We start from the raw sequence: 1,153,433 nt of genomic DNA, 5'->3' as shown, positions 1-1,153,433 counted from the left end.
AGAACTATCATATGACCCAGCAATCCCACTACTGGGCATATACCCTGAGAAAACCATAATTCAAAAGGGGTCATGTACCACAGTGTTCATTGGAGCACTATTTACAATAGCCAGGACATGGAAGCAACCTAAGTGTCCATTGACAGATGAATGGATAAAGAAGATGTGGCACATGTATACAATGGAATATTACTCAGCCATAAAAAGAAACGAAATTGAGTTATTTGTAGTGAGGTGGATGGACCTAGAGTCTGTGATACAGAGTGAAGTAAGTCAGAAAGAGAAAAAGAAATACCATATGCTAACACATATACATGGAATCTAAGAAAAAAAAAAACAGGTCATGAAGAACCTAGGGGTAAGACAGGGATAAAAACGCAGACCTACTAGAGAATGGACTTGAGGATATGGGGAGGGGGAAGGGTAAGCTGGGACAAAGTGAGAGAGTGGCATAGACATATATACACTACCAAATGTAAAATAGATAGCTAGTGGGAAACAGTCACATAGCACAGGGAGATCAGCTCAGTGCTTTGGGACCACCTAGAGGGGTGGGATAGGGAGGGTGGGAGGGAAGGAGATGCAAGAGGGAAGAGATATGGGGATATATGTATACATATAATTGATGCACTTTGTTATAAAGCAGAAACTAACACACCATTGTAAAGCAATTTTACTCCAATAAAGATGTTAAAAAAAAACCCAAAACTTATATCCTTGTTTTAATCCTAATTTCAGTGGGAGTGCCACTAATGTTTTATGTTAGCTATGATATTTACTATTTTTTTTTTTTTTTGCGGTACGCGGGCCTCTCACTGTTGTGGCCTCTCCCGTTGCAGAGCACAGGCTCCAGACGCGCAGGCCCAGCGGCCATGGCTCACGGGCCCAGCCACTCCGCGGCACGTGGGATCTTCCCGGACCGGGGCACGAACCCGCGTCCCCTGCATCGGCAGGCGGACTCTCTGCCACTGCGCCACCAGGGAAGCCCTACTATTTGTTTTTAATAGATACTCTTTGTCACAGTAAGAGAATATATTTTTATTCCTTAGCTTGCAAAGAATTTTTTCCCCTAAGGATTGGATATTGAATTTTATCAAGTACCTTTGTGGCAATTATGAAGATATTCATATTTTTCTCAGTTAACTCAGTAATGAATTACACAAACAGATTTCCTAAAGTTGACCCATTCCTAAATTCTTAGAAATAATTCAAGTTTGGAATTAATATAACATTCGATTTAATGTTATAATGTTCTGTATAGAATTTTTACAACTATATTTATAACTGATATTGGTCTTTTATTGTTCACTTCTATTATGCTATTCTTGTTCATTTTTAACTTTAAAGCAATGTAAACCTAATAAAATTGACTGGGAAATATTCCGATTTTTCTATCTTCTGTAATTGCTCAAATAACATAGGGACTTAATCAGACCTTCAGTGAATGGAGAGAATTGTCCATAAACCATGTGGGTCTATTGCCTTTTCTTTTCTTCATTACAGTATTATTATTTTTAAGCTTTTCAGTTTCTTTCCTGGTTTGCATAGTTAGTACACTATGCGAATTTGATATGCTCTTGAGTCAATTTTGATGTTCTACATTTTCGCATAAAATCATCTTTACTATGTGTTCTAGCTTCTTTATTCCCTTGCTGTCTTTTGTTGTATTGATCAAGTTTCCTTTGATCTCTTTCTCAAGTGTTTAAAAGTTAGATGTCCAATTTTTATTCTGTTACTGGTTACCCTTACATTAAAAATATATTTGAACTTAAATTTCCCTGTCATTCTCAAGAACAAAGTAATATCTATGCATTCTCACCCACTCTGTTGCCCTCTCCTTCCCAAAGAAGACAAAAGTTAGCTTGTTTTACATCCCTCTCTCTCCAGTCCTCTCCTAGATGTTGTTCAGGTAGCTCCAGGTAATATTAAAATGTTACACATTTTTATATTAAAAATGTTTATAATTGCTTTACTCTTCACAGGTGTAATTAATTGTTCTTATTTTTTAAAATTTCTTTTTAATCATCAAGTAATACAGGGATATATTCTAATTCTAAAAATTCAATCATTCTACATAAAATTAAAGTCTTCCTTTATCACCACTGTCAATGCCAATACCTTCCAAAGAAGTTATTGCTATTATGAATTTGGTATATATTCTTTCAAGTATATGGTGATGCATGGCATATATACCAAACCATGTGCTATACATGCAATATTTATAATATGTACATTTAATATGTTTAATATGGCACAATTATTATGTAACTCCCTTTTTCCTTAGCTGGCCAGTATGTCTTAGAACGTTTTTCATGTCACTATGTACAGATTCACTTCATTCTGGTTTTTTTTTTTTTTTTGCGGTACGCGGCCCTCTCACTGTTGTGGCCTGTCCCGTTGCAGAGCACAGGCTCCGGACGCGCAGGCTCAGCGGCCATGGCTCACGGGCCCAGCCGTTCCGCGGCATGTGGGATCTTCCCAGACCGGGGCACGAACCCGTGTCCCCCGCACTGGCAGGCGGACTCTCAACCGCTGCGCCACCAGGGAAGCCCTCACCTCATTCTTTTAAACTGTTGCATCCCACAGTAGATATGTGCCCTAATTTATTCACCCATTCTCCTGTGATTAGACATGTAGGTCATGGTGTTGGAGCTGCTGCAGTGTTGAAGTGAGCATCCTTTACGTGCCTCTTTTTGAGCACAAACAAGTGTAACTCTAGGGTTTTATATCAATTGGGCTTTAATTCAGGAAAGATACTCTAGGTTTTCCACGCATAAAAGGATTTAACATAGAAATAAGTTGTCGATTAAATAACTGTAAGTGATGGAGGTGTGGAAGTCAAGGTATTTCATTGAAACTTTGACTTCAATGTCAACCACTCTTAGTGTGATCCCAGGATTTAGTGATTGCTGCAGCCACTTTTCCAAGAGCTGCTGCCATCACCTCCACTGCCACCCATGTAGCTGGTGATTAGACAGTGGGGTTATGACATATGGCCACTGCAAATCCCCCACCCTTTAGAGCTTGCTTGTCTGTCCACAATGTTGCAGAAAGATGGTATATCTTTCTTCTGTGTTCAAAAAAAGCTCTGACGAATGTGTTTAACTGGCAGAACCAAATTTACATCCAGAATCCTAAGCAGCAAGAAGAGTCTGAGGAATGTAGTTTTTAGCTTTCTAGTATCTCCAAATAGAAAAAAATGTATGAAGTCAAAGTTGAGAGTCAAACCACTCTATCACAGCTTAACCATTGCCTGCTCGATATCCATAAGCAAATTTTTATGCAGTGGAGTCTTCTTAACAGCAGCAAGTACTCGCATTATGCAACCATCCCCCATGCAAATAAAACACACCCTCTTCCCAAAGAAAAGACCCAAACCCCATTAAACACTGTATCCATCCCTGAAGATGTTCATTCCTTTTCTAATTCAGCCACAAACCTATTTTTGTATCCAATAACCTCATAATCAAATTACAGTTAACCATCACCGCATAGAAACAGAAGTGAAGAGGAGGAAAGAAATAGAAAATTGGTCAATTACATACAAATATATACATAACAAAGCAAGGAAGAAAAATATGTAGAGCTATTATATTCCTCAGTCCTGCAATAAGTCAGAGGAATATAGTTGGTATTTATAACTTCCTTTGCCCACTACCAATTTTCTGTATCTATTTGCCCTCAGCCAGCAATTCCATGGTCAGAGTTCTATATCTGGTGGGGTGACCCAAGCCTTCCATCCCTAAGTGCCTGAGCTCTTCCTGGCTTTACCTCTGTTGGGTTGCTGTGGTCTTCCGTAATCTTTATTATTGGATATAAAAATACTAGGAGACACCCTAGGGGATTCTCTGGGTTATAAATACTCCTTCATACCCTTGGTATGTGTCAGTAACCCTATTTCTGTTTGGTAATCAAGGTCAGTCACTCAAATTAGAGCAGTGAATCTCTTCTTTGTCTATTAGTTCAGCAGCAAGAGGACCCCAAAGTTCAGTGAAATCATTGAGTCATAGGAGGAAGGAGCTTGGAAGGAGCCCTTCTTTGGGAAATAAGACATGTAAGCCAGAAGAGTTCAAAATCATGGTAATGAGAATTCCCTGGTGGTCCAGTGGCTAAGATTCCGTGCTGCCAATGCAGGGGCCATGGGTTCGATCCCTGGTAGGGGAACTAAAATCCCACATGCCACATGGCCAAAAAAAAAGATTCCAAAATCATGGTCATGAGAAGCAAAAATATTACAAGTGAGTAATTAGGTGTAATAGTGAAAGGAACCACTCGCATTTTACCCACTCAACTCCCAGACCCTCTTATTTTATTGGCAGGAGAATCAGCACCATATTATAGGACATTTAATATTTATTCTGATTATAAAAGTAATTTTTGATCATTAAAAAATGATATCATTCAAAACTACATAGAAAGTGAGATTCTCCTTTATTCTCTTTCCTGTCTTCCAGTGGTAACCATTGGCATCATTTGTATTATAGACACACACACACACACACATACACACAAATATACATGTGCTATACTATAATTTATTACTAAATTAGTAAGTAGTTTTACTGAGGGAATGTGAGTATACACTTCTACACTTAAAACATTTTAAAATATATTTATTTGTTTATCATTGACAGATCATCTTATTCCTTTGAACAGTGGTATAGTATTCCATGGCTGGTTACATGGTAGTTTATTTAGTCAAGGCAGTATGAATAGACATTCAGTGGTTTATAAGTTTTGCTTTTATAATATCTATGCACATATGGTGGATAATTTTAAAAAGTAGAAATTTCACCTTTCCTCCTTAGATCTTCACTAAAGCTAGCAAAATATAGAGGCCACCTAACCTTATGGTTTCACCAATTAATTTGGAAAGTTAGACTTGCTTTGGTGTTAATTCAGAATCATTTCAAAGCAAAACAAGCCTCTTTATTTTTGTTTGGAGAGGAGGGCATTGGAGCGTGTGGTACTGCTAAGTGCAGTTTGTATATAATTGTTCCTTAAATAATTATGTGGCATAAGATGCTTTCTAAAGAATATATATATCTATAAGGTACATTAAAAATAACTTTTATTTTTGTCTTCAAAGAAAATAAAAATAGTCTGTATAATGGTATTTTAACTGAATACACACACACACACACACACACACACCACACACACACCCCAGAAGCAGCAACTGCTTAGATTAGACAAGTGTTTATTCTCCATTTATAATAACTTTACACGTTTTAGTCACTGAACCATTGTATCATCAATTTTCATTTCTTTTTATTTTACTGTGAAGTGGACTGGTTCCAAGTTGACTAAGTCACACATTTAAAATAATTAAAAGTTTCACATTGCAGAAGAAAAATATACTCTTTCCTCCACCTTGGTGTGTGTCCTTTTCTCCACTCATGTATCACCATAATACTGAAAAACAGTAAACCAGAGCAGCATTTCACGTCTAACCTTCTTGCCTCAAATATTTAAGATGAAACTTATTAGTATATACAAACTCTAAGATGTTGAAACAACTAAATGTTTTTGAAATGACATTTACAAATAATGTTTGTGTATTTGCAATACTTTTAAAAGAGTATTTCATGCTAGAAATGTGCCTCTATACAAATGAAAAACCAAGGTGAATAAAGTCAAGTGCTAGGTACTGCCAAGGCAAATGCATCTTAATTGAAGACAGAAGGCGTTACCCACTGGTCTTTTTTTTTTTTTTTTTTTTTTTGCCACACCACTCAGCTTGCGGTATCTTAGTTCTCCGACCAGGGATGGAATCCAGGCGCCCCCGCAGTGGAAGCACGGAGTTCTAACCACTGGACCGCCAGGGAATTCCCCATGCCCACTAGTCTTAATGAGGCCACACCAGCCTGTGAATTCTCTTCTCTTACAATCTCCTCCTATACCCCTCCACTTCCTATCTCCATAAATTGCTCTTGTAGATGCACTGCACTCATATTTATTTCTCTCATTTTAGGTGATGGAGACTCCAGAATGTCTATGCAAAAGAATTAAGTGGTGCCAGTCTCGTAGGGAGAGCAGCTTGAGGGTGGATTTACATTGCTCTTTACATAAAATTGAGAACACATTGATTCTTTTAAAGAATGTCCTTCCTCCCCACAACCCAGCAATACCATTGCTTTTCAAGTGGAAAGGGAACTTCCAATCTACACTGATTCGGTTACTTTAATTCATGAGACTGAGGCCCACGAGCTGAAGCTAACTGCCCAGCTGATGGCAGACCCAGTCTCCTGTCTCTTACTCCAGTCCTGATATCTGGGAAGCATACTCAAAATGTTAAGTAATTATCACAAGCTTGATATTTGGTTTTTGAATTTGTTTTATATTTATATTGAAATGTTGCAATTCCTGGTCTTATTAGTGAATTTAGGAATTCATTTTAAATGAAATAATCAAGTCATACAGCAAAGACTTAATTTAGGGAAATATGTAGAGTTGAAAAAATTCACCTTTCTACTCTTTCTCATTGCAGCTTCTCTAAAATAGTGTTGTGGTTGTATGTCCAAATATTCTTTCTGCTGCATGAGAATTTGGATGCACTAAAAACAAAGTTTCAACAAAGGTAATTAGGTAGTTTATTGTAGCTTCTGTCTTCAAAAAATTGAAAAAGGTTTTCTCAGGCGAAGGCTATAATAAGCTGGAAGGTAAGATGGCTGCTCTATTGACAATGACAGTTCAAATTTTGATTATATGGAAATTGGGAAAGAATGGCACAATGGAATCTAAAAACCCTCCTTGCAGTATTAATGTTCCATCTCTCCATTAGTACATGTTCCTAGTCTTTACTTTTACCCAGAGAGATGGGTAAAAGTGCCTTAAGGGCACGGGGTGCCTTAAAGGTACACTAATTACCACATAAAGACTGGTGTTAAGAACTTCAGTGCTTCTTTGCAACACCAGAAGTTGCTTCCGGAAGTGGATATCCACGTTATAATACGTGTAGGATGCCAGAGTGAATGGTGTGACATAGAAATAGTTCTTGCATCTCTCTGTGCAAAGGTTCAGAGACATGAAAAACCTTGGTTCTTTCAGGCATATGCAAGATTTTCAGTAAAGGCGAGCAGTGCCATCCAAGAGAACTTTCTTTAAGATGGAAAGGTTTTATGTCTGTGCTGTCCAATACAGTAGCCACTTGCCATATGTGGGTATTGGTCACTTGAAAAATGGCTAGTGTAACTGAGTGACTCAATTTTAATTTTATTTCATTTTAATTAATTTAAATAGCCACATGTGGCTAGTGGATACCATGTTGGTCAATGCAGTTCTAGAACACAGAAGAGTAGATGAGAGTGAAAAGAGATGAGATTGTAAGAGACATGGTAGGAAGTATGGACTTTGCTGTCCCGAAGGTAACAAAGAGAAACTGAAGATGACTGATGGTAAAGGCCCTGAAGTTGGCATAAAAGCGTGAGCTCTAACGGCACAGGTAGAGAGACTGGCCATGGACTGTAGCTCATTGCCTGGGATCAGAGGAAATGAGGCAAGGTCAGGTGTGAGAGAACTAGGATTTATAAAGGCATGGAGAAGGGAAGCAAAATTTAAGGAAAGTCATATCAGGTAGATTCATTTCTTTTCCAAGTAGCAAGAGACCAGTTTGTCTACTGAAATTGAGGGAATGAAAGATGAAGAGTAGTGCTTGGAGGATGTGAAGAGGAGAGTAGGGTTGGTCTGAAATGATCATTTGGGGACTGACCAATGATAGTTATAGGATTTCCAGGTGGTGAGACTGGGGGTAGAGCTGAGGTTGGAAACTGTGCCTTTGAAATGGCGTCAAGCTGCCATTCCAGAAGGTTTATTTATCTGGGTATGGAATTGGAGAAGGTGTATTGCAGCAGAAATCCAGGGTCGTAGCCCCAAGCAGCTGCTGCAAAAGGCCTGGGATGCAAGGAAACTGAATAAGCTGGCGAGGGAGTCCTTCAGGTAATCAGTAACTTGAGGTCATGAACGACCTAGAAGAAAAAGTTAGGTCATGTGTAGAAAATTGGAGTTGAAGACTTCAGAGGCATGTTTATTGATGACCACAAGATCTGTGTTGTGGTGATGGTAATGTAGGCTGAAAGGTTTAGAGGTGAAAGCCACTGGAGTTGAGGTGTTGAGGGTCATCCACATTAAGAATGAACAATATGGCAAGACTTGGGTTAGAAAGTGAGTATGTGAACCAGATGTCTTTAATGAGTGACAGAAGTTATCATGACCTCAGCAATAAACCTACAGAGGAGGGAGAAGAAGGTGGTAGAGTAAGGTGGCATGAGCATTAAAAGGAAGGTATTTTTACAGGAAGGTAGATGAATAATGCCAACTCTACCCCCTGATCCTAGAAAAACACTGATGGCAGATGAGCATCTCCAGTGGCTGGTGGGAATGCAGTGTCCTCCAGAGTAGAGACAGATTTTAGTTAAGGAAGGACATGGAATAAGTGTTCAGTGACCAAGTTAATGATATTGGGGAGCTTATTTACTGGGTATGGAGAGTTCAAGAGGGTCCATGGGTTACAGAGCAGTTGAGGGTACCAGTGAGAGGTGAGAGAAAGTATAGCACAGGGACACAAGCAGGGTCTTTTATATTGTAACAAATTTGCTAGTACAATATATAGTAATTTTTGCTGACTTTGGAAATGGTTTAGGGAAAAAACAGAATTTGGACCCTATCACCAGTTAGATGTGGGGCAAACAGCCCTCACCACAGGTGGGGGAAGATTAGGTCTAGAACTTTACATTTTCTCTCATTCAGTTCATGGCTATGCATTCAGAGGGAGAGTGTAATGGAAGAGATTTGTTGATCTGCTTTTCTGACTGTCTTTAGAGACAGGATAAATTCTCATTAGTCTGGGATGATTCAGGTGTGACTGACTATCTGAAAGAGAAGGATAAATTATACGACCTTACCAGTGCTTTTACATTCCAATGGTTTTGTGAATCTAAGCTAAATTAGCTCTGATTTCTGAGTATTATAAATATAGTGGAATATCACTTCAACATTTTTTGAGGGTTCATGGTAACCTAATTTTCTAAACTTAAAATCAGAACATGTGGTCCAGCAATAGATGTTTTCTAATCTCTAAACTAAATGATAGGAAACTACACTTGGTTAGACACTGAAGGCACTGCCTTTATAGAAAAGAATAAAATAAATGTATACTGGAATTGTCCCAGAAAAGTCTAAGATATATGACCACTATACTTATAAGTAAGAATAATTTATCAGGTGGGTATTTCATTAACTATGCCTTTTTGGATATAGTTTAACAAATTCTGATCTAGGGCACAGAATGTCTCAGTGAGTTTCCAGTGAAGTCCAAACCCGAGAAATGAGAGATATAATTCTTATTGAGTAATTTAGACTTTTCTTCTCTACTTTAAGGCACTCTGGTCTTGCTTTTCTCCTATTTTTCTAAGTATGCATGCCTCATACGGGTTCCTTGTTTTACTCAACTGCTCAGAAACACATTATCTCACTTAAAATGAGGAAGCCAGACTTCCCTGGTGGTACAGTGGTTAAGAATCCGCCTGCCAATGCAGGGGACACAAGTTTGATCCCTGGTCAGGGAAGATCCCACATGCTGCAGGGCAACTAAGCCCCTGCACCACAACTACTGAGCCTGTGCTCTAGAGCCCGCAGGCCACAACTACTGAAGCTCACATGCCTAGAGTCTGTGCTCCGCAGCAAGAGAAGCCACTGCAGTGAGAAGCCTATGCACCACAACGAACAGTAGCCCCTGCTCGCTGCAACTAGAGAAAGCCCAAGTGCAGCAACAAAGACCCAATGCAGCCCTAAAGAAAGAAAGAAAGGAAGGAAGGAAGGAAGGAAGGAAGGAAGGGAGGGAGGGAGGGAGGGAGGGAGGGAGGGAGGGAGGGAGGGAGGGAGGGAGGGAGGGAAGGAAGGAAGGAAGGAAGGAAGGAAGGAAGGAAGGAAGGAAGGAAGGAAGGAAGGAAGGAAGAGGAAGCCAATGAGAACGAGTTAGCTGTTTTCAGTGCTGTAATGCAAGGAAAATTCCTTCTTTTGTAAACGATAAAGAATTCTCAGCATATTTAGCCACAGCTAATCCTATTCCTTTGGCTGCAATGTGGTCCTCTACTTTGGAACATTTTAAGAGCATTACCTAGCTAGGCAATAAACATGCTTTAAAGGGCTTATTGGTAGTACGCTGACTCAAAGCAGAAATAATATCATTTCAAGTTGCTACTTCCCCATTCATTCTTTCTAAAGACCCCTGGAGGCTTTTCAAGGTCTCTTGCCCCCTCTGTGACAGTTTGATTTTGTAAGAGAATAGTCTTAGAATTCACTTTGTTCTACAATCTTAAAACAGAGCAAAACAGAACAAACAAGAAAATCTCCATATTTGTTTGAAATTTCATGAGGTGAAGACTTCTGGTCAAGAGATCAAGTCCAGCCTCTTCTTACCAGGGGTGCGTGGGGCATACCTGGAGTCACCTACAACCTATGGCTGGGACCTGCCCATGCCACAGAAACCACTTTTGGAGAAAAGAACTTTAGTTGGGGTTATGGAACTGGAGGAGAGGAAAAGTAAAGGAGTGAGAGGGGAATGAGAGGAGAGAAACTCCTTTAGAGCAAAAAGTGGGCAAAGGAAGGCAAGACCAGAGCTAGACTAGGGATTTCTGAGAGTAGGGCTGTGGGAACACAGTGACTTCCCATTACGTTCAGAATCTGAGGCAGAGGGATGCTTGAAATACTTATTCTTGGAATCTTGGGAGTTTTCTGAAGTTCCCAGACATTAAGAATGGGAATTAGGAGATAGCCCAGAGATCCTGGCCATGAAGACACTGTAAGATTCCCTGAACTCATATAATTGCCCCAAGTTATAGTCTTCTTTTAAAAAATCTCCTTTTCCCCACAGAGACACTGGTAAGCCCTCTAAGAGTGAACGGTCCATTCAAGCTTGGGAAACAGCCTCTTCTGTCATCAGATTTGGAAGATGATGGAACACAGACTATAGAGTAGGGCAGGCAGCTTTAAGGAAGAGTGGAAAGCAGAGTTTTCAGGTGACCCCAGAGGGACTCCTCACAAAAGCCAGCCAAGAATTCCCTCAGGAGTTTGAGGCTGCCATCTTCGCCAGGGGGTGTCAGGAAGGCTCACTGGATCATGGGGATCTTTCTGTTGCTGAAGAACTGGAGCCAGAGTCAGCTGCTCTGGGTTTGAAGAGCTTATGGGAAGTGGATGTTTAGTCTTCATCTCTCTTATCCTTCACCTCAAATTACTCCTCTATGCTCCTGTCTTGATAACATTTGAAATCAATTATCCCTCCTAGTGGGTCTCTGTTACCAAGTTTGGTCCAAATTCTTTGACAGTTCATAGCCAAGTTTAGCCAACTGCAATTTGGAATTCTGCTTCCTGCTCTGAATATCACAGCAGCCAGGAATTCCATTTTAGTTCTGCCTCGCCTGGATGGTTTTCCCCTTCATGGTGCTGTTTCCCTGCGTCAATTGGGCCCTGATAGTTCTTCTTGTTTTACAGAAAGTCACCAAGTTTAGTTCCTGTTGCCTATCTAACTTACTCTTTCCATTTCCAATAAAGTCACTAGGCAAGTTTTCTAATGTTCTGTGTTTGTACGGGGGTGGGGGGAGCGAGAGGGATGTAGAACAGTGTGGGAGAAAGTTCGTTAACTCCTTCTACTGCCGGTTGTCATCATGATTTTCTTCCATCCCTTTTGCTTTCTATCCTTTGACTAGAAAACACATCCCTTCCCTTTGGGCTGCCACAGTGACATCTCTGTTCTCCAGTCTTCCAAAAACCCTAGTAAATCCTTGTAGCATAGCTTAGTTGCATTACTTTTGATTATTTACTGTCCATTGCTTCTCCCTATTAGTGAGCTCTATGAAGGTAGGGATTGAATTTTACTTCAATTTGCAGTTCCAAAATTGAGCATTGTGCCCAGGACTCAATAAATATTTACCGAGTGAATGAATTAGAATCATCTTCCATTCTTGCAACACAGAACAATGTGATGCTTGTGACATTCTCCATTGAATCTCTTGTATGTTGTATGTTGGCTTGTATGTTGGCAATGACCACCTGTCAAATGCTGAATCAGACGCGGCTTTGATCTAATCCTGGAGGGTTTGGCTCTAGAGGAAAAGGACCTGATGAGGTACATACAGAGGATACTGAAGCAGCTGCTAGTTGCTTAAAATGGACTTAGTGCACCCTTCCTTCTGGTCTCCTTGTGCTCTACATCCACCCCAAGGGTAAAAAATCACCATGTGATGCAAGCACCAAAGGCTTCTGGATAAAATGGATGCAGTGCTGTAATTCAAGGAAAATTCCTTCTGCAAATGAGAAAGAATTCTAGGCATGGGAGAAATATACTTAAAAAGTCATATCCATGGAAAGTCAAGAAAATCACTGAGGTCAGACAAAGTGAGAAAGTCCAAGGTGGGAAGGAATTACTGAAACTGCTGTCATCTCTGAGGACATCTAGAGAGCCTCACACTTAGAGCTTTCCCAAAAAGGGTTTTAGGAAGTGTTAATATAAAAGAAAAATGGTGATCAAGAAGAAAAGCCCAGAACACTCAGGCAGCAAGGAAAACTGTCTCAGTCTCAATTGTTTTTTCTTTTTTGGCCACACTGCACGGCTTGCAGGATCTTAGTTCTCTGACCAGGGATTGAACCTGGGCCCCCGGCAGTGGAAGCACAGAGTCCCAACCATTGGACTGCCAGGGAATTTCCACCAGTCTCAATTTTGAGTGGGAGTGACAAAGAATCTTCTCTGAAGATTTCAAGGTCACCAGCCATGACAAGGGGTGAAGTTTCAGCCCTGAATGTGCACTATTTGTGTGATGTGTAAAATCCTAACATAAAGGGGACTCTGGTTAAACATTACCTATTGACCTCAGAAGGAGAGTCAACTTCCTTCTGGAGTAGTGTACCCTCTACTCAGGCCTCCCACAAAAGACAGTGCCCACAACTATAAAACCCTTGGTTAAACACACACACACACACACACACACACACACACACACACACGCCAATATGAATGAAATTTAGCAGAAATAGCAAACACAAAGCTGGATCCACAAAGAATTATCAGAGGCAGTAAAACAATGAGGTTTAATATGTTTAAAGAAAGAGAATGCTTTAAAAGAGGAAAGAGAGGCTATGCAGTGACCAGACAGATTTGAAAAAGAAACAAACTGCAATTCTAGAAATGAAAAAAAATATGATTTAGAAAAAGAACTTAATGGGATGGCTAAAGAGCCATATAAACATAGCTGAAGAGAGAATTATGAGGAATGCTGATTAGAGAAAAAGATGAAAACAGAAAAGGAAAGTCAAATGCCTGAGAATTTTGCAGGATTGTTGAAATGCACACCTCCAATCCAGAAGACCAACACATCTTTATCTAGATAAATAAAAGAAATCTACACCTAGACTCATCCAGTGGAACTACAGAACACAAAAAATAAAGAGAAATCATTAAGGGCAGCCAGAGGAAAAAAAGGCAATTTACCCAAGAAGGAATAATGATTAGATTGAATGCTGAGTCATCGACAACAATGAAGACTGAAGAAAGTAGAATATTAAAATATTCAAAGTACCGACAGAAAACAACTGTAAAACAAGAATTGTGTTCTTGAAAAATTATCTTTCACAAGCAAGAGGAAAATATTTTCTGTATAATAAAACTGAAAGAATTTACCAGCAACAAATTTTCACTTATGGAATTTCCAAAAGGTGTTTTTCAAGTGGAAGGAAGAAATCTGCAAAAAAAATCTGAGCTATGGGGAATAAAATGGCATATAAATAAAATCATAAATATATCACTAAATCTACTTGCTATTGAGAGTATAAAACAATAATGTCTAAATTGTGGGGTGTCACAATAAATAATATGGAGCTAAAAGACTGGGCAAACATTGAATGTAAGCTGGGGAGTGGGTTGGCAGTGACTGAAAGTAAAACAGTAGACTTCTGTGTATGATTTAGAGAGTGGGAAAATATATCCATTAGAAAGTCACAACAGTTCTAAATATGTAATACGATAGACTAATATATGAAGGAAAAATTAATAGAATTACAAGAATAAATTGATGTATACTAACCACAGAGTGAAAATTTTCAACCTACCTCTCTCATTATTTATAGATCAAGAATAATATCAGAAATATAGAAAACTTCAGCAATGTAATTAGCAAGGTTGATTCAATGGACAACAGGAAATTCACTTAGAGAATATGAATATTCTCCAACAATATGGACATTTACTGATCGATCACATATTAGGGTACACAAAAAGTCTCAAAAATTTCAATAAATGGTTATCATATAGATCACATTCTTTAACCATACCTGATTAAATGAGAAGTTAAAAATAAAGCCATGAGTTTAAAAATCTCCATGTATTTGGAACTTTAAAATAACTAAATAACTCATGGATTAAAGATGAATCAAAGTGGAAATTAAAAAATACAAAAACTAAATGACAGCAAAAACATCATATATTGAAACTTGGAGAATGTAACCTAAGAGATGCTTCAAGGGCAATTTTTAGCCTAAAATGTGTATTAGGAAAGGAGAAGGTTGAAAACTAATGCAACTGCCAGTTTTGAAAATTAGAAAATTCAGTAGCGTATGACAATAGTAAAGATATGAGCAGGAATCAACAAAAATAAAAGGAAAGATACAGTAGAGAGCATAAAAAAGCCAAATGTTGATTGCTTGAAAATTAACAATAGATAAATCTCTGTAAGAGTGTTAAAGAAAAATAGAGAAGATACAAATGAATAATACTATGAATGAAAAAAGAACACAACTAGAGGTGCATCAAAGATAGAGAACATGGGAGAATACTATCAATAACATGTTTCAGTACATTTTGACAATCTGGAAGAAACAATGAATGTTAAATGCACAGACTGATAGTCTGGTGTTTAAAAAATTCACTTATATATTGTTTACAAGTAAAAGTTGATGGAAATTTTCACCTGGCTCACCTGTCCTAAACTAACCAAATTATGTCCATTGTCTCTGGGTAGTAAGGTTCCTAATACAGTAGAAATTCACAGAGGTCTGAGCCAACAAATGTCACACAAGTCAGACTTACTTTGCCTCTAAGATTCTTGGAGACCTGCACAGGCATGTCTTTATTTCATCAGTCACTTTCCTGAGGGTGTGAGGTATTTTAGGACAGCCCTGCAGTTCCTTGAGCAGTATCTCTGGTTTCCATAAAATTGACCAAACAAACGCTTGTACAAAGCTCTTCACTACTAGAGCATCATGGACCTTGGCATAGGACTTCAACCTTGAGATGTCAATCTGGGACCTTTCCTGAGGGCTGAGTTCTTTCTTGGAGAGCCTAAGGGCTGACTTTACTAAAATCTGATTCCACATTTTCCTACCTGTCGTGACATTCAGTTATACTAATTTCATAGCGTCAGGTCCAATCTTATTATATAGGCTGGTAGTCAGCTGTCTAGGGCAGCAAAATATTGGCATTAAAGAGTTGGTGACTATTTTGGTAGAAAATAATTCTATTTTGAAAGACTACAGAGGAGACCTTCAAGATGGCGGAAGAGTAAAATGTGGAGATCACCTTCCTCTCCACAAATACATCAGAAATACATCTACATGTGGAACAGCTCCTACAGAACACCTCCTGAATGCTGGCAGAAGACCTCAGACTTCCCAAAAGGAAAGGAACTCCCCACGTACCTGGGTAGGGCAAAAGAAAAAAGAAAAAAACAGAGACAAAAGAATATGGACGAGACCTGCACCAGTGGGAGGGAGCTGTGAAGGAGGAAATGTTTCCACACACTAGGAAGCCCCTTCACTGGTGGAGACGGTGGGTGGTGGTGGGGAAGCTTGGGAGCCAGGGAGGAGAGTGCAGCAACAGGGGTGCGGCAAAGTGGAGAGATTACCGCACAGAGGATCAGTGCCGACCAGCTCTCACCCGCCCGAGGCTTGTCTGCGCACCTGCCAGGGCCGGTGGGGGCTGGGAGCTGAGGCTCAGGCTTTGGAGGTCAGACCCCAGGGAGAGGACTGGGGTTGGCTGCGTGAACACAGCCTTAAGGGGGCCAGTGTGCCACAGCTAGCCAGGGTGGGGGGGAGTCTGAGAAAAAGTCTGGAACTGCCTAAGAGGCAAGAGACCATTGTTTTGGGGTGCGTGAGGAGAGGGGAGTCAGAGCACCGCCTAAACGAGCTCCAGAGATGGGTGCGAGCTGTGGCTACCAGCGAAGACACCAGAGATGGGTATGAGATGCTAAGGCTGCTACTGCAGCCACCAAGAAGCCTGTGTGCAAGCACAGGTCACTATCCACACCTCCCCTCCTAGGAGCCTGTGCAGCCTGCCATTGCCAGGGTCCCATGATCCAGGGACAACTTCCCTGGGAGAACACACAGCGCGCCTCAGGCTGTTACAATGTCATGCCAGCCACTGCCGCCGTAGGCTTGCCCCACATTCCATACCCCTCCCCCTCTCCGGCCTGAGTGAGCCAGAGCCCCCTAATCAGCTGCTACTGTAAGCCCATCCTGTCTGGGTGGGGAACAGATGCCCTCAGGCGACCTACACGGAGAGGCAGGGCCAGATACAAAGCTGAACCCCAGGAGTTCTGCGAACACAGAAGAGAAAGGGAAATTTCTCCCAGCAGCCTTAGGAGCAGCAGATTAAATCTCCACAGTCAACTTGATGTTCTCTGCATCTGTGGAATACCTAAATAGACAACAAATCATCCCAAAATTGAGGTGGTAGACTTTGGTAGCAACTGTAGACTTGGGGTTTTCTTTCTGCATCTAATTTGTTTTTGGTTATATGTTTATCTTAGTTTAGTATTTAAGAGTTTATTATCATTGGTAGATTTGTTTATTGGTTTGGTTGCTCTCTTTTCTTTTACATATATATATATATTTTTTTTTTCTTCCTTTTTCGCGTTTTGTGAGTGTGTACGTGTATGCTTCTTTGTGTGTTTTTGGCTGTATAGCTTTGCTTTTACCATTTGTCCTAGGGTTCTGTCTGTCCTTTTTTTTAGTATACTCCTTAGTGCTTGTTATCATTGGTGGATTTGTTTTTTGGTTTGGTGGCTCTCTTTTTTCTTTCTTTCCTTTTTAAATTACTTTTAAATTTTTCTTTATTTTTAATGATTATTTTTTATTTTAACGACTTTATTTTCTTTTTTTCTTTCTTTCTTTTTTTCTCCCTTTTCTTCTGAGCCGTGTGGCTGACAGGGTCTTGGTGCTACGGCAGGGTGTCAGGCATGTGCCTCTGAGGTGGGAGAGCCGAGTTTAGGACACTGGCCCATCAGAGACCTCCCAGCTCCACGTAATATCAAACAGTGAAAGCTATCCCAGAGATCTCCATCTCAACACTAAGACCCAAATCCACTCAATGACGAGCAACCTACAGTGCTGGACATGCCAAGCCAAACAACTAGCAGGAAAGGAACACAACCCCACCCATTAGCAGAGAGGCTGCCTAAAATCATAGTAAGGTCACAAACACCTCAAAACACACCACCGGATGCAGACCTGCCTGCCAGAAAGACAAGATCCAGCCTCATCCACCAGAACAGAGCCACTAGTCCCCTCCACCAGGAAGCCTACACAACCCACTGAACCAACCTTAACCACTGGGGGCAGACACCAAAAACAACAGGAACTAGGAACCTGCAGCCTGTGAAAAGGAGACCCCAAACATAGTAAGTTAAGCAAAATGAGAAGATAGAGAAACAGAGCAGATGAAGGAGCAAGGTAAAAACCCACCAGACCAAACATTTGAAGAGGAAATAGGCAGTCTACCTGAAAAAGAATTCAGAGTAACGACATGAAAGATGATCCAAAATCTTGGAAATAGAATGGAGAAAATAAAAGAAACGTTTAACAAGGACCTAAAACAACTAAAGAGCAAACAAACGATGAACAACAGAATAAATGAAATTAAAAATTCTCTAGAAGGAATTAATCGCAGAATAACTGAGGCAGAAGAACGGATAAGTGACCTGGAAGATAAAAAGTGGATATAACTGCTGCAGAGCAGAACAAAGAAAAAAGAATGAAAAGAATTGAGGACAGTCTCAGAGACCTCTAGGATAACAAATGCACCAACATTCAAATTATAGGGATCCAAGAAGAAGAAGAGAGAAAAAAAGGGACTGAGAAAATATTTGAAGAGATTATAGTTGAAAACTTCCCTAATATGGGAAAGGAAATAGTTAATCAAGTCCAAGAAGCACAGAGAGTCCCATACAGGATAACTCCAAAGAGAAACATGCAAAGACACATATTAATCAAACTATTAAAAATTAAATACAAAGAAAGCATATTAAAAACAGCAAGGGAAAAACAACAAATAACATACCAGGGAATCCCCATAAGGTTAACAGCTCATCTTTCAGCAGATACTCTGCAAGCCAGAAGGGAGTGGCAGGACATATATAAAGTGATGAAAGGGAAAAATCTACAATCAAGATTACTCTACCCAGCAAGGATCTCATTCAGATTCGACAGAGAAATTAAAACCTTTACAGACAAGCAAAAGCTAAAAGAATTCAGCACAACCAAATGAGCTTCACAACAAATGGTAAAGGAACTTCTCTACGCGAGAAACACAAGAGAAGGTAAAGACCTACAGTAACAAACCCAAAACAATTAAGAAAATGGTAATAGGAACATACATATTGATAATTACCTTAAATGTAAAAGGATTAAGTGCTCCAACCAAAAGACATAGACTGGCTGAATGGATAAAAAAACAAGACCCGTATATATGTTGTCTACAAGAGACCCACTTCAGACCTAGGGACAGATAGAGACTGAAAGTGAGGAGACGGAAAAAGATATTCCATGCAAATGGAAATCAAAGGAAGCTGCAGTAGCAATTCTCATATCAGACAAAATAGACTTTAAAATAAAGATTATTACAAGAGACAAAGAAGGACACTACATAATGCTCAAAGGACCAATCCAAGAAGAAGATATAACAATTGTAAATATTTAAGCACCCAACATAGGAGCACCTCAATACATAAGGCAAATGCTAACAGTCAGAAAAGGGGAAATTGACAGTAAAACAATCATATTAGGGGACTTTAACACCCTACTTTCACCAATGGACAGATCATCCAAAATGAAAATAAATAAGGAAACACAAGCTTTAAAGGACACATTAGACCAGATGGACTTAATTGACATTTATAGGACATTCCATCCAAAAACAACAGAATACACTTTCTTCTCAAGTGCTCATGGAACGTTCTTCAGGATAGATCATATCATGGGTCACAAATGAAGCGTCAGTAAATTTAAGAAAATTGAAATTATATCAAGTATCTTTTCTGATCACAACGCTATGAGACTAGATATCAATTACAGGAAAAATATGTAAAAAATACATATACATGGAGGCTAAACAATACATTACTAAATAAGCAAGAGATCACTGAAGAAATCAAAGAGGAAATAAAAAAAAATACCTAGGAACAAATCACAATGAAAATATGATGACCGAAAACCTACGGGACGCAGCAAAAGCAGTTCTAAGAGGGAAGTTTATAGCAATACAATCCTACCTCAAGAAACAAGAAACATCTCAAATAAACAACCTAACCTTAAACCTAAAGCAATTAGAGAAAGAAGAACAAAACACAAAGTTAGCAGAAGGAAAGAAATCACAAAGATCAGATCAGAAATAAATGACAAAGAAGTGAAGGAAACAATAGCAAAGATCAATAAAACTAAAAGCTGATTCTTTGAGAAGATAAACAAAATTGATAAACCATTAGCCAGACTCATCAAGAAAACAGTGAGAAGACTCAAATCAGTAGAATTAGAAGTGAAAAAGGAGAAGTAACAACTGACACTGCAGAAATACAAATGATAATGAGAGATTACTACAGGCAACTATATGCCAATAAAATGGACAACCTGGAAGAAATGGACAAATTCTTAGAAGAGCATAACCTTCTGAGACTTAACCAGGAAGAAACAGAAAATATAAACAGACCACTAACAAGCACTGAAATTGAGACTGTGATTAAAAATCTTCCAACAAACAAAAGCCCAGGACCAGATGGCTTCACAGGCGAATTCTATCATTTAGAGAAGAGCTAACACCTATCCTTCTCAAACTCTTCCAAAATATAGCAGAGGGAGGAGTACTCCCAAACTCATTCTACAAGGCCACCATCACCCTGATACCAAAACCAGACACAGATGTCACAAAGAAAGAAAACTACAGGCCTATATCACTGATGAACATAGATACAAAAATCCTCAACAAAATACTAGCAAACAGAATCCAGCAGCACATTAAAAGGATCATACACCATGATCAAGTGGGGTTTATCCCAGGAATGCAAGGATTCTTCAATATACGCAAATCAATGAACGTGATACACAGTATTAACAAATTGAAGGAGAAAAACCATATGATCATTTCAATAGATGCAGAAAAAGCTTTGACAAAATTTAACACCCACTTATAATAAAAACTCCCCAGAGAATAGGCATAGAGGGAACTTGCCTCAACATAATAAAGGCCATATATGACAAATCCACAGCCAACATCGTTCTCAATGGTGAAAAACTGAAACCATTTCCACTAAGATCAGGAAAAAGATAGGGTTGCCCGCTCTCACCAGTATTATTCAACATAGTTTTGGAAGTTTTAGCCACAGCAATCAGAGAAGAAAAAGAAATAAAAGGAATCCAAATCAGAAAAGAAGAAGTAAAGCTGTCACTGTTTGCAGATGAAGAGAATCCTAATGATGCTACCAGGAGACTACTAGAGCTAATAAATGAATTTGGTAAAGTAGCAGGATACAAAATTAATGCACAGAAGTCTCTTGCATTCTTATACACTAATGATGAAAAATCTGAAAGAGAAATTAAGGAAACACTCCCATTTACCATTGCAACCAAAAGAATAAAAAACCTAGGAATAAGCCTACTTAAGGAGACAAAAGACCTGTATGCAGGAAACTATAAGATACTGAGGAAAGAAATGAAAGATGATGCGAACAGATGGAGAGGTATACCATGTTTTTGGATTGGAAGAATCAACATTGTGAAAATGACTATACTACCCAAAGCAGTCTACAGATTCGGTGCAATCCCTGTCAAACTACCACTGGCATTTTTCACAGAACTAAACAAAAAATTTTCACAGAACTAAAACAAAAAATTTCACCATTTGTATGGAAGCACAAAAGACCCCGAATAGCCAAAGCAATATTGAGAAAGAAAAATGGAGCTGGAGGAATCAGGCTCCCTGACTTCAGACTATACTACAAAGCTACAGTAATCAAGACAGTATGGTACTGGCACAAAAACAGAAATATCGATCAATGCAAAGGATAGAAAGCCCAGAGATAAACCCACGCACATATGGTCACCTTATTTTTGATAAAGGAGGCGAGAATATACAATGGAGAAAAGACAGCCTCTTCAATAAGTGGTGCTGGGAAAACTGGACAGCTACATGTAAAAAATGAAATTAGAACACTCCCTAACACCATACACGAAAATAATCTCAAAATGGATTAACGACCTAATAAGGCCAGATAGTATACAACTTTTAGAGGAAAACACAGGCAGAACACTCTATGACATAAATCACAGCAAGATCCTTTTTGACCCACCACCTAGAGAAATGGATATAAAAACAAAAATAAACAAATGGGACCTAATGAAACTTAAAAGCTCTCGCACAGCAAAGGAAACCATAAACAAGACGAAAAGACAGCCCTAAGAATGGGAGAAAATATTTGCAAGTGATGCAACTGACAAAGGATTAATCTCCAAAATTTACAAGCAGCTCATGCAGCTCAGTACCAAAAAAACAAACAACCCAATCCAAAAATAGGCAGAAGACCTAAAAGGACATTTCTCCAAAGAAGATATACAGATTGCCAACAAACACATGAAAGATTGCTCAACATCACTAATCATTAAAGAAATGCAAATCCAAACTACAATGAGGTATCAGTTCACACAAGTCAGAACAGCCATCATCAAAAAATCTACAAAGAATATATGCTGGAGAGGGTGTGGAGAAAAGGGAACCCTCTTGCACTGTTGGTGCGAATGTAAATTGATACAGCCACTATGGAGAACAGTACGGAAATTCCTTAAAAAACTAAAAATAGAACTACCATACGACCCAGTAATCCCACTACTGGGCATATACCCTGAGAAAACCATAATTCTAAAAGAGTCATGGGGCTTCCCTGGTGGCGCAGTGGTTGAGAGTCCGCCTGCCGATGCAGGGGACATGGGTTCGTGCCCCGGTCCGGGAAGATCCCACATGCTGCGGAGTGGCTGAGCCCATGAGCCATGGCCACTGAGCCTGCGTGTCCGGAGCCTGTGCTCTGCAACGGGAGAGGCCACAACAGTGAGAGGCCCGCGTACCGCAAAAAAAAAAAAAGAGTCATGTACCACAATGTTCATTGCAGCTCTTTACAATAACTGGAACATGGAAGCAACCTAAGTGTCCATCATCAGATGAATGGATAAAGAAGATTTGACACATATATACAATGAAATATTACTCAGCCATAAAATGAAACGAAATCGAGTTATTTGTAGTGAGGTGGATGGACCTAGAGTCTGTGATACAGAGTGAAGTAAGTCAGAAAGAGAAAAACATATACCGTATGCTAACACATATATATGGAATCTAAGAAAAACAAACAAACAAACAAAAAGGTCATGAAGAAGCTAGGGGTTAGACAGGAATAAAGACACAGACCTACTAGAGAATGGACTTGAGGATATGGGGAGGGGAAAGGGTAAGCTGGGACAAAGTGAGAGAGTGGCATGGACTTATATATCTACCAAATGTAAAATAAATATTTAGTGGGAAGCAGCCACATAGCTTAGGGAGATCAGCTTGGTGCTTTGTGACTACCTAGAGGGGTGGGATAAGGAGGGTGGGAGGGATGGAGACACAAGAGGGAGGAGATATATGTATGTGTATAGCTGATTCACTTTGTTATAAAGCAGAAACATACCATTGTAAAGTAATTATACTCCAATAAAGATGTTTAAAAAAATAAAATATTACAAAAAAGAAAATAGTTAAAAAGCAAAGTTTAAAATATAAAGTTTGCACCCTTGAAAGAATCAATGCTATAAGAAGAAGGTTTGAAACTTAAGATTCATGCTGAGCTTCTGTCTTTCTAGAATAACTAAGAGAGTTCTATGCCCAGGCAGATTTTCAAAACAGAAAACAGCTTTCTCTTTTCTCCAAAAATATTAACTTGCAGACTTCCACTCTGACATTCTCACAATACGCAATTTCTGTTAAAAATGTTTAAATTTTATTTTCAGCAAAGTAAAACACACATGGAGTTTAAAGAAGTTAACACATATAATAAAAAACTGTACTCCCTTGCTCTAATATCTGAGTTGGGTTTCTCAGAAGCACGCTCTTTATTTCTTTTAGCTATTTCTTCTGATAACTGCCTATATAATTTAAAATGCTACTCTCAGTTCGATTTTTCAGTTTTAGGCACTGATTGCTGACTTCTTGGTATGAAAGATGAGCATTTGAAACTCTGATAAGACCACCCGAACCCTCAACTTCCTCCATCTTCCCAATATATTTATATAACTTTTAAATAAAATCAGTAACCAATGTTACATTTTCATGGCTATGAAAGTATCATTCACACCTGAGGAAAATCTTGTTCCAAGACTGTATTTTCTTTTTAATGAAACTTTCTATGTTCCTTGGAATTGACATTTGATTCATTATTACTTGCTTTTTAATTTTTTTTCATGTTCCCATCACAAATTTTTCTGAAACTCTTCACAAGAACTATAAAACCCATGATACTATTTTAATTACTTTTCTACAAGGGGAAACATAGCAGGTAACCTACCAATTCTAGTGTGTTTCCCCCTGGAGACGTAGTTCTTCAATGCATCTAGCCCTCTCTCCTATTCTGGATGATATGATCTGGCTTATTGCAGACATGGCATCCTGGGACTCCCCTGTGCCTCACTACTGTCTTAGATCCTCTGTTCCTTACATTTGCTCTCTGGTTTCCTTGTTTACTCGCTTATTTTGCTGCACAGCATCATCCAGTAGCTTCCTGAGAAAGAGTGCCTGGGAATTGGCAAGTAACATTTCTGAGACCTTGAATGTCTGCAAATGTGTTTATATCACCTTTGTACTTCTGGTAGATTGCCTGGATATGGATCCTAATTTTTTTTTTTTTCACAATTCTGAAGGTATTGCTCCATTGTTTTCTAGTTTCCAATGTCTCTGATACAAAGTCTAATGTTATTCTAATTCTTTATCCTTTGAATTAACACGTTTTTTTCCCCTGGAAGCTTTCTGGATTAAAAAAAAAAAATCTCTGGAGTTTTAAAAATTATGACAAGTTTTGCTTGGGTCCTTTCTTGTTCATTTTGCTTGGTTCATTATTTCAATCCCAGGAAATTATTTTGTATTTGTTATTACCCAAATCTCCTCACCTGTGTTTTCTTTGTTTTCCTTTTTTGTATTAGCGATTATTTGGATGTGGAAGCTTGAATTAATCACACAACTTTCCAGAATTTTCCTTTCCTGTTTTGTGTCTCTTTATCTTAAATTCTACTTTCTGGGAGGTATTCCTCAATTTATCTTCCAGCCCTTCTGTTATTTTATTAATTTATTTTTTGTCTATCCTGTTCTTAATTTCCATGAATTCTTTATTGTTATCTGTGTCTTTATTATTTTTTATGGAGTCAGTATTTTCTTTTAGCTCTTTGAGGAGATTAAATGCATGTTTAAAAATTTTTTTCAACTTTCCGGATTGTGTTATTTCCCTTGATTGCCCATGGCTTCTTTATATTAAGCTGTTTGGAATATGTGTGTGTAAAGGCAGGCCATATTGACTAGGGCTCCATGTGAGTTTCCTAGCAAAGGCCCAGCTGTTTCAGTGTGTATTATCAAATGTCAGTATATGCAAATATTCCGTTCATCCTCCACTCAGTCTTTTTATATCTCAAGAGGAAAGAATTCTCTAGTCTCCAGCCTTGGGGAATATGCCTAGTTGCCTGCATTCTTGGAGTTGAGTCATGGAAAAGTGGTGGGTGTCTCGATATTCAGTATATAGTCTTTTAAATTTAATTTTTAAATTTACATAAGGTAGTATTCACTCTTTTCGGGTTTTGTTCTATAAGTTTTGATGAATGCAAAGAGTTTCAAACCACCACTGCAATTGAGAAATAAAACAGTTCCTTCATCCTCCAAAATAGCTTCCTGCTTGTCCTTTGTAGTCAATCTCTCCTGCAAGCCCTAACCACTAGCAACCACTGATATCTTTACCATTCCTAAGGTTTTACTTTTCTAGAATATCATATAAATGGAATCATTCTTCTTTACTTTTTCACGTCCAGTTACTTTCATTTGGCATAATGCACTTGAGAATCATCCATCCTGTTACATACATCAACAAACAGTTCATTCCTTTGTTTGCTGATTAACATTCCACTGTATGGATGTACCACAGATTGTTCATCTATTCCTCTGTTGAAGGACATCTTGATTGTTTCCAGTTTTTGGTGATTATGAATAAAGCTGCTACAAACATTTTCATATGGGCCTTTTTATGAAAATAGGTTTTCATTTCAATCCTACCCCCTGGGAGTGAGATGGCTAGGTCATATGGTAAATGTATATTTAACTTTGTAATAAACTGACAAACTGCTTTCAAAGTGGCTGTACCATTTTGCATTTTCATCAGCAATGTGTGAGAGCTCCAGTTGCTTTACAACCTCACCAGGATATTATTAGGATTTGTTTGTTTCTTTTTTTTTTAAATAGATTTAATTGCTGGGTTGGGTCTTTGTTGCTGTGCGTGGGCTTTCTCTAGTTGCAACGAGTGGGGGCTACTCTTCATTGCGGTGCGTGGGCTTCTCATTGCGGTGGCTTCTCTTGTTGCAGAGCACAAGCTCTAGGTGCGTGGGCTTCAGTAGTTGCGGCATGCAGGCTCAGTAGTTGTGGCTCACGGGCTGTAGAGCGCAGGCTTAGTAGTTGTGGTGCACAGGTTTAGTTGCTCTGCGGCATGTGGGATCTTTCTGGACCAGGGCTTGAACCTGTGTCCCCTGCATTGGCAGGTGGATTCTTAACCACTGTGCCACCAGTGAAGTCCCTGTTTGTTTCTGAAGTCATTCTACTAGGTGAATAGTGGTATCACATGGTGGTTTCAGTTTGCATTTTCCTAATGACTAATAATGCTAAATATCTTTTCACACACTTATTTGCCATCTATATATCTTATTTGGTGGAGTATCTTTTGAAATATTTTGTGCATTTTTATAGGGCTGTTTATTTTCTTATTGTTGAATTTCAAGATTTCTTTATTTATTCTGGACATATCAGTGCATTTATAGGTGTCTGATTTGCAAATATTTTCTCCTAGTCTGTGGCTTGGCTTTTCATTTCTTTAATACTGGCTTTTACAGAGCAGAAGTTCTTAGTTTTAAGGAGATACAATTTATCAATTCATTCTTGTACGGATTGTACTTTCAGTGTCATATCTAAGAATCCTTTGCCTAATCAAGGTCATAAAGATTTACTATGTTTTTTTATAAAAGTTCTATAGATTTACATCTTACATTTAGATCTATAATCCATTTTGAATTAATTTTTATAAAGATGTTAGGTTTAGGTCAAGGTTTATTTCTTTTCATGTGTGTATGTCTGATTTTCCCAGCAACATTTGTTGAAAAGATGATTCTCTCACTGTTGGATTTCCTTGCACCTTTATCAGAAATAAATTGTCCGTATTTGTGTGAGTCTATTTCTGTACTTTATATCCTATTCCATTCATCCATCCTTTCACCAATATGTCACAGCCTTATTGTAGTTTTAGAGTGAACCTTCAAATCAGGTAATATGTGGCCTCCAAATTTGTTTTTATTTTTCAAAAGTGTTTTGGTTCTTCTACTTCTTTTGCCTTTCCATATACATTTTACGTCAGCTTGTGGACACCTGTAAATATTCCTCTGGGATTTTGATTGGGATTGTTACACATGAGACTGGATCCCTGGTGGAACATCCCAGATAATTGTGGAGGACACATATGAGACACCTTTTGAAGCCTCCTAGAAACAGTCAAGAGAACTTTGCAAAGGTGTTCTAAGTCAGCATGCGTTATCCAGCAGACCTCAACTTCTGCTCCTGGTCAAGATGGAGTAACAGGCATTGTTTCCTGGAAGAAACAACTAAAAAAAACCCCCCAAAACCCTAAAAATGATATATTAAACAATGGTTTTCAAGAGATTGAACAACAGTTAATGAAGAACCGTTTTCCCTGAGAAATGGGAAACAAATGAGGTGAGTATTATGCATGATGGTGTTGGGAATCTGGAGATGTTATGTCTGCTAAAGTTTGCAGAACAGAATACCAGAGAGGAGAAGGCTGTGCAGAGAGGGAACTCCAGAGATCGCCAAATGGTACCTTTTGAATATTCTGCAGGACACTGATAAACACATGCATATGAGAAAACTCCCCAAAGCAGGGGAAAGAACACTTTAAAAGATTTGAGTGAACATACTTGGTGTTTATATGGGGCCTGAAATAGTTTCTGTTGCCATCAGCCAAAATGAAAAGACTCATAATTCTGGGGTCACTGGGTAGAACACTTGGGAAGATCCTGCCTAAGAAATGGGGAATAATTAGCCTTAGACTAGACAGTACTCTGCTTAACAAGTCAGAAAAGCCAGATCCAAACAAACCAAACAGTTTTACAATAATTTAACTGTATCCAAGTACAAAGCTTAAGTAGATTTATAGGAATACAAAACAGCACACAACAAGGTAAAATTCTTAATGCCCGCCACTCAATCAAAAATTACCAGGCATGCAAAGAGGCAAGAAAATATGATCCGTAATGAGGATAAAACTTAAATCAATCAAAGTGGACCCAGAATTGAAACACATGCTAGAATTAGCAGACAAGGACATTAAGATAGTTACAACTGTATTCCAGATGTTCAAAAAGCTGGAGGAAAGACTGAACAAGTAGAGATATGCTATAAATAAAAAAGCTCAAATCATATTTCTAAAGATAACTAAAATCTCAGAGAGGAAAAAATTCACTGAAAGGATTATTGGCAGATTAAACATTGCAGAAGAAATGATTATGAAACTTGGTGGCATACCAAAAGAAACTATGCAAAATGAAAAACAGACAAAAAAGAGAAAACAATAACAACAAATAAGAAGACCAGGAGAATTATTGAGATGTAGTACCACTGCAATGGCCTATCATGTGTGAACTTGAAGTTTACAGAAGAAAGCACACAGAGGTTGAGATAAAAATATTTAAAGAAATAATGATTGAAATTCTTTCAAATCTAGAAATCTATATATCCAAGATGATCAACTAAGCAAGCAAAACAAAAAACCAAAGCAAACCAAGCCAAAACAAAAAATCTATGAAGAAAACTACACCAAAGCACATTATAATCAAATTCTCCAAACTACGATCTACAATCAGGAGAAAATCTCAAAAAGAGCCAGAGGAAAAAAGATATTAAGTAGAAGGGAATGATGATAAGAATTACAGCAGATTTTTCAATAGAAGCAGTACAAGTGAGATGGCAGTGGAGCAGTATCTCAAAAGTAGTGGAAGAAAAATTATCAATGAGAATTCTATACTCAGTGAAGATAACTTTTAAATACAAACATAAAATAAGGACTTTTTCAGACATAAAAATGCTGAAAGAATTCATTACCAACAGAGATACACTACAAGAAATGTTCAATGAAGTCCTTCAAACAGAATGAAAATATCAGATGGAAATATGGATGTATACAAAGGAATGAAGAGCACTGGAAATAGTAACTATGTGCTTAAAAATAAAAGGCCTTTTTCCTGTTTACTTAAATCTTGTACAGGAAAATTGACTGTGTAAAGCAAAAACAGTAACAATAAATTGTTAAAACAATTATGTTTACATATATTTAAAACATGTAGAAATAAAATGAATGACAACAATAGCACAAAAGACAGGGTGGAGAAATGGAAGTTGTAAGGTTCTTTCACCATATGTGACATGGTATAACATCACTTGAAGTTAAAGATATTTAGATGATAGTAAAACCCCTAAAAAACTGCTAAATAACAAAACAGAGTTATGTCTAATAAGCCAACAAAGGATATAAAATGGAACTATTACAATTTTTCATTAATTCAAAAGAATGCAGGAAATGAAGAAAAGGCACATAAACAGATGAGACATAGCAAGATGGTAAATTTAAGTCTAAACATATAATTAATCACATAAAACTAAAGGGTTTAAATACTGTAATTAAAAGGCAGAAACTTTCAGGTTGGCTAAAAAAGTGGGACTCAACTATTGGCTGTCTACAAGAAACCAACACAAATAGGTTAAAAGTAAAAGAATGGAAAAGAATATACCATGCTAATACTAATCTAAGGAATGCTTGAGTGGTTATATTAATATCAAAGTAGACTTTGGGACAAAGAATATTATGTTGGATAAATGGGATTATTTCATAATGATAGAGACTTCAATTCATCAAGACTAGATAACAGTCCTAAATGTTTATATATCTAATAAAAGAACTTCAAAATACACGAGGCAAAAACTGATAGAACTGCACAGAGAAATAGACAAATCCACAAATATAATCAGAGAATTAAATCTAATTGATAGAACAAATAGAATATCAGTAAGGATGTAGATGATTTGAATAACACTATAAATCAATTTGACCTAATTTATATTTATAAAACACTTGATTCAACAGCAACAGAATACACATTACTTTCAAAGGCACGTATTTGCTAAGATAGATTGTGTTTTGGGTCATAAAAATGTCTCAAGTTCTCTGAGCACAATGGAATCAAATTAGAAATGTATAACTGAAAGATCTCTGGAAAATATCTGAATATTTAGAAATGAAATAACACATTTCTAAATAATCCATGAGTCAGTCAAGAGATCAAAGATTACAAAGTATTTTATACTGGATGTGAGTACAAACAGAAAGTATCAAAATATGTGGGATGCCATTAAAGTAGTAATTAGAGGGAGATTTAGAGCGCTAAGTGTCAATATTATTAGATAATAAAAAAAGGCTCAAATCATTGACCTCAGTTTCCACCTTAAGAAACCAGAAAAAAAAGAGCAAATTAAACCTAAAGTAAGCAGAAGATTGGACATAATTGAAGATTAGAGTGGAAGACAGAAAAATAATAGAAAAAAATCAGTGAAACCAAAAGCTGGTTCTTTGAAAAGACAGATAAATTGAACTCCAAGCCATATTTATCAGAAACAAAAAAGAGGAGACACAAATGACCAGGAATACAAGAGGTTACATAACTACAGATTTTACAGATAATAATTGGATAATAAGGAAATATTATGAACAAATTTATGCCAGTAAATTTGACAATTTTGAGGAAATGAACAAATCTCTTGGAAGACATGAACTATTAAAGCTTACTCAAGAAGAAGTAGATAACTTAAATAGCCCTATATGTATCAAAGTAATTGCATGTATAGTTAAAATTCTCCCTAAAAAGAAAATTCCATTTTCATTGGTAAATTTTACTAAACACTTAAGGGATAAGTAGTACCAATTCTATATGAATTCTTCCAGAATACTGAAGCATAGGGCATAGTTCCCAGACCATTCTATGTGAATAACATTACCTGTATACCAAAACCAGACAAATACATCACAGAAAAGAAAACTACAGAGCAATATCCCTGATAGACATAGAAGTAAAATTCTTAACCAAACTAGAAATCAAATCTAGCAACGTATATGAAGAAAAGATAATATATTATGACCAAGTGAGGCTTATCCCAGGAATGCAGAATTGGTTTAACATCTGAAAATATATGAAAATAATTCATCATATAAACAAGTGAAAAAGAAACACCATCTGAATATCTCAACATACACAGAAAAAGTATTTGACAAAATTCCATTCCTGATTAAAAATTTTTTTCCTCAACTTGATAAAGGGAGTATATAAAAATATCTTTGGTTGACATCACACTGATGATAAAAGACTGAGTACTTTCCTCCTAAGATAAGAAACAAGGCAAGGATGTCCACTGTCACCACTTCTATTCATCATCATATGGACTTTTTAGCCATTGCAGCCAGGCAAGGAAAAGAAATGAAAGGCATCAAGATCAGAAAGGAAGAAGTAAAACCAGTTTTATTCACATATTACATGATTACCTATGGGAAAAATCTGATGGAAATGGACAAAAAAAGTTGCTAGAACTAAAAGCTGAATTTAGAGAAGTTACTGGATGCAACATCAACATACAAAAGTCAGTGTGTTTCTATATATTAGCAGTGAGCTATCAGAAACAGAAATTGAAAAACAGTATCGTTTACAGTAGCACCAAAATAATAAAATATTTGGGATAAATCTGACAAACAACGTGCAAAACTACACACTGAAAACTACAATCCGTGCTGAGATTGTGTTCATGGGTTGGAAGACTTAAAATTGTTAAAATATCAATTCTTTCCAAATTGATCAAACAGATTCAACATAATCCTAATATAGAAAAGTAATCTCAGGGCTAACGTTCTACTAAAACTTCTAAACCACGCCATAGAATTGGTTTTAGGAGAAATTATGGCCACAGTTGCCACTGCATTAGGTATACTGGGCTTTGCAAGGCTGCCAGCAACTCCTCTTGGCTTCAACTGCTCCTGCTGCCAAAAGGGATTCCTCTGATACTTTGCCTTGCAATCACAGCTTCTGCTAAAAGCTGAAAGTCTTCTCCATCACTCTCTCCAGTAATATGGACACTTCAGCCAGAGGTTATTTCTCACACAGTTCACTTCTGAACTGAAGTCTCCTGTGGGTGTAAAGGACTACTGGTGCCAAGTTAACTGCCTGTGTTCTAGCTGCAAAGGAGGTTGAGGCAGTGAGACATCCACTTTTTTAATGCTGAAAAGGTGGAACTTACAAAATGGAACATTTCCCAAAATTAGAAGGGTTTTCAAAAGTGTTAGGCAGCCAGAAACATGTCCCATATATAGGCCAAATACTAAAAATATTCAACATAAAATAATTGGGCTTCAGCTATATTTTAAAAGAAACTCCCTAAATTAGATGTATAAGAATCATTTTGTTAGTCCTCAAGACAAGAAAGGCCTGTGTTTTAATCTAGGGTATACATCCATCTCCATGTCCCTCTGATTCACTTTAGTTTCAAAAACGTGTACGTAGGTGGCATTCAGGAAGACAAGATACAAAAACAAAAAATAGCTTAAGGGATGCAGAAAGTCTCCATCAAAAGTTTGAGAAGAAATGACCTATTTCCCTTTGTCCAAACTGCATCTTTTTCCAGAGAGTCATAGAGAAAATGGAGAAAGGGGGCCACATGTGATTAGCACATGAGTAGACATGGACCACCTCTGAAGTGTTTCAAGAAGAGTTAGTGCTTGGGTCTTGGGGCTTTTCCCTCACCTGGTTTCCTTTTGCTCTTTTCAAGAGATTCAGAAGTTCCAGAAAAAAATCCATACACCAGGGTCATTGTTAACATTGCTGTTATACATTAAGGCGGGGGTCCCCAACCCCCGGGCCATGGACTGGTACCGGTCTGTGGCCTGTTAGGAACCGGGACGCACAGCAGGAGGTGAGTGGCGGACTAGCGAAGCTTCACCTGTATTTACAGTCACTCTGCATTGCTCACATTACTGCCTGAGCTCCGCCTCCTGTCTGCATTATGGTGACTTGTATAATTATTTCATTATACAGTACAATGTAATAATAATAGAAATAAACTGCACAATAAATGTAACGCGCTTGAATCATCTGGAAACCATCGCCCTCTGCCCTGGTCCGTGGAAAAATTGTCTTCCTCCAAACTGGTCCCTGGTGCCAAAAAGGTTGGGGACTGCTGCTTTAAGGCATTCCTGGGGTCTTGGAGAACAAATCAGCAAGTAAACTTTGAAAGAATACCCTTTCTTTGTGGGCATCTTGGAGTTTTTTTTTTTTTAAATATCTTTTTCTATAGCTTTATGTGGATGTAGTCTAAAAATACGTAAACTATTTATCCAGGCCACCACAAGAGCAGGGCGTTAATGACATATACACGCACACAAGTGCACACACAAACAAAGGAACACATACATATACCTATAGTATTTATATAACCCCCCCGGCCCCTGCACTCCGACCCAAACTCTGTTATAGGGCTTTAATCCTCCACCTACAGAGCATTCTTTACATGCCCCTGAAGAGTCTAGCTCCGGACCAAAATCCTACATGGGATTGTTCAGGGCCAGCCAATTACAAAGGTTTTGCCTGGTCGGCCCCATGGGGCAATCTGTCCTCATCACACCAGCCTTGGTGCACAATCACGTCACTGCAGTTTTCTAGAGGGAGTTGCAGTCAAGGACTCAGGGCCCCCAAGGCCAGCCACCCGCACCCACATACCTGCATTCCAATAGCCCCGGCACCTCCATTCAGAGGCCTCTTTCCAAACGTCCAGAAACAGCAGCACAGCAGCACGGCAGAAGTACTTTTTGTTTTTTAAATATATTTATTTAGTTTTGGCTGCACTGGGTCTTCGTTACCGCGCGCAGGCTTTCTCTAGCTGTGGCGAGCGGGGGCTATTCTTCCTTGCGGTGCACACGCTTCTCATTGCTGTGGCTTCTCTTTGTTGTAAAGCACCGGCTCTAGGCGGGTGGGCTTCAGTAGTTGTGGCTCTGGGATCTAGAGCGCAGGCTCGGTAGTTGTGGTGCACAGGCTTAGTTGCTCCGCAGCATGTGGGATCTTCCCAGACCAGGGCTCGAACCCATGTGCCCTGCATTGGTAGGCAGATTCTTAACCATTGTGCCACCAGGGAAGTCCCAGAAGTACTTATATTTATTTATTTGCGGTACACGGGCCTCCCACTGTTGTGGCCTCTCCCGTTGCGGAGCACAGGCTCCGGATGCGCAGGCCCAGCGGCCATAGCTCACGGGCCCAGCCGCTCTGCGGCACGCGGGATCCTCCCGGACCGGGGCACGAACCCGTGTCCCCTGCACCGGCAGGGGGACACTCAACCACTGCGCCACCAGGGAAGCCCAGAAGTACTTATTTTTGGACTCATAGCTCCAGTGGCAGTCTCAGAGATCACGGCTGGCTTGGGAATTCAGTCTGTATTTTTTTGCATGTCATTTCTGGAGTCTCAAGCCTCCCATCAGAACTTTTTCCAATGGATCTTCCAATGATTTTTTTGGGTACCAAATTCTAGACATTGAATCATGGCTTCCTTAAAATACCCAGAGTAATTTCTGTTCCCTATCCTGAACCTTGACTGATACACCCCTCTTGCCAATAGACCTCTGGGATATAAGCTTACACACAAGCCCGAAATGTCCTCTCTCACCTTAACCTCACCCATCCCCCCGGCTATAAATATTTCCCCCTTGATGCGGAGCATTGAGAAGGACATATCTTCTGATGGTGTTTTAACTAAGATGTCTAATTTCGAACTTCATAAGTAGTTGCTAGAGAACGGGTACTACACATTTTTCCTTATATCATTTTTTTTAACATCTTTATTGGTGTATAATTGCTTTACAATGGTGTGTTAGCTTCTGCTTTACAACAAAGTGAATCAGTCATACATATACATATGTTCCCATATCTCCTCCCTCTTACATCTCCCTCCCTCCCACCCTCCCTATTCCACCCCTCCAGGCGGTCACAAAGCACCCAACTGATCTCCCTGTGCTATGCGGCTGCTTCCCACTAGCTATCTACCTTACGCTTGGCAGTGTATATATGTCCATGCCTCTCTCTCGCTCTGTCACAGCTCACCCTTCCCCCTCCCCATATCCTCAAGTCCATTCTCTAGGAGGTCTGTGTCTTTATTCCTGTCTTACCCCTAGGTTCTTTGTGACATATTTTTTTCTTAAATTCCATATATATGTGATAGCATACGTTATCTGTCCCTCTCTTTCCGACTTACTTCACTCTGTATGACAGACTCTAGGTCTGTCCACTTCATTGCAAACAGCTCAACCCCGTTTCTTTTTATGGCTGAGTAATATTCCATTGCATATATGTGCCACATCTTCTTTATCCACTCATCCGATGATGCACACTTAGGTTGCCTCCATCTCCGGGCTATTGTAAATAATGGGAATGTCCTGGAGACAGTTTGACTTGCATTTCTCATTTGCCATGGTCTTTTACGCACAAATCTGAAGACTAGGTCAAGCATCTTTTTTTTTTTTTTTTTTTTTAAGCAGTTTCGAGTGAAGACATACAAACCTAATGATTACTATGGTGGACTAGATAATGTTTCAAATGATAACATCCTCCCAAGTCAGCTCCATGTACTGTAAAAATCAATGGGTTTTGCTCTGCTGGAGAGAAAGAGCTGGGATTGTGCAGGTTTGGTGCCTTTGCCCGTCTCTCTGCTCCATGGCCAGCCAGCGGCTCTTTCTGGGAACTACGCCTTATGTATATTTCTGCAGCAGTGTCAAAGGGATTTCTTACTGTATGGTGCTATATCCAATTAATTCAGAAGACTAAAAATACAGCCAGAGACACTGGAATCTGTGACTGCAGAAGTCTCTGACCAAGGTTTCCATCCTGACACATTAAAATAACATTACTGCATCAGAAGAAAACCTCTGGGCAAAAAGCAAGGGAGCTTCCTCTTCTTAGGTAGTAAAATCGTGTGTGTTTTTCAATTTTATGTAGTACAGCTCTTTCAACACTATATATTTTCAAATGTCACAGGTATTTTGGGCATATGACCTGTCTGCTTAATGATTTAAGCTGCAGTTCCAGCTTAATTGCCTCAACCTGGTAAGTTTGTTGCAGGAAGAGATGGCAGCTCTGCATATTACAAACCAGGAAGTATTTTTGACAATGTTTCCAGCAATTTCTTTGCTCTTTCCTCTGAGTTTGAAAATGGGAGGAAGTTCCCTGTTTTTACAGTGAAGTCAAGGCTAATTTTCTGATTGCTGTTTAATCGAACAATGAAAGTTCAACCAGCTTACAATGGTGGCCATTGGCAGTTATCAATGGTTAACACTTATATAAATGCCCCCAGGCCCTACGTTTCCTGCAATAAGTGCGTGGCAATCTATAATTCTCATGTCCTTTATGTGGGACAAATTATACATTCCCATCTTCCTGTTCAACTTACTCCTCCTGGACAAATATATCTTAACCATACTTAGTACTGGCTGGCTCTTTGGATGGAAAAGGCTGAAAAGGAGATTACTTTGAATACTTTGCAACATGAATACAACTTAAGTATCACCCTGCCTTTTCTGTATCTTAGAGGTGGGTGGAGAAAAACCCGCAGGTGCATCTCCCTGCCAGAATATATAGTAACATATTTTTGGAAGATTGTATAATGTAGTGCCCATTATACCATTGGTTTCATGAGATAATTATGACGCACTAAAGCAAGTCAGCATACTAGACTGGACGAATATGCTCCCATTCTAATTTTGCATAGAAGGTGATTACTGTTATTATTATTTATAGAGTGCAGTAAGTGTATATAATGCTTGATAAACATGTAGGCAGACAAGGGCTCGGCCCAGAGGTGCCTCAGTTCTAGCTGCCTGACTTAGACAATGTAAATGAAAAAAAGCTACTCTGCGCAAAAGTGGAAGGGGGCCAGGCAGAAAATGGGGTTAACGAAATAAGTGTTCTTGAAGGACCAAAGGATAAAAAGTGCGTGTCCTTTTAGACTTAGGCTGAAATTGCTCTTAACAGTTCAGGGAGAATCAAATACTGTAACTAAATCCACTTAGAGATACTTCCTGAAACCTGTTAATAAATTTCAATTGGTTTCTGTAAATTCAGCTGTACCCTACTGGCCCAGGTCTAGCTGTATGGATTCCTAGATCCCAAAGCACCGCTCCTAGGGGCTTCACAAAGAAAGCAGAAAAATAGAAAGGTACCAGATTGCAGGCTGTTTGAAGGCAGGAATGAAGTCTAATAGGCACTTGACCTTCTACATCCATTCTCTTGGCTAGGATTTTTCTTGCCTTGATACCTGTGATGGGAAAAATGAAGCCTTTGTAACTAGCAGCACAGTTTTCACATATAAGCAAATCCACATACAGGAGTGCCCCTTATAAAAATCTACGCTGTAAGAAACTTACCCCTGTGGAAGCCCTCCTTCAAATGTGAACTGAAAACAACAACACATTGTCTCTTTACTATTGCTCTTTAGGCTTTATAATGTGACCAAAGTGTTCTTTGGTGCCAATACAGCCCATTTAGGATGAGTACTCCATAATTCATGAAAAAAACATCTCTAGGGAATGCTCTATGTGCTATTTAGAAATCTATGGTGAAGTATAATTACACTATTTGAACACATGTATAAGGAAGATGTCATTATTTTTTAATATAATAATACCAGCCAAAAATCCAACTTTCATCACAAACTTATTGCTAATCTGTAATAGTATTTTAGGAGTATTTGCTATAAATTAATGTAATTACATGACAACTACCTGTCTTGGTTATGACAGTTTTGAAATTTGAAGTTATCAGTTTAGGACTTCAACTTCTTAAAAGAAATCAGCCACTTAGATTTTGTCTTTGGGGTTAACTCTATTAAGATTAGAGGGCACTACACAAGAAGTTCAAATACAAAGCTATTAATATATCATGAAGCATGAAATATTGAGAGCAAATCCAAGTCTTGAGAGAAGTTGTGGGAAAATTCCAGTGTTTAATACCAAATTTGCTATGTTCTAAAGACAGTGTTTAAAATTTTTGATAATGTTCTCTTTATCATGAGCTATTTAGGCTCTTTTTAAATGTTTCTCTAGAAAATGTATTACATAATTGAACAGATTTATTAAAATCATTTTGACCATAATCTATAACTGAGATATATAGATAACAGTATATTTAAGATATATGTGTTAACTGGTTTTTAGGTAAGTCTTATGTGAAGTAATTTTTATCCTTATTCTTGCCATTTCTTTTTGCGGGGGGCAGAAAGTGAGAAGGTGTATTAAGGAGCTTGTTTTGCTCAGGAGATAGCTTCTGAAAGGACAGAATTATGGGTCTCCATAGCTTTGCCAACATGTATTTGCTAGAGGGTTTGATTTAGAGACATTAATGGTTACAGAGTATGTTATGAAAAGCCACTGCTATATTAAAATAGTGTCCCTCCCCTGGAACACCACCATCCCTACTCCCAATAGAGCTATTCCTTCTTTGTAAACTTGATGTTCTGGCTCTATGGTAGCTATGGATTGGTGTGTGTGCGTGCGTGCGTGTGTGTAGCTAATTTTCCACCTGGTCTCTGAAATGTGCCTGATAGTTGAATTGCCTTGTCAACTATAGTGCCTCTATTTGGGGGCACGTCATACAAACTTTGGTCTGCAGCCTATTGGGCCATATTGGCAGTGCATGAACTTTTGTGAACTACCACATCGATTAAGGCAAAGTCCAGGGTGAGTTGAGCTAACAATGTTTCTTCCCTTATCAGAAATGCATACACCCAACTTAAATGATATGCTGCATTCTGAACAATAGGATAATATTTGTAATGCACTTTGGACAGCACTTCTGAGTTCCAAACACAAAACTTTTTTTTTTTGGTAATTTATTTTTTATTTTTATTTTTTTTAACATCTTTATTAGGGTATAATTGCTTTACAATGGTGTGTTAGTTTCTGCTTTATAACAAAGTGAATCAGTTATACATATACATATGTTCCCATATCTCTTCCCTCTTGCATCTCCCTCCCTCCCACCCTCCCTATCCCACCCCTCCAGGCGGTCACAAAGGACTGAGCTGATCTCCCTGTGCTATGCGGCTGCTTCCCACTAGCTATCCACCTCACGTTTGGTAGTGTGTATGTGTCCATGCCTCTCTCTCGCTGTCACAGCTCACCCTTCCCCCTCCCCGTATCCTCAAGTCCATTCTCTAGTAGGTCTGTGTCTTTATACCTGTCTTACCCCTAGGTTCTTCATGACATTTTTTTTTCTTAAATTCCATATATATGTATTAGCATACGGTATTTGTCTTTCTCTTTCTGACTTACTTCACTCTCCAAACACAAAACTTTTAAATGTACATGTCAATAGACAAACATGAAAGAATTCTCATAGAATAAGAGCAGCAGGTGATATTTCTATGGATAATTTAAACGCCCACTCATCTATGACAGTTATTCTTTTGAGAGTTTTCGTCTTCTCCCCTCCCCTTCTTGCTCCTCTCCATTCCATTTCATATGTAAATATGTATATTATATATATATATGAGTCAGTTTAAACATTTTTTAAATGTAGTTATTTTATACTCTTTAAAAAACAATTAATTAAATCAACATGCATTTATTAAGTGCCTGTCATTTACCAGGCACTGCACTGGGTCCCATGGAAAGGAAGACAAAATTACTGCCCTGAAGACTATAAATTTAGAAGCAAGACAGATATGCAAACAACTAATCACATTAGAATGTGAAAAAAGTTAACCCTGCAGAGGAAGGAGTACTTAGGCCTGCCACATCAAATAGCCATTACTTACTGTGGCTATGTCTGCCAGGTTGTTGGAACTGCTAATACAGCATCACTAATTAGCTGTTGACATTGAACACTTAGAAACAAACTTGCGGCCCAACTTAGAAGGTTCATATGTACCAGCATAGCTGCCAGTTCACCATCTTGTTTTCAAACCTTTTTTTGGCCAATGACTTGCTTATTCCCACACTATTAATCTGAATTAACATTTTCAGGAACAGTGATTCCCACTGAGGAATTGCTGTTTCTGAAACATGCATCACTAGGACTTGGTTATGTAATTCCTTCATGATGACAGGGTGTTTTTAAATTTATATATTAAAAAATAGGTCGGTTGCAAGAGGACTTGGAGGCTGGTACCCAACGTCCTTCTCTGAAATTCCCTTGTTCTGTGTTCTAATTAGGAACAATGCTGTATCTTTGTTGACTCCAACCTGTAGTTAAGGGTATCCATAACATTGCCTAATTAGCTAGAATTCTAATTTTCAAATGTGGGAATTCCTAAGATTATTAAACGTAAAGCAGTAGACCAAGATTCCACACTTCCGTCTATTTTGTTCAACTTCCTTTGAGATTCAAGATTGCAATGAAACTTTCAGCTGCTTCAACCAGGTCTTATATTACTTTTAGTAACTTTGAGAAGTTGAAGTTAAAAGTGTGTTTGTGGACCGGGGATCTTTTTCACCCATTCTGTTTACTTCCTGCTTCCTACCGTCACCTTTTCCATTTTAAACAAGTATTTTCATGAACGAGGCATCTCGGCGATCAAACAGTGTTCTGGATTCAGGAAGGAAGACGCTTGCTGTTAAAAACTACTGCCACTAGACCGGAGCAAAATTGCTGGCTGCTCTCTTGGTCACTGCAATGCGTGTCTGACGCCTCGCTGCTGATAGCGGATCCGGCCCGGGCAGGAGCTCCTGCACATTTTCCTCCCGCCCCGAGGCTACAGGCGGCCCCAGGCTGGGCACCGCCGCAGAGTACAGAGCGCCGTGGGCGGACGGAGCCGCGCACTCTGCTCCATGAGATGGCTGGGTCGCTGCTGAGGACAAAGGCTCCAGGGACAATCTTTAGCTATCCTAGAACCTCTTAAAGACCCTTCATTTGGCAACTCCGCAGAAAGTCTCTTCCATTTTGGGCCCAGGATACCGTGAGAGAACGAGCGAAGTTAGGTGGCTACTCAGGCCCCCTTCGTGAGTAAGTTCCTGGAGGGTGGCAAAGACTCACTCTGATGATCTCGAAGAACTCGGCTCGGTGTTCTAGCCACCGTGGCTTCAGACCCAACACCCAAGGATAGGGTGTGGGGCATCCGGAGCCCGGCCTTGGCCTGACCCCTTTCTCTGGTTCCGGGTGCTTTGGCCCAGCTTCTGGCGGAAACTCCCCCAGGGTCACGCGGGGCGGGGAATTAAGTGGAGAAGGCCCGGCCCCTTTGATCCCTGGGCAGCAGCTTAGTGCACAGCGGCAGCGGGCTGGAGGTGTGCTCCAAAGAGGAGAGCGCACCAAAGCGGGCTCCCTTCTAGGGCCCTGCGGCGGCAGTGGGGGCCAGGAGGACTCCGAGAGCTCCCCATCCCACCTCCTTTCTACTGGAGCGTGAAAATCAACTCTCCCTCCCGGTCTACTCCCCTCCTCCTCCCAAACCTCTAGCGCAGCTTTTTAAATGCGTCTCGTGCATCCTCCAACTTTGGGGAAAGACAGTGCCCAACTCCCGCTCTCCCGACGCCCCTTTCGTGTTAATCCAGTTCCTTCGGTCGCATCCAAACTCGGCGTCCGTAGTATCCCCGCCCCAACCTGGAAGCGAGCGCCCCCGGCTGCTCACGGCCGCCCTTCGGCTTCTGTTTGCAGGGAGCTCGGTTTCTGGCTCGTTATAGGATCCAGCTGCGGTTCCGACCGGCCCCGGGCTGGCGAGGCACACGTGCGCGGGCGCACACACGCACTCACACTCCCGCGTCCTCGCTCAGCGCACCCCACCCTCTGCGCCGCTCCTCCGCCGGGCGGGGGGTGGGGGTGGGGTGACGTCAGGACTGCAGTCCCAAGGAGAGCGGCTGAAGAGGGCCGCGCGCTCCTCGCCCTGGAGGCTGGAGGCGCACTGGGGCGGCCGCCACTGCTGCGCTCCTCCCTCTCCTCTGCACCCGCTGTTGCGCTGCTAGCCCGCGGGGGAGCCTCGCGAGCCGCCAGGTGAATTGAAAGTCGTTTCCGGGGGAGGACGGAGAGGGTGCTGCAGTCCTGGCAGGCACTGAAACTGCAACTCGGACAGAAACGACCCAGCCGAGGAGTCGTGCGCGCGGCGCCGTGCGCAGCCTCCCCGAGCGGCTGGGGGCGGCAGCCACTCAGCTCGCCGCCCGGCGCGGCGGCCGGACCTCGGCCCCAGGACTCCGGCTCCGGGCGCCGCCCGGGAGAGACGCCCCCAGCTCTGAGCATTTCGCGGCGGCGCTTGTACGGGGAATGCGAGCGCGTCAGCTCCAGGTCACCGCCGTGGAGCAGCTGCCTGTGGGAGAGCGAGGAGAGGCGAGGGGGCGGCAGCCTCGGCCCGAAGTAAGTGCAGCAGAAGTTTGCGTCGGTTCCCCCGCCGCTCCCTGGAGCGAGTGGGAGGTTTATCTCCTACCCTAGCTCGCTGAGGATAGCGGACTTACAGGGGAGCCTCGCCCGGGAGAGAAGGTGAGCGTCACCGGACGGGCGAGGACCCGGAGGGCCACGGCAGGTTGGGATTCTTGTGGGGCGAGGGGGTGTCAGAGGAGGAGACCCCCAGCTACGGGGAGGGACGTGAAAGGAGCCTGGCCCTGGAGATCTCGGAAAGGGAGGGATTTGGAGGGAGTGAAGGTGGAGGTTGGTTGTCACACCTACGCTGGTGACCTTGGCGTGCCCCCCTGGAGTGGCGAGCCAGGGGCTTCTCAGAGGTTGGAAACGGGTGCGCTAGGAGATGGCGTGGCTTCTCGCTCGGGGCTGCGCGAGGAGCATCGCTGCCGGATGCTGGAAGACGAGGGCAGGAGGAGGCAGAACCCGGCCTCAGGCAGCGACGCTGAAGGGTCGGGACGCCGGGGCGCCAGGGAGTCCGGATCCAGGGGCTCGGAGTGGGAAGTTGGGGTCTTCTGAGATGCCCCAGCCTCGACGGGGGAGACAGCGGTCCAGGGAGAAGGCGGGTGTGACGCTCCGGGCCCCTACAGCAGCTGTTGGGTGCTTTTGGAGCCCCGGTGGCTAATTGTAATTAGGTGGCTTCTCCGAGGGCGAGAGCGCTCGGGCCTCCCAGCTGCGCCCCCCGCCCGCGCTGCCGCGCGTCTCCGCAGTCGTCAGGCTGTTCCCAGCAGCCGCGAGGGCCGGGGAGACCCGGTGTACTCAAAAGACACCCTCGGCGTTCTGTTCACTTGTTTTCGGGGTACGTTCAACTCTTGTCCTCTCTAACCGGCCTTCTGAAGGAGCTTTTATTCTTTAATTGACTAAACTTCGAACGGGGAGAAAAGTTCGTGGAAGCTGCGCTCCTCCCTGGAGCAGAGCCCTGAGGAGGGCAGAGGAGGGCGGTGCGGGCACATTGCCCACCCTCTTCTCAACTGGGTAAGGTTCTCAGGGAATTTTATATTTAATGGCATGCGATTATTCTGGGAAGGCAACGAAGGCATCATTTTCCAGACTAGGACCGTCTGTGCTTAAGAAACCAGAATCCCACTCAGCTTCTGGTACCAAGGATGCACTTTGTGGGGAGAGGGAGGTAGTTAATTAAATTCCAGTGTTTTGAGGTCATTCATGATGCATAGTGTTTACCCATTTTCATTTACTCAGATTCTTTCGTTTAATAATGCAAAATAATTTATGAGACCCACTATGTGCCAGGCATTGTGTTAGATGCTGGGGTAATAGAAGTGATTGATGTATGGTCCCAGTACTCAGGGAGCTTACAGTCTGTAAGAGATGTTGTTTCTAAAGAAGATGGAAAAAATACAAGTTCTACAGGTAAGGGCAGGTGATATCTGATTTTCATAATGACTCACTTCCAGCTCCTTAACCATGGGGTCCAACATCTGCTAGATTTCGACTTCCCTGAAGTCAGGGTCATAGTTATTCATCTTTGATGGCCAGAGGACAACCCTTTGCCAGGCACATAGTAGGTCATCAATAAGATCCATTAAATGGATGGATGAATGGATGAATTATAAATAGTGAAAAGTATTATTGGGGGAACATGTAAAGAAGAAAAAGAATTGGGGGAACATGTAAAGAAGAAAAAGAATGACTTGGAAGGAGGAGAGATAGAGCTGGAGAGGGCAAGAAAGAAAAGAAGCTAGGGTTCATAAACATTTGAAAGTATATATTCTTTAACAAACAGGGTTTGTTTCCCATTTTCACACAATGGAAATTAGCATCACCCGACTCAGTTTCTCTTTCTATGAAATACACACATCTCTTTGGATATTTAGATTATAACTTTTTTATAGCAGGGTGTCTGTTAATTTACCATGGAGGTCATAATGCCATGCTCATGTGAATATGTTGATAATATGGTGATTTGGATGTGTCTAGGATAGTGGGACAGGTTGGTGAAAAAATACTTCAGAATTACCCAGATCATTCCTTCAGACATCTCATAATATTTTGCTACTTCATGTGCACGTTTCTACCCCTGTGCTTTAACCATATTTAATTTAAACTTGATTAAAATATACATAGATTTTACCAATGAAGATTAAGCATACATATGCAAGACTGTCCTTGGTTTAATTATTTGAACGGAGGTTACCATTGCACTCAGGTAGAAGGTGGTAACAGACTGTAAAGTAACTCATGGTGCACTCAGGTTCCAAGATGAGTGATAAAGACTTTTTTTCCCATTAATTTAATTTTATTATATTTACCAGCGTCATATATTCTTTTACATGTACAACAGAACTACTACTTACTTTTTAAAAATCAGTATTTATTAATGGTAATAATAATTCAGTGATTTGAGTCATGAGTTTACAGGCAGTAATCCCGGATTTAGAACCTTCTCAGTGAAATGTGATTTGGAGCCATTCTAAAATTTTTGTAAACCTCACTTTTTCTACTTACAAAATAAGATTATTTTACTTGAATGATTTAATTAGGCATTTAAAATCAGAATATGTCAATGTAGAGTTCTATTTTATTTTGGGCATTGTATTCTGTAGTTGATGTCATTAATTTAGTACACCAACGAGCAATTTGTAGTTAACGAATAGGAAAAAATCCATATTTTCCATTATTAGGTATTTTGTAGATGTTTTAGGACATTATCAGAGTTCTAGAAAGAGTATTGTGATCGTGGACAATGCATGGTGATTAAAATTATGTTTAGAAGTAAATGTAAGTAAATACTAAAAAAGTAGCTAAAGTTTGGGATTCTTTAACCGAACACTGCAGAGTTTCTTCTGTTGTGGCTGTTTAATTTGGATTATTGCCATAATCATGCTGTTAGCTCGAATGACTGAAGGAATCTTACAGGTGAACAAGGAGTACGTTCTAGAGGGCAGAACCTTTATTTTAGAAATGTAGTCAGGGTACAGAAATGCTGAGAGTTAGGAGTGTGGGGTCGTAGATTACTGAGCTTGGAAATTATCTAGCCCCATTTTTGCAGATGAGAAAATGAGGAGCTAAAACGGTTAAGGTTCTGAATTTCTCGGGATCCCATTCAGATGCACAAGAGTCCCACATATCGTCCCTTCCAGGCTTGAAAGGAAAGCATGCCCTCAAGACACCTAAACACAGGGGCAAATTAATAGATCTGCTGCTATCCTTGGATTTCCTCTTTCCTCTTATTCTCTCCAGGTCACACTCTCCTCCTGGCTCCATCTCTGAGAGGAATCTGACCTGCCAGCCCCCAACTCTTACTGTTCCTGCTGCCTTTCTAGGTCTTTCACAGGACAGAGCAGCAAAGGAATTGCTCAGGGTTCCGTGCCTCCCAGCCCCACACACGGGTCTGTGCCTTGGCAGAATTGTGAAATAAGTTTCCATTGGGTGCTCGCCATATCTCGTTTCCTACATTTTGACACAAATGCGCGTCCCAGAATCATGGTTTGGAGCTGGAAGGGGCTTTAGAGATCTTCTGGTCTCTGTATAGATCATTTTAAAGATGAGGGAACTCCACTCCAGAAAGGGCTCTGTGACAGTGATACTGTAGGGTAAGGACTTCATGAAGTGAGTTTGATTCTCCTTGGCTGCTTGTGTTCTGTCTCCACTGAGCGCCTCTGGCTGGGGGTCGATCCCTTGCCACCAGCCTGGACTGAACTTCCATTATTTCCCAGCTGGCTTATTGCGTGTGGGCTCTGGCGGGAGACAACTTGTGCTTATATTCCAACCCTGTCTCTCCTCCCCAGCTACATGGGCAAGTTACTTTTTTTTTTTTTTTTAATTAATTAATTGTTTATTTTTGGCTGCACTGGGTCTTCACTGCTGTGCACAGGGTTTCTCTAGTTGCGGCGAGCGGGGGCTACTCTTTCGTTGCGGTGGGCAGGCTTCTCATTGCGGTGGCTTCTCTTGTGGAGCACCGGCTCTAGGCGCGCGGGCTTCAGTAGTTGCAGCATGCGGGCTCAGCAGTTGTGGCTCGCGGGCTCTAGAGCGCAGGCTCAGTACTTGTGGCTCATGGGCTTAGTTGCTCTGCGGCATGTGGGGTCTTCCCCGACCAGGACTCGAACCCGTGTCCCCTGCACTGGCAGGCAGATTCTTAACCACTGCGCCACCAGGGAAGCCCCTGGGCAAGTTACTTTTTATTTATTATTAGACTTTTGTTTTGTTTATAGGTAATTACCTACATATGGGTATAGATGTATTTGCATAATTATTTATTGTTTCCCCTTTAGACTATAAGTTTTATAAGAAAAAGAGTGGAATATTTCTTGCTGACTGCATGTCTGAGACTTAGCACACTGTTGGGCGCACAGTGGACACTCAATAAACATTTGTTGAAGAAAGGAATGAATGAATGAGCAAGTGAGTATAATACTGGTTGAGTGAAGGAGGCGTCTCTTAGGTGGAATTGGAATTCTTAATACGACAGCCATATCCTTTTAGAGAATCTAAATCTAAAATACTGCTCCCTTTGCCAGTGTCCCTTTCTGGATGGATGAGCCCCTGGTGTGCCCCTTCCCCAGACCTGCTTCTCCCATTTACTCCTTTCCGCGAGGGGCAGCTCCATTTTTCTGGTTGCTTGGGCCAAAAGCCTTGGAGTCGTCCTTCACGCCTCTTCTTTACAGTCAGCATCAAATTCATTTACAAATCCTGTAGCTGTGCCTGCATGATACATTCCAAATCTGACCAGTTCTTACTGTCTCCCTTGCCACCAGCCTGGACTGGGCCTCCACCATTTCCCAGCTGGGTTACTGCGGTGGTCTCCTAGCTTCTCTCTTGGCTTCCATCTTGGCCCCGCCTCAAAGTCTAGGTTCCACACACAGCCAGAGCTGTACTGTGAGCACGTGAGTCACGTCATACTACTTCTCTGCTTATCTTTTCCCATGTCTTCCCATCTCTTCTCTGAGGAAAAGAAAAAGTCCTTCCAGTACATTAAATGAGTAAGGCTCTACACTGTCTGGCCCCTTCTAACTCTCCGGCTTCTTGTACTCCCCGCCCCACCCCGTAACTGTACTTCCATCACACTGACCACCTTCCTGTTCCTACAACACACCACATATGCTCTCTTCTAAGCAACTTTGAACTTGCTGTACCCTTTTTCTGGAATGTTCTTTCCCAGTCACCTGCTTGACTCACTCCTTCCCTCCCTCTTTTCTCAAATTCCCCTTCTCACTGAGGCCTCTCTTGGCTACTGTATTTGAGATGACACACCTCTAAAGTTTTATCCCCCTTTTTTACACTAATTTCCTTTTAGCTCTGTGACTATTATGACCATAAATTCTACCTGCTTCTGTCTTGTGTTTCCCCCACTAGAAGGCAAGCTCCACGAAGGTAAAGATTTTATCTGCTTTGTTCAGTCCTGTATTCCTAGTGCCTAGAACAATGTGTGGCACATAGTAGGTGTTCAGTAAATGTTTGTCAAGTAAATAAATTGAGGAGAAAATAGTGCCTGTAGCGTAGGGTCTTGTTAAGATTAAATAAAAATGCATGTTGAGTTCTAATCACAGAGCCTGGCACGTGGTACATGCTTAATTAGTATCAGACGTGATTGTTATGTTGTCATTTCTGGTCTCCTGGACTTTTTGTCCCTCCTTTAACCCAGACTGTGGTCAGAAGCCCTGCCCTCCCAGGATCTTTAGCTGTTATTTTTAGAAATGACCTTGAAGGAGCCCCAGGGGTTGTTTATATGTGCTGCTGGAAATAATTAGGAAATAAATGCTGTTAACTCTCTAAGATATGGCATAATTCTTTCCGTGACATACCCTCTGTCCTGGGGCTTCTGGAAGGCGGCTGCTGTAAGCTCCATCTTCAGGGTGAGAGCATCACAGTCTATCCCGAACTCCATGCAGTCCCTTCTGGAGTGGGGCAGGGATCTTCTTCCCCTAAGGGATGACATTGTAGTTCTTAAATGGCAGTGGCAGTGGGAGGATAGGAAGAGTAGTATTCTGGGGGCCAAAAGTGGAGATCAGGGCCAAACTGGACAACACAGCTGTTTCTGGAACATTCTTTCTTAATGGAGTCATCTGATGAAGTCAGGACTGAGAGCAGAAACATGAGAAGGGACAGAGAGAGACTGTGTAGGTCACTAGTTGGCCACCGAGGTTGAGTTTTAACTACTTTTCTTGTCTCTTAATGCTGGGTTTGCTTTTTGCTTGTCTTAACATGACTGTTCTCATTGGTTGCCTCCTGGCCCAACGAATTTTAGCTGAGGACGAGTTATGAGGCCGTATCAATTAACCAATGAGGTACTACATGAAAAAATAATAATTAATTAAAATGGACCCCAGTAAAGCTATCCCCAGGGCTTAGAATTGCCTGTGTGCTAAATACCACTCCTTAATTATAAAAACACAGCTTAAGAATAGGCTGTGCCTGTTTAAATGCACTGTTGGCTGAGCTGATAGGATGTTTTTTACGGTTCTACCAGGACATTGTGAGCAGATATTGTGCCTGTGTGTTAAAGTTGGATACACTATTATATTTCTATAAAATTACCATACTAAACCCTATAGCTCATAATTCCTACTAGCTCAGGGCAGTCACGCTTTACGAGTTTACTCAACAGATAGTATTTGGAATCCTGAGTGTTCATCATGGTTTTGCCTTAACAGAAAAATAATGTTACGTTGTGCCCATGTTTTGCTCTAGAAATAGAAGGAGCGCCTTGGGTTTAGTACTTGCGGGTTACCAGATCTGTTCTTAGCATGCTCTGTGACCTTGTCCAATTTGCATTACTTTAGAGTAGCTTTTCTGGAGCCGGGAAAAGTTACCAAAGCAGCAAAAATGGGGCCAAGAACCTTGAAGTAGAGCCGTGAGGAATCCATTTTCTTACAACTGTGAGACATGCAGCCAGAGCAGCTTTTCAAGAGACTGTGAGTGTGTGTTGGGGACTCTAGGATAGAAACCCAAACTATCATAACACTGAAGGGAAAGAGGGGCTGACTTTTAGCTTTCCAAACAACTGTGTACACAATTTTTTTGTGCCTGGTTTACAAACACACTTTGTTCTAAATGTTTTTAATAAGTAGGTTGTTTGGAAATTTTTTTCTCCTAGAGACAATGTTACATGTGGAATTTAGGTTCCCAGCTGCCTTGGGAAAAGCCTATTTAATTCATTGCTGAGCATTAAAAAATGATACTATAGTTTGTTTCTTCATATGAGAAAATGAGTATTAATTTCTAGTTAATAAAATTCTAATTTCCATCTTGTTACAGCCAAAAGATCTAGGCGGGCAATTGGTAAGTAATCTCTTCCTTGACTCTTCATTGGTATATTCAACAGACCAAGAGATTATATATATTATATATACATATAATATGTAGTATATATATATTATATGTAAAATACATAGTATAATATAATACATATGCTATAATATATGTATTATAGTAAATAATTATACTATATATTAAAATTATATATACTGTATATTATATATACATATAATAAATATATATAGTTATTCTATTAAATAGATAATGTTGGATCACCTGTATTTCCCAACTTTTAAAAATCAATTTATAAACTCATGTTAAATTAATAAAGCATAAATAAAAGTATATAATCAACATTAAGTATGTAGACATCCTTGAGAATTAAGACACACACAAGGCAGATCTCAGTGGTGCTATATCCACCCATCAGTGGCACTCATGGTTTTGGAAGGAATAAGGTGCTCTCCTAGACTCCCACCCTGAGGCCTCTGCTGTGGCCCTACTCTGCAGAGGAGAAGGGTGCTTAGCTTGCTGGAAACTTGCTGAGAGTCCTGATCCCACCTTTCTCAAACACACCTGTGTCCTTTGCTCACCAGATCCCTAATATTGGATGCTGGCATCTGGCACCTCCTTTGTAGAAGTAACAAAAAAATGATCCTTTCCTTCCTACTTCGTCCTCCTTCTCTCCTTCCTACAGTCTTCATCGCCTCTCCTTCCTTTTGGCCTCATTCTATGGTTAAACCCCAGCATTCAGGTCTCTCAAACGCCTTTACACAGAGTGTGACCCGTGCTGCCGCTAGTGGTGATCAGGAAATCTTCTCTGTTGCCTTTTTCCCCAGCTTTATTGAGATAATTGACATATAACACTGTGTACATTTAAGGTATACAGTGTGTTGATTTGATACACTTATATATTGACAAATGATTACCACCATAGCATTAGTTAACACCTCCAACACATCACATAATTGCCTTTTTCTTTCTTTTCTTTTTTTTTTTTTTTTTGGTGGTGAGAACATTTAAGCTCTACTCTATTGACAGTCCATTGATACACATATATTGAAAAATGATTATCACCATAGGATTAGCTAACGCCTCCATCGTGTCACATATTTGCCATTTCTTTTCTGTGGTGAGAACATTTAAGCTGTACTCTCTTGGCAATCCATTGCCTTGTTTAATGCCAGGAGCTGGTTTTACCTACAGTCCGGGCAGTTAGCTGGCCCTTCCCCTCACAACAGTCTCCAGAGACCTGGGAGTGGAGACTGTCCTGGTCACTCATGCAGAGAATGGGGGTCGCAGCACAGTAGGGACAGGGAGAAGGGGGATGAGAGACAGTCGCTGTGAGATTCTGAGGTTTCTTTTCTTTGGAGGGCCTCGTACCTTGCCCTGAGTACTTCCCTACCCATTTCTAGCTTTGTTCCATGGTGTTGCATGAACGCATTCCCTGTAGACCCAAAAGCAGATTCAAAGCTTCTTCTCTACCCTTTGATTTCTGAAAAGTAGAGAGGTCAGAACATTTACAGAAGGTTTTCATTTAGAGGTGTGCTGGCTTCCTGGAGAAGCAGAAAGCTCTGAGGTGTTGCACTTGTTGACTCCTGTGTTGTAAATATTTCTGCCATAGCTTATTTCAGCATGATGTCAGCTGGCTCTCAGAACCCTTCAAAATTTAACAATTGATTCTAATGAAATCTGTACAAGCTGTCATCTGTATTCTACTCTTCTTATTGCAAACAATGATGTAAAAGAAAAGATACAAGTTTTCCTCTTGTCATTTGTCTTACACACCCCCATCTCCTTTTTAAAAAATTTTAATTTTATTTAATTATCTTTTATTGAAGTATAATTGCTGTACAATGTTGCGTTAGTTTCTGCTGTACAGTGAAGTGAATCAGCTATATGTATACGTATATCCCCTCCCTCTTGGACCTCCCTCCCCCTCCATCCCACCCATCTAGGTCTTCACAGAGCACCGAGCTGAGCTCCCTGTGCTATACAGAAGGTTCCCAGTAGCTATCTGTTTTACACATGGTAGAGTATTTGTGTCAAATCTAATCTCCCAGTTCATCCCACCCTCCCCTTCCTCCCCATGTCCACACATCCATTCTCTACATCTGCATTTCTATTCCTGCCCTGCAAATAGGTTCATCTGTACCAAATTTCTGGATTCCACATATATGCATTAATATACAATATTTGTTTTTCTCTTTCTGACTTACTTTACTCTATATGATAGACTCTAGGTCCATCCACATCTCTACAAATGACCCAATTTCATTTCTTTTTGTGGCTGAGTAACATTTCATTAAAATGGAGCTGGAGGAATGAGGCTCTCCGACTTCAGACTATACTACAAAGCTACAGTAATCAAGACAGTATGGTACTGGTACAAAAACAGAAATATAGATCAATGGTACAGGATAGAAAGCCCAGAGATAAGCCCATGCACCTATGGTCACCTAATCTATGACAAAATAGGCAAGAGCATACAATGGAGATAAGACATCCTCTTCAATAAATGGTGCTGGGAAAACTGGACAACTACAGGTAAAAGAATGAAATTAGAACACTCCCTAACACCATACACAAAAGTAAACTCAAAATGGATTAAAGACTTAAATGTAAGACCAGACACTATAAACTCTTAGAGGAAAACATAGGCAAAACACTCTTTGACATAAATCACAGCAAGATCTTTTATGACCCACCTCCTAGAGTAATTAAAATAAAAACAAAAATAAGTGAATGGGACCTAATTAAACTTAAAAGCTTTTGCACAGCAAAGGAAACCATAAACATCCCTCTTCTTTTTAACTCTGTGAATAGTAGAAAAAAAATGTATACATCCTGGAGTCAGCAACTCTGTTCTTCAGAGGCCCAGATAGTAAATAAATACTTTAGACTTTGCAATCCACACTTGGTTTTTGTCACGTATTCTTTTTTTTTTCTTAAACAACCATTTGAAAATGTAAGAACTATCCTTAACTAAAGGGCAGTACAAAAAACAAAACACAAGCTGAGGGTTAGATTGTGCCTCTGGGTCTGCTGACCCCTGGAATAGATGATCAGGGTATGCCTTTGGAAATATGAACTTTAGAAATTTGAAATTTATAAATTTATAATTTCTGTATATAACATAAATCGTGTGATATACACATACATATATGTATGTATATATGTATACATACATTTCAAAGGAAAAGCCCAGACTGAGTGAGGTTTTCCTGAGCATTTCACCATAGGAGCCAAGCTTGGGTCTCTGTTGGAAGAATGAGGGCTTTGGGGGTTGGTGTCGGAGGAGGTGAGGACACCGCGAATGGTGATCTCAGTGATGACTAAGGAGAAGCATGGTCTCAGGGCATCTTTTTTCTTCCTTCCTTCTTTAAAAAACAGTTTTATTGATATATGATTTAATGTATTTTAAAATACATCCATTTAAAGTATACAGTTCAGTTTTTTTTAGTGTATTCATAGGACTGTGCAACAGTCGTCACATTCAAATTTTAGAACATTTCCATCTCCCCTAAAAGAAATTCCCGTACCTTTACCAGACAATTACCATTCCCTCTCTACCTTCCAGCCCCTGGAAACCACTAACCTACTTTCTGTCTCTATGGATTTACCTATTCTGGACATTTCATATAAATGGAGTCATATAATGTATAGCCTTTGTGAATGGCTTCTTTCATTTAGCATAATGTTTTCAAGGCTCATCCATGTTGTAGCATGTATCAGTACTTCATCTTTTGGTGCATTGTATGGATATACCACATTTTATTTGTCCATCCATCAGTTGATGGATATCTGGGTTGTTTCCCGTTTTTGGCTAACATGAGTAATACTGTTATGAAAAGTCACACACAAGTCTTTATATGTATATATGTTTTCATTTCACTTGGGTAGATATCTAGGAGTGGAGTTACTGTGTGATATGATAACTCTTATGTTTAGCATTTTGCAGAACTGCCAAACTGGTTTTCAAAGGGCCTGCATCATTTTACATTCCCACCAGCAGTATATGAGGGTTCTATTTTCTCCATATCCTCACTAACACTTGTCTCTTTTTTTGATTATAGTCATCCTAATGATGTGAAGTGGTATCTCATCATGGGTTTGATTTTACATTTCCTTATTGACTAATGATGTTGAGCATCTTTTCATATGCTTATTGAGCATTTATATATATTCTTTGGAGAAATAAATGTCTCTGCAAATACATTGTCAATTTTTAAAGTCATTTGTCGTTTTATTATTGTTTTGTAAATTGTCTAAATACAAGTCCCTTGTCAGATACATGATTTGCAAATATTTTCTCCCTTTACGTGGGTTGTCTTTTCACTTTTCTGATGGTTTAGTTTGCAGCACAGAAGTTTTGACATTTTGAGGAGGTATAATTTATCTGTTTTTTCTTTCATCACTTGTGCAACAAATTCAAATTCATTAAGATTTATTCTTATGTTTTCTTCTAAGTGTTTTGTAATTTTAGCTCTTGCTTAATTTAAGTCTAATCCATTTTGAGTTAATTTTTGTGCATAGTGTGAGGAAGGTGTCCAATTTTATTCTTTTGTATGTGGATATTCAGTTGTTCCAGCATCATTTGTTGAAAAGGATTGAGTTGTCTTGGCACCCTTGCTGAAATTAATTGACTATAATGTGGGATTTATTTCTTGACTCTCAATTTTATTACATTGATCTATCTAAGTGTCTGTTCTTATGCATTGCCTTGACTGCTGTGGCTTTGTAGTAAGTTTTTAAATTGGAAAGTGTGAGTCCTCCAGTTTGGTTCTTATTTTTTGAGATTATTTTGGCTATCTGGCTCCCTTAAATTTCCGTATTAATTTTAGGATTTGTTTGTCAAATTCTGCTAAAAAAATCCAGCTGGGATTTTGGTAGGAATTGTGTTAGATCTGTCAATCAATTTAGAGAGTAATGCCATCTTAACAATATTAATTCTTCTGATGCATGAACATGCCATGGCTGTCTATTTATTGAGGTCTTCCTTAATATTTTGAACAATGTTTTGTAATTTTAAGGGTATAAGTGTTGCACATATTTTAAAAAATTATTCTTTAGTATTTCTTCCTTTTCAATCTGGATGCTTGCTTGCTTCCTTCCTATTTGCTCTGTCTAGAACCTGTAGTTCAAGGTTAAATTGAAGGGATGAGAGTAGGCATCCCTGTCTTGTCCTTGATCTTAGGGGGAAGATATTCAGTCTTTCACCATCAAGTATAATGTTAACTGTGAGTTTTTCGAAGGTGCCTTTGATCAGGTTGAGGAAGTTCCGTTTCCCTTCCTGGTTGTTGAGTGTTTGTATCATAAAATGGTATTGGATTTTGTGAAGCACTTTTTCCATGTCTGTTGTGCTATCACTCATTATTTCTGCTCTTTCCATTTTAGCTCTTTCCTTTTATGAAACTCAAAGTAGAGATGAGAGGGAAATGGAGTAGAGTGAGGGAAGGAAAAATGGTTTTAGGCTGGTCATGGGGAGAAGGGAGTAAGAGGGCAACAAGATTAAGTTGAACAGTAGAAAAAGAAGGATGGGGATGGGAGAAACATGAGCACGCATTTGGTCCCATCCCCTAATTTTCTAGTGGACACACAGGCCCAGAAACATGGGACGACTTCCTTCTCACGTAGCCTGAGATGTCAGGGCCAGCACACAAGGCAGACCTGCCCACCTCCCTTTTGGGTGCTCTTTCCACTGGTCAGCAGTATCCCTCAAGCTGAGCTCTAAAGGATAAGGAGTTTCTGGTCAAGTAAAGAATGAGGGGAAGGAGGTTTCAGGTAGAGGATGCCTGATATACAGAGACCTTGGGGTAGGAGAGAGCTTGTTTGGAGGCTTCAAAGATGGCAGCTCTGGTTGGAGCAATGAATGAGAAGACAGTGAGAACCGAGGTGGAAGAGTTGGGTGGGGCTTCATCACAGAGTCCTGGGGGCTGGCAAGGAGTGTGGATTTATTCCAAGTGCAGTGTGAACAGTTTTCAGGAGGGGAGCAACTCAAAAAGATTTGTGTGTTACGAAGATGACGTGCTACTTTTGGAGAGATTAAGTGGGGTCGAGGTGGAGTGTCCAGGTGTGACTCTGCAGAGGTGAGATGGGTAAGGAGAGGCGGACAGACTAGAGATTTGGTTTGGAGTTAGAATCGACAGGACTTGCAGATGTGACCTTTAAGGCATTGGTGGGAATTCCAAGAGGAAGTTGGGTGTGTCTAGACTAGAGAAGGAGGGTCATGTGGATCCCCTCCAAGGGAGGTGGGTTATTCTGGAAACAGATGTATTGAGAAGTGCAAAGTTTTAGATTAAGGTGTTCATGACTTGTTCTCCAGGTGTTTTGACCAGATGCTGCCTCACCCACCAGCAGTGGGTGAAAATTCATGGAGAAAAAGAAACTTCCTTCCACCTGAAATGCCCTTTCTTCTTTCCTGATGGACATGTGCTTACCTATTCTTCAAAGCAGGTGTCAAATATTACCTCTCTAGCCCTTATTACTAGATAACCCTTATTCTGCCTCAAGTGCTGTCGTATCTCTGTTTGGCACATGGTGATATGAGGCTGTATCTTGCTGGGAGCTCTCTTGCTGGGAGCTCTCTGGGCAGAATTCCTGACCCCTCCTCTTGCTTCTCGTGACCCCTGTTATAGCTCTTTTTATATTGTGCAAAGAGTGAATTGAATGTTTTTCTTCTCTGGTAGAGAGTGAGCAAATTGAAGGCAGGGTCTGTGTGTTGTTTATTTTCGTATCCCCAGTGGTGGGTACGTGATAGATGCAGAATGAGTGAAAGAAGGTATGAATGAACGTGAGTGAACGAATGGATGGCTGAAGGACTAAGAAAATGAAGTGGCAGGAGTGGGATAGGCTTTCTGTCACCTTATGCAGGCAGCATTTTTCTAGGCCAGAGACTCCCTGAGCTGCATTATAATTTAGGCCAGTGTAATTTCTAGCTTTGCCATCATACGATTTTAAAATTTCCATTAATCCTTCGATGTGTTCTAATCAAATAATGCTATTCTCAGTTAAAAAGATGATGAAGCTCCTGCACTGGCAGGTATTATGCTCTTTAAACACAGCTGCTCTGCTGTCACCAAGGACATTTCTGCATCTGATATTGATTTAAATATTCAATTATGAATGTGATGGAGACGGCTTTATTTATAGCTAATGAGGATTGTATTGGCTGAGGAAATCAGCGGTGTGAACAGTACGGTGTATGCTGGTTAATCCAACGTGAATGAGTAGGGTAGCTTCCTTGATGAGCCTTCACAGGCTTTTCATTCTGTGCTGATATGAAGTTGAAACTTATTGGGTGCTATGATTTTATGGTATTTTAGTGTCAAGTGGTGAGGGTATTTTTTTTAAACATCTTTATTGGAGTATAATTGCTTTACAATGGTGTGTTAGTTTCTGCTTTATAACAAAGTGAATCAGTATACATATACATATGTTCCCATATGTCTTCCCTCTTGCGTCTCCCCCCCTCCCACCCTCCCTATCCCACCCCTCTAGGTGGACACAAAGCACCGAGCTGATCTCCCTGTGCTATGCGGCTGCTTCCCATTAGCTATCTGTTTTACATTTGGTAGTGTATATATGTCCATGCCACTCTCTCACTTCGTTCCAGCTTACCCTTCCCCCTCCCCGTGTCTTCAAGTCCATTCTCTACATCTGCGTCTTTATTCCTGTCCTGCCCTTAGGTTCTTCAGAACCACTTTTTTTTTTTTTTAGATTCCATATATATGTGTTAGCATACGGTGTTTGTTTTTCTCTTTCTGACTTACTTCACTTTGCATGACAGTCTCTAGGTCCATGCACCCCACTACAAATAACTCAATTGGTGAGGGTATTTCTGAAAACTTCTTTATATTTTGCAGATGATTCAAGTTACATTGAACTTTTACTCAAGTGTAGATTTACGCAGGTGTGCCTCGGTTTTGAAAAATTTGTTGTATAAAATTCGAATTGCGGAATATATACAGCGCAAAGTCTGTTACAAAAGAACCGTCAGGGGCTTCCCTGGTGGCGCAGTGGTTGAGAGTCTGCCTGGCGATGCAGGGGGCACGGGTTCGTGTCCTGGTCCGGGAAGATCCCACATGCTGCAGAGTGGCTGGGCCCGTGAGCCATGGCTGCTGAGCCTGCGCGTCCGGAGCCTGTGCTCCGCAACGGGAGAGGCCACAACAGTGAGAGGCCCGCGTACCGCAAAAAAAAAAAAAAAAGTCAGGTAGTTCATCAAATGTCTGCGGAGTGGGTATAATGAGTCTAGGGGACCGGGTCACCATCTGCCCTTCTCATTCTCAAAGGTTCTGATCAATAAAGCAAACCAGCCAAGCAAGAGTGCTAGCCTGATGGAAAATATAAATAGTGATTTTGCTTGTCTGTAGAATCCTCAGTGCAGGGGTTTGTGAAATCTGTATTAGAATATACGCTTTAGGCTCATCCAAAGTGGGACTTTTTACTTCTACTCTTTATTTAGAATTGGACCCCACAAGCTCAGGTGTGCTTGTAGAGGGAGAGAGGGACCAGCTCTTCAGACAGACTCCAAGACCACTTGCTTGAATATGGATGAGGCTGGCAGGCTGCTTCCAGAAAGAAAGTGTCATAAGTGGAATAATGGCCACCTCACCCCCAAAACTGTCTACATCCTAATTCCCCCAAACTGTGAATATTTTAACTTACAAGGCAAAAGGGACTTTGTGGCTTTGATTGTGTTAAGGATCTTGAGATGGGGAGATTATCCTGGGTTTTCTTATTATCTTGGGTATTATTCTCCGGGTGGACACAATATAATCATGATGGTCTTCATATGAGTGAGGCAGGAGGCTCACAGAAGGAGATGTGATGACAGAAGCAGAGGTTGAAGTGATGTAGGGCCACGCACCAAGGAATGTGGACAGTCTACAGAAGTTGGAAAAGGCAAGGAAATTGATTTTCCCCTAGAGCCTCCAGAAGGATTGCAGTCCTGCTGACAGTTTGATTTTGACCCAGTGAGACTTCTGACCAACAGAACTCTTAAGATAATAAAGTTGCGGTGCTTTAAGCCACTCCGTCTGTGATTTTTGTTACAGCAGCCCTAAGAAACGAATACAGAAGGTTTGGGGACCTGCTCAGATGTGTTTACCAGAAGGGAACAAGAAACAAAGCACAGCCCTCTGGGTCCCATCGCAGAAAGTGAAAGATGAAGTAACCCTGCCCGCTAGTAAGCTATTGTCCAGTTAATGGCAAACTTCAGCAGATCAAACCAACTACTCCCCTCTTTTGGGAAAGAGTGAGTGAGGGAAAACAGAAACTAATTAAAGTGTTTCAGTGGGAAGAAGTTTAACTCCGAGAATTCGAGACTTACACAGCCATGGCAAGATGGGAGAGCCAAGCACACGGTGACCACTCTTAGGAAATCTGGAAGCAGAACTCTCAGAAGGGTGCCCTTCTATAGGGCATTCCTCCCTTCTGCTGTCTGCCTGCAGCCGCCAACACAAAAAATAAGTTTCCGCCCATTTCCTGAGTTGTTTAACAGATGTGAAACCTGTCCCCGCCAAATGGCAGATGTTAAGTACTTGATGGCCATGAGCACCCAGCCCCCCAGGGTTCCTGGAGCCTAAGGACTGATAACGTTAGCCCCTGTGACAATGCCCTGTTCCTCACCATCAGCCAATCAGAGAACTGTGCGCGAGCTGATCACATACCTTGCGACCCCCCTCCCTCACCTGGCTTTTAAAAATGCTTTGTGGAAACAGTTCAGGGAGCTCGGGGGTTTTATTAGAGCATGAACCACCGCGTCTCCTTGCATGGCCCTGCAATAAACTTTCCTCTGCTCCAAAAAAAAGGCAAAACCCAAACCAAAAACGTTCACCTTCCAAATCTCATTGGAGGCCCTCTCAATGATAGACTCTCAGAGGGACCCAGCAGGCAAGGGAGAAAGGTAGTTTCTAGACTCCTCCGAAGCTCCAGGCTGAAGTATACAGGGTACCAACAGTATCTGGCACAGAGGGTGAAGAGGAAACGATGACAGAAGTTTGCTTCTCTCTAGTTTGAGGGAGGAACGCAGGGAGAGGAACATAAACATTGCTCCCTACAACCCTCAGTCCCTTTGTTTTCTTGACCTTGGGGCTGTAGCCACCATTATGGGCCCAGTCAATGGACATACTGGCAAACTCCTTAAGTCACTGCACAACTGTGTACCCAAGAGATTGGAGATGGATGTGGAATTGAATATTAATGGATAAATTTTAAATGATTAACTACAATTTACCAGGTATCTATTTTGAACCTACATTATTTCAAGGACACTTGTCTTTGAAGCTTTTAACAAATAATTTAAGCGAAATTAATATTCATCGCAAATGTCAGAAGCAGTTGAATTTTATTTTCATAGGGCCTTTGAACTTCTGTGTTTACTGGGAGAGATAAAATGTTATCATGCCATGATTTCTACTTTTTAAAATTTGATGACGTTGCGCAGGTAACTGTTATCTAATTATTAATAGTTGTAAATACCACTTAACTAAATAATGCAGGAATCAACTCAGCCAGCATGCCTTATTTCTTTTGCTCTCAATCAAGTGTTTTTAGAAGATTTGCATGTCACCTATTAGTTCAATCTTTAATTGCCTCTTAAGAGTATAGAATTGCTTATGTTCTGCCAGAAGCAGCAAAGAGGATGCAGTGGTTAGGGTGGAGTGTAGTAGCCGGATATTTGGTTCTGTATGTGCTCTCAGAGGATGAAGGTGGGGGACAGCCGAAGTTAACACCAGGGGGTCAGTAGGAATGTCTGTAAATTGAGTGGAGAGGTTTCTAACCATGAACTAAGCGTTTGGAAAATAGCAAGGGAGGGATGTGTCATGGATTAACTGAGGTAGCAGGAGTTAGGAGGGCAGGGAGCAAGTTGCTAGAGCATCACTGAATGTTTGAACAGTTTGAAGCTATCATACTTTGGGTTGCGTTTACCTGCTCAGGTACCCAGGTGGCTCTTGCAAGCCCATCTAGCACATGTTCTGGTCTGTAAACCTGTGTTCATTTGGCTCTTTGCATTATTTCTCCATTTCTAAGACCTCAAGGCCCATATCAAGAGCTATTAGCTTCCGTTTACAGTCACTAATGGTTTCAGTGTTATTTTATCATTTGAGATTTTGTTTTTGTACTTGCAACAGATTAGTCTGACGCCTACTCAGGCAGACTATCATTGAACAGACGTAGGTCTAAATACTGTTCTTCTGTAAACATGCATCAGTCAGCAAACATTTTAAAAGTCCTTTGCATGTTTACCAGCCTCATAGGAATGACGGTGTCAATAGTAGTAACCATTGTGCAAATCATGTTTTCAGTTAATATGGAAGTTTTGCTCTAATGTAGTCCCTTTTTTTCCTTTTTTCTTTTTTTTGGCTGCACGGCACAGCTTACTGGGATCTTAGTTCCCCGACCAGGGATTGCAGTGAAAGCGCTGAGTCTTAACCTCTGGAGTGCCAGGGAATTCCCTATGTAATTCCATTTTTAAGGTTCTGCCTAATTTCTCTGTCTAAGAACCTGTGTTGATTTGCATGCTGATATTATTATCATTATTCTTGTTATCAGTAGTAGTTATTCTTTCACAATACACCCACTAAAACTCTTTAGTATCTCTAATAAAGTTTAGCTTTAATTCGCAGTGGAATATGTGATGTGATTCTGGACTTGAAGGCATTCTAAAAATTAGTCCATTTAGTTTACTCTATTCCCCAGAAAAATTAATGCTTCATGATCTCCTATGTTTTGGTACCTCTAGGCAATTTTATTTATATCCTTGACTTCAAACCTACTCTCAAATCTGTTCAGCTCAGAACTTCCTTCTAAATGCAGACTTGTATCTATGCTGATTGTTAGGTACCCCACCCAGCTGTTTCATAGGCACCTCACACTTAATCCGTACCAATCTGAAATCATCATCCCTCCAGATCTGCACTCTTCCAGATCTGCTCCCCTTTCTATATTTCCTTACTCAAGAGATTGTCCCAGTCAGCCATCTAAACTTTTCTTCGATTTCCTCTTTAACTTCACCTCCATATGCAATTAGTTGCAAAGACCTGTCAGTTCGGGCTTGGGTGGTTCCTCTTACCCCAAGCTACCTTTTTTTCCTTATGCTCCCCTAGCACTAGGTTCCCACTTTGATTATGACAGTTATTTTATTGTATTACAGCTGCTATTTGCATGACTGTCTCTCCCTTTCGATGGTAGAGGAGAGAGACTTCATTTTATCCCTTTGGTGGCTAGCCCTAAATTTGTTAAGTCAGTGAAGTGAGTGAAAGAGTAACTAAATTGGATGAAAGTACTGTGACCACATTTTGTCCATATTATGTCCTAAATAATTTATGTTATTGAGCCTGCTATTTTTTTTTTTTTCTTTTTTTAGCGGTATGCGAGCCTGTCACTGTTTTGGCCTCTCCCGTTGCGGAGCACAGGCTCCGGACGCGCAGGCTCAGCGGCCATGGCTCACAGTCCCAGCTGCTCCGCGGCATGTGGGATCTTCCCGGACCGGGGCACAGACCCGTCTCCCCTGCATCCGCAGGCGGACTCTCAACCACTATGCCACCAGGGAAGCCCTTACTCCGCTATCTTGATCCCCCTCCTATAGGTCCCCAAATTTCTTGATATAATTACTATTAAAGGATCTGTTTTTAAAAATTGGCTCTATTTCCAGAATAATTAACCACTGTTTCCAAACGTTCATTTGAAAAATATAAGCCTTAGATTCTAATTTTGTTCATTTTTTTAATTCTGTGGCTCAGAAGCTTTTAAAATTTTATTTTTTAAAAAACGATTTCTTAACAAGGAGATTCCTTTTTTATCTTACTTCCTCTTTACTATTGAGTATTATGTGACAGAATGGTAAAAGTTGTATCAATTTTAGAGTCTCTTCAGTGTAGCTTATAAGAGTTTACCTTTAGTATTTTGTGGCTCACAATGTGAAGTTTCAAATATATACCAGAGAGATTTAAAATGAGCATTAAGCATATGGCTAACATGTAACTTTGGGAATTTCAGTGTCAAAACATATATATTTACTTTGTCTCATCTATAAATATTATCTTCTTAAAAATAAGGCAGAACTGATTCTAAAGGAAGTAGTCACATTACCCAAATTTTAACAGTTAAACCTGCCTGTGAAAGAAAAAGGCAAAGCTTATATGACACTTTAACTTTTACAACACTTCATTTAAAAGATAAATGTCATTACTCAGTCTGCCAAAATGACCTCTGAAATTCATGATCTTTAAAAAAGAAAGGGTTTTGTTTTAAAGGGGAACACTTTGCCCCAATTTGCAAGTGATGAGAAAGCAGAAACTGTGACACAAATGATATAAATGTATGTTTCAATTTTGAAAGACATTATTATTCTTTTTATGCCTTAAATAGCTTTTATGAAAGCATTCTGACTAATGCTGTATATAGGAAACTTACGCTCACATTTCCATTAGATGAGGATATGTCATTAAAATATAGGAAACATAGACTCTGTGCACACAACATGAAACAAAATTTGCTCAGGGCATTTGGAAACCTTCTCCTTATGAAGTAAATGAGCAATACCTTTCTTTAAATCCATCTGAAACAAAACTGATTTACAATATAAGGCTTAGTTTTGGATCATTGAATCCCTTTGGTATTGGATTCTTATGCACACATTTTGTAGTAGTTCTAAATAGGTAAACTCATCATCCTTTTGTGATAAGCATCCCTTGTGCTAAATCTATGCAATATGTAAAAATGTTGGATTATAAATTATAAATTAAGGCATTAATTCAATATATACAGTTAAATTCTCCTTCAATACTAAAACCTCCCACCTAGTTTGCCCCTTCTCTTCACAACCTGACTTTTTGGAAGAGTTCTCTGCACTCGTTATCTTTACTTATTCACCTTATTTTCACCTCTAGGTTGGTGAACTTAAAATGCTTCTTGGTATTAAGAAATACTTGGTTACCCCTGTGCTAGTGCATTTTAAAATGAAGTAGTTTGAATTATGTATATACAAATGTTTGTTCTAAATTAAGCTCACAGGAGGACACAATAGCCAATAAGAGCTGATTTTTATTGAGCGCTTACTATCATCCAGGCCGTGTGCTAAACTATTCACATGAATTATGGTAAGTTACGCTCTACAACCACATGAGGAGGTAAGAATTTTGTCCACTGATAACTAAGCGAAATGAGGCACAGTAAGTTGTGCCCATGCTCTCAAGCATGATGATACAGGTTACCCTAAGATCACCTGAACCTATTGAATAATTACAGATTGCTGGAAATTTGCCAAATAAGGTTAGAGTCCTAGAATCAAAGTCCACTTGGGAGTGGAATGGCTAGAGAGGCTGATTTCTTTATTGTTACATTGTTCCTAATAGATTCTAAGTCAGAGCAAAGAAGATACATACAATGAGAGTAGAAACAGGGATAAGAAAAGAAATGAACTTATGATGAGATCAGTATACAAAATGTATGCTACGGAATCCTCTACCCTTGGAGATGTGGATCAGAAAATCGGGCCCTGAACTCACTTGCAGCCAATGCAAAGGTAAACATGTCATCAGTGATGTCATTCACTGCGTCTACAATCTGAAAACAGGAAAAGTGCAGTTATCCTGATAATGAGACCCAGACCCTCATAGTAATGATCACAGAGAATTACATATAAATCCCCTTAAAATATGTGTATCTTTTCAAAAAGTTTTTCATATGGGTTTTCTGGCTTTCTGGAGCTGTGTTTTAGTGTCCAAAGCCATTATGATCGGGCTTCCCTACTGGTTATCCTAAATCCTCTTTCTTTCCGTTTTAGCCTACTAGTGAATGATTCAGTAGGGGCAGAATAAATGTGAGTTTTCACTTCCTCCCCACCTTATTATATACTCACTACAAATTGTGGTACCAGTAGTTAAAATCAGTGACTGCCTTTGACATGGCCTTTCATGTATTAAATATCTTAGTCCTTATAAGAATAGTTTCATTTCTCATTTTTCTTTTTCAAACTATTTAAACGTGGTTTACAGGATAGCAGAAATATTCTGAGGGGTCACTTGTTTATAAGCAAGTTTTGCGTCACAGGGAAATGTTCTGTGATTCAGGATTTGTCCCAAGTTTTTTTCCATGTTTAAATAATTTTTTGTTTGCTTTGTTATTCATTACAAGCTTAAAATAGTTTTTAAATTGCATTATTTTTTACTTACTGATAAATCCTTTATCTGGGGAGAAGAGTATGTGGATGGAGAAACATCAAGACTGGTCTGATTTGAAATAAATTTACAGAGATGGAAAGTTCCTATCTATACCTTTTTTTTTTTTTTTTAAAACCAGGAGCAATATAACTTGGAGAGAGAGATACAGAAAGAGAGAGAGGGAAGGATGGAAGGAAAGAAAGCAAAATACAAACATAATTAAAGACAAGGATTTCCTCCCCTTCAAGAAACTTATTTAGTTAGATAGAATGTGCATGCAAAATAGTTGTTTGTGTTTGATGGCTCCTCAAAAAATTGAACATAGAATTACCATATGACCCTGTAGTTCCACTCCTAGGTATATACCCAAAAGAACTGAAAACAGGGGTTCAAACAAATATATGTACACACATTCACAGCAGTATTATTTACAATAGGCAAAAGGTGGAAACAACCCAAATGTCCATCAGTGGATGCATGGTTACACAATCGTGGTATATATATACCATAGAATGTTATTCAGCCATAATTAGGAGTGCGGTAGTGATGCATGCTACAACGTGGATGAACCTCCAGAGCACATTATGGTGCGTGAAACAAGTCAGACCCCAAAGGTTACATATTATGTGTTTCCGTTTCAATGAAATATTCAGAATAGGTAAATCCATAGCGACCAGATTCAGGTTGGTGTTTGCTAGGGACCAGGGGGAAGGATGAAGGGGGAGCAACTGTGTAATGGGTAGGCGTGATGGGATGATGGAAATGTTTTGCAACTAGATAGAGGTGATGGTTGCACACCATTGTAAATGTACTGAATGCCAATAAATTATTCACTTTAAAATGGTTAACTTAATGCTATGTGAATTTCACCTCAATAGATTAGGAAATAGCCATATTTACATATTATGTGGGAATAAAGAAATACATACATGCCAGATTAAACAGTCAAAAAATTCAGAAGTGTTTGCCTCCAGGACAGAGGAATGGGGGTTTGTGGAGAGGTTGGACAGTGTCATAGTATTTTTGTTTTAAACTTTGCAATAGCATTTAACTTGCTAAACTACGTGTGTCACTTGATGAAATCAATTTAAAAAATTAAAAAAGTGTTTGCTTACCAAGATTTTATAATATACAGTAAATAATAATGAAATATCTAAATCCTGGAGAAGTTAAAAAAATTTTTTTTGACATATTGTTGATTTACAGTGTTGTGTTAATTTAAATCCTGGAGAAATATTGAGTAAAACCCCTTTAGAATATTGAAGGTTATTTAAAGAAATCTCTGTGGAAATGAGTTTTGAGCTGGACTTCGAGGCTGAGGTGACTAGATTAATGAAATGAATTGGCGGGGGTGGGCGGGGGGCAACGAGGTGAGACATGCAGAGGGACTGAGCTGAAGTACTGGAGCATCGTAGAAAGAACTTACCCAGAGATGGATGTGGAGGTACCAGGAATTCAAAAGTTGGTTACTTCCTCTCTATTTTGTTCTTCACTTGCTCTAAACACTTCCTTTGCTTTCAGTTTTCTGTTTGGTTAAATAAAAAAAAGGATATTGGAATCTCACAGCTACATCTTGGAACTACTGTAAAAATATTCTGTTCTGGGGTAGGAAAATCCCTCTTAAATTTCATAGATAAAAATTCAATGTAAGTATATTAACTACTTTAAGCCTAGAATTATTCCACGAACATGCATAGGACATCCATATAGAAATGGCTCAAGGGCTTCCCTGGTGGCGCGGTGGTTGAGAGTCCGCCTGCCGATGCAGGGGATGCGGGTTCGTGCCCCGGTCCGGGAAGATCCCACATGCCGCGGAGCGGGTGGGCCCGTGAGCCATGGCCGCTGAGCCTGTGTGTCGGGAGCCTGTGCTCTGCAGTGGGAGAGGCCACAGCAGTGAGAGGCCCGCGTACCGAAAAAAAAAAAAAAAAAAAAAAAAGAAATGGCTCATGTTCTCTAAGGGATAAAAAAATCTGTGAGTCTAGGTTTTGCTTAGAAAATTAAAATGAAAGGTATGAATCCTACTGACACCTTTTTAATGTATCGAAGAACCTAAGAATATTTTTGGATTCAGGGCGTTAATAGCTTCTGTGCACCCAATTTTGTATAGGCTTTTGTCGTCTTTAAGTACTGTTTTTCTAGGCCCACTAAAAAATCATTTTTAGAATGAAATATGTGAGAACTTTGTAAAACACCTGGGAAATTAGCCAGTTTCCCTGAGAGAGTACCCTTGAAAAGTCAGGTGGAATTTCCAAAGTGACTCTGGGAATTCCAAATTGCCATCATCCCATTCTGACCACTCTGCCCAAAAAGTGCAAGTACTAGGCAAATTGGAAAGTGGGTTAGAGCTTCCTGTCCCCAGGATTATTTTAATTTAATATCTTAGAGCTGTCACCTTTCACCTGACTGGCTGTGACAAACCCCATGCATTGCACAGCATGTGGGTAAAATAATAGGTAAAGCGTTATCATCTGTAGGAGTTAGGGTTACTGTTATAAATAACATCTTTTATTCCTTTTTTAAAAAACATGTGATGAACTACTGCTATTGCTTTCACTGCTGGTGTAAGCTGTTCCTTTTCATTGTGTATAAAAGTATAAGTAAATAAATAATCCATGTTCTTGGTTACCTAAACCAGTTTGAACTAACGGAGGTAATTAAAAATGTTCTCTGAGTATGTTTACCTTCAGTATAAATAAGTTGTTCAAATTTTCCAGAAAAATTTCCCTCATTTAGAAATTAGACTACCTGCCTTCTGAGACAATACAAGAAATTAGCATAAACCCACCTGTTGGAGTTTAAAAGAAATCAACCCTAGCACATGTAGTGGGTGCTTCTAATAAAATTTTGAAATTTTGCTTTTCCATGAAATCAGGCACAGAAGGTTTCCTATATTTTGTCTTCTTTTATTATTCTTGTTTCTATTCAGATTTACCTTTTATGCCTTAAAAATATTTTGCTGTTGCAACCCAAATTCCAGTAAACAGAGGAATAGATAAATAAAATGTGGTGTGTGTGTGTGTGTGTGTAGACACACACACATATATACATATATATATGCAATGGAATATTACTCAGTGTTTAAAAAGAAGGAAATTCTGATACGTACTACAACATGCATGAACCTTGAGGACATTGTGCTGAGGTGAAAGATGCCAGTTACAAAAAAGCAAATACTGTGTGATTCCACTTATGTGAGGTACTTAAAGTAGTCAAATTCATACGGACGGAAGTAGAATGGTGGATGCCGTGGGCTGGGGGGCAGGCGGAGTGGGGAGTTAGTGTTCAATGGGCACAGAATTTCAGATGGGAAAGATGAAAAGTTCTGGAGATGGTTGTTGGTAGTGGTTGCATAACAATGTGAATGTACTTAATGCCACGGAACTGTACACTTAAAAATGGTTAAAATTGGAAATTTTATATGTATTTTACAATGAAAATTGTATATATGTGTGTGTGTGTGTGTGTGTGTGTGTGTGTGTGTATATGCATATGTAAATGGTGTTAGCACTTTTCCATGAAGCCAATCATTAGCTCTTGGATTAGAATAAATGCTCATTGTCATGCTAAAGAAAAACATTTTGCCAGTATTTTTTAATTATTTTAAAATGCAAATAATTCTGGATAAAAATATTTTCCAGATGTATCTAGGTTCTTAAATATAGTCTATTTATAATCTTGGTTTTCATGGTGAGCCATCCTTTGGAGTAACAGACCGCAAGTGATGCAGTATGCTTTAGCTCTATTTTCTCGTTAAATCCTCACAATTATTAATGAGGAAACCGAGGCTCAAAGAAATTAAGTGCCTTACTCCAGATCACCCCGTGCCAAAGCTGGCAATTGAGCTTAGTCTGTGTAATAAGAAGCTTTGGACTGACTGCATGTAACAGAAGTCCCAATGGAAACTGGCTTCCACGAGGACATAATATAATTCATATATTCCAGTTCCTAATGGGCAGGTTTTGGGTCTTGAATCTTGGATCTAGCTGTTCCTCTGTTCCTCCCTTAATTCTGCCCTGTACAGTGTGTTGGCCCCATTCTCAGACTGGTGGCAAGTGGTGAAAGGAATTCTTGAATGTCACCAGACAGCCCTTCAGTAGACTTCAGCGCACACCTCGTTGGGCTGGATTGGTTCACAGGCCCATTCTTAGACTCGCCAGCAGAAAATGATGAATTTAAATTATAATGTGGGGTCAAGTGGCTGTTTTAGCCTGTCTGATTCTCATGTCCCATGCCACTTCCTTAGGGCTTTTAATGTTTTCCATCTGCTTCTGCACTGAACGGCCCTGTGCTTCTGTGCTTCCTGCATGATTGTATCTGGCCTATTACAGTTTCTAACCCTAGCTGACCCCGTAAACTACTTCCAGTTTCTGTTAGTATGTTTCCTCCCAGCAGTATGCCCATTCCTCCTCGGATTATTTGATTATCTGCTTCCTAGCTGCTGTGACTTGGGGAAATGAAACAATATTACTTTATTAGGCTTTTATATAAAAATTTAAAGAGAGACTACTAGTAATGGCATGGTGGTCTGTCCTAAAGGAAAAAAAATGCACGAGCTTTAATGCATGCAACTTGTATCATCACTTTTTGTTGTTGAGATTTGTTTTTGCACATTTACTGCTTCTCAGGTTTCTCAATTGTTGAGACTGGCTTCTAGTTGTGAATATTTGAAGTTATACAGAAGACTATATCATACTTCTATGTTTTTCAAAACTATTATGAAATTAGTAGAATTAGAATTTTTAGCGTTCTTAAGTTGCTATCCAAGCTATTTTTCACGGTGATACTTGATTTATCAATAGTGGAAGATGAGGTCAGAAGGCGAACAAGGAGCTGATTGTGGAAGATCTCTGTTGCCAGACTGGATAACCTAGCAGATTCTCTCAAATTTTATCCCTAAGTATCCCTAAAGGTTGAAGAGAATGAAGGCATAATGCCATAACTTGTGTGGTTATTAGCCCTAAATGGTTCCAAAAAACCCATCAAAGCTTTTGTGTTGCGATTTAAAACTTTATGTAAATTTTGTATTCCCCACCGTAATGTGTGTAATTATTTGTAATATGAGTTATGCTTTGATTGCTTGTCATGGAGTTCATTGATGCACCAGGAAGATATGCCATGTTTATCTGATGACTTTTGCCTTCAGTCTGTTCCACACCCAGGACTTGCATATCTGACCATAACCTTGTGCATGTGAAGCTCTCCAAGTTCATTCTTCCAGCACTTGAAGCCATTGGGTCTGCCTCAGTTCTATACCATGGGAGCCTCCATACACCCAATATTTTACAAAAGTCTTTCTTCCACAGTGCTGCTGACCTCACAGGTTTCCTTCACTCTTATGGCTTCAACTATACCGCTTCTATGTTTCTGGCATTTTTCTTCCTTTCAAAACTGAATTTGGACTCTTGCTATCCTGCCATCAGCACCCTGGTTCATCCTATTCCATGGAGTGAGACTGAAAACTGAAGATGTGTTTTAAAATTTATTTTATTGAAGCACTGTTGATTTACAATGTTGTGTTAGTTTCTGGTGTACAGCAAAGTGATCCAGTTATACATATATATAATAGTTTGTATCTGTTTATCCCAAACTCCCACTCCATCCCTCCCCCAGACCCCTCCCCCTTGGCAACCACAAGTCTGTTCTCTATGTCTGTGAGTCTGTTTCTGTTTCATAGATAAGTTCATTTGTGTCCATTTTAGATTCCACATATAAGTGATATCATATGGTATTTGTCTTTCCCTTTCTGACTTACTTCACTTAGCACCAAAATGATAATCTCTAGGTCCATCCATGTTGCTGCAAATGACATTATTTCATTCTTTTTTTACGGTTGAGTAGTATTCCATTGTATATATAAACGACATCTTCCTTATCCATTCATCTGTCGATGGACATTTAGGTTATTTCCATGTCTTGGCTATTGTAAATAGTGCTGCTATGAACACAGGGTTGCATGTATCTTTTCAAATTATGGTTTTGTCTGGGTATATGCCCAGGAGTGGGATTGCTGGATCATATGGCAACTCTATTTTTAGTTTTCTGAGGAGCCTCTAGTGTGACTGATAGTCTAGTCTTGCTCTGAGAGTGGTCTGTGAAAAGGGTTTAAGTGGAGAACCGCAGAGCTAGGGACATCCATTAAAGACACATTTCTAAAGCCATTTTGGCAGGAAGGCTGGCACGATTTGATGTTCAAGGTAAAGACTATAGAAACCATGAACTAGGTCTTGAATTCTACCTTTTTGCCTCTTAAAAGACTGTTACGTGGGTGAAATGTTGATTGAAGTGACATGTTTACGTATTTTCCCACGTTTAACTTTTTGATTGCAATCATGTTTGGGATCTATGTGAACAAGACATAATTAAATATAACATAGCAAAGGAGCTAGTTGTCCCCACCACCAGTTTCTTCCAAGTAGAGTAAAAGCAGAACACTGTAGTCAATGGAATAATTAACGTCCACAACTGATTAGAGTGAATTCTTTGGTTCGGAACAATAAATGTCATTCTGCTTACATACAGGGCTTGTTTATTCATTGAACTTTTGACTTATGGAAACTAGCATTTTACTGTAATAAACACTTGGTTACATCTGTTATAAATTGAATGCAATTGGTTTTTCCAAGAATAGTGTTCCAGCTCTAAACCAAAATTATAAGCAGCTGTCTGCTAATAGATAAGCACACCAACTCCCTACCTTTGTGTCCTGTTGTTTTAAAATGTCTGTACCTCAAAAGTCAAGTTCAAATTGATGTCATTTCTCATTTGAAAAATGTGCCTTAGGATTTGGTGTTCTTTTCTCCAAAAAAAAAAAAAAAAAAGAACCAATCTGTGTGGGGAGAAAATGTTTTGCAATTTTTTTCTTCATATTGTCCTTTTATTTGAATTCAGGGAAATATTTCTCTAGAAATTTTATCCACAGTTTCAGCTAAATTTAGCTTTCTCTCTTTTTAAATTCTTATGGGGTTTTAAATTCACTTTATTTTTTCATGATGCTTGCTTTTCTTTAGTACTAACCTGGGTAATGTTCCTAGGACTTTGGGGGAAGGGAAAACTAATTTGTTTGGAAAAGGTAAGCTTAATATTTGAGCATTAGTTTTTCATTTTCCTGTTGACTTCCTTCAATTATAAAAGAAATATTCACATGTGATAATGTTGGCATATAGAGAAAAGTAAAGAGTTACTTGTAGTCTTATCAACACAACAAAGCTACTATTATAATTTTGGAGTACAGTTGTCCCTCGGTATCCCTGTGGGATTAGTTCCAGGACCCCCACCCCGCCCTGCCCCAGCTCTCCTATGCTCATATGAAACTCTGCAGATGCTCAGACCCCTAAAGTGCATGGTACCATTGGTCCTCTGTATCCTTGGTTTCACTTCCATGGATTCAACCAACTAGATCAGCAAAATTCAGTTGTTGGTTATGGAGGGCCGGGCTCCTGTATTTAATTCCATTCCTTTTTATAGGCTGGTTTCATTTTTTTCTTTTTTTTTTTGCGGTACGTGGGCCTCTCACTGTTGTGGCCTCCCCGGTTGCGGAGAACAGGCTCCGGGCGCGCAGGCTCAGTGGCCATGGCTCACGGGCCCAGCTGCTCCGCGGCATGTGGGATCTTCCCGGACCGGGGCACGAACCCGTGTCCCCTGCATCGGCAGGCGGACTCTCAACCACTGCGCCGGCAGGGACGCCCAGGCTTGTTTTTGTTTTTTTAAAATATAGCTGTCATCATGATATACACACATCTTAGTATCCTTTTTCACCTAATGTTTATTAACATTGTGTTTTTGTTGTTATATAATCTTCAAAACTATCAGCTTTAATGCCTGTAAACATTCCTTTGAGGAGACATATGATGATTTACAATATTTTTTATATCATTGAACGTTACTTTTCACTATTGTAAATAAACTACAAAAATAAGGATTATTCAGGGTAGGATATTGAGGTTAAATACAGTTGACCCTTGAACAACATGGGTTTGAGCTGCGTGGGTCCACTTACACGTGGATTTGTCTTTTCAGTGTTAAATACTACAGTGCTACACAATCCAAGGTTGGTTGAATCTGTGGATCTGGAACCCCAGATATGGAGGAACCATGGATATGGAGGACCATAGGTTATATGCTGATTTTCAGCTGCCTGGATGGTTGGTCCCCTAACCTCTGCATTATTCAAAACTCAACCGTGTGTTTTTAGACTGCTAAAATGTTTTGATAATTCACTTTTCAAAAGTATCCCAGCATGAGGTACTTCCAGGATTTTAAGTGATACAAATTAAACTATACAATAGCTGATACTGAATGTTTTTAAAGGTGTTAATTGGCTTTAATTGGCAATTATTTGGTTGTTAGTTAAGATCAAATCTTTTTCCATGTTTATTTTCCAGTTGCATTTTGTCTTTTGTAAATTGTTCTTTGTTACCTGACAATTTATCTGCTGCATTTCTAATATTTTCCTTGTATATTTGTATATAATGGACTGCTCCTTATCATGCTAAGAAGTATAACATTTTTCTTTCAAATGTTTTTATCTTGTAGCATTTGATACATACAGAATATGGAAGCAGACGTGTAAGTTATAAAAATAAATGTATATTCTTTTTTCTTTTGAGGTACGTGGGCCTCTCACTGTTGTGGCCTCTTGCGTTGCGGAGCACAGGCTCCGGACGCGCAGGCTCAGCGGCCATGGCTCACGGGCCCAGCCACTCCGCGGCATGTGGGATCTTCCCGGACCGGGGCATGAACCCATGTCCCCTGCATCGGCAGGCGGACTCTCAACCACTGCGCCACCAGGGAAGCCCTATATTCTTATATTACCTCCTTAACTGGAACCAGGCAACTTAACTGGAACTCAGCTTAACCAGAATATGTGACCTAACCTAATAGAATCTAACTCCAAATAATCCCTCCACTTGTGTGCAATTCCTAGCCCTTCCTTCTTTGGTAAGCACTAGTCTTACTTTGGGATTTATCATTCTCTTTGTAGTTATTTTAAAAGTTTTCATGTTTGTATTCCTGAGCAATATTTTGATCAATTTTGCTTTTTAAAATAATTTAAAAAATTGTTTCCTACTCTACATAACTTGCTACTTCTTCTGCAGTGTGATATTTCTATGAATCATCTGTGTTATTGCACAGATGTTATCTGTGTTATTGTTATTACTGTCCCCTGGGGGCTCCAGGCGAGAGATGAACTTTGCAAAAATCAGTGTTTATGGTAGTTCTTACCACAGTCCGTTGTTAATCCCATCGGTCATCTCTTTCCATGATGAGCTCAGTTTTATGATTTCATGTGCAGATCACCTCTTAAGTTGAGCACATGATATGTGCTAAAATCAGCCTGAGGGAGAACAACTTCTCTGACATTTAAATGGATCTGACCTGTGTTAGTTTTGAAAATTCCCAGCAAGAGGGGACATTTTATTCAGACATTCCACTGGAATAAATTGATAGTTGCTTGAACTATTTTCAAGACAGTACAATTCCACTCACTTTCGTGGATGAAGTCTCTAAAGCATAGAGGTAATTAAGTTGGTTATAATATAAACTATTATAATCATGGAGTTCACACCCTGCTGTCTTGAGAAAAATGACCAGTACCCACCACACCAACACTGCACCATAAGTTTTTCTAACTGGGATTTCTTGTATTTAAGGGTTATGTCTGATTTAGGAGCTAACTAATCTCTAAAAAGCATCATATCATTTGGAGTTATTCAGTGCTGTGAACCTCTGTTTACAAATTGCATGTATAAAGACTGGAACTGAAAGCAGAATAGAATAGAACCAGTAAAACTTGCACCTTCTCATATTTATACTAGTTTTCTAGAACAACTTTCATTGGGCTGGCGTTTGAATGTTTGGCTAATATGACCATGTTTTTGTGTCCTTTTTAATTTTCAGAAGAAATACAGATGCCTCTGGGAACACAGTTAAAGGAGTAATTAATTTCTTTCTGGCTGGGGTCAGGAAAGACTGGACAAAAATGTAACATTTGAGGCAAGGTTGGAAGGATGAATAGTTTTCTGGTAGAAGAAGGGAAGAAAGCATTCCATGTAGAGGGAAAGCATGAGCAAAGGCAAGACCAAGCGGAATTGCCTGACATGCTTGGGTCCAGGCTGAGTCCAATGGGAAGAGGATGGCCTTGGAATTAAGGAGCAGGACTTTAAAAACAGGAGCAGGACTTTTTGGTGTCGGAAGTTTCCAGTTAGCAAGTGCATGAGCAACTAGGTGGCCTGCTGTCCCTGAGGCGGTGTGACTTCCATTTCTTTCTTTTTTAAAAAATTTATTTTATTGAAGTATACTTGATTTACAGTGTTGTGTTAATTTCTGCTATACAGCAAAGTGATTTAGTTAAATATATATACACACACACACACACACACACATACATTCTTTTTCATATTCTTTTCCATTATGGTTTATCGCAGGATATTGAATATAGTTCCCTGTTCTATACAGTAGGACCTTGTTGTTTATCCAGCCTATTATTATAGTTTTCATCTACTAATCCCAAACTCCCAGTCTATCTCTCCCCCAACCCCTTCCCCCCTTGGCAACCACAAGACTTTTCTCTATGTCTGTGAGTCTGTTTCTGTTTCATAGATAAGTTCATTTGTGTCATATTTTAGATTCCGCATATAAGTGATATCATATGGCATTTGTCTTTCTCTTACTGACTTACTTCACTTAGTACCAATATGATAATCTCTAGGTCCATCCATGTTGCTGCAAATGGCATTATTTCATTCTTTTTATGGCTGAGTAGTATTCCATTGTATATGTAAGCCACATCTTCTTTATCCATTCATCTGTTGCTGGACATTTAGGTCGTTTCCATGTCTTGGCTACTGTGAATAGTGCTGCTGTGAACACAGGGGTGCATGACTCTTTTTAAACTAAAGTTTTGTCCAGATGTATGCCCAGGAGTGGGATTGCTGGACCATATGGTAGTTCTATTTTTAGTTTTTTGAGGAATCACCGTGCTGTTTCACATAGTGGCTGCACCTGTTTACATTCCCACCAGTTGACTGCCATTTCTTACTGTGCTACTTTCTTGCTGCTTTTGACATGAGCATGACCCCAGCAGAAGATCCAAACTGGTGTTGCTCCAATCTGAAGATTGACTTTTGATCTTGGGAAGGTTCACAGGTGACCTCTGAAGCCAGCTGAACTGGGTGATTTCTCAGAGAACAAACCAGAACGAGTGACGTTGAGGGGATGCCAGGGGAAGGTGCCAAACGTGGGACTTCAAAAGAGTAGCCTTTCCTTGATACTGTTAACACAGATGGGGCCACACCCTGAGTCCATCGTGTGGTACTCTCCCACTCTCTCTCTCTCTCTGTGTGTGTGTGTGTGTGTGTGTGTGTATATACATATATATATATGTGTGTGTGTGTGTGTTTATATATATAGTACATACATACAAGGAGGGATATCAGGCTGGAGACCTAGGGAAGAGCCATAGTGCAGTTCAAGTCTAAAGGCTATCTACAGGCAGAATTTCTTCTTGCCCAGGGGAGGTGGGGCATTGTTCTATTAAGAACTTCAATTGATTGGGTAAGGCCCACCCATATTATGGAGGGTAATCTGCTTTCCTCAAAGCCAAGCAATTTTTTTTTTTTGCTTTTTTTAAAAAAAATATTTTTATTGGAGTAAAATTGCTTTACAGTGTTATGTTAGTTTCTGCTGTATAACAAAGTGAATCAGTTATATGTATACATATATGCCCTCCCTCTTGTGCCTCCCTATCCCACCCCTCTAGGAGGTCACAAAGCACTGAGCAGATCGCTCTGTCCTATGCAGCTGCTTCCCACTAGCTACATATTTTACAGTTGGTAGTGTATATATGTCAATGTTCTCTCACTTCGTCCCAGCTTACCCTTCCCCCTCCCCATGTCCTCAAGTCCATTCTTTACGTCTGCATCTTTATTCCTGTCCTGCCCCTAGGTTCATCAGAACCACTTTTTTTTTAGATTCCATATATATGTGTTAGCATACAGGATGTGTTTTTCTCTTTCTGACTTACTTCACTCTGTATGACTGACTGTAGGTATATCCACCTCACTACAGATAACTCAATTTTGTTTCTTTTCGTGGATGAGTAATATTTCATTGTATATATGTGCCACATCTTCTTTATCCATTCATCTGTCGATGGGCATTTAGGTTGCTTCCATGACCTGGCTATTGTAAATAGTGCTACAATGAACATTGGGGTGCATGTGTCTTTTTGAATTATGGTTTTCTCTGGGTATATGCCCAGTAGTGGGATTGCTGGGTCATATGGTAGTTCTATTTTTAGTTGTTTAAGGAACCTCCATACTGTTCTCCATAATGGCTGTATCAATTTACCTCCCCACCAACAGTGCAAGAGGGTTCCCTTTTCTCCACACCCTCTCCAGCATTTATTGTTTGTGGATTTTTTGATGATGGCCATTCTGACAGGTATGAGGCGATACCTCATTGTGGTTTTGATTTGCACTTCTCCAATGATTAGCGATGTTCAGCATCTTTTCATGTATTTGTTGGCGATCTGTATATCTTCTTTGGAGAAATGTCCTTTTAGGTCTTCTGCCCATTTTTGGATTGGGTTCTTTGTCTTTTTGATATTGAGCTGCATGAGCTACTTGTAAATTTTGGAGATTAGTCGTCAGTTGCTCCATTTGCAAATATTTTCTCCCATTCTGATGGTTTTCTTTTCATCTTGTTCATGGTTTCCTTTGCTGTGCAAAAGCTTTTAAGTTTCATTAGGTCCCATTTGTTTATTTTTGTTTTTATTTCCATTTCTTTAGGAGGTGTGTCAAAAAGGATCTTGTTGGGATTTATGTCATAGAGTGTTCTGCCTATGTTTCTCTCTCAAGTTTGATAGTGTCTCGCCTTACATTTAGGTCTTTAATCCATTTTGAGTTTATTTTTGTGTATGGTGTCAGGGAGTGTTCTAATTTCATTCTTTGACATGTAGCTGTCCAGTTTTCCCAGCACCACTTATTGAAGAGGCTGTCTTTTCTCCACTGTATATTTTTGCCTCCTTTATCAAAGATAAGGTGAACATATGTTCGTAGGTTTATCTCTGGTCTTTCTATCCTGTTCCATTGATCTATATTTCTGTTTTTGTAACAGTACCATACTGTCTTGATTACAGTAGCTTTGTAGTATAGTCTGAAGTCAGGGAGCCTGATTCCTCCAGCTCCGTTTTTCCTTCTCAAGATTGCTTTGGCTATTTGGGGTCTTTTGTGTTTCCATACAAATTGTGAGATATTTTGTTCTAGTTCTGTGAAAAATGCCAGTGGTAGTTTGATAGGGATTGCACTGAATCTGTAGATTGCTTTGGGTAGTAGAGCCATTTTCACAGTGTTGATTCTTCCAATCCAAGAACATGGTATATCTCTCCATCTATTTGTATCATCTCTAATGTTTTTCATCAGTGTCTTATAATTTTCCTCATACAGGTCTTTTGTCTCCTTAGGTAGGTTTATTCCTAGATATTTTATTCTTTCTGTTGCAATGGTAAATGGGAGTGTTTTCTTAATTTCACTTTCAGATTTTTCATCATTGGTATATAGGAATGCAAGAGATTTCTGTGCATTAATTTTGTATCCTGCTACTTCACCAGATTCATTGATTAGCTCTAGTAGTTTTGTGCTAGCATCTTTAGGATTCTCTATGTATAGTGTCATGTCATCTGCAAACAGTGACAGCTTTACTTCTTCTTTTCTGATTTGGATTCCTTTTATTTCTTTTTCTTCTCTGACTGCTGTGACTGAAACTTCCAAAACTCTGTTGAATAATAGTGGTGAGAGTGGGCAACCTTGTCTTGTTTCTGATCTTAGTGGAAATGGTTTCAGTTTTTCACCATTGAGGATGATGTTGGCTGTGGGTTTTTCATATATGGCCTTTATTATGTTGAGTTAGGTTCCCTCTATGCCCACTTTCTGGAGAGTTTTTTATCATAAATGGGTAATGAATTTTGTCAAAAGCTTTCTTTGCATCTATTGAGATGATCATATGGTTTTTCTTCTTCAGTTTGTTAATATGGTGTATCACGTTGAATGATTTGCGTATATTGAAGAATCCTTGCACTCCTGGGATAAACCCCACTTGATCATGGTGTATGATGCTTTTAATGTGCTGTTGGATTCTGTTTGCTAGTGTTTTGTTGAGGATTTTTGTATCTATGTTCATCAGTGATATAGGCCTGTAGTTTTCTTTCTTTGTGACATCTGTGTCTGGTTTTGGTATCAGGCTGATGGTGGCCTTGTAGAATGAGTTCAGGAGTGTTCCTCCCTCTGCTATATTTAGGAAGAGTTTGAGAAGGATAGGTGTTAGCTCTTCTCTAAATATTTGATAGAATTCGCCTGTGAAGCCATCTGGTCCTGGGCTTGTTTGTGGGAAGATTTTTAATCACAGTTTCCATTTCAGTGCTTGTGATTGGTATGTTCATATTTTCTATTTCTTCCTGGTTCAGTCTCAGAGGGTTGTGCATTTCTAAGAATTTGTCCATTTCTTCCAGGTTGTCCATTTTATTGGCCCATAGTTGCTTGTAGTAATCTCTCATGATCCTTTGTATTTCTGCAGTGTCAGTTGTTACTTCTCCTTTTTCATTTCTAATTCTATTGATTTGAGTCCTCTCCCTTTTTTTCTTGATGAGTCTGGCTAATGGTTTATCAATTTAGTTTATCTTCTCAAAGAACCAGCTTTTAGTTTTATTGATCTTTGCTGTAGTTTCCTTCATTTCTTTTTCATTTATTTCTGATCTGATCTTTATGATTTCTTTCCTTCTGCTAACTTTCGGGTTTTTTGTTCTTTTTTCTCTAATTGCTTTAGGTGTAAGGTTAGGTAGTTTATTTGAGATGTTTCTTGTTTCTTGAGGTAGGATTGTATTGCTATAAACTTCCCTCTTAGCACTGCTTTTGCTGCATCCCATACATTTTGGGTCGTCATGTTTTCATTGTGATTTTTTTCTAGGTATTTTTTGATTTCCTCTTTGATTTCTTCAGTGATCTCTTGGTTATTAAGTAGTGTATTTTTTAGCCTACATGTGTTTGTATTTTTTATACATTTTTCCTGTAATTGATATCTAGGAAATCAATTACAGGATTGTGGTCGGAAAAGATACTTGATACGATTTCAATTTTCTTAAATTTACCGAGGGTTGATTTGTGACCCAAGATATGATCTCTCCTGGAGAATTGTCCATGAGCACTTGAGAAGAAAGTGTATTCTGTTGTTTTTGGATGGAATGTCCTATAAATATCAATTAAGTCCATCTTGTTAATGTATCATTTAAAACTTATGTTTCCTTATTTATTTTCATTTTGGATGCTCTGTCCATTGGTGAAGGTGGGGTGTTAAAATCCCCTACTATGATTGTGTTACTGTCAATTTCCCTTTTATGGCTGTTAGCATTTGCCTTATGTATTGAGGTGCTCCTGTGTTGGGTGCATAAATATTTACAATTGTTGTATCTTCTACTTGGATTGATCCCTTGATCATTATGTAGTGTCCTTCTTTGTGTCTTGTGATAGTCTTTGTTTTAAAGTCTATTTTGTCTGATATGAGAATTGCTACTCCAGCTTTCTTTTGATTTCCATTTGCATGGAATATCTTTTTCCATCCCCTCCCTTTCAGTCTGTATGTGTCCCTAGGTCTGAAATGGGTCTCTTGTAGACAGCATATATACGGGTCTTGTTTTTGTATCCATTCAGCCAGTCTGTGTCTTTTGGTTGGAGCATTTAGTCCGTTTAGATTTAAGGTAATTATCGATATGTATGTCCTTATTACCATTTTCTTAATTATTTTGGGTTTGTTATTATAAGTCTTTTCCTTTTCTTGTGTTTCTTGCCTAGAGAAGTTCCTTTAGCATTTGTTGTAAAGCTGTTTTGGTGGTGCTGAATTTTCTTAGCTTTTGCTTGTCTGTAAAGGTTTTAATTTCTCCATCAAATCTGAATGAGATCCTTGCTGGGTAGAGTAATCTTCGTTGTAGGTTTTTCCCCTTCATCACTTTAAATATGTCCTGCAAGTCCCTTCTGGCTTGCAGAGTTTCTGCTGAAAGATCAGCTGTTAACCTTATGGGGATTCCCTTGTATGTTATTTTTCCCTTGCTGCTTTTAATATTTTTTGTTTGTATTTAATTTTTGATAGTTTGATTAATATGTGTTTTGGCATGTTTCTCCTTGGATTTATCCTGTGTGGGACTCTCTGTGTCCTGGACTTGATTAACTATTTCCTTTCTCATATTAGGGAAGTTTACAATTATAATCTCTTCAGATATTTTCTCAGTCCATTTCTTTTTCTCTTCTTCTTCTTGGACCCCTGTAATTCGAATGTTGGTGTGTTTAATGTTGTCCCAGAGGTCTCTGTCCTCAATTCATTTCATTTTTTTCCTTTATTCTACTCTGCAGTAGTTATTTCCACTAGATTATCTTCCAGGTCACTTATCTCTGCCTTAGTTAGTCTGCTATTGATCCCATATAGAGAATTTTAAATTTCATTTTATTGAGTTGTTCATCACTGTTTGTTTGCTGTTTAGTTCTTCTACGTCCTTGTTAAACGTTTCTTGTATTTTCTCCATTCTGTTTCCAAGATTTTGGATCATCTTTATTATCATTACTCTGAATTCTTTTTTAGGTAGACTGCCTATTTCCTCTTCATTTGTTAGGTGTGGTGTGTTTTTACCTTGCTCCTTCATCTGCTGTGTGTTTCTCTGTCTTCTCATTTTGCTTAACTTACTGTGTTTGGGGTTTCCTTTTTGCAGGCTGCAGTTTCGTAATTCCTGTTGTTTTTGGTGTCTGCCCCCAGTGGCTAAGGTTGGTTCAGTGGGTTGTGTAGGCTTCCTGGTGGAGGGGACTAGTGCCTGTCTCCTGGTGGATGAGGCTGGATCTTGTCTTTCTGGTGGGCATTTCCATGTATGGTGGTGTGTTTCGGGGTGTCTGTGGCCTTATTATGATTTCAGGCAGCCTCTCTGCTAATGGGTGGGGTTGTGTTCCTGTCTTGCTAGTTGTTTGAGACAGGGTGTCCAGCAGTGGAGCTTGTTGGTCATTGAGTGGAGCTTGGTCTTGGCGTTGAGATGGAGATCTCTGGGAGATTTTCACCATTTGATAGTACGTGGAGCTGGGAAGTCTCTTGTGGACCAGTGTCCTGAAGGTGGCTCTCCCACTTCAGAGGCACAGCCCTGACACCTGGATGGAGTACCAAGAGCCTGTCATCCTCATGGCTCAGAATAAAAGGAAAAAAAAAATGAAAGAAGATAAAATAAAATAAAGTTATTAAAATAAAAACTAATTATTAAAAAGAAAAATTTATAAAGTAATAAAAAAAAAGAAAGAAGAGAGCAAGCAAACCAAAAACCAAATCCACCAATGATAAGAAGCACTAAAAACTACACTAAAAAAAAAGTAACAAAAAACTCCCCCCCAAAAAACGGTACAGACAGAGCCCTAGGACAAATGGTAAAGGCAAAGCTATACAGACAAAATCACACACACAAGCATACACATACACACTCACAAAGAAAGAAAAAGGGACAAAAATATTTATATCATTGCTCCCAAAGTCCACCTCCTCAATTTGGGATGATTCGTTGTCTGTTCAGGTATTCCACAGATGCAGGTACATCAAGTTGATTGTGGAGATTTAATCCGCTGCTCCTGAGGCTGCTGGGAGATATTTCCCGTTCTATTCTTTGTTCGCACAGCCCGGGGTTCAGCTTTGGATTTGGCCCTGCCTCTGCATGTAGGCCACCTGAGGGCATCTGTTCTTTGCTCAGATAGGACTGGATTAAAGGAGCAGCTGATTCGGGGGCTCTGGCTCACTCAGGCAGGGGGGAGGGAGGGGTACGGGGTTCAGGGCTAGCCTGCGGCGGCAGAGGCTGGCGTGATGTTGCACCAATCTGAGGTGCACCATGCGTCCTGCCGGGGAAGTTGTCCCTGGATCCTGGGACCCTGGCAGTGGCGGGCTGCACAGGCTCCCAGTTGGGGAGGTGTGGATAATGACGTGTGCTTGCACACAGGTTTCTTGGTGGCTGCAGCAGCAGCCTTAGTGTCTCATGCCCATGTCTGGGGTCAGGCTCTGATAGCCATGACTTGCGCCCATCTGTGGAGCTCCTTTAAGCGGCGCTCTTAATCCGCTCTTCTCGCGCACCAGGGAACAAAGAGGTAAGAAAAGTCTCTTGCCACTTTGGTAGCTCCAGACTTTTTCCCGGACTCCCCTCTGGCTAGCTGTAGTGCACTAGCCCCCTTCAGGCTGTGTTCATGCAACCAACCAGGGTCCTCTCCCTGGGATCTGACCTCTGAAGCCCGAGCTCAACTCCCAGCCCCTGCCCGCCCTGGCGGGGGAGCAGACAAGCCTGTCGGTCTGGTGAGTGCTGGTCGGCACCGATCCTCTGTGCAGGAATCTTTACGCTTTGCCCTCTGCACCCCTCTTGCTGCGCTCTCCTCTCTGGCTCCGAAGCTTCCCCCCTCCGCCACCCACAGTCTCTGCCCACGAAAGGGCTCCTAGTGTGTGGAAACCTTTTCTCCTCCACAGCTCCCTCCTGCTGGTGCAAGTCCTGTCCGTATTCTTTTGTTTCTGTTTTTTCTTTTGCCCTACCCAGGTATGTGGGGAGTTTCTTGCCCTTTGGGAGTTCTGAGGTCTTCTGCCAATGTTCAGTAGGTGCTCTGTAGGGGTTGTTCCACATGTAGATGAATTTCTGATTTATTTGTGGGGAGGAAGGTGATCTCCACATCTTACTCTTCTGCCATCTTGAAGCTCCTCCACTGTATGATCCTTGTAATGTGATGTTGGATTCTGTTTGCTAGTATTTTGATGATGATTTTTGCATCTATGTACATCAGTGATATTGGCCTGTAGTTTTCTTTCTTTGTGACATCTTTGTCTGGTTTTGGTATCAGGGTGATGGTGGCCTTGTAGAATGAGTTTGGTAGTGTTCCTCCCTCTGCTATATTTTGGAAGAGCTTGAGGATAGGTGTTAACTCTTCTGTAAATGTTTGATAGAATTTGTCTGTGAAGCCATCTGGCCCTGGGCTTTTGTTTGTTGGAAGATTTTTAATCACAGTTTCAATTTCAGTGCTTGTGTTTGGTCTGTTCATATTTTCGGCTTCTTCCTGGTTCAGTCTCAGAAGGTTGTGCTTTTGTAAGAATTTGTTCATTTCTTCCAGGTTGTCCATTTTATTGGCATATAGTTGCTTGTAGTAATCTCTCATGATCCTTTGTATTTCTGCAGTGTCAGTTGTTACTTCTCCTTTTTCATTTCTAATTCTGTTGATTTGAGTCCTCTCCCTTTTTTTCTTGATGAGTTGCTAATGGTTTATCAATTTTGTTTATCTTCTCAAAGAACCAGATTTAAGTTTTATTGATCTTTACTCTTGTTTTCTTCATTTCTTTTTCATTTATTTGTGATCTGATCTTTGTGATTTCTTTCCTTCTGTTAACTTTAGGAATTTTTTGTTCTTCTTTCTCTAATTGCTTTAGGTGTAGAGTTAGGTTGTTTATTTGAGGTGTTTCTTGTTTCTTGTGGTAGGATTGTATTGCTATAAACTTCCCTCGTAGAACTGCTTTTGCTGCATCCCATAGGTTTTGGGTCATTGTATTTTCATTGTGATTTGTTCCTAGGTATTCTTTTATTTCCTCTTTGATTTCTTCAGTGACCTCTTGCTTATTTAGTAGTGTATTGTTTAGCCTCCATGTATTTGTATTTTTTACAGATTTTTTCCTGTAATTGATATCTAGTCTCATAGCATTGTGGTCGGAAAAGTTACTTGATACGATTTTAATTTTCTTAAATTTACCAAGGCTTGATTTGTGACCCAAGATATGATCTATCCTGGAGTCCATGAGTACTTGAGAAGAAAGTGTATTGTGTTGTTTTTGGATGGAATGTCCTATAAATATCAATTAATTCCTTCTGGTCTGATGTGTCCTTTAAAGCTTGTGTTTCCTTATTTATTTTCATTTTGGATGATCTGTCCATTGGTGAAAGTGGGGTGTTAAAGTCCACTACCATGATTGTGTTAATGTCGATTTCCCTTTTTATGGCTGTTAGTATTTGCCTTATGTATTGAGGTGCTCCTGTGTTAGGTGCATAAATATTTACAATTGTTATATCTTCTACTTGGATTGATCTTGATCATTATGTAGTGTCCTTCTTTGTCTGTTCTAATAGTCTTTATTTTAAAGTCTATTTTGTCTTATATGAGAATTGTACTCCAGCTTTCTTTTGATTTCCATTTGCATGGAATATCTTTTTCCATCCCCTCTCTTTCAGTCTGTGTGTGTCCCTAGGTCTGAAGTGAATTGCTTGTAGACAGCATATATATGGGTCTTGTTTTTGTATCCATTCAGCAAGCCTGTGTCTTTTGGGTGGAGCATTTAATCCTTTTACATTTAAGGTAGCTATCGATATGTATGTTCCTATTACTATTTTCTTAATTGATTTAGGTTTGTTTTTATACGTCTTTTCCTTCTGTTGTTTTTCCTGTTTAGAGAAGTTCCTTTAACATTTGTTGTAAAGCTGGTTTGGTGGTGCTAGATTCTCTTAACTTTTGCTTGTCTGTAATGGTTTTAATTTCTCCGTCAAATCTGAATGAGATCCTTGCTGGGTAGAGTAATCTTGGTTGTAGGTTTTTCCCTTTCATCATTTTAAATTTGTCCTGCCACTGTCTTCTGGCTTGCAGAGTTTCTGCTGAAAGATTAGCTATTAACCATATCGGTATGTTATTTGCTGCTTTTCCATTGCTGCTTTTAATATTTTTTGATTATATTTAAATTTTGATAGTTTGATTAATATGTGTCTTGGTGTGTTTCTCCTTGGATTTATCCTGTATGGGATTCTTTGCACTTCCTTGGCTTGATTGACTATTTCCTTTCCCATGTTAGGGAAGTTTTCAACTATAATCCCTTCACATATTTTTCAGACCCTTTCTTTTACTCTTCTTCTTCTGAGACCCCTATAATTCAAATGTTGGTGCATTCAGTGTTGTCCCAGAGGTCTCTGACACTGTCCTCAATTCTTTTCATTCTTTTTTTTCTTCATTCTACTCTTAGGCAGTTATTTCCACTATTTTATCTTCCAGGTGACTTGTTTGTTCTTCTGCCTCAGTTATTCTGCTATTGATTCCTTCTAGAGAATTTTTAATTTCATTTATTGTGTTGATCATCATTGTTTGTTTGCTCTTTAGTTCTTCTAGGTCCTTGTTAAATGTTTCTTGTATTTTCTCCCTTCTATTTCCAAGATTTTGGATCATGTTTACTATCGTTACTCTGAATTCTTTTTCAGGTAGACTGCCTGTTTCCTTTCCATCTGTTTGGTCTGGTGGGTTTTTACCTTGCTCCTTCAACTGCTGCGTATTTCTCTGTCTTCTCATTTTGTTTAACTTAGTGTTTGGGGTCTCCTTTTCGTAGGCTGCAGGTTCATAGTTCCCATTGTTTTTCGTGTCTGCCCCCAGTGGATTAGGTTGGTTCAGTGGCTTATGTAGGCTTCCTGGTGCAGGGGCCTGGTGCCTGTTTCTGCTGTGTGGGATCTTGTCTTTCTGCTGGGGAGGACCACATTCAGTGGTGTGTTTTGGGGTGTCTGCAAACTTAGTATGATTTCAGGGAGACTCTCTGCTGATAGGTGGGGTTGTGTTCCTGTCTTGCTAGTTGTTTGGCCTGGGGCATTCAGCATGGGAGCTGCTGGCTGTTGGGTGGAGCTGCATCTTAGTGTTCAGACGGAGATCTCTGGGAGAGCTCTCGCCGATTGATATTACATGTGGCCAGGAGGTCTCTGGTCGTCCAATGTCCTGGACTCAGCTCTTCCACCTCGGAGTTTCAGGCCTGACACTTGGCCAGAGCACCAAGACACTGTCAAGCCACACAGCTCAGAAAAAAAGGAAGAAAAAAAAGAAGAATAAAATAAAATAAGAAATACAATAATAAAATAAAAGAATAATAAAAATTTTAAAAAGAGAACAACCAAACCATTAAACAATCCACCAATGATAACAAGTGCTAAAAACTATACTAAGATAAACATAAAAGTCAGAAACAAATCAGTTACAGACAGCAAACCACAAGTCTACAGTTGCTCCCAAAGTCCCCTGCCTCATTGTTTTTTTTTTTTACCTGTTTATTGGAGTATAATTGCTTTACACACTGCCTCAATTTTGCAAACATTCATTGTCTGTTCAGGTATTCCACAGATGTAGGGTTCGTCAAGTTGGCTGTTGGGATTTAATCCGCTGCTCCTGAGGCTGCTGGGAGAGATTTCCCTTTCTCTTCCTTGTTTGCACAGCTCCTGGGGTTCAGCTTTGGATTTGGACCCGCCTCTGCGTGTAGGTCACCCTCAGGCATCTGTTCCCCACCCAGAGAGGATGGGGTTAAAGCAGTGACTGATTAGGGCTCTCTTGCTTTCTCAGGCTGGGAGAGGGAGGGGTACGGTAGTCATAATTGGAATGCGGGGCGAGCCTGCAGCGGCAGAGGCCAGCATCAGCCTGAGGTGTGCTGTGCGTTCTCCTAGGGATGTTGTGCCCACATCTCGGGACCCTGGCGGTAGCGGGCTGCAGGCTGTGGGTAGTAACCTGTGCTTGCACACAGGATTCTTTGTGGCAGCAGCAGCAGCCTTAGCGTCTCATGCCCATCTCTGGAGCTCCCTTAGGTGGTGCTCTGCCTTCTGTGGGCAGATGGGGAAGGAAACCTGTCTCCTCATGCACCCTGAAACAATGGTCTCTTGCCTCTTCGGCAGCTCCATACTTTTTCCCAGACTCCCTCCCAGCTAGCTGTGGTGCACTAGCCCCCTTCAGGCTGTGTTCACACTGCCAAACCCAGTCCTCTCCCAGTGCTCCGACCGAAGCCCGAGCCTCAGCTCCCAGCCCTGCCTTCCTCGGCGGGTGAGCAGAGAAGCCTCTCGGGCTGGTGAGTGCCGGTCGGCACGAATCCTCTGTGCTGGAATCTCTCCGCTTTGCCCTCTGCACCCCTGTTGCTGTGCTCTCCTCCGTGGCTCCGAAGCTTCCCCCCTCCGCCACCTGCAGTCTCTGCCCGCGAAGGGGCTTCCTAGTGTGTGGAAACTTTTCCTCCTTCACACCTCCCTCCCCGACGTGCAGGTACTGTCCCTATCCTTTTGTCTCTGTTTATTCTTTTTTCTTTTGCCCTCTCCAGGTATGTGGGGAGTTTCTTGCCTTTTGGGAAGTCTGAGGTCTTCTGCCAGCGTTCAGGAGATGCTCTGTAGGAGTTGTTCCACGTGTAGGTGTATTTCTGATGTATTTGTGGGGAGGAAGGTGATCTCCACGTCTTACTCCTCCCCCATCTTGAAGGTCCCCTCTCAGCCCAGCCATTTAAACATTAGCATTATTGGAATAAACATCCTCAGCAGCTGTCCTCACTTCTATCCCCCTCTTCATAACGGCTTTGCTCTCTGGCTCCATCCTCTCTGCTACACTGAATCTGGAGTAACTTAAGTGGCAGCTAAGATGATGCACTCAGCTTTCTAGCTTTTTGGTTCCTTGACCTTGTCAATACCAGTGACCCTCACCTTCACTTTTCTGCAACCGTCCAACCTCCTGACTTCATCCTGGAGCTCGTCGCCACTTGGAGTGATGCCATGTCCGACATTTTTATTTCCATGGGCCTCAGTTTCCAGAAGCGGACCTTCAGAGTTCATGAAAATGGTCTTTACACTCTCATCTCCAATTCTTCACTTCCTAGATATGCATCCTGACTGAGTCCAACCACGCATTTGTACAACCAGGGCCCCCTTGTCTGTCATCCATCTCTTTTATTAAATCCACTGCATTTCCCCATCTTAATTTCAATTAAGAGCGTGGCAGGATTTGCCGATTGTGACGATGACTGCCTTCTTTTTTTTTTGCGGTATGCAGGCCTCTCACTGTTGTGGACTCTCTCGTTGCGGAGCACAGGCTCCAGATGCACAGGCTCAGCGGCCATGGCTCACGGGCCCAGCCGCTCCGCGGCATGTGGGATCTTCCCGGACCGGGGCACAAACCTGCGCCCCCTGCATCGGCAGGTGGACTCTCAACCACTGCGCCACCAGGGAAGCCTGCCTTCTTGAAATGTTTGTTCTTGGCTTCCTCATCCTCTCTTAGGTTCTTCCTGTCTCTTCTTAGCCATCCCTCTTTATGTTCCTCCGTTGACGCCCATTTCTAAATTGTTGTTGTTCCTTAGTCTTTTTTCTTCTGCTCTTTTTCTCTTAACTCTGCTTTCTACCAGTGCTGTCTCTGCCACCCCTTGAATAATCATTTGCCTTAGAGATTCTTCCAACTTTAGACCCACCTCAAACCAGCTTTGGGGTTCAGGTAGGTACCTTACTTACTGCTGTGCACTGATTAATTGTGCATGAGGGATTAATATTGACCTCAAATCCAGCCTGTTATGAATGGAACATGTGGTATCCTAACCATCTCTCCAAATTTGCTTTGTCTCCTGTATTTCTTTTCTTTTGTTTTGTACCCTTCCTCATGTATCTTGACTCTGTTTCATTCTCCCCACCTCCACTGCCACAGCCTTCTTCTGGCCATTGTCATTGATTGCCTGGGTTATTGCAGTCGTTCCTTTACACAGCTTTCCAGCTATCCACTCCGAACTCCATCCAGTTTCAGATCCAAACTGTCATCTTTCTAAAATAAAAATCTGCTCACGTCATTCTCCTGCTTAAAACCCTTCAACTTCTCTGCATTGCCCTTAAGAAAAGTCTAAACTTTTTGGCATGGCATATGCAACCCTTCAGAAGCCTAACCCTCGCTGACCTCTTCTGCTTTGTTTCTTGCCGTTCCTCTCTCAACTCAGCCCTAACTTACAGCCCTGCTGGACTGTTAGCAGCCCTGAGGATGTGAGCATGGGCCGTTCTTTCATTCCCCTCTGTTTCAGTTGCCTGAAAGCAGCCTTCCTTTTGCCGCTCTTCCAACCACCTCTTCTTGGTTCTGCTTACATGCTCTCCCCCTCTCGGTGGCCCTGGTGCTTCTTCTGCTTTCGCTGCATTGCGCCTGCGTGTCGTATTTGCCTGTTTACTTCTTTTGTTTCCGTCACTAGACAGAACGCTCCTTGACTGCAGGCACTCAAATCATGTTTACGGTTCACTTCCCCACAGCCCAGGACAGTGCTGGTCTCACAGTATACTTGCTGAGTTAATAAATGAATAATTTAAGAGCTTGAATGAGAGGCTGTTACTAAGGCTGGCATAAATGCAGGAGACTTCCAGTATCAGCATCTTGGCTGAATGAAGTTGTTGGTCCTGTCTTATGGTATCATTAATGTATTCAAGTCCTTTCTTTCTTTTTTCTTTTTTTTTGGCCACACCGCGTGGCACGCGGAACCTCCCTGACCAGGGATTGAACCTGCGCCCCCTGCAGTGGAAGCATGGAGTCTTAACCACTGGACCACCAGGGAAGCCCCAAGTCTTTTCTTAACTTAGAAAGAGGTGAAGTTTCATAGTCCATCAGCAAGTATGCATCTTGTCATTCCTACTCATAATAGGCTGAACTCTCTCTCCAGTAATGTGTGAGGCACCCTGTGCACAGGAATGGATGCGTTTGGGAGGCTTATTCATTCGCCGATTTTAATAATCGAAACCAATGAGAGTTACGTGTGCTGAAGCATTTTGAGATATATGCTGAACATGGGTCTTCTACTTTTCACTTCGCCGCATTATGAGTCACGATGTCCTTAGTGGAGCTAAGATGTCCTTTGGATGTTAGGATCTCATTTCTCCATCTCTTCCCTGGTGGCCTGGAATTTACTTTCAGTATGAAAAAATATTCAATTTCACCCCATTTTACCATGATGGATGAAATCAGTTTGTTTGTGTGGCTAATGGTCTCGCAAATGAAAATAGTTCCCTTGATTCATAGCCGACCTGGTGGAAGAAAAGTGTGAAGAGAAAGTTTTAACCTCCTGGCTTCCTTTTCTATATTCTGAGACATCTCCAGGGGCTCCTTGTTAGATTGTGTGTCTTGAAAATATTTGTGACTGATTATGGGCAATTGAACCTGGAAGAGAGACAGTTCAGGTACAGGTTTTGAAAAATGTTGGGGTGAGGGCATATCAGCTAACATCTTTCATGATGTCTACTTTTAAAATAAATTTTCTGGAAAAATTGTTTTTAGAGGCGCAGAGTGGTCTGGTGTGTTATTATATGTTTCGCTCCTGACGGCGGATTCCGTATGTCACATTTCTCGAAACCCACCCTCAGGTTAGAGGGAAGACTAGAGGCAGTTTGTGGGTGTTTGTGAGCCCATGGTGGAACCAGTTGGACGCCAGTTTCTATGCTTGTTCAATTATCCTGTGGTGCATGTGAAGCCCAAAATAATTTTCATAAAGAAACAGATGGAATTGCACTGGGAACATATTCATCAATTCCTAGAATCTCAGAATGTCGTTAATTAGCAGTTGGAATTGTTATGTGTCAGGAGTGACTTAATGAATTGAAATAGTATTAACTTTGTCTCCCCTTCTTTGGGTTCCTAAGACCTTCACATTTTACTTACTCTTTAGCTGTGGGCTTAAGCAAGCCTTTTTTTAGAGTCGAAGTCAGTGAACAAAATATTTGTTTGCTCCAAAGATAGGTTGATTTTATTGCTTTGAATTGCACGGGAAAAAATTGTACTTTGATCCAAATGTTAATTGAATGCAGAAGAAGTGTTTCTGAAAATTTGACTATTTTTAACCACTTTGATGTAGGCGCCCATTAAAATAACCACATGTGACATTCACTTTTATTTTCATTAACTCAGAATTAAGAAGTATGTTATAAATATAATTTTCCACTATTCATGCAATCTTGCACTTTCTCTATTTCCCATAGGTATTTTATGTTTGATTACGTTTATTTTGAAATGTTTTTTCTCTTGTATCAAAAGCATTAGTTATGACTTGTCAGTAATGAATGTAAGCATAAAGGAAAGATATTTTTATTAACTCCTACCGTTAGATTTTATTCCATGTCTTTAGATTGTTGGCTTAAAAGATTTCTATCATGAGCCAAAGTAAACAGGCATTTACTGAGTGCCTTCTGTGGGTCAGGTCTGCACTAAGCTATGTGTTATGTATGTTATTGAATTAAACTACACAAGAGCCCTACAAAGTATTAGTATTTACAGTTTCACGTAGAAGGAAGCTGAGGCACAAAGTTAAGTACCTAACCCTGGTCCTCATAAATAGTAATTGGTGGATTTGGGATTGTAGATCTTTGAAATTAGATAGATGCTCTGCACGTCGATTGTCCAATCTAATGCCTCTTATTTTTTTTTTATGAGTTTCAGTCTTTACATAGAAAGTATTTTGTGCTTAGTTGAAAAAGATTCTAGATTTGATAGTGGAGCCAGTGAAGTAGATATCAAACAATAATAGAGGAAAAACTGGCTAACACCAGTGGCTCTGGTTAGAGTTGGAATGTCCATGAGGACACCCTGGAAGCCTTATAGAATGGAAAGATAGCATCCTCAATACAAGGGTTAGGAGACCATTTGTACCCCAAGAAGCATGACCACTAAGCTCACAACTGTTAATAGAAATAACTTGAGAGCTCTGTACTGTAAGATGCCGTTTCTGTTATGCCTGCTTCATCTGTACATTTTGCTTATGAATATAATCAAAGGTCAAATAGCCACCCACTTCTTGATTGAAGTAACCATAATAATTTTAGAAAATTTAGGATGCAAGCTAGGAATTGGAGTTGGAGCTTGGCAGCTTGCATGTGGCTCAGTTGACCCAGCTCTCTGTAATGTATTCTGAAAACATTTGGAAACAGGAATCTTCTGATTGAAGCAAGCATTATCTAGACTTCCAGTTTCTGGAAGAATGTTGGAGAACAGAGCAGAATGGGAGTCTATTCCATAATAAGCCAATTAATCTTTTTTAATGATTGAAAATACTATTCGTCGCAAATCCACACTAATCTCAACAGTCAATCAATGAAATATCATTAGGAGCTTTTGATGTTCCAACCCATCTGAGTTTTTTTTTACTTTTTAAATTTATTTATTATTTTTGGTTGCATTGGGTCTTTGTTGCTGTGCACGGGCTTTCTCTAGTTGTGGCGAGCGGGGGATACTGTTGGTTGTGGTGCGTGGGCTTCTCATTGCAGTGGCCTCTCTTGTTGTGGACCACGGGTTCTAGGTGCATGGGCTTCAGTAGTTGTGGCACACGGGCTCAGTAGTTGTGGCGAGCGGGCTCTAGAGCACAGGCTCAGTAGTTGTGGTGCACAGGCTTAGTTGCTCCGTGGCATGTGGGATCTTCCCGGACCAGGGCTCGAAACCGTGTACCTGCATTGGCAGGCAGGTTCTTAACCTCTACGCCACCAGGGAAGCCCCCATCTGAGTTTTAAAACATCTATTTTTTAGAACAGGAGGGAAATCATAGATCTTAAAACTTTCAGACTTTCCCTTTCAGCTCCGCCTTTGCTGCTTAATTAATCTAACCCCTCCTTGTCTCCCTGAGAAACTCTTTTTTACCTGCAAGACCCAGCTCAAAATGCCCTCATCTATAAATTCTCTACTATAAATTCTCAATTAATTATGTCCATGCTCACTGTTCCTTCTTTCCTGCCGCATTCAGAGTTAAACCCTCCCCTGTGTCTCCTGTACATCATTTAATGCCTGGCCTTACTGGCTGTCCTCTCTGCTGAGCTGTGAGGGCCTAGGGAGGAGTGGACGGATCATTCATCTTCACTCCACAGGGGATGGTACAGTGCCTGGTACCTATGAGGCACTCAGTGTTTACTAAAAAAAAAAAAAAATGAATGAATAACACAGGGTAGGCAAAATGTGTGTACTGTGGACAATCTTGTCAAAAAGAAGCAGAAATGGAAGAGGAAGTTGCCCAGAAGAACTCCAAAGAGAGAAGGATCCCATCCTTGACTAATCTTCTCTGTTCTGCAAGGAAACATGATGACCGTTCACAGCAGCCTTCCTGGCCCTGCATGACCTGCGTAAGGAGTCTCTTTAGACTGAAAATTTACTAGATCTCAAAGTTTCACCTGTTCTGGAAGGAACCTTCCCAACATTTTCCCAGATAATCTAATGGCCAGACTCTCCTTCCATTTTTGTTATGAACTTTGATGGATCTTGTTGGATCCTGTGATCCTGACAGCATTTACTGGGGCATGATGGAGGCCCGGGGGGGCAGCTGTCAAGACTGCTGCCTCCATATCATCCCCCGCTGCTCTCTACCCGCTTCATCCTTAATGTCCCCGGGTCTCAAGCATAAAGCGTCCCTCCCCTTCTGGTTCTACCCTCCAGCTTCTCTTTGGGGCCCTTGCATCCTGACGTTCAGCTTGTGAAATTCCTAAATGCTCCTCTTTTTTTTGCTTTCTCAAGTTTCCTTCATCTCTGGGCATCTTCCGAGAGAAGGAGCTGTTACGTCCATTGTACCATTTCCTACAATTTTTTTTTTAATGAGCATTGCTAATTTTTTCCATTTGTGAGCCTTAATCAGTGGTATTTAATAGCCACATTAAGAGGAAAGATAAAATCAAAGGAAAAGGAATTTTAAAATACCATTGGCAAATGATTTAAAACCACCAGATTATGAAAACAATAATTAAATACAAACTGAATTTCATCCTCATTATACAAATATGCAGGCAACTCACAGACTGTGTAGCCATCAGGGCTGGCACTCCTGATCCAGAGGTCTGCAGCTATACCACCCCCATGCAGATTCTTCTAGGCGCAGCTGCCTCCGGGTGTGGCCCAGATTCTTTCCTGAGCCGTAGAGCAAATGGAGGAAAAAGTTTGGAAGAGAAGATAGCTTAGACCCTTGGAGCTTACTAGGAGAAGTTAAAATCTTGATGAAATCCTAGGAACCCAAAGGAAAAAAAATTGAAGTATATATGGCTGTTCCTAACCACGGACCTTTTGCCATGATCCAGGGAATTAAGACTCCTGGTTTAGTCCCAGTTCAGTTTCCAACTGTCTCTATCATCTTGGCCAAGTCTCTTAATCTCTACCACCTTCAGCAATCATAAAAGACCCTAATAGCGCTAAAATTCAGTGTATTATGATCCTATTGGTAAGAGTGTACAGAATGTGCAGTGTAGAGATGAATGTAGATCGTCTTTTCTCCCAAGCGGCCTCGAGTGAGGAGTGACATACTTGTAACTACGTGAATGCAAAGCAACAACAAATGAGGAATGAAAAGAGAGGAGAAACAGAAAATAATAAGCCTAGAGGGAGAAGATTTAATAGGTTATGGTGGGAATAGCAATACCAGCAGGAGAAAATAGAAAAGTCAGTAGTCAAAACAAGATGCTTGGCCATGCTGTGTATCGCCGAGAGCCTAATGGGCTGATTGCGAGCTAATGATGACAAGAATGACTCCAGTTCGCAGCCAGTAACGGTCTGTGCTTCATGTCGGTCACAGTTATGAACCAGTACATGATTGCACTGATATTTCATTTTACTTTCTAATCATTCACACATATTCATATTCCTTTTGTCTATTATGTGATTCTCAGGCCTGCCTTAAAGTATAAGGTTAAAAAAAATAGAAACCTATAGATAAAGAGGAATTGATGTGGGTTAATATTTTGAAGAATAATATTGGGAATGCTAAAGATGAGTTTGATGGTTAACTATACGGTTCTTTTAGTGTTTCTTTTTGAAAGGACTGGTATCAATTTTTGGAGTATCAGTATTTCATTTTTTTTGGACGTGTTTTTCTAATTCATTTTTCATTGCGGTAAAATACACGTAACATAAAATTTAGTATCTTCACCATTTTTAAATGTACAGTTCAGTGGCATTAAGCACATTTATATTGTTGTGCAATCATCACCACCATCCATCTCCAGAACACTTTTCATCTTGTGAAACTGAAACTCTCTACCCATTAAACAGTAACTCCCCATGACCTTCTCCCCCTATTGCCTAGCAACCACCTTTCTACTTCCTGTCTCTGTCATTTTGACTGCTCCAAGCACCTCATATAAGTGGAATCATATACAGTACTTGTCTCTTTTTTTAAAAAAAACCCTGCTTATTTCACTAAGCATAATTTCCTAAAGCTTCATCCATGTTGTATCATTTGGCAGGATTTCCTTCTTTTTTAAGGCTGAATGGAATTTCTTTGTATGTATATACACATTTTGTGTAATCATTCATCCATCAATGGATACTTGAGTTGATTTCACATTTTAGCTATTTTGAAGAATGCAGCTATGAACATGGGTGTACAAATATCTCTTCAAGACCCTGCTTTCAGTTCTTTGGTATATATCCAGAAGTGGAATCGCTGGATCACATGGTAATTCAATTTTAAATAGAATTATTTAATAATGCACAAGGATTCCAATTTCTCCACATCCTTGCCAAAACTTGTTTTCTGTTTTCTGGGGTTTTTGTTTGTAGTAGCCATCCTAATGGGTGTGAGGTGGTTTTAATTTGCATTTCCCTAGTGATTAGTAATGTTGAGCATCTTTTTATGTGTTTCTTGCCTACTTGTATATTTTCTTTGGAGAAATATCTTTTCAAATTCTGTAGCCATTTTTGAATTAGTTTGTTTTTTGTTGTTGAATCTTAGGAGTTCTCTATATATTCTGGATATTAATTTCTTATTAGATATATGATTTGAAAATACTTTGTCAAACTCTGTGGGTTGCCTTTTTACTCTGTTGATAGTGTCTTTTGTTGCACAAAATTTTTCAGTTTTCATGAAGTCCAATTTGTTTATTTTTTCCTTTTGTTGCCTGTGCCTTTGGTATTATATTTTTAAAAAATCCAGTGTTGTAAAGGTTTTGCCCTATGTTTTTTCTAAGAGTTTTTAAAAACAGTTTTGGGTCTTACATTTAGGTAATGGATCCATTTAAAGTTGAGTTTTGTGTATGGTGTTACATAAGGATCCAACTTCATTATTTTGCCTATGGATATCCAGTTTTCCCAGCACCATTTTTGGAAAGACTGTTCTTTCCCTATTGAATAGTCTTGGCACCTTTGTCAAAAATCATTTGACTGTGTATGTGAGGGTTTATTTCTGGGCTCTCTAGTCTATTCTGTTTTGATTACTGTAGTTTTGTAGTAAATTTTAAAATCAGGAAATGTTTGAACTCTGGTTTTGTTCTTCTTTCAGAATTGTTTTGACTTTTCAAGGTCCCTCAAGATTCCATATAATGTTTAGAATGGGGTCTCCCATTTCTGTAAAAAATGTCATTGAGATTTTGATAAGGATTAAGCAGAATGTATAGATTGCTTTGGGTAGTATCGACATCTTAACAGTATTAAGTCTTCCAATCCATGATCATGGGATGTTTTTCCATTTATTTATGTTTTCATTACTTTCTTTAAGAAATGTTTTGTAGTTTTCATTGAACAAGTCTTTCACCTCCTTTGTTAAGTTAATTCCTAAGTATTTTATTCTTTTTGATGCTATGGTAAATGGAAATTGTTTTCTTAATTTTCCTTTTGGATAGTTCATAGTAAATAGAAATTCAGTTGATTTTTTTGTGTTGACTTTGTATCCTGCTACTTTGCTGAATTTGTTTATAAGTTCTAACAGATTTTTGTGTGGAATCTTTAGAGTTTTCTCCATAGAAAATCATATTACCTGTGAACAGAGGTATCTTTTACTTCTTCCTTTCTAATTTGGATGCCTTTTATTTCTTTTTCTTGCCTAATTTGTCTGGCTAGGACTTCTAGTACTATTTTCTAATTCCTTTTCCTCCCAGTTTTGCTGAGAAATAATTGACATATGCCACTGTATGTTTAAGGTGTAAAGCATGATGGTTTGATTTACATACATTTTGAAATGATGACCGCAATAGGTTTAGTTAACATCCATCATCTCATACAGATACAATAAAAGGAAAAGAAAAAAATTTCTCCTGGTGATGAGAATTCTTAGGCTTTCTTCTCTTAACAACTTTATTATATATCATACAGCTGTGTTAACTATAGTCATCATATTATACATTACATCCCTTGTAGTTATTTATTACTGGAGTTTTATACCTTTTCCACTTGCAGAAAGTAACCCATAAAGAATTAAAGAGTTAAATTTAAGACCTGAAACCAGGAAACTCCTAGAAGAATATTAGGAAGGAAGTTCCTTGACACGGGTCTTGGCAATGATTTTTTGGAACTGACACCTAAAGCACAAGCAACAAAGTGAAAAATAAGCAAGTGGAACTACAGCAAACAAAAAAAGTTCTGCACAGCAAAAGAAACCATCAGTAGAGTGAAAAGACAACCTATGGAATGGGAAAAATATTGGCAAACCATATATCTGATAAGGCATTAATATTCAAAATAAAGAACTCATACAATTCAATAACAAAAACATCAGTACCATGCTGAATATAAGTGGCAGCAGTGGGCACCCTTGCCTTGTTCTTGATCTTACAGAAGAGCTTCCTGTCTGTCGCCATTAGTTTGATGCATGCTGTGGGTTTTTCATATATGACTGTTATTTTGTTGAGATATATAAGTGTTTAATTTTGAATGTTACAGTTTCTCTGAAGGCCTGGTTTCAGGATAGAGAGTTTTATTGTGTAAAAGACAATAACGGGAACAACAGCAGCTCTCGTAATGATTAGGTGATGGTATAGAGAGAAGATAATTATGTCTGACAGACCTTAGGCTGATTCAAAACTCTTCGGTTTTATGGTTATTGGATTTGAACAAGGTGCTTCACTTCTATGAGCCTCCATTTTCCTGTCTGTGGAATTGCCCTCAAAAAGTTGTACGCATGCTATAAAAGTTTCAGGTGCTTCTATATCCACACCTGCATTTTGTGTATGAAGAGTATACTACTTTTCTGTGTTCCTTGCAGTAGAAGGAGGGAGAGATTATTTCCTTGATACCATATCCCCATTTAGCTCACTCCATTTGCCTCATACTGTACATACATGTAGGCAACTAGCCAGTTTTATTTTATTCTGAGACTTTTCTTTCTCCTTAGGTTTAGGGAAGTTTTAACTCTCATATGTGAGGCCCTCACGTATTTTTGCAGGAGTTGGCACGGACAGGTTGGTGGGCATGCATAGAATAATCAAGCAGTGAGGAGCTGAAGGTGTATCCCATCATGTAGCCCTGCCTGCTCGTCCATGGGTCAAGCTCCCTTTCACACCAGCACGAAGGCTGTGAGAACAAGAGCAGTGGCCATGATGATGTACATGCTACAGTGCACGGCCAGGGCAGATGAAAGTAACTCTTTTCACCGCCCTGCTGATTGGCTAGTCCCTGATGTTCCCACTTCAGCTGAATAGGACTGAAAGTGAAGTTAGTAAAGAATTTGCATTATAAGGTTGCATCAGTATGCAGTGAGATGGAAACATTTAGGAATGAGCAAAGCACACGGGTCTGGAATGGACAGTGGGACAGTAGTTGAATTCTAGGAGTCAGAGTAGGGCGTCTCTATGAGCATCCTAAACTTTTCTTTTAACCTTTTCCTAATAATAATAAGAAGAATAACAGTAAAGGCAAAAAGAGGTAGCAACATGAGAGGATGAAAAAGAAGTCAAAAGTTTACTAAGACCAAGGCTCTACAAATACTTACGTTGAGATAGTTTACCAGCTGGTAAAGAAAGAAAAGTTCAGAGAGTTGAACAAGTATCCACTTCAAGGCTGATCTAGTCCCACATTTCAGTCACTCAATCTTAAATATTGATTTAAAAAATATAATTGGGCATTTAGGTTGAACTTTCTTGTTAATTGCAATGTTAGTTTTGATAAACACTGTAGGACAGTTGGACAGACAACTCTTTCCCATGTTTTCCCTTCTCCTTCTCTGTCACCCTTTTCCTACCCAAGCAACATGTATTAAACTTCAGAAAAAAAGCATTCATTTGCTATCCTACCTAATACTTGCTACTTTCAAATTTCCAACTCTTATCAGGGTTACTCAGTAATTTTAATATTTTTGAATTATCGCAGTAAGGAGTAATTTGAAGGTGACTTGCAGAGGAAAATGTGGCTAATGAGAAGGTAGACAGTAGTTAGATTTCTATAATTAGCAATGATTTCAGTATTCTTCTACTCTGTAGGAGATTTGAGTCAGATGATAAGTTGAAAATCAGGTATTCTAAAAGAAAACTGGGTCCTTCCTTAAGAGATTTTTCTATCTTCTAAATCAATTCATGCCTTGGGATTTCCCTGGTGGTGCAGTGGTTAAAAATCTACCTGTCAAGGCAGGGGACATGGGTTCGATTCCTGGTCTGGGAAGATCCCACATGAAGTGGAGCAACTAAGCCCGTGCACCACAACTATTGAGCCTGTGCTCTAGAGCCCACGAGCCACAACTACTGAGCCTGTGTGCCGCAACTACTGAAGCCCACGCACCTAGAGCCTGTGCTCTGCAACAAGAGAAGCCACCGCAGTGAGAACCCTGTGCACCATAACGAAGAGTAGACCCCACTCGCCGCAACTAGAGAAAGCCCGTGCACAGCAACAAAGACCCAACGCAGCCAAAAAAAAAAAAAAAAAGGTCCCAAGTTGTCAGTTGTCAGTAGGGGGGTGGTAGAGTGAATGTAGCAAATATTGATTTTTGCTTTTGTGATATTTAAATGGTAGCTTTTATTCATGGGAATGATCTTGACGTATAAGTAAACAGGTAATAGTTTGATCAAGTTTATCACCATGCAGTTTCCTCTAGGCACCGCTTAACAGCAAAGAACAGTCATTTATTTTTCAACCCCAATGTTGACTGTAAGTTCATTCAACCAACATTTAGGCTCACAGAAGCCATTTGTCTCCAGAGCCGTGGTTATCACTATGTGCTTAAGTTGCCTCTTCGGGAACATGTCATTCTTACTCTGGCCTCTGTTCAGTTACTCATTCAGCAAATATTCATCTCTTGTGCTAAGCCCAAGAGAAGCAGAGATAGGAATCCAGAGTCCTATCTCCTGTGGGCCTCATGGATTAGCTGGGAGACACAGGAGCATTCAGGGTGCTATGGAAACACAGGGAAGCTGTGAGTGAATAATTAGGTAAGTGGTGGGAGAGGCTGGTCAGAAATGGTTTCCAAAAAAGATGGACAAAAAAGGCAGTGAGTGTGATGGTGGAGAGAGATGAACATGTGTGTAGTCTACCCTGAAAATTACACCTGAGGGTGGGAGGAGGTGAGGATGCAGAGGTCTGTGTCATGAAAGAGCTGGCCTTTGCCCTCGAAACTTTGGGGAGACAGGATTTCAAGCAGGAGAGTAATATCGAGTTTTCACGTAGAGATCAGTTGGGACAAAGGATTGGAGGTGGGCTGGTCTGGAGGGAAGACTGAGGCTGAGGCTTGCAATATTCCAGGTGTGAGGTGCTGGAGCCCCAGCTGAGGAAACAGAAATGAGAAGGAGGACAGTTTTACTCCTTGAATCTTTTTTTAGAGTTCAGAAGAGCCAGGAATGATGAGCAATAATCTGAACCTGGAGATCCTAGATTGGTCTGAACAAGCCCATGATGAATGTCTGATCTCATGCAGACAAAGATTCTAATGGGAAATAAAAGAAATGCAAAAAAAAAAAAAAAAAAGAATTGGAAGGTCAAGGTAACTGACCTTGGAGAAGGAAGACGCTAGGACCACTCAGGTTAGGCAGTTACTATTGAGTTGGGGAGGTGCCATTCAAACTCTAACAAGACAAAAAGCACTGCTTTAGTAGTAATAAGGTAAGCATCCTGCACCCCAAAGCAAGCCCAGAGATGAGGCTTAAATCTGGGAATCCAAGCGGGGCTTTCTTCTTTCCTCCTGGGAAGCAGATGCCGGGTTCTCTAACTCAGGAGACCAGAAGGAGGGGGCTGGCTGGTTGCCCCCCAGGGCCAGGTCCTGCCCAGAAGTACTTTCCCTGAAAAAGCAAGACTTGGGAGAAAACTTATCTCTGAATTAGAAAATGGCAACCAAGTGGGTGAAGCCCCATTCTGTCTCCAAAGAACGGTCTCCTCATCCATTCTTAAAATGGGGCCCAATGAATGTTTCAAGAGCTGACCAATAAAATTTGTATCTTTTCCTTTGGGGAAGAAACAGTGAGGGGGTGGAACAGTGGGGCAGGCTCATTGTCTCTTCCATGGTCAGAGGTAGAAGCATGGGGACAGTGACAGAGCATGTTCCTTTCACACAGCCATCTCCAACACTGGACACAGTGACTCTGGAGGCTTTGAAGCAACCAAGAGGAAGCATGGCAAGGATTCTTGCTCTGGAGAGAAATTGCAGACTGGGAATCCTGAGAATGTTGGTTGTAGTTAGACGTGTCGGAGTGGGGGAAATCTTGTGGGAAGAATGTTTCATGATGGGAAGGGAAGCGTATGGAGGATGGAATATGGGGTCTCACCGATAGTTAAGTGACAGACCAAAGAAGTGGTATCTAGAGAGGTAAGTAAAACAGGAAAAAGCATTGTCGTTGAACCCATGAGAGCAGTAGGTGCTAAAAAGGAGGGGACCGTGGATAGGGTCAAGAGCTGCAGACATCAGGTCACATAGGTTTCAAAAGTGCTCACTGAAGTTTTCGGGCTTCCCTGGTGGCACAGTGGTTGGGAGTCCGCCTGCCGCTGCAGGGGATGTGGGTTCGTGCCCCAGTCCAGGAAGATCCCACATACCGCGGAGCGGCTGGGCCCGTGAGCCATGGCCGCTGAGCCTGAGTGTCCGGAGCCTGTGCTCCGCAATGGGAGAGGCCACAACAGTGAGAGGCCCGCATACCGCAAAAAAAAAAAAAAAAAGTGCTCACTGAAGTTTTCAAGTTGGGGCCACAGATAGCTGGTAGTGTCCATGGATAGCTGGGGGAAGAAGACAGTTCTATGCACACAAAAGGAAAGGAGAGAGGAAAAGGCTGAAAATGCAGGGCTCAGTGGGGATAAAAGGAGGAAAGTTTGGAGATGCTGGCAAAGGTGGGAGGGAGCCAGAGCTCCAGGTGAGCTGGAGCCTCAGGTAAGCAGCCCCTTTCCCACCTGACATCTGTGCTTCTCCGTACTTCCAACTCTTTACCTGCCAACTCCTGCTCATCTTATATGTCTCTTCCTCAAATAACGTTCCCCAGAAGCCTCAATCTCAATTAAGTGCATCTATTTTATTGTTTCATCACTTCCTAAATCTATTCTTAAATTTCAGAGCACTTGTCACCATTGGCAACTACATGTTTTTCTTCATGTTTATTTGTTTAATGCTTGTCTCTCCTCTTAGTCTGATTTTCCTCATAATTGTGTTTTTAGCACTTAACCTGGTGTCTGTCATGCACATAGTAAACGTTCAGTAAATAATATTTGTCAGATATGTTGGTGAAGTTTCTTGGACTATTCCTGTCTACTGAAAGATACTTAACCTTTCATTTTGTGGTTGAGGAACAAAGGTATATTTGTGAACTCTTTATGAGGATAGTATAAGCTACCATTTTAATTAATTAACTAATTTTTTATTTTTTGGTACGCGGGCCTCTCACCGCTGCGGCCTCTCCCGTTGCGGAGCACAGGCTCCGGACGCACAGGCTCAGCGGCCATGGCTCACGGGCCCAGCTGCTCCGCGGCATGTGGGATCTTCCCGGACCGGGGCACGAACCCGTGTCCCATGCATCGGCAGGCGGACTCCCAACCAATGCGCCACCAGGGAAGTCCAAAGCTACCAGTTTTAGGATGTAGGGGAAGTACTCCTTTAAAAAATTTTTTTTGGAAACATCTTTATTGGGAGTATAATTGCTTTACAATGTTGTGTTAGTTTCTGCTGTATAACAAAGTGAATCAGCTATACGTATGTGTATATCCCCATATCCCCTCCCTCGTGCGTCTCCCACCCATCCTCCCTATCCCACCCCTCTAGGTGGTCACAAAGCACCGAACTGATCTCCCTGTGCTATGTGGCTGCTTCCCAGTAGCTATTTTACGTTTGGTAGTGTATATATGTCAGTGCTACTCTCTCACTTCGTCCCAGCTTATGCTTCCTCCTCCCCGTGTCTTCAAGTCCATTCCCTACGTCTGCGTCTTTATTCCTGTCCTGCCCCTAGGTTCTTCATGACCTTTTTTTTTTTTTTTTAGATTCCGTATATATGTGTTAGTATACGGTATTTGTTTTTCTCTTTCTGACTTACTTCATTCTGTATGACAGACTCTAGGTCCATCCACCTCACTACAAATAACTCAATTTCATTTATTTCTGTGGCTGAGTAATATTCCATTGTATATATGTGCCACATCTTCTTTATCCATTCATCTGTCTATGTTCACTTAGGTGGCTTCCATGTCCTGGCTATTGTAAATAGTGCTGCAATGAACATTGTGGTACATGACTCTTTTTGAATTATGGTTTTCTACCATATAGCCTGAGAAAAACCATAATTCAGAAAGAGACATCTACCACAATGTTCACTGCAGGGGAAGTAGTCTGGATTTTTGAATGCAGCAATTGAGCTTCACTGTGTCCCAAGAGATGAGGAGCTGGGAAAATACCTAGACGTGGCTCTTTACCACTTAGTGCAGCCCAGGGATGGCTTAATTCAAAGATCCTGGGCTGAACTTCCCGAGGTGCTTGGAGCTAAGGAAGGTTCAGGTTTGCCTGGATCTTCTGGAGCCACAAGATCTCCAGCAAACCTTCCAGAACCATGCCAGATACGTGAGCATTGATGCCTGTGCTGTGCTATTCGTGCTCCTGGGGGCTTGGGGGGTCCTCAACTAGATGATGCACCACCCTCATTCCCACAGAATTTCAAGTCTAGTGAGGACTTAGTGTAATGGAGAAAGAGGTGAGAGAGCATTGATTGCTACTACATCATTCTTTCATACCAACTCTCATTGGCTTTGCTATATTGGCCTTAGAGTCATTATAAGCTCTATTCAAAACTCTGGAGCACATTTGGCTTCAACATATGCAATCAGTGCCTGCCATGGGAACCGGCTCCCTTTAAACTCAAAATTAATTATAGGCATTTATATTTCCAATAACCAAAATGGGTAATCAGACCTGATTAACTGATAGTTAATCCATGCTTCTTTTTTCCCGCTATTCCTTCCCTATGTACAGTGGTAAGTAAGTGAAGATAATTTTGAATCGGAGAAGATTAGAAACCCTTGGGAGTCTGGTGAGAACCATTCTGACATCATGCCTGGGGATTTGATCTGTGGTTTCTACTTCTGGTAATGATGCATGGTGGTTATGTACCCATCTCTCTCACTGTGCTCCAAACCCATTCCCGCTTGGCTTGGTGGTTTTCATGTATTCTATGCCAGAGGCTGTACTAAAATATGCGAGAGCCTGTACTAAAATATGCAAATCCTTTTTCTCAAGTGGTTACACACTGGATGAGTCTTGATTCTTGCCGTCTGCCTTGTTTAGGCTTCAGTTGAGTTGCATTTAGTTTAGTTTACACATTGTCTATGATTGGTTAAAAGATCCTTTCCATCTAAGCTGAATTTTCACCACTACTTGCTGGTAGGTAAAGTTTAGTTTGTTCAGTTGTGGTGATAGAAGGGGAAAAACAGTAGTTTATGCCATACCACCTCAAAAGCAATATCAAAATGTTGCTACATTGGCCCCCAGGGATGGAGATGATCCTGTGAAGAAAGTTATTATATTGTAGCTGCCATCTGAAACGTTAGTTACAGTTTTCTTTATGAGGAGTGATATTAGTTTTCCTCTTATCCACCCCTGAGTCAATCTGGGTCCTCTAGCGTCTTCATGGTGTACCAGGTCTTCCCAATGTCCCCAAAGTAAACAGGACATAGGAGTAGCGTCTGTGCACAGATAGACCGCTCTGTATCTCCAGTGGCTCCCAAGAGCCCATCTTTTTTCCCAATATCATGGAACTCCATGGAGTAGGAAACCTGATGGGGTTAAGGAATATATTGGTTACAGAAAACAGGTCACCTTTTTATGACTGGTAATAGTAGTGCTGCGCATTCAGGGTACTTCTGGTCAAGTTTGAGGCACTCCTCAATGTGACAACATAATGTAGCATATTTTTAACCTGGCGCTCTTTCTGTGATCATCCTGTCCCTCCTTTCATCACCTTGATAGAAGTCTTCAAGTGCTCAGAAGTTCTAAAGAAGTGTCCTTTTTTTTTTATAACTTATTTATTTTTTATTTATTTATTTTTGGCTGTGTTGGGTCTTCATTGCTGCACGTGGGCTTTCTCTAGTTGCGGCGAGCGGGGCCTACTCTTTGTTGCGTGGGCTTCTCATTGCGGTGGCTTCTCTCGTTGCAGAGCACGGGCTCTAGGCACGTGGGCTTCAGTAGTTGTGGCACGTGGGCTCAGTAGTTGTGGCTCGTGGGCTCTAGAGTGCATGCTCAATAGTTGTGGCGCACGGGCTTAGTTGCTCCACGGCATATGGGATCTTCCCGGACCAGGGCTCAAACCCGTGTGTCCTGAGTTGGCAGGCGGATTCTTAACCACTGCGCCACCAGGGAAGCCCTAAAGAAGTGTCCTTTGTAAGAGCAGAGCTATCACTGAAATGATGCCACCAGGTTTGGTTATGATATTTCCTTTTTTAAAAAAATAAATTATTGAGATGTAGTTGGTTTATAATATATTAATTACAGGTGTACAACATAGTGATTCAAGACTTTTATAACTGGAATATACTCCATTTATAGTTATTATAAAATATTGGCTATGTTCCCTGTGCTGTACAATATATCCTTGTAGCTTGTTATTTTATACACAGTAAATTTGTACCTCTTAGTCCCCTACTCCTATCCTGCCCCTTCCCCCTTCTCTCTCCTCACTGGTAACCACTAGTTTGTTCTCTATATGTGTGACTCTGTTTCTTTATTGCTATTTTCACTAGTTTGTTTTTTTGTTTTTGTTTTTGTTTTTTGTGGTACGCGGGCCTCTCACTGTTGTGGCCTCTTCCGTTGCGGAGCACAGGCTCCGGATGTGCAGGCTCAGTGGCCATGGCTCACGGGCCCAGCCGCTCCGCGGCATGTGGGATCTTCCCAGACCGGGGCACGAACCCATGTCCCCTGCATCAGCAGGCGGACTCTCAACCACTGCACCACCAGGGAAGCCCTGTTTTGTTTTTTCAGATTCAACATGTGAGTGATAACATACAGTATTTGCCTTTCTCTGTCTGACTTATTTCAGTAAGTGTAATACCCTCCAAGTCCATCCATGTTACTGCAAAATTTCATTCTTTTTATGATATTTCTTATGCCATTGTTAGAGCCACTGCAGGTATGGTTTCTTATGTGGTTCAGGTTGAGTAAAGCTCTCCCCTAATATAAATTTCCCAATTTGTAGAGTTTCTGCAGTGAATATTAGAACCTAGTTTTTTCCTTCTCATACAGTATGCTTTTGAACCACTTTCTTGTACCATAGGTTTTGATTTAGAAAATGCAGGCAAACTTTTAATACTAGCACAAGTAAGATAGAAATGAAAAAGTGTATGTTTTTACTACCAAATCCCCCAAAACATATTACTCCGACCCGAGCTTGTGAATCAAGGTACTGGTGCTTCTTGATGATATTTTATGGCATTTATATTGTATATGGTAACCCTGGCCACTGTACAACAGATAAAGTTGAAAATCTCAAGGGCTGAACACAACAGAAGTTTATTTCTTGGTCATATAATGTGTGTTTCTGATTAGTGGGTGGTACCCTTCCAGGCAATGATTGGGAAGCTCAGCTTTCTTTCATCTTGTGGCTTTGTCATTTCTGATACAAGGCTTCCAAGTTACCATGAATGGAGAAGGGGCATGAAGGATTGATTATGTTTAAGGACCATGGCACACATCACTCTGACTCACATTTCCTTGGGCAGAATTCAGTCACGTGTGAGAAAACTGAGACTGGGGTCCAGCTGTGTGCCCAGATGAAAGAGGACACAGCTGTGGTCCATGGCTAGCTCATCTCTGTCACAATTGTTTCCTCTTCTCCTTTACAGCCTTTCCATTCCTTTGCAATTTGCCTTTTTCACTTCTGTGACTTAGTAAATATTAGCAGAATCTCATTAATGTGTAAAATTTGAAAAAATAAAATATACCAAATTTTAAAATCATCTGAATTATGTAATTTCAAAGCTGGCTGGCCAAGCAAATTATAAAGTATTTATGCCCTTGACAGTTGGAGGTTCCACCTTACCTGATACCAGAAATACCCACCATCCCTAGGAAGTATAACGTGAATCATAAAATTCCTTCTGTGCATTAGAATCTCTGATGATGGTTTTAATGACTGATGTGCTGGCCTTAAACTTGGGTTATAGGCGCCTTGTTCTGGCTCCTGCACCTTGGGGAGTGTCACTCTGGCAAGAGGTCCTTAGGGCACAGGGTACCTGCCAATCTGGAGCCCATGCCCCCTGTGCTCCAGGTCCTGGGGACCTTGGCATGCCTGCTCAGATGACCCCCAAGTTCACTTCCAAGGTCTGTGCACATCTGCACTGGCAGTTCCCTTGAGGGTTGGGAAGCATGGTGGATGTAGGCATCCCTAAACCTGAGGTTGGCCCAAGGGGTGGCTGTTCGCAGAGGAGTGTGGTTGAGCTCTGACATCAGCCAGGGCTGTCCACAGCCTGCCCACCATACTGTTCATGGCCGGAACCCAGGAATAGAAGAAAAGGGGAGTGGGGGTGCAGGCTGGGGGCCCGGAGTCTTCCTATGCTGCTGTTTCCCATGTGAGACTCTGAGTAGCCCAAGAATTTTAAATTCACCCCAAGTCTCCAAGTCTGTTACGCAGTTATGTTTGTTAAGATAGGAAGCTTGAGCATATTGAACAGTTTATGAGCTTGATTTATTTATAAGTTTTTGTCTTCATGCATATGGGCCTCCATTTCTATTCACATCCGGGCCCCATAGGTGTAAAGGGTCGACGTCATGCATAACATGGAGCTGATGAGATAGGTCGCAGTCAAATGATGAAGATCTTGACACGTCATGCCAAGTAGCAACAGGGAGCTAACAGACATTTTCAAGAGTCACACGACGAGATGAGTTTTTATAAAAGACAACTCGGAGGGCACGGTGAGGCATGAGCTGCGCCAGCCTTCAGGGTTAGGGTTAAGGACTGTTGCAGACAATTAGGTCACAGAACAAGGCAGTGAACGTACAGGTGGAATGATGAGGAGGATCTGGATTTTTATGAGGTGGAATCAGGGAGCTTTGCTGATTAATAGGCTAATGGGTAGAATGGCAGAACGGGAGATGGAGAGTTAGAAAAACTCAGAGGAGGAACTGAGAGGGACCTAACTCTGCTGTCTGGGAAACTGTAAGGGTGGTGATGCCATTGATGGAGATTGGAAGGCAGAGAGGGTTTTGGGGGAGAGTCAAGTTCCGGTTCAGGTACCCTACGTTGCAGTGGTGGGTGTGCAGCAGGCAGTGGGTAGTGTGGAGCCACACTGGGCAGAGAGGCCAGAGCTGCACCTAGACCTTTGTCCTTCTTCACCCTCCAAGCCAGACACGTGTTGTAGCGTGAGTGTTGATCAACATGTCATACAAAACGAATGACCATTGTGACCACCTAGAGGGGTGGGACAGGGAGGGTGGGAGGGAGACGCAAGAGGGAGGAGGTATGGGGATATATGTATAGGTATAGCTGATTCACTTGGTTATACAGCAGAAGCTAACACACCATTGCAAAGCAATTATACTCCAATAAAGATGTTAAAAAAAAACACCAACATTAATGCTCCCTTAAACGAAATGGACTAAATGTTCGACTTAAGAATTTAAACTTAGTTTATGATAGACTCAACATTTTAGGTCATTCTAGTATTTCATATCACATGGAACTTCAGGGTGATTAAATTACCTGTCTAGACATGTTGCATTAAAATGGGATAAATCTGCATTTTCTTCCTTTGATATGACTGATTTGTAGAGCAAGACCTTTTCATCACAGACTTTTCCCCAGTGGTCAGTGACTTCTCTCTGTATTTTATTTATTCTTAATTTAAACCATTTTGTGTTGTAACCCTGTGAACTTCTATAACTATAAACCGTAATTGTCCCTCAGACATAACAGATAATGTTATCAAAGTAACATTGAATCAAAATGACTTTCACTAAGTCAGGTAAAGAACTCTAATGATTTCTTTTAAAATTATAGGGCAGGTCATGTTCAGGAAAGAATCAAATATTAAGCAGAGGAATGACATTGGATCAGTGCCCAGATTCTTGAGAGACCATTGAAGCTGATAACCTGGTTTCCACTGAGCTTGAATACACATCATGTCTGCTTAATATAGCATCCCTCACAGTAAGCTTAGTTCTTCAGATGCCTTCCTAAAGGACATTGGCAACACTGTAGTTTATAACTTGATTCTTTAGGGAATTTAGTCAGTGTTAACTATGTGAACCTTGGGGAACTATTGGGAAATATATATATATATATTTAAAGTTTGTCATCTAGAAAAATACAGATGATGATACTCTTGTACCTAACTTATTATTGCTTTATTCACACATTTATTTCATACATTTATTCATAGTATTCTTCTATGTAAACCTCTTCTCCCAGGTTACAGTTGTTTACACCGTAAGGGGCATTTTTTGCTATAGGTATTATTACCTGAGGTTAGCATCTCAATGAAATATTTATTAATACTAATTAAAAATCTAAAGACATTATTTTAAGACATATAGACAAAATTACTGGAAAAAATACATTGGAATTAATAGTATGTGTACTGAATGGTATGAATATGGATACTTTTTCTTTCTTTACACATATCCTGTATTTTCCAAAATTTCTTCAATGAACACATAATTCTTGTATTTGGAACAAGGAAATATGTCTTGTTTTTTTTAAGGAAAAAGATGCATGAGGGTCATATGTGGCTGAGGAACAGAGTGATGAGGTCATAAGAGGTCATATGAAGGCTCACGTGTGTGCACTCACACATTCAGTAAAAGGAAATAATAAAGCCAAGAAAAAGGAAAAAAAGAGAGCAGCTGTCAATATCTTGCCATCCCTCTGAAATGGAAAGGAAGTTGGACTACAGAAAATACTTGCTTTCTGTCTCTCTCTTTAAAATGTCACTGACTAGCAGTCTTAACTAAGGATGTATTTGTGGCAGGTAGAAGCATCCGTCGCTGCATAAGATACATCTTTTCTTTATAACTGGAAGAGTTCCCATTACCACTTATTTTTAGTATCATTAACGATTTAAGCATAGAGAAAAATGAAATGGCCATGAGCCTACAGCCCAAGTTTGTCAAAACCTGGCATTTTCCTCGATCGCTTCAGATACTGTGTTGGTCTTGTCAAGTAGAATATTTACATCTTTATTGTGGGAAACGAGGGAAGACTTCAGGTGTGCCCTGATTGGAGGCTGTTGGCATGGGGACATTGTGGGCAGGCAGGCTAACCAGAAGTAGGGCCTCCTCTGTGCTTGGTTAGGAGTGCATATTTGTCTTTCTTTGATTGATCCTAAGTTGAAAACGGGACAAAAATTAGGGAAACTGTCAATTATTAATCAAGTCCTGGCCATTTAGGGCTGATTGTTACAGAAGTTGTTGTGTGGCCTCCTGGGTTGTCACTAAAGAAAGCTGTCCGGCTTCCTGCAAATCTGACTTAAAGCAGGCTGGCTTCCTGGGCTGTTTATTGGAGAGAAGGGGTTAGTTTCCTGGGCAGGTAGCTGTAGGTTGTGGGTAAGAGTTCTGTTTTTACATAAGGGCTGGCCATTGTCTGTTTGTATATTCAGTCTTTCATGATACTCAAACCTCAGATTTATTCATGTTTACCCGATGAATGGTATTTCATTGTATAACTATGCAACAATTTACTTATCCGTTCTTTGGCTGATAGACTTGGACCCAGCTTTTTACAACATCAGGAACAGTGCTGCAGTTAATATTCATGTCTCCTTGCAGAAGAAATACTTTTATTCAATGCTTCCTACCATGACCTTCCTGGTATTTATCTGCTTTCTGTTTGGGGGCCAGAAAGAAATGATGTTTTATAATTCGTGTCTTTCCCTTTGGTCAAATCTAAAGTACTGTATACTTTAAGAGCTGAATCAAGGATTGCTAGAATTAGTAAACTTTGTCCATGACTTCCAGGGCCTACAGAGGTAGGCCAGCAAATCACATTTTCCTGGTGTTTAAATGTTTATGATTGAAAAAAAAAATCACTTTTGCTCCTCTTTCCGCAAAAATAGAAATTCTACCACCTCTTCTTCCTCTCTCTCTCTCCTCTTCATCTGGAATTAGTCAGTGGCAACTTCACCACTTCACCAGGATGGGAACCTCTTGAAGCTAGCCGTTATAAATAGCCTCCAGTGTTGCATATTCAGGACATTATATCACATAACGCTCACTCACTGTGGATGTTTACGGTCAAGGCCAGGTGACTAATAGATACTTAACTAGAAGTTAAATTAACCCCAAGTTCTAAGATGAACCCCTGCTGTTGAGTACTTGTCAGCGTTGTTATTTTGTGTTTACCTTCTCCTTTAAAAGCTCTACTGTGTATTGAATATTAATATTGTAATACGACCTTTTACGTGTATATGCTTTGTAGGATTTTTATAGCTTTTCTATTCACTCCAGGTGATCACTTAGTGGGCACTCATGTGAATAGTATTTATTTCAAAAAAATTGTAAAAAAAATTTTAAAAACATACCTGATAGAAAAAATATGACGTTTGATCCTTCCTTTTGTGATCAAGTTTTAAAAACCCAATCTCTTAATTCACAAGCCTGTTCCCTTTGGTATATCCCACTGCCTCCCTTATTTTTTGCCTGGATTTAAAAACAAAAAGACACTTTCTAACAAGTCTTACTGTCTCTGGGCTTACCCCCTTCAGTTTATTTTTCCAACTGTGATCAGAGTGATCTTTCTAAAATGAAAATTTAATTACCCCCTGTGTAAAATCCATTAAGGCTTCTTATCATCTGTAGGATAAAGTAACACCTGCTTAGTCTGATATGAAAGGCACTGAATGCATCCTCTCTAAGCCCCACACTGGCACTTTGCAGCACAGCTACACACCAGGCAGCCCTATTCTTCACCTACACCCTGGGGTTCCCAAAGATGCTGCAGGGTCCTAGACCCTTTGCCAGGAATAGCTCTCCTTCCCCTATTTATCTGACTAACTCACCCTTTAGGACTCAGAGTGCCTTGCTCTATGAAGCTGCTCCCTTGCCCACAGAATCAGGTCCCCTCCCCTCTCTTTTGTAATTAAGAACACGTTTGCCTCTCCCATTAGACTGTGTGCTCTTTGAGGGCAGGTACTGTCTTGCAATGCTAATCTCTTTCGCTTTTTCAGTTGTGAATTAAGATTAAAAAAATGTGTACATATATATATGTGCGTACACACATATATATGCAGACATATACCTGACTCCTCTCTGCCACTTGCTTTCTGAACTTGGACACGTGATTGAACCTCAAGCCTTCAGGTTCCTCATGAGGAAGTTGAGCTTAGTTAGGTGTGGGGATTTTGGAAGAGTCATTAGAAATCTCAACCAAAGATTCACCAAGAAAAGACTATTTCTCTTAACTCCCTTTTCTATCATTAGCATACCCAAAATGCCTAACTTGGTAACTGTTGAGTAACTGGAGGGAAGAAAGGAGTGAAAGAGGAAGAACAGTGGGCAGGGAGGGAGGAAGGAAGGAAAAAGGGTGAAGGGAGGCAGCATGTGACGATGTGAGACGTTTCTTGAGATCTGCATGGGCGAGGGGTTACCTAAACAATACGGAGTTCTGTCGGAAAAGAGGAAAAAGGAGGAAACTCATACTGGACAAGCAACTGATAGTATCCACACCAAAAATGTCTTGTGGGATACAAGTGAATCCGATGTGCAACCTGCCTCCAAGGAGCTTTCTCTCTAGTAAGGGAAATTAAAACATGTGTCTACACAAAATCACAAAGCAAGGGGTGAGCATTGTCTGGGGCAGTGGGCCTTCGGTAAAAGTCCATTGAGTGAACACATAAATGAACAAATAGGTGTATGGATAAAGTTCTTAGGGAGGATGGGGAGAGGAACATTCTAGGTAGAGTGACGAGTGAAGAGGAATGCACGGAAGCTGAGATTAATCCAGTTTGGCCAAACAATTCAGTTTTGATGACTCACAGTGAGGGTGGCTATGCCTCTATCGTTCCAAATTTTAACCAATTTAGGTACATATTATTTACTCATCTTGGCTTTTCTACTGTTAATGGTAGCCATCAAATACTATTGCTACCTCTCTAAATGCTTAAAATATATTCAGAGGTAGCCAAAAGAACATTAGTGACAGATAAGTATTATAACTCCAGTCTTGCTACATGCAATGTTGGGGGTAGGAGGAGAGCTCCCTAGTGTCGTGGTGGCAGAGTTGTCATAGCCTCGTTCCCTAATTAGGAGTGCAAGTTCCTCGACCAGAAAAAACCAAAGGCTAAAGGAGGTGCTAAGATCAACAGGCACAGCGAACCCTGAAACGTGACTGTGCCTGGCCCTGTGTGGAACTGCACCTTCTGCTTGAGCTGCTTAGAAGTCTGACTCCCTGTGGAGAAAGAACATTTTGCAGTCCTCAAACCCTAATGTTTAATGGTCACGACAGCTATCTTTGTGTGCTGCTCACAGGTCCTCGACAGAGGAGATAGAGTATGGCAGTGAGAAAGGGAAAAAATGTTTTCTGTTTCATAGACATTTAAAAAAAGTTAAAGTGTAATAGCATCTTTTTCTTTCTAGTAACATTTTAAAATTTAAAGTAGATCTCTGAATCATTTTTTTGTGTGTATTATAAGCAATCATATAAAAGATAGTAGAAGGGGAAGTTCAATATATTTTTTAAATAGTATGAAAAAAACAATTTCCTGATCTTTATGAATTATCTCCTATTTCCAAATGTTCACCATTCACGTGGATTCTCTGGGGTAAATATAGAGTTTGATAAATGGAAAATACTCTTGTTAGACAATAGAATGAGACTATGAGATTCTAAGAGATTTGTGTTGTCAGCTTTCAGTAACTACTGCTTACCTGCTGCTACATCTGGTGTGAGGCTGTGTGATGGAGATAAAATAGTGCATAAACTTCCCTGACAGTGTCATTGGAGGGTCAGGAGAAGCAAGCAGGGTCTCACAGTTCTGGGTCATGTAGGTAAAGAGAGTGGTAAACACCTGTGTCTTCAGGATCTTGCAGGAGTGCGCTTAACCCAATCTTCAGGGTCAAGGAAGGACCCTAGAAGGCCATTGAGTTAGAGTCAATCAAAGGGAAGGGCTGGAGGTCATGTTCTGGGAAAGAAGAAACAGCATATGTGGAGGCTCAGAGGTGAGAGAAAACAATAGTGCAAGGGAGATGGCCAGGAGCTGTGAGAAAACGAAAGCAAAGCAAACCAAAATCCATCATGCACCCCACTTCCATATTCAATGTGCCAAACACATATTGAATTTCTGAAACAGAAATAGCCTTCCTTGACTGAGATTTCTTTTCTAAGCCCATTGGTGAAACAATTTTATTTTTTTGTTTTCATTTTTTACAATCATGAAGTGTTATGATGAGCAGCCCTGTATATATATCTCAGTACCTCTGTCCCATCATTTCTTCACAGTAAATTCTTAGAAGCAGAACTACCAGGTGAAACGCAAGCACGTCGTAAGACTTTTGATGAATTTTGCCGTACAGTTTTATTTATACTCCTGCTAATATGACAGAGGGGGCCTTTATCTGGATTTGATTCTCAGGTGTTTACTGCAGCTCTGTCTGCTTACTCAAACACATACTTTTAAAAATGTTAACCCACTGGAATTCCTTTTGGAGTATATTCTTTAGGACAAATTTTTTTTAATAGTTTTAAAAAATATTTTATTATTTATTTTTGGCTGCGTTGGGTCTTAGTTGCGGGGTGAGGGTTCATCATTGCGGCTTCTCTCTAGTTGTGGCGTGCGGGTTTTCTCTTCTCTAGTTGTGGCACGCAGGCTCCAGGGCGTGTGGGCTCTGTAGTTGGCGGCACACGGGCTCTCTAGTTGAGGCGCGTGAGCTCAGTAGTTGTGGCGCGCAGGCTTAGTTGCCCCACAGCTGTGGGATCTTAGTTCCCCCACCAGGGATCGAACCCGTGTTCCCTGCATTGCAAGGCGGATTCTTTACCACTGGACCCCCAGGGAAGTCCCTTGGTCAGAAATTTCTGAGAAGTCTGTTATCTCATGTTTGTGGTTTTGTCACTGGCAACTCTTTTTTAAAAATGTAATTGGTTATTGCAGAGTTAAGATCCCTTTCCATGCCATTTGTAGGTAGCCTGTTGAGAGAAGCATGGAATGTCTGTGCTGGAATTCCTCAGGGAATTCAAAAGCCTTGGTCCACCAAGGAGGCCACCAGGTTCATGATGGAGGAAGCCACCTTGCCCAGGGTCACTCAGCCTCCAGGGCAAGAGTGAATTCTGTCTACAGTTCAGGTTTCTAAATCTCCAGCCTGTGCAGCTCCCCTAAACACCTGAAGTTTCGTCCTACATTTTCCAGCAAAGCCTTTGTAGGGATTTGCTAGTTCTTTTGTAAAGTGTCCACTGTGACATTATCCTTTGCTTTGCCCTCCCTCCTTCCCGTGTGGAGCTTTCAATTAATTAATGAAAGGTCAGGTGACAAATGATTCGCCTTCTGATGCGATTGTGCTGTGAGTTGTTGAGCGTGGTTATGTGTGCACATTTTGGGGACAGCAGTTTCCTTACAGTGCTCATTTCCATGGCTAATTATTGCGTGTGGCACTTGTGAGGCAGCTCTGTCGGGTAGGGGCAGGACAGGGACAGGGAGATGCCACCAAGGACATAACACAAAACACCCAAATTAGGCTCTTTTATGACTAAACAATTAGAGGCTAATTTTAGATAAAGCCAAGTGACTTGTTATTACAATTCTCAAGGTCCTTTTGCTTGAAGCTTCCGATGGCCAGAGAACTCAGTGACATTAAAGAGATGAGCTGCGGGTCACAGGGGACGATTTTTGATAAATTTCTTTACAGTGTGAGGAAGTAAATGAACTCTCAATTACGAATAAAATGCAAAGCTCTTTTTTCATCTAATTCTTAATGAAGCTGTTACTGAGACCAAAGGAGAAAACTTTTCTGTTTCCCTTCCTTTGATTGCCAAATAAGTGTCTAAGAGAAAAGAGGAATAACTTCTATTTTATTGATATTTTTTTGTATTTTTGTTACACTGGACCTTGTTAAGTCATCAATATTAGAAGCTTGTGATTCTTCTCAGTGTTGGTGATCTTTGTTGTTTTTTTTTTTTTAAACATCTTTATTGGGGTATAATTGCTTTACAATGGTGTGTTAGTCTCTGCTTTACAACAAAGTGAATCAGCTATACATATACATATGTTCCCATATGTCTTCCCTCTTGCGTCTCCCTCCCTCCCACTCTCCCTATCCCACCCCTCCAGGCTGTCACAAAGCACCGAGCTAATATCCCTGTGCCTTGCGGCTGCTTCCCCCTAGCTATCTACCTTACATTTGGTAGTGTATATATGTCCATGCCTCTCTCTCGCTTTGTCACAGCTTACCCTTCCCCCTCCCTTGATCTTTGTTTTTAATCTTGGTGATTCAACTTTTGTGTCTTGATTTCTGAAACAGACCACTGTGTGAGTAATCTGGGATTACACAAGTTCACTAGTCACCTGTAACCCAAAACAGCCATTTCTATGTTCTCCTTTTTCTGTAGTTCAGAACCTCCTTTGATGCAGGTTCTGGAATCAGACATTTTTGGGTTCTTATCCCAGCTTAGCCTCTTAGCATCTGAAAGACACTGGGTAAGTTTACATAAACCTTCTAAAACTTAGTTTTCTCACCTGTACAATTGGACGACAGTAATGTGCACATCAAAACATAAGAAAGATTCCCTAGCATCTTTGCCAAGCTGTCATATGAACACTTGCATGTTGTTATATAGATACACGTATTTTAAATGAATCTTAGTACCTTTCTTCATGAAGAATGTATGTATTTTTTTAAATGTTGGGCTTTTCTTTTTTAATTTGAGAGAACTACGTTGTGCTTAATTACTATTTAAATCACTGCAGCATAATATTGATGACAGAATTAGAGTTTGCTTTTTAATTAACTGTCAAAGAAATAAAATAGAACTTTGTCTTCTTCTTCGGATAAAAAACATGTCCACATCACAGGGTTTTGGTGAGGATTCAATGGGATAAAAAGGATAAAGCTCTTAGCAAGGTACCAAGCCTATCATAAGAGTTCGGTAAATACTATCAAAATATAATGTGACTGGTTATGTAAAATTTTTTAGATTTTCTGGATTGCATTTGCCATTTTAAACTTTTGTACCTGTGCTTTGAGTTCCATTACTGAGAAGTGGCCAACTTCAGTCACTGAAGCATGTATTTCTTTAACACTTACTAAGTTGTCGATGAGTGATCATACTGGTGATATTTGTAGTAAATTCCACGCAGAAATTTTCTTTGGTGAAAATAGCTCATTTTAAAAGAATAATTGATGTTTCCTCATTGTACTATCAAGTAAAATGAGGGAGAAAGGACTATTTGTGAGATCTCAAATCTCTAGATGGGTAGCTTTCTTTCAAAGGTCCTTTAATTTGGTGTATTGATGTAGATACTCTTAAGCTAATAGTAATATGACTTCTGGCAATAATAATAGTTGAATATTTGAATGCTGTTTTTAAGAACTTTGCATCATGAAAAATTTCAAACATGTACGAAAATAGAATAGTATAATAAGCCTCCAATGTGCATATCGCCTAACTTCAACAATTAACAATACATAGTCAGTCCTTCTTAATGTTTTATTCTTCCTTTCCCAGATTTATTGAGATATAGTTAACATACAACATTGTGTAAGTTTAAGGTGAACAGTGGCATGATTTGATACATGTACATATTGTGAGTGATTACCAGAATAAGTTTAGTTATTCCTTTCTAATCTGGTTGCCCTTTATTTTTTTTTCTTGCCTAAGTGCTCTGTCTAGGACTTCCAGTACTGTGTTGAATAAAAGAGGCAAGAGTGAGCATTCTTGTCTTCTTCCTGATCTTAGAGGAAAACCTTTTCACTGCTAGGTATGATGTTAGCTAGGGGCTTTTAATATATGGCCTTTATTATGTTGAGGTTTGTTCCTTCTATACCTCATTTGTTAAGAGTTTTTATCATGAACAGATGTTGAATTTCGTCAAGTGCTTTTCTGTTTCTGTTGATACGATCAGATGATTTCTTCTGTCATTCTGTTAATGTGATGTGTTGCATTTATTGATTTGCACATGTTGAATCATCCTTGCATCCCAGAGATAAATCCCACTTGATCATGGTGAAAAATCTTTAAAATTTGCTACTGAATTTGGTTTGCTAATATTTTATTTTGCATCTCTATTCATCAGGGATATGTTTTCTTTCTTGTAGTGTCCTTATCTGGCTCTGGTATTGGAGTATTGCTGGCTGTAAAATGAGTTTGGGAGTGTTCCCTCTTTTCCATTTTTTTGGAAGAGTTGGAGAAGAATTGGTGTTAATTCTTCAAATGTTTGATAGGATTCACCCATGAAGCCAACTGGTCCTGAGGTTATCTTTGTTGAGAGGTTTTTGATTACTGATTCAGTCTCCTTACTCATTATTGTTCTGTTCAGATTTTTTATTTCTTCATGATTCAATATTTGTAGGTTGTATGTTTTTAGGAATTTATCCATTTTTCCTAGGTCATCCAATTTGTTGGCATCTGTTCATAGTAGTCCCTCTTTTTTTAAATATAAATTTATTTATATTTATTTTTGGCTGCATTGGGTCTTCATTGCTGCGCACAGGCTTTCTCTAGTTGTGATGAGCGGAGGCTACTCCTCATTGCGGTGCGCAGGCTTCTCATTGCAGTGGCTTCTCTTGTGGAGTGTGGGCTCTAGGCACGTGGGCTTCAGTAGTTGTGGCTCACGGGCTCTAGAGTGCAGGCTCAGTAGTTGTGGCACACGGACTTAGTTGCTCTGAGGCATGTGGGATCTTCCCGGACCAGGGCTCAAACCCGTGTGTCCTGCGTTGGCAGGCGGATTCTTAACCACTGTGCCACCAGGGAAGTCCCAGTGCATGGTGCACTCTTATGATCCTTTGTATTTCTGTGGTATCAGTTACAATGTCTCTTCTTTCACTTCCAATTTTATTTATTTGAGTCTTGTCTTTTTTCTTAGTCTAACTAAAGGTTTGTCAATTTTGTTTATTTTAAAAAGAAGAGCTTTTAGGTTCATTGATCTTTTTGATTGTTTTTCTGGTCTTTAATTCTTTTATTTTTTTCTAGGTCCTTAAGGTGTAAAGTTAGGCCGTTTATTTGAGATCTTTCTGTTTTTCTGATGTAGGCATTCATAACTATAAACTTTCCTTTTAGAACTATTTTTGCTGCATCCTGTTAAGTTTTGGTGTGATGTTTTCATTTTCATTTGTTTCAAGATATTTTTTGATTTCCCTTTTGATTTCTTCTTTGACCTATTGATTATTCATGACTGTGTTGTTTAATTTCCACATATTTGTGAAATTTCCAGTTTTCCTACTGTTACTGATTTCTAGTTTTATTCTTGGAAAATATACTTGGTATGATTTTTTATCTTTTTAAATTCTCTAAGACTTGTTTTGTGACCTAATGTATTATCTATCCTGAAGAAGTTCTTTGTGTGTTTGAGAAGAATGTGTATTCTGCTGCTGTTGGATGGAATGTTCTATAAATGTCTGTTAGGTCCATTTGGTGCAAAATTTCCAATTGTATGTTCTGGAAGCCTATTGTAAACTTTTCCTTTGTTTTGCAATTTGAGCTCCTTCTGTACCACATTCTATCTGGAAAAATATTGGTGTCTATGGAAGGTTTCATGACCTTCATCCCTAAAAGCAATGAGTACCCTAGAAATGAATTAAATAGAAACTCTCTCTTTTGGGTGATCGTTTTATGATACATTTTATCTTTGTAAACTAGGACACTAGAGGGCAAAGGAAACATTTAGTCTGTCCAGTAGGGTTAGCAAAAGGACAAGGCTTTTCACTTCTAGCCATTCTAAAATGGTTGCTGGTAAATCATACTGAATGCTTTCAGAATCCAGCAATGCTGTTGATGCCTGTAGAAGCTGGGCTATTTAAGGAGAATTACAGAGAATCCTTTTGCAAGGTGAGGAATGCATTTTTCTGAACCTTGAACAAATAGTATCAATTTAGTTCTCTTATCATAAGCTTTCATATATTAGCCTTTTTCAAATGGATCATGTTTGAATGTCACTACTATTAAAATATTATCCTATTCTTACTCTTTTTTTCTTAAAGTGAGAATGGATGTGGGTAAAAATTCTAAGCTTCTCTGGCCTTACAACTGCTCTGTTTTACAGAATTACATTTCCCTGAGACCCATTTACTTTCCTTCTCTGAGCCAGTGTTAGGTTGAAATGGAGCCAGTGATATTCTTTATCCTTGTTTCATTGTGCCTTAGAGAGTGTTAGACCAGACCAGTGGGTTGAGTGATTATCCAGAAACTACCACCTCCCATGTGGGAGAAGGGATGGTACTAAGTCTGCAAGGTCACTGAAGCTCCGGGTCATGTCATGGAAGAAATGAGTGAAGTTTTGTGCATAGTTCTCTTCTACTGATTAATCATTGTGGGCATTTTATTCTCATTACTGTGCATATTATACCATTAGGATGAGACCCCAACCTCTTCAGTTGTCCCACTGTGGTCACAAGCATGGCGACCCAGAGAACCCACTTCCACTCATGGAAAAGCAGCTCACAGGGTGTCCTAATCAGGCATTGGCATCACCTAGAACCCCTTCCTACGTCACTCCAGAGAACATGTGTCCAATATCTGCTCGGTGCTTTGTTTACTTGGTTAACTTATGGTATTGACTCTCTGGCTAAGGATTACATGTCTGTGTGAGGAAACCACATTCTTGTTCGTGCCTTCCTTCATCTTTCTCCCCTCTTCTTCCTACTGTAGTACTCTTTTCTTCCTGGACAGTTTGCACTGCATCCAGGAGAGTATTCCATCATTCAGTGAATATTTAGCATTATTACATATACTTCTACTGAGCACATTCTTGGAAAGGGAACAAAATGCCTTGGCCAGTAATCTGTTGCCTAAAACACGCTGATAGTTACTAACCACACACACTTTTGCACATAAAGTGTGTAGTGTGGAAGCATCTGCTGTTTGGGCCTGGGCTCTTTGCTGTCCGTGGTGCTGGAGCTATGCCGCCTCCCTCTGGCCTAGGGCACAGGCTGGCCGCGGGCAAGTCCATTTGAGCTGTGAGCTCCAAGCCCACAGAGGTCATTTAGGCTTCTATCAGTAAAAGCACTTAAAACGAAAAGGAGATGATTTCATTTTGACCTTTTCTCCCCATGTTTCAAAAGGTGAACTTAACAGTCACTCATCAAAGGCATTTTGGCTATTATTATAAAAGCATCGCTTTTAAAAGTAAGCAAATGCTTATTAAGAGGAAATTATGGGCTTTCAGATAGTCTTCAATGTCAAAAACATCCTTTAACAATCATAGACTTTCTAGAGCTTTTTTATAAATATCTTTATTGGAGTATAATTGCTTTACAATGTTGTGTTAGTTTTTGCTGTGTAACAAAGTGAATCAGCTGTACGTCTAGAGCTTCTTAAACTTTGCTTTCCAAGTTGCTTTTAAGTCATTTATTTATAGACCAAACTGCACAGAGAAATACATCATTCCTTCCCACCTGTTTGGGAAGTTGGTTTTTTACGTGGATGCTTGTTCAATGTCCAGTCCTGCTGAGATGGTTGTTTCTCACTGATGTCCACTATCGCTGATCGGAAAGTACTTAAATATTTTTGGGAATATTCTAACACGTATTAAATAAATGTTTGGGGGAATAAAAGTTTTCATACAATAACTTGACTTGGGGGTAAGTTGAGTAGTAAGGAAGCCACCCCAGCTGGTTCTGCTTTGTACTTCCTTCTGATTATAAGGGACCAAGCAGAGCTCAACTTTTTGCTAAAGAACACATTTTTTTCACCATGCTTTTGCTTACAAGAGCAGTAAAAGCTGTTGTTCCTGTTTTCATTTAGCGGACGAAATTGCAGCTGTTTTTCCCGTTGCGGAGCACAGGCTCCGGATGCACAGGCTCAGCGGCCATGGCTCATGGGCCCAGCCGCTCCGCGGCATGTGGGATCTTCCCGGACCAGGGCATGAACACGTGTCCCCTGCATCGGCAGGCGGACTCTCAACCACTGCGCCACCAGGGAAGCCCGCAGCTATCTGTTTTAAGGGAGTATTTGATTCTTGTTAACAACTGTGAGTCATTTCATATATAATACATGCTTTGGGTTTTATTCTGGCAAATTTCAGAACAAAATTTTGGATTTCTTGAAATAAACATGGGATATATGCTTTACCCAATGTAGAATAAACCTGACCCATAAATTAATTTATACAACATAAACAAAACAAATGCATAATTAATAACCTTAACCTGGGAACCTGGGATCCCTAGAAGATCTGAAAATGCCCTGAAAAATGTGGCTGATTTTTTTTAACATCTTTATTAGCATATAAATGCTTTACAATGGTGTGTTACTTTCTGCTTTATAGCAAAGTGAATCAGTTATACGTATACATATGTCCCCATATCTCTTCCCTCTTGCATCTCCCTCCCTCCCTCCCTCCCTATCCCACCCCTCTAGGTGGTCACAGAGCACCGAGCTGATCTCCCTGTGCTATGCGGCTGCTTCCCACTAGCTATCTATTTTACGTTTGGTAGTGTATATATGTCCATGCCACTCTCTCACTTTGTCCCAGCTTATCCTTCCCCCTCCCCGTATCCTCAAGTCCATTCTCTAGTAGGTCTGCGTTTTTATTCCCGTCTTGCCCCTAGGTTCTTCTGACCAGTTTTTTCTTCTTTTTTTTAGATTCCATATATATGTGTTAGCATACGGTATTTGTTTTTCTCTTTCTGACTTGCTTCACTCTGTAAGCCAGTCTCTGGGTCCATCCACCTCACTACAAATAATTCAGTTCCGTTCCTTTTTATGGCTGAGTAATATTCCATTGTATATATGTGCCAGTGTGGCTGATTTTAATGTATATGTGCAAGTTTCTCTTTTTAAAAAATTTTTTTTACTGGAGTATAGTTGATTTACAATGTTGTGTTACTCTCTGCTGTACAGCAAAGTGAATCTGTTATACATGTACACATATCCCCTCTTTTTCTTTGGCCGTGCTGCGTGGCATGTGGGATCTTAGTTCCCTGACCAGGGATTGGACCTGCACCTCCTGCATTGGAAGCGTGGAGTCTTAACCAGTGGACCACCAGGGAAGTCCCACAAGTCTCTTTTGAGAAGAAAAATATAAAGATATATTTTTTTACCTGATTGTCAGAGGTCACTTGTCAATCAAGTGGTTTTACCACTTGTAACACAAATGTCAGGAGGGTTTCCTCCTCTTTGAAGAGCTGCTTACCCTTGGCCTGACCAGTTTCCCAGCTCATGACACCTCAGCAGAGTCCTCTGTGGGAGGGGCTGGGAAGCTCTGGGGCTTCCTTCCTCAGGGGACCCTCAGCCTCGGTGCTTTCAGGTCTGTGCAGGTCTTCTGCTACACTCCAACCTGGCAGTCAAACACAGCCTCTTCTGTAGTCGGTTTTCACAAGAAAAGCCCCACTGGTAACATTTCCTGATTTGGGCAGCCTTTGTTGACAATCCTGGGGCAGTTGGGGAGGGCTCACTCAGGAAGTGGCCCTCCTCTGATATCTCCCTGGCTGTGGCTCACTCTCTCCTGACCCCTCCCACAACTCTTTACCCCTCTTCCCCTCACTAGTCCTGTTGGAGGTCTCAGCTTCTACCCCTGGTGCTTCACTAGATATTTCCCAAAGGAAATCTGGCGTATAAAGCGACCTCCGTCTTGTTACATGCTGTGCAAAGATTTTAGCTTTGGTTCCCAAGAGGCACCACGTGTGTTAGGGAAGAGCACCCGCCGGGAAAGCCGGGACACCTGCGTTCCGCTAGGCCTGCCTCTTACTCTCTGTGTGACCTGGTCTAAGTCATGTGGCCTCTCTGATCCTCAGTTTCCCCATTTGTACAATAGAGACAACAACCCCTGTGTCCCCTTCCTCAGAGGCTGCCACGTTTGTCTCCCACGTCCCCCTGACATCCTGGAGGGCTCAGTGGCTCCAGAATCCCTGCCTTCAGCAAAACGCCCACAAGATTACAAATCGGGTGTTATGCACCCACGAGGGCCTCACACAAGAGACCTTCGGAGGAGCAGAGTACTTTGCGTGCAATGACTTAAGCACTTTGTCAGATGCATATTTTGATGCAAATATTGGCCATGCTGTCATGTGTGTCTGGAATATGCCAGCCACGTCACCCTTCCGCGTGGGGGGCCTGAGTAGACATAAGGGTATTCTCAGGCCTGAAGGCTTGCGAGGGGGGAACCCTGGCCCCCTGGATGCTGGTAGGGGTGTCTTTGAACATTCACATACCTGGTGCCACCGGCCCGTTATATAAACTCATTATCCCCTTTTTGCCTACAACCACCGTGAAGATAAGCTATTTTTATCTCTAGTTCAGAAAGAAGGAAACTGAATTCCTGAGAGATAAAGCAGCTTGCTCGCGGCCCTTGTTAGTAAGTGCACCTGATTCCAAACTTACGAATGCCTGACTCCAAAACTCATCATTATATTATTACAAGCGAGGGCAGAGGTGGTTCGTCTTAGCAAATGAGCAGCATCTATGCTTTTTTGCTCCCACCTGTTCTCTTGAACCACAGCAGGAGGTGTAAACTTGGAGGAGTGATGTATTAGAAGACCTTTAGGGTCACTGCCAGCATTTTGAGAGGTTATGAATCCAGTTCTTCAGCCACAAGTTAAACTGAGTGCTCACGAAAGGAATTTCTTTATTCCTCGCATTGCTTCTTCCTTTATTTAGAACAGCGGTCTCTGGAGTGTGACGTCCATGATCACACTCCATCAGGTGTGAGGATAAAATACTAGACAGGAAGATGACGTTGCCAGTGTCTTAAGGCCTGGCCTGGAAGCCAACATTCTGGATTCTGTAGGTCGGGTGGTCACAGCGTCCATCCAGACTCAAGAGGAGGACAGAGACCCCACCTCTAATGGAAGCAGTGCCACAGAATGTCTGGAAGAGGACATTTATAGGAGCTACTTGCTGAGTTCCTTTTGCCACCACCTCCATCCATGAGCTGGAGGGACTGACCCTCTGAATACTCCATACGCTCCAGGGTGTTTAAAAAGAATCCTAAATCGTTAGAGCTAAAGACATAGGCAATCACTTGAATTTAGCATTTTTCTTCTGCTACGAACCAAGCTGAAAACTTAACGGAGTGAATGTAGGCTCCCTAGAGTTTGTTGTCTATCTCATGAAACTAGAAAGAAAGGGTAGATTATTATATCCCCACATATTCTGAAATGTGTAGGTGAGCCCTGCCGGGCAAGGTGTTCTACTTCTGTCAGTTAACGTCATAACAATAGCTGGCAGCTTCTCTGCACACAGAGTCCTGACTAGGATGCTCAGTTTAGCTAAAGTGTAGAGTCTGTGGGAAGGAGGGATGGGAGGTGATGCCGGAGAGAAAAGAGGGCAGATCACGAAGAACCTTTGTATTGTTTGTTCGGGCAATTAATCGTACTTTGTCCTAACAAAGTACCACAATGGAGCAGCTTAAACAACAGAAATCTATTGTCTCACAGTTCTGGAGGCTAGAAGTCCAAGATCAAGGTGTCCGCAGGGTTGGTTCCTTCCGAGGACTCTGAGGTCAGCCTGTCTCCTGCCTCTCCCCTAGCTGCTGGTGGTCTGCTGGCAGTCTTTGGTGTTCCTTGGCTTGTAGGAGCATCACCCTGACCTCTGCTTTCATCCTCATCTTAGCATTCTCCTTGTGTACATGTCTGTGTCCAGATTTCTTCTTTTTGTCAGGTCACCAGTCATACTGGATTAGAGCCCACCCTGATGACCTCATTTTAACTAGATTCCCTCTGTAAAGACCCTACCTCCAAATAAGGTCACATTGTGAGGTACTGGGTCTTAGGACTTCAGCATATGAATTTTGCGGGAAACAGTTCAACTTCTAACAGCCTTGTAAAGCAGCAAAGGAAAGTTGAGACTTTGTCAGAGTTTTTATTAAGATCATGTAAGATATGTTTATGAAAGCACTTCACAAACTGTGAAGTACAACACAGATGTGAGCTATTGCCGTTTTAATTGCTATGTATTTTACAGTTTTTCAGCCTGTTTCTTCCCATTTTCCTCTGATGTTTGGACATTGCAGAGTAGGCTGTGTAGAAGGTATGAAGAAGGCAAAATGTTTCTGCTACCACAGGATTATTAAACGAGAGAGAATAATTCTTCTAAATTTTTAGGATCTACTAATTAATTTCTGGTTTTCTGAGGGAAGCCAAGAAACTTCCTCCAGAATAATTGTTGGACTTATCAAGACTATTGTACTCAAGGCCACTGGGCTTATTATGTATGAAATTGAAATGTTCTGTTACAGGAAACCTAGTAGCTTCCATTCTACACTTGAATGAAAAAGCCTGAGGACCACCTCAGGAATGTCACCTTTAAAATATAAAAAAGGGTTTATATTCAGAGAGGCAGAAAACAGGGTAGAGATCTATTAGACTAAGAATTAAGATTAGCCCTATAAGAAATGCCTTTTGGGCTTCCCTGGTGGCGCAGTGGTTGAGAGTCCGCCTGCCGATGCTGGGGACGCAGGTTCGTGCCCCGGTCCGGGAAGATCCCACATGCCACGGAGCGGCTGGGCCCGTGAGCCAAGGCTGCTGAGCCTGCGCGTCTGGAGCCTGTGCTCCGCAACGGGAGAGGCCACAGCAGTGAGAGGCCCGCGTACCGCAAAAAAAAAAAAAAAAGCCTTTCTAAGATGTAAACAAGATTAATTTTCAAGTGATTTCTTTTTTCTTTGCCTGTATGATATTTTTTGGGGAGCAATTTTGTTTGCTTTGAAAACTATCACCACCGGGTGTCTAAGAAATCCCTTGGTTGCTTTTTCATCTGGTTACAACCCACCCATCCCCCTTCCATCCCCAGCCTCTCATATTTTCACAATAGAAGATCAAAATTCATTTAAACAGGATGGAAAACACCCATAAAACAGAGCAAATAACATTATAGGAAACAAGCCACTCATCCATTCTGAATGGATTTGTTGCTCTGCCTAGGTATAGAATGATTTATTCCTCAATGGATTTGCTGTGGTTCATAAAACCACATAAATTACAATAGGATTAAGTAGTAACAGAGGGAATGGGGGTCCAGGAGAGAACATGAGTGATAAAATTAGAAAACTAGAACTAGGGGTAGGTTTCATACAGTGAAAAGCATACCACCTGGTCCCATGTCCTTGTCGGAGGTGGACTCCAGGTGGATGGTACCCATTTCCTCAGTGGCCAAGGCACTCATCACAGGTGTCTGGGCTCCCTAAGATTATACAGCTAATGATCTCCTCACCTGAGCAGCTTCCCCGAGTCTTTGTCTGCAGGGAGATTTATTCCTTGGAGCCTCGTAAAGAGGATACTGGGATGACGGGCAGGGCTGGTAGATGAGTAGTGGGTACCAATGTGCTGGACTTCTTGTGTCATCCCTCAGTGAGGCCAGTGGTATAACACTAAGAACTAATTTTTAAAAAGCCAAGTCCAAGAAACATGGTTCAAGTCAAACTTTCTGATGGTCTGACTCCATCTAAGGGTTTAACTGAGAATTACCAGAGCAGCGTTTCTGAATCTTTGGGGGGTTATGGGCTCTTTTAGTAAGAAGAATACTGGAAGATATAAACTGAGCAGCTGCTGTGGACATGCATTGTTCAAAGTGCGTTACCCAGACACCTGAGATGATCTGGTTTACTCTGCACGGCAACACCTGGCATAGGTACTGTTATTATCCCCCTGTTACAGATAAGGAACTTGAGGCCCCCAAAGATAAGCAACTCACCTGAGGTCATACACTTATGGAAGTAGGTATGATTCAGGCAGTCTGAGTCCAGCCTGCCCTTAAACACCATTCAGAACTGCCCAGGGCAGCCCTTTGATAACCTGATTAAAGTCATTGAGCTGTCTCTCCAGAAAAATATGCACATGGATGTACACACAAAAATCAGCATATCATCTTCACAGTGTTCTGAGAGTTTCTGAGTTTCTTCCAAATAGATTAAGAGCCCCTGCTTCTGAAGACTGAATGATGGAATATCATTCAGGACGTTCTTGGAAATATTTCTCTCATCAGGACTTTGTGAGACTGGAGAGCAGAGAGCCGAGGGCCCCAGTCGATGGCAGCACCCGGGGTATAGACGTGCTAGGTTGCAGGTGAAGGACACAGGTCCATGAGCTTTTACAGTCAGGTAAGATGAGGGTAAGGTGAGAGTCCTCTCGTGAAAGCTGTCCTTCTCATAAAGTTTAGAAGACGGTCACTGAGTGGGTGGCTCCCTCCCTGCACAAGCAGAGAAGTTGGCCAGGGAATCCCTGCAGAAAACTGCTCAGGGATGTCCCAACACATGGATGAATGAGTGATTGAGGCTCCAGTGGTTTTGCCTACAATAACCATTTTAGCCAGGAAGTAATTGTTCCAGTAACACCACGTTGGCCATACGAAAATTTCAGTAAAGCAGCTGCAGTGTATCTTCCTTTTAAATGGTGTGGTTTCCTGACAACCTCCCTAGATGAACTCTGCAAAATGTGCCCCCAGATATCTGATTGACTTGACCCGTTGCATAGAATTGGTGCATCCGAGCAACTAAAGGTTGGAGGATCTCTGAGATTGATGATGGGATTTTGATTTTAGAAGAGTTGACCTAACACTATTCTTTCTACTCTTCTCAATTGTCTGTTGAAGCAATATCTCCTGACAATAAAACCAAGAACAGAAGAGAAACTTGCCTTTTTTCTTATCAATCACATGGAAGTCAACCAGAGGGTGAAGTCATTGGTCTACCACCTGAAAAGAGGGTCCTGACATTGACCCTTGAAGTGGTTTACGAAGCAGTTCTGAGTAAGCCTTAGTAACCATGGAGTGATATTGAGTTCATAGAGCGTTCCAAAAATAATAATGCTCGTTATAGCTGATGGTGTGACAGTACTCTTCTAAGACCTTTGCATGGGTAATTTAATTTATTCTCCACACCCCATGAGTTTATTACTATTATTACCATCCTTATTGTACAAATAAAGGAACTGAAGCCCTTTCCACAAAGTGCGCAAGCATTTTATGCCAGTCAGATTTCTCTACAAGGTGATCGAAGGTACTTTTCCATGTGGAAAATCTGGACTACAGCTGACTCAAAGACCTAAAAAGACAGAATATCAGAATATTTTAAAATTATAAAGTTTAGAAGGGATCTCTGATAGAACAGTGGACTTATAATTTGGAGTAACAAGTAATAGCCGTCATTAAAAAAATGCTATGGACTGGGAATTCCCTGGCAGTCCAGTGGTTAGGACTCGGTGCTTTCACTGCAGTAGCCTGGGTTCAGTCCCTGTTTGGGGAACTAAGATCTCACAAGCTGCGCAGCACGGCCACAAAAAAAAAAAAAGGTTATGGACTCACAAATGCCTTGCGGTGATACTGAGGTGTACCACCCAGGCCCAGCTGCAGGCCAAAGGCTGCGTTTCCCCAGCTGCTGGGTGTGTCACTGCTGAAGGCTCTCAGCTGAGCCCCTCTTACACCAGGGGCAGCCAACATCCTATGGTGGTCAGGTCTGAGGTGTAAAGACCCAGCCCCCTGCCTCACCCTTGGATGTCTCTGAAAGGCCACCCCAGCTCCAGAGCTTCCTCCGGGATCAACTGAGGCTTCTTTGGTTCCTAAGGAGCAGTTCAGCTCCTGCCTCTCCTCTGTCCTGCTGCCCTCGCACCCTAGAACAGCACTCCTCCCAAGGACACACTTTAATAAACATTGTGCAAACACATTTTGATCTCAGAATCTGTTTCTTGGGGAACCTGACCTATGATTTCTATCTTCGTTTACGATTTTCCTTTCTTCAATTTTATTTTATTTTTTAATTTTTATTGAAATATAGTTGATTTACAATGTGTCAGTTTCTGCTGTACAGCAAAGTGATTCAGTTATACATATAGATACACATTCTTTTTTAATATTCTTTTCCATTATGATTTATCATAAGATATTTAATATAGTTCTCTGTGCTATACAGTAGGACCTTTTTGTTTATCCATTCTATACATAAAAGTTTACATCTGCTGACCCCAACCTCTCACTCCATCCCTCCCCCAACCCCCTTCCCCTTCTCAGCCACCAGTCTGTTCTCTGTGTCCATGATTCTGTTTCTGTTTCATGGGTAGGTTTATTTGTGTCATATTTTAGATTCCACATATAAGTGATATCATATGGTTTTTGTCTTTCTGTTTTTGACTTACTTCACTTAGTATGACAATCTCTAGATCCATCCATTGTTGCTGCAAATGGCATGATTTTGTTCTTTTTATGGCTGAGTCGTATTCCACTGTATATATGTACCACATCTTCTTTATCCATTCATCTGTTGATGGACATTTAGGTTGTTTCCATGTCTTGGCTATTGTGAATAGTGCTGCTGTGAATGTAGGGGTGCATGTATCTTTTTGAATTATAGTTTTGTCTGGATATATGCCCAGGAGTGGGATTGCCGGATCATACAGCAACTCTATTTTTAGTTTTCTGAGGAATCTCCATACTGTTTTCCACCGTGGCTGCATCAGCTTACATTCCTACCAACAGTGTAAGAGGGTTCCCTTTTCTCCACACCCTCTCCAGCATTTGTTATTGTAAACTTTTTAATGATGGCCATTCTGACCAGTGTGAGGTGTTACCTCTTTGTAGTTTTGATTTGCATTTCTCTAATAATTGGCGATGTTGAGCATCTTTTCATGTGCCTATTGACCATCTGTATGTCGTCTTTGGAGAAATGTCTAGGTCTTCTGCCCATTTTTCAATTGGGTTGTTTATTTTTTTGTTGTTGAGTTGTATGAGCTGTTGGTATATTTTGGAAATTAATCCTTTGTTGGTCACATCGTTTGCAAATATTTTCTCCCATTCTGTAAGTTGTCTTTTTGTTTTGTTTATGGTTTCATTTGCTGTGCAAAAGCTTGTAAGTTTGATTAGGTCCCATTTGTTTATTTTTGTTTTTATTTTTATTACCTTGGGAGACTGACCTAAGAAAATTGGTTCGATTTGTGTCAGAGAATGTTTTGCCTATGATCTCTTCTAGGAGTTTTATGGTGTCATGTCTTAGGTTTAAGTCTTTAAGCCATTTTGAGTTCATTTTTGTGCATGGTGAGAGTGTGTGTTCTAACTTCATTGATTTACATGTGGCTGTCCACCTTTCTTCAATTTTAAATCAATGAAAGATTGCTTTCTCATTTCACACAAGATATCTGTTAAATTAGTTTTTTATGAATAGATCTATTCTTCTTATATTCCACTGCTTTATGGAAGAAATACATCTGTAATTGCATCTTGATAAAGCTACTCTGAGAATGCCATGATTTTACTTTGTGGCTTTGTATGCACACAACACCACACACACACACACACACACACACACACGATGACCAAGAAATTAATATATGTGCGTTTATACAAAATTAAAATCATATGTAACTTCATGAAATATTGATATAAATTTGAACAAAAATATAAACATAAAGGTAAAAATGTTTTACATACATAAAATCATTATGTGGAACTCTGTAGACATATAGACTAAATATAAACAAACTATAGACACACAGACAAGAACATAGCCGTGGGCATAGATATGCATTTTCACTGTTGGATCGTGTTTTCAGAATAACACTTCTTTTTCTCTGCACTGCGGGCACTTCACCTTTCTCAGGAGGGTAGGTGAAGTGCAGCTCTTTACTTACAGCCGAAATCAGCTGCTGGGGTAGTTCAGGGAAGGTTATAACTATGTGCTGCAGATATGCTGCAGAATACTGCAGGGCGGTGAGTACATCTTTCTTTCTGAGCCTTTTGTCAAGGGCTTGCTTTCTGTAGAGGCGAGCATGCTACAGAGTTGGGTGAGAGGCCCCTTTGAACATCCTGAATTTCTTCTCTTCGTCTGAGTGCGGGCCAGAAGAGCCACTCACTCAGATGCTTTGTATCTAACATGATACACAACCAGATTTTTTGAAACATATGAATAAATGTTGGTCTCTTCCTTGGGCAAACTTTTTTTCCCCATTTTTTAAAAAGAGACTATATGTGTGGGCAATATGAACACGAGTCTTGTCCTTGGTACTCCTATCAGCCTGTATCTTGCCCTGAGTTGCTTTTTCAGTGCAGCATTAGAGAGATCCGCACTCCCTTGCCAGTGGCTCTTACACCAGTGGTGTGTACTGATGAGAGACCTGACGGAATGAAAGTGTGTAGTCTGAGACAGCATCATTCCTGTTAGTCCTGTAGTCAGCTAAGCCAGTCTCATGTGTTGAATGAAACCTAATTTGAACTCAAGACCAGGACCCTGGAAGAGGACAGTGAAAGGTAAATTCTTTTAGTTAAGGTCTCTGATCATTTGAGCAGATGGAATTCTCATCTTGGGAATTCCCATGACATTCAACCTAGAGATGCTTGACAGCTAATTGAGGGGTGTGTGAGTGTGTGTGTGTGTGTGTGTGTGTGTGTATGCGAGAAGAGTGAAAAGGTGTAGAATGGGAAAGGGGTGTTGAAAAGAATGTTGTCATTGATGAGTCATGTGACAATATCCCCACAGGTAAAAAGGATGCATAGCTATGTGCAAATTAAAAGTGATGGATAAAAAAAGTCCAAATTGAAAAATAAACAAGAAATGAATGATAAATTGTGAATAATTTTTTCTACATTAAACTGGCCATACTTTTGGATACTAGCATAAACTGGAGACTCAGATGGTAATTTTCCATTTCTTCAGATCCTACCCTGATTACTAAAACTCTATTTACCTTTGTGATGACCTTCTAATTTTATATTCATCAGCCTTCCTAAGGATACCATTTTACATTCTCATGAATTATGCTGTGAGAAGAAAATTCTCAAAACAAACATCTGGGTGGGGTTTTTTTTGGGTATTCACATTTCATATTCTATTACTTGCCTCTGTCATCTCTTCTAGGAATAATGATTTTTTGCTAACCTAGTTGAATCTTCTTAGGTTTGAACCAACTGCCTTTACTCTTTTGAATGAGTTTAATTTGCGCTGCAACTTTTTCTTTTTGCCGACTCTTCGAAGATTGCAATCAACTCCTTTTTGGCCTTCACTGTACATTTTCAAGTTATTGATTCACTTGCTATGTGGTATATAAATGAAGCTTACAAATGCAGTTTCTTTGGTTCTTTGGGTTTTTTTTTTCCCTTCAGCTCTCTGATGTCCCAGCAATTCTAACTCTACATTCACAATATCTCGGCCCATTAGCAGCTAGGATTTGTTTGAGCACAGTGAACTATATTTCTTTGCTCTAATGAAGCACACAAAATATAACTGCTATCTCCACAGCAGGCTACCCTTTCTAAAGAGGGCAGAGCAAATGTGCTCTGAGAGCAGAGAATGCTCTTAATGAACTCAGAGGGTATGAAACTCAACAGTTCATGTTCACTGGGTCAGCTGCTCCTGTCTTCACAGAACCCTACTGGCCTTTTGAATGGACACATTCACTCTCTTCTTTGGGTTTTGGTTAGTTTTGTGCATTGGTGACCTGGATAACACAGTCAGCTATGGTTTCAAACCCCATTTTCTGAAATGGAAGATTCAGAGATTTTGAAGAGTTCACAGCCTGAATGAAGGTCACAAAATATCGTGATTCGATAGATACAATGGAATATTATTCAGCCATTAAAAAGAGTGAAATAATGCCATTTGCAGCAACATGGATGGACCTAGAGATTGTCATACTGAGTGAAGTAAGTCAGGCAGAGAAAGAGAAATATCGTATGATATAGCTTATATGCAGAAGCTAAAAAAAATGGTACAAATAAACTTACTTACAAAACAGCAACAGATTCACAGAGAACGAACTTATGGTTACCATCGGGGAAGGGTTGGGGAGAGGGATAGTTAGGGAGTTTGGGATTGACATGTACACACTACTGTGTTTAAAATGGATAACCAGGACTTCCCTGGTGGCGCAGTAGTTAAGAATCCGCCTGCCAATGCAGGGGACACGGGTTCGAGCCCTGGTCCAGGAAGATCCCACATGCCGCGGAGCAACTAAGCCCGTGCACCACAGCTACTGAGCCTGTGCGCCTAGAGCCCCTGCTCTGCAACCAGAGAAGCCACCATAATGAGAAGCCCACGCACTGCAACGAAGAGTAGCCTCTGCTCACCACAACTAGAGAAAGCCCGTGCACAGCAATGAAGACCCAACGCAGCCAAAAATAAACAAATAAATGAGTAAAAAATTTTTAAAAAGGTGTCTTAAAAAAATAAAATAAAATGGATAACCAACAAGGACCTACTGTATAGCACAGGGAGCTCTGCTCAGTATTATGTAACAACCTAACTGGGAAAAGAATTTGAAAAAGAATAGATATATATGTATAACTGAATCACTTTGTTGTACACCTGAAACTAACATAACATTGTTAATCAACTGTAGTCCAATATAAAATAAAAAGTTAAAAAAAAAAAGAAATAGAAATTGGATGTAGAAGCCACATCCAAGTGAAGTTTCTTAAAATAACGATGTGCTGTTACATGGAATGTTGGGGGACGAAGCCCGGGCTGTTATTGCCGGAGCATGGGGGAGGGGAATGGATTAGGGATATATTTCAGGTGAAGTCTGGGAGCCAGAATCCCACCTGGATGGGGCATTTTAAAAATAGCCAGATAAGGAGATTGACATGATCCTTCAAGAAGATACATGCCCATCAAAGGCAATGCGATCATATTTGTGTTTGGAAGTATCGGATGAATATGTCTGAGTTGATGTGAAAGAGCTTCATTGCCTTTCACTTCAACACACAGGAATGTCAGAAAATTATGAAAATGTAATATCTGGACCAAGTTCAAAATCAAGAAATGGGACTCCTCAGCTGTCAGGAATAAAGAAGAACTCAAAGTCAGATCAGTGAGCAGGAACTGAAGCTTAAATGGACCGTGAGAGAAAGCAAGAAGGATGCAGGCCTAACTGCTGCAACTGAAGTTTTAAGTCCCGCCAGAGAGGGAGTTTAAGCCACAATCTCAGATCTGAGCTACATGCACCAAACCAGGAGTCACAGTGGGCTGCCTAGCTGCCTAGCTCATTAAAAACAGTACAAGAAAACTGTGCACTGGCTCAGAGACTTGGTGACAAAGCTCAGAGACTTGGTGACAAAGCTCTAGGGCAATAGGGGAAAATATCACCAAAGAGAAATGAGAACTCCAGGCTATTGTCACTGCAGAGTTATACTATCTAGGTGACAGGGAACTCAGTATTGAGAGATTAACATGAAAAACGGTTCTGGAGGAGGAGGAAGTAGTAAACCTCTAGCAGAAGCATCTACAGCCATCACATTGATACTCATCCCAATAGAACTCTAATGGAAAACAACCCCACTGAAAATGAGGTCACCCTCAAAAGGTATAAACCATAAGGATAATGAAGTACCATTGAGAGAATTAGAAGATCCAGCAAATGGTAGGATGTAGGTTCCAAGAACTAGAAATGATAGAATAACCAGAAACATCAACATATGTATATTTAGAATGTTCAAAGAACTAAAGAAAATAAGAAACACCACAGGGCAAGTACAGAACTGTATAGAAGTAGGAATATTTGAAAATAACCAACAGACTTTCTAAAATTAGAACTGTAGTCATTTAAATAAAAAAGGTAATTGGGTGGAATAATAGACCAAACAGATACAAATGAATTGGAATATTAATCTGAGGAAATAATGGAGAATTTAGTGCAGAAAGGTAGAGATGGAAAATATGTAAGTGAAGTTAGGTTCTATCAAACTCTCAAAAGCCAGAGATGAACAGAGAAAGGCCAAAAGAGAGTCTATCACAAGGCATGTGTAAGAATATTTATGACAGGATTATTCATCATAGTGTCCCCAACTGGGGACAACCCAAATGTCCATTATGTAGTGTATACATACAATGGAGTCCTATACAGCAATGAAAAAAATTACCGACTACTAAATGCAACGACATGGATGAACCCCATAGATATAATGCTGAGTGCAAGAAGTCAGATACAAAAGAGAACTCCTTTCGTTCATTCTTTCTTTTTTTCTTTCTTTTCTTCTATTCAGCTAGCATTCAAAAAATAGGCAAAATTAATCTGTGGTGATAGAGGTTAAAATAGTGGTGATGGAGGGCGATGACTAGGAGGGGGCAGGTGCAAAGGAGGTTCTGACAATGCCTATATCTTTTTTTTTTTTTATTTGCGGTACACGGGCCTCTCAATGTTGTGGCCTCTCCTGTTACGGAGCACAGGCTCCGGACGCGCAGGCTCAGCGGCCATGGCTCACGGGCCCAGCCGCTCCGCGGCATGTGGGATCTTCCCACACCGGGGCACAAACCCATGTCCCCTGCATCGGCAGGCAGACTCTAAATCACTGCGCCACCAGGGAAGCCCTGACAATGCCTATATCTTGATCTAAGGGGTAGTGACACAAGTGTGTTCAGTTTGTAAATATTTCATCAAGACATACCTTTAAGATAAGTGCCATTTATTGTATTTATCTTATACCTCAGTGATAAAGTTAGCAAGCAAACAAATATAAAACACAAAGCAATACTATATAGTGTTTATGGATACATAGTATATATACATATATCTGTAATCGTGTGTGTGTGTGTATTGACATATGCGTGTAGGTGTGTCTTAAAAGTATAGATACTGGAATTATACACCCAAATTCGTAAAATTGTCTCTGGGGCAGGAGGGAAAGGAGTAGGGCTGGAAAGGGAACAAAGGTGAATTCAGTTTTATCTGAAATGCTTCATTTCTTCTTAGAAAAAAATTATATTTACAGCAAAAGCTACATTGTGTTAATTCTTTGTTTTTTTCTTACATGATTTTCTGTATGAGTGTTTTAAACTTTTTAAAACACACAGTTAAAATGAGAGGAGAGTTCATCCTTACTGCGACATGGAGATGAGAATTGGAGGGCGAAGACTGGAATTAGAGGCGTGATTTAGGAAATGGTTGTACTATTTTACATGAAAGATGGTGAAGGCATGAACCAGGGCGATAGTAGAGGGAAGAGAGTGGAACATTAATCCCAGAGGCTTTTTTTTTTTTTTTGGCTGAGTCACGTGGCATGCAGGATCTCAGTTCCCCAACCGGGGATCAAACCCGTGCCCCCTGCAGTGGAAGTGCAGAGTCTTAACCCCTGGACCACCAGGGAAGTCCCAATCCCAGAGATAATTAAGAGGTTGGATTATAAGACCTTTGCAGTGGCCTGAGTTGGGAGACAAGGCAGTGAGCAGACCCACAGGAAATTCTGAGGTTTCTAACCTGCTTTCTGAGAGTATGCCGTGCATGTACTATCTGAGAGGTGGTAACAGGAAGAGTGTGCATTTGGTATAGCTACAAGGGGAGTGGTAGAGCAGGAGTGGAGGATTAAAATACTGTTTGAAACTTAAGTTTGAGATGTTAACTGGACACCCAGGTGGATATTTACATAAGGCGATTGGAAATATAGATCTGATTTGGTAGATAAATATATATATAATATATATAAATTATATATATAATATATAAATAATGAAGTTATATGACTACTTCAGGAAAGGCAATGGAGGAATGTCAATCCCTATTTCTTGTTCTTCGTAATGTTGTGAGAGAATATATTTATAATTTAGATAATTAGGTGTATATACACGGTAACTATTACTAATAGCATATATTAGTGTCAGTTCACGTGAACTTGGAAACAAGGGGTTCCCTTTATTTGTGTCTTCCATTGTGCTTAACACAAGCGGTAGTAGGAGCTTAGTATAAGGTTGATGGATGAAATAATGAGAATAATTAATCTTGCTCCTTTGGTTTTTTAAAATCAGCTTCATTGGGATATAGTTCACATATCATACAATTCACTCAAAGTGCACAATTCACTGGCTTTTAGTATATTCACGGAATTGTGCAACCATCACCACAATCTTAGAACTTTATCCCTATCCCAGAAAGAAGCCCCATGTCTAGTAGCTGTCACCCACTTCAACACACCTCCCCCAATCCACTTCCCACCCTAGCCTTAGTTAACTACCAATCTATTTCCTATCTCTCTCTCTAGACTTGCCTATTCTGCATATTTCATATAACTGGAATCACGCAATATGTAGTTCTTTATGACTGACTGCTTTCCCTTTCAAGGTTCATCCGTGTTGCAACACAGATCAGTACTTTATTTCTTTTTATTGCTGAATAGTAGTCCCTTGTATGGGTATATCACATTTTATTTATCCATTTATTGGTTGATGGATAATTGGGTTGTTTTCACTTTGGCTATTATGAATAATACTGTTATGAACATTCATGTACAAATTTTTGTGTGGACATGTGTTTTCGTTTCTCTTGGTTATGTACCTAGGAGTGGAATAGCTGGACCATATGGTAAATTACTGCTTAACCATTTGAGGAACCACTAGATTATTTTCCAAAGTAGCTGCACCACCAGCAGTGTGTGAGGGTTCCAATTGCTCTACATACTCTCCAGTGCTTACTATTATTTGATGTTTTGACTATAGCCATCCTAGTGGGTGTGAAGTGGTATTTCACTGTGGTTTGGGTTTGCATTTCCTTGGTGGCTAATCACGTGAGCATCTTTTCCTGTGTCTATTGGGCATCTGTATGTCTTCTCTGGACAACTGTATCAGTTCCTTTGACCATTTTTCAAAATAGGTTATTTGTCTTTTTATTAATGCATTGTAATAGCTCTTTATATATCCTAGATACAATTCCCTTAGAAGACATGTGGTTTGCAAAAATTTCTTCCTAATCTGTGAGTTGTCTTTTCACTTTCTTGATGGTAACCCTTGAAGCACAAAATTTTGATGATGTTCAGCTTATTTATTTTGTTTGTTTGTTTGTTGCTGGTGTGATTTGATGTCATATCTAAGAAACCATTGCCTAATCCAAGGTCACTCTCCCTTGGTTTTTAAAAAATAACTTTTATTACTGTTTGGTTACCTTGAGAAACTTTGTTTTGTTTCATGACAGCCCTTTTTTAATGTAGATATACCTTGTACAGTCTTTGCTTCTCTTTCTCTCCGTAATTATCTATCTTTGAAAAAGATCCTCATGTATATAATGGTTTGATCCTGTTTTTCTCACTTAACATTTTGTAGTGATATTTTCCAGTATCATTCAAAATGTTTGGAAAAGATCACATAAAATGGCAGTAAATCCCACTGTGTAATTTATGTGCCATAATGTATTTAGTCATTTCCATACTCCTGCACATTTATAACTTGCTTTCAATATTGTGGTGTTACTGTTAAAGGCTAGTGAATATAAATATACCATGCATATAAATATACCATGGTCCAACCGCCTAGTTCCTACCTAGGATAGATTCTAGTTAACAGGTGGAGTTACTGGACCAAAGGGCATGAACATCTTTCTAGACTAATGCAACTTGCTTTTCAGAAAGATGTGCCAATTCACGCTCTCCTGGTTAGCGCCTGTTTCACTATCCTTATCAGTGTGAATATTATTTTAAAAAGTCAGGTAGCAACTGTAGGACCCTTCTCTTTGATGCCCTAATCCACTCATTTACTTAAAGCTTGAGAATGTAGCTGCCAGTTCCATTATGATGGAATAATGGAAGGAAGCCAGAAATTCTACCAAACCTCTCACAGTAAATACTGTGACTTTTCAGTGACTTCACACTTCATTTTAAAAATGCACAAAACATTTACGAGGTCGTTAGCAAGCAGTTTTTTAAGGAGCTGGAGAAAACTCTCTCATAGAGATAATTTCTGAGCTATGTTGTCTTATTTTGGGGGGAGGGGTGGGATAGGAATTATTGACACAAATGAACAATTTAGAGGCAAGCATCGATTTGTGGGAAGAATTAGCAAATCATCTTGCTCACTAGATTTCCAGGACTCCGGCTTACACTTAAACTGAGAGGCACTTAACATCATAGCGTCCAGGCAGGTAGATCGGTGTTAGAACCCAGGTGCTACCACTTTCTGGCAGTGTAGCCTTAGGTTGGCTTTAACTGCACATGAAGCATTTAGCATAGCTAAGCACGTACTAGGTACTCAATAAATGTTAGCTATTTTCCATTATTATTCATCTTTATATCCCCCAAAGGGCAGGAGGCACTGGGGAGAGCTGATAACAGGTACTCAATACAATTATTAAATGAGTATATAAATGAATTATGGAAAAACTAAAAGGGATGTATATGGAAGGAATCTCCCCGTTTTTCATATTATCAGCCTCTTATAACCCTCCATCTCACATTTGAAACTATGCTTCCTTGGTGAGATTTTACTCTGAAATAAACCATTATTTGTTGCCTGTCATGTTTATACCTTTTCTTGAAGGGATATGCATTGTGTTTTAGGTTTGCTATTTTAAATCATTTAGCAGATAAAAAAAAAACAGGAAAAAAATCTCTTAGAGTCTGATTTAATCAAGAGGCACAGGATGAAGGGTGAAAAATCCAGTGTTGTTCTGCTCCTTGGCTTTATTGAAGGCTGCCAAAAGGTATAAATTAAGAGACCTTTCCTTTCAGGTAAGACCTTTCCTTACTTTTTATCAGATTTTATGGCTCTGATAAATTTCCCAGGCTAAGCGGTGGTCAGAGAAAAACATGTGAGTGAGAATCTGAGGATCCTTTCTCCCCAACTGCATTTTTCCATTGAGTAGATGAGGTAATGGATTGAAAAGTGCCTCAAGAAAAGTTAAATTTTATAAATCTAAAGCATTATTATTATAATGTAGGGGATATAAGCACAGCAAAAAAATGAAAAAGTTAAAATTGAGCCAGTTTCGTTTTTTGTCATTTCATAAGGTCTTAACAGCCAGAGGGACTGTTAGAGGTTTTACGGTCTAAATATCTCACTTTTTTTTTTTTAAACATCTTTATTGGGGTATAATTGCTTTACAATGGTGTGTTAATTTCTGCTTTGTAACAAAGTGAATCAGTTATACATATACATATGTTCCCATATCTCTTCCCTCTTGTGTCTCCCTCCCTCCCACCCTCCCTATCCCACCCCTCCAGGCGGTCACAAAGCACCGAGCCAATATCCTTGCGCCATGCGGCTGCTTCCCACTAGCTATCTACCTTACGTTTGGTAGTGTGTATATGCCCATGACTCTCTCTCGCCCTGTCACAGCTCACCCTTCCCCCTCCCCATATCCTCAAGTCCGTTCTCCAGTAGGTCTGCGTCTTTATTCCTATCTTACCCCTAGGTTCTTCATGACATTTTTTTCCTTAAATTCCATATATATGTGTTAGCATACGGTATTTGTCTTTTTCTTTCTGACTTACTTCACTCTGTATGACAGACTCTAGGTCTGTCCACCTCATTACAAATAGCTCAATTTCGTTTCTTTTTATGGCTGAGTAATATTCCATTGTATATATGTGCCACATCTTCTTTATCCATTCATCCGATGATGGGCACTTAGGTTGTTTCCATCTCTGGGCTATTGTAAATAGAGCTGCAATGAACATTTTGGTACATGACTCTTTTTGAATTATGGTTTTCTCAGGGTATATGCCCAGTAGTGGGATTGCTGGGTCATATGATAGTTCTATTTGTAGTTTTTTAAGGAACCTCCATACTGTTCTCCATAGTGGCTGTACCAATTCACATTCCCACCAGCAGTGCAAGAGGGTTCCCTTTTCTCCACACCCTCTCCAGCATTTATTGTTTCTAGATTTTTTGGTGATGGCCATTCTGACTGGTGTGAGATGATATCTCATTGTAGTTTTGATTTGCATTTCTCTAATGATTAATGAGGTTGAGCATTCTTTCATGTGTTTGTTGGCAGTCTGTATATCTTCTTTGGAGAAATGTCTATTAAGGTCTTCTGCCCATTTTTGGGTTGGGTTGTTTGTTTTTTTGTTATTGAGCTGCATGAGCTGCTTGTAAATTTTGGAGATGAATCCTTTGTCAGTTGCTTCATTTGCAAATATTTTCTCCCATTCTGAGGGTTGTCTTTTGGTCTTGTTTATGCTTTCCTTTGCTGTGCAAAAGCTTTGAAATTTCATTAGGTCCCATTTGTTTATTTTTGTTTTTATTTCCATTACTCTAGGAGGTGGGTCAGAAAGGATCTTGCTGTGATTTATGTCATAGAGTGTTCTGCCTATGTTTTCCTCTAAGAGTTTGATAGTTTCTGGCCTTACATTTAGGTGTTTAATCTATTTTGAGCTTATTTTTGTGTATGATGTTAGGGAGTGATCTAGTCTCATACTTTTACATGTAGCTGTCCAGTTTTCCCAGCACCACTTATTGAAGAGGCTGTCCTTTCTCCACTGTACATTCCTGCCACCTTTATCAAAGATAAGGTGTCCATATGTGCGTGGGTTTATCTCTGGGCTTTCTGTCCTGTTCCATTGATCTATCTTTCTGTTTTTGTGCCAGTACCATACTGTCTTGAATATCTCACTTTTATATATGAAAGAAGAGTCAAGTGACTTTATCAAGATCACATTGTTTAAAACCAAAGTTCTTTTGCTCTCGATAAAAATAATGGATAGTAAAAATTAAATTTTAAAGTGTTCATAAAAGACTGTATTCTTTATCTTCACAATGCAAGAAAATATAAACTTATATAGTTCATTTCTAATGAGTTTGAATGCATTTTCAACGTCATTGTCCTAAGGTGAATTAAAGAATCTGAAATGAGAAATTTCAGTTATGGAGGCTTCATTGGAATTGATCAGTTTAGTGTTTTGAAAATGTTTTTGCTGCATAAGCAGTGCAAAGTTTAAATTCCCAGTCTCCACACTTACTGTAAGTTAGCCAAACAGCCTTGTCCTTTGGAAAACTGCTTTGAAGATCGCAAGCAGGGTGTGATCTTCTCTGGAGGTTAATTTATGTTGAAATTAATAAAGGTGAATGAAGTCTTTTAGGAACGTCCTTTTTTTCCTGTGGGGCCCCATACTTACAGTTAAGCCCTTCCCTTAAGCAAAACCTTAAGAAAGTTGTTTCGTAGTAGCCAGCATGCATTTTACTTGGAGCTACAAAAGTTCTGCATGCAAGACAGTGAGTGACATTTTTGAATACACAAAAACAAACATTAGGTTGCAATTTTTTTTGCAAATATTACTTTGGGAGGTGTACTTTCCCACACCCACATTGGATGATATTGTATTTAAAGTACAATTCTCCTTTATCCAACCCTATCTGGAAAGGCTGAAGAGTGGAGGAATGAGAAACCTAAACCACTTTAGAGAAAAAATACTAAAGTTTACATTACAACTTGAAGGGCAAATGGATGAGTGGTTGGAGAGTAGAGCTGTTGTATCGTTTATCACTAACTAGAGAGACCTAGTCAGGAGGTGGGCATCAGAAATTGTCACTATTCTTTATGCGACAGAGTAGGACACACAGAAATTCTGGAAAGCAAGCAAAGACAAGGAGAGGGAAATGGATAAAAAGATGACTCTGCTCTTCTCAGGGTACAGCATATACTGCTGTCCCTGCTGCTTTGAACTTGAAATTGCAATGAGCACTGCAGAATATGTGTTGCAGAAGTACTTGACCTCGGATAGTCCTGCGGAGCTGGGGAGCGAGATGATCCTTTTCCCCTTGCAAAAAGACAAAGTCCTAGTTCTTCCAAGAGCAGTGACTATTACATAACACTCATTTTTAACGATTTGAAATCATTTTAATTGGTACTTACCTGGGAAGCTATATCACTTTTCATTTCGCCAACTCTCTCAAAAAGCCACAGTGTATTACCACTCGTCGGCAGCTGTGAAAGTATGATAAGACGGGATGATGTATACAAACGATTTATTCTTCAGAAGAATTCATCCAGAAGAATTGTCAAATCATTTTTAAATGGCTGTAGTTCTTAATGAAACATTGCAGGAGAAGTTTAAAGCTTCACTTGCATGAGGTGGCCTTGCTCTTCGGTAGTCCTATCATAGAATCGTGGGATGTATCTGAGCTGCGTCAGGCTTTAGGGACTGTCTTTTCAAAAGTGCTCCTTTTTCTAATGAGATAACAGAGATCCAGAGAGGTTAGTTAGCTTGAAGGCTGTAAAGTAAATTTGAGGGTAAAAGGAGCCTTCGGTAATCCAAAAGCTCACAGTCCCTCATATAATTGCTTGAGGAGGAGGCTGAAGATGTCCAAAATTTCTTCAGTATTGACAATAGGACATTGGAGATGGAGCAATGAAGAGAAGGAAACAGGCTGTTAGGAGGAGTACTTCATTAACTTTGGCTACGGTGTTGGAATAGGACCAGTCTCATTTTGAGATAGTATTGACATTTCAGAAGAGCTTTTGGCTGATAGCCATGTAGGTTTTCTATGTGAAATATAGGGGCCGGGCTCTCATTCTGAACAGCTTTCTGGGAAGGGCTTAAAGGGACTGGTGAAGTCCAAAGTGAAACTCTTGTGCATTTATTCAACACCTCAATTTTTTCACCTCAACTCATATTTTCCAGACCGCCTCAAGGTAGTCTCTCCCACAGGAGGAATAAGAAGGAAGAATCAGCAATCTTTTTTGTTTGTTTGTTTTTTGTTTTTTGCGGTACGCGGGCCTCTCACTGCTGTGGCCTCTCCCGTCGCGGAGCACAGGCTCTGGACGCGCAGGCTCAGCGGCCGTGGCTCACGGGCCCAGCCCCTCCGCGACATGTGGGATCTTCCCGGACCGGGGCACGAACCCGTGTCCCCTGCATCGGCAGGCGGACTCTCAACCACTGCGCCACCAGGGAAGCCCAAGAATCAGCAATCTTAATGTCTGTACTTGGGTCCAGAGACCACGACACAGGGCATTCTGTGACAGAGGCAAAAACCGAACCTGTCTGCTCTAGAGCATCTCTTGCTTTTTAGTGCTTGTCTGATCATGATACAGATGACCAGAATCAGTTGGAGAGAATGAAGAGCCTTGGTTGCCTTGATGATGATTTGGCCTTTGGCAGGGTTTAAGAAAGTAGGAAAGAGGCAGGTGAGGTGGGTGGAAGGGGCCGGCCAGACTCTTGAAGAAATCACCCACTCTTGTGAGCTCTCTTGACAAATGTCATGCCCTGGTGACTAATGTCTTGCCCTATGAGGGATTATCTGATAGCCCTAGGATTATTTCATTACTCTTAGTATCAATAAGGCAAAGATGTAAGCTTATAATAATTGCATTCTAATAAAATATTCCTTAGATACCAAATGGGTTTGAAATGATTGTCATTATTCATATTACTTTACCCATATAAATCATAGCATTCCATTTAATACCTCCATTTTAATATTATTTGCGTAATATTAAAGTATTATTTGAATTTATTAAGAAAGAGATTGTTGAGCAGAAATTCTATGGAAAAGGATGCCCGTAGCCCCTCATATTTTTCCCTTCTTCTTGCCTGGTAGCAGAACCCTGATATTAGTGTGGCACATGCTACCATGATAAAAGACTTACATGGTCCAGGTCCCTTGCAGCCAGGTAGGGTCACATGACTAGGTTCTATTTAAGATGATGTAAACAGAATTACTGTTTGGGACCTTTCAAGAGGTCTTCTAAAAGAGAGGGGTGTGCCCTTTCTCTGCCCCTTCTCCTTCTTGTTGGCTGAATTTAGAGGAGATGGATGGAGCTCTAGGAGGACATTGAACCTAAAAGTAATATGGGAAAGATATGGAACAGCAGAGATATGGGCCCATAGCTGCCTTGAATCCCCTGCTGCTAGACTTCTTTAGGTGACCAAAAAATTAATGTCATTCTCATTTAAGGCACTACTATTTGGGGATCTCTGGATATATTCAGCCACATACAATCCTAAACAATACAAGTATTAAAATATTATGAAAAATGTTTAGCCCATATAGAAAAATCAACAGGCAAAAAGTTTGCCAGTAGACACACAAAAAATATGTCATTGCAAATGGCAGTGTGTCGTAGTAGTTGGAAGCTTTTCACGTCATAATGTTGCGTTTTTGAACCAGATTTCCCCTTAAATGCTTTAAAGGGGGGGTCTTGAGAGAGGAATGCTGGACCAATAGCTCAGAAAACTCAATTCTGTACCCCCTGAGTCACTTACTGGTGCTGTGCTCTTGAATAAGCCATCGTGACCTTGGTTTGTCTCTCTGTAAAATACAGATTCTGGGGCTTCCCTGGTGGCGCAGTGGTTGAGAGTCCACCTGCCGATGCAGGGGACGCAGGTTCGTGCCCCGGTCCGGGAGGATCCCACATGCCGCAGAGCAGCTGGGCCCGTGAGCCATGGCCGCTGAGCCTGCGCGTCCAGAGCCTGTGCCCTGCAACGGGAGAGGCCACAGCAGTGAGAGCCCTGCGTACCGCAAAAAAAAAAAAAAAATTACAGATTCTGGACTAAGTTGTCTCCATAATTCTTCTAAGCTCTGTGGGCTATAAATTTATAAAACTGCCTGTATCCTTTTAAAACCACTAGAACTGTTTCTGGCCCTAGTAAATATAGGTTAACAAAAATACTTACGGAGTGACTTGTGTATGTAGATGTCACCTAATTTTGCATTATAGGGGAAACCTGTGTGTTAGGGAGAAGAGGACACAGCAAGTCATAAGATTTTGAATGACCCATGTCTCCTGACTCCTAGTTGAATGCTATCTCTTCTATCCCATGTTCCTTCTCTTACAGAGCTCCACATATTAAATTGACAGAGGTCTCCTGGCTATGTGGTCTATAGAGCTCTTATTAAATTCCAGAAATTTCATTTAATACCACAAACTACAACTCTATTATGACTCATCTGAGGCTAATCTGCTTGCTGTGATAACAGTCATTCGACTTCCAATTAACATTAGCTCTGCTTTATCTCACTTATAAAGCTGCATGTCAACGAGGGCAAAATAGCCTATTAGTAACTGAATGATCACGTGTCGAAAGAGTTGATGGAACAATTAAATCAGAAAGGACTTTCTGATAGAGACACACACATAGAGAACAAATGTATGGATACCAAGGGGGAAAGGGGGGAGGTGGGATGAGTTTGGAGATTGGGATTGACATATATACACTGCTATGTATAAAATAGATAACTAATGAGAACCTACTGTATAGCACAGGGAACTCAATGCTCTGTGGTGACCTCAATGGGAAGGAAATCTATAAAAAGGGGATATATGTATACGTACAGCTAATTCACTTTGCTGTACAGTAGAAAGTAACACAGCATTGTAAAGCAGCTATACTCTAATTTAAAAGAAAAAAGAAAAGACTTTCTGGAGGAGGTGAGCTTTCATCCGGAGTTCTAGGGAGGTGACAAGTGGGGGTGGTCAGAGAAGTTGGGAAGTCGTGTTAATGGGGCGGGCGGTTAGTGAGTGGTGTTCGCAAAGGGGCTGAGTTGGGAATGATCAAGGGCATGTGACAGATGGCAGCCAGGCTGGCTGTGGGGAGTGGGACCTGAGACCTTTTCTTTCATTCTCTTTGGGCTCTGACTCTCTTACTAGCATGAAATACACCTTTCAAGCCCAGTGTTTGTTTTGAGTATGGAAGGAGCTCATGGAGAAGAGAGATGGGTGAGAAGCCGACTCTGGTGGAAGTCATTTTAAAGATACAGAGCAAGGAACGGCAAAATCATCACTGCAAGAATGTGTCCCTTTGTGCAAAGATATTCCATTTGCATATTTAAGTTTAATGCTTCACTGTGTGCTTATGTGGTGGTGATGAGATAAAGTTGCAGAAGGAACTTCGAATTGCCTGACTTTTGAAAGTTAAGTCAGCTGTGACTTTCCAGTAATAAGGTATCTTCATGGGCTTAATTTTCTGGCAGCTGTGTGTGTGTGTGTGTGTGTGTGTGTGTGTGTGTGTGTGTGTGTGTGGTGCATATGTGTGTGTGAGAGAGATTTAATGCAAAGGGAGTAAGTAGGTAGCTGATTTATTGCAAGCAGTATATTTACCACAGTGTATCATCACTGAAATAATCATAGATATTAGAAGTGGAAAAATGTCCTGGTGTTTAGTGTTGGCTCCTGTCTCTTCCTTTTGCAGCCCCAATCTGCCCGACAGAGTCATGATAGTTCCTAAGCACTGATTTGGACTTTGTCACAGGAATAAAGCACAAAGCCATATGTTCAGATGACACACTGAACAGCTGTCTGCAGCAAACTGGATTGGCCAACCCAAAAGGAATGCATGCACATTACAAACCAATGGGATACTGGTTTGTGTTTTCAGTCAGAGGCGTGGAAGCAGTTCTCCCTCCCGGGTCCTCTTCCAAGCTTCTCTGCCATCTTGCTTGTGCCTGGTAAACACTCGTGCACATCAACAAACACCAATGACCAAAAAAACCTTGAGAAGAAGGGAGCCGGGCCCTTTTCACTTTCCTTCCTTTTTATAGCTAATTTCTTGGATTCCTTTCACCTACTTTCTCCATGTACCCATCCACACATACACATATAGCTGCATGAATTTGCTCCACAACAATTGTGTACAAAAACACCACATTGCTGTATGTTTCTATACCAGACTAAATCTCTGTTTTAGCCTCTGTTGACTAGTGTCGCCTGCTACCCAATATCACTCATTACTGGAGGCTTCTGTCCCTGATCGTGGTATTCTGTGGCTTAGAGGAATTGGGGAAGGACCTCCAACTCTGTAGGCCTTTGTGGTCACTGCTGAAATGTGTATTGTGGTCTTTTGCAAGGCAGGAGGCTCATTTCCCGCTCTGCCGGATGTGGGCGTGGGCATCACTCTTCACGTCAATCAAGGCTCCTTGTGTTCGGGCTCCAGCATCCCAGACCATCCCATCAGACATCCTGGACAGTCAGTAGAACGGGGTGGGGGGCAGGCTCTGCAGCACCTCTCCAGTCCCTTTTAATTTCCACTCCAATCTCTTTTAATTTCCACTCCAATCTCTTTTAATTTCCACTCCAATCTCTTTTAATTTCCACTCCAATCTCTTTTAAAATTTCCACTCCAATCTCTTTTAATTTTCAGGTCTTTTTTTAAAAATAAATTTATTTTATTTATTTATTTTTGGCTGTGTTGGGTGTTCGTTTCTGTGCGCGGGCTTTCTCTAGTTGCGGCGAGTGGGGGCTACTCTTCCTTGCGGTGCACGGGTTTCTCATTGTGGTGGTTTCTCTTGTTGCGGAGCACAGGCTCTAGGTGTACGGGCTTCAGTAGTTGTGGCACGTGGGCTTAGTAGTTGTGGCTCGCAGGCTCTAGAGCGCAGGTTCAGTACTTGTGGCGCATGGGCTTTGTTGCTCCACAGCGTGTGCGATCTTCCCGGACCAGGACTCGAACCCGTGTCCCCTGCACTGGCAGGCGGATTCTTAACCACTGCGCCACCAGGGAAGCCCTTCCAGGTCATTTTAACCATCTAAGCTCAAAGCCACATCCATCTCTTTGTCTAGTAACAGACTCCAGAGCCTGGGTAGGGTTATTTTTTAAGTTTCTGGAAATTTCTGTTTTCAACTCCTAAACGTACTATTTCTGGGAGCCCTGAACTCGGAACTCAAGACTTTGTCTTATCTAGAAGAAAGGGGGCAAAATTTGCCTTACTTTTCCTGGATCCTATTGCAGTGTCAGGAACAAGAATATAAATTCATATCTTAATAGATTATCTTTCCACATACTTATTACAGGAATTTGTGGCAGGTGGGAAGAAAAGCAGGATTTTTTGATCAGTGGAAAATTGGCAAAATTTTTCTTCGTATTTATTATTGGTGTTGTTTGGTGTTATAAAGTGCAAGAGTTTTCTAAAGGTCAATGTGACTGATATATTGAGTCACTAACCAGAATTCTCTGCCTATTTATGCATCAAAGACCTACAAACTTGTTCCATTTATGAATCCAGGTTAATTATTCTTCCATTCCGGTGGTGTAGTGCAGGATCGTATGTCCCTTGAACGCTTCAAGAAGCAAAATGTTTTGCTTAAGCCTCTTACAAGGATGGAGAGGTCTTTACAAAAAGCCAAATGAGGAAGTTTTTCCCAGAGAGGTTTTGAGAATGTGAGTGAGCTAAGTGTTGATAGTAATGATGGTGCTTTGCGAATGAGTCCCTCTACATTACTAAGTTTATCCTTTCATCTGAAGACATGACAGTGATTGAAAAATCAATTAGCACGTACACCATATGTCCAGACAGCCTAAAATAAAGACGAGGGAGGTGATTTTTAAATTTATTAGAAGCCTCCAACCCGTGAACCGCTCCTTCCCAAATTAAGCAGGGTAAGCTATAATGTATGTATGCTGTATTCGTTTTCTCTTGCTGCTGTAACAAACTGCTGCGAATTTAGTGGCTTAAAACACTCATTTGTTATCTTGCAGTTCTGTAGATCAGGAATCCTGGTACAGCGTGCCTCAACTGGGTCCTCCACTTAAAGTCTCACGAGACAAAATCAGGGTGTTGGCAGGGCTGTGTTCCTTTCTAAAATATTTTATTTGTTTGTTTGTTTGTTTGTTTATTTAGGCTGCATCGGGTCCTCATTTCTGCTTTCAAGCACGTTCTGTTGTTGGTCAAATCCACTTCCTTGTGGTTGTAGGACTGTGCTTCCTTGATGGCTGTCAGCTGGGGGCCATCCTTAGCTTCTAGAGGCTCTTTCTGGTCCTGGCACAAGGCCCCTTCCATCACGTGACCCTCTCCATCCCAGAGCCAGTAAAAGCTTTGACCTCTTCTCACACTTAGAATCGCTTTGACTTGCTCTTTTGCTGTGTCTCTTGTCTCTAGCTGGAGAAAGTTCTTCACTTTTAAGGGCTCATGTAAGTGAATTGGACCTACCCAGGTAATCCACATAGTTTTTCTTATAACACATAGTTTAAGATGTAATCTTATGCTTTTTGGAAAGAGGAAAATGAAAACTCGTTATATTTTAGATATTAAATCATAATATGCTTTCTAGTATTCTAGTTTTTCCACATTAAAATCTCAGCTTTTCCTTATCCTTTGGGTCCCCTTTAGTTTTAAGTTCTTAGAAGTCGTATTCATGTTTGCATGTTAATTAATCTGTATTGGTGAGAACACGTGTAAATAACATATAACATGTATAATAAAAGAGCAAGTGACTGATAGGAAGACTAACTCTGGCTTTAATGAGGCTGTATTTCAAGCTGCTTTTGGTTATTTAACCACATATAAAACTATTGCCTTAGTTATTACACTCAGCAGGACTGGTTATTTGATTATGAGATAGTTTCAATATTGGTTTAAATAAAATTGATTTTCATGGACTACAGTTTAGTTCTGAATATCTATGTATTATTCTGGATTGTAATGCCTTTAGGAAGTAGCGGGTAAAGGAAATATCCAGTTTGCCTTAGATTAAAATGGTGTGCATTGCTCAGATCTGGTAACATGACTGAGTGGTTTAAAAAAAAAAAAAAAAGAAAAGCAAACTTCAGAGTCAGGCAGACAGACCAAATGCTGGCTTCGTTGCTTAGCAGCTGTGTGACCCCAGGCAAGTTGCTCATCCTCTCTGATACTCAGTATCTGCATGTGCAAAATGGGGATATCAATATCAACCTGTGGGAGGGGGGTGTTGATGAGGATTAAATGAGGTTAATGGGAAATCCCTAGCAGCTTCTAGTACGCAGGCAGAGTTCAAAAATTACGATTTACCATTGCCTTGCCTCTCGGGGTCTCTAGTATGCTAATATGTGAACCTCATCCTCAGTAGCCAACCTGAATCTGAACCCTAATTTTGTGATGGAAGAGTTGATCCATTTAGATTTAATATTCTTTTATATTTCTTATTATATTTGAAAAAAATTTTCAGTTACATCCTTAGGGTCTACTAAAAGAAGTATTTTATGATCATTTTCTAAAGCAATAATAAAAAAAGCCTTTCTAAAAAGGATTATAAATTTGAAGTTTCATAACAGGGCCAGAAACTATAGAATTTTATTATTTATTAGACATCAGATTTGTCATTTCAATAGCACATGCTCCTAGTTGAAAGGTCTTACCATAAGAGCTTAAAGTTAATCATTCTTCTCAAGAGCAGCTAAAATCTCCTTTGGGTTGCATGTTTTTTGGAATAAAAGAAAGTAGCTTTGATTGGTGATTTGGATGCAGGGTCACAGTCCTGCTGTGGTTTCTTTGGAGTCTCCTTTATAGCGCCTTCCAGATGCCGCTGTCCGTGGTGCTGACCGCCAGACAGGCCGTGCTCCAGTTTAAGTTATTATATTTGATGGCTCAGGGTTTCTTCCATGCCAGGTACCTAAAGAGCTCCCTTTGGTTTGTAGCTGCTGTTCTTCTCTGTTGAGTCTGTGTCATTTTAAGCTCTTCTTAAACTTCCCCATTGCTTAAAGGGCCACCTTGTTCCTGGTTACTATTTTTTAAATGCTCTTATCCTGTGTCTTGTTTCATGCTGCGGTTCAGAGTTTTTTGAAATGTTTCTTGGCCCAACTCACTCGTGGTTGCTGAGATTTAAGTCCACTCCAGTGGTATCATCATTCCCTCATTCCACGAACTTTTTACTGCTCCCCTCCTTTTTAGAAAAATCTCAGTCTTCCTCCTGTGTTTCTCCTATACTCTCACACTGCAGCCACACTCACAACAATTCAGGGATCAACCACAGGTCCAGGTTGTCACCTGTGCTTCTGACCAATGGGCTGTAGATCCTGGGTTCCAACAATCTCCCTCCATGGATTCCATTAATTTTCTAGAGCAACTCACAGAGCTCAGAGAAACAGTGTACTTATGAGCTTACTGGTTTATTAGAAAAGGATATAACTCAGGAACAGCCAGATGGAGGAGTTGAAATAGAGAAAGGTATGGGGAAAGGGCATGAAGCTTCCACGCACTCTCCCAGCACCTCCATGTTTTCACCAATCCAGAAGCTCTCCTAACCTTGTCCTTTGGGGGTTTTATCCAGACTTCCTTACATAGTCATGATTAATTGAATCACTGGCCATTGGTGATTGATTCAACCTCCAGCCTCTCTCCCCTCCCCAGAGGTTGGGGAGTTGGGACTCCAAGTGGTAGGGCCAGTGGTAGGGCCCCCTGGCAATCAGTCCCCAACCTTAAGTGACCTAGAGGCTTTCCAAAAGTCACCACATGAACATAACAAAAGACACCTTTATCACTCTCCTCACTTGGGAAATTCCAAGGGTTTCAGGAGTCTGTACTAGAAACAAGGCATGTTCCATACAAGGAACAGAGATGAAGACCAAATATATATATTTTTTATTGTAAATCACAACACTACTCCTCCTAAGTGTAGACTCCTGTCATGAGCACTACAGGGAAATAAAAGGGGAATATGACTTGCTACCTGACTTCAAGAAGCTTAGAATCTGGTGAGAGGTGAGGGGGGAGATCAGTAAACAGATTTGGGAAATCGAGGCAGGTATAAAGTAAGTATCGTAGGAGAGGTGCAAGTGGTGTGCTGTGTGAGCCCACAGCAGTGACTCAAGCCTGGCCACAAAGAAGAATCACCTGTGAGGCTTTTAAACATCCTGGTGCACACGATCAATCCCAGATACGTTCAGAAGCTCTGGGGATGGAGGTCAAGGTATCCGTATTTTGAAATCCCCAGGTGATTCCAGTGTGCAGATACAGTTGAGAACCACTGGCCTAAAGACAAGCCTGACAAATTCCAGTTCTAACTGGCTCTGTGGCAGGGTAGTAGCAAAATCTTGGATACCTTTATTTCCGTTTGATTTCATGTACCTCATGCTCCATATTTGATTTAGACGACTACCCACTTTAGTGTTGGTAGAAACTTGTATAATTAGTATACACTCAGTAAACGCTTGTTTGTTGACCGATGAATACCCACTTGTCTTAATGGCCCCGCCCCTTTAACAACATTTACTGAGCATCTACTATATTTGGGGGTAGAGCAGTAAGTGCAACCATGTCTCTGCCTGGATGCTCTGTTTTCTTCTCCTCCATCAGATCCATCTGGGGAGCTTGTAACAGAGCAGCCTCTTCGATGCTTCCCCAGCCTCTTATGGAGTCTCTGGGCATGAAGTCCAGGGATCTTCTTTGTTCACAAGCTGTCCAGATGATTTTGTGCACACGAGAGCCTGAAAGCCCTAACAAGGACTCAGTGCGGGACAGAGCAGGGTGAGGAGCCTTGTGGTGCCCCCTGCAGAGAGACTGACTTTCAGGGCAGCCAGGAAAGGGTGCTGGGAAGGGGCTGGTGGCCTCTGAGCTGGGTCTTCAAGGATGATTATTGACTCACTTGGAGGAAATGGGAGGGAGAGCATTTCAGGCAAAAGGAAAACTCCTGGTCGAGTCACAGAGACGAGAATGAACCCAGCACGTTGAGGAGACTGGAGGCCAGCCGTGAGGGGCCATTTGTAATTTTAAGTTAATTAACCTTTATCGATTTCCTGCAACGTTCTGAGCACTGCGTACAAGGAGCGTAAAGCTGCTCAAGGAAAAGGGTGTTACTGGGTCCGGCTCTGAGCTTTTGTTTGGTCCAGCAGAGAGATGCCCTGTCACTGCCAAGCTCTGGAAGTCTGCCAAGAAGCCAGGTTCGTGGGGTTGTAAAGCCACAGCTGGGGGTGGCAGTGTCTCTGTGGGAAAGGCACAGGGCTCTAGCTTGTGTCACCAGGATCACCTCTTCCTGATGCATCTCCAAACCTCTGAAGACTCTGAAGGAGGAAGAGTCTGGTCTGGGAGGGTAGGCATGGAGGTTGGCTGGCAAGACACTCGTGCAGGTGGCTGCTGGTGATCCGATGAAACTGGTGGCTTGCTTTATAACACTGTGAACGCTGGGCTATAAACTTTCTGAGTAAGATAGACTTTGGAAGCCTAACCTGGAATTCTGACCACTGTTTATAACTTTTTGTCTCGGGAAAGAGTAAACCATGGTCCAAAAACTAGATTGTTTTTGAGGAACGATAGCTATTTGTTGCGTTACGCGCACCTCCCACTGTTGTGGCCGCTCTCGTTGCGGAGCACAGGCTCCGGACGCGCAGGCTCAGCGGCCATGGCTCACGGGCCCAGCCGCTCCGCGGCATGTGGGATCTTCCCGGACCGGGGCACGAACCCGTGTCCCCTGCATCGGCAGGCGGACTCTCAACCACTGCGCCACCAGGGAAGCCCGATAGCTATTTATTGATTACTTAGGAGGCACCAGGCCTCCAATGCTCTGAGCTTTACATTTTCATTTTATTACCACTCGTCGACGTCTCTCCCCAGCCCTCTGAGAGATGTGGTATTGTTCCGTCTGCTTTACAGATGGTGGGGCTTGTGAGTTGGGATTTGCATCCAGGTACATGTAGCTATTAGAGACTGAGTGTGTAACAACCATGCCAGGCTGCTTCTGGAATGTGGATTTTTACTAAATTGGTGATTTCTTTTGCCTTCTCATTTCACATACACATCCCACAGTGTCTGTGGAGGTCTTGGTGAGTAGTTAACCATAAAACAGGTTGCAAATAAATAAAATGCCCCAGAATAAGTTGGAAGAAAAATACTGCTTTCTGTCATTTATCCTTCTACATTACTCACATTTGTACACAAAGTCCTTCTTCCCAAGTACTTTCGCTTAGGAATGCCAGATAAAGGGGTAAGAAAATGTAACATTGTTCAATTTGGCAGGAATTGCAGCTAAAGTGGAATATCAGATCCCTCTGTTCCAAGGAGTGTTTTCAGATACAGTGGCTATAAGATGATTCTGATTCTGTAAAACAAAATTTATAAGGTTAGGATGAATTCAACTGAGTTGTGAAAACAAGTGCTGTGATTTGCTAAGTCTAAGACCTTGATCATCTGGTTTTTTTCCCCCTGATACTTAGATAATTGCCTGGGGCTTGAATCATGGTTTACGCCTGGCCATCTGATTGTTTGCAATACCTGAAGGGAAAGGTAAACTGTCAGTTTTGTCAATTCTATTTGTAGGTATCATCTCCACAGGTGAAACATAGAGGCTGCTTAGGTGAGAACTTGCAGCTGAAATATACAAAAGGGGAAAACTGCAGAAACAAAATCCCTTCACAGTGATCTGGCGTTTCAGTAATATTCAGTTATTAAATATTTGCTCTTTTTTACTCAAAAGTTTAATTATATGCACATTTACAATTTTCTGCTTGGCTGGACATTTAATCCAACTGTTTTATATTCACTGCATAGTCTACACATGGTCTCACTTTCTAAACTATGACTGATCTTTAGAGTCATTTGATATGATTTAATTGTATCATATTATTGAAATAACACTCTCCTGAGTGCCTTCTATGTACCAAGTATTTGTAATGTTCTCGTCCATGTGGTAATTTCAGGTACCAAAGGGTTAACAAAAAGTATTGCACAGTTGTTAGACATTTCAAAATATTTATAGTGAAGATATGAATTTACATGACATCTCAGTAAAAAGAAATTAATTGAGCTCATGCTGTGAAACTAAAATCAGTGGGAAGAAAAATGGTAGGGTTTACTAGCGGAAGTAATTAGATCAAAGGATTCTTCTGTATTGTGCTAAGTTGCCTCTGTTTGTTTCTGAATGTCTGCCTATGTTTAAATTTCTGAGCTGCCAGACTTTTACTGTTTTGCCAACAACGTTTTCTCTATTTCAAGTGTTACTGGAAAACTAATCAGGTGCAGTAATTCGTTTAACGACAGAATGATTCAATAGTTTCAATCTTCCGTAAGATCTCCCTTATTCTTCATTCTTAAGGTAAATTATCAGTTTATGGGTCTTCGCAGAAAGCATTTATTTCTCTTTGCTCCCTTAAAAAGGAGAGTTCTCTGCACTCAAATTTGTTTTGAGGTAAGATGTTTCACCTGCGGAGCCCTGTGCTGGGATATTACTAATACTTCTTTGACAACCAGCTCTGAGATGGTAGTCCAGTATGATAATTACATGGCTTTGTTTAAAATTGCATGTGATCAAAATAATGCAGTCTTGATAGAAGAAGGCCTTGTCCAGGACTGACTGAGAAGAATTCAGTTGTAGAAGTTGTGTGCTTGCCTGTTGCTGTGATAAAGGATCCAGGGTTTTGCTTTCTGGAACCTTCGCTCTGCCTCACCTACTCACCTAGATCCCAGTCTTCTGATGGGCAACATGCAGATTTGCCCTTACAGGCATATGTAATATCCATAAGTATATGTGTATAATCACATATATATGTATATATGCTTAATGACCAGAGGAAGTACTAACCGCACATGAAAACTGCGGATTTCACGTCAAGGCTGGACAGCTCCTCCCATGCTCAGAGGTACTGAGTATGGCACAGGGCTTGTGGTTGAGGGGGTGGGATGGGGTGGGCAGGAGACACCACTCTGTAGAGCCCTGAACCGAGTTGATCCCCTACTTCTAGAACTTGTCTTCTCTGCTGATTCTTGGATAATTGGCTACTTCCCTCCAAACAGCTGGGGACCCTCTCGATTTCTGCAACAGGATATTGAGTATAGTTCCCTGCACTTGCTGTTTATCCATTTTAAATGTAATAGTTTGCATCTAGCAACCCCAAACTCCCAGTCCATCCCTCTCCCTCCCCCGCCTCCTCCTTGGCAACCACAAGTCTGTTCTCTGTGTCTATGAGTCTGTTTCTGTTCTGTAGATAGGTTCATTTGTGCCATATTTTAGATTCCACATATAAGTGATATCATATGGTATTTATCTTTCTGGCTTACTTCACTTAGTATAATAATCTCTAGTTGCATCCATGTTGCTGCAAATGGCATTATTTCATTCTTTTTTATGGCTGAGGAGTATTCCATTGTATATATGTACCACATCTTCTTTATCCATTCATCTGTCGATGGACATTTAGGTTGTTTCCATGTTTTGGCTATTGTGAACAGTGCTGCTGTGAACATAGGGGTGCATGTATCTTTTATAGTTTTGTCTGGGTGTATTTCCAGGAGTGGGATTGCTGGATCATATGGTAATTCTGTTTTTAGTTTCTCTGAGGAACCTACGTACTGTTTTCCATAGTGGCTGCACCAGTTTACATTCCCACCAACAGTGTAGGAGGGTTCCCTTTTCTCCACACCCTCTCCAGCATTGGTTATTTGTAGATGGCCATTCTGACCGGTGTGAGGTGATACCTCATTGTAGTTTTGATCTGCATTTCTCTACGTAAATTTTTTCTTAATACATCAACTTTAGGCACTGTACCTAGACTCCTCAATATATCTGTAAAATGGAGATAACCATAATGCCTACTTTATAAGGCTGTTATAAGAATTAAATGAAAAAATCCTTTTAAACTGTTTAGCAAGCGTTCAGTTTGGCAAGTGTTTATTTAGAATGCCTACAAGATAGATATCCAAGTGGCTATGTGAAGTGGGAAGTTGGGAATATGCTCTGGGGTTTGGGGCAGACATCTAATCTGGGAGTTGAATATGTGGTCATTAGGCCATAAGACGAGTGAAGTAATGGAGGGAGAGGGTGTGAGCAGAGAAGAGAATAAATAGGGCCAAGGGTCACATTCTTGGTTATGCCCACGTTTGGGTGGGGGTGGGGGGGAGATGAAGAAGAGCCAATAAAGAAGATGAGAAAGAGGCCATTGAAATATGAGAAGGACGGAGTACATGAAGCCAGGTGAAGAAAGCGTTTCAAGAGGAAAGAGTAAAAGAATTGCAAAGAGGTTTAAGGAAAACGTAGAAGAGAGTGATAAAAGACAGAATGTTAACAGTAGGGAAAAGCATGTGAGGGTTGAGAGCTGACTTCTGGGTTTAGTAAAGTGCAGCTCATTGGTAAACTTCATAAAAGCGGAGTGATTTTATTTTAGCTTCTCTAAGGAGAGAAGAGGGGCCGTCCCCAGTCCTTGGGGCATTTTTGTTCCCAGAGATGATGAGCAGTCTGCTGCCTGCTAGCATCTGCATTAGCGCGCAGCAGGACTGTGCTTTAGCCACGAATGTTTCCGCTCTGCTCTGGTCCAGGGTGATATTTACTTCTTGAAAAGCCTGGCTATGTTATTTTTGTTTTGTTTCTCTTTTTCTATTTGGTCTCACTGACATGTGTTTAGAGACGTGGGAGTGTGATAAAGTGTGAATCTGTTATACCATTTTGACTGAAATTTTTTTCTGCTAAATTTTTACCTTCTTTACTAAATGTTCCTTTTATCTTCCAGCCTCACCTGCCTCACCATTAAGGATGTAATTTTTGTGGTCACTTTCTCAAACGGAGAGCCTTTTTTTCCCCACTCCATATAGAATTGGGTTGGTAAAGTTGGTGTCTTAACTACATTACACTGCCACTAAAAGTCATTTCTCCCTCATTTATGCTCATCTCATTTGACATATCCCCCCCTGTTTCTTCTAGTTTTTGTTACTTATCGACCTCCTGGCCACTTCCTGTTATGGACTGAATTGTGTCTCCCTCTCCAAATTCATACCAAAATCTTAAGCCCCCAGTACCTTAGAATGCAACTGTATTTGAAGATAAGGTCTTTACTTTTTAAAAATTTTTATTGGAGTGTATTTGATTTACAATGTTGTGTTAGTTTCTGCTATACAGCAGAGTGAATCAGTTATACATATATCTATTCTTTTTTAGATTCTTTTCCCATATAGTTCATTACAGTGTATTGAGTAGAGTTCCCTGTGCCATACAGTAGGTCCTTATTTGTTATCTGTTTTATATATAGTAGTGTGTATGTGTCAATCCCAATCTTCCAGTTTATCCCCCCCTCCCTTTTCCCTCTGGTAACCATAAGTTTGTTTTCTACATCTGTGACCCTATTTCTGTTTTGTAAATAAGTTCATTTGTACCATTTTTTAGATTCCACAATATAAGCGATATCATGATATTTGTCTTTCTCTGTCTGACTTACTTTACTTAGTATGATAATCTCTAGGTCCATCCATGTTGCTGCAGATGTCATTATTTCATTCTCCTTTATGGCTGGGTAATATTACATTGTATATATGTACCACGTCTTCTTTATCCATTCATCTGTCAGTGGACGTTTAGGTTGCTTCCATGTCTTGGCTATTGTAAACAGTGCTGCATTGAGCATTGGGATGCATGTGTTCTTTCGAATTGTGGTTTTCTTTGGGTATATGCCCAGGAGTGGGATTGCTGGAACATATAATAGTTCTGTTTTTTAAGGAAACTCCATACTGTTCTCCGTAGTGGTTGTACCAATTTACATTCCCACCAACAGTGTAGGAGGGTTCCCTTTGGAGATAAGGTCTTTAAAGAGGTGACTAAGGTTAAATAAGGTCATTCAGATGGGCCTTGATCCAGTATGATTGGTGTCCCTATAAGAAAAGGAAATGAGGACACAGACATACAGAGGGAAGATCGTGTGAAGGCATAGGGAGAAAACAGCCACCTGCCCTGCCAACACCTTGATCTTAAACTTCTAGGCTCCAGAATTGTGAGGAAATAAATTTCTCTTTTTTAAGCCACCCAGTGTATGGTCCTTCATTATGGCACCCCTAGCAAACGAAGAGATACCCCCTCACTCACAGAAGATTCTGGCACTTAGTTCACAGACCTTCGTTCCACCCACTGCCCTGCCCTCCTCCCCACCAACTTCAATGTCAGTCGAAATGGTCCTTTCATCTCCGAGATCCTCTTTTACTCTGCTCAAGCCAAGCACTCCCAGGGCCATTCATTCTCTGGTTTTCACTCAGAACAGTTTCACCTTTGAAATGACACGTCCCCCTTTCCAGCAATCTCATTCAATTAGTTTTTAATATACTGGTTCTTCGGCTACTTTGTCACATAGGATGTTATCTTCTAGACTTCTCCCTGACTAGCGGGCAACTCTTCCTGGCTTCCTCTTCCCTCACCCAGCTTAGACCCCTTCCTTCAACCAAACGCTACCAGCAGCCCAAGCCGTCTTGTTCTATTGCCTTCTTGTTACATCTGCTTGGCAAACCCCAAACTGGCATGGATCTGAATGCCTGTCTTCTCCATGTCTGCAACTGGGACACGTTATAATTTGTTTAATGATGGTTGGACATACGGAGGTTGTTTCCTTTTTTACTATTAAATAAGACTGTGGTGAATCTCATTCATTGTACATACCTCTTTGTCTCTCTGTGGGTTACTTAAGCTAAATTCCTAGCAGTGTAGGTACAGGACCCAAAGGTTTAAGACTTTCAAAATACAACATCAGGTTGCCGTTCAGTAAACCTGTAATGATTTTTCATCGTTGATGTACGAGAATACATATTACACTACAAATTTCCTAGAGTTGGGAAAAATGAGTTCAAAATGTTTAAATCAACTAAACAAATGAAAAATGTCCTTTAAGATATTATTTTCTTTCATTGCTAGGAAGATAATAGATTTATATGTTTATTGACCATTTGTTTTCTTGTTTTTTGTTTCATTCTATTTCAGCTGTTTTGTTTCTTTTTAATTGATTTTGTAAGAGATCTCTTTTTCTCATTAATTATTTGATATATTGTTGACTCAGAACTTTCTTAAACTCGTAAATGTTCTACTCTATTATGAGTTTGATTATTGTTTTAATAATCTATTATTCGCTCTTATTGTGTCTCAGGGACTACCAGTTATACATACACAAGGGATTTTGTCCATTTAAAATTTGTCACGCTCTTTATCATTATGTTCATCTCTGTCCTTTTCCTCTGCATTCTGGAAGATCATCTCAATTATTTTCATATTTCTTTGATTTTTCTGTATTTTTGTTTAAGTTTTAAAATAATTTTGCAGGCAGATTTTTAATTCTGCCAATACATTTGTAGTTTTCTTATAGTATCTTCTTATTTTATCTAGTTCCCTTTTCTTCTCTTCCTCTGTCTTAAGAACCTTCTTGTTAATTTCTTGCTGTCCTACTACTTTCTTTTCTTGTTTCAGAGCCTGCTTACATTTTGGAAACACAAAGCTATATTGCTGGCAGTCTTGTGACTCTTGTAGTAGACCTTTTCTTAAGCAGAAAGTTCCTCTTCATCTTAAATATGATACTTGCCTCCTTTTTGGTTGCAGAAGTTTTTCCATTTTATCTTTTTCCTCTTTGCTTATCTTTAATGAGAAGGTCACTCTTTGGGTCTGATTTTGTCAAGGTATAGGATGAGTGAATTCTCTTTGGTGTCCCTCACTGTTCACGTAGTTGCAGTTAGAATTTCTCTTCGCACATAATAATAGCCTGGATTATTGTATACAGAGCCTTTTCTAATCTCCTGAGCCTGGTGGTTATTTACGTACAGTATGACCGTGCTGCTCACTCTACATGTCTGATACATCTCAATTTTCTCTTGCCTTTACCTCCCATATACAGATTGAGTTCCCACCTGGAGGACAGTTGTTGTCTGCCTTGGAGAATTGCATGGTTCCATAGTATAGACTTTTTGTGAACAAGAAATACACCTTTGTTGTTGCAAGCTTTGAGATGCTGACGTTTGTGGTCACCTCATAATTTAGCTCATCCTGACTAATACAATATGTGTCGGCGTGTAGTTACGCATTCCTTTTAGTTATTTGTGGAATGTCATCCTTTAAATTGCTAGGTTGAGGAGTGGAGAAATTGTGTCTCTTTTCTGTATCCTCAGAACCTGGCACAGCTCCAGCGCATAGAAGGTACTTAACGGCGAGCATGTGTGGGACAAATGAATAAATAAAGTGACAGTAGAAAGCTTCATGTTGCTGTTGATACAGTTCCTCAGATAGCTTGCTGTAAGTGTTGTTAGAATGAACAAATAAAAGAGTTGAGTTTTGGCTATAACTTATGGCATTTTACCAATGGAAGCCTTGAAATATATAAATCTTCAGCTGAGAAATAGGAACTAATGCTGGAAGTAAGCTAGAAGCTGGCATTGAGTTGTCTTTTCTGGGAACCAGTTACCATTCACACATGCGGTCACCATCCATCTAAATTCTGATGTATAGGGAGCTTCAATAGAAGTTAGTTCCTGTGCGGAGTTCTTTGCTTACCTTCTCCTCAGGGCAAGGATCCTGGATCTGTGTTGAAATAAGGGGAAGCGAGGCAGTTGCTCTAAAACGACCTAGAGTAGCGCTTGGTTAATAGAGTGATTAATAATAGTTACTCCGCTCACCCTTCCTAAGGAACGTTCGGGAAGTTCCTGTCAGGATAGCGTTCTCCTCAGTACAGTTGAGCTTCACACCTCGCTAACTGCTTAACAGTTACTCTCTCTCGATATTTTCTATCCTTCCAGCTCTCTGGCTAACTCAGCTCTTATTCCCTAGATTGATCAGAAGACTTTTTGTCCAAACCCGTTCTCAGCTGTAATGGCCTAAGGTCTTCCAATGTGACAGTCTCTTGGTTGACCTTCTCTGTTCTCTCAGGAGTCCTCTGCCAACTTCCAGGCACTTATAAACATTCATCCATACAGCAAACACATCACAATCCTACCTGCTTTCTAATCTGAATAGTCTATAAATCTATCCTTCAGAGTCTGCTGTGAATTTTTTATTGTGTGCTCAAACCAGGAGCCTATTTTTAAGCACAGTTTACAAATTGAACTTTGCAGAATGAGGTGGACCGAATTCTAGCATTTACCACAAGTAAATGCCTGAAAGTCCATCCCATTAAAGAGTTTTTAATGAAAAAGAACAACCCACAGGTGCCTCATTGTTCTAGCTTACTGGATCATTCAGCAGCCTTTAGAAGAAACAGAAGAGTTTACTCCCTGGTTAATGTCCTCTAGACAAAATTAACCCTAGCAAAGAGCTGGGCTGCCTATTAGAGGCTAAGGTAATTTTGTCTGAAGTGCTACCAGCTCCTTACTTTCATTTCTTTAAGTCTCCCAAAATACCAGAGAAAAGAGTAATCGTGTGCTCAATTCTTTTATTTCCTCCCAACACCATTTTCATATGAATTTCAAAGAATGCCAGCTGACAATAGCACAGTAGGGGAGAAGCCAGATGCAGAAGTGTAAATAGGGATAGGGTCATTTTCCTCTTCACTACTAAGCTGTGGTCTTCATGAAGGACGTTACAAAGAGTAGCACACCTTCATAGGCCTTGTTCCTGATAGAGCACCTCAAGTGTAGTAGCCTTTCAATGAATGTTTTTGAAAGAAATTCACATAAAGATTTTGCAGTGCTTTCAATTAATAAATTGTGATATCAGAAGAAAAAAGTCCCAACACTTTGTTAATTTGTGATGGACTCAGAGGTCAGTAGATTCTATTCCTCAGACTACAAGAGTTTCCTCTGTTGCCTCTAGTGAACATATATTGTCCAATAGAGTTGATCAGTTATCTATTAGAGCAAAAAGGACAGTACTGAATAGGAGGCCAGAGATAGAAAGGAGTGAGAATCAAAGGGTCAGTTAAAGAAAGAATTTGCTGGAAGCAAAGCTCTGTCATTCATAATGATGATCTTTAGCTGTAATTAAAACTACTTTGTAGATTTGTTCATGCCTGTGTCTTAGAGTAGATAGAGGTCCCTAAGCCTGTATCTGCATCAGAATCACCTGGAGAGTGCTGGGTGCAGGTAAAAGGGGTTGAATCAAGAGCTATGGCTGGGACCCAGGAATCTGCATTTCATAAGTGGTTCATGTGTTTCTGATGCACAGCTAGTTAGGAAACCACACTACCTCTAGGAATATCCAGTATGAGTGGAGTGCCATGCCTTCCCCTTTAGGGAAGAAGTGGGGAGTCTTTTCTCAGGAACTTCACATTGATGGATGAACGGATAAAGAAAATGTTACAAACACAGTGGAATATTATTCAGCCATAAAAAGAAGGAAGGACTTCCCTAGTGGTGCAGTGGATAAGAATCTGCCTGCCAATGCAGGGGACACGGGTTCGAGCCCTGGTCTGGGAAGATCCCACATGCTGTGGAACAGCTAAGCCCGTGCACCACAACTACTGAGCCTGCGCTCTAGAGCCCGCGAGCCACAACTACTGCAGCCCGCATGCCACAACTACTGAAGCCCGCATGCCTAGAGCCTGTGCTCCACAACAAAGAGAAGCCACCACAATGAGAAACCTGTGCACCGCAATGAAGAGTAGCCCCTGCTCGCCGCAACTACAGAAAAGCCTGTGCACAGCAACGAAGACCCAATGCAGCCAAAAATTAATTAATTAATTTAGAAAAAAAGAAGGAAATCTTGTCATTTTTGACAACATGGATGGATCTTGACAGCATTATGCTAAGTGAAATAAGATAGACAAAGACAAATATTGTACATGATCTCACTTGTAGATGGAATCTTTAAAAAAACATGTCCTGGCAATGTAATGTACAACATGGTGACTATAGTTAATAATAATGTACTGTGTATTTCAAAATTGCTAAGAGAGTAGATCTTTAAAGCTCATATCACAAGAAAAAATGTGTAAATGTTTGAGGTGATGAATGTTGACTTATTGAGATCATTTTGAAATGTATAAGGATACAGAATCATTATGTCATACACCTGAAACTAATATAATGTCAATTATATCTGAATAGGAAAAAAAGAAGAAATTTACAAAGAATCAGTTGTAATACATTGGAAGACAAAAGCAATTGATTGACTGATGTACAGGGAAAGTCATAGGTATGGTAAAAAGCCTTCTGATGTAAAAGTTAAGGACAGGGAAAATCAATTTCATTAAGTATATATGAAAAAAAAATTTAAGCATTTCAGTCTGGTTCAAAGAAGGGTGTAGATGAAGAGACCTCAAGCAGGAGACAGCAGAGGGAAGGCAGACCCAGAGAACCAGGACAAACAAGTGTGTGCTGCTTGGTAATGTTCTATCGGATGCAGCAGGAAGAAACCGTCAGAGAAGGATTGCCCTGCCCACTCAAGGAGGGGCAGCCAGTCCAGATCCCCTGATCCCTGGGCTCCTCCTGTGATACAGTGGACCAGCTGGGTTCTGTGACAGCTCAGACATCTTTGCCACGTCTAAAAGTCCTAGTTGTCCGACTGTATATCTTCCCAGACATACCAGGCATGCTAGAAGACTAGGAAAGTCCCTACCTCGTTGATTCTATTGCTCCCTCCAGTCTCCTGTACAATCTCAAAAGACTTTCATATCTTTTTCAGTATGGAAAACCTTCCTTCCTTTGACCTAAAGCTTCCATCTGTCTTCCCTGCTCTTAATTCATCCAAGGAGCTTAGGGTTTCAGAAAATAAAATCCAGGAAGACATGCAAACTTGTGAGCCAGTGTTGCACAAAGAACTTGACTACTATCCTGGAAAGGAGAAGGGAACATAACTGATTTCAATATAGTTTAAAATGTAACAACTGTGTGCGAATGTGTTTGTGTGTATGTGTGTGTTTGTGTGTATGTGCGCGCGCTACATATGAGGCTGGTGGCATTTATAGATTCATAGTTCCTTTGTTATGATAGCAGCCCGAAGCCCAGGAATTGGGGACCTCTGGATTAGAGGATCTCTAAAATTCTTTCCACCTCTATTTAGTGCTTCCTGGATCTCTTTGCCCTTTGGTATTGACCTTGACTGATAGGGGCTGCAACCTACAGCTTCCAGCAGTAGGCACTAAACTCTCTTATGTGTCATGACATGAGTAACTTCGGATGGAATTGTCATTTTTGATTGGTTGATGGGTTTTCTAACCTGAGGTGAAGTAAGAATAATTTCAGAGTCATATTTGGAAAATTAATGCCACAACCTTCCACTTGAGCCCTTCTTTCCCTGGTTGCCCAAGGGAAAACCATTGCCTGCAACAGTCACACTGTAGCTGTAGTGATATGTGGGGTTCTTCCACACAGAAGCAGCTGTTTTTTCAGTATTTCACATTAAAATCTCAACTTTATTACTTTTGGCCATGGCATGTTGCAGAGCTTTCATTCCAAAAAACAAGTACAGCGTGTACTTCTGAAAAGGTTATGTGCTTTCAGAAGTACTTCTAAATATACAAATTTACAGCATTGTAGAGATGGGTTTATTAGCCTCATAAAAGCATTTCTGAGTTTAGACTGAATTGTCTAAAATGACTTTACTGTGATTTTTTTTTTTGGCAGACAGTACAAAAACAATTACTCAGGGTCACAGACGTATAAGACTTTCGCTTCTGAATTAGAATATCGTGTAGACTTCCAAAGGCATACGTGCTCACTTCCATTTGCCTAATGGCATTTGCAACTGTGGTGCTGAATGTCACTTGTGTAAGTATAAGAGGGGTGAGGATGGGCAGCTCTACCTCTTCCATCACTGACCTCCTAAGCCTCCTCTTCGGTCTGGGGAGCAGCTACAGGCTGGACTTCATAGCCCAGGGCAGGGCCCTTCTTGCTTCTTGCTCTGTTTTTTCTGACTTTCTCTTCCTTCACACAGCTGAGGTAAATGCATAGGTATATATTTTTTACCTTGACACTAAACTCTAACTGACCTTAATGGTGAGATCTTTAAAAATTTATACCTCTGGTTTCCTAGGTGATAATTTAATATCATTCTTTCTTTGCTTCCAACCTACTTGGAAACTACTCCATATTCTTTTTCGTGTGATTTGCACTATATAACCCACATCAAAACTGACAGGATTCCCTTGCCACCTGTAAAAAGTATATCATTTAATGATGTTAATATTACACATAGTAATGGAATATCTATATACAGGACCAACCATGTTTAAAAATAGATAGATTAAACAAAGAGTTTTGGAGTTAAGAATTGTTATTTTAAGTACTTCCTTTGTTCCTTTATTTATAAGCAATTTAAGCATACCATTTTAAAAAAACTGTTCAAATACATTACTGCTATAGTAATAATAAAGAAAAGAAGTTTTAAAGTGCTAACCGTGCAGATCGTAACTCTATTTATGGTTTGCTTTTAACTTGCTATGGGCAAAACAGAGGTCAAGAAACATTACATTTTAAAAAATGTTCTTTTGTATCTTTTTGGGGGGGAGGGGGAAGGGCTCATTATTCTCTGTTATACAAGGAACCTGACTCTTCAAAGATTTTGTTAGAGGCTATAGACTGAAAGCTTGTGTTCCCCTAAAATTCATATGTTGAAACCTAATCCCCACTGTGATGGTATTAGGAAGTGGGGGATTGGGAGGTGATTATGTCATGAGGGTGGAGCCCTCATGAATGGGATTAGTGCTCTTGTAGCAGAGACTCCAGAGGACTTCCTTGTCCTTTTGGCCATGTAAGGACACAGGAAGCAGATGGTCATCTATGAACCAGGAGACGAGCTCTTACTAGACACTAAGTGTGCTGGCACCTTGATCTTGGATTTCCCAGCCTCCAGGAACATGAGAAATAAACATTTGTTGTTTATCCACCCAGTCTGTATTACGTTTGTTTATAGCAGCCCCAGCAGACTGACAGTGGAATGTCTCTGGTCTAATAACAGGCATGAAAGCTGCATGAAGAAAGATAGACTTTGTGAAATTTCATGTTAACGTGGATTGAGTGATGAAATACACAGATACAGGGGGTTTATGGTAGTCATTTTATGAGCTGTAAGCAGTGAGGTAGGCAGAATGGACCCCAAAGACCTCCATGCTCTAATCCCTGGAAATCTGTCACATTACATGGCAAAGTGGATTTTGCAGATAAAATTAAGGTTACAGACCTTAAAATAGGGATATTATCCTGGATTATCTGGGTGGGCCCAGTCAAATTTCATGAAGCTTTAAGAGCAGAGAACTTTCTCCAGCTAGAGTCAGAGAGATGTGGCAGAAGGGGAAGTTGGAGCGGTTCAAATTTTGAGAGGACTTCACCTGCCACTGCTGGCTTTCTAAGGAAGTGGAATTTATGAAAGGGGAGGCCATGAGAGATGGGACACAGGCTAGAATTGTAACAGATGTGTGATTGCCCCTTGTTTGTGGAAGAGCTCCATTCCAGCAATGTTGACCCCAAAGCATATTCATAAAGCATACTCTATACCCACCACTGTGCCTTATAAAACTGGAGGTGTGTTTCCCTGGGGAAAACCTACTAGAACAAGTTGAAACACTGGTTAAAATGGAAACCAACCAACCACTCTTTTTCTTGGTTATCCTGGAATGCCACCAGCCAAGCCTTTGAAGGATTATATTCTGCACCTAGAAAGTGATGGTTCCTTTATAATATTTTCCAAAGCCATGATATCATCTCCTTTCCTGTTGGCTGCTTTCCTCCTATCAGATGCCTGGCCCCTTGCTTCTATTAACGACGGATCTTAGAACATTTCTCCTGTTTTCTTCTATCTGATTATTTGTAATAGTGGCCAGTGGAGACACCAAAGATAAAATCAAGATGCTTTAGTGAAGTCCAGTAACGTACTGAAGAGAGGAAAAAAAACAGTGTAGAGCAGAAAGAACATTAGTGCCTACTGACCTAAGAGTCACATAATTACTCCAGCACAAAAGAAATGGGCAGTCTGTATTTCTAGAACAATTTACCAAACATTTCCATATCCATTAAGGGAAAGAATTTTTGTAACATAATGTGTATTTATCCCATTTTATGGCAAGAAACTGAGAGGGTTCTGAGAGCGTAAGGGAATTGCCAAAAGCCACACAGCTAATAAGTGATGGGACCAGGGTCTTTGGACTCCAAGCCCAATGTTCTTTCCAATACCCTACTGTTGCTATAGACAGTCCCTCAAATTGCTACATGTTATAGACATGTCCTCAGATAACCATGAGCGTTTCAAGAAACAAATCTATTATCAACACATTTATTGATGCTTACATAGTAAGCTCTTTTTCTTTCCTCTAGGGAAGCTAACTCTGAAAAATATCTGATTTGTCCTTCCAAAAACAGCAGAATGTGGTAGAGGAGGATGGCGGGGGTGGGGGGAAGGCTTCTGTTCATAAAAGGCAGTATGAGGAGTCTGGTGGTAATGGAGCCGCTCAGTATCTTGAACGTGGTGGTGGATACATGTGTGATAAAATCGTATAGAACTTAATACACCCACAAATGAGTACAAGTAAAAGTGTGCAAATCTGAGTAAAATCTATGGATTTTATCAATGTCAAAAAAAGTTGTTATTTTGAGCCCTCCAGAGAACCGATTATCTCCACATGACTTTCTCTTTCATTCTTTCCTCACCCCCTGTCTTCAGATAAAACACTACTCATTCCTCACTTTTACTTCCCTTCTTATGAATCTAAGCTCCTTTCCTCTTCTCAGGATCTCAGTTGAACCTGTTCACCTGTACAAACTGTTTTCTGGTTGACCTCAACCCACTGTCTATGCTATGAGGCTTGCGTGCTGTTTTTGCCCTACTTGAACTTGTGCTCAATTGAATACTGTGTGTGTGTGTGAACATTATATACACACAATTAAATTATGGGCTTTGTAGGAAGAAGTACACTTCCTTCCGACTTTTAACAAAGCTTTATTGAGCTCCTGTCATGTATCAACAACTGTTCTAGTTGCTGGAGGTATTCTGAGGAACAAAAACAAAGTCCCTCTTCTCATGGAGCTCATTTTGTTGCTAGAAGGCAAACACTAAACAAGTAAATATGTGGTGATGGTGATGAGGGTTATGAAGAAAACTAAAGAAAGAAGAGTGGCTGCGAGTGACAGGGGTGGAAGGAATGCTGTTTAGGGTAAGTTGATCAGGGAAGGCCTCTGACCAGGAGACAAGATGGAAACCTAAATAAAGAGATGCACACACGGCAGGAGTAGTGGTCCAGGCTGAGGGCACAGTGGAGTGTGACGCCCACAGGCAGGAGAGTGTCTGTGCTGAGAATAGCAAGCAGGCAGGTGAGGCTAGAGCACAGTAGGTAGGTCAGGGGGAGATTGGCAGGTGATACAACCAAAATGGTAGGTGGAGACTGGATCAGATAGGACCTTGAAGGCAAACATAAGGATTTTATTTTATTCTGAGAAAGTGAAGGAGCCTTTGGAGGGTTTCAAGCAGAGATAAGTCATTCTAACCACCTTCCTGACCCCTGCTATTGGCTGTTGCGTTTCTTGAAGATAGTCAGTGTTTACCATTTTCTCTTTGGTATGCTCTTCACTTAAAGCTGTTGACCTCAGACCCTGTCAAGGATAAGGTTGCCTGTCAATTGCCAAATCCAGTGTCTTTTTTCAGTATTTGTCTTTCCAGACTCTTGGCAACCCTTAATGCCTTTGACCATGGCCTCCATTTTGAAATGCTCTTCATGGATTTGTAACCCAGTTCCAGCAATGGTTAGTTCTGTAACCTGGAGCAAGTTGATAAATATCTGTTCTTCAGTTTCCTAATCTGTGAAATGGGAAAAGTAATTGTAACAACTGCATAGGGTGTTGTGAGGGTCATAAGAGATAAGTACTCACTAAATGTTAGCTACTGTTATGTCCCCAACCAAACTCCTTATCTTACACCCTTCTCCCAAGCCAGCCCCTCCTGTTAGCAGCATTGCTGTTTAATCCAGAAACTTCAGTCATCCTTGGTATCAATAATATTATTAATTATTAATTATTAATACTAATAACCTTGCAGCTTTTACCTCCAAGATCCCCCCCTCCTCTCATTCCTACTGCCACCACCTCTTCCCTGTAAGGGTGTCATGCACAAATACACACACGCACACACCTTTCTTTATGTACTCTGGCTGTATTGAACTACCAACCATTGAACTACTCTTTGCACATTTTCCTTGGACTCTTTCAATGGTCTCCTACTTAGCTCTCTGCCTCTATCTCTAATAGTAAGAACAAAACCAACAGTGGGAATAAATGCTACTGTTTACTCTGGGCCAGCAGACAGCATGTTCCATCACAATACATTTCTTTATGCTTTTTCTCACAAACAAAATACCATTGATATCCTCCCATGTCAGTGGCTGTAGATCTAACTCATTTTTCTTAATAAGTATGTAACACTTCATATTTTATATATTTTTAGCAATATGATGTTCCATAATTTGTTTAGCCATTGGCAATTGATAGATATTCAGGTTATTTTCAGAGATTTCTTTGTGGGGAAAGGTCACTACAAATAATGCTACATTACGATTATTTTACTAGGTGTTATGGATTACTTTCTTGAACTTAGTACTTATGTTTCCACCAGCAGCATGTGAGAGGAATTTTTCCTTTGTCCTAACCAGCACTGGGGATTAGTGTTCTTTGTAATTAATGGCAGTGTGATGGATGAAATATGGCACCTCGTGGTACATTTAATTTGCGTTTTCCAGACCATTGGTGAAGTTGAGCATCTTTTCATTTATTTACTTATTAACCATTTGGACTCTCTTTTGTGGATTGTATTTTGAGGTTTGAATCAGATTTCTTGTTCATTTTTGTACTGATTTCTATGCCTTTTCCTTATCAATTTATATATTATGAAATTTCACTCTCATGTGATTGCAAATATCTTTTAGTCTGTCACTTATCTTTTGACATTGTGGTATCACTTATTTCAAATGTTTTTCTGGAATTTCTTTTTCTAATCAAAACTGGCTTTTTATTTATAGTTTTGGAGATTCCTCTGTTGCTTAAGATCTCTAAATTTCATTTTGTTATTAAATTTTTAAACATCTAAACCTTTAATTCATCTAGGATTTAGTTTTGTACTTGGCGTGGGATGAGGTCCAGAACTGCCTCCTCAAAATGGTTAGTGAACAATGCCTGCAAAATCTACCAAACCTTATTACATTTTAATTTAGTGGGGAAAGGACTAAATAAGCCATCCTTTCTCTTCTAAATTAAAGACCATTTTTTCACATGTCAATTTCCCATGGATCCTAGGATCTTTTTCTGGATTCTGTATTGATCTGTCTGTCTGCTCCTGTTGGTTTGATTAAAGAAACTTTAAAATAAGTTTTATAGCTGGTAAGGCGAATCAACGACCTTCTCAGCCTCAAACGCAACATGTTCTACTCGTCTTTCTCATAATTCAAAATGTTCTTGGAGACTAATTCTTTCATGGGAACATCAAATTACTTCACCCAGTTCCAAAAATAAAATACATAAAAATAACCCCTACTGTACCAAACCAACCACGCAACCCTCCAGGATTCTACTTACACCGTCGTCATATTATACGTCATTTCAGGGAGAAACATTGCTGTCTTCATGATATTCAGTCTTCCCATCTCAATGGAAGTTGCTTATTTGCTGCACTGATATCATAGTGGTGGCTTCAAGTTGATCAAGTCTCTGGGAAAACTTCCCCATTGGGCCTGGATGGTTTTATTTTATTGATTAAAAAGCACTAAAATTGAAGTAGGTAAAACTTAGTAAAATAAACTGTATGTTTTAGCAAGTTTCTATCTTTGCTAGATAAGGACCTAATATTCCTGTCGGTTTACCCACTCTTTATTATTCCAAAGAGCAAGAAATCCCCTTCCTAATGGGAGCCCTGGTGGTCAAGGGGGTTGGTTTCATCTTGCTGATTTCCTAGTGGCTGCTGCCCTCCTAGCCCTAGACATGTGTTCCTCTAGTGGGAGGGACCCACTCCCCAGGCTTAGGAGGGAGGGGACCATGAGAGCTTCCCTGCTGCTTCTCTCGCAGTTCACCTGAGCCTCCTGGTCTGGCCACTCTGTTTCCAGACCTTTGTGCTCTGTAGACCGTGAGCCCTCAGGCCACAGTGCAGAGGCGGCACGGGCGAGCCTGGCAGCTTGGAACCCTTGTCCTGCAGTCATGGTACGCCCTTCCCCGGGTTTCCTCATGCCCCTCTGGTTCAGGCTATTTGTTTTTCTGTTGCTTTTTACCCTTTCTCAACCCCCCAAATGCGTCTGGACCACTTGGCTTTCTTTGCCGCTGGGAAAGCAGTCCAGGTGGCCAGCTGCTCAGTTAATCCAGTCTTGGCATAAAGGATTCAAAGAAAGACCAGCAGACAGGCTGAGGAAAGCCTGGGTGGAAACTGCCCTGACATCAGGGCACAGGGACACTCAATGCACTGCTCAAGGTGTGCCTGGGGCTCTGGGAAGAACGGGCAAGTATATTTGCCTGCATCTCTGTGCTTGTCTGTATATCTCTTTGTATGATATTAAAAAAAAATAATTCATCCATCTGTCACCAAGCCATGACTCTCTTAGCAGTCTGCTTCGGTCAAGATGCAGCGGTTGCTTCATTGTTCCTTCTGATGGTTGACATTTTCCAACATCTGCAGCCTAGATATTGAGCAAGTAAGTGGCCATCAACTCACTCAGGTGGGGAGGATCCTTCATTTCTCTTGTGACCTACGCCTAGGACACGTGGCAGGGCCTGCGCTGTCTGTCCTCTTCATTAGCAAAGTCCCATTTCTCAGGCCTGCTGCATGCTTAAGATGTTTGCAAAAACACTTTATTGGCTGTAGCTGCTAATACAAAGTTACTGCTTGATATCACAAGTTGGAGATACACTTCCATGCCTATTTTTGAATAATATTTGAAAAAGTGTCTTCCCTTTGGAAAAACTAGAATGTCTTTTATAAAAATAGACCTGTCCTAATGTCAGTTTTCCACCTGAATAAAAGTGAAGTAATATTAAACATTGCTGCAGGCTGCCTTGTCATTGGAGTTCAAGATTCTCTGCTGCAATAAATAATTCTGTAAAGACACAAGTTTTTGTCTAAGCAGTGCTCAGCGCAGCTTTTGTAAATGCATTTTCAGTCCAGGGTATGTCTACTTGCACCTTAATGTGTGACCATGAAATGTCAGTTTTTAGAATAAGTAGCATATATTTTGAAAGAGCGGTATAGTCACCCACCTGGTAAAAGGTGGTCCAGTGGCTAAATGGGGAATAGACGATTTTCCTAGTGAGACAATAGTGTGTATCTTGGAGGGAAAGTGAGTCACATCCAGCACTATGGAATTGATGTGCACTTGAATTACACATTGGGCCTCAGCTGAAGGAAATGTGATGTGAATGAAATGTGATGTGTTGTGTAAAAAGAACATTGGCCTCAAATCAGCAGACTTGGTTTCCAGTGGGTGGCAGCTTTGCTACTCGATGACTGTGTGACCTCAAACGATTTATTTATGCTTTCTATCGCTTTTATCGACTCCAAAAGGGAAGTAGCAGCCTAGGTGGGAGTTCTAAGCCGTGTTATTTTACACACTGGTGTGTCTCAATCGATTCTGAGGTAAGTAATTTATTGCTGCTAGGAATAAAGTCCTGACATTTACAAACAGTTTATAGTCGGAGTGCAGATAAGTTTAGCCCTGTGATGTCATTCTCTCCAACTTACCTTCTGAAGGGGTTTCTGAAGAGTGTGAGTTGTGGCCACCATACTGGTAAGACCAGTGCCACTGCCACCAAGAACCTTTCAAATGACCAATTTCATTATTGACGTGCCTATAAAACGTTTTCATGGCTACCACTCCCCCAGAGTTTCTGGATATCTGTCTTTCATAAAAATATTTTTTGTCAACATTTCGCCAACATTCTGTCAATATTTTGTCAACTGGGTAAAATATTGTCTGTCAAGATACTGTCTTCTGGGCACAGCCTGGAGAAGACAGTATCTCTTAAATATGGCCCACCCAGTGTGAACTGCTGGCTGGATTTCCCCTAGCATTCCTTCTGGCTAACTACCCTCTTTGCAAAGGTAGTTACAGGTGAGGACACCTGCGGAGTGAGGCGGCTGAGGGAACTGTTGCTGATGCTTCTGACACCTGGGAGTGATTCTGGAGGCAGAAGTGTCTCTGGGATGTCTCTGCTGCTCTTTGATTCCGATTTTTGCTGCTGGCTCGTGGAGAGTGATTTCCTGGGGTTTGAGTACTTTGAGTGTCGAATTCCATATTTTCATATTCTGGAATTTTCTTTGCCCCAAGGCATCTTAACAAAAGTATATGCTATGAGTCCAGCTATAACGAATAGCTCTCTCTTCCTCCCATTCCCCTCCCCCCCTCCCCGCTACTCCCACCAAACACAGACACTTAAAGAAACACCAGTAAATGGATAAGGTCACACCAAGGAGTGGTGATAACAGCCAGGGTAGTGAGAACACAACCCAACTCTGCCAGGGCTTTTTTATTGTTTACCCTGTAGTAGGCAGGGGCCAAGTTTTACATACATTAATTCTCATAACTCCATGAGGTAGGTAATATTAATATCTGCATTTTATAGGTACAAATGCTGAGGCACAGAGAGATTAAGTAACTCACCCAACAGGTAGCAATTGTCTGAGATTCACACTCAGGCAGTTTGGCTCCAAAATCAAGTCTCTTGACCCCTCTTCCATGCCCTGTCATCAGTACTCTAGGTTGACTGAGCTTCTGTTAGCTACTTTCACATAACTCTCCTCTGAAGTAGCTCTTCTTATCCCAGTGTTAAATTTGAAGAAGCCAAGGATAAGTGAAGTGAAATAAAGTGACTAAGTTCCCATAGGCAGTGAAGGAAATGCGATTTTTTTTAATTGAGGTATGGTTGATATTACACAAGTTACAGGTGTACAGTATAGTGATTCACAGTTTGTAAAGGTTATATTCCATTTATAGTTATTATAAAATATTGGCTGTATTTCCTGTGTTGTACAATATCCTTGTAGCTTATTTATTTTATACATAGTGTTTGTACTTCTTAATCCCCTATCCCATCTTGCCTCTCCTTCCTCCCTCTCCCCACTCGTAACCACTAGTTTGTGCTCTATATCCGTATGTTTCTTTTTTTTGTTATATTCACAAGTTTGTTGTAGTTTTTAGATTCCACATATAAGTGATATCATACAGTACTTGTCTTTCTCTGACTTACTGCACTTAGCATAATACCATCTAAGTCCATCCATATTGCTGCAAATGGCAAAATTTCCTTCTTTTTTATGGCTGATATTCCATTGTATATATAAACCACATCTTTATGCATTCGTCTGTTGATGGACACTTAGGTTGCTTCTATATCTTGGCAATTGTAAATAATGCTGCTGTGAACATTGAGGTGCGTGGATCTTTTCAACTTAGTGTTTTCATTTTTTTCAGACAAATACTCAGGAGTGGAATTGCTGAGTTATATGGTAGTTCTATTTTTAGTTTTTTGAGAAACCAAGGAGTTGGGATTTGAACGTAGGTCTCTTTGTCTATAAAGCCACAGCTTTGACTGTATTTCACACTGTTTTCTGAATAATAAAGTCATCTCATGGAAATGAACATGAAATATCCCCAGAATTTTTTCTGAAGACAGTATTTGTCCTAACAGTTTGGAGTTTTCATCTGTAGTATAGCATCTTTTTCTAGTCACTGATTATTATTATTATTTTGCCAAGCACCAGGTTTTGAAGATCTGTGGAAGAGTCACTTTCACTACTGCTTGGGACATACATTCCAAATACATGGGACTGCCTGTCGATCTCTACCTTCCAAAGCCACACTCAGGTGCTGATAACATTTTCAGACTCAGCTCCTTCAGTCTTGAGCCAATCAGAACAGGCTTAATCCCTAAATCCCACCCTCTGGTGGGCAAGAAGAGCTAGTAAGCTGTCAGCTTCACAGCCAATCAGGACCAAGCCTGACAATGTACCAGATGTTCCACCTCACCAGCGCTGTTAGGATCTAGAGTTGGTTTTGATCACCTAAGGCAGCTCTGTGAGCTGCTGCTTCCTTCTTAAATGTCTCAGGTGACCCACCAAAAGATGGGTGCCGTGTCTTCATTCTTGACTTTTCAGTCAAGTTCTTTGATGGGAACTTTGACCACTGATAAGCCATCAGCACAGTTCAGCTCCCCTGCTTTGAAAATAGGCTGTCACTTATCCTCAATCATTGGCTAGTATCTCCCCCTTCCATCCCCATCCCCCCAAATTGATCAATTACAAGTTTTCTAAGCCTTTCTAAGCATTTGAATTACATGTCAGTTACCACTCCTTTAGTGGCAAGGTCTTTTCAAGCCTCCACCCTAACCTTGGGTTGTTGGGAGGATTCAATAACTGCTATGAAAACTCAGTAGCAGTCAATCACCATTTGCTAATAGCAGCAAGAGTGATAGTAAGCAGCAGCTCCAATATGTCATTTTCAATTTCCCCGTTCGAAATAACATGCATAAAGTGTTCCCATGGCAGGCACTGTGCTAGGCCCCAGGGATCAGTGACAGTGAGTCTGGATCATGTCCACAAGCTCTTGCAGACTCATTTGTGCCAGCAGAGCTGCCTTCTACTCCAACTTTATTCTACTTTTCTGAGAAGGTCAAATGACCTGTTTTTTTCAGGATCTTTGTATGATTGCATTTGCCTATTTTGGGGGAAAATTTTTTAAAAAACAGCTCCCAAAATTTAATTCAGAAGAGATACTGCAAGTACTTATGGTCAGAAATTGTAGGAGCCCCAGCGTGAGGCCACGTGGTCTGGGAAACGCAAGAGGAGCATGGGAAAGTGATCAACGGTGCCTTTCAAAAGGTCAGGGCTTCACAGCGCCAGTAAAGGAGGAGGGCACTCCCAGAATGAACCTGGAAAGGATAAATGGGTTTTCAAACACTGAGAAGAAATAGATAGAAAGTGAAAGAAGTTGAAACGTTACCTGCGAAGCCTCCTTCTCAAATTGGAGGAGAAAATGTTTGCTGTCAGTTTCTTGAGAGCAGAAGTTGCAAGGCTGACTGCGCTGTCTGCCTCGCGGGGCCCGTTCCCCCAAAGACCACCTTGCACCAGCCTTGCCAAGATTGCAAAGAGCTTCATGTACCACCAATGAAATATCTCCACCAGCTAGCGTTCACATTAAGGGAAACAATTAGCAAGTCAATTATTTGGATTTTTCCCCCCTTGCTTTTCTATTTTCAAAGCTGCTTTGCCTTGATCAGTAGCCTAAACACTTTTACATGCTCACCGAGCTTGCTTCTGCGGTTCTCAAGGCAAGTTTGCGAAAATAGAGCGTTTCAGAAAAGCCAGCCAACTAAAGTGAGAGTTTAATTTCTGACTGTACTCAGCGGAAACTCTTTATATGTTTATATACAATTAATTTTAGAATAGAAATAGATATGGAGATAGATTTCCAGTTGTTTTCCCAGAGTTTATCTTTGACTTTTAGTATTTTGAGGTCAGATTTCCAGCATTTTCATAATGAAACAAACCCAGAATAAGCAACCAAAGAGCCTTCACTTACTGGTAAGTGAAGTAGCAGGAAGTGACAAAAGGCTGTTCCAAAGCCCATGTGTCTTACTCAAGTAGAAACGCAGAGGATCTCACTGGCTAAAAATGATGTAAAAAATAAAGAACCAAATGAGAAGCAGGATATTCTAATAGGGGAAATCGGGGTCAGAACAAAACAGTATAAGGACGATAGTCTGGGGCCATTAAATGTAGGGAGAAGTAACCTGCCACTTCAGAGAATCTTTTCAGAGCACCACAGCTCTTGCGATTCATACTCGCCACAAGAGTAAAATCAGATTATGTTTAGTATACACTGAAAGGAAAAAACGGCATCATGATGAATGTTCTTTATAAATAATTCAATAAAAGTAAGAACATTTTTCTGAAAGATGCCTCTAAAAGGAATGTAATTTATCTAAAAAATGAATTTATGTGGAATACCTCTTCTGCGAAGATGCTAGATGATGCATTAGGTTATATCATTGATCATGTTGCATCCCCTCTTACTTGTAAGTTAGGTATTATTACTCCCAACTTTCAGAGTCATAGTAAGGTGAATGGAATTAAGCAATATTTGCATATTCCAGGTGTGATCCAAGACACCATCACTTCTTTTCTAGTTACTGACTTCATCCTACGCAGGTTTGGACTGGAAGGTTGGAGGGAAAACAAGCAGAGCCCCATTGCTGTTCTCTTTCCTTCCTCCAACTAATCTCTCACTCTCTCTTTCTTTCTCATTGCTCAGAATTGAATTGAAAGTTAAAATATTCTTTGCCTTAGGTAAATGCAGGTTACAAAATGCCAATCTTACACCATTGTAAGGCAAGAAAACTTGAGTACACATGCAATACACTAGTCAAACATTCCAGTTATATGAACTAGCACAGTCCAGTTCATTTGGACTTTGCGTAGTGGCAGCAGTGAAGGGAAACACCACCAATCATTAAGTGAGCACTTACTGTATGCCGAGCACTGCACTTCATATAAGAACATATGTAATACGAGCTTTACTTACATGGTAAGAAAATATGCACTATTTATGGAATCATTTCTGTAATTCACCCAAACCTGTTTTCTGTTTGATATTAACCAAGTCCCATTTGGTTTTTACCCTGATTTTCACCGTTCGTGGTTAGTTATAGCTTGAGCTCCCAGCTTCTCCTAGAAGTCGGCTGTGAGCCAACGTGAATTTATCTAATAATCCCTCCTTGATGGTGTTATGACATTTACCTCTTTTTTTTTTTTTTACTTTTAAATTTTATTTTATTTTATTTTTGGCTGTGTTGGGTCTTCGTTGCTGCGCACAGGCTTTCTCTAGTTGTGGCGAGTGGGGGCTACTCTTCGTCGCGGTGTGTGGGCTTCTCATTACGGTGGCTTCTCTTGTTGCGGAGCACGGACTCTAGGTGCGCAGGCTCACTAGTTGTGGCACACGGGCTTAGCTGCTCCACGGCATGTGGGATCTTCCTGGACCAGGGATCGAACCCATGTCCCCTGCATTCGTAGGCAGATTCTTATCCACTGAGCCACCAGGGAAGTCGCAGCATTCACCTCTTGATCACCATACATTTTGTATTTTCTGAGTAAAGCTGTCACTTCTTTTTATTTATATTCTAAATTCTCTCTTTCAGATGTCAGGAGATGTCCCTTCATTGTTTAGTCAGCTCATGAGTCACGTGGCCAGAGTTCTGGCTCTACCACTAGTTAGTTCTGAGATCCTGATTTATTCACTGAGCATCCCTTGACTTCAGATTCCTCACCACTATGACAAAGGGTGGTCCTTAAGTTTCTACTGTCCCTACACCTCTCAAATTCTGTTATTTTATGATCCAATTAATACCCTTTGTGATTTCATAATCTTTGCTCATATTCCTTTATCTGGAACAGTACTGTAGCAATATATACCATCATTTGGAGATCTTTTTAAAAATATTTGATGCCAGGTCCCCACTCCAGACCAGTTAAAACTGGGGGTGGAGTCCAACAATATATTTTCAATTATGTTTCCAGTTCATTCAAATCTGCAGCCAGAATCAAGAATTCCTGGTTTTCACTAAAGCACCCTGGTTTTATTTGTGGTGTCTCCATTGGTCAGTACTACAGATAATCAGGTAGAAAGAAAAGGGAAAAATGTTCTCAGATCCCTCTTTATAGAAGCAAGGGGCCAGGCATCTGATAGGAGGAAAGTAGCCAATAGCAGAAGAGATATCATGATTTTGGAAGATATTATCAAGGAACCATTATTTTCTAGGTGCAGAATGTAATCCTTCAAAGGCTTGGCTGGTGAAGTTCCAGGATAACCAAGAAAAAGAGGGATTGATATCCATTTTGACTTGTCTTAAAAAGTTTCCCCCATGGAAACACATCTCCAGTTTTATAAGGCACAGTGGTGGGTACAGAGTATGCTCTACGAATATGCTTTGGATGAGTGTTGGAATGGAGCTCTTCCACAAACAAGGGGAATCATACATCTGTTATAGTTCTGGCCTGTGTTCCATCTCTCATGGCCTCCCCTTTCATAAATTTCACTTCCTTGGAAAGCCATCTTGCAACAAGTGTTGCAGTTGAATTGGAATGTGTCATTCAGTGCTTTTTTTCTTGGCTTTGAAACATTTACTTCTCTTCCAGTGGAAAAGAAATAGACTCAAAGCAATATGTGCGCATGGGTTTATCTCTGGGCTTTCTATCCTGTTCCATTGATCTATATTTCTGTTTTTGTGCCAGTACCATACTGTCTTGATTACTGTAGCTTTGTAGTATAGTCTGAAGTCAGGGAGCCTGATTCCTCCAGCTCTGTTTTTCATTCTCAAGATCGCTTTGGCTATTCGGGGTCTTTTGTGTTTCCATATAAATTGTGAAATTTTTTGTTCTAGTTCTGTGAAGAATGCCAGTGGTAGTTTGATAGGGATTGCACTGAATCTGTAGATTGCTTTGGGTAGTTTAGTCATTTTCACAATGTTGATTCTTCCAATCCAAGAACATGGCATATCTCTCCATCTGTTGGTATCAGCTTTAATTTCTTTCAGCAGTCTTATAGTTTTCTGCATACAGGTTTTTTGTCTCCCTAGGTAGGTTTATTCCTAGGTATTTTATTCTTCTTGTTGCAATGATAAATGGGAGTGTTTTCTTGATTTCACTTTCAGATTTTTCATCATTAGTGTACAGGAATGCAAGAGATTTCTGTACACTAATTTTGTATCCTGCTGCTCTACCAAATTCATTGATTAGCTCTAGTAGTTTTCTGGTAGCATCTTTAGGAACTCTCTATGTATAGTATCATGTCATCTTCAAACAGTGACAGTTTTACTTCTTCTTTTCCGATCTGGATTCCTTTTATTTCTTTTCCTTCTCTGATTGCTGTGGCTAAAACTTCCAAAATTATGTTGAATAATAGTGGTGAGAGTGGACAACCTTGTCTTGTTCCTGATCTTAGAGGAAATGGTTTCAGTTTTTCACCATTGAGGACGATGTTTGCTGTGGGTTGTCATATATGGCCTTTATTGTGTTGAGGTAGGTTCCCTCTATGTCCACTTTCTGGAGAGTTTTTATCATAAATGGGTGATAAATTTTGTCGCAAGTTTTTCTGCATCTATTGAGATGATCATATGGTTTTTCTCCTTCAGTTTGTTAATATGGTGTATCACATTGATTGATTTGCGTATATTGAAGAATCCTTGCATTCCTGAGATAAACCCCACTTGATCATGGTGTATGATCCTTTTAATGTGCTGTTGGATTCTGTTTGCTAGTATTTTGTTGAGGATTTTTGCATCTATATTCATCAGTGATATTGGCCTGTAGTTTTCTTTTTTTGAGACATCTTTGTCTGGTTTTGGCATCAGGGTGATGGCGGCCTTGGAGAATGAGTTTGGGAGTGTTCCTCCCTCTGCTATATTTTGGAAGAGTTTGAGAAAGATAGGTGTTAGCTCTTCTCTAAATGTTTGATAGATTTCACCTGTGAAGCCACCTGGTCCTGGGCTATTGTTTGTGGGAAGATTTTTAATCACAGTTTCAATTTCAGTGCTTGTGATTGGTCTGCTTATATTTTCTATTTTTCCTGGTTCAGTCTCAGAAGGTTGTACTTCTCTAAGAACTTGTCCATTTCCTCCAGGTTGGGTCACCTTGTCTCTGATAAAGTAGGCAAGAGTATACAATGGAGAAAAGACAGCCTCTTCGATAAGTGGTGCTGGGAAAACTGGACAGCTACATGTCAAAGAATGAAATTAGAACATTTCCTAACGCCATACACAAAAATAAACTCAAAATGGATTAAAGACCTAAACGTAAGGCCAGACACTATAAAACTCTTAGAGGAAAACATAGGCAGAACACTCTATGACATAAATCACAGCAAGGTCCTTTTTGACCCACCTCCTAGAGAAATGGAAATAAAAACAAAAATAAACAAATGGCACCTAATGAAACTGAAAAGCTTTTTCACAGCAAAGGAAACCATTAGCAAGACGAAAAGACAACCCTCAGAGTGGGAGAAAATATTTGCAAATGAAGCAACTGACAAAGGATTAATCTCCAAAATATATAAGCAGGTCATGCAGCTCAGTATCAAAAACACAAACAACCCAATCCAAAAATGGGCAGAAGACCTAAACAGACATTTCTCCAAAGAAGATATGCAGACTGCCAACAAACACATGAAAGGATGCTCAACATCACTAATCATTAGAGAAATGCAAATCAAAACTGCAGTGAGATGTCACCTCACACCGGTCAGAATGTGAGGAGATGAATGCTGAAGAAAAGGGAACCCTCTTGCACTGTTGGTGGGGATGTAAATTGATACAGCCACTATGGAGAACAATAGGGAGATTCCTTAAAAAACTAAAAATAGAACTACCATATGACCCAGCAATCCCACTACTGGGCATATACCCTGAGAAAACCATAATTCAAAAAGAGTCATGTACCAAAATGTTCATTGCAGCTCTATTTACAATAGCCCAGAGATGGAAACAACCCAGGTCCCATAGTTTTAAGCTTATGTGTCACTAGCTGTACTTTCTTTGGCTGACGAATAGATCGTCTTGTCTAATTTTCCTCTTTAAGTGATACTGAAGTTTCTAAGACTTTTATAAGATGAGGTCACATGTGAGGCAGAGAGCCCAGGGGCCATCTCCTCCATAGGAGGCGTTAGACCAAAGGAGGTAATAAGTCTCAGCCATATCACTACAGGCTGTTTGATTCTTCACTTTACTTTTATATAAGCTTTTATATCTGTGGGAGAGAATTTTTTTTAATATGTCCTGATGTGTGAAATGATATTTATTATTTTTAACATTTCTAGGACAGTTCCCTTGCACCCTCAGTCTAATGTTTTCCATCCATGAGCAAAACTCTTTCTATAGCTAGAAATAATGAATATTGGAAAAGTGAGACAACTCCATATTTGACATGTTTGTATTAACAGTGTGTATGCTTTGGTATCTTGAGAAGTTAATATATTTTTGCCTAAAGTAATTACAGTTTTTCTAGGAGTATACAGATAGTTTTCAGTGAGCCATAGATCTCTTGCCCTGTTAGATATGCACAGTGGTCTTTAAAAATTAGGAAGCTAATTCTCTTTGATAGCTTCTGAATAAATGTTCGCTATCAAAGGCTTTAACATTAGATATAAATTGACACTTGAATATCAAATAGGCTTTAAAAAGTCTCTCTTCTTGCTTTGCTAGCATCCATTTTGTCATATGCCAGATAAACACAGGTGTATAAAAGATTCATATTGTGATGCAGTGTTCCTGATAGGTTCATGGACACAGCGAAATCTTGATTTGCAGTGACATAAAGGCATTGGGTTTCCACTGTTTCTTGTCAAGCTCCTGCAGAGACACCGTGGGAGCCAGATTGCGGGGGGTCGGGGGCAGAAAAGTTACCGGTAACACAGATGCAGACTGTCTCAGCAATGAGACGCAAGTGCCCTCTGCTTTTTCCTGGCAGGAAAGCTCTAGAACAAGACTGACTAATGAGACAGCTTGGCTTCAAGCAGCGCGAGACACTGAGTCAGATCACAGCAAGAAAAATCGCGTCGTGATTTATATTGAAATAACATACTCTTCACATTCAGCTCTTTGGGGAGGAGGCATACTCACATGCCAGAATGTTTTGCCTGTATCACCAAACCAGTGGATAGCATCCAAAGGTGGCGTTCCAACTGCTGTTTGGGTCAGCTCTTCCTTCTTGCTTAAAAGGATCACACTATTTTTCTCTTGATTCAGTTGTATAATTTTTCTTTTCCCAGAGGAGTTTGTTTGCTACGATATAAAAGATTCAGGGCTTCCCTGGTGGCGCAGTGGTTGAGCGTCCACCTGCCGATGCAGGGGACACGGGTTCGTGCCCCAGTCCGGGAAGATCCCACATGGCCGCGGAGTGGCTGGGCCCATGAGCCATGGCCGCTGAACCTGCGCGTCCGGAGCCTGTGCTCCGCAACGCGAGAGGCCACAACAGTACTGAGAGGCCTGCGTACCACAAAAAAAAAAAAAAAAAAAAAAAAAAAAAGATTCAGTCATTGATTCAACAAATATTTACATTCGTGTTTGAGGCTCCATTTCAGATACTGGGCTGTCTTCAGCCTGTATGCCAAGGGAGAGACAGAATTAACAAATAGGTAAAAGGTGTGGTGTGCCAGATTGTGATAGGCGCAATGGAGTAAAATAAAGCAGCAAGTTCAGATAGGGCGTGCAGGGTGAGGAGGGGGTGCTGTTGTAAACAGTGTGATCGGGGAAGGCCACCCTGAGTAGATGATATTTGGGCAGTGAAATGGAAGGAAATAGAGAGTAAGCCATGTGCCTGTCTGGGGAAGAGTGATGGGGGTGAAGGCTTAGAGGCATGAGGAGAGAGCAAAGTATGAAATACACATAAGGAAAACGAGTAAGTCAGTGGACAAGGGACATGTAGAATTGATGGGCGGTTGAAGGATTACAGGTTTGGGGTTAGACCAGCAACATGGTGATGTGTGTGTTTTCCAGCCACATTCAGCTGCTTGCCTGGTACAGAGGACCTGGAGTGCTGGATTCATCCAGGGTGGAGTTTGCCAGGTGAACAAGGTGGAGAAAGAGGGGTCCACAGAGTTGAAGCTGTATGCAATGGTGTGATGATAATGATGAACCCTACAAGGCATGCTTGGGGTGAAGTGAGAACACCGGCTGTGGGGGTGGAGTATGTCAAAAGGTGGTAGGGTTAATGGATTGACGAGCTATATAAGGTCGTCAGTAATTACTAAAGACATGGTCCTCGTAGTTCATTATGGCATGAAACTATTGTCTATTTTGATGAAAGGTAAGCACATTCATCACTGAAGCTGATTTTACTTTGAATCTACTTAATTAAGTTTTCAGCCATTAAAATTAAATTTATGCAAAGCGGACTATGGCTTTGAACATTAGTATGCATTCTTTTACTTACAATTATGAAATGAATATATTAGTGTATAATCTAAAAACAATTAGTGATTGCTATAATACATTTCAGTAATCTGTCTCTTGTAAAGTAGTAAATTGCCAAAGACAGAATTTAACTATCCTGAGAACTTTAAAAATATGTATGCTTCTTTGGAACCCCAGTGGCTTGGGAAAATGATGACAAACGACATAATCTATCTCTCCTCCTATTTTGTAAATCACTTTAATTTTTCTAAATTGCTGAAGAGGGATTTACTGTGGTTAAGGAACACTTTTCAAAAATCTAATTGATAAAATTGTGTTCTATAAGACAGATGCTTGACCTTGATACGATTTTGTCCATTACACTTCAGAATTTCTATATGTGAATGGGGGTTTAGCCACGCTACAGTCTAACCCAATGACCTTTCCCTCCACTGACCCAAGGGGCCATCTTGGATACCTTGCTCCATGCCCACTTCCCTGATTGGATGAGAAGTACCGTTTTCCTCTAGCATGAGGACCCGGCCTGGTGGGCCCAGGTGCAGCTGTTTCCTCTCACACAACCTTGTAGCCAGGTCACTTTCCACTGATTCTGTTTTGACTGGTCATGGCTAATGTTCTGATGTCTGATGCTGGAGCCTGCCTACCCACTTACTAAGATTTAATCACAACACAGGTGTGAGGGACAGTATATCCCTCACACCCTTTATCTGGGATAAAATACAGACTCCAATTCCGGTAAATGAAGTTGCCTCTTTCTGGTCTCGAAAGTGTTATAATATTCATCAGCATAGAAGTTAGACTAAAATTTCGAATACATTTAAAAACAACCAAAACACATATCAAAAATCCCACAGTTTTGAGGTTACCGAATTCCTGGTTAGCATGAGATGACTCGATGTTTGCTTCTGTTTCTCAATTTGGGAAGCTTGTGGTCTCAGGTGTTTTCTCGCACTCAGTCTCTTGGTCCATACCAGTGACAAATGTTCGAGGCCAAGTTCAAATTGTTCGCTATTGTTCTCAAGATTCTCAAGCCTAGATCCACTAGCCATTGTCTTGCCTTCGTATGAGATCAGTGTGGAGCCTGAGTGAACCTAGTAAGGTGGCTCTGAGTTCACCTATATATCCAGTCCTCAACTGGACTCTACTTGAACTTCTACCTTGAACTGCTATGCTTAGATACAGGTCTTTGACAAAAGTAGTATTATGGTCTGCATACAGCATATCATGCTATATGGGCTGGATGTCTAAAGCTTTTCTATTTGAATCATGACAGAAGAAAACTACAGCAGGTCCTCTCTTTTCACATATAATGTGTTTCTGAAGATGTCAAATGTGGGAAAATTGAAAAATAGACTTATATGTTTCAAGGCATTTCTATTTATATAGAGATTTAAAAAAATTAAGTCCCTAATTACATTTTACCTATAATCTTCAATGATATGGTTTTAATATTTGGGATATATTCTTAAATTTTGTTCTTTCTTCAAAATTAAACAGACATCTTCTTAGTTCTAATAAGCGTTCAGTTGAGGCTAGAGATATGCTATTTTGTTTAACAATCTGTGTTCCTTATCAGTAGTATCAGAGCTTTCATTGTGTCTTCTCATCATTCCTGTAAGATAATCATGATAAAATGCAATATCGTATTCATATTCTCAAATAAACTTCACTGAACAGATGAAGATAGCAATATCCCAAACCTGAGCCGCTGTATATCAGACATTGCCATCATGCAGTGACTTGGGAGGCTTATCCACCATTATATCAAAGTATGGCTGTTTAGAGGACCAATGATACATAATTAATGGTTTCATGAAAACCAGGCTATCACTGCCAAGGAAGGCCTGCTTACTATTTTCCAAAGCAGATGCCATGAATGAGGGAGAGAAAAGTGTTGAAGGGGAACTAGGACAGAGTGGCTAATGGGGGCTGGAGGAAGAGGGTGCAAGGTGCCCCAAATTTGCCTTACCTGTCCATTGATGATGGTTGGGAAACATGATTCAACACTCCCTCACATTTAAAGTATGTTTTATTTTGTGTGGAATAGCATCTGGCAATAATTTTTCTTTTTTTAACATCTTTATTGCAGTATAATTGCTTTACAATGGTGTGTTAATTTCTGCTGTATAACAAAGTGAATCAGCTATGCATTTACATATATCCTGATATCTCCTTCCTCTTGGGTCTCCCTCCCACCCTCTCTATCCCACCCCTATAGGTGGACACAAAGCACCTAGCTGATCTCCCTGTGCTATGCGGCTGCTTCCCACTAGCTATCTATTTTACATTTGGTACTCTCTCACTTCGTCCCAGCTTCCCCTTCCCCCTGCCAAGTCCATTCTCTAGTCTGCGTCTTTATTCCTGTCCTGCCCCTAGGTAAATCAGAACCTTTTTTTTTTATATTCCATATATATGTGTTAGCATACAGTATTGTTTTTCTCTTTCTGACTTACTTCACTCTGTATGACAGTCTCTAGGTTCCTCCACCTTGCTACAAATAACTCAATATTGTTTGTTTTTATGGCTGAGTACTATTCCGTTGTATATATGTGCCACATCTTTTTTATCCATTCATCTGTCGATGGACACTTAGGTTGCTTCCATGTCTTGGCTATTGTAAATAGAGCTGCAGTGAACATTGGGGTACGTGATTTTTTTTTTTTTTTTTTTGCGGTACGCAGGCCTCTCACTGTTGTGGCCTCTCCCGTTGTGGAGCACAGGCTCCGGATGCACAGGCTCAGCGGCCATGGCTCACGGACGCAGCCGCTTCGCGGCATGTGGGATCTTCCCGGACTGGGGCACGAACCCGTGTCCCCTGCATTGGCAGGCAGACTCTCAGCCACTGCGCCACCAGGGAAGCCCCATGACTCTTTTTGAATTATGGTTTTCTCACGGTATATGCCCAGTAGTGGGATTGCTTGGTCGTATAGTAGTGCTACTTTTAGTTTTTTGAGGAACCTCCATACTGGCTGTATCAACTTACATTCCCACCAACAGTGCAAGAGGGTTCCCGTTCCTCCATACCCTCTCCAGCATTTATTGTTTGTAGACTTTTTGATGATGGCCATTCTGACCGGTGTGAGGTGATACCTCATTGTAGTTTTGATTTGCATTTCTCTAATTGGTGATGTTGAGCATCCTTTCATGTGTTTGTTGGCAATCTGTATATCTTCTTTGGAGAAAGTGTCTATTTAGGTCTTCTGCCCAGTTTTGGATTGGGTTGTTTGTTTTTTTGATATTGAGCTGCATGAGCTGCTTATATATTTTGGAGATTAATCCTTTGTCAGTTGCTTCATTTGCAAATATTTTCTCCACTCTGCGGGTTGTCTTTTCATCTTGTTTATGGTTCCCTTTGCTGTGCAAAAGCTTTTAAGTTTTGTTTGGTGCCATTTGTTTCTTTTTGATTTTATTTCCATTTCTCTAGGAGGTGGGTCAAAAAAGATCTTGCTCTGATTTATGTCATAGAGTGTTCTGCCGATGTTTTCCTCTAAATGTTTTATAGTGTCTGGCCTTACATTTAGGTCTTTAATCCATTTTGAGTTTATTTTTGTGTATGGCATTAGGAAGTGTTCTAATTTCATTCTTCTATATGTAGCTGTCCAGTTTTCCCAGTACCACTTATTGAAGAAGCTGTCTCTTCTCTATTGCATATTCTTGCCTCCTTTATCAAAGAAAAGGTGACCGTATATGCATTGCTTTATCTCTGGCCTTTCTATCCTGTTCCATTGATCTATATTTCAGTTTTTGTGCCAATACCATACTGTGTTGCTTACTGTAGCTTTGTAGTATAGTCTGAAGCCAGGGAGCCTGATTCCTCCAGCTCCGTTTTTCTTTTTCAAGGTTGCTTTGGCTATTCGGGATCTTTTGTGTTTCCATACAAACTGTGAAATTTTTTGTTCTAGTTCTGTGAAAAATGCCAGTGATAGTTTGATAGGAATTGCATTGAATCTGTAGATTGCTTTGGGTAGTATAGTCATTTTCACAATGTTGATTCTTCCAATCCAAGAATATGGTGTATCTCTCCACCTGTTTGTATCATCTTTCATCACTGTCTTATAGTTTTCTGCATACAGGTCTTTTGTCTCCTTAGGTAGGTTTATTCCTGCGTATTTTATTCATTTTGTTGCAGTGGTAAATGGGAGTGTTTCCTTAATTTCTGTTTCAGATTTTTCATCATTAGTGTATAGGAATGCAAGAGATTTCTGTGCATTAATTTTGTATCCTGATACTCTACCAAATTCATTACCTCTAGTAGTTTTATGGTAGCATCTTTAGTTTTCTCTATGTATAGTATCATGTTTTCTGCAAACAGTGACAGTTGTACTTCTTCTTTTTCGATTTGGATTCCTTTTATTTCTTTTTCTTCTCTGATTGCTGTGGCCAAAACTTCCAAAACTATGTTGAATAACAGTGGTGAGAGTGGGCAACCTTGTCTTGTTCCTGATCTTAGTGGAAGTGGTTTCAATGTTTCACTGTTGAGAACGATGTTGGCTGTGGGTTTGTTGTATATGGCCTTAATTATATTGAGGTAAGTTCCCTCTATGCCTCCTTTCTGGAGGGTTTTTTATCATAAATGGGTGCTGAATTTTGTTGAAAGCTTTTTTTGCATCTACTGAGATGATCATATGGTTTTTCTCATTCAGTTTGTTAATATGGTGTATCACATTGGTTGATTTGTGTATATTGAAGAATCCTTGCATTCCTGGGATAAACCCCACTTGATCATGGTGTATGATCCTTTTAATGTGCTGTTGGATTCTGTTTGTTAGTATTTTCTTAAGGATTTTTGCATCTATGTTCATCAGTGATATTGGCCTGTAGTTTTCTATTTTCGTGGCAACTTTGTCTGGTTTTGGTATCAGCGTGTTGGTGGCCTCGTAGAGTGAGTTGGGGAGTGTCCTCCCTCTGCTATATTTTGGAAGAGTTTGAGAAGGATAGGTGTTAGCTCTTCTCTAATTGTTTGATAGCATTTGCCTGTGAAGCCATCTGGTCCTGCGCCATTGTTTGTTGGAAGATTTTTCATCACAGTCTCAATTTCAGTGCTTGTGATTGGTCTGTTTATATTTTCTATTTCTTCCTGGTTCAGGCTTGGAAGGTTGTACTTTTCTAAGAAATTGTCCATTTTATTGGCATTATAGTTGCTTGTAGTAATCTCTCATGATCCTTTGTATTTCTGCAGTGTCAGTGGTTACTTCTCCTTTTTTATTTCTAATTCTGTTGATTTGAGTCTTCTCCCTTTTTTTCTTGATGAGTCTGGCTTATGGTTTATCAATTTTGTTTATCTTCTCAAAGAACCAGCTTTTAGTTTTATTCATCTTTGCTATCATTTCCTTCATTTTTTTCTTTTAATTCTGATCTGATCTTTTTTTTTTTAATGATTCAAAAGAACATGACTTTTAATTTATTTCTCTTTCAGAAAAGAGCATGAGCAAGGAAGTTTCCTTTGCATTCAAAGGTTGACATTAAGATTTATGTAGTAAGGGCCTCCCTAGTGGCGCAGTGGTTGAGAGTCCGCCAGCCAATTCACGGGGCACTGGTTCATACCCCGGTCCGGGAAGATCCCACATGCCACGGAGCGGCTAGACCCATGAGCCATGGCCGCTGAGCCTGCGCATCTGGAGCCTGTGCTCTGCAACGGGAGAGGCCACAACAGTGAGAGGCCTGCATACCGCAAAAAAAAAAAAAAAAAAAAAAAAAGATTTATGTAGTAAAATCCGTATTTATATATTACTAATCGGTATGATTAATGTTTAAGTTCAGTTTGGCTTATAGCTATTCAGTTAGTTAATGAAGATACTACAATGACTAAAGTAAAATTGATCCGAATTATATTTTTAAGCTTCTGATTATCCTTTAAGAAGTTTTTCAAGTCCCACCAGTGCCATTTTCCTTGGCACCTCTAGCTTGAATAATCTCTCTCTTTACAGAACACTAAGGATTTACTGTCTCTACAACTTATTTGTCAATGAATTGGGTGCTACACTGGGGCCCCTTTATTTTTTAATTTTTGAATTTTATTTAATTTATTTTTTTATACAGCAGTTTCTTATTAGTCATCCATTTTATACACATCAGTGTATACATGTCAATCCAAATCTCCAAATTCATCACACAACCACCACCACCCCCACCGCTTCCCCTCCTTGGTGTCCATATGTTTGTTCTCTACATCTGTGTCTCAGTTTCTGCCCTGCAAATTGTTTCATCTGTACCATTTTTCTAGATTCCACATATATGCGTTAATATACAATATTTGTTTTTCTCTTTCTGACTTATTTCACTCTGTATGACCGTCTCTAGATCCATCCATGTCTCTACAAATGGCCCAATTTCGTTCCTTTTTATGGCTGAGTAATATTCCATTGTATATATGTACCACATCTTCTTTATCCATTCATCTGTCGACGGGCATTTAGGTTGCTTCCATGACCTGGCTACTGTAACTAGTGCTGCAGTGAACCTTGGGGTGCATGTGTCTTTTTGAATTATGGTTTTCTCTGGGTATATACCCAGTAGTGGGATTGCTGGGTCATATGGTAATTCTGTTTTTAGGTTTTTAAGGAGCCTCCACATTGTTCTTCATAGTGGCTGTATCAATTTACATTCCCATCAACAGTGCAAGATGGTTCCCTTTTCTCAACACCCTCTCCAGCATTTGTTGTTTGTAGATTTTCTGAGGATGCCCATTCTAACTGTTATGAGGTGATACCTCATTGTAATTTTGATTTGCATTTCTCTAATAATTAGTGATGTTGAGCAGCTTTTCATGTGCCTGTTGGCCATTGTTATGTCCTCTTTGGAGAAATGTCTATTTAGGTTTTCTGCCCATTTTTGGATTGGGGTGTTTGTTTTTTTGATATTGAGCTGCATGAGCTGTTTATGTATTTGTGAGATTACTCCTTTGTCAGTTGCTTCCTTTGCAAATATTTTCTCCCATCCTGAGGGCTGTCTTTTCGTTTTGTTTATGGTTTCCTTTGCTGTACGAAAACTTCTAAGTTTCGTTAGGTCCCATTGGTTTATGTTTGTTTTTATTTCCATTACTTTAGCAAGTGGATCAAAAAGATCTTGCTCTGATTTATGTCAAAGAGCATTCTTCCTATGTTTTCCTCTAAGAGTTTTATAGTGTCTGGTCTTACATTTAGGTCTCCAATCCATTTTGAGTTTATTTTTGCATATGGTGTTAGGGAGTGTTCTAATTTCCTTCTTTTACATGTAGCTGTCCAGTTTTCCCAGCATCGCTTATTGAAGAGACTGTCTTTTCTCCATTGTATATCCTTGCCTCCTTTGTCAGAGATTAGTTGACTACATGTGCGTGGGTTTATCTCTGAGATTTCTATCCTGTTCCATTGATCTATATTTCAGTTTTTGTGCCAGTACCATACTGTGTTGCTTACTGTAGCTTTGTAGTATAGTCTTAAGTAAGGGACTCTGATTCTCCTATCTCCATGTTGTTCCCTCAAGACTGTTTTGGCTGTTCGAGGCCTTTGCTGTGTCCCTACAAATTAGAAGATTTTTTGTTCCAGTTCCGTAAAAAATGCCATTGGTAATTTGATAGGGATTGGATTGAATCTGTAGATTGCTTTGGGTAGGATAGTCATTTTCACAATATTGATTCTTCCAATCCAGAAACACGGTATATCTCTCCATCTGTTGGTATCATCTTTACTTTCTTTCATCAGTGTCTTATAGTTTTCTGCATACAAGTCTTTTGTCTCCCTAGGTAGGTTTATTCCTAGGTATTTTATTCTTTTTGTTGCAGTAGTAAATGGGAGTGTTTCCTTAATTTCTCTTTCAGATTTTTCATCATTACTGTATACGAATGCAAGAGATTTCTGTGCATTAATTTTTTATCCTGCCACTTTACCAGATTCATTGATTAGCTCTAGTAGTTTTCTGGTGGCATCTTTAGGATTCTCTGTGTATAGTATCATGTTTTCTGCAAACAGGGACAGTTTTACTTCTTCTTTTCCAATTTGTATTCCTTTTTTTTTCTCTTTTTATCCTCTGATTGCCATGGCTAGGACTTGCAAAACTATGTTGAATAATAGTGATGAAAGTCGACATTCTTGTCTTATCCCCGATCTTGGAGGAAATGCTTTCAGTTTTTCACCATTGAGAATGATGTTTGCTGTGGGTTTGTTGTATATGGCCTGTATTATGTCGAGGCAGGTTCCCTCTATGCCCACTTTTCGGAGAGTTTTTATCATAAATGGCATTGAACTTTGTCAAAAGTTTCCCTGCATCTTTTGAGATGATCATATGGTGTTTATTCTTCAATTTGTTAATATGGTGTATCACATTGATTAATTTGCGTATATTGAAGAATCCTTGCATTCCTGGGATAAACCCCACTTGATCATGGTGTATGATCCTTTTAATGTGCTGTTGGATTCTGTTTGCTAGTATTTTGTTGAGGATTTTTGCGTCTATATTCATCAGTGATATTGGTCTATAATTTTCTTTATTTTGTAGTATCTTTGTCTGATTTTGGTATCAGGATGATGGTGGCCTCATAGAATGAATTTGGGAATGTTCCTTCCTCTGCAATTGTTTGGAAGAGTTTGAGAAGGATGGGTGTTAGCTCTTCTCTAAATGTTTGATAGAATTCACCTGTGAAGCCATCTGGTTCTGGACTTTTGTTTGCTGGAAGATTTTTAATCACAGTTTCAATTTCATTACTTGTGATTGGTCTCTTCATATTTTCTATTTCTTCCTGATTCAGTCTTGACAGGTTATACCTTTCTAAGAATTTGTCCATTTCTTCCAGGTTGTCCATTTTATTGGCATAGAGTTGCTTGTAGTAGTCTCTTAGGATGTTTTGTATTTCTGTGGTGTCTGTTGTAACTGCTCTTTTTTTATTTCCAATTTTACTGATTTTAGTCCTCTCCCTGTTTTTCTTGATGAGTCTGGATAATGGTTTATCAATATTGTTTATCTTCTCAAAGAACCAGATTTTAGTTTTATTGATTCTTGCTATTTTCTTTGTTTCTATTTCATTTATTTCTGCTCTGATCTTGATGATTTCTTTCCTCCTGCTAACTTTGACTTTTGTTCTTCTTTCTCTAGTTCCTTTAGGTGTAAGGTTAGATTGTTTATTTGAGATTTTTCTTGTTTCTTGAGGTAGGATTGTATTGCTATAAACTTCCTCTTAGAACTGGTTTTGCCGCATTCCATAGGTTTTAGATTGTTGTGTTTTCACTGTCATTTGTCTCTAGGTATTTTTTAATTTCCTCTTTGATTTCTTCAGTGATCTCTTGGTTATTTAGTAATGTATTGTTTAACCTCCATGTGTTTGTGTTTTTTACGTTTTTTTCCCTGTACTTGATTTCTTATCTCATAGCGTTGCGGCCCGAAAAGATGCTTGGTATGATTTCAATTTTCTTAAATTTACTGAGGCTTGATTTGTGACCCAAGTTGTATCTATCCTGGAGATTGTTTCTTGCGCACTTGAGAAGAAAGTATAATATGCTGTCTTTGGATGGAATGTCCTATAAATATCAATTAAATCTATCTGGTCTATTGTGTCATTTAAAGCTGTGTTTCCTTGTTAATTTTCTGTTTGGATGATCTGTCCATTGGTGTAAGTGAGGTGTTAAAGTCCCCCAGTATTATTGTGTTACTGTCGATTTCCTCTTTTATAGCTGTTAGCAGTTGCCTTATGTATTGGCGGTGCTCTTATGTTTGGTGCATATATATTTATAATTGTTATATCTTCTTCTTGGTTTGATCCCTTGATCATTATAGTATCCTTCCTTGTCTCTTGTAACGTTCTTTATTTTAAAGTCTATTTTATCTGATATGAGTATTGCTACTCCAGCTTTCTTTTGATTTCGTTTTGCATGGAATATCTTTTTCCATCCCCTCAGTTTCAGTCTGTATGTGTCCCTAGGTCTGAAATGCATCTCTTGTAGATAGCATATGTGTGAGTCTTATTTTTGTATCCATTCAGCCAGTCTGTGTCTTTCGGTGGGAGCATTTAATCCATTTACATTTAAGGTAATTATCTATATGTATGTTCCTATTACCATTTTCTTAATTTTGGGGGGTTTGTTTTAGTAGGTCCTTTTCTTCTCTTGTGTTTCCCACTCAGAGAAGTTCCTTTAGAATTTGTTTTGGAGCTGGTTTGGTGGTGCTGTATTCTCTTAGCTTTTGCTTGTCTGTAAAGGTTTTGATTTCTCCATCAAATCTGAATGAGATCCTTGCTGGGTAGAGTAATGTTGGTTGTAGGTTCTTCCCTTTCATCACTTTAAGTATATCATGCCACTCCCTTCTGGCTTGTAGAGTTCCTGCTGAGAAATCAGCTGTTAACCTTATGGGAGTTCCCTTTTATGTTGTTTGTCGTTTTTCCCTTGCTGCTTTGAATAATTTTTCTTTAATTTTTGCCAATTTGATTACTATGTGTCTCGGCATGTTTTTCCTTGGGTTTATCCTGTATGGGACTCTGTGCGCTTCCTGGGCTTGGGTGGCTATTTCCTTTCCCATGTTAGGGAAGTTTTTGACTATAATCTCTTCAAATATTTTTTGGGGTCTTTTCTCTCTCTCTTCTCCTTCTGGGACCCCTACAATGCAAATGCTGTTGTGTTTAATGTTGTCCCAGAGGTCTCTTAGGCTGTCTTCATTTCTTTTCATTCTTCTTTCTTTATTCTGTTCTGCAGCAATGAATTCCACCATTCTGTCTTCCAGGTTACTTACTCGTTCTTCTGCCTCAGTTATTCTGCTAGGGTTCCTTCTAGTGTGTTTTTCATTTCAGTTATTGTATTGTTCATCTCTGTTTGTTCTTTAGTTCTTCTATATCTTTGGTAAACATTTCTTCCATCTTCTCAGTCTTTGCCCCCATTCTTTTTCCGAGGTCTTGGATCATCTTCTCTATCATTATTCTGAATTCTTTTTCTGGAAAGTGGCCTATCTTCACTTCATTTAGTATTTTTCTGGGGTTTTATCTTGTTCCTTCATCTGGTACATAGCCCTCTGCCTTTTCATCTTGTCTATCTTTCTGTGAATGTGGTTTTTGTTCCACTGGCTGCAGGATTGTAGTTCTTCTTGCTTTTGCTGTCTGCCCTCTGGTGGATGAGGCTATCTAAGAGGCTTGTGCAAGTTTCCTGGTGGGAGGGACTGGTGGTAGGTAAAGCTGGCTGTTGCTCTGGCGGGCAGAGTTCAGTAAAACTTCAATCCGCTTGTCTGCTGATTGGTAGGGCTGAGTCCTCTCCCTGTTGCTTGTTTGGCCAGAGGCGACCCAACACTGGAGCCTACCTGGGCTCTTTGATGGGGCTAGTGGCAGACTCTGGTTGGGTTCATGCCAAGGAGTACTACCCAGAACTTCTTCTGCCAGTGTCCTTGTCCTCACGGTGATAGAGAGCCACCCGCCAACTCTGCAGGAGACCCTCCAAAAATAGCAGATAGGTCTGGTTTTGTCTCCGTTGGGTCACTGCTCCTTCCCCTGGGTCCCAAGGTGCACACCATTTTCTGTGTGCCCTCCAAGAGTGGAGTCTGTGTTTGCCCCAGTCCTGTCAAAGCCCTGCAATCAAATCCCGCCTGCCCTTGAAGTCTGATTCTCTAGGCATTCCTCCTCCCGTTGCCAGACCCCCAGGCTCAGATGCCTGACGTGGGGCTCAGAACCTTCACTCCAGTGGGTGGACTTCTGTGGTATAAGTGTTCTCCAGTTTGTGAGTCACCCACCCAGCAGTTGTGGGATTTGATTTTACTGTGATTGCACCCCTCCTACTGTCTCATTGTGGCTTCTCCTTTGTCTTTGGATGTGGGGTGTCTTTTTTGGTGAGTTCCAGTGTCTTCCTGTCAATGACTGTTCAGCAGTTGGTTGTGGTTCCTGTGTTCTCGCAAGAGGGAGTGAGAGCACTACCTTCTACTCTACCATCTGGAGCCAGTCTCTCTGATCTGATCTTTATGATTCTTTCCTTCTGCTAACTTTGGGGTTTTTTTGTTCTTCTTTCTCTCTTTGCTTTAGGTGTAAGTTTAGGTTGTTTGAAATGTTTCTCGTTTCTTGAGGTAGGATTGTGTTGCTATAAACTTCCCTCTTAAAACTGCTTTTGCTGCATCCCATAGGTTTTGGGTTGTTGTGTTTTCATTGTCATTTGTTTCTATGTATTTTTTGATTTCCTCTTTGATTTCTTCAGTGATCTCTTGGTTATTAAGTAGTGTACTGTTTAGCTCCATGTGTTTGTATTTTTTACAGATTTTTTCATGTAATTGATATCTAGTCTCCAAGCGTTGTGGTCAGAAAAGATACTTGATACGATTTCAATTTTCTTAAATTTACCAAGGCTTTAGTTGTGACCCAAGATATGATCTATCCTGGAGAATGTTCCATGAGAACTTGAGAAGAAACTGTATTCTGTTGTTTTTGGATGGAATGTCCTATAAATATCAATTAAGTCCATCTTGTTTAATGTATCATTTAAAGCTTGTGTTTCCTTATGTATTTTCATTTTGGATGATCTGTCCATTGGTGAAAATGGAGTGTTAAAGTTCCCTACTATGATTGTGTTACTGTCGATTTCTCCTTTTATGGCTGTTAGCATTTGCCTTATGTATTGAGGTGCTCCTATATTGGGTGCGTAAATATTTACAATTGTTATATCTTCTTCTTGGATTCGTCCCTTGACCGTTATGTAGTGTCCTTGTTTGTCTCTTGTAATAGTCTTTATTTCAAAGTTTGTTTTGTTGGTTATGAGAATTGTTACTCCAGCTTTCTTTTGATTTCCATTTGCCTGGAATATCTTTTTCCATCTCCTCACTTTCAGTCTGTATGTGTCCCTATGTCTGAAGTTGGTCTCTTGTAGACAGCATATGTACGGGTTTTGTTTTTGCATCCATTCAACCAGTCTGTGCCTTTGGTTGGAGCATTTAATCCATTTACATTTAAGGTAGTTATTGATGTGTATGTTCCTATTACCATTTTCTTAATTGTTTTGGGTTTGTTATTGTAGGTCTTTTCCTTCTCTTGTGTTTCCTGCCTAGAGAAGTTCCTTTAGCATTTGTCGTAGAGCTGGTTTGGTGGTACTTAATTCTCTTAGCTGTAAAGCTTTTAATTTCTCCGTCGAATCTGAATGAGATACTTGCTGGGTAGAGTAATCTTGGTTGTAGGTTCTTCCCTTTCATCACTTTAAGTATATCATGCCACTCCCTTCTGGCTTGCAGAGTTTCTGCTGAAAGATCAGCTGTTAACCTTATGGGTATTCCCTTGTATGTTATTTGTTGTTTTTCCCTTGCTGCTTTCAACATTTTTTCTTTGTACTTAATTTTTGATAGTTTTATTAATATGTGCCTTGGCGCGTTTTCCTTGGATTTTTCCTGTATGGGACTGTCCATACTTCCTGGACTTCATTGACTATTTCCTTACCCATGTTAGGGAAGTTGTCAACTGTAATCTCTTCAAATATTTTCTCAGTCCCTCTTTTTTTCTTTTCTTCTTCTGGGACCCCTAGAATTGGAATGTTGGTGCATTTAATGTTGTCCCAGAGGCCTCTGAGGTTGTCCTCAATTCTTTTCATTCTTTTTTTTTTATTCTGCTCTGTGGTAGTTATTTCCACCTTTTTTTTTTTTTTTTTTGCGGTACACGGGCCTCTCACTGTTGTGGCCTCTCCCATTGCGGAGCACAGGCTCCAGACGCGCAGGCTCAGCGGCCATGGCTCATGGGCCCAGCCACTCCACGGCATGTGGGATCTTCCTGGACTGGGGCACGAACCCGCGTCCCCTGCATCGGCAGGCAGACTCTCAACCACTGCGCCACCAGGGAAGCCCTGTTTTCACCATTTTATCTTCCAGGTCACTTATCCGTTCTTCTGCTTCAGTTTTTCTACTATTGAGTCTTTCTAGAGAATTTTTAATTTCATTTATTCTGTTGTTCATCATTGTTTGTTTGCTCTTTAGTTCTTCTAGGTTGTTGTTAAATGTTTCTTGTGTTTTTTTCTGCATTCTATTTCCAAGATTTTGAATCATGTTAACTATCATTACTCTGAATTCTTTTTCAGGTAAACTGCCTATTTCCTCTTCATTTGTTAGGTCTGGTGGGTTTTTACCTTGCTCCTTCATGTGCTGTGTGTTCTCTGTCTTCTCACTTTGCTTAACTTACTGTGTTTGGAGTCTCCATTTCACAGGCTGCAGGTTGGTAGTTCCTGTTGTTTTTGGTGTCTGCTCCTAGTGTGTAAGGTTGGTTAGTTGGTTGTATAGGCTTTGTGGTGAAGGGGCCTGGTGCCTTTGTTCTGGTGGATGAGGCTGGATCTTGTCTCTCTGGTGGGCAGGTCCACGTCCCGTGGTGTGTTTTGGGGTGTCTGTGAACTTATTATGATTTTAGGCAGCCTCTTTGCTAATGGGTGGGGTTGTGTTCCTGTCTTGTTAGTTGTTTGGCATAGGGTGTCCGGCACTGTATCTTGCTGGTTGTTGAGTGGAGCTGCATCTTAGCGTTGAGATGGAGATCTCTGGGAGAGCTTTCATTATTTGATAGTACGTGGTGCCGGGGGGTCTCTGGTGGTCCAGTGTTCTGAGCTCAGCTCTCCCACCTCAAAGGCTCAGGCCTGACACCTGGCCAGAGCACCAACACTCTGTCAGCTGCACAGCTCAGAAGAAAAGGGAGAAAAAGAAAGAAAGAAAGAAAATAAAGTTACTAAAATGGAAAAAAATTATTAAAAATGAAAAAGTAATTTTAAAAAAGAGAGAAAGAATGAAGAGTGCAACCAAAGCAAAACTCAATTCCAGCAATGATAACAAGTACTGAAAACAATACTAAAAAAACAAAGCAAAACACGGACAGTCAGAACCCTAGGACAAATGGCAAAAGCAAAGCTATACAGACAAAATCACACAGAGATGCATACACATACACACTCACAAAAAGAGAAAAAAGAAAAAAATATACATATATATAAAAAATAAAAAAAGAGAACAACCAAATTAATAAACAAATCTACCAATGATAATAAACTCCAAATACTAAACTAAGATAAACATAAAACCAGAAACAAATTAGATGGAAAAAGCAAACCCCAAGTCTACAGTTGCTCCCAAAGTCCACCGCCTCAATTTGGGATGATTCGTTGTCTATTCAGGTATTCCGTAGATGCAGGTACATCAAATTGATTGTGGAGATTTAATCCGCTGCTCCTGAGGCTGCTGGGAGAGATTTCCCTTTCTCTTCTTTGTTTGCACAGCTCCCAGGGTTCAGCTTTGGATTTGGACCCACCTCTGCGTGTAGGTCCCTGAGGGCGTCTGTTCCCCACCCAGACTGGACAGGGTTAAAGGAGCACCTGATTAGGGGGCTCTGGCTCACTCAGGCTGGGGTGTGGGAGGGGTACGGAATGCGGGGCGAGCCTGCCATGGCAGAGGCTGGTGTGACGTTGCACCAGCCTGAGGTGTGCCGTGTGTTCTCCTGGGGAAGTTGTCCCTGGGTTGTGGGACCCTGGCAGTGGCGGGTTGCACAGTCTCCCAGGAGGGGAGGTGTGGAGAGTGACCTCTGCTTGCACACAGGGTTCTTGGTGGCTGCAGCAGCAGACTTAGCATTTCATGCCTGCCCCTAGTGTCCGTGCTGGTAGCCGCGGCTCGCACCCGTCTCTGGAGCTCATTTAGGCGGTGCTCTGAATCCCCTCTCCTCATGCACCCCAAAACAATGGTCTCTTGCCTCTTAGGCAGGTCTGGAGTTTTTCCTGGACTCCCTTCCGGCTAGCTGTGGCTCACTCGTCCCTTCAGGCTGTGTTTACGCAGCCAACCCCTGTCCTCTCCCTGGGATCCGACCGAAGCCCAACCCTCAGCTCCCAGCCCCCGCCCGCCCCGGCGGGTGAGCAGACAAGCTTCTCGGGCTAGTGAGTGCCGGTCGACACCGATCTTCTGTGCGGGAATCTCTCCACTTTGCCCTCCGCACCCCTGTTGCTGTGCTCTCCTCCGTGGCTCCGAAGCTTCCCCGCTCCGCCACCCGCAGTCTCCACCCGCGAAGGGGCTTCCTAGTGTGTGGAAACTTTTCCTCCTTCACAGCTCCCTCCCTCTGGTGCAGGTCCCATCCCTATTCTTTTGCCTCTCTTTTTCCTTTTGCCTTAACAGGTACGTGGGGAGTTTCTTGCCTTTTGGGAAGTCTGAGGTGTTTTGCCAGCGTTCAGTAGGTGTTCTGTAGGAGTTGTTCCACGTGTAGATGTATTTCTGATGTATTTGTGGGGAGGAAGGTGATCTCCATATCTTACTCCTCTGCCATCTTAAAGGCACCCTGTATGGCAATAATTTATACCTACCATATTGATTTACATTGATTGATTTGCAATTGGGAAACAAGTTGTCACCATCATTAAAAAGAAAGAAAACCTGAACTTTAATCTTTGTCCACTGCTGAAGGCAACAAATGGCTTCCCTGGGAGTTACTCCGAACAATATTTCTCATGCTAAGTATTAAGTACTGGAATGTCTTCTACTTCACTTCTGGTTTAAGTGTGTTTATAAATTCTCTCTTTGTGAAGCATTGTATAGATTGGAAAATTTATGTATGATTCCTCATGAAAATGGGTTAAAGAATGAAAAACTGTGGCTAATGCCACAATTAATGAATTAATTAGAAAATAATTCAAAAAACTTGGTCAGAGATAATGAGACAGAGCGACTGTTAATTGTGGTGGGAGAGTTTTCACTTTTAGAGTGGACTGTGCCAGAGGGATAAACCATCTTATACTTTCACCTAGAATATTCTGCATTAGAGTAATAGCTGCTTTCAGCTCATGCTCCATTTTTTGTTTTTGTGTTTTTAAACAAATCAGAGGATTAAAAGCAAGGGCAGGTGTATTCCTTGAGTTATTATGGTCACTTCAGGAGCCAACCAAATAATACTATGCTGTATTGAAATTATAATTTCTTGAATTGAACGAAATTGTGATGGAACATTGGTTAGATCTTGTCAGTGTCCTAACTCACTCTTGACCTCAGGCAAATAATCTAAAGGAAAGGCATGAGACTAGGCTATATTTCAGATTCTAGCTTTCAGAATTTAAACTGTGCAGAGTAAAAAGTGGGTTGTAAGTGAGCTATTTTTGCTTAAAAAGTAAAATTTAATTTAAAAAGCTTGGCACCTGAGTGTTGGTTGCTGTATACAAAAGAAAATATCGGTATACTTTTCTTACCCATTCTGGATTGCAGGCATACCTCTTTTTATTACACTTTGCTTTACTGCACTTTGCAGATATTGCTTTTTTTACAAATTGAAGGTTTGTGGCAACCCTGCATCCAGCAAGCCCATCAGGACCATTTTCCAATAGCAGTTTCTCACTTCCTGTCTTTGTGTCACATTTTGGTAATTCTCACAATATTTCAAACTTTTTCATTGTTATATTTGTTATGATGATCTGTGATTAGTGATCTTTGATGTTACTCTCGCAGAAACATTACTACTCACTGAAAGCTCAAATGATGGCTGGGATTTTTTAGCAATAAAGTATTTTAAAATTAAGGTATGTACATTGATTTAAAAATTTTTTTTTTTTTTTGCGGTACGCAGGCCTCTCACTGCTGTGGCCTCTCCCGTTGCGGAGCACAGGCTCCGGACGCTCAGGCTCAGCGGCCATGGCTCACGGGCCCAGCCGCTCCGCGGCCTGTGGGATCTTCCCGGACTGGGGCACGAACCTGTGTTCCCTGCATCGGCAGGCGGACTCTCAACCACTGCGCCACCAGGGAAGCCCTACATTGATTTTTTTTAAGACATAATGCAATCACATACTTAAGAGACAATATAGTGTAAACATAGCTTTTATGTGCACTGGGAAACCAAAAAATTCATGTGACCAGCTTTATTGTGATATTTGCTTTATTGCCGTGGTCTGGAACCGAACCAGCAGTATCTCTGAGGTGTGTGTGCCTGTGTTCTGAACCTGAAAGTGTGCTCTGTGGATGCCCAGAGATGTCTGACCACTGGAAACATGCCAACATCAGGAAAAGGAGATGTGCTGTCAGTCTGGTGACTGCCTACTTGTCCCTTCTTGGAGCAGCAAGTGGGCAAACCATAGCCTGAACTCTTGTCATCTTCACCTTTTACACCAATTCAGTCTGGTAATGTGCTGTCTGTTCAGTAGTCTCAGAAGCAAAATGATTTTTCAAGGTAGAGAGGCCTCTTTTTTACCAGTAGCCAGACTGTAATCCAGGGAAAAGTAAAATTCAGCCACTATATTAGAGAATCTCTCGCTTTTCCAGTTGCCTCTAATTATCCTATCACAGGCACCCGTTATGTGGTGGAATTAGAGGAATTATTCCAGCAGATTTGCCCTTTGCTGCAGGCTTCAGGTTTGTTCCAAGGAACTCATATGTCTGCATCCTGTTCTTGGGAATAGCAGAGGGTCTGGCACCTGCTGGTTTCCCCAGGATGCTAATGCTCGTAGGGAGCCACAGTCACTAATTAACTCATTAGTCCTTAACTCACTGCCTGGAAATTCAACTGGAAAGAGAACTCTTTGGGATGGGTCACCCGCGCCACCTTTCCTTCTCTTCTCTCTCTCTTATCATCCCACACTATCATCTCCTATTTGCTTAAGTTGCTGTTTTTGGAAGGAAGCATTTCTACTTCCTTCAACCAAGGAAACTGGGTGTTCTTTGAGTTCTGTACTTCACATTGCACTGTTATAAAGCCCCTAAGCTGAAATCTTTAGATGAGAATGGTGATGGAGAGTAGATTTGAAGATGAGGGACTTCACCAAGGGGGAGTCTCAGAAGCAATATAGGGGCAAAGTAGAATGAGAACTGCTTCTCTCAAACTCCTCAGCTCGTTTATAGACTTGACCTCCATACGTTCAGGAAAAGCGTCTTGTTCATCTTTGTATCTTCAGCACGTAGTCCTGTGTTTGGCACTTAGGAGGTACTTGATGAACATTTGATGCACCGAACGGAACTCTGACACACAGCTGAACCAGGAATAGTGGTCAATTAGTGACTGACTATGTTTGATGAAGGAGCAATGAGAGAAGGAAGGAAATGAACTTCTCACCCCTGGTTTTATCCCGGAATATCTCTCCACTGTATTCCTGTTTGAAGCTGTGTGCTTATGTAGCTCATTTGTGCAATCAGCTCAAAATGGAGCTGCCTTTCAAATCGCTGAAATATTAGCAGTTTTTATACCCATGGGTAGTGGATTATTTGTGTAATTTGGGTGCCCAGACAAAATAGTTATTTCCCATAATCACTTCAACAAACGTGAAGCGTTGCCTGTTATTTGAAATGTAATGACTTGTATTTCTGATTCCATTCTGGATATGATAGTGTCGGTCGTGCCTTTACTGCCGAGGGTAGTTGTAGAGTCTACAGCTGTTAGTAGATAAATCATTATCCTGAGGTTGGCCCCTGTTATTACCTGCCTAGTCTTTACAAAGAGTGAGAAAAAGAAAAAACAACATCTGACACTCCAGTGACACAGTAGTAAGCTTCCCTGATTTCCAGCAGCCTTGAGTACCACGTGTCACTCTTATTGCTAACGTCGTGCGTGTCATCATGGGTGTCTTCATATTTGGATCAGAAAACAAGATCTTCCTAAAACACACTTCTTTGAAAATCTGATGTCTTGTTCATTCATTCAAAAGGATTGTCACCAGTGGACACGTTTGCCTGACCCTACCAATCAGTTGCTTTTTCCTCAAAGCCCTTTCTGAAACACACCAGCTCTGTGTTCAGCACGCCTGGGGAGAGTGATTGTGGAAGCCGCCAGATCAGTCAGAGGCCAACATGTGCTTGCAGACTAGAGGGTCAGAAGGAGGTATCTGCTGGGCTTTGATCCATTTGTTTCATTTATAACATGTTCACTAGAGGGCAGTAGTGAGAAGTTGTGTGTGTTCTCTGAGGTTGAAGCTATCAACCACTTGAAAACCAAACAGTGGACTTAAAACCGGGGACAGCTGAACCAACAGGAGAGACGCAAAGTTCAGATTCAGGTTCTTTTTACGTGTTTATTATCTGAAAAGACAGGTCTTCTGTTACTAATGTAGCCTCTTTGAGGCTGTGGGTGGTTAGGATCTTTATTATAATTTAAATGTTTTTCTTTTCCCTAAAAATGTGATTTAATAACAGATTAGTAATTATTAAGGTGCTAGGAGCTAGGAAACCTTTTAATTTAAAAAAAGTTTTTTAAAGGAATACCTAAAATGTTACAAATTTTGAATTTTGGGCTCAAATTCATCAACTGCTCTACCAGCAGAGAACACATGCTCCCAGTCTTATCTTGTAAGTGTACCAGCAAGGTAAGGGATTTGAGGCCCTTCCTAATTTCATATTTACCATTAAAATATTTTGGGCTATATTTGACAGAGAAACAGATTGAGTCAGGAATCCTAGAGTTTAGACTTGGCATTGCCATTGTCTGGCTTTCTTACCCTGGGGATATCATTTAAACCCTCTGAGCCTCAGTTTCCCCAATTGTAAAAAATAAAAGGATAATAATATCTTACACCATTATTTGATAGTCATATCTAATAAAGTATGTCAGAGTATTTCTAAAAAATGTAAAGTATTATGTAAGTGTTTATGTTTAGACAAGATACGGCTGCAAAGAAAACGGACTGTTTATTTGCTGGGGGGTGGTGGTTGTTTTTAATCTCAAAATCAGATTCCTTTGAAATTTTTCCATTAGTGATGTAAAAATCTTATAACAGAGTTGTAAAAAAAGAAAAGTAAAGAAAGAAAGAAACACAGCTATAGGCAACCATTAGGATGAGTTAGAATCTGTGTCTAAAGAATGTGAATCTTTTCACATCTCTGTCCTGAGGGGTCAATATCTATGGTTACACAAGAGAAACAAAATTATATCTGTGAATACAAGCCAGCCCTGAAATCAGGCTATAACAGTACTCATTTTTAGTTATCTCTTTTATATCATATTTTCTTGGCTTCTTTTAAATAATAATCTGCCTTGTTGGGTTTCTATGAAGATCCAGATATGACTGGCCTATAAGAACCTGAAATATAAAAATAACTAAGAAATTTTCCAGTGACTCGGATTCCTTTGGCTTTGGGGAAACACGAAGTAAATAGTATCCAGTGAACATTTATTATATATCTCCCTTACGAAGTAGGGAGATGTGTAATGTTGTATAAGTCACATTAATTCTCATAAATTTTTGGTACATTTTTTAGGATTTCTTCATAGGTAAGATTGTTCTCTGTAGATAGAGAAATATTTGCAATATCTTTAGCAGAATTTTACATCTTCAAAACAGAATACAATCAAGTTTGAAGCTGGTTTTGTGTAGCTTTCCAGACATTTCCACCTCTCACATAGGACGTTCAAGAGACGTTTGGGAAACAGGTTACTAAACTATCTGTTATTCATTTTACCAGGCTACCGCCTTTGGGTGTTAAACCTTGGGACCATGTTGAAGAACTTGAACTAACACTAATTTGACCTCATTCAGTAACCATCAAAAGGATACCAAGACTGAAGTTAGGATACATATTTGCCTGAACTGCTTTTTTTCCCTCTTATTTTCTCTCTCTCTCTCTCTCTCCCTCCCCCCCCATCCTCCCTCCCTCCCTATGTCTCTTTTTAGGCAGAAATAAGTGGGATGTTGAATAGATAGTTGTATATGTGATCTGGCATATGAAATCATCTGTCTGAATTATGGAAATTTGAGTGGTTTACAGTTTGGAACTATTATGCTTAAAGCTATTCTGAATTTTCAGCAGAGGCTATGGTGTTGACATGTGTTTTCATTTCTTTTGGGTGAATATTCTTGGTCATAGAGTAAGTGCATATATAACTTTACAAAAAATTGCTGAATTGTTTCTAAAGTGATGGTACCATTTTATACTCCTGCCTATAATGTGTGAGAGTTCAGTTGCTCTGCGTTCTTGTCAATACTTGGTATTGTTGGGTTTTTTGATTATGGACATTCTAATGAGTATGTATTAGTATCTCGTGGTTTTTACGTCACATTTCCTGATTGACTAATGATGATAAGCACCTTTCATGGGTCGTTATCCATTTACATACCTTCTTTTGTGCAATGTCTGTTCTGATCTTCTACCCATTTATTAGATTGTCTTCAAGTGTTTGCGTCAGATTGATATTGCTTTTTTCTTAAGTGGTTGATGGAATCCACCAGGGAAGTTATCTGGGCATAAAGTTTTCTTTGTGGAAAGCTTTTTGATTATAGATTCAAATTCTTTAATAGATACAGAGTCATTCAGATTTTCTGTTTCCTCTTCCTCCTGAGGGAATTTTTTGGTAATTCTGATATCAGTAATTTATGTTTTCATTTTTCCATAATTAGTCTTGCTAGGAGTTTATCATTTTTAATAATCTTTTCAAAGACAAAAATGTTTGTTAATATTCTGTTTTCTTTGTGTTGATCTGTGCTCTTATATTTATTATTTCCTTCTTTCTATTCACTTTGGGATTAATTTGATTCTCCTTTCCTCAATTCTTAAGGTAGACACTTAGATAACAGATTTAAAATCTTCCTCTTTTTAAAATTTAGTCATTTAGAGTTATAAACTTTCCTCTAAGCATTACACTTATCTTTTGCACATTCTGATGTGTTCTGTTTCATTATCATTTATTTTGAAATGTTTTCTGATTTATATTGACTCCTTTAATCCGTGGATTATTTAAAAGCATATTTGTTTAATTTTCAAACATTTGAGAATTTTTAAATATCTTAGTGTTGCTGATTTCTAATTTAACCCTTTTATCATCAGAATACACATTATGTCAGTTTCCAAAATTTTTGCAATTTATTGAACTTATTTTATGGTTAAGCATTATGGTCTTATCTCGATGTTCATGTGCTATCAAAACAAATATGTATAATACAGTTGAATAAAATGATCTGTAGCTGTCAGTTAGGTGAAGTTGGTGGGTAGTCTTCTTTCAGATCTTCTATATCCTTACTGATTTTTTGCCTACTTGATCTATTTACTGATAGAGCAGTAATAAAAATCCCCAGCTTTGTCTGCTAATTCCAACATATAGATGGCCCCAGGATCTATTTGTATTGACTATTTTTCCTCTTGATAACAGACTTTTGTGTGTGTGTGTGTGTGTGTTTCTTCACATGTACAGTAAGGTCTGACTGATATTGGAAATTGTAGGTGATATGCTGTAGAAACTGGATTCTGTTTTCTTTCTCTAAAATGTATGGATGTCTGGTCTTGTATGAAGTTCAGTTTCTGAATGATGAAATTTGTATTAAGCTTTTCCATACTTTGTTAGATTGGATCTGTGGAAAGCCCAAGGTGTTTCCTAAGCTCTTCAAATTGACAAATCTTCAAACTCTGTCTCCCCCGTGGATGTTGACAAGGTGTAGTTTTACAGTTGGTAAAGACCGGTATAGTGGAAGTCGTACTTTAAGTTATGGTCCTTTCTCCTAAGACACAGCCCTTCTGGTGTTTCAGCAGTGTCAATATTGGATGCTGGGATATTACCAAGGTCTCTCTCGTCTGTTTGAGCCAGAATTCAAAAATTATGCAGCACTGCTTGATCTCAATACTTCTGGTTCTCAGCCTGGTCGCAGTAGCCCTCTGGTAAGCCTTGCATATTGCTCTGCGCATGCACAGCCGGACCCTTAGCAAAGGGCTTGTGGGGAACACACACTGAGACTTCCAAGTCTGTTTCTCCCACACCCTGGCAGCTGTCTACGCTCTAGGACCCAGCCACTCAGGTTTCAGCAGCTTCAACTTTGATAGAATTTTGATAGAACTGGGGTGAAAATAAACCCGCAGTGGAAAATAAGCAATGCCATCATCAACTAACCGTGACTTGATGGTAAAAGAAATAGGTGTCTAATTCCTCCTGGCTGCTTTATGGTATAGAAAACACAACTTGGCATTAAAGTCTCTTTGAAAAGTAGAAGAATGACCAAAGGCAAATAGCTCCATATTTCCTTACTCTATTTACAGGATCATTTTTGTCCACTTTCCAATTTATTTTACTTTGTTTTTGTTAATTCTGTCACCATTATCGTGCCATCCAATTTACATTAGATGCATCTTTAGATTTTATATTGCCAAGTAAAAAAATTCTTCTGAATGAAATTGTCACTCTTTTATTAACACTCACTCCACATACTGCAAGGAGTTCTTGCTGTATATTTCTGTCCTCTTCCTCCCCTCACCCTAATCTCACCCCAAGGAAGTCATCACCTGATTATAATGTCTTTGATTCAGGCTGTGGATAGAGATCTTGCTGGTGACCTCTACAAAGCTATTTCACACTTAGGTAAATCATGTCTGATTTCATTTTGGCCTCTTGAAATCTCTGGCCTTTCATACAGTTGGGTAATGTGTGATGATGAGGACTTACGAAAAATAATTTTTTAAAAAAACTCATGTCTCAGTAGGTTATCTTGGGGGTAGCATCCCAAAGATTGGGTTTGTCTCTTACAGGAAGTCTTGAGCACCACAGCCTGGATGACACTTGCTTTCTCTGCAAAAACATCCTTAAACTTGAGATGTTTTCCATTATCGGATATATTTTAAAATTCTTGGTGTTTTATGAGACCTGCATTTATTTTGACAAAATTGAATCAAGTGAAAATAGATTTTGTACATTGAAGCGTTGATTGAGGTGGGTGGTGATTCATACATTCTGAAGGTTAGAAGCTCTTAAGTGGACACTTAGGACTTTTGCTGCTTTAAGTTGTTGGCTGGCCTGTCTCCATTTTGATGGAAACAACTGTGGTCAGTCTAATACCATAAAGAGACGTTCCTACATTTCCTTAATAACATTTTTTTTTTGGAAATTAGTGGAGAATTTTTGAAAGATAGGACTGTGAGCCTCCCTAGATGTTCATGTAGTTAAACTTGCTCATCAGGATCTATTTTAACCACCTCCATTGGTAGAAATAAAGTTCTGATGTAAGCAGTGCTACTCTGTATAAACAGATAACCATAGATTGAGAATGACCTTTTTACCTTACCAAATGAGGCATGTGGTCTGGGGGTCCTCATCAACTTCCTTATTCTCATTTTATTTATAAATCAAAATAAAATTTTTTTCTTGCTCCTTCATCTGCAGCAGTGGCCCAAGTTGTCTGATATGATTAAATTGTCTTAACGGCACCCTCTTGGTTTGAATTTTCCCTTTGTGTATCCACTGCCGGTCATTCTGCTCTTGGCTTCAGTCTGAACCATCGCCATGCTTTGTAGCGCTCATTGACCTAAGAGGAACAATGGACTCAAGGCCTCAGCTGGTGAATTTCTCTGATGGTGGCCAGGGCTGTGGGTGGGAGCTGCAAACACCCATGGACTTGACCAGCTGTGGAGCCAGGGTGTAGGGGTGGATCACAGTCCTTCCCACGTTGAAGATTTTTCTAGTTAGCTCCTGGGAGGAAGGAACACTAACGGACAGCTTGGAGCCCATCCATTATCTTCAACCTTCGCTGAACTCCGAATGATAATAGGACAACAATTTTTAGTTTTATTTGACATGAGGACAAATCACTGTTCCTTGTTGAACTAAGAAGGTCATTCTTTTCTTAAATATCCAAAGGAAAAAAAAAAAAAAATATCCAAAGAAACTCTTTAAATTTCTGCAGTGTATTTTACAAATTTAATATCTTGGTCTGACATGACATGATACTATATTTAATGGTAAACGATTTTAAAATTGCTTTAAGTTCTCTCCTGTATCCTCAATATCCCTTCTTTTATAAGTAGAATTCTATTTTGGGTAAGGCTAATGGTGAAAGTTTAGAGAGACACTGCCAGAGCATCTGTGATGTGGCTGTGTTCTCCTATGCCAGTGCTTAGCTGTTGCTAAGGGGATATAAGACAACAGTGACTACTCATATTTTACTGAACAGGCTGCACCTAAATTCTGACTCTAACCAGGAGATCGGTTGCTTTATTACAGCAGAATTATTTTCTAACCTGGAACTTGGTTTCATATAAACTCCATCATGCTGATCTCAATTCTGACATTCAGAGCACAACCTTTTGGCTTGGAAAAAAGAAGTTTATATATTTATAAGACATATGCATTATATATGTACAGCCATCAAACGGTATCCAAAACCCAATTTAAGGGTTAGAACACAACTAGCATCATTGAGAACCCCGACGTGCTCTTTCCCATTTCATGGCATCACCTTACCCTATGGCTTTACCATGAATGCTTGTATCTCTAAGAATTATATGGTAAGTTTACAGGTGTTTGAGATCTATAAAAGTTGAATTATACTCTGTATTCTTCTGCAACTTTCTTTTAAAAATTTTTTTAAAGTTTTCATTGTGGTAAAATACACTTAAAACTTAGTATCCTCTCAAGTGTACAGATGAGTATTAATAAGTATATTCGTATTATTGAGTAACCAATCTCCAAAACATTATGTTGCAAAACTGAAACCCTATACCCATTAAACAACAGTTCCCCTTCTCCCTACGCCCAGCTCCCAGCAATGACCATTCTACTTTCTTTCTCTATGAATTTGACTATGTTGGATACCTCATGTAAGTGGAATCAAGCATTATTTGCCTTTTTTGGGAGTGGCTTGTTTCACTTAGCATAATATCCTCAGGGTTCATCCATATTGTAGCATGTGTTAGAATTTCCTTTCTTTTTTTTTGCGGTACGCGGGTCTCTCACTGTTGTGGCCCCTCCCGTTGCGGAGCACAGGCTCCGGATGCACAGGCTCAGCGGCCATGGCTCACGGGCTGCGCGGCATGTAGGATCTTCTCAGACCGGGGCACGAACCCGTGTCCCCTGCATCGACAGGTGGACTCTCAACCACTGCGCCACCAGGGAAGCCCTAGAATTTCCTTCCATTTGAAGGCTTAATGCCACTTTCTCTTCATCCACTCAACATTAAACTTGTGGGCTGAACCATGTTGATATACATAGCTATTGTTTGTTTAATTTCTACTGCGATATATTAGTCCATTATATAACCATTCCATAACTTATTTACCCGTTCTTTTTTTTCTGGACTTCCGGTTGTTGCCAGGGTTGGTTGGTTGGTTTGTTTACTTTACAACCAATTTCTCTGGAGCAGTCTTGCTCACAGCATCTTACTCATGTTGTATGTACCTGTGCAAGCGTTTTTTTTAGCATATAACCCCAGGGAAGTGCTGAGTGATACAGTATATGCATGCTAACTTTACTTGATAAGGCCAAATTGATGCCTAAAATATTTATACCGATTTACATTTTTGCATGAGAGTTCTTGTTGCTTCATATCATTGCCAGTGATTGATATTGTCAGAATTTTTAATGTCTACGAATCTGGTGAGTGTGAAGGGATATCTTGTCGTTTTATTTTGCATTTGCTAATGAAATTGGAGCATCTTTTTGTATGTATGACTTGCATTTTTACTTTTTGGACTAACAGAGAAGAAATATATGTCTAGAGAGAAAGAGAGTAAGTGCTCTATATCTAAATCGTAACTCTGTAATTGACTATAACTCTGGCAGCTTTTTCCCCCAGTGGAGCAATTTAAATACATAAAACGAGCACTGCCCTTAAATCCCCTGTTGAATGACTTCTGTCCTTCTGATGCTGCTCATAACATTTGAATGAAAGAGGTCACATAGTCTACTAGCCAGGCCATGAGAAAGCTCATAGGACCAGAGTCTAGCTTTTTTGACCGAGAGACGCCTGTGAATATTCACCTGTGTGCATGTGTGTATGTGAAGCACATTCTTTTTTACAAAAGAAAAAATCCACACTTTTATTTACTTACTTTTCAATAAGTTTAAATCCTTAAGGGGTATAGCATCACACGGATTCTGTTTCCAATGGCCTTAGCAGGAAGGTTGCTTCACAATTTTGGCAGAAACCATGCCATTGTTTCCATAAGCACGTGTTACCTTTCCCCAGATTACTCTGGTTTTGTTCGTTTTGCCACCAGGAGTCACTGTAAAACACACACATGCACCTGCACATAAAAATACCACATACCGCAGTAAAACAGAAATTAAATTTACTAGGTACACGATATAGTTTGATATTTTTACTCCAATTTATTCTAGTCTCCTTTCTTCTTTCTTTCTCTCTCTCTCTCTTTCTTTTTCTTTCTTACTTTCTTTCTTTCTTTCTCTTCTCTTCTCTTTCTTTCCTTCCTTCCTTCCTTTGTTCCCTCCCTCCTTCCTGATTGGCACCAGCTAAATGGATTTCACAATATACAAGTTGTGAGATTTGTGGTGGTTCTCGGTGGGGACAATATTGCTTCCAGGGAATATTTTGGATATTTGTGAGGGAGTTCATGGCATTTATTGGCCGGGAACCAAAGCTTTGACGTACGGCTTAGTCCCCAACAATGAAACATTATTCCCTGTATCTCAGAACTTTAGATATTGCTACAGGTGATCATTGGCTATTCATGTAGGTTTAAAAAAATTATTAACCTGAAAAAGAACTTCGTTTCACCAACTACATTTTGCATAGGCTGAGTCTACAATATGCACTTCTGTTATAAGACTAATGTCAGTCTGTCCTATAAAATAGTGGTCTGTCACCTGCTGGAATGGAAGATCCTTGAAGGCCTGAGTGGTGTAGCATTCATCAGGGTAACGTCTACAGCTGCTCGGCAAAGGGCCTTGTGTCTAGGAGATTGGGAGGAAGTATAGTAAAGGAGTAAGTGTACAAGCTTTAGTTAGGGAAACACTTGATTTAAATTCCAGCCATATCCTGTCTATTTGTTGTGGACAAGGGTAAATTATGAAGCTCCTCTAACCATCCATCAGTCACCTGCAAAATGAATCAATAATACAAAAATCATAAAGTTTCTGTGGAGGTTAAGTAAAATAATGTTTGTAAAAGTGCATATAGTAGTTGCTCAAACTACCGTAACTATTATGACTGGTAACAGTTACTTTCCTTTAATAAATGTTTGTTCCATTGACTTTGACCCATCTTGTTCGAATATGTTTATTTAGCCCTAATAATAAGCACTAACATTTATTGAATGCTTGCTTTGTGTCAGACATAAAAGCTTCACAGGGCTGCTTTCCTTAGGTTAGCAGTTGCTACAACCCTCCTGTAAGGTAAAATTTACATAAAAAGAAGCTAGGTAACCCGTTCAAGATCTCACTGTAGGAAGGAAGACAGGGTTTGACCAAGGAAGTCTCATGTCATCATCTATGTCTTAACCATTTTTCTGCTGTTTGCTAATATAAAGAGCTTTAAAAACAACCTTCAAAATACAGTCTTCCACTTCAACTGGTTTCAAGTTTGACAACTCTTTGATACTATCCTTCAAAAAATAAAGTTTACTGATATAAAGCAGGAAGTGAAGCCTGGGCCCAAGGATACAAACATGAGAAAGTGTGTAAAAGTGTTGCAAAGTAACTTATGTTGGAAATCAAACATCTAGCTCCACAATTTAATTTGTAACTTAGGACTGAATGTGTTATGGAATCTTGTTTCTCTAATCATGCCTTTTCATTACTTAACTAAGAACTGAAATATTAAAGAGCTAGCTTACTTGAGTGTGAATCCAGGTGATGTGATAGACTCAACCAGGAAGGTAAACTTGCAGTAAATATATGGAACTTCTCTATTGAGTCCAGCGTGAAGTACACTGCTGGTCGACCCAGCATTTGTCTCAGTTCTCTGTGTGCTGGTCAACAGCCCTCTGACCCATGGCCATGAAGGAGCTGTATTTTTAACCACAGCTAAGTATCAAATGCAACCCTCTAATCTCATGGAGATGGAGTGAGAAGTCTGGATGGATGGACGTGAACACGTCAGCACTACTGGGAGCACAACTCAAAGTACCTTGCCGTCCTGAGGCGGGGTCAGGTGAAATGTCTTGTTTACTGTATACTCTTTACATATGATGAATCATGCAAGAGTGTGAGAAGGAGGGCCCAGGAGCCATGCTGAGCTGCTGAATCAGTTCATAGCGGTACTTCAGAGGCAGCATCAGACTGCAGGCAAGGCCGTGCATGACATGATCCCATATGAGTCAGACCACCAGTCTCACAGAAGTGCTCATAACACTTTAATTGTGCTGAGAATGACACGTGACTGGCTGGTGAAGTGCAGTAAAGTTAAGACAGGAGAAACCCTCAGCAGAGCTGAGGTCCGGATATAGCCGCCCGACTGCCGCATTGATTTGACAAAAGGGTCTTTGAGCTCAGTTCATCAGAAGGTTCAAGAGGTCCATAGATTGGAGGATATTGTGGAAGAAAAATAGTAGCAGAACGGCCAAGGGAAAGACTGAAGTGGTGCAAGAAATAGAAAACTTTGAGGGGTGGGAGGGCGGGGTGGAGATGTTAATGACAGGAAGGGTAAGGGAAGGTGGAAGAGTTGAGATGGTGCCAATTTCAAGGAAAGCTTTTCAGCTCGTTTGCACTGTTTTGAAAGAATATACAGTAGTCCCCCTTTATCCACAGGGAATATGTCCCAAGACCCCCAGTGGATGAAACCACCGATAGCACTAAACCCTATATATACTATGTTTTTTCCTACACATACATACCTATGATAAAGTTTAATTTATAAATTAGACACAGTAAGAGATTAACAACAGTAACTAATAATAAAATAGTACAGTTATGACCATGTACTGTAATAAAAGTTATGTGAATGTGGTCTCTCTCTCAGAATATCTTACTGTATAGATTTAATGCCTTTTCCATCTTAACTAAGCACTTACCACGCACCGTGGCCGTAACTTTTGCAGTTGGAGGTGTGACAGCAAAACTAGCACAAATTTCTTTTTTTCGTTCATAATTTCACAAATAGAAGATTTCCTCTTACCGTAGATCTCAGCAGCCTCAGCATACTATCTTTTTCCTTTTCCTTATTAAGTGGAGAACTTTCACCTTCTCACCTAAAGGAATCACTTTACAGCTTCTCTTTGGCACAATCCAAATTGCCAGCATCACTGCTCTTGTGCTTTGGGGCCTTTATTAAGTGAAATGAGGGTCACTTAAACATAAGCACTGTGGTACCATGACAGTGGGTCTGGTAACTGAAGTGGCTACTAAGTGCCTAATGGGCAGGATATACAGGACAAAGGGATGATTTACATCCTGGGCTGGACGGAGCCGGATGGAGTGAGATTTCATCACCATATTCAGAAGAGTGTGTGGTTTAAAATGTATGAATTGTTTCTTTCTGGAACTTTTAATTTAATGTTTGGTTGACCTGGGTAACTGAAACCACAGAAAGCAAAACCATAGCTGAGGGAGGAATACTATTTGTGGATAGGAAAATGAAGCCTTCCAGTTTCTTCCCGTAAGGTGAATTTTGTTACTAGTCCACACAAATATCAGAAATGGGGATGAAGATAAAGAAGTTGCTCTTTCATCCTATTAGTTTGTTATTGTTGTTAATTTATAAAATTGAGCGAATTAAATTTTTGGTATTTCCTTAAAACTTGTACGCAGTGAACTTAACTAGTTTCTGTCAGGTATGGGTGAGTCTTTGATGGATATTAGAAAAAAAAATCTGAAAAGTCTTTCTAGCCCTGGGGTTTGGGGACAGGTATATGGTTTCTTTTTTTATTTTTTTTTTAAGATGTTGGGGGTAGGAGTTTGTTAATTAATTTATTTACTTTTGCTGTGTTGGGTCTTTGTTTCTCTGCGAGGGCTTTCTCTAGTTGTGGCAAGCGGGGTCCACTCTTCATTGCGGTGCGCGGGACTCTCACTGTCGCGGCCTCTCTTGTTGCGGAGCACAGGCTCCAGATGAGCAGGCTCAGTAGTTGTGGCTCACGGGCCTAGTTGCTCCGCGGCATGTGGGATCCTCCCAGACCAGGGCTCAAACCCGTGTTCCCTGCATTACCAGGCAGATTCTCAACCACTGCGCCACCAGGGAAGCCCTATGGTTTCTTTTATATTAAATGAGGGAGAAGTCATTCCCATATACAATCAACCACGTATCTTCAGATTATCAAGAGTTGGCAAATTAATGTGCTCAACTACAGTTTAGAGTTCCTGTGCTAGAACATACAAATTCATTGCCATGTAGCTCCTTTTTTTTTTTTTTACTTACTTTTGGCTACGTTGAGTCTTCATTGTTGTGCACGGGCTTTCTCTAGTTGTGGCGAGCGGGGGCTACTCTTCTTTGTGGTGCGTGGGCTTCTCATTGTGGTGGCTTCTCTTGTTGTGGAGCACGGGCTCTAGGCGTGCAGGTTTCAGTAGTTGTGGAACGCGGGCTTCAGTAGTTGTGGCGCACGGGCTTAGCTGCCCCGCATGTGGGTTCTTCCTGTATCAGGGCTCGAACCTGTGTCTCCTGCATTAGCAGGCAGATTCTTAACCACTGTGCCACCAGGGAAGCCGTGCCATGTAGCTTTTGGAGGAGAGTGTTTCTGTGTAGGAGAGCAAAGTTTGCCACCCTAAAATGTGTCTCTTTGGCATGATGATTAATTTAGGTTGATTATTTTTAAGAAACAGGAGACTCAGGAAGTCTTTCTTGTTACCCCCCCAACCCCCCCACCCCCCACCCCCACCCCCCACCCCCGTTAGCTGCCTAAAGCATTTAGATAAAGGACCTCTTCCCAGAATGGAGCTCTCACCTGAGATATCTGTAAAGAACATGGGCTCAGTGTGCTGGGGGAAACTTGGCAGGGCCTAGAAATCAGGGTGCACTGTGAGTCCCATCATCTGTGCAGGCCCAGCAAGCATTTGTTTACCAAACGTTTGCTTTTCCATCTCCATGCAAATTACCCTCCTCCCCTTTAACATCCCAAACCGCTCTGCCCCACATCCTCTTTTGTCTTTAGCTAAAGATGGCGTTTAAAGTGAGGGTTTTGGCCATTTGGGGGAGTTGTTCAGTTCTTTTGCATCTCTCCACGTTACTAAACTTGTGTTTGATTTTCTGCTGCTACCCTGTCTCATGTCAATTTAATTCTTAGACCAGTTAGAAGCACTTAGAAGGGTAGAAGAAAAGTTCTTCCTCCCTGACACTGTATATACTAAAATATTTTTGTTCAGCCCCTCTCTACCCATGACTAACAGTAAGCTAGAGAGTTCAACAAAGCAAGACTTACTTGTATGAGTCTCTGGTCTGATGATGAGTCATCATTGTGTTTTCAGAGGGCATGCCAACTGTAAATGCAAGTGGTGTTTAAAAGATTTTAACATCACAAAGAAAGTACTGCATGTGTATTGCCTGGAATGATATCAGAAACACAGTGGGTGCTCTGTAGACATTTGATGACGGCAATGAAATGATAAGAATGGGTTACCTTAGCAGTAGATATATTATAATGTTACCATGTTAGGTATTAATCACATGATCTGAATAGATAGCTGAAATAACCATAATTAGTATTTATAGAGCCTGTTATATTTGGCCAAACTTTTCTTATATGTATTTGTCAGGATAGGCTAAGTTTTGCCATCCTTACAACAATCTCCGAAACATTCTTGGCTTAAGACAGCAAAGGCTCATGCCTCATTCTTTCAAAGTCAGCTGCAGGGCGAAGTGGCCCTCCAGACTATGGGTCACGACTGCTTTTGCTTGGGGCACTTGTACTACCAGAGTCATCACAGCAAGCAAAGGAAGCACATGGAAAATGATGTATCGGCTCTCGACTGCCTCCACCTGGAAGTGACACACGTCCCTTTTGCTCAGATTTCACTGGCCTGAACAAGTCATGTGGCCATGTTCAATGGACAGCTAGTGCTCAAAAGACCCAAACTCCCCCGTGGCTCTCAGGCAGGGGTTTTTAAAGACAACATTAGGGGTGACGGCTGCAGGGTGTGTGATCAGCCCATGGACGTTTTTCTGACTGGTTGGTGGTGAGGTAACAGGGTAGTGTTTCAGGCATCTTAAACATCAGCCTTCCGGTTCCAGCCAATCTGGGGTCTACGTGCTTGTGGTCAGCATGTCGTTACCATCCTCCACCTGCATGCAGAACAACTCAAAGATATGCATCAGATTGTTATGTGTATCCCTGGGGGAGGGACGAGGGGTCCTGTGACTCTGTTTTATTACTGAACTTCTCGAATCATTAAGTGTTTGAATCTGCTCTTTTTAACTCAGGGAAGGCCAGACAAGAAGCGGGGGACACAGAGGGGCTTGTACCAGGAGGGCCCTGCAGAGTCCTACTCAGTTTCAGTGCCCCTTTTTCTTTGATGCTTCTCAATCCTGAGGGGAACAGGTGCGGGACAAGAAAGGGAATAAAGTTTTGGATAGAGAGGTTAATCGTGAACTCGGCAGAGGAACTCGGTTTTAGGGGGACTCGGTTTCACTGTGACCAGAAGGAAATGAGAAAATGAAATACTGGTGAGCAGAGTAGAGTCACTATACCTACATTATCTTATTTATCATTGAGTCTGTCAAAGAGCTCGCTGAGGGTCCAAGTTCTAGTACTCTTGTTTGGCATGTGAAAGATAAAAGAACCAGAAAGGTTAAAAAACTTGCCCCCAGTCACTCAGCTAGTACAAGATGGGCCAGGCTTTGACCCCGGCCCTGGAACTCCAAATGTCTTACTCCTTCCATCCATCACTGGGTTGAGTCCATCGCTGAGAGTGTGTTTTTAGGAACAGACTTCACATCGACTTGGTTTATCTCGCAGAGAAGTCACCCTGTTGCCAAGCATGGACCTAAAGTACCAGTATGTGACCTAACCTCTGACTCTGATGTCGGGAAGGAGCTGCTTATTATGTTGCTGCCGAGAAAGTTCCCAGGTGGGTGGGGGAAATCCGCCCAGGACCCTGGAACACACGTGCTGTCTGCCGAGCAAGCCCAGAGGGTCTGAGCAGAGTGAGTAATCAGAGCTTGTGTCTTCGGGCCTCTCCACTTAGGGACCGGCCTTCTGTGTGTCCCGTGCCGTGACCTGCCCTACCCACAGACACCAGCCTGGAGACGAAGGAGTTCAGCCATCAGCTGGCCTTCCTTCGGGCGCCTAAAGCGTGCTTTCTACTTTACAGAGGAGGACAGCAGGCCCTCAGAAAGGTTCAGTCACCTGCCCAAGGTCATGGAGATAAGGGGGGAGGGGAGGGGAAGCCCTGGACACCATGATCCTCAGGGAGACTCCTTTGATAATACCAGATGGCCTTAAAGTAGCCCCACAAAATGCTTTGCCTGGACTTCTGAGAGCAGATACGAGGAGGGAGAGGGGGTGTCATTTGCACCCATCAGCTGGCAAGAGCCCATTCTTCAATAAAAAGGGAAAAGAGTTCATGACCATCTCATTCATCAGACAGTGTATCGTTATCATCCCCCCCAAAAAATGGAAACCTTGAACGATGAATGTGAACCATTCCTCCCAAATCCAAGATTAAGGTTGTCATGGCGGAGAAGTGGGAACATAAATAGACACTGGCACACACCCCCCAAACATACAACCAAGGCTTTTCTCATGAGCTTATGTTCCTAATCTCTTCATTACTCGCTACTTTCTTAGAATAACCAGATGTAAAATGGAAAGTATTTAAGCAACAAATAAGAAGTGGAAAAAGAAATTATTTCTGTAGATGTTAGGGGTTTGGGGTTATGAGTGATTTTAGTTTTTTTTAAACTCTGGGGTAAAGCTATAATTAGGGCCAATTTTTATTTTGATTTATATAAAATAGTCTTAGTACCGAAAATATTTCACAAGCTCCCAATTTGCAATTTCTTGTAGAATTGTATCTGGGAAAATAGTTCTGGGTGGACTGCTTAAGAAAGTTGATCAGGGAATTCCCTGGTGGTCCGGTGGTTAGGACACTGTGCTCTCATTGCCGAGGGCCTGGGTTCAATCCCTGGTCAGGGAACTAAGGTCCCACAAGCTGCGTGGTGCGGCAAGAAAAAAAGAAAGAAAGGGGTGGGGGGAGAGAGAGGGAGAAAGAGAGAAAAAGGAAGGAAGGGAGAGAGGAAGAAAGCTGATCATCTCCAGGACTAAGTTCCCAGCATGCAATAGTTTCGTGATTGCTATGAGGTCGTCTGGAACGTATGAGAACCGTGCATAGGGTAAGACAAGCAAAGCTGTGGTTCTTGTTCCTGGAGCCCAGCAGGTGTGTGGACATCAGAAAACAGAGAAGTCTCGCTGTAGACCTGATGTAAAATCTACTCCCCCCCACCATCCTGGCTTAATTTCTTTGTAATTAATGATCAGACAAGACCACTGCCACCCACCATGACTGAGTTCCTTTACATTTAATGAATGCCTTTTTTGAGAATGTGTGTAATTTAATGGGCTGAATTCCATCACAGGAAGAATGTTTATGAGAAAAGTAACTGCCTTCCCCAATGACTCAAGTATTTATACACTGAGATACTAAGAACACCAGGGTATATGAAGTGGTCTGAGGCAGCTTAAAGACCCTGATGAATTTCTATACATAAATAATTGACATGAAAACTGAACACTTCTCCCATGTATGTTAAAGCAAATGGCCGAAGGACAAGTATTGGGCTGCTGCGTTGCTTGAGTTATTCAGCAAGTAGGCTCTGTCTAGTTTCTTTTCTCCCTCTTTTCTTCTCCCCTACTGCCTTCCTCCTTCCTTCTTTTCTTTTCTTCAACTAATAATTATTGAGGGGTAACTATGTGCCTGCCCCTTATCTAGGCTCTGGAGAAACAGCCATGAACATGGCATAACTCTCTTCTCACAGAGTTGGCATTTGAGAGTAAAGGGGAAACCTGGCAGCAAATAGAGGAAGATCGTTTCAGGGAGGGATGGGTGCTGTGGGGTTAATGGGATGGGCTTGGCATTGATGCGGGATTGGGTAGTCAGGGAAGGAGTTTGCATTTGAAATGTCAGCAAATGACACATTTGGGAAGACGTTGGGGAGAGAATCCCAGGAGGAGGGAAGAGCTGAAGCAAATGCAGAAGGCAGGGGGCACGTTTGGTTCTAAGAGCTTTTCTGTGTGACTGGAGCAGGCGAGGATGACACGCACAGGATGAGAAGGTGGGCAGGACCCAGACTGCATACGGGTTGTCTGCTGCTGAGGACTTCAGATTTAAGATGCTATTGGTGTATTGCTTTGTTTCAAAGTTTTTTCGCAATTTGGATTTCATCTTCTGAGCTATACTTCCTCCAATTCCAAGGCTAATCCTTCCCCTTCAGAACCAGTGCCCCTACTGCCCCAATGGTGGTGACAACTCTCTCTTCTCATTTTCTTCCCACTTCTCTGACTGCTCTGTCTCTACCCCTCCACTAGCTCTTCCTTGGTAAACCCCTCAGCTGTTGCTGTGCCCAGATGTGACCCTCGACTGTCTTCTTTCTCTAGACACCCTCTCTGGGTGACCTCTTTTGGACCATAGTTTCTGTTAGGACTAGTTCTCCAACCGGACCCTGACTTCTCAGCTGAACTTATGGACAAGCTGGACATCCAGTGGGAGATGTCCAGTCTTTTCAGTGTCAACCTTCCTAATGTCTCCGTTTCCCTGAAGGATGGGTGACCCTTATGCTCTGCCCCTACTCCATCTTCAACCCTATAACGGTATCTTCCTCCCAAGGCTGTGAGACACCGGTAGGGAGGTTGTAGGTTACTGTCATCACTCCCAACTCTTTCCCCAAGTGCACTTTACTGAAAAGCTTGCTCCATGTACCTCTGGCCACCGAATGGCTATCGAGTGATACCCTGGTGGCCCAGCACAGAAAGATGAACAGGACTGCCTAGATTCATAGGTGAGACAGGAGGTCAAAGATGAGGATGGTGGAGTTCAGGGCAACCAATAAGGACTCAGAGGACGTAACGGAAAGCGAAGAATGTGCTTACAATTTTTAAAGAGCCCGTCAAATTTTTTTAAAAAAGGAAATTGAGCCAAAGCATGATTTGGGGAAAAGGAAGAAGGGATAGAAAAATGGTTAGAAAGTGGAAGTTATGTAGGAAAGAAAAGCTGAGGAAAAAGTGGAAAAACTATTTCTGAACCTTAGGTGAAAATGCCTTCTGAAGAAACAGGGAAGAGTGGGGATTTCTAGATAGGAAGAAGAGAATAGGCAGACTCCCAGGGAAATCTCCACACTTCCGCAATTAGATCGTGGACAGTGGGTCCAGCTGCACCCCTGACTGCTGAAGCAGCCTTTACAACCGTCCTCTTCCCTAAGCTAGGGGAGACCTCCTAGAGAACCAGGCTCTAGTTTAAGTAAAAGGAAATGAAATACTCTGAAGAAGAAAATTAAATCCTGGGTAAAGAAACCTTAGGTGTGAAAGATGACAAGGCAGATAAAGACAACCTGAAGCTGTTCAGTTCAGTAGGACATTAGCTGTAAGCTGGTCTGTCCACACCACTGCCATGAATAGCCACAGGCCTGAGGGTTGGTCCATGGTAGTGATGTCTGGCTCTGAGCAGCAGAAAGGGGGCTGGCCAAGAGAGAAATCGAACCCCTGGTCCAGGCCTTATCAGCAAGATGCTCACACCTGTTGGGTCCAGCAGCATGGAATTGCAGATGGTGGACATCAGGGCTCCTCCAAAGATCTACTGGACTGTACTAGTCAGGATTGGAGTCAGTAATGTACACATTAAAGAAAACATTAATTGTGACACTTGTGAAAAATTGTAAAGAAAACTTTATTCAAGGGGGACAACTATAATGGGATTTTACAGTAGGGGAGAGACCAGCCTCAACTCCTAATACAATAAGGAGAAGTAGAGCAGGTTTAGGAGCAGGGTTAGGAGTTGGTGAATAGAAAATTACTTGTCATAGGTAACCTGTAATTTCAGAGATATGGATGACCAATCCTGGTCCCCAGCACAATTTAGGTTCAACCAGCACTTAAAGAATATCTACAATGTACAAGTTGCTGTCGAGTGCTTCCATATGTGTGTATATATATATATTTTTTTTTTAAGTACTGAAGTAAAGGAAGATTTTTTCCTCATGATAGGGAGAAGGTGGCAACAAATGCCTACACAAGGGTTTATCAGGGTTTGATAACCACAGCACGTGCGGTCGTTCCGACTTCCTTTCTTGGTTAGGAGACGTTGGGGATGGAGGCTTCCCTGCCTGAGATGGAATCCCAGATTCCAATCCATTTATTATTCATTTCATCCATACCAGTATCCCTTGATGTAGGTATCAGTAACCCAATTTTAAAGGTGAGAATATTGAAAGTAGTGGAATTGACCCACCCAATGTCACATCTCTGATAATTGAAAAGCCAGGATTCAAGTCATCTGGCTCCAAGGTCAGAGGTATTTCCATAGCTATACAACTGTCTACAAGGTTCTAGACTGACCTTATTATCTGACTGCCTGTGGACCCTTAATCATTTGACTTAATCAAGAAGTCACCCAAAACAATCTCAGTTCTCCACACATGGCCTGTGTGTATTTCCAATTAGAATTGTTTTAATCATTGGCAGCTATAAAACTTCTACCAACTTCTACCAAACATGAGGGAGACCTTCAAGATGGCGGAGGAGTAAGACATGGAGATCACCATCCTCCCCATAAATATATCAGAAATACATCTACATCTGGAACAGCTCCTACAGAACACCTACTGAACGCTGGCAGAAGACCTCAGACTTCCCAAAAGGCAAGAAACTCCCCATGTACCTGGCCGTGTGGCAGGGTCTTGGAGCTCTGGCCGGGTGTCAGGCCTGTGCCTCTGAGGTGGGAGAGCCGAGTTTAGGACATTGGTCCACCGGAGACCTCCCAGCTCCATGTAATATCAAACAGCGAAAGCTCTCCCAGAGGTCTCCATCTCAACGCCGAGACCCAGCTCCACTCAACCATCAGCAAGCTACACTGCTAGACACCCTATGCCAAACAGCTAGCAAGACAGGAACACAACCCCACCCATTAGCAGAGGGGCTGCCTAAAATTATACTAAGGTCACAGACACCCCATAACACACCACCAGACGTGGTCCTGCCCACCAGAAAGACAAGATCCAGCTTCATCCAACAGAACAGAGGCACTAGTCCCCTCCACCAGGAAGCCTACACAACCCACTGAACCAACCTTAGCCATTGGGGGTGGACACCAAAAACAATGGGAACTACGAACCTGTAGCCTGTGAAAAGGAGACCCCAAACACAGTAAGTGAAGCAAAATGAAAACACAGAGAAACGCACAGCAGATGAAGGAGCAAGGTAAAAACCCACCAGACAAAACAAACGAAGAAGTCTACCTGAAAAAGAATTCAGAGTAATGAAAGTAAAGATGATCCAAAATCTTGGAAACAGAATGGAGAAAATACAAGAAATGTTTAACAAGGACCTGGAAGAACTAAAGAGCAAAAAACCAATGACGAACAACACAATAAATGAAATTAAAAACTCTCTAGAAGGAATCAGTAGCAGAATAACTGAGGCAAAAGAACAGATAAGATGTAAAGTGGAAAATGAAATAGTGGAAATAACTACTGCAGAGCAGAATAAAGAAAAAAGAATGAAAGAATTGAGGACAGTATTAGAGACCTCTGGGACAACATTAAATGCACCAAATTCGAATTATAGGGGCCCCAGAAAAGAAGAGAAAAAGAAAGGGACTGAGAAAATATTTGAAGAGATTATAGTTGACAACTTCCCTAACATGGGAAAGAAAATAGTCAACTCCAGGACGCACAGAGAGTCCCATACAGGATAAATCCAAGGAGAAACAAGCCAAGACACATATTCATCAGACTATCAAAAATTAAGTACAAAGAAAAAATATTAAAAGCAGCAAGGGGGATCAGGAAACTTCCACAAGCCTCTTAGATAGCCTCATCCACCAGAGGGCAGACAGCAGAAGCAAGAAGAACTACAGTCCTTCAGCCTGTGGAAAAAAAAAAACACATTCACAGAAAGATAGACAAGATGAAAAGGCAGAGGGCTATGTACCAGATGAAGGAACAAGATAAAACCCCAGAAAAACAACTAAATGAAACGGAGATAGGCAATCTTCCAGAAAGACAATTCAGAATAATGATAGTGAAGATGATCCAGGACCTCGGAAAAAGAATGGAGGCGAAGATCGAGAAGATGCAAGAAATCTTTAACAAACACCTAGAAGAATTTAAAGAACAAAAAACAGAGATGAACGATACAATAACTGAAATGAAAAATACACTAGAAGGAATCAATGACAGATTAACTGGCAGATTAACTGAGGCAGAAGAACCAATAAGTGACCTGGAAGACAGAATGGTGGAATTCACTGCTGTGGAACAGAATAAGAAAAAAGAATGAAAAGAAATGAAGACAGCCTAAGAGACCTCTAGGACAACATTAAACACAGCAACATTCACGTTATAGGGGTCCCAGAAGGAGAAGAGAGAGAGAAAGGACCTGAGAAAATATTTGAATAGATTACAGTCAAAAACTTCCCTAACATGGGAAAGGAAATAGCCATGCAAGTCCAGGAAGCACAGAGAGTCCCATACAGGATAAACCCAAGGAGAAACACGCTGAGACATGTAGTAATAAAATTGACAAAAATTAAAGACTAAGAAAAATTATTGAAAGCAGCAAGGGAAAAACGACAAACAACATAAAAGGGAACTCCCATAAGGTTAATAGCTGATTTCTCAGCAAAAACTCTACAAGCCAGAAGTGAGTGGCATGATATACTTAAAGTGATGAAAGGGAAGAACCTACAACCAAGATTAGTCTACCCAGCAAGAATCTCATAAAGACTTGAAGGAGAAATCAAAACCTTTACAGACAAGCAAAAGCTAAGAGAATTCAGCACCACCAAACCAGCTCTACAACAAATGCTAAAGGAGCTTCTCTAAGTGGGAAACACAAGAGAAGAAAAGGACCTACAAAATAAAAACCCCAAACAATTAAGAAAATGGTCGTAGGAACATACATATCAATAATTACCTTAAACGTGAATGGATTAAATGCTCCACCCAAAAGACACAGGCTTGCTGAATGGATACAAAAACAAGACCCATATATATGCTGTCTACAAGAGACCCACTTCAGATCTAGGGACACATACAGACTGAAAGTGAGGGGATGGAAAAAGATATTCCATGCAAATGGAAATCAAAAGAAAGCTGGAGTAGCAATACTCATATCAGATAAAATACACTTTAAAATAAAGAATGTTACAGGAGACAAGGAAGGACACTACATAATGATCAAGGGATAATCCAAGAAGAAGATATAACAATTGTAAATATTTATGCACCCAACAAAGGAGCACCTCAATACATATGGCAAATGCTAACAGCCATAAAAGGGGAAGTCAACAGTAATACAATAACAGTAGGGGACTTCAACACTGCACTTTCACCAATGGACAAATCATCCAAAATGAAAGTAAATACGGAAGCACTAGCTTTAAATGACACATTAAACAAGATGGACTTAATTGATATTTATAGGACATTCCATCCAAAAACAACAGAATACACTTTCTTCTCAAGTTCTCATGGAACATTCTCCAGGATAGATCATATCTTGGGTCACAGATCAAGCCTTGGTAAATTTAAGAAAAATTGAACTCGTATCAAGTATCTTTTCCAACCACAATGCTATGAGACTAGATATCAATTACAGGGAAAAATCTGTAAAAAATGCAAACACATAGGCTAAACAATACACTGCTTAATAACCAAGAGATCACTGAAGAAATCAAAGAGGAAATAAAAAAAATACCTAGGAACAAATGACAATATAAACACGACAACCCAAAACCGATGGTATGCAGCAAAAGCAGTTCTAAGAGAGAAGTTTATAGCATCACAATCCTACCTCATGAAACAAGAAACATCTCAAATAAACAACCTAACCTTACACCTAAAGCAATTAGAGAAAGAAGAATAAAAAAACCCCAAAGTTAGCAGAAGGGAAGAAATCATAAATTTCAGATAGAAATAAATGAAAAAGAAATGTAGGAAATGATAGCAAAGATGAATAAAACTAAAAGCTGGTTCTTTGAGCAGATAAACAAAATTGATAAACCATTAGCCAGAGGCATCAAGAAAAAAAGGGAGAAGACTCAAATCAGTAGAATTAGAAATGAAAAAGGAGAAGTAACAACTGACACTGCAGAAATACAAAGGATCATGAGAGATTACTACAAGCAACTCTATGCCAATAAAATGGACAACCTGGAAGAAATGGACAAATTCTTAAAAAAGCACAACCTTCCAGGACTGAACCAGGAAGAAATAGAAAATATAAACAGACCAATCACAAGCACTGAAATTAAGACTGTGATTAAAAATCTTCCAACAAACAAAAGCCCAGGACCAGATGGCTTCACAGGCGAATTCTGTCAAACATTTAGAGAAGAGCTAATGCCTTTCCTTCTCAGTCTCTTCCAAAATATAGCAGACGGTGGAACACTCCCAAACTCATTCTACGGGGCCACCATCACCCTGATCCCAAAACCAGACAAAGATGTCACAAGGAGAGAAAACTGCAGACCAATATCACTGTTGAACATAGACGCAAAACTCCTGAACAAAATACCAGCAAAAAGAGTCGAACAGCACATTAAAAGGATCATACACCATGATCAAGTGGGGTTTATCCCAGGGATGCAAGGTTTCTTCAGTTTATGCAAATCAATCAATGTGATAAACCATGTTAACAAATGGAAGGAAAAAAACCATATGATAATCTCAATAAATGCAGCAAAAGCTTTCAACAAATTCGACACCTGTTTCTGATAAAAACCCTACAGAATTAGGCATAGACATATGCCTCAACGTAATAAAGGCCATATATGACAGACTCACAGCCAACATCATTCTCAATTGTGAAAAACTGAAGCCATTTCCTTTAAGATCAGGAACAAGCGAAGGTTGCCCACTCTCAGGACTATTATTCAGCATAGTTTGGGAAGTTTTAGCCACGGCAATCAGAAAAAAAGAAATTAAAGGAATCCAAATTTGAAAAGAAGAAGTAAACTGTCACTTGTTGCAGATGACATGATACTATATATAGAGAATCCTAATGATGCTACCAGAAAACTACTAGAGCTAATCAATGAATTTGGTAAAGTAGCAGGATACAAAATGAAAGCACAGAAATCTCTTGCATTCCTATACACTAATGTTGAAAAATCTGAAAGAGAAATTAAGGAAACACTCCCATTTACCATTGCAACAAAAAGAATAAAGTACCTAGGATTAAACCTACCTAAGGAGACAAAAGACCTGTGTGCAGAAAACTGTAAGACACTGATGAAAGAAATGAAAGATGATACCAACAGCTGGAGAGATATACCATGTTCTTGGATTGGAATAATCAATATTGTGGAAATGACTATCCTACCCAAAGGAATCTACAGATTCATTGGAATCCCTATTAAACTACCAATGGCATTTTTCACAGAACTAGAACAAAAAATTTCACAATTTGTATGGAAACACAAAGGACCCCGAATAGCCAAAGCAATCTTGAGAAAGAAAAGCATAGCTGGAGGAATCAGGCTCCCTGATTTCAGACTGTACTACAAAGCTACAGTAATCAAGACAGTATGGTACTGGCACAAAAACAGAAATATAGATCAATGGAATAGGATAGAAAGCCCAGAGATAAACCCATGCATATATGGTCACCATATCTTTGATAAAGGAGGCAAGAATATACAATGGAGAAAAGACAGCCTCTTCAATAAGTGGTGCTGGCAAAACTGGACAGCTACACGTCAAAGAATGAAATTAGAACATTCCCTAACACCATACACAAAAATAAACTCAAAGTGGATTAAAGACCTAAATGTTAGGCCAGACACTGTAAAACTCTTAGAGGAAAACATAGGCAGAACACTCTATGACATAAATCACAGCAAGGTCCTTTTTGACCCACATCCTAGAGAAATGGAAATAAAAATAAACAAACGGGACCTAATGAAACCTAAAAGCTTTTGCACAGCAAGGGAAGCCATAAACAAGAAGAAAAGACAACCCTCAGAATGGGAGAAAATATTTGCAAATGAAGCAACTGACAAAGGATTAATCTCCAAAATTTACAAGCAGCTCACGCAGCTCAATATCAAAAAAACAAACAACCTAATCCAAAAATGGGCAGAAAACCTAAATAGACATTTCTCCAAAGAAGATGTACAGATTGCCAACAAACACATGAAAGGATGCTCAACATCATTAATCATTAGGGAAATGCAAATCCAAACTACAATGAGGTACCACCTCACACCAGTCAGAATGGTCATCATCAAAATATCTACAAACTATAAATGCTGGAGAGGGTTTGGAGAAAAGGGAACCCTCCTGTACTGTTGGTGGGAATGTAAACTGATACAGCCCCTGTGGAGAACAGTATGGAGGTTCTTAACAAACTAAAAATAGAACTACCATATGACCCAGCAATCCCACTACTGGACATACACCCTGAGAAAACCATAATTCAAATAGAGTCATGTACCACAATGTTCAGTGCAGCTCTCTTTACAATAGCCAGGACATGGAAGCAACCTAAGTGTCCATCGACAGATGAATGGATAAAGAAGATGTGGCACATATATACAATGGAGTATTACTCAGCCATAAAAAGAAAGGAAATTGAGTTATTTCTAATGAGGTGAATGGACCTAGAGACTGTGATACCGAGTGAAGTAAGTCAGAAAGAGAAAATAAATACCGTATGCTAACACATATATATGGAATCTAAAAAAAAAAAAAAGGTTCTGATGAACCTAGGGGCAGGACAGGAATAAAGATGCTGACGTAGAGAATGGAGTTGAGGACATGGGGAGGGCGGAGGGTAAGCTGGGACGAAGTGAGAGAGCGGCATGGACATATATCCAATACCACATGTAAAATAAATAGCTAGTGGGAAACAGCCGCATAGAACAGGGAGATCAGCTCGGTGCTTTGTGACCACCTAGAGGGGTGGGGTAGGGAGGGTGGGAGGGAGGCTCAAGAGGGAGGAGATATGGGGATATATGTATATGTAGCTGACTCACTTTGTTATAAAGCAGAAACTAACACCCCATTGTAAAGTAATTATACTCCAATAAAGATGTTAAAAAAAAAGAAATGCAAAGAAGTTCACCCTTTTCATTTTACCATCACACATAAGAACGGTTGCTATAAAAAGCAAAGTTTTTAAAAAAAATGTATTTGTGTGTGTGAGAGAGTGTGAGTGTGTGTGCGTTTAGTGTGTGTGTGCATTTAGGAGTTCTGTTTGTCTGACTAACCATTCTCTTCCCCACCCAAATTCCAAGTTAAAATACATAAACAATAGGTTTGAGAAGGAGATTGTATTTATTATGGGTGTGGCAAAATGGACCAGCATGACTCATTGTGTCAGTAAGGCATTTGATGGAGCTGGTTTTGTCTTCCGTGGTGAGGGTGACTGTCCAGTTAATGGTTATTCAGTTAAGACAGTGGAGGCTGTGCAGTTCCTTCAGCTCTTACTTCTAGGTAGAGCCACGCCTTGTAGTTGGTAGAAGCTGGGATGAGACTCCCGTGTCAATCATTACCTGGCTCTGTGTGGTTTTAAGTTGAGTTGTGACCACAACGAGTGCTTCAGGTAATGATGAAGGAAAGGCAGGATGGGCACTCCTAACACCCTCCCCTCTGCCCCTTCTTTGTCACTAGGGGGCGTAGTTCCTCAACAGGCATCCCTTCCCTCCTCTCTCATTTACCCGCTCACTGATGCTGTGATTCCATTAACAAGGAATAAAGCCCCCTCACTTCTCAGTTTTAAGGGGAACTTTACGTGCAAATTCCCTTGAGGGAGGTAATGCACTGACTGAAATTGACATGGAGGCGTTCATTCCCAGTGGGTCAGGTCTCAGGTTGTGAGCCTTTGGCAGCTGTTGTCCATCTGTCTGCACTCAGATTTAAATTCAAGGTAGTCTTTTAGAGAAGGTCTGGGAGCGCCAGGATGACCTGTTGAGCTCTCGTGTAAAATTGAAGACATTATGTAATAAAATATGTAATAAAATAAAGAAGCCTTTTCATGTGATTGGAATAATGTAATAAAACGTTCCCCTGGAAAGAATTTGAGAAGCAGGGTCAGAGCAGCAGAAATACAGAACAGGCATTTAGGCTCGGGTAGCAAGATGAAGCGTGGATTGCTACTTGTCTTAGTGCCACTTCACTGTCCATAAATGCAGTGACTCGGCTGCTTCAGCCAAGCCAATCTGTCAGTGGTGTTTTCCTTAGAATGTCATTCTGTCTCCTGAGTTGTCTGTACAGCACCCAACGTAGCACGGCCAGCTATGGAGCAAACCAAAGCAATGTGATTGCCACCCATTTACCCTTAGGAGCAAAGGTCACGCCTGGTAACTGTCCTTTCCTGAGATGGCCTTTGAGTTCACAATGATTTGTGACAGCCAGCCAGAGTCTTAATGGAGACTTCCTTTTACTGGGAAGAACTCCCCCGTAGGCTCTGCATTCGCCTCCTTCACTGCAGGGCAGATAAAGGAACTGTCAGACCAAATCACGCCCAGAGAACAGACATCCTCCCAAGTGTATGAGTTTATACTGTCAAGGAAGACTAGCCGAGCTCCGCCGTACTGGCTTTTTACCCAGTGCTTTTCTGTTCCTAAAAAAAGAAAAAGTGTTTTCTTTGCTCCTTTATTAGCCTTGCCACCACAGTATGCCTTACACACGTGCATGGGGGGCTGGAGGTGCTTTTTGGATGGAAGCTGGGGGGTGAGGAGGGTGGGAAGATGATTTAATTAGAGGATCAAGGGCTGGATTGGAGAGATAAGTGAGGCGGGGGGTGCCCAGGGGCCACTGCAAAGTCCTGGGATGGTGGAGTGTGAGGCAGGCTGCCAGGGAAATTCCTGCGTCCAAAATAGTGTTGGCATTCTTAGTTGGTGTACACTCCAAGAGAGAAGAAAATTCAGCCAGATTCTTTAAATAGAATAATAAAAATATTACTTCTGTTCCTTTTCTAATTCTGCCTTTATGCCCTGGAGAGGCGGATGGTCAAACGGAGAAGCATCTTCGGGAGGATGAGGGGGTGGAGGTGACCGCCTTCTGCTCGTTCCATCTGTGGTCCTCACGCGTGTGAGGCAAGGCGGCCGATCTGTACTCACGCTTTCAACCCTTCATTCACCCAACCGACATTCACCACAGCCTCCTCGAAGCCGGCACTTCCTAGATTCTGGAGAAGCAGCAGTTAACACCGACGACATTTCCTGCACAAGTGGAGGGCTAGACACAATGCTAAAGCAGGGGTGCAAAGTCAGAAGAGGGACCCAGACCAGTCTGAGGGCTCAAGTAAGACAACCCTACAAAGGGGACACTGGGGCCAGTTTGAAGGTTGGGTGGGCCTTGGCCAGGCTCCAGGTAGGAAGAGCCTTCCAGATGGAAGAAAACAACTTCTTAGTGGCAGAATGCAACTTAACAAAGGGTCTTGCCTGAGATGTGATGGGGACACATCTGAGGCCAGTCACGAGGGCACACACTTCCATCTTTTTCCTCCATTATGCCCAGGCCCGGTTCCATGGGCATAATTGGAGGCCACAGCAAGTCATCCTCCCTCACCCTACATCACCCCAGCCCAGGCTTGGGGACAGCATGAATGCCTGTCAACCTTCGGTGTCTAGGTCCAGGACAATTCTCCTTTGCACTCAAACCCATTCAAAAAGAGAGGAAATAATTGGCGAGCTTCCTGTTTTGTGATGTTTGACAACCACTCTGTATCCAACCCAACTGAATCCACACTCCCAGCCCAGTGCCCGGAAAGGGTGTGGCCAGTGCCTTCAAGATTGGGGCAGTGAGGCCTGGACCGAGGAATGGAGTAGGGTGGTGACAGCGGAGCTGGGCTCCAGCTGCCTGGGGAGTTGGCTTGCCGGCGGGGGTGGGGTGGGTGGGGACATTCGTAGTTATGTTCTGATCCTGTCATGCTCAAGGGAGATTTGGAGTGTAGATGTAAGTGTGAGTCATTTGATCTATTTATTAATTGAAGAATTGAGCAAGATATCTCAGCGAGAATGCCTTGAGTGAAGAAATTATAGATCAGACCTGAAATAACCAACACTGGAGGGAGGGCAGAGAAAAGAGAAGGGACGGGGAGGGGAGAAGAGGAGGGAGGAAGAATGAGAAATAGCTGGAAGGAAGGATGGAAATTAGGAAAGCGAAATTGCACAGAAACCGGGGGCAGTGGTCAATGCAGCAGAGAAGTCATATAGCTAAGAAAAAACAAGTGGACTTGGAGACAGGTGGGTCATAAACAACCTGGGCACACACTGGTAGTGATTACAATGGATTGAGGTGCAAACAGTTTACTTGTGAGGAAGAAGAGAGAGAGAGGGCGGTAACCGTAGGAGGTCGTGGATTTGTGACAGATGCTTTTTGGTTTGGTTTTAATATTGTACAGACATGGGTATGTTAAAGTGCTATTAGGAACAGAAAAAAAGGAGGTGAGGGGAAAATACATCCATGCTGGTCCTTAATTTTGTCACATGTACCATGGCAATTAATGTGAGATGCTAACATTAGGGAAAACTGGATGCAGGGTAGATGGGAACTTGCTGTACTATTCTTACAACTTTTCTGGAAATCTAAAACTATTTCAAAACAAAGGGTTTATTTTAATATGAGCTATTGGGAAGATGCCTCTAAGGAGAGACCAGGGAGAGAGAAAGGAGCAAGCCTGGGAGGAAGACAGGGCCAGTGACCAGACCTAGGAGGGAGGTTTGGGCAGAGAGAAAAGTACATTTGTAGATGTGATGGTAGGAAGTCCAGGGCCTCCTGGAGGGGATATGTTTTCTATGTCAGAGAGAAGGGTCTATCGTTGGCTAATTTGAGGGGGGCAAGAAATAGAAGATTAAGGGCATGGAGATTCTTTAAAAGCCACAGTGTATAAATGGGACAGGAAGAACGCGGAGGGCAACGTAGGATATCTAAGCTCTGTGGGTGTGTTGTAGGCACAGTACTGTATGCTGGTTTTCAGTGTTCTACTGTGTCATTTAATAATACTCAGCCGCTGGTTGCGTATACCACAGTCCAGGCTACTGTTGTCAGATTCTTCTTGCTCCATTCTAAGGAAAACATTCGTCTAAAGGTAGCTTTACAGATTGACTCATTTAGTGTTCAGTGAGGGTGGCTGACACGGGATGCGTCTACTCAACTTCTCATCAGCTGTGGGTCTGCAGGGCGGTAAATTAATGCCTCTTCATCCTTGGCCTCCCTCCTTGGCCCTGAGCAGTTCCAACCAAACCACGGTCCGACAGTCCTCCTCTAAACTCTCCAACATCCCTGTTGCTGAGCGCCAACACCACTTCATATATGCTTCAGCAGGAGGTAGCCTTATCTCATTGTATTGCAATCACTTATTTGTTCCTTTAATGCTCTGGAGCTAGATTAAAATAAGCACGTCGTATCTTTCAAACGCGCAATATGAAAGCATTTCCTTGTAAAGGTAATTAGAGAATTAGAAGTGGTGACCAGAGGGTTTCTTACCCATGTAACTTAGAAACATATCCTGACACCCTGGTAAACTGGAATTGGAAACTTCAGCTCATTGCTTCTTTTTTCTCTCTCCCTTCTTATAGAATAGAATATATGTACCCCGGGGGGGGGCCCACATTTTAACGTTGTAACATTTTAGGCCATGCTTCATAGTTCATTTTAGTGTGTTGACAACACCTTAGTGGCTGTTATGCCCAAATTAAACAGGAAGTAGTGGAGGAGAACTCAGAGAAGGACAGGAAGTAGTGGAGGAGAACTCAGAGAAGGACAGGAAGTAGTGGAGGAGAACTCAGAGAAGGACAGGAAGTAGTGGAGGAGAACTCAGAGGACAGCATTGCCCAGAGATGCTAAATTGATTCATTATGCAGAATGGAAGCCGTGCTGAATTTCAGTTTCCAAAACCACTCTTATTCACCAAAAAAAAAAAAAACCCTCTCTGATTTCAGTCCATTCAGTTGCCAGGGCAGTCGGGCTTCCTACTACAGGGGGACATGGGGCTACTTAGGATGAAATTCTCAGAGTGCCTGACCAGCAAGCCTGCAGTCTGATCAAAAGAGGTCAGTGGAAGAAAGAGGGGGAGATTCTGGACTGCCATGGGCGGCGGCAGGGAACAGGTGTGCTTGGGGGCGGGGGTGAGGGGGGGGGGAGGGAGGGAGAGAGAGAGAGAGAGAGAGAGAGAGAGAGAGAAAGAGAGAGAAAGAGAGAGAAAGAGAGAGAAAAGAGAGGCAGTGGGACTAAGTAACATATCAGAGATCTGGAGTCCAGGACTCTGGCTGTGTGAATGGAAAGTGACTGGCGTTTGAGCTCGTAAATACTATTTCCCAGAGCTTGTCTGTTACAGTCAATATGCAAGAAAGTTCAGTGAGAAGCGCCAGCAAGAGAGTTCCAAGGAGGTGACACAGGACTCTCCCCAACTGTCCAAACAGCTGTCGCTGACAAATGACATCTTCTTCCCGTTCCCACTGCTCATTCTAAATATGATCATCAAGGGAGGATAGCGAGAGTGATTCCATCACCTGGACCTGGGAGTGGCCTGTGTCTCCAGGTTGCCTTTGGTGAGATTTGATCACCCAGCTCTGTTTTGAGGTTCACACTATGTATTATGTGTATCTGTACAGACATATGTGTGTATAGAATGAGCTAGACTGGTTTTAGCTTAAAAGTTTTTAAATAGGATTCATTCTTTCAATTGAGAGTCAACACATTTTTTTATCCCACTATTCTTAGAGGGGAAAAAAACCCAAGAGGCTAAGGACAAATTGGCTTGTCTCATCCACCATGTGAAAAGCAAGTGGAATAACAAGCAGTCACAAATGGCTCTTGTTATGATAATGTAGCATAACTGACCCTTGGCCAGTCCTTTCGGGCCACTGTTTTTAGCCAGGATAACCTTTGCATGAGGCCTGCTCCAAGTGCGGGGTCACGGCTGAGACCCCTTGGGAATGTCACCGTTCCCACAGATGCTTCAGTGGGAAGGCATCTGTGAGCCTTTGCGCCATGGCAGGGCTGCTGCCACCCGCAGGCTGCCACCAAATCCTGTTCAGGGCAAAAACAGCCAAGTCCAGAGTGTTCCCAGCCTTGGATGGGACATGAATGATTTGACATCCCATGTATCATGGTAGTTTTGTGATCTTTAAGAATTTAAAGAAGAATGTATAGTCAGTGTCAATACACCAGCAAAAAAACCTGCCCCCAGAGAGCAAACTTGCTGAGAGCAGATGTTGGGATGTTTGTCTTTGCACCAGTGGTGCTGCTACCAAGTGGGAGCTGGATGTCCCTGATGCATGCATGCCCTCAAGAAGCGCATGGTGGTTGAGAGCAGGTTTCTGAGGAATAAGGGGCAGGGCATGCGGCATCAGTAACTGAGGCAAAGGTCTCATTGTCAGTCTGTGATGTTGAGAGAAATAGAGATGACACCCCCCTCCATCACTCAGTGTTTATTGTCTTTGGTTTGGGGTCATCTGGATGAAGGTTTATTGCATGGAAATAGTCATCTGGGAGTCCCTAACCAGAAAGGTGTCAAGCGTGAAATGTTAGCTCTGTATGTTTGAAGCTAGTCACGGTCTTTGAATAATTTATTCACTTACCTTGGCTACAACCGCCCCCCAATAAATTGCTAATAAGCTATGACTATGCAGATTCATTCATTCATTCAACAAATATTTATTCATACTTATGAAGTGCTCAGACACTGTCTTAGGCTCTGGGAGCAAATGACAATGTTAATTACCCACGGCTTTGCTCTCAAACCCCATTCTGCGGGTGCTGACCCAAGGAGAGCTGACGTGAATCTCGAGGGGTCTCTGTGACAAGACTTGGAAGACCCCAAAATTCTTCCCCAGGCCTTCTTTCTCCTCCACGGCCTAGTTCTTATGTGGCTTCTGCAGGGCAGAGCACTGTCTAGAGTTTACTGGCTTCTAGAACTAAGGAGTTTTACAGATACATCCAGAATGAAAGGGCCTCCAAGAAAGACCAATCCAAGGGGAGGTCCTCCAAGAGAAGACTCCAGATAGGGTGACATTAAAGAGGTCTTGCCCCATGAACAGGAAGGTCATTAACCCTGCACTCCACACCCAGCAGGACTGCCACCAAAGAGGTGACTCTCAGCCTTTTTCTGCCCTGAAGCACTCTCAGGAGGACTCAGGTGGATGGGAGAGGTCCTGGATGTCCTTTTCCAGGATCCTGTTTGGGGCCAGCCATGGGGATGCAGATTCAGAGGTGGCAGTTGGACAGTTTCTTTTTTAGTCCCTAATCATCCCATCCTGGCCTGTCCTCTCCTTTGAGAAGGTCTCTGGATGGATTGATTAAAGTGTATTTGATTTCTGGACTGATAAAATTTTGTTTTGAACGCACCTTGAGCTTTTCGGGTGGCCACAGAATTCCTTGGTCTCTCTGGGGTCTTTCAGGTTGATACTTAAGATGAGTCATCAGAACACTTGAGACTTGGCCTCGGGATGATTAAACACCACATTTGCAAGAAGCCTTGAGGACATTAAGGCTAATCCCCTCCTGTATCCCCTTTTGCCACACAAATCAGTCTGCCACATTCTGACGGGTAATTTTCTGGCTTCTTTTTTAAGACAGCCAATGTCAGAACTTCTCTACCTCAAAGTAGTCCAGTCCACTGGTGGCTCTAATGGGCAGAAAGTTCTCCTGCTATGTGAACCTAGTTTCAGTTTATATGAAACTTGTTTCCATTTTAAAGGCAAAGCGTTACTTTCATGTTTATATGGGACTATTTCAACAACTGACACATTGGTTTCTGGTGAAATGCACGTGTTGGGATTCCTATACCCAACAGGGAATGAATGATTTCTCCACGAGATTGGGTCAGAGGGACAGAACTTCCCTTCCCTGCAGCTGGAGCCCAAAACAAACAACTGCAGGCTCCTTGCAGCCCTGTTTTCTGATCCAGTAAACAGGTTCCATTAGAAAGAGCCCTTTGGGCTCTCCTGGTTCCGTATGATTGAAAGATTAGTTTGAGATTCAAGCATATGGTTGTCACTTCCTTCTCTTACGGTGTTATTGATTCGGGGGTCCCGCTGCTCGCCGCTTACAAAAATCAATACTCGCAAATGTTGGTAGCAAAAGAAAGGCGCCTGTAATCAGAATGCTGGCAGTCTGGGGAGATGGTGGAGTCAACCTTCCCCAGAAACCCCCTTTGAAGATTCTGCTCAACTGTGAAACTTTCAAAGGGAAGGAGCGAAGTAGTATCAGTTAGTCACTGAGATGGGGTACAGAGTCATTGCCGTCCCCTGCTGTGTACAGGCTCATCGACTCTTTGTGATCTTCCTCTAGACTTTATCTTGTTCACCCAGTTTGGTTACACAATGTGTTTGCGAGATTACTAAAGGGGACTTGAGGGAAGAGATCTGGTCATCTATTAATTACTTATTCTTCGTTTCTACTTCTTCAATCTACGGATAGAACCGACAAGTTAGACATGGTATGGTGTGATTAAAAGATTTGAAAGGTGTGCTTGGGCCTGAGATGAGCAGAGCATGGGGGTGCCTGGTGTAAAAGTTAGTTACAATATAGCTTTGCTGAAGCGACAGGGAAGGAGGCTTCCTGCTCAGGGCGGTTTCCTGCAAAGCACTGCGTACAGTGGTAGCTATAGTATTGCCTATCTGCTCCTACACAGATACTTCAGGTGCAGCGCAAGGATTCTGCTTCAACTTTTCAGGGAAATCAGAACCCAGTCACCAGAAGGCTCCAACAGCCCCTACTTAAGGTGACTTCCCTGGTGGCACAGTGGTTAAGGATCCTCCTTCCAATGCTGGGGACACGGGTTCGAGCCCTGGTCCGGGAAGATCCCACATGCCGTGGAGCAACTAAGCTCGTGTGCCACAACTGCTGAGCCCGAACACCATAACTACTGAAGCCCACGCACCTAGAGCCCGTGCTCTGCAACAAGAGAAGCCACCACAGTGAGAAGCCCACGCGCCGCAACGAAGAGTAGCCCCCGGCTCGCCACAACTAGAGAAAGTCCACGTGCAGCAAAAAAGACGCAATGCAGCCAAAAAATAATTAATTAATTAAAAAATGTGTGGTGTTTTGAGATAGATGATCAGCATGGTCTTTGCAGAGTCTGGTGATTTTCTCCTGGGAGAGTGCTTGAGGGTGAGCAGATTCTCCCAGTTGGCTATTTGGTTGGAGATAATTGCCTGTTCCTTTGCAGAACAGGTGCGGATGTATCGGGTTCATCGCACTGCTCCTAGCGTTATTAGCAAAACATTGTTGTTTGCCAGGTTGTGACTATGTGTATCCTTGACTCAAGGACTGAGAGCATCAGAGATCAACAGATAATAAAGGCTGTGAGGGGGTTATCTTAATGACAGAAAATGTTGCTGAGGATTACATCAGCATGGGACAAAGTAAAGGAAAACTTAGCCAGAACTGAGGGCATTAAAAAGAAGGTGTTGGGCTTCCCTGGTGGCACAGCGGTTGGGAGTCCGCCTGCCGATGCAGGGGACGTGGGTTCGTGCCCCGGTCCGGGAAGATCCCACATGCCGTGGAGCGGCTGGGCCCGTGAGCCATGGCCGCTGAGCCTGCGCGTCCAGAGCCTGTGCTCCGCAACGGGAGAGGCCACGGCAGTGAGAGGCCCGCGTACCGCAAAAAAAAAAAATAAATAATAAAAAGAAAGTTTCTTAGTCCATCTGGGCTGCTATAAGAAAAATATCATAAACTAGGTGTCTTATAAAGAGCAGACATTTATTGCTCAGCGTTCTGAGACCCCTCTTCTGGTTGCTGACTTCTGGTTGTATCCTCACATGGCGGAAGGGGCAGGGAAGCTTTCTCAGGCCTCTTCTGTAAGGGCACCAGTCCTATTTATGAAGGCTCCGCCCTCAAGACTTCGTCACAAAGGCTCCACCACCTAATACCATCACCTTGGGGGTTAGGATTCCAACATATGAATTTTAGGGGGACACAAAAACATTTAAACCATAGCAGAAGGGGTAACATTATAAAGAGTACAGTAAAAACTTAGTTTTGATGCAGATTATAAGGTAAACCAAGTAGGACTTTTAAAAATAATAATTCTGTGCTCAGAATGGTAAGAAAAACATACTGTAGTAAGCTGAATGATGGCCCCTAAAGATGTCTACATCCTCATCCTGGAAGCTGTGAATGTTACTTTTTATGGCAAAGGGACTTTGCAGCTGTGTTTAAGTGAGGGATTTGAGATGGGGAGATTATCTCAACGTGTAACCTCAAGGGACCTATAGGGGGAAAGCAGAGGGAGACGGGTGTAACGATAGAGGTAGAGACGGGGTGATATGCTTTGAAGCTGGAAGAAGGGGTTAGAAGCCAAAGAATACAGGTGACCACTAAAAGCAAGAAAAGGCCAAGAAACAATTTCTCCTCCCCAGAAGAACCAAGCCTGCTGACATCTCAACTTAAGCCCAGTGAAAGTGATCTCAGACTTCTGACCTCCCCAACTGCAAGGGAATAATCTTGTGTCTTTGTAAGCCACTAAAGCTTGTGGTAGTTTGTTACAACAGCAGCAGGAAACCAATACTCCTATCTGTATGTTCTTTCTGAAGTGATTAGAGGAAAGTCAAAAATCCCGGAGATGATGGAAGGAAACTATAATTACTGGGATGCCCCAAGAACAAGTGGAGAGTTCCAATCATGAACATAAGGTGCGCAAGTGAGTTGGGAAACTTCTGCATGAGAAGAAAATGTAAGGTTGTTTAATACCTGTGTATCGTCAGAGGAAGATGGAAAGGTTATACAAATTTTGTGATGAAAGGAGAACAGAGGACAGCAGTAGGATCAGAGTATTTTGGAAGGAAAGTGACCTTAAAGGTCATCTTATCCATCCTCCCGTATTGTAGCTGAAGGAATTTGGACATGGAGAGCTTCAGGAAGTAGTCCAAAGTCACACAGCAGGGCCACAGCGAGCTGGGTCCATACCCTTTGCCTCTTGATTCCAAATTCCTCCAGGGATTTTTCTCCCACTCCATTATATTTAAAAGTTTGCAAATAATCTGTAATGAAAAAAAGAAGTGAAATGCTGTAGATAAAATCCAGTGCACAGGGCCTCAGTAATAGGTGTTAAGCTCATTCTTCATTATGACTTTATCATCGGGTTTGAAAGGTGGAGTGGAAAACATTATTGCTGTTTGCAAATGCTAGTAAATCAGGGTATGGAGTTTACTGTTACTGGGGGAAAAAGAGATAACAAAGAATTTCAATGTAGACATTTGAAAATATAGATTTACTGAGAGAAAACAGTTTTGTTAATCTGGTAGGCAGAATCGCATTCTTCTGAGAGACCCAGAAACTGACATGTTTTTCCCACTCTCCTGACCTGAAAATGTCTTTGAGGTGAAATGCCTCTTTTTTTTTGGTCCCCAAAGTCTTAAAATTGCCTAGAAATGTAGGAGAAGGAGAGGGAGAGGGAGGGGCAGACCAAGAAGAGGAGGAAAGAGAGGAGGAGGGAAACAGCAGCAGTGGCAGCAGAAGTGGAAGGAAAAGAAGGGGAAGGAAAGAATCTATGAAGGATGGGAATTGCCCACTTCCCTTCTTCTCCTCCAGCACGCTTAGACCTGCAGCCATTCAACAAAGAGTTATGAAGCCAGAGCCAGACCCTGGGAGGCATCCAGGAAGGAAACTGCTGGGGCTTCTCTCTAGTGGGGATACGTACAGTAACTTAGAGACCTGTTAAGAGAAGGACCATGCTAAGTACCTCTCTCCTCTCCCAACCACCTCCACGCTGCGTTGTGCCAGGGTCAGCATCTTCTGACTGTCTCTGGCCTTTCCCAGTTTGCTTAATAATTTCCTGAGTTTTTGAAAGAATTTCTTGACCTGAGTGAGTTGTCGCTGCACAGTCAGCTTTGATGCTGTTTCATGTTTCACTGGCACAAGCAGCATTTTCTCATGAATCCTTAACGATCTTCCAGAATTTGCCACCTCTCGTTGAGATGCTGCCCGTTCATCGTCCTGGGTGAAAAAAGTGGATGGAACCCTGGGCAAGTGTGGACAGGCTGGATTAATTTCTGATCCCTGTCTCTTTCTCGCTCTGTGACAAGTTACTGAACAAGTAAACTTGGGGTCTGGGATTCAAGGAGGCCCCCAATAAAAACAGCACTTCTCTTCTCTGCCTGCATTTTGGTCAGTTGAGAATTGAAACAAAGTAGTAAGGCAGATGGGTTTCAAAACGACACCTACATTCTGGACAGAGATGATGCCAGAGAATTTGGCTTATATCTGCGGGCCAGTAGACTTTCTCTCATTAAATCTCAGGATGTGCATACTTACCCATCCTCCATCACTGCGATGCTGGGTCCAGGCAGACCTCCTCCCACTGGGGCAGAGAGTGTTCCTAAAGAACCGGGATAAAAACTCTGCTTGGGCACATTGGTCCTCAGGAAAGAGAAGGAAGAGGGGCTGATTTAGACAGGCCTGGTATCTCCTCCCTGCTCCTCAGTTAGATTGAATCACTTCCCCTCCTGAGGGGAAGGTGGGATAAGGGGGCTTAACAAACCAGGAGCGTACCCGCTGGTGCTCCCTGCACATAAAAGGAAGCATCAGAAGTCAAATACTTGAGCTTCTCATCTTTAAAATGGGGTTAATACTCATTTCATGTTAATCTGATGACTATGATGAGGTGTATGGGGAAGACCCTCTATCCCAGTGCCTGGAAAATTGTGACCTGCCTGTCTCCCCCGCTCCCTCCCCTTTTCCTCCCTCTTGCCGTCTTTCAATCCCTATCTCCCTCCCTCTCCGTTTAGAGGAAGTTATTTGAGAAACAAATCTACCCTATTTGTTTTAACTGCCTGAAAATGTTTCCCACAAGTGGATTTCTGCTCTGGCAACAGTACCATTTTCTCTCACCTGTCTTTCCCTAGCAAATAACAAGAAAGGTGTGTGTGTGTGTGTTTGTGTGTGTGTATGTTATGTAGCCAGATATTATCTGTAAGTTGAGGTTCTCTTGCAATACTACTGATAATTACTCTATTTAAAGCGTAACATGGAAGTGATACGAAAACTAGGGCTACATAAAACTTCCAATAAATTTAGGATAGTGTATTGAGGCATCAAAATCGTATTTTATTTTACTATACAAGAAGGCTGGTATCCTACAGTGAGATGCTCATAGATGATTCACAGTGAGGATGTGTGTTCATGAAAGTAAAATCTTAAGGAAGATAAACTGGTTATGCATTCACCCTTTGGGCATATATTTTGGAGATGGGATTTATCAACCCTCTGCCATTTCCCAGAATAAATGCCTCTGAATGTTTTCTTGCTTTGTGTCCCCTGAATGTCACCTGTTTTTGGTGCCATGGGTTCTGTAGCACAGGTGCAGGTATAAACAGATATGCTGTTCTGGTCTTCAGAGGCGATGAGTTTCTTTTCCAGGCTTAGTTGTGAAACTGTTGTGCGATAAACCAAACGTCACATTGAACACAAGACAGGGAACTCACATATAAAAATAAGTATCACGGTAATCACTAATAAATTCACCAGAAACCTGCATCATCCAGTCACTGAGGACGACTGCTGCTAGATTTAAGGTCAGACGCAGCAGCTAATGCCCAGGAAACCAGCCAACGTGAGTTCCTGAGATGATAGCTTGCTCACTGTTTAAATGTGTAACTTCAAAGAAGAACCAGTGGCACTCTACCTCTGTAAGCTTAGCTGGGTTTTGCATAATCATCAAACCATTCAGTCCCTCCCTGAGACACTGTGCTCTTACATTTCACGAGCAAGCCCCATCCTGGAAGCTCTTGCTGAGCTGCACAAGGTCCCTTGAGAGAAGGTTCGACTTGGTAGGGCTGTGATCTAGATCTACATGGTTTCTCGCTCTTCATTTTCGAAGCAGATAACACATTCTAGTTGAAAACCTTGCGTTTAACAGCTCCCCGAGAAAGTAGCTTCCCAGAAATTCCAGAGGTCCATCAATTGATGAATGGATAAACAAAATGTGGTATATCCATACAATGGAATAATATTTGGCCATAAAAAGGAATGAAGTAATGATACGTGCTACAACATGGATGAACTTCGAAAACCTTATGCTGAGTGGAAGAAGTCAGACACAAAAGGCCACACATATAATTTCATTTTATATGAAATGTCCAGAATAGGCAAACTCACAGATGGAATGTATGGTTACCGGGGGATAGAGTGGTGGTAGGCGATGGGGAGTGACTGCTAAAGGGTATCCTCTTGGGGTGATGAAAATGCTCTGGAATTAGATGGTGGTGATGGTTGCACAATTTTGTGAATATATTAAAATCACTGAATTACATACTCTGAAAATGAAAAAAAAATTGCAGTGTTAACATTTTCTTTTTTAGTACCATAATAGACCTTTCTCTTTGCTGATGATTTTGTATTTAATGGTCGGTTTGTTCATTTTTTATTTAACTGTCGTTATTTTGTAAGTAGTTATTGAGTGCCTATTGCGAGCCAGGTGTTATTCTGGGCCCCAGAGATAGAGGATTGAATAGGGCATTTTTCTCATAGAACTCGGAGCCTTTGGATGTGGAAAAGAGTCAATGAACCAGGAATTATATGCACACGTGCTTATCTAGTGCTTGCTATGTGTCATGCTCCCAGCAATCCTGTGAGGTAGATACTATGATCATCTGCGTTTTACAGATGAGGAAATTGAGGTCCTTACAGCTCAGGGGTTCACAGAGGTCGTAAGGAACTTGAACACAGGTGGTATGGCTCCGGAGTGTATCTTCTTCACCTCCAGGTGGAAAATTAAAATATGGTGAAGCCAAAGCCATGGAGTGGTTACTTTCAATAGAGAGGTATCAGCAGGCTTCTCCATCTGAAGTCTGAATAACAAGAAAAAGTCAGCTGTGCAAAGATGGGAGCAAGGAACAGCATGTTCTAAGGCTCTAAGGCACAAATAAGTTTGGCACTACAGAACATCCACAAGAAGACCAGTGTGGCTGGCAAGTCAGAGGAAAAAAGTCCACGATGAGGTGGTGATGCAGAAGCCAGGTAGGGCTTTGTCAGCCAAGAAAAGGAGTGAGTGTGAACATTGATGATTTTGTAAAATATTGCAATGCCAAAAAACATAAAATAAAATTTACAACATAAAACCTTTCATTTACTGTTGATTATTCATACAGTTTTTCTTGGCTAACGACCATGAAGTCAGCACCAGTTAGAAAGAAAAGGAAATATGGACACGCCAAAATAAGGGATTTTAAAATCAACCCCTGGATCGATACAGAAAAATGTCAGGCTTCAGTAATGTCTGCTTCTGTGTCATCTTACATAGTTATTATCTAAGCATTCAAACTAGAAAATGGTTGGAATTCCCAGGGAATGGCAGTAGGGCTTCAACAAGACCGATGTCCACATTTGTTCTATATCATCCACTTTTTTTGTCTTTTTTAAACATCTTTATTACAGTATAATTGCTTTACAATGGTGTGCCAGTTTCTGCTTTATAACAAAGTGAATCAGTTATACGTATACATATGTTCCCATATCTCTTCCCTCTTGCATCTCCCTCCCTCCCACCCTCCCTATCCCACCCCTCCTATCCCACCCCTCTAGGTGGTCGCAAAGCACCGAGCTAATCTCCCTGTGCTATGCGGCTGCTTCCCATCATCCACTTTTTGTTCTCAATTCTACAGCACACATTTTCTCACATCTGGATGTTTTCAGAATTGGTTTGCATCTTACAATCAAAATGTGCATGTATATGCTACCAAAATAACTGGCAGGGTCTTTCAGAAGTTGCAATTTCTGCATCTTGCTGGAAAAGGACATTTTGGAAATTGAGCTATTTACCATTTCAACAGAAGCCAGAATCAGTGAAATAGAGCTTTCCAGTGTGTCTGTGAGTCCTTGGGCAGAAGTTAGACATTTGAGGATGCTCTAGCTGCATCTCACTCACGGAAGTTAACTCAGTGTGAAGATGGTGTTCCTGAAGTTGAGGCCTACACACCATGCCTTCAAGTGTCACTTGACCTTGTATGTTTCACAACCATAGACAGCCCCTCGGTATTGGCCCTGCCCTTCCCCAGATGTGTCCCTCACATTGGTCTCCTGAAAGATCCGTCAATTATATGGAACTTCAGTTCAACTACCTCACTGTCTTTTTCAAAATTGAAAGATACATAACACGTCATAAGTCTGGCGGCAGTATCGTCATCAAATGGAATGTAGCAACAGAATATTACGTTAAAGGCTTTTCTGTAGTTTTCTGCAGTCCCCATTTTTAGGCTGTGAACTAACTCAGCCTGTCTGTCTCTAGTAGGTGTCACTTACAGCAGCACTAACATTTGCTGAGCGCTTCCTAAGAGTCAAACACCATGTTAAATTCTTTACCTGGATGCCTTGAACAATTCCCATAACGCCCCTGGATGGCAGGTATTGACGTTAGCCTCTCCAGTTTATAGATGAACAAACTGAGTCTCAGAGAGGATGAGTAACTTGTGCTCGGTCATGTAACCAGTAAATGGCAAAGCTAGGGTTTGAGTCAACGATCCTACTCACTTACCTATGCCCTTGTCTTTTACCCCTGTACCTAGATACCAAGAGAAAGGAGATTCACTGTGTCCGGGTCACTCCATCAACACTTACCTAGACTAGACTATAAACTCCTGGAGGCACGAATTATGTCTTTCAGTTCTCCTGTCCCCAGCCCAGTACCTGACACAGAATCTGTGCATGATAATTATTGGTGGATGGATTATCCCTGTTCGAGTGTAGGAAACTGCATCAGACTGACCTGAAGGTATTAGCTCGCCAACAACAAATCAGTGTCATTTTCCTTTCTCTTTCTTGGTATTAGATTTACCTTCCAATATTTTGTTTTAATAGATGGCAAATATGCAATTTCTTGTTACTCTTGTGTGTGAGAGTCCTGGCAGGAAACAGATGATTCACTCAAGCAGAGTAATTGAAAAGTGTGGTAAAGAGGCTGTTTGCAGAGCAGTGGACAGGGTTTCAAGGAACACAGCAAAGGACATTGCAGTCATTCAAGGCTAGTGGCTTCAGGGGTGTCGTCACCCCTCCACTTGAAAAGGCAAGGCTTGGGGGACCATGCTAAAGCTGCCCTAGCAGCCCAGCAGGAAGAAGCAAGAGAGTCGTAAACCTTGGCTTTTCCATTCTCCCACCTCTGTCTCCTGCCCGTGCCTCCCTCTTGGCTGAAGGTAACCGGAAGCCAAGGTGCAAGGGAGCCCTAACTACAGTCCTGACGTCAGTCTCTCCTGGGCACAGATAAAGTGCAGAAGGCTGAGAATGTGACTGGTGGAGCAGGCAGACGATATTCATCACAACTTGTGAGAAAAACCAAGAGCATAGTGATGGAAAAAGTTTTCACATATTGAAGTATGGGGAAGTCATTCTGGCTTATGCATGATTTGGCTCGAACTTTGTGCTAACTAGAACAGCCTGTCTTATGGCCTCTCACACATGCATTGTACATCTGCTTTAACCATTAATGAAAAGAATGCATTTGAAAATCAAAGTGGAGTAACTGCAGTTCAGGCATTCAGATCGAGCCAGTGGGCATTGTGGACGTGGTTTCAGACAAGTTCCTGCATCACAGAGAACTTGAATTCTCCGAACTGTATCGAGCTCAAGGACACCACCAGTCATTCTCAAAACAGTGTCTGCTAGCAGTTACCAGCTGCAATTTTATGGTCTTAAGGTCTCCCGTTGTAACTATGCAACCATTTCAGATCCCAACCAATTCTTGCTTAATAAGCACCCTTTTTTCTTGGCAGCTGCAATCCTAATTCTCAACAAACAACTTGTGTAATTTTGCGGGTTTTACCCTTATAGGCCTTTCCCATTTTGTAGTCCAGCAGAACACAATTCAAGTGCTTCTTGAATCTGTGTCTCCCAGGCTATCATCCTTAGTTTGGATCGAGTAAAATTCTTTTCTGTGCCTATTATGAATTGTTTATTGATTATTTGTACCAACAGTAGACCTGTATAGTTCAAAAGTATATTGATGACCTAGTTTAGCTCTCACTTCTTCCATACAGTATTCATTCATTCAACAACTAGTTGTTGATGGTCTCATACATGCTGGTCAAAGTAGATAAATTAAGCCAGATTCTTCCTGTCTTTAAAGTGCAACTTTAGAGAACCTAGAAAACGTTAACTCTTAAAAGACGCTTGAGCAATATATCATCAACTCCGGGAGCCTAATACACAACTATGAAGAAATTTATACGTGGGGAGTGTGGAATAACGACAACATTTTCCACACACAGAATTTCCCAGAGACTATTGAGTCTTGCCCTCATGGAGAATTTTCTTTATGGTTTTTAGATAGTAATATTTAACATCATTTTTACTTCACACGGTTGGTACATTTGTTTTAACACTAAAAAGTATGAGTTCTGAAGTCATTAGGTGTTATCTTTCTTCAAAGTAGCCAAATCGATGGTATTAACCATTACTGTCTGGTTTTCAGATCTCAGAAGAACTGGTTGCATACCAAACTTAATAATTATGATAATGAGGAAGCAAAAATAAATAAATGAATACATTTGCCTGGAAAAATGAGCAACTATTAAGCAAAATTAGGGCCATTTATAAGCAATGCCCTTCGTTCGTCGATGAGCTAGAACTACAGGCAGTTTATAATGTAAGTGCTGTAGAGACGTTGTATTAGCCTTTCAACACTGCTTATGGTAGCTGTTATTTTGCCCATTTTACTTCCTGTGTAATAAAATCAGCATATTCTTTGCTGAACATTGTGGAGCTAGGGCCTGTTAGCATGTATTCCGTGTTTATATCTTCCCTACAAGCTGTTTAATGACACTGAAGGGAGGGCTGATGATAGAAGTTGATAGAACTTCAGACTAAAGATTATTGTTTGAAAAGCCTCAAAGGGCAACACTCTTCACCGAAGGCTGAATTGGCTTCTGAGATGAACGTTCTGCTTTGGACTGGGGCTCCGGGGACCCAGGACATGCTCTTTGCTAGGCTACCGACCCTTGCGCCTGGAGCAAGGTCTTGCCTTTCTGAACCTTCATCTATTTAGTTGCAAAATCATTGTGCTAACTTTCAACAGTCAGCAAGTCACTCTCCAGCTTTGAAGTTCCATAATTTTCTGCTAACCAAAACTATAAAGTGGTCTTAGAGCGTATTTTTCAAGTTCTCTAAATAAAACATATTCAAAACAAATGCATTAAGTTTTCTGGCCTCCAAAGATAAATACCATGAATATTGACCAGAGCATGGAATTGATGACTCTAAAAATTCACGGGCTATTCATATTTTCCTTTGCTACATTGGTGGCATTTCTCGTTAGGATAAGTAAGGTCTATGTCCTATAAGGAAATGAGTGACAGTGCAGAGAAAGTGATGGCACCTCCTGTGTGTTGAATTCTTGGCCTGTTTCAAAGCTGTAGAAGCCAAAAAATGAATAGGAGGCGATTAAAGACCATAGGTTGATTCTTAATTATTAAACTGACTTCAAGTCAATTTAAATGGACATGATTATCCAAATATCAGACTTCTGTCAACCCCAGACCGCTGAGGAAAAAACATCTGAACATTCACAATAGTTGCCAGCAAATATCTGCATTAAAGCAACACACTTTTTGTCTGTCCTCACTCAGCAGTTATTGGCTCTAATTTAACCTGGAATTCTCGATTTAACACGTAGTTTTACCTGAAATCCTACGGACTAGTTTATATGATTCTCAGACTAAGGTATAAATAAACTAGGAGCTAGGTAAAGGGAGACGCTTAGAAATACACATAGTAGGGACTTCCCTGGTGGTCCAGTGGATAAGACTCCGCACTCCCAATGCAGGGGGCCCGGGTTCAATCCCTGGTCAGGGAGCTAGACCCCATATGCATGCCGCAACTTAGAGTCTGCATGCTGCAACTAAGAAGTCCGCATGCCACAACAAAGATCCCACACGTGGCAGTGAAGATCCCACATGCCGCAACTAAGACCCAGCACAGCTAAATAAATAAATAAATATTAAAAATAAAAATTAAAAAATATTTAAAAGACATACACATAATAAAGGCAAGGGAAATGAAATTTCAGAGCCTAGATTTAAGGAATAGATAAAATAAATAAAAAGTAGACAGAAGAGGACTTCCCTGGTGGTTCAGTGGATAAGACTCTGCGCTCCCAGCGCAGGGGGCCTGGGTTTGATCCCTGGTCAGGGAACTAGATCCCACATGCAAGCCACAACTAAGAGTTCACGTGCCACAACTAAGGAGCCCGCCTGCCGCAACTAAAGGAGCCTACATGCTGCAACTAAGGCACCCACGAGCCACAACTAAAGAGCCCGCCTGCCACAACAAAGACCCAGCACAACTAAATAAATAAATAAAATGTTAAAAACAGGCAGAAAATTGTATTATGGAAACTATAACTAATATTCATAATAAAGTAATTGTATTATTAATGATATATTGAGTTATTTGCACCAGCATTCATTTAAGAAACAGTGTATAACCTTACCTCTAAAGATTTTCATCAAAATGGTTACTCTTTCTTTTAAGTTTTGGTGCTGAAAGAGGCGAGCTATATATATATATAAATATATATATATAAATCATTTATTTAGAAGAACGGAAGCCCAGCTGATGGTCAATAAATGTCAGGCTCCCAGTGGGAAACAGATGGCACACACAAATTAGGGTAATTCTAGATGGCTTGTTAATAAAGGGACTGATTACAAAGGAGACTGTAAGAGATATGCAAGAGCTAACAGAAGCCAAGCTATCCCCACCCCTTGTTTCAAAGAGCAAGAAGAAGTGTTTACTGGAACCAGGAATGAGATAAAGTCGAGTAGAGCAGGTGGCCTGGTGACCTTCTGTCAAGGCACACAGCAAGGCTGGGCTCACCTCAACAGAGATGAACTAGGTAAGTAAGTTCTCTGGCCCCACCCTTCTCAGTTCCTCCAGTCTCCTCCTGGGACTTCCCATCTGCTGAGTCCAGCTGGAAGCCAGAGGACATGGGAGTCCATTGATGTAGCCCATTTAGGTCAGCTTCCAGGGGCTGAGAGAATGGTAGAGAAGGATAGAGTATAGGTTGAGGGCCAGAGGAAGATACCCGGCACACTACTTATGGTGGGTTAAATTGTGTCCCCCAAAAGATATGTTCAAGTTCTAAACCTGGTACCTATGAATGTGACCTCAACTGGAAATAGGGTCTTTGCAGGTGTAATCAGATTAGAATGAGGTCATATGAGATCAGGGTGGGCCTAAGTTCAATGACTGGCATCTTTATTCGACAAAGCAGAGGGATATTTGGACACAGAGATACAGAGGCTATACACAGGCTGTGTAACCATGGAGATAGAGATGGGAGTGATGCAGCTACAAGCTAAGGAACAACAAGGATTGCCAGCAACCCCCAGAACCTAGGAAGAGGCAAGAAAGTATCGTCCCTAGAGCCTTCAATAGGAGCACAGCCCTCCTGACACCTGGATTTCAGCCTTCTGCGCTCCAGAGTATCAATTTCTGTTTTTTTTTAAGCAACCCAGTTAATGGTGATTGGTTATGGCATCCCTAGGAAACTAACATACATAAAGCAGTGGGTTGTGCAGTACCAGTGCAACACAAATACAGTTGAGTTCTCCTTCATCTGATTCTTTTAGTCAAGTGATCACAGCCCCAAAGCTAGGTAACATATGATGTAATCATAGGGATGGAAGTATTTGGAGATGAGGGAGGGGTGTACCTGCTAGGACTAGAAAATGGTGTTCTTAGACTCCTGGGTTGGGTAATAGTATGCTCGCACAAACAAATGCTCCCCTACCTGGCTACTCTGTGGCACATTGACCAGCCTTCCCTAGGCTTCCCTGGGACTCGTTCCTAGAACCTGGCCTCCCGGCTCCCTGAGGATGACCTGCTGGTACTTGTTCTCCTTCCAGACTCCACCCTCTTCACTGTACATGTCAGGCAGTGCTGCCATAACTCTGTTCACCAGAATCTGTGCCTCTCCCAGCCCCACCAACCAAGATTTCATATGCTGCTTTCAAAAAAAAAAAAAAAAGCTGGGTTACAAAAGATAGCTGACAGGAAGATCCACAGACCAGAAAGTTAATCCCTTCTTTGCTTCCCTACAGCGTCTTGCTTAATTTGGCATCATCATAAATAAGTAGGAACTTGTGCTTCAGGCCAAATTGGAGTAACAGGTCCCTGGCTTTCTCTTCCTTGTTCCTTAAACAATTAATACACCGGGGGAAATATAAGAAACAGTGGTTTTCAGACATTAGCTGTAGGCAATGTAGGACAGTGATTCCTGAGAGAGAGGAAACAAATGAGATGAGCCTTATCATTGCCCCAGTTTATTTCCTGGAGTGAGTTTCCAGACTCTAGTACTGTGAAAGGAAACCCAGGCAAAGCTCAGAGAAATCCTGGAGTTGGGAGTTCAGGGCAGCCATTGATGGCTAGTGTTCACAGGGCAGGGTATTGGAGAGAAAAGAGGTGTTCAGAGGGAGAGCACTGGAGATCTGGAGAAGGTCCCTCTCAAGTCTTTTGCTGAGTATATTCAGCACATGTGTGTGAAGAAACTTCCTAAGGCTGGAGAGAAAACCACTCAAAAAGAGTGAACAAAAATTTCTTCAGAGCTCACCTAAGGCTTGGAAGAGTTGGTGTTTCCACCAGCCAGAGTAAGAGGGTTTGGTAAACATGAAAAATAAATTTCTGTTGAAACTTCAGAAGAGCCAAGCCTTAGGAGTCCAGTCTATATCCCAAGACTAAGGATTCATCCTAAGATTAGAGGTGAAAAGTGAAATAGACCTGTCCTAACAAAATGAAAAAGCAGTGCTTCACAATGTCAGAACAGTCAACCAGTAATTTAACTGCCTGCTAGAGCAAAGATCTACACTCTTCAGAGGAAGAAGACAAAATTCGATGCCTCTATAATATGTTATTGACAGTGTTCAGTATATAATCAAAATATGTGAAGAAAAAAGAAAGTGTGACCAGAAGAAACAGAAGTAGTACTAAATAGAAGCAATCACTGAGAAACCAAGGATTTGGGGATTAGCAAAAAGTGACTTAAACAGCTTTTATAAATATGTTTAAAACATAGAAAAAAAGATGATAACAATAGGTAGACAAATGAAGAATATCAGGTGAGAAATGGAAACTTTATTGGAGGAATGAGGAAGAGTAGCTTTATTCTTTCTTTTATACAGCAGGTTTTCATTAGTTATCCATTTTATACATATTAGTGTATACATGGCAATCCCAATCTCCCAGTTCACACCCCCCACACTTTCCCACCTTGGTGTCCACACGTTTGTTCTCTACATCTGTGTCTCCATTTCTGCCTTGCAGACTGGTTCATCTGTACCATTTTTCTAGATTCCACATATATGCATTAATATATGATATTTGTTTTTCTCTTTCTGACTGACTTCAATTTGTATGACACTCTCTTGGTCCATCCATGTCTCTACAAACGACCCAATTTCATTCCTTTTTATGGCTGAGTAATATTCCATTGTATATATGTACCACATCTTCTTTATCCATTCGTCTGTCAATGGGCATTTAGATTGCTTCCATGACCTGGATATTGTAAATAGTACTGCAATGAACATTGGGGTGCAAATGTCTTTTTTTTTTAATTTAATTTTATTTATTTTTTTATACAACAGGTTCTTATTACTCATCAATTTTATACACATCAGTGTATACATGTCAATCCTAATCTCCCAATTCATCACACCACCATCCCCACCCCCCGCGGCATTACGCTCTTGGTGTCCATACATTTGTTCTCTACATCTGTGTCTCAACTTCTGCACTGCAAACTGGTTCATCTGTACCATTTTTCTAGGTTCCACATACATGCGTCAAAAAAGATAATTGTTTTTCTTTTTCTGACTTACTTCTGTCTGTATGACAGTCTCTAGATCCATCCACGTCTCAACAAATGACCCAATTTCGTTCCTTTTTATGACTGAGTAATATTCCATTGTATATATGTACCACTTCTTCTTTCTCCATTCGTCTGTCGATGGGCATTTAGGTTGCTTCCATGATCTGGCTATTGTAAATAGTGCTACAATGAACATTGGGGTGCATGTGTCTTTTTGAATTATACTTTTCTCGGGGTATATGCCCAGTAGTGGGATTGGTGGATCATATGGTAATTCTATTTTTAGTTTTTAAAGGAACCTCCATAGTGTTCTCCATAGTGGCTGTATCAATTTACGTTCCCACAAACAGTGCAAGAGGGTTCCCTTTTCTCCACACCCTCTCCAGCATTTGTTGTTTGTAGATTTTCTGATGATGCCCATTCTAACTTGTGTGAGGTTGTACTCATTGTAGTTTTGATTTGCATTTCTCTAATAATCAGTGACGTTGAGCAGCTCTTCATGTCTTCTTGGAGAAATGTCTATTTAGGTCTTACGCCCATTTTTTATTTGGGTTTTTTTTTTTTGCATATTTAGCTGCATGAGCTGTTTATATATTTTGGAGATTAATCCTTTGTCTGTTGATTCGTTTGCAAGTATTGTCTCCCATTCTAAGGGTTGTCCTTTCATCTTGCTTATAGTTTCCTTTGCTGTGCAAAAGCTTTCAGGTTTCATTAGGTCCCATTTGTTTTGATTTTATTTCCATTACTCTAGGAGGTGGGTCAAAAAGGATCTTGCTGTGATTTATGTCATAGAGTGTTCTGCCTATGTTTTCCTCTAAGATTTTAATAGTGTCCAGGCTTACATTTAGGTCTTTAATTCATTTGAGGGTATTTTTGTGTACGGTGTTAGGGAGTATTCTAATTTAATCTTTTACATGTAGCTGTCCAGTTTTCCGAGCACCACTTATTGAAGAGACTGCCTCTTCTCCTTGTATATCCTTGCCTCCTTTGTCATAGATTAGTTGACCATAGGTGCATGGGTTTATTTCTGGGCTTTCTATCCTGTTGCATTGATCTATAGTTCTGTTTTTATGCCAGTACCATATTGTCTTGATTACTGTAGCTTTGTAGTATAATCTGAAGTCAGGGAATCTAACTCCTCCAGCTCCGTTTTTTTCCCTCAAGATTGCTTTGGTTATTCAGTGTCTTTTGTGTCTCCATATAAATTTTAAGATTTTTTGTTCCAGTTCTCTAAAAAGTGCCATTGGTAATTTGATAGGGGTTGGATTGAATCTGTAGATTGCTTTGAGTAGTATAGTTATTTTCACAATATTGATTCTTCCAATCCAAGAACATGGTATATCTCTCCACCTGTTAGTATCACCTTTAATTTCTTTCATCAGTGTCTTATAGTTTTCTGTATACAGGTCTTTTGTCTTCTTAGGTAGGTTTATTGTGAAGTATTTTATTCTTTTTTGCAATGCTGAATGGGATTGTTTCCTTAATTTCTCTTTCTGATCTTTCATTGTTAGTGTATAGGAATACAAGAGGTTTCTGTGCAGTAATTTTGTATCCTGAAACTTTACCAAATTCATTGATTAGCTGTAGTGGTTTCTGGTGGCATCCTTAGGATTCTCTGTGTATGGTATCATGTCATCTGCAAACAGTGACAGTTTTACTTCTTCTTTTCCAATTTGGATTCCTTTTATTTCTTTTTCTTCTCTGATTGCCATGGCTAGGACTTCCAAAACTGTGTTGAATGATAGTGGCGAGATGGAAATCCTTGTCTTGTTCCTGATCTTAGAGGAAATGCTTTCAGTTTTTCACCATTGAGAATGAGGTTTGCTGTGGGTTTGTCATATATGGCCTTAATTATGTTGAGGTAGGTTCCCTCTGTGCCCACTTTCTGGAGAGTTTTTATCATAAATGAGTGTTGAATTTTGTCAAAAGCTTTTTCTGCATCTGTTGAGATGATCATATGGTTTTTATTCTTCAAATTGTTAATATGGTGTATCACATTGATTGATTTGCGTATATTAAAGAATGCTTGCATCCCTGGGATAAATCCCACTTGATCATGGTGTGTGATCCTTTTAATGTGTTGTTGGATTCTGTTTGCTAGTATTTTGTTGAGGATTTTTGCATCTATATTCATCAGTGATATTCACCTGTAATTTTCTTTTTTTTGTAGTATCTTTGTCTGGTTTTGGTATTAGATTGATGGTGGCTGTGTAGAATGAGTTTGGGAGTTTGCTTCCTCTGTAAGTGTTTGGAAGAGTTTGAGAAGGATAGGTGTTAGCTCTTCTCTAAATGTGTGATAGAATTCACCTGTGAAGCGATCTGGTCCTGGACTTTTGTTTGTTGGAAGATTTTTAATCACAGTATCAATTTCATTACTTGTGTTTGGTCTGTTCATATTTTCTACTTCTTCCTGGTTCAGTCTTAGAAGGTTGTACCTTTCTAATAATTTGCTCATTACTTCCAGGTTGTCCATTTTATTGGTATGGATATCCTTGTAGTAGTCTCTTATGATGCTTTGTAGAGAAATGGAGACTTTAAAAAAGAATCAAATGTAAATTCTAGAGCTGAAAAGTACAATAACATAAATGAAAAAAATCACTGGATAGGGTTAACTGCAGATTGGAGACAGGGTATATTAACTTGATTTCATAGCAACGAAAACTGTACTTCACAAAGAAGAGAGAGGAAAGAACAAACAAAAATTAAATGAGAGAAACAATGGAACAGAAAAAGTATTTAATGAAATACGACCTTCTTTTGTAATCCTAGCATTGAGTCTAAAACAAATAAAGCTATGTTTTCAAGGCATTAGAAAAAAAGAAACAGTGGCCCAGAAAATCCCTAAGTTTACAAATATTATGAATTTACAGATCAACGTATCTGAAGAAAAGAATTTCTGATAAATCAAGCACATACACACACTTAAGTGCATCCTAGTAACAATGCTAAATAACGAATATAAAATTCTGAAATCAACTGAAGGTAGATGACACATTATAAACAGGGAAAAAGTATAGACAGGAATGCTTACTTTCCCCACTTGTATTCATTGTACTGGAGACCTTGGCCAATGCAACATGCCAAGAATAAAAAAATAGATAAAAGTATACACACACAAATATATACACAACTGACCCTTGAATAATGTGGAGGTTAGGGTTCCAGTCCTCTGTGCAGTTGATAATCCATGTATAAAATTTGACTCCCCCAAAACTTAACTACTAATGACATAAACCGATAACATAAACAATTGGGAAACAAATATTTTTTATGTTATATGTATTATATACTGTTTTCTTACAATAAAGTAAGCTAGAGAAAGGAAAGTGTTATTAAGAAAATCATTACGAGGAGAAAATGCACGTACAGTATAGTACTGTATTTATCGATACCATAAGTTTACATTTACAAGGTAAGTTGTCTGTCAGTACCTACGTCAATATTGTCTTATATGGTAAAAAAACAGTGTAGATGTTATATGTATTACTAACACTAGACATCAAAAATGAAAGATAATGTGAAAATAATTCATATTTACTTATAGATGTAACAATTCACTCATTGAAAATGAAGCAGCAGCAATATGATTGCTTTATGGTCGCCTAGTGTGATTGATAGAATCACAGTAGCCTAGCCTATACACTAATGAATTCATCATTATAAAATTTTTATGGCATACAGTATTATTTATTCATAATACTATATTGGAAACATCGTTACATTTTTAAAAACCAGTTACCTGTAATAATAGCTTCTCCAATTATGAGAGACGCATATTGTATGGGAATGTAATTCTTTGAAAGCAGAGTTATAGAACAGCAAGAAAACTAACACATTATTAATATTATATTAAATATCATTCACCGTATGTCTAGGTAATGATAGGCTAGCCATTTAAATACAAGTCTTGCAAGAGATGTTCTACATGTATGTTTTTGTATATTTATTGAAAAAAATCTGTGTGTAAGTGGACCTGTACAGCTTAAACCCGTGTTGTTGAAGAGTCCACTGAATGTGTGTATGTGTATATGTATAAAGTATACGGCACTTCCACAAAATGGAAGTATAAGGAAAATAAGGAAAAAATAAGAGGTAAAAACTGTCTATATTTACAGATGCCATGATTTTTTAGAAATTCTTGAGCAATCTACAAATTAACTACTACGATAAATAAATTTACCAAGATTTGAGAATTCAAGGTCAATATATAAAAATCAATTGTGTATCCATCTAGTAGAAGCACACAATTGCAATGTGAAATTTATTAAATAAAAAAACATAAGCTAATTAGGAATAAAGTTTTAAAAAGTGGTGTAATACTTGTACACTGAAAACTATAAATTTTGCCCAAAGAATTTATAGAAGGTGTAAATAAATGGAGAGATATACCACGTTCAGGTTAAAAAGTCAATATTGTTAAGTTGTTGTTTCTCCCAAAACTCATCCACAGGTTCAGGGCAGTTTTGATCAAAACCACAACAGGGGACTTCCCTTGTGGTGCAGTGGTTAAGAATCCACCTGTCAATGCAGGGGACACGGGTTCCATCCCTGGTCCGGGAAGATCCCATATGCTGCAGAGCACCTCAGCCTGTGCACCACAACTACTGAGCCTGTGCACTAGAGCCCGTGTGCCACAACTGATGAGCTCATATGCCATAACTACTGAAGCCCACGTGCCTAGAGCCTGGGCTCTGTAACAAGAGAAGGGCGTGTTCGCCACAACTAGAGAAAGCCTGTGTGCAGCAACGAAGACCCAACGCAGCCAAAAATAAATAAATAAATTTATAAAAACACACACATACACACACACAGGCCTTTTCTGAGTAGAAATTGAGAAGTTGATTCTAAAATTTATATGGAAAAATGAAGGCCCTAAATTAGTTTAAAACATCTGGAAGAACAAAGTTGGAAGAACTACACTATCTGATTTCAAGACTTCTATAAAGCCAAAATAATCAGCATAGTATGGTACCATGGTAAGAATAGACAAATAAAGATGGAAAAGAATAGTCGAGAAATAGACCCATATATATATATATATATATATATATGTATGTATATATATATATGATCGATTTTTTTCTTTTTTACCAAGGCAACAAGGTAGTTCAATAGATAGTCTTTTTTTTAAAACATGTTTATTGGAGTATAATTGCTTTACAATGGTGTGTTAGTTTCTGCTTTATAACAAAGTGAATCAGTTATACATATGTTCCCATATCTCTTCCCTCTTGCATCTCCCTCCCTCCCACCGTCCCTATCCCACCCCTCTAGGTGGTCACAGACCACCAAGCTGATCTCCCTGTGCTATGCGGCTGCTTCCCACTAGCTATCTGTTTTACATTTGGTAGTGTATATCCATGCCACTCTCTCGCTTTGTCACAGCTTACCCTTCCCCCTCCCCATATCCTCAAGTCCATTCTCTAGTAGGTCTGTGTCTTTATTCCTGTCTTACCCCTAGGTTCTTCATGACCTTTTTGTTTGTTTGTTTTTCTTAGATTCCATATATATGTGTTAGCATATGGTATATGTTTTTCTCTTTCTGACTTACTTCACTCTGTATGACAGACTCTACGTCCATCCACCTCACTACAAATAACTCAATTTCGTTTCTTTTTATGGCTGAGTACTATTCCATTGTATATATGTGCCACATCTTCTTTATCCATTCATCTGTCAATGGACACTTAGGTTGCTTCCATGTCCTGGCTATTGTAAATACAGCTGCAATGAACATTTTGGTACATGACTCCTTTTGAATTATGGTTTTCTCAGGGTGTATGCCCAGTAGTGGGATTGCTGGGTTATATGGTAGTTCTATTTTCAGTTCTTTAAGGAACCTCCATACTGCTCTCCATAGTGGCTGTATCAATTTACATTCCCACCAACAGTGCAAGAGTGTTCCCTTTTCTCCATACCCTCTCTAGCATTTATTGTTTCTAGATTTGTTGATGATGGCCATTCTGACTGGTGTGAGCTGATATCTCATTGTAGTTTATTTATTTATTATTTTTGGTACACTACGCGGGCCTCTCACTGTTGTGGCCTCTGCCGTTGTGGAGCACAGGCTCCGGATGCGCAGGCTCAGTGGCCATGGCTCACGGGCCCAGCCGCTCCGCGACATGTGGGATCTTCCCTGACTGGGGCACGAACCCGTGTCCCCTGCATCGGCAGGCGGACTCTCAACCACTGTGCCACCAGGAAAGCCCCTCATTGTAGTTTTGATTTGTATTTATCTAATGATTAATGATGTTGAGCATTCTTTCATGTGTTTGTTGGCAATCTGTATATCTTCTTTGGAGAAATGTCTATTTAGGTCTTCTGTCCATTTATGGATTGTTTGTTTGTTTTTTTGTTACTGAGCTGCATGAGCTGCTTATAAATTTTGGAGATTAATCGTTTGTCAGTTGCTTCATTTGCAAATATTTTCTCCCATTCTGAGAGTTGTCTTTTGGTCTTGTTTATGGTTTCCTTTGCTGTGCAAAAGCTTTTAAGTTTCATTAGGTTCCATTTGTTTATTTTTCTTTTTATTTCCATTTCTCTAGGAGGTGGGTCAAAAAGGATCTTGCTGTGATTTATGTCATAGAGTGTTCTGCCTATGTTTTCCTCTAAGAGTTTGATAGTGTCTGGCCTTACATTTAGCTCTTTAATACATTTTGAGTTTATTTTTGTGTATGGTGTTAGGGAGTGTTCCAATTTCATACTTTTACATATAGCTGTCCAGTTTGCCCAGCACCACTTATTGAAGGGGCTGTCTTTTCTCCACTGTATATTCTTGCCTCCTTTATCAAAGATAAGGTGACCATATGTGCGTGGGTTTATCTCTGGGCTTTCTGTCTGGTTCCATTGATCTATATTTCTGTTTTTGTGCCAGTACCATACTCTCTTGATTACTGTAGCTTTGTATTATAGTCTGCAGTCAGGGAGCCTGATTCCTCCAGGTCCATTTTTCATTCTCAAGATTGCTTTGGCTATTCGGGGTCCTTTGTGTTTCCATACCAATTGTGAAATTTTTTGTTCTAGTTCTGTGAAAAATGCCTGTGGTAGTTTGATAGGGATTGCATTGAATCTATACATTGCTTTGGGTAGTATAGTCATTTTCACAATATTGATTTTTCCAGTGCAAGAATATGGTATATCTCTCCATCTGTTGGTATCATCTTTAATTTCTTTCATCAGTGTCTTATATAGGTTTCTGTATACAGGTCTTTTGTCTCCTTAGGTAGGTTTATTCCTAGGTATTTTATTCTTTTTGTTGCAGTGGTAAGTGGGAGTGTTTTCTTAATTTCACTTTCAGATTTTTCATCATTAGTGTATAGGAATGCCAGAGATTTCTGTGCATTAATTTTGTGTCCTGCTACTTTACGAAGTTCATTGATTAGCTCTAGTAGTTTTCTGGTGGCATTTTTAGGATTCTCTATGTATAGTATCATGTCATCTGCAAACAGTGACAGCTTTACTTCTTCTTTTCCAATTTGGATTCCTTTTATTTCTTTTTCTTCTCTGATTGCTGTGGCTAAAACTTCCAAAACTCTGTTGAATAATAGTGGTGAGAGTGGGCAACCTTGTCTTGTTCCTGATCTTAGTGGAAATGGTTTCAGTTTTTCACCATTGAGGACGATGTTTGCTGTGGGTTTGTCATATATGGCCTTTATTATGTTGAGGAAAGTTCCCTCTGTGCTACTTTCTGCAGGATTTTTATCATAAATGAGTGTTGAATTTTCTCGAAAGTTTTCTCTGCATCTATTGAGATGATCGTATGGTTTTTCTCCTTCAATTTTTTAATATGGTGTATCACATTGATTGATATGCGTATATTGAAGAATCCTTGCATTCCTGGGATAAACCCCACTTGATCATGGTGTATGATCCTTTTTATGTGCTGTTGGATTCTGTTTGCTAGTATTTCGTTGAGGTTTTTTTCATCTATGTTCATCAGTGATATTGGCCTGTAGTTTTCTTTCTTTGTGACATCTTTGTCTGGTTTCAGTATCAGGGTGATGGTGGCCTCGTAGAATGAGTTTCAGAGTGTTCATTCCTCTGCAATGTTTTGGAAGAGTTTGAGAAGGATGGGCCTTAGCTCTTCTCTAAATGTTTGATAGAATTCACCTGTGAAACATTCTGGTCCTGCGCTTTTGGTTGTTGGAAGATTGTTAATCACAGTTTCAATTTTAGTGCTTGTGATTTGTCTGTTCATATTTTCTATTTCTTTCCAGTTTAGTCTTGGAAGGTTGTGCTTTTCTAAGAATTTGTCCATTTCTTCCAAGTTGTTTATTTTATTGGCATAGAGTTGCTTGTAGTAATCTTTCATGATCCGTTGTGTTTCTGCAGTGTCAGTTGTTACTTCTCCTTTTTCTTTTCTAATTCTATTGATTTGAGTTGTCTTCCTTTTTTTCTTGATGAGTCTGGCTAATGGTTTATCAATTTTGTTTATCTTCTCAAAGATCCAGCTTTTAGTTTTATTGATCTTTGCTGTAGTTTCCTTCATTTTTTTTTCCATTTATTTCTGATCCGATCTTTATGATTTCTTTCCTTCTGCTAACTTTGGGGGTTTTTTGTTCTTCTTTCTCTAATTGCTTTAGGTGCAAGGTTAGGTTGTTTATTTGAGATGTTTCCTGTTTCTTAAGGTAGGATTATATTGCTATAAACTTCCCTCTTAGAACTGCTTTTGCTGCATCCCATAGGTTTTGCGTCATCATGTCTCCATTGTCATTTGTTTCTAGGTATTTTTTGAATTCCTCTTTGATTTCTTCAGTGATCACTTCATTATTAAGTAGTGTATTGTTTAGCCTCCATGTGTTTGTATTTTTTACAGATCTTTTCCTGTAATTGATATCTAGTCCCATAGCGTTGTGGTCGGAAACAATACTTGATACAATTTCAATTTTCTTAAATTTACCAAGGCTTGATTTGTGACCCATGATATGATCTATTCTGGAGAATGTTCCATGAGCACTTGAGAAAAATGTGTATTCTGTTGTTTTGGATGGAATGTCCTAGAAATATCAATGAAGTCCATCTTGTTTAATGTATCATTTAAAGCTTGTGTTTCCTTATTTATTTTCATTTTGGATGATCTGTCCATTGGTGAAAGTGGGGTGTTAAAGTTCCCTACTATTATTGTGTTACTGTCAATTTCCCCTTTTATGGCTGTTAGTATTTGCCTTATGTATTGAGGTGCTCACATGTTGGGTGCATAAATATTTACAGTTGTTATATCTTCTTCTTGGATCAATCCCTTGATCATTATGTAGTGTCCTTCTTTTTCTCTTGTAATAGTCTTTATTTTAAAGTCTATTTTGTCTTGTATGAGAATTGCTACTCTGGCTTTCTTTTGATTTCCATTTGCATGGAACATCTTTTTCCATCCCCTCACTTTCAGTCTTTATGTGTCCCTAGGTCTGAAGTGGGTCTCTTGTAGACAGCATATATTGGGGTCTTGTTTTTGTATCCATTCAGCCAGTCTGTGTCTTTTAATGGGAGCATTTAATCCATTCAGATTTAAGGTAATTATCGATATGTATGTTCCTATTCCCATTTTCTTATTGTTTGGATTTGGTATTGTAGGTCTTTTCCTTTTGTTGTGTTTCTTGCCTAGAGAAGTTCCTTTAGCATTTGTTGTAAAGTTGGCTTGGTAATGCTGAACTCTCTCAGCTTTTGCTTTTCTGTAAAGGTTTTAATTTCTCCATCAAATCTGAATGAGATCCTTGCTGTGTAGAGTAATCTTGGTTGTAGGTTTTTCTGCTTCATCACTTTAAATATGTCCTGCCAGTCCCTTCTGGCTTGTAGGGTTTCTGCTGAAAGACCAGCTCTTAACTTTATGGGGATTCCATTGTGTTTTATTTGTTGTTTTTCCCTTGCTGCTTTTAATATGTTTTCATTGTATTTAATTTTTGATAGTTTGATTAATATGTGTCTTGGCATGTTTCTCCTGTGGTTTATCCTGTATGGGACTCTCTGTGCTTCCTGGACTTGATTAACTATTTCCTTTCCCATATTAGGTAAGTTTTCAACTATAATCTCTTCAAATATTTTCTCAGTCCCTTTCTTTTTTTCTTCTTCTTCTGGGACCCCTATAATTCGAATGTTGGTGCATTTAATGTTGTCCCAGAGGTCTCTGAGACTGTCCTCAGTTCTTTTCATTCTTTTTTCTTTATTCTGCTCTGCAGTAGTTATTTCCACTATTTTATCTTCCAGGTCACTTATCCGTTCTTCTGCCTCAGTTATTCTGCTATTGATCCCTTCTAGAGTATTTTTAATTTCATTTATTGTGTTGTTCATCATTGCTTGTTTCATCTTTAGTTCTTGTAGGTCCTTGTTAAATGTTTCTTGCATTTTCTCTATTCTGTTTCCAGGATTTTGGATCATCTTTACTATCATTATTCTGAATTCTATTTCAGGTAGACTGCCTATTTCCTCTTCATTTGTTAGGTCTGGTGGGTTTTTACCTTGCTCCTTCATCTGCTGTGTGGTTTTCTATCTTCTCATTTTGCTTATCTTACTGTGTTTGCACAGCCTGCAGGTTCGTAGTTCCTGTTGTTTTTGGTGTCTCTCCCCAGTGGCTAAGTTTGGTTCAGTGGGTTGTGTAGGCTTCCTCGTGGAGGGGACTAGTGCCTGTGTTCTGGTGGATGAGGCTGGATCTTGTCTCTCTGGTGGGCAGGTCCACGTCTGGTGGTGTGTTTTGGGGTGTCTGTGGCCTTGTTATGATTTTAGGCAACCTCTATGCTAATGGGTGGGGCTGTGTTTCTGTCTTGCTAGTTGTTTGGCATAGGGTGTCCAGCACTGTAGCTTGCTGGTCGCTGAGTGGAGCTGGGTCTCGGCGTTGAGATGGAGATCTCTGGGAGATTTTCGCCATTTGATATTACGTGGAGCTGGGAGGTGTCTTGTGGACCAGTGTCTTGAAGTTGGCTCTCCCACCTCAGAGGCACAGCACTGACTCCTGGCTGGAGCACCAAGAGCCTTTCATCCACACGGCTCAGAATATAAGGGAGAAAAAATAGAAAGAAAGAGGTTAAAATAAAATAACGTTATTAAAAGAAAAAATAATAAATAACTATGAAGAATAAAAAATTTAAAAAGAAGAATAAAAAACGGAATGACAGAACCTTAAGACAAATGGTGAAAGCAAAGCTATACAAAGTCTCACACAGAAGCATACACATACACACTCACAAAAAGAGGAAAAGGGGAAAAAATAATATATCTTGCTCCCAAAGTCCACCTCCTCAATTTGGAATGATTCGTTGTCTATTCAGGTGTTCCGCACATGCAGGTACATCAAGTTGATTGTGGAGCTTTAATCCGCTGCTCCTGAGGCTGCTGGGAGACATTTCCCTTTCTCTTCTTTGTTCTCACCGCTCCCAGGATTCAGCTTTGGTTTTGGCCCTCCTCTGTGTGTAGGTCGCCGGAGGGCATCTGTTCTTCGCTCAGACAGGACCGGGTTAAAGGAGCAGCTGATTCAGGGACTCTGGCTCACTCAGGCCAGGGGGAGGGAGGGGTACGGATGCGGGGCGAGCCAGCGGCGGCAGAGGCCAGCGTGACATTGCACCAGCTTGAGGCGCGCCGTGCGTTCTCCCGGGGGAGTTGTCCCTGGATCCCGGGACCCTGGCAGTGGCGGGCTGCACAGGCTCCCTGGAAGAGGCGTGTGGAGAGTGACCTGTGCTCGCACACAGGCTTCTTGGTGCCGGCAGCAGCAGCCTTAGCATCTCATGCCCGTCTCTGGGGTCCGTGCTGGTAGCTGCGGCTCGAGCCCGTCTCTGGAGCTCCTTTAAGCGGCGCTTTTAATCCCCTCTCCTCGTGTACCCCAAAACAATGGTCTCTTGCCTCTTAGGCAGCTCGACTTTTTCCCGGTCTCCCTCCTGGCTAGCTGTGGCGCACTAGCCCCCTTTAGGCTGTTTTCACTCCGCCAACTCCAGTCCTCTCCCGGCGCTCCGACCGAAACCCGAGCCTCAGCTCCCAGCCCCGCCCACCCCAGCGAGTGAGCAGACAAGCCTCTCCAGCTGGTGAGTGCCGGTTGGCACCGATCCCCTGTGTGGGAATCTCTCCACTTTGCCCTGTGCACCCCCGTTGCAGTGCTCTCCTCTGCTGCTCCGAAGTCTTCCCCCCTCTGCCACCTGCAGTCGCCGCCCGCAAAGGGGCTTCTAGTGTGTGGAAACCTTTCCTCCTTCACAGCTCCCTCCTACTGGTGCAGGTCCCGTCCCTATTCTTTTGTCCCTGTTTTTTCTTTTGCCCTACCCAGGTACGTGGGGAGTTTCTTGCCTTTTGGGAGTTCTGAGTTCTTCTGCCAGCGTTCAGTGGGTGTTCTGTAGGAGTTGTTCCACGTGTAGATGTATTTCTGGTGTATCTGTGGGGAGGAAGGTGATCTCCGAGTCTTACTCTTCCACCATCTTCTCAAAACTATACTAGATAAAGTCTTATCCATCTTATCCACTTTTGATGTAGGGAAACTGGATACACAATGAAAAGCTAAACTTTGGCATCTACTTCATCTTGCACAGAGAAATTAACATTAGATGGATCTAATAATAAAAGCTAAAACTGTAAAGCATCTTAGAAGCCAACATAAGTCAATCTCTTCACTACCTTGTTTGGCAAAGTTTTTTTTCAGAAAGGATACTAAAAACTCTAAATGTAAAAGAAAACATTGATACATTATACTTTATCAAATTGAAAAACTTCTGCTCCTCAAAAGATGACAAGCATTAAGAAATGAAAAACTATATTCTCTGTACATAATAAACTCTACAAAATAATAATAGAAAGACAGTGAAAAAGTTGGAAAATGAGTTGAATACATACTTTATCAAAAAAAGGTATACAAATAACAAATAAACACATAGAGAAGTGGTCAGCAGCCTTGGTCATCAAGGAAATGTTAAATAATTCCACAATAAGATATCATTTCACGCTAACTAGAATGGCGGAACCTAAAAAGATAGATGACACCAACTGTTGATGAGAAGATGGAGAAAGTGGAAGAGTCGTGTATTGCTGATAGAGATCCACATTGGAAAAGTTTGGCAGTTTCTAATGAAGTTAAACATACATCTCCTTTATGATCCATTCAGTCCAGTTCTAAGTAATTAAACAAGAAAAATAAAATATACATCCACAGAAAACACTTCTACAAGAATGTTCATAACAGCTTGCTTCATTATATCCACAAATAATGCAATTTGCATCAGTAGGAGAATGGATAAACAAATTGTGATATGTTCATACAATAGAACACAACTCAGAAACAAAAAGGAATGAAATATTGATACCTACAACCACATGGATGATTTTCAGAACCATTAACGAAAGATGCTGGGGCTTCCCTGGTGGCGCAGTGGTTGAGAGTCCGCCTGCCGATGCAGGGGACGCGGGTTCGTGCCCCAGTCCGGGAGGATCCCACATGCCGCGGAGCAGCTGGGCCCGTGAGCCATGGCCGCTGAGTCTGCGCATCAGAGCCTGTGCTCTGCAACGGGAGAGGCCACAACAGTGAGAGGCCCGCGTACCGCAAAAAAAAAAAAAGATACTGGACACAAAAGACTGAATACTATATTAATCCATTAATATGAGTTTCAAAAGGAGCTCAGAACTAATTTGTGATGTAGAAATTTGAACAGTGGCTGCTTTTGGAGAGAGGTAGGGATCGATTGCTAAAGGAGATAAGGAAACTTTCTGCGGTGAGATGGAAATGTTTTGTATTTCAATTGAGAAGGTGGTTATAGACGTGTATATGGTCTTCCGTAGGTATCCATTGAGGGATTGGATCCAGGGCCCAAGCAAGATACCAAAATGTATGGTGCTCAATTCCCTTATATAAAATGGTGAGCATTTGTATCTGACCTACCCATATCCTTCTGTATACTTTAAATCACCTCTGAATTACTTATAGTATGTAATACAGTGTAAATGCCATGTAAACAATTGTAAATACAATGTCAATGCTTTGTAAAGAGTTGCCAGCATGCTGCAAATTCAAGTTTGGTTTTTTGCAAATTTCTGCAATTTTTTTTCAAAATTTTGTTTGTATTTTTTACTGAAGTAAAGTATAGTTATTTACAATGTTTCAGGTGTACAGCAAAGTGATTCAGTTATATATATATATATACACACATATAAAACTGAATCACTATATATTCTTATATGTATATATATTAAAAACTGAATCACTATATATATATTCTTTTTAAGATTTTTTCCATTATAGATTATTACAAGATATCAAATATAGTTCCCTGTGCTATACAGTAGGTCCTTGTTGGTTATCTATTTTATGTATAGTAGTCTGTATCTGTTCATTCCAAATTTATCCCTCCCCTTCTGTCGCCTTTGGTAACCATAAGTTTGTTTCCTACATCTGTGTGTTTCTGTTTTGTAAAAGAAGTTCACTTGTATCATTTTTTTAGATTCCACATATAAATAATATTCTGATATTTGCCTTTTTTCTGTCTGACTTATTTCACTTAGTATGATAATCTCTAGGTCCATCCATGTTGCTGCAAATGGCATTATTTCATTCTTTTTCATGGCTGAGGAGTATTCATTGTCTATATATACCACATCTTCTTTATCCATTCATCTGTCAATGGACACTTAGGTTGCTTCCATGTCTTGGCTATTGTGAATAGTACTGCTATGAACATTGGGGTGCATGTAAATATCTTTTCAAGTTAGAGTTTTCTCTGGGTGTATGCCCAGAAGTGAGACTGCTGGATCATGTGGTAGCTCAATTTTAATTTTTTAAGGAACCTGCATACTGTTCTTCATAGTAGCTGTACCAATTTACATTCCCACCAGCAGTGTAGGAGGGTTCCCTTTTCTCCACCCCCTTTTCAAATATTTTTGATCCCTGCTTGGTTGAATCTGTGCATACAGAACCCCCTGATAGGGAGGACCAACTGCACATTTATCAAAACACAAAAAATTACATTGAAAATCTGTGCAAAGTAAATTTTATCTCAAAAAAAAAAAAAACAACCAACCAAAAAAATCCCCTCATCTCAAAACACTAAGGGGCTTTCAAAATTCTTTTATTATGCCAGAGAGATTTTTAAAATCAAATATCTCTTCATTTAAAATAAGTGGTGCATTTGCTGGAACTTGTAAATGATTCTTCAGTATATTTAGTTTCTAATAGTGGTAATACTTATTAGTTTAAGGGTCCATTTCTGTAGGATTCTGCGCATATGAAATTACAGGACTATTAGCAAGAAAGAAGTAGGTCTGTTCTGACGTATAAAGGCTACCCACAGCTACAGAAGGGCTTTTCAAGTCTCTGTACCTGTTTCAGCTCTTACGTAACTGTAAAGTCTGGTTTGTACACCCTGAGAATATTTGGCTGTGGAACTTAGTCTCATGATTAGTAAAGGTCTACATAGATAATAGTTATAAGCCACACAGAATTCTTTCCGACCATACCCACTTCATGAAACACGGCTAACCCTTCTTCTGGGCAGTTTCCCATCCTTCTCCACAGGTTTTTGCCTGAAGAAATACACACAGGCTGTGTGCCTCCAATGTCTGTTCTATTAAAAAGAAAAAAACAAAAAATAGTAAGGGAGCTACTTGGCCGGTAGAAGAAAAGATCATGTAGAAAAACAACCTGACTAAAATCCCATTAAGGCTTCCTGATTTATTTCAGGGTCTCAGATTGTGTAAGTGTTTTTTTAACTATGTATGTATTTATTTTAAATTGAAATTTTACCCATACACACAGCCATGGTTGAGTTTAAATTCACCCTGCCCATAACAACAAATTTTCAGGCAAATGCAATTGACATCTTCACCTTCCAGAGAAATTAAAAAACTGTAACATAGAACAGCCCTGTGTAGAAATGATCACTAAGTGTTGTTTTCATCTTTCTATTCCTTTTTTATTATTCTAATACTTAACCTGGCAGGACTTTATCATCACATAACAGTCTACATATAGACTCTTCAAGAGTCCATAAAAACCCATCTTTCTAAGGGGTGAAAGGTTTGTATAATATTCTGGTTTGAAGGGATGGGGGAGGGGGAGGAGAGAGTTTGAAAAGACCACTTTATTTATTCCTAGTAGAATTAAAATGTAAAGATCAAATGTATATACATATATAATGAAACATTTGTGACTTAAAAAAAAAATGTAGTTAAAAATATTTCAAAGGAGCCTTTGTTTTAGCTGCCCCAAATCTGTATTATGACTTTTAAGCGGTGAATATAGATCTCATTAGCTAATTCTCCCATTTCTACGACTTGTAATTAGAGTAATCACATTATATGCAATCAGTAGATAAGCATCCCAAGGTTTTCTTCTGGCCAATCCTATACATTTCATCCCATAACAAAGCTTTTCACCTAATTATTCAAAGCAGTAAAAGTAACATTTTTGCATTTCATAATCTTTCCTCTCCTTCTCTCTTTTTTTCAGCAAGAGATAGTAATAGGTGGTGACTGCAGTAGAGTTAAAATTGTAAAATTACCATTAAATTCCTTCATTCATTCAATAAGGTTTTATTGAGTGCCTTACCATGTGGCTGGCATTGTTCTTGGCAAGGAGATAAGCAGGAAACTAAATAGGTTTAAACTCTAGTATGGTGATACCAACAAAGGTAAGTACATAGGTGACATCATAGATGATGATGATTAATAGGGGGGAAAGTTAAGAAGAAACATCCAGATGAGGGGAAATGTACCTAATCCAATTTTGGATAATTGAGAAATTTCTGCATTACCATCAACTCCCAGCCCTAACAGAGAAGAGCATCTCTTTCCTTAAAGCATCAACTCGGATCCTTCCAACACTGGTCATTTACTCAGTTACCTTTCACCCACTGCCATATGGAACAGAGGCTTTGCAACATGTCTGTGACCTAATCTGATAATCTTCTCCGAGTTCTTATATACAAAAATATTACACATTGTCCATTTGTTTGCCTTCATGAGGTTAGTTCATGAGTGTGTGCTGCTGGTACCAATGGAAACCCAGTAGAAACATGAGAAGTTAGCCTGTCAGTAGATAAGGGCTCAGATTCTAGAGAAAACTGCCTTGGTTCAAATCCCATCTCTCACCAGCTGTGTGACCGCAGCAAGATACTGAATTTCTCTGTGTTTCAGTGTCTTCAGTTATAGAGTGAGGATGATAATACTTCATAGCATTATTGTGCTGATGTGTATACAAAGCGCTTAGAACAGTGCCTGACACATTGTTTATTAAATAAAACAATACAGAGAAGACCACTTGGGGTATTTGTTCAGCAGGGTTTCAAATTTAGGTTGGGTTGAACGTTAAGTTCAATACCACAACCAAATGCTATTTTGTTAATACCTTGAAGTGATACTGGATTTAGTGAAGTTTTCTTCTAGACTTAAAGGGGTGAGAGATACTGTATCTCTTAGTTATGTTGTGGTTTTGAAAAGAAGGCTGAGTCCCTGTATATCAGAAAAGCTTTATTTGTTCTTTACTCTTTGCTGTCATTTTCCTTCCACTAAAAGGTAAACTCCGTGAGGGCAAGGATTTTATTTTTGTTCTGTTTCTGTTTTGTTGTTGTCTTATTTTGTTTATAGATGTATCCCAAGTGCCTTAGAATAGTGTTTAGCATGTAGGAGGCATTTAATACATTAGATAAATATATGAACAAAAGAATGAACGAATGATGAATAAATGAATGAGTGAATGAAGTACAATGTAAATAGAAGTCTGAGGAGCTGGGTTTAATTCTGGTTTAGTCACTAATCCTGATAGGGCTTTATTACTTATCTATCTGTAAAATTTACTCATTTTTAGAACTTTTTTGAATTCCAGTCTATACAAGTTAATCTGCTAGACTGTGAGCCCTCAACAGGCTCACAATTTGGGAGCATAGGTATGAAAGGGACATAAATAAGTAACACAAGGTAGAAAGAACTAGGTATTCTTAAAAGAAAAAAAAAGAGAGAAGTGAATGTAATACAGTGGGAGAGACAAGTGGAGGGATCAGAGAAGATTCTTTACTGGCCTTTTATCTTTTAGGGATAGTTGGGCTGATTTGTGTGATCCTCCCATGAAGTCTTCTTAAATAAATCTTTTGAAAATTAAGATATTTGTCCAGTTCACAAACCCTGTGAAAGCCTGACAGAAAATACATGGGGAGTTCTAGTAAAACAAAATACTCTCATGTGCAAAAGCAAATAAGCAGTGAGAGGACAGTTGTTTTCTAGGGGACTCTGATGAGATTTTGTAAGTCTGATTATTTTTCAGTCGGTTCATATATATTTACACCTCCAGTTGTTTCGTTACTTCTCAGAGTTATTTATGTTATTTAATTTGTAGAAATACACAAGATTGTATGACGTATGCAGAGTGAGAATGTGTTTCTCTGACAATGATTACTTATATTTGTACAGAATAACATTTCAAATGCATTAAATCCAGATACCCCCAAAGAAACTGCAGCTATAATTTTCAGTTAACAGAAAAGCAGACGTCAACTTTCCTTTATTTTTTACTTTTCTTAGATTTAATCTTTATAATATCAAAGAAAAGATTGTCTAGTTTTTTTTTAAAAGACCCTCTGTTGAAAGTCATTTATGATCTTGACAATGAAGAGGTCCTGTGAATGAAGTTTTTATTTTAACCAGTTGAAAAGTGTTCAGTTTTGTGCAGATAAAGCAATGGAGAAATATCAAAATGAGAAAATTGTAACTTCTTTTTTAAAAAAAAGTACCTATCTGTCTATCTATCGGGCTGTGCCAGGTCCCAGCTGCAGCACGTGGGACCTTTGTTGCTGCATGCAGGATCTTCATTGAGGCGTGAGGGGTCTTCAGTTGCAGTATGCGGGATCCTTTAGCTGTGGTATGCAGAATCTTTAGTCGCAGCATGTGGAATCTTTAGTTGCAGCATGCGAACTCAGTTGCGGCGTGCATGCGGGATCTAGTTCCCCAACCAGGGATCAAACCCAGGCCCCCTTCATTGGGAGCGTGGAGTCCCAACGACTGGATCACCAGGGAAGTCCCGTAACTTCTTGATAATTAAAATTCTCTGGTTTGTTTGCTAAGCCATCTTCAGTTGCACAGGAAGTGAATGCAGTGGGAGAGCATGACAATCTGGAATCAGAATAACAACAGCTAACATTTACTGAACACCTCTTATATGTCAGACATTCTTCTAAGACTAAATTTTTAAACTCATTGGATTCCTTTAATAACCATGGGAGGCTGATAATTTTATTATCTCAGTCATATAGATTAATAAATCAAATGAGAGGCATTAAGGAAACTGCAGTCTTCCAGGGCCACTAAGTGGCAGAGCAGAAATTTAAACCAAGATCGCACTCCCTTTAACTCTTTTTTTTTTTTTTTTTTTTTTTTTTTTGCGGTACGCGCGTCTCTCACTGTTGTGGCCTCTCCTGTTGCGGAGCACAGGCTCCGGACGCTCAGGCTCAGCGGCCATGGCTCACAGGCCCAGCCGCCCTGCGGCATGTGGGATCTTCCTGGACCGGGGCACGAACCCGTGTCCCCTGCATAGGCAGGCGGACTCTCAACCACTGCGCCACCAGGGAAGCCCCCCTTTAACTCTTTAATCCCTAAAGACTCTGTATCAAATGTGTTGACCCACCAGGCAAATAGCAGTTCTGTAGTAGTTGTAATTATGGCAAATATCTAGGCTCTGTCTACAAAGTTTTGGACATTTTTCTCCATAAGATTATTAGCATGTTTTGGTAATTCTTACACTGAAGTGTTGTGAGAATTCTATGATTGATTTATGAGAAGACTGCAGTTAAGATCAAGTTGAAATGCTGAATGGTGGAGTATTTCAACATTATTTCTTGTATGTTTTCATAGTGTTAGCTTTACATTTCATCATTTCTGATCCACGGAAGTTTTAAAGACATAAATGACAAGACTCAATTACAGACAGCAGGATGGGGGGAAAGAAACATTTAATGAGCATGTAATTGTGCCAGGGCCTTTACTGGTGTTATCTCAGACAAAACACAAAAGAATTCTGTTACTCATTTATTCACTAATTCATTCACTGGGGATGGTGATGGAAATGAATTTCAACTTGGAGAAGTACAGATGAAAGTGGGGTAGGGTTAGAGACTGGGATGGGGCTGCGGTTGGGTCCAAAAATACAGAAAAGGATAGGATGGCGATGGTTTTGTGTTGGGAATGGGAAGAGGTTCGAGACAGCGTATCACCATCCGGCATATTATATGTATTACTTATTTGTTTATTGTCTCTTTCCCCCTACTAGAATATGAGCTCCATGAGGGCTCAGATTATTTTTGTGTTTTCTCTACTGTTGCCTTTCTGTGGTCTAAAACAAGGCCTAAGCTATGGTAGGTGTAAATACTGAATGAATGAATGAATGAGTGAGTGAATGAACGAACAGTTTTATAAAGATTCATCTTGCTGTGCCAGTACTGGAGTGTCCATGATAAAAGAAACTGCCTTGGCTCTTAATAAACTTGCAGTTGAGAGATGAACACATAAACGGGATATTACCATTGATGTGAAAGGTATTACTGTGACAGGAGGAATTCAGGAGGCACCTCTGTGATCCCGTGAACCTAATCCAGCCCTAGGGACGTAGAATGGCCTTCCTAGAAGAGACAAGAGCATCTAAGCTGAGACCTAAGGCAACATAGCAGTAGCAGAAAAGCTAGAGGGAAAGATATTTCAGTCAAAGGAAACAATAAGAAAAAGGCTGACAAGTAAGAAGAGGCAAGGCAGGTTCAGGGAACTCTTAAGATTCTCTTAATGTCCTTGTTTTAGTTTTGAGAAGATTGAAGGTCAGAAAATAAAATAATTGGCCCTAGGTCACAATGAATCAAGATTCTAATTCAGTTCTGTCTACATTCAAATGCCATAGCTTTTCCAGTCTGCTGTGTCCATATGACCTCACAGACCTGAATCTCTTGGTGTAACAAACGCTCTCTTCCCGTTCATGTAGCTATAGCTTTCCAAATGGAAAACATTAGTCTCATTTCTGACCATTTAACATTATTCCTTAGAGCACCACAAAGCTAACTTTTCTGTTTTTTCCCATGCGATGCAGACTGGGACCAAGCTAAACATACAGGGAGTTGTGTTCACTTACTTAGGACACCAGAGATTCATTTTGTGGACTGAAATGTACATTTAATCAGTGTAGCTTAAAGGGTTGGAAGATTTCATGCACCCTCCGAAAAGGCTGATTTTTCTCCTGGGAAATAGCTTGCACACGGGGAGTATCATCCTTGTTCCAGGAGAATAACTGCTCAACAATTGTTGGGCCAAATTCTGTCATAAGCAGAGACGAACTGATGGAAGATTGGCTTGTGTCCAGCCAGTACCATGTGCATCATGCAGCCTCATTGCACGTCACCTGTTGGCCAGCTTTGCCTTCTTCTGAAGACTTCCTTTGTCCTTACCCACAGAACCACACATTTCTGAGTTGGAAATGTTTCTGTCCTCTTATTTTACATTTCTGCTATAACCATCACCACCCATGTGCTCTAGGCTTTTCTGTCTCCCCGCCATTTCTGTGTACTCAACAGGTATCTTACAACGGTAGGAACGTAGTGAGATTCAAGTCTGTAAAACGCAGTCCTGTTGTGATCTGTTCTTGAAACCATGGGGGCTGTAATAGTGTCCACTGCTGAGAGAAATTGCCCCCGACCGAATGCTACAAACAGGGCAGTTCTAAATACTTGGAGTCGGCTAGGGATTCAAGAGCTCTTCTTTCATGGCAGTGTTAACAAGACTCTGCAATACTCTTCTGGGCCATTTTCTTCCATCTAGGAACAAGGTACTAGGATTTGTCTCAGCTTTAGCTCTCAGCTTTAGCTCTCAGCTTTAGCTCTGCCGTTTAGAATTCCATAGTCTTCATGAGCCTCAGTTTCGTAATCTATGAAATGGGGACAGTAACACTGGACTTGCCTACTTCCTAGTGTTGTCAAAAGGAACAAATGAGATAGTGTGTGTGAAGATAACCTGTAAACCATAAAACATTCCATAAATATAAGCCGTTAACATTATTATTATTATCCATGGGTTGAGATACAACTGGGTGTTTTTATTCAGCTCTTTCACTGTGACCATCCATCATTTCAAGCAAGAGAACTTGGCTCAATGATGTATCAATAGAAACGTATTGCTGAGTGTCGGTGGCACCTCCGAATCACTTGGACCACCTGAGCTCACAAAGTGAGGAAAGGCAGCAGCACAGATTTCAGAGGTTTCACACAAGGGGTCCTATTAACGTCACTTCTCGTCTACTTTCTGGGAGAAGACAGTCGAGAAATTCTATAATTCTGTTTGATGATATCAAATATTATTGAAAGACTAATTTTAGGACTGGGCTGTTAGCAAACGTGAGGTACGAGGTCTAGAAGGTATCACATCATGGCCGAAAATATGGGTTCTGATGTCTGCCTGATCTTCTAACACAGTGTTTTAGTTGGGTTTGTACTTGCTTATGCTACAGGGACAAATTAATCTTGAAATACCCATGGGTTAACATACTGTAAGTGTATTGATCTTTTATGTAAAATCTGATGCAGGTCAAGAATGGTTCCCTTCCATCTCCAGTGTCTCAGGAATTCAGGCTCCTTCCAGAGGCTCCTTCCAGCTTGAGACATTGCTATCTCAACATGCAGCTTCCAAATTTGCCAAGAAAAGGGAAAAAGCCGGTATAAAATTGACACACCAGCTCTTGAATGCCTTGGCCTCTATGTGTCACCCATCACTTCCATCCATGTTTCATTGGCTAGAAAAGTCTAATGGTTTTGCCTGCCTACCAGAAGTCTGGGTAGCATAGTCCTCCAGTGTTGCCAAGAAGTAGGGGAGAACCAATATGGAGAAGCATTAGGGGTCTCTACTGTACCCAGCTTTATCCCCTTCTTAGCCAAGTGAGTTTTGGCAAGTTAGGTTTCCTTATGTATAAAATAGAAGTAATGATAGTTTCTGCCTCCTGTGGCTGTTGCACTGATATATCAAATGAGATAATGAATCTAAAGCACTTAGCATAGTACCTGGCACAGAGTAAGTACATAATAAACGTTAGGTGTTATTATCGTTGTTACGGACGAACTGATTGACCTAAGAGTTCATTGCATCAGGAGCTGACTTCTGAATTACTTGGTGGAGAGCCTTCAGCACAAGGGTCAGTTCATTTCCAGGAGGCTTTGAGTTTTTTCCCAACAACGATTAAAACATCGTGAGTTTCATAATTTCTAAATGAAACTCTTCTCTTGCTACGAAACCAATATTTTCCTGATTTAGGTCAGTTTGATCCAAAGGCCGGATGAAAATGCATTTGTGTTGTAAGATGTCAGCTCTTTGAAGGGTTTGTCATTTTCTGCATCTATTGAACAAGGCCGTGGTGTGATTTTTTTTTTCGGGTGGCTGTTTCGTTTTTATTTAAAACCATCTGGAGCTTTCTTCCTCTAGTAAGTCAAGTGCCAGAAAAATTAGAGCAGGTATAATCAGCAGGTAGGAAAATTCTTATGCGTCCTGGCCACTGGCTCACTCCTCAATGAAAAGGGAGGGAAAATGAACGTATACTGATTACCTGCTCTGCACTGAGCACTTGAAGTGTCATTTCAGTTAATCATCACAGCACATTTGTGAGGTAGGTACCATCCTTCAGTTTACAGATCAGAAAACTGGTTCTCAAGAGGGTCCAGTCACTGGCTCAAGGTCTCAAAGCTAGTAAATGGTGGGGCTTGGATTTGAGCCATGGTTTGAGGGAGGGGGAAGAATAATAGAAAGAATGAACACTTTGCAGTGAGGAAGAGCTGAGTTTGAACCCTGGCTTTGCATTTACCAACACTGTATCTAGACGAAGTTACTTAATCAAGTCTATCCATCTGTATATAATGAAGAGAATAATACTACCAACAGTAACAACCAACACATAGAGGGCTTCTTGGCAAGGATTTTTACATAGGGCTTACTATTCCAAGTTCTTTTAATGTGCTTCATGTATATCAACCCACTTAGTCTACACAACTATGTCACTGAGATGGGCAGTATTATTATCCCTGTTTTACAGAAGACAAAACTGAAAGATTCAAGGATTGAGCAACTTGCCCAAGGTCACATGGTTAGTAAGCAGCGGAATGTGAATTCAAACCCAAGCATCCTGGCGCCCCTCAGTGTGGGTTCTTAGCTCCTATAGCTGTCCTCCACTCAAGGTAGTAAAGTTGGGAAGTGCAAACGACAAATGAACAAATGAAGTGCAGTGCCCACCCACAGGAGGGCCTCAGTGAATGTACACCATGATCACCATCACCTTTCCACTCTACGATTCTGAGGTGATAATTCCAACAGATGATATTTCCTCTGAAAAGGGACGATGTGGTCTGGGGACCACTGACCATTGGCCCAATGATGAATGACTCTTCACTCCCTTTATCCATCAAAAGGCCCCTCTCCTGCCCTTTATAGTGTCTTGGATGCTGTCCTCCATGGACCAGGCATTTATATCGCTTTCATCATAGGGAAATCATGTTTGGGATGTCACTGTCCAGCCTCCATTAGTCCGTATAGGGCAGGTTGTCTGCCCCATGGAAAGGCTGTGGGTGATGAAATGCAAGGAGATTAAGGAAGCAAATGTTGGCATTTGAGACCATCCATCAAATGGCAAGTTAGCTGGAGAGTATAATTGCTTGGAGATTTTATCATGTATTTGGTTTTTGGTAATGGAGAGCCTTAACTATAATCCTCTTAAATTGATTCACCATTACTTGTGTTGCTAGCCTGGTTGGTAAGAATGGTTCCTCATTTCCTTTCAGTCCATTTCATCACAGAAATCTACGAGACGAAGAGAAATTCTGTTTTCAGGTGAGCAGTTGAGTGGACAGGAACAATAAGAGAAAATGTGGACGGCCTGAAATCTTTAGATTAGATATGGCATCTGATAAATTTGGAGGAAACACTGAAAGAGGGAACTACTTGCTAGCTGAACAGAAAGCTAATGAGCTGTATTGACTAGGGAGATCAGTCATAGTAAGTTACTACGAAAATATTTTCCAAACCTCCAGGCAAAAGCACAGACTCAGTGAAGACAAATAGCTCTCAGAGTCGTTTTGTTAGGTGAATCCATAAGGGAGCTACAACTTATGAACAACTCTAATGGCCCCACTTTATCTTCTTCTTTTCTAACACTGAATAAAAAAAGTAAAAGTTGGGGTTAAGTGCGAGTGTGGCCTTTCGTGGTACTTTTGTGCTCCTAGATCTTTTGACATTTTTACCCCACATTTAAGACCTAAAAAATATACAGACACACACACACACACACACACACACACACACACATCTTAGCATTATTGTATATCCTATGAATGGCTGTGTGTCCTTTGTAACTTAGGAGGAACGTTACAGTAGTTCAATATACATCATTGGAGACGTATTATGTTCAAGGCAGTAGGCTAATTACCTCACTGCATTAAGATAAGTTGTCTTTAGCAGTCACCTTTATGCACCTTCTAATCGGTTACCAAGTCCTGTGGACTCTACTGGGAGGACCTTCCCCACCCCACCTCCTCCCTGCCTTCCCTTTACCCTCAGGTCCTGCTTCCCACCCACCTCCCCATGCCTCTTCCCTTCCTTTGATCAGGCATCTGTCCTTTAAAATGTAAATCTCATCATGCCCCTCCCCCACTGAGAACGATACAGTGGTACCCAACTGCCCTCAGCATCACGACCCTATTCACCTTGACCTTACAGGATCTGGTGTGTGCTGCCCTCATGTACCTGGCCAGCATCCGCGTGTTCCTGGTCCAGCTGCACTGTTCTCCAGTCTCACTTGCCTCAAATGAGCCCTGTCCTCTCCTGCTACATCTGCTGCTTCTGCCTGCGCAGATTTTCACCCTCACTTCACCTAGCTAGCTCCTGTACGCCTTTCAAGCAGTCTGCACTATTCTCTGTGTACTCTGTACTGTGACGATGTCGCCATCATCACAGTTTATTTGCATACTTAGTTGTATAATTAAGTCGCAAGTCCCACAAAAACAAACCCCCAGACCTTTGTGAGGAGGTGATTGATTGCTGTATCTGCAGCATCTAGCACACCTCCCCACGCATAGAGATGCTAAATGTTTGTGGAACGAATAAATGAAATAACTTACTATTCTTGGAGAGAAAAAGAATATTTGCTGCTAACCTAACAGAAAGCAGAAAGAAAGCCACCTTGTGGAGTACAGATAAGACAGCCATTCATTCCCTGGGGTGGGACTGAGAAACTCTCCATAGATTAACAGGGACTTGTGAGGATGAGCGGAATTCAAATATGCCAAATAGAGGGAAAGTTCCTCCCACTCAGAGAAAAGCACGTGGCCAAAGGCAGGCAAGCACGTGGTACTTTGGGGAATGACAAGTCTAGTAGGGCTCCGATGTAAGGGGCTACATAGTGGCAGGTTGCTGGAAGGGAAGGTGGCATGGGAGGTGGATGCCACACCAGAAAGTTGGGGCAAGTCTATAAATAAAAGACAGCCTTTACTGTCCTTGTGAGGGAGAACAGCATGACCCCAGATGATTTTAGCAACACTTTCTAGGTGAAAAAAAAAAAAAGAAAGCCTGAACTTGGCTAACGGTGACAATAAAGCAGGGAACAGATGCAAGAGAGAGTGCAAAAACTGAGATTTCTTTTCACATTGAAATCAAATGAAGTTTCACATAAGGATTTCTTGAGAACAACTGTGACTTTTCCCCAGTGCACAATTCATTCATTTGAAACAACTCTTTCTAACTTTTCTAGGAAATGAAAGAGAGAGATGGAGAAGATTGGTTGATTGTTTCGGTTGCAAGAGAGATGAACTTAACCCCACTAGTTTAGGCAAAATGGAGAATGTCTTGGCAGCCTGTCGTGCTGTAGAAAGGCTAACTTGCTGCTGGAGACTCTTTTTACTTGTCATTTTTCATCTTTGTTTTACTTTGGGTATCAGTTTTACTCTCTCAGCTACTTTCTGAGCTTTTTCATGCAAAAGTTGTTACCATGCTTGCTTGCTTGCTTGCTTGCTTTCCTTCCTTCCTTCCTTTCTTTCTCTCTCCCTCTCCCTCTCTCTCTCTTTCTTTCTTTCTTTCTCTTTCTCTCTTTCTCTCTCTCTTCCTCTATTTCTTCCTTTCTTCCTTCCTTTCTTTCTCTTTCTTTCTCCTTCTCTTTCTCTCTCTCTCTCTCTTTCTTTCTTTTCTTTTCTTTTCTTTTCTTTTCTTTTCTTTTCTTTTCTTTTTCTTTCCCGTGCAGCTTGTGGGATTTTATAGTTCCCGGACCAGGGATCGAACCTGGGCCCTCGGCAGTGAAAGCACAGAGTCCCAACCACTGGACCGCCAGGGAATTCCCCACCATACTTTCTTTAGATGTTATTCGAAAATTCCTAGAGAAGGGCTCTCAGTGACCTAGTTGGGGGCTGTACATGCACTCCTGGGGCCTAGAAGAGGTGTTCTATGACAGCCCCTCTCTAGAACCATAAGCTTGACATTGTCTGGTGGAATGGATCTCTAAACAAGGAGGAGTTCCATTAAGGAAAGAAGAAAAAGGTCTGGTGAGACAAAACAGTACATGTCTCCTACATACACTGTGGCATATAGCATCTGAAGTGCTAGATATTGTCACATACTGAGGTGCCAGAAATGAGCACAGCTATTCACATGTCTCTTCCTGGCATTCATTCACGTGTCTTATAATAATCCAAAATACCTTCTCCAGTGTGCCCTGCTTGCAATTTGAAGAAAATAGAAAAGCTTTTTTAATTTTCCCCTCTTATGGATCTTGGGTTTGGTTAACTGAAAGATTAGGCTCTTCTTTTAATGAAGTTGGAGAGCCCTCTTTTCATTCCAGAGATAAAAGAATATTTGTGAAGAAAAGGAAATAACTGAACATAATATTTCTGCTGCTTCTGATTCTACTTTGTTTCATAGTTGAATAATGTGCTAGAGGGCCAAGGGGAAATAAATAAATGGAACCAATATTTCACTTAAGAAATTTAAACAAAGCAAAACAAATACCCATTAAAGCTCCAGGAATCTAAGCCCATTTGACCCATCTTAATGGGTTCATTAAGGCTTTATTCCCTTACATATGTTCAAAACAATTCATTTTACAAAGAACAGATGAATATGGGCTAATTGCTCAATAGCTCATCTTATATTTCATGTAATCACTCTTACATTATTTATTTTATAATAGCAAAATAAGATTTGATAGATGTGGATTTGAACAACTATATCTGAGGGCAGATAATTTAAAGCACGTTATACCTAAAAGAGGTATCTTGATACTCCTAAGAAACCCAAACCACTAAAATATGAAATTACAATGCATTAAGAATGTTCAAATTATATTTTTATGGATTATAAATTGCAAGATTTTTTTTACAAAGCCTCCAGGGGATTTTAGAATTTGCATTGGAAGCCATTCTGTGGAATTCATAAAACACTTTAAAGATAGGAGTGTTCATGGGTTGCTAAGGGCTTCTGTAGGGCCCCATAAAAGTGCAGTTTCCATAATATATCATATTAATACATTTAAATTTATTTATCTTTGAGCCTTTCCTCCAGCAGTAACCTAACAATCATCCTATCTTTTACTTTTTATGTTATACTTCCTTATGCTTATATTCAGATATAAATCTCTACTTTCATTATATTTCATGTGGCCTTTTCCGGACCACATTATCCAAAGATAATATTTGAAGTGGCACTGAGAAACATTTTTGTGAAGCTCTCAGCCATCAGTGCTGTGGGTCGGGAGCAGGTTGAAATGAAGACTTTTAAACATTTCCTAATAAGAATATTATACAGCAATAAATTTCATGACAGTTTCTATAATTAAAAAAAAAAAAAACTCGGCAAGCATTGCATTCAAAGTTTTTCCCTATTCCCTCTGTGTGTACCATGGATTGGCTGGTAAAAGGGCACTTTCTCATGTGTTCTCACACCTAGAAACTATCTTAAAAATAACCCCTGTGCTTTTTTTTTTTTTTAATGTGGCAAATTGAATGAAACAAATCTAATGAAGTCTAGAAAAATTATTCTTTTTAGAAGCAGCTGAGCTAAGATGGTGTATGAGTTTGCTAAGGCTACTATAACAAAGCATCACTGACTTCCTAGCTTATACAGCAGAAATTTATTGACTCGCAGTTCTGGGGGCAGAAGTGCAAAATTATGGTGTCGACAGGGTTGGATCTTTCTGACGGCTGTGACTGAAGGATCTGTTTCAGGCCTCTCTCCTTGGCTTGCAGATGGCTTTTTTCCTGTGTCTCTTCACATTGTCCTTCCTCTATGACATTGCATTTCCTGACATTGTATTTCCTCTATGAGTATCTGTCTCTGTGTCCAAATTTCCCCTTCTTGTAGTAACGTCAGTCATATTGAATTAAGGTCCACCCTAATGGCTTCATTTTAACTTGATTACCTCTGTAAAGACCTTTTCTCCAAAGGCAATCATATTCTAAGATCCTGGAGCTTTAGGACTTAAACAAATGAATTGTGGGGGCACTCAGTTTAACTCGTAACAGGTCGGTTGGCCTGGCTGTCTGACCACGTTGGCCTGCACTGGCCAAGGAACTTCTTAGGTGTTATTCTTGTGGAGAGTGGTTGAGAGAGTAGGTCCTGGAGTTGGAGGGCCTGGATTAGAATATTGCTTCTGACACTTGTTATCTGTCTGACTAGGGATGAATACTTAACCTCTCAAGATCTCAGTTTCCACATCTGTAAAATAGCGGTAAAAAAGAACCTGCCTCATTGGTTGTTCTGAGGCTTAAATGACATATTCTACAAAAGTGCTTAGTTACTGGAATAAACTCAAATATGGCACCTCCTCTTATTATTTTTATCATCATTACATTTTCTGTCTAAAGTTACGGTTGCCCTCCGTTATTGGAATGTTTCAGTAATAACACCTTTTATAATTATGTTAAAAAAAAAAAGGAGGTCCCTTGGTCTATTTGAATATTTGTAGTTTGGATGTGCATCAAGGAACTTGAATGAAGCTACTATGTACCATGCCTGCAGTCTGATTATATTTAGAAAACTAGTGGCAGACTGAATGGTCCCCTCCTTCCATTCCAGCGAGTACATATAAAAGTTCTGATTCCATCTGTGACTTACAAACATTATTTTGCACACATAGGACTGGACTGGAAGTTAACTGGACTAGAATTTCTAGTCCAGATTCTGCTACAGTCTCTCTGTATTTGTTTCCTCTTCCGTACAAAAGAGGATCCCTGACCTGAGCGTAAGGTTTTGTCATTCAAACCTGAGCAGGAAGGGCTTCTCTTCAAACACGGCCACTAGCTGCCTATCATCAGACAGAGCACATAAGGAGGGGGTGCCCAGGCTCAGATCTTGCTTCATTTGTGTTGGGTATTTTACAGACAAAATCTTAAAAAAATATATTAAAAAATCGAAAATCTAGAAAGGAAAAAAAAAAAAAGGAAAAGATTTTCAGGTCCCAGGTAATGATCTTCTTTATTTTATTTATTTATTTTTGGCTGCATTGGGTCTTCGTTGCTGCGTGTGGGCTTTCTCTAGTTGTGGTGAGTGGGGGCTACTATTCATTGCAGTGCGCGGGCTTCTCACTGCGGTGGCTTCTCTTCTTGCAGAGCACGGGCTCTAGGCACATGGGCTTCAGTAGTTGTGGCACGTGGGCTTCAGTAGTTGTGGCTCACGGGCTCTAGAGCCCAGGCTCAGTAGTTGTGGCTCACGGGCTTAGTTGGTCCGCAGCATGTGGGATCTTCCCGGACCAGGGATTGAACCCGTGTTCCCTGCATTGGCAGGCGGATTCTTAACCACTGCACCACCAGGGAAGCCCCAGGTAATGATCTTCTTAACTCAAGTACTGGGTTGAACTACAGTGAAATGGACAGTATTTGACCTTTTTTGACCTACAAAAGTAGCAGTTTCATATGGAATGGATGAATTCTCAGAGAAAGGAAGTGTTTCAGCATGAACCAAGCTGATAGGTACATGCTTAACAGGGAAGGCTCTCCAAGAGGTATGTGTTGTTTCTTTTCACTTCTTTACTCATGAGGTCTGGCTTTATGGAATTTCACTTCTGGAAAGCACCCAGCATGACCATCTATTCTGTTGTGGTTTTTAATAGTTTTATTGAGATATAATTCACATACCATACAATTCACTCATTTAAAGTGTACAGCTCAGCACAACGTACTAAAAAGTATATTCACAGAATTGAGCAATCATCACAATTGATTTTTGGCCCCCTGAAAAGAAATTCTGGAGCTCTTAACAGTTAATCCTCGTTACCAACCAATTTCCTAGTCCTACACAACCACTAATCTACTACCCATTCTATAGATTCACCTATCCTGGGCATTTTATGTAAATGGAATCATACTGTGTGTGGTCTTTTATGACTGACTTCTTTCACTTAGTATAATGTTTTCAGAATTCATCCATCTTGTAGCATGTGTCAGTACTTCATTCTTTTTGATTGCCAAATAATATTCCATTGCATGGATATACCACATTTTATTTATCTATTTACCAGTTGATGAAGATTTGGATTGTTTCTACTTTTTGGCTGTTATGAATAATGACATTACAAATATCCGTGTACAGGCTTTTCTGTGGGTATATCCTTTCATTTCTCTTGGGTGCGTACCTTAGAGTGGAATTTGGGGGTCACAAACTACGTTTAACATTTTGAAGAGCTGCCAAACCGTATCCTAAAGTGGCACCATTTTACATTCCCGTCACAATGCATAAGTGTTCCAATTTCTTCACATCCTTGCCAACACTTAATGTCTAATCTTTATTATAGCCACCCTACTGTGTGTGAAGTGATACCTCATTGTGATTTTGATTTACATTTCCATACTGCAGGTTAAGCATCTTTTCATGTGCTTATAGGCTAATTTGAGATCTCAATGTCTAATGAGAACCTTTGCCCATTTTTCAGTCGGATTATTTATCTTTTTATTATTGAGTTGTAAGGATTATACTTTTTTTTTTTCTGGATACAAGTCTCTTATCAAATATATGATTTTCACATATTTACTCCTATTTTTGTGGGTTGTCTTTTCACGTCCTTAATGGAATCATTTGCAGCACAAAAGTCTTTAATTTTGTTGAACTCCAAATTATCTGGTTTTTTTCTTTTGTCATTTTTCCTTTTGGTGTTGTATCAAAGAAGGTTTTATCCATGGTGACAAAGATTCACTGCTGTGTTTTCTTCTTAGAGTTTTATAGTTTTAGCTGTTATATTTAGGTCTATGATCCATTTTAAGTTAAATTTTACTTACGGTATAAGAAAGGGGTCCAACTTCATTCTTTTGCATGTGAATATCCAGTTAATCCAACACCATTTCTTGAAAAAACTGTTCTTTCCCTCATTGAATTGTCTTGCCAGCATCACCTTCTGAATATTCTAGAATCAAATGTTGATCAATGGTTGATGAATTTTTATGGTTATTTTGTTAAACAAGAATTTCCTTTCTTGTGAGAAAATTTACATAGAATTTACATTACACTTCATGGGAAAATTACCACATAACGTTTTTTTTTACACTCCAGTTTTCATACACATTTGTCAGTATTAAGATTCTGCTTGAATTGAAAAGCCTCAAGTTTGAAAGGCTATATATATGTCTTTCAATTTTCTCTATCATTGTAAAATTGTGATACCACTTTGTCAGCTGACGCTGATGAGTTCAAAGTTTTTTATGTCCTTGTTATTTAGGTGCGAAGAGAATTAAGTATAGGAGAAAAAAACAGCTCTAGAGAAGGAAAAGGGAATTACTAAAGAATGTTATATCCTGATCGTCATAATCATAGCTACCATTTATTGAGCACTTACTCTGCACTACGCATATTGTCTGATTTAATCCTTGAAGCGGCCTATTTTACAGATTAGGATCTAAGACTAGGCAGATTAAGTGATGTCTCCAAAGTCATGCTATTTATAAATGGTAGAGCTGGGACTCACAGCCAGGTCTGCGTGAATTTAAAGTTCAAAGACAGCTTACTGCCCGTTTCTGAAATGGTTTTCAGCCTCACGGAGGCTCGTGCTGAAATCCCATAAAACGGCATCCTATATTAGGACAACAAATTCATGTATTTGTCCAGATAAAAGACAGTTATTTTGCGCAGATTGAGAAATACCAGTTAGCAAATTCATAACCTGCTAAATATACTTCAAACAAGCACACTGCTCCCTCCTGCAAAAGTTCTTCTTTATCACAGGCAATCAGAGGTAATGCCAAGAAACTGGCTCTTGTTGTGGGTCTGTTTGCTTCTGTCAAGTCTTAGATTTCACACTAATCTTGATCAGCAGGTTTTTTTCCCATGGGATCAACTTCTGATCAAGACAGAAAGTATGACTAGAAAACAACAACAACAACTCTTATTTCAGCTCAGGAAGGAAATGCGACCACGTTCAGAATGGGCTTGCATGTTCAACACTCTGGAACAATCCTAGAATCAGATGTTAACAAAGTAACCTCCAAATACATAACCAAGTTTGCCAAAGTTGGAAGTGAAAAAGGATGTGACTGATAGGGAAGGCAACTGAGGTTAATTCACTGACCGAAAGAAAGGAGCATCCACATCGACTGTATATACCCCAGATTGAAAAACACAGCTTAAAAGGCTTAGCCCCTAGCTTTCTGGGGCTCGTTATTAATAAGCTGCATAATGAAGGTTTTATACTAGGCAGAGGAGTAAAAGCCTGTGCTGTGAAGGACTGGGCTTGAAGTCTATGCCCAGCAATTCCTAAGATGCTAACCTTGGAGAAATTACAGAGCCTTAAATTACAATTTCCTTGTCCATAAAATGAGGCTGCTATGAACTGTTAAGTATGTAGTCTGATATAGAGATCAGGGACCTGGGCTTTGTACTTATTTACACCAGGGTCCAAATCCTAGTTCCTCTTCTTATCAACTGTGTGATGTTGGGTAAATAACTAGCCGCTCTGAACCTCAGTTTTTACTTTTACAGATGGTGTTATTAATACAGAGGGCTTGTGGAGATTAAGTAAGATAACATGGATAAAGCACATAAAATTGAACTTGGCTCATCTTACATGCTAAAAAATACATGTACCATCTGTTGTTTATTATCTGTTGTTTATTATCATGACTACTACTACTGTTTGTGCTACGTGAAACACCTAGTACAACGCCTACTGTGAAGAGGAACTCAGTATCTATTACTTCTCTCTCCCCACATTATAATTTGAAAGAATCTTCATAAGCTTAATGATTATCCTTCACCCCTATGGATGGGTATTTCCTCCTTGGCCACCATGTAAACGCAGAAAACTTCTGGCTCCTTTTCATGAGTTCTGGATGTAGCTGTGTTCTTTCTTTCTCCTTAGCAGTTAACTTGAGAGATTTCATTTAATTACTCAAAGTGCATTGCAGAAAGCATGGCTTTCCTGGGTCAGTGGTGCACACAGCTGATACACACAGAAGTAGAGGAGCCGGGGTGATGGCTTGCAAGTGCCCTTTCTCCTTACATGGAAAATAGGCATTTTCAATTAAGAATCTCTGTGGAAGCCACTGGCTGCAGACGCAGAGACTATTTTTATCCGGAGAAGCTGGTCCCTGAAACTTTCTTTGCCAGCTGATGTTATGGCACCCTCACTCCTCTTGTCTGGCTCCCTGCATTCCTTTAGACTGGAAGTGAGATCGGGTTTCAGGGAAATGCTTGGCAGGCAAGCAGGACACATTTTATAAAAAGCAAGTAGCTGAAATGAAGATTTCAACCTGCTGTCCCCACAGCAGCGTCTTCCAGCTGTTCGTTTCTACTCTGAAACTAAATTAGAAATACCAAAATTCCTTTGAAAATAAAAGGTAAAAAACGAAGCACTTCCTTGGTTCTGATGAAAATGCACAGGCCGGTGCTTCCCTAACTTCCTTGTATGAGTCACGTCATGAGGAACTTACAAAGAGGGACTCAGATCACTTACCAGGGTAGAAGCGACTCCCCATGGAAGATGCTGTTGGTGGGAGGAAATGTGAGGGTCAACTATTCCGAGCTGACTTGGAGGCCCCAGTGGTTATGCTCAGAGCCTCACAGGTACAAGGGTCCCACCCTGCCACCAAACAGCACACCTCCATATTGGATTGAGTTCCTGGAGATTTCTGCTACTCTTGCTTCCCTTCACTTGTGAAAATGTCACAATGGATCCTTGTAATAGGGGTTATTCATCTGGAAATAGAGATGTTTCCACGTGGCTGTTACCGTCCCATGCCCAACTCCCTTTTTGACCCACTGCACCTATTTTCCAGACAACTTATCTGGGCTAGCCACGCAGATAATGAGGAACTCACCTGTCTGTGTAGGGACTGCTGCTAGTAGCAGTTTGTGCCTCTCTCTCTCTCTTTTTTTTAATGTATTTTTAAGTCTTTATTGAATTTGTTACAATATTGCTTCTGTTTTATGTTTTGGTTTTTTGGTGACGAGGCATGGTGGGATCTTAACTCCCCGACCAGGGATCAAACCCACACCCCATGCATTGGAAGGTGAAGTGTTAACCACTGGACCGCCAGGGAACTCCCTGTGCCTCGCTTTTGATTCATCCTCCACAGATCCAGAATGAACTCAGAGACTCCCAGTTCAGTGTCAGAACTAACCAGATCAACCAATCACATCCACTCATTTTTAGATGAAGGATTGAATTGAGTCTTAGGGAGATAAAGCAATTAATCTACAACCACCCAGGCAGTTTGTGGCAAAACTGGAACTAGAAATCAAGATCTTTCTTCGTCATTCCAGACTGCCCCTTTTCCTGTTACCAACCAGTGGGGTAACAGGAGTTACCCCACTGAGTAACTGAGTAACAGCTTAACTGGATGTATTCTTCCTCTACAAGGTTAGAAATGGTCTAGTCACAAATGAACTGCGACTGTTATATCATTGATAATGACTTAGGCGATATTAAAATACGATAATTTGTGCCCAAAGACACAACTGCTATTTCTAGGCAGATGACACATACATCTCTGCCAAAACTCTCCCTCTTGACTCAGGCTCACATAATATTTTGTACACAAGAAAATTATTCCTTAATACTCCATCAGCACAGATTTAATGAGTACCTCCAATAGGTTCAGTACTCTTCTAGGTGCTCTAGAGATGAGAGGAAAAGACAAAATTGTCAATACAGATTTAGAAGGAGTTAACTGTGGAGGAAAGTTAGAAGGAAAATGTCCAAAGACTTTGGTTCCCAAAGACATGCTGCATCTGGAAATGTCAATGGCTGCTCGTGGGCAAGTAGGGATCAGAGATTTTATATAAAGTCTCACTGAGGACAGTGTTGTATCGCACTGACCAGGTCAAGGGAAAACTCTTGATGTTTCAAGATGAAATATACTTTACTTTGCTTAAATCAAGACTCTGTGTGTGGGTTTAATTTGTTCTAAAGGGCTACAGGAGCAAAGTCAGTTGCAGCCAGAGAGCTAATAAAACCCCTTGAGACACCACTCTCTTTCTCAGCAGAATAATTGCTAAAAGTTAAAGATGATTGTGACTTTTAGTCTTCAAGCCTTTCTGCTGACACAGGTCTCTTTCCTTATATACGGAACGAGGGGTACCCTTGAAAAAATGTTGCCTCTAGAATTAGGTCCTTCTTGGTTCCATAAGGATGATTTGCAACCCAGGGTTTGAAAAGAATTTTGATTTAGTTGTGAGAAGAAAAGCATGTTTTGAAATGGTCTCAAACTTTGTCAAACTTCTTTTCTTTAACCAGTTATGTACCGTCTTTCAACCCAGTTTTTAGAATGTTATAAATGTATATAACTCTGAAGTTTATAAAACACTTTCATTTCCCTGCTTAGAGATGAGGGGAGAGCAAGGATTTTTTTTCCCCTCTAGTGATCAGTACTATTTATTGAGTATTTACTATGTGTCAGGCACGGGTTTTTGTTTTTAACATGTTTATTGGAGTATAATTGCTTGACAATGGTGTGTTAGTTTCTGCTTTATAACAAAGTGAATCAGTTATACATATACATATGTTCCCATATCTCTTCCCTCTTGCGTCTCCCTCCCTCCCACCCTCCCTATCCCACCCCTCTAGGTGGTCACAAAGCACCGAGCTGATCTCCCTGTGCTATGCGGCTGCTTCCCACTAGCTATCTGTTTTACATTTGGTAGTGTATATATGTCCATGCCACTCTCTCACTTTGTCACAGCTTACCCTTCCCTCTCCCCATATCCTCAAGTCCATTCTCTAGTAGGTCTACATCTTTATTCCTGTCTTACTCCTAGGTTCTTCATGACCTTTTTTTTTTTTTGATTCCATATATATGTGTTAGCATACAGTATTTGTTTTTCTCTTTCTGACTTACTTCACTCTGTATGACAGACTCTAGGTCCATCCACATCACTAAAAATAACTCAATTTCGTTTCTTTTTACGGCTGAGTAATACCCCATTGTATATATGTGCCACATCTTCTTTATCCGTTCATCCGATGATGGACACTTAGGTTGCTTCCATGTCCTGGCTATTGTAAATAGAGCTGCAATGAACATTTTGGTACATGACTCTTTTTGAATTACGGTTTTTTTCAGGGTATATGCCCAGTAGTGGGATTGCTGGGTCGTATGGTAATTCTATTTTTAGTTTTTTAAGGAACCTCTATACTGTTCTCCATAGTGGCTGTATCAATGTGCATTCCCACCAACAGTGCAAGAGTGTTCCCTTTTCTCCACACTCTCTCCAGCACTTATTGTTTCTAGATTTTTTGATGATGGCCATTCTGACCGGTGTGAGATGATATCTCATTCTAGTTTTGATTTGCATTTCTCTAATGATTAATGATGTTGAGCATTCTTTCATGTGTTTGTTGGCAATCTGTATATCTTCTTTGGAGAAATGTCTATTTAATTCTTCTGCCCATTTTTGGAATGGGTTGTTTGTTTTTTTGTTACTGAGCTACATGAGCTGCTTGTAAATTTTGGAGATTAATCCTTTGTCAGTTGCTTCATTTGCAAATATTTTCTCCCACTCTGAGGGTTGTCTTTTTGTCTTGCTAATGGTTTCCTTTGCTGTGCAAAAGCTTTTAAGTTTCATTAGGTCCCATTTGTTTATTTTTGTTTTTATTTCCATTTCTCTAGGAGGTGGGTCAAAAAGGATCTTGCTGTGATTTATGTCATAGAGTGTTCTGCCTATTTTTTCCTCTAAGAGTTTGATAGTGTCTGGCCTTACATTTAGGTCTTTAATCCATTTTGAGTTTATTTTTGTGTATTGTGTTAGGGAGTGTTCTAATTTCATTCTTTTACATGTAGCTGTCCAGTTTTCCCCGCTCCACTTATTGAAGAGGCTGTCTTTTCTACATTATATATTCTTTCCTCCTTTATCAAAACTAAGGTGACTGTATGTACATGGGTTTATCTCTGGGCTTTCTGTCCTGTTCCATTGATCTATATTTCTGTTTTTATGCCAGTACAATACTGTGTTGATTACAGTAGCTTTGTAGTATAGTCTGAAGTCAGGGAGCCTGATTCCTCCAGCTCCGTTTTTCTTTCTCAAGATTGCTTTGGCTATTCGGGGGCTTTTGTGTATCCATACAAATTGTGAAATTTTTGTTCTAGTTCTGTGAAAAATGCCTGTGGTAGTTTGATAGGGATTGCATTGAATCTGTAAATTGCTTTGGGTAGTAAAGTCATTTTCTCAATGTTGATTCTTCCAGTGCAAGAACATGGTATATCTCTCCAGCTGTTTGTTTCATCTTTAATTTCTTTCATCAGTGTCTTATAGTTTTCTGCATACAGGTCTTTTGTCTCCTTAGGTAGGTTTATTCCTAGGTATTTTATTCTTTTTGTTGCAAAGGTAAATGGGAGTTTTTTCTTAGTTTCCTCTTTCAAATTTTCATCAGTAGTGTATAGGAATGCAAGAGATTTCTGGGCATTAATGTTGTATCCTGCTACTTTACCAGATTCATTGATTAGGTCTAGTAGATTTCTGGTAGCATCTTTAGGATTCTCTGTGTATAGTATCATGTCATCTGCAAACAGTGACAGCTTTACCTCTTCTTTTCTGATTTGCATTCCTTTTATTTCTTTTCTTCTCTGATTAATGTAGCTAAAGCTTCCAAAACTATTTTGAATAATAGTGGTAGAGTCGGCAACCTTGTCTTGTTCCTGATCTTAGAGGAAATGGTTTCAGTTTTTCACCATTGAGAATGATATTGGCTGTGGGTTTGTCATATATGGCCTCTATTAAGTTGAGGTAAGTTCCCTCTATGCCTGCTTTCTGGAGGGTTTCTATCATAAGTGAGTGTTGAATTTTGTTGAAAGCTTTTTCTGTATCTGTTGAGATGATCATATGGTTTTTCTCCTTCAATTTGTTAATATGGTGTATCACATTGATTGATTTGCATATATTGAAGAATACTTCCATTTCTGAGATAAACCCCACTTGATCATGGTGTATGATCCTTTTAATGTGCTGTTGGTTTCTGTTTGCTAGTATTTTGTTGAGGATTTTTCCATCTATGTTCATTGGTGTTACTGGCCTGTAGTTTTCTTTTTTTGTGACATCTTTGTCTGTTTTTTGATATCAGGATGATGGTGGCCTCATAGAATGAGCTTGCGAGTGTTCCTCCCTCTGCAATCTTTTGGAATAGTTTGAGAAGGACAGGTGTTAACTCTTCTCTAAATGTTTGATAGAATTTGCCTGTGAAGCCATCTGGTCCTGGGCTTTTTGTTTGTTGGAAGATTTTTAATCACAGTTTCAATTTCAGTGCTTGTGATTGGTCTGTTTATATATTCTGCTTCTTCTTGGTTTAGTCTCAGAAGGCTGTGCTTTTCTAAGAATTTGTCCATTTCTTCCAGGTTGTTCATTTTATTGGCATAGAGTTGCTTGTAGTAATCTCTCATGATCCTTTGTATTTCTGCAGTGTCAGTTGTTACTTCTCCTTTTTCATTTCTAATTCTATTGATCTGAATCTTTTCCGAATTTTTCTTGATGAGTCTGGCTAATGGTTTATCAATTTTGTTTATCTTCTCAAAGAACAAGCTTTTGTTTTCTTGATCTTTGCTATTGTGTCCTTCATTTCTTTTTCATTTATTTTTGATCTGATTTTTATTATTTATTTCCTTCTGCTAACTTTGGGGGGCGGTTGTTCTTCTTTCTCTAACTGCTTTAGGTTTAAGGTTAGGTTGTTTATTTGAGATGTTTCATGTTTCTTAAGGTAGGATTGTATTGCTATAAACTTCCCTCTTAGAACTGCTTTTGCTGCATCCCATAGGTTTTGGGTCATTGTGCTTTCATTGTCATTTTTTTCTAGGTGTTTTTTCATTTCTTCAGTGATCTCTTGGTTATTTAGTAGTGTGTTGTTTAGCCTCCATGTGTTTGTAATTTTTTTTAAATTTCTTTCTTTCTTTCTTTGGCTGCATTGGGTCTTCATTGCTGTGTGCGGGCTTCCTCTAGTTGCAGCAAATGGAGGCTACTCTTCGTTGGGGTGCACGGGCTTCTCACTGTGGTGGCTTCTTTTTTTACAGAGCACAGGTTCTAGGCACACAGGTTTCAGTAGTTGTGGCACACAGGCTTAGTAGTTATGGCTAGTGGGCTCTAGAGCACAGGGTCAGTAGCTGTGGTGCACGGGTTTAGCTGCTCCGTGGCATGTGGGTTCTTCCCAGACCAGGGCTCGAACCCGTGTCCCCTGCATTGGCAGGCGGATTCTTAACCACTGCACCACCAGTGTAGCCCCATGTGTTTGTATTTTTTACAGTTTTTTTTTCTGTAAGTGATATCTAGTGTCATAGTGTTGTGGTCGGAAAAGATACTTGATACAATTTCAATTTTCTTAAATTTACTAAGGCTTGATTTGTGACCCATGATATGATCTATCCTGGAGAATGCTCCATGAGCACTTGAGAAGAAAGTGTATTCTGTTGTTTTTGGATGGAATGTCCTATAAATATCAATTAAGTCCATCTTGTTTAATGTATCATTTAAAGCTTGTGTTTCCTTATTTATTTTCATTTTGGATGATCTGTCCATTGGTGAAAGTGAGCTGTTAAAGTCCCCTACTGTCATTGTGTTACTGTCAATTTCCCCTTTCATGGCTGTTAGCATTTGCCTTATGTATTGAGGTGCTCCTATGTTGGGTGCATTAATATTTACAATTGTTATATCTTGCTCTTGGATTGATCCCTTCATCATTATACAGTGTCCTTCTTTGTCTCTTGTAATAGTCTTTATTTTAAAGTCTATTTTTTCTGATACGAGAATTGCTACTCCAGCTTTCTTTTGATTTCCATTTGCATGGATTATCTTTTTCCATCCCGGGCAAGCATTATTACCTTCATGTTACAGATGAAGAAACTAAGCTTCAGAGACGTTAGGACACTTGCCCAAGGTTATACAGCTAGTGAGTGTCAGAGTTAGATGAGGAGAGAGGTCTTTTCTGATTTCATCTAGTGTTCCTTCTGTCACACTCCAGTAACTTAGTGTAGAAGGAAGGAAGGGAGGGAGGGAGGGAGGGAGGAAGGAAGGGAGGAAGGGAGGGAGGGAGGGAGGGAGGAAGGAAGTTAGTTAGTTGAAGAAAGGCAAGGGTTAGGACTGGTGGATACCTACTAAGGTAATCCAGCTTCCTGAAAAGCAAAACAGTTGGAAATGAAAATCCTCTCCATTTTTATATGTTTTAAAGCCCTCCCCAGTGTCATATAGAATGAAAAATTAATGAACACCTGTAAAAGATTTCATTGCCCAGCTCCCTGTGACCATGATTTAAAGGTAATGTTATTTTCTATATTAATAGCTGTTCCCAATGATGTTTCCTTTTACATTAATGCAGATGCCAGGTAATTTGGAAGAGACCAAATAGACCAAGGAGCTACTCAAATTGCTTACTCCGCAGCCCTCTAATTTGAAAAGAGAGCTTCGGGAGCAGTTACTACCACTGCGACCACGTCTGAGGTCATTAGATACACACAAGCCACTCCTTAAGAATAACATCCCCTATTTCTTATCCTTCGGAAAAACTTGTGGACTCCTAGTAATTGTAGACTAGAATTCCATTATCACAATACTCCCACTGAGTTTCTCTGCCACTGCTCATTTCTCAAACATTTTCCTGAAACATGACTGCTTACCCCAGCACAGAGAAGGGAGTGGGATGATACATTGTGCTCATAAAACGGCAATGATCATCATCATGGTGGTTTCAGATGAAGAGTGGAAACGTCCTGAGTCAGAGATCCAAGCTGAGTAGTCAGAGACATCCTCAAGATTCTGCAGACTCTTAAGCCGCGTCTTTATACTGGAAGAGCTGAGGCTGCAGCACCTTCCTTTAACCTGCAGCCTGACCTCCCTCAAGGAAAGAGAAACTTCTGAATGTTCCCAGGTTCTTTGCTCCCCCTCTTCTGATCAGAAACGTATTTCTCTGCACAGAAAACAAAGGAAATGTATGGATGTCTTTTCTGACAGTGGCTTGAAGTTACTCTGATAAATTAACCTAAATTAGAGGAGAATTTCTCAAGTATGGTGAATATTTCACATTGAATTCATGTTGGAGGTTTGTATATGCCTTTGGCCTTTGAAGCACAATGCTATGGAGAGTTAAGGGACTAGCTGTAGAAATAACAGACTCCAGATATTTCCAGTAATAGATGTACCTCCATCTATGTAGAATGTGCACGTTACTCTACAAGCATGTACTAATACACAAAATGCTTTAAAACACACACATAGAAAATGCAGGCTGAAAGATGGCATAACTAGAAATAGGAGTTGTATTTTTTTCTTTACTTTTAAGAATCATCTTAAGTTCTTCCTTAACCAGAGTTTTAAAATCCTCTTATGAGGTCACGGGACTAACCATCATGTTCCACCCGCCATTTGCTCTCCAATTATCCTGTGAGGATTTGGTAAGGAGAGCGATCTTCATGTACTTTACGTGATTTATTTCTACTTGCTTGTTACCTGGGTAGCAAAATGAGCACGGCACATGGATGGTGGCAGAGTTCCCAAATACCAGGAACATTAGGCAAAGAACAGTGGGGCAGAGACCCAGCTGCATCTTTCCCTCAAAGTCATGTCTCCAATGAATGACTATATGTCTTTTTTTTTTTAATTAATTAATTTATTTATGGCTGCGTTGGGTCTTTGTTGCTGCACGTGGGCTTTCTCTAGTTGCGGCGAGCAGGGGCTACTCTTCACTGTGGTGTGCGGGCTTTTCATTGCGGTGGCCTCTCTTACTGCGGAGCATGGGCTCCAGGAACGCGGGCTTCGGTAGTTGTGGCACGCAGGTTCAGCAGTTGTGGCTTGCAGGCTCCAGAGCACAGGCTCAGTAGTTGTGGCACATGGGCTTAGTTGCTCCGTGGTATGTGGGATCCTCCCAAACCAGGGATCGAATCTGCATCCCCTGCATTGGCAGGCGGACTCTCAACCACTGTGCCACCAAGGAAGTTCCTGTTTTTTTTTAAAAAACATTTTTTTTTAAGGTGGATCCTTTTTTAAAGTCTTTATCGAATTTGCTACAATATTGCTTCTGTTTTATGTTTTGGTTTTTTGGCCTTGAGGCATGTGGGATCTTAGCTCCCCGACCAGGGATCAAACCCACACCTCCTGCATTGGAAGGTGTAGTCTTAACCACTGGACCACTGGGGAAGCCCCTATATGTCTTTTTTTTTTTTTTAATTTATTTTTGGATGCATTGGTTCTTCGTTTTTGTACATGGGCTTTCTCTAGTTGCGGTGAGCGGGGGCTACTCTTCGTTGCGGTGTGCAGGCTTCTCATTGCAGTGGCTTCTCTCGTTGCAGAACACAGGCTCTAGGCATGTGGGCTTTAGTAGTTGTGGCACGCGGGCTCAGTAGTTGTGGCTCACAGGCTCTAGAGTGCAGGCTCAGTAGTTGTGGCGCATAGGCTTAGCTGCTCCACAGCATGTGGGATCTTCCCGGACCAGGGCTCGAACCCGTGTCCCCTGCATTGGCAGGAGGATTCTTAACTGCTGTGCCACCAGGTAAGGCCCTCCCTATATGTCTTGATTTAAATGCTCTTATATAAAATCACTTTGAACCACAGAAAATAGAAGAGAAAAAATCTTACTCTTCCCAACATTCATTAGATATATGGACTTGAGATTTCAGTGGAATCTTAGAAGTGATTTTGATGTTCTCACTGAGTTCCAGAGAAGTTGACTGATGTGCCCCAGTTTACGTAGCCAGTCCCAGTGGGTGGCAGGTCTAATGCTCAAATCCTTCTCTGCTCGTTCTCACTTTAGTAGAATTCATATTTTAAGGTGGAAGAGTGTTAATTCCCGAGGCATGTAAAATCCCACATTTTATGCTCCCTTAAAACCTTTTTCTCTTCATGCCTTTCCTAAGGGAAAATATATTGTAATAAAGTCTCCTAGGTGCCCTTCTTTCTTTTGTGATTTAAGATAATTTTTTCCATTTTATTGTAAAATAAAACATAGATACAGAAAACCACACAAAACCCATATTTTTTGTTTGTTTGTTTTCCTTGGGAGGATTTGAGAGCATGGTTGCCTGACCCTCAGCAGGTTAGCTGTGCTGCCTTTCCCAGCTGTGCCCCTCTCCCCACATAGCTGTCCTCTCCCATCCGGTGCTCTAGTGGGGAAGCCAACTTACAGCATCACAGTAAACCCCGCTCCCTCCAGGGCCCGCCCATCCTCGTGCCTCTGGATGGGCTGCTGCAAAGCCCTCAACCTGGGATGTTCCTTTGCTGATATCAACTGATTTTCTATTTTAAAATAGGACTTCCCTGGCTGTCCAGCGGTTAAGACTCCGCTCGTCCACTGCAGGGGGCATGGGTTCGATCCCTGGTTGGGGAAGTTCCGCATGGTGTGGCCAAGAAGGAAAAAACAAATTATTTGTTTCTTAGTCTTCGTCTCTTTGCCCTGCTTTCTGGAGGATTTATTTAACTTTATCTTCCAGCTTGATTATCAATGTTTAAGTTTTTAATGATTAACCTTTTAAAATGTTGGCTATTTTATTTTCCAAGAATTCTTTTTTTATTCACTGATTGTTTCTCTTTTATGGCCTCCTGGCTTTATTTTATGGAGACAATATTCTCTCTGTCTGATGATAGGGTTGAACATATTTCAAGTTTTCCTCTATTCTTTGCAGTTTCTCATTTTCTGACGTGATTTTTCTTCTTGGCGTTCGTCTTTGTCTCTTTCAGGAGGAGGCTTTGTTCAGGGTCTGATGACCTCGGCCGTCTGTCCTGTTGGAGGAGTGGGGGGTCTGAAAGCTAGATGGAGGGTTCATGTGGGGAGGGCTGGCTGTGCTGACAGGTGAGCATCTCAGGTGATCAGGGGACCATGCAAACAGATGACAGATGGTGTTATCTGGAGACTACCTCTCTGAGGTCTTAAGTGTCTGCAGAGCTGAATCATCTGATTTAAGTGGCTGGCAGCATTCTGGAAGCAAGACCAGGGAAGGTGTCCAAAGATCCCACCATTCAACCTGTAGAGTTTCACCTCATCTTGTTTTGAGTGCTTCTCTCCCCGGCGGTCTTCACTCCACCTGGTGCTTTGAGTCCTGGGTTCATCCAGAAAGAGTGCATCAGACTTCCTGTGGGTGGAGTGTGTTGGGTGGGTAGAGAAGGAAGGGGACAGCCATCTTGTAAGGCATTAGAGAAGCCCACTACTCTTTCAACCATCCCCCTACTTTGGCCTTCTTCCCCTTCTAAACCGCCCCCCCGCTTCCTGGTACCTGGTGTCTCCAAGAGCTCTGCTTCCATCACTTCTGTAGGGAGAATCGGCTGGCTACTTATTGGCCATAATTCTGCTCTGCACAATCTGTTATTATTCCTCTTTCATTTTGCTTTCCCTAATATTTGTTAAAACTTCTCATCTTTGCTGTTTACTCCATGTTTTCATGTCCATATGGTTAATGCCTTTTTAGGTTTTACAGAAGAGAGGAGATAAATGGATGTGGTTAATTTGCTATTTTAAAATCTGATATTGGGACTTCCCTGGCAGTCCAGCAGTTGACTCCATGCTTCTAGTGCAGGGGGCATGGGTTCGATCCCTAGTTGGGGAACTAAGATCCCGCATGCCACATAGTGTGGCCAAAAATAAAATAAAATAAGATAGAATATCTGATATCACTAGGCTTCATTTGCCTTCTCAATATTAGCCATTATCTCCATAAAGGAACTTCAGTTATATGGTCAATTGCTCAAGGTTACTTAAAAATTTTAAATAAAACTATACTTAGACCGAAGTATAAAATGTCATTTATGTGCCAGGGGATCCTTTAAGACAACAGAAAATTTATCGCCTGCTCACATGGCAGTGATTTTAAACTGGCGAAAACATTTATCGGTAGCGTCTATATGAGATTTGTTTGGGTACTTTTTGAAATTATAAGGAAATTTAGTTTAATTCAGATATTCATTTCAAATTATAGCATTTTAGATTGAGTCTTCATTTTAGAGAAATTTTCCTGAAATAATTTCTTTGAAATTTTAAAAACTTCATCTTAAAATGATAACCATAGCTTTCCTCTTTAGAAAGCATTTGCTAGATTTAGGCAGCCAAAACTTTATCTCACGCTCCTTGTTCAAGAGGAAGAGGTTTAATGCCAAACACATTTGACAGATCAAGAATGGGAGGCACATAGCAGTCACTAAACAACTGTAATTCTGAAATCGCCCTGTGAAAATGTTGCTATAGGTCATAAACAAGGGAGCGTTCCTTGATTGGTCCCAGTACCGCTCCCAGGGAGCAGCCCCCAGTACGTGGTTCTCCGTTGCTCTTGGCTCTACCGGCCAGGAGGTCCTTCCTTTTGGATCGTCTTTCGTGGCCACATCTGAAGAAGGTTGTATTGAATATATTCTTCCTGGTAGCTGAGCAGCTTCCTCTGCCACATCCCTGCCTATGGATTGTTGGCTGCCCTTAGGTCTTTTTACAGCCTAACAGTCATAGGTTCTTTTAACTAAAGCCGGCAATAATTCTGCCAATACAATTATCTCAAAAGCTTTGCAGGTTTTCCATGTATTTGATTCCAGTCAATTCCTTGTGTTTAAGGCACACCCACCATTCTTTTCCTGAGGCAGTGTCTTACCAACTTCATCTTTGATTTGATAAGAAACAGTTTCATTTCCAACCCTACAAGTCCCCAAAACTTCTGGGCTCTCTATTCTGTTGGCAAACTGGCCTTTTCTGAATTCATCTCTTTCTTACAGTACTTTACCAAAGGAACCAACTCATTCTGTCAACATTTTTGCCTCAAAACTTTCTCACCCAACACATTATTATGAATATTCTCTGTGCTCTAAATTATCACAGAGGACAGTCTTATCAGTTGGTTTGTCAATTCCATAACATAGGTCACAATTTTTCCGTTCTCCTATAATGATTTCCTTATTTCCTGTCAGCTGATCTCATAGCCAATGCTGCAGTGATTTCTGTTGCTAGCACTCACTTCTAGGTATCAATTTCTGTGTTAGTCAGCGTTTGCCATGTAACAACCAAAATCAAAATCTTAAGGGGCAAAACAGCAAGTATCTATTTGTCTTGCTCGTCGTTCTTCAGGTTTGCTTGGCATGGCTCCAGGCTTTAGGTTGGGTTCAGGTTGGCTCCCCAGGTCTCCTCATTCCCTTTTGACTAATGACTACCTGAAACATGTTCTCATGGTGGATCACAAGAGGGGTGATCAGAGATGTATGATGCCTCGTAGAGTCTTGGGTCAGAAGAAAGTCACTGTCACTTCTGCCCCAGCTCTCTTGTCCAAAGCATGTCACATGGCTAAGCCCCAAATCAATGCCTACTTTACTGCTCTGCAAGTCATGTGGCAGAAAGAGGAAAAGAGTTGAGACAAACCATCAATTTATCTTATATTTCATAATGTACCTTTGTTTTAATATAATTGCTTAAATATTTACCCTGAAGACTTTAAGTAAAAGTGATATTCCAGGATTATTCCATGGCTTTGAATACTTCTGACATTCTACTGAATGCCACACCCCCACCTCCCAGTAAATTTCATCCAATTTAGAAGGCGGAGCTTCAAAAAAATTGTGCCTCAAGCGTTGGGATGGACGATGATCTTCCAGGTCCCTTCTGATAAGTATATTCTGATTCTGTGACAAGGGATAAGGGAGACACTGAACACTTCATCTAGTTCACAATTTTGCCTTAGGCTGGTTTGAATCAAATTATGTCACTTCTGAAATCTGGCCTCACATGCTGCCTTTTTTCCAGCAACAAAATTATGAGGAGTGAGAATGAATGCGAGAGAAAGTCTTCCTTTGAAAACACGTACAGATTGTTCAGCCTGTGAGCGTTGCGAAAGGAACAATGCAAGAATACAATGTCCTTTTACTCATTAATTCATTCATCAAATACCTTTTACACGTCTGTCACGTGTCAGATGATGATGTTAGTGGCTAAGGATGTGATTTTGCAGTGGTTAACAGAGTGGTCTAGGGATGCTGCGTGTCCCTGAGAAATTTCAGGTGGTCCTCAAAGGCCAAACTATTTCTATAACAATCCTAAAAAGTTATTTGCATTTTCACTCTTGTTCTTAATATCTTCATAGAAGATAGAGAAGCTATCATTTATTATACCAGATACTTAAAAGATTTCCAGAAATATAAAACAATGCCACTCTTCTCACTATTTTTTGTTCTATTTTGGAAAAATATAGCCATTTTTCCTAAGGAGTATTATGTGTATGTTACTATGTAAAGATTTCATTATTGTTATTTTAAATGAATTGGTAAATTAACACTGCTGAATATATGCAATTTAGTTTTCCATTATGGTAAATATTGGTAGAGATAAGCCATATAAACAAAAGCTCTCATGGATATCCTCAGAAAGTTTTAACAGTGTAAAGGATCCTGCGACCAAAAAGTTTATGAACTCTCTCAGTAGAGAGAGTACACGAAAGCAGGATGGATCCTGCCCGTTTGGAGCTTGTATGGAATTATCTGTAGGCAGCCTGGAAACACTCCCTTCTATGTACCGCCCACTATCACGGGAGCTGGAAGCCTGAGAACTCATTTCCCAGAATCCCTTGCCAGGAGGGCTTCAGATTAGATTCTGCCAATGAGACACATTCTCACGAGATGTGGAAAATAGACCCAAGCCACAGCACTACTCCATGGGTGGGTGTCTGGGCTCTAGTAGATGTGAGATTTTCAGCAGCTCTTGGTATTGCTATAATTACTGATTTTGGTGATTCAGGCAGCTATGATTATCACCAATCATTTCCTGTACTTCCAGAAAGTTCCTGACTCTCTTAAAGCTAGTGGCAAACTTTACTTGTCCTCCTCCCGTCATTTCAACATTTTTGTAACCCTAGTTCCCTTATTTTTCTCTCTTTCTGCTTGTCATTACCTGGAGAAGTTTTGTTTTCCTGAACCAGCTAACTTTATAGCTGGAGAGTCAAAAACCAAATGAACAAATAAATTACAAAATGCCTGCAGACTATAAGTACCACAAGAGAAATAAAACGAGTGCTGTAATATAGACTAAGAATGGACACTTTAGGTTAAAAAATGTGTACATGAGAACTATATAATCTGTTCAATGGTGCTGATTCTGTATCTGTTTTTTGTTTCCTAAGAAGGCATTCAGTTGTTTTTTTTAAAGTTTCAAAGCGTGAGGAAATAAAATCATAAAATTATATCAGTAAAATGACATTGACTTTAAGAAATTAATACCAGTGTTCCTTGTCACAATGATTTGTGAATGTGTTATAAAATTTTACAGACTCTTACCATATGGAAATGTTTTACATAGAAATTCTTGGGAACATAATTTAGAATCTTGTTACAGAATAGCTTGATATAAAACATTGATTTGGTGATGTGATTAATGAAAAGCAAAATTTCCATTAATTTTATTTTCATTTCTGAGAAAATTTCTACGTCATTAACTCTTCTAGAAATATCAGCACAAGCTAAGTCCTGTGAAACATAACTTCCAGTAACTGGAGAGAAAACTTAGATTGTAGCGACGAAATATATCATACCTCAGCTTTGCAGAAATAAGTGATGTTCACCGTCGGTAATTTATTTAATTTAAATATTTTACCAAAGTTGGAAGGAAGACAGATGTTGCAATTATATTCATCAGAGAAAATGGATGCAGGGTGTTTGTGTGTGTGTGTGTGTGTGTGTGTGTGTGTGTGTGTGTGTGTAGTTGAACTAGATTTCCCTGAAATTTAGAGCTGTCTTCTTAGGTCTATAAGACAGAAAATAATGTGGCATGGAGGTACACACGTTTGTCATTATAAACAGTCTTAGAAGTCAAATACCAAATCAGTTCATTTTCCAGATTTCAAAACCCAACAGGGCTAGTGACTGTTCCAAGGGGACAACCAGAATGCAGCCACTGCCTCGATTCTAGAGCAGTTAGTGGAGCCCAAGATCCACCAGCCACTGAGAATTTTCAGAGCCAACTTTCTGGAATTTGTATTATGAAAACAATAGACCTTTAAACCTTTGTCTGAATATAAAATTTACTATAATATTTTAAATACTTTGGAATAACTCTGTCACCCTTGTCATTATGTCATGTGTAATGAAGTTTAGAGATATTAAGGAGCTGAGTGTATTGCAAATATATTTATTGGGATTAATTCATTGATGATAAACGATACAAAGAGAAGGGCTCTTTGATTAAGATTATTGTCTCCTAACTTCAAAAGTGAATCATGGTACTTTGTTCCCAACTAAGCAGGTGCTATAAAAAATCCCACCTGAGTCAAGGGATTGGATTTTCATAGTTTTATTTGTGAATGCTCCTTAAACCTTTCCCTTTTCTACTTCTTTTCATTAAATCCTTTAAAAATCATTTTTATCTCATTCCAGTAAATATCAGTATAACTCCATCACTATTGTTAATATCCTTTTAAAAATGATGTGGTTTTTTGGTTTATAATTAATTGCAAGAATCCACATTCTTTTCCTAATTTGGTTTCTATGGGTACCTTTCTCTTCTAATGATGAGTCATATCTGTGGGTGCTGAAAAGAAAGGAGGCTATATAAAATATATTTAAGGAAAGCACACACTTTATTTTTTTTTCTGTGTTTTTTCCCCCAAAGGAGGCATATCTGTTTAAAGTACCACTAGCTTTGTAAAATCTAAATTACTACAGGAGGAATGACAGAACCATGGTCAAATGAAACCTGAGGAATTGTGTTTTAATTATTTTTAAATTGCTGCTCTACATCATTTATACAAGAGGTCCTGATGAACAGACAAAATGATTTTTTAACCTGGTAGCAATGGGTGTTACAGGTAATAAATTGATGAATAAGGTGAAAGTCAGAGAGAGAAGAAGGGCTAAAGAGAAAAGAAGTAGGTTATAAGGGCGTAGGTGCTGGAGGTAGAAAGAACCTTGCAGAACAATTGAATATTCCAAATCCCTCATTTTATAAATGAGGAAGTTGCAGGCAAGTGAGATAAAGTGACAGTAAAACAGAGAACCTGCCCCTGGAGAATCAAGAGTTATCTGACTTCGTCTGTACATGAAAAGCAAAGTGAGAAATGGAGACGCTTCTCTCTGCTTAAATTACATTTAGAACCAGAATCATCAAGTTGTGCTAAGTTGACTGGGTCATCAAACTACTCGGGTATTTCCCCGATTTCTACTAACAGTTGTGCTTTGCAAACCCAGCCTCTGTCTGTACAGGAAAGGAAAGGTCAGATCCTGGGACCCTGAGGCTACCTGGACAGCATTTAACGTCACATACAGCTCAGCTTTGTGCTGAAAAACGACCTTCCCACAATCCTGTTTACATTGGCTTCTCGGCTATTTTCCATGTACTCCATCATCTTAGCACCCGAGATAGGCATAGCCCTGGGTTCAGTGCTTAATGGGAATATAAAAGTCCAAGGAGCTTGCAATCTAATTAGGGAAGAAATTGATGGGTGCAGAAGTGAAGTGACAGATCACGTGCCTCTGTGTGTTTGAGAAGTTCAGCAAAGGGAGTGACTACTGCACACTGCCCTGGATTTGAGCTGGACCAGGAAAAGTGGATAGGTTCTAGATGTATGAAGTTGATGGGAACTGCATTTGAGGGAAGGAACAACATGTGTACACACTTTACGTTGGTAATAAACACCATATATATCAGGATCCAAAAGGAAAAGTATCTGTAGGGGGATCAGGGTTTCATAGTGAGGAATAGTTAGGCAGATACATTTTACAAGGACTGGAATACCAAGCTGAAATACTTTATCTAGTTAAATACAACAATCTTACTACCTTTTCATGGTGGAAAGTAGGAAAGATAAATTGCCTTGCGATCCATTAAAATAATGACATGAAGCCAAGTTGCATGATTTCCCAAAAACCCATCATTTCGTGAACTACTCCTCGGGTAAAATTACTTTTCTGACTGTAACAATATAAAAGAATACTCTCCAAACCACAACATTGAAACAAGCTGGAGTGCTTTGGGTTGTGCTCCCCGGGCGGATTTATAAGTCTTTATTGCTTTTTCATTGTGGAAATTGTTTTGGCAAATATGAATTCAGAAGTGCATTCAAAAAGCAAAAGCTTACGAAGTGGAGAGACTAAAAATACAATGGATCTGACAAAGCAACAGAGAAATAGAAGTGACGGGGCTTGAAGTTCCGGTAAATGTATCAGTATTTTGTGTGACTGAACCAAAAGGAGATGAAACACCCTGCTTACCCCATAATGACCTCTTAAATGTGAAAATGAGACCTGAGAGAAACAGGAAAGTGGTGGGCAGATGGAGGGAGCCTCTAGAAGAAATCACTTGAATATGCTCCTGGCATGATGTGAGGGTGAGGGTCCACCAGGATAAGGGATGGTCCCCATAAGATATGTTTATTTGGCAGATAACAAACGTCAAGGGAACCAAGTTCCATCATTTTTTCTTGGCCGCTCTCATGCTGGGATGTCTCAGCCAATGGTCTGGAAGGAGCCTTTGAGGTCAGGATATGAGCTGTCACGGGGTCCCCATCGTTCCCTATCACTGTGAAGCTCAGCATCCCTGTTGGTTCCTACAAATGGCCCAGAAGAGCCAGTTTGGGGGGTGTGGCTAGGTCACACAGCTTGTCCCACTCCACCGAGCTTGCAACTCCAGAAGGGACGTATATGAAGGGGGGTGGCAGATAGGGTGGAGCAAGGGAGGGCAGACCCACTTAACCAGCCAGATCAACTGAGTCAGCGCTTCAGGATAACAGAATCAGTGATGTCACAGCCAGCTTTCACTTCACGCTTCTTTGTACAAACATGTCGTTTAAGACACTTGCAGTCACTTCTTCCCATGGACTCTGATAGCTTTATTTTCATCCCCAGCTGCATACGTTGACTGAATAGCAAGCCTCGGGGCTCCTGCTATGGTCTCTACTCCTTTCTTGTGCTGGGCTATTTGCTCAGCCCCTGGTCCCAGCTGGAAGCAGTCAGAACCTTCAGGACCTCCTTGTGAAGCTCTGGTGACCAGGTCACTGTCCAATCATCTCAAATGTCTCAGAGTCAGGAGCTTGGCTATGTGTGGGCAGACTTTTCTAAAGACATGCTGGATGGAAGCAGGTCTTCTGAGTCTTCCTGGGGCTCAGCCCAGGCTCCTAGGCATTCAGGAGAACAAAGAAATGTTCCAGAGGTTAAAAGCCCTCCTGCTTCTCCTGGGTGGATGGGGTCCTACTCCAAGTTTAATGACTGCTTCGGCTCATGGTAGATTTGAGGATCCCTAGAGGAAAAGGGAGAGATGTGAGTGACAGAGCCAGCTCTTTTTGAACTAACCTGGTAATGACTGTGTTGTATTCCTAACCCAGCCTAGCCTAGAGAAAGCCTCATGTGGAAAAGCCTTCCTTGGTTTCTAAACCACAAGTTCGTGCTGCTGAAGCCAAACGTGACCTCAGTGGTCCTTTAGCTGCCGTATCCTATACCTGGCTTGGGAGTGTGAGGGTGTGGGCATTTGAGGAATGGGGGGGTCAGGGACGCCGACAATACGAAACTTCCTTTGCCCTGATTTTAGGGCCTAGGACAGCCCCTCTGTGTAACACCATCTCACACATGGGCAGTGTTGCTGGGTTCGTTGAAATCCTAAATCTCGCGCACAGGGCAGGCTTTGGAGAAGTGGAACAGAAGAGATGTATGAAAATTGAGGAGGGGCCTGAGACTAAATTTTTATAAGTCTAAACCCAGAAGGCTTTCTTGAAGGGGTTGCTGTGGAAGCCAAAGATCTTATCTGGGGTTGACCCCCAATTTGAGGACGTTTCTGAGCATCGTTGAGCATGACACCACCAGGGGGCAGTATGAAGCTGCGTCCGTTACTCATCATTTCAGTCTTGACCAAAGTCAAATCCAAACCACACGACCCTTTCTGTCCCTGTACAGGAGCTTCGAGAGAGCCCTCAGGTGGCATTTAAACTTTAAAGCTTTGGCAATGATTAGCAAATCTGACAGCATCATTAAGATTATGCTGAACCTAGGGGTGAAACAGGAATAAAGACACAGACGTACTAGAGAATGGACTTGAGGCTATGGGGAGGGGGAAGGGTAAGCTGTGACAAAGCGAGAGAGAGGCATGGACATATATACACTACCAAACGTAAGGTAGATAGCTAGTGGGAAGCAGCCGCATAGCACAGGGAGATCAGCTCGGTGCTTTGTGACCGCCTGGAGGGGTGGGATAGGGAGGGTGGGAAGAAAGGAGACGCAAGCGGGAAGAGATATGGGAACATATGTATATATATATAACTGATTCATTTTGTTGTGAAGCTGAAACTAACATACCATTGTAAAGCAATTATACTCCAATAAAGATGTTAAAATGAAAAAGAAAAAAAAAAAAGTCAAGTTAATATTAAAAAAAAAAAGATTATGCTGGATCTTCCCCTTAAAACCAATACCAAATTCAGTTTTACTGGGAGTATGTCGCCGTTCATTTTCTCATCTAAAATGGCCATTTTTCGCTGGTTTCACTGTCTCAAATAAGAATGCAAATTTAAATAAGAATGCATTATGGAATGCTCCTGCCCTAAGTTGTAACAAAGAAAATTTGCGGGTTTCCCTGGTGGCGCGGTGGTTGGGAGTCCACCTGCCGATGCAGGGGACACGGGTTCGTGCCCCTGTCCGGGAAGATCCCACATGCCGCGGAGCGGCTGGGCCCGTGAGCCGTGGCCGCTGAGCCTGCGCGTCCGGAACCTGTGCTCCTCAACAGGAGAGGCCACAACAGTGAGAGGCCCGTGTACCGCAAAAAAACAAAACAGAACAAACAAAAAGAAAATTTGCTTTCTTATGTAAAGCTTTGCTTCCAGTCCATGTTATTAAAATTTAAAAGTCTCCAAGGTCAGTACAGTATACCAGAGATGGATTCACCCTCAGATTAATGTTTTGTTCAGCTCTTGCCATGTGTCAAGCATTGCCCTGGGAATGGCATGGAGAACTTATGGCCTCCCAGGGCATCAGACGAAATAACAGAAGAGCCAGTTCCCTGGTACTCTGTTAGCTTTTAGGAAATAACTGGTCAATTTGGAAAATGAAAGAAGAAACAATAGAATAATTTCTGGAACCATCACAGCTTAGGGAACCTGACATGTTCATAATCTCAGATTTTCGGGTAGTACTCCTCAAGTGAATTTTCCACTCTATCAATTCCATCCCAGCCAAATTAGGGTAAACAGCTTTCCCATTATTAATAGAGCATGTCCCCTTTTCTTAAAGTTTTCATTATTTCCTCACTAGTATTAAGTACTTTCTTAGAGCAGTTTTGCAAATATATGATACTTGGGAATAGACACAGGTTGAGGTGGTGATCCAGGACTGTCTCCTAAAAGCTTTGAGAAGTTTGGAAGAACATTGAGTTTTTCAATTGAAACAGCAATGAAATAATGTCACTGTGTTATGAATAGGTGCTGCCTTCTTGCCTAATATGTGTTAATTCTAATTAGTTAAACAGCAAAACTGAGCCCTGATTTTTTGGCAAGGTTAAGCTATGGTTGAGTGCGCTCAGCACAGGATAGCAATTTACAAACTCTGAATCCTGGTCCCAGGTCTATTATTGACTCCGGGAAAGTCATTTAACCTCTTGTTTCTTATTTCTCTGGAGTGAAGTGGAAGTAATAAAATGGGCCTGGGGGGCCGTGATTAATGTCACAAATGATGGAAATATACTTTGCAAATTCAAATTGGTATTGCAGTGCTGATGTGAACCCCTAGCAAAGGGGCATGTGTCCTGTTTCATAGACAAGGAGACCCTTTTCCTCCTTCTTTTGCCCACCTCTATCCTCTATGTCCAGACACTCCCAGAACCTTACCCAGCCCTTCTCGCCTTTATGTGAAGCAAACATGCAATAATTTCGAAGACATTGAGAAAGCATCTTATCTTTACAGGAAGCAAGACTGTGAAAGTCAAGTTACTGTAGCTGTGCTTGCACCCCTTCTTGCTTCAGAGTGATGGGGAAGGGGTGGGGTTTGGGGAAGATAGGGACAAAGTGGCTTTATTACGTAGGAAGGAGACAATTTCTCTACGAGGGTATAGCATTGGACCAGTACCTCCTGCAGTGGATTTGCCCTCACTAGACAGTGAGCATACAAACTAGAACCAAGTGATTTTCCTTTTTATTGTGTACCCAGCAACAGGTACAGTGCTTGACACAAAATATAGCCACATGATAAATGTCTGTTGGAGGAAAGATGGGGGAAAAATCAGCTCATTCAGCTGCAGTGCTAATAGTCACATCAAAGTGCTCAGAAGCTGCATTTTCCATGAAGATCTAAATAATGATATTCTCATGAAATAACAGGAATTAATACCAGTCAATTTTATCTCAATGTATGCATAAAATAAAAATTTAATACATTCATAAATGAATTTTAACTTCTATCTTTGTTGGTTTTTTAGCAGTCAAAATTTTCTACAAGCCTGAGTGCCAAGAATGAAAAAAAAAAAGAAGAGAGATGCTAGTTTGAACTTATATTGTGGAATTTCCAACTAAACCTAAGTCACTCACGTCGGAAAATGTAATTTCAGTCAGATGGATTTTATTCTTGTTTACTTCTAAGTATCCAAAATATTTTTAAAAGTAAAGGTATAAAGAGGAGATGCAAGTGCCTTCAAAACTACTGTTATTTCTCAGAAGCCTAGAATTGCTTGAGAATTGAAAAACAGCATAGCTTGGTGGTCTAATCTTTTTCAAAAGTAGACGTAATTCCCAGGTCTCACCTACAGATGATTTGTACTCTGGGAGTTCAGCAGTTCGTTCTTTCAGTGTTCTCTTGAAAAGAAACAGCCACATTTCAAGACTTTCTACCAACTTAGAGAAAGTTCTATCATGAAAGGAAAAGAGAACTAGGTATTATTTCGGGAGAAGGGTTATATTCTCTCAGATTACCGCATGTCCCCAAAAAGCTATTGTTGAAGGGAAAATAGATGACCGCTTGGGAGAAAATGTAGGCTTAAAGCCATTTTCAAAAGAAATGCTTTATTTTTTTTTTAATGACTTGGATCCATATTCAATAAAGAGCTTTGCTAATCATTTTTCCTAATTACTTTGACTAATTCATATTTGATGAAAAAAATATATTGTGAAGACTGCAGTAAAGTGTAAGTTGCTCTCCCATGTAATTAGTTTGTTCTGGGAGCTCATTTTTATTATGAAAATAATTTGCGGTAGGTAGTTATAAGGGAGGGGGCTCAGGCTGGAAGGCTTCGGGATAATATTTCCTGTATGAAACCTTCTCTACCATGACAGTTCATTTTGTTCCCTGGAAGTCAAACATCTACTTTCCATCTAATTTCAGATAAACAGACTCAACAAGCTCAGGCCCTCGACTGTCTGACAGCATTTCTGTGGCATTCCAGTTGTGAAGGGAATTAAAGGCTTCAGGCATCAGTGGCCATGTATTTCCTTCCAGAGTACCTATTTCTGGGGTCCTATTTCTCTTTCTAGCTTCCCTCTCCCTCCTGGTGCCAAATTGATTGCATGGAATATACAGGGACTGATGGAGGATGGAGGGAGGGGAAAGCCATGTCCATGCCTGAGTGACTACCCTTTGGAGACATTGACCACTTTTGTTCATGGTACCCTGAAGCCAGGAGGAAAAGGGGAGGTGCTTTCATTTTCTTTTCTAAAACCAATCCCTCTGCCAGTGCCCCAGATCCTATCCATACCAGCCCCTAGGAACTTTCTCTCAACTCTTTTCTGTTTTATCCTCCACTTGGCTGTTTCTCCTTTGCCTTCAAACACGAGTAAGTTCATTTGTATTAAAAAGAAAAAAGAAAAAAAAGACTTAATCTTACCAGTCTTCAAACAAATGTTCTTTCCCTGGCGCTTCTTTGTGATTCACTTCCTGACTTTTATGTACTTTGCAGTTTTGGCCCTATCCTGAAATACCTTTATTTCTAACGCGTTAACTTAATAAAATCAAACCTCAGTACAGAAAAGAACTCCAAGAGACGATCTGATCTCAATCCATAACTTCAGGCATCGGTGGCCGTGCATTTTTCCCCCAGAGAACCTATCTCTAGGACCTTATTTCTTTTCCCTACGTCCTTCTACCTCCCGGTGTCGATTTGACTACGTGGGAGATGGATGGAGAACGATGCTCTGCCTGTATCTGCAGTGATTCCCCATGTTTCAGATAAGGGACTGGGACCAACAGCCAGGGGAGGCTGTGTCTTTGGATAAATCTAAAGGTGTTGTCTCATGCTTTTCAATCTTTTAACTATGTTTGATACAGTTGAAAGGCTAGTTGGGTTTCCAGGACATGGTGTTTTGAATTTAATTTTGAATAATAGGGGAGAATTGGTTAAGGACCTGGACACTTATAAAAAGTCACAATAGTCCTGTGGATCAATAAAGAGCTACCATAAACAGAGGGCCTTCTATGAGGAAAACTACCGGCATGATTCTAAAAGAGAAAGATTACTGACTTAAAAACGATTCAGAGCTGAGTCATTGTTTAATTAGGGTTCTTTACTTAGACTCTGGAAATATTTCCAAGACAAAAAGGAGGCACTGACTAAGTTACAGTATAAAAGACAGTATGTTTAGATATGTATTCAAATATGCACAATTGAATCTCTTTCACTGGGATACTTTTATAGTCACCTTTCTGAGAACAGTTCTATCACTGAAATAGCCATATATAATTTTTTCCTTTTTTTTTTTTACTTTTCTTCTGGCCACTAATATTAAACAGTTGGTAAGAAAACTCTGCATTGCATCTTAAAATGAAAATATATATGTTAGATTGCCTTGTTGTATATGTATTTGGTGGTGTTTGTTTTGGTTGGTCTCTTGAGTGATTCAAACAGGAAAATTCAGAGGAACAAGATGAACGCTGTGTATTTGCTCTGGGGAGAGTCCCTCATCACAGGAAATTGCAGGAAGCTGACCTGGCCTAGGAGACTGAGGGTTTGCGGACTCTGAGCTGCTAAGGCCCATCTTGGACCCTGGGCAGAGCCAGCTGGGCTCTGACAATCAAAGAGCAGGAGCAATGTGACAAAGGCAAGGCCACTGACATCCTTGCCACTACCATTATGTATAACCATCCCATTGTCTTTGCGTCATTCCCTTGGGGTTTAGAGAGGAGCTCAGGTCTCCTGCCTGGGCCCTGGCTGCCAGGACTGCTAACAAGTGATGGGGGAAAGGGAAGGAACAGATCTGAGAAAGATTACTCTTTCAGCTTCCTTAGACTGGAGGATGAGAAGACAGATTCTCTCAACAAGTCTGTACAGTGGAGAGAATTTCTCTAGAAAAGAAAGGGGCCTTGGATTTTGGACAGCTCCGCCTGCTGCCCTCCCCCACCCTCAGCATTCATTATAGAGAGAAAATGTATTAGAAGACTCTGGCTAATAAAAATTCCATCTGCCCTCTGTTGATTTATTAAATTACTATAGAACTCATAACACTGTTCTAAGCGTGGTTAATATTGAATATATTGTAATAATCTCTAGCACTGTATACTTTTGTAATCTAGCTCAGTTAAAAGTACACACCTTTACACAATTAGAATCAGGCACTGAGGAATATAACATGCGTGTTTTAGGGGGCGACGTCATTTCTTCAGCTTCAGATATCACCCTTGTTTCACATTAAACCAGCAATATCTAGCAAAGAGTTTAAATGCTTTATTTAATAGGAACTAAATTAACAAGATCCTCTGACCTTTATACTCTTCAAATAATTTTTCTTTAACTCTGAATACCATCATTTCACATTTAGGAGAAATTTCATCTTACATTCTCGCATTCTATCTAGTGCAACCAGTTTGGATTTCTCAAATGAGGAAATTTCATCGTTAGCCAGTGGACCAGAGGGAGAAATTCAGTTGCAAAGAAGGGCAAGTTTCACAATTGCTTTTCTCACAAAGATTATGCTGGTACAGGATAACCCTCTGATAATTAAAGTGTCACTCTGAATCGTAGAATGTTTTCCATAATTCTGCTACTAATAGTAATTTGTAGTATCAAACAATAGCATTTCATTCATTCAGACTCAGTAGTTTCATATTCCTCTTATCTCGAAGTCTCTAAATTCTGAAATAATTTGGAATTCAGCTGGTCTGAAATCAATATTTACTAAGCAAACTCTCTCTTCCAAAATATTACAAACTGGGTAGCAATACTCAAAATATTCTAGTCTTGTCTTTTATTCAAAGACAAGATTTTTGGGTAGTACCAAGCATTTTTATTTTTTTAACAACCAAATGATTGCAAATGGCTGTTTTAGGATCAACAATTAAAAATGTGTTTATGACACATTTTAATTGTGTTCAGTGAATTTTTTTCATAGTTTCATTCATGATTTTCTTTCCACTTAGCAGTGTGTTTCTCTGGTTATTAAGAAGGATCGATGTAAACAGATTTCCTTTTGGGGAAATGTTGGCCTAAAGGGTTGTACTATTCTGTGTGCCCTCAGTTCACTGGCATCAACTAAACTACCAGAACTTCTGGCAGCATAGAAATCTGCTGACTATAGGGAAAGATGGCAAAGTCAAGTTCTATTTTAGAGGGTTCCTCAGTGGTCCTGGAATCTTCCTCTGCAGACGAGGTGCCTCTCGATCTCATCCGTAATTTCAGTATCTTTATGTTGGACAACTCATGTTCTTCGGTGGCCCAGCCTCCTGCTACGGGTCCTGAATCCCCTGGTTATTTCCCATTTGGTACGGCTGATGGAATCCAGGCATCTCTGTGCAGCAGGCTCTTGAAATAATCCAGCAATCAGAGCTGCCCATCACTCCTAACAAAGGGAGCAGAGAGGCCCATCAGAGGTGGCCCAGCCGTTCATTCAGTCTCTCTGATTCTCAATTGGCCTTCCTGATTTCCTTCTGCCCCCCAGCTACACAAGCCTGCCCTTATTTTCATAAGGGTTGATAAAGGTTGATAAACCTTTATTTTCATAAAGGTTGATCTAGTTTAATGTGTTTCCATTCTTTGGTAGTGTCTAATTTAGGTTTTGTGAAAAACTGGAAGTTAAAACCTCTGACTTTGGGTAACTTGTACAAAGGCGTATGTGGGATTACGAGGCATTCTGTGCTACACATCCTACATGTATACATTGTACTCTTTGTTCTTCCTGTGTTTTTTTAATCAGCATGAATCTCTAATTAGCAGTTGCTGGGTGGAACCATGACGTTATTATTTGTATTTTTCAGATGGAGAGACTGAGGTCCTGAATTTGTACTGGTTGTCCTGTGTGCTGTGTGTCCAGAAGACGGAGCTGGAGTCCCAATCCAGAGCCCCTGGGTGTCGCCCCAGAAGACTGTGCTACTTATCGGTGGAGGACGCTGCCTCCTCATTTTCTTTCTAGGTGGGTCTATCTTTTTATTAAATCACAAAGCGAGCATTCATCATCTTGACAGTGAACAAATTATGAGCTAAAGGCCTGTCTCTAAAACTTGGCTTCTGTTAATTCCTCCCTAAGCCCCGAGGAACAAAATGTCTGAGTTGAACCGTTCACTCTTCCTCCAACGTGTATTCATTCTGATATGCAGCTGTTTTATTTTTTTTTATCCATTCTTTCTTTGAGCTTGCAGGCCTTGCCGTCGATATAGGTATTGCTTTTCAGGCTATGTTTTATGTTCACTTATATGCCTGTCTTTGTGTTCAGACTCTGGCTTGAAGCCATCATGATGACTAAAGAATAAGAGAATGTTCAAACGTCATGAACTTTTCGCAAACAATTTGTGAACCTCTGTAGGTATCTGATGACTTTGTGTCTACGGAGTGAATAGAATAAATTAAAACTAAGAACCCTTTTAGTCCTGCCCCATGATAGATTTTGATCAAATTCAGGGTCCCACAAAAGTAGCAAAATTAATTTGCCAGTTTCATTGAGGTTCTTTTACTTTGCCCAGATCAGCCTATGGAGGTGGACTTGGGTGTCTGGAATGCTGGGATGACCAGATTGACCTCCAGCTTTAGCTGTACTCATTTGGCCCAAATTCTGATCATAAATCCACCAGTTCAATACTTTATACTAATAAAAGCAATTTCCATTTTGAGTTTTCTCCCATTGCAGAGGTCCTCATAGAGCCCTTCCCATTCCAACACAACGTTGTAAAATTTTGATATTCGATCCAGAGGAAGCTAGGAAAGAGAATCGATAGATACTGTCCCAGTACAGTCCTTATCAACTTGGATCTGCTTTAGTGAGCAGTGTGGATCAGCACTCAGCCACACTGCTTGTTACCCAAGAACACCATGGCTTGAGAGTCACTGGCAAGAAGTCATTGAACTTAGTTTCAGCAACCTCAGAATCGGTAATTCATGGCTTCCATGTTTGTACCAGCTCTGATGCAGGAAGTTCACTGAGTAATACAAGAGTCAGACTTCCAGAACAGCTCCTGAATTCAGGGAACCAAAGAGGGCGTTTCCTCCCCTTCTGTAAAGTGACAGTGTTGGTGGAACACCATCAAATAAGAAAGAACCTGTGGATGCTGGACTTTGTACAGCTAGAGAGCTGGTTAGTGGGTCCTAGTTCCTCTCAGCCAGAAGCTGAACCTCAGAGAGGGAGTTCAGGAGTCCTCTTAGCTCCCGGTGATTTACTCTGATTTCCCTTCGTAGGCATATGGAGTCAATTTTCTACTGTCTCTATAAATACTGTTGTGTCTGTCTCTCTGCCAAACCAGCTACCTTTCTCACCCCAGGGAGAAGCCAGAGATCAGACATTCCTACACTACAGCCCCATTAGACATCATAAGGGGAGGGAGGAGATTTGGCAGTCAAAATGATGTGTGTATTTGAATCTTGAAAGAGCCAGGCTAAACTTAGAGTCAGTGGGCTCCCATAAATAACCTATGTTCCTCTCTCTTTGTGTGGTTTGGACTAGAATGCCTTTCTCTTTAGAGTTGTACAAGCAGCCAGGATCAAAGAGTCACCCGTTTATGGAGGCGTAGTTCATCACCAAGTCATCATGCCGTTCATGCTCGGTGGGGGGGGGGGTTCAGGCCCCAGCACTCATAATTTTCTCCCGTTACTATTTTGTTGCATGGATTGGGTCTGGAGGGCACTCAGAGAACTTGCAACTACTTTAAGTCACTTTTTTAAAAAAGAGTAGAGATGAAAATTCACTTTCAAAGGAGGGTTAAAGCTTAACTGGCAACTTTCTGGGCTATGGAATGTGGTAAGAGGGAAGAGGAAGTAAAGAAATTGACCCATTACCACATGGAATGTGGTTTAAAAAGAATAATAGAAGGCAGAACAGTATCCTGTGTAATTGACTTACCCTTGAGTCAACATTACCCAGAGCCTTTGATAAGCAGAGCAGAACATAACACAGGGATTTTTTTTTGTTGTCTTTTTAAAGCCCAAACTAGATAATGTATTTGAAAAACAGACTTTGAACTAGTTTGCTAGAATGTAAAGAATAAACATGTTTCAAAGTATAGCATTGGTGATGTTAACAGTTCCCGGATTGTGGATAATCACAATGATTCAAGCTAATAACTACTGTTTGTTCACCGTCTACTGTGTGTGTGTGCTGTGCGGTATGCGTGGTATCTTTTAATCCTCCCAGCCACACACAGGGAGGTGTCTTCTCCCCACTTATACACAGGGAAACGAAACTCCACAAAGTTTAAGTGCATTGCACGGGGTCACTCGGTCATTAAGTGGTGAGCCCAGAATCTCTGGAGTGAATCAGAAGTGATGGCCAGTTAGCCTGTAGGTAGTGTTTCTGAATCCTCACTCCTCCTCTGGCCTCTGTTGCAGGAGTTGTCGGAGCTCCTTTGCTTTCTGAGTTGGGGGGCTTTGCAGTCTTGTGCTTGCAGCCATTCAAGCCAGGGTCCATCATCTCCAAGTCCTGCTTCCCTGCCTTCGCCATTCCCTCACCCACAAGTCCCGCTCTGGCTTCTAGAACTGCCACCGACCACACGCAGACCTTCTGCAGGGAGCAATCCCTTGAAGGCATGATGAAGAAAGTGCTTAAAGAAAATACTTTGTCAGGTCTGTTGCCCTTGAAAAGGGCAATAAGAGATCCTTATTGGACTTCGTGTTTAATTTGTATACAGTATGTCAAATACTTTCTTTGAAAGGCAACTCAAGATAGTGAATGAGTCTGTGTGTTTGTCCACAGGCGGTCAGGCTTGATCCCTGCCCCTCGTGCGTATTGCATAGCTAAGGTCCTGGTGTTTTTGCATGAATATCAGGGACTAAGTATCTAGTAAAATAACTCCTATCACATGCTCGATCAGTTACAGTGATTGCCAAAGAACATTTCTTCAAACGTATTCTTTTAACAGAAATCACATTCTAGTTCTTTATACTTTGTTACTTAAATCTTAATCGAAGCTGAACTGTGTGAATCTAAAAAAAAAAAAGTGTGTGGTGTAGTGCAAAGAGCTCAATGAATAGAGTCAATACAAAGTCTCAGTGGCTATGGAATCTCTGGGAGCCTTTGTCCTTGTCACAGGTAAAACCTGCATCACAGGGATGCCACAAGATCAAATAATTCAGATGATGGGAAAACTACAACCCTCTACAAATGTTACCTTCTTTCTGTTCCTTTCCTGTGTTATTACCTTTCTTCCGTCCCATCTCTTTATACTGCTTTAAAAAATAGTTTAAAAGGGTCAGAAATAGAAGCAAATAATCAATCGATTCTTTTTTTACCAATTTAATTGAAAAGCAATTGAGCGCATCACGCAAAATCCTGAGGCTCTTCCCCCTGCCAAGTTTTCTTGAAAGATTTCACACGTGCAGCGTAAGAAATTGTGAGTCAGCCTTCTCCGATCCTGACTTTAAGAGTTGCAGAAATCATCTGCCAGGCAGCACATATGTTCTTAGTTCCATGAGAGGAAGAAAACACATTTGCTGAAAAGAAATGGAAATTTTAAAACCAGTTGAGTTGTAATACAGACACTTCAAATTTTGCTAGCTTCTTTTTCCCTCTGGTGCCTGACTGCTTTCCTGGCCGTGACAGTTTCTCCTGCTCATGAGGCATCTGTCACCCCAAACTCTCTCTCCCTGGGGCGTGGGCTCCAGTTGGCCATGGAGGGAAGGCACAGGAAGTGCAGAATGACAGAAAGATGGAATGATGATGCAGAAATAATAAGTCGACAGTGACTACTTCTTGAATGCGAGGTACTCAAAGGCTGTAAATCCATTTTCTTATTGAGATCTTGTAACAATTCAATGTGATAATAACCTTTAGTAATAAACTGCAGTCTGCAGTTCATGGCCTCAGGGAGCATGGCCTTAGCAGATGAAGTACTTGGCCAAGGTCACACAGCCAGTGAGCCAGGCAGAGGTGAATCATGACGCCCCCCAGTATAACATTACATACGGGACCTCCAGACGTGGGGGAGGTATTTTCTTCTTTCCTCCTGGGCAGTTGTCTTCAAGGAAGCATACTCATGACCCCCTAACATCCTAAGGAACCGACTGCTGGCCAGTACTATTGCCTCTATGTTAACATTGCAGAAACCAGATGCCAACAAGTTGTGGGTTTCTTTTGAAGCAAAAGAAATCAATTGTAGGGGAAATGAAAGTCTCAACTCAGTGCTCTACTTAAGAGATTTTAGGGCTTCCCTGGTGGTGCAGTGGTTACAACAGTGAGAGGCCCGCATCCAGCAAAGAAAAAAAAAAAGAAATTTTAAACTCATTTCATGATGCTTTTTGCCCTTCTTCCCCTCTCACTGAAGCTGTTCTGTTCCTCAGTAATTGGTACTTGGTGGTTCTCGTGGATTGTCGGTCAGCATGTTTTTATTCATTAAAATGTGTGAGTAAAAATCGATGCCATGGGAGAACCATGGCAGCCTCGGCCACAGAACAAAGGCTTTTCTAAACCAGCATTTCTCCCATCACATCTGGGTAGATGTTTCATGTGGGTTTTCTTTCCCCAAGTATCCAATGGCATGATTGCATGTTTAGACAGAATCGACAGTGACATTTTCTTCGACCAAATAAAAAAAAAGTAAAGAAAAAAAAGGAAGAAATGTCTACATCTAACTAGAAAACCTAAAGGCAAGTTGAATAACACTTTGAAAATTTATTTCCATTTTGTGATCTAAAGCAGACCTCAGGTGTTTCTGCAGACAGGTGGTACAGTTGCAGGTCTGCTGTGAGTCCTTGGGTAAAGGATTGTGTTGACTTTCTGAGAATATTTGAGGATTCACCATCACAAAGGACTTTGAAACATGGTGTTAAACTCCCATTGAAACGAGTCACAGTGTAAATGTTAAAGAGGAAACCAAGCCAGGTAAACCCAGGATGTTGGCTCCTTGTCAAACCTCACCGTTTGAAACCCCAGCTCAGGGACTTCCCTGGTGGTCCAGTGGTTAAGACTCTGCGCTTCAAATGCAGGGGGCTCAGGTTCCATCCCTGATCCCACATGCCATGTGGTGTGGCCAAAAATAGTAGAAACCCCAGCTCAGCCTTCCAGAAGTCCTCCAAGGGAGCCTTCTCTAAGCCCATCCTTGTCACAGACACCAGCCCTGATGCTTCCTTGATCCCGCTAAAACTTAGCCAAGAAGCAAAAGCTCAGAGAGTGCCATTTTGCATAAAACTGTCAGGCAGGAACTAGCACAACAAGGGAGAAATTCCTTAGTCACAGAAATCCGAGGGGTTCGACGTTAAGACAGTAGTCTCTGTCTTTCAGATGAGTGGGGAAAATTCTCCCTTGTGCCTTTGAATGAGGGATTTCCCTAAAGACAATACTGAACTCTGTGTTTAGTTGCTGAAATTCTGCAGCCCTGGGTTTTTTTTTTTTTTAAGTTAGAGCTTTCAGAGGCATGTAAAGCCCGTTATAATGAACTGTAACTTAGGAGCACCCAGTAGATACAAGAGAATTGAAGGCTTTTTAAATACAGTCAACCAGAATATTTAAACTTTGGCTAGATCAAGCCGACACTGATTTCCACATGCCTCAGTCAGTAGAAAAATGTACCTTTTAAAACTAGAACTTTTTTTGGTCACTGATAGCATCTTAGCCCATAACATTTTTTATGATTGAAATGCAGTTAATCTTCATTATTCACAGAGTCACCATACTTAGGTGCTTTCACAGTCATTCAGGGACAAGTTGCTGAAAACGCACACACGTTCCTAGCTGAGGTGCACCCTCTGCCTCCCTGTTTGGCTCATACTGTAAGAAAGTGTCTTTTTCATGGCCTTAGTGTCACATTTTTCACAGTTTTGTGCTGTGCGTTGATGACATCACCATTTAAAATGGCCCCCAAGCGAAGTGCAGTCGTTTTCCCTAGCGACCCCGAGTACAGGAAGGCTGTGACGTGCCTTACAGAGAAAGCATGTGTTCGATATGCTTCGTTCAGGCGTGAGTTACAGCGCTGTTGGTGGTGAGTCCATGTTCATGAGTCAACCAGATATGTTAACTAAGGTGTCCTTTGACCGAAACACATAAAACAAGGTTATGGATTCATTGTTTGATGAAAAAGTTGTGACCAGAGGCTGTCATGAACCGTACCCTGTATTCTCCCCTAGGAGCAGTGGTTTAGTACCTGCTAACTCAGTATTCCATGGATACTACAGAACATGAGTCCTGCAAATAATGAGAATTGGCCGTATGTGACTGAAAGCTCTGTACTGTCTGCTCACTTGAGTGGCTCTGTGGTGTGTAGAGAGTCTTCACTTACCATCTCAGGCGGGACTCAGAAATGTCCTGCTGTGTTTGGGACGGGGGTTATGGAGACTGGATGAGAATCCAGTGAATTTTATACATGAGGCGAAGAAAGGGAAGCTGGTACTGGAATGTGGAGAGAGAAGAGAAACGTGGCCATAGGTCATGGCCAGGATTGCCATAAAGGAAGGGAGGTGGAGGTAGAGGAAGAAACTGAAGAGAGAAATCTGAAAGTAGAGGAAAAAATGCATGTGTTCATAGTGAAACTCAGAATCGGTACCCAAGATAATGCCATTAACCATAGGATGTGTCATTGAAAGTGTTCAACATACTCCTCCCACCGGATTATAGAGCAGGAACATTGACGTGCATAAGATGTCATCTGTTGTATTTTCTTGAGAAGCAGTAGGTGAGATACGGAGACGTTCAGCAGAGCTTAATGACAACATTTTTACATAAACTGAGCTTTGTTTATTTGTTTCGTTTTGTTTTGGTTTTGCCTCGTGTAAGGTCATGACTCATTGTTTCACAGCTACCCAGAAGAGACAATTTTGATTTTGAATAAATAGCATCTGTAGAAATGTTTCTCTTAAGCCAGGGGCACTTGGATGCACTTAAGGTAATGGAATTTTATAACCTATTTAATTCACGATGGCAAGAGAGAGATTTTTACTAGCTAACTTAGAGAAACGACGTGTTCTCATATTCATGCAAAAGGTAATTTGTTTTATAGGCAGAAAGTAGAGTTTACAGTTTGAAATAAATAAATCATTGCTTTAAACAGTGTAGGAGAAAGCATACTACTTCAGAAATTATTGCTTGTTTACAGGCATTTGCCTGTTGGAAACAAAAGACTGAAATGAGAGCCCCTGTATCATTAGTCTGCTATGTGAGAAATGAGAAAGTATATACAGGGACCCAGAGCAGGAGAGAGAATTTCCCATAATCCCATGTGGACATGATAAATTGTACCATTTGGCCACTTACTGGTATATTAGATCAATACAGCATCTAACTCATGAGCTTCAGTTAGAAATCTCAAGTCTGATGGAAAAGTATTTTTTTGTATTTCAGGAAAGATTCTCAAAACTTTAGGAAAAATCAGTGCTGACGAAATATGGCCAAATTATATCTTCACATATGAAAAAGGTACTATTTTTTTCTAGGAGTTTGAAAGTCATTTTGAGCACTAATATTTTTTTTAAGCAGTGTTAAAATCACATTGAACTGCTGCTAATGAGTTATATCATACTCATATTTTTTGAAAATTAAACAAAATAAGATACAAAATATACAAGACAAAAATTAATACAAAATTTTCAGTAAGTATTAGCTATTATAATAATACTGTTTTTATAGTGGATGTTGACCCTACAATAGTATATAATTATCCAAGTGTCCTAAACCAAGTATCATTCTCTTTTGATTATCATGCAAATGGCCTTGTCATTCTTGAAAACCCCTAGAACCAACGAAGTAAAAGATAGTAAATAATGAAGCAAAAGGGAATTTTGAGGGCTACTAAGATACTTTCCTGAATCCTCCAAGACATTTCCTATAAAAGACTATGCATTGATTTTGCTGGTCTGCATTCATATCTGCTTTGTTAGGGTAATTAAAACTCACTGCTATAGCAAGCAACTTCAAAATCTCAGTTGCTTAAAACACTAAAGATTTATTTATTGCTAACGTCACAGTTATGTAGACTCTGGTGACTCCTCTGGGGGTTCTCCTTTAAATGGTTTCTTCCACCTTATAGCTTCCCCAGTCTCAGAGGAAGGGAAAGAGTTTGTACTGTGGTTAGGGAAGTTTAGGGCCAGGCCTGGACATAACAACATACTTTCCACTCACATTCTTTAGACCAGAATCTCATCCTAAGACCACAACATAACTTCAGATTATTCTGGGAAGTGCTGTCTTCCTGTTTGCATGGAGAAAAGAAACAGGATATGCTTTACTGATTCTTCAGAGATACTAAAGGTTTAAACATTCCAGTGTGCTCTATTTCTTAGCACGCCATTAAATAGGGTTAATAATTTATTATAAGGACACCATTTGACACCATAATTTTGTTTTTTTTTGCGGTATGCGGGCCTCTCACTGTTGTGGCCTCTCCCGTTGCGGAGCACAGGCTCCGGACGCGCAGGCTCAGCGGCCATGGCTCACGGGCCCAGCCGCCCCGTGGCATGTGGGATCTTCCCGGACCGGGGCACGAACCCGTGTCCCCTGCATCGGCAGACGGACTCTCAACCACTGCGCCACCAGGGAAGCCTGACACCATAATTTTTGTGTCTCAGCATGCACAGTTGATGTTGGTCCAGGTCTTCCCTGAAGCTTCCCTGATCATCTCACCATGCCCTGTAGTGATCCTCTGATCTATGCTGTTATAGTGACGTTTAGCAAATCATCTTCGTAGTCTTTATTCTTTCTACTTATTATACGTATTATCTTCCTATTAGACTCTAAGCTTCTTACATAGTCTAGTCTAGTCTAGTCTAGTATGATATAATACCATATCATATAGTATTGTATGGTAGTTAATGACATGGTCTCTGCAGTCAGACTGCAAAGGTTTGAATCCTGGTTTCATTACTTACTAGCTATTTACCTTACCTAATTATCTAACCTCTTTGTACCCTAGTTTCCTCATTTAAAAATAAGCATAGTCACTAAAGTGCACACCTCATATATTTTTTATGAAATTGCACATGATAAAGTATGTAAAGCACCGAGAATAGTAAGCATTAAAAAAACTCCTAGTGAGTCTTTGAGAAATGTCAAATGTAATTACTTATACAATACAGAACTATCACTTTTTATTCTTGAATCCTCTACTGCAGCTAGCATATACGCCTGCCCACAGGAGGTCACAAGAACTGTTTACTAAGAGAAACAGTGAGTTTCTCTTAGTAAAACAGAAACAGAAACAGAGAGTCTTCTACTTCCGCATAAGAATCCTTCCTCAATATATTGCCTCCAGTTCCACACAGATACCAACATTAAGGTATAATGGTTTTTCTTTATAATTAGGAATATATAATTAGGAATTAACCTTAAAATGGCTTTTTTTTTCATGTAAACAATGCAACACACTAAACTTTTTTTTTTTTTTTTTTGCGGTACGTGGGCCTCTCACTGCTGTGGCCTCTCCCGTTGCGGAGCGCAGGCTCCAGACGCGCTGGCTCAACGGCCATGGCTCACGGGCCCAGCCACTCCGCGGCATGTGGGATCTTCCCGGATCGGGACACGAACCCGCGTCCCCTGCATCGGAAGGCGGACTCTCAACCACTGCGCCACCAGGGAAGCCCAACGCACTAAACTTTAAGTGAAACACTTCCTGATATAGCATGTCTAAAATTCGGGATCAAATAAAACATCTAATTAATTTTCATGTATACCTGAGCTGTTAACGGTAAACATAAAGGAATACCTGCAAAGGCCACAGATTATACGAAAGTGCAATTCCACAGAAGTACAGAAATTTATTCTGAGGTGTTTGCCTATTCCTTGTGACCTGGAACCTGGGTTCCAATGGTTACACACAGCAGATAAGAAACAAAGCCTAGGAGGAGAGCAGAGTAAGAAGATAGATCAGAGACATAGATAAAAAGCAAGAAGGGGGATTAGTATAAAAAAATCCCACATCTCATGGAGAATTAATGGAGATAATTGCTTGCCTCAGCCTTCATTCACTCTGAGAGGAGCAGGAGAAAGAAAATAGCCATCTTCAAAATGCCTAACCTCAATCCTGCCAGGTAACCATTGTAGCCACCAAAAAAGGGCAGAATTTGAGTTCAAAGTGGCATCAAGTTGATAATCTCCCAGGTACTTGACAGGAGAGATGCAAATCTTCTCTAAAAGAATGCATCTTAAACCTAAGCCTCACATTTAGGAAAAAAGTTTCCAAGGAACATGAACTCACACACACAAAAATTACCAAACACAAGGGAATAGAACACTATTAGCAAGAGCCAAGAGAAACAGCAAAGTGAAGAATTTCAAAATTGGAGTTTTTATACCAGGAATATGTAAGTTTTATATCTTTAATACTCTCAAGAAACTAAAAGCATATAGCAAGTGTCAAAGTTACATGACATTAAACTGTGGAATTTGGAAAAAATTAGCTTTCTGGAAATGAGAGATATAATAATTGAAATTAGAAACTGCTTTAAACATCAGGTTAGACTAATTGAAGAAAGAATGTGTAAACTAGAAGATAGATTAATAGTAATAATTAAGAATGCCATGTAGACAAAGAGGAGGTAAGCATGAAAGAGGAGTTTAAAGGTAAAGAAAATATAGAAGGGAAGGTAGAACACATGTCAAATTGGAGGTATAGGACAGGAGTGGGCAAATTGTTCCTGTAAAGGATCAGAGAGTAAATAATTTAGGGTCAGTGGGCCACAAGGGCTCTATCAACTCTGCCATTGTAGTGCAAAATGACATTCTGAGAAATACTCAACTCTGTCATTGTAGTACAAAGCACCCATAGATAATAACATAAACAAATGTGCCTGGATGTTTACTTACAAGAAGACAACATACTTGATTTGGTGCATGGATCATAGTTTGTCAACTCCTAGCCTAAGAAATAATAGAAAATCAGGGCAGAACAAAATTTGAGAAGATAGTGGATTACATCTCAATCAAGATGCCCTCCCATGAAAAGTAAAAGAATTAAATCTCGAAAAAAAAAGAAAAGGTACAATAACGGCTGGGAATTTTCCGGAAATAATAGAACACAACAATTCTCAGATTCATAAGACCAAAAACTCCAAAGCAGGGTAAAGTAAAAATAAATTCACAACTAGATAAATTATTGTGAAACTGCAGGACAAGAATGACAGAGAAAGATTTTAAAAGTTGCCTTAAAAATTATTAACTTCAGTCCCCTAAAAAGATGTAGAAACTGGACAAAATTTTCAAAAATATATCAGGGCCCTGGAAATTGACCTAAGACAAACAATAATTGTGAAGCATTTATTCATGAAAAACTGCTAGAACTTTGAGTGAGAATGGTAGAAATCTGTGATCTTCATACCTGGAGTTAGTCCAGACACCCCACTACCAGCAGCAGCTTGGCTGATGCTATCTATAGTTTCACATGAGTGGGGTTGGATGTGAAAACCAGAAGTTTAACTGTCAGAGAGGAATGACTTGGAATGAAAGGTGAAAACCCACACTCAAGAGTTTTGTCAGTAAAAGTAGCAAAGTTGATAGGAAATGAATTGGAAAAATCTGGTGCTCTTCACCTTAAACTTGAGGTCCCATTTGAGTGAGCAATGGACAAGCAAGAAATTTAATAATGAGATCTTGGAAGTGAGAAAATCCCAAAGAAATGACAAAAAAATTCTTGGAACTAATAAGCAATTATAGCAAGGTAGGAGGATGCAATATATAAATGTTAAATCATCTTAATATTAATATAATTATATAAAAACATAATATATAAATATATTGTATAATAATGATATACAAATATTAATTGATGTGTTATTAATAATTAATATTAAATTAAGTTGGTGTTAATCTTGATAATTAGTTATGTGTTATGCATTAGTTACATCAATTAGTATTATTATAAGTTAATTAATATTAAAAAGTCAATTGCTTTCCTATATACCAGCAATGAACAATTGGAATTTGTAATTAAGAACACAGTACCAGTTACATTAGCACCAAAAAAGTGAAATACTTTAGGTATAAATCTAACAGACTATGTACAGGATCTATATGAGGAAAAAACTGTAAACTCTGATGGAAGAAGTCAAATATCTAAATAAATGAAGAGAGATTTCATATTCATGGGTAGGAAGATTCAATTTCCTAACTTGATCTATAGATCTGAAGATTTACATCCAAAATATACAAAGAACTCCTGAAACTCAACAGTGAGAAAATGAACAACCTGATTTTAAAATGAGTGAAGTCTCTGAACAGACACCTCACCAAACATGATACACAGATGACAGATAAGCATATGAAATGATTCTCAACATTATTTGCCACTAGAGAATTGCAAATGAGAGCAATAATAAGATACTATTAAACACCTATTAGAATAGCTAAAATCCAAAAATCCAAAACACTGACAACAGCAAATGCTGACAAGGATGTGGACCAACAGGAACTCTCATTCATTGCCAGAAGAAGCACAAAATGGGACACTCACTTTTCAAGATAATTGGCAATTCGTGACAAAGCTATGCGTGGGCTTACTATAAGATCAGCAAATACATGCCTGGGTATTTGCCTAATGAGTAGAAAAAATTATGTTTACACAAAAACCTTCACATGAATGTTTATAGCAGCTTTTTTCATAATTGTCAAAAACTGGAAGGAACCAAGTTGTCCTTCAGTAAGTGAATGGAGCAACAAATTGTGGTACATCCATACAACAGAATATTACTTGGCAATAAAAAGAAATCAGTTGTCAAGCCATGGAAAGACATGGAGGACACAAATGCATATTACTAAAATGAATTAAGAGTTTGTAAAGGCTACATACTATATGATTCCAGCTGTACAATATTCTGTACAATGCAAAACTATAGACACTAAAAAAATCAGTAGTTGCCTGTTAGGAGAAGGAAAAGAGAGGAGAATAGGGATGAATAGGTGGAACATTAGGAAATTTTTAAGGCTGGGAAAATATTCTGTATGATACTCTAAAAATGGACACATGACATTATGCTTTTGGCAAAATCCATAGCATTGCATAACACAAATTGTGAACCATGATCTAAACCATGGACTTTAATCATTTTATACCAGAATTGGTTTATCAATTTTAAATGTACCACATTAATGCAAGATGTTAGTAATAGAGAAAATTTTGTGCAGGGGGATAGAGGGTATATGAGAAGTGTCTGTACTTTCTATGTACTCTCTCTATAGACCTAAAATTGATTTTAAAAAAGAAAGTCTCTTAGATTGTTTTTAAAGGAATCAAATGAAAATTCTAGATTTGAAAAGTAAAATAATCAAAATGTAAAATATTTTGGATGGTTTCAACAGCAGTTTGAGATGCTAGAAAAAATAATCAGTGAACTTAAAACAGATCAATAGAAATTATCCAATATGAATATTATAGAGGAAAAATATTTTATAAAAATGAACAAAAGCTCAGAGACCTGTTGGACAACATCAAATATACCAATATGCATACAGTAGAAGTCCCAGGAAGAGAGGAGAGAGTCAAACAGGCAGAAAATTAATGGCCCAATACTTTCCAAATTTGATGAAAACTATTAATATACAGACCCAAGAAGTTCAGTGAACCCCAAGTAGGATAAAGAGAGAATCTAGACACATCACAGTTATTACTCTGCTGAAAAAGCCAAAGATCAAGAGAAAACCTTGAAAGTAACAAGAGAAAATTATTATGCACAGAGAATGACAAAATAATTAATATATGACATCTCATGAGAAACAATTGAGACCAGAAGGTAGTGGAATGACATTCATTCAATGTACTGGAATAAAAAATTCTCAACCAGGAATTCTCTATCCAACAAAACTGTCCTTCAAAACTTTGGGGAAATAAAGACATTCCCAGATGATCAAAGACAGAAGAGTCGTTACTCACAAATCTGCCTTACAAGAAACATTAAAAAAAAAAAAAAAAAGTCAGTATGAAAGAAATGACACCAGACAGTAATTTAAATTCAAAGGAAGAAATAAAGAGATTAAACACAGTAAACATGTAGGTAAATATAAAGACAACTAAATTTTTTTTCTGTTAATTTTTGTAAAAATCATAAAATTATATGAAGCCATAAATTAACACTGTATTATTGGGCTTATAACAGATACACATGCAATACATATGACAATATTAGCACAAGAGTGGGGGATAAAGCTATATTGGAGAAAAATTGCTGTATTTTACTAGAATTTAGTCAGTATTAACTTGAAGTAGATCATGATAAATTGGTATGAATCCCTAGAGCAGCCCCTAAGAAAATAAACTAAAAAATAAAGCCTAAAAATAATAAAGGGGGCTTCCCTGATGGTCCAGCAGTTAAGAATCCACGCTTCCAATGCTGGTGACGTGGATTTGATCCCTGGTTGGGGAACTAATATCCCACATGCTGCATGGCATGGCCAAAAAACTAAAAACTAAAAAAAATTTTTTAAATAATAAAAAAAATAAAGAAATTAATAGTAGTACACTAATATTTCTTAAACACAAAAGGCAGTAAAGGAGGAAAATAGGAAGAAAAAAAGACATGAAACATTTAGAAAACAAATAATGACAAATAATGTATAGGCATCTAACACGAAAACCCCAAAATACATGAAGCAAAAATTGGAAAATTAATAGGAAAAATAGATAATTCAACAATTATAATGACAAATTTCAGAAAGAAATATAGTGGCAGATTTCACAGAGAAAAGTTAAATCATCCAAAGGAACGACAATTTGACTATATCTGATATCTCAGTAACAATGGGGGCCATACACAGTAGAAGTATCTATAAGGATATGAGGAAAAATAACTGTCATGCTAGAATTTTACACCTAGCAAATTATCTTTCAAGGATGAGAGTAAAAGGAAGACATATTTTTCAAAATAATAAATAAAAACTGGAGCATATTTTACCAATGGGACCTCACTAAAGAGATGTACTGGGGCTTCCCTGGTAGCACAGTGGTTGAGAGTCTGCCTGCCGATGCAGAGGACATGGGTTTGTGCCCCGGTCCGGGAAGATCCCACATGCCATGGAGAGGCTGGGCCTGTGGGCCATGGCCACTGAACCTGCATGTCTGGAGCCTGTGCTCCACAACGGGAGAGGCCACAGCAGTGAGAGGCCCGCGTACCGCAAAAAAAAAAAAGAAAAAGAAGAGATGTAGTGTACACATCAGAATGATAATTTGAGATACGAGTGTTAAGATTTGCCTCTTTTAGTATGTGTAGCATACTTCAGTAATTTTTAAAGTCACTTATGTTTCCATATAACAGGAACAAATAAAAAATAAAACTTGAAAATGATATCATTTTCAATAGTGCAATCAATATAGGCTATCTAGGAATACGTCTAACAAAAGGTGCATAATTCATAGGCTATTATAAAACATGATTAAAAGACTTCAACTCTTAAATAAACATGGGAATCAATCTAAACAAGCAACTATAAAACTGTTAAAAAACTGGCAATTATACTGATGATGATGTTTAATTTATACTTTAAAAAAATCAAGGGACAATTAATCTTAGACTCCACTAGCATATAAATAAGGAGGGGATGATTGAAATAATATTTTCTGGGGCATTGTGATTGTTCTGAAGAATGGGGAAGGGAAAATATTCATTATTTTTAGAGCTATTAAAGATAAATATTTAAACACATAAGGTAAACGTTAAAAATAGCATGTATCTTTCAAAACTTATAGAAGAAAAGGTTACAAGAAAGAAGAAGAAAAAGTCTAAACAAAGAAAAAGGATCAAAGAAAAATCAAACTAAATAAAAAGGGCAAAGTATGAGAATACAAATAAATCTAAATGTATCGGAAATCACAATCAATATAAATGAACTATTAATGTAAATCATTACATTAACAGTTTAAAGGAGCAAAACTGTGATTATTCCAAAAGATTCAAAATGAAAAATAAATGAAAGTGCATGATAAAATTCAGCAATCATTCATGGTCAAAATTTATAGCAACTAAAAACTAAAGGAAATATATTTAAACTAAAAAAACGGTCTACAAAAATCCTACAGCAAATCCGACCATACTGAAGTATTAAAATAATTATCTTTATATTCAACAATAAGACCCAAATGCTCACTGTGACCATTTCATTTCAAAATTGTACTAGTCAGCTTAGCCATCACAATAAGAATAGAAAAAGGAATAAAAGGTGTAAGGATTAGAGATGAAGAAACAAAAATGTAGTTTTTTGCTGATTACCTACCTAGAAAATCCAACTGAATTCATCTATTCTTAAACTTAATAAAGCAGTTGGTAAAATTGCTATATGTAAGATCAAGCTAAGTTAACTTTGTACTTGAGCATATGAAGAAACTGGAATTCTTCTTTGCTGAGTAAAGAGTAAAATTTTACAACCATTCTGACAAACTATTTCTCTTCATCTACCAAGCTAAATACATATAAACTCTGTAACCCAGAAGTTTCCCTTCAACACATACAGGTATAATTAAGGTATAATTAAGGGAAATAAGTGCTTATGTTCCTCAAAAGATATACAAGAATGTTTTTAGCTGCTTTATTCATAATATAAAAAACTGAAGGAGAGGAACCAAGATGGCGGAGTAGAAGAACGTGCTCTCACTCCCTCTTGTGAGAACACCAGAATCACAACTAGCTGCTGGACAGTCATCGAGAGGAAGACACTGGAACTCACCAAAGATACCCCACATCCAAAGACAAAGGAGAAGCCACAATGAGGCGGTAGGAGGGGTGCAATCACAGTAAAATCACATCCCATAACTGCTGGGTGGGTGACTCACAGACTGGAGAACACTTATACCACAGAAGTCCACCCACTGGAGTGAAGGTTCTGAGCCCCACGTCAGGCTTCCCAACCTGGGGGTCCAGAAACGGGTGGAGGAATTCCTAGAGAATCAGACTTTGAAGGCTAGTGGGATTTCATTGCAAGACTTCGACAGGACTGGGGGAAACAGAGACTCCACTCTTGGAGGGCACATACAAAGTAGTGTGTGCATCGGGGCCCAGGGGAAGGAGCAATGACCCCAGGGGAGACTGAAACAGACCTACCTACTACTGTTGGAGGGTCGCCTGCAGAGGCAGGGGGTGGCTGTGTCTCACCGTGAGGACAAGGACACTGGCAGCAGAAGTTCTGGGATGTACTCCTTGGCATGAGCCCTCCCAGAGTCTGTCATTAGCCCCACCAAAGAGCCCAGGCAGGCTCCAGGGTTGCGTTGCCTCAGGCCAAACAACCAACAAGGAGGGAACCCAGGCCCACCCATCAACAGTCAAGAGGATTAAAGTATTACTGAGCTCTGCCCACCAGAGCAACAGTCAGCTCTACCAACCACCAGTCCCTCCCATCAGGAAACTTACACGAGCCTCTTAGGTAGCCTCATCCACCAGAGGGCAGACAGCAGAAGCAAGAACTACAGTCCTGCAGCCTGTGGAACAAAAACCACATTCACAGAAAGATAGAAAAGATGAAAAGGCAGAGGGCTATGTACCAGATGAAGGAACAAGATAAAAGCCCAGAAAAATAACTAAGTGAAGTGGAGATAGGCAACCTTCCAGAAAAAGAATTCAGAATAATGATAGTGAAGATGATCCAGGACCTTAGAAAAAGAATGGAGGCAAAGATTGAGAAGATGCAAGATATGTTTAACAAAGACCTAGAAGAATTAAAGAACAAATAAACAGAAATGAAAAATACAATAACTGAAATGAAAACTACAATAACTGAGGCAGAAGAACGGATAAGTGACTTCCAGGAAGTCTCCCGGAAGACAGAATGGTGGAATTCACTGCTGCAGAACAGAATAAAGAAAAAAGAAAGAAAAGAAATGAAGACAGCCTAAGAGACTTCTGGGACAACATTAAACACAACATTTGCATTATAGGGGTCCCAGAAGGAGAAGAGAGAGAGAAAGGACCCGAGAAAATATTTGAAGAGATTACAGTCAAAAACTTCCATCGGGCTTCCCTGGTGGTGCAGTGCTTGAGAGTCCGCCTGCCAATGCAGGAGACACGGGTTTGTGCCCCAGTCCGGGAAGATCCCACATGCCGCGGAGTGGCTGGGCCCGTGAGCCATGGTTGCTGAGCCTACGCATCCAGAGCCTGTGCTCCACAACGGGAGAGGCCACACCAGGGAGAGGCCCGTGTACCGCAAAAAAAAAAAAAAAAAAAAAAATTCCCTAACATGGGAAAGGAAATAGCGACCCAAGTCCAGGAAGTGCAGCGAGTCCCATACAGGATAAACCCGAGGAGAAACACACCGAGACCCATAGTAATCAAATTGGCAAAAATTAAAGACAAAGGAAAATTATTGAAAGCAGCAAGGGAAAACCGAAAAATAACATAAAAGGGAACTCCCATAAGGATAACAGCTGATTTCTCAGCAGAAACTCTACAAGCCAGAAGGGAGTGGAATGATATACTTAAAGTGATGAAAATGAAGAACCTACAACAAAGATTACTCTACCTGGCAAGGATCTCATTGAGATTCGATGGAGAAATCAAAAGCTTTACAGACAAGCAAAAGCTAAGAGAATTCAGCACCACCAAACCAGCTCTACAACAAGTGCTAAAGGAACTTCTCTAAGTGGGAAACACAAGAGAAGAAAAGGACCTACAAAAAAAAAAAAAAAAAAATTAAGAAAATGGTCATAGGAACATACATATCGATAACTACTTTAAACGTGAATGGATTAAATGCTCCAACCAAAAGACAGCGGCTTGCTGAATGGATACAAAAACAAGACCCATATACATGCTGTCTACAAAAACCCACTTCAGACCTAGGGGCACATACAGACTGAAAGTGAGGGGATGGAAAAAGATATTCCATGCAAATGGAAATCAAACAAAAGCTGGAGTAGCATTACTCATATCAGATAAAATAGACTTTAAAATAAAGAATGTTACAATAGACGAGGAAGGACACTACATAATGATCAAGGGATCAATCCAAGTAGAAGACATAACAATTATAAGTATATATGCACCCAACATAGGAGCACCTCAATACATAAGGCAAATGCTAACAGCTATAAAAGAGAAAATGGACAGTAACACAATAGTAGTGCGGGAGTTTAACACCTCACTTACACCAATGGACAGATCATCCAAAATGAAAATAAATAAGGAAACAGAAGCTTTAAATGACACAGTACACCAGATAGATTTAATTGATATTTATAGGACATTCCATCCAAAAACAGCAGATTACACTTTCTTCTCAAGTGTGCACGGAACATTCTCCAGGATAGATCACATCTTGGGTCACAAATCAAGCCTCAGTAAATTTAAGAAAATTAAAATCATATCAAGCATCTTTTCTGACAAGAACGCTATGAGATTAGAAATGAATTACAGGGAAAAAAACGTAACAAAACACAAACACATGGAGGCTAAACAATACATTACTAAATAACCAAGATATCACTGAAGAAATCAAAGAGGAAATCAAAAAATATCTAGAGACAAATGACAATGAAAACACGACGGTCCAAAACCTATGGGATGCAGCAAAAGTAGTTCTAAGAGGGATGTTTATAGTTATACAGGACTACCTCAAGAAACAAGAAAAATCTCAAATAAACAATCTAAACTTACACCTAAAGGAACTAGAGAAAGAAGAACAAACAAAACCCAAAGTTAGCAAAAGGAAGGAAATCATAAAGATCAGAGCAAAAATGAATGAAGTAGAAACAAGGAAAACAATAGCAAAGATCAATAAAACTAAAAGCTGGTTCTTTGGGAATATAAACAAAATTGTTAAACCATTAGCCAGACTCATCAAGAAAAAGAGGGAGAGGACTCAAATCAATAAATTTAGAAATGAAAAAGGAGAAGATAAAACAGACACCGCAGAAATACAAAGCATCCTAAGAGACTACTAAAAGGAACTCTATGCCAACAAAATGGACAACCTGGAAGAAATGGATAAATTCTTAGAAAGGTATAACCTTCCAAGACTGAACCAGGAAGAAATAGAAAATATGAACAGACCAATCACAAGGAATGAAATTGAAACTGTGATTAAAAATCTTCCAACAAACAAAAGTCCGGGACCAGATGGCTTCACAGGTGAATTCTATCAAACATTTAGAGGAGAGCTAACACCCATCCTTCTCAAACTCTTCCAAAAAATTGCAAAGGAAGAACACTCACTTTTCATGAGCTTATTTGCAATTTATAAATCTTGTCCGGTGAATTAAGTGTTCAAATATTTTACTCATTTCTAATGAATTTGTCTTTTCATTATTGATTTGTAAGAGGTCTTTATATATTGTGGATGCAAGTTCCATTATCAGATATACGTTTTGAAAATATTTCTCAATCTTTGGATTACCTATGTAAGTGTCACTTTTAAGGAGGAATTTTTAAAAATTTTGATAAAGTGCAGTTTAACAGTTTCCTCTTTTGTGGTTCATAGTTTTTGCATCTTACCTAAGAAATCTTAGTCTAACATAAAGTCAGGTTTTCTCCTAGAAGTTTTAATCTTTTCCATTAACATCTATGATGCATTTTGAGTGGATATTTGTGTTTGGTGTGAGATTTGAGTCTTGTGTTTTGCTGTGATACCCAGCTACTCTAGTGTGACTTATTGAAAAGACTATCCTTTTCCCCATTAAATTGCCTCAATGCCTTTTCCAAAAATCAATTAACCCGACATTTATGGGTCGATATCTGGAATTTCTATTGTGTTCCATCGATGTGTATGTCTCTTCTTACTCTAAACACATTCTTGGCAAATGTAGCTGTGTAATAAAATCTGACACTATGGAGAATAGGTCCTCCACTTTTGCTCTTCCTCTTTGAAATTGTGTTGGCTATCCTAGTTTGTTTCTTTGTTTGTTTGTTTGTGTGGTACGCGGGCCTCTCACTGTTGTGGCCTCTCCCGTTGTGGAGCACAGGCTCCGGACGCGCAGGCTCAGCGGCCATGGCTCACGGGCCCAGCCGCTCCGCGGCATGTGGGATCTTGCCGGACCGGGGCACGAACCCGTGTCCCCTGCATCGGCAGGCGGACTCTCAACCACTGCACCACCAGGGAAGCCCCTTTTCTTTTTTTTTTTTTTACATTTCTATATATTTTAGAATCTTCTCCAATTTCTACAAAAAAGCTGCCTAGGATTTTGAATGGGGTTGCAATGCATCTACAGATAACTCAAAGCAGAACAATAGCTAGCCTTTAATCCATGAATATGGTATGTGTCTCTATTGATTTATGTCTTCCTTAATCTTTCTGAGCAAAATTTTGTAGTCTCTGGCATACAAGTCTTGCACATATCTCGTTAAATTTATCTTGAAGTATTTCACATTTGTGATGCTATTATAAATGGTACTTAAATTTTTTAATTTCCAATAACTCTTTTGCTAAAATACAGTTAATTTTTAATTTTCTTGTTTTTATGTACCTTCACTTATTCCTTTTTTTTTCTTACATCTTTATTGGAGTATAATTGCTTTACAATGGTGTGTTAGTTTCTGCTTTATAACAAAGTGAATCAGTTATACATATACATATGTGCCCATATCTCTTCCCTCTTGCGACTCCCTCCCTGCCACCCTCCCTATCCCACCCCTCTAGGTGGTCACAAAGCACTGAGCTGATATCCCTGGGCTATGCGGCTGCTTCCCTCTAGCTCTCTATTTTACATTTGGTAGTGTATATATGTCCATTGCCACTCTCTCACTTTGTCACAGCTTACCCTTCCCCCTCCCCATATCCTCAAGTCCATTCTCTAGTAGGTCTGTGTCTTTATTCCTGTCTTACCCCTAGGTTCTTCATGACATTTTTTCCCCTTAAATTCCATATATATGTGTTAGCATACGGTATTTGTTTTTCTCTTTCTGACTTACTTCACTCTGTATGACAGACTCTAGGTCAATCAACCTCATTACAAATAGCTCAATTTCGTTTCTTTTTATGACTGAGTAATATTCCATTCTATATATGTGCCACATCTTCTTTATCCATTCATCCGATGATGGACACTTAGGTTGTTTCCATCTCCGGGCTATTGTAAATAGAGCTGCAGTGAACATTTTGGTACAAGACTCTTTTTGAATTATGGTTTTCTCAGGGTGTATGCCCAGTAGTGGGATTGCTGGGTCATATGGTAGTTCTATTTGTAGTTTTTTAAGGAACCTCCATACTGTTCTCCATAGTGGCTGTACCAATTCACATTCCCACCAGCATTGCAAGAGTGTTCCCTTTTCTCCACACCCTCTCCAGCATTTATTGTTTCTATATTTTTTGATGATGGCCATTCTGACTGGTGTGAGATGATATCTCATTGTAGTTTTGATTTGCATTTCTCTAATGATTAATGATGTTGAGCATTTTTTCACATGTTTTATGGCAGTCTGTATATCTTCTTGGAGAAATGTCTATTTAGAAAGGTCTTCTGCACATTTTTGGGTTGGGTTGTTTGTTTTTTTGTTACTGAGCTGCATGAGCTGCTTATAAATTTTATAGATTAATCCTTTGTCAGTTGCTTCATTTGCAAATATTTTCTCCTATTCTGAGGGTTTTCTTTTGGTCCTGTTTATGGTTTCCTATGCTGTGCAGAAGCTTTGAAGTTTCATTAGGTCCCATTTATTTATTTTTGTTTTTATTTCCATTTCTCTAGGAAGTGGGTCAAAAGGATCTTGTTGTGATTTATGTCATAGAGGGTTCTGCCTATGTTCTCCTCTAAGAGTTTGATAGTTTCTGGCCTTACACATAGGTCTTTAATCCATTTTGAGCTTATTTTTGTATATAGTGTTAGGGAGTGATCTAATCTCATACTTTTACATGTACCTGTCCAGTTTTCCCAGCACCACTTATTGAAGAGGCTGTCCTTTCTCCACTGTACATTCCTGCCTTCCTTATCAAAGATAACTTGACCATATGTGCGTGGGTTTATCTCTGGGCCTTCTCTCCTGTTCCATTGATCTATCTTTCTGTTTTTGTGCCAGTACCATACTGTCTTGATTACTCTAGCTTTGTAGTATAGTCTGAAGTCAGGGAGCCTGATTCCTCCAGTTCCGTTTTTCATTCTCAAGATTGCTTTGGCTATTTGGGGTCTTTGGTGTTTCCGTATAAATTGTGAATTTTTTTGTTCTAGTTCTGTGAGAAATGCCAGTGGTAGATTGATAGGAATTGCATTGAATCTGTAGATTGCTTTGGGTAGTAGAGTCATTTTCACAATGTTGATTTTTCCAATCCAAGAACATGGTATATCTCTCCACCTGTTTGTATCATCTTTAGTTTCTTTCATCAGTGTCATAATTTTCTGCATACAGGTCTTTTGTCTCCTTAGGTAGGTTTATTCCTAGATATTTTATTCTTTTTGTTACAGTGGTAAATGGGAGTGTTTTCTTGATTTCACTTTCAGGTTTTTCATCATTAGTGTATACGAATGCCAGAGATTTCTGCATTAATTTTGTATCCTGCTACTTTACCAAATTCATTGATTAGTTCTAGTAGTTTTCTGGTAGCATCTTTAGGGTTCTCTATGTATAGTATCATGTCATCTGCAAACAGTGACAGCTTTACTTCTTCTTTTCCGATTTGGATTCCTTTTATTTCCTTTTCTTCTCTGATTGCTGTGGCTAAAACTTCCAAAACTATGTTGAATAAGAGTGGTGAGAGTGGGCAACGTTGTCTTGTTCCTGATCTTATTGGAAATGCTTTCTGTTTTTCACCATTGAGGACAGTGTTGGCTGTGTGTTTGTCATATATGCCCTTTATTATGTTGAGGAAAGTTCTCTCTATGCCTACTTTCTGCAGGGTTTTTATCATAAATTGGTGTTGAATTTTGTTGAAAGCTTTCTCTGCATCTATTGAGATGATCATATGGTTTTTCTCCTTCAATTTGTTAATATGGTATATCACATTGATTGATTTGCGTATATTGAAGAACCCTTGCATTCCTGGAATAAACCCCACTTGATCATGGTGTATGATCCTTGTAATGTGCTGTTGGATTCTGTTTGCTAGTATTTTGTTGAGGATTTTTGCAGGTATGTTCATCAGTGATATTGGCCTGTAGTTTTCTTTCCTGGTGACATCCTTGTCTGGTTTTGGTATCAGAGTGATGGTGGCCTCGTAGAATGAGTTTGGGAGTGTCCTCCCTCTGCTATATTTTGGAAGAGTTTGAGAAGGATAGGTGTTAGCTCTTCTCTAAATGTTTGATAGAATACACCTGTGAAACAGTCTGGTCCTGGGCTTTTGTTTGTTGGAAGATTGTTAATCACAGTTTCAATTTCAGTGCTTGTGATTGGTCTGTTTATATTTTCTATTTCTTCCTGATTCAGTCTTGGCTGGTTGTGCATTTCTAAGAATTTGTCCATTTCTTCCAGGTTTTCCATTTTATTGGCATAGAGTTGCTTGTAGTAATCTCTCATGAGCTTTTGTATTTCTGCAGTGTCAGTTGTTATTTCTCCTTTTTCATTTCTAATTCTATTGATTTGAGTCTTCTCCCCTTTTTCTTTGATGAGTCTGGCTAATGGTTTATTAATTTTGTTTATCTTCACAAAGAACCAGTTTTTAGTTTTATTGATCTTTGCTATTGTTTCCTTCATTTCTTTTTCATTTATTTCTGATCTGATTTTTATGATTTCTTTCCTTCTGCTAACTTTGGGGTTTTTTTGTTCTTCTTTCTCTAATTTCTTTAGGTGCAATGTTAGGTTGTTTATTCGAGATGTTTCTTGTTTCTAAAGGTAGGATTGTATTGCTATAAACTTCCCTCTTAGACGTGCTTTTGCTGTATCCCATAGGTTTTGGGTCATTGTGTCTCCATTGTCATTTGTTTCTAGGTATTTTTTGATTTCCTCTTTGATTTCTTCAGTGATCACTTTGTTATTAAGTAGTGTATTGTTTAGCCTCCATGTGTTTGTATTTTTTACACATCTTTTCCTGTAATTGATATCTAGTCTCATAGTGTTGTGGTTGGAAAAGATACTTGATACAATTTCAATATTCTTAAATTTACCAAGGGTTGATTTGTGACCCAAGATATGATCTATCCTGGAGAATGTACCATGAGCACTTGAGAAAAATATGTATTGTGTTGTTTTTGGATGGAATGTCCTATAAGTATCAATTAAGTCCATCTTGTTTAATGTATCATTTAAAGCTTGTGTTTCCTTATTTATTGTCATTTCGGATGATCTGTCCATTGGTGAAAGTGGGCTGTTAAAGTCCCCTACTATGAGTGTGTTACTGTCAATTTCCCCTTTTATGGCTGTTAGTATTTGCCTTATGTATTGAGGTGCTCCTATGTTGGGTGCATAAATATTTACAATTGTTATATCTTCTTCTTGGATAGATCCCTTGATCATTATGTAGTGTCCTTCTTTGTCTGTTCTAATAGTCTTTATTTTAAAGTCTATTTTGTCTGATATGAAGATTGCTACTCCAGCTTTCTTTTGGTTTCCATTTGCATGGAATATCTTTTTCCATCCCCTTACTTTCAGTCTGTATGTGTCTCTAGGTCTGAAGATGGTCTCTTGTCGACAGCATATATATGGGTCTTGCTTTTGTATCCATTCAGGTGATCTGTGTCTTTCGATGGGAGCATTTAGTCAATTTACATTTAAGGTAATTATCGATATGTATGTTCCTATTCCCATTTTCTTAAAATGGTTTTGGGTTCGTTATTGTAGGTCTTTTCCTTCTCTTGTGTTTCTTGCCTAGAGAATTTCCTTTAGCACTTGTTGTAAAGCTGGTTTGGTGGTGCTGAACTCTCTCAGCTTTTGCTTTTCTGTAAAGGTTTTAACTTCTCCATCAAATCTAAATGAGGTCCTTGCTGGGTAGAGTAGTCTTGTTTGCAGGTTTTTCTCCTTCATCACTTTAAATATGTCCTGCCATTCCCTTCTGGCTTACAGAATTTCTGCTGAAAGATCGGCTGTTAACCTTATGGGGATTCCCTTGTGTGTTATTTGTTGTTTTTCCCTTGCTGCTTTTAATATGTTTTCTTTGTATTTAATTTTTGACAGTTTGATTAATATGTGTCTTGGCGTGTTTCTCCTTGACTTTATCCTGTATGGGACTCTCTGTGCTTCCTGGACTTGATTAACTATTTCCTTTCCCATATTAGGGAAGTTTTCGACTATAATCTCTTCAAATATTTTCTCAGTCCCTTTCTTTGTCTCTTCTTCTTCTGGAACCCCTATGATTCAAATGTTGGTGCGTTTAATGTTGTCCCAGAGGTCTCTGAGACTGTCCTCAGTTCTTTTCATTCTTTTTTCTTTATTCTGCTCTGCAGTAGTTATTTCCGCTATTTTATCTTCCAGGTCACTTATCCGTTCTTCTGCCTCAGTTATTCTGCTATTGATCCCTTCTAGAGTATTTTTAATTTCATGTATTGTGTTGTTCATCATTGTTTGTTTCATCTTTAGTTCTTCTAGGTCCTTGTTAAATGTTTCTTGCATTTTGTCTATTCTATTTCCAAGATTTTGGATCATCTTTACTATCATTATTCTGAATTCTTTTTCAGGTAGACTGCCTATTTCCTCTTCATTTGTTAGGTCTGGTGGGTTTTTATCTTGCTCCTTTACCTGCTGTGTGTTTTCCTGTCTTCTCATTTTGCTTATCTTACTGTGTTTGGGGTCTCCTTTTTGCAGGCTGCAGGTTTGTAGTTTCTGTTGTTTTCTGTGTCCATCCCCAGTGGCTAACGTTGGTTCAGTGGGTTGTGTAGGCTTCCTGGTGGAGGTGACTAGTGCCTATGTTCTGGTGGATGAGGCTGGATCTTGTCTTTCTGGTGGGCAGGTCCACGTCTGGTGGTGTGTTTTGGGGTGTCTGTGGACTTATTATGATTTTAGGCAGCCTCTCTGCTAATGGGTGGGGTTGTGTTCCTGTCTTGCTAGTTGTTTGGCATAGGGTGTCCAGCACTGTAGCTTGCTGGTTGTTGAGTGAAGCTGGGTGCTGGTGTTGAGATGGAGATCTCTGGGAGATTTTCGCCGTTTGATATTATGTGGAGCTGGGAGGTCTCTTGTGGACCAGTGTCCTGAGGTTGATTCTCCCACCTCAGAGGCACAGCACTGACTCCTGGTTGGAGCACCAAGATCCTTTCATCCACGCAGCTCAGAATAAAAGGGAGAAAAAGTAGAAAGGAGGAAAGAAAGAAAGAAGGAAGGAAAGAAAGAAAGAAAGAAAGAAAGGAAGGAAGGAAAGAAGAAAGAAAGGAAGAAAGAAAGGAGGGAGGGAGGGAGGAAGGAGGGAAGGAAGGAAAGAAAGAAGATAACAAAGTTATTAAAATAAAAAATAATTATTAAGAAAAATATTTCTTTTTAAATGAAAAAACAAAACAAAATAACGGACGGATATGACCCTATGACAGATGGTGGAAGCAAAGCTGTACAGACAAAATCTCACACAGAAGCATACACATACACAATCACAAAAAGAGGAAAAGGGGAAAACATAATAAATCTTGTTGTCAAAGTCCACCTCCGCAGTTTGGGATGATTCGTTGTCTGTTCATGTATTCCACAGATGCAGGTACATCAAGTTGATTGTGGAGCTTTAATCCGCTGCTTCTGAAGCTGCTGGGAGAGATTTCCCTTTCTCTTCTTTGTTCTCACATCTCCCGGGGCTCAGCTTTGGATTTGGCCCCGCCTCTGTGTGTAGGTCGCTGGAGGGCGTCTGTTCTTCGCTCAGACAGGACGGAGTTAAAGGAGCAGCTGCTTCGGGGACCCTGGCTCACTCAGGCCGGGGGGAGGGAGGGGTACGGATGCGGGGCGAGCCTGCGGCGGCAGAGGCCTATGGGACGTTGCACCAGCCTGAGGCGCACTATGCGTTTTCCCCGGGGAAGTTGTCCCTGGATCCCGGGACTCTGGCAGTGGCGGGCTGCACAGGCTCCCCAGAAGTGGGGTGTGGGTAGTGACCTGTGCTCGCACACAGGCTTCTTGGTGGCGGCAGCAGCAGCCTTAGCATCTCCTGACCGTCTCTGGGGTCTGTGCTTTTAGCCGCGGCTCGCGCCCGTCTCTGGAGGTCCTTTAAGCAGCGCTCTTAATCCCCTCTCCTCACGCACCAGGAAACAAAGAGGGAAGAAAAAGTCTCTTGCCTCTTCGTCATGTCCAGACTTTTCCTCGGACTCCCTCTCGGCTAGCCGTGGTGCACTAACCCCCTTCAGGCTGTGTTCACGCCACCAACCCCAGTCGTCTCCCTGTGCTCCGACCGAAGCCCGAGCCTCAGCTCGTGGCCCCGCCCGCCCCGGCGGGTGAGCAGACAAGCCTCTTAGGCTGGTGAGTGCCGGTCGGCCCTGATCCCCTGTGCGGGAATCTCCCCGCTTTGCCCTCCGCACCCCTGTTGCTGCGCTCTCCTCCGCGGCTCCGAAGCTTCCCCCCTCTGCCACCCGCAATCTCCGCCCGCGAAGGGGCTCCTAGTGTGTGGAAACCTTTCCTCCTTCACAGCTCCCTCCTACTGGTGCAGGTCCCGTCCCTATTCTTTTGTCTCTGTTTATTCCTTTTTCTTTTGCCTTACCCAGGTAGGTGGGAACTTTCTTGCCTTTTGGGAGGTCTGACGTGTTTCGCCAGCGTTCAGTAGGTGTCCTGTAGGAGTTGTTCCACGTGTAGATGTATTTCTGGTGTATCTGTGGAGAGGAAGGTGATCTCTGCGTCTTAATCTTCCGCCATCTTCCCTTTTCTTCTCCTTATTCCTTCTTTGATATTCTTCCTTTCCTTATTAAGATTTGAGTTTCTGATCTGTATTATTTTCCTTATCTCTAAAGAGCTTCCTTTAACAGTTCTTACAAGACTGGTCTACAGGGAACAAATTCCCTCCATTTTTGTTTGAGAAATTTTTTTTTTTTTTTTTGGCTGATGCCTCATGGCCTGCAGATTAACTCCCCAACCAGGAATTGAACCCACGCCCCCTGCAGTGGAAGCACAGAGTCTTAACCACTGGACCACCAGGGAAGTCCTAACATTCAGTTAATTTTATGTATAGATCTTGTCTCCTGGGACCTCGCTAAACTTATTGGTTCCAGTAGCTTTATTGTAGCTTCTTTTGTATTTTCTACATAGAAATCATGTCATCTATAAAGACAGTGTTACTTTTTTCTTTCTAATCTGAATGTATTTTTTTTTTTCTTGTGTTGCTGTACTGGCAAAAATACCTCAGTAAATTGGTGAAAAGAAATAAGAGCAAACATCTAGTCAGAGAGAAAGCAGTCATTCTTTCAGCATTGAAATGTTAGCTGTTAGTGTGGTTTTTTGTTTTTAATCAATGCCTTTTATCAGATTAAAGGTGTTCTCTTTTATTCTTAATTTGCTAAAAGTTTTTACTGTGAATGAGTGTTGACTTTGTTCAAATGCTTTTTCTGGTTCTACTGAGATGCTGATACTTTTTTTCATTTTTTAATCTGTTAAAATGGTGAATTACATTGATTTTCAAAAGCTACAGTAACTTTGCATTTCTGGGTTATATCTTTCTTAGCATAATACATTATCCTTTTTATATAGTGCTAGATTCAAATTGCTAAAATTTTCTTAGAGACTGTTACATATAATTTCATAATAAATTTTGGTCAGTAGTGTTCTATCTATTCTGATAATGTCATCTAGTTTTGGTATCATCTTAACTTGGCCTGATAGAATGAGTTAGAAAATAATCCCTTTGCTTCTATTTTTCTGGAAAATTGTGGGTACAATTTGTGCTGTATTTCCTTAAATTTTTTTTTTTAGAATTAAACGATGAAGTCGTCTCGGTCTGGAGTTTTCATCATGGAAAGGTTTTTAATCACCAGTTCAATTTTCTTTAGAGATATAGGAATATTACCTAAATCTTCTTGAGTGAGTTCTGATAGTTTATATCTTTAAAGCAATTTGTACATTTCATCTAGGTTGTTAAATTTATGGGTAAAAAGTTACTCATAACAATTTCTGTAGTGATGCCCTAGCCTCCATTCCTGATATTGATAATCTGTGTAGTTCTTTTTTCTCAATTAGGCTGTCTTGAGTCTCATAAGTTTTATTGATCTTCTCATAGAATTACCATTTGGTTGCATTGATTTTTCTCCGTTACTTTTCTGTTATCTTTTTCATTGATTTTTGTTCTTCATTGCTTTTTCCCTTTTTATTCTTACTTTAGATTTAATTTTTTTCAAGGTTGAAGCTTAAATCATTGTTTGAGACCTTTCTTATTTTCTGGCAAAAATACCCATAATATAAGGCTATATATAATGCCATAACCTTCCTTTTAAGCATGTTCAGCAACATCATTCAAGTTTTTTATGTCACGTTTTCATTTTCATTCAATTTAAAATATTGTATAATTTTCCTTGCTATTTCTCCTTTAACTCATGGATTATTTAATATTTGGAGATTTTAAAAATAGCTTTCTGCTACTGATTTCTAATTTAATTCTGTTATGATCAGAGAAGATACTCCATGCATTTCCATATCTGTGTGCAGCACCCTCCTGTGATATGTTGCCCTAAAAAGTGTGCCTTTGCTTCCCTGAACTTTGAACTCTGTCTCCTCAACTCAGAGAGATAGCTGGCCTCAGTTTGAGTGTCCCTTCCCTTCACTGTGGTCTGGAAACTCTCCCAGACAGTAACCACAGACATTTGTTGGGCACACCTCATTTGTTTTTACTCTCTCAGCAATCACTTTCCGTGTTGTGCATTGTACAATGTCTGAAAACCATTGTTTCATATATTTTGTCTATTTTCCCAGTTGTTTTAAGAGGAAGGGTAAATCTGGCCTCTTTTATTCTATCATTACCAGAAGCAAGCCATAAACTGTTTAAAGTCAATTGTGTTTCTTCAGAACAGCAACAAACAGGAAATGTAACTTTAAAATGATACCTTTTTCGGTAGCAGAGATAAGGTACCCAGAATATATTTAACAAAAGATGTGCAATTTGTAGAATATTATTAACTATGCTAAAAATAAATTATTTAATACCTAAATGAATGGATAGAAATATAATGTTAATGGATAGGAAGACTCAATCACATAAATTTATCTGTAGATCAATGTAATACCAATGAAAAAAATTTTCAGCTTTATTGAGGTATGATTGACATATAACATGTAAGTTTAAGGTGTACAATATGTGCATTTGATATACTGAAAAATGATTACCATGATAGCATTTCCTTTGCTGTGCAGATGCTTTTTAGTTCTGTGTAGTCCCAGTTGTTTTTTTGCTTTTGGTTTCAAATCCAAGACCCATGTCAAGGAGCTTACCCTCTTTTCTTCTAGGAGTTTTATGGTTGTAGGTTTTTCGTTCAAGCCTTTAATGCATTTGACTTGATCCCTGTGTATGGTGTAAGATAGGGGTCCAGTTTCGTTCTTTTGCATGTGGCTGTCCAGTTTTCCCACCACCATTTATTGAAGAGTTTGTCCTTTCCCCATTGTATATTCTTGGCTCCTCTGTCATGAATTAGTTGACCATATATGCATGGGTTTATGTCTGGGCTCTCTATTCTGTTTAATTGATCTATGTGTCTGTTTTAATGCCAGTACCGTTCTCTTTTGATTACTGTAGCTTTATAATACAGTTTGAAATCAATAAGTGTGATGCCTTCAGCTTTGTTCTTCTTTCTCAAGATTGCTTTTGCTGTGCAGGGTCTTTTGTGGTTCCATACGAACTTTAGGATCCTATTTCTGTGAAAAATGCTATTGGAATTTTGATAGAGGTTGCATTGGATCTGTAGATGTCTTTGGGGAGTATAGTCATCTTAGCAATTTTAATTCTTCCAATGCATGAGCACAGAATATCTTTCCATTTATTTGTGTCTTCTTCAATTTCTCTTATCAATGTCTTACAGTTTTCTCTTTCTGATAGTTTGTTGTTAGTGTATAGAAATATAACTGATTTTTATATATTGATTTTGTATACTGCAAGTTTACTGAATTTTCAAATTTGTTCTAACCATTTTTTGGTGGAATCTTCAGAGTTTTCTGTATATAATATCATATCATATAAAATAGAGGTAGTTTTACTTCTTTCTTTCCAATTTGGCTGCCTTTTATTTTTCTTGTGTAATTGCTCTGACTAGCGCTTCCAATACTATGTTGAATAAAAGTGGGGAGAGTGGGCATCCTTATCTTGTTTTTGATTTCAGAGGAAAAGCTTTGAGCTTTTTACCGTTGAGTATGATGATAGTGGTGGGCTTGTCATATATGGTCTTTATTATATTGAGGTATATTCTCTCTATATCCAGTTTGTTGAGTATTTTTATCATGCAAGGATGTTGAATTTTGTCAGATGGTTTTTCTGCATTTATTGAGATGATCATATGATTTTTATTCTTTATTTTGTTAAAGTGATGTATCACAATAATTGATTTGTAGATGTTGAATCATTCGTACATCTCTAGAATAAATCCCACTTGGTCATGATGTGTGTTCCTTAAAGTACTGCTGAGTTCAATTTGCTAATACTTTGTTCAGGATTTTTGCATATGTGTTCATCAGGGATATTGGCCTGTAATTTTCTCTTCTTGTAGTGCCCTCATCTGGTTTTGGTATCAAGATAATTTTGGCCTTGCAAGATGAGTTTGGGAATGTTCTCTCCTTTTATATTTTTTTGGAAGAGTTTGAGAAGGGTTGGTATTAATTCTTCTTTAAGTGTTTGGTACAATTTACCAGTGAAGCCATCTGGTCCTGGACCTTTCCTTGTTAGAACTAGTGAAATATATGATAGCTTTTGTTTTGTGTGGAACTTAGCAAGATGTTTATAAAATTGCATGAAAGAGCAAAAGACTAGGAATACCCAAGACACTCCTTAAGAAGAACCCTTGCCCAACCAGATATCATGATTTATATGAGTCAGATTTGCACAATCTGTTTGGATAGATTGGGTTTCTAATCCTGCCTAGATACCATTTATTTCTCTGAGCCTCAGTTTCCTCATCCATATAACAACAGTGCCCACTTCACAGGGTAATGATGAGGAATAAATAAGTTACCATGTAAAAAGTACTTGGAACAGTATCTGACATATCATACATGTCAACATGTATTAGCTATTTTATTATTATTTAGTTCTAATCATTAAGACAGCAAAGACAAATGGATATTTGTCTATTAAGGGATAGACAAAGAGATAAACAAAACATATTCAAGAATTCGGAAAAGACACACAAAAATGGAAATGAATAAATGACAGAGCTGACATTGCAGATCCATGGGAAAGGATGTATTATGGTGTGGTGTAATTGCTTGCTTGATTATCTACGTGGGAAAAAATAAAAACGGATCCTTTCCTCACACTAAAAACAAAAACAAACCAAATGTTCATCAACTGCAGAATGTAATATGCTCCAGTCATGGGCCACTATATACAGTGAAAATGGATGAATTACAGTTTGTCATGTACATACATATAGGAATCTCAAGAAACATAGTGCTGAAATAAAAGTAAGTCACAGAAGCACAAATATTATTTGAGGTCATTTATATAAAGTAAAAAAAAAAAAAAGCAAAGCCAAACAATATAATGTTTATAGATATATGCACATTTGCAGAACTATGAAAAAAACAAGAGAATCATTAAAACTTAATCCAGCGAAGCTGTCACATCAGGGTCCAAGGGGCATGTGACCAATTGGAAGCACTTAGAGGATTTCACATTCTCCAAAGCTAGTATTTTATATCTAAAGCTTGGCAATAGGTGTGTGGGTGTCCTTGTTTTTTTTTTTATCTTTACATTTTAGTATAGATCCTTTTTATATTTGCTGTATCTCAAACTTTTTAAAAATTATCTGAGTAGTACCTAAAAATCTAAGTATCATTTATGTGGTATATCAATAGTTTCCCACTTCCATAAATAAGTTATATAATAAGTTATATTTGATATTTAAAAATTTTAATACTGTGTAATAAACTCTTTGCCATAACCTAAAAAAACAACCTCTATGTTGTAAATATCCCATGAAGAGTTTTTCCAAACAGCAGATTTTCCAGGGGTTAGAATTAGGGGTCTCCTGAGGACATAAACAAAGACGTCAAGGATACAGAAGTGAAGGAAGCCAAGGGCTGTGAAATGACGTTAAAATATAATGGAAAATGAACCTGTATTTCACAGTTTTCTTAACTGCCCCTAAGTGGGTACATTTTTCGTCTATGATATTTTTTTTTAGGGAGGAAAACAATTATCTGAATAATCCTACCTTGGATTGGAGTTGCAAAACAATCCAAAAAGAGACCTTTAGAGCCTCATCTGGTTTTGGAAATTAGAAGTGTCTAAAAACTGAGAAACACCAAACCTCTCTTTAAGATACATGCTGCTCTGTTTCTCTGCATAAATATCTGCATTGCCTTGTTTGTGAACACGGGTCTGCAGAGATATGAGGGTTATATGAGGGTTCTTGCACAGCATGGCATAAATTCTTTCTTTCATCCACTCTAAAGAGTATTCAGTGACTGGGGTGAGCTTCTTTTGCTTCATAAAACAGATGCAGACTGCTCAGTGGATCTTTATTCACTCAGAAAAAAAGTGGGACACTCTGGTATAGGAGCTTCTATAATATAATTCAGGGCAAATTTTGGAAAGTTGAGGCCAAAGCATCTGCTAGCAAGGATTCTAAAGCCATGAGGGGAACCTCTCCCTTACTTCGAGGAGGGTGTGCTGTTCCTTTCAAGAAAAAGAGATGCTCTCTGAGGAAAAGAAAGGACAGTGGCAGGGAAGCAGAGATAGGAGACAAGTTGTGAAAGCGTGGTTTTAGAGTCTTTCTGAGGCAAATCCATCTCTACTTGCTCTTTACCGTTAGAGCAGTCGTTTGCATTTATCTTTGTTAAAGTAAGGAAGAGAGAAGGGAATTAAATTCCAATTCCAAGGGCTTTGCATCCTCTGTTTGCAGTGTGGCTGTGTGACAGTGCGAGGGGACTTGTTGGGTCTGCTGGCAGCCATGGTTTGGCCAAACAGAAAAAAATCACATCTCTTCTCTGGTAGCAGAATGACTCTGCGCATCTCCTTAGATCCATCTTGCAAAAACAGAATTTGCATCTAGGCATTGCCCAGAGGCTACAGAAAAACGGAGAGAGGGGGAAGGTGGACCATTGTCTAGCCCTAGTTTCACGAGGAGAAATTACAGTGCCAACTGTGTACAAATCTGAATATGAATAATTTTTATTGTGATAAAATATACCACTTTGACCATTTTAAAGTGTCCAGTTCTGTGGTAGTAAGTGCATTCACATTTTTGTGCAGCTATCACCACCATCCACCTCCGGAACTTTTTTATCTTTCTTAATTGAAACTCTACCCGTTCCACACGATTCCCCATTCAACCCCCTCCACAGCCCCTGGTAGCCAGTGTTCTACTTTCTTTCCCTATGTATTTGACACCCTAGGTGCCTTATATAAGTGTGATCCTACGATATTTGTGCTTTTATGACTGGCTTATTTCATTTAGCATAATGTTTTCAAGGGTCATTCATGTTACAGTATATGTCAGAATTTCCTTCCTTTTTAAAGCTAATACTCCCTTGTATGCATACACCACATTTTGTTCACCTATTCATCTATCGATGGACAATTAGGTTACTTCCATCTTTTGACTACTGTGACTAACGCTGCTATGAACATGGGTGACAATTATCTGTTCAAGTTCCTGCTGTCATTTATTTTGGGTATATATCCAGAAAGAAAATCACTGGAGCATATGGTAATTCCACATTTAATTCTTTGAGGAACCACCAATACCATTTTGCACAGTTGGCTGCATCATTTCACATTCCCACCAAAAGTGCACAAGGGTTCCAATTTTTCCACATCCTTCCCAGTCCCTGTTATTTTCTGACTTGGGGGGATTTTTGTTTGTTTATTTGTAACGTTCATCCGAATGGGCATGAGGTGATTTCTCACTGTGGTGTGTTTTTTTGTCTGCGTTGGGTCTTCCTTGCTGCACATGGGCTTTCTCTAGCTGCGGTGCGCGGGCTTCTCATTGCGGTGGCTTCTCGTTGCGGAGCACGGGCTCTAGGCACGCGGGCTCAGTAGTTGTGGCTCACGGACTCTAGAGCACAGGCTCAGTAGTTGTGGCTCACGGGCTTAGTTGCTCTGCGGCATGTGGGATCTTCCTGGACCAGGGCTCGAACCCGTGTCCCCTGCATTGGTAGACGGATTCTTAACCACCGCGCCACCAAGGGAAGTCCCCTCCTTGTGGTTCTGATTTGCGTTTCCCTAATGATTAATGATGTTGAGCATCTTTTCATGTGCCTGCTGGCCTTGAATAAGTTTTAAAGGTGTGCAATCTTATATTCAAAGAGCCGGTTTTTAATTTCACTGTGTCTTGGTGGCTGGTTTCTTTATTACTTTTGTGTAAAATTTACTGTGGTTTGAATAAAGAGAAAAGAGAATTGTAATCTTTAAACATTTAAAAACAACATTTGTGTTGTCTTTGGTGGTGGAGCACATTTCAAAATGTTTAATGTTTAATGGATGCACTTTCTCATCATCTTGCATCAAAAGTTAATTGAATATATAGCACATTGTTAATTCATTCAGTTTTCTTATTCACATCATGATTTCTTGAACCCCTTACCACCACTAAATCAGAGCATTTTAAAGCCTATGGAAACCAGAAAGGATTTCTCTGGTATTTCAGAAAAAGCAGCAGGTATCTGTTGAACTAAAGGTCATTCTATATTTCCACTAGTGCCTGGAAGTTCTGAAATAACCTCTTCTTACTTTTTCCTTTTTTAAGATTTGGCTTTTACTAACCTGGAATATTCAACATGTTGGATGTTTTATAATAACTAAGAACATGAGCAAGATAATTTGAAATTATACACATGGAGCCCCATCACCTTTTTAAGTTACTGCAAGAATTAATAAGCTCATGCGCTTGCCAAATAATCATTGTGTGTTGCTTGCCTCCTTCAAGTCTTCATTGGATTTATCTGGGGTTTTTTTGCTTCTCAGAACTATACAGATCTAGTTAGAATTCTTTAAAAGGAAGGTGGGCGGTGTCCTCCATCACCATCGCCTCATGTGCATTTAGAGTAAAAGGTACTGCCCATTTGAATTACAAGTATTTTAAAACCTCATAGATGAATCTGAATACACTATTTTTACCAGTAAGTCATAAGAATAACTTTTAGGTTACTCAGTGTTTTCAAGCTGTTATATTTTAAGTTCTACTTTCAGTAATATCACTGAAATCCAGCCTATTAAGAAATAGCTTGTCTTTACTTTAGGATTCTACTGTTAAATAGAAAATTTTAACTTGCACTTAGAGCAGATATGATTCTTAAAATGGCACATGGGAAACCAACCGTCTGTAACTACTGAATTCCAGCCTCTATCACAACCTGGCCGTCTAACACATTTTTGGACAACTTTTTCAGACTGCTTCCAAATCTACGCTTGGTTCCGATAAGTTGTTCTGCCTCCTCTGTATGGGAATGTTTTGCAGTAAAAACCAAAAAAGTTCTTCTTGGCACTGACAATTTTATAACATACCGAAGCACGTCCTAAATAACTTTAAGGTTCTTTTACAATATAGAAGTGCAGATGGGTGACATCATGGTGTAAAGCAACTTTCATTGAGCTCATAAAAAATTTGTTTTTTAAAGGATTCTTAGAAATTAGAGTTGTTAAATCAAGAAATCTCTCTGTCACGTTTAACTAGGAAATTGAAGAATCTGAACATACAAGCCTTTTTCTGGAATCTTAAGCATGAAAAATTTTACAAGGTACGTTCAGACCACAGACTCAGTTATTCAGGCATTCAGACTATTCCTCTGTACATCTAGCGACCTATATAAATTAACTATAGGTACAAAATGGCAAAGCATGGTAGAATCCAGCCGGCCAAAGTGGTGGGTGTTACTCCTGGTCCTGCTGTGTTTTGCCATTGTTAGAATCAATATTGGCTGTTCGTGGAAATCATCATGAAGCTTACCTTGAGTCCCTGGATGTGATGTAAGGTCTAACTAGAGGGAGGTAATTTGAGAAATTGTTCACATCTAGATTTGGAACCAGAGCACAGTGTGCTCAGTCAGACGTCGAATGAGGCAAGGAATCCATAAAGCAGGTTTTAGTCAAGGAGATAGGAATCAGAACGATATTGTCATTCACAGACGGTTAATTGGCTGCTATAGAACAGAGATCAGCAAATAACAGGTAACTGTCACAACTGTTTTTATAAATAAAGTTTTATTGGAACACAGCCTTGCCCAATCACTCATGTTTGGTCATTGACTGCTTTCACACTCCGATAGCAAAGTTGAATAGTTCCAGCAAGGATCATATGGCTCTCAAAGCTGAAAATGTTTACCGTCTGGCCCCTTACAGAAAAAGTTCGCTGACCTGCTGCTATGTAAAAGACCCTGCTGGGATACCTAACTAGTCTTCAGGAAGGACAAATAGGAAAATTCATCATTTACATCCACAAAAATTATTACCTTTAATTCATGTGTTATTTTACAATTGTCAAAGTGCTTTCGTATTCATTATCTTACTTGATCGTTGCAACAACCCTGTGATAGAAACAGAACAGATACTAGGACACCTTTTTCAAGGTGATTTGGCTGTGAGAGGTGAAGTGACTTCTCTGTGGCGACATAGCAGATGGGGGTGTTTCTATAGGCAGGGTGAGCTCCGAAGGCAGACCAATCTTACCAAGTTGTTTTGCTTGACGTGTGGCCAGAGAACAAGAGCAGGAGGCAGGGACAGGAAAGGGCAAGGCGCCTGGGAGGTGCTGGTACTCAAGCACCTGTTCTCCTCGGGAGAGCGCGGCCACCCCCTCAAGTTCCTTCTCCCCAAACCTTCTCCACGGGCTTGTTGGCGCCACCCCAGAAGCTCCTCACTCACACCTTCCAGGCGGCCACTCTCCCACCTGCTCCCCAGTGCAGGATATGTGCTTCCAGCCTGGAACTGCTTGACCCCCACGATTCCAGACTCGGGCACACTTTCTCTGCAGGAACCTCTTGCAGCTACGGGCTTGCGGTGCATTCAGGGGTTTGGCACGACATCTAAGAGGACAGAGGCACTTTTCCCAGGTCACCGCTGTGACTAAACAAGCACTGAATGTTCACACTCACTGTGCAGTGTGAATTACAGTCAGCCTTTTTTGATGTCTAGAGCTGAGGGCAGACTCTCAGGCCAGACTGCATTCAAATCTCAGCTTCAGTACCTTCACTCTGTGAGATTTGAGGTGAGTTTCTAGGACTCTGAGTGCCATAGTTTACTCATCTGTAAAATGGGGATGAGAGCACACACCAAATCGGCCATAAACACGGTGGTCCAGAGACCAGGGATGTTCATATTCGTCCGACGAAAGTGTTGCTCAGGAAACCCTAACGTCTGTCATCAGTTTTCCTCATGTTCTTCCTCTTAGGGTGACTGTGAGGGATAAATAACTTAGAACAGTGTTGTGTATATAAAAAATGCACAATAAGTATTAACAATCACTATTAACGATCATTACTCTCTCAAAGAGAGCCAGGGTCCTGTAGCAGCCTGTCGTATTTTCATCTTGGGAGGCATCTCTGTTGTCTTGGGGGACCTGTTGCCTTTAGCCTCTGAATTGGACATGCATTGTCATCTACAATTTCTCACCTGCCCAAGGGACATCCTGCAGGTTGGGATAACTCAGTCCCTGTCGACAACTCCAAGGTGCACTGGGAAGACACTAATCATTCCAACTTCTGAGGCAGTGTGGCTGCCTGGGAAGGTGGCCAGGGCCAATGCAAGTGTCCAGATCAAGGGGAAAACCCCAGTTAGACAGGACACAGAACTCTCATCACGCAAGACTTCTCTTACGGATCATGAAGGAATGGGGGAGCATATTCCCTTATGGATGATCTCAATTTCCATGTCAAAACAAAAGGAAGTTTGTTCAAAACCTATAGGAGGGATTTGGGTGGTTACAAAATCAGAATTCAGGAGCTATAGCACAGGGTCAGAGCCAGGAGGAAGAGAGTTCCTGGGAAGAGCTGGGCGGTTTACCCAAGCCCCGTTCTCCAAACATCATAATGTTGTCTCTTTCATGAGGAATTATGTCAGCAGAATGTGGATTTTTAGGGGAGTGGGCGGAGCTAGAGGCGTCCAGATGTGAAGCTAAATAAAGATATATGTGGGGAGGGGGTCTGGGAAGAGCAAAAGTACGATGAACACTAGTGAGGAACTTTTAGTGATAATACTAAAAATGGGTCAGTAAGATGTTCTAATACTGAAAGAGTGGCTAGTTTACAATAGGGAATGTTAGAGAAGGAAGAAAATGTCCTTCTGAAGAGGATTATCAGTCAATTCCAGAGGTGCTGACAGATTGTGAGACTCAGGGAGAAAATCTAGAGTGCCTGGGGGGTCAAGGTCATCATTAGTACATGTAAGAAGTTTGTTACAAAGAGTCTTAAGTAGAAAGCTAACATCAAGGTCCAGAGTGTTGACCAATGCTGTGATTAGGTCATTGTGGAAAACAAGTGGGAATAAAGCCCAAGAATTCAAAGTAAGCCTGAGTCCAAAAACTCAGCTAGGGAATGATCTTAGTCTGGAAGTGTTGTTAGGATCTGGAGTAGATGGACAAGTTGCCTGTTGATCACAGGAGAGGTATTGTCTGAAATTGTCTACTGTAGACTAAAGGAGCTTTCTTGGAACAAGCTGATAGATGTGTACTCTTTCCCAGAGAAAGGGAGGGTTTGTTCTGTATGGGCTGGTCTCTACCCTGAGCTCACTCACGATTCAAACAAGGATCCTTGTGATCCAATGGCAGCTTCCTAACTTTGGAATCAAACAATGATAAAGTAACATAGACCACAAATTTTCCTCTTTCCCTTTTCCCTTTTGTGCTGGGAATCTCGGAGCCAAATTTGCTATCTGACCGAAGTGTGGAAATATATTTCCATGTTCTGACTTTTCTTCCAGCCTCTATTATTATTTATTTCTTATTTTAACTTCACATTAAGTTCCGTCTAGTAGTGTACGTATTTTGTAAGTCAACTAAGATCCTTTTCTGAAATGAGGCAAAGAGAGAAAAAAATTAGTAAAACCTGTGCTCTTAATTTCCATCTTCCATTTCTATAAGGGTTTTTTTGGGCTGGTTTGGGGTTGCATGGGCAAGCAAATGCTTCTGTGTCAGCTTTCACTTATTTTCTTGGTTTAAAGTAAACATATACCACCATTGTTAACCAGACTTTATGATGGCCTGAGGGTTTGATATACACGAATTCACAAAGCATCCCAGGATACTTCCAGTGAGTAGAGAGGAAAGATATTGAACCATGTGGTATTCTTCAATGTGCTTTAAAATATTGATCTTGTGGATGAACTAATGTTGTTGATTTTTTTAAATAAATTTATTTATTTTTGGCTGCGTTGGGTCTTCATTGCTGCGTGCGAGCTTTCTCTAGTTGCGGTGAGCAGGGGCTACTCTTTGTTGCCGTACGCAGGCTTCTCATTGCAGTGGCTTCTCTTGTTGCAGAGCACGGGCTCTAGGCACGTGGGCTTCAGTAGTTGTGGCACATGGGCTTAGTTGCTCCGCGGCGTGTGTGATCTTCACAGACGAGGGCTTGAACCCATGTCCCCAGCATTAGCAGGTGGATTCTTAACCACTGTGCCACCAGGGAGGCCCCCTAATGCTATTTAAATGGATGCATTTTTCCTGCAGACATGTAAAGTCTATTGTCTGAGTGACAAGGTAAGACAAGTATTACAGCTGAAACCAAGTATATTTACTGAAACTCTGATTACTTGACAAGTGAAATAGGTTTGGTGTTCTCAGACAGTTGCCCTGGAACCCCCATAAGGGGCCCACCAGGTAACCTGCTCATGACAGGTGGTCTCTAAAACTGGAAGGAGCAAACAGCCCTGCAGGTGGCCCTCCCCCCTTAGGTGCAGCAGCACCTGGAGGGCAGCCAAGAAAAGCCTGGTCTGGGCACAGGGAAGGGAGATGCCCTAGCACGGCTCCAAAGCCTGCGGAGCATCAGAGTCACTTGAGAATCACTTTTTAAAATATTTTGGAACCCCTCCTGGGTGTTCTCCACCATTTGAATCCACTGGGCCTGAGATGGAGGGAGCCTCAGGGATGTACTTGTATATATATATATATATATATATATATGTGTGTGTGTGTGTGTGTGTGTGTGAGTGTGTGTGAGTGTGTATGAGTGTGTGTGTGTATATATATACATATATATGTACACACACACATACATATATATTTTTTCTCAGGGGTCTCCAGAGAAACAGAACCAATAGAAAAAGATAGCTAGATAAAAAATATATACATAAATAAGATGTTTGTTATATATATGTACACGTATATATACATATATATGTGTGTGTATATTTAACAGGATAGATATATATATATATAAATAGGATGTATGTTTTATATATATATACACACACACATACATACATATGTGTGTGTATATGTTTAACAGGATAGTTAGATACAAATATACATATAAATAGGATGTATGTTATGTATATACAGATATATATACATATATATGTGTGTGCATATATGTTTAACCGGATAGATGGATGGATAGATCTAAATATATATATAAATAGGATGTATATTTTTTATATATATACACACACATATACGTATGTGTGTGTGTATGTGTAATATGTTTAAAGGATAGATAGATAGATAGATAGATGGGTCCTATTGGTTCTGTTTCTCAGGAGAACCTGACTAATGCAGTCCCCGCCTGTACAAGCAGCCTGCTCCGTAGTCGACCTTGTGTTTTCCCTCTGCTTCATAAAATGTGTCTAATTATACTGGGCTCTCCCAGAGAATGAAAGTGCACTGCAATGAGCCGTAATTCCATTCCTCAGAAATGCTTGTATCCCCGTTACACAGGTAAACCACCTGCTTCCAATGGCGTTAGGATGACATTACGCTTCTTTCCTCATCCCTATCCTTGCAGCCGGCTGCCCAGGCTACAGTCACTGCCATGCGCCGTAGGTCTTCAGCAGCCATGTGCTCTGCACACCTCGGGGTCCAAGATATGTCGTTGTCGGTCATGGTTCTGAGGCGTGATTTAAAGTGCGAGCCTGGCCTTGAGAGCAGCCACTTGGCTGGTGAGTGAGCTTTTCTGACTGCCTGATCCTATGTCTCAACTCCGACGTTCCCCGCTCGACTGTCTGTGATGTGGTCAGGGTCAGTTTCTTTATGAAATCTGTTCTTGAAAAAAAAGCTGACTGCTAGTGCTGATGAAGAAAATGAAGAAACCCACAGAGGCCTAAGAAAGCAGTGGTCCTCAGGCAGAAGTAGAAGCTAATGTGGATAAAGTAGAGCATGGAGCTATCCTATTTGGACAGAATTACAAAGAGTAAAGGGGTCACTTAAGTCTGTAGTTATACTTTCTGGTATTTAAAGGGATGGATTTTATGATAGCACAGTATTTGCAAATGTAGTGAGTAGTTCATTTTGTTGGCAGGACGCAGTTCTCATGTTATCAGGGGTCTTCTCTCACGTTGCTTTCTCCCAGATCTACGGGTTGGAAATCGGGAATGTAATCTTACAGTGGTCTCTCTGGTCTGGGTCAAGGGTTTGATTTTGTAGCTCTCATATTTTATAAGGCCATACTAGACCTGTTGGGAATCATTAAAACTGTAAACTTTTAGAAGGACACAACAAGGAAATTCACATTTATTGGGTGCTATCATGTGCCAGACAGGCAAGGTGCAGATTTGTCACTTTGGTTAAATTACTATCACACAATTTTATTGATGAAAAAAAAAAACAACTTGCCCAGGGCCAGGCCCACATTTAGAATTTAGAGGTAACTTTAGGTCCAATTGATTCCAAAATTTATACTCTTTCCAGCTCATAATTCTGCCTCTGAAAAGTGCTAAGTAGCTGAGCATTAATCAACTGTAAACGGGGAATAGCACGGTATTTACACAGGGAGTGAAGTAGTGTGATCACATATTCCCAGAATCTTTTTATAGTTCATAGAGTTCGTGTAGACTCTCCCTAAGGGAAAACAGAATAATTGAGGTTGGAAACAGCTTAACCCCAGTCATAAAAATCGCTGACATGGGAAACTAAGAGGAAAATGGTTGCCCTTAGTGGGGAAAGGGTTGTGTGCCCCTGATACAGGCTGTGTGTTCAGTTGGTGGAAGGAATGTCTTCAGCCTCAGAAAATATGACCTCTGGAACACACTTTGTTTTTATATCACTACTATTGGTCTTTCAGAAAACATGGTAATTACAAGTATTCATTTGTTCATTAGAATGAAGTCTAAACTCTTTAAAAGGTGAAATAATTTATATCTTTTCCTCAGACGTCCCCCGCACCTCACACATACACACACACACGCACACCACACCACATCTCACTGACACACAGCTCCCCTTATCATGAATTAGTAGGTATCCCATGGCAGCCCAAACAGGTATGGAAATTACATTCTTCTGTTTTCTCGCTATTACACGGTTCTACACGAGTTCTGTAAACAGCAGAAGTAATTTGTAGGTGGGCATTCATTATATGGTCAGCCCTTGGAATATAATATAGAAATGTGCTAAAGTAAGGAAATATTTGCTTAAACTAATGCCTGGAAACTGAATGTGGTATGCACTTCATCGTAATATAAACTGCATATCTATGGGGATATACGTATGCGTATAGCTGATTCACTTTGTTATAAAGCAGAAACTAACACACCATTGTAAAGCGATTATACTCCAATATAGATGTTAAAAAAAAAAAAAAAAGGAAAAAACCCTGCACATCTGGCTTATTTTCATATATTGTACCTGAGTGGGTGGGGTGATATTTACATTCTTTTTCCACTTTTGAGCTGTCTGGTGTCATCCAGTCTGTGCATTCTAGGAAGTTGTGTGTGTGTGTGTGTGTGTCTATTTTACATTCCCTCTTCCAGCATCTGCCGTTCACTCTGAGTTGGAGCATGTACCATTGCAAAACTGTCACCGGCATCTTCGAAACACACATGTACATTCCACAGGTCAAGTAACTGGGCTATGTGACTGCATGATGGCTTTTTGTTTAAAAGAAATCCAAGTGGCAAGCCCAGCACTTTCTGTCCAGCAGCACTTTATACTGTTAACTGTGGCAGCTGAAAAGTGAAGCTCAAAGGATTTTTTAGAAGCTGCTGCCCCAGCAGGTAGCATTCTGGGGTTGGTTCTTTTTATCGTTGTTTGTTTTTTTTTTTCTTCTGCTGTTTAAAATGTCCAAACCCTCTCGCTTGGCTAGACCTTTCTTTGCTAATGCAGCTTCTAAGCTGCCAACATCTAGAAGGGATGATTTAAACAGCAAACAGAAAAAAAACAGCTTAGGGGAGAAGATTTTGAAAACTGGAAGAGAAGGAAATTTGGTCAAACAGCAGCAGGTGCAAACGGCAGCCACTCCTGCCCAGCGGAAGACTTCGCCACACAAAGGTAATGTTTTAAATCAGCTGCTTTTGTCAGTTTAGGCTTAGAAACTTCTCTCTTAATAATACTGCCACGTAACTTGAATAAGACTCTTTATGGTTTCAAAAACTTATCCGTGTGAGCGTGACATTTTCTAAAATCCTAGAGTGCCTTGCTAAAATAACCAATAATTAGGAAGATGGAGGTATTAGAACTTTCTTTCATGAATTAAGGAATGATGAAAGAAAAACTGATTGCTTTCCCTTCTCTTCAAGAATGAGAGATGTTACTCTTGGTTGTGTTTCACAGTCTTTCTCAATCCAGTTGTATACACATATTAAGTTATTAATCCAATTAATAACACATATTAAGTTTCTTTTTTATTGCTTATCTATATGAAAAGAAACAAAAAAAGAAATAATATGTTCTAAAAACACATCATTAACTAGCAAAAGAATTTTTGCATGCGTAGTTTTTTGCAGTCTCTTTGAAAAATGAATTTGTGTCTGAAATGATAATCTAACGATATGGTTCCTGGCCAAGCATGACAAAAATCTCTGCTAACGTTGTTACCTGAAGCATTTAAATGAGTCTTCTCAGGTGATTATTAGAAATTTTCACTGAACAAGAATACTGTTGGGTTTTTGACATGGAATTGAGAAATGGAACAACCAAATAAAGCCATCTATTGTTTTTGTGTATATAATCACAGAGGACAATGAAATCATAGCTTAAAATATCATCATAATTTCCTTCATTATACCAAGACCCACATATTCAATCACTAAACATTTATAATAGTTATTTTAATACATTTTGAACTCTCTATCAAAAATGTAATATTTTCAGCCCTGTGATTTTGTACTAAAATAAAAAATTGTTTTAATATACTCATTCTTATAAATAGAAGTTTTTATTTTGTAGAAAAAAATAAGTTCAGTGTATAATTTTAGTCCTGACCTCTTCTCTATTAAAAACTGTTACCAATGAATATGCAGTTATACCGTTTTGTGCCAGGTGCTATTTTAAGGATGCAAATTTCTGTCTGGAAATTTAAAATTTTTCCCTTAATGTGGCTTATTATTGATTTATCCCCTGTGATCAATGAAGTGTTTGTACAAAAACTATTTCGTTAACCAAACTGCTTTATAAATGACACATACAGTGAGCACTGAAGGACTTTAAAATGCTTAATAGGCTGAGTTTCAGCTGCCTAAAAGGAAAGTTCTCTTTGATGTTATAATAGTCTAAAAAATTATTCTAAAATGGAATGCCAATCACCTCAATCTGAAAAGTGTCCAAACATTTATATGGTGTATATATATATATATATATATATATATATATATATATCTGTGTCTGTGTCGGATATACTGGGGAGGGAGTTTTTAAACAAACAATCTAAGGCTAAATGCTTATCCCGAAGATTACTCAAAATACTGACCTTCTTTCAGCAACCTATGGGGTTTGAATGGACTTAGTGCGTGAAAATAGTTTTTCTTTAATAACAAATTTGGTTTGGGGGTTAGTTAAAAGTTATTTGAAACCAAGAATGATTATCAAGGTACAAGGTCCCTATAGATAATGCACGTTTTTGTAAAAAATAAACTGGGGGCAGATTAAAATATGGTGGTATTTCCTTTGCGTCTCCCTGAGAGGAGGATCCAGGCTGTCCAAAAGGAAAACTTCAAGAATTTTGAAATTGGCAGCAGGACTGGATTATTTGGAACGACAATACTCATCAGAATGTATATTTGTTTTTCTTTTTAATCAGAATCCTTTTTTCATGGCCACACGTCATATCATACAGAACCAATAGGAACCTTTAATTGTTGGAGAACAGGGCTAAGGCTCTCTTTATAGGATAGTCATGTTGTATTAGGCTTTTACTTAAAGTGGTTATTATAAGATCAAGAAATCCAAATAATAGTCATGCTATCTTAGATTGTGTTGAGTTGGTATATGCGTTCCTACCCATGGCAATAGGATCTTAGCGTTCGTTCTTTAGAATGTTTATTTCATGTGATCCACAAGGTTTAGTTTAGTCTCTTTATGTAAGTTCTCGTGGACCTGACTTCCTTTTTTCCCTTGTGTAATTTGTTTGGTAATGTATGTGTATTCTGGTACCTTTTTAACTTAAAAAAAAAAAGTTAGCCTCTCATTTAGTTTATTCCTTAAATTAGTGCAGTGAGCTTTCCCTTTGCTTCTTTTCTATGCCCCCCTCTCTACCTCTTAAATTTTATCTTCTGTACTTTTGTTTTCTTATTAAAAAGGTTGATAACAGTTATTTTTTCGTTATCATAATTCATGGTTTATCTATAGGCTAATTCTAAAAGTTGAAAATCAATAAAGTATATAAGTAGTAAGAGTTCATAAATATTTTCATTGCAAAGCCAAAAAGTGTGCCATCATCATTTTCTCTTACAGCCTTAAAACTCTTTTTATTCTTCTCTCTTCAGCATTTCCAATTCTCCCAAGGACAAATGGATCTCATCCTGTTTATAAAAACTCATTTTCAGATACTTCTTTCTGTATCCCTCAGTCCTTCAAGGCTTTTCTCCATAACCTTTCAGGATCAAGAAGTGTTGACGAGAAGTCCCATGTCGTTCACACATTCCTTTGTAGGTGATTTTTTTCTCTCTCTCTTGAAGCTTTGAGGATATCGTCTTTATCCTTGATGTTCTGAAACTTCTCTGAAGTATTTAAAAGTGTGGGGTTCTTCCCGTTCACTTTTACTGGATATTTGATGAGCCCTTTCAATTTAAAGAGTAATAGCCTTCAGTTCTGGGAATTCTTTTTTATTATTACTTTGATAATGTCTTCCTCTGTATTTGCTCTAATTTTCTCTTTATGGATCTCCTATGAGTTGCCTGTTAACTCTACTGTATCAATTTTCTCATACTTATCCTTCCCTTATATTTTTTATCTCTGTCTTTTTATGTTTCTAGATTGTTTTCGACCTTACCTTTCAACTCTTCTAAGTTTGATCATCATCATATTTTTAATTTCTAAGAAGCTTTTCTTTGATTATTTTGAGACCTAAATACATGGGGGTTCTTTTCTATATATAAGCAGTAGATCTGTGTGCTTTATTTACCTGATGTAGTTATCTTTGTCTGTTCCAGCTTGAAGGTACAGTTCATCCAAGTTTAATGATGTGAGTAACCACATCACTGTGATGTTGGTGTGCTTTTCATTCTGAGCCAATAGTCCATATTGGCCCCTAGAACAGAAAAGCTTGGCAATCAACAAACTTTAGGACAACAGCATTAATATCTAATTTTCACCATGAAGAACTTTCTTCATGATGAAAACTGTCCACATGGAAGATGAATGTTGAAGTGTATATTGAGATGTACCAACAATTTTATTCAGAATCAGGGTACGAGTCAACATCTGAGAATGTGACATTTCTTCCCAAGTTTTCTGTACTCCCCCGAATTCTGTTTAGGTATATTCCTTCAAATTGTCTTGTCCTGATTTTATTCATTTATGTAGCCTCTTAACTCTTCTAAATAAAGGAAAGCATTTTTTTCAGAAGTGGCAGGAGCACTGACCACTATCTTGGTTTGAAAAAATATCTTCTGTCTCCTGTACATTTGTAATGATGATGATGATAGACTTCAACCTTTATTGAGGTCATCCTATGTGGCCAGCACAGTTCTAACCACATTATCAATATATTATCTCAGATAATCTTTAAAACAATCCTCTGACATCCCTAGTTTGTAGATGATAAAACTGAGACAAAGAGTTTCAGTTATTTTCCCAAGATCGTAAGGTAGACAGAAAAAGGTAGAACCAGAATTCTGCTTCTAGTGCTTTTGACTCATGAACCTACACACTTCGCCACTATGCTGAAGCACCTTTTAAGACAGAAAAACAATTCTTTCATCAAAGAAGTTATTAAAAATTAATCAAAACCTTGAGATTGGTTGGACTGGTCCCTGAAAATAACTGTCTGGTGACACTTTGTAGTTCAGAATATGCTCTTCTGTTTTCAGCCTTTTGATTTGTTGCCCAGGGTTGCTCTTTCTCAGATAAAACGAAGAAATGAAGAGGGAAGAGAACAAATTTCAGAGTTAATAAATATATTACAATACCGTAAATGTTTTTTGAATATTGAGGCATGAAAGGTTGCATTGAACATAGGACCTTGCAATCCCAACATGTACCCTCTTGCCTACAGACTTGAGAACGTATGGGTGCGCGCACACACAGAAACACAAATACTCTGCGTACAATTCTGGGAAGGCTCTTCCATCTCATGTGACCTGGTGGTCCAAGTACAAGCCTGTAGGACACAAATCACTCAAGTCTAATTCTTTTCTAACACAGGCTACCTACGTGGCCTTGAGCAAGGCAATTATCTCTCCTGACTGAGTTCCGTCAACCATTAAAGAATAATCGTATGTGGTTTATGGGGTGAAGTCGTGGTGAGGATTAATGACTTAGTTAATGTGTGTCCAGAGCTTTCAGGAGCACATGTGCTGCGTGAATGCTCTAAGTCAAGCACAGTGGCGTCTCTGTTTACCTTCAGTTGCTGTGGAACTGTATTTTTTCACAGATATCACACATGTACTCCCACCAGGAAATCTCCATGATCAACCCCTGATTGCATGCCTTACGCTCTTCTGTTTGCACATGGGGTAACTCCACGTGCATCTTATTTGCCAAAGCACATATCGACTGAGACTGTCTCTGGATACTTGGTGTCCAGTACTGTCCACCTCTGTAAGTCAAAAAGATTAATAACCAGAGCACAAGTGTGTTGTCTCTCTAGTAGGGTTCAAATTCATTCTCGATACTGCTGAGGACTACAGTGACATTAAGCCCTTGTACATTAGACTTTCGCACAGGGAAGTAATGTGGAAGGTAATCATGTCTATAGGTAGGCAGTGTTGCCAAAAGGTGTCCTCAGTGGACTGCTTTTACGTGTAACAAGCTGATAATACCAGTGAACAGTCATCAACCACTGGTAGGGCCTGCACTTTGTCTAGTACTTTCCAAAAGCAGCAGTGGTTTTGTACTGATCGTGTATGTCCTTTATCTGGTTGCCTTTGTGACCAACACCTCTCACTTTAGAGGAGAGCTGAGGTCAAGTACACAGTAATTCTTCAACAAGGCAGTGGTGACATGCTCACGCAGTTACGGAAATCATACTTTTGGCTCTTTATTGATACCGTTCAGTCCAGGGTCATGCATTACACATCTGTATAGCTCAGTAAGTCTCTCTCCAACCTATTATTGAAACTCACGTGGCCTACCTTGGACAGTTGTTTTACAAATAAAATCTGAACATACTTAATGCTGCTTACCAGTATTTAATGGGATATTTTTCTTCAACTAGACGCAGTATGCACTATGACTGTGTGAATATTGAAAATGAACAGTTTCTTCCCGAGTTCGCCTTACTTTCCTTGATTAATCTTATCTATATTTATCTTCTTCTACCTAGTAAGATGAGAAGAAATATAACATGTATTCCCATATTTCGTTTGCTTACTTGATGCTGTTAAAATGTAATATGTCAGAAAAGGAGTATGAGACCACCTCTTAAAATTAATCTGGGGTTTTCTTTGAGTACATCTGTGTGTTATTAGTTACTTTGACATAGTCAATTTATTCTAGAGGGGTCAGTAACTCACAAGTCTGATCAAAAATGAAATGCCCCCGTACCAAAGAAGCATTGGCTACTGAGGAAAAAAAGAATGAACAGTCTCAGAACTTTAGAGTGGGATAAAAACTTTAAAATCATCTAATTTATCTCTCTCTTTTGGTACATATGGAAAAAGCCTAGAGTTACTTCTTTTGATCAAGACTGAAGGTGCACTCTTTGAGCCAGTGTCTTCCAACTCAGTGCTTTTTACCCTTTCCTTTAGCCTACCTGGAAAAGGCAAAAACTACTAGAATTTCATGAAGCTTCCCTTCAAATGTTTGCTTCCTTGACATGGACTCCTCTTGACCTCTGATATGTAACATCTCTTGTGCTGTGCAACCTACACTCCCAGTTCTCTGTTACTTGCTTCTTCCAAGTTTAAGATTACTGGGCAACGACTGGCCAATGGTTGTGCTAATTCTTTATTGGATATTATACACGTAATTAAATTATAATCAGAGCTCATTTAATACTGAAGAGCTGTGAGCACTATCTCTTACTATGTTTATGTTTCATTGCTTATCTCTGATGAACCTGATAAAGAAATATATTCCTTAGCTTGATAAAGTTAGAAAATCATAAAATGATTTTCTGTCTCTCCTTTAGCTAGAGTTGAAACCTAAAGTAACAAACTATTTTTCCAAATCTGTTTCTAAAATCTGTATTATTCAGTACCTTCCAAAATTTAGATCTGGGTCCCAGTGAAGTTTTCCTTCTATAAAAAGCTTAAGAGGTTGTATACAATCACAAATGAGAAATTTGCCAACCTCAATAGAATATTTTACTACCTGGGCTACTTTTTCACTTTCATTCCCTATACTCAGATTTTTACTTTGTTGTGTATATTGCTTCTAACTTTGAGTTGTCAGATCTAATGAGCCAGATTCTCTTCAAAATCCTTCTGTTCCATTGGGTTTATTTAAGCAATCAGAATTTGGCCATTTGGAAAAAAAAATCAGAATTAATATAGATGAAAGAGTTTGTGGTTACCTTGCTGTTTGGGGATATAGTTATAAAAATTCTTCCAAGCTAATAAATCATCTCTGTATATCATTATATGCCATATATGTTCTTAAGAATAGTTTCATTGATCTTGGCCATTTAGGAGCAAACTACCATGAATCTCTACTTGTCTGTCTGCCTACAAGGCACTTACTCTTCTATAATCACATAATACCAAACATCTTAGCTCATGTCCAGATATGGGTAGGATGACTGTCTGGGAATTTGAAAACCTACACAGAAGAAAGTCCTTCTTGGTGATGGTGCTATACCTGGTTAACTATTATGGCTTCTTGAGTTAATCATCTCTAGGGTCTTAAATTAAGTAAAAAACTCTACCTCTGTGTTTTCTTCCCACCTTTTTGCAACAGGAAAAAAATCTCAGATGGGTTCAGGTTCATTTTATTTTCCATGTTTCCAAAGTGTACATTTACATTGCCAAAATAAACTAGAGAAAACCACAAACAAGTAAAGAATCCTTTCTTAAAGAAGAAATTTCAGTTGAATGTTATCTGTCAAGAATAGAATTTTTGTTATATTTTGTACTTCTTGATAGTTCATCTTTACAAATACACAAGTTAGACTTTAAAGGAAATTAATTTTTTAAACATAACTATTTATTCAGACCTTGAAATATTATCCTTATATTTGACATGCTTATCATATTATGCTTATATCTGTGTATGCTTATCATATGCATTATGAATATGTATAATATGCTGGTATATTATATGTATTCATTACTTTGAAATTTATAAACTTAAGAAATTCCAGTTGAATATGTGTTAGATAGATAGACTTTTTTGAGCCAGTATTTTAATACTTGATCTTGGTAATTAGGTTGTTTTCTGATAATATAATTGCTACAATCCCCTACTCACCTAAAAAAATAACTCACTATCTACTCTATGTCCGACATTGTGCTAAATACTAGAAAATTTAAAAACAAACAAAACAAAACCTAAAACATGGTTATTGACTTTGAGGAAGATCATATTGAGATATCCAGGTTATCTGATCTAAATAGAATTCTCTGAATAGGTTTATATACAACATTGAAATGAGCGCATGGGAAAAGCAGAGCAGGCTACTTCCCCCAGGTAATAGGAGTTTACCAGGTAGGGAAGAAAGGATTATAAAAGACCACACTGCATTTATAAAATGGCAAAGTAGACCAGTGTTGACAGAGTAAAACAGAACTGGGGGAAAAAGAGATGGAGGGAGGGAGAGGGCTATTTGGAATGATTTCAGAAGAGAAAAAGATGTTCATATTTCCATTCCTTCAGTAAACAATTATTGGGCCCCTACTATTTGTCAGGTGTTCTCCTACGCTCTAACCAACTCGAAGGCCGTGACAGATGAAGGCTGTGGTTCCACAGGGCTTACTTTATAAAGTGGGTTCTGTGATGAACAGTAAACAAGGCAAAGTCACAGAGTAATGGGAAGCAAGGCAAGGAACTGAGAAAGTCAGTTCTGTTTGTGATATGAATGTGGACCGGCTAGTCAGTATTCAAGAGACAATGCCAGAAAGGAAATTAGAAACGTGGATCTAGAGATCAAAACAGGGCAGGGGCTGCTGATACAGAAAAGTGGATCACCAATATATGAATATTATTTAAAGCCATGGGACTGGATGAAATCACCTATGGAGGATGTAGAAAAGAGACTGTAGCCCATGTCTGAGAAGAGAAGGTGGCCCAGGACTCCAGAGCACCCCAACATTCAAGGGTCAACACAGGGACAGGGGTAGGACCAAAATCTTAAGGCTTGTGTACACCAACTTGAGAACGTTCTTTTAAAACTCCAGGCCAGAGTATTCTAAACAATCTCTCTCAACAAAACAAATGCATTCATGCCCCCATCTGTGGATACAAACAAATACCCCAAGTAGGAATTTTCTTTGAAATGTTTTATATTTAAAATTATGCAAGCCTGAACTCTAGACCATGCTATATTTTTTTTGAAGATTTTGTTTTTGACGTGGACCATTTTTAAAGTCTTTATTGAATTTGTTACAGTATTGCTTCTGTTTTATGTTTTGGTTTTTTGGCCACGAGGCATGTGGGATCTTAGCTCCCCAACCAGGGATTGAACCTGCACCCCCTGCATTGGAAGGCAAAGTCATAACAACTGGACCGCCAGGGAATTCCCCCATGTTATATTTGATATAACATCACATTTAACTGAATTACCATCAGAATTAAAATGTTTTCGACTGTGCTTAACTTATAGCTTTAGGTATCCACAAAAGCCTATTACATATCACGGGGGTGCCCCTGTTACACTTTAAGAAGAAAGATTCAGCAATGGGGAGCCGTTAAGAGACTTTCAACATCATTTCATTCTTATTTACAATTTCATATTTATATCACAGAATTATTTTATATGGCTTATTACTATTTGGCTGGCTATTCTTCACATATCCCTGAGAGTAGTGTTTTCTGTTTTTTGATTATGAACTTCTTTCTCAGAAGGTGAGGGTTCATTTGCTACTTCAATTTCTAACAGAACATAATGTGAATTTTTTTATGGTGAAACGTCTATTTTCATTCTTCGAGATTTGTGAAGACGCATCTTGAATATTTAAAGATAATACACTGGGAAAACTTCAAATCTGTTCTATTTGCACCCTATCTATTAATTTCACAAAGATTTTTAAATAGCTGTAACTAGAAGAATCAACAAAAAATAATAATGGAAATAGTACATAACATATGTTCAGAGAATGCCCTCCCAGGAGAACAAAGCTAAAAACACCGGATTTTTAAAAAATACCATATATATCTTTTGTAATGCCTGGTTAATCTGACAGGAAAACAAAGGAGTTTCTCAGAGGCCAAAAAACAAGAAAGCGTCAATGCAAAGGAATAACTGAAAGCCAGACCCATCATTTGCTGTAACAGTGTCTGTCCATCCCTTGTGGCCCAGGAGATTTTAATAGACACCTCCAATGGAAAAGAAGGTATCTTGGAAAGAAGATGCTCTATATCCAGGTATCTAAGAATTCCCACAGGTAAAAGTCCAAAAACATGAGCCCCCAATAAAAATTCACAAAATATGTAGAGGAACAAGTGACCATAAATAAGAGTCAGAAAGGGAAAAGAATTGCAGAATTTCAAAATCTACATAAATTGCCAATATTAGAATTATTAGATATAGACTATGAAGTAAGTGTATTATATATATTGAAATAATAGATTCTAACAATATTGACCTATAACATTTGAACAATAGATTTTCTAGGAATGAAAAATATAATAACTAAAGAAAAAACTCAGTGGACTTGTTAAATGGTTCACTAGCTTGATAGACTTTTAAAATTCCTAATAATACAGCACTGAGAGACAAAATGATGGAAAATATGAAATAAGGGTTAAAAACACAAACAATAGAGTGAGGAGGTCCAACGTAAGTCTAATTGGATGTCCAGAGGAAGACCATATGGAGACTAAGAGAGACGCATTACTTGAAAAGATAATGGCTGAGAATATTCCAGAGCTGATCAAAAGACATTAATATCTGAAGTCAAGAAACCCAACAGTTCTTAAGAAAGGTGCGTTAAGAAGAAAACACCACCACACCTGGACAGAAAAATTATGATAAATAATTATTTAATTTTTATATCTATGGAGGGTTATCAAACAGCAGTTGATAGATCGGTATACAGCAGTTCCTTAATTTTAATAAAATGTGTCCTCTGTAGATATGTCTATGGATAATACATTAACATGTAAGTTACTGGTTACTAGTTCTTATTATAATTGGGCCAAATACATTTGAGAGGTGTGTGTTTTCTGGCCACATCTTGCTTTTTGACCCAAGCAGAAACACAATAGTTAGAACTCAACGTAAAGTGTAAGAGCTACCACCTGTTTTCCCATGGGGGCAGGGGAAGGAACATCAGTGCTAATTTGTTCAAGTTTTGCTGAAAGTGTTTTCAACTCATTTCCATTTGCATACTATCAGATGAGAGAAAGGTTGAAAAAAGGGGAAACTATATAGACAATGCTATGCAAATGGGCATTAGAAATTGGAATTCTAGAATGAATATAAATTGTTTTATACTCAGGGCATGTATATGCGTCACTGAAAGCATGTCTCTATGGAATTCAACAAGTAGTCATGTTGCTTGGATGACCTTGTAGTCTTGTAAATATTTGTAAGGATATTGCTATAATCATCATGTCTTGAGTATTCGAGAAAGTAGATACTATATCTACTAAATAAATCACTATATGTTTTAGCATACCTATTGAAACCGATTAAAGGGAACACTGTACCGTCGCTGAGGGAATTAGAACTTCCCTTAATGTATAATCCCCAATTACTGAGATATTGTTTCTTTTCCAGTTATCCATCTAAACAGCTAGAAATTCTAAAAACTGTGCAGATAATTATGTAATCCTCTTCTCTATTTGTAAATCAGGAGCGCACAAAATATTGCAAGTTTTGTTTGTAAAACCTTCATTGGGGAAAAAAAAGTGGTTTGATAAGTGCTTTTATACTCACTGGTTTATTTATACATATAAAACTCTACCAAGGGACTTCCCTGGTGGCACAGTGGTTAAGAATCCGCCTGCCAGTGCAGGGGACACAGGTTCAATCCGTGGCCTGGGAAGATCCCACATGCCACGGAGCAGCTAAGTCCGTGTGCCACAACTACTGAGCCTGTGCTCTAGAGCCTTCGAGCCACAGCTACTGAAGCCTGCGTGCCTAGAGCCCGCGCACCAAGAGAAGCTACAACAATGAGAAGCGCGCGCACCGCAACGAAGTGTGGCCCCTGCTCTCCACAACTGGAGAAAGCCTGCGTGCAGCAACGAAGACCCAATGCAGCGTAAAATAAATAAATTTATTTAAAAAAACAAAAACAAAAAAACTCTACCCAGCTGAACTTCATGCACTAAACATTGGTCGTCCTAAGGCTAACTTTCCTCTTTCCACTTGTACTCAGGTAATCTCAGTGTTTCTCCAGATCTGACCCTTAATTGCTTAGAGAAATCAGCAAAAATAGAGAAGAGGGGGTGTTTTTAAATCTTTCTTTATAACTTAATATTTTGTTAAATAGACACCTTGCTTAACGATTTCTGATTTTGAAGCGCATGTTTTGGGAAGTCACGTTTCTGCTTTGTTGATCTTCTAATGCCAAAAAGTGAGTAAAAGATCAAGTATTATACATACAGCCTGGTGTGGATTTACACAAGATGAAGAGCATATTTACACCGTGCTGAATGGTTAACTAAATGCCTTCAGTTATCAGATGACCAGACGTGAACCACGACTGCTGCAATGACCCTGAAAAGGCATTATTCCCCATCATCGTCAGAATGTAGGGGGGAAATGTGGTGAGCATTGAGGAAGGAATGGGGGAGTATGGCACAGAAGGAGAGAGAGAACTGAGATAAGGAAAATATATTTGGAAAATGACAAAAATAATAGAATATTATTTTGCTTATTATTTTACCATCTTTTAACTCAGCAGACAGAATCCTTGATTCAGAAGTACTTCCTCAGCATTACTTTTTTTTTTTTTTTTTTTTTTGCGGCACGCGGGCCTCTCGCTGTCGTGGCCTCTCGCGTTGCGGAGCACAGGCTCCGGACGCGCAGGCTCAGCGGCCATGGCTCACGGGCCCAGCCGCTCCGTGGCATGTGGGATCTTCCTGGACCGGGGCACAAACCCGCGTCCCCTGCATCGGCAGGCGGACTCTCAACCACTGCGCCACCACGGAAGCCCCTTCAGCATTACTTTTTACGAATGTTACTGAAAAGCAAAAAGGGAATATGTCTACTCTGTTTTAATAATAAAATCCAATTCCAGAGGAGAGATATCTTAGAAGCACTAATTTAGTACAGACATCCTAAGTGGAAGATTGGTCAATTCATCAGGAAAGAAGAAATAGACATTGTTCTTTCCTAAATGTATAAAGTAAACATAAATCATAATAACACGATCATTTGTGTGCTGCTATTGAGATGTTTAATCTGAGGTTCTCAGTAACATGTTACCTTTGTAAGATTCATTGAGGGGCAGTGTGTGCTTCCTGACAAATGTGGTCAAATAGCTTCAAGGATCATTAGGTCATTCAAAGGTCAAATGACAAGTGTCATTATTAAGTAGCCACCACCACAGAAGCCTTAGCTGTGCTTCAAACACTGATAATTCAGCAGGACCTGGAAGACTGTTGAGAAGGGGGTGAGTGACATCAAATTTATGATATCAAGGTAACTTTGGAAGCAGTTTGGAGGATTAGGAGTTGGAGATTAAGAACATGGACAGAACTAAAAATAGAATTACTAGATGATCCAGCAATCCCACTCCTGGGCATATATCCAGACAAAACTATAATTCAGAAAGGTACATGCACCTCTATGTTCATAGCCAGCACTATTCACAATAGCTAAGAAATGGAAACAACCTAAATGTCCATCAATAGATGAATGGGTAAAGAAGATGTGGTACATATATACAATGGAGTACTACTCAGCCATAAAAAAGAACAAAATAATGCCATTTGCAGCAACATGGATGCAACTAGAGATTATCATACTAAGAGAAGTAAGTCAGAAAGAGAAAGACAAATACCATATGATATCACTTATATGTTGAATCTAAAATATGACACAAATGAACTTATCTGTGAAACGGAAACAGACTCACCGACATAGAGAACAGACTGGTGGTTGCCAAGGGGGAGGGGTCTGCGGGAGGGATGGAGTGGGAGGTTGGGATTAGCAGATGTAAACTTATATATATAGAATGGATAAACAGTAAGGTCCTACTGTATAAAACAGAGAATTGTATTCAGTACCCTCTGATAAACCATAATGGAAAAGAATATTAAAAAAAAATGTAAAAAGGAAAAGAACACAGACGGAGAGTAAGTAAACCCAACAGAGAGGGACAGGATCCGGGGCAGGTGAATCTTTTCTTTCACTCTCTTGGGGAACTTCTCCTGCCTCTAGGAATCACATTCGCTTTCAAGTGTACAGAGCAGCTCTTTCAACCTCCCTAAGAGTCCCCCTTTACAATGAGGAAACTAAAGCTTAGAAAAGTTAAGTGCCTTATTGAGAGGTCTCAAAAGTTGGAGAGTTGCAACCCAAACTCAGGGTCCTCTCTCCCCTGCTCTCTCCTGTCCTAAACAATAACATACAATAAAAGCCTGTTCTCCTTATTATGCTAAGAGAATACTAGAAGAGAGGTAGAGAGACTTGAAATCTCGTGAGTTCAGAAATTTTTAATAGGATGCTATCATACTCTCAGATATAATAAGTTGAAACTACTATTTAAAAATTGATAGTAAAAATACTATTTAAAGGAGATTCAGATGTAAAGGACTATTTCAGATGTAAAGGAGGGTCAAGGGAAGAAGCATTATTTAGGGAAGAATTTGGCCCAAGGAATTGAACTGGGCCTTGGGGTTTGGAGACTCGCCACTATTAGAGAGGAAGCCCAGATGGAGCGGTCCTCTGGGGACCCTGAGAAGTCATGCCACCTGCAGAAGGGACGTTTGCTTTTTTTTTTTTTTTTTTTTTTTTTTTGGATGTGCCATGCAGCTTGTGTGATTTTAGTTCCCCAACCAGGGATAGAACCCAGACCTCCAGGGAATTCCCTATGCAGCTTTAACATATTAGACTAGCAACTTTCTAGGATTCTCCCCAGCAAAAGCCAAATCTATTTACTTTGAATGAGCTACTTTTCTCTCCTGTGAGAATCTTCACATTGGACATTCACCAGCAATGCCAATGTGTGGGCAAGTTCCTGAGCTCTAACATTGGTGTTTCCTACGACTAGCTGAGTGACCCTCTCTGAACCCCAGTTTTCTCGAGTAGGATGCAGGGCACAGTAGATCGTTGGTTTCTAAGTTTCCTTCCATGGCTTTCTTATTCCATGAGAGTGTGGTCAGTGCCATGGCACTTGGGGTCCTCTTGCCTGTGGAACACACTGGAGGGCTATGTTAAGCCCCTTCATCCCTCCTTTGATGGACTGATTCAGGAAAGGATTTGTCATGTCCATTATGTGCAGGGATTGTGGGAAAAGACACCTATGAAAGAGACAAGAGTAAAGAAAACAAATACTGAAAGGCAGAAAAGAGGAGATGTCCTGGGATGTGTAACTGTGAGGTTTGGAATAGAGACAGAGTGTAGGGGCAATGGGAGAGCAGCAGTCACTTACACCCCCAAGGAGGGCATGTGAATTTATCGTAGGTCCATGAGGCAACTCTGAGCACCGGAGCTGGGTTTGGGCACTTCCTGTCCACACCATTAAGCTCTCCTGATCCGCTGTTTATCAAATGACCACCTCTTATCATTTTCTCTCTGTATGAGGAGGATAACCCTCTCCTTTTCCCATAGAAAATAAATGGCATAATACCATTTTCCCCTTCGTGGTATCATATTGTCATTAAAAGGAAATAAGGTAAGCCTATTTAAATGCAAATAAGGTATCTGATTATTCCTATTCCTTTGAAATACTGAAACAGGCTTCCTGTAAAAGATCTGTGGTTGCTCTTGGATAAGAGATGACCCGTTCCTTGATAGAACATTTTCTTGCACCCAGATTGATCTTTTGCAAAGGGGAGTGCCACTCCTGACACTGTTCATAGATAACTTCTGGGATGGTGGCACACCTCACATCTACATCCTTAGCACCCACAGACGTGGCCCCGACGTCTATAGTAATATTCGCATCCCCAATGCCAGACTATAGGTGACACTACTGAGATGAAACACTGATATAAAAGATAATCTCTTCTGAAAATTTAGAATTGGATCTGAGAGATGATAGGAAGTTTCTGTTGCTACTTAGACCAAAATATCCTGGCACATCCAAGTCTGGCCCAGTGCATAGAGAATCAGAGAAAAACAGTTTACAGGGAGAAAAAAAAATAAAGAGACGTGCAGAGAGACAGATGCAAGAGGCAGAGACAGATGAGACTGCTGAGTCCAGACTCTCCTGAGGTCCTTCTGTGCATCTCTGTGTCTTCTATGAAGTGTTGCCGCATCCTTTAAATCTTTTCGCTTAAGCTAGCGTCAGTGGGTTTCTGTTGCATATAACCAAAGGATCCCTAATTAAGTATCTGGATTCCAAGGCCTTTTCTACCTTTCTTATTTTTTTTTAAGGTTTCTTGTAGGTGTGTCAGTTCTGGCTAGCAGGGTGAGAGATGAAAACAGGCTCATTGTACTGGTATTGGCTATTGGCTGTGCAGGCTTTTTCAAACTCTGATGATACTCTAAGCTGTTTGGTTGTTCATCCAGTGCTCCTGGGTCAGTGTTTGTCCTTGGTTTTATTAAAAAGGATGGAGGAATAAGCAGGGATACTCTGTCCTTGGCATGACTAGCATTGCTCAGTGGCACATCTGTTTTCCTAAGTCATTAATGGGTCCTTACGGAAGCAGCCAATCCTTCCTCAAGCATTAGGTCAGCAATCCTGATTAGAGTCGCATCAACCACCCATGAAACTAGAAGCTTCCCTGTGATTTATTGTTACAATAAAACCTCACTAATTAATCATAATTAGGAGGAAAAGCCCATCTCAATTTTAAGGTTCTGAAAGAAACAACATTTTAATTTCTTCCAACTTTACATAGTGATTTAAATTAGGTTAACCAAGCATATTTGACTTAACGTATACATAAAAATTATTTCTAGATAGCACATCGACTTTATATGTGCATTTTGGGTATGTAAATGGTCTTTAAGGAACAGATTGTTTTTCCAGGCAATTTAAATATTCTACTTACACTTTTCGAGTATTAACATTTCAGCAAGTGCTTTTTCCCATTGAAAGCACAATGGCTAACTTAATCTTAACACGACATGCAGAGAGACAGATGAGAGAGAGACAGATTACTTTTAAAATAATCTGTCAAAATTATTTTTAAACAAGTAGGTCCTGAACTGTAGAGATTATTGTTATTTTTGGATCAATATGACAATGATTAGGGTAACAAATGGGTTGAGTTCGTGTCATGAAAGCCTGTTTGAAAGCTTTTCTATCTTTTTCACAGGGGTTTACATCACAGTCAAGAATAAAGCTGATTTATTTAAGTCTAGTGGGATGATTGTGTTGTGGATGTGCTGAAAATTGTTTCTCATTTGATAACTCTGTGATCTTTACACTATGGTTCCAATTTACAGAGAGACAAGGGTACATGCAAAAAAGCCTGGGACAGAATGTTTGGTGCCCCGTATCATTTCCCCTGATTGTTTATTTGCTTTTATGAAGTCTAAAGAAAATGAGCTAGGAGGCCAAAACTGATGCTGTGAATAGAGCTATCTTAAAAGCTCTGCTGATTTCAAGCATGCAGGAATGTCTCTATAGGACACCTGATGTGTGCTGCATTGGGCTGTCATGGCCCAGAGTTTTTATTTTCTGTTTGGGAAACAGATAAAAGCTGGGACGAGGGAGCTGGACACAGCATTTGGATTGACCCTGGGACCACATTTGCTGCGGAGTCCAGAGGACCTGACTTGTGCTGGCCGTTCCCCTCCTGCCGGTGCCCCCCCTCCCCCTCTCCCCCCCTCCTCTTCCTTCCTGTTACATTGGACACTCTCAGCTTCCTGCCTCACTTTTCACCTGAGCCCATAAAATTATCTGCACAGTCTAGTAGGTTGATGCATGCTTGAAAACTAAGGCAGGGTTTTAGAACTCCTTGGAAACTGCCTACATGCTGGCGTTCCTTCCCCTAGGACGAGAAGCTGCAGCCTAGCCCCGTTGGGCCCAAGAAGAGCATCTTCCGACTTCACAGGGTCAGGTCTGCTAGAGGTGTACCCCCTTGGCAGATCTCCCCGGCAGGTAAAGACAGGGCTAAACACGGCATTAACGTTGCCAGAGTTAGTACAGGAAGATGAAAAGAAGCTTTCTGGCATTGAAAGCCATGGGGCTTTGTCCCCACTTGCCTCTGGACAGGAATGACTGAGGAGAGCGGATAACTTATCCTCCAAGGAATTTACTATGCTCGCCCAGGGTACCAGCTTCCGTCCCAGTTTTGGGGGGCTTCAACATTTTTGAGTATGTCTGTCATTTGTTTGCCACCTTTACTTCCTTTTTACAACTTTTTACTTTATAAAAATAAAGCATGTGTGAGATACCACGATCGAATTTTCCTAAAGGGGGACAGGAGGGAAGCAGGGCCTATGGCATGAGCACAGCCTTCCTTCCAGGGCCATACTGCGGTCTCTCTCCCTGCTTTCCTCCAGTCGTGGTTTCCTGATCACAGCGGGCACCTGGCCTAGAGGACGTTGCTGGTACAGAGCACCTGAGCATCACCCTGGCTGGGCTCTAATCCAGACCCTACTATTTGCTATTTGCATAACCTCTGGCAGACTCCTTAGACCCTCCAGGCCTTGGTTTTATGAAAAATACAACTGAATGATATAAGAGGATGTGCTCAATGATCGCTAGTTAGCTTCATGACGTAAGAGTTAGGGTAATAGATGGGCCTTCGTATATCCTGGGGGAGAATTGGTCTCCACATCTTCCCAAGCACCTCGACGCTGTAGAGGAATAGCACTTTACGTTTCCGAGTACTTGGACAGACATCTCAATGTTTTGTTCATCGACTATTAATTAAATTATGTTTGCTTAATTGGTGAGGTGATAAAGCAGATTTAAAGCCAAATGTAAATCTAAAATTACGTCATTAAGAAATTGCAACTAGTTCCATAGAGGGGAAGGGGGAGGAGGGAGCTGAGGCTGCCCTGGGTTTCAGCCTCAAGTGCTGAGTGATGACAGCTCTGTTCACCGAGGATCGCAGGGTGAGGGGTGGCGCCACAAACAGGTTGTTGATCATCAGTCTATCTGAAGACCTGTTGAATTTCAGGTGCCCCGGGAACATCTAGGGGAGATGTCCAGTTAGAGGCTGGACCTCGGGAGAGAAACCTAAGAGCTAACACGTTATAGTCACTAATGGTTTAGTCTTCGCACCTGCCTTCTTCCTGTCCAGAACACTCTCTTCGGGGAATCGCCACAGTTGGCTTTCTGTCTCCTTCAGATCTTTGCTCAACACGTCGTCCTTGCAGTCCGAGCCTTCCGGGCACCCAGTTTTAATGGGCAAGTGTTTTCCACCCAAGCACTCCCTGTCCACCTTCTCTGCATCATATTTCCCCCATAATATGTAGCATTATCTAAACTACTATACATTTTCCTTATTTTTACTTAATTATCTCGCTTACGATATTCTATTTATTGGAATGTAAGCTCCATGCAGGCAGGGATTTTTGTCTGCTTTGCTTACTTCTGTATCTGCAGCAGCTAGCAGGGGGCCTGGGACATATAAGCCGTCAATAGATAGTTGAGTAAGAGAACGAGCCCTTCCTGTGTGCCTGCCAGTAAATGCTTCATATGTACTCTCTCCATCTCGGGGAGAGAAGTTTAGGAGCTACAGCTTTAGAGTTAGTAATGAGAGCCATGAAAATGAATGAGATCTGCAGAGAGAAGAGGACCTGGAACAGAAAAATAAAGAACGTCATCCTTTCAGAGACAGGCAGATGTGGAAGTGGACTACACACAGGAACCCAAGAAAAGTCACTCAGAGAGCAGGAGACAAACCAAGCCGCTGTTTTGCTGTCAGACCAACTGGGGGACCATTTCAAGAGGGAGGAAGCACCTGCAGGTGTTGGATGCTGCAGAGAGGTCGGCTTAGACAAGGCACAAGAAGTGATTACGAGAGGTGAACCTATAGAGCGTCCCCAGCTTGTCCGCTGCATCTGATCAGATTCCTACTGACAAACCTCTTACCAAAATGGGCGGAGTTGTTTTTACTATCTCCTCTGACAAAGCATACTGCAAGGATATAAATGGCAGAGTTTACTTTTAAGCAAAATGTAGGTAATGATATATAGTTCAGTGGTTCCTAGACTGTGGAATATCAAGAGCTACAAACATTTGAGAAAAAAAAAATGGGTCACTGAAATGTTAGATTGCCTTGCCAATCATCTCGTTATTCTGCTCAATGCATATCGGGCAGCCTGACCACAGGGAAGGAATAAATTCAGAATCATTTAGGAGACATGACACCCAGACAACAAGATCATCTCTGTTGGCTTGGCTTCTGGTCCTCAGTGTAAGTCAGAAATCCTTTTGGGAAAAGGGTATGACTTCCGGTCCTTTGCCACCAACAACTCACCCTATCGCGGGCGCTCTCATTTGCTCTGCTGCTTCCTTTGCCTTTGCCTTAACTCACATCTGTGAAATTCTGGATTGAATCAGAGAAAACAGTGGTTCCTAGAGGTTCCAAGGAGTAGCCTGTGAAGTCTTTAGCACCTTTGACCAGTAATCTCCATCAGTCTCCCCACCCCACAAATAAATACATAGCCATGTAATCTCAGTTTTTAAGTGTATTCGTTATGTCACTTGAAGGCTAGACCCTGGCTGCCCTCAGTGTCCTCCTACACACACACACACACACACACACACACACACACACACTCTCTCTCTCTCTCTCTCTCTCTCTCTCTCTCCCTGTCACGCACATACACACACACACACATACACACACACACACACCCCTAGCACTGGGCAGGTGAGATTCTATGTGATGTGGTGGTCTGATGCTGGTTGTTAATAGAGTGAGGCTTTAAAAGGAGGAGAAAACTGAAAACAGGGCGGAAGTAACTCCAAAAAAGAGCCTTGACAGAGGAGGCTTTTTTCCAGAGGCTTTTGGCAGTTGAGCAAATTAGTCATTCCTTTTGCTTCTGACAGTATTTCAAACCAGTATAGCCTCCCTCATTTTTGGAGAGTACACATACTCTTTCGTTATCAGATTGACATTAGCCAGAATATTTTAATGTCAACAAAGACACGTGAATGATTGTTCCCCTAATTATTTCTTATTTCCCCTTTGGAAGTTTCCATGTGTACAAGATTTTAAATAAGGAGTATGTCCAAATTAATTTTTTTTTTTTTTGGTTCTTGTAAGAATCCTGAATTTTATCAAGGATGCAGTTTAAGTGAACTTGGAATAAAGCTTTAGTTTCATATTTTCTGGCTAATGTTCCATAAATGTCGTAACTTTGCCGTTTAATGGGGAATGTGTTTTTTTATATAATAGATGCACCAAACATTAATGGAGGGAAGAGAGGGAATGACTGAGAAATGCCATCTCAAGCTCAAGAACATCAAAATTAGCAATAAAAATAGAAGTTTCTTATCACCAGGTATGGGAGGAAAACAGTCACAGACATTGAAACAGATACAGCCCAGTCCGTGCTCCCAGTTTCCCATGAGTCCCTCATGGGGTGACTTTGACCCAGCAGTTCAACTGTCTCATGCCTGTATTTCCTTCATCTGTTCATCGAGGACTAATTGCCTAAAAGACACGGAGGTTTCCAGCTGGTGCAGGGGGGTTGTTACAATGCTTCCATAACATGGACCTAGGTCACCCCACTGTCCTCTAAGGCCCTGGATAGGGGCACTCATCTAATCTGGAGATTCATGCATGATATCTGTGGTCTCCAAACTCAGCAAATCCATTAATCCTTAACTGAAAGCCACTCTGCAGGAGAAGTTTTAATACCATCCGTGACTAACGGCGGCAGAAGAAACGGTCTGATTTATCTGGAAGTATGAATCCTAGAAAAGCTTTAAGAAATGTAGTTTTATTACTCTGACAGATTGATAGCAACTAGGATCAGGTTAAATCTGGCCTAATGGCAATTCTTTAACAAACACTGAGACAAATTTTTAAGAGTCGTCTGTTTTTAATGTGTTTTCTTTGTGTGCTTCTAAAGGCACCTCTGAAGTGGGGGTCCTTGAAAATTACGGTCCTACATAATTTGCGCATTCTTCTATGACTATATTTATGTTACTCTTTGGCTTAGTAAGTATTTATTTCAGTGTTAAATTTTACATACTTTCCAAATGAGTCTCAACTTGTTAACTAAAGGGGCCCAAATATATGAAGTTTTATTATTGTGATAATCTTTTAGCCCAGATTTTCTCTGCTCGTGCAGTGCTTGGCAAACATAATAAATGTTTGAATAAATGAATTAGTGAATAAATGAATGAATGGCAAAAGGCCATAGATTTAACCCTTATACCCCTTAGTTGGTTTCACGTTATTCCATTCTGCAGAGACGAATCCTAATTCTGACCATCTATTTAGTGCCATCTGCAAAGTCCATTTGTATAATCTAGGCTTAGTTCAGGCTGCTATAAGAAAGTACCATATATTGGGTGGCTTATAAACAACAGAAATTTATTTATCACAGCCGGGAAGGGTGGAAGTTCAAGATCAGAGTGCAGCATGGTCAGGTTCTCATGAGAGCCTGCTTTCTGGTTCACAGATGGCCATCTTCTCACTCCGTCCTCACATGGAGAAGGGTCAAGGGACCTCTCTGGGGTCCCTTTTATAAGGGCACTAATCCCATTCATGGGGGCTCCACCCTCATGACCTAATAACCTCTCAAAGGCCCCAACCTCCTACAGTCATCACATTCAGGATTAGTGTTTCAACATATGAATTTGGGGGTGACCCGAACGTTCAGTCTGTAACAGCCACGAAGGAGAGCATATTACAGCCGTGTGACATGGGGTTTGTTCCATCACAGCAGAGTCTTCTCGCTCATGGTGACAGATCTCAGCACGCTTCACATTTACACATTTAAGAGTAGGAGGGGTTAATAGGGATATGCACTTCCTGGATGCACAGGAGTTAGAAGGAGCACATTGTGAGTCATTCCCTCTGTACACCAGACCAAGCTGCATCAGGTTACCCAGGGCTTCCCGGATGGGATGTGAAGGAGCAGGGCATCTGCTGGTTTCCCAAACCATGTGAGTGGACTGTCCGCTATTGACGAGGTAGCCCAAATGTCCCTGCTGTGGGCTCCCTGGTCCATTCCCATTCCACATCTCCCAGTGGCCCCAAAACTGTGTTGGCATAGAACAAACTTCAAGGATTAGGATGAGAATGGCTTTTCCCTGGAGAACAGGTTTATGGCTTTGGGACACATGGCTTTGCTTCAGCCAGACTCAAGGAGTCCTTTCCAAACTCACATTCTCCAGGTCTCTGTATTCTTTTTTTTTTTTTTTTAATTGAAGTATAGTTGATTTACAGTGTTGTGTTAATTACTGCTGTACAGCAAAGTGATTCAGTTATACATATATACATATGTATATACATTTTTAAATATTCCTTTCCATTATGGTTTTTCATAGGATATTGAATATAGTTCTCTGTGCTATAGAGTAGGACCTTGTTGTTTATCCATTCTGTATATAATAGCTTACATCTGCTCACCCCAACCTCCCACTCCACCCCTCCCCCAAACCCCTCCCCCTTGGCAACCACTGGTCTGTTCTCTATGTCCATGATTTTGTTTCATAGATAGGTTCATTTGTGTCATATTTTAGATAATTCAAAAAGATACAGGCACCCCTATGTTCATAGCATTATGAACATAGCAGCACATAGCAGGAGCACAACAGCCAAGACATGGAAACAACCTAAATGTCCATCGACAGATGAATGGATAAAGAAGACGTGGTACATATATACAATGGAATGTTACTCAGCCATAAAAAAGAATGAAATAATGCCATTTGCAGCAACATGGATGGACCTAGAGGTTATCACACTAAGTGAAGGAAGTCAAATAGAGAAAGACAAATACCATACGATATCGCTCACATGTAGAAAAGTCTCTGTGCTCTAACGCCTCTTGGCCACTCTGCCTTGCTCTCTGCCTTCTCCACTGGGGACGCCTCGATCACTCACTGAGATTCAGTCGCTGTAGACACTCTCTTAAACGTGTCTTCTCTAGACTTTCCAAACAGAGCTAAGCTTCCCTTTCCTGTGCTCCACAATGACGCAAATCACATTGGATTCTAGTCTCTGCTTTCCAAGGGCATTTGTGACAGGGGTGGGGGAGCGGTGGAGAGGTAGGAAGAGGGGCTGTGAGCGTTTTGAGGGGAGGGTCTCTCTCTGTAACCCACACCAGACCCCCAGCCCCCAGCATAGAGTGGCTGCTCTCGAGATTCTGGAGTGATTCGAAATCAAGCGACAACTTCCTAATCACAGAGCTACTTCCTGACATTCTCAGCCCTGCTTTAATGGTGCTAAGTTTTTTGGAAGGAATTTCTCAAAGGTATACACAAATGTATTTATAGTATGGCAGGCTTGCAGTATATAAGTGTGGCTGAGAAAATCAAAACAATAACCAAAAGTCATTAAAACACTAGTCACCTGTGTAGATTATTTCGGGATTCACAGCCCAAGTTGCCATCTGCAGAATTCTTCCCTGGTTATATTAGACTTACGACTGTCTTCAAGCCTTTTCCAAAAATAAGAGGTTATGTTTCCTGATGTTAAACCCCTCGTTTTTTCAGGTACATTAAAATGAGATTACTGCTGCAGGTTCTTTTGTACAGAACTAACTATTCCACAAAACGTTTGTTGGTCCCTATGAGTTTTGAAGGCATTAAGTCAGATATCCAGCAACTAACTGTGTTATTATCAGTCCTGGCTTACAAATTGCTCTGCTCCATGTCACAGTGAGGCTTTATGGAGTCTGAGTGATTGGCTGGAGTCATTCAAATACCCCCTGAAGGTCTTAAATCCATCACTTCATCCACAATCTACCCAACAACGTGCACCATCATCATTCCGGGTGATAGAATGCTCTTTTTCTGAATGGGTCATTCTTGTTACACTATTTTCTTTTTAAGGGTAGAAATAGATGAGGAAAAAATATAGCCTGCTTTACTCATTAATGAGTCAGAGGAAAAGTCACCACCGCTTCGAATTATCAGGGGTCAATGTCAGGGTCCGTAACAAGGAAACATGTTTATTTTATCAAGAAGCCTGGCTAAGATGCCAGACTGTACAAGGTTAGGGGAATTTCCATGATCATGTCACCTGCCCCCAAGTCCTGTACATACCCAGGTCCTGGGACCTGGGGACTGTTTGGTGACTTGGTGGTTATTTGTGACATTGAGATCAAATTTTGAATATCAGAAGAGTATTTTTATAGAAAATGAGGCGAAAACATACCTCTGGGGATGAATCTGTAGCTTTTCTTCTTTTCCTGGCACCTGCTTCATCACTGCTGGACAAGCAAATGTGACAGACTTCCTCCTCCAGAGATGGCGATTGGCTCTTAGAAAAGAGAGGGAGCATGATGTCATCATGAGACAGTCCGGTTGGGGTCAAGGGTTTATGTGGTTGGGTCGTCTGAAAGGTCTGACCTTGTCCTCTGCTGTCCCCTGTGAGGTCACTTTAAGGTCAGAGTAGGGCTTTGAAAGGCTCGTGGCTTTCCTGCTCTCCCAGTAAGACGGGGGGAGACTTTGATTTGATTTTCAAATCAAACACCAGTCCCTCCCAGCCTCTCAGCGATCTTACTCTGACCTTCTCCCCCACGCCCTTCTCTTTCCCTCGTCTTCAGACTCTCCCTGTCTGCTTTCTCCTTCTCACCGTCATTAAACACACGCAAGTCTTTTTTATCTTTGGGTTTTATCTTTCAAACCCTCCCTCCCATAACCTCCAACCACAGCCCTGTTCAGCATCTCCGTGTCAGTTAGAATTCTCCAGAGCCTTGCTTTCGCTTACTGTGTCCCCCTCCTCTCTCCTCTTCTACGTCTTAACCCTCTCCAGTCCTGTTGTGACCTTAGCACCTCCGCAAAACTGCAAAGTCTTTACAGTACCTACTCGTGATCATCAAGTTAAACATAGCAGCTTTACCGTAAAACTCAGCAATCACACGCCCAAGACAAACAAAAACTTATCTTCAGGCAAAACCTGCATGCGAATGTTTACAACAGCTCTACTTGTAATCAACAAAAACTGAAAGTTGCCAAGGTATCCTTCAACCTGTGAATGGATGGACAATTTGTGGTATGTGTATCTGCAAGATGGAACACTGCTCAGCGACGAAAAGGAATGAGCTACTGATACATGTAATAACATGAATGATTCTTAAATATATGTTGCTACGTGAAAGAGGCCAGGTCCCAAAGGCTACATATGTATGATTCCATGTGACATTTTGGAAAAGACAGAACTCTAGGAGTGGAAAATAAATCGGTGGTTGCCAGGAGTGGGAAGAAAGGTTGAACTACAAAGGGATAGCGTGAGGAAATCTGGGGGCAAGGGAACTGTTCTTTCTCATGACTGTGGCGCTGGATACATGATTCTTTGCATTTGTCAAAACCCAGAGAACTCTACAGCACAGAGTACATTTTACTGTATATTAATTTTTTTAATATCAACTAGGATATAGGGGACCAACCCAAATGGAATTCAAACTAACAAGTGAAGAAACGAAATAACACTAAGGACCCCCGTGGCCCCATGGTGCATCCAACACCTTGACAGACTTTCTGCCCTTAGCTTTCTGGCATTGCACCCTCTTACTTTCCCCCTGCGTAACCGGCTTCTCTTTCTGAACCTCCTCTGCAAGCTCTTTCTTCTCTCCTCAGCCTCTCCACGTGGCCGTTTCTTGAGCCTCGGTCCTAGGCGACTCTTTTCTCACTGTACAAGGTCTCCCTAAACAACTTCATCCACCCCCATGGTCTCAGTCACCAGATACACCCATGAATTTCCAATTTCTGTCTCACACTGGGACCTCTCTTCTGAGCTCCAGACCGATGTATGCTACTGCCTGCTAGAAGTATCCACTTTGGACTAAACTGTCCCAAGCTCAGCTTCGCACCTAAGGCTCCCCCACACTCACACCTGCTTCTTCTCCCGGGCCCCCAACTCATTAAAGACTAAGAACTTGGACTTCCTGCTTAACTTCCCTCCCCATCTCTTCCTTCTCCTCACTGCTGATCCCGGCATCTCATTCTCTCTTGAATCCACATGTTTTGTCTGTTTCCATTGACGACCGTGGTACCACCCTGGTCCAACCCACCCCATCTGTTGCCTCCAGTCCCATCCCCCACCCCCATTTGGTCACCCAGCAGCGTCTTCTTCAAACCTTCTCTGCTGTGTAGCTGGAGTGATCTTTTTAAAACACAATAGATTGTTACATTTCTCTGCTTCAAACCTGTCTGTGGTTTCCCATTGCTTTTATAATAAAGCCCAAATTCCTCGACGCATCCTCCCAGGAGTTGTGTGGTCTGCCCCCTGGTGACCTTTGGCCTTTCTTCCCCACATCTCTCTGCCCCCTTCCCTCTTCCCACAGATGCATCAGACTCTTTACCCCATCAGGCCCTTTGCGCACACGGTCCCCTTCACCTGCACCTCACCAATTAATCATCATTCCCCCTTCAGGCTTCAGCTTAAATGTCGTTCTAGGGAGGCTTTCCACGACCCAAGAGACCAGCTTTGCTTCCCTCGTTATGTGCTTTCACAGTTTCTCTTTCTGAGCATTTATCTGAAATATCAACCCCCTTCTCTAAAAGGCAAGAAAGAAATGGGTCTGCCTATTCATTTCCCTAGAGCTCAGGGTGACGTAGAAGACTCCGCAGGTATGGAACAAATATCTGTTGGAAGGAAATAAATGAGTTTAGTAATGTACAGCACAGTGCATTGCATACAGGCAATGGTGCGCCACTGAATGCATCGGTGCATGCGAAGAAAAGGGGAGAATGTGTCCAATGGTATTAATTTGGTAGTCATGGGCAGGGGCGACTGGGGAAACCTAAAACCCAGAGATGACCATATGATAGGCAGAGTATGGGGCAATGAGATTCTGGGTTAGAACGGTGACAGTACGAATGGAGAGGAAAAAAGACATTATAGGGTTTGATGACTCATTGTATTTGGAAGTAAGGGAAAACAGAGAATCAGAAATTAGGGTCTGGCGATTTTTAAAAAATAATAAGACATTAAGAAAAGAGAACTAGGTTTCAGAGGAAGCTGATGATGTCAGGTTAGTAAACTGTCCTGGGGACGGTGAGGCTTACAAAGAAGAATTCCAAGTGGCCTAAAAAAGAGAAGTCAGATTTCAAAGACTGTCTGCATGCCTTCTCCAAATCAGGACCATCTGCAGGGAAAGCTGGAGTGAAATTGTTGTTTATGCAGATCATTTTCTCCGCAAGTGGTCCCCTTCTCTTGGGCCTGGGGGGCGGGGGTTGTGTGAGGCCAGGACCACAGCAGCGTGGGAGGTACCTGCATTCTCTTCCAGGGAAACTGCCTGGAACTGGAAGCCGCAGTCTCCATAGTTCAGGGCGTCCTACCCGCCCTTCCTCTTGCCTCCCCACAAGGTGCCAGCGGCCTTTGGCACAGGGTGACGCAGAGGAAAGGCCACAGAGCTCCAGACAATAACGCAGTGACCTGTGAGTGTGTGGGCCGTGGACCTGGTGCACTCTGGCTTTCTGAGATAAAGGAGGAGGAGTAGCCATCACTAAGACACGTGGATTCTATGGAGACAGCAAGGCTGAGGGGGCCCTGGGCCGGGGGGGGGGGGGACTGGAGGAGAGGTTGCAGAGACCTGTCTCAGTGTAGGGCCTGAGAACTCACCCAAGTGCGGATGGGATGGAACTCTTTTGCCTAACTTAGAGTGAGGGGAGAGGATAGAGAGTGGTTTTAGGCCACACAGCCTAGAGAAAGGAGATGTCTGAATATGGAACTGAGGTTTGCAGAAACCCAGTAGGGAGGGAGCCAGGACTGCTCAGCTGAGCTCTGCAGGGGTGGCTTCTGGCCTGGGAGGGCTTTGCCCTGCTATGTCCTCAGAGACCAGAGGCCCAAGTTAAGGGCTCAGACACTCTAGTGGAGCAAGATCCATGCCAGTCACTCTCTGGCAGCTCTGGAACCAGGGGAGATTCTCTGAGTTCTGCGGGGAGATGGGAAGTGGGTTTAACTTGGGCTCCATAGTGTCGTTCTTTGTTCAGACTCCAGACTATCTGACTATCTAATGAGAGCAGTTTGTAGTTCTCATCTGTCTGAGTGAGAGACGGAGAATGTGTGTGTGTGTGTGTGTGTGTGTATGTGTGTGTGTGTGTGTGTGTGTGTGTGTGTGTGTGTGTGTGTGGCTGTGAGAGAGAGAGAGAGAAAACACTTCTGTTTGAATGTGCCAGTGTCCGTCTTGGCAGGGATTCAAGACCAGACTACACCCACTTGAGTCCACCCATGGTTGAAAAAACAACAGCAAGAAAAGCTTCAAGGCTTCCTCTGTGATCCCGCTCATGAATCCTACTCCTGTGTCGGCAAATCATTTCCCAGCTCATACGAGGAAGCCTTCTATCAATATTATCCACTGCAGGGGTCAAGTTTCCTAGTTCTGCCACTGGGGAGATTATTCCCACCTGCAAGACAGCCAAGCTTCACCTTCCTGAAAAGGAAGACTTAATTTTATTTACTTGTGTTTGGTGGCCAATAACATCCTACCTGGTAGAAGGGTGATGGTAGCTATTAATGCATCATTAGGACAATCCATTCCTTTATTTGGCCTCCTTTTCTCTCTGGTCCTCACTCTAGCAATCACCCTGCAAGATCTGTGGGTCTTATTGCAGTGGTCTTCAGATCTTTGAGGGTTTTTTCATCACTCCACCAGGAAACAAGGGTATGAGACTGCTGTTAGGAGAGTTATGTTGGTAATGAGCCCAAGTTGTTACTCTACTTGGCCAGTAACTTCTGAGGACACCAGGGTGCACGTCTGTTTCAGGGACTGAGAATAAAAGGTGTCTCTGCAGATGGCAGCCTTGTGGGTATATGTTCTAAAGGTCCCTAGAGAGAACTCTCTGTAACTCCTGGTACTGAGTCAGGGAAGCAGCAGTAGTAATCTGGAGAGATTTATCCTCCCCCAAATACTGTATATTCCATACTTTGGGCCCCCAAATTATCAAAAAAAAGAATGACAACAAAATAAACATAACTAAAAGTTGCCAGATTATAACATACACTTTCTCATGTCTGTCTACCTATCCTCAGCTTTTACCGTAACTAGGATGCATTTTCAGTCTTATATAAGGCTAGCACTTAATACATAAAGTGAATATTGCTTTTAGCAAGACTGTCATTTAGTTTGTGTCCTGGCCCAGTTTAAAGAGTTGCCTTAAAGGCAAGAAATATTATTAACTCTTCTCTTTCCAAACAATTCTAAAAGGATATCAGTTTTTATATTAGAGGATATATTTCTAGTAGAGTGCAATTTGTATTATAAATAATCTAAATTATCCCAGATAGTTTGCTTCTCCATTTTCTTCCTTTTAGTTATCAGTTTTAGGGAAGTTGTTTGTTGACATGTTTCTTGTAAAATGGGCTAGGGAAAAAAAACTTAGCTATGCAAGCCTGTTATTAACTGCTCTAAGAAAACACATGCAGAGAATATATCCAGGGGACCTAGAGCGGGTATTCAGTAATAGGAACTTCCTGGCCATTTTGCTGGGAATTTTAGCTCTGCTAACAAGCATTTTTTAAGGTTTTATGATTTTTTTCTTTTTCTTAAAAAAAAAAAAAATGTTCCAAGTGTTACTATTGTCCAAAAGAACTAAAACAACAAACTGCAATTTGCTCACTCAAATCACAATAACAGTCAAGGTCAAAATATAGTCACAGCTTGGAGAAAGCGGCAACCTGTGTTAATAGCAGACACTCCTGCAAGAACCCAGCTGATGGGACATCTCAGGAGGAGATGCTAGCAGAGGGCACAGGGGATTGGCACGAGTTCCATGGTTTTTTCCTCAAATGGGTGTTAATGGAGCTTTGTAATATGTTTATAGATTATTCATGAAATCCCCTAACAAGTTTAAATGCTGTAAAAAAAGATTTCTTTTCATTAAAACTAGTTTTAAGTATTTAAGTAATAGTTAACAGCAACCGCCCAGGGCATCCATTCTTATGGAGATGACTACACTGGAGGATGCTTAAATCCAGGATTTGAATGTGATTTGAAAACGTTTGCAGAGTTTTCATGGATTCATGTTTTGGTTACATAATATTATTCCTATGCCTGGGAGCTGATTTTCAGTTAAATTCAAGGGCTAGAGTCATCAAGATTTTCTGAAACAATTCAGTGATCCAGATATCCCGATGTAAATATTAGACCGAGCCGTCTGAAATTGCCGCTGTCAGGTCATTTTGCCTATAAAAATGACGGTTGCATAGCGTTTAACCTAGTATTTTTCACTTGGAAATCAGTCGTATTGTGCTTTTTTCCCTTCCAGTTTTATTGGAGATATAATTGACATACAGCCCTGTGTAAGTTTAAGGCGTACAACATAATGATTTGATTTACGTACCTCGTGAGATGATGATCACAGTACATTTAGTGAACACCCAGCATCTCATCTCAAAAGACAAAAGAAAAGAAAAAAAACACATTTTTTCCTTGTGATGAGAACGCTTAGGATTTCCTCTCTTAACGACTTTCATTTATCACGTACAGCGGTGTTCATTATATTAATCATATTATACATTACAGCCCTAATACTTGTTTATCTTACAACTGGAAGTTTGTACCTTTTGACCACCTTCATCCAATTCCCCCTCCCCCCGCCTCTGGTAGCCACAAATCTGATCTCTTTTTCTATGAGTGTGTTTTTTGAAGTACAATTGACCTACAGCACTATGTTAGTTCCTGGTGCACAACATAGTGATTCAATATTTCTGTGCATTTCAGAAGGTTCACCATGATAAGTCTAGTTACCATCTGTTACCGTACAAAGATATCATACTATTGTTGACTGTATTCCCCGCGCTGTACATTTTATCGCCATGACTCATTTATTTTGTGACTGGAAGGTTGTACCTCTTAATTTCCCTCATCTATTTCACTCACCACCCCCCAACCCTCTCCTCTGGCAACCAGCTGTTTGTTCTCTGTATCTACGATTCTGGTTCTGTTTAGTTTTGTTTGTGCATCTGTTTTTTAGATTCAACATATAAGTGAAATCTTATGATGTTTGTCTTTTTCTGTCTGACTTATTTCACTTAGCATAATACCCGCCAGGTCCATCCATGTTGCTGTAAGGCAAGAGCTCATTCTTTTTATGGCTGAGTAATGTTCCATTTTATTTATATATATATATATATATATAATTTTATACATATTATTATATATATATCACATCTTCTTTATCCATTCATCTATCAATGAGCTTCCATATTTTGGTTGTTGTGAATAATGCTGCAATGAACATAGGGATGCATATACATTTTCTTTTTTAAAAAATTTATTTATTTATTTATTTTTGACTGGGTTGGGTTTTCGTTGCTGCGCACAGGCTTTCTCTAGTTGCGGCGAGCGTGGGCTACTCTTTGTTGCGGTGCGTGGGCTTCTCGTTGCGGTGGCTTCCCTTGTTGCGAGCACAGGCTCTAGACACGTGGGCTTCAGTAGTTGTGGCACGTGGGCTTAGTAGTTGTGGCTCTTTATATGACAGAATAAAACCCCTGTGTGTTTACGCTTCAGTCACGGGGGTGGGGAAACTCACTTACCTTCAGCTGAATAATAAGCCAGGAAAAAGGTTCTCATTGAATATCTCAGCTTGTCTCGCCTTTCTGTTATCAAGAGTCTATGCCAGATGAACAGCAGAATACATCTCAATCTGCTCTGATCAGGTCACATATTTTTCTGCCTAGATGCAGGATAGAACCAAATCCTCTTGCAAAGTCTCCATCAGCTCTTTCATAACCCATATAAATATATATAGTATATCTTGGAATGTCTTGGTACACCAAATCTCCTAGCAATCAGAATTATTTCCTGATAAAAGGCCCTTGCACTCACAGAAGGGATGAAGAATATTGCTTAGTGTTGCGAAGGGGCAGAATAGTTCTGGCAAGGTGCTGGCTGTGATATCATTGATAAGTTACTTCCTGTTAGTTGTGGAACTGATAAAGTGGAAGAGAAAAAAATAAATGAAAAATTCGTGGTTTGATCACATTACTCTGTGACATGGTTGGTGACTCAGTGGAGTTGCTCACACAAAAGCAGGTCTGGGGGTGCACCTAGGAGAGGGTTCAGAGCACCCAGCAGGAATCCTATGTCAAGGCAGGGAAGAGAGGGTAGAGAAAGATGCTGTGGGAATTAGCAGCCAGGAAGGTTCTGGAAGCCTCCAGATGTCACATTTGACCTCTTACCCTAAGGCAGACTATTTTACTTTATCCACTAGTTGTCAGCAACTGTGTAACCATAGGGATTGTTTATAACAGAAGGAAACCACACATCTTCATAAAAACACTAACCTTGATTGAGGCAGGGACAGAAATGCTAGGATTACCTCAGAGCCAAAATTATTTAGGTGGCAAAAATCAGATAAAGCCACCTGATAATCTTGTTATTAACTAGAATTCAATGACCGAAGGGCTCTTGAGCTTAAAAAGACATCGTAGGCTGGATAGTAAATAAGAGCTAGAGGGAGTCCAAACAATGTGGCACTTTAAGTTTTAAAAGATGTTAGCAAAATACATCTTAGAATTTACTACCCTGAAAGCCTAGCTTAAATCTGTTGTGAAACAGTTGAACAAATATTAAGAGAAAAGAAACCTTTAAGCCAACTAAAGGTTAGAAAAACCTGGAGTTAGAAATCATGTTTTTTACTAACTCGATTCCTTTTTCATGGAATGATAAAATTAATGGATAAGGAGAATGCAATAGACATAATATACCTGAACTTCCAAAACGCAGTTATTGTGGGCTTCCCTGGTGGCGCAGTGGTTAAGAATTTGCCTGCCAATTCAGGGGACACGGGTTCGAGCCCTGTTCCGGGAAAATCCCACTGCCGCGGAGCAACTAAGTGTGTGCGCCACAACTGCTGAGCCTGCGCTCTAGAGCCTGCGAGCCACAACTGCTGAAGCCCACGTGCCACAACTACTGAAGCCTGAGCTCTAGAGCCCGTGAGTCACAACTACTGAGCCCATGAGCCACAACTACTGAAGCCCATGCACCGAGAGCCCGTGCTCCGCAACAAGAGAAGCCACCGCAGTGAGAAGCCCGTGCACACAACGAAGAGTAGCCCCCGCTCGCCGCAACTAGAGAAAGCCCATGCACAGCAACAAAGACCCAATGCAGCCAGAAGTAAATAAATAAAATAAATAAATTTATTTTTTAAACAAAGCAGTTATTGCCATGTCACTGAATTTTCCTGGATAAGTCAGCTCAGACTTGCCAAGATCTAAATATGTCCCCTGGATTAAAAAGTAGATAGAAATCTTGGTAACATCTAATAATGATGATGGGGGCGGGGAGGGGGGTTGAAAAAGCAAAGAGCTCCCAAAACTGGCTGTAGCTTGCATTTTACTTTATTCATCACTCTTTTCCTTAAAGATCAGAGAAATGGGATCAACACTATGAACTAAAAAAAAAAAAAAATGCCACTATGGATGTTTATTTAATGTCACAAATGGAAAGAAACATACTAACTCTTTTGTCTACCTTCCCAGTGGCCTTTTTAATTTTTCATTGTGATAATTACCTTGCTTTATGTAGCTAGTTGAGTTCATTAACTTTTCAGTTGAATTGTGGTCTTTTTTTTTTTTTTTAACACCGTAGAGTTCACTGGGTATATTACTGGGCAGTATTTTCATTGATCCACAGCTTTATGGTCTCTGGATGCTTCCCACTTTCTGTCAATAATTCTCTGTGTGCCCGAGAAAACCAGCCAAAAGGAGAATAGGTGGAAATTGGGTGATGGAGTGGAAAGTAAGCTGAAGGGGATCTGAAATGAACAGAAATCCAGATGGACATTCAGGGGGAAATGAAGAATGTTGAAAAGGAGAGAAAGAAAGCTTAACAGTTAAAGGATGAATGGAATGCTGGATCCAGAAATAAATATAAAAAGAAACAGAATAAAAAGAAAATGATGAAAGATGAAGCTGTATAGAGGGTTTGGAGCAATAGAGGATTTGGTATGAGAACAGTTTGGAATTGGGGGTTATTGAAATAAAAATTCAATTTGATTGCAGCTGACAATTCATATATATTTTTTTTCATTCATCATTTTTTTACATACCCGTCAAGTGCATAATGGCTCTGGTATAACTGTGGTTGAAAACCGGACTTTGGGACAGTCTTACAGGCCTGAGTTTGTACAAGAGAATTGTAGTTCATAATTTTCCTTCTCAATATTGGTAAATCAGTTAATCTCTGTCTTCATACGAAGATGGACTAGTTGTATATTTGCATCCATCGTAAAAAAGTGAAGTATCAGCACAGATGTTCCGAGCTCTCCTTTCTCCGTATGTAAAGTAGGATGATCTGTGATTTTATTCATTGGCCTCGGGGAGCAAAAGAAAAACAAAAGCGTAAAAACATGAAGATTCATTTTCCAAAAGAGCTTGTGTTCACTATTAGTGATTGCCATGATTGGGCAATAAAAACGTACAAATTTCAGGTTGGCATCCCTTTAACAGTGAAATGAAAGTATGTAATTATGTGGCTGGAGAAGAAAAATACATGTAGATTGGGGCATATATATGCAAAGTCCTGACCAATAGCTTTTTTCCTGTCTTCCTGTGGCTCCACCTAAAGCAAATACATTATAAACCTTTGTTGCAAAGTGTTACGGGAAAGAATTCATTAATAAATGTTAAATGTTCCCAAATGGCAAAATGGCACAGGTTTTAAGTGCCTATTATACCGGGAATGTTTCTGCATTGTAAATTTGAATTTTAAATTATCAGGGGACAAATAGTTAGGTTAGAACAATGCAGGTTTTAGTTTCCTCAAAGTGCATATTAAAAGTCAGGGAATTTGACAGCTATTCACCAAAACCTATTTTCAAATTATGTTTTTCAGACATGAAATACTTTTAATACTTTTTTCTTTATGCATTCTATTAGCTTAAATATTCAGACTTTTAATAGCTACGATGGGCATTGTATTGACATTTTTAGTGACACGTTAATGTATGCCAAGAATGATCGTGTTATGCGGTTTGTTATACCAGTAGTTATTTTTGATGTTAGCTATTTGGTGCAAAATACAATTCTTACGTGTTATGGGAGCATAAACTTTATTGCTGTCTCATTACCATGCAGAGGCCGAATATGAGCAAAAGAATAACATCCTATATTAATCTTCCAAAGCTTGGTTATGGGTAACCCAAGTGATGGTGTTATAGTTTAATTAGTGGAATAGGAGGGAATGAATAGGTTCAGCACTGCTTGATAATTGTAATTCTCTCATGGAAAGATTTGTACGGTGGAAACAATAAAGCAGTGCTGATGGAATGGCTGTTTGTCTAGTTCGGTAATGCAATCATCTCTTCTATGCCCATTAAAAAAAAAAAAATCTCCATCCTAAGGCTATATTTTGTAGTGTCATTTTAGGTATTCATTTTGGGGGAAAATAGTTGCTTCTTCAACTTTAAAGAATTAGATCCCGTTGAACTAGAAAAAAAAGCATCTAAAATAGCTTGAATGGTTTTTTGTTTTGGAAATGCAAAAAGCCATCACACTGCACATGAGTGACGTGGTGTTAGTTTCAATGACTGTATCTGACATTTTTGTGCTCTGCACAAACACTTGTCCTTTGCTGATGGTCCTGTGGAGATTTCCCCTGGGCAGAACAAAATCAGAGGGGTGCATTCACGGCAGAAAAAATTTAGATGAGGGGGTTGGTAGTTTCGAGGGTTTATTTGGGGTCAATTATGGGCATTTCCCTGTAACTTTAAGATTTTCTGACCACAAATGCGTTGGAAGAAAGCCAGGCATTACTGTGTATACAGAGTGGTAGGTACCTATACGCATACTATGAGTGTTAGGATGTGTCTGAAGGTAAAACAAACTGCAGTGTCTTTCTCTTCCTTCCACACCAGTATGCTTACCTGTAAGTCCTTCTAACCTCATGTGTCTGTAGCTGTTTGGTTCAGCTGGCCGGGAACCAATAGCCATGAGGCCAAGATGTTTGACTTCTCTGTAGGCCAGATAGCCTTATTTTGTTCCATAGGCTGCAATCTGTACCTTGGTGGACTGGGTTGAATAGTGTCCCCACAAAATACATCTCCCAGATCCTCAGAATGTGACCTTGCTTGGAAATAGGGTCTTTGCCGAGGTTATTAAGTGACAAAGAGGTCATAGTGGATTAGGGTTGGACGTGAATCCAATGACTAGTATCCTTATGAGAAGACATGAAAACACAAAGATTAGAGAGGAGAAAGCCATGTGCAGACCCAGGAGGCAGAGGTTAGAATAAAGAATGCCAAGGAATGCCAAGGCTTGCCAGCAACCACCAGAAGCTAGCAATGAGGCATAGAACAGATCCTCCCTCAGAGCCCCCAGAAGGAATTGATTCAGCCTCACCTTGATCTGGGACTTCCAGACTCCAGAACTGTGAGAGAATAAAGTCCTCTTGTATTAAGGCACCGAGTTTGTGGTATCTTGTTGTGGCAGCCACAGGTCACCGAGACACCTGGACGGACAGCTTGTTCACATTCTACCTGTCACAACGGCATCCCAGTGAGACTGTAGACAGGTATACTTCTAGGTCCACCAGTGGGAGTCAACAGTCTGCCAGTCAGGAAAATAATGCATCTTCACAATGAAAGGGTGTAACTAATGTGCCCTCGTCCATCCCTGCCAAACAGCAGCTCGGGTTCTCTGCCTCAGAAACACCACGTCCAGAACAGGGAATCTCAGTATGACCGCTAAATTCTAACATCTCTCTAGTACAAAGTCTGATGATAAAACACTGAGAAAGCTCTTTCAGAAGCCAGGCTTTCCCTCCGGGTGTGTCCTTAATGAGGGATTCGTATGGTTGAAGATAATGGAATCCGCTCTCTTTTAAACAAAAAGGAAATTTTGCTCAAAAAATTGTTGGAGGGCTTCCCTGGTGGCGCAGTGGTTGAGAGTCCGCCTGCCAACGCAGGGGACACGAGTTTGTGCCCCGGTCCGGGAAGATCCCACATGCCGCGGAGCGGCTGGGCCCGTGAGCCATGGCCGCTGAGCCTGCGCGTCTGGAGCCTGTGCTCCGCAACGGGAGAGGCCACAACAGTGAGAGGCCCGTAGACCGCAAAAAAAAAAAAAAAAGAATCGAGATAGCAACAAAAAGCATTAAACCAAGTGTGGGCCCGTCTACACATGGGCCCTGTGTGACTGCTCTGGTCACAGCCCAGGAAGCTGGCCCCAACTCTCGCCATATTGGCCTGCTAATCGCACCTGCAAAACAGATGCTTCCTGCACCATTGCTCCTCCCCACCCACATCAGGACCAAATCCACGTCTGTGAGAGCGCAGAAGACTGCAGAACCCTGGCTGCAAGGGCATCTGAGAAAAACATCCTTTCCGGCGGTGCAGGCTCTTCCCCAAAGGAAGCACTCCAGGAGGAGCTGGGAAAGACGCTGGGCTGCTCTGCTTATCTACCCAAATGCACAAACTCCAGAAGCAAAGATGCCTTTTGCGGAGCCATGTCTTCTCCCTCTGTTGTTTCGAGACCCATCCTGCTCTGTTGTGGCTTTTCACTCATGACACCTGACGCACAGCAGACCGAATGCCATGCGTGCCTTCTCTGTGGGAGGCATGTGTTGGGTGCTGGAGATGCCGTGGTGATGAAAGAAGATGAGGTCCCTGCTCACTGGAGTTTCCCTCAAGTGGGTGGAAATGAAAAATTAACGCCTGAACAACCAAGTGGGATGATGTCAGGTGACCATTTCTGGGGGGCAGAGTTGCTATATTCCAAAATACATCTCAAAGCCATTCTCTCCCCTTGAGCATCAATGGTACCGTTTTATCCCAGCCAACACCATCTCTTAGCTGATCTCCTCATTTTCACTCTTACCTCCCTCCAATCCATCCACCATGGCACGGCTAGGCAAATCCTTTTGAAAACCTAAATCAGATCATGGACATTCCCTTGCTTAAATCCTCCCCCTAGTTTTGGCCTGTCCTTGGAAAAAGTCCATACGTCCTCATGAGTCCTACAAAACCACATGCCAGCTGGTCCCTGTCTGTCTTTAACCATCCCCCACTTGCCCACTATGCCGCACCAGTGTCCTTTCTACTTTTGGGGACACGCCAAGTTCCTCCTGACCTCTGTCTTTGAACTTACAGATCTTATAGTTCACGGGACACGGCAATCCTTCTCAGCTTGCGGCATTCAACTGACGGGTCACCTTCTCAGAAAGGTTATCTCTGGCCACCTACCTAGGGCAGAATCTTCACCCCACCCCACAGTTACGCTACAGCATGTGTTTCTCCCCAAGCACATCGCAGTCTGGAATTATCCTGTTTATCTGTTTCTGGGTTTCCCCTTCCTCTCCATGAGGTCAGAGACCCTACCTTTGTGATTCAGTCCTTCACCCCAAGCTCAGAACAGTGCCTGATACATAGTAGCAGCTCTAGAAATATTTGTTAATGGGCTGACTCTCTGACAGATGGATGAGTGGAAACACAGCTACGCTCACGGGGCCTAGAAAGTTGGATCAGCGTTCCTTATTTAAGGAGAAGGAATTCAACTTAAAACCTGAGCAAGATTTGGGGTGGCTGGAGAGTTTGGGAAAATTGAAGCAGAGATTTCAAAGTGACAGGCCGTAATCGAATCATGCAAGTCAGCTATTCTGGAAAAAATGCAGGCTGGCTTCGGGGTGAAAAGGCCAGGCCAACAACTGTCCAGTAGGACGGATGATCTCACACTTGTTCACGGGTTGTTCTGAGGTTATTCTCTTCCTGTCCACGTGGTGCGCGTTGTCACAGTGAAATCACTGGAAACAGATGGCCTGTTCCTCTCCGGTGGCTCCAGTGGCCCCTGTAGCACTGGAGCGGCTCCCTGCTTCTTATACAAGCCCCCTACGGACAGAGGGACTAAGTGCTGGAAAGGCCCAGCTACCATGCTTGAGGGTTTTCTTTTCAGGTTGATTTCCCAGCTTTCTGCCCAGCCCCAATTAAGGCAGGTAACTGTCCAGATTCCTTGGGGCTGAGGAGGTCCCCGGATGGCAGGACCTTCAATTTTAAAGCTAGGAAAGTCCAAACTGGGACAACGGAGTCACCCTTCCACCAGGCCACCGAAGGAAGGTGTCCAGCATCCTTATTTTTTTCCTCAAGGTCTTAGTCCTGGCAGCTTGCTGCAGCCACTTCCCACCCCACATCCTGACTTGTGATTAATGTTCATTGTTTTTCCCTCCACCTATGGCTTTATGTACTTCTCACTCTCAGCCCTGCTTCTTTGGCTTCCCTCCTTGATGGTGTCCGGATTCTGCCTCCAAGTGTGTCATCCTACACCACCCTTATATGGTCTGATCCATTTTGTACCCCAGGAGCTCAGGGTTTCACCCCCTCCTTGTAACCCCAAGAAGCCCTCCTGCCACGTCTACTCTGGGAGGAGTAGGAGAACGTTTAGGGACATTCCTTAAATTCAATTATAATGATACCTCTGACGATACAACTCAAGGGGAAATAATGCCTAAGTATTCATAGTAGTGACCCTCTGTCATATTGAAGATGGGTCTGCAAGCTTTTTCTCTAAAGCTTGCAGTAATCTTTTCGGCTAGACAGTAATCTTTTAGGTTGTGTGGACCATACAGTCTCTCATAACTACCGAGCTTTGCCACTGTAGCCTGAAAGCAGCCAAAACAGTATGTGAACAAATGGGCCTGGCTGTTCCAATAAAACTTTATTTACAAATACTGGCAGTGAGCCTGATTCATCCCCTGGGCCATAGTTTGTGGATCTCTTATGTAGAGCATGCTTCCAGACAATTAAAACATTTTTTTTCTTAAGTCCACAGAAGCTTTCTTTGTCCCCACCACACAGATAGGCCACAGCTCCACGTACACCTTACACACCTTCTTCTGTATTCCTGTCTTTACCTCCTTTAACCCTTCATGCCATCGCTCAGCTGGGCTTATGGAAACATCTGCCCCACAAAGTACGTTCTTTTGCACAATGACATTGACATGGAAAGAAAGGTCACGTGGAACTGACTTTTAGAGGATGTTTAATGCCAGTTTGTAATATAAAAGCTGGATATGGAGTCTGAGCCAATAACTAGGATAATTGAGATTAATACCTAGTTGATGCTTTGTCAATGGGATTGCTAGATTAAGCGGGTAAAACTCCTCTGACGAGGAGGATCACCATCACCCCAAATAGTGGCTTTAAAGGGAGGTTTTGAGATGTCCGCTGTTTCTGGTTTTGTCTTTCAAACTAAAGAGTATTGATCTGTGGGATCAGGGGGCGGGCCTCTGTAGGCGTGAGCGGCTTACTAGAGCGCTGCTTTCATCACATGTGCAACTTAATATTCCTGAGCCAACCAGCATCTTCGTAGCATGTTTTGAGATGTGCTGTCCTGAGAAGTATACTTTGTTTTCATGTGCCCCTTGACCATCTGTATGTCTTCTTTGGAGAAATGTCTGTTTAGGTCTTCCACCCATTTGTTGATTGGGTTGTCTGTTTCTTTGATATTGAGCTGCATGAGCTGTTTGTATATTTTGGAGATTAATCCTTTGTCAGTTGCTTCGTTTGCAAATATTTTCTCCTATTCTGAGGGTTGTCTTTTCATCTTGTTTCATCACGAATTATTAGAGAAACGCAAATCAAAACCACAGTGAGGTATCACCTCACACCAGTCAGAATGGCCATCATCAAAAAGTCTACAAACAGGGCTTCCCTGGTGGCGCAGTGGTTGAGAGTCCGCCTGCCGATGCAGGGGACACGGGTTCGTGCCCCGGTCCGGGAAGATCCCACATGCCGCGGAGGGGCTGGGCCCGTTAGCTATGGCCGCTGAGCCTGCGCGTCCGGAGCCTGTGCTCCGCAACGGGAGAGGCCACAACAGTGAGAGGGCCGCGTACCGCAAAAAAAAAAAAAAAAAGTCTACAAACAATAAATGCTAGAGAGGGTGTGGAGAAAAGGGAACCCTCTTGCACTGTTGGTGGGAATGTAAACTGATACAGCCACTATGGAGAACAGTATGGACGTTCATTAAAAACAGACCTACCATATGACCCAGCAAGCCCACTACTGGGCATATACCCTGAGAAAACCATAATTCAAAAAGACACATGTACCCCAATGTTCATTGTAGCACTATTTACAATAGCCAGTATATGGAAACAACCTAAATGTCCATTGACAGAGGAATGGATAAAGAAGATGCGGTACATGTATACAACGGAATATTACTCAGCCGTAAAAAGGAACGAAATTGGGTCATTTGTAGAGATGTGGATGGAACTAGATTCTGTCATACAGAGTGAAATAAGTCAGAGAGAGAAAAACAAATATCATATATTAATGCATATATGTGGAATCTAGAAAAATGGTACAGATGAACCTATTTGCAGGGTAGGAATAGAGACGCAGACGTAGAGAACCGACGTGGATGGGGTGGGGAGGAAGGGGACGGTGGGACGAATTGGGAGGTTAAGATTGACATATATATACACTACCATGTGTAAAGTGGATAACTAGTAGGAACCTGCTGTATAGCACAGGGAGCTCAGCTTGGTGCTCTGTGGTGACCCAGATGGGTGGGATCAGGGGTGGGAGGGTGGGAGGGAGGTCCAAGAGGGAGGGGATATATGTATACACATAGCTGATTCACTTTGTTGTATAGCAGAAACTAACACAACATTGTAAAGCAACTATACTCCAATAAAACAGAAAAAGCATGACAAAAAAAGTATACTTTTAAAAATTGAAGTATAGTTGAATTACAATGTTGTGTTAATTACTGCTGTACAGCAAAGTGACTCAGTTACACATACATATATCTATATACACATTTGTTTCATATTCTTTTCCATTATGGTTTATCACAAGGTATTGAATATAGTTCCCTGTGCTATAAGAAGCATACTTTCAAATGGAGAAGGGGTAGAAGGGGAAAGAAAACACTGGTAACATTTTAAATTAATTTCCAGAATACGATCCATCGATCGTACACGTACTTGGAAACTGTTTATTTCAGGTGAGAAATCAGGAGGTGAATGTGAAGAGACAGGGAGAAAAAAAAGGGGGAAAGAAGCTTGTATTTCAGCAGAACGGGCTTATGTGCATTTACCTGTCCCAGAGGTTGGATGTGATTGGAACAGGGACGATGACGCACAGGGCACTAACATTCTGTTGACCCTCTTCCTCCAAGTCCTCTCGGCTGGTGGGGTTGTTGCAGAAGAAGAGAGTTCTCTGCAGAGCAGCGGCAGCCCATGTGGGCTCATTGCTGAGCAGATACTGCTGAGTCTAGAAAACGGAGAGCCTTAACAAGTAAATTCCACACCCCCTCGAATTGGTGCCTCGGTAGGGAAGCCTCAGCAGGAAATCCTCCATATGTTTTCCTTTACTACAAGGAACTTCAGAGAATGAGTTCATTCTCTTCAAACATCCTCTCGTTGCTGTAAAACGGCACCGGCTGGATGATGAGAAATGTCACCAGGAACACGAGAGGACGCCTACAAACGGAGATAGGGGAGCAGTTACTCTTCTGAATTAGATATTAGTTTGGGAGAAGTTTTATTTTTCCTTTGCTGCTTACATTCTGGACTTCGTGGGCTTTTTTCATTTTGGTTTTCTTTTTTTAAGGACAGTCTTTTGTTTTTGACTGCTTCCTAGTAGAGCTTGGATACTTGGAGAAATAAATATCAAAAGAAGATTTCTCAAAGATTTGTCTTATGGAGGAATGGAGCTTATACCCTGAGGACCAGAGGATTATAGCTCAGATTGGCCTTTGCTCTTAAACAAAAAAGCCAAATTTAAATTCAGGATTACTTGAAAAATATCACTGCAAGTAAGTACTTTGTCTTTATTGTTTTCTTTTCTTCCTTTTTAATCTCCTAATAAGCATCTTTTTGGCCTATTGTAATCTCAGTGAAGTTAACAGTTGGATTCTAAATATAAGTAAAATGATTTTGCTAGCTCGTAAATTAATTGCAAGATGAGATATGAAGTGTTCTGGTCTTAACAGTTTAGCAGGTGATATTTATAGAAATGTTTATGTTATTATGCCAAGAATCACTTAATTTCATTAATGTCTCAAGTGAATATCTTTTGCCTCATTTCCTCCAGTAATATAAACTCTATTTTAGATTGGAAAATAAGCCAGTAATAATGTCTCCTGAAAAGAGCATGGCTGCCCTAGCAAGCAATCAACTTTTGTTGACTTCTCTGGAATATTAAGGGAGATTTGCTGAAGGACCTGTAAATCTACAAAGTAAAATTTGCTACAACTCTGACTCTTGTGAACCCCTTTTGAAAATATGATGAAATCAATGTAGCAAATGTGAAAAAAATCTTAGTGGCGAAAGGGCATTGAAACATCAAAATATTTCAGCTGCTATTACCTTTCCTTAATTACACTATTAACCTGAGCTCCAGCTGTGCATATGTTGTTACCTGCTCAGGACTCCAGGAGTCAAGAGCTGTCAAGCTGATCTAGCAGGATGTGGTAGACGGTGCACACGTCATCAGGGAGGAAACTAGAAGTGGCCAAGATGTCTTGTTTCCCTCCAGATTCCTAATTTCCACCACCCGTCCCTCTGCCCTCCCTTCCTGATGTGGTAACTGCATCAATTAGTTATAGGAGGCGTCCTGCTCCCTCCCTGGCAATCGTAAATAAAGAACTGGCTGCTTTCAAAGTCAAGCCACGTCTGATTGATCTTTGGACAAGAATGAACATAGGAATGATCTGTGCTTCTCTCTGCACTCCAGTTCCCCCACTGCACCACTAAAGCCATCCTCCGGGCCCCAGCTTTCCATACACCAGCTGGTCTGAAACGATGTATTCCAAAGAAAGATAATGGTGAAAGTCCCTTCCGTGAATGGAGCGTGTTGCACTCCTTCCTCCCTCCAATTTCCCCTAGTCTGTAGAGACTGTCTGCCTTGTCCTCTAAGAAACATGATTCCTGTTCATCACTGGTTGCAAAGCCAAATTCTCCCAGCACTGGCCTCATTACTGTGTAGCCTGTCAGTTAAAGATCATTATCTGCCAAGCCATCTGTTATTCTCCCTTGGGAGAGGGTGTTATTTCAGTTCCATAGGTATCCTTTAAATTTTCCCTACATGTTGTGTAGCAGCTAAATGTAGTCTGAGGGTTAAGTCCTGTTGATAGCAATGGGAGTCTGTGTCCCACTTTTGAAAGTGTTAGTGGTAATGGTGTAATCTCGGATGGCCCAAAAGGGAGAGGTGAGCTGGGGACTGTGAAAAATGCAGCCAGGTGAGAGGCTGGTCTTTGCCATCCTGGAAGGTTGTTGCTTTCATTTTATTTATTTATTTTATTTTTTAGAAAATTAGCTATAGGTAGAATTGTTTGTTTGTTTGTTTGTTTATTTATGGCTGCATTGGGCCTTCGTTGCTGCCTGCGGACTTCCTGTAGTTGTGGTGAGCTGGGGCTACTCTTCGTTGTGGTGCATGGACTTCTCATTGCGGTGGCTTCTCTTGTTGCGGAGCGTGGGCTCTAGGTGCATGGGCTTCAGTAGTTGTGGCACACGGGCTCAGCAGTTGTGGCTCACGGGCTCTAGAGCGCAGGCTCAGTAGCTGTGGCGCACGGGCTTAGTTGCTCCGCGGCATGTGGGATCTTCCCAGACCAGGGCTTGAACCCGTGTCCCCTGCATTGACAGGCGGATTCTTAATCACTGCGCCACCAGGGAAGTCCCAGTTGTTGCTTTTAGAGGAATAACTTGCTTCCTGATTTAGTTGTGCCTAAGGGCTTGTGCTTCTTTTATGGGGCATCGTGTTGTCCTAACAGCCCCTGTTACGGATGCTGGCTACCCATCAGCGATGGCAGTTTGGAGGCTTGACCCTTACAAAGGAGACCCATGAAGAATGTGAGCTTTCCTACTTGTCACACTCCTCCTTCACTAGTTAGGAAAAAGATTTTGCCTTCTTTAAGTGATCTATGCTCTATCTGCTAAGTGAGAGTGGACCTCTATAACTTCTCGCCCTCAATAATGGAACTTACATTGCTGAATTTCAAAAGCCATCAGGTCATCTCTGCAACCTTGGAGAACTTTCCTTTTGTAAAGAGAAAGTTTCCTTTGCTTTGAGCAGCTCTTTTATAAACTTATGTCCTGGACAAATCTGAAGTACCCTGTCCGGTGGTACTAGCAGGTGATGACGATGACGATGACGATAATGACATCTAACGAGTATTGACTGCCATCTTTTGCCAGGTGTGATACTAAATATCTATGACGCTTATGACATTAAATCTTCCCTGCCTTACCTGTAATGCAGATAATGTAGACAGCCTCCTTCACACATTTCAATGGAGGAGGAACAAAAGAGATACAAGAACGTTCCTATCAACTGGCATCCTGTCTTCTTTTTGTTTGTCGTCTTTGTATCTTTCATTCAACTGTCTAATGACCAAGGTTATGGATTGTCCAGGTTCCTTTCTGTATGACTTTAATTCATGGATAACATTCCTGGCAGAACCTAGGCAGTGGGCTGGGGTGGGGTGGCAGGAGAAATTGGCACTTCAGCAGTGAGCTTTAGCACATGTATTGGAAATGGATTTCATTTCTTTCTGCTCTGCATTAGACTCTATGTAAAGTGTGGCTTCACCCCACATCATGCTTCTCTATGCTTCACTTTCTGTAGGGTTATGGGGATAGTTAAACTTTCTTGGCTTACAAGCATCAAAATCCTGGGGAGAAAACAGCACATTCGTGAGCAAATGTGTTTTAACCGTTCACGTTGGGCCAGGTTCTCACTGGGAGCAAATAATATACTTAGAAGATAGAACAAAGTCTTTCAAATTACCAGAAGGTGGGTAATATGGAGGGAGAGGGTTCAGATTTTTGTTTGCAATCATAAAACGTATATTTTAAGTAAGGTTTACTATCAATATCTACTGTTATGAAGATTTTATTCACATATGACAAATTGGGATAAGCTGGTTTGTAGATGATGATTCAGGACAAATGACATATGAAATAATCAATGAGTAAATGAATAAAGAATAATACATTTATTAATTGGGAGGTGGAAGTCATTGGGGATTTAATAACACTTTTTTGCTTTTTGATATTGTTTCTCATCTGGGTCATGGAAACATTTTAAGGTAATTTGCTGCCTTGATTACATCTTTGATTCAACGATTGTTTATTGAGTATCATTTAGGGCGTCACTCTCTGGAATAATCCATGATTACATTTGGGAACAAATGTAGGGCTGTAGGGTTAGTGAGTATATTAGATGAGGAGAGAGAACAATTGAATTCAGAAATACTAACCTCTCACAACTTCAGATTCACAGAAATTTGAAGCTAGGATAGATTTTGGATCATCTTATCCAACTCCTTTACATTATATAAGAGGAAACCGAAGTCAAAAATTGATTTACACATCACTAATTAGCTACAGAACTAGGATGAGAATTCTAGCCTCTGGCCTGCAAATCCAATAGCTTTTTGTTTACTTTTCAGTTCTATGTTTTTAATATATTATTTTTTAATCATTCAAAAATAAAGATATGCGCCATGATCCTGCCAATTGCATTGCTCTTTCGCCTTTTAAATATCTTACTGTAAAATATCTCAAACACACAAAAACAGTATCATGATTATCTGCAAACACACCACCAAGATTAAATATGTTATTTTGCTATCTTTAGTTCAGATAATGTGTAAAATAAAATGAAGCACATTACAAATACAGTCAAAGCACTATCCCCGCCTTTCCCCCCTCTTCCCTCCCAAGAGATAGTTATCCTTAAATTGCTATACATGATTCCTATGTACTATACTTTAGCACTTTTACTGTGTGTGTGGGTTTGTATATGTGTGAGGGGGTGGGTTTTTAGGTCCAGACGTGGATGTATCTATGTGAGGTTATATCTCACATCTATTTGTGGTTATACTATTGCTTTGTGTTCAAATTTTAAGATATATAAAGCATTGTCTTTATATATTTATATATTCTCTAACTTTTTTTATTCAAAGTTGTTTTGGAGATGTATCCATGTTGATACATAGGTATCTAGTTGACTTTGTTATAACTGCGGGATAGTATCACATTGCATAAATCATCGAAGGTTGATTTATCCATTTTCTTACTGAGGGAAATTTGCATCGTCTCTGCAGTTTTGCTATCTGAACAGTACAGCAGTGGTCTTTGTATGTATCTTCTTACACTTGTGCTAGGATTTCTCAAGAAGAGTTCAACCTAGAAGTTGAACTGTCAGGTCATAAGGGTACACATTTTCCCTAGAGATTGTTAAGCTCTTCTGCAAACTCCACTGGTTTATTTGACCACCAACAATGTTGAGCGGTAGTACTAAACTCTGCCTGCAGAAAGAATCAGCTAAGGAGCACTTTAAAATGACCAGTGCCTAAGTCCCACCCCAGACCAATTAAACCAGAACCTCTGGGGATGGGAGCCAAGACAGTTTTCAAGTTCCCTGGGTGATTCTAATGTACAGCTAGAGTTAAGAACCACTGATTTAGCATTTTTCTGTTTCCCCACATGTTTTCCAACATTTGGTATTATCAGACATTCTGTTTTGCTAATCTCTGGGTGCAAGGACTTTGTAATTACTGGTGAAGCTGAGTATATTTGTACAATGTTACTGAGCATTCCAATGACTTCCATTGAGAATTATGTGTGGCATATTTCACCCATTTTTTTTCTCTTTAATTGTCTTTTATTATTGATTTGTAGGCACTTTCTTTACATTCTGGACAGTAATTGTGAGAGGGGGGCATATAATTGCCAAATATCTACCCTAGTCAATAACTTATCTTTTCACTTATTTGTGCTACCTATCATATATAGAAGTTTAAAATTCTTTAGTATACTTAAATCTGTCAGTATTTTCCTTTATGCTTTGTATGATGAGAAATCTTACATATTTTCTGTATGATTTTGTAAATCTATGTTTCTGTCTTTTCTTCAAAAAGTTTTACAGTTATACTTTTTCCCAATGAAGTTTTTAATCTGTCTAGAATTTGTATTTCTGTATGGTGTAATGTACTGATCAAATTTTATCTTTGCTTTTTTTTTTTCTTTTTTTTGGTTCTAGTACAGTTTTCTAACTAGTCCATCTTTTCCCAGTGACATTTAGTGCTATTGAGACCTCATATGTCTTTTTCCCATTCCATCCTTGTACCAATACCATGTTTTAATTATTACAATCTTACAATAAATGAACCATTTTAAACTATTTTTCCAAAAATGTGCATTGCCTATTCTTGAATATTTACTATACCGTATGAAAGTATGTGCAACACCATTTCAGGTTACATGAAAGGCAGTGCTGTGATTTGGCTTACAGTTGCATTGAATTTATAGATTATTGGGGGGTGATTTCTCTATATAAATTCGAGTCTTCCCATTCAAGGACATAATTTAGCTCTCCATTTATTTAAGCTTACTTTCATGTCTTTCAATATATTTTATAATTTTCCCTACAAATATTTTCCAGATTTTTGTTAGATTCATGATGTTGTTGAAGTGAATTATTTTTATTGTAAATTTTATTTTTTCCTGAAATGTTCTAACTACTGGCTGATGGTTCATAGAAACGTACTAGATTTTTGTTTAGCTCTTGTTTCCAACCATGTTTGTTTTAAAAGTTTATCAATTACTTAGATTTTCTAAATAATCATATATACAAATAATAACAATTCTGTTCATTCTTGTAACATTGATATGTTTTATTTTAATTTAACTGAGTATAAATTAAAGATTTAATTAATTGATTAATTTATATTCTCTCTATATTTTTTTCTACTTGCTATCATGATTAGGCACTCCTGCACAAGGTTAAATAGAAGCATTGACAGCAAGCATCCTGTCTTGTCCTGAGTTTTATATAAAATCCCTTTGACTTTTTCACCATTAAGTATATTTTCTTGAGTTTTTACTGGATATTTTTTGTCAGGTTAAGAAAAAGTTTCCTTCTAATTCTTCTTTGCTGAAATGTTTTATTAGGAAAGTATTTTGAGTTTCAAATATCTTTTGCATCTGTAGAGATGAATTTATGGTGTTCCCCTTTTAATATGTTAATTGGTAAATCATATTAATAAGTTTTCTAAAATTGAGCCATCCCTATATTCTGGGATAATGCCTTGATCATAATTTTTAAAATATTCATTCTAAGTTTGGTTTGCTAATATTTTGCCTAGAATTTTTATATTTATAGATGAAACTGGCCTGTAATTTTTCTTACTCGTTTTACATCATTTTATCTTCTTATGGGTTAAAAAATGATTATCAGCTTATTCTATTCTATGGAAACATTTAAATAAGATTAGGATTACTTTTAATTTGAAACTTGATAGAACGTATCTGAAAAAATCCTAGGTCTGTGTGTGTGTGTGTGTGTGTGTGTATACGGACTTTAGTGATTCCATTTCTCTTAATATTGGTCAATTAAGGTTTTCACTTCCTTCCTGAGTAATTGTTAGTTATATTTATAGTGAATTGACCATTTTGGCTAGATTTTCAAATGCATTGACATAAAATTGTTCCTGATATTCTCTTTTTTAACAATTTCTACCTTATCTGTAGTTGTTCCTTTTTTTCATACCAATATAGTCATTTGTGTTGTCCCTTTCTCTCTTTTTAAATCAGTATTGCAAGAATGTTATCAGTTTATTAGTTTTTTTCAACTAATAAACAATTTTTGGTTTTCTAGGATATCTCTGTCATTAATTGGCAAATACCCTTGGCAGTCAAACCATAATTTAGTCGGGTATATTATTCTAGATCGGCAGGTATTTTCTCTAATTCATTTTATTGGGTTGGCCAAAAAGTTCATTTGGGATTTTCCGTAACAACTTACAGAGGAACTCAAATGAACTTTTTGGCCAACCCAATAAAATATTGTATTGATTTCTGTTACTTATCTTTGGTTTTGAAAGTCTACTGTGCCTATTGTTATCCCTTGGTGCAACTTATCTTTTCTCTCTGGTTACTTTTAAAATCTCTTTTAAGATCTCTTTGTAGTTCTGCTGTTTCACTACAATGTATCTCATTGTGGATTTGTCTTTTATTTATCTTGATTACTTCTTAACTCATAGGAATCATATATTTAATCAATTCCGGGACATATACAGGCCTATATCTTTGAATGTTGATGCTTTGATAATTCTGTTCACTCTCTGAAATTAATATTAGACATGAATGTTTTGTTCATTTCATGCTCTCTGTCTCTTAATTTTATATTTATCCCTTTATCTCACTGTGCTGCATTCTGAGTTATTTCCTTAAACCTGTCTTTCAGGCCATTGATTATGTCTTCAGCTGTGTCTATACAGCTGTTTCACCTCTCCATTGAATTTCTCATTCCATAGCTATAGTTTTCGTTTCTAGATAGTCTACCTACCATTATTTTAATACCAGTTTTCTTTTCATATGGCTTGTATTCCTTTTAGTGTTAGTCATTTAAAATTTATGTGAAATAATCTCTTATTTTGTTCATTTATCCAAAGTCCTTAGGGACTTTGTGTTGTATCTGGTGGTATGATTCTTCTGATGGATTGTTTCTTCGTGTGATGAGTAATTTAGGACAATGGGCTCATCCTCAGTAGGGAATATGGTATAAAAACATGCAACCAGTGTCCCCTTCAGACATTTTGCATTTGTTTTTGCTTTTTGTGTCCTAGGATGAATCCTTGGGCTAATTTCTTGATTCACATATTCCTGGACCACACAAACAACCCTGATTATAAATTCTGGCACTATCTTTTCCCTTCACTTGGTATCTAGATAGAGACAGACAGGCATCTTTACCGTGTCCATTTGCTGGGACTCTATCACCTGTCCGTACCCTTACATAGGAAATTAAACCCAACCTTCTGGGTTACTGAGACATGTAAGTTTCCCTGATGCAGACCACAATCTGTTTGCGCCCTTACCATACTGCTTTTTAGATCCACGTATCTTACCCCTGGCCTTCTCTCTTGCATGCTGTTTCTCTCACTCTTGCTTTCTTTTTTTGCAAGCGTAGTAATGCATTTAAAAGAATAGCGTCTTGGGCTTCCCAGGTGGCACAGTGGTTGAGAGTCCGCCTGACGATGCAGGGGACACGGGTTCGTGCCTCGGTCCGGGAAGATCCCACATGCCGCGGAGCGGCTGGGCCCGTGAGCCATGGCCGCTGAGCCTGCGCTCTGCAACAGGAGAGGGCACAACAGTGAGAGGCCCGGGTACCGCAAGAAAAAAAAAAAAAAAAAATAGTGTCTTTTTTATCTGTTTTTTCTAAGTGGGAAAGTTTTCAAATTTTCTTGAGAAAATAATTCAGAACAAGAAGTCCTAGTTTGGCCTTTTGGACATTAAAAAAAAGCCTAAGAATTTCACAAATCATATTCTCCATGCAAAATTTTCTTGCTAGCTTCTGTAGAAATGTAGTTTATCCAGAAATCAGCGTGAAAATTATTAATGTAACTCTGAATGTTTTTCTATGTAACTGCTGAGGAATTGCATTCCTTTGAACCTCTATGATAAACTCCGCCACAGCCTGGTGTGTTGAGAATAACGGGGTGAGGAGGGGCTATATCCTACTTTGAGAAATTTTTCAGGGAGTGTTCTGTAGAGGAACAAATACTGTTTTCTGAAAAAGTGCAAGCATCATTTGCTTTTTCTTAGTGAGAGACCAGAAGGATATATATATTTAAAGGTTATAATGAAAACCCCAAAGCCCTTTCTGGCTCTATAATTCTGTGATTTTTTTACTATCTTGAGAAAATTTCCCAAAAATTCTTATAGCCTGTGTGGAGCTTTATAACCAAATCCTAGGAATCAAAGTTCCTTAATCTTCCCAAGATGCTCTCCTGTTCTCTCTGTCATTCACCATAGCGTCTTAGCAAGTCCATAGATATGAAAGGGACTGTGTTCAACCTTTTTTTGCCGTTCATATTTTTTGATCTGATTTTTCCACGGGATGTCAAAGAATACATTGCCAAACAAAACAATTAGTTGACTAAAGAGAATGTTAATTATTGAATACTATCTAAACCTGACATATTTCAAAGTATACACTGTTGGAAGTTTTCAAAACTTCCGCTGAACATGCTATAATTTTGAGATATTTTGCCCCAAAATTCTCTTTGGAAGCAACAACTTAATAATAAGACACAGTTGAAATAAAAACAAAGGATTCTTTTAAAAAAATATCAAATGTTCTTTCAACGCTCGATACCCAAAGTTATTTCTGAGGCCTCACCGTATTATTTTAGATTAAATATCTAAAACAAATTATTACAGAAATAAACCCATCCCTTCGCTGGATTTCATTCTGTGTTTGGATTGGGGTGGAGTCAGTTGTTACGTGCCTGATCAGAGCACAGGCGCTGCGTCTTTTTATTTTCTTAATTATGAATTACCGTTTCAAGCCCTCATTGGTGGTTTACCATGGCAGTAATCCCTACCAAAACAGTTGTTCGTCTAGATCCTAAGTGGTTTGCTAGAACATTAACCTTGACTTGACCCCTGATGGTCACAGGGTCAATAATTACAACTTCTAGAAAAACTATCAAGTAGGGACTGTACCCTGAATTATGTTACTTGCCTTTAAAAATAATTATAGTATGTTTGTCATTCAGAAGGACTAGATCAGCAAGGCTAATGAAAATGCTTCAATCCTTATCAGTTGGAATGAAAAGGGCTGGCTCCAGAATGTGCTGACCTCGGAATTTTTGTGCCGCCTGTGTTGATCCTGTGTGCTGATGCACATGACCTACTGATGTGTGGCTTGGCAAGCCATAGAGGCTTATTCACCCATGCTGGATGTGAAAGGGGCTTCCGGGCCGCTCCCTGTGCTGTGACATTCCTCGGGTTCTCTAACAAAGCTTTCAACTGGCGTCTGGGACTAATGAGCATACAGTCCCAGGAGCAATGGAGCACAGTTTTCCGTCACCCATTAAGACGAGCTCTAAGCCCCAAGCTTATCAAGCCTGAACCAGGAGAAGCTAGGGCCAAAGGCTGAAGATAAAACGGCCACTAATAGTTTCATAAACTGTGTGAATAATTCCACGTTAATAATAAATACTGCATGGTTAGTGATATTACCTAAGCCCTTATAGCCAAGGTGCTCACTGACCCTGGCCATTAAAGGCAACATAGCTCTTTTCAGGAGAATCTGAATTAAGCCTACTTTACATAAAGTTTAGTCTGAGGACATTTCTCCAAGTATTGTTCCCCCTCTGTGTAGACAAGCGACCTCATTCTGCTAGGGTCACATGGGATGAAGGAAGTGCTAGCGGTGGGCCATCCTGAGCTGGCAGGAGATGCACAGAAAATCCTGGTGCAGATGCTTCTGCCTTAGGATGTCGGTTAGTTTTGCATTTTAATTTAAGCTTTCAATTCTGTGCCTTGCTGCAGCGTAATCGGGGAATAAATAGGTTAGAGGAAAACAGGGCGAAAAACGACTCAGTCGTTACCTATTATTTATTCTATTTTGTCAAGGATGTCAGAAATATAAGGTCATTAAAAATCAGTAAGTTGCTGGAAATGGGGATGATGGGAAGGGGGAGTCATACCCCGTACCTAAGACCTTAGCATTGATGTTTGAAAGGACACTTGAAGATCCTATTCGGCCACTGGTATATTGGAGACTTCATACATATAAGTGGCATAAGTGAATATGGAGACCTACTCAATAAAAATAGTTTAAAAGTCTTTAAAGTACATAATCATTAATTTTTAATTCTAAAGCTGTTATATTCTTCCCCACTCGCATTGGTGATCTTGATTGTACACAGCCATCCCTGTACTATATGGCTCTACTATTTTTTGTCCTATATATTTGCATCCTACCATTTCTACTTCTCTGTCTCATTTATTTCACAATTCTGTTTGAGAATCCCTGGAGACCTGGCTTAAACTTCCTTTCATCCTGTCCAGATTGGCCATCTCATTCCAGTTTTTCACTGAGCTCTTCTTTCTTTCCTCTATCATGGCATTCCATCGTTGCTCTGAATCAGGTCTGGATTCACGGTCACAGGTCTCATGGGTCTCTGCCCATGTACACTGTTCCACGTTACCTTTGATGCCCCTTGCCTCCTTCGTCCTTTCTAATAGGACCTGCATCCTTAACATCTACAGACTAGTTGAGAAACTTGTTGATCATTCTCTCATGCCATCTCTCACACAAAACGTTTCTATGCACATCCCCTCTGCCCTCAGTATATCAATTAGAACTCAACCTTTCAATGTAAACTTACTTGATTTGGGACTGTTGGGTATTTGAAGTATAACTTGAGCAACACTCCTTTCCCATGGTAAAATATGTGTGATTGACATGCATTAGGAAGGCTGGATGTGACTGGATACCAGATTATAGGCAATTGTAAGGCAGTTACTAGGTTTCATGTTCTGTAGCATCTCGTGTGAATCCATGAACTCTTAATTTGCAAAATCAGTATCACAGAAGCTGATGGTGGTGGTATCCAACCCCCTAAATGAACTTCTAGCAAATATATAGAGTTGGCAGAGTGCCGTGGAGTTCTAGCATTATTTAAATTATTCTAAAAAAAATATCCAGGAACCACCCCAAACAGATAAATCATCCAGATTCTTATAAAAATCAGAAGAGTATCCACTGGAATTACCTTTTCATGCACCTAGCGACTGGCATATACACGTTCTCAATAAATATTAAATCTATCATCATTGGAATATGTGTTCAATACCATATGATTGATCACCATCATCAACTCTTCCAGCAATTTTTCTATAAAATCTGTAGCTAGTTTATGGTTACGTCAAGAATCCCAAAGCCACTGTGAAATCAGTGCAGCAATTGGTGTCACAGCTCCTTAAACTGAAGTTCTTTAACCTAAGGGTCCAAGCTTCCATCTTCCCTTGGTATGCCTAAAAGATAAAAAGTTAACATTTTTCAAGATTGATGAAACAGTGATAACAGTTCTTCCTCATGGAAGAATGAAAATATACACCTTTAGATTACTACATGAATGCTTTAATTCAAACATAAAGAATTATCACAGTTCAGTGTTATTAAATATTGAAACAGAAGTAGAAGATATGCAATCACCTTTCTTATATTTTATTAAAAATAGGGTAACACGTTGAGATCCAAGGTGGATTTGGAGACTAATTTAAGCTCTGCAGACCTTGGATTTTATACTTATCAATAACGGTTCCCCTGTTCTTTGATTACATGTGTTTCTTTCGAGGTATTTTTAACTTTAGAATGCTGAAGCAAAGATGTTCAAATTCAACCTTGGAATTTAATACATCATCTCTTTCGCCAGAGACATTTCACTGATCCTGTGTTATTTAAAGGCCAAATGGAACTGTTATGGTGAAAATCTGAAAAGAATGTCAGAACTAACACAGTATAGAGATCACATTTTCGCAGAAATAATGATTCCAAGTCTTGCCATTTAATTTGCATGGTTGAATGAACTTGTCTTTCTCCTACTCCAGAAATACAGCCTACCACGTCCCGAACTGCAGCCCTTTCGAAAAGAGGTCAAGTCCCTAGGTTAGCATTCCACAATCGTGCCCACTCCACAACTTCAAACCCAGTAACAATTTTTTAATTAAAAATGAATTCTAAGCCTACAAGCTTATCCTTTCTGAGAAAATCATGGGAGGAGGATGGAATTGCTCTATATTTCTTTTAACTAAAAATGAAGTCACTTAACCTAGAAATTTGTATCTCAGGTGGGGGCTGAACTATCACAGAAAGGAATAGATCGTGTTACCCAGAACCCAAGGACCACTGGTGGTACCTTCTCAGGACAGCTGACAAAATTCTTCCTAGGAGAATTTCCCTGGGTCGCTTTCATGAGTATATTATTAGCATCCTCTGTGTTAGTGGGCATAGTTCTATAATAAACAATGTCCACATTGCAGTGGCTCATCACTAAAATGTGTGTTTATTACTCACAACATAGTCCATGGGTGTGAGGATGAACAAAGCGTGAGGGTTCTGCTCTAAGCAGTCACTCAGGGACCCAAGCTACTTCAACGTGTGACTTTGCTATTTCTAGGACCCCTGCCTTCTCTGCATTCAGCCCACCAAAGGGAGCCAATCACAGAGGACTTCCTGGGAGGTTACCTGGGGCCAGATCTGAAAGTAGAGTATGGCTCTTCTGTCCTCATCCCATTGGCTGGAACTCAACCATACAACCCCATTTAACTGCAAGGGAGACTGAAAACTGAAGCCTAAATGGCTGCCAAGAGGAGACTGAAAAATGAAACCTAAATGGGTGCCAAGAGGAAAAAAAAATTGGATCTGATGAACACTGAGCAATGTCTGTCACATCTTTAGTAGTTTTGAGTTGGGGTTGATTAACAGGGTATGTGAAAATAGCCCCATGGTCGGTCTTGAACACTTGTAGCTATAAGAAAATATTGGACCAGGGGTGCCCATCCCAGTAAGCTGTAACTATATGTTCCCTACTAGGGAGGGTGCTCAATTTTAATGTTGTGAGGAATGTAAGATGAATCAGATATTGTTTCTGCCCTCAGGCAGTACATAGTCTCCTAAAGGAGTAGGCTATCTGTATAACTAGCTATGTTCTAGCTCATATAACAGGCTATTAAATTGGAAGTTTTTACTAAGACTCCTAGATCTAATAGACAGGAAATGCCAAAGTTAAATACCAGATCAAGGTTCAGATTTTCAAAGGGCTACCAAAAATGTGTTCCATAACCTAAAATTTTCTTAGCTACAAAGGGGATATAAATATAAAAGGTCTCTGAGACTGAAAGCTGAGAGAGGATATCCTGAGGAGGATTTCTGCTTAAAAAATAAATTAAAAAAAAATTTCAAACATGCTATGTTTTCATCCACATCCCTGAGGATGAGGGCTGGGGGCTGTCTGCCACCCCACCTCAACTCTAGTAAGACTGACTTCTACAGAACCATCTAGAGAAGTTGACCTCTACCTCCTGAGGTTGGGAGAGGGGACACAGTAGACTGATGTCTCCCTCAATTCTGAGAAAGCTGGAGGGGGATACACCATGACTGGTTAGCTGTTCTGATGGCAGGAGCAAAGGGAAGTTGTTGCTGCGTTGAAATCAACCTGCATAGTGGCATCTTAGATTCTGTCCAATATGGCGGCCCAGGGGTGATGAGACCTCAACAGAGAAATGCTGGAGGTGGACCGCTAGATGCCCAGGGGCTAAGAAAGGAGCAGCAGGCTGGACTAGAGCTGCAGCGATTGAGTCAGCAAGTCAGGAGAAGACCTTAGAGTGGGAGAGTGAAGAACCCACAAAAGTGATCTTAGAGAAAAAGAGTCAGCTTTCAATATTGGCCACACTCTCTTATGATCCTATCAGTCAAAGAGATCTTTCCTGTCCCTCTTATCTGTCTTCCATACTTCAACTGTGGGGATGGAGTTTGGTCAGAAAAAGCAATTAGCGGATGAAGAAAGATGGAAATGAGGGACTTCCCTGGTGGCGCAGTGGTTAAGAATCCACCTGCCAATGCAGGGACACGAGTTGATCCCTGGTCCGGGAAGATCCCACATGCCGCAGAACAACTAAGCCCGTGCGCCACAACTACTGAGCCTGCGCTCTAGAGCCTGCGAGCCACAGCTGCTGAAGCCTGCGCGCCTAGAGCCCGTGCTCCACAACGAGAGAAGCCACCGCAATGAGAAGCCCGCGCACCACAACGAAGAGTAGCCCCTGCTCACCGCAACTAGAGAGAAAGCCCGTGCATGGTTATGAAGACCCAGTGCAGCCAATAGATAAATAAATAAATAAAATTAAAAAAAAAAAAGAAAGAAAGGTGGAAATGAGACAGATGGAGGAAACCAAACGCACTCTTTATGTTGAAGATACCAGTTTGCCTGCAGGCAGCCTTGGATGGGAGATGATGATGGTTCAGCTTTGAGTGATGGTTCAGGGCTGATGAATCCCGAGCTGGGCATTCTCATTTCTGAATTGAGACTGTGTTTTGTAACCGGCAGAGAACGTAGAACTTTTCCTTAACTAGGGATGAAAAGTCATAGCTCTGCAGGAATTTTCATCAGGGACAGTGGAAGAGCTAACTTCTTTGATTAGGCTTAAAGGGACAGTGACAGGCGAAAACAATGCTCTTTTTTAAAAAATTTTATTTATTTTATTTTTGGCTGCGTTGGGTCGTTGTTGCTGCGCACAGGCTTTCTCCAGTTGCGGCGAGCGGGGGCTACTCTTCATTGTGGTGCGTGGGCTTCTCATCATGGTGGCTTCTCTTATTGTGGCTCGAGGGCTCTAGAGCGCAGGCTCAGTAGTTGTGGTGCACGGACTTAGTTGCTCCATTGCATGTGGAATCTTCCCAGACCAGGGCTCGAACCCGTGTACCCTGCATTGGCAGGTGGATTCTTAACCACTGCGCCACCAGGGAAGCCCAACAGTGCTCTTTTATGACTACAGCTGGCATAGCTGATTTGTTCAGTGTGCCGTTTATGTTTGAATTCTGGTGAAGTGCCCTAGGAGAAGTACAAGTAGAGTGCTCTGAGAGGCCGTATAAACAGTGCTTGCTTCTAGCTGGAGTGGAAGTGTGCCTAAGGTAGGGATGCGTGGAGAAGAAGGCACATGCAGCAGACCCGAAAGGTAGATTTAAATGTGCAGAGATTTGGGATGGGCTAGGGAGGGTAGGTGGCTGTTGGAGCTTTGTTACAGGCATTTCTAGCAGAGCAAACAATAGAAAAAGCAAAGGATGTGTAAGTGTACATTCATCCTTGGTAAAAAAACAAAACAAAGCCAAAAAGTGCCATTCTCATGAGGGATATTGATAACGGAGAAGGCTATGCATGGGTGGGACAGAGGTAGATGGGAAATCTCCTTACCCGTCCCTCAATTTATTGTAAACCTAAAATGCTCTTTTAAAATTGTCTTTTTTTAAAAAGGTCGGGAGACAGAAAAGCATAACAGATGCCTATAGAATAGCAATTAGTTCCATTTGGCTGAAGCCAAGCATGGGGCAATAATGGAAAATAAGGTGAAAAGTGTTGGCCTACAGCTTAGGTAAAAAGCATTAGGCAAGCTTGAAACCTCAGCAGGGAGTCTGCAGAAAAGGCAAGGAATCAAGGGCAAGGCAGGCTACCAGGGCAAAAGGAGAAGGCTTGTAGTCGGGCTGACCTTCGCGGTAGGCGGCCAGACGTCTACCTTACAGTGTCCAGCAAGGTACAGGGCATTAGTTTCTATCTAGATAGACCAGGTTGATGTCCAAGGGGGGAGAATGTGATAAGTAGGCTGTGAAAACAAGAACCTGTAGGCAATGAAGATGATAAATTCAGTAAGTTGTACCTGAAGGTAGGAATTTCACCTTGGATTACGTTTGGGAGTCAAATCTATACAGATAGGAAAGGCTTCTTTTCAGAAAGGCAGCTCCACCACACCAGTTCTATGACCTCTGACCAGTAATCCAACTCCTCTAAGCCTCAGTTTCCTCATCTATGAAGTGGTAATAATAATAATATATGATAATTCAGGGCTTCCCTGGTGGCGCAGTGGTTGAGAGTCTGCCTGCTGATGCAGGGGACACGGGTTCGTGCCCCGGTCCGGGAAGATCCCACATGCCGCGGAGCGGCTGGGTCCGTGAGCCATGGCCGCTGAGCCTGCGCGTCCGGAGCCTGTGCTCCGCGACTGGAGAGGCCACAACGGTGAGAGGCCCGCGTACCGCAAAAATAAATAAATAAATAATAATAATAATAATATATGATAATTCAGTCCACACACAGATTACCCAGCATGGTGCCTGGCACACTTTTGGTGACCAGGAAAAGCCTCTTCTCTCTCCTTCAAGAGGAGGAGGCTGGAGATTCCTAATAAGCAGACTGCAAATCAGGTTATGGTCCACGTCTTGGTGAGGGACCTAGAGAAGAAACTCTGTAAGCCACAGCAGATGCTCTGTTTCATGGACCAAGCCAGTGGGGGGCGGGGGTAGGGGTGGGAGGGGGGCTTGAGAACAGTGGGTCTTTAGATGCCCTTCATACTGAAGTTAGAGCAAAGAGCACCCACCTTGTGGCAGTTCTCAGCCTGCTGGCCTTGGCTGGGATTGGCTGAGGGACTGGGTAGGGCTGAGTTTGCAAGTCTCAAGCTCTCAGTGTTTTAAGGCTGTCTGGGAGGCAGGAGAAGAATGGAGAGTGGAGAGCAGGCATGCAGGCCAGGAAGTTTGAACACGATTCCAGTGCAATCTCCAGCTTTCAAGGAGGGCAGAGCTGGAAGAGGGGAAAGACCTGAGACTTCACATGTCCATGCAGCCGGGGAGATGGCAGGGTGAGCTGGTGGGGCAGCCCCAAGAGTGAAAACAGCATGGACCATGGCCTGGAGGCAGAAAGAACAGTGAGAGTCCAGGGATGGGCTCTAGTCATTGTTCTGCCGCTAAGCTTTCTGAGCCTCGGTTTCTCCAGCCATCAAATGCGCTTACGGTGACACTTTCCTTACCCATAGGCTGTGATCTGAGACTTCATCTATGCAGAATTTAGCCAAAACAGAAAAGTAAATTAAGATGGTCTTTGGGCAGTCAGCGTAGGCGTGATTACAACCTTCATGCTGAAAGCATGAGACAGTACTCCTCTCCAGTTTATTCATCAAGGACTATGTACTTAATTTGGACACAATTTTAATATGCTTGACATCCTAGTTACTCTTCCCAGGAAACCGAAGATGCAAACAGAGAGGGGGCGTTAGAGTAGGAGACGAGCAGAGGAACAAGCAGGGCCGGAGAGCCCACTGCAAATAGGAGATAAAAGGAAGTAAAGGAATTACTTTAGAAATAGCAATGTGGATCCACTCAGTACAGGGACAAACAATGTGTGTATCTCCATGTGCTCTGGGGACTATTCAGATTTGTGCTCTAGTTTCTGGAATCTGCAAAAAACATGACTAATCTATGTTTGATAATTGAGTCCTCAAAAAATGGATAAATTATAGAAGAGACAGAGCAGGGAAGTAGAATATATTTTTAAAGTACTATTGAAAATTATAGAATTTTAAAAATGTGGGCCTTCCAAGGCCCAAGTCTTCATTATATGGATATATTCATTTATCCAATATTTGTCTCTTATAGATCACAGTATTCTTATACAGACCCACTGTGACTATAAGATGTTCAGACTGCTTAAAAAAAAGAAAAAGAGGAAACAGGTATACCAGAACATAGTTAAACGAATGGTCATATCGGAAGGCTATAAACTTATATTGATAATCCTACCATTAGGTAGGATTTTTTTGTGTGTCATTTGTATTTATTGAGTATATATAGCCTTTTTAATAAGTTTATAATAATATAAGGCAACAGCTTCCTTACTTTAGAATCTCAAGTTATTATTTACAAAGAAAACCACCAATGACAACATATTTTAAGCCTGGTTCTTCTAGAAAACACTGGCTGAGCACTTTATGCCATAAGGACACACTGGCTGGCCCTTGAAACTAGCTCAGAGTGAGGCTGAATTATTCGTATTGTTCACTTTTTGATGACTTTCAAGACATTAGGCCTACCCTAAAGGTCAAAACCCTGCCACCACTGAAAAGGTTAGTTTAAAGGTACCATAAACCCTGGTGTCAGGATCCAAAGTGGAGTGTCAAAGATGGTTTGAATGATGGTGGCATCATTAAAATAAGGTGACCCCTTTGAAGGGGACAGTGGTCATTTAGTGTGTAAGTTCTGGCATATATGTTTTAAAAATGCATCCCATGGAATCACATTGGAGAAGGCATTGATCATTGTTAGTACCTTTACAAAAGTAAAAAGATTGTTGTCATAGTGGATGCTACCTTGGAGCCTGCAGATTGCAGAGGCTCAAGTTCACCCTCACTGCTGCCGGCAGGATTAGAGTTCTCTGTCTGCCCCCGGCAGCTGGGCAGGTTGATGACTGAATCCTGCCAAGACCCAATGACTACAGATGCCCGGGCTTGAAGCAAAGCATCCCTGGGCCCTCAGGAAAGTGCTTTTCCAGTGGTGATTGAGAACAGAGACCGACACCTGGCAAAGAGCCTGATCTCCACCCACACCTGCTTCGAAAGGCCACACCACATTTGAACGAACCTGCTTTTCCTGAAATGTCTAGCACCATGAAGGTGGGCCGAGAGCCAGCACTTTTTGCCCAGACTTTCTCTCAAATTGTTATGAACTGAGTTCATTTTTTAAGCATGTAGTTTCAAAACATAGAGTAAGATCATATTATTACGTAAAGTATCGTAAGCCATTTATAACTCTACCAGGATGTGCCAAGCCTGAACCTGAAAACTGTGAAGATGGTATGTTGTATTTGGAAGGTTTTAGCATAAAAAATACCTTGTTCTCCCTAATGACTATGAAGCATTAAGGTTTAATTATCTACGCATTCTCTGGTTAAACTGATGTCACGACATCTTATTAAAAACACTTCTTGGGACTTCCCTGGTGGCGCAGTGGTTAAGAATCCGCCTGCCAATGCAGGGGACACGGGTTTGAGCCCTGGTCCAGGGAGATCCCACATGCTGCGGAGCAACTAAGCCCATATGCCACAACTACTGAGCTCACGTGCCACGCTCTAGAGCCTGCGAGCCACAAGTACTGAAGCCCTCGTGCCTAGAGCCCGTGCTCCACAACAAGAGAAGCCACCGCAATGAGAAGCCTGCGCACTGCAACGAAGAGTAGCCCCTGCTCGCCACAACTAGAGAGAGCCCGTGCACAGCAACGAAGACCCAATGCAACCAAAAATAAATAAATAAAAATAAAATTAAAAAAAAAAAACACTTCTTTTCTACTCATGGTCTTAAAAAGCCAGGTTTAAGTAGACATGTCAGTTCATATTTGGCAATTCTTTCAAAAGCACAAATGAATTCTGTTGGGATTTTTTTTAAATTGCAAACGGCATTTGTTTTGCTTTAAATAACATAACTTAAAATATAAAACTAATATATTCTTAATGTAGATTTGAAAAATAGAAATTTAAAAAATCTGTAGATAATGACTATTAAAAATTGGACTTGATCAAAAATTAAAACTTACTCTGCAAAAGACACCGTTGAATGAATAAAAAGGCAAACTATGGACTGGGAGAAAACATCTGAAAATCAGACAGTTGACAGAAGACTTGAGAAATGAACAGAAGACAAGAATAATGAGCACTTAAAACTCAACAGAAAACAACCCAATTAAAAAGCAGCTTGTGAGCACCTAGAGGGGTATTGTGACCACCTAGAGGGGTGGGAGGGAGATGCAAGAGGGAGGGGGTATGGGGATATATGTATATGTATAGCTGATTCACTTTGTTATAAAGCGGAAACTAACACACCATTGTAAAACAATTATACTCCATTAAAGATGTTTTAAAAAAAAAAAAGCAGCGAATGACTTGAACAAACACTTAACCATAAAGAAACATTTATGGCTGGCACATAAGCACATGAAAAGGTGTTCAACTTCATTAGTCATTAGGAAAAGGCAAGTTAAACCATGATAAGATGCCACTATTAACCTATTAGAATAGAAAAAATGTAAAAGATTGACAATGCCACGTGTTGGTGAGAATGCAGAGCAAATGAAACTTTCACATACTGCTGGTGGGAATGCAAAATGCTGAGAAACAGCTTGGCGGTTTCTTGTAAGGTGAAACACACACTTACAATATGATCCAGCAATCCCAATTCTAGGTATTTCCCCTAGAGAAATGAAAACTTGTGTTCACACAAAAACTACATAAATATTTATAGAAGCTTTATTTATAATCTCCAAAAACTGGTAACAACCCAAATCTTCTTCAGAGGATGAGTGGGTTAAACATACTGTGATAAATACTGCTGACCTGAAACAAATAGACTGCCAAGTATTTCTCCAGCAAAGATGGGTTTATTTGGGATCAGCAGAGAACTGCAATCTGAGTCTGCAAGGCAAGTGCAAGTCCTGGAAGGGCAAGGCTTTTACAGAGGGGAAAAGGAAGTTGGGAGGGCTACAGTAAACAGAGTCCACGGCTTGTCATTGGCTGAACCTTGCCAGGTCTTTCTTCTTCCTGTTGGGCTATGGACACAGGGTATGAGAGCTCCCCCTTCTGGTCTCCCTATTCTATTTAATTGATGTTTCTGTTTATAAATTGTTTTGCACTACATATAGGGGAATAGTCCTCGACAATAAAATGGAATGAAATCTTTTCTCTTTTTTTTTGCGGTACGCGGGCCTCTCACTGTTGTGGCCTCTCCCACCGCGGAACACAGGCTCCAGACGCGCAGGCTCAGCGGCCACGGCCCACGGGCCCAGCCGCTCCGCGGCATGTGGGATCCTCCCAGACCGGGGCACGAACCCACGTCCCCTGCATCGGCAGGCGGACTCTCAACCATTGCGCCACCAGGGAAGCCCATGGAATGAAATTTTGACACGTACTTGTATAAATCAAGCAACTTGTATAAATCATAAAATAGTTATGCTGATTGAAAGAAGCCAGACAAAAAAGTTCACCTAATATATGATTCCATTTGTATGACATTCTCAAAAACCGAAAGTATAGTAACAGAAGATCAGTGGTTAAGTATTAGGGGATTGTGACTACAACTGGATAGTAAAAGGGAATTTTGATGGGTGATAGAACTTTTAGGTATCCTGATGGTGGTAGCAGTTACATGAAACTATATATGTGTTTAAATTCATAGAACACACATGCACAAAAGTCAGTTTTATTGTATATCAATTAAAAAATAAAATAAAATAGGGCTTCCCTGGTGGCGCAGTGGTTGAGAGTCCGCCTGCCAATGCAGGGGACACGGGTTCGTGCCCCAGTCCGGGAAGATCCCACATTCCGCGGAGCGGCTGGGCCCGTGGGCCATGGCCGCTGAGCCTGCACATCCGGAGCCTGTGCTCCGCAACGGGAGAGGCCACAACGGTGAGAGGCCCGCGTACCGCAATAAATAAATAATAAAATAAAATAAATAGTATCATGAGTAGGCATAGGTACTAGGATTCCTATGAGAAAAATTAATTTTACTATTAAATTATCACAGCATAATTTTAAAATAGTTCCAGAATTTTAGTTCTCTTCATACTATAGGCTACAGCATATTTGAGAGCAATAACCACAATTTTGCAGAAAAAACTGTCCTCCCCCGCTTTTCCAACTTCGAAATCTTTATTTCGTAACGTTCAGGAGATCACAGAATTTTTCCAGCCATCCAGACTAATCTTTTCCGTGCAGTCACTGAGCAGTGCTGGCGTGTTAAATTTGATAATGGAAAGAGTTACTTGATTAAGAAATTGAATCGTTCTTCAAGGGTCTCCTGAGGGTTTACTCAGTGATGGGAACAAAATGGTCCAATGCACAAACAGGTAGAATACTTGCCTTCCCAGACTGTAAGTGGACAGGAGAGAGTGTGGAGGAAGTAAAAGACAGCCCCTTGGAAACAGGAGGAATGATTTCTGGGTCAAAGAATATCCTCTTCAAGGTCCAGAGAGTTCCATTGTATTGAAGAATAATCCTGCCTGCTTGGTACAAAATTGCACAAAAGGAAGTGGGGTTGTTTTTGGTGGGGGGATGGGGGGTGGCAGGGAGGACTGCCAGCTCAGGACTTAGTGAAATGCCAATTCTTAAATTGAAATGAGATCGTTTTCCTGCCCTGACTGTGGATTCAAGCCCCCAGGTGTTCAGTGGGAGAAGGTGTTGTAATCTCTGCCAGTGTGTTCTAGCTGGAAGACTTGCTTGGAGGAGGCATCTGGGCTCCTTTCAGTCGTGGCTCTGGCACAGGTGACTCCACGCTCACACCTCTGTGATCTGTGTTGAGGCTCTTGGGGTTTTGTGACTTCATGGCAGCCACTCTGAGAAATAAGAACTGGGTGATTTCCTTAAGGGGATGTTGAACCTTTGGGTATGTGATTTTGGCAACACTTTAAAACAACCAATATCTCCATGAGAAATAAACTTTAGGTGTATTGTGGACAAGAATGAAAAGGACTCTTCCTTCCAGAACAAATGGGTGGAGGAAAAAGAATGGGGAGAGTTAGTGTTGATCTTGCAACAGCATTTAAATATTTGGGTTGGTTGGGTAAAGAATTTATGAGCAATATTCTTCACCCTCAGATAATTCCATTGCAGAGGGTCAGGTCATGACTCCAGAGGATTTCCTCCGAATTCTGAGTCTAGTCACTGGATTGAACAGCTGTGGTCTAGTGATATTCAGCCACTGTTCTCTAACAAATACATATCTGGGGCCCATCGAACCTCTGATGCTAAAAAGACATAGATGATAAAAGCAAATTGAATCTGATCTCTACTTTTGATCATTCAGAATGAGCCAGGATCAACATATACATATAGTACAAGCTTACAGAGCTGTTATATTTATTTTTCAAATGTTATTTTAATTGACTTATTAAAACTTAGAACCAAGTAACCCATAACAATGATGTTAATATAAATAATGATTCGATTCTTAGGCTATCCTTTGAGGATCTATTTAATCTACGACAGAGATGGACCATGGAAACTTGTCACACACAACCTTCCTTCTCTTGGAAAATGAATTCCAATTTGAGACACAAAATAGACGGTGCACATTGTTCCATCCAGGTAGCTAGAGAAGGACCCCTTTACCCTCTCAGTGGATTCTCTGGTGGGCACACTACACATCTTCTTAGGGTAGAAACAAAGCAGAAACACTAAACTCCTTGCTATGGGATGAATATTTGTGTCCTCCCAAATTCACATGTTGAAATCCTAATTCCCCAAGGTGATGGGACCTTTAGGAGGTACAAAGGTCATGAGGGCAGAGCCCTAATGATTGAGATTAGTGCCCTTATGAAAATACTGTTCTCAATACTAAAAAACCAGCATATCTACAGGAAGAGAAAAAGAATTTATTACTAACGTCAAAGACCAAAACTACCATAATTCCACAGCAGGAGAAAGACATGAATCTACACCGTACTGAAACTGTTTTCTTACACCATTAAGAAGTAGGACACAGAGGAGAAATAGTAAGGAGCAGTTCTCTGGTTGTTTCAGGTAGATTCTTTAGGGTTGCAAACGGCACAGTGATATGCACTTTACCTTAGTTGAAGAACATTTAAAGTTAAATAAAGAAATAAGGAGGGAAGTGTCTCCATAGCTGCAGGGAAACCTGGTGGAACAGGAAAGCGGTGCAGGATGCAGCTGCCCTCTGGTCACAGCAGCTGTAACGAGCCGGTTATCTTGTCAGCTTGTAAACCTGTGCCCCACCGTGTTAGGGGCTCACTTACCTTCTGTTTCTACTTCTACTTATTTTGCTGCTGTAACCTACTAGTGAACCTTCCCTCTGTGCCCCATACTCAGTCTCACTAAGAACCAGGGTTTGAATGGTTCAGCCAGTCAGCACTGAGATGTGCGGCCTTCTTCACACCCTGGCCTCCTATGTGAGCAGGGAGCCTTTGGATGAGTAAAAAGGAATGCACGTGTTGGCTGTCTGCATCATTAGACTTGAACCTACACAATCTAGACAGAGAAGTGAAAAAACAAAGGATCCAGAAATAAATAGGAAACTATAATAGAATTTTTAAAACTAAAAATAGAGTTACCATATGATCCAACAATCCCACTCTTGGGCATATATCTGGAAAAGACAAAAACTCTAATTTGAAAAGATCCATGCACCCCAATGTTCACAGCAGCACTGTTTGCAATAGCCAGGACATGGAAGCAACCTAAGGGTCCATCAACAGAGGAATGGATAAAGAAGATGTGACATATATATATATATATATATATATGTATATGTATATATATAGAATAGAATATTACTCAGCCATCAAAAACAATGAAATAATGTCATTTGAGCAACATAGTTGGACCTAGAAATTATCATACTAAGTGAAGTAAGTCAGACAAAGACAAATATTATATGATATCACTTATATGTGGAATCTGAAATAGTACAAATGAACTTATTTACAAAACAGAAACAGACCCACAGACATAGAAAACAAACCTGTGGATACCAAAGGGGAAGGGTGGGGAGAGATAAATTAGGAATATGGGATTAACACATATAAACTATGACATATAAAATATTCAATAGATAAACAACAAGGATATACTATATAGCACAGGGAACTATATTCAATATCTTGTAATAACCTATAGTGGAAATAATCTGATACATGTGTGTGTGTGTGTGTGTGTGTGTGTGTGTATAAAACTGAATCACTTTGCTGTACACCTGAAACTAACACAATTATAAAGCAGCTATACTTGTTTTTTAAAAATCTAAAATTTAAAGGATCAGAAAAATTTTATTAAATAAAGAATTTTATTTTTATTCATGCATACACTCAAACTTTGAAGTATGGTACTTTTCAGTCTTCAGTAAGAGACTAAATTTTCAAAGTATGTATCTCACTTTATCAGTCATCTATGACATATTGGTAATTCAGAAGCCTTTAATTGATTAATGCTAGGAAAACCGAACAAAAGAATATTTATGTAGCATCTCTGGTAAAGCAAAGGCAAAAGGAAATAAAAGGAAAGATACGAAGCAAAAATAAATGTAGAGTGAGCCCTGGTAAGAGTAGAAGGGATGCAGATTTTAAAATGCGTTTGCAAGCCCCACATCTGGTCTACCCTCGTGCTTCCAAGGTTGGTTACAAGGATGAGAGGGGAAAATGTTACTGACTCAGTTTTGTGATTCATGTAAATTCACAAAGAGAAAGCAATGTAAATGAGACTGACTTTTTAAAGTAAGAAATTCAGAAATCCGTGCGTTAAGGGCCACCAGTACAAAACAGGATATGTAATCAGTATCTTTACTGAATAGATAGGAAGGAAGTGATGTATTTTTAAAAGACGTCTTTTTATAGGTCCAAACTGAAATGGCAGGATTTGAGTACAATGGCAGATCGAATCCCCCTGGGACGATTTCCTACAGTTCTGCTATATTTAGATGTTTTGTGCTTACTTCTTCCTTAGGTCCTACGGTAGCCTGTCTCCAAGTTAGTGTCCTCCAAGTTACTCCCTGCATCTGCTTTTCCCTCTTAGCCCCACCTCTCATAGCCTTTATAATTTATATATCCTGCTTCTCTGTGAGTTTTCCAATCCTGGACAAAGAGTTATTTACAACTGCCAAGTGGGCACAATGGTTTTGTAAACAGGGAACTCATTTGAGTTAATGATTATCATCTTATTTGGATTTTCGCTGCAGATCAAAGAACACTTTGGAATTCGCTTTAGTATGAGATTGAACATTGTAGAGGGGGTCTCTTTTGGAGTTGCACAGAGAGAACGCAAAAAAGTCTCCCTCCACGTGAACTGGCTGGTGTTCACAAAACCTACCTCTGCAGTTCCTATTTACTTTATCTCTGCCCTATCAGCAGCAGCTACATAAACAGGTCTTGAATTGTTAGAAAATCGGGACAACAACCTTAAACGATTGGGTCAAGGTTAACTCTGTCCTATTCTTCCTTGTCTGTTTCACTGGAGTTCCGGGCCTTGCTCACAAACACATTCGGTGTTGATAATCTGAGATTACTCAGGAGCTTAAATTATAATTATTTTACACACTTATACAGGTGGACAGGTAGCTCTTTTATAAGAGGTAAAAGGTAGCTCTTTTATAAGAGCTATTCTGGCCATTAATTCTTATAAAAGAATCATATAAACAAGACTTCAAGAAAAGCAAAGCCAGAAAATAATCATTGACTGAGTAACCAGCATATGTTTATGCTTTTTTTTTTTTTTTTTTGCCTTTGTAAGAAATTCAAGGTCCTTCCCTGGCAGTCCAGTGGTTGGGACTCTGCGCCTCCACTGCGGGGGCGTGGGGCGCGGGGCGTGGGGCGTGGGGCGTGGGGCCTGGGGCGTGGGTTCAATCGCTGGTTGGGGAACTAGGATTCCACATTCCGAGCAGCTCGGCCAAAAAAAAAAGAAAGAAATTGAAAGGAGGCAAGCACCTACCTGTGATAAGAATCAACCACTAAGTTTTGCATTTGTAACATTTGGTCAGGAAAGATACAATGATTGAGCTCCCCCTGCACATTTTTCTGTTTTTTCAGCACCTCTCTAAGTATTTGGTGTGAATACCCTTTGACGTTTGAAGAAAATTCCAAAGTTGCCCATTATCATTTATAGACTGAGTTTCTAAGTTGTATAAGGTTTATAGAGAAATACTCTCTTTTTAGAAATTATCTCAAAGAGAATCTAGGCACTGTTGCAGGAACCGTCAACTTGATCTATAGAGGACCTGGGTCGCTAATTTCACACAATCTGATCACTATCAAGAATTTATTGGGCTTCCCTGGTGGCGCAGTGGTTGAGAATCTGCCTGCTAATGCAGGGGACACGGGTTCGAGCCCTGGTCCGGGAAGATCCCACATGCCGCGGAGCGACTAGGCCCGTAAGCCACAACTACTGAGCCTGCGCGTCTGGAGCCTGTGCTCCGCAACAAGAGAGGCCACGACAGTGAGAGGCCCGCGCACCGTGATGAAGAATGGCCCCCGCGTGCCACAACCAGAGAAAGCCAACACAGCCAAAAATAAAAATCAATAAATTTAAAAGAAGGCTCAACATTTAAAAAAAAAAAAAAAAAAAAAGAATTTATTTATTCCCTGATTGATATATCAAACAAGGTGAATACAGTAGCCTCATCCTTTGCCTGCTAAGCCCTGATGGGAGAAGATAGGCCAGGACGACCCACCTTTCTACCTCCCAAATATGGAGGAAGAAAGGTGCTTCTTTAGGGATCTGAGGGTTGCTCTGTCTTCAACATCCTATTCTTTGGCTTACAAACTTCAGTGCACCTAAGAATCACTTACGCATCTTGTTTAAAAAAAAAAAAAATTCCTGGAGATTCTGATTCCAATACAAAAAAGATTTGGTGAGGTCCCAGGATCTGCAGTTTTAATTAGCCTTTCTCAGCAGTTCTGGAAGAGTCTGGGTAATAGCTTCTGCTGGTTGACAAATGTGGGACATCTTGTTCTGTTCTACCACTGCTTTCATTGCAGAGATCAAACAAGCACCCTGCTTCCTTTTGAAAGTTTGCAAACTTAGTTTTTTTATTTTTGTAATTCAGTGAGGATAGGGCGAGAGTGAAGAGAAGATAATCTTCATTTCTCTAAATACATTTTGTTTTCTAGGAAAAGAAAAACGTTTCAAAGTGATCTATATTGTCAGTTCTTAGAGAGCCTCCCTAAACCTTGAAAGCACCACTTTGGGAATTCTTGGAGGGGTCCAGTTAATATCAGAGTTTTAGAGAGTAAGTTGTCCAGCAGATGTGCTGTGTCTAAACAGGGGTAAAATCATCGTAATGTCAGAGATGTACATTGAACAAAGTCATTTAGTCATCTGCAAAATGAACTTTCTACTCTGTGACTAGATTCACTTTGCAATGACGTATTTTAGAAAATACAAAATAAAAGCTATTAAACTTAATGTATGTGTTATTGAAACACTGGTTTTAAAAAATACAAGGTTAGGGGGCTTCCCTGGTGGCGCAGTGGTTGAGAGTCCGCCTGCCGATGCAGGGGACACGGGGCGAGGATCCCACGTGCCGCAGAGCGGCTGGGCCCGTGAGCCATGGCCGCTGAGCCTGCGCGTCCGGAGCCTGTGCTCCGCAACGGGAGAGGCCACAGCAGTGAGAGGCCCGCGTACCGCAAAAAACATAAAATAAAATAAAATAATAAAAATATAAGGTTAAAATATTGTCTTAAATATAAATAGTCACTTTTGAGCATATAAGTCCAAAAGAGCTAAGGAGTTGTGTTTTTTTTTCTCCAGCTTCCTAAAAATAAGTTGCCTTTGAATAAAAACCATATATGGAATATTTATCCCTGAAGGAGATTTTTTTCTTTCTTTGTTTTAAATGACTAAAACTATTTTGCATTCTTAACTACAGCATTCATTCCTATGAATAGATTTGAATTTTTTCTTGCACACATTTGAACTGAGCTTTCTAGAACACTATGTGGTGTTATGTGGAAGAACTGCTACTTCTTTTTGTTTTTGTTTTTGTTTTTGTTTTTTTTGCGGTACGCGGGCCTCTCACTGTTGTGGCCTCTCCCGTTGCGGAGCACAGGCTCCGGACGCGCAGGCTCAGCGGCCGTGGCTCACGGGCCCAGCCGCTCCGCGGCATGTGGGATCTTCCCGGACCGGGGCACGAACCCGTGTCCCCTGCATCGGCAGGCGGACGCTCAACCACTGCGCCACCAGGGAAGCCCAGAACTGCTACTTCTGATGCTAATCTTTTAGATCTAAATAGAAAGACACTGGTTTCTAAAGCTAAAAATAAAGTTAAACTAAGTATTTTTCCCACTTACTGATATTTAATTGCACTAAGAAAAGATGTATACTTTTAAAATCTGAATATATATTTTCATTTCTATAAACTGTTTATTCCTGACCCTCAGACCTTAATCTCTTCTGTGTGTCAAAAAAATAATATGAAAACTGCAGTGAGGTCTTATTGTTGTTGACACGGATAACCTCATTCTGTGCTAAAGTGAGAATCTTTGGGTTTTGTAACCCCCCTGCTTACTGCCTGGCACTGGGTTTCCCTATGACATTGTCCTTAAGGCCTCCTGGATTTTATAGATGCCCGATGAGAATGATTTGTTACAACTGACCGTTTATAAAAGGGTATAATATCAACAACAAATCTTTGCTCCTCAAGAATAGTTGTGTGGTGTGTGTGTGTGTGTTTTCATGTAAGAAAATAGAGGTGGTTTGTTTATAAACGGATACTGGATTTCATGTGTGAGCTTGAAGTGTCTGGAGGTAAGAAGAAAAAAATAAAGACATTTTCTTTTTCAGTAGGACTGCAAGAAATTCTGTATTTTTCTTAAGCATTTTTTTAGAAGGCAGGAAGACCTTGTTCACCAATGTGTCCCTAATTGGGAGAAGAGAGCCAACACTGAGAATTTGTTTAAGAGGATAGGCAGGTCTTGCTTCCGTATCAGGGACTGGTCTGATTCTGGGTCCACTGGAGAGTGTGGGCCCGACTGGGGAAGGTCTATGGGAACGGAAAGGCTTGTTTAGAAGCAATCCTGGAGGTGCCGCTGATTTTCAGGTCTACCTTTCCCTCCCTCCTTCTACTCTTTCATGCATTCTTTCAGTTGTCTGGGTGGAGTTCAGCTATCAGATCTCTCTCACTTGCCAGGAGCAGAAATCAACATAAATTGGCCGGGGGGGGGGGGGGGGGGGTGCTATGAGGTAAAGATAATAATCAATTGATTATGCAAAAAATGACTGCGGATATATCAGCAGCAGGCATGTCTGCCTCCAAGGTCACTGTCATGGGGAATCTCTTCCCCTCCCTCCTTCTCTAGGCTCTTCGTGTCTTCCCGGTGACTTATTCTCAATAAGTGGATGATCTCACAGAGCTGACATCTTAAAAAAGGGCATCATTTTCCCATGAGGATTTCAGTAGTTGGAACTGGAGAGTGTTATCCTTCCTGGGAGACACAGAGGCAAGACTGGCCTGGTCGGCAGCCTTGAGAATTCTGGATTCCAGCTCACACCTGAAATGGACAAGCGTGTTATCCGTAGGGGCCAGGAGTAAGATGAGCCAGGGGATGAGGCTTGGAAGACTGGAGAAGCTGAGATCAGACCTCCAGATCCTGGAGATGAAGCCAGATGTTCAGAAGCCCATTGTGCCTGGAGCTGAACAGAGAAAGGTGATAAGTCAGAAGGAGGGAGGCGCACGAGGCAATTGCTAGAACTATGTCCTAGAGAAATGTCCCAGTTCTTTATTTGTGAGAGCTTTGTAAAGACAGACATCACATACTTTGCAATTCCACAGTAGTTTGTGCTGCTCAGATCACATTTGGCATGTTTTACCTGGTTGAATAAAAACCTCATGTTAAGAATCAGGAGATGGAAGTTTTGAGAGACTAAGAAAGTGACTTGCCCAACGTCACTCTCCCCAGGCAGGGCTAGAATCCGGCCAGAGGAGGGATCTTCTTGGAGTTCATTCATTGAGCATGTAGCATATGCCAGGCATGCTTTGAGATTCCATGCTACAAGCTGGAAGAGAGGTGTCCCAACAATTTAATGCTGTGACATGTTTAAGAGAGGGATGGACCCAGTGCTGTAGGGAGTGGTGTCATCTGGGTGTGAGTGCTTCATGAGGACGTAAAAGCTCCCTGGAGAGAGAACGCTCTCTTATCCCAGGAAAGAATACATCTGTCTTCCTCTCTACTTAATTTCCTCCCTAAATTTTGCTGAATGTCCCATTGAGGGTCCTTTGCTAGATACACTATTAGCTTTCTGTGTGGCTTTACCAGAGAACCATGGGCTTATAATACTACACAGAGGGACTTCCCTGGCAGTCCAGTGGTTAAGACTCCAAGCTTCCAATGCAGGGGTTGAGGGTTCGACCCCTGGTTGGGGAACTAAGATCCCACATGCCACGCAGTGCGGCCAAAAAATAAAAATAATGCTATATAGACCCAAGGGAAGGATTTAATCCAGTCCCCTCATTTTACAGGCTCAGGAACTGAGGGCCAGAAGGGATGCGTGGATTACTTGAGGTCACACAATAGGTTAGTGGCAGTGCTAAGATGTGAATCTAATTCCAAATTTGGTGTTTTTTCCATACTAACCCCAATCATGTAAGTTTTCAGATAAAAGTTAAGTCCCTTGCTGTTAACCAAAGTAGTGAAGTTTTGTGACCATAGGCCAGACCTGACATTTTAGGTTAGAACAGCCTTTCTCTCTTGTTCTGCCTCCTTCTTTCCTCGCTCTTACTTCTTAACTTCCACTGTCGCAAGAACGCTTTGGCTCTTGGCTATGGATAATAAACTCTCTCTGTCTCTCCCTCTCTCAGCACTGAATATATCATGCAATGAGTGTATGATTTTCTTCTGATGTGCTTTTATGTATTTTAAACTCTGGTTTGACTAGTGTGCCTTTGCTGTAAATGCCCAGATTGCAAATGGTAGCGAGGCGCTGTAAAAACAAAACGCTATTATTCTGGTAGATACCCACAGCTAGAGACAGAGCACCCGGTCCCATTTCCTTTCCTTCTCATTTACTGGATAAGTACTTAGCCTTTTCAAAACCCTTCCTGGTGAATAAGTATGTAAAATATTTGCTGTATGTGTCAAAACTGGAAGTTAATGAATTACAAAAAAATTCTTATTTTGTGGAATAGCATTTTCTAGCTCTTTCAGCATGAAGGATACAGAAATAGGCAGTGGCTTTCAGTGTAATGATGGTCTTTACAAAGGGGAGATTATGTTACTTCTGTGAGACTTCACAATCCCCCTCAACATCCAGTAAATCTCCTTTTGGACTAAATAAGGCAGAACATATTATGCATTTTTCATTTATTGTCTAATACTTAAAACAAACAAACAAACTTTACCTTGTACTTCCTATTCCCTTTAAAAAGTACAAGTTCTCTTTGTCAAGAAAGATTGTATTGCTTTATTTTTAAAAGCAATGCCAAATGTTTTAGCAAGAAGGGAAGACTCCAAGTTTGGATTTTTTTTTTTTTCTCATTAAAAACAATCTCTTCCTAGAAACTGTGGAATGCTCTCAAGGTTCTTTATTAATGAGTAAATAAGTTGCATAAGACCCGTAGAGAAAAGGAAAGAAATTCATGCATGCTGGAGTTAAGAATAAACCTAAGAACAGTTTTGTTTGGAAAAAAAATAAATTCTTGAATGTCAACAAAGCTGACTTACTCAATAGGGTGCCGGCTGGGTGCAAATCCAGTGTTCTTGGGCCTTAGGGCCTATTGTCACCTTCATGAACTGTTACCCAAAAGTCAGTAGGCCCATCACAGGCAGGCCCTTTATGTTTTCCACCATGAGGTCTGGCTGTGGGACTGACTGTCCGGCTCACTCTGGGGTTGATTGACTACAGCTGGTCTTGGAAGCAAATGTTCCTTCAGGTAACATTAAGGATTGCAATCCCTGCACCCTAGGATCCACCAACAGCTGAAACAGCAGCCGGGAAAGGGTTAGTTTACGGCTTTTGAGGGTAAGGACACCACTTGTGGTTATGTCTGTCTGGAATCTTATTCTGTGTTTTCTAGAGACATTTCACTCTAAACATGGGAAGTAATAAAAACATAGACAGTGGTTACACGATATTATGCTTGTTTCAGGAAGAGCTTGGAGCTTTACACATTTTCTCTAACTCGTTTTTGTGTCACCTTGGTTTTAGGAATAAACCTAAGTAATATAAATAAACACACACACATAATTTATAGAGATAGGGAGACTGAGCCACTAAGGTCTTAGAGGCCTATTGTAGTCTAATCAGGACTGGCAGTAATTCCACTGACCTATATACTGTTTTCCATCTTCTGTCCCCACTTTGCTAGATCACTGCCTTTTCACTGACTGTGTTATTATCTGATTACAGTAATGGAAGGATTAGGACTTTGGAACTAGCTGACCTATGTTTCAATCCTGGCTCACTGATGTGGTAGTTGTGTGATATGGAGCTCCCCACTCAAAGTCTTAGTTTGTTCACCATTTTTTCAAAAAAGGATAATTTCTACTTTTTGGAAGGATTAAAGGAGATAATATAAGAGCGCTTGGTACTGTATGATTCGACTTATATGAGGCACCAAGAGTAGTCAGATTCATAGAGACAGAAAGTAGAATGGTGGTTTACCAGAGACTCAGGGGAGGAGAATTCGGAGCTATTGTTTAACGGGTTCAGAGTTTAAGTTTTGCGAGATGAAAGGAGCTCTGGGGGTGGATGGTGGTGACGGTTGCCTAACAGTGTGAATGCACGTGATGCCACTGATCTGCACACCTAACATTGGTTTAGGTGGTATATTTCACATGAAATGTGTTTTCCACATATAATACTCCGTGCGTTGCCAGGCCACTTTTGTTAAGCTGCCACTCCTGCACCCTTTCCTTGTCTTCCTTTTTGCCCCTGGCAGATGGCTGACCTCACTGGACATCTGATCAGGGGTTATCTGGAACTCTCTCAGCAGGGCAACTTGGGCAGATCCATGTAACCCTAAGTCGCAATGCTGAGTCCGCTGCTCAGAAGCTCAGAATCACAGATTGTCCGAGATGACAAGCTCAGAGAATATCTAAGTCCCACGTTAAACACAAGAAAACTGAGGTCCATAGGAACGGAGTTTTTTGCCTAAAATGACATGGAAAATCAGTGGTGGAGCTGGATCTAAAACCCAAGCGTAATAAATTCCTAGTCCAGTCTTGGGAATCCTTTGCTTCCCAAGAGATCATGGATCTGTGGACATATCTAGACATCATTTGGGCCCCTCTGGTACCTCAAATCAGGGTAAGGGTTTTCTGTACTCTGATAAGATAATCTCAGAGACTAGGATGTAAAACATTACCTTGAAAGGCAGTTGTTCTAAATAGCTTTATGGAGGTAGAAATGAGCTACAGAACTATACACATTTAAATTGCACTATTTGAGGACATATGGAATATTCAACTCTATATAAAGCCAAACCCATCTATCTTTTCCTTAGTGATATGTTCTCCCACTTTGAAATTCAGAAAGTCTTTGTCTACTGGAGTTTATTAAAGATTCATTTCATCTTCAAAAAAATAATAAATTGTATGATCTGATAAGACTTGTTGTATGTGTATATACCGTGAAGCCATCACCACCATCAAGATAATGGCATGTCCATCACCGCCACAGTTTTCTTGTTCCCATTTTTTTTTTTTTTTTTTTTTTTTTTGTGGTGTGCGGGCCTCTCACTGTTGTGGCCTCTCCCGTTGCGGAGCACAGGCTCTGGACGCGCAGGCTCAGCGGCCATGGCTCACGGGCCCAGCCGCTCCGCGGCATGTGGGATCTTCCCGGACCGGGGCACGAACCCGAGTCCCCTGCATCGGCAGGCGGACTCTCAACCACTGTGCCACCAGGGAAGCCCCTCTTATTCCCATTTTTAATGTTGCTCCCTATCCTACCTTGTCACCAGACAACCACTGATCTGTGTTCTGTCACCATAAATTGGTTGGCGTTTTCTAGAATGAATGGAATCATACATACTCTGTTTTTTCTCCGTCTTTTACCCAGCATAATTATTTTGAGATTCATCTATGCTGTTGCATTTATCAATAGTTTATTCCTTTTGTTGCTGAGTAGTGGTCCATTGTTCGGATATACCACAATCAGTTTATCCATTTAGCTGTTAACACGTATTTAGGTTGTTTTCAGTTTGAGGCTATTACATATAAAGCTGATATGGGCATTCATGTAAAGTCTTTGCATGGACGTCTGATTTCTGTATTAACCATGTGTTTCTGATGTGACGACATCTGGTGATCTTGGAGAGGCTGCCCCCCAGTCAAGTGTGTATTTCATGTGCAAACTCATCAATCTAGAGCACTTACTCCCCAATGCCTCTTTTTTGGTGCTCTTACAATCTGGGCCACTATCCACCTGCACTAACTACCCCCAGGCCAGGTATCAGACAACAACTAGGAGCAACCTCCACACTTTGGAGACTGTTGAAGTCATTCATGCTAGCCAGTCCGCCTTACCCTGACTCGCTCATTCCTTCTCGAAAACACCACAGTAAAAGCTCTTGCTTTTATCTTCGCCTCGCTCCTTTTGCCTCCTGATTGAGCCAAGTGCTTCCTGGTGTGGTACCCCTGCATGCCGTGCCATGCCTCCGGTTTCTAGGCAACTGTGAGTAAACCATCTTCCTTCCTGACAGTCATTTCTACATCTGCATGTCTTACCAGACCTGATTAAAACAAATCCCAGTTTCATTTTTAAACACTTTCATTGCTCTTGAGTAAATCCTAGGAGTGGAATGGCTGGATCACATGGCAGGTATGTGTTTAAGTTTTTAAGAAACTATCAAACTGCTTTCCACATTGCTTGTACCATTTTACATTCTCAACAGCAGTGTAGGAGAGTTCTAGCACCTCCATTTCCTCACCAACCCGTGGTATTATCAGTCTTTTTAATTTTAACCATTCTAAAAGCTATGTATTGTGGTTTTAATCTGTATACCCTTAGTGAACAATTCTGTTGAATATTTTTGTGTGCTCATTTGCCATCCTTATATCTTCTTTGGAGATGTATCTGTTCAAATCCTTTGTTCACTTTTTTATTGTTTTTTTTTTTTATGGTTGAGTTTTGAGAGTTCTTTATATATTCTAGATACAAATTCTTTGTCAGATACATGATTTGCAAAGATCTTCCCCCAGCCCCTGACTTATCTTTTTGTTCTTTTAGCAGTGTCTTTTGAAGAGCAGACGTTTTCAATTTTGATGAGTCCATTTTGTCAATTTGTTTTTTTATGGATTTTGGTTTTGGTGTCAGATCTAAGGAATCTTTGCCTGACCCAAGATCACAAAGATTTTTCTCTTCTGTTTTAGAGGTTTTATAGTTTTAGGTTTCACAGTTAGGTCTATCATTTACGTAGTACTACTTTTTTATCTGGTGCAAGATACCAATTGAAGTTTTTGTTTGCTTTTTTTGCATATAGATATCCAATTGTTACTGCACCATTTGTTTTTTTTTTTTTTTTTTTTTTTTTTTTTTTTTTTTTTTTTTGCGGTATGCGGGCCTCTCACTGCCGTGGCCTCTCCCGTTGCGGAGCACAGGCTCTGGACGCGCAGGCTCAGCGGCCATGGCTCACGGGCACAGCCGCTCCGCGGCATGTGGGATCCCCCCAGACCGGGGCACGAACCCGCGTCCCCTGCGTCGGCAGGCGGACGCTCAGCCACTGCGCCACCAGGGAAGCCCTGCACCATTTGTTGAAAAGACTGTTCTTTCCCATAGATCTGCCTTTGTATCTTTTTCAAAAATCGGTTGTCCATATACATGTAGGTCTGTTTCTCAGTTCTCTACTCTGAGATCTGTCAGTCTTTCTGCTAATTCCACACTGTCTTGATTATTATAATTTTACAATAAGTCATGAAATCAGATGGTATTAGTCCTCCAACTTTGTTCTTCTTTTTCAAAGTTGTTTTGGTGACTCTAGGTCCTCTCCATTGGATACACATGTAGAATCATTTTGTCAGTTTCTACACAAAAACCTTCTGGGATGTCAATCAGAATACATCAATTTGGGGAAAACTGACATCTTAACAATATTAAATCTTCCAACCCACGAACGCAATATACGTCTCTCCATTTATGTAGGTCTTTTTAACCTTTCGAGCAATATTTTGTTGTTTTCAGTGGACACGTATTGCACATCTTTTGTGAAATTTAGCTTTAAGTATTTCACATTTTTGATGCTATGTGAATGGTATTCTTAATTTCAACTTCCAATATGAAAAAAACTTGCTATGTCAAACTTGAATGCTCTCTTTCCATAGAGAAAAGTAAAACAATGGTTTCCCTGTTCTATTTTGGCCCCTATCTCTCTTCGTTCTATTTTGGCCCCTGTGTCTCTCAAGAAGTTCTACAAATGGATTTTCCTCTCTGCCTTTCAAGCTAAATGCCATGAGTCCTATCGTGAGGCTGAAAATGTAGCCATATTGCCCAGAAGGAGCTAACTGTGCTGTCCTCTTTTGCCAAAGGAGCTCAGCAAACTGAGTATATCAGAAACACAAATTTCTAGGGCTTGTAAGAATTCTGTGAAGAGTGCGTGATAGGGATAAATTACTCTTGCCGTGAGAACTTCCACTTTTGCACTTCCTGGCTTTACTATGGCTAAAATTGAAATACCAACGTGGTAGTACCCAAAGTGCTTGAACTTAATACCATTAATTCCCAAGTCCCCGCAAGTCTATAAATTCGTGTTCTAAAATTCAACTTTTCTATTTGTAATTCCTAAGAGTGCTTAACTTTCAGTTCCTTACCTGTAAACTTTACAAAAAGTAAACAACCTCGCATCTGACATCAGGTCTTTATAAGAAATGAGTGAGCAATTCTGTCTCCCCAGCAAAGCAGTTGCCCTCACAAGCTATCTCTTGGTCAAAGTTCGGCTGACTCTTATCTCCTTCTTTTCCATAAAACTCTTACTGTTCAGTAAACCTGTTCAGCATAAAATATTAAGAACAGAGAGCTGGTTAATACTCCTAAGAGTATCTGCATTTCAAAAGACTGTCACTGTAACGCAGACAGGTATTGTAATCGTGGATTTCAGGCATTGTGGGAGGGAAGGCTACAGAGGGGCAAGAAAGCTTCCAAGATTCCCTCATATCTCACTGTTGTCCTACCTGTGTGTAGTTCTGACCCAGCCTTCACCTCTGACTGTGTGACGGTTGGGTTTTAACTCTTGAAAGACGTTACTGATGCACACAAGACTTTTGTGTCCCTATGTCCCCATCTGTGTAACTAGTAGGTCACGGATCTTCCTTCCTTCCCTCCCTTCCTCCTTCCCTCCTTCCCTCTTTGCTTTTCCCTTTCTTCCTCCTTTCCTTCCTTCCTTCTTTCCTTCCTTCCTTTCTTCCTTCCTTCCCTCTCTCTCTCTCTCTCTCTTTCCCTCACAGGAAAGTTGAGAGGTAGCACATGTTATTCAAAGGCAACCTAAAGAAAGTTCAGACCCAAGTTGAATTGCGACGATTACCACGATTCAACTCCTTCTCTACATGCCAGCCTCTCAGGCACTGGCACTATTTGGTGACATTTATTAAGCCCCCACTGTTCAAAGTCTTGAATGTCCTTCAATTCAGAGAATTAATGTGGGGAGCCGGAAAAGACACCCCCAGAGACAAACAGGATGTTGAACCAAGCTCAGATCTACTCAAGCGTGAGGACTAGTGGTAAGAAGGAGAGGGTAAGAAATGATACTAACTAGATAGCATCTCTTTAGAAAAACTTTATGAATCTAGTGCACTCAAACTGACATCTGAAGAAAGAAAGAGACATAGTCTAGCAGAGGAACAAGGGTAGGGCGACTCAGGTGTCAGGTGCTGCCTTTAAGACCCAAGGCACACCAGCATAAGTATATTCCATGCCCTGAATTGCAATTTTTAAGAAAGTATCCACATACCTGGAACAGGTTAAGAAGGTATGAAATATGAGTTCATTGACACCTTCAAAAATCTTTTCCACCAAATCCAGGGCAGGGAAAGAGCAGCCTCTGGAAATTTGCAGTTCTCTGAAAGTGTGAAAATAGCAAAAAGACTGTTCATGTTTAAAAGAAGTCTGCCTAAAGCCATGCTTTATATTCACTCTTCTCTGTGAACATCAAACTACTGCCAGGCCTTTGTTCCAGGTTTTCCAAGGAAAGTTGAACACAGGCTGCCACCTGCCATGAGTTGTCCTTAAGGAGGTGGTGTTGGTGTTCGGCAGGACCCCACTCTCCCCTCTACATCCCAGTTGGCAGAGACTGAGCTGAGGCCGGTCCTTGAACAGAGCAAGTGTGTCTGTCTCTCTCCTGTGTGAGAAGGGCCGAGAAGATGGAGTTACCCCTGAGTCATACAGCCCATCACATGGTACTGAGGATGATTTAGAAGAATTGAAGCACTCTGCCTGTATCTGTTACCTTTAGTGGCACAAAAAGTGACCCCTCAGCCTAAAGAGCAAATATGTATTATCTCACAGGTTTTTGTGTGTTTTTTGCGTTAGGAATCTGGGAGCACTTTAGCTGGGTGGTTCAGGCTCAGGATTTCCTATGAGGTTGCAGTCAACCTGTTGGCCGGGACTGTAGTCACATGAGGCTGGAGGACGTGCTTCCAAGCTCATTCATGTGTTGCTGGCTATTGGTTAAGTATCTCGCTTACTCACCATGTGGGTCTTTCCATAGGCTGTCCCAGCATCCCCACACCATGGCAGCTGGTACTCCCCAGAGTAAGTGAACCGAGAGAGAGACCAAGATGGCAGCCACAGTCTTATAACCAATCTTGAAAGTGGCGTACCATCACTTCTGCCATATTCTGTTGGTCATCTAGACCAACCTTGGTATAATATAGGAGGGGATTCTAGAAGGGTGTGAATATTAGGAGGTGAGAATCATGGGGGCCATCTTGAAGGCTGCCTCCACCATAGTCTAACTGTGCTGAGAACACAGTTGGCCCTGGTGTTTGATATAATGTATATCACGTAACATGTCTTAGCTTAGAGGTCCTGCAGTGTAGTGGCAAGACTAGTGGACTTGGAGTAGAGGAATTGGAATTCAAGTTCAACTCTGGTCATTACGAATGCTATGTGAATTTGGAATGCTGCTTAACTTTTCTGAATATCTGTTATCTCATCCGACATCTCAGAGTTTTCCTTAATAAGGTCAAAGATATCTTTCAGCTCCAAAATTCCATGCCGCTAAGAAATAGGCTATTTGGGGCATGAATGTTATGAAGGCAATTTTAACAAAATGGGCAATTCTCGTGACAGTTCTCTTACTTCAAAGTAATAAACCAGCTGGAGAAATGGCACCTCAGAGCTTCCTTGGACCTTATTTCTTCTTCATTCATGATCCATATTTTATTCTAGTAAGTAAGCCTCACAATAGCATATTTTTATTTTATAGTGCTTTAAGATGTAACGTACACATTTTAACGTGCAAGTAAACTCATCTGTAAGCCCCATTAGGAAGATGTTAGGCATGGGAAGCCTTATAGCTCTGGTTTTCCGGTTCCTGGCGGCTGATGTCTACATGGGTGACAGTTTGGCCACTGTCAGGTTAGGTTGCTTCCTGGCACGTGACCCAAATAAATGGATGGAATGCTCATTTATGAAGAAAAGTAGAATTTCGAAGTCTAAAGAGACAGCTGTTAACGGCCTCACGTGTACAGGTGCACTAAGACGAGATGAACAGTGGAGTTCCTTATCTCATGTACTAGCCTGGAGCAAGCAGAGGGCGGGGAGAAGCATCCTGGGATGTGTAAGTCTAAGATGAGACTGGGAAGACCACGACTCGCTTATCTTAAATTCCTTCAATGTGCCAAGCAAACTCTCCTTTCAGGGCCTTTGCGTTTGCCCTGCTCTGGAATCCTTTAGGTCCAGTTCGGTGATCTCCCCTTCAGAGAAGCCTTCTCTGGCCACCAATCTTAAATGGCACCCTTCTCCTGGTAACCATTCTACCCGCATTTTACTATCGCAGAGTGCTTAGCGCTATCTGAAGTCATCTTGCGGGCATACCTGTCTAAGGTGTTCACCTCCAGTAGACTGCAAGCTGAGAGAGGTCACCCGTCCATCCCGCTGCTGCCGTATCCCTGGTGCCTTCAACAGTTCCCAGAGCAGGGTAGGCACTCGAGATATTTGTTAAATGGGTGAATGAACTGGGCAGTCTGGAAAGGTTTGTGGTTTGATGGAGGTCAGTTTCAGGAGATGTCTGGATGGGGATATGAGAGAATATTAACTGGGCCTTCTTCCTCTTCCCTTGGAATCCATAACTAGGGACTGAATCTGAGAACACAGGCTCCAAGCATCCCACACACCAAAGATAAGCCCCAACAAGTGGAAGCAGACACCTTCCCCAAGGCTTCAGGAAGAACAGGCCCAGCTACTAGAAGCAACAACTGTGTTCCAGGAAGGGGAGAAGAGGAGAGAAGGGTTTCCTGTAGTATCAGGGACTATGCCATGAATGCATTGTGACAGAGCAGCCTCTCCCCTGGAGACAGGAGGGATGCTTTTGCCTTCTTAAAAGCCAAGGAAAGATTGACTTTGAAGAGAAGGGTACTGGCAAGAGGGGAAGACTGGCACCCCTCTCGCTTGCCACCTCTGCTTAGGTGATGGGCCAGCCAATCAGCTTCTGTGCCTGGTTGACCTGGGGAGAGGGAACAGGAGAAAAATGGCAGAGCAAAGCAGAGAAAAGAACTGGCCATGAAGCCAGTGGTCCTTGCAGTGTGTGGGTGGCAAGGATGGGTAAGTTTCTTGCGTGGACCATGGAGGAGGGCAGGCTGGGGCCATCTTGAAAGTTCTCCACTAGCAGACAAGGCTCCCAAGTTTCTAAGAGGATGCACGTATGGGGCTGGGGGTGGGGATGGGGACAGAGGCAGGGGAACGCTGCTGGTAGTGGGAGCTGGGGGTGGGTGGGTGGAAGAGGCTGAACAAGGGCCTGTTCTCCCATCTCCAGGAACTGTGTAGACCCTGCAAAGTTAGCCAGAAGGTTCAGTCAGGTGTTCAAGAGTCACATTTACACAGTAGATGCTGAGAGCTTGTCCGTGTCAGCCCAAGAAGCAAAGAACGCTACCCGGAGAGATTTCATCTGATCCCTTCTCACTGCCCCAAACCCACTGAGGAGTCAGATTTTGGAAGAGGGTTGGGGTAGAGGGGCCCAGAGGCAGACGGTGTCCCGTCCCCACGGGGTGTCCCTAGAGCCACAGCCCAGCCTGTGCTGGGGGACAGAAGACATGAGATTTTGATTGGATACGAGATTGGCGTTTTAAACCGACCTGGATTTTTTATAGGGGAAAGCGACCAGCAGTCTATAGCATCTAGCAGAGTTGTCATTAAGGGACAGGCGAAAGGTATTTGACAGAGCATGGTGGAAGGCAGGAGCAGAGAAAAAAAGTAATATTGAATATTAAATTAAATATTAAATTTTCAACACTGAGTTCAAACTATCCAGTCGCCTAGTTACAGCAGGAAAGGCAGTTCGATGGACCTTTATTGAGCGAGTTTCTCAAGCCTTTGCTTCTTCTTTGTGTGAACTATCGCTGCTTTTTGTCAGAGGCTAAGGTGACAAGACAGTTTATAAAATCCATGATTCAAGACACACCCTTTAGTACTGCGAATTCAGTTACCTTTCCTTCTTGCACGCACCCTCCCCAGCAGAAGACTAAATGCTAATTTTGTGAAAATCATTTTCCTACAGCTTCAAAAGATTTTTTTTAGATCTTTGGGAAAATCATTTTTAAAATTTCAAAGATACTTTTTACTAAAATGGAGTGGCTAGGTTGAGAGAAAAGCACCTCCCTCGTTCCCTCCTTGCTTGATAAATAAATCACCAGGAAAACCCATCAGACTATTCCCAAAAGGGGGGATGTCCTGGGAAGGCATTTCCTGTTGCTGGTGAAAGCTAGTTCAAGGGAGGACCTACTGAAATCCATGTTCGGAACAGCCTGGGTCAGAGGCAACAGTTTGGTTGTTGTTAGCTGAAAGAGAAAGTTTTCTGGAAAGGAATGATAGTTGAAGAAGTTAAAAGTTAACTGTATAGCTTTGGGTTTTACATAATCTGTTTTCAAAAGGAAAATACATTTCTTGAATGGTTAAAAAAAAAATAAGAGAACACACTTACTTTTATCTGATGACAGTGAACTGGTAAAACTCTCTTGCTTGGACCTCTCTGATCTCTGCTGCCAAGAACCCCTTTCATCTTCCTGATAAAAAGCACTGAGTAGCACCTACACCTGCGAGAGACATTGGAAAGGTTGTGTGTGTGTGTGCGTTACTTCAGATGTAACAAAAATGTAAAGCAAAGCAATGCCGTGTGTGTGTCCTTTTCAGAATTTTGTGGAATTCGAAAACTTTGTCATGGTATTTGTGCAGTTGTTCGTTGGTTAACAGCCAAAAGTCAAGGTGTCTTTATTTTTTCTGCAGTTTATACATGAAAAACCCAGCTTGCGATGGAGAGGTCCCTCTCTGCCGGGCATGGGATGGTGATCTTGTAAGGGGCCAGGTACCCTGGCCCTCCTGCCTCAGGGAGCCCGAAGCTCTTTCCACTCTGCCCAACGCTGAAAGCTGTGAACTACTCATTGGCCTTCCATTATATGATTATATCCATCAACAAACCCCTTTCCTCACTGACCCTACTCCCCCCCCCACACAAAACCAATATTTTCTTTTTTTTAAGTGTTTTACTTCTTTTTATTTTAATTTTATATTGAAGCATAGTTGACTAAGAATGTTGTATTAGTTTCAGGTGTACAGCAAAGTGGTTCAGTTATACATATACATGTACCTATTCTTTTTTCAAATTCTTTGCCCATTTAGGTCATTACAGAGTATTGAGCAGAGTTCCCTGTGCTATACAGTAGGTCCTTGTTGGTTATCTATTTTATATATAGCTGTGTGCACATGTCAATCCCAAACTCCCTAACTGCCCTTCCCCCCAACTCTTCCCCCCTGGTGACCATAAATTTGTTCTCTAAGTCTCTGAGTCTGTTTCTGTTTTATAAGTAAGTTCACTTGTATCATTTTTTTTTTAGATTCTGCATGTAAGTGACATCATAGATATTTGTCTTTCTCTGTGTGACATATTTCACTTAGTATGATAACCTCCAGGTCCATCCACGTTGCTGCAAATGGCATTATTTCATTCGTTTTCATGGCTGAGTAATATTCCATTGTATATATGTACCACATCTTCTTTATTTGTTCATCTGCTGATGGACATTTAGGTTGCTTCCATATCTTGGCTATTATAAACAGCACTGCAGTGAACATTGGGGTGCATGTATTCTTTTGAACCATGTTTTTCTCCAGATGTATACTCAGAAGTAAAACCAATATTTTCTAGTCGTCATTTAGACCCAGGATAGGAATTAGGTTTTCTCTCCTTTGATAGTTGCCATCTATTGTTAGAGGACGCTGCGGGTACTGAGCTGAGAAGGACTCTGAGCAGATTCCGGACAGGACTCTGTGGTAAAGAAAAATGTGACGGAGGGAAGAAGTCCTGGAGCAGAGGGTGGTAACAGGTTTATGAAACATTTGTCTTCCCTGATCTAGGCATTGTGTCTTCCCTTAAAACCTCAGACTTTGCTAATGGAGAGACCATTAGGATCCTGATTCTGGAAGACTTTTCTTTCTCAGACTGCTGCTGAAATCGAACCCTTGGAGTCTTTAGGGACATGTACCATAGGAACCTCAAAATTACAAGATTTGAATTGTTATTAGTAATAGTAATAAAAATGTTAGATTATTATTAATAATAGTAATAAAATGAATTTTTATTAATAGTAATAAAAATTATGCCCATCAAGAATTAAGTTTCTACTAGACGCTAGGTAATATGTAGATAGGGACGTAGGTAAGGCTACAGGTATATAACTTCCAGTCCCTAAAGCCTACATATAAGGAGGGAATTATTATTTTTACAGATGAAGAGACCGAGGCTTGCAGAAAGTATGTAATTTGCCCAAGGACACACGCTAGTAGGTAGATAAGCAGGGATTCAGTGCTGAGTTTGTCTGACTAGAGCGCGGCCTCCTTCCAAAGAAAACTTTTCAGCAGGAGCTGAAGTACTGCAGGCCGTTTCATCTGGGCTGCGGAGACCTTTTGTGGAGGGGTGGGCATGTCGAGAAGTCTCTCCCTCTATGGGATCCCTGCATTTTCTTTTTTAAGAGAAACATGGCAGAGTGAAGAGCTGATTACTAAAGAATGAGGTTCCTTTCTGAATGATAAAGGGAGGTGGGAAGAAGGAACCGGCTAACCCAATATATCAGCGTTTCCTGACTCCCCCGCAGAAGCAGAGGGGGCTGCCTCCGTTCAGCCCGTTCACTAGGCCAGTCTCGGGCTCTCCCTGGCCGCTGCCTGACATTATCAGCGTTCACATGTGTTGGCATCCAAGGACACCCTGCATTCCAGAGCACCCCACCTCTCAGTTGCTGGAGAAATCATTCTTCTTTTAAGCAAAGAAAAACCCCACAGTCTAAAGAGGCCGTTTTTCATCTGGACCATCAAACAGCAGCTCTGAAGGTGTATATAAGTCCTCTCTTGGCTGTGCTTGCCAAGCTCGTGATCCAGGGGCTGGAGGGGCATAATTCATGAGATTCCGGCCGCCAGCAGGGCCGGGAACCCGGCAGGAAGGTTGGCCGCTCTAATGAGCTTAGTTAACTCTTCAGAAGCCTGAGATACAGCAACACTTCCAAAGATCCTCCGCATATTGAAGTTTTGTGCTGTGGCCACTTTTATTTTTAGTTACCTTTAAATTAGCAAGGGCATTAAAACTCAGAGCTTTGGGGCAAGAAGGCTCTTGATGAATACGCTACCGCTTCTCATCAGCGCTCGGCACGAAATTTACGAGACCCTTACGGTTTGGGTGGGGCTGGACCTTCCTGACCGCGTTCTGCCACTCTCCTCTCTATTCTGTCTTTTCTGGTCTCTCCTAGAGACTTCCACAGTGCTCTCTGTGTTTATCAGATATGCTTTGTCTCCAGACGTTTGAGTGTGTTTGCTGTTCCTTCTACCTGGAACGTTTTTCCTCTAGGTGCCAGCATGGCTCCTTCTGCCACCTCATTTAGGTCCCCAGAGCATCAGTGTTACCTCATCAGAGACATCTTCCCTAATCTCCAGCCCCTGCCTCCCAAAGCCCACTGCCATCACTCTCTACCCTTTATCCTGCCTTGTTTTGCTTCGCTGCATTTATCAGTCCTTGTTTACAGTTGTCTGCGTGACCAGAAGGCTAACTCCGTGAGGACAGGGAATTTATTTTGTTCCCTACTATGTCCCAAAGCCTAGCCATTATTTAATAAATTTTTTAAAAAATCATGGTAAATGGGGGCTTCCCTGGTGGCGCGGTGGTTGAGAGTCCACCTGCCGATGCAGGGGACACAGGTTCGTGCCCCGGTCCGGGAAGATCCCACATGCCGCGGAGCGGCTGGGCCCGTGAGCCATGGCCGCTGAGCCCGCGCGTCCAGAGCCTGTGCTCCGCAACGGGAGAGGCCACAACAGTGTGAGGCCCGTGTACCTCAAAAAAAAAGTCATGGTACATGAAGGAACGAAATACTGATCTGGAAAAGATGTTGGTACACAATCAGTCAGCAAGTCAGTCAAATTTTACTGAGGACTTAACCTATCCTGGGTTCACTGGGCCAGGGTCAGGCATCCTAGATTGCCAGGACTCTTCCAAGGGAGAGGGTGCTTCTCTTAGAAAAATGGGATTAAGTTTCTGTTCTCATTTTGGTCGCCATCTTATTTTCATGGCAGCCTGTACGTGGCGCTTCTAACGCTGAGCCATTTATAGGCAATAAAGCACCCAACGCTTGTAAAACAGGGGAAAATCCAAGCTCACTGCATTACTATTTTGCAAGGTAATTTACTAATATTCAAAAGGCTTTAAGGGATTATTTTCCCCAGAAACAAGCTATGCTTAATAGCAATAGTTGAATATATTATGCCAGTTCATCTCTGCTAACCATGGAAAATGTACAGATTTTGTCCTACTGCAGAGGCTATTGGATCTGGTTATCTGCACATGTTCATGCATTATACAAAATCCCAAACTAAATTTAGAATAACATTTTCCAGTGCTAGTTTGTTTTTGTCCTAAATACAGCAACGTTGGAAAGACTTTATGTCATTTGCTGCCCTTTGCCTGGCGGCAAGTTGAGACTTCAGAACAGAGAAATGGAGTTGCTTCCGAAAGCAGAGAGGAAGGTGAGAGTCCCATGGGGAACTGGCCTTTGTGTTTGGATGAGCAAGTCTTTTTCAGGTATCTCTGTTCTTTGGGGGTTTTTTTTGTTTTTTTTTGTTTTTTTGCGGTACACGAGCCTCTCACTGTTGTGGCCTCTCCCGTTGCGGAGCACAGGCTCCGGACGCGCAGGCTCAGCGGCCATGGCTCACGGGCCCAGCCGCTCCGCGGCATGTGGGATCTTCCCGGACCGGGGCACGAACCCGTGTCCCCTGCATCGGCAGTAGGACTCTCAACCACTGCGCCACCAGGGAAGCCCCTGTTGTTTGGTTTTTAAAGGAAACAGAGACACTCTCCCATCTGTCCCCAAGTCCATTGTGTGAAATTTGCCTCGTTTGGGGACTCCGTTATTTTCCTGGCTGTGAAATGGAGAGTCCCTGTGATTTGCAGGAATGTGCTGTCTGGAGATGTTCCCAGGGGAGATTCTTCTTTGGCAGCCTTCCTCATACTACAGTCTGGGGACGAGCGCTCAGTATATAAGCCCGAATTCCATGACAGAGAGAGGACAAAGGCAGTGGTGAATGGATACAACGGTCAAAAGACACTCTCCACTTCAGTCTTCTTGTTCATATTCTTGCCACCTCTACTGCTATAGGTAACAAAAGGTTGAAGTTGTCACCATCCATTTCTATTCTGACTTGACTAAAGTTGTGTTCATCTAAAAGGTGCCATAAAAACTTGAAGAAAAGTCTGCAAGGTTTGAAAGTTAGAAAAAATTTTAAAAATAGTATGGTTTATAGTTTCATGTCCTTTGGTTGTTCTGACTATAAAACTGCCTTGAAGGGGGGTCCCCGATCTACCTGCTTTTTTCAGGGTAATATCCATGGAAAAGCGAAGTTCCATTGTTTTCTGAACATCCTCTTTTCTCTCACCTGCATCAGCAAAACTGAGCCTTACCAGCCCGTTTAGGAGAGCTAGAAGCTTAGATTGACAGGACCAATTTGCCAAACAAGGCGTAATGCAGTTCATGCACTCAGAGACTTCTCTTCGTACTACTGGAATTTCAGAATTATCCTCAGCCGAATTAGGTACCGTTGCAATGTGAGAACTCAAAGGGAAAAGGTTTGTTACTGTCATCGTCATCACCATCATCATCACCTTCATCATCATTTTGTAGTGAACTTGTAACACCAAAATATACCGCCCTGACAAGAAAAGTTCCAAGACACATTTTTGTTGAAAAGATCTCATGAGTAGAGGGTATAGTGTGCCTGGAAGGGACTTCGCTAGCCTAGATATTTACAAAAAGCTCAGAAATTCTTTTTAAATAAACAATCTTATTAAAATTTTTAATAAAAAGCATTTGAGCTATTTAAAATAAAATACTGTTTTCCCTTCAACAATGATGATCAACATCATAGTCCAAATCATAGCAAATAGCTAAGAGTTATTGAAATCTTCCGACCAACCAGGAGCTGTGGGGAGCAGTTTACGTGCATTGTTTTAATTTAATCCTCACAACATCCTCTGAGGTTGGTGCTATTTTTATCCCTATTTTACCAAAGAGAAGACTGAGGCTTAGAGAGGGCAAGTGACTTGACATAAGTCCTATTGTTGGTTTGTGATGGAATCAAAATTTAAACCCAAAAGAGTTGGCTGCTGTACTGAGTGTGTAATTCACACAGGCTGGTACAGAAAAGAATTGAATAAATTTGACATTCTGGGTTTTTATTGAGAGAGCAGCCATTTGAATGCGATATAAAGGTTTGTTGTGACTTGCCGTGAAGTGGTGAACAAGGAGAAAAGTTTTAAGTTTAAGGCCCGACAGTTGACCAAAGATTTCAGTGCTGTTCATGATTTCCTATCTGTCCACAAGTTCAAACTCAGAATCTCTGTGCATCTTGTTCTTCAAGGTGTTTAGGGTCTATTTATTTGCTACTATTTTCTCCCTTTGACATGATGCTTCAGACCTGCTTTCGCCTTCCTGGCTCATTCTTAAATGAACATGGACTTTTCCTTTGTTCTGCCCCCAAATGAATGTGTCAATGAAGTTAATTAACAAGACCATTCACAGAAGCATAAGACTCAAAAGTTACCGAGACTACTTAGATGATATCATAGGAGTTACAGAGACTAAGGATTCCACTTCTAAACTGATCTGGTTCAACCCTCTATCTAAATGGATGGTTCAGCTTTGTCACATTAAAATGTTCTGTAAGAGGTTAACCTCAAAGGAAGCAGGAGACAATTTTGGGTGGTTGAGACTGTTTCGTATATTGATTTTGGTGTTGAACTGTATACATGTATCCAAACTGTCACTAATGAACACACTAACATGTATAAATTTTACTTTATAGAAATTGTCTTTAAAAAATAAAGGAGAGGGCTTCCCTGTTGGCACAGTGGTTGGGAGTCCACCTGCCAATGCGGGGGACACGGGTTCGTGCCCAGGTCCAGGAAGATCCCACATGCCGCGGAGCGGCTGGGCCCGTGAGCCATGGCCGCTGAGCCTGCGCGTCCGGAGCCTGTGCTCCGCAACGGGAGAGGCCACAGCGGTGAGAGGCCCGTGTACTAAAAAAAAATAATAAATAAAAAAAAATAAAGGAGAAATGACAACAATAAAAAAAATATTCTGTAGCCATTCAAAGTGGAAACTGATTCTAAAAACGGAATTTTTCCTAGATAATTCTAAAATTTAAAAAGTTTAAAATATGGCCTGGTTCATAGGAAATACTTAATAAATATCAACCAATTTATTGATATTGGTGTTAGCATTAGTTTGAGTAACTCAAGTCTTCTGCCTCCCAAGCCTGTGACTACAAGAAAGTCATATCACCTTTTAAATGTCCAATATGATGCCTGAGCTGCGTGGATTTGCCATGAGATTACCAATTTCCATGTACCCCTCAGGCATTTCTGAACATCCCGTCGGTGCTTTCGTGTACCCTCAGGACCACATCCCTTGTGACATACATCACGTTCTACTAGTTGTAGACACCGTGGCCTCAGCCTTGGTAGCCCACCATGGAAATGTCCCGTCTCTGGGCCTGGTTGTTCTTTGCAAGGTCACTGTCAAGTCCACCGCTACCCTGCCTCTGAAGAAGGGACTCACGGCCCAGCAGGGGCAGGACCTCACTGTGAATGGAGACAGGCTTCCTGGGCATTCCATGGAAACGTAAGGGCAGTTCGACGAGGAGCACAAATTATTGTCACTACTCCTGCTCAGGAGTCCCCAGGGCTTCCCTGGTGGCGCAGTGGTTGGGAGTCCGCCTGCCGATGCAGGGGACGCGGGTTCGTGCCCCAGTCCGGGAGGATCCCACGTGCCGCGGAGCGGCTGGGCCCGTGGGCCATGGCCGCTGAGCCTGCGCGTCCGGAGCCTGTGCTCCGCAGCGAGAGAGGCCACCACAGTGAGAGGGCCGCGTACTGCAAAAAAAAAAAAAAAAAGAGTCCCCAGACCCAGGCGTTTCCAGGTCTGCTAGCTCCAGTCTTGCTGCCGTGTGACCTGGCTAGATCTACGCTCATCACAGGGTGTACGCCAGGCATCTCCATGTCTCAGAGTGCACACCAAACCACCACCAGAGCCTAGGAGAGAGGAGGACACCCCCATTCCCCCCAGCACCCCTCCATCACACGCCTGCAGCTTCATGCACGCCCACACACCCAATTTCCTGTCACAGAAAATGATTCTTCCAGAAGATTGAAGAGCAAGGATTCCACTTCCTACTTAGTAAAACCACATCCTCCTAAGAAGAGGGTGTTCTTGCCTCCCCCAAGCAAATAATTTACATCAGAACATACTGTTTCAAACTCGTGCATTTGGGTTACAGCTCTGCTAAAATATTTAAGTTGTGTAATCAGACCACTTAATATCTCACTCTGAAATACCTGCATTTGGGCACTTCTTTAGTACTACTTTTTTGTCTTTCCCTTGCTTACATTTCGTTGGTTAAAAAGCCCATTGTCCGTCCCAAGGTTAAATTCAAGTCTCTAAGACTCTACAAACTGTTTATAACTTGAATTGATCAAATTAATTTGATTTTAAAGCTTAGCGTACAATTTCAGGGAATCCCTTGAGAAGGGACAAATAGGTACGTACCCACCCACAAACGCACATACGCATGCAGAATAATTAAAAGTAGGGAGAGAATATTGAGGATTTGATGTGCTAGCCCTTAAAAGGAATCACTACAAACTTCTTCACAGGGCGATGGGTTAGTGGGATCTTCCAACAGTTTATTTGGGAGGAGATGGTGACTTTGACAAGGTGGGAGCTGTGGAGGAGGGGGAAGGGGTCACATTTGGGATATATTTTCAAGATAGTGTTAAAAGATGTTACTATGTAAATTGGATATGGGATGTTAGGAGGTGAAAAGTGATTTTGATTTTGTGGAATATTATTCAACTATAAAAAAGAAGGAAATTCGGCAACAGTAACAGTATTGGGAGAAAAGGCTCACACGTGCCTTATAGGATCATCTCATAAGATCAGATCTGTTTGGAACTGTTATGGAAGATGTCCACGTGCAGGTGAGTTATGTGCCACAAGCCAAGATAGGCTTGGGGCTACCAGAAGCTGGAAGAGGTAAGGAAAGATTCTTCCTTAGAAGCTTTGGAGGGATTACGGCCCTGCCGACAACTTGATTTCAGACTTCTAGCCTCCAGAATTGGAAAAAAACAAATTTATCTTGTTCTAAGCCACACAGTTCGCTATAATTTGTTACAGCAGCCCTAGGAAACTAATACAGGAGCTATAGACATTTTTGACATATTACACATATATGTGTAAATCTGTGTAATAAAGTTATTCTACTACTTTTACAAATATCTCAAAGGATGGCATTTAAAAAAATCTCAACTCAGGGCTTCCCTGGTGGCGCGGTGGTTGAGAGTCCGCCTGCCGATGCAGGGGACACGGGTTCGTGCCCCGGTCCGGGAAGAACCCACATGCCGCGGAGCAGCTGGGCCCGCGAGCCATGGCCGCTGGGCCTGCGCGTCCGGAGCCTGTGCTCCGCAACGGGAGAGGCCACAACAGTGAGAGGCAATCTCAACTCAGAAAAAAAAATGCACAAAATCCAAATCAATGCCCATATTTATTTTTTCCCCAAGTAATTAACTTTAAGGTGGTGGCAGAGGCTAGCTTCCCTTGACTTGCAGTGAATAGTGTTGATGAGTCAGGACCATTATCTCTCAGAAAATGCCCTGTGAAGCAAAATCTGAGTGCTGTGTTTACGGAAGTGACACCATATGTCGGCTGATTAACAAGTTGTCAGAATATTAGAAATTCTTGTCTGATTGCAAGAAGGAGCATCTGTTTGCTAAATCTTTTATCTAATATGTGTACAGATAAGTACAGGTTTGGCACTTTTCCTAAATATCAGATATAAATTTTTGCAGTATTTAGCCTTCAGAGAGTGACACTGATGTACTGCTGGGGTTTAAGATATTTATTCTCAGGAAAGCAAATGGAGTAAGGCCAGTGAGACAAAGTGTACACTTAAGAGTATTATGAGTCATTCATAATTGTTTCACCATTTTATCTCACATCATCTCCTACAACTAATGTTTCCTTGAGTGTCACTTGCATAGTAATGAAGGAAAAAATAAAGATTACATCTCCTTTAGAACTATTTATTGCTTTATGTATTGATAGAATTTAATAATGCCTTCTATTTACAAAGCAACTTACAGTTTACAAATGCTTCAGTAAGGTTGCTCCCAACCCTGTAAGGATGACAATTAATCGTATCCCCATTTCACAGATAAAGAATCTGCTGTTGAAATGAGGTAAATCAATCCATCTGGCTTGGAAGTGATAGAACCAGGACACGCAGCCTGGTCTTTTGAGCTCCACCTCTGCACCACCTGCAAATTCCATATGTAGAAGCTCAGGAGCAGGTTGTGGGTACAATAACAGGATCTAGTTAGGGTGAAATTCTGGGGTTTTCCTTTGCACCTTTTTACACCCCCTCCCCCCCTTGATTCAATCAGCCACCATATAATAGATTGTTCCATTCTAATTTTAGCAAGTAGATTCTGTTGAGGAGGAAAAAAAGACTTTTCCTCTACCCTCTTAGGTTCAGTGTGTGGGGTCTGCAAATTTAATTGACGGAAAAAAAACAGATTAAGAGGAAAAAGGAATATAAATTTTATTAATATTTTACACGCATGAGATTTCTCAGAAAAGAAGTGACATTCAAAGAAGTGGTGAGACTCAGGGACTTATATACCATTTTAACAAACGCTCTCTTTCCTTTGTTTGGGCTTCGAGGGTTGATAAATTGTGGGAAAGTGACTAGAAAATACATGGGGGAAACTAATGGAAGATAAGGGCTATTTTAGTAAGGTTTGTTTGTGCAGACTCACCTCAGTGCTGACTGTCTCCAGTGATGAGAGTTGCTCTCCTCTTCCTGGTACAGGAATGGGGGACCCCTTCACAAAGGGAAGTTTATGCCCTGCTTTTAGGTCGAAAGGGGGAGGGCAGAGAGTTCCTCCTGCAGCTATTTCTCAATTGCCTTCAGCTCAAAATAATCCTTATGCCAAAGTGGCATATTTGGAGGTGGCATGTTCTGACTCCCTTCATTAACTTCAAGGACCTCTACAGTCGGGCCCTTCCCTATATTTCCAGTCATATCCCCAACCACTCAATTTCTGAACCTTCTTTTCAGCAAAGTGCTTCGCTTCTTGCCCTAGACTTCCCTTCCTCTGAACTCGTGCTCCTACTTGTGTATCTGTCTACAATGCCATTTTCCCTCTTCCCCTTCTTTCCAACATTACCCATCCTTCAGCACAAGATCAAAGTAATTTTCCTATTTCAATACCTCCTCTGACCTCCAGCCACGTCAGGTAGCTGCCTCTTCGAACCATTTTGGGCTCTCGTTGTCTGAGGAATACATCTGACAGTCTATCATTTAGTCCTTCAGATTTTCCGTGGTTGTTTGAACAGTTACATAAATCATCTCTTGTTATTTAACTTCTCACACTTTGCTCCCTTTTGTCTCTTTAACCTCAATTCTGGTTCTCTCCCCTTGCTCTCTGTATCCTGGAGTATTGCTTTGCAAAGTGTGAGCCAAAAACAGTCTGCATCAAAATCTCCGGAGTTCTTGTTGAAAGGTAGATTCTGGGACTGATCATGGATCTGCCAGTTCACTTCCCAGGTGGTTCTTCTGCACGGTGAAGTTTATGAATCACTGATTTAGAGAGCACGTCATTCATTAATGCATTCATTCAACAACTATTTGAGCACAAAGTAGATGCTAGGTACCTGGGATGCAACAGTGGTTGAGGCAGACAGGGTCTTTGTTATCTTGGAATTTGTAACCTAGTTTGGGAACCAGACAACGAACAAGGACATGAAAGTATGATGTGGGTTACAAAGGAGAGCTGTAAAGACAGCTCTAAGAGGGGACTTGCAGGGGCAAGGGTCAGGGACTACTTACCTGAGGATGTGGAGTTGATATCTGAAGGAAGAGGAGGATCTGACTAGAAGAAGAAAGAGAGGGAGAAAGGAAGAGGCAGGAGGAATAGCACGTATGAAGCTCTGAGATGCGTAAGAGTGTGGCCTCCTCTTTGGAGGGACGGGGAGTGTCATGACTTGAGTTCTCGAGCACAAGGGGGCAGTGACAGGAGGGACAGCCCGAGAGGTACCAAGTGGCCAGATCATGCAGGACCTTAAGGCTAAGGAGTTTGGAACTTATCCTAAGGGCAGAAGGAAGCCATCAGAGATAAGTTTTGTCTTTCCGATCGTTTTGGTTCTGGAATGGAGCAAGCGTGTACCTGCAGAGGCCGATCGGGAAGCTTCTGCAAATGTCTAAGACAGGGAAGATGATGCGTTTGTCCACGGTGGTAGCGGTAGGGTGGATTCAAATGGTACTTAGGAGATGGATAAAGTAGAATTTAGTTATTAATAGTATACTGGGGTGAAAGAAAGGGAAATGTAAGGGATGCCCTTCATTTTTGTTTTGGTAACAGTTGTCAAAGCCTTGTATCACTAGAGAGGGCCAGGGCATGAGGATAAAATTACAAGTTCAATTCCAGGTATACAGATTTTGAAATACTAGTGAAATATTCAGGTGGCCCCAGTCATGTACATTTTCATATTTCTCATGGAAGAGGTGGAATTTAAGTGGGCTTTGAGAGAATCGTGGAAATAATTAGTACCAATGGGGATCCAGTTAGAAGACCACAAATATGTTTTTCCATCAAAGGGGTTTCTTTGGGCTTCCCTGGTGGCACAGTGGTTGAGAGTCCGCCTGCCGATGCAGGGGACACGAGTTCGTGCCCCGGTCCGGGAAGATCCCACATGCCGCGGAGCGGCTGGGCCCATGAGCCATGGCCGCTGAGCCTGCGCATCCGGAGCCTGTGCTCCGCAACGGGAGAGGCCACGACAGTGAGAGGCCCGCGTACCGCAAAAAAAAAAAAGGGGGGGGGGGGTTCTTTGTGTCTTTTTTCTTACTTGGTATTTGGTGTTGAGCTGAGTTCTGTATTTTTTCAGTTCATCTTCAGAAGTGACTCAATTCTCCAAGGAGATTATGATGGCTTTGTTTATTTGCTTTTAATTTTGTTTTGTTTAGGAAGTGGTTTGGCTCTTTGCACGTATTTGTTGGTTCCTTTGGTTGAGGACAAGCTTAATAAAGATGTGCATGTTCTTTAAAGTTAATCTGTAAATACAGCCTGTATTTTTCTTAAGGTAGCATATTAACTAGTTACAGATGAGCCCAAATAGACTGGAAGATCTGAGAGAACGTCCATGAAGAGAACAAATGAAAACAAGGGGTCTGTCATTTTGTACCAACGTTGTAGTGCTGCTGGTGAAAATTCAGGTCCCGTGAGAGATTTTAGGAGACTGTTTGTAAGAGAGAGCTGGTCTTTGATGTACTTCAGTTGTGCAATGCTTTAAATCTGATATGATTATTCAAATATAGCCTAATTTCCAAGAAAGAGAGGATAATGGAAGGCTGTGGATTCTCCTTCTACCCTCTAATCTTCCTCCCCTTTTTCTGTTCATCATTGGCTTCTCATTTGTCTTCACAAAGAGAATAAGGAATAAAGAAGCAATGGGGCTAAATTACTCTTTTTGTCTTAAAAATAATAACCCCCAAATCATTATTCTCTGAGTTTCAAAAATTACACAAAAGGCTTTAAACTAAGCATGCATGTAAAAATAGGTCATTTGGTTGGTCCTGCATTCCAGGATGAGAAATCTCCACACACAATTCCTGAGCAATGCTCATCTGGCCTCTATTTGGTTACTCTTAGTGGCAGGGAGCTCCCCCTCTGTTTTAGGAATCAACAAACTTTGTTACTAAATCCAGTTAGACAGAGGATCTCTCCTAGAATGAATCAAAATGAGCCCACTTGCTGACACTGGTTCTGCACCTCACAGCAACACAGAGTAAATCTATTCTGTGTTTCGCGTGACAGCCTTTCAAATGTATTAAGACAACTGCCGTGTCTCCACAAGCCTTCTCTTCTGCAAACGAAATAGCTCCAATTCTCTCAAATACATTTCTTGCAAGGCTCAGTTTCTACATCATTCACATTCTTTATAACAATGTCTCTCCTCTGGGCCCTCTCCAAGGGCAGCCACCCCCTTCTAAGTGAGAGCCACACTGACCAGGGAGGGACACGTCCGGCAGGACAGCTGCCACTTACCTGTTCTTGTGCTTATGTTCAATGACAGACACTTCCGTTTTCAACAGAGGACAATTAGTAGAGACCCAGGGCTGCGTGGGGTGCATGTTGTTTTTCGAACTCTGAGGCTTTCCACAGGTAGGTGGAATATTTATGTTTGGTTTGTAACGGAGTGGTTTTTCACTTGTGGGACTTGAAATGTGCTGATGAATCCCAGTGGAATGACTCGGTAATAAATGGGAGGGACTTTAAATTCTATCAGAGTAAAATGGGAAGATATTTGCCTTTCTCACTTTTTATGTAGCAGTTGTACCTTAATCTGCTTTTAGGCACAGCTGTTATGACAGATGTTCGTTTTAGATGCTATCTTTTTTTTTCTTAGTATACCTAGCAAAATCCTTTTCATGAAGAGATGTTTCTGAAAGCCCAGATCTTTTTTCTAATGCAAATAAGCTTCCATTTGTATAGCATATTCAGTCTGTCACCCACACTGACTAAGCACCTTCCAACCTTCCAATGACACAGTCTGCTCTCCAAGTCGTGGAGGCCTCACATGGAACCAGCGCTTCTCCCCGGCTTCAGGAGACTTGCCATGTCCTGACTGCTGTCCGCGCAGGCTTCCAGCTAATGGGGAGGTCACTGGCCAAAAGAGTAGATTTGATGGGAACAGGAAAGTTGGTCCCATAGCTGGGAGTATTAGGCTCAGAGCCAGGAGCAGCATAACATTGGTCTTTTTCCTAATTAGACTCCTTTTTGGATGTGGGGCCCTAGCCCCACGGATAGTCATTAAAACAAGAAGTAAATCACAGCTGTGCTGTTGCAGCCTGCTCTTGGTTGGTGGAGGGGCAAAAACTATATTACCTCAGAGAAAAAAGTATTTCTCTCATTACCTACTGTATATAATATAGATACATGTACCATTTATAAAACAGGCATTCCTATATGCCAAAAGAGAAAGAGACACGTGCTGTATAGTATTTTTCAAATCACTGACCTAAAAGGAAACAGGAGACCCTCAAGAAGAGGTTGCCCTTCCGACCTCTGGTCTGCATTTATTTATGATCTAAAAGGGGACATTCTTGGCTCCAGAGTGGACTCCTGGGATCACCATTTACCCAACTGTCACTAATGTGAAAGTCTTCACACTTGCACTGTGTGCCCATAAAACCACAGATAAGATCCCAATTTTGAGTAATATCGATGCCCCCAGAAGATATGCCATGTGTTAACCCTACAGTATAAGGAATTCCAGTTGAAGTAACTTACAAGTGCATGTACCAGGACACTACTCAGTCCTGCTCTTTGGTTGGTAAAATTTTAGTTAGAATCCCCTCCAGGACATTCTCTCTTTAGCATTCTCCTTGGAAGTCCTGAAGCTCTTCCTTGTAACTGTTATTTTATTATTTTTTATTTATCTTAAAAAGTAACCTGTAGTAATCTTATTCAGCCATGATAAAGAAAGAAATCCTGCCTCTTGCAACTACATGTATGGATCTTGAGGGCTTTATGCTAAGTGGAATAAGCTAGACAGAGAAAGGCAAATACTGTATGATCTCACTTATATGTGAAACCTAAAAAAGCCACACTCAGAGGAACAGAGAGTAGAATGGTGGTTACCAGGCACTGGGATGAGGGAAATGAGGAGGTGTTGTTAAAGGTACCAACTTACAACTAGAAGATGGGTAAGTCCTGGAGATCTAATGCACGGCATAGCGATTACAGTCAACAATACCGTATCATAAACTGCCAAGTTGCTAAGAGACTAGATCCTTAAATGTTCTCACCACAAAGAAAGTAGTGATAATTATGTGAGGGTAGTGCAATGGTGGTAGTCATATTGCAATATATAAATATATCAACTCAGCATGGTGTACACCTTATATCTTACACAATGTTATATGTCAATTACATCTCAATTAAAAAATTAAAGAAAAAACATAACCTGTACACATGATTTTAAAAAATCAGAGGACTAATCCGTACATCTATTACCTGATTTACTAGCTTTAAGGAATGCCTTTTGACCCTCGATGTGAAAAACAAATCAACATATGTACTCTAACTTCTATTCTCTCTCCCCTCCACTTTCCAATACATGTTAGCAATATTGTTAAATTCAGTGGCCGTTGTTCAGAAAATTTATGTTCTGAAATTGTAGTTTTTAGTACCAGATGGATTCTGTCCTCAAGGCAGCTCTTTGACTCCAGTTTTTTCAATCTTCTCTTAGATGACTGGGGTTTGCTCTTCCAATATTTCTGCAGAAGGGCTTACCGAAGTTATTTACCTGAATTCTTAAAGTTGAAAATCCTTTGCCTTTCTGCTTGAATGACAGCGCTGAGTGTAAAATTCTCGAGTCACACTTGGCATTTCTGAATCCTTTGTGCTATCACCCTCTACCTTCCAGAGTTGACTTCCTCTCATGATTTATTTGATATGCGTCCATTTTTTTCTTAGTCTACCTTTCAATCTGTACATACAAGTCTTATTTCAGAAAAGCTTCTTGAATGATGTCTGGATAGAATTATACCTTTTTCCCTTCCTTGGTCTTCTCCAGAGATACCTATTATTTACAAGTTGGATCTCTTTGATTTTCCTCAGCTATGATTTTTTTGTCTAATCACTTTTCACCCTTTTTTCCCCAGTTCATTTTACTCTGTTTTCTCAACTCTACACTATGACTCAGATTGTGTTTCCAGCATCGTAACCTCCTCCTCTTTTCTTCTTCCAGCGTTGTCTCAGTTCTAGGATAGCTTTATTTATGTGCCTTTGAAACTTTCCTCACAACCCTGACCTCTGCCCACTGTCTTTAGGATCTGTTCCTAAACAGTTTCTGTTTTCTTTTTTAAAGAATAAGAAGTGGATTTGATTTTATTTTTTTAATATTTATTCATTTATTTGGTTGCACCGGGTCTTAGTTGCAGCAGGCAGGCTCCTTAGTTGTGGCTCGCCAGCTCCTTAGTTGCAGCACATGGGCTCTTTAGTTGTGGCATGGGTGTGGGATCTAGTTCCCTGACCGGGGATCGAACCCAGGCCCCCTGCATTGGGAGCACAGAGTCCTATCCACTGAGCCACCAGGGAAGTCCCCATAAACAGTTTCCGAAAACTTGATTATGGATCCAATTTTTCACTCAGTTTTTCCTAACCTGAGCTTCCTCCAGAGTCACAGCATTGTGTGTTCACTAAGCCTCTTTCTCTCATTCTTTTCTCTTTTATATTTGCTCACACAACTTTTGTAGCTGACTGAGCTAGTCAAAATTAACCTCTTCACAGTTTTTCCCGCACCCCAAACCTCACCTCCCAGGTCATCTATTTCCTTTCTCATTCTGGAAGATCCAGCTTCTAGAAAATATCACTGTCTCTCTGTGTCTGTCTCCTTTCACTAGTTAATACATTCTTTGCCTTTTAGCTGTCCCTTCTCTAATTAATACATTCTGTACTTTTTAACTGTTTCCACCCAGTTATGAAGGAAACGCTATCAGAGAGAAAAGAGAAGTACCACCCTTGGGAACTCAAGGGTGTAACCCTGAGGGAGGTGACCTCGTGCATGTAGTTTCTTTGAAGTCCAGCGTTTTATCTTAAAAATAAGGCAATATTTTTATTCAACTCCATAATATCTGTGTTTGTTTTCAGTGTTTGTTTGAAGTGTTGTAAATTACTTTGCTATTAAATTACTTAATTCCCCTACCCCACCTCTAATCTTTGAGTAAAATTGAAGCCTCGAAGAGACAAGCCATAATAATAATAGTGAGGTTTCAGGAACTTTCTAGGGTGCCACTGGGGGATCCCCAGGAGTATGAGGATCACAGCCATGAATAAATAACATGTTTAAAAGGATCCCTCATTTGCATCTTTCAGTCCCCGGCCTCTGGCACAGTACCAGGTGCAGATTTGGCAGTCAGTAATCGTTTGTGGAATTGACTGGCATTGAAGTTGCAAGATTTCTTCACTCCGTTCGGTAGCTGCTGCCTATTCTGGCTGGTTCTTGGTGCTTTTCTAACTAAAATGCAATCCTCCTTCGTCCTGAAGGAAAGATGGAGGTGGGGCCTTAAAGAATCAATTGTAACGTGCGTTTATACTTTGATTATCAGGAGTCAGCTATTGAAGTAGGTGTTTTCTGGTGGCTCCTTCCGGCCTCAAGGAGACCGGACACTGTCTTGAGTACAGTGTCCTGAGGACTTGAAGGAGTACAGTGGACTTGGGAGCCTGGGCTCTGCAGTCAAACTGCCTGATTGCGAACCCTGGCATTACCCTGGTATCTGTGGGTTTCCTAATTGACCTGTCAAGGCTTCATTTCCCTCATGTGTAGTACGGGGCTGATAATGAGACCTACCTCATCAGGTTGTTGAAAGGGATAAATGATGCCACCTATGAAGACGTTCAACATAAATCCTGAGACAAAGTCTGCACTCATTAAAAGGCAGATGTTCTTACTACTAGTTGACTGAAGGGGTAGAGAAATCACAGGATGAGCCCAAAACAGTTCATCTAAAAATACTTTGAAAATGTGACCCAGAGACTAGGAAGCAGCTCTGGACAATAATTAATTGCCTTGGTGTAAAATTCCAAAATTCCCACGATGAATATAATAATTTAAAATATTTTGGCACTCTCCACCCGTCTGCCATACACACATGCACATACACTCTTAACCAGCAATAGTAAAATAGTAGGGGAAGGTTTTGCCTAGTAGAGAAAGGTCTTACGCTGCAGCCATTTTTCATCCTTTTCTTCTGAAGCCAGAACTTCCCAGAACAGCTTGGTGCGCATGGGATGCGGAACCACCTAGCTCGTGGTAGAGGGGTGAGCAGCCTCGGACTCCCGCCGAGCTTTAGAAGTTAGCTTTAGATGTTAGCTTTAGAGCTTTCCCGCGGCAGGATTGCCCTGGCTGACAAACATAAGGAGCCCCAAAGTTTCTCCTACCCACAGATTTCCCCATTCCCCCATATGTCCTGGGAAAGCCCAGCGCTATCTAGGAACTCCAGAATTAGAATGCGCTACTGAAGGTGTCATATTTAAGGGTAGGAAGGCTGCTGACTAGTTATTTTTTTTAACATCTTCCCATCCTTTGGCATCTACTCCAGGAAACGCCAGCCAGAACTCTCTGATTAGGTACCATATGGATAGAATTCTATAAGAAAACACTGTATAATCTCTATCATTTAAGTGCTCTGGTGAACAGGTGATTTCACGGTAAGGGAAGGATCACAAGCACATTGGTTTGGCCTGCTGTCTTATTAAAATGTTATCAGGCAACCTTGAACCACTATTTTTTTCCTAGCACAGTTTTATTCTGTTGAATGTGATTTAAAGACCTGCATTTTTACCTGATTGATTTGGTCAGGAGTAAGAAACATTTAATGCACAGAATAGAAAAGTTTTTCATTCAAGGGAGGTATTTATGGTTTTGAAATTCCTGTAAAAGAAATCCAGATGGTGATCAAAGACCAAAGCAGTGAAATAGTCACTGTGACCTCATTTTCCAAAGACATCTCCACAAGGTTAAGTGCTTCACATCCCCCTGTTCATGGCCCAGGCTTCTAAGCGAAGCATATTGGAGACAGGTGACATGGGGCCATGCTAGGGTCCTCCAACCAGAGCTAAAGGTCACACCCAGATGAGGATTAGCAAGATCCCTAAAGGCCTGGAGAAAACCATAGGGTCTAATGAATTCATTCTGTGTTTGTGACCAGAAATGATGTAACAATGGCTCGGGTAGTGCCTTCCTCAAGACTTTGGGAAGCTTACCCTGATAATGGCTAAAAAGCTCTAGCTGCAAAAATCCCTCAGGTAACTTTCCCTTAGTCTCAAACAAACCTTACAGCTCTGGTTTTATTGAAATCCTGTGGATTTACCTTGTTACCAAATCAGACTTAGGTCTGCTCCTCCACCATGCAGTAAAGCCAATTTACTGACACCAGGTTGTGGTGAAAGTACAGCATTTATTGCAGGGCCAGCAAGGAGTCTGGGCAGCTCATGCTCAAGAGACCTAAACTCCCCAGTGGTTTTCAGGGAAGCGTTTTTAAAGGCAACATTTGGGGTGAGGGCTGCAGGGTGCCTTCTTCTGATTGGTTGGTGGTGAGGTAACAGGGTGATGTTTCAGGAATGTTAATCATCAGCCTTCTGGTGTCAACAGTCTGGGGTGTAAGTGCTTGTGCTCAGCTTGTAGTCAGCATCCTCTACCTGGAGTGGGCCGGGAGGTGTCTTTGGTTCCTACAGAACAACTCAAAGATGTCCTTCAGATTGTTATGTGTATCCCTTGAGGAAGAACTAGGACGCTTTTTTTTTTTTTTGCGGTACGCGGGCCTCCCACTGTTGTGGCCTCTCCCGTTGCGGACGGAGCACAGGCTCCGGATGCGCAGGCTCAGCGGCCACGGCTCACGGGCCCAGCCGCTCCGCGGCATGTGGGATCCTCTCAGACCGGGGCACGAACCCGCATCCTCTGTATCGGCAGGCAGACTCTCAACCACTGCACCACCAGGGAGGCCCTAGGACTCTCTTTTATTGCCGAAGTGTTGTTATTACTTTTCTTGTTTAAACTGATTTTCTTTTGTTTCTGCATTCCCTCACTTCCCTAATTAGTTACTGACTGTGCCTGCTCTTTGGAACTCAGGAAGGGCCTAGGAGACTAAAGCCTTTTTCTACAAACAAGAAATGGGGATATATTTCAGGAAGGTAGACCCCTTCCAGGGCCTGAGAGTGGGCTCTTGTCTAACGCTCGGAAATGAATTGTCAGAGGAGACACACGTGCTGGCCAAGCAAGAGACTTTATTGGGAAGAGGCGCCCAAGTGGAGAGCAGCAGGGTGAGGGAACCCAGGAGGACTGCTCTGCCACAGGGCTCGCAGTCTCGGGTTTTCTGGTGATGGGGTTAGTTTCCGGGTTGTCTCTGGCCAGTCGTGTTGTTTGGCACAGAGTCTGACTCAGGGTCCTTCCTGGTGGTATGCGCATCGCTCAGCCAAGATGGATCCCAGCAAGGATTCTGGGAGGTTGGTTGGACATACGGACTGGCATCTTCTCTCTCCTTTTGACCTTTCCCAAATTCTTCCGGTGGGTGGTAGCTTGTGAGTTCCGCATTACTTACCAGGACCTCCTGTTGTACGATAACTCATGCAAGTGGTTACTATCGGGCCTGGCCAGGGCCAGCAGTTTTGGTCAGTGGTTCCCCTAAAAGATAAGGATGGACTTTTGTATCCGGAGGGCCCTGCGGGGTCCTGCTTGTTTTCCATCTGGAGAGAGTATTGGCTATGAAGCAGTAGAGGTCTGTTACAAGATTTTGTGCCAGTGACCAGTTTAAACAGCCCCTTGGCAGTGTCCCTCCAGGATATAAATGCTGAGCCCTATGTAGACAGGAGGGTCTTGGCTGTCGTATGGATCGCCTTCTGTCCTGCTGGGTTATAAATACAGCATGAGAAACTCCTTCCTCATCTTCTCCACCATCAGGTCACATAATATTTGTCTTCCTTTAGCTACAGGGGAGAATTCTCTAAATTGTTGCCATATAACCTGAACAAGAACGATGGTTTAAGTTGTCTCTCCTTGAGGAAATAAGTATGCTGCTAGCTGCCCTAATCCAAATAGCTCTGTCTGTGTCAACAGTAGATGAGAAAAAATGTTCTATCCTTAACATTTGAAGGGTGAGAGCAGATCTCAGCTCTCAAGAAAGGGCACTTCTTTTGTCTTGGTGGTTCCTCCCTCTTCTGTGTTTTCGTCACAAAAAGAATAGTCACATATGTGCACTTTGGTTTGTTGATTTAAAGAGAATTTTTACACTTGGTTAGAAAAAAAATGAGAGGCTTATACCACAAAAGAAATTCGAGCAGAGGCAGCATCGCCTGGAAGTAGTTTTGGGGCTCTACAGGTGGAAGTGAGCTTGAATGCCAGCTCCTCCTCTTCCTAACGATGGGAGCTTGGTCGAGCTAATGAATATCTTGTTTCCTCATTTGCAAAATAATAATAATAGTAATACCTTCTTCCTAGGACTGTAGGGAGGATTAAATATGAAAGCACATTTAAAGAGTTTAGAACAATGACTAACACATGCTAAGGGATAGTTTGTGATTTTAAAAAGGCCCCACTTCACTTACCCAAGTTCTGAACAAATTAAGCGTAAGACAAAAGGAGACTAAAATACTGGGGACTTCCCCGGTGGTGCAGTGGTTAAGAATCCTCCTGCCAATACAGGGGACAACGGTTCCATCTCTGGTCTGGGAAGATCCCACATGCTGCGGAGCAACTAAGCCCATGCGCCACAACTACTGAGCACTCATTCTGCAACTGCTGAAGCCCGCGTGCCTAGAGCCCGTGCTCCGCAACAAGAGAAGCCACCGCAATGAGAAGCCCGCGCACCACAACGAAGAGTAGCCTCCGGCTCGCCGCAACTAGAGAAAGCCCACGTGCAGCAACGAAGACCCAGTGCAGCCAAAAATAAATAAAAATTAAAAAAAGAAAGGAGACTAAAATATTAACTTGGTTCCTTGATAAAGTCAATGCTGAAATATAGCTGAGGGTTAGGGCAGCAGTGGGCTGTACCCCAGAATGAGGCTAACATTCTCACCAGTTCCATTCTCACCAGACACATGTGGACCATCTCAAGCCTTCCCACGTGGGGGCCCAGAGAGAGACTGGGAGACACAGTGTTAGACTAGAGAAGCCCCATTGCTTTTGGGAGAGAGGGAGGAGCTGGGGAGAGGGTTTGGGGGAAAATCACACTTTCTGGAAAGTCAGGGAGTGGCAGAAGTGCCTCCCTGCCAATGTGATCATTTATTGTGAGCCATTATAATGGCTGTGTTGTGTCTTTTGCTGTTTGTTTTTATTAAAAATCTCCAAGGAGACTATAAATAATTTGCCATCCCTTCTAGGAGACCTTCCCCACCAATCCTGGCCTTTATTTTCACCCTCTTCTCAATTTCCAACCCAGGAGTCTGTAGAGCTCGCTTGGGCCTTAGCACAGCTGAGCTGTATTTGCATCGATTTCGTATACCTGTTCTCTCTCTCCACCCACCTCATCCCTCCATGTTCCTCAGCGCCCTGGGCATTATGGGTGTTGCACCATTTCCCCAGATTTCATGACATTTCCCGCTCCACGCAGAGGCCAGAGGGAGACCCTGGACATGTGTCAGAGGAGACCAGAGCAGAAGCGAGGGCTGATCCATGGACCTTTCTGCACCACAGTGTCTCTACTCTTCACACTCTTTCTACCCCCAAATTGGTGAATTTGCTCTTTAATTTAATTCAACAACCACTTAATAAAAACTGGTGGTCAAGGAGAATGAGACGGGCCCTCCCCGCCCCCTTCAGGGTCACATTCTGGGGAGACCGCACTCAACCAGGCAGCCCCTGTGGAGCTTTCTCTCTCCAGGCTGCACGACGTGCTCCCTCCTCTTGCTTCTTCAGGCCTAAAGAAGGTAAGCATCCCCGTGCTGACTGCAGCATCCCTTGTGGGCATGTGTTGGACCCTTCCCACCCCTATGGAAACACTGCGGTCCCTTTACTAAGCTCTCCTCAGTTACCAGTTCTGGGTGCCATCTATCCTCACTCCAGACCCTGCCTGAACAAGACATTAGGCAGATGGCCTGGGAGCACGTGTCCTTGTTTAAACTGAAACCCGAGTCGTCCTTGGATGGTGGCTCTGAGCCTGCCCGCTGCCCGCTGCCCAGGACACGGCGCCAGGAGCAGCAGGCTCTCGGGCAGGAGGCGGCTGTACGCCTCTGCCCCGTCCTGAAGGCTCTCTGGGTGTCAGTTGTTGGTAAACGGTCTTTTCCAGGGTATCCACCAACAGAAAGGCGGGTAAAAACAGAGGGGAGGGAGGGATTAGGGGGCAGCAGAGCCAGTAAGGTGATGTGTGAAAGTGTTCCCAGGAAGGTAGGGATGTTGGGAAGTCTGATGATTCCAAGGTGGGTGAGGAAGTGGCAGAGTGGGGAGAACAAATGAGGAGGAGAGGCGGCTAAGAGATAAAATGGGCCCAAAAGGGAGCCATGGGATATATATATATATATATATATATATATATATAAAGATATATCTATATATAGATAGATAGATAGATAAAGAACTAGGGCTTTGCTATTCTATTATTTTAAGAACATGTAACTGTGTTGAGTTTCTGCGAGGAGCTGGTCTCTGTGCTAGACACGGAGGACACAAAGATGAGCTTCGGACAGGATAGAGGCCTTGCCCCCAGAGGGCTGGGAAGCCCGTGCAGTGGTTTCCAACCTTGCTTTTGCTTCCATATATAGGAACTTCCATATATTTATCCCCTCCCTTCTGGCCCCCACTGAGAATCACTGATCCCCTGGCGCACACACACACACCTACCTGAAATGCTAGGCAGGCGCGATAAGCTACACCGCGTAGGTAAGCGTCACCCTAACAGCACTGAAGAGGAAGCAAGAGGTAACATCCAAGCCGGCCCTTGAATAAGGAGTGTGATACGGGTGGTGAAGTGAGCAGAGCATCCCACACGGGGGAGGTGGTGTGAGCAACGGCAGAAGAGTGAAGTACCCAGTAGGTCCAGGAAGGGCAAGCCCCACGCAGGAAGCGTTGCTGGATTCAGTAAATAAAAATGGCAGATTGTCCCCCCATTAGGGCAGATTGATATTTTAAAAGTATTCATTGTTTATCTGAAACTCCAGTTTGACTGGGCATCCTGTATTTTACCTGTTGGCACCCCTACCTCACCCATAGGGCCTCTGGGCACACCTCCTGGCCAGTCTAAGGAGCATGTCCAGCCCCAGGGCTTCCGGGCAGTTTGCACGGGAAGCCGCTCAAAGCAGTGGCCTTACTGAGACTTGCTTGGTCAGCGGTGGAAAATATTCCTGATTGTGTTCTGGTTTCGTCTTTAAATTATGATTAGCACAAGAGGAAAGCATTGCCAAAGGTGGCTATTTCAGATATCTCGGCGGTGAAATCATACTACTGTTCCTGCTGTACCAGGTATTGGGGGCTATTAGTGAAAAGAAATGCTGCATGGGAAGCATGGACGTTTCCACCCTGCAAAGGGCAACAACGCTGACACCTAGACGCAGGCTTTTGACTCTCTTGCCCTCTGGTGGCCGAATATCTACACAGGAATTTGAGTTCCCGCTCTATCTCTGCAGTAAGTGACATAATTATGAAAGATGCAAACAGTTGCAGGTCCAGGCAGATCCTAAGCCCCAAAGCCAGCCCGAGCGGTGCTTGGATCCAGGGAAGAGGCGTAGAAGGCTATGTTTCTCTTCTGTAGCCTCTTTGTACTTCATGAAGCTCCTGGGCCAGGTTTCAGGCCCTGGGGATTGAATCTGCCCACCGTTGCCTTTACTTTCATTCATTCATCCGACAGGTATTTCCAGAGTCCCTGTGATGGGCCAGGCACTGTGCTGGGTGCTGGATGTAACATCTGGCGTATTTCATTTTGATGTGGAGTTAAACCAGAGGGTTGGCGCACAGCTCTAGAAATCGCACTCAAGGCAAATTGAACAAATCACTAGGCACAGGAATTTTTAAATTGTAAAAGCACCTACGTGACTAATACATTTTTCGTTGACTCCAATTTTCCTGCCACATCCTTCCTTTATAACTCATACCTACAGCGTCTTTTTGATAAACGGTCCTGAGGCTTCTTGGTAACCATTCATAATTTGGTACATAGTAATCAATCAGATTGCACATAATGCAAAATTAATGCCATGTGATGTGCCTGGAGCTATTCCTAACTTTATGAAAAACGAGGGTCTTGGCAGAGTGTTGGATTTTTCCTCCTTTCATAAAACATGCAATGCTGAGTTGCTGACAGTGAAAGAATGTACCAACAGAAAGCTATCAGAACAGCGAAGTTGTTTTGGAAAGAGTTGGGTCTGTTTGTGGTCGTACTGACCCAAATATGTCAGTGTAAAATCCTAGGTGGGATGTTGATATGTCACCTGAGTTTGTTCAGCTCTACAGGGTCACCTTCCCAACTTCTGCCACCCCACATGCAGTTCGTCTTTACACCATGCCAGTTTCACTTCCTGTGTAGTTCTCAAACCTACCTGCTCTTGATGCAGATCAGTATATATAGGCTGGATAAGCAACAAGGTCCTACTGTCTAGCACGGGGAACTATATTCAATATCTTGTGATTAAACCATAATGGAAAAGAATATGGAAAAGAATGTCTATACACGTGTGTGTGTATGTGTATATATCTGAATCACTTTGCTTTATGCCAGAAATTAACACAGCATTGTAAATCAACTATACTTCAACTAAAAAAAAATTTTTTTAATGAAAATCTGCCTTCCCTTGAAATTTAAAGCACTCATGTTTCAAATCAATAAATACTTTCTTAAATGATAAAAAAAAAAACTACCTGCTCTTTTAATCCTTACTTCCTCCTTAGGTCAGATTCTTGCATCTTTTCCCCTGAACTGTCATAATAGACACTTTAGTGTAGTCCCTTTTCCTGCTTCTCTGACATACATTCTCCACACAGATTTGTCTAAAACACAGATCATGTCTCTGCAGCACTTACAGGATAAAGCAGACTCCTTGTGCATGGAACGCATGGGACCACCACCTGTCCAGCCGCATCTAACGTCACTCCCGTGTCCTTCCCATTACGTCCCTGCTTGTAGCTGCTCTGAATTGGTTTGTGGACCTGTTAAACGAATATCCAAACATAGATACTACTTCTGTGCTATATTGCTTAAGGGTTTTCTCCCTTATATAACCAGATAGCCCTGAGGTGACCAAATCCCATTCTAACCATACTATGAATCTGCCCTGACTGTGTTTTCAGAGTGCTGTCATCCATGAGTACTGTGTTTATCAGATTCCAGGCTTCCTGCCTCCCCCGCCACCTGCCCCCAGCTGTGTAGGATTCTCTGGCTAATTCTCTTTGTGTCCCCAGGGTTGTGTGAAATGGATTTTGACCTCAACATGGAGTAAAAATGCTTTGGTTATAAAGGCCTACAACCTTTTTTTTGGAAAGGTTACTGGTGGGGCAAGGGTGGGGACGCCCAGTCTCTCTAACCGGGGAACAAGTTTGTTCCTGGCAGGTGCTTCCTACACTAAATTTCAACGTGTTCTAATTTTCCCAATCAGTCTTGCAAACATAATGTCACTGGGCATGCCTCATCTGAATCTATTCTTGATATTTCCATTATGTTTAGATTACTGAGGTCACTGCATTTTATATTTGTTGAGAGCTCTACAGACTTTGAAGAAAAATGCCAAAATAAATTCCCTGAATTTAGTAGAGAGGGAATAGCTATGCGTATCACCATGTGGGAATGACCTGATGAATACCAACGGATCTCGGGGTTCTGCCCAGCAACGTCACTTTCTACTTTGACCCACCAGACTTAGTCACCTGTCTGGATCTCTTAGGGATCATGACCCACACGGGGATGATAAAGGATGGTTTATCATGTTATCACTGAGATTGATAACATTGCCTATCAGGTTCTATTTATTCATTGACCACACTAAAATGGCACTTACGAGGGGCCGGGCACCGTCCTTCTTTTATCCTTATAACAACCCTATGAGGTAGGTACTACTATTATGTCCATCTTATTGGTAGGAAAACTGAAGTCACTTGCCCAGGTTGGCATAGCAAGTAAGGGATGGAGCAGAGACTCAGGCTTGGACTCAGAGTCTGCGCTGTCTCCATGCTGACACTCCTGGAGAAATATGAGCAGCTCAAGGTGACTAAAGCCATGTGCTTCTCCTCACCTTAGAGCTCAGTGTGTACCCCGCTCAGCCTCTGTGTAAAGACGAGGCCTCAAGAGCTAGGCTGTAGCTTGTATGTGCAGACAGCATTGGTACTCAAGATAGAACACTGGGAATAAAGCATAAGCAACTCTCTGCTCCCTCCCGTTAGTACAGCTGGGGCCCCGGATGGAAGAGCTGCTTAAGAACAAAGAGTCTCCAGCCTGAGTTGTTATCCTCCTTCCTGACATGAGCCTGGGTTGTCTGCAAAAGCTGTAGTAGAAGAACTGAGATATTAGGTTATCATGGCGAGGGGTCTCAGAATTTATCCAGCCTAAAGCCTTCATTCTACAGGTGAGAAACCCCAGGGCCCAGAGAGGTTAAATAACCACTCATCCAGGCTTTCCTGGTGGCTCAGTGGTTAAGAATCCACCTGCCAATGCAGGGGACACGGGTTCGAGCCCTGGTCCGGGAAGATCCCACATGCTGCGGAGCAACTAGGCCCATGTGCCACAACTGCTGAGCCTCTGCTCCACAACAAGAGAAGGCAAAACAATGAGAAGTCAGCGCATCGCAACGAAGAGCAGCCCCCACTCGCCGCAACTGGAGGAAGCCCATGCACAGCAACGAAGACCCAATGCAGCCAAAAACCAAAACAAAGCAAAACAAAAACAAATAAATAAATTTAGGCAAAACAATTATTTAAAAGAGGCAAATCAGCTTTATTAAAAACAAACAAAACCACTCATCCAAGATCACACAGCTCAAGAGTGAGCAGGAATTTGCTTCTGTGTAAACTGAGAACCTGAATAAAACAGCACTTCGTTAATTACTAGTTTACTGCCTCTGTTTTGTTATCTTTGGATTTTTTGTTCACCAGGCCACAGTTATTTTTTTTTTTTTTTTTTTTAAATTTATTTATTTTATTTATTTATTTTTGGCTGTGTTGGGTCTTCATTGCTGTGCGCAGGCTTTCTCTGGTTGCGGTGAGCGGGGGCTACTCTTGGTTGCGGTGCGCAGGCTTCTCATTGCGGTGGCTCCTCTTGTTGTGGAGCACGGGCTCTAGGCGCGTGGGCTTCAGTAGTTGTGGCACACGGGCTCAGTAGTTGTGGCTCGCGGGCTCTAGAGCGCAGGCTCAGTAGTTGTGGCTCACGGGCTTAGTTGCTCCGCGGCATGTGGGGTCTTCCCGGACCAGGGCTCGAACCCATGTCTCCTGCATTGGCAGGCAGATTCTCAACCACTGCGTCACCAGGGAAGCCCCACAGTTATTTTTGTTGATTTTTTTTTCTTATTGGATAAACATAGATGCTGGGCTACATAGCTTCTGTGTCATAGTGACTCAGACTGGTGTGAAATCAATGAGCTTTTCCTTGGGAGAATATTTAAACCAGAGCGGGCAGATCGCAGAGCATGTGCTCTCGTGAACAAATATGCAGAGGAGGCGGGAAGGGGTAACAGAGAGACATTGCCCGTGACCCCAGCAGACACACCATGAAACGGTTCGTTTATTATAGCTCCAGACTAACTGCCCTGCTGCTCGTCTGCCCCCTCCCCGCCACTGCGTGCAATAAAGCCTCCACTGTGCCAACGGAATCCTTCCTAAAGCACGGATTTGGTCCATTCACCCCTCATGGCCTACAGATGACAATTTAAACTTCTCCTTTGAAATGCAAGAACCCTCGAAATGGCCCTTACTTGTTTTGTCAATCTTCTGCCAATCCCCATCCCCATCATCAATTTTTTATTTTTTTTTTTAAAAATTAGAAAATAATTGAACTATAGTTGATTTACAATGTTATATTAGCTTCAGGTGTACAACATAATGATTGGATATTTTTATAGATTATACTCCATTTATAATTATTATAAAATATTGACTATATTCCTTGTGCTGTAGATTACATCCTGTGCTGTGTCTTATTTATTTTATACCTAGCAGTTTGTACCCCTTAATCCCCTTCTGCTATCTTGCCCCTCCCCCTTCCTCCCCACGGGTAACCACTAGTTTATTCTCTGTATCTGTGAATCTTGTGAATCTGCTTCTGTTTTGTTATATTCATTCGTTTGTTTTATTTTTTAGATTCCACATATAAGTGAAAATATACAATATTTGTCTTTCTCTGTATGACTTACTTGACTAAGAGTAATACCCGCCAGGTCCATCCATGTTGCTGCAAATGGCATTATTTCATTCTTTTTTATAGCTGAGTAACATTGCATTGTGTATATACCACATCGTCTTTATCCCTACATGTAATGATGGACACTTTGGTTGCTTCCATGTCTTGGCTATTATAAATAATGCTGCTATGAACATCGGGGTGCATATATCTTTTCGAATTACTGTTTTCGTCCTCTTCGGATATATACCCAGGACTGGAATTGCTGGATCATATGGTGGTTCTATATTTAGTTTCTTGAGGAGCAGCCATGCTGTCTTCCGCAGTGGCTGCACCAATTTATATTCCCAGCAACAGTGCACAGGGGTTCCCTCCTCACCAACATTTATTTTATTTTTTTTTTTATTTTTTTTTTTTTGCGGTATGCGGGCCTCTCACTGTTGTGGCCTCTCCCGTTGCGGAGCACAGGCTCCGGACACGCAGACCCGGCGGGCATGGCTCACGGGCCCAGCCGCTCTGGGCATGTGGGATCTTCCCAGACCGGGGCACGAACCCGGGTCCCCTGCATCGGCAGGCGGACTCTCAACCACTGCGCCACCAGGGAAGCCCCCAACATTTATTATTTGTTGTCTTTTTTTTTTTTTTTTGGTACGCGGGCCTCTCTCTGCTGTGGCCTCTCCCGTTGCGGAGCACAGGCTCCGGACGCGCAGGCCCAGCCGCTCCGCGGCATGTGGGATCTTCCCGGACCGGGGCGCGAACCCGAGTCCCCTGCATCGGCAGGCGGACTCTCAACCGCTGCGCCACCAGGGAAGCCCATTTGTTGTCTTTTTGATGATAGCCATCCTGACAGGTGTGAGAGATCTCATTGTGATTTTGGTTTGCACTTCCCTGATGATTAGTGATGCTGAGCATCTTTTCACGTACCTGTTAACAGGCCATCTTTATATCTTTGAAAAAAATGTCTATTCGGGTCTTCTGCCCACCATTAATTTTTCTAAATGTCTTCATTTTCAGCAGTTATTTGTCACCATCCCCTACTCCCCACACCCCCCAACCCATACCCCACAACTCATGCTCTCAAGGCATTGGCTATTGCACTTGGGTTCCCTGAGTTGAAATGCTTATTCCCCAGAGATTCACCTGGTGACACTCTATTTATTCTCTGAGACCACATGGCACCCTCGCTCCCGTCTTTCCTGTTCTTGATAAATATGGTTGCCCCTCCTTCCATGCCCCTGGTTTATACCTTTACTAGAAATCTTCTCATCTTTCTCTGATTAAGTCAACATAGATATTATCTTCTTAGTCTATGTGGTATCATCATTCCTTCATTGATCCCACCATGCAAAACATTTTCTCAGTGTCTCAGTGGGCCAAGGGCTGTGGTATGAGCTGGGGATTCAAAAATGATCTAAAGCTATTCTCACTCCTTTGAGACCTTACAATCTCATGACAGAGGCTCACATATGAGCAAATAAATACTGTGCAGTGTGATAAACATTCACAAATCTATGGCTTGTCTTATCACTTCCTCCATCCTTAACATCCACCAATGGCAAAGGAGTGCTCGATAACTTCTTGAACAAGTGATGGTATGAATGAATGATGCCATGGATGGATTGGTCACCTTTAACCTAAACCAGTACTCCACACGGCAGTGTCTTATGAGGCACTTTTAAGAGTTACACAAACAAAACATTTTACTTTTAAAAACCAGTTATGTGTCTACTCTACTATATGTAAGAAAATATATAATTATCAAACCCATACTTTTAACAATATTATAGATGAGAAGAAGCTTAATCTTTTTAAGTGAGTCAATATAAAGTCCATACTAATGTGAAAATTTGGTTGCAGAATATAAATGGCTGAACTTTTAGAAATACTGCCTTAAACAAGGTAACTTTCAGTTTCCTTTCCTTTTTCTTTTTTTCATAAATTTATTTATTTATTTATCTCTGGCTGCGTTGGGTCTTTGTTGCTGCACGTGGGCTTTCTCTAGTTGTGGAGAGCGGGGGCTACACTTCGTTGCAGTGCATGGACTCCTCATTGCGGTGGCTTCTCTTGTTGCAGAGCACGGGCTCTAAGTGCGTGGGCCTCAGTAGTTGCAGCATGCGGGCTCAGGAGTTGTGGCTCGTGGGCTCTAGGCGCGTGGGCTTCAGTAGTTGTGGCACACGGGCTTAGTTGCTCCACAGCATGTGGGATCTTCCTGGACCAGAGCTTGAACCCGTGTCCCTTGCATTGGCAGGCGGATTCTTAACCACTGCGCCACCAGGGAAGTCCCCACCGCTTGCTTTTCGTAGGTTTTGTTCTTTTCCTCAATCCAGTCTATATAAATTTACCTGTAGAATTTGGGGAGCCTCTTGAAATAAATCTTTTAGTGTGAAAACTTACAGCCAAGGGCAATTTAAATCTTTAAAAAGATAGGACAAAGAAAGTGTGTGTGTTGAAGATGTACCAAACCATATTTATATTATTTTATTTCAGAAGTGATTCTGTAAACTCTTCACTTGGATGTCCTGATTGTCACAGGTGAGACCTGTTCAGATGACAGGGGATAGAACTGCACACAGGCTGGGTTGAGGAGGGAGGAAGATTAGGGAATGGCTTTGCCAGGCATCCTGAGCGGTTGGGCATGGTTCTTTGACATTTATTAGGTACAGCAGTAGCTACGTGAGGACGAGGATGACAGCAACTCTAGGAAACCAACAGGGATCTGTCCTTGTCCTCGTACAGCTGTTTTGTGCCTACCTGGTCTTTTTTTCCTGTGGCTGCCGCTTACTCTTTTTTTTTTTTGGCTGCGTGGCATGCGGGATCTTAGTTCCCTGACCAGGAATCAAACCCGCACCTCCTGCATTGGAAGCGCAGAGTCTTAACCACTGGACCACCAGGGGAGTCCCTGCTTACTCTTTATTTCTCCCTTCTCTCTTCTCTCTTCTCTCTCTCTCTCTCTCTTGTCCATGGCTTTTGCCTGCTAACGTCTCTGTTTGTGGGTCTCAGCTTTTCGCCCACCATATGCTTGCATCTGGGGTGACTAACTCAACCCAAGTTCCCTGGGACTTCCCAGGTTTTAAGCCCAGAATTTCCACATCCTGGGAACACCCAAAGTCCTGGGCAAACCATCTCTTTTCTATATGGCTCATTGCAAATTCTGTAAGAAAGAAGAGGGAAGACCTGACTGGGTCTCTTAACCCCTCCCCAGCCCAGAGCATCAGAGCTCTCCCACCAGGCTCTCCCATCAGGGTGCTAATCCCTAGTGGCTGGACCAAGGTCAGGCTTGGGGGTGGCATAGAGAAGCTTCCCCAGTGCCTTCCTCAGAAGGTGCTTGTGAACTGGGCAAGCCTGGAATTTGCTTTGCTGGTCCCCTTTTCACTGTACACACCAGTTTGTCATTTATCAGGGTCCTGGGGTTCTTATGCATATTGACTGTGGGTGTGTTGAATGGCGGATGTATATATGTGAGGGACCAGGTAGAAACTACCTGTTATCATTTCATTCCTTTCATTTTTATGAAATCAATCATGGTACACAGATTAGGCTCCTAATATAGTGTTATGGAAATTCTGGCCCAGCTTCTAATTATGATCCCAACCACGTCCACTCCAGAGAACATAAAGTTTGCAAAAAGCTATGTTTCAATAGCAAAACAGCATAACCTGGGAAACGTCGAATTTTAAGCACATGGGGATGAACACAAAATTCCCCCCCACCCCCCTCCGGCTGGAAGGCAGAGAAGCTGAGCTGCAGACTGGTTGGTAAAGGCCGGAGGTCTTCATCTCCCTCCCCAAGTTCAGCACCCCACCCACCCACTTGGCCCCAGAAATTAGGTCCTTCATTATTAAAACTGTTTTTCCCATCTGCAAGAAACAGAGATTCTCCCCACCTCTTAAATTCTAGGGGCCGGGTTGGGGGAGAGAAAAATGAAATCGCTGTAAAAATACTTAAGTTCTGAAGCACATGATTGGTTTTCAGGAACTGACCGTAAAACTAGAGGGTGAAGAAGCTGTAGGGCTGAGGCTCGGGGCGGGGCTGCTGCAGCATCCCGTACCCCATTGCACTCCCGGGGCACCCCGCGTCCTAGGAGCATCGGCAGCGCCGTACTCCACGTGCGGGGTGAACTCGGCCAGCTCCGCGCCATCCCGGTGTCACTGCGTACCCCTGTTGCCCCCCACCCCCTCCCCTTCCTCCCCCTCCCCTCCCCCACCCCTCCCCTCTCCCCCCACCTCGCGGGAACCGAAGGGCCGTGTATTCGCACTGACCTTTCCATTCTCTGCTGTCGGTGGCTCTCTTACAAATAGTTTGTGGCTGTTACTCACCAAAGCTAAGAACTGCTAAGAAAACTGAAAAAACAAGTCTAGATGCATTATTGAAACAAAGTCTAGTTCAGCGTTTACTTGGCACTGAAGCATATGGAGACCATCAGTCCAGTTTGAAATGGGTTCCTCTGCCCTGGTAGGAAAGGTGAGGAGCTCTGAGTTCTAGAGGTAGGGGTGGAGGAGAGCAGAGGCTCAGGGGAGGGAGCAGTAAGGACCATTCCCTCCCCTTAGGGCCCCAAGACGCACGTCTGTAGACCTGGTTTCTGCTGAATCAAGGTCACCTCCAGGGCAGGCTCTCAGGGCCCCACACCCCACCCCTGTACTGTACAGGTGTGCCTTCCTGGCCACGCCTCCCCCAGCTCATCTCACAGGCTCTTTCCCCTACTGACCATGTCCAGGCTCCTCTCCAGCACCTCTGATGGCTGGTCCCAGCCTCACCTCCTCAGGGAAGCCCTGCCCACCTGGGATGGTCCATGGCGGTACAGAACCAGCACACCGGCTGGCACACACAGCGCACACCAGGTCTCAGTGAGCAGAGAGGATGCTATGCCTGGTGCCGTGTGGCTTGTACAGCAGTGCTCCCCAAATAATACCAGACCCAATTCTATAGTCGAGGGGAGAGGGATCTTAGAAGCTGGGTATAACCTCCCCTTTACCAACCCTGACTTGATTCTTCATTTCAGTAGAGCAAAAGGAATTAGAATAATTGAGAGACCCCCTAAGGTGGTCGTGAGAAAAGAGGATAAAAGATCCTAAGTAGGGGGAGGGATTAATTGGGAGATTGGGATTTACATGTACACATTACTATATATAAAGTAGATAACTAATAAGGACCTACTGTCTGGCACAGGGAACTCTACTCAATACTCTGTAATGCCCTATATGGGAAAAGAATCTAAAAAAGAGTGGATATATGTATATGTATAACTGACTCACTTCGCTGTACACCTGAAACTAACACAACGATGTAAATCAACTATACTCCAATAAAAATTAAAACAAACAAAAAAAAGATCCTAAGTATTCAGCAAGTTTAACAGGGTGAAGGCTGACCAGGTTACAGGAGAGACAGGACCCTGACTGGCATTAACGCTCCGGGCCTCAGTTTTCTCATCTGCAGAATGGGGGAGGCCAGTGGGGAGAAGGGACCCACAGGATCCCAGTCTTCTGGCTCTGTGATTGGCTCCCCTTAGTTCTTGTTCCCCCCGACCCCCGATGGCTCACCGCAGCTTTTGAGGGAGGCCATGTGGAGAAGCCCCAAAGCAGAAATAGGCCAGCGAAGTCCCTTTCCAGTGAGGCCTCACCAAATACTCCATACTGAAAGGGTTCATAATGGTATCACTGGGAAAAGCGAGGAAGCCAGCAGGGCACTAACGTCTGTGGAAGTTCTCACATTCCCGTGGATTCCATCCTGGGCCTTTAGGAATTCTGCGGACTATGTCGTGGTTTAGTTCACTCTGGGAGAAAAGGCATGAGCACATACAAGTTGCAGTTTTCACTTAAAAGCTGCCACCTGGGATCCAGACCGGGTCTGCGGTGACCCCACGTGAGCTCCACCCTGACGTACTGCACACATGGCAGCTTAGCTGCAGTGTTTTGCAGAGGAGGTCTGTGCTCTCCTGTATCTAGCAACTTAAAAGAGATAAAAAGAAACCCCAATAAAAACTAACATCAATGGATTCTTTTGAAAAGAAAGCAAATCTGCTTAAAGCATTAACACATTGGATCTAAGTGTGGCTCATGTTTATAAACGCATGAGGAATCTGTTATGACGTAGGGGAGGAAAGTTCCAGGACATCGGAATAGAGAGACTTGAGTGGAGCGGGGGGCTCTTGGCCACCTCCCTTCTCCTTGGCCAGCAGGGTCTCTTTGGAGCAATGGGGATTTTAAGAACTGTGAGGAAGATTGGTTATTCTGTGGAGAGATGCTGGAGCTATAAATGCTTACCTGGTCCCATCTGTGAGATCTTCACCCTAAACACAGAAAGGAAAATTCTGTTTTGGTGGATGAATCATACAGAATATCATATTGTAGAATTTGTGTTTCTTGATGTGAAATTGTTGGTGGGGCTGGTAATACAGAGATGAGGCTCACACCTTTAACTAATGCTTAAGTTTCTCTTTTGAGGTCTGTGTTGGGAAACTCAAACAGCATTATTATGTTCATTTTGCATTTGGAAACCAGAGGAGTATGTAGGGCTTATCTTGGACTACACGTAAGTGACCATCTGTGCTGGTTTGCCAGGGGCAGTCATAGTTTCTGCATCTTGTCTGTTGTCATTATTAGTGGTGTCCCCTTTCCCTATCACAAGTGCTCTGGTTTATATTTAAGTATACAGTCACCCTACCCAGCTGACACACAGCTGGCAACAGTAGGATTGAAGATCCTGCATTTCATTCACCAGATCACCCATTTAAGCAAATGTTTTCCCAGTTGTCAAAAGTCCTTTATTTCTGACTTACAGAGTGACACACAACAGTGTGTCCTTTAGGAAAGGAGGTGGGTGACACGTCAGACATGAGGTCTCTGATTGAAACATTGTTGCTCGTTTTTCACTTCGTTTTGTTTGACTTTCACAGTTATCAATGCCTTGGAAAATTATATTGTATGACTTTGCCCAGCAATAATTATTTCTTTTGTGTCCCAATGTCATATCATTTTTAGCTCTCGTGTTCTTAATAGGGTTTAAAGTTAAAAAAAAAAGAAAGAAAAGAAAACAAAAATTGAAACATAGCAGCACAATTCCACAAATGCTTGATTCTAGCCATGATTTCTCTCTTGAAAAACTTACACAAAGGCAGTTGACATGCTTTCCTCAGCCCTGTAATTAAATAGGCCTGCCGAGAAGTCATACACAACAGTTTATGATTTTTGTGATTAATGCCCAGCATGGCAATGCCTGTTGAAGTTCTATTATCACAACCAGTAATGGCCCAGTCCAGCCACAGGTTTGCTCTGAGTGCAAAATCACCGTTTGCCCTTACATCACTCTTTTATCTCATCAGTTGTCTTTCCTTTTATTTATTTTTAAATTGTCTTTATTCAGATGATATGATTTTTTTTTTTTTTTTTTTTTTGGCCACACCACACGGTATGTGGGATCTTAGTTCCCCAACCAGGGATCAAACCCGCGTCCCCTGCGTTGGAAGCGTGGAGCTTTAAACACTGGACTGCCAGGGAAGTCCCATCTTTCCTTCTAAATGACACGTCTCTGTGTCTTAGCTCATTTTGAGTCACGAATGGCCAACATATGGAGCCATTAACCAAGAAATCGTCTTGCACCCTTCCTAGTTAACTGAAATGGAGTTGAAAATGTAGCCTGCTGCTAACCTCTTGTAGTTCTCTGACTGCGGGAAAATCACATGTCAAGTTCTTCCCGCTTTCCTTACGCCTTTCACAGCAAATTTCAAAGTCTGGCGGTAGGCAGATTGGTTTGTCCTAGCAATTTTTAAATCCAGAAATTAAATTAAACTGAAAAGCCTTGTATACATGAAGTTCAAATAGTGTTTCTTCCAGAAAGAACATCTCCACAGTAACGGCAATGACAATAATAGTGTGTTTCATGAAGATATGAGTTACTAAGCTAATGTAGATTGTAGAATACGGTTACTGTTTTCCAGAGACCCCTGTCAGAGAAACTGACAATCAGCGAAAAGTTCTTAGTAAAGGGCTGTGTGTTTTGGGGAGAGATGTATAGAATAGTGCCATGGCATTAACACAGAGCCTCTCAAAGTGTTGCCAGTTCCTGTGCTCAAGGAGGAGGAACAAAGGGCCAGTAATGAGTAGAGAAGAAGCTTTTCCCCATATTGTGGTCAGAAAGTTTGACTTCAGGAGAACATGTTTTACTGTAAATATGTCTAAATTTCATGGTCCTTAACGATTTATGTTAATGATCTTCACTGCTAATGCCTTTTTCTTTTGTGCATTTCCCAGAGAATTCTGCTTCGAGGAATGTCTACAGAGGCAGCAGTCTGCTTTGCTTTGGGGGAGGGGAGGGTTCGATCAGCTAAGACACGTGGTCCCCCAAGGGGGTTCCTTGGGCTGCCAGGAAACTAAGCAGAGTTCAGGACGCTTGGGAGAGCTGCCCCCATCTTGCTTACTCGGGGGGCGTCATCAAGAGGAGCTCATCTGCTCTCACACTTTCCAAACAGCCCCAGGCAGGCAAAATCTGCATCTCAAAATGGATCTTTTCTTCCTGGATTGAGCTAGTCTGGAAGGGCCCCAGGTAGGGCGGGGTGCTGTTGCTTGCTGAGGACTGCCCTTGGAGGTGCCTTGCTACCTCCTTCATCCTGGGACCCCGCACTTTCCTGTGCCTCTGTACTGTGTCAGGTGACAGGTGGAAACTACCAGAAGCAGGCTCTTCGCACACCGCATCCAGTCAGGTTGGTGTCAGAGCCCAAAGCCCAGGGACGTCTGGTTTAGGCTGATGACCTGGTGCTGCCCGCTCTCTCCGTCTGCCCTGCCCCCATCCTTTCTGGCATGAATCATCTGAAGACAAATACCCAACATCTATACAAGGATCCGGATAATCTGGACCTGGGGGCCTGAACACAGATTCCTCCTTCATAAGCACTTTGTACCCAAGGAAATAGTCAGGTTGAAAGGAGATGCGACTGGCTTTTGCCGCAGGCTACCAGTACAGAAACTGTGTAAGATTAGCTCCTCCTTAAAGCAAGATTACCAGGTCCTTCTGTTGCAAAGTCACGGCGTCCTTGAGTTACCTGCGCCTTCAAACCCAACTGCCCGCCTTCCTGCTACCAGGCTTGGCTTTAACTTTGTGGATGATCTACCACTTCTTGGGTTTCAAGAAAAATTCTTCTAGGAGTTGAGGGGTCTCTTCTTCCCTTCCTGATGTGAGTTGAGCTCACTTCCCTGGCAGGATGACTTTTCTTTGTCCTTTACAGCCTTCCGAATCTTTCTTCTCCTAAGTGGCCAAAATATGTCCCCCACGCTGCCAAAGCACACGGGTGACTCAAGGTCAGAATCAGGAGCATAGGCCAGCCATTGTTCTGCACACAGGCTTCATCTAAATTAATCTAAAACCTTGCCTGAATGAACTGTAAACTGGCTCAAGTTATGGGCAGCGGCCTAACCACCGTGTTCCCCACCCCCCAAAATGATGGGGCTCCTACAGATATCACGCTCTCCCTCCCAGTGAGTGTGTTACTTGTCCGTATCTGAAACAGCAGCACCCACATTGCTCAGATTATTTCCCCGTTTTGTTGTTGTTGTTGTTTTTGTGGACACTGTGCCTCCTCTTTTCACTTTCTGGGAAATTTGCCAGTGTTTCAAGGACTGGGTAAAGAACAAAATAAATATTTGTAGGTAGTTTAAAGGGAGAATGAGTAAGTTGGATGTAACCCTGTTCCTTCCAAAGAAAAGCATTGAATCCATTCAAATATTTTAAAGTCATTAACTGGAGAGATTCAAAAGGTTGATTTTACTAGTTTGCTTTTCAGATTTGTGATCGTGTGTGCGTGTGTGTGTGTGTGTGTGTGTGTGTGTGTGTGTGTGTGTTGGGGAGAGGAAGAAGAGTCGAGAAAGTGTAGGGAAAGGAGTACAGACTTTTATAAGTCCAGCTGAAGAGATTGAAGTTGATTGCGTGAAAAGTCAGCTGCCTCTTTGTGTCTGTTAATCAAGTTCTAAACAGTCGGTGTCGGAAAGTGTTTACTCAAGAACCTTCAGCATATACCCTGTCTTTCTCACTGTCCTTTTAAAATGGGATTTCACTGAAATTTGGGACGTTCCGCAGTCGGCTGTTTATTTCTCTGGATATCAGCCTATTGGGAAGGCTGATTCTGTGTCTGAGATTAAAGAGACGGGAGAAGCGGCTTCCAGCAAAGGCTCCTGCCGGCGATCCTGGGAAATGTTTTCCTTCCTAGGCTGCGGAGTCGCCGCAGTTGGTGGCAGGGGCCACAGGCCGTGCGGGTCCCGGGCAGGAGAGCGCATCACCTGTTGGGGCCTACGGGAGCGCGCGGCGCGGGGCTGGCCTGGGCACAGCCCGCGTTCCTCGGGGGCCCGGCCCGCGGGCGGGCGGACAGACGGACGGACGCGGGGACGCGTGCGCGGGGGGACGCCGGAGGCCCGGCGCTGGAATGCAGTTTTCCCCGGCGAGAGAGACTTTGTACCGGAGTGGAGAGTAGTTTGGGGTGGGGTTTCGCACCGTTCCCTCCTCCCCACCCCCGGGCCCCCTTCCAGGCGCTTTCTGGGAGCTTTTTCAGAACTGCGCTCTGAAGTTTAAAGATCAGCGAAGGGCCTGGGCCGTAGGCAGGGACAATGGAAGAAAATGAAAGCCAGAAATGTGAGCCGTGCCTTCCTTACTCAGCAGACAGCAGACAGATGCAGGGTAAGTAACAGGCTCATTCAAAGATGGAGTTACGGTTCCGCGTGTCCCTCGCCGCTGGCGGCTGCTTTTTAGAACTGCAGACCGGGCGCCTGGCACAGAAAAGGCGTATTTCTTGGGGTGGTGCGTTTCCCAAACTGAGTGGAGAGCTGTGAGCTGGACTTTATCTCTGGAAGGATTTGCTTAAGCAGCAAAAGAAGTGGCGGGGTGATGTCACGTTTGTAGCCCCGTAAGCCGTCAGTACGTGCTAGATCTCTAGGCAATGACAAACCTATCGCTAAAAGCAGCTTTTCATCCTCACTGCTCCAGCCGTGGGAGAGAGGAGCTCTTTCTGGAAAGCTCTCTCTGGGACGGCAACACTTCCATTCATTGGTTGGGGGATTCCATGAGGCAAAGGCACGTTGGATGCAAGTTTTGTCGTATCTGAGAGTTAAACCGCAGAGTTTGGGCTGTTTTCTTTTCCAGATCGGAACAGCAGGGGAGCACTTGTCCAAGTGCGGGGAGAGATGGAAAACTCGGTGAATTTTCTGTATGCTTTCATTCAAAAGTTGGGAGCTGTTAGATAATTTTCTCCGAGCAGTTTCCCTTTGTGTTTATAATAGACTTGTCTTTTCCGTAGGGAATTTCCAGAAGCCTATGTTGTTCCAAAGAAATTTTGCAGTGGGGTTGGGTTGCAGTGGAGAAAGGACTCCTCTGCTGTGCAGTGTCTGACGTCTGTGATTCCAGAGCCTACCCTGCAGTATCATACAGGAAGCATGTTCAGACACCAAACAATCGAGAAGCCCCCAGCCCCCAGCCTACCCCAGGTTCATCCGGGGGCCAGTTAGTAACGGTGTTTGCCGGGCTGCTGTGATGTGCGTGGGAGAAGCAACTGCACAGGGGGAAAGGTGTGTGTTTTTTAAAAAGGCAAAATGGAAGTAACGAGTGACTCATCCGCACCGAAAATGCAAAACTAAGCCAGACAGAAGAAAATGCAATTAGAAGAGATAGACACACACACACTCCCACCCACCCACCAGTGAAATGCAGGAAACCTTAAGACCAGTAAATCCTGGAGAATCCCAGTCGCATAGCCATCAACTAGCCGGCTGTGTTTGTGCTTCCAAAGCACCACGCTCTCCTCAGTGGGGCTCCCTCGCCTCCCTTTCTCTCCCCATTTTGATAGACATGATCCTACAGCAGGAATTCAACCTCTGGGCTTCTGTTGAAATAAAAATACTCAGAATCTAGAGGGGCAACAAGAGTGGGACCGATTTAAGAAACGACTTTCAAACAACCGTAGCAATTCGAAGATATTTCAGAGGCTGGAGACTGTCAGACTGAGTGTGATCACTTTCTTTCTTCATTCATTCAATGAATATTGAGCATCTGTTACTTGGGAGTTACTGTTTTAGCTGCTGGGGATCCAGCAATGACCAAAATAGACTAAAAACACTTGCCTTCATTGAATTTTTATTCTGAGGGCCAAGTTTGGGGGGAAGGGGAGTGGTGGAGCTAGACAATGAACAAATAAGGAAAAGAGATGATGGCATATTAGGTGGCAGGGTTACCAGATTTGGCAAAGAAAAATACAGAATGCTTAGTTAAATTTGAATTTCAGATAAACGGCAAATAATTTTTTAGTATAAGTATATCCCATGCAATATTCAGGACATACTTATGCTAAAAATTATTCGTTATTTATCTGAAATTCAAATTTAACTGGGCATCTTTTATTTTAGCTAGTAACTCTGTTAGGTGGAAATAAGGCCGTGGGGAAAAATAAGGCAGGGAAAGGGAGGATTGAGTGTGGGGAGGGGGCAGGGGGTGAACCCAGAGTAAGGTCATTAGGGAGAACGTCACTGCTGTGATATTTGAACAAACATCCGAAAGAAGGAAGAGCATTTTCAAAGAACAGAGTGGGGAAAGGACGGGAAGAAAAGAGGTTAAGAGAGAATTCTAGGCCATATCAGGTAGGGCCTGTGAGAGGGTAGTAAGGACTTGGGCATCTGTTTCAAGGGAGGTGGGAGCTGCTGGCAGGTCTGAGTGGTCTCTTAAAGGGTAGATCCTGGGTGCTGTACTGAGAATCACCCCAGTGGGAGTGGGGGAGGGCAGGGAGCCCAGTTGGGAGGCTTCCACAGTAAACCAGGCCCTCGCTTGGGCCAGCGGGTAGGGTAGTAGAGTATTGAGGATGAAACCAAATTTGCCAAGGTATTGGATATGGGGGGGTACGAGAGACAGAGGAGTCAGAGATGAGTTCAAAAATTTTGGTCTGCGCCTTTGGGGAGTTGCCATTTACCTAAATGGGAAAGTGTTTGAGAGGAGTAGCTGAGAGGGTGTTTAGTGGCTTGGAAGTGGGTGGAGAGCAGAAAATCTTTTGGATATGGTAGGATCGAGAGGCTTATCAGGCATCCAAGTGGAGATGATGTTGATTGCGATTTGGATATTCATGGCTGGAATTGAGGAGAGGGGACCGGGGATTGTGAAAGATGGGCTAGGATTGGGTCCATGTGCAGAAGGAAAGGTCCCAGAGATGCGCCCCAGGGCACACCAGCATTTAGAGGTCAGGGAGGCTGGAAGGGGTGGCTGGAGAGACTGTGAAAGGGAGCTAAGAATCCCAGTTAGATTTCTAAGATCCGGTTGAGTCCTGGGTGAAAATGGTGCTGTGAAGGAGTGTGGCCTCATCTCCAGTTCTTTGATGCGCGAGAGGCCCACGCAGGGAGGCCAGGCCTCTGATACCGGCATCACCCGAGATACCACACGCCCACTCCTATCCTTGCACACTTGATCGCATTTGGCATTGTAATGCCGGTGGCAGTGTGGTGTTCGGGGGCAGAGAACATACCTTCTTTGTCTTCACATCCCCAGCACCTAACTGAGCACCAGGCATGAGACAGCGATCAAGAAATTCGCGCTGAACAGAAGGCTAATTATACCACCCCAGGGCTTTGAGTTTATCAATCTACAATAGATAAGGATCCCTTGGGTGATCATGTAACTTGTTCAAACTGAGACAGTTTTGAGAGTGAAAGGGGGGAATGCTATAAATAATTTCGCTGGGACGACAGTTGTAACCCAGAACTGTTTGGCAAACTGGGCGCATATGGTCACCTCGAGAATAGCTCTTATAAATGAGGCTCCCAGGGCTAAATTGTCAGCTAGTGAGTAATAACAGTGTGAAAGGGTACTTGCAAGTAAGTGCACAGAGGTGCTTAGTAATTAGCGGTTGAATTTGAATCGAACCGTATCACGCTTCTTTTGAAGGCCCTGGACTCCTCAGAGGGGTCCTGGGGGTTCCTGGGGATGCCTGTCCACCCACAGCAGCCCTGAGGCGACTGCTTTTGCTCTGGCCCCAAAGGTCTTGGGTGAAGACCCTGTGCGAGTGAAGTGCAGTCAGCACCTGCTTACCTCTGCCACCCCTGATTCTCCCGTGTAAGATACCAGTATTTACTGTGGTGGTAATCATTTCACAATATATAAGTGTATCAATTCAATACATTGTACACCTCAAACTCAGACAAGGTTATATGTCAATTATATCTCAATGAAGCCGGAAAAAAGAATAGTATTGGCAGCCCCACAGAATGCAAGCTCGGGGAGTCCCAGACATTTTGGTCTCTGCTCCGGTCTCCTCTAAAATTGCCCCATTGGTTTCTGTCTCTTATCCTGCTTTACTCTTCAGAGCACTTATCACTATGTGACATTTGTATACACATTATCTGTTCGTTGTCTGTCTCCCTAATTATAATGTGGATCCTCTTTGAGGGAAGGGAATTAAGTCTCTCTAGATCGCCATTTCACTACACTTCCTAACTCCTTTCAGCGTTTGGAGCAGTCACTCAATAAATATTTGTGAAAAAATGAATCAATCAATTAATCAGCAAACCAACCTTTGAGACAAGAATGCTTTCCTGGGTAGGGGAGGGGCTGTTGCTATTTTGTCTAAAATCTCTTCCAGAAACCTCTTTTTTTTAATTTTGTCAGGTTTTTAGAGCAATGTACATAATGATCTGGTTTCAGCTGTAATTTCTGTGCCAATTTGTCTCTGGTGGTGATCTTTATGATATTAACAAGAGAGCTGGCAAACTGAGGAACCCTGTGGGCCCCCAACAGAATATGCAATACATAGGAGTCAGATAACCTGATTGCCGTAATGTCTGTGGCTTAGCATAATCAAGGTTAATTTTTTTGAACGCGTTGGAATGTGGACATTCTTGGCCGAGTGGAACTGCTGGGTGGTTTACCTCCAGACCACCCCGGGGCCTAGGTTCCTTCTGTCTAGTTATGACGCCATTCCCCAGGCTCTGGGAGGCTTCTGCTGGAGCTTTTGCATTTAACCGGCCAAAGGGGAAAGAGAAAGGGCACGGAAGATTATTCAGGAGGTCAGGGGCCAGGACTACAGGTGGCCCACATCACTTCTACCCACATTGCATTGCCCGGGATTAGAACAAGACCCCAGCTAGATGAAGGGGACTGGAAAATGCACTTTTCTTCCGTGTGCACAGGAGGATGTTATGGTTTGAATACACGGACAGACAAAATGTGGCTGCTGCCACGGTAGATCCAGGTGGATTGTACAGCGAGTCAAAGCTGCAACTCCCCGCGATGTTCCGATGCAAGAGAGCATCCTGGCACAATTGAAAAAGCGACACCTTAGAGACAGCTGACCAGCAGCCACTAGGAAGCAGTGGGGGACTCCTTCCCTAGGAGGCCAGTTGCTGCCTAATCTGACCCAGGAATACAATGTCAGGAAAGCCAACAGCCCTGTTCCTGGCTCTCGGGTAGCAGGCAGGCGTGGGATGCCTAAATGATGCCAGGTCCGGATCCCATTCTGCAGGTCAGCCGACCCAGCCCAGGCAACCCGAGAGGGGGCCAAGAAGCCAGTCTCGGCAGCTCCCGCGGCCCCCCGCCTGCAGGATGATTTGCTGTGTGGGTGTGTACCTTTGGATGACCCATCCTCCGTAATCCTCTGCCTCCCCGGCATACCTGGTACATACCTGCCCCTCCCCGTGTCCCCACTTTCTACTTTTCCTTTCCAGAAGTCTCCATCCCAGCCAGGATGCCCTTTGAAACTCAGAAGAGTCTCTCTGGCACTTCTGCTCTCTTGATCCCCACCCACTCCTGCTTGGGAAAGGTTGGAGGGGCCATTCTCCCCTGGAAGCTCCCAGCTGGAAACGAGCCGCCGGAGGGATGGCTCTGGGCTGGGGAGGGGTAGGGAGGGAAAACTGGAAGCCTTGTCTCCAGGCTCCAGCTTCATTATTTGTTTGACCCCGATTCCCAGAATAGCAAACAGCTCGACACACCCAGACTTAAATGTTAGCACCAAAGTGCCCTCCAGGCAAGGGTTAGCACTGTGTTTCTGTTTGCACGCCTGGGACAGCGTGTCCATGTGGATGGTGAGGAATTGGTGGGACTTGAGATCTCTGACTCCGCGCTGTGGAATTGCGACTACACATCATCTGCTGCTCCCCTTTGTTTGCTTCCTCCTCGGCTGAAAGATCCCATTCTCCCCAGATGACCGGAATGGGAGAGCAGTCTCCTCTCCCTCGGGCATGGGAGTCGGTGGCTTCCAAGAACTGAGTCTCATGGTGGGAGAGGCTCCAGTGACCGGGAGGCTTCGTGTGGGAACAGCGTTGGGTTGTTATGGGTGCCGTGAAAGTGGAGCAGGGGCCTGGTGGGGACCCATGAGCAGATGGGGCCCAGAGCTAAGTGAGGGGCAGGCAGGTGAGGCCGGGGAGGGAGTGGGCGCCCAGGGCAGTTAGGTGTCTGCCAGGGGCAGTGCACTGGTGCCGTTCGCTGCTGCCCTCCACCTCGCCTTAAACCTCCGTAAGCACCTGGAGACATTTTAGAAGAATCCACACGACAGAAAAAATGGAGAAGTGACCTAAGATTGATGTGACCTTCTTAGTGGGCAGTGTTAGGAAGGGTGGGGCTTGGAGGGTCGCAGAGTTGGGGGCTGCTCAAAAGTGGATGTTGACAGATGGACTCTGAACTCCAGCTCTGCCCCTCCCCGCTCCTTTCCCAATTTATCTCAAAGAACGTGCAAAACTCTTTTCAGTCTCCAAGGCATTGCTGTTCTGGCAGTTTCGACCCCTTCTGAGGATCCTGAGATGAAACAGAATGGTTCTTGTGAGTCTGTGTGGCAAAGCGAGGCCGAATGGAACTTTCTGCCCTTGTTGGTAGTTGAAGAACAGGAGTGTTTATCCTTATGGGTGTATGTGGATACTTGTGTGTTATGTCCAGGTGAAGAAATCACCTTCCCAGCGATTCCATCCTGCTAATTAATCTAGCTGTCCTGGATGACTTTTCAAATATATTATTTTCATGATGTCAAAAGTAATCAAGGGCATTACCTGGCGGTCCAGTGGTTAGGACTCCGTGCTTCCAATGCAGGGGGCACAGGTTCAATCCCTGGTTGGGGAACTAAGATCCCACAAGCCGTGCGGTACGGTCAAAAAAAAGAAGTAATCGTAAAAATCCATTTGGAAGTCAGCTGTGTTATATCACATATATAACAATTTTGGCTAATACAAAACTCACATGCACACACTCACTCAAAAAGATAAGGCTGAACCTCTTCAGATTGCCCACGTATTTACCAACCTGAGATACGGCATTTTCTGCACCTGGCTTTATCCCGTAGATCCTATTACCTCTGGGTCGTTAGAGAAGAAACCACAAATAAGGTAGCCATCACGTGAGCCCATATAATGAGAAGGTAAACTAAGTGAATGGAATTATAGTTAATCTCCCAGTATCTTTTTTTTTTTTTTCCAACCCAAAGGTCTTTATTGGATGCTTACTAATGATTAGCACGGGCTGGGTGCTAAGGGAAATTCCAAAGAAACACGTGCACGAAAGCTCATAATAAACAGTCGCGTTCTCTTCTCACCATTTTCTTATTGATCCTGCAGTATCAGTAGCACAGGTAATGTTATCGCACTCTCCATTTTGTAGGTAGGAAATCAAGACAGACAGACACCAGACGGCTTGGCTAAAACCACATGTAGAGTTGGCAGTGGAGCAGGGCCTAGTACTCAGGGCTTCTGTGTAATTCCTACCGCCATCCCCTCCCCTGTTGAAAAAATACTTCACTCAATCATTGCGTAACTTGAGGTGCTCCCATGTTCAAGGTGATTTTCAATGGAAGACTCTTCTTCTCATCATTTGAAGAAAAAGGGAACCGTTTCCACCCATTCTTCCAGATTTCAATTCCATTATTTCAGGAGTGATTTGAGCCTCCCTGGTTTCATACTGAGTCCCAGAGCCTTTTTATTTATTTGTTTTTTTCAATGTCTTTTAATCCAATAGTTCTGTCTTCTCCCCCTTCTAAACGTACTGCTGAAACTAATGAAAAGGAGAATGAACTAATTGGGCTTTTTTCCCTTCCCTTTCCTCATCAGTATCTGATGGAGATGCTGTAATTAGCCACGTAATGAGAAGTGAAGGGTAAACGAGAAGAATTATTCCCAGAACACACATCTAGGGGTGAAAAACTGGAGCAGGACAAAGAGCCAGAGATTACAGTATTTTCTGTGCCTAAGCAAGGCTGTTGTACCTACAGTTCTAGACACGAGCATTTCTAGGTAAAGAAGAGGGAAACTGTATTGGTGTCATTGCCTCTGGAGGAGCTAGTTTACGTGTAAACTCTGGACACGTGTTGGTTTATATCACTGGTGTCAAGATTTAGTTCTCTGAGACTCTATCCTAAAACTCTTAAATATTGGGTGTATTTTCTGTACTTAATTTTTAAAGATAATTAGCAAATACACTCTTAAATTGGAAACTTATTTTTTAAAAATAATTTAGAGTATATTTATAATAAAAAATTTTAAAAATGGGACTTCCTTGGCAGTCCAGTGGTTAAGACCCCGTGCTTCAAAGGCAGGGGGCGCGAGTTCAGTCCCTGGTCGGGGACCTGGGATCCCACATGCTGCGTGGTGTGGCACAGCCAAAAAATAATTTAAAAATTAACAAATAGAGAGTATTTAAAAGATTTAAATTTGCATATCTAATACCAGTTCAACCATGCTTATTTTATTAATGAAGACAGTGAGGCTGAGAGAGGTCCCATCCTTTGTCCTGAGTCTAGGATTAAAGGCAGGACTCCTGAGACCCAGCCCTGTGCTTTTCCAGGGAATTCAGTGGACGAGGATACCTTACTCTGCCTGCGTCTGTGTTACTGTATATGAGCTGCTCTCCATGAAGAGAACTTGCAAGCTTCTCAAGTACTTCAGAATGCTTATTACTCTCTCTTCCTATTCTGTATTTTGTTCTGTTTTGTTTTGGTGTTTTTTTTTTAAGAAGTAACTCCTGAGACTTCCCTGGTGGCGCAGTGGTTAAGAATACGCCTGCCATTGTAGGGAACATGGGTTTGAGCCCTGGTCCAGGAAGATCCCACGTGCCGCGGAGCAACTAGGCCCATGCGCCACAACTACTGAGCCTGCACTCTAGAGCCTGTGAGCCACAGCTACTGAGCCCATGTGCCACAACTACTGAAGCCCGCATGCCTAGAGCCTGTGCTCCGCAACAAGAGAAGCCACTGCAATGAAAAGCCTGCGCACTGCAACGAAGAGTAGCCCCCACTCGCCGCAACTACAGAAAGACCACACGCAGCAATGAAGACCCAACACAGCCAAAAATAAATAAATAAAAAATAAATAAATTCATTAAAAAAAAAAGGAAGTAACTCCTCTTCTCAGTTAACTGGAATATTCAGACCTGACACTCCATTTGCCATCCATTGAGAATGAGTGGAGATTTGCTATGCATGGTCATTGCCGGCCTCAGTTGCTCAGTTCTAAGTAGGAATCACTTGTTCCTACCTGGCCAGCTCAGAGGCCAGGTGTCTGGGTCAGGACCTTCAAAATGCACCATCTCTCTTCCCTTTTCATTGAGTATTTCAGATAAAGTCTGTTTCAAGTAAAACGTGTCTAAGCCTTTACATCCCCTCGATTATTACCTGTAATAATATTCTTCGGCTTGCTTGGTTTGTGATAACAGGGAGAAATTGAATTTTCAAGTGGTTCACGTGTCCATGATTATAACGGCTATTTTTGGTCTTGGAGATAAAACAGATGTTTCAGAAACCACCTTCAGATTATAAAAATATAAAAAATCCTGTTACCAGGGTGAAACTGTGTTTAAAAATAAAGAAATAATCAGAATCACGGAAGTTAACTTTTCTGTAATTACAGATGAAGGTGAAGGGTTAACCCAAATTGACTGCAAACTAGTCTGACCAGGGGTTCTCGTTTTGAATAACCTCAGGGAAAGAGTCAGAAATTGTAGAGTTTTTGCTGCAACATCTTGATTTCTAAAGTGCAGTTTTGCATATTTCTTTCGATTGTTGATTTGCTCCCCTTCTTGCCACACACACACACACACACACACACACGCACGCACAAGTGTGCTAAGTTGCATTCATGTTTTAACAGCTGCTCCAAATGCTCTTGGTGCTCTGTAGATGAGGTTTCTAGTGTGAAATCATTAATTGTGAGCTCTATCTTTTTTGTTTTTCAGAACAAGGAAAGAGCAATTCGCAGGTAGCATCCTTAGAAGATGCAGAATGTCGCAGAACCAAGGAACGCCTTTCTAATGGAAACAGTCGCGTTTCAGCTTCCAAATCTTCCCGAAACATCCCAAGGAGACACACTCTAGGTGGACCTCGAAGTTCCAAAGAAATACTGGGAATGCAAACATCAGAGATGGATCGTAAGAGAGAAGCTTTCCTAGAACATCTAAAGCAGAAATACCCCCATCATGCCACAGCCATCATGGGCCACCAAGAGAGGCTGAGAGACCAGGTACAAATATATGATGCCATTTCACTCTGCAGAGCTCATTCTTTTTTTTTTTGTTTCTTCTTCTTCTTCCACTTTTATTGAGATATAATTGGTCTGTGGCACTGTACATTTAAAGTATACAGCACAATGATCTGACTTACATTCATCACGAAATGATTATCACAGAACATTGAGTGAACATCTATCATCTCATTTAGATACAAAATGAAAGAAATAGAAAAACAATTTTCTTCCTTGTGATGAGAACTCTTAGGGTTTACTCTCTAAACAGCTTTCATATATAACCCACAACAGTGTTATGACATTTATCATGTTTACTTTACATCCCGAGAACTTATTTATTTTATGACTGGAAGTGTGTACCTTTTGACCACCTTCATCTGATTCCCCCTCCCCGTGCAAAGCTCATTCTTTAATGAACATGAGGGAAAGTAAAGACCTTCAGTTTAAAGGGGAAACAAATAGTTGAGTGGATTGTGCCCACTGTTGCGTTGTCCCAGATCTCTTTGGGGGGTTATGGGAAGGAGGCAGATGGGTTTGACCTGACGGCTTAGCCCTTTTTATTGGCAACAGTCAGAGAACCGGAGGTGAGAGAAGAGAGACCCGGAGGATATGCGGTTCCCCTAAAAGAGCGTCCCAGCTTCAACCACAAATACGTGTAAAGTGCAGGCGATGCACGGGTATCACTTGACTGAGTAAAGCACGGGACCAACTAATGTGTACCCCGATAGCACTGAGTGCTGGGCACAGTGAATGAATGAATACATGCATACATATGTACATAGATTTTTCAGGCTAAAACAGAGCATGCAAAGGGGTAGACTTGTGATAAACCCCTTTTCCTTAAAAAGCTGACATTAGGGTTTGGTTTTCTGCTCTCTTCTCTTTTCTAATCGGAGATGTTTTCCTTTGGCACGCTTGGCTTTCTGCTGTCATCAGCTACGTGTTTTCTCAGGTTATCTTGACAACCATACAGATACCACCCGACTGGGACTCGGGATGCTTTTGTTTCTTGGCTGTGTGTATAGTTACTTGTTAGCAGACAGCGTGGGTTTGGGGTTACAGGAGATGGGGGGGCCACCCTCCTCTGTACCCCTCACAGATAGGCGTCTCCATCTGCGGATGGAGACCATGGTAACGGAAGCAGAGCACACTTAGCCATAGGACTGGTCGGGACAAGGGCAGGCTGTTATTGATTTCGACACTCATCGAAATTAGTAGAGAGACAGGTAGAGAGACAAGCTCTGTGTTTTAAGTCTGCTCTCTCGCCAGTTAGTTACAAAAGCGATGTCTAACTCGGCTTTTGATCGTCCGTGGAAATGGAGATTGGCACCAGCCTGAGTAATTTAAATCTATACTTTATCCTCAATCTCCTGTGCCCCTTTAAATGGAAGCTTCTCTTCTATGAAATCTTCATCAGAGTCCCTAAAAATGTGTAATATGCCTCATGAACTGTATGTTGAAAAGTTCACATTCCCAAGAGGCAGTAGGCCCAGAAGAAGAGAAACAAAAGATGAATCCGGGTTGATGTACTTGAGATGAGCAGATTAATTCTTCAGTAAATAAGAAAAGGATGGCCATCTTCATTTCAAGCATATATAGAAAATACCCCTATTTTCTTTTATTTCTATTTATTTATTTTTTAAATTTATCTCCCCATCCCAGTTTTATTGAGATATAGTTGACATATAACAAAAATACCTCTATTTTCTATTGATAGTTGGACACTCTCCATTTAATTAATGGAGTTTGTCCCTCTCTCTGTGTCATAATATATGAGGCATCATGCTTTATCCAGTGCTCTTCAGATTGAGGAAACTCAGGACAGTTACAATTATACAATTTGCTAAAGAAAAGTTGGAATTTGAATCCAGTTAAGTCTAAATCCTTGTTTATTCCACTGTTCTATTAGTTGAAAATCATTGCGTATAGAGCAGATAGTATGGTCTGTGTATGAGGTGTAAGGGACGTGTGTGTGTGTGTGTGTGTGTGTGTGTGTGTGTGTGTGTGTGTGTGTGTGAGAGAGAGAGAGAGAGAGAGAGAGAGAGAGAGAGAGAGAGAGATAGAGAGAAAGAGGCTATAGGGACAGCGATCTGGGTGAAGGAGGCTAGAGAGTTGATTTGTGTTGAGTGAGGAAGGCAAATGTATATTTTTGAAGTTAAAATGTATTATTTTGCAGAGAAATATAGAAATTAATCTGTCAAAAGTGGTAAATTTTCCATTTAAAATTTTTTTCAGTTGCTGTAACTGTTATTATTTGTGATGTCATAATTGTTGCTACTACCATGATGATGATGGCTTTGGATAAAGTTACTATATGGGGAGCCTAAAAATAACCTGAAGTTTGTAAAGGGCGATGGTGTCAAAAGACAGTAATGAATGTGGCTGAGTGGCCTCAAGCTCCGATCTCCTGTCACTTGCATCTCCGCCATAATGTAGTCTGGCCACGGCTGGTCAGCTGCCCCTTCCTTGGGTAATTTGAGATGAATTCCAAGCTGACTATCCAAAAGGGGAAAGGTTGTGATGCGTGGGTCTGTGTGTACGTTTTTCCTTCTGCTGCTGTGTTGCAAAGGAACCTTAATCAGCATTGTAAACATTAGAGATAAGCTTAGGTGACGACTTAGGAAATTCCTATAGGCAGCACTTCACCTTCTGTCTTTTTCATTCTTTTTCTCCTACCGCCCATTTCCTCTTTCCTGTCCTCTTCTCCACAACACGCTTTGCTCCTCCCTGACCTTCTGACAATGGATTATTCCAGGCTTCCTTTACCGGAAGATCACGTGACCGGCCGTAAGGAGGAATGCAAATATCACAAGTCTGATGCACTTTCCAGATAGGGAGTTTCTAAACACCACAGACTCTTCTGGTGGCTGTTTTCTTGGTTGCTTCCCAGAAAAGTGGCCTTAGTGAGAAGAGTGCCAGTGAGAGAAGTCAAGGATAACGTGACGAAAATGCTGTATCCAGTACTATACGTGAAATATCTTGGTGCTGAGGGAATCCAGGCTCTAATTCCTTGGTATCAAACATCAGGAGAATCAGAGCACGCCTTGTTTTGAGATATGAATTCAAACACTTGGAAGATTCCTGGTTGAAAACTTATACTGGAGACTTTGAAAATAAGTCAGTCAAGAATTTTCTTCTGTCTAAATTATTGAAAAGCACAAAGGTTTCCTTTACTCTCTTCTACTATCTTTAAAAAATGCAGGTGACAGTATTGCCGGATAGAGCTTATCTGCATAATAGTAGACACACTCTTTATTGACTCCCCAGCAGACTCCTGTGAGGCCGTCAGGCTGTGAAGCTGCATTATCTGGCAGCGAAAAGGCTTGGCTCTGGGGTCCGGCAGGACTGGGTTGGAATCCAGTCTCCACCATATGCTCCTTGCATGATTTGGAGCTAATGACTTAATCTTTCTGTTTCAGTTACCTCATTTGTCAAGGGAAGATAATACCTATATCACAGAGTATTGAGAAAGAAAATGATGGATTCTCTTCCTGTTTCAGTGGCAGCTCTTAGCATTACAGTATTCTGATTTGTGATGTCCAAAAGAAGAGCCTCGGAGGCTCTTATTTTCAAATTAGTGTTTAAAGTCATTTCACTTTTTTATCAACACATATTTGAGTACCTGAAGTTAATTTTTCCCATTGTCAGAGCACAATTTTGTTGTATTTCTGAAATTCGCTTGTATTTTTCCTTCATTAAAAGCTTCCAATTTGGATTTCTTTCACTTATTCATCCCATATATATTTATTTGGCACCTGCCATGGAAAAGGCATTGTGAGAAATACAGACAAAGAGACATGGCCCCTGCCTTCAAGTCAGTAAAAGAAATGAGGCATTCACATGCAGAGACTAATCTTTCCAGATCCAGCCTAAATGTCACACCTGCTGAGCTGGTCATAGCATCTTGCAGTACCTGTATCGTAGCATCTAATCATGCCTTTATTGTGCTTTTACTTGTTTCTTCTCCCATCTAAAATATGCTTTTGGAGCAAGAACTTTGTCTGAATCACCTTTGTAAAGTCAGCATTTATGGGAGCACACAACCGAAATTAGGCATGATTAATTTTTGTTGAATGAACAAATGAATAAGTGAATATTTCTGATACAATTAGAATGTGACAGGTACCATTTGTTTGGTACAGATAGCGGTGGGGAATCCAGGGGTAAAGAGATTGATGACAGTTTGGTCAGTCAGAAGGGACTGAGGCTAAGAAGCTAAGGAAGGCCAAACAATTTCCCTCAAGTCAAGAAGCCAACAGGTCAGCCAGGGTCTGAATTTCCCAAGTCTGTGGTCTCTCCATTTGTTATTGACCTTGGTGTTTGCTTCCTCTGCCTTTCATTTTTCTAAAGTTTTGATAACAAATTATGTGGCTCACAGTGGGTCAGGCAATAGAGACATTTATTCCATTGCCATTTCTTTAAAAAGAGAAATCTTATTCAATTCCTGAGCATATGAGATAACCATAGAAAATAGATTCCAGTATATATTTTGCCTTGACAGAAAGTTACTTTTTTGAAATAGCTCTGAGTTCAGAAAGGTCTGTAGTTCAGCCATCTCTCTCGGTCATCGTCACTGTGTCACTCTACAGTTTGGAAGTGCTCTTCTTTTATGTCTTTTCTAGTGAAGAAACAGATGTCCAACTGGCCTCTCTCCTACAGAAGCCAGCTGTCCACTCCTAGTCTCAATAATTTTTCAGTCCTTATTCAGTCCTTATTCCTAGTTACACACAGAATTTCTATTTAACTAACTAGATATATAGTATTCTACAGAGTATTAGTTTATGTGTATTCTTGTGTCTAATGTGGTCAAATCTTTGGAGGAAAGAGGAACACAGTCGGACCTCCATATCTGCGGGTTTCACATCCTTGGATTCAACCAAGCACAGATAGAAAATATTGGGAAAGAAAAATTCTAGAAAGTTCCAAAAAGCAAAACTTGAATTTGCTGAGCTCTGGCAACTACTTCTATAGCCTTTGCATTATACTTACAACTATTTATATAACATTCTATTGTATTAGGTATTATGTGACCCAGATGATTTATAGTATATGGGAGGACGTACATAGGCTATATGCTAATACTATGCCATTTTGTGTAAGGGACTTGAGCATCTTTGGATTTTGGTATCCGAAGAGGGTACTGGATCCAATCCCCCATGGCTCCCAGGGACCACTGTACATTTTAACTTAAAAGTCTAATGTGTTCTTCCATTTAGTACAAAGAGTGAGAGAGCTATAAAGGTTATTTTCCTTTAACGTGAACATTGTGGAGGGTTAAAATAAGGAGATAAGCACATGAACAATGACGGTATCTGAAATGGGGTCCATAAGTCCAGGAGGCATTTTGTCCGACCTGTTGCTGTCTCTGAGCGCCCCTCAGGTCTCCCTAGTGTCTCTCTTGTGTGTCCATGTGGAAATGACACTAGAGCTGTTTTCTCAGTGCCTGGTGAGTTGGGCACCGCTTCCACTGTCTACTGTATGTAGTCCAGCATATCTGGAGCTTGCATGTAATTATGCTGCCAACTATGGACGTGAAGATAAGGAAGATATCTATCAGTCTGTTTACTCAGAACCATCTCAAGTTCTAGTTCATGCTAGTCTTTGAAACAGCCTCTAAAGAACTTTATCCATTAGTGAAGAGCTGTACTATGGAACTTGGAACTAGAGTTTCAAGTTCAAGCTCAACGTTATCCCTTCCTCCACTATGGAAGACAGTATGGAGTTTCCTTAAAAAACTGAAAATAGAGCTACCATATGATCTAGCAATCCGACTCCTGGGCATACATAGGAAAAGACAAAAGCTCTAATTTGAAAAGATAAATGCACCCCAATGTTCATAGCAGCACTGTTTACAATAGCTAAGGCATGGAAACAACCAGAGTGGCCATCAACAGTCAGTTGGTTTAAGATGTGGTATATATATATGCAATGGAATATTACTCAGCCATAAAGAAGAATAAAATAATGCCATCTGCAGCAATATGGATGGACCTAGAGATTATCATACTAAGTGAAGTAAGTCAGAGAGAGAAAGGCAAATGTCATGTGATATCACTTATATGTGGACTCTAAAAAATAATACAAATGAATCTATATACAAAACAGAAAGAGACTTCCAGACATAGAAAACAAACTTGTTTACCAAAGGAGAAAGGGAGGAGAGGAGGGATAAGTTAGGAGTATGGAATTAACAGATACAAGCTACTGTACGTAAAATAGATAAGCAACAAGGATTTACTGTATAGCTCGGGGAACTATATTCAATATATTGTAATAACCTATAATGGAAAATAATCTGAAAAAACATATATATATAACTGAATCACTTTGCTGTACACCAGATACTAACACAATATTGTAAATCAACTCTACATCAGTTAAAAAATAAACATCCATTCCTTTGACTGACATCTCCTTTTCAGATGGTATATAACTGATTTTGTCAAGAATCATGAAAATCACACAGTTAAAGACAGAAGACAAGAGAAGTCTTAACTGCATTTGAATCAGAAGAGCAGGTATTAAGAAATGAGCACTGTTGGGGTGCAGTGGTTTAGAGTCCGCCTGCCGATGCAGGGGACACGGGTTCGTGCCCCGGTCCGGGAGGATCTCACATGCCGCGGAGCGGCTGGGCCCGTGAGCCATGGCCGCTGAGCCTGCGCGTCCGGAGCCTGTGCTCCACAACGGGAGAGGCCACAACAGTGAGAGGCCCGTGTACTGCAGGAAAAAAAAAAAAAAAAAAAAAAGAAGCGAGCACCATTTCCAGGTGGTAGAATGAAGGCATTCTTACTCCTGTTCCTTAGTAACTCACTGAGAACAATCAAGGGTATCAACAATGGAAAGAAAGAGGGGGAAAAAACCCCCAAAAAACCTCCGTCTTGCAAAAAACAAGGAAATTATAAGGATCTATGGAATGTTTCTGTGAAGTATACACAGAATGTAGAAAGTGAAATAGTTTTTAAAAAGGAAAGTGTTCTACCAACAATTTATATGGTCTTGACCTTACCTTCAGTAGAGGAAGCTTTCTGGATGAAAAGCCAAGTTCATAGATGAGAGGAGGCAGTGTTACCAGATCAAAATACTGCCAGTCGCAGAGAGCCTGTGATTTCAAGGGCTGTGCTGTGTGCCTCCCAGACGAAGAATGAGGGTAACACGATTTTAGGGCAAAGCAAGTAATATATTATTGTGGGGAAGGCGTTTGATGTCACAAATCACAGACGATGGTGCAGGTTACCTCTGCTGGCTTCTCCCCCTTGCATGCCAGCTTTCAGTAGCTGGCTGGCCCCATTCAAATGGGAGTTATAAAGAGAAAGGAGCCAAGAGGAGAGGTATACCTCACAACTGACGTGTTAATCAGGATGGTCTTGATTATGCTGCATAACAAGTAGACCCTGTAGGTTTTTTGTGATATGACACAAGGACGTTTTATTCTCAGGCACACAAAGTCAGTTATTTGCACACCTCTCCAGAGAAGCTGTCCTTGCAGTGACTTTGTGATTCAGGCTATATATCCATGGTGTGGTGATGCCATCTTAACACATGGATTCCAAGTCACCGTGACAGGGAAAGAGAGAGCCAATGGTTCTGCACAGACTCTTAAATATGTTGGCCCAGAAGTGGCATCTGTCACTTCCCTTCACCACGGCATCTTGGTTCTAGCACCTACAGGGATATTTGGTTTATGCAGATTTTGGCTGTGGAATTTAGTTTAAGAAAGAAATCCTCCCCCCACCCCCATTTCCTTATATTAGCTTTCCCAAATGTAATGAATGGTTTTATCTACTTTGTTGTACATAACACTTGATGCCTATCTGTACGCTAGGATCAATCACATTTATATGTAATATAAATATATTAACATGTATTTACATCTGCATGTAATGGCACCTTTTTTCATTCAAGTATAGTTGATGTACTATATATATATATATATATATTTGTTTTTTGGGTTTTTTTTAATACATTTATTTATTTTATTTATTTATTTTTGGCTGCATTGGGTCTTCGTTGCTGCACACGGGCTTTCTCTAGTTGCAGCGAGTGGGGGCTAACTCTTCATTGCAGTGCATGGGCTTCTCATTGTGGTGGCTTCTCTTGTTGCGGAGCACGGGCTCTAGGCGTGTGGGCTTCAGTAGTTGTGGCTCGCGGGCTCTAGAGTGCAGGCTCAGTAGTTGTGGCGCACGGGCCCAGTTGCTCCACGGCATGTGGGATCTTCCCACACCAGGGATTGAACCTGTGTCCCCTGCATTGGCAGGCGGATTCTTAACCACTGCGCCACCGGGGAAGTCCCCTATATATATTTTTTGGCCGCACTGCATGGCTTTCGGAATCTTAGTTCCCTGATCAGGGATCCAACCTGTGCCCCCTGCAGTGGAAACATGGAGTCCTAACCACTGGACTGCCAGGGAAGTCCCAATGTACAGTATTATATGTTACAGGTGTACAAGATAGTGAGTCACAATTTTTAAAGGTTATACTCCATTTATAGTTATTATAAAATATTGGTTATATTCCCTGTGTTGTACAGTATATCCTCGTAGCTATTTTTATCCATAATGGTTTGTCTCTCTTAATCCCCATGTAATGACATCTTTAGACTTATTTTTGATGGATTTAATTGTGTCATAGCAGAACTTCCATCACAGTGGATCACGCCTCATGCCATGGATTTCACACTATTAGTTTATACCTTGGGGATAGATGTAGTCCCTCTGTCATGTATGAAAAGCTCCAAATTAATCACATTTTTGTCTATCCCATTTGTCTTAACCCTGATCAACCCAGATATGTGAAGTGTTCAAAATTCACAAATATGCATTGATATTCATGGATCAATGTATCAGCAAAGCCTGGAAAGGAAGGCTAATGGGAACTGAAGATGCACTAAGACCATAGACGTAGTGGAGGGCTTGGGATCTGGTAAAAGGCTAACATTGTAGGGGGATAGGTTTTATGCAATTATACATGTTTTGTAAATAAATAAATAAACAAATGAAAAGCTTATAAGTTATAGTAAAGGAGATAGACCCCCCAGCTAAGAATTTCCTCTTTAGAGCTATTACGTTATCCTAATCCAAAGTGGAAGATGACGGTAGAATAGCCATGTTTAGCATCAGAAACATATTTCGCTGTTTAAACTAATGACTGAGTTGGGGTTTACAGACCAATTTCTTGCCTAAATCTTAAGGGAAAAGGAAACAGCTTCTTGGCAGTTTAAGAAATCTAATACAGCGTATGCAGAGCAAATAATAATACCAAGTCAAAACAGGAAGAGGGAAGAAGTACCCTTACACAGACTGCCGTGCACGTAGAGAATCTTAGTTCAACGTTCAGGTTTTCTTTAGCACTGTTTTCTCAGCTGTTATTTATCGTGGTGGAAAAGTGGAGAAGACCTACAAGGACTACATATTATCAGCAGCTGCCAAAACTGTGACACTGTTGCTCTTTACACATACAAGTATAGTCCATCCTCCCCCAAACCCAGTGGGGTAGGCACTATTTATTATGAACTTTACTTAACAGATGGCACAGAGCAGTTAGATCTTGCCCAAAGTGACACAGCAGGTAGGTAGCAGCACCAGGACTTAATCTTATTACCTGGGTTTGGGAGCCTTGCTCTTACTCTCCAGATTATCCCATCTTTCTGATCAGTGACAGAATCCAAAGATACTCCAAAACATTGAAGAATTAAGGAAGGACTGGAATGGGGGAGCAGTTTGCCCAGCATCAATATGTAAGAAATTTAGTGGTGGTCCCAGAATGGCTGAAGTACCAGCCTCCTGATTAGATCAGCCTTTAATCAGTTTGGGGAAGAAAAGGAATTTGGCACAAGAGAAGCAATGGCATCAATCGTGGTGTGTATCTGAGAAAGGTAAAAATTGAGAAAATGTTTCTATTGCCAGAGCAGTGCCTCCAGATGAAAGGAGCACATGTCATAACGGGATTACACAGCGTATTTGGAGAATGTATATTAGTGTATGTGTGAGTATGTATTTAATGAGCTACCAGAGGCTTGTGAATAAAGAATATGATAGGACTGAAAGAATCAGTATAAAAAAATTTCTTGTTCTCAGAAATTTCAAATACTATTAGATATGTCAAAGGGAAACAACAGTCATCTAAAGTTGGATGTGATGGAAAACAACAGTAAAAAAAACAAGCAGAAGGAGCATTATGATACTTGACAGATGGTGCTACTCAAGGAATCAGATGAAAGAGCTGGCCTGGAAATATTTCCCAGAAGACTGATAGTTTGCACTGTGGCTTAGAGGGTGGGGGAGGTGTATTTCAGCAGATCTGGAATATTACGTAGTACGTTGTGTGGTGGGGACTCAGTAAAAAAAGACTAAATTCAAGGGGGTGTAGTTTTTACTTGTAAACTTGACATCGAGTTTACATTAATCATACAGGATACAGAAAAAGAGAGAAAGAATACTGAATGGGGATCGTTCATAGTGCATGGCTTTTGATCCATGTTTAATTGGGTGCCACCAACCCCGCGTTAGCTTTCATTTTAATTAGTGTTGAGGAAGAGCAGGAGAACACATTTTGAGAGCAGTGCTATATTAAGAAGGGCTCTGCAAAAAAAAAAAAAGAAAGAAAGAATCAAAATAAGATTCTACTGGAAAATCTGCTGAAGGGTGCCTGGGAGTAGGTGGGAAAGTTGCGGGAAGTCAAAAACCCAAGTAGAGCTGTGCAGTGGCAGGAGACACCTGGAAAGTGATAATCAGTAAAACCTAGAGAAAATTGCCACCAAATTAGATGGAAATTTTGGTATTGAGGAATCCAAAAAAGACCGGCGGGATGCAGTCCACATACTGATGCAGAAGTTATATTGCAAACGTCTGAATTGTCCTAACTCTCCTCACTCATCAAGCTCACTTCTTCGCCATTATTCATCCTTCCCCCTGCAGTGTTTTCTTGGATTAATTCAGTCAAATGGTTACTTATCATGGTCCTACACTATGAGCTTGGCATTGGGCAGTATATAAAAAATACAAAACACAAGACCTGCCCTGCCAAGTGTACATCGCTTTAGTGGAAAGAGGACCAACTTTTGGATCCAATATGAGTGAGTTGATATATGCTAAAATACTCAGCCGTGTGATTGCAGGCCAGTCAGACCATTTCCCTGAGGCTTTTTCTTAACCATAGAAATGAGATAATAGTGTTGGGGTGCTGATTACATGAGATAATATATCTCTACTGTAACAGGTGTTGAATGCATGTCAAAACTCTTCTCATCAAGGAGAGCATTCTCCTGGGGAAGTCAAGGCCAGTGCCATTAGGGCAGCACGAAACAGTGTACGTTCTCAATGGCAATGATCGAGACCAGCATTTTGTAAAAGTATGTTCTACAGAATCCTAGATCCCTGGGCTGTTAATAGCTGTTTCGGGAATGGGGAGAAAGTTTCTAATTTGGGGACATTCTTGGTTAACCAAAGTTAAATGAATTTCTACATTGCAGGGCTGGTCAGATCTTTTAATGTGCCAGAAGGCATTGTGAATCCCAGGTTGGAGATTTGGGAGCAGGTGGGTGAGGAATGAAATAGGCAGTGTTTCCCAAACCTATTTGCTGAAGAATTATTGTTGGGTACTCTTGTTTTATGGGACACGTTAGAAAGTGGTGGAATGTTATGAGAAAGCTTGTATTCAGAGCAGTGGGAGATTTCAGAGAGGGAAGATTTCATACAGGAGATCAGAAGTCGAATGGAGTCTCATGGAATGATTGAGGGTCTTGGCGACAGGAGACTGTCCTAATTATCTATTTCCTCAATGCCCAGTATACAGTAGGTATTCAGCAAATATCTATGGCAAGGTTATTGACAGATTATGGTCTGAATGATACGATGAAGGTGTGGAGACATTCTGATGGAGGGGAGTGGCCAGGAGAGGCAGTGATGTGACAAGAATGGAGGTGGCTCCCTGGTGAGTCAATGAGTAGGCCAGTCTGAGTGACGTGGGAGTGCCATTTGGACAAGCCGGGGGAGGTCAGTGGAGTTAAGTAAAGGGAAGTCAGATTGTACTGGACCTTGAATGTCCGGCAGAAATCTCAGAATGGCAGACACAGGGTACCGCTATAGCCTTGAACCGGGAACTGGAATAAAAGCCAAGTTTGAAGGTTAGCTTTCCAGTGCTACGCAGGAGGGACCATGTGAAAAGCCTGGGTGCCGGCTGGAAGCGGATGGAGTGTCCAGGCGGCTGTGATAAGGTCCAAGGTAGTGGCAGTAGGCATGGTGCTCAGCCGGAATAGAAGGATGATGACACATCAGATATTCGAATGAAAAAATGAGAATGGGGACTTCCCTGGTGGCGTGGTGGTTAAGAATCTGCCTGCCAATTCAAGGGACATGGGTTTGAGCCCTGGTCTGGGAGGATCCCACATGCCATGGAGCAACTGGGCCTGTACACCACAACTACTGAGCCTGCACTCTAGAGCCACAACTTCTGAGCCTGTGTGCTGCAGTTACTGAAGCCCTTGTGCCTAGAGTCCACGCTCTGCAACGAGAGAAGCCACCGCAATGAGAAGTCCATGGACCACAACGAAGTGTAACCCCCGCTCGCCACAACTAGAGAAAGCCCACATGCAGCAACAAAGACCCAACGCAGCCAAAATAAATAAATTTTTTAAAAAAAAGAAAAGAAAAAATGAGAATGACTTGGCGACTCATTAGAGAAGGATGAAGGTACGAAGAGCTGCAGCAGTGTAGCAGAAAGGCAGGAACACCCAGGGAGGCCCCCCAAAACCTGGTTTCTTGTTCCCACTCTTCTCCCACCTGTGCCATCTCCTTGTGCAAGTCACTAAGCTGTCTGCATCCATCCATATTGTGTGACCCACTGAAGATCTAGAGGAGTACCATTGAAGGTTACAGCCACTATCACAAGAGGAATGGGGAGAAAAGGACACCAGTGTTAACACTTGGGATCTGATGTTGGAGGTGGAATATGGGGGGGAAGATCTGGTCTGAAGCTCAGTGGAATTTTCGACACAATTCTATATAGTGTCTTCCTTTTGAAAGGCTCTCAGGTTTGCCCTCGCAGGGCCCTGCTTTGCGCCAGCCTCATTTTGCATTCCCATCTCGGCATCTTTGTCGTGTCTGGCCTTTTCTTTCTCCTTCCCTTGCCCTAATCTGAGGTTTTCAGACCCTGCGCAGGTGTGAAGGTGAATCGTGAAGAGTGAGTTAATGTTATGGGCTGTCAGATGGAGCTTTGAACCGAGGTGTTGATTTTGACAGAGTGTGGAGGGAGGTGCAACTTACTGCAGTTAAGTGAGAGGCTTCGCTCCATCTCCTGCTTGCACCTAAGAGGTACTTAGGGGTTAACGAATGTGTGAGGACTTTGTTTCATGAGTACTTACTGAGACCACCACTGGGCCAGTCAACAGTTCTACTCGGACAGCACCAAGATGCTGAGGGGAGAGCAGGTGGTTGGTGTAATACATTAGGTAGCAATGTACCTGAGAAAGGGACGGGTGTACGTACTGTAATTATTGCAGGTGGATTCCATCTTTTGGGTCCTTCTGCCTCCCTCTATTCCTCCTTTCCCATTCCTTTGTTCCTTCTTTGTTTCCTTTTAGCTTTTAAACATTTAAGTTAGACCGGAACATTCTCATATACGAAAGAGTGCTGAATATTAAAAGTGTGAGAACCGTCGCTCTTCCAGGTCAGCCGTGTACTTGTCCCATCTCTGTGATTCTTTCTCCAGCTGCTCTGTACAACATCTGTTTTACTTTTGGTTAAGTAGCAGGCAGCTTAGTGCCCATACAGGCTTCTAGAGAACAAATGTCATTTGTGTACTCTCGGGTTTACCTGCTTTATTTGTTATTTCAAAGAATCAGTTTGGGCCACAACAGTGAGAGGCCCACATACCGGGAAAAAAAAAAAAAAAAAGAATCAGTTTGCATTTATTTTTCTTTTCCATATTATTGTTTGCTATCTTGTTACTCTCAGCTTTTATTATAGTTTAGTCACCTTTTCCTAGTTTTTTAAGTTATCATTGTCTTTTATACTTTCTTAGAATGTGTATTGAGTTCACTTATTTTTAGTATTTCTTATTTAATAATGAAGGCATTTAAGGGCAAATATTTCCTGACACCAGCTTGGGCCATGTCCTGCAGGGGGGTATTTTTGGTTTTGTTTTTCTTTTTGTTTTTGGCTGTGCCGTGCAGCTTTCAGGATCTTAGTTCTCTGACCAGGAATTGAATCCCGGCCCTGGCAGTCAGAGTGTGGAGTCCTACCCGCTGGACCACCAGGGAATTCCCTGTCCCACAGTTTTATATGAAATATTTTCTGTTTCATTGTTTAAAGAAAGGTGAAAATTACAGTTTTGATTTTTCTCTTTTATTTAAGGATTGCCCAGGAATATTTCATTTCCAAGTAGTTGAGGTTATCATTATTTATTTATAATTTCACTGGATGTGATCAGAAAATGCAGTCTGTAAAGTTCCTACCTTTAAATTTGTTTAAGGATTTGTTAAAAAAACATTTTTTTGAAAAGTCAAATATGCAGTCAATGTAAGTGTGCCATAAATATTCATGGAAAATGACCTATTTTGTGTTTTTTATATATGCCCATGCATGCACATATATATGTCAGGTTTCTTGTTGTTGTTTGTTTGTTTTTTAAGTTTGTTGTTTTTATCACTCATTGCTTCTCAGTCCTTATTTTGTTATTCTACTGCTATTCAGTTTTAAACAGAGTATAATAAAACCACTCACTATACTTGTATTTTTGTCCTGTTTTTGCATTCTTAAGAATTTTTGCTTTATAATTTTTTAGTTGTTTTATTTGTTGCAAACAAATTTGCGATGATTAGTCCTTCTTCCTAAATTATGTCTTTCTACATTCTGTTTAGTGTGTGGTTAACTTTTCTTAATATTAACATTGTCACTCTTGCTTTAAACTTGTTTGCATTTGTCTGGTATGTTTTACCCATCTGTTTTCAAATTTTATTAATGAGTATGTATTAGAAATGACATATAGCTTGGCTTGCTTCTTTAGCCTAATGTATCAGTCTTTGTCTTTAATAGGAAAATTCAGTCCTTTGATATCTAGTGTAATAACCAATGGACTTGATTATATTCCTACATCGTAATTTGATAGCAAATATGTTTATTCTTTATTAAATACCATTCACATTCACTAATACTAAACAGTTACTCGAGTTTTAGTCTTGGGACTTCTCTGGTGGTGCAGTGGTTAAGAATCCGCCTGCCAATGCAGGGGACACGGGTTTGAGCCCCGGTCCGGGAAGATCCCACATGCCGTGGAGCAACTAAGCCCATGCACCACAACTACTAAGCCTGCACTCTAGAGCCCACGAGCCACAACTACTGAGCTTGCGTGCCACAACTACTGAAGCCCATGCGCCTAGAGCCTCTGCGCCACAACAAGAGAAGCCACCGCAATGAGAAGCCCACGCACCACAATGAAGAGTCACCCCCGCTCACCGCAACTAGAGAAAGCCCGCGTGCAGCAATGAAGACCCAACACAGCCAAAAAAAAAAAAAAAAAAAAAAAAAGTTTTAGTCTCGACAAACCGCACTTGACATGACGGTAGGAGCTCCAAGTGAAAATGACTGTTACACAGTCGGAGATAGAAGAGGACCAGGACCTGAGCCAGGAAACAAGACTGGACAGAAGCGTATTGGCAGTATCTGCTCTATTACGGTTCTCCAGAGAAACAGAACCATAGGTTAGAGATAGAACAAGAGTGAGCATGAGAGAAAGTGACTGATTCAGTTTAAGGACTTGGCTGCCACAGTTGTAGGGAGTGATAAGTTTGAAATCTGTAGAGCAAGCTGGGAGGTTGGAAATTCAGGTGCGAGTTGATGTTGCTGCCTTGAGTCCAAGATTGGCAGACCGGAAACTCAGGCAGGGTTTCTGTGTTACAGTGTTGAGGCAGAATTCCTTTTTTGGAAACTCTAAGTCTTTGCTGTTAAGGCAAAGGCTTTGATTGGATGAGGCCCACCCACACTATGGAGGGCAATCTGCTTGACTCAAAAGTGTGCTGACTTAAATGTTAATCACATCTAAAAATACCATCACAGCAGCATCTAGACAGTTGTCTGACCAGACAACTGAGCACCATAGTCTAGCCAAGTTGGCACATAAAATTAATCATCACCTCAGTACCATAGAAAAAGCTGACTAAATGTGAATGGATAATTTCTAAAGCAAATGACATCTAAAAACAAAAACAGAGCCACAGATCAAGGACTTAGCATTAGGGAATTACCACAGTTGGTTTCCATTGTTTCATTAAAAAATCCAAGTGTTCTTATGCTTTTGGTGATACTCTGTAGTGTGCTCTTGATTTACAAAATGTATCCTTGTTTTATTCTTTTGAACGTTGGTCAGTTTTTCTTTACACCAGAACTTCAGGTTGAAGGTGCTTTTTGAGAGCCTGCTGTTTTGTTAACCTTATCCGTTTCGTAGTGGTTCTGTTTGTCCCAGGGTTATGAGCTGTAACATGTTAATCCTGTTCCATGAAGCCCTTGCGGGCCTCCACACAGCCCAAAGCTAAACAAATGCCACCGCTCCGCCGATGCTGCTATCCTGATGGGACATCTCGGTCTGGACTGTTCCAGCCCCCATGCCAGCTGTTGACTTGGCATATATGAGAGGATGTGCAGAGAGTCTGTGTTGCCTTTACAGTCCAGTATAGTCAACATTCCTTATCTGCGGGTGTTGCATCCACGGATACAGAGGGCTGACTGTACTACAGCATTTTGAACAAGGCACTTGAGCATCTGCAGATTTTGGTACCTGCGGAGGTCCTGGAACCAGTCACTGGTGGATAACAAGGGACGGCTGTATATATTTTCAGATTAGTCTGCTAAATAAATCTTTTCAGCATAGCTTAGTTTAGTTACTATTTAATATCTCCAATTATAAGCAAATTATTTTATTGGAGCATAGTTGATTTACGATATTGTGTTAGTTTCAGGTGTACAGCAAAGGGATTCAGTTATAAATATGTGTATATATATTTTTCAGACTCTTTTACATTATAGGTTATTATAAGATAATGAATATCGTTCCCTGGGCTATACAGTAGAGCCTTGTTGTTTATTTTATATATAGTAGAGTGTATCTGTTAATCTCACACTCCTAATTTATCCCTCTCCGCTTCCTCTTTGGGAACCGTAAGTTTGTTTTCTATGTCTGTGAGTCTGTTTCTGTTTTGTAAATAAGTTCATTTGTGTTACTTTTTAGATTCCACATTTAAGTGATATCATGTATTTGTCTTTCTCCGTCTGACTTACTTAGTATGATAATCTCAAGGTCAATCCATGCTATTGCAAATGGCAAAATTTTCATTCTTTTTCACAGTTGAGTAATACTCCATTGTGTGTATGTCTGTGTGTGTGTGTGCCACATCTTCTTTATCCTTCATCTGTTGATGGACATTTATGTTGCTTCCATGTTTTGACTATTGTAAATAGAGCTGTTTATGAACACTGGGGTGCATGTATCTTTTCAAATTAGAGTTTTCACATTTTCCAGATATATGCCCAGGAGTGGGATTGCTGGATCATATGGCGGCTCTCTTTTTAGTTTTTTAAGGAACCTCCACTGTTTTCCACAGTGACTGTACCAATTTACATTCCCACCAACAGTGTAGGAGGGTTGCCTTTTCTCCACACCCTCTGCAGCATTTATTGTTTATAGACTTCTTAATGATGGCCATTCTGACCAGTGTGAGGTGACGTCTCATTGTAGTTTTGATTTGCATTTCTCGAATAATTAGCGATGTTGAGCATCTTTTCATGTGCCTGTTGGCCATCCGTATGTCTTCTTTGGAGAAATGTCTGTTTTGGTCTTCTGCCCATTTTTTGATTGGATTATTTGGGTTTTTTGACATTGAGTTGTATGAGCTGTTTGTATATTTTGGAAATTAAACCCTTGATGGTCACATCATTTACAAATATTTTCTCCACATCTGTAGATTGTCTTTTTGTTTTGTTTATGGTTTCCTTTGCTGTGCAAAAGCTTATAAGTTTGACTGGGTCCCATTTGTTTATTTTTGCTTTTACTTATTTTGCCTTGGGAGACTGATCTAAGAAAATATTGCTACAATTTTTTTCAGAATGTTTTGCCTGTCTTCTCTTCTAGAAGTTTTATGGTGTCATGTCAATTACAAGGAATTTTATTAAACTAGGGATAGCAGTGTCTGGTGGTTAAGCACATGCGTTTTGGTGGGGTTTTTTGTTTTTTATTTTATTTTATTTTTTTGTCTGCGCCACACAGCCTGCGGGATCTTAGTTCCCCGACCAGGGATCAAACCCGTGTCCCCTGCCTTGGAAGCGTGGATTCGTAACCACTGGACCGCCAGGGCATTACCAAGCACATGAGTTTTGGATTCAAATCTTGGATCTGCCTGGATTCAAACCCAGATTCCAACACTTAGTAGCCATCACTCAAATTACCTAACCTCTCTTAGGCTCACTTTCCCTTTCTCAGCATGGGGATATCCATCATTCTTGCATCATACTACTGTTATGAGGCTTAAATGACATAAAGATTGGTTATTTTCATTATGAAAGTACTATTTGTTTTCTACTCAAAGTGGTATTCCTTTTCTACATGACACTTCCAAGTCACGTTTTTAAGAAACAAAAATTCAGGCCATCAGTGGTGAAAGCCAGTGTCTTTCCCCAGTTATTTGTGTTCCTATCTTTCCATGGACTTTTTCAGTGAGCAGCTTTCTATGTCTGTTATAAAATAGGTTTGATGAAACAAATTCAAGAGAAAGAATTTATATGCCATCCAAGTCCATCATGGCTACCCAAAATGTTGCTAAATTTAGAAACAAAATAGCCCAGGAGTATGCATATATTGAGCTTTGACTGGGTTACTGTGGTGCTAAGTTGCTCTTAGGCAAATCGCAATGCTGCAGTGCTGTTAAAGCTTCATCCTACTTGATGGTTTCCTCGTTTGGGGGATGGTAGGAAAAATCAGAAATGGACTGGTCACCTTTCAGCAAATCTTGGCCTTTCTGCACAGCCCTCACGTGTGTTGTCCTTACTGCCGAGATTACTGCTCAAAACTTTCCCCACTCTAAATAGTTCAAGATTGTCACATATCATAATGATGTCATTGTTTTGGTTACAGAGTCTTCGGTCAGTGATGAATGAATGGGTTAATCTAAAGTGGCTTTCACATCTGAGTTATTTGTGGGACTGTCTCCACTTGCCTGACTCTCAGATTCTGACTCTTCTCCCTCTCTTTTCCAAGCTTGAATTCAGCGAGTAAAAGCTGAGATATTGTCATTTCCTAAATAACCCAAAGGGAATATCTGGCATAATTTATAAGCACTCTGATGGTTGCATCAACTCTCCCACGCTCCTCTCCCTAGTGGAACTTTGAGGAATAACCCTAAAATTGAATAGAGCTTCCACTCCATCTTTTATTTTTATTTATTTATTTATTTTTGCAGTACGCGGGTCTCTCACTGTCGTGGCCTCTCCCGTTGCGGACGGAGCACAGGCTCCGGACGCGCGGGCTCAGCGGCCATGGCTCACGGGCCCAGCCGCTCCGCGGCATGTGGGATCTTCCCGGACCGGGGCACGAACCCGTGTCCCCTGCATCGGCAGGCGAACTCTCAACCACTGCGCCACCAGGGAAGCCCTCCACTCCATCTTTGAATTTCACCGAACAAAGCCTAGATCTGGTTATTGCTTGTTTTTGTTTGTTTCACACTGTCTGTGCCCCACTGGGTAAAGCACGAGCATGGCCTTCATCTGGATGTGTTTCCATCTCACAGAGGCAGTCATTGAGTCTCTGACATAGCCTTGGCTCCGAGGAGTGTTCCAACTCAGGCTGCTATCTTAAACCCATGTAGTTCTCGGTTCCCTTAGAAGGTAATGTCCCATCTGTGGACTGTGAAGGATGGTGATGCAAAACTCTCAGGAGAGTCAAGGTTGGGGATCCAAAGCATCTACTGTTGCTTCCATGCAAAGAGCCATTCTGAGTTTGTGAAGATGGTGCTTTTACCTATGACCCTCTCTGCAAATACCTGGGCAGCTTCAGCACGGGGCCCGGTAGTGGGGGGGTTAGTATTTGCTCTCTGACCTTTTTTTTTTTTTTTTTTTTTTTTGCAGTATGCGGGCCTCTCACTGTTGTGGCCTCTCCCATTGTGGAGCACAGGCTCCAAACACGCAGGCTCAGCGGCCATGGCTCACAGGCCTAGCCGCTCCGCGGCATGTGGGATCTTCCCGGACCAGGGCACGAACCCGTGTCCCCTGCATTGGCAGGCGGACTGTCAACCACTGCGCCACCAGGGAAGCCCTTGCTCTCTGACCTTTGAGGACAGAGCTGTTGAGCCTGTCGCAGGAGCTGTGGCAAATGAGATTAGGCTGCACCCTCAGCCCCTGCCGCTCCCAGGACCCTGCAGCGTTACAGTAGATGCTACTGGAAGCTGCCTTCAGGTGCTCCCCAGCTCCCTGCTCAGCCCCACTGAAGAATTTTCCATGATGGCATTTGATAACCATTTGACAATATTATTATAAATTCTCACAGATTTGGAGGAAGTCCCATTCAAACCTTTCTGGTACCTCGACATCATGGATCTTGGACTTGGGGGGTATGCGGTGTGTCTGGGGTGAATTTAGAGGTGAGAAGAAAAGGTGCTGAGCCCAGTGTCACCAAGAGGGATTGGGCACAAATTTGGGGACTCCATAAAATTTGGGATAGTGAAAAGTGAATGAATGAAAGAAGGATTGAATATCTTAGAGCCTATTGACCCTTCCCAAGAAAAGTCAAGAACATGGATTTCAGTGCTATTGTGGTAACATATATAAACTAGGACAAACGTACAAAAGATGTGAGTATGTTAGGAAAGAGTTAAAAAAATTCTCAGCACCTTCTCCTACCACCTCTGCAAACAGAGGCCAAGAGAAAATGCACCACACACACACACACACACACACACACACACTCTCTCTCTCTCTCTCTCTCTCTCTCTCTCTCTCTCTCTCTCTCTCTCTCTCTCTCTCTCTCTCTCTCTCACATTCCAGCAAAGAACCTGTTTTGCAAGTTTTGCTGGTGAAAAGCAGGAAGGGGGTTGCTGGAGAGTGGAGTAGAAAAGCCTTAGAAGTATTCATAGAAGGTTTTTCAAAACCCAAGTTTTCAACGTAACTTTATCCTGCAGAGAGAGGCACATGGCCCACTGTAGGTTTTTCTTCAACCGATTAAGCGCATTGTTGGACAGGGAGGGGCAGATTAACGAATGCCTATAATTTTGATCATTGTTTTCTGCAAAACAGCTCAGGCTTTGAAAATGAAGCCATCGTTCTTGGCAGAGTTTCTGCCAACAGCACAAATTATACTGTACAGAGATCCAAAGCCCCTAAAAAGGTTTCATTAATGAACAATTTCAGATGATTGTTTAAGTCTTCGCCCGACAGGTAACGTTGGCATGTAAGCAGGTGGGGTTAGGGTTTCCGTGGAGATTTATGATGTCTTGCTTGAAAGAGCAAGTCAAGACAGCCAATTTAACAAGTAGCTACTCAAAAAGTCCTATAGGCTGGAAGTAGCTTTTATGCAAATGACAAAAGAGTTTCACTGGGAAAAACTGCAAAAGAAAACAGTAGAGACATGGAGGGGGGTTTACCTGACAGCTCGGAAGGATGACCCCGGAGTCCATTAGAGACAAAAACTTCCAGGAGCCGAATTAGATCTTTCTGCTTCAACGGCCGCTTCACCTGTGGAGCTCCAGGTATGGGTAAATATGGTTTTTTTTTTTCTTCTGAGTTATTGCCAAAAATTATTTGGAAACATTGAGGTCTCTTTCTCTGCATTGTTCTCTTGGCAGGAAGCATTGAATCAATAAGCATGGCTTTCCCACACTGAATATTCGAGCGCTCACGCTTCAGGGCTGTTTTTTCAGGGCTTTTTTATTGAATGAACTGAGATTTTTGAATAGAGCTGAAAAACAAGTGATGCATTATGTGTTATGCTGATTCTGCCCTGTGAATAATGCTGTAAAAATGCGTAGGTAAGGATTAGAAGGATGATCTGAGAATTGAGATACTATATGTATTTGTGGATTATTCCCAGATGTTGGTTTCTTTCTCTCTTTTTAATTTTTTTTCTTTAAACTCTTCGAACAGAACTGAAATTGGGACTATGTGTATTTCTGTATTTTCAAGTTGCGAAATGCCAAAAATACAACCCGTGGAATATTACAGAAACAGGTTTATGAACATTGCACTTTTTTTTAAGTGTGTCTGTATATTGTTTCTCACAGAGGCATTTTATAAGACTAGAAAAATATCCTGTTTGAGATATCAGAGTTTCTGGACTTGAGGGAAGCAGGAATTGTAAATCCTAAGACAGATAAAGGCTTCTAGGGTGGGGGAATGCTTGATAAAAGTAGTTTTTAAGCGTGCTTTCAGAAGGAAACCTTACTTTGGTGGTACGAGGTTTTCTGTTTGCATCAGTTACTAGCAAGACTGCGTAAACAGTCTTGCCTGCGATATGGAGATATGGATGTGATAACAATCGCCGAAGGTAGCTGTGTGTCTGCAAAGTTGACTTAAAGGGGTTAGTTTGGGGACATCAGGGTGCGGTATGAGTAGTTAGGTCCACCAAGCTTAAAAGGCAACGAAAACCCCATTTTTTTTTTCTCTTTCATACGCTGCATAAGGTGAAAGCACAGAGTTAAGAATAAAGATAACCAGTGCAATGGGAATTTGGGCTTTTGAAAGCAAAACTATTTAGGAGCACGTGGACAGGATTTAAACTATTTTAAAAACTAACTAATGTCTGAGAATGAGAGCCTCCTGAAATTTGGCCATCAGCTAATGTAGGTTAGCATCTGCATTGATATTCATGTTAAATGGTTGGCTTACCACAGTTATTGCAGAAAATTCGAGTGCCAGAGAATTCTGCCCCTCACATCAGAATGCCTGGGTGTTGAATCCACCTCCTACCCGTGCAACCTTAGCAAAGTAAATTCATGTCCTTAAGCCTCAGCGTTCTCCTCCATAGGATGGGAGTGATAATTGTGGCGTGGTGAGGATTAAATGACAAAATACATATTACACAGTTCTCAGAATACAGGCTCCACGTGTTGACGATTGTTTTTATTTACTACTTTTGTGGTCCTGGACTGTTTGTAAAGTGTTTTCGTCTTTTCCTTCATCTTATCATTGTAACAGCCCAGTGGGATTAGCAGAATCTTTTCATTCCCACTTTACAGATCCAGAAACCCTGGTTCAGAGAGATACTGAAATATACAACACGATAAGCCATCCTTCTACATTTCCTGCTATTTTTTTCTCCTTTTAGGGGTCTCTAAAAAAAATTAATGTGTTCCTGAAATAACTCCCAGTGGCAACTATTATTTCTATAAAGTAATTAAAATACAAAATGCTAAGTGTGTCAAAGGAGCTAGGATATTCACGTTTTTACATTAATTATATGCGACATTTTTTTCTTGACAGGCCAGAGAAGTGATATTAATTTACTTTCTACTGGCACCTACTGATAGGAGCTTATCACTGCAGAGGCTTATGTGGTTAACTCTTACCTGCCTGCGATTTTTCTGGGCCCTGCAAGAAGAGTCAGGTTTTGCTGTTACCTGAGCAGGAAACCAAGTCACCAGGAGGCCGTGGGAATGGCCACAGAGAGCTCGGGGTCGGACACACTGTCTTTTCTCCTTTGTCTTCTAGACCTTGGCAACACCCTCCCTTGTCTACCTCCCAGACCAAAACAGCCCATAATTATATTCTACATCCATTGTGTGTCAGAGACAAATATGTTTTTCTTTGTGTTATTTTTAACAGCAGGGTTTCCAGCCAGAGAAAACACTCTGTTAGTTCCAGGGTTTTCCTGATGACTTGTCCGATGTTACCAAGTTGTCCACATCAGACTGTTCAGAATTGTTCGGGTTCCCCACTCCTAGAAGAAGGCTCTTAGCAGGAGTGGTGGGTAGATTCATCGAGTGGAATCCTGAAGGCGTTCTGATCTCTGAGCTGCTGAGGGCGAGCTCATTCTGTCCCAGATAATTCCTTAAATGTGGTCATCTGAACGGCAGCAGGCTATATGGTGCCCAGTGCTGTTTGGGGACCCTGGGAAAAGCTCTGATTATCTCAAGGGCAGATCTCTGAGTCTGAAAGCGAAGGTTGATTTCATTCAGAGTTTCAGTTCCAAATATGAACCACCACGCTGCAAGCTGAAAGGAGAAACCAGTCATGAAATCAAACAGCCACAGGGTGCTGAATTCCACATTGGTTCGGAGTCACTCATGTATATTCTTATAATTTTTTTCCCCCACAGACTCTGTTTTAGAAGTCCATCAAGCTTTTTATTACACTTAATTGTTGTATTGCTCAGAGATTATCTGCTGACTCATAAGCAGTGATTGCATCTAGAAGCAGGTTTTGCACCCAGTGGGGTTGAATAAAGATTTATTGAATCACAGGGACTGTGCACACAAGGGTTCAAGGGCCAGGTTTCCTGGGTTTGAATCTTGTCTCCATTACTCACTAGTAGCAAGGTTTCCTGTTGAAGAACATACGTAGGTCTATTCATACTACCAATAAAATGTAACATCTGAATTTTAAAAGCCTCTTAGCACAGGGATTAGTGGTCTTTAAATACAGTTGACCCTTGAACAATGTGGGTATAAAATCCACGTATAACTTTTGACCCTCCCCAAATTTAACCACTGATAATAGCCTACGGCTGACCGGAAGCCGTACCGATAGCGTAAACAGCCGGTTAACACATATTTTGTATGTTATATGTATAATATACTGTATTCTCACAATAAAATAAACTGGAGAAAAGCAAAAGTTAAACCGTAAGGAGGAGAAAATACATTTCCAGTGTACATATGTATTTATTGAAAAAAAGTGGACTGACCTAGTTCAAACCCATGTTGCTCAAAGGTCAACTGTATTATACTTTTCTCTTATAAAAACGTTTTGGAGATTTCTTCTTCAGAAAGAAAGGCACTGAAATCTCACAGTTCAGTAAGTGGAACCAGGACTTGCTCTGGGGGATGTGTGTGTAACGCTCTTCTGAGTGGGGGTGAAGCTAGAAGCTGCTTAAGGCTCAGGCCCTTGTCCTTGCTGTTCATCAATTTAACTTTGTCAGAAACACTCCTGTTTAGAAGCTGATGGGGAGTTGTTCCCAAAAATCTATTTATTAAAAAAAAAGCACGTCATCCTGGAAAATGGTGGCATCCCAGTTGATGTTGCTTTTCTCTTCAGTGTGAAGCCCTGAAGGGACCAGCAGGTGGACTGAGAAGGGTCTTCCCTCCTCCTCTCGGTTTTCTTTCCTTAACTTTTTCTTAAGCAGGAGGAACATAATTCACTGGAAGCAAAAATTCCTCAGGGACCTGAGTTTGGGATTTGTTTCTACGATGAATTGTGAAACACCATGGCCGGGCTCTGAGTATGAATTTTGGCCACTGCGTATTTCAGGGTGAAATTTTCTTTTTTTTTTTTTTAACATCTTTATTGGAGTATAATTGCTTTACAATGGTGTGTTGGTTTCTGCTTTATAACAAAGTGAATCAGTTATACATATACATATGTTCCCATATCTCTTCCCTCTTGCGATTCCCTCCCTCCCACCCTCCCTATCCCATTCAGGGTGAAATTTCCTCAGAAATCATTCCGATATGGATTGCTTTCTTGTAAACTTCCCGTCCTGTGCATTTAACTTGTAACCTGATGAGAGAAAACATGGGAGAGAAGGCTTTTTTTTTTTTTTTTTTTTTTCTGGAAGCATAATATCAAGGTAGACAGGGTTCTGAGGTTACCAGATCTGCTCTCCCCTGTACAACCAAAACAAGTCCTCCTTGGTTTGTGCAGACGGTTGTGTAGCATCTGTGCACCTGGAGGCCTTGGGGCCCGTGGGTTGTGGTGGAAAGGATGGAATTCCGGGCAACCTTAGGGAGGGAGGGACCAGAGGGGGACAAAGGTTGGAGACTGGGGTGAGCTTTATACCAACGACAGGAAGTTCAGCTGCTTTTGCGTCCAGACTTACAGGCAGCGGGAAGGATTTTGAGCTACTCCTTTGTACGAATGGCAAGAGTGAATGTAAAGTATTACGCGTTTGGAGAAATCCCTTCTCTAGAGATCTTCCAGAGAGGAGCGTACAACTGATTTTATGTGATGACCTGAGGACAGTCAGTCCAAGGTAAAGGCAGGTGATAGCTTTTCTGGCCTCTTACAGCCCTAGGATTCTAGGCGGTGGTCTCCCCTCACACATGGTTCACTTCACTTCCACCCCGGCCTGTTTGTTCAAGACTAAGCAACAGGAAGTGATAGTGGGTTTCCCATCAGCATTTTCACCAGGGTTCACCAATGCAGGTGGTCACATCAGTCCCCGTAAACCCGACGGTGGCACCGTCCTCCAAGCTGTTTGGATGGCACAAGACAGAAAGCAAAGACCCCATCAGGGGGTGTTTTTGATTGATCCATAGTACGCACTGGGAACTTTTCGGAAGGGACGTTCTTTGGCCTTACTACTTGCCACTCAGAAGGAAAGCAGTCTGCTGCCACACACGCTCTTTGGAATAGCTGACAAAACAGATTCGGATGGACCCTTGGTCATTTTCAGGCTTTGACATTAAGAATATTTGTAAACACCCCTGGGAATGTCACATGGATGTCTAGCCACAATAGGCGTTAGTCGGGTACATGTGCCACCATCACGCAGCCTCCTGGTGCAGAGGGACAATTTTGTAAAATCATCCTGTTTGAATTTTGCACCAGGAAAGGTTGCATGGGCCCCCTTCAACTTTAATTGTACCTCTATTCGAATCCTTTTTCAGGGTAAATTTTAAGACTGCAGAAGAGGGCAGCTCCAGCCCATTGACTCATGAAGGACCATTTTCAGTCTCTTCTTTGGGGAGTGCGTGCGTGTGCTTCTGTGTGTATATGTGTGTGTTTACAATGGTGAGAAGAGCCCAAACTGATTTAGAGCTATTCTGTCTTCAGAGCAATGAAAGTAGTACCCTATAATCTATTAACTTGACCCTTCCTAATTGCTGTTTCGATTGCTTCTTTTTTCTCCCCCTGTTATGAACAGCACTGCGGTGACCTTCTGTGTGGCTGTGCACATGTCAGTAAATCCGAAGCACAGATTCCTAGACGTCAGATTACTAGGTTTTTACTATTCATTTACAGGGCTTACTCACATTGAACGATATTGCCCAGTTTTCTCTCAAAAAGACTTACCAGTTTATTCTGTCAGTAGGAGTGCTTGAGAGTCAGTTATGGTATGTTCAGATAATACAGTCATCACAGTAGATAACGTAGGCTGGATGTGCAGGTGTGGACATGTAACCAAGCTATATTAACTAAGCAGTATTATTCACGGAGCAATGTAGGTAGTGTGATCCCATTTATTTTTTAAAAGGCTGGATCCTGTGTGTATGGAAAAGCATATCCATTTTCTGGGTCCTTATTTTTCCATTAAACATTTCTAGAATGACGCCTAATAAATCAGAAAGAGGGACCAGTGGGCTGGTGAGGACGGAAGCTTTTATTTTTAACTTCTAGACTTCTCTACTATTTCTATTTTCATCCTGTGCATAATACTTCCCTGGAGGCCAGCCGTTTCCAGGTGGGCTGAGAGAGTGACTTTCTCATGCACCAACCCATGAGCAGATTTGTGCTTTGATGTAGTTGTCCCTTGAAGAAGGAGGTGATTCTCTCTCTTCTTCTTGGGAGCAGTCGCTTCTGATGGCACTAGTAATCTTATTCCCAGCAGAATTTTCCCTAAACCATTTTATTCCGGTCACGACCCCATTTATTTACTTATTTCTAAATAAATGCTCTTTGGGGTTCTGAGCCTCAGGTGTGTGTGGATTAAATATGTTTAAGCTGCCTGAGCTTGTCAACAAAAGCACTAAATTCACCTTCCCTTGGTCAAGTCATCCTCTGACCAATGGTATAAAACATTCACTTCATGTCCACATGAAAATACTTTACAACCAAACTTCACCCCTTGCCCGTTAGTGGGGTCCGTTTGGGATAAAGGGTACTTAGGCTTTTATGTTAAGTCTGTAACTATATAACTATGATTCAGTTTCCTCGGTGAAAAAAGAAAAAGCCCTGTTTTAACATACAGAATATCTAGATTTGAAAAGACTTTTCTTTTACAAGTCAAGAATAGAAAGCATCCTGTCAGAGGCTACCTTTTTAAAGAAAAGAAACATTTTTTTAATGCTCCCAAATCAGTGAAGAAAGCTTTAGACGTTATTTTAAACTCCAGCTCCTTTTTAATTCAGGTGCCCGGAATTCATTAAAACTGCAAGCGATGTCTACATTCCCTTCACACAAATCAGTACAGATCTCCACTGTGATTAGACCTTTCTTCCTTTCTCCTCCAAAGAGCTACTTCTGAAACTTCACATTCTTTCCCGGATATATATATTTTTGCTTCATAAAATATCACAGTTCTTCTGCTAAACGCAAATATTTGCAAAAGAGAACCGATATAAAATAAATGCCTCTTTATGTGGTAGTTTGTGAATAAGTGTGTGCCTGGCATTAGTTGGTTAACCAAAGAAACAAAGAGGAATAACTATGCTTAGAGAGAAAAGGGTAGAATAGTGGCTGTGATGTGCAAAACGAGGAGAGCTATAATTTAAGCAATTCCATTAAAGAGAATATAATTACTGTAGCCCCAGGGTGATGGCAGGTCACTCTTAAGCCTAACTGAACTTCTTCTGTATCATTAGAAAAATGGACCAAACTTCGGTATCATGGGGTAAATACAATATTTTCTTCCTCCAGATTTTAGATACCACTGGCTTTTTAAGACATATACATCCAAATCTCAAATGCCTTTATGCATGCCAAGATAATACATTAAAAAATTTCCCTGTATGTGTTCAAAGCACTGCAAATAAATACATTCTAATGCCCATAATTACTATATGCTAAGACTTTCACACAAGTTATCTCATAAGCCTCTAAATGTAAATTAGGAAACCAAGGCTTAGAAGAATCTACAGAGTTGATTCTTTTTTTTTAATTTAATTTTATATTGGAGTCTAGTTGATTTACAGTGTTGTGTTAGTTTCAGGTGTACAGCGTAGTGATTCAGTTATACATACACGTATAGCCATTCTTTTTCAGATTCTTTTCCCATGTAGGTTATTACAGAATATTGAGTAGAGTTCCCTGTGCCAGACACTAGGTCCCTGCTGGTTATCAGTTTTAGATACAGTAGTGTGTGTGTGTCGATCCCAAACTCCTAGTTGATTCTTTAGGCGACCGAGCTGGGATATGAACCCAGCAGTTCTGCTGCAAACCTACAGCATTTTCCTGGGACCCTGGAGGTGTTCGTTATGAAAAGCATTGTTCGTTCCTTTCACGCGGGTGGATTTCCAAACAGGGAATGATAATCACGCAGGGGATGATTTACCTCTTGCCTCTGTAGTCTCACATTCTTTTGCACCTCCTACCTTTTTTGCCATTTCAACGTTACTCCAAAGGGTGGTGGTCTTGGAGAATCTGAGGGCTTGGAACAGCAGTTCATTTTGTTACTTGTTAGCAGGTTTTCTGAAGTCAAGCCTGGAGCTGGCGCGTCAGGAATGCACTCCCGAAGCAACCTTCCTCTTGGCGTTAGAGGAAGAAGGCCTCCTGCATGCATCAAATCCCTTCCTTTAGAAACCTGCACTCTGTGTACAGACCTTTAGAATTCACCCTAGAGGAAGAATAGTACCTGGTGGTTCTTAGAAAATGAAAATTTACACAATGGCGTGGCTCACACCCTTTGCATAATAACCTGCAAACACTCTCTCCCATTGCCAATATTTTTACGAGAGATTGCAAAAGTTCTTACTGGAATTGAAGGGACAAATTGGGCAACTTTCATAGGTAAATTCCTGGTGCAGGCCAGAATAAGTATGGGTCCCAGGCACCAGGCCTGGGGCCAGGTTCTCCAGACAGGCCTGGGCAAGGGCTTCTACAAATTTTTTTTTTTTTTTTTTTTTGCGGTACGCGGGCCTCTCACTGTTGTGGCCTCTCCCGTTGCGGAGCACAGGCTCCGGACGCGCAGGCTTAGCGGCCATGGCTCACGGGCCCAGCCGCTCCGCGGCATGTGGGATCTTCCCGGACCGGGGCACGAACCCGCGTCCCCTGCATCGGCAGGCGGACTCTCAACCACTGCGCCACCAGGGAAGCCCGAGAATCAGGAGTTTTTACATGTGAATCAAATTTCTTACATTAAGAGGGGAAAAAGAAATCAGATGATCAGTAAGCACTGGGCTCAAATTCCTTTGTTAAAATTTCTAGAACTACGTTGCAGCTGTCCTGTTAAGATGGGGGGGAGGGTAACAGATCCTTGGGGTCATCACAGCCCTCTACTTCCTATTTATTTTTAAAAATTTTTAATGTTTGTTTATTTGGCTGTACTGGATCTTAGTTGCAGCACACGGGATCTTTAGTTGCGGCACGCAGGATCTTCAGTTGTAGCATGCATGTGGGATCTGGTTCCCTGACCAGGGATCGAACCCGAGTCCCCTGCATTGGGAGTGTGGAGTCTTAGCCACCGGACCACCAGGGAAGTCCCAGCAGCCCCCTACTTTCCATCCCATACCTGTCTCCCTTACCTGCCTGACTCACATCGCACCGTTTTTGTTCTATGTAGGCTTGCTCCATGGGGCACTGTTGGTGGGAGGAATCTGGCCTTTGTTGTTGGACAGAGTTAGGTTTGGGAACTGGTTCTGCCAGTTATTCTTTGTGTGGTCTTGGGCAAGTCCCTTAATCTAAGGAAGCTTCCATTGCTGCATCTGTAAAAAAAAGGCTAAGACCTCCTACCCAGCCAGGTGGTTTGCAGATCAGAGACAGTGTGAGAAGTACTTACCCCAGTCCCTGGCATGTAGTAGATGCTCAATTCACAGAAACAACATAATGGAAACATCTCATAAAGCATTTTATGAGAGGATCAGTGTCTACCCATCCAAGTCTTAAATACTCATAGGTTGTTCAAGGTGGGAGGGAGCATAGAGATGCCTCACAAAACATCCTGGCTTTATGGAGAAGGACTCAAAGCTGGGAGTTGACTTGTCCCAGATTACTCTGTTACTTCAAGGCAAACAGGTCCAGAGCCAGTGACTTGCCATTGACCCACACAGAGGCATTAGAGAGTGGCTTTGAGGATTAGGAATGTGAAAGTCCTTCTTGAATTATTGAGTGTGAGAATAATAAGGTAGTTTAGGTTAGCATGAAGATGCCCAGTGACTCAGGATTGTCGGATTTAGGAAGAATGAACTGTCATCCTGTCACTCATTCATTCATCAGCATGGATTGAGTCTCTCGGTTCGACTGGTGCTCTGATTACAGCAAGCCTGACAAGACCACTGCCTTCAGAGAGCTTAGACTCTAAAGAGCGGGCGGGAGGGGGAGGCAGAGGAGAAAACAGATACAGGGATGACTTCAGATTGAGAAAAAACGTGAAGGAAACGAGGAGGACTGTGTAAGGAGGAGCCCGTCATGCAAACAGTGGGGCGAGGCCCCAAGGAGGAGCCGTGAGCACAGGGGCCCCGAGGCAGGAAGTGCCCTGTGTGTCTGAAGAACCAGGTGACCTGGGAGAAGCAGCTGGAGTCCTAGTTCGGAGTTTGGGCTTTATTCTTACTACAGTGCAAAGGGTTGTAATCAGAAGAGTACAGAATAATTTCAGCTTTTGTTCAGATGCTGTTTTAGGCGGAAGTCCCTTTGGGGGGACAGAACTTTGAACTAAGCCAGTCTCCCCTCACTCCGTCTCTGGGACTGTCTCCAAAGGGGCTTTTTGGCTCTCCAGAGCCCCTCATCCCCTCATAACACATGGTAAAGTCCCCAATGCAGGCAGGTTACAGAATCCTGAGGGTCTGTGACTTGCCCACCCAGGAGCCCTCGCCTGGTGTCCAGAAACAGGATTCAGTGTTCAGTTCTTGTCATTAACCCAAAGGCCGAAGGCTGGTGCTTCCGTTCTTTTTCTTGTTTGAATTTTTCGTAATTCTCAGCACTTCTGTCAGTCTCACTCTTAGGTCACTAAAATGTTTCCCCCTTGACCACAAAAAAGGCATTAAGTCGATGAAGTACTGCCTGAAACAGGATACGTGAGTCACGCGTCCCTAAGTTTGGGTTTTTCCAGTGACATTGTGATACATCAGACTTGTGCCTTTTCATCTGCTTTCAACTACAAAAAAGAAATCATTAATTTGTATTTCAGTCCAACTCAGCTTTTTTGTTTTGTGATAGTTGATGTGAGGTCAGACAGATATTATCGATAGCAGAGACCACTAGCTTCCCCACGAGCCCACCAGCTGGCACGCAGGGAAGGCTGGCTGATCCGTGCATTGTAGACAGAGTGAATCCCACTGGCACCTGTAATACTGGCCGTTGTTCACTTTGTTTGTAAAAATTATGGAAATGCCGGAGAGGTGAGTAGATAGCATTCAACGCCCTCGTTTTACAAGTAAAGAAATACTTAGAAAAGTGATGTGAATCGGGTTAATCTCACGCTTTGTGGGATCCAGGCTTCTGATGCCGAGTGACCCCTGCACACCGGCTCATGCGCTTTGGAGACCACATTCTGAGAATGGTCAGGTGGGGTGGAGGGCCTAGCACAGGTCCTGCCATCAGGAAATCGGGGGCATGTCCTTTGGGTGGTTCTCAAGCCGTGGGCATCATAGCCTCCCCACCTCCTGGTTCTGTCCTGGAAGTTCCAGCCTGGTGGGGTTTGAGGCAGATATGGCCAAAGATGAAGCATATTCACCATGACTGCACTGCCTCTGAGGTTGAAGCAATTTGATCGGACGCTGATGTGGAGGCAGTTGGCAGTTTGAGATCTGGCTCGTGAAGCTATAAATACGTTTCCATGGGAACGGAGATCTGAAACGGCATCTGAACTTGCACTGCCCAGTCGTGCTGATGAACTTGATTTATTTTGATGTGGATCATCTTTTTTTTTTTTTTAAGTCTTTATTGAATTTGTTACAGTATTGCTTCTGTTTTATGTTTGGGTTTATTGGCTGCAAGGCACGTGGGATCTTAGGTCCCCTACCAGGGATCGAACCCACACCCGCTGCATTGGAAGGCGGTCCACTGCCTTAACCACTGGTCCACCAGGGAAGTCCCATGTGCTGATGAACTTTAGATGCTGCCTTCCCACTCCGTTCGACTCAAATCTTTTTTAGTGAGCGGTGGGCAGGCCGAGCCCATTTGGCCAAGCGAAATTTATGGAAAAGAGGCCCATCTTGCCTTGCTTTTTGGCGTCCACATCCAGATTTATCTAAACCCCACCCAGGTTGCATTTGCGTAGCTATGAAAAACCGGTATTTTCTATCCGTGAATCACACTCCAAATCCTCTGTCTGACAGGGGTGCGGCAGGCCAGCTTCCGGGAAAGGGGGGCACGGCCGAAGGTGAGCGGAGTGTGGAGCGGGCAGGTCCCGCTGCCTGGGGATCGGGCAGGTAACTGCTGATGTCTGCTTTCGGATCTGGACATGGAGCCGTCCGTGTGCCCTCCTGTAAGAAGGCCACGCGAGGAAGGAGGCGTCCTGAGTTTCTGCTGCCAGGGGCCCTGCCGTGCAGTGGGCAAGAGCGAGGTACAGAAGTGGCCTGATTCTGGGGGTTGCCACCCCTCCCTGGGGTCTCTCCTCTGCTGTGTAATGCATTCCTGACCACCTGGGCATCTCACCTGGGACTGAGCTCTTCCTGGCCACTTAGTGCTGGGAGAGAGCCAGAGAGGGTCATGGGTCACTGTGGTTTCTTTTAAGTTAAATTATGCTTCGGTGCCGAGGATGATTGCCCACAGCAGTTAAACCTTATTTAGCGGTAATTAAATTTCTTTTCTTTACTCTGAAAAATCTCTTCATTTTCTGTACAAAGGCAGGAAGCGTTTTTCTTTGATTATTACAGAACGTCTCCAGGTCAGGTGTAATCCATCTTACCACACTGGACTCTGAAAATACTGAGTCTGTAGAATCCTGATTTGGAAATGCCACAAAGAATAGGACACTGAGTGCTTCCGGTTAAGAATTTTCTCAGAAACCAAAAAAGCTGCTTTTTCCTCCTCCCTCCTCCCCCTTCGGTTCAAAGTTTTTAGGAGACTCTCAAAACACGCACAGCTGCTTCTAAGCCGGTCTGGATCACCTTTTCGAAGCACAGAGGAGGTTTGGCGTGTGTCATCTCGTTCCCTCCTGACTTAACCCCTACGCACAGGCGGTGCTGAGCTACTGTGGGAACCTGCAGAGTGTGGACAGTAGACACTTCACCTCTTCCCACTGCTCCAGAGGTTGACCAGCTCTCTTCCCATGAGGAAAACGCTTTCAGGCCGCAGGGGCAGCAAAGAGACTTTGGCTGAAGCCCACATTTGAAAAAAGAAAAGAAGAAAAATTTCAAGAATGAAAAGCCCTAAAACAGGAATTCACTGGATGAGTTCTATCATTTCATGTGCCTGACTTCCCACTGCCAGAATCAAGGTGTTCTGAAAAGAAGCTTTAGGAAATGGGTCGCGGTTACCAAGTTTGACGGAGGGAAAAACTGACTTTTCATGAAGGAACTGAACCAACTATACTCTCAGAAACCTGAGTTTTAAGTTTTATTGGAAACGTTTGGCAATATGAGGATTTGGGGGCCGTGTGTGTGTGTTGCCTTGTGTTTGAGCTCGGGAACGCTTCGGTTCAGACTTATGTCGCCCTCTCGGTCTTGGAGGTTGGTTCCCTGGCCCAGTGTGCCTTGTTCAGACGTTTTGAGCTGCTGGCAGCAGAAGAGCTGGGGATCGAGGTATGGGATGTCGGGTCTGCGGGGAAGAATTACAGAATAAGACGCACAAGGTCATGGGCAGGAGAAAGAAGATGCTAGTCATTGATGTGGAGAAGAAAGAAAGGCCCAGGGACCAAGGACTGTACAATTTGGACCGGGCAGAGCAAAGGAGTTTGAGTACATGTAAATGTGTTTAACCAAGATGGTCAGAAAAATCTTTTTTCAAAGAGGGTACGAGTGGAGTGAGGTCAGGGAATTCACAGTCATGGTATTGGTGGAATGATAAGGAAAGGTAATGACTTGAGTCCTGCCCTCTTCCAGAATAGAGGATTCAGAGCGTCCCGTTCGAGAGAGGACACTTCTATTTCTACCTGGTTTTCTTTTGGCTGCACCTCGCGCAGCTTGTGGGATCTTGGTTCCCCGACCGTGGATCGAAGCGGCGCTCTCGGCAGTGAAAGCGCTGAGTCCTAACCACTGGACCGCCAGGGAAGTCCCCTACCCGGTTTTCTAATGGCTTTTAAAACCTGGGTCTATGGGGAAATGCAAAAGAAGCTGTCATTAGAATTGGCTGGCCAGAAGTGCCAAGCGTATTACTGAGGGAGGATGGAGCGGCCTTCTGGGGGCGGGCTCAGAACCACACTCCAAACTCCCCGAGACCGATCAGAACCTGGATCCGGCAGGACCCCTGATTCCCTCACGCCGCTCCAAGACCCTTTTCTTGTCTAAAACTAACTCAGAGCAGGGCTTCCCTGGTGGCGCAGTGCACCTACCGATGCGGGGGACGTGGGTTCGTGCCCCGGTCCGGGAAGATCCCACATGCCGCAGAGCGGCTGGGCCCGTGAGCCATGGCTGCTGATCAGGCCTGCGCGTCCGGAGCCTGTGCTCCGCAATGGGAGAGGCCACGACAGTGAGAGGCCCGCGTACCGCAAAAAACCCCCCCAAAAAACCTAACTCAGAGCAAACTCTAACTCAGAACACAGGAGCAGGAAGTTGTATCCAGCCATTCCCCAAGTGACAGATGAGGTCACGGGAGCCAGAAAGCTTAGGTGACTTGTTCAGGCTAACAGCTCAGCCTTCCTGAGAGTCCTGTGAGAATTTTACCCAGTTTATGACCCTTCTTGAGGAAGGACAGATGGATATGGAGAAGGCAGGATAACTTAGGAGTCCCGGGTGGCTTGGGCACACGCCCTGCTGGCTCCCCTGTGCCCCAGCATCCTGCCTCCTGATGCTCCTTGGCCTGATTCAGGCCGTGCCTCCTGACTCTGCTTCTGGCTCTTCCTTCAGTGGACCACACAGGGTACCACAAGAAGCTGCATGCTGGTCCCGCCCGGGCAGCGCCTTTCCCTGGGCTCATGCCCCTCTCTGTTAAAAACTCTGGTGACGAGTACTGTCTGTGACACGTGTTATATGCCACACAGTTTCTGGATGGGGAAAGGAAAGTAATTGTAGGTAAAAGGGGAAACTATCACACGGTTACTTTTTTTATGGTGTTATCCAGACCTCAAATGCAGACGTGCACACGCACACATGTAATGGGATGGGATGTTTGAAATGCTGACTGGCTTTGAAAGCCTGAGGCTAACAGTTGTAGTAAGTGAAAGGTGACTATAAAAAGGCAAATGTGCAAGGACCTCTCAGTTTAGTCCTAAACAGGTTTTTCCTCCAATTGTCCCTCTACTTGTGCTACTCAGTGTGTAAAGGTATATAGTTACACCACCCCCTCGATTTCCTCTAATTGTTTCATCTATCGTGCAGTGTTTAATACATTACACCCTTATTAAAGCTGTCTGCCCATTTATCTTTATTTCAGAAGTCCGAATGTAGGGCCAGCATACGCTTATGTTCAGTGTTGGTGAAATCTAAATGTAAGTAAAATAAAAATAGTATACCCATGTTAAACAAAGAAGGGGCAAATTTGTGAAAGATCCAGGCTGAGAATGGGGACCTGTGACTCGGCCTACAGTCTGTTATTGAAGATGAGCATTATTGTGACTAAAACCAGAGCCAGCCCAGGTGCAAACAGCGCTCAGAAAATTCCTGTCATCCGGGGGCTTACGGTTTAATGAGCCTGTAGATACCTATCAGCATTGTGTCATCACAAAGGTGATAGCTTTTTCCAGCAAGCGATTTTCCCCTCAAAGCCCAGGGCTCAGGGGCAGCTCTTCAAAGATAAAGCCCTGTCTAATTCTAACAGATGCATGTGGGCAGAAGTTAAGCTGCTTCTGCCCTGTTCAACTGTGATGAGATTCCAGCTCAAGTCAGTCATCAGGGGATTGTGTTTGCAGAGGACTCTGCTATTTTTTTAAAAAAGTAGAGGTATCTATCTGTGTGTCTGTGTTTGTTTCTTTTCTTTTCTTTCTTTTTTTTTGACCGCACCGCATCTTAGTTCCCCAGCCAGGCATCGAACCTGTGTCCCCTGCAGTGGAAGCACAGAGTCTTAACCACGGGACCACCAGGGAAGTCCCAGCGTTTCTTTCAGTAGGAAAATGCAAGCGCAGATTTTTCACAAATTAAGTTGGGAGATTTCTCATAGTCCTTCCTAACTAAACGCATGCTTGCCAGATCGCTTAGAATTACCCTAATAAGAACTTTGTCAAAATACTTGGTGCTAAAAATGGGGCCTATTTGGGGGTTCCTTCTGGAAAGTCCTGAAATCTGTAAGTGAGCCCTGTGTTTCCCCTCCTCACCTCTTCCAAGAGTCCAAGCACCCCTGAAGATGCCATACTCACAGGGTAGCCTGGGGATGGCTCCCTTGCTCGGGTCCCACCTCCAACTGCCCTGCAGAGGGGTCACTCCCAGGCGTGATGGAAAATGTCCTGTCTCAGTGCTTCCCACCCGCCTCATTCTTTCTCCCCTAGATAGAGGAAGGGGGATGTGAGAGGAAACGCAACAGACTTCTGTTTCCTTCCCTGCACCCAGGCCCAACCCCCAACACACACACACACACACACACACACACACACACACACACACACACACACACACACACCTCTCCCAGGGTTGAGATTCTTTCTCCTGTGTAACTGGATTGTGAAGGGCCAGACCATTCCATCTGTGTTTTGGCCAAGTTGCTCAAACGAGCCCAGGTGTCTGAATCCAGAATTTTCCCATGGTTTTAAAATTTGGTTCTGCAGATCTGTTCCCACCACGGAAAACCGAGGGGCCTTCCTTGGATTTGTTTTTCTCGCCCTGTAAAGAAAACAGAAAGCTTTAGACCTCGTTGGAAGAGCCTAAGTAGGAAGGAACGATCAGTTGAATCAAAGCAGTCTCACTGTAGAGTCATAAACCTGGATTTCGTGTGTGTGCGGTGCCAGCCGGAGGAATGAAGACAGGGTTGGACCTCTTGGATGGATTAGAAAGGGGATGCAACAAATGAGCAGTTATGCTCCGGGCAGCGTGTTTTCATACATATTCCTTGGAGGGCTCTCTCCAGGTGGATAGCGAACCTCTGACTAGGGAGATACCAGGAAAGACAAAACAAAGTATTTGCTGTATTCGTTTGTGCCACAGTCAACATCTGAATTGCGAAAGGCACAAACATATTTAAAAAGGCAATTTTGAGATGTAAAACAGTCCACTCTCAGCTTTATTTAGACTACCCCCTCTTCTCTAGACTTGATAGAAATTGTTAAATACTGGGATGCGACACTATCTCGCCTCACCTGTTCTGTCAGTGAACAGAGGTGTCTGTTTGTTACCTTAGTCTGCCGGACTTTCGTGAGGAAAAGTGAAGTAAAAATAGATTCACAGTATTGGAGGTGGAGGCTCAAAATGCCTCTTCATAGAAGAGACCTCGTTACCGTTCAGTGTGTCAGGTACGGGTAATGGTTCTCGATGCCACAGAAACAATGTACCAAGACCTCTCTGCCCTTAAACTATACGTATGTCATTCCGCATAGGACTGTTTATGGCTATAAGAGTGTATCTTCTAAGCTGGTTGTATGGTACCCGCCTTTCAAATAGTGCTATAGAAGTGCTTTTAGTCTACAGGTTAGCTGATCTCCAGTGCTCTGGTTTTTCTGTTGTTTCTGTGGGAAGTGGGTCCTGAGTTCTAATTCTGTACTGGGACTAGTAAGTGCTTCTTTCCCTGGCTGGGAGGTGGAGGGTGGGCAATGGAGGGGTGGGTACGTGAGATGGGAGCTGTTCCCCTGTGCTGGGGGTCAAGGGGCTGTGTTATGGTGGTTGTTTTTTTCTCCACGACTGATTTTTTTTTATTGGAGTATAGTTGCTTTGCAATGCTGTGTGAGTTTCTGCTGTACAGCAAAGTGAATCAGCTATACGTATACATATATCCCCTCTTTTTTGGATTTCCTTCCCATTTAGGTCACCACAGAGCACTGAGTAGAGGTCCCTGTGCTCTACAGTAGGGTCTCATTAGTTGTCTGTTTTATACATAGTATCAATAGTGTATATATGTCAGTCCCAATCTCCCAATTCATCCTATCCCCCTCCCTTCCCCTTGGTATCCATACATTTGTCCTCTATGTCTGTGTCTCTATTTCTGCTTTGTAAATAAGGTCATCTATAGGAAATTTTTCAGTTTCCACATACGTGCGTTAATATACGATATTTGTTTTTCTCTTTCTGACTTACTTCACTCTGTGTGACAGTCTCTAGGTCCATTCATGTCTTCACGAATGACCCAATTTCGTTCCTTTTTATGGCTGAGTAATATTCCATTGTATACATGTACCACATCTTCTTTATCCATTCTGAGGGGCTGTGTTGTTGGTGAGGGCCTTCCTGGGTTGTATGCCAGGCTGGGAAGACGAAGCTTCTGCAGTGGTTCTGTCTCAGGAGGGGTGTGGGAGAGGGGAGCGGACTCCACCTGTGAAGAGGGATGGGTGGGGCTGCTGGAGGTTGGGGCACAGTGTAAGCTTGGTTACCTGGAGCCAGGGCCCTGAGGAGAGACTGGGGCCAGCTGACGGCCAGAGAGAGTTACAGGGCCTGCTGCCATTCACGGTGCATGGAAAGGACATTTGTCTGAGCTAAGCCATGGGAAAGATCTAAATTTAGAGACCTTAGTTCTTTCCGGCAACTGAGCCAAGACACAGCAGACAAAATGATTTGGCCTTTGAAAATCTAGTTTTTGACCTACAAGGATCCAATTTCATAGGAGAATGAAGCTCCTCAATGCTGTGTGCATATGAAAAAAAAACAGACATGCAAAGATCATTGCAATGTGTGGGATCCACATCACAGTGTTCAGGGAGGGAAGGGTGACAAATGACAAAGGGATGGGGTTGTTTTTGAAGAGAAGGCTGCCAGTGATGTGTTTGCTGTCTGGGAGTATCAGAGGGACTCCTCTGGAGAGGATTCAGACATCATTTCAAACGTCCAGAGAGTGCCACACAAGGAGGAAAAGACTTTAAGGCAAAATGTTTGTTGACCCAGTTGGACAAGTTGCCGTGACAAAACATTGGCCCCTGTTACCAATTAGGTAGGTGGGCTGTTGCTGTTTTAGAGGCTGGTTGATTGTCTTTTTTTTTTTTGATTTTCTTGGAGTATAGTTGGTTTACAATGTTGTGATAGTTTCAGGTGTACAGCAAAGTGATTCAGTTACACATATACATATATCCGTTCTTTTTCAGATTTTTTTCCCAAAGAAGTTATTACAGAGTATTGAGTAGAGTTCCCTGTGCTCTACACTAGGTCCTTGTTGGTTATCTATCTTATATAGAGTAGTGTGTGTATGTTCATCCCAAGCTCCTGATTTATCCCTCCTGCCCCGCCCTCACCTTTCCCCCCTGGTAGCCATAAGTTTGTTTTCGATATCTGTGTGTCTCTTTTGTAAATAAGTTCATTTGTATCATTTTTAAAAATTAGATTCCACATATGAGAGGTATCATATGATATTTGTCTTTCTCTCTGTCTGACTTTCTTCACTTAGTGTGATAATCTCTAGGTCCATCCATGTTGCTGCAAATGGCATAATTTCATTCTTTTTTATGGCTGAGTAATATTCCATTCTATATATGTGCCACATCTTCTTTATGCATTTGTCTGTCGATGGGCATTTAGGTTGCTGCCGTGACCTGGCTATTGTAAATAGTGCTGCTATGAATAGAGGGGTGCATGTGTCTCTTTGAATTATGGTTCTCTCCGGATCCGTCTTAAAGAGTAAATATTCATGGGAGTCTCAATGTAAGGGGCTAGGGAAAATGGGAGTTCTTCCTGGGGTACCTTCTAAAGCACTCGTAACTTTATCATGGAGGGGGGTCAAGGTCCACATGTGAAGTGGTCCCAAGAGGAAGGCTCCTCTCTCTGTACCTCAGCACCTCCTCGAGCTGAAGTCACATCAGTCTTCCTGTTTCTCCATCTCAGACACTCGTGATACGTGAGTGTGTGCATGTGTGTGCTTGGGCCTCACCCAGAGCCTGGCACGCTCACTCACTCTCTCCCTCTCCCTCTTTCCCACTCCATCCTTCCTCTTCTCCCCTCTCTCTCTGTCTGTGTAAATGTCCATAGAAGATTAGCATCTATTTATACATTTTCCAACTGTAGAGATTCACTGCTACTCCTGTTTGTTGGTGGCTGGGAGGCAGGTGTCTGTCTGCATGAAGGTGGCTTCGAACTGAAAAGGTGCAAAATGTTAGGCCAATTTGGGGAAGGAGAAAAGGCTTGAGAAGAAAGGCTTGGGTCCTTCAGCTGTGCTGAGCTTTTGTGGGGAAGCCTTGCCACGCTGCTGCGCTGTCCCCACCTGGGTTTCAGCCCACGTGAACGGTGTCTTTAATGTTTTACGGAAGGGACTTGGGCTCTTCAAGGCCAAAACGGGCTTCCCCTTCTGCCGCTTCTGCCACCACTGACTCCTCTTGACTCTCAAAAGACATCAGAACCTCTGAATATCTTGTTTTCCAGCCAGAGATAAGTTAGCTGTCTCCCCTGTGCGTCTGGAAGACTGACCACTAAGCATTAAGTTTTTTAGGTTTGAGGAGCTGTTTCTTTCTTGGATGCATTGTTCTTGGCTGGCCTTATTACCCAACTGAGTGGAGTTATGTTTACAATTCTGTGGAGAGCCTCTAACATTTTTTATTTTAAAACTAATTTTTTAATCCATTGAAGAGTAGGTTTGGGAGGAGTATTTACGGTTGTGTAGGGTAATCATAGATTTCGTGGCAGATATACTCTGTCCACCATACATACACCTGAAATCCATAGAAGTGCAGGGTGATTTTTCTTTCTCTGCTCTGAGGCTAGCAGGCTGCATAAAACATATATAATAAAGGTCAGAGCTGTGTTAGGCTACTCGAAATTCAGTCTTTCCCTGTTTTTGTCATATTTTCCAGGCATAGAGAGGGACAGGATAAAGATGCCTTATAAAAGGATCTGCTAGTGAACATATAACCAAATGGTAGTTTGGGAAAGGGGTGGGCAAAATGAAACAAAAGCATACAGGTTCTGATTTTATCAGGTTGACACAGTTATGTAAGGAGATGGAAGATAAAGTTTGTGATAATGTGTTGAGCTAGTAATACCAGGTTTAGAGTTAAAAAAAGAAGAAGAAAAAGGAAAGCACAGACAGAACATTCCACGAAATCACTGAACTGTGGGTGATAACATGCTTCCTTCTTTTCCTTCAAAGACTTGTTTCAGAGGTTAGCTGGGGTAAGGACCAGTACTATAAAAACAACACAGGGGATCTGTAAAGAACAGGGGAAGGAACTGTCTGACACGATATTGATTACCAGCAAAGTTTTAAAAAATTTAATCTGAATTTCGTACAGCATTGATCTTGATATCTCAAAGACATTGGCCATGGCCTTCCTAATTTTCTGGACCTGAAGACTTGCTGTCTTCAACCACAAGTAATGCTTAAATTGGCCCCATCCATGGTCTCAGATCCACCAGCGTTTCATTCAGATCAAATAACAATCATCTTGGTAATGCCAGTGTGGATGAACGTGGTCCTTTAGAAAATATTAAAACGTGAATTCCCTGGTGGTCCAGTGGTTAGGACTCCACGCTTCCACTGCAAGGAACACAGGGTCCATCCCTGGTCAGGGAACTAAGATCCCGCATGCCGTGCCGTGTGGCCAGAAGAAAAGAAAAGAAAAGATTAAAACATCTTTTGTAACTGACAACACTTTCGCTCTCATGTTAGTTCACACTCCTCCTTAATCCCACAACAGCATGCACCGTCCTGTATTCAGCCTTCCTCTTAGCTTTCTTTCCTAAGCTCATTTTCATCCCAAGACAGTGTCTGAACAAAGACTCTTCTTTCCTGAAGCAGCTCAGAGTGGGAAGAGTAGAGGGTGAAGAGACACTGGCCATCCCACCATCGCTGTCTTAATGTCATTGTCTTGCAGCCGTCTTCCTGTGAAAGTTCTCCTTTCCCTTTCCTCCCTTTTATCCTCCATTCACTGAATAAAGAGATTGGGTATCTGTTTTGTACTGGGCACTGTGCTAGGCAGTGGTGGTAACTCAGCGAGCAAGATGGACAAAATTTCCATCTTCTTAGCAGGGATTAAAGTATTAAGTAATTACAAGGATGGTGAGTGTTTAAAAATAAGAGATAAGAAATGTCAAATGAGGGACTGACATAGTCTGTGGGTAGGATTGAGGAGTCAGGGAAGTGTGAATAGGTAGAACCAGAGAGGAAATCAAAGACCTCTAAAATTTATCTTTCGAGGAGAGGAAGGAGAAAGCAATAGAATTCCAAAAGAAAAGGGCCAAAGATGCTTTTTTTTTTGGCCTCGCCGCACAACTCGTGGGATTTGAGTTCCCCCATCAGGGATCGAACCTGGCCCTCGGCAGTGGGAGCACAGAGTCCTAACCATGGGACCGCTAGGGAATTCCCCAAAGATGCTTTTTTTATACAGAACATTGGAGGCTACGTTACATTCAATTCCAAGTCTGTGCAACTGTGAAGACTGATCGTTGTTTATTGGTTTTCCAGATACTTCATCTTTTCTCTTTCTCAGCTAACAGTACTTTTGACCATTATGCTACTCAACAGTGTCCTCTGTGACTAGATGACAGGAATCCCCCCGCCCCCGCCCCCAAATCTGCCAGTGTGCTACTGTGATCATGTGAGTAGCTGTCATTGGAGGTAAAAGGTTTGGAGTAGAAATTTGTCGGCTTTGATTACAATGAGACTGAGTTATTTATTTATTATTTTTTTTAAATTATTTTTTATTGTTTTTATTTTTGGCTGCATTGGGTCTTCATTGCTGCACGTGGGCTTTCTTCTGGTTGCAGCGAGTGGAGGCTGTTCTTCGTTGCAGAACACGGACTCAATAGTTGTGGCACGCGGGCTCAGTAGTTGTGGCACACGGGCTCAGTAGTTGTGGCTCGCGGGCTCTAGAGCACAGACTCAGTAGTTATGGTTCACAGGCTTAATCGCTCCATGGCATGTGGGACCTTCCCGGACCAAGGCTTAAACCCGTGTCTCCTGCATTGGCAGGCAGATTCTTAACCACTGTGCCACCAGGGAAGCCCGAGACTGAGTTATTTATAACTTTTTGTTTTTCCTCTTCTCCATAAATATAACAAAATAAATTTTCATCAAGCATCCACCAAGAGCGAAGAATTCATGTAGCTGGTGGGAACATAAAGATTAATAAAGATAATTTGTGTCCTCAAGGACCTTCAGTCTGGTGGCAGAGACTCGTATCTATAGAACCGATAGAATAAATCTTCTGCGGGGAATATGAATAAGGCATTATAGGGACCCAGAGGAGGAAAGAGTTCTCCCCAAGTAAGGGAACCTGGAAGGACTTCAGAGAGAAGGAGGTATTTGAATTGGTCTTAAAAGAATGATAGCCTGCTAATACAGCTAGCCAGGCTTTTTTAAAGAGTCAACTTGTGTTTGTAGTTAAGGCTTAATATGAGTAATAATGCGAGTAGTAATGCTATAAAGGGAGAAAAAGCACCAATTGAAGCAGATCTGTTTTCTTTTCATCTAGGTGTCACACTTGGCGTATGTTGGTCTAGAAACAACTTGATGTTTTGCTCAGTGCTACAGGGTTTGCCTATCGTTGCACAATAAATGGAGTCTTGAAATTTGGGTGTCGGTTGAACTTTCATAAATCAAAGCGCATTTCCCATTATCTTACATTTAATTAAAGAGGTGGTGTGTTTTGCTGATTACCCTGTAATTGGCTGGTAGTTGTCTCTTTAACTCTATTTTCCTGCCCTAAAACTCTCTTCTCCAGCAGTTAACCATCACTGTCCTTAGACTAAGAGCAAGTTACTAGGGGTGATGCTGTTAAAAAAAAAAACAAAAAACAACTGTCAATGATTCTGGTGCAAATCATCTGCTCCCTAGTTCTTTTGGGTAGAAAGGTCAGTTTTCTTATACTGGATTTTCATAAAACTGAGCAAACTAACAGTCCCCTATATCCAATATGTCAACAACATGTTATATTATTTGAAATTACTCTTTAAAATGAGATGTAAAACTGCACTACACTTTCTCCCTGTCCATTAATTGACTTGCTAACCTCCTGCCAAGATTTGTCCATTTTAAACATAGCTTTAAACATTCATCAGAAAAAGCATAGAGCAAATTATACTCTGGCAGAAACATGAAGGCTAATCTTTGCATCCGACCAGCCACTCACTCAGGGTCTACAACACTGAAGGCAGGATGAGTGGGGTCGGTTTTCTCTTGGAGGAATGTTGCTTTGGGACAGAGAGTTGTTGGTCTTTGTTCTGTGCAGTCCGCCACCATAGAATAGGTTTGGTTCTGTGATATGTTCAAACAATACAGATATTATCAAGGGGCACTTTCAAAAATAGCAGAGTATCAAATGGTCCCCCTCACCTAAAGATTGGGGCCCCGTGCTGTATAAAACCCTAAATAAACCTCAATTCTGTGGTTGTAAGAGACCGGGAGAGGGCCCCTCATCTCTTTCCAACATGTCACCACCTGCCGTAGGCTCAGGCCTAAATCAGCACAGGTAGGGAGGGGTCTCCCCCACCGTGGGAGAGAGCAGTGGGTGATGGAACCAGAACCCAAGTCAGATTGCTGAGTTCTGGGGTCAACCCAAGTCGCTGATCTGGTCTGTTTCCCTAACTTGCCTAGGTGTTGGCAATGGAAAATGCTCAATACTTTCTTTGATTTCCAAAAGAGAACAATGTTTTCATCATCTCTCTTAGTAACTCTTTCTTGTTTACGATGATCCTGGACTGATACCCAAGATTGTTGTTGATGTAGAGTAAGTTTGGGGGCTTCCCTGGTGGCGCAGTGGTTGAGAGTCCGCCTGCCGATGCAGGGGACACGGGTTCGTGCCCCGGTCCGGGAGGATCCCACATGCCGCGGAGCGGCTGGGCCCGTGAGCCATGGCCGCTGAGCCTGCGCGTCCGGAGCCTGTGCTCCGCAACGGGAGAGGCCGCAACAGTGAGAGGCCCGCGTACCACAAAAAAAAAAAAAAAAAAAAAGAGTAAGTTTGGTCACTGAGCACTGTCCCTTCCAGCTCTGTGACACTCACATGCATTCTGTCCTGGGCGGCTCACGCTCATCCCCTTATCAGGCTCTGATGACTCTTTTTTGTTACAAGCAGGATGTTAGATAAAATACTAACAAACCATCCCTCCATCGTTATAAAGGCAATTCATGTGCACACACTCCGATGAAATAGAGCACACTGTCATTAAATTACAGGAAGTGTGACACCTTTGTTCTTTTCATCTTTTTGCCAGTTAGCAAGCATGAAAAATAAAGGTGATGGGTTAAGCTACTACGTGGTGGAGAAGTGTAGTTTAGGTTTCTTCTTTTTGATGATACACAAGAGTAATCCTGGCATGTGCCCCCCTTCCCATTTGCATTGTAGAGTAATATTTCCTTGAACTAAACACCACAACCCCACAACATATAGTTCTCTATTTATTCTGCTGAAGGGAAATGGGTGAGATTACCAGATTTCTCTGAGAATTATAGGGTTTTCAAATCATTGTGAAGAAAATGACGGAGGTTCAGTGTCAATGGAAAAAGCATATTCTTAATTTGCCTGTAATTTTTCGTTTAATTGGTACTTCGGTTCCACTTTCAAAGCATTTTTGAAGCTTTGTTTTCCAATTTGGCAGCAACATTATTTTTTAAAACGCCATTTCACTTCAGGATTATTTTCTATGTTGATTGACATAAAATATATCATCCTGAAGGGAAAAATATTAACACACTTTGGGGTAAGGAGCTCAGATAAATTGAGGTTTGTAATCACTTTCCTAGGAATGCAGTTTCGTGGTTATAGATATTGGAAAAACCTCACAATATAACCAACGAGCTGTTGGAATCTTGGTTGAGATTCCAGACCATAAGTGCTCATTTCCATTCTAAAAATAACCATTTCACTAGTGAACACTGGCCTTTTACTAAGAGAGTAAAGAATAGGGATAATGAAATGTACACACACAGGCCTTTTAACAAACTTTTCCCGTGTGCATAGCTCATTCTAAATATATATATATTTCTTGCCCCACCTCCCCGCCTCTTCACATGAAAATCATTTCATTCAAAAATATGACCTGGCCCCATACAAGATAAAGTAGCACTCATTGTCAGGTGCATGCAGAACTCACCTCTGTTTTAGGCTGGTCACGAGAAGCACAGAGGGAGCAAGACCAGTGGAGATGCTCAGAAGATTGAGAAATAGGGGCCGGAGCTCTGGGCTGGGGAGGCAACCTGGCATTGCTCCACCCTCTGTCGTATGTCTACTAGCAATGGCATTAGAAGGTCCCTCAGGCCTCTCTCTCCCTTCTCTCCACACGATCAGGGTGCCATTCCTGTAACAGATGGCAATGTGTTTAGGCAGTAAAATTAGATAAGAGGGAACCATCAGGAGAATCACTATTCACTTAGGGACGGCAGCGATGCTCTCACTACAGACCCCAGTTAGTGATGGAGCTGCAACCAGGAGGGCTCCGATCCAGCCTTGTCCTATTTCGAACGCACTGTGTGACATCGGTCACTTAATTTCTTAGGCCTCGGTAATCTCATCAATTGGAAAAAGTGTCTGAGGTTTCTTTCAACTCTAGAAGTCTTCAGGGAGAGACCACTGAAAAGAGTGTAAATTCCTGACGTCACACTCTCAGGAGCCCTACCTTCACCAAGCCACTCTGTCATTGTTGAGAATAAAATGTGGAGGTTGCCTGTCAAATTCTAGTCAAATTGAATGTACATAAACAAATTTTAGCCACCTTCTAGTGAAATTGAGATAGCTGTTAAAATAGTAACAGATTTATTTAATAATTGTCTTTGAAATTTCTCACTTATTTCTTTCAAAGTAACCATTAACAGCCATCCTGGAATTTTAGCAGAGATCTGTTTTCACATACTCTTTAATGATCCCTGTGAAATAAATCATATTGAAGGGATTTTTTCTTCTTATGAGTTATTTGCCTGGAGGAAAAATTCTTAACTTTCTTTTTCATCTAAATGCATGCTAGAATAAAGTATCCTTTGAAAAGTCTTAGTGAAAAGAGCAAACATGGGAATATCTTCCACCCCAGTTCTTTCTGTGGACTCTGGGCTCTGAGAATGAGGTCTCTGACTGCAGGAGGAATGTCAGGGGACTTCCACTATGTAAAAGTCCACACCCTTCTGCCCCTTAGACAGCTGGCCTGTTGACTACTTATGGAGAGCAGCCTTTGGGAAGAAAAAATATTAAAAATTCATTCATTTTCTATGAGTTATTTTAGCCACACTAAATATACAAGAGAGAGAAGGTGGCATTTTCTATGTGAGATGCCTCTCCTCTTTCCCCAGCTCAGGGGAGAGAGTAAGAATTATGTTTAGAGACTGATAAAGTTTCCCATGGTTACTATCAAGAGATCAGAGTCTTATTAACTTTTGCCAAATGGGAACAGGGAAAAACATTTGAAAAATAAACATTAAGTTATTGCTCTCTCCTTCGTTCCCCTTTCTCTAGAGATATTCTTAGGGAGTCCATGCTACGTATTAACAGTCTTCTTTGAAGCAAAATATACCCTTGCTACTTTCACGTTATGGGTTTTTTTGTTGTTGTTGTTGTTTTTTTACCAGTTCCCCCTTTTGGCAGAATCTCTCACATCCAGCTCACTATCCCAACCCAGTGAGGATCCCACAGAAAGGCCTTTTGCTTTCTTCTGTGTACAACTGTCCCACACCACATGCTTAATTAGAACCCCAGGTTATCTTTGAGAGGGTCATGGTGCGTCCCTTCCCTATGTCGATTTGAGAACATGGATAGTACTCCCAAACTTAAACATTGAAGATCTGGAGCCTGACTAGAGCAGACATTTAGTGCCGCAAATTTTCCGATACAGTCCCAATGAGTTAGAACTACATACGTTAAACAAGCAAACAAAAAACAACAGAAATCTCATAAATAATAAGACAACGGTTTCCGTTCCACATCCTACCAGAGTCGCTCTAACAGCACACATACATATGAACTGATTTTATGCAAATTACCAGAAACATTTGTGTCAGGGGAAGACCTGAGGTGACTGATACTTATTTTCAGATTGGTTCAATAATAGTGGATAACTTGGGGGGAATATCGTATGTGTTCTAGGATTTGGTGGTAAGGAAATTCAACTATTGCTTACTTTAAAAAATTTGGTCATAGATTTAACAGTGTGATAACCCAAATCAGATGACAGTGGTTAGTTAAAACTGAGGTAAATAACTTCTACTTTGTCTCTGTTAAGAGGATTTGTCTGTTTTTATTCTAAGAATCACGCTGTTGAAGCTGAGCTTTCCAAAAAAAATAGGTCTTGGAGAGCAGTGGCAATGTGATGGAGGCTGCATAAGCGCTCCGTCCCTGGGTGGAAGCAGTGGCCTAACATTTCATAGCGCTTTTGTTAAAGGTCACCTTTGCAGAGTGAGCACATATTAGTCTTAGTTTGCAGAACAGGTTAAGATTAGACTTGAGGTCCTGAAGTCTTAACGCTCCAATAAATATGAATCATACACCTGCGAAATCCTCATTTCGAGAAAGCCCATTTTGCAGGTGGTTAAGAAGTGTAACCTTCTCTTTTTTAAGCTGAAAAATAGACATTATGTTTAGCAGTTAATCATAATAATTATGATTAATTGCTAATAAAACATCACAATTTATAGAGGACTACGTAAGTAGTAGCTGGCTATGTTCTCCCAACGCAAGCCAGTGATCAGAAATTGGCAAATTCTTAAACCTGCAAAAAGTAAAAAAGAACCTACTACAGATGAATACCCTTTGCTTTTTTCCTCCAAGTCCTGTTTTATGTACTTATGGCATTTTTGCTGTAATTTGAAAACACAGTTGATTCTTGTTATTCGCAGTAGTTACATTCTATAAAGTTGCTACAGACACTGGATTAGTAAAAACTGAATTCATGAATATTGAATTTTCTAGGGGAAATTCAGGTTAGGTTCCCATGAGCCTCTGGTCTCAACTTTTTTTTTTTGCGGTACCCGGGCCTCTCACTGTTGTGGCCTCTCCCGTTGCGGAGCACAGGCTCCGGACGCACAGACTCAGCGGCCGTGGCTCACGGGCCTAGTTGCTCCACGCCATGTGGGATCTTCCCGGACCGGGGCTTGAACCCGTGTCCCCTGCATTAGCAGGCAGATTCTCAACCACTGCGCCACCAGGGAAGCCCCTCCATCTTCTTGATGTCATTAGGCAGCACCCAGAAACACAAAGGGCATTTCAGCTTTGATGTCCTTTGAATAAGGAAGATCTTTTCAGAAATGTCCAATTCATCTAGTTCTGCCTAGCTCGAGAGCCTCCTTTCCTATTCCTGAGATACTTACTAAACCCTGTGGAAACCTGGGTCTGAGTTTTTCAAAAACTTTCAAATCTATAGTCAAATGTTTTGACTCTACAATCCCATCCCTAGTTATGTAGATTGGAGATTCTCACTTTGTTCAAACCAAGTCTTAACTCTAACCTGATTAAAAGGTGGCAACTTTTCAAATACAGGCTGTGTCAGATACTCGGCCTGGATTTGTTACTTCTAGAGCGTTGCTTTTTCAGAATTGCTGAATTTCCTTCCAGTAATTCAGATGTTTCTGAGGCAGGCCCTGGAGGGGCTCTCACATGCAGCGGTGCCGGAAGGTCTGTGGCAGGTCGTCCTTCTAGAGGGAAGCCTCGGAGACGAAGTGGGGGAGACGCTGCCCTGGGTGGCCTTTGAAGAAGAGGATAGGAGGCTGTACTAGACTAGAGCCAGCAGCCAGGCCTGGAGGCCAGTGGCCCCCGTGGTAAAGCAGCGTGTGCTGGCTTTGCCTGTGATCCTTGTGGATGGCAGCTGTATGATTTGTGCCTTTTGTCCTGCGGAGGCCTGGTCTTGGCACTTCGAGGGGGGTGTCATGGGTGGGATGCTTTAAAGCGTGGTGACGCCGTCTCTTAGGCTCTGCGTGAAAACAGCGAGGAGAAGCAAGCCTTGAGGAGCCACCTGGGAGAGGGCCACAGGTGCCGTGGAGAAGCGCACTCCAGCCACAGTGAGGGTACCAGGGGTCAACTCAGCCACTAGCTTCTGGCAAGTCTTCATCTTTGAAGGACTGTCCAGTGGAAGATGGATTAGAGTTACCCTGAGAGGCCGATGCCTAGACCTCTGGTCATTGTTCTCTGGCTACCGGGAAAGGCAGCGTTCGCAAGGAGATGAGGACGTTTTGAAGCTACACAGACCTGGTTGTCAGTGCTCATACGAGCTGTGTGACCCAGAGAAAGCCATTTAATGCCACTGACCTTCATCTGTAAAATGTTCAAAAACAATACAGAGCTTGCCGAGTTGTGTGGATAAGAGATTATCGAGTCCAAGCATCTGGCAGGTTGCAGCCTGTAGTGGGCGTTGGTCAGTGGCAGCCTCCTTATACTGGGTCTCGTTTGTTCATTCTCTCAGTGTTTGCGTGCTGACTCGGGTCTGGGCGTTCTCTTCAGCACTGGAGAGACAAAAGGGGTAAGAGAGGCAGGGGAACCAGGTGTTCACAGGCCAGCGGGGACAGCCAACAAACAGGCGGTTAAAATAGACTCTGAGAAGTGCTGTGATAGCAGAAGTTAGTGACATGAGAGCACAGAGGAGGGGCTCCTAACCCCATACTTGTGGGGCTAGGAAACTTTTCCATGAGTTTGAAGCATCTCCACTGAGCTGCAAAAAAGGAGTTGAGTTAGCTGGCCAAGCAGAGAGAGGGCTGGGCTTCCGCAGACCAGCATCTGCAGAGACCTGGCGGGAAAAGAGAGCATCAGGCTGTAGTGGAACTGAATTAAGGTCAAAGCACATGAGCGCAGGTATAACGGGGTGGGGGGGGGGGTTGGAAACGGTAGAGGGAGGATGAACAGAGCCAGGAGGCCGTGTCCAAGAGGCCGTGTCTAGATTTTATGTTGAGGGCAATAGACAGCCATTGAAGATTTGCTTTCAGAAAGGCCACTGACTGCAGGGTGGAGATGGGATGGGAGTCCAGGGCTGTTGGAAGACAGCAGGCTGGTGCAGAAGGCCATACGGGAGAGGAGGGTGCCTGATTCAGGGTCGACTGAGTGGCAGGGAGGATGGAGAGAAGCGGATGGATTCAGGGTGTATGAGGGAGCTGCAGTCAGCAGGACTTGGTGAATGGCAGAGAGGGCAGGGGAACGAGAGGGGGGAAGGGCGACTCTTCCGTTTCTAGTGTGGACATCAGGGTGGATGGTGGTATGTTTCTCAAGATGAGGGAGCAGTCTGAGAGCTTGAGGACTTCGGTGCTGGGTACTGTGTTTGGGATTATAGAGTACATTCAAGGGGAGATATCCATTAGGCAGTTCAACAGCACGGGTGGAAGCCCAGGAGAGATGTGTGAGCTAGAGGGACCGATTTGTGGCTCATTGACATATATCTGTATGTATGACACATATCCATAGGTCATTTGAAGCCAAGGGAGTGGATGGGATGGCCAAGGGGAGTGGGCAGAGGGAGAAGATGAGGGCAGAGGACCACCCTGCACACAGAGGTGCCCAACCAGAAAAGTTGCATGCTCTGTCAGAGACTTCTTTGCATTTTACCAAATTTGATTAGCTATAACAACCATCTCATAAGGGTAAACAGAAAGGTTTTAGGGAATTTTCTACATCTTTTGTTGGCTGATGACAGCAAAAACTAAACTGTATTTTAATAAAGCACATTTTGAGAAGTTTAGGAAAGTAGTGAGGGGGACTTAATAGAGACAAAATGTTCTAAGAAAGTAAAGGGAAATTATTTACATAGATCAAGGCCCAGCAATAGCAAAACTGATGTTGAAATGCTGAAGGGCTTTGCAATTAAATGTTGTTCTTTGTTTTTGTTTTTTTGCGGTACGCGGACCTCTCCCTGCTGTGGCCTCTCCCGTTGCGGAGCACAGGCTCCGGACGCGCTGGCTCAGTGGCCATGGCTCATGGGCCCAGCCGCTCTGCGGCATGTGGGATCTTCCCAGACCGGGGCACGAACCCGCGTCCCCTGCATCGGCAGGCGGACTCTCAACCACTGTGCCACCAGGGAAGCCCTTAAATGTTGTTCTTTAGGGGATTATGAATTTTCTCCCTCAGGGTGTAGGATTCAAGCCCTCCTAGCCATGCCTCACTTTCACCTCTTACTTTGCAAATAAAATAGAACAAAAAGAGTTCAATTCTGCAGGTAAATACAGTTGTTTATGTTCCCTTCAGTAACACGGAGGATATTTTAACTGAAATTCCCAAAGTTCTCCAGGTTTGCAGAAAGGGTGCTCAATCAAAATGAATGTTTCAGATGCTTGGCATTTATGTTCTACTTTCAGTCTTGCGAAGATTTCCTGTATAATTAGTAGTGAGGATAAGTTCTCTGTGTGGCCAAGAAAGAAGACTCCTTAGCCTTCACTGGTGTCCAGCTTAACATTTTTAAAAGTCCGTGCTGTGGTCCAGGTCAGGAAAGGCTTCACGAATACCATCCAAAATACATATTGGGAAAAACGATGTTGTGTCTTTGAAAAACTTACTCTGATCTTATTATCTCTAAATTGTATTCCTGTTTGAGGCACTTAAAGTAGTTTCTGCAGAGGAAATGGGCACAGAGCTAATGATCTAGATCTTACAGAAAGTAAGAATATAGAATGAATACATGTCCAACACACACTTTAATTTCTTAGTAAGGTAACTCAGATTACAAGGCGCCGCCGGTAATCCCCTCCTGTGCCTCAGGTTACAAGTTAACAGCACGGTATCGTCAAGGGCTTTAACATCTCAGCTGGTTTACAGTGAGTGTGTTGGTTCTATAATTAGAGGTTAATAAACAGGTTGGAGATGAGGTGGTGTCACACACCTCATTTATGTGTGAGGTTCTGGTGACTAAGAAGAGGCCATGCAAACTCTTTCTTGAGCCTTAGGGAACTTCAGGCTCCCTGCCATGGGATCCTAAGTTGTTTCAGGCAGCTTCTTGGTCATCTCTAAAGAAATTATAGGTGGGAGCAGTTCCCGAATTATGTCTGTTTGGGCAAAATATTGAAATACTATGAACGTTGCTGAAAACTTCTCCAGAAAGCTTTTTTCTTGAAAGTCTTGCCCAGCAACTGCCTGTCAGGTGAACTCAAGTTTTGCATTTCGACCATCTCCACACTCTCTGTACCTTTTCATGACACATCCTTTCTGTCCTGGCCCATTCCTCCCGCCCAATATAATATGCGTTTCAGAGGGAATGATTTTAAACCCAAGGTTCAGTTTTGTTAGGAAAGTCATCATAAGTTTTTTTTTGGGGGGGTGGCATCAATGCTTGTTAAATTTTTTATTTTATTCGGGTAAAAATGTTGGAAAAATATGAAAAATACTCCCTCGTAAACCTACCCCCAAGAAGTAATCCCTGTTCACATTTTCGTTGATAATTTTCAGTATTTTATTGATGCAAAGATATTTTTAGACAAAAGTAGCATCTTTTGGTACACGCGAATCCTTTAAATTTGTCAACATTTCATGAGCATATTCTCAAGTTGTCAAAATACAGGATACAAATTAACTTCGCTCACATCCTCTTAGAACTGAAAATTCGTCCTATTTCAGCTCTCCTATCCCTGTTTGGCAAACCACATCTTAGAGGCTGTCTTTAAGCAGTAAATGTAAAATTACCTTGTGGTAACACCCTTAGAAATAATTATAATTCTTCTACCTTACTTATACCAAGATGTCAGGTTAACTATGTGAAGGGCAAGTGGAATCCCTTCAGTTGTATTCAGTTGTAGAAAATCATTGCATTCCACTGTAGAAAATCCCAGCCGGATGTGTAGCATGTCATAATTGATACCCTCTCCGTCAGAAAGCGTTAATTGATCACATAATTTACAAAGTATCCCAGGATCAATAGGAAAACTACACTGCATCACCGCAACCTTTAAGGACTTACTACTGTAGGCAAATGAGCTCCCGGTTTCCTTCCCTCACACATGGCTTTGGCATAACAAGGGCCATTATTGCTCCTGGCTCCGTCACACATAGGTTGGCTACTGTAAATCACCGATGCCAGCTCAAGGCACAAGGTATGTTCCAGAAAATCAGAATTGTACCAAAGCACAATGGTTTTTGAGTCCACTAATTCCAACAGCCTGATATTCCTTGCAGAATGAATTGGGGGTTACCACCCCCATGCTTTACAACATGGTGCTAGATAGAAATTCGCCTCCATCAAGTGGCCGCTCATCTCTTTGTTTTCAAATAAAAAAGAGATTGAAGTAGAAGTAGAAGAGGTGAGACAGTTGAGTCTGCTGGGGTTGAACTCAAATTAATGGGCATGATTCGGGATAGGGCAGCGTGGATATAAGGACGTGTGCTTTCTTTCCTTTTTCTTTAAAACAAAGTATGGTTTATTTTGATGCACAAATGCAAAGTGGAAACTCAACAAAATTGAACTTAGTACCATTTAAGCAGATTGCTTTGTAGGGACATATGCTTTTTCTTCTTCTGGTCCTTTATATCTGTGTTTTGTAGGTGTGTCCAAAGAAGAAAAAGATTTCCAGGGTCCATCATATACCACAGTAGCATCCTTGATTTCAAAGTCCTCTAGCATTAATGGCATTTGACTCAGACATAATTGTCTTTAATACATCACTGTAAAATCTACCATATTACACAAGGGAGGTGCTACCGTTTAACTGGGAGATGCTACTGATTAATGATTATATGGAAAATTTATCTAGAAAATGAAGTCTTTGTGAAAAGGAATGACGGATGTTTGCAAAAGAGTGTATGAGAAAGATATTATAAATCAAAGGTTTATGAATTCTGCATATTAAATATAAATAGCTATTAAAATATTTACTGTATTACAATTTAAAAGAGTAATTAAATTAGAGCCTATCATGAAGAATTTGGAATTTATGTGAAAACTTACAAAACTTAAATGTAATAAATCCAAAACAGAAAAAAATTTCACCAACTGACTCCAGTTAAAAAAGTTTCCTGCTTCTTCTTTTTGCAGTACCAGAGGGGAAGAATTATGTGATAAACATGTTATTATGGGAAAAAAGTGAAAATAATATTACTAGTGGACAGAAGAAAGTGAGAGGTAGTGAAAGGGCTCAATTTCATCTGAAGGTTGCAGCTCTGATGTTCTAAGGAAGGTCTCGGTCATTTGATTTTCCAGGTTTAATGTGTGACTTTTTGAAAACTAATTTGAAATTTCACTGTGTACAGGGCTCAGGGAACTCCTCTTGTTGAAGAAATGACTCACTAAAATAAATGAATGTGTGGGCCCTTGACCATTTTTAACGCCATGGAGGATAGGTTTGAAGAGGTCAGTGTTCATCCTTTGTGCTCAGATTATTGGTGACGCTTCTCTAGAAAAGGAAGGTTGAAGTCTTTCACATGGAACCACAAGAAATTGACACTTAGATATGTCAAAAATAGGCGAATATCTGCAGTTTCGTGTAGTTCATGCTAACAAATTCTAAATGGGACTAAGACCATGACTTGACTGAGTTGAAAAGGAAGGAGGTACGTGTTTTAAGGACAAAACAACATTTGCAAAAATGTAATAGAAAATTGAAAGAAGTAAAACAGTTTTGCTTTGCTGGAATTTCTGGAATAATCTGGGGCACTAATGGTGGACTTCGGGTGATTACCATGTATCAATGTATGTTCATCAATTGTCACAAACGTACCACTGTGGTGGGGTATTATAAAGTGATAACCTGCTGTCAGGTCAAATGGGAGGGTGCTGGACTTCACCGTTAATTTGAAATTTGCCTAGATTATAAATTGAAAATGACCTTTCCCCATCTGTAAACAAATGATTTCCATTTTTTAAAAATTTATTTATTAGGGCTTCCCTGGTGGCGCAGTGGTTGAGAGTCCGCCTGCCGATGCAGGGGACGTGGGTTCGTGCCCCGGTCCGGGAAGATCCCACATGCTGCGGAGCGAATGGGCCCGTGAGCTATGGCTGCTGAGCCTGCGCTCTGCAGCGGGAGAGGCCGCAACAGTGAGAGGCCCGCGTACTGCAAAAAAAAAAAAACAAATTTATTTATTAAAAAAAATTTTTTTTCAAATTATTTCAATTAAAAAAACCCTAATTTAATTATAATTCTTCAACTTAGGAGAGATCTTTTTTTTTTTAAGATTTTTAAAATTTTTTGATGTGGACCATTTTTAGTCTTTATTGAATATCTTGCAATATTGCTTCTGTTTTATGTTTTGGTTTTTTGGCCACAAGGCATGTGGGATCTTAGCTCCCCAACCAGGGATCGAACCCGCACTCCCTGCATTGGAAGGTGAAGTCTTAACCACTGGACCGCCAGGGAAGTCCCACGATAATTTTCTATTTAAGAAAACATTAGTTTTTTTTGTTATATGAGATACACGAGAAAAATTTGTTTATTCTTAAATAGTGTGATCTCAACACATGTGAAGGTCAGTGTTCCTTAGATTGGTGTGTTGATAGCTTATTTCAAATCAATATTTTTTATTTATTAAAACTAGACTTATGGGAATTCCTTGGCAGGTCCAGTGGTTAGGACTTGGCGGTGAAAGCGCAAAAAAAAAAAAAAAGCCTAGACTGCCAAGGCACTATTTGGCAGAAAATAATGTGATTTTCAAAACTTCACTTACATATTTAAAATAAACTTTATAATTTTAGAACAATTGTAATATCATAAAGATCATTTACCCCACACACAGTTTCTTCAATTATTAACATCTTAAATGGTACATTTGTCACAATTCATGAACCAATATTGCTAGATATTATTATTAACTGCAGTCCATAGTTTATTCAGTTTTCCATAGTTTTTACCAAATGTCCTATTTCTATTCCAGGATCCCACAGTACATTTAATTGTCGTGTCTTCTTAGGATTCTCTTGGCTAACAGTTCCTCAAATTTTCCTTGTTTATAATGACCTTGACAATTTGGAGGAGTACTGGTCAGATATTTTGTGGACTTCCCCTCAGATGAGCCTTGTTTGATGTATTTTTAAAATATGTTTGTTATTAAGGCAATATTTTTAGAGCAGTTTTAGGTTCATGACAAAATGAGGGGGAAGTACAGAGATTTCCTATCTACCCCCCCGCCCCGCAACAGACTGGTACATATGCTACAACTGACGAACCTATGCTGACACATGGTAATCACCTGAAGTCCATAGTTTACCTTATGGTTTAGTCTTTTTGTTTGTTTGTTTGTTTTTTTGTTTTGTGTGTGTGTGTGTGTGTGTGTGTGTGTGTGTGTGTGTGTGTGTGGTACACGGGCCTCTCACTGTTGTGGCCTCTCCCGTTGCGGAGCACAGGCTCCGGACGCACAGGCCCAGCGGCCACGGTTCATGGGCCCAGCCGCTCCGCGGCATGTGGGATCTTCCCAGACCAGGGAACGAACCTGTGTCCCCTGCATCAGCAGGCGGACTCTCAACCACTGCGCCACCAGGAAAGCCCTATGGTTTAGTCTTGATGTACGTTCTATGGGTTTGGACAAATGTGTAATGGAGTGTATCTACCATTATTGTATCATATTTTCACGGCCCTGAAAATTCTCTGTGCTCTGGCTAATCACTGTTAACCCAACCCCCAACCCCCGGTAACCACTGACTTTTTAATTTTATTCTATTTTTTTACTGTCTCCATAGTTTTGCCTTTTTGTAGAATGTCACATAGTTGTAACTGTACAGTATGTAGCCTTTTCAGATTGGCTCCTTTTACTTAGTAATACGCATTTAAGGTTCCTCCATGTCTTTTCATGGCTTGATAGCTCATTTCTTTCTAGTACTGAATAATATTTCACTGTCTAGATGTCCCGCCATTTATTTACCATTCCCTTACTGAAGGACATCTTAGTTGCCTCGAAGTTTTGTCAGTTGTGCGTAAAGCTGCCATAAATGTCCACATGCACGTTTTGTGTGGGCATAAGCTTTCAGTTCTTTAGGGCAAGTGCCAATGGGCACAATTGCTGTATCATTTGGTAGAAGTATGTTTAGTTTTTTTTGTTTGTTTTATTTTTTGCGGTACACGGGCCTCTCACTGTTGTGGCCTCTCCCGTTGTGGAGCACAGGCTCCAGACGCGCAGGCTCAGCGGCCATGGCTCACGGGCCCAGCCGCTCCGCGGCATGGGGGATCTTCCCGGACCGGGGCATGAACACGTGTCCCGTGCATCGGCAGGCGGACCCTCAACCACTGCGCCACCAGGCAAGCCCGTATGTTTAGTTTTGTTAGAAACCACAAACTGTCTTCCAAAGTGGCTGCACCATTTTGCATTCCCGCCAGCGACGAGCTAGAGTTCCTGTCGTTCCACACCCTCGCCAGTGTAGGTGTGTAATGGTGTCTAATTGTTGTTTTAATTTCCATTTCCTTGATGACATGTGATGTGGAACATCTTTTTTATGCTTATTTGCCATCTTTATATCTTCTTTGGTGAGGTGTCTGTTCAGATCTTTTGCCTCTTTTTTTTTTTCTTTTCTGCGGTACGCGGGCCTCTCATCGCTGTGGCTTCTCCCGTTGCGGAGCACAGGCTCCCGACGCGCAGGCTCAGCAGCCATGGCTCACGGGCCCGGCCGCTCCACGGCATGTGGGATCTTCCCGGACCGGGGCACGAACCCGTGTCCCCTGCATCGGCAGGCGGACTCTCAACCACTGTGCCACCAGGGAAGCCCTGCCTCTTTTTTTTTTAGTTGGGTTGTTTGTTTTCTTATGGTTGAGTCTTGAGAGCTCTGTATAATTTCACTTACTTTTCACAACCGAAATACTCTACGTATTTTAAGATACCTTAAGTGCTATCATCAACTTTCAATTGTACAGAATTTCTTACTAATTTAGAATAACGTTTACGCTTCCTCTATTAATACAGGTTAGAAGGTTTATTTATTTAGTTTCAACAAATACATATTTGTACACATCAGATGAGCCAGGCAAGGACCCTACACTTAGAAGTTTACAATTCAGGAACAGAGAATCGAAGGGAGGTATTGTTATAGATTTAATTTGATGGGAAACAAGGCAGAAAGTTTCAAGGACAATTAGCCCCTTAGGTCTTCCTTATCCTTGTCTGATTCTGGCTTTAGAGACTTCAGAAGTCTTCCCCAGACAGTTCTGTATTCTCTGAAGGAATGTTAAAAATCCTAATTCTGGGTAACTTTGTTTTACTCCAGACTCTGAGTGCTAAGGTTAGTTTCTCAAGCAAAACATTCTGTCCCCTCCAGGAATGGAAGCATGGATGAGCAGAAAATATCCATCTTCTCTTGATTCTTCTACTTAGCAGTATTGGAATAACGCCCTGGTCAGCTTTAAATCATAACGGGGGGGGGGGGGGTGTAATTATGTTTGATTCAAGCAAATAATCCAGAATTCCCCAGTCCATGCCTGTGAATTTGGTTTTAATAGTATCCTGTACTTTACCTCTCAGAAGCTTGTCTCACTTGTCTTCAATTAGAATGTGAGGTCAGTGAGAACTTGGGTGAGTTAAAAAGGACCACATTGATATTTGAGAAGACGTAGGCTGACAAATGAAGTTTTTAATTACAGGAAATGATCAGACACTACTGTAGATGCAATTAAAGGCCTTTTTCTTTGGGGGAAGCTTGTTTGTCTTTTATATTTTTTTCCCTAATCTTAATATAAAAAATACTATACTCTTTCATGCTTATAGCCTGAACTCTATAACTTCCTGCTGTGAATATGGAAATGAATTTTGTCGAAATCAAAGAAATTAGTTAATAGGATTTTTTAAAGCCTGTTAGTAGAAGTGGTTTAACATTTTTAAAGAAAATGTTTGCTTTGTTCATGATTAAACTGAACTAGACATCTGACCTCTGATAATCTCTCAAATCCCATACCTCTCTTTCTGTAACCAATGAATTGCTTTAAATTTTACGAGTTGAGAATTGATTAAATAAAACCATAATTTGATTCTTCAAACTGGTTAAAATTCAAATGTATAAAGTATAGCTCACTTAATAACATGAGAGTTTTTTTTTTTTCAGAACTTTTTTGTTTTTGTTTTTGTTTTTGCGGTACGCGGGCCTCTCACTGTTGTGGCCTCTCCCATTGCGGAGCACAGGCTCCAGACGCGCAGGCTCAGCGGCCATGGCTCACGGGCCCAGCCGCTCCGCGGCATGTGGGATCTTCCCGGACCGGGGCACGAACCCGTGTCCCCTGCATTGGCAGGCGGACTCTCAACCACTGCGCCACCAGGGAAGCCCAGAACTTTTTTTAAAGTGAATTTCCTCCTGTGTACTTGTTGTGTTTTATTTTTATTTATTTTTTTTACGGTACGCGGGCCTCTCACTGTTGTGGTCTCTCCCGTTGCGGAGCACAGGCTCCGGATGCGCAGGCTCAGCGGCCATGGCTTACAGGCCCAGCCGCTCCGCGGCGTGTGGGATCTTCCCAGATCGGGGCTTCCGAACCCTCGTCCCCTGCATCGGCAGGCAGACTCTCAACCACTGCGCCACCAGGGAAGCCCAACATTTTATATTTATTTATGTAGGTATGTATTATTTATTTTGGCTGTGCCTGGTCTTAGTTGCGCCACAGGGGATCTTCGTTGTGGCATGTGGGCTTCTTAGTTGTGGCATGCAGACTCTTAGTTGCGGCATGCATGTGGGATCTAGTTCCCGGACTAGGGATCGAACCTGGGCCCCCTGCATTGGTAGCCTGGAGTCTTACCCACTGGGCCACCAGAGAAGTCCCTTGGTTTTCTTTTTAAATGGTCACTTTGGCATTTGGTAGCTACCAGAGAAACACGTGGGTTTAGAAGGGCATCTTAGGTCAATTCAAAAGCCTGGAGAAGAACTGAGTTGGCAGAATATAATATTGTCAGCTGAAATTCAACCAGCCTTTGAAATTTATTCTCATCTGAAAAGTACTACAGGATTTCAAAATGATGTAGCAGACATGCTACTTAGAAGCCCACTTCCTAATATTCCTCTAATTACGCAGTTGCCAACCCAGCTTGTTTATTTGAAAGACATTGGGATGGAGGTTGGACAAAATATATTATGATTACTTTTCTTCCCGTGTATTATTTTAATTTGAAAATGTTAAAGTATATTACAGGGTATTTTCCTATTTCACAGATTTGTAAAACTAAGATTTTGATGGACTTATGCTCCCAGGGCTAGATCTTCCTTTAGCTTTTTCTCCTATTATTCATTGCAATCCATACAAGGCAGCCGCCCTATGAGCATTTTCCCTGCATCCTCCTTGTGTTTACATTCCTACTGCATTTATGTACAGGCGTACTGTACTCCATGTGGGTTTGGTTCCCCGGTGCGTGTAAAGTTATATTCACACCACACTGTACCGTTAAGTGTGCAATAGCATTATGTCTTAAAACAAACAATGTGCGTACCTTAATTTAAAAAGACTTTGTTGCTAAAAATGCTAGCCATCATCTGAGCCCCCAGCGAGTTGTAATCTTTTTGCGGTAGTCACATCACAGATCACTGGTCACCCTGACACATACAGCAATAATGAAAAAGTTTGAGATATCGTGAGGATTACCAAAATGTGATACAGAGACATGAAAGGAGCAAATGCTGTTGGAAAAATGACCCTGATGGCCTTGCTCGACACAGGGTTGCCACAAACCTTCAATTTGTAAAAACAATGCAATTAGGTGGAGCAGAATAAAACAAGGTCTGCCTGCATTGGACAGCAGCCACGTGGCAGGCGGTGGAGCTGCACGTGTGGACAGTGCTCACCCCTTGCCCTCAAGCCTCTCGGGGGAGGTGGCACGGGGTTGCTCTATAGGATGCAGGTGCTGACTCGAGGGACAGAGCATGCAGTGGGACCTGCGCGGGGGACACCTCCCAAGGAGATGAGAGGCGACCAGGGAAGGTTGCCCAGAGACGCTGACCCTGAAGCTGATTCTTAAAGAATGAGTCAGAGTTTGCCAGACACAAAAGAGTCAAGGGGAAACAAAGAGTCACGATGTGTCCAAGAAATGGGCTATAAGTAGTTTAATGAGCCTGCAACTCAGCGTGTATGTGGGGACTCCTGGGAAGTGAGGGAGCTGGGGCCGGATTCATGAAGTGCTTGGACATCAGGTCAAAAAGTCTGGATTTCATCCTGTGCACAATGGGAAGCAAGTGAAAGATCATCCTTAGGGAAGCGATGTGATCAAATGCACATTTTAGACAAGTCCAACGAGAAGGACTTGAGTTTCATCTTATAAAAAGCAGCTTCTAGATGCCCTTCACACTCATATAGCTGCCATGTATGAATCCCCTACTGTGTGCCTAGGCATGCCCAAATATCTTTTTTTTTCCCCCCTATACTCTTTATCCCTTTCTCTCTACTGGCTTTTATCTGCCTCATCCCATTCCAAGTTTATAAACATGACTAAGTCCAATGTTATAAATAAAATAATGATACTAAGACATTAAGGTGAGGGTATTGCCATCGCTGTTGGATTCAGCAATGATGAAGCCAGGCGACCTTGGAAAGAGCCGTTTCAGTTGAGGGATAGGAGCAGTGGGTCAGAAATTGATTGGCAGGTCAGGAAGGTGAAGTGGGGAATAGAGATGCTCTTTCTGGGAAACTTATGGTGAAAGGAAGGAGTTAAGCATAGAAGATTGTAAGAAGTATGTGGTATCCAACAGAGCCTGGAAGGAGAGAGCCCGAAGGCATGAGAAAGTTGGTGGATGGATTTGTTTCAAGAGGGGAAAGGGGAGGCAGAGGAGGGATGGGAAGTTCTTTTCCACTGTCAGTGGAAGATGACTGGAGGCTGAATGTCGATTGTCTGTGGTGTGTTGGAAGTTGGGGAAGTCTTACCACCTGCCTTCGAGTTTTCCAGTGAAGATCTGCTGAGAATGGAGAAGAGGCTGGTGAGAAAGGTATCTGAAGGGAATGGGCAAGGTTTGAGGGAGTGTTTGTGTGAGAAGGAGAGGGACATGTCGAGAAGGACGATCACCAGTGCCCTGTGGGAGCCCAGCGAGGTTGGGGACCACAGGCAGGATGGGGCACCATGCAGCGAGGCTGTGGGGAACTTCCTTCAGCGTCATCAGCAGACCGGTGTGGGAACAGAGAAGGTTTGAGTGGAGGGTGAGGTTTGGTTGTGTGGGTCAAAGGAGATGAAGGGTTTGAGAAAAGTGTGGAGACGTGATAGATAACAGCATCCAGTCCATTTAGGAAGAGATGCTCAACAGGGAGGAGACTGTAAGAAGACAAGACATAGTCAGAGGAGGCAATTGTGAGAACTGAAAGGTTGTGATCAGAAGTGAGGATAAAAGAAAGCTGAACATTTCAGACCTGGAGTAGCAGTTGTGGAGAGCTGGCAAGGATCCTCTAAAGTAGAGACCCAAGGGACTTCCCTGATGGTCCACTGGTTAGGACTCTGTGCTTCCACCACAGGGGGCACGGGTTTGATCCCTGGCCAGGGAACTAAGATCCCGCCACCTGGGCTGCACGGCCAAAAGAAAAAGAGAGAGAGAGACCCAAGATCCTGGAGGCAAAGGTGTGCAAGGCTGGTCCTGAGGGCACCGGAGCACCCAGGGTGGTGGCAGAAATTAGAGTGAAGACAGAGAGGGGAGGAGCGTTCCAAGCATCGGTGAGCAATGGAGTCATTATCTGAAGGGGAGTAAAGATTCATGTAACATGGGGTGTGTTCCTCTGTAGAAGAAAGCTGCTTCTTTGCATTCAAAAAAATTAAATATAACTCTTAAAATCTGATTTTCATCACAATTTCTCACAATGGAAACGTGACCCAAAGTTAGCATCTATTGGAATTCTGAAAGTATCCTGAAAACCATGCCTGTAAACATCCCCTGTCATTCATCTCTCAGGTGAGGTTTTATAGGTTCCAAAAAAAGAGAGAGAAGGGGTAGTTCTCGCTCCTTTGCTGAGTTTCATCTTACTGGCATAATACAACAGGAAGAAGGCTTTTCAAAGCATGATATGAACAGACATTTCTCTTAAGACCTTTTATTTTGAGCGGATTAAAATCTGTCTAGTAGGGATAGCCAACTGTCCTCTCTTTTCAAAGCTTGGTTGCCATCCATCGCCTGTATCGGTTGTTCTGTTTTATATTAAGTTGTTCAGTGCCACCACCTCCACCTGGGCTGCAGTTGGTGTTGGGATAGGAAGCATAGCCCCTGAGGTGGTCAAGGACAAGGGGACGCAGGCTGCCTTTTCTTACCACATACCCACTGGCAGCCCCAGAGCCCGATCCCCAGTGGGAGGGAAGTTCCTACCAGCTTTTATCTTAAAAACCCTTGACCAACCATCCCACTTCTTCTGTTCCTCCCATTCCTCCTTGGCACATGGGGACACATATTGGTTTTTTTATTTTTTATTTTTTTAATTTTTGGCTGCGTTGGGTCTTCATTGCTGCACGTGGGCTTTCTCTGGTTGCGGCGAGTGGAGGCTACTCTTCGTTGCGGTGCGCGGGCTTCTCATTGCGGTGGCTTCTCTTGTTGCGGAGCACGGGCTCTAGGCATGCAGACTTCAGTAGTTGTGGCGCGGGGGCTTAGTAGTTGTGGCGCGGGGGCTCAGTAGTTGTGGCACACGGGCTTAGTTGCTCCTCAGCGTGTGGGATCTTCCTGGACCAGGGATCGAACCTGTGTCCCCTGGGTGGGCAGGAGGATTCTTAACCACTGGACCACCAGGGACGTCCCTGCATGGGGACACTTATAAGGCAGTCTTTGCGGACAGTGACGTTTATGTTCCTGTCTACTCATGAACTTTTCTCAGAAGTATGTTTTTGGTCAAACTGCAATGTTTATTTCTATGTACTACCACAGAGTTAGTATTAACCCATTTCATCTTGCTTTACTACCCCCATTTGAACAGAATCCTACAAAGGATCATATATCCCTTGCAGATTTTTAAAATCAGGAGCTACTGTTAAAATGCAAGGGATCCCCAGAGTCTAAGACTGAAGGCTTTAGTTTCATCTACTACATGTGAAATTCTCCCGTATATATACACAGGGCTTTAGGTAAATCATAGTTAATGTGTGTCCCTACTTCTCTGGCAACATTAGAGGATTTTTATTTAGTGGCTTAAACATTCAATAATATTTGAAACACTTTGTCCGGGTTTCTAACGGAGATGCTTTGATGAGTCCTCCAGCTCTTGTCTAATCAGGAAAGACTCATGGGAGAATTAAGGAGAGCGTGTGTGAGAAAATAAAACAGTCAAAACAATGCATTATTCTCAGTATGAAGTGGATTATTATGATGGTATGAAAAAAAAAAAAAAAAGGACCCCAAAGGATTAAGTTGATGCAGTTTGCAGTGAGGACTAAATTGTCACCACAGTTTGCTGTGGGCATTGGTTAACTGATGGAAAACTCCAGAAGATGGGTCCAAGAGGCACTGAACTGGACCCACGTGGACCAATAACCTGGAGCTCAGCCGCAGACTCTGCCCCTCCAAGTGTGCCTTCCTCTGCCCTGGCAGCTTGGGCTGGTCCAGCACACTTTCCCCAAGCCCCTCGTGGTTCTGGTGCTGGAGAGGGGTCTGCTTGCCTCCCTTGTCAGAAGGCAAAGGGTTTGTTCCATGAACTGCGACCAGGCTAGAGGGAAGGGTGGGAAGGCTGTGCGTGTCCCGACGTTTCATCTGGAGTTAAACTTACGCCATTAACTTCTTAACAGCCTGGTGGGACTTGCCCCAGACTATCCCTGGTGCGCTGCTTATCTGCAGCGGCATTACATGTGTAGTTAATGTACTGGCTCCAAAAATTGGGAGAACCGTTGCACTGCTCTGTCTCCCTGATAAGGAAAGACTCCCAGGTCGTGGTTGAGGTGGACCGTCTGAAGAGATCAAAGCCTGAGTCAAGTTAAAATTCAGGACGTTAGCTCCTGAGTGGCAGACAGTGCCTATTGCGACGGGGAGGGGATTCAGAGCACATCCTTGGGTTTAAGAAGAAACAAACAAACAAGCAAAAAAGCTGGTTTAAAATATTCTTATTTAAGTAATCTCTAGAAATATACAGACATCTAGGACTTTAGTTGCGGCAGCCTATGAACCAGAAATCTGACTCCTGCTTGCTGCAAGTTGCACCTCAAAATGCATCTAACTGTAAGCTCGGAAAGTCTTTTTCAAGGGCAGTAACTAAATGAACTCTGTCTTGCCCTCTCCGCCCCTGCACTCACCGCCCCCCTCCCCGCCTTCTCCTCCCTTCCCTCTCACTAATCAGAGGAAAGCACCTGACATTTTGCATCTTTCATTGTACGCCCGGGAAATGATACAAATGCTCAGGGACTTTTCTTCTACCTTGTCATCAGGTGTGTTTGTTGGGCTTGGCAGCCATCAGGATTAGAGGGACTCAACTTAAAAGCTTCCACTGTGGATCTCCACCCCCAGCATGTGCGTGGGGCTTAGAGGTCCAGGATGTCTTGTGTGTGGGCTTCAGCCTCTGAAGCCCCCTGTTGTCTGCTCTTCATCAACTGCATCATCAACAGTGTCTTCAATTAATGGCTTCTCTCTACCAGCAGTCACCTTGGTGCCCATGAATGAAGCTAACACGTGGGACAGAGAGAACCATGCAGGGTCTGTTTTATGAGCATCGCTAGCACCTGTCGTGAGAGTCCCCACAGCCGTCCTTGTCATAGTCTGCTTCCCCCAGGGGGATGCGGGTGGTGGGGCTTCATCTCTGCCAGGTTGGTCCAGACAGTTTCCTCCTCTTTCATGTACATTTCACTCTTTCCCTCCGCTAGTTTGCATGCATTCAAGTTCTTAATGCAACTGTCTACTCAGATAAATACTTCTTTTAAGAGTCAATCAGTTAAAGACTCCCATTTTTTCTTTTTGAATTTTATTTTATTTATTTATTTTTTATACAGCAGGTTCTTATTAATCCATTTTATACATATTAGTGTATATATGTCAACCCCAATCTCCCAATTCATCCCACCACCCCCTTTCCCCCTTGGTGTCCATACGTTTGTTCTCTACATCTGTGTCTCTATTTCTGCCCTGCAAACCACTTCATCTGTACCATTTTTCTAGATTCCACATACATGCATTAATATACGATATTTGTTTTTCTCTTTCTGACTTACTTCACTCTGTATGACAGTCTCTAGGTCCATCCATGTCTCTGCAAATGACCCACTTTCGTTTCTTTTTATGGCTGAGTAATATTGCACTGTATATATGTACCACATCTCCTTTATCTATTCGTCTGTCGATGGGCCTTTAGGTTGCTTCCATGACCTGGCAAGACTCCAGTTTTTTTATGTCAATGAGATGGAGACAGAACACTGACATGACACATTTTCCATTCCTCGAGGGGCGTGCCGTTTGCTGCTTCCATTAGGCAAATTCATGGCTGCTACACACGCTCACACCGAGGAGAGAAGACACTACTGAATATGTATTTCATAAACAGAAATGCAGTCGGTGTATCTGTTTCCTTAATGTTAGAACATGGTCCTACTGCCCTGTACAATTCCACAAACTGCTTCAGCGCGAAATTATTCCTTCGAAGAATTTTCACCTAATTGAGATTTGGAAAGGAACATGGATACTTTCCGATCTCCATTCGCTTCGCTGCACATTTCAGGGGCTTCTGCTGTCTCTTGCTGAGAGGGGAAAACAGTCAGTGGTCTGAAACTTCACTTTAAGATCCAAAAGGTAGACACAGTTTGGAAATCGTCCACATTACCGTGGTGTCAAATCACAAGATATCAAGCCTGACAATGCGGAAATTGGGGGATTTAAAGTAATAATAATTTCTACCTTGGAACACCTTGCATCCTCCCACCCTGTGAACTAATGTTTTGGAGGCAGCCTCTTACTCTTTTTCAAAGCCAGACCCTTTTCTCTGGAAATACATCTTTCTAAGGTGACCTAAAACTAACAGAGTGCCCGGCATGGGAGTCAAGGAGAATGTGCTTAATGACACTGAGACCAACTCTTCTGAGAATGAAAAATGACGGAGTATTTTGTGTTAGATGGGACATGATTCATTAATAACCAACTTAAATTTTAAGTCTCTAGAAGAAAAAATGACAGCATTTCTTAGTTATTTCTGATATAGCCCAGGAATGAGTGCTCCGTGACCACTATAACTTTTAATTCATGTACTTATCTGTTTTTCCCAGACCTTTTAAGAAATGCTTATAGCTTTGCTTGTCAAATCGGGAGAAGGTAGATCATTATTCAAAGGAAAGCCCAATATAGGAAATTCAGATATAAATGGTTCAGCATTTTTTTTCTTGTCAAAGATTTATGACCGTCTCTATTTCAGACCTTCCTTAGCACTCTCTGGACTATTTCAGTAGCCTCTTCATTGGTCTGGAGCCTCTGTTTCTCATCCTTCATCCCTCTGTCTGTCTCTCCCGCTGCTCTGTGGATAGTTGTCATGAGCTCGGATCTAGATTTCCTGACTGGGTGTCCTGGGTGCTTCTCAATCTTCTTTCAGCCTGACTTTCCAACGCCGTCTTCCACCATTCTATTCAAACCTCCGGTAGTCATTACCTCCCAGTGGGGAAGAGACCTCTCCTTCCTCACCTGAGTACATCACACTTTTTGATGCTGTCCCTTGTTGGCCTTGGTCCCTCTGCCAGCCCTAGCCTCTCTGTGGCCACGTGCCCAAGCCTACATCCACTAAGGGACCAGCCCAAATGCCACCTTCTTCACCATCTCTCCCCAGACACCCAACCATCCCCAAGTCAGGAGTCATTCTTTGACCTTGAATAGCGCCTTATGTGTTGTGTCGCTCTTAGAGCAGGTAGCTCTTCTGTTTGCTTGGAAGGTATATATATATCTCCTGACCTAAACCATGAGTTCTTAGGAGGCAGGGTCTGTGTTTGTTTATTTGATTCCCTGAAGCTCCTTGTTACTCAAAACATGGTCTGCTGACCAGCAGGGTCAACATTACCTGGGAGCTTGTTAGAAATCCAGAATCTCAGTCCCCATCCCTAATCTGACGAATCAGAACCCACGTGTTAACAAACCCCCTGGGTGATTACAACACACATGAAATTTCAAGAAGCTCTGCTCTGTTACGTTGCGCGGACCCTGGTGTGAAGCAGGCACCCCCTGGATATTTGTTAATGACTGGGTGGCATTGAAAGCTGAGGTTGTTCTCGTTGACTTATGGGAAGATTATCTCATAATCAGACGTCGAAAATATAACTCAGCATACATCATTTTTCTGTGACCATCTTTAGTCTTAAATCATGAAGACCCTTTTCTCCTTTTAAAATCTTTGATTTGTGACTTTCAGGTCACCTCAGTCGTTGTTTTGTTGGGGGGGGCGGGTTGGGTTTTGTTTTACGTGTTTTTTTGTTTTTCATTAAAAAAAAAAATCCCCTCACAGGGCAGCACTGTATTGGCCTTAGGAGAATGAGTATAGAAAGAAAGCTTGCTAATTGGGTCTAAATATAGATTATGTGCAAAAAATAGTAGCTAACGTCTGAAAATAAGCATTCACATGGCGTGTATCGTGTTGTCATCTTGGCAGCTGTTTCTTTAGTCAGGGACAACTAAAGGCTAAGGGGATGCTCTCTGTCACTGTGTCAAAGGCCGAGTGATCCATTTCACACGTTTGCTAAGAACCACGGAAGAAGACAAATGACAATATGATATGCCGAGATTTTTAAAGTGCTGAAGAATTTGATATTAAAGTTTCCTTTGCTGCCTGGGAACAAAAGGAGAACCGAGAGAAACTTGTAAAGTAAGGAGGAGCATTGCTACAGCTTAGAGCAGTGGAAAGCACCACCCGTTGCGAGGCCATCTCTGCTTATCACAACAGCTAGGGGGGTAGCATTTGCATGGGCGCCACCCAGGGATGCTAGATGCCCTGCAATGCATAGGGTTGTCTCACGCTGTGAAGAATGGTCCCCTGTGAGGCCACGACTTCAGAACACACTGGCCGGATGTTTCGGGGAGGGGGTGTGAAAAAGTGTTTATATCACTAAAATCTAAACCTATTTTGTATATTTTTTGTATTTTTATATTTTTATTTATTTATATTTCATATAAATAAATGTTTTATGTAAAATGTTTATATACATGTACATATATATATATTTGTGTGTGTATATATATATATATGTACATATTAGTATACGTATGTATACAAAAAGCATTTTAAATACATGCTGAATTTTCCAGGAACGTGACCACCATATTAATTGAGAGGATATTATTCCTTGTTTTATTTAGAACTTTTCTATATGTTTATTTCAGAAAGCTCACGTCGCGGCTCCTGTCGGTCTGCATGGGTAGCTGTTAAATTCATACTGGTCTCACGTAGAGGTGCCAGCATCCTCCTATTTTTTATTTCTTTCTTTCTTATTTTTGGCTGTGCCACGTGGCATGTGGGATCCTAGTTCAGGATTTCCAGTCCAGCAAATTTGTGACTTTCCCGTGGCAGCTTAAGTGCCATTGACACACGTTAGCTGTTGTTGCTGCCGTTGTTTTTGAGAGTCACTACAATTTTATGAAGGAAGAGGAGATGAGAAAAGCTATTTCCTCAGGCACTCTTTTCCTCCAGGTATTCCTCAATCATCCCAGAACCCACTTGGTGCTGAGTTCTATCCTGCAGCCACAGGGCTTTTCTCTCTAGATGCCACCTGTCGCCTCCTTAGGAGACTTAACTAGAATTAAGTCTCCCTCCCACTCCAACTTCCCTGCCTCCCCCGCCAAGCCATTCCTGGTTTCCTTCTCTTTGTGCCTCCAGAACCTAGGCAAGCTTGGATCCAGCAACAACTCTGCCTATAGATTTTTTCCTAATTGGTTTAATTTCAGATATAAAAAGGGTGGACTTCCCAAGTGTTCCAGATCTTTTTAAGAGTGACTTCACTTTTACCTTGGGGATGCTAAGGCTGTGCCAATAGTGATGCTTTGCTGCCTCTTCCCCTCCCTCCTGGGGACGTCTGGAGTTGGGGTGGGGATTACTGGAGACAATGTGAGTTTCTAAGACAATGTGAGCTACTATTTTGCATTAAAATTTCTTTTACATGATAATAACGAAATGAATCCCCTGCTTTGTAGAGAAAAGAGATGGCTGCTTAGGTCACTTTTGGAAGAATTATTTCAGATTTCTTTTGAAAGTTAAATGCTCATCCTTAGACGTGACACCATGGCCCCTTGAGTCTATTCTGACCTTTCTGTCCATGTTTTTTTTTCTTCTCCACCTCTTTATTCACTTGTCACAATGTGTTCACAGGTTCCTTCTGTTCATGTCTTTGGCAAGATTGTCTTCGGTTAAGTGTGGTATAAATATATCCCTCTCCGGTCCCATTACAAAGGCTGCTCTTAGTATTTCAACTCTTGTCTGAGTTTTGGGTGACATCTACCTTCTTCATGCTGCTTCAAAGCTTTGGCATCTCAGCCAGTAAAATCCAGCGCATCTGGGGCAGATAACGCCCTCTGCTCTGATATTCTCTTTGGTCTTGGTGTGTTAAAGTTAGACCCAGGTCATTATTTTTGTAACAATGACATTTTCATAATGCACTAAATAATGAAGTGTTAAGAACACCCAGAAAAAGCCTTAAAGATGCCTAGAACATCTCCTGAAGCATTTAATATTAAGGCTATTAACTTTTTACATCTCTTTTTAAATATAAATTGATCATAAAGCATATTGAAAGTGACTTTACACCAAGGTATTCAGTATCAGGAAAAGCGACATTTAATTGCAGTCTGCCCCAGATCATTGCAGTCCCATGCCCAGCTCCGGCCTCCGTGCTCCAAGCACCTTCCACTTCGAATCCCAAATAGTCCTAGGTCTTCTCTCTACCTCTCCCCAAAGCCCAACCCTCTCCACCTGCTGAAAAGCCAGCCAGGTCCACGATCACCCTAGCTGGAGAGTGGTTTGCCCTTTTCCGAATTCCACAAGTCTTTTGCTTGCAAAACTGGCAACAAAGTTGCCACATTCACTGTTTTATAGTCACACTCTAGCTTCTTGAATATAACACAGTAGAGACTCCATGAGGGCAGGCGATGACCAGTTGCTGTTTCACTCTCCCGTGTCTAATACCCAGCTCGTCAGTCACTACACAGTGTGTTTTGAATGATGAGTCAGATGGACATCTCTTCTGCACTAGCTATAAAGTAGCATGTGAGTTGACGTTTTTAAACGGAATCCTTCAGAGAGACAAGCTCATTGTTTAAAAGAAGCTTTCAGAGAAGGCAAATGATTCTTTTTTTTAGCGTAATGAGTCCCTATCTAAATGAACTACCTTTGATCTGGCATTTCAGCTATTATATACGACTTGCTTCTCTTATACCCTTTAATTTATTCAGCATGTATTTAATAAAAGCATATCACATACCACTGTGCAGGTGTGGGAACACAGTAGTGAACAGGACAAAGGACCCGCCCTCTCGGCACTAACTTCTCAGAGAAGAGGGGCAGGCAATACACAAATCTAAGAAATGCCATGTGGTATAAAGGCTGTGTAGAAAAATAAGGTGGGATAAGGGAAATGGAGAGACAGGGGGTGCTTTTTATAGAGGAGGAATTTCAAATGAAGGGATAGTCTGAGCAGAGACCAGGGAGGACAGAGGGTGGGAGGCCCCCAGGTGGGTATCCGTCAGAGGAAGAGCCCAGGCTGCAGAGAAAACAGCAAAGGCCGGGGCTGGGCAGTGGGCGTCTGAGGAACAGGGTGCAGGGAGGCCATGTGGCTGATGTGGCTGAGGGACCGGTGTGGGGTGGGTCTTGAGACAGAGCTGGGCAAGGTCAGTAGAGCTAAGGGGCCGTGGTAAAGACTTGGGGTTTTAGTTAAGAGAGGCTGTCATTGGACATCTGGAGGACCTACATACTGTTGTGGAGAGTAGTCTGTAGAAGCAGGAAGACCCACAGGAGCCTCCTGAATAGGAGACGACAGGAACCATGACTAGGGTGGTGACTTGAGGGGTAAGAAGCCATCAGACCCTGGTTCTTAGAGGTGATGGGATTTGCTGCTGGCCAGACTGTGGACCTTCTTCCCATGAGAGGAAGAGGGAAGTCAAGAGTAATCACAAACAAGGTTTGGTTTTAGCAGCTGGAAGATTCATGTTTTCATTGACTGACGCGGGGCAGGTCTGAGGAGGATTGAGTTTGAAGGACACACTCAAGTTGGGTGTCAGACGGATTGTCGAACATCCCAGACTGTTAGCTGTGGGTCTTTCTTCCAAAACTGTGAGTCCTTGAATTCGAGGTCATGTCTTGGTCATCTTTTTGTTCTCCTGTTAATTTGCAGAAGTTCTCGCTCACAGGACCCCTAACACTTGCGTTTGAGTTCATGCAATTCAGATTTGCGTACGTGGGAGTTTCTGAAAGTGGCCTGTGGTTTCACTTGCATTTTCGGATTCCTTGTCATCATAATCTGTAAAAGCAGAGAAGAGACAGTTGGAAAAAAGTGCTGTATGAAACTTGCTGGAAACGGGTAGAACCAGAAATGATGCTGACAAGAGGTTTCGAAGTACAAAATAGATAGTACTCAGACCAAATATAAATAAATTAGCATAAATCATCAATCTCTGATTTCCATGCCTGTCTTCTCCGAGTTGGCTGACTCAACAGCTGCTTCTGTGACTACAGCTGTATAATTCCTCCACATTTCCTTTTTGCATGGAAAAAGTATTCCAGTTTGTCATTGCTTCAATATTTGCAGTTTTATATTAGGTTCTCGTTTTTAATTTTTTGGGCCTGACCATGTGCTTAAGAAAGCCATGCAACTGTCATCCATTCTGAACTGTTTTGTTTTCACTTGGGGTTTGGTTTTAGGTCCAATTGGGGTTTTATTATTTGCCCTTGGGGTTCTCCAGGCTTGGAAATGCTTCTCTCAGTAAACTTCCCGCCTGGTTGAAACTTGCAGGACGGTGGGGATTCCAGGTAGAGAAAGCCCTCACAGTCAGAGGGAAAAGCAAGGTGAGGGCAGGTGCCTAGTTTGTTGTGGTTGCAACATAAGCTACATAGGGAGTGTGAAGAGAGTGAAGACCACGTGATGAGAAGGTAATAAAGGTCATTACGGGGACTTCCCTAGTGACGCAGTGGTTAAGAGTCGCCTGCCAACGCAGGGGACACAGGTTCGATCCTTGGTCCGGGAAGATCCCACATGCCACGGAGCATGTAAGCCCGTGCGCCACAACTACCGAGCCTGCGCTCTAGAGCCCGCGAGCCACAACTACTGAACCTGCGTGCTGCAACTACTGAAGCCCGCGCGCCTAGAGCCCTTGCTCCACAACAGGAGAAGCCACCGCAGTGAGAAACCCGCGCACCACAACGAAGAGTAGACCCCGCTCGCCGCAACTAGAGAAAGCCCGCGTGCAGCAATGAAGACCCAAGGTAGCCAAAAATATATAAACAAACAAATACATTTTTTTTTTACAAAAAAGGTCATTATGGGCTATGCGAAGGAGTATAGAAAATGAGGAGCTTCAGACACTTAGAGTCTGGAAGTACTGTGATGAGATTTGTATTGTAGGCAAAGCTGCTTTGACTGCCATAGGAAGAGCAGACGGGTGGGGGAGACAGGTAAGAGGTTCTGGTGATGAAGGCAAAAGATGGTGAAGGTCTTGTAAAGTTCTTATAGACCAGTGACTGGCACGCATTCAATAATATATCAGTCTTTATAAAATAAAATTAAACAAATGAGAGTAGAAATGCTTGTGATGGGGAGAACACCACATTAGAGAGACATCTTACAGGTAGGATGATTACAGCATCTACTTGGGTGAGTGGTGACATCATTCCAGGACAAGGAGCATGTGGGGTCACGGGGAGGTTGACCAGATGCCATAGTTCTGCCTGGACATGCGTTCTCCTTGTGGAGCCCATGGAGCATCCATTAGACAGCTGGCAGTATAGCTCTGGGACTCAGCTGAGACTTTGGCTTGGACGGACATGTTTGGGGCATGTTTAGAAGTCTTCAACATCTAGATAGGAGAGAAAGAGATCGCTCCAAAAAAGGAAATAAAGCAAGGAGAGTCTCTTATCATAGCAATGAAGTTAAAAAAAGGTATCTCCAAATTCTGGTTGATATAACCTCTTATTAAGATCTTCTGGCTAACCTACTGGTACCTGTTCCAGGAAAATAGTACCTTATTATTATTATTTTTTTTTAAAGAATAGAAGCTACTTATTTGATCACCCTCCAGGCAGGGCTAGGTGGTGTCACTGTCAACAGCTTAATAACGTGCCCTTTCTACTCTGAAGACCCACCACAACTGACCTGGAAGTTCAGTCTTCACAGAGGATCAGTGCATGATCCAGCTTCCCCAGAGCACCGGTAAGCTACAACTTTGGGCATGGCTGTTCCATTTTTGATATTGTACAACCCTCAGTGGTACGTGAGCCTTCTGGCATCTTAAGGAGTTGAAGTAGAGAATCATTCTGCTCCCAACCTAAGTGCCACAATAGATGACCAGACAGCCTCCTCTTAACAGCAGTGTAGATCCCCGAAAGATGTGATGGAAGAAGAATAAGTGCGTATGTACGTGAATTCTCTCCAAAACTCCATGGCATGGTATTTAAAGCTGCCTCTCTGGGCACTGGCGTGTCTTAGTGACTTGCAGGTAGAGTCGGCCTTTAGCAGGAGCGATTCTCTGAAGCCGTAGCGTGCATCAGGGCAGGCTGGACGCATATCACATACGTGCCTGGGAAGCATTGCTTTCAGCGGCAGCATCTTCCAAGTGATAAAAATAACTTTGCTTTGGTCAGTAGCCCTGGAGCCAGGTGTCTCCTTTCACTTCCTGTTCTCTGTTGGGTCCTGCAAATGGACATCTCGTCTTCCACAGTCTGGAATGTGGCATTTCTGGTCTCGCCACTTTAACTGTCTAATATCTAGCTGTCTAGTCTCCTCTTGTTGTGTATTTTGAGGGTCCTCTCCTCTTGAACCTTTGCATTTTACATCCTCATGTCTACTGCTTATTCCTGCAGGGGGAGATTGACAGCTCTCCGCCTGCCAGACACTCGATAACCTAGGTGTTTATACTTTGATTTCTGTCATGTCCCCACTTTTTAAAGCCTAATCTGTATAACTATGGGGCAACAACTTTCCTGTCCGTGATTCTCTTAAAAGTCTTACTTTATCTTATTCCCCCGTCACAGAAGCTTCTTTCTGGTCCTCTGTTCTGATAATAGATGTATTTCCTGCACAATATCGGATCATCTTTTAGATTCTGAAGTTCTTCACAAGTCTCCTTTTTGAAACTGTTGTTGACCCGTGAGTCTAATTTCTTTTTTTCCACGAGCTCCAGGTCAGACTCCTTCTCAAGGGTTCTTACGTTCTAAAGCCTTTGTGAGCTCGGAGGGATGGATGGTGGGTGTGAATAATCCCTGAGAGATGTGGCTGCTGGTAGGGTTATTTCTGTGTCAAGCTTCCCACTGTCAGACCTGGAAAAGAGCTGACGCTCTGGGGGGCCGCCTTCGTGTAGACACTGCCCAATCCCATGCTCTCTCTCTCTCCTTCCTTCCCGTTGAGATGGAATTGTGTCCGTCTGCACCCAGCACGCCAGAGCAGGAAGGCTGTCTCACTCCCCGTGGAGAAAAACCTCCCATAGACCTGCTAAAGTAACTGCTGAGTGGCTTTTTATTGTGGGAAACACAGGATGGTTAAGTCTCCTGAGTCCTAGGTTGCTAGTCTATAGGTTTGTCTGGCGTGAGCCCTAGAAAATTCCTCTTGATTTCAGCAGCCATATTTAACTGACCGTTGACATTTAAAATTGTAAAAGAAAACTATAGCCCAAGATAACTGGATACAATAAACCAATTTATCTTATCTGTGAGGACATGTCAAAACTGTGGTTTGGGGACTATGTCCTTTATTGCTAGGCAATGTATGGAGCCTTCCTTGTGAACCCCTGGTTCTTCCTCCCCATCATTTCCTCAGCCGTGTCCCTTCTCAGCCTCCTGTGCTAACTGATAGCACATGTGTTTCAGAATGGAACCTGGAAAAGGAATGTATAGGGCCTCGTATGGAAATGCCATTCCAGATTCCATATGCCAATCGATAATACACTGGCTAGACTGTTGAGAGTCACCCCAGAAAGGAGGAATTTGGATTGGAAGGGAATCAAAGGAATTGTGGACCTAGCATAATTGATTGCAGTGAAGCAGTAATGGGGTGGTCTGGACAACTGGACGCAGGCCAAGTTCAAAATCACCAGCAATTCCCCCTACCCTCTGAGAATGAGGTGAGGTCTTCTGAATGGAGAACAGGGCGAGTCATCAACCTTCTTATGGTTTAATTCAAACCTGGGCCCTGAGCTTTGTCTGTTGTTTTTTGAAAGGGACAAAGGTGTTGAATCCAGCCAGAAAAACCTGTGCTTATCTGTCCAATTACTTCTTTTATCCCCCCTGCCCTTCTCTCTCAGAAACAGGATTCTAAAGTAAGTTCTTGGTTGTGTCTGATAAATGTCAGCTGATATCCAGGGCTCATTTATTTTCTTTGTCCCAGGCATAATGTCTAGCATAACATACTTTATAAATGAGTGAATAGCAATCGTGTGAAAAAACAGGGAAAATGTTAGTGGGTGGAAGAAAGAGTGAAAACAAATCCTGGTGTTAAGAAGAAAGAGTTGGCCCTTGATGCCATGGTGGAAGCAAGATGGTATGACTGTGGGGTTACCAAACTCTATTCCATGGAACAGTAGAGCATCTCACACGCACGCGCACAGAGGCTTCCATGATGTGACAAATATCGCACACTGTATCACACTGTGGGATCCACAGTATAGGTTTGCATACTGAAGTCTCTGAAAAGACCTGCAATGAGGACAACCTGATTAACCTTTATTTAACTCAGCCTTTCTCCCAACATATTTGCCTGTGGAATTCTCTGCCTTACATCTCCTTACATCCAGACCCACTGAACACACTTTGGCCAACACTGGTAGAAATATACAAAATTGTCATAGACTTGAGTCCAGCTGACCTGGGTTTGAATCATGGCTACCATTTTCTGTGTGATCCTAAGTCGAATTAAGGAAGCTCTAGTCTCCTGTTTCCTCATCTACAAGATCAGGATAATGTCCACTTCCTGAAATAAGAGAATTAAAGCAGGTGATGGAGATAAACCATCTTCTGGGCACCTAGCACAGGCTGACTCCTTTGTGGCTACTTACTCCCACACTGATGCACTGCATTTCTCTGTACCACACTGGTACCCACATACAGGGGCTTCTTAGGATGCAGCCTATTCTCCTCAATCCTTACAACCAGTGGCAGACAAATTGTTGTTTGTGCTTGTAAAGTGTGAATAATTAGTCTTTTTTAAGAAACTGCTTTCCCAAAGGAAAATTATGGCAGAGAGCACATAGTTACTTTTACATTTGTTGGTGCTATTGGCTCCTAAATTCTGGCATCATTATTGTCCAGTTTTTTTTCTTGGCTCTCCAGATTCTTCTAAATTGGATATTAGAAAGGAAAAGTCTTTCTGGAAATGTCTTATTAACCCACCAAATAAATGGCTGTTCAAAAACTATACGTAACAAGAATACCAGCCATGAGCATTTGTTTCGCTTCTACCATGTACCAGGCACTGCTCAGAACTCTTTATATGTATAACTCATTTAATCCTTACAGCAACCCAGTGAGTATGCCCTGTTATCTGCATTTTGCAGATGAGGAAACTGAAGCTTTCAGAGTAATATGTCCAGGGCCACCAGGTAATGAAAGATGATGATGACTCTGAGTGACTCTAGTCTTGTAGGTTAGCACAGACAAGGACAAGCTGAAGATTGGAAAGCCAGCTCGTGGTCAACCTTGAGGTTGTTATTTTCTTGCCTAGTCTAGGTGAAAACTTTTCCTTTTTTTTAGGAAATAAAAGTTATGTATCCTATATTAGTCGGGGTTCTCTAGAGGAATGAACCAACAGGATATATATATATATATATATATATATATATATATACAGATACATACACACACACACACATATATATAAAGAAATTTATTATAAGGAATTGGCTCACTCATTTACGGAGGCTAAGATTTCCCAAGATCTAGAGTTAGTAAGCTGGAGACCCAGGAGTGACAATGGGAGAAGTTCCAGTCTGAAAAGGGCAGGTGTAAGACCCAGGAAGGGCTGATGTTTCAGCTCAGGCAGGAAAACCGGCTGTCCCCGCTTAGGCAGAAATGTAGGAAGAGTTCCCACTTATTCTTGTGAGTGAGAGGTCAACCTTTTTGTTCTCTTCAGTTCTTCAGCTGATTGGTTGAGGCCCACCCACACTAGGGAGGACAGTCTGCTTTACTCAGTCTTCCCACTCAAATGTTAATCTCACCCAGAAAACACCCTCGCAGACACACCCAGAATAATATTTAACCAAATATCCAGGCCCCTTGTGGCCCAGTCATACTGACACATAAAATTAACCGTCACACATCCCATGGTTTGAAATCACAAATTAGACATCCTCCTCTCTTGTTTCTGTTTTCAAGCAGACCAGTCGAACCCAGTGGGGTTCTACTGAGTTCAGAGACCTCATTCCAAAGGTTCCTCCAAAACTTTCGTAAGACATGCATAATTGAATATTGTCAAATATTCAAATGTCAATTGCTAGTAATTTAAGTACATAAAGTTTGAGCAGGGGGTCTCCTTAAGTCAAAAGCTACTGTTTCCCATAATGCCAGCAATCATCATAGGGGAGCCCAGGCTCTCTGGGGGGATCCATAGTGACCCCAAATTCAGAGCTTTGTGCTCTGCATGTGTAATGCAGCCCCAGGATCAGATATGCGTTAGGTCATAGCCTGTGCCCTGTGACCATTGGGAGGATGAGTGAGACTGATCTATGTTGGCAGAGGTGAGGAAGGAAACTTTCTTTCGCCAGCATCTTGAAGGCAGTGAACTGACCTTAGTTGGACACGTGTCTGAGCTTCATACCTGGCCTTGTACACAGGAGTCAAGTAGTAAATATTGGCTGAAGGTATCAGTAATTTTGTAGGTATCCGCTGTAATCTTCTTTGATATTTGCTTGGGAGACGGTGATGAGAAAAAAAGACTGCGGACCAGTACAGAGCTGTTTTCTGAGTGAATCAGTGACGCCAATTATGTTACATTTCTTAGCCCATGGTTGCAGCTGTATGTAACTATTTCTACCTGATTACCTGAATCACCTTCAAACCCTGATAACTGATTCCGTGCAGGGCAGTACTGCAGCGGCGGCCTCTCAGTTTGAGTTAGGGTTCCTTATATCTCACTAAGAGACACATATTCTTCTGGAGTCAGGGTGTTAAAAAATCATTTGTCTCTTTTCTGTCATCTGGGAAAAGCAAGGCTGTTCCAGAAAATAAAAATGTCTCCTTTTTTACTTCCTAAAGGTGAGAAAGAAATGTAGTTGGAATGGGTAGGGAATTTTTTTTTTTTTTTTTTTTGCAGTACGCGGGCCTCTCACTGTCGTGGCCTCTCCCGTTGCGGAGCACAGGCTCCGGACGTGCAGGCTCAGCGGCCATGGCTCACGGGCCCAGCCGCTTAGCGGCATGTGAGATCTTCCCGGACTGGGGCACGAACCCATGTCCCCTGCATCGGCAGGCGGACTCTCAACCACCGCGCCACCAGGGAAGCCCAGGTAGGGACTTTTTATAGACAAGAAAAGTGACGGATTTGACAGATGACTACTGAGCTTTGTTTAGCAGCAGAGACAGGGGGAAGAGGGCAGAAACACAGCAGCTTTTTTAGACTCACTGACCCTATGGCCCACTGATAAGAAGCTCTGTGCCCTGCAAAGTGGACTCTTCTTGCAGCGGAATTTTATGTTCCTCCCTGGGCCGGTGTTGGATTCTCTGGATACCTAAGGTGACACAAGGAGGGGCAGATGATGTCAACAGTTTATTTGTGGAACCTGGGCCTCCTCTTCAGAGCCAAAGCTTTTCCTCCAAAGGAGGGAGACTTATGCCCAGGATGTCTGCTCCCACACGGAGCCTTTGGGCACGAAAGCAAGAAGAAGATTCCAGCTAATGGGGGCCAATCCACAAGTCATTTCAGGAAAAATGGATATAAATAGAAGCGCCTAGAAGGCTGAATATGTTTTCTGCTGTGGGAAGGTTAAAGTGGAACTCTAAGTCATAGATTTTCTGCAAACCAGCATTTAAGAATATGCCAGGTGTGGAAACTGGTAGGAGAGACTTGGTTTAATAACATGTGAAGGGAAATTTAGCACCACCAGTGTTCTCCTTCCCTCCATCGTCTCCTCCGATGAACCTCTTGATGAAGATCAACAGGAAACTGGGACATATTTTGCAGTTTTGCAGTTAATTTTTTTTAAATTAATTAATTAATTAATTTAATTTTGGCTGTGTTGGGTCTTCGTTTCTGTGCGAGGGCTTTCTCTAGTTGCGGCAAGCGGGGGCCGCTCTTCATCGTGGTACGCATGCCTCTCACTGTCGTAGCCTCTCTCGTTGCGTAGCACAGGCTCCAGACGCGCGGGCTCAGTAGTTGTGGCTCACGGGCCTAGTTGCTCCGTGGCATGTGGGTTCTTCCCAGACCAGGGCTCGAACCCGTGTCGCCTGCATTGGCAGGCAGATTCTCAACCACTGTGCCACCAGGGAAGCCCTGCAGTTAATTTGCAGGGAACTTGGGAGGGTAGACCTCTACATGTTTCTCTGAGGACAGTGTCAGGCGCCCTGGTTGTCAGTAGAGCTGAGAGTGAAGCTGTCGCTCCGTCTGCTGGCAAGCACTGATATTAGCGCAGGATGGAGTGCTCTCGTTGGCAGACGTGGGAAGAGTAGCCTGGTGATTAAATTGCTCTTATTACAGAGTGAGCGGTGTGCCTGTGTTCAGAAGAGCCCATGAATGTTGAGCGTGAGGCTCATCAACTGTCCAGTTAAGAGCAAAGGAAGTGGAAATATCTGTGGGTTGTGTTGCTAAAGCTGCCTGGGTTTAGAGCAAAATGGAACTTTTCAGTATGAAGTCGATACGGATCTCTGGTGTGTTTTCATGTCAGGTGCCCTTCTACAGAGGGGGGTAAGTTTTAGAGAATCATTGTTTTGCTTCTTTGGGTACCACCTGCAGAAATGTGTTTATTTTGACTATTTTGTAGAAACCTGGTGAAGCAGCCTTGTGAAAGAGGATTCTTTGGATGGGGGTTTTCTCATCAGATGACAGTGCCCAGCTTGGAACTGCCATCAGGCTGAAGGTTATAGGCCATGATATAGGAGCTGAGTGTTGGTTTACTGAACTGCTGTAATGGTTTTGGTGGGCGTCCTTGGGAACGATGGGGCCAACCGTATTCGCATCTGAAAGACAATCCTCAGCAAGGGAGCTTCAACAACACTATTATTCCATACTTACATTCAGAAAATAAATCCTTAGTGCCTTGTTCAGCCTTATGCACTCCTCCTCTAGTTCTGTTTACATGTTATAAAATGAAGGGAACCCACTGCATGGCCCTGCAGAGGACTAGCCCCATTAATCTGTGCTAACATTTCTGCCTGAAATGTAAGCATCTTGATAACAGGGTGAAGACTCCTGGGGCGGGGCAGTTAAGCAGCAGCTCAGGACCGTTTTACAGAGGAATAACCCCTTAGCTCGGCAAAGTTGTGTCATCTGTCCAGAGAGGCACTTTCACGGGTGCTTGCAAGCACAGTTTGTGTGTGGAAGGAGCCCTGCTGCAGTTCCACTTAGCTCCCTTGGTTGTTGATGGAGGTTCAGATGTGTTATTTGATCACGTCTGCTATCTACAAAACAAGCCCATTGTTTACCCAGGAACCCACGTGGGTCTTTTGGGTGGCTCTTCATCTAGCCTTAATGTTGACCATCTCTAGCACTGAGGGTCTTCCGTGGGACCCAGCAATACCCAGAACCATCTCTGAAAGGCTAATGCAGAGAAAGGAAGGGGTGTGGAAAAGGTTAAAGGTGCAGGGAGGGATGCAATGTACAGACACCTTACAAAGAGGAGAAGGTGGTACAAAGCAGTCAGGAGCAGTTGCCTCAGCTACTGATGTTAAAGATAACTGCAGGGCTTCCCTGGTGGCGCAGTGGTTGAGAGTCCTCCTGCCAATGCATGGGACGCGGGTTTGTGCCCCGGTCCGGGAAGATCCCACATGCCGCAGAGCGGCTGGACCCATGAGCCATGACCGCTGAGCCTGCGCGGCCGGAGCCTGTGCTCCGCAACGGGAGAGGCCACAACAGTGAGAGGCCCGCGTACCACAAAAAAAAAAAAAAAAAAAAAAAAAAAAAACTGCAGAAAATCAGTGCTGCTGTCTTAAAGAAAGGGAGAACCAAATGTGAGGCAGAGAGTGGATGTTTTTCAAAGGTGAAAACGAGCCCAAGAGTTTCACAGGATTACCAGGGCAAACAGGAATTCTTCTCTGTCTTTGTCAGATCTTCTGCTTCAAAAGAGGAAATCCTGTAGTTAGAGGAGATAGAACAAAGGGCAAATTATATGCTTTTCCACCTCGTTTCTAGAGAGTGATCCTGGGTGTTGGAGACTGTTTGAAAGGAAGAGGTGAAGCTGTGGTGAATCCTGCAAACAGCACTTCTCTGTTTTCACAGGGGGCAGATTTATTCGCATCCTGCCTCGACTCAGCACATCAGCTGGACCTCCTGCCCCTGCGCTCTGAGTCTTAGTGTGTTTTCAAGTGAGATATCCACTGATGGAAACAATTGTCATTTTGTCTGTTGCCAGAATGGGAGTTAAGTATTTTAAAAACGTGAACAGTGAAGCAGTATCAGATTATACTAAACACATTTTGTTATTTGCAATGATTTTGACTTTTGATCATTTAAACGGTAACTGCAAAGTTTATCGTGATATTATCTAATAGTGGATAAAAGGAGTTTATCTAAAAGAGATCTGATGTAGTGATGACAGTAAAGAAGACAGTTATCTACTAAACTGAAAATGCTTTCTTTAAACACTTTGGGTATCCCTTTCTACCTAAAGATGAGGTGGAGTCCAGTCTAGAACATCTTCAGCCAGTGCTTTTCATATGTTCAGTACACATCCTGATGATGTAGGAAATACCAGGTTTCCTTCGTGTGCTTTGGGTAATGTGTCTACTCCAACAGGTATCCCTCAATCTGGGCTATTCATCGGTTGCTGGATGGCTGTGGTTGGAGGCACTTCAAAGTGAGGTCAGCTGCCAGCAGGGGCGATTTTATAGTATTATGTGGAGGGTAGAGTATCTAACTGCCCTGTCCCCCTTTGCCAGCAGAGAGGGGGTTCCCGGGACAAGGGACTTCCAGTTTTTATACTGGGGAAGTCCTGGGCAAACCAGGATGAGTTGTCACCCTGTGTGAGGTAATGGATTTGACCATAAACTTCAACATTACACTTCAAAATACTAAACGGTTGGAATTCTGAGTGTTCTTGAACTTACTTTATGGTACAGAGTGGACTTGCTCCCCAAATACCCTGTGTCCATGCCTAGCTGACCCCATCAACTCTTGACGCTCTCCTTCTAGAAAAGACCACCAAAATGGCTTCAGAATGCATCCCATTTCCCTTCAATGACTCTTTGTTCTTGCAGACTGGGGCGGAGAGCAGCCTGAGAAGACAGGGAAGCCCCTGACCCCACCTCCTTCTTCAACCAAAATGTCATCGCTTTTACCTACCAAGAGGAAAGCTTCCCAGCTCAGATTTTTAAAAAATAGTACATTTTCAGCAACATGAATGGACCTAGAGATTATCATACTAAGTGAAGTAAATCAGAGAAAGACAAATATCATATGATATCACTTGTATGTGGAATCTAAAAAAATGGTACAATGATAGATCTGTGAGTCTATTTCTGTTTTGTAAGACTCATAGGTGTTGAAGACAAACTTACAGTTACCAGAGAGGGAAGGAGGGGGGTGATAAATTAGGAGATTGGGATCAACATAGACATACTACTATATATAAAATAGATAAACAACAAGGACCTACTATATAGCACAGGGAACTATATTCAATATCTTGTAATAACCTATAATGGAAAAGAATCTGAAATATATATGCATGTGTGTATACATATGTATAACTGAATCACTTTGCTGTACACCTGAAACTAACACAACATTGTAAATTTTTTAAAAATAATATATTTCCAAGCCAGTGACTAGATGCCCGCATATATCCCTTCTCGCACCAGTATCTTGTGGTCTTACATGGAGAATTGCTAATTTTCCAAAGGCTTTGAATGAAATGAATTTAAAGAAAACTGCCCGTTCCAATGGTTCTTCTGCGAGAGATACTGACTGTGTGGTCCTTTTATTTTTAGCAATAGTGTTGGAAAAATCAGGTTATGTTTACTCTCTCTGGGGGGCTGGTGAGATTGTGTAGTCTAGAAAATGCTGGAATTATAAATTATTATAAATGTCGACTGAGTGGAGAAATTCGTATATGAAAAAATATTGTAATATACAAGTCAACCTATAGGTTTTCCCCTAGTTCATTGTCCAAAAATGTATACATTGGCCAAGGAGAATAAACCAAGAAAGTACTTTCACAGAGAAATATAAATACGTTTCACTGTGCTGTTCTTTTGTCAGATGTGCTTTTACGTCGTATTTGTTGCTCATCCCAAAAGCCCCAGTTTTGAGTTTATTTATTTCTTGCTGCCTTCATTGTAAATCTCATAGTGCGAACTTGTTTTTCTATTAGATAAATACATTCAGACTGTAATACTTCCTGGTTTTTAGCATTAATCAAATATTTTAAGGACTTCGTCTCTGAGTTATCGTTTATTTTTAGCCTTTTGATGTTTGTTTTCACTAGAATACTGAATTTTTTACAGGGCTGCCTACTTCTTTAGGTATCTTGAGGGCTGGTGATAGCAGCATTCACTCAGCTGGAGCCAGAAGCTCCATTTGAATGGGTTGGCTTCTTTTAGTTTATTTATTTATTTTTAAAAATTTTTATTGGAGTATAGCTGACTTACAGTGTTGTGTTAGTTTCAGGTGTACAGCAAAATGAATCAGTTATACATATACATATATCCACGCTTTTTTAGATTCTTTTCCCATATAGGTCATTACAGAGTGCCATGCTACACAGTAGGTCCTTATTTGTTACCTATTTTATATATAGTAGTGTGTATATGTCAATCCCAATCTCCCAGTTAATCCCTCCCCCCCGCCCCCTTACCCCTTGGTAACCGTAAGTTTGTTTTCTACATCTGTAACTCTATTTCTGTTTTACAGATAAGTCCATTTGTACCCTTCTTTTAGATTCCACATATAAGGGTTATCATATGATATTTGTCTTTCTCTGTCGGACTTAACTTCACTCGGGATGATAATCTCTAGGTCCATCCATATTGCTGCAAATGGTATGGGTTGGCTTCTTTTAAATGGCAAACCTACTGCCCTCAATGAATAACAAGTTCCCCTCCTTGAGAGGGAAAAATCACATTGCCTTGGTATCTCAGGAGTGCAGTTCCATAAATATTATTATGCATCATGGAACACATCTTTATTCAATAGAGCAGATATTGCCAACAAAAATGAAATAATAGAGGAAATAACTTCTGGTGGTTTCCAGCTTTAATTATGAGAAATAAGTGAAAAAGAGAGTTTTCAATCAAAGTTTTTCGCACAGTGATAGTTTACTATCTTTCGCTCAAAGATACTTATGCTCTCGGGGGAAAACAGATAAAATGAATGTTTGGGGTTTGTTTTTTTCTTTTTTTCAGCATTTTCTGCCTTTGGTTTTTGCTTTATAAGGTCAAATGTTACACTTGTCTTTTAAGCCACCCACAGACTCAGCTCTTTGGGTGGGGCTGGGCTCATCACTAGAACAGAGGGAGGGCGAGGGCGGGGGTTCAGTAGGGGAGTGCTCAAGTTCATGAGTGTGGGATGGCCTCATCATATCAAGACTCACTTTCATGAAATGTCTGCCTTCAGAATGTTTCACTAGAGGCAATATTTTAGAGTGTTATTCTCTAAATCAAGGAGAAATTTCCCTTAAAAAGAATCCTTATTTATCACCAGGCCGGGTACTGTCTCTAAGCTATCTTGACTGCTTTTTCTAAATACGAAGACATGGAAGAAGTGAAAAATAAACATTATCCACTAAAAAATTATAAGCCCATCATTTGTGACATAGGTAAAAATCATTGTATTATACTGCTTCAAGAGAGTGCCATGATGCGGGTGGACTGGATAGTTAATGGGGAGGAAGAGTGGTGAGGATTAAAAAATACTTTGTTGGGGGCTTCCCTGGTGGCACAGTGGTTGAGAGTTCGCCTGCCGATGCAGGGGACACGGGTTCGTGCCCTGGTCCGGGAAGATCCCACATGCTGCGGAGCAGCTGGGCCCGTGAGCCATGGCCGCTGAGACTGCGCATCCGGAGCCTGTGCTCCACAACGGGAGAGGCCGCAACAGTGAGAGGCCCGTGTACCGCAAAAAAAAAAAACTTTGTTGGGAGTCAGACTGACAGTAGATTTCGTGGAGGAAATAAGAAATTGAGTTTAGGAACATTTGAGGTGAGGTAACTGTGGAAATTCTCCTCTTTGGAATATACATGTATATTGACATGAATTTAGAACCTACATGTATATATATATATATATATATATGTTTTTAAATTAATTAATAAATTTATTTTATTTTTGGCTGCGTTGGGTCTTCATTGCTGTGCGTGGGCTTTCACTAGTTGCGGCGAGCAGGGGCTACTCTTCGTTCAGGTGCATGGGCTTCTCATTGCGGTGGCTTCTCGTTGCAGAGCACGGGCTCTAGGTGCGCGGGTTTCAGTAGTTGTGGCACGCAGGCTCAGTAGTTGTGGCTTGCGGACTCTAGAGTGCAGGCTCAGTAGTTGTGGTGCACGGGCATAGTTGCTCCGCGGCATGTGGGATCTTCCCGGGCCAGGGCTCGAACCCATGTTCCCTGCGCTGGCAGGCAGATTCTTAACCACTGCGCCACCAGGGAAGTCCCTAGAATCTACCTGTATATTGAAGTGCACTTAGGACACATGTATATCCACAAACATAGAATATGTATGTCAGGATTTGGGGAATACAGGCTGGACTGCAGCCATCAATGTATAGGTGTGTTTTTTTTTTTTTTTTAAACATCTTTATTGGAGTGTAATTGCTTTACAATGGTGTGTTAGTTTCTGCTTTATAACAAAGTGAATCAGCTATACATATACATATATCCCCATATGTCCTCCCTCTTGCATCTCCCTCCCACCCTTCCTACCCCACCCCTCTAGGTGGTCACAAAGCCTATAGGCGTGTTCTTAAGCTTTTTCTGGTCGTGATATTCTCCGTGCCCCTGGGCCAAAAGAAATACCTGACAGCTCTGTTCATTTAGGCAGTAGAGTCCATACAACTTAATTAGAATTTATGTCCTAACAATTTAGTGGCCGATTGAAAATATAATTGTACACATTGAAAGGAAATACATATATCTTTTTCATTCTTAAGTGATGGTTAATTTTATGTGCCAACTTGGCTTGGCCATAGTATCCATGTATTTATTTGGTCAAGCACCAGTCTGGATGCCGCTGTGAAGGTAATTTTTATATGAGATGAACGTTTGAATCGGTAGACCTTCAGAAAAGCAGATTACTCTTCATAATGTGGGTGGGCCTCACCCAATCTTCCTGAGGCCTTAAGAGAACAGCCAGGATCTCTGGAGGAGGAGGGAATTCTGCCTCCAGACTGTCTTCAGACTCAGCTGCATCACCAGCTCTTCACGACGTCCCAGCCTGCTGGCCTGCCTTGCAGACTTGGGACTTGCTTGCCCCTACAATGGCATGAACCAATTCCTAAAATCAATCTCTTTCTCTCTGTACACACATACATACACGCGTGCGCACACACACACACACACACACACACACACACACACACTCTCTCTCTCTCTCTCTCTTCTGTTTCTGTTTCTCCGGAGAAAACTTAGCAATGGGATGTGTGTACCATTGGATACTGCACAGCTTCTCAAGCATTGGAAACAGATGGGACACCATTTCTTGTTCCACCTTGATTTTTGTACAGATCTTGCTTTTTATCACAACTACTTCTCAGGAGCCCACTTTGCAAAGATGACATCATCCAAGGGAATGTGAGTGATCTCATGTTGAAACCGGGAGCTACCTCAAGCTTGTATTTTGCACAGTGTTCAACAAGTGTTGAATGTGGCTGTGTTTCCCTCCGAAATTTAACGCATCCCACAGCGCATCTGTGCGCTGGCTGTGACGTCAGGGCAGCTGCGCACATGGTTTGGGAACTGCAGGTACCAGTGTGGCAGCAGTCATAGGGATGAGATTAGCTCACACAGAGAGCAGAGATGAGCCCCAGAAAACACCTGCAAGGAGGAGGCAGTAGCAGAGGAGCTTTTGAGAGGAGAGTCTAAAGAGAGACTCGAGACGCAAGAAAAACTTCATACACTCTCTGAACAGAGCAGGGGAAGTATGATACCAGCTAAGAAATGAATCCAGGCATAGGACGGAAGGCAGGAGGAAATATTCTCTGACTCTTACACGGTTGGGGAGTTAGGGTGATGGGGCTGTGGTAGTGTTTTCACCTTTTTCTCTCTTTTCCAACATTTTTTCACGTCTGTGTCTTCATTGTATAATGAAAAAAGAGATGTTTACAACCATAAAAAAAAAAGTGCTCTCTAGCTTTCCTATTACTCAACATACCCAGTCTTTTTTCCTTTTTTTCTGTCCAGTCCCAGCATTCAGCTGCGTGTGTGTGTGTGTGTGTTTGTGTTCAGGGTGAGGAGGTGGGCAGGAATGAGGAGCTAGTAAAATAAGGATGTAACAGAAAAAAACTTCGAGGTTTGCTTTCCTTCATGAAACATTCAGTAGAATTGGGGAGGTAAGATGTGAAGCAGGGTCACAGAAGTCCATAAAAGGAAGCCACAGATAGAAGCCAAGGCCGCGTGCACTAGAGCAGGAAGTGGAAGGTGGGCAGGGCTGGAGCAGGCCCTGGGGAGGGCGTGAGAATCGTGCAGGTGAGTAGAGCTGGGAGGAACCCCCCGGGGTGAGCCTTAGCACTGCGCTTGGGCAAGACCCCAGCAAGGGGCCTGAACGGATGGTCTGGGGCCCTGCTTTAATTCAGAGCCGTCGTTTTCCCAAGCCAGCATAAAAGCCATCAGTCTTTGCCAAAGCACTTTAAGTTTCTTGGCATTTATTGAAATTAATTTACCTGCAAGAAAATTCATATATCTAGCTTTGTGAAGCATACATTCAGGGAAGTTTTTCTTTGCATTAGCTAAAGCGCATATTACTGATACAATAATGTGATGTGACAACAGAAAGGTGATATAATTTAAGCATATAAAACTCCAGACTTTTTTGGAATTACTATCATCTTGACACTGGTTGTTTCATCAGGTAAAAGTAGTGATTCCAAGAGTTATGTGGCTGGAACCAGTGGGCTTATTTTGCATATAATATGAAACGCTATTTGGCATCTATTTTTTTTTTTTTTTTTTTGCGGTACGCGGGCCTCTCACTGTTGTGGCCTCTCCCGTTGCGGAGCACAGGCTCCGGACGCGCAGGCTCAGCGGCCATGGCTCACAGGCCTAGTCGCTCCGTGGCATGTGGGATCCTCCCGGACCGGGGCACGAACCCGTGTCCCCTGCATCGGCAGGCGGACTCTCAACCACTGCGCCACCAGGGAAGCCCTGGCATCTATTTTTATTTTGAGGAAAGAATAAAGGACAAGAAAGCATCCTGTTCCAAGTCTCCAAGAAGGTTGTGATTTTAATTGCACAGAAAAGGCAAAGAAATTTGTAATTCCACTTCATGCATAGAGAGCTCTGTAGAGGAAAAATAAATTGGTACCCATCTACCCCAAATCCATAAATCAGACATAGAATGGCTAATCACAGATATAAATTGTATAAATTGTAGGCTTGGTGCTAATTACTTTCTCCTCAGTCTGTTGTGGACAATAAAGAATTTAGATCTAAAAAAAAAAAAAAAAAAGAATTTAGATCTTAGGCTGGCTGTGCTGTTTTTGAAGTGTGACTCAAAAGCAGAAGTTCATTTTAAATTCTCTTAATCCTGGTTTACACTTTTTTTTTTTTTGTTTACACTTTTCATTCCTTTTTGGTTGAAGTGTTATCTTCAGGGGGCCCATGTTAATCTGTAGGTACAGCTTGGGCTGTTTTCAGAGTTAATAGAATGGAAATGGTTCTGACGGGCCCAGCGCTGGTTTTCCACGTTCTCATTCTCATCACAGACATCCCGGAACATCTTCAAAACTACAGAATAGGGGCTTCCCTGGTGGCGCAGTGGTTGAGAGTCCGCCTGCCGATGCAGGGGACGCGGGTTCGTGCCCTGTTCCGGGAAGATCCCACATGCCGCGGAGCGGCTGGGCCCGTGAGCCATGGCCGCTGAGCCTGCGCGTCTGGAGCCTGTGCTCCGCAACGGGAGAGGCCGCAACAGTGAGAGGCCCGTGTACAGCCAAAAAAAAAAAAAAAAAAAAAAAAAAAAACTACAGAATAAGTGATGCAGCTGCTCGGAAAGCAGTGTGGTAGTTCCTCAAAAAAAAAAGGTTGCAAACAGAATTACCGTATGACCCAACAATTCAGCTTCATGGTGTGTACTCAGTAGACTTGAAAGCTGGGACTCAAAGAGGTTTTTATACACCCGTGTTCGTGGGAGGATTATTCATGACAGCCAAGAGGTAGAAGCAACCCAGGTGTTTACCAGTGGAAGAATGGATACACGAAAGGTGGTCTGCACATACAGTGGAATATTATTCAGCCTTAAAAAGTAAGGAAATCCTGTTACATGCTTCAACATGGATGAACCTTCAGGACATTATGCTAAGTGAACTAACTCAGTCATGAAAGGACAAATAAGATTCCACTTTTATGAGCTACCTAGAGTAGTGAAATGCTTACAGGCAGAAAGTAGAATGATGAGTGATTATTAAATGGGTACAGAGTTTCAGTTTTGCAACATGGAAAGAGCTCTGGAGATGGATGGTGGTGATAGTTGCACAGCAACGTGAATGTACTTAATGCCACGGAACCGTACACTTAAAAGTGGTTAAGACGGTAATTGTATATTATGTTTATTTTACCATCATTGAAAAACCAAAGCCAAAAACGACAGAGGAGTGGGCTCCACCACAGAAATTCAGTTTCGGTTAGTCTGCAGCAGGGGCCAAGGTGCAGTGATTCTGGTCTAAGGCGTTGCTGGTGTCTGGAGTGGTGAGGCCTGAGTGGTACAGCCAGCAGTGGGAAGCCCACGCCGCCCTATGATGGGAGGGGACACCAGGCACCGGAAGGAGTGAATGGCAGCGCACAGGGCAGGGAGACCCCTGCAAGGAAGACCCTGCGTTGGCCAAGGAGTTAGTCCAGTGAGCAGAATTTCAGGCATTTTGGAATAATTTGTGCACATGAGCCGGAAGGGTCTTTCAGTCACATCTGAGCTACTGTCCTTCAAAGCACGCAGAGTGGGTGGGTGGATGTCGGTCACGCCTCCAAGAAGCATCAGCTCTGCTCTGGGTCTTGCCTCACTGGCTGCTCAGGTGAGAATCTGGAAAATAGTGTACACGCATCTGCTCAGAGTGACGCAGAGGTAGAAGGGAGGCTTGGAATGAACAGACCACGCTACGGACCAGCGATTCGTGACTGAATAAAACAACTTTTTTAGATGCTTCAGAGAGAGACGAGGTGACGTGCCTTACAAGTGATCCTTCCCGCTTTCGTTTGTGAGGACATGAACCTGGGTTCAGACCTTTGTTTCCTCAGGAGCCTGGCCTTCTCCTGGCGCAGAAGCGCTTTACTGAACATCTAATTAATGGAGTGACATGTGCGTCCATTCGATTAATACACGTGCTCAGGGAGTTTCATGCGTGCTGCAGTGGCTCACCAAATAAGACGAACCAGAGTTCAATTGAGTCAGTCCTTCCACGCCAGGAGAAATCTCTGACAAGGCTGCATTTCTCCTTTGCCAGAGAATTTTCTGGCAATCAATAATAGCTAGCCCTGGTGTCCCTACCGAAGCTCTTTATTGAATGCAATTCATTTTAAGTGACCTTTGCTTTTCTGGAGCAGTTCTTTATTTGTGAAGTGCAGATTGCAAACAGCCTAATCGGCCCTCTGGCTTTTGGTTATTAGCATTCCATCTGCTTTATAATGCCATTTAAAAACCAGCTGTGCTAGGGAAGAAAAAAGTACTCACTGAATCTTTTTCTCTGGAAGAAAAATTCGTGTGACATTAAGATTGCCAAATGGCAATGTCTTCTTTTGGTGTGTGTGTGTGTGTGTGTGTGTGTGTGTGTGTGTGTGTGTGTGTGTGTATGAGTGACTTAAGGTGTTTGTCATATTTCTTCTTAAAGGACCAGAGTTCATGTGCCCTAGTTAATGTTAGAATTATGAACAAAAATGTTTCTAGAAACCAAAGGAGGAATAATAATTTAAATAATAAAATGTTGTAAGTAATTTTATTATAAATGATACCATGTTACAAAGTTAAGTATTAGATCTTGGGCTGAGGAGCGGATGTAAACATGGAGAAGAAAATACAGATGAACGGTTGAATGCAGGGTGGGAGTATTATGAAGAATTCTTGGATTTTTCGTCCCAAGGTGTGGCTCATTAGTCGTTTATTTTGTAGTTCTGCTTCTTCAGTACTCTTTGTGTCTTAGACCATACATTGGTTTTTTTTTTTTTTTTTTTTTTAGACCATACATTTTTAAAAGGTGATGTTGATACTTGTTTCTATGCTGGTCTTGTCAAGTCTTGCAAACTTGTACTGCTGCTGTGCTAATTGCTTGGATAGAAGCCTAAAATCATCATGTGTGTTCATAATGATGCTTATACCTGCTTTTATTCAGAGACTGCTTGAAAGAGCCTTGCCTTCCTGGATTGATCATGGCTTGACCCTTCCCCCCCACCCCGCCAACAGGTACTTGAGTTGGGGAAGGTATAAGCCGGTGATCGTCAAGGTGCTGGTTGGGTGCCACCAACTCAACTTGAAATAATCCTAGAAATTCTCATTTCTGTTTATCAAGGAACAATGCCAAAGTCACCTGGAAATGAGCAGTAAATTGAGGCTCAGTTTTCTGACTGGTCTTCCTTCTCTCAGCATTCCCTCATTACAGACGTGTGGGACCATGATTTGCAAGTTCTCTGAAGGTAGAATCTTGTCTTTGGGATTTTCTTTTCCTTTTCGGGTTTGGAGCTTAGCTCTTTGATTTCAGGGAGGAAAGCTCGGACAGGCTATGGCAGTTCAGCTCTGTCCACTGGCATCAGTTCCTGGAGTTATGGATAAATTGGGCATTATTAGGGGGGGAATATGCAAGTGAGATGAGATGAGAAAGAAAGGTGTGTTTGGTCCCTGGGTGAGCATCTAAGAATGAGAGCGGGAGGGTCATCCTGGACTCAGCCCTTCAACTTACAGATGAGACCCCGGAGAGCACACAGGGTTCTCGACCAAGCTCCCAGGTAGTTAATGGCAACTCAGCCACCATGTCCCTTACTGACTACATTTTACACCACAGTGTGGATGGATCCTCTTATACCTCTCAGACAAGACTAATTACAGGCAGCCAGTTGATCCTGTAATGTACCGATTTGTCTGGTCTGGCTATAAGATGAGAGAAACTGATGCTGTTGGTGCAGAGTGAGGAAAACAATGATGTAATGGGGCAGAAGTTTTGGTCTGCGCGTGGATCTGAGTGGACACGTATGGGCATGTGTGTACGCTTTGGCGTGGTGTTGAAGAAAGTGCAGAAATCTGTTAATTTGCTAGTTTCTCTCCTAAATTCGATTTCAGTATTTTGTAGTCTTTCTATCCTGTGCTGTTTTCTTGTATGGGTTTGTGTTCTTTGAGTTATGTTTTCTGGGACTGGATTTGGGGTTCTTGTTCCTCAAATCCAGGGTTCTAGAATTATTTGAGCTTACAGGTGGGAAAGCATGCACTGGTTAAGTCACTCGTCCACTCTAGTTGGTTGCATGGATGGTTTACAGTTGTGGGTCTGTCGGAGACGAGGGTGGGTTACTGCCACCTCCCTCCTCAATACACTGTTTTAGGTTGCTCATGGGTCCATTGCATAACTTGTTAGACAAAATGTGCATGTTATTGAAAAATTGGCTCAAAATTCTTGTCATCCTTTTGATAACAAAAAGAGTTTATCCTGAACACTATTCCCTACGTTGGAATTCAGAGGAGATGGCATAAGGATGATTCTAGGATATGCCCTTCTCCCCCTTGCCCCTTGACTGCTGTACCGGTCTTCTGCCTCTTCCTTTCGTAAGTTGTGCGCTGTAGCCTCTAGTCTCCTTTTCATACACGCTATGTATGTCAGCATCTTTCAGGATTGTCTCTCTACCAGGCATCCCCCAGAGGGCAGGCAGGTCCAGATCCCAGGCCTGCTCAGGAGGTTTCTAAGAGAACACTACATGGTTGCCTTTTCCTAGACCCATCACCCCAGAATGAACAGAGGGTACCATTCCCAGCCACCTCAGGGACTTATCCTGCCTTCTTCTCAGAGCTTTTACCCACCATGGCATCCATGCATTTGAGAGAGAAGCCACTCTCTCTGAATGACCCCTCCGATGAATTTGTAAGGAAAAACCTCCTTTGGGAATGCCAAGGAATTACACTCAGATTTTTGTTTTAAATTTTGTTCATACTGTATGTAGTCTTGTTCCGTTTATGTGTTACATTGTCAATGAAATAGCATATTCTCCAGCTAAGTAATTTCCAGAAAATTGCTAGGTGTTCCTGTACTTAGAGCTACTCGGCTAAAGGACAGGTCATCTTCGTAAGAGCTAAAATGTTTTGGTTTCACTTCATCAAATATATATATATAACTATTGCGAGTAGTTAGGTTGAACCTGTATTGATTGCCGGGCTGGTGCAGTGGCAGAAGAGAGGGTCAAGGCAGATGAAGGTTACTGGCAAGGAATTGATCATAAAGTTGGACCACAGAATCTAAACTGGGTGTGGTGAAGTGGACAGTGGGTTGGGATTGAAGGATAAGATCCATGTGGGTCAAGGAATCGTTGGAAATTGTTTTCGATGGTTTAATCATCGTGCCTTCAATTTGTTATGACTGTGCATTGTTTAAACTATGCCCTGTGTGGCCAACTGTCCTGAAGTTGCTTGGTGGGGTAGCTGGTGGGGAGGATGGATGTCCATAGGTCCAACAGCCAAACTCTCATATCAGGAGAAAACTAGGGAGCATGGTTTTTATTTAAACAACCGTGTTAGCAATTTGAGAAATGATAAAAGTGGGGTTTTTTTTTGTTTATCAGCCTTTAGTCAGTTTGAGGTTAGTAATTTTTTTAAAGCTCAGCTATTTTTTAATAGATTTTAAAAAATAGCTGTCCCTTTTTATTTTAATTAATTAATTAATTAATTAATTTTTAGCTGCTTTGGGTCTTTGTTTCTGCACACGGGCTTTCTCTAATTGCGGTGAGCGGGGGTTACTCTTAGTTGCCGTGCGCGGGCTTTTCATTGCAGTGTCTCCTCTTGTGGAGCACGGGCTCTAGGCACATGGACCTCAGTAGTTGTGGCACACGGGCTCAGTAGCTGTGGCTCGCGGGCTCTAGGGCGCAGGCTGAGTAGTTGTGGTGCACGGGCTTAGTTGCTCCGCGGCATGTGGGATCTTCCTGGACCAGGGCTCGAACCCGTGTCCCGTTCCCTGCATTGGCAGGCAGATTGTTAACCACTGCGCTACCAGGGGAGCCCCTGTCCCTTTTTAAAATTTCATTTTTACTTATTTGAAGAGTAAATCACAAGTAAAGGTGAGAATTAATATTTAGTCCTCTGGAAATAATTTTTTTTAAGTAAATCACATCCATTATGGAAATTCAAAAAGTTCAAAAAGCATTTTAAAAAATCCTGTCCTACAGATAGACAGAAATGTCTTTCTATCTTTTTGGCATATTTTTAAAATAGTAGTTATTATCACCTAACGTCTTGTCATTTTATTTTTAATGGCTGTAAGATATCTGTGTTAATTTTTAAAATATATGAAATTATTATTGTTATTAGACATTGAAATCTTTTCACATACATGTATATGATGAATAACTCATCATTGAGCTCCAGAAAGGGACTATCTTAAGTTGTAAATATACCAGTTAAAGGGTCTACGACCTTCCCTGCTAAGGCCTTGCTGGGAGCAGTGTTTCTATTTCAGCAAGTTCTAGGACTGTCTGGAAGAAAGTACCACTATGAAGACTTTGGATACCTGCGAAAGTAAAGGGACCTTACTTTATAGTCAGTTTTTACTTCTTTATCTTTTCCATCAAGCTCTTTCATCACTAGAGTACCTGTTGGTTGATGCTTTTAGATGTTATAAGTTGTAAAGTTTCCTTTCTATAGGCTGTCATCTTACATATCTCCAGGATCTTGAAATTAACATCTTATAGGAGAAAACCTTAAATCACAAAAATTCTACTTGTTTCCTCTACCCCGTCCCCCACTCAGAATTAAAAAGAGTGCTATTTTAAAATTTTTGATGGCAGAATACTTTGGTCTAGCTCATGCAATGCAAATGTTTGTGATAGCGTAGTTTAAGAGAAACAGACAAAAAGCTCTTTATAACACAGGCATTGTACGTATCGAATTCATTTTTTCCAGCGTGCTCTAACATTTCTCAGATGTAAAGGTGTGAAGGGCATGGTTACCAAAAACAAATAGACGTGAACGGTGCTGTGTTATTAAATGTCATGCTTCTTGATTCGTCGGTCATGTATTATCTCAAACAAAAATGGATTTTCCTACTCATGCTTTTGCACTTTCTCAGCTGGGCTATCCACGAACTGGTTTGTGGCATTGTTATTTTGCAATGAGGAATGAAAATATAAATTGCTTTGATTCCTTTCCCAATTATACGAATTACTACTGGTTCTCAAAATTCTTATATATAAGAAAGGTACAGTTGAAGTGGAAGCGTGTTTTGTTGGTAACGAGGGAAGAGAGTGATGGAACAGCTGATGGTTTGTCAATGATGCTAATAATTTAAGCAGAGTAAGGTGGTAAATTCTTGTCCACGTAGGAAATGTTTTGTGCATATACCACTTTTAGATTTCCTTTCACTGGATTATACTGGTTTCTTGGCATTTTCAAAAGAGAGCATACATGTTTGGTTTTGGTTTTCTGGAAGATGAAAAGTGCAAAGTCATTGCATTTATATTAGAAAGGGCGCAAACTAGTGGTAGTCTTCTAAATTGGTGTCGCTTCTCCTTTGGTAAGAACTAGACTGCGTATTGTCAGCATTTTAGAAAACCTTTCCATGGGTGTTGCCTTCATAAGGCAAAGTAAGATGCCAGATAACAGAGGTTTCAGAAATGTTAGTTCAACAGGCTAGCATCACTGTGGTACCCAATTTTGACGTATCAAGAAAGTGAGATGTTCAACAATCTTTCCCAAAATGTGACTACCTCTGTGATTTTTAGTGTATTTCTGCTCTTTTTTTAACTGGTATAAAATCCCCTTGCAGTATAAATTTAAGGGAATTGCTCATTGAGTCCTCCATACTTTCCACATTATTATGTGTTAATACCTCTCAAATACCCTCTGGGTTTTTTGTTTTGTTTTTTGTTTTTTGCGGTACGCGGGCCTCTCACTGTTGTGGCTTCTCACGTTGCGGAGCACAGGCTCCAGACGCGCAGGCTCAGCGGCCATGGCTCACGGGCCCAGCCGCTCCGCGGCATGTGGGATCTTCCCGGACCGGGACACGAACCCGTGTCCCCTGCATCGGCAGGCGGACTCTCAACCACTGCGCCATCAGGGAAGCCCCACCCTTTGTTTTTATTCCCATTTCACTGATGAAGAAATAGAGGCAAAGAGGATATATGTAACTTGTCTGGGATCACAGATAACAAATGGCGGAGCCAGGATTGAAATTCTGGTTGTAGAGAGTGTAATCTTAAATCTATGTATTGTATTTTTTTCAGTTCCAGGATTCTGGGACCTAATGTGCTCTGTCTACTACATGCTATCGTGGTGCACTCTGTTCTGGAACGTTAGTCATCTTTGTGGGTGACCTTGTGACTCTGATTGGGATCCAAACTCGGCCACTGAGCAGTCAAACAGCTCTATTAACAGAGATGTCAATGTCCTTATTTTTTATTTACTAGAAATAAATTAGTAATTGACATGTTGTTTTCAAATTTCCATGACTGTATCCCTCTTCTCTTCTTTATATCTACAAAATGTCCTAGGAACAACATAAATAATATATAGCTTTATCTCTTTATTTTTGAGACCCACACTTATATCTCTATTCATAACTTGTCTTAGGATCCATGCAATTCTATGCACTGAACTGGTCACCGTAGATATCACCGTGTGAGCTGCGATCCCAGTTTTATTAACTGAATTTGCAGCATGGGATATGAAATCACTGTCCTTCTGTATCTATCTTTCCAAGTTTCAAAACTAATGGCATTTTTTGATAGGGTTCACTAGTAGCATTGTTATGATTTATACGACATTACATTTATACTGTATTATACGATCTATCCCTTTGTGCCTGTTACTCAGAGGAAAATAAGAATTCTTTTACACTTAAGTAATGAAAAAAATCTCTTCTGTGGGTAAGACCCCATAGAGTATTCCCCTTGCTCCAGAGCCAAAGGAGAAAGGTAAATTGTCTTACGGTGTAAGTACATCTCTCGTCCTTTCACTGACCTGAGGGGGCAGCGATACAATGTCCCCTCTGATGGAACACAGCAGTGAGAAGTTGAGTGTGAACGCTCCTGTATTTAATAAACCAGGTGTTATTTAACTTCTCTGAGGCTTCGTCTTCTCACCTGTTAACAAGGATCAAGAATACTTATCTTGGGACTTCCCTGGCTGTCCAATGGTTAAGACTCCGTGCTCCCAATGCAGGGACATGGGTTCGGCCCGTGGTCAGGGAACTAAGATCCATGCTGCATGGCACGGCCAAATAAAAAAAAAAAAAAAGAATGCTTATCTCACTGGCTTTATTGACATTTAAGTATTTCATATAATGTGCTTAGTACTGTGCCTCTCTCCTAATGTAGGCATTTAGTAAGGGGTAGTTACTTGATTTTTTAAAAATATTTATTCATTTATTATTTATTTTGTGGCTGAGCTGGGTGTTAGTCACGGCACGAAGGATCTTAGTTGCGGCATGCCGACTCTTTGTTGCAGCATGCATGCAGGATCTAGTTCCCTGACCAGGGATCGAACCCAGGCTCCCTGCATTGGGAGCTCAGAGTCCTACCCACTGGACCACCAGGGAAGTCCCGTTACTTGATTATTGATTATTAGTAGGCTACCAAAAGGAACTAGAGCAGGTTTGGAGAATCAGTCATTAGCAAAGAAATCATAATGGAAAAGGCACTTAGGCAAATGCACTAAGCCAGTAAGTAGTGTTTCATGGGTTTGCCTAAAACATAGGAAATATAAAAAATAAGGAAAAATAGGGATAAAGGAATCTCTCCTGTTGACTTAGGCCTTGTTTGACTTGTCTCGTGTAATTTATGTAAGACTCCAAAGTGCGGACTGTTTAAGAATAGGTAGGAACTTGAAAAGTAAGACTGTGTTACCCTTTGCACAATTCTTTGGGTGACTTAAGAGGGCATAAAATGAGGTCATCAGACAGAAAGGTTGTAGTTTCCAAAGAAACACTTTAGAAAAAGCAAAGGGAACCCTTTCAAGGAATTTTGATGCCGATCTCTCATTTAAGAGAAGAGGCGGACAGACAGGCTTTCTGAACCTCTGAACAAGTCATAGATCTGGACGGTGTCAGGGATCTCCTTGCCCTCTTCTGCATTATAGAGCCAAATCAACCCCTAGAGAAACAGGGTGGTCATTCTGGAGAAGAAAGAAGAAAAATCAAACAGGATGACTGGCCTGTTTGAAATTAACTATTACAAACGTAGGAATTAGATGAGCGTCTAATTGTGAAAGATGTTAGTATTTCTTAGGATCTTCAATGGCTAAATGTCAGCAGTATTAGTAAAGTTGAATTTGTGAAAGAGGATTTCAGGTATTTACGAGGAAACTCTCACTTACAGAGATTGAATAGAAAAAGACAGGAGAATCCCAGTGGTCCTGAAGGTGCTTTAATGAAACTCGGTTACAGGAAACAATGAGAGGCCAGTCTAAGGAAGGTAGGGAAGGTAGGAGGAAACCCAACAGGGTGAACAAAGAACTGCTTGAATAGCTGAGACTTGATCAGGAATGCTGCCACAAAGCAGGGGGCTGGCTGGCAAAGGGCCAAGGAGGAGTACAAAGAAACAGCAGCAGAGTGAGGCAGGCAAAACTGTAGCAGGAAGTGAGAAGCAACTTTCAGAACACATCAAGGGAAGCCTTCTTTAAGTACATCAGAAGCGGCAAGACAGGGAAATGTCGTTTCTCTGTTCGGTGGAGGGAGTTGATTTTAAATGACAGCAATAGGTCAAGTTGTCTACCTTCCCTCCCGCCCCCCCCCCCCAAAAATACCCCAAAACTTCTTTGTTTTAAAAGAGTCCGATAGTATTGACTGGGAGTGGGGGGGGGGCAACATTATTAGAAGAGCTGGCGGAAGGCTGTTTTAGCAGACTGCTTATATTAAAATCTGTAGGCACCAATGGGTACTGGAATAATCGTTTAGAATGATTGCCTCAGAGAACACCAGTTGTAGAGAGAATATGGAGAAAAAATGCCCTTGAAATAACAAAGCCGGAAGCTTATATGACTTGGATTGGGGGGCGGAGACGTAGCAGGTATCATCAGGGTTGGGGGGGCGGAGACGTAGCAGGTATCATCACAACATTGATTTGGAAACACCCTGCAGACTGAAAGGTAGCAGGGGTACTAGTGTGATTTGAAAGAGACCAAGTTCTGTCAGCCTAACGCAGTCTCTCTCTGTGACGCAGTGGCAGCCCGGTAGCTTGAGGGAGAGTGGAAGTGATCCAGTCTGATTTTAGGAAAGCAGATGTTGCCCCTCCACCGGTCACACTTCACGGGACCTCAAAGAAATGATTATTTTTCACTGCATCACTTTCGGGCTGAGTGGCCACCACGTTGGAGCATACTGGAAGTGTGTTTAAATACGAACTGCTGTTCATGGCGAAATAGGTCAAAGGGTCATAGCAAGACATGTTCTAAAGTGATCAGTACCAGATCCAGTGCTTATTCAAAATGCTCTACAACCTGTAGGATGTGCAAGAAACACAGAAAATGACCAGGCTGTTGGTGGGGATGGGAGGTGGGAGGGATTTAGGTCAGGATGCTCTTGGCCATTTGGGGCACATGGTTGAAAATGAAGTAGTGGAAGGTGATGTGAGGGCAGAAGGGTAATACTTACATTTTCATATGTAAGCGTCATGATTTTTTTTTTTTTCTTTTGCGGTACACGGGCCTCTCACTGTTGTGGCCTCTCCCGTTGCAGAGCACAGGCTCCGGACGCGCGGGCTCAGCGGCCATGGCTCACGGGCCCAGCCACTCGGCGGCATGTGGGATCTTCCCGGACCGGGGCACGAACCCGTGTCCCCTGCATCGGCAGGCGGACTCTCAACCACTGCGCCACCAGGGAAGCCCTAGATCATGATTTGAATGCACGCTCAGAAGACATACATTTTGAGTTTATCTGATGGTTTGTTTTTTCCCCAAAGCAGTGTTGAGTTGGTTTCTTTCTGAGCCCTGTAAGTTGTTTTTTTCTGGGCCAACTACCCTCTAAGAATAGTTCAAGAGAAGGTCTTGTGGGTGTAAAGTTCAAAATCAATAGGCCAACCTTCAGGGTCAGGTAACAAAGTACCTTGTACTAAGTTCAGGTCTTAGCCTTGGGTAAGCAAGGATCTAGTCTTAGCTCTACAAGAAAAGGAGTGGTTGAAGACATTGAAAAGAGTCACAAGGATGGTTAACAAATAAGGAACAATAAGGCATCCAGGCAAAACAAAACTTGAATTCAGTGTGGAAGATGTTGAGTGATAAGTTATTAATGTTAAGTATCTGAAGGACTTTTTTTTAAAGTACATTTGTGATATGTTTTATATTTCTTCTGATGACAAAGAGAGCAAAGACTTACCTGAATAAAGGATTTCGAATAGATTTAAAGGAAGGACGTGTGACCCTTATTAAACTTTGAGATAAGGTTGTGAGGAAGGATGTATGTCTCCTCCTAAGAGATCTTTGAAATTATGAGCAATTGGGCTTCCCTGGTGGCGCAGTGGTTGAGAGTCCGCCTGCCGATGCACGGGACGCGGGTTCGTGCTCCGGTCCGGGAAGATCCCACATGCCGCGGAGCGTCTGGGCTCGTGAGCCATGGCCGCTGAGCCCGCGCGTCCGGAGCCTGTGCTCCGCGACGGGAGAGGCCACAGCAGTGAGAGTCCCGTGTACCGCAAAAAAAAAAAAAAAAAAAAAGTCCCACGTCACCCGTCCCAGCATAAGTATCCTCAGTTGCTCCTTCTAGAACATAGCACAGTAAGCATCGCCTCACCCAGATTCTCTCACAGCTTTTACTACAAAATTACCGAGTTAGGGACTTCCCTGGTGGTCCATTGTTTAAGACTTCACCTTCCAACACAAGGGGTGCAGGTTTGATCCCTGGTCGGGGAGCAAAGATCCCACATGCTTCGCAGCCAAAAAGCCAAAACACAAAAGAGAAGCAATATTGTGACAAATTCAATAAAGACTTTTAAAAAAATGATCCACGTCAAAAAAAAAAAAAAAATCTTAAAAAAAACGAGAAAACAAAATTACTCAGTGAACCAACCAGTAATTGACAACATTTTCAACAGTGCTTCAGAGACTATTGTAAACCCTGGGATTTGTTAGTCATCACCTGGACCAAACTCTATGAGATTCCATAATGTTGTTTTGTATTTGTTATAATTTTTCATACTAATTTATTCAATTCAGTAATTTAAAAATATATTTATAAGTAATGCATTTTTGAAAGATATACTGCATCTCATAAGCTATTTCTTACTAGAAACCAAAGACTTCCTGATAATGATGGAATGCAATTTTGATGCTTGGAAAGAGGTCTGGAAAATGGATGCTGTGCACACGTTGTTTCTTCCATGACCTATGGCTTATCATCTTGGGCTGGGCTGTTCATGCATACCTCGCCTTGTGGGAGCAGGACGCGTAGCAGTTTGTTGATCTGCAGACTTAACATTTTTGCATTTGCCTTTGTCCTAGACTTTCTGCCAAGTTTCAGCAATGAATTGGACATTGTGATCTCTCAAAGTGTTTTCTAAATTTAACTTAAGTGAGTTTGAAATCTAGAAGGCAACCAAGAAATGCTGAATCCGGCATAAGAGTCACCGGAAGTGAGGAGTAGTCTCTGTCCCGCTGTGGGTTATTTTCTAGGTTCTTCTGTCAAAGATTCCTTCAGGAACCTTCCCAGGTGATTCTGGTATCTGAAGTTCAAGGCCTTTGGCTGTACCCTTCAGAGTACTTACCATCCCATTACGGAACTTCAGCAACCTTCTCAGCCCACATCCCCCAGTCCTGGGGGGTCTCACCTAAGTGGCACTGGAACAAATGACTTGAATGGCCCCTTCCTTCTGGAGGGCTGGCAGACTCTTCAAGTCCTGTAGGATGTGCACATTCTGGAAACAAGCTCATGAAATTATTGCCTTCAAGCTCGGCTGAATTTAATCCTTCAGAGACAGGCAGCTATCACGTTTTTAAGATGTTGAGCATATTTATTTTATAATTTTGACCTGGCTGCTCAAGATATGCCTCTGTGTCTAACCTCAAACTGGTTTGAAATGGCTTTTCTTTTCACATAATATAAATTATATATTTTACATGTTCCTTTTAAACGATTGTCAATTTTTAAGACATTTCATTTCCTTGGTTCTTGTGGCTTTGAAATTTAGACAGAATTGATTCTTACGATACAAATGACTCTTAAGGAATTGTAATTTCATCTTAACAGAATCACGTGGAAACTCTTTTAGAGCAACATCTAGAAAAATGTAAACTAATGTTTCTAGAATACATTTTATTTTCATGGAGAAGGAAAACTTTGAGTCCAAGTGACACATTTAGATCCAGGTTTATGCCTGAACCAGCTTTTTAAAGCGAGTTTTCAAGCTTGGTTTCCTTATCTATAAATTGAAGAAACATGTTTTTCTCAGGTTTGCGTGAACTGAATAAAATACTATATGTGAAAGACCCTGATGGGAGTCAGGTACACAAAGTAGCTTCTCAAATAATCATTTCTCCTCCCATACCTTCTCCATCTCTTCTTAACTTCTTTTTCTTACATATGTTATCCCTTTTTATACATCTCTTTATTGGCACAGAAAATATGTTTTTTTCTGGGTTGTAACACTGCAATTCAGTCATTGAATATATTTTTCCCCTTTTGGGTATCGCAACCCAATTTTTGGCCTCTCAAAAAAAATCTTCAAATATAGTTCATTAGTTATTACCTGAATCTAAAATTCCAACTTAAAGAAAATCAGCCTTCTAAGTGTAAAGAAACCCCGTGCCATCCTTTGTAAAGGATTTGCTTTCTTACTGTCAAAGCAGTGTGTTTGGTGCTTGGCCTCAACCTTCCATGGACCTGTTGAATTACTAGGTCCGGAAGCTAGTAAACTCACAGGTAAGCCGATAATCAGGAATTTTGGCACTACTTGTACCAATCACCAGGAACTAGGTCATGTGCGTTATATATGTTTCAATTCTAATCTCCCCAGCTCTCCAATGGGTATTATTATCACTATTTTATGCAAGAGGAAAGGAAGATCCTTAGAGGTCGGTTAACTCCCTCAGGATGGCACAGTGAGAAAGTTCTAGACCAAGACTGCACCGGGTCTGCCTGAGACTTTTAGTATTTTCCACCATTTGATTACATTTAGGGGGTGTAATTATGGGAGACATAGCCTAGCTTGCAGAACAGCCGTATCCCATCAAAGCCAGTGTTTGTCTCCCGGGACAGAGTCTTTCCTGTCCTCTGACGCCGTCTTCTCTCTGCTGTCCCGTGCTTGCCAGGATAACGGGGTCATAGTTGAGAGTGCGTTCATCGGTCTCGCTAATTGCAAGGCTTGATAGTATCATGATGTCCTACTGCAGGCTGTGCAGTTCTACATAGAATGAAAGGAGAATCTAATCAGGACTTGATCTCTAGGCCGTTTGGGATCAGGTAGGAAGGAGGACTGCCCGGTCTGTTCACTATCCCGGAGGAGCATGAATTCAACCACAAATGCTGTGCTAATTCTCTCCCAACACGCATCTCTCCCCTCCCATCCCCACGGTGCCCATCATGGGGCCGAAACCAGGCAAGGCTCCCCGACCCAAACAGACTGATTCATGGTGAAGTCTACTCCTGGGAGCCTTCTTTGGCCTTCAACTGCTATCCAAAGAACTCTCCAGACGGCTTCCTTCTGTCACTGAGTTGACTATCTCACATTTAGTTGAATGTTCTTTTCTGTGATAGCCACCTCACAAGGAATCATAGGATTTCCTTGGACATTATTTTCAAGTAAGCAGGAAGAACTCAGCATTCAATCCAGCTTTTTAATGGTGGAAATATTCTTTGTGTGTGTGTGTGAAAATGTGTCTGACACATGTTATGTGGAGATAGTTCTCTGTCACATAATCCTCAAAATACACATCCTGTTCTCTGACTGCTTTGCTCTTTCTTTCCTTGTAGATAATTGTGTTATGCTCACTAGGGTGCCACGTCCACATGGATTAGAGCTGCTTGTTATCGTTCTCCTACTCCTGTCAAAATAAGCAGCCATCATTGCGCGAAAGGAAAACCAAGAAATGTATTCTTCCTGGGCTACCGTGGGACTCAGGGTCCCAGCTTGCAAATGAACTTATTCTTTCTTTCTAGAAGCATTCTGTCATTGTATGTAATAGGATTCCCTTTTTCATGTCTTCTGCATGTAGGCAAAATCTTTATTAAACCCCTGTTGAGGTGACGGTCAGGAGGTCACTTGGAAGATTGTCATGCCAAGATGATTCCTACTCCTCTCTTCCTGAAAAGGAGACTTCGCAAAGTTGTTTTTATTTAAATTGTATTTAAGTCACTCTGCGGAGTTGAGTTCTCCTTTTGCTTTCCTTTTCAGTGGAGACTTGATCTCATTACTTCCACTTCTAGATAAGTATAGATTCTCCCTTATCTGAACCCAACACTCCTGGGAAAACTGTAGGAAATTGAATCAGGAAAACAAAGTATATTTCCTTTCATACTCTATGTCATATCCTGTGGCTCTTTTTTTTTTTTTTTTTTTTTGCGGTACGCGGGCCTCTCACTGTTGTGGCCTCTCCCGTTGCGGAGCACAGGCTCCAGACGCACAGGCTCAGCGGCCATGGCTCACGGGCCCAGCCGCTCCGCGGAATGTGGGATCTTCCCGGACCGGGGCACGAACCCTCGTCCCCTACATCGGCAGGCGGACTCCCAACCACTGCGCCACCAGGGAAGCCCTCCTGTGGCTCTTTTAATATTTATTTTTATGAACTGAGGCTGTAGTTTAGATTTCCTCAATATGGTTTTTAGAGCAAAAAAGCACAAAACTGGCATTCGGGAGATCAAGGATTTCCCACTGGCTCTGCCAGTTGCTAACTGGTGACTTCAGACGAGGCATTTAACTTTGGTTCTAGTCTCTTCAACGTGTGGGTTGAACTGGATGGCCTCGAAAATTCCTTTTAGTGTCAACATTCTGGGACTCTGAACTAAAGACAGTTGCATAGAGTAAAAATATTCTTCTTTGTTCCTAGAAGATTGTCCTTTATAATAATTAATGTTGCTTGAAAGGAGTGCCGATATACAGATCTTGGACAAATAATTAAAATTTAAGGAAGTCTACCAGACTGTTATTACGAGCATGAAATTATGCTTCAGGGCATAACCCTGTGGCCTTTGCAGGAAGTCAGCTTGTTTTTGAGAAACACCATCCGCTGTAGACCTGAGGGTAGCCGCTGAGCTCTGTGTTCAGATGTGTACAGGGTCACCAGCGCAGAGAACAGCAGTCACAAACATCTGGAATATAGCCATAAATTCAGATGTGGAGAAAATGATTGTCCCTACACCTAAACATTTCAATTAGAGAGACAGCCACCTACCTTATATACTTGCCCAATTTCGTAGAAGACTATGACAGCAGAAAGAAGGCTAATTTTTTAAATTAAATGTAACATAAGTACATGGTAAAATCTTCAAATCATACCTGAAGCCCATGCATACACCCACAGATTAAAAGCTTCTACCCTCAGTTCTCAGTCCCTCTATCCAAAAGTAACCATTGTTAATAATTTCTTGTTGGATCCTTTCTAAAGATGGTACATGTATGTCCCAGTAGATACATGCATAGCTTCTTTTTACATTTATATAAATTATATACAGTTGTTCTATACTTTGCTTCTTAATGGTGCATCTTCGAGATACGACCACATACGACGATCTTCTGTATGACCACATCAGGTTATACAGAATCAACTTATTCTTTAATGTCTAGATTGTTTACTACTGTATAGATTCTCATAATATTAAATCAGTATCCTGTATAGAGTATCGTAATTTTAGATCAATGATCATTTCTCTGTTTCGATCTCTCTCAACCTGCAACACCTGCGTTTTGGTCACTGTTCTCATTCTGTTCATGTATCTAAGTCTTTTCCCCCAGCTGTTCTATAGGGTAAATTTCTAAAAGTGGAATTGATCAAAACATGCACAGATTTTACCAGAAAGTTTGAACCAACTTAAATATCCCTGCAACATATAAGGATGCTGCTTTCCCTATTGTCGCCACCCTGGGTATCAAATTTTTAAAAATTCTTCAAATCTAATAAGTGAAAAAAAAGACACTTGTTTTGATTTATCTTTTTAAAATAAATGATGTTGAGGTTGATTTTCCTATTAATTAGTTGATTTGTGTGTGTGTATAAGGTTTCAGTTTGTGGTTTTGCTCATTTTTAATTGGATGATGACTCTACATTGATTTGCAAGACGGAGTCATAAACTAAGGAATTAACTTTCTGTCATACTTGTTGCAAATAGTTTTCCAGTCTGTCTTTGGATTTTGTTGGCGGAAATTTTTTTCCCTAGAAATTTAAAAATTGCGTGTAATCACATTTAGAGATCTTTTCCTTCATACGTCTGCCTTTAGAGTTGTGTTTTTAGAAAGGGCACCCCTGTTGAGATATTACATATTAAAAATTGTTTGCGTTTTATTCTAGTATTTTCTTTAGAGTTTAACTTTCCTAGGTTGTAATATTTGACCCTTCTGAAGTTTGTTTTTGAGGTAAGGAGTTTGATGGGCATCCAGCCTGATTCCTTTTTCCAAGTGGCTAATCAGTGGCGCCACTACCCCTGGCTGTATAATTAATCTTTTCCCCGCTGATTCGAAACACCACCTTGTGAGAGCCAGATTCTGCTTGTTTCTGAGTCTGTTCCTGAGCTCGGTTTGGTTCCATTGAACTACTTTTTTTTTTCCTTCTCCAATGCCAGTATGCTTGAGTTGCAGTAGTTTCAGATATGAGTCAAGCAAGGGGAAGGTTAGCCACTGTTCTGCTCCACTCATAGGCACCCCGTTTTGAGGCTACTTAATGAAGGGACCTCTGTTTTCAATTGTCTCTAGTAACATCAGAACTAACGTTCATGCCGACGTCGTATCATCCAAAAAAGAATTAACTTTTGCCATGATACAAAGCTTAGAAAGATTGGGTGTATGCCAAATTAAAAATAAATAAGGTGATTTAAAAAAAAGAGCATCTAAAAAGAGATTTAAAAAATCTTATCTGGAAATCTCACTTCTGTGGCAATGTTCCGTAACTAAGACATAACCGTATCTATCTGCACATTTGTAGATCAGCCAGGAAAGTATTAGTGTTTCTGTGCCATGTCTTTTAGTATGTGGCATATCAAACAGAGTTATGGGTTTCCTTGATCTGATTGATTTCATTTAAAGGTCGTTTTTGGCAACGTTTGGGACCTCTTCACTCTCCGAGGTAAACCTTGCAGAGCAGGAAGTTGAGGTTTTGGGGTAGATTCCAAGAGTCAGTTCTGATCTTATGGTTGGGGAATGTGGAAACCTAACGCTTTCCTTTACTTAATAATGTGAGTAGTGAAGGATCTTTTTCCCCCTGAGCTAATTAAGTATTTTCTTAAAGAGGATGAACTTTTAATAGTAGGAATATAATTTTTCACTTTTTATTTTACACAGATCTGTGCTTACACGTGGTCAGAGAACAGTCCCTGCTTTAAAATCTCCTTATTTGTACATGTTACAGTTCAAAGGAGAGACCTTACCATTTATGTGGAGAGAAAATAAATGAGATTTCTTTCTATCTGTCTTCCATATGTTTAATGGTAGGATTTGTGTCTTGGATCCTACTTTGAGTTAAAACAGACGGTGGATTCAAAGAGTTGCTACAATAAAGAACTGTTCTTATCTCAGAATCGGCCCTGCAGACGATCTCCGAGAATCCCATATCAACTGTAGATCCATCTTAATCTGAACAGGCAGTTTGATTGCTTCTTTTCGATTAAACAAACATGGGCCCTTATTAGTCCCAGACCCCAGTCAGAGAAGCAGTGTGGGCGAGACACCAAGCATAGTGATTTCTTCACCGACAATTTGCACTGAAAATGAACACCTGTGTCTTCCTTCGGTCCATAAGAAGGGTCAGTGAAAAGCTATGGCAGATGGTACTTGAGAGACAGTTGTAGCGCTTGGCTTGGGTTCCCCTCAACCCAGCATGGAACTGCCCACTTGGTACCAACACGACAGTATGTGCCTGCACATCACACTCACCTCGAATAAGAAGGGCCGCGTAGACCGAGCACGGTCTTACCTCAGCGAGCCTATCCAAAGGGCATCCGTACATAGTCCAGCATTTGGGGTAAGAGCATGGTTAAATATCTCAAGGAATCAAAAGATTGGGGAAATACCAAAGGGACCATCAGGCCAAATGAAATGTAGCCAAGATCTTCATTCGAACTTGATTGGGTCCAGAGCCATGTCCCTCTGGAGCGAGCCCTTAAGGTAAGACTTAGCTTTCACTGGATACACAGGCAAGGACTTGCTCCCGCATCACAAATGCTGTGCTAGGAATAATTTACCATTTCAGCGCTCCTTAGATATCTAGATACTTTGTAGAGAACCCTGGCTAGAGGTTACTCTTCCTTGTTCACTTTCTTTCTCTCTCTCATTTTATTTATTTTGACAGTTGACAGGATTTTATTATTTTTTAAATACTTAATTGTGGTAAAATACACATAACACAAAATTTTTACCATCTTAACCATTTTTAAGTGTACAGTTCAGTAGTGTTAAGTATATTTACAGTGTTATACAGCTAATCTCTGAAACCTTTTCATCTTGTAAAACTGAAACACTATACCTTTTAAACAACAGCTTCCCAGACCCCTTCCCCAGCCCCTGGCAACCACCATTCTACTTTCTTTCTTTCTTTCTTTTTTTTTTTATTGGAGTATAGCTGACTTACAGTGTTGCGTTAGTTTCTGCTGTACAGCAAAGTGAATCAGTTATACATATACATATATCCACTCTTTTTTAGATTCTTTTCCCATATAGGCCATTACAGAGTATTGAGTAGAGTTCCCTGTGCTAGACAGTAGGTCCTTGTTAGTTATCTACCTTATATATAGTAGTGTGTACATGTCAATCCCAATCTCCCAATTTATCCCCCCCTTCTTCCCCCCCCAGTAACCATAAGTTTGTTTTTTACATCTGTGACTCTATTTCTGTTTTGTAAATAAGTTCATTTGTACCATTTTTTTTGATTCCACATATAAGTGATATCATATATTTGTCTTTGTCTGACTTACGTCGCTCAGTATGACAGTCTATAGGTCCATCCATGTTGCTGCAAATGGCATTATTTCATTCCCTTTTATGACTAATTTCCATTGTATGCATGTACCACATCTTCTTTATCCATTCATTCCTCTGTCGATGGACGTTTAGGTTGCTCCCATGTCCTGGCTTTTGTAAACAGTGCTGCAGTGAACATGCGAGGGCATGTATCTTTTCGAATTATGCTTTTCTCCAGATATATGCCCAGGAGTGGGATTGCTGGATCATAAGGTAGCTCTATTTTTAGTTTTTTAAGGAACCTCCATACTGTTCTCCATAATGGTTGTACCAATTTACATTCCCACCAACAGTGTAGGAGAGTTCCCTTTCTCCACACCCTCTCCAGCATTTATTATTTGTAGATTTTTTTTAACATCTTTATTGGAGTACAATTGCTTTTCAATGGTGTGTTAGTTTCTGTTGTCTTGTAGATTTTTTGATGACGGCCATTCTGACCGGTGAGATGATACCTCATTGTAGCTTTGATTTGCATTTCTCTAATGATTAGTGATGTTGAGCATCTTTTCATGTGCCTCTTGGCCATCCATTCTACTTTCTGTCTCTGTGAACTGACTACTCTAAGTACCTTACATAAGTGGAATCATAGAGTATTTGTCTTTTTTTTACTGGCTTTTATTTCACTGAGCATAATGTCCTCAAGGTTCATCTATATTGTAGCAAGTTTCGGCATTTCCTTCTTTCTAAGGCCGAATAATATTCCATTTTATGTATAGACCACATTTTGTCCATTTATGTGTCAATGGGCATTCAGGTTTTTTTCATTTTTCATTAGTAAAATATACCCACACTAATATTACTCGTGCATATGTCTGAAATGAAAAGTTTTAGAATCTGAAGGGACTTCCCGGTTAGACTTTTACTGTTGTCAGTAAGCGTGAGATGGCTTAGTAAGTGCTCAGGCACAGAATAGGAGTCCAGATGATCGCTTTAAAAATAAATTACAGCAGGGCTTCCCTGGTGGCGCAGTGGTTGAGAGTCCGCCTGCCGATGCAGGGGACACGGGTTCTTTCCTGGTCCGGGAAGATCCCACATGCCGCGGAGCGGCTGGGCCCATGAGCCGTGGCCACTGAGCCTGCGCGTCCGGAGCCTGTGCTCCGCAACGGGAGAGGCCACAACAGTGAGAGGCCCGCGTACCGCAAATAAATAAATAAATAAATTACAGCAATCGCTCACTGGTCTTGAAACTTCAAGTCTCCCCCATTTCAAGTTCAGGCAGCCGCGGGATCCACAAGAGAAGTCAAAGGACAAAAGTGGCAGCCACTTGGTGAGAGATGTTTACTTTCTTAAATTGATTTCCCTCTACCTGGCATCCAGAAAGGTGTGTTTTCCGTGGACATTTTCAGACGTCGAAGCTTGGGATGTGGATTTATTTCCTCAAAGACACAGTACGTGGTCTTTCTCACCAGACTCTCTTGAAGGCTCCACCAGATAAACACTCAGAGGTCTGGAAAACGGGAGGAAGGGGAGCCGTTTAGATTATTTCACATCCTCTGCCCTGGAGTACTTGTCTTACTCAACTCTCTCCTCACATTTCTCAGAGGAAGAAAGACTTGGAAACTTGGTACATTTATTTTTTACATACGTGCCAGCCTTGACCACTCTTGGCACTGGGTGAGCGGGAGATTAATGATCCAGGTTATGCCGTGGAAAAAGCCGTAAACTTTTACATCACAATTTTTGTTTTTAAGACATTTTGTTTTCATAGCTGGGTATTCCTCTATTAGCATGGGGGGAGGGAGAATGAAAAAAATGTAATAGGATAAAAGAGAGAGTACTAATTTTAAAAAAGGAAACAAAACCCAAAGTACAAAGCACGCACATACACAAAAAGATACTCAATTTCCTTGTCGGTTTTGTGAAGAAATGCTGAGTTTTGAGGTGAATAAACGGGATAGGATCCCTGTGTATATGCCGTTCACAGATCATTCCTTGACCTGGGGAACACTGCTATACAACTAAGAGGTAATTACTCACCCGGTGAACTTCGGGTATGATTATTCTTATCCTGAAAGGATTACCAATAAAGTTACTTCTAAAAGAGAAGTTACTCTAGTTCATTTCAATATTGACCTACTAGACTCAAGTTATTTTACAGCCGTACGCTAAATGGTGAAAATTTAACTGAAGATAAATTACAAATGAAAATAAAAGCATTGGTATAGTCCTAATAATTAACTAGTTAAGAAATGAAAACTATAATTCCATTAATATTTGTTTGACTTTTATGCAACTTTGGGGGAACTTCCTGCTATATAACTTGATATACACAAGTAGCTAGAAATGTGTACGTGCATGTGCATTGCTATTGCTCGTGGATACAGTGGCTTTAGAATAGTGTAGCAAGTGGACATATATGTTGACCTTGAGTATATGCTCACAGCAGATAGCTCTTTGCTTTATACTCTATTTATAAGAGTATAAATACTCATTTATATGAGTATATATTATTCATATATCTTATTATATGTAAATATATAAGTATTTCTATTTACTTATCTAAGTGTATCTTATTTATATGAGGGCGTATCTATCTATATTTATATACACACACATATATACATATATATGATTTATATAAGGGCATAAGAGATCTTTTAAAATTATTTTGTATTTATTTTTGGTAAAAACTACCTAAGGATAAAGGGAAGTGATTACATTTTTTAAAAAATTAAAAATTAGTGAGAGCTTAAGAATTAGATCTTGGGGAAAAAAGCAATATCGTATATGGTCAGGAAAGCCACCTCTTGCACGTTCTATAGGATCTTGTAGATAAGGAAACCAGAAGGTCTAAGTTAAGAGTAGATCTCAAGAAGAAGCAGACCAAAGTCTCATACCCATTCCTTGGGCAGTGGGTTCAATGAAAACCAATGACTTTGGGGAGGAACATGGGGCCCCAGCAAGGGTACATGGTGCTCTGGGCAAGTTCCAGCTCCCGTGGTATAGGCCCAAGCATGCAGAAGAAGCTGGGCTCCAGTATTTCTATAGGAGGTTTTACACTGATTATCAACAGATACATATTCACTTAGAGATTTTGTGAAGAACGTGTAACCTTGGTCATTTGAAAGGAAAAATGACCACCAGAATCAGCCAATGTGTACTATTGAAAACCACCCCCACAGCCTGGGGATCCCCTAAGATCTGTGTGTATTCTAGCAGGATTGTTTGGGATGAGCAAAGCAAAAGTATTTGTTGCACATGGAGCATGTACCAGGCACAGAAGTGATTCCATTTACTCCTCACTGAAACTCTGGACAAGCTACGTGGTGCTTTCCCATTTTGCAGACAAGAAGACTGAAGCTCAGTCAGGCTAACTTATTTGGTAGGCAGTGTATATATCCCGGACAGTCTGATTCCAAGCCTGTGCCCTTTCTTAAACACCCTCCTGCACCACCTGGCCAGCTGGTTCTACCAGACGCACTGACGTGGCACCTTCCTCGTATAACTTGAGGCTGTGTTACCTCCTCTGCTTGGAGTAATGGAATTGTAGACGTTGGAAGGGGCATGCCAGTATCTGAAAGCCATTAAGGGAAAATGAGTCACTTGCTGGATGCATTGAACGTCTTTCGATTATGAGAGTTTCATGGTGAAAGAAAGCACCCAGTGATTTTTCTTAAAAAGAATTGAATCTCTCTGCCGAACAGAGATCGTTGGCAAGTCCATGTGCAATCATGGTCAGCAGAAAAGAACTTTAAGCAGTAATGAAAAGCTTGTGGGCCCAGACGCCTTTACCTCCTCCCTCCCCCAAAGAGCGCTAAAGAACAGGCCTTTGGGGGGACTGACGTTGAAAAGAATCCTGATCCTGGAGGAAAAGACAGGTAACACAAAATAAGAAGATTAAAAGCAGGCACGATAGGTAGTTACTCATCACCCCTGGGTTACGTGGTGTCCATCGCTTTGTCTCACCCCCTATCCTCCAAATATTTTTGTTGTTGTTGTTAAAGAGAAGAAAATATTTTTGAGGCAACCCATTACCTTTTGGCTTTGGGCCTAGAAGCTTCAGAAGTTGAAAGTCATTTTATACACTGCAGATGCTGCCTGGTTTTAAAAACTATGACCTGGCCTCTAGACAATGATGACATCAGCTCAGAAGGATAATAATCTTCCATATCGTGTAACTCCAGTAGCAGCTGTGGGGTAGTCTTTATGAAACGAGAAGGAGGGGAGGCAGTCTGATTTAGATCATGAAATAACCGAAGCAAAGTTTGTGTGACTTCTCTTCTATGTAAAGATAATTTTTTATTGCATTTTCGTTCTGAGACAGTTATTTGATAAACCTGTCTTGCCTGTTTGTACTTTTAAGATGTCTTTTTATGGACTACATACTTTCGATGTGTTTTCACGATCAGTTCAGACTACCCAAGATGACCATAAAACACCAGTAATTAAGAAAAACTCTCCTTCAGAGAAGCATCAAGGAAACTCTGTTTCCATTATTTAATTTTTGACATCTCTGGAGGGACACAGTAAATTTTTTTTTTTAACCCATTAAGAGTTGACCTTGAATCAGGATGTGGATTTCCTCTGTAGTGCATTAATGAGCCTCAGTTTTAGTCTTGTTAGCATGGGGTTAATTAAGTGTTAGAACCAAAAGAAATTTCATAAAACAGCTGGTTTCCAAATCCCATCCTCCTACATTCATTGGAGCTAGCTAACAGTAGATATGTGATGTTTATGGTTGATGAGACCTTAATGGGCCATATATTTCAACTGCTGTTTTTTGGAAGAGTGAATATATGGTTTGTAAATAGATTTTTGGAATCTAACCCTTCGAAGATTTCTAGCTGGCTTCCTTCCTTCCTGTCTAAGAGTCCTCATTTTCTTCCCTGCCCTGGGCTTCACTGTTTTCTGGAGCTCCTGCCGGTGTCTGTAACTCTGCCCTTCACAGCACAGTCCAAGGTCAGCATCATTCATGTCTTCATTTGGTCATTCACCATATGGGGGGTTGAAGCTGTGCTCTGCCACTGCTGGCAGGAGAGGGATACTAACGGTCTCAACCACAGTCTGACCCTGTTGCCCAGTGTAAGATGGGGAGATTCGTCCTGTAGGAGACGGGGAGATGGAGAGCCCGTGAGAATACTGGACTTTTTCCCACCTTGGGTCTAGGCTCGTGAACTCATGACAAACAATGAAGAAAGGAATAGTTGCCTTTGCACAAGTGATTTCATTTCTGGATCTCGTTTCCCGCCCCTTACCAAAATCTCCTCTCAAGAAAGGCTCTCCTGAATTACTGATACTAATTCTAACTATCTGATAAGGCTGCTGTCGTTTCTCTCCCAGCGGTATCTCGTGCTTTTAGTGATGGAGTCCAAAGCCCCTGCTTAGCTGGGCTAGGGATCTGCAGGGTTCTGCCGGCAGGTTGGTGGGGCATTCCTGGAACAAGATGGTGGTTCCTTAGTGCCCACGAAATCACCCTCTTCCTCTCGCATCCCGTCCACAAGCTACTCTCCTGCCTGCTCGTAGGGCAGACCCTACCCTTGTGGTTGATGGACAGGACAAGGGTCCATATACACTGGTGGATGGTGGCACAATGGGGAAGAGCTGTGTTCTCCTGCCTGGGGGTGTAATGCAGCTCTGTGTCAGGAATGAGCCTTCCAGACACCCTTGGGATGGATCACTTGCCCAGCGGGGCTGTTTTCCCTTGTTCCTGGGTGGCAAGGGCTGCCTATCAGCATGACAGCTCTGTATGCCCAATGGAAGCCTGCCTTCCCCCTCTGAGCCAACGCTGGAGTAGGGAAGAAGTGAGCAGACAACTCTGCAACAGGGCTGAACATCGGATTCCACTTCATCATAAATCTTTTCAGCTGATCAAAGATCTGCATGATGAATGGGGAGGAGGGTGGCTCACCAAGATAATCTTTTTTTTAAAATAAATTTATTTATTTATTTATTTATTTCTGGCTGCGTTGGGTCTTCGTTGCCGCACGTGGGCTTTCTCCAGTTGCGGCAAGCAGGGGCTACTCTTCGTTGTGGTGCACAGGCTTCTCATTGCTGTGGCTTCTCTTGTTGTGGAGCGTGGGCTTCAGTAGTTGTGGCACACGGGCTGAGTAGTTGTAGCTCACGGGCTTAGTTGCTCCGCGGCATGTGGGATCTTCCCCGACCAGGGCTCAAACCCGTGTCCCCTGCATTGGCAGGCGGATTCTTAACCACTGCACCACCAGGGAAGTCCCAAGATAATCTTTAAAGAGTGATTGAGTCCATAGAAAGTCTCCCTTCTTTCCAGTGTTCCACATGGAGCAATCATGGGTCACATAATAGTTCTGCACTACATGCAATTAGTTGCAAGGTGTGGTGTATATTTTAAGTAAAACTTAAAAACTATGCTTTCCTCTTCTCATAAATGGGCGCTGATCTGCCTCTTGTAGATTATGGTGGCCAGAGCCCCACCATTCCCTGAAAAATATAATCTTTTTTCTTTTAATTGCCAACGAATCAAATGCTTTATCTGCTTAAACTCTGTCCTCTGCTCTGGATTTTAAAGCTCTTCAGTCGCATTTCAGAATCAGCCCTATGTTGAGAAGGTCATTGTCAATCGAAGTAAATGTAGAGTCAAGGTTTTTCTTGCTCTGCAGTCTTGCCTTGAAAGAGTGAGTAGCTGTACCCAGAGGCAAAGGAACTGCCACTGTGCTTTAGTTGATGCTATGCAAGTGGGATTTATTAACTTCGTGAAGGAAGTAGAAGGCCATCGTGATACTTGGTAAATTATGAGAGAGGCCAGGGGGTCAAAAAGAGGGGGATTCCATGCCAGACATCTTGGGCTAAGAATTGAAATACCACGGAGCAAATAGTCTGAAAATTGTGAGTGACCTTCTCAACTTTATCCTAAACCCTCCTGCCTGGGGGTGCAAACCCATGGAGGGAGTGTGACTTGGCAGGGATTTGGGGGAGGGGAGGATGGTGGCTGGCCAATTTCTTGGGATTCTCCAGGGAGTGCTGGTGGGTGAAAATGATGTTGAGGCCTCCCCGTGAGCCCTAGAGTGACCGCGTGAGCCTACACAGCAGACTAAGACCCACGGCAGCCTCAGACCCGTGGCAGCCTCGTGGGTCTTCCTGGCAGAAGAGGAGAGACGTTTGCACACAGGAGGTATTCAGACCAGTGAGGAGTACTCATCTCGGTGATGTGGTTTCCTCTTTGCTCCCCTTTACTGCACCTCAGAGCTGCCAAACCGGACCTCCTTCAGAGGAGGGAAGAGAAGGCCACTTCACCCTGTGGTGTTAACATTCTAGCGTTGCGCCTGCCCAGTGTTCTCAAGGACAGGAGGTGGGGCAACCCAAGCAGATGGTCCACACGGAAGTGCCTGTGACCCATTTGGAGCTTATTGATGGTGAAAACCACCTTTACAGTAACTCTGTAGTTTGTTTGTAAGTCGCAATTTCTGTTTTTCTTTCTCTTTGAACACATTCCTCATCGGGTTTGTTCCAACATATATTTTCAACGTATTTCTGTGAAGTTTGGATGGGAGGAGCATCAGAGGAGTTCTGCATTAAGGTTTTTGTGCGCTAGTTCTAGAAGGGTAGTTGGTAATCTTCTTAAATGAGTTTTTTGAAAGCTTTTTAATGGCACCACCCAGTGTCCTGCTGATTGTGAACTGTGGCTGCAGCCCAGCTCACAAAATCCTATATTTACCATGATAAGTAGGAGTTCTACGACTTCTGGTTTTGCTGAAGGGCTCTGTCCTCTCTTCTGAGGACAGTCTGTCAGTTTTTCAGTGTAAGGCTACAGGCTGTTTGTGCACTTAGAGCCTGTTTTCAACCTTTTACTTCTGCTATTTCCAAGCAGTTAGGAAAGCCTGTTTAGAGTTGAATTGTTATGTGCACACATTCTATTTTAATTCATTGTAATTAGAGGAGCGCGTATTAAACTTCCTCAAGAAGAACTGCTAGGATCCAACCTTCTGTTTCAAAAGATTATTTTATGAGAAAAAATTTGACTGGATATTTAAAATGACAGCCAGTAGTATTCACCCACCTAGAAGAGTGTATGAACTCTACGCCTGTAACCTCATAATCGTACTAGAGAGCTACAGCTGGGGGTTTTGTTGTTGGTGGTGGTGGTGGTGGTTTTGTTTCTCCATGGGTTATTTACCTTAATTGCAATGTTAAAAATACTAATTTGTATGGGCTTCCCTGGTGGCGCAGTGGTTGAGAGTCCGCCTGCCGATGCAGGGGACGTGGGTTTGTACCCCGGTCCGGGAGGATCCCGCATGCCATAGAGCGGCTGGGCCCGTGAGCCATGGCCGCTGAGCCTGCGCATCCGGAGCCTGTGCTCTGCAACGGGAGAGGACACAACAGTGAGAGGCCCGCGTACCACACACACACACACAAAAAACACAAAACTAATTTGTAATTATGGCCTCGATCATGTCATATTTACTATAATGAAGACGTTTGATCACACAAACCAGCTATTGATCATAGCCTGTGTTCCTTGTCTATTTAAGTAACAGTAATCCACTTTTGAATTTAAGAAATGGCATCCCTCTCTTATTTGTTTGCTCTTAGCAGTGAAATGGAACTGTCAAGAAGAGTATTTGTAGAAGAAGGGATCTTTCTCCCAGTAAAAGCTTATTTGTTTTCACAATAATTTTCAGCCCCTAAAATGTATTTGGGCTGTCTCTGGAGAATAATAGGCCAGAAGCTGGGAAATGAGGCCAGAGGCCAGCACTGAGCTCTCAGTAGTGTGGGCTGGGTTAGGAAGGTTGGCCAAGCCCCACCCACAGGGCTCCACACACCCGCGGCAGCAGAGAACGGGAGATCCAACCAGGAGTTAGGTTGGGGTCGGGAAGGGTTGCAGCTCCACGGGAAGATGGGTCTCGGGACCTCAAGACAGCAAGCCTCACGTCGCGGCCCAGGCCCCCAGCTGGGGATGGGAGTGCTGACATCTGCCGCCTTGATTTCCATCTGCTCGTGAATTGAAGCTGCACGTTGAAGGTCCTGTGTCCCTGCTGCAGAGCCAGCTGGGATGGGCATAGGCATAGCCGAACCTCGTGCTTGAGCAGCCAAACATTTTAGCAGCTCTTTTCTGTGTGCCTGCCTCAAGCCCCTTCTCTTTAACCATAACACCGCCGCTTTATTACTTTTAGAGCTTTGCAGTTAGCAGTGCTTTTGTCTGCTTTACCTCACTCGTGCTTCTTGGTGACCTTGTGAGGTCTGCAGGATGGCTGTTGCCGTTTTGCAGATGTGGAAAGGGAGACTCGGTTGGTTTAATGCGCCCCATACAAAACCTAACGTCGGGTTAAATCACTCCTTCAAAGTAAAAGAGTTAATGAGGGCAGAACCTTGGTCTCGAACCCAGGACCTTCTGACTCCAGGTTCTTCCCACCTGCATGTGGAGCCTTGGAGTTGAGCACTTGCAGCTCTGGCCCAACTTGCTAATAAGCCTTCCTTGGGAATGACTTGTGAGGGGCTCTGTGGTGTGACAAGGGTGTTGAGGGGCAGTTGAGTCTAGAGCTAAGAACTGCTTTAGAGGTTGACTCTGTGCTTTACACGTAAGGCAGTCGAGGACCAGGCTGATGCTACCTTACGTTGCGTGGGCGTCTCCTACCCTCGGCCCAGTGCTTTCTGGACCAGTGAGTCATGCCCCCGCCTCACACAGTGTGCAGGACCCCCCCTGGGTAGTTCTGCCAGCCATCCTGGAATCTTCCAGAGTAGATGTGTGTGGAAAGGCCAGCCTCTGCTCGCTACAGGTCAAGGAAGACAAGAGTCTCAGGGCGGCGTGGATGCCAGCGCCTGGGGAGGTGTGAATCAGCACACTTCTGATGCAGGTTTGGGGATCTGAGAGATTCCAGACTTTGTGTCTGTTTTCTGTGGGAGAAAAAGTGGAATTAGAATTGCATTCTCATCTGGCCTCAGTAAATGACCTGTTTCTTACCCCACCTCCCCTCCCTATTAAAATTAAATTCTCTTACCTCTCCACCCTATGAAAATTTTTTTTTTAATTTCGATAAGGTTTTAAACATTTTTTTAATTTTTAAATTTGTCTTGGAGTATAGTTGATTTACAATGTTGTGTTAGTTTCAGGTGTATAGCAAAGTGATTCCGTTATACATACACATATATTCATTCTTTTTTAGATTCTTTTCTCATATAGCTTATCACAGAGTATTGAGTAGAGTTCCCTGTGCTAGACGGCAGGTCCTCGTTGGTTATCTACCTTAAATAGAGTAGTGTGTATATGTTCATCCCAAGCTTCTGATTTATCCCTCCCCCCAGCCCCGAAAGTTCTTACCTTTTGTCAGGTCTCGAGCCCAAGAAGGCTACTCCCAAGGCACGGTCCAGTCAGATCACGACTGAGGCACGTGTTAACTGGCACCTGCCATTCGGGCGCAAAGCACAAAGCTGCGGCTTCTGCAGTACTTTCCCGGACTGGCCCCTATTAAAGCCAGGGTGGAATGGATTGCAAAGCCTTTGTGTAATGAGGGAGAAATGGAAACTTCCGGTTTGGAAGGTCTTTTTGTTCTTGAGGGGTTTGGAGTAGTTTTTGATTAACTTGAGTTTCGTGTTCCAGGGGAAGAGGGTTTTGGTGAAAATGGAAGAGAAACCCTGCCCAACAGAAATTCTGTATCAGATGGAGATTTTCCTCCTTTCGAGAAGGTTGTGAGAGCAGCCGAGGAGCACAAGAGCACGGGGGGTGGGGGGTCGGGGTGACGGGCTGGAATGCTCTGGCGGGGCACGAAGCAGCGGTGGCTGGAGAGGCTGGCGTGAGTACGGCCGAGCTCGCCCACCTGCCGGCTGTAGGCACGGCCCCTCGGGCACGTATCTGAACTCACACCCAGCGAGGTCACTGGGTCCAGGGGGAAGCCCTCAAGTCAAGAGGCTGCAGGAAGCCCAGGCTCCCAGAGGCCACCGCCTCCTCTCCTCCAGCCTTCCATCCATTCATTCTAGAAGGGAAGTCTGAGCCCTTGAGACACCCTGCCTTCGTGGTGGTTACACTCGTGTGTGGGGCAGGGGGGGCACCGGGGAGACAGACAAGAAACCACCAAGTAAGTAAAATATCTCGTGTATTCGGTGGCATTCATGCTGCGGAGGAAAAGTCAGCAGGGTTCTCGAGGAGCCGGTCATCCTGGTGGCCGTAGGCTGCCCCCAGTGGGGGGACACCTGTCACCCTTGTGGAGGTGACCCGGGTTAACTCTTCCCAAATGCTCTGCACCTGGCAGGCATATTTCCAAGCCAGCTGACTTCCATTTCCCTGTTTGTCATGTGGGAACGTGGAGGGTCAGGAAGGGGCCCGGAGATCTGTTCACGAGACACCAGTCAGCCTTATAAATAGCTCCCCGCAGCGTTTGTTATCCTACAGACACCTTTCATTTCCACGAGACTCGGCTCTTTCAAATCCCTCATAGATCTATTGCGTCACTTAAGGCTCCTGCTCTAAGAGGTGGGAAGGGTGGAGATCGAGACACCAAACGGAAGACGTACGACCAGGGTTAGTCTTCGGATGATTGAGAGTCGCTGTGGCACAGGCTGTCCTATGGGAGAAGTGACCATAAACCACGGTGGTGGCTGATTCACTGTTATGCAGCAGAAGCTAACACACCATCGTAAAGCAACTAGACTCCAGTAAAGACGTTAGAAAAGAAAAACATGGTGGTGCAGCTCCAGGGAGAACTGGCTGAATGTCTGCCCTGCATGTGGCAGGTTTGCCTCCTCCCTTCACAGTCTGTTTCTGCAGACAATGGCAAGGTCATAGAAAAAACTGTGTGACCCTGCAAACCCACTACTTTGAAGACTCCATTGTATGCATAAGTATACTAAGTTTATTTGGGTTTTGTTTTTCTTTAAAGCAGACTCCTTCCCACCATTTGACTCATGGGAACACGCGCACAGAGGGGTTAAGACACCTCCCCTGGCCACATACTGGGTAAGAGCCGTGGCAATCCTATTATTTATCAGGCTCTTATTAAGTCAGGTGCTGCCTTATTGTATGCTAGGCCCTGGGGTTAGCATTTTTCATAAGTTATCTTATTTCATACAATAAACTGTAATTTAAGTCTTATTATTAATATTTCTATTATCTCATGGATGAGGAAGCTACACATGACCACGGAAGGTAGCCATTTCCAAGGTACATGGCCCAAAGTCTCACAGATATTAAGTGTTGAAACGGAGGCTCCAGCCCAGTTTTCTTTGCAAAAGAAAACAAAAGTTGTATTCCCAATCACTGTCCAAAATTCACTACAGAATTACTTAGGATTTTTAGTTAGAAATTCTTAAGATTTCTCAAGATTCTAAGTTAACTGAAATTCTTCAGATTTCTACCCTGAACTCTTTCTGTGACATGTTGCAGCCTTTTTTATTTGTGTGTTTATCCGTCAGAATCCTCAGGCTTCATCCTACATTTTAAGCTTACGGTTGACCCAGGAGCAGCATGGGTTTGAACTGCGTGGGTCCACTTATACATGGATTTTTTTTCAATAAATATATTGGAAAAATTTTTTGAGATTTGCAACAGTTTGAAAAAAACTTGCAAATGAACCGCATAGCCTAGAAATATCCCCCCAAATTAAGAAAGAGGTACGTCATAAAGGCATAAAATATATGTAGATAATATATATGACATACACAATATGTGTTAATCAACTGTTTATGGTAACAGTGAGGCTTCCTGTCAACAGTAGGCTATTAGTAGTTAAGTTCTGGGGAGTCAAAAGTTGTACACGGATTTTCAACTATGCAGGGGGTGGGAGGTGTAATGCCTCTAACTCCCCAAGTTGTTCAAGGGTCAACTGCATTCTTGTATCAATTATAAATCTTAGCATGACTTAGAAAGCCTCACAAGTCCACCTAATTTGATTCCATCTCTAATGTTTTAAACATTTTTAGAAGAAGAATTATATTACACTTGGGTTTCTCAGTTGAGTAACTTTTTTTTTTCTTTTTACTCCAAATAACCTGAAATTGCTTTGGTCTCCAAGTTACTGATAGAACTCTGTGTCTTTAGGACAGAATTATTTCTAAGACTGTTTCCCCAACATTTGCTTTTGTTGGGCTCTTTAGTTTTGTGTCACAGTGGCTACTAGTGTGAAATCAGCTCTCTTTCCCTTCTGTCATTGGTAGCAGCTACACAAGCCGTCAGCCCATTGTGGTTTCTTTCAAAGACTGGTTACGTACCTCCAAAGTGAGTTTGTACAGGGGACTCTGTGAGGTATACTGAAGAGGGTGAAGACTGACGAAAAGCAGTCAGTGTGGAGCGCGTCTTGTTTCCTCCTAAGCTTGGGACGTCAGCTGCTTCCTTCCATCATGCTGGCGACTGTATGATCGTACTTGCTAAGTTCAAGGCGCCCCCTTGTGGTGAGACTGATACTAATCAACATGAGAAAACAAAATGGCGAGATTACAAGTGATATAGAGGCAATGCCTTTGGATATAATCTTATTGCTCTTCTCATTTTTAAGGCTCTCAAAAGAATAAAATATTTTTTCTCCTTTTGTTTTAAATTCATCTGTAGCTATTCAACTCATATTCAACGCTAAGTGTTTTGGAGGTAGAAGCGAATCAGAAAAGCAAGCGCAAATAATTTGATGCCAAATCCCAGGTGACTTTTAAAAATAATTTCGTATTTTTTATTGCGAAAGTAATACTTGTAAATTCTAGAAATGTTAGAAAGAACAGATAAAGAGTAAAAGAATCATTTGCCCTCTCACAACCCAGGTGGATTAACATTTTGTTATGTATCTTTTTTATTTTTTTAGGCAGATAGACTCAAAAGAAAACCAAACGTGCCATTTTTCAAACATGATTATATGTGTGGACTTCATTCTGTGTTGTTAGAGTCGGCTACTTCATCATTCTTAGTATTGCTTGATTTGGTTGGTTCCATTGTGTGCACACCTTACAATACACAAACACAGCACCATGTGCGGCTTTCTTGTGAGTTATTGTAGATTTCCTTATGATTAATTGCTCGAAATGGAATGGCTGAACCAAAACGGTGTACAAAATTTTAAGACATTTGACATTCATTGCCCGGTTATTTGTTTAAGTAAGGCATCTTTTTGGCAACGCAATTTTTTTTTTTAAAGTCTCAAATTCCTAGCATTTGCCTTCTTAGTCTGTGCCAAGAATTGTGCATTGTGTTTTACATGCCTCAATCTCAGTTAATCCTCACAGCAACCCTGAGACTTAAATACTATTAATGTCCCCACTTACAGATAAGGAAGGTCAGGCTTAAGGAAAATAAATCAATGTCACGTGACTTCAAAAGCAGGAAGACAGTAGTAGGCTTTCAGAAAGGTGATTAAAAAATAGCACTTTGCATCCCTCGAATCTTGAACTCAGTGGAAACTAAGAGTGATAATTTTCTATTTGTAAAATAAAGACAGTAAGAGAGGAGGAAGAGGAAATGTGCTTCCATAAATTTAGAAACATGAATAAGCATCTAAGTTGATGCTCTGGTAATTAGATCTTCATGTTAGAAGATATGGTGGACAACTCAGTGATTACCGTGGAATTACAAACTCTAGGGAGCTCCTAATATAGACATGTTTTCACTAGATCTTTTCATTTTGTTCCTGAATGCATTTTCTTTAACCACAGTTAATCTTCAGACTGGTTAAACCACTCCCAAGTAGTCAAAAGTTGACTAAAGGGAAAGTGGTATCAGAAAAATCCCCAGTTTCTGAATAAAACCAGACCTTTTTTGTGAGTTCAAAGAATTTGGCAGTCTCCACCTTTTTTGCAGTTTTTCTCTCATTGTTGCTCGCTAGAGACCTACATTTCACTTTTGTCACCTTTGTCCGTCCGTACTCTTTGATTTTTCTATTATTATATAACTCTTTATTATAGAAAACCCAGGCACAGCCAAACAAAGAAAATAAATATCCCCCATCAGTGTTATAAATACTGTGTTTATTGTTCATCTTTGGTTCTCTCTGCCACATCTGGGTATTAGGCATTTGCCCAATATTTGCTATTCCTGATCAGCTCTTCTTGGGCTCATCAACATTGTTTTCATTCTTAAGGAAAAAAAAAACTGTTGAACCTGTTTTCCTTCCAGCTACACTTAGCCTTTCAAAGACATTCCAAATACCATTCAGTATAAGAGCAACATCTGTAGTTTCTCTGCCATTTTCCTCTTCGGATAGCCATTGGATTTATTGGGAGTCTTTGAGGTAATTACAGTGTCCTTCTGTTTCATTTTTACAGCGTTATTATTTTTGCCGCTCCAGCTGTTTCCCTGTGGTGGCGAGCTGTTGTTTTTTTCCAGTTACATTTCCCTCGATCTTGATGCAACCTCACTATATTGATAAAGTACTTGATTATCATTATAATTCTCTGAAGTGACTTGCAGACACTCAACTCCTTTCCCACCCAGTCTTTTTTCTTTTCTTTAAGAACAATTTTCTAGTTTATCGTCAAATCCATAAATCAGGCTTCTAAGTTCTACCCACTTGATTTAATGGGAGTATGTGAGTGGCCTAATAAAATCCAGTTTTCTTTCTCTGCTTTCTTACTGTCGGGCTCAAAACCTGTAGGGCTCAAAATATTTTCCACGCAGATGGAGCCTGGCAAGAAGTGAAAAAGTTTCCCTTGAGTTTCATTTTGTAATCCTGAGAAAATTTCTATCAGTGTAGAGATTAATGTTCCTGTGGCCTGAAGTCCCTTTCTCTGTAGGAGCCATTGCATCTTCTGAGATGGACTCCCCCACCCCAGCACCCCTGGGTCCTTCCTGCTCTGACCCAGGGACACTCCTCCAGCTTCTGCATTTGCTTGACCTTCGTCAGCGAAGGCAAGAAAGATGCAGCCACGGTCGGGTTTGCTCCAAGCGTGGAGCGTTTGACCATTTATGAGATTCTCTTGCCCTTTCTTCCTTGGATTTCAGGTGCTCTTCACCTAAAGCAGCTGCTGTAAGTGACTTTCTTTGTCCCCTCGTGTCCAGCTTTTCTAAGCTTGTTGCAGGCTCCTCTGCTGAGAGTCGCCTTGCAGAGAGAGGTTGGGGGTCTCCGCCCCTCCTGGCAGCCTCACGGTTGGGGCGCTGGTCTCCTCCAGCCCCTTCCGTTCTCTGTCGCCTGTGTGCAGGGCTGTGTCCCCCCAGGTCCTCTGCCCTCAGCCCATTTTATTCCCCGTCTCCTTGAGATGGAAACTGTGATTTTCTGTACCTCTTTCCCCCTTGTCTGTCCACAACAGCTCTTCAAATCTATCATCCTGTTTGCATCTTGCACTTTTATTTATCATGTACCTACAGGGTGTTATTATTTGTGGTCTACATTGGGGTATTTCTTTCATAGTTGAGGAAACCTATAAACTTGGGAGCAGGAGAATCAGAGGCCCTACAGCAACCCTCACCTTTCAAAGGAGAATATATTCACCTCGAAAAGAGCTTTTATGAGGTCAGTTTAGCTAATAGTACTTCTAATGGTGTCACTCCCCTATTCTCTTAAAAGTCTCTTTTCCTTTTTTTTTTTTAACCCTCAAGTGCATTCTGGGTAGACTATTTTAGTACTGTTCTTGTCTGGAGATCTGTCTTTTGGCTTTTGGAGATAGCTGTCTTGAATTCAAGTGTGCTTTTCCTTGTGGAGATTTGTGTCTGATATGTATGAGACCAGGTTCTAAATAATACAGAATTATTCAGAAATAAAGGAAATACACGCATAGTACATATCTATATCGAAGTCTGTCATGGTGTATGAATCATGGATATTGTATAATTCAGTTATGATGGTATTTAGGGGCTCTGTGTGTGCTGGTTATCCATATGGACATATCTGTGTGCGTACGCAGTAACTTATGAAGTGAGCTGCCAAACCGTGACACCTCATTGGCTGATTTTTTTCTCTTTTTTGCCTCTTTCTTTTGAATTGTGGAAAAGTATACATGACTTACAATTTAGCACCTTAACCATTTTTAAGTGTTCAGTAGCGTTAAGTACGTTCACGTCATTGTACAGCCGACCTCCAGAACTCTTCATTTTGCTAAATTGAAGCTCTGCGTGCATTAAACAGCTCTTCCCCAATCCCCCTTCCCCAGCCCCTGGTGACCACCGTCCTACTTTCTATTTCTATGAATTGACTACTGTACATACCTCACGTAAGTGAACTCATGCAGTATTTGTCTTTTTGTGACCGGCTTCTTCCACTTTGTATTATGTTCTAAAGGTTAATCAATGTTGTAGCATGTAACAGAATTCCTTTTCAAGGCTGAATGCCTTTCAGTGTGTATAGACCACACTTTGTTTATCCGTTCATCTGTTGATGGACATTTGGGCTGCTTCCGCCTTTTGGCTATTGTAAATAATGCCACCATGAACGTGGTGGTAGAGATATCTCTTTGAGACCCTGCCTTTCATTCTCATGGCTGATTTTGGATGCAAGAGTAAGTCATTCTTCTTGCACGAGGATTATGAAGTTTTCATTTTTTAAAACACAAAACCATCTTTCCATCATGTTTTTTTTAAAAAAATTAAGTTATCCGAAAGTTAGTCGGTGGATCAATAAGAATTGAAATGTTTAAATACTGGTACAGTAAGCATAGTAAGTGGAAGACATCCTCCAGGGTCAGCCAGGTTCAGATGTCAGAATTTGTTCCCTGAACTATAATTCTGATCTGCTGTTCCTGTAAGTATTCACCTTGGATCTTCTCGTGAAGAAGCCTTGTCATCTGGTGTGGCACAGCCCAGGCACAAAAAGTCCTGCACTCTTGTCTTCATAGAGCAGCCCAGTGGCCAGTGCCAATCAAGATGGCAGGCTGGGGCTCACCACCAGACTGCATTCTGACTGAGGAAGGTATTTCATTCTGGCTCTGGTCACCCACCTGCAACCCTGAGACACCGTCAAGGACAACAAGCCAGTGTGACATATTCTCAAATGACCAGGTGAATTTAGAAGGGCCCCGCTGTAAGACATGTCGGGGAAAACTCACTGCTAGTCAGGGCTGGCTTTCACCATCTCTCTCTAGATCCTAAGGATGGAACTGCCACCTTTCTGTCTTTCTTTGTCAGGGGAGAGGGCTTCACGGAGCTGCATTGTCATCATGAACAAATAGATGATTTCTTTAGGCCAACTGTTCTTTTTCTGTTCCTGTTTTCACCCTTTTTCTTTTCTATTTTTTTTTCTCTCTTTTTCTCCTGATACACAGGCTTTGCAGCACATGCTGACCTCTCTTCAGGCAGAACTTGACATTCAAAGGTACTTGATGAAAATTGAATCATCTCAGCGAGTTAGTACTTTACCTTTTCTTCTCTGCATTGAGTCTCACCTCGCCGCCTGCCTTTTCACTCAGCTGCGTGTGGCATTCTAATTGGCGTCAGCCTGTTCCTGACCCCGTCTACCCTGAGCCTGGGTTTAAACCTCTCAGAGCCAAATGCTTGCAGCATTCCCAAACTTGTGCATTGTTTTTTAAATCATGAGAGTGAATATTAAAAATGAACACTAATCGCATGCTTGCTTCGAAATCTGTCATCAACTTTTCCAGTTTGAGTTGTGGGATCGGCAGTAACGCGACGGCAATTCGGAGATCTCTGCACAGTCCTCTGAAAAGTGGGGCTCTGGCCCCAGCAGCTTTCTCAAGGCAGAAAGGTTCTGGAGCTGAAACAGAAAGCTATCCTTCTAACAGCCTCAGAGCTCTGGGACTCTTCTTTCGCTTGGCTCCCAAACACCCAGTATGGGGTCCAGACCATTTCATGGGCACACATCTTAATAATAAAAATGATAGGAACAGACATATTTATATAAAGTTTACTAGGCGCCAAGCACTGTTCTAAGTGCTTTGCAAGCATTAACCTCTCACGCCAGCCCCATGGGGTAGGCATCCTATGGTCCCCATCTTATAAATGAAGAAACTGAGGCACAGGGAAGTTCAATACCTTGCCCAGGGCCACATAACAGGTAAGTTAGAGTTGGGACTCCAGGCAGTCAGGCCCCAGAGTCAGTTTCAATATATTATTTATTTCCCCATAACCCTCAATGTCCCCTATTTCATAATAGGTCAGTTTAGAATGTTACACCTGGAAGGGGGTGGAGAGTGTCCAGTACTTGGACACCTGGCTTGGCATTGGATACCTGTACCAACTGACCCATTGGCACATGGCCACCCGTATCCTTTTTGTCCCCCAAACGTGGCCTGTTTCTTTATTGTCTCCGGAGCTTGCCCAGATGAGAACCATTTGGTCTTTACTGTGAGGCCCAAAACACACTGTGCTCAGGAAGCATCCAGCGGTCTGGCTTTAGTGCATCTGTGACTTCCTGGCCATTCGGTCAGTCTTCAATGACCTCTTCACCTTCCTTTTCTTATAATCATTCTCTTTGATCTTGTCTAAAGTCACAAGCTCAAATTAGAAAGTTCCTGCCCAAACGAATAGACATAGAAGGAAAAGTTGGGGGACACATACTACAGAGACCCATGGTCCTACTCTACACCAGCTCAGTTCTGATGAGGTGTTCACCGTTCATTTTTTCCACGAGTTCTTAATTGTTTTCACAGCTCTGTAATTCATGCAAAATAGAGCTGTCTTTATGATTTCCTTGCGCACATATTGTGCACCGAATAGAAATGCAGAAAAGGAAGCACGGAGAGCTCTTCCCCACAACTTTACATGCTGCCATTAACTACTCCTTTCTACTTTCAGAGCAGAGACTTGACATCGTGATGTAGGGTTTTCTACAGAGTTTGGGGTCCCTCTCACTGTTCTTTTTTTCTTAAAGCCTGAAACAAATTCTCATTGCTAACTTTTATTTTTTGACATATCAGCAAATAATGGAATATGTGAGAATTTTTCAAGAGCTCTTTTTTTGTAAGGCTTTAAACACAAGTTACAGTGACAATGGTGTTTTTTGGAGGAGTGGGATGAAAGTTCAGGTGGGAAATTGAAGATTTCCTTTCTTCTCTTTGATAAAGAGTGACTCCCAGAGCCTCTAAGGATGTCACAATCTCTATTTTGAAGTTGGAAGTAATCATTTACCGACTTCAGGCAAGGTGGTGGCAGTAAGAGGTTGGGTGTATCCTCTCCTCTCACACAGGACCCCACAAACCATGGGACCTTCCGAGCACAGCAGGGAGCCAAGCCATGTAGAACCACCCCTACGAGAATGTACTACATAGAGCAGCTGAATGCTTCCCATCATTTATTGTTGACAAATTCCTGTGCATTTTTTCCTTAGTGACTCCTCACCACAATCATATCAAGCAGATACTCAGATTTTTTTTTTTTTTTTTTTTTTTTTTTTTTGCGGTACGCGGGCCTCTCACTGTTGTGGCCTCTCCCGTTGCGGAGCACAGGCTCCGGATGCGCAGGCTCAGCGGCCACGGCCCACGGGCCCAGCTGCTCCGCGGCATGTGGGATCCTCCCGGACCGGGGCACGAACCCGCGTCCCCTGCATCGGCAGGCGGACTCTCAACCACTGCGCCACCAGGGAAGCCCAGATCTTTTCTTTAATAAAAGTGAGAACTAAGGTTCAAAGAGCTTCCCTATGGGGTCGCACTGCCAGTGCGTGGCAGGATTGGAGTCTGCTTTCTGCAAGAACAGTGTGATAATAGAGTCCTCTCATTCTAAATCTCGTTCTCTTTCCATCTCTCCAGACTCTGGTATTCTTTCTTATAGCAGAACTAGATGGAAAAAGAACCTTTGACCTGAAAAGCTCGTCGGAATTTTCACAAGGTTTTTTTCATTTGAAAATCAATGCAGGGAAATTGGGAGGGCAGTTGGTGGTGGTAGTGGGCTGTGTGTGTTTAGAAACGAGAGTTTGAAAACCAGCAGCAGCTTCTACTCCCAAGATGTCCGGATAGGGTCTGGCCTCAAGCACTGAAGCTTGGTGACCTCGGGGACCACAGTATCCCCGCTGATACTGAAGGCCAGCTCCTTCTTCACTGTGAGGATGGACATCTTCAAATCTCCCAGGACATGCTGAGGAAGGGGGGGCCTCTGCTATCGGGGAAACCTCTCTGGTTTCACAACAATGCAGTTAAGCTCTAGGGGCGTCACCCCTGGGCCTGGGGTCCCACATCCTCTCCAAACTGAAGTCTGGGCTGCAGAGATGAGCTCAGTGATGGCTTTTGTAAGGAGGCCTTCTGAGGTGCGTACTTAGCACTAAGTGGGATGCTGGTTGTATTTCACTTGAAATTTCAAAGCCTGCAAGCAGGCCCCTTTCCTTTCATCTCTGTAATAACACATCCTCACGCGGACACCTATTATCCCGAAGCCTTTTAAGTGCATTCCAGGCACTCTGAGTGGCAAAGGCACCTGCTACCTTGCTCAGGCCCCTCCCAATGCGGACGGTAGGAGCCAAAGCCTCGGAAACTGTTTGTTTGTTTGTTTATAATGCACACCGTCTTGGTTCACGAGTAAAAGGAAAGAGAAAGAAACGGATTGACTGACTTAAGGCAGCTCACAATAAAGAGACTTCTACCTTCGGGTGGCTAAACTAAAAATCGAAAGGGAAAACCGCGTAAGAGGAGGAGAGAAAGTTATGAATATGGCCAACTCTGATTAGCTCGAACATTAAATTCAGCTTCGACTTTTCTGATACCTGCGGTATTTTATATATATTTGATATACTTCTCATTATAGGACAAAGCAATACTTATGACTCCTTCACAAGGCAGAATTATTTTCTTTGTTTTAAATTCTAAAAGAAACATTGTTTGCTCATGCCTTCAGAAAAGGGACATCCATCAACGTAACAGACAGGATCAACAGGAAAACAGCAGTATTCTTCATCTGGCCTTTTATTTTACATCAACTCCTTCAAGATGAAGCACAGCACTAAATAATAATTGTAGGAACATGCGTCTGAAAGGGGTGGCGGGGGGGGGGTGCTGAGTTAATGAGATCCAGTTTTGGAACTTGCTGACGGTGTAAGTTTCTAACTTGATGGAAGGATGCTGAAGAGAGATGATGGCGAGGCAAGCCTCATCATCTTTAAATAGGATTTATCTCTTTCTGTCTTTGAAGGGAAGTCAGAGAGCAGCCGATTCAAGGTGTTATATCAGAAGCGAGTCTATGTCACATCCCAGGTAGACCACCAGGCAGGCAGGTGGCAGGTTGACATCCAGACATCCTGGAAGTGGGAGAGGCTACACCTTATCTGTGGGTCAACCCACTTTGGCCTCTTCTCCAGGCACAGCTGAACCTCTTAAAGGAAAAAAAGAAGAAGAATCACATCATCTACACATTATGAAGGGGTTGAAAAGTAGAAAATATCCAGGAGATGGTAGAAAATCGCTAAAGTTCCAAATTTACCTGGAGTCAAATTGTAAAAGCCTTAAAATGCAGTTACTGTAAGGGTGTCAGAGCTCTGGATAGGAGAGTCTGTCTCCTTAAAAGGTGAAGTGCGTGACCTGCATGTCCAAAAAATTGAATGGATGGCTTTGGGCTCTTCTTTCTTAATCATTTTTCTTGAAAGTGGAAGTCTATGCGGTTTCGGGTTCCTGCAGAATTTTGCATGGCATGAACATGGAAATGTGTCTTTGTTCCCGTGTTTTCCCCGTGAATTTGTGTCCTCATTTCAGGGGCCATCTATGAGGACAAACCTTTTACCTGGAATCTAATTGTGGGAAATAACACATGAGAGGCCCAGGTGGGCATGGGTATCTTCCGGTCACCACAGACAAGAATCCTTCTGGATTCTAAATGTTTTGTGAGAGAGTCTTCCCTTCCCCTGACCCACTCTTTAAAAATATCATGCTTACACAGTAAATCTCTGATTTGCAAAAGCAATATTATCCTCGTTTTGGAGAAATAAAGACGAAGGTATATTACTCATAATACTGCTGTGTAAAAGAAACAAGGTTAGTATTTGGGTGTATTCCTTCCATTTCTTAGATTATGAAGAAAAGGTTCTTAAAAACACCCTGATTATGACTGCATTCCATAGTGTGGCTCCATTGCAACTTGTTAACCAGCCTTCTAAGTTTCTAGATTTATCTATTCTATTAAAGATGTAATATGTACAGATTTGTCCCCTGACCCTCAACTGTAGTAAGTAACACTTTTCTTCATTTTTGTATATCAAATTAATCTGGCTTGGCTTCAGCAGTTATTGAGAAATGTATTCTCGTCACTTGGGGTCATAAAGAAATCCTAGGGATCGCATCTAGTCTGATAGAACTGGGTAAGGTTTCTGGGTCTCCTGGAACTCAGCACATGGCCTCCTAGTGGTCTGTTTGCAGGTGGGCTCGCGGGGCTGTCTGCCAGGCTAAGCCAAGACACACCCTTCAGCCACTCTGAGCACACCACACACCCCTCCTCCAGCCGGGGCCACTCCTTGTAAATGGAATCCAGGCCTCCAGAGTTTGAAGAGTATCCTCACCACCACCACCACCAACAAAGCCAGCGTCCTCTTCCCGGCCCTGCAAAGTCACTCAGCCCCCCTCTTCCTGCCCAATTAGCAGCCTTTCTCCTCTCACACTGGGGGGGTCGGGGGTGGGCAACCCCAGACCCATCTTCCAAACGCCTTTACCCCCTGAGCCCAATCTAGGGAGGGAGCCTTTGGGGTGACCTCTGTAGCACTGAGACACTGATCACAGCCCTTCCACCTGGGAAGACCTTGGAACACAAAGGCTTGGCCGTTTCCCCAGGAACTTGGGGATGGGGGTAGATGTTCCATCGTGTTTGTTGCTGACAGCCATGAGGACAAGATAAGTTGATAATATCTCAGAAGAGTCGTCTGACGCACAGATACCTCGAAAGAGAGCGTCTGTGTCGTGTGATGCTTCTTGAAATAATGAGGAAGCATCCTTGTCTGAACAGAGGTGTCCTTGTCATGCGTTTCTTGGCTTCTGCGGGAGGGGGCTTTGCATGGTGAGAGCGCGTTGGCAGAGGGATCCTGCTTGTCTCACTCGGCTCTGTGCAGCGCCTGCCTCGCCGCAGGGATGCCTGTGGCCGGCTCTGGCCGGGGAGGCGAGGGGAGCTGACTCCCCAGCCTCACGGCCTTTTCATCTTTCTGATCTGTTAATGAACTAATAGGCACAGTGAAGGAAAAATGGGGAAGCAAAAGACACAGCTGTACTTTGCTCAGCTGCTGAATCGTCTGATTTTAGTCCAGACCAAACATCTTTTCTGTTTTCACAGGTGAAAATCATGAAAAATGTCTGGGTACCCTTTTGGTGGAAAGAGGGAGGAAGGGGTTGAAATATTACCCTTGAAGAAACAGGGTATAAACTGAGTTTATCAAGGATAATTCATCGAAATAAATCCTAGAGAAAAATGTATCCCCTTTGTCCAAGCTGGGGAAGGGAAATACTGATTTGCAGAGATAAACCTAAGTCCGTCTTTATGAGAATCTCAGATATGCACAGTTGGAAGTTGGTATTAGAATGGGAGGTGTGTGTGCATATATGTCCTTCTTGTGTTAAGACCCAGAAATACCTGGTTACCGGTGAACCTGGCATGTGTCCACAAACTACTCCCAAGAAGCACCCAGGTACACATTCAACACTGTATCGTGTGTGTGTGTGTGTGTGTGCGTTACCAGCAGGACCCTTTTGTGCTTGCACCCAAGTTTTCTATTAAAAACAAAAGCTGATTTCTTGTCCTCCGAGTCATTAGCACCAGGCCCCCCCCCCGCAAAAATTATACATTTGTTACAAAACTAAGTACAGTTCTCTCCTACACTTGTGTTCCACTTCTCACATCGATCTGTCATGCTCTAGAACCGGGATGTCCTCGGTCTGTTCCCCAGATCGGCCATCAGGCTAAGACTGGCCCCGAGGAGATGTTGGCTCAGGTTTCGTCACTGTGGCCATCAGCCACGGAAGTTGTGAGAAGTAGCCAAAGAGCTGTGGGGAGACCCGGTCCCGCTGCTTTAGAAGCACCCCAGGGTGTGGGTCCCCGGATGCACCTGAGAATGGCAGGTCCTCAGCTGCTGCGGCCACCTGGATGGGTTTATGTAAGGATGGAAGCCCCTGTGGGAGCTCTTGGTCTTCGCATCCCCAGACCCAAACCCAGCAGAGGCCGTAGACTTTGGAAACAAGGAGGGCCGGAGAAGGGAGCGAAAGCACTGCATTGTGGTTCTAAAAAGGACTCTGAGCACATTTCAAAGCTTAAACCTTCCATAGCGGCGATTTGTCCGTTCTCCTGAGGTTAGAGGAGTGCAAAGCAGGGATGGTAAAGAAAACTAAAGTCTGGGGATCTTCCAGTGTTCGTGAACTTCAAATATTTTGCTCCTTTTATCTTTCATAAGAGTGCATAACACCTAGAAAAATCTCTTCAGTTGACGTCACAATTTTGACTGGATTTTGAGTTGAAAGCTTCCCAAGCGCAAGAAATGGGGTGAAAGTGTCTGAATGTCATGATTAAATTAACCATGTCAATTAGTGAGTATTAGGGTAATGAGTCATTCTGAATACATTTGCATTTGCATGTGGGAAGCTTTACTCTGTTTCTGAACTCTCTGTGGAAATTGGGCATTCATTAAAATGAAGTAAAATTCCAGTAAGGCAACTTTGGGTTTTCTTTTTAAAATAGAACATAATCTGACGCGAAGTGTGCGCCCTGGCTGATCAGACACCCCACTGTTGCCAACAGTTAGCATCTTACCTAAAGGTACATTTGCAGGCTTTATTTTCTGGACCTTGGCATTTCAGGTTAGAGTTTACAGGGTCTGAAAAATGGGAATGACGAAACATCATCCATGCCTCCAGCCCTAATTTTCTTTTCTCTTTGCTTTTAGTCCCCAAATACAACATTGCGTATAATAAGAACAATTTGATCTCCTAGCAGAGCGTACTCCTCATGGTGAACACATCAGCCAATATTTGTTCATGACCTTAAAACGCACGTATGGCAGCCTTTTAAAAATTAATGCCCTGCAACTGTGTTGCGTGCACTTGACATAAATGCAGGAACCTGGATCTTGGTGCTAGCTAGCTACATATTTCTGTAGAGCAGATGCAATAGGGGAAATCATTTGGGGAAAATCATTTGAAGGAATCTCAGTAAGCTGAAGTTTTCTGGGTGACATGATTTTTCTTCTTCTTTGTGGTGTGTATCTTGGAGTGATGAAATTTTAGTCCTGAAAGGACTAACTACCAACCAGTCAACCTCTGGTCTTACAGAAGAGGAAACTATGACTTAGTGAGATTGTACGTTGCCCAATATTGGTGCAAGGTGGCCGACAGACTCCTGGTTAAATGACTTTACCCCTGTCAGCTCTGGAATCCTGCAGACTTGGTCCCAGTTCCTCCACTAGCTAGAATTTTCGGGCAAGTTGCTTCCACGATTTGTCTCCTCAGTGTAGCCAGTATTATGAAGTGGCAGTGAGGGTTAAATGAGATGACCACACAATCAATCACAGTGCAGCAGGCACTGAATCTGTGAGTTCCTTTCTCTCTCCCCACACCCCTTCACTAGGAAGACGGTCTTCCTAGAGAACCGGTCTGCACATGTTACGGATGACGCAGAGGAGGGATCTGCCTGAAGCCTCTTACCCCAGCATCCCTTGGTGATTGAAAGCCCTTTTTGAAGAAGTAAAGATGAGAAAGGATCAGTGGGGTTCAGGTGGCCTGGTTACACAGACTGCCCCTTCCTGCATGACCCCAAAGGACTTCCTGTTTGGGTGGTAGGTTTGGGATCACCTGATGATTTAGGGAAACATCTAGAAGGTTGTGATGGAAACAGAGGGAGGTGGTCATGGGTGTCCGTGAAGCGCTGAAATCCAGCTTTCCAGGCCCTGGAGTCCTGCCTGGGTGGCTCAGAGAGCGTTTCCACCATTCTCTGCTTCCTGAATCTTCCCAGTTAGGGGCAGCTCTCCTCCGAGAAGCTTGGGGCAGGGGCTCCAAACACCATGCTGTAGATGCTGCATGGCTTCTCCTGAGCCAGAATGAGAACAGTAGCTCCCAACAGAGAGACTTTTTTCTTAAGCCAAATCTGAATTGTGTGAGTATCCTGCCTCCCATTTTTTTGGTATTAAAATATCTTTCCTTTCTCGTGGCAACATGGTGCCATACAGAGGGAAAATTTCAAGAGAGAGAGCATGTTTGGATGCCCCTTACTTTGCAAAATAAAATCCTAGTAACCCTGTGTTGTGCCCTCCCCCATAATTTTTAAAAGAATGTTTAATTTGTGAAATACAAAATAATGAGAACAAATGCTCCAGAGAGTTTAACTTTCTCCACAGTTATTACCAATGTTATAAACCTGTGAGCCTCATAGCTGCCCAGGCAGGGGAGCTGTTAGAATTGGTCTTTGTCTGTGATGGTTTGCTTGGAAGACACAGAGTCACCTCAAACTGGTTTAAGCAGAAGAATGGGATTAGTTGGAAGGAATAATTCGGAAAGACCTCACAGTGTACTGGACTCAGGAGCTGGCATGCCTAGGGACCCAGATAGCTGTTTTGTCTTTTAGGGTCTCCCATTGGAGCCATGGGGGTCTCTTGTCTCCCTTTTTCTATACAGATCTGCTTCATCCTTTCTCTGTACTCTTCTCTGTCTGTTTCACATTCCCTTGTGCGTGTCAGCCACAGCTTGAAATGACCTCACGTTTTAAGTTCTCAGTGGATACAGACTGAAGAGCTTCTTTGTCCCAGGGCTCCATTTCCAGGAAGAGCATGTGATTGGTCCAGCCAGGATCAGGTGGCTACTGCTTGGTCCAGTCAGCTGCGACTGGGCTGGGAGTGGGTGACCGTACACTGCATCACTCAAACCAGGATACCTTTGAGAGTGGAAGGGAGTTACTACTAATATTTACACTGGGACAACAGGTGCAAAGCAGAACGGTCCAAGGATGCTACAATCTGTATTTACCCTGGATGTGGGACATCGGACATCAGGAACTTATCCATATGGGCAGGGAGGAATTCCGCAGAGAGGGGGCCATTGTTTGAGGGCCAGAACCCTTTCAAAGATGGCTAAGTGTCAAGTCAAATAAGAAAAGGGGAACTTTGTCATGTATTCACTGTCACTGGAGAGGGGGTTGCCTGTACGAAAAGACGACTTGGTACTCAGCTGCTTCTGGACGGTGCGTCTGTTAGCTCATTTGAGAGAGCAGAGAAGGACCTCAGAGTGCGCACTGGGGGGACAACTCCTTTAGAGGCCACCAGCTGTCCCACTCCCTCCTCCCATGTGCCCCCGAGTGCACACAGACCTGAGAACCTCTGTGGGTGACTTCACTCAGACCATCCCTAGCGCCTCTCACCTCTGCTCTCCGTCCTCTCCCAACCCATCCTTTAATGTCAGCACTTATCCCCCAAACCCCGTTCTGCCCTGTGCTGTCACAGTGACACATCTCTTAGTGCCTCTTGTCCAACTGTTACACGTATATTATCCTTGGCCCCAAAATATACCTTAAATGCGTTATGAGCTCAAGAACCACACACAGCACTTTTAACCTCCCGAGACTGGCACCGGGCTGAGTACCAAGTCCCTGTTTCAAATGCTTTTTGACTTTTTTTTTTTTTTAATACGTCAAATCATAGGGTATCTGACACCAGTGTCAGCAATTTTCATTGTCTTTTCTCTTCCCTAAATGATGTCTCAGCATCGAGCTGGCATCTGAGGGGAGAGCACGGTGTGAGAAGATTGCTAATATGCAGTGATAGTTTGCAATGAGAAAGTGAATGACATAATAACGAGAGCAGGCGTTTATATTTGGAACTGAATAGCTGTGTTTAGGAAGCTTAAAAAAAAACAAAAAAGGACTGAGCCCTTATATCTTTATTTTTATACATACTCCAACCACGATGACCCTGAACAAGAAATAGAAATTTGATTTTGATTTTCTTCAAGGATTATTGCCTTTTGCAATGGAAAATGACAACTCATCAAATGCATTGTGTCTTCCATGGGCTGCAAAGATGACCAAACACCAGAGGTTGTCATTGTAGCCACGTTGCTTCAAGTAATATTATTTCTTGGCTACTTTGCTAAGCTGAATGTATTTTCTTTCTTTTTTTTTTTTAAGTCAGGGATGAGGACATTTGAGTTTGATATTCTGCTGAGAATAGTAACCAGCTATCTACCTCACTGAAGACCATGTGAATTTACATAACTCTTGGTGAGCTGGGCAGTGATTTAGGGTTGGTTTTTTTTTTTTTTTTAAGTCTAGCAATACTCTTAAAGAGTGCCAAAGCCAGATCCCAATCTTTGTAACACAAGCAGACTTTATGAAAAATAAACCACTTCGGGGCCTTGCACGGAAACATTAACCCAAAGCAAAGAGACAAGTTAACTGTTCATGGGTGTCCTTTCTGGCCATGATGTGGGCATGTCATCTGAGCGGAGAGTTTCCTGTGGAACACCGAGGCTGGCCACCGCGATGAAGGGGGCACAGGGGGCTATGTTCTGACCTTACTCCTGTTTTCTTCTGTGGAAACATCCTAAGAAGTGTAGCAGGGGTGGGTGTCTAGATAAAGCAGTAGTGCGTCTGCCAAGAGGGGTCTCCTGGTACTTTTAGCAAGAAAAGGGAAAGGAACTGACCATCGCATCCTCAGAGGGCTCCCCTAGAACATCAGGCACACCTGGGGCATCCCTGAAAGAGTTCTGTAGCTGAAGCCTTGAGGCAGGACCGGCTATATATAATTCTTAGTGTATCTTGTTCCAAAAAATTATTAAGGGTTTCAAGACGGCCACAGCAGAGCATGAAACCAAGCCCAGAGCACTTTTAAATGCTGGGTCGCTTGTACACCCGCAAAGCGGGTCCTACCTTGACAGTTAAGTGCTTTGGTGTTTTTAACTTCAAAATGCATCCTTAGGAAGACTTAAGAGGACATTAAGGAATGCAAACCACCCCCCCCAAAAAAAAAAAACCTGGCTCCTGGGGACTGCCTGTGTCCCACGCCCAGCCCATCAGCACCTTTGGCATCTTAGAGAAAACTCACCTGCTGATTAATTCACATCAGTTTGCCTGGAATTGTAATGAAAGCAGGGGCCGGCTTTGGGAGGGGGAAAGTGAGATCGTGCATTCATTCATCCTAAGCCCCCCAGTTTCACTGACTCCCTTTCTTTGACCTTCTACACGTATAATCTCCAGCCTCCACACAATAGCCCAAATGATCTTATGAAAAATGTATCTGATCCTGGCCACCTCCCCCTTCTCCCTGCCTCAAATACCTCAGTGGCATTCTGGTACCTTAGAGTCACATTGAAAATTCTCCCCTTGACGCTAAGGCTCCATGAGATCTGGGCTCTTCTGGTCTCCGGTCCCACCATGTCTCCAGTACTTGCCACTTCTTTCTGCCTCGGGGACTTTGCACATGCTGTCCCTTCCACCTGGAATGCCTTTTTCTTTTCACCACACCCGCTGGCTTGCCCCCTCCTCCCAACTTCTCACGTCCTTGAGGTCACAGTTTACTTGCTTTTCCAACTTTCCACCCACATACACCCCCTCCCCAGCCTGGGTTACACACTGTCAATGTCTTCAGTGTCTGTCCCCTGACTCGACTGTAAGCACCATGAGGGCAGGATCATGTCTCTTTTGTCTGTCGTTCTGTTCCCAGTACCTGGCATGTGCTAGCGTGTACCTAGCAGGTGCCTGGAACACAGTAGGCACTCAATAGGTGTCTGTTGAAAGGGTGAATGGACGTACCACACAGTTCGAGATTTAAACTTAATTATACATTATCTTGTGTTATTTGTTGTCCTGCATTCATTTCACCAATTAGTTTTGAAACCCATTCACATCAGGCAACATGACGTCTGTCTGTCTCTGAATCGCCCACAGTGCTCAGTATATGTTCAAGGAATGTTATTGACCAACAAAGATTATGAGTGTTTTACACATTCAGTCCCTTGCCATCACAGTTTAGATAACCAAGAGAGAAATTAAATTTTGTATTGTGTGTGTTTAAGTTATTATAGATACCGTCTGTTGATTGGCGAGGTAAGTAATAACCAAAACTAGACATAATCCAAATTATGGGATTTCTGCCTCAAAAGAAAAAAATCAACTGTGATAGAAATATCTCCCTCACAATCATATTTTACTGATTTTGGAAACAGTCTTAATAGAAGAGTTTAAAGAACTGGGTGTGTTCAGTTTACTCTGGTGTGGGTGCATCATCCGTGTTAGGTGATAAAAACGTGCACAGTCCCATCTGCTGTGATTGTAACAACCACTAGAATTTGGCCAAAGGAATTGATTTGCCATCGTTCTTTCCTGTAACGTGGCTTGTCCTCAATGCCTGGCTTGGAATGGCCTATGCACAGTAGATGTCCAGTGATAAAAATCTTAGTGGAATACTCAGGGACTTTTTTCTCTCACTAACTTTCACAACTGATACTTTGAACCACTCTGTCTTTATTTTTGTATCTAGTCCTTCCGATGGACTTTTTCTCGTTGCCATGTTGTTTTTCCAGATTAGTAGACCTTGATGGCATTAAAAATATTTTCAGCATAATTAATAATAGGCTATTTTCCACTTTCTTTCAAATGCCTTTTGCAGACAAGAAGCCCCAAACTGTCTCACAGTCCTCAGCCTCCCAACTTGGGTGACCCAGTAGAGCATTTATCAGAGGCATCTGGAGATTCTTTGGAAGCCATGTCTGAGGGAGAAACTCCAAGTCCTTTTTCCAGAGGCAGCCGGACTCGAGCGAGCCTTCCAGTGGTGAGGTCGACCAACCAGACGAAAGAAAGATCTCTGGGTAAGCTTCGAAAGGTAGTTTCTAATTTTTATTCCTGCATGTGTGTATGTTTATACTCCTGAACACATACCCCTGCATCTGGATGTTAATTTGATCTTGATTTGTAAACACACAAACTGCTCAGAAACTCTGTTGATTTAACATCAAGCCTTGAGGAGTTACCTGCTGAAGGAGCAGCAAGTCCAACCGGTCTTTGGGGCTGGGCACATTCAGAACTGGCTGGGGTTAGTCACTCAAACAAGAGACTAGCAGTGCCTGTGGATATTCCTGGTATAAGGAATAGCAAGGGCCGGATTACAGAATGAGCCTCATTTCTTAGGGAACCTCCTCCACAGTTTCAGAACTGTGGACGGTTGGGGTGTGAGCCCCACTCCACTGTCTGGCAGTCCAGGGGAGGACATGAATGGCTGCAGGAAGAAGAGGTACAAGGTGGCCAACACCGCCATGACTGGTAAGGAAAGCCAGAAACACAGGGCTGTTTTCTCTACCACCACATGAAAGGGTGGAGGGGTTTGGCAAGAGTTTGGCATAGCCTTGTCTTTGAAGAAGCTTTTAGGAAAAGCAGGATTCTCTCCTTCCGCCTTCACTTGTCATTTGTTTTTTCACATTGGATATTCCCTTTCTATCTTGCTGTGCTTTTTTTCTTCCTCCTAGCCCCTTAACAAAAGGTACAGGCCATAAAGATTTAGACCTTTTTGCAAATTATGCTGGTGTTTCATATGCTTAACCTGCCATCTCAAGGTTCTGAGTCGGTACCTGTGTTTTTCAGACGTTTGTGGTCAGGAAAAACAGGGGACAGAAACAGGGTCAACCCACAGAAGGCTTCAGGGTCTGGCCTCTGCAGAAGACAGCTGAATTCTGCCTCCTATAAATGAGCAGATGCCTTGCTTGAAGAAGAAAAGAGAGGGACGTGGGGAGGTGTCCTGTTTTTGTTTCCTCTGTTGCAGACGATAACCAGAGCAGATTGGGTTCAGACATTGTCCTAGCTCTTCTGAACAAAAACAAACAAAAAACCCTGTTATTTACTTGTGTTACTCATATTAATTTTTAGCGTTAGACTTTGTATACTTCATCTTAGTTTAATAATCCAGGGTCGTCATTTTACAAACGAAAGATGAAAGCCCCAGAAAATCTGGTTTTTGTTTTTTGAGGTTGCATAGTTAATTAAATGGCAGAAGTGGGAAGCCCCTGCAGTTCCTATTGACTCCATTTACCAGTGAAGGCATGGGACTTGGAGGGGTGTGGTGCACTCAGGGAGCATACAGGGCTGGGGCAGTGTCAAGATGACACAGGCTGGGGCTTTCCATCAGGACTACAGAGCTTAGTGTTCTCTTAACCCCACTCATGCTTGAGGCAGGAGCACAGGAGCCTGCCAAGGAGTGGAATTTCTCTTCTGTGCTTTGCAGGAAATGAATGAGGTTCAGGTCTCTGTAAAGATAGCCTGTGCTTCGCAAAGTAGAATGAAAGATAAAAACAAATGCCTGTGCGCTTCCCCATACCTGGGGAACAGCGAGCCTGTGGAATAATGGACCCTCTGTCTTGCGGGCAGGAATTTGCCCCACAGCCAAGTGCAGTTGGCAATGCAGGTAGAGACCGGCTGCCTTTAGGAAGCAAGTCTCTGGGTGCAGGGGCTGCAGGAGCTGATGGCAGCCTTGCCCTAGGAACTGCTGAGGGTGGCTGCTGTTTTCTCGTGGGGTGGCTGCACTTTGGCAAAACGCTGCTTTACGCTGAGCACGCCTTGCTGTGAAGTTCTGGCGAGTCACAGCAGATTCAAAATGCACAGGAGGTACTTATTCTTCCAGCTCCAGGAGAATGTTTTTGGCCAGTGATTTCCACAACTTGTGGATAGAAACAAAGGAACACAGGGAGAGGAGAAGAATGAGAAGTTTGCCCCAGCGAGGGGAGCCCTGGGGTCAGAAAATGAGGCTGGCCCTGGGCCGGCGGCTTGGTGCTGCCCTTCACCGCCGCTCTGTGGCCAATTTGCGAATGTCCTTGCGGCCGCACCTGGCTTTCACAGGATAATTCAGTTGAGCGGGGATGGGAAATAAACAGGAAAGTGTGAGTCAGGGGAAGTCTAAACACCATCTCCCGCCAGGGGCCTTGCTAGCCTTGTGTTCGGGAAAATTCCCATGTGCCTGGCTGTATTTAATGCACAGACATGGGCTCCTGGGAAGAGCAGGCTCCCCAGAGAGCCCCAGAGCGGGAGCAGCGGGGTCCCCCAGCATCTTGGTGGCGAAGCGCAGCCAGGACCCCAGGCCTCAGAGGCTGCAGATGGAGACTGAGCTGGGACCTCCTGCAAATCCACTCTTGGTGCCACCTGGAAGGCCAGCGTTTCCTTTGGGATCTGTACAATGTCATTTTATCTTTTATTTAAATTTTAATTTTTTTTATACAGCTGTTTCTTATTAGTTATCTATTTTACACATATTAGTGTATTTATGTCAATCCCAATCTCCCAATTCATCCCACCACCATCACTCCCCACCCCCCCGCCCCACCACTTTCCCCCCTTAGTGTCCATATGTTTGTTCTCTACATCTGTATCTCTATTTCTGCCTTGAAAACCATTTCGTCTGTACCATTTTTCTAGATTCCACATATATGCGTTAATGTACGATATTTGTTTTTCTATTTCTGACTCGGTTCACTCTGTATGACAGTCTCTAGGTCCATCCATGTCTCTACAAATGACCCGATTTCTTTCCTTTTTATGGCTGAGTAATATTCCATTGTATATATGTACCACATCTTCTTTATCCATTCGTCTGTCAATGGGCATTTAGGTTGCTTCCATGACCTGGCTATTGTAAATAGAGCTGCAGTGAACATTGGGGTACATGTGTCCTTTTGAATCATGGTTTTCTCAGGGTATATGCCCAGTAGTGGGATCACTGGATCATATGGTAATTCTATTTTTAGTTTTTTAAGGGACCTCCATACTGTTCTCCATAATGGCTATATCACTTTACATTCCCACCAACAGTCCAAGAGGGTTCCCTTTTCTCCACACTCTCTCCAGCATTTGTTTGTAGAATTTCTGATGATGTCCATTCTAACTGGTGTGAGGTGATACCTCATTGTAGTTTTGATTTGCATTCCTCTAATAATTAGTGATGTTGAACAGCTTTTCATGTGCCTCTTGGCCATCTGTATGTCTTCTTTGGAGAAATGTTTATTTAGGTCTTCTGCCCAATTTTTGACTGGGTTTGTTTTTTTAATATTGAGCTGCATGAGCTGTTTAAATATTTTGGAGATGAATTCTTTGTCTGTTGATTCATTTGCAAATATTTTCTCCCATTCTGAGGGTTGTCTTTTCGTCCTGTTTATAGTTTGTTTGCTGTGCAAAAGCTTTTAAGTTTCATTAGGACCCATTTGTTTATTTTTGTTTTTACTTTCATTACTCTAGGAGGTGGGTCAAAAAAGATCTTGCTGTGATATATATCAAAGAGTGTTCTTCCTATGTTTTCCTCTAAGAGTTTTATAGTGTCTGGTCTTACATTTAGGTCTTTAATCCATTTTGAGTTTATTTTTGCATATGGTATTAGGGAGTGTTCTAATTTCATTCTTTTACATGTAGCTGTCCATGTAGTTTTCCCAGAACCACTTATTGAAGAGACTGTCTTTTCTCCATTGTATATCCTTGCCTCCTTTGCCACAGATTAGTTGACCATAGGTGCATGGGTTTATCTGGGCTTTCTAGCCTGTTCCATTGATCTGTATTTCTGTTTTTGTGCCAGTACCATATTGTCTTGATTACTGTAGCTTTGTAGTATAGCCTGAAGTCAGGGAGTCTGATTCCTCCAGCTCCGTGTTTGTTTTTTTTTTTTTTTTTTGCGGTACGCGGGCCTCTCACTGTTGTGGCCTCTCCCGTTGCGGAGCACAGGCTCCGGACGCGCAGGCTCAGCGGCCATGGCTCATGAGCCCAGCCGCTCCGCGGCATGTGGGATCTTCCCAGACCGGGGCATGAACCCGTGTCCCCTGCATTGGCAGGTGGACTCCCAACCACTGCGCCACCAGGGAAGCCCCAGCTCTCTTTTTTTCTCTCAAGATTGCTTTGGCTATTCAGGGTCTTTTGTGTCTCCATACAGATTTTAAGATTTTTTGCTCTAGTTCTGTAAAAAATGCCATTGGTAATTTGATAGGGATTGCACTGAATCTGTAGATTGCTTTGGGTAGTAGAGTCATTTTCATAATATTGATTCTTCCAATCCAAGAACATGGTATATCTCTCCATCTGTTTGTGTCATCTTTGATTTCTTTCATCAGTGTCTTATAATTTTCTGAGTACAGGTCTTTTACCTCCTTATGTAGGTTTATTACTAAGTATTTTATTCTTTTTGTTTCAATGGTGAATGGGATTGTTCCTTAATTTCTCTTTCTGATCTTTCATTGTTAGTGTATAGGAATGCAAGAGATTTCTGTGCATTAATTTTGTATCCTGCAACTTTACCAAATTCATTGATTAGCTCTAGTAGTTTTCTGCTGGCATCTTTAGGATTCTCTATATATAATATCATGTCATCTGCAAACAGTGACAGCTTTACTTCTTCTTTTCCGATTTGGATTCCTTTTATTTCTCTTTCTTCTCTGATTGCCATGGCTAGGACTTCCAAAACTATGTTGAATAATAGTGGCGAGAGTGGACATCCTTGTGCTGTTCGTGATCTTAGAGGAAATGCTTTCAGTTTTTCACCATTGAGAATGATGTTTGCTGTGGGTTTGTCATATATGGCCTTTATTATATTGAGGTAGGTTCCCTCTATGCCCACTTTCTGGAAAATTTTTATCAAGAGTTATCAAGAGTTTTTATCATAATTGACAAAATTCAGAAGCTTTTTCTGCTTCTATTGAGATGATCATATGGTTTTTATTCTTCAGTTTGTTAATACGGTGTATCACATTCATTGATTTGCGTAAATTGAAGAATCCTTGCATCCCTGGGATAAATCCCACTTAATCATGGTGTATGATCCTTTTCATGTGTTGTTGGATTCTGTTTGCTAGTATTTTTTGAGGATTTTTGCATCTATATTCATCAGTGATATTGAATTTTCTCTTTTTGTAGAACCTTCGCCTGGTTTTGGTATCAGGGTGATGGTGGCCTCATAGAATGAGTTTGGGAGTGTTCATTCCACTGCAATTTTTTTTCCTTTTTTTTTTTTTTTGCAGTACGCGGGCCTCTCACTGTTGTGGCCTCTCCCATTGCAGAGCACAGGCTCCGGACGTGCAGGCTCAGTGGCTATGGCTCACAGGCCCAGCCGCTCCACGACATGTGGGATCTTCCCAGACCAGGGCACGAACCCGTGTCCCCTGCATCAGCAGGTGGACTCTCAGCCACTGCGCCACCAGAGAAGCCCCATTCCTCTGCAGTTTTTTGGAAGAGTTTGAGAAGGATGGGTGTTAGCTCTTCGCTAAATGTTTGATAGAATTCACCTGTGAAGCCATCTGATCCTAGACTTTTGTTTGTTGGAAGATTTTTAATCACAGTATCAATTTCATGATTTGTGACTGGTCTGTTCATATTTTCTATTCCTCCTGGTTCAGTCTTGGAAGGTTATTCCTTTCTAAGAATTTGTCCATTTCTTCCAAGTTGTCCATTTTATTGGCACAGAGTTAATTGTAGTAGTCTCTTATGATGCTTTGTATTTCTGCGGTGTCCATTGTAACTTCTCCTTTTTCATTTCTAATTTTACTGATTTGAGTCCTCTCTTTTTCTTGATGAGTCTGGCTAAAGGTTTATCAATTCTGTTTATCTTCTCAAAGAACCAGCTTTTAGTTTTATTGATCTTTGTTTCTATTTTGCTTATTTCTGCTCTGATCTTTATGATTTCGTTTCTTCTACTAACTGGGTTTTTTGTTTGTTTGTTATTCTTTCTCTAGTTCCTTTAGGTGTAAGGTTAGATCGTTTATTTGAGATTTTTCTTGTTTCTTGAGGTACGATTGTACTGATATAAAGTCCCCCACTATTATTGTGTTATTGTCGATTTCCTCTTTTATAGCTGTTAGCATTTATCTTATGTATTGAGGTGCTCCTATGTTGGGTGCATATATATTTATAATTGTTTTATCTTCTTCTTGGATTGATCCCTTGATCATTATGTAGTGTCCTTCCTTGTCTCTTGTAACATTCTTTATTTTAAAGTCTTTTTATCTGGTATGAGTATAGCTACTCAAAAGAGCTTTCTTTTGATTTACATTTGCATGAAATATCTTTTTCCATCCCCTTACTTTCAGTCTGTATGTGTCCCTAGGTCTGAAGTGGGTCTCTTGTAGACAGCATATATATGGGTCTTATTTTTGTATCCATTCAGCGAGCCTGTGTCTTTTGGTTGGAGCATATAATCTATTTACATTTAAGGTAGTTATCAATATGTATGTTCCTATTACCATATTCTTAATTGTTTTGGGTTTGTTATTGTAAGTCCTTTGCTTCTCTTGTGTTTCCTGCATAGAAAAGTTCCTTTAGTATTTGTTGTAGAACTGGTTTGGTGGTGCTAAATTCTCTTAGCTTTTGCTCATCTGTAAAGCTTTTGATTTCTCCATTGAATCTGAATGAGATCCTTGGCGGGTAGAGTAATCTTGGTTGTAGGTTCTTCCCTTTCATCACTTTAAATATCTCATGCCACTCCCTTCTGGCTTGTAGAGTTGCTGATGAGAAATCAGCTGTTAACCTTATGGGAGTTCCCTTGTATGTGATTTGTCATTTTTCCCTTGTTGCTGTTAATAATTTTTCTTTGTCTTTAATTTTTGTCAGTTTGATTACTATGTGTCTCAGCATGTTTCTCCTTGGGTTTATCCTGCCTGGGACTCTCTGCGCTTCCTGGACTTGGGTGGCTATTTCCTTTCCCATGTTAGGGAAGTTTTCGACGATAATCTCTTCAAACATTTTCTCAGGTCCCTTCTAGCCCTCTTCTCCTTCTGGGACCCCTATAATGCAAATCTTGGTGTGTTTAATGTCCCAGGGGTCTCCTAGGCTGTCTTCATTTCTTTTCGCTCTTCTTTCTTTATTCTGTTCTGCGGCAGTGAATTCCACCATTCTGTCTTCCAGATCACTTATCCGTCCTTCTCCCTCAGTTATTCTGCTACTGATTCCTTCTAGTGTATTCTTCCCTTCAGTTATTGTATTGTTCATCTCTGTTTGTTTGTTCTTCAATTCTTCTCGGTGTTTGTTAAACATTTCTTGTGTCTTCTTGATCTTTGCCTCCATCCTTTTGCCAAGGTCCTGCATCATGTTCACTATCATTATTCTGAATTCTTTTTCTGGAAGGTTGCCTATCTCCACTTCATTTAGTTGTTTTTCTGGGGTTTTATCTTGTTCCTTCGTCTGGTACATAGTCCTCTGCCTTTTCATTTTGTCTATCTTTCTGTGAATGTGGTTTTCATTCCATAGGCTGCAGAATTGTAATTCTTCTTGCTTCTGCTGTCTGCCCTCTCTTCTTTTATCTTAATCCACAGAATTTTAGGATCTCCCTCCCAAGTCCTGTTGATCTTGTGTTTAGTTAAAATGATCATAGTTGGTTCATCATGGGTTATTGCATTAATTTTGATTTTTAAAATTGTCTCATTAAAATATTATTTTATCTTGATTATTGAGTTCAGTGGGGAGGAGCCTTCAATTTCGCACCCGAGGAGAGTACCTCACTCTCCTCACCCCAGTAGCTGCCTGTGTGTCACCCCAGGGACTTCACATCTCATGGGGTGACCTCCAGCCACAGAGCCCAGAAGAGGCAGAGTTGGGAAAGCCCAGCTCCCAGGCTTCACTTCTGCACATACGCAGTGTGTCACTGGAGCCGTTCCCCAGCTCTGGGAGTCACGTCTGGACCAATCCTCCAACCACTCCTCCTCCCTGGAGGGGATGCAACCTTGCTCTCACTCTAGGCAGCCTGTGCCTGGAGATAAACCTGCCAGCTTAATCATTTTTCCACTTGGATAATCCCTCCTTTCTACTACTTTGGCATAGTAGAAAGCGAGGAGCCGGGGGAGGCTGGGCTTGGTGCATTGCACAGAGGCTTTTAGAAGCCATGCAAGAGAGAGAAGGTTTAGCCCTAAGCTGCTATTTAGGACAGAGAAGTTAGACATCGCTGGTGTCTATATAATATTCTTTCTCCAGTGCTGTCCTGGATGCAAGATGTGAGCTTCTCATTCTGGCACTTCAGGCAGGACCAAATGACAGCAAAACCCAGAAATCTTTTCTGACGCTGAGGACCAACTAGTCACTCTTGGAGACTGACAAAGCAGAAAGGTAAAGAAAGAATTTGATCAGCGGCTCTGATTTATAACGTGACCGGGTTCCAAAAATCTATCACCTCTAAATCTTCACTTGTACAGAGTGGTGGGGTCCCTATGCCCTCCACCCATCCAGAGACCAAATGAAATTCTTCTCGGTGGAATTTATGCCATTTCTGCTTACCTCTCTCGCTTCAGTGAAAAGAGGGACCATTAGGAGAAAGGAAGTCTACAAAAGAAAGTAAAATCAGTTTTGCAGTAGATTTGAGTCTTAGAAATAATTTCCGTGAAAAATTGTCCCGCTGATATTAGGTCTAGGTCTTAATGATGGAGTCGCTTCCTTTTAATCATTGCTGTCTTATAAATGTCTGTCTGGAATGCAACCACGGGCAGGGGCTGCTGTCTAGCTTCTTTGTGGTCGGCCTCGGGGGAAAGGGTAGCCACAAGATGTTCCCACCCTTCTGTGTACCCTCAGGAATTTGAAAATAAAACTCATGTGAAAACAAGGACAGCAACTTCCTTCTCCCTGCAGCCACATGCCTTGGTTGACCGTATCCTGAATGGTTAGCTTTGGAAAAGGCACCTCCCTTACCAGCCCAGCAGCCAGAGGTGCTGCCATTCTGTAACAAATTACCTGTTAAACACTCAGACCCAACAAGCGAGAATGATTTTAAAAGGCTCGGGAGGATTTTAGACTAATTGAGGGAGAACTTGCCCAACGTGTGTCACTTCTCCGTGGCTGTTCTTTTATTTCAAGGTGGTAACAGTGATGGTGACCATTTGCTGGTGGGGGTATTTAAGGAACAGAAGGTTCTCTGTTGTCAGAATCGCCCCTCCTGTGCAGAAGAAGAGTGGGTAGGAGGTTAGAGAAAAAGATGGAGGAAACGTCCGTCTGTAAAGCGGAAAACCAAGAAGGTTTATGGGCAAAGACTGTGAGCCTCGTATTAGATTGAGAGTGAAGAGGTATCCGTAGGGTAGTTTAAAAAAGAAATGAATTTCAGACAAATGGAAAGATATGTATTGCTCTATAGAGTAAGTGAAGCACTTATGGAATTTGTTTTCCTAAGTGCCAGTAGTGATTGACATGTAGTAGTATAAAAACTAAAATTTACAGAAGAGAGTTTGATTGCAGGTCAGTAGCTTTGGGGCACATCCTGACCTTTTTAAGGTGCAATCAAAGAAAAGGTCAGAGGATCATCTCTAGCTTGGGAACTCAGTGAACAGGGTGGGAGGATTTGGTGACCGGCTGGCGTGGTCCACTCCAATCTCCTTCTGGCGTGCCTCCCTTTACTTTGGAGCCTGGAAGGCAGACCCATTCTGGAATAGGAGATGCGCTGGGTTCTGGAAGTAGGGACCAAGGCATTTGTGGAGGCTTTGGGTTTTCTTTAGCATCGTTTGCTGAGAGGTCTCTAGGCAGTCACTCGCTTGATAGGGTTGAAAGTCAGGGTACCAGGCATCCATTCTTCTCCTTCTGGGGCCACAGGTGTGGTCTGGTTTTCAGCAGGACCAGCTGCTTCCTGACTTCCAAAGTGGAGTCACAGTGGTCCAGGGCTGTGACCGTGGACCAGAAGCTTCCTCCCCATCAAACGGGTTCTGCAACGTCCCAGTTCTCCAGTGAACATTCAGCTCCGTGATTCCACAAGCCATTTAATAAATCTGTCTGGGTTTTGTTTGTTTGTTTGTTTTTTTGCTTAAAGCTGGAGTTGGTTCAGTTCTCTGCAACTGAACTCTGACAGATACATGGGATCTGATTTGCTGTTTTTGTAGAAGCTGTAGTGCCTGCCCCCTTCTTCACGTTCTAGAAAATATGGCAAGTAGTGGTAGATCCAGACTGATGACTTTTAGAGACTTGGCAGTGAACTGGAGAATGAACTGGAGGTGTGGTTTCCCAACTGTGTTCCTCAGAGCTCTGGAGTTTTGTGGAGTTTTCTCTACTCTAAATGTTGTACTTTCATAAAAGATTTCATTTGGCAAATGAGCTGTGCTGAACTGCTAACACCCACACAGTAAAAAACATTAAGTAGACCAAGGGGCGTTGGAGAATAAGGAAAGAGAGAAGTTAGAAAGAAATTTCCTTTCGATAACAGGAGTCCTCGAGGACTTCTATTTGGCTCTATCAGGTGAGTCAAAAAGATTGTCTCTTAGGTTTTTTGCACTTGATATCACGAATGTGCTGAAAGGTAATTTTTTTAAAAAGTGAATCAATCTTTAAGCTAAGGGAGAAAAAATGGATTTGGGACAGGGAATTAACCACTGAAAGGAATATTTCAAGAATTCCTCTGGTATAGCAAAACATGTTTTTGTGATAGAAGTAATCACCCCCCAGTTTTCCTTTACAAGCTTGGATTTTCATATATGAGGTTTTCTGAAAGAAGGGAGTACTCGTCCAAGTTTACCCACTTGGCTCTTAAATTCACCCATATGAAAGAATGTTCTTGCAAAAGATTGTGTAGAGTCATGATTTGTTTGTACTTACTTTAAAAAATAAAGTTAGTCAGATGCCTTTCGAAATCCCTTGCTATTAACATTCCTGGGTTGAAACTTTAGAACAGATTACTCAGACTTTGAGGAAATGATGTAGTTAATGCGGTACCTACAGAGTTCCGTGCCCTTTACCGACATCTCAAGGATTGCTTTGCAGACAGGGTGCAGGTAGGGAAAGCATCAATGAAGGTGAATAGAAGGTTTGGTGGAATCTAAGGGTCGGAGCCCTCCCCAAGCCACCATTAATTTACAGGGTCTGCCGTCTGTTGGCTGAGTACCAGTGAAAAGACTTGCAGAAGACTTGGGGTGTACTGTTTCTGTTCCCTTCTTTACAACTGGGGTGTTGCTAAACCTGGACCACAGGTCACCTTTTTGTAAACTTAACAGCAAACATTTCTAAACTGCAGGTGGAGCTGTAGGGCTAAATAGCTGGAAAGGTGACTTCGGTTTCCTAAGCTATTTCAGAAAATCAATCTGCCTATAAGCCAGTGTGAAATATTTCTCTCTCTCTGTCACAGCCATGAAACCCCATTCAAACCCAGAGACCTAGATAATGTTTATGCTTTTTTTTCTGATGTTAAAATACCCTTATTCAAAAAAGAACTCTTCATCAAGTTTCATAAGACAACAGAAGAAAGCAAGGCAAGTTTTATCTGTATAAGGTATAAATATACTTCTCTACATCCAAAATAGATTTGATTTGGCTTAAAACAGTGATAGTATATAAGAACCATTAAAACAAGAATTAATACAAGTAGCAGTTGGGCATAATATGTGTGCCAGGAAAATTAGGATAAGAATAATTGCTGTGATTGCAACCGAGACAAAAAAAGAAGAAGAAAGGAGAAACGTGTAATGAGCTCCATGAATTTCATGATTTAAGAAGAGGTTTAATGCAGGGGACACGGGTTCGTGCCCCGGTCCGGGAGGATCCCACGTGCCGCGGGGCGGCTGGGCCCGTGAGCCATGGCCGCTGAGCCTGCGCGTCCGGAGCCTGTACTCCGCAACGGGAGAGGCCACAACAGTGAGAGGCCCGCGTACCGCAAAAAAAAGAAGAGGTTTATAGCAGCCCATTTAGAACATTATAGTCCAAGAACCCCTGTATCTTAATGCTGTTGACATCATATTATGTAGTAGACAGTTATATTTAACAGTTGTTTTATGGAAAGTTTCTTTGTCTAAAACTTCAAAATCCAAGGACATAGTATGAAACCATCTTTTTAGAGGTTATGTCTTTTGGACTCTGTAGGTTTCTAGTGATCTAATCTGATACATGGAAAGAGTTCATACCGTCTTGATAATTCACCTGGCCCCCCAGGTGGTTGGCCCTTGGCTATTAATCATCTCATCAGGGTGGGTAACTTCAGATAGAGAGGAATATTTGAGAAGCATGTCATGGCTGAAGGCTTGAAAGGAAAAAGAGTTGAAGAAGAAATCTCTCCCGGAATTCCAAATTCCTGATAATACCAACTGTTACTCTGTACTCTCTCCAGGGATGAGGTTGAAAGTATCTGGATTGAGATGATGTACTCTGATATACTCCGCTACAGTTTGGTTGGAACAAGAGATGAGACATTGAACTACTTTTGGGGGAAAAAATTTCATTTACCAGTTGCTGTTGTTTTCCTTTGCCTCAAAAACTCTACCTAAAATCTGTCGACTATGCCTTGCTATTTTTTCTGGTAAGTGCAAAATTCATTGCACCCTTAAGAGTTTCTTGCCAAGTTAGTTTGTTTTTTCAAAGCTGACTTTAAGACATAATCCTTTACATGCATCTAATTCTATAAGAGTTCGCACACATTTTTTGCACCTGCTTTTTAAAGATGATTCTATGAACTGCTAAAAATAATATTAAGATGCAAGCCAGCTTTATGTCATATACCCAAGTAAGATTCCATCCTTGGTGCCCTCATCCTAAACGTGGCCTCCAGAGAGCTGCCTGCTGACATCTGGAAACTGAGATTTGTGGCAGCTTCTTCTATTTCAGGCAGAGTGTAAGAACAGAGGGAACTTCACATCTGTGTTGTTAGAGGGTAGATGTATATCTTCTTAGGCAAAGGAATTGGTGATTTTCCATCGAATTTCTCAAGTAAGCTCTGTGACAGGGGATTGCAGCTAAGTGGCTTCGGGTCTGGAGATGAGGTCCTGTCCACCTCACCTATCTGCATGAGGTCCAGTCTCCATTCCAGAAGCTGCTTTCAAGCACGACAGTAGGTGAGTGCCAAGGCGCCACCACAATGGTCTTTAGTTTCTTATCAGTTTGAGCCGCTCTCTGAGGGGCTGTTATTGGCCAAACTGTATCTTCCCCTATTCCCCCACAAGTTTGTATGTTGAAGTCCTAACCCCTAGTACCTCAGAATGTGACTAGGTCTTAGGAGAAAGGCCTTTAAAAAGGTAATTAAGTTAGAATGAGGTCACAGGGGTGGGCCCTCATCCGATAGGACTGGTGTCCTTATAAGAAGAGAAGGTTAGGACACAGGCAGGTGCAGACGGAAGGCCACGTGAGGACACAGGGGGAAGACTGCCATCTGTGAATCAAGGAGAGAAGCCTCCAAAGAAACCATTCCTGCTGACACCTTGGTTTCAGACTTCTAGCCTTCAGAACAGTGTGAGAATAGATTTCTGTTGTGAAGCCCCCCAGTCTGTGGAGCTTTGTTATGGCGGCCCCAGCACACTAACACAGAGACTCAGGACACTCTTTTCCTCCTACTTCCTTTCTCATATGAGGGGACAGTCAGGTTTATGGCAGTTGTCACAAAACTTAAAGTATTTCTTTCTTCAAGACAGTAAAATTAGATTCATCAAGGTTTCTGTTTATTTTAAGGTGAGTTTTGTTCTGTCCTCTTCCACCTTTGCTCAGTGCATCAACTTGGTTTCTTAGCATTGCAAGGGAAAATCTTAAACTCCTGGGACAGATTCATCTTCCATGACTACTTTTCTGTCTGACGTCTCCCCGGCCCCATCCTCAGATTTAGCAAATGAAAGTTGCTTCACATCTAAGTGACTTAACCGGATTCCAGCGAGAAAAGCTCCGAATGTCGTCATGCCGAGTTTGAGGTCTCAGGAGTTTGGTGATGTCATTAAAAATGATGCTCCCACCAACTTGCCACTTTCAGAATTTTTCTAGGGTGTTAATTGGCTTTCAGACGTCTCTGGCTAAATGTCTCCCAGTAATATTAAAACTAAACATGATAAAAATAAATCGTTCATTTTTTTTCCTCCACAGGTTTTGCCCATTTCTCAAATTTTTGTCTCCATTCATGTATTTATGCATTTATTAAGAATCTGTTCAGTTCCTGGCACTGTTAAAGGTGTCATGGTGAGTTATTTAAAAAATATATGAAATCTGGTTCTTGTATTCAAGGAATTTTCAGTAAACTAAAGACACATGGTAACCATGTAAGGTCTTTAAAATATACATAAATCAAAGAGTCCACAGATGAAGCTGTGCATACACCCAGCCATACTGGCCTCTTGGCTGTCCCACTTCAGGAATAGACCCATGCTGCTCTCTGTCTGGATTCAGCCGCCATTCACAGGCCACCATGTCTGCATGGCCCCTCCTCACTTCATTCAGAGCTAAGCTCAGATGGCCTCATCAGAGAGCCCTCCCCTGAGTAAGATGGGACCCACCCTGCCAATCCTTTTTGCATCCTTTCTCATGACACATCATTTGGGACAGTGGTTCTCAAATTTTAGCCGAGATATTATTAAAACACAGACGTCTGGCTCTGCTTATCGCATTTATGGTTCAGTGGACCTGGGGTGAGACCCAAGAATTTGCAGCTCTAGCTAGTTCCTAGGTGATGCTGGCCCTTCTGCTCAGGGGATCACTGATTCAGGGTAATATTGTGCCCTAGGAAAGATTTTAACGTGTCATTACAACGTAGCACCACATGAGGGCGCTTTAATCGGTTCACAGTAGGGGATGGAAAGTAGTCCTCCTACTTTGGCAGGAAAACGCGGAGGCCTTAAATGTCTGGCCTGGTCCACGTCCTTGAACTAGAGTATTTAATTCCAGCCCACGTGACTGGCAGGACCCTCACAAGAAGTATGGGGATACACATCCTCCTGCAGCAAGCCGTGGAGCCAACCTGCTAAGCTAGGACTGTCTTGTCTTCTGCTCTGTGCAGTTCCTGGTTTTGATCCCTGTTTGATCGGTGAACTTCCTTTATCCTGCACCTCATCACCCAGCTTGACACACCTAGAAATGTCGGTAGAGCCAACAGTGGAAAGGTAGCTGGACTCTTCACAGGACTTCATGCCTCTCTCTACCATGTCCCAGTTTCCTCAATTCAGGTGTTCCCCCCCACCAGCGTCCTGCCCTCGTCTGCCCAGGGGAACCCTGGCCCCAGTCATGGTCAGTTAACACCCAGGTATTGGTACTGCTTGTTGTACTGACAAGGCAGAGGCAGATGGACGAGGCCAGGGCTGAAGACTTTCCTGGAGGAGAGAGTTCCCTTGGTTTTGCCTGATTCTAGAGTAGCGTTCTTTCATGTGCTTTCATTTGCCTTCATAAAAAGAGTCAAGTAATATAGGAACCTTTTTAAGAGGAAAAGAGTTCAATTTAACATATTAATTGAGTCCATTTTAAATACCTGCAATACGCATGGTGCTGTATTAGGTAGGAAGAAAGGAAATCATTCTTTTGACAAACACTGACTGAGTTCCTACTAAGACGGCCCTGGGTGTAATCAACAAAAGAGTCACAACCCTCTGATCTTCTAGAGCTTCTATTCTGTTGGGAGAGGCGGAGGATAAACAAATAAAATAGGGAATAGGTGGTATAAATACTAAGGAGAAAAATAAAATAGGGGCAGGGGTATAGGGAGTGCTGAAGAGATGAAGGTGTTAGAGTTGCCATTCTGAAAAGGATGGACAGGGAGAGCATCGCTGAGAAAGTGGCATGTGAGCCATGATCCAGAGCACGTGACGATGTGAGCCGCACAGATGTCTGGGGGAGGACAATTCCAGGCAGAGGGATCAGCCAGTGCAAAGACTTTGAGCAAGGGCACACCAAGAGCATTTAGGGAACAGCAAGGAGACCGCTGTGATTGGAGTCACTCTGTAACAGAGGAGTAGGGAATGAGGTTGGAGAAGCCCCGGGAGCCGAACAGTATAGGGCTTTGACGACGGCAAAGGCTTGGGCTACACAGTCCTCATCGTGATGGGAATGGCTATATTGCAGAATTGTGAGCAGTGGCATTGCTCCCATTTTAAAGATTGTATTGTGGCTGCTGGGTGTGGAATAGACTAAAAGGGGCCTGGGCACATGTTGCGAAGACCAGTTAGGAGTCTTGGCATAACGTGGGGAGACGAGAAGGTTAGCAATGGAAGCGGTGAGAAGAATTTGGATTCTGTAGGTGTTCTGAAATTAGAGTAAGAAGGATCCCTGCCATGCAGGGGGTCTAACGAAGGAGGCTTACATATAAGAAATCACCACAGCAGCTAATACTTACTGAGCACTGACTCTATGCCAGATACGCGAATCTAACACACGGTACAGCAAAGCCAGGATCTGAACCCTGGCAGTCTGTCTGCAGAGCCCACATGCTAAACCACTATACTGAAAAGAGAAAGCAAGAAGAAGGCAGAGAACAGTGGAATAATATCTTCAAAAGCCTGGGGAAAATATCACTTTGAATGAATATTTCTTTAACCGGCAAAATTATTACTTAAGGGTGAGGGCAAAAAGAAGACATTTTCAGGTAAATGGATTAAGAGTATTTAGCATTCACAGGCTCTGGCTGAAAGAACTAGTAGCATATGTATTTCACACAAAAATCCTCAACAAAATATTAGCAAATCAGATCCAAAAATGTATTAAAAAACCACATCACCACTGAGTGGGATTTATTCCAGGTATGCAAGGCTGGTTCAGTGTTTGAAATACAATCACTGTAATCTACCATATCAACAGGCTAAAGAAGAAAAAATCATAGATTATATCAATTGGCACATAAAAAGCATTTGAAAAAAACAATACCCATACATGATTTCTTAAAAACTCCTAGCAAACTAAGAATGGAGGGGAACTTTCTCACATCATAAAGAGCATCTACAAAAAAAACCCTACCGCTAACATCATACTTAATAACGAGAGACTGAAAGCTTTCCCTCGAAGTTTGGGAACATGGCAGGAATGTCCAACCTCACCACTCTTATTCAACATAATTCGGGAAGTTCTAGCCAGTTCAGCAGACAAGAAAGAGGAATAAAAAGCATGCCATTTGGAAAAGAAAATATAAAACTCTCTGTTTCCAAGTGATGTTATCTACATAGAAAATCCCAAAGAATGTACCAGAACAACAACAATGACAACAACCCTCTTGGAGAATAAGTGAGTTCAGCAAGGTCACAGGATCCAGGATTAACATACAAACTCAATTGCATTTCTGTATGCTAACAGCAAACACCTGGAAGCTAAAACAAAAGGCATAATAGCATTCACAATTGCTCTGAAGAAAATTAAATATTAAGTATAAATCTAACAAAACATGGATAGGATCCGTATGCTGAAAATTACGATATGCTGAGGAAAGTAATCAAAGACCTAATAAGTGAAGAAACACTGTTTTCATCGATTGGAAGTCTCAGCAAAGTAAAGATGTCTGTTTTCCCCAAATTGATCTATAGGATTAAAACAATTCCTATTAAAATCACAGCAAGATTTTTTTTTTGAAACATACACAAGCTTATTCTGAAATTTATATAAAAAGGCAAAGGAGCCTTTTATAGAATATTTAGAATAGCTAAGACAATTTTGAAAAAGAATAGAATGCGAGAACTCAATCTACCTGATTTCAAGCCTTACCATAGAGCTATAGAAATCAAGACTGTACCATATCAGCAGGGGGGTAGACACATAGATCAAGGAAACAGAATAGAGAACCCAGAAATACACCCATAAAATTATGCTGAACTGATTTTTGACAAAATTGCAAAAGCAATTCAATGAAAGAAAGACGGCTTTTTCAACAAGTCATACCGGATTGATTGGACAGCCACAGGCAGAAAAGAGAACTTTAACCTAATTCTCACACTAGTACAAAAATTAACTCAAAATAGATCATGGATTTTATTTATTTATTTATTTTTGCACTACGCGGGCCTCTCAGTGTTGTGGCCTCTCCCGTTGCGGAGCACAGGCTCCGGACGCGCAGGCTCAGCGGCCATGGCTCACGGGCCCAGCCGCTCCACGGCATGTGGGATCTTCCCGGACCGGGGCACGAACCCGCGTCCCCTGCATCGGCAGGCGGACTCTCAACCACTGCGCCACCAGGGAAGCCCTAGATCATGGACTTTAATGTAAAATGTAAAACTGTAAAAACCTTTAGAAAAAGATAAGAGATGTTATTCTGGACTTGGAGCTTTGTGAAGAGTTCTTGGACGTGACACCGAAAGCACAATCCGTAAAAAGAAAAACTGATAAAATAGACCTTCTCCAAAGAAGTGTCCATAAACATGGACCCTGTTAAGATGAAAATATAAGCTACAATCTGGGAGGAAAATATTTGTAGTCATGTAACTGACAAAGGACTAATATTTAAAATATACAAAGAACTCAAACTCAACAGTAAAAAATCAAACAATCCAATTAGAAAATGGACAAAATACGGTAAGAGACATTTCAACTGGAAAGGATGTATGGATAGTAAATAAGGACATGGAAATATGTTCATCATTAGCTTTTTGGAAGGTGCAGGTTTAAATATAGTGCAGAGACATCACTACACATATGTCAGAGTGGTTGAAGTTTAAAATAATGATAACACCAAGTGTTAACAAGGATGCAGATAAACTGGGTCACTCATACATTGCTGGTGGGAATGTAAAATGGTACAGTCACTCTGGAAAACAGTTTTACAGTTTCTTTTAAAACTAAAAATGGGGGCTTCCCTGGTGGCGCAGTGGTTGAGAGTCCGCCTGCCGATGTAGGGGACGTGGGTTCGTGCCCCGGTCCGGGAAGGTCCCACATGCCGCGGAGTGGCTGGGCCCGTGAGCCATGGCCGCTGGGCCTGCGCGTCCGGAGCCTGTGCTCCGCAACGGGAGAGGCCACAGCAGTGAGAGGCCCGCGTACCGCAAAAAAAAAAAAAAAAAAAAAAAAACTAAAAATGAACTTATAGTATGACTCAGCATTTACAGTATTTGGCTTTTATCTCAGGAAAATGAATACTTATATTCACCAAGAAACTCGTACATGGATGTTAACAGCAGCTTTGTTTGTAATACCAACAGCTGGAAACTATGCAAATGTCCTTCAGCGGGCGAATAGTAAGTAAAATGCAGTGCCTCCATACCTCGGAATACTGCTGCCATAAAAAGGGAAAAACTGTTGATTCTTGCAACATCTTGGATGTACCTGAAGGGGATTATTCAGTGTCTGTGGGGGGTGGGGTGGGGGAAAGCACCAATTTCTAAAGGTACTATTCCATTTACTTAAAACACTATTTAAATAAAATTATACAAACGGGGAACAAATTAGTAGTTGCCAGGGGTTAAGGGGTTTCTACACAGGGGTAGCATGAGGGGGACTTGTTACGATGATACAATTATGTATTGTGATTGGGGTAGTGGTCACACAGTTAATTTTCATAGAATTACACACACATGTAAATCTGAGTAAGCTCTGTGGGTGGTTCCAATGCCAACGGCCTGGTTTTGTTATTATACAAGAGGTCATCATTGGTGGAAGCAGGGGAAGGGTGCGTGGGACCTCCCTGTATATTTCTTTCCAACTTTCTGTGAATCTGTAATTATTTCAAAATTAAAAAATGAAAAACAATTTACTAAGAAGCATAATAAACCTAGGAGGAAGAAGCAGAGTGTGTGAAGCGATGGTGAGAAAAATAAATTGGTAGTCGTGTTTTCCAGAAAACTGTAAATAAGTGTCAATCCCAATGAATTCTTTAAGGGAGTTAAAAGCAGAATAAAATAAAAATACCAGAGAGAAGCAAGGTCAGACCAGAGAGCGTGATCAGAGTAAACGCATTCTGAAAGCTTCTTATTACCTAAGAGGACAGAAAACCAAATATTTGAAGTGTCTTTATGATGAAAAGGTAGGACAGCATCTAAACCAACAATGCTATTTTAATTCATACTAAAATCACTTACTGAGTGTCTGCTGTATGTCCGGAAACCTACTAACGTCACTAATTCTTATCATAATTTTGAAAGAAGGTCGTTTTATCCCCTTTTCATTGATGAAGCAGAGCCTAAATGGGGGTGAATGACATATACGGAAGGTCATAGCAGGAAGTGGCAAAGCCAGGATTTGAACCCTGGGCTCTCTGATGCGTAAGCCTTTGTTCTTATAACTCCACTATGCCCTCCTGGGCATGATGAATATTGAAATAAGTTAATTTTCTAAAGAGAATGCTTGCAGCGTTTTGAAGGTGAAATATTTTGACTTCTTCTGGAATGAAATATGAATCATCTCTAAATTATGGGAAAAACAGAAAGCTTTCAAACTATGGGCAAAAACTTACTGCAAAATAGAAAGCTTTCAGGGCTTCCCTGGTGGCACAGTAGTTAAGAATCTGCCTGCCAATGTAGGGGACATGGGTTCAACCCCTGGTCCGGGAAGATCCCACTTGCCACGGAGCAACTAAGCCCGTGTGCCACAACTACTGAGCCCACGTGCCACAGCTACTGAAGAGCCCATGTGCCTAGAGCCCGTGCTCCGTAACAAGAGAAACCACCGCAATGGGCAGCCCACTCACCACAACAAAGAGTAGCCCCTGCTCGCCACAACTAGAGAAAGCCTGTGTGCAGCAACGAAGACCCAACACAGCCAGAAGGAAGGAAGGGAGGGAGGGAGGGAGGGAGGGAGGGAGGGAGGGAGGGAGGGAGGAAGGAAGGAAGGAAAGAAAGAAAGAAAGAAATGTATTAAAAAATATTTCTCCCCCCCAAAAAATATAGAAAACTTTCATGTCTTCCCTTCTCCTTTGTCAGTGCTAAACAGTCCTTGTGAAGCTGGGTATCTCAGGAGCCCATACTTCAACTAGTTGTGTTACCTGGAAGAATAAAGAGCATCAATTAACATTCGAATTTAATGTTTTCTCAGTAAAGCTATGAGCATAGAAATATAATTTTTAAATCTTATCCTGTGTGGATGAGATAAAGGTGATTTTTAAAATTTAATTTAATTTTTAATTGAGATATAGTTGATTTACAATGTTGTGTTAATGCTGTACAGCAAAGTGACTCAGTTCTACATATATATACCTTATTTTTCATATTCTTTTCCATTATGGTTTATCAGAAGATATTGAATATAGTTCCCTGTGCTGTACAGTAGGACCTTGCTGCTTATTCATTCTATATATACCAATTTTCATCTGTTAATCCCAAACTCCCAATCCATCCCTCTCCCTCCCCACTCCCTCTTGGCAAGCACCGGTCTCTTCTCTATGTCCATTCTGTTTCTGTTTCATAGATAGGTTCATTTGTGTCATATTTTAGGTTCCGTAAGTGATATCATATGTTATTTGTCTTTCTCTTTCTGACTTACCTCACTTAGTGTGATAACCTCTAGGTCCATCCATGTTGCTGCAAATGGCATTATTTCATTCTTTTTTATGGCTGAGTAATATTCCATTGTATATATGTACCACATCTTCTTTATCCATTCATCTGTTGATGGGCATTTAGGTTGTTTCCGTGTCTTGGTTATTGTGAATAGTGCTGCTATGAACATAGCAGTGCATGTATCTTTTTGAATTAGAGTTTTGTCTGGATATATGCCCAGGAGTGGGATTGCTGGATCATATGGCAATTCTAATTTTAGTTTCCTGAGGAACCTCAATACTGTTTTTCATAGTGGCTGTACTAACTTAACATTCCTACCAACAGTGTAGGAGTGTTCCCTTTTCTAGGAGGTGGTATTTTGAAGATCAAAGAAAACCACACGTCTATCGAACTATTGGTTCATTTCCCATTTGTAAATCTTCTTTCTGTTTCTCCTGATGCTAAAATGATCTTGAAGCCCAAGTATTCTAAGATACATTTTCACACACACACATATTCACAGAGCATGTGGTGAGAACACACACACATGCACGAGCACACATACAGACACACACACAGGTTGATAATGGGTTCTTAGGAAAGAGGTGTTACAGCTTAGTTTCTCCTGTTTGTTGACAGGTGTGAATAAAAGAAACCTGAAGATTCATCTTTGATCTGGCAAACTTTTTCTCCTGCTTTTAGTCTGGAGTAAATGGCTAAATAAAGCTCTCCATTTTACAGGACTGAAAAGAAGGAGTACTTTGATCTTACCTGAAGCATTGTTCAGCAGAAGCTTCTATTTACTGGCTCATAAAAGATTTTATGCCTCATCTGTTGTACTTCGGATGACTCTGGCAAATGTACTGGGAAAAGATTTGAAATGTGTTGCTTCCTGAAGTTAGAATTATAATCAGGTGTATTATTGAACCATCCAACTTTCCTTAATGTGTACAGCTTTCTGCGCTGGCAGGAAGTCTTGAAGTTAAACTCAAAGAGAACATTAAGCAAAATGTAGCCTTAGACTCTGAGAACGTGGATGATCACCCACCTCTTTGTGCACAGACTTCAGAATGTGTGTGCCCAGCTCTTCCACAACAGTTTTATCTGATGAAATAACAGAAACACCTGTCACGGGCTGAGCTCGCCACCATCTATGAAAACATCGGGAACATTCTGACCCCAGCTCTGTTATGGAACAACTCAGAGACCTTGGCCAAATCTTGCCTCCTTGTTAGGCTTCAATTTCCTCATCTGCAAAATCTTGACCCACTTCCCAGGAGATCTCAGAAAGATTGGCACTAAAGAGATGGTTATGAAAAGCATAAAAATTTCCAGAAATTCTTATTGATAATTTAAAAAAGGGACCGTTGGTTTATGTTGTGCCCTTGATAAAGGGCACTCTTTCAACAAGGCAAAAACGAAAGGAAAGTACCAGAAAGAAAGAATTCCCCAAAAGACAGGCAGCCATGGCCCTAGTGCTCTGATTCTTCATGTCCAGCCCCGTTTTAGAGTCAGTGCTTTTCCAAAGGGTCACCTTCAGTGCAGTCTTAACAGCACTCACCATTCACATGGCCATGGTCATGAAGAGTGACCAGGGAGCTCTGCCTTACCCAAGTGGACCTATGAAAAGTGGCTCCACTAACAATTGGTTTATCTGTTTTTTTCTTTTAATTGTTTTTCTTTAGATCTTTATTATTTATTTTTGGCTGCGTTGGGTCTTTGTTGCTGAGTGTGGGCTTTCTCTAGTCATGGTGAGCGGGGCCTACTCTTCATTGAGGTGCGTGGGCTTCTCATTGTGGTGGCTTCTCTTGTTGCGGAGCACAGGCTCTAGGGCTTCAGTAGTTGTGGCACGCGGGCTTAGTTGCTCGGCAGCATGTGAGATCTTCCCGGACCAGGGCTCGAACCCGTGTCCTCTGCATTGGCAGGTGGATTCTTAACCACTGCACCACCAGGGAAGTCCCTGTTTATCTTTTTCTTAACAAAAGATAAAAAGGTATTTCTGAAATTTTTGTTTGAGACTCTTAACTTTTTAATGAATGGCCATTAAAATATTTTTTCTCAATTTTTTGATTCAATAAGGTTCACCTGGTCAACATAGTTATTAATTCTCTTATACATTAACCTTGAGAAGTCAGATAGCATATACTTAAAGCACAGACTCTGAAGCCAGATTGCTCGGGTTCACAACCCAGCTCCATCATCTACCACTATGTGATGCTGGTCAAATTACCTCACTACTCTTTGCCTCAGTTTCCTCATCTGTAAATGGGAATACAAGTAGAACCCACTTCACAGTGTTGCTGTAAGGAGCAAATTAGTTTATGTTCATTGCTCAGTGTGATGCCTGAACCATAGTAAGTACTACATAGTTGGGAACGTTACTAAGTATCAATATTTCTTAAAACCACTGTGGGCAGGGCTTCCCTGGTGGCGCAGTGGTTGAGAGTCCGCCTGCCGATGCAGGGGACACGGGTTCATGCCCCGGTCCGGGAAGATCCCACATGCCGCGGAGCGGCTGGGCCCGTGAGCCATGGCCGCTGAGCCTGCGCGTCCGGAGCCTGTGCTCCGCAACGAGAGAGGCCACAACAGTGAGAGGCCCGCGTACCGCAAAAAAAAAAACCAACACTGTGGGCAGATAAATCGTGAGCTATCAGCTCACCTTCAAAATGTACCTGGAACCTGACCACTTTTTACCTCCTCTGCCCCCAGTCCACCACCACTTCTTGCTGGGCCTATTGCAGTAGCCTCCTAACTGGTTCTCCTGCTTTCATTCTTGCCACCAACAATCTCCATAGAGCAACCTGAGTGGTCATCCCAACCCCTGAGTCACATCACATCACTCCTCTGCTCCATGACCCATCATCTGTTCAAAGTACCGGCCATCCACCATCTGGATGAGTTCAGGTTTCTCCACCATCTGGCATCATCTTATGCTACCCTGTTCTCGTCTCTCTGCTCCAATTACTGACATCTTGGTAGTTCCTTTTTTTTTTTTTTTTTTTAACATCTTTATTGGAGTATAATTGCTTTACAATGGTGTGTTAGTTTCTGCTTCATAACAGAGTGAATCAGCTCTATGTATACATATACCCCCATATCTCCTCCCTCTTGCGTCTCCCTCCCACCCTCCCTATCCCACCCCTCTAGGTGGTCACAAAGCACTAAGCTGATCTCCCTGTGCTATGCGGCTGCTTCCAACTAGCTATTTTATGTTTCGTAGTATGTATAAATCCATACCACTCTCTCACTTCGTCCCAGCTTCCCCTTCCCCCTCCCCATGTCGTGAAGTCCAGTCTCTATGTCTGTGTCTTTATTCCTGTCCTGCCCCTAGGTTCTTCATAACCTCTTTTTTTGTTTTTTGTTTTTTAGATTCCTTATATATGTGTTAGCATACGGTATTTGTTTTTCTCTTTCTGACGTACTTCACTCTGTCTGACAGACTCTAGGTCCATCCACCTCACTACCAATAACTCAGTTTTCTTTCTCTTTATGGCTAATACTCCATTGTATACATGTGCCACATCTTCTTTATCCGTTCATCTGTCGGTGGGCACTTGGATTGCTTCCATGTCCTGGCTATTGTAAATAGAGCTGCACTGAAAATTGTGGTACATGACTTTTTGAATTATGGTTTTCTCAGGGTATATGCCCAGTAGTGGGATAGCTGGGTCGTCTGGTAGTTCTATTTTTAGTTTTTTAAGGAACCTCCTTACTGTTCTCCACAGTGGCTGTATCAATTTACATTCCCACCAACAGTGCAGGAGGGTTCCCTTTTCTCCACACCCTCCCCAGCATTTATTGTTTGTAGATTTTTTGATGATGGCCGTACTGACCAGTGTGAGGTGATACCTCATTGTAGTTTTGATTTGCATTTCTCTAATGACTGGTGATGTTGAGCAACCTTTTGTGTGTTTGTGGCAATCTGTATGTCTTCTTTGGAGAAATGTCGATTTAGGTCTTCTGCCCATTTTTGGATTGGGTTGTTTGTTTTTATGATATTGAGCTGCATGAGCTGCTTGTCAATTTTGGAGATTAATCCTTTGTCAGTTGCTTCGTTTGCAAATATTTTCTCCCATTCTGAGGGTTGTCTTTTCATCTTGTTTATGGTCTCCTTTGCTGTGCAAAAGCTTTTAAGTTTCATTAGGTCCCATTTGTTTATTTTGGTGTTTATTTCCATTTCTCTAGGAGGTGGGTCAAAAAGGATCTCACTGTGATTTATGTCATAGAGTGTTCTGCCTATGTTTTCCTCTGAGAGTTTTATAGTGTCTGACCTTACATTTAGGTCTTTAATCCACTTTGAGTTTATTTGTGTGTATGGTGTTAGGGAGTGTTCTAATCTAATTTAATTTTACATGTAGCTGTCCAGTTTTCCCAGCACCACTTATTGAAGAGGCTGTCTTTTCTCCATTGTATATTCTTGCCTCCTTTATCAAAAATAAGGTGACCATATGAGCGTGGGCTTATCTCTGGGCTTTCTATCCTGTTCCAGTGATCTGTATTTCTGTTTTTGTGCCAGTGCCATACTGTCTTGATTACTGTAGCTTTGTAGTATAGTCTGAAGTCAGAGAGTCTGATTCCTCCAGCTCTGTTTTTCTTTGTCAAGATTGCTTTGACTATTCGGAGTCTTTTGTGTTTCCATACAAATTGTGAATTTTTTTGTTCTAATTCTGTGGAAAATGCCACTGGTAGTGTGATAGGGATTGCACTGAATCTGTACATTGCTTTGGGTAGTAGAGTCATTTTCACAATGTTGATTCTTCCAATCCAAGAACATGATATATCTCTCCACCTGTTTGTATCATCTTTAATTTCCTTCATCAGTGTCTTATACTTTTCTGCCTACATATCTTCTGTCTCCTTAGGTAGGTTTATTCCTAGGTATCTTTTTCTTTTTGTTGCGGTGGTAAATGGGAGTGTTTCCTTAATTTCTCTTTCAGATTTTCCATCATTAGTATATAGGAATGCAAGAGATTTCTGTGCATTAATTTTGTATGCTGCTACTTTACCAAATTCACTGATTAGCTCCAGTAGTTTTCTGGTAGAGTATTTAGGATTCTTTATGTATAGTACCATGTCATCTGCAAACAGTGACAGCTTTACTTCTTCTTTTCCAATTTGGATTCCTTTTATTTCTTTTTCTTCTCTGATTGCTGTGGCTGAAACTTCCAAAACTATGTTGAGTAATAGTGGTGAGAGTAGGCAACCTTGTCTTGTTCCTGATCTTAGTGGAAATGGTTTCAGTTTTTCACCATTGAGAACGACGTTGGCTGTGGGTTTGTCATATATGGCCTTTATTATGTTGAGGTAAGTTCCCTCTATGCCTACTTTCAGGAGGGTTTTTATCATAAATCGGTGTTGAATTTTGTCAAAAGCTTTTTCTGCATCTATTGAGTTGATCATATGGTTTTTCTCCTTCAATTTGTTAATATGGTGTATCACATTCATTGATTTGCGTATATTGAAGAATCCTTGCATTCCTGGGATAAACCCCACTTGATCATGGTGTATGATCCTTTTAATGTGCTGTTGCATTCTGTTTGCTAGTATTTTGTTGAGGATTTTTGCATGTATATTCATCAGTGATATTAGCCTGTAGTTTTGTTTCTTTGTGACATCTTTGTCTGGTTTTGGTATCAGGGTGATGCTGGTCTCATAGAATTAGTTTGAGAGTGTTCCTCCCTCTGCTATATCTTGGAAGAGTTTGAGAAGGATAGGTGTTAGCTCTTCTCTAAATGTTTGATAGACTTGGCCTGCAAAGCCATCTGGTCCTAAGCTTTTGTTTGTTGGAAGATTTTTGATCATGGTCTCAATTTCAGTGCTTGTGATTTGTCTGTTTATATTTTCTATTTCTTCCTGGTTCAGTCTCACAAGGTTGTGCTTTTCTACGAATTTGTCCATTTCTTCCAGGTTGTCCATTTTATTAGCATATAGTTGCTTGTAGTAATCTCTCATGATCCTTTGTATTTCTGCAGTGTCAGTTGTTACTTCTCTATTTTCATTTCTAATTCTATTGATTTGAGTCTTCTCCCTTTTTTTCTTGGTGAGTCTGGCTAATGGTTTATCAATTTTGTTTATCTTCTCAAAGAACCAGCTTTTGCTTTTATTAATCTTTGCAATTGTTTCCTTCATTTCTTTTTCATTTATTTCTGATCTGATCTTTATGATTTCTTTCCTTCTGCTAACTTTGGGGGGTTTTTGTTCTTCTTTCTCTAATTGCTTTAGGTGTAAGGTTACATTGTTTATTTGAGATGTTTCTTGTTTCTTGAGGTAGGATTGTATTGCTATAGTATTCCCTCTTAAAACTGCTTTTGCTGCATCCCCTAGGTTTTGGGTCGTCATGTTTTCATTGTCATTTTTTTCTAGGTGTTTTTTTATTTCCTCTTTGATTTCTTCAGTGATCACTTCGTTATTAAGTAGTGTATTGTTTAGCTTCCATGTGTTTGTATTTTTTACAGATTTTTTTTCCTGTAATTGATATCTAGTCTCATAGTGTTGTGGTCAAAAAGGATACTCGATATGATCTCAGTTTTCTTAGGTTTACCAAGGCTTGATTTGTGACCCAACATGTGATCTATCCTGGAGAATGTTCCATGAGCACTTGAGAAGAAAGTGTATTCTGTTGTTTTTGGATGGAATGTCCTATAAATATCAATGAAGTCCATCTTTTTTAATGTATCATTTAAAGCTTGTGTTTCCTTATTTATTTTCATTTTGGATGATCTGTCCATTGGTGAAAATGGATTGTGAAAGTCCCCTACTATGATTGTGTTACTGTCGATTTCCCCTTTTATGGCTGTTAGCATTTGCCTTATGTATTGAGGTGCTCCTATGTTGGGTCCATAAATATTTACAGTTGTTATATCTTCTTCTTGGATTGATCCCTTGATCATTATGTAGTGTCCTTCTTTGTCTCTTGTAATGGTCTTTATTTTAAAGGCTATTTTGTCTGATATGAGAATTGCTACTCCAGCTTTCTTTTGCTTTCCATTTGCATGGAATTTCTTTTTCCGTCTCCTCACTTTCAGTCTGTATATGTCCCTAGGTCTGAAGTGGGTCTCTTGTAGATAGCATATATACGGGTCTTGTTTTTGTATCCATTCAGCCAGTCTGTGTCTTTTGGTGGGAGCATTTAATACATTTACATTTAAGATAATTATCGATGTATGTTCCTATTACCATTTTCTTAATTGTTTTGGGTTTGTTATTGTAGGTCTTTCCCCTCTCTTGTGTTTCCTGCCTAGAGAATTTCATGTGGCATTTGTTGTAAAGCTGGTTTTGTGGTGCTGAAATCTCTTAGGTTTTGCTCGTCTGTAAATTTTTAAATATCTCTGTCGAATCTGAATGAGATCCTTGCTGGGTAGAGTAATGTTGGTTGTAGATTTCCCCCTTTCATCACTTTAAATATGCCATGCCACTCCCTTCTGGCTTGCAGAGTTTCTGCTGAAAGATCAGCTGTTAACCTTATGGGGATTCCCTTGTATGTTATTTGTTGTTTTTCCCTTGCTGCTTTTAATATTTTTTCTTTGTGTTTAATTTTTGATAGTTTGATTAATATGTGTCTTGGCATGTTTCTCCTTAGATTTATCCTGTATGAGACTCTGCGCTTCCTGGACTTGATTATGTATTTCCTTTCCCATATTAGGAAAGTTTTCAACTATAATCTCTTCAAATATTTTCTCAGTCCCTTTTTATTTCTCTTCTTCTTCTGGGATCCATATAAATCGAATGTTGGTGAGTTTAATGTTGTCCCAGAGGTCTCTGAGACTGTCCTCAATTCTTTTCATTCTTTTTTCTTTATTCTGTTCTGCAGTGGTTATTTCCACTATTTTATCTTCCAGGTCACTTATCCGTTCTTCTGCCTCAGTTATTCTGCTATTGATTACTTCTAGAGAATTTTTCTTTTCATTTATTGTGTTGTTCATCATTGTTTGTTTGTTCTTTAGTTTTTCTTCATCCTTGTTAAACAGTTCTTGTATTTTCTCCATTCCTACTTCCAGGATTTTGGATCATCTTTACTATCATTATTCTGAATTCTTTTTCAGGTAGACTGCCTATTTCCTCTTCATTTGTTTGGTCCAGTGGGTTTTTACCTTGCTCCTTCATGTACTGTGTGTTTCTCTGTCTTATTTTGCTTAACTTACTCTGTTTGGGGTCTCCTTTTCACAGGCTGCAGGTTCATAGTTCCTGTTGTTTTTGGTGTCTGCCCCCAGTGACTAAGGTTTTGGTAGTTCCTTTAGCAGCCTAGCTTATTGCTACCCAAGGCTTTATATTTTCTGAAATGTTCTTCGACTAGACATCTGTGACAAGGGTGGCTTCTTCGTTCAATCTTTATTTACATGTCATCCTATGTGAAGTGCGTTCTTGGCCACAGTTTCTGAAATACCATTTCCTTTGCTCTTAGGTTTACCCTTACCTGCTTTATTTTCCTTTAGTGAACTACAGATCTTCCCTGGTTTATGATGGGCTTATGTCCTGATAAACCCATAATAACTGCAAAATACCATAAGTTGAGAATGGGTTTAATACACCTAGCCTACCGAACACTGTAGCTTAGCCTAGCTTACGTTACACGTACTCAAAACACTTACATTAGCCTACAGGTGGGCAAAATCATCTAACACCAAGCCTGTTTTATAATACAGTGTTGAATAACTCATGTAATTTATTGGATACTGTACTGAAAGTGAAAAACAGAATGGGTGTCTGGTACTGAACGGTTGTAAGTGTCTTGGTCGTTCACCCTGGTGATCACATGGCAGACAGGCACCTGCAGCTCTGCGTCTGTGCAGCATCACGAGGGACTATCTACCGCATATCAGTAGCCCAGGAAAAGGTCAGAATTCAAAATCTGAAGTACGGTTTCTACTGAATGCATATTACTTTCACACCACCATAAAGTCAAAAAATCGTAAGTCAAACCATTTTAATTTGGGGACCGTTTGTAATTACCGCCTGACGTGGTATATGCTCGTGTGTGTAGTAGCACATCCCTGACTCTCCCCAACTCGCGTAAAGGATCCAAGAGAGCAAATGTCTTGTTTCGTTTGCTGCTCTTTTACAAGCTCCTCATATGGTGCCTACGTATAGTTAGATGCTCAGTAAGTACGTGTTGAATGAATTAACGAACTGGCGTAGATAATGTAGTTGTTTATATTTGAAAACACTTTTACATACACTATTTTATTTGATTCCCCGAAGTAGGAGTCAGCAGGGGGGCAAATTTCTTTTCTTGCACGTTACACCTATATACACTGGGTCTGATCCCAAAATGATTTCCATAGTGACAGAAAGCAGATCAGTGGTTGCTCAGGGGATGACGAGGATCACAAAGGGGACGAGGGACTATTTGGAAGCAATCAGGTATTCATTATCCTCGTTGTGGTGATAGTTTCATGGGTATATGCATATATCAGAACTTTCCAAGTTTGTACATTTTAAATACGTACAATTTATTGTATGTTATTTTCCCTTAATAAAGCTGTTTTGCAAAAAAACACATTAGATAACTTTCAAGATCATGCAGCATTTTAATGGCAAAGTTTGGAGCCACATCGGCAGTGTCCTTGGGTCTTTATTAACAGTAACAATTTACAATTTTGTTTACATATTCCTCCACATTGAAAAGGGGACTTTGATTTTAAAGTTTGGAGATGTTCTCCATCACTTACGCTTCATCCCTTCAATTAAGTGAAAATCAAAGAGCCAAAAGTAATTGGATAGTATTTGAAGAATTGCAAGTTTATAGAATTTTCAGAGGAGCAAGTTAGAGAATTAAATGGTTGGACCGAGGTCACCTAGAACAGCAGGTTTGGCACAGGAATTAGAAACTGGATAACCCCGAATTTTGTTTCTCAGCATAAAAGCCACATTTCTCTTCCTTCCATTCTTTATTGACAAATTGTAATTTTTTTTCCCCCAAAGTACCGAAAATATCTGTTTCTCAAAGTCCTTTGAGTGTGTTTTCTTTTCCTCTTTTGTGAATGAGGCGTTCTAAATGCCTTCTGGCACGTACAAGACTCACTGCGAAGCTCTTTTTTTTTTAATTTACTATTTAAGAGAGGGACCCTCTGTTGAAAAAAAAATACCAATAGAACTGAAGTCAGTGAAGATATCAGCAAGATGTATGTGTCAGGTCAAGTTAAGGCTGAAATCCCATCTAATGTAGTCAAAGAGCCACCCTTTAATTAATAAATCTGTTCCTGAGAAAGCAACTCTTCTCAAATTGATCAATATTTTTCTATTTAAATGGACCCATTTTTAAAATTTTCTGCTGTATGCTACTGAGTACTTACTGAATGCGGAATATACAGAGGGATACAAAGAGGTCAGCCTAACTCTCAAGGAGATGGAATAGAACAAATGACAGGTATTTTGGAATGCAAGGAGCATATGTTTTTGAGATTCTTAAGACCATTTTTTTTTTGTCTTGTTTTGAATTGTTACTGAATCTTTACCTTTTAGCTTTAAATTGATTGGTTTATCCCCTTTATTTCACTAACATTCCCAAGACCCTTGGTCAAATAATTTATAATTGTGATTTTAAGCACATTTGAGTACTAATAACTACTTAAAAGTTATGCTTGGTGAATTCTTTCATAATATTAATAATTACTCCTTGGTTATTTATTATGAGAAATTGTGTGTATGCATGTATATGTGCATATGCACATATGTGATTTTCTTAAATTGGGACAACCTTTTCTATTATATTTGCAAGCATCACTCAGTAATCTTAGGCAACCCTATTTGGGCAGAGAGAAAGAAAACAATGGAAAATTAAAACTCCAATGTGATTATTTTTCCATTTGCATCACATCTCACATCTAAACAGACACTAGGATGTTTCCTTGTGTCTAGCTGTGAACATTGAATATTTTTAGTTTCTCTTTAGAATTGGAGACTAGACATACCAGTAGGAAGTTGCTAATGGAAATTGATGCTTTTGCTTCTGGCCAAGCATACCACAGAGATCATGGAGGTAACATCCAACTCATGCACAGAACATGCCTTATAAACAAGAGAAGTCATTGCCCAGGGTAGATTAGTAATATCTGTGTAGAAACAAGCTCTAGCTGGATTGCCAGATACCACTGTGACTAAAAGTTGTTTGTGTCTGCAGAATTCTAAAAGAAAGATCCCTTGCAATTTTTTACATTTGTTATAATTTTCCATTAAGGTTGTAACAATACCACAAAAATGTTTGGTCAAAAAAAAAAAGAAAGAAATCTGAATCTTCTAAAAATACTTCTCGTATTACTGATGGCATTTGAGCAGTGTCTCATATGACTTGCTTTGCCAGTCGTCTGCAATCCTTTGGGACTATTTTGAGACTGGATTACCCAATGCTTTAGCTTGAGTTCTCCATATTTTACAAAATCCCCTTCCAGCTATGTGACAGAATGACTAGAAAGTTCTCTATAAGCACTGTCTCCAATTCCCCTCCTGTGGTTTCTCTTGAACCCGTCCATTCAGAACTTTAGTCCCACCACTCCATACAAACAGCTGTGGTCAAGGTCACCAGTGACCGCCCCATGTAAATCAGCCCTCTTTTCATCTGACTTCTGAGCACTCGACATGCTAGGACTTCCTGTCCTTAAGACATGAACTTCTCCTGGCTTCCTGGACGCCTCTCAGTCTCAGCCATCTTCTGACCTCACCACCCGCTCCTCTTAGATCTTCTTTGTTGACTCCTTTTCAATTTCTCACCCTTAAACACTGGCCTCAGCCCCCAGACCACTTCTATTCTCAGCTATGCTAGTGCCCTCAGTGGTCTGTTCAAGTCTCCTGCTGCCAAATGTCACCTATATGATTGTCTTGGTCAGCTCAGGCTGTCATGACAAAATACCATAAACTTAGTGGCTTAAACAATGGAAATGTATTTCCTCACAGTTTAGAGGCTTGGAAGTCCAAGATCAGGGGCCAGCATGGTCAGGTTCTGGTGAGGCCTCTCTTCCCGGCTTGCAGATGGCCACCTTCTCAGTGTGCCCATCCATGGCCTTTCCTTGGTGCCTATGCATGGAGAGAGAAAGAAGGTAAGCTCTCTGGTGTCTTATTTTATAAGGGCACTAATCCCTTCATGAGAGCCCCACCCTCATGCCCTTATCCAGACCTAATCACCTCCCAAAGGCTCCACCTCCAAAAACTGTCACATTAAGGTTTGGGGCTTCAACATATGAATTTGCGGGGGGGGACACAAACATTCAGTGCATAACGATGATAATGACCCCTCTGGCCCAGACCTCTCCCCTGAAGTCCCCAGATACATATTTCAGATCACCTGCTTGACATCTCACCCTTAACAGGTCTAAAAATGAACTTCTGATTCCCCCAACAAAACCTACTTCACCAACATCAGTCCATTGCAGCCCTCCCCTGCCAGCTGCTCACACCAAAACCCTGTCATTTTCCTTGATTCTTTTTTTTTTTTTTAATCTCATTTCACATCCAATCTGTCGGGAAATCCTGTTCACTCTCCTTTCATACTATATCGAGAAATCTAACCACTTTTTACCACCTCTAATACTCTGCCCAGGTCCAAACCACCATAATTCCTGTGGTCTCCTGATGTTAATCCTTGTCCTATTTAGTCAGTTCTTAACAAAGCAGCCCTGGTAAATAAATCACACCTTTACCTTGTCTCACCTCCGTTCATAACCCTCTGTTGTTTTCCTAGCTTATCGAGAGTTAAGGGTCTACACCATCTGACCACTTGCTTCCTTCCTAATCTCATCTCATCCATTCACTACCTCTCACACTGTCCTCCAAACACACTCGTCCTTTACTGTTCCTGGGACGCACCAGGCACACTCCTGCCCTAAGAAAACTTGCTCCTCTCTCTGTCTGGATTGTTCTTCGCCCAGATATCTGCAAGCCTTGCTCCCACCCTTCTTTCAAATATCTTATCAGCAGGACATCCAACTACTGGGAATAAAATAGCAATGCCCCACTCCCGCCCCACTTCTTTCTGCCCCCCACACTCTGTTTTATTTTACTCCCTGTTACTTGACACATTCTCCACTGTCTCATCTATGAGCTTATTGTCTACTGTACATCAGTACAGGGCTTCCCTAGTGGCACAGTGTTTAAAAATCTGCCTGCCAATACAGGGGACCTGGGTTCAAGCCCTGGTCCGGGAAGATCCCACATGCCGCAGAGCAACTAAGCCCGTGCGCCATAACTACTGAGCCTACGCTCTAGAGCCCGCGAGCCACAACTACTGAGCCCACGTGCCACAACTACTGAAGCCCGCGCACCCAGAGCCCATGTTCTGCAACAAAGAGAAGCACCGCAATGAGAAGCCGGTGCACCGCAACGAAGAGTAGCCCCCGCTCACCGCAACTAGAGAAAGCCCGTGCGCAGCAACAAAGACCCAACACGGCCAAAAAAAAGACTGTTAGGAAACTTTTGTACATCAGTAGAAACTCAGATCTCTGAGCTTACCGTTCTACAGCTCACCTGTATTACACCCAGGTACTCAATAAATATTTCTAGAAGGACCGAAATCTGTCTTTCATGCTAATTCTGCTTAAGTGAATGCAGTGCCACTGCTCTAAATCTGAAACAGCCCCGAGTTTCACCAACGTTTCTCCCTTCCTAAAGTTTTCATTGTGGGATCAAAATAACAATTCAGACTCCTTTTGCTCTCAGTTGTTTTAAACGGCACAAAAACACTGTGTAGGTTGAAGTACTTGTCCCGTGGAAAGGGTACAGAGTCTATGATTCTGCCTTCTGTTAATGCTTGTTTCAAAGCATAATGTTTATGTATCAGTTGAACTGCTATTATAGAAGATAAAGCTGGGAGAATGCATGGATGCCTGGATGTGATAGTAATTTGGGTTGGGTTTTGTGTCTCCAGGTTACTTCCAGCCTAGGGGAGGGACTCTACTTGTCCAGTGCCTGTTGCGAATGGGCAGCCCAAGACGATTGCTTGATAAATTCTTTAGCCTTTAAAGCAAGTAGAGGTATTATGGGCTTATCACTTCTTTCCCAGGGCTTTCAGTAGGAATACCAACAATTGTCGTTTTGATCTTGAGACATTTAGGGGTGGGATGGGGGGACTCTTACCTCTGAAAGCAGGGAGAAAGGTTATTGACGGTACATCTGGAAGCAGGGCTTGTACTTTGCTGGCAGTGATGGGAAGACCTGGGGACATGGATCTGGGCAGGACCACTTTGTCATCACGGTCCCTTCCCGCCCACCACTCCCAGAGCTGCTTTTGCCACCCTCGGACATCTGTTCTTTATTGTGATCGTGTGGTGGAGAACAGAAGCTACTTTCAAAAGGCAGCACTGAAACTCCAAAGGGAAATGGGGAGGAAGAGGAAGTAGCCATGTGTCATGTCTCTTAAATGCCTCTTCAGCAAGTACCAGAGGAAACAGAAGGTAAAGGTACGATAATGTCTCTTAGGGTCTTTTGAGGGCAGACTGGAAAGCTCAGATTGTCAAGCCCAGCCCTGGTAATTCATGTCACGGGAACCAGTGCCCAGAGCCAGTCACTGCGGGCTGGAGGTGGGGCCTTTCTGGGGAGGGACTGTGGCTTCATCTTGTTACCCTCTTGCACCTAGAATTCCACTGGCAGCAACTCTCTTTTTCCACTTGCTTATAAAGCAAGAACAGGCATACAAGGATACCTCTGTCAGAGATTAGATAAACCTTACAAAAGCTTTGTAAAGCCCCCTTCCAACCAGGACAAGGGCCACCAAGTGACCTAGGTTGGCACACTTGACCGGCAGGTCCGTCTCAACCCCATTCTCTCTTCTCTGTGGCTCACACCCTTGAACACACGACTGTGATCCTGAGCGCCCATCTGGGCCTTAGAGAATGCTGTGTCTCTTGGGACCCCCTTTATTCCTCTGGCCAGGGCTGAGAGAAGGATATTCCAGATCTCCCCAGAGGGGCAGGGTGTGGAGAGGGCTGAAGACAGGAGACACAGAAGAGGCTTCCAGAAGAGCCACACCCTCTGGCCTGGGCCCAAGGACAAAGGAGGAGCGGCAGGAAAGACACAGGGAGAGGGGAGCAGGCAGGCCGCCAGGGACAGGCCTTGGAAGGGCCTCACCCACCTCTCGCTCGATCACTGCCCACTCCAGGCTGGAGTCCGGCTAGATTTGTCTGGGAGGGTCCACAGGGCAGCTGTGGCCTGTTTGGCGGAGGGGAACATTTATTACAGCCTGGGAAATCCTGTTGAAAGGCTCAGAAGAACCCAGTGGTGAACAAACAACAGAATAATTAGCACATAATCGTCATGGTAAAAATGTGAAGCTTAAAGTCACCGAAGCAGTTCATCAGTGTAAACAACGTGGAGACACTAAAAGCAGCTCCGCGTGACTCAGCTTTCCTGCCAACATTCAACCAAAAATAAAGTAAGCAAATCTCTGGAGAGGTAGAGGACACTCAAGTACCCTGGTGCGTGAGGACCGCTCAAAAAATAAACGTAAAATCACCTGTCGCTAGAAGATTCTATTCCTAGCGCTGAGGCTGATGTTCAGGAAACTTTCCTCATCCTTCTGTGTCACAGAGCCTGCCTGGGGCAAGATCACAGAGGCTCCCATACTGTGTGTCTACATATCTTTAAAGCTGTAAATCAAGCCGACAAGCTATTAGATAGAATATGTTCTAGCCTCTCGTGCTTTGACCAGTATACCTCCGTAACAACGTAGAAAGGCACTTTTGCTTTTAGTGTTTTTGAAATTCTCAGAGTCCTCTGCTGGATCATGAGGCAAAGGGGGGTCCCCCTCACCCCCTACCTGCAGCAGTGCCCCTTCCTCCTGACTCTCCCTCCGGCTCTTTTCTCATTTCACTTGTGAGTGATGCCCGACTGCAAACACAAGCTCCCTCAACGCGCCCTGCAGGTGCCCGAGCCTTGATTCCCCCCCGCCCTCAGCACTTGGGGTGCACATGCCGATGTTGGGGTGAGGGGGTGCTCCAAAGTGTAGCCCCCGGGACAGGGCCCCTCTGCCACCTACTCATCCAGCACGTAATTCAACCCTCATTCCATCAGGACTTAAACACATAAGCCGTGCCCTTCCATCAGATGTAGACGTGTGTAACTGAATCCCTTTGCCGTACAGCAGAAATTAACGCAGCACTGCAAATCAACTATGCTTCAACTAAAAGCAATCAGATCACAGGCATTGAGGGAAGCTGATCATTCCTGTGAGAGGGGCACCGGATGGGTCGGTTCCTTTATGTTTCTCATGTGACAGAGGAAGTCTCTTGTTTAAGAGCTTTGAAATGAAGGCGGGTGAGATGTGAATTCCCCTAATGGCCCACACCCTCTTTCTCACTCCACAGACAGAAAAGCAAAGAGTGAGATGTGAGTGTTCTGGAATATTCGTCAGTGGCTACCTATGCTCAGAGTATCACCCTTCGACCAAGGCCCTCCCGGCTTTCCGGCTCCATTACCTGCGTGGGTGCTGCCCCCCACCCAGGCCTGAGGGTGGCAAAGGCCAGCTGCTTGCAGACAGATGGGTTTTATCCCCCAAATATTTCACTGAGGCGCTGGGGAACGGATGAGTCCCATGAGAGTCGCAGATGGACAGAGAGTAGAATTACTGGGGCCAAGAGCCCCGACGGAAGGCTGGGCCTCCAGAGGAGACCAGGATGTGGAGTCCAGGAATGAGAGTGAGGAAGGGAAGGATGCAGGAAGAGGTAGCACCAAAGGCTCTTTGGGGTCCAAGCATCCCACAGTTACTGCTTTTAAAACATGAATTTGAAAAAGTGGGGAGTCTGTCTAATGAAATAGAATCCACAGATATGGGTCTACTGGCATTTGTTTACAACATTTGTCATCAAAGGATAATTTTTATTTTTTGTCATTCGCGTGACTTAGGTAAAAGTATAAGGAAGCAGCACGGTTCCCATTTACCCTGAAAGTTTCCTCTGGAAATTGTTGATGATCCTGAGGTTTGCTTACCGGAGGAGAAAAGAAGTTTGTCCTGTCAACACCTCCCAGTGTCTTTCTCCCCCAGTTCAGGGACCGGACAGGTTGTCTCTTTTCAAGTAGAATAATTTTCATATAATAAAAGAAAATAAAAGAAATTATGAACAATAAAACTCATAACACTATATATGGGTGGGTATTTTTAAATCTACATGTAATTTATATAAAAACCAGCATTTCATACTGAAAAGTTTTCTAAAGATATATTCATTCATCCATAATAATTACTGGTTATTATTATGTAAGACACTAATAATTTAGTATAGAAGAAAATAAATTTCCGATTAACTCAGATGGTTTCTCACTAATGTCCATAATCTCTGGGCTTAAATCTGATAATCAGTATGATTGAAGACCATGCACGATGTATAAATCTCCTAGTGGGATGGGTATATATACATTTTGATTTATAGTCAAAGTCTTTCTGATACTTGGGAAACATTCATTGGAAATTCTGTAAAAGTTGCACTTTTCATATCCATAAAAGGCCAATTAATTTTTTTCTGGGACCATGATAATTGTACTTTTATACTTGTGTTCTTCAAGAAAATCTGCTTCCTTTTGTGGCCTTTACTCTTTGGGTCTGTATTATAGAATTTCAACACCCACTTTTTTATCAAAAGCCAAGGAAAACTTGCAAATTTCCATAACTACATCCAGGTTTAAGCTCTTAGGTCAGATCTGGGTGCTCTGTGGAAGCAACACTACTTAGATAGTATTATTTTAACACTTAAAAAAATGATTTATTTTTTAATTTTTTTGGTAGGAAAAACGACAGAAAACCTAACAATATAATAACATAGTAGACATTACTGAAATTAAACAGATGCTCGCGTCTGTTTAACACCTAAGAGGCAGAGTGGCACAGTGGTTAAGATCATTAGCTGGGTGAGTCATACAGGTTACTTCTCTTTGCCTCAGTGTTCCTCATCTGTAAAATGGGGATGATTACAATAGCAACCTCATAAAGAAGATTAAATGAGTTAATCTGTTTGGAGAAGGTTTAGATCAGTGCCTGGCACACAGCAAGTGCTATGTAAGTTGTCAAATTTTATTTTTTTTATTCCCCCCCGCAAAGCTTATCAAAATATAGTTAGGCTGACCTCTGGTAGCCCTCAAATTTTAAAAAGAAAGGTAATATTTCTATAATAGCTTCAGACTTCATATGTTTTTAAAGAAGTAAAATGTAAAACCCCATCTTCTCTCCTCCCTCCTTCTTCTTTCCCAGAGCTAACCGACCCCTGCAGTTGGAGAGTATAACTGCCATGCAAGTTTTGGTGCTTGTGCTATATTTGGTACACGCATAAACAATATATATTACTATTTTGTGTTATAAAACTTTACATAAATGGGATCATACTGCACGTATCCTTTTGTAACTTTCTGTGTTCACTCAACTTTACCTTTTGGGGATTTATCCATGTTGGTGAATGTGGTTCTACTTCATTCATTATAACTGTTGTTGACAATTCCATTGTATGAATGAACCACTGAGAACAAATCAATGAGAAATAGTGCCACAGTGAGCACCATGGAGCCAGTGACCACACATGAGATTTTTATCTGTGATGGATAATTTACAAGAAATAGCGAGCTTACAGTATGCACATCTGACATTTCACCAGGTGTCCTAAAATGATTGCACAAGTTTTCACTTTCACCAGCAGTGAATAACAGACCCCGTTTTCCCATGACTTCGCCAGTAATTGAGGTTATTGGATTTACTGACTTTTGCCTATCTGGTGGGTATAAAATAGTGCATCATTGTTACCATTTTTATTTCCATAATTACTGGTGAGATTGGGCGTTTTTATATTTATTGGCTGCTGGGGTTTCTTCTGCCATGCGTTGCGTATTTATATCCATTTTTGCATATCCACTATTGCCCATTTTCTATTTTCTTATTGATTTATGAGGGTTCTTTCATTATTCGGACTACTAATCCCTGGTAGAGCATGTGAGTTATAAATATCTTCTTTCAGACTCTGGTTTGTCTTCTTTACTTTGTTTTCAGTGTCTTTTGTAGTACAGAATATTCATTTTAATTAAGCAATACTTTCTGGGAGTTACCTGACAGTCCAGTGGTTAGGACTCTGCACTTTCACTGCCGAGGGGCCCAGGTTCAGTCCCTGGTCGGGGAACTAAGACCCAGAAAGCCATGTGGTGCAACCAAAAAACAAAAAAAAACAAGGCAATACTTTTCTCTGTGGTTTATAGTTTTTATTTCTTTTAAAAGTCTTTCCCTCTACCAGTATGCAAGGATACAACACCATGTTTCATCTTATTTCATAGTTTAGCTTCTCACACATAGGTCTTTAGTCCAGTAGGAATTTATTTTACTTACGTTGTAAGGAAAGGATATATTTTTTACTTTTTCCATATGGTGCCCCAATTTTCCTGACACTGTTTATTGAATAGTTGTTTCTCCATGGACTTGTACCACCATTTCAGTCATACCAAGCTTTCATAAAACCTGTGTCGTCTTCTAGGCAATCTATTTTGTTCCATAGTCCTGTTTGTTCTATCCCTGTGCCAAAACCACACTGTCCTAATAGTGTTGATATCTGGTAGGAAAATACTCCCTCTTACTATTGTTCCTCAAAATTGACATATTGTTATAAGTGGTATGTTTTTATCAAACTGTATTCTCTGATTTTTTTCTAGTATTTGGGGTTGCCTTCGAGTCTCTATATTGGTCTTATATTATTCAGTCATATTCTAACACCGTGTCTACAGGTTTCCTTGGATTCTCTGTTATATCATCTGAGAATAATCACAATTTTGGTGATCCCTTCCAATCCATGTGCCTTGTATTTCTTTTTCTTGTATTGACTGGGACTTTAGCTGCAACCATAGTAAAAATTCTGAATTTGAAGAGAACGCCTCTAAGATTTCATCATCGAGTGCTATGCTTGTGGGAGGTTTTTGGTGGATGCCTTTCACCACATTAAGAAAGTTCTCTTTAATTCTTTTTTTTTATTTTATTATTTTTAATTTATTTATTTTAATTTATTTTTGGCTGCGTTGGGTCTTTGTTGCTGCACGTGGGCTTTCTCTAGCTGCAGTGAGCTGGGGTTACTCTTCGTTGCGGTGCGAGGGCTTCTCATTGCAGTGGCTTCTCTTGTTGCAGAGGATGGGCTCTAGGTGCGTGAGCTTCAGTAGTTGTGGCAAGCAGGCTCAGTAGTTGTGGCACATGGGCTTAGTTGCTCCGTAGCATGTGGGATCTTTCCGGACCAGGGCTCGAACCCGTGTCCCCTGCATTGGCAGGTGGATTCTCAACCACTGCGCCACCAGGGAAGTCCTTATACTATGTTTTGCCTTAATTGTCGAGTAAGATTTAAGATTAAATTATTGACCTGGCTGCTGTTTCTCTGAGTGACTTTGCACTGTAACCTCTTCACAGTCAAGTGTCTAACTCTCCATGTAAGAGGGCAGTAAGACCCACTAGGAAGAACTGGCTCATGGCACCAGAAATCAGCATCTTAGATATGCACACCTTTAACACAGCTTGAATTCCAAAAGTTATCAACAGATACCAGTGTTTTTTAGAGAAATGCTTTGGGATGCTCACTTCAACAGTATTATCATTTCACTTGAGTCCCAACTGTACTAAGTTGTCTGGAACAAAACCAAGTTAAGGGATTAAGCGCTCACGGTGTCGTTACTAAGACTCTGTGTCAAGAATGAGTACCTCCCAGAAAGATCTCTGTCCACCGACTGCTGTCAGTCAGGTTGTTGGGTGGGCAAGACGCTATCATATTTAACTTTTATACAAACTTATTTTTTAACACATCCTGTCATGATTCTAACACGTGTTGCTCCACAATCATGACTCTTTAAAGCACATTCTAAATTAGCATTTCTCTTAAAATTGCTGCTGCAATTCTTCAGTCCCTCATGAAGACTTTCCATAGGGTCTTCATCATTCTCCAGTTATAACTCATAGAAGATAAATTAGTTAAAATACTTAACAAAGTCTTGCCTTGTCTTTAAATATCACATGTCTGAAAGAAATAAGAAAATATCTGATTGGTATAATCCATTTCAGTTACTGCGGCAAAGATTTGGTATTTACCTAAATCAAAGACACTAAAAGCTGAGAGTAAAGTTATTCCCTACCCCTCCCCCCCCCCAGAATAAAAGAGCATCCAGACTTCCTGTGGAGAACAGATTTTCTATTATCTTTTTCTTCCGTGCAAGGCAACGCTCAACATCTTGCTTTGTCACCTACTTGAAAAGCTATTCTGTAGGAAGGGGCGTGGCAACCTGAGTCCTCTCCGGGATGTGAAATGTTTCCGACATCAGAGGGCATGGTAGCCCTTTTCAAGGAACACATGTGGCCTGGTCTTCAAATTGCTGCTGTGTCTGAAACAAAATGTCAGCTGGTGTTGGACCTGAATTGTTAACTTCTACATAACAGTGTCATTTATGGAACCACTGTGTAGGTTAGAACACAGGGTGTGACCCTTGGTTTACCACTGTACCTCCCATTCCTGGCACAGTATAGAGGCTGGTCTCTTGAATGAATAGAGCCATCTCTGCAAGTCCGTCCAAGGTACATCTCAGTGCATTATACTTCTTTTTTAAATCATAAGACTCTTAAATTCAGTCTCTTAAGGATAACACCACGACATTAACTATCCTAGAATCTTTCGCTTGTATTAAATACCGATGTCTTCCCCATTTCAGATGCCAGTTTACATTCTACCAGCCTCATTTATAGTTTAAATATGTTCCCCTCCCTTGGCCCATCACTTCTGGCTTAAAGAATTACCCAATTAACTGAATAGGAACCCTAATTGGCCAGTCTCCTTAGATCTGTGAGGCCCAATTAACTGAATAGGAGCCCTAATTGGCCAGTCTCTTTAGATCTGTGAGGGTCATCTCTTAAGATGATCGAATCAAAGCATGCTAATTTGAGAAAATATAAAAAATATAGAAAATCATGAAGAAAAGAGCATCACCCAGGAACTTACCACCCAGAGACAACCTCTCTGGACATTCATCAAATAGGAAGACTAAACCATGAACCTGATGAAACCAAGGTTCAGGCCCCTATAAATAAATGATTTACTTTCATAATGAATTTTATGTTTCTAACTTGGTATTCTTATTCTGAAGGAGGTCCCTCAAAATTGTAATAAGCTTCAGGACCCACAAAACTTGGATCCCTCACTGCCATTAAGGTGATTAATTGATTTTTTAACATCTAATTCCTTTCTGTTTTATAACATACTTTGCCACTTAAATACAAATTTTTTTCTCATTGCCATTTTCTTTTAGAATTCCTTTTAATAACAGTGTAGTGTTCCAGTGAATGGATTTATTATATGAACTGATTTATTAAATGAATCCTCTAATGTTGGAATCTACTCTTCCTCCCCACCCCCCCACCGCTTATTCTTATAAACGATGATTTATTGAGCATCCTGGTAAGTATATTTTTGTGCATAAATGTGTAGAAGTTGAATTACTGGCTCAAACCATATGTGTATTTTGGGGGCTTTTGACGCATATTGACAAGTAGCTCTTTGGAGAAGTGGTATCAACTTTCTTTCCCAACAGTGGTTTGTGAGGGAACTCATTTTCCCAGCTCCTGTCAGCACTGTTTATTTTATTGTAAAAACTTTTGCTAATTTCACAGGTATAAAAAGCTATCATTATTTTAATATTTATGTTTTTCTTATTAAGGTGAAAATTGTCAGTTTTCAATCAGAAAGTACTCTGAGAGCTCTTTATATTTTTAGGGCATTAGCCATTTGCCAGTTACAATGTGTATGGATTCGCCTAGGCTTAAACTGGATTTGGAGAAACGGAGGCATTTAGGTCATTTGGAATCGTCACCATCATCTGCCTGCAGAAAATGCCGTTTAGGGGAAATTGTGGAAGGCATTCCAGAAGGCAAGCCTACGTCTGATTAAGTTGTGGCCACGTTACCGGGAGAATTGAATTCGTTTCAGCTAAAAGATATCTGAGCATCTATTATGTGCCTAGCACTTTACTATCTGTTACCCTTTGATGAATACAGCTAATTGTAATGCAGAATTTAGCAGAAATGCAAAAGCCATGCTTGCAATTTCAATAAGACATACTTGAGAAAAGTTCCTCAATTCTTAATGGAAAAGTGTTGGCGGAAGATGGCTCAGAGATAGAGCACGTGCTAAGCAGAAGTGGTGGGAAAGTCCCCCAAGTGGGTGGCACAGCGTGGACAGTGAGCGTGCTTCATAAGGTCACAGAGCGGCACGATGTCCAGTACAACTATGATGTCCTAGGAATGTGGCGTGATTTGGGGTAATAAGGCAACGACGGGAGGCAGAGGTCTGTTTTAGTTGGTTTGGGCGGCTGTGACAAATTACTGAAGACAGGGTGTCTTAAACAACAGTGTATTTCCCACAGTTGCAGAGGCTGGGAAGTCCAAGGTCAAAGTGTCTGGGTAGGACCCACTTCCTGGTTTGCAGTTAGCCATCATCTCATTGTATCCCCACAAGCCAGAGAGCAGAGGTAGAAAAGAAACTCTGCCATGTCTGTTCTTATGAGAGTGCTAATCCCATTGGGGAAGGGGCTCCACCCTCATGACCTAATTACCTCCCAGAGGCCCCACCTCCAAATGCCATCACAGTGGGGATTAGGATTTTAACATGAATTTTGGAGGAACACGAATGTTCGGTTCTTAGCAAGGTAACACAGTGAAAATCGTTGCGTGCCATATGAAGATAAAGAACATCTTAGAAGATGTCCCGCATTCTGGAATGGATTCTGAGATTCAGAAAATTATGAGGATGTGTAACACGATGTGACCTGCCAAGTACACTTAATTTTTTGCAGAATGTCACCAAGAGTTCTTGGTGACAAACACACGTTCCATTTGCAGAGCCATTGAGATGGAAGAACCCAAGTGTTCAGGCTTCTCAGAAGGTCTGCAAGTGCTGTGAGGTTCCTTTCAACACTCTTGCTTTCAGGGCTCTACGCCTTCCCCTACTCCCCCAGCATGTGCATTATTTCTAACCATGTGTCATCATTTGCTTCAGTTGACTTCAAGACAGGAATATTTTTTCCAAGCTGCCCCCATCATGCTTCCACATCTTCAAGCAGATGGTCAGGCTAAAAGTGTGAGGACAGCTAAGATGGTCCAGAGAGGCCAGCTAGAGGAAATGGATGTGGCTAAATGCAAAATTTTAGAGGCTAGGCTGTGTGCTTCCAGGGAGAGATTGTGGCTTCTGCGGATTGACAAAGTGGGATATATAAGTTAGTTAAGCCATTTTACCACCTGTGACTTGTGGCAAGTTACTTGGACCTTCTGAGCTACCTTCTCCGTATCTGTGAAATGGGGCCATAACACCGACCTCATCAGAGATGCTGATTCAGTGAAATTACATGCGTACCGTTCCTGACACACAGCAGACATCCTATAAATGCATTTCCCACGTCCTCTTCCCTTCTTCACAAAAAGGGAGTTTATCATCTAAAGTCCTTCAGCCTTCCTCTGGATCTGGAACAGCCAGCACTAACTCAGCGCGAGGGAAGAACGCCAGAGCATGCTGAATCCCATCGCCGTGCCAACAACACGCCATCGTAGATTCAGAAAATTCCTTCTGAGTTTAAGCATTTCTAAATACCTTTCCCGAACTGAGAAGGCAGAGCGAAGCAAGTGTAAGAAGACTCTTCTCCTCTGTGTGTAAAGGCATCTTTTCCGTCTTCTGTGGATTTTCACGACCCGTAACTGGACTTGTGTACCCAGCTGGCAGCTGTACCAGCCAGACCCCGAAGTAACTGTAGTTTAGCCCCAATCGTTTTTTTTCACTCAGAGCAGCCTACAAATTCTATTTCAAGCACACACACGTACAGAATGCAGATGTGGGAATGAAAACCAGGCCCTTTCGGGGAATGAGGCCATGATATTTGACTGTAGTGAGGCCACTAGTGGCCCATGTACAGGGGCCCCACCCAGGCATAGTTGGGGCTCAGACCTCAAGAGTGGTTTTGGCCTTTGGATATGACATTAGCAATCACGTGGACAGTCACCACATCTCCCGTTCGGGGCAAAGACGTTGCACAGTCTATGATCAGACAGGCTTGAAAGGCTTTTTCTGTACACTGAAAAACGTGTAACAGCATGGAAATTCTAGAAAACTAACTCTCTGAAGAAGCTAAGTATCACGCAAAAGGTCTACTCCGATCAAGGAAATGGCCACTTCAGAACGTGCTTCTCGTGTGTATCCAGACCAGGAACGAGATTCCTAGGCTGTTCGCATCATGCAGAAAAAGCTCTTATAGCCCAGATGGATCCCAAAATGAACATTCCTTTTGGATGACTAATAAATCATTCATTCATTCATCCAACAAGTATTTATTGAGAACCTACTATATCATTGGTAGTATCACAGGTACTAAGGATGCCCTGGTGAACATCAACAAGAAACATTTTTAAAGAAATCCCTGGCCGAATTCCCTGGCGGTCCAGCGGTTGTGACTGCTCTTCCGCTGCCAAGGAGGCGGATTCAGTCCCTGGCGGGGAACTAAGATTCCACCAGCCGTGAGGTGCAGCCAATAAATAAATAAATAAATACATAATAAAAAATTAAAAGGAGACAAGAGGAATTGGATATATTTTTTTAAATCCCTGGCCTCATGAAGCTTCCATTTTGGCAGGAGAGACTGACAATAAACAGTAGTAATAATGAAAATATGAGTTACAGTGTCTAGTGAAAAACACTCAGGAAGAAAATGAAGCAGGGATGGGGTATGAAATATGAGACAGAGTGGGTGCTGAAATTTTGGAGAAGGTGGTGAGGGGAGGCCTCTCTGGGAAGCTGACTTTAATGAAAGACTTGATGGATGGTTTGGATAAATATAGACTTAGATCAAAAATATTTCCTCCCGGGTTTTCGAGGCTGTGTCTCCATTGTCTTTGGTTTCTGGGCTGCTGTTAAGAAAGCGAATGCCCTTCTGACTTCTCCTTCTTCCCTTGTGACTGTCTCCACACCCGCTGGGAACTTGTAGGAACCTCTGTGTTTCCCCTGCCATCTGGAACGTCTCAGTGACAAGCCTGAGTGTGTTGAGCGTTTCATGAACACTTTCAGTCTCCAAGCTCATGTCCTTCAGTTTGGGGAGAAAAAAAAAATCTTATAATACTTTTGGAAAACTGCTCTGTTTTTCCTGACCTCCTTACCCAAATCCCCATTATTAGGAATTGAGAGGCTCTGAAGTCATTCTCTATTGTTCTTACGGGTTCTCACCTTTTCCCCTCTCTTAGTTGTTTTGCTGCCCTTTTCGAGATTTCGTCAACTTTTTCTTCTCCACTGAATCTGTCATTTCTGTTCTCATGGTCCCCAGAGCTCGCTCTTGCCCTCCAAATTTCCCCTTTTCTTGGACTGTCTCATCTCTTCTGAGTTTCTGTTTTCTGTTTATTTCTCACATGAAAGAGGATTTATGAAATGTCTATTAACCCTTGCTAGTCTGTTCATGCATAAGCGAGGCACGGTTGTACTCACTGGAAGCTTTTATATATGGCCCAGGGTGCTTCACGATAGAGTGACCGGACAGAATCGAAACCTTACCCTCAAAAATCTGTTGGTCTGTTCTTGGAGGACAGTCAGCTTTCCTCCAGTTTCCTGACCAAGACGTCAGCCCTTTGCCAGAATTTTGTCAGAGGGCACCTCATGCACCTTCCCCTGTGCCTCGTGACCCAGAATCCAGTCCGTGGGTTCAACGTCTTCAGTGGTTCTGCTGTGGCTTTGGGGAATCGCCTGGCTGAATGGGGTAGACAGGGGGACGGAGGAAGCGTGTTGCACCATTACAAAGATTCAGCCAGCCCTCATGCTTTCCACTCACTCTGCTTTCTTAGCTTCAGAAGGATCTGGTGCCTCTTTTCCTGAACTTCCCTAGCCCTGCAGTTATGCAGAGTTCTGTGCTTGAAGACCTAGGTGTCAGCTTTCTCTCGTCTGCTGCTGTCTCCTCTCTCCTCCCCTTAATTCTTTGATTTACGCTTTTTTAATTCTTCATTGTCATCTGAATGGAATTTCAGAAGGAGATAGACATAAATGGGTTACGTGAACTGCCATATTTTAGCACAAGTCACATTCTGTTCTGTTTTGAGTCTCTCCTGCCAAAAATTACTCTATTGGTCCTGGTAGAGTGCCTCAGGAGATCCTCACAAGAAGTAGGAATCAAAACGAAATGTCAGGATCTTCCGTCCCGACGCAGTTATCTATCTCTGAACAGCAAGTGACCCTAAACATAGTGACCTAAAGCAACCACAGTTGTTGATTTGCTCATGACTCTGCCATTTGGGCAGTGTGTGGAGGGGGCATCTCATTTCTGTTCCACGGGACATCGGCTGGGACAGCTCTCCTGGGACTGAGGGTTCCCCTCTCAAGATGGTGCACCCACATGACTGGCCAGTGGTCCTGGCTGGAGAATGGGTGCTCAGCGAGGGCCGTCAGTCAGGGCTTCCGTTCTTCTTCATGTGGCCTCAGTTGGGCTCCGTGGATGCTTGGTTCCGTGAGGGAGCGTCCAAGACCACACTCACCAAGAAGGCAAGCTCTCTTGTGCAAACTCGTATTGAGCTTCCGTTTTGCATCACACTTGCTAGTGTCCCATTGGCCAAAGCAGGTCACACGGCCAAGCCCAGACCCCACGCAGGAAGGGACACTCCACAGGGCCATGATGGCTGGGAGGCATGGAAGTTTAAAATGCTATGATCCTGTGCTTGTATTGTTCTTTGTGTAACTGATTTGTTCCATTTTCTTTCTGACACATTGGGGCACCAGGCTCTTGTAGATATTTTCATTTGATATAAACATTCAATATGTATTAGAGCCACAGAAATGCATTTCCACTTAAAACATTTCTGAATGGACATAAAGACATAACCTATGTTGTTTACCTGTGGCTATAATGATTGTGTTCCTGGTCAGTGAAAGACGTGGGAAAAAATTCACCCTGTGGGGTCAAATTCCTAAATATACCTTTCAAGGGAATTGAGTATTGTTGTCTTTTGCCTTAGGTTACCAAAGGTTAGCTTCTTGTCCTTTTGGTTTTAAAATAGTTGAAAATGAGCCTCTTTAACACCTGCCCGGACTCCAAAGAATAAAAGTGGGTATTTACATCATAACCAGAGAGTGCATTTCTTGGAAATTCCAAACACATGTCTCTTGTGACATGCTTTGTAAGCGTGTCCGGAACATTCCTGCCTGTGGTAGGGCAGAAGTGGCTTAGCTTGTGCTGTGTTCCGTGTGAGTCTTGGTCTGTGACTGATAACTGTGTCCATCTTGTGTGCAGGGGTTCTTTATCTCCAGTACGGAGATGAAACCAAGCAGCTCAGGATGCCGAATGAAATTACAAGTGCAGACACAATCCGTGCTCTCTTCGTAAGTGCCTTTCCACAGCAGCTCACCATGAAAATGCTGGAGTCGCCCAGTGTCGCCATTTACATCAAAGATGAAAGCAGAAATGTCTATTATGAGTTAAGTGATGTCAGGTAAGCTGTTACGTCATTTGTTCGTGTGCGTGTGTCCACCATCTAGCGTTGACGGTTGGTACCGACTCCCTATCTCTTTGTGTTCCAGTGAAGAAAGCACACCTGTTGTCCTGATGGGCAGGTTTATTTTATAACCAGGTGTGAAACCACTATCTGGTTTTCTAGAACTTATTGACAAGGTTTGGTTTACAAAGGTGAGGACAGACTTCTCCCACACAGATCTTTGTATGTTACTTCTGAAAGGAATGGAAGAAATGAGCCAGTCTGCTGTTTATGTAAGAGTTAGGGGAACTAAGGCCCAGAAAGATCATATGAGTTGAAGGTTATACTTACAGGTGGAACTTAACCAACTCCTTCTCAAGGGTTCTTGTCATCACAGACAGAGCCTGTAGACATTTTAGGTAATGATCTCACTGGCCTATTCTTTATACGAACAAGTAAGAATAGAAGCAGTGGACTCTATGCTATTGTCCACAAGAAAGGAGGCTAAGAAGCATTCTCCTTTTCCATTTGTTTCTTAAATAGTTGGCCTTTACTAAAGGATCCCACTTTCTCAGTGAGCTTTCTCCTGGGCTTCTAGTAAAATGTACTCTAAAACGAGGCTAAATGGAGTCATGCTGTGGCAGGTGGCATGGAAAGAGAAACATCTTTATCAACCGGAGTGGTGTTGTGCATAGAATAGAAGGGACCATCTGAGCTCTTCCAGCCAAACAAGCCTGAGAAACAGGACTTAAATCAACGCAAGTAAGCAGTCGCTAGTATAGCCGCTGAACATTCTAGAGCGGAAGAAAATGATTGAGCGACTCATCCAGCCCTTTCATTTGATGGGACCAGAACCTCAGATGCATAAATGTTAAGACTTACTCAAGATCATGTAGCCGATTAATTTCTAAACCCAGACCCAAACCTGACTGTCCATATTCCTGGCCAAGAATTTTTTATTCCCTCAGAATGTTCTCCCCTCAACTCATCTGGGCCCCAAGTTGGACTTGTGGATCCCTTCCCTGTGGGGATAGCAGACTTTCCTGTTTCTTCATCATGGAATTAATAGGAACTACTTTTTTTATACATGCCTTTAGTGCATAATAAATGTAAACTGATAAATATCTAACAGTGATCTGAAATGACATATTTAGGCATGTACCAAGGCATATGAGTAATTTAGAGCTTTCAAGGTTCGACACATGCCCTCAGGTATAGGTGCTATATCTGTTACCCCACCTTCCTGCTTTTTAAAAACATGTTTCAATATTCATGGGTTTCAGAAAATTCACGTTTGTTTTTTGAAATAAATTATTAAACAAGCTGTCACAAAAAAAACCCTGAATTTACAAAGCATAAACTTAAACATGAGGTAATCACACGATATTTAGAGAGTATGTTCACAGTAATATAATCCCATGTAGTGGTTTAACATGGACAACCCATCTTCTTGAATGTCTGCGTTTTGCAGTTAGAGAACTTGAGGGATATGGTAATAATAAATGCACATGAAACTACACAAAGCCACTTTTGATTGTGGAGCTCAAGGCTGATGAGATTATTGTAAGCAGTTGGACCCCACTGTCTTGCAGCCCGTGCAAGAATTTCTGTATTGCAATGAGTCACGATTTTCTAGAGGCTTTCCCAAGCCTCAGAGTATGACTACTAAGACTTTCTGCACACATTCTTTGGCAATGTTGTGACGTAGTCACAAAAGGAGAAATGGGAGGGACGACAAAGAGGAAAAGGTACCCAAAACTTCCAAACTGAGATGATCTTTCTTGATGCAAATTCAGTTGATAAGATATTGGATTGGCCAAAAAGTTCATTCTGGTTTTTCCATAAGATTTTATGGAAAACCTGAATGAACCTTTTGGCCAACCCAATAAATGAAAGCAGAGCTTGAGAGAAGTGATCACTTTAAACAATAATAATTTTCAGTTAGTTTGTTTCTATTTGCGGACGTGATGGTCTCCTTGATTCTTAGGCTGCGGTACTGATAGCCTGATTTTTTAAAAATCTCATTTAAAATGTTTAAGTGGAAAGTCCTTGGTTTATAAATTTGTCTATAATTTTACTTTTCAGTGTTTTGATTTACATATAAAAAGTGGATCTAAAAATATTTAAGTGGATAAAATGTGTTTATGTGGTGATGATTATAATATTTATGTGAGATGATCACATGTATGTCCTTTCCAAAGAATTATTATTCTTTGCTTTTATGCATAAAATGCCCCAAGTATATTTTATTTTATTTTATTTCACCATCAGCATTAAATAGAACCTCGCTCCTTGCAAGGAAAAAAAAAAAAAAATGTAGCGTGTAGATTTTACCTGAAGACACTGGCTTTAGTCTTCTAAACCCAGAGACAAATTTCATTTCACATCCAATATTTTTGAAGTGACGGTATATTTGTTAAACATTTGGTTCTTTCATCATGGTGTTGGGTTCTCCATCTTTTCCTTAGGGAAATGCTACAGAGAGTTTAGGCTGAAATTCTGTGTTGTAAATGTTGCCATGGTAAACGCAAGCTGGGCCTTTGCTGTTGGTTCATCTTGGATGAACATGTTTCTAAATTAATAAATCAACCTCCTGTGTTTTAAATACATTCAGACCCACACTGAGTTTTTTTCATGGCTCAAGTAAGGTTTTTCAGTTTCTTTACATCGTCCCTTGGGACTTTGCCCCCTCCTCCTCCTCCTCCTCCCAGCCACAGGGTGAGTTCCTGTAGTGAATCCCCACATCCTTTTCTTCCGCAACCTCTTTACCTCCTAGTAACTTAGTCCCTTCTAATAACAAGGACCGCACGCCTCCCCCTTAAGCAGACTTCTAATGAGCTGCTTGAAATTTGGAGCAATCGTGCAAGCTAGTCATTGCTTTAAAGCAACCACTGACGGGTATTTGATGGAAGGAAGCAAGCCTCGTCCAAGGATGCTCCACTTCGTTGAAAACAGAAACACAACCCAATAATCCCAATGATTGCGATCAGCCCACAAAACATGTGGCTGCAGCTGGAGGAAAGGAACGTGTCTTCCTGCACAGGGTTCCCTGAGCTCACCACGCTGGCACTGGCAGGAATCACAGTGTAGATGGGGCTAAACGTTCCTGGGGGTGTCCCTTCTGCTGATGAAAGCCGCAGGTAGAGGGCGAAGGACTTCGTAGACATTCCTAAGCTCTTAAATAATTTTGAGGTAGGCTCTTAGCGAATTGTGGTTCTGTCCTTTGCAGCAGTACGAGTGACTCCAGGGTTCTAAGTGTTTTCAGAGGGAGAGACAGACCAGTGGAAGAATTTATCCGCTGCTTTTCCCGTAATTCAACTTGTATGTAGAACAGTAGTTTTAAAAATCCACTATGGAGAGAAGAATCTAGTAAAATTTTTAAATGCCTTCAAAAAAAAAAAATCCACTATGGAAGAAAGAAAAGGCATCGTAAAGATACTAGTTTTGATCTTTGTGGTACATTTTTTTTTTCTGGACTGCAAATACATTTTCTATCCCTTGCTTGAGGTGTTTGAAGGGGAAAAAAGCATTTTTCCTTTGCATGTATTCGTGAGATAAGCAGAAAACCAGGTGTCTGGGCAAAGTAAACAATTAAATATTTAAATATTAACCAAATCCCTTTGAATGTATTGTAAATATGGGAGCTTTATTGTTTCTTAAAGTGTTAGCTTTCATTACCCCGAATCTTGAAAGAAGGTTTATGCTACCCGATGTTTACGGGTGGAGAACTACGGGGAAAGCATAATACTTTGCTGAGGGACCAAAATAAAAAGGAAAGGAGAGAAAAGCCGAAGTCATTTTTCTCCTTTGCCTTATTTATTTTTGCCTATTTTTATGGTAAAAGAACGTTTTGCCTGGTTGATTGCACACAACGGCTAGATTGTCTGTGGACGTCTTTTACCTGATTCTTACGGGCAGACGGAGGAAATGGCCAAAATAAGGCTCCTTTCATCTGCCACAGTTATTGATGTTTTCGATTCCAGGAACATTCAGGACAGATCCCTTCTCAAAGTGTACAACAAGGATCCTGCCCATGCATTCAACCACACACCGAAAACTGTGAACGGAGACGTGAGGGTAAGTGTCCCTGTTCTACTTTTACTTGAATTCTGTGGGTTGAACCATCCCTCCTTCTGGCGTTGGGTCCCTGTGTAATCACACCCAAACACCAGATTTGGGGGGTTCTTACTGCTCTTCTTGTCTGATAACTCATTATCTGTTCATTGGTAGAGAAATCAGATTTCCTGATCATTTGGAGTAAAGGGATTGAAACAGGGCTTCACACATCCTAATTCACCTCTAAGCATGGAGTTTAGTTATATCCTTACTCCAGGGGGGTCCTGAAAATCTGTACATGAAAGGGTTCTTGGTCTATAATATATTAACTTACTCAGAGGATCTCTTGCTGTTTTTTCTCCAGTTAAAAACAAGGCTAAGGTACCAACAAGAGCAAAGCCCGTGCACAACTGCATGTAGAATCTATTGATATCCTTATATCTGCTATTCCAAGTCCTAGCAGCCTAATTAAATTATTCACCTCCTAATTCAGGACTGTTTGCTGTTATAACAGCAAATAGTGTTAAATATTATCCAGTGTCACCTGAATTGTGTTGAGGGCAAAGTACAAAAATCCGCAGCTTTGTGAGCTAAAATTCTCTAGATTTTGATCATTGTAGAAGATTATCCAAACATTCAAAGCACACGGGGATATTCTGAAGAATAAAGAACAGGGAAACTGAAAAGGCAGATTGTAAAATCACACTAATGCAAGTCCATTAGAAAGGGATTGAGTTTCTAACAGTAGCGCTACGTTCCTCTGCAGTAAAAATGAGAAGAAAAAAAGACTAACTTCTCCAGATGCACCTTCCCCCTACCCCAACCCATCGCCCCACACAAATTTAGAAGGTGCCTCGCCATTTTATATCATCCTTTCTGAGGATTAGCACTGGATGCTGAAAAGAGTTTTACTAGAAGAAAAGTAAATGAGGAGGTCCTATTGCCAAAGAAACCCAGGCACTGTCTGTCCTAGAGTTGCAGTAGTGTTCTTCAAGGTCTGTGCTTCCTGACAGTGGGTATTCGTTTTTGTACTGCTGCTGTAACAAATTATCACGTATTTGGTGGCTTACAATGACACAGATTTACTACCTTACAGTTCTAGAGGTCAGAAGTCCAACATAACTCCGGTGGACTCAAATCAAGAGGTCACTGGCATTCCTTTCCAGAAGCTTGGAGACAATATGTTTCCTTTTTTTCTCTAGCTTCTAGAAGCCACCCCCATTCTTCATCTTGTAGCCCTTTTCCTCCATCTCTAAACCCAGCCAAATAGCATCTTTCTGACCCTGCTTCCCTCATCACACCTCCAGCCCTCCCTCTTCCTCTGTTAAGGACACTCGTCATAACACTGGGCCCAAGACTCCAGAATAATCTCCCTGTGTTAGGGTCAGCTGATTGGCCACCTTCGTCCCCTTTTCCGTGTAGTCACAGGTTCTGGGGACTAGGACAAAGACATCGTTGTTCTGCCTACCACACAGGGTCTGTGAGTTTAGGACCAAGAGGCCAGGAGGTAAGATAGAAAGTGCTGGGAGAATTTCCCTGTCATTCTGGACTGGAAGATGAGTGATGACATTGTGGGATCAGAGCCTACACACTTCTGGAGGAAGAGGCCTCTTACATTCTCCACGGCTGCTTTTTTATGTCAGAAATAATCTGTGATTTGAAGTGGAGGCTGTGCTGCTACTTCAGGAAAGCTAGGAGTTGGAAGTTTGCTTTTAGGCATTACACTTTCAGTGTAAACCAGCTCCACGTGAAGACTGATGGAATCACGCTATTCACAAAGCCTGCGCCGGATTTTATGGTACACTTTGCTTTTCATGACCCCATTCTTCTCTTTCTCAGTGACATTCTTAAGAGTCCTTGCCCCCTTGGAGATCCTTACTTTTTGAGGCATCTAGCCTTCAAAGTTTCATGAGTTTCAGAGTTCTGTTTTTGCTACATGCAGTCCGCACAGGGGCCTCAGAATCGCCTCTGAAAATCTTGTTTATGGCTGGAGAGGACACCTGTTTCTAACTCTTGAGCAGATGTGGTATCTCCATAAGGAGCAGCAGTGAGCATGGAGAAAATCAAGTATTAACCATCTGGACAGAGTCTATGAGGATTCAGTACTTTGGCTCTGGGTTTCAGTAGAGTTGTTCAGTTTGTACTTTTAAATGAGACCCTTGTGGGTCACTTTCCGAGTGGCCCACGGCCTGCTTTAGACAGCAGTGTTCTCTGGAGGAAAGTCAGACTGTTCGCCCTAGGGGAGGGGAAACGAATGTTCACCACCCAACCCACAGAAAAACTTTCAGGTTTCAGTGAAGACAACTTAGAAATGAGAAATAGAACGCAGTTTTAAAACCAACTCAGTGTGATCGTGCCTGCAGTTTGCAACTTGGCCCCTATTGATGGATTCCAGAAGCTAAAAGACCTGGAATCCCTTCTGCCTCACCTTTTGGCTCTGGGGGTTGGAATTCTGTCTCCTTCTTGATGAAGGTGGCTGCCTTGCTATTAAAGGAAAGGAAGCTTTGTTGAGTCCTGCCAGGAACGCAGCTGCATAAGCCCACTGCTCATGGTAACAGAAATAGAGAACAGAGCAAGGATCAACTGCTATAGACTAAACCAAGCTGCATGGTGGGTGGAGAGCTCCGTCTTCTCGTGTGTTTGCAGTGCGCACGTGGCCGGGAAGGAACTTGATGATAACTGCTCACCTGAGGCAGTTGTGCAGCCCTGCGCCTCATGTCACTGGTCTTCATCCACCAGCCTCCAGAGGCAGCCTGGGCCAGACCTCCCAGCTGCCCACTCGTTACCAATGCACATGCGTGTCTCGGAAAACATGGGTGGGACCAGGCAGAGGTACGACAGCGGCAATGCCAGCACTTTGTGGTGGCCTCGGGGACTTTCCTTAGACAATGAATTTAATATCTTGCCTGTGAGAGAAGAGAAAACGTGAGACTCCGGATCCAAAACGGTCAGTTATCCAGAGCAGTGATGGTAGTGGTGTTAGTCATGAAGCATGGAAAGCTAAAGTATTAACGCCGAGGTTTTGGGCCTTAGGGCGTGCGTGGAATAGATGTTTGGCGGGGAAAACACGTGTCGAGTTTTTCATTGAGCATCTAGCTGAGCATTTTTTAAACTGATTTATTTCTTTAATTGAAGTATAGTTGATATACAACATTGTGTTAGTTTCAGGTGTACAGCAAAGGGATTCAGTTATTTTTTTCAGATTATATTCTATTTTAGGCTATTACAAGATACTGAATATAGTTCCCTGTGCTATGCAGTAAATCCTTATTGCTTATCTATCTTATGTATAGTAGTTTGTGTCTATTAATCCCATACTCCTAATTTGTCCCTCCCTTCTTCCCTCCCTCTCCCGTTTGGTAAACATGTGTTTGTTTTCTTTGTCTGTGAGTCTGTTTCTGTTTTGTATATAGATTCATTTGTAGTATTTTTAGATTCCACATATAAGTGATATCATATAGTATTTGTCTTTCTCTGTCTGACTTCACTAAGTATAATATTCTCCAGGTCAATCCATGTTGGTGCAAATGACAATATTTCATTCTTTTTATGGAAGAGTAATATTTCATTGTGTGTGTATGTATATATATATATGTATGTATATACACACATACATACACACACACACCTCATCTTCTTAAGCCAGTCATCGGTTAATGGGCACTGGGTTGTTTCCATGTCTTGGCTATTGTAAATAGTGCTGCTGTGAACAATGGGGTGCGTGTATCTTTTCAGTTTGGAGTTTTCGTTCCTTCCTGAGCTGAGCATTTTTGAAGCTAGTCTGTCCAATGAAACTTGTGGTTCTCTGCTGGGACCGAGCATCCCCTGATTCTTTACATGTGGGTGCAAATCACCCAGATCTCAATGAATCGCCTGGCTTTTGTTTCATCACATTAGATAGTAGCTTTGATAACTAAGTTCCCAAGGGGCTGAGCTCACCACATGGAACGGGCCCTTTTGCCAAAATTACATGTGTACTCATGAGTTTGTAATTCACACATGTACAACTCAGAAGATGAGCTATTCCATTCTGTGGCTCTCAGAGGGTACCAGGGACTTCCAGTTCACCAAACCTAGTGGCTCTTCCACAGTTTTCAGGCTTTTCCACCTTCTTGTGTGCTTTGAGATTACTTCCCAAGGTTCTTTGCTCCAGTCCGTCAGTTCTCTCCTTCCTGTATGTCTTTAATTTTTACTTGCATGTAAGACAGCTTCCACATTTTCATAGAGAATGCATTCCCCAGAATTGCCCTGCATCTTAAATTACTTCCTAATGGCCAACTCACTTACTGCCCCCCAGACCTCTTCTATCTGACCTCTGCATTTCACTATGACAGGTGGTCTCCTTAGAAACCTTGGTTCCCATTACACTGCCATCTCTAAATCCCTTGCCTACATGCAAGCACACCCCAGCCTCCTTCATTTACTAACTCTTCTTCTTCCTCTTTCCTTCTACCTGGTCTTCAGTGCCTTCAGGCAGGCTTCACCTGTGTGTGTGTGTGTGTGTGTGTGTGTGTGTGTGTGTGTGTGTGTGAGTTTTAATTTGCTTTTTTTCTTTCATCTGCACCTTTTCATTTGTCATTTTTGTCTTACTACTGATTTAACCATTAGGTCAATGTGGGTGACCCTTAAAACTCTGTCCCTAACTCTGCCATTTCTCTAGAGTTCAAGACCAATGTTCAACTTTCAAGTGGTTGTCTCCACATGAATATTCTTCCAGTGTTTCCAGTGTTTCCAGTGTATCCTGTAGAAGAAAAAAAAATCCTAATTTTTTTTTAGCCGCAAGCCTTTTCCTCCTTGTTTTTCTGTCTTTGTGAATGAGTGCGTGACTGCTCATGGTGTGTATGTATGCACATGTGCCTGTGTGTTTTGAAGGGTGAGAGAGAAGAGATTTAAGAAGTCGAGTTATCAGTGAGTCTTCAACGGCCTAACTCCTGTTTCTCACCCCGTCCCACCAGTCCCCAGAGCCCGTCCATTTCACTCTGCAAGGACTCTTACACACCATCCTGCCACCCTGGCCTGCACCATTACTCTCACGATAGCTAACTTTTTTGTGCATTGATGAAGCACGTTGACAGGTAATTTCATGTAAATCCTCAAGGCGCCATTTTGAGGCAGGTATTGGTACAAGCCCTTGTATTTATAGCTCAGAAAACAGTTGCTTAGGTCTGTTGAAGACACCTGCCCAAGGCCACACAGCAAGAGAGTGCAGAGCTGAGATCTGAATCCAGGCAGCTTGGCTGCAGATCCCAGGCTCTTAGCAGCACCGCTCTGACGCTGTAGTTCTGGCGTTCTTTATTTTTCTATCAGTCGGTTATGCAACAGCCTTTAACCGGTCTCCCCAGCTCTTTTTACTCCAGTCAATCAGCTATTTGCCAAGTCAGGTCCCTGAGCGCAACTTGCCACTGTGCAAAGAATAGCACAGGCTGTTGGTCGATATCATCTCCATCCCAACAGCCAACCTGAGCCCCCTCAGTTCTTGCTCCGAGTCTCTGAAATGCACTGTCCTTCCCCACATACAGTAAATCCCCTATATACAAATGAGTTCCGTTCTGAGAGCGAGTTCGTTAAGTGCAGTTTGTTCGTTAAGTCCAACCGAGTGAGCCTAAGTACCCAACTAACACAATCAGCTGTGTAGTACTGTACCAGCTACATCGCCACCGCTCTTATGCTTGCTTCCGGACATCCTGGCCTTGACATAAAGATACTGATTACTGTACTCTATAGAGTAGTGCACAGTAAAGTACACAAAAGCACAGCCATTTGTCGGGGATGCACACACCTGACAATGTATGCCAGACACGTGAACTAGCTTACGTGATTGGACATGCAAACGCACGTTCGTATCTTTGAGTTTGCAACTTGAAAGTTCGTATGTAGGGGACTTACTGTCTATACCTTCCGAAATTCCACGCATCAAACATACTCCAAGACAATTGCTCAATTATGTCGACAAGCTGCTGGCGTGAAAAAAGGGTGGGAGGGGACACTGTTCTATTTCTCAGGTCTCTTCTATCCCCTAACAGCCAAAGGCCATGTGTGCACCTTGTTTGGATCCTGATTGGAACAAACCAACTGTAAAAGACATCTTTGAAGCCGTTTGGGAAATTTGAACATGTGTTAGGAATCAGATGATATTAAGGGATAACCAGTAATTCTGTTGGGTATAATAATGGCTTGATGGTTATGCTTTTAAAAATGAGACACACTGAAGTATTTACAGGCTAAAACGGCATGACTGCTGGGGTTTGCTCTAAAAGGCTCCGGCCAAACAAGCCCAAGAAGTGGCATTTGATGAAACAAAATTGGTAAAATGTTGAAAAATGTCAGAGCTGAATGATGGGAGTTCATGATATTATTTTCTCTACTTATTTTATGGTGGAAATGCCCATAATAAAATGCAAAAAAGTAAAAACTTGCTTTTAGAGGCCAAATAAAAGACCGCCTACTCTATGAAGCCTTCCCTGTCAGATTTAATCTTTCCTTTTGGGGGAGGCATGTTATACATTCTCCTGGTGTTCTCATCCTTTAGGTGCCTGCTTCTCTTATCACACAAGATCGTAAGTTCTCCGAGGGCACACGCCAGCTCATGTTCATCTCCGAAAGCCAGTCTTGGTGCCTCATCCTTGGCGAGTGTAAATGCTTGTTAAGCAGATGCTTTGAGCGCTAGAATCATGGTGCTACGACTGGTGTTTTATTCATTTTCTGTCATTAATGAGAACCCACTGTAAAAATATCTCTCTGTTCTCATCACCAGAAATAGTTGTGCTCCTCCTGGTTTATTTTTATCATAGGGACACTTTGAATCTTGTAAGTGATCATTTTCCCTCTTTGTGTTGCTACTCTAAAGCTTAGAATTAAATTCACGGCTCACCCACAGCTAGCGTGCAGGCATTTACAGCGTGAGTGTTCGTGGTGTGCTGGCTTCGTGCCTGGACTCTATTTTTAATTTTTCCTACTTTCATCTTCTTTCTGTCATACATTCCAATTTGACTTTTTCGGGGGGTGCAAAATTGTGATGATTTCTGTGAACTCTATTAATTCCTTTGTGGAATCAGTCAGGTTACGAGTAGTATTCAGTTGGGACTTCCCTGGCGGTCCAATGGTTAGGACTCGGCGCTTTCATTGCTGAGGGCGCGGGTTCGATCCGTGGTCGGGGAACTAAGATCCTGCAAGCCACGCGGTGCAGCCAAAAATAAATTAATTAATTTAATTTAATTTTCTTTTAAAGAGTAGTATTCATTCTATACCATTGTGTTTCTAGATATGATAATAGACCTTTCTGTGTCCACGTAGAAGGCAATGTGTTAAATACTTCACATGTTATTTAAATTAGTCAACAACTCTGCAAAGCATGTAAACTGACTCAGTTGTTACAGATGATAAAATTGAGGCCAGTGACGTGTTTTCCGGGCCCGAATAGCTGGTATATGTCAGACATGGGATTTGAACCCAGTTCTTTCTGACTCTTTGTACTCAGCCCACAGCTTCCCTTCCTTGACATTCCATTCAGGTTTTGCAAGTTTTGAAATGGTGCTCTTAACAAGATTTTAGGACATGTAACATACCGTGTTTAAATACTTGTCTCACTTCTTAATTCTATTATGTGTCTATTTCCTGGCCTCTTTTTACATTGAACATGCTTCATTCTATTCTGTTCTGACTGGGCTAAAAGGATATCCCACCAAAAACAAAAAAATGGAGAAAGAATAGAAGAAAGAGAAAGAAGAAGTATGTACCGTTTAGTATGTATGTCTGAAATGGCCCTTCCACAGAGCTCAGAGCCCTCTTTTCTACAGGGCAGTGCTCTGGTTGAGAAGAAGTGTTTGGGATTTGGGGAAGGGTAAAGTAATCCTACAGAAATGGAAGACAGGAGAATCCCTTAGAAACAGAAGTTTCAGAAACCACTCCTAACTAATTTTCTTTCATTCACTCAAGGTCCTCCTTGACCCGACCACCCTGGTGTCCCCTTCGCTCACACAGTGGCAGTGATATTAATAACTAACAGCCATGAAAAACTCTGTGCCAAGTGCTGTGCTGAGTATTGTACTCATAATCACTCTCATTTGTTCAGAACAACCCAGCGTGAGAGGAACTCTTATGACCGCCTGTTTCAGATGTGGAAACTGCGGATCAGAGATGTTAGGGAACTTGCTCAAAGCCACACAGCTCATCAGAGGTAGAGCTAGATTCGGAGCCAGACAGGCCAGCTCCAGAACTGACCTTCTTACCACTACAGTCACTACTGTCATTCCCCACGCTACTGTCTTCATCATCAGTGTCCACGGGCCACCCATTTTTTAATTATGTAAGTTTCAGGTGGGCGGCATCTGTACAGACTCCGGAGCAATCACCACCGCACATCTAGTTTCCATCCATTACCATACAGTTGATCCTCTGCACCCATTTCACCCTTCCCCCAATGTCCTTTCCCCCTAATAACCACCAATCCGTTCTCTGTATCTGTGAGTTTGTTTTTGTTTTATCTTGTTGTTCACTGATTTTGGTGTTTTTGTTTTTGTTCAGACTCCACATATGAGTGAAATCATATGGTATTGGTCTTTCTCTGTCTGACTTATTTCACTTAGTGTAATACCCTCCTGGTCCATTCATGTTGCTGCAAACAGCAGGGTTTCATTCTTTTTTATGGCTGAGTAGTATTCCATTGTGTGTATGTATGTGTGTATGTTTATGCATGTGTACATTTCACATATGCATGTGTACATTTCACAGCTTCATCCATTCATCCACTGATGGACACTTAGGTTGTTTCCATATCTTGGCTATTGTAAATAGTGCTGCAGTGAACATGGGGGTGCAGATATCTTTTCAAGTTAGTGTTCTTTGTATAAATACCCGTAAGTAGACTAGCTGGGTCATATGGCAGTTCTATTCTTATTTTTTTGAGGAATCTGCATACTGTCTTCCATAGTGGCTGCACTAATTTACAATCCCACCAGCAGTGTGCGAGGGTTCCCTTTTCTCCACGTCATGTGCTGCCCATTTCTGAAGACCTAACTCAACAGCCACTGTCTTCTTCAAGCCTTTCCTTACTCCTCTCGTCTCCAAGCCTCACTCGCTACTGTCCCTTCTCTGATTCCGTAGAGCCTCACCTGTCCCCCCCGCCTCTGATCACCGTCACCTTTTCCTGTCTGCATTGTAGTTATTGATGTGCACATCTTAAGTTCTGTTCTAAACTCCAGGCTTCAGGGGGCAAAGCCCCTATTCCATTCATCTTCACACTCTCTGTTTCCCTGAGAAAATGTCCTGCTCTGAGGAAATTCTCATTAAAGTCTGGTTGGAAAAGGGGCTCATGTCAGCACTTTTCGTATCACAAACTTTTAGTTAATACCTTCGCTGCTAAGACCAGTACAGTGATTTGCACGTGTAAACATTTGAGATTTACAGCACATCCCCTTGTTTATCCCAGGAATAATTCCTGACCAAAATGAGAACTAAGAATGTCTATTCTAACAAAATTACCCATCCTATAAATATAATTTTATCACAGTTAATTACCCTATAATTTAAGATGAGAGTAACAGATTTGTCAGATTAAACTAAGTGATTGTCAGAAACGCACACATACCTGCATTTTGTCTTCAAGAGTTAAATTCACCCGTGGTAGAAAGTAAGCAAATCTCTGGATAACGAATTAAATAAGACAGATCTTGGTTTACTGTATTTATAACTCAGCAGGACAGATCTTGCTTTTAGACTGAATGGGAATCAGTATTTCAAATACCTCCAAACTTATCAAGTAGGGGTGATGATTTTGGAACAGTTAACCTACTTCCGTTATTGTGAAGTTTCGCTAATCCACTCACCCAACCATTATGCGTTGAGTCCCTCTGGTGGTTCAGGCTCTTGTACAAGTTCCAAAGATATAACGTTGACCAAGTATGGTAACTGTGCCCTCACAGATCTTCCAATCTAGTAGAAGATCAGAAAGTCAATAATCAATAATGATACAGACATCTGTAATTGTCACATCCATTACAGGCTATGTGCCATCTTGCCTTTGCTGGAGTTAACACTATGGAACTGGCATTCGAGGGATGCACCTCATTGTGTCCCTTTTATGACGTGTCTTTCTGACAGGCGAAAAGATGTTTCTGTGGCAGTTGGTAAGGAATTACTCTTACTGAAATGATTAGCTGGGCAAACACATTTTAATACAGTGGCTATCCAGAGCAAGGTATTTTCTTCCTTCCTCCCTGTTCCAGCTTTATTTTTTAAGACGCAAGAAAGAGTAATACATGCATATCTGATAGGCAGCTTCCAAGTGTTACAAATCTCATCCTTCCTGCTGTGTGGCTGCTTGCTTTTCCTTGCACTTTTTTTTTTTTTGGTCGTTGAGAGGTTATGACAACATGAGCCATATTGTATTTATAAACATCACGTGTTCCCTTGATATGGCTTGCCGTTTCTGCCAGACGGAACACATGGAAGAAACATTTCTTGTTAACTCAGCATTGGTTTTTAGTTATGCTGATTTCCGGGACGGGAAAAATGCCTTCCTACTCAGATTTAACTTTCACAGAGGAGAAACAAAACCTCTGAATGTCCGTGAAATAGTTTTAACAAGGGTGGCTACAGCTCCTTTAAACCACATATTTTGACTAAAACTTCCCTCTGTAAAAAACCCAAGCCTTGCATTTAGTTACCATCAAGACAGGCAGAGCTGGAAGCATTTGAGAGATGGGTGGTTTCAGGGTCTCTGCACGTCTAGAAAGTTTCTTCTAGAAGAGAACGGTTCGTGGAAGATGTGAGGTAAGCACTGTGCCTTTATAACAAAATAGGATTTTCAGAATTTTTTGGTCCTGCTTGTAGCACACTTACCTCAATTTGAGTTAACGTTTCTGTATTCAAGTTCAATGCAATGTGGAATTGAAATGCTAGGTTTTTATTTTAGCTTCTTGCACGCTGCTTAGAAGGAAACTTCTTTGTTCTTGGCATTAGTCTGTTTTTTAAAATGCACTTAAGTTACATTGGCTGTCTCCAATCTATAATCTTATGATCCAGTTTCTGTTTAACCTTACAATTTAGAAAAGGATTTCAAGTGTCAACCTTGTTTGCTAGTACAGATCTCATTGATGTATGTGTTCTGTGATAATTTTCAGTGTTTTCACAAAGGTATTTGACTTGCCTTCGGTTTCCGAGACAAATGAAAATTTGAAGGCGTGGTACAAATTGGGGGGAGCGGAGGGGGATCAGTGTGCTTCTTTCAACATTCAAGGAAAACGTTATTTGTTGTATTTTCCTTGTGAACATCACTTTACATTTTAAAATATAAAGTGCGGGCTTCCCTGGTGGCGCAGTGGCTGAGAGTCCGCCTGCCGATGCAGGGGACACGGGTTCGTGCCCCGGCCGGGAAGATCCCACATGCCGCGGACCGGCTGGGCCCGTGAACCATGGCCGCTGAGCCTGCGCGTCCGGAGCCTGCGCTCCGCAACGGGAGAGGCCACAGCAGTGAGAGGCCCACGTACCGCAAAAAGAAATAATAATAAAATAAAATATAAAGTGCTTTTTTATCTGGGTTTTAAAAAATTCTTTAAGAAATATCAATTTAAGCTTTATGTATAACATTAAAAATGTCTGCAATTTTTATATAACAGATATAAGCCTGCTATTATCAGGTTTAATGGAAAAACCTGGAAAAAAAACCTTTGGCAGAAATTATATTGACTTGAGATAACTATTCTGTCTTATTCTTGTAATAGTTCAGTCACAATGTTTTGTATTTATTTCTTTTAAAGACATTTAATAAGAGCAATGTCCTTTTAAGGCAGTCTGTTTCCTTTTAAAGGTACATGTGTGCGTGGATCTGTTTATCTTTATCTCAATTTATAGATGAGTTAGTATGGATGAGAAGTTGTTACGGATGAGAAGTTGTTAACCAATATGGTCTCAATTAATATATATCATTCCATTTAGTCATCATTATAACCCCAAGGCATAGGTACTTTTATACCCATTTTAAGGTTGGAAAACTGAGGCTGAGAGCGATTAAGTGACAAATGACACACTAGTAAGGAGCAAAGCTGGGATTCAGCCCCAGGCTGACTGTGTCTATAGTCCCTGTTTTTAAATCCCACACTGCACACCCTTCCTTACCAGTAGCTAAGAACTCCCAGTCTGTCGTCAGATTCAGATAACTTATCTTGAAAATAATAATTATCAAAGAGCAATGCTTATTCGGCTTCAAGAGAAATTATTTTGTACAGTTTGGGGACTTTTGGGTTCGATCTGTAGCATCCAAAACCCTAGTATCAGACTGGTTGTTTATCCGGGGACTTGGTTGCAACTTACTTGGAGTAAGAACACAGTGAAAGTCAGATCGCGTGGGGATTGCAAAAAGCACTGTGGATGAACTACCCTCTCCTCCTTCCTGCTTCCTTCTTTGCTTCATGTGCTGCGTCACTCATAAAAACCGTCTTCCCGGGATAGGGCAGGGAGCTGATTCATGAGCCTGATTTGGAAGTGAGAAAGTGTCTTGGAATGGAGATTTGCCTACGTGTGCCTGCCTACTGCCCTTTCAGGCTTCTGGCAGAGCTGTTAGAAGGAGAGCAAGAAAGTTACAGAACATCAGAGGTGGAGGGCTCTGGAGTCAGGGCAGCTAGCCAAGCCACCCCAGAGGCAGGGACTGTTGCTCTCCTGAACACACCTACCCCCCAGCTGCCCGAAGATTGAGAGATCCACTCGGCTGCAAAAACATCCTGGTGCTTTGCGATGAGAAGTAATTACTGCCAGCAGCATCAACAGGGATGCAGCTTCTCGTCACAGCCCTGAACTTGGGCTGCAGGATCGAGGCAACTTGCTTCCAGCTCCATGGCTGCATAAAATCCAGGGCTGGCCAACAACCAGCAAATTGGATCAGAACAGGACTTCCCTCTTCCTTCAGCACGGGCTGGGTTGTTAGCCATTGCTGGGGAGATCCGGAGGGGTTTAGGCCACACCCTCTGCCCTTTGATATCCAAACCGCATCTCTTGGCTTGGCTTGGCTTTTGTAAATACAGACGTTAGCAGAAATTACCTCTGACGGGGAGTTTATTGTCCTGGTATTTTCAGGTTGTATTCTTTGCACCCACATGTTGCTTTCTTCCCTGGGTTTTGTTTTTCTGTCTTCTCCGTGGGTCCCCATCAGGGAAGCCCAGACTATAGGAGATTGCATCCGGCCACCCTCAGCACAGGTTCCCTTGGTCCAAGATCCTAATTTGTAGAGAGCTTCCAGGGGACCATTCTTCTTTTATTTCTTTTTTTAAATTGAACTATAGTTGATTTACAATATTGTGTTCGTTTTGGGTGTACAGCAAAGTGATTCAGTTACATATATTTTTTTTTTCAGTTTCTTTTCCCTTATAGGTTATCATAAGGTATTGAATATAGTTCCTTGTTCTATACAGCAAATTCTTGTTGCTTATCTAATTTATGTATCGTAGTGTGTATCTGGGGACCATTCTTTTCTTTACACTTTTCTTAAATTTCTCAGCATTTTATATAAATGCTTTTATATAAATCGTGTTACTTTTATATATGTATATATATATATATATATATATATATATATATTTGTAGGGGGAAAAGCACATGTTGATTTTTCTTAAGAGGGAAGAAAAAGTTTTTAAGCTATAAATCACCTGGTGCTAAGCCATTTCCTTTCTGTCCTGCTTTTTGCCCATGGGGTCTGCATGTAATTTGCAGGAGCGATACGTCTGCTCCTGAGACACTTGAACTGCTACTCCAGACTGGTGGCTGAGGAAATACACCTGATCTGTGTCATTGAAGTTACCTCAAGAAACAGGCCTGGCTGACTTGGAATCATAGAGTTTCAGAGGTAGAAATAAGGTCTTACACATCATCTTTTATAACCCTTCACCTGTCAGTTGAGACTCTGGAGGCCTGGCATGGATGGAGTGACTAGGTCCAGATCACAAAATTAGGAAGTGACAAAAACCTCAGACCAGCTCTTTCTCCATCTCTAGTGCCCCCCCTGCTTTAGTTCTCACCCCACTGGGTCCCCCAAGGTGTGTTTTCTTGGTTGATTTAGGAAAAGACTCTACGTCTGACTTCCCTGAGCCGTCCGTGTTGCAGTTAAGTGTAGCCAGGTCCCCGCTTCCTGTTCAGATAGCAGCCCAGCCCTGCAGTGGGACCAGAGCTCATTAATTGGAAATGCATGGGCCTGGCCCAAAAATTAAACGGATTTGGAGCTAACCAGATTTAGATTATCCAATATTTTTATTGAAAGAGAATAGGCCATCAAGTCAACTGAAGAGACAGCAGCTGCTTCAAATCATGAGATGCTTTGAATGAAGCAATCTTGGCTTAAAAGAGTGGGGAAGTATTATAGCATTATTTGCAAAAGTCAGCCTCTTTGCTGAAGCAATGGCTCCCATGATAACCCTGTTGGAAACTCCCGCCTATCCCTACTCAGGGTACTTTGAAAGTTGTCCTTCACCTGGGACCAGTGATTTTTGACAGCACATAGAAAAACAGATTCCTACATTTTCATGATTATATAATGTTGTTGTATGGAGTATTGGAAAGATAAGTGGCACAAAGAACCTGAGCGTTAATGAATACGGTCGTTCATCACAGCTGGGTAAGAAAGAAAAGGTCAGTTTAACACTGACATCAAGAAAAGCATTAAAGGGCTTCCCTGGTGGCGCAGTGGCTGAGAGTCCGCCTGCCGATGCGGGGGACGCGGGTTCGCGCCCCGGTCCGGGAGGATCCCGCATGCCGCGGAGCGGCTGGGTCCGTGAGCCATGGCCGCTGAGCCTGCGCGTCCGGAGCCTGCGCTCCGCAGCGGGAGACGCCACGACAGTGAGAAGCCCGCGTACCGCAAAAAAAAAAAAAAAAAATTAAATTAAAAAAAAAAAGCGTTAAAGAGTAAATAATACAGCTGGTGTGAGGATGTGGGCGAAATGGTGATAGTCTCTCGTAACTGAGCAAAGTGTAGAAACCAAGGCTTTAAGGTAAAGCCCAAATTACGGAGGGGACAGAGCAAAACGTCATTAAAGATTATACAGTTGACAGCCACGAACCGTTCTGATGTCAGAATAAAATCTAATTCTTGTTTAAGCGTCCTCAGGACCTCCGGTGTCTTGTTACTTGGCCCAAAAGAAAAGCTGTTCAGTACCTCATTTTTGTGCAGATTTATTTATTTAAGGCCTGTCCAGATAAAAGGTGTGAACGCCGCACTAACTCACCCCATATTCCTGAAATACGAAGACTGTTTCCCTCAGTTGGTTGATCGCCACATGTACTTGATTTCTTTCTTTTTATTTATTTTTTTCTTTCCCTGTGAAATCAAAGGTCATGCTTTTCCCTAGTTCTGATTGAACTCTTTGAACCTGTTCCTTTTCGCTTGCCCTTGGTACGGTATCAAGAGCTGCCAAAGGAAAACCGAAACAAGAAATGGTAATGATGTCAATGATGAGGTAGTTCAGACATAGTGGGGACCTGATCTACAAGGCACTTAAACTTCAAAGCAGACGCCTCTAAAGCGTTGGGTGTCACTGTCAGGGTCTGAAGGCTGAGCGACAGATGAGCGACTAGGGCTGCTCCTTGTATCCCCTTCCAAGGAGAAGGCAACTGAATAGAACATTCTGTAGGTGGGTCCCTACTCCCTTGCCAGAGGGACTGAGGGAACATTCTGGTTACATATCCACAAAGTGGGTATCATTTTTGCTTGCCTTGAAAAGCAAATCTAAAAATATACTTCCTAGCAGCTGTGTAACTGCAGAACAAAACAAAAAAAATCTGCTCTACTGCAGCGCAAATTACTCACTAGGTATCTCCAGGGTTCAGATGTTAATGCTTCAGAAATTTGCCGCAGATTTTACTGTATATATTTAGACCAAGGAACCTATTAGCTTGCGATCCACTGGAACCGCTACATTCTCATGAAAATAAGAAATGTGCCACTGTTGGCAACTTAAGGCTATAATTATGTTAATCTGACCATTCTAAGACTGAAATACGTTGTTTTAAAATGTTTCTGTATTTTTTATTATTCGTAACGATGATCTGAAGAAACTTGGTGAAATGCTAATAAGTTTCTATTCAGTATCACTTTGTGAGTAGAGCATAAAAATGAGTCAGACGTGGTATTTGGATATTTTTAATCTGGGCAGAGAATTTTTATCTACAGATATGTATTCATATACACAGTGCATCTTAATAATATGAAAACTACCCAAATGTGCTTTTGTATTTTAAATGTAGAGACGGTGCATATACGTGCAAGGCCGTCTCCACGTATATGCCCAATAACAGAAGTTTCAACGTTTGCATTGAATCACCACACTTTGCTATACCAGAAAAAAGGAAAGGTCAAAAATCATTTTTTGAGCAATACCACAAGGTAAATGTTTTTCTATCAAGAAGTATTCTAAAGCACATGGGTCCCTGTTTTTAATGTGGGACCAGACTAAAATGGACTGTGTAGTTGAAATTCTGAGCACATCCGAAAGCTTGCCTTTAGCGACTTGGTTCAGCTTCCTCCTCACCAACCAAAACTTTTATTCCAGCCACAGTCAAGTGATGACATAGATTCTCTTTTCATTCCCCAAGAGAGGTTCTCCCGGCTGATAAGATAGGAAGGGAAGGGCTTCCCTGGTGGCGCATCACCCATCTCACAATTTTTATAAATAATTACTACTTGAATCTGCTAGTTGAACCAGTATCAAGTGGATGGAGAGTCTTATGTCTCCTGATCTGGGGTCAGGATCACCAATTCATGTGGGAATGGGAATGAGGAAAAGCGCCTCCTTGAAACGTCATTTGATCGCATATGAATGGACTTTTTTTTTCTCAAGGATGAGATCTTTGGGATATAATACAGCCTGGTGTTCTTGTGTTGGCTGCTTTCAGAATCTTCTTTCTTTCGTGAGCTCTTGTATCTCAAGAAGAGAGTGTATCATTCTCTTTACCCTCCTGTGCGTGTGTTAAAGTGGGGATTAGCCATTCTATTCGTGTTGCTGTCACAATTCATGGGGTGAGCCTGTGAATGTTCATCGTACTGTGTGTGGACCATGCTCTCCTGCATGCAAAGTCACATAAGGGTAATTCAGCTCATTTGATGTTCACAGCACCAGCAGGGTAAGTACAGAGGGTGTTCCCCAACTCACTTAGCAGCAGAACCAGTGGCAGGACCACAGTCACCGCCGTGAGACCACAGCCCAAGGAGATCCTCGGGAACAGAAACCAAGTCTTTTCTTTCATAATCCAGCACTCTCTCCACCACACCCTGCTGTCCTCCTTCTGTATCATGGTGAAGAAGGGTACTGATCAAAGAGGGAAGATGATTAAATCTTTTTAAAAAAAAAAACTTTGGAAACTACTTTGTGGGCTTCAGCACATTGAACAAGTTGAGAGTTGAGGGTCTCTGGAATCAAGACAACGTCTTCTGATTTTAAGAAACTCCCTTTGTCTGTTTATCGACCCATATCTTCCTGTCCTCTTTTGGAGAAATTTTGCCCCAATGTTGCTTTTCAGAGAAAGGAAGAAAAGTGAGAGAAAGGATAATACAAAGAAGAAAAAGAAAGCTGGAGGTTGGCTTGGGCAGTGGGGGAGGATGAGGTACTTTGGGGTCAGCCTGGAGCCTGTTTCTCTTTGAAGGGAGTTGCAAGCTCTCCCTGAGAATCACGAACTTTGGAAGGCATCCCGTAGGTGACAAGGCATTTTTGTCACCTGCCTCATCTCCTGTGTGATAGAATTCTTTCCTTTCAGGGGGCAGTGTTTGGAGGTTGGGGGAACACAACTAGATCGGGGCTGCCCTTTTGCCTGATGTGGGCATTTTGTCACATGGCACACGACTTCCTTACATACTGGGCCGGTAGCTGTCCATTTGGTTCCTCGTGGTTACTACGAGTCAGGAATGCAGGGCATCACTCAAGGGTAGGAATGCTCAAAGGCTCAGCAGTGTGTCCCTGGATGCAGGGAAGCAGATCTTGTGTCTGGCAGGGAGGCTCCTGGCCTGGTCAGAACCTGGCGGGGAGCAGGGACTGTCGGTGCAGGGTGAGGCCTGGAGGGGCATGGACAGAGAAGCACACCAAGCCCAGCCTCAGGGTGTGCTCGACTCCCAAACTGGTTGTCTTTGAGCATGTTATTTATCCAAATAAGGAGAGGCAGTGGTTTTGCTGACCACCTCAGATTCCAAGCCTTGTGCACTGGCTGGCTGGTTGGCTGACTTGATATTTGAACTGAAAACACAAAGGTATTCCTTTGAAATGGAGCGTTCTCGTGGGGCTCCTGGGTGCCCTGGAGTCAATGTTTGGAAGGCAGTTATCTACCCACGTTCGTAGATAACAGTAATATGGTCTGATCTATGTTACTCTCCTCTCATGCCTCTTGCAACATTCAATCCAGATGACTTCGTTCAGGTATTTCTGGACCTGATTTTAGACGGGAATAATACTGACCTTAGTGATTCTTGAACCACTGCCCTCCTTTGAGCCTTGAACCATTCAGAGAAAGTCAGGTCTCTACACCGATTTCTTAACCCTAGAGTTTGAGATTGTTCTGGTCCTGGCATTTGACTTTGTTCCTTCATCTGTCAAATGGGGATTATATTGTTTATCTGATGGGAGTGTGCTAGGAATTAAATGGAAATGCATTTGATAAGTAAGAAGTCTCCAAAAATATTAGTTTCCCTTCCCTATCTCCATCTTCTCCTGGCAGATTTAATTGCCAATATTTACAGATGGAGAAAGAAACTCTAGGTAATTATGATTGTCACCCAAAGTTGAGTAAGGTCAGCTTTCTGAATTAGGATTTAACCAAGCCCACAATAGAATGGAGATTTGGATGTGAGCTTGCCTCTCCCCTTTACTCCCTAGAGCAGTTTTTGTCAAAGAGTGGTCCCTGGACCAGCAGGTCAGCATCATCTGGGAACTTGTTAAAAAGGCAAATTCTCAGGCCCCACCCGAGTCCTGTTAAATGGGAAGTGGAGCGTGTTAATCTGGGTTTCAGCAAGGCCCCTGGGGGATTCTAATGTTGTTGAATTACGTTGAATTTGGAGAACCACTGCCCTAGAATAATTTGCTGGTCGGATCAGAGGTCTAGTCATTCCCCAGGACACTTGACACTTCCCCACCTCTGGTCTATGACCATGCCTTTCTTCCTGCCTGGAATTCCTGAGAAAGGAAACTCTTTCTTCCCTACTGAAATTCTGCTCATAATTTGTGGACTCACTTAAATCTCACCTCTTCAGAGAAGTGTTCCTCAACTACCCCAGCTAGAAAAATCTTATTCTTCTAGAGATTCCAGAGGGTTTGTCTGTCGCACCTATTTGACACTTGCCACAGTTATTCTCGCTTTTTGTCTTATTTTTATTACTCATGTCCATGCTTCATCTTCTCTACTCTTAAAAGGTAGGAACTGTGCCGTAAAGATTCTTTTTCCTTCCTCAGCCTTAACCCTGGGCTTTGCATAGCTTTGCATACATAGTGACTACTCACATATTTCACAGACCCACAAAATGTCGCCTTTGGAATGGGCCTGAGAGACAACAAGAGATCAGACTTCTTGCTTACAGGTAAAGAACCGGATCTTAACACCTGGATCAGAAGTCAGGTTCCGGGGCTTCCCTGGTGGCGCAGTGGTTGGGAGTCCGCCTGCCGATGCAGGGGACACGGGTTCGTGCTCCGGTCCGGGAAGATCCCACATGCCGCGGAGCGGCTAGGCCCGTGAGCCATGGCCTCTGAGCCTGCGCGTCCGGAGCCTGTGCTCCGCAATGGGAGAGGCCACAACAGTGAGAGGCCCGCACACTGCAACAAAAAAAAAACAAAAAAAAAGAAGTCAGGTTCCATGATACCCAGTTTGGTGTTCTTCCTTCTCCACGTGCTGCATTGACTGCTGAGAGACACCTGACTGGGACACGCGGGGCCACTGGCCTGGTCCAGACTAGCAGATGTCCTTGGTTTGCTGCCACAGACTCCAGCTAAACCCAAGGAAAACAGATGGGTTTTCAAAAGTATATTCATGTAATTTATAAACCTGGAACCTTTTCAGTTCTTCCATAACTAATGAGAACTGGGAAAGTTCACAAGCCTATCTAATTATATAACAAATGGCATCTATTCCCAGTCATACGTGAGAGAATTTTGCCAGTTCACATACTCAGTATACCTGGGACACCCATGGAACTTCTTTTAGTTTCAAGAGTTGCTGTTAAGAGTAGAAAGAAAGTGGCTCTTCTGAACCCAGGAAGAATATGCACAAGGGCTGTTTTGATCTGGATCCGCCATCATTGTTTTTTCATGTTTATTTTGAGGGAAAAATTGAACTTGGTGGATTTGTTGAATTATTGTCCCTCAGTGTTATCCTCTGGGACTCTTTGCTCACACAACCCTTTCTTCTTTTTACACTGGCTAATATTGTGTAGCCGAGGATCAAAAATAATGGCACGGGGCTTCCCTGGTGGCGCAGTGGTTGAGAGTCCGCCTGCCGATGCAGGGGACACGGGTTCGTGCCCCGGTCCGGGAAGATCCCGCGTGCCGCGGAGCGGCTGGGCCCGTGAGCCACGGCCGCTGAGCCTGCGCGTCCGGAGCCTGTGCTCCGCAACGGGAGAGGCCACAACAGTGAGAGGCCCGCGTACTGCAAAAAAATAATAATAATAATAATAATGGCACGACTAAAACACGTTTCATCAGAAGCCATCCATAAAATTCCCTTTAAAATTGGCTTTGCTGACATAGCTCACCTTATATTGTGTTGTTTGTTCTATCACTTGGTAACAGAACCAGCACATATCCTACCCCGATCAGTATGAAAACAGAGCAGAATGCAGGCAACGGGATGATTCCAATAGAAGGGCCACGGTTATAACCCAGGTACACAGAGTTGATTCCAGAAAAGTTGTAAGGAAAGAAGGGGGAGAGGGGCAGGGGGACAGGAGGCAGGCCTGAAGGGGTTAAATCTACCAGGGAACGCTTGGTGTTAAGAAGCCGAGGCTGTTCGAAGCCCTGAGAAAGGGGCTGATGGCGATTTGAGTACTACATTGTGAGAGGGCAGTGGCAGACCGAGAATAAAAGACCATTTGTTTTCCAACTTGGCATCATCCATTCATCAGTTTGTTTACCAGCATTGTCTCCAGTGGTCTCTGAAGAATATCTGTCCTTTAAGCTGTAGCTATAGAGCGTAAAATTCTAGGTAGATCGTTGTCAGTTTGCTGTTTAGGTTTGGATACGGGGAGGATATGTTGTATCATCAAACTAAACTTTTTTTTAAAAATTCTTACATTGTTGTGAGCGTCCTAAAGCTATATAATGTTGTGTCAGCTTTCTTTCACTTACAACATAATCACCTAGATCCATTTCCTGAATGAAAGGTAAGTGGGACGTAGGGCACAGTGACAGAGGTGGAACGCATCTGAGAGATGTGGTCCCAGGAATGTCACCCAGTAGCGGAATCGGGGTCCTAATGGTAAAGAATGTTAATCAGATAAGGCCCAGATATTTTATCCCATAAGCAATCTGGTGTCTGTGACTAATGAAGACATATATATGTGTGTATACATATACGTATATGTGTATATACACGTATTTACACGTATGTAACTGGTAATGTAATGATACCCATATAGTGATAATCAACTAGTGGTATATATGAGGATATGTGAGTATATTATATATAAGCATAATGTATACTAATATGTATATTAGTTAAGTACAATGTATAATTATATAACTAATTTTGAGGCAGGAAGATAAAAATTAATAGGAAGTCAAGAGAGTACCTGTATCATTATATCCTAAAGCCACTGAGATGTCCTGTTACTCTTTTTCTTTGCCCTGAAAATCTGGACCTGAAAGACGAGCAAATGAGGTACTTCTCGAGTGGAGTTCACCAGACTGCCCACTCATGGTCAAAACTCAAGTGCATTAACCCTCAGTAATTCTGTAGGGAAGACGTTGGGAGCATGAGTCCTCTCAGAGCTGCTCAGCGACCTGAAGGACATGAGATTTCACACTTAAACAGAGAAGGAAGTAGTGACAGTGTTGAGGCTGAAGATGGGGGTTCTCGCTGCCTCGCTTCTTAGTCCTGTGTGAAGTTGGACAAGGTTCTTAACTCCTCACACTTCCATTTTCTCACCATTCACGTGTGGAGAGTGACACCGGACCTCCTGACCCGTGCATTTCACTTCGTTCTGTAGCTTGTGAAATAAAATCACCATTGAAAGCACTGTCTTAACTGCAAACTGCTGGATGATGACGATGATGATGATGGTGTGTGTGTGTGTGTGTAGCCATCTTCCATCGTACCTTCACCCCATGGAGTTATCTAGATTTTTCTTGGCTGTCATCCCACGATAAGAGAAGTGGAGGAGAGGGGAATTCCCTGGCAGTTAGGACTCCACGCTTCCACTGCAGCGGGCAGGGGTTCAGTCCCTGGTCGGGGAACTAAGATCCCACATGCCTCGTGGTGCGGCCAAAAAAAGGGGAAAAAAAGTAAAATCCTTCGTAGAATGAAAAACACTATAAATAAATAAAACAGTATATTATATATTGTAGGATGTTATGTTGACCAGTGAAATAGGAGTTTAGAGACTTGTCCTAAAAAGAAAAACAAAATCTAAGGCACTGAACATCTGTATTTGGATGACGGAGATGACTTATCGCGGAGCACCAAAAGGGGGTTGTGTATAAAAGTAATTGTCTGTGCAGGAAATGGGTGGATGTGCAGAGATGAGATAAATAATGAGGAGTTCTTTGTACCATCGTTGGAAGTGGTAGCAAGAAAATATCATTTTACAAACTGTAACTATTTTAGATATAAAAGGAGGTTGTCCTTGCCTGAGTATCCCAACAGAAGATTGAGTGTCGGTATGAGGACATTGTTCTCTTATCTGTGCTGCAGCTCTGCACAGTTACTGATTGTGGCTTGGAAGTTACATGATTTATTTCATGTTACTTGTTATGCGTTTCCATCCTGAGATCTTGAGTCACCACTGGGCACAGTATTAAGTCAGCCAGCGGGTCTGGTGCAGGAGGGCTCAGCAGAGTTGGCTGTGTCAAAATATTTGTGGGAATAACGCTCGTCTTAAATATAGCCAGAAGCTCACCGTGTCTTTCCTGAGAATTAAATAATTTTGGCAACAGTCTGTCTGTCTCGTGTCTGGGAAACATTCCATTTATGACCAAATGAAACATTAATAGACCTTCCAAATGACCATCTTTCCAATTTTAACAGTGTAAGAAAGATGAATTTGAAAATTTTCCAGCATCAAAATCACTCCTCTTCACAATAGCATCTTTGTGTTTATAAGAGTGGTTTAGATTTTCTTTTAGCATATGTACTTTTTTAAAAAGCCAATAAAGCAGCAAATGCGAAAGGGGAAATAGGAATAAATTTCACAAGACCGTTAGCCTTACCAGAGCATAAAAAGTATTTCCTGTTGAGGTAATGCTGACTATTTATTAGCATGTCTTTTCTTAATACTCACTAGAAATAAATTGCTTCCACTTTGCCTGTAGTGCCAGTCAGTGAAAGGAACAGGGAGAATGAATAGTAGGACACTTGACACACTGCTGGGAAGCGCCGGTTCACAAAGGTTGTAGCATCTGAGCTAGGCAGCTGAGAACTTGGCCAAGTAACAGAAGCAGAGCGTGGGATGTTGGTGATTGGGTCCACCCAGAATGAGCCAAACTTTGCAGTGAGTTGTCCTGTAAGAGCCATTCTCTGGAGGGCATAGGCCACCCAGGTGAAGCCGAGTTCTGTGGCACCAGAACCCTGTTTAGGGAATTACCTTGCCTGATCCCCCAGCCGGCACTGGGTTACTGAACTCCCCTCTCTCCTGGGTGAGCTGGGCGCTGAATCCTTACTAGAGAGCATTTAACTCATCCCGATTCACCACGGCATTGGGCCAGCTCTCACGCTCCTGATGGTGGATTACTGCTCTAGTCCTGACCAAGCCATGCCTCTCCTGCCCAGGCGGTGCCCTGAAGCATTTTGAGCGTAAAAGAAAATTGCCCTGAACATGGCAGGAAGGAAGAGATGGGAGAGGTGACCAGGACCACGTCTCACCGTGCACCCACCGACTCCCAAGGTAGCAGGGCCCACAGAAGCCACCTGCCGCTAAAGCAGTGGACGTGGACTCCCGTGCTGAGCTGGGTGGGGTTCACGTGGCCAACAGCAGTGACAGCTCAGTGCTTCTGGGCCGGGGGGCAGGGCCAGCAGAACCCAGACACTCCACATTCGTTCACCTCCCTAACGGTCCTACACATACGAAGAGCCAGGTCCATTCGTACAAGAATGCTGCTGGTCAGGACATCTTATGCCCTACAACTGGGGCTTTGGGGTGGCAGTCGGGGTGGGACCACAGCTTCACCTCCATCCCCCTTCCTGGAAAGCACGCGTTTGACTAAGGGACCAAGACCTGCCAAATGGATACCAGATGTGTCAGGGGCCAAGACTGTGTGCTTCCCATACTCCGGTGAGAGATAACAAACTCTTGCCAATTAGATTAAAAATCAAAACAAGGCTTTTCACATTCCATCTACTCTTCTCCGACCTCTTAGGTGGCATCTGTTACAACCACTTCATCCAAATATTGTTTCGAATGAGACATCTTAGGAGGAAAGCAATGTCATGGGCTCCGTGTTCTCCTTCCTTTAATCAGAGCTTTTTGATAGCAGTAAACAGTTTTTTTAGAGAGAGAGAGCCTGCGACACTGACTGGATTTGAATTTAAGAAACATCATGGAATTCTTTTGGTCAGCAAGAACGACCTCTAAAGGCCTTAAAATGTTTGAAAAATGCACGTGGTCGTGGGGTGTGGCGTAAGGCCAGCAGGGCTTCCAGCCCAGCCTTCAGAGCTGTTTGTCCCTGGGTTCCCACTGGAATGGCTTTCTGCCCCATTCGGTCCCCGAGGGCTCAGAAAGCACGACGGTGATTACACAGAGCCTACCTGGGAGCTAAGGAAATGCTTCCTCGCTCTCACCTTTTGTTGGTAATATGTTAATACCTGTCTCTTCTGAGGGCTGCACAAGCCACTTCTTGTTGGGAACACAGCCCTCCTAGTGCCCGTTCCCCTGGAAGAAAAGAGCTGTGTTGACAGCGATTGCCCACGGGGGTCTCCGGAGACTGCCCCGGCCTTCCCCTCCTCCGTCTTGTCGAGGGTAAGTCAGAAGGACTCAGTCTCCCTTTCCCAAATACCCTCTTTGCTTAGCCTTGGCTGGTCCTCTGTCTCTTTCCCACCCCTTTCAGGTATGTTTTCTAGAATGATTGCACTTGCCTGGTGCTCCCTAGGTCTGATTCATGGCTGCTACTCAAAGTTCAGCTTGGTAAAACCTGGTTAATTAATAGACAGCCTCCTCTGTCACCCTCGTGTTTACCCTCCGGCGTTATAAACCAGGGGGAAAGGCTCACGTTTCCTTCGGTTGTCAACCCACGGACTTCAAAAGTCTGGCAGCAGAATGGGCATTGGGTGCTGGCCCATCTGGGCTTTCTCAGGAGCCCCCCCGTCTCCAGCAGAACACTGAGAGTTGGACCTGGGGAAAGTGAGCATGTGGGGGTTTCTGATGATTTTGTTTGCTGGTCGCTGGTCGTTTGCTTGTGTTCGTGACCCTCTTCGCCTTAGTAAGATCTGTCTTGTAATATTTCCTTCATTGTTACCCCATTTACCTAGGCCTCTCTGAGTTCATTTGTTGGTGTGTGTTTTCCGTGTGAGCAGTTGTTAGAGGACTGAGTCACCCGTGCGGTAGCCTGTGGTTGGATGTGGGCTGAGGTTATTCAGTGACTAATATCCAAGGGGAGGAGAAATTGGCTTATCGTGGGGAGGACGTCTTTTTATCCATGCCTGTAGCAGCTTCGCTCAGAAGACCGGGGTAAAACAGAATGGTCTTTACTGGTCGTGAACACCAGGGAACATTTTAGGATCTGTGTTTGTGTGTGTGTGATTTCTTCTCTGAAAAGAAAGCTGTCTAAAATGTCCACGTGTGGAACCGGGACATTGAGATGAAGCCGGCAAACAAAGGAATCGCGTGATTGAGAGCTCAGCCAATGTGCTTTTTCCCGGCGTTAGCTGCACAGGTGATCTCCTTAAGAGAAAGTAAGTGGCTTTAATTCTTTGAGGATGAAAGAATCTCCTAAGACCCATTTTCAGTTTTGTCTGGTGACTTCATTGTATGGTCTGATTGAGTGGTGTGTTTACAAATCCTAGACTTGGAAGGGTGGGGTTTGAAATACAATAAACTGTACATGACACTCCCTTCCGCAAAGAATATATATATATATTTTTTTTAATGCTCCATAAAGAGACATGATTACATGAGACAGTTTCCCAAATCATTTGAAAGAAACATTTTTCATCCTAGATTTTTTTTTCCCAGAAGCCATTGTAAGTTTTTTCTCCTCCTCTTTTATATTCAAGAAACTTGTAAATGAGTAATATTGGATTTAACTTACGGTGTTTGGGGGGAAACGAAATATAGGTATGTTAGGATTCCTACCTCAGACTTCAGGTGATTAATTTGAAACTGCCCCAGATTCATTCTGGTCTCTAAGGAGGGTTAGCCAAGCAGCGTATTGAGCCGGGTGCTATGAGCAGGGCAGCGGCCTCTCAGCTGGGGCCACGGTGCAGAGGCTCTGGAAGAAACTATGCTGTTTACGAGAATTGGAGGGACTCACTCAACCAAGAGCTGGCCGTAGTTTGGGCAGTAATGGAAGGACGGAGACAATGCCCAACAAACCGATGAACAATGAGGAATAGCCTCATTCATACGTTGCCAGTATATCTAGCGCAAATAAATGAATTTTTTCTTTGTCTGGGCCGAGGTGCAGGGAAATAAATATCCATGTTGTGTCCTGGGGAGGTGTTAAAAGAATCTTTATTTTTGTATTTAGGTCATCTCTTTCTTGCTGTAAAATTAAATGCTTTAAAGCTCACATAAAAAAAAAAAAAAAAAAAAAGCTCACATAAAGACGTTAGGGTTGAAATTTTCTGGGCTAAAAGTGTCAGTGAGATAACATGTCAGATATTTTCAACTTTCTAAGAGCGATGAAATGATACAGAAGATTAGTGACCATCAGAAGAACTGGTGGGAGAATAAAGGATTCAGGTATATTAAGGTGAATAGCAACTGTGGGCATGTGTGTGTATGTGTGTGTTTTGCTTATTTATTTTACATTTAAAGTTTAATATAAGTTTCTCCTAAAAGGTCTGACTTTGAGTAATACTATAGGAAAAACGTAGCATGTATTTAATGTCATTTCTTTACTCGTTAGCCAAAACACAGTTGAAATACAAAACAAAACAAGACCATGCAAGTGCCTGATTCTAGGAAGATACCTCCATAGAAAGAACACTAATACAAAGGGCTGGGATTTTTTTTACACTATGAATTATAGCATCTTAACTGTCATCCTGGTTCAGTCAGTCATGCAATGAGTATCTCCTATATATAAAGTCCACTTTTTTTTTTTTTTTTTTTTGGCGGTACGCGGGCCTCTCACTGCTGTGGCCTCTCCCGTTGCGGAGCACAGGCTTCGGACGCGTAGGCTCAGCGGCCATGGCTCACGGGCCCAGCCGCTCCGCGGCATGTGGGATCTTCCCGGACCGGGTCACGAACCCATGTCCCCTGCATCGGCAGGCGGACTCTCAACCCCTGCGCCACCAGGGAAGCCCCTAAAGTCCACTTTTTATTGGAATAGCAAGTGGACTCCTTGGAAGGTCATACAGAAGACTTCAGAAAGATTCTGTCTCCCCATACCTTCTGCCTCATCCTAAGAGTGATTTGCCTTTGGTTGCTCTGTATCCTTTAGTGTATGAACCCAAGTTATCTAATTTTAAGGGTTTATTCAAGCGGTAGATTTAAAACATTTCCCTACTATATCATGGGAAGATGATGTCATTCTCTACTTGGGCTCCATGTAGAGCCAAGGATGAAATTATCAAGGTTCTTCTCAAAACTCGATCTTGGAAAGTCAGTCCTGGGTTGGCAAACCAAAAGAATTTTGCCAAAGGCTTCCAACCTCTAGGTCACCCATATTGATGGAGACTTTCAACCTTAGATTACCTGTTTTGGCATAGCAGAATGCTTGTATTCCCCTCCACTGTGGATAACTCAGGTGGACAGTAATTCATTCAGTGACCCTGTTGGATAATGGCAGGATTATTTTGAAGTGGACAAGGCAGGGCTGACATACAGCATTACCATCAGGTACGTAGTGTTGATCACTTATGGCTACGATCCATCCTCGTTGGCTGAGGTCCCATTCTGGCTGGTTGGTACCCGTGTGATACAGGCTGTTGGATGTTAAATGTTTTTACTATCACCTGCATTTCCCATATGAATGCACAGTGTATCTGAATTATTGTTAATTAATTGTTACATTTCTTTCTGAATTCATCTGCACAAGAAAGTCTAATGAGATTTTTCTAATAAGTTTTTTCACATGTGTTTTATTTTAAATTTTATATAACTTCATTTCGTTTAGTTATATAATGTGCCTCCTAGCCATTTCTTTTCACATCACCAAACATGTTTTTAAAAGACCTATGCAGGCATGTCTGTTGTTTTAAAAGAAATTTACTCAAATTTTTATTAATTAAAATTAACTTTACATTTTTCTTTCATTGATACTCTTTATTCTTCTAGACAGTTCTGTACTCCTAGGAATGTTGATGGCTCATTTTGCTCTCTTACCAGAAAAGGGGGGTTCTCTATGTGTTCATTTGGTTCAGGATCCCCCAAATCCAGATGAAGCCGGATGAGGAGGAAAGAGAGAACAGGGAGTAGTGACTAACCCCGTTAGGACTATTGTTCATCCTAAGTGGGTTCTAGACATTTGAAACTCTATTCTTTGCGGGGAGTGGGGATGAATAACAATAATGCCAATAGTACCTGCTATTTGTTGCACCTGATTGACGTTGAGCACCATGTGACGCTTTATACACAGTGGCATCTGTTGGAATATATCTTTACGTGTGTTTGGGTTGATTATTGCATTGTGTGGTCTGATTGGGTGGGGAATTTGGCCAAATACGCACTGCCGGCTGAGCCAGTCCCTCTTGTATTTTATCACCTGTGAAGCCCTGCCATGCTTACCACCGAGCCTGACCTTTCTTTTCATTGAGCCCTGCATTGAGGAAGACGGGGGGAGAGGTATTTATAGAGGATCCATGTTGATCTACTACAAAACTTTGGTTATATGGTTGCTCCAGCCATTCTGGAATGGGAATCAGGTATATTACCGCACAGTGACCTTGGGAATGCCCTCCTGGTCTATGGCCGTGAGCCCCTGAGCCTTGAGAGTGTGTGGGCTGGAGCATCGGGACTGGGCCATGTGGTGGAGCGGACACAACTGGAGGCTGACCTTGACCTCACCCTAGGTGTGACTCCCCAAGGGCTGGGAACTGGGGTGAGGGTCCCAGGGGTGAGGACAGCCTGAGGGTATCCCAAGTCCGGTTTAGAGGGGGAGAACAGACTAGTCTACTGTGGCGTGCGTGCGTGTGTGTGGTGCGTGTGGTGTATGGTGTGTCTGTGTGGTGTGTGTGTGTGTGTTGGGGAGGCAGGGGTAGTGGAGATAAAATCGTAACGTCGAGTGAGGAGCCTGCATACTCTGGGATCCCCTAGGGGCTCAGGAGCCGGTTCAGTAGTGCTTGGATAACGTACCCCTCAAAGGGCTCCTTTAGGTTGCTAATATTTGCATTTTGCCTGCATTTTTTTGTCAGTCGTTTCTATTATGAAATCCACCATAATGTGTAAAACTCCCCGGGTCAGGGATTCTGCATTGCTGGGTCCTTCCAGTGACAAGATGAGGAAGCCTGTGGGAGACCAGCCAGTTCATCCCCTGCATCCTCATGACCAGATGTAGGTAAGAATGTATCCTCTCAAGAGCAGGAAGTTCCCCTCCAGGGCGGGAACTTATGGGCTTGTTTAGAGCTGTGTCCTAGAATCATGCTTGGTTCTTAGCAAGTGCTTGGTAAATATTGTTTACTAAGTGAATTAATTTATAAGGTAAGGAATCGATATGTGTTCAGGGCATTGGGCTCTGTTTCCTTTTCAACCTTCTTCTTGTTGCCTCTTCTATGTCTTCTCTCACCCACACTACGGGTCTCTCAGCTGCTTATCTTGATTTTCGTCCATTTGAGCCCACCTCCTCTCTCCTCACGCCCCTACCTCACCCACCCTCCAATCATTTATACCCTCCTTGTCTGTCACATCTCTGAGAAGTCCAAATGGAAATGTGGCTTCTGTGATAGCACAAATCAAACTAGAAGACAGAGCTTGGGAGGTGCCACTGGCTGTCCGTCCCCTCCCTTGTAGCCGTTTGGAGAATCTCAGTGAGCATGACCCTCCTGGGCTTTTGTCAAAACAAAAAGTACCACCTATTCACATCCTGAATTCATTTGTATTTTTGATTCTGCCCCTTGCTAAATAAAACAGTGCGCCTGCAAATTAGTTTCCTCTTTTGCCATTAACTTGCTTCCTTTTTTTAAAATTAAGATCTAATTGACATATAACATTATATTAGTTTCAGAGGTACAACATAATGGTTCAATAGATGCATATATTGTGAAAAAATGACCACACTAAGTCTAGTTGACATCCATCACCGCATAGTTAACAATTGTTTTCTTGTGATGAGAACTTTTAAAATCTACTCTCTTAACTTTCAAATACAATACAGTATTATTAACTATAGTCACCATGCTGGACCTTACATCCGCAGGACTTAAATGTATTTTATAACTGCAAGTTTGTATCTTTTGACCATCTTCACCCATTTCACACACATACCCCCAGCCCCCCGGGCACCCACCTCCTGCGTCTGGCAGCCACCGATCTGTTTTCTGTATCTATGATTCTTGAGTTATTGATTCTTTAGTCATTGTTTCTTCTAAAGGAGAGCTAGTGGGAGAGTCCTAACTCTCCTGAACTGGGTGGTAATGAAACAGCCCAGAAATCACTGCTGCCTGGGCAAGTACTGCGGGGCTTATGACGACCTCTCCCAGCATGCTCACCATCGTCACGTGGCAGCCCCAGAGCGGGTACTGTTAGCATTCTTCCTCCCCGCCATGCCTGGGGTTCCCTTCCCTCTTCTATCTCTTGCCATCCCTACTATGCATTTGCCTCCAATTGCACTCATCTCCTGAATCATTATTTCCTCCTGACCTCTCAGATCTTGTTTCTCATAGTAAGGCATCAGCAAATGAGTAAAACTTCCCTCCAGACTTTCCCCATGCATCTCCTTTCTCTCTCTGGCCATGTCCCTATATTGTATCAGCTTGAAAAGATGCGAAAGATGCTTACTATCTACTTTCCAGGGCCTCCACTCGAAAAATGTGCCCAAGCTGAGCTTTAGGAGACAGTTTAGCCCTTTTGGTACATTAGACCTACATGGTTTCTTAGTGTCTCTAAGAAGCTATGACCTCAGTATTTAAACCACTGCACTGTTTTTTCCCTCAGACCCCACAATGTTGAGCTCTACATCAGGTATATTCATTTCCGGTGATTGCTCTGACAAACTACCACAAACTTAGTAGCTTAAGACACCACAAATTTGTTATTTCCCAGTTGTGGAGATCAGAAATACAGAATGGTTTCACCGGCCGATGCCAAGGTGTTGGCAGTGCCACACTGCCTCCGAAGACTCTAGGGGAGAATCCCGTTCTTTGCCTTTTCCAGCTGCTGGGGGCTGCGGCATTCCTTGGCTCATGGCTCTCTGCTCCATCTTCAGAGTCGGCAGTGTAGCCTTGTAATAGGGAAGAACCTTTTGTGTTCTATTACAAGCTAGCTAATCACTAAAGGGATGTTGCCTATAAGCTTAAATTACACATAATGGCCCATCTCTGGGACCCCTGACTCCCAGGTAATAAGCATTAAGTTAAAATAATTTTTTTTAGCTCACAAGAAACGTCTTGACCAGACCCACCTGTGAATGACTGCAGGGAGAAAGAAATTAACACCTCCCCCTCTGGAGGCTGACCGGAAGCAGGAAGTGTTTGACTTTACTCCCTCCCCTTTTAGTATAAAAGGAGCCTGAGTCCTGACTCAGGCAAGATGGTTGTTTGGTGGGGGTGAGTGTGTGTACGTTGTCTTCTCGGGCTGCTGGCTTTCCGAATAAAGTCGCCAGTCCTCACCCCGACACCTCATCTCTTGATTAATTGGCCTGGCGTGGGGCGAGCAGTATGAGCTTGGACTCAGTAACAAATTTGGGGGAGCCATCCAGCAGCCTTGCTGCTCCTGGCCAGCCGGCCCCGGTTGGGGAATTTCCCGGTAAGGCCCTAGCAGCTGCCGGGTCCACTTGTCCTGAGGATCTTCCCTTCAAAGTTCCTCGAAGCAGCACCGGCTGCCCCAGCACTTGGCAGTTGGAGCAAGGAATGGACATCTGGGAGCCGACAGTTTGCATGCAATAGGGTAAGTCGCTCCAGTGTGTACAGCCGGGAACTGTGCTTCCTCTCTTCGTTTGGGGCCTTTTCTCCGGAATAAGCCAATTTGTTCTGTATTTGAGTGGGATACCCTGTTGGAGAGAGGCAGGAGTTGTTGGGCTTCTACCCTACGTGTCAACTGGTTTGTTTGTTTCTTTGGATGCTAGCATGTGTGTGGTGCCTTTTGTGTTTTGTTTGTCTTGAATTTCTATCTTTAAGAATGGGGGTGCTTCCCTGGTGGCGCAGTGGTTGAGAGTCCGCCTGCCGATGCAGGGGACGCGCGTTTGTGCCCCGGTCCGGGAGGATCCCGCGTGCCGCGGAGCGGCTGCGCCCGTGAGCCATGGCCGCTGAGCCTGCGCGTTCGGAGCCTGTGCTCCAGCAGCGGGAGGCCCGCGTAGCGCAAAAAAAAAAAAAAAAAAAAAAAGGGGAATGTTTCAACTATTCCTAAAGAATGTTCTCTGAGGTGCATTTTGGGTAAGGGATCTGATTACAGCTCTGAAGCCATGTGTCAGAGGAAGATGATATTTTGTTACAATAGTGTGTAGCCACAGTACCTGTTAGGATCTCTACAGGGGGGTTAGGCAGGGTTATCTTGGGGCTCTGTGCACCATGTACTGTTACCCTTGCTGTGTTACTTACGTCATTTATGGTCTCCTGTGTCGATGGTATATGTAAAAACCCAAGACCAAACTTGAGGGTTTATTTAGGATTTTCTGTGTGTTCTTTGGGTTTTGGGTTTCATTTTGTTTGGTACCGTTTCTCCGTTTACAGCCAAATCAGTTTTGTGATACTTTAAACTTTTACTGATGTCAAATGGAGAAAAGTAAAAGGGAAAAAAACCCTGTCTGCTCTTGTCCAAGAGTGGGACATTCCGAGGAAGAGAACGTTTCCACTTGGGTTCGTAAAATCACCAAAAGCTACAAATAGAAATAAGTCTTTTCCATAAATATTACTAAAAAGGGTTTAGCCATCTGTACAGGTGACCTTGATTTGTCCCATCTGCCAGAAACCCCGTCTGCATCCAATCTTTTGTAACTGATGCGTTTTACATTGTTGTACTTGATTCATGGCTAAAATTTTGGAATGGGAACTATGACATCCCTGTGTGTGTTTGTACGTGTGTTATAGATGTGTGGCATCGCCAGAAATTTGTAAAAGAGCTCTATTTAATTGGCTTAAAGGAAATTAAGTGCTTAAGTGAATACTCAAATATAAAAGAAACTGTCCAGAATGAGTTTCAGGCTCACGTCATCTAGGAAATTCAGTATTGAATTAATATCTGGTGTTAAAGTTAGCTTAAGCTTGTTGGTTTGATACAGGTATGTCATTAGAGTCATCAACATTAGGTATAATACTTCATTGTACCTGGATTTACTAGAAATCAAGTAAGACCTTATTATTCCTGTTAAAAAGTTTGTCAGCAAGAAAAATAATGTGACAAAGCTTTTAAGTAAATAAAGGTAAATGAAGAGTTTTGGTTAAACTCTATGGGAATAATGTTTTGGAAACGTCTGTCTGGAATAGTCTCTCCAGATTTTCGTACCTTGAAACTAAACTTAGTTCTAAGGTAAGATTGAACTTAATTAAGAAAATAAATCTTGGGGCTTCCCTGGTGGCGCAGTGGTTGAGAGTCCGCCTGCCGATGCAGGGGACGCGGGTTCATGCCCCGGTCCGGGAAGATCCCACATGCTGCGGAGCAGCCAGGCCCGTGAGCCATGGCCGCTGAGCCTGTGCGTCCGGAGCCTGTGCGCCACAACAGTGAGAGGCCCGCGTATCGCAAAATAAATAAATAAATAAATATTGAAGGTAAAGTGGTACAAAATCTGAATTTGGTTCTCTAAGAGGACAAAGCTTTCTTAAAATATTGAACTCCTTTTAGTAATAGATCATGAGTTTTTGTTTAAGTGACCTGTATTTGCCATTGGGATCTTCTATCGCTGGTTAAAACTTTTGATATTTTTGACAGATGTCCCAAAGATCAAGTTCTAAGTGGGATTCATTTGACCTCTGGCTAACGTTGGGGTTTTCTGGAGGGTCTCTGGAACACCTCAAATTACTTGTTTTCTCCCCATCTCAGAGAGAGGAATATTGAACTAATTGGGCTTATTTGGTGTGATGAATTGCGTGGGAGGCATTGTCAAATGGGTGGTGATAAAACTTCTTAGGTTGTACTGTATGGGTAAATGTTGTTAACATATATATTCCAGAAATTATATGGAACTCCTAAAATTCCGGCACATCCTGGTAAGTGATATCAGTCATAACTTTAGTAATTACCGTATTGTCATAGCCGCAGCAGTGGTCACTTTTCTGTTCAGTTGCACTGCAATCCCAGCTGGTTGATGCCAAGGCAAAAAGGCATCCTTTTCACGGCTAGATGATCAGTTGCTATCTATAGTTTTACAGTGGCTTTTGAATGACACTCCAGCTATTTTGTGAAGAAACAAGCCAGAATAATGAAATCCTTTATGTGCAAGCATTTGTACTATTCCCAGCTTTCGAAAATAAGGAAGGGAATGAGAGGACATGTTGCTTCAGACCTTAACTCCTCTGGCTGAGCTGGCTGTCCCATCCGCTCCGGCCGTTATGTCAGTATATCCAACCCTTACACCACCTTCTATTCCTATCCAGGCCTAGTTCCTGACGCTGGGGCCCAGGACTTCCCTCCTTATAGGATCAATTAGAAAAAGCTGGGAATTCCCTGGCGGTCCAGTGGTTAAGGACTCAGCACTTTCACTGCAGTAGCCAGGGTTAAATCCTTGGTCGGGGAACTAAGATGCCACAAGCTGTGCAGTGCGGCCAAAAGAACAAAACAAAACAATCCTGTGCTAGTTTCTGGGGCACAGGGACTTGGTCTGGAATCGCCATCTAAGACCCAACAGGGCACCGAATTTGGGCCTGGAGCCACTTCTGCGACAGGGGTATTTTCCTTACGCCATTATCTCATGGGGGACCTAAATGGAAATGACCAGCGGCTGGGTTTCTCAAACTTGTTTAGTTGGAAAGATTGCAGCCCTCCTTATAGAGAGGATGCTCTACACCTGAAGCCCACTTGCCAGCTCCCACAGCTGAACCAAATGGGAACCCCGGTGAGGGAAGAAGGCCCTTATGAGAGCACTGCTCATTAGTGCGTCTTGGCAGGGCCTTGAAAGGGGAAACCAAGGCAAAAGGGTTGGAACAAAATTCAAGAAATGCAGCAAAACAAATGAAGACGCCTCTGAATTTTTGGAAAGGATTTATCAGGCCTACACACATCGTACTAATGCAGATCCCGAGGCCCCTGCAAATATTAGAATGGTAAATTTGACCTTTTGGGGCAAAGTGCCTCGGATTTCAGGAGAACACTGCAAAAATTAGATGGTACATTTGGAATGAACCCATCTCAATTGGTAGATGTTGCTTTTAAAGTGTTGAGGGAACAACAACAGAAGAAAGATACAAAACGGAATGCCACTTTTTTGGCAGTGGCGTTGGCTTCCTGGAAGGCAGGTAACCCGGAGAGGTAGGCCACAACCGGGGAAGGAACAATACGCTTGTTGTGAGGGGTAACATCGCTGGAAAACAGATTGCCCTCTGCTGAGACAGAAGAACAGTAGAAGATGAGAGCCTCTCCTGGTAGACAGGATGCTCTGAGTGAAGAGACCCAGGGACTCCCTTGGCCTTGAGACACCCAGCTCCCCACAGGAGCCAGGGGAGAACTTGACACTGGGGCGATGACCTGATTGACCTTCTGACAGGCCTCACCCTGAAGGTTTTCAGCACAATAGCGTGACATCTGAGTCCCGCCAGAACATGCTTTAAGCCAACAGCTGGTACTTATGAACATCCCAGAAAAGGAGACCAAGCCCTTGCCCCCAGAGTCTTCAAAATAACCCAGAGACTGCTGTCAGACCTCCCAGGTAGGGACTCGACACAGAGGAACCTGCCCCACCGAGGACCGACAAATATTTACTCAAAGGCCTTGAGCCTCAGGAAATCTCAGATACCTGCTAGTGTTTTGTGTGGACACCTTTTCAGGATCGGTGGAAGCATATCCCACCTGGACAGAAACTCTCTGAAGGGGTTAAAGCCCTCCTTAGCGAAATCATCCCCTGACTTGGATGAAGGCATTAAAACTGCATTCATCCTAGAGACGGCAATCAACAGGAAAAACCAAGAAAATGAATCATATATCAGAAAGGAACGTTGCTGAAACGTCAGGAGACATTTAACTTGGGATAACCTTGCTAGTTGCCATGCTGTGGATCAGTGGCTCCCAGAAGCAGGCTTAAATTAAACACCTTTAAAACATTGTATGGTACTCCATTGCAGGTGTGTGCCCAGGCAGGCGAATCTATAAACGCTAAAAGACCTAGCGGTTGCCAATTACATTAAAACTTTGGGCTCTATACTGACCTCTGCTCCTGAGTTTGACTCCAACAGGTCTGCCCATCCAGCTGAAGTAGATGGGAATTCCATGGCAGCTGGAAAAGGGGCAACCAATTTCTTTAATTGTGTCCAAATAAATAGCACAGGAATTTATGTGTATTAGGAACTGGAACCAAAACCCCAAGTTCGATTATGAATTAGACAACAAAGTGCTAATAGGTTTTATCGGGTTCAAATAGTTGTAGATAAACAAAGGCTGACAAGATTCTAAGGAATATTCATCACCTCCGTTCAACAGGAAGTAACCAGCCAGAGTGGTCTTCCTCCCTTTTCCCACAAGATTGTGGAATGGACATTGACAATGAGGAATTATTATAGGGAAGAACCTTTTGTGTTCTATTACAAGTTAGTCACTAAAGGGATATTGCCTATAAGCTTAAAATATACATAATGGCCCGTCTCTGGGAACCCTGACTCCCAGGTAGTGAGCATTAAGCTAAAATACCTTTGTTTAGCTCACAGGAAACATCCTGACCAGGCCCACCTGTGATTCCTTTCTGCAGGGAGAAAGAAGTTAACACCTCCCCTCTGGAGGCTGACCGGAAGCAGGAAATGTTTGACTTCACTCCCTCCCCTTTTAGTATAAAAGAAGCCTGAATTCTAACTCAGGCAAGATGATTCTTTGGGGAATGAGTCCACCATCTTCTCGGTCTGCTGGCTTTCCAAATAAAGTCACTCTTCGTGCCTCAACACCTCATGTCTCGATTTATTGGCCTGTTGTGGGGCGAGCAGTGTGAGCTTGGACTCCGTAACAGCATCCTCCCATTCTCTCTGTCTGATTCTGCTTCTGTCATCACATCTCCTTCCGTGACGCTGACCCTCCTGCCTCTTTCACATATAAGTGAATGCATTGCATTACTTTCACATAAGTGATTGTGATTGCATTGGGTCCACCTGGATAATGTCCGCAACTCAACATCCTTAATAGGGGGTATCTACAAAGGCCCTTTTGCCCGGTAAGGGGACATGGTTACAGGTTCCAGGGATTAAGGCGTGGACATCTTGCAGGGGCCACTATTCAGCCTACTTCATCAGGGAAACCACACTGAGATGTCTCTAAAAACATGAATATCAAAGTAGATTTTCTAATTTCTCGTTTTCTTTTCAGATGCAGAGAGAAATCGTTTATGCAAGAGGAGATGGCCCTGGTGCCTCTCGACCTGGACCCACAACTCTTCTACCCCACGCCATTCCAAATTCTCCACCGTCCACTCCTGTGCCACATTCCATGCCTCCCTCTCCATCCAGAATCCCTTACGGAGGCACCCGGCCGATGGTCGTTCCTGGTAACGCCACCATCCCCAGGGACAGACTCTCCAGCCTGCCGGTCTCCAGATCCATCTCTCCCAGCCCCAGCGCCATCTTGGAAAGAAGAGACGTGAAGCCAGATGAAGACATGAGCTCCAAGAGCCTCGCGATGTACCGAAACGAGGGTTTCTACGCCGATCCTTACCTTTATCACGAGGGGAGGATGAGCATAGCCTCTTCGCACGGCGGGCACCCACTGGATCTCCCCGACCACATCATCGGGTATCACCGCGCTGCAGTTCGTTCAGCCAGTGCTTACTGCAGCCCTTCTTTGCAAGCGGAAATGCACATGGAGCAGTCACTGTACAGACAGAAGTCAAGGAAGTATCCAGAGAGCCTCTTGCCTACTCTGGGCTCCAAAACGCCCCCGGCCTCTCCTCACCGAGTCAGTGACCTGAGGATGGTGGAGATGCACGGTCTCCATAACGCCCACGGGCCCTCCCACACCATGCAGCCAGACCGGGTCTCACCCAGCCGCCAGGCCTTCAAAAAGGAGCCCGGCACCTTGGTGTACATTGAGAAGCCACGGACGACTCCAGGATTAGCCGGAATGGTGGACCTCGGCCCTCCTCTAGTTGAGAAGCAAGTGTTTGCTTATAGCACGGCTACGATACCCAAAGACAGAGAGACCAGGTAAGGCGGTGAGGGTGGCCAAGGGTGGTCCACGCCCACGTGCTGGTTTTGAGGGCTGCCTTACAGAAGTCGAACCAAGAGAACAGTGGTCAGCTGAGCCTTGAGCACTGTGCCCTGTGGGTACTGGCCGCTGGGGGGTAGGGGAGGAAGAGTAGGACCAGAGGGCTGTTGTCAGCAAAGAGTTTCTAAATCTGGTGGTCGAGTGAGGCTGGGCAGTAGCCAGGCTAAAGGCAGGCAGGCGCCCCAACAAGAGAGGTCAGAACGGGCCTCCCGAGTGTGGATCTAACGGCAGCATCGTTAATGTAAATCTGAATAATTGAGAAGAAAATTATGATTTCAGAAACCATTCAGACAACTCATCAAAAGCTGATCATAACTGATCTCCCACGGAAAGTGAGTGAGTGGTTCAAGTGTTAACTGTTTGAAATGGCGGTTTTTGTTCTTCCTTGTGAAGTGCGATTTTGTTTACTCATCTGGTTATGAGAAATGAAAAGGGTGTGTCACTGTCTGTCATCCAGGGTGATAAAAACATGAATTTGCATAAAAATAGGATGGCGTCGATGTAATACTCATTCAGGAGTGGTACAGAGATCAGCAAAATTTTTCTAGTGGATGTGACACTCCAGGAGTTTAAATTTCTTTTTAAGTTTACAGGTGTTTATAATTTACCAGCCCAGAACCTTCATACTACATCTTGAAAACCCTCAAGTCTGTAGAGTAATAGAAAAGCTAATCTTTTTTTTTTTTTTTTTTTTTGGCCGCGTTGGGTCTTCGTTGCTGCGCGGGCTTTCTCTAGTTGCGGCGAGCGGGGGCTTCTCCGTTTTGGTGCGCGGGCTTCTCACTGTGGTGGCTTCTCTTGTTGCGGAGCACGGGCTCTAGGCACGTGGGCTCAGTAGTTGCAGCAAGTGGGCTCTAGAGCACAGGCTCAGTAGTTGTGGCGCACGGGCTTAGTTGCCCCACGGCATGTGGGACCTTCCCGGGCCAGGGATCGAACCCATGTCCCCTGCATTGGCAGGCGGATTCTTAACCACTGCGCCACCTGGGAAGCCCCAGAAAAGCTACTCTTGATAGAGGGGATCTCCCTACCCTGAACTGGCTGACAGAAGGCAACATAATAATTATAATCATAAAAATCTAGTCAAAGAAACTGTGTCCAAAGGAGGTTAAGCATTTGACCTGTTGTCATATGGGAATTCAGAAGGGGCATGAGAAATAAAATTCAGATATTCAGCCTCTCAGTACCTTATTGGAACCACTGTTCCATCCTCCTTACCAAAACCGATCATGTCACTTTCTATTACATAACCTTGTAAAAAGAAAGCCAAAATTGTGACTGGAATGTGATAGTATATCACTATCTTAATCACACAGATCGGAAAGCTCTGTCCTCACTGGCAGAATTTTATCTTGAAAGGGCCATCTCTTATCTGGTTCCAGAAGAAAGATTCCAGGAAGATGGAAAGAGAATAAACCTGGAAGTTGGGGGATCATCAATGTAGCAAAAAGCTCTAACCCTCTCTACACAGTTTAAAAAAAAAAAAAAAAAAAAAAAAAAACAGCAACAGTGGGCTTCCCTGGTGGCGCAGTGGTTGAGAGTCCGCCTGCCGATGCAGGGGACACGGGTTCGTGACCCGGTCCGGGAAGATCCCACATGCCGTGGAGCAGCTGGGCCTGTGAGCCGTGGCCGCTGAGCCTGCGCGTCCGGAGCCTGTGCTCCTCAATGGGAGAGGCCACAGCAGTGAGAGGCCCGCGTACGGTTAAAGCAAACAAAAAAAAACAGCAACAGTGACTGGCTTGACCTAGAGTGAAGTGGTTTATAGACAAGAGCTACCAAATATTCAAGGAACAAGAGGTTACAAATTGTCTTTGCTCTGCTGCTATAGTACTGGTTGTAAGGGCTACAGATAACTTGGCTTTTTAGTTAACTGCTTGCAAGGTCACCAGGAGCCACATCTGATACCGATGGAGCAGATTGCACATTTCCCAGAGATCCTGTACGTGGCGCTGGATTCCATGACAGAATGAGACTTTGCATTGTTTCCCTTGTGGAGGGAGGGTATACATTCTTTGTGTGGAAAGAAGGATGAAACAGGTATTTGCTGAGAGAAGAATAGATGATGGCAGAGACAAGGCTGTGTGGTTACCAAACCGTATTTTCTTTTCCTCTGGGGCACAAAACTATCTGCATCTCCGAGCCTCCTTTGCAGTTAAGTGTGGCCATGTGAGTGGGTTCTGGCCTATGGCAAGTGGGTAGAGCTGATGTAAACTGTCTCCAAGAATAGTTCCTATTAAAAAATCTGCATGAGAAACAAGACAAAACGGTGACAGGCTTGATTATGCAGGACTAGGAAAAATGAAGACTCGGAAAAAGGTATTTATTCTCTCCTTTCCAAAGTCCTTAGGAAGTTAAATTCTAAGAATCAAAGAAAGGGATGCCTCCCATGACCATAGAAAGCTGAGGGGTGTGGGATAAATACTGAGGCTCTTTGAACAGACCAGTGTCACAACCAGAGGGAAGTCTACCAAGACGTGCCTTAAGGCTATAGGGAGCTTGTGCCCTGTGCTTCTAAGAAAGGGTAGCACATCTGCCCCGGTGGGCTGTGAGGGGCTGGTTGGGAAATGTGTGTCACTGATAGGAAGGGACTTGGAGTCATAAGAATTTAGTCCAGGGAAAAATAAGAACTATCCATCTCCAGGGCCAGAATCCGTCCTCCCCCACCACCCTGCTGACCCACCTTGTGGGAATGAGAGGATCGTGAGCTTGCTTCCACTGTTTATCACATCAAGCCACGTGCACCCTTGCTGGGCGCCAGGCACACTCTGGCCAACGATGGCGTCTGGCTTCTCGCTCAGCACCTAGTTCATCGTCACGCATGTGGTTACCACGTGCATATAACTGAGCATCACTGAACCCAGTTCCTGGGATTGGGTTATGGGTGGGACCAAAATGAAGGGCCCTCTGCTATGTGGAGTTGCCTCTGTACTGCTCTCTGATCAGAGTCTTGAAGAATTTTAGCCTTCGGTAACATCGGTATATTTTCAGGGCCTCTGCTTCCTGAGGTTTGTTTTTTAAGGAAGCTCAGAAAACGCTGTGGGTTTCCGTCTTATGTGTTAGCAACTCCTTTTAGAAAATCCAAGTTCTTATTTCTAGAAAAACAAGGATTAGGAAGGTTGACTAAAGGTTAATGTTGACCTAAAATACACTGTCATGATCACTGCCGTATTCTGACATATGGTTGTAATTCAGAATATAATTTTACATTTTTGAATTCATTCCTGTAAATGTGAAATAGCAGAGGAGGAATTTTATCTCACATCTTGTCTAGGTGATTCCTCACCACAGGCTAGATTCCCTTCTGTAGCCCTGCGCACGCGTGCGCGCACACACACACACACACACACACACACACCGCCTACATTTAGAGTTGGTATTACTGAAACACCTAAACATTCCCACTAACTCAACCCAGGCACACGACAAAAGTATGTAAAGAATGATTCTCGAGTAAAAACTTGAGTCTGGACATTGTACTGCTAACACTGCTACCCACCACCCCACTGTTACCTAGACAGGTCGGAATGTGCCATACTTCCTCTTTTTCAGCTGCAATTCTAAACTCTTGGAAAGCTTGATGTCTAGGCTGAAATGTAATACTGCTGGGTAATATAAGAACACTGACGATAGCTATCATTTATTGAGAGTCTTTTATGGACCAAGCGTGATGTTAAGTAGTTTCCATACATCATCTGATGTAATCGTCATGACGATCCAGTGCGGTATGTACTATCATCATCCCTATTTTACAGATGCAGAAACAGAGCTCAGAGAGGTTAAGTAACTTGCCCAAGGTCACAAAGCCAGTAAGTGGCATAGAATGTCCAGGTACATTAAGGAATCCACACTTTTTACCACTGTGCAGTATTCTGCCTGCTGGGTGAGAACTGTGAGCCCCACCTTCACCCAGCGGAGAAGTGAATTTGGGAGTGAATTCGAAGCATTTCAACCAGGACAAAATGCTAAGTAGCTGGGCTTCCCTGGTGGCGCAGTGGTTGAGAATCCGCCTGCCGATGGCAGGGGACGCGGGTTCGTGCCCCGGTCCGGGAGGATCCCACGTGCCGCGGAGCGGGTGGGCCCGTGAGCCATGGCCGCTGAGCCTGCACGTCCGGAGCCTGTGCTCCGCAACGGGAGAGGCCACAGCAGTGAGAGGCCCACGTACCGCGAGAAAAAAAAAAAAAATGCTAAGTAGCTGCTCTGAAAGGATATTTATGATCATCAACATGGTAGAATTTGCATAATTATGCTGCTAAATATATACATGTCATTTAAAACATAACTGTCCCTAGTATATCAGCACAATTATGCAGAAATAGGGGAAGAAAACATTCTTGGTAGATTTTATTTTGAAAAAAATGAATGTGAGTACCATGTCAAAGAAAATTTTAAAAACAAAACCAGAAACAATTACTGAAGCACACAATTATAATCCATTGTTACACCTATACAGTGGTGCTATTTTAGATATATTTAGTCTGTGCAAGTATTTGTAAAGAAGCTTCAACCCCTAAAAGTAACTTCATGAGTACAGGGTCCTATAACATGTCAAACCAATTTCTGTTGCAATTTCATAATATTAAAAAGCAAATCCGAGTGTTTATATGAAACTCTCGAGTGAAGTTTTACATCTAAGATGTGAAGCTACAGAAACACAGGAGGGAGACTGAGAAATCTGTAGAGATGCTTTCTTTTGGGCACTGCTGGATTCATATACTCTTCAGAAGACCACTTCTATGAAATAGCCCATTAACTGCAGAGTGTTAGAAATCAGAGAAAAATTTTCTTTCTCATCTGTACTCAGGAAACCTCCAACGGTAGCTTTTTTTTTTTGGAACGCAATTTTGTAATAGCTCTATTGACTTGAAAATGAGTTAAAGACAAAGTAATTTCCCCTTGATCTTGTACGTAGCTCATGTGCTTCGAGTTAATGAATTTGGTATCTCTTATAAAGATGCTTCCACAAAGCATCTAGCGGTGACAAATTATATATAGGAGATCTGGAAAACATAGTGTAGAACATATATGATGGTAGCATCTTCCTCCCAAGACGGCCATGGACTTTGGGTTAGGAAAGCAGATTACAACTGCTTTGACCTTCAGAATAGTATGGTTGTCTCTCAGTATCTATGGGGATTGGTTCCGGGAGCCCGTGGATACCCAAATCCGCAGATGCTCAAGTCCCTTATTTAAAAGGGCGTAGTCCAGTCAGCCCTCCATATCCGTGGTTCCACATCCACGGATTCAACCAATCTGCAAAATTCTTTCTGCGGTTGGTGGAAACTGAGGTCGCAGAACCTGCGAATATGGAGGGCCGACTGTAATTCTCAAGTCTGAGCTTCTAGAAGGAAAATGACCTTGAGTGCTGAGGTGGTTTTACCCAGATGATTTCCTTTCAGCAAGGCCTCCCGGAAGAGAGTGGGTCCACGTGACTAAGAGGCCCTGTGCAAGGGAGACAGACAGTGTGTGACAGGTGACTGTGGGCGTGAGACTCTGTCTTGCCAAGGTTATAAAATTACTTCATTAAACAGCATCATCATCCCTATCCATGGCACATAAAACAGCCCTTAAGAATTGTAAAACTCTAGGACATTTGTTTTGCTAGTTTGTATTTATAGCTTGGCTCATATAATGTGAAATATCTCTATCGAAATAACACTCAAAATTCAAGGGTGCTCACTGCAAAGTGACTAATAGCTCTCCTTCCAAATGTATAACAGATTCCTCCTAATAATTTTTCAAGACATGGTAAACTTGAACCGAGATCATACTTTTTACACTATTCTGCACCTACAGTAGCTAAATTCAACAGACTAGTCAAGAATTCACTTGGGAGCAGATTCTTGCCTGTCTGGGCCCTTGTATGTGGAGGAAAAAAGCCACATGACATCTGCTATGATTTCTAAGGCATCGCAGATGTAGAGAAGTAGAATCCCGTGCCTTAGAATGAAAGGGAAGGAAAATTTCTATGTACAGGAGGAAGCCTGCCTGCCAACTGGTAGCTTGGGTCTGTTCTTAATCATTTTACATCACTTTCTCATTTTATGAGCATTAAGTATTTTTGTGTTGGTAGCTTTGAGGAATAGGATACATCCTCCGTTTACCAGTTAATTGAAAGTCTGAATTCATATTTGTGTCATTTAAAATGTTCACAGTGCCTGGCATACCTTTGAAGATTTTCTAAACTATGTTAGGTGTCCTGCTAGAGAGGTGATTCTGAAAAAGAATGGTTAATTTTTTTCCTTTTCCTGATTGTATAGTCAAAAGGGAGCCATATCAGACGTCTTGTAAGTAGTTAGACTTGGGATCTTCCCAGAGCAAGGTTTCTTAACTTCTGCACGCTTGGTATTTGGGGCCTGTCCTGTGCATTATAGGGTGTTTAGCAGTGTCTCCAGCCTGCCCCCATCCCACTAGATGCCAGTAGCAAACTCCCCTGCAATGCTGCCCCAGTCGCAACAACCAAAGATGTATGTCTCCAGACATTGTCAAATGCTGTCAAATCCAAAACGTGGATCTTGATGATGATTAGCTCAGTTCTACCCTTTCCCTCTTGGTAAAGCAGCTTCATTATTGTTAGAACTTGCTGTTATCTTTGGTTCAACCAACCTGTGATCAGTCATTCATTGAGAGGCAGTCACGTGCCATGTTTATGAACATGGTCTCCAAAGCCAGATAGCCTGGGTTCGAGTGCCTGTTCTAACACTTGTTAGCATTTGTAAACTTTGACAGATCACTGAGTCTTGCTCTGCCTCAGCTTGCTCGTCTGTAAAATAGAGATAATAATAGCACCTACCTCATAGGACGGAACAACTCATTACAGTTAAGTGCCTTGTGCCATGCCTGGTGTAGCATAAGTGCCGAGTTCCTACTTTGAACAAAGCACTCCACTAAATGCTACTAAAGCCCAGAGATGAATACACAGAAATGGCTAGGACAAGGACTGTGCCAGAGGAAGCAGGGAGACAAATCGTTAACTATAACGCTAGGGAAAATATAAAGCAGGTGGGCAGGGGATACAGGAGAGAGAATGGAATTAGGTGGGATGAAAGATCCAGATGAGAATGTTTAGACTCTCAAAGCTACTTTTCAGTCCCTATCAGGAGAATAGTGGGGGTCGTACGTTGTCTTGGGACCAGGTGCCAAGAGACAAGCCAGGATTACAGCATCTTCTTAAAATTGCACCTGAGCTGTATGACGGATGCCTAACCAGGTAGCGCTGAAATTATTAGGTTGTCTGATGCCTGTTTTGATGCCTAACAGTGCCAGACCGATTCAGTTATTGTCTGAATTGCTTTCCTGGGTAGCTCTAATTAGGGATCAGTAAACGGTTATTGATCTCTCTGTGTGCTTAGCTGGGGACTGATTGCTTTGCAGGGTACAAAGAAACTTAGATGTGTCCCCACCTGCAAGGAATACGAACTGGGAAGACCGTCATAAAACATTAAAAGCATAATAACGAACGTGTAAGCTATGCCGCGGTTAAGCGCAGGAAGCTTCTGAGCTACGAATGCTTATTAAATAACTGGTTTTTAAGAACTAGTCCCAACAATAGGGTTTCATTCGTAGGTGTTGCCCAGGGATGATCTTGTCACCCTAAGAGCGGCAGTGTCTCCTGGTGAGGTGGAGAGAAGAGAGGAAGCTTTACAAGTCACTGAGGGGGGACGGTGTCTTTCCCTGAGGCTGGAGGTGCAGGGGGAGATCTGTTCCCAGCATCTCCCAAGTTCAGCTGGAAAGTCAGGACACGTTTTCCTTGAAAACAATGAGGAACAATGAAAGGACTAATAATACACTGTAGGTTAAAGAGGCTTCCATGGGCCAGCTGGAAATCCAACCACCATTTTATTCCAAGTTCTAAACAATGAAAGTAGACGAAAACTTTGCAGTTACAAGCCTACCATAATTTGGGGACGGCTTGTACATAATTAATTCCAAAGAAGTGATACAGAGAGTGATTGCTGTGAGTTCAGAAACGGGAGCATTTTCCTGAACTTAGGCTGGGCTGGAAGCCTTCATGAGAATGCCAAGAGGGACTCGCATTTAAGGAATTCACATAATGGAATGAAAAGATACCATTTGGAAAGACTGATTGGTCTCTATTCAAAATGTGCTGTATTTCTTCCATTATGCTTCCTATAAAAATGACATCTAGATACGATGTTTTGGCAGTCTCAGAGCACATAGGTGCTGATGAATTATGATTTCATTCACAGGAATATAACTTTATGGTTAAGTAATATTTGCTAGGCTGCTGAGTTCATTCAAGAGCTGTCTGATAAACATGATATTCAACCAACTGACAAATGTCTGAAGCTAGCCCTACTCTTATCCAAGGGATAGTCTATCAAAAATACCGGTGGAATGACTGCCACAAGCTCTGTGTTACTTTGAACAAATCAGTTTCTCAAAAGGGAAAGCCATCCTCTGTCACTAATTAGGTGACATTAAAATGCACCCCGGTTACGGGCTTCCCTGGTGGCACAGTGGTTGAGAGTCCGCCTGCCGATGAAGGGGACGTGGGTTCGTGCCCCGGTCCGGGAAGATCCCACATGCCGCGGAGCGGCTGGGCCCGTGAGCCATGGCCGCTGAGCCTGCGCGTCCGGAGCCTGTGCTCCGCAACGGGAGAGGCCGCAACAGTGAGAGGCCCGTGTAACACAAAAAAAAAAAAAAAAAAAATGCACCCCGGTTTCTCCTCTGAATATTCACGAGGTGCTGTCAATCAGACGCCTTAGGTCTGAAACCAGAAACTAAGTCAGAGCAACCTAAATTCTGTGAGATTCAGATAAGCCCCTTTCCTTGCCAACTAACACGTCTTTCTTCAAAGAGAAGAGGAATAAATATTTAGGTACAGGTTCAGCCTGGCAAGATCAACTCACTACAGAATTGGTGTGACTATGACCCAACCTGAAGATGGGGCTCATCTAAAAATAGCCTGACGGCCCAGCAGCTGAATAATCCAGGGCTGCCATGATGTCCCAGCCATTTAACCCCTCTTGTGATTAGTTGTCCTGCTCTCTGGTGGAGTTTACAGAGATTACACTTGTCCTTATTTGAGTTTTGGACTTGATTTTTCATGAATGAAGTGATTCAAAAATATAGCCAGGTCTAGGCATTAATTTGAATTTCCAAAAATTGTGGGTCTTAAAAAGTCTGTATTGACTCTTACAGGGCCAACATGTATTGCCAGTAATACCTACTCTTTCTCCCTGTCCATCTTCAGAGCTGAAGGGATGCAATCTCTTTTTTTTAAGTTTATTTTCTTGAAGTATAGTTATTTACAATGTTGTGTTAATTTCTGCTCTACAGCAAAGTGATTCATATTTTTCATATTCTTTTCCATTATGGTTTAATCACAGGATATCGAATATAGTTAGTTCCCTTGTTGTTTATCCATCCTATATATAATAGTTTGCCTCTGCTAATCCCGAACTCCCAATCCATCCTTCCCCCAACCCCCTTTCCCCTTGGCAACCACAAGTCTGTTCTCTGTGTCTGTGAGTCTGTTTCTGTCTCATAGATAGGTTCATTTGTGTCATATTTTAGATTTCATATGTAAGTGATATCATATGGTATTTGTCTTTGTCTGACTTACTTCACGTAGTGTGATCATCTCTAGGTCCATCCATGTTGCTGCAGATGGCATTATTTCATTCTTTTTTGTGGCTGAGTAGTACATTGTCTATATGTAACACATCATCTTTATCCATTCATCTGTCAGTGGACGTTTAGGTTGCTTCCATGTCTTGGCTATTGTGAATAGTACTGCTGTGAACATTGGGGTGCATGTATCTTTTTGAATTAGACTTTTCATCTTTTCTGGATACATGCCCAGGAGTGGGATTGCTGGATCATATGGCAACTCTATTTTTAGTTTTTTAACTGTTTTTCAAAGTGGCTGCACCAATTTACATTCCCACCAACAAGGTAGGATGAAGGGGTTCGATCTCTTAATTGCAGACTTTTAGAAGGAGAAACAGGACACTTTCCAAAGGACCAGTGATTGCTACTTCTCTGGTCAAATGATGTTTTCACTATCATGCAGCCTCAGGTTTTTTTGTCTTTGTAATAAAGGCAGTGTGTCCCTACTCCTGCACAGGGATCTAAGAAGACCAAAAAAAAAAAGAGAGAGAGAGAAAGAAAAACCCATGAGAGAGACCAAGCATAGGAAATGCCTTCCTTCTTTTCCCTAGGAATCATTATCTTATCTCTTTGGAGTCCACCCTGAGAATCTGTGGATCAAAAGCAGGTGGGAAGGGCTTCCCTGGTGGCACCGTGGTTAAGAATCCGCCTGCCAATGCAGGGGACATGAGTTCGAGCCCTGGTCCAGGAAGATCCCACATGCTGCAGAGCAACTAAGCCCTTGTGCCACAATTACTGAGCCTGTGCTCTAGAGCCTGTGAGCCACAACTACTGAGCCCATGTGCCACAACTACTGAGCCTGTGCTCTAGAGCCCGCAAGCCACAACCACTGAGCCTGCATGCCTAGAGCCCGTGCTCCGCAACAAAGAGAAGCCACCATAATGAGAAGCCTGCGTGCCGCAACTAGAGAAAGCCCGTGTGCAGCAACGAAGACCCAATGCAGCCATAAATAAATAAATTAATTAATTTATTATTTTAAAAAAAAAAACAGGTGGGAGTGGGGAGCTTCCTTCTGCAGCCCCCGTAGGATCACTCAAGAGACCATCACCCCGTATCCTCTGATACCTTCACTCATTGGAAGGTCAAATACGGGTCTGTATTCAAGTAGCCAGAACGTGAACAAACAGCTATTCATACTGGTTTGTACCTGTACAAAAAAAAAAAAAGTGCTCTGTCACTTCCAGAGCAGGAATATTAAAAATTGCCCTCAGGGAAGAGGAAGAAAATGCAAAGCAGATGATATCATAAGGCAGGGTGTAGGCTTGCCCTGGGGAGCGAAGGCTCTCGTCAACTGGGAAGTGGAGCCTCACCCCAGATGGTGGGTGAGTCACAGGAGGTGGCCCAGAGCCCTGCTGGGAGCCCTGGATGGGGGAGGGGGTACACGTGACCAGCTGTGTTTCCTTAGACCCTGCCTTGCCAGTAAGCCTCGGTGTCCTTGTTGTGACCAGGGGATGGCAACTAGGACCTCCTACGGGTTCTGTTGAAATGAAAACGGGTGTAAAATCGCTTTGTGAACTGGAAAGTTCTCCATAAATAAGAGACTTTATGACATACACCGTGAAGCCATAGCCCCTTTGCATAAAGGAGCAGTAGTAGCGCACGGGCCGTTTGGAGACTGTGTGTCTGAGGCACTGTGTGTCCAGAGGCTGGCTTAGGTCCGTATTCTGGTCTCAGCCAGAACAGCCCGCCCAGACAGTAGGTTGTGAAATAGATTAAAGGCGACCTGGAGTTCTTCCAGGTGCAGTTGCTATGCTGCGCAGAAACCTCCCCTCACGGAAGTCAGCCATTGTGCCCGTCAGGAGCGCAGGCCCGGTGTGGCTGAGCTTTGCCCAGCCTGCTGGGCCTGCCACGCATTTTTTTTTTTTTTTTGCTTCAGTCAAGATCACCAGACCAGAATGGAAAGAAAACCAGGGGCGTCTAAAATAAGTTCCTTCTAACTAGACAATTGTGTGGGTCTAGAATTCTGCATCTGGCAGGATGCGGTTCTGCTTGGGTTATGGGGGTGAAGAGAAGGGGGGCGCCTCTATTTAACAAGGGGTGGGAGCCCCTTGGGGGAAGGTGGGCCGTGTTTCCTCTGTGTGCCAAGTTCATTCAGCTGCTTACGTTTCCTGCCGTGACCTCGTTCCCTGGCTTCCTGTGTTTGAACTTCCTGGGACTTTTCTTGCCTCTGGCATTTTGCATTTACTCTTCCTTTGCCTTGTGCTTCCTTCCACCTTCATCTACCTGGATGGCTCCTCCCTGACGTCAGGGCTTCACCCGAAGGCCATGAGCTCAGCAGGGCACACCTACACACGTACCTGTGCACCTACACATAACCGTATGATTAGTATATCGATATTACAAATAATATATTACATTATAAGTAAGTAATATCAGCATATTTATATATATTTATATACATACATATATAGGCTTGGCTAAAAAGTTCATTCGGGTTTTTCTGTGATAGTGTATAGAAAAACCCGAAGGAACTTTTTGGCCAGCTATATATATATATACATATATATATATATATATATTTTTTTTTTTTTTTTTACTATGTTGTACCATTACTTTCAACCCCTAGAATGTAAATTCCACCAGAGTAAGCCCTTTGTTTTATTTATTTATCTATATTTACTTATTGGAGTATGATTGCTTTACAGTGTTGTGTTAGTTTCCACTGTACAGTGAAGTGAATCAGCTACACGTATACATATATCCCCTCCCTCCCACCTCCCCCACATCCCACCCATCTAGGTCGTCACAGAGCACCAAGCTGAGCTTCCTGTGCTTTATGGCATGTTCCCACTTGCTGTCTGTTTTACACGTGGTAGTGTATATATGTCAATGCTAATCTCCCAGTTCGTCCCACCCTCCCCTTCCCACCGTGGGTCCCCATGTCCCTTCTGTATGCCTGTGTCTGTATCTGCCCTGCAAATGGGTTCCTCTGCACCATTTTCCCAAATTGCACATAAATGCGTTAATATACAATATTTGTTTTTCTGGCTTCACTCAGTATGACAGGCTCAAGGTCCATCCACATCTCTACAAATGACCCAATTTTGTTCCTTTTTATGGCTGAGTAATATTCCATTGTATATATGTACCACATCTTCTTTATCCATTTGTCTGTCAGTGAGCATTTAGGTTGCTTCCATGACCTGGCTATTGTAAATAGTGCTGCAATGAACATTGGGGTACAGGTGTCCTTTTGAATTATGGTTTTCTCAGGGTATATGCTCAGTAGTGGGATTGCTGGGTCGTATGATAGTTCAATTTTTAGTTTAAGGACCCTCCATATTGTTCTCGGTAGTGGCTGTATCACTTTACATTCCCACTAACAGTGCAAGAGTGTTCCCTTTTCTCCACACCCTCTCCAGCATTTATTGTTTGTAAATTTTTTGATGATGGCCATTCTGACCGGTGTGAGGTGATACCTCATTGTAGTTTTGATTTGCATTTCTCTAATAATTAGTGATGTTGAGCATCTTTTCATGTTCCTCTTGGCCATCTGTATGTCTGCTTTGGTGAAACGTCTATTTAGGTTTTCTGCCCATTTTTTAATTGGGTTGTTTGTTTTTTTGATATTGAGTTCCATGAGCTGTTTATATTTTGGAGATTAATCCTTTGCTGCTTTGTTTGCAAATATTTTCTCCCATTCTGAGGGTTGTCTTTTCGTCTTGTTTATGGTTTCCTTTGCAGTGCAGAAGGTTTTAAGTTTAATTAGGTTCTATTTGTTTATTTTTGTTTTTATTTTCATTACTCTAGGAGGTGGGTCAAAAAGATCTTGCTGTGGTTTATGTCAAAGAGTGTTTTTCCTGTTTTCCTCTAAGAGTTTTACACTGTCCGGTCTTCCATTTAGGTCTTTAATCCATTTTAAGTGTATTTTTGCGTATGGTGTTAGGGAGTGTTCTAATTTTCATTCTTTCACATATAGCTGCCCAGTTTTCCCAGCACCACTTACTGAAGAGGCTGTCTTTTCTCCATTGTATGTTCTTGGATCCTTTGTCATAAATTAGGTGACCATATGTACGTGGGTTTATCTCTGGGCTTTCTATCCTGTTCCATTGTTCTATATTTCTGTTTTTGTGCCATTACCATATTGTCTTGATTACTGTGGCTTTATAGTATAGTTTGAAGGCGGGGAGCCTGATTCCCCCAGCTCTGTTTTTCTTAAGATTGCTTTGTCTATTCAGGGTCTTTTGTGTTTCCATACAAATTGTAAAATATTTTGTTCTAATTCTGTGAAGAATGCTATTGGTAATTTGATAGGGATTGCATTGAATATGTAGGTTGCTTTGGGTAGTATAGTCTAGTCATTTTCACAATATTGATTCTTCCAATCCAAGAACATGGTGTATCTCTCCCTCTGTTGGTGTCATCTTTGATTTCCTTCATCAGTGTTTTATAGTTTCTGAGTACAGATCTTTTGCCTCCTTAGGTAGGTTTATTCCTTGGTATTTTATTCTTTTTGTTGCAGTGGTAAATGGGATTGTTTCCTTAATTTCTCTTTCTGATTTTTCATCATTAGTGTATAGGAATGCTAGAGGTTAATTTTGTATCCTGCAACTTTACCAAATTCATTGATTAGCTCTAATAGTTTTCTGGTGGCATCTTTAGGATTTTCTATGTATAGTATCATGTCACCTGCAAACAGTGACAGTTTTGCTTCTTCTTTTCCAATTTGGATTCCTTTTCTTTTTCTTCTCTGATTGTCATGGTTAGGACTTCCGAAACTGTGTTGAATAAGAGTGGCGAGAATGGACATCCTTGTCTTGTTCCTGATATTAGTGGAAACGCTTTCAGTTTTTCACCATTGAGAATAACGTTTGCTGTGGGTTTGTCATATATGGCCTTTATGTTGAGGTAGGTTTCCTCTGTGCCCATTTTCTGGAGAGTTTTTATCATAAATTGGTGCTGAATTTTGTCAAAAGCTTTTTCTCCATCTGTTGAGATGATCATATGGTTTTTATTCCTTAATTTGTTAATATGGTGTATCACATTGATTGATTTGCGTATATTGAAGAATCCTTGCATTCCTGGGATAAATTCCACTTGATCGTGGTGTATGATCCTTTTAATGTGTTGTTGGATTCTGTTTGCTAGTATTTTCTTGAGGATTTTTGCATCTGTGTTCATCAGTGACATTGATCTGTAATTTTTATGTGTATTATAACGTCTAGTTTTGGTATCAGGGTGATGGTGGCCTCGTTGAACGAATTTGGGAGTGTTCCTCCCTCTGCAGGTTTTTGGAAGAGTTTGAGAAGGATAGGTATTAGCTCTTCTCTAAATGTTTGCTAGAATTTGCCTATGAAGCTATCTGGTCCTAGACTTTTGTTTGTTGAAAAAGATTTTTAATTTCAGTTTCAATTTCATTACTTGTGATAGGTCTGTTTATATTTTCTATTTCTTCTTGGTTCAGTCTTGGAAAATTGTACCTTTCCAAGAATTTCTCCCATTTCTTCCAGGTTGTCCATTTTATTGACATATAGTTGTTTGTAGTAGTCTCTGATAATCCTTTGTATTTCTGCAGTGTCAGTTGTGATTGCTATTTTCATTTCTAATTTTATTGATTTGCATCCTCTTCCTTTTTTCTTGATGAGTCTGTCTAAAGGTTAATCAATTTTGTTTCTCTTCTCAAAGAACCAACTTTTAGTTTCCTTGATTTTTGCTATTGTTTTCTTCATTTCTATTTCATTTATTTCTGCTCTGATCTTTATGATTTCTTTCCTTCTACTGACTTTGGGTTTTCTTTGTTCTTTTTTTCTATAGTTGCTTTAGGTGTAAGGTTAGATTGTTTGAGATTTTTCTTGTTTCTTTGGTGAGATTGAATTGCTATAAACTTCCCTCTTAGAACTGTTTTTTTTGCGTCCCACAGGTTTTGGGTCATCGTGTTTTCATTGTCATTTGTGTCTATGTATGTTTTTATTTCCTCTTTGATTTCTTCAGTGATCTCTTGGTTATTTAGTAGTTCACTGTTTAGCCTCCATGTATTTGTGTTATTTACAGTTTTTTCCCTGTAATTGATTTCTAATCTCACAGCATTGTGGTCAGAAAAGATGCTTGATATGTTTTCAGTTTTCTTAAATTTTCCGAGGCTTGCTTTGTGACCCAAGATGTGATCTATCCTGGAGAATGTTCTGTGTGCACTTGAGAGGAAAGTGTATTCTGCCACTTTCAGGTGGAATGTCCTATAAATATCAATTAAGTCTATCTGGTCTATTGTGTCATTTAAATCTTGTGTTTCCTTATTAATTTTCTGTCTGGATGGTCTGTCCATTGGTGTAAGTGGGGTGTTAAAGTCCCCCACTATAATTGTGTTACTGTCAGTTTCCCCTTTTATAGCTGTTAGCATTTGCCTTATGTATTGAGGTGCTCCTATATTGGGTGCATATATATTTATAATTGTTATAGCTTCTTCTTGGATTGATCCCTTGATCATTATGTAGTGTCCTTCCTTGTCTCTTGTTAACATTCTTTATTTTAAAGTCTGTTTTATCTGGTATGAGTATTGCTATTCCTGCTTTCTTTTGATTTCCATTTGCATGGAGTATCTCTTTCCATCCCCTCACTTTCAGTCTGTATGTGTTCCTAGGTCTGAAGTGGATTTCTTGTAGACAGCATACATATGGGTCTTGTTTTTATATCCATTCAGCCAGTCTGTGTCTTTTGGTTGGAGCATTTAATCCATTTACAGTCAAGGTAGTTTTCTATATGTATGTTCCTATTACCATTTTCTTAATTGTTTTGGGTTTGTTTTTGTGGGTCCTTTTCTTCTCTTGTGTTCCTGCCTAGGGAGGTTCCTTTAGCATTTGTTGTAAAGCTGGTTTGGTGGTGCTGAATTCTTTTTGCTGAACTTTTGCTTGTATGTAAAGCTTTTGATTTCTCCATCTGAATGAGATCCTTGCCAGGTAGAGTAATCTTGATTGTAGGTTTTTCTTTCATCTCTTTAAGTATATCCTGCCACTCCCTTCTGGCCTGCAGAGTTTCTGCTGAAAAATCAGCTGATAACCTTATGGGGAGTCCCATGTATGTTATTTTTTGCTTTTCCCTTGCTGCTTTTAATATTTTTTCTTTGAATTTAATTTTTGGTAGTTTGATTAACATGTGTCTTGGAGTGTTTCTCCTTGGTTTTATCCTGTATGGGACTCTCTGTGCTTCCTGGACTTGGTTGGGTATTCCCTTTCCCACTTAAGGAAGTTTTCGACTATAATCTCTTCAGATATTTTCTCAGACCCTTTCTTTTTCTCTTCTTCTTCTGGGACCCCTATAATTCGAATGTTGGTACGTTTAGTGTTGTCCCAGAGATCTCTGAGATTCTCTTCAATTCTTTTCATTCTTTTTTCTTTATTCTGCTCCTCGGCAGTTATTTCCACCTTACTGTCTTCCAGCCAACTTATTCGTTCTTCTCCCTCAGTTATTCTGTTAATTGATTCCTTCTAGTGTATTTTTCAGTTCAGTTATTGTATTGTTCATCTCTGTTTGTTCTTTAATTCTTCTAGATCTTTGTCAAACATTTCTTGTATTTTCTCGATCCGTGCCTCCATCTTTTCCCAAGATTCTGGATCATCTTTACTATCATTACTTTGAATTCTTGTTCAGGTAGGTTGCCTATTTCCTCTTCATTTATTTGGTCTTGTAGGTTTTCACCTTGCTCTTTCATCTGTAACATATTTTTTTGTCATCTCGGGTTTTGTTTTTTTTTTTAATGGGTGGGATTCTGTTTCTGTCTTCCTGGTTGTTTGGCCTGAGGCTTCACGCACTGGAGTTTGTAGGCTGTTGGGTAGAGCCGGGTCTTGGTGCTGAGATGAGGACCTATGGGAGATCTCACTCTGATGAATATTCCCTGGGGTCTGAGGTTCTTTGTTAGTCCAGTGGTCCTGACTCAGAGCTCCCACCACAGGAGCTCAGGCCCGACCCCTGGCTTGTGAACCAAGATCCTGCAAGCTGCGCAGGGTGGCAAAAAAAAAAAAAAAAAAGCAGAATAATAACAGAGTAAAAAATAAAATAAGATGAGAAAACTAACAGATGTGTTAGAAAAAATAAAAATATAGGTGAAACAGCAGCCAGAAGGTGAAACAGAACCACAGTAGCATACACACAAAAAACAAACAGCTGGAAAAGGCCTTGGCTGTGGGAGGCGGGGTTTAGGCTGGGGCAGGGTCTAGGTTTAGAACCCGCATGATCGGGAAAGGCCCTGGGGTGGGGGGGGGCTTAGGGTCAGCACGGCTGGAGGGGCCCAGGAACGCCTCTGGCCTCGAAGGCCAGAGGAGCAGGCCCAGGACCCCAGCAGGCTTTCTGGGCCCGAGTGGGCGGGGGAAACACTAGGTGCATTCCCCCCAGCCTCTGATTCCGGAGGCTCCTTTCCCGTTCGTCTCTCCTCTTCTCATTGCCCGCCCCACCCGCCCCATGACCCGTGCAGCTGGAGGGGGCCCTGAAAGGCAGGGGACCAGGCCTGGAAGCCCAGCAGGCTTCCCAGGGCCCAGGTGGGTGGGGGAAACTAGCCGCATCTCCCCCGATCCTCCGATCCTGGAGGGCCCCTCCCTGTCTGCCCCTCCTCCTCTTCTCCCCCTCCCTACACCCCTAGGACCAGCATGGCTGGAGAGGGCCCCAGAAGGTGGAGAACCCAGCCCGGGACCCAGCAGGCCTCCCGGGGCCTGATTGGGCAGGGGGAATGCTAGCTGCACTCTCCCCTGATCCTCCGAGCCCCCGAGGGTCCCTCCAGGTGTGGGAACCCCTCCCCTCTCCCAGCCACCCCTCAGGGGCACCGGTCCCATCTGGCCTCCACTTTTCCTCCTACCCAGTCGCTCGGGGGCTCCTCCTGTCTCCTTGAGTGTCGAGGTCCCCCACCAGCATCTGGCAGGTGCCCTAGTTGTGGGGAGACGTGAACTCCGTGTCCTCCCACTCCACCACCTTGACTCCACCAAGCCCTTTGTTTTATTCACCACTAATGCCCCAGCAGTTAGAATTGTGTCTGGCATAGTTGATGCCAGAAAAATCGTTGCTGAATGAATGAACTTGAAGGGATAAAAGGAAGCCTTATGTATCCATCAGGTTTTGCCTGTTATGATGTGCTTGTGCATGTGTTTTCTCCTTTGCCCTCCTTCCCCATGTCACTGTAGGAGGACAGCCCTGTGGGACAGCTAAGGCAGTTGTTCTCCTAGTTTGATGGTTGAGGAAACTGAGACTCAGAGACATGCAGTGATTTATGAGCACTGATTTGTATCTCCCCTTGAGTGTCTGTTGGCCAACTCAGCATGTCCAAAAACGAACTCCTCTCTTCCCATCTCGGGTATGACTACTTCTTTCATCCATTACTTGGGCCAAAAGCCTTGGTGTCTTATTGACGCTGTCTCTCACATTCCACACGGGACAGTAGAGGATGCTCTCGGAGCTGTATCCGAAGATGCCCAGACTCCAGCCCTTGCTCTCGACCTCACTGCCACCACGCCAGTCAGTTTCTTCTCATCTGTTCTGTTCCTCACTTATTCAGGGGCAAAGTCATACCAGCAGAGGGACAGCAAGGCCGAGAGAGAGGTCAGGACAGTGGAGAGTATGTGAGGGGGTCTCCCAGGTAAGGAGCAGGAAAATTAAAAGGAATTCCCACACAGTATTGATGGCTGGCAGTGAAGGAGGTAAGGCCAGCCTGCAGGCAAAGAGCTGGTTTGTGTGAATGGGAACAGAAGACAACCGAAGATTGCTGTTCTTAAAGGGGATTTTGGAGTTTCAGATCTAGAACGTAAAACTGTATCAAGTAAGAATTTAAGGTCAGAGAATGTCTGAAGAAGAGCTTGGGGATCTTAGTGCCAAATTTCTGAAAGGGTTATTGGTGCGAATGTTGAAGCTCTCAAAGGTCATGGCCTGGGGTGTGGCAGCCAGGAGGCCAACTTCCTGTGCTGAGGTCATCCAGGGATGTGCGGGAATTTCCTGGATGCTGGTAGGGAACTTCAGGATGAGTAATTCAGAACCCAGAAGCAGGGGAGATGTTGAGGGTTTGGACAGATGATGGATTGAAGTGGCAATGGGAAGATAGAACAGCCCTGGTCTCCTTTCTCCATGAGCAGAGGGCGGGGGGAGAGACAGCAGCCTTCAAGGGTTATAGATGATATTTCTTCATGAGCCTCTGTGTGCTCCGTCCTCCTCTAAGGACTGAGGATGCAAGAAAAGGTGCGAGATGTGGTTGTTATCCCCAAGGAGCATGCAGTGGTACCCAGGCACTACTGTTGCCTACGAAATATTTAGAGGTACGTGTCATTGTAGCCCCGTTGCAATTACCACTAACTCTGTTAATATCTCCTCAATAAATCTAGGTGTTTCCATGAGAAGTTAAATTTATTGGGCATTTTTAGAAGAATGTCCTTAGTTATCAGCTCTTTCACCAGTAGGTTCCCTTTGGGCAGAAATAGAAAGCTCATGGCTCAGAGTCCTCCTTAAAGCTTTACCACAAATTCAGATCATTTGAATTCCAGTACTCTGTTGAATTCATCTAAAAACAGTGTCTTCAATTACTCTGGATTTTTTTCCCTCATAGCAAAGAACTGGGGCATGAACAAACAAGGGCATGGCCTAGCTTTCAACCTGTTCACTATTCAAGTTCTGGGAAAAACGCCTTCGGCACTGCCAAGACGAAAGGGTTTTAAGTCACTTAGATTGCTCCTAGAAAAAAAATTGACTTTGTGAAAGGCAGGCATTGCTTAAGAATGATGATACTTGCCACGTCCACAGCAGCTCACATGGTATCTAGCACATATTAAGTGCTCAGAAATGTTTGTTGATGACTCATTGACCATTTATCACTTTCTGAAGGGGAGAGAGGTGACAGGGAATGAGCAGGAACCAGAAAAATAATTACAAAATATTAGAACTAGAAGGGAATGATGGACCACCTAGCAAGTACTCTCAGAAAGCCAGCCCTGGTTACTATAGTGGTTGCTGACTATCCTGTACCACTATGTTCCAAAGTTAGTAACTGGTTACAAAGGTGAATGCGGACTTGGGACCTCATCACATCAGCTTGGTTGGCTGGTGTCAGCCAGCTCCCAGCACTTTGGGATATTTAAAAACATTTCCTTAGGGGTTTATTATAGGGGAATTCCTTTCTCATACTACTTGTTTTTTAATAGCCATTAATTTACGTAGATACACAAAGACTTAATTCAGGCTTAAGGAGGCCTCAGTCAGTCCAAAGACAAGTCCCCAGTCAAAAAACATTGAAAGTGAAAACTTAAAGTCGTATGAGTGGACTCACTGGCTAAAAATATCTCCCCAAATGCAGGTTTTTTTTTTTCCTTCCCTGGACTCTGCAGACAGAGAGCAGACCACGAGCAGACTGGGTTTTGCTTCACCTTCACAGGCAGACATGGGGCTCGCAGGAAAGCTGGTTGTAGCAACAGGAATTTAATACTGGGATCAGCACGTTCTCTGGATTGGATTTGAATTTTTTGTTAATATTATGCTTGGACCCCGAGAAAATGCATTCAGCCAGCCCGACTTATGACACTAAATGACTAGTTAACCATACATACTAATCACATAAATATGGTTTATGGAATGATATAAAGTGGTTTCTGAAATCACTTTTAAACCGTCTTTTCAACAGTAATTGTACCTGCCCTGGAATACCTTAAACCAAGCGATACTGGCAACAATTAACTGAAGCATCTTTACTCTTCTGATTATCGTACAGAATTGCCACTGCAGTAAAATGACAGGGTTGTTTTAATTTCTCTTCTTCCACTGCATTTCTCTTTTTTCCCCTTTCCCATTAAAACATACTTCATAACATTTCACCATGGGAGAAGTCTGCCTAAGTTTCCAGTTGCTGAAATTTAGTTAAACCATAAAATTGTTTCCAGATTACCAACCATGAAATGGAAAGACAATCTTATTTATGAATTTATAAATCAGATAATCTCCCTCAAATGAGTCCTGAAACCAGAAACACTTTGATGATTAAACAGGAGGGAAAAAGTTTTCTCATTACCATGTGTCAAAAGAATTGTATTTCTGTGAAGTGGATTTGGCCAAGACGGTGGAACACGCATGTGCGATCCGTGTGCACAGCGCCTGGGGCATGCACTGTTTCCTGAGCAGGGGGAGAGAATCGCTCTCCCTTGACCGTCAAGCTCAAGTGTACTGAACTCTCAAGGTTCTGACAGATCATGTCTCCTTCCTGGTGACCCCACTGGTGACATAGCCTGGAGGAGGCCACCCAAGGAGCATCCAGTCCTGTCCTCACAGATACAAAAAGGAGAACAAGTGTGTGGATATCTGGACTAAATGCAGGGCTTTTGCTCTACAGCATCCAGACCCTCATCCTATGTCAACGTCATCCCTGGGTAGTCAGGAGAGTGGGGCGCCGTTTGGGGGTTTTCTTTCTCTGCATCCTAAAACCGTTGTCTAGGGGAAGATGGGTGAGAAGCCAAGTACCTACTGAGCCAAGGAGGATGCCAAAGGCACGTACGAAGCCCTGTGGACACCCCTCTGAGAGGACCCACCTGTGCTGAACCATTCGGCAGTTCTCACCATGGTGATGAATCTGTTGACGGTCAATGTCTTGAATCTGGAATGATTCTAGTGCTTTGTTTCAGTTTTTAATGCTGCTGCCCTCCTTTGTTAGAAATGAAAGCTGGTGACCAGAGAGGGACCAGAGAGTACACTGATTTAGCCCTAATCAGGACCGTGCCTAGGCCAGCACTGGAATCCATCTGCCGTTTCTCTCCCACCAGACTCCTGCTTATTCTCTGCATCTGTGGACTTACCTACTGTTTACATCTCTTAATGTGATTGTCTCTTGAGTGTAGTCAGTCTCCGCACCTTCGTATCCTGCACTACAGCTTCACAGAACCCGTTAAGCCTCTTCCTAACCAAAGCTGTCTAGACCCTAAGAATGTCCTGCCATTTTAAAAGAAATGAAATCCTTTGCATTTGCCTAGGATTGAATAAGAGCGTTAAACTCGTACATCTCGGGGTAGTTCTCCGCCACTCTTAGGGTCTTGAGTTTGGCTTCCAGCATTACTGTGGGAAGAATGGGGGTTCTGGACAACTTCTACCTGGAACTCAGCAGGTCCTCCCAGAAGTGGTCCATTTCCCAAGAGCTCATTTGTGTGAGTCCGTACCCCCGACACATGGAGACCAGCCACCACCCCATCGTTTCCGAGCTGCCATGCAACTTGGGTCTGATAAACTTGGGATCTCCCATGGGTATTTACTAACCTGCTCTCGTGAGTGGAATTTCTTACTTATTTTTCTCTTTGGCAATGCACTGCTTAATGGCAGGCAGGCCGCCAAGAATACACGTATAACTGAAAATGCTCAGCGGCTCAGAGGTTTAGCGTTCACAGCTATGCCTGAAAACACTTGGAAAGTCATTCCGGGTAGATGCGTATCTCTTCTCACTGTTTGAGATTTCTTCTTTCCACGCTATTAGAACAAAGAGATCATGCTATGAATACTTAGTTTTCCCCCCAGTGGGTTGACAACCATTAACTCTCCAGACTGCACGACTTACATCCAAGAAACTCAGTATTGTGACACAACCATCCATTTTAAACTAAAGAAAATGCATGGAATTCTGAAGTCAGAAGCTCGCGATTGTGAAATGAATCTCAATGGGTTTTTTTTTACGGCACTAAGAGTTATATTCCAAAGGCAAAACGCAAGACCAAAAAGTTGTGTGTGAACAAAATTACCCTTGAAAGTCCTCTTGATTGCCATGAAGTTCAAGATACAGATACAGCGTCTCTCGTGAAGTCCAGCATATCAGTTATTTTGTTCTAGTGAAAGAACAGACCACCATGACTTTTTCTGCTGGGTACCAGGTAAAGTAGTTGGCTTGTACTTAAAAGCCACAGGGTCTGAAAGTGCTGTTTGTAGCCCAGGAATCATCACCATTGCTCATACTACAAGAGGCCCATGGGACTGAGACCCCCCGTGAAGAATGGGGTGCCTTTTCTGTCTCAGGCCGGGACTAGACACTTGCTGATGGGATACAATGGCAGTCCAGGTGTCCACACTGTTCTAACTCTTCTCCCTTCTCTCTCTTATTGTCTTGAACTACCAAGTAGGTATAACTGAATTCACATGCCAGTGCGTGTGGGATGGCTGTCCTTAGCAGAGGTCACTCTGTGGTGGTGATTTGATAATGTGTTGGGAATACTGGTAATAGTTCCCTGGCACTGCCACTGTCTGACGTACAGAAACGTGAGCCAGTTTCAAAAGCTACATGAATTGTGCATAGCACCGGAGGGCCCTGAACAGAGAGGTGTAGCATCTGTGCATAATATCAAAATTGGGAAGAGTTTTTATTTAGGTCTTGAGATAACCAAGTTGTTAGGGGTATTTGTTTTCCTGCTTGATCCTGTAAAAGCCCCCAGGTTCCTGTGACATTGAGTTGAGGACCCTCTACCCTCAAGGAAGACATTGATGTCAAGCACACTTTTCCGTGTTCGTAAGAGACATTCGCTTTGTGTTGCTCTTGGGCTTTACAACAAGTTTTACTCCAAACACACAACGAACATCTCCATCATTTACACCAAAGTCAGTCAGCAGCCTCCCAGCTGCGGGGAGGAACACAGCTCAGAAGTGGCCTAGGGTCCCCCTGGTGCAGAGGCCAAATAGTAAAAGAAGGGCAGAAAGGTTCAAAAACACAAAGATGCACAAAGAGAATTATTTCCAAGCTTTTCCGTTTTCCATGAGGCCTCTACTGGTCTGTCCAGTGTCTTTTCAGTAAGGTCATCGGGTTAATACTAAACTGTGTCCATCAAATCTTGAGCTCAGTGGGAATTCGCAGGCTCGGTAGCTTCCCCAAGCCAGGTTGGGGGGAACTTTGGAGGCCTGCTGAGTGGAACTTTTATAACCCCCAGATGGTCATTCACGTAGACAAACCAGTCTGAAAGTCAACATAAGCTTTAACAAACAATTCTCTTGTTTTACAGAGAGAGGATGCAAGCCATGGAGAAACAGATTGCCAGTTTAACTGGCCTTGTTCAGTCTGCGCTTTTTAAAGGGCCCCTTACAAGTAATAGCAAAGATGCATCTAGGTAAAAACAAACAAAAAAAAAGCAAACCAATTCAAAGTAATTCAATCTGTTTCTCTTTAATGATTAAGACCATTCATTCATTCCAATCGTTTTCTTGTAATCATTTCAAGGCTGAAAATACCCGCATCTCTATGAATCATGGTTTGTTTGCTTGTCTATTTCTGGTAATTCTTTGGCCCAAGAAGGGTAAATGGGCTTCCCAGTGCATGTGGCTTCATGGACCACTGTGCAGTGCCTGCCGCCGCCATCCACATGTATCCACATCCTCCGTCATCTGAGGGCCATGAGCGTGCCTCAGCTGCACACCTGGGAAGCCTTTTCCATCCCGGCCAGTAGTGGTGCTGACGCTGAAATACCTTCATTGCTTAAAACCCTCACTAGCTGCTGCTGATTGCTTAGAATAGTGAATGGAAGCTGGGGGGGAAACGCATTTGGGAAACCGGATCGCTGACTCTCTTTTTCTTTCCTTCAGCGAGAAAATGATGAAAACCGCAGCCAATAAGAACCACACAGATGGTGCAGGTGAGTGTCCTCCAGACGGGCAGGAGGCCTGGAGGGTGCCTTTGATGAGCCTGGTTTGCTTCCAGACGTATTAACCTCTCCCCAAGTTACCTATATGATGCAACTTCAGAGGATTCTGGGGTGACTCCCTACACCACCCCTTCCCTGCTTAATGCTGAAATTCCAGATGAGTCATTAGTCCTCTCCCTTCAGTCGTCATTCATTTATTCACTTCCTCATTCATTTATTCATTTATGAGGCCATATATCCAACAAATGCTTATATGCCTGATACTGGACCAGGGCAGTGGACATCACTAGGACAAGGCTCCCTGCTCCCTAATCCGATGCAGAAAATGGATCTGGGACAGGTCATTATATGTGTGCTGAGTGTTAAGAAAAAGTGCAGGATGAATGTTTACCCAACAGAGCTGGCCTCAACCAAGGCCATTTCCCTGAGGAAGTAAAACAAACTGAGGCCGAAAGGATGAGGACAGAAGGAAAGAGCCATTCAAGTAGAGAGCAAAGCATGTACAGGTGCTGTGGTGAGGAATTCAGATACTATTCTAAGTGCAGAGGGAAGGCAGTGGAAGGTTCTACAGTGGGGAAGGGCCTCAGCCCAGCTGCAGGATGTGACCGGATGAGAAGGAGGCATGAGCTGATAGGGAGCCCCCATGGGTCAAGGCAGGAGAAAGAGGCGTGCTTGGACCAGGGCCTGCTTTCAAATGCCAGCATCCCCTCAAAGAGGCCCCGGTTATAGCCCCTGTGCCCTTTACTAGTATCCAGGTGTATTTGATGTCCATCTTATCCTGCAGACTCAAGGTGGGCCTCTCTCAAGAATATGAAGTCTTCCCTTCCCTTGGGTTAGAAATAGAAATCATCACCCAGGGACATGCTTGGCTACTGAATTACTCAGAAAGCATGTGGCAAGTTGGGTGAAACCCCTAATTTGGAGGAAGCCCCACAGAGTGTAGTGCCACACGATAGAGTGGACAGAACTGGGGACTTCAGCTGAGACGTCTATTGGTCCTGGTTCCGCTCCAGCCAAGTTCAGGCCCTTCAGCCGTAAAGCCAGCAGGGCTGCTCTTCCAGCATTCCAAGTCCTCATGGGATTGGTTGGTTTACTGAGAAATCAGTCAGTGACCTTGGTGGCAGCCAGAGACTCGTTTCATGGAAATTTCATAGCAACTGCCAGGTTGCTTTGGAGATGTTTATTCATCTATTTTCTGATCTATTATGAACCTACAGAAGAAAAGGCGCTTACTGAACTCGTAGAAACAGCAGAAGGGTGGTTGCCGGGGGTGGGGGACATGGGAGATGTTGGTCAAAAAGTACCAACTTCCAGTTAGAAGATGAATAAGTTCTAAGGTAAAGCATGGTGATTGTAGATAACAGTGTTGAACTATATACTTGAAAGTTGCCAAGAGAATAGGTCTTAAATGTTCTCACCCCAAGAAAGACATGGTAATTATGTGACAGGATGGGCGAGTTAGATAATAATCATATGGCAATACGTAAGTGTATCAAATCAACACAACGTACACCTTAAAGTTGTACAGTGTTACAAGTGTCACATGTCAATTATAACTAATGAAGTTGGGGGGTTGGGAGGGGGAAGCTACCAAACACTAAAACATCTTACTCCTCTGGATTCTATTCTAGAAATTATTCATGTCCAGTACCATCGTTCTAATCGATATGTACATGCTGTTTTGTATTCTTCTTTATTCCTTTTCCCTTTTGGTAAAATAATAATTAATAGTAATAATAGGAAGCATTTAGTGAAGTTTCCTATGTACCGGGCACTGTTCTAAGTGCTTTTCTGACCTGAACTTGTTACCCCCTGACGCAGCTTCATGGGATAGGTACCCTCGTGATTCCCGTGTTCCAGATGACGACACTGAACACACATCCATACACACATGACACGTCAGCGTGCTCCACCAAGCATGACATGATATCTCATGACATGATACCTCATCCTTTTGTGTTAAGGTGCCCCAGTCCCTTTAAAGAAATGTAGGTTGCTTCATTTCTTCGTTTTGAAAAAGTTTGCAAATGTCTTTTTTGAAGCATGGGGGAGGGAGCAGGTGTCATTTCTTTGGGATGCATTTCCCAGAGTGGAGTTAATAAAGCCAAAGGGACAAACAGCTCAGTGGCACTGGTGACACATGCCAGTTCTCTCTTCTGAAAGGCTGGGCCAATTTTCGATGCCACTGGTAACACACACGTGGGTTTGCTCCCCTGCGTCTCTGCCGAGGTTGGTCTTTCTCATTCTAATCTGTCAGGGCTACATGTGGTCCACAGGGCTTTCGTTGCCATAGCAGCCTTGTACGGCGTGCAAAATACGTTCTTCCAGAATCCTACGAAGTTAGCGACGAGAAGTATTATCCCTGTTCTGTAGACAAGTACACGGAATTATGTAGTAAGTCAAGGAAGCTCATTTGGCCAAGGGTACATGAAAAAGGGAAACCCAGACTTGCTGTTACTTTAGGAATATTTGGTTGACCGTGGGTATAAGAGAACAGAAGGAACTTCCCATTTCACAGTCATAGCCTGTGTTTTATAGTGTATTATATCATTTAAACACATAACCCTGTAAAGAAGATGTTAGCTGTGGAGCTACTAAGATTCGCAGCCAGTCTGGCCAACCCCAAACCCATTAAATTCCCATCAAATGTGTACTTAATAAGATTTATATTAAGATATACCTGACTGAAGTAAGTTACCTAAGAGCGGACTTGGTAGGAGGAAGAAGAGGCTGTTGCCTGGAGAGGGTGAGGTGCAGGGAAGGGAGGTTCTGAGGATAAACTACCTGCTGACTCTCCTCCCTAGACTAGAATGTGACCACCCCACATTGTGGGTTCGGAGAGCGGGTCCCAGGTCCCGTGACTAATCTGAAGCGGAACTCATTTACCACTCGGGGTCCCCACCCACCAGATCAGCTCCATCCGTAGATTTTGGGGCACCTGCCTATAGCTCTCAGCCTGTCACCACTGCCACCTGCTGCCACTCCAGGTGGGGCTCCTCCCCCTCACTCTGCTTAGAGAAATAATCACAGCCAGGGCTTCCCTGGTGGCACAGTGGCTAAGAATCCGCCTGCCAGTGCAGGGGACCCCGGGTTCGAGCCCTGGTCCAGGAAGATCCCACATGCCTCAGAGCAACTAAGCCCGTGCACCACAACTACTGAGCCTGTGCCCTAGAGCCCGCGAGCCACAACTACTGAGCCTGCGTGCCACAACTACTGAGGCCCACGTGCCTAGAGACCATGCCCCGCAACAAGAGAAGCCACTGCAGTGAGAAGCCCGCACACCGCAACGAAGAGTAGCCTCCACTCACCGCAACTAGAGAAAGCCCGTGTGCAGCAACGAAGACCCAACACAGCCAAAAATAAACTAAATTTTTTTAAAAATTTAAAAAAATAATCACAGTGGGGTCCTTCTGTGCCAGACACCAGGCGGAGCAGTTTATGTGTTAATTCCATCATCCTGCACAATCATCCTTACAACCATTTTACAGATGAGGAAACTGAGGGAGAGAGAGAGGGGTTAAGTCAGTTGCCCAAGGTCACACAACTAGGAAGTGGGTGCTGAGAATGACTTCCAGGTTTCTGGTTTAAATACTTCAGTGAATAATAGTGCCATTGGCTAAAATGAGTTCAAAAGAGATTTGGGGGAAATAAGTAGAAATAATAAATTCAACCTGCTTGTGGAAAAGTCCTGTAGCAGCACGAAGGTATGGGGACGGGGCTGTAAAGAGAGTCGTGTGCTGGAGGCAAAGATGTGGAGGACGTTGGCGGGTGGCGTTGTGGAAGTGACCTCCCTTGAAGTCATGTCCCGTGAGAGAAGAAGCAGGCCAGGATTCAGAAGGTTGGCCGAGGAAGAAATTAGGAAAGAGGCTGGCCAAGATGGGCTGTGGAGAGGGAAGAAGACGAGGGAAAGGAAAGTTTCAGTTATTGAGAAGGAAAGGAGTGACTGACGAAGCCCAGCATCACATCAGGGGGCCATCATGGCAACCCAGCGTCTGTTGGATTGACAGCTGACCACTGGCCACCTTCTAAAGGGCCAGTGCAGTGAATGATGGAGTTGGAAACCGGATTTAGTGGATTAAGAGGTTATAGATGAGGAAATTTTATACATGAGCATAGGTTCCATAAAGAAACTCGGTTGTGAAAGACATATTTTAAACCCGTTATCGGTACTCAATTCTCGCAGGAGGCACGTAAACTTGAGCCTCTCCTCCACGGAGGATGTCGGCAAGGTGCAACGGTGACCTCAGAATATACGAGGAGAAGCACAATTGTTGAAGGAATATGTGCCGTCATTTGGCTGAGGAATTAGCAGGACGGTTCTCATTACCGAACAGGAGTAGCTGGCTAGCACAGTGTCATTTTTGTTGGAGAAACACCTTGAGGGTGTCATCATTTGTACAGATGAAGTTGTGTGGTGAGGGTAGGTGGGTGTGGGTGCACGCGTGCATGCGTGTACACACGCACCTGTGCCTGAGAATGTGGAGTGATGATAAAGTAACCTGAGTCTTAAAGGAAAACTTCCAGTTCATTGTCACCCCCTCAGAATACTTGTTCTTGAAGGTGCTGTGTTAACTCAGACAGGCTGCTGTTACTGGAAATGTTACTGGATGTTCTTGCACTGAGGACCTTCACAGTTAGGGAACCCTCTTTGGAATAACTACAGACGTGGCAGATCTTGCTCTTTCGAGGGTGATGTTGATCTGGGGGATGGTCAAAAGTCGGTCAGAGTCATGACTGGTGATGACGCAAGTGGCCAGTTGGGCTCATAAAGATAACAAAAATCTCACCGTCTGGTCTGCTGGGTCTCCTCTGTAAATCCTTCAAATGCTTTCCCACGTGTTCCCCCGACTCTCCAAGGGGGCCACGAGAGCTGGGAGACCAGTTCTCTTGGGACGGGCACCCAGGGGTGAGGAATTTGGTGCTCCGTCAGCTCTCCGTTGGCACTGCTGAGGCCACGCAAGTAAGAGGACGGTTTCGAGGCACCTCCTTGCTCACTGGCACACCGTCCATAGCCGTGGCAGCAGCTTGCGGGGCTGTGCAATCTGGGGAAGGAGAGGTTTCCACGGCTGTTGAGCCTAGATGGAAAGAGAGGCCGCTGTGCTCTGAGCGCTCCAGGTACACAGAGCAGCGAGAGGTTCTGCCGTGCAAGGCCGGCCTGGACTAAGCAAACCTTCCACTTTGTCCCTTACAGGAAAGAGAGCCAAACAGCCCCTTCAGGTGTGAGTGCGTTGTGTTGTGTGTCTGTGTGTTGTGGATTCCTTGTCTACTCTCTACTTGAAGCCTCTTCCACAGAATTGCATTGTCCTAAAAAGGAAGTAGCATCTCCTTTTGATGCGCGCACCTTGCCGATCCTGTGAGTGCTACTCGGGGTGCTTTGGGGGACATTTTTAAAACAGACTTGGTCAAAGCAGGCCCTTCCCAGATGGACTTAGGAACTACGTGAGGATGATTTAAGTTGCATTCAGGGAGCAGAAGTTTATGGCAGCAACAAAACTGTTGAGGAAGAGTTTCTCTCTGCTGCCTTTTTTTTGGATTCTTCTCCTCAAGAATATTCGCGTCATGCCTGATTTTCTCACTAAAGGAGGTGTACGCAGAGGTCCTGCTTCCTTGGGGCTGGAAACCCGAAGGGAGTACCCAGTTCCTATTAGTTTCCCCTTGGTGATCGGCCAAATCTCTGCCCAGAACTAAGTGGGTGTTCTTGGGATACATCTGCCTGTAGGGAATAGTGACAGTAAGCAGCCTGTGTTAGGGCCCAGAGTTTTAAGTTATTTTTTCTATTATAAAATTATAGGGAATTCCCTCGTGGTCTAGTGGTTAAGACTCCGTGCTACCACTGCAGGCGGCATGGGTTTGATCCCTGGTCTGGGAAATAAGATCCCACAAGCCATGCGATGCAGCCCCCCGCCAAAAAAATTATAGATATTCACTATGCAAATTTTAAAATACAAAAAGTGGTGATATCAAAAATAGAAAACTCACAGAATACCACCAGCTAAAGTTACTGTTACCACTTTGTTATATGTACATCTGTCTTTTTTCTGTGCAAACCCGTGTGTTTAAAGAAGACACACGGATAGACAGACAGCTAGGTTCCTTAATATGGCATCGTGCTGTACATACCGCTCTGTGATCTCCCTTCCTATAGCACCAAACTTCTAGAACATGACTACAGACTACACCCTATAACACTGCATGCACGTTCCTTAATTTATTGAAATTCGATTCCCTCTTTTTGCCCTTCAGAGAACCAGTGTCATTTTTTACGATTCTTTTCATCATGAAGGAAATGGGCATTTTCAGAGTTACCAGTAGTCTGTTGGGATGGGACTTGAAGCTTAGACTTTCCTTCCTGGCATTCTCAGGGACTTTGCTGCTCTTTTCTCCTAGGAACTCCCCAGGTTTCCGGCGGGAAGCCTCTTGGCGCCCTGGAGTCCTCGGGGCCACGCAGCCAGCTCCCGCCTGCTGGCACCTCCGCCGCCCACATGAGCCTGCTCGACATGAAGAGGAGTGTGGCCGAACTCAGGCTCCAGCTGCAGCAGATGCGACAGCTCCAGGTACAGACCGTGTTCCCTGTGGATGGTGTCCTCCGACTTAATGGCCCACAGTCAGCTTCCTCCTCCTCCCATCCGCCTCCTTCCACATCCCTGGCCCCACGGCACCTTCTCGGGGTTCTTTCCACCATCCTTTCTAGGGATAACTGAGGACCGGGGTGCAGGCGCCGTTCCGCAGGGGTCTCCTCTCCCACACACATGATCTTGGTCTAGAGCCTTCCACTGCAGTGGTAGTCTGTAGCCACTTCTTTAAGCTGGGTGTGCTTTTACACATGAAAAAAGCATTAAGCCTGTGCTTTTTGGAGGAGAGCTGAAAGCAGAAGAGCCCGTGGAGCGTTCTAGCAGCCAGTTACGACTTCCTGCTTCACAGCGTTGGGCTCTTGCTCTTCCCCACTGAGCATGTGCAAAGGTGCTGCGGGCAGCTCAGGTGTTTCGCAAGGAGCTGTGATGCATTTAGAAATAGGAGTTCAGACCGGAGGGTGAATTCATAAGGAAAAGGAGCCATCGTGGATGACTTGAGAAAAACATCTGCATTTTATCTGGGTAGTATGTGTGCGCCACAATATTCTCCTTACTCGTTCCCGCTGTTAGGAATATATGCGCTACACGGGAATCAAAGGGCAGGGAAAATGACCCTTCGTGTCACGAGTCTTGGCGAACAAATCCCATAAATCTGACGAGGCAGGGCGATAAGGAACTGGGAGGGTGGACCTTTGTGAGGTCATCTGTCTGCTCCACGGAGGAGCCTCACGTCTCTCTGCCCTTGGTGGCAGGTTGGTGAATGTGCACGTAGCACTGGCTTAGCCTATCCCCAGGTGTCCTCCTGGACTTCGAGATGCTCACAGTGCAAACGTTAGGACAAGGCACATGTAGCCAGGAGCAGCCGCACAGCTGCGGTGCCCTCAGTGGGTTGCAGGCTCCTGTGCTGGTGCGTCCAGGAAGGAAAGGGCTTCAGAGCACAGCTGCTCTCTGCCTTCAGCTCGCCGATGCATGAGTCCTGCATTTTCCTGAGTAAAGCTTCGAAGATGATTTCCCCTTGCCCTCTACCTACTGGAGAACAAACAGGAGGGGAAGGTAGCTTGAGAGCCTGCCTTGAGGTCCCATCGCCGACCAGGCTGCTCACGCTTAGGTCTCCAAAGGCTACTCTGCCTCTCAGGCAACGTCCCAGACTCCTGGACAGCCCCTGCGAATTCACTTAAATCCTCTTCTGAATCATGTCACCGGGGACGTTCCCCATCCTTTACGTTCGCTTCTCCTTGCTTTGTGATTTTAAAGACACTTTGCAGTGAAATGAAGTGTACAGGTTGGGCTGAGGGTGTGTGCAGGGTGCCAAAATCCAGTGCCCACAGTGTCTGGCGTTAACTTGAGTGGACGAGGGACAGTGACAAGTTGGCCTCTCTAAAGGACAGTTGCCACTCAGCTCCAGGCAGCTGTTGACCTGGTAGAATGAGAGTCCATTGTTTCTAGATGTTTCGGTGTTTCAAGAGAATCTGGAGGTTTTATATAAAATACCTGTACTCATTCTAAAAATGTTGGAAGGCAATTTAAAAATCAATTATTTCGTACTCTGCAGGCCAGAGAGGGTCTGTGGGCTCCCAGGTTCTTACCTGGGGGTTATGGAGGTTAAGCCCCCATCTTGGGCTGCATCTGCCTTTTAGTGCCACCTGCTGGCCATTTGGAAATTGTGCACCCCTAGTTGGACCTTCACAAGAAAAAAATTCCTAAATGCGTCGTGTGTATGGTAGTTCCTACTGCTTTCAAAAGTGAGCATCTGCTGGTTTGGGGCAGAGGTGGAATTGCCCTGAGGTGTGGCGCATTTGATACCTAGGCCGTGATGTGTGAGGCTGCAGCGTCACCCTGCTGGTGGCCGGCAGTGTTTGGTCCTCTGGCCAGGAGGGAGGGCTCTCCCACGACTTGCCGCTCCTTGTAACCCATGAACTGGGGAGGCTCAGTTGCAAAATCACAGCTTCTCAAACAAAGAGGTTCTATAGTCAAGTCCGGGACACTATCTTAACCACGCAGTTTTCTTTATTGCCCCAGAGCTGCTCAGCTTTCCTGGTTTCTGGGTAAAGGACACCGAGCAGGTGTGCTCTAGAGCTGAGACGTTGGTACAGTTCTAAAGCACAGGCACGTGGGGAAAGAGAAGCACTTTGTTTCCTAACCTGGATGCTCTTATTTCTACCTCGGTCTTGGCATCCTCCGTGCCCCCATCAGGTTTAAGGGGAGTCTATTTGAGACAAAACCAGTTTAGAATAATTAAGCTATCTCAGCACCAGTCCCCCCTCAGTACATGTATTATACACCAAAAGTAAAGTGCAGCCCCCCAAAATGATTATAAGCCCAATAATGGAGCTATGATTAGAGAGCTCCGAAACTCCAGAACAGTCTCAAAAGAACTAAAATTGAATTAGAAATTCAAATGTTATAAAATAGTGAAAATGAATGAAATCTGTGTGTGCTTGGCAGCCGGCTCCAGTAATTAGATAATTAAATCAATGGGAAAATCCTAGACTGTCAAGCATAGTCTATTTGAGCATTTCATTTGCAGAACTGATGGATTATTCTCCAAAGCAGAAATTTGATGCAGGCACTGTGGGGCGTATAGATTTAAATAGGACAAAAAGAATGTTGAGGGAGGTGAAGGAGCCTGAGAAAATGATCCAAAAAAACATGAAAACTTCGCTCCCGTCTTTCTGCTCACCAGTCTCGCGTGAGTTACCAGTCTCAGAGAACGATTCTTAATCCTGGCTACGCATTAGAATCACCTGAGGCCTTTCACAGAAATATTGATACCCAGACACCCCTGCCAGAGTCTGACTTCATTGGTATGGATCAAAGGCCAAGCACTGGTGGTTCTAGAATGTTCCAGGGTGAGAACTACTGCTCTCAGATATTATGAACTCTCAGTCCATTGAGATGCCTTTTGGAAATTGAGATCTCAGCCAGCTATCACAAGAGGTGAGGCAGAAACACCCTGTAAGCATGAAAAACACACCCAGTGACTTCAAAGCCCTGATTCTAAACAATGCGCCCCATTCCCAGTGGCTAATCAGACGTATTCTCTGCTTGGTCATAAACGATAAGAGCTATATGGAACTTTTATATTGTGATGGTCCCACTCCCAGGTGAGGGCTGCACCTGCAGTTAGCTGGCAACAGTGGAAAAAGAGACAGGGGAAGGTCTGGCACCTAATAAATGTGCCCTTCAAAAGATGATTGTCTATTACCTTTTCTGGTATGATATAGAAAAAAACAAAAGTGATGAGCTACATCTTTTTTCCAAAATGCCACAATACTTGGGTGTTACTAAGGTCGTCCAGTATCCACAGAAGTGGCTGCAGTTCTGCCCTCCTTTGTGGGCTTGAGGGGAGAGAGAAATTTCTGGAAGAGCGGGTTCAAGTTCCTCGGGGGGGGGCAGATGAGACTTGGCCTCCTTCTCCAGTTCCCACAATTTTTTTCTTTGTCCCTTATCTCTTCCTTGTGCTTCCCGATAAACTGAAAATTAGATTATTCTGAACTTGGTGTTCCATTTTTAAGACTACTGAGAATTTACTGTGTGTTCCCAAGAGAGGGAAGAGGTAAGACATCAACATAAGAAAGAAACATAGCAGGACACAGAGCCATTGTACTTGAAATGATATGATTCAGCACAGTTATCTTAAGGTATCTTTTCATAAGGTAGTGCCTCATACAAATGTGCCAGAGTCTCATTTATCTTCTGACATTCAAAATAACGGTCACGGGAATGTGTGTCCCTGAGAAAAGCACTCGAGAGGTTGGCCCGTGCTGAGCAGGCCTATTTCTCCCCACCAGGCAGAAATAATCAGTGGAACTAGCACAGGAGTTGACAATCAGGCTGCCATACAATGTATCAAGCCCTAGATAGACCTGCACACAGAGGCTGTCTAAGACGGGGCAACACCTCCCAGATAACACGTGCTTGTGACGAGGCACCCGATACCTGGTTCCCTACAGCCTGGGGAGCTAAGCTGGGTGGTCAGGAGTCATTCTGGGGTCTGGCTGTTAGGAAACTTCCTGACCTGTTGTACAGCCACTGTTTACTGTCACTGCTGGACAGCAAAATCAGTTCAGTTCAACGACACTGCTGGCAAGACCGACGGTCTTAAATTTTACCTGAGAAATCAAGATGAGTATGTGAGGTACATGTCCATTTTGAGGTGGGTGGAATTAGGTTTAGGCAGTTTCCTAGCTTCTCAGTGAAGCTGATATGGATAACTTGTTTGGTCCACTTAAATTTTTAATAGCGAAGAGCGTTACTTCCGTCTGAGTATTTTTATAAAAACGTCAAGGCACAGAATAAACTGAAGTTTCCAGAGATGAAGGGATAACTACAACTGTGCTTGCCTTCCTACTGTTGACATCTAGATCACTGAAAAATAAGTAAGTGTGTGAAACAACTCTATTCAGACATTGGACAACAGACAACACAGGAGTGTGGTCCTTAGGAGAATGGAAGGGAAGGAGGTGAAACCTGTAACTTCCTCAGCTTTCTGTCTGGGGACACTTTTTAGATTGTGACGCAGAGAGGGATAACCCAAACAGAGCACTGGCCATCCAGCTGAGTTGAGGGTAAAGAGCTGAAGCAGCTGGAAGTTGTGGAGCGAAGTACCAAATAAAAGGAAGGTCTGTGGGAAAGAATTATGTAAATCTGTGGATCTGTTGTCTACTAGTAATCCAAGCATGCGTATTGTGAAAGACCACTAAGCCAGACACAAAGTGGGAGGCTGTACGCCAGAAATTTCCCAGAGCTCACACAGGGAGATGTTTATGTCTTAGCCAGCAGGCACAAAGAGGTTTTATTAATCACCTGGGGCATTCAGTAGCAATCAGAGAAAGGCCATGCTTCAGTCTTAAGACTAAACTAGCCCTAGAGTAAAGGCTACCCTAGATTCACCCTGACAAAGCTTAAACACAAGCTTCTAAGAACAAAAACGGTCCACAAGGAGCTTAACTGTCTGCCAAAGGAAGTCTAACATCTGTAAAGGAAAACAGCAAAACCCAGAACTCCATGTCCAGCATTCAATCAAAAGTTACTAGAAAGGTGATGATGCTGAGAAATGTGACCCGTAAGCTTAAGAAAAATCAGTCAGTGGAAACCAATCAGAAATGACAGGGATAATGAGGTCATCAGCAAGGACTTTAAAACAGCTATGATAATCATTCTCAAGGATTCAAAGAAAAACATGAACACAATGAGACCCAAAAAAATAGAAGATATTTTAAAACTCTAAGTAAAGCTTTCAAGAGCTGAAAGACACAATATCTCAACAGACTTAATAGAAGATTAGTCACTGCTGAAACGAAATATCAGTCAGCTTGAAAAGATAGCAATGGAAATGTCCAAACTGAAGGATAGAGAAGAAAAAGTCTGAAGAAAATGAACTGAAACTTAACGGTTCTTGGGACAATATTAAGTGGCCAAGGGGGAAGAGAAAATTACTAGAAGAAACAATGGCTGAAATTTTTCCAAATTTGATGAAAGCTGTAACTCTACAGACCAAAAAACTTAATAAGCTCCTAAAAGGATAAGCACAAATGTAATCAAAGCAAAAGCAAAAGCAAATTGCTAAAAACCAAGAATAAAGAGAGAAATCTCAAAAGCAGCCAGGGGGAGGTGGAGGACACATTACATACAGGGAAACGTAAATGAGGACACTGACTTCGCAGAGACAAAAGTTAAGTCAAAAAACAATGGCATCACATTCTTAAAGTACTGAAAGTAAAAAACTCCTTCAGAAAATAGAGCTTCCCAACTCATTTTACGAAGGCAGAATTACACTAAGAGCAAAACCAGTCAAAGATATTATAAGGAAAGAAAACCACAGACCAATATGCCTCATGAAAATATATGTAACAAATCCTTAACGAAGTAGGACCAAGTGAATCCAGCAATATATAAAAAGGGTAATACGTTATCCTGGATTTTACCCCAGGAGTCCAAGGTTGTTTTAATATGAAAAAAATGAGTCAATGTATTTGACCTTTTAGCAGAATAAAGAAGACAATCATATCATTTCAGTAAGTGCAGGGAAAAACGTGACAATATTCGATACCAATGCTAAAAGCACTCAGCGCTCTTGGGGTAGAAGGAAACTTTCTTAACCTGATAAAGGATGTCTGAAAATCCTACAGAAAACATTATAGTTAGTGGTGAAACACTATCACATTCTCCATAAAATCGGGACCAAGGCCAGAGAAGCCTCCTCTCACTTCTATTTAACTCTGTACTAAATATCCTAGCAAGTGCAGTAGGGCTGGAAAAAGAAAAAATAGGCACGTGGATGGGAAAGTTAAAACTATAATTGGCATTACTCGCAAATCACAATCATGATTGTGTAATATCAAATCAAAAAAGAGGGCTTCCCTGGTGGCGCAGTGGTTGGGAGTCCACCTGCCAATGCAGGGGATGCAGGTTCATGCCCCGGTCCGGGAAGATCCCACATGCTGCAGAGCAGCTGGGCCCGTGAGCCATGGCCGCTGAGCGTGCGCGTCCAGAGCCTGTGCTCCGCGACGGGAGAGGCCACAGCAGTGAGAGGCCCGTGTGTACCGCAAAAAACAAAAAAAAAACCTTCCAGGGCCTTCCCTGGTGGTGCAGTGGTTAAGAATCCGCCTGCCAGTGCAGGGGACACGGGTTCGAGCCCTGGTCCGGGAAGATCCCACATGCTGCGGAGCAACCAAGCCCGTGCGCCACAATTACTGAGCCTGTGCTCTAGAGCCTGCGAGCCACAACTACTGAGCCCACGTGCCACAACTACTGAAGCCCGCACGCCTAGAGCCCGTGCTCCACAACAAGAAAAGCCACCACAATGAGAAGCCCACGTGCAGAAGCAATGAAGAGTAGCCCCTGCTCGCCACAACTAGAGAAAGCCCACGTGCAGGAATGAAGACCCAACACAGCCAAAAATAAATTTTAAAACAAGATGCTTCCAGAAATAAGTGAATATAAACAAGATCACCAGAATCAAGTCAATATGTAAAAACATTAAAATGTTAGTACATGCAACGTACTAAATGCATACAATAGAACGCCACTCAGCATGAAAAATAATGAACTACTAAAACTCTCAACAGCATGGCTGGATCTCAAGAACAATATCCTGAAGGGAAAGAAGCCAGACACAAAACATTTCATAGTGTGCAATTCCATTTGTATGACATTCTAGAACAGGAAGAACTAAGCTAGAGGGACAAAACGCATATCGGTGGTTTCCTTGAGCTGGGGGTTAGGAGACTGCGTGCAGAGTGTCACGAAGGAATTTCCTAGGGTGAGAACAAATGTTGTCTCCCTTTTTAGTGGTGCTTCCATCAGTGTATACATTTGGCAAAACTCATTGACCTGTGCACTTAAAATGGGTATATTTTCTAGTTTGTAAACTATACCTTAAATAGAGTTTTATTAACTGGAATTTAGAATCCCTGCTAAGCAAAACTAATCGTCATGGTTTTTTTGGTTTGTTTATTTATTTGTGGTACGCGGGCCTCTCACTGTTGTGGCCTCTCCCATTGCGGAGCACAGGCTCCAGACGCGCAGGCTCAGCGGCCATGGCTCACGGGCCCAGCCAATCAGCGGCATGTGGGATCTTCCCGGACCGGGGCACGAACCTGCGTCCCCTGCATCGGCAGGCGGACTCTCAACCACTGCGCCACCAGGGAAGCCCAAAGAAAACATTTTTTTTTTTCAAAGAAAACATTTTTAATCTTACAGTACAGTACCCTGAAAAGTACAGTAGTCCAGTACAACAGTTGGCATACAGGGGCACGTCCACATCTTTGAAAGTTCACAACTTGAAGATTTGTGTGTAGGGGACTTGCTGTAACATAATCACACTAATTTCCCACTAAGTGGGAAAACTCGGAAATGAACCCAGGCAGTCTCTCTCTGGATGGCCACTTGATCGTGGTGCCATGTTGATGTTCGAACATGATGGTGGTCTTGCTTGAGTGGTTCGTGTTGAAACGTTTTATTTCATTCAGAGAAAATGGAAGCCATGATGAGGTTTCAGGTGGGTAGTAGGTAACACGGTCAGGTGGTATTTCCGCTCCGTTTGCACAGATGATGGACAGTTGACAGAGGCATCATTAGCCCTATGAGGTGATACACAGTGCACGAAACCAGAAAATGAAGAAAACAATAACAGCTAATTGAAATTTCAGGGGAACTTCAGATAATATAATAGGTATAATATAATTACTGGTTTTGAGGCTGATTGAATGAACTCACTTGATGCCTGTGCTGTCAGAAAATTGTCCTGCCCCAGGAAAGCACTTAATGCCTTGTTGGAAACAGGACTCAAGCGTTTGGCTAGATTGTTGTGAAGCGTGGATTCAAACTCACACATCCTATAGTCTGGGGTGAGAAACAAGAGTGCTCTGGAAACTACATGGAAAATTATATGGAAATTGTGGTCTTATGTATGCAAGCAAGCTACGTATAATCCAGGGAAATTAGTTAATTGCCAAGAGCCTTGGGCTCGTCTGGAAATTATCATTGCCACCGTAAACATCAAGTTCTGTGTTTTGGGAGTTTTTTATTTTATTTTTTTTATTGAAGTATAGTTGATTTAAAGTGTTGTGCCCATCTCTGCTGTACAGCAAAGCGACTCAGTTATACACATACACACACATTCTTTTTTTAATAAATTCTTTTCCATTATGATTTATCACAGGATATTGAATATAGTTCCCTGTGCTGTACAGTAGGACCTTGTTGTTTATCCATCCTCTATATAATATTGAATAGTTTACATCTACTAATCCCAAACCCCCAGTCCTTCCCTCTGCCACATCCTCAAGTACTGTGTTTTGATGGTCTGTGATTACAGGGCATTTGGTCCATGGACCCATTAACAAGAGGGACACAGATTCTCTTTTAACTGATACGCTGAAATAGTCCACACTCTAATCAACTTTCGTTGAGTACCTTTCTGTACCAAACAGTATCTCATTTAATTTTCAGAATAGCCCTGGCAAAGGAAGTGAATCCCCATCCTTAGAGATAAGGAATGTGCCCAAAGTCTCTCAGTGCATCCGGGAAAGGGTGTAGGGTTTGCTCCAAAGTCAGCTTGGCTCCACAGCTGGTACTCTTGGCTCTCCCTAGGAAAACATGTCAGTGAGACTTTACACCCATTACCAGGATGCACTACCAGCGTATAGAAAGGACCCTATTTTTTTTGGCAGACAGGGACGTGGAAGTCTGGTTGTCAGTTGACTGCTAAAACTTGGACGTTGGCTGAAGCCGCAAGATTATATACGGTCTGTGCTCCCTTCCCTCTCTCACTGAAATAAAGAGAGATTCAGCTGTGGGGCTGTTTATCCAAACCCGCGCCTGGAGCCTGTCAGGCACCCCCGGCACCCCCGTGGCAGCCCTCAGAGCCAACGGAGGGTAGTTTCTTTTGTCCAACAGCTGCAGAACCAGGAGCTGCTGAGGGCGCTGATGAGGAAGGCTGAGCAGGAAATCAACAGCAAGGTGATTGAAACGTTGAAGAGACTGGAGGACCCTGTGCAGCGACAGCGGGTCCTGGTGGAACAGGAGAGGCAGAAGTACCTGCACGAGGAGGAAAAGGTTGTCCGGAAGTTGTGGTGAGTGCGGTCCCTTGTTGCGTGCTTAGCTGCTCAACCTGGAAGGCAAGCCTGTCTTTGCCAAGGAGGAGGCCCTTCCTAGACGGTGTTCCAAGCCTCTTTCTTTATTGAGCACCTACTGTGTACAGTTAGAGTTCTGCTGGTTCTGGGTATCCACGGACACTTAGCTAGTGCCCCTCCATCCAGGCCCAGGAAATTCAACAATCCTTGGGAGTCTGAGCTAGTCTCTTTATTTATTTATTTTTTTAATTACATATATTTTTTGTGGTACGCGGGCCTCTCACCGTTGTGGCCTCTCCCGTTGCGGAGCACAGGCTCCGGACGCGCAGGCTCAGCGGCCATGGCTCACGGGCCCAGCCGCTCCGCGGCATGTGGGATCCTCCCAGACCGGGGCACGAACCCGCGTCCCCTGCATCGGCAGGCGGACGCTCAACCACTGCGCCACCAGGAGCATCACACTGTTCTACAGGGCTTGGCAACGCCTAAAATTAAAAGGGGCCAGTTGCAGAATCCCGTGATAAATGGGAAGTCTGCATTTAGTCTCAATAAATTAAAGCTAATAGCCAAAATAACAGAGCGCCAAAGTTATCCTCCTATTATTCAACGGTAGTTAAAATCACAAAAGAAGAATTTAAATGTAAAGTATGTCTGATCCAGAATGAAAGATGCTTCCTTGAATGTTACCCATCTTCTGTGAGGTTCTTATTGAAAGCATCCATCAAGTCCCACTATTGAAATGAGCAGAGTTTTTATCACGCCCCAGTCACTGGGGCAGGCCCATCTTTTATGTTAATGTATATTTTGTTATGCGATGAAGATTTATCATAGAACAATTTCACCTTTTAGTATAATGAATAATCATTTGCATGGGTTCTTCTAGTGTTATTTTTTTTGAGTTTCATAAAGCCTTTTTTTAAAATTATTTTTTAAATGTTTTATACAGTTTTTAAAGATTATACTCCATTTATAGTTATTACAAAATATTGGCTTTATTCCCCATGTTGTGCAGTACATCCTTGTACCCTATCTTTCACCCACTAGTTTGTACCTCTTACTCCCCGACCCTTACATTCCCCCCTCCCCGCCTCACTGGTAACCACTAGTTTGTTCTCTGTATCTGTGAGTCTGTTTCTTTTCTGTTATATCCACTAGTTAGTTGTATTTTTTAGATTCCACCTATAAGTGATATCATACAGTACTTGTCTTTCTCTGACTTATTTCACTTAGCATAATGCCCTCCAAGTCCATCCATGTTGCTGCAAACGGCAAAATTTTCACTCTTTTTTATGGCTGAGTAGCATTCCATTGTCTGTAGGTAATTCTGTTGTTCCTTGGAAAGCTTAAACCTCCCAAAATGGGACTGTAAGGGAGCAGCTTCCAAATTCTTTTCATGACCAGAATCACCAGAAGCCTACAACATGATGGAGAGTACTATGCTCTGTCACCATTTGATATTTGAGGTGGAGCTTATGTCACCTCATATGCCAACCCAATGTGTCTGATTAAAATTAGAATACCCCTCTCAGTAGCAGTCTAGAGGAAGAAATCAGTTTGAGTTATTATTTTCCTGAAGAAGACAATTTGACGACCGTGCATCATCTCAAGAGTAGCCTCTGGGGCTTCCCTGGTGGCGCAGTGGTTGCGAGTCCGCCTGCCGATACAGGGGACGCGGGTTCGTGCCCCGGTCCGGGAAGATCCCACGTGCCGCGGAGCGGCTGGGCCCGTGAGCCATGGCCACTGAGCCTGCGCGTCCAGAGCCTGTGCTCCGCGACGGGAGAGGCCACAGCAGTGAGAGGCCCACGTACTGCAAAAAAAAGAGCAGCCTCTAAATTTTTATTTAGTTCATGCCTTTATAGACAGTTAATCACCCACCGTGAGGTAACCATGAGGTAAAAGGGTATTATTTGTCTGAAACATTTCTGTGACAGCCCGATTGTCTACAACTACATCTCAAGGTTCTTCTTGAAAAGTTCTTTTAAAAAAACATAGCCTTTTAATATTTTTATAGAATTGCCAATTATTTTTCCTTCCAGCTTAATTGAGATGTAATTGTCATACATCACTGTAAGAGTTTAAGTACAGCGTAATGACTTGACTTACACACATCTTGCAACTATGGCCACAGTAAGTTTAGTGAACATCCATCATCTCATAAAGATACAAAATTAAATAGAAAAAAACATTTTTTCTTCTGATAAGAACTCAGGATTTCCTCTCTTAACAGATTTCATATATAACCTACAGCAGTGCTAATTATATTTATCGTGTTGTACATTACACCCCCGAGTACTTATTTATATTATAACTGGAAGTTTGTACTTTTCTCGACCTGCTGCCTACTCGAGGACACTCAAGGCTCTGGCAGTGGACTAGATGTTCGCTTACTGCCACCTAGTGGTTCTTCAAATCAAAGCTCTTTTCCTGTTTCTTTAAGAGGGGTTTTTCTGTTGTTGGATTTACAGGCAAACTGCAAGGATGCACCCCATCTAGGGTGGGGTTATTAATGGGCCGAGGCGATAGGATGTTATTATTGGTGTGTTTGTTGAAGTAGGAGACCTTAATTTAGTTCTACTGGAACTGGCAGTACCCTAAGAGGTGTGTGTAAGTGGGTGCGCACACCCCAGAAATCAGATCTGTGATCATTTCTTCTCTTTGTAGCCTGGAGAGGACACTCAGTCCTTACTGACAGGACAATTGGTATAAACCAGAGGTTCTCGGTCAGGGGCAAGTTCGTTCCCCTCCCCCAAGGACATTTAACAGTGCCTGCCGACATTCTTGTTTGTCACAAGTAGGGGAGGTTGCTACCGGCATCTATCATCAACGGGTGTTGAATTTTGTCAAAAGCTTTTTCTGCGTGTATTGAGATGATCATATGTTTTTATTCTTCAGTTTGTTAATGCGGTGTGTCACGCTGATTGATGTGTGGATACTGAAGAATCCTTGCATCCCTGGGATACATTCCACTTGATCATGGTGTATGATCCTTTTAATGTGCTGTTGGATTCGGTTGGCTAGTATTTTTTGTTTGCTGAGGATTTTTGCATCTATATTCATCAGTGATATTGGCCTGTAGTTTTCTTTTTTGTGGTATCTTTGCCTGGATTTGGTAGCAGGGAGTGGCCTCATAGAATGAGTCTGGGAGTGTTCCTTCCTCTGCAATTTTTGAAATAGATTCAGAGGGATAGGTGTTAACTCTTCTCTAAATGTTTGATAGAATTCACCTGTGAAGCCATCTGATCCTGGACTTCTGTTTGTTGGAAGATTTTTAATCACAGATTCAATTTCAGTGCTTGTGATTGGTCTGTTCATATTTTCTGTTTCTTCCTGGTTCAGTCTTGGAAGGTTGTACCTTTGTAAGAATTTGTCCCTCTTCTAGGTTGTCCAATTTGTTGGCATATAGTTGCTGCTCCTGGCATCTAGTGTGTCGAGGCCAGGGGCGCTGCTAAACATCCTACAGTGCATAGGACAGGCCCCACACACACAGAAAAGAATTACCTGAGCCCAAAGGCCAAGTGCCAAGGTTGAGAAGCCGGACCTAAAGCCGTCCGGGCTCCTCCTTCTGCCCCCTCCGTCCCTCTTTCTCCTCTGTCACATTGCAGAGTGCACCCACCCTCCCTTAGTTGGCATCAGCAACACTGAAAACGAAGAGTGGGTCCTTGGTCAGCCAGGCGGCCAACCTGGGCCTCCCCGTGGACAGCCCCGGGAAAACGGCCTCGCACCTGCCTCATACCACAGCAGAGGATCTTAAGCCAAACCAAGCTACTCCTGTACCAGCTGCTTCCATCGCCTCCGTGGGCGTGGAGGGAGCGGCCAGGACGCGGTTCAGGAGGGGAGGCCAGGCGGTGAGGCTCAGGGGTCCCTCTGCTGCACTGTCCTTATTGAAGGCCCCAGCGTTCACTCCATCTGTGGTTTGCGCTCCCCCCAGTGACCTGGAAGACTTCGTTGAAGATTTAAAGAAGGACTCTGCCTTGGCCAGCCGCGTGGTTACTCTAAAAGATGTGGAAGACGGGGCTTTCCTCCTGCACCAGGTGGGAGAGGCAGTAGCTTCCCTGAAAGGTGAGTGTCCTCCTTGCGGCGGGGGGGGGCGTCTGAAGCCTGTTTCCTGGGGTGTTTGAAAATCCATCAGACAGTGAAGGATTCATTCGTGCACATGGGCGGGTACTCACCCAAGACCTCCGTGTGCCAGGCACTGTTCTGGGCACTTGGGATACACCACTGCCTGTCTTCTGGGGGCTGATACTTTGTGGTGGCTGTAATATTTAGGACTGAACGACAGACCCTTACGAACAGTGCACCAGGCAGCTGTACCAATTCATTAAACACCACCCGAGGGCCGCGTGAGCTTATCCCAGACACACAGGCAGGAAATGAGGCCTGGGGCTCTGCCTTGGCCCAGGTCACGCTCGGCCTCAAGGCACGTGAGCTGCCCTGTGGTGGGTGAACCCCGCGCTTCTCAGCCCTGTCCAGAGTCGGGGCTCGGGACAGGGGGCTTGCTGCTCTGGCTTTTTCCTACAGCTCACCAGCTGCTCTTGGCCCGCAGGAGAATTTCCAACCTTACAAAACAAGATGCGAGCCATCCTGCGCATAGAAGTGGAGGCCGTGCGGTTTCTGAAGGAGGAGCCGCACAGGCTGGACAGTCTCCTACAGAGAGTGCGTGGCATGACCGACGCCCTGACCACGCTGCGCAGGTGACCGCGGCTTCCTGGGCGGGCGGGGGGCGGGGCTGGGGTGAGAACTGATAGTTTGATGCCAGACTTCTTGTTGGTTCTGATCTCACAGCCAGGCAGTCAGCCGTATTTGGACATTGTCTGCTCCAGCCCTGGTGGTGGTAGGTGTCAAGAATATAACAAACAGGGACCCTGCCCTTATAAAGCTTCCTTTCCCACGTGGGAAACAGACACGACTACCACACATGAACCACTTCCCAGTCTTCCCAGGAGTGGCAGTCCTGAATTTTCCTTTTTTTTTTTTTTTTTTTTTTAAGTAGAACTTGGAAATTACAGAGATGTTACCCCTTAGATCTTGGACCAGATTTGAGAGCAGGTCACAAGCAGAATATAAATTCTTGGGGAGAATTTTAATCACTAATAATCTTTAATCACTATAATCTTTTGATCAGGTTTGTAGGAGAAATATGTTAAATGTGCAGTTGACTTTTAGATGAATTATTAACTATAAGGGAGTAAGTGAGATTTTTCTAGTAACAGTGACCTCAAAAAGAACCTCTTTTGAGATGCTAAGACTACAGAGTGCACTATAATCACCTGTGTAAGTTCCAGGATGCCAAAAATAATCTGAATTAGAACAAGAGGCCTCTTCCTGCAGAGACCTCGTCTGCCTGGGCACAGGAAGAAGTTGTACCCGAATTGCATTTTCTCACAGGTTCCCTCATTTAAAATTGCCAGAGTGAACTTTTCCTTCCTGTAGGATAAAAATATGTTCAAAGAATTCTTAATTACGCTCTTACCTAAATGTGGTAACCCACCCACAAAGCCTAAAGCAAACCATCCTTATTAAGTGTTTAAAGAGGGAGCAGCCTGGCTGGTAACGTTGCCCACCCTCCCTTCTCTTCCACGAAAAACAATTTTTAAAAAATTTTAGAGCCAGCACAGATGAAGCTCAGTATTTGTCTTATCTCCATCTAAAAAAAGATGGGATTGTGTGTCTTGAATGTTATAGGACTTTGTGTCCCATAGATGCTCGGTGGTGGGAATGATAGATAGATAAAGCCAGTTAAGTAACTTTAACAATAAAAATAGCAGAAATATTAGCTGCCATCAGGCTGCTCATCACAGGCCTTTATACTATTAATCTTTCCTTGGTATCTTCCCGGTATAACATGCTGTACTCAGCACTGTGGAAGACACAAGAAGGAAGGTAGGAATATGCACGACCCCAAGGACAGGCACATGTCCTGGTGCCTGATAGAGAAGACAGAGCGGGTGGCAGTCACAGTTCAGAGCAACTTAGCGGCTTGGGAAGATGCTGAAGGGATTTGGTAGGTGTTGAATTTGAGGTGCTGGAAGGATAGCAAAACAGAGCTGCCCATGAGGCACTTGGAGTTAAGGGAGTCCCTGCCTAACTCGGAGGGAGAGAGGGAGGAGAGGTTGAGAGTTGGAAGTCGCCTTCATGAAGATGATTACTGAAAATGGAAGCGATGGCTATGATAGAATGAGAAGGAAAGGAAGAAAGAGACCCTTAGAGATTTGGGATTGAAGGGACGGGGTAGGTAAAGAGCAAAAGAAACAAGTGAGTAGAAAAGGAGACGATGTCTTCTTTCCAATCAAAAAAAAAAAAAAGAGCATTTTGCTAAGAAGGGAATGAGGGACTAATTAAAAATTATGGGTCGAGTGCCACGTGTGACAGAGTCTTCCATGTAACTACATTGATCGTAGCACCGAGCCCTGAGGAAGACGTTGAACAGCACTGTCACCGTCACTATTATAATCTCCAGAAAAGTATCTGAGTCTCACAAAGGTGAAGTTCCCGGCCTTACAGAGCTAGAACACGGCCGAACTGATACTCAAACACAAGCCTGTCTGACCCCGAAGGTCATGTCTTTGCCACTGGACCATGGGTGGAGGTGGACAGACAGAATCAATGACCCCGAGCAGAGGAGGACTAACCCAGCGGTTAGATTCAAAGTCACTCGTGATGTTGCAGAAAGGCTGGTCAAGTCCAGGTGGGGCAGCCAGAGGGCACCAGGCTGAGCTGTAGGAAGAGCAAAGCAAAAGGAACTGGCATATAAACCACCCTCCCAAGGCGTGGAGCAGTGAAAGGAGGAGAGAATGGAGGGTTTAGGAAGCTTTGGGTTAGAACCGAGCCTCTACGAGAGCTGCCCAGGCCTGGATCGGGTGCAGGAGTTACTGTTAGAATCATGTGTCCACTTGATGTCACCATCCCCCAAACAGTGACAGGATTGCATAGTGCACGTGGAAAGGGAAAGACAGACCATGTCCTGAGGGAAAAAGTAGGAAAGCAGCTGCCGGAGATAATGAGGAGGCAGTCAGGTTGCTATGGGAACCCTCAACTCTAAGCTGCTACTCCGGGTTTTAGAATCTTAATTTTGCAACACAATCCTGCCTGGCTCTGGGATGACACAGCACTCAAGCATACCATACAACTAAAATGCACGTTACCTAGTTCACCAGTTCATGCTGCTGTGCGTGGTTTCTCCCAGGCATGTCACTGATGGGCTCTTGAAGGGCACAGATGCGGCCCCGGCCGCACAGTATGTCGTGATGGAAAAGGCCACGGCCGCAGAAGTCCTGAAGGCCCAGGAGGAGGCTCCCCGCGCCTCGGGCCAGCCCCTCCCCGGTGCGGGCGTCCCCGGCGACGTGAAATCGGAAGTGGTACCCTTGACGGTTCACCACGCTCAGAGCTCTCCTGTGGTCATCCAGCCGTCCCAGCTCTCCTCCGCGCTGCTGAACCCTGCCCAGCACTTGCCAGGGGGGCCCGGGCCTCACCCGGCCAGCCCTCCCGCTGTCACACAGGAGGTGACCTCAGCTCTGCAGTCCCCGCAGATGCCCGGGAATGGTTCCTCCATGCAGAGCCTGTTCATGGACGAAATCCACAGTGTGAGTGCCAAGAACAGGGCAGTGTCTATCGAGGTAGAGTCCTATTTCCATTTTTCGTAATTCCATAAAGGAGGAAAGGATGTGGTCCTTTCCTTCCAAGAGTGTGTACAGTCTGGTTGTGGAGATAATGCATATATGTATCAAAGATATATTTTTATCAAAAATATATATAACCTTCTATTTTATATACATATCAGTTTTTTTAAACTGTAAATGGGTTTCAATGGCCAGGTTGAGAGAGAGGCCGTCAGATTTCAGACAAGGCTCAGGCACCCAACCTGTAGGAAGGTGAGGCAGCGGTGTGCTGCTAAGTGTTGAACAACCGGCATTCTGATGGGAGAAGCCTCATTTGTAGTGTCTGCCAGTTTCTGTGGTGCAAAGACTCCCACCATTGCTGACACATCAGTGACCATGCTGGTGGGAAGAAGGGTGACAGTCAGCCCTCCCGAGCCAGTGTGAGCTGGCGAGGGTTTGCCAGTGACCTTGAAAATAAAGTAGAGTCTGGGTAAGCAGAGGGTGGTAAGAACATTCTAGGATAGAGGGATCCTGGGGCAAAGGCTGGACCTTGGATAAACCAGTTTAAGTGGAACAAGAAAGAGGAGCTAAGGCTGGCAAAACAGGCTGGAAGCTGGTTTGGGGCAGCTTACTCACCATTCCCATGGTTCATTTCATGGGTATCAGAGAAATGCTGTAGCTTGGACCAGTGATAAAAAAAAAAATGGCATCTTCAGAAAATTAATCTGGAAACAATATGCAGAATAGATTAAGGTAGTGGGTCTCGGATTAAGGGTGCAGGAGAGGAAGTTGTTACAGAAGTCTCAGAAGGAAGGAGAAAGGTGGTCTCAAAGTCACACAATATAGAGAGAAAACTTGCTGTGTTCTTAAATATTCTTTTCAAGAGCTGGTGTAGGTGCTCAAGCAGCACATTGCGTTTCCCTGGCTCTCTCCTTCCTCTTCCCTAAAATGTTTCCTCCACTCATTACTGTGTCCTTAGCCACCTGGTCCTAAGCATTCCTGCCTCTCTTGCAAGTCAGCAGTAGATAACTGGTTTCAGGAGGAGATGGACCTCTTAAAACCACTAAGGCCACAGTCATGGCCACTGGGCCTCTGAACACTAGGTAGCTCCCCTCTGCTCCAGAGTCAGTGGCTGTGCCCCCTAATCCAAGTTAGCTCCTTACAAAATGCATAAGATGGGGTGGAGTGTGATTGGCTGATGATGATTCTGCCTATCAGAGTCAGGGAGGGGACCAAAAACGTATTTCCTCCTGAAAATTAGTGGATTTACCACTTCAAACATCTCTACATTTAAAGGATGTCAGTAGGATGATTCTTTTATTTAAAAAATGTCTGTTGAGAACCCACTAGGCATAGTTACCATTGTTACATGTATATTTTAAGTAAGTTTTGATGGCACACTTACAAGTCATCTCTGAAATGCTCTGATCCACGATAAGGAGGAGGCCTGAGTCTTCCTGACAGCTCTGCTACGGAGCTTCATTCACTCAAAAGATGTTACTGAGTCCTAGTATGTGCCAGGCCTTCATAGGCTCTGGGGTTGGCAGTGAACAGAAGGGACCAAGCCCAGGCTCTGGTGATAATAAATGCTACGAAGGAAAACTAGAGGAGGATAAGGACGGTGACAGTGGTGGCTGTTACTCATAGAGAGTGAATCTCGGGCAGATCCTTCGTCTCACTGGGCCCCAGCGTTCTCGCATGTAAAATAGATTGATTCCGTGATCTCCTGGGTCTTCTCCAACCCTGACATTATGGGGTTCCACTAATCCTGGTGCTCATTTCCACTCTATCCTCCTGGAATGATTAATGTGGCATCTCAAAATCACAGGAAAATGCTCTTTTAAAAAATGCGCGGGTATTTAAAAATGCATTTTATATATTTCTCCCTCCTGTAGAACCTGATGGAGCTTAGAGATATCTCAGTAGCCCCTCATTTTGTAAACAGGAGAATGTGACCCAGAAGATCATATAGCAATTCTTTGACAGCAGTGGAACTAAGACATAGGATTAGTGAGTGTTTTGGTGTTTGTTTCTGTTTCTTTGAACATCTCCTCTACAACGAAAACTCAGTGTAGAAAAACAAAACCTTAGTTATGGGATACACGCCTTTGAATGCGTATATCCCTGTGTCCCTGCCGTGAGTGCTGGCGAGTATGTAGTAAGTGCTCAGTAATAAGTGAATGAATGAATGGTTGGGTTTCTGAGCTTGCTCCTCTGTGAATGAATACCACTTGGGCTTCAGTGGCAGCCCGTTTAAAACATGTAGCAGACAGCACAAGGGTCAGGTTTGTCTGATGTGCAGAAGTGTCCCTGGACACAGAAACCAGAGCGTCACTTTACCAGCACTTCAACTGTGTTATACTTCCTCCCACCCCGACATGCAATCTCAAAACTTTCTTTACTTGCTGTTGTCCTTCAGAAAGCAGAAAGGAAATGGGAAGAGAAAAGGCAAAATCTGGACCACTATAACGGAAAAGAGTTTGAGAAGCTCCTAGAAGAAGCCCAGGCCAATATTATGAAGTCAATTCCAAACCTGGAGATGCCGCCAGCCTCGGGCCCACAGCCAAAGGGCGATGCTCCAGTGGACAAGCTAGAACCTTCAGGTAAGGCGCTACCAGAGCTTTGTGGGCTGCTCACCCTCGGGTCAGTGTGGTGCCACCCACATAGGCACGATCTCTCACTTCCTAAAAACCTTATAAATTAAAAGAAAAAAAATTAATTGGAAAAACAAGCCCCAGGTGTCCCTAGAGCCTCCCTACTAGTTTTTGTTGTTGTTTTATTGACTACTACTTTTTAGTTATAAACATAGTAGGGAAACTGTGTTCTGCACTGGGAATCTAGAACAATGCTCACTAAGGAAAAATGTAGCTCCCCAGTTTCTGCCTTTCCTACGAATTTATGACCCTTCACAGCACCAGCTGGGAGAATATGAGACCTGCGTTTAAATTGAGAGGTTTTTCTTAGAAAACGTCAGCTTTTATAGGGATATTAGATCACAAGGAGAAATCGCATTTTTTAAATCAAAATTATTAGATGGTATATTTAACCAACCGAAACTATGGAAATTAAGCATCAGTGTGTCAATAATAATACAAAAAAGCTGTTAAAAAACTCAACCTGCTAAATCTTCAACCAATTACAAACCGTGTGCCTTATTCTCATCTTAAAATTACGGACAGCGTATCTCAAGTTGGTCAAAGAGGGAGCCTTTGTCATTACACATGAGAGGGAGACCAGAGCCCACCTCCAGGGCCCATCAGCCTGTGCCCGTCCCCAGAGGCAGCCATCCCGAGGCCAAGCTGCTGGCCTAGGACAAGACACATGTCCCAGTGGTGCCCTGTAACCTGGCACCCTCTACATAAGACAGGGACCGCCCACTACAAATAATCACTGGCTTGTCACCCTGATGACTTAGCCAAATCTTCGTTACAACTTTCAGCAGGAAGTCCTCAAGCACCTCCTCTAAACAACTCTGTTTCAGTTGCTCAGAAAAGACACACACACTCCTGGGAGGCCAGGCAGGCCTGTGTGTCCCCAGAGTTGGGACAAAGGCCAGCTGGAAGCTCTGACCCCGAATTTCTTGTTTTACCACTTTTGTGAGCTCTTAGAGTGTTGGTAAAAGGCTGAAGTGAAGAATGTTGGTAAAGGGCAGGAGTGAAGCTCTTTCCGTTTTGAGAGAGACATGCCTTTTGGGGGGCATTTTTCTGGGGAAAGCTCAGCAGACAGCTTCATCTCCCAACCTTTGGTGTCAATACTGATTTGTAATTCTCTCATTTCTGCATTTGCTGCCTCCTTTTCTTAGCAGAGAACCTTTTCTAACCACATAACCGTGACCAAAACGATCCACTTTCTCCCTGACTTGTCCACTGACACCTTCTGCCTCTGGCTCTTCCTGGGCCAGATTCTACTCTAACCTCCTCTACATGAATCCTTCCTGCCAACACTGCTTTCCAGACTCAGGGATGAAGGCTCTGCAAGCCGTGCAGGGAGCTCTGACCCTTCATCTCTCCAAGTAACACTCAACTTTTTGGGGTAACAAGAGATTTGTTTAATAATAATAGGTAATATTGCATAGCATTTACTATAAGCCAAGCACTCTTCTAAATGCTTTATGTATATCAAGCCCATTTGATCTTCACAACACCCTGGTGGAGATGATATTATTAGAATACCCGTTTAACAGATGGGAAAACTGAAGCAGAGAGAGGTTAATTAACTTGTGCAGGGCCTTTCTGCTTCAGGGCCTGTATTTTCAGTTGTTGCACTATGAAGAGAATAGAGAAATTTTTAAGTCAAGTTTCTAGAAATCAAGTTTCTAGAAATACATTGGACTTTCTGGATGTTATCTCGAAAGATGATTTTGCAATGACACACTGTTTTCCAGAAGACTCTCCAAATTCAGAACAGGACTTGGACAAGCTGGGGGCTAAGTCCCCGCCTCGTCCTCCCCCACCTCCACGGAGGAGCTATCTGCCAGGATCGGGGCTCACCACCACGAGGTCCGGCGATGTGGTCTACACCAGCAGGAAGGAGAATGCCACCACAAAGGTCTGATGGGTGAAGAAGCCCTGGTAAACTGTCTCTGGGTTCAGATGCTGCCCTTAGACAAAGTCTTCTCTGCTCTCATTTAGAACATAAAAAGTAGTGAGGCAGAGAAGAGAAGTAGAGAATAAACTAGGTCTCCAAGGAAGTGCCATTGAACTAGGTGGCACTGTGTTCCAAGGTGACACTGAACTAGGCTCTCAGGCACCTTTAAGACATGTGTAAGGAATGACCACGGCACAGAATTGCACAGATGGGAAAATGTTAGCCGGTGCTATAAGACTAGACTCAGCACCAGGAGTTTTATCCTTACTTGACTTTTAACTGTCTGTGAAATGCAAATCACCAGCTACTTCCCCAGCAAAGCACACTAAGATTGAAAACGGGGGCCTGAGGGGTAAGCAAAAGAAAGATCATCCTACAAAGGTAACTGAGATTAGCTAACAGAGTTGTGGGAGTCTTCAGAAAGAGGTTCAGAGAGCTTTAACTTCCACTTAACCTGGCAAGTCTTGTCATGTATGTTCAATGTAAAATACAATTTCCAAGGAGGGCCTTTCTTAAAGGCACTGAAGTTACAGTCTTATTATCATTCTTCAGTCCGTTTGCCAAAATGACATCTTGGGCAAAGAAAAACCCAAACTAAATGCAAGTAGACAAAGCAGCCTTTCAGCTTGATTTGAAGAGCTAGGAAGCCAGTGCACCAGGCAGTGAGAGAACGTGTACTCTTTTGCGCTCTGTCCCTCTTTTGCCAGCACCTGGGGGTGTTAAGCCAGTATCTGTGGTTTGACTCTTTCTCAGGCAAGCAGTGAAGATGCTGGACCAAGCCTGCAGGCTAGAGCCACAAAGTGTCCAGCAGAGGAGCCTGCTTCAGCCTGGGCCCCGTCACCACCACCTGTCACTACTTCCTCCTTCAAGGATGAGGAGGAAGAAGAAGGAGACAAAATCATGGCAGAACTCCAGGTATGTGGATGCGGTAACTGACGTGGCCGCCTGCCCTTCCCATCCGGGACTCTGGCTGCGTCTGACGCCAGTTCATTAGCTAGAGAGGGCTGGCTGGGGAAGAGCCCCATGCCCCTGGGCCATGTAAGCTGCATCTCTGGCCTTGGCCTCCACTTTTCCAAGGTGGCACTGAACTAGGCTCTCAGGCACCTTTAAGACGTGTGTAAGGAATGACCATTGCACAAAACAACTCAGAAAGTTTATACCAAAAAATCAATCCCAAGCTTTCCTAGCTCTGGCTGCTAGGATTGCCTTTCCTTTTCTCTCTTTCAGTGTGAAAATAGTCCCTGCTTCATTTTAAAAGCACTTAAGATGGGGATTAGAAACACCAGCCATTGGTCCTGTCTTCCCAAGGACTGAGTAAAGCCCCCTTCAAGTGGTGTCCCCTTCTTTGGTTTTAATTCTTAGAATGACAGGCCTGGAATCACGTGGCCGTCTGTCCTCCATACCAAGTTTCCAGTCAGTGTCAATGTCATCTTTTCAGGGATTCCAAAAAGCTTAATAATTTGGTTTCCCGTCTTCTTTGTTCTATTTGAGAAATGATACTTTACTTTTAGATTTTTATGTGTTAACTAATTGCCACAGTCTACTCCTAGGACTAAGGAGGGGGTACAGGGCTACACCCAAAGCTCATCCCACATTCAGATCATGGTGTGAATCTGCCCCAGGTGTACATTCTAAGAACTCGTCTAATCAGTCATAAAACACAATTCCTAGACGACAGTCTGTATTTCATTTTGATCCATGAATTAACGTAGGGTATTTTGCCGATTTGATGGTCAGGTCACAACCTCCTTCGGGCTCCAGCACATGTTCACTAAGGTACCGATGAGTTTGTGCAGGCCCAGGGATCTGCCTTCTTCATTTGGAGGAGGGAGAACATTCTGACCATGTCACTTCCACCTCAGCTCTTCTGCTGTGCTTCCCATGGAAGTAATTGCCAACATTAAGCGCCTTGGGTTTTCCAGGGAAAACAGGGCTGCTGGTTTACTTGTCACGTGCGTGAGCCCTGTCCAGCCCCATTAAAACTCAGACTGGCCTGAGACATCGCCTCCATCAAACAGTTTAGTCAGAGAATTTCATTCATAGGAACCATAGATTTATAAAGTTACTGACTCATGGAACAGTTGAGAGCATGGAGGCCTCCAACAGTTATCCACTGAGGGCCCTCTGACTAAGACACTGGTATGTCAGGGCTACATGTTGCTGGGCATTGGTGCTTCTCCTAAGATGTGTAGGCAGATGCTGGGGCCATTCATTGTAGGATTTGCCCCCAAATTATGGTATAAGTAACAAATATGGAGGGAGAAAGAATGAGATAGTGGAGTAGAAGGATGTCAGCTCACCTCTCACAAAAACACCAAAATCACAACTGACTGCTGAACAACCATCAACAAAAAAGACTGGAACCTACCAAAAAAAGATGATATACTACATCAAAAGATATACTACATCCAAAGATAAAGAAGCCACAACGAGACGGAAGGAGGGGCGCAATCACGACAAAGTCAAATCCCATACCCACTTGGTGGGCGACACACAAACTGGAAAATAGTTATAGTGCAGAGGGTCTCCCACAAAAGTGAGAGTTCTGAGCCCCACATCAGGCTCCCCAGCCTGGGGGTCTAGAATTGGGAGGAGGAGACCCCAGAGCATTTGGCTTTGAAGGCCAGTGGGGCTTGGTCGCAGGAACTCCACAGGACTGGGGGAAATGGAAACTTCATTCTTGGAGGGCACACACAAGGTCTTGTGCCCTCTGGAACCCAGGGAGAAAGCAGTGACTTCATAGGAGCCTGGGCCAGACCTACCTGGTAGTCTTGGAGGGTCTCCTGGAGAGGTTGGGGGGCAGCTGTGGCTCACTGTGGGGTCAAAGACACTGGTGGGGGCATACTGGGAAGTACTCGTTGGTGTGAGCTCCCTGGGAGGCTTCCATTTTTACCTGCCCTGCCTGACAGCCTGTAGGCTCCAGTGCTGGGATGCCTCAGGCCAAACAACCAACAGGGTGGGAACACAGCCCTAGCCCAAAGCCACCTCTAAACACACCCCTTGACGTGGCCTTGCCCACCAGAGAGACAAGATGCAGCTCCACCTACCAGTAGGCAGGAAGCAGCCCCTCCCACCAGGAAGCCTGCACAAGCCTCTGAGGCCTCATCCACCAGGGGGCAGAGACCAGAAGCAATGGGAAGTACAGCCCTGCAGCCTGTAGAACAGAAACCACAAGCACAGAAAGTTAGACAAATGAGACAGCAGAGGAATATGTTCCAGGTGAAGGAACAAGATAAAACCCCAGAAAAACAACTAAGTGAGGGGGAGATAGGCAATCTACCCAAAAAAGAATTGGAGTATTCATAGTAAAGATGATCCAAGATCTTGGAAAAAGAATGGAGGCACAGACTGAGAAGATGCAAGAAATGTTTAACAAAGAGCTAGAAGATAAAAAGAAGAAACAGAGATGAACAGTACAATAACTGAAATGAAAAATAGCCTAGAAAGAATCAATAGCAGAATAAATGAGACAGAAGAACGGATAAGTGAGCTGGAAGACAGAATGGTGGAAATCAGTGCTGCAGAATAGAATAAAGAATGAAAAGAAATGAAGGCAGTTTCAGAGACCTCTGGGACAACATTAGGTGCACCAACATTTGCATTATAGGGGTCCCTGAAGGAGAAGAGAGAGAAAGGGCCCGAGAAAATATTTGAAGAGAGAATAGCTAAAAACCTCTCTAACATGGGAAAGGAAACAGTCACCCAAGTCCAGGAAGCACAGAGTCCCAGGCAGGATAAACCCAAGGAGGAGCACACACCAAGACACACATTAAAGACAAAGAGAAAATACTAAATGCAACAAGGGAAAAAGCAACAAGTAACATACAATGGAATCCCCATAAGGTTATAAACTGATTTTTTCAGCAGAAACTCTGCAGGCTATAAAGAAGTGGCATGATATATCAATATTTTAAAGTGATGAAAGGGAAAAACCTACAACCAAGATTACTCTACCAGCAAGGATCTCATTCAGGTTCGATGGAGAAATTAAAAACTTTACAGACAAGCAAAAGCTAAGAGAATTCAGCACCACTAGACCAGCTTTGTAACAAATGCTAAATGAACTTCTCTAGGTGAAAAAGAAAAGGCCACAACTGGAAACAGGAAAATTACAAATGGGAAAGCTCACCAGTAAAGGCAGGAAATCATTCACACACAAACGTGATATCAAAACCAGCAGTCGTGAGAAGAGGAGAGTACAAGTGCAGGATACTAGAAATACATTTGAAATTAAAAGACCAGCAACTTAAAAACACTCATATATATCATACAGACTGCTATATCAAAACCTCATAGTAGGGCCTTCCCTGGTGGCGCAGTGGTTGAGAGTCCACCTGCCAATGCAGGGGACACGGGTTCGTGCCCCGGTCCGGGAAGAGCCCACATGCTACGGAGCGGCAGGGCCCGTGAGCCATGGCCGCTGAGCCTGTGCGTCGGAGCCTGTGCTCCGCAACGGGAGAGGCCAGAACAGTGAGAGGCCCGCGTACCGCAAAAAAAAAAAAAAAAAAAAAAAACCTCATAGTAACCGCAAACTGAAAATCTACAATACACACAAAAAAGAAAAAGGAATCTAAACACAACACTAAAGTTAGTCATCAAATCACAAGAGAACAAAAGGAAGGGAAGAGAAAAGACCTACAAAAACCCAAAACAATTAACAAAATGACAGTAAGAATATACATATCTATAATTACCTTAAATGTAAACAAATTAAATGCTCCAAACAAAAGATACAGACTGGCTGAATGGATACATAAACAAGACCCTTATATATGTTGTCTGCAAGAGACCCACTTCAGATCTAGGGACACATACAGACTGAGACTGAGGGGATGGAAAAAGGTATTCCATGGAAATGGAAATCAAAAGAAAGCTGGAGTAGCAATTCTCATATCAGACAAAATAGACTTTAAAGGACTGTTACAAGAGACAAAGAAGGACACTACATAATGATCAAGGGATCAATCCAAGAAGAAGCTATAACAATTGTAAATATATATGCACCCAACATAGGAGCATCTCCATAGATAAGGCAAACGCTAACAGCCATAAAAGGAGAATTCAGCAGTAACACAATAATAGTGGGGGACTCTAACACCCTACTTACAGCAATGGACAGATCATCCAGACAGAAAATCAATAAGGACACACAAGCCTTAAATGACACATTAGAGCAGATGGACTTAATTGGTATTTATAGAGCATTCCATTCAAAAGCAGCAGAATACACATTCTTTTCAAGTGCACGCAGAACATTTTCCAGGATCACACACTGGACCACAAAGCGAGCCTCGGTAAATTTAAGAAAATTGAAATTGTATCAAGCATCTTTTCTGACCACAGTGCTATGAGGTTAGAAATCAACTACAAGGAAAAGAAAGAAAAACCACAAACATGCGGAGGCCAAACAATATGCTACTAAACAACCAATGGATCACTGAAGAAATCAGAGGAAATCAAAAAATACCTAGAAAAAACAACCCAATCCAAAAATGGGCAGAAATAGACGTTTCTCTGAAGAAGATATACAGATTGCCAACAGACACATGAAAGAATGCTCAACATCATTAATCATTAGAGAAATGCAAATCAAAACTACAATGAGATATCATCTCACACCAGTCAGAATGGCCATCATCAAAAAATCTAGAAACAACAAATGCTGGAGAGGGTGTGGAGAAAAGGGAACCCTCTTGCACTGTTGGTGGGAATGTGAATTGGTTCAGCCACTGTGGAGAACAGTATGGAGGTTCCTTAAAAAACTACAAATAGAATTACCATATGACCCAGCAATCCCACTACTGGGCATATACCCTGAGAAAACCAAAATTCAAAAAGAGTCACGTACCAAAATGTTCATTGCAGCTCTATTTACAATAGCCCGGAGATGGAAACAACCTAAGCGCCCATCATCGGATGAATGGATAAAGAAGATGTGGCACATATACACAATGGAATATTACTCAGCCTTAAAAAGAAATGAAATTGAGCTATTTGTAATGAGATGGATAGACCTAGAGTCTGTCATACAGAGTGAAGTAAGTCAGAAAGAAAAAGACAAATAACCGTATGCTAACACATATATATGGAATTTAAGGGAAAAAAAATGTCATGAAGAACCTAGGGGTAAGACAGGAATAAAGATGCAGACCTACTGGAGAACGGACTTGAGGATATGGGGAGGGGGAAGGGTAAGCTGTGACAAAGCGAGAGAGAGGCATGGACATATATACACTACCAAATGTAAGGTAGATAGCTAGGGGGAAGCAGCCGCAAGGCACAGGGATATTAGCTCGGTGCTTTGTGACAGCCTGGAGGGGTGGGATAGGGAGAGTGGGAGGGAGGGAGACGCAAGAGAGAAGACATATGGGAACATATGTATATGTATAACTGATTCACTTTGTTATAAAGCAGAAACTAACACACCATTGTAAAGCAATTATACCCCAATAAAGATGTTTTAAAAAAAAAAAAAATCTACAAACAGTAAATCCTGGAGAGGGTGTGAAGAAAAGGGAACCCTCTTGCACTGTTGGTGGGAATGTAAATTGATACTGCCACTATGGAGAACAGTATGGAGATTCCTTAAAAAGCTGAAAATAGAACCACCATACGACCCAGCAATCCCACTACTGGGCATATACCCTGAGAAAACCATAATTCAAAAAGAGTCACATACCACAATGTTCATTGCAGCTCTACTTACAGTAGCCAGGACATGGATGCAACCTAAGTGTCCATCGACAGATGAATGGATAAAGAAGATGCGGCACATATATACAATAGAATATTAGTCATAAAAAGAAACGAAATTGTTATTTGTAGTGAGGTTGGTGGACCTAGAGTCTGTCATACAGAGTGTAGTAAGTCGTAAAGAGAAAGACAAATACTGTATGCTAACACATATGGAATCTAAAAAAAAAAAAAGGCATGAAGAACCTAGGGGTAGGACAGGAATAAAGACACAGACCTACTAGAGAATGGACTTGAGGACACGGGGAGGGGGAAGGGTAAGCTGGGACAAAGTGAGAGAGTTTCATGGACATATATACACTACCAAATGTCAAACCTATAGCTAGTGGGAAGCAGCTGCATAGCACAGGGCGATCAGCTAGGTGCTTTGTGACCACCTAGAGGGGTGGGATAGGGAGGGTGGGAGGGAGGGAGATGCAAGAGGGAAGAGATAAGGGGATATATGTATATGTATAGCTGATTCACTTTGTTATAAAGCAGAAACTAACACACCATTGTAAAGCAGTTACACTCCAATAAAGATGTTTTTAAAAAAAAATACCTAGAGACATGAAAATGAAAACAGGACAATGCAAAACCTATGAGACATAGCAAAAGCAGTTCAAAGGGGAAGTATATAGCAATATAATCTTACCTCAGGAAACAGAACTCTCAGACAACATAACCTTACACCTAAAACAACTAGAAAAAGAACAGACAAAACCCAAAGTTAGTAGAAGGAAAAAAATCATAAAGCTCAGAGCAGAAATAAATGAAATAGAGACAAAGAAAGCAGTAGAAAAGATCAATGAAACTAAAAGTTGGTTCTCTGAAAAGATAAACAGATTGATAAACCTTTAGCCAGACTCATCAAGAAAAAAAGGGAGAGGGCTCAAACCAACAAAATTAGAAGTGAAAAAGGAGAAGTTACAACGGACACTACAGAAATACAAAGGATAATAAGAGATTACTACAAGCAACTATATGCCAATAAAATGGACAACCTAGAAGAAATGGACAAATTCTTAGAAAGGTACAATCTCCCAAGACTGAACCAGGAAGAAATAGAAAATATGAACAGACCAGTCACAAGTACTGAAATCGAAACTGTGATTTAAAAACTCCCAACACACAAAAATCCAGGACCAGGTGGTTTCACAGGCAAATTCTATCAAACATTTAGAGAAGAGTTAACACCTGTCCTTCTCAAACTATTCCAGAAGATTGCAGAGGAAGGAATGCTCCCAAACTTGTTCTTTGTGGCCACTATCACCCTGATACCGAAACCAGACAGAGGTATCACTAAAAGAGAAAACTGATGAACATAGACGCAAAAATCCTCAACAGAATACTAGCAGACCAAATACGACAATGCATTAAAAGGATCATACACCACGATCAAGTGGGATTTATCCCAGGGATGCAAGAATTTTTCAATATCTGCAAATCAATCAGTGTGATACACCACATTAACAAATTGAAGAATAAAAACCATGTGATCATCTCAACAGATGCAGAAAAAGCTTTCAACAAAATTCAACACCGATTTATGATAAAAACTCTCCAGAAAGTGGGCATAGAGGGAACCTACCTCAACATAATAAAGGCCATATGTGACAAACCCACAGCTAACGTCAACAGTGAAAAGCTGAAAGCATTTCCTCTAAGATCAGGAACAAGACACGGATGTTCACACTCGCCACTTTCGTTCAACGTAGTCTTAGAAGTCCTAGCCATGGCAATCAGAGAAGAAAAAGAAATGAAAGGAATCCAAATTGGAAAAGAAGAAGTAATACTGTCACTGTCTGTAGATGACATGACACTATACACCGAAAATCCTAAAGATGCTGCCTGAAAACTATCAGAGCTCATCGATGAATTCAGTAAAGTTGCAGGACATAAAATTAATACACAGAAATCTGTTGCATTCCTATACACTAACAATGAAAGATCAGAAAAAGAAATGAAGGAAACAATCCCATTTACCATCGCATCAAAAAGAATTAAATACCTAGAAATAAACCTACCCAAGGAGGCAAAAGACCTGTACTCTGAAAACTATAAGACGCTGATGAAAGAAATCGAAGATGATGCAAACAGATGGAAGGATATACCATGTTCTTGGATTGGAAGAATCAGTATTCTCAAAATGACTATACTACCCAAGCCAATCTCCAGATTCAATGCAATCCCTATCCAACTACCAATGGCATTTTTCACAGAACAAAAAAAAATTCTTTAATTTATATGGAAATACAAAAGACCCTGAATAGTCAATGCAAGCTTGAGAAAGAAAAATGGAGCTGGAGGCATCAGGCTCCCTGACTTCAGACAGTACTACAGAGCTACAGTAATCAAAACAGTATGGTGCTGGCACAAAACGAGAAATACATTCAATAGATCAATGGAACAGGATAGAAAGCCCAGAAATAAACCCATGCACCTATGGTCAGTTAATCTTCAACCAAGGAGGCAAGAATATACAATGGAGAAAAGACAGCCTCTTCAATAAGTGGTGCTGGGAAAACTAGACAGCTACATGTAAGATAATGAAATTAGAACATTCTCTTACACCACACACAAAAATATATTTAAAATGGATTAAAGACCTAAATGTAACACTGGATACTATAAAACCCTTAGAGGAGAACATAGGCAGAACACTCTGACACAAATTGTAGCAATATCTTTTTGGATTCACCTCCTAGAGTAATGAAAATAAAAACAAGAATAAACAAATGGAACCTAATTAAACTTAAAAGCTTTTGCACAGCAAAGGAAACCATAAACAAAATGAAAAGACAACCTACAGAATGGGAGAAAATATTTGCAAACGAAGCAACCAACAAGGGATTAATCTCCAAAATATATAAACAGCTCATGCAGCTCACTATCAAAAAAAAAAAAAACCAGCTCAATCAAAAAATGGGCAGAAACATTAAAAAGAATGAAATAATGCCTTTTGCAGCAACATGGATGGACATAGAGATTATCATATTAAGTGAAGTAAGTCAGACAGAGAAAGACAAATATCCTGATACCACACACACACAAAAAAAAATTCCAAAATCCCACCAGGGTATTTACTGTTGCTTTCTTTCTCCAACAAGTAGTTATTTTCTTTAATTGATTAATTATTAGTGATGTCTTAATAAAGATTAATGAACACATAATAGTATTTATTGTAAACTCTACATTTATTAAAAATAAAAAACAATGGGCAGAAGATCTAAATAGACATTTCTCCAAAGAAGACATATAGATGGCCAAAAGCACATGAAAAGATGCTCAACATTCCTAATTATTAGAGAAATGCAAATCAGAATTACAATAAGGTATCACCTCACACCAGTCAGAATGGCCATCATCAAAAAGTCTACAAAACAATAAGCGCTGGAGATGGTGTGGAGAAAAGGGAATCCTCCTACACTGTTGGTGGGAATGTAAATTGATACAGCCACTATGGAGAACAGTATGGAGGTTCCTTAAAAAACTACAAATAGAACTATCATATGACCCAGCAGTCCCACTACTGGGCATATATCTGGAGAAAACCATAATTCAAAAAGATACGTGCATCCCAATGTTCATAGCAACACTATTTATAATAGCCAAGTCATGGAAGCAACCTAAATGTCCATGGACATATGAATGGATAAAGAAGATGTGGTACCTATATACAATGGAATATTACTCAGCCATAAAAAAAGAATGAAATAATGCCACTTGCAGAACATGGATGGACCTAGAGATTATCATACTAAGTGAAGTAACTCAGACAAAGACAAATACCATATGGTACCACTTATATGTGGAATCAAAAACATAAATAAACGATACAAACGATACAAAACAGCAACAGACTCACAGACTAAGAAAATAAATTTACGGCTGCCAAAGGGAAAAGGTGACGGCAGGGGAGGGATTAATTAGGAGTTTTGGATTAACATATACACACTACTATATATAAAATAAACAACAAGGACCTACTGTATAGCATAGGGAACTCTACTCAATATTCTGTAATAACTTAAATGGGAAAAGAATTTGAAAAATAGGTATACGTGTAACTGAGTCACTTTGCTGTACACCTGAAACTAACACAACATTGTAAATCAGTTATACTCCAATATTAAAGTATGGTATAAATACTAAATAAATCATGGTATAAATAAATCATGACCTGGTTTGTTTCAAATGGATGACTAAGCGCTAGATAGCTTCTCATTTGTGAAGGGTGAACAACAAGCACTAATGATCAAAGAAGTGAGGCTTTTAAGCTTGTGAATAATCCTGCACTAGCCCCCGAGAGAAGTAATTTTTGTTCCAGCCACTTAGAGCCCGTCACTTGAGGATATCTCCCTCCATTGAAAGCTAGTATCTTCGATGCTTCCTTTGACTGAAAGCTTTACAAAGGCAGAGTATCTGGCTTCTTGTTATGTTATTGGTGGTCAGGTAACAGTGGTGAGTGAAGTACTCTGACCCTAAGGTAACCAAACCTCATTAGCCAGCCTGCTGCATCGAAGAGTCGGCCAGCGGCCATGCTGGAGCCTTTGCAGGCTCTCGAGTCGGACGCCTCCCCCACCCGCCAGCCCCTCTGAGGCAGGAAGGAGCAGCTGCAGCACCGCCACCCACCCACCCCGCCCGCCCCGAGTGTAATCGTGGAACAGCTTTCCTGCTCTGCGTCACCAGGCATCAGAAGAATCCACAAGCTCCCGAGTCCAGGGTCTAACAGCCCAACGGAAATGCCGAGTGGCTCTTAGCAAGCAGAGCCCCGGGCACCTCCAGGGCCCACGAGAACTGGGTGGGTGTCTAAGGAGGGAACTGGGAGCCAGCAGAGCGAGAGAAGAGCAGGCCGGGGAAGGTCCCAGGCATCCGCTCCGCTAGTATTTTAAAACCTGTGCTGGAACGTTCACCTGGGGAAAGCGTGAGGTATTCTTTGTGCCTGCAGTTATTTCCAAATGACAGTATTTGACATTAAGGAGATACGAGGCGATCAGTTGAAATTATTCACTTCAGTAACTGCTCTTTAATCCTGCCTGCACATTAGAATAATTTGAGGAGTTAAAAAAAAAAAAAAATCCTACAGCCCAGAGAGTCTGATTTAATTATGCTCTGGGTGAGGCCTGGGTAACAGTATTTTTTTCAACTGGGTGTCATGTAGCCTGATTGAGAATCACCGATCTCAGGACATTTTGCTGCTTGGGTTACCGTCTCTCCTGCTCTCGCGATCATATATATTGTCACTTCTTTTCTGCCCTATAGACACAGCAGATGCTTTCTCTCTGAGAACCGACCTCCCTCACTCAGTGTTCACAGGAGTGGCCCTGGGCTCGTATAACTACGATCCATCATTAGTTTTCAGAGACAAGTCTTTGGGGGTCAGGCAGCTCCCAGGCCGCTCAGGATCTCTTGCGTGCTGAAGAGCTTGCTTTATTCTACGTGAGTCAGAACTACCCAGGGCGCAGCGGTATGTTGCTACTGCAGACAGCGAATTGTTAAGGATTTCTTTCCTTTTAAGGTTTAATGGTTTGCGATATCTTGTGCCCCTCTAAAATGAAGAGGAAAAAAAGACAGCTTCTTAATTCATTTACGTATTCAGCATTTTTTAAAGGTCAAAGCCCTTTAAAAGAAGCCCTACTAAATGCAAATCAGGTTCACCCGGACAGGAAGAAGGGGCGTTCTTTTCAAAGGCTCTATCCATTTAATCTTAGCCTGGACCAGAAAATAAGGAAGCCTTTGGCCCGGGCTTTGCTGACCTGAGGTCAGATGGGGAGCCGGTTTGCAGGGCGCTGACGCCCTGGCGTGACCCGCATGTAGGACCAGGCCGGGGTCTCGACCGGGAGATCCTCTGGATTCCCTGCCTGTTCCCTCTGACCTCCTTGCTGCACTCGGATCCCTGTTAACTCAGTGTTTTAATTCCTTAGGCATTCCAGAAGTGTTCCTTTATGGATGTAAATTCAAACAGTCACGCTGAGCAGTCCCGGGCTGACAGTCACCTTAAAGACACTAGGCCGGGGGCCACAGCCCTCCCCAAGGAGAAGAAGGTAACGTGGCAATTACACGTTGGCCACCCGGCGGGCCGTCCTTCTTTCCTTGCTCTGACACTAATACTGCTCTGTGCTTGAGCTTCTGTACCTTCTCTTTCTTCCTCACCCTTCTTTTTTTCTTTTTTAAACTAATGGAGACACAGCTTGGGGTTTCACCAGAGATCTCTGGCTCAGGTTTCCTGAGCGGACGCTGTGTTCCTTCCTGTGCACAGCACACAACAGTTTATGCAGAATTCAGGCATTATCTTCCCAAACCAAAGATATACATACACCTTTCAAGATTTTCTAGAACAATGCTGGTGGAACAAATGCAAACATCAACCAAGTAGGTAGCAGTTTTTCTAATTTGTATCATGTCTTCTGGACCAAAGACATCTACGTTAAAAGTAGGTGAAAGCTTTAGATTCCAGGAAGAGAATGCATAGCAGAGCTGTCTATCTGCCATCCGCAGGCGTATCCATGGAAACATACACACATGTATTTGCACACATGTTCGAGGATGCCAAACAGAGTTTTTGTTACTCTTAGAAATTCTCAAAGTGTACCTGCCAAGGTAGTAAGTTCAGTATCGTTTTAGTGCCACTAAACTTTGTGGCATTCTCATGGCTTCCAAACAGACGTCCAGGCTCTGAAACAGAGGTCACTGTCATGACATAGAACTTTAAGGAGAGGAGATTAACCTGCATATTTGAACTTCAACTTTGTAAGTTGAATCTAGAGCTTTTGTGATTTTTGGAAATAGAGCCATCTTATTTAAATGAAGCCTCTGTCTAAATTTCAGGGTAAAAAGCTTATCATGACCAACTCAAGCCTTAACATTTTGTGCCAGGAACTTGTATCTTAGAATTCAAAGGTTCTAGCGTCCTTTAAATAAAGTCAAACAAATCAGCCATAATATATAGCCCAGTAGTCACTCCGCATAGGTACCTCAGTGCAGGAATAAGTAAGCTCAGTGAAAGAGATACAGGATCACACAATCGGAGGGCTATTCTAGCACAGTCCTTCAAGAGATGCAGTCCTGGGGCTTACAGCTCTCAGCCGTGCAGCCCCCCACAGAGGCTGACCTGCTCCCCCCCGGCTCCCAGCTTTCCCAGAGCCCTCGTGTAAACTCCGCCAGCCACGGATCTGGCAAGTGGAGCTGTTAACCAGGCAATGGGGATGGGGGCTCTCTAGGCACGGGGGAGATTAGGAGACTGTCTGGATAAATCCTTCTTGTGAGGGAAGCCTCCTATTAATGGGAATTGAACCCATAATTATCACACTGGAAATACGTTGCTTCTTCAGTCTGTGGACTTTCCTTCTGTGGCCTTATTAAAGCCAATTCACAGAAGGTCCTGGCAGGTCCTGAGTTATGTGCTGTACTTGGGCCAGTGTGACCGTTTCTTTTAAACACTGGCCCGGAGCTTCTCGAAGATCCCTCTGGATACAATCATCATCTCATTGTAGAATTTTGCTAATTTGCTAAAAAGCTGCATGGGGTTTCTTGCCCTGCAATTAGAAATCCATATTCCATCGATCACACTGATCTCAATCAAGGGTCCATCAGATACTAAGCAGGTCTGTACTGAATGCCCAACACCAGGGCATTAAACACTAGGTTTAATTACAGATGCTTTTTCTGGATAATTATACTCAGTAGACGGATCTACTTAATAACCGTGACTATCAGACCTGTCCCCAAAGTATTGCCATTATTAACCTCTTCCTGGGCTATTCATCTACCCTTCTGTAACTCAAATGTTTCTTAAAGTTTTTTTCCTCTTATTATGAAGTGCTAGTCTAGTACTTACTTTTATGCAATTTTTCTACAACTTATGTTTCCAATTTTGGTTTCTTCCCCAAATGCATATGGTCCCTGCTTCACCAGTTGTCTGAACAACCCAAACCTCGGGGCCCCAAAACAGATATTAATGAGGCTTAACTACCTTTCCTGCAGAGTCCTGACTATCTAAGACTACCTAAGATATCGTTGTGAGATTACATGACGACCGTGAACAAGTTACCCTGGACAAAGCTGATGCCCTTACTTTGATCCAGGCTTTCACTTTTCTAGCCCACTTCCAAAAATGCTGGGTCATGTGAAACCTACACTTGACATCTTTATCTTACTGACTTTCCATTGGAGGATTCCTGCTAGTAGATCTGTTTTAAATTACGTATATTGCTGGGTGGCATTTGAAATATTTAACAGTGGGTATGACACGGGCCCTGACCAATCAGAACAGATGCCAGCCCTAACCCCCCAATCAATGAGGCCAGCAGAACAGTAGCCCTGCAGATGCAATTCCTCCTGTGACTCAAGGGTAAAGTCGCACTCAGGTCCTAGCATGATACGCTGACTCCCTGTTTGGAGCTGAAACCTCATTTATTTTTCTTCTTGCAACGTTTACTTGATGCATTCGTTGTTGATTCTAAATTTAAAATCCCACCAAAGAGATGATATTGTTCCACTGAATCTCATTGTAGCAGCTGAATCTCGTTGCTCTTGTTTGGGGCCTGATGCGGCTGACGGGAAGTTAAACAGGAGGTGTCTGGTGGCTCATGCACCTTGGATCCTGTGCCGTATTTCCATGTGATAAATGCTGACTTTGTTGTCTCTGTGCGTTATTGCTTGAACGTGTACAGACATTCTTTCTGGTTTTAACCAGGCCGCAGGATCGCTCTAGGCTGTCTTTGGTGGAGCCTGGGTTCTTGCGCTTCGTTGTGTCGTCATTGCTTTAACCCAACAGGCTTCTTGGGATCGTGTCCCATCCTGTTCTAATCACCTCTTCCTCTTGGGCTCCTACAGCCAGAAGAAAGGACAGCAGTGCCTTGGAAGTGACAAGGCATGGCTAGTGGTAGCATGGTGGCAGGGCCCGAGGCTACCGATACACCCGTGCCTGGTGGAGCATTCTCCATACCCGGTTCTCACTGCTGGGCTCTTACCTTCTGAATCTCTCGGTGAGAACCTCAGAAGTGCAGCTTTCCTCGGCATCAGAGCACACAGAGAACCAGAGCTGAATCATGTAGTTAAAATATTGTACCTGATTACCTATTTGGTATAAATACCCAGAAATGAGAATTGAAATGTCTAGGTCAAACGGAAACCATTTTAAAGGGTTTTGATTTGTTTGTACCACCAGAGGGCCAAGCAGAAAAATTGTAGAGTACCCAGATCTTCATGGATGAAAGCTGGAGTCTTTGTTAATGGGTATTACATTAAAAATTCTTGTTTCAAGGAAAAGCTGGATCATGTTGTCACAGTCACCGCTTGAGCCTCAAGTATCTGTCTTGTAAATGTTTAGATGACGTCTTGGCAGCATTGGCAGCACTGTCACTCTGAATTGGGATTTGATCATCTTGGCTACGATTAGCGTGAAGGTCATTTTGACACTTTACTTGGCAAGTTTAAGTACAAACTGCAAGTATGTTTTCAAATCTGTGATTTGACCAGGGAAAAATGGTTTTTTTTCATCTCAAAGTACCATACCCAAGCAATGCAGAGTCGTTATAGGACAATCCCCAAACAAGAAGCAGAGATGAGACTGAAATATGAAATAACTAGTTGGCAGAGACGTGAAAACTTTCCTGGTCTAGTTCCTTGGTTTATAAGCAAGAAAACTGAGGCCCAAGGAGGTGAAATGACTTGCCTAAAATAACACAGTTAAGTGGCAGATCCGGGTTAGAGTCAAAATCTGCCTGCTCATGTATTGTGCTTTCTACGATGCCATGCCACTCTTCTGGTTTTAGAGTCGGCTAAGCTCACAATCAGATGTTGAAAAGAGGAGGTGTGTTGGTCCAGAACTGGTCCCTTTATTCTCTTAACTGCTCCTCCCACCAAAATTTGAAATCCTTGAAATATTTTGCTAATTGAGATTTTCATCTTGTGCAAACACAGGGCATTTTTGGAAGTTGGAGAACCAAGCCACCCAAGGTAAACAGAGCTGTAGGCTTTGGACTGGTGTGTAACGAATGTGCTTGGCCCGCATGTTTTGAAGTGTAATTAAAGAAACAATCTAGTTGTAGCCCACTTTGGGGGGGTGTGGTTTTGTGGAGTAACATGTCCTACACTATTCTACCAGAATTTGGAATTTTTCCACGAAGACGTACGGAAATCTGATGTTGAATATGAAAATGGCCCCCAAATGGAATCCTGGAAGGTGAGTCCACCAGGTCTGTGTTCCAACTGATACCATGCAGATTAATTCCCTCCCTTTGCAGATCCATTTCTGATCACTATGTGTGGTTTCCCTCCTCCACTCTCCCTCCCAGGTTACCGCAGGGGCTTCCATACCTAGTGACCATCCTAAGTGGGAAAGAGGAATGGAGAATAGTATTTCTGATGCAGCAAGAACATCAGAATACAAAACTGACATCTTAATGAAGGAAAGTTCCATATCCACTAAGAGTTTACTTAGAGACGGTAGAAACTATTCCCAGAAAAACGTGTCCAGGGTCAATTCTAGTTTCTCTGGCGTTAGTTCCTTAGAAGATGAAATCAACAAAGGACCTAAAATCTCAGGGCTGCCGTACCCTGTATGTGACACTGAGAATCAGAAGATGAATTATGGGAAGACAAAGGGGGTGATCCAGCAAGGACAAGAAAATACAGATAAGTGTCACCTTCCCTCTCCCACTAGATCAACCGAATCGACTATTCGTGATGTCAAAACTCAAGACCGAGAGGTTCCCTTGACAGAGTTTGGCCAAGTTGTCCTAAGACCGAAGGGAGCCAGGCCCGCTAACGTGACGCCTGATGAGGATGGAGAGTCAACGGCAGGCTCTCCCACCGAGGAGAGTGCAACCACCGACAGCATTGCCTTCATGATCACCAAAACCGCGGTCCAAGTTCTCTCCAGCGGGGAGGTCCGCGACATAGTGAGCAAACAGGGGCAAGATGTACAGACGGTCAACATTGACGCCAAAAAAGAGACAGCTTCCCAGCAAGAAGGCACTGACAGCGAAGAGCCGGTCGTGTGCCTGGACAAGAAACCCGTGATCATCATTTTTGATGAACCCATGGACATCCGGTCCGCATACAAGAGACTTTCAACCATATTTGAGGAATGCGACGAGGAACTGGAGAGAATGATGACAGAGGAGAAGATAGAGGAAGAGGAGGAGAATGGAGATACTGCGGTCCAGAGTAACATCTCCCAAAAGCTTCCTAAGGAGGGGGCCTCGGGCAACCTCGGAGCAGGGCGGGAGGCTGAGAGTGAATTCCAGCCGCACTTCCTTTCAGCGGAGACCGGAATATCAGGAGGACAGGAAGTGACTAGAACCGAGCAGAGCAAGTTCAACCCAGCCGATTCTCCAAGTTCAGAAAGCCAGGGCGACACGACCGACGACCAGTTTGAAAGCCCCAAGAAAAAGTTCAAATTCAAATTCCCGAAAAAGCAGCTCGCCGCTCTTACGCAAGCCATTCGCACGGGAACCAAGACGGGGAAGAAGACGTTGCAGGTGGTGGTCTATGAAGAGGAGGAAGAGGACGGCACTTTGAAGCAGCACAGAGAAGCCAAGCGCTTCGAGATCAGCGGGTCTCGATCCGAAGACACCCCGAAAGGTATGCTCAGGAGACTAGAGCAGCCCAGTCTGGAGAGCACAGCTCCGATTTCGAGAACTGATGAAATCAGAAAAAATACCTACAGGACGTTGGACAGCCTGGAGCAGACCATCAAACAGCTGGAAAATACGATCAGTGAGATGAGTCCCAAAGCCCTAGTTGATACCTCGTGTTCCTCCAACAGAGAGTCTGTTGCAAGCTCATCCCACGTGGCCCAGGAGGCCTGTCCCCAGTCCTTGCTAGTCCTGGATGAAGCTCCCACTGCCCTAGAGCCCCCCTCGTCTGTACCTTCAGCTTCACGTAAGGTATCTTGGTCTGACGGAAAATGAAAAGAGCCAGCTGCTTTCTTAAATCTGTCATAATCACCATTAGCGAAAGGTGTCTTGTGATTTACTTGCTTCCTTTCAGGTGGCTCGTTTCGTTTGGTCTCGTTGTCTGTTCGCAATGATCCTTCCTCTCACACTTTCTCCCTCGCCTTCAGAACAACAACAACTAGGTGTCTAACAGCTAATTGATTCTGTTTTTACCTCTGTTGCTGACTGGTGTTGGGAAAACCGCAAAGGATGCTGGGTCAGCCATTTGCCGTTGGAGTGATTGCTCTGATACTCACATTAAAATCCGTTTGATCAGTAGTGGAGCAGTGTTATTCTGTTTGATTCTTCAAATTAACCCCAGTGGTGTCTCCTGGTGTCCGTCTCCTAGATCTGTCCTGCATGTAGGGCTGTGGCTTCTCGCGTTGAGCTTCTCTGTGGACAGTGGCGCGGCCTCGGGGGTAAGCCGCTCACACGTGTCCTTTCTCTCCCCCGCCCCTTGCTGCTTCTCCCCACAGGGCCCCACGGGAACCCCTCAGACGAGCAGGATGCCGATCCCCATGAGTTCCAAGAACAGACCCGGAAGCCTGGACAAACCTGGCAAGCAGTCCAAACTGCAGGACCCCCGCCAATATCGTCAGGTAGTTTTACCTTAAACCCAATATTGGATGGACGCTCTTGCACTTAAGAAACAAGTCACTGACTTAGTTTATACCAAATATTGCATTTTTCTTTGTAAGATACGGTTTACGTACACGTCCTGGATCTGGGGGCATGAAGAGAGTCTAAAAGCCTCTGTTGAATTTCTCACCACTCTTTTGCATGCTCGCAGTGAAACAGCTTATACTTTGTGACTCCAAAGTTGACCTGTTAACACAAGGTGGCGGGCCAGGTGGCTTTCCTTGGGGGAGTGTAGTGGTTCATCAGAACACCTTGGGAAACCGAGACAGACAAAGCTGCCCTGAAAGTCACCAGCACTAACGTGTACGTGGACGGCATCGCACTAGAGGCCCATTAACACTCCGTCACGATGCCTCAGCCCCGCCCCAGTAACAGCCCTCACGCAACCCTCACGTCTCCACCCAGCGCCCGGAGACGGTAGTAGAATGATGTGCCTGTTCTCACAAACACTCTTCTTCCTTCTTCCCTGTTCTGTACACCCTCTGCTCTGCACTTCGGGGGTTTCTCCCAGGTCCAGTACAGCACGACAAGACTTAGCTCAGGCCTTGAACTGGTTTGGTTTGGTGTCTTTGATTTAATGACTCTCAGAAGGGCTGTGTTGCCAGACCCTGTGGATTGATGGTGTTACCAGCTTTCTGACAAACTGTCTCCTGCCATCTTTATTTGCAGGCTAATGGAAGTGCTAAGAAAGCTGGTGGGGACTGTAAGCCTACTTTCCCCTCCTTACCTGCTTCTAAGATTCCAGCCCTTTCTCCCAGCTCTGGGAAAAGCAGTTCTCTGCCTTCTTCTAGTGGTGACAGCTCTAACTTCCCTAATCCACCTGCTACTAAACCATCGGTTCCTTCTAACCCTCTCAGCCCCCAAACAGGACGATCTGCTCCCTCTGCCTCCCTCATCCCCTCTGTCTCTAATGGCTCCTTGAAGTTTCAGAGCCCCACTCATACAGGTAAAGGTCACCATCTCTCATTCTCACTGCAGACTCAGAATGGCCGAGCAGCCCCTCCTTCCTTCTCCTCCTCCCTGCCCCCCCCTGCCTCCCCAGCTTCACTGAATCAAGGTGCCAAGAGCATCAGAACCATCCATACTCCTAGCCTCACCAGCTACAAGGCACAGAGCGGAAGTTCAAGCAAAGCCACCCAGTCCACAGCAAAGGAAACCTCTTAAAGGCCAAATCCTATTAGGCACGAGTCGGAGTTGCATTTAAGAACAAAAAAATTTTTAACAGTCTTCGACAAGTGTTTTCACAAGAGAATGTAACATATCGCTGTACTGTTTGAGGTTTAATGCTAAGTATGTGCTAAATACTGGATTAATAGATTTCAGTAAAGCTTGTTTGTTTTTTTACTTTGTCGCTGTTATCATTACATAGTGTTTACTGTCTCTATTCAATACCTGTTCAATGAAGTAAGCATGTGTTACCAAAAGAGAGTATGGCAGGAGAGAAGGGTGTGGTGAGACAAGAAAAAAATGTATGAAGCATGTAAAACATGTATGATTCCAGAATTTTAGTATGTTTTGTATAAAAATATTTTTCATTACGGAGACTAGACGTGAACAGAGAAATACACAAGTGTGACTATACAAATTGTAAAACAGATACTATAATATTTCCTTTTATTTTAGTGTTATTTAGCTTTATTACAGATTTCTATTTTTGTCAAAACTTCATGGTTCCTTTCGAGATCTTTTTTGCCAAAACATTTTGATACTGTAGCATTGTACATTTGAAAGTAGCGTGCTAGACAATAAGCCAATGAACTTCTACACAAGCCAACGCAGAGGCACATGTAGAAGGCAATGATCAACCCTACTGCACTGCCATGAAAATTATGTATAATAATTTGCCGGCCCAAGCAAGCTAGTTTTGTTCTGTTTCTTTCTTTTTTCTCTTTTCTAACATATTGGGATTCTCTGGTTGTTTTCTTTGCAGTATCTAAATCCTTCCTTTGTTTTCTGAGACCTGGTAACCCACACGATTGCATTGTGGATTTTAGAATGTACACTTCTGTACGGTTCTGTAAACTGACCAATTTTTGTAAATATATAAATAGACCAAAAATACTGTATGTGACAGCACATAGAGTAGCTTTCCCACACCAAAGTTAATTTTTATGCATGCTTTAAAAATATATCTTGGGATGGGCAGAAATGGAACTTCCTGGACATTTTTAAAAAGCAACAAGTTTGCACAGCTAGAGTGTTTTTGTAAATAAATGTATTTGTATAACACAGTTATGTAATATACAGAACTATAAGCAGAGACTTTGCAAAACTAAATAAAGGGCTGCATGCTTATTATTTTTTGTACCTCGTCCCTATAACTACTTCCTAGTCAAAGAACGCAACCGTTACCAAGTTAAAAGGTTTTGGCTTTGAGGGCATGGTAAGTAAACATGTAACCAGATGCAAACTGCTTTTCTGAAAGTTGTGCTTTTCTTTTTTTCTTTTTAACATCTCTATTGGAGTATAATTGCTTTACAGTGGTGTGTTAGCTTCTGCTTTATAACAAAGTGAATCAGTTATACATATACATACGTCCCCATATCTCTTCCCTCTTGCGTCTCCCTCCCTCCCACCCTCCCTATCCCACCCCTCTAGACGGTCACAAAGCACCGAGCTGATCTCCCTGTGCTATGCAGCTGCTTCCCACTAGCTAGCTATTTTACGTTTGGTAGTGTATATATGTCCATGCCACTCTCTCGCTTTGTCCCAGCTTACCCTTCCCCCTCCCCGTATCCTCAAGTCCGTTCTCTAGTAGGTCTGCATCTTTATTCCTGTCCTTCCCCTAGGTTCTTCATGACCATTTTTTCTTTTTTAGATTTAATATATATGTGTGTGTTAGCATATGGTATTTGTTTTTCTCTTTCTGACTTACTTCACTCTGTATGACAGTCTCTAGGTCCATCTACCTCACTACCAATAACTCAGTTTCATTCCTTTTTATGGCTGAGTAATATTCCATTGTATATATGTGCCACATCTTCTTTATCCATTCATCTGTTGATGGAAACCCACGCACATATGGTCACCTCATCTTTGATAAAGGAGGCAAGAATATACAGTGGAGAAAAGACAGCCTCTTCAGTAAGTGGTGCTGGGAAAACTGGACAGCTACATGTAAAAGAATGAAATTAGAACACTCCCTAACACCATACACAAAAATAAACTCAAAATGGATTAAAGACCTAAATGTAAGGCCAGATACCATCAAACTGTTAGAGGAAAACATAGGCAGAACACTCTATGACATAAATCACAGCAAGATCCTTTTTGGCCCACCTCCTAGAGAAATGGAAATAAAAACAAAAATAAACAAATGGGACCTAATGAAACTTAAAAGCTTTTGCACAGCAAGGGAAACCATAAACAAGATGAAAAGACAACCCTCAGAATGGGAGAAAATATTTGCAAACGAAGCAACTGACAAAGGGTTAATCTCCAAAATTTACAAGCAGCTCATGCAGCTCAATATCAATAAAACAAACAACCTAATCCAAAAATGGGTGGAAGACCTAAATAGACATTTCTCCAAAGAAGATATACAGATGGCCAGCAAACACATGAAAAGATGCTCAACATCATTAATCATTAGAGAAATGCAAATCAAAACTACAGTGAGGTATCACTCACACGGGTCAGAATGGCCATCATCAAAAAATCTACAAACAATAAATGCTGGAGAGGGTGTGGAGAAAGGGGAACCCTCTTGCACTGTTGGTGGGAATGTAAATTGCTATAGCCACTGTGGAGAATAGTATGGAGGTTCCTTAGAAAACTAAATACAGAGGCTTCCCTGGTAGCGCAGTGGTTGAGAATCTGCCTGCCAATGCAGGGGACACGGGTTCGAGCCCTGGTCTGGGAAGATCCCACATGCCGCGGAGCAACTGGGCCCGTGAGCCACAACTACTGAGCCTGCGCGTCTGGAGCCTGTGCTCCCAACAAGAGAGGCCGCGATAGAGAGGCCCGCGCACCGCGATTAAGAGTGGCCCCTGCTTGCCGCAACTAGAGAAAGCCCTTACACAGAAACGAAGACCCAACACAGCCAAAAATTAATTAATTAAAAAAAAAACTAAATATAGAACTACCATACGACCCAGCAGTCCCACTACTGGGCATATACCCTGAGAAAACCATAATTCAAAAAGAGTCATGTACCAAAATGTTCATTGCAGCTCTATTTACAATTGCCAGGACATGGAAGCAACCTAAGCTCTGCTTTTCTGAAAGCTCTGGGATGATGCCTGGTGAGTTCCTGATAAATTCATTGCAAGTATGGTGCCTTCCCATGGAACTTGCTGACCCTCTTCTCCATGGCGGACAGCAAGCAAACCAGATACAGTTTCCACCACCCTCATTTACCAGACAGGCTCTTATTACTTTCTTTTTTTAATTTCCAGTATTAGTAAAGTAGAAATAAAATGCCTTTATCACTAGGTTTTCTTGGTTTTTTGAGTTCTCAATTTTAAAAAATATTGTTGGTCTAGAGGGAAATATGCTAGCTAACATTACACCATATGTATTCATTTTAAAAATCAGGAGAAAAGCTAGTGAAAATAATATCAAGATTATGAACTGACTGTAAGAAATCTCAGGAACCTGCTTATCATGATTTTTTGCCCCCTCCCAGTATTTAACTTGACTTCATGTAAAGTATAAATATTACTACTACTTTAGCACCTGATTTTTAAAATTTATTTAGTTTATTTTTTGGCTGCATTGGGTCTTTGTTGCTGCAATGTGGGCTTTCTCTAGTTGCGGCGAGCAGGGGCTACTCTTCATTGCGGTGCGCGGACTTTTCATTGCGGTGGCTTCTCTTTGTTTCAGAGCACGGGCTCTAGGCACTCAGGCTCAGTAGTTGTGGCACACAGGCTTTAGAGCGCAGGCTCAGTAGTTGTGGTGCATGGGTTTAGTTGCTCCATGGCATGTGGGATCTTCCCGGACCAGGGCTTGAACCCTTGTCCCCTGCACTGGCAGGCGGATTCTTAACCACTGCGCCACCAGGGAAGCCCAGCACCTGATTGTTAATGTTCTCAAACTTCAGGTTTACTGAGCTGGGATGCCTTCACTAGTAATATGTTAGTATGTCTCTACTCATGATATTAATTGTAATCACACATTTCAGGGCACACTCAGGAAAGTCATTATCTTTTTTGCCCCCCTTTTTGTCCAGTTTTATTGTGATATAATTGACATATCGTGCTGTATAAGTTTAAGGTGTACAGTGTAATGATCTGACTTACATACATCATGAAATGATGAGAACAACAAGTTTAGTGTCCAAAAAAGACATACAGATGGCCAATAGGCACATGAAAAGATGCTCAACATCACTAAAAGAGAAACGCAAATCAAAACTACAATGATGTACCACCTCACACCAGTCAGAATGGCCATCATGAAAACGTCTACAAGTAACAAATGCTGGAGGGGGTGTGGAAAAAAGGGAAGTCTTTTACACTGTTGTTGGGAATGTAAATTGGTAGAGCCACTATGGAAAACAGTATGGAGGTTCCTCAAAAAACTAAAAATAGAGTTGCCATATGATCCAGCAGTCCCACTGCTGGGCATATACCCAGACAAAACTATAATCTGAAAAGATATGTGCACCCCTATATTCATAGCAACACTATTTACAATAGCCAAGACATCGAAACAACCTAAATGTCCGTCGACAGATGAATGACAAAGAAAAGGTGGTACATACATACCATGGAGTATTACTCAGCCATCAGAAAAGGATGAAATGATGCCATCTGCAGCAACATGGATAGGCCTAGAGATTATCATACTAAGTGAAGTAAGTCAGAAAGAGAAAAACAAATACCTGATGATATCACTTATATGTGTTATCTAAGTATGACACAAACCAACGCATCTGTGAAACAAAAACAGACTCACAGACATAGAGAACAGATTTGTGGTTGCCAAGGGGGAGGGCAGGATTGGGAGTTTGGGATTAGTAGAGGCCAACTATTATATGTAGTATGGATAAACAACAAGGTCCTACTGTATAGCACAGGGAACTATATTCAATATCCTATGACAAACCATTATGGAAAAGAATATATATATGTATGTATAACTGAGTCACTTTGCTGTACAGAAGAAATTAACACAACATTGTAAATCAACTATACTTCAATAAAATTTTTTAAAAATTTAAAAAATCAGTTTAGTGAAAATCCATAGTCTCATATAGATACAAAATTAAAGCAATAGGAAGCCATTATCTTATACTTTTTAGGTATAAAAGGTTCCAACATTTCAATCATGTCCCATAATATCAACTGTATTATATAAATTATAACATATATATTACAATGTATTCGTAAAATATAATATAGCTAAAATATATACGCAAGCTAGCTGTTCATGTCAGTTTATTTGCTCCTGTGTGTGGACAAGCTGAGAATTCTTTGTGAGCAGCTATACAAAGTTTTCAGTTGACCTTCAGACTTACCAGAGCTCTGGCCAGGATGATGGTCAGTTTCAGCCAGTGTAATAAAGACTGGAGCATGTTTGCCAGGTTAGGGAAAGCTCAGCGTGTCTCCAGCATTACCTTGCCCAAGACCCGGCCAAGCGCTGCCTGCCTCCAACACCATACACAAAAGTAAACTCCAAATGGATTAGAGACCTAAATGTAAGACCAGACGCTATAAAACTCTTAGAGGAAAACATTGGCAGAACACTCTTTGACATAAATCACAGCAAGATCTTTTTTGACCCACCTCCTAGAGTAATGAAAATAAAAACAAAAATAAACAAATGAAACCTAATGAAACTTAAAAGCTTTTGCACAGCAAGGGAAACCATAAACAAGACAAAAAGACAACCCTCAGAATGGGAGAAAATATTTGCAAATGAAGCAATGGACAAAGGATTAATCTCCAAAATATACAAACAGCTCATGCAGCTCAATATCAAAAAAACAACCCAATCAAAAAATGGGTGGAAGACCTACATAGACATTTCTCCAAAGAAGACATACAGATGACCAACAAACACATGAAAAGATGCTCAACATCACTAATTATTAGAGAAATGCAAATCAAAACTACAATGAGATATCACCTCACACCAGTCAGAGTGGCCATCACCAAAAAATCTACAAATGATAAATGCTGGAGAGGGTGTGGAGAAAAGGGAACCCTCTTGCACTGTTGGTGGGAATGTAAAGTGATATAGCCACTATGGAGAACAGTATGGAGGTTCCTTAAAAAACTAAAAATAGAACTACCATGAGACCCAGCAATCCCACTACTGGGCATATACCCTGAGAAAACCATAATTCAAAAAGACCGCAATGTTCATTGCAGCTCTATTTACAATAGTCAGGACGTGGAAGTAACCTAAATGTCCATCAACAGAGGAATGGATAAAGAAGATGTGGTACATATATACAATGGACTATTCAGCCATAAAAAGGAACGAAATTGGGTCATTTGCAGAGACGTGGATGGACCTAGAGACTGTCATACAGAGTTAAGTGAGTCAGAAAGAGAAAAATATATATTAACGCATATATGTGGAATCTAAGAAAAATGGTATAGATGATCTTATTTGCAAAGCAGAAAAAGAGACACAGACGTAGAGAACAAACGTATGGCTACCAAGGGGGAAGGGTGGGGTGGATGAACTGGGAGATGGGGACTGATATATATACACTATTGATACTATGTATAAAATAGATAACTAATGAGAACCTACTGTAGAGCACAGGGAACTCTACTCAATGCTCTGTGGTGACCTAAACGGGAAGGAAACCCAAAAACGAGGGGATATATGTATAGGTATAGCTGGTTCACTTTGCTGTACAGTAGAAACTAATACAACATTGTAAAGCAACTGCACTGCAATAAACATTTAAAAAATAAAGTGGGTGATGTTAGACTGAGTGAGCTCCTGGATTTTCCGATTTTATTCAACCACCATTAATGGACTCTTGCTACATATTATTTTAAGCTCGTCATTCTACCAACAGATGGTCGCGCCTGAAAAAAGATTCTTAGAAATAAACCATGGGGCTTCTCAGATTCATTCACCAATCAGTCCATCAACCAGTGCCCCTTACTGGCTGTGCAACCTTGGACTTCTCTTGGTTTCCTCATCTATTAATAGAAAATAGTATTGGAGCCTCCCTCACAGGATTGTTGAGAAGAATAAATGTGACGTAGTACAGAAAACTCTTAAGACAGAACCTGGCGTATAGCATACTCAGTAAAGGTTAGTTAGGGTGGTTGCTGTCCCTGTCACTGCTGCAATTATGACTGGACACTGTCCCTGCCCTTAAAAGTCTTCTGGTCTGGCGGAGGAGGGGGTGGCACAAACACGGACACCCAGGGAGTAAGACAAGTCGAACTGTGGCCAGGGGAGTCCAGAAGAGCGATCATGTCATTGGCAGTGAGGGCATTTGGCCCTCGCAGGTACAATACAGAACTTTTAATAGTGTCACGGCACTAAAGAGGCTGCTTTTATTTTAATGCTGCTTGGGACTGAATTCTTTCCAACGTAAACAAATATGTACACAGACTAGGAACCAAGCCAAGCCCCTGGAATTGTGGTTACAGAAAAGGGGTCCTTTGGTGAGATCTATTTTCCATTTTCAGGCATGGGAGAAGGTGCCCTCAAATCACCCCACCCAGATGCCTTGGGTGGTGAGAGGGGCCGGTGGCCATCCCTGAGCTAAGTCCCATGAGAAAAAGTGGACACATCCAATGGGGACCGAGAGCAGGTCTGGCCATACCCCTCCTCCAGCCAGATTCATGGCAAACCCAGACCACCTCCACCAACCGCCTTGTAATTAGAACTAACTTCCCTCTCCGTGGTTCTGTAAATGCAAACGCATTTGAGAGCAACCAGGAAGCTTTTTGGGAGGGAGTCAAGGAATCAAAACGGCTTCAACTCCAAATTCAAAAGTTAATTTTGCAGAAGTAACCAGGTGACATCATCCAGGGAAACACACCACTGACCACAGGCAACCACGCACTCTCTGATCTCTGCTTCTGACGGGAGGCTGTCCAAAAGCAAGAAAGTGATCACAAGAGCGCTTCTGAGGAGAGAATCCCAGACTCTCCCAGGGCTCCAGGCCCTCCAGCTCCAGAGCCAAGCTCACCCTGGAGGCAGGAAGTTCAAGTTATACTCCGCACACCCCACCAAGCAGGCGGGGGGGAGTTTACAGTGCAGACCTTAGATTCACACAAAATGCTTTATTTGTTTAATGGCCTTGAATACATGTCCTCATGTCTGTGGACACATCAACAGTAACGGCCATCTGTCGCCTATCATCATGGGCCGCGTTGTGGGCTAAAGTATTCTGCATATATTGCCTCTTAATCCTCACGAAAGCCCTGTGAGAAAGTTCCCGCCGTTATCCTCCCCGTCGCGCTGCGGAACACACAGGCTGGGTAAAAGATGTAAAGTGCAGGACGGCCGTCTGGGATGAGGCTTGACCATTTTGCTCAGAGTGGACGGAATGAACCAAACGAATGAGCTTCATTCAGAAAGTCGTCCGTTTAGGTATTATTGGATGGCAAATTTTGGCTGCCTCACCTTCAAAAGAAGGGGTAGGCAGGAAGGCGCTCAGCTCAGGGGACTAATAGTCCCATCCTGCATCCTTGGAAGGCAGGTGAAGCTGGGTCGGTAACTCAGATGGTGACTCCTTTCTCCCTGAGCCCCAGGAAGGGCAAGGGGCAAAGCGCAGAAATCCAGCCCCCTGACACGAAAGGCCCCGCCCTTCCCGACCAGGCCACGCCCCGTTTCCCAAACTCTGCCCAACCCCTGCGGCTGCTCCCTCTAGGCCACGCCTCTCCCGCGGCCCTCAATCCTCCTGGTACCTGGTTGAACTGCCCCTTCTCCAGCCCTGAGGGTAAGAGGCTCCCAAGTGGCCCCTAAAAGACGTTTCTCAGGGATTTGTTTCCTGAGGCTTCCCAGGCACAGACGGGAGTGGGCAGTTCAGTCCCTCAGTGAGAGCCTTTGAAATGCGAGGACGAGGGTCTCAATCCTATCAGATCCTAAGCTTCCTTTTAAATTACAGATGTTTTGCACGAGATAAAATGCTTGATGGCATATCGTACCTACTCTCCTACTGTCCAAAGCAAAACGTAATATAATGCCCTAACTAACGGTAATATAAGGAAGCCGTCACACGCCCGCATGGATAAGCAGAATTCAGCAACCAATGTTTTGCTGCATTTGGAGACAAACCCCATGTTTGCTGATATGACTTTTCCAAAATAGTGAACGACTCTGTTTAAAGTTTCAAAGAAAGCAAAGTACGATTCTTACTCATATTACACATTCCTGGAAATGTTACTGCCTATTTTAAGAATGCAAAAAAAAAAAAAAAAAAGCTTCTTATTTGTAAAACAGAACTGACCTCTAGACTCAGATCATTATAAACAGGTTTTTTGCTACGTAAACGTCCAGTGGGACATCACACGGTCCTGCTGGAGGGGGGGACAGTTCTTCCTCAGCAGCTCACTGTAGGACATCGAGTATCCCTGGCCTGCCTCCATGAAATGCCAGTTTCGCCTCCATCACTGTGACAAGTGAAAAAAAAAAAAAACAACCTCTCACAAATACCCCAAATTTCCTCTAAAGGGCGCTGCTGCTTTGGCTGAGAACCACTGGCACAGAATAAGGAACAGACTCCACTACTGAAAAAGGCAGGGCAAACCCCAAAGGCACAAGCGTCCAGCAGTGAGGCTCCAGCCCGACACACCTCTCCCACAAAGTAACAGCACTTAGGGGCCACGCGCAGAGCTCGGGTCCACTTGAATGTCCTCCTGCCTTTTCTGGACCTTTCCCATGATGCTTCTACCCATATTAGCATTTATGCTCTTTAATTCATGCCTGGAAGAACAAGTGATTAACAACAAAAGAGACCCAACCTGAAAGCAACCGTAAGGAGGAGAGGGATAGGAAATCTCGGGAAGGTGGGTGGGAACGGATTTTTCTTTTCTAAGTGCTGAGCCTCTGGGTTTACGCAATGGGCTCTGTCATTTAGAATGAGGGCCCTACCCTGCTACAGATACTATCTCCTATCTGATTTAACATAAAAAGATGGGGAACCAGGTGGTGGCCCGTGAACTACACCCCAGCAGCCCAGTCTTGCATTTGGGATAACTTTGACTCATGTTCCAGGTTCTCAAACATGGCTGCAACCTGGGATCACATGGAAGACTTTAAAAATACCAAGGCCAGGACTTCCCTGGTGGCGCATTGGTTAGGAATCCGCCTGCCAATGCGGGGGACACGGGTTCGAGCCCTGGTCCGGGAATATCCCACATGCTGCGGAGCAACTAAGCCTGTGAGCCACAACTACTGAGCCTGCGCTCTAGAGCCCATGAGCCACAACTACTGAGCCCACGTGCCTAGAGCCTGTGCTCTACAACAAAGAGAAGCCACCTCAATGAGAAGCCCACACACCACAGCAAAGAGTAGCCCCCGCTCACCTCAACTAGAGAAAGCCCGTGCACAGCAACGAAGACCCAACGCAGCCCAAAATTTAATTAATTATTTTTAAAAATGCTGAGGCCTGGGTCCTACCTGCAAAGATTCTAAATCAGGGATCTGAGGTGTTGCCCGTGCATGGGGATTGTCAAATCTTTCCAGGCTGAGAATCACAGTCTTCCACTAGGAAAGCAGCAGCCCCAAGAGTACTGAGAAGATGCTGTCTCTTAAAAATAAAAGGTGACTATCGGGCTTCCCTGGTGGTGCAGTGGTTGAGAGTCCGCCTGCCGATGCAGGGGACACAGGTTCATGCCCCGGTCCGGGAAGATCCCACATGCTGCGGAGCGGCTGGGCCCGTGAGCCATGGCCGCTGAGCCTGCGCGTCCAGAGCCTGTGCTCTGCAACGGGAGAGGCCACAGCAGTGAGAGGCCTGCGTACCGCCAAAAAAAAAAGTGGAAAGGTGACTGTTACCACAAGACAGCAGATTCACCCCTGGAAAGTATGATTTTTTTCAAGCTTTCCAACTGTTTGAAAAGCAATAACTATTTGAATTTATAGACTCTTTCCCTCTTCCAGCAGATACTGGCTTCGTGCGTTTCAGAGTTTTTCTTAAGTTTTGATGCTCCCAGTGCAGTCAGGGTCTGTCAACACGGGCTGAACTTACAGCTTGTTTGGTTTGCAGGTAGCTGACATGTACAGTATTCAAGTGCCTTTGGAGCTGGAGTCATTTAAGGATCTGACTTCAAGAAAATCCAGATGTAGCTCCCCCGCTTAGCTTCTGGAAATCCTGGAAGTCCCCAAAATGGTTCCCAGGGTTTGGTTAAATGGGACATTTCAAGTGCATTTGTTACAGAGGCCCCACTTGATGGTGGATATCTTTCTAGTGATTATTTCAATTGTTGCATCTGGGTCTCTGCTGGACATATTACGAATGTAGAAAGCCGAAAAGCAGAAGTGGGGAGCTTCTCCTGGGGAGGGGGCCAGTGGGAGAGTGGCTCATGAGGACATGAAAACTATTCAGGTGACGTGGAGTCTGGGGACAGGACAGGGGAGTTCAGAAACAAAGACGTGCACAGCAAGCAGAGGAAGACTGGGCGGGAGAAAGCCTCTCTCCGACCTCACTCTTGCAGGGTAAGAAGGTGGGGAGGGTGGGATGGAGGCTCTTTCAAGAGGCCCTCATCCTCCCCTTAGTCCTCAGAGGATTAGCTCTTCCAGCTGGCCCCTGCCCTCGCTCCCACAACACTGAGCCCTGGAATGGATCCCTCCGGTGGTACCCAAGCCTCCATATTGCCACGCCCAGTGCACATCCTTCAGTCCCCATCTGTGGCTTTATTTAAAGGTTTTACCTACTAATACTCCACATTAAACAAAGAGATGAAGTCCCTTTTCTATGATGAAGGGCAGCAGGAACCAATGTGCACCTTTACCAACCCATATAGGGCAGTAGGAACACAGACTAAAAACAGAGCTACCATATGATCCAGCAATCCCACTCCTGGGCATATATCCAGAGGAAACCATAATTTGAAAAGATACATGCACCCTAATGTTCATTGCAGCACTATTTACAACAACCAAGACGTGGAAACAACCTAAATGCCCACTGATAGATGAATGGATAAAGAAGATGTGGGATATATGTATACAATGGAATAATACTCAGCCATAAAAAAGAATAAAAATAATGCCATTTGCAGCAACATGGATGGACCTAGAGATTATCATACTAAGTCAGAGAAAGACAAATACCATATGATACCACTTGTATGTGGAATCTAAAAATACGATGCAAATGAACTTATTTACAAAACAGAAATGGACTCACAGACTTCAAAAACAAACTTATGGTTACCAAAGGGGAAAGGTGAGGGAGAGGGATAAATTAGGAGTTTGGGATGAACATATACCCACTACTACTATATATGACATATACATACACATACATACAATATAACACATACATACTATATACGACATATACATATACTATGTATAACATATCATACTACTACTATATATAAAATAGATAGTCAACAAGGACCTACTGTCTAGCACAGGGAACTGTACTCAATATTCTGTAATAACCTGTGGGAAAAGAATCTGAAAAAGAGTGGCTATATGTGTACGTATAACTGAATCACTTTGCTGTACAATTGAAACTAACACAACACTGTAAATCAACGACACTCCAATATAAAATACAAATTAAAAAATGTTGCCCAACACAGTCCTGCAGTAGTTAAGCGCTTCTCCATAGCAGTTACTTAATCATATTCTGTTTGAGGCAGCTCTTAAAGTGGTTTTCAGTGCTGCCTCTTAAGGCAGATTAGATCTAAGATTATACGCAGATTAGAGGGCTAAGCTTCCTTAGATCTGTAAGATCTGTTCAGTCTCCTTGCTTGAGTGTCTTTCCCCCCTTTTTTTTTTTTGCGATATGCAGGCCTCTCGCTGTTGTGGCCTCTCCCGTTGCGGATCACAGGCTCCGGACGCGCAGGCTCAGCGGCCATGGCTCACGGGCCCAGCCGCTCCGCGGCATGTGGGATCTTCCCAGACCGGCACGAACCCGTGTTCCCTGCATTGGCAGGCGGACTCTCAACCACTGCGCCACCAGGGAAGCCCTTTCCGCCTTTCTGATTTTGCAGTCACTGGACCACACACACCACTGCCAGTGTCTGGGGCCTCAGTGCCGCTCGCCTCCACACCCCTGGCCTCCTCCAAGCCAGAAAAGAGCCGTATGGGCCTGCTCTTTCTGAAACAGAGGGCCCTGAACACCTCCTGTATCTCGAGAAGGGCTTTTTTTTTTTTTTTAACCCCTGCCACCAGCTCGGGTAAACCAAGCCAAGAGAAAATATTTTGCACACAAGAAAGAGTTCACCCCCCTGAAGATGGAGTCAGGGGATGAGACTTTCAGGAATAAATAGGTCATCGTATGGTGTTTGCAATCAGTCAGTCTTCATTTCCGCAAATGAATAGAATCACACAGCGGAAGGGGTCTGGCCAGGTCTGACACACCTTCCAGGTCCCAGAGAAAGAATGTCCTTTCATTGAGTGACCCCAGGGAAAGGGGCTATGCCCTCCTTCTGCCCCGTCTGTCCAAAATTCCTCAAGAGACACTCCCAGGACATTCCTGCCCTAGGGGATCTGGCTGTTACCTGCCCTTCATCTCAGCTCAGAGTATCTGCCACATCACTCCCTCTGCTCCAGCTGCCCTGCCGTAGGTTCTGTCCATCAGACAAGCCTGAGCCACAAGCTGCTCTCTCTGCCTGGAATATTCTCTCCAGGAAGCCTGGATCAGGACCCCTGCTATGAACACCCTCTCCTGCATAATCCTTGGGAGAGCTGACAATCCCCAAAGTGGTATGAAGTAGTCAGTAAAAATTTAAGAGGTACAGGGATTAAGGTCCATCCATACACACAGAGAGGCCCATAGCAGTGAGGCAGGACATAGATGGGCCCCAAGCTAAACAGATAAAAGACAGAGACCATATATTTCTCATTCTTGAGGTCAAGGAGACCTTCCCGACTATACATGCACAGAAAAGCTCCTCGGAGGTCAAAAGGGGAGTGATATCAACCTACCCATAGGCCTCTTTGCTGGAGTCCATCTTGGCTAAGAAATGCACGCACACACGGGAGGGTCCTGAGATATACCACGTACAGATCCAGGCAAAGCAAGATGACTGGCCAAGGAAACCTGAAAGAAATGCCCCATATAAGTGATGTAAACTACCACGAGGACACGACTCTCTCTGAGTCCGCCCGTGTGTCTATCCTCCTAATAAACAATTTACTTCTTTCACTACTTTCTGTCTTTGTGGGAATTCATTTCTGCAAAGCTGAAGGGCCAGGGCCTTGTCACTGGTCATTAGTCTAGTGGCTAGGATTCACCGCTCTCACCATTATGGCCTGACCTCAGTCTCTGGCCGGGAACCAAAATCCTGCTTCAAACCACTGCAGGCCAAGGCCACCCAAGATCAGCAGGACCCGCTAAAAACCATGAAGGACGATGCTCTTCTGTGGAACCTGGTGGAAGGGGGCTGGGAGGCTCAAATAGTTTCCCCCCTCCATGCCATCCAGAGCTTAGACTCCCTCCCAGTTCAGTAGCGTTGCTGCCACCTGGTGGTCATTTCTGGAACTTCCTCCAAGAGACTTGCAAGCCCTGCTCCTCACTAAATCCAACTTCCTTCATCTCAGTTTTGGCCATGGGTGTACAGACGTACAACCCACCAGTGGTACGCAGCCACGGCCTTGGATGAATGTGTGACGCAGGTGGCATTTGTATTCATTTCAGGGCCTCCCTTTCAGAACTACTCAGTACCTTTCATCATTCCTATTTGGGGGAAAGTGATAAACTAAAGCACTGGAAAACTAATGTTTCCCTCTTATCACCTTAGAGCTATAGGAAGACGGCAATGTTTAATCAAAGGGTCGAGCATCCAGTGGTGGAATTCCAAGTATCGGAGGCCAGAACTGTTATGGACTGAATACTGGTGTCCCTCCTAAGTCCATGTGTTGAAGCCCAAATGCCTAACATGATGGTATGCGGTGGGGGGAGGGCGCCTTTGGAAGGTAATGAAGGTTAAATGAGGTCATGAGGGTGAGGCCCTCCTGTTAGGATTAATGCCCTTCTAAGAAGACACCTGACTCTGAGAAAATATTTGAAGAGATTATAGTTGAAAACTTCCCTAACATGGGAAAGGAAACAGGCAATCAAGTCCAGGAAGCATAGAGAATCCCACACAGGATAAACCCAAGGAGAAACACGCTGAGACACATATTAATCAAACTATCAAAAATTAAATACAGGGACTTCCCTGGTGGCGCAGTGGTTAAGAATCTGCCTGCCAGTGCAGGGGACACGGGTTCAAGCCCTGGTCCGGGAAGATCCCACATGACACAGAGCAACTAAGCCTGTGCGCCACAACTACTGAGCCTGCACTCTAGAGCCCGTAAGCCACAACTACTGCAGCCCGCATGCCACAACTACTGAAGGCTGCGCACCTAGAGCCTGTGCTCCGCAACAAAGAGAAGCCACCACAATGAGAAGCCCACACACTGCAACAAAGAGTAGACCCCACTCGCCACAACTAGAGAAAGCCCGCATGCAGCAACTAAGACCCAACACAGCCAAAAAATAAATAAATTTATTTTAAAAAATTAAATACAAAGAAAAAATATTAAAAATCAGCAAGGGAAAAGCAACAAATAACATACAAGGGAATCCCCATAATGTTATCAGCTGATTTTTTCAGCAGAAACTCTGCAGGCCAGAAGGGAATGGCAGGATATATTTAAAGTGATGAAAGGGAAAAACCTACAACCAAGATTACTCTACCCAGCAAGGATCTCATTCAGATTCAACAGAGAAATCAAAAGCTTTACAGACAAGCAAAAGCTAAGAGAATTCAACACCACCAAACCAGCTCCACAACAAATACTAAAGGAACTTCTCTAAGTGGGAAACACAAAAGAAGAAAAAGACCTACAAAAACAAACCCAAAACAATTAAGAAAATGGTAATAGGAACACACATATCCATAATTACCCTAAATGTGAATGGATTAAATGCTCTAACCAAAAGACACACACTGGCTGAATGTATACAAAAACAAGACCCATATATACACTGTCTACAAGAGACCCACTTCAGACCTAGGGACACATACAGACTGAAAGTGAGGGGATGGAGAAAGACATTCCATGCAAATGGAAATCAAAAAAAAGCTGGAGTAGCAATACTCATATCAGACAAAATAGACTTTAAAATAAAGACTATCATAAGAGACAAAGAAGGACACCACATAATGATCAAGGGATCAATCCAAGAAGATATAACAATTATAAATATATATGCACCCAACATAGGAGCACCTCAATACATAAGGCAAATGCTAACAACTGTAAAAGAGGAAATTGACAGTAACACGGTAATACTGGGGGACTTTAACACCCCACTACACCAATGGACAGATCATCCAGACAGAAAATTAATAAGGAAAAACAAGATTTAAATGATACAATAGACCAGATAGATTTAATTGATATTTATAGAACATTCCATCCGAAAACAGCAGAATACACTTTCTTCTCAAGTGCACATGGAACATTCTCCAGGATAGATCACACCTTGGGTCACAAAGCAAGCCTTGGAAAATTTAAGAAAACTGAAATCGTATCAAGCATCTTTTCTGACCACAACACTGTGAGATTAGAAATCAATTACAGGAAAAAAATGTAAAAAAACACAAACAAATGGAGGCTAAACAGTGTGCTACTAAATAACCAACAGATCACTGAAGAAATCAAAGAGGAAATAAAAAAATACCTACAGACAAATGACAACAAAAACACCACGACCCAAAACCTATGGGATGCAGCAAAAGCAGTTCTAAGATGGAAGTTTATATAGCAATACAATCCTACCTCAAGAAACAAGAAAAATCGCAAATAAACTATCTAACCTTACACCTAAAGGAACTAGAGAAAGCATAACAAACAAAAAACCCAGTTAGTAGAAGGAAAGAAATCATAAAGATCAGAGCAGAAATAAATGAAATAGAAACAAAGAAAACAATAGCATATATCAATAAAACTAAAAACTGGTTCTTTGAGAAGATAAACAAAATTGATAAACCTTTAGCCAGACTCATCAAGAGTGAGAGGACTCAAATCAATAAAATTAGAAATGAAAAAGGAAAAGTTACAACAGACACCGCAGAAATACAAAGCATCATAAGAGACAAGCAACTCTACGCCAGTAAAATAGACAACTTGGAAGAGATGGACAAATTCTTAGAAAGGTACAATCTCCCAAGACTGAACCAGGAAGAAATGGAAAATATGAACAGACCAATCACAAGTAATGAAATTGAAACCATGATTAAAAATCTTCCAACAAACAAAAGGCCAGGACCAGAGGGCTTCACAGGTGAACTCTATCAAACATTTAGAGAAGAGCTAACACCCATCCTTCTCAAACTATTCCAAAAAATTGCAGAGGAAGGAGGCTTCCCTGGTGGTGCAGTGGTTGAGAATCCGCCTGCCAATGCAGGAGATATGGGTTTGAGCCCTGGTCTGGGAAGATACCACATGCTGCGGAGCAACTAAGCCTGTGCGCCACAACTACTGAGCCCACGTGCCACAACTACTGAAGCCCGTGCACTGCAATGAAGAGTAGCCCCTGCTCGCCACAACTAGAGAAAAGTCTGCGTGCAGCAACAAAGACCCAGTGCAGCCAAAAATTAATTAATTAATTTTTAAAAATTGCAGAGGAAGGATCACTCCCAAACTCATTCTATGAGACCACAATCACCCTGACACCAAAACCAGACAAAGATATCACAAAAAAAGAAAATTACAAACCAATGTCACTGATGAATATAGACACAAAAATCCTCAACAGAATACTAGCAAACCAAATACAACAATGCATTAAAAGGTTCATACACCACGATCAAGTGGAATTTGTCCCACTTGACAGAGGAATTCAGGGATGCAAGAATTTTTCAGTATCTGCAAATCAAATCTCAATAGATTCAGAAAAAGCTTTTGACAAAATTCAAAACCATTTATGATAAAAACTCTCCAGAAAGTGGACATAGAGGCAACCTACCTCAACATAATAAAGGCCATATATGACAAACCCACAGCAAACATCATTCTCAATGGTGAAAGACTGAAAGCATTTCCTCTAAGATCATCAGGAGCAAGACAAGGATGTCCACTCTTGCCACTCTTATTCAACATAGTTTTGGAAGTCCTAGCCACAGTAATCAGAGAAGAAATCTGATTTATAAAAGGAATACAAATTGGAAAAGAAGAAGTAAAACTGTCGCTGTCTGCAGATGACATGATACTGTACATAGAAAATCCTAAAGGTGCCACCAGAAAACTTACAAGAGCTAATCAATGAATTTGGTATAGTTGCAGGATACAAAATTAATGCACAGAAATCTCTTGCATTCCTATAAACTAACAACAAAAGATCAGAAAGAGAAATTAAGGAAACAATCATATTCACCACTGCAACAAAAAGAATAGAATACCTAGGAATAAACCTACCCAAGGAGGTAAAAGACCTGTACTCAGAAAACTATAAGACACTGATGAAAGAAATCAAAGATGACAGAAACAGATGGAGAGATATACCATGTTCTTGGATTGGAAGAATCCATATTCTTAAAATGACTATACTATCCAAGCCACTCTACAGATTCAATGGAATCCCTATCAAACTACCAGTGGCATTTTTCACAGAACTAGAAAAAAAGTCACAATTTGTATGGAAATACAAAAGACCCCGAATAGCCAAAGCAATTGTGAGGGGAAAAAAATGGAGCTGGAGGAATCAGGCTCCCTGACCTCAGACTACACTGTAAAGCTACAGTAATCAAGACAGTATGGTACTGGCACAAAAACAGAAATATAGAACAATGGAATCGGATAGAAAGCCCAGAGATAAACTCGTACACCTATGGACATCTCATCTATGACAAAGGAGGCAAGAACACACAATGGAGTAAAGACAGTGTCTTCAATAAGTGGTGCTGGGAAAACTGGACAGCTACATGTAAAAGAATTGAAATTAGAGGGGCTTCCCTGGTGGCGCAGTGGTTGAGAGTCCACCTGCCGATGCAGGGGACACGGGTTCGTGCCCCGGTCTGGGAAGATCCCACATGCTGCGGAGTGGTTAGGCCCGTGAGCCATGGCCACTGAGCCTGTGCGTCCGGAGCCTGTGCTCAGCAACGGGAGAGGCCACAGCAGTGAGAGGCCCGCGTACCGCAAAAAAAAAAAAAAAAAAAAAAAAGAATTGAAATTAGAATACTCTCTAACACCATACACAAAAATAAACTCAAAATGGATTAAAGACCTAAATGTAAGACCGGACACTATAAAACTCCTAGAGGACACTCTTTGACATAAATCACACCAAGATCTTTTTTGACCCACCTTCTAGAGTAATAGAAATAAAAATAAACAAATGGGACCTAATGACACTTAAAAGCTTTTGCACAGCAAAGGAAACCATAAACAAGATGAAAAGACAACCCTCAGAGTGGGAGAAAATATTTGCAAACGAATCAACGGACAAAGGATTAATCTCCAAAATATGCAAGCAGCTCATGCAGCTCAATATCAAAAAAACAAAACCCAATCAAAAAATGGGTGGAAGACCTAAATAGACATTTCTCCAAAGAAGACATTCAGGTGACCAACAAACACATGAAAAGATGCTCAACATCACTAATTATTAGAGAAATGCAAATCAAAACTACAATGAGGTATATTACCTCACAACAGTCAGAATGGCCAGCATCACAAAATCTACAAACAATAAATGCTGGAGAGGGTGTGGAGAAAAGGGAACCCGCCTGCACTGTTGGTGGGAATGTAAATTGATACAGCCACTATGGAGAACAGTATGGAGGTTCCTTAAAAAACTACAAATAGAACTACCGTGAGACCCAGCAATCCCACTACTGGGCATATACCCTGAGAAAACCGTAAGACACATGCACCCCAATGTTCATTGCAGTACTATTTACAATAGCCAGGTCATGGAAGCAACCTAAATGCCCATCAACAGATGAATGGATAAAGAAGATGTGGTACATATATACAATGGAATATTACTCAGCCATAAAAAGCAATGAAACTGGGTCATTTGTAGAGACGTGGATGGACCTAGAGCCTGTCATAGAGAGTGAAGTCAGAAACAGAAAAACAAATATCGTATATTAACGCATACAGGTGGAATCTAGATAAGTGGTACAGATGAACCTGTTTGCAAGGCAGAAATAGAGACACAGGTGTAGAGAACAAACGTATGGACACCAAGAGGGAAAAGGGGGTGGGGTGGGATGAATGGGGAGATTGGGATTGACATATATACACTAATATGTATAAAATAGATAACTGAGAACCTGCTGTATAGCACAGGGAACTCTATCTACTTCACTTCGCTGTACAGTAGAAACTAACACAACACTTTAAAACAACTATATCCCAATTTAAAAAAAGACACCTGGGCTTCCCTGGTGGCGCAGTGGTTGAGAGTCCGCCTGCCGATGCAGGGGACACAGGTTTGTGCCCCGGTCCGGGAGGATCCCATATGCCGCGGAGCGGCTGGGCCCGTGAGCCGTGGCCGCTGAGCCTGCGCGTCCGGAGCCTGTGCTCCGCAACGGGAGAGGCCACAGCAGTGAGAGGCCTGTGTACCGCAAAAAAAAAAAAAAAAAAAAAAAAAAAAAAAGACACCTGAGAAGATGGCCATCTGCAAGCCAGGAGGAGAGCCTTCACCAGAATCCAACCACCCTGATCTCCAACTTCCAGCCTCTAGAACTGTGAGGAAATAAATGTCTGCCGTGTAAGCCACCCCGTCTGTAGTATTTGTCAGTTACCAGAACTAAGAACCGAGGTATGGAATCCCCTGGGAACTCAAATCCCACCAGCGGGGGTGTGAATCTGTGCAAGGCAGGCCTGTCTTCCACCTCTGCTCACCATGAACTTGCTGCCCTTTCATTTTTAGCTGTGGGACTTCTGGAAGCAGTTGTGCTGCGCACAGCAGGGATGAAGGAGCCAGAAGCTGACACGTGGGTGAGGAAGGAAGCCGGGGAAACCGAGGGCCTGACTCAGGTGTGCTCACCAGAACAGTGGTTCGACCCAGAAAAGGTAGTCAGCGAGCATGTGACGGCGTATTTTAATTGAAATCTGAACAAAAGGCTCCATGCAGAGCCTAGTGAGAGGGTTCCCGCTCTTAGCCTGAAGATCCGGTTTCTATTCGAGCTCCCCAGGACTGCATTAGATTCTGAGCAACAGGACCTCACAGTTCATTCTCGGGTGTCAGCAGAAGACAAACGTGTGCAAATGCCAAGCCACGCAGCCCCGTTCTAGATTGTGCAATTGATACTTTGTACCCAAGGACGAATTTACATGTATCCCTGTTGCATTTCCACCTGTTACAGTCAACAGATCATTCCAGGTGCATTAAATAAAACACAAACCCTTTACCGGGGGCCACGGGGCTCTGCTATGCAGCTCCTACCAACATCTCCAACCTGCTCTGCACACGCTTGTGCTTGAATGCAAGGAAGGCAAAGATATTACCTGTCTTTCAGTAGCTCTTAGCTGGTGGGAAACCCTTACTGTGCCCCAGAGCCCTATCAGGATGGCGCGGGAGGTGCGTGGAATTTTCATCTGCAACAAAAGGCCATGTGCTCCCAAAAAAGGAGAAATTCTGCCCTGGCGTCTTTTTGAAGTGCCGCTGCCAGCACCTCCCTCGTCCAGGCTCTCGGGTGTCAGCACACCTGGAGGCCCGATTACTCGGAGTCGGGGTGGGGCTGGGGGGAGGCGTTCTCACTGCGTATGCGCTGAGTCCCCGCTCCCTCCGTTGACTCCCCCTCCCCCCGCCAGCAGAGAGGATCCCCCATCTCCCGGCGACCAATAACTCCGTCTCCCGGGTTCCCAACCAGAGGGGATTTGCCCCCAGGAGACAGCTGGGAATGTCTGGAGACAATTTTGGGGTCTCACCACGGTGGGTCTTGGGGGGGTGCCACTGGCGTCTAGTGGGTGGGCGCCAGGGTGCTGCCGACCACCCTACAACCCACAGGACAGGCCCCCAGAATCAACAGTGACAAGGCTTGTCAACACTCACCTGGGACGGCCTTCCAGTCTCTTCACAGCGGAGGGCCCAGGGAGCATGGCGTCTCGCTTGGACGGATCCGGTTCTCGGCTGTGGGAAGATGCCAGGAAGGGAGTGGGCTGTATCCTACTTTCCAGCCCCAAACCACTCCTTTTCGGGGCAGCCCCTTCACGGGCAGCTGACCGTGCCATTGTGGCCCCCAGTGGGGAAGAAGAAAGAGGGCCTCCGCTTCCCCGAGGCACCAGGCCTCCTTCCTCTGGCCTTCACGCTCCCCGCTCCCTCTTCTTTGCCACCACCATTTAGCCTTTTCTAACTTTGGCCCTTCCGTGCTGGTTTTAAGCTACGTCGGCGTCACACGCAGGGCTTGGGAGGGAGGAGCCGGGGGTCGTCCCAGGCTGCAGAGCCCGCTCTCCGCAGCCCAGCCCGAGTGGGCGCAGCTGGGCGCGCTGAGTCGTTAACTGTGGGGCGTGGAAAGCCCACCGGCCGGGAATTTGCTGGAGAAGAGGATCAGCTGGAAGCTCAGCGAGGAGGAAAGGGCTGAGGACCTGGGGGCAGCTCCATGGAGCTGGAGAGGCAGGACCCACCCGGGGAAGCCGGGCCCGGACACCCGCTGTTCAGCTGGGCTGGTGCCTGAGGGAAGGAACAGAGGCGATGTAGGTTGCAGCCAAAATCAGAAAGGCCTTGCACGCAAAGCCACAAAGGCAGTGCTTTTCCTAGTGGGCGAAAGGGAAGAATGAGTGGATTTTAAGCAGAAAAGGGACGCGATTTGCACCTGGAAGAGCATTTTGGAAGAGATGTGGAGAGAGATGAGAGGGAAGCAGAGGCTCAGAGGTGGGAAGGGCCCGTGAGCGTGCATGGTGCCCGCGCAGAAGCTAAGGGGACAGATCACGAAGAAGTGACTCCATCTTGTCCTAACTGGAGGTGTGGGTCTGTGTGTTTCCACTCGGCCCAGAGTCTCACTTCTCTTGCCCCTTCCATCCACCTCTGCCTTCCGCAAAACTAAAGCATACTGCTCGCCCACGGATGACATTCACAAGAGGGAAATCTGAATTCCATCAGCATTAGCCATTGCTTATGCGGCCAAGCACGCGCGGCCTGCATTCTGTTGCCATAGCAATACCAGATGCTTCTGGGAAGATGGCGGTACTGAGAAGAACTGACTTTTTTTTTTTTAACTGGAGACCAAAGTTTTGAAAAATTAGCTCAATTACTGTGTCAGGTTCAGTCACACCAAAGCCTAAGGAAGGACTGACCTCCCGGCAAATATCGTGACACTTCCCCAGCTTTTTCAAGGAACCAGTATGATGGGGGCAGCCACACGGTCCACCTACCACCCTGGGCTCTAACCACCCGCTTCTCGGTCAGGGCACAACTGTCCTGCCCTAGCTGCTTCCAAAGAGGACGTCATCCACTTCTGGTTGCCCCTGCAGTGTGAAAGCTGCCAGTTCTGGGAAGAAGAGCACAGTCCCTTCAAGTGAAGACCCGTGTGGCCTGCAGCCTGGCTGACAGCCATGCCCACAGGTGACACAGGTCAGCTCCAGGCCCCCCTGGAGCTCAGGCTGCCCTCCCCTCACGAGGGCGCCAGTCGCTGGACCAGGGCATGGAAGTGGCTTTCTGCCACACTGTCTTCCTGCCTTGGAATGAGAAAAGACAGGGTGTTGCTTTGAGTAAGTGACCCCATCCGCTTACCTCTCCCAAGACCTTTCCTCACATCTTTCCCAGTGGGAACCAGGGCTGGAAAATGGCACCTGAGGGGAGATGGCCTATTCCAGGGATAAGGGGGAGGAGGGAGGTGACTGAGGGGACAGGAACTCTGGGGTGATGTAATGGGGGTGATTGTGTCTCTGAAGTCAGGAAGAGTGGCACTGATGTCAGTAGGCAGCTTCCAAAAGTTGAGAGGCACCAAAGAGACAAGAGAGGTTGAGTCAAGGAAGATTGCAGGTGACGTCTGCAGAGCCAGAGGATTTGCTGTCCATGAGAGAATAAGAGGAGCTGCCCTAGAATGTGGCAACGGAACGCACGCCCAGGGCTCAGTTCCAGTCCGTACAGAGCTGGTATGTTCTGTTTCGTTTTTGAGAAAAGAAATTGCATGTACCAAGCTATTGTTTGGATTTCAAATGGGAATTGAGGTTGGTGGTATGGCTCGGTTTGAAAAATTGAAAATATATATTTTATCTAAGAAATGATTTTTGTTCCCAGAAAATAAAAATATTTAAACAAATCAAAGCTTTTTTCTTGCGGGAGTTTTGTTTCTCAGAACTTGGCTTTCCTACGGGAAACTGAGATTGCTTATGGAAATGGCCCAGAGTTAGTAACTAAAAGCAAGTTTAAGTTATATATGTAAGAGAAATTAAAAGTGCTTAAACCATCGAAAGTCGTGTTCTGATGTCCCCTATTTCTTCCGGATACACCTCCCAAAGTAAATTCTCTCATTTTAGAAAAACCTCTGATCAGTCTAAAATCCTCAAGTGACTAGTAGGTTTTATTCAGATACATAATACTAACCCTATGTTTTTACTTTTGTGTTCTTAGCATATTATAAAGAGAGAGAAATCTCTAAGTTCTAAAATTCTGCCTTACTAAAACAAAAACTGGAACCACTGGAGTCAATTTAATGAATCCTAATGCCACTGCTAGGTATGGGACCACACGTGGTACATCTGACCTGGGTGGAAAACCATTTGGCATTCTTAGCTGCAAAATCTTGGTCCAGTGGCTGAAACTCTCTGCCTCTGTTTCCTCATCTGGAAGAGAGGGATATCATAGGATATTATACTTCTGGAACATCTAGGACTAGGTTCAGCTACACATGACAGAAAACCCCAAATAATAATGGCCTAAACCAGAGAGAAATCTATCCCTCTGTCATGCCCAGGCCACCTAGCGGTGGGGTCCACAGCTGGTGTGGCAGGCAGTCCACGGGGTCAGATGTGTAGGCTCCCCCTCGAGGCTCTCTCCTGTTCCCGGTTACCTCATGGTTCAAAAGGGCTGCAGATGCTCCAGGATCCATTGGTGAAAAGAGGAAAGCAGGGAGAACCACATGCCCCTCCCTTTAAGGACACTTGCTGGAAGTTGCATAAACCACTCCTTTTAGCTGGTGGGCACATGGCCACACCTGGCTGGGAGAGAGGCTGAGAAGTGTGATCTTTACACTGGTGAAGAAGCAGGACTCTGCACCACATCTGTTGCATGGTCCATCTGTGCAGTCAGTGTTGTTGCCTAGAAAACACTTAGAACACCGGGTGCCTGGCAGTCGCTGCACCTCGTGTGAGCCGCTGTCATCACACATGCAGTGGTGGAGGCGCTGAGGAAACATCCCTGTCGAGGAATTCCCTTCTCGGCTGTCCTTTTCTGTTCTTTCTTACTCCTGATTTTAGACACTGGGATTGGGGCTGGCGAGAGGCCACAGTTGTACTTTCTTTCATCAAGGACGACTTATCCACTCTAGGCATCAGGGTGGTAATTTAGGGCTTAAAGCAGAGACTGCGGTGCTCTGTGCGGTGGCCCCAGGCTGGTGGAGGCAGGGGTGGGGGGCCTGGGGGAGCCAGAAAGCTGTAAGGAGTGGCAGCTACCCAGTTTCTGTGGGAATGTGGGTCTAGAGGAACCAGAGCTGCCGGATCTCCCAGTTTTAAGAGAATCTGGATTCTTACGTGACATCTCTTTTTGTTCACTGTGAACACTTTTCTTATTATGGCCACAGGCAAGCACTCCATCCACTAAGACAGCATGAGATGAAAATAATTAGGTAAGGGGCAGGCTGGACGAAGCGATCAGGAGCCACAGCTGGAGGGCGCGCTTGTGAAAAGCGCGTGTGGAGAGACACGGGGGGAGGTGGGCCCGAGGTCCTTGAGTTCGCGGACCCTTCTTAGCAGGATGAGGAACCCAAGGAAGGAAGTTTGAATGCTTAAGCTATAATTCTATGATTTAAGAGCTTTGTTTGCATGATGTCTATTCCAAGGGGCTGGAGGAATGGGAAGATTACTGTTTCCTAATATTTAAAATGGTATCAGGGCTTCCCTGGTGGCGCAGTGGTTAAGAATCCGCCTGCCAATGCAGGAGACATGGATTCCAGCCCTGGTCTGGGAAGATCCCACATGCCACAGAGCAGCTAAGCCACAACTACTGAGCCTGTGCTCTAGAGTCCATGAGCCACAACTACTGAGCCCGCGCGCCCTAGAGCCCGTGCTCCACAAGAGAAGCCACTGCAATGAGAAGCCCCCGCTCGCCACAACTAGAGAAAGCCTGTGCACAGCAACGAAGACCCGATGCAGCCAAAAATAATAAATTAATTAAAATAGAATAAACTGTCCATTTTGTAGTTTTAAAATGGTATCTATCTAGAAATATAATACAGTGGTCACTTAAAAAAGAACAAAGTCATATTTCTGCTTTTGTGTCTCATTCATTAGGAAGCTAGAGACATTATTCTCTGAATCTTAAGGGCTCCTCTAAGAAAACTCTCCAGAGGTTCTTGTGTGACTCTATGAGCTACTAGGAATTTTACGTTGACTTTCAAAGCCACAGAGGAGGTGGCATGAAGATGCTTGATTCTTCCTCTCACTTTCTCTTCAAAAAGCAACCTTCCGGTATTCTCAAAAATAGAAAAAGGGAAAATTATCATTTGGGTACATTGAACTATGTACACTGCGACCGAGGTATACTTTTTTGGCACAAAGATGATAATGATAAAATTATAAATCTCTTATTCTGACTTGTATGAGTCAACACTATAAATATATGAGAAAACAGAATCACCATAGGCGAGGGTCAGTAGAAATACCAGATTAAAGAATTAGAGGTTAAAGATGAAAGAAACAGACCTGATAAAACTGAAGCTATGGCAAGCATCAGATCTAAAATGTAACAATAACAGCAAACACATATAACAGTAACTATGAGACTTCTCTGTGCCTTTTCTTCATTCCACGCGTGAGGAAAGGCACAGAGAAGTTACGTAGCAATCAAACTCATCCAGTTTGTAAATGGCAGAGCCTAGATTTGAAGTCAGGCAGTCTGGTTCTAGAATTCATGCTAACATCAATGGGTTTAATATTTTATAGACATAAAAGAAGGCTTAAAATGTGATGCACACAAAAGGGATCTCAAAATTGACTACGCTGTTTTGAAACAACTAAACAGAACGTTTAGAAATGAGACGTGAAATTTATTTAAAACTGGACAGATTTTTTTAATTTAACAATCTTTAAGTACCCATTATTTCTAAGAGTATCTTTGATATACATTTTGCAAGTAATGTGTGGCAGGCACTATATTTGGAAGAGTATCTCATTTAAATCTAATAACCCTTATAGCAGATACTATTATCGTCATCGTTGATACAAAGGGAATAAATTAAGAGACGTTAAATAATTTGTCCAAGTTTATGTATCTAGGAAGTATAGAGTTGGTTTGACTTCCAAATGCATGTTCCCTTCACTCATAATCTCCAGAAAAAGGTAAACAGCATATATGACTTCAGCTAAAAAAGTTAAATATTATCTGTGTATACGAGTGAAGTTAGGCCAATGGAAACATTTACAAGAGATCCCTGCCAAACACGGCCAAAAAGAGAGGGGTAGTGTATAGAGTAGGTAAATTTTTTTTTTTTTTTTGCGGTACGCGGGCCTCTCACTGTCGTGGCCTCTCCCGTTGCGGAGCACAGGCTCCGGACACGCAGGCTCAGCGGCCACGGCTCACGGGCCCAGCCGCTCCGCGGCACGTGGGATCTTCCCGGACCGGGGCACGAACCCGCGTCTCCTGCGTCGGCAGGCGGACTCTCAACCACTGAGCCACCAGGGAAGCCCTAGGGTAGGTAAATTTTTAAAAGTCAGAACCAGGGACTTCCCTGGCCGTCCAGTGGTGAGGACTCCGCGCTTCCACCGCAGGGGGCACAGGTTCAATCCCTGGTCAGGGAACCAAGATCCTGCGTGCCACACCGCAGCAAAAAATTAAATAAGTACATAAATAAATAAATGTCAGAACCAATTAAGGCAGTTATAAATGGATGGCATTTAAATATATATATTAGAATAAGTTTCAAGCCATGCGAAGTTCACCAAAACAGTTTTTATTTCCAGTGTTTAATTGGGTACGCACACAGGCATGACACAGGTTTGGATCCATTAAGTCCTCATGCAGAATTATATTCTTCTCCATAAAGAAGCCAGTTCCATCCAGGTCACTATCTACACACCTATGTTACAACATTTATATCAAATCTGGTATCTGAAGAAAAGATACACATATAATATGTTCATTTAAGTTACGTATTTTACAGAAAGATTAAAAATTCAAGTCACACAAAACTCAAAAACTGTATTAAAAGTTTGAATAGAAAACTCAGAGATCCACCTGGAATGACTAGAGAATGGAAGTTCTGTATCTACCTGTGTTAAAACTGGTAAATGTGATGAAATTTGTTACCAATAAAACGCGTCTGTTTACTCAGTGTAAGTTATCTAATTTTAACAATATGGCACCCTAAAAACCAAATGTATTTTTATGATGAGGCACTTTTGTTAGTGATGAAACCAAAAGAACACATTTGCTGCATACTAATGCCAGCTATTTTCTTCAGTAATGTCGGGTGTATGCACTATGTGGTGAGTCGCAACAAATAACCTTGCTCGTTTGTATACAACTATCCAATATATTTTTAAATACATATATATGTTCTTCTGGCTGTAGTAAAATGCACTGTAAAGCTAGTTCACGGTGCAAAGTGATGAAACCAGCCCAAATGAAGGCTGCATAATAACAACTCTGGTATAAGAAAATATTTACAGAGTTATGGAACGTGGAACAGTAGCTTTTATTCGCTGGAGTGGACGTGCCCCCAGTTTAAAGACAGGGATGGGACTGTGCTTTGTTGCCTGGGGTTTCGGACAGTTGATGAGGTTGGGCCGTCGCTGCAGAGCTGGCGTTTTGGCTCGTGTTCTGGAAGCTTTCTCCATTGATTTGGTCAGGTGGCTGGGGTGGTGTGGAAAGAGGGGGCCTACTAGTTGAAGCCAAGGTGCTGGGAGAACTGTCTGCATCGGACTGAGAAGACAGGGCCGGCTCCGTGGTGGGTATCTCTAACGGGCTCAGGCTCTGGGGCTGGGGGTCCCCCGCGTCCCCTCTGCTCAGGTCAGCCGTACTGGTGCGTAGCCGCTCCCTGGCCAGCCAGTCTGAGATGGACAGGTCCTGGGCTGAGCATTTGGGCTTCAACCGTGTGACGGCTGAAAGCTCGGATTCTCTGTCCCCACTCTGCTCCTGCGCTTTCCAGAAATTCAAAACACTGATTTCAGTAGCATCCCTGTGCCCTCCCAGCGTGTGTCTGCGTTTGATGTTTTTCCTTTTGGCAGGATCGTCGTTGGTTTTTTGATTTCCTACTCCAAACATGTCATCTGCCGGTGCTTTGGGCCTCAGTTTTAACCGATCAGCTATTTTCGTTTTCCAGGTGGGTTCCTGTTTCTCGGATTCGCTTCTGGCTGGTGGTGTCAGTAAACTCCCCGTTGATTTTCCTTTTTTCATCACCTCGAACACTTTCGTGATGGAAGGGGCTTCTTTCTCATTCTTGGCATCTCCTAGAGTCGCGCTGTCTGACTTGAATCTGGCGGATTTTTTCCTGGACAGAGTGTCACACTCAATCAGCTTATGGGAACTGAAGAGCTGTCTCCGACTCTCTAAACTCGGTGTTAAACTCCCCTCCGTACAGCTGACTTCACTGCCTTCGGAGTCCCGCCGGCTCATCTTCGTGGCCTCGTGCAGTTTTCCACGGAGGAGCCTCTCGGAGGCCAGCGCAGCGGGGAAGACGGGGAAGTCGCTCTCGCTGTCCGTCTCCACCGGCCGCCCCTCGCTGACCAGCTCGCTCCTCTCGTCGTCGGCGTCGTCCCCCCTGCTCTCAGCCACCGACTGTACTTCGGGGCTCAGCCGGCTGGAGTCGAGGCCGGTCACGGAGGGGGCGGGCGATGTCGCCGAGCAGTCGACGGTGATGGTGCCGACACTGACCAGAAACTCGCCGACTCTGGGTTCGGGGCTGGTGGATTTCTTGGTGGAAAACCTCGCCAGAGCGCCGGAATCGGGCCCCGTCTCGTCCGGGTGGGAGGCCTTCTGGGCCGCGAGGGCTCTGGGGCCCTCTTTCAGGATGGCCAGGCGACAGCTCGGGGTGGGCGACCTGCTCTGCTTGGCGCCCTGGGGGGCCGGGGGCTCCGCGCTCTCCCCCCGCAGGGCTCGCTGATCAGCTCTGGCCACGCTGCCATCCTTCTTCGCGTGATTTTCTTTGCAAGCCACGGTCCTTTGTTTCCTGCCCGGTGTCTCGCTCTCTTTTTTGGACTCTTCTTTAATATCGTTGTGACCCTGCTCTGCGTCTTCTTTCTTAAAAAACACATTGTCCAGTTCGTCTTCCGAGCTGCTGGGCTGTGCTTTTTCTTTTGGTTTCTTCCTCTTGCGACTGGCGGCCGCGAAGATGGACGACACAAGCAGGTCCCTGCTATACTGATCTTTTCCGGATCCCCAAGAACCCTGGGGAGCAGAGACACGAGACTTTGAACATAAGAACGTTATTGAGTTCACTTTCTGAAAAGGTCCCCCCGCCCCGCACCAATATTTCTTTTGTGTTTTTTTTTGTGTGTGTGTGATTTCCATTGCTTTGGTGATTATTTTTTATTTTATTTTTTAACTGAAATATAGTTGATTTACAATGCTGTGCCCATCTGTGCTGTACAGCAAAGTGACTCGGTTATACACATATAGACATTCCTTTTTTTCACATTCTTTTCCATGATGGTTTAGCACAAGAGATTGAATATAGTTCCCTGTGCTGTACAGCAGGACCTTGTTGTTTAGCCATCCTCTATATAACATTGAATCGTTTGCATCTGCTCATCCCAAACCCCCACTCCTTCCCTCCCCCTCCCCCAAGTATTTCTTAACCACTAAAGCTAAGTAATAACAGGGTGTAGTTTTTACAGCCCCTTTTAACTTGTACCTAAGACAACTTCTTATTTTTATTTAACCTGTCCCATTTCTTGCCTGGTGGTATTTATCTGCCATGTCACAGCTGACATACACCTGTCTTTCAGGGACACCTTCTGTGCTTGGGGCCCTCTCGCACTCCTATTCTTCTTGACTTCCCTCCATCTACAGACCGTCCCTGCTTCTGCTACCCTCAGAGGGTCCTCAGGTTCCTTCCTCTGGAACACGGGTCTCATAAAGAGTCAATATTCTGACTGAGTAGAATATAATATTCTGACATTGGTTAAAATTTTATGACTGACTTCAATCTTCCAATTACAGCTATCACATGATACAGATACTGTATCAGATAAGCTGATTAAGATAAGGGAGCTCCTGGGTTCTCATTAGTTCAGGCAGGCTCGATCTGCAGAAACTGGCCTTAGGTAAATCAAGTTGGCACTGTCTTCACTGATCTCAAGTAACAACCAAATCATGAAGTTCAAAAAACATCAGGTCAATTAAAGACCTGAAATCCTTACCATAGAAACACTGCAGTGCCCTGTATTGAGAAAGTGGCAGTGCGACCAATTGGCTTTGTCAGCTACGCCTAATAGGTTCTTGATGATGACTGTTTAAGTGTTCATAATGTACCTACAGGCTAAGTAAATTCGGGTTGGGGAGGGGGCGGTGTCAATAAACACTAGCTGGTGTAACACGCGCCATTTAAGTCAAGCAGGCAGGCAGGAAGTATGCAGAGTAACAGAAACTGAGTGATAGTTTCTCTGTTGTCATAAAAATCTTAGACAAGTTGGAACTACTATACTGAAGTCTTGAAAATTACAGTAAAAATTCAGGCTTTTGTATCAGAAAGGACTCACCAAAATGAAATCGCAGATTGATGGAACTTTGTTTTTATAAGTTATAAAGGATTTTATAATTATACAGGACCTTTCTAAGGGTTATTCACATTTAACACATTCTGTTGAAGACCGTAGGGGATGATGGCTGTGACTGAGCTCTGAATTAGAAGACCTGGTGTTCCTTCCCTAGCTTGCTGTGTATGACACTGAGCAAGTGATTCACTTTTAAACACCTCAACTTCATTGTTGATTTAAGTGAGAAGAAATTAGATAATACTATCTTTAAGATTCCCAGTGGTTCCCTTTAAAATTCGATGTTTCTGTGATCACTATGTGTTGGAGCAAATGACTATATTATTTTACAACTGAAAATAATTGTTACAAAGGATTGTATCATTTGGACATCCATCATATTATAGGTATAATACAAACACCACCATAATTTAATTAAGATGAAGAGACTGCTGTAACCACAGGTTAAGAAATATGCATCTAGTAAGAGGAAAGGAGGGAATTTCAAACAGGTATGAAATCTAAAGCCGAAAAATCTAAATCTAAAATCTTATATTCTGGCCAAAAGAGGTGGGAAACTGTTCCAAAGTAAAGAAGTCTAAGGAGACATGACAACATAACGCAAGGGGCGATCCTTGATTGCATCCTATATACAGGAAAAGAAAAAACAACACACATTATTGGGACAACTGGCGAAATTTGTGTAAAAACTGTACATTAGAAATAATAATGTATTGTACTCATGTGAACTACCAGAATACAATAATTATGCTGTCATTACATAGAAGAATCCCCTTGCTCTTCGGAGATGCACACTGAAGCATTTAGGGGCGAAGTGTTATCATGTCTATAAGTTAACTCTCAAAGGACTCAGAAAAAAAAAATTACATATATATCAAGATTTACCAACTGATAAATCTAGGGCAAAAGGTTTGGGTGCTATTATTCCAATAACTTTTTTGTAGGCTTACAATTTTTCAAAATGAAAAGTTGGGGTAAAAAGATGGTAAAAATCACAATATAAGTGATAGCAAATGATAGATCATTCAATATTTTATGATACTTTCTGCAAGAAATTCAATTCTAATTTAGTCATATGTGATCCCATTATGTTTAGAAATGATATGTAATGATATGTATGTCTCATTTCCAAATAGAACATCTGAACAAATTTATTGACAATTCTACTTGCTACAGTCTCAGAGGAGCAAAGCTGGCACAAACTGAATTAATGAAGGACTTTCGAACTGAATGTCTTAAAAACTACTAAAAAGTGTACTTTGGTGGTGGTCCCAACAGAACACAAATTATGTAAACAAAAATTGATTATAAAAACAAATTCAGGGACTTCCCTGGTAGTGCGGTGGTTAAGAATCCGCCTGCCAATGCAGGGGAACACGGGTTCGAGCCCTGGTCCAGGAAGATCCCACATGCCGCAGTGCAACTAAGCCCGTGCGCCACAACTACTGAGCCTGTGCTCTAGAGCCCGCGAGCCACAACTACTGAGGCCCGTGTGCCTAGAGGCCGTGCTCTGCAATGAGAAGCCACCGCAACGAGAAGCCCATGCACCGCAACGAAGAGTAGCCCCCACTCGCAGCAACTAGAGAAAGCCTGCAAGCAGCAACGAAGACCCAGTGCAGCCATAAATAAATAAATAAATTTATTAAAAACAAAACAAACAAACAAAAAAAACCAAAATGAGTGATCTTGTTGAAAAGAAGGCAAGAATATATATTTTCATAAAAAATGTATAATAATAATAAAGTCTATATTACTACTGAAATGTTTACAGAATGAAATAAAATGTTTGGGATTTGCTTCCAAATAGTCCCGAGGGACTTCCCTGGTGGTCCAGTAGTTAAGACTCTGAGCTTCTACTGTAGGGGACACGGGTCCCATCCCTGGTAGGGGAACTAAGATCCCACCTGCTGCGAGGCCAAAAAAAAAACCAAAAAAAAAACAAAAGTCATGAAGAGGAGGAAAGTGGGCGGGCGCAGATGAGACAAACTTGGCCATGTGTTAATTGTTAAGTGTGGATAATAAGGGCTCATTATATTATTCTCTCTGCTTCTGCATATGTCAGAAAATTTTCACATTAAGAATGAGGGGGTAAAGGCCTACTTCTTTGAATTATGCTAAACTACACGGAGATAAATCCAACACCCCACCATCCAGTATTCCTCTATCATATTCTATTTTAAGCATTCATTTTTCCCTTTATAAGACTCTGCTGGTCTGTCATCAGACACAGACAGGGGTGTGTCTGCATACCAGTCATACCAATCAGCCACGAAGCAATTCCCCTCTAAAATATTCCAAACTGTACAAAAAAATTTACCTTAGATTTTGTTGAGTCACTAGTAGCTGAATCTGTGAGAAGTTAAAGAAAACACGGTCAGTATTGGTCAGATTCTTTACTGCTTTCAACAAACAATGCAAAACTTATGGAAAAGACAGGCACAGAACAAAATGTGAAAGCAAAACTCAAAAACAATAGAACACAGTGGATAGTCAGAGCTCACAAAGATGCAAGCTGCACCACAGAAAGCCACCGCCATGAAAGGATGCTGTGAATTGTAGGCAGAATCAGCTCAATGATAGGAATGGCAAAGGAGCCCTGTACTAAACAAAACAGAAACACTAGTGTTTATTAAATGTGCTAAGCATTAAATCTAGCAATAAAGCAGCTTGAAGACCTTTTGAAGAATTGCACTATGTACCACATCCTGTATCTGAAACTGATACACAATGTAGAACGTTTAGGATTGTTGGCTGCCCTCGCTACAAATTGAGATGCTCAGACTCAGTGTATTTATGTTGATTTTTGTCAGACTGTCAATGTTAAATTTTAGAAGCATATACTGTGTGCGTAAGGATGCATTAGGATAACCCTGCTTCTAGGTCACTTTGACGTTACGTTAAATCATGCTGATCTCTGTGCTTTGGACCCCGGTTTCACATCTGTGCAGTCAGGGATCCTTTCGACTAGTTAAATTGCTACCAGTTTTCCAATTATTTATTAACAAATGCTATTATGGAAATGGAAAAATGGAGAGCATCATTTTACTGTCTGGCAAAAAACTCAGATTATACAAGTATAAAGAGGGTAGGAAGGGGCTAGCACTCTTCAGGACAACACCAATTTGGAAATTTTCTCTTTCAACTTCAGGGAAATGGATTTTCAGAATTAATGAGCTGAGCCCCATGCCACGCCCCTTTCAACACATGGCTCAATGCTTTATGACTTTAAGAACTGGTAGACCATACCATGCTATTTCTCCTCACGGTCTGCTTCAGAAATAACAAGAAACAGCAGAAAAACCTTTAAGAAAGTAGTAGTGATCTGTTTACAATAATCGTAAGAGAAAATGTACACCACAGATCAACTCGGTTTGCATTTACAGGAATCGGGGGTTTCTGCAGACAAGGCAGCTACAGTGTGGACAGCAGTCCTCCTTCTTCCTACAGTTCCAGCTGTCCATCAGGGACACCACGGAATCCACTAGCGACATGACCGTGTGATAGACTCCTCCCATCTCGCCTGTGCAACACCAGTATAGATTTGCCTGTGTCAGTAAGTGCTGGAAAGAAAACCCTTTAGGACTAAAACAAGAACTAGAGACAAAGGGAGAACATGGTGTAAAACATGCTAGGTTAGTGCAACAGTTTGGCAGGAGAAAATTTGCATCGAAAGAGCCTATTAGAACTGATACTTCACCGAACATGAGGGTGGCAATAGAAGACAGAAGAAAATGTCAAAGAAATTGACTTTTACGGTGACCTCTGTAGTGACAAGATGATATACTGCATTTCTGGGAATGGGGCCCATGAGCATTTTACGTATTTAATTGGCTGCTTTTTCAACAGAACGTCCAGCTCAAGAGTAAGAACTACTCATACTTTCTGCCATCACAGCAACCACATACTCAGTAGCGTGTATCTGCTTTACCTTGTGATGACTATTACATGGAAACTGTGAATTAAAAAAAAAGCACAAAACAGTGGTTCGCATGCTCATTTTCCCTCCTATTTCCTTTCCGACAAGCATTACAACTCCATGCACTGCCAACGGCATTACAGTCACTGGAAGATAATTCAGATCTATCAGAAGAGGAAGATTACATCATTTTTATTAGTGGAAAGGGAAAAAAAGAAGAGGAAAAGGAAAAAAAATCAGAGTGAATTGTTACTTATGATTGATTTGCTCTTTCATGTTATAAGAATTTAGCTTTTAACCTAGAGATCAATACTGCCCAGGCAAGAGTTACCTGATACATCTCCAGGGGAGACGCCTGTCCTTCCAATGTTGGTGAGTAAATGATCTATGTTTGGCACTGGCTGGGAGTCTACTGTGTTTTCCTCCTGCACTGTTGTCTATGGTTAATAAACAAAGATCTCTTCATCATCTCTTCAAAGATACTTTCTTTAAAATTCAAACAACATTTAGTAAAAGACACATTACTGAGTGGAGGACATATGCTTAATTTTTTACATTATTTGCATATAATTAATTACCAAATAAGTATCATACTTGGATTTTCATTAGACCAGAAACTGAGGCGCTATAGACCTGCTTTCGGGGTGCAAAGCAGACAATAGCATACAAAGCAGGAAGGTGACACAGTTGTAGGATCAGGATCTTGTGTGTCCCAAATGAGAAGAACAGAGTACAAATGCTGACGGACAATACTTACAAGAGGTTCTTCAGCACCTTCTTCTGTGAAAAACCAGTCATGCTAAAATTTAAAATAAAAAAGGTGAAAAAGAGAAATTAAATAACCCCCTACAGAGATCTATATTTTGGAGGATAGCACAGAAAAAAAGGTAATTCTCTTAGGAAAAAAAAAAAAAGTATAACCAAATTCTGCCCTACCAACCATCAGCTGCTCATGAAAAAGAATGTTCTCGATGAGCCGAAGCCTGGACTTACGTGCTGGATAAGCGTCTCTACGATCTTGTACTGGTCTGGCATGTGAGTGACCATGTGCGTCATGTTATCCTCAGAGGTCCTCACGAGAGTTGGACCAAACACTATGGCTAGGTTTCTGGGTTCCATCTGCAACAGAGGATGGTATTAGAAAATATCACAACTTTTCTTAAGAAAGTAGGCTTAAATTCCCATTGCATGCTTGGCATTTTACTTCTGAAAGACTCTTTTGATGAAAAGGAATTCAAAGAATGGTTGACTGATGTGTGTAAAAAAAAATAATGCTTCAGGGTTAGAGTTTCCATAAACTGATCTATATGCAAATTCTTTTTCTTGCTTTAATGACAACATACAATACTTAATTGGCATTTGTTTTTTCCAGGAAGTCTTTGATTGAAAACAATTGATCTGGTTCAAAACTAGTATTACAGGGAATTCCCTGGCAGTCCAGTGGTTAGGGCTCCACACTTCCAAGGCAGCGGGTACAGGTTCCATCCCCGGTCAGGGAACTAAGATCCCACAAGCCGTGCACCTCAGCCAAAAATAAGTATTAATAAAGCTGAATCAACTGACAAAAATATTAAAATCAAAGGGAATAAAACTTGCAAAAGAATAGGGAAAACCTCTCCCCTCAAAAACTAAACAAATGGAAAGAGATACATAAAAATTTCCAAATTTGCCTGAGTAGTACATTAAGATCATGAATATGTAAAAACTAATGTCTGAAAATATTCTTTTGATAAAAATTTTACTTCAACCAAGACTTCCAAAGCTTGTTGCTTATCCTTGTACCAATGAACACCTCAGTATTACATGCCTATATGTTTGTATGTTTCCTTCCATGATAGTTTTTACTCCTGTTTAAGTACCTGATTGTCAAAGGTGCAAACCTTTTGTTTTTCTTTGTTATATCTTATAAGTATCTGGTGTAATTTTTTGACCTTAGGGTTTGATTAAAATATTAAATAACCAATCCCAAAAACATACAAGAGGGTAAAAAACCATTGTGGAACTCAAAAAAAAAAGAAAAATCAAACTGGTCTTGGGATCCACACCAAAAATTTAGTTTCTATCCATCACCAGACAGTTGATCCCCCTTACCCTTTCACCCTCCCCTGCACCCCTGCCCCTTCCCCTCTGGTAACCACTACTGTGTTCCCTGTATCTATGTGTTGTTTTCGTTTGGTTTGTTCATTTATTTTGTGTGTGGTTTTTTTTTTTATTCCATGTGAGTAAAATCATACAATATTCATCCAAAAGATATTTCTTTAAACCAATCAGGAAAAGCTACACGTGAACAGACTACTAGATAATACGATGGAATAGTAAATTTTGTTGTGTTTGATAAAGGTAATATGGTGGTATGAAAACAAAACCAAAACAATTTATCTGCTAAATCTAAATGAAACAAAACAAAAAAAGAAAATGTCTGTTGTTTTTCACTGTATACCATTTGATACATTTGTACTGTTGTTTGTGCAAATACTGCCCATTCAAAATATTAATATACAGTTGAAAAATAAAAGAAGTAAAATTTCTGACTTTTTCATTTTTCTTGCTGGATAAACATAAAAGAAAATGTCTTGAAAAAACAACAATTCATATTTTGGGGATCTTTTGCTTGTAAGAGTGATCTTTAAAGGGACGTGATCACCAGTATGATGTATTTTAGAGCTTCTGTTTAATTATAACCTATTTTTGACTATTTCACATGAAGCAGTGAAGTACATCTTGTCAACTAAAGCCACTGAAAGTACATCTCTTCAATAAACAGTTTACACACCTTATTTTTTTCTGAATTTTCTGCCACTGTCTTCAGATGAGCCGAAAGAAACTTGAGTGTTTCATAATGATGTTCGGGCAAATCATGAATCTGAAACATATTATTTTCATGATGGATTTAAATGCTGAACTTTTGTTGTACCTCCAAAAATATAAAATAATACCTACTAGTCTTTTTAATGTTTTCAGACGATCTAGAGGATCTTCCTTACGATTGGCTTCAATAAAGTCGGCATATTTATCTGACAACAGTAAGAACAAAAAAAAACAAATTCATCTTAAATTGTTTAGGTGAGCTGTAATCTAGTTTCCCTTTAAGGTTCAATTTCAAACCACAATTAAAAAGAAAAAAATAGTAGGGAAGACCCCCAAATAGCCTTTGAAATGTTGTCCTAAAACTACTATAGGGGCTTCCCTGGTGGCACAGTGGTTAAGAATCCACCTGCCAATGCAGGGGACACGGGTTCGAGCCCTGGTCCAGGAAGATGCCACAGGCCACGGAGCAACCAAGCCCGTGGGCCACAGCTACTGAGCCTGCACTCTAGAGCCCATGAGCCACAACTACTAAGCCCGTGTGCCACAAGTACTGAAGCCCGCGTGCCTAGAGCCCGTGCTCTTCAACAAGAGAAGCCACTGCGATGAGAAGCCTGCGCACCGCAACGAAGAGTAGCCCCTGCTCGCTGCAACTAGAAAAAGCCCGTGAGCAGCAACGAAGACCCAATGCAGCCACAAATAAATTTATAAAAAATAAAATAAAATAAAATAAAACTACTATAGTTTTTAATGATTCCTCTAGGCCTTATCAAACAAAGGAAATTCCCTAAAATGTGAGTTCTCTGAGGGTAGAGCCTGTATTTACACAGTCTGTCCACTTTCTCTCCCCGCACTGCAACATCTACTACAAGGTCTTATCTAAGTCAAATAGTTGGCTTGGCTGAAAAAAATGCTTTTCTACTAATTGTACCTTATTATGCCTGAAGGCTTTTCACTGAGAACAATAACAACATATTTTCAACTCAGCTGTAAACATGAATGAACAGGATAATATATATTTTTACTGAACTTTAACGTTTTATAAACTGTTTTTCACTGAAATGTATCAGGAGGAAAAAAACATCCAAATGACAAAAAATAGGACATGATTGTGCTTTGTATACAAGTAAGAACTAAACAAAACCTCCTGTTTCTTTTGACAAAAATATTTTCCCCTGGTTCAATTTAATATGCTGTGGTTTCCCAACAATGTAATGTTCAACTGTTGCATCGGTGCCTTTGGTGGGGTTAACTCACCATTTGTGAAAAGTGGTTCAGGGAGTTTTCTGAAGAAGGATTTTAGTAAACTGCTTATCACATTCAAATCTCGCCATTTCTAGGTATGCAAAATAAAAATACCGTATTTTTGTAGTCAATACCGCAAAGGAAAAAAAAACACACCAGTTATTCAAATAGAAATACGCAAACTTACATCGTCTTGTATATCAATATCAGCCATTCCCTTGTTGAGTTCCTCCTGCATACTTGAGATGGCTGCATTGTTTCCAGGAACTCTATAAATACCTGTATATTCAAGACCTCTTTCTTCAACTAATTTGCAACATATGTCAACTATTAATGGAATATACTGCAAAACAAGAAATAAGCATTTTATTTAACACAGCATGAATGTTTACCTTCAGTTAGTAGATACATATCGTAGCTAAAAGGCCCTTTTCATCCAAAAGGAAACAGTATATAAATTGCTGTTATTTGATACAGAGAAAATAAAGAATAGAAACACTGGAGAACTGGGAAGAGACAAAACCAGCAAGAGGGGCTTCCCTGGTGGCGCAGTGGTTGAGAGTCCGCCTGCCGATGCAGGGGACACGGGTCTGTGCCCCGGTCCGGGAAGATCCCACATGCCGCGGAGCGGCTGGTCCCGTGAGCCATGGCCGCTGAGCCTGCGCGTCCGGAGCCTGTGCTCCGCAACGGGAGAGGCCACAACAGTGAGAGGCCCGCGTACCGCAAAAAAAAAAAAAAAAAAAAACCAGCAAGAGATAGTTGAGTCAGTGGAAAGAGAATGAATAGGTCAAGACTGAAAGAGGAGGCCCCACAGGGAGATAATAGTCTAAAGAAGAAACAAGAGCGAGTAGGGAGAATGTGGCAACAGTTCAGTTGAATAAAAGAAGGGGGACGGGGAAGAGGAGGGGGAAAGAAGAACATCCATCCACTCACGATATGAATCCTAACGTGGGCATTGTAAACACACGCACGCGCACACACACACATACACGCGCACACACACGCGCACACATTTACATTTATCACACTTTCTTATTCAGACTCTTGTTCCCATCCTTCTTTTAAAATGCTGAAAACAGAAACACACACGACTTGAAAATGACTTCTTACCGATAGTTTCAGATACATTCTTAGCCATTGAATAATTATTCTATTTCAGAGTCAACACATTAGAAAAAAGCATTATAGATAAAATTACTCCATACACCCGTACAGGTCAGACATGCTTAGAGAAACTAAGGTCTGTTAAGAAGAGGAAAATACTCAACAGATGGACAGATACGCCCTGTGACCTGCACGGCTGTGTACTCGGGTCCTGTTATGACAACGGCTGAATTAATGGCTTTAGGAAATCTGGCGGGCTGGTGTCTTACCCGATTAGTATGAGCTGGTGGGCAGTCATCCAGTCTGACCCCGAACGTTCCTGTAGCAGTAGGCTTTTTTTCAAATGTCTTTCTCATAATACTTGGAATGCCTTTTCTCCATGTGCCTTTGTCTTTTGGGGGACTAGTGTCATCTTTTGATCGTTATTCAAAAGAAAATGACATGAAAAGAAAATAGAAACAAGAGTGTTTAAATCATGACTTTAAAGATCCTTTATCAATATTTATATAAATCAGAGTCCTGTACTATAAATAACATATCCTTTATGTATCAAACATATTCTATTCTATTCTATTCTCTTCCTGATATAGCACTCCTTTCAACCCTCCATATAATTTAGTACAAATCAATTCTGCTTCTTCACCCTTTGACAATCTGTACCATGATTTTCTTTAAAACAGTCAAGACAATAGAATTAATGTGACATCTTTATAGTGAGATTTTAGCAAAAGTAAACATAATGGTTTTATTTCAAAACGAAAGCATCTGGATCCTCTGCATTTATCAAATTGGCAGTTTTTGACATACATGTATGTGTTGTATTTTCCTTCACTTGATCTTTATTATAAGAACTGGTGTGTTGGGCTTCCCTGGTGGCGCAGTGGTTGAGAGTCCACCTGCCGATGCAGGGGACACGGGTTCGTGCCCCGGTCCGGGAAGATCCCACATGCCGTGGAGCGGCTGGGCCCGTGAGCCATGGCCGCCGAGCCTGCGTGTCTGGAGCCTGTGCTCCGCAACGGTAGAGGCCACAACAGTGAGAGGTCCACATACCGCAAAAAAAAAAAAAGAACTGGTGTCTTGGACCCCAGCTTAAGGGAAAGGCCCCACCAGCCTGGACCAGGCCCCCAGTGATCTCTGGGTTAGCTCACCCTGAGCTGAGGTCCGCAGAAAAGGCACAGAAAAACATGAAAACACCTTTAAAATCCCAATTTTATTTAAAAAAAAAAAAAAAAATTTTTTTTTTTTTTACTTAAGTATAGTTGATTTACTACAAACCCAATTTTAAATCCTAAATTTATCTAGGAATGCTGATATCAGTACCTTTACTGAGAAGCTTCCTTTCTGACTCTTCCTTGGGGGAGTGTGGACTTTGAGTCCGAGGCTCTGCTTTAGCACCGAGTAGAGTCTGTCGGATGCTGAGACTCTGGCGAGGGGTCTTTGGCAACTGCTCTGCTTTGCTGCTGAAAGAAAGGAACATTTCTGACCAAGTACGTATTTTACATCCCAGTTAACCTGCAGGCATGGTGGGATTCTCACCTCATCAGACTGTTGTATTCTTTTATTCTTCGACTAATCAGATCCCTGTTAGTAACTCCAGTGTCCTACAGAATAAATAGAAGGTAGAATTAGAAAGTCAACTCTAAACTCCCTAAATAAGGATCCTACTCTTTCTGGGGGGCAGGGGGGAGCTCTATACTGTACTACTTTGCTTATTCAATAGAGACTCCATGCAGTTGTTTTTAAAGCTCTATTCAAATCATGACCTAACTTCACTAAGTGACAAACGTTCAAGTGCCTCTGCCACTGCCAAGAGTCTTCTGTGTATTTTCTGTACCCCAGCAACACCTAGACTAGTACCAGCAAGTAGCCAGTGTTCAAACTTACTGAATTGATCTGGGGTTTTTAATAAATGACTGGGAGGCAGTGAGCCAGTTTTTTCTCTCGCTAATACCAGAAAGAATGATCAGCGTTTCAAAATAATACAGTTGGATAAAAGATGGAATACTGCCAAAATGTGTTAATGATTAATTGATAGGAACAGTGAGACTAAGGGTCAATTAGTATCAGAAGTGACAGTTATATTAGCAGAAGAAAAAAGCTCAGACGTGGCTTTATTAACCTCAACAAGTTAACCTCAATAATATGCTACATGGAAAACTCAGAGTTGACCATAAGGAGATGATTTTTTTTTTCCCTACTGGTTCCAATTATAAATTGACATGTGTCCGCAAGTATTTTTTTTACTTGTCTCGTTTTGGTCATAGCGAAAGTTACAATTTACAAAGAATACAGACTTTATAAATTCTCGAATTCAAATAGATTCTTCTCATTTACCAACTGAAAGAGGATATGGTTAAGATCTAGAATAAGACTGCTTGACAATTCTGAGCTGTGTGACCCTGGGGAAATTACTTAACTTCTCTTTGCCACAAAGTTCCCTTGTTTGAAACATGGTGATGATAATAATAAGACACATTCATATGGTTGCTGAAATTAACTGACATAAAATGCTTAAAAGAGTGACTGCCATATGGTATATGCTCGGTGAATTATTACTTTCTTAGCTATAAAACTCGGTGAAAACACCCGTGTCTTAGAATCAGATGATAGTGATGATGCTATAATGGCTGACATGAAGTACATGTTCATGACCTACCAGACACTGGGGTGCGTTCTTCATAAGCATCACTTCATTCAATTTCTAAAAAAGCCCTATGTCTCAAAGATGAAGTCATCTACTGCCCAGCAGGACACCTGGCCATAGAGCAGGGGCTGATCAAACAGGAACTCCTTTGAACTGCTACTTAAAGCTGAAATCTACACCCAAGTTGTGATTCTCCCTGTTTACTCTGCCAAAACTCAGGTCTGATGTCTCTTTATAGCGGTGGTTGTAGAAAAAGGGCTGTATTGATATGGATCTGGTATTCGTTGTTCACGACAAACAAGGTAGAGTGTAAACTGTCAGACGAGAAAAAGTACAGGCATTTTCCTATGTTCTAAGTTTTCATGACTTGAATTGGATATAATGGAAATGACAGAATTCGAGAACATAATTTGCGTAACTTCATGGTTAATGTAGGTATTCCTGCATACTGTAATGGGAAAGTAGGGGGAAAGAACCTTGTGGGTTTTTTTTTTTGTCATAACAATGGGCACGCAAAGGAGAATAACGTCTAAGAAAAACTGCTGATGATATGAAAAAGGCACCCTTGAGCAAAATCTAGACTTAATCATTGCTGAATCTGCTCTGTAAAGTTTACAGTTATGTACACTTAAAAAAAAAATCTTGGGCTTCCCTGGTGGCGTGGTGGTTGAGAGTCCACCTGCCAATGCTGGGGACACGAGTTCATGCCCTGGTCCGGGAAGATCCCACATGCCGTGGAGCGGCTGGGCCTGTGAGCCATGGCCGCTGAGCCTGCGCCTCCGGAGCCTGTGCTCCGCAACGGGAGAGGCCACAACAGTGAGAGACCCCTGTACCGCAAAAAAAAATCTTCACTTAAAAAAAAAATCTTCACTACTGAAAGTTCTGCTGTAAAAAATAACTTGATGGTTGTGAGTCAGAAACTCTCCTTATTAAAAAGAAAAGGTGGCTTATAACATGATTTCTGATACTACAAGTTTTCTTAGAAACCAATTACTGTATTACAGTAGGCTATATGATATTCTTGCCTGCATAATTTCATTAACAAGAATCATGCTATCAGTGTCTCTGCATTTACACAGCAATTTGTTTGGAGATGCATTTTCGCTGTAACTTAAGCCCACAACAACCCTGGTTTTGACACAAAGAAACAGATCTGGAATTATTCAGTCACAAAGGTAATGACCAGGACTAGGAACCTAGGTCTCTGCTCAGTGCTTCACTGCTTCTGAGAAGGTATGCAGCATGTATGAATAATCTGCTTTTCTAGGTCAGTAATGGTGATTTTCCCAATAAGTGAAAATAATATAATATAGGTACACTTGAGTTTTCCTTTTTTTTTTGGCAGCACCGTGTGGCTGGTGGAATCTTAGTTCCTCAAACATGGATCGAACCTGTTCCCTTGGCAGTGGAAGCACAGAGTCCTAACCACTGAACTGCCAGGGAAGTCCCTGAATTTTCCCTCTGATCAACTTTTTTTTTCTTTAATTAATTTATTTCATTTATTTATTTTTGGCTGAGTTGCGTCTTCATTGCTGCGTGCGGGCTTTCTCTAGTTGCTGCAAACGGGGGCTACTCTTCATTGTGGTGCAGAAGCTTCTCACTACGGTGGCTTCTCTTGCTGTGGAGCACAGGCTCTAGGCACACAGGCTCAGTAGTTGTGGCTCGCGGGCTCTAGAGCGCAGGCTCAGTAGCTGTGGTGCACGGGCCTGAGCTGCTCCGCGGCATGTGGGATCTTCCTGGACCAGGGCTCGAACCCGTGTCCCCGGCATTGGCAGGCGGATTCTTAACCACTGAGCCACCAGGGAAGCCCTGATCAACTATTTTTAAGTGAAGATAGCACGTTATAATTTTTTTAAAATGATGTATCAGATTCTTTCAGTCTCCTTTAAAAAGAAAATGTTGCGACAGCGTCAGTTTTATCAATGTCGTTTTGGACACTAACCTCCTCATTTAAGTTGCTGCTCTCCTGGATGCTCTTGATCCAGGCTAGCATGTCGTCCCTGTCTTCAGCCTGAAACAGGCACTCACAGTCAGACGTGGTGAGTCGAAAGACATTTTTCCTCTTGGTCTCGCTGTAAGAGATGTCTATTAAGCAAGCGTTAACACTGATGGGCTGCTCCTCTTCAGACGGAGTCGTCTGTTCTCGTTTATCTTTGTACAGGTACAGCGAATGGCCCCGAAGTACAACATACATCTGCTTCCATGGTCGAATACTTCCACCAACTCGCTGGAGAACATGAGACAGATCAGGCATACTCAACACTTGGCTAAATCTTAGTGACAGGACAGATGCATCTAGCAACACTGTTAACACACTTAAATGTATACCCAACGTGGCAGATGCCTGCTTTACGTCATTATGTATTTGTTAGGGCAGGAAAGACAAAAAGTGTGGAACGTAAACCAAGTTGGGTAATGTATTCCTATCACAATCAAGGGCAATGAAATCTCAACTTTAATTGGGTTGAGAAAATAAAATGAACAAAGTTAATTAGGATAAAGCGAGTGTAGTAAAATATATAAAAAATGCTAACGGAATAGAAAATGAGGAAAAAGGTCAGTCAGAAAAATTCTGAGTGAAAGCAAGGCTTAAGACAAGTCTTAGATCATGCAAATGACAAACACTGAAAAAACTAATCCCAAAAGGATATGCAGACGTAATGAATTTAGTTAACAAAACTGATCAACTTTATACGGTCAAGCAACAACATGCAAGATGGGTTTTCTGAAAAAAAATTTGATACTCTTTTGACGGTATTAAAGTTTTCTTATAAATTAAGCTACACAGATATTGTAGAAAATTTTCTGATGAAGTTTTTCTTATATTGTTATCTATTTAACGAAGCATATATTGATATTGATATTCATTTAAATACCTCTATATTTATAAAATAAGGGGAAACAATAAAATTATTATAAAGGCAACTTGAAACTCTGCAAGCCAGAAGGAAGTGGCAGGACATGTTTAAAGTGATGAAAGGGAAAAACCTACAACCAAGATTACTCTACTCAGCAAGGATCTCATTCAGATTTGACGGAAAAATTAAAACCTTTAAAGACAAACAGAAGTTAAGAGAATTCGGCACCACCAAACCATCTCTACAACAAATGCTAAAGGAACTTCTCTAGGCAGGAAACACAAGAGAAGGCAAAGACTTACAATAACAAACCCAAAACAATTAAGAAAATGGTAATAGGAACATACATATCGATAACTACCTTAAATGTAAATGGATTAAATGCTCCAACTAAAAGACATAGACTGGCTGAATGAATACAAAAACAATATCTGTATATATGTTGGGTACAAGAGACCCACTTCAGACCTAGGTACACATACAGACTGAAAGTGAGGGGGTGGAAAAAGATATTCCATGCAAATGGAAATCAAAAGAAAGCTGGAGTAGCAACTCTCATATCAGACAAAATACACTTTAAAATAAAGACTATTACAAGAGACAAAGAAGGATACTACATGCTGATCAGGGGATCTATCCAAGAATACGATATAACAAATATAAATATTTATGCACGCAACATAGGAGCACCTCAATACGTAAGGCAAATGCTAACAGCCATAAAAGGGGAAATCGACAGTAACACAAACACAGTAGGGGACTTTAACACCCCACTTTCACAAATGGACAGATCATCCAAAATGAAAAAAATTAAGGAAACAAAAGCTTTAAATGATACATTAAACAAGATGGACTTAATTGGTATTTACAGGACATTCCATCCAAAAACAGCAGATTATACTTTTTTCTCCAGTGCTCATGGAACATTCTTGGGTCAAAAAACAAGCCTTGGTAAATTTAAGAAAATTGAAATTGTACCAAGAATCTGTTCTGACCACAACGCTATGAGACTAGATATCAATTACAGGAAAAAAATCTGTAAAAAATACAAACACATGGAGGCTAAAAAATACACTACTAAATAACCAAGAGATCACTGAAGAAATCAAAGAGGAAAACAAAAAATACCTAAAAACAAATGAAAATGAAAACACGACACCCAAAACCTATGGGATGCAGCAAAAGCAGTCCTAAGAGTGAAGTTTATAGCAATACAATCTTACCTCAAGAAACAACTCAAATAAAAAACCTAACCTTACACCTAAAGGAATTAGAGAAAGAAGAACAAAAAAATTGCATAGTTAGCAGAAGAAAAGAAATCATAAAGATCAGAACAGAAATAAATGAAAAAGAAATGAAGGAAATGAGAGCAAATATCAATAAAACGAAAAGCTGGTTCTTTGAGAAGGTAAACAAAACTGATAAACCATTAGCCAGACTCATCAAGAAAAACAGGGAGAAGACTCAAATCAACAGAATTAGAAATGATAAAGCAGAATTAACAACTGACACTGCAGAAATACAAAGGATCATGAGAGATTACTACAAACAACTATATGCCAATAAAATGGACAACCTGGAAGAAACTGACAAATTCTTAAAAATGCACAACCTTCCGAGACTGAACCAGGAAAATAGAAAATATGAACAGACCAATCACAAGCACTGAAATTGAACTGTGATTAAAAATCTTCCAAAAAAACAAAAGCCCAGGACCAGATGGCTTCACAGGCAAATTCTATCAAAGATTTAGAGAAGAGCTAACACCTATCCTTCTCAGACTATTCCAAAATATAGCAGAGGGAGGAACACTGCCAAACTCATTCTACGAGGCCACCATCACCCTGATACCAAAACCAAAGATGTCACAAAAAAAGAAAACTACAGGCCAATATCACCGATGAACATAGATGCAAAAATCCTCAGCAAAATACTAGCAAACAGAATCCAACAGCACATTAAAAGGATCATACACCGTGATCAAATGGAGTTTATCCCAGGGATGCAAGGATTCTTCAATATATGCAAATCAATCAATGTGATAAACAATATTAACAGACTGAAGGAGAAAAACCGTATGATCATCTCAATAGATGCAGAAAACACTTTTGACAAAATTCAACATCCATTTATGATAAAAAAAAAAACCCTCCAGAAAGCAGGCATAGAGGGAACTTACCTCAACATAATAAAGGCTATATATGACAAATCCACAGCCAACATCGTTCTCGATGTTGAAACACTGAAACCATTTCCACTAAGATCAGGAACGAGACAAGGTTGCCCACTCTCACCACTATTATTCAACATAGTTTTGGAAGTTTTAGCCACAGCAATCAGAGAAGAAAAAGAAATAAAAGGAATCCAAATTGGAAAAGAAGAAGTAGAGCTGTCACTGTTTGCAGATGACATGATACTATACACAGAGAATCCTAAAGATGCTACCAGAAGACTACTAGACCTAATCAATGAATTTGGTAAAGTAGCAGGATACAAAATTAATGCACAGAAATCTCTGGCATTCCTATACACTAATGATGAAAAATATGAAGATGAAATCAAGAAAACACTCCCATTTACCATTGCAACAAAAAGAATAAAATATCTAGGAATAAACCTACCTAAGGAGACAAAAGACCTGTATGTAGAAAACTGTAAGACACTGATGAAAAAAATTAAAGATGATACAAACAGATGGAGAGATATACCATATTCTTGGATTGGAAGAATCAACATTGTGAAAATGACTACAGTACCCAAAGCAATCTACAGATTCAATGCAATCCCTATCAAACTAACAATGGCATTTTCCCCAGAACTAGAACAAAAAATTCCACAATTTGTATGGAAACACGAAAGACCCCGAATAGCCAAAGCAATTTTGTGAAGGAAAAACGGAGCTGGAGGAATCAGGCTCCCTGACTTCAGACTATACTACAAAGATACATTAATCAAGACAGTATGGTACTGGCACAAAAACAGAAATATAGATCAATGGAACAGGATAGAAAGCCCAGAGATAAACCCACACCCATATGGTCACCTTATCTTTGATAAATGATGCAAGAATATACAATGGGGAAAAGACAGCCTCTTCAATAAGTGGTGCTGGGAAAACTGGACAGCTACATGAAAAGAATGAAATTAGAACACTCCCTAACACCATACACAAAAATAAACTCAAAATGTATTAAAGACCTAAATGTAAGGCCAGACACTGTAAAATTCTTAGAGGAAAACATAGGCAGAACACTCCATGACATAAATCCCAGCAAGATCCTTTTTGATCCATCTCCTAGAGAAATGGAAATAAAAACAAAAAGAAACAAATGGGACCTAATGAAACTTAAGCGCTTTTGCACAGCAAAGGGAACCATAAACAAGATGAAAAGAGAATCCTCAGAATGGGAGAAAATATTTACAAACGAAGCCACTGACAACAGATTCATCTCCAAAATATACAAGCAGCTCAATATCAAAAAAAAACCAAACAACCCAGTCCAAAAATGGGCAGAAGACCTAAATAGACATTTCTCCAGAGAAGATATACAGATTGTCAACAAACACATGAAAGGATGCTCAGTATCACTAATCATTAGAGAAATGCAAATCAAAACTACAATGAGGTTTCACCTCACACCAGTCAGAATGGTCATCAAAAAATCTACAAACAGTAAATGCTGGAGAGGGTGTGGAGAAAAGGGAACCCTCTTGCACTGTTGGTGGGAATGTAAATTGATACAGCCACTATGGAGAAAAGTATGGAGTTTCCTCAAAAATCTAAATAGAACTAGCATATGACCCAGCAATCCCACTATTGGGCATATACCCTGAGGAGACCATAATTCAAAAAGAGTCACGTACCACAGTGTTCACTGCAGTTCTATTTACAATAGCCAGGACATGGAAGCAACCTAAGTGTCCACTGACAGATGAATGGATGAAGAAGATGTGGCACATATACACAGTGGAATATTATTCAGCCATAAAAAGAAATGAAACTGAGTTATTTGTAGTGAGGTAGATGGACCTAGAGACTGTACATACAGAGTGAAGCAAGTCTTGAAGAGAAAAACAAATACCGTATGCTAACACATATATCTGGAATCTTAAAAAAAAAAAAAAAAAAAAAGTGGTTCTAATGAATGGACTTGAGGACATGAGGAGGGGGAAGGGTAAGCTGGGACAAAGTGTGAGAGTGGAATGGACATATATACACTACCAAATGTAAAATAGATAGCTAGTGGGAAGCACTAGATAGCTAGTGGGAAGCAGCCACATAGCACAGGGACATCAGCTCGGTGCTTTGTGACCACCTAGAGGCGGGGATAGGGAGGGTGGGAGGGAGACGCAAGAGGGAGGAGATATGGGGATGTATGTACATGTATAGCTGATTTACTTTGTTATACAGCAGAAACTAACACACCATTGTAAAGGAATTATACTCCAATAAAGATGTTAAAAAAAAAAAACTCAAAAAAGAAAAAAATAAAGGCAACTTGAGTAAACTGGGAGATACTGAATAAAAATTTTTTAATTATTAATATGGAGAACTGCTGGTCCCTAAAGTACTACTCTGTAATAATCCATGGGTAATAAACTACTTAAAAAGAAAATCAGAGTGCCTTCTTAAATACTCCCATGTCTCTTTTACATTGACAAGATGCAAGACAACATATTCCATATGTAATTGATATAAAGGATGAAAAAGGTATAAAATTAAATCTCTGATTAGAATTTGTAAAAATAACTTTTCCTTTATGTAGAAAAAGATGCTTATAAATGTTCTCCACTCTTTACTCTGGCTATTTTACCGTTTTTTTTTTTTTTTTTTTTTTTTTTTTTAATGCGTTACGCGGGCCTCTCACTGTTGTGGCCTCTCCCGTTGCGGAGGACAGGCTCCGGACGCGCAGGCTCAGCGGCCATGGCTCACGGGCCCAGCCGCTCCGCGGCATGTGGGATCCTCCCAGACCGGGGCACGAACCCGTGTCCCCTGCATCGGCAGGCGGACTCTCAACCACTGCGCCACCAGGGAAGCCCTATTTTACCGTTTTATGTATAGAGACTTAATGCTTTATTTTTCAGGGCCTGCATTTCACACGCTCACAAGTAGCTGAGAAAACACACTACCTTGCCCCTATCAGTGACAAGTGGCCTGAAATGAAGCCACCCTTCCTTGGCAGCATCGCTGAAAACCTCTGAGGAAGAATCTTTCCGGGATCCAGAATCTTCTGAAGACTTTTGGCTGTCTGTGATCTATAGAAAAGGCCAAAGAAAACATAGCAAAATGTCAGCTTTTTTCTTTATAAGTACTTGCATGTTGAAATTGTTTTGCTGAAAAAGTCTTTTACTAAATCTTCCAAATGAAAGGCTATTTTTGAAAAACCCTAACTTTATCCATTACATTAGAAAAATTTCTGGTTTTGCTGTTTAAAAAAATGGGTATTGACCACCATCATTTTTAAAGTCCCCTGAAGGAATTTTTTTAACCACTAAAAAATAATAGAAATAGTATAATTTACCGACTCTCAAGAGCTCACATTTTAGTGGGAAAAGGCCAAGAAGAAAGAAAAATAAAACAAGAAAATGATCAGATTGTGATTAGTGCCATTCGGAGAATGAAACAGGGAGACGCAATAAGGAACAACAGAGCAGCAGCTATAATGGTGGTGCTGAGGTGAGACCTCTCTGCAGAAAGAACATGTGAGATGAAATTCAGAGAAAACGTTTTAAAAAGAGGCAACCACGAAAGATCAGGGGAAAGAAAAATTCAGGGAGAATATATAGCTACTGAATGTACATTCATTGTTATCATTTTTTTTTTGGGCCACATCAAGGCATGTGGGATCTTAGCTCCCCAACCAGGGATTGAACCCGTGACCCCTGCCATGGAAGCGCAGAGTCCTAACCAATGGACCCTGAGGGCATTCCCTCACTGTTATCATTTTAAATGTTCACTTTGCCACGGAAGTAAGAGAAACAGCTAGTTATAGATTGTTCAGGGTACTTCAGGCTATGGCAGGAGTGTGTGGGAGGCCATGAAGTGATGAATCGGAGAGTAACATCATCTGATCATACAGCTGAAAGGTTGCTCTGCTTGCTACCTGGAGAACGGATTTGAAAGGGACAACCATGAAAGGAGGTGGTACTGTGAGAATCCAGGTGAGGGACGGTGGCAGCTGGGACTAAAGTAGCGAAAGTGAAGACAGAGAGGAAGGTATAGGTTCAGGGTATGTTCTGGAGGTAGAGCGGACGGTACTTGAAAGGGAAAAGAAAAAACAAGCTTCATTCCTAGACCTGGTGCTTGAACAAGTGGGTAAATTGAAGCGGACTTAGACAGATGGGGGAAAAGGAGGGATACACATGTCTGGGGGGTCCCTGAGGTCTACTTAGTCATGGAAACCTTGAATTGCTTGTTAAACAGCCAAATGGTGATGGTGCAGGGCAGGAGCCCACATGAGCCTCAGTTTGGGGAAGAGGTCAAGGCTGGCAATATACACTCGGGGAGATCTCTGGGTAGGAGCACCAAGGAAATGATGGTAGGTGGAGAGGAAAGGGGAGTCAGAACCAGCTCTAGACTTTCCAACATTTTAAATATTACACAGAGGCAGAAATGGAAACCAGCAGAAGAAAGTGTTTCAGGAAGTAAGTGGGAAATTACGTTGGATACTCCTGAAAGGTCAAATAAGTGAAAAATCCAAGCAGCCAGTTGTTCTGGAACCTGAGTGTCACTGGTAACCTTGGCCTGAACAGTGTCATTCTGATGCGTGTGGGGTGAGAAAGACGTGATGTGGGAAAGTAGAAACTACCAACAATTTTTTTCCCAAAGAATTTTGCTATGAAAAATGGAAGAGTAAATCGGAGCAGTAAACAGAGGGGGACGTGGATTCGAGGAAGGTTTTTCTTTTAAATACAGGAAATCATAGCACATGCTTCTATGTGATGGTGATTGAGCCAATGGAAAGAGTGATTATGCAGAAGAGACAGGGGTCTTGAGAAAGTGAAAAGTGATGGAATCCAAAGCAGAAACGTGGGTGTTTGTGGTTAATAGGATAATGTGCCACGTAAAAAGATACTTATTAAGATAAGGGTAAGGAAGGCAGAAAGTGTGGGTATAAATGAAGGTCCTGGTATTTCTGTAGAAGGTAAAATAAGGAAATTCCTGTCTAACAGCTTTTATTGTTTCACTGAGGGAAAGGCATGAGGGAAGGATAGACAAGAGAGGACAGGGCGGATAGTATTGGGGGGAATTGGGGGGAGGCAGGAAATAATAATGTTGAGGATAGAAAAAAAACATACTGCTGGGCAGTTAAATATTTGTCCGTAAACTTACAAAATAAGAAAAATCAGCACAATGTGTGTAAACTGCTGTATATTTGATGAATATGTTTAGAAATCACAACTTAGAGTGATATTTTCCAAATGCACTTGAAAGTTATAGAATACGAGTTTATGATATTTAAATATGAAATACCTAATGGATAAAAGAAATAATTCTCTATGAAGAGCTAAAGTAAATTCAGGTAAACAGAAACATTTATCATTTACCGATATTTTAAAAATACTGAATACCTACCTTGATTCCCTTCAGGCTAGATACATGCTTAAAGGACCTGTTGGAAAAGAAGTCTATCAATATTTGCAGTAAATGCATAAAAATACCTTAAAGATGTAAAAGTAATTTGACTATTACAACTACCCTTTCATTAATAAGCTGACATTTCATCGTTACCATGTTAAATGATCAGAGTTTGATGCAAATGAGGAAAAACAGCTAGTTTTATAAGTACCTAAACTTTATAAGTACTTAAACTTTCTATTCCATGATAGAAGTTTTCTTAAACTGTAAGTTAAAACCATCTCTGAATAAAAGGTGAGATTTTCTTATTCTTTTTTTTTTTGTATCAAGGAAAAAGCTACTCACACTAAACATTGGCCGTTATGTTATTATTTACCCACAGGTGTGATGCTCTATTAAGGATTTCCACACTGTCAATAATGACTGGTCAGTGGTCACCATCAGCGGTCAGATAGAGACAGGCACTTCCACACTTGTCCAGCTTGTGGACATGGTGCCAGCAAGTGCATTATCAGGGCTAGTCATGGCCGCCACTCTTCCCTCTGACCATATTCTGGATGTTTCAGTACAGAGAACAGCAGCTGCCACTGAATAAGCTTAGGGCTTCAGAGGACAGATTCACAGTAATTATTCAAAAACAATTTAACCTTATGGGACAAAGTTGTTTTCTTGTTGTTTTAATTCAAAGTTCATTATGGAACTTAGGATTTTAAGGTGTGATCGAAGATGGCGCTGTCCTCTCCTCTCAGAGCCCCCCACCCCCACAAGGCAACCAGAAATAGATATGCAAACTCATCTTCAACAACATCAGGAGACGCCTGTAATCTGAACTACAGCATATGAAGAAGTGGGGTTAAATGCAGTGAAGTAAAAAGTGGATACGGGGAGAGAGGGCGCCAGTGCTTACACGTCTCAAACAAAACTGCAGAGCACTGTTTTCTGAGAGATCAAAACCAAGCTTTCCTTGTTGGAACAACAGGAAAGGGGGTACCAGTGACAGGAGCCTCAGGGGAGGTGAGGATGAAGGAGGAAACACACGGTCCTGCCATCTTTGCAGGAAGCACTGTGTAGCTGGGGTAAGGTGAAGGCGACTCTGAAATGTGGCTGTTTACTGATACCTTTTAATGAGGGAGAGTAAAGGCTAAAACGGTTCACACATCCCACTCTGCATCATTAGAAAAATCCCTGCTAGCCACTGCCACTGCCCTTGGCCACACCTCACACAGACTCCCCTCAGGCAGCTGGTTCAGGAGGAATAAATTGGAGAGCAACTGACAATAGATATTGAAGTAAAAAATACACATACCCTTTGATGTAACAATCCTTTTTCCAACTGTACTCACTCACGTATATGCTAAATGAACTATGTACAAATATAGGCACCGAAGGATTATTTGTTGTAGCATAAGATTTGATCAACCTAAATGTCTGTTAGAATACAGAATACCAGTTAAATATATTATGGTATAACTACTCAGTGGAAAATTAAGCAATCATGAAAAAGAATAAGCCAGGCATACATGCACTGAATGCTCTCCAAGATCAGTGTGTAGAGCACCTATCATGTGTTTATAAAAACAATTAGCACACAAACGTATATAAGCGTACGTAAATGTGTGTATGACTTTATGCACAGAATAGCTCTAGAATTATATAAAAGAAAATGATAGCACAGTTATGTCTGAGAGTAGAACTGGATGACTGAAGGCCTAAAGCAGAAGTAATTATTTAATATATATATTTTTATATGTATTTTTGTATTATGTTTGTGTATTACTGATTTTTAAACATTAATTTTTTAAAAAATTCAATTGAATGTATTATCATGTCACAACTTTGATTTTTTTTTTTTTTTTTTTTTGGTACGCAGGCCTCTCACTGTTGTGGCCTCTCCCGTTGCGGAGCACAGGCTCAGCGGCCACGGCTCACGGGCCCAGCCGCTCCATGGCATGTGGGATCTTCCTGGACCGGGGCACGAACCTGCGTCCCCTGCATCGGCAGGCGGACTCTCAACCACTGCGCCACCAGGAAAGCCCCCAACTTTGATTTTTTATTTGCATTTCTAATGTCATAAAGTTAGAAAATATAAAAGACATCAGTAAATTCAGTATTTACATGTCAAGGTCATACTGAGCAGCCACTAACAAGTATTTAAGATAACACGCTTCAGACTTACAGTTTTGCATCTTCTCTGTAATCATCCAGGCCCTCATCGTATGATTTTGATCGTTCTGTCTTTGAGCTGGGCTGGGCATCCAGGCTGGGAGGTCCAACAGATTCTGCAATCAAAACCCAACATTTAGACGTGCGCAAGTGGTTTCCAGATTCTTTTTAAATGGCGAGGAGATCACGGGGTGTCACAGTATTCTAAATGGAAAACTGAGAACGTAAGACAGTTCACATAACCGCTCCTTGAAACGTACCCTGGTCATGAGAGAGCTGACGTCGAATTAAAGGAGCTGAAGTTGTGAGGCTGGGAGGGGCCGCTGCTATGGAGGGTACCTGGGAGGTGGAAGCAGAGATGACCGCAGAGGCGGGGATGTGTGGGATATCGTGATCGATGCTGGGGCTAGCAGGCTCATCTGTAAGGTGAGAGGAAATAGGTATCATCAGTAATGATAAAATAATACAACAGTAATCAGTATTCATTCTTGAAAGAACCACCGGGAATGTGTCACAGTTACTTGGCTGCATGTCTGCAGGTTCATGGGTCAGACAAGTTAACCAGAGGTTGTAAGATTTCATGGGTTTGTGTGTATGTGAGGGGCACATGTGTATGAAAGATGACCCAGCTTGCCAGCTGACAAATGCTGGAAGTACTAATTTCAAGGATTCCAACATTTACCTTAAAAGAGCTTAATAAATATTAGGCACCGATGTCATAAATCCATCTTCGCAACGATTTATTTTAGCACACAGAATAAGCCAGCTGTTAGGAATGGGAAGACTGAGCAGGGGAGGGGTCAAAGGACTTGTCTTGCTGGACTTTGTGAAAGACACTTAATTCCTCGGGGTATTAAATTCATTCCCTATAAAGAAATTGGACTAGGATTATCAGGGTCACTTCTAGCTCAAGGGGACTACAACAATAAATCCACAAAAGGGATAAAAGTATCTGTTTAATTTATGTAAGAATATGAAATACTTTGGGGCTTTCATAAGCCAAGGATTTTTTAGGGGGCTTTTGAGGTTTGCATTTATTTTAAAAACTGACAGATCTGGCTGAGAGTGTGGTTACTATTGGATCTCTTTTCAACACTAAAGGAACTAGCTGAAAATCCAGAAAGTCTGCTTTAGGGATACAATTCTATAATTTTTGTAAGTGCGAAGTTTAAAAAATTTTTATTTCCCTAAGGAAATAAGCATAGTATTCTATAAGGTGTGCTACAGATCAATTTGAAATATTTTGGGATAAAAGCCAACTACCAAAAGGAAGATAAATGAACATCTAAAATTATTCTGTGGTGAGCAGTTTCGCTAAACTTGGAACACAGAAATTTATCTAGTAAGAAGATGCCAATTCAAACTTGGGGAATCTGAGCTAAGAAGAGGGAATATTAAATGCAGAATTGTTATTTAGTCACCCAATCACCCAGTCCCAGCCCTTTTGGGTAAATTTCAGATAGCTAAACTTACCTACAGAGACACTGTAATCAAGCTATATCCTACAAAACTTCTAAATTGGTTTAAAATGCCAGGGCCAGCATGGCTACACCAATCAAATTCAGTTTTAGTTAGGCTAATCCTAATTCAGTACACACATACTGGCCAACTTTAGGGGGAGAAGAACAAGAAGTAGTAAAAGTACGGCAGAAAAGGGGAGAAGGAATTTGAGAGGAACTCGATGCGGGTAATACAGCTGGTTTCTTTATATTAATAGTTATGAGTAGTAAAAAGAAACATAGAAAATCAGGATTGGAGAATACACCTTAATACCTGCTACTATAGGACAGATTACTTAGGAACTCATTACTCGTTTTGTGTTTACTTGTGAAAGATGTTGAAATTTATTTTCAGGACTTACTATGAAGCTTTACAAGAGCATGTATGTGTGGGAGTGGCCATAAACAAATTACTGCTAATGACCGATATTCCTAATTTTTTAAAAAAGTCGTTTATTTACTTCATTTTTCTAAGTCTTTGTGACCCCAAAGGAATATGAGATATTGAATGCATAACGAAATGTTGGAAAATTTTCCTTCTGCAAGACGTTTCATTAGCTCTGTATTACACAGACACCTAAGTAAATAAATTGGCTCCATTCTGTGGTATTTTGGGAATAAAGCCAAGGCACCTATTTATGTACTTACTTATTTATTTTGCATTGGTTATAATGTTTTCAAGTAACAAAAATAACTATTAAATTCACAGACTATTAAAGACCCTGTAGTGTGATGATACAACAGCAAGCCTTAATTCTTTGCTTTTCTTCCTTTTAATTTAAATGTTCCATAAAATAGCATAGAGTATAGGCCAACATTCTCCAAAGTGTGTTTTATGGTATACTAAACTGAAATACTCTAAATGAAAGCAAGGATTCATGGTCAAATACTTCTGAGACAAACTGTACTACATCCTGTCTAGAAAATTCACGACATATAGGAGCATGTTAATGATGCTGAGAGTTCTATGGTGAAGACAGACAAAACTTGTTTAACTTTCAAAACCCAGCATTTCTCAATTTATTTGATCACTGATCTTTTTTGTTTTTCCCCCTTTATCAAATGGAATTAGTGTTCCTAGAAAATACTTTGAGAAACATTGCAAATAGTCTCTTTTAGTCCACTTCAATGCTGGAGTCATCCCAGTAAAACACATATTTTTAAAAATAGCTAGATTGGGGCTTCCCTGGTGGCGCAGTGGTTGAGAGTCCGCCTGCCGATACAGGGGACACGGGTTCGTGCCCCGGTCCGGGAGGATCCCACATGCTGCGGAGTGGCTGGGCCCGTGAGCCACGGCCGCTGAGCCTGTGCTCTGCAATGGGAGAGGCCGCAACAGTGAGAGGCCCGCGTACCGCAAAAAAAAAAGCTAGATTGGAAAGACAAATACCCATTGGTCAGATAAAACTCTGAAGCTCAATAATAAAAGGATTTCAATATTAAATTTTGGAACTTAAGAACACTTACATCCATAGACAGCATTTACATCTGAACAGTAAAATCAATACTGTGTTCATATCTCCGTTCTGTATTCTACCCTATTCCACTGGTGCTGTTCAAATGATATACCAGAGTAATCATATGCAATATGTTAAAGTCCTGGGAGGCATATAGGAAATAAATGGATTATAAAGACATTTCTATGCTGGGGGACTTTTAAGTCATGATTCATAAAACAGAGGATGTCATCCAGTAGGAACTAAGGCGACTCTAATAAGTACTTAAAGTAGAATGTGATCAGAACAAATTAGTATTTTTATTTTTAATAAACCAACAAAATGGTCTATTTTAATAATTATTCTAAATCTTTATGTATATAGAATATATTTTTGTTTTATATTTTAGCCAAACTTCTCTTTAAAAGCATAATTAACCTTTTGATTTATTCCTGTACCTAGAAATATTAACAGATATAATTAGCGAACTTATTATTACTCCAATATAACTTCATTATCTTATTCTTACTAAGTAGGAAGAAAGTATAATGCCATTATTCTGGTAACATCTCACAGGCCTGGGAAATACAGCCATGGGTTGTAGGGCTTTGTATGTTTAAAAAAAAAAAATCATAATTTCTATAAAATATCTATCATTTCCATCTACAATGGAAGTCTACTACTCTTTGAGGCCGGCCTTAAGGGTACAGATACAAATTTAGGTTGAGCACAATTTAGGTTGAGAGTCCCTGCAATGTTTACAACTTGAATACGCCACATTTATAAAATATAAGTTATGTGGGACTGTTTTAAAAAACTGATTCTGACAGTGTCACCTGACAGTCCAAGAGCTCAATGGCTTATAAAGTTTCTCTAGAAGAGAAAAAGTCTGAAACAGTACTGAAAGAGAATACAATATATTACAAAATTATGGCAAACTCTTCCTGAACCTATGAGGTAACAGGTAGAGCGAGAGTATGGCCTTGGCCTCGGCCTCAAAGCAAGCCTTGCATCACACACCTCCAGAGGGCGCTGTTCACAACGCATTCTGTATAAATGGTGCCCTCTGGAGTTGTGCTCTGCAATGAGGCTGACTCAGGGAAGTCTCTATTGCATACTGACTGTGTGACTTTGGGGAAGTTATTTAACCTCTCAATAGCTTAAATTTCTCATTTATTAAATGAAGAGAATACGAAGGACATATATGATAATCCTGTTAGCATATGATATCTTAGAGCTGCATAGTAATTATGATGAAAATTTGTTTTGCTTTGCTACACATTTAACCATCAAATCAAAATTATCATTCACCTATTATTTCGACAAATATTGAGTGCCTTCTCTATGCCAGGCATTAAGGACACAGAAGTGAACAAAAGATCTAAAATCCTGGCTCTCACGCAGCTCATGTTTTAGCTCTGCAGAGAAACATGTAATAAACAAAAAGTACAAATGCCAAGTGGAAACAAGTGGTATAAAGATAAATAAAGTAGCTTAAGGAGATAGAGAATGTCAGGTTCTGTGTGTATTTTAGATAGGCTGGTCTGGAAAGGCTGCTTTGATAAGGTAGTATCTGAGCAGAGGCCCAAATGTACTGAGAGAGCGCGAGTCTTGTGAATCTCTCTGGAATGCACTCCAAGGCTTGGAACCGGTGCCAGGGCGCTGAAGCAGGGTGTGCTTGGCGCGTTTCAGGACTGCTAGGACGCTGGCGTGTGTGAAGACAGCATGCACAGGAAGACGGGAGGTAGGGGTGAGAGGTGGAGTAGGGTTGTGACCCAGATCACAGAGGGCCTTGTCCACTGCAGTCGGGTTCTGGGTTCTATTCTGAGCAACACGGGAAGTAAAAAAGGGTTCTGATCAGGAGTGAAATGATCCTATTTATATTTTAAAAAACATACTGGCTGCTTTGTGGATAATATACCTGGGGCATGTCAGCAGACTAAAGCCCGGGAGGAGACTAAAGCCTCAGTCAACATGATAGGTGTTCTGGATCAGGGCACATGCTTGTAATTTAAGTAATTCCCCCCCATCTAGTCCAGGATTGATTCTAAGACAAAGTAATGTGACAACAAAGAGGTCTTTTCAGTTGGCCCACAGAGTTAAAATTTACAAAGAAATAAGCTTTGGAAAGTAAAAAGCACTGTTTAAATGAAAGGTTGATTACTAGCGATCAAAGCTGTTCCACTTGGCTTTTGTTTCAGCTGAATCAACAACTAAGCACAATCTGGTTTGCTGATGGGTCTCCTGACCCCACCCCAGACGGTGGGGATTTGTCTCATTAAAATCAAAATGAAAGGGCTTCCCTAGTGGCGCAGTGGTTGAGAGTCCGCCTGCCGATGCAGGGGATGTGGGTTCGTGCCCCGGTCCGGGAAGATCCCATGTGCCGCGGAGTGGCTGGGCCCGTGAGCCATGGCCGCTGAGCCTGCGCGTCCGGAGCCTGTGCTCCGCAACGGGGGAGGCCGCAACAGTGAGAGGCCCATGTACCGCAAAAAAAAAAAAATTAAAAATGAGTACTGAGTATGTAAAGTTTAAAAAATAAAAGGAAAATGGATACTAGAAATAATTTTTGAGAGTAAAAGCTTATGGCTCGGGCTTCCCTGGTGGCGCAGTGGTTGGGAGTCCGCCTGCCGATGCAGGGGACACGGGTTCGTGCCCCGGTCTGAGAAGATCCCACATGCCGCGGAGCGGCTGGGCCCGTGAGCCATGGCCGCTGAGCCTGCGCGTCCGGAGCCTGTCCTCCGCAACGGGAGAGGCCACAACAGTGAGAGGCCCGCGTAACGCATAAAAAAAAAAAAAAAAAAAGCTTATGGCTCTGGTTTTAGCAGAGTGTAGAATATGTGGAACAAGTGTTTTAAGATCACAGTGTAAAATTCCTGTACCTGTTGAACTAGAAATACTTTGCTGAAAAGATGTGTTAATTATTTGACGTACTAGCCAATGACCATTAAGTGAGCTCACCTATAAATGGGATGGAAGCCAAGGAATCACCGGGTGGACTGGTACTTGAGGCCTTCCTCTCCTCCATTCTTTTTATATGGACCTCGCGGCGAGCGTCATTAGGTAGCCAGCAAGTGGTGTCTGAACCTGGCTCTTGGTCATTCACTGCCAAGATGTAAGACTGATGCCTTAAAGGCTGCGGCGTTTGGCGACCAGTTGGAGGTTTTTCTCTTAGGATGACAGTTTCTTTATTATCTACAGCATTTGATTGCTGAATTTCAGCCTCTTGTAAATTTAAATCTTGATTCCTTTGAGTGACGGATAATTCCAAATCTGCAGTGCCAGCGTTCTCACTCATCGGAGGGGTGGGCTTAACAGAAGCTCCGGATAGAGAGGGGGGTTTCCCAGTGTCCACTTGGTGATCGCGGGCACTTTCAGTCCTTAACCATGTCTGCTGATTCAAGAGACTGTTTTGATGCAAGTGATTTACCGGTCTTTGGTCTTTGATGGAAACAAACGAGTTCTGGCTGGAGGGTGGTTTTGTGACGTGCGTAGGTGCTTTCAGAGAATTATTCCGGACTTTCACAAGAGGTGACCTGTCTTGTGAAATACCTCGAGGCTGGGACATTCCGCAGGTAGTTTGAAAATTTCTGTTGGGCTGCAGTGGTTTCAGATCTGCTGGAATTCTTTTAAACTGAGACACCAATTCCACCCCTCTGCCACTCACTCGCCTGTTGTCAGAATTCACAACACTCGGAGCCACTGTAAAATTGGAACCTCGGAAAGACTTGTGAATTTCTTGCTGCCTATGCCTTTCATAAATACCTCGCCGATCATCCTGTTCGGTAAATCCACTCCACTTGTAAGTCTGCTTTCGTTCTCCCTTTACATCGGGTGGTGGGCATTCAGAATGGACGTTTTCTAAGGTTTCACCCTGTCCCTGGATAAAATCCCACGAGCGAGTTCTATGGTTACTAAAACTAATAGAAGGAGATGTCAGCGCTCCTTGAGATGCACTCCTTGGACAGTACTTCATTAACACAGAGTCCTCCAGCCTCTCCTGAGACACGCTGCGTTGCCGAATCTGAACGGACTGGGGCACTCGGTCCTGAGAGGTGCTCCGACGTCGTATCTGCAAGGCAGCGCGGTTCAGTACCACCTGGTTATAATCTGTTGTGCTCTGCGAGGCTGCTCTTAAACTATCTAACCTTTCTTGAATTGTCCGACAACCCATGTGCAACCGCCGGTTATCAATATACTCTTTGTAAGTTTTATAGTTTTTCCAGTCTATGTGCTGATGGGAGTTTGGAGAATAGTGATTGACAGATACGGGAGGAGAATCCACAGCTGGAGACCTGCTGCTTGCCAGTCCTTCTGAGTGTCCACTGTAATGGCCTGATTTAAGTAAAATGCCAGAAGGTTCCAACGACCTGGAGCCGGTCTGATGGATTAGATGGGACGTGGGAATCGAGGATGGTGGCGATGTGGTTCTTGATGCTGTTTTGAAAGAGGTCTGCTCGTTCCTGCCATACCTCACTTCCTCAGTTCTGTGGGAGGGAACCGTGTGGTTGCTTCTATTAGGTAACAAATCTATAACCTTCTCAGAAGGTACAATGACAGTCCTTACGCTTTCACTGCAGACACACACTGCTGTGTTTGACTTGGCCACCTCTGGTGGTGACGGAGGCACTTGTATTTCCATCCTGTAGGCCCTGCCGGGCTGCGTCAATACTGGGGGACTGGTCTGCGGTTTGCTCGTGGAGGAGTCTGGAGGAGCTGTTTCAGGGGGCTGCACCGGGGCGGGAGGGGCGGGTGGCAGCCAGGGGTAGCAGACTGGTGGAGGTTCAGGTATGTTGCGGGCATTGCCGCTGTAGGCTTCGTTGCCCTTCAGGTAGGCATCTTGAGAATACGCCTACATGAAGATGAGAGAAAGGGGTCACTTCAGAGTCATCAAAGGCACACTTGTTTCCATTCTTGCGATGCACTATGTTATTTTACGGTGCCCTGCTCTTGGGTGGCATTCACTAAAGCATGCAGGCAAACACAGTGTAAGGGTACTCCACAAATTCAGAAAAGGGCTAGTCTCTCAGAAATCAAATAAATTGTAGAATTTGCAAAAAATATAAATTACAATTGCCTATTTTCTCAAAAGACTTGAAACGCAGCAAACTCCGCCCCGCCCTCGCCACCATTAATTAGATACGGACGTCTTGCTTCTAAAAATTTCCACTTTCAAGTTTTATGATTTTTTTTTCCCCAGCAGTTGGCAGGTTAAATGGCTGCCTAATAAATCTCAGCAAAACAAGACTCTGATCTTTTGCCAGAGTGAAGGTGAAAATATTTAAAACCTTCACCAAATACATCTTCACTTTAGGCACTGCTGCTATCATAAATACTACATTGAACACTGTCTTGCCAATTAATGATTACTGAGTCGCTAAAAATAATCCATTTTGATAAATTAAATCCTCCAACAGCCAGGAGAAATAGAGAATATGCACATTTAAGAAATTAAGTACATATTAAAGGCGTAAAATATGAAAAAAGGTAATTCATCTTCCTGGTATATAATTTATATTTTTTTATTTTACGGTAATGCAAAATTGTATTGTACAAATTTATTTGGTCTCTTTTACCTGTTATAAGGAGACATTTCTCTATTACTAACAGGCAGGCATGCAGCTCCAATTATTTTTTATCAATTATTCACGAAATTATCTAGCAATGTTTTCTACAACTTAAATATAACAAATTAAGTAACAAGACTCTATAAACACAGCTAACCGATATAATTCAGGACTATGTCCAACAGCTGAGACAGTTAGGTGTGGTGTCATGTTACACACCCTCCCCTAATCCAAACAAGCTTAATTCAAGACTACCATCACATCCTCTCTTTGCATTAGACAGCTTGCAAAGCTCAGGTGCAGCCACAAACATAACGTAACAGCAAAGTACTAGGAGAAGAGAGAGTGTGAGATGCTTAAAAAAATACAGATGCAGATAGATGTTATGTTTTAACACCAGTTATGCACAGGATACGAAAGAAAACCAAACATAGAAAGAAAGAAAGAAAGAAAATAATATATCACAAACACATTCTGCAAATTAGTAAGATTAACACCACGGAGAGATTCCTCTAAGCAAACTTACAGTTTTAATAGATTGGCTTATTACAAATCTTTACAAAACATGATTTATAAAGCAAGGAAATGGCTTCTGTGCAGTTCTTACCAGAGCTGTGACATCCTTTGTAAATTGTAGCTAGCAGAAAATAGGAAAACATAGTAGAAGCTGCTTACTGATATAAAGACAGAATCATGTTGTCATATTGATGCTGGAGAACAGCAATCTAAAAATACATCTATACTGATTCCTCTGGAAGGTACCAAGAGAAGTAAAGGGCAGTGAGGCATAAAGAGTAACTTCAGTATCCTTCTGAGCATCTTTTTCTCAGGCTTTTATTCGGTTCTTATTTGATCTGTCTACCATTCTCGAAAGCAAAATACATCTGGTGACATGCATTCCTAACAGATATTTTCTTCAATATGCACTGCTGTCTGATAATGTGCCACAAAGCTTCCCTTCCGCAAGAGCAACATTGATGCCTCTCACTTCCCCTGAGTTTCTTCCATCTCTGCTTCCAGATGACAAAACGAATGCTCTATTATGCATTTAAAATAGTACAACCTCCTCCTTCCCCTGTAAATCAGAGCATAACCGCAAGCTGTCAGCTGACTGCAGCTGCCTGTACACTAGGATTTGGAACGAAAGAATGGCTGTTTTATCAAATGGGTTTCCCTCAAAAATTAAGATCTTCCAATGCTGTACCTTTTGGCCTATTTTATTAAGCTTATTAAAATAGCTACTGGATGGACATAAAAAATATTACTTCCAGAGTAATTCTTTTTAACTTATAAAGAATATTATAGAACCTAAACCAGGATGCAGTGAGAAATGAAAGCCCAGTAGCTAAAAGAAAACATGCATGCCATAATATTTCTAAGGTATGAATACAGTCAGTCAAAATATACATTTTGGCTATGTGCCACTGACATAATAAGCTTATCTTTTTAATGCTGATTGTAGTAGCGCCAGCACTGTTCCGTGACAGGAAAACTGTGTGTGGATGAGTGGACTTGCTGGTACAGTATTGTTAGAGCGTGTTTGTGCAATTTTATTAAGCATCTACCTGAAAGGGGTGGTGTATTCCTTATGCTTGATGATGTAGGGGAAGTTTGGCTGGTGGGCTTCATGACTTCTCAAGACCTCTACTACGTTAATGTACGTTGTAAAACAACGTGAAATTACAAACTTATTTGGCCACGGAACCCATTTTTTCCCCGGGGTTTTAACACAATTAGAACTTCTGCTGGGAAATGCTGTTCTAGAACTAATAATTTAGAGATACCTCCTTTATTCAAATTTGGGGAGGAATATTATCTTTTAATAATAAAAGTATATGACCAGAACTATTAAATACTTGAAAAGGTATTTGACATACTTTAGATATTGCTAAGATTCCTAAATAGTCTATATTCATGGGTCCCCACTTCTGGGTAAAATCATGGCAAAGGGGTCCTTAAATATACACACATGGACCACGCGTTAACAGTGGACTGACTAAACAGAATACCTTACACATACAGTACTACTGTCTAATGCAAGCAGATATGGTTGAGATAAAGTATGAATTCATTCAGTAGTAGTACTGAATTTCCTCACATATCCTCTCAGTTCATGGACACTAAAAGAGCTTGTTTGCTTTTCTATCTATTTAAAAGTTTCTCATTCTCATAAAGTTTGAGAACCAATACCATTCAATTAACATCCATGGGGAAATCAGCAGTGCTCCAAAGGCCACTGTCGCTTGGTATGTGTTCCAGGTAAGTCATGGGAATAAACTTCTACGGCTATGCTGAAAGGTGCGGTGCAGACACAAATTATCTCCAGAATAAGCGTAGGCATGTAAATTAGGAATAGACGATATGACAATTTTAAGGAGTCCCCTTCTCCCAGGATGCCTTTAAGTGTTCCTCTAGAAAACAAACTGCCTACAGAGGAAAGCTTTAGACGGGGCTTGTGCAAACACTGGGGTGGATTACAACATTCAACTCTTTGAGAAGAACGTGGAACCCATTAATAAGGTTTTACACTCTGAAAACAGAATTTTAAACTCCGTAAGTTGCTCATAGCTGTGACTGTGGTATGCTTTCTCTTGAGTCAGAAAGTACTCAGTCTTTCACTGAGACAACATGGTCAGACATTTCAATGGTTTAATTACCCCCTGGGAATCTCTGAATTGTCAATAGGCACCAATTAAACAATACAAAATATCACTTAAGGTAATTTTTATATAATGATGTCAATTTATATTCTTTATAATGACATCAAAATCATCCTGTATCAATAAGTTTGCCTGAAATAGCACGGCCCAGAAATTTCTGAAACCAATGTCATAAGAATTGCATATTTGGCTCATAATAATTTTTATTTTTACGTTTAAGTCCAAATGGATACTTCAGAGTATCGAGTTGGCCAAAAAGTTCATTTGGTTAATGAATACGCTGTTGAATATAGTTCTTGGTGAAAATGAAAAATGTGTCATTTTTACTTAAAACCGAACGAACTTTTTAGCCAACCCAATATATATCCAGAAGTTTTGATGGAATTAGACAACACTCAGGTTTTTTCCGACTGATTAGCACTTGGGAATTCAATAGGATATGACAAAAAAATCCTTAGCCAATTTTTTTTTTCATTAGGCCTTTTATATATCACTCTACATTTTTTCTTGAATCTCCTTTACCCTTGTATTAAAGTTTTATATCTTATAGTAGCTTAGTAGTTTAAAAATTAATATTTTAAAATTCAAGCCACACCTAATGAAAACGGAATAGTAGCAGTCCCGTCATGCCTACAGATCCAAAATGTTCTTTAAGGGGGGAGGGGGGGAGGAGAGGGGAGTAAGGAAAGATGCCTCACGGAAGTCTTCATTTGGAATTAGAATTGTAAAGAGCATTTAAATAAAATGTAATGTTAACAGTCTGGATCTTGACTATATGTATTAGTGCCTAACAGTAGCTAAATAGTCCTAAAATAATCTTTCAGTTCAGTTTTAGTAGACTTGCATCAAAATCACTATTACCATACCTATTGCTATTGCGGTGGTATTACTATTACTGTACCATATTTACTGTTTAGTAAACAGGAAAAACAAACAAAAAAGTGCAGAATAAATAAGCTAGTAAGATTAAAATTCCTGCCTACCAGTTTGCGTTAACAGGCTGACCTGTTAATTTTATACCATTACTTATGATAAAAGCAAAAGTAACTACATATCTGTTTGGATAATTTTAAAATACACGTCAGACATGCCACAGTGGGACATGGGAGAAGCGGATGGCGTGGATATTTTATACCTTTCTAAATTATTTGAAACTTTTCTAACAAGCATGTACTATTCTTATAATTATTTTAAATGCTTTTTTTTAAAAAATAGAAGAAAGTTAACTGCTTCAAACTTGCAAAATATGAAAGAACCCTCCAGAATTCCTGTTCTTGCTTCCCTACTCTAAAGCAAGATTACCTTGATCCACACGTGACAAATGGATACCTAATTTTAAATAGAATAGTATACTGATGGTGGAACATAATAAATAATTATTTTGAAAGTAATTCTAATAAATCTAAAGAAAAACTGGGGTTAAATTACATTTTTCAATTTATATCGCACATTCATGGAGTGGTAACTAGGGCAATGGACGCAGATCTCAGAGATGAGTTTGCCTAGCAGCTCTGACCCTGACCGGCAGTGTGAATGTAACAGCCACTGACACTCTTCATCTGGACCCAACGACAGTATGGGACTGTGGTTTAGTTTCAAGTACAGGCTACATACAGTCTCAGGCCTAACTGGGTTCAAGTCCTAGTGCCATCACTTTCTTCCCTGTTACACTAGAAAAGCTGTTTAACCTGGCTGTTAAAACACAAGTAGGGGCTTCCCTGATGGCGCAGTGGTTGAGAGTCCGCCTACCAATGCAGGGGACGCAGGTTCGTGCCCCGGTCCGGGAAGATCCCACATGCCGCGGAGCGGCTGGGTCCGTGAGCCATGGCCGCTGAGCCTGTGCGTCCGGAGCCTGCGCTCCACAACGGGAGAGGCCACAACAGTGAGAGGCCCGCGTACCACAAAAAAAAAAAAAAAAGGCTCCAAATACCCTCGTCAAACATCAGACACACCCGAGAATCTCCACAGCCATCAGAACTGATCTACTTAAAACTGAATTTTGAGTCCATGGAGCTAAAGGCTTAATGAAGTACCTTGAAGTCTGCACAGAAAAGAACACCCAGATCTAGCACTGAGAGCTACCATGGGTCCATTGAGGACATATTTTTTTTCAGTCAGCATCACTGTTTAGGTGACTTGACAGGTGGTGGCTACTTCATTCACTCTCAGTGTCTGAGAGGGCAACAAAATCGTTTTGTCTTTTTACAAATGCAACAGGAAGTGCTTTTTATTTTGTAGTATCACCTTAAAAATATGAACTTGTCTAAGTCTATGATCATGGTCTAAAATATTATAAGACCACCAAATGACTCAAATGAATACAATACTATTGTATTGTTAGTTTAAAATGTATGTCACTATACATACATTTTACAATGTATGAAAATGTATGTTAGTTTAAAAAATGAGGTTGCCAAGTACAGGAGTACTATTACCAGCACTAGTTTAATAACATAATAAATAATTCTTAATTTTACTTCATGTTTTCAACCTCATGTCACTGTCTTCTGTGAATTATGAGATTTATTATTATCTACCTGTCCTTACATGATGTAAGTTTTAAACCAAATCAAATTTTCTATGCCACCTCTCAAAGATGAGCTGAATACCTCTAGAACAACTTGATCTACACATCACTTGAGGAGCAAACACTCATGGACACCCAATCCTGCCGTGACCCAGGCAAATATATAAAAACTGAGACAGGCTTTCTCTTGGGTAAATGATGTTTATAGTAGCTGTAAAAATGTTCATGTTTATGTTTTCTTTACAATGAATATTCAACCTCACAGGGACAAATACATCTTTAAAAGCATATATTTTAAGTAACAGATTTAAGACCAACATAAATACTTCTGAAGGCCCCTTATAGAATATTTTCATTCTAGAATCTGTTAGAGAGAAGTATTTCCACATATGGTTTTTTAAATCCCAGATTCTCTTTAGGTTTTATAATAGATTTTAAAAATGCCACTTGTAGATATCCCAGCTAAAAGCATTGATGTGGAAAAGAAGTTACTGCATTTCAGTGTCCTTCAGGGAACAACAGAGAGTCTGCATTAACTATATATACTCCTTCAATTTCCTAACGCAAATGTGAATGAAGACTGGGTTTAAAAGTGAGGTTTTCTTTTATCATCAAGGATATGGGCTTTTAATTTCTTATGATTAAAATAACTCAACAGGTTTTAAAGATGAATTTTCTGTTACAATGTATCAGGACCCTGAGGAACCTTGAAGATCTGTGTGTTCAGGTCACCCCAGTGAACCAACTTCTCCCTGTGTTGCAACACTTTGTATTTTCCCTTTACCTTAAATAAAACATAAGGAAATTAATTAACCTAATTTCCCATTGATCACATCCTTAGAACATGATCCCTTGCGCTGTTGCTCCCCTGTATCACCCACACAGCAGGCTAGGATGGTAATTCTGTGCCTGATTCCTGGGAATTTATACAACGTTTCACTGTTCTAAACGTTTATAGAACGTTTCACTGTTCTCAACAGTGTCCAACCGGTGCCTTCACCTTGGCAAGCAAAGAGACTACTGAAGATGAGATATCAGTTCTGTTTTGGAAGTGCCCTCTGTCTCTGAGTCAGGAGAATGCAAGGGTTCAAGGTAAAGTTTGCCCTACCGTGTGGGCATCACCTCCTGGTCCTTTGCATAAGTGGAGCCCTACAGGAGGACCCCCCTATTTATTTTCAGTCTAGTGACTTCACTGCCTTCCATGGTTGTCTGTTGTTCTCTCGCTGTGCGGAATGATCAGGGGAGGACTCTACAACTAGTGCTGCTTGACTGAGAAAACCGCCACAGATGCTTACAACTTCCTTGTTGAGACACTCAACCCCAACAGAACTGCGCATTTAAGAAGGGTAATAACCTGCTGTCGATAAACATGCCATTTTGAAATAAAATCAGTATGTCTTGAAAACACAAGGCTGATCTCCATGGATTTTGGTTAATTATATTTTATGTGTAAGTGAATAAACTGAATCACTAGGATTGGCTTTAGTGATTTTTTTGTAAAAAAAAAACGTTTACAGAAGATTATTTAGGACTTTTGTTGAGCTAAGTTCAAAGGAAAGCCTTACAAGTGAAAAACATTCCGATTTCCATTCCTACCACAAGGATTCCATCAGTTCTGAGTAAGAAAACAACAGCAACAACAGCTATTCACTAAAAGGAATTAAAAAACAACAACAATCTTCACAGCCACTGCTATTTCCTAGCTCTAACTGTTTTATTCTGCTAAACTACAAAATCAATTGAGGAAAAGTATTATTTTCCTGAATGAAATTTATGTTGTCATCTTTTTACCCTCAGCAATATCTAAGCTTAATAAAGGAGTTAAGTACTCCAGTTAATCTGTTTTCTTTCTCAAGAGGAGAAAGATATTTTAAGATAAATGCTAAAGATTTTCAACTATATAGTTTCACTCTCTCTCTAAGATGCTAACCTATTTTTCCCTTAAGGTGTAGACTCTATTCATTGTGAACATTACTTCTAATGGAATGAATGGATACTGTTAAGAAAACTGCTCGGTAAGTTAATTTACAGACAGTAATGCTTATTGGAAAATTTAAAATGGCTTTCATAAAATTTCTGACCTCATAGTTTAAAAAAAAAAAAATCTAATTCCTGGGGATATGTACTTGCACCCTGAGGCTTGGCTTTTGGTTGAAGGAGTATCTAGAATGCAACATTTGGGCAAACAAACTCTTTAGGAATCTCATTCCAAATGACAACAGTAAGAGTTTACTGCGGAATCAATAAAATATTCTCATGTTGCTTAATTGTAAAAAATGGACAATAGTCTCTCTCTCCCTTTGTTTTGTTTTTTTGGTAAAATGTAGAGAAAAACAGAGCGTTTTGAGTTTTTTTTCCCTAGAATCTTTTAAAAAAAGTTTAATCCACCTCCATCTTTAAAGAATTTTTATTAACATTCATGACTATAAAACAATCCACATATTTGAATAAATAAAACTCACCACTTGGAGAATGTCTTCATCTTTTGGCATAACACTAAGTTCCAATGTGGTATCGCTGAAATTGAATAGACACATACTATTTTAGGGGAGGCAGAAGTATACAAGAAAGACATAAAGGAAAAAGAGTTAACTCACAAGTATTTTTAAAATTGCTTAGAGTTTAATATGGGGGTTTTAAAAATCTTTACATTTCAAATCCGAATCATTAAAATGAAAAGAAGTCATTTATATATATAGGCTAATTATGTACAAAAGAGGGCACCCTGCCGTATGTCTGAGCTATTCATAATCAGTCATGTGTTCTTTATAACATGTTTCTAATTTAAAAACATGAAGTATATTACTTATATTGAATACTCCTGGAACAAAACTCATCAATATATAATTGTGTATTATTTTCTTTCAGGTCACAGAACAAATTACAAATTTTTACCACCAATTCTCTGTTTATCAAGTTAAAAATACATTAACATAAAAATAATCAGAGAACCCTCAAATTTAACATTTTAAGCAATATAAACATCTAGTTTTGAAATATTCCCTCTTGGCCTCAAATGGGAAGGAAATCAGAGTTCACCATCACAACCATCAAAATGACTCATTTTTTAAAAACCATATAGCATCTCAACAATTTACTTTCTTCTCCGTGATTTAATTTTAGAGCCTTTACAGGAATAGCTCAAAGTCTCATTTTATTTTGGTACTGTAAGTGTTCTGTTAAAAATAATAGAGAAGTTTCTCTAGGTTTAAAACAGTTCAAAGGGATAAATTATACCAAGTCCTGTGATCTGGAATTAACACTTAGATACGGCAAGGAGAACACTGCTATCCCCAGCAAGTGCTTCAGTATCTACCCTAACAATATCAGATAGATTTTCCCCCAATACAATCAAGAGATTAAGAAACAAACAACAACAAAAACAAAAAACCCCAAATCTAATAATTTACTGGTGTCTCTATTCGAACCCTTATTTTTAGGTTCATAAATGCTGAGAGAAGAGTAAAACAATTAGAACCACAGGTTCAAATAAATTCTACGAAGAAAATATGTAGGTACTTGTATTTCAACATTTAGAGTTGGTAGAAAATACATACTGATGCTTAGATAAATTCTTCTGCAAGGATACATTTTTACATTAATACACTGCAGAATCTCAATGGCTTTGTGCTGCATTAATCCATTTGCTACCAACTGCAGACAAAAGGAACACAATTTTTTAAAAGAAAAATAAGATCATGAAAAAACAGTATTTATTTTTCAAATTGCTTTATTGGTTGAAAAATTAAGACTGTCATTCCAAAGTGTTATTATTATTCTGAAAGATGAACTGCACCAGTAACAAAAAAAACAAACAAACAAAAAATTAATGTGGATTTTGAGGAAAACAAAGATTAAGTTATGGTTGTTTGGAAAAATAGTACTTTTAAAGAAGACATGTTAACAAATACACTAAAAAAACCCTTAAATTACAGGCTGACGAAACATACTGGTATATTTATCATGATCTAAATTATTTGCAGTAAAAGAAAATTTGGGTGGATCTCCCCACTGCCTCCGGGGAGGCTTTCAATTCTTCACCAGTGCCCAGGTCTCCTCAATATTTAAGATCAAATAGGGCTCACTGTCAGGAACACCTAGAATCCAACAGTAAGGAGAATACTCTGAGATCAATAAATCATGATCACATCACCTAACTGTAAAAGTGACAACATATTAGGGCATTCATGTACATAAGTTAGATTATAGCATGAACAGCTTTAGACATGGTTAGAGGAGCTTGATAGAATTCTTCAGAAAATAATGAACCTCAATTTAATTACAGACAGGTGAGTATGGCTAACATAAAGCAACAAATCATCCAAAAGTTACTGTATTTGAATCTGGGAAGAACCTCTTGTGGTGATGAGCTGGAAATCGGATCCCAGAGTCATGGCTTATTCTTGACAGAAATTTAATACAGCAACCTCTTTGGCTTTCGATTTCCTTATGTGTAATTAAAAAAAAAAAATTCTAGGTGTGTGATAGAGAGAAAGAGTAGGACTAAATTATTTTTGCAATCAGTCGCTCTATAAATATTTATTTACCTTTAGAACTCAAAATCCTATTCTGTAGAATGTAGGCAAACAAACGGATTAAAAGACGATTTCTTGCTGTCTTTGTTAAAACAAATGAATTTGAGCCAAGAATATCATTCAGTAAAAGCTATTTAAGATAAGTTATCCTTAGTGGTTTTAAAATAAATTATACATGCATTTATATATATATATATTTATTATAAACAAATTAGAAATTTGATTATCACTTCAAATAAAAGTAGGAAACTTAATGGTAAATCTAAAACGTATGCCTCTCAGGCTCTAAAGGATTTTAATTACAAATCTGATAAACTTGCCAAAACAAAGCCACCAAATACGCCATCCTCAGATAGTTTGTTCTTGGCAACTTTCAAATGCATTTTCCACTTTAAGGGAAAGTTTCAGATTTCCACAGCACATTAATTTCTTATAGGAATATGATACTGCGTTAAATCTACTAGTTTCAGTGATTTATAAAACCCATCTTTGGCCAAAATTCATCCTATTTCAAGACTCTTACCTGTTCTGGATTAAAGCGATTACTTGGGAATAGGTCTTTCCAATAACACTTTCTCCATTGACTTTTATAATTCGATCACCTTCAAAGAGAAATTAAATAACACATGAGGAATTCCTTTAAAAAGTCACTTGTGAGTACCTTTGAAATATTTCTTGAGTAATATACTTATTTTTAATATATCCTTGCTCGTTTTTTAACGTGTCTTTTTACAAAAATGAACCTAAATTTTAATATATCTAGCTACTTATGAAATATAACTGTATTTTAAATAAGAGTCCAGCCATCGATGAATTTAGAAACCTCAAAAAGTATAATCACCAAGTGACCACAATTATACTATTTATGCCCCTATCATTTGTTTTCTGAGTTGTAAAACTACTATTTATCCCTCCATTTACCCTGTCCTTTCTAATAGAGAAACACTGTTTAACAGCCTTAGACAATTATTTTTGTTATCTCAGTGGTCTCTAATTTTAGTCCAACTGATTTTCTTTGTTGTATTCTCTCAGTCTATTTAGTTTATTGATTAGTGCTACATTGCAGAACTTAAACATGGGTATGGACATGGTTTTGACTTTATATCTATTAACTTGTTCTTCATTTTAATGGGGAAAAGGATGTTTGGTTACTCAGAAAAATTCAGTGGAACAGAAAGGAAAATAATGAGAGAAAGGACAGAGGAAAGAGGAAAACAGGAAAAAACGTATATTTTGTGGGCTTTGCACAGTCCCTCAACTTCATCTTCCCAACCTTGGAAAGCTTAGAATATGAGAGATGATACATTCTAGGTAATAGAATCCTATATGTTCACTGATGTACATTTTATACATACTAATGATATTGAAATTAGGCTTACTTTAGCTATGACAAAAAAGATAATTAACAACTTAACAATGCATCCTAATAAATCTTACCAGTGACACCCACTATTTACATGTGTAGCTGCAAAGATAACATTTTATTCAAAAGGCAGTAAAAGATAGTTTTTCACTAATTCCCTTTTTAAATTATTTCATGTTTAGAAACAAGAGAAAAGGGTAACTATTTTAGTGTCTGCATTAATCTAAACTAAATCCTACTTAGTTTTTTAAATTAAAATCACAAGTCACAAAATATTTCAGAACAGCTACCAGACCACATCCACTGATAGTTGCAGATGAAGCTGGGCTTGCATTGCACTGGAGACTTAAACTACTCTTTGTGGTGGACAAATTCATTCACCTCTAGCAGGTCAGGCTCTGCCAGAACTTGGAGCTCCAAGATGATTTCATTTACTTCAACGAATATCTCCTTCATTTGCTATTTTACTAACCTTTGTCAAAATTAAATGTATGCAAAATAGGTTAAGAGGGCCTCTGAGGGTCCATTATCTGAGTGGTAACTGAAAGTATCCACAATATATCAATTACGGTGTTTCTGCCCACCCATCCATTTGGGTATCAAAAAACATATAACTAACTAGGTCTCAAAAACAGTAATAACTGATATGAAGAAAAAGGAAGAAACATACAGTAGGAGACGGAAAATGAAATATGGTAAAAATGAAGTAGAAAAGAAATTAAAAGGTAGGTTTAAGTAAGACTATCAAGCACCTGTGCACAATCCAGCTTCAAAAGCAGGTCCTCCCTCTTTAACCTGTTTGACAAAGATGGTATCCATGGGTTCCAAGCGGTTTCTTTGTTTTCCTGTGGGAAAGAAAAGATCCAAGGCGTAATTTTACCTCACGATATTTTCTTAAAATAGCAAAATAAAAAATGATATTTAATTGAGACAGTGAAGCAAAGATTTTTTAAATGAAATGTTAAACACATATCTTAAATCTGGATGCTAAAGTCATCATTAAGAGGGTTCCAAGAACTCAAACATTTATTTTTCTTCTTCCATAACACAACCACCACAATAGCAATGATTTCCATTTACTGGGAACATTCTGTATGTAAATTATCACACTAAATATTACACATACCTGAGAGCTAATTTCCATAACAAGTAAGTATTTCTACCACCATCGAATAAAAGAGGACACCGAGGCTCAGAGAGACTAAGTAAATTCTCTTAAGGTCACACAGCTAGATTACACAGGTGGTATTCAACTCCACTGCTTTTTAACACTGCGTGGTGTTAAGCACTAAGTCACAATCCTAAATAAGACAGTCCTTTCCCTTCAGGGACTCTGGAGGGAGAAAGACATATGAACAAAGAATGGTATGACAGGGGCTTCCCTGGTGGCGCAGTGGTTGAGAGTCCGCCTGCCGACGCGGGGTACAAGGGTTCGTGCCCCGGTCCGGGAAGATCCCACATGCCGCGGAGCAGCTGGGCCCGTGAGCCATGGCCGCTGAGCCTGTGCTCCGCAGCGGGAGAGGCCGCAGCAGTGAGAGGCCCGCGTACCGCAAAAAAAAAAAACAGAGACAGATACAACATACAGTCATGGCAATGAGGAGCTCGTGATCAAATCTGAAAGTCAGTACTTCACAAACTGCTATCCGTGGATCGTCTGCATTAACAGCTCAGGGGTTTGACAAAAATCAACGTTTGGGGGTTCAATCAGAAATCTGGTTTGTCAAGAAGTTTCCCAGATGATCCTTCTACACACTAACATTGGAGAACAACTGACAGTTTCAATACACAGAAGTCAAAGAAAGAGTCACAGGTGAGAGGACATTGAAACTAAGCAACAAGCACCAAGGTAAGTACTGAGAGGGGACAAACAGGTAGACAGTGGTTCTCAGAGTGTGATCCCCAGACCAGCAGCATTAACACAACCAGGGAATGTGCTGGAAATGCAAATTCACGGACCCCCCCACCCCAGATCTACTGAATCAGAAACCCTCCTGTGACTGTGATGCATACTCAAGATGGAAAATCAATGAACCAGAAGACACAGCCCTGACCCTTAAGGAAGAATATAACTGAGAAAATAAGGCATATGTATGTATGGAGTTCTTTCACCATACTTGTTAGACTGTGGTGCTGGGCAGAATATGACTGCCAAATATAAAGAATCCATAATTATTGTCATATAAAACCGAATTTTTATCCAGGTATATCATAAAGGTGGCTCAAAAGAAGTAGAAACCAATAAAGGAACGTCTATCAGCAACTCCCCTTACATATTTAGCTGTTTACTCTGAAAGACATCCTCTCAAAGTAGTGAATGGCTAACTCTGCTTAAAATGCAACAGGGCACAGAGGAAAACTGCTCATGTTTTAGACACCAGGAGACAGGGATCCAAATCCTTGCTGTGCCACGGGATAGGCCAGGTGCAGGTAAATAAACGTTTTTACTTAAAAGAAATGATTGCTTTTTCTTTTACAGTACAGAGACATGTTTTTGCATTCTTGAAGGGTTTCTATGAAGACTCAATAAGATAACATGTAAAAGCGCTCAGCATAGCTTGTAATTGGAGCAATTCCTTGGTAAATGTGTATTTCCACTCTCCGTCGTGCTTAGATGAAGACTAGTCTCATATTCTTACGTTTTCAAGCATGAAAAATTTGAAAGGTTGTAAAAATATACCTGCAAAGCATCTATCATCCAATTTTCAAAAATATATATCAGATCTCTTCCCAAGGAAACTCTATACAGCTCTCTAAGTTCAGAAGACGTGAAAATATTATAAATCCTTTGGTCACTTCTGATTGGCTATGACAGACAGCCCTGACTGCTTTCTCCATGAGGTTTTGGAGGAAACAGAGAACTAATGCTAGTTAAATCCCTACTGTAAGGAAGAATGTCCTCATTCTTAAGAGATGTTTGCCAAAATACTTAGGGACTGATTGTAATCTTATATTATCATATTTTATTATTATATTATTACATTTCCAGTATTATGATAATGATATCTGCAACTTAATTTTCAAATGGCTTGAGAGAAAAAAATAAGCCAAGATATCCGAACACCCAGACACATGTATGGATGGACAGATAAAGCAAATATATATTCAACATTAAGTTAATTGTTGAATCCAGATGGACAAGGTATTTGCTGTACTTTGAAAATTATAATACACAGTTTGGGAAAACTTTCTGTATGTGCCAGGTTTTATTTTTCTTCGCAGAACCTGTCATCCGCTACTTAAAGTTACATGTTTATTTGCTTTCATACTGGCTGGTTGTCTCTTCCACTAAAATGAAGAGCAGGGATTTTTGTCACGTTCACTGATGCTCACAGCACCCAGAACAATGCATGGCACAGAACAGGCATTCGATAAAGCATTATGCAATAAATGAACAAATTTATGATTTAATTCTTACATCAAGCTGTCAAGAAAGTCATTATGATTTTAATACTGTCACTATACTGAGGAGGAAACAGACTAAGTAACTTGCGAAGAGGCAGAGTAGGGATCTGAATCGAGATCCAAATCCAAACATGGTGTGTTCCCTCCTGCTTCAAATGTAACCGAACTACTTATTCAGTTGTCAAGCTTTACCAAATACAAGGAGACAGTCCACTTACAACTAGTTCGAAAGGGAAAAGAAGGTTTCTTTCAATATAAGTCACTTAAAATGCAAATACTTAATGCCAATCCAGCTGGTAATTAGGCTAGGTCCGTATGCAGCCAACTCAACATTTACAACAGTTGGTATTTAAGGAAAACCATCTATTTTTTCTAGGCTAGAGATCTGAAGGTTTACTAAGTTTTGCTGTGCCAAGTCACTGCTTTCATGGAAAGATTTATATAATTAAAGAGAGGATGCTTTTTTTTTTTTTTTAATTCGGTACGCGGTCCTCTCACTGCTGTGGCCTCTCCCGTTGCGGAGCACAGGCTCCGGACGCGCAGGCTCAGCGGCCATGGCTCACGGACCCAGCCGCTCCGCGGCATGTGGGATCTTCCCGGACCGGGGCACGAACCCGCGTCCCCTGCATCGGCAGGCGGACTCTCAACCACTGCGCCACCAGGGAAGCCCCGAGGACGTTTTTTTTTTTTTTTTTTAATTAATGTCTTCTAGTCCACTATGTCCCAAAGGTGATTATACCATACTCATATTTAAAAATACAAAATGTAGGGCTTCCCAGGTGGTGCAGAGGTTGAGAGTCCGCCTGCCGATGCAGGGGACGCGGGTTCGTGCCCTGGTCCGGGAAGATCCCACATGCCGCGGAGCGGCTGGGTCCGTGAGCCATGGCCGCTGAGCCTGCGCGTCCGGAGCCTGTGCTCCGCAACGGGAGAGGCCACAGCAGTGAGAGGACCGCGTACCGCAAAAAAAAATAAATAAAATAAAATTAAAATTAAAAATGTAAATGAGCATTAATGAATTCTACAAAATAATAAGAAGCTGGCTGGGAAGCAATGTACTGACTTCTGAAAGTTCTGATAGGCACTTTCACTCACACGGAATAAATTGTAGTCCAAAATAATTTGGTTTTGATTTCTATAAAGGAAATACTAACTTCGCAATGACTACCATTATAAAATCACAGAGACTTTGCCACAAACTGACGAATCCTTCAATACACTGTGCCTGAAAATACATGAAGATGGAACAGACTAAAAGAAGGGCCAGTCTTACAGCAAGCACTACCACATCTGCTGAGAGCTGTACTTTGATTCTTCTTGCTCACTTTCCTTTCTGGACTGTCTCCAAAATTCTGACTTGCTATTACTACTGTGGATCTTAACCAATCCCTTCTGGACAACAGAAAAATGTCCCATAGGCGTCCTTTAATTACAGGCAGGTTTAACTAAGAAATATCCCTCTCTTCAATTTCTATACTCCTTGACTCTAAGTCTTGTGTTAAACACGTGGTTCAATAATTTTAAGAGTGTCATCTCTTTAATATATGCTCTCTGCAATTCCACTGGAACTGGAAATCACAAGCATCAAATTTAAAGTGTGTGTTATTCAATCTCGTACGTCTTTAGTTTTTTAAAGTCGGTTTCTAGATATGCAAAACAAAGAGTCCGATCCCGAATTGTAATTAATCAGGAAAAAGTATTCCCTGCTTCCCTGTAGGATCATCTGGCAGAGCCGGGTGGCTTCCCTGGCAATTCTTAGTAAAAAGCCTCTTTCAATTCTACATGTGTATTTTATAATTTCTCAATTTTTTGAGAACACATAGGATGTGTTTCAAAGAACTGCTAAAGACCTTATTCAAGTATTATTCCCTTGACCTTATCAAAAGAAAAGGGAAATGTGTCTTTCTAACACACACATGTAATTAAATCGTTCTGTATTTGAGAAAAGGAAGAAGACAATGACCTTACATGAATGAGAATGGCTAAAATGAGCAGGTACTGAAAGTCCCACTTTATGCTATTTAACATACAATTAGTAAACACTTAAATAAGAAGCTATAAAAAGCATACACGAATTTGCCTGAAGTTGAACGTTACACTTTGAAATCAGAGAGAATGCACATATTTTTACATTATGGTAAATATAATCAGTTGGGGAAAAATAACTCAACTAAAAGAAATAATAATATATAGGTAGTAGCTGCCATCCAAATACTGGATGAACATGCAGGTGGATATGATTTTTTCTTTTTTTTTTTTTGCAGTACGCGGGCCTCTCACTGTTGTGGCCTCTCCCGCTGCGGAGCACAGGCTCCGGACGCGCAGGCTCAGCGGCCATGGCTCACGGGCCCAACTGCTCCGCAGCATGTGGGATCCTCCCGGACAGGGGCACGAACCCGCGTCCCCTGCACTGGCAGGCGGACTCCCAACCACTGCGCCACCAGGAAAGACCCGGGTGGATATGATTTTTATTCTCCATACCTAGTATAAGGCAGTGGTTAACAGCTTGAGCCCTACGACCAGATTACCTGGTTTAAAATCCCAGCTCTACCACTTACTTTCCAAGTAGGGTTACTGGATTTTGCAAAAATGACTGTCTATGAGAAATTCAAATTTAACTGGGCATCCTGTAGTTTATCTGGCAACCCTATCCCCAAGTGATGTTAGACAAATGATTTATTTGTACCCCAGTTAACTCATCTGAAAAATGAGGGTGATGACAATTTATTTTTACCTGGCAGGGCTATTGTGAGGATTAGAAGAGAGAATCCACTGAAATACTTATATGATGCCTAATACAAGTAGGTATTTAATCAATGTCATTACTATGCTAACCTGATGATAAAGCTTTAGAAAGTTTACATGGAGATCAGGGATGAATGAGGCCAGGGGACATGGCGCTTGTCACACTGCTTGTGCTTGATTAAATACTGGTCCAAAGAGTAACAATACAGACTCAACTGGCATACTGGGGGGAGTTGAAGAGTACAAACCGAAGAACGCCAAAGAAAAGAAGGAAGAAGTAAGAGAGACTATACTAACAAGTTTCCAGTAACTGACACAAACTACTCACCTGTCTTCAAAGAGACTGGTGTCTAAAAGCCAGAGTGCTCTAATGACCCTCTTCTTTGGAGAATGCTAAAATCCAAATCACTTGCAACATTTAAATTGTTTCACAATTTGAAATGTACAAAGCAAGCAGCCTAAAGTAAATAGATTATTTTCAGAAGTAATATTCTTAGAACTATACCAGTTAGAAACGAGACACAGAGAATGAAGATACACAGGGAAATAATAGGTATAGATCAGGGAATCCTATAGTTAGTTCTAGGGACAAGAGAAATGTATTTATCAGAGTTAAAAAAAAAATTATACTTTAAACAAAGAAATACCATCTTACATCTTCACCAAAAGCAAAGCAGCAGAAAATAAGGGCTATCACTCAGATTGAGATTTAAAAAAATTTTTCCTTCTCTCTCACAGTTCCTATGCTACCGAACAATTTTTTTAATGGAACCAAATCTCTGTTTTTATAATGACAGTTTTTTAAAGTATTCTTTTTACTGATTTCTTTGTTGTAAAAAAAAGAAAAAAAGACAAAAACAAAGAAACCCTCTATCTACCTCTACACTAGAAAAGGCTGTTGAAATTAAACTGTGCTTCATATGAAAGTTAAAGTTAGATAAGCCTTGGAAGACGTGTGCTCTCCACAAAGGTGGAAAGCTACAGACGTCACATAATGGAGTATTTTTTTTTTTTTTTTGCGGTACGCGGGCCTCTCACTGTTGTGGCCTCTCCTGTTGCGGAGCACAGGCTCCGGACGCGCAGACTCAGCGGCCATGGCTCACGGGCCTAGCCGCTCCGCGGCATGTGGGATCTTCCCGGACTGGGGCACGAACCCGTGTCCCCTGCATCGGCAGGCGGACTCTCAACCTCTGCGCCACCGGGGAAGCCCCATAATGGAGTATTAAAGCTCCAGGCATTCATTATTTAAAGAAAATCAATTAAATAGCTTATTGAAATTAATATCTATTTTTCAGACCCAAAATAATTGAAACCACAATGTAGACTGAGACAGACAGATATCAGAGTTAAATCTGAATAATAAAAAATGATCTTTGTTTCTCTTTGCTGGGTCACAGATTGACACAGAAAAAACAGGGCATGGAGAAGCATTTATTGAGCAGAAGTTAGGAATTATGGATCTATTAAGGCAAAAAACAAACAGAGGGGATGATAAATAGCAAATTCAGGCTAGTAGTTACCTCTGGGGGAAGAGAATAGAAAAGGAGTGGTATGGAAGGGCCTTAACCATATTTATAATCATTTATGTCTTAGTGAGAGAGAAATGGAGGAGGGGAGTGTTAAAATGCTAAGATGACAAGGACAGGTGGCCACCATTTGGAAGTCACATTTCTTCCCTTTATTTTCTGTTTGCCTGAAATATTTCATAGCTGTTTTTTTCATTGTTGAAAACAGGCTTCTAAAAAAAGAAAGAAAAGAAAAGAAAACAGGCTTCTAATTTTTATTTTAGGGGTTTGGTTTGCTAACGGCGTACAAAACTATCTTAAGAGCCTAAGAGAGGCATTGTCTCACATCAAAAACCCGTATGTATCATATGAAAAATACTGATACATCCTATATGAAAATTAAGTACAATCCAATTTAAGAAGACTGCCATGGCAGATTATTGGGTCCCTTTCCCCTTTGGTAAGGGCAGAAGCACTAAGGAAAAAAAAATGCATTCCAGCTTTTTAAACCTAGGTGGTCCCAAATTTCCACTTATGACGCTCTCATTTCCAGAGTGATGGCTAGTACTTTGAAACTATACCCCCCAAGCCTCCAATCTGTAGCTCCAACAATTCTTATGAGCTCCCAACCCCAAATTCCAATAGTCTCTAGACAACGTCAGTAGAATGTCACCTGTCAGGTCTCAATCACATTTCATCCATTATAAGCAAACACACACTCACTACTCAACCTCATCTTTAAGTAACATCAAATGGAACAAAGTGAAGTTAAGAAAACCTGCTAAATATTAAAAAGCAGATCATGTTCTAAGTTAATCATGACAAACTTTCTTTCAGCCCACACCTGTCTAATTTTTTTGGTTTACTTTTTAGTGTGGTAAATGCCCCGCATATACAAAAATAGAGGAAAACAGCAGAATAACCCCCTCCATGAACATAATGTAAATAATTATTAAAAATCTGTCATCTTGTTTCATTTACACTCTCATTTTTCTCCTAAAGTATTTTAGTGTAAATCCCAGGTATCATGTCAATTCATTCACAAATACTTCAAATAGTTCAGTATGCATCACTAACAAGTCAGAACTTTACTTCTTCTTAAAGGAAAGAAAACAAAATCTGTTCACAGTTCTCCGTATTATGCAGTATTTTGCACAATCTGGATCATATAAATTGACAACAAACCCAAGCCTTCCTTCTACTTTCTTCTATCTTCCTAAAAGCCTACCTAACATTAATGAAAAGCAGTATTTCATGACATAGGAACGGTAGCACCAAAAGCTATGAAATAAATTTAGAAAAGGTCTCACGTGTAAAACCACAATAGAATCCTAAAATTAAGTTCTGGAACAAGTTTCCCACTCCTAATGGAATGCTCTGCCTATCTATTCCAATTCAGTGAGGTCACCTATGCAAGAGAACATACACTACATGAAAATCTCTGGCACACAGAACAGTGTCTGGCATATAGTGGATGCTCTAGAAATATTACTGCTGATTGATTCAAATTAGAGTCCTAGTAAATGCCAATAGCAAGACTGCCCAAAACCAACTTGGAGACATGTTTCAGGAACAAAGCTATTATTGTACTGCAACTGATCTATAGGATTTCCCTGAAATAGAAGGAAAATGCTGCCACTTAATAGTAATTTCAGTACAATACCACTAGGTGTCAGACGTGAACCAAAATTTCCTGGCGTTATGAACCACCTAGGCAAGAAAGACTCTGGAGGATGTTATTCATTCAACAAATATTTAGTGAGCTTGGACAACGTGCCAGGAGCCGATCACGCTACAACGAACAAAACAGTCCTGGGATCTGTCTTCTGGAGTATTTGAAGTTTATGCAGCATCGTCTTTTTCTCTCTCTGAAAGTTTCAGGAATTTCACAAAGTATGTATCACATGTGGATTCAGAGCCGTTATTCCAGTTGTTCTAGATTTTCAGTTCTCTGCAAAGCCGGAAAAATGTGTTGCAGTGTGCTAACCACGGGCTGCCCGACCCCATACCTGATTAAACCTGCCCCTCATCTTTCTCCAAACCCTTTAGTCCTCTCTGGTCTTCAAGACTATCAGTCTCCCTCAGAAAACACTCTTTCCTTTAAGTTTACCCACAGATCAATACTACAACCAAATTCACCAGTAACCTCCACTTCCTTTCCCCCTTGACCTTTCAAAGCATTCCACTTGCCAATGTCCAGCTATGGACAATTCCAACCAGACCCTCCCTCTGCTCTTGTTCTTGGCCTGCAATGTCAAATGAGTAAAACTGCATGACCCACTCACTGATTTAGAGTTTCCAAGTTCAGCTAAGTGCTTGACATTACTCACTTAAGTCTCTTGCTTGTATTTTAATCCCCGTTCCCTCAGGGCTGCAGTTTCAAACTTCTAATACCCTTCTTGGACTTGTTCTGCCATCTTGATTTGTTCACACGATTTAGATAACCTTATTTCTTTCAACTGCTGAATCCTCATCTTTTTCTTTTTTAAATCTTTGTCTATCCTTACTTTCCTTTGCTCTTTCTCAGGTGAGGATTTAGTTACCAGCTTTCTTCAGGACCTTGTTCCCCAAATGGTCTCTTCTCAAGTGTAAAACCAATCTCTCTTCTTCTCTCCAGATCTCACAACACACGAAAGCTTCCCAAACTTAAGAGAACAACAAAACTTCTCCCTACCCTGCCACATAGCTTTCACCTCTCATTCCCCATCCTTTCATTTTCATACTTCTTGAATAATAATCTATACTCACCTACTCTCATTTCTTTACTTCTAATTCAGGGTTTCTCAGACATTGACAAGTATCCTCTGCGGGACAGCATGCATCCCCCCCTCCCCACTGTTCCCTGTTCTAATTTATGTCACAGCCCACTGACGCACCAGATCCACTCTGCCCACCACACTGAAACTATTCTTGGTAACTTTACCAATTTGCTACTTGTCAGGTCAGGTCCAACAGTATCTTTTTTTTTCTTTTTTCAAAATTTATTTATTTGGCCGCGCCGGGTCTTAGTTGTAGCATGCGGGATCTAGTTCCCAGAGGAGGGATCGAATCCAGGACCCCTGCATTGGGAGCACAGGGTCTTAACCACTGGACCACCAGGGATCTCCCCCAACAGTATCGTTTTAGTCTCCACCCTAATGAATTCTCTAGGACAAATGCAAGTTATCCACCCTCCCCTAAAAATGATCGTCTCTTAATTAGCAAGCCATCAACTCCTCCTGGCTGTCCTTATACCTTCCAAACTTATTTTCAGATTTCCTTTCCGATTCTCCTTTCTCTGACCAGCTCTTAGATGTTGTCTTTCCTAGAGTTCTATCTTTACGCTGTGTGTCTTCATGCTCTCCGTGTATGATTTTATTGATGCCTAGGGCTTAGTTATAGCACATAATAATGACGACTTCCAAATTTATTTTCAACCCTACCTCTCCCTATGAGCTCCATACCCAAATTTTCAACTAGGTACTGAACATTCTACCAGCATCAGAAACGTAACTTATCCCAAACTGAAATCATTTCCCCGGGGGGAATGAGGTGGGTGTGTTTCACTTCCATATCCCTCAGTCAATGGTACTTCCATCCATCCACTCATTCATGCCAGGAAAGCCAAGCATAATCCTCCACAAGACATCTTTAACTGGTGACATACAATCTACCCCATGTCCTACTACCAAATCTGGACAAAAACAACTTCTAAATACCTCCGAAATCTGTTCTTGAATGCTGTTTTTTCCTTTGTCCTGATAAAATCCTATTCAGCACAAAGCACACCCCATCTGAGAAACACTCCCTGGTGGTTAGATGACTTTCCATGCTGTGATCCTGCCACAGTTGTGCAGACCTCTGTTTCTGCACTTACGTAATTATTTTACACCTTCATCTTCCACCATCCTATATAAAGATTCATTAAATGTATATAGGCAAGGAACTGTTCTGGGTTTAAAGAAAAAAAAGTAATAAAATAAAGTTGGGAATTTCCTGGTGGTCCAGGGGTTAGGGCTCCGCGCTCCCACTGCAGGGGGCACGGGTTCAATCCCTGGTCGGGGACTAAGATCCCGCATGCCGCGTGGCCATAAGTACATACACACAAATCATTTTTAAAATTATAAAAAAATAAAAATAAGGTTCCTGCTCGACAATCCACCTGAGGCAGAAAAATGTTCAATGAGAAAAAAGTAGCATGAGAGATGGTGAAAAGTGTGACAGACAGTAATAAGCAGAGTGTGAAGGGAAGGGAGAGGGAGAGGCAGGGATGTGATACTATTTTTAGGAAATGGTCAGGGAAGTCCTCTCTAGCAGGTGACATCTGAATCACTATCTAAAGGAAATGAGATTACAGGCTATATTGCTCCCTTCCCAACAATTAGTTTAGTGACTGACTCTTGGAAGTGACTCAACAAATGTCTGCTAAGAGAATGAATAAACAACAGGAAATACATTTCTAGGCTTAACGCATTTAGCATTCATACGCAAATACTTCTATTGCAGTTCTACACCAGAGATGAAAAATTATCTCTTAAATTTTGAAAGCAGGGACCACCACAATCAAATCCACTTTTTATTAACTGGATCTATGAATCATGTATTTTGAGTATAGACTAACTGGAGAGCAATCAGGAAGAAAATGGGCCTATTCAGCTAAGTGGTGTCTGTGATCAAGGTCTTACGTTACGGAGCAGCTAAGAAAAGACAGCTCAAAATCACGTAATTACAGGTCATCTCTGGAGCAACAGTTTCTATAGAGAAGTGATTTCTAGGGCAGTCTAGAACATTAATACTCCAAACAGGTACTCTCCTGGACTTTCACCTTTATAGCCCTATTGTTCAGTATCCCAATTAGTTCTCTAAAATCCTAGATCGCCTATTTCCTAAAGGTTTTAGAACCATTAAAGAGATTTTTTAATCGCCTTTACCCTCTTGACTGCCAAACTACCCTCATGCAATGTCTCACAAAGCCTGAAAATCTACTCCAAAAATTGGATTTCTGTCAATACCTACTTTAATGCAATCAAATTCCCTTCATTTTAGATTTCTGTAAGTATGATTTCCTGGGACCTTTAGAGTGAAGTTAGATTTTTTTTTTTTAAACTTCTCATCTAACTTTACCAGTGTCCCAGTTTATTTTACAAATTCCTACTAAGGTCCAGGATTACCGTGTTTTTGTTATTAGTGTTCCAGCTTACACACTTAGCAACTGTGTGAAATAAGTTTTCTAAATTTAGAAAGTGTCACCGAGACTTTGTGTTCAAGGGGGACTGATGGGAGCAAGGTGAAAGAAAAATAGGAAGGAAGTAGAGAGACAATAATTCCTCAACAGCTGAGGTCAGATACTAACATGCTGACTTTTGCAGCTTCGGGAACAGTCATTTGGGAATAGCACCAAGTGAAGGTGGTACTAGGGTGGTACCCCCCTTTACTCAATACATTTACTCAACAAACATTTGTGCTCCTACTATGTACCATGCACTTAGCAGGCACTGAAAATTCAACAATGAAAGACAGTGTCCACCCTTAGTGATCTTTGTTCTTAAAGTAACACATAAAAACATTTTTTAATAAACATAATGACTAGTTTGGGTATGTAGGAGAATTTTACTTCGAACATTCTAATGACCAACTCTTGATAAAAGACAGAATCCCCCTTCTTATTTTTCTATTTTCCGTTATCAGATCTGTATTACTATCATCACCTCCCAGGAACAGGTATATTAGGAAGTAGAAAGTTTTCACTTGTTTACTGCAATCACTCAGATTAACTGTGTCCAAAATATGAGTAGGGATTTCCCAGGAGAAAATCAGGGAAAGAGTCTACCTGCATCTTTCACTAGTTGTGAAACAGCACTCTTCTCCATCTTGTACAAAACATCCTTTCAAACGTTTGGAAACTATTGAACATACTGAAAGCTATCACTCTCTCCCCCGTGTGTATCTATATCTATATCTATATATGTCCTTGTCATCACTGTCCTTTACATCTGGCGTTCCACAGTGTTTTGCTTTGTCCTATTTACTCAGAAGACCCTGAAGCCCTCCTTTCCCGTGTTTCCTACCTGTCAAATGAAGAGAAACAAAATAAATATATTGAGTTAACCTGTTGCTAGCAACATATGACATAAAAATCACTTATTATCTTTGTGTGTGTACACGTGTATGCAAGTTTATACATGTGTGTATATATTTTTACAGTAGGAAACATTGCCCATAATAGCAGACTACAAATAACTTGGTAATTTTATTATAACTATGTTGATAGAATAAAGTTATTTTAATAAGACAAATACATGGGCAGCAAAGCATTCACTGAAGTATCCATATATTAGCGAAGTGAGTGAGTACAGGGAAATACATCACTTATACTTGCGCCATAGTGTATACGCATACAAAGTCCAGCTACTAGAAAACTACCTCCCAGGACTTCCCTGGCTGTCCAGTGGTTAAGACTCCATGCTTCCACTGCAGGGGGTGCGGGTTCAATCCCCGGTAGGGGAACTAAGACCCCACATGCCACACAGTGTGGCCAAAAAAACAACAAAGAACAAAAAAAGAAAATTACCTCCCCAAATTACTACTAATATCATAATATATGCCCAGGTTAGAACTTCCGTCTTAAGGGCTTCTGCACTCAGCAGGCAGAGGAAAAAGCCCAAGTCTTGTCCAGTTAGGAATCTGTTAGGAGACTTTTCCCACACTGAAGAGTAAGGGTAACTGGAAAGAATGTTCCCACCAGCCCAGAGGCTATCTCAGTGCTAACTAAGCAGAGTAGGGGGTAAGGGAAGGGAAACCGATCTCTAAGAAGTAGCTAGAGGCCGAACTTCACATAGATTTATAGGCTAAATCAAGTAATAGCCTGGATCTGGATAAAGCAAACAACAATCTTTTATCCTAGATCTCAAAAAATCTTCAGTAATGATATTTGAAGGTCAATAAACACAAAATAGTCAAACATCCAGAAATAATAATAATAACAACAACAACAAAAAACTCCAAAAACACAACACCCTCTGAGCTAGAACCACCAGGAAAAAAAAGAGAGAAAGAGACCCACAAAGGCTTCTGATAATGGAATCACCAGACAGAGATTATAAAACAACTTTGCTTATCATGTCTGAAGAAGTTTTTAAAATAAGCTTAAAAATGGTAAAGAGGAAACTATAGGAAGTGATCAAGCATATTCGGTGCACTACCCTAAAGAACTTCTAATAATTAAAATTTAAAATGCAAACAGCTAAAAAGAAAATTATTGAATATACATAGGGAGAAATTACCTGGAATGCAGACACACACACACACACACACACACACACACACACACACGCACGCACACACAGAGAAGAAACAGAAAATTTAGGAGCCATGGGGGGTAGAGTAAGAAAATCTAACATATGTTTGATTGGAGCCCCAGAAGAAGAGAGCATTGGGTTACAGAAGGACACAGGTAATATGTGATGAGATGCTGGCTGAAAACTTCCTAGACTGATGATAGACATCCATCTACAGACACAAGAAGCTCAATGAATCCCAAACAAGAAAAATAAAAATATATCCTCACCTAGACTCATCATTACAAAATGGCTAAACATCAAAGATATAGAGAAAAATCTTATTTATTTATTTATTTAGGCTGTACTGGGTCTTAGTTGTGGCACATGGGATCTTTGTTGTGGCATATTTAGTTGCGGCAATGCGGGATCTTTAGTTGTGGCATGCTGATTCTTAGTTGTGGCATGCATGTGGGAACTTAGTTCCCCGACCAGGGATTAAACCTGGGCCCCCTGCATTGGGAGGGTGGATTCTTACCCACTGGACCACCAGGGAAGCCCCTATAGAGAAAAATCTTAAAAGCAGATATAAAAAAAGTTTGCCTTCAAAAAATCGATAAACCAAAATAGGAGAATGAAGTCCAGGGAGCCCCATGTTTTACACTGCTTTTCGCCTTGAGGCAAATTCTGCTTCCAAAGTAAAGGCTGAAACTGAGTAGCTGTTCACGGCCTCCCTCGGTCTCCAAGGGTCAGGGACACAAACATGGACGTTGGGGTCCAGCAAGGAAGAGGGCCCTGGAAAACACTATATGCTTTCAGTTGGGCCTCCCAAGGAGTACAACACGTGAGTAGGGCTGCAAAGGTAGAAGCCCAGCCCTGTTCTGCCAAAGAGAACACAGCTGACTGCCAGCCCCAGCCTGGACCCACCATCACGTTCACACTTGCCACTCCCCCACCCTCTGAAGCAGGACTCCTCTAAGGGACAGTGTTGGTTTGGGGACTCCTCTCTGGCCCAGCACAGGCCTTCTGAGAACTGTGCTGCAGTCAGGGCCTTCCTACCAAATCCTCTTTTCCTCTCTTCCTTCACAGGCATTAGACCTGTATCACAGTCTTAAGTCTTCCCCGTCCTTTCCTGCTCCTTTCTACAGGCATTTCCCCCAATAAATCTCTGCTATGTCTAATCCTGTCTTGCCACCATTTCTGTCTTTGTGTTTGCTTCTCAGGGAACCCAAACTGATACTCCATATATCAAAAGGACCAAAGTTCACCTTTATGTGAAGCAATCCGTGAACAGAGATGCAAAAATTCTAAATAAAACAGAAAGCCAAAACTGGTAATATATAAAAAGTACATACATTAGGAACAATCTTGGTTTAGTTCTGTAATGCAAAGTTGGTTTAACATTTAAAAAATAAATCAATATAATTCACTATATTGAGACTAAAGGGAAAAAAAAATCAAATGTTTATTCTAAAAGATGCAGAAAAATTCAAAACTCATTCATGGGAGAGATACACCACATTCGTAGATTGAAAGATTCAATACCTCAAATATTTTCAAATATTCAACACTGTAAATAATATAAAACCAATCAAAATTCCAGAAGAATTTGTTTGTGTTTGTGTGTGTGTGTGTGTGTGTGTGTGTTACTGTAAATGGACAAGAACAGCCAATCCAATCTTGAAAACAAAATTGGAAGACTTACTCTACCTAATAGCAACACATTATACAGCTACAGTAATTAAGATCACAGTGTTGCAGCAAAGAAAGTGACCAATGGAATAGAATGGAGTTCAGCAAACTTTTCTGTAAAGGGCCAGATGGTAAATATTTTAGCCTTTGCAGGACTCATACAGTCTCTGTCACATATTCTTTTTTTTTAAACAGCCCTTTAAAAATATTGAACTATTCTTAGTTTGGAAGCTGTACAAAAATGAGCCACATGCCGACCCCTGGAATAGAATATGGTCCAGAAACAGACCAAAACGTATATAAACACTGTATGATCAAGGTGGTATTACAGTGCAGTAGAAAAAATAGACTTTTCACTAAATAGTGCCAGGCCAAATGCATATCAGTATGGGGAAAAATTAACCTTGATCCCATACCACATGTAAAAATAATCAAGTACAAGTGAATTGTAGATTTAATTGTGAATGACAAAACAATAAAGCATCTCGGAAGATAACACAGGAGAATATCTTCGTGACCATGGAGTAGAAAAAAATTTCTTCAATAGCACTCAAAGTTTTAACCATAAAAGAAAAGATTGATAATTTGGACTACATTAAAATTAGGAACTTCCCTTTATCAAAATTACTAATAAGAAATTGAAAGGCAAGTCACAGCTGAATATCTGCTAAATATATAACTAATAAAATCTTCATAGAAAATATTTAGACTCCTACATATGAATTATTTTAAAAAGCACTGATAGCTAATAATCAAATACAAGGTAATCGAGTTCATCAGTGTCAAGAAAGTTTAAATTAACCCACTCCACTACACACTCACTAGAATGGATAAAATTAAAAAGACTGACAAATGCCAAGTGCTAGTGATGATATGGAGCAAGTGGAATTCTCATACCCTGTTCGTGGCTGTGTAAATCGGTATAATCACTTTGGAAAACTTTTTAGCAGTATCTACTAAATGTGATTGTATGCATACCTATGAGTCAGTAATGCCATCCCTAGATATATATACCCACCAGAAATGAGGACATTTGTGCACAAAGTACGTGTAATAAGATGGCTCACAGTTGCACTGTTTGAAATAGGTAAACACTGGGAAAAATCTAAATGTCCATCAACAGTAGACTGAATAAACTGCATATGTTCTTTTTGTTTTAAATCAACTTTATTATAATTTACCTAAGATAAAATGCACCCATTTAAGTACACAGTTCCTAAGTTTGGACAAATGTACACACCCATGCAACCACCACCACAATCAAGATATAGAAGATTTCCATCAAGCCCAAAACTTCCCTTGTGCCTCTTCCTAGTCAATTCAGGCAACCACAGATTTGTTTAGATGTGTCTTTCCTGGAGTTTCACATAAATGGGATCAGACAGTATGTACTCTTTTTGCACTTGGCTTCTTCACTAATCAAAATGAGTTTGACAGGAAAAGCGTGAGCAATAAACGTAGATAAATTAGATTTCATCAAAGGTTAAAATTTTGTGCATCAAAGGACATTATCAAGAAAATAAAAAGACAACCTACAGAATGAGAGAAGATCTATGCAAATCATGTATCTGATAAGGGCCTAGTATCTAGAATATATAAAGAATACTTCCAACTCAAAAACAAAAAGACAAACAGCCCAATTAAAAAAATGGGCAATAGATTTGAACAGACATCTCTCCAAAGAAGATATAAAAATGGCCAACAAGCCCATGAAAATGCTCAACATCATTAGTTATTAAGGCAATGCAAAGCAAACCAAAATGAAACACCACTTCATACTCGAAAGGTTGGTTATAATAACAAAAATGGAAAATAACACGTGTTGGTGAGGATGTAGAGGAACTGGGGTCCTCATATATTGCTGATGGGAATGTAAAAATGGTGCAGGTACTACAGAAAACCGTTTAGCGGTTCCCCAAAATGTTAAACATAGAATCACCATATGACCCAGCAATTCCACTCCTAGATATATACCTCAAAGAATTTAAAATAGGAATGCAAACAAACACTTGTACATGCATGTTCATAGCAGCACTAACCACAAAAGGTGGAAACAGCCCAAATGTCCATCAGTGGATGAGTGGATAAACAAACTGTGGTATATACCTACAATGTAGTATTATTCAGCCATAAAGAGGAATGGAGTACTGATATATGTGACACGCAGACAAACCTCAAAAACATTACACTAAGTGGAAGAAGCCATATGAAAAAGGTTGCATATTGTATGATTCCATTTATATGAAATATCTAGAACAGGTTAAATCCATGGGGACAGAAAACAGATTGGTGGTTGCCAGGGACCTGGGGGAGGGGAGAACAGTGAATGACTGCTTACTGGACATGGGTTTTCTTTTGGGGTGACGGAATGTTTTGGAACTAGATAGAGGTGGAAGATGCACACTGCATACATGTCCTTTAATTCTCTACTAAATGTCACTGAATTGGTCACTTTAAAAGGGTGAATTTTATGTTAGGTGAATTCCACCTCAAGAAAATAAATGCTTTTGAGACTGATCCAAGATGCCCTGTGTAGTCCATTATATGGATATACCACAATTTGGTCATCAATTCATATGCTGATTAATATTTAGGTCGACTCAATCCAGTGCTTATTTAATATGAATAATTTGAACATTTCTGTACAAATATTCTTGCAGGCATATTTCATTTATCTTGGGTAAATACCTATAAGTGCTCTTATCATTTCACAAAAATAAGTAAAAAAAACCAAAATAAAACAAAAACAAAAAAAGTGTTATCAGTCATAATATAACTGAATCAAAGATGAAAACCAACTGCAGACATTAAAGCAACGATGCTTTATCCTTAAGCCCAGCAGGTTTAAGCCAACAGTACATATTCAATTATGAAGATAAAGAAGAAAACTAAAGAACAAGTATGATATGCTAATTCTATGTTAACAAAATTATACCTGAATTTTGAATCAGTGATTTTTTTACTTTTCTGTTTTTTTTTTTTTGGCTGCATTGGGTCTTCATTGTTGTGCACGGGCTTTCTCTAGTTGCAGCGAGAGGGGGCTACTCTTCGTTGTGGTGCGCAGGCTTCTCATTGCGGTGGCTTCTCTTGTGGAGCATGGGCTCTAGGTGCACAGGCTTCAGTAGTTGTGGCTCGTGGGCTCTAGAGCACAGGCTCAGTAGTTGCGGCGCACAGCCTTAGTTGCTCTGTGGTATGTGGGATCTTCCTGGACCAGGGCTCGAATCCATGTCCCCTGCATTGGCAGGCGGATTCTTAACCACTGCACCACCAGGGAAGTCCCTCAGTGATTTTTTTAATACTGCTTGACTTTCAAGGGAACAGAACCCTCTTTCACATTTTCAAGAATGAATTATGTGAGAGTAAAGTTCTTTCTGAGAAGCTGGGGTGGGAATTGAGAGAAAACTCTAGAATCAAACTGTCCAACTCTACCACTTGCTAGTTAGACACTTTGTGCCTCAATTTCCTCATCTTAAAAGTGGAGATGAGGGCTTCCCTGGTGGCGCAGTGGTTGAGAGTCCGCCTGACGATGCAGGGGACACGGGTTCGTGCCCCGGTCTGGGAAGATCCCACATGCTGTGGAGCGGCTGGGCCCGTGAGCCATGGCCGCTGAGACTGCGCGTCCAGAGTCTGTGCTCCGCAACGGGAGAGGCCACAACAGTGAGAGGCCCGCGTACCACAAAAAAAAAAAAAAAAAAGAAGGAGATGATAATAATATCCACCCCAGAAAGCTGTTGTGATGATTAAATGAGTTACTCCATGCAGAGTCTTAGAACAGCACCTGGCACACTGTAAGTTAGCTGCTTCCACCACCCAGTCACTGCCACCATCATCACAGCCACCACCATCATCGTCCTCATCACCACAATCACAGCCATCATCATCATCACCCCGTCACCATCATCACCAGCATCACCACCACCATCATCACCCCGTCACCATCATCATCGCCCCATCACCAGCATCATCACCACCACCACCACCATCATTTCTACTTTGTAAAATATCTTCAAGACAGTTTAAAGACACCCGTGGTTGTTCAACTGAACAGCACTAGAAGTTAATAAAAATATGCAGCTAATCAGTATATTTACCTAACTACCAGAGAAACTCAAAGCTCAAATAATTTACCTGTCAATAAATACAGTTAAAAATGGATCCTAAGGGGTTCAGTTAATGTGCCTTCCCAAAGACATCATGAGATCTGTGAAGCCCACTCAGTTAGTACTGCTACATTTCAAAAGTAACATGAACACAACTCTGACACCCTACCACCACACCACAGACCACAGACCTACCCATAATAAGAATTTCTTCTTCCAACCAATTTTCAGGTCCATAATTTAGCGTTATATTATCCTGAGGGAATAGGTTGGTTTTCAATCTATTAATGGAAATCAACAGCATAAAATATACTCAATTTTCTCAGCTCTACAGAATTTAGATCTTCATTAAACTGAAGAACATCTGATCTCTAAACATAGTGAGTGCTGTTCATTAAACGATGAACTAGGCCAATTACATTTCTCTCTTGGGGAATTTCGAATTATGATGATGAGAGAGGAAGGAAGGAAGAAGATACAGTTAGGGTTGTTCCTTCTACAGAGGTCAGCATATGAGACAATCATGTATAATCAAAATTATCTGTGAACATCATTTAAACCATCCTGTAAGTAGCAGAGTTTAGGCCTTTGGAGGATCATATGCCAAGATTTTGTTGCTGTTGTCTGTGTTGTTACTCTGCATTTAGTTACTTTCCAGGTCCTAATTCTGGTGTCTGGGGCACCCTGGGTATCCTATAGCACTTGACTTTGAATTTGGAGATGTCTTATTTGTTTCTTAGAATTAACACATCTTTCCTAAGGTGGCCTGGCAGGGGCGGGGGGTTCTATGTCTTGCCACTAAACTATCCTTCACTAGAAAACTCTAACACGGACTACAGAGCCGTTTGTCAGAAGTGACCACAATCACAAAATACAAATTTTTACTACTGAGAAAGTATACAGAATTCCCAGATACTTTTTTTTTCTACTATTAACATGCTTGAATATAAAGTTTAATGCCACAGTAGAAATCCACCAGTTATTGAGCATCTAACAAAATAACATACACATTTTAGAATACTGGAAGTGTCCCTACAACTAAGCTGAGGTAGACTTTTTCTCATAGAATAAGGAGAAATAATGGTAATTACAAACCTTCTATTATTCTTATTTTGATTATTTATGAATTTATGATTTAAGGGACAACAGGACATCAGCAAGATAGCAATTATCCGCCAGCATTATTATCACCAAGAAGTGATAAAAGACCTTGACGGCCTTTCTCTTGTAAACAGTATTTGCATTATAGCGCAGAAAACTAACCAACAAGAGAGAAAAATAACTTTTAAAACACAAGAGAGGACACATATATACAAGATATGAGAAATAATATATAACAGAATGGAAAAAGCTGGGTAAAGAGAATAATCAGAAAACTGACTGGCAAAAGAGACTCCACTGAGGTACCAAAAGGAAAGAACACCAAAAAAGACCTTTCAACCGTTCCACAGAATTCTGGCAACACAGCAGGATCTCTTAGGAGCTTGAATAAAATTCTGGGCATTCTTTTCTCTCCAGTGATTCTACGCTCTGACTCGGATCATTATACCGGAGGTTGGGATTCTGTTTCATTAAACAAAATTCATATAAAAGGATTTCGCAATCTCAGTACGCTTGAAAATAAGTCTGAAAAGGAAATGAGACTATAAAATAAATATCGAAACATTCAGGCTGAGTCAAAATAATAGATTACGTGTCATCTGTCTCAAAATAGGTTGTATTTTTTAAACGGATCTATAAGTAATTGTCCACAAGTCAGAACATATTTTTCACATAGAATATGTTCTGACGGATGATCTGATCAGTTTATCTGAAATGGTATTTTGAGTACTAAACGTAAGCTAAGTAGGCCTCTGTAGACCAGCCTGTGACTCCCACTGCCAACTGGGATGACGAAAGCAAGCCTGGCCCAGGGAGGCAAAAGGACACAGAGAACTAGGAACTCTTTAAACTCATTTAACTTTCCAGGTCCACTGCTAGCCAGCTATTCAGAGTCCAGTAACAAGTGGTGGGTGCTCCTATAAGATGTCTGGGGCCTCTGAACTTGGTGTTTCCCTGACCTTGTTGTGAATTCTTTGTCTTTAAGTGTTCACAAATATGGAACAGGCTTCCTTGCTTTTTGGGTTTTTTTTCGTTTTTTGGCCGCGCCACGCAGCATGTGGGATCTTAGTTCCCCGACCAGGGATCGAACCTGCACTCCCTGCATTGGGAGTCCTAACCACTGGACCGCTAGGGTTTCCTTGTTTTTAACTTTCGCAACGCGGAGACATTTCACAGAGTTAATTTCCTAACATAGTAAATATACCCTATATTTATCTACTAATTCTTGACCCTATGTAAGTCAAACTATTTTTTTAAGTCAACAGATATAAAATCGCACAGTTTAAAGAAGATGGGTTTCAGAGTTATACATGCCTGATTTGGAGGTCCAGCTCTGTCACTTAGCTGTGTGATCTTGGGCAAGTTACTTTACGTCTTTTTCAGCCTCAGTTTCCTCGTCTACAAAATGGGAATACTGTCTCACACCTCACAGCATTACAGTGAGGATTAAACAGCATAATAACATATATTATGATTCCGACTATAGATTAAGTCCTCAATCAGACATTAATTTCTACCACCCTAAAAAATTAAAAATCAAGTAGTTCTCCTTTCAGGTATATTACAAACATATCATAAAATTATTTCTTTAGGTATTCTCATATCTTTTTATAGTGTTCTTCTTAGGAAGAAAACCATACAGATGTTCTGAACTTTATAAATAATCTTACTTTGATGGACCTTGCTTCGTAAGAGGTAAGGTGCTTGAATTTGTATTTTTCTTATTTTAAAACCTTAGTTACGTTGTGTTTACTTTAATTCTTCTATTGGCCTTTTAAATTAAATTGTTAAACTAGCTTATAATTATTTTCTCCCTCAATCTGTTGGATTCCTGATGATAAGATTATTACATTTCAATTATTTACATTCTTTGATTTTTTTTCTTTCAGCTATTTTATCTTCTAGTTATTAACATACTGATTGACTCTATATTTTCTTAAACTAACATTTTTCTTACTCATGATTACTCCTTCATTGACAACATGCAATGCCAGTAGAATGGCCAGATAATTTAACCTCAAACTATAGCGTTAACTCAATTCAGATCAAAATTCAGTTGTGAGGTATAATAATCATGAAAGATCACTGGATAGGTGGTCCTTAATATCCATTCTTCTAAATGGTCTGAGTATTGTCACCAGATCAAGCCAGACTCTTGGGGACCTGTACAGTCGGGCCATTGTTTTGGTAGCCATCACTATAACCCAAGGTTTCTCAACACTGGCACTATTAACATTTGGGCCGGATAATTCTTTGGGGTGGCGGGGGCGGGAAGGGGGGTGTCCTGTGCATTGTAGGATTCTTACCAGCATCTCTGGCCTCTCCCTGCTAGATGCCAGCAGCACACCCTCCCCCCACCCTAACTGCGACAACTGACACTGCCATGTGTTCCCTGGGGAGCAAATCTGTCCCCAGTTGAGAAGTTCTTTACACTAAATTGGACCGTGGGGTTTGGAAATCAGCTTACATTGAGAAATCTCTTAAAAAACAGTCATATAAAGGGATGGTACTGAGGATGTTACCTACTATATTATTCTCTGTTTCCATTAGAAGGAACCATAGGAGAAATGTGTCTCAGACCTCAGGGCAAACCAGATGTTGTTTTCTTATGGATAATGTGAATCCTTGGCTAATCCTTAAATAATAATCCATCCTTCTTTCCTTCCTCCTTCCTTCCCTTCCTCCTCCCCCTCCCCCTCCCTTCCTTCCTTCTCTCCTTTCTTTCTCTCACTCTCTCTCTTTTTCTTTTTTTCTTGCCATTGGAAAAGCTCAGAAGCAAATTTATAGCCCATTTTTGATAACAGTGTAGGATCTACAGCACGGATTTATGTGTACTAAACCTCTCAAATGTCAGTCTAATTCATTTTTCCCCCATGAACGTCTTAATCTTATTTTTATCTTACTATAATACATGCATGTGTACACAAACACTTTTTTGAATGAGATTAAGTATAAATTAATAAATAAAATGGTATTTAAACTGTAATTTTTCCCAGCAGATGACACCCTTTAGTCTCACTTTATCATGCCTCTCCAAATCTCCTTCTGTTAGATCTAGATCTTCCAAGTTTTCCCTTACAAATGTTTAAGTCTATTATCTCCAGTCAAAGCATATAATGAAATGTCACTTCAGTGAATGGATATGTCAGAAATATAAACATCTGCAGAATAAAGTTTTATAACTAAGTCCCTCTACATTTATTAGCAGTATATCTCTCCCAGTAGAAACTAGAACATGACAGGCATGAAATTCTAGGCGCGGTGTGTCTGGTAGGTAGTCCAGGCATCAGTACATCACTCTGTAGGATGATGGGGAGACAGAGGACCCACGTCTTCTTTTCTCTTGCCTATCGTGGTTTTGTCAGTCTTCCCTTTCCCCACTAAGGCCAAGTAACATTTGGAATCCATCCTGAGCCCTGGTGCATGACAGATGGTGACCTTGTGCAAGGAGTGGCCCATCTTGCACAAACAACGGTGACAACTATGAAGGGTCCTACCTCACCCTACACACTCATTACTTTTGATAGTGCTGAAAGAAACCATTTTCCTCTCAGTTTAACCCTTAACATAACCATTCCAAGACCTCAAATAAGATACGGGTATTATAAAGGTTCATCAACAGGTGAGTGGATAAACAATTTATGGTCTATGCAAGCAAGGGAAAAACCACTCAGCAAAAAAAAGTAGTACTATTAGTACCTACACTTACAAAGTGGTGAATCTCAAAACTACTATGCCAAAGAAGATGGGCTGAGAAGATGTATCTTTGAAAGATACAAAGAGTGAGTACACATTGTATTATTCCATTTATAAGAAACTCTAGAGGAGGCAAAACTCATCTATAGTGACAGAAAGCAGCTCAGCAATTGTCTAGGGCCAGCAGAGTGTTGACAGCAAAGCCATACAAGGGAACTTTATGGAATGACGCAAAGGTTCTTTTTGATATCACATCTTGATTGGAATGGTGGTTTCCCGTTACATATTTATCACAACAAAACCTTTAGTATAACAGTACACTTAAATTACGTGCACATGGGTATTCTTGCTAAAAATGCATCACTTCAAACTAATAATAAGAAAACATCAAGACAAAACCAAGCTGAAAGACATTCAAAATAACTGATCAGTGCTACTCAAAATTATCAAGCCCGTGAATTACAAGGAAAGACTGAGGCGCTGTCACAGACTAGAAGAACCAAGGGGGTGTGACAAGTGAATGCAATGTGAACTCCGGGAACAGAAAAGGGGAAAAATCCAAATAAATCCTGCAGTTTAGATAGGAGTGCCTTAATTTTGTTAATTGTACCATAGTTATGTTTTTAACACAAGGAGAAGCTGAATGAAAGATATATGGAAACTTTTCACTATTTTTACAACTTTTTAAACATCTAAAATTATATAGAAATAAGTTTTCTAGATGGGTGCTTTTTATTGTGTATAAATTTTAATTCATTAAAGTTCATATAAGATTGAAACAAAAATAAATGGCAGTTTTTAAGAAATAACCCCATCCCCAGCCTTTTAAGTTCATTAAATATGCTTAAATCAAGAGTAAGACTAACTACAAGAACCAAAATACTCTACTTCTCAATATTTGAACCAATAAATCTAGCAGATAAAACACACACTAAAAGAATCACTAAATTTAAAAGATTACTAATTGAATAAAAATCTCAGAATTCCTTCCCTCAGAATCATGATACATTCCCCCACATAACCACTAATATATAAATGACAATAAAATCATTACACAAATTATGGTGACACAATGGAATCCATAAAATTTTGAAGTCTACGGTAAAAACATTTAATTTCTATGACTCTCACATCTAAGGACTGTTGTTATATATTTGGACTCCAAAAGCTATATCATCTCATTGAATATTACTTAAAGACTGGAAGGGCATGGGTAAAAAAACATTCAGAGAAAAATTAAACCTTTTATAACATACCTCCTCTGTTGCCATTTTCTTCATCCTACAAAATAAAAAAATATATATTCATATATGAATATTGTTTATAACTGGTAAAATCACAGTGAGGCTCAATTCAAGTCAAATTGCCCTCCCCAAAATGTGCCAATTACAGTCTTACTAACAGTGCCTCTTGCCAGAAGGAGGAAGCTGTCACACACAGAAATGGGAAGGCTGTAGGTAAAGCCAATTTATGAGGAGGACAACAGAAGCTTCTGACATACTGAGTGTAAGATGTCTAAAACGGACATCCGAGGAGAGTTGTCAGAAGTAAACAGCTGTACAGAGAGGGCCAGGCTGGTCATCACTTATGCACTATACATCGAAAAATGGGCCTTTAAAGGCTATTACAGGACGCAGAACTGTCTTTGGATACATTGGCTCCAAATTGGTATATATTTAAAACCTTGAGCTTTATCTATTTGGTTGCTTTCATTGCTACCAGGCTATCTTGCTGCCATGTTATCTACCTCTAGCTGGGAAATTAGAAAAGCAACTTTGAAAAGCTAGCATAAAAATACATTTATTCAAATATTTGTTGAGCCTCTACCATACAAAAACTACAACGTACTGCAGAAAGAAAAACAGATTTAGTGAAGGGCTGATCATTTGTTACATAATTTTTGACCTTTATTTTGGCTGCCCAAATACATAGTTTTTTCCTGGTTATATGCTCTGTTCTGAGACTGCCAAGGTTGCCAGATACATAATAAAGACGTTGTATTAACTGCACATTTTCTGAAAGCTCTACAATATTAATTTTTATATACCCCTTTGAAGTGAATGAACAAATGTTTATAACTGAAAAGATTTCAATAAATATTTTCCATGTAAAAGGTACAAGACAGACCTATTTGCAAGAACATCTGTGTTAAATAACAGCATTAATAGCTGAGGTTTAATGAGCAATTATTGTCTGCCAATTCCTGTACTAACTGTTTTATATGTATTATATCACTTAACACAGCCACAGTGAGAAAAGTGCTGTCACTGTCTATTAGGAGACTAACCCAAGGTCACAAAGCTAACAAGGGCAGAGATGGGACTCAAACCCAGGCCCTTTTGACTCCAAAGATTGTGTTAGCAGCTACACTGTGCCTCTAAAATTTCTAGAAATATTTTCCGATTATAACAATAATAATAATGCATTTGAAATCCGTGTTTAGTAAAATCATCTTATAAAAACTGTACTACCTATATCATCATGATCCAAAGCTCTTCTTCAAAACAAAACCAAAAGACAAAAAGTAAAATTCAGTCTTAATATGTAATTAACGCAAGGGACTTAAATTTTCAACTACTCTCACATGTGACCTAATACCTAAGTTTTACTATTTAAGACATTTAAATATAAAGGAGATTCTTAGGGAATCCAGATCAACTGTTTTATACATTTCAGGAACACCAAACTGGTCAATTTTAATTCTAAAGATAGCAATTATTCAATTCTTAAAAACTCTTTAGTACTTTTAAAAGCTTATCTTATAAGACATTTTCCTAGATAGAAATATTTAAGAAAGATATAATAAAAAAAAGTGTGGCCTCCAGAAGCAATCTGGCACTATGTTTTACAAGACAGCCCAGGATTCACAGACATTTAGAATTAGAAAGGACTTTCTAATCTTCTAGTACAATCCCCTCGAATTAGAATGGAAATCTAGAAGCCAAAAGAAGTTAAGTGGCTTGGCCGAAGTCTTCGAAGTCTTCTGAATGTCATTATTTGCATTACACTGTTGAACAACAGTTAAGCATCAGGCATTCACGTTGGCCAAGTTCAAATCCTGGGTCCACCACTTACTCATTATATGACTCAGACCAGTTTCCATATCTATTATATGAGGTTAATAATAAACTGATATAATCCTCATAAAGAATACAGAACAAGTACTCAGAATGTCAGCTGCCATTATAATGATTCCATCCGCTGCTTATTAGACCATGTTCCCATACGTTGAAGCATATGAGTGTAAGGCAGTCTGGTGAGAAGCTCTGTTTTTAAATTCTGACTTGCCATCATATTACCTATCTGAAAGTTAAGTATCAGTCTAATTCTAATAATTTTTTATAACTGTCCAAATATTTTAACGAACTATAATATTTCCTCCGCATGCTCAGCCTAGAAAACTCAACCACCTTTCTAGATATTAGAAAAAGAGCTACACATTAGAAAAAGTAGAGTGAAGTTTAGAATTAGAAGTTCTAGTAAAAAAGATATGGAGTTCATAATCAGTATGACCTTTCAGAGGAGATTAAATTGTTTATTCTAGAAGGTAAAAAATATCTAAAAGATGGAAAAGAATATAATAAAAATGCAGATATGACACAATTCTTTTAAGACAGAAAGAAGGCAGGATGAGAGGAAGACAAGAAGGAGACAGGATTTGCCTTGTGTTCTACTTTAATTACTTCTCTTACCTTATATGAAAATTGAATTGCAGACTCTGGGGGATAAACAATAAAATGCCTTAATGTAAAACCAAAGCCTTGGGATGTTCTTTTCAACATAACTGTTTTGGGACCTGGCCAGGAGAATGTTTCATCTTCGGATGGTGATACAGTTTCACTTTGTTCTTTTCCATCTTTACTTTTTGATACCTAAAATGAAAAGACGTTTAAAAGTTAACTATGTAACACAATATACTTCATCATTTGGGGAAAAATTTATGTGTAAAAATATAATACCTGAGTGCAGAAAGGAACTTACTGGAGAACAAGAACCATATTCTGATGCATGAACTATTATACGTGGTACAACAAATCATGCGGATTACCCAAAACTCAATTTTTTTCCTACAGTGGGATGCTATGAAAAGTTAATCAGAAGCAAGAAAGAACTCTGGGAAATGAGAAATATAATGGCTAAAATTTTAAATGCAATAGATGGAATGAAAGACAACACAAAATCTCACAGAGCACTAAGGACTAAGAAACAGAAACTATGAAAGAAGAGACATGAAACTGTTGCGAGTAAGAACACTAAACATGTTATCAGTCCAATGGCAGCAAAGGGTATCAGAAAATAAGAGCTAAGGCTTCAGGTTCTGAGCGCAAATTCAGCACCCACATAGATAATCCTTCCAATATCCTGGCTTTCCAGTTCTCTGCTATCTCTCTCCAACTCTTGGCTTTTATCTGCTCACGAGTAAAAACCCTCTGCAATCTCAGATCAAGGAGCCCACGCTGCATCCCGCTCACATGCCAACCCTTACGATTCTTCCATCTGAGGCTGACCCTACACCCGTCCCTCACTGCCCCACGTCCTCAGCTCTCTCTTAAACCAGCTTCAGTTCACTCCTTTGCCTTTCCCTCACTTCCTCAAAGTCACCTGAGAAGACCTCACCCTGGATAAATCAACATGACCTACTCTGGACCTGCACGCACGTGGCCAAACATGGGTGGAGAAAAACAGAAAATTAAGCCGACGGCTTTCCCTCTAAGTTCATGACCGCTAACCTCAAGCGAGCCTTCAGTGTTGTCTGTCCATTTCTCTCCAGTCCATTCATCCAAGACGACCATTTCATCCCTTCTCCCCCGCCCTCACTTGGGGCTGACGACCTTGCTTTTATTACACCGAAAATACACAAGCAGGACAGTGAGAGCTTAGTCGCCGGCCACATCTCCCCGCCTACCTGCAACTGTGCCACATTCCCATTTCCCTCCTGTGACAACGGCTGCACAGCCCATTGTTCTAAGGCCCCAGCACTTATGGACTAGAGCCTATTCTCTCTTCCTAGACAAAGACATGGTCCCAGCGATTCTCCCCTCGCTCTTTTACATCATGTTTTCTCTTCACGACATCATTCCCATTGGCGCATGTGTACATTTTCTATGTTCTTTAATCTTAAAACAACAACACAAATCCTCTCTTGACCACAGCCCTCGCCAGCTTCCACTTTGTCTTTCTGCCTATCTTTACAGGAAAACCTCTTGAAAGTTGTCTATGCTGCTATATCTCCAATTATTTTTCTCCCATTTGTCTCTTAAATCCCCTTAAATCAGGCTGTTGCCTCCCTAATTCCCAGAAACTGCTCTTGTCAAGGTCCCCAAAGACTTCTACGTCTCTAAATTGAATGATCAATTCTCAGCCCTTGTCTTCTGTGACCACTTCCTGCCTGAAAAACTTCCCCACGTGACTTCCCACACGGAATCTCCTCCTAACAGCCGGGATTCTGCTCAGTCTTCCTCACTACCTCATCAACTGCTCCACTTCTGAATTCAGGAATACCTAGGACTCAGCCATGGACCTTTCTACCTCTGCTCTGGCTTTCGGTGATTTCCCCAATTTTTATCTCTAGCCCAGACATCTCCCCAATCTAACAGGTATCTCAAACTTAACATGTCTACCTTGCTGCTAAGATTTTGTATGAAATTACAATTCCAAGTTCATCTCAGCAGTTTTGAAATGTCACCTTTATCAAACGACAAATACTTGAATATGCTTGATTCCATTACATTTTTTATTATGCTCCACTAGTGAATCTTATCTATTCTTCCACAATGATTTGCTTAACATGAAGGTATTTAAACTTAAAAATGCTCTTGGAAGCAATTTTTCAAGAGACTTCTAAATCCTGAACATTTTCATCATTAGTCAACATTTGGGTTGTTACTAGTTAGCTATTTTATCAATATCATGTTCTTTTCCATTTGGAAAGACACTAGATAGTAACATTTCCCAGCCAAACCTGCAATAGGGGAGGCTATGATCAAGTGCTATCCAACAGAATGGAAGTATTATAAATATACAAAAATGAACAGTATTTCTACACACTGACAATAGGCACTTGGAAACTGAGATGTTTAAAATATACCATTTAAAATGTGAAAAACTAGGACTTCCTTGGTGGTCCAGTGGTAAAGAATCTGCCTTTATAATGCAGGGGACGCGGGTTCGATCCCTGATCAGGGGACTAAGATTCCACATGCCGCAGGGCAACTAAGCCCACACGCCACAACTACTGAGCCCACGTGCTCTGGACCCCACGTGCCACAACTAGAGAGAGAAAACCCAGATGCCACAACTAGAGGGAAGCCTGGGCACCGCAACAAAGAGCCCACGTGCTACAACTAAAGACCCGATGCAGCCAAAAATAAGTTAAATTAATAAATAATCTTTTTTAAAAAATAAATAAATAAATAAAATGTGAAATACTTAGGTATAAATATGACAAAAAATTTTCCAGACCTGTACATTATAACTCCAAAACACTGCTGAGAGATTTAAAGAAAATCTAAATAAATGAAGAGATACACCATGTTCATGGTTCAGAAGACTCAGTATTGTTACAATATCAACCCTCCCCAAATTGATCTATAGATTCAATGAAATCCCAGTCAAAATCCCAGGAGATTTTTGTGTAGAGTTGATAAGCTGTTTCTAAAATTCGCTTTGAAATGAAAAGGACCTAAACAACCAAAACAACTTTGAAAAAGCAGAATAAAATTGGAGGACTTACAAGACTTCATATAAAGCTACAGTAATCAAGACTCTGAGCCACCGATGGAGACTCTGTACATTTGAAACTCATTTATCATAAATGCATTTTAGTCTATTCCCCCTTCTAAAACTTGGAGATTTTAAGGGGGAGGGGGAGTAACACCAAACATCAACATGGCGGACTCAAGCCGAGTCTCAAATAACTGCAAAAGCAATCACATAATCAGGTAGAATTCGTAGCATGAAAGTTGCTATTCTAGGCTTAACTATCCAAGTAGTTTAGCCTAAGCTTTAGACAGTGACTGGATCCTCCTTTTGAGATCCAAATGAGAGAATTATTTTATATATGCACGCAAGTTCATTCCCTCCGTGTGTGTGTGTGTGTGTGCGTGTGTGTGTGTGTGTGTGTGTGTGTGTGTGTGTCTCTAAGTTTCTCTGCATCCTCGAGGGCATTTGGTATTGTCATTATTTTTTCTCTTAGCCACTGTGATAGATGTGTAGTGATATCTTGTTGTGGTAATATTTGCATTTCCCTACTGGCCAATGATGAACATCTTTTCCTGTGCTCAGTTGCCATCTCCTTGTGTAATTTTAAAGCACAAAAGAATCTAAGCTATGAGCAATATAAGTGAACCTTTTCCTGTTACATATGAGGAAACTGAGGCCTGGATTATTTAAGTGATTTGTCTAAGATTATTGTTGGCTAGTATCAGGGCAAGAATTAAAATCATGGTTAAATTAAAATCGTGGTTTCCTGAATCTGAGGCTAGAATATTTCCCCCGTGTCACATTACTTTTCGTCATCTCTTCTACTGTGCAGTCTGCATAGACTTTTCCCTCCAATAGGTCTTTGATCTAATCTATTATTTTTAAATTTTATTTTTCTGCAGGACTCTAATTTTATTTTATAAACACTTTACATGTATTAAATTTATTTCTAATGTATTATTATAACTTGGCCTCACAGCTCCCAAATATATTCAACCTTTCTTTCCTTTTCCTTTGAACCATATAGATAAGGCTCTTGGATCCCGGTGTCATGCTTCAAGTTTCTGTGTTGAGCCGTTCTGTCTTGTTCTACTGAGTTCTTTACAAAAATGGAGAAAATGGGATGAAGAGTAAGCAATTTTTTTTCGCTCCCTGCAAACTAAGATTTTTTGAGGCCACAAAGCTTCGTTGTCTCAATTATTTCAGCCTCCCAAGAACATCACATCGAATCCTCTTTAGTTTCCTTACCTTTTCCCTACAGGAAAGAAGGGTTACAATTCTTTCTACATAAAAAGAGAAGATGAAAAGAAATACACATATGTGCCTTTCTCCCTCCTTCTCTTCCTTACCCACAGAGGCTTTTGATCTGTTGGATTTTATAACAAGGGCAAACTGCAGGCACACAGTGAAGGACACAGCAGTCAGATTTCTCCACTTGAGAAGACCCTTAAAACGTTATCTCTACACGTGTCTCACCTTCCCACCATGAGCACCAATTCATGTACCAACAGCCTCAGCGTGCAAGAAGCCAAGAAGTGGCTGGAACCATAGCAGTCACATTCCTGTGCACTAAGAACTGACATCTGATTCCCTGAAAAGACTTCATAACAAGGTCACCCGCTTGAATAATAACTGAAGGTTAAAAGAAACCGAAATAAAGGTAAAAACTAGATATAACAACCAGGCAAAGCAAAGAGGACAAAAGTATAGGGGAAAATGCTAATCATATAACAATAAAGGTAATAAAAACCTCACAGAAGGGAATGCACACTGGCACGACAGAGCCCTTTGGGATAATGGAAATGTTCTAAAAGTGGATTGTAATGAAAGTTTCACTACTGTATAAATTTACTACAAGCCACTGAAATGTCACTTAACAACAGGTGATTTTTATGGTTTGTAAATTACACTTCAACAAAAATGCTTTAAAAAAAAAAAAGTGGCGCAGGTAAAAAGTACAAAGTCTAAATGTTTGCCAGAGGTGAAAGACGCAGGGCTGTCATGAAAGCAAACACAAGAGAGTTAAGAAACAATCCCTGTATACACAGTAACTATATAACCCCTAAGCTATCTTTTGTAATTATTTGTACTTTAAATAGAATGGGATGGCTTCCTAGTATATTCCAGGAATCATTCACGATAAAGCATAAGAAAGTATTATGTTCATCCTAGAAGATCCTAACATTGACTCCATCATATTTCTAAGTTTATAAGCCCTACTCCTATGGATTACTTGAAAATGTTTTGCTATTTTTTTTAAAATCTTACCACTTATAATATTAGTAGTACCAGTTGCTTAAAGTAAGATTTTTCTGCCTTATTTTAGGGCCATGCTTTCTCGCGGTGATGATTTGAATATGTGAGTCCTTTTCCTTTTTTATAGTTGAATTACTGAACTCTTCTAGGTATGACTGTTATCTGGGCTTGATGTTTTTTCTTTCATTACATGGGGAGATGGCACACACAGCGGGGAAGAGCATGGACTCTGAGCCAGAGTCCCTGGGCCTGGGTCCTTGATTTATCACCAGCTGTGTGCCTTGGGCATTTGGACCTCGGTTATTCGTCTTCCATACGAGGGTGGTAATAATAGTGCCTACCTCATAAGCTTCTCATGAAGATTAAATGAGTTACAGTTTGTAAAGTATTTAAAACAGTACATCACACATAGCAAGTACTCTTTTAACTGTTTTTCTAAAACTACAGGGGTCACCAATACATAAAGGCTTATCTCAAAAGTGTATTACACAATAACACTTTTCACATACTCAGGAGAATAGTGTGTAAAACATAGTTTTGTCTGAAGGGGAAAACAAAATCTTGAATAGCCATAAAACTTCCTAGATTTTTATGTACCACAAGAAGTCGGATGGAGATATGGGTTCACTGTGGTTGAGTAACTTGTCAAAACAGCTAGTAAGTGATAGAGCCAACCTACTCTTTCCATTCTATGCCATGAGTGGAGAGGAAATACCATGTGGTTTACATATTTGGACACTTTAAGCTTCTGTCTCCACAGTCCTAACACCACAGAGAGTTAATCTCACAGCAAATTATTCCTCACATACTGACTTTCTGTCATGAGACAGAAAGTCTCTACAAATTTTCAACATGAGGAGATCTTGTGTGTTTAATTAAATAGCTTGTTTGTTTAATTCCGATTGAGTTAAAAGAATCTTGAATAAAGCTTCTTTATATGCTACATATACCTGGCAACTCTTGACTTGAAGCTTCTATTGACGGGGAATCTCCTTCTTAAAAATTAAAAAAAAAAAAAAAAATTTTTTTTTTTTTTTTTGGCCAATCCAGGTTGATAACAATTGAAACTACTTTGATGTTGAATATCTAGATGTGTCTAGATGTACTTTTCTAAGAATTAATTCTAGTTCTCAGTAGATATTTTAATATTTATGAAAGATGATGGCCAAAGAAATTCTAACACTTTCATGACTTGAAGTTAAAAGATCTAGATGACGTTGGTCCAAAATATTTCAATTAAATGCTTGGGCTTAATTTTTAAAAATATAACTCTTAATTTTTAAGTTTATTATTTACTTAGACATTCATTTATACTATCTTTCATATAAGTTGATTGGTGATATGGGTCCTTTCTGCTGCTGTTACCTCTGTAGGCTTCATTTATGGATTGTTTTGAAACAGCTGGTATTTTCCTATGTGATTTCCTTCCCTATTCAAGGTTCTGGTTTCTAATGTAATTTTTATCTAGACAGTACTGTTCTCTCTTCTCTCTCTCTCTCTGATTTACTTTCAGATCCCACCATGTCAAAGACATGAGGTCTTAATTCCACAATTTTAGAACTTCACTCTCATAGAAGATAGGTATTTTAAAATCTGAAGTAAATGAAAAAAATTGGAAAGAATGGTGTAAACTTTCTAGAAATGTTTTATAAATAGCTTAGTTTTGACTACTACTATGACTTTGGAAAGTTATCTCTAATTTTCTTCTGACACATTATAATCTGTCAATATTATCAGTCTCACAAAATGGTAAAAATCAGAACGTACTTCTCTTCATAAATTATCCATTCAGACCCATTTTCTGGGCATATTCTTGCAGTTGTCTTACTAGTAGTGATGATGGGATTAGATTATACTTACTTCTGTCCCTTGGACCTCCTGTGACTAACATTAAATGTCTTCATGATATTAGAGGAAAGTCTGAGCTTGTTTCCTAAAATAGAGAAATCACTTTCAAGATGACACATTAATGACAATCCTCACTTGTCATTTCTATAACTTTCCATATAATTTGAAAGAATTCATCTTTATTACTGATTCCAGAAGTAAATATGACTGAATCTCACTGGCATATTGTCTGCATTCATTCTTTCATCTTTAATAGCTTCTGACATTACTTCCTAATTCTGTTATCAAAAATATTCACCAGGGCTTCCCTGGTGGCACAGTGGTTGAGAGTCCGCCTGCCGATGCAGGGGACACGGGTTTGTGCCCCAGTCCGGGAAGATCCCACAGGCTGCGGAGCGGCTGGGCCTGTGAGCCATGGCCGCTGGGCCTGCGTCCGGAGCCTGTGCTCTGCAACGGGAGAGGCCACAACAGTGAGAGGCCCGCGTACCGCAAAAAAAAAAAAAATCACTAAAGTAAGGGAATCTGGGAATGTGATTAGCTGTTTACCAGAAAGAGGAGGAAAAGGGTTGATGAACAGCTAGCCAATTTCTGCTGTGGTTCATTGATGTTCACTGGTGTATAAAATTTCATTGTGAATATACCACATTTTATCTATTATATTATCCTCTAAAAGGAAATAGGGTTTTTCCCAGTTATCCTGCTATTACAGAAAAAAAAAAAAATGTTGCTAAGAGCATCTCCTGTTTATAAAGACATCCTTCACACCATAGTTTCTTAAGGTATTTACACAGTAGTCACATGGTTTCTTTATGGTATTTACATATGTTTACATATCATTTAGATGGTTTCTTTAAGGTGTTTACCTGGTACAGGATAGATGTTTATAGTATAATGACTGATGGTGGCTTAACATATTTAAGTGTCAAACGTCTAATTCAGAAACCTGACCTGCACCATCACCACAGCGGCCACTACGCATCATCTATCCCATCATCCTTCTCCATCAAAAGGGGCACACGGTTAGGAGACCACCCGCCTTCGCACGTGCAGAGACTGTCAATGTCCCACTCTCAAAGTTTCACGGGTACTCCCCTAGTGCTATCCTTGGGGATAACAAAAAAGAATCTTTCATTTTTTTTAAATGGTTTATACATTGCAGGGTTGTTTCCTAAAGGAGAGGGAGCCTACATTCTACTTTATGTAAGGGGAATATTTCCACTTCAAAATACATCGCTATACCAAAACCTCTCTAATTATTAACCATAATTAAATATGAGGATAAAAGTTCAGCTAGCATCCAGCGAGCGTCCACTGAGTATGACCCACGTGTTCCATCAGAACTGCCGTATTGAACTATTGTGACATCTCTGATAGGCATCTATTTACATTTTTTTTAAAATGAGGCTCAAAATAGTGAAGTGACTTTCCCATAGTCATAAAACATACAGCTCCAATTCTAGAGATCTTTTATCTAAAAAACAGCTCTTTACCCAAAAATGTACAAGAACTCAGTCTGATTCTTAGATATTCCAATGAAATTTTTACTTACTTTTCTGGGACTATGTTTTTCAGAAAAAGAATGTTTTCTAAGCCTTTTAATACTAATGACTTCTAAACAATATTTTGTTTTTTAAACAGTGTTCATCAGTCCATTTATTATTAGCAAATAAAACTAAGTACACATGAAACTTACTCAAGTATTTATTTCAATAAAGTACTCTTAACATTATGTGGCAGACTTAACTCCACACAGAAGAATCTGGACGGAAGAATGATCTGCTGTATATCTCAAGCATTTTTTTAAATGAAGTCTTAAATAACTTAGATTTTGCAGAAACAACAATTCCAAACTAAATTCCTATGAAAAAACAAAACTCCCAGAAGTTTATCAGTTTGTTGAACATCTGAGCATATTAGAGATGGGTTTGTAACAAATAATGACTGATATCTGGATGGCCAAAACTATTTAAATCTGCTTTACATGAACTTTTATTTACCTTTTTTCTTTCCTTCTTTTCCTTTTTTTTTTTTTTTTGTAAAGGAGCATACAATAGAATGACTAAATGAAATACACATCTAAAATGAAAAAAAAAAATTTTTTTAATGTAACTTTAGCCATTCAAGTACTTCCACAACAAACCATGTAGCAGCAGTATATTAATGAGTTTTAACATTTCTGCTTAATTGCTTTTTTTCTTGCCTATATTTTAATAAATATGAAACTTCCTACAGGCAGGAAGAGAGCCAAATAATAGAAAGAAAGAAAGAAGCTATTAAATACACATTTAAGAGTACAGTGGTGGCCAATCACATTCAGCACACACCCAAAACAACAACTGAGCATCATATCACTATAGATACTTGCAGCCTAACACAATCTATACTAGCACAAGCATCTTGTCCCTACGCTCAAAGCCTAACTAGCTATACTGAGCATTTATAACCTATTTCTAAGCATGTCTACTAGAATCAGGGAACACAGTCTTAGTTACTTTCCTCATTCGCTGCTAACGAGCCAGAAAGTATCTGCTAATCACAAAAATGCAGTGATAGAATGACCATGTAGTGCAACAACAACAGAACTTCTTCTAAAAACTTAATCCTATACTGATAGAATAGTCTTCTTAAATATAAAGTTCCTAAAATCTCATTCCATGCCAAAGATTTTCAAATTATAAAAATATTAAATTTCCAAAATATTTGTCTGCAAAGGATTTCTGAAGAAACTACTTTACTAACCTAAAGTTTAGTTAAGTCTCTCATTAACAAATATCCTCTACTAGCAGAGAAGGACACTGAAGAAAAGATATTATTCTAAAATCAATCAGGAAAACCCGTGAGAATTCTCATACCCTCTACTGGGAGTACAATCTTTCTGTAAACGCTCTTGGTAACATTTATCAGTTTATCAATTTTATACCTTTTAACCTAGTAACTAATGAAATAATAAGAGACATGGTGAAGATTCATTTTACAACATGTTCATTCCAAGGTATAAATAAACTCAACTTGGAAACTATATCAAAGTCCAACAAGAGCAACAAAAAGGAAGAGTTAAGTAGATTATGATACAGCTGAAATATGAAAAAATTTTAATGACATGGGGAAATGCCCAAAATATAATATTGAGGGAAAAAATAAGATTAAAATATCACAGTATGACTAAAGTTATTTTAATCACACACACACACACACACACACACACAGAGTTTGGAATAAGGGGCCAGGTTTTTTTTTCCTAAACAAGTCATTGATTTTCTGTAAGGAACATGCATGGATGCTAACTTTTCACATCAACCGGCAATGCTGTGCAGCCCATCCCTTGCTGACAAGTTGTGCTTTGAAAACTTCATCTGTGCTAACGGAATAATCCACTCCTTTCTTGGTGCCAAAGTGCCTTATGGCAGAAGTCCCCAACCAGTGCACCGCAATACTCAGAGGCAGTCTCCCAGGACCTGCATCTCACAGAGCACCTTTCGTGTAGGGCGTACCCTACCACATTACAATTACTTGTTTATACATCTATCTTTTCAATCTTAGAGCAGCTTCCTGGGGAGAGAGGAGAATAATGGCTTATTTCAGTGCCCACCACAAATCCTGACAGAAAGTAGGGCACAAAAAAGAAATTAATTTTAAATGAATTAAACAAGTAAAGTTTACATAAAACAAGGATAACAGAAAACAAAACGATGACTTTAAAACTTTGTTGGGGAATTACTCCTGTTTACCTACTTCCCCATTTTTCTCATTTGAGACAGTAAGTACATATAGGTCTAACAGACATAAACTCAAATATAAATGTCTATTTTTACACATATTTTCTTGTAAAGAGGCTCTATGACCAGATAATAGAGCTGTTTTCAGAAGCTACTTATTTTCTGATATGAACAAAATTTTGTTTACTCTGAATCAGAGAACAGATTGTATTTTTAGGTTAAAAACAATCACCTCCCTATCCTTTGAGCAGACAGGAATCTCCAAATTAAGAGGCAAGCTTAAATTTCAGTTCATCCTAGCTACCAATGAAATAATGCAGTCCCCTCTGAGCAGACACAGCGATACTGAGCATGCCTGGAGGCTAGAGGAGATATGGGTACAGAAGGTCAGACCCATATCATGTGGTTTCACTATTTTGTTTGAAGCACTGTGATGACCTAGAGTATCATCTTGCTAAATGTACATACAAATAAGTTTTCTGAATCTATGCTGACTTTAGATGATCAAAGACACTACACTGGCAACCAATGTTAATCGTTGCCTCAAGTTCACTAGACTGAACTATGGGAAAATTTCACACAATTTTATATAGCTAAGATGGAAACGTGCAGATAATGTAATCCAACTTAATCATTCACCATTTTATAGAACACTGAGTCTCCAAGAGGTTAAGTAACTTACCAAAAGTTACAAGTTACTGGCGATCCAAACTATTCATTAGGGTCCAACTGAAGGACGGAGCAGGCAGAGAGTACTACTCCAATGGATCAGGAGCAAATGGGAAAATAATTCATAAAAGATGCTGAAATGGTTTTTGAAATGTGTAAAAAATAGGTCTCTCTATGTCAGCTGGGGTGAAGGCACCCCATACCACATGAATTATTCATTTACCCACAAGCTCTCGATGAATGTAGAGAGCTAGTGAGTAAATGAATCACAGTCTGATATTTCCAGGAGAGCAAGGGCATCCCGGTACATAAGGCCAGCTCTGTCCTACTGGAAACTTGCCCTAGTGAACAGGAAGAAGGTGGGAAGCTAAAAGGGAGTCACATAGACCGTACTTAGAATTACTACATCTTGGAAATAGGATATTCTCCCCCCACCTTTTCCTTACCTTTTGCTGAAAGACAGCTTAAAACAGAAACTCAATATACAGAATATCAAATATACAGAGTTGCTCTGTCTGGGGAGGGGCAGGAGAGTTTGTACAGAAACCTGCTCCATTTTGCTAGTTTCCCAGAAGCCCTAACAGTCTGTTAAGGAGTTTAAAAATCAGAGATGTAGTTCAACCAACTCACTTTACAAATACAAAAAACGGAGGTCCAGAGAGACTCGCTGATGGTCTCATAGCTAATTAGTGACACAGCTTAGGCTAGAACCTAAGTTTCCAATCTCCTGATCCTGGAACTTTCCCACTATACTACACCACGACCAGATTGTTTCAGCAATTTGAGGATCATAGCTTCTGGGTCATGTACCCTTAGTTTTTTCCTTTATAATTGATATTTATCAGATACATATTTTCATTAAAGACAAATTAGAAAATAAAGCTAAGCAAAAAAAACCAATAATAATTTAACTTACCTACCATTACCCCTCTAAAGAAAAGTGATGCCAATATTTTGGCGTATATATATCTTTTCAGACTTTTTCATATGTGAATATATACAAATACACACTTTAGAAAAATGCTCTTCTAATCTATTTATTTTTATTTAATACGTTATGAATGTCTTTCCATGTTAATATAACATATATCTACACGTTATTTTTAAAGACTGCATGGTATTTCACCATATGAATAAATCAAATTTTATTTATTCATTTTTGTCTGTGTCATTTAGGAATGCACACTGTTCTTTAAGATTTTTTTATACCACTACTACTACCGTTATTATTGTTGTTATTGTTACTACTATTACTACAACTACCTGTAGACCAGTCTCCATGAAAAACCATGAATAGGTCATTAGGATAAATTCCTAAGAATGGAGTTGCTGGATCAAATCATCATGTTGTTTCTTTGTCTTATAGTTTTATATACAAAGTGTCAAAGGGCCATCTATAAAATGGGGAACCAAGTCACAAACCTACGGACAGCACAGCAGACTACTTAGCTATGGATATATATCCTAGCCAACACTGGGTAGTTATTTTTTAATCTTTTCCAATATGCTAAGATGAAAATGGTTCTTATTATTTTTTTGTTTCTTTCATTAGTAATGAAGCTAAACATCTTTGCATGTAACATCCAATTCTTAAGGACCTATAATATAAATAATATAGAAAAGAATATACAGATATTCAGCTTAGTCTCCAGCTTAAGAATGATAGTCTCCAGCTGGAGAGTGAATTACAAAAGAACATGTCACTGGAGTTCAGAACACAGTTCTCACACAAAATGAGGGTTGACAGCAATGCCTTGAAACACAGTAGTAGAAACCAAAGCAAAATCCCTGGAAACTCGAAACGGAGCTTAAAATACACAGGAACCCCAGGGTGACGACCCAGGGAAGCAGACCCCAGATCTCAGAGAGGAGAGAAGCTCCCCAAGGAAGGAGGGTCAAACCAGCTCATGTTCAGATTATTCTGAGCACTGAGATGCACCCTAACTTCAGGACACCAGACACCAGAGCAGGTCCAATTTTGAATTGCCAGGTCCAGCCAAGGCAGATGACATGAAGTGAGCTAACTGCATCCACGGTCCTTGGGGGGAGACTGGGCTTGGAAATGGAGCGGCTTGGCTGCCATCCAACTTCTAATGTGGTGATGTACCACCTCGTGCCCTTTCAGGTGCATCGCGGTTTCTAGGTCGAACTCAATTGCGTCTTCTTTATTTCAAAAACCCTGCTAAGTAAAAATTTCCAAATGCAGGAGGTACTTGTTTCATAATTTGTTCATGAAAAGTCATGATTAAATAACAAGAAGTATCCTGTACACATTTTATAGGCACTGGTGGAGCTTACTATTTAAAAGAATGCTGGGATAAAGCCTTTTGGAAGGCTTTAAGTTGTTTAAATTGGAAGCAATTGTTTAAATTGGAAGCAATAAATTGTTTTAATCACTCCATAATTTATGTCCCATAAATACAATTGCCTTTCAATGTAACGTTTTTCTGGAAACTATATTATAAAATGAATCATTTGAACAGACAATACTTTTACATAGAAAAAATGCTTTAATTGGCTAAAACACAGAAACGATTTAACAATACATCAGAAAAGCAAAGATATAACAATTAGAAACCTCTAAAGTCATTTACAAATGCAAACTGTCACAATTTTTAAATAAGCATAATTATACCAGCTGGATATTATATAAGGAGGAGCTTAAAGTATTATAAAGTACATACAGCACTCATAAAAATACAAATCCAATATACCGTAAATTTTACTAAAAGTTTACAAGGCAGAAATAAGAACCATTAATCATTCAGATCAGCCTGAACAGCCCAAAGGGAATTCTATATTAAAAGAAGGGCTTTCTACACTCCTTTACATTCTTTTGCTTTGGCTACAGTGCAAGTAGTTTATGGTTGAGTTGGATGCCACGGGGCATTTCTTTAAATACTAGCTGGCTGGACCATCTCCCAAATCAATTTCCAGATTTTTGTTAGTGATGCTGATATTATTGTTAGTGTTGTTGTTGAATTAATTCAAATTTGATTAAATAATTATAATTTCCATAGGAAGAAACAAGAGTCTGTCTTCCTATAAAATTATCTTATTTTTGGAAAATTTCTTTCCCTATATCCATTTTAGCTAGGCTAAAATGGTAATGCCGCTCACTCCCTGGACCTTACATCTTTAAAAATCTTTATATTCAAGTAGATATTGTCATTGCAGAAAGTATTTAATAAGTAGTTCTTAAGGACATGTGGAAGATGAAGTTGCATGAAGGACACTAACTTGCTTTGGTCACTCAAATAGACAATTCAAAGAAACTGAAAATTAGATGACATTATTCCTCTTTTAATGTATTGCTAACACTGTACTCAAAGAAATTACATAACTTATCCAAGTTCTTACGACTAGTGATGATGGGCAAAAGGTCTGAACACTCTACAAAAGAAGAAATCCAAGTGGCCAATAAGTTTAAGAATAGATGCTCAAACTCATTACTCGTGAGGCAAATGCAAACCAAAACCATAATAAGATACTACGACACATACGCCAAAATGGCTAAAAGAAATATTTTTTAACTGGCAAACAATGACTGGCAAGGATGTAGAGTAACAAGAGTTCTCAAATACTGCTAATGAGAATATAAATTGGTATAACCACTTTGAAAAGCTGCTTGGTAGCGTCTGTCAAAGTTGGGCCATAAAACGTACACATCCCTTGTCCCAGTAACTCCACTCCTAGTTAAACACTCAGCAGAAATCCATACATATAAAGCCATGTGCAAAAATGTCCATAGCAGCATTATGTGTAGTGGCCGAAATTGGAAACAAGACAAATGCCATCAAAAGTAGAATGGATAAACTATGTTATATGCATATAGTGAACTGCTATAAATAAATTTTTTAAAGTTTACAGCTAATGCAACAACATGGATGAATTTGAAAGCTAATCCTAAGTGAAAAAATGTCAAACATAAAAGGGTACTTATGGTGCAATCATATTCATAAAATTTTTTTTTTTTTTTTTTTTTTTTTTGCAGTACGCGGGCTCTCACTGTTGTGGCCTCTCCCGTTGCGGAGCACAGGCTCCGGATGCGCAGGCTCAGCGGCCATGGCTCACAGGCCCAGCCGCTCTGCGGCATGTGGGATCTTCCCGGACCGGGGCACGAACCCATGTCCCCTGCATCGGCAGGCGGACTCTCAACCACTGCGCCACCAGGGAAGCCCCATAAAAAAATTTAAAACAGGCAAACCAATACATAGTGATGGACACCTAGATAGGTATCATCTTTGGAGGAGGGGAGAATACTGCAAAGGGCATAACAGAAGCTGAGGGGCTGTTAATGCTCTGTAGCTTTATCAGAGTAATGATTCCACAGGTGCATTCACTTTGTAAAATTCATCAAGCTATGTATTTATGATTTAAAGATTTTAGGTATTGCTATATTTCTAGTTACAGTTTACTGTTTGTTAAAATGTGTTCATGTCTAATTAAACATGAATCTGGCTGTCACTGTCATGCTAAACACCCTACAACAGGCTTCCCATCACCCTGGGAAGACACTCCAAAACCCTCCTCTTACAGACCCTCCTAGGACCTGGTCCTGGATATGCCTGATTCCCTTAGTCCTCTCCCTCCGTTCACGATTCCTGCCACACCAGTCTCCCGGTTGCCTCAAACACACCAAGCTCCTTCCCATCTCGGGGACCTTACCTGTGCAATCCCTCTCCTGGAGTGCTGATACTTGCATGGCTTTAGGATTCTGCTGACACATCATCGACTCGGAGAAGTGACCTCAGAGGGACTTTTCCTGACCACCTTTATCTAAACTAGTCTCCCCATTGCTCCATCCTACTTTATTTTTCCTCACAGCACTTGTCACAATCTTGTCACAAATATACAATACTGTATATCTGATTATTGATTGTCTGTGCCCCTCCCCTCCCCCATTAAAATGTAAGGTCCATAAGAGCAGGGACTGTGTTTTGTTCACACCAGAATAGCAGCACAAAGCAGGGGCATAAAATTTTGTAGCGAATGAATAGAAATTGAGTATCTGCTCCCGTAAGGGAAAGTTTACACTTGTAACTATATATTTATTTCTGTGCATTTGTTTCCTATCTCTCTCCCACTCCGTTAACAGTCACCATCTTACAGACAAGGCCTAGCAGAGCAGCCATACGCACTGAATCAGCATGTCTGGAAGCAAAAGATATAGTACATTAATGCACCACTGAAACTTCATTTTTCTCTAAGCTCACTACAAATATGCATTGTAACAGCCCAGTCAGGATCTAAACACTGTGATTACTGCCTGAGTTAAGCTCCTTTAATCTCCAGGCCCTAAAAAGCACCATTTCCCCCTCCCCACCAAGCGTAGGTCCAGAATCATCAACGTAACAGAATATTTTGACTGACTGCCATTATTTATGGTAAACCTAACCTGTTCCCTCCGGTGCAGAAAAGAGTTACCACAGCAGGCCTGAGATTGCTATCCTCAGAAAGGCCTGCTTATGAGGTTGGCCCTTGGTTAGAATCTGGACTTCAGGAGGGTTCCCCCCATTCCCTAACAGAGAAGACTGGCCCACTGGGCCTCCACTGTTAGTACAAACAGTGCGGTTTATGCTGACCGCCTGCCTTCCTCCTGGCAGTCTGGAATTTCGGCATATGCTAGTCACATGACCAGCCCCCAATGAAAACCTTGTCTCGAATGAGCGTCCCTCATAGACAACATTTTACACGTGTTGTCTCAGTTTGTTGCTGAAGGAATTAAGTGCATCTCGTGTGACTCCACCGGGAAAGGATTCCCTGGAAGCTTGTGCATGGTTTTCTCTGAGCTTTATCTCATTTTGCTAGTTCTGCTTCGTATCCTTTTGCTGTAATGAATCATAGTTCTGAGTACCACTGTGTCGTGAATTCTGTAAGTCACTGAACCAGGAGGTGATCTGGGGGATTCCACCCCACATCTCCCAGTTCTGAAACGGATGATGATCAGTCACAACTGTAGAAAAACAAAGAGGGGCTTCCCTGGTGGCAGAGTGGTTAAGAATCCGCCTGCCAATGCAGGGGACACGGGTTCGAGCCCTGGTCCAGGAAGATGCCACAGAGCAACTAAGCCCATGCGCCACAACTACTGAGCCCACATGCCACAACTACTGAAGCCTAGAGCCTGTGCTCTGCAACAAGAGAAGCCACCGCAATAAGAAGCCCACGCACTGCAACCAAGAGTAGCCCAACTCGCCTCAACTAGAGAAAGCCCACGTGCAGCAACGAAGACCCAACACAGCCAAAAATAAAATAAATAAACTAAAAAAAAAAAAAAGAAGAGAACAGTGACCCCCGCCTTCTAGCATTCCTGCCTCTGTGCAGTCCCCTCCCCTTGAGTGTGGGCTGGACCCAATGATTTGCTTCTAATGAATGGAATTCGGCAAATGTGATGGGTGTCACTTCCAAGATCAGATTACAAAAGACTGCAACCTCTGCCTTGCCCACACTCTCTCTCTCTCTGGCTCTCCTCCTTTGCTTCTTATGATGTAAGAATTACTTTTTGTTACGACTGGAAGAAGGAAGCCCTGAAAATCCTCTAATCAGATTATAGATAAGAACACTAAAATCCAGAGAATTGACAGAATTGTTCAGAATCACACAACCAAGAGGTGGCAGAGCAGACAAATATGCAGGAGCCTCTACTCAAAGTGCAAGGCTCTTTCTTTCCACCAGACCATCCGACTTGCCAAGCAGTTTTCCCCAAAGGTGGGGAGGAGGGAACATCAAAAGCTAATGTTTGTAAGTGCTTTTCTCTTTGCGATCAAGTCCAACTAGCATCAAGACAGACGAATCTGCCATTCCATTCACCCACAGACCATTTGGTCTGTCCTTCTGGAATCTGCCTTTTCCTTCAGAAATTTCCATTTTGTCTTTCTCATTCATTTAAACCTGATTTCACCCATCAAAAGCTCCCAGGCAGTATACCTAGGCCAAGACAGAGTCAGCCTCTGGGCCCTCTAAGTAACAGATCCAGAGGCAGCCGGCTTGACGTTCACCATCAATATAATCTAGATATTTAAACTAATAGGTCACTATTCTAACTTAACCACTTTGCAGCTCAAGAGCAATTATGAATATCGCTAAAGGACATTAACAACACTACTTTTAAAAACTTTATTTCAACATTAAACTCTGCTCACATAGACTGTGTTTATCATGAATTGCTTATATTTACCAACTCATAATGTATTTATGTTTATATTTATATGTATTAATAATGCTAAAGTTTCAGTATCAGAAGGGCTAAGAAAGTGACTTATCAACTAACCATCATTACAAAAGGCACCTAAACCTCACAGCTACCACTATTTAAGGCAAAACCAAATTCTCCCTTTTTGTTTCCTTATCTTTCTTTTAACCTTTTATCTCTTCTTCAATCCTGTGTATCCATCATTCCAGACATTCCTATCCCTTTTCCCCCCTTCCCTTCTCCTTTTTTTTTTTGAGGTCGAGTAGCCTTTTTTCTGGGTGGCCAAAGGTCTGATTCCCTTCTCCTTTTTCATTGCTTTTCTCTATTGCGCCCTATATTGGTCATCAGTTGGAAATATATATGCATTTATATTCCAACATACATACACAAATTCTTTATCATTTACTCTACATTCTTTTTTTTTTTTTTTTTTTGCAGTACGCAGGCCTCTCACTGTTGTGGCCTCTCCTGTTGCAGGGCACAGGCTCCAGACGCGCAGGCCCAGCGGCCACGGCTCACGGGCCCAGCTGCTCCGCGGCACGTGGGATCCTCCTGGACCGGGGCACGAACCTGCGTCCCCTTCATCGGCAGGCAGACTCGCAAGCACTGCGCCACCGGGGAAGCCCAGCCCTCTACATTCTTAATACAGCTTTAGAATTACTAGTTTTAAAAAAGCTGATGAGTTGCTATTATCAGTATATCAACTCCTTCAGTGCAGAGTGAGAGGTAAGGGCAGGGACTCCAGAGCTTGACCCCTACCCCACCCACCCCTACCCCACCCACCCCCCACCCCCTGCCCCAAGGTTTACATCCCATCCTGCTCTGCAGCTTCTAGGCTGTGTGGCCCTGGGCAAGTAACTTAAGCCCTGTTTCATCTGTTTCCTCACTTGTAAAATGAGAATATGAAAATAGTATCATCTCTGTAGCGTTGTTATAAGAATTAAAGGAGGTCAACTACGTAAAGTGTCTGACATACATACTAAGTGCTCGCTAAATGTTACCTATTTTTACCTCTCACAAAATATTGAACTAAAAAGCTCCTTGTGACATTTTTTCAGCATTTTAGAGCCTTGGTATTATAAGGCTAGTCACAGGGGCACGGGGATGGTTTTTATCTCTCCTGTCTTAGACCAGTAATTCTGAGAGTTACAGTTTTAGGTGAATGGTTCTCAAATACTACTGGTGAAATGCAGAAATGATCTATCTGCTTGGATTTCTCCTAACAATGATTAAGAGGCCTCTCTCCTTGAATACTCAGCCCCCCTGGTTTCACGTGCAAGCTCTACCTGTGGAAAATTAGCCATCTGTGTGTCTTGGCAACGTCAGTGGTATCCCGGAAAGTGTGTTTCTGCTAATCCCACATTCACCCTGCCCAGCAGCAAGCTTCTTCCAGCTGGTACCACCTACACATCTCCAGGCCCAGGCCACGTACGTGGAAGTGGCCAGTGCACATAAGTGAGAGAGAAGAGGACAAAAACAGCACACCGCAGGCTACACAGATGGTTGAACTGGAAGTCAAGCCAAGAGAAAAGGCCATTTACACTATTACGTCTCGCATGGCAAAATCCTCAGGGTCCTTAACCTGAAGTCCTCCTTTTCAGGCTACCTGAATTAAAATAATAAAAGTTAAAGGTGGTTCCAGGTTTTCCCATCTATGTCAATAATGAAGCATAAAACAAGAACAGTTGAGTTCTTGTTCTTTAGGTTCAGGTATTCTGGATTAACTGGTCTCTAATCCAGTGATTAAAAAAGAAGCACTTAACCCCTTAGAATTTTTTTTTTTGCCTTAATTTTTAAAGGAAGATACAATGTGACGTAATATTCAAAGAAAAACAGTTCAATTAAGCATCTCTTAAAAAAACAAGCAAACAAAAACCAGCTTTAACTCTTTCCAGGAGCTTTAAAGTGCAGAAAAATCACTGGAGGATCTTGTTAAAATGCTAATTCTTAAGTCTGGGCTGGGACCTCAAAGTCTGCATTTCTTACAAACTTCCTGGGAGCACAGACACAGAGTAGCGAGAACTTAAGATACCTTAAGTGTCAAAAGGTCTATTCCCAATTCCCTAGGTTATCAAGTGAAAGCCTCCTTCGACTGGTGTGAGAAGCAACAGCTTGTCCTAACAGCTCTAAGGAAAAGAGTGAGCCCTAGGCTACCAAGTGCTTCTTAATAAAGGAGAGGAGCTTCAAGGGGGAGGGGGAAGCGATTTAAAAAAAAAGTTCTCCACCATGGAAGAGAGGAAGAATTTAAGCCTGGGTCCTCAGTGTGGCTCTCTCTTGGTTTCCAATTCAAGGAAACAATCCAGCATTCCTCTCTGAAATGGACTTATATACAGAATGACTACTTCTGGGAAATAATAAAGTTGCTAATCATTTTTATAATCTTTCAGAGAAAACAAATGGATCTTCTTTAAGGGTATGATTATTTTTCCCTTCGTAACATTTTATAACAAACTTGAATAGAACACTTCATCGGGAAGGGGACGAGTGAGCAAGAACCTAAAGTGACACGGTGAGCCATGCGGAGATCTGCGAGAAGAGCACTTCAGGAAGAGGGAACAGACAGCAAGAGCAAAGGCCCTGGGGTTGAACAGCAAGGAGACCAGTGTGGTTAGAGAAGAGTGAATAGGGAAAACAAGGTCATGGTGATGATGGAGGGAGGGGGACAAATCACATAAGGCCTTGGGCTTTTATGCTGAGTGAGCCGGGCAGTCTTTGGGGGCTTTGAGTAGAGTAACTACGTTCTGACGTTGATCAGGATCAGACTGGCTGCTGAGCTAAAAACAGACTGTAGGCTCTATACAAACACAAAGAAAGAATGACAATGCCAGGACCTCCCTTGCTTGGCGCTTCTCAGTTTTCCTTCTGAGTTGTGCAGTATCAGTTGCACTGGATTTGTGGGAAAACCAAGAACTGGATGATGGGCTCTGTCATCGACACGAAGCTTTAATGCCCAACTCCTTGGATCTGACTCTGCTGCCCGCAAACAGTCAGCCCCTAGTTCTAAATGTTGATGAGAACATTTGAAATTTCTCACATACCAACATGGAAAACAGGGAAAACATGGAAAACACGGGGTTCTTCTCTTCCTAATGCTGTTGTGGGAATTAACAATATTACTTACTATCTATAAAATTTTAAACTTCACTCATCTCTCACAAAGTCCAAGAATACTCTCTTCTCAAAGATTGTCTTAATTAATATAAGATATAGTTTGTTAAAGTTATGCATCACTGACCCAGTAATTTCGCTTCTGAGATTGTATCCAATGAAAATAATCCTAAACAGGAAAACAATTTTAATCACAGAGATATTCACCATACTTTATTTCTAACAGCAAAAATCTAGAAGCAATTTAAATGTTCAACAACAGTTAATTATATTGATAATATACATAAAATATTAAATATGTTATATATGCGTGTGTATATCCTCTAGCTAGAATATTATGCAGCCGTTAAAAATGATGTCACAACATGGCAATACGTGCATAATACGATTACAACTCATAAAATACACTCTCCCTCCCACCACACACAAACACACACACACACACACACACACACACACACACACACACACACACACACAGAGGGGAAAAAACACTGTGCACAGGAAAAAGAAACCTGGCAGTATACGTATCAAAATATTAGCAGGAGTTGTAGTGAACTAGGTAAATCAACTTTATGTTTTCCAATTTTTACATGTGACCGTACATTTTATTTACAGGGGTTTTTCTCTTTTTTTCTTTTTTTTTTTTTTACAACTTTAGAAATTAAATTAATGGAACCACTTTACTCCCAGCTTTTTATTTCCAAAATAAATGTCACAGAGCATCGCCTCTAGGTCTACTGTATTAACCTAATACATAACTAACAGCAAGCATGTATTAAGCACTTATCATGCCAGGCACTGTGTGAAATGCTGTATCCAGTTGGGTCTCTTTCAATTATCACAACACTGCAGGACGCAGGTACTGTCAGAAGTGAGGAAGCAGAGGTGAGTAATGCTAGAGTCGTCACAGAGCCAGCTCCTTCCTCATCCTGCCTTTTCATCTGCTCCTTTTCTTTCTTTCCCACGCTCCCCTACCAATACCATAAGCCTTCCAAAGGTGTCCAGCAACATCTCTGGGCACTGCTTAGCTTCAATAATAAAACTCAAATAAATCCAGCTGCTGCCCTAAGTCTTTCTATAAATCAGAAGTTACACACGGGAAGCCGAGAGCCACATCTGGCCACAGATGTGTTTTGCTTAGATCTCAGTATTTTGAAAAACTTGCATTAGTCATCTCCTGAAGCTGAATCCCCAGTTAGCCACAGTCTTCACCAGCCCCTGTTGTCCTATACTTGACTCTCCCCAGCTCCCTTTACACTTTTATGGGACCTGCCTAGTCCCAAAAGCATTGAGTCGGTGACTTCCACCAAATACTTTAAGTGATGACAAAAAGGCCACAGGAGATGTGGTCACTTGCCATTTTTACTTCATGCCGCTAAGTTCTGCAAACTCTTCTTCTGAGAGATGCTAGCAACTAAATGGCCTACTGTCAGATCTAAACCACAGGATAAGTAGCAACAGCAATCCTGCAAAACCCCAGGCCAAGGCATGTCCAAAAGCACTTTCTATTGCTGGCTAACTGGATCAACTCATCCCTAGATTCTGTTGCAACCACAAAATTCCTTTGGGATTAGCTAGAATGAAGAAGTCTTGACAAGGTCCCGGATCTTAAAGTAGAAAGTTTTCTGATGACATCAATAAGTTTAGTAATAGGGTCAAACTAAACACTATTTTTTCTTACATGCTAAGATAACTGTAGTATCTATCTTCTTTTATTCTCTAAGTAGCCATTCGAAATCCATATTTTTATGGTAATGTAAATCCATTAGGGAAAGAACTAGAAAGTGCATTGAGGGATCAATCTCTTGCTGGAAAAAATATAGATGAAATGACCTTCTCCATCTCTAATTTCTCTGATAAATTAGTCTATTGTGCCCAACAGAAACTATGAAAACACCTTGTCACCATTCCAGAATAAAGAGAATATGGCATAAAGAAAGGTATTATGGACCCAAAAGTCCCACTTGGAACTAAGTTCATGTCTCATAACGTTCTGTTCATGCCATGGCTATGGGGGAACCGAGAAATAGCAGGGCGTGTGTGTGTGTGTGTGTGTGTGTGTGTGCGCGTGTGTGTACGTTGGGTGGGGTACATTTCACTTATCATTCACTGCTTTCAATATTTTAAATTTAGTTTTTCTTCTAAATTTCAAGCAATACTAAAGAACTTTTTAAAATAATGAAGACAGAAATCCACAAAGTGATTAATAACCCTACAAGGTAAATAATTCATAAGATTCACTGATAACTGGAACAAAAGATATCAATCAGGTTTCTTTCTATTTTCTAACAGAAGCTATTATGCTAAATATGTACAATATTATTTATGAATTACAAAAGCAGACTGTACTTGATAATAACAATGCTGATTGAAGGTTGAAGGGAGAAATAAGAGTTTTTGCTTCTTAGGGGAGAAAACTCAAAAGCATATAATAACTGTCATAAAAAAAAAAAATACCCAGCAAAGTTTCTCTAGTGCAAAATAACTATTTTCTCAAAAGGCTGTCCAGTAGTCGAATATCAGATTCTAAGCAAGAACTTACATTTAATTACATAGTGAAAGAAATCAAGAACTATGTTTCATTAAAAATGAAAAACTAGTTAAAAAGCAACTCATTCCAAATCTTGCCTACCTTCTTATAAGTATAATGTTAAATGTCTCTAAAAATGTATAACATTTGCCGAGTCTCAATTTATTGCTTTAATTTTTCCTAGTTTTATTTTTTAAGTAATTTGTTCTAACTTCCCCTCCCCACCCCCCCACCACTTAAAGCTCTACACATAAAGTCTCATCTGGGCAACTTCAGAGTTAAGTCTTTTAGAGGAATTCAGATGATGAGATTTGAGATACGCCATGCTAAACAAGTATTTCAATAAAGAGCCATAGTCTAAAGATTACTTTTTCACTGTTATCGGAAGACAGTGACTTCACAGCCAGCATTTTCACCGATTTTTTTTTTTTTTTTGCTTTATACATTACAGTAGTTTTGAATTAAAAAGCAAATATATATATTTATCCAACAAACCTGACCACTCCACGCACAATACAGATTGCACAAGAAACTCCAATTGCGGTTGATCATGCAGTCTAAAATCCTGAACTGGGCCACGAGTGCCTAGAGCGCAGCCTGCGCATCTTCTCTGACTCAGCCCTCGTCAGCTCCAAGGGCTGTTACGGGAGCTCTGCAGTGATGCGATTTGGCAAATAGGATCTTCCCCTCCTTTTCCTGTCCAGGCAGCAATAGCTCACTGGCAGAACAACATCATCGTTCTAAACGCTGGTACGTTCACACTGTTACATCATGAAGGAAAGTCTTTTCCTAAGTCTTATTCTATATTTATGATTATTTGCTTTTTAAAAAGATTATTGCTTTTTCCTTCTTTCTGGGTATCACAGGCTAGCCTTTATACATTCAATGAGATCACAGCTTAGGGAGGTGGTATAATAAATCAACCATGCCGACTGCATCCCACAAGCCAGCTCCCGACGACTCGAGGCTGAGGCAGAATCAGTGACCCTGACGCTGTGCTCAATCCAGAGGGTACCTCTTGGTCCTCTCTTCATCTCTCAGGACGTCTTACACTGTAACAACCCCTTAGATGTCTCTCATCCTGGGTACCGTATTACCACTCTTGGTTTTCTTCCTATTCTCTAACCACTCCTTACTTGTAAGAAAGCAGATTTCAACTGCCACCTACAAATGCATGACCAGGAGCCAATGGTTTAACTTTTGAGCCTCAACTCATTCAGTTGTAAAATGGAGACAATGTTAACACCCGCTCTCATGGAGTTTTTAGTATGAAATAAAATAACATCTGTAACGTACTTGAAACAGTATCTAACAGACACCTAATAAATAATTATTACTATTCTTAAGATGGGCTTCCTTCCTGTCTAAATTAGAATTCTACCTCATGTCTCACACTACCCCTACATGATGTCATCCTCCAGTCCCATGATTTTAATTATGAATTACTTCCAAACCTCTCTTCAGCTCCACCCTTTCTCCCAAGCTCCAAATCTGCATGTCTGAATTCTCGCTAAGCACATGCACCTAGAAACATTAGACCATGTGTCCAAAATGGAATGGGTCTTCCCTTTCACAACCTGCCCCAGCTCTGTACCATCTCATTTGCATAATGGCAGCACCATTCGTCCCCTTGGTCAGGCAAACAGAAACCAGAGCCCTCCAGACTCCCTCTTCTTTACCTCTCACATCCGGTTACCAACTCCTGGCACTTCAACTAAAATCTGTGGTAAATCTGTCCCTTTTCCATTCCCACTGTCACTGCTGATATGGAGACCCCCATCAGCTTGCTCCTGTACTCTAGCTGGTCTCCCACACATTCTGCCTCACTGCTTCTGCAACCTTGCCCACAGAGGGCCACCTAAAGGATCTCTGAGAAACACTGCGATGGCAAATACATTCAAAAAGACCGCTCGGAGTCTAAGCACAAAGGTCAGATTCAAAGACCTCAAAATCTAAAAAGTGAGCCTCCTGGAAAGCTTGTTTTTAACCAGATCTTCTTAAAAACCTTTAGCTGGTTTGTCTGCCTCTCTCTCTCCTTAATTGGTGGTGGTCCCTAATGTTTTACCCTCGGCCCTCTTCTCTCTCCTCATCCGTCTCAACGAGCTCATCTCATTCCCCAAACTGTAAGCATAGTCGATGTTGGTTTAATTGACCTCTGCCTAACATACCTGCCAGACAAACCAGGATTCTCAGGTCCCGCCGTATGAATGAATGCTGGCTGGTCCCACGGCAAGCTCACCTCTTATGTTTGCGAAGATTTTCTCTAGCCACTTATTTCTCCTCCCACCAAGTGAGACTCATTGTTCCCGCCAAGTGAGACTCACTCACTGCTCCCACCAAATGAGACTCACGCTTAACACAGTTTATTTCTGCACAAATCTCTTTATGTCAGTTTTACTTCTGGTATTGCTATTATGTAGCTTATATGAAATGGAAACTGATAAAATATGAGTAAAAATGAGAGCTGCTATTTCTATGAAAACTTGAATGCTTTGAAAAGACCCAGTAAGGGGTAGTGTTCACTTCTACATTTTTCTCTTCCTTGGTCTTGTACACATCTCTCCAGTGAGATGTTAGAACTTCTCCCTAGCTGGAGCCATGGGGCATATTCAGAAACTAAGGCTGTTCCCAGAACATTCTTCTCTTCTTTCTACGTAGCTAACTCCTACCTGACTTAGCGCGGAACACAATCTCCCCAGGAAGATTTTCCCTGATCCCTACACTAGGGGAGCTCTGCCTGCTGTGTATATTCATAGCTCCCTGCTCTTCTCCACTCACTGCACTCTATTATAATCGCTTGGTTCAACGGTTCCCACTTCCCACCATCCATGTACATCCACGAATGAAGGGACCAGATCGTGTCTGTAATTTTTTCACTGCTGTATCCCCAGTGCCCGGTACTTAGAAGGTGCTCACTAATATTTGTTGAATGAGTTAATAAATATGGGAGGACAGTTCTAAGTATAATACGAATCTTTGGCACTAGAAGCAGCAAACTCGAATCACTTTAAGATAGAATAATTTTTATCTTGGGGTCTAGGGGGGTCATTAACACCACTTGAGGGCAAAACACGAATTGCATCTCTCCTCAAATGATCTCACTAAGCTCTTGGAGCAGATGGGATTCTAGCAAAATCCCTAAATACCTACACTGACACCGTATATTCTATCCCCATCTTGAGATTCTGAAAAATTCTAGAAGATGGGGAAAAGGGGGTTTCAGGCACCTGATTTTCAGAAGTTCTCAGGGGATTCTGACACACCTTAATAGTTAAGAACCACTAAGCAAAAGTTCGGACCCACAAAAAGGACTTGGAGACTAAACACACAGCTGCGATCAAGCTTTTACAAATCATTCCTAAGCACAGTGTGTGATTTAATAATAACAGAGCAGCAGTACCAATTTCCCCATTTTGATTATTGTACTGTGGTTATTGAAGATGTTTACAGTAGGGAAATCTGGATGAAGGATATAAAGGAACTCTCTGTACTATTTTGCAACTTTTCTGTGGGTCTAACATTATTTCAAAATAAAATGTTAGTACGAAAAGGACCATGCACAGTGCAATCCAGTAGCAATGAACATCTCTAACTTCCAGACATGATCTTGGATATCACGTACCACTAAAGAAAAACAGGGCTCTTTGGAGGAATGGCTGATTCCAGGTCTTGAGCAGGAAATACACAGAAAAGATATGCTGGAAAATCACACTGGACAGTAAGAAAGCTACCAAAAACAATTAGGTTCATGTGTAAAGGACCCAGGAGAAAGCTTGAAGAGGCTACCACTATTCAAAACTGGGAGAACTGGAGCTACAATAAGAAATGAAACGTTTACCAGTTAATACTAGATAGACACATACATACATACACATATGTACACATATAGTACACACATAGGTCACCTTTGAAAGCTGATCAGGGTACTGATTCATTTCTATAAGTAAAGAGAAAGAATGAAAAAAAAATCATAGTATCATATTTTCCCAACACATAGTTTATACTTCTAAAAAATTAGGTAATACATATCTATAATCTTATATTGACACTTCTGAAATTCAAACAGCTCTGAAAGTCAAAACGTTTTTGTAACTCAATAGCGAAACCTGCCCTGCCCTGACCTGACACAATGTTCTTTCTAAGCCTTTATGTGTTAGTATGAATATTCATACATTTTACAGCTGCAGGCTATCCCACAATCTGCATCATCTTACATTTCTAAAACCTGGAAACTTCTGATTTCTGAAAAACCCAAGGATTTTGGATGGTGGATTATCTGCACAAACAGCGCCGGAAATAAGGGTAACTGGACAGCAGGAGTCCAGAAGAAACAAACAACAAGGGAAGAAGACTACAGAGAGCAACCACCTCCCCCAGGACTGGGAACACCTTCTCCACCCACAATCACTGCGGTCAGAGGGAGCTTTCTAGGCAGGTAAAATGGGAGCCAGGCTTTGAAGCAAGTCTGGGATTTACATAAATGACAAGACATGGGGAAAGCACTTCAGGCAAAATGAACATGAACAAACATGAGAACCCTTCAGACTTCACGTACATTCAGGGGACAATGGACCTGCCATTTGCTCTGAACAAATGTTTCATGTGGGACAGTAAGACATCATGTGGAGAAGCACCTGTACCTTCAATCCTGTTACAGCCTCTCGACTTTAAATGAACTGCAGGCTCTCTTCAGAAAAACATATTTATATATGACCAACTTACCACTCTAGAGAAAGGATAAGCAGAAACTTAAAACACCTCTAGAAAATTTGCCTCTAAACCTTAGTCTTAAAAGACCATCCCTAAAAAAAAAAAAAAAAAAAAAGACCATCCCTGAGACTCAATAAATTCGGCACATGGCTTTAGCTCAGTAATTTAAACCCTGAAGCAACAGAAGATGCCAGTCATCTGTGTACCACAAGTTGACACTTTAAAGATATCAAGTCATCAAGTTCCCTGGTTGCCAAGAGACAAAAAAGAGGGTTGACAAAATTTTCAAGCTGTCTATTAATCTGCCACTGAACTGTTTACCACTTAGCTAAATGAACACAAACTATGTCCATCTAGGTGAAACCAGTAAATCTAGATCAAAGCAGAGACTTTCTCCCTGAAATTTTTTTCTTCCTTCTACTAATGCTGCTATGGTCATGTTAACACTCTATCCATTAAATTTCCATCTTCCCCTTCTGGCTGTGTAACCTTGGTTAAGTTAATTAAGCTCTCTGTACCTCAGATTCCACATCTTTAAAATGAATATAATAGTAGTACACACCTCATGGAGTTGTCTTGAGGATTAAACAAGGTCAATAATCAGTGTTACGGTACTTAGTAAGGGTTCAGTGTTCTCTCTGAAAACCCTAAAAAATTACCTAAAGTCTACTTTGCTTCACTGTATGTTTCTAGGAAACAGATATTACAGCCTAGCACTTATAAACGGTATATTAAGATTAAATAGGGACTTTCCTGGTGGCGCAGTGGTTAAGAATCTGCCTGCCGATGCAGGGGACACGGGTTCAAGCCCTAGTCCGGAAGATCCCACATGCCGCAGAGCAACTAAGTCTGAGAGCCACAACTACTGAAGCCCGTGCACCTAGAGCCTGTGCTCCGCAACAAGAGAAGCCACCGTAATGAGAAGCCCGCGCACCGCAACGAAGAGTAGGCCCCGCTCACCGCAACTAGAGAAAGCCCGCGCGCAGCAAAGATGACCCAATGCAGCCAAAAATAAATTTAAAAAGATTAAATATTAAGGCTAGTAAATGTCAAGAGCATAAAACATAAATTATAACAGGAATAAAAAATATTAAAAGGATGTGACACTCAAAACTGAAGACAGATACATATTGTAGCCAGAAATCAAATGATTACTAACTTTTTATCCTAATTTACATATCTTAGGCAAAATAAGGTATAAACTATACAACCTCATCACCCTTTGCAAAGCCTTAATGACTCTTTTACATACAGCTATTGGGAATCTATTCTGATGGCCTGTATTTTCAGTCTAAGACCAAAAATACCTAACTAGCCTCTTTCCATACGAGGAGTCTGAGACCATCTTGGCAGCCAAATTGAAATATATGTAGTTAATCTAACAAAAACAAATTCTCTTTTCCTGACCTTGCCTGTTTGGATTATCTATGGAAAAGCAAAACCGGACTTCCCTGGTGGCGCAGTGGTTGAGAATCTGCCTACCAATGCAGGGGACACAAGTTCGAGCCCTGGGAAGATCCCACATGACAGGAGTAACTAAGCCCGTGCGTCACAACTATTGAGCCTGCACTCTAGAGCCCATGAGCCACAACTACTGAAGCCCGTGCACCGCAACAAAGAGTAGCCTGCCGCAACTAGAGAAAGCCCACACGCGGCAACGAAGACCCAACAACGAAGACCCAATGCAGTCATAAATAAATAAATAATTTTATTTTAAAAAAAGAAATGAAAAGCAAAACCACACCATAAGACCCCAGAAGTTTCACAGATTATAAAATAGTAGAGGAAGGAAATTAGCAGAAGCAAAGATTAAATAAATGAAGGCAGCTACAAAACCAGAATACATTAAGATATTTAAAAAGGAGAAGAACTATCTGATTTAACTCTTTAAAAAGGAAAACTTGGGCTTCCCTGGTGGTGCAGTGGTTAAGAAGCCACCTGCCAATGCAGGGGACACGGGTTCGAGCCCTGGTCCGGGAAGATCCCACATGCTGCGGAGCAACTAAGCCCGTGCACCACAACTACTGAGCCTGCGCTCTAGAGCCTGCGAGCCACAACTACTGAAGCCCGGGCGCCTAGAGCCCATGCTCCACAACAAGAGAAGCCACCGCAATGAGACACCCGCACACCACAATGAAGAGTAGCCCCTGCTCGCCACAACTAGAGAAAGCCCGTGCGCAGCAACAAAGACCTAATGCAGCCAAAAATAAATAATAAAATTTTTAAATTAAATTTAAAAATTTAAAAAATAAAAAGGAAAGCTTAAAAAAAATACTATCACCAATATCACTGTTTCTCAGGGTCCTCAAGCCAATTTGCCTGTGAGAATTAACAGATTATACACGTTGACTTTGTAAAAACTTACTCGCTTACAGCTAGCTAGATCTAGCTTTTATAAAAAATCAGATTCTTGTCACAAAATATACTAGAGGTCCCCTATGTAGAACGTTAATCTATCAAAAACAGTTTGAACCAGAAAGAAAAGCAGCAAAAATAAGTTCTGGACTCCAAGCTGTGTGTTTTACTCATACTATATATACTCCTTACTCAGAGGAAATGGCAGAGAAAAGTCTTATATGGAAATTGGTGTACAGACTATCAAATGTTTATTTTAATATGACTTATTCTTCCTCAATGTTTCGGTGGATTTCCTCCTTAATCATTCTCTCACACTTTGCCTTTGCCATACTGTTCTCTCTGCCTGTAACATTCTGCCACCCCCTGCTTCAGAAATTTCTACACGTCCTTTAAGACTCCACTCAAGGGCCACCATCTTCCCTCTCCTCTTCCAGGCTGTTAGACCCTCCTGTCTCATGCTCACATGGCCACACGTGTACCTTTAGTTGTCGCACAATACCCTAACTGAAGCTTTCTAATCTGTCTCTGCCCCCTTAACAGTGAGCTCCATAAGGGCAGAGGCTACTGGTTTTTTCTATCTCTGTTCCCCTAGGGGGAACTCCCTGGCAGTCCAGGGATTAGGACTCCGCGCTTCCACTGCGGAGGGCCTGGGTTCGATCCCTGGTCGGGGAACTAAAATCCCACAAGCCACTCAGCAAAGCCAAAGAAAAATTTAAAGTTCCCCTAGGAACTTCCTGGCATAGTCATAAACCTTCAATTAACTTTTTGTTGAATAAATGAATGGATGCAAATGAGGCAGCAAAATAGAACAGAATGAACAGTTCAATGAATTCTAACCAATGTAGACATCCATAAAATCACCACCACACAATCAAGGTACAGAACATTTCTATCACCCCAAGTCCCTTGATGCTTCTTTGCGATCGATCAAAGCCCTGCCCAGGCCCAGGCAACCAGTGATGTGCTCTCTATCACTATAGGTTAGTTTACTCGGTTCTGGAATTTTAAAAAAGTAGAATCATACATTCTACTGTAGAAAAGTAGAATCAGACATACTCTGCCAAGTCTGGATTCTTTTCCTCAACGTTCTGAGATTCATTCATGTTGCTGAGTACATCAATAATTCATTCTTTTTAAATGTGAGTAGTATTCCATTACATGGACATACCATAATCTGTTTTCCATTCATCTCTTAATGGGTATTTGGGCTGTTGCAAATTTGGGGATATTATGAATAGAGCTGTTATGAACATTCACATACAAGTCTTTTTGTGGACACTGTTTTCGTGTCCTTTGGGTAAATACCTAGGAGTGGGTCACACGATAAACGTATGTTTAACTTTCTGAAAACCGCCAACATGTTTTCTTAAGTGGCTGTGTCATTTTACATCCCTATCAGCAAAATGTGAGTAAGAGGTCATTTGCGCCACATATTCAACAACCCTTGGTATTTTTTATCTTCTTAATTTTAGCCATTCCAATGGGAGCATAGCAGTAGCTCATTGTATTGATAGTTTTAATTTGCATTTTTTTCCCTGATGATTGGTACTAGTGAATATCTTTTCATGTGCTTATATGTAATTCATATATCTTCTTTTATGGAGTTCACTTCTGCCCATATTTAAAGTTAGGTTGTCTTATTATTATTGAGTTTGAAGACTTCTTTATAATATATTCTGGAAGCAAGTCCTTGATCAGATACATATTTTGCAAATATTTTCTCACCATCTGTGGTTTAACTTTTCATTTTCTTAATGGTATTTTACAAAGAGCAGACGTTTTTAATTTGGATGAAGTCTGACATAATTCTTTTTCCTTCTCCGGTTAGTGATTTTTGTGTCCTGTCTCAGAAATATTTGTTTACCCCTCAAAGCCATGTATATTTTGTTCTTGGCTAGAAGTTTTATTGTCTTAGCATTTACATTTATATCAGTGATCTATTTGGGGTTAACTTTTCCATGTGATGTAAAGATGGCGGTTCATTTTTGTTCCAGCACCACTTGAACTCACCCCACTGAATTCAAATGATCATATAGATATGGGTCTCTGAACTCTCCATTCTTTCATTGTTCTATATATCTATCATTACACCATTCTATTCTGTCTTGATTTTTGTCGCTTTGAGTCAGTATTATAAAATAGTACTGTAAGTCCTCCAAACTTTGTTCTTTTTCATTATTGTTTTGGCTACTCTTTGTCTTTTGCATTTCCATATAAATTTTAGAAGCAGCTTGTCTATTTCTAACAAAAAAACTTTTTTTAACTGCTAGAATTTTAAAAGGGATCGAATTGGATTCACACAATTTGTGGTGAAGTCCCATCTTAATAATATTGAGTCTTCCAATCCATAAATACAGCATATCTCTCAATTTATTCAGGTTGTCTTTAAAATATTAAAATCATAATGCTATTATTTTCTATTTCACTTCCCAACTGTTTGTTGTTAGTATACGGAAATACACTGATTTTGTATATCAACCTTGTATTCTCGTCTGTAGTCTTCTAACCCACAACCTTGCAAAATTTACTTATTAGTTCTAGGATGTTTTCTTGGTAGATTCCTTACAATTTTCTGTGTGCACAATCATGTTGTCTGCAAATAAAGAGTTTTATTTCTTCTCTTTTTCTTTTTTTTTTTTTTTTGGTAATTTTATTTTATTTTTTTAAATTTATTTATTTTATTTATTTTTGGCTGCACTGGGTTTTTGTTGCTGAGCGCGGGCTTTCTCTAGTTGCGGCGGGCGGGGGCAACTCTTCGTTGTGGTGCATGGGTTTCTCATTGCGGTGGCTTCTCTTGTTGCAGAGCATGGGCTCTAGGCACGTGGGCTTCAGTAGTTGTGGCACGTGGGCTCAGTGGTTGTGGCTCGCGGGCTCTAGAGCGCAAGCTCAGTAGTTGTGGTGCACGGGCTTAGCTGCTCCACGGCATGTGGGATCTTCCCGGACCAGGGCTCGAACCCGTGTCACCTGCATTGGTAGGCAGACTCTCAACCACTGCGCCACCAGGGAAGACCTTCCTTCTCTTCTTCCTTCCTCCTTTTATTTCTTTTCTTGACTTACCACACTTGTTAGGGCCTCCACTATGAGGCTGAATAGAGTGGTGAGAGCAGACACCCTTACCCTGTTCCTGCTCTTAGTAGTGAAGTGCTCAGTGTTTCAACAAGCATGAGCTTTTTCGTAGGTCCCCTTGATCAAACTGGGTTAAGTTTCCTTATATTCCCACTTTTCTGAGAGTCTTTATGATGAACGTTATAAAGTTTATCAAATGCTTTTTCTGCATCTATTGAGATGATCATACAAATTTTCTCCTTTATTCCATTAATATATTAAATGGTTAATATGTTGTTGATATGTTAAAATGATAATCTTTCATTCCTGGGATAACTCCAACTTAATCATGATGTATTATCTTTTTCATATATTTCTAGATTTGATTTGTTGACGCTCTGTTAAGGATTTTTACATCTACAACCATGAGGGTTATTGGTCTGAATTCCTGTTCTTATACTGGTTTTGCCTGGGCGTTACTAGGCTTATGCTGGCATCATAAAAAGAAGATGGGAAGTGTTCCCTCCACCGCTATTTTCTGAGCCTGTATAGAACTGGTATGATTTCTTCCTTAAGCATGTGATAGAATATGTCAATGCAGCCATCTGGATCTGAAGTCTTCTTGGTGGGGAGGTTTTTAATTCTAAATTCAATTTCTTTAACACATATGGCAGGGTTTTTTTGCTTTCTGTTTTTGTTTTGCGGTACATGGGCCTCTCACTGTTGTGGTCTCTCCCGTTGCGCTCGGAGCACAGGCTCCGGATGCGCAGGCTCAGCGGCCATGGCTCACGGGCCCAGCCGCTCCGCGGCATGTGGGATCTTCCCGGACCAGGGCACGAACCCGCATCCCCTGCATCAGCAGGCGGACTCTCAACCACTGCGCCACCAGGGAAGCCCCAGATTTTTTTTTTACACCTCTCCTTGTGGCAGTTTTGGTAATTTGTATCTTTCAATGTGTGATAGTGTGATTTATAATAAGAAATACATATTTGGGCTTCACCCCCATTTCTGGCACAGAGTCCCTAAAACCCTTGGAATTTCCTAAGTGAGGAGAGCAACCAGTGGTCTCTTTTGTTATGATAATAAGGTGACATCAGGAACACACCTGAGGACAGGGGCTGATTGCCAGGAGAACCAACCAACCAAGTAATGAGAGGGTCAGAACACTGAATCCCATCCCAACCTCAGGGGAGGGGAGAGGGGCTGGAGGTTGATTCCACCTCCAATGGCCAATGATTTAATCAATCATGCTGATGTAATGAAGCCTCCATAAAAACTGAAAAGGATGAGGTTCGAAAAGCTTCCAGGTTGGTGAACACATGGGGATTTGGGAAGAGTGGAGCACCTGGAGAGGCCGTGGAAGCTCCACACCTTTTCCCCACACCCTGCCCTACGCATCCCTCCTATCCAGCCGTTCCTGTGTTATACTCTTTATTATAAAACCCGTGATCTAGTTAAGTAATGTTTCTCTGAGTTCTGTGAACCACTCTAGCAAATTAGTTGAACCCAAGGAAGGGGTCGTTGAAACCTCCAATCTACAGTCAGTAGGTTAGAAGCTCAGGTGACAACCTAAACTTGCAACTGGACGCTGAAGTTGCGGGTGGTAGGGGGCGGGGGCGAGGGCAGTCTTGTGGGACTGAGCCCTTAACCTGTGGGATCTGACTCTATATTCGGGTAGACAGCATCAGAATTAAGTTGAACTGTAGGACACCCAGCTGCTATCGGAGAATTGCCTGGTGAGGGAAACCCCACCACCACCGCCCCTACCTAACATATGCACACACAACTCTGAATTGGTACTAGAATCCTTACGCAGAATTTGCCCATTTCGCCTAAGTTGTCAAATTTACTGGCATATAGTTATTCAGATATTCTCTTTTTCTTTTTTTTTTTTTTTTTTTTTTGGGTACGCGGGCCTCTCACTGTTGTGGCCTCTCCTGTCGCGGAGCACAGGCTCCGGACGCGCAGGATCAGTGGCCATGGCTCACGGGCCCAGCCGCTCCGCGGCGTGTGGGATCCTCCCAGACCGGGGCACGAACCCGCGTCCCCTGCACTGGCAGGCGGACTTTCAACCACTGCACCACCAGGGAAGCCCCAGATATTCCCTTTTTATCTTGTTAATGTCTGTAGGCTCTGAATGGTGCCCCCTCTTTTACTCCTGATATGGGCATTTTATGTCTTCCCTCTCCATTAATCCTACAGACTGATTTCTGAGGTTCAAAATCCTTTTCATAGACTACCAAAAGATCCCTGTCTTGTCTGCTGTCAATTCAAAGCCAACTGGAAAAGACATACTTTTTTCCCGTCAAATATATGCTAAACACTTCACTGTAGTTTGTAGAAATCAAGCAGTATTCACTTTCTAAGCCATGCGTTTTGGGGTATCCTTATGCTTCCTGAATATATATATATTTTAGGCTTTATATATCTGCCTTTTTCCTAGAGATCCCACTTGATCCAAAAACAATGTTTCAGTAACTTATTTGAAAGTAAGAGTTAGATAAAAAGATTACGGTGGTCAAATAAAAAGACAGCCAAGAATGGCAGCAGTATCCAAGGATGAAACAGGGAAAAGTGATTCTTCTTCCAAGGTCCTCTCCTAAACTGAAGAGAATTTGCATTCGCCCTTGGTCTAGAGCAGATGCAGTTCTAGTAGCCATAAACTACGAAGCTCTGTCAATATCCTAAGGTAGGGATTGTAGTGTGGCTCATACACCCCCAAGAAAGATGTCAGCGGTACCTAGTCTCTCCCACTGAGTCTACAGTGTAACTGTTCCTACTAAGATGATTTTTAATCAATTGCCCATTTTGCTAAGGCATCATCGTGCTTTTAGGTAGCAAAGACTAGTGAGAGTCAGAAATCAACACAGCTAAACAAACAAACAAATGACCCAATTTAAAAATGGGCAAAAGAGGGGAACAGGCATTTCTACAAAGACTAACGAATGGTCAATAGGTATATGAAAAGGTGCTCAACCTCACCAATCAACAGAAAAATGCAAACCAAAACCACAAAGAGATTGCCTCACCGTCTTAGAATGGCTTCTGTTAATACAAGAGATAACAAGCGTTAGTGAGGGTGTGGAGAAAGGAAACCCCCTGTACACACTGTGGGTGGGAATGTAAACTGGTGCAGCCATTATATGGAGGTTCCTCAAAAACCATCATACAATCCTGCTATCCCACTTTTGGGTGCTTATCCAAAGGAATTCAAATCAGGATCTTGAAGAGAACATTATTCAGCCTTAAAAAAAAAGAAGAAAATCCCACCATTTGCAACAACATGGATGGATCTTGAGGGCATTATGCTAAGTGAAATAAGCCAGATACAGAAAGACAAATACCACCGTATGATCTCACTTATATGTGGAATCTAAAACAGTCAAACTCATAGAAGCAGAGAGTACATTGCCAGGGGTTGGGAAGTGGGGGAAATGGAGAGGTGATGGTCAAAGGGTACAAAGTTTCAGTTACCCAAGATAAATTCTGGAAATTTACACTACAGCACAGTGCCTGCAGCTAACAATACTATACAGTACACACAAAATCTGCTAAGGGGGCACATTAGGTTAAGTAGGTTTTATATACGTTACAATAATAACAACAACGATAATAAAGAGGGTGGGAGGAAATTTGGGGAGGTAATGAATCTGTTTATGGCCTTGATGGTGAAGACAGTTTCATGGGTGTATACTTATCCACAAATTCACTGAGTTGTATATGTTAAATACATACAGCTTTTTACATGTCCATTGTACCTCAGTATAGAAATTTAAAAAAAAAAGAAATGGGGCTTCCCTGGTGGCACAGTGGTTAAGAATCTGCCTGCCAATGCAGGGGACACGGGTTCATGCCCTGGTCTGGGAAGATGCCACATGCCACGGAGCAACTAAGCCCGTGAGCCACAACTACTAAGCCTGCACGTCTGGAGCCTGTGCTCTGCAATGGAAGAGGCCGTGACAGTGAGAGGCCCACACACCGCGATGAAGAGTGGCCCCCGCTCACCACAACTAGAGAAAGTCCTGGCACAGCAACGAAGACCCAACACAGCCAAAAATTAATTAATTAATTAATTTTAAAAAAAGAAATGAAGGCATCTAAAATATTCAAACTCTCAAGTACCTTTGCATCTAAGAACTATTACAACAGCAGTGCCTTTCAAGACACTACGCCTTGACCTCTGTTTTAACAGCTTTATTTCTAAGTCAATTAGAGAAGCTAGGATTTTCTACTCACTCTCAGCTGCACTGTCTCTACTAAGAAAAAGAAAACACAAGAGAAATCTGTTCACTGCTGCTATTCCTTCTAGATCTACACCCACCTTTTAAGGTCTCCTGGCAAACAGCTTAAGGCATGGGGTCCAAACTAAACGTCACTTCCTAGAAGAAAATGTCACTTCCCCATACTTGCAACTGCCCTCAAGGACATCAGTTTTCTCAAAAGCTTCTCTTAATCCCTAGAATTCAAATCATTCCCTTTTGAGATACCTATCAACTTTGATGACGCTTTCTGCATCTGTTCACTGGTCTCACTCAGCTCTCTGTCAGTGGCTTTGCCCCTTCTGCAACATCACTTTAAGAAACCCCGCTTCTTTTGCAGAACTGGCAGTTGGACACTGTAATTAGTTTACATTGTCTTTGCAGCACAGTATCCAATGCATCTCACGATCAGTGAGATTAAAAGATAAGATGGATTCAGTGAACAGATAGAGTAGCTGTTGCTGTTAAATGAAGAAGGGTGTGTAAAGTGAAATTATTTTGTTAATGATTAGTTTATTATTATTTATGTTAGAACGATTTTTGAAACCCTTCACAATGTATACTTAGGTAAAGATAGAATATATCTTTTTCTTTCACTGTAACTTTTCCTATTCTTGATAAAAGAGTTGGTATGAACAAAATGATTACAAGATGCAAAAGAAACCATCCTAACAGTTATTTGCTTAAAGAAAATATGCCCTTCTAGAAATGACATGAAACAAATTACTTTTATAATAAATCTAAAAAGTAACAACAGCTTTGATATAACCAAGGTCAGAGTTCTATCACTTTAAAATATGTAACTTTTGATTAAAGTATAACATACATACAAAAAAGTGTAACACCTATTACTGTAGAATTTTAAAGTGCTCTTTCGACATAACATTTACTTTATTTGAAAAGAATATTATTTTGTTATATTAATGACATGTAGAGGGACTTCCCTGGTGGCACACTGGTTAAGAATCTGCCTGCCAATGCAGGGGACACGGGTTCAAGCCCTGGTCCAGGAAGATCCCACATGCCACGGAGCAACTAAGCCCGCGTGCCACAACTACTGAAGCCGCACACCTCGAGCCTGTGATCCACAACAAGAGAAGCCACCGCAACAAGAAGCCCACGCAGCACAACAAAGAGTAGCCCCCGGGCTTCCCTGGTGGCACAGTGGTTAAGAGTCTACCTGCCAATGCAGGGGACATGGGTTCGAGCCCTGGTCCGGGAAGATCCCACATGCTGCAGAGCAACTAAGCCCATGCACCACAACTAGTGAGCCTGTCCTCTAGAGCCCGCGAGCCACAACTAATGAGCCCGCGCTCCGCAACAAGAGAAGCCGCCCAATGAGAAGCCTGCACACCACAATGATGAGTAGCTCCTGCTCGCTACAACTAGAGAAAGCCCATGCGCAGCAACGAAGATCCAACACAGCCCAAAATAAATAAATTTAAAAAAAAAAAAAAAAAAAAAAAAAAGAGTAGCCCCCGCTCGCCGCAACAGAGAAAGCCCGAGGGCAGCAAAGAAGACCCAATGCAGCCAAAAATTAATTAATTTTTAAAAAAGAAATACATTTAATTACAAGAAAATAATTATAATTTTAAGCTTGAAAATTTCACTGATTTACAGTCATTTAAATTTTTTCTCCGTATTTTTGCTTTTTCTTTACATTGATTTCAATTTGGTCAGAATAATTCTAAAACCAGGCTACCATAAGAACCTAGACCTTGAATATCATTTTATTCTGCTGTTCTCAAATTCAGAAGATCACCAGGGGACTTTTTTAAATGCTGAGGTTTTGGGGTCTCATCCCCAAGGATTCTGATTGGTTAACTTAATGGTGGGGACATGAATCTGTAGTTTGAAAGGCTGTCCAAGTGATTCTTAATGATCGTCCAGATTTGCCTGGTTTAAATTTCTACCAGGGCTTCCCTGGTCGCACAGTGATTAAGAATCCACCTGCCAAAAAAAAAAAAGAATCCACCTGCCAATGCAGGGGACCCGGTTTTGAGCCCTGGTCCAGGAAGATCCCACATGCCGCAGAGCAACTAAGCCCATGTGCCACAACTATTGAGCCTGCGCTCTAGAGCCCGCAAGCCGCAACTACTGAGCCCACGCACCTAGAGCCTGTGCTCTGCAACAAGAGAGGCCACCGCAATGAGGAGCCCGCGCACCGCAACAAAGAGTAGCCCCCGCTCGCCACAACTAGAGAAAGCCTGCATGCAGCAACGAAGACCCAACACAGCCAAAAATAAATTAATTAATTTAGAAAATAAAATAAAATAATAAATTCCTACCAAAGCAGGAATCCTCTCTGGAGTCCCCTAACTGAAGGTCATCCCACCTGTGCAAAGAACACATTCTATTCCGATTAACTTCTAATTTAACAAAAAATTTTCCTCTGAATTCTGGAAATTGGCCCATCTGTCTATCTGCTGATCCTAGTTCTGCCTTTTACAGCCACACAAAATAAATCTAATCTCTCTTCCATATTACAATCCCTGAAGATATCTTTGCATAATGCTTTTTAAGAGTTTCTTTTCCTCCATTTATAAAATTGACATATATATGTGTATGTGTGTGTGTATATATACACACACATGTATATATCTCCCTTATGAGCTGAGAATGGTGTCTATAAAATAGTATTAAATGAAAAATAAGTAAACTGAAATGTTTTTAGTTTCCTAAAAGCATTATAATAAAGATCTGATTTAAACTGGGTGCCCAGAGTACTTCCTCCCCCTCACATTCACTAGGTATGTAATGTTTCCAGAAGCCAATATGTAGAACCCAAAGGGGAAAGTAGGTCTCACTGATCTAGCTGACACAAATTCTCTTAAATACAGAATCTGTGTTTATTAGGAAAATACTGGGGATTAAAGATATCTAGATATCTTAAGGTTAAGAAAAAAAAAAAAAGATGCCTGTTAATCCCCAAGATCACAGTAGCTAAGACATATCCAGAAGAAATGTAATCATAAATCCAGCTTTCTAGCTTCTGATATTTAAGGATATTCTCCATTCTAAGGAGGGAGAAAAATCAAAAGGTTCTCAAGAAAATAAGTCTTGTCAAGATCTATTAAAGATGAATGCAGTGAACCACAGTTCAAGTCGAGAGGCTACGTCTTCATTAGGTTATAAGAAGGAAAAAGAACTTGTGGGATTATAAACAGACTACTGCTCATAACTATGCCCGGTGTCTATTCAGAACAGAGATAAGCAACAAGGGGAAAAGGCAATAAGTAACCAAGTCTGAATCAAGAACACACCCAGTATCCAACAGAAGGAAGGTTCAACAGGAGCTGGTCTAAGGAAAAATAAATAAATTCTTTAACTCGCCATTTGTTGATAATAAGTTTTTCTGGTCTGCCTAAAAATTTCCCTAAGATAGATGAATATTTCAGAAATATCAAATTTGGGTTTTAAATCTATTCCCTTATTCACAAATCTACATGGTGGAATTTTTTCCATATTAATAAATAACTAGAAAATAGAGAACTGATAAAAAACAATTTCCATCACACTAAGTTTCTTAAACCTATAGTACAGTATATCCATTTGTCTTCAGATTATCTTCGAGGCACAAAAGCCCATCTTCCAGATTTTGTTGTGAAATAAGCTATCTGCACAATACTCCGTTTTTTAAAAAATACGACAACTTAAACTAAGAAACTATTTCGGTAGAAGCAATCCAAAACTGGGCTTTTGAGTGAAGACATCTTCCTACTTCAAACCAACAGAATATATCGACGGCTCGTAATATTTTTAACATACTTAATTCCTTATGGTCAATTAAAATTAAATAAATACTAGGACAATCTAAGTCCAATAACCTTTCATTTTACTAATCTAATCACATCAACCGGAAAGAAAAACAAGTGCCTACCATATGGTCTTTCTGTAATAGAAAATAGCTGCATTCGATAACAGCATCTGTGCATCTACATCCAGCACTGCCCATACTTAAATCATCATGTTAAATATAATAAGATGACGGGGTCCCTTCACAAAGCAAAGAACAAAAGAAACTGAGTATCACGTTTGTACCAGATTATGGGATCTGGTAATAGCTAAAGAAATGAGGAAGGAATTAGAGATTCTGTAAGCAAGGCACAAGGACTTCATAAAATGTTTCATTTGGAAGAAATGAATGCTACAAAACACTAACAATGCGTGGAGAACTCTTCTTAGACCTGGGTACTCATTTTGTTGATGGCTCTTATCTTGAGATGGGTTCCACTCAATACCTCCAAATCCAGAGTTCTGCTGCCGCTGCTCTTCATTCCAAAAGGCTATACTTTTAACCCTAATTTGCAGGGTAAAGCTTTTGACATACAATGGTATTCTGCCATTTAGATTCAAGTATATGAAGGAACACACGTTTCAAATTAAATACTGTACTATCGCTAGCCTGCAATGAATCTTCCACTGAAGAAAACATGTTTTTTAAAAACTGTTTAAGAGTAACGTGTATCCTTTTCAAAAAGCGTCTAAGTATTATTTTAAGCAGCGTAGGTAGGTGTGCTAGAAACCTGATTTTCACGAGACTGGTAGCATATTACCTATTTTTTAAACCTGTAAATGCTGTCTTTTTATTGTAACTTTGGAATTAAACAAAAAAAGAGAAAATACAAAAATAATATAATTCTGGTATCCTCCCCATCCAGAATTAACAACTGTTAACATTTTGCCATAGTCAATGTTGCGATCATTTTTTAACTTACAGTGAAATATTCATGACATTAAAAAAATTAAAAACGTAAGGAAGATTCCTATACTGGCCAATTGTTTTAAGAAAGAAAACATCTGACATACAGTTGGCCCACTGTACCTGAAGGTACTGCACCTGTGCGTTCAACCAATGAAGGATCAAAACATTTGGAAGAAATTTTTCCAGAAAGGTCCAAAAAGCAGAACTTGAATTTGCTGCATACTAGCGACTATTTACATACCACTGACACTGTATCAGGGGTTATAAGTAATCAAGAGATGATTTAAAGTATAAGGGAGGGTGTGTAAGGGTATATGCAAATACTACCCCATTTTATATAAGGGGCTTGAGCATCTGAGGATTCTGGCATCCATTGGGTGGGAGTCCCTGGAACCAATGCCCTGTGGATCCTGAGGGATGACCCTATTACCTTTTCATAGTTTCACCACCAGTTTGATTCCCCTCCCTTAGTCTGTTCATTACCATTATCTCACCTTAGCACAAAGTATTTCATACATTTGTACTACACACTGCCTTGGTTACTGTTACTTGGTTACCAGCTTCCCAAAAGGTAAGAAAGATGCAAAGAAAACTGTGAACAGCCATCCCAATGGAAATGGAGGTCTAAAGAAGAACCTACAATTCACACCACACATCGTTATATAATCTAAACTACCTAGATGCAAACTCAAGAACATTTTGGAATGGAAAGTTTCCTTAGGTCTTCCTTCCTTCATTCATTCGAAAAAAATATCTGAGGGCCTACCATGTGCTAGACTCCCTTCCAGACACAAGAAATACCAGGTGAACAAAACAAACTGTACTCTTAACACTTATGTACATCATCTGTCCAAATCAATAAGCAAAATCAAATGGAGAAGCACGTCAGATGGAGAGTAAGTGACAGGGGAAAAAATGAAGTGAGGAAGGAGGGCAGGGTGTGTCCTGGGGAGCAGCGGGGGGAAGATCCTCCCAGAAGGTGACTTCTAAGCAAATCTGGAGGAGACAAGGAAGCGGGCCCTGCAGACACCTGGGGGACAGTATCCCAAGGAGATGAAACACAGCGGGAAGGCTCTGGGGCATGCTGGGCTCGTGTGTCCGCAGAAGCGGGGAGCGCCCAGGAGGTGAGCTCAGGGAGGAGACGGGAGGTTGTCCAGGGGTCTGCGGGCACTCTGAGAACTTCAACCTTTCATCCTGAAGGAGAGGAGAAGCCAGTAGAGGAGCCGAAGCAAAGCAGTGCCAGGACCTGACTTCTAAAGGGTCCACCGGGATGACTGTGGGGACAGACTGCAGGCTGGCAAGGGCTGAGCTGAGAGGCCGGTAGCCAGATTTGCACGCGATGCACGAGAGAGAAAAAGAGGGACCAAAGATCACTCCCAAGACTCCACCTGGGAGGGTGAGATTGCTCTTGTTTAAGATGAGGGAGACTGTGGAAGGAGCAAACAGGGAAGCCGGGCGGGCGGGGGGAGGGGCTGTAGAGAAGGAGGAATTTGGCTCGGGACGTGGCTTCTCCACAGGCAAGTGGAGGTTCTGAGTGGGCAGGTCAGCTAGAGGTGGGCATCTGAATTCAAGGGAGAGGTCAGGGTGGAGAGACACACACGCACACAAATACATGTGTACATATGCATCTATGTGAATGATCAGTTTACACCTGACACTTAAAACCATGAAACTGAGTCTGGAGAGAAGAAAAGAGGGTCAAATGGAGCCCTGAGGTATAGGAAGACTTAGTAGGTCAAGAGGCTGAGGAAACTTCCAAGGCTGAGAAGGAGGGGACGGTGAGGCAGGAGGACCATCAAGACGGTACAGTGTGCTGGGATCTAAATGAACGGTTAACAGAACACTAAAGCCGCTCCTGCTACGTTTATTGGCTATTTTGGCATATATTTATTGAGCACCTACTATGCGCCACTCACTGTAGAGACAAACGTGGTCTCTGTTTTCATGGGACTTGCAATCCAGGGGAATACAGATAAATAAACCAGTAAGTGCTCTTCCTGATAAAGTACAGGGAGGGTGTTTGAGGAGAAGGCAGCAGGGCCAATTAATCCAGTCTGGGAAGGTCAAGGAAAGCTTTCCTGAGTGATGTTGAAGAAAAGACCAGAATGGTAGTAAAAATCAGCCTGGGAGGGGTGGAAGTGGAGGAGGGGAGAATGGAAGGAAGGCTGGGAGAAAACAGGATTTATAAGGACCTGAAGTAAAGAGAGAGACATTGTGATGCCTTTGGAGGGGGGTTGGTACTGACAGTACAGGAAGTACAGAGAGAGGTCACAGATGCGATAGGAGAAGGGCGGGTCAGAAGTCCTCTCAGACTGCTCTCAGGAGTTTGAGCCTTATTCCAAAGGCAATGGGAAGCCAGAAAACTGTTTTAGGCCAGGGAATGCAATGATCAGCTTTCTATTTCAGGAGGAGCGCTCTGGTTACGGCAGATCGGAGAGCTGGAAGGGGGCAAGGCTGGGAGCCTGGGACGAGAGTTAGGAAGCCTGGTCCATGATTCATCGTTGAGATGCAGCTAATCTGAACTCAGGGAGTGGCAGTGGGATTCAGAATGTAGAACTTTGACAGGAGGAAGAAGGAGAGAGAGGGGTCAAGGATTGTAGCCTGGTTTTTGACTTGGACAGATAGGTACCTAGCAGTGCTACTCACTAAAAGAAGGAAGTCAGGGAGAGGGCAGGTTGGTGGTCAGGGCAGAGAATCTGTTGAGTTTGAAGAGCCTGTAGACTATCCAAAAAAAAAAAAACTGTATGGTAAATAGGCAATTGGCTATCTAGGTCTAGAGAGCAGCCATAAAATCTGAGATACAGTTGTAAATTAGGAATCACGGGCATGTAGATTAAAGCCCTGGGAGGGTGTAAAATGAAACCTAGGGGTGAGAAAAGAGTAGAGGAATGGAAAGGCCTGGCTCCTGTAAAAACCAACAAGAAAGAGGCAGCAGAGGAATAAGAAGCCTAAAGAGAGAGAGAGAGAGAGACAGATGGAGGGAGAGAGAGCCTGAGAAGGAACAAGGAAGTCTGGGATAAAAGCAAAATGTACAGTATTCCAGAAAGAAGAGCAAAAGTATGAATTTTTACGTGAATGAATCCGCGCACAGAAAATGCCTTTATTATTTACACTGTTCCAAAATCAACTAACAAATAGTTTTCATCAGCTTATAATACGTTTTAGTCACAGGATCATTTTAGCCTCGGTGAAGAAGCAAAACATAAAATGAACTAAGTTAATTAGCATGAGTAAATAGGTTTGTTCTAAGTGAAAGTGCTAAACACGTGTACAATCCTGTGGACTAGAAATTAAAAATGAAATAAATGTTAGAAGTGGGAAGAATAATGTGGCTTAGAAAGCTTTGAAAAAAGAGAGAGAGAGAGAGAGAGAGAGAGAGAGAGCAAGTCGAACCATAAAGAAGAAACACTGTATGATGTGAAAAGGGGTGAAAATACCAGAGGATTCAGAGTCTATACAAAGTGATTTTGTGAGCAAAGTTATGCAAGGCTAGGTGTCACAGATCAGCCTGTACACATGCGTGCACAACACACACGCACACACACACACCCAAAAAACACTTATCTGGCTCAGTGAGGGAAACCAATTTTCAAAAACACATATTTAGATGTGAAAGGTATATCATTTTGTGTGAACACAACTATGCTATCCTTACTGTATAATGTCAAAATATATTTTACTAAAGTGTCACAATTCTTCATTTGAAGAGGACTGTTTGTTATTTGTTTGTTTTTGACTCTTCCAATATAGTCTTGGGAGGTGGTGCCTACACTTATTCATATAGCAACACAATTAGATTCTAACAGTTAATATAAACAAGAAATTTCTGATTGTTTTTCATCAAAACAATAGACCTTATTCACAGCAGGTGGAATTAGCCAATTAGATAAGGCATAAAACAGGGACTCCTTTAATTCACTACATTGATTTCTTCTGTGCTACAAAGTTAGTTTTGGCTAATACCATTAATATTAAGATACATACTATCGTTTCTTGGGTAGGTAAAAGCACACACAAATTTATTATTCAAATACACATTTAGGAACATAGCAATCGGTTTTTCGTTTGTTAGTTTCTTAGCTACTGGTTTTTAAAATTTTGAAAAGAATGTCAGTGCTACTCTAGAATGTAATTCTTCTAATAAAATTAAGCACAAAAATTAAGTGCAGTATTCAAAGACTTAAATATCCGTCAACCCAAAATTGATACCCGAAGTATTCCAGTGGCAACTCTTTTTATTACTAATAAATACTCCCAAGATTTACTGTGCGTCAGAAGCATCAATAAGAGACAGCTAAACAGAGCCAGTAAATACAAGTTACCCTCACTCCTCACCCTGAGATTTTAAAATGTTTTCTGACAGCATACAGCCCCTTTATTTCTATTTCCACATAGAATCCAAGCAAACTATCTGCCTATTCTTTAAAAAGCCAAGCAACACCACAGTTTATTACCAAACCCAACTACTGTATATAGTCTCTAAATGAGCAAAATACAGACAATACAGTGTTTTCTCGGCTCCCAAACTAGAAATACTACGGCTATGCCAGCAGTAAGGTCCAAATGAAAGCAAATTTCACAGCCCTTAAAAAAAATACATAATTGTCATTGTTAATAAAAGCCAAGTTTGCAACTGGAAACACTGCCTTCTAGCCAAGGACAAGATGTGTCTATTATAAATTCTTGGTTTCTGGGATATCCCTTAAATGACCCAAAAAAAAAAAAGTCAAATTAACATTAGTTCTTGCAAATACAATGCAAATAGCATGCTAATTAAGGTATTCACAAGTCAATGACAAATAAGGCTTTAAGACCACAGTACCTATCATTATGGAACTACAATACACATTAAGCAATCACTAAGTTGTAGGTAGGCCTTCCAAAAGGAGTTATTATGGTTCACCATGATCAGAGAATTGTGGTGTTATACTTAATCACGTTTTTACCTGCAAGCAGGTGTTTATAGGTGTCAAAAAGTAAAACACTCTTTCTAACTGTAAACCTATAGTTCTAATAAACTGTACAGTAACGGCACACTGTACCTACCTCACTGATTTCTGCATAAACTTTCTAGTGCAGTATGAAGTAAGCTGCATGAAGCAAGTTCCTCTGCCTGCTTTATGAACAAAAACTTAACTTCTGACTCATTTTTATTAAGATGCCAAAAATCACACACTGAGAACTAGACCCTGTTTCAATGACCATGAAGTTAAAATGTAACACAAGCACAAAATAAACAATGAGAGTGACGGCTCATTGGGGGATGTTACTGTTACCTAAAGTAATCTTCAACCTTTCCTTAAAAATATAGGCAGCTCAAAAGCAAAATCTAAAGGAAAACAGTATTCAGTACGTTTAGCAAAAGCAAATTACAGAAACCATCAATAACAAAGTAAACACAAAGGAGCCATTATAGAATTAAACCCCCAACATAAGGAGGAAAAAAGATAGAGGCAACAGGGCATAGGGGTGCCACAGACCAATGGATTTTCTATTTCTCTCCTGCTTTGCTCAAAAAATTTCCGAAAGCCTGGTGTAAAATCTTCTGAGCCCTCCCAAAGAGGTTGGTCTGAAGGCAGAGTCACCCACCTGACAGCTCAGGCTGACACTCACAGGACTTTTGAGCAGTGAAAGGAAGGGAATAAATAAAAGAACAGGAAAGGCAAGACATTTTTAAGGGAGTTGGAATTACAGCTCCATTAAGCAGTCTTCCAAGGCTATGCCTAAACTAAACTGTCCACGGGGAAAAGACTTGTTTCTCTACCCAAAGCAGATATCCACAGCAACAGCATCAGTGTCGGAGAGAGATGGTGGTCCAGGAGCAACAAGCGTTCCAGACAGATGCCCTCTCTCCACCTCCAGAGCAAACCTTGGATACACACACGAAAGGTACAAAGCACCCCCTAACCAGCCCAGCTCCAAAAATACTGGAGAATGGGAACTGTAGGAAAACAGAAGCTTGTAGTATTCCCAGCCACCTAAAAAGGGAGAATTCCGTGCCCTGAGAGGACCAAGATGGGGACATTTCAAAGTAAGTAAGGAAAACGTCCTTGCAGAAGAATCACTGGAAGCTCCTTGAAACAAAAATGGCCAAGGCTTCATCTCCCTACGGGTCAAGCTGGGGCACTCCCACCATTCAGTCCAAAGCCCCCAAAACCTCTTCTTAGGCCCGGTGGCAACTGACCCCCCACAGGCAGGACACCTCACAGACACAGGCCACTGCGGGCTACACGGGGATGCTGCCGCTGCGCTTACCTCACAGGCGGGGGACCCGCAGGTCTTGAGCTTGTTGTCACCATCTCCCTCCGGCAGACCAGTCCGACGTGTGGCCATCATTTCATTTCAAATTACATAGAAGGGACCAACCCATGGGAGTCCACATTGGGGGGGAAATGCCACACCAGGCTCCTAGAAGGTGCAGTGCCGGTGAGACAATTAAAGCGCCAGGGAATGAAGGTTTTGATGAAGCGCCTTCGAAATGCCCTGATGATTATTTCTTCGGACTTCAACTGACTTCACCGTCTTCGTCCATTTCTCCAGACATAAAAAACAAAGAAGAGAGGTCTCCTCGGCGGCTAGAAAGCGGTCCCCTTCTTCCTAGCGCTCCTCCCAAGTCCAAGAGCAAGGCGAGCGCGCCGTGAAGGCTCTCCCAAAGAGATCTTTCCTAGAAGAGGGAAAAGTTAAAGGGCATGAACTTTCTCCATACACTGACCTTAGGCTTGTTCACATGCCTACCCCAAGCTCGCCTTTCCAACACATGGAAAGATAATTCGGTCCATGCTGATGAAGTATGAAAGATGAAAGAATCTTCCCATACAAAAAGAGAAAGAAAAAGGGGGGTAAATCCTATCAACCAGGGGGGAAAAAAAAAAAAGCGAAACATCAGAACTGCACGGTGGTTGCCTCAAACATGCCCGGCCGTTGTGCAGCCGTCAAGAAAAACCGTTCCCTTTTCAAGTGCATTTTAATTCATGTATTTTCTGGGCAGAGGAGAGGGAGTCTATGCTCTTCTGCATCACCCAGATAAGCAGACTTAAGGGAAGTTTGCTCCCCGCGGGACTAAAATGGGCTAATCCTTTTTCAAAAGCCCTCCTTGCTCCCCGCCACCTCCCCAGCTCCCCAAAATAAAAACAAAAAGCCCTGCTCGGACGCGACCGGCGGCTCTGCCGGCGTCTCCAGGCGGCCTGGGGTACCCGGGGCGCCCGCCCTCCGCCCTCCGCCCCGGCCCGCCGGTGTCCCCGAGGAGGCGGCTGTTTTCCTTGGCCCGCGGCGGGGCTGGGCGGCGACGGCGCGGGGCCGGGCGGGGAGGTGCGCGCGGCGGCAGGAGGGACTCCCTCTCCGGGGCATTATTCCGGAGCTACAGAAATGAAGCCGCAGGCCCGGCCACTTTTAGTTGCCGCGCCCCAAACTACGCCTCGACACGGTCTTTCCCGTTCCCCGTGGCCACCTAGGGAGAAAAAAAAATAGGAAAAAGAAAACCACCACCCACCGACCACTGTTTCCTCCGCCCCTTCCAGAGGCGGGTCGGGGATCTCGATCTCCCGGGAAGGGCGGCCCAAATATGTACTTTCCAAAACGAACGGGGACACCCGGGGGAAAGGCCCAAAGCGAGGGGGCTCACCCTGCGCGCCCCGCCTGGCCCGGCTTCCGAGGCGCGGCGGCGAGGGGCGGCGGGGACGCGGGCCGGGCGCCGGGCCCAGCCGGTACGCGCTAGGCCGCAGGCTCGGTTAATATTCATGAGCGGACGGGAGCCGCCCCTCCTCCACGGCCGGCCGGCGGGACCCCGGCGCCCGCCGCCGGCCTTTGTGCCCTTCCCTCCTCCCGCCGGCCTTCCCTCGCTCCGCACACGCGGGCGCGGCCCCTCCGCCCCCGCCGGGCGCCCGCCGCCGCTCCCTCCGGCCCCGCGCCAGCGCCGGGGCGGGCTGGCCCGGGGTGGCGGGAAGGGAGGGAGCCAGCGGCGAGCCCGGCTCTCCCTCTCCACCCGCCCGCCGGCCCTGCACCCCGTCGGCCGAGGCGGAAAATAAAGCAGACACGCACCGGAGAAAGCGCGGCGAGTAGATCCGCACCGAGCCGGCCGGCCACCGGACGGCGCGCCCCTCACGCCCGGCGCGCACTGGACCGAGAGGGAGGACGAGCCAGCGCTGTCCTCCGCCGCCGCCGCCGCGCTCCGAGGCCGCCGCCGCCCCCGGCCGGCCGCTCCCAGGCACCGCCGCGACCTGCCCCGGCCGGCCCCGGGCTCTCGGCCGCCGCGGGAGGGCGTGGGGCGGGGCGGCGGCCGCCGGACTCTCCCCTCGCCTCGCCGGGCCGGGCCGGGGCCGCGCTCGGGCGCCCGCGACCGCCAAGTGACAGAAGTGCCTCGTTCCGCTGCCGCGCCGAGCTGTTTCCCGGGGGCGGATTTCTCGCTTCTTCCTCCCTGGATCCACCTCCTCCCACTCCACCTCCTTCCCCTCCCCTCCCCAGGGGAGGCTCTGGGGTTGAATGTTTTCTGTCTTGAATAATATGGTCCCGGGAACCGACGCTGGAGAAGGGGGATTAGCCTGGGGCGGGGACGGGGGGTGCTCGCCAACCCCCCCAATGTGTGTCGGGACCTACAAGCCCTCACCACCACCCCCAACACCTCCCCAAAAACCAGACACACAAAACCCTCCCCGCCTTCTCCAGTCTCCCGAGCGCAGAGCGGGAGCGGCCAGGAACCCGGGCTTCCACTGGGGAAGGGACTAGGTACTTGGCGTCAGGGCCGGGGAGGGGGTCGGTCATACGGCTAGACTCGCAGAATTGGGTCCCAGACTGCGGGGGACACGCCCGGGTGAGTTTTTGACCCTTTTTGCAGTGGGAGGGGTGCGATGTGGGACTTCAAGGTAAGGGAGTGTCCTCTCACGCCCGACAGTAAGACAGCTTCTCATTTGGGGTGGGGGGTGTTGGGGAGAGGTCGCAGCCAAGCGCTGTTCATTCAATTCTTTGCCCTTTTTACATCTTCAGGGCAGCTGAACAATTCGGCGCAGCTAGCGGAACTGAGGAAAGGTGGCTGCGCTTCTCCACACAGCAGGTCGCAGCAGCGCGGGGTCCTGGGCCCAACCGCCGCTCCTCCCCGCCCGATTCCGGGGCTTCGCCCCAGACCCCCGGCGGCTCGCTCCGCCCCGCCGCGCCTCACAACATCTCCCGCTGCAAATGGCCCAATCGGAAGACGCGACGAGAGAACTACAGCCAATCAGGGGCTGCTGACTCAGACGTCCCTCCACCCTTTGCCCGCCCCCAGTAGGAAAGCCACCGCCCCTGGGGCTCCCCTTCCCACCCCGCCCCCCTCCGGGGAGGTGTCTCACAGCTCCTGTCCTCGCCGGGCAGGAGTGGAGGACCCCGCCGCGGTGGCGGGGTTTGTCACCTAGTCACCCTCATCCTCGCCTCCTCCCAGACACACCCCTCCTCCCTTTCCCAGTCCTCCTGCTGGTGCTGTTGAGGGTCATTTTTATCTTCGTGCCGGCGGGGGACTGCCAGCTATTGTGTCTGATCAGCTGCCACCGCCCTCCTAAGGGGAAAAATAAAAGAACAAACCCGAGAAGCTTTGGGGTCTGCGTACCTTTTCCTTCCTTTCTTACCGCACTCTCCCCAGAAGATTTAGAGACACCTCCCCGCTCCACCCACCCCGGCCTCCACACCCAGCTCTCCGTCCGCTGCCTCGGGTCCTGTTTTTCGGTTGTTGGTGAGAAAAAAAACTAAAAACCACTCCCTGGAGCCTGAATACCTGTGCTGTAGTTTTTAGATCTGCCTAAGAGTGGAAGGTGCCGAACATTAGAATATACAACTAAATCCTCCGCCTCGATTAGGGGAACGACTCTGACTAGATCATTTTTATGTGGCCACGAAATTTGCATGTTCCTGACAGCCCCTGACAAAACTAGTCAGCCAATAACAAAGGAAAAAAAAAAAAGAATAAAACAGAAGGAATTCCTGCCAGTCAGTCGGTAATTTACTGAATAGCCCACTGGGCTATCCAGTTCTGGATGCGATAGGGTAAATGAACTAGAAGTGAATAGAAATGCAGGGTTCAAGTAGTGTACCTCTAGTGGGCTTATAGAATATGTCCAGAAAGGAAAAACAATTTTAAGCACAAAACAGCTCCTTACAAATGCAAATGCACGTGCATGGCATAAACTGAGTACCTCACAGCTGAGGACGTCTAGGGTTAAGGTTTTTGTCATGGAAATTTTTATAAATGTTGATTTTGAAAAAGGCTTTCAGTTTGGTAAAGGAGACTAAATGTTGGCCATGGAAGGAGATATGAAAAGGAGGTAAAGCACATTTTAGGAATTGTGGGAAACTAATGTAACCTAGAAAGACATTTCTGTAAGAGGTAAAAGCTGAAGGACCAGGATTACAGTCTAGCTTCAACATTTACCAGGTGACCTAGGGTAAATTTTTACTTCTGTGTATAAGTACTAGAGCTATCAAATAATAGTAGTGACTACAGTCTATAATAGCACTGCCTGCCTGCTGAGTATTCCAGAGCTTTACACACAATTTGATGAGACAGGTACACTGCACAGCCAGGATTCAAGCCCAGGGGGTAGGGTCCAGAGTCCATGCTTCTCTCCACAACACTATCCTACCTCTAACACAGTTTTTAATAACAACAACAAAAGCTAACATTTACTTAGCTTTTCCTCTACTGATCACTGTGCTTTGTGGGTAACTGATTTAATCCTACCTCTGGGATCGGTAAGATTACGGTGTTCGAAAACTTAGGATTGTTTTTAAGAACCATTATAACTTGCTACCATATGTATCTTATGTGTATTAGGCTATCTGGATGCAGAAGAGCAAAAGCACATAACTGAGATTTGGGAAACCTGAGTCCTAGTACTCTCCTGGGACCTCCAAGTATGACAGAACCTTCCCTCTCTTGCTGGGATGTTGAGAGCATCAAATAAGACAATAGATGTAAATATTATTCCTATTAAAGCATTATTATGAAGGAGGGGTTTGTCCTGTTTTTCCAACAGGAGCCCTATGCTTTTATAACATTTCATTGGTATTTATTAGGAACATATTAACGCAGTATAAAAAATTAGGTCTATTCCTTTCTAAGGCATGAGCAGTAACAATACTTTTAATAGCCGCTTGAGCTCTCATTTAGATGCATTCTGAGTAGACCCAAGTGGATGCCCTCTAGGCATCTGGGAAGTGGCAGCCATCCGTCCTCATTCTCCGTTCCAAAGGCTGACGGTATAATTGGTGGAGGATGCAAATCAAAGCCTTGGCGTTGTCTTCAGCTGCCCGTCTTGGGTGTTTCACTCATTAACACCTCCACCAGAGGGAGGGCAGGAGAAAGGAAAACCAGCCAAACCTAACTCCTGTGGCTACTTGTTAACCATTCCAGTGAGAGATCTGGTGAAACAGTAGGTTTGGGGATCATTGTAAATGAAGAGATATGGAATTAACCGTGGGTTTCGCAGTTGATATGTTGGTAGTGTTCTTTATCCCAAGTATTGTGGATAAGCAACAGCTCATAGTAATTCTAGCTTTGTTTACTTTGAAAAGCTGATATTTTCCTCTTTTGAGCATAGCTAATAAATGTATGGATTTCTTAGAATCTAACTTCTGAGAGATTTCCTTGAAACAGTCTCAGAAATTACTACAGCTATATTAGTAACAACTATAAGACAACCTTGCACACTATAATTCTTGCAATGTAGGCAAGATGTTCTTAAAGGTGGGAACTAAAACCTTAAAATGTTCAGTTTTGACTTTGTTAATGACACAGTAATATTGTTTTGGTGAACCATCATCAAGGAAATATGTCAAAGCCAGAAATAGAACCAAAATGCCCTAGCCCCTGGTCTAATGTCATTCTGTAATAATCTATGGATGATTTCTACTCTCAATATAGAAGTTGGCAATTCTAAGAGGCACAAGTGTTTGCCAGCGAATTCCACAGATGAAATGTGTAATTTGCGATGGAGCGTTTGCCAAACTATATGTCTGAGGCAGTTAAGACCAATGGCCCTCAGAGGAGTAAGGCTTTTCCTGGTTTTAGGACTATACTGTAGATTTCATTTCTTATTCATACAATAGTAAAAAGACACATTATCTACTAATATTTCTTTGAAAAAGACTTTCTTGTTGAATTGAATAACTACAGAAAACTCGTCTCTCTGGCAAGGCATTAAACTATTGTAATCAAGGGAAGGGAGTGATTTTCTACAATAAATAATTTCTAGGGAATTCCCTGGTGGTCCAGTGGTTAGGATTTGGCGCTTTCACTGTCAGGGGCCCAGATTCAATCCCTGGTCCAGGAACTAAGATCCTGCAAGATGCGCCATGGCCAATAATAATAATTTCTAAGATTCTTCTTCCTTCATCACCTCTTTTTTTTTTTTTTTTTTTGCGGTACGCAGGCCTCTCACTGCTGTGGCCTCTCCCGTTGCGGAGCACGGGCTCCGGGCGCGCAGGCTCCAGCGGCCATGGCTCACGGGCCCAGCCGCTCCGCGGCATGTGGTATCTTCCCGGACCGGGGCACGAACCCGTGTCCCCTGCATCGGCAGGCGGACTCTCAACCACTGCACCACCAGGGAAGCCCCATCACCTCTTTTTAATTAATAATGTAAACGATTTACTAATTTAATTCTCTGCATCTGCCAAATATATGATTTAATATTTCTGTCCACATGATTACTATCTATCTTCGATTATTAATTTCTAATCTACAGGGTATTGATGCTGTTTTATTCCAAGTCTACAGTGCCTAGCAAGCACCACACACAAGGGATACACTTGAATAATTTCTCTGCCCTCCACTTAACCTGGTCTTTCCTTTCTCTGGACTAGTACTCTGCTTGAATGTTTCTTTTTAGTTTGTTTGTTTGTTGCTATTAATTGGTTACTTGATCAGAAACAATTTTATATTATTATTTACCTGATTATTATCTCCTTTTCTATCTAGATTAGAAACTTCTCTAGGGCAGATTCCCAGGGCATTTAGTTCTTTTTCAGACCTCCATAATACCTACCACAGCTTTTACACATTTCACTGGAAAATTATTCAAGAAAAGAATGATGATTATATCACTATTACTGATAAATATTTATACCTCAAGAAATTCCTGGCTGTCCGACAGCTCTCTGGGTTGCTGGAAGATCTATGTACACGTCTGTGTGCATATACCTAAAAGGGAAAGTGGAAATTACAAGAGGTGTCCACACAGAGGACACTCGATGTGGGCCTCAATTGCCAGAAATGCCACATTTTATCTCTTTACCTACCTCCACCTCTGGTGACTGAGCTGTTTTTTGGCCACACTACCATGCCAAAAACATAGCACTTGCATTTTGGCAATAATTACAAATCCCATAGTTTAACCATAATCGTGGAGCAAACATTTTCTTCTGGGTTCAAATTGTTTTTCAGCACCAGCACCTCCATAATTAAAATTGAGTGGTGCGGTGTTCATATTCATCAGCATTATTAAGAGTTTATTTTTATATTTTGAGAAAAAGAAAGAATAAAAATGTACACAGTTTTCTTTTATCCTAAGAATCGTGACTTCCGTTTATAAGCATTCCAATTTTCCTTAAAAATATGAGGCCAGTTTTTTAAAGGTTTCCACCCACCCAACTAAATATGGGCTGGAACATCCTGTGAAAATACTGTGCAATCTGGGTAGAAACCCAGATTCAAACTGGAGAACTGAAATGTCCTCATCATCTTGGAATAGAACACTAAATTCCAACCATTCCAACTAGGAAATTGTGCTAGCAATTGATTTTGATATTACAGGCCTAACCCAGAGCAACCAAATCTTCTTCATCAGAATGAAAAAAATATCTTAGCCTTCCCTTTCATCTTTACAAGGCAGAAGTAGGAGAGACATCAAAAGACCTCTCCACTCCTTGATCCATTGCCTGCATTCTCTTCTTTATTTATTTATTTATTTTCTTTATTTTTTTGGCTGCGTCAGGTCTTAGTTGCAGCACGCGGGATCTTTCATTGCAGCGCGCGGGCTTCTCTCTAGTTGTGCCCTGAGGGTTTTCTCTCTCTAGTTGTGGCACGTGGGCTCTGTAGTTTGTGGCATGTGGGCTCCCTCGTTGAGGCACACAGGCTTAGTTGCCCTGCGGCATGTGGGATGCGGGATCTTAGTTCCCCGACCAGGGATCGAACCCACGTCCCCTGCATTAGAAGGTGGATTCTTTACCACTGGACCACCAGGGAAATCCCGACTGCATTCTCTTCTAATCCAAAAGTCAACTAACCAAGGGTTCTACCTTCAGATAGGAAAGGTTTGCAGGATAATATGTGGCAGTTCACATCTGGGCTTCAGTAGGATAGATGCAGGCTTGCATAACTTTTCTCCCAAAAGATTTTTTCAATTACGTTTTAACTTTTAAAAATTGCAACACAGAAAGAAAAAAGTAGATATTGCAACTAGGAGAGAGCCCAATCTTGTGTCACATCCTATGAACCCACCCTCTCGCCCTCTTCCAGCCTCCTACTGTGGCTCTTCATTGGCTGGATCCACTCAAAGATAATTCATTAGCTGTGTCTTTATATACATAGAAAATCTAGATAGCAAATCTGATCACAGATGGATGGAAAGAAAATAAAAGGATTGATGTAAACGTTTTAATTTGGAGAGGAAAAGGGGAAAATGAAATAAAGAAGCATATTATTCTAAAGTGAAAGAAAAGATGTATTATAGAAGATAACTCACCACAGTAAACAGAAGAAAACTAGAGACAAATGTTTTCCACCCAGTAAACAAGAAAAATAGAGATAAATGTTTTCCACCCTGAAGGAAATCAAATATGTCAAAAGTGAAATGACAAGATGGGACGTCCCTGGTGGCGCAGTGATTAAGAACCCGTCTGCCAATGCAGGAGACACGGGTTCGATCCCTGGTCCGGGAAGATCCCACATGCTGCGAAGCAACTAAGCCCATGCACCACAACTACTCAGCCTGCGTGCCACAGCTACTGAAACCCGTGTGCCTAGAGCCCGTGCTCCACAACAAGAGAAGCCGCCGTGATGAGAAGTCCGCGCAGCACAACGAAGAGTAGCCCCCACTCACCGCAACTAGAGAAAGGCCATGTGCAGCAACAAAGACCCAATGCAGCCAAAAATAAATAAATAAATACATTTATTAAAAAAAGAAGTGAAATGACATGACAATGAATGAGATCTAAAAGGAGACGGAAGAGCTAAGGGAAGATACTGAGAGGGGAAAAAAAAAATCATACCATTGCAGAAGTAATAACTGAATTATAAGTAATAAGGAATAAGAAGAAACATCTGGCAGAAAATAGTGGGGTAGATTACAGGTTTTTAAAAAGCATTTCAAATACAAAGGAAAAGGACAAAGAGGTTAAAGTGATTAGACAGGAGATGAAAAATATGGAGGACAAGTAACCAAGATCCAATTTAGAGAAATTGATGCCTCTGACATAGAGTTTAGAACTAAGGAAACTAGAAAAAATTATTAAAAGATGTAAAATGTCCTCCTATATCTGTTCTGTCCTTCCATAAAAATAGCGTTTGAGCTGGCCACAAGGTGAATAAGCTAGACTTGATTTCACAGCCTTTCTTCTAACTAGGTGTGGCCCTAATACTAAATTTTAGGCAATGAAATGTGAGCAGGAATGGCTGTCTGCCACGCTGGAGGTCTTCCTTAAAAGACTGAACTTGTGCCTTCCTAACCCTTTTCCCCCTTCATGATGGCTGGAAAAAAGGATTCCCAGATTTAGCAAATAAAAATAAAGAATGCCCAGTTCAGTTTGAATGTCAGATAAACAAAGAACACATTTTCAGTATATCTCAATTATTGCGTGAGATATACTTGTCCTAAAAAATTATTCATTGTTTATCTACAATTCAAATTGAACTGGGTGTCCTATATTTTATCTGGGAATTTTCCTTTAGATACTGAGAATGGGAGCATCTCCTTTGACCCAGAGATGGAAGTCACCTGTGGAAGATGCCAGAGACATTGCCACAGGCCTGAATTGCCTACTTCTGGCTTGTTACCAGAAACAGACATAACCTTCCATGTAACCACTTCTATATATAAGGACCACTGTATTTTTAAGATCTTTTTGGTATAGGAGCTTAGCTTTTGTCTAAACTATATGTAAACACTATTATGCAATGCCAAAGATTAAAAAGACCTACCATGTTTCAGGAATTATTAAAAGAGAATAATTACTTGGGGGATGTTGTTGAACTTTGATTATTAAAAAAAAAAAAAAAAAAAAAAAGGATTCCTAAGAGTAAATCAAAGTGAATCACTTAAAGCAGGGGATGACAAACTATGGCCCACAGACCAAATCCAGTCTGCTGCCTGTTTTTGTAAACTAAGTTTTATGGGAATACAACCATGGTTATCTGTTTACTTGTCTACGGCTGCTTCAGCACTCTAATAGCAGAGGCAGGACACTGCAACAGAGACCATACTGCCTGCAAAGCCTAAAATATTCCCTATCTGGCTCTCTCCAGTAAAAGTGTGCTGACCTGTGGCCCAAAGGAAAAACATTATTAACCGCAGAGCTCTTCTCAGTATGAATTGATATAAAAGAGTTTTGAAGAAAAAAAGGTGCCTTAAAGATGACACATCCATACTTAAAAGCCGCAGAAAGACACTCTCAACTATGTAGATATTTGGGAAATGTATCACCTTTCCTCAAAACAATTATATGATACGACCGTATAATCCACTAAAACAGGGTTCAGAGTAAATATAAAAGGACTGAAACAACTGATTATGTAGAATGTACACATTATACATCTTGAAAGAAAGGTCCTACAATGAAAAGTAGTAATGCTGTCAGTATAATATATGAGAATCAAAATGAGGATACAAAAAATTGAGAGGGCTTCCCTGGTGGTGCAGTGGTTGGGAGTCTGCCTGCCGATGCAGGGGACACGGGTTCGTGCCCCGGTCCAGGACGATCCCACATGCCGCGGAGCAGCTGGGCCCCTGAGCCATGGCCGCTGAGCTTTCGTGTCTGGAGCCTGTGCTCCACAACGGGAGAGACCACAACGGTGAGAGGCCCGCGTACCACAAAAAAAAACCAAAAAAACAAAAATTGAGAGGTGGAAGGACAAAGAAAGGTGAAAAAGTGTTAATTGCAGTAATTTCCTCAGTGGTTATAGGGAGTTAGCATTCCCTAATAGTATTCTTCTGGTATCTAAGGCAGAAGTGTTGAGTGACTAAATAATTAGAAATAATGTGAAGACAAGCCACAGACTAGCGGAAGATATATGTCACCGATATAACCCACCAAGGATTTATATCAACAGTTTATAAAGAGCCCCTATAAACCAACAAACACAGTAGAAAAGATAAATACGCAATTCACAAAAGAGGAGACACAGGTGGCCACTGACCGTAATAAAAGATGCTCGATATCAATGGAATCAGCATAATGCAAATTAAAATGATAATGAGACCGTTTCAAACCCATCAGCTGGCAAAAAATAAGTCTGATAACATCAAGGGCTGAAGTACTGATGAAAACAGAAGCTCTTCCACACTGCAGGTGGGAAATATAAACTCATAAAACCAGTAAATGGCAACTCTACCTGCTCAGTCCCCAACCCCTGGATTGTCTGCAAAAGTTGTAATGACTATTACCTCCACCTTGATACTCAAAAGGGGTCTCAAGTGTAAAATGCCTTAATCTGCTTTTCCCATATTAACCGGCAGCTCTGTTTATTCTGTTGCTTCAGACCAAAAACCTTGAGGCAGCCTTGACTTTGCTTTCTTTCACATCCCCCATCTCACCACCAGTAAGCTCTGTTAGCTCTAATATTAAATCGCATCCAGAATCTGATCGCCTCCACAGCTATCACTCACGTCTAAGCCAAGTCATCTGTCACCTGGATGGTGATGACAGTCTTTAACCAATCTCGGAGTTTCTGCCCACAACTTTGCTACTGCCTGCTCTCAACACTGGAGCCAGTGTCACCCTTTTAGTATCTAAGTCAGGTCGGGTCACTTCTCTGCTTAGAACCTTCTACTGGCTTCCCATTTCCCTCAGATAAAAGTCCCAAATTCTTACAATAGTTTCCCTTGGTTCTATTTTGAGCCACCTCCTGGCTACTGGTTCCAGTGCAGCCACACCTATACCCTTGCTGTTCTTCAAACACACACACACACTCACCTCCTGCAGCTCACCTTCTGTTTGCACCTGCTGTTTCCCCAGCCTAGACTACACTTTTCCCCAGATATCCACTTGGGTTCCTCTCCCTCATTTTATTCAGTCTTTCGCTCAAACATCACTTTACTAGACAGGTCTTCCCTGAGCCCCCAGCCCGACTTAAAACGGTACCATATCTGCCCACCCCACCCCAAGCCAACTGCTCTCTCCCCACCGCTTACACTTTATTTAACTTTTCAAAGCACTAACCCTAACCTTAATTGCCACCTGGTGTTTAATATTGTTATTTATTGCCTCTCTTCCCAGATTAGAATGTAAACCTCAGAAGAACAGGAAATAAGTCTCTTGTTTATTGCTAAATCCCTGTGCCTAGAACAGGCCTGGCATATACTAGACACCCAATAAAATATGTGCTGAAGAGTAAATGAAAACCACTTTTCAAGCACATTTTAAAATATAATAGCGAGGAAAATTGAGGATGTACATACTCTATTCTAGACAAAATCTACTTCTGGATATCTACCCAGAGAAACTGTCCCTTTTATATCCAAGCAGAAAGTATAAAGTAACCATTTCTAGAAAAGCTGAAACAATATGCTCTTCAGTAGGTAAATAATCAGTTTTGTTTAAGTGATCCAAATCTAGTTAGCAGGTAAAATGGAAATATCAACAAATATCAATTTATATCAAAAGAATTACATTGAGTGAAAAGGCGAATTGTGATAAGATGAGCAGTTTGATGATGTAAATATTAGATACATATGTACCCATATATGTAACATATATTGTCCATAATATACACATGTGAATGAAAAGTATAAAAATCATGGAATGATACACAACTTCAGGAGGGAAGGAGGAAGGAAAGAAAAGAGGGATGGGGAAAGGGTTTAGCTGCAACATTTTGGGTCTTTAAAATAAAAAGCTCTGAAGACATATCATAAATATATTTTATCCCACACACCTATGGTCACCTAATCTATGACAAAGGAGGCAAGAACACACAATGGAGAAAAGGCAGCCTCTTCAACAAGTGGGGCTGGGAAAACTGGACAGGTACATGTAAAAGAATGAAATTAGAACACTCCCTAACACCATACACACAAATAAACTCAGAATGGATTAGAGACCTAAATGTAAGGCCAGACACTATCAAACTCTTAGAGGAAAACATAGGAAGAACACTCTTTGACATAAATCACAGCAAGATCTTTTTTGACCCACCTCCTAGAATAATAAAAATAAAAACAAAAATAGACAAATGGGACCTAATGAAACTCAAAAGCTTTTGCACAGCAAAGGAAACCATAAACAAGACGAAAAGACAACCCTCAGAATGGGAGAAAATATTTGCAAATGAAGCAATTGACAAAGGATTAATCTCCAAAATATATAAACGGTTCATGCAGCTCAATATCAAAGAAACAAACAACCCAATCCAGAAATGGGTGGAAGACCTAAATAGACATTTCTCCAAAGAAGACATAGATGGCCAAGAGGCACATGAAAAGATGATCAACATCACTAATTATTAGAGAAATGCAAATCAAAACTACAATGAGGTATCACCATACACTGGCCATAATCAAACAATCTGCAAACAATAAATGCTGGAGAGGGTGTGGTGAAAAGGGAACCCTCTTGCACTGTTGGTGGGAATGTAAACTGATACAGCCACTATGGAGAACAGTATGGAGGTTCCTTAAAAAACTAAAAATAGAACTACCATACGACCCAGCAATCCCACTACTGGGAATATACCCAGAGAAAACCATAAGATACATGCACCCCAATGTTTATTTCAGCACTATTTACGATAGCCAGGACATGGAAACAACCTAAATGTCCATCAACAGATGAATGGATAAAGAAGATGTGGCACATATATTCAATGGAATATAACTCAACCATAAAGAGGAACGAAATTGGATCATTTGTAGAGATGTGGATGGACCTGGAGTCTGTCATACAGAGTGATGTAAGTCAGAAAGAGAAAAACAAATATCGTATATTAATGCATATATGTGGAATCTAGAAAAATGGTACAGATGAACCTATTTGCAGGGCAGGAATAGAGAGACATAGAGAACAGACATGTGGATACAGGGAGGGATGGGGAGGGCGGGATGAACTGGGAGATTAGGATTGACAAATATACACTACCATGTGTGAAATAGATAGCTAGTGGGAACCTGCTGTATAGCACAGGGCGCTCAGCTTGGTGCTCTGTGATGACCTAGGTGGTTGGGATGGGGGGATGGGAGGGAGGTCCAAGAGGGAGGGGATATATGTATACATATAGATGATTCACTTCATTGTACAGCACAAACTAACACAACATTGTAAAGCAACTATACTCCAATAAAAAAAAAAGTTAAAAAAATAACATATATATTTAGACATAATATAGTATGTAATACAATCTATCTATTTCCACAACATATATTAAAACCAGAAAATCTGAACAGCATTTGCCTTTGGGGTGAGGAACTGAGAATGGCGAACGAGAGGAAAAAGCACCTTGATCACCATTTGGAGTTTTTTTCCTAAAATTATTTATGAGAAAGCATTACTTCCATTTTTTAAATGACAAATTATTTAAATGCCTTTCTTCAGTCCTTGTTGGGGCAAACAGATAGGAAAATAAAAACACTGAGGACCTGAATAACATAATTAACAAGCTTGAAATTATAAGTATCTATCAAACTCTCTCTCTAAAAATAAACTACCTTCTCTCAAGGCTCCCATGAAACCACGATAAGAATTGACCATATGTCAAGCCATAGAAAAGATTTTGGTACATTCTATAAGGCAGAAAAAGCATAAAATAGTTTTACCACATACAACTCGAAATTGGATTTTTTTTAAGTGGAGGCAAAGCCTTCAACCCTTGGGAATTATTCATGTGCTCCCCTAGACAACTCTTGTATTAATTACACAGGTGACCAAAATCCAAATGTCAGAGTACCAACAAAAGAAGGAAAATGAGAACAGTAGTTATCAAAGTCTGAGAAATGTGAGCAAAGGTGTACTTATAAGAACATTCATAACCTCATATATTTTCACTACCAAAAAAGAAACAACGAAAATGATTTTTAGAAATCAAAAGAAAAGTTAAACCTAAGGAAAGCAGAATGAGAGAATTAATAAAACACTGAATCAAATAATTGAAAAGCAAAAAGCAGTGCAAATTACAAATAAAACTTTTGTAATAAAAGCAACAACACAAATAAATCATTTGATTATTTAATAAGAAAAAAAGAGAAGAAAACATGAATACCTGGAAATAAGAATAAGAAAATAACTACAGAAATGGAGGAAATATAAGAGAAGTAAAAGCAAGAGCTTGATAATATATCTGAAAACAGGGAAAATATAAAATTCCAAAAGTTGACTGAAGACAAAGCCTACGTAGACTTCCCTCATGGCTCAGTGGTTAAGAATCCGCCTGCAAATGCAGGGGACACGGGTTCGATCCCTGGTCCTGGAAGATCCCACGTGCCGCGGGGCAACTAAGCCCCTGTGCCACAACTACTGAGCCCGCATGCAACAGCTACTGAAGCCCGCGTGCCTAGAGCCTATGCTCCGCAACAAGAGAAGCCACCACAATGAGAAGGCCGTGCACCGCAACGAAGAGTAGCCCCCGCTCACCACAACTAGAGGAAGCCCGTGCGCAGCAACAAAGACCCAACGCAGCCAAAAAAAAACCAAAACAAACAAAACAGCAAAAAAGTGCCATAAATAAAATGCTTTCTGGATACAGAAATTTCTTGTACAGCTCTTTAAGGAACAGATAATTCCTATGCAATTTAAACGGCTCTAGGGCATAAATAAAGAAGCAAAAAAATTTAAACAATTTTCTAAAGCCCGAATGACAAATATATGCCGGAAGAAGAAAGCCATGAGCCAATTTCAGATGCGAATAGTGATTTCTAAAATTTTTCTTAAAATACTGGTATTAACTTTAAGCAAAATATTAAATAATATCCCATGATGGGCGGCAGGGGGGAGAGTTTCATTGAAAAAGTGGAAACATTGTTAAAAATTAGGACATCTGGGCTTCCCTGGTGGCGCAGTGGTTGAGAGTCCACCTGCCAATGCAGGGAACACGGGTTCGTGCCCCGGTCCGGGAAGATCCCACATCCCACGGAGCGGCTGGGCCCGTGAGCCATAGCCGCTGAGCCTGTGCGTCCGGAGCCTGTGCTCCGCAACGGGACAGGCCACAACAGTGAGAGGCCCGCGTACAGCAAAAATAATAATAATTAGGACATCTCCCCATTTTAATACATCAGGCTAGTTACAGTTTAACCATTCCGTGCTCACTCGATAAAATTCCTTAGACTTCAGTTTCCAGGAAGATGGAGTAGACATACTTTTCCCTATTCCTCTTACTAAGTGTAGTTAAAAACCTAGATATCTTATACCTCAAAGGTTTATTTTCTTTGCTCACTTCACTTCACATATCCATTATGAATCAGTTGTACATCATTTTCTCTACATCTTCTTCTTTTTTTTTTTGCGGTATGCGGGCCTCTCACTGTTGTGGCCTCTCCCATTGCGGAACACAGGCTCCAGACGCGTAGGCTCAGCGGCCATGGCTCACAGGCCCAGCCGCTCCGCAGCATGTGGGAACCCGTGTCCCCTGCATCAGCAGGCCGACTCTCAACCACTGCACCACCAGGGAAGCCCTCTCTACATCTTCTTAACTCGAGAACGCAGTTTGATGCAACAGCCTTTACCTAAAATTTTCTGGTCTCATGGAAGAGGATAAAGCAAAATAGAGTGTTGGGAAGAATATTCACTATAAACTTTGATATATTTTCTTTTGGTAGTGTGGGTAGGATTAAAGGACAACATGGCTACTATTTTCTGCTTTTCATATTTTTGTAACATTATAGGATTTTGCAACAAATATGTATTAATTTTAAACTAATAGTTGAGTTAAAAAGTGAAAAAGGAAAAAATCTGATTTCAATCTCTCTGCTTTAATTGAAACACATGCATTTTCCCCCCAGTCACTAGTGGACATAGAAAATAATGTGTGATCATTCATGTAACAATGCTTGAAAACATTTACTAAATAAATTTATAGTTTTTAAAAACTAATCTTGCTTGAATCAAACACACCATTGAGATGTTCTGTATATACTGCATCAAGCTATAAGAAAATTCAAAGCCTAGTCAGAAAAAAAAGTACCCATGCATCAAACAACTTCAGAGCATGACCATATATGTGATACACTGCAGAATTTTATTAACCAGCACTGAAGACGCAGAGACAGAAAAATGGTATTTCCTAGGGGATTTTATGACTTTTCCTGTGTGAAGAAAGGGAAGAGAGCCGGGGTGGTGGTCATAGAGCTTCAGTTCTTCTGGCCATCGTAAAGTGGCTTGGTTCTGCCATAGGCCAAGAGTAAAATCCCAGTGGACCATTTTCAGTTTGGGGGATGTATGCTATGGGGCAATGGAAGAGGGTGAAGTCATAGGAAAAACAGAGTGGTGATGAGGATGTGTATGGCTGAGAATGAAGAGATACTTTTAGCATATTTCCATAAAAGTGAAGGAGGACTGTCTAAAGAGGACAGCGGTGTTCCTTCTGTGCGGTGTTCTGTGTAAGACCCCATACTGTCCCCGTGAAGAAAGTCTTCTATAAAGAGTTACAGGTGCTTGTCCCAGAGATAAGGATCCTCACTACTCCCATGTGGTATCAATGCAGCAAGCCCTTGGCATTTTCAAGAGACACCTACTAATAGGTTAGCCAACCCCCAAATTCTCAGGAGTAACTCAAGGAACCACACGCACATACTGCTCTGACCTCTAGGGACTGACCGCAGATGGAGACAAGGGTAGGAGAATATATTTTTCTACAGCTCCTCTTCTCCTGAGACACTTAGAGGGAGCTTGTATGTAGTTTAAAACAAAAACGAAAACAAAAAACGGTAATTTCAAAATCCAGGCAGTTGTCCTTTTAGCCAAGGGGTTGAGGACTGTATTGTTTGGAAAGACATCGTGAGGGACCTCATTTCCTACTGGCATGGCTGGGAGGGAGAGAAAGAAAATAAGAGTATTGAACTTGCTCTGCGATATAACGTAGAATGTGCTCCCTACTGTGAACAGGGCAGCTGTGCAGATTTTGCTGCTTCTAGGAAACTCTTTCTTTCCTTTAATGTGGACGTAGACAAGTCTGTCCCTGAGAATTGCTTGTTCTCGGGAGAAGAAAGTGTGAATGTGTGTGAGGGGGTGGAAGTGGGTGTACCTGTGTAGGAGTGTGTTTGAGTCTGTTTCCTCAGGGTTACTCACAAAGACTGGTAGCCTCAGAAGGAATGGGGACTTTCACCTCATTTTGATGCAAAGATCTCAAACACCAGGAGCCCTAGACTGCCACAACCCCAACCTTGGACAGTTCACCTGTCAGAACTCACCTGGATGATTCTGCTGAGGCCTCCAAGTAGCCTCTTATGTGAGGGATTGTCTAAAGCAGGGGTTGGCAAGCTAGGACCCAGGGGCCAGGTCTGGCCCACTGCCTGTTTGTGTAAATAAAGTTTTATTGGAACAGTCCTGCCCATTTGTCTACATATTGTCTACGGCTGCTTTCACATTACAGCAGCAGGGTTGAGTAATAGTGACAGAGACCACACAGCCCACAAAGCCTAACATACTGACTACATAAACTTTTGCAGAAAAAGTTTGCTGACCCCTGGTCAAATGTCAACACTTCCAAAGGGAAAATTCCATATAAACATTATCCTTGAAAATCCTTTAGGAAGTGAAGACAGATACATTGTCACCCAGTAAGTCCCAACCAGTGTTTCCTCCAGCAATAGAGGACGTCATTGTTGCTTCAACTGGATGCCTAATTAAGTGGTTGGCATATGTTTAGGGACTGTGTTGTGTGAAAAATGCATGTACCTAATATCAGAATTGCACTTAGCACAGCAAAATGAGAAGCTCAGAGAAATGCTACCAACAGAGGGCACGCAGACTCATGGCTCCCAACTCATTTTCGCTTTTGGCCAAAAGCTTTTTAAGAAGAAGGTGGGCAGAGTCATCTGCACTCTACAGATTGTCACTGCTCACTTTTTTTTAACATATAAATTTATTTATCATATTTATTTATTGTTGGCTGTGTAGTGTCTTTGTTGCTGCGTGCTGGCTTCTCATTGCGGTGGCTTCTCTTGTTGCAGAGCACGGGCTCTAGGTGCGCGGGCTTCAGTAGTTGTGGCTCACGGGCTTCAGTAGTTGTGGCTCACGGGCTCTAGAGCACAGGCTCAGTAATTGTGGCGCACGGGCTTAGTTGCTCCGCGGCATGTGAGATCTTCCTGGCCAGGGATTGAACCTGTGTCCCCTGCATTGGCAGGCGGATTCTTAACCACTGCACCACCAGGGAAGTCCCTGATCACTGTTTTTAAGGAGGATTGTAGAGTCGATTTTAAGTAAGTGGATGCATGCTGCAACCCCCTTTTGGGAAATGGACTGAGAGTCGTGGATGCTATGGATTGCCCTGGTTACGGAGGCGTTATTTCAGAGGGAGGGAAGGATTTTTCCAGTACTGTAAAGAATTGGAGAAGGGTCTTTCTACAGAGAGAGAGAGAGGGAGAGAGGAAAGTAGACCTTGAAACAGGGAAGACTGGCTAAGCACTGCAATGTGCCAGGACAGGGCCCTGTAAGGAGTGTTGTTTCTTTTCCTTTTGTCTTAGACTGAGAACAGCTATATTTTGCCTCCTGTTTAAAGTTCCTTTGCCTACATTGTCATCTCTCCAGTGAGTTGCAAACTTTCAGTAAATCTTCTCATGGACTCAGTGTCATGGTATCATGGTACTAGGGGGAAACAAAGGATGGGGCGGAAGACGGCATCTGCCCTTCCCCACATCACCCCTCCACCTAGCATGGCACGACAGCGTTTTATTAAGGAAGGCTGGGAGTGCCAAGGTTTGGGGCAGCAACCAGCCCCACGTTGGACAGAGGCATAACACAAAAGCTGGAAGCCTTGGGAGGGAACAGAGGGGAGCAGAGGTGCAGCTACACGGTTACATGATTGCGGGACAAACAGGAGATAAACGTGCTCCTCCTTTCCCGGCAAATATACTATCGAAACATGAGTGGCTCTTGAAAATGATGGAAAATATGACTGTGTGTGTCGGGGGGTTGGGGGTAGGGGGAGAGGAAGGTAAATACATGAATTACAGAAACATGGGAACGTTTCACAATGGAATGTTTCTGATGGATATCTTCACACCAAAAGTGAACTGCTCTTTTCACTTTCACCAGCATCTTCCTTCTCACCTATAGGCCATTTTTAAAGGTGCACATAAAGATGTTATACAGTGAGCCCAGCCATGACAAGGGGAAAACTGCAAGACTGAATTGACAGGTACCTGCCCTTGCTCTCCAGCCTGCAGCGCATCTCATTCAAATTTGTGCTGCGGCCCAATTACAACCTGCTACATGTCAGAGACCTCCAGTTTGTTCATGAACACCCAAACTGCAAAATCTAACTTACTAGTTTTTTTTTTTACTAGTAAAATTTAGGAGCATTTAAAAAAATTTTATTGAGGAATAATTGACAAATAGAACTGTATGTATTTAAAGGGTACAACGTGATGATTTTATACACATAGACATGGAATGATTACCAAGATCAAGATAACTAATTTAAAATTGAGCTAATGGGCTTCCCTGGTGGTGCAGTGGCTAACAATCCGCCTGCCAATGCAGGGGACACGAGTTCGAGCCCTGGTTCAGGAAGATCCCACATGCCGCGGAGCAACTAAGCCCGTGAGCCACAACTACTGGGCCTGCACTCTAGAGCCCACAAGCCACAACTACTGAGCCTATGCTCTAGAGCCCATGAGTCACAACTACTGAGCCCGCGCACCACAACTACTGAGCCCGCGCGCCTAGAGCCTGTGCTCCACAACAAAGAGAAGTCACCGCAATGAGAAGCCCGCGCACCACAATGAAGAGTAGCCCCCTCTCGCCACAACTAGAGAAAGCCCGCACACAGCAACAAAGACCCAACGCAGCCAAAAATAAATAAATAAAACAAATAAATTTATTTAAAAAAAGGAAATAAAAATTTAAAAATAAAATAAAATAAAATTGAGCTAATTACTGAAGAGGGAACTTAAATCCTTGATGTAAAGCCTGATTTAGAATTCCAGTTACATTTTTGAAAAATGCAGCTTCATCAGGCTAGGAATTGAGCTGATAAAAACAGCAAATTAAATGGCACCTGGATTTGATCAAACACATAAAGATTTGATCAACCCGGGCTGTATATTTGAAATTTCTGGGAGCTCTAAAAACTCCTGAGACTCAGGCCACACTGGAAACCTATCAATTCAGCTCTCTGGGGGTGGGGCCCGGGCACCAGTGTTTTTGAAAACTCCTCAGGTGATCCCATCCTCCAGTCAAGACAGGACATTGCTCTGAATGCAAGTAGAGGAAAAGGGAATGGTTACATCACAGAAGCCTGCAGAGGCTTGACACTTCAAGAAGTGCGTAAAGCTTTGCATCTCTGCTTTCTTTTATTCTAGAGCAGAAGGCGTTTTAGGAGTTCTGATTGAGCCCAGAAATGTGAACTGTTCTATTTAGACTTCATGAAAGCACATGTGGGCGATGTTGCCATGAAATCACTCTAACCATCTGGCAATGCAACAGGAAGTTATTCTGGTATCGAATAAAGTGAAACAAGTAGGGTGAGGCAGCAATTCAAACTTATCAAAACAGCTTTGATTTTCTGAGTGGTAGAGAAGAGTATTCATCCCTTCCAAAGGGATCTTTTTCCTTCTTCCTTATTTCCATAGAAAAGATTTCTTAAGCTAAGATTTAATTTGGGTCTATTATTTTAAGAAATAAAATAAACCCTAATACTTCAAAGGCTTTAATAAAAACATAAAGCTCTACTTCTTAGTCTCATGGAGGAGAATGTATAAATCCAATTAACGGGCATTTGAAGTGAGTATTGGAGCCCTATTAAAACTGAAACAGGGCTTCCCTGGTGGCGCAGTGGTTGAGAGTCCGCCTGCCGATGCAGGGGACACGGGTTCGTGCCCCGGTCCGGGAAGATCCCACATGCCGCAGAGCGGCTGGGCCTGTGAGCCATGGCCGCTGAGCCTGCGCGTCCGGAGCCTGTGCTCCGCAACGGGAGAGGCCACAACAGTGAGAGGCCCGCGTACTGAAAAAAAAAAAAAAAAAAAAAAAAACTGAAACAGCTTTAAAATGTATGAGAGACTTGACAGGTACACGACCAAGTTGGGAACAGGAAGCATTATTGTAGGTAGGGGGGTGAGGGGAAAACGGTCTCTATATTATGCGTTTTCCATCACTTAGGGGGTGAGGCATCTCGAGGTAATCACCATAACATCAACTGTTCTGTCTTAACACGGTTTTATTTTATTGGTCACGCTGTGTCTTTTCATAGACGTTTCATGTGCTCTCATGAGTTCTATTTTCCTAACCTCTCCATTTGAAGACTTTCTCTAAGCCCTGCCATCACCCTACCCCGCCCTACCCATGCCACCCCCTCAGCCATAAACGATGTTAGAGTGGTAAGTCTGAGTGTGCCTTTTTGTTGCCTTTGAACATAGAAATATGGTTTTCCAGATTTAGGAACATTATCCATTTCTTAATTAAACTTTTTATTTTGGGGAAATTGTGGCTTCACATGCCATTGTGAGAAATGATGCAAAGAGAGACTGTGTTCCCATTACCTCGTTTCTCCCAATGGTAACATCTTGCAGAACTATAGTAGAGGGACTTCTCTGGTGGCACAGTGGTTAAGAATCTGCCTGCCAATTCAGGGAACATGGGTTGGAGCCCTGGTCTGGGAAGATCCCACATGCCGCAGAGCAACTAAGCCCATGAACCACAACTACTGAGCCTGCGCTCTAGGGCCCGTGAGTCACAACTACTGAGCCCACGTGCCTAGAGTCCGTGCTCTGCAACAAGAGAAGCCACCGCAATGAGAAGCCCAGGCACCGCAACAAAGAGTAGCCCCCGCTCACCACAACTAGAGAAAGCCTGCAGCGACAAAGACCCAACACAGTCAAAAATAAATTAATTAAATAAATAAATTTAAGAAAACAAAAACTATAGTAGAACTTGGTACATATATACAATGGAATATTACTCAGCCATAAAAAAGAGTGAAATAATGCCCTGTGCAGCAACATGGATGGACCTAGAGATTATCATACTAAGTGAAGTAAGTCACACAGAGAAAGATAAATATCATATGAGATCACTTGTATGTGGAATCTAAAAAAACGATACAAATGAACTTATTTACAAAACAGAAACAGACTCACAGACTTCTAAAACAAACTTATGGTTACCAAAGAGGAAAGGTGCAGGGAGTGATAAATTAGGAGTTTGGGATTAACATATACACAGTACTATATAGAAAGCAGATAATCAACAAGGACCTACTGTATAGCACAGGGAACTCTACTCAATATTCTGTAATAACCTAAACGGGAAACGAATTTGAAAAAGAATAGATACATGTATAGGTATAACTAAATCACTTTGCTGTACATCTGAAACTAACACAACATTGTAAATCAACTATACTTCAATATAAAATAAAAACATTTTTTAAAATGACTTAGGAAAAAATATTGTGAATCACTATATTGTACACCAGTAACATATAATATTGTACAGCAACTATACTTCAATTAAAATAAATTAATTTAAAAAAACTATAGTAGGGCTTCCCTGGTGGTGCAGTGGTTGAGAGTCCGCCTGCCGACGCAGGGGACACGGGCTCGTGCCCCGGTCCGGGAAGATCCCACATGCCGCGGAGCGGCTGGGCCCGTGAGCCATGGCCGCTGAGCCTGCGCGTCCGGAGCCTGTGCTCCGCAACGGGAGAGGCCACAACAGTGAGAGGCCCGCGTACCGCAAAAAAAACAACAACAAAACAAAAAAACTATAGTAGAACCAGGATATTGACATTGGTACAGCCAAGATCAAGGACACTTCATAGATGCAACCAAGAATCCCTCAGGTTGTCCCTTTCTGTGACCCACATGTCTCTCCCACTCCACACCCCTTCTTAACTCTTGGCAACTATAATGTCCTCCATTTCTATAATTTTATCATTTCAAGAATGTTATATAAATGGAATCATACAGTCTGCCACCTATCGGGATCACCTTTTTTCACTCAATGTAATTCTCTGGTGATTCATCCAGGTTGTCGTGTGTATCGATAGTTTGTTCCTTTTGATTACTAAGTAGTCCTCCACAATGTGGCCGTCTCACAGTTTGTTTTACTATGCACCCGAGGAAGGACATCTGGGCTCTTTCCAGTTTGGGGCTGTTACGAATCAAGTGGCAATAAAAATATTTGTGTACAGGCTTTTGCATGAACATAAGTTTTCATTTCTCTGGGATAAATACCCAGGACTGCAATTGTTGGGTCATATGCTAATTACAGGTTTTTTAAGAAACTGCCGAAGTGTTTTCCAGGGTGACTCTATCTCTTTTTTTTTTTTTTTTTTTTTTTTTTTTTTTTTTTTTTTTATGCGTTACGCGGGCCTCTCACTGTTGTGGCCTCTCCCGTTGCGGAGGACAGGCTCTGGACGCGCAGGCTCAGCGGCCATGGCTCACGGGCCCAGCCGCTCCGCGGCATGTGGGATCTTCCCAGACCGGGGCACGAACCCGTGTCCCCTGCATCGGCAGGCGGACTCTCAACCACTGCGCCACCAGGGAAGCCCGACTCTATCTCTTTACATTCCCTCCAGCAATGTGCGAGGGGTTGAGTTTCTCCACATCCTTGCCAGCATTTGGTGTTATTATTTTTTATTGTAGCCATTCTGATAAGTGTGTAGTAATAGCTCATTGTGGTTTTAATTTACATTTCCCTAATGGCTATTGACATAGAACACCTTTTCATGTACTCTTCTTATGTTTGTTTTATATACACTGTCCAGGTTTTCAGTTGTATTTAGCAGCAACGAGAAGGAAAGTACCACATTATCTTCTATGGTGAGTTAAAATAGAATAGCAGTTATAAGGGGGCAGGTTCTGCTCTCACATGGCCAAGGTCAAAATCTTAGCTTAATCAAATCCTGGCTTTGCAAACTTGGTCAACCACTCTTTCCTCGGTTTTCCACTCTGCAAAATTGGAAGAACACCTATCTTGCTTTGAGGATTTAATGAACTATTGTAAAACACTTCAAGTAATATGTTCAATCATTTCTAGTTATTATATAGAATTCATATGCCTTGTATAAAATTGATTACATGATTTGACAAAATTTTGATATTTGCTTCACACTCATCTAGTTTTTAATATTACAGAAAACTATTTTGATGCCAACCTATTTTTCCTTTTTTAAGTGACCTTTTCTGGGTGTGTCAAGACTGCCTGACATGAAGACCAAGGGATAGTGAAATCTTTGTTGAATCACCTTCATAAATATCTGTTTAATTTATCTCCTCATCTATACTAATGGAATGAAATGGCTGAATGAGGTTTCTTTCTGTTCATTCTGAAAAGTCAAGAAATGAAAAAATAAGAGAGTTAAGGTTGAAAACATAAAGACTGATACTGTATAATAAAAACATTTCTGGAAAACCATACAACGAAGTTCTCTAATCAAATTCTATTTGTAGTTTAAAGTTCTATTTCTAGTCTTTTTTAATGGATAGCTCAGTATATGTCAGTTTCCTCTAACTAAATATTTGTTAAGCTTTCAGTTATTTGGATCAATTGTATGCATGTCTATTAATTAATGAGTTCAACATATAAAATGATCATTTACTCTTTGTCGGGCACCGTGATGGAAGGTATGAACACCCACAGGTGAATAAGCAAAAAATTCCCCCATAGGGAATTTATATTCTGGTAGAATAGACTAAAATTTGTCTAGAATTGATCATGCTTTGAGGTAGAACATGAGGTACCAAAGGACCCACAGAGGAAAACCTCTAGGTATAGGCATCAGTTAGAGGTGAAATGAGGTTAAAAGGTGGGGTAGACTTGGGATATGCAGAATTGGAGGAAAGGGCATTCTAGAGTTAGTAAAGTAAAATCACGTAAGTAGCAAAGTGGGATGCATCCCTAGGGCCCAGTGAGCAGCTCAGGTTGACTGGACCATAGTTTGCAGAAAGGAGTTTAATGAGAGAGAAAGCTGAGAAGACAGGTAGGGACTAAAAAGTGCAGGACCTGGGCTTCCCTGGTGGCGCAGTGGTTAAGAATCCACCTGCCAATGAAGGGGACACGGGATCGATCCCTGGTCTGAGAAGGTCCCACATGCCTCAGAGTAACTAAGCCTGTGCACCACAACTACTGACACTGCGCTCTAGAGCCCGCGCGCCACAACTACTGGAGCCCATGCACCTAGAGCCCGTGCTCCTCAACAAGAGAAGCCACTGCAATGAGAAGCCTGTGCGCCGCAATGAAGAGTAGCTCCTGCTCACCACAACTAAAGCCCACGTGCAGCAACAAAGACCCAATGCAGCCAAAAATAAAGCAAATAAATAAATTTATTTTTTTAAAAAGTGCAGGACCTTTTAACAATATAATCTAACAAGCTTAGAGCCTATTTAGTAGACAATTGGGGGGGGTCACTATAAGTTTTGAGGCATGTGACTGAGTGACACGACCAGGGTCCTTCACGGTGGTTAGTCAAGTAGTAGCATGGTTGGCAGAGGGACTGCTGGATGGAGCCCACGTATAGAGAAGAGAATACAGTCAGAAATCTGAGCAAGGACCATGGCAATAGCTCAGGGATAGGGAAGTAAGAGCCTGATTAGGAGAGTCGTAATGGGAATAGAAGTACTGGGCAGTTTGAATCCATCTGATGTGTGATTTAATTGATTTTACGAGAGCTATTTTGGGAAGGGGAGCTTTGGGCGTGTTGACTTCAAAGTTCTGGCTGGACTTCATGTCCACCAGCAGGTGGAAAGCTGAGTCTGGATGTCAGAACAAGATCAGAGCTGAAAATACATTTTTTACCTTGTATCCGTCATGAGTGATAACCTGGTAAAGTAAGCCTCCGTCTTTCATAACATTTTTCTAATTTGTTTCTTGGTTATTCTTGTTCGATGAGTCATCTCAAAAAATCTCATTAAGATTTTAATCAAATAGTATTAAATGGATAAATTAACTTGGAAAGAATTAACTTTCAGTATATGAGAATAGAATATTGTGCTGTCCTATTAATGAACATAGATTTTTCTCTTCAGTTATTTGTCTTCTTTTATCTCCCTTGGTGAAGTTTTATCATTTTTACAATGTCATTCCTACCTATTTCTTTTTTTTTAAATAAATTTATTTATTTTTGGCTGTATTGGGTCTTTGTTGCTTCACATGGACTTTCTCTAGTTGCAGCAAACAGGGGCTACTCTTAGTTGCGGTGTGTGGGCTTCTCATTGCAGTGGCTTCTCTTGTTGTGGAGCACAGGCTCTAAGTGTGCAGGCTTCAGTAGTTGTGGCACACAGGCTCAGTAGTTGTGGCTCACAGGCTCTAGAGCACAGGCTCAGTAGTTGTGGCTCACGGGCTTAGTTGCTCCGCAGCACGTGGGATCTTCCCGGACCAGGGCTCAAACCTGTGTCCCCAGCATTGGCAGGCAGATTCTTAACCACTGTGCCACCAGGGAAGTCCCCCTACCTATTTCTTATTGCACTTATTCTTAGGTATTTTATACTTTATAATGATTTGTGATTATATATTTTCAAACCATTTACTGGCATACAGAAAAATAATCAATTTTGCATATTTATTTTATAATCAACCAACTTACTGAACTCTCTCCTCAGTTCTAAGAGCTTCTGTTTCCTCTTCTTTCTGACATTTGTATCTATTTATTTTTCTTATTTTATCAATACTTGGTGACTAGAACAATCAGAGCAATTGTGGAAAATAGCAATTACTAAGTGAAGAACTTCTAGGTATTTCCTTAGCCCTTGCATATTCAGAAAAGTCCCTGTTTTCTTCATAAATGAAAAAATGACTTTATTTTACCTGTGCTATTTGTTTTTCCTTTTTAAAGTTCTCCTCATTTTACTCATTTTGCTTTTTAAACCTTGCTTTGCCTTTTTATCCCATCCCGTCATCTTTTTGGGTTTTTTCTTCCTTCTTTGTCTTTCTGCTTTAATTCATTGAGACAGCATCTTCCTGCACTTTGTGGAGGAAGGCAAAGAGATTCCTGAAATTCTTCAAAACTTTGTGGAGATTATTCTTTTCCTCTAGTCTTACACTACATTTTATAGACCCTTACTTTGCTTCTGTTTCTCATTCTTCAATCAGTTGAGATCTGGTCATACTTTTTTATCAACAGATAGAAGCGTGGACTGTCCTGACCCCACTCTGCAGATTTGTGGGAAGATGCAGGTCCTTTCCTGAATCTACTGTTTGAGAGCAGGTTAAAGTGCTACTTGGCCACTTGCTGGTTTTTAGGGTACTTTTTTTTTTTTGCGGTACGTGGGCCTCTCACTGTTGTGGCCTCTCCTGTTATGGAGCACAGGCTCCGGACGCGCAGGCTCAGCGGCCATGGCTCACGGGCCCAGCCGCTCCGCGGCATGCGGGATCCTCCCAGACCGGGGCACGAACCCGTGTCCCCTGCACCAGCAGGCGGACTCTCAACCATTGCGCCGCCCGGGAAGCCCTAGGGTATTTTTAATTGTTGTGATTCTCCTCATGACATCTTATCTCACCCCTTGCATTTTGAAACTATGGAATGGTTGAAAAATTAATATCCTCACTAGGTACCTGTAATGGTTAATTTTTGTGTCAACTTGACTGGGCCATGGGGTGCCCAGATGTTTGATCAAACGTTATTCTGGGTGTGTCTTTGAGGGTGTTTCTGGATGAGATTAATATTCGAATGAGTAGACTGAGTAAAGCAGATTACCTGCCCCAGTGTGGGTGGGCCTCATCCAATCAGTTGAAGGCCTGAATAGAAGAAAAAGGCTGAGGGAGAAGGGACTCCTTTTGCCTGACTGCCTTCCAGCTGGGGCATTGTTGTTTGTTTTTTGTTTTCTGTGCCTCTGAACTCAATCTGAAACACTGGCTCTTGGCCCCTGCCAGCTTTTAGACTTGAACTACATGAGCAGTCCTCCTGAGTCTTCAGCTTGCCAACTGCAGCTCTTGGGACTTCTCAGCCTTCAACATTGGGTGAGTCAACTCCTTATTAAATAAAAATCTCTTTCTATATACATTCCATTGGTTCTGTTTCTCTGGAGAACCCTGACTAACATAGTACTCCTACCGGCATTCTCTGATCTTGGTCCTCTCTGCCTTTGGAGCATGACACGTGGAGTCTACACCGGCCATATACTGATACTGCCACCAGTTTTCCTGAGCCCTACTTTCTGTGCCATCACTCTCTGGAATCAGAATCACCTCTGAATTAGAAAAATAAAAATGATAATGTAAATGTCTAACATTAATGGGAACTTACTAGGACTCAAGGGCTATGCTAAGAACTGTATACCTATTTTCCAGCTAATGCAAAAATACAGCAAGATGTGGGGCAAGGAGGAGGGGAGAGTGAGATGAGCAAGAAGAAAGTATCAGTGCTCTGGCTGCCAGATAAGGGTCTACAGACTAAGTACCACCTGCCCAGTATTCCAGCTGGTACACGTACAGGGCCTCTGAGCGCAAGAATCACTGGAATGGTAAAAGTCATAGCCCTGCCTCCTTCCAGGGGGTTTAGGTACACTGTGAAGCAGTGTCTGGGAGATTATAGCAAGCTGAGCTAGACGGTGAACTCTGTGAGGCTGATTACAATTGTATTTATTGACAATATATTCCCAGTACCTTGCACTGTGGCTGGCATCAGATAAGTGCTTAGTATTTCCCATTAATGTTTGTCAAATCTACTTCTCCATTGGTCAAGATTCACCCCAAATTCTAATAAGTTGTATAACTGTCTTAATTTTCCTTGGGATAACTTTTCTTCTTTATTCTGTAGTTTCCTAGCTATTTTAATGGGCAGTTGGGAGAAATTTTATATTTTTTTAAACCAGAAGTCACCTTAATGAATTTTAAATGATATTGTATCAAAGCTGAGGAATGGCTTTACTACAGATCAATAAGACTACACAGGTCATAAATGGAATTAGTTGGTTAATGCATACGAGTCAGAAATATGAAGGAGGGGGGGCTCCCCTGGTGGCACAGTGGTTAAGAATCCACCTGCCAATGCAGGGGACATGGGTCCGAGCCCTGGTCCAGGAAGATCCCACATGCCGTGGAGCAACTAAGCCTGTGCGGCACAACTACTGAGTCTGTGCTCTAGAGCCCACGAGCCGCAACTACTGAGCCTGCGTGCCAAAACTACTGAAGCTGGCGCGCCTAGAGCCTGTGCTCCGCAACAAGAGAAGCCACCCGCAGTGAGAAACCCATCGACCGTAATGAAGAGCAGCCCCCGCTGGCCGCAGCTAGAGAAAGCCCGCGCACAACAACAAAGACCCAATGCAGCCAAAAATAAATAAATATAAAAAAAGAAAAAGAAATATGAAGGAGAAATGTGGTTTTGTGACTGAGTAAATACCTCCATCGGTCAGAGTCCATTTCTCATCTGTGCAATGAACAAAATTACAGTCACCCCCTTGGTGTGGTGTGTGCGTGTGTGTGTGTGTGTGTGTGTGTGTGTGTGTGTGTGTGTTGGGGGGAGAGGGGCTACAATATGTCTATTGCATGGCTACAAAACTGCTTTGCAAACTGCCTATCCTGTATATATGTTAGATGTTTTGCCTGCTATCACTATGATCGTTTTCTGTCTCGTGTGCTAATCTATGGACAACATCTTTCTGTGACCAAGATTCCAACCACATATTTTATCCTGTCGTTCCCAGAAGCAACAGTACAGTATTATACTCAATTTCTCTACCAGATTCAAGGGTCACGATCCCTTTGGCAGGGAGAGAGTTACTGTCAGGAATATCCTGTTGGATCCAGGACAAACCATTAAAAAGTTGCGTAAGTCTTTGTCAGCTCTAAGTTGTTATCCTGCAGGTGTTTTGCTATGTTGACACAGCTCATGTTTGCCCTGCTTTATTTATTGCTCTTTCTTTTGGAGGAAATCATAGAGAAAACAGGACTCATCCCACGGATGGAAACAGTTTCTCTATTTAGCTGCTGAACTCCTCGGGAAAGAGGGAAGAAATCAGTAAGAGACGCACGAATGAATAAAAAATATTCACCTTCAAAACACACTAAAAAGAGCAATGAAGGATCCAGATTAGAAGAACCTGTGCCTAGTGGGAAGCAGCCGCATAGCATAGGGAGATCAGCTCAGTGCTTTGTGACCACCTAGAGGGGTGGGATAGGGAGGGTGGGAGGAAGACGCAAGAGGGAGGAGATACGTATACATATAGCTGATTCACTTTGTTGTACAGCAGAAACTAACACAACATTGTAAAGCAATTATACTCCAATAAAGATATTAAAAAAAAAAAGAGAACTTGTTCCAGAGGGACTCTTGAGCACCTGGAAATGCAGAGGAAAAAGTAAAAGCCACTTTGATTAATTTTAATTGAGTAAGTAATGCTTAATCACCAGTCATGTTCAAGGCTCTGACAGAGATACATAAAGGAAGTAAGATGCAGTTCCTGCCCTCATGTTGTTTATAGCTGAACAGAGACAGTGAAGTGAGCAAACGATTCTAATATAAAGCAAACCACGAGAAAGTGGCTGTCGCCAACGTGACACCCCCATTCTAGTAGGTCTTTATTAATTATATGAACATATTTCTCAAGTTATGTATTTTCTTGAAAATCATGTTAAAATCTTGTTCTCAAATACAGCACTTAATGAGTCCACTGAATAAACTTTCAGAGAATAAGATATGTGTTTGGGAAGAAATAAAGGTTTTAGAAAACCTAAGTAGCTTCTGTCCAGATGTCTGTCCCTGTGCTTGTTGATGGCCACTGGAAAGGCCGAGCATATAGGAAATAGTCTTCTTTCTAATATGAAAGGCATATTTGTGTCCCGTGGAATGAGAGATATGTGTGGTATGAGAACAGGACCCAAGGTCACGGCAGGGCTCCCAGTTCTAACGCATATTTCCTGACTTAGGTCCCTCTGCATGGATCATGGCTTGTTGGGTATTCACACTCACAACTTCTACTGCGTTCGTCCTAGGATGCTTAATTATTCTTGTAACTTTTAATTGTTCTCCCCTTTCTTCATAGTTCTCTGCCTTTGTTATGGTGGAGTTTCATTTCAGCCTTGAAACCCTTTCCATCTCATCTCCGTTTCAGTAGCATGTTTTACAACAAAAATTGGTTCAGCAATTTTTTATTTCTTGAAACTTTTAACTCTTTGATGATGTAAAGGCTCAGAATTTTTATACAATTCTTATAAACAGGTGCATTTTAAGTCTGAAGAGATGTCATATATTTAATGACTTAACGAAGTAGAAATTTAAAGCCTACTTAAAAAATTAAATATTCAGAAACACAAGCTTTATAAACTGTCACTCATCATCTGTTACCCGACAAGATTAATATTTGTCTAATTTTTAAAGCAACGTGTATGTAAGAATAAAATGCAGAAATCTAAAGCATACATCTTGACCAAGTTTGATAAATGTATAATAAACCCATGAAACCACCACCCCAGTCAAGACAACAAACATTTCCATCACTCCAGAAAGTCCTCTCATGTCTCTGCCAGTTAATCCTCAACACCCGGGGCAACCACTGATCTGAAACCTATCACCATGGACCCACCTTGCCTGTTCTTTCACTTCCTGTATGGAAAGAGACAGTTTTTACGCTTTTGTGACTGCCTTCTTTCCACATTCCGTTTTTGAGGTTGGTCAATATGGTTGAGTACGAATATACTGCACTATATGAATATACCACAAACTGTCCATTCAACTGTTGATGGATATCTGGGTTATTTCCAGTTTTCGACTATTACTAATAAACATTTACAACTAACCCAAGTCCACTTTCAAGTAGTTTCCTCACATACATCCACTGATCAATTCTCGGCTGCATACCTGAGGCGGACCTTCTGCAAATATCCGGATTTCTCTTTTTGTGCAAAACTCTCCTCCTTATTACTCTGTCTTGAACACTCCAGCTCCCACAGTCTCTCTAGACTCTCAGTGCCACCTCCTCAATTCAAGAAGTCACTGGGTTTTGCCTGGTTTTCTCTCTGTGTGCTGAAACCTAGAAGCTCCCAAACTCTCTCAAGCTCATAAGCTTAGGCAATCATAGCGCCCCCCTTTCTTACCTTCTGCTTTTCAGGTATCACTGTCCTTCATTGCCTGATACTGTGTCTTCAAAGTCATTGTTTCATATATTTTGTGGGGGTTGATTTACTGATTTATTTATCGATTTTTGGTTGTTGCTTGGTTGTTTCAGGTGGGAGAGTAAAACTGAGCTGGAAGCAGAGGTTCGTATTTCATAATTTTATTTTTTATAAATTTATTTATTTTACTTATTTTTGGCTGTGTTGGGTCTTCGTTGCTGTGCGCGGGTTTTCTCTAGTTGCAGCGAGCTGGGGCTTCTCTTTGTTGCGGTGCGCGGGCTTCTCATCGCGGTGGCTTCTCTTGTTGCAGAGCATGGGCTCTAGGCGCATGGGCTTCAGTAGTCGTGGCACGGGGGCTCAGTAGTTGTGGCTCACAGGCTCTAGAGTGCAGGCTCAGTAGTTGTGGTGCACGGGCTTAGTTGCTCTGTGGCATGTGGGATCTTCCCAGACCAGGGCTCGTACCTGTCTCCCCTGCATTGGCAGGTGGATTCTCAACCACTGCACCACCGGGGAAGCCCTTCATAATTTTTGATGCTATTTCAAATGGATTGTTAAGTATTCTTTTTTTTTTTTTTTTTTTTTTTTTTTGCGGTACACGGGCCTCTCACTGCTGTGGCCTCTCCCGTTGTGGAGCACAGGTTCCGGACGCACAGGCTCAGCGGCCATGGCTCACGGGCCCAGCCGCTCTGCGGCATGTGGGATCTTCCCGGACCGGGGCACGAACCCGCATCCCCTGCATCGGCAGGCGGACTCTCAACCACTGCGCCACCAGTGAAGCCCTGTTAAGTATTCTTTTTCCATTTGCTTGTTTCTAATACTTAGAAATACAACTGATTATTTTTTCCCATCTTAACCTCCAAACAAGTATGGCTTTAACAAGATCATTGGATCCCTGGACCACTGGATTAGGGAGGAAGAACTCACAGCTGAATGGAGAAATTACTAACAAGGCTACATGGAGGAGGTGGGACTTGAAAGATATGTAGAATATAGCATAGATAAAAGCTTCAGCATGAACAAAGCACAGAAGAAGGCATACCCAAGGATTCCAAGTTGTTCAATTTGAATGAAAGATCGATTGTGAGTAGAGGATTTGAGAAAAGGGAAGTCTCTACATGCATGATATATAAACATAAAACTTCTGTGGGAAAGCCTTCTCTGAGCCTCCAGATCAGGGGACGTTATTTGAAATAACCTTAATTTCTCATTCATAAAGTGCTGACAATTCGAATTAACTTTTTGTTTGCCCATTCATGCAATGTTTGTCTGCCATACCAGACTGAAAATTCAGTGAGGGCCTGAATCAGGCCTGTTTTTCTCATCACTGTATTTCCAGCACTTAACAATGAATATTCATCGAAGGAATGAATAAATGGAACCAGGATAAGAAGTCTGAATTTGATTTCACATGCAATCAGTCTTTAAAAGCACGTGCTGTAGGAGAACGATCTGCCCAGAGTCGTGCGTTAGGAAGAGTTTTCTGGCAACATGTAGTGAATGAATTCGAGGGAAGCGAGGATGAAGAGAGGCTACGGGAATGGTTTCGACAGGAGGCAAGGCAAGCCTGAGCCATGGCAGTGTCATAGAAATTGGAAGGAAACAGATAAAAAGGATTCTGTAGAGGGCAAACCCACAAAATATGAAAATTGTGGAGGAGAAGGAACAGAGAAGTCACATATACCTGACATTTTGAGAGTGGGGAATTAGGAGGAAAACAGTGCCATTTATAGAAACAGCAGTCTATTTGGAAGAGCTGGTTTTGGGGAGGGAGCTGTCAAGCTTGAGTGTTAATTACCTATGGGCTTTCTAAGTGGCAACTGGAAACAGTGTGGATCTCGAAACAGAGCTGTGGATTAGGAACGTAGACATGAGAATCGTCCAGCTAAAGGGGATACTTAGCCAGGTGAGATTGGTGAGAGACACAGAGAGAGAGAGGGAGAGGGAAAGGAGAAGGAGAAACCCAAAGACACAATTTCAGGGGTATTAACTTCAGGAGGCAGGAGAAAGTCTACAAAAGATAGCAATGAAGAAACCTTTCTAAAGTAGGGAATAGAACCCATAGAGTGTTACATTATGAAAGGAGAGCGTTTGAGGCTACTTAACTAAATATATAGAAAGCTTGAGTAACACAAAGACAGAAAGGGCCATTGGCTTTGATCATTAGATTATGAACAAACTTCAAGATAATAACACATTTATTCTAAGAATCACTTGGCTCTTAGAATAATTAAGGCAAAGGGCGGGGGGCATTATTACCCCCACTATGTAGATGAAGCAGCAGAATCTCAGAGAAATCAAGTGGCTTCCTCAAGGCCACACAGACATGAAGCATCAGAGCTGGATTTTACCCCAGTGCCATCCTTGATATCGTCCTCTAATACCACACTGCATCCGATTCTTTCTAAGGTTCTTCAGAAAAATGTGTTTGTTTTCGGATCTATACTCTGTTTTAATTCATCATTATTGTCTATTTCCCTAGGAAGCTTATAAAAACACTTGGGTCCTGCTAATATAAAGATTGATATCAGTAGCTCTTGTCAATAACTTAGAAGGAGTAAAGGCTCAGAATCCTTGTTTACCATCAGAGGGTGTTGTTTCTTGAAATAACACACGTAAATAAATATTAGGGGATTTCTTTTTCTGTTACAGCAGCGAACACCAACTAAGGAGAAGGTCAAGTTTTCCTCATCAATTCTATACGTTTCCTTAGGTTCAAACTTGATTAAGGACTCAGGTATTCACTTACTTCATCTAATTAGTGACTTAGTTATTATCCGAAAGTCATATAAGAACATCAGTAGCATTTTAAATATCAGTAGCACTTTATTATAGTACTATAAGGTAAGGCCCAGAACAACAGGCTCATTGTCCCAATGGTATCAAATATTCATCCTGAAAGGCACAGGTGTGTGGTGAAGGGTGGAGAAAAGGCTCAGAGGATTCTGGTTTACTAATTTACTATTTTTTTAAATACAGATTTGTTATTTATTTATTTATTATTATTGTTATTTGGCTGCGCCAGGTCTTAGTTGCGGCATGCGGGATCTTTATTGTGGTACGTGGGCTTCTCTCTAGTTGTGGCGTGTGTGTTCTCTCTCTCTAGTTGTGGCGCGCAGGCACCAGGGCACGTGGGCTCTGCAGTTTGTGGCACGCAGTCCCTCTAGCTGAGGCGCGAGGGCTCAGTAGTTGTGGCTCGTGGGCTTAGTCGCCCCGCAGCATGTGGGATCTTACTTCCCTGACTAGGGATCGAACGCACATCCCCTGCATTAGAAGGCGGATTCTTTAACCACTGGACCACCAGGGAAGTCCCCTACTTTTTTTTTTTTTTTTTTTTTTTTTTATCTTAAGAAAGAAGAAAGACATCAGAGAGAGTTAAGCTGATAGGCTTGGTTGCTGTCTTAAATAAGAAGCTAATATGAGATGATAATATGAACAATATGTGCTGTTGTCATCTTCCAAAACTTCTATAACAAATAAACAAGAAAATAACTGTTCTACCTGTAGAATCTGTTGTTAGAATCTGTGAGTAGAATCTGGGGGCTGCTGATTTCTGTGATGGGCATTTACATGTAGGAAGAATTGACCCCATAGCAATCAGTGGTCATTAAAATGCTTCCTATGAGTCCAAAGAGGCTGGTTCATTTAGTTCAGAGAAGAGTTGCAGTTACTGTCCTGAAAGGCTTAATGTCAAGGCCTCACAGAAGGAGGGCAGCCCCTCTGAGCAAGAGAGAGCTCTTTATCATGAGCAAATAAAGGTGTGAGCATAGCTGTCTCACTAGTGCCTCAGAACGTAAAGCTCACACCGCAGTTTTGGGTAGTTTGCTCTTTCTTTGAGGGTCTCCATTTGGTGGGTATGCTGACCCCTTTGACTAGGACTACAATTTCTTTATGAATTGGTATGATTTTTCAGAAGAAAATGAGGACAATTTTAAGAGCATCTCCATGGATATTCACTTTCCCCTTTTCCAAAAAGTAATGAGACAAGCCTACAGGCTTGGTTCCATTTTGGTCAAATTGCAAATATGTGACATTTTAGGAATCTTGGGCTGTTTTATTCTTCACACCCATTTAACCACAGTTTGGTGACTGGGGTATGATGGAATAAAGCAGTTCTGTAGAATCAGTGCAGTTCTGTTTCTGGGATTTTGTAGCAACTATGGTTTCAGGAGAGAATGGAAAAAATAAACACACTTAGCAACTCAAAGGCCAGCTGCTTTAGAACTGGCTTGGACATTCTGGACTCATCACCATGACGGTTTCTTTTTTGTTGCTGTTGTTCTAAATTGTAAACAGACTTGTGTGGATTCTTCTTTTGTATATTTATATTTGGGGAAGGAGCAGACGGGGGCATTCCTCTTTCCTACATTTATATAAACTTCAGAAATCTAAAAACGTAAGGCCAAGATTTCATATTTTTTGAAAACTAAGAGAAAAGACTTGAAAGAAATGTAATTGATGACTACTGGTACGATTTCCTTCCACCCACTTTAAGTGAAACTGGATAACAGTATCCTCCCCCTAAGTAACACTCTCTAGTCTAGAGTGTCAAAGAGCTTTAGAAAACATTAATTTAGACTCAGAGACCTCAACTGTACTGACTTGCATTATAAGGAATGCAAGAGAAATGTGATATAGAAGCTTAATTAGCAGAGGTTAACTGAATTACCCAAGTTTATACAGTAGCATACCTGGAGGTTACCCATTCACTGAGTATCCCCTCTTTAGGTCTGGGTAAAGCTCTTGAAATTGAATTCCCATTACTATGGTGCATCCAATAATTCTGTACCTTCTATGATACCCAAAGATATATATCTTTTATATATACATCATGATGGGACACCCTCACAATATGGTAGAAAGTGTGCTGCCTGGGAATACAGAACCTAATCCCAGCTACACCATTGTCTGAGTTCTGTGACCTCCAGTCTGGCATTTTAACAGAACCCTAGACATCATTTTGGAGAAACAGTAAAAATAAAGGGTATAGTAGATATTTGGGAGGTAACTCACCAAAATTTATTCTTTTCTTCTGCTTAAAGTACTCTGAGGTTTTTTTGGGCTTTTTTGCGGGGCGGGGGGATCTCTTTGTGAATCTATTGTATATTAATCATGAAATTATAGTAATTACAGTGGGGTTGACCCAGGCATGGGCCTGATTGGCTTAAACCCAGAACGTTCTATCTCTCTCGCCATAGGATTACTGAGAGATAAACATCATTAAATTTGGGTCAGTGAGACATGTCCATACAGAGGGTAAGACTTCTGAGAAGTTACTTCCCTCACTCTTCTAAGTACTCCCCCCACCCCACCCACCCAAGTTCTTCTTCCTCTGATGGGAAGGTCTGGAACTACTAGCTATTGTCACCATGAATGGATCTGACCTAAGACAAGCTGAGGCACCGGGGGGGAGGGGAGGAAGTGAGGGGAGGGTAGACATGAGAGGTAAACAGGAGGAGGAACCCACATGGCTTTAAGAACCCTGAGTAAGTCCTGGATTATCCAACTATGTGAACCAAAAAATTCCCCACTCTTCCATTCTTTGGTTAAGTCATTTGGGGCCAGGTTTTCTTCTACCTGCAACCAAAAGCATCCTTACTGCTACAAAGGGGTTGAATTAGAATGTAGTCACTACAACCACACTGGCCAATAGAAATTTCTGTGATGATGAAAATATTCTGCAAAGGCACTGCCCAATATGGTAGCTACACGTGTCTGTTGAGTTGTAGCTGGTGAATGAGAAAAGCAGTTTTTGATCGAATTAGTTAAAATTTCAATAGTCACATACAGCTAGTGGCTACTATTCTGGACAGCACATCACTGGATAGTCTTTAAGATCTCTGATAGTTCTAACATTGTTTGGTTTTATGAGTGTACTCAGTGCCCGTAACACCCACGAATAGATCCAAATGTGACTGAAACTAAAATCTTTTGCCAACACACACAAGACATCTGATTTCCAGTAAGAAGGGAGACATGAGATTTATGTTTTCAATTAAAGCTGCTATGGCAGCTAATTTATGAGCAGATGATAAAAACATCAATATGCACTGCTTCTTTCCACATTAGGCATTTTATAGCTGGGAGGACTTGGACAAAATACATGAAATCTCTAATGATATTCTGAGGATTAACTGAGATAATGCATGTAAAGGATTCAGCACAGAATCTTGCCCAGAATAAACTTCAGTGAATGGCAGTTGTGCCTGCTGCCACTACTGTTACTCAAGACAGACATTGATGACCAAATGTCACCACCCCTTAGGATCTAGAAACGCCTCTATCTGACTGAGTAGACCAGTGATAGATCACTGACATATTGAAGTTGGAAAAGGCTCAGAGAGCAAGTAATCCAATGAGATATAGTTGCAGAGGGTTAAACTTAAGTCTCAGTCATCCAAGTGACCAGGAAGTTAGTACAGGAGAGAAATTAAAACCAAGACCTCCTGGTTCAAAATTCAGGGCCCTGTGTATTTTCTTTTACTGTATTTTATTTTGCTTCACATTTCCCCAGATTTTTCAAACTTCCTGGCATTTTCTATTCAACTTAGCAAACAAGTTAATACTGGTGACTTACAGAAAACTCCATTTGCATTCTAGGCAGTTTTACAATAAGATAATCTTTTCAAGATCACTTAACCTTATGGTTAACTCTACCTTCACTCTTCAAGAAGTGACGGGGGGGCTTCCCTGGTGGCACAGTGGTTGGGAGTCCGCCTGCCGATGCAGGGGACACGGGTTTGTGCCCCGGTCCCGGAATATCCCACATGCCGCGGAGCGGCTGGGCCCATGAGCCACGGCCGCTGAGCCTGCGTGTCCGGAGCCTGTGCTCCACAATGGGAGAGGCCACAACAGTGAGAGGCCCACATACCGCAAAAGAAAAAAAAAAAAAGAAGTGATGGGAAGGTTTTGGATGTCAATGTTATTCAATGTCTGAAGCATAGCTGTTTAAAAGATTTCAAAAATTCAACAGTTTGGATCTCTTTCTCTATTTCCTTTTTTTTTTTTTTTCTTAGCAGAGACAAAAATCTTTTTCTTGAGTTTTTAGTATTGTATTATTATGGTCAAAGGTGGAATCGTGGTATAAATTCCTTACCGGATCACAGATTTTCCTCTTTACTTCCTTCTCTTGTTCATGGGCTGCCATTTTGTCGCTTTCAAAATGGAGCAAACAAGGCTTAAAAACAAAATCCCTGCTGATTCAACACTGAGTTCATCTATGGGTCAAGGTGACAGGACATAGCTCACTGACAATTTATCACTAAATAAGCAGATACGGTTTGTTCCACACCTCCAAGTTCAGAAGTTTCAAAGTCATCTCAATTCTGCCCATGGCACTAGAGGGATGAACTGGTTAGAGTGTAAATTTTGCAGCTGCACTACCTCATTAAAAAGTTATTATTAGGGCCTCCCTGGTGGCGCAGTGGTTGGGAGTCCGCCTGCCAATGCAGGGGACGTGGGTTCGTGCCCCGGTCCGGGAGGATCCCGCATGCCGCGGAGCGGCTGGGCCCGTGAGCCATGGCCGCTGAGCCTGCGCGACCGGAGCCTGTGCTCCGCAACGGGAGAGGCTACAGCAGTGAGAGGCCCGCGTACCGTTATTATTAGATTGATATTCTTATTAGTGATCAACACATTACGGCGGAAAGTCAGAATGAAGAGGTGAGACCCCATATGAGTTAATTTTGCATTATATTGCTTCTACATGGATCTATACCTTTTAAGCTACTGTATGAAATTAACTACAAGTATTTTGAAGGAAAGATCTGATTTACAGAGACTTTTTTTGTCTTGCCATCCATCTCAGGTCATACCAGATGTTCTAAGAGGATCACCTCAACTACCGGAAAAGGGAGAAAGAGTCCTATTCTTCCGTACTCTTAAAAAAAAAATTTTATATATATATATATATATATATATATATATACACATATATATGTATATATATATATATATATATATATATATATATACATATAATATCAGCAGACCGTTCTTTCCATGGCTGTAAGAAAGAGAAAAAAGGTGTTCCTAGGGCTGCTACATGTTTTTCCTTTCTCATAAGAAAGTTTAGGGGAACAAACATTTTCTCCAAATAAATGTGTGCCTTTTTTGATGCCAAAGAATTAGTTTTCCCAAACATTGTTACATATTAGTCTTCTAAGATGACACACACAGACTATATATATATATATATGTGTGTGTGTGTGTGTGTGTATATATATATATATATATAGTCTGTGTGTGTCATCTTAGAAGACTATATATATATATATATATTTCAACTACTTTAGGGTTTAAATTGGCTTTGGGTGGCTAGGGTGGAAACTAATCATGGATTTCAAAATTATTTTTAGGAAATATCACCCAAGCTCCAAAAAGGAGACTACAAATTTTCAGAACAAAGTCCACTGGAGAAGCTGGGAACTTGCTATATTTCAATCAGGTTTAAAATCTGAATGATATTAGCTCAAACATTTTTTTAACAATATAATTAAATTTATGAGCAACAGTACAAAATAAAATAACAGATTCTAAAAATATAATAACGAAGGTTATATGAAAAACTTTAAAATGTAAAGCATTAATGCACACGAAAGGCTACCAGACCTCTTCAGGAAGGCATTTGAACACTGGTAACCAAAAAAATGTCCTATTGGAAAAATAAATGTTATGGTTGATATACACATACAGAAGATGCGATAGGTCAATGTTAATCATATCATCCATTGCAGTTTCTTCACTTTGAAAGCACTGAGAGATCCAGTAGTGAGTCATAACTGTTATTTCCAAACTAGATCAATTCTGAAGGAAACCTATTCCTGAGACTAACTGATAAATGTCATTTGTAATGGGAAACATTTGCTTTCTGGCTAGTTAAGTGCATTTAGGTAGACAGTAATGAGTTGCAGCTGAAGGGTGGAGCGCCTCTAAAAGGAAGTATACTTTTTCTTTGCCAAATATAATGAAAAAAGTATGACTTCCAACTGCCCCACTATTGATATTCATTCAAGAAAGATTCTTGCAATATGACTCTTTCACAGGAAAAAAAAAAAACACTGGAAAATCATAAGAGTGGATTATAACAGTTCAATAAACAGTGAGGAGATGTAAGAAGAAGAATCCCGATTTATCACTATAGAAACGAAGACAGATGAAAACAAAAAATAGACACGGCTTAAAGTACAGGAAAATAAGTGTATGATAAACCACATATTAGAATGGGCTAATTTTTGTTTTAGTTACAAATAAATCCAAAATCTCAGGTGCTCAAGACAATAACGGTTTATTTTTCACTCTGCTTCACGTCTGGCATGGGTTTGCAAGGGGGGTTTGCTCATCCTTAAAAACACTGACTTGAGGGAAGTTTCTAGTTGGTATGCCGCAGGGATCTAGTCTGTTAAACATTTCTCCTGGTGATTTGATTTAGGACACTGACTGAACTCCAATTATGTTTGCAGACAAACGATAGCAGACTGGAAGATGTAGCTAATATGACCTTAATAGGCTGTAACAATGGGTCCAAGAAAACAAGTTGAGGTTTCAAAGAGTTAAAAGTATAACCCTACACTTGAGTCTAAACGATGTAAACCATATATCCCAAAGAGGGGACGTATTTAAAAAAAATTTTTTTTTCTCGTAGAAGGAGGTATGGTTTAAAAATAGAACGTACGAGAAAGATTTCAGGATTTCAATTTACTATAAGCACGATCCGAGTCATCAGGGTTAAGTGATTGTGAAAATAACCAAGTGAAACTGAGTTGAAAAGCAATCACACGAAGAGTCCCTGAAAGTCTTTCTTGAGGCCAGAGTTTACCTGGGGATTTGCATTTACTTCTCAGGGCCATATTTTAATCAGGGGGCAATGACAAATGAGAACAGGGTCACTCAGGATGGCGGGGAAGAATCACATCACATGAAGGATAGTTGAAGGATCTAAGGGTGTGGAACCTGAAAATATAAGACTAAAGAAAAGGTGGTCTTCAAGTATCAGAAAATCTGGTATGAAATCCCATGAAAGAAAGATGACACTTGCTCCCTCTTCTCCCAGAGGGCAGAATCATTCATTCATTCATTCAACAAACATGTATTGAGCACCCATTACTTTTTACTAAGCAAGATTTTAGAGGTACAGGAATAAAAGCAACCCAAAAAACACAGCCTAATGCAGAAGAAGGACAAGTTCCAGCTTTCTGAAACTTGCATTTATGTCTCTCATGGCAGCACTGTTCCTTGGGCTGGCATAGCCCCCGGGCAATGTGCTGTCTTCTGTGTGGGACTGGTTGATTGTTCAGACTCATGGTCTGTATGGTGTACCTGACCATGTCACCATCCAGCAAAAATCTTTCAAAAGCTCCCAGTTACCTTTACAATAAAATCTAAAATCCCAAGGGCACCCAAGGCTTGTTTTCAAAATCTCTGTTTTCATCAATATCTCCTGCCGCCCCTAACTCCAGCTATCTTACTTTTTTTTTTTTTTTTTTTTGCGGTACGCGGGCCTCTCACTATTGTGGCCTCTCCCGTTGCGGAGCACAGGCTCCAGACGCGCAGGCTCAGCGGCCATGGCTCACGGGCCCAGCGGCTCCGCGGCATGTGGGATCTTCCCATGAACCCGTGTCCCCTGCGTCGGCAGATGGACTCTCAGCCACTGTGCCACCAGGAAAGCCCTCCAGCTATTTTAAATTAATTTCAGTTCCCTAAATGTGCCGTGCTTTCTCGCTGCCTTCACAACGCTGTGTGCCCTTCCTCATTGCCAGCCCCCCAGCTGATTTCTGTTTTTCCAACATGACAACTCAGTCACTGCCTACATCGGGAAGCCTCCACGACTCCCACTGGCGGTGTTCCATGACCCTTCCTCTGGGCTCCGTGGCACACAGTGCCCCTTCGTTACTTATCCTAGTGAACTGTCAGTTACCTAGAAACTCCCTGAAGACAGGAGTGTTTCCTCTTGGTACCTCAGCACCAGCTGCAGTGGGCGGCACAGAGCTGGTCCTCAGAAATGCCTGTGAAACGTATCAACGAATGAAGGGTTCCGATTGAGGCAACAGGTAAGTATTCCCTGTAACAACTTTCAACGGAGTATAATCTATAAAAACATTGAATCACTAAGTTGTACACCTGAATCTAATACTGTAAATCAACTAGACTTCAGTTAAAAATAAACAGATCAGTATTCCCAAAGACTGAGCTGTTCACTGACTTTCAACTTTTGAAAATGAATCTAAATAAAGGAAATGTGAGAGAGATCTTTAGAAACTCACTTCTAAGGTCAAGACCACCGTTGACTTCTAGGCAACAGGCATCCTAAATCAGCCAGGTAACAGGAAGCACTCCCCGAAACTTGCTTCACAGGGACGCAGGGAGAGGATGAGGATGGATTATTGACAGTCATCATCAAAAGGTGATATCCATTCGCTGCTTTGTAAGTTGTGCTGGCGTCGCAGGGGGGCATCCAGCATTTCTCTCCCGTGTGAAGGCTGGCACCAGGCAGTCCATGCGTCGGGGCAGTAAAACAATCTCGCATGAAGGGCAGCACGTTGTCCGTGGGCAGTGCCAGCCCAAGGAAACAGTGCTGCCTTTGAGAGACACAAAGAGCCACTGTCCTTGCCTCTTTTTTTCTTCTTCGAAAACTGTAAGAGTCCAAAACTCGCTGTGGAGATAACAAAGGCTCCTCGCAGGCTGAGCAGAAGGCTGTAGTCATTTCACCTGTAGAGCCCCAGCCAAAACGAGCCCACGGGCCACAGCCCACAAGATTAAGGTAGTCAAGCATCCTTTTCACCTGGACTGTAATCTGAAAGAAAAATAAGCTTTGCAGGAAAAAAAAAAGAATGTCCCTTTTTTTCTCTGCCTCTATCGGTTCTGGACTGCCCTGTTCTCAACAACAGAGAGAACTGGCTCCCACAAGCCAGGATGTCTTCTTGGTAATGTTTACCGCACATGCTGGTATCTTCCACGATGCTTCCATTATATTCACTTACTATAAAAAGACTTAGGAGTTATTTCAGCAAAGACTGAGGGACCATCCATAGAGCAGGTCCTGCACTAAATGGGAGGTTGGACTGACTGACCACTGAGATCCCTTCCTGGTTCTGTAATTAGAAGGCTGGGAAAGGGAACTTGTAATTCATTCAAACCTGTGGTCACCCGGTAGTCACATTAATAGCCAAATGGCTCAACTGTGGAGAGTGCCGCCAAGGATTCAAGTGCAGAGGGCAAGAGAGGTTAGGAGAGAACAGAGGGAAGAGGAAGGCTAAGAGACAGGGCTGAAGCAAAGAAGAAAACTGACTTCAGTCTACACTGGGCACTCGCTATGTTTCACGCAGGAGCTCGCAACACAGAGATGAAATTCACATTGCTTTGAGGCAAGCAGTGAACAGAGACCTGTACCCAGGCCACTCCAACGCAGTGGAATGGGTGCCACGGTACTTCTGTGCCGTGCAGGTAGCAGAGTGTCTGCAGGCAGCATAAAACAAGACTTCTTCAATGAGGTGACGAGTGAGCTTAGGCTTAAGAATGAAAAACAGCTGATTTAACTTGGAAGGAGGGCGTGGGAAGATAGCCTACATAGAAAGGATTGCAAAGGCAAAGCAGTGAAGCATGAGAGAACATGGCAGGCGTGAAGAGCTGCAGGTGGTCCCTCGGCATGGTTGGTGTAGAGGACACCTGTGAAAAGATGGCAGCAGTATTGGGAAATAGGTGGCTACCAGACTGTGAAGCTCTTTCTTGCTATGTGTAGCAGTGGGGAACTCACTGTCAGTGTTGAGAAGATATGGGTCCCAGATCCATGGGCAAGAAGAATTGCTTCCTGGCAGTGACCTGGGGAGCAAGTAGGCAAGACTTCAGACAGGGAAAGAGACTATAGGCACTGGACTTCTCAGCCTGAGACAGGAGGGAAGGGGGCAGGGCACAACCTTTAAGAGAATGACAAAGCCATTAAGGATGCAGCAAAAACTGGTTAGGGGCTTCCCTGGTGGCGCGCGCAGCAACGAAGACCCAACACAGCCAAAAGTAAATAAATAAATAAAACTTATAAAAAAGAAAGAAAGAAAGAAAGAAAAGAGCAATTACCCAGCCAGTAAAAACTAACCACTCCATATTTCGGGGCCTCTTGCCTTCTGAGATGGCCCACACTCTGTGGTGTGTGCTTCTCCCAGGGCCATTCTTGCCTTTTGAGAGGAACCTCTCTAAATAAATTATTATTTAGAGAGAGGTATCTCTCTAAATAAATCCACTTCTTACCTATCACTTTGTCTCTCACTGAATTCTCTCTGTGCTGAGACATAAAGAACCCGAGCTTCATTTAAGTCCTGAGACCAGGTGTGTGATTTCAATTAAAAGACAGTGGGTTCAAGTCCCATTCTGGGTTTTGGCTGAGTCCGAGTCCAGGCCCATGGGTCCAGAATAGTCCCAATCTGAGGTGTGCGGCTGCATACTCACAGATGCTCTTATCTCAAATGTGGACGAAGAATGTCATCTTGCCATATCAGCAAACAAAGGCCACTGCAGGCTCTCCAACTGTGCACCCTGAGGGGATTCAGGATGGAGAAACATAGGTGGCTGGCCCTAGACAGCTAAGGTGCCTATCAAAGGAATGATTTCAATGAGCCCAGATTCTTGCATCTTCCCATAGCGTGAAATTCATTAACTTGAGATGTCAGGGTTTTCTTTAATTAACAGTAATCCTGTGATGTTTCCACTACTGGTTTTTGTTGCAAAAACTCCTATATCTCCTGGCTTCTCCATTTTCTCTTTGGAACAGTCCCTCAGAGAGATCTGAGAGGCTGTCTCCCGGGCTTTCGTCCTTAGTCATTCTGCCAAATAAAACATAATTCTCAACTCTTAAGTTGTGCATTTTTTTTTCAGTCCATAGAAGCATGGCAGGAGAGTGACTGAAAGGCCCATGTGGGCAAGGGCAATAGACACCTCAGAGATAGACTAGAATCCCTCACCCACAACTATATCCTGGTGCTGGGTAAGGCCCTGGAGCTCTGTCTGGGGATGTGGGGAGAAAGACCCAAGAAGATCTGAAGTTAAATTTCTAGTAACCCAGAGGCTTAGGGCTCGTAGAGCATGTGATTTTTAGAAAGTTATGTATGTAGTTCTTTTACATCAGAATTTGTGGATTGAGATTTACACCTCCTACATGTGTTTTCTCATTTAAGCCCCACAATAACTTATATGTGAGGTATTATTCTCCCAAGTTTACATAATTAAACCTGGAGGCTACATGAAGAATGAGAACATAAAAAGAAAATATTCTCATTCAAGCACCTCACTTTACAACTGAGGTTTTGGAAAAGCTAAATGGGTCTTCAAGTTCAATGACCAAACCCGGAGGAAATGCCGGTTATACCAATGTGCATTTTTTAAAACTTGAACACTGCCATTGTTGCTTCTGCGTTTGTAAGGCAGGCATGTTTGAAAGACAAATTTCCTGGAGATTTTCTACTTTTGAAACATTAATTGCAGCCTAGGATAATAGGAGCATGCTGTAAGGCGGTGCTGGGTCACACTGGGTTAACCTCTTCCCAAAATTCCTCCCATCCCAAGTTTCCAAGAGAGAGGCAGCAAGTATAGTGAAGGAGAGAGAGGGAAACTTCTGGAAGGGCTCCTGCTGCTGGAGCAGGTAGGGAGCCCATGGGTGTCCAGCCTATAGAGCAAAACCGGCAAGGCCAGTCGGCCGCCAGGGTCAGTGGAGCTTGCCCAGGGGTCCAGGGCATCCTGCTTGGAGGCAGAAGTTCCCTTTCTGCAGTCAATGTGCTGTTGGCTTAAGGAAGAAAATGCTATTTCTAAGAGTCTACTGTGTGCCAGGAACTCTTCCCTGTGTTACCTGACTTTATAATTGTCGTGAGATTACTGCCAGAAAGGAATTATTTCCATTTAGAAGGAGAGGAAACTGAAGATCAAAGAGTTGAGGGATCTTGCCAAAATCAGAGCGCTAGAAATCAGAATGGTGAGATTCAAAACCAGGCCTTTCCCATCCCCCAAACCATTTGCTTCTGTTTTTGTTCCTCTACCCCAACCTCTCATTATTTTCTATATCACCCTCCCTTACTGGTTTTTTTTCCCCATTTATAAGAAGAACCTAGGAAAGGGCTAGTAAAATATCCCTCCCCTTCATTAAAATTGAGAGAACAAATGAGAAAGTATTTGTAATGAATAATATGCAAAATATATTTAAAGGACACTTGCAGTAAAAAGAAACGTGGCTTCCATTACCAGGGAGCTTCAGCTTAAGTCCTGACACTTAGCATCAACATACAAAATCATTTTGAGTCCATTAATGGTACAGGAGGGGCAGGGAGAGGGGGAAACACACTGTATTTCCACGTGACTGTTTTTGGGGAAAAAAAAAAAAAGCTTTGGTGAGCTAATCTTGAACTTGAGGCACTGTTCCTTTGCTGTCCAGCTGCTGCCTTCGAATCCTGTGTTTGTGTTACCGACAATTGCCACGGAAGCGTTTCATTTCATTTATTTATTATTCATATCCCTCCAACCTCCAAAGATAAATGCAAAGCAGGGAAGGGAAGCTTTTTCATTTTCGTACACCAGGTTCACATCTCAGCTGCCTTGTTTTGCTGATATGTCAGCGTAAAAATTACGGCGCTCCTACAACCACCAGTCCAGAGGGCTAGGCGACACTGGTTACTCTAAAATTCAAATATTTGGATTCGATGCAGAGGTCCAATGCCAAGGACACGCTGATCTGCGATTGAAGAGCTAAAACATGAAAGTCCCAATCTTACTCTCCCCTGACTGTGTCGGAGGGATGCACTTTGGATTTAATCTCTTTAATCTGCCTTGCTGCTTCCAAAGCCACAATTATTCTGAAATCAGGCAAGGGCCAGCAGTGGTGCCGGCCCGCCCCTGAATGCAGGGCGAGGCTGGGGCCACAGATCCCCACGGACTCTTTGTTCCATAGCAGAGGATTCTCTCGGTGACCAGCTGAAGGCCTTTTCTTTGTGTCGTGATTGACAGACATGAATTAAATATCACCCCACTGGGCTTTCTGATTGGTGAATGGCCATGGCTTACAAGAATGTCTTGGGAAAATGGTGTTTCACGATAGGGAGACAAGACCAGAAAGGCAGGGTTTTTCCAGCTAATCCTGAACTTGACAACAGCAGAGACCTTGATTCTGGGCTCCGCTGCTTTTCTTCTCTTTTTTTTTTTTAGCTTGATTATGTCTTGTTCAGGTCTGGGAATGATGGAGCCTAGAATGGTCAAGGAGAACAGGATGAAGCCAAAGGAAGTAAAAAATTGGGGGAAGAGAAAAAGGACTGTTTTCTTTAAAAGACTGAAGTTTCTGGAGATGTGCTTTAAGGAATCTATCCTTCAGTGGGTCTGGCATTGTCCCTGAGGCATTTCTTATTTCTCAGTTTATCAGCATGACAGTTAGTGTTCCTTAGGGCAACGCTCCGTGGCTGCTGCATCCACGCTCTTCCCGGCATACAGTGCACAGCCTTGGGCATAAACAGATCTGCACACACAAGCCTCTGGTTTTGAATAAGCAGAAATGGTGCAATCAGAAAGCACTAAAGTGCGGGGAAATGGAGAAGCAGAGAAAAGCATCCCAGAATTCTAGGTGGCCCAGTACGTACGTGGCCAACTGGAAGAGGAAGGAGGAAATGGGAACAAAAAGGACAAAATGACAGAAGCAAACCTATCATCTAGTCTAAGAGCTGGTAAGGGGTTTAGACTAGTGTTGATTTCAAAGAAAGGAGGTTACGCTGTTTCGATTGATGACCCTCAGAAAGAGAAAGGGGTGATTCCCAACAGAGGTTGGGGGCAGCATTCTTTTTTTTTTTTTTTTTTAATATTACTCAGCCATAAAAAGGAACGAAACTGGGTCAGTTGCAGAGACGTGGATGGACCTAGGGACTGTAAGGCAGAGCGAAGTAAGTCAGATGGAGAAAAACAAATACCATATATTAACGCATGTATGTGGAATCTGAAAAAATTGGTATAGACAATCTTATTTGCAAAGCAGAAATAGAGACACAGACGTAGAGAACAAACATATGGATACCAAGGAGGAAAAGGGGGAGGGTGAGATGAATTGGGAGATTGGGATTGATATACATACACTGCTGATACTATGCATAAAACAGATAACTAATGAGAACCTACCGTATAGGCCAGGGAACTGTACTCAATGCTCTGTGGTGACCTAAATGGGAAGGAAATCCAAAAAACAGGGCATATATGTATACGTGTAGCTGATTCACTTTGCTGTACAGTAGTAGAAACTAACACAACATTGTAAAGCAACTATTCTTCAATAAAAATTAAAAAACAGAAGAAGAGGAGTTCTGGACACAGACACACACAGAGGGAGGACCACACAGGACACAGGGAGAAGATGGCCATCCACAAGCCAAGGACAGAGGCCTGCAGATCCTTCCCTCCTGGCCCTCAGAACGGCCCTGCCAACATCCGGATCTCACCCTGATCTAGTCTTCAGAATTGTGAGAAAATAAATTTCGATACTTCAGTCAAAAACAACAAAAAAGGGAGCAGCATTCTTAGTCTTAGTTTATATTTTGTGAATGATGTTTTCTGATGCCTCTAACATACATTCCAATGTGAGAGTACGCTGGATTCTTAGGTCTGCTATCAGTAATACTGTGGGAAGACGGCATTAGGGAAGAATCTTTTGCCCGGCTTTCAATAAATATCAAAGCTGTTTTGCCATTGAGTTGAGCACAAAGATTCCTTCTACAGGGACTTCCCTGGTGGTCCAGTGGTTAAGAATCCGCTTGTCAACGCAGGGGACATGGATTCGAGCCCTGGTCTGGGAAGATCCCACATGCCGCGGAGCAACTAAGCCCGTGCGCCACAACTACTGAGCCTGCGCTCTAGAGCCCACGAGCCACAACTATTGAAGCCCGCTGCCTAGAGCCTGTGCTGCGCAACAAGAGAAGCCACCAAAATGAGAAGCCCGCGCACCACAACAAGGAGTAGCACCCGCTCACCACAACTAAAGGAAGCCCGCACGCAGCAATGAAGATCCAACACAGCCAAAAACCAAAACAAAACAAGAATCCACCTTCCAATGCGGGTTTGATACCTGGTCAGGGAACTAAGATCCCCCATGCCGCAGGGCAGCTAAGCCTGCATGCTGCAACTACTGAGCACACGGGCCACAACTAGAGAGAAGCCCATGCTCCGCAATGGGGAGCCCACATGCTGCAGCGGAGGATCCAGATTCCTTATACAAGATGAGAAGGGAGAAGTATTTAAATGTTGGCCAGATTTGGGGCAGTTAAATAGCTTTAAAAAAGGGGGGGGGGCAAAGAGTTTGTTTAGCCTGGCGAGTTCTTACTAGGTCTAGAAAGGTAGTCAGTATTAACCAGGGCACCAGTGACAGGCTTGTAATCCTCAAATAGGAAAACTCATGGGCACCTTCCAGGTGAGCAGATGAGAATTGGAAGCTAATATCCAAGTGTCAGGAGAGCAGCCATGGGCCCACCCGGAGTGGAGGGGCGGTTATAGGTGCACACAGGGCATAGGGCTCAAGAAATTAGGGAAAAGCTGAGAAAACAGTTCCAAATCCTGGCAAATTTGGGCGATAGGTAGTGTCCATAGCACCAGAATCATGCTTGAGCCAGAGAATCATGCTCTAGGCAGCTCAGCCTGGAGGCTGTAACGTGCCCCAAAGAAGCAAAAGTGAATCTTGGCATGGCCAGGCCGAGTGGGCGGTATGGCCATATGGCTCCTCCCGTGGGGTGTGTTGGATGTGGTTGTGAACGAGAAGAAATACAAGGCAGACATTTTAGGAGTGCAACACTCAGGAGCTACCCACCTACATTCTCTGGCTGCTGGAAATGGCATCCTTCTTTGGGGATGAACGTTTAGGCATTTTCATGTTCATGTAAATCCTAGTTAAAGTGAGGTCCTTATTTAGATTGTTCACGGCACAATCTCAGTGAGTTGCTTGCAACAGGGGCGAACAGATGCCTGGCTGTTCAGCCTGTAGTGCAGCAATGCCAGCTCCGGGAAGCCTTCTTAAGCTGGAAGAGTCCTACTCTGGGAGGAAATGTAAGTAATAACAAATATGCCTTTTCAGTAGATCCACAGCTTGCTGAGCTGTAACATGGTACATCCCCACCCCCTTCCACCATGCTTTTTTCTTCCTCAGGCACACTGTGTTGCTAGGAAGATTTAGGAGCTGTGTGTTCCTTCGGCTCCTTCATGAATCCAAGCAGTTCCATCCTAATGTCTTGGATATGATGTCACTGAAGGGAACGGGATTATTAAGGCATCAGAGAAGTGGACTGGGCAATGATGGAGTGTATCACTGCTAGGGCTGCCATAACAACATACACAGACTGGGTGGCTTAAGCAACAGAAATTTAATCCTTCATAATTCTGGAGGCTAGAAGTCTAAGTGAGGGCAGGGTTGGTTTCTCTGGAGGCCTCTGTCCTTGGCTTGTAGACGGCCATCTTCTCTCTGTATCCTTACATGGTCTTTCCTCTGTGTGTCTGCATCCTAATCTCATAAGGACACTAGCCATATTGGATTAAGCCCATCTTAATGACCACACTTGAAGTTAATTATCTCCTTAAAGATCTTATCTCTAAATATATTCTGAGGTAGTGGGGGTAAGGATTCCAATATATGAATTTGAGGGGAGGGGACACAATGCAGCCCATAAGATGCCACTAATTGCCCCCCTGAATACCTTGGAGAATTGCCTTGGGGTCTTTAAGACTGTGGTGAAGTAGTCTTCATATAAAAGCAGAATGTTTATGGACCTATAACCAGTGGATTTTCACTTAATCAGACTCATTTATTATCATAACCCTTTTATTACCACACACCATGTAACTATCCTACCAATATCAATAAATATTTATTGAATTAATAAATAATTCTTCTTTCTTGAAAAGACTCACCCTTCCTAGTAAGAATGATTTGACAGTTGAGAGGTAAGCCAAGGTCTCAGGTTATTCTGCCTATGGCCTCCTATTGCGTGAATTGTGGGCAGTCTCTAGCGAACCGTAAACCATCGTAAATAATTCAAATTAAACAGCCCTTGTCAAAATGCATTAATAGACTGCTCTTTATGACACCATCACTTCAGTTTCTGCAAGTCTGTTGGCTCGTTTACCGACTTGAAAACTCTGAGGGTGAGGTCCTCTCCTGGGAACGGAGGATGGAATGCTGGGCAAATAGCCTCTTTCAAAATGAGTTTCTCTGAAAAATGTCAGATTGGCAGGAATGGGGACAGGGGCCGTTCACTTCAGGCTCAGTCCAGACTACAGCCAAACATGCTATTGGTTAACTGATGGGCCTGTGCCCTGCAGGTTTATGGGCAGATGAGACCACAAGTGGCATGTGAGTCTCGCCCTAGAAAATTCTAGCGTTAGTTAGTTGGCTGTGGTCCCTGAAGACAAGTCCCTGCTCTGAGAACACATTGGTTAACGTTTGTCACTGTCACAGCAGCCCTGAGACAGCCCTTGTCAGGAGTATCTCTAAGTCAAAACAGGCCTTAAAAGGAAGGGCAAAATTGTAGATCAGAGCCAGGAAAAGGGGTGAAGAACTGAATGCTGTACTATCTAGGGGCCGAGGATAAGCTGATGCTTTTTTTATTGTAGTACAATACACGTAACATAAAACTTACCATTTTAATCTTTTTCTTTTGCGGTACACGGACCTCTCACTGCTGTGGCCTCTCCCATTGCAGAGCACAGGCTCCAGACACGCAGGCTCAGCGGTCATGGTTCATGGGCCCAGCCGCTCCGCGGCATGTGGGATCTTCCCGGACCGGGGCACAAACCCGTGTCCCCTGCATCGGCAGGCGGACTCTCAACCACTGCGCCACCAGGGAAGCCCAGGGCTGATTCTTAAAGCCAGGCGTCTCAGGCTATTTTCAAGCCCAGGAGGGAATGATAAGGGCAAACAGGGACCCATACTGAGCAGTGGAACTGAGTTGGTACCTGGAAGAGACTGCTGGGCAAGTCTGGTCAAGGAACCTGGACAGTAAGAGCTCTGCCCTCAGCCTCTTAAGATAGCGTTTATTGGGAAGGACTTCTGTTTTTAGATTACGCATCTCCTGTGGATCCCCTAGCTCCATACCTGTCCTATTCCATCATCTCTTACACTTTCTACGTTGGAGGTTATTTATACATGTATCTTAAGTTTCCTACTAAACTGTAAGCTCCTGAGGGCAGCAACTATGCGGCTTTCATTCTCGAAGCCCCAGTAGCATCCGGTATAGTCTCTGGAGCACAACTTGTGGTTATTAAATATTTACTAGAGAGATGAACCTAATAGTAAACATTAGAGAAACAGACCTACTTACTCATTTCCTGGAATTCTTCAAGGAAAGCACCATACTCATGTCAGTTTAGATGTTATTAATAGCAGTTGAGTAACCAGAGGAAGTAATAATATTGCTGTGGGAAAATTAGGCCACATCTGAAATCTCATGTGCAATTTCAGGCTTGATTTAAGTAGCCTCTATCCTAGGTATCAAGAATCATCAAGAAAGAGCAGAAGAATAAAGAGTCTGGAAGCTGTCAGATAAAAACAATTGAGTGAATTGACTGTTTAGCTTGGAGACAAGAAGACTAAAGAGAGATACATCATAAATGCTTGCAAATACTTGAAAGGCTTTCTTGTAGAAGAGGAAGCCAACTTAGTTTTGCTTCAGCGGAAGGCCCAGGACCAATGGGCTTGAGAGCAAAGAGACAAGACTCGATTTAAGAGAGGACTGTTCAACTTTTGAATTCGTGGTCGCCTACAATGGAATAGACTGCTTGACAAGACAGTTCCCTGTCCGTGCAGAGACAGTCAGGAAAGCAGTAGAAAGGGAAATACAGACTCGATCCTGCAGATTCTTGTTTTGACCATCATAGTTTTTATGTCCAAGCTTCTACTAATTTTCTTTAAAAAAAAAAAAAAAAAGGGGCCGTCAGTTTCAGGGATGCTATATCCCCTGTAATCTCTCACAAGGTTACCCTAGGTCCTCAGAAGAAATACTTCCACTTATTGAGTTTGGTACCACTATTCAGGATACTGTTGGGTTTTTTTCCCAAATGACTGACGATTCTTAGCTGGGAGCTCATCATTGTAGCTGGAATCTCCTTGGAGCCTGCCTATGAATGCTTTCTCTGCTTCCTAGTATTCTCAAGCAGGAATGGGACTTACTGTCAGGAGGGGTGTGCCAGTAGTTAGTGTTCTGGGTATAGGGATTCCCCATTCTTTCTGGATCTTTCCAAAGCATTCTTCCAAAGCTCTCATTCATTTCCCCTGCCTGAAGGCAGAAATCTCTCTTTGGCAAAGAGGGGTCAGAGCTTGTCCCATCTGACTGCTCCTACTGTATTTCTGTAACAGTCACGCCTACGTTAGCCTCTGGGCTCCCCTCTTGCTTCTCATAACTGCCATCTCCAAGCTTGGGGTTGGAGGCTTGGAGCATTCCAGAACAACTTGTTCCTTCTATAACAGCCTTTTGCTTTTTGAAAAACATCTTCCTCTATTATCCCAATCCTGCTTTCCTTCTCTCATTCAGGAATTCCTTCTTATTTCTAGTCCACCAAGAATATCTCTTCTAGCTTTTCCAGTTATATTGTGGGTTTGTTATTTTATTTTATTTTTTAATTTTTAAAATATTTATTTATTTGGTTGCTCCAGGTCTTAGTTGAGGCAGGTGGGCTCCTTAGTTGCAGCTTGCAGGCTCCTTAGTTGCAGCACGTGGCCTGCTTTGAGGCAGGTGGGCTCTTTAGTTGTGGCACATGAACTCTTAGTTGTGGCATGCGAACTCTTAGTTGTGGCATACATGTGGGATCTAGTTCCCTGACCAGGGATTGAACCTGAGCCCCCTGCATTGGGAGTGCGGAATCTTATCCACTGTGCCACCAGGGAAGACCCCATGAGTTTTTTTTTTTTTTTTTTTTTTTGCGGTATGCGGGCCTCTCACTGTTGTGGCCTCTCCCGCTGCGGAGCACAGGCTCCGGACGCACAGGCTCAGCGGCCATGGCTCACGGGCCCAGCCGCTCCGCGGCACGTGGGATCCTCCCAGACCGGGGCGTGAACCCGCGTCCCCTGCATCGGCAGGCGGACTCCCAACCACTGCGCCACCAGGGAAGCCCCCACATGAGTTTTTAATCTTAAACACGTCATCTCTTTTCTGTCATTTTTAGGTATCTGTGCTCAGGTCACCATTTTAATTTACTCTCCTGTCCCTCCCAATTCTAAAAACTTATAATTTTATAAAAGCAAAAGAGTAAACAGAAAACACAGTTTTCATAAAAAGAACTCATTTTAAAACTGTTTTTTCTAACTATAACAATAATAGCTCATAGATGAAATTCAAGATCATTCACAATACCAGTATCGGCTTCCGGGAAGATGGCGGAAGAGTAAGACGCGGAGATTACCTTCCTCCACACAGATACACCAGAAATACATCTACACGAGGAACAATTTCTACAGAACACCTACTGAACGCTGGCAGAAGACCTCAGACCTCCCAAAAGGCAAGAAACTCCCCACGTACCTGGAGAGGGGATTAAGAGCGCTGCTTAAAGGAGCTCCAGAGACGGGCGCAAGCCGCGGCTAAAAGCGCGGACCCCAGGGACGGGCATGAGACGCTAAGGCTGCTGCGGCCGCCACCAAGAAGCCTGTGTGCGAGCACAGGTTACTATCCACACCCCCCTTCCGGGGAGCCTGTGCAGCCCGCCACTGCCAGATTCCCGGGATCCAGGGACAACTTCCCGGGAGAACGCACGGCGCGCCTCAGGCTGCTGCAACGTCACGCCGGCCGCTGCCGCCGCAGCCCCGCCCCGCACTCCGTGTCCGTCCCTCCCCCCTGGCCTGAGTGAGCCAGAGCCCCCGAATCAGCGGCTCCTTTAACCCCGTCCTGCCTGAGCGAAGAACAGACGCCCTCCAGCGACCTACACACAGAGGCGGGGCCAAATCCAAAGCTGAGCCCCGGGAGCTGTGCGAACAAAGAAGAGAAAGGGAAATCTCTCCCAGCAGCCTCAGAAGTAGCGGATTAAAGCTCCACAATCAACTTGATGTGTCCTGCATCTGTGGAATACATGAATAGAAAACGAATCATCCCAAATTGAGGAGGTGGACTTTGAGAGCAAGATTTATGATTTTTTTCCCTTTTCCTCTTTTTGTGAGTGTGTATGTGTATGCTTCTGTGTGAGACTTTGTCTGTATAGCTTTGCTTCCACCATTTGTCCTAGGGTTCTATCCGTCCATTTAAAAAAAATTTTTTTTCTCTTAATAATTTTTTATTTTAATTACTTTATTTTATTTTACTTTATCTTCTTCCTTTCTTTTTTACCTTCCTTCCTTCCTTCCTTCCTCCCTCCCTTCTTTCTTTCTCTCTTTCTACTTCTACTAATTCTTTCTTTCTACTTTTTCTCCCTTTTATTCTGAGCCGTGTGGATGAAAGGCTCTTTCATCCACACGGAGTCAGTGCTGTGCCTCTGAGGTGGGAGAGCCAACTTCAGGACACTGGTCCACAAGAGACCTCCCAGCTCCACATAATACCAAACGGCGAAAATCTCCCAGAGATCTCCATCTCAACACCAGCACCCAGCTTCACTCAACGACCAGCAAGCTACAGTGCTGGACAACCTATGCCAAACAACTAGCAAGGCAGGAACACAACCCCACCCATTAGCAGAGAGGCTGCCTAAAATCATAATAAGTCCACAGACACCCCAAAACACACCAACAGGTGTGGACTTGTCCACCAGAAAGACAAGATCCAGCCTCATCCACCAGAACACAGGCACTAGTCCCCTCCACCAGGAAGCCTACACAACCCACTGAACCAACCTTAGACACTGGAGACAGACACCAAAAACAACGGGAACTACGAACCTGCAGCCTGCTAAAAGGAGACCCCAAACACAGTAAGATAAGCAAAACGAGAAGACAGAAAAACACACAGCAGTTGAAGGAGCAAGATAAAAATGCACCAGACCTAACAAATGAAGAGGAAATAGGCAGTCTACCTGAAAAAGAACTCAGAATAATGATAGTAAAGATGATCCAAAATCTTGGAAATAGAATAAACAAAATGCAAGAAACATTTAACAGGACCTCGAAGAACTAAAGATGAAACAAACAATGATGGACAACACAATAAATGAAGTGAAAAATACTCTAGATGGGATCAATAGCAGAATAACTGAGGCAGAAAAATGGATAAGTGACCTGGAAGATAAAATAGTGGAAATAACTACTGCAGAGCAGAATAAAGAAAAAAGAATAAAAAGAACTGAGGACAGTCTCAGAGACCTCTGGGACAACATTAAATGCACCAACATTCGAATTATAGGGGTTCCAGAAGAAGAAGAGAAAAAGAAAGGGACTGAGAAAATATTTGAAGAGATTATAGTTGAAAACTTCCCTAATATGGGAAATGAAATAGTTAATCAAGTCCAGGAAGCACAGAGAGTCCCATAAAGGATAAATCCAAGGAGAAATATGCCAAGACACATATTAATCAAACTGTCAAAAATTAAATACAAAGAAAACGTATTAAAAGCAGCAAGGGAAAAACAACAAATAACACACAAGGGAATCCCCATAAGGTTAACAGCTGATCTTTCAGCAGAAACTCTGCAAGCCAGAAGGGACTGGCAGGACATATTTAAAGTGATGAAGGAGAAAAACCTGCAACCAAGATTACTCTACCCAGCAAGGATCTCATTCAGATTTGATGGAGAAATTAAAACCTTTACAGACAACCAAAAGCTGAGAGAGTTCAGCAACACCAAACCAGCTTTACAACAACTGCTAAAGGAACTTCTCTAGACAAGAAACACAACAGAAGGAAAAGACCTACAATAACAAACCCAAAACAATTAAGAAAATGGGAATAGGAACATACATATCGATAATTACCTTAAATGTAAATGGACTAAATGCTCCCACAAAAAGACACAGATTGGCTGAATGGATACAAAAACAAGACCCATATATTTGCTGTCTACAAGAGACCCACTTCAGACCTAGAGACATATACAGACTGAAAGTAAGGGGATGGAAAAAGATATTTCATCCAAATGGAAATCAAAAGAAAGCTGGAGTAGCAATTCTCGTATCAGACAAATAGACTTTAAAATAAAGACTATTAGAAGAGACAAAGAAGGACACTACATAATGATCAAGGGATCGATCCAAGAAGAAGATATAACAATTGTAAATATTTATGCACCCAACATAGGAGCACCTCAATACATAAGGCAAATACTAACAGCCATAAAAGGGGAAATCGACAGTAACACATTCATAGTAGGGGCCTTTAACACCCCACTTTCACCAATGGACAGATCATCCAAAATGAAAATAAATAAGGAAACACAAGCTGTAAATGATACATTAAACAAGATGGACTTAATTGATATTTATAGGACACTCCATCCAAAAACAACAGAATACACATTTTTCTCAAGTGCTCATGAAACATTCTCCAGGATAGATCATATCTTGGGGCACAAATCAAGCCTTGGTAAATTTAAGAAAATTGAAATTGTATCAAGTATCTTTTCCAACCACAATGCTATGAGACTAGATATCAATTACAGGAAAAGATCTGTAAAAAATACAAACACATGGAGGCTAAACAATACACTACTTAATAACGAAGTGATCACTGAAGAAATCAAAGAGGAAATTAAAAAAGTACCTAGAAACAAATGACAATGGAGACACAACGGCCCAAAATCTATGGGATGCAGCAAAAGCATTTCTAAGAGGGAAGTTTATAGCAATACAATCCTACCTTAAGAAACAGGAAACATCTCGAATAAACAACCTAACCTTGCACCTAAAGCAATTAGAGAAAGAAGAACAGAATACCCCAAAGTTAGCAGAAGGAAAGAAATCGTAAAGATCAGATCAGAAATAAATGAAAAAGAAATGAAGGAAACGAAAGCAAAGATCAATAAAACTAAAAGCTGGTTCTTTGAGAAGATAAACAAAATTGATAAACCATTAGCCAGACTCAACAAGAAAAAAAGGGAGAAGACTCAAATCAATAGAATTAGAAATGAAAAAGGAGAAGTAACAACTGACACTGCAGAAATACAAAAGATCATGAGAGATTACTACAAGCAACTCTATGCCAATAAAATGGACAACCTGGAAGAAATGGACAAATTCTTAGAAATGCACAACCTGCCAAGACTGAATCAGGAAGAAATAGAAAATATGAACAGACCAATCACAAGCACTGAAATTGAAACTGTGATTAAAAATCTTCCAACAAACGAAAGCCCAGGACCAGATGGCTTCACAGGCGAATTCTATCAAACAATTAGAGAAGAGCTCACACCTATCCTTCTCAAACTCTTCCAAAATTTAGCAGAGGGAGGAACACTCCCAAACTCATTCTACGAGGCCACCATCACCCTGATACCAAAACCAGACAAGGATGTCACAAAGAAAGAAAACTACAGGCCAATATCACTGATGAACATAGATGCAAAAGTCCTCAACAAAATACTAGCAAACAGAATCCAACAGCACATTAAACGGATCATACACCATGCTCAAGTGGCGTTTATTCCAGGAATGCAAGGATTCTTCAATATATGCAAATCAATCAACGTGATACACCATATTAACAAACTGAAGGAGAAAAACTATATGATCATCTCAATAGATGCAGAGAAAGCTTGTTGACAAAATTCAACACCAATTTATTATAAAAACCCTGCAGAAAGTAGGCATAGAGGAAAATTTCCTCAACATAATAAAGGCCATCTATGACAAACCCACAGCCAACATCGTCCTCAATGGTGAAAAACTGAAAGCATTTCCACTAAGATCAGGAACAAGACAAGGCTGCCCACTCTCACCACTCTTATTCAACATAGTTTTGGAAGTTTTAGCCACAGCAATCAGAGAAGAAAAGGAAATAAAAGGAATCCAAATCGGAAACGAAGAAGTAAAGCTGTCACTGTTTGCAGATGACATGATACTATACATAGAGAATCCTAAAGATGCTACCAGAAGACTACTAGACCTAGTCAATGAATTTGGTAAAGTAGCAGGATACAAAATTAATGCACAGAAATCTCTGGCATTCCTATACACTAATGATGAAAAATCTGAAGGTGAAATCAAGAAAACACTCCCATTTACCATTGCAACAAAAAGAATAAAATATCTAGGAATAAACCTACCTAAGGAGACAAAAGACCTGTATGCAGAAAATTATAAGACACTGATGAAAGAAATTAAAGATGATACAAATAGATGGAGAGATATACCATGTTCTTGGATTGGAAGAATCAACATTGTGAAAATGACTCTACTACCCAAAGCAACCTACAGATTCAATGCAATCCCTATCAAACGACCACTGGCCTTTTTCACAGAACGAGAACAAAAAATTTCACAATTTGTATGGAAACACAAAAGACCCCGAATAGCCAAAGCAATCTTGAGAACGAAAAAGGGAGCTGGAGGAATCAGGCTTCCTGACTTCAGACTATACTACAAAGCTACAGTAATCAAGACAGTATGGTACTGGCACAAAAACAGAAAGATAGATCAATGGAACAGGATAGAAAGCCCAGAGATAAACCCACGCATATTATCTTTTTTTTTTTTTTTTTTTTTTTTATGCGTTACGCGGGCCTCTCACTGTTGTGGCCTCTCCCGTTGCGGAGGACAGGCTCCGGATGCGCAGGCTCAGCGGCCATGGCTCACGGGCCCAGCCGCTCCGCGGCATGTGGGATCTTCCCAGACCGGGGCACGAACCCGTGTCCCCTGCATCGGCAGGCGGACTCCCAACCACTGTGCCACCAGGGAAGCCCGCATATTATCTTTGATAAAGGAGGCAGGAATGTACAGTGGAGAAAGGACAGCCTCTTCAATAAGTGGTGCTGGGAAAACTGGACACGTACATGTGAAAGAATGAGATTAGACCACTCCCTAACACCATATACAAAAATAAGCTCAAAATGGATTAAAGACCTAAATGTAAGGCCAGAAACTATCAAACTCTTAGAGGAAAACATAGGCAGAACACTCTATGACATAAATCACAGCAAGGTCCTTTTTGACCCACCTCCTAGAGAAATGGAAACAAAAATAAACAAATGGGACCTAATGAAACGTCAAAGCTTTTGCACAGCAAAGGAAACCATAAACAAGACCAAAAGACAACCCTCAGAATGGGAGAAAATATTTGCAAATGAAGCAACTGACAAAGGATTAATCTCAAAAATTTATAAGCAGCTCATGCAGCTCAATAACAAAAAAAAAATAACCCAATCCATAAAATGGGCAGAAGACCTAAATAGACATTTCTCCAAAGAAGATATACAGACTGCCAACAAACACATGAAAGAATGCTCAACATCATTAATCATTAGAGAAATGCAAATCAAAACTACAACGAGATATCATCTCACACCTGTCAGAATGGCCATCATCAAAAAATCTAGAAACAATAAATGCTGGAGAGGGTGTGGAGAAAAGGGAACCCTCTTGCACTGTTGGTGGGAATGTAAATTGATACAGCCACTGTGGAGAACAGTATGGAGGTTCCTTAAAAAGCTACAAATAGAACTACCATATGACCCAGCAATCCCACTACTGGGCATATACCCTGAGAAAACCATAATTCAAAAAGAGTCATGTACCAAAATGTTCATTGCAGCTCTATTTACAATAGCCCAGAGATGGAAACAACCTAAGTGTCCATCATCGGATGAATGGATAAAGAAGATGTGGCACATATATACAATGGAATATTACTCAGCCATAAAAAGAAACGAAATTGAGCTATTTGTAATGAGTCTGTCATACAGAGTGAAGTCTGTCATACAGAGTGAAGTAAGTCAGAAAGAGAAAGACAAATACTGTATGCTAACACATATATATGGAATTTAAGAAAAAAAGACAAATACTGTATGTCAGAAAGAGAAAGACAAATACTGTATGTCAGAAAGAGAAAGACAAATACTGTATGCTAACACATATATATGGAATTTAAGAAAAAAAAATGTCATAAAGAACCTAGGGCTAAGACAGGAATAAAGACACAGACCTTCTGCAGAATGGAGTTGAGGATATGGGGAGGGGGAAGGGTAAGCTGTGACAAAGCGCGAGAGAGGCATGGACATATGTACACTACCAAACGTAAAGTAGATAGCTAGTGGGAAGCAGCCGCATGGCACAGGGAGATCAGCTCGGTGCTTTGTGACCGCCTGGAGGGATGGGATAGGGAGGGTGGGACAGAGGGAGACGCAAGAGGGAAAGAAAAAAAAAACAAAAACAAAAAAACAATACCAGTATCAACACCATAATACCCATCACTGCTAACATTTTGGAATATATGTAGAATATACATATATACACACATATATGTAACTTACTATAAATATATATGCATATATATACAAATATAATGTTATTTTTATATACATAGATATATTTATATGGAATGAGAATAAACTCTCCCAGTTACCTTAACTATGTCTTGAAATCCCTCGTAAACTGTTATGTGATTATTTCAGTAATTAAGACAAGTATAAACTGCTGGCTACCTTTTCTCTTCTTCCAACTTTTTGTTTTTTCTCATTTTTGCGCGTTTTGTCTTATAATTGTTAGTCTTTCACTTTGTTCATTTCACTCAGTGTAGCAAACTCTGCAAGGCTTAACAAACACAAAAACATGGCATCTGCCATCTTAGATGCCTGGAGTGGCACATTCACAGTGCCTTTTTTTTTTGGCTGTGGTAGGTAATCTGCCTGGCTATACAGAGAAAATGAGAGCAGCCGCACTGTGTACACAGTCTTTCATCCACATTTTCAGTTCCATGCCTCACCAACCTTCCATGTTACTTGATGACTTCAAGACCAGCCTTTCTAGGGCTCCAGGGAGCAAACTGATGGACTGTTCTTTGTTTTTTACTCTTGCAGGGGTTTAGGTGGCTGAGTCTCCATTCTGCATCATATCTTACCCATTCTTTTTTTTTTTAATCTAAAGAGATGTTATATCATTCATTTGGTCTTTTGGACTATTGACTTATTTATTCCTGACATTCTAGTACTGACATTTTATTACATGTATTAGGCTTGTGTTAAACCCAGCATATCTCGCCAGAAATCTAAAGAGCTTCTGGAGTGAGTCTTTGAAGCAAAAATGGCCATAGTTTGCTGTGAAAGCAGTTATTGGGGAAATGTTTCTGAACAGAACAAAGAATTAGGAATATCCTGTTTCTCCTGCAGCAAGTGATATAAATGACGACAATCAATTCCAGCCTTTCCCTCTTACCTGAAGTCTTATCTATTGCTGTCCTCACCAATCCCTGCTTGGTTGCTGACAATGAAAGGATCTACTGTTTTACACACTTGGACTGATCAAGGGCCAGGAGTCACTCTAAGTGCCAGTCTACAAATCTGACCTAAATACAGAGATTATTAGAGTAGTTAACCTTAGGGACCAGATGTTACTTCATCTTAAGGGCACTAGACTCTGAATTCCTTCCTTCCTTTTTTTTTTTTTTTTTAACAGTTTCAGCAAAGGCAAGAAGAAAGATGCTGACACAATGATGCCACCACAGCTGTGTTGTATTTCTGATGATGCATTTGATATTCTTTCTATAATATCCTTCTAACTCAGAGAACTATTTACCCTCCCAGGTTCTGTATCTGTGGATTCAACCAAACGCAGATCAAAAATATTCGGAAAAGGGCTTCCCTGGTGGCGCAGTGGTTGAGAGCCTGCCTGCCGATGCAGGGGACACGGGGTCATGCCCCGGTCCGGGAAGACCCCACATGCCGTGGAGTGGCTGGGCCCGTGAGCCATGGCCGCTGAGCCTGCGCTCCGCAACGGGAGAGGCCACAGCAGTGAGGGGCCCGCGTACCGCAAAAAAAAAAAAAAAAAATATTCGGAAAAAAAATTCAAAAAAGCAAATGTTGCCACACTGGCAACTATTTACATAGCGTTTGCATTGTGTTTACAACTATTTACATTGTATTAGGTATTGCGAGTATATGTGAGGATGTGTGTAGGTTATATGCAAATACTAAGCCATTTTATATAAGGGACTTGAGCATCCCCAAATTTTGCTATCTGAAGGGGAGGAGGGGAGGGGAGTGGGGGGATGGGTGTGTCCTGGAACCAATCCCCGTGCATACTGAGGGACGACTGTAGTATGTCTCTCCTAGACCTGTTAGGTGCACACACTGGAGTCAAACTGCCTAGGTTTGAATCCTGGCTCTACCACTTATTTGTCCTGTGACTATGGGCAAGATATTCATGCCTCAGTTTCCTCATCTATGAAATGGGGATACAATAGTAGCCAGCTCATAGGGTGACTGTGAGAATAAAATCAAAACAATGCCTCATGCATTATAAGTACTGTATAATTGTCAGCTATGATTATGGCTGTTGTTATTTCAAATGGCAGGATGTCGGGATTGTTACTTTGGTTTTAAAGAAACTCACTGGAGGAAAAACAAAACTGAATGGTCTGGAGTCGCAGCTGTTGATCAAATACAAGATTTGGAGCTGATTCCTTAGCAACCACGCCTCAAATGACATACTCCTTTTTGAAGACCCACCTTGTTCCTTTTCTATATTAATTGTTTTCAATATTCCCAAGGTGAAAGTTCAAGTTTGCCTGATGAAGCCAGTATTGCACATGTGAACAGAGTGAGTCCAGGGGACATCCCTAGATTTCCTTTTTCCTTCTCTTCAGGAAATCCCCTTCCTTATCAGATTCTTTTTCTATAAATAGATGCAATATGTTTGGAAGGCCATGACTAGCTCCAGATTTGGATGTGAAGCTTTTGTGAGAAATGAGAGTCTTTGCCGGGCCTTTTCTGCTGCACTGAACCGTTGCCCAAGGCTGAGGGAAGGCGAGGGGCTGGCAGGTAGGGGGACCTGTATGCAGGACCAGAGGCCAGGGCACGGAGCAGGACTGAAGATGCCCTCCCCTTGACTCCTCTCCCTAAGGAGGATTGTGCTGTGCCGGAGAGAGCCCAGGATCCAGAGTCTGTCAGATCCAAGTTCCAATTTTACTCCGATTCAATTCCTCACGGCTTTATAAACTTTGGTTTCTTCCTCTGTAAAATCAACACTGCTCAGTGTTGTAATGCAGAGCAGATGAGTAAGTGAGCATAAACAAAATTATTTTGCAGATCACAGAACCTCCCGTTCTTCTCTCATTTTTCTGCTACACACGACTGTCAGTCCAAAAGCACATCTCCCAGATTCCCCATGCAAGGCACGCTCTGTCCAGGCAACACCAGGATGCACGAGGCCCTGGTGATTATCCTGTAGGACGTTCACTTAAAGGATGTGCAGAGGTCAGGTTTTCAGGGCTAACCTAAACGACCGCCAGCAGTGGAATCACGTGTACCTAATCAATTTAACTATTCACTAAGACCTGTCCTGTGCCCTCGGTGCTACAGAGGACATAACGAAGAAAAGAGCTTAAAATTTAGCAGAAGAAACCCAACAACTGGATAAGTAATCTAGAACTAACCCAAGAAATGGACTGTGGACAAAAAGTCTGCAGGACTTGTTGAAGTTCAAAGTGGGAGAGATTTAGCTTTGATGTATATTTGCTGCTCCCATACCAGAGTCAAGCATCACCTCATCCCGGCTAAGTGGGGTTTAGGGAGTTACATGCCAATGTGGGTCAGGGTCTGGGGCTTCTCGGCACGTGTACACGTGCTGACTTGTCTTCAGGAGCCAGAATGTTTTCCCAGCCCAGAGCTGTTACAGTCCAAGGTTTTCTCAGCTTCTTGGGAAAAAACCAAAGGGAGCCCGCGAGTGGATACAGCAAGTTCTTTTCAGAACATGTTTTGGCCAGGCTCAGCTGCCTACTGATTTTGAATTTTTGGTGACTTGCTAGAAGCAGTGCCTCAGTCTACGAGCGTGAAGTCTTTCCCAGAGCACAGATCCTCTTCCTGCCCACCTCCCCTCCCTCTATTTTGTGCAGAGAGGATGGAGACTTGTCCTGGGCATCAGTAAAATACTTGGCACACCTATATGACTTCTCATTCAGAGGACATCAGACTCTCTGAAAATACAACTGAACTCAGCTCAGTGTCCTTCAGTTAAGGTCAGGTTATTTTCTAGGCAGGAACTCTCTAGTTCTAGTTGACTAGCAGCAAATGCTCCTTTATTTCTCCTCTTATGTGAGAACTGGAAGGGAGGCCTTGACAGGCTAACTTCTGCTTTTCTTTACTACTTCGTACTGATCTGACCTACACTAATATCATTTCTCCTTAATTAAGTTGGGTCACCTCCCACATTGGAAAATGCCCAGTTTGTGTCTTACAGAATAAGTAAAGGCAAACAAACCCTCAGAGCTTGGAGGGCACTTTGGATTAAACTCAGATGCCATCCTGACACCCTGAGGCTCAGACTCTTCTATTTCCTGGCTGCGGCTTATCTCACAATGATGGACTGGCCTGTTGGAAGTTTTGGAGAGATGCTGTCAGACCTCAAGCTTGCCCAGGCCACAAACACCAGGGCTGTGTTGAGTGCAAAGCAGTACTTCCCGCTTCTGGCTTCCCTCTGCTATTGCAGTACCTCTGGGACTCTTGAGAAGTTCATACCAATGTTTTTGAGGGGGGCCCAGCTGGTATTTCACGTGGGTTTGCAAATAAGTCTTCCCCGTGTTGGCCATTGGGCTCCTTCAGGGGGATGCTGCCCTGGAAGTTGCAGCAAAGCCCCTCAGCCGAGCAGAAGACCTGATACTTGCTTGCTCCATTAGCTGCCACTGAAGCCATGGCCACCACCCAAGGCACTGCTGCACTGGGGGCACTGTGCCTGATGGCGGCGTGTGTCTGCCCAGCCGGGGCCATCATCGTGGGCCTGCCCATGGGGCTGCTGCCCACAGCAGCTGTTGCCCTAGTGCTGGTTCGGGGCTGGGTTCTCCCACCCGCCGTGGGGCAGCCACCACCAGAATCAGGCTACAAAGGCTGATGTGCACGCTGCTTCCCAGGGTTACAGTCTCACTGTGTCCATGACATCCAGAAGTGGCCTCACTGAAGCAGGGACAGACCTTTTCTCCCACTTTCAGGCCAAAGTAGTGCTGCTTTATGTTCCCAAAGTCTTACAGAGAGTTTCGCACGATAACGGCACTTTCAGTTCTTACTGACCTCCTCCTCTCACCCCCTGAGACCTCACAGCTTATTCACTGGGGATGAACCAGAGGGAACATATAGGTCCCGGCACCAAGTTATTTGCTCCTCCCTTGAGCATGACCTCGAACCCAGCTGGTGAGCGCTTTCCTAGGGGTGCTTCACTCTCCTGGACCATAAATCTATCTCCAACCCTCCTTCCAAATTCCAGCTAGAAGCACAGTTTGTAAACCTATTTTGTTGCAGAGAAGCCTAACAGCGTGATTAATTAATTATTTTTGTTATAAAAATAAAGGACATAGCATTTCCAGATATTAGAGTTTTCATGTATTTTTTTTTTTTTAGGGGATGAAAATGAGTATCAAATTGTCTAGATGTTTAGATTCCAGCAGACACATTTCAAAGTGATGCATGTACTTTTCTTTTGAAACAACATTTACAATATGCTGGGAGTTACACCCTTGGCAACCACTGAAACTTACATTGAAAAATTTTGAAAGTTATCTTTAAAACAGGAGAGAAGTGCAGAGTTTTTCAAAATTCTTTCTTTGGAGGGGCAGGTGAGCTGTGAGCAAAACTGTTTGAAGACCTCCACTTTAGAGCATTTTGCAAAGATGCTCTCGACAAGTGACTGACGCCTATGAATTTTATTTCACAGATTGTTTTTTCATTGAAGTATTTTATGTTGTGTTTGTTTAAATTTGTTTTTCACTGGAAACCCTAAAGAACAGCAATTGTGTTAGAGAATTAACATTAGTTTGGGGCATTCTCCATCCTAAGGGGCTCTCCATCTACTGCTATGAGGTACTGGCCTTAAGCAAGTAGACCTCAGGTTGCCAATCACTAGATGAAGGAACACACCTTGCAGGGAACCATGATAACACTTCTATTTTAAAGCCTCATCTATTTCCATTCTCTGCTGCCTTCTCCTCCTTCCGCTTTTTTTTTTTTTTTTTTTTTTTTTTTGCAGTACACGGGCCTCTCACTGTTGTGGCCTCTCCCGTTGCGGAGCACAGGCTCCGGTCGCGCAGGCTCAGCAGCCATGGCTCACGGGCCCAGCCGCTCCGCGGCATGTGGGATCTTCCCGGACCGGGGCACGAACCCGTGTCCCCTGCATCAACAGGCAGATTCTCAACCACTGTGCCACCAGGGAAGCCCCTCCTTCTGCTTTTTAATGTGTAAAAAAAAAAAAAAAGTTGGCGAAACTCGAGATTGGCAAGAAGGATGAGTGGGAAGGAAACATAATTAGTGAGTAATCCTTAGTCTTCTCTGTGAAGTTATTTTTATTGCTCTTCCAACCTTCAAATAACAGTGGGGAGGGAAGAGTTGAGAAGAAATGGGTAACTTGATTATCAAGAGAACCTTTTCCTGATTGGGAAAATAACTGTCCCAGGAAAAACTGGCTCCCAGGGATGCACTTTCCTTGAACATCTTTACACGCTTTTCTGTTGGTTACAGGAGAGGCAGCATTCAGAGGCTGGAAGTGGGAAAGTTCGTTTCCTCCTTGGTGCTGGGAATGAACAGCAGGGTCACATTGAACAGTGAAAACTGGAAATGTAGCCAGAGAGGAACTGAACTGATATCTATGTATTTGTATTTATTTAACTCACGTTCTAAATTACATCCACTCAAATTTGTTGACAAACATTGAGAAATTGTGTTTGTTAGAGATTTATGCTGGTAAGGCTATACACACTGTTTTACATCCACATCTACACACTTACATTCTATGGGAATGTTTACCTTTTGGCTCCTTCTGTTAGATGTTCCGATGATCAGCACTGCAGTCCCAAGAACAGCCCAGATGGTTGTTTCACATTATACAACCAAGCCTTCAAGCACCATCGTTTATCAACCAAAATCGTAGGCACTGTGCCTCAGAGGAAATGATCAAGGTCTCCAAGGCTGCCCTTGTTGACCCCAGGTGCAAGGTGAGGGCAAGTGCTCTGTCATTCTAAACACACAGAGGGGGTGCCTGCAATGGCTGAGCCTTGAGTAAAAGTCTGTCTGCGAGCTCACTGCCCCAGTCTTCCCGGACGCCCATGTCTAGCCTGGGAGCCAGTATTTCTCGTTCCGATGACCCAAATGTGTGTCCTCTGGTAGGTGGGCCAAAGGAAACCTGAAATAACCACGGAGTTTTCATCGAGTCACACGGCACGCTCATCTCACAGCTATCGTGGTGCAAATGAGCACTGACACCCCTCCACTGCTGACGCGGAGCTTCACAGTGATTAGACCGTCGCCTTGGGGGAAAGGAACATCCGGCAACCGGGCATCACTGTTCCTGCCCTGGGTCAGAAAGTTGTGAATGGAGATTCCACATGGAGACTGGAACTTATTACCCAAAAGCCCCACCTCTGAAGAGCCCAGAGGTACGTACATCAAAGCAGGCCTCTATCTGCTTGTTGTTCTTGGCCAAGTGGGAGGAGGAATGTGGGAGAGCCCAGGACGTTCCCATAGAGAAGCAGGGCCCTGACTCGGTGCGTTGTTCGCAATTGCTTTCTGAGCTAATTCCGCGGCAGCTCTGCTGGCGTGGGCACAAGCGTTCACAGCTGCACGAAGCGTGTTGCAGGGGACATAATAGCTGCTGTGTGTGCTGCAGTACAAACTGTCCCACACAGGCCTGGGCCGGAGAAACAATGCGGCAACAAACAGCCTTCAAAACAATGCATTCATTTCCTGTCTTAACACTGGGCTGAATGAGGCCCAGTAGGCTGGTTCCACCTCACCAAGAGACCTCCACTGACGCCATCATTTCAGAAGCCCGCTGTTCATCAGGAACGAAAGACACATGCAGAGAAGAGAGACGGCAAGCATTTGGGTTTTTTTCTCTTCGGAGCAAGATGTAATTAAAACTTTTTTTTTTTTAATGTCCTTATCTGGGCATAAAAAATACAGTGTGGTAAAAATACTGGAGAGGTGTTAGAAGCTATTTCAGTTTTAAGTCTTTCTGATGTTAAATGCTTGTGATTCACTATCTCTGCTAAAAATACTGGCATGAGGCTCCCTGGGCTTCTCTGCTTCTCAACAAGCCAACTGGCTCTGCCATGAGCTCACCTCTCCACCCTACCTGAGTTTCCATCCTCCTGCAGGGGAAAGTCCTATTGGGAGTTGGTTTCAGATAGCTCCCTACTAATGATAATGGTAATAATAATAACAGCCAACAGCTACTAAGCATCTACTAAGTAGCAGACCCAGTTCTAATTCCCTGAATCCTCACTAGAACCCCATGAGGCAGGTTCCATCATTAGTCCCATTTTATAGATGACGAAACTGAGGCATGGAGAGGTTGAGCAACTTGCCCAAGCTCATAACTTTTAAGTCTTTCCAAATACATACCCAGAGTCTCCCGTGAACCCACCTGTGCAGGTAAGTGCCTCACTCCATGTTTGTGATGGAATGCATCCATAGCTCTTGCATGAGACAGGCACATCTTGAGGGGGCATTGAGAGGGCTTCTAGGGTAGGAAGTGTTCTGAGGAGATACAAGAGAGGAATGAGAACAAAGCCTTGTTAGTCTGAGAAGGGAATGCATTTGGAGCGGCAACCCCAACAAGGATGCTTACTTCCACGGCTGCCAATTATTCAAACACGAGGAGACCCTCCGTGGACCTGTTCAGAAAGCCATGACCCACGCACAGAGCGCTCCTGACTGTTGAGGCTGGCTGGGCTGAACTTGTGCATCAAATATGCCTCAAGACTATTCATGGTGTTGGGAGGGACTCAGAGGGGTCAAATAATGGCAGCGGGAAAGGACAGGGCAGGCTGGGGAACATCACTAAGACAGAAATATACACATGGGACTTAGGAACTGAAAAAGCCTTTAGAGATGGTCCAGCCACCTCCTCATTTTATAATCGAGGGGCCGAGGGGCAGGAGGGTGAAGCCCCAGTGGATACCACTCAGGTGGTTCAAGGCAGAGCCAGGAGTAAAACCAAGGTCTGCTCTCTCTACCTGCAGAAAAGAACAAACCTGTTAGGGAAACGTTGACCAAAACCATCTGCCTTGGCCAGGTACAATAATAACACCTTGCATGAGTTGTCTCACAACAGGAGGTCCCACTAAGGAACATGGTGCGGCCGCTGAAAACTAACCGGGAGAATTCGGGAGGGGCCACAAGGAGAGAGGAGACACCAGCCTGTAATATCGATGTTATGGAAAAACCCGAACAAACTTCTTGGCCAGCCCAATATAGCCTACCAACCTCCCAGAATCCTTTGTGCTGGAATCTGTCTTGGCTGAGCGATGCGTGTACCATCAGGAAGGGCCCTGAGGCAGACTACGGGTTAAGCAAGATGATGGGCCAGAGACAACTGGGAAACTAACCCCATCACCATAAAACCCGAGACTGCGAGCCACGTGGCAGAGCAGTTCTCCTGGGTTCCCTCACCCTCCTACTCTCCACTTGGGCGCCCCTTCCCAGCAAGGTCTCTTGCTTTGTCAGCACGTGTGTCTCCTCGGACAATTCATTTCCGAGTGTTAGACAAAAGCCCACTCTCGGGCCCTGGAAGGGGTCCCCCTTCCTGCAACAAATCCAGTTAGAACCATTTGTTACTTACTGAAGACCAAAGGCTGTGCTAGTTAACTTCTTGGCAGAGATGTTATAGGAGAGAGATAGAAGATGAGATTCCTCCTCTCCCGAGGCTTACAATGTCTCTGGGGATACACATGATACATAAAAGCGAGCACTGGTGGGCTGACCTTGCCTCTTCCCTCGTGAATCCAGCCACAGGTAAGAACAGAGAAGACACGAGTTCAAGGGAGAATCAGGTTAGGGCAGTAGAACCCGGGAAGGGGCCCTAGAAGCGCACCCTGTTCCATACTGAGGTAGACAAAAGGGGTGTCAATTGGTAGAGAGAAAGTAAAAAACATGCAACGTGGAAATAAATACCTCTTGTGCCAAAGGACAAAGGAGCAATGGAGAGTGTGTGTCCACAAGTGGTGAGAAATGATGCCATGAAGTGACACGGGCATTAAAAATGCTCCTGTCACACCATGAGCAGCTGGCCGTCTGAGGAATCTGCCCTGGTTTGATGGCTAAGGAACAAACCAGTTGTACGCAACGCCACGAGATGAGTACATGCGATGTTTCCCAGCACATCGTCACCTTGACAACCAGGAAGCTACCTAACGGTGTCATGAATGATGATGGGGTTTCTCACTGTCATCTAGGTGTGACGCTGGGCTCAGATGATAAGTTGAGCAAGAGAGACTCAGCCCTGATTGGGCTTTTCAGCTTGTGCGTTGGGTCACAAGCGTTCCAGCAGAAAGTTAGCACTTTTTCATCATTCAAAAGTAAGGAGGCCTAGCAATTCTCAGAAGCAGTCAACAATCAATATATTTCGTGGATGTCTAAATGACTGAATAAAATCCTGGGCTTGTTCTGCCCTGACACCGACTCAAGTGGAGAAACAGACATCCACGCATCCCTCTTCCTGCTCTGCTGGCTGGGAGCCGGGGCAGCATGTGCCTGCCTTCCTATGTGGTACCCCCCATTTCTAGGTGTGCTGCCTCCCTGTAGAGACTGTGGAAGAAAAATGTCTCCTGCCACATGGCACTGGTATACCAGAGGTGTATTAGTTTCTGGTCGCCGCTGTAACAAATTGTTACACATTCAGTGATGTAAAACAATACAAATGTATTATTTTGAAGTTCTGGAAGCCAGAAGTCCAAAACAACTTTCCCCAGAGGCTAAGTCAAGGTGTCCCTTTTAGAAGCTCTGGGGGAGAACCCATTTCCTTGCCTGTTCGAGTTTCTAGAGACCTCCTGCATACCTTGGCTCATGGCCTCTTCCGCCATCTTCAGAGCCAGCAGTGGAGCGTCTCCAAATTTCTGTCTCCGACCCCTTCTTCTGCCATCACATCCTTCTCTGAGTCTGACTCCCCTGTTCCTCTCTTATGAAGACCCTTACGATTACAATGACTCCACCTGGACAATCCAGGATAAGTTCCCCGTCTTGACATCCTTCCTTTGATCAGCTGCAAAGTCCCTTTTGCCATGTATGGCAACGTATTCACACACTGTGGGCATGAAGGCGTGGATATCTTTGGGGAACCATCGTTCAGTTGACTGCGGCAGGAGTGAATGAACAGCACGTCGCGTGCACATCAGCACCACCTTCTAGAGCCTCTGCTCACCATGTGACCTTGCCCAGTTTGTCTCATGCTGAACAACTTTGCCCTGGACCTTCTATACATTCAAGGACATTTGACTTCACAAGGGGACTTTCTAGAAGCAAGCTGTTTAGCAGCCTGGCCTCAGAGAGAAGGGCAGTGTCTGATGGAGGTAAACAGCACAGGGTATCTCTTTTTCCCAAGCTAATTGTAAGCATCTTAACATTTGCTATTGCCAATAGGCTTACTTGTCTTTTATTAACGAACTTTTCCTCATAGCTACACAATGAGGAGGCCTGTCTGTCTCTCCTGGGCTTATAGATGAGGAAAAGCAAGGCCTGGAGAGGACCAGCTGGGGCCTGGAACTAGAGCTCAGTGCTGCAAAGTCACAGTTACTTGGGTTCTGAGTTTTGGCTTCAGCATTTCACGTCTTTGTCTCTAACTGGAAGAGTGGAACCTCTTGGGTCTTACTTGTTTTAGTTACAGCTTAGAGTTATGACGAGGTCAAAATTCTCTTTCTTCCTCTCTCTGTTGGCACACTTTCTTTTTTTCAGTGCCTGACTTGAAGGTTGCTATAAGAGGAACCTTGATGAACTTGTGACACTAAACTAGCAGGGACATAGCAGCTCTCGGGTGATTTCTCCCCAGCGTGGAAATGATTTACCAAGTCCTTCTGGCTTCCTGATTCAAAACTGGAACTTATTTTCAAAGTTTTAATGACAGCCAGTTCAAAGTTTGTTGCCAAAATAATTTGTACTTAAAAAACAAAAACAAGCCATCTGTTCAAGTTAGAGCAGCACCACAATTATTTTAACCATTGTTTTGATTAGGATAAGTTCAAAAACTAAGATTTTGTACCCTTGTAACAAAATCAAGGTTCAGACAACTATTACTTGGCCATAGAAATGTGGAGTAATTATTTAAAATATGTTGTAAAGTACAAGGACTGAGATGAAGTGGAAGGGACTGCATGGAGATGAAGGACAAGAAAAATGCCGGCATCAAGTATCTACAGATGATCATATGTTCGTATATTGTATATGATTCTTGATTAATGCTAAGTGCGAAGAACTGTACATATGTTATCTTATTTAAGCCTTACCACAATACTAGGAGAGAAGCATCATTTCCAGCCAACAGTCATGGAATCTGGAGGATGGGTACAGCCTGGAAGAAAGGATCCATTAGAAGATTAACAAAACTAAAGTGGTTTCTTTGGTGGAGAAAAAATAAAAGGTATTAGAAGCAAATAAAATATGGAACAAAAAGAAGAAATGACTACATACACAGTGAAATTTTTTAAAGTAGTACAAATGTCAACATATGGAGAATCCCTATCTTATACAAGTTGTTCCAGAAAACAGAAAAAAAGGAAAGGCTGATGTCTTTTTTTTTTTTTTTTTTTTTTGGCCACGCTGCGAGGCATGCAGGATCTCAGTTCCCCAACCAGGGGTCGAACCTATGCCCCCTACAGTGGAAGCATGTAGTCCTAACCACTGGACTGTCAGGGAATTCCCTGATGTCATTTTTTTAAAAAAATAAATTTATTTATTTATTTATGGCTGCATTGGGTCTTTGTTGCTGCACCCGGGCTTTCTCTAGTTGTGGAGAGTGGGGTGCCCGCTTCATTGCGGTGCCCGCTCTTCGTTGCGGTGCCCATGCTCTAGGCACACGGGCTTCAGTAGTTGTGGCTCAGGCTCTAGAGCACAGGCTCAGTAGTTGCAGCACATGGGCTTAGCTGCTCCACCGTATGTGGGATCTTCCTGGACTAGGGATCGAACCCATGTCCCCTGCATTGGTAGGTGGATTCTTTTTTTTTTTAATTAATTAATTAATTTATTTATTTTTGGCTGTGTTGGGTCTTCGTTTCTGTGCGAGGGCTTTCTCTAGTTGTGGCAAGTGGGGGCCACTCTTCATCGTGGTGTGCAGGCCTCTCACTGTCGCGGCCTCTCTTGTTGCGGAGCACAGGCTCCAGATGCACAGGCTCAGTAGTTGCGGCTCACGGGCCCAGTTGCTCCGTGGCATGTGGGATCTTCCCAGACCAGGGCTCGAACCCGTATCCCCTGCATTGGCAGGCAGATTCTCAACCACTGCGCTACCAGGGAAGCCCATAGGTGGATTCTTAACCACTGCACCACCAGGGAAATCCCACCTGATGTCATTTTTTTTTTTTTTTTTTTTTTTTTTTTTTTTCTGATGTCATTTTTGAGGCTAGAATAATCCTGATTCCAAAACCAAATAAGGATAACAGAAGAAAAGAAAATTATAGGACCATTTCTTCTTTGAATGTATTGTAGATGCACAAAAATAGTAGCTAATGAAATGCAGTTGTATGATTACCCAGAGGTCAGTGGGCAGGGCTGAAAATTCCAACCCTCTGATCACTGTTCTTTGAGGCCATCTAGGGTTCCCACTCCAAGTCACCTCATTAACATAAACCCAGGTGTGATCCAGAGGCTTGTTATGGATAACAAAAGACACTTTGGAAATTCCAAGGGTTTTAGGAGCTCTGAGCCAGGAACCAGTGGGAAAAAACAAATAGATCTCCTATACCACACCATCCTTTCTTATACTCATCTAATTGTAATCCATAAGTCTGCAGACACACTTTCTAGTGTCCATGAACTTAGTCCTGTATCTTGAGTACTGACTCAGGAGTCCAATAGCACTGCTTCAATTTTTGGCTTTGAATAAAGCTGTGTGACCCTGGGTAAGTGATTTAATCTCTCTGATCCTCACTTCCTTATCTCTAAAATGGAGATGCCAATTCCTACCTCTGAGTTTTGTGCTAAATATTACACTGAGTTATTCTCAAGTTTTGGCATAGTGCATGATCCACAGTAGTTTCAGCCAAATCTTTCATGAAATGTCAACACACCCAATGCCTGGGCTTGAAGCTTGCACGAGATGCTTTGTTATGCTCATGACACGTCTCTTTTGAATACAACTATACGGATTTGTGCAATTACCCAGTAGCTGTGTAGTAGAAGTCATTTTCTCAGGCTATTGATGAATATTCTTCACATGGCAGAACCAAAATCCTTACTAAAGAGAAGACAAATTACGTTGATTTCTTTTTCCAGTCAACCAATTCTGTCATTCAATATTAGATTAGATAAATCAGAGCAGTTTTCATTGTAAAATCCTGTAGGTTAGTACTGAGTAATCTGTTGTTTTTAAAATTGACTTGATGAGTATTGTTTCTAGTATAATGTATGTAACATATATATGTAATTGTTCACCTAGTTACATTCATTGTGTTTTAAGGGCCCTTATCCTGAACCACTTTCTTGGCCAAATTATTATGAAACTTTTTTCATATAAAAATGGAACTACCAAAATTTCAGTATGAATTTACATCTATAGGGCATTTGCCAAGCAAAAACCATTCTACTGTTTTTTATATTTCAAACTTAAGCACCTTAATAGAAATAAAGCTGCTCTTTCAGAGTCTTCTAATTTATTCCAAATACTCTCAGTGGGAAGACGTGTATTTCTATCTTTGTAATCAAGATGTGCTACTGCCTGGTGTTCTTTTCATCATCTCGTATTTTCCCACGTGGCTAGGTAGTATTTTGTAATCTTTAAAAATCTGTGCAAGCAGGCTTGTTTTCAATTATGCATCATGACCAGTGGATAATCAACTCCTTCACTAACCTAATTAGTAGGGAAATGTGCAGGGCACATCACTTTTCTGTGGCAGATTTCATCTGCAGGTTTCTGAAGATGGCCACAGCAATATATATGCCATTCCACTCGACCATCTTACAATATGATGATTATGCTAATCTACCACTGAGTGGTGGCAGTCTATGTTCCTTCCCCTTGAACTCAGACAAATCCCTGTATCTGCTCTGACTCACAGAACATGGTGGAAGTGAGTCTGTCAGATAAGAGGCGATGTGGCTTCCACCTGCTTCTCTCTGTCTCTGTCTGCACTTGCCTTGGGAACCCAGCGGCCATGTTGTGAGGAAGCCCAAACCACATGGAGAAACCACACAGAAGAATTTCAGCCTCAGCTAAGGTTCAGGCTAACAGCCAACATCATCCGCTAGACAGGCCTTCAGATCAGAGCTACCCATAGAACGTTCTGCAATTATGGAAATCTTCTGTTTGTGCTAATATGGTAACTTACTACCACATGAGGCTACTGAGCAATTGTAATGTAGCTAGTGTGAATGAAAAAGTGAATTTTAAATTTCATTTAACTTTATTTCATTTAAATTTAAATAACTGCATGTGGCTAATGGCTGCCACACTAGACAGTTTAGCCCTCAGCCTCTGAATCTTCCTGCAGAAGCAACAAACATCACGGAGCTGAAACAAGCCATCCCCACTGTGCTCTCTCCATATTCCTAACTCTTGGAAGCACGCGAGATAATAAAAGAATTATTGTTGGTTTAAGCCACTCAGTATCGGGGTGATTTGTTACACAGCGGTCAACAATGAAGACATTCTACTATTCTGTTTGATTTTTTTTGTTCTCTACAGCGAATAAAGACGCACAAGCCTCTTCCATCTTTTAAAAGGCCTCTAGCTATGGTTTTGTGTCTCTTCTCTTCACAGCCAGATTTCTTGAACAAATCATCTAAACTTTACCATCCTCACACACAGCTTATTCACTAGTCAACACCCACCAGGATCTGGATACGGACGAGGTCACAGTAACATTGGTTCAGGCTTATTCCTATCACTTGGAAATTGCAGGACTTTAGAAACCACACCCTGTCTCCGTGTTCTCCCCTACCTATTTCTGAGCAAAGCTCACCCTGGCAGAAAAAGCCACCGTTTTGTGGATGAGAAATTGCAAAAACATAACCTTTTCTGGTGGCCTAGAAAAAGAAACCCCTTTAAGAAAAGGACATGCCTACCTGAAGGCTGATGCAGTCCATGGCTTGACAAGCGGCATGTGGGCTGGATTTCAGCTCCTCCTTGCTCCCCTCAGCCAGGCATCCTTGCCGAGGGTACCAGCAGCATGGACGGTATGACCCATGCAGTAGCTGTGTGTCCGGGATGCTCAGAGCTTTCTCACATGTGGCCATCAACATTCCTCCCATGGGCTGCTCTGGTCCCCTGTGGAAGCCTGTGGCCTGTGAAGTCTCTGGAGGGGGCATCTTGTGAAGCGCCCTGAATGTGGACACCCTTCCCAGCCCAAGAACTCCCCTAACTGCAGAATCCTTGGGATCCTCCAACGGAGCTGCTTTCCCAGGACTTCTCCCACTCTAAAGCTGCAGCAGGATCCCCAGTGAGATGTGGAGACCAGCCTGGCGGCTCCACTGTGTGGCATGATGGCTACTAGGAAAACAGCTCTTTCTGCTGACATCTTTGCCTATTTTTCTCCACAGGGTTCAGAACCACTCATGGGGTACAGCTGGGGCCATGGAGCCTCACGACCCTCTCCACATGCATCCGCTTTCCTTAGTCCGCACACTTCCCATCATCAAATCCCAGATGTCCCTCCGTGATCCTCTTTTCTCTTCATGAAACTCGCCGGCCCAGTGGTCCTCAGACGTCATCAGGGCACCCAAAGGAACTTTACGATGGTAAACTAAGTAAAACTCCCAAATGCTATTTTTTGCCCAAATTAGCCAGACATCTGGGTCGAGAGTGTGGTTTAGGGTTTCAGTTTCCTAGAACACAGTAACTCTGTTACAGAAGTGGGGAAATAGTTCCACGACAGCAGGTCTTTAGAAGTGGGATGGGTTACCTTCTGTCTCCATTGGGAAAATCCAAGTTCACCGCACAGGAGGCTGAGGAAGTGGCTGCTTGTGCTCTGCAAGGCTGTTCTCAGTCTCCGGAGGCCTGAGACATGGCGAAACAAGTGACATCCAAAGACATCCAAAGGTTAAACAAGGCACATCAGGATCTGACCTTCACGCAGCTCACCGTGGGGGCAGTACGTGGTTCAATATGGGATATATTCCAGTCCAATAAGAAAGGGCCGGTTTGTACTGAGGGATTCTGATTTGTTTGAAAGATCCCAAAGTACTACTGAGTATGTTGATTATAACTGAATCCAAATTTTTCCAGGGATACATGCCACACTTTTTTTCCCCCCTATTAATCAGCTTTGGAACACTAAATTAATAAATGCACTGGTTGTTAACCAGATGATAAGCTTTTACATTTTTGGTCTAGGTTGAATAAACTCAGTGATACTAAAAAGATTAGAGTGTTCAAGAGAAAAGGAAATACTATTCTTCCCAAGATGATATTCTTGGATATCACTGTCAAAATATGGTCTGACAGGAAAACATTTCAGGAATGATTAAACTTCTTGTGTGTTTAATGAATTTTTCTTTTTCAGCATTAACTCTCACAAATCCTTCTCAAAATCTTGTGAAGTAGATCAACTTCCTTTCTAATTTGAATAAACCTACAGTCCTCAAAAATGATACTGATGTTTACTAAGATTCAACATTTAAAAGAAAATCTTTCAATAATACATACTTTATGGCTAATTTTATATTTAAAATCAAATGTCCTTGGATTTTTCTAGGTCCTCTGATATAAATGTGGCATAGTGGAAAATTATATTTAGAAGATTAATTTTGATAGTTCAAGAAACTGGCCAGTTAGACCAAATTATCAACCTATAACTTGGATACAGATTTGTCTGTGGAACAAAGCCAGAAGGAATTCCCTTTGCTGGTTTGCCCCTTGGGATAGCTGGGTGTGGTTTATTTTCTTCTCTGACTGGAACAAAGATATGCAGGAAAATCTTCTTTTACAACTAAAATTCCTTGTTTTTGCAAACAAGCTTAAGGAGAAAAAAAAAAAAAAAAAAGCAGCGGATCAAGCCTGGCTTAATCGTTTGCTTATACTGGTGCATATACTGGATTTTTTCCAGATTAACAAAACTAAAGCCACAGGGAAGACGTATGCAGTCGTATATTTAAGCTACTGGCTCACACACAGTATAATGGCTGAAAGTATATAAAAATATGAAGGCGGAAGAAAAACAGTAAGCAGTTATGAGACATAACAAGTTTTCTTATTCTTTATTAGTTTAAAGGAAGCTGGAACCCGATAACAATACACCACATACGGTTCAGAACCAAACAAAGGCTGCTTAGTTATTTATTTTGCATTTGCTCCTTTTAGGAAGTGAGAAAAAACAGCTCTATTGGCACTCAAGTTTATTTTCTATTAAAATCCCCATAAATTAGAAAACCTCTCATAAAACAGTGGAAATGGAAAAAAAATGTTATTCAGAAAAATCTTTCTTAAGTATCCTGGTTTTCTATAGCGCGTTGGGTCGTGTGATCAGTCTCATAAGGCCACTGAAAAACATAATTCAACCTCTGTATTCTTCTTTAGGATAAGACATAATAGTGTCTTGCCCTCGGATGGAAATACATGAAAAATTTATACTTGCTCAGTTTTGAGCACTGAAAACACTTCTCCCTCCACCCCCGATTTGCTGTTTCTCATGTCCAGCATGAATAAAAGGATGCCGCTTAGAAACCAGGGCCTTGCTGCCATTGTATTTTTTCTAATTAAAATTCAGAGTATTAAACACAGTTGAGTACATCCAAGCATACATGACATACCGTTATCACATACCGGAAGCTCCAATCAAGAGCCCTGGGCGAAGCCCATTTCATAACATCATTAAGATTCATTGTACGCTGCTGTTCAGAAAGACTTTGTCAAAGCAGATAATAATGGCCTGTCAGAAGTGCGCAAACAGAAATTTATATTAAATTGTCCTTTCCCTCCTTTATTAGGATGGGAATCTACTTGCAGTTCCAGTACATGGGCTCAGAGGTTCAATAAAAAGGCTTCCAGGTTTTAAGATTGCAAAATATTACCAAAGTAAAGTATTTAAAAAAAAAAAAAGTTAAGTGAAAAATATTTGAGTAACTAGGTGGCGGTATAGTAATCAAGCATAACGACTTTATCAGAACAAAAGAAGGTGTATCTCAGGGGTGTGAAGGGAGTTTGAGTCTCAAGGCAGAGTGTTTAATTTGGAACAAGTCAAATAAAAGAATTGCTTTCTTTTCCTTGAGAACCTTTGGGACTCTTCATGTTATGTTATAATCTCAGAAAAGAAAGCTTGCTCATTAAAATTTTTTTTTTTCCTTTTAAATCCTGCTGAGTGAACATGCCTGGGAGACAAACTTTACATGCTGGCTTCCTGAGTGTAGTCGTAAGTAGGATGTTATCTGTAGATTCGATGGTGAAAATTACTTCTTTAGACTCGATACTTTTCTTTGCCGTGTTCATTGATCACACATATGTGCTGAAACAATAAAGGATTTAAATGCATCAGCCTCTTAACAAAATATAGTAAGTCCCCTACATATGAACGAGTTCCATTCCGAGTGCGTGCGTAAGTCCAATTTGTCCGTAAGTCCAACAAAGTTAGCCTAGGTACCCAACTAACACAATCGGCTATATAGTATTGTACTGTGATAGGTTTATAATATGTTTGCATCTTGACTCTCCTTTGACCCTTTTTGGGTAGCAAGTATTAATTCTCCTTTGACCCTTTTTGGGTAGCAAGAAATGTGTCAGAAATATTTTGATGGCAAGCAACAGAAATGGTGTTGGGTGAACATAAGCGAAAGGGGGGGTGTTATCAGTAGGGTACTGGGGTAGCTCGCAAAGGTAGAGGAAGAGCAGAGCAATGAAGCAACTGGAAGGCAGGAACTGGGGTAGCTCCAGACCTCAGCCCACGGCTTAAGTCCAAAATCCTTCGGTCTCTGTGGCGTTTGGTTTAGGTTTCTAAATCCTAGGAGAGAGACACGGACTGGTCCATTTTGGGTAAGATGTTTACCTCCAGATCATTCAGCAACGATAGGGTCATACACTTGGGGGTCCACGTCTACAAGTTAAAATGATTTCTCCCAAAGGGGGAATAGTTATGAGCTACATGCTACTGTAATTGGAAACTTCTAGATTTCAAGCACTGACACTAAACAGTTTATTGAATACTGCCTGTTAGTATGGTTGAGAGGAGACACAGTCGATGACGATGGAGAAAAATCAGTAACAAGCTATCTTTCTGCTTTTAACTTCCTTCTTTCCTTCATACAAAATAGAGACAATCATAATTGCTTCCAACAACCTAATACCTACCTTGCTGGGCAGTGGTGGAAATTCACTGGGATTACGAATGCCAAGTGCCCAGAATATTCCCGACACAGAAGACACTCATTAAATGGCAGCCATCATTACGGCTATCTCAAAAATTTGTTAAATTGATGTCATTGTTAAGTTCTTGTGAAAAGGGGGCTGGGGATTTGCATGCAAGACTTACATTCAGATCTCTGAAGTATTCATTGTAATCTAAGGCATAACCCACCACAAATAAGTTTGGGATCTCAAATCCAGCATCTGAGCAGAGAGAGGGAGGAAAAAATAAAAGGAACACAATTTAAATAACATAAGTATAAAGCCACCATATGCCACTGTTGGCACTTAACCTATGACGACCTTCCATTAGGCAGAAGTAAGTGAGAAAAGTGACAGACAATGCATAGGATGAGCCCAGTAGGACCTGGACCAGAGTGACTCTACTCAGGGAGACAGGACGACCAGCAAACAGACAGTGAAAAATGACTGCACTTCCGGTAGACAGAGCTGAGCAAGGGCTCAGGCAGCCCCGTGGATATCAAGAAGTGTGCATGCGTCAGGCATGCAGCCCTGCTGTTCCAAAGCAAGCAGTATCCAATGATATCATGCCAAAGGAAACACTGCAAAGCATGAAGTGCAGTTCAAAGGTATTGGAAGGTATTCCAATGCTGTAATACATGAATAGGGGCACAGGCTGTTGCAATAGGAAGCCATCCTCCCATGGCACTCAGCGGCCTCGGCTGGATAAAGGGCTGGAAAGCAAAACCCGGGAGACAAGATGAGAGGAAAAGGGACTGTTCAGCCTGAGGAAGACAATGCTAAGGGTTACTCTAATGTTAGTCTTTGAGTCCATAATGCACATGATAGTAATTAGCTTTCTGTCTCCACTGAGGGCAGGATGGGAGTAAATGGATTTAAATGCAGTAGGAGATACTTAGGTTAAGCAAAGGATGAATATATTGAAAGAAAGATCATTTTTATTGAAAAGAATTCTTAAGGAACATACAATAGCTCTTCTTCTTTAGGTCTTGAAACTACAGCCCAATGATTTTTCAAATTCTTTCCAGTATTGGGGAATCTTATGTTTATTACGGTATTGCAAACGAGAGATGTACTTGCTTACTTTTATGAAACAGTGCTTTGGCATAGCCAGTGGACTTACAGCCCAGAGAAATGTCTCCATCATTGACCATTCACCATCATTCTGGTCCTTCTGACCAAGGATGCTTCCACATGGAGAAACCAACCGGTTCTTGCTCGCAGAAAGTGCTAGAGGTGAGGGACTTATTTTTCTAAGGATTCCATTATGTGTCACTGTTAGGAAGCCTATTTGATCCCTCCAAACTGTAGGTTTCTTGAGAAAAAATAATCAAAAAGAAGCAGAGCAGAAGAAAAGATGTCAGAGGATATAAAAGGTGTCATTGAGCATAAAGGAAAAAGTCAATTACGAGAAAGGACCAAAAAGTACAAAGCCTCAGAAATCCGGGAAGAAAGAGAGCACAGAGATTCTGAACTAGCTAAAAGCATACTAGCAAATCCCAGGAACTCCTGGTTGTAAGGATGATGATGACTTTACAGCGTGCAATGCAATCCTTAAAACAGGCGTGGCAACTCAGACTGAGAAAAGTCAATTCAGAAGGCCAAACCTTCTGAGTAAAAGAACGTTGCGGCTTCCCTGGTGGCTCAGTGGTTAGGAATCCGCCTGTCAATGCAGGGGACACGGTTTCAAGCCCTGGCCCAGGAAGATCCCACGTGCCGCGGAGCAACTAAGCCCATGTGCCACAACTACTGAGCCTGCGATCTAGAGCCCACGAGCCACAACTACTGAGCCCACATGCTGCAACTACTGAAGCCCGCGTGCCTAGAGCCTGTGCTCCACAACAAGAGAAGCCACCGTGATGAGAAGCCTGCACACAGCAACGAAGAGTAGACCCCGCTCACCACAACTAGAGAAAGCCGGCACAGCAACGAAGACCCAACGCAGCCATAAAGAAAAAAAAAGAACTTTGGATCAGGGACTTCCCTGGTGGCGCAGTGGTTAAAAATCTGCCTGCCAATGCAGGGGACACAGGTTCGAGCCCTGGTCTGGGAAGATCCCACATGCCACAGAGCAACTAAGTCTGTGCGCCACAACCACTGAGCCTGTGCTCTAGAGCCCACAAGCCACAACTACTGAAGCCCGTGTCCCTAGAGCCCATGCTCCACAACAAGAGAAGCCACCACAATGAGAAGCCCGCACACTGCAATGAAGACTAGCCCCCGCTCGCTGCAACTAGAGAAACCCCATGTGCAGCAACAAAGACCCAACGCAGCCAGAAATAAATAAATAAAAATTAATTAAAAAAAAAAAAAAAAGAAGAACACTGGATCAGTAGGACAGGAGAACAGCCAGGAATCAGGGTGACCTACCTCTAGCTGGTAAATGGCTGCAGTTCCTACCCTTATATTTGCAGGGCAAGAGTAAAAGCCATGATTGCAACCAGACTGCCTGGGTTCAATACTGACTCTACACTTACAGCTTTGTGACCTTGGCAAACTCTTTAACATGGTTGTGTTCAATTTCCTCATCTGTAAAATGGGCATAGCAATAGCACTTACTTTAGAGGAAGTTGCAAGGATTAAATGTGTTAATCTCTGTGTAGCCCTTAGAACAGAGTCAGGCACATCATAATCTCTTACTATGTCTGTGAGAATCTTTCTGTTTTGTAAATAAATTCATTTGCATCTTTTTTTTTTAGATTCCACATATAAGCGATGTCATATGGTGTTTGTCTTTGTCTGGCTTACTTCACTCAGTATGATGAGCTCTACGTCCATCATGTTGCTGCAAATGGCATTATTTCATTCTTTTTTATGGCTGAGTAATATTCCATTGTACGTATGTACCACATCTTCTTTATCCATTCATCTGTCGATGGACATTTAGGTTGCTTCCATGTCTTGGCTGTTGTAAATAGTGCTGCAGGTATATTTTCAAATTATTGAAATATTTTGAAATTATTTCAAAATATTTTCAAATTATAGTTTTCTCTGGATGTATGCCCAAGAGCGGGATTGCAGGATCATATGGTAACTCAAACTCACAGACATAGAAAACAAACTTATAGTTACCAAAAGGGAAAGGGGAGGGGAGAAATGAATTAGGAGGTTGGGATTAACAGATACACACTACTATATATAAAAGAGAGACCCAACAAGGACCTACTGTATAGCACAGGGAACTATACTCAATACTTCATAATAACCCCTATAAGGAAAAAGAATCTAAAAAAGAATACACACACACACACACACACACACACACACACACACATATATGTATAACTGAATCACTGTGCTGTACACCTGAAACTAAGACATTGTAAATCAACTATACTTCAATTTTTAAAAATTAAAAAAATAAATCTCTTACTACTGTTAGCTGCTGTTATTTTATTAATGCTGCTGCTGTGACTGACACAAGACATCTGTAACTAGTTGGATATGTCTGAAGTGCATGTCTTTCAACTTCAGTTGAAATCTTCTCTATACAGTATCTTACGTTATTTCCTTAGAAGATTTCTGTTTATTAACCTTGTTGGACCTTAACTATATCCAGATTACATTCCCCAAGCCAATATCTGGACAGGGACATGCTATTGGGTCTATCTGGCCAGAACCGACATTGTCTAGATTTAATACACCCCGCCTAGGAATGAAACTTGTTTTTAGAATAAAGAATCGCTGGTTCGGTGTCACTGGCACATCACCCATCCATAGTGTGCTTCTCGTGCTTCTGTTTGTTCAGCTTGCTGATGAGAACTGCAGCCAAATTATCCCAGAGGCTTGAGTGCAAATGTAAGTCATAAAACTCAAGCTGAAGTCTGCCTATGCAAGTGAAAAAAATATCGCCTCTAGTGTTAGAATAATAAATAATCAAGCAGCTTGTTTATCCTCTCTGGCATTAGAACTATTCGTATCCTGGGGAGGAGGGAGGAAAGTGCCTTAGATGAGCAAAGTCCTTCGGAACATGTGTCTGAACTCAAGTGTGAAGATGGTATCTAGAGATATTTGCTCTGTTAAGTCTCTGTGTTATTATACTTGTGTTTGCAGGTGGTGGAGCGGTGTCTCCTATTTCCTCTTCTGCGCTAAAATTCAGGCTTGCTGAAGGTCAGCGCTGTGCGTTGTCCGCTCACAGCTCCTGGAGACAGTAGAACACCTCTCAACCTTCCCAGTGCCTCTCTGTGTCCAACTGGTGAGGACAGAGGCCAAGGCAGGAACCCTGTGCGTCCAAGTCAGCCCAGGAGGGGGTCACGTCTCCCTCTACCCCCTGAAACCAATTTAACTGAGTTCTTAGGAGTGAAGGTACTATGGAAAACCTAAAAATAAAAACTGTGTACACAACACAGTTCCTGGGAAAGATGCAAATTAGAAAATGAAAACCTTCGGTTGTAGAGGGTTCTATTGCTGGGGAGACCACAGACCATTTATGGGACCATCAAATCTTTATAGCTTCCGTTTCACAAGAATGCCAACAACGAGGAAACCAAAGATTCTGAAATACAAAACACCACCAGCAGCCAACAAAAACCCAAAAAACACTTACAGTCAGGTCTAAAGCCATCACTTCTAGGTGTTCTCTTCACCAACAAACTACCATTAAAAGAGAAAAAAAAAAAGCTTTAGTGATCCAGATGAAATATTTGTCAATTGCAAATAGAACTGAACATCATTACAATATATATTTGAAACGTGCATTTTTTTCCCTCGGGTACATGGGGCATTAGCACAGCCCTCGAATTCCCTCCTGCGGCACCTCATCAGTGAGATTCTGGATAAAAGGAAGGGAGAGGGGCGCAGGCACTGGGGCTCTGCCAGCTGCTCCTGGAAACAACTAACAGAGGGCATCGGAAAGAGGGGCTCAGAGGCACAGCAAAGCATGTCCTCTTCCCTTTCCTCTCTCTCAGGCTAGCGGTCAAATGGGCTGTTTGTTCAGTATGGTCAAACCACAACACTCCAGGGCAAAGGGTCAGTGGTTTGGAATTGACTGCACTCATTGGAAACAGCTTCCTGTGTTAGCATCCCTCTCGTGCTGGTCTGGAAAGACAGAAACAGCGATGATGTGAACGTGGCACTCACCTGGCTACCTTAATCCTGTTGGGCTTGTATTTCTCTATGCTACCGAGCAATGCTTTCATGGTCCTCCCGGTTCCGACAACATCCTTTGCAAAGAGGACAGACAAATTCAACCAAATGCCTTTGGGCTGCATTAAAAGGCATTTCATCCAGACAGATGATTCTAGTCCTTATTAATAATGCATCATAATTAGAACTGCCATCAAATTAGAGTAAAAGTAGGAGGCAGAGCCGGTTATATTTTTTAGACAGGTGCTTCTTTCTGGAAGCTGGGTTTGGCGGGGGGATATATTGGTGACTATTTCCTCCTAGAATCCTTGAGCTGTGTTGAAAGGCTAAGTTCAGCCTCTGGAAAGCACGTGGGGCTCTTTATTGAGTCCCTTTGGATTCGTGCAGGCGCATTCAAGGACTAAATTTGGCCCTGAGGTTATGTCACAGAACACAGGACGCATGAATTTTCATGGACTTGGGATGTACATCTGAATACGCCGAATGGATAAACGCCTCCCCCCTTGCTCTCCTCACTTAATAGGAGATTCTATGGCTGGGAAGTGAGATGTGTCTGGACAGCAGCTGGTGACAGCCTGTGAGTTCTGAGGGTGCGAGGCTGCCGTGAGCGGAGGCTCATCCCCGCTGATGAGCCGCTGCATAATTAGGAGTAGAATGGCAGCCGGAATGGATTGTCCGTGGGGCAGAAATCAGCTGTCAGGAGCTGATTATCAAAACAACAGGTCTGAATTTAGCCAGGGATGGGCAATGCGTTTGGCTAGAGGGTCTACTTCATGGGTTACATCTGAGGCAGAACTGCAGATACATGTGGCACACTCAGGCAATTGTAACCAAAGCTTGAAAACAGCTTCCCTGAATTTTTGCCAGCTGATAAGACAGGCCTGCTGGGCTCCAGGACCCGTTCTTTCTTTCTTCTTTTTATTTTTTAAACAGAAAAACAAATTAAATTAAATTATAGATTTCCCCTGGATAGCAAATTTTTAGATTAATTCTATTTACGATTTGGATGCCAAAGGGAGAATTATTCCAAGTCATTAGAGGACATTAGCAAGAACACTGAATTAAGGGTGAAGAGAATTCTAACCTTGGTTTTACTATTAAAAAATTTTGGTTCTGTGGGCTCATTTTCTCTTCTGTGAAAATGTCTGATTCACAAATAGGTATAAGAACCAGTTTAGACATGGGTGGCATTAGATATAAAACTGGATAAAGTACCATGCAACTCTTATTGCAAAGCTTCCATTCTCAGTTATTTCAAGCCAGTGATTCCAGTTGATTCCTATTCTGTAAATTTGAAGAACCCTCAACACAGTGGGAATTCAATAAATCCTTGGCCAGTCTGATAACAGGTTCTATATTTCGAAACTCACCACTGGATTCTTTCAGCTTCCAAGTATGGATAAAGAAAAGTCAGCTTACCTCGACAATGAGGACATTCTGAAATAAAAAAACAAGGCAACACAAAAAACACAGCTATTTAGAATATGAGGCAAATCTGGCTCGTAAGATAAACACACAGTTTGCTGAGAGTTAGAATTTCACAATCAGCTTAGCTGGTCCTCTGCCGTCCATCTAACCCAAATGTTTGGAGGTAATCTAGGCTTCCAGATTCATTTTTTTTTTTTGCAGTACGCGGGCCTCTCACTGTTGTGGCCTCTCCCGTTGCGGAGCACAGGCTCTAGACGCGCAGGCTCAGCGGCCATGGCTCACGGGCCCAGCTGCTCCGCGGCATGTGGGAATCTTCCCAGACCGAGGCACGAACCCGTGTTCCCTGCATCGGCAGGCAAACTCTCAACCACTGCGCCACCAGGGAAGCCCCCAGATTCATTTTAACAGTCTTTCTGGAATTACTGAGTGCTGCAATATTGGTGTCTGTACAGGTACAGTCTTTTTATTCATTAAATCCATTAAATAATCTTAATTTTATCATTAAAATATAAGATTATTTTGTCGTTTTTAAAATAGGTCATGCCCACGGTATCCCCCGCGGATCACACTGACAGAGAAGTCCCCTTGGTATACTTAACGCATTTGCTATATTCTTAACCATCAACCCATCACAACTAGTTAGGGTGTGCATTTTTAGTTTGATTGAGGCTTATCAACGATGCCTATTAACCAACCGGAATACTGGGAGAATACTTGGTTAATTTAATGTCCTGGTTCACAATTTCTTTTTGTTTCAATCTTATAATGAAAACGCTGTTTAAACTGTTAGTCTGCATTCTTGCCTCATTAAATAAAGTGCACTGCACGTAATTAAATCTGTTTTTTTGAAAGCTCAGAGCCTTGCAAAACAAGAGTCATCCTTGAAGTGTATAGTGGTGGCTGGGAAGTGGGATTTGTATAGGCACAAATCCAGAGATATAGTGTCAAAATTAATTAAATACATTTAAAAAATCAAGGTAATGCATACACATGATGAAAATCAAATAGAAAAGTCTAAAGATTTTCTAGATGTTGATGCGTTTCTAACTGTTAACAGTATTTAAAAATGCTTACATATTTTATATTAAAGTTATCATGACATTGTACATTACGCATGGCCTAAGTATTAGCACCTCTAACAAAAATGGCAATAATTTATTTCTTTTTTCATTTTTTCCATTTGATCGAGATATAATTGACATACTCCACTATGTTAGTTTAAGGTGTACAGCACGGTGGTTTGACTTAGATATACTGTGAAATGATTACTGCAACAAATTTAGTCAGCAGCCATCCTCTCACGTAGATACGATACAAACAAAAAGCAAAAGAAGCAAAACCATCTTTTCTTTGTGATGAGGAGTCTTAGGGTTTACTCTTTTAATAACTTTTACATATATCGCTCAGTAGTGTTAACTAGAGTTACCATGCTGTATGCTACATCTCTAGACTTATCTGACTTACAGCTGGAAGTTCGTGCTTTTTGACCGGCTTCCCCGGGCCCACACCCTGCCTCTGGTAACCACAGATCTGACCTTTCTTCCTGTGAGTTTGGCTTCTGTTTTGTTTTATTCTGTTTTAGATTCCACATATAGGTAAGATGACACAGTATTTGTTTTTCTCTGTCCAACCTATTTCACTTAGCGTAACGTCTTCAAGGTCCATCCATGTTGTTGAAAACGGCAGGATTTCCTTCGTTTTTTTTTTAATGGCTTAGTAACATTCCACTGTATATGTATACCACACTTCTTTATTCAACAATAATTTCTTTTTTAAAAATCAATTATTATTATTTTAAAATTATTTATTTTTGGCTGCATTGGGTCTTCGTTGCTGCGCGCGGGCTTTCTCTAGTTGTGGCGAGCAGGGGCTACTCTTCATTGCCGTGCGCGGGCCTCTCATTGCGGTGGCTTCTCTTGTTGCGGAGCACGGGCTCTAGGTGCACGGGCTTCAGTAGTTGTGGCACGTGGACTCATGTAGTGTGGCTTGTGGGCTCTAGAGCGCAGGCTCAGTAGTTGTGGCGTATGGGCTTAGTTGCTCCACAGCATGGGGGATCTTCCCGGACTAGGGCTCGAACCCGTGTCCCCTGCATTGGCAGGTGGATTCTTAACCACTGCACCACCAGGGAAGCCCCTCGACAATAATTTCTTAATATCATATAAACCTAGTACATATTTAAATTTTCCCAGTTGTCCTTCAGATGGCTTTTGTTGTAGTCGGTTTGTCTCATCTAAGACCGTGCACTGGATCTTTAATCTCTTTTCATTTAGAATAGTCTGTAACAATACAAAGGACTTTCTGAGTTCTGCAGAGTACTAAAAAAGTAAAATTATTTAGCAGGCTCCTAAATGATGGGCATGGGAATACGAGTATAGAAAAACCGCCTGCTCTTGAAAGGGAACTATGCAGAAAACTGGAGTTCTTTAGTGAGTTCTACAGAGCAGTCATTGCATATATATTTATTTTCCTGTAGAGAACATCAACAGTGTTTTCAAACTCTTTCATTAGTGGTATATGGATTGACTCCTGGATTTTTAGTGGCCTGCCCGTTGTGTGAAAAGCTCACCTCCAAATACAGCAATGCTTTTAGTACCTTTGGAAGATTGGCTCTGCCTTGAAAACCCTCCTTGAGTAGAGAGACAGTGACTACCCCAACTTTGGAAGCATTTTCAGTATTGTCCAAGAGAACTAATCTCTTTATACTTTAATGGACCAAGATTAGCTCCACAAGCTAAGAGACAACGACTAACTCATCTTTATATGATCAGCATGTAACATGGAGACTGGTATGTAGTCGGGGCTCAGAAAACTGCCCGTGGAACAAATCAACAATTCCGACCTTCTTTCTTTCTCTAGTTCATTATACTTTTGACACATCCCCTCCATTTTTCTCCTTAAAGATGTATAATCCCTCCTTAACTGAGCTATTATTAATGTCTATTGCTTTTAATTTTCCTTTAAGAAATCTTCTAAAATCCCTATTTTCTTGACTGGGCAACCCTGGGGATTTTCCAGAACGTACTGTGCCTCCCTTAAACACTTCCAATCTGCTAACTCCAATCACTGAATCTGAGATGTTCACCAGCCCCCATCTTAGTCATCTCATCACACCGAGCTCACTTCCTCCCAGAAAGCCAGTAAAATCTGTAGCTTGGGAACCTCAGGCAAAAATCCTATGGGGACTCTCCAGAGTGTGTCCTTTCTTTGCTATTGCATGATCCTGATCGAAGCTGATCCCGTCGGGTTTCCTAAAGAAAAAGAAAGGAGGGAAGGAAGAGAAGAAGGAAAGAAAGAAGGAAAGAGTTATGCAAATCTAAATGGTTTTCTTAAATAGGTTATTCCTTTCAGTCTTTCAAAATGCAAAATGATCAGCACACCACGGTCTAATCGGCAGCGATGTATTTTTGCGGCTGTGGTCACACCCAGCAGAGGGATGATGGCAGGAATGATGGGGAGCTGAGCGTGGATGCTGAGTGTGCGCACGAGGGTGAACGTAAACCCCATGGAGAAAGGCATGCAGTCCAGCGTTTCACTTTATGTGATAATTCACAGAATTGCCAGAATCATCAGTCGGTGGGCATTTCCGTTACTGTTCTCAGCCTAGTCAGATGCAATTTAAAAGGAATGATTTAAACAGTTAAGGCAGCCAAGGAGGAAACGTTGGCAGCTTCCGATGCCTCACTCTGGCGTTTGGTTAGAAACTTATTCGGGGTGGGGTGGCACGTCTCCTGAAATCTTGCACTTAACCTACACATCTGTGTTTTTCCATTGCTGGAGTTGCGCCTGTTTCCATGCGTCTGGTTTTATTCCACCCTTTCAGAGATTTCTCTCGAACGTGAACAAAATCGTCTTGCTTTGATGGATACACACATTTTATGAAGTGCCAGGATTAAATCAACTTTGAAAAAAATCAGCCAGCGAGCACAGTGTGCAGACAGCTTAAACACACCAAGTGAAATGCTTTTAATGCTGTGAGCTGAAGGGGCCACTGAACTGAATCATTGAGGGCTCCCTGTATTCAACTGCCGTGACCTACTTAGAACCATGACGCAGCCAGCCTTTCTTGGGAGTTTTCTTCCTTTTGCTTTAAAAAAAAGAAGGGAGGGAGGGAGGGAGGGAGGAAAGAAGGAAGGGAGGGAGGGAGGGAGGAGGGAAGGAGGGAGGGAGGGAGGAGGGAAGGAGGGAGGGAGGGAGGAGGGAAGGAGGGAGAAGGAAAGGAAGGGAGGGAGGAAGGAAGGGAGGGAGGAAGGGAGGGAGGGAGGGAAGGAGGGAGGGAGGAAAGAAGGAAGGAAGGAAGGAAGGAGAGAGAAAGGAAGGAAGGGAGGGAGGGAGGGAGGGAGGGAGGAAGGAAGGAAGAAGAGGTAATAAAAGAAGCCAAGAAACAGAAGGGAGCACAGGGGCTGTCTAGAATCTCCCTTTCCTAAACATTTTGTTTTTTTTTTTCTTGCGGTACACGGGCCTCTCCCTGTTGTGGCCTCTCCCGTTGCGGAGCACAGGCTCCGGACGCGCAGGCTCAGCGGCCATGGCTCACGGGCCCAGCTGCTCCGCGGCATGTGGGATCCTCCCGGACCGGGGCACGAACCCGTGTCCCCTGCATCGGCAGGCAGACTCTCAACCACTGACCCACCAGGGAAGCCCTCCCTTTCCTAAACATTTTAACTTGCACATCTATAGAGGACTTAAGAAGTTACATAGTACAGTTACGGGGTTTACAATGCATGGAAAATTATACAGGTGATTTTCCCATGTTTTTAAAAGTCCTTCTATAAACAAATTTGATTTTAAAAAATCCTTTCTAACCCTCCCTCTTTTAGGAATCACTGAGCTCCTTCCTGCGCCTTTGGAGAGGGCTATTCCTTCTGTTTCACCCCCTACTTCGTTCCTGTAGTTCAAGTGCTCCAATCAGTCAATCAATCAAGTGAACAATCAAGTGGTCTCCTAACTGGTTTCTCTACCTGGAGTCTCTCCCTTCTTTCAGTTAATTCCACCTTCCCGTCAGGTGCATTTTCCCCAAAACACAGCTTCATGATGTCACCACGGCCCAGCAACTTTTGCGGCTCTTCGCTTTTCCGAGCAAGTTACACTAGTTATTCAACATATTCTATAAACCAAATTCAGTCGACATTTTCAGTTTTTCAAATTATCGTTTTCCTATTTTTGACTCATTTCCTTCAGTCACACTGGGCCACTCCTGTCCTCTGGCTCCGCTATTCCCTCCCCTTCCTCCCTCTTTCCACATGCTAATCTCTCTCCCTCTTCGGTGCTATTCCTAGACGTTCTGGTCCCAAGTAAAACCTCACCCTCTTCTCTCTAAGAGGATTATAGTCCTAAGGAATCATTCCTTCTTTGGATTTCTTTAAGCTCAAGGAAACAGTCTTGTGTGGAAAGAACCCCTAAAGTTCTTCTCTGGGTACCGAGCATTAAAAAAAAGAAGGCCTGAATAAGTTCATGGCAGACTAATAATATAATGATAAGTATAACTTCAGTGTAAATTTGTTGACTGAGAAATTGTGATTACTCTATGAGAAGGGATAAGTTAGCTGATGGCTTGTAACAACACTTGCAACGCAGATATTCACCCAAAGCATCTTCCATCCCAGGCAGATACTTATTGCAGTTTCAGACTTTCTTCTACCACCATTAACAAAAGGACCCACTCACTGTTGGGTGCCTTTTCCTTTTAAGTTTTTTTCCCAGCTGGTGTACATTCTGCATGATGGAAACACTCTGAAGGGCCTCTGAATTTTTTTTTTTTTCTTTTTCTTTTTTCAGCCACTCTGCCTGGCCTGCAGGATCTTAATTCCCCGACCAGGGATCCAACCCGCGCCCCCTGCATGGGAAGCACGGAGTCTTAACCATTGGACCACCAGGGAAATCCCTGAAATTTATTTTTAAAGTTCTCTCAAACTCTTAATGGATAGCCTTTTCTGAAAGGCTGAAGAAGGGATGAGCAGAGCAGGCCATATGAATGCCTTTATCCTTTTAAGGAAAAGGAAATTCCAAAGGTTAAGTGAAATTTTTTTCATTCTCCACTCTCAGGTGTGTAGCACTCACCAACTCCGTCTAGCCTGGACTCCCGTGGAACACTGAAGCCCTTCTGCTTCTACAGAGAGAACGTCCCCTCACTCGACATCACTCATCCAGTTCCCAACCAAACCAGCTGGTTCATCGTCCTTCCGTGTGACCAGGTGGGCTTCTATTTACCCTTTCCTTCTGCCATGTCCGCCCGTTCCCAAACTTAACTGAAGAGGTCTTTCTGATTTCTATCTAAGAGAAAGAGGAGCCTGCACTCACTCGATCACCAAATACTTATTCCGACCTGTTGCAGACTAGGTACGATGCACAATGCTGGGATAGAATGGTCCCTGCCGCCATCACACTGACATCCTGGTGGGGGAAATGGGCAAATAAAATAAATAAGCCCCAAATAAACACCGGAAATTATGGAAAAGGCTTCAGTGGAAACAGGGTGGGTATAGAGACTTAATGGAGAATGTGGGGCGGGGGGACGGCTAGAGGGGAAGAGCTTGTGCTCATTTCAGACCGAGAGTCGGGGAAGGCCTCCCTTACACGGGAGCCTTTAGGCTGAAATCTGACGGAGAGGAGGAAAGTGGATTCCAGGTGGAGGCCACGGCTTGTCCGAGGTCTTGGCAGGAAGGAGCTTAGCCAGCGTGCTTACTGCACTGCGAGGTGGAGGTGATCGCTGTACCATGATGCTGGGAGGGAGACAGGGCCAGATCACGCGGGTCTTTGAGGCTGTGATAAGGAGGTCGGACTGTAATCTCAGAGCACTGGGTTGCCAGGTAAAATACAGAACATCCAGATACATCTGAATTTCAGATAAAGAACAACTTTTTAGTTTACGTGTGTTCCAAATATTGCATGGGACATACTTATGCTGAAAATTTATTCATTGCTTATTTGAAATTCAGATTTAACTTGGCATCCTGTTTTTGCTTTGTTTTTTTTTTTTTTTTTTACTAAGTCTGACAACCCTAATTGACAGGCTGCTGAAAGGTTTTCAGTAGGCAAGTGATGTGATCCAATTTGTATTTTAAGAAGATCCCTTTGACTGCTTCTTGGAGAATGGTTTGCAGGGTGGCATAGTTAAGTGAAGGTAAGTTCAGGGAGACTGGTTAGGTTTTCACAGCAGCTCAGAAGAGGGACAGAGCTAGTCTCGCCCTAGAGACTAGTCTTCTCAAACTTTAATGTGGATAGGAATCATGTCTGGTATCTTGTTAAAATGAAGATTTAATTCAGTATATCTGGGGTGGGATCTGAGATACTACATTTCTTTTTTTTTTTTTTTTTTGTGGTATGCGGGCCTTTCACTGCTGTGGCCTCTCCCGCTGCGGAGCACAGGCTCCGGACGCGCAGGCTCGGTGGCCATGGCCCACGGGCCCAGCCGCTCCACGGCATGCGGGATCTTCCCGGACCGGGGCACGAACCCGCGTCTCCTGCATCGGCAGGCGGATTCTCAACCACTGTGCCACCAGGGAAGCCCGAGATACTACATTTCTAATAAGCCTCCAGGTGGCGCTGACCTTGCTGGTTTCTAGACCAAGGGTCAGCAAACTATGGCCCATTGGCCAAATCTGGCCTGCCGCCTGTTTTTGTAAATAAAGTTTTATTGAAACGCAGCCATGTCCATTGGTTTCCATTTCACCTATGGCAGCTTTCTGCTTTCATGCTATGATGGCAGAGTGAAGTCGATGAACAGAAGACTATATGGGCCACAAAACCGAAAAATATTTACTATTTGGCCCTTACCTGGAAAGTTTATCTGATGCCTGCCCTAGACCACACTTTGAGTAGCAAGGTCTACATTTGGATGGTTACCATGGAGATGGAGAGACATAGGCAGATTCAAGATATATTTGAAAGCACAGAGTGTGGTCTACATTGGTTCATTAAACACTCCCTTCTGACATGAGCCTAGGGACCCTGAGCTGCATGTCGAGACAGCTGAGAACCTGGTTATCAATGGTGATTCATCTTGAAAACATTTACCCAAGAAGCCCAAGGTGTTCTACTCAGCACACCTCTGAATGTATATAGAAATGCGTCTATGCACACACGGAGAGTGGAAAGACACCACATAACAGCACCTGGTAACCTGGACGAATCAATTGTCATGCTAGCAAAAAACTGAAGCCCACTCCTGTTCGGACTTACTGCTGGCTGGTTTCCATTTTTCCTACCTCAACTTCCATGATCTCTACTTTCTCATCATGGGGGTGGTCTTTGCAGTAATTGTAGGTGAGGAAACTGAGGCACAGCCTTGTTACCTCCTCTGCTCACTCCACCCCCAGTAAGAAACGACCCTTTCCTCAATCTCCTCTCTCTCTCTTTTAAAAAAATTATAACCTTTATCCTATGTCTTAAAGGAAGGGAATATCCAGTGCTCACTTAAGAGGGAAAATCACTTTAAAAACAAAATAGAAGATGATTTTAGAAGGCAGGAGAGAAAGACTACACTTTTTCTGTGCACAGTTTTTCTTGGCATTCCTTTGGGATTCTTAGAGTTGCCACATTGACATCTTCCATGGTAAATGCACAAGGTACGATAATTCTCTTGTGTAATAAACTTACAAGGCAGTGTCATACAACAAAGTACTAAAATGACTTATCATTTAAAGACCACTCCAGGGTTGTTAGAAGTTATGAATTTCTGGAAATTGCTTTGAGTATTTTATCTTTCTAGGATAAAATACTCAAGTATCAAATAATATTTTATGCACTGATGTAGTAACAGTAAATGGTGGCCATGTGATACATACATTATTAACACCAACAAGTTAATTCCAATTTCTGCGGGGCACAATTTCGTACTAGATAGCAATTTAACACTCAGATGCTATGCTATCTTCCGAGGAGAGGGAAGTAAGCGGCTCTGTAGTTTGTCCTTGTGGCTCTGCAGTGTTCCTAGTGTCATTATACCTTTTTTTAAAATTAAATGTGGCTGCTCTTTCTTTCCCCATGTGGGCATTGCAAAACAATAACAACCGCAAATATGAGAGATTAAGCTTGTATAATAGACTGATCCGTTTTACTTAGAAAGCTGAAGTTGCTCAGGGATAATGAATACAAGATACGTCAGCAGAGGTGAACAAAAACAAATTCCGTGTCGCTTTCATTCACGGCAAAACTTGCATTTCTGATCACATTTGCACAAAGACCATCTGCTTGATGAAACAACTCTTCCTTCCCAAATGCGTGGATTTATGTCAGAATCCAAACAGTTTTTCACTTTATCATTAAGCACTGGCAGATCTGGAACTCCAAATTAACATCGGAGGTGTCTGCCTCATCATCTCCTGGGCTACATTCTTTTTAATGGGGGGAAAAAAGGCAAAGTGCTGAAAGATGAAAAAAATCTCCAGATATCCTTTTTTTATTCCCTGCCTAAATTTTAAACATTTCAACAAACCTGTTTTAATGTCTTACTGAAGTGCTTAGGTGCTGAGGCACAGACGAGAGGAGAAAAGCAGACAGACAAAGGAAAAGTCTTCCCTTTCAGAAGGTACCTGAAAGGGTGAGTAGGAAAAGAAAGGGAAAGAGAAGAAGGAATGCTAAGGGGTTTGGAATGTGAGGTTGTCTGAAACAAAATGCAAGGAAGCTTGGAGACGAAAGATTCGGTTCGCATCAGGTCTTGGAAGCATGATAGAAGGAGTGTTTTATAAAAGAAGAAATCATTAAAAGGATTCACACATCCATTTGCATGAATTAGCAAACCTGGGAGAGTGCCTAAAATGGACTACAGTGCTGACCTGAAATGAAGGTCACTGATTTCCCCGCAACCTCAATGCCTCAGTGTACACAGAGCATAGTTACACGAACGAACCTTTCCAGCCAGTGTTGAGAGATCATCACCTCCAATTATCTGCATCTCGCCCATGGACTGGTCATTCTAAAAGAAAAAGGGGAGACAACATTTTACTGTACAAGAAAACCTTTAAAGCACGTTTCCCTGTCTACCCGGCCAGTGGCGAGACTGCGCCTTACAGATATAGCACAAATAGCTGGTACAGATTCATGGTTGCCTATGGTTACTAAGAGCCACTCTCCTGCCACTGTGCTTGAGACAAAGCACTCTAATGGCTGGCGGGCGAGTCTGCGTGGAGAGGGCATGGAAGGAGTAGAGAGAGGACAAGCAAACCTAATTTTGGGACAAAAAAACCATGGAAGGTGCCTGAACCTATTCTGAGACAGATGGAACTGGAGGAGACAGTCATGCTCCTGGACTTCCCTGGGGTGAGGGGGTGGCTACGGGAGCCCCAGGAGGGGCCTAGCATTTGTCAGCTGTGCCAACGGGCCTCAGTTACAGCCCTGCAGTGGGGAACAATTAGACCGGCTCCCAGAGACGTTAGAGACCCCCTCTACTCCCTACCAGTGCTGGTCCAATCCCTCATCTGGTGTTGAGGGCAGTTCTAACAGGCCAAGGCTCAAGAACTATTACAGTCAGACCTTCAGACGTGGATGATGAAGCCTTAGGAACTTCCTGCAGTACCAGGAATATGAGACCCAGAACCCCATTCAGAAGACGTTATCACAGTACCTTGTACTAACGTATAATGGAAAAGAATCTGAAAAAGAATATATATATCTGAATCACTGCTGTACACCAGAAACTAACACAACATTGTAAATCAACTATACTACAATTAAAAAAAAAAGACTTTTCACTCAAATCCTATTAGGGGTTATGAGCATTCCTTTTCACAATATTTATACACAGGACATTATCCTGTCCCAATTAAACCTCACACACACACACACAGACACACACACACACACACACACACACACACACACACACAATGAACAAAATATGGATTGTTCCTTAGTATAAATATCACAATAGAATAACATGGGGGCAGAACGGGAAACAGAGAGCAGGCACCTTGTTTTCTGGCCTCCTTGCAAAGAGGTATTAAAGGAACCAAAGCAGATATCCTACAGGCAACTGGTTTCACGACCAAGCAAGACTGCTGTGATGTTGCAGCCCCTTCATCCAAACAATAACCTAAGTGAGAAGACACCAATAGAGGGACCAGACGTACACTGTGCTGAACCAGGAAACATCTCCGGTTACTGCTGCGGACAGCTGTTGCTTTGGCTAGTTCACTGCTTTTCTCCCTTATTCTGGCAAGAAGGTCCTGCTTCTTTCCCAGAAGAGTTCATTCCATTTGGATCAGGTGGAGCCAGGCCTTACCTGTATAAATCAGCTATGCCCGAAGCTATAACCAACCCTGAACTTTCCAGCTACTTAAGCCAATTCATTCCCTTAAAGAAATTTTCCCTTGGGTTGGTTTGAATTGGATTCTGTCACTTGCAGCTGAGAGTCTAGACCTAGAGTTACTTTGTCATAGCACTGGTCATCCGGAAAGGGAAAAAAAAAAGCCAACCAACCAATATAACAGTTTTACCAAAGAAGCAGCCTTTTATTTTTTTACCTTACTGCTCAAGAGAAAAAAAAAAACAAAGACCTTAAAACGTTCTTACTTCCACTTTGAAAGCATTCATTCCTTACTGCAAAGGAATGGAGACAATGGTTGAAGTGGCCCATAAGTTAGATAAAACTAATAATTTTCTTCTTATGGGAACTGATCTGAAAAGGAGAAAATCAAAGGCTAACCAGAATTCGCTGATCTTTCCTGTTTTTGTCCAGGCGTCTGTAATCATATTCACACGCAGTCATGTCAGCAGGTTGAGAACTTGTCAAAAATGTCAAAGGAGAAAATTTTCTTGTCACTTCTAGAGGTGCTGAGATAAGAGGAGTTAATATAGGGAGAATTTCTGTGTATTAGACTCACACATGGTAATAGCAGCAAGAAAAGTAAAATTTCAGTGTCTCCAGAGGACTGAGGTATGCAGAATTGGATGGAACAACTAAACCACAAAGTTTGATGTAAAAAAATGAGACTTATACTCTGCTAGATCAGAGTAAATTTCACAATAATTCTACTATTATCATCTCTATTCAGAAACAAAAACACAACACATCAAAAAGCTGAATACAATGCTCTAAGTCACACATTTAGTGTGTTTTCAAGCAAGTCTTATTTCAGAAGGCGTCGCTTAGTCCAAGCTTATAACATATTTTTAATATTAGATTTGCCCTTAATTCATCTGGAATTTATATCTTCCAAGTGTGTATATGGTCAATTGTCCTAATACCATTTATTGAATTGTTTATTTTTTTCCCTACTGGTTTGAAATGTCATTTTTATCATATCCTTCATTCTAATATGCAAGGATCAATTTCTATATACTTCTGTTTCATTAACCAAAAATGTCTATTTCAGCATCAAAACCATACTGTTAAATTATTATAGCTTTTTAGTATGTTTTAGTGTCTGGTAGAGCAAGTCCCAATTTTTTGTTCTTCTAAAAAATTGTCTTGGCTACTTTTGCACATTTATTCTCCTATCTGGTGGGTTGTTAAGAAGATCAAATGAATTAATACACACAGAACATTTAGAACAGAGCCTGGCATATGGTAAGCACTCAGTAGATGCTAGCTGTGACTGATTTCTTCCCTTTCCTCCCTCCCTCCCTCCCTTTCTTTCTTCCTTCCCTCCCTCCCTGGAAACAATCACCCCTCAATCCTCCCTAGTACACTGGAGTCTGGAGCTCCCTGGTTTAATGACTCTGGAAAATATGTCTGGGATGGAGAAGGGCAATTAGAGGTCCAACTTCTCCATTCATATGCTTCCCATTGCCTTGCTGCATCCAGATCATTCCTCACTCTACCTTCTAAGAACCTGGTGACAAACTAGTAAGCCTTTCAGGAATCCTGTGGCCTGATGACTCCTCTCTACTCTTTGAAATCAGCCTCCATAGACATTTAGATTTTCAGTTTCTCTATTTTGCTGAGTCAATGCCCTTCCTTAATCAGTTTTATCACCTAAAAAACAACACTGACATCTCTTGCCCACTGAGGTCTTCTCCCTTTCCTCTCGTCCTTGTGGGTATATATATATCTTGTTTATTTCTTTACTGTCGTTTCGCTGGGGTTTCAGGAAAAAAAGGAGTTAACTGAATGCACTCAATTCACTGTGTTTAACCATAACATTTTTCTAGTGGTTCAAAAACATCCTTATATTCCTAGGATTGATTTTTTTTTTTTTTTTTTTTTTTTTACACCACTGGTTTTGATTTGAAACTATTTTCTTTGGGATTGTTCATCTCATCTTCGTAAGTAAGAATGACCTACAATTTTCCTTTCTTTTGCTACCTTTGTGGATTTTTAAACCCAGTTATACAAGCCTCATATGAGTTGGGTGATTCTTTGTCTTTTTTTCTATATGCTAGAAAGGTCTGTATATGGGTAAATGTATCTATTTTGCTAAGGTTCAGTAGAGCTCAGAATAGGTATTATTTAATCCCCAATTTACAAACAAGGAACTAGACGCAGCAAAAGTCTGAGTAACTTGCCCAAAGAGGTACTACTAGTAAGTGAGGGAATCCAGTTCAATTCTAGAATTGCCTGAATTGACATTATTCTTGTGTTAATCACCCCCACCCCCCCCCACCCCCCGGTCCTCCACAATATTCCTAGAAGGTAGAAGTAATAGTACATCTCTGAGAGTAACATGGAGAAGAAATTGGGTCCTGGTTATACTAATGTAGTAAAATATATAAGCTGAAATGGCTAGGAGAAATCTACATCTTGAAAGAAATATTGGTAGCTGTTGTGTGGATTTATTTAAACAGCAAAGGAAGTCTCTGACGTATAGTTCAGGCATCCTCAGAAAGAAATATATTGGAAATTTCTAGTTTAGGTGACCTGATCTCCAGGTGCAAAAAAGAGCTCAGCAGGTATGGTGACTACTCAAACAAGAGAATGTGGACTGTTTAGATAATGTTTAGGAAAAAACATAACCGAGGAAGAATAAATATCCTGAATTCCTTTTGAGGAACCGGAAGGGGAAAAGTAAAGAAAACAAATAAACAAAAGAACCACTCTCTCAGCCATTCATTTCCAAAGTCAGAGCAACTTGCTTCATTCAGAATCTATACACGCAAAGGCTTTCTCAACATGCTCCGCCCCCACAGATGCCTTAACTTCGCTTTTTCCCTCTTCTTTTCAGCCTCATCCTCCCTCTCAGCTCTTCTCCAGTGCTCAGTAAGGTCGTCAGTACTATTTCAAATGGATAGAGAGGCAAACCCCAAACCAAAACAGTTCATTATAAGAAGCTTTAATGATGAAACCGGAGAGCTTCTAATGAAAATGTTGCAAACTGTTGAAAAAATTTTCAAAAACTCTAACATTGATACCAAGTCAGATAACAAGGACAGGTGAATCAGTTCCAGTGTTTTCTTTTTAACCAGCTGTTGATGTAGGGTGTGGGTCCCCGAGTCCTTTAAGCGGCCTGGGGTCAAAGTAGAGGTCACAGGGCAGTCAGAGCTGGTGGCTTGTGTGCCTGTCCCTTGCTTCACCCAGAGCAGCTCCTCTTATCTCTGTTATATTAACTGGGTTCAAGGTAAGATGATGGCGGCCAAAATGTTTGAAAACCCTCATGTCAATATTTTCTTCCTTTGAAATGGACTTGCCTTCTTTTCAGTTCTTGTTCATTTAAATATCCATTTGTTTCTGGGATCATTTTTGTTTAGAAACTCATTCTTACAACCTATGTGGGTGAATTGTGAGAAAGGAACATGGTGACTGGTGAACAGGCAGCCGGTGTCCCCAGGTCCCCTGGGGACCAGACTTCCTGGGTTCCACTCCCAGCCCCACCTTCTCTTAGTTGTATGACCTTGAGGAAGCTACTTAACCTCTCAGTGCTCCACTGTCCCTGTCTATAAAAAGAGTATGTCAATAGTTCCCACCTCCTAGGATTACTGGGAGGAGTAAATGAATTAATACGAATTCAGCACTTAGAAAAGTGCCTGGCGTGTAATAAGCAGTTCCTAAAGTAAGCCTTGTCTTCTCATCATCTACTTTTAGTCTAAGAAACTTGCACATCTACCTGAGTTTCCTAACATTGACTTTGTGACGATTCTTTGTTCAGTTCACTGAGCACACGACTGCTATGTGAATGCCTCGTGCTCTGAGGTTAGGGTTTCTGAGGCTGACAGCCACCCATGAGGCATGTGGTTAAGAAGGACTCATGGGGCTTCCCTGGTGGCGCAGTGGTTGGGAGTCCGCCTGCCGATGCAGGGGACACGGGTTCGTATCCCGATCCGGGAAGATCCCACATGCCGCGGAGCGGCTGGGCCCGTGAGCCATGGCCACTGAGCCTGCGCGTCCGGAGCCTGTGCTCCGCAACGGGAGAGGCCACAACAGTGAGAGGCCCATATACCGCAAAAAAAAAAAAAAAAAAGAAGGACTCATGGCCTTCTGTTGCCACTTTGCATCATGGCTACAGTCTTGATTAAAAACAAGCTCAGTTGTATGGTCCTTTGGGGTTTCTCAGTGACCTCTCCCCAGTTCCCAAGCTGTGATGTCTGAATCTTTAAAGTAGACCATTTCATGGGTATAATAAGCATCATTCCACTCTGCTGTTTTCATCTTTCTCCTCAACAGACAGAAGCCACCTGGAAATGATGCTCAGATCCACTTTTGTCTTTATCAGCTCTTGTCTGTACTCTGCTGGAGCCATTTATAGTCAGTAAAGAGTTAACCTTGAAATTGCTTTACAAGATGGCAGCGGCAGATCTGTAGTAGAACATGAGAATGGGGCTTCCCTGGTGACGCAGATGTTGAGAGTCCGCCTGCCGATGCAGGGGACGTGAGTTCGTGCCCTGGTCCGGGAAGATCCCACATGCCGCGGAGCGGCTGGGCCCGTGAGCCATGGCTGCTGAGCCTGCGTGTCCGGAGCCTGTGCTCCACAATGGGAGAGGCCACAGCGGTGAGAGGCCCGTGTACCGCAAAAAAAAAAAAAAAAAAAAAAAAGAGAGAATGGATGGCTGGTTTCCTGAAAACTTTCCCGGGCCTGGCTCCATTTTTGCCTTGGGGATCATGAGATACCCCAATTCTTTCCTTTAATCCACCATCTCAGCTTAAGGTAATTTAAAATAGACTTACACTACTTGTCAATAACAGAACCTTGACTAAGGTTTCACACCAACTTACAGGAGAAGTCAATATTTGCAAATTATGATAAATATCATTAGGGACAACTTAGTGGTGACACATCATCACTCTTCACTGAGGGACACTCATCACTGTGCTGCATGAGACCCTAGACTTCCCGGCACACAACGTACTGCTTCCTCCTCCATGTCTTAGCTCGTGGTTGCTCCTGTCACACCTCCCCATCTTTCTTCACAGGACTAATTCCTACTCTTCCTTCAAGACTCAGTTCAGGCGTCATCTCTTCTAGGAAGCTTTCCAGGAGTTCCCTGGACGTGATGTGTCCCCATAACGCTCTATGCATATCTGCATGTCAATAGAGCACGTCCAACGGGAATTTTCTGTGAATGCAGCAATTGCCAATGGCATGAGAACTTTAAACAGCTTTATCTGCATCCTAACTGCACCCCCAGTGGCTGGCACACTGTGGCATCCGGTGTTTGCTGAGCTACACTGAAGCATCTGCGTACATGTGTTTGCTATAGTTTTAATACTTCTTCCTCTACCCATGGGAGACACTAAGTGCTCCCAGGCAGCACCTGGTTTCTCTTGCTTTAAGCTCTTTCTGCAGCTGTCCAGGAGACGGAAGGAGCTTACTGCCCAACAGAGACAGAGAAAAACTATAAACAAACACATATGAGAAAATATCTGTAAAGCTCAACTGAAAGGGGCACAAATGAAACTGACTTGAGTAACTTGCAAGATGGGAAGACGGAAAGAATACAGAACCTCCTCTGTGATGTCTGAATGATTCCCACCCAAACTATGTTTCTTTCTTTTTATTACTAGTGTTTTATTATCTCAGTTATCAAAGAGCCTTCTCAGTACTTTGAAAAATCTAAATGTGAAAATCCATGTGAATTCTGAACATGAAAATTATGAAAATATGAATTAGTAGGGTATGTTAATATCAGTCTTTCATTTCATGATTAGTAAAGGATACGTTTTAAAGCCAAACTAGCATTTTAACCCAGAAAAAAATATGTGTATGTTAGCACGTGCACTTTAGGCCATTTGAAAGAACACACACGTTTTGTGTTTCCCGAATGTGGTGTGTAACTTCGCAAGCAGGATGAGACTTTATTCAAGGACAAAATGGCCTTCTGTGTAATGACAATGATTTATTGCTCCATTGTGATTGGTATTCCACACCACCCAGTCTCTAAGAGGAGTACTGGTTAGCTCAGAGTGATCCCCACCCAACAGAGAAAAGCTCTTTTCTTTATGAGAAATAAAGCAATCTTGGGTCAGAAGAAGCGACCACAATGATGAGAAGCTATAGGCTGGTAGGAATAATAAAGAGTCACCAAGAAAAAGGAAAAAGGGAGTAGAAGGAAGAAAATGGACCTTTACTTCAATTTATTTATAAAAGACCCCAGGAAAGAGGAAACTCAGTTTAAAAACAGATTCGGTGACTTTGCTTTACATGGACTCTGAAACCTTGAAGCAGGATATCCTTCTGTTTTAAACCTCGGTATGGATTTGTTGTTTTGGTTTAAATTATGTTTTTAAATTATGAGTCAGAAAGAAAAACAAGCTGAAACCTTGACACAACTCAATGACCCCAAAGGACTTCAGTAAAATCTATGTTTTCAAATGTGGATGACCATATCCCAGTGGTGACTATTTCTTTTTTTTTTTTTTTTTGCGGTACGCGGGCCTCTCCCTGCTGTGGCCTCTCCCGTTGCGGAGCACAGGTTCCGGACGCGCAGGCTCAGCAGCCATGGCTCACGGGCCCAGCCGCTCCGCGGCATGTGGGATCTTCCCGGACCGGGGCACGAACCCGCATCCCCTGCATCGGCAGGCGGACTCCCAACCACTGCACCACCAGGGAAGCCCGGTGACTATTTCTTGAAAGGTCATTTTCTCCACACAATTTTTTTTCCCCTAGATAACCCAGGGAAGATTCATAATTATAACTTTTAAAAAAAGAACCAAATGGAAATTATTTTTCAACAGTAAAGAAATCTTAAGCCAGCTCTCACAGACCTGTTTTAAGATTGCCAGGGGATGGGACGGTGGACAGGAAGGGCCAAGGGAGAGGACTGGTGGCACATCCTGCGCCAGGGAGACCTCCAAAACACACACTGCTTTCTGGCATTAGACTGGATCTGCCTTTGCTCCCACCCAATTGTACTCTGGGTCCAAAGGGTTCTGCTTCCTCGTGTGACTTCTCAGCTCAAGGTATTTCTGCGGTTGCCCATGCCTGCAGAATGAAGTCTCATTTTGTCATCGCGATGGGCCGGGCCATCCTTAGAGCCAGGCAACAGAGGTCTTGCACATCACAAATACCAAAACACAAAGACATTTGCTTTTTTCTTTTTGGTCTTAAAAGGAAGCTTTGGGGGAAAATTCTGGAATAGTTTGAGCTAATGAGAATTATGCAATAGGGACGTGTGTGCTGAACTGGGCTTTTCCTCCCACCCCTGACCCTCACAGGGCCAAATCTGTGGTGGGGCAGGTGGTGGTGGCCTCCCTTGGGAAGCCGGACAAAGAGGCACTGGTCTATTTTCCAGGTGGCCCTAAATCACCCAAAGCAGGTGCCTCAGAGGCTGGACTCTCCAGATAACTGTGTTCCCTCCCGCCTCTCTGCTCAGGAAGTAGGGTCTCAGAGGCATCTGAGTTGGAAAAGAGAGGCATGAAGAATCTCGCTGCCCCAACTCCCTGGAAAGCTTAACCCGGCCAGTCCCATGAGGGGTTCAGGCAGACTCGGTCACCATCCAGGAGCTGGTCCTGGGCCCAGCTGGTGCCCCACCCTGCCTAGCAAGTACACGGCTCTGCTCGAGCTTGTAGGTTGCAGGGGTGAGCGCCGCTCCTGCAGCCTCCAGCTCAGGTGATCTGGCTAGAAACGTGAGCCTGGCCACGGACAAGGCTGTAAAGTTTCAGAACCTTACCTATTTAGGTATATGCTATGGGAATCTCCATTTGTTCGCTTGCCCTGGGCCTCATACACAGTAGGGGCAAGACGAACTTTGAGAACCATTCACCGAGTGCCAGGTGCTACGCTAGGCCCATTGCTTACATGACTCTTAACGAAGTCCTACGAGGTGTGATCCAGCCATTGCGCTACTTGGTACTTACCTGCGGAATTGAACACTTCGGGGCATACAAAAACCTGCACCCTGGCCACTGTGGAAAACAGAATCACCATATGATCCAGCAATCCCACTCCTGGGCATATATCCAGAGGAAACTATAATTCAAAAAGATACATGCACCCCTATGTTCATAGCAGCAATATTCACAATAGCCAAGACATGGAAACAACCTAAATGTCCATTGACAGAGGAATGGATAAAGAAGATCGACAAACACACACACACACACACACACACACACACACACACACACACACACAAAATGGAATACTACTCAGCCATAAAAAAGAGTGAAATAATGCCACCTGCAGCAACATGGATGCAACTAGAGATTATGATATTAAGTGAAGTAAGTTAGAGAAAGACAAATATTATATGATATCACTTACATGCAGAATCTAAAATACAACACAAATGAACCTATCTATGAAACAGAAACAGAATCAAGGACAGAGAATAGACTGGTGGTTGCCAAGGGGTTGGGGGAGGTATGGAGTGGGAGAATGGGGTTTGCAGATGTAAGCCTTTATATATGGAATGGATAAACAACAAGGACCTACTGTACAGCACAGAGAACTACAGTCAATATCCTATGATAAACCATAATGGAAGAGAATATTTTTAAAAAGACTGTATATATATGTATAACTGAATCACTTTGCTGTACAGCAGAAATTAATGTGACATGGTAAATCAACTAGACTCCAATAAAAAATATTAAAACTGAAAAAAAAAGAATTAAGGAAAAACTTGCACCTGGATGTTTAGAGCAGTTTTATTCACAACTGCCAAACAGCAACTGAGATATCCTTCAGTGGGTGAAGAGATAAACAGACTGTGATACATCCAGACAATGGAATATTATTCAGCACTAAAAAGAAATGAGCTATCAAGCCATGAAAAGAAGCTTAAATGCATATTACTAAGTGAAAGAAGCCAATCTGACAAGGGTATGTATTGTATGATTCCAACTAAACGACTTTCTGAAAAAGGTGAAACTACGGAGACAGTAAAAAGAGTGGAAGTTGCCAGGGATTCAGGAGGAGGAAGAGATGAAAAGGCAGAGCACATTTTTTAGGTGATTTTTAGGGTTGTGAAAATACTCTATGATACCATAGTGATGGATACATATTATTACACATTTATCTAAACCCATTAGAATGTACAACACCAAGAGTGAACCCGGTGAGAGCTGCCATTTCTTCTCCTCTGGGTCCGTTTTTGAGTGACAAACTTTCACAAGTGTGGTCCTTGTCATCAAGGTGGTAAAGACCAGTGCCCATCACTGATCTGGTAGTAGTTTTGACAGGTGAAGAAATCAGCCTGGCTGGTGTCATACGCGGTCTTCACCATGGTCTTCACCACGTGCCAAGCTTGTGGAATCTTGGTTCCCAGGCTGGAGGTTGGGCCCGAGCTCCTGCGGTGGGAGCTCCGAGTCCAAACTGCTGGACTAACAGAGAACGTCAGACCCCAGGGAATATCAATCAGAGTGAGGCCTCCTGGAGGTCCTCATATCAGCACCAAGACCCAGCTCTATCCAACTGTCTGCAAACTCCAGTGCTGCACGTCTCAGGCCAAACAACCAGTAAGACAGGACAACAGCACCACCCGTTAAAAAAAAAAAAAAGAAAGAAACAACAAAAAAATACGTTACAGATGAAGGAGCAAGGTAAAAACCTACAAGACCAAATAAATGAAGACAAAATAGGTAACCTACCTGAAAAAGAATTCAGAATAATGATAGTAAAGATGATAAAAAATCTCGGAAACAGAATGAAGAAAATACAAGACACATTTAACAAGGATCTAGAAGAACTAAAGAGCAAACAAACAGTGATGATCAACATAATTAGTGAAATTAAAACTACTCTAGAAGGAATCAATAACAGAATAACTGAGGCAGAAGAATGCGTAAGCGAGCTGGAAGATAAAATGATGGAAATAACTACCAGGGAGCAGAATAAAGAAAAAAGAATGAAAAGAATTGAGGACAGTCTCAGAGACCTCTGGAGCAACATTAAATGCACTAACACTGGAATTATAGGGGTCCCAGAAGAAGAGAAAAAGAAAGGGTCTCAGAAAATATTTGAAGAGATTATAGTCAAAAACTTCCCTCATATGGGAAAGGAAATAGTCAAACAAGTCTAGGAATCACAGAGAGTACCATACAGGATAAACCCAAAGAGAAACACGCTGAGACACGTATTAATCAAACTATCAAAAATTAAATACAAAGAAAAAATATTAAAAGCAGCAAGGGAAAAGCAACAAATAACATACAAGAGAATCCCCACAGGGTTAACAGCTGATTTTTCAGCAGAAACTCTGCAAGCCAGAAGGGAGTTATTTAAAATGATGAAAGGGAAAAACCTACAACCAAGATTACTCTACCCAGCAAGGATCTCATTCAGACTCGATGGAGAAATTAAAACCTTTACAGATAAGCAAAAGTTAAGAGAATTCGGCACCACCAAGCCAGCTCTACAACAAATGCTAAAGGAACTTCCCTAGGCAGGATACACAAGAGAGGGAAAAGACCTAAACAACAAACCCAAAACAATTAAGAAAATGGTAATAGGAACATACATAGCAATAATTACCTTAAATGTAAATGGACTAAATGCTCTAACCAAGAGACACAGACTGGCTGAATAAATACAAAAACAAGACCCATACTTATGCTGCTTACAAGAGACCCACTTCAGACCTAGGGACACATACAGACTGAAAGTGAGGGGATGGAAAAAGATATTCCATGCAAATGGAAATCAGAAAAAAGCTGGAGTAGCAATTCTCATATCAGACAAAATAGACTTTAAAATAAAGACTATTAGAAGAGACAAAGAAGGACACTACATAATGATCAACGGATCAATCCAAGAAGACATAACAATTGTAAATATTTATGCACCCAACATAGGAGCACCTCAATACATAAGGCAAATGCTAACAGCCATAAAAGAGGAAATCGACAGTAACACAGTCATCGTAGGGGACCCCACTTTCACCAATGGACTGATCATCTACAATGAAAATAAATAAGGAAAAACAAGCTTTAAATGACACATTAAGCAAGATGGACTTAATTGATATTTATAGGACATTCCATCCTAAAACAACAGAATACACTTTCTTCTCAAGCGCTCATGGAAATTCTCCAGGACAGACCATATCTTAGGTCACAGATCAAGCCTTGGTAAATTTAAGAAAATTGAAATTGTATCAAGAATCTTTTCCGACCACAACCTTATGAGACTAGATATTAATTACAGGAAAAAAAAACTGTAAAAAATACAAACATGTGGAGGCTAAACAATATGCAACTAAATAACCAAGAGATCACTGAATAAGTCAAAGAGGAAATGAAAGAATACCTAGAAGCAAATGACAATGAAAACATGATGACCCAAAACCTATGGGATGCAGCAAAAGCAGTTCTATGAGGGAAGTTTATAGCAATACAATCCCACCTCAAAAAACAAGAAACATCACAAATAAACAACGTAACCTTACACCTAAAGCAATTAGAGAAAGAAGAACAAAAAAACCCCAAAGTTAGCAGAAGGAAAGAAATCATAAAGATCAGATCAGAAATAAATGAAAAAGAAATGAAGGAAATGATAGCAAAGATCAATAAAATTAAAAGCTGGTTCTTTGAGAAGATAAACAAAATTGATACACCATTAGCCAGACTCATGAAGAAAATAATGGAGAAGACTCAAATCAACAGAATTAGAAATGGAAAAGGAGAAGTAACAACTGACACTGCATAAATACAAAGGATCATGAGAGATTACTACAAGCAACTATACGCCAATAAAATGGACTACCTGGAAAAAATGGAAGAATTCTTAGAAAAGCACAACCTTCCGAGACTGAACCAGGAAGAAATAGAAAATATAAACAGACCAATCACAAGCACTGAAATTGATACTGTGATTAAAAATCTTCCAACAACAAAAGCCCAGGACCAGATGGCTTCACGGCGAATTCTTTGAAACATTTAGAGAAGAGCTAACACCTATCCTTCTCAAACTCTTTCAAAATATAGCAGAGGGAGGAACACTCCCAAACTCATTCTACGAGGCCACTATCACCCTGACACCAAAACCAAAGATGTCACAAAGAAAGAAAACTACAGGCCAATATCTCTGATGAACATAGATGCAAAAATCCTCAACAAAATACTAGCAAACAAAATCCAACAGCATATTAAGAGGATCATACACCATGATCAAGTGGGGTTTATTCCAGGAATGCAAGGATTCTTCAATATACACAAATCAATCAATGTGATACACCATATTAACAAACTGAAGGATAAAAACCATGTGATAATCTCAATAGATATAGAAAAAAGCTTTCAACAAAACTCAACACCCATGTATGATAAAAACTCTCCAGAAAGTAAGCATAGAGGGAACTTACCTCAACATAATAAAGGCCATATATGACAAACCCACAGCCAACATCATTCTCAATGGTAAAAAACTGAAACCATTTCCTCTAAGATCAGGAACAAGACAAGGTTGCCCACTCTTGCCACTAATTGCTCAGCATAGTTTCAGAAGTTTTAGCCACAGCAATCAGAGAAGAAAAGGAAATAAAAGGAATCCAAATCAGAAAAGAAGTAAAACTGTCACTGTTTGCAGTAGACATGATACTATACATAGAGAATCCTAAAAATGCTACCAGAAAACTGCTAGCGCTAATCAATGAATTTGGTAGAGTAGCAGGATACAAAATTAATGCACAGAAATCCCTTGAATTCCTATACACTAACGATAAAAAAATCTGAAAGAGGAATTAAGGAAACACTCCCATATATCATTGCGACAAAAAGAATAAAATACCTAGGAATAAACCTACCTAAGGAGACAAATGACCTATATGCAAAAAACTATAAGACACTGATGAAAGAAATTAAAAATGATACAAACAGATGGAGAGATATACTATGTTCTTGGATTGGAAGAATCAACATTGTGAAAATGACTGTACTACCCAGAGCAATGTACAGATTCAATGCAATTTCTATCAAACTACTAATGGCATTTTTCACAGAACTAGAACAAAAAATTTCACAATTTTTATGGAAATACAAAAGACCCTGAATAGCCAAAGCAATCTTGAGAAAGAAAAACGGAGCTGGAAGAATCAGGCTCCCTGACTTCAGACTATACTACAAAGCTACAGTAATCAACACAGCATGGTACTGGCACAAAGACAGAAATATAGATCAATGGAACAGGATAGAAAGCCCAGAGATAAACCCATGCACATATGGTCACCTTATCTTTGATAAAGGAGGCAACAATATACAATGGAGAAAAGACAGCCTCTTCAATAAGTGGTTCTGGGGAAATTGGACAGCTACATGTAAAAGAATGAAATTAGAACACTCCCTAACACCATACACAAAAATAAACTCAAAATGGATAAAAGACCTAGATGTAAGGCCAGACACTATAAAACTCTATGAGGAAAACATAGGCAGAACACTCTATGACATAAATCACAGCAAAATCCTTTTTGACCCACATCCTAGAGAAATGGAAATAAAAACAAAAATAAACAAATGGGACCTAATGAAACTTAAAAACTTTTGCACAGCAAAGGAAACTGTAAACAAGATGAAAAGACAACCCTCAAAATGGGAGAAAATATTTGCAAATAAAGCAACTGACAAAGGATTAATCTCCAAAATTTACAAGTAGCTCATGCAGCTCAATATCAAAAAAACAAACAACCCAATCCAAAAATGGGCAGAAGACCTAAATAGACATTTCTCCAAAGAAGGTATACAGATTCCTAACAAACACATGAAAGGATGCTCAACATCACTAATCATTAGAGAAATGCAAATCAAAACTACAATGAGCTATCACTTCATACCAGTCAGAATGGCCATCATCAAAAAAATCTACAAACAATAAATGCTGGAGAAGTGTGGAGAAAAGGGAACCCTCTTGCACTGTTGGTGGGAATGTAAACTGATACAACCACTATGCAGAACAGTATGGAGTTTCCTCAAAAACCTAAAAATAGAACTAGCATACGACACAGCAATCCCACTACTGGACATATACCCTGAGAAAACCATAATTCAAAAAGAGTCCTGTACCACAATGTTTTTTGCAGCACTATTTACAATAGCCAGGACATGGAAGCAACCTAAGTGTCCACTGACAGATGAATGGATAAAGAAGATGTGGTACACATATACAATGGAATATTACTCAACCATAAAAAGAAAGGAAATTGAGTTATTTGTAGTGAGGTGGATGGACCTAGAGTCTGTCATACAGAGTGAAGTTAAGTCAGAAAGAGAAAAACAAATACTGTATGCTAACACATATATATAGAGAGAGAATGTAAAAAAAAAGAAAATGGTTCTCATGAACCTAGGGGCAGGACAAGAATAAAGACACAGACTTAGAGAATGGACTTGAGGACATGGGGAGGGGGAAGGGTAAGCTGGGACGAAGTGAGAGAGTGGCATGGACATATATACACTACCAAATGTAAAACAGATAGCTAGTGGGAAGCAGCTGCACGACATAGGGAGATCAGTTCGGTGCTTTTTGACCACCTAGGGGGTGGGATAAGGAGGGTTGGAGGGAGATGCAAGAGGGAGGGGATATGGGGATATACGTATGCATATGGCTGATTTACTTTGTTATATAGCAGAAACCAACACAACACTGTAAAGCAATTATACTCCAATAAAGATGTTTTTAAAAAATTGAAAGGCAAATCATTATGATACAGAGTGAAGAAAGCACTTCTTAAATAAAACACCATAAAGAAAAAAAAAAGAGTGAAGCCTACTGTGAACTATGGACTTTGGGTGGTGATGATGAATCAATGTAGGTTCATCAGCTGTAACCCAGGTGCCACTCTGGTCAGGGATGTTGAAAACGGGAGACGTAAGTGTGCGTGGAGGTGGTGGGTATACAGGAACTCTCTGTCCTTTCCCCTGGATTTTGCTGTGAACCTGAAACTGCTCTAAAATATAAAAAAAATCTTATGAGGCAACAGGTAACTTAAATAAAGTGTAAGTCATTTTGCGAAAGGTCCCACAGCCGGAAAGTGATGGAGCTGAAGACAGAGCAGAGATTGACCTTCTGTCTTGCTCCAAGGCCTCCATCTATCCGAAACGTCCTACAGAAGCGACCTTTCTGTGTGACTTGACCTTCTACTCCTTCTGCACATGAATCACCTGGACAGGTTGTGATCCCATCTGGGGTGGGGCCTGACAGCCTGCATTTCTAACGAGCTCCCTGGCAACAGGGATGGGGCAGGTCCAGAGGGGACACTCTGAGTTGCCGGGGTCTGTGTTCCACCCACACCAACCTGCTGCCTGAGTCCAGTGCACACCCTGCGTTTTATCATCACCGGTGTCTTACTGATGCTCCCTCCACCAAGAGTGTCTTTCTGCCACACCTCTGCTTGTCAAAGATCATAATCTCCCTTAGATATACAAATTAAAGTCTACTCTCATGATCAATCATCACCTGACCCTCGCCCCCCCACCCCACTCGCCAACAGCCAGAGTCACTTTCTCCCTCTGATGTGCTTCCCTCGTCTTCAGCGCCATTTCACACAGCGCTTGCTTCTTCCTTGTTAACTGGCGTCTCCCTGCTCGTTGGCTGTACATCTGTTCACTTCTGCTGTTCTGAAAGCATCTTGAGGAGAGGGACTCCCTTTCATCTTTATAGGTTCCTTCACACTGAGCAGGGCTTTGTATGCAGAAAGGAACATGACCCTCCCTTGCCCCCTTCCTTATCTTCCTGATATTGGCCCTCTCTTCTATCAAATAGGACAATAACACCCACACATTTGGATTGTTGTGAGGTTTAAATTCAATGTCATACGTAAAATGCCTCACCCACAGTAAGCTCCTGATAAGAATTTATTGAACTGGATTTTCCTCTTTTATTATCTGAATAAGGAAAGGATGTGGGCGTGGAGGTGAGTTAATGACAGAGCCAGGCCTGGTACCAGGTATCTTAACCTTTATTCTAGTCTAGTCATTTTTCCACTGTATCAAGCTCTATTTTGGTTATGTGAGTAACTCCCAGTCATTCGTGTGACTAAAATTTATCGCTATTTCCAGAAGAAACCTAGAATATTGTTTCCTGGTTCACATTTTCTGTACGATTTCACTGGCTAAAGTTCAGAAAGAGCTTACAAATAAAAGACACTGATGTATCCTCACATCTCGGTAAACGATAAAGTAACATAATATATTTAATATCCATCTATAATGGTATGTCTATGTAACTCAAAACAACCAAATTTAAAAATAGGAAATGGTTCCAGATTAAACATGATCATACAAGAGAAAATGAATGATTATGATCAACCAGAGTGATTACCTTCACCAATTACTCCCTGGGACACCTTGGCAAACTCACTTGATTTCTCATTTACTTCATCTGGAAAACGCACACACTACCAACCGCCTTACTCACTTCTCAGCGTTCATGTGATGAGCAAAAAATTGCCAATTTATGCAAATGCTATGAAAAATATAGCAAACTTTCTATGTGCAAAAAATCATTCACAGTATCTTCGGGCATAATCCTGAGCAGAGGGGAAAGGCAACACATAGAAAGTGGAAGACTTGGGGAGGACCAATCATTAAGTATTTCATCTACTATTACAACTTTTTAGATTGATGGTCTTTGCTCCACGTATCTAAATGAGACAGACATGAGTCGTATGTGAGGAGGCTGGAGAGCAGAATGCTTCTAGGGCCACCTTCCCTTTTTCAGAATAAGAAAAGATGGTTTATTTGATGTAGGCATGTTGATTGGCAGTGCAGGCTTGCAAATTCCTTCGGTATTGAGTCATGTCTTCAAAACTGGGTGGGGCGCTGAGTTATGAAGTTTTTTTCTTTTCCTCTGGAAGCCAGGGCTTGGACGTAGCTGAAGAAGTCATGTGAACTAAATTGGGTGGTCTCGGGAAAATTCCGTATAAACAGCACTGCTCATCTGAAAGTAGCCCCAAACGCTGCACATCTGTCTGTCCATATAAAACAAACAGGATCTGGACTCCATTAATGTGCCTGAGGAATAAATTATTCTCTAATCAATGTTCTTATAATCACAGTGGAGAGGAAGGTCGAGGACAGCAAAGGAAATGAGACCCCGCTGCACCGATCTGTTGGGGAAGCCTGGAGGAGTGAGAGGAGGAAGAAGTCCACAGCTGTGTCTGATGCAAGAGAGCCCGTGCCTTCTCTAAAGATGGGGCGTGTAGAGGCTCCGGGAGGGTACCTTATTCTAGACTGCCAAGGAGAATGCCAAATCACCCTGGGAGGGGGCTTTTGCTCTTAGCTTTTGCCAGATGATCCAAGGACAACTCAATGAGACATTCAACTGAGCTCTAGACCCAATGACCTCTGTGCCCTGAAGGTCACAATGTCCCCATGACAAGGGCTACTGAGCTCCAGCAACTATGGAACAGTGCACTTGGGCTGTCGGGTCTTTGCATCCAGATATTGCAAATGCACGAAATACCTACTTTTCTCTACCTTTGCCCTGTCGAATATTTGCTGTCATTGGCTGATGAGCACAAGGGCCCGTGTTTGTTTGTTTGTTTGTTTTTTGCGGTACGCGGGCCTCTCACTGCTGTGGCCTCTCCCGTTGCGGAGCACAGGCTCCGGACGCGCAGGGTCAGCGGCCATGGCTCACGGGCCCAGCCGCTCCGCGGCATGTGGGATCCTTCCAGACCGGGGCACGAACCCGTGTCCCCTGCATCGGCAGGCGGACTCTCAGCCACTGCGCCACCAGGGAAGCCCAGGGCCCTTGTTTTGTAAGGGGAGAAAGAGAAGTCTGATTGACTCAGAGGTGGTGGGGAAGAGAGAAGAGGAGGCTGGAGGGTGATGTGGCCTCTGTTCCCTGTCTGGCTCCCTGGACTGCATTTGAGCCCTGCTGCTGAAGGACTGAACTGCTTTCATTATAGACTGTAAGATTCTTGCAGGGGTGAGAGGTCTGAGGCACAGTAGGCTCAGAATTGTCTGGGGCGCCCTGCCTCTGTGAGAAACCTGGCCCGGCCCTGGGGCCCAGAGGGTTGGCACTCTCACAATAGGGCCCATTAGCGAAGGCTTCACTAACGATGCTAGAAGAGGCTTCTCAGGCACAGACGGAGTAGGGGCTGACCGAGGAGGCAGCAGATGCGTTGTGGTAAGTGCAGCTGACAGACTGATTTGTGTACCCATGTGAGGACCCATTTGGGGACCCTCAGAAATGACTGAAGATTACATTCTTCATTGGGCAGATGGGAAACGTTCAACCCCAATTCAATGTACTTTCGGCGTACTCATATGTGGATCCAATTTTGTATTTACCGACTGGTAATGCCAAAGGTCAAAGCGACATAGAAAATGACATTTGGGTTTTGGAAATTTCAGGTATTTATTTGGCATTTATATAATCTTCCTCTGGCTATGCCACATTCATTTGCTGTAAAAGTCACGATGTCTTTAACACAATGGAGTTCGTGAAGCTATTTCCTAATACACCTTGCTTTCCTAATTTTAAAAAATGTTAAGGCAATGAATTTTATTACTGTTGTAGCTTCAAAATTTCATTATACTTTGGATAAGGCTCTGCGACTTCTGTTTCTTGTCAAGACAGAATAAAAAAGACAAGATTTACTCTCTTGCAAGTCACACAAAGTTTTTGGTTTCCAAGTGCATATACAAACTATGTTTACACTATATTGTACTCTATTAAGTGTGCTATTTAGCATTATGTCTAAAAAAAAAACTATGCACATACCTTAATTTAAAAATACTTTGTTCCTAAAAAATGTTAACCTTCAGTGAGCTGTAATATTTTTGCTGGTGGAGGGTCTTATTTCAACATTAATGGCGGCTGACCTATCAGGGTGACGGTGGCTGAAGGTTGGAGAGGCTGTGGCAACTTCTTAAAATGAGACCACAGTGACGTCTGCCGCATCGATTGACTCTTCCTTTCAAGCACAATTTCTCTGGAGCGTACAATGCTGACTGATAGCATCTTACCCACAGTAGAACTTCTTTCTAAACTGGTGACAATCCTCTCAAACCTTGCTGCTGCTTTATCAACTAACTTTATGTAATATTCTAAATCCTGCGCTATCATTTCAACAATTAAGTTTGCCATCTTATATGGGTGCAGTTCACGGTGCTTCAAAATAATTCAATAGTAACATCAAAGATCACTGATCACAGATCACCATAACAAGTATAATGATATGAAAAAGTTTGAAGAATTATGAGACTTAGCAAAATGTGACACAGAGACACAAAGGGAGCAAATGCTGTTGGAAAAATGGTGCCAACAGGCTTACTTGACACAGGGTTGCCACAAACTTCAATTTGTAAAAAGTGTACTATCTGCAAAACTAAATAAAGTGAAACAATAAAACGAGCTTATGCCTGTATGTTGTTTTAAGCTGTTAAATCTGTAGTAATTTGTCATGCAGCAATAGAGAAGCCATACAACTGAATAGGATTAATGGCAGTTGGGACATTGCAGAAGAAATGATTAGTGAACTTGATGACAACAACAGAGTATCCAAAATGGAACAGAGAAAAAAGAATTAAAAAAAAACAAAACAAAAGGATCATCAAAGAGATGTGGAACAATTTTAGGGTATGGCTTAATAGACATGTAATTAGAGTCCCTGAAAACGAGGAGTGGGGAAAAAACAATTAGAAGAAATAATGGCTGAATAACTTCCATGTTTGATGAAAAGTATAAGTCCACAGATCTAAGAAGCTCAATGAAATCCAAGTACAAGCAACATGAAGAAAACTACACCAAAGCATAAAAGTAATAATGACAATATATTTCTGATTAGAAACAAATCAAGTGAGGAAATAATGGAAAAACACATTTAAAGTACTGAAAAAGGACTGTCAACCTAGAACTCTATACCCCCGAAAATTATCATTCAAAAACTGAGGGTGGAATAAAGATGGTTTCAGACAAACAAAAGCTGAAATAATTCATCACCAGCAGAGCTGTATTACGAAAACTGTTAAAGGAAGAACTTCGGACAGGAGGAAAATGATTATGAGAAGGGAATGTGGATCTGCACAAAGAAATGAAAAGCACTGGAAATGGTAACTACATGAGTAAATATAAAAGATTTTTTTCTCTTAGTATTTAAGTCTTTTTAAAAACAAAAACTTTTAATTTTGGAATAACTTCAGACTTACAGAAAAGTTGCAAAGTTAGTAGAAGATATTTGGATATATGCTGCCTTCAGAACCAACTTCACATATTAAGAAACAAAGTGGTTAAAAGCAAAAGGAAAGAGAAACATATAACATCAGTATTCATTAAAGAAATACAAACTAAAATACAATGAGATACCTTTATTCCTTTGAATGGCTAAAATGAAAAACCATACCAAATGTTGGTAAGAATGTAGAGCAACTGGAACTCTCGCACACTGCTGAAGGGGATGTAAAACGGTGCAGCCGCTTTGAAAAACAGTTGAGCAGTTTCTAAGAAAGTTAAATATGTGTCTGCTATAAAGTCCAGGCATTCACCACTAGGTATTTACCCAGGAGAAAAGAAAGCTCGTGTCCACACAAGGGCTGTTACAGATGTTCATAGCAGCTGTATCTGTAACAGCCCCACCCAAGTGAAAACTGCCGCCATGTCCAACAACAGGTGCCAAGGAGGCGGGCTCAAAGGGGGTGCTGTGCACTAGGACACGGAAATGCCTCACACTGTCAAGTATCCTGTGCTAAGTGTGCTGTGCCCATGTGTGCCTGTAACACTGCTTGCTGACTGGCCATTTTCAAAGAGGACTTCACATCTGGTTGAAGTATTAGAAAATGTAAAAAAAAACAAAAACAAAACAAAAAACCAAAATGAAAAACTCAGTTTAAAAAAATCAATCAGGGACTTCCCTGGTGGCGCAGTGGTTAAGAATCCGCCTGCCAATGCAGGGGACACAGGTTTGAGCCACGTGCCGCGGAGCAACTAAGCCCGTGCGCCACAACTACGGAGCCTGTGCTCTAGAGCCCGCAAGCCACAGCTACTGAGCCTACATGCCACAACTACTGAAGCCTGTGCACCTAAAGCCCGTGCTCCACAACAAGAGAAGCCACTGCAATGAGAAGCCCGTGCACCACAACAAAGAGTAGCCCCCGCTCGCCACAACTGGAGAAAGCCTGCACACAGCAATGAAGACCCAACACAGCCAAAAATAAATAAATTTAAAAAAATAAAATTAAAAATCAATCAACAGTTTTGATTGTTACATAATTTACACCCTACTGTGGCCAAAAGTTCTAGCAAGCTGCTCCAAGTGCTCTAACTCCGCTTCCACCATACAGACCAACAAGGCCAACATCTTTCAGATGTGCTTTTAAATCCCATTCAAGTCGCCAGGGTTCTGATTAAGTCACACGTTTTATGTAAAACTTCTGGCCTCCTTCTCTTTACTCACCACCATCTGTTTCTTCTGCATGTTCACCCCTGATTCTCATCTGCTCAGATTGGCTGTGCACTATGGTTTTTACCCCTACAGTCAAAATAAATTCTCTTCTCCTCCCATTTATCTAATGATTAATGCCGCCGGGGCCAATTAGGTAGTGTAGCTGTGGTTCTGTGCTCACAGGCCCTTCCAGCACACCTAACTCAACAGCTGAAATTTAATAACAAATTGTGGGTGTTATAAATACACTGGTCCACAGTGGAAAGGGACTGAGGTATTTCAGGAGGCAAGAGGCAATGAAAGCAATATTCTTCTTCACTAGAAAACTAACATTTCAGATTCTATTAAAGCACTAGTTATTTCTGGAGCATTAAAGACCTAAAAGCAGATTTTGCTACCACTGGCAGACATGGCTAGATATTAAGGATGCATTAATGATTCCCAAACCTGCCACATAGGATGTTCAATTTTTATAACTCTGTTTTTTATTTGGCTAAGAAGAACGGGAGGAAGGAGTTTCCAAAGTCTCTTAAAACCCTGGGATTTAGCTTATCAATAGATAATAAAATCCACCCAAACTCTGATCATGTAACATCCCTCTTCATAATGGCACTTCTGACTGAAGTGTCACGAAATGGAAGTAGCACATTCTATATTACATAATGAGAGAAAACTCACTTAAAATTCAAATGTAACTTTCAAATATACAATACTATTACTAGTATTATTATTAACTATAGTCAACAGGCTGTACGTTATATCATGCTAAGAGAGTACATCTTAGAAGTTCTCATAAGAAGAAAAAAAATTTGTAACTGTGTGGCAATGGATATTAACTGGACTTACTGTGGAGATCATTTTTAAAAAATGCAAATACAATTCAGAAGGAAAGTATCCAAATTAAAAAAAGGAAAAAAGTTTTCATGGGTCCATCTCTTAATTAAATAACCATATATATTAATAGAGTTTTTGGATTCTTCTTATAACTAGAAACATGTTTTGTTAACTTATAATATTATTAATAGCTACCCTTTATTGTGATAGATGCTGTGCTGTGTTTTACTTGCTTTATGTCATTTTCTAGATGAGAAAATGGCATCTTAGTTAAATAGCTGGTCCAAGCTCACTTACTTATTGGCAGGGCCAGAATGGGAACCCAGGCCTGCCCATGGCAGAGTTCTCACACTTGACCATTATGGTGAACTTCATGAAAATGATACAAATTTGGGAATTCCCTGGTGGTCCAGTGGTTAGGGCTCAGCACTTCCACTCTGGGGCCCAGGTTTGATCCCTGGTTGGGGAACTAAGATCCTGCAAGACATGCGGCGTGGCCAAAAGTAAAAATTTTAAAAAGATACAAATTAACACTAATGAAGTTGGCAATGCTACTGGCAGCAGTGCTCCAAAATGAAGGCCTGAGGGTTCCTTCCTTATCATGTCCACTGGAAATGTGAGAGGGTCAAGGCAGAGGAAGCGCAGACGCTGCTTGTCTCCTGATAACATTTCTGCGGCCCTCAAAGGAAGCATCAAAATACGGCAGCTCTGATGGCCCTTTGGCTGTTGGCACTGCTGCTTAAGCTGTGAGTCATGCTCTTGGGCCTCTGCCTCTGTGGACCCCGACTGCTTGTTCTTCACCCAGAATCTCTGGGGAGGAGGGAAGGTGAGTTTTGCTCCATCACGGTCGCGTGTAGTCACGGGAATACAGTGGTTTCTTTTCCCACCTCCTGCAGCTGAGGGTTCTGTGAAAGCACCGTGGTGCCAACCTAGGCTTGGAGATGAGGCAAAGCTGCTGAAACGCGGGTTCCCACTTACCCAGAGCAGCTCCACTGTTGAGGTTCTAGGGAAGATATCACTTAAAAAGCTTCAGCGCTGAAAGAAAAGTTTGAGAACCACCAGGCTGCTGGGAGACAGCACAGTTCAGTGGTTGAGATCATGGCTTTGAAGCTTGATAACATGGGTTCAAGTCCAGGTTCAACCACTCCTGGTCTACGTGCCCCACAGAGCAAGTTAATCCACTCTCTGAACCTCAAACCTGTTCTGGCTCCAGAATAGGAATCAGTGGTTGTTATTAACACTACCGTCTGGCCCTATTAGTAGGTGAAGAACTAGAGGGAACTGCGTTAAAATTCAGGAGAAGGGGAAATAGTTTCTGGTCTGTGAAAGATTTGGGGCCTGGCTACCCAGTCAGGTCTGAAGTTAAAAGTCTACCTGTGTTATGTCTTCTAATGATAAAACTCTCCTGTTATAATTATAAAATCTGAGGTCTAGAGAAGTTGTGACTTATACCAAGATTAAATTAGAAACGTATATTCTATAAACTATTCTGTGTCCATGTACTTTTTTCCTTTCTTCTGGCAATCTCTAAACTTTCTTATTCAAATAGATAAAGTAGTTTTCTACATATGAGGGGACCTGATGTAAGCTTAGGGGAAAGCTGTAGTTCTGGAACACAAGTGAAAGAAGGCCTGAAAGTCTATGAGGGATAGAGTTGAAGCTGGCCAAAATATATATATATACATATATATTTAAATATAGAAATATGTATTTAATACTTAATATATAGATATATATTACTTATAATAGACTGGTTAAAAATGAAAATCAACATGGCTTAATGAAATCTTTTTAACCCACTACATTAATAATAATGATATACTAGTAGACTTTATTGAAAAATTTTTTCATAGAGTAATTCTCAGACCAATGGAAGCTAGGACAACACACACTTAATCTAAAAATAAAATGAAAATAGTGCCTCCCCCTTCTTTCTTATTCTGTGCTGTCATAGTGAAAAATCTCAAGCATCAGCTCTCTTTGGCCACATCACACTCACACTGCAATATGCAGAGAAGGGGCTGGACAAAAAGGCACAGAAGCCAATGGCACGTGCCCTAAAGGATGCTTCCTGAAGCCTTTAATTGTAAGACCTGGCCCTTCTTCACTCGAGCCCCTTCATGAGAATCCCAGAGTTCACTAAGTTCAACTTCTGACAATGTAATGCTAGATTTAGTCTGTTCGTAATGGAAGGGAGGGAAAAACGTGAGAGCAAACACACCCTATTTGGAACCGCGACAGAGGAAGGACAGAACGTGAGTCATTCCACCTGCAAGGAGGGGCACTGTGCCTCTGTGAAATCCAAGGTCATTCCAACTCCATACCAGGAGAAACTACTGTGAACGCGTTAAAAAATCGAGAGCAATCTGGGTCAAAAGAAAGTCTCTTTAGGGTCGGTTTCCCTGCCAGAGAAAGGGCTTTCCCATCTGCCCTTCAGTCACCACATCTAAACTTAACAAATCCGGACAAATGAAAGCAGAAACGCTCCTGCTACCTTCTATGTTTGCTTGATGCTTTTTCTCTTCTCCTCCTCTCAGAACGAAGAGGGTTGCTGGCATTTTGGATCAAAATTAGGCAAGTGATGTTCTGACAGAACCCTCTGACAGCAGGAAACTCTGTTAGCATTTTGATAGCGTGAGTCAGTCAGCCACGGAGGCCCAGTGGAGTGATAACAGTGCCACCAGCATGAGGCTCTACAACGTGAGGGAAATTCAGGACTTCTTTGTAAGAATGACCTGTTTTTCCCAAGAAGTACAAACTGAAAAAACAGTGAGTTGGCACTTTTTGCCTATGAAATTGAGAAACATATTAAATAGAATGACAATATCCCGAGGTGGTGACACTGTGAAAACAACAGCCACTTTCATGAACCGCCGCTGGGAATACACATTAAATGCAACTGTTTGACAGGGAAATCGGGCGATAAGGTATCAAAAGCTTTCAAAGGGCACACGGTTTAAGTAGCTAGCCGACTGAAAGGATCAGAGATGAGCACAACATTTTGTGAATAAGGATGTGTATCACAGCCTTAGTTACCTTGCAGGAGCACTTTAAGCCAGGGGTCCCCAACCCCTGGGCCGCGGACCAGTACCGGGCTGCACAGCAGGGGGCGCGCAGCGGGCAGGTGAGCGAAGGTGCCGCTCCGCATTGCTCACGTCACCGCCTGAACCATCCTCCGCCCGCACCACCCTCCGTGGAAACACTGTCTTCCCCAGAACCGGTCCCCGCTGCCTGAAATGTTGGGGACCGCTGCTTTAAGGGATCTAAATGTCTAATAATAGTGGGATACCTGAAAAATCTGTAAATATACACATACGATGGGGTGCATACCGGCCACTGAAAGTGGTATCATAAATTACTCTTCTAAAAAAATATTTTATTATTTTTATTTTTTCTTCCCTTCTCATTGAGATGTAATTGACATACAGCACTGGCGCACCACATACCAGGCGCACCGTGTAATGGTTTGACTCCCACATAACATCATGAAGGGATGATCACAGTAAGTTTAGGGAACATCCAGCATCTCATAGAGACACATTAAAGAAATAGGAAAAACATATTTTTCTTGTGACGAGAACTCTTAGGATTTCCCCTCTTAACAGCTTTCCCATATAACAGAAAGCAGTGTCAATTATATCCATCATGTGGTTCATTACTAGTGCTTTTTTTATCTTGTAACTGGAAGTTTGTACCTTTCCACCACCTTCATCCAGTTCCCCCTCCCCCCACCTCCCAACCCCTGCCTCTGGAAACCACAAATCTGACCTCTTTTTCTGTGAGTTTGAAATTATTCTTTTAATTTATTTATTTACTTTTGGCTGTGTTGGGTCTTCGTTGCTGCGCATGGGCTTTCTCTAGTTGCAGTGAGCGGGGGCTACTCTTCCTTGCGGTGCGCGGGCTTCTCATTGCGGTGGCTTCTCTTGTTGCGGAGCATGGACTCTAGGCACGTAGGCTTCAGTAGTTGTGGCACACGGGCTCAGTAGTTGTGGCTCGCAGGCTCTACAGCGCAGGCTCAGTAGTTGTGGCACACGGGCTTAGTCGCTCCGCGGCATGTGGGATCTTCCCAGACCAGGGCTCGAACCCGTGTCCCCTGCATTGGCAGGCGGCTTCTTAACCAGTGCGCCACCATCTCCCGCCGCGGAGCACAGGCTCCGGACGCACAGGCGCAGCGGCCACGGCTCACGAGACCAGCCGCTCCGCGGCACGTGGGATCTTCCCGGACCGGGGCACGAACCCGCGTCCCCTGCATCGGCAGGCGGACTCTCAACCACTGCGCCACCAGGGAAGCCCGAAATTTTTCTTTTTGATACGTGTGCAACTCAGGCTTTTCTCAAGTGCAGGTGATAGGAACCTCATTTGAATTAATTTAAACAGAAAGGCAATTGATTAAAGGAAGAGTTGAATGACTAAGCTTATAGGAAGGCAGGATGGATACAGGGCATCTTGAACCAGGGACTCAGATAGGCTCAGGACCTCTCTTTCTCATGTGTCTGCTTCCACTCCATCTCTGGGCTCAACCTAACAACCTCATCACCCAAGAGAAAACAATGTCCCCCTGTAATAAATTCCAAGGAAGACTTGATTGGTTTGGATGGATCACATGTTTATTCCAATCATTGTATACATGACCTGGAAGGATTAGCCTGCCTTGTCTCAGATAACTGCTCTGAAATCGACCACTGTGATTGAGGGGGCGATTTGGAGCCCCTGGGAGAGGCGTGGAGAGGATGGGACAGTGCAGTCAGGGCCACCTGGCCAGCTGCTAGGACCTGGGGAGCCACTCCCATGTGTGTCTCCCACGAGTTCAGTCGGTGATATTGTCAGTGCTTCCTCTCCACAATAGCTGGGCCTAGGCTTTTTACGAGGTTAGAGGGGAACTCTGTCTTCTTTTATTTCATGTAAAGGGATTCCTCTGGTGGTTGGGAAGTGCTCTGGGATAAAGGACACTGGATAGGGGTCACCCTGTGCATGACTCCCCCGGCCACATTGCTTGAATGGGACCAGACAGATGAACTGATGAAAGGCTTCATATCTTCCACAAAACACAGTGGGTAAGAGCTGGTTATGGGAAACAGAAACTTATCTACTACATTGAAATCTAGCATTTCTAAAACATACTGATTTCTAACTAACCAGCAAGTGGACTCTATCATGCTATCATTAGAGACGCCGTGTTTGAACCACATACTTTAGAGAGAAAAGGAGAGAGAAATCCAACATGAGTCTTTAAAAAACCAAGATTTCAAGACAGTAGAGACAAATCACATGACAAATGATGGTCATTTAAACATGTTACCACAACAGTGAAATGCTCTAATTCCATTAGAGAACAGCCAACGATGTTGCAGGAAGTATTCCAAATTAAACAATATTGCTGCTTTTACCGATTTTCTTTATTGTTCAGACGTGGATATCTGTGGACTCTTAGGATTTAGGAAGTAGGTTGAAGATGAATTGGAAATGAATGCACAGATTTTATTTATGAAGAGAACGGATCTGTAGAGACTGCTAGCTGGTGAAGGTTTGAAAATCAATTTAAAAAAAAAAACAACTTTAGGGACTTCCCTGGTGGCGCAGTGGTTAAGAATCTGCCTGCCAATTCAGGGGACATGGGTTTGAGTCCTGGTCCGGGAAGATCCCACATGCCACGGAGCAACTAAGCCCGTGTGCCACAGCTACTGAGCCTGCACTCTAGAGCCCACGAGTCACAACTACTGAAGCCCGTGCACCCAGAGCCCGTGCTCCGCAACAAGAGAAGCCACCGCAATGAGACGCCTGTGCACCACAATGAGGAGTAGACCCCGCTCGCCACAACTAGGGAAAGCCCACGCGCAGCAACAAAGACCCAATGCAGCCAAAAATAAATAAATAAAAATTTAAAAAAAAAACAACTTTAGTCATTGCTTACTGCCCATCAGCAGGCAGAATTCCACAGCTCACCCAATTATCTGATGCAACCTAATTCTCTCTTTTGAAAAACACGCCATTTATTTTATTTATTATGTTGCTAAGTTGAGAAAACTTAAATATTTGCCTCTTCAGAGTTTCTTTCCAAATACGAATTCTTGCGAAAACCTAAACCAATATCAAGGGGACATGAGAAAAAGACCATGGCAGTAGTGTTGGTCCAAATGGAAACCAAAAAATCAGAAACTCTGAAATTGCTTCTCTGCAGCTGACTTTTTATGTAACCTTAGGTAACAGTATTTTTGCATCTGAATTTTTCCCATTAACTTCTGCAGCTCCTGAGAAGTTGCCCTCTTACTCTGGCTAATTAACAGGCAATACCTCAGACCCTTCTAGAATCTTGAGTGGATGTAAAGAAATAAGAATGTGCTAATCTGGTGACCAAAAAAAATGGTCTTTGGGATACATAGCTCTTTATTTTAAATTGTCTCCTCAAATTCATTCATTGAATTTTTTTTTTAAAAATCAGTCATTTCTCCTACAAACCAAATGAACAGATCTATATAACATTGCTTGCAAGCCCAGTGAGTTTGGATTTTAGTTGCTAAATTTTGTACATGCTTATTTTCAGAATTATAAAAAACCAAAATAACTGGGCTGAGTGCTATTTACAAAGACTTGGGATGCACATTTTATATAAATAAAATCTATGCATAAAGGCTGCATTTGAAAAGGAAGAACCTTGCTTCCTGTACATGTCCTTAAGAAAGGAAATTACCTCATGGCCACCTGTCATGAATTGGTGCTTGAAATGAGAATCTGAAATTTCTAGTCTGAAAGTTGAACCTCAAACTATCATAGTACAAAGTAATTAAAACCTGGAAATCATAATTTATCATCAGAAATGTGTCTAGTCTTCTAAAATTCTTCAGAATCATATGCCTCAAACATCATCACACAAGTTAATAGGAAATTGTATCTTGGTTCCTTTACGTATGTGTAGTGGATTGCAAGCCACAGTTAAAAATCTCTCAATTGTCAGGCTCCTGTTTCTTGAATGGCTGAGCAGGGTAACATCAAGTCACTATGAAAAAAGGAACCTGCAACTGTGTGAGAAAGAAACCATCTTTTCTGGCAGAATGTCAGCAATTAGAAGAGGAAGGAAACTGGCAAGGGTGAGAGTGCGTGCACGCTGTCACAGTAAGACAAAAACAGAAGTTACCAATGGAAGAGAGATGACTACCACTGCCTAACCTCACTAATACACACTGAAGTGTGTTTGAAAAAAGGCTGAAACAGAACATTTCTTATCTTCCCCATGTCGTGGTGTCATGGTTCTAGTCACACCCAGAATGTCTTACTGTATTAGATCACTGCACTTGCAGTGAATTTCTCTTTCTGAGCATCTATGAATATCCAATTCCCCCAAATGAGATGGTCTAAGGGCATGACTACTTGCCACAGGAGGTATCCATCCACAAGGTCCAAAGCCCCAGAGTCCCTACCACGGACATCACTGCATTTCCTGCACCATTAATCTGAGGGGAGCCTACACAGTCGGAGTTGCTTTTGGCAGTGAAAATTCGGCACCAGCAAATCCGGATGGAAGAAGAAGGCTGATGGCTTGGAGCAATCGATGGATTGCTCATCAAAGCTGCCCATTTAGCTGGATGGTAGAGGGATGTGATTGCCCAGGATTTTTTTTTCCCCCTTAATCTTCAAATTGCTCTTTTGCAAAGTGACAACTCACATTCTAGTCAGGCATGAATGTCTGCCTGGTTAGTAGGATTGGCCAACTCACAGAGCCGTGGACCCGTGCCACGGCTTTCTACAGTGGGGCCCAGGTCATTTTTATCTGCTCTATGGCCACAGGCTGCACCCTGAGCTACAGCCAGTCATTGCGAAAGAGTGGGTGTTGGAATCTTAGAGCAGGAGTAATTTCTAGCAATTGTCTACTTCTGTCCTTGCACAGATGAGAGACCCAGTCAACTTCTGTCCGAGACCTTGTGATTCACAAGGTCACATCAGAACCAGGGCTAGAATCTAGTCCTCGTAAATCCAATCCAGTGCAAACAGCCTCTCTGGCTCTTTCTAGAAGCCCTAGAAGAAGTTGCCTTTCACATTTTTCTTCATACTTGGAACCAAAGAGAGTGACAATAAAGCTTAGACAGCTTTCTCCTCTCACCGCCCAGTGATATGGTCTTAGGAATAGGAGATAGGAGAGAAAGTAAGCAAATGTCGTCTAACAAGATTATAGTTAGATTGTTTCCTCCCTCATTTTCTTGGTGCTCCACCATAATTGTTGACTTGGGTAGTCATTCATTTAGTCTTTCAACAAATATCTACTGATTCCCCTAAGACCATAAAAGACGGAGTAGATTATTTGGCACGGGTTTCCCACTATGAATGGAATAACACGGTATAGAGACTTCTGTGAGAAATGACTGGGTCATCTTCACAGACTAGGTAAATTGTTATTTACTGAGCATCTCTTGAAAGTTGAAAACCAAAACTACAAGGACCTACTGTATAGCACAGGGAACTATATTCAATATCTTGTAATAATCTGTAATGGAAAAGAATCTGAAAAAGAATATCTAGCTGTATCTATCTATCTAGAAATCAACTATACTCTGATAAAAAAGTTGAAAACTAATAAAGAAGCCATGGGTAATGTTCTGTTTGTAGTTAACTGGTGATGATTACACAAGTGTATTTATATTCACTTGGTGAAAAGTTCAGTGAGCTGTACACTCACAATTTGAGCACTTTGCTCAAGGTAATTACATTTTAATAAAAGATTTTAATTAAATTCAAAATTTTTTTCCATTTTTAAGTTGTGGTATAGTTGATTTACAATATTATATAAATTTCAGATGTACAACATAGTGATGCAAAATTTTTAAAGGTTAGACTCCATTTATAGTTATTACAAAATCTTGGCTATATTCCTTGTGTTGTACACTACACCCTTGTAGCTTATGTATTTTATACACAGTAGTCTATATAGTTTGTACCTCTTAATCCCCTACCGTTATCTTGCCCTCTCCCCTCCTTCTTCCCACTGGTAACCACTAGTTTGTTCTCTGTATCTATGAGTTTGTTTCTTTTTGTTATATTCACTAGCTTTTGTTTTTTAGACTCCACATATAAGTGATATCACACAGTATTTGTCTTTCTCTGCCCAACTTAGTTCACTACACATAACACTCATCTTCTAGGCCCAGAGCATCAGGGCTGACTCCTCAGAGGCTGACCAGGCCCATCTTTGCAGACCTGTTTCCTATCACGCCCCATGTGCCCGGTCCTCCATCCATCCCAGATCAGGCTTCCTCCTGTCCCTGTGCAGTGGTAGATGCTGCTTTCTCAGCCTAACTGCTGTCTCCTCTTGTCTGCAAAGAGAACCCTACTCTGCCTTCATAACTCAGCTGAGGAAGCCTCCCCCACCTTCTCTCCGCTCCCCATGCTTTGTGTATATGCCTGATGACAGCGTGGCTGCCAGGTCCTCTCCGAAGTCAAGGGAGGCCTGGGTCACCCATCACATGAGGATCCTTATATGTTGGATATGAAGAAATACTAAGAATTACAAAAACGTGGTATAATTTAGATGCCAACACTAGCATGCGTGCGTGCGCGTGTGTGCGCGCACACACACACACACACACACACACACACACTAGCAAACTCCTAGACGCAGATGGGCCTCGCTGATACCTGGAACTGATGACTCGGATGAGTGAATGAATGAGTTTGTCTTACCATGTGAAACAAACAGAATAATATCTCCCTTGGTAAATGGCCAGAATATAGACCACACAGAAGGAACACAAAAGGCTCTCTTTAATTCTTTGATATCCTTGGCATTTCTGCTAAGAGGCCAGTGAACTGGAACATTTTTATTTATCAAGGAAATAAAAGTGAGATTGCTACAAGACCTCATTTCAAGGGAGCCACACATATAAGAGCTTTGCCTCAGCTGCTCCTCAGAGCTGTCCTGAGGGCCCCTGGCTGCATGCTCCCATTTAAGCATCACAGGCCCTGGTTCTGAAAGGCATGGGGTCAGAGGAATAGAGAAATGGACAAGATGCCAGGCGATCTTGGCACTTTTCCTGGTTTTGCTGCTAGCTTATCTTTCCTTAAATGGATTTCTTTGGAATATGGGCATATAGTTATGTCATAGTTATATCCACTCAGCATACAAAGCAGCTTATGTCTTACTTTCTTGAATATAAAAGTCACATGAACACATTACGGAAAAATGGGATAGTGTAGATAAGTATAAAAATGGAAAATGACCCAAGAAATGGAGACGGAGAGATAGTGAGTTTATGAGTTAGAATTCCCACAGGATAAAAGTATCTGACTTGAATCACTTCAAGGCAAATTCTTCAGAAAAAAAAAACATTTCTATGAAAATAGCAACATAATCATTTTTAGAGCTATTACACTTTCACTTGAGCTCTGAAAATCCATAAAACCACTGAAGAAGTTATAGTCTTTCAAATGTAATGTCTAACAATAAAAAAAATATTTGGAATGATTGTTTTCCTTCTTTCTCTTTCTGTCCTTTTTCGTTTTAAAACTGCATCCAAACACATTTCAAAGTGAAGTATTCTAACCCAGTATCAGTAGAGAACACAGAATAAAAGACTATTTCATTCTGGAGCCAGGCAACAAAATGTCATGACCTTTGCCCTCAGAGTTTGATTTTCAGTAAAATTTCTTTGCAGAGTTTTCTAGCAACCAAGTGTTTTGAGCATTAAATGTGGGAAAATTTTACTTGAGGGTAACACTGCTTTCTAGGATATGGTCCAAGACATTTAACATGAATGTTGAATAGGGCCTTTTAGAATAAAGTTTCACTGACTGTGGTTCCATCTATAACAAAGTCCCCCAAGGCCCAAGGCTACGTCACATGCTTGTATGCCCACCCCTGTGGTACAGAAGGCCCTCAGTACATTTTTGATGAATTGCATTTAATTGAACGTGCCTTCTATCCTTTATCGAATAAAGTACTGGAAGACTCCATGCTGTATTTCAAGGCAATATTTTTAATGCCTAAACAGTGTTTATTTACATATTTTGATATTTTTCACAGTCTCAGGCAGGAAGAAATATACCAAGTGACAAAGTGTCCAGTTTTTCCCCTAAGGAATGACGGCACAGCCAGGGCTGGAAGGGGCTGGGAAGGGCTGAGTGCTAGAACTTTCCACGTGCAACCGTGCCCTTCACTGGATCTGAGACCTATTTCCACTCGGGAGGCAACAGATAAACGTCAGGAGTTACCCCCTTTCCAAACAGCCCTTCAAATCCAGCTACACCGGAGGAAAACAGACTTCTGGCTGGAGTGAGGATGCAGGAGAGAGGGCATCCATTTGAAACACCAGCTCCCACCCTGGGGCTATCAACCTTAAACAGGGTGTCTAACCTTCCTGAGCCTCGGTCACCTCGTACGTTAAGTAGCGATAAGAACATCTACCTCAAAGATTAGAGAGAGATTGCAGGACTTTTAATAAGTAGCTGGGAATCATACATCCATTACCTGTGATCTCACTGTTCAGCATTCATTGTTGGCACTGTCTCCCTTACTAGGCTGTGGGTCCCTTTCAGGACAGGGATTGTGTAGGGCTTGTGTTTTCGCAGGATCTAGCAGAATCACTGATGCACAGACTTTCAGCAAATGTCAGTCAAGTGGATGAATTTTAAAATATTGTGTATATTTCTTCTTAATTTTTACAGCTTTGTGAAGGGGGGGGCGGTACGTCCCTTTCTTCCAATAGTGAAAGTCTAGTGTGCTCTTCCTGGCACTAAATTTAGGTTTCAAAGGTTCTTATTCCACATTTACCCTCTATATTGAAAAATGACACTTTGTTTCATCTTGCCTCCTACTGAAAGTCCAGGAAACACACTTCAATGAAATTAGGCAGGGGGCTAATTTAGCTGTGCAAGGACCTTTCTTAATGCTATGGCCAGATTCTATCAACATTGCCGGGTTCCCACGCAGATTCAGTCCAACAAAATGAAAAAAAACATCTGTCTCATGAGCTGAACCATGGCAGGAGATGGGGTCTCAGCAAATTAAGAACCATTATTAGAGTGACAACTTACATATATTTTAAGGACTAGGGGAAGAATACACCTTTGGTTGAGGAAAGGGCATAAAGCCTAAAAAACTAAGAGTTAATTCTGGTTTTACCAATCACAAGCTGGGTGACCACGAGCAAGTCATCTAACAACTCATATATTTTTATCTCGTTATGTATATGATGGGGACGATGACAGCCGTCTCAAAGGCTGTGGAAGATTAAGATAATGTATGTGAAAATGCAGTGTATGATCACAGTCAATCCTGTAATCTATGTTAGCTCTGTGAGAGTCAACTAAAAACCTAGAATTTCCAGTTGTTTGTATGACAGCAAAAGACTTTTTCTCCCCTCAGGAATATCTGATTATAGATCTATTCAGTCTCAATAAAATAGAGTATTCAAAAATGCAAGTCTACAAAATAATTCAAGCCCACTTACTTCACTGCAAAAGGATAACAACCCTATGAATCACGACTGGATTCCATTAAATAAAAACTGAACTTGAGACAATTAAAATTCAAAACCATTTACAAAAATAGTTATTATACACGACTTTCCAGATTAAAAAAAACCCCACTAAATCAGGAACAATGGTCTTCATTTTACAGGTAAGGAGACAGATGGCCAGAGAGTTTAGTAGCTTTTTTTTTTTTTTTTTTTTGCGGTACGCGGGCCCCTCACTGCTGTGGCCTCTCCCGTTGCGGAGCACAGGCTCCGGACGCACAGGCTCAGCGGCCATGGCTCACGGGCCCAGCCGCTCTGCGGCATGTGGGATCTTCCCGGACCGGGGCACGAACCCGTGTCCCCTGCATCGGCAGGCAGACTCTCAACCACTGCGCCACCAGGGAAGCCCTTTAGTAGCTTTTTTCAAGATTGCTTATGCACTATACACCTGTGCATTTATTTATTGAATCTCAAACAATTAAAATATACTAACCTCAAAAATAAAGACAGTGATATTTAAAGCTACTTTTTTAAAAATTTGCTCTTTTAAGGTTTCAGTTACATATACCAATTTTGAGCATATAATTCAATGAGTTTTGACAAATGTATGCAGCTATGTCTCCATCATGACAATCATGATATAGGATACTTCTATCACCCTGAAAGCTCCCTGTGCCCCCTTGTTTCCCCTCCCCTCTACCTGCAGCCTTTGGCAAACCTTGTTCTGCTTGCTGTTATGATAGTTCTGGGTATTTGTAAAATTTCTCTGAAATGGAATCATGCAGTATGTAACTTTTCTAGTCTGGCTCTTTTACTTAGCATAATGCATTTGAGACTCATCCATGTTGCTGTGTGTATTATTCTTTGCACGTAGTTCATTCTTTTTAATTGCTGAGGAGTGTTCTATTCACGGAAGTACCACAGTTTATCCCTTCTCTGGTTCATTGACACTTAGATTATTTCTAGTTTTAGTTATTATAAATAGAGTTGCTATGACTATTTGTATACAAGTCTCTGTGTAAAACATGTTTTTATTTCACTTGGATAAGTGCTTAGGAGCAGAATTGTTGTGTCATATGGCAAGTGTATATAAGAAACTACCAGAGTTTTTAAAAGCGGTTATACCATTTTACATTCCTATCAGCAGTGTATGAGGGTTCCAATTTCTCGACATCATCTTCTGACTCTTTGATTATAGGTATCCTAGTGGGTGTGAAGTGGTATCTCATGGTTTTGATGTGCATTCCTCTGACGGCTAATGATGCTGGGAATCTTCCTGGGTTCTCATTTGCCACTCGTTTATCTTTTTTTGGTGGACGGCCTATTCAATCCTTTTGCCTATTTTTAAAAATTGCGTTATGTGTCCTCTTATTAATGAGTTATAAGAATTCTTCATATGTTTGCATACGAGACCTTTATCAGATATGCTTTGCAAATATTTTCCTCCAACAGGTGCCTAAGTCCCAAACCTTAGAGTCAGCCTTGACACCTGTTATCCTCTTTCCTTTCACAATGCAATCCTCCTGGCTCTATCTTAAAATGTATCTAGGATCTGACACTGCTCACCACCTCCACTGCTCCCGCTCTGCTCCACCATCTCTCACTGGGATTACTGCAGTAACCTCTTAAGTGGTCTCCCTTGCCCCTTCGTTCTATTCTAAGCATAGCATCCTGAGTGATCCTTTTTTTTTTAATTTTATTAATTTTATTTTTGGCTGCGTTGGGTCTTCATTGCTGCACGTGGGTTTTTCTCTAGTTGTGGCGAGCGGGGGCTACTCTTCGTTGCGGTGTGCGGGCTTCTCATTGCGGTGGCTTCTCTTGTTGCGGAGCACGAGCTCTAGGCGTGCAGACTTCAGTAGTTGTGGCACACAAACTCAGTAGTTGTGGCGCATGGGCTTAGTTACTCCGCGGCACGTGGGATCTTCCTGGACCAGGGCTCGAACCCGTGTCCGCTGCATTGGCAGGCGGATTCTTAAGCACTGCGCCACCAGGGAAGCCCCTGAGTGACCCTTTTAAACCAAAAGTCAGATCCTGTCACTTTCCACTCAAAACCCTCCAAAGTCTTCCCTTTACTAAGTCAAAAACTACAGTTGTAAGAACAGAGAAACTGTTTACATTTTCATTTCAGAAAATATTACCCATTTACTTTTTTAAAAATTAGGCTTGACAATACAGTATAATAAAATCTTTTCACTAAATCAAATAGGGGGCTTCCCTGGTGGCGCAGTGGTTGAGAGTCCGCCTGCCGATGCAGGGGACACGGGTTCGGGCCCCGGTCTGGGACGATCCCACATGCTGCGGAGCGGCTGGGCCCGTGAGCCATGGCCGCTGGGCCTGTGCGTCCGGAGCCTGTGCTCCGCCTGCGCGTCCGGAGCCTGTGCTCCGCAACGGGAGAGGCCACAACAGTGAGAGGCCCGCGTACCGCAAAAAAAAAAAAGGAAGGATTTCAAGTATGGCCTCTTGAATGGTTCTAATACGATTTGCCATTGAAATTTCAGCTACTTTATGGAGAAAACACTATCTTTTCTAGGGCTGCCCAGTTTCCAAGGCAGAGTCACCCAGTAGAGGAACGCTATGCTGAAAAAGAGATAACCTTGTAATTGTCTTCCTCTTGTTAGTTCACAGTTAGGTTAGCAAAGAGAGGGGCGTGTAAAGCTGTCAGGCAATAACATCAAGCAATCTTAAAGTTCCTTTAAGCCTGACCCATTAAATAACTTCATGTGTATGTTAGGTTTGTGAGATGCTTAATGCAATTTTTAATTATAATAAACTTGTGTCATTTCAGCCAGAAATGACCCTTTTGAGTTAACTTAAATGATTTCCAATGCCCCTTTTAGAATGTATTTTCATTCAGATTATAGTCAGATGTTACTAAGGGTAAAGGTCACTCGGGCAGTGATTTTAAAGAGATTTTTAGAATCTATTTGCCTCTCGTATACGGACCAGAACGCATGTAAGTGAAGCTCAGGAAACATACAAAGCAGCTGTGCATTCAAGATGCACAAACAAATCTTTCTTTGAGTCACATGTGAAGAAATAGGATTTCCATGGTTATTATTAAAGAGAGTTAGAAGATTTTAAACTTTAGGAATTAATGGCACTTTATTTTCCCTCTGGGGAAATTACTTGACTTCTGGGAATATCCGTTTGTTTGAATTTTTTTATGTTGATAAATTAAATGACCATGAACTGTAATACGAAAACAAAATCCAAAACCAACACAGCCCTACGAACCTCTTGGCTCAAGTGTTTCAATGCCATAAAGTTTCAGAGTCAAGTCAGTTAGAAAAAACAAATTGTAGAGCCAGGACTCAAAATTACATATTTAAATAAGAAAATGAAGTCAATAATAGCTACAAGTAAACATTGTTTTAGGACATAGAACCCATCTGCTAAATTTCTAAATATTTTACTCAAGTGTGAGGAATGTGACACTTTCTACTATAAAGATTCCAGTTTGGTCTGAGTTACTGTGAAAATAGAAAGCAAGTCATAATGTACTTCCACAGAATTATTTCTTAGGCATTTGCTATCTGCTTTCTATTTTGTGAACCAGTGAGAACAGAACCAACCAATGTGTACACAGTGCTCTAAAGTAAAAATGCGTAAGGGTGAGAGGAAAACATAGAATGAAGGTTTACAGCCATCGAGTGCTTCATGAAGATGTACTTCTTGGCCTGGCAACATCCTTAGGCAGCAAGGTGTTCTCTCCTGCTCAAGGTTTCTGCCCTCAGCATCCCAGGGGTGTGGTATTATCTTAACCTCAACACATGCTATGATCTGGTTTAAAGAGGAGAGTTTAAGAGAAGTCAGTGAAATTTGTTTTGGAATATATCGAGAAAATATGGCCTTCAGCCCTGCTCTGCTTCTTACAAGGTCTGGGCCATAAGAAATGCCTTTCAAAGAATTTTATTGAAACTGCAGGCACAGCCAACTCCTTCTCCAACTAGGTTCATGTCAACAAATGCTTCATCTTCTCCACATCAAAGCAAGTGGCCTCTACCTCAGACCCTAACTAGGATATAATAATAATAATAATGATAATAATAAATCAGAGTTGTTATTTATTGATCATCAATTTGCATGAATCTGTACTAGGGGTCTTCTACAGGCTATCTAATTTATTGCTCATAAAGTCCTCTCATGAGATAGGCATGAACAGCCTGAGATGAGAATACTCAGATTCAGAAAGGTTTAGTAACTTGGTACCAAAAATTAGTATGTGATACTGGAATTTGCATCAGATGCATCTTTATTCTAAAGCTTATGCTCATGGTTTCCACATTCTTCTTTATTACGCTTGCCTTTTTCAAAGACCTCTGACACCTGGACAGGGAAATGGGTCTTCTAGCTTCCTAAGCCATGCTTCCAAATAAGTAAGAGCTTTGGAGAGAATTACTACTCAACTTAAAGGTAAAACCATTACTATTTACCATTATTTTCCTCTTCATGACCCTGTCCAACATTTGGCTTCTATTTCCCCGAAGGCAATGTTAGAATCGCACACATCTCCTAGGCAAGGAGTCATTTCCAGTGTTGTACCCCACTTCTGATGACTGGTTGTCTAGGTTAGCTGCTATTGCTGACAGCATCATTTGCTGAACCTGTCCTTCTCTCTTTGTTCCTTAAGACACTTGGGCTCTTGTCAAGGTCAATAACAAGTTCCATCTTGCTAAATCTGGAGGTGAATTTTCAATCTTTTTACTCATCGATCAGCTGCATTTTTGATCAGCCCCACCTCCACTCGGCTTCCAGGACATGACTCCCTGGCTGCTTCTCCTCCAAATCCTGTGCTAGTTTCTTCTTGCCCTCCTAGTTTCTAAATATTAGGATGTCCCGGGGCTCAGTCCTTGGATCTCTTCTCCACCTACTCCCTGGGTGACCTCATCCTTTATCATGGCTTTAAATTCCTCCTATACATTGACCTCTTCATCCTCAACCTTTTCTCTGAACTCCAGACTGGCATATCCAGCTGCTGTTTGTCTCAAATGAGCAAGAAGAAAAATAGCTTGAAACCAAACTCCTGGTTTCCTTTGCAAACCTCCTCTTTTCATACTCTTCCTCATTTTAGGCAAATGGCAGCTCAGCCCTTACTGTTGCTCAGGCCCAAAACCTGGGAGTCGCTCTTGAAACGCAACATCAAATCCATCACAGCAGCAAATTTGGCTGATGGTTTTGGCTTTACTCTAAGACGTATACAGAATCCAAACACTTCTCCCCACGTTTTCTGAAACCAGCCTGATTCAAGCTATTATCATCTTTCAAATTACTGTAATGGCCTTCCAAATGTCTCCCTGCTTCAACCTTTACCCCATTCTTTCTATTCTCAACACAACAGACAGACTTAACCTTTAAAATATAAGTCAGATCGTGTGATTCTAGTTCTGTTACTTCTTTGACTTCATGTCCTGTCAATCTCCCCTCACTTACACTTCTCTGGTCCCCTTTGCTTTTCTCCAAAGGTGCCAAGCACATTCTCACCTAAGAGTTATTACACTTGCTGTTCCTTTGCTGGGGGCTTACCTCCCTTATCCGTATGGTTTGTTCTCTGTTTTTTTCCAGTCTCTGCTTCAAATGACCCTCAATTAAAGTCCACCTTCCCTGACTACTCCTCCCATGACCCTCTTTAGCTCACCCTATCTCTCTGATTCAGCTTTATTTCCCCCTATTTTTCACTACTCGACACATTTCATATTTTCTTGTTTTTGTCTTACTTTAAATTTCCTGTCTGCTTTACCTAGAATGTTAGCTGCAGAATGGCAAGAAATTTGTTTTGTTCACACCTGTCTCCCTAGTACCTAGAACAGGGCTTGACCCATAGTATAATTATTTGTTGAATGACTAGCCTATGGCAATCTTGTGCTCAAAGAACCCCCAAAAGCATCATCTCCCACTTCCTGACAAGGCTGTCTCCTCCACCTAAAATTTAGACCTTCCCTCTTATGGCCCAATTGCCGTATCGTCCTGTCTTTCCATTGCCCTAGAGATCAGAGTTAGCTCCTTGGCTCAGTGGCGCCATTGAGGACGCAGGCCCTATCCCTCTTTCCTTCCCGCCATCCTCAGTAATTAGATGAGTCCTTACACTTCTTCTTGTGGTCCCAAGAAGACTGCTACAGTTCAATGAGTCACTCGGTCACAAAATCCCACCTTGCTGAAGAGAGAGAGTTTCCTCCCACGGTTTGCCTTTCATTAGGGAAACAAGCTATTCCCTCTGAGAAGACTCACAGTGGGCTTCCTTTTACTGTGTCAAATGCCCACTTCTTAAGTGCAAGGGAGGCTAGGAAAGAGAGATGCCGGCATCAGCAGCCTCTGCAGTGGGAGGTGGAGAAGTTATGGTCGGGGTAGGAATGGTTTCTCGACAGGCAAACAAGAGTATCTGCTACCATGCAAATAGTTTTGACTTCCAAGAATTTTCCTTCCCCTTTTGTCTTCTCTTTCTCTGTTCCAGAGTCTTGTTCTTGCTTTGGAGATACAATATCTCATTTTTGACCTATGTTCAATATTATTAAACATAATATTTTGAAATTTTCTTCTATTCCCTGCTTTACTTCTATTTTCTTGGAGTTCCCTTTATATGTTTTTTGCTTTTGTTTTGTTTCGTGTTGTGTAGTCTTCCTCTTTCACGTTAGAGACTGTTTTGCTTGTTTGTTTTTAAAAGTGTATTTAAAAGTGAGACACATGAAAAGTCCTTTGTAAGGAGTTATGTGTCCATTGGGGGCAGAGAGTGACGACAGATGGATTTACTAGATGGGGGTGGGAGTAGTAATACGCCTGACTGCCAAGGATGGTCCCAAAATCTTATATAGAAATTTTAGCTGAATTCCCCCAGGCCTCTGCTTTACTTGATGTCCACACTTTTGACACCTTTTGGTTCATTTTTTCTGAAAATTTAATCCTCAATTTTCTGCAACAGTGGAAGAGGCAGATGAGGGTGGGTTGGAAGGGGAAGAGAGCAGTCACATGACTTCAAACTATGGAGTTGGGGTAGTGCAACCAGGAAGTCCAAATGGTCTGTTCAGATATGAGCCCACTGTCTGCTGCACTGACACCTTTGGAGCCCTAAGTCTCTCTAGGCTCTCCGTGTCATTCCTGCAGGCATTTGGGGCCTGTTCACCCCGTGCCATTAGGTCCATTATCCCTGGCACTATTATCTTGTCTCCTGTTCACTGTGCCACGTGAGGTTTTATATATAGTGTATATAAAATATATTACTGTCATTTCAGGGGAGAATGTAAATCGAATACGTGTGGACAATCTGTCATTTTAACGCAGACATCCCAGGATTTTAAAGATTCTATAAATTCAAATCTGTCAGGAACCCTACCGATCTCGAAAGCTGACCTTGTCATTTTACAAAAGAAGACAGGAAAGCTCAGAGAAATGAGGTCCTTGCCACACTGATCTGTAGTGACGGGGTCCTTCTGGGAGCAGCGAGAGACATGGTCCAGCCTCCGTGCTGTTGAGCAGGCTGCCTAGTTTTGCATCTCAGCCCCGTTCTCTACCAGCTCCGTGATCTTGGGACAGTTTCTCAAACTCTCTGTGGCACGTGTTCTTCAAATGTAAAATGGGGATAATTATACCTAACTCAGCAGGCTGTGGTTGGCATTAATGCATTAATATTTGTAAAGCACTTAAAATAGTACTTTTACACTGTAGTCAATTATTCAATATTATTATTATTAGTTTGGATAAATCTAACTCAACTTTCAAAAAAACCCAGGCATAGTGCTATTACAGTACTATTATAGTAGAAAGAGATCTTAATTTAAGAATTTGTATAACTAATATTAGGGATAATTTATTCTAGTATATGTGTTCTGTATGGAGAGATTAGCTTAACAATACTGCTGACAGAAAAACCATTATCCCCGAAAAAGTCTGCATTAACCCATCCTTTTGAAATATGTTTAAATTTATCCAATAAAAGAAACAAACTGAATTACATATTGGTTTTCAAATTAAAACATACTCATTAATCATCTAAAATGACTAACAATTCTAATTCTTACAAGAACACTACCTTTAAAACATCAGAAAAAATTATCCTTTTTTGCTGGTCCAAAGTGATCTGCATTAAAAGTGAGTGGATTTTGCTTCAAATAAAGAAATAAAGCCAGGCTATGTTTCTTCCATAGTTAATTATTTCCCTGCCTACAATTCAACAACAGTTAGAAGTGATTTAAAGAACTGAACAATAGAGGCCTAATTAATATCTTCCTGAGTGACTTGGGCTCAGAAAGCAGTGGAATAAGGGGAAAATCCTATTTTCATCTTTAAGAAATTATCTTCAGGGGGAGGGGCAATATAGGGGTAGGAGATGTAGAGGTACAAACTACTAGGTATAAAATAAGCTACAAGGATAGGACTTCCCTGGTGGCGCAGTGGGTAAGAATCTGCCTGCCAATGCAGGGGACACGGGTTTGAGCTCTGGTCCGGGAAGATCCCACACGCCGCGGAGCAACTAAGCCCATGCGCCACAACTACTGAGCCTGCGCTCTAAAGCCGGTGAGCCAAAACTACTAAGCCCGTGTAACACAACTACTGAAGCCCACACACCTAGAGCCCGTTCTCTGCAACAAGAGAAGCCACCGCGATGAGAAGCCCGCGCACCGCAACAAAAAGTAGCCCCCGATCGCCGCAACTAGAGAAAAGCCCATGCGCAGCAAGGAAGACCCAATGCAGCCATAAATAAATAAGTTTTTTAAAAAAGCTACAAGGATATATTGTACGATACAGGAAATACAGCTAATATTTTACAGTAACTATAAATGGAGTATAACCTTTAAAAACTGTGAATCACTGTTGTACACCTGTAACGTATAATATTGCACAGCAACTATACTTCAATTAAGATAATATTTTTAAATAAATTATCTTCATAGGAAGAGGGCTACCACTGTACATTTTCACTTCTCAGATTTCTTAAACACAGGCCAACATGAACTTCAGACGTGCGCCCTTACCAGAATTCTAATTGGGGCAGCTTCTGGAAGCCATCTCTTCCAGCTGCCTTTCCTAATTAGAAGAGGCTCTACAACCAAAACAACCCACAGAGGTTAGTAGGGCACTAAGCCCACGCCGGCACTTCTGCAGGGGCTCATGAGAAAGGAAGGAGTAATTCCTGGATTCCAAGTGTCACATGCCTACCCATACTTCCCACTACTGTATTAGATTAGCATTTGTAGCAAAAGCATTGCTGATTCATCACGACTACTGCTCTAGAGTGACTGCTGAGTCTCTTCCGGAGGCGTTTCTGACCAGTCATTTCTGTCTCTGGCGTGAGTCTCAGGGCCCTTGACGTACTGCTGTGCCCTTTCCCTCCCTGAGAGTCATCCTGTTTTCATGGAAGACTCTCATTTGTCAATGTCTGTTTGAATTCCATTTCTATTCTCCAGGAGAAAATAATGCTAGGCAAACAAAAAAAGAAGTATTTTCAAAACTGTCCTCTAAATGAATGCCAAATTAACAAAAAGAAAGTGAAATCATTCTTGTCCTTGAAAGCTATGAATCTCAAGAATTTTAATATGTGTTGAAACTACCTAAGTCGTTAATCATCTTGTGTTTAATAATGGCAAACTCATTCCATAAAGTAACCCATATTATAACCTAAAATGGAATCAAAACATTAAATTCAAACTATGTTATAGCACAATGACCATCATAAAGAATTTTTTTTTTAATAAATTTACTTATTTTATTTTTGGCTGCGTTGGGTCTTCGTTGCCGCGCGAGGTCTTTCTCTAGTTGCGGCGAGTGGGGGCTACTCTTCGTTGTGGTGCGCGGGCTTCTCATTGCGGTGGCTTCTCTTGTTGCGGAGCACAGGCTCTAGGCATGCGGGCTTCAGCAGTTGTGGCACATGGGCTCAGCAGTTGTGGCACATGGGCTCAGTAGTTGTGGCGCACAGGCTTAGTTGCTCCACGGCATGCGGGTTCTTCCCGGACCAGGGCTCGAACCCATGTCCCCTGCATTGGCAGGTGGATTCTTAACCACTGAGCCACCAGGGAAGCCTCAAGGCTTTATGGTCTTGATGCTAGGTTTCATATTCTATATCAGTAACAAAATGTTGATTAAGATAACGTAACTTAAAAGTAAGAGCAAGGAAAAAATATAAAAAAAAAAATAAGGGCAAGGATTTCTGCTGCCAGCAATTATTTTTGTGCCAAAAATTAGATGCTGTCTGGACATAATTAATAAAACACCACGTTGTATCTTTTTGGGAAAAGGTCAGGTACAAATGGATTTAAATGATTTTTAGCATTCTTACTGTATACAGGCAGGACACCCGAGTTTCACGGGTCCAGCATGCCTGTGAATGATATATGGGGCAAGGCAGGGACATGAAATATAACTGGAATCCTGGGGCATGTGATGCCATCAATACTCCTAGTACATACGCCTTCTGGTGGGCCAGGCCCTGCCCCGTTGGCAGGTGCTGCAGCCTTCTCTTCTAATAGCTAAGTCACTTGACTCCCGCCCACACCTCACCTACTGGCTCAACCTCATCAAATCTCTAGGAACAAACCCAACCTCCGACAGGGACTGAAACTCTTTGGAACTGCTGAGCAGGCATCTGGGACCTCATGCCCCATGACTCAGTAGTACGTTTCTCCTGCTGGCTTTGGCATTCTGCCTTGTTCTCAAGATTCAACACCCACTGTACTCTGGATCTGTGGCTTGTCCTGTTTGAAATTTGCCCAGCACTCTTAAGGAATTGGGGGTGCTCCCTTCTCCTACCTGTCTACCTCCTAGGCCCTGGGGTCCTTTGCCTCCTCCACAGCTCCAAAGGCAGCCGTGGTACCCTAGTTCAGGAGTCTGACAGACCTCTACTTCCTGGCCATGTGTCCTTGGGGCTCCAACTAACCTCTCTGGCCTCAGTGTCCTTACTTGTGAAAAAGGGGTATTAAGGAGCACCCACTTCATAGGGGTCTTGTGAGGGTTTAAAGAGTTCATACATATAAAGCACTTAGAACAACAGTTTGCCGTAATATATAAGTACTCAGCGAATACCCAGCTTTATTAATAGTAGAACCAATAGTAGGACATGAGATGGCGGATACTACCAGCCTCGGGCTTAGAGCTCTAAAGGCTGTGGTCCTTCAGCCCATCCTTCTACTACCTGTTACACCTGCGGCACTGGACTTCACCTTGCACTGGCAGCAAAGTCCGCTCCCCAGCACGCCCCACTCCAGGCTGGGTCTGATTTCTTGTTCCGGACCTAAGCTCAGCCTGAGGCAGATACAGAGTTAAGCCCAGCTCTGTCCCCAGTGTTCTCTGAAAACTTGGTTGCCTCTACAATTTAATCATTGCTTCTGCATTACTCTCTTATTTGCCCTCTCAGTTTTCGCTCTTCCTAAGGAAAGACAAATCCTAATAAGCATCCCTATAGAAAATTAAATTTGAACACAAAGAATGTACACTAAGAAAATGCATAGATATTAAAAAAATAAAAACTAGGAATGATAACTAAAAATGTTGCTATAATCCCTACCATTTTATTACACAGTTTGGTTTCACTTTATATATATATATATATATATATATATATATATATTTTTTTTTTTTTTTCCGGTATGTGGGCCTCTCACTGTTGTGGCCTCTCCCGTTGCAGAGCACAGGCTCCAGACGCACAGGCTCAGCAGCCATGGCTCACGGGCCCAGCCGCTCCGCGGCATGTGGGATCTTCCTGGACCGGGGCACGAACCCGCGTCCCCTGCATCGGCAGACGGACTCTCAACCACTGCGCCACCAGGGAAGCCCTTTTTAAATATATTTTACTTGATAGAATTAGAAATCTCAAAGTAAACTTCCCTAGAGCAACAGCAGATGATCTCTTTTAAGATCAAACTAGATATTTGCTTCATGCCAAGTTTCTTCATCCATGCATCCTGAAAGCCAGCAGTAAATATATCTTAAGAACCAAAGGTCAAAGACAAAACAAGTAATGTCAACGCTCTTTGTTTCAGTAAACATATAAACATGACAGATGTTTCAGCATCTCTATCCCGAGGTCACAGAGAAATTATGTTCTGGTTTTCATACGTGCTTTTGATGACGCTTAAGGCTTTATGTGGATTGAATCAAACCACCCAGGCCTTCTCTGGTCTATTCTTTACTAAATAACTCTCCCTTTGAAGTCTGCATAAATGTTTTGAGGATATTAAAAATATTTTAGATACTAAGATGGAAAAAATCTGTAGTCTCAAAGAAATATCCTACCATTTGCAAAAGAATATTGGAATAATATTACGGGACCTGAGATTTAAGAATAACTAAAGGGTAAGGACAATGTTTTCTGCCACATGTCAGCTATTGAAACACTTGGTACTGCCCAAAAGGGGGGAACTACCAATTCATCAATTCCAAGTTGTACATTTTCCTTAAATTTTAATATACCCAAAATCAAGATGCATCTTACAATCATGTCACGTCATGGCTTAATTTATAGCTTTTTTTTTCTTTCTTATTAGTACGTAAAGTAATGGTGTTCTTTACCATCAATGATGTCTCAGATTTAACAAAACGTAACTTTTGGAGTTTCTTTTCTCTTAACTTCCCTCTTTCATTCCTTTATTTTCTTCTACTTTTCTATTCCTTTAGTTTTCTTCCCTTTCTAGCTTAAAAAGGCATGTGTACATATATGTACATAATATATACACATATATATGTAATATGTATATACATATATACAAATTACATATACATACATACTATAGATACACACACACGTACACACACATATAATCCTCTCTGTCTTGGACCCATCTAGCACCCCCAAGAACTGAGGACCTCTTTTCTCCACCTGTCCCTCTCTACAGAATCAAACTGGGGTCCTCTTCTTCACCCCAAGCCCGATATGGGACTCTGCTAAAGGTGGACTGCCTGTCTCCAGAAGAAAAGGGGAATTCACCAGTGAAGCTGTCTAATCTTGGATTTTTGTTTTTTGGGAGGATTTTGATTACTGATTCAATCTTCTTAATAGTAACTGGTCTGTTCATATTTTCTATTTCAAATAACAAGTGTTGGTGAGGGTGTGGAGAAGAGGTAACCCTTGTGCACTGTTGGTAGGAATGTAAATTGATGAAGCCACTATGGAAAACAGTATGGAGGTTCCCCAACAAATTAAAAATAGAACTACCCTATGATTCAGCAATTCTACTTCTGGGCATTTATCTGAAGAAAATGAAAACACCAATTTGAAAAGATTTCTGCACCCCCATGTTTACTGCAGCATTATTCACAATAGTCAATATGGAAACAACCTAAGTGTGCATTTATAAATAAATGGATAAACAAGATATAGTATACACACACACAGTGGAATATTATTCAGCCATAAAAAAGAATGAAATCTTGCCATTTGTGACAACATGGATGGACCTTGAGGGCCATATGCTAAGTGAAATAAGTCAGACAGAGAAAGACAAATATTATATGATCACTTACGTGTGGAATCTAAAAAAAAAACCTCATTGATACAAAGAATAGACTGGTGGTTATTAGAGGCAGCAGGGCTAGGGTGGTGAGAGGTAGAAGAAATGGGTGAACAGTTCTTGTTTTTGTTTTTGTTTAAATAAACTGAAAAAAAAAAACAAAAGAAAGGGGCATTCAACACGAGGCCCCCTTACTATGTGGAAAACTTTCAGTGAAAGGCTGTTGCAGGGTGAAGTGAAAAGTACTCACTAACACTCAGGATGCTGGATCTGGTTTATCTAACGGGTCCCCATTCCTCACTAGCATGGATGATAAAGGACTGACTTAAAGCCTTTGTTCTGAACTCTGGGAATGAGAGAGAAGAAATGTATTTTAGCTTTTCCCTTCCTTCATGGGAATAGGTCTGTGGCCAACTCTTTGCTCTAATGAGCCTCTTTAATAAAGGTTCCAGCTTCCCCAGGGGCCCACATGCCCTGCATGGCAAATGTTTCAGTCCCATTGCAGCCACACTCTGGATTCCATTTTATCTCCAGAAAGCTTTCCCTTGGCGCTGCCAACACACAGGAATTATTAATGAATACAAGCAGGGCATGTGCAAGCAGCATGGGGGAGGGATCCAGGACAACAACAACTTGCCTAAAATTAAAGTCTCAGTTTGTAAAGACTTGAAGTTTGATGAAGATTTTACTTTGCTCGCAGGTTAGTTAACCAAATTTGCGGAAAACAAAGAAATCAGAGTATAGCTCCCTGAAATACACTTTATCCTCACATGGGCTTGTACACAAATTAACGAAGCTTTAAATCAAGGCAACATTTTCAGAGGGAATAAAGGAAAAACACTTGGCAAACAATACATCCATGTACAAAAAAGCTGGCTGAGAAGTAACTTGCTGGCACCTACTAATACTCCATCCCACTTCTCTCAAATCCTCTCGTTTCTCTATGCCCAAGCCCCTTAGAACAGATATTCCAAAAGTCTTCCCACCCCTACCCTTACAGAGCTTTCTCAGAACACACTAAACTGGGGAACTCAACTGGTAGCTGAATGATGCCTGTTTCTTTTTGCTTCAAGTCTCTATACCCTCCAGAGTTGGTAGGGAGCTTGGTGCTCAAGATTCCTCTGAAATTCCGCTAGATCTGGCTTCCCAAGAGCAACAGCTCTAAGTGAATCCAGAGAGAAAGCAGGTGTAGGGAATGTTCTTATCTTTTGGAAACTCTCCATAGTGTAGGGGGCAAAGAGGAAAAGAAAATCATAGCTTCCCATCATTCACAAGAAAACCAGTTGTGAATACTTATTATTCATTTTTTTGGAGGGTATGTCTTCATAGTTTATTAATATCAAATATAAGACATTTCAGAAAATAAGCAGTTAATTGTCTATTTATGGATACTGTTATTCTTCTAGCAATTACAGGAGCTGGCTTAACATAGTAAGGTAAATATTAACATAAACCTCGGGAAAAAATTATGCTGATATGTTTGGTGAAATTTCCCTTTTTTTTTTTTTTTTTTTTTAATTTCCCTCCTTTTAACCTAATACATCTCAACACAACAACACATCTCTAGATTGACGGTATGTTTTAGTAGTCACAATCTTGGGCTCTGGAGTTGAACTTGGGTTTGAATATTAGTCCTCCACTTACAAGCTGTTTGACCTTGGACATATTACTTAACAGCTCAGGTCTCAGTTTCCTCATCTGTAAAATGGGTATAACAATATTACCTAATTGTTTCTCGTTTTCTGTCTACTATTGAATCAATCAAGTTTGGAGTTTTCTTTATTCTTTCTCGTCCTTTCTATTTGCTGGAAAGTTATACATAATATACATAGTATTCTTATTCTTTCAGTGTTACACTTAAATTTTTAACAGGCATACCTAACTGAAATTTTGTAAATCATCAACCTCTCGATGCTTCTCCTAAACCATACACAACCTTAGAATGCTATTATTCTGGTCTTTTTAAATTCCACTTTGTTTTACCACCAAAATGGGTTATAGTGTTATTGTTTCATCAATTATTTGAACCAATCAAAAGTTTGTTGATTTACCTACATGTTTGTCAATCTCTTTGCATCACATTTATTCATTTGGGTTCAATTTCCTTTTTACTAAAATATACCCTAAATATACTAAAATAAATTAGGAGATGTTTTCAGTCAGCATCTGTTATCAGGAAACTCTTCTAGAACATGACTACTGAAGTCTTTATCTGGCACTCACGCTTGAGTTCAAGATCAGCTGGGAATGAAAATCTAAGTTAACAGTTATTTTCTCTCAAAATGATACTACTACTCCACATCTTCTGATTTCTGCTGTTGCCTTTGAGAAGTCTGTTCACAGGATAGTGGTAATTCCTTTAAAGGCAATTTTCCTTTTCTCCCCAGTTACTTTTACAATCCATTCTTTGACTCTGGGGTTTTGCCTTTCAGTTTCACCAGGATGTGTCTACCTGTGGTGTCACTGTGCTTCCTGAATCTGAATATTCACGTCTCCTATCGGCTCTAGAATGTGATTCAGCATTATCTTATCAAAAATTGCCTCTCCTCAATTCTCTCTAGTCTTTCCATATGGAATTCCTAGGTGACACATTTTTGATCTTCTCACTCAATTTTTCATGTCTCCCATCGTCTCTTTCTTATATTCCATCTCTATCCATGCTACCTTCTAGATAGTTTTTCAGATCTATCTTCCAGTTCAAAACTCATACCCATAACATTCAATCTGTTTATCATTCAAGTTACTTTCTTATCCATTCAATTAGTACCTTTTTCCTTGCTAGACATTCTATAATTTCCCTGCCCAAAGGTCTCATTTATTTTTTCTTCTCGTGTTGTCTTATCTTTCCTTTAAATCCTTTAATTTATGTCTTTAGTCATGTTAAGCATAATTATGTTATACACTCTTTCACATAGCTTGTTTACCTATCTTTGTTATTTACTTTGCCAGCCAATCTGGCCTATGGTAGATTGTTTCTATGCATCTGTTGTGCTTTGGGTGTGTGAGCTCAGGTTAAATGAGGCTTATCCGTGGAATCCTGCCTAGATTGAGATATTCCCTCCAGAGAGGTTTTCCACTTGCTTCTACCAGGGAATTTGGGAGTAGTGTGGTCTGAGACCAATTTTAATATTAAATTCTCTGGTTGGAATTTCCCAGATGATGCAGGTAAAGTAAACGAAAACCTCAAACTCAGATGAGGTACAGACTCCTGTTTAAAAGTTCCCACAGGATATTTCACTTTCCCACTCCAGCCCAGGCCAAGAAGGACAAGCTAGTTTGTTAGGATCTTCCATTACTAAAGGATGGATTTTTTTTCAGCACGGGCATATACCTTTGAAGGCACTGGCTTTGCATGAGGGTCTCATCTAACTTCCCATTTTATATGGGTCCAAGCCTTTACCATCTGCCTCTCCATGGGGGTTAAAGTCAGATTACTGAGACAACAGCTCCTAACCCTGCCTCCTGGGAGGCCCCAGTTCACACTTATGCGCTGATTCTCAGATCTTCATTCCTGCCCCTTGGATATTCCCTACCTTCTTGTGAGCTCCAATAAGCATTTAAAAGGCTTTTTAAAAGTTATTACATTCACCTAGCATTTTTAGATGTCTGTAGCAAGAGGATTTTCAAGTTGTTTATTCCATAAAACTACCACAATCAAATTCTTTGTTTGGGTTGTTAACCTACTTGAATGTATTACTTTGAGAAAAAGAAAATATTTTTTAAATGTGTAACATAATGGTGTAACACAAACAGGTGCTCATGTAACGTAGTGTTATCTTTGGATTATTAGATCAGCTGAAAAATTAGGCCCCGTAGACAAAAACATTTTTATGAGAAATAATTGATATTTGATTCTTTGTTAAATAAAATAAACACTGAATACTTTCACTAGTTTTGTTGATCTTATAAGACAAGCTACAAAGTATAGCCATTTGCGGCCATATGGGGTTTAATACATGTAATTAGTTCTTTCTTCATGCAACTGCCCGATTTTCTCAAGTAAGGCCACCGTTTCTTAAAGGCAAATTATTGCATAATGATGATAATTGTGTATATGAACTTTATATTTGCCTTACATATATTTTAGGGAAAAAACCAACTCCTTTATTAGTAACTCGTGAAACAGTAAAATTTTGTGGAAAACCTTAGAAAAAACTGTGGGAAATGTGATATGTTGCAAAGGGCACAGGCTTGAGAGACAGATGGGTCTGGGCTCTGGTGCCACCTCTACTATTTATTGGCTGTGTGACCTCAGGTGAGTTAATTAACCTCTCTAAGCCTCTTTTTCTTCATCAATAGAAGAAGAGATGAGTGATACCTGGCAGAGTTACACTCAGGATTAACTGAGATAATGAATTCATCTGGCAAATGCTAAATGAACACTAGTGAAAAGACAGAAAGAAGGACGGAAAGAAAAAAGAACGGAGGGAAGGAAGAAGGAAAACTTGAAATGTTCAGGAATTCAGGCAGCCAGTGCCTCTCAATTCATTTAAAGAACAGGAGTATGTGAGGCCATGCTCTCCCTCCAATGAATTAGCCTAATGCTAATTTCTAAGTAATCTTCGTCTAGATGGTATCACTCATGCAAATTCACTTCATGTCCTACGGAAAGTTTAATACAAAACAAAGACAAGTCAAATTGCCTAGAGCCTTGAGATATCTGGACCATCCATCCCTCAGGAAGGTCCCTTAGTAAACAGTGGAGGGCTCAAACAACTGGGACCCCTCCTGGGAAAAGAGCCCCTAAAGAGAACTATGAATGCTGACGGCTGTGACCAGGAGACACACTGCCTCTCAGTAAACTGAACTTCCAACTTTTTCCCTCAAAAAAAAAAAAAAAAAAAAATTAAAAAGAATCACAGAGCAGAAGGATAGGAGGGAGTAAAGCTACATGACGCTTCTGACCAGCACTCACAACAGCCCACAGAGTCCTGACTGCCCTCCAGAAATTTCTAAACGAATGAAGAGAACACCTTGGTGGCCACTGTTTCTGCTAAGATGTTTTCCAGATGTCTGCTCCCGATGAGTCGGTTTGGAGGTATGGGGGAGCACCAGACACCCTCAGAGGAAAATGAGCTATAGCCCTGTTCCCCTTGTTTGGTGGTGTCTTAATAGGTCTCTGTCCTCGGGAATGTTGAAGGAGCTCAAGTGTGTAAAGGGATGGTCAGCTCAAGACTAAACTGAGGGCAATGAATTCACCTCTGGATGAGGACAGCTTACGCTCTATGAGCAGAGGGCTGGGCTGTTCACCTCATAGCCTGGTCTATGAATATGGTTTTCCACCCATTTCTGAGGAATTTAATCAGGGGAAAAGCTGGCTCTGAGTGAGCAGATAGGCTTTTACGTGAGGTCATCTCTCAGGAGATGATCTGCATCACCTTGGTGATGGACAAGAGGAAGGACATTTTGTAAGAAGGGAAGAGAAGAGACACCACAATTATCCTTGGCTCCTACAGGATTTAAGGGTGGGACAAAAACTAAAATGCGCTGTGTGTGAGAATGGACGCTAGTGGTAAAGACTGAAAGTCTAGGGCTTCCCTGGTGGCGCAGTGGTTAAGAATCTGCCTGCCAATGCAGAGGACACGGGTTCGAGCCCTGGTCCGGGAAGAGCCCACATGCCGCGGAGCAACCAAGCCCGTGCGCCACAACTACTGAGCCTGCACTCTAGAGCCCGTGAACCACAACTACTGAGCCCGTGTGCCACAACTACTGAGCCCGTGAACCACAACTACTGAGTCTGTGTGCCACAACTACTGAGCCTGTGCTCTAGAGCCCGTGCTCCACAACAAGAGAAGCCACTGCAATGAGAAGCCCGTGCACCGCAACGAAGAGTAGCTCCCGCTCGCCGCAACTAGAGAAAGACCGCACACAGCAAGGAAGACCCAACGCAGCCAAAAATAAATAATAAATAAAGTCTACTATTGCCTTCCTCCTTCATCAGAACCCTGGGCAGGCACCCCCATAGCCCTATCCCCAGGGAAAAAAATACGGTGACTTGAAAATATCTGTCGAGATGCAGCAAAAATGATCACAATAGTCTTGGAGCTATACAAATGCAAACACTTGTTCAGAACTAGTATCACATAAACATGAGATAATAAGTGTTAGAATGTGTGCCTCTAGCTTAAAACATTGATGAAATAGAGGATGTTTAGAGAAATGGACAGTGAGAGTTAGCAACATTGTTTAACCTCACATGGATCCTAATGCTTTTAGTTTCAGCAAGATTGACAGTATTCTGGACCATAAAACAAGACTCAAAAACTTTAAAAGAATTGAAATCATACAAAGTATCCTTTCTGCAACAGAATTAAACTAGAAATCATATAGAACTATCTCTGGAAAATCCCCAAATATTTGGAAATTAAACAACAAAAAATAATCCATGAGTGAAAGAGGAAGTCACAAAGGAAATCTGAAAATAGTTTGAGTTGAATGAAAATGAAAACAATACATCAAAAATTTGAGGATGCAACAGTTAATATCATACTGACTGAGAGCAAGGCAAGAATGCTTTCCTTCACTATTTCTATTCAGAATTGTACAGGAAGTTCAAGCCAGTGCAATAAAGCAATAAAAAGAAATACACAAATTAGAAAGAAAGAAGTAAAACCATCTCTATTCACAGAAGAAATGATTGTGTTCATAGAAAAATCCAAAAGCATCTACAAAAAAGCTATTCAAACTAATAAGAGAGTTTTGAAAAGTCATAGTATTTGATACACAAAATCAGTAGTATTTCTATATACTGGCAATAGGCAACTGGAAATTGAAATTCAAAGAAAAACTTACCGTATATAATAGTGAAACCAAGGGCAGTCATCAGTTAGATCCCTTAAACTATAACTTGCTTAATAAATAACATCCTGTAACTTGCCTTCACTGACAAAGCTTGCTTTGTTTTCAAAAACTGCATACCCTCCAAGCTTCACGCAGCTTAGACAATATATCACAAGACGCCTTTCATCACCCCCTATAGATAACACCTCTGACATATGGATTGCTATAGAACAGTTGTTTTTTCAGGAACACGGAGTTAGTCTTGCCCAGGTCAAATCAGTCAAGACCCCCAACCATTAAACTGGTCCTGTGCAAATCTGACGGATGACCAGACATCGTAGGACCAAATATTCCACCCTCAGATCATCCTAACGCCGTCATTTTCTGAACATGCGTCCCAAGAAGAAGCGTGTAACTCAGATACACCTGTGCAGAACACAGGTTATGCTGTAGGAATCAACAACATGATTTTTAAACTTATGTGGAAAGACAAACAACTAGAATGGCTAAAACAGTTATGAAGAAGAACAAAGTTGGAGGACACATACTACCTGATTTCCAGACTTCTGTACAGATACAGTAATCAAAACAGTGTGGTATTGACCAAAGAATAAGCACGTAGATGAACAGAACTGAACAGAGTGCTCAGAAATAGACCCATGCACATACAGTCAATTGATTTCCAGTCAAAGACCAAAGGCAATTCAATGGAAAAGAACAGTCTTTTCATCAAATGATCTTGGAACAAGTGGACACTCACTTGCCAAAAAAAAAAAAAAAAAAACCTTGATCTGTACCATATTAATAAGTTAACACAACACGGATCACATGCCTAGATCTAAATTTAAAACTAGGAAACTTTGTGAGGAAAATAGAGGATAAAATCTCCCTGACCTTGAATTAAGCAAAGATTACTCAATGAAAGGATGCTCAACACCATTATTCACCGGGGAAATGCAAATTAAAACCACAGTGAGATACTATCAGCTAGCTGAATGGGTGAAAAAACAAAGAAAATAAAGAAATCCTGACAATACCTAGTGTTGCCAAAAATCGTGAAGCAACTGGAACTCTCACGCACGTTGGTGGGGAAGCAAGATTATTCAGGCACTTTGGGAAACAGTTGGGCAATTTCTTATGTCTACTCCCCGTATGACCTAGGAATCTCGAGACAAATTCACTCAAGAGAAACAAAGACATACGTACATACAGAAACATGCAGGGGAGTATTTAGAGCAGCCTTACTCATAATCACCCCAAAAAGGGAACAAACCAAACATCCTTCAGCTGATGAATGATTTTTAAACTGGCGCATCCATATAATGACATCCTACTTGACAATAAGAAATGAACCACTGGGACACATAACAATAGGGATGAATTTCAAATGAATGATGCTAAGCTTTACAGATTTACTGAGGCCACATGATATCGGATTACATTATACGACATTCTGCAAAGAGCAAAACTCCAGGGACAGAAAATAGATCAGTGGTTGCCAGAGCCTGGGGCCTGGGGAAAGGATTAACTACCAAGGGACACAAGGGCATTTTTTGTGGTAAGGGCTCTTCTATGCCTTGATTGTGGAGACTTACATGACCGTATGCATCTGTCAAAACTCATAGAACTGCAAACTAAAAGAGGGAAATTCTATTGCACGTAAATTACGCTTCAATAAACCTCACTTTAACTTTTTTAAGATTTTAAAAGTTTTTTTTAAAAAGCTGTTTGCTGGGGAAAAATACAGTAACAATCAAGTAAAAAAGAAAAAAAAGTCTTCTAAGAAGGAAGCACAGCTACTTAAATCAGGATGAAAGACACTTCAAGAGAGAAAAGATTTTTAAGAGAAAATGAAACCAATAAATTAGGTTTAAGATGTCTGCAAAAACAAACAAACAAACAAAAACAAAAAAACCCCAGCTTCATCCTGCCCTGAAAGGTCATCAGGAAAATAGAGTATCTTAAGAAATAAGATTGCCAGATACCCAAAAGGCAACTGAGTCAAAGAAAGAGAATGGTAGGCAGAATTCTAAGATGCCCTCCCATTCCTATCCCCCCCCCCCCTTTTACACACACTTTGTGTATAATCTCCTCCACTTACGTGCGGGTGTCACTTGTAAATATAATAGGAGTTCACTCCCATGATTAGGTGATTAGTCAATGGACTCTGAGTTCATCAGAAAGAGCTTATCTGGGTCCCCTGGTTGCGCAGTGGTTAAGAATCCGCCTGCCAACACAGGGGACACGGGTTCGAGCCCTGGTAGGGAAGATTTCACATGCCACGGAGCAACTTAGCCCGTGCGCCACAACTACTAAGATGGCATGCCTTAGAGCCTGTGCTCCGCAACGAGAAGCCACTGCAGTGAGAAGCCCGCGCACCACAACGAAGAGTAGCCGCCAATCGCCACAACTAGAGAAAGCCTGTGCGCAGCAACGAAGAACCAGTGCAGCCATAAATAAATAAATAAATTTTTTTTAAAAAAGCATCACAAAAGGCAACAGACCAGGGAACCTCCACCAGCACAGACTGGTGGAGGTTCCCTGGTCTCGTCTCATTGCTCTTGATAACTCATTGTCCCTACAGGTTTTACTTCTCTACCTCTGGACCCTGACTGCAGTCACCCAAGTACTAACACTCCTCTCTGGGGGGGACACCCTCCCACAGGTCTCCAGGGCCAACAGTGACATCCAGAGCAGAAACACGTCTGTATTCACTGGACTTCCTTAACACTCATTCTCAACACGGCCGTTGGTGAGACTAGGCACCAGGAAATAACCACTTAACTTTATAACCATAAAAAAAGCATGAATCATTCCTGAATCATCTTTCCCTATATGGGAAATATAATAGGAGGGTTCCCCCTGCCCAAAGAATATTATCTGAATTACAGGTTGTAGTATCTTGCAAATTAAAATACATGCTTCATCTTCATAATATTATTAGTTCTTTGATTTATAGCACTGTTCATTCTGAACATCATATAATGAAAATGGAGTAAATCATAACTTACCCTGTAACTTTTTAGTCTGATGAAATCAACCTTCATAGAGACAAATCTATCGGAATTTCGACTGATGTTCTTAAGGTGTTCTACCAGATCTGCACAGAACTTGTAGCCTCCTTTAAGTACACAGAGGACCATAATGTCACAGTATCCTATGTCTTTCATAATATCCTTAGCCAGCCGTTCAATTCTGAAAGAAGGGATTAAAAGATATATTAAAGCATGACTACTTCTGAGCATTTTTGTTCCTTTCCCCAAAAATGCATGATGTACTCTACATATTAGATTATGCAGGAGAATGTGGAGAAGGGCTTGGGAGACAGAATGTTACAGATAAAGAAGCTCTGTTAAAGTTGGATAAAGAGAAAGTGTTCAAAACATATTTCTAATAACCACATCATCAATCATACATTTTTGCTCCTCTGCATCACAAAAAATGATTAAGGTGTAAAATATGATGTCAAAGATCACGAAGGCTATTATTTGATCACTACAGAGCCTGGCTGTTAGCTTTAACGAGGCTATGATGGTATGTGGTGAGATTACATTCCCTTTAAAGCAGAGAAGAAGGAAATGGAGGATGACTCACCCACCTGACCACGTTAGACGAGACTGGAGGAAAAGTCAAGACCATAATCACTATCGAAAGAATAATATTTGACTTATATTTGATGAAGATAACACGTTACCTCTATGAGAGGTGCTCCGGACAATCTCAGTGGACACCATCTCCACAGATCACAGTTTGAATGGTGTCTCCTGAAGTTCTACCATGATGCAGCCTTGGGCTGGCATCCAACACCTAATGTGGAACTGTCATTGTATTTTTTCTCATTGTTTCATATGTGTAAGTCCATTGCCCATACACCCATACAACACTAAAACCTTGAATGAAGGTAGGATCGAAGGGGCACACTTTTTAAAATATTCCCACTGGCACCTCAAACTGAATTAGATTTAAAACAGATGAAGTGAATGATGTGAAAAAATAAAATATTATTCACATATGTTTTAAATATGTAATATATATACTTTATATATTTTTATAGTTTTTTTATTTGTGTGTGTATATGTGCATACATATACATATAAAATGACAACCATGGGTTCACGTAATGTGTCTCAAAATATGATCAACGAAACATACATCAGCATGCCAAATATTCCTTTTATATTTTTTTTTTTTTTTTTTTTTGCGTTACGCGGGCCTCTCACTGTTGTGGCCTCTCCCGTTGCGGAGCACAGGACATGCAGGCTCAGCGGCCATGGCTCACCGGCCCAGTCACTCTGCAGCATGTGGGATCTTCCCGGACCAGGGCACGAACCCGTGTCCCCTGCATTGGCAGGCGGACTCTCAACCACTGTGCCACCAAAGAAGCCCCCAAATATTCCTTTTTTAAAGAATTTTTTTGATGTGGACCATTTTTAAAGCCTTTATTGAATTTGTTACAATACTGCTTCTGTTTTATGTTTTGGTGTTTTTGGCCATGAGGCATGTGGAACCTTAGCTCCCCAACCAGGGATCGAACCTGAACCCCCTGCATTGGAAGGCGAAGTCTTAACCACTGGACCGCCAGGAAAGTCCCCAGCATGCCAGATATTCTATAAAAAGGGACACTTGTTTCCAGCATGATGCAGTGAGGAGGTCAACACATCCTCTTCACAAAGAGAAAGTAGAAAGTCAGACAAAACTGTCAAAAGCAACTATTTCAGCACTCTGGAAATCAACCAAAGGCATGCACCAAACTGAGAATCATTTATTCATGAAAACACTGAACACTGGGTAGAAACAGCACAGATCTGTGGTATTCTTATCTGAGAATGGTCCCCTCTCCCTGGCCCCCAATCTGCTCTACTGTTCAGCCGAGTAGTCAAGCAGGGTGGGGCACTGCTCACCCGATGGGGAACACCGTCAGTTAACATGGCCATCTTGGTAGCAAGCGAACAGGGAGGACCAGGGGTCCCGTTATCCTGAAGTTGCAGTCCTGTTTGAGCAACTACCTAGCAGACTAGTCACAGATTTAACAGAGAGTTCCAGGAGGTTACAGTCATGGGAGAGGGGCACATAATAAACTCTCCACATACCCCAAGTCAACCAGAAGCTGTGCATATGCACTGCAGAGACTAGTGTGGGCCCAGGCCACCACATATCCCTGAATGGTGGAGCCCGTAAACCCACACGGCAGAGACACAGGAAAGCTCAGTGGAAAGTAAAAGCCAGGGAAGGCTTGAAAAAGGCTGGAAATTTGAATGTGCTTGCCAGGCTCCCACACACATTCATCAGCAAAGAGTGGAGGCCTCCCTGGCTCAAGGTGTTTGAGCACAATCTCTACCCAATCTCAGGCTGAAGATTAAGCTATTCGGACACAAGCATGAACTCTGGTGAGCAAAACTTAAAAGGAAAAACAAGAAAAATAAACTGCACGTCATCAGAGGCTACACATTGTGGGGGAGACAGTTTTCACAGACTGGCAGACAAAAAAAGAAACAAAGAACAAGGGCAGGGGCTTCCCTGGTGGCACAGCGATTAAGAATCTGCCTGCCAATGCAGGGTACACGGGTTCGAGCCCTGGTCTGGGAAGATCCCACATGTCGTGGAGCAACTAAGCCTGTGCTCCACAACTACTGAGACTGTGAGCCACAACTATTGAGCCCACGTGCCACAACTACTGAAGCCCACATGCCTAGAGCCCGTGCTCCACAACAAGAGAAGCCACTGCAATGAGAAGCCCGCGCACTGCAACAAATAGTAGCCCCTGCTCGCCGCAAGGAGAGAAACCCCGTGCACAGCAATGAAGACCCAACGCAGCCAAAAATAAATAAATATATAAATAAATTTATTTTAAAAAAAGAAGGGCAATGAATAGGAAATAGTTACAAATATGGTAGAGATTAAACCAAGTATATCAATCATCATCACTTTAAATGTGAATTGTCAAAATACACCAATTAAAGGCAGAGACTGTCAGAGTGTATCAAAAAAACACCCTAATATATGTTGTCCACAAGAAATCCATTTTAAATATAAAGACACAGATAGATTAAAGGGGTTGAGAAAGATGTACCGTGTTAACATAATCAAAAGAAAGCTGGAGTAGTTGTATCAATTACAGACAAAGCAGACCTCAGAGCAAAGACACTGTCAGGAATAAAGACTGACATTAGTGTATTAACAAGAGGTCAATTCTCCAGGAAGACCTAACAGTCCTTCATGCGTCTGCACCCAACAACAGAGTACCAAAAACTTATTGAACTGTAATAAGTAGATGAATCCACTATTGCAGTTAGAGACTTCAACACCCCTCTCTCAGTACCTGACAGATCCAGCAAGGCAGAAAACCAGTAAGGATATAGTTGAAAGGAACAGTACCATATACCAACTGGACCTGGCTGACATTTGTAGAATACTTCACCCAACACTCTCCTTAAAAGATATCAATAATAAAATGAAAAGACAAGCCACATACTAGTGGGAAATATTTGCAAATCATATGTCTGATAAAGGACTTGTGTCCAGAATATATAAAGAACTCTTACAACTCAATAAGAAGAGAAACAACCCAACTGCAAAATTAGCAAAAGACTTAAACAGGCATCTGTCCAAAGAAGATGTATGAATAGCTAACAAGCACACTAATCATTAGGAAAATGCAAATTTAAACCACAATGAAATACCTTTATATATCCACTAGCATGGCTATAATTAAAAGGGCAAACAATACTAGATGTTGGCAAGTATGTGGAGAAACTGGAACCCTCAAACACTGCTGGTGGGAATGTAAAATGGTGCAGCCACTTTGGAAAATAATTGGCAGTTTCTTAAACTTACCATGAAACTCAGAATTCCTCTCCAAGAGAAATGAAAAGATATGTCTACACAAAGACTTGTACGTGAATGTTCATGGAAGCATTATTCACAATAGCCAAAAACTAGAAATCTAAACGTCCATCAACTGGTGAATCAATAATCAGATATTGTATGATTTAATTTATATGAAGTGCTCAGAAAAGACAGATTTATAGAGAAAGAAATCAGATTAGTGATTGCCTGATGGTGGGGGTAGAAACAGAGGCTGACAACAAACTTTTGGTGATGACAGAAATATTGTAAAACGATGGTGGTGATGGTTGCCTAACCATAAAAATGTACCCAAAATCATTGAGTCATTTACCTACAATGGGTGAGTTTTGTAGTATGTAAATTATATCTTAATAAATTCATTTTAAAGGTGGGAAAGGGCATTCTTGGGATGCCACTCCAGACCACTGAATCAGAATTTCTAGACAAAAAGCTTAAGATTACGCATTTTTACAAGTTCACTGGGTAAGTCTCCTGTAGAGGGAACTGGTAACCTTACCAGGATTCAATTGTGTACTAAATCAGGATGCAATTAACGTAAGTCATAAATTAATTTTCAGATGAGAAACGCAGGAATTTGTTTAAACCAGGGGTTCCCAAACTCGTGTGAAGAGAAAACGCTTCTGAGACTTATTAAGAAGTGAATTGAGTACAAAGACACCCACTACACAGAAAAGGTGCTTTAACTGCTCAAGTCAAGCAGATTTCTTCCCTACCCCTCCCCTTTCTTTGCAGGAATCTGTATCTTTAATATGAATTGCCAACATGGAGGTCTAGCAAGTTGGGAGATACCAAATTTCTTACATTTATTTCATCACAGAACCTGTTTTCCCTTCAAGGATCAAAACTTGTATACCATGGAAGGCCACCTGAGGCTGTGAGAAACCACAAACTAGACCTTATTTTAATAATATACTATAGTTTGAGAGAATACACAATGTGCAGATCTTATCCAATGGAAAATCTTAGAATGTGAGTGAGAGAATGACATTTCCTTTTGCTTACAGACAGGCACTGATGGAAAGATAATATCCTGGGAATAGTGACCATCCAGTGCTTTTCAAACTTTCCTTTGGCTGAGGATCTATTTTACAAGTTAAATTTTAACTCAGAAGAATATAACAGCTTAAAAAAATAGAGGCAGAAATACAACGGCTTAAGGAAAAGGGTAGAGCGGGGAGCCCGAAGTTTCAGTTTCTCCTGCTTCTTAGAGCCTCTCCCGCCCCAATTTCTGAGTCTGAAATCCATGAAGCTTGCTTTTCAAATAAGTGTGAAGGCTTAAGTACTTGAGCTTTGTACGAGAAATTAGAGGTCCATGGAAAGGCAAGAGTCGGGGCATTAAGGAAGCCTTGTTAAAGGGATAGGACCTATCAATCCTGAAGGCTGTGGTGGGCTGAACTGGAGGGGGCTCTCTGAAAACCAAAAAACTAGTGAGGGTGACTTAGGGGCTGAGAACAGGAGAGAAAATGTTGGCTTTCGAAAAGCCTATTGGCTAGGAAGGAGCCAGAGGATATCTATGTCGACGGGTCCAAAAGAACTAGAAACACTACTTGAGAAACAGTTCTGTGCTGCTATTTTTAAGTTGCAAATATTCCTATTTCTAAAACATCATCACTGAAAACCTAATTGTGCACAGACTGGCCGACCTGTGAGAAAAGACTTATTTGAGATAAATACAAGTCGCAGGAAAAGCCTTCAGGGGTGTGGCCTGTGAAAGCAAAGGTCACCTCTTAACTGTCCCTGGTTAAGAGTCTGTGAAAAACGTGAGACAAACGCTTTCCCAACCCTCATTTTCATCAGTCTGTACAGGACATTGTTATTTTGAGGCTGTTACTTGTGATGTAACATCTTCCGTATGTATAGCCTTCTCACCATTTCCTCTGAACAAATATCCCAGGAACTAGCTCATGTAAAGCACAGATTTATTTTATTCCAAATTCTCTGTAGTATAAAAGTTCTGTGTACCATTATATAGAAGAGATTCCGGAATAGGGTCCCCAAGTGTACCGTTTGATTCACACAGGAGAGGGCTAGACAAAACTTACACGGCAAAGAGCACTCACCTGTCTACAACGATGCCATGAGGGATGAGGACATAGTCCAAATCTCCGTAATAGTGCTGTGGGTACGTGAACAAATTCAAGTCGTAGCCTGGCCAGTCGTCCATAATCTGTAAATCAAATTATCTTGGTTACAATATTTTTCATTGAAAATTTATTTTAAGAAACATAAATAAACAAGAGCATCCTTTGAAAAAAAGAATAATATTGAAAACAGACTAGGTCTGATAATCCATATGGCATTAAATTATATTCCATAGGACTTCCCTGGGGGTCCAGCAGTTAAGACTCCGTGCTCCCAACGCAGGGGACCTGGCTTCGATCCCGGGTCAGGGAACTAGTTCCCGCAAGCTGCAACTAAGACCTGGTACAGCCAAATACATTTTTAAAAAAATTATATTCCGTCAACCTATGAGAAGCCAGGTGGGACAAGGTAATTTGTTTCACGTAAACTGACGAAGGACCTACTGAAGTGAACAGGGAACTCCATTCCTGACGTTTGGCATCACAAGATAAAATACCAACTTAATGCCTTACAGCTAACCTGATAGCATTGTTTGTAAGAGTGCACATATGTAAATATACAATTTCCTTATACAATTTATCAGTAAAATTATGTTTGTAGTTACAGGAACACCTTTTATTGCGCTTTGCACATAGTATGCTTTTTACAAATTGAAGGTTCATGGCAACCTTGTGTTGTCAGATGATGCTCTCAGCATTTTTTAGGAATAAAGTTGTTTTTTTGGGTTTTTTTTGCGGTACACAGGCCTCTCGTTGCGGAGCACAGGCTCCGGACGCGCAGGCTCAGTAGCCATGGCCCACGGGCCCAGCCGCTCCGCGGCACGTGGGATCTTCCCGGACCGGGGCACGAACCCGTGTCCCCTGCATCGGCAGGCGGACTCTCAACCACTGCGCCACCAGGGAAGCCCCCATCTGCGTATTTGAAGAGCATCACATCTGCTCTGCCTTGACCAGCAAATCAGCTGGTGGCAACTGTTGAATCTGCACAGAGTAACTCTGGCTTCAACCCTGAGAACTCCTGGGGTCTGCTGCCACCATCAACACCACAACGGCTGGTCAGAGCCTGAACCGCCAGCTGAACGTGAGGAGATTCCAGAAGATGCACTGGCAGACCACGACAAAGACCAGACGAGAAGCCTGACCAGCACCAGGCCCCAGGGAGATCACCCAAGGGCACAGCACTTTCTGGCTCCCCTGCCAGACCACACACACTACCCACCCTACCTCTTGCAGCCCTCCCAGAGGCAGCGGCATGAACTAGCGGCCACTCTTCCCGCCACGGAAATCCTGTAGTACCTCCTGCCTGGCTGAATCTCAGAGGTTCTCTAGCCCATGTTCTAGGGCTCAGCTCTGACACTTAATATGATGTTAGGAAAATTACACCTGAGACTCATTTCCCCCTCCTTTAAATAAGACACAATAAAACCCACGGACAGGGCTGTTTTGAGGATAAAAAGATAGAGCAGATAACGTACTTAGAGTTCCTAGCACATCTCCAGGTATATAATAAATGCTTAATAAATGACGTCCCCAAAAAGAAAAGAATGATAAAATGACAAAACAAACCTACATATAAAAACTGTACTGGTTATCTGTAGCTCAGAGGCAGCATGGAGTAATGATTAAGAGCATGGATTAGAAGTCTAACACACCCAGGGGTGAATTTACTAGCTGTTGGACCTTGTGCGTTTTAACCTCTCTGGGTCACAGTGTTTTCATCTATAAAATGGAGCCGATGCCTACCTCATATGGCTATTTCAAGGATTAAGTAAGATAGATAATGGACATAAAACTCTTACATCAGTATCTGGTCTACAGAACGCTGCAGTAAATGTTAACCAGTTAGATGTACTGAAACATCAATAGTTTACTTACAAATTACATGTATTCATTAACTTAAAGAAGTGCTTTAAACCTACCTGCCCAAGTCTTATTACCCTAGTTAAAGCTGTACATTTCTAAGTAGAAGCAACGTGTTTCTCTAAAACTATCCTATAAGCCAAACCAGCCTATTTCCCAATGAGTCTGAAATAGTGAGTTTTCACTGTAGAGATAAAAGACAATTAGAAATGAGGGAACCACTGGTTTATCCTTAATAGTGCATACAAATTGCATTGTAAATGTGTCCTAGACCTGAAGGAATGGAGGCTGCTAGGAACTGCAGATAACTATGTTATTCATCTGCTTTTTGAAAAATCAAAACAAGAAGTCTTTAAATAGTTTCAGTCTCACAGATAATATGCTCTAAGTTTATTCAGAACAATGCCTTCTCTGTTCAAAGACGCAAAATATGGCCAAGCTGGGGAAGTGACAAACACACTGAGCCATGTTACACCACATCCAAACCCCGGAACTCCTTCGGACTCTCTTTTCCCCATTGGAAGATATACTGAAGACCTTCTTTCTAAGTCATTAGAAATAAATTTTTTGCTTAGAATATGTCTTGCCTTATTTTTCAAGTTGTATCCCCTAGGGAGAAAAATAGTTTGGAAACACATACAAAAAGCTAATCTTGGGGGACTTCCCTGGTGGCGCAGCGGTTAAGAATCCGCCTGCCAATGCAGGGAACATGGGTTCGAGCCCTGGTCCGGGGAGATCTCACGTGCCGCGGGGCAACTAACCCCGTGCGCCACAACTACTGAGCACTCTAGAGCTTGCCAGCCACAACCACTGAGCCCACGCGCCACAACTACTGAAGCTTGCACGCCTAGATCCCGTGCTCCGCAACAAGGGAAGCCACCGCAGTGAGAAGCCCGTGCACCCCAACAAAGAGTAGTCCCCGCTTGCCACAACTAGAGAAAGCCCACGTGCAGCAACGAAGACCCAAAGCAACCAAAAAAATTTTTTTAATTTTTGAAAATGTATTTGCATCAACATCTTTTAAAAAAAAAAAAAAAAAAAGCTAACCTTGGCTCCTCTCTGCTGCTAAGCCCCAAAGCCTGGGCCCTACTCTCTCCTTCAGGCAGTGACCACGGCGGCCGCCAATTTCAGGTTCACATCCAGCCGTCCACTGTTAGAAAGGAAGGGAGTCTCGTCCCACAGTTCTGCTTCTGGGAATCCCAGACAAGAACGTCAACCGGCCCAGCTGGGGTTACTGGTCCAGCCCCAGAGCCAGGGAAGGGGGTGCACTGTGAGGGATGCCTCAGAGCCACACGTTGACAAACTGAGTCGAAGCTGTGTCCTCAAAGAAGGGTCCCAGGTTCTGCTACCAGGGGAATGAAGGGGGGCTCCACAGACCAAATAACATCCTGTATCCTGCATGCCTTCCTCTTCTGTGGGGGGTTCTGTACCCGGAAGGGGAAACTCATCACATCTAGTAAAGTCGTTTCCACGGGGGGAGGGGGAGGGAGATGCCATAACAGAAGCACGATCATTTCAGATTTTCTCTTCTCCTTACTCCTACCAAACTCACATGCGCAGGGCACTAACTATGCTTCTTTGATAATGGTTCTGTAAAAGTAAGCCATATCTAATAACCTGATCCCCAAAGACCAGAGAGGTAGAGAAATCTTTTCTCTCCCTGAGAAGCAACAAAGATACACCAACTGAGGTGTGTGTGTGCGGGTGGTAGGGGGGACACTGGTAGCCAGTCTATCCTGAGCAAAGTTTCCTAACTCAGGGTCTACATCTCCGATTTGGTAATTAGCACTTGCTCCCATTTACTGTTAATAATCTACTAATGTCCTACCTCCCCGAGTAAACTGCAAGCCATCTGTAGGCAAGAGCCATCTTCAGTCTCTTCATTTTCCCTTCTCTTACATGAATTGTATTTCTCGTTTTAGGCTCAAGTCATCTGGCTCTATGTCCCTTGCCATCTTTATCACCAAGTTTCTACCAACTCAGACTTCTCTTCTCCACCTCATTTCTGGACACTCCAATACACACCTTAATGATCCTTCTAGCTACTCCATCTTGTAGTAACTTCACCTACCTTAGCTCAAACGACTTCGCCTCTAGTCCACCTTGGCCACATCCCATCCGTCCCAGCAGCCTCCCCTTTGACATTCTTCTCCAGAAGCACAGCTTCCCATGTAGCACAGTGCTGGAAAGCTGGCTTCAACTCCTGCTTCTGCCATTTGCTAATCATGTGACCTTGGCGATTGCTTATCATTGCCTCAGTTTCCTCCTCTGTAAAATGGGGATGATAATATCCCTACCTCAAAGATGTGTGAGGATTAAATGAATCATACAGGAAAACCACATAGTAAGTGCTCAATAAATACTTGCCATTACTACCTGCCCCCTTACCCACTGGTACTAAAATTTCCCTTTGATTTTTTCCAACCCATCCTTGAGCGCTCTCTGCTTTCCCAGTATACCTACCCTCCTCAGCTTTCCTTTTCCTCTCGACCCTTCCATCAGCACCTTGAATTCATTCTGAATTTGCCTTGCCTGCCCATATCCAACTTGATATTAATGTAATTATCCCAAGTTCTACTGGAGAGAATGACATAAATGCAGGGATGATCTCCATTACACCTTGATTATTTCCAACCTTGGTGGACCCTCTCACTACCTTCCTGCATCTTTCACAAAATTACCTTGCTTTTGAGAAAGCTTCTTTTAGCAGTGATAGATGGGGCTACTTACTGTTCCATCATTTGCTTTTTAGACTTTAACAATCTACCGTTCCTATTAGTCATATCGACTGACCTCATTCATTTTTAAGACTATCTATTATTAGATACTAGTACTATATTTTAACCATTCTACTGATGGAATAGCTGTTTAAGAGATTCTCACTTCTCATGGCTTCTTCGTCTTTTCCATCTTGATGCCATTTGCTCTTCCTGAGGCATCTGTCCCTCCTGCTGACCTCTTATCCTCACCTCCACAAAACTCTGTTCCCTAGGCACCTACCGCCCCGTCTGCTCTCTCCTACTTTGCTACTCCTTCTTGGTCTCCTCACCTGGCTTCTCCCAGACACTCGGCCTGTTACATCTGGGGCTTTCTACCCTTAACAATGGTTTCACATTTCTTCTCCATGTTCACTGGGCATCCCTATCCACTGCCAAGCATCAGATATTTTTCTATTTGCTGACAATTTCCAAATCTAACCAATCACCCTCCTGAATTCCAAACAGGAGTTTCAAATTGCCTCCTGTGCATCCTGACCCATAGGCTTTACAGGCACTAGAGACTCAACTTGTCCTGAATTTTCATCCCCCTCCAACTCACCCGAAATCTAGGTCTGACCATCCTCTCCATGGCAACTGGAATGACCTTTTTTTTTTTTTTTTTAAAGCATAAACTGGATGTCACGATTCCTTCTCAGAATGTAATGATCTCTTTGCCCTTGGCAGGCACTGTCTTGAAGACCCTTCTTCAGAGTCTTCACGTGGCTACCTCCTGCTTAGCCTTCAGGTCTTGGCTCAGATGTCACGGAGGGGCTGCTCTGTCTGAGCTAAAGCAGCATCCCCAGGCCTCCGCCAACCACTCTCTATCTCATTGCTCTTGTCTTTTCACTGCACATATCACTCTCTGAAAGTATCTTCTTTGTGTATTTGCTTTCTTACTGCTTGCCTGTGTTCCCCTCTAGAATGTAAGCTCCACCAACACAGGGCTTTTTGTTTCCCCAGAGCCTAGAACACGGTCTGGAACACAACAGGACAGTCAACATGAGTGGAAGGAATAAATAAATGAACTCCTCCTTTAAGAAGGAAAGGCCCGGCTTTGAAATTAATACTGGGCAACACGGTTCAACCTGAACAGATCCGTTAGGCTGTGAGATGTTTCCTAGCAGAACGTTACTACTCCTGTAGTCCCGTCCCGGACACACACAGATTATCTGTGCATTACAGACTGATCCCTGAACAAAGACTCTTAATGTAGCAAGTTAGCCCACACCGCACCTGCAGATCACTTTAAACCTGACACGTTAAAACTACCACCTTTCATAGAGACCATTCTAAACCAAGCTGAAGCCAGCGGCCATAGGCCAAGACCAGATTTGATTCCAGGACACCGAGCGATGGGTACCCACAAGGCGCTGGCTGACTTCGAGGGATCCCCAGGGATAAAGAGGCTCTGGCCTGTGACCCCATCCTCCCTCACCTTCTCATTCGGACGCACTACTAGCTACTCTGTACACACCCTCTCTAGTTGGCTCAGCGGGCCCAGCGTGCTGTTTCCCTTCTGACGAACCAGAGGCTCGCTCGACGGCGCTAGCGTGTCCCAAGCTCGCGCAGAGGCCCCACAGAAAGAGCCCTTGCCCGGGTTTCCAAGCTCAAGCTCCGTCCACTAGAGCTCCTTTACTTCCTGGCTGCCCCGGAGCGCCCTCAGTACCCTTTCTGAAAACAGCACGTGAAGCCCGCGCTGAAGGAGTCAGGAGGGAGCGCGAGAGGAAGAAAGCCCACAAGAGCGGCCCGCGGGGGTCCTCTCAGGCCCGCCCGGCGCGCGGGGGTGACTCCCGGTGGCCAGCCAGAGTGGGAAGCCGGCGCCACCCGGCCTTAACGCGGGAGTAGCGGATTCCTGGCCGGGGGGGCGGGGGGGACACTGAGGACAGGGGGTGAAGGGATGTTAAGCGCGGGGTCAGACTGGGGGAGGGGGAGGATGGAAGCGATCCCGTCGGGAGGGAAGAACAAAGCCGTGGCCCGCTCTCTCCCGAATGCATTTCGGGCGTTTAATCTAAAAGTGGGGGGGGTGCCATCAAGGGAGGGGCGGGGAGCGCGCGACTCGGCCCCGAAACCGGAGTTGCATTTACCACGACGCCTCGCCCGTAGTCTGGCGCCTCCTCACGGCTCCCGGCCATGTTTCTCCGGGGAAAGCGGGAAGGAAAGAAGCGCGCGGGAAGAAGCCGGGATGGTGACGGGCCGGGAGGGGGTGGGGGGAGGGGGGAGGGTTTGGGAGGGGGGAGGGGGGAGGGCGAGGGAGGGGGGAGGGGGGAGGGCGAGGGAGGGGGCCCGCCCCGCCCCAGGCCGCCGGGCGACCAAGCCGCAGCGCGCCGACGACCCCACGCCTGGCGCGGCTCCAGCGCCTCGGCCCGCGCCCCCAACCCGGGCGGCTGCTCGGGCGCGGGGCGGGGAGGCGGGGCCCGGGGCGGGGGCGCGGGGCGCAGCTGCGGAGCGGCGTCCTCTCCACCTGAGCGCCGTCCCCCGGGCGCCCGCGCGTGTTCCCCTGCGGCCACCGCCCGTCTACGAGCCCCCAGCCCGAGCCCCGCGGGGACCCGCGAGACCCAGGCTGCCCGCGGCTCGGTTTTTACAGGAACAGAAAGCGTGCCCAGGTCCGCCGCCTCCCTGGGTCTGTCGTCCCAGCTTTCGGGCTGACAAGGTCCTTGAATCCTTCCTGCTGACTTTTAGGCGCTGTTTATCCCAAGTAAATCCGCGAAAGAGCCTGCAGTAGAGGATGTTCTCGAAGTACGGCTGTGGGCGAAGCTATGATGTGTTTCTAAAATCCTCGAACTGCCCAGCCAGGAGGAGCTTGAAAGAGCCGTGCGGTGGCTTATCCCTGAACCATGCCCGCGGTTACAGGATGTAGACTGGGAAATAGGGCCTTTCCTTTACCCCTTTCAGGGCGAAAAAAAGAAGTTTTGACACATCATCTACTTTACCACTTTTGTAAGAACGTATGGTCAGATTTTAACTGTCTCAGGTTACAGCTTAATGCCATCGCTCTTCCCAGATTCAGAAGCTTTCTTTCATGAATCTTTTGTTAATTCAACCCCTGATCCCAGCCTTCCCTGGAATGAGGGTCCCGGTTCTTTGTCTGTTCCTCAAGGGCCCTGCCCTCCCTTTATATGCATTCATTGCCCTGGTCTTTTCCCTCCCGCCTCATCCTTTGCAGCCCCACTCAGGTTTGAAGCCCCGAGCTGAACTCGGGCCCCTCCGAAAGACTATCTTGTTCATCTTCGGGTCCCGCACAAGGGAGGGAGAGGAATGCTGATTTCGCTTGGTTTGAGGGGAAAATAGTTCTCAATCAGTAATGTCACTCTGGGTTGGAAAAATGTTAGTCATTCCGACATGGCCGCGCTCAGCCCTGTTTGTCCTCTCCTATGTGCCAGCACGTGGAAGGAAGGCAGCCTCGTGGATTGCTGAAATTAGGTGCTGTGCTTGTGGACTGGCTCTCATAAACTGGGTGACAGTGTTTCCTGCACAGGTAAACATTTTCTCTCAGTAAGTGTCAGACGTCCTTGTTTCGGGCCATTTTTATAGTCTGACCTCTTTTCTCAAAGGTGAGGGACCATCTTTTATTTTCATTGTCAAAGACCAGGCCCAGGAAGCACCTTCACAACCAAAGTCATTAAAACTTCCAGAAACTGAAAAGTGGTGATCCAACTTCAGAGTTCAGAAGACTCTTTTGGGGACGCAGCCACCTGCCTGCTCGGTAGGTTATGGTGGAGAAGCTCTGTGTTCAGACTCAGACATCTGCACCAAGACACTCAGGTGAATATGCAATCGTTCACCAACTATGCCTTAAGGAATCCCACTGTCTTACTGCTGCAAAATCAAATTTACCCATAGGATGCTCAGTGTTGGTACATGGGCCTTAGGGACAAGAAACTTTAAAATAGGTTACAGATGTAGCTGCTCTACTGAAATCAAAAAGCTACTACTGGGCTTCCCTGGTGGCGCAGTGGTTGAGAGTCCGCCTGCCGATGCAGGGGACACGGGTTCGTGCCCCGGTCCGAAAGGATGCCACATGCCGCGGAGCGGCTGGGCCGTGAGCCGTGGCCGCTGAGCCTGCGCGTCCGGAGCCTGTGCTCCGCAGCGGGAGAGGCCACAACAGTGAGAGGCCCGCGTACCACACACACACACAAAAAAGCTACTACTGTGTGCCCAGCCCAGGCACTGTGGAAGATGTAAAGGATATGGTAGATAAATCTTTCTTTAGAAAGGCCATTAATTAAATGTAAAATCCAATAGGTTCACAAGAAAAAAAAAAAGTCACTTACTTGAATGACAACAGGAATCTTAAGAATGCACACTCAAGAACATCCTGTAGAGACCCATAGGACATCCTATGAAGGATACAGAATGATGCACAAATCATTTTTTAAAATTCATTTTATTTATTATCTTTTTATATTTTGATAACATTTTGTGTGATCTAGTTATACTTCTATACTTTGGACAGCATTAATGTAATACAATATACATTTGATATCACAAATAGCATTTGCAAGAACCAATGATACCCAAGAATAACAAGTCATTTGTCCAGACTTTACTCTTAATCTTGCATATGAGGACTCAGAGGCAAAAATTCTTTTTAAATCTCAAATTTCTGTTATGTGTCTAGTGCAATGGCTTCAGACCAGGATTCTGATTTTTCTAGCAATAATCCATATGACGTGAGCCACTGAGGCTAAGCCAATTACATCCATCAATATGCCTCAATTTTCTCATCGGTGAGAGGGGCAATACATTTCTGCTCTACTGCATATGAAGATGAGATTAACATGAGCTAACATGCAAGAGAATCCTTTGAAGAGTGCTATAAAACTGTTATTAATTAATAACTGTTATTAATTGGAGATGCTGTGACAATGTGTGACCAAATGTTTATAAAATTATTTGATGGGAAAATGACAGGGTAATTGCATTTTTAAGATGGGTGTAGGGTGACCAACCACGGACAGTTATAATCTAGGGACAAGATGGGACTGGTATGAGAATGGATACAATAGAAAGAGAAAATTATTAAAATAATGGAATTTTCCATAAAAAAGGATATTTTAGCTCAGATTGTCCATTTTCTGATACTCCCTTGAAGAAGCTGTAAGGATAAAGACGTAGATCTTTACAAAGTTAATAACCAGTAAATATACTTGCATTTTTTTGTCCTTCTCTTAATCCCCTTTTAGTTGGAGGTTCCTGCATTTTCAATTCTGAAACTGTCTAGTACCATTACCATGGTGTAAACACAAATATTTATGTTTACCTGAATTCTCCACCAGGCTAAAGACTTGGTCCTAAAAGTATATACTAACCTTTTGCCAGTTTGGTTAGTTCTTGACCTTTTGCCAATGTTAATCTGTTGTTGAAGGAGTGATTCAGTCTATGTGCTGAGTTGTTCAGAGCCAGTCACTCAGTGACACCAGATTCGAAATCTGGAAGGGCATTTAGTTTTTTGAGTCCTGAAACATGAAAATAAACAAAAAAATGCTCAGCCTGGGAATTGTGTTGAAATCCATAAACACGTGAAACTTAGTGACTCAGACTGTTAGTCACAGAGTAACTGATTAGAGTCTGGGTGAAATCCATTGTGAACAAAGGCCAGTAATAATGATGATGATATTCTGCTTTTTCTTAGTGCAGAACAAAACCCTTTACAAATGTTACAAGTACAAAAAAAAAGTGGAAAGATACTTTCTTCCACATATTCAGGCTAAGTAAGAATCTTGCTACCTTTCAGGTATTTTTTTCCACCTCAACATAAATACAGAAAAAAATATAGTTGCAAATAATTGTAACACACAACAATTTAAGCAAAAGCCTAATTAGTATTCAATTAGCATAGCAAGTCCTCTTTCCTGGCTTCTTGTTTGAAGCAGACTGGATCCAATGTGTAGTCTTAGAGTTAAAAAAAAAATGGCTCCATAACTGTTCTTACAAAGAAACCCAGGAGCTACATTCAGAATTATGTTTTGCATTATTCCACTTTCACTGGTAATTAACCTTCCACTGAGGAACACTGAGGATAAATTTGCCTGTTCTTTTGCAGTAATATCAGGCATGAGTAGTATCATCAACAGTAAGTGCTGGGCTGCTTCAGAGATATCCTCCCACTATCTCCCCATCTGACCGGAACAGGAATTGGATAGCTTCAGAGTAGAGGAATAATGTGTCCATGTGTTCCTCCAGATCTCAGAGTCCTGGCAGGCGACCTCAACTCTCTTGGCCACCATAAAGCAGTCATTGAAAGGACACAGCTGCAGGAACTAGAGGCTAAGGACTAAATAAATCCATAGTGCTGGAGGCACAAGTCATGTACATGACCCTAACACAATACCTTGTGGTTATGAATGAACGGATTAGCCTCTAATGGTGCAGTGGCAGCTTATGCAAAATTAATTGGTGCCTCAGCCAGTGCCAAGTTTCTAATGGAAAGATGTCCACTTCACACACACACACACACACACACACACACACACGCACACACACGCACATGCACATACACACACAAAACAAGGAGACCTTAGTTGATGAAAACTTTTGCTGGTGTGGGGAGACTAAGGACCAAGTGGAATGGGAACTGAATGTTCTCTTGGCTGAACATGGATTCTCTTCAGATCAGAGTTGATATACGAAACCCACCAGCAATATCCCAGGAACTGATCCAGTTCTTGCCAGGTTCTGGGTGGTAGTTTAGGGTCGAGGTGGGGGGAGCTTGAGAAAGAGGCTGGGGAGAAGTAGTTTGAGGTCTGATGTTGTCTCACATGGGAAAAAAGACTGAGAAAGAAAAAGAGATTTGGACACGGACATACCACCTAGAGAAACACTTCCCAAAGTGTGTTTTGATTCACTTTTCTTTTTTTAAAATAAGTGTATTTATTTATTTTTGGCTGGCCTTTCAGAGGTTGAGAAAGGCTTTAGCCATGTCCATTTAAGTTCTTTTTGCATATACATATATTTTTTTTTGCGGTACGCGGGCCTCTCACCGTCATGGCCTCTCCCGTTGCGGAGCACAGGCTCCGGACGCGCAGGCCCAGCGGCCATGGCTCACGGGCCCAGCCGCTCCGCGGCACGTGGGATCCTCCCAGACCGGGGCACGAACCCGCGTCCCCTGCATCGGCAGGCGGACTCCCAACCACTGCGCCACCAGGGAAGCCCCAAGATAGTATTATTAACTGTAGTCACTGTGCTGTATATTAGATGGCCAGAACTTATTTGTCTTATAACTGAAAGTTGGTACATTTTGATCATTTCCTAATTTCCACCCCCACACGTTCAGTCCTTAGAAACTACTACTCTCTTCTCTGCTTCTGTGAGTTTACTTTTTTAGATTTTATATGTAAGTGAGAGTATACAGTATTTGTCTTGTCTGTCATTTCATTTAGCATACTGTCCTCTGGATGCATCCATGTCGTCTGAAAAAGGAAGATTTCCTTCTCTTTTATGGCTGAATAATATTCTACTATATGTATATAGTGGAATATTATACATATATATGAAATGATATGATTTATATATAAAACAGGATACATTGTATATTATAATGGAATACATAACATAAATATAATCGATAACATATATTATTACATTATATTCCATTAGATATATGGAAAGGTATTTCACATTTTGATGAAGATTGCATTGAGTCTATAGATTGCCTTGGGTAGAATGGACATTTTAACAATATTAATTCTTCCAATCCATGAACAAGGGATATCTTTCCATTTATTTGTGTCTTCTTCAATTTCTTTCATCAATGTCTTATAGTTTTCAGTGTACATATTTCTTTCACCTCTTTGATTAAATTTATTCCTAAGTATTTTATTCTTTTTGATGTTATTGTAAATGGGATTGTTTTCTTCATTTCTTTTTCACATAGTCCATTGCTGGTGCAGAGAAACACAACCGATTTTTGTATGTTGATTTTGTATCCTGCAATTTTACTGAATCTGTTTATTAGCTCTTAACAGTTTCTTGGTGGAATCTTTAGGGTTTCCTTCCTATATTTAAGATCATGTCATCTGCAAAGAGAGACAGTTTTACTTCTTTCTTTCTGAGTTAGGTGCCTGCTATTTCTTTTTCTTGCCTACTCTGGTTAAGATGTCCAGTACTATCTTGAATAGAAGTGGTGAGAGTGGGAACGTTTTTCTTGTTCTTGATCTTGGAGGAAAAGCTTTCCGTTTTTCACCACTGAGTATGATGTTAGCTGTTGGCTTATCATATATGGTCTTTATTATGTTGAAGTACATTCGTTCTATACTTAATTTGTTGAGAGTTTTTATCAGGAAAGGATGTTGAATTTTGTTGAACGCTTTTTCCCCAACTATTGAGATGATCATATTATTTTTATCCTTTACCTTGCTAATGTGGTATATCATATTTATTGATTTGTGTACGTTGAACCATCCTTGCAACTCAGGCATAGAATTCACTTGATCATGGTGTATGATACTTTTCGTGTGCTGTTGAATTTTATTTGCTAGTATTTTGTTGAAGATTTTTGCATCTATGTTCATCAGGGATATTGGTTTGTAATTATCTTTTCTTGTACTGTCCTTATCTAGCTTTGGTGTGAGAGTAACGCTAGTCTCATAACCAGAGTTTGGAAGTGTTTCCATCTCTTTAATTTTTTAGAAGAGTCTGAAAAGGATTAGCATTGATTCTTCAGTAAAAGTTTGGTAGAATTCACTAGTGAAACCATCTGGTCGTGGGCTTTTTTTGTTCGGAGATTTTTGATTACTGCTTCAATCTCTTTACTCATTACTGGACTCTTCAGATTTTCTATTTCTTTATGATCCAGTCTTGAGAGGTGTATGTTTCTAGGGACTTATCCATTTCTTCTATGTTATCTAATTTGTTGGCATATAATTATTCATAGTAGTCTCCTATGATCCTTTATATTTCTGTGGTATCAGTTACGTTTCCTCTTCCATTTATAATTTTATTTATAATTTTGTTAAATTATTTTATTATAAAATTATTATTTTATTTATATTATGTATTTATTCTTTTTTCTTGGTTAGTCTCACCAAAGTTTTGCCAATTTTGTTCACCTTTTCAAAAAGCCAACTCTTAGTTTTATAGATCTGCTCTAAAGTTTTTCTGGTCTCTGTTTTATTTATTTATGCTCTTCCTTGCTATTTCCTTTCTTGTGCTAACTGACGGCTTAGTTTGTTCTTCTTTTTCTAGCTCCTATAGGTGTAAATTTGAGATCGTTCTTTTTTCTTAATGTAGGTATTTATCACTGAAAAATTCCCTCTTAGAACTGCTTTGGCTGCATCTCATAAGCTTTGGTATGTGTTTCCATTTTCATTTCCATTTCATTTGTCTCAAGATCTGTTTGATTTCTTCTTTGATCCATTGGTTGTTCAGGGGTGTGGGTCCACAGTGGTGTTTCATGATGTTGGTGGGCCTATTACCAGGGGCTCAGGTGGGCATGGATCCTGTTTGGTCTCTGGGTGGATGGCTCCAGGACCTTGGTCAGTAGGGCTGGTGCTGGGACAAGTGTCCACTTCAGGGTCTGCAATTGGGTCTACAGATATCTGGCCTGTTGTCACATACACAGACAGGTGTGTCTCCCACCAGGTTCCTGGGAGAGATCCTGCTGGGTCACTGGTCAGATCCCTGCACATGCAGAACTGCCCTAGACCATGGCTGAGAGGGACTGAGCTGAGATGAGAGGCTGCTTTATGCCACAGCTGGAATTGAGGTCTGCAGGACTACTTCCAGGGGCATGGGGTGGCATGTCTCCTGCTGGGTTCTTGGGTGAGCTGAACTGCCTCTGGACCATGGCTAAGTAGGGCTGGAGCGAGGTCACAGGGCTGCTTCAGGATGTGTAAACAAAGCAAGGTCAGCAGGCCCACCATCAGGAATGTGAAGGACCACGTCTCCCATCATGTCCCTGGGTTGTCAAGACTACTCTCAGACCACGGTTGAGAAGGGCTAGAGCCAAGCTGTAGGGCCACTTCAGGCTCCACCAACAGACCAAGGTTGGTGGGCCTTCCTCCAGGGTCACTGACGGGCATGGGTCCCTGGGTAAGCAGGAATACTTCTGGATTGTGGCCCAGAGGGACTGGAGCTGGGTCACAGGCCACTTCAGGGTGCACAGCTGGGACTGAGGTTGGCAGGCCAGTTATCCTCCTGAGTCCCTTGGGGAATGGTGCTGTTGGCAGGCCCAAGGCCAAATGGCGCTGTAGCAAGTCCACAGGGAGAACAGGCTGTTTCTGGGCCTGTCATTGGGACCTCGGTCAATGGGCCTGCCGCCTGGGTGTGGGCGTGCCTTCTAAAAACGGCCCTCAATGATCTTGGGCTCCATCAGGCTTTCACAACCTCTTACCTGGATCCAAAGCTCCCACAAAGGCACTTTTGTCTGAGGATGACCAAAGTACTGTTACTGTGGGGGACACAAGCAGGGGAGCTCTCATTCTGCCATCTTACTGGCCTATAACTTTTTTAAAAGAAAATTAAAATGTGTTTTTTCATTTGAAAATTAGTATGTGCAAATTATTTTAAACTGGAAAATACAGAAAAATAAGAGTACAATATAAAGGCATTTTAAACATGTTTGGTATCTTCTAATTTTGCGATTCTGGGAAGTTTATCTTACATGGTTGTGACTAACTGCTTACTGTATAATGCCCTGCTTCTCTGCTTCACACACTAACTAAAATACACATATAACTCAAGTGTTTTTCCATGGTATAGTAAGCTCTTAATAAATATCACTTGAAATGGCAATGCCATCATTTATTTAACCATTCCTCAATATATTTTTATTACTTCCAAATTTTGATTTTATAAAAACATATAAATAACTATGTTTGTAATAAAATATTTATATGTATTTTAACTATTTCTGGAGGATAAGTTCTCTAGAAGTTGAATTCCTAAGTTATAGGATGTAAATATTTTAAGGCTCTTGATATATGGTTCTAAATTTAGCTTGCAATATTAATGTCTTTCTTCAATGGAAAATTATAGTAAATCTCATGGGATTTTTAACTGAACATGAATAAAATTGTATTGCAAAAACACTTTGAGGTTTGAGGGAGGAGTATTAGCTAACATATGTTAAAAGCTTAGTAATTGGAACTAATAAGAAAAATCTGTTTGAATTTGTGATTAATTCTTAACTATAGACTACTATAAAAACAATGTGCTTTTATTGTTGTCGTCCATAAAGTAATACCGAGACTAATGAAAAGTTTATGGTACTCTGTTTTAGGCTTTTGGCTCCAAGTCAGGCAGACTCAGCTTTAAGATCAGACTCCACCACCTACCACCTGACCTTGGGCAAGTTTCTTAACTTCTTTGCCTGATTTTCTGCACCTGTTCAATGAAGACAATGTTAGTTCCTGCTTCTTAGGGTTACTGTGAGTCTTAAATAAAATAATGCATTCAGAGTACCAAATACTTAAGGAGTGCACAATACATTTTATCTATTATTAAAAAAGAATCATTTTAAATGGAATTCCTAATCAGAATTTCTGCATTAATAAACAGATCAGTTGAAAAGTTTTAAATAAAAAAACCTATACTCTATATCATTTACAGTTTCTTTATGTAAATGAACTAATATTTTCCATGAAATTATAATTCCTGTGTTATCAACTTTATATATATATATATAATCTATATATATATATGTCATCTATGTAAAACAAAAGTAAGCTACAAGAAAAGCCTCTGTATAATTAAAACAAATAGTAATGGAATCTGAATTAAGAGGTCTATTTTTAAATTTATTGCTTTATTATTTTTTATTTTATATTAGAAAGAAAAAAATTAGCTTGACTTAATGCCCTTCATGTTTGGAATATGAAGGACAACAATAAAAGTTAACTTCAAAATTAGTGAATATACTACAGATAAGTTTCCATCAAACATAAATCCATTGATAATCTCAATATTTATAACTTACACCTAAGGAACAAATATAAATGGATCAAATTTTAAAATCACTTAACATTTTTCTAATTTTCTCTGCAAGGAGCAATTGGGGAAAGTCTTTTCATGGAAAGTTGTCCCTCAATGCAGGACTGGGCATTGCATTCGTATTTGGGTAAAGCCATGCTCTGTGTCTACAGGCCATTTTTAGATGCTATTTGGTTGCTGTGGTCAGTGGTTTTCTTGCTTTAGCACTCACTTTACCTCAAATTCTCCACTATTTCTGAGCTCAGCAAAACTATCATGATCCTTTTGAACTCAAAGCTCAGGCCAACTTTGTCATTATCTGAGTTTGTCTCTTGGCTTGAGAAATAACTTTCAGATGCTTGTTGGTTCATACCAAACCCACACATAGCAACAACCCTAAAAGTCGCACAGGTGAGATATTTTCAACACATCTTTAAGATCATTTAAAGAAACAGGCGGCCAGAAAAATCTAGTTTGTATGATAAGGCCAAATGCGTAATCAGGAAATAATTTCTTTCTCACTTTACAACTGATGTCAATGGCTTTTTAGTCTCAGATTTTCAGCGTGTTCAGCACAGTCAGTCACAGAATATACAGCCAGGTCACCTTTTCAACAGAGAATAAAGGAATGAGGGATGACTCAGTCTTCTCTATGAGTCTGGGGATGTTGCCAAAGCTTAAGTGATATAGACAGACTGTCTCAAAAATCATAAATGTCATACCTGGACTTTGTACTCATTACCTTTTCACCTTGATAGTCAAGTTCTATCACCTTTTGTATTAGGTTTTCTTTTTTTCTTACCTGTGAGCTTTCTGCATTCTTTATCAACATTTCTTTTTTAAGTTTTAAAACTAGTTTGTGTTTCTGAGTTCTTGCTTTCAGCATACTTCTTGGATTCAGGCCAGTTGTCTAATCAGATTGAATTTTTTTAAATAGCAGACTTTTAAAAATTATAAATACTGAAAATGGTTACTGAAATTGTCATCTGAGTAGCTGTTCAGAAACCATTTTGTGTTAATTCAGAAAACTTGGAACATAAATTTCCAGTGATTGTCCTTATTCTTAGATCAGACATTAAAAATTTTTTTTTCCAAATCTTCTTCCACATTTTCTTCCCTTTGTAAAAATAATAAGATTAACACAAAGGAAAAATCTGGCCTAAAAATCAAACCATGAAAAATGATGTAAAATAATAGACAAGCAAAAATTCTCAAAATCCGGTTTGCCTTTGCATAATGAGAAAAAATAGAGAAAGAAGACAGTGGAAATAATTGTCTAAGCCCAGTTTATGAACTTGTGAAAATTAATGGAGAATACAGGGAAAATGTTCTCTTCCCACAAAGCTCTAGGCAATTCCACTGTGCTGAGATTCCCTAGGTTTGGAGGCCTAGAAGATTTTTGCCAGGGGCGTGCCCAGGTACGTAAACTCCCAAGCATTTTACCAGGTCTTAGACCAGGGTTTCTCGACCTTAGCAATATTGACATTTGGGGCCAAATAAGTGTCTGTTGGTGGGCTGTTCAGTGCATTGTAGGATGTTTAGCAGCATCCTTGACTTTTACCTACTAGAAGCCAGTACCACTCCCAGTTGTGGTAATAAAAATATCTCTAGAAAGTGTCAAATGTCCTCCTGGAGGGGAGGAAAGGACAAAATCATTTCTAGTTAGGAATCACTGTCCTAGAGTAACAGATCTTATGCTGGTCTCAACTGTTTCTACTCTATTTTGAAGAGATAAAGGAAAAGGTTTGTCTGATAGCCAGTAGACCCATAGCTAATTAGTCTGTAGCCCTCTCTCAATGGAATAATGTGAGAAAAGTTTGTGGGAGGGTTTTCTTTCTTTCATGCCTTCTGGAGTAGAGAAACACAACCAAACACAAAGAAAACATTGATTATGTTTCAGACATAGAGAAATATAAATCAAAGCTTGGGTCAAAAAGCAAAATCAAAACTTGGTTTCTACACTTTCTCTGTATTATGGACTCAATCATTTTCTGTTTTCTCTTAGTCCTTCAAAATGGAAATTTGAGTTTATAATATTAATAGACTTAGGGAATTCCCTGGCAGTCCAGTGGTTAGGACTTGGCACTTTCACTGCCATGGCCCGGGTTCAATCCCTGGTCGGGGAACTAAGATCCCACAAGGCACATGGCATGGCAAAAAAAATTAATAGACTTATAGGGTTCATTAATATTATTTCTGTCTCATATAAAGAAAGGTGAGTTTCAGGTAAGGCTGAGCAACATAAAGTCTTCCCTAAGTACTGATATTTTAAATTCATAAGGCTTGTGGCAGGATTTGGAAATAAGCTTCTCTTCTTAGACCTGTCTTTTTTAAAAAAATATATTTATTTATTTATCTGGCTGCCCTGGGTCTTAGTTGTAGCACATGTGATCTTCGTTGCCATGTAGTTGTAGCACATGGGATCTTCGTTGCCATGTGCGGGATCTTTTAGTTGTGGCATGCGGGATCTAGTTCCCTGACCAGGGATCAAACCCAGCCCCCCTGCACTGAGAGTGCAGAGTCTTAACCACTTGACCACCAGGGAAGTCCCAGGCCTGTGTTTAATACACAGCCACCCATGCTAGGCTGAGCAAAGCTACTGCACAGGTGAGTCACAGCACTGCAGTGTGTGCCCTGCCTCTGCCACTTACCACATGGCCTTGGGACTCACGACCTTGAGATTCAGTTCCTCCATGTGAAAAGTGAGAACAGCCATGATTCTCTGATGTGACTGCTGTAATGATTACATTCGTATTAGGACCACTATCACTTGTATTATTCCTCTTTTCCTCCATCCCCTTCCTTCCTCTCTGCTGTATCTATTCCTTGCACTCAGGCCTTCAGGGACCACAGCCCTCACATACTTGCTCAGCCCCGATTCTGAGCCCCAGCATTGCAGAGGGCTTGCTAACTTATCCAGGGTATTTAGAAAACTAAGATTGCATGCTTCATAAAATTAACTGAGAGCTCTGTCTTTCAATTTCTTACTACTTAAAATGGTTTCATTACATTTCCAAATGTTTAGATGTCTATGAACATAAAAAATCAAGTTCTCTGTGAAAATAATCACCAAAGTCTTAGCACTGGGGCAGGAGGAATATTAGAAGTCATCTGGTCCAGCGGGGATTCCTGGCCTATGGTCAGGATGCTTTTACTGATGGCTACTCAGCCCTTTGCAGGCACCCCATCTCATTTCTGAGAAGTTTTAATTACTGGAAAGTTCTGATCTTGCCTGAACCTGTCTCTTTTGGGTTTTCTTCTGGAAAAACACTGAGTGCATCTCCTTCTTTATCCACTAATGAGCTACACAGCCCTCAGCAAGTCATACGTTTGCTACATTTAAAGACCTGATATGTGAATTTATCAAATACAAAGCAATGAAACTAATTCTATAGGTGCACAACCACCTTTGTAATTAGAGCAGAAAAATGAAACATGCCAAATCCTTAATACTTAACTGGCTAATAAAGGAGAGACCCCATTGCGTGTGGTATATGCAACTTTCTCATTAATTTTGAAAGCAGTGCCGACTTCCTCGTAGGCAGTAATGCCCTCCAGTTTCCTTCCTTTTTTCTCCCAGTGCCTTGGGGCTTTTTCTGGACAATTTCTTCTGAGACACTTCCCAGCATCCACTGAGCAGCCTATGCTGCCAGCCCGGTTCCTGGGTGCCTTCTCCATATGGTGCAATCTCGCTCTGCTAGAATGTGCCACTTCACTTACATAGGCATTCAAGTGGATGGACTATGGTTCAAGAAAGATGCTGGAGTTGAAGTGAAATCTTGGCGAGGTGCACGTCATTTACCCTTCAGGTGCCTGAGGGTATGCCTCTATTAATGGGCATCCACACTCTCCCCTGTCCACACTTCTACTGCCGATCAGTAATGGTGCATTCTTGGACAATTACCTAACCTCTCTGTGCCTCAGTTTTCCAATTACTAGAAGAGGAGGAAAATCATACTTAACCATAATCATAAGGTTATTATGAGCATTAAGTGAATTTATTTAAGCACTTAAAACAATACAGACCCTAGTAACTGCTATATATGTTTGCTATCATTATTTTAGAGAAGCAATATCTGTTTCTCATTTTACTGGCTATTCATGGCTTTGAAAAGTCATGTAATAATTTAGCTTTTTGGGGGGCTAATTTAATAAACAAATGTACTCTTTACTGTGAGCAAGACCCGCTGCTTTGCCCACCATAACAGACCCAGAAGGTTTAAGATTCCTTGGGTACTGGGTTCAATTCCTGCCTCCACAAACTCATTCAGAGTCTTCTTTTTCTGCTCTGTGTGTGTGTGCACGTGTGCACGCTTGAAAAAGTGGCAGAAATGGGTCCAGTTGGTCTGAACTGCCCATTCCTGTCATTACTCTACACACTGAAATCGTGTGATTTCTTTCATGTGCAGCTGGTACCACCTTGTCTGCCTCTGAGGTATGCCATGCCCAGAAATGATGAAAGGCTTTGGCTCTTACAAAGGAGAATAAACCTCCATATGAACTGAATACTTATCATGGAGGTAGGGCATGAAAGATCATGAATTCTGTCTTTTCTTTCAGTTAAGGCCTAGGATTTCTCATTGCATTACTCTTTGCTTAATTCTACATTTAGATCCTTGAACAAAAATTTTACAAGAGACTTTTCAGCAGTCTATGATCCTGACCCTCCTTTATGCCCTATAGTAATGACATCTGTATACCTTTCTGTAAATATCTATATATGTATATATGTGTGTGTTATATATCTCAGCTGACCGAATAATTACGGCTTCACACACCCAAGACTGAAAGAAATCAGCTGCAGCCTAAAAACATATGAAAATGTAGTAAAGTAATATATAGTCTTCTAAAAAAGATTTTAACCAGAGATCAGGCTTCTAGTATTTCTGGCCATCAGCTACATCATCACTGGGACACTGAAAGCGTGGAAAATATTGGTGGAAAATGTTACCTGGTAGATTTTTAAACCCATATGCTGTTAAGATCCTGGGCTCCCATTCCTTCTTCCTTCTTATCCGGATATAGGGAGCAGGGTGTTCCCAGGCCCAAGAGGAAGAAGAACTCCGTTTTCTTTCTCTCTGACAACAATCCTTTTCCGGGGCTGATGAACAAGGAAAGCAAAGCATAAGCTGAGCCGTTCTGAGGTGATCCTGCCCGTGAGGTCTGAGACCGCACAAAACTGAGGTCTTGCGGAGTCAACGCGGCAAACTTAGAAAGCAGGAAATGCCTTCTATGTCTTCCGCCAACCTCTTTACACAGATGCTGACACGCTGTCACTCATCAAGCAGCTAATATCCTTCATAGTACCCTCTGCCGTCCGAGCTTCCCCTGGACCTGCCCTACGTGGTATAACTGCGCACCCGCGCTGTTTTTCAGTCCCCTATGCTGCCCTACTCTCTTACGTGCCTCTGACTCCTTCTATTGGGGCCCTTCTCCCTGTTTGGATAATCCGATTCAGAGGTACCCGGTAAAACACGATGGTGGAATTTCAGACACTGTCACATGTTGGTGAGAGGGCAGGATGTCTGGAAACCCATAATATCACCTAGGAATCCTGTACCTTCCGCAGGGTTGACCTGTACTCAGGGACAGCTACCGTCATCATTACTGTCTGTAAGTCATGTTTGCTGAGGGTGGGGTTATGTGCTTAAGATATTATGAACATTTTTCCTAATTCCTCTTCTATCACAGAACTATAGAATCCACAGATCTCTAAGTAAGCTCTGGAGAAAAATTCACACACACAAAAAGAAAGATAAAACAAGAAGGAGACCGTAATGCAAACTTTTCTAGCGAATACTAAAAATTGTAGTTCTGATGTATTTGTTTCTTTGCTTTAATAAGATTGTAGCATATAATTTTTTAAATAATTTATTTTTGGCTGCGTTGGGTCTTCGTTGCTGTATGTGGGCTTTCTCTACTTGCGGTGAGCGGGAGCTACTCCTCATTGCAGTGGCTTCTCTTGTTGTGGAGCACGGGCTCTAGGTGTGCGGGCTTCAGTAGTTGTGGAGTTGTGGCTCGTGGGCTCTAGAGCACAGCCTCAGTAGTTCTGGTGCACGGGCTTAGTTGCTCCGTGGCATGTGGGATCTTCCCAGACCAGGGCTCGAACCCGTGTCCCTTGCACTGGCAGGCCGATTCCTAACCACTGCACCATCAGGGAAGTCCCTGTAGTATATAACTTTTAAAGGGAAAAAACTCATAGAGGGTAATTAATTTGAAGAAAAAAGATGGAGAAAGTCTCGTTTGCAAAAATACAAATAAGAACTGTGGTTTAAGTGATATCAATACTTACAAAAACCCTGGAACTGATTAATTTTCTCATGTGGAATGACATTTTAGGCCATTATTGACATTTATCCTTTCTTATCATGAGCATTTTTAAATCATTCCCCAAGGAATGCTAAAATTTTTCTGAGAAACTTTTGCATCATCCTAAACTTGCATTGGCTAAGCTTGATTGCCTTAGGAAAAAACCCCACTTTTATATCATTTTTGCATAGCAACATCCCAAACACAGCAAACATTATGAGACATGGAAAACAGAAAGAGTCTGGGAGGAATACAACCATAGAGGGATTGGACATGTATTCCCAGAAATCACTTGAGGACTGTGTTGCTCTCCCATGACAGCTGCAGGGGTGAGACACATCCATGGTTCTCATTTCCTCAAGCTCTTCCTTAGCAATTCTTACAAAGTTTTATTTTATTCTGAAATCAGGTGAAAATGGGGGAAAATATCAATCTTTATTGAAGGGAGAAAATTCTTTCAAGATGATGTGTATTCCCACAAGGTTGGGCTGCATATTTTAGAAGTATAGTAAGTATGCACTGTTCTACAACAGTTACCATAGGAACAAAACTTTTCCCCCCATTAGATGGTAGAGTAATCATGGTAGTAAATTTTCACAGAAATATCTAAGCTACACAAATTAAGCATCGGTTAGGAGTCAAATCCAACAGATTGTGGATTTAATAGGCAGGTGTTACAGAGGGAGGATAAGAGCTCTAAATATAAGGGGAAATGTTTGCACATCGAATGATCAAACTATAAGTTTGCTAAACTAACCATCAAAGTGGGCACTTTGATGCCCACTGCTTTTTATTCTGCTCTAATTTCCCAGGAGGGCATCACCCCAGCTCTCAGCTGAAAGCCATGCTAAGCAATATCAAAGAGGATTCTTACAGCCTGGTTCCTAAGAATTATTCTGAAAAAGAGAGCAAATGTGACATACCACTGCGTAAGTGGATACTCGGGGTTCTGTGAGCAACGTGATGTGTTGAGTGGTGTAATAATCGTGGATGCTTCCACAAACAGCTGGATTTGAGCCGGGTTTTAAAAGAAAGGTAACATCTAGGAGGTGGTGTGATGTTTTAGTAGAAGGGCTACTACTATATTACATCTACTTTAAGATGCATATTTTTCACATCAGAACATCTCTGAAATGAGGCTGCCTTAGAATTCATGGTGTCTCATAGTCACTATTGACTAGGTGCAGTTGTGATGTTTCATTATACACACATGAGCAAACTGAGTCACTGTCACTTCAGCTGAGTTTTGTCCATTGTTGGCTCTCTATATATGTTGAGTTTAACTGACATTTGTAAACGATTATACTACTATTTGTCCTGGAAATGAAAAGTTTTTGTGTCTACAGAAAAGCATGGAAACAAAGCAGCGATATGGGCATGAGAAGGATGAATAAGCAAGATATGATCTTAATTGTGCAACAGAAAAGTTCAATGTGTGAGGTGGAAGAGGGGGTAAAAAAATCACACTACATAAGACCCGCATAAGAACACTGGATAGCAAGTATAATAATTTTAGAATTAGTTTTCTCTTAAACATTTGAATAAAATATCTTGAACACACGAATTCTGATGTGACTTTTAAAAGAATATAACCATTTAAAATAGTTTTTAAAAAATCTAATTATTTTAAGATAATTAGCCTCAATGTGTGTATTAAAGGGATTGTAATAATAAAATATCAATCTGAATACTCACTATAATTAAGTTCCATTTACATGAAA

General features: G+C 41.9%; 3 protein-coding genes across 32 annotated transcripts; 1 reads left to right on the top strand and 2 right to left on the bottom strand.

Moving 5' to 3' along the window:
* The first annotated feature begins 317,217 nt into the window (after positions 1–317,217).
* Positions 317,218–810,525, top strand: KIAA1217 (KIAA1217 ortholog). 19 transcript variants are annotated; one of them, XM_032621038.1, is made up of 21 exons: positions 317,218–317,331; positions 498,509–498,792; positions 642,714–642,912; positions 692,350–692,548; positions 696,514–696,607; positions 734,499–735,331; positions 759,938–760,042; positions 760,515–760,564; positions 766,961–767,127; positions 776,548–776,723; positions 780,649–780,779; positions 781,264–781,411; positions 783,904–784,333; positions 786,735–786,918; positions 788,700–788,863; positions 789,656–789,817; positions 801,562–801,681; positions 805,746–805,823; positions 805,936–807,531; positions 808,056–808,178; positions 808,888–810,525. In XM_032621038.1, exons 2-21 carry the CDS (start codon positions 498,679–498,681, stop codon positions 809,380–809,382), a joined length of 5,568 nt encoding a protein of 1,855 aa, XP_032476929.1. In that variant the 5' UTR covers positions 317,218–317,331; positions 498,509–498,678; the 3' UTR covers positions 809,383–810,525. The 19 variants fall into 19 exon arrangements, with proteins under 19 accessions (XP_032476929.1, XP_032476935.1, XP_032476936.1 ...); XM_032621005.1 differs by lacking the exon at positions 317,218–317,331 and adding an exon at positions 488,775–489,010 and having other exon boundaries at positions 788,703–788,863; XM_032621013.1 differs by lacking the exon at positions 317,218–317,331 and adding an exon at positions 488,776–489,010 and having other exon boundaries at positions 783,904–784,300.
* Positions 810,526–837,354: 26,829 nt separating this feature from the next.
* Positions 837,355–965,827, bottom strand: ARHGAP21 (Rho GTPase activating protein 21). Of its 6 annotated transcripts, none has more exons than XM_032622123.1 (25): positions 965,665–965,827; positions 963,883–964,291; positions 914,219–914,398; positions 911,783–911,807; positions 885,785–885,877; positions 884,193–884,271; positions 881,597–881,651; positions 871,342–873,232; positions 865,712–865,870; positions 865,465–865,567; positions 863,286–863,322; positions 860,840–860,965; positions 854,794–855,078; positions 851,744–851,808; positions 851,528–851,664; positions 850,477–850,619; positions 849,291–849,446; positions 849,116–849,194; positions 847,994–848,067; positions 847,827–847,916; positions 846,047–846,172; positions 845,811–845,852; positions 845,385–845,490; positions 843,455–843,486; positions 837,355–839,809 (listed from the first exon to the last, which is right to left on the bottom strand). In XM_032622123.1, exons 2-25 carry the CDS (start codon positions 963,961–963,963, stop codon positions 838,148–838,150), a joined length of 5,826 nt encoding a protein of 1,941 aa, XP_032478014.1. In that variant the 5' UTR covers positions 963,964–964,291; positions 965,665–965,827; the 3' UTR covers positions 837,355–838,147. The 6 variants fall into 6 exon arrangements, with proteins under 6 accessions (XP_032478014.1, XP_032478010.1, XP_032478013.1 ...); XM_032622119.1 differs by having other exon boundaries at positions 851,528–851,667; positions 965,665–965,801; XM_032622122.1 differs by having other exon boundaries at positions 851,528–851,667; positions 963,883–964,286; positions 965,665–965,769.
* A 79,332-nt stretch (positions 965,828–1,045,159) lies between these two features.
* Positions 1,045,160–1,138,823, bottom strand: PRTFDC1 (phosphoribosyl transferase domain containing 1). Of its 7 annotated transcripts, none has more exons than XM_032623142.1 (10): positions 1,138,806–1,138,823; positions 1,137,768–1,137,833; positions 1,128,857–1,128,963; positions 1,122,941–1,123,124; positions 1,063,665–1,063,730; positions 1,053,812–1,053,829; positions 1,052,387–1,052,469; positions 1,051,854–1,051,900; positions 1,047,453–1,047,529; positions 1,045,163–1,046,432 (listed from the first exon to the last, which is right to left on the bottom strand). In XM_032623142.1, the coding sequence occupies exons 3-10, from the start codon at positions 1,128,958–1,128,960 to the stop codon at positions 1,046,385–1,046,387; spliced, it is 627 nt and encodes a 208-aa protein (XP_032479033.1). In that variant the 5' UTR covers positions 1,128,961–1,128,963; positions 1,137,768–1,137,833; positions 1,138,806–1,138,823; the 3' UTR covers positions 1,045,163–1,046,384. The 7 variants fall into 7 exon arrangements, with proteins under 7 accessions (XP_032479029.1, XP_032479033.1, XP_032479032.1 ...); XM_032623141.1 differs by lacking the exons at positions 1,137,768–1,137,833; positions 1,138,806–1,138,823 and adding exons at positions 1,131,785–1,131,887; positions 1,136,170–1,136,229; XM_032623140.1 differs by lacking the exons at positions 1,137,768–1,137,833; positions 1,138,806–1,138,823 and adding exons at positions 1,131,785–1,131,887; positions 1,134,971–1,135,324.
* Positions 1,138,824–1,153,433: the final 14,610 nt, after the last annotated feature.

The sequence above is a fragment of the Phocoena sinus genome, chromosome 2, assembly GCF_008692025.1.
Source record: "Phocoena sinus isolate mPhoSin1 chromosome 2, mPhoSin1.pri, whole genome shotgun sequence".
In the NCBI taxonomy this organism is placed as follows: Eukaryota; Metazoa; Chordata; class Mammalia; order Artiodactyla; family Phocoenidae; genus Phocoena; species Phocoena sinus.
Note: the sequence above shows the minus strand (reverse complement) of the source record. Positions and strands in the feature narration are given on the sequence as shown.

Excerpts from the sequence above, each read along its gene's own strand:
- KIAA1217 (XM_032620994.1), top strand. The coding sequence starts at position 488,941 with ATGGAAGAAAATGAAAGCCAGAAATGTGAGCCGTGCCTTCCTTACTCA. Across the intron at positions 760,565-766,960 it reads GAACCACACAGATGGTGCAG|GAACTCCCCAGGTTTCCGGC; the intron begins GTGAGTGTCCTC and ends CTTTTCTCCTAG. Across the intron at positions 776,724-780,648 it reads AAGGTTGTCCGGAAGTTGTG|TGACCTGGAAGACTTCGTTG; the intron begins GTGAGTGCGGTC and ends CGCTCCCCCCAG.
- ARHGAP21 (XM_032622119.1), bottom strand. The coding sequence starts at position 963,963 with ATGATGGCCACACGTCGGACTGGTCTGCCGGAGGGAGATGGTGACAAC. Across the intron at positions 885,878-911,782 it reads AGAAAATGGCAACAGAGGAG|GAAAACAAAGAAACCGCTTG; the intron begins GTATGTTATAAA and ends TCTTTCCCACAG. Across the intron at positions 848,068-849,115 it reads TGAACCACTTTTCACAAATG|ATAAATATGCCGACTTTATT; the intron begins GTGAGTTAACCC and ends TACTGTTGTCAG.
- PRTFDC1 (XM_032623138.1), bottom strand. The coding sequence starts at position 1,135,628 with ATGGCCGGGAGCCGTGAGGAGGCGCCAGACTACGGGCGAGGCGTCGTG. Across the intron at positions 1,063,731-1,122,940 it reads TCAGACTAAAAAGTTACAGG|AATGACCAGTCCATGGGCGA; the intron begins GTAAGTTATGAT and ends TTTTTCTTTTAG. Across the intron at positions 1,046,433-1,047,452 it reads AATACTTCAGAGATCTGAAT|CACATATGTGTGATCAATGA; the intron begins GTAAGTCTTGCA and ends TTATTGTTTCAG.